This window comes from Ursus americanus, chromosome 28 (genome assembly GCF_024610735.1).
Source record: "Ursus americanus isolate L20-20 chromosome 28, mUrsAme1.1.p, whole genome shotgun sequence".
Lineage (NCBI taxonomy): Eukaryota > Metazoa > Chordata > Mammalia > Carnivora > Ursidae > Ursus > Ursus americanus.
Genome location: NC_142154.1, coordinates 2,357,419 through 3,510,851, shown reverse-complemented (window position 1 = coordinate 3,510,851; position 1,153,433 = coordinate 2,357,419). Strand labels below are relative to the sequence as shown.

General features: G+C 45.6%; 5 protein-coding genes, 2 non-coding genes and 1 pseudogene across 11 annotated transcripts; 5 read left to right on the top strand and 3 right to left on the bottom strand.

The window, feature by feature from the left end:
• Positions 1-55,943: 55,943 nt before the first annotated feature.
• Positions 55,944-190,165, top strand: SH3GL3 (SH3 domain containing GRB2 like 3, endophilin A3). 3 transcript variants are annotated; one of them, XM_087856589.1, is made up of 9 exons: positions 55,944-56,133; positions 141,975-142,043; positions 147,637-147,709; positions 150,191-150,334; positions 154,861-154,994; positions 156,869-157,027; positions 164,716-164,819; positions 165,952-166,061; positions 181,614-181,901. In XM_087856589.1, the coding sequence occupies exons 1-9, from the start codon at positions 56,089-56,091 to the stop codon at positions 181,640-181,642; spliced, it is 867 nt and encodes a 288-aa protein (XP_087712715.1). In that variant the 5' UTR covers positions 55,944-56,088; the 3' UTR covers positions 181,643-181,901. The 3 variants fall into 3 exon arrangements, with proteins under 3 accessions (XP_087712715.1, XP_045669103.1, XP_045669104.1); XM_045813147.2 differs by lacking the exon at positions 181,614-181,901 and adding an exon at positions 189,499-190,165 and having other exon boundaries at positions 55,948-56,133; XM_045813148.2 differs by lacking the exons at positions 55,944-56,133; positions 141,975-142,043; positions 181,614-181,901 and adding an exon at positions 189,499-190,165 and having other exon boundaries at positions 150,198-150,334.
• Positions 190,166-207,267: 17,102 nt separating this feature from the next.
• ADAMTSL3 (ADAMTS like 3) lies at positions 207,268-538,894 on the top strand. 3 transcript variants are annotated; one of them, XM_087856588.1, is made up of 30 exons: positions 207,268-207,479; positions 208,930-209,030; positions 253,106-253,225; positions 306,357-306,484; positions 331,384-331,429; positions 340,431-340,667; positions 351,109-351,235; positions 378,550-378,624; positions 385,249-385,406; positions 406,669-406,780; positions 411,713-411,851; positions 412,951-413,001; positions 413,654-413,858; positions 417,409-417,556; positions 419,103-419,187; positions 431,851-432,137; positions 442,550-442,679; positions 453,507-453,699; positions 453,782-453,961; positions 466,215-466,368; positions 476,968-478,039; positions 482,884-483,011; positions 484,956-485,084; positions 513,828-514,010; positions 516,149-516,265; positions 522,038-522,221; positions 525,146-525,350; positions 530,213-530,313; positions 535,519-535,750; positions 536,801-538,894. In XM_087856588.1, the coding sequence occupies exons 2-30, from the start codon at positions 208,962-208,964 to the stop codon at positions 536,837-536,839; spliced, it is 5,034 nt and encodes a 1,677-aa protein (XP_087712714.1). In that variant the 5' UTR covers positions 207,268-207,479; positions 208,930-208,961; the 3' UTR covers positions 536,840-538,894. The 3 variants fall into 3 exon arrangements, with proteins under 3 accessions (XP_087712714.1, XP_045669074.2, XP_045669073.2); XM_045813117.2 differs by having other exon boundaries at positions 207,269-207,479; positions 535,519-535,733; XM_045813118.2 differs by lacking the exons at positions 535,519-535,750; positions 536,801-538,894 and adding an exon at positions 533,558-535,512.
• LOC148107539 (U6 spliceosomal RNA) lies at positions 264,489-264,591 on the top strand. The gene has a single exon (XR_015722179.1). It is a non-coding gene; the product is annotated as a U6 spliceosomal RNA (small nuclear RNA).
• A 763-nt stretch (positions 538,895-539,657) lies between the features above and the next one.
• On the bottom strand, positions 539,658-539,725 carry LOC123802481 (small nucleolar RNA SNORD49). Its single transcript, XR_006782555.1, has one exon. It is a non-coding gene; the product is annotated as a small nucleolar RNA SNORD49 (small nucleolar RNA).
• Positions 539,726-541,344: 1,619 nt separating this feature from the next.
• SAXO2 (stabilizer of axonemal microtubules 2) lies at positions 541,345-558,524 on the bottom strand. The gene is made up of 4 exons (XM_045813104.2): positions 558,355-558,524; positions 555,752-555,931; positions 550,775-550,977; positions 541,345-544,007 (listed from the first exon to the last, which is right to left on the bottom strand). The coding sequence occupies exons 1-4, from the start codon at positions 558,390-558,392 to the stop codon at positions 543,064-543,066; spliced, it is 1,365 nt and encodes a 454-aa protein (XP_045669060.2). The 5' UTR covers positions 558,393-558,524; the 3' UTR covers positions 541,345-543,063.
• Positions 558,525-558,570: 46 nt separating this feature from the next.
• EFL1 (elongation factor like GTPase 1) lies at positions 558,571-681,315 on the top strand. Its single transcript, XM_045812984.2, has 20 exons — positions 558,571-558,729; positions 559,517-559,626; positions 562,477-562,544; positions 567,482-567,566; positions 578,226-578,359; positions 579,541-579,678; positions 581,120-581,334; positions 590,058-590,181; positions 591,592-591,668; positions 592,364-592,500; positions 593,447-593,569; positions 595,507-595,606; positions 601,030-601,181; positions 601,416-601,582; positions 606,235-606,373; positions 649,228-649,359; positions 654,077-654,224; positions 662,833-663,815; positions 673,252-673,436; positions 681,009-681,315. Exons 2-20 carry the CDS (start codon positions 559,536-559,538, stop codon positions 681,195-681,197), a joined length of 3,387 nt encoding a protein of 1,128 aa, XP_045668940.1. The 5' UTR covers positions 558,571-558,729; positions 559,517-559,535; the 3' UTR covers positions 681,198-681,315.
• On the bottom strand, positions 596,899-597,960 carry LOC123802463 (dnaJ homolog subfamily A member 1 pseudogene; annotated as a pseudogene).
• A 68,640-nt stretch (positions 681,316-749,955) lies between the features above and the next one.
• Positions 749,956-754,223, top strand: MEX3B (mex-3 RNA binding family member B). The gene is made up of 2 exons (XM_045813155.2): positions 749,956-750,593; positions 751,420-754,223. Exons 1-2 carry the CDS (start codon positions 750,320-750,322, stop codon positions 752,868-752,870), a joined length of 1,725 nt encoding a protein of 574 aa, XP_045669111.1. The 5' UTR covers positions 749,956-750,319; the 3' UTR covers positions 752,871-754,223.
• Positions 754,224-1,153,433: the final 399,210 nt, after the last annotated feature.

Genomic DNA, 1,153,433 nt, shown 5'->3' with positions numbered 1-1,153,433 from the left:
TCACATCCACTTAGAGCCCTGTCGAAATGCCGGGCACTGTGGTAGGTGCCAGGTGGAGGGGATCCCACGTCACCCGCCCCCTGTAGCCAGCTTGATGCTATCATGTCCCCCGGGCACATGACGCGATGATCCCTCGGAGGAGTAACTGCCACGGCCACCTCCTGGCTGGGGAGGTGGGGGGGAGGTCAGACCTTTCACTCAGCCGGCCTTCCTGCCTCCTAAAGCCATCTCATTCCACCATCTCCTGGCACAAGGATGGAGTCACAGCCCAGGAGCCTGCAGGCTCAGAGCTGGGCTGTTCCAGGAGGGATTCAGACAGGAAGAATTAGGAAAGATGACTGGTTAAGGCGATCTGTCACTACCTTGTGTGTTTGGGTGAGAATTTAATGATTTAAGGGATGGATCTATTAAATCCAACCTACTCAGCAGGATGCCTCTCCACTTAGCTGGGTGAGTCTTTGTGCCCTTCCATATTAGCGCTCAGCCAATTAGGGATTCCAGAAACATCTGTCTCTAACCGGAGATGTTATAGGTGGCCTTCACTGCCAGACATGAAGCCGTGGATCCAAAGACAAGGAAGATTCAGCTTGAAGAGAGGACAGGAAGAAACAAGTGGGAGGGCGGGGAGCAGAAACCTTCACGTCAACACTGATCTCCTGGGCCACCCTCCGCCTAGTGCATTCTGGAATTAAAGTAGAACTGCATGGTCCACAGTCTCACAAAAATCCGGTGAAGGTGTGCTTCGAGTGCCCACCTCCCCTTCTTCTGGAGGAGGGAAGGGCATGCCAGCATGTTCCATCTAGGAGGCATGGAGCCTCCCACCGGCAGGCATCCTTCTGCCCAGGACCATGGCGCCGACTCCCAGCCTCCTGGCCTGCCAGCGAGCCGCCCTTCAGCCAGAAGAGCAGACACTGTTCCGAGCGGTCAGCATCCTGGCTGCTGGGGGGCCCGAGGGAGTCCCCCATCATCTCCGCTCCCCTTGCCAAGGAGATGGGGGCAGAGGAGGGATGAGCCACGGCACACCTGTGCCCAACTGGAAAGGAACTCCCCAACTTTCCCGCCCCACGGGGAATCGCTCTGGATTTTAAAGTGGAAACCAGAGTAAGTTTATGAATTTGATGGAGCTTTTCTAGTCTTTTTGTCAAGCAGTGAAGGGCTTCCTCAGGAGTCTCCCAGACAGCGTATAGGAAGATGTCCCCGGAAGCAGCACCCAGGACCCCCACTTTCTTGAGTTGTTCTGGAGTCATGGGTCCCAGCCGACCAACTACCACCGAGGAAGAGGCTCTAGATCCAAGAGTCACGACACCCCGTGGGCTTCAGAAGTTCTAGGAACCCTCCTCAAGCATATGTAATATTTCACGTTTTTTTCTCTGTAACTGAGTCTCTAAGACGCCAAGTGCCATTTGCCTCGTGTGTCTGAGGCAATGGTCAGTGGGTTTGTTTGGAGATGGGAAACAGAAGGCTTTCAAAAGACTTGGGTTTTAAAACAAAGTATGGTGCTTCGATGTTTTGTCTTCCCTCTCTTGGGAGGTCCTTGGGGATAAAGAGGTTGGCCTGGGATGTTTCTTCAGGGTGCATTTAAAAAAAATCCCAGTATAAATAACATGCAGTGCTGTATTAGTTTCAGGTGTACAAGATAGTGATTCAACAATTCTTTTACTCAGTGCTCATGATGGTAAGCGCGTTCTTTAATCCCCATCTCCTACTTCCCCCATCCCCCACCCACCTCCCCTCCGGTGACCAGCAGCGTGTTCGCTACAGTTAAGAGTCTGTTTCTGGTTTGTCTCTTTTTTTTTTCTTTCCAAGTGTGTTTTGTTTCTTAAATTCCACGTATGAGTGAAATCATATAGTATTTGTCTTTCTCTGGCTGACTTATTTCACTTAGCATAATACTCTCTAGATCCATCCATGTGGTTACAAATTGCAACATTTCATTCTTTTTTAAGGCCGAGTAATACTTCATATTATGTATTCCATATATATATACACACACCGTATCTTCTTTATCCATTCATCAGTCCATCAACACTTAATCTGTTTCCATAATTTGGTTATTGTAGATAACCTTGCTATAGACATCGGGGTGCATGCATCCCTTTGAATTAGTGTTTTCGTATTCTTTGGGTAAATACCTAGTCGTGTGATTGCTGGATGGTAGGGCAGTTCTATTTTTAACTTTCTGAGGAACCTTTGTTTTCCACAATGGCTGCACCAGTGTGCATTCCGACCAACAGTCCAAGAGGGCTCCTTTTCCTCCACATCCTCACCAACATTTGTTGTTTCTCCACGGTGCACTTTGATAAGCTGATTTTATTTCTGTTCTTTCAGGTACCAAGGCAGAGCAGGGAGGGCCGGGGGGGTCGTAGAAAAATGCCCTGAAAAATCCTGCTCTCTTCACGATCAAGCTTCTTCAAAGAACTGCCTATCCTGGGTTCTCTCCATTTCTGTTCTCACATTCACCCCTTAAACCTCAGTGATCCGACCTCCTTTCACCTATGTCCTGCAATCGCCCACCTCAGGTCACCACTGACCTCCAACTTAACTGTCCTTAAGATGCTTTTCAATTCTTGCCCCACCTGACTTGCTTGCAGTTCTTTATATGAACCTAAATAATGAATCTTTACCTATCTCTGTCAAAGCACACACGATCTACAACACTATTAGTTATTGGTCACACACTCTCTAGAAAAAAGAATCTTTTTTTCAAAGGATCTTAACTAAATTTAACCACCAGTTCTGACCCTGCTAAATTAACTTGATATCAATATTCATACATTCCTTAAATAATTGTCGAGGACCTACTGGATGCCCATCACTGTGCTGGGTCCTGATGATGTAACGGTGGGCCAGCCCGTGGTGGCAAAGTAGCTTTCTAGATGCCTCATGAAAAGAGTGAGTCGGGTCTGGGTGCTCTTAGGAGAATCGTTCTGGGGTTAGGATTTCAGTTGTTCCTACTGGAACTACATTACTCATCTGGGCTGCTCTAGGCTCTCTGGAGACCTTAGTCCTCACAAAGTTAAGACAATCAAAGTACTTTTCCATTAGACACACACACACACACACACACACACACACACACACACGTCAGCAATAGTTCCAAAGTTGGGCTAATGTGACCAACAGGGCATTAATTTTCTAAAGTACTCAAGGGACCCCAAACAGATATATATGTAGAAGAGAAATTTGGCCCTAAAGGACTTAAAGACTCAGAAACACAGCATAGTTGCACCTCCGACTTGCAAAATTTCCAATCACGCCGCTGCTGTGGCTCTGAATGCAGGTGGGGAGGGTGACTAATCAGGCAGTAACAGGATGAGAGAGGGATTTTCCCGTTGCCCTGCTATTACAGTTAAGTCAGTAAGCAACTCAATCTTGAGAGGATCCAGGGTCTCCCAGTGAGAGCGGCCACTATCAGCAAGGCTTGCTGGGACGTGCAAGGACCAACCAACCCCACTCCAAGAGAGCTGCCTACTCTCTCCCTCCCAACAGAAGGAGCCACAAGAAGGTTTCTGGCCTTAAGGGGTTGGTTATGCTTGGGCCATACCCTCCCTTCTCCATGTGCAAGGGGGGAATGGAGGTACCCCCCTGAAGCCAGGTGATGGAGACTCCAAGAGAATCACCAGTGAGGACTGCAAGTTCTAGGCAAAGGGGGCTGGAGTGAGGGTGGGTAGAGGAGACTGGCTTGCATTCCTGCTGGCTGAGCTGCAGAAGCTGCAGGTAGTCAGTGGAGGGAAAGCACAGGAGTGGAGGTGGGGAAAGTCCCCTGGGAAGAGCATCCTGGGAACACAGGGGCTTCAAGTGTTGGCTTTTTGTCTTTTCAGGTCCTATCGACCCACTTTTCCAAGTCTTCAAGATCTCCAGACCCCTTCCCCAGGCTACCAGCCCCTTCCCCAGTTGTCAAGAGGCCACACTGCAAAACTTCTGGGTGTTTCCACTAGACCATAGCGTGAATTGTGCAAATGGTGGCCCTGCCCACTGTGCCACTTAGGATACATTCAGCTGCAAGGAACAGTAAAGCACAAATGGCTTACTCCAAAATGGCATTTACCGGTCACTTAGCGAGAAGTCTGGAGATAAGTAGTCCCAGGACCGGTGCGGCAGCTCAGCCCAGCCATCGAAGACCCAGGCTCGGTTCTTATACTCCAACATCCTCAGCACGTTGGCATTGTGTCCATTGCTTGTCTCCCTGGGGTTGCAATAGGGCTGCTGTAGCTCCGGATATCATATTCTGACACGAGTGGCTCAAGGTGGAAGGAGAGGGGCAGAGACAGAAAGCTATTGACTGAGAAGGGCTATGGTCCAGCATTCCTTTATGTCACATTGACCAAAACAGAAGAGAATAGGATTGCCAACCATGGTGCTTGCCCTGAGGTCAAGGACCCACCAGCGTCCTTTTATCAGTAGTAAATAGGCTGAGTACATTGGTTGAAGAGGCAATGACCAGACCCTTGGATCTGCCTTCAATTGTTTTCTTCGCCAAGCTAGAACATAGGTTCACTTCATGTCTTCCTTCCTTCACTCATGAATTCAACGACCGTTTATGGGGTAATGTCCGTAACGCCCATAACGCTCTGGCTCTGTGCCAGGTCCTGGAATCATGGGTCACCCTCTTTAACAACGCAGTCAGGAGTTCACTCTCTTAGTCCTGTCCCCTTCTCTACCACCTCCTGACCAGTGCCAGTTCTAGCCCAGCCTGATCATTTGCCCTCTTGGTTCTCGGTCCTGGCCGGAATGTTGTTGATTGGCCCATTAAAATACAGATGTGCAGCCTCATGACTGGATTCTTGACAGATCCCATCGGTTCTTACACCCACCCCAAGGTAGCTATTCCAAATGTCTCCCATTGCCCATCAAGCCCCACCCTACTCGTCTCATTAGATCTTTTCTACCTCCGCCTGGGCAAGTGGAGGTCATGAACGAGTTCTCCCAGCTTTACTCCCCTGGACGGACATGCTTAGTTACCGTAACTTCACTGGGGATCCCCTAGAGCTACTCTTTCTTTTCTTGTCCTCTTCTAAGCCCCAGCTGAACGGTCACTGCCTTTTTAAAACCTTAACGGTAATAATACCATCATTAGCATTTATTACGTATCTGGCCCTGGGCTGAGCATTTCACATGAATTATCCCAATTTGATCGTCGCACAAAGCTATGAGGAGGGCATCGTGTCCACTCGGTAGACACGGAACGGAAGCACACATGAAGTTCACTGGCCCGGCGTTCTTCCAGGGTGGGGCCGGGATTCAAGCCCGGATCTGCCTGGGACTCGAAAAGTCCTGTTCCTCAGCACCCGGTGAGCTCTCCTCGGGCTCGCCCCACCCCTGTCCCTTGTGCCTTCCCTGTGCACGCACACACATCCTCTCCCCAGACAAGCACCCCACTGATGACATCCGTCTCTCTTCTTGTCGGTTTCCCGCCCTGGACTGGGAGTGCCCAGAGGGCAGAGATCCTGTCTGATTCACAGCGTGCTCCCCAACACCTGCCACTCCCGATGTGCGGCAGCCAGCGGCCGGGTAGGAGTCATGACTGTCATGACTGAGGGGATGCGGAGTGTGACACCGGCAGAGGGCGGGGCTGAATCAAGACCAGTTCCGGGCAAAAGGGGTTGCTCGGCTATGAGGTGCGCACTGGCCTACGGTTCACCTCCCTGCATCATTCATTCACCAAGTATGGATGGGGTGTCTGCTACGTGCTGGGAGACAAAAAAGCCAATAAGAATCCCCGCCCTCCCCCTGGAAGCCGACACCCCAGGGGGTGCAGGCCCACGCTTTCCAGGCAGCGTGCCTAGGTTTCTACCCCATTTCCCTGTTCTTCCTCATTGCTGGGACACCCCCCGTGTTTGGTGTCAAACGGACTTGCACCTCCTAAGAGTTCTATCTCCGATGTTCATCACTCAGGCTAAACCTTGTATTTATGAAGAACCATAAATACAAGCAAGTCCTGAACAGATGAAATCCGAAGACTGAAACGTCACCTCCCCCTCTGAACTGTCACCTGCACAGGGCTCCTTGTTGGGTGTGAGACAAGGCTCTAACTTTCACTTTTCTGTGACTGTAAGTCCTTAACTGAGCTCCTTCCTAGGGCAAGCCAGAGTGCCTTCACCTTCCCCTGTCCCTCTAGAGGGCCAGAGCACCTCAGCTTCCAGAGCTCACCCATCCTCCCCCTGCCCCATGCCGGGGGTGGGAGTTTGCCCTTTAGGACCAGGTGAGACAGGAGGCTGCTTGCAGACCCCCCAAACCTGGGCCAGAGGCAGCCCCTACAGTCATTCCAGCAGTGCAACTGTCTGCCTTCAGCCCGACCGTCAGTTGTATTCACGCCACGCCTCAAGAGAGATCACGGACAAGGAATGCAGCTCCACACAGGGCATATGACCCCCTAAGCTTGTCTCTCTGGGCCACACCATCCAGGGCACGCAGCGCCATGTCCCCCCACCTGGGGTTGCGGGGAGGGAGATGCGTGCTGCAGCAGGCCTCTGCCCTCGAGCACTGAGGTCACCCACCTCTCCATGCCACCTGTGGCCTGCAGGGAGAGCTGGAGGCAGGGGCGACTGAGCTCAGACACTACGCCTCTTCCAGGAGCCCCCAGCCTCGCCAAGGACAATTCCAAGGCCTGGAGCCCTGGCCTCCACTACCGATGGCGTGTCTCCGGCTGAGCCATCTCTGCCTGGAACGTGCCACCCCGCCCTTGGCCCTGGCCCAGGAGTCCCGGCCGCCGTCTGCCCGCTTCTCACCCTGCTCATTGCAGAAGGGAAGTTCCCATGCTGGGCATGTCCTGATGGCTGATTCCAGAGTTACAGGTCCAGGGGAGGTCTGGGAGCGAGCTATGGCTACTGAATTGTGCCCAGTGTCGCCCAGATGTCACCCCCAGGCATCTGGGCTGCCCCAACCTCCAATTCTACATCAGGCAGTGTCGGGCCTAATTTTCTTCCCACTGCCAGGCCACCCTTCCCACCGCCACACCCTGCACAGGGCGCCTGCTCTGCCTCCCTCCTGTCTGTCACCCTGTCCAGGAGGACAGGAGCGTGTAGAGCCTCTGAACCCAGGCTCCAGGGCAAGGAGCTGGTTTTGCAGCCGCGTCGGGGTGTGGGGTCTGGGTTGCCCTAGGCACCATAGGAGGGTCCAGAAAACCTCAGAGGAGGGGTGCAGGAAGGGTATGGATGGGCAGGGGCCTGCCTGCCCGAGCCAGGCTCTGGGGTCTGCAAGGAGGTTAAGCCCCAGGACACTAAAGGGGCTGCCACCTGCGAACTCCTGGGAGGAACCTGCGGGTGGTGGCCTTGGTGCGTCCTGGGAAAGGCCATTGTGCCTCTCCCAGACTAAGCCCCGGGCAGACGCTCCCCAGCCCCGTCAGCATGAGGTCATCCTGCCAGTAGGAATTTCCTGTCCCTTAAACACTGAGTGGAGCCAGTCCCGCCCACTGCCCCATCCGTGGGCTCTCGGACTCACCAAATACCTCGGGCATTCATTGCCAGGCACGCCAGGTCCTGGCCTCTGGGCCACATCACCGCTGGAGACCGTGTGGGTTCCACCATGTACCGCATTAAGCAAGGCCAAGTGGGCGGGTGTTCTCTGCACCAGACAAGCCCGCTTCCCTGAGCGCTGGACCCATTGCGTCCCATCGTGCTCTCAGCCTTCCAGTGCTCAGCAGAGTGCGTGGTACGGGAACCCGATCTCTGGGGAAACAAAGACCCAAGCGACAAGGTGAATTATCTGGTGACTCAGGCTAAGAATGTGGGCATTCGCCACAAAATCTGTCTCCTAGTCTGATGATGGGGACACAAACCCCTCCGGCTGGGAGGTGAGGCCTGGGTGTGCACACGTGTCCTTTCTAACACACTCTGTGAACAAGAGGAATGCACGAACCCTCCTTCCACTGTCAAAGCTGTGAGGGGCTTACCAGGCGCCTTTCCCTAGGGCTGTGGCCTGTCGTTTCTGGCCACGGGAGAGGGAGGGGTCTGAGCCAGGGTCCCAAGGGAGGGAGTGTAAGACAGGCCCAGAAACAGCAGGCTGTGGTGGAGGGGACCAGTCCAGGACTCTGTGAGGTTTCTTAAAGGAAGAGCTGAAGGCAGAATTGGAGATGGTGTTTGTGTGTGTGTGGGGTGGGGGGAAGGGGTAGAAATTCTGGGGGACAATGGGGCCCAACTGTCAAAATGTGACCAGAATGGGAAAGGGGGCCCTCTCTTTGCTCTGGAAGGGGCTCAGCATGTGAGGACACCAGGCACCCTGGGCCTCGCTCAGGCCTGTTGTTTGGAGTTCCAGGACGCAGTGTCCTGTCCAGACAGGTCCCTTTGGTCACAGAGCCACAGTCACGGGCGCCCTCAAGTGGCTTCACAGCAGCAAGAGGAGGACGGGCTCAGGGTGGTGAACGTCTGAGGTACCCCTCCCTTCCTCCTCCCAGAAATAACCTAGCTGGGCTTCCAGGCAGCCAGGAGGAGTAAGTGGCTCAAGACGGGGCAAGAGATACTGAAACCAGAATAAGTTTTGAAGATGTGTCCCCCTTTGTATCCACAGGCTGGACAGATCTGAGAAAACCGGAATATTTAAGCACATGATGATTTATTCTTCATACTTCTTATCTACCCCCCCAATAAAATACCACTTACTGCATGTCTTCTGATGACAACTCAGTATTTGCCTATTTAGAAAATGTGGACAATACGGAGAAACCGCGGAAAGGCTCACAAGAATTCCTTGCAAGCTGATCCCTACGGGTAACTACTCTTTGCATTCTGCATTACACACTCTGCTTTGTAATTTACTTTACGCACGTACAAGTATGCCACGGGTCGCTTCACATGTCAATACATGTTCTTTTACATTATTTTTTAATGGTAGTTTGGCATGCCTTTTGGTAAGCCTGCCAAAAATCATGTATCCAATTCTCCTGTTGGACACGGAGGTGGCTTACGACCGTTAGCTATAAAAGGAAGCGGCGACGAGCCGCCCGAGAAACAAAATCTATACACACACACAAAATGAGTTTCTTGGGACGAATTCCGAGGCAGATACTTGCTGGTCAGGTGGTATGCACATTTTTAAGGCTTTGACATGTTGGCAAGTTGTCTTCCAGAAAGGTTGTTTTAATTTCCATTCCCACCTACCAAGTAGGAGAACGCCCCTCGCCCCACAGCCTCACCCACATTGGATATGACCCATCTTTTAAAATCTTTGTCAACTTGCAAATAGAAAGTGAACATCCTTAACTGTTTAAATTCCCATTTCTTTGATTTTTGGCAAGGGTCATCAAGGCATCTTTTCACGATTTTCGGCTCTTCGTGGGTACGTTGCCTATTTGCATAATATATTTTATTCCTGAATGCTTGTGATGTCCCAGACATGGAGCATTTTCTACCTGGTGCGCTCAGCTTCTCTTGCTGACTTCTAGGAGCTCCTTATGTAATATCATTAGGCCCTTGCTTGTCATGTTATGAAGACTTCATTCCCATTCGTCTTTCAACTTTGGGCTTGTTTTTTTGGCCTTACATAAATTTTAAATGTTCATGTAGTCCAAACCGTCAACCTTGGTGTTACAGCAAGAAAAGTTTTGTCCTTACCAAGAAAATAAAAAACAGAATTTTCTATATGTTCTCATTTATAATTTTCTCATTTACATTTCAATCTTTAATTCTTCTTGCATTTCTTCTCATGTCTGAGTTAAATTGAGGATTTAACTAACTTTTTTTTTTAAAGTTTGGCCAATTTTCCCAACATTCTTTCCCCCCGCCCCCAACCTCATTGGTTGAACACTTTTATCTTTTTTCCCCAAGGATTTAACATGTGATTGTTCTGATTAATACTTTGATTTTTCATATGGTTATTAGCCATGTTTGCATTTCTTCTTCCGAAATGCCTGCACATTCATCCTGTAGAAACAGGATCTCTTGAGGACACTTTGTATGTTGAAGACAGATCTTTTTTTGCTCATCGATACTGCAAATCCTTTCCCCAGTGTGAACTCGGAGAATTAGTTAGTTTTCATAAAACATTTTGGCTTTACATTTCCTGTAGCGATATTAGTCCTCTTACTGATGGTTTCTGACTTGGTTGTTGGGCTTGGGAAAGCCTTCCACTTGCCAAGGTCACATACAAAAATTGTCGCTTGAAGTTTATTTGGTTTTCTGCCTTCTTAACTCACTGCCTTCTGCTTCCCACTCCAATTTATTCATAATCTATTTTGACATGTTACATTAGGCAAAAATCTAACTTTACCTTTTCCCCAAAGAGGTACCCGAGGGCCCCCTCCATTGTTGATCGAGTATGCTTTTTCTTATTTGAACTGTCACCTTTATCACACACTAAACAGGCACCAGGTCCTGTTCCTTGCTGATATCCTGCCTCTGCCCTGCTTTTAACTCTGAGATCTCTGCCCTACAAAACCTCAGTCCTGCACGGACCCATCTTCCCATCTCCCTGCCCCTCCTCTGGCTGCTGGAGCTGTATGGAGAATTGCTCGCTTCTGCTGGTCCGCGCTGCTCCGCAGTCAGTCTCCGGCCGCAGGGGAGCTCAGCTCTACCTTGCAGTCAGGCCACCTCCTCTTCCCAATCTTATAGAAACCCTCTCTTTTTTTTTTCCTTTTTGTAAAATATTTTTATTTATTTGTCAGAGAGAGGGAGAGAGAGAGAGCTTGAAAGGCAGGCAGAAGCAGACTCCCCAATGAGCAGGGAGCCCGACTCGGGGCTCGATCCTAGGACCCTGAGATCATGACCCGAGCCGAAGGCAGATGCTTACACAACTGAGCCACCCAGGTGCCCCTATGGCAGCCCTTTCAAATCCCACTTCGTTCCTCCTCCAGCCTCACCAGCAGACAACCTTCCCTTCCAGCTAACGAGTCAATATAACTTCTAGCGGGTCTTTCTCAGCGTCTACCCACCAACCTTCCCTCCTCCAGGAACAATAATCGCCAATGTCTGCGGAGTCCTTACTCTGTACCAGGCAGTGTCTTGCCACTACACGTACGGTTTGTCCTCACAACAACTTTGTCAAGGGGGTCCTCTTATTGTCCCCAGATAACAGGAAAAGAAACCGGAAGCCAGGTTATGTAATTTGCCGAAAGTCACACTACGAATAATGGCTGAGAAGTAGGGTTGGACTCCAGGTAGTGCCTGGAGAGTTCAAGTTCCGGACCACTCTGCACGTGACTCTTCAGTCCTGCTGTGCTTCAACAGATGGGGAGTGCGGATTACCTCGGTTTCGATCTTTGTTCTCTGGTGTGGTAGGAAAATCACCCACTTTTTCATTTATTCAAGGCTCCCCTATTCGAGCCCCTTCTATGTGCTGGCCACGGTGCTGGGGATACAGCAGGAGGCAAAAGCAGACACAGTCTCTGTCCTCCTGAAGCTGATGGTCTATCGGGGCCAACAGACTTTGACCAAAGAATCATACCAACAAGCACAAAACCACATCCCCAGTATTAGTCCCAAAGGAAAGGACCATAGACCTACGAGACTGGACAGTAAAGGCTTGAGCAGTGGGGGCGAGTGTGTGAGGGCAGAGCCTTCCTGAGAAAATGACCAGTGAGCTAAGGAGCTGAGACCGCGGGTGAAGCAGTAACGTGAGCAAAGTGCAGGGACAGGCAGGAACCGGGTAAGGGCAGCACATATCCTGTGTCCTTGGCACCTTAGTGACACGCTGGGAGAGGTCTCCAGGCGGGCACACACACAGCACCTCTCCAGGACCCCCGCCCAGGCTCCGCCCACAGCCACCTTGAGCCGTGGTCACCAGGGATGACTCGGACCTGCAAGCTGTGGAACGAAGAGGCCAGCTGCCCGTCGGCAGTGCTGTCAGGGACTACAGTGCCGGGGCCCCCTGACTTGTTGTACCCCTAGATGCTGCCCAATGACCTCACGAGGCCAGACTCTCCTGACTTTCAAAATGTTATCAACTCTTTGTGGAAGAGTCGTTATGATTCTCTGCAGGGGGAGGAGGGATGTCAGCTTACAAAGCAAACTTGGCTCTCCCCCCGTGTTTGGGGAAGGCCATCCGTTCCCTTTTCCTCCTGTTTTCCAGTGCAGGCACTTACATCGAGAGGGACACCCCTTGCCTCTCATCCGGGTCCTTCCTCTCTTCATGCGGGGAGTGGGGGGCCTGAGTTATTAGATTAAAAAGAAGCTGACACACTCTGGTTCACGTGCGGAGGAAGCCTGTCGCTTCCCTTCCCTCTCGCCTGGGGCAGGTGCCAGGGCACCGTCCTGGGTGCGTATGCGCCGATTACTGACCTGAACCTTCCCCCCCTTGGCTGTCCCCAGCATCTGTCCAGGGGCAACATGGGGGGCACGTATATAGCCAGTGCTGGCCAGCCCTTTTGGCCAGGAGTCTAAAGACATCTTTTCCAATCAGCTCATTAATAATAAAGCTGATGGGTTAAATCTCTATCCATCTGTTTCACATGTCTTATATATTTATCAATTGGTTCCATATTTGGGAGAGGGGAAAAAAAAGGAGCATTATTTATCAACCGCCCTCCCCGCCCCACCCCACCCCACCTGGAGGACACATTGAGAATATTTTCTCCATTTAAGGCTTCGTGGTCCTAAATCAGCTTCTCTAACTAGATGCAGGTGGAGACCTTTTAGAACCCAAGGATCAATGCCCACTCCCTTCCTCCACGGCCCTGCTTGGGAGGGAATGGGGGACCCGAAGGGGAGACCTGGAGACCACGCATCTGAGCGCCAACATGACGTCTGAAGTGTTTCCCAGGGCACGTGCGTTTATAAGCAACAACACACATTACCACCGTACAGAAAGTCTACCCGCGACTCACGACGGTGGCCCATCCGTGCCTTGGCAGCCCTCCGTGAACACAAACACTTGGGCGCTGTTACCTGTGGCAAAGAGTCCAAACTCATTTTGGCTCAGGACGTAGTCTCCGTGCTCTGCGGGGTGTCCTCCCTGCCTAGTTAACCAAAGTCAACCCATGGTCCCTCAGGAGGTGAGTGAGGAAACTCCCTTGTCCTTGCTGCCGGTCCTGGGTCGCATTTGCTACAGGCCATCTGGTCCCATAGCAGAGAGAAGGGCTGGCACTGGAGGCCACCACTCTTCTGGGCACAGCAGCTGCCCAAGGAAGAGAACGAGATGTGACCCCTGTACAGAACGCTATGGGAAGGGAATCGGCACGGGACCCCAGGCTCGGAGGTGCGGCAGGGGGTACAAGCCGCTGTTCTCCTTCATCAGAGTCACCAGGGAGAGACAGGATCGTAGGCCAGGCGGAAGGGCAAGTACTGAACCCTTGAAAGGGGCTGGGTGACACCATTGTCCTTGGGCCCCCTTGCCGGTCTGCATTCCGGTGAGTTACTGCCTGTGGGAGAGGTGGGGCGGGGTGGTTGAAGGTGACCGACAGGTGTCGAGGCTGCCTGTTTGGGAAAACCCATCAGTGTGGAAATGGGTTCTTGGCGATCTTTAAAGGCTTTGTGTTGGCACAGCTGTGGCAAGGGCAGACCCACAGCAGCAATAGTGGCTGGTACTTTGGAGACCTTGAAAGTATGCTAAGCCATTACATTGCAGACAGCTGTCACTGGGGAACAGGGGAGGGCGATACCGGGAGAGGCTAAGGTTTAGCTGAAAATACACTTTTAGGGAGAGAGGTCCTGGCCTCTGCCTAGGGTGCCGGGGCCAGCCTCTCACTAACTCATTAGACACATCCTAACACCCAGCATCCGAGGCTTTGTGAAAGAAGGCCTCGCTCCGGGGAACGTCGAGTGGGGATGTGTGATTGGAGGTTACAGGGTGGGGGGTGGGCAGGTAAAGGCATCTCCGGAAGCCTGCCAGTCCTGTGCATTCCGCGGTCCTGAGCCTCTCCTCCACCCTGTGCCCCTCCCACACAGAACCGAGGGCCCCCAGCTGTGGCCTCAGGGAGGCCCACCAACCCCTGTCCCCGTCGGAGAGGAAGAGCGCCCTCTCTCGTTCCTGCTGCCAAGTACACCTGAGAAGCATGGTTTACGAAGCTATCCCGAAGCCTGCCCTAGTGACCACCGAGGCCTCTGATAAACCCAGGACTCCCACAGGCCATGAACTCCTCTTTGTAAGAGAAATAGCAACCCCTCTCTCCTGCCCACGCTCTGGAGGAAGTATGACCCAGCGTTTCTGGCATCCTAACGAGCCCACGTAGGTCCACAGTTAGGTTCACGATTCAGCCCATACTCTCGGCCAGAGAAGATGACAGAACCACGGCCAAGCGGAAACATCCCTGCGGACGATCGTGTCTTTGCTCCTCTTTATTTATTTTAAAAAGTTACCTTGGACCCCGAGTTTACAGTTTTTCAGTCTGCTGTAGGGCTCTGACATGCACCCCGGTGCGGGACACACACACGAGGGGGAGGCTGCCTACAGAAGCGGGAAGTCCTCTTAAGAGACTTAGGGAAAAGCAGACAGACCTTCTGAGGCCTTACTCATCACTTACGGCCGGGATGCCGATGTGTCTGAGAAGCAGCAGGGCTGCCGCCGCCAAACAAAACCAAATTTATAAGCAAACAGGGCATCGTCACGACAGTGTCAAACACTGGGCGAAGGGAGCACACTGTGAAGTATTGTCTGTCACAGGCCTTAGCCAAGACGCTCCCTCTTTTGGTCTGCTCCCCAGGCCCCATTCAGTCCCTTACGCAATATTTGAGGAGGAAGCACTTCTAAACCCAGAGAGTCTAGGTTGGTCTTTCAGCTTCTTGAATTTGGGGTTAAATATGTAATTTGTTTGCCCAGCAGTAGTCCTTGATGAGGATGTTTATCTTGTGAAATGTCTGGAAATATGAAACATCCTCAAAAGTCAACTTGGCCTGGTTCTCTTCCAGGAAAGGCATCCCCTCTGTATAAGTTCTAGTCAAGGTAGCGAAACAGAAACCCCAACTGAAATTAGCTCAAAGAATAAAGGGATTTATTGGCTTTTATAAACTGAAGACCAGAAGTTGTTGGGTGGGCTTCAGGGCTGGTTTGATCCAGCAGTTTAGTGAGGAAATTAAGGATGGTGTTTCTTGCTCTCTTTATGCTCTGACTTCATCCTCCCTGAAAGCTTCATCCTAAACCTGGTCTCCCCCATGAGGGCAAAATGGTTGCAGCAGCTCCTGGCTTCACATGTACACACCGTGCCCTCTAGGTCAGAGAGTATCCTTTCCTAAAGTGCTATCGAAAAGGTGAGTAAGCATTTTTATTTCTCAGAAGTGCTTCACCTTGTAGCCCAGAGCACTAAATTGGGTCACAAGTTCACTGGAGAATGCTATAAGCTGACTGGCTCAGGTAATCATAGTGACAAAGGATTTGTGGTTGTCCTGGTTGACCGAGACCAAAAAGAACTCACTCTTCAAGCATTCATATCACATGCTGCTACACAGCCGGGTGTGGGGAAGGGGTGGGTGTTGAGGACATTACCATGTGGTCTCCCATGCTCTCCCTAGCATCCCAGGCATCCCCGGCAAGCTGTCACCCAGCGTTCCGTCCCATGGATGGAGGGCACATCGCTACTGAGGGAGCTCATGCTGCGGTGGGTCAGGGGTGACAGGTCCCTTGGGACTCTGCCCCCAACTCCGCCATCTGAGTCCACACAGCACAAAGCCAGCTTACCCTGTAAGATGGCCCTTCTTTCTTCTGAGCAGAAGAGGAGGTGAGATATTGATTTTTCAGAGAACGGGAGAAAAATGAGTTAACTATCCTTCTTCCTTCCATGTTCTCACTGGGGCTCTGCCTCAAGCAGCAACGCCTGGGGTTGTGTCTTACACCAGCACCCGTGGCAAAGAGAGGCATATTGGGTCCCCAGAAGAGGATGGAGAGGATGTTTAAGATGTTTGCTTTGGGGTGATCTTTGTGGGCTCATTCCAGTCGTCTTGCCTGTGCCTGTGTATGGGATGGAGTCCCCCCACCCCCACAGCCAGTTTAGGGTGCACGGGACTATGGTACGTCCAGAGACTGGGATTATTCCCGAGGCTCAGGTCTCACCTGGCCCGGTGGGTGCCACGTAAGCAGGAGGTCTCTGTGATACTCTAATCACTCTAATTTCAGCAAAAAAGTAAGCTGCTTCTTGCCCCCACCATCAACCCCCTGGCCTAAAAGTCTGCCTTATCCCACACGCTAACGCCAAAGACTGCAATTAGGCCACATGAAAATAATGATATGGGTAAACTTCTATTCCAATCTTGACTCCTCGTGTCTTTTTCATGTCTTATTGCATCAAAAGAACTTTTCTAAATTAATAACAATGGTAACTACTAGACAGGAAACTCTCCGAGAGCAGACATCACTTTTTCATGACCTCGTCTCCCAGCACCAAGCACCTGGGATATACCTGAGAGATTGAATATGCATGTGGATAAGAATGAGACCAAATATAAAAACAGACCTTCACCTTACATCCTGTCTAGAAAACCAATCATGTTACCTACACTCATCAGTCTAGGAAGCTGGCCTGCTATGAGCCGGCTGTGCAGGGGGCCAGCTTGCTATCTCCAGCAGTAATCCAGGCAACAAAGCAATCACTTCTGTAATGGTCAGCCCCGAATGGCCAGGACTTCATTAATAATGAAGAGCTTCCCTAGTTTTTGTCTTTGTTTCCAACTTGGGATCAACCAGAGAAAGCCAAATGTTACCCCTAACCAATCACATTGGATGTCCTACTTCTGGTTAGTCCACCTGCAGCCCCCCCCCCCAACAGCCTCCAATCAGGGCACATTGGAAGCCTCCCTTTTCCCACTATAAAGCTGGCTCCCTGCTCTGCCTGCTTTTGAGTCTCTGCCCAGACGCTGGGGACAGTGACTGACTCCCTTTCCAAGCAAGTTCAGAATAAACAGACTTGGCTTTTGTCATTTGGCGGGACTTAGTTTTTTTCCACATAGTAGATGCTTAATAATTCAGTGGAGCAAGAAAAGAATGAAATATATTTTGAGGAAATCTGAATAGATACAATTTTCCCCAGCTTTCCTGAGCTATAATTGACATGACATTGTGTAAGTTCAAAGTGTGCAGTGTGGTGATTAGATACACGCAAATATAGATAATTTTTATTTGCCAATCACACATCAAGAGAGCTGGGAAAAAATCCACATTAAAAAAAAAAAGAACGCAACTAATGAAACATCCAACTTTGCATCAGAAACCAGGGATGTACTGTATGGTGACTAACATAATATAATAAAAAAACATTAAGAAAAAAAGGACAGAGGGAGGAAATAGGGAACTGTTGTGTCTGCGTAGAGGGACCACTAGCTTTTTGCCACTTGATGTAATTTTCTCTCTTAAAAATGATCAGGCCGTGAAAAGAAAAGACTGTGATGTCTGACTTGCCTGAATCATGATGTTACAATGTGGGTTCTGATTCCGTAGGTCTGGGACAGGCCTGAGATTCCGTATTCTGGGTTTCACAGGAAGCCGGTGCTGCTGGGCTATACCCCATGCTTTCGGTAGTGAGAGCTCCGTGGTCTGGGAAGCAGCCCCACACATGGAGACTCATTTCTGCTCCCGTCTCTGAAAACCCAGATGGACAGCCCACATCTCAGATACAGAAACTGCAATGATGGTCCAACGTGGAAGCCAATTATTCCAGGAGGTAAAAAAAATACAGAAAAAAATGTATATTTTGATTCCAATAAGAAGGAAATGATGTTCTCAGGCAGCCTTGCTATTCAGAAATGAACGTTTTTCATCATGCTTTGATTAAAGGTAAGGTGCTTTCTTAATCTAGACCCCTCCACGGCACAGCTGGGCAAATCTCAGTTTGGAAAATTGTTGCCAAATGTTGTGGAATCTCCCTTGCCATGCTGGTTGTACAGCGTGGCTGGAATTCTGTGCCAGGGAGAGAAGGGAATACTTGGGAAATTACCCTGCTTCGCTGAACATTGCAGACCCTGGGACTTGTGTGTGACGGTTACCGAAACCACCGCCAATGAACACCTTTCCAAATCATGACTCATTCCCGAGCCGACTCTTCACGACGTCCGTTTAGCCCAACCCGATTGCTCCTTTTGTCATCTGACTTGCAGACGGGTGCCTGATCTCCTTTGATATACTGTACATGACATCCCAACAAACCCTTCTCTTTAATCAAAGGAATCAGACATACGCCACCATCAGAAGTTGGGTGGGGCGGACGCAGAGCAGATGTGTTCCTGCGGGTCAGATGGAGTGAGCGGATTTGGAACATACACTTGGCATAATCTTTAAATTAACCCTAGGATCTAATTTGAAAATAAAACTACACATTTTTCCCAGGACAGAGATAACAGCTAGCAGCTTTTAAGAGAAGCCATGAAGCAAAAGTCCTGAGATAACTTTTCATAAATCCACTAAGAAGTACAGCATTACCTGTGAAAACTCTTAGGCCAGACGGTCTCACCTTTCCAAAGATCTAAAGGAAGAACACTTTCACATTCGAACACCAATAGGCATGGGTATCCACGGATTTTAAAGCAGCCTTGCAAATGCAGGCAAATACACTATGTGCCCGTACATATTCATTTTTAAATATCTAGACATCTGACAGATGTATGTCCACAATAGAATAAAAATAAGCTAGCCTTTCCCAACAATTCCTCAGGACTGTTTTCTTTCAAAAGGGGAATAAGTACTCCAGAAAGTCTGTACCGACGGGCGTGATCAAGAAGTGCTGGGAAGAGAAGCAGGTGGTGAGCCAGAGGCTGGACAAATTATCTAGGACGGGCCCTCGAAGCTGAGATGTCTGAGATGCTTTGTCTGACACAGCCCCTCATTTCCTCTGCCCCAACTCTGCAGCATGTGGCCGAGGAAGGGCCTTGCTGGCCACTGGTGCCATTTCTGGGAAGGGAGAGACCAATGGAACTGCTTTCCTAGAATTTCTCTCCCCCACCCACAAACAGGCTCCTGTTTTCATCGTTTTCACTTTTGGGAGGCAGAGTGAGAACACAGAAAGACTCTAGTCTTTGCTTAACAGATCTGAATCCTAGCTCTGCCATTTACCGCCAAGGGGCCTTGAGAAAGTTGGCAAGTTGCTCTGAGCTGCTTTAATCATCTCATTATTTATGTGTATATTCAATGTGTCTTGAGCCTTGACTGCATGTCAAGGGTTTACTGACTGTATGGTGCTAGGTCTGGGGAGTGTGACAGTGACTAAGACCCCCGCCTGCCCCCCACGGAGCTTGTAATCTAGTGGGGGATGTGGAAATCAGCAAGGACACAGCCATGCAAGGTGCTGGTGACAGTAGGCTCAGTATGGGGTACTAGAGAGCACACAGGAGAAAGCACCCAGCCAGCCTCATCTTCTCTAAAGAGGCAGCTTCTCGTGGCAATGAAGTGTCAGTGCTAGCCGGGGAAAGGATGGGGTGCGGCTGATGGAGGGAACGTGGGGAATCCAGGGGACAACGGCACGTTGTCCATTATGGCTACAGCTTGGCACTGGGGAGGGAGAATGGAAGGCAGGAAAAAGAAGAGGTGAGAAACACAACTTGTGAAAAAATCAGGAACCAGAACGCAACACTTGTAAGCCTCAAGATGAGGACACGGGGGGGGGGGGGGGGCGTCTGGGTGGCCCAGTTGGTTAAACATCTGACTCTTGATTTAAGCTCAGGTCATGATCTCAAGGTTGTGGGATCGAGCTCCATGTCTGGCTCTGCACCGAGCATGGAGGATGCTTAAGATTCTCTTTCTCCCTCTGCTCCCCTCCCCGCTCCTGTGCGCGCTCGCTCTCTCTCTCAAAAAAAAAAAAAAAAAAAAAAAAAAGGTAAGAACGCTGGGCTTGAGGGATCTTGTAGGGAATGCCAAGTCTTGAGTCCTCCCTTTCTCCATCCTGCTCCATCCATGTGCATAGAAAGTCCTGTACTCTGCTTCCAGAACGTACCCCAGACCCTCCTCCTCCCCACCTGCTGCCCCTGTTCCGGTTGATACAAGTGCAAACGAGCCAGACCTGGTCGTCTGGCCTGGGTGAGAGACGAGGCTGGTCTGAACAGAAGCAGTGGGTGGGAGCGGGGAAAAGTGGGTCTACCTTGCACATGACCTTCTAACCCTGAGTTAGGCGCTGTGGATACAAAGAGGAGGAAGAAGAGACACAGTCCCTGCTCTAGGGGACGTTGCTGTTCCCTGGAAGAGATCTGAATAAAAAGTCACATAAACGAAGTTGCAGCAGGGACGAGTGCTCTGCAGGACCCGCTGGGTACTGGGAGGGGGGGGTGGGAGGTGGGCAGCTGGTGTCCGAGCCCTTCATGGTAGATGTTCCCCCGTCAAGACGCTCAGGGAATGCTTTCCCAGGGAGCAAAGCTAAGAGTGAGCAGCTGTTCCCCGAGTGGAAAAGAGCAGGGGCCGTGCATGTGGGCCCAGGCTGGCAGGGAGCAGTGGGGGGCGCCGGGAGCCTGCCGGGCTCATGGGCCACCTGAATGGGTTTCATCTTCCTCCAAGGAGCCCCGAGAAGTCCTGGTGTGTGTCACAGGCGCTGATGGGGTAGAGACAGTTGGTCTTGTGAAAGGCACACTCCTCCAACCGTGGGGAGACTGGATTTGGGGTAGATGGTGGGCAAAGGGGGTGCAGCGAGGAGGCCCTTGATGAGGTTTAGGGGAAGAACCATGGGGCCTTGGCACAGCAACGTAATGGTGGAGCTGAAGAACGCAGATGTTGCCTTTGAGAGAAACTGAGATAAAGTCGATAGAACTTGGTGATGGAGAGAGGTGTCCATAGTGACCCTGGACATGGCACCTGGCGCCTCAGACCTGTTGTCTGAAACAGGGAGCCTGTCCACCAACCCCCGTCACAGGGGAAGCTGGAGAAGGCTGTCTCCAACTCTGTGGTCAAGTGCTCGGTCAACACTCAGGAAATTCTGTCACTAAAAGGAAGGAGAGAATGGGTGCTAGGGGACCATTGGCATTCTCCACCAGAGAGGTGACTCTGAACCCACAAAACTAAAAAACCACACTCAGCTGCAGTGTGCTCCTCAAAGACCGCGTGGCCTTCCCTGAAGAATATGAGCCCCCAAACCCTGCGTCGGGGCCGGAGGAAGGCCGCTACACTCCTAGAGAAGAACCCCCCCAGGCTTCTGAGTCCCCTCATATCACAGCTAGATTTCTCTCACACTTGAACTAACTTGTGGTAGATTTCTCTAATGAGGGTGGGAAGAAAAAGACTCCATTGGAGGAAAAAAATTGAGACGATGCCCATGGCATCTCTGATGAAACTTGCTCTGTGTTTTAGGGCAGTCGCATGCCGTTAACGCCCCGGGAAGCCGCCGCAGGTGAGGACAGGCCTCACCGTGTGCTGCGGGGGGGGGGGGGGGGCAGCGTGCCCCGCTGGCCTGTTTCCTGGGCCTGCAGAGTGATTGTCTTTTGGCCACAAGCCATTATTCACTACGCTGTGTGAATAGCATCACATACCAGCTGAAGACGCGAAATTGTGCCTTAATATTTTGAGGACAGATGATCATAATAAGAAATATTTCAGACCCCCCCCCCCAAATAGGAGCAACCTCAAGCAAGTGAATCCTTGTAACATTGACCTGATGCGTCTTGCATGACACACGTACCACCTTAGACCGTGTGCCTTACTTCGTTTCCTGTTCTCAGTAATCTATTTGCATGAATGACAGAGTAAATGGCATAGGACTTGAACAGAGTTCTAGAGAGAGAACCACAGAACGCTCAGAGGCTGATAAGCCTGTATCATACAGAACATGTCACAGAGTTTCGGTAGAAGAAATGGAAAGAGAAGCAGTTGACTCGAAGGGAAGGTCTTTGCCAAAAGTCACTTAGGATCACCAGCAGATTAATTGCTGAGCATATATTCGTTTTTCCTCCCTAAGAACATTGAGGGGACAAACGTCCACCCCATGGAAGCATTTCCATCTTGCAAAATTATTCCAAGAAAAGAAAAAAAAATGGTTTTCCAAGAGTGAAATGCAATGTAGATTTCCAAACAATACTCGAACCACAAAACCTGTCTGCAATTAAGAAGTGCCCCGAAGATTTAAAAAAGAAAACCCATTCAGAATGGAAGGGAGGAGGCGGAGATAGGACAATAACCTCCCCGTTATTCTCTACCCGGAATCCACTCCCCCCGCCCCCCGCAGCATCAGGAAGAACTGTCCGGTCAGCATCTCCCTGGGACTAAAATCACAAGCAAGTGAATACAAACTCTTCACGTTCCACTGTTTTGTTTGTAGACGACACCCGAACCTTTGGAAGGGGGCGGGAGACCCAACCGTATCATGCAAAGGCAGCACGCTTTTTCCAGAAGACCAGAGTCAATAGTGGGAAATGCCTCCTGGCAGGAAGCTTTTAAATTACCAAGACCATTAGACACAGTGGACGTGACTTGAGCGAACATCTCTTAGAGTCAAAATATGAATGGATAATGGCACCTATGAAAGGAGGGATCAATGAGGCATTGCAATTTGCAAAGACAGGGAGATGGACAGATGCCGGAGGAGACAGCTGGACAGTGGGGTTACACCTCACCCAGCATTTATTTATTTATTTATTTATTTATTTATTTATTTATTTATTTATTTATAATAAAAGCCTTGACTGGGGAGAAAACAGATTGGCTATAAAGTGTAGCCGTTATAAAATACTTGAAATCTTTGGTAAGATTTCAGTTCAAGAGAGTGTTTCTCCACCAGAGGCACTTTTGCCCCCAAGAGGATGTCTGGCTCTACACAGAGGCATCTATGGTTGTCCCAACTGGGGGGTGGTGGGCTTCTGGTAGAAGCCGGGGATGCTGCTGGACAGAACCGATTCCATTCCCTGCCACAGCGAAGAACTATCCATCCCCAATGTCAATAGTGTCACGGTTGAGAAACCCTGGCACAGATGGAAAAGACGCATGAAAAATAAAAAAGGGGCAATACTCCATGATTCCTTGAACTGGAATGTGTGCCCGACAGCATGAAGTTGCACCCTCCTAAGGATGAAGAAGGAAAGCTGTATTCATGCTGTAAAACTTGGAACAAGCAAAAAGAAAAGTCTTGGAGCCCCAGGCGTGCCCTGCAGGTGAATCACGGGGTTGATCCCGGTCACACTTTGTGTTGCTAGCTGGCTCTGATAAAAATCACTAACTTTTAAGAATCTTGAGTACACAGTCAAGGAATAGAGAAAATGTATTAAGAAAACATAAAGAATGGGGCGCCTGGGTGGCACAGCGGTTAAGCGTCTGCCTTCGGCTCAGGGCGTGATCCCGGCGTTCAGGGATCGAGCCCCACATCAGGCTCCTCCGCTGTGAGCCTGCTTCTTCCTCTCCCACTCTCCCTGCTTGTGTTTCCTCTCTCGCTGGCTGTCTCTGTCGAATAAATAAATAAAATCTTAAAAAAAAAAGAAAACATAAAGAAGGTTGCTGTCAGCCCGTGTGGGCCACCAAACCCTTGGATCCAGGGTCAAAGGCAGATGGGAAGATCGGAGAGCCAGCTCCCCGCACTGTCCGTAAAGCAGGACGAGGAGAACGCGGGGCCGCGGGGCAGGGAAGGCTCCCTGTAGCTGTGCCTGGTCCCCGGAGCCCCGCCTGGGCCTGTGACAAGCCCACTCTTCCGGTGACAGACCTCAGGAGCTCTGCTTTTGCTGTGCCATATAGCTTTTTCACCATGTCTTTCACATCACAGGAAAGAAACTCCTCTGTGCCCGCACGTCACGGGATAAACCAGGATTTTAACTCCCTTCTTCAACAGGGAGAGATTTGGCTTCAATTATCCTCAAAAAATGTACTTATTTGCTGCAGCCTAGAATATACAGAAAGTAGCTTCTGAATTACTAACAGACCCCACTGTGAAAAAGCAAACCTACAAACTAGGATGAATTCTGAATTACTTTTTTAGGTAAAATTTACATACAGTAAAGTGCATTGATCTTAAGTGTCCGGCTTGATGAGACTTGATCAATGTGTACTATGTAACTGTGTCACTCTCATTACGATCCAGACATAGACTATTTCCACCAGCCCAGAAAGTTCCCTTGTGCCTCCTTTAATATATCCTAGACCCAAGGACAACTACTGTTCTGAATTTTATCACCACAGATTAATTTTGCCTGTTCTTGAACTTGATGGAAATGTAATAAATAGTATGCACTCTTTTTTGTTTGGCTTCTTTCATGCAACATTTTTTTTTTTTTTTGAGAGAGAGAAGCGGGGGAGGGGCGGAAGGAGGAGGAAGAGAGAATCTTAAGCAGGCTCCATATCCAGGGCAGAGACGTCACAGGACTCCCTCTCCCAACCCTGAGATCATGACATGAGCCAAAGTCAAAAGTCTGACGCTTAACTGTCGCCACCCAGGTGCCCCTATGCCACATTTTTTTTTTTTGAGATTCACCCATGCATCTCAAGTTCACGTATAAATGAATTCACTCCCTCATTCATACACGTTCTTGCATGTATCAGCTGTTACACAGAAGTCATTATTGCTAAAAAGTAGCCCGTAGTGTGAATATATTACATTCTGCTTTACTGTTTTCCTCTTGAGGGACATTTGGTTGTTTTTGGCAATGATGAACGAAGTTGCCACAAACATTCTTGCACAAGTCTCCTAGGGAAAAATGGTTTCATTTTTTCTGAAGTAAATACCTAGCATGTCATAGGATGGTTGCATGCTTAACTTGATAAGACACGGCCAAACCATTTTCCAAGTAGTAATTTCATTTGTATTCTTACCAGCAGTGTACGAGAATCCCAGTTGCTCCACAAGCTTGCCGACATTTGGCGTTGTGAATTGTTTAATTGTAGTCACTCTAGCGGATGTGAGATGGTGTCTCATTAGGGCGTTAACTCGCACTTTCTTGATGACAAGTGATGATGGACATCTTTTCTCGGGCTTATCAGTCATCTGTGTATCTTCTCTTGCAAAATAGCTGGTCAAGTATTTTGCCCATTTTTAATTAGACTGCTTTGTCTTTTTAGTATAGTTTTGTAGGAGTTCTTCATATAGTCTAAATTCAGTATTTTGGGGGGGGGACGTATACGTATTGTGACTATATTCTTCCAGCCTGTGTTCTCTTTTTTATTTTCTCGAGGGTGTCATTTGATAAGCAGAATATCTTGATTTTGATGCCATCCGGTTCATCAAAACTTTTGTCTACATTTAGTACTTTTTGTGCCCTTTATAAAAAAATCATTGTCCAGCCTGTTTTTATCCTAGCTTTTACGTTTAAATCTATACATCGATCTCAAATTAATTTTTATGTGTGGGGTGGGACAGAGGTCAAGTTTCGTTTTTTTCCCTGCAACTTTGTCCAGTTGTTTTAACTCCATTTATGGAAAAACTCTCTTCCCCCATTGAATCGCCTGGGTACCTAGGTTGAAAATCAATTGTCTCTCTCTATATGTGGGCCTATTACTAAGTTCTATTCTCTGCCATTAACCTATTTATTCCTCCGCTGATACCACCTTCTCCTGATTACTGTAGCTTTGTAAGAAATTTTGAAATCAGGTAGTGTGTGTCTTTGTTCTTCTTTTTTCAAGATTGCTCGGACTATTTTTGGCCTTTTGCATTTCCACATACAATTTACAATGAACTCATCATTTTTCAACAAAACTCGATTTTTCAACAAAAGTTGTCCTTTGGGGGCGCCTGGGTGGCACAGCGGTTAAAGCGTCTGCCTTCGGCTCAGGGCGTGATCCCGGCATTCCGGGTTCGAGCCCCACGTCAGGCTCCTCCTCTATGAGCCTGCTTCTTCCTCTCCCACTCCCCCTGCTTGTGTTCCCTCTCTCACTGGCTGTCTCTATCTCTGTCAAATAAATAAATAAATAAATAATCTTTAAAAAAAAAAGTTGTCCTTTGGCATTCGGATTGGAATTAACTTACAGATTAATTTGGAAAGGATTAAAGTCTTAACAATAACGTGTCTTCCAATGTGTGAGCTTAGAGTGGACTTGATTTAGACTGTGACCCCTTGAATTTCTTTCTCACATATGTGTATATGTGTACGTGTACATGTTGGATGGCTCTACTCCATGGAAACTTCTTTACTCTTCTTTCACTGAGCTAAAAACTGTAACTCCAACTGCTAGCACCTGTCTTTCTCGGTCATGGGGATATTATGTACATATGCTGGTTCTGGGGAGAGTTAGCAGTAGGAATGACCAGGAGACAGGCGTGGACTCCTCTGTACTTGCAGGCTTCCCAGGCTACAGCTCCCCTGTAGGATGGTCCAATGTAGCACGTGGCACTGGTGGGAAAGGGATGGATAGAAATGGGGAAAAATGCTAACATTACGGAATATTGGAGGAGAGATAAATTGCATACATTCTGGCTGAAGTGACTGGTTATTTGAGGGAGCTGATAGAAACAGTAACCACCTTAGGCAGATATGTCCCCATCTCAATAGATCTTCCTCGAAGGAGCACGTATCCCATTCAGGGCGAGGCTGCCTTTGGGTTTGAAAGATCCACAGACTTCCACTTTTCAGGGCCGGGCACTTGTAGGGGTATTTCCTTGTGGCAGAAGACACCAACGGTCACATATAACAATTATAAAAATAGCTACTGTTTCTTGGCCATTCATTCTGTGCCAGGACCAATACTGCCATTTCACATTTCACGTTCACAGCCACCTTTTGGGATAGGTAGCATCAGCTTTATCTTACAGACGAAGAAATTAAGGATTTGAACGGTGAAGTGCACCCGGGTCCCACGGTGAGCAAACGCCCTCCTGTCTCTGCACAGCTCAGCACTGATCTATGTTCACTTTGCATCTCACGGTCCTCATGCCCCTGGGACCTCATCATCCTGGGGGAAGCCCCACTGATGTCTACTTCACCTTCCTGGCAACTTCTCTTCTCCATAAATCTAGACCAAGGCCGGGGGAGCTCCTCTGTCGGATGCTGTCTCCGCCATGCCTTAATGAGCCCAATGGAGACGGAGCACCGCAGCCATAAGGCCTGGAGGTTAGACTCGGGAAATCCCTGGTGGGGTTCAGGCCATTATCACCCAGCCTGGGCTTGCCGCTGGGCTTTTAAGAGCATTAGAGCACTCTGCATTGACTGCACTGGCTGCTCCGTGCCGGCTCGCTTGTCAAATTACCTCTCATTTGTACGGCTCACCTGATGCTGGGGAAGCACTTTCCTGGCATCGGGAGCTGCTGGCTCGTCCTGAGGGATCTGGGGACCGGGCCTGGTTTTACGGATGGGGAAGCAGAGACCAGGCTATACCGAGTTAGTGTGTTTTGGGTCTCTGTCAAATGCTTAATGTTTGCAACTGGAGAGATTTTTTTTTTTATGTGGCTGGATCTAAAGTTTCAATCTGGCAGTTTAAGGAGCCTCTGAGTGAGGCTATGTTTGGGGTATCAAAGCGAAGCAGCAGAGGGAACCAACCGATTACTGAATATGGGCCCTGTGGACCACCCAAAGGAACACTTCCGATTTGGGGGCTGGCTGGTGGTCTCCAGCTGCATAGCGGTGCAAATCCTCAAAAGGAAGTGGTTTACTGGAGCCTGCCCCGGGCTGACAGCAGAAGCAAGACTTATGAAGTCTTATGACTTCACCTTAGACCGACACGACTTCTCTACGTGGTGGGAGGAGGGGCCAGATGGAAGGGAAGGGAAGGGACCATCCTTCCATCCCTCCATCCTTCTATTCCCCTAACACCTACGGTATGCTAGGTGTGGTACCAGACAGACCTTTGTGAAGAGGCTGGTTTGTTGGAGTCCAAAGAAAATGGGTAACCAGGCAGAGTCAACAGAAGTGATTCAGGGAAAAAGAATCCCCACCACCAGCAGTTGGGGCCAGAACCTCAGTCCCCCAAAGCACTAGCAGTGACACTAAAAACAGGAGTCAAACAGCTAACTCTCAGAGCTGGATCTCATATTGGAGGTAGAGCTGAGGTTGGTGGAAGTGCCTTGTCCTGGGCTGGTCGGCTGGGGGCGGTGATCTTCCCTTCCATCTGTTTGCATTGGTGGAGGGGAGCCTGAGGGCTTCCTGCCTCACGTCTGCGTTCTGGGATGGAATCAGGCTGAACTTTTTGTGTAGAGATACTAGGAGACCGGGAGTAGCAGGGTGGAAGGGCCAACGTCAGGGCAAGAGATAAGAGTTTATCAGCAAAAGTTTCCAGATCTACAAGGCTGGAAAAATATGGCTCCTGATTGCTGTTCTGGTCTCAAAAATGCCCCTCTAGCTACTTGCACCTAGTTACCAACTCTCTGAAGGCACAAGCCTCTACTTCAGTACAATTCTAAAAAGGTAGGTTTTTGTTTTTTGTTTTTTTTTAAAGATTTTATTTATTTGACAGAGAGAGAGACAGCCAGCAAGAGAGGGAACACAAGCAGGAGGAGTGGGAGAGGAAGAAGCAGGCTCCCAGACAAGGGGCCTGATGTGGGGCTCGATCCCAGGACTCTGGGATCGCTTAACGACTCAGCCCCCCGGGCGCCCCTAAAAATGTAGGTTTGTAAAAATCACGTGCAAGGCTCTGAAAATGCTCTTTCTGGAGCCCTGACCCTACAGATTTAGATTCAGTGGGTCTGGGTGGGGGGAGGTGGCTCTGGATGAGGAGCAGCTAAAGAATCTGGATTTTTTACAAGCCAAGGAGATTCAGGGGCCGATGGGGGAATCCACAGAGATTTTTCTAGAAATATAGCTAAATGCAGAAGGCCAGCATGGCAGCCTCAGTCCAGGACCTTCCAACAGGCTTGCTGCTGCAGCTGCCCCCGGCCTGTTACCCACAGGCCTTGCCTCCACTCTGGTTCAGGTGTATGGTCCTGCAAAGCCTCAGCCCTGGATCTTTGGCCTAACTTCTTGGCCACCTCCCCTCCCCCCCATGCTCTGCACCTTCACCGGCCCTAGTCGCTCTCCCGGAGCCTGGCCATCTGCTGTGCCAAGCCAATCTCAGACCCCTTCCCTCCCCTCCACCCTAGACCATGTGAGGCTCGGCTGCCACTAGTTACAAGTAAACTTGAAACTGAGAAACCTCTAAGAGCCAACGATCTGGGAAGACAGGGCTCTTGCACACAATTTTAAATTGGTGGTGGAACACAGACGCCAAAGTTTTGGGATGTTTCTCTCTCTTTTTCTTTCAGGGAACACAGTTAAATTATGGCACCAAGAGAAGGGTAATGACGAAGCACTTGCGAATTTTGTTCCGCAAATCTAGGACCCCCAGATTCGGTAGCATCTTTTCTGGGGTAGTGTTCTTTTCTGGGACCCCAGAGGCAGAGGCAGCCCCAGAGAGAGCTTTACATTTGTGAAACTCACTGCTTGTCTCTCACTTCCCTCCGAGAGCTATTGTCTTCGACTTTCCCATAATTTCTAGGACTCTCTGCTCAATTCCTCTCCAAAGAAAATAAAAGACAACCAAGAAATTAGTAGCGTGACAATTAATTCAATGTGTAGCCCATCAGGAACGCATGTGTTTTCCAAGAGGGTCCAGGGGCCTTCTGGATTCTCGGAGCCCACCGGTGAGTGTCTGCCTCATCTGTCATGCCGTGACTCTGCTCAGGGTGACTGTCTGGAAGGCCAGGAACCGGGGTGCTTTCGGGGGGACTCTGGCTGGCTTTAAGTTGGCACGGTCAGTGGCCAGTAGCACCTGTGTTGAGAGCGAGCCCCGATGCCTCCTGAACCAATCGTTCTATACCACCCTCCTGGCTGCAAGTAGATCGGTCTACTGATGGAGCCCGACTCTCACTGGACCCATCACAGCCCTTCCCTGGGGCCCCGAGCCTGCCTGTGCTCCTGTTTGCAGCTCCTTCAGGAAGTTGGGCTGGGAGAAGGAAGCCGACAATGGGGAGAGTCATGAAGACAGAAGATGAGACAGAATCTTCTGTGATTCTCTGGGCACAGAGCGACCTCAGGGCTGTATTAGTTTGCTTGGGCTGTCATAACAACGTACGACAGGCTGGGGCATAAATAGCAGGAATTTATTTTCTCCACTGTCCTGGAAGCTAGAAGTCCAAGATCAAGGTGCAGGCAGGCTTGGTTTCCTCTGAAGCCTTCTCCTTGCTCTGTAGACAGCACTGTCTTCGCCCTGTGTCCCCACCTGGTCTAGCTTTGGCGCATGCCTGTGTCCAAACTTCCTCTTCTTATAAGGACACCAGTCACCTTGCAGTAGGGCCCACCCCAATGACTTCACTATAACTGACTAACCTCCTTAAAGACTCTACCCCAAGACAGGTTCAGAGGTACTGGGATTTAGGACTTCAATATAAGCATTTTGGGGACATAATGTGGCTCATAAGAAGGCCCTAGTGACAAAGCCTAGTGCACAGAGTCTTCCCATCTATGTCGACACCCCAGCTTTCCTCTGGCACTCCAAAAGATCAGTGGCTGCTACAAATGGTATCTTTTTTTAATTAGCACATTTCTACTTGGGTATTGTTAGTACGCAGAATTTTTAGGGTTTTGCTATATTAGACACAGATGGCTGCTGTTTGTACTATAAGTGGCAAGTGTTTTCCCAGTTTGTCCTTGGATTTTCGCTTTGCTCATTTTTAAAACCACATAATTAAAGAAATGTTACTGCTTCTAAATTTGAGTGATAGTTATATTCTCTCTTGTGAGAGAGAGAAATAGAAAAAGGTGGCAGAGAATGTAGGGAGGTGGGTATAGCTGGGGTCTGGGGATACCAGACAGAGGGTAGAGACGTGGCTGAGCAAGTAAGCCTCTTGGGGCCTCAATTTCCCTTCTCATGGGATTGGTGCTCCCTGACCAGCTTCCTATCCCCAAGCCCACACTAATAACCTTTTAAAAAAAATAGCACTAAACTTTCTAGTGCCCGTATGTTTCTATCCAGGAACATATAGGAAATCTGGGGGGAAAAAAACCTCAAAGAAGAATATAGTGAACAACATGTCGAATTTCTTTAGTTTTCCATCCAAGGAAGTGTGGCCCAGAATACAGATCCTATCATGTTGGGGGAGGTGGGAGGGTGCCGGGGCGGGGCGGGGGGGGACCCAGACCGGAAGATCATTAGCTGCCCTCCCACCAGCTGTCTGGGACTGTAAGATTCAAGCAAAACTGGCCGAGACGTGCTGTTCTCTGAAGTAGGCTCAGCTTGGGGAAAAATATTGATTCTGGCCACAGCCATCCCTGTTTCAAAAGTTATTTCATGTTTGAAAGAAGTGATATAGTTGATGAAAGGAGATGAAAATAGTCTATGTGCAATGACAGTGTCCATGAGATTGTGCGCTTAAAAACAGAGTGTCAGTGACAGCGGCTGCCTCCAAAATGTCCCTTGGGAGGGGTCTGGACGTTTATCCCCAGAGGCTGGGCTGCCTCATTTCTAAAATCCCTGCTTAAGAGTCATGTCCTTCGAAGGACGTCTGCACCCTACGAGGGTAAAGCAGAATTCTGGGGACCGTCAGAAGGCCTCTGGACACAGGGAGGTCAGCTCTGCTGTTCCGTAGTGGCGATGATGGACGGATGATCAAGTTAATGCTGCTTGGCCTCCAGGCCCCTCACCTGCTGGGATCAGCAGGCTGCCCTCCAGGACAAAGGACAGAAAACAGCCACCCAGCCCACCTGCGCCCCGGTGCTGCTGCCTGAGCCCGGCTCCATGCTCAACCCGAGCCGTACCACCGGTGACAGCCTGCTCCCCGCTAGGAGGCCGCCTCCGTGTCCCCCACCCAACACCCAGCAACACCCAGGCCCTCGCACCGAATTACTGGAGAGACTCGGGTGCAGTTGCCGACGGGGCATTAACACGCACGAAGCTCTAAAGCTGAAGGGAACTATTTCTCAACTATCAATACGCATTTTCAGAGAAAGAGAGAGAGAGCATGTGCGCATGTGAGTTGGGGGAAGGGCAGAGGGAGAGAGAGAATCTTAAGCAGACTCCTGAGCCTAGAGTCCAATGTGGGGCTTGATCCCACGACCCCGAGACCACGACCTGAGCCAAAAATCAAGAGTCAGACGCTCAGTGCACTGAGCCACCCAGGCGCTCCTGAATTACTTTTCTACTCTCTCTATAGAACACAGTATCACAAGATTGGTGTCATCTGCCAGCCCTGATTACATCGGTGGTATTTCCCAAATGTAGACAGTTAATCTAGACGGTCACTAAATACCCGCTATACCCGCTAAGGAACACCACTACCCCAGACTTGAATCTGTTCATGAGCAAACCACAAAACTTTTAAAAAATATTATTAATCTATAAATGGTTGTCCTTAAATATATTTCCAAACAGGATAACATTTTGAAGAGGGGGGACTGAGTGTGTCTTGGAACAGCGGGCAGGTGGTTTTATCCTTGACTATTTCTGACTGCCAGTAAAAATATTTTCTACAGATAACTTACATCGTCAAGAATTTGTCCAGGGAGGTTGGAAGATGATGTTATTCACCTTTTATGCTTCCTGGGTCTCTAAAACGCCAAGGATGGGGGCGCCTGGGTGGCACAGAGGTTGGGCGTCTGCCTTCGGCTCAGGGCGTGATCCTGGCGTTATGGGATTGAGCCCCACATCAGGCTCCTCCGCTATGAGCCTGCTTCTTCCTCTCCCACTCCCCCTGCTCGTGTTCCCTCTCTCACTGGCTGTCTCTGTCTCTGTCGAATAAATAAATAAAATCTTTAATTAAAAAAAAAATAAAACGCCAAGGATGACAACTGTCCCAACTGTCTTCTTTTTTAACCAAAAAGGACTTGATTAGAAATGCACAGGGATCCGTGTGCATGAACGAATCACGGAGGGAATGAAGGTATTTCCTGCAGGGCATTTTCAAGGTTGGCCAATGAAAATGTTACATAAACTTATTGTCTTTCTCTCTCCCCACGAGAGCGTGAAGATCTGGAGTCCGTTTTTGTTCACTGTTGTGTCTCCAGACAGCGCTGACATATAGTAACTACTGAATAAATCTGTATTAAATGAGAAAAACCAAGAAAACCCAAGGTCTCTGTATATGAAGAGGCATTTGAAGTGGATGAGGCCCAAAAGGGCAAGAGGAATATATGGTAGGGTTGTGCTGGGCAATTCATGGATAATGACAGAGATGATGGAGTAATTTTTCTAGATTTTGGCACCGTGCCAAAGTTGTTATTTTCTTGCCTCCCAGGGACCCCTCTGGGGAGCGGGGAGCAGGGAGCGGGATCTCTGGGGTAGACTCAAACTCTCATCTTCACCTCTGTGAATGACAGGCTATGCCCCCCTCCGAGAACAGCTAGAGACACTGGATGGAGTGAGGCCTCAGAGACACAAGGTGAGCAGTGGAGAACGACTGTGGCAGGATCTCGGAGGCAAAGGAAAACCCAAGTGTGAGCTTAGCATTTAAGGCTGCCCCCCCCGTCCCCCCGCCTCCCACCCCCGTCCCCAGGAGAAGGAGAGAAGCCGAGCTCCTGGCAGCCTCGGAAGGCTAGAAGGTCATTGCTGAGACCTCTTTCCCTCACTCAGCCTGTCACCCAGTCACATCCCTGTTGCGTGAGGATGTCTCTGCGGTCCGTTCCCTTCTACCTCCCAGGACCCTGGCTCATCCCCCAGGGACTCATGTCTGAAATGCCACCTCCACACCGTCCAATATCTTTTCCATGCCACAGCTCTTCCACAAATGCAGCCAATGTGACCAGGCCACTCATCTGCTTACTGCTTTAAAAAATTTCAATTCCTCACTCTTTTTAGGATTCAGACCCAGATCTCTAGCACCCACAAGGCCCTATACCGTCTGGCCTCACCTACTGCTCCAGCCTCATGTCAGACCACATTTCCTCTGGCTTCAGAGCTGGCCCAGCACCCTGGTTTTCTTTCAGGTCTGTGCCCTCTCCTCAGCCACAGGGCCTTTGCACATGCTCTCACTTCTGTCTGGGAGGCTCTTTCCAATCTCTGTTCTTCAGATCTTAGCTCTGTTGCTGGAGGGCATACACAAAGGGGAAAAAAAAAGAGTATTCTCTCTTATCTCATGAGCTTTCATGGGTGTAAGAACCATGAAGACAAAACTAAGGCACCACCATCGACCTGGCGCAGGGTATCTGGAGGGGCCTCAAAAGGGAAACACTCACAATTGGAATGCAGCGGACCAGCTACCACAATCTGAAAGACAGTACGCATTTGAAGTTGGCCTCTCTCTTTCTTGGGAGAGGTCTGGTTTTCTCTCTGGAAGCCAACAGTGGTTGCCCCTGGCCTGGCTCTTCCCCACCCAGCTAACTCACCCCATCTGACTACCTAGACCCTATCGGGCTGGACGGTGCAGGTGTGGAGGGGCATCAAGGGAGAAAATGGGGCGACTTAAACACTCATGGTCCTGGACCGAGCAGGCCGACAGTCTCCTCTAGTTACCCCGGGGAAACCAGTGGGCACAGCTACTGGGGGCAGAGCGGGGAGGCAGAAACACTTGTAGGAGGGAACGGATCATCTCCCACACCTGCGAGGTGATCACATGTGCTCCCTAGGGGCGTGCTAATTGGGCTCAGTGAATTTTGGCGTTTTCAGCATGTTCCTGTATGCACACAGAGCATCCCTGATAGAAAGGCAACTGGTTATGTGTCCTCCTTGCTCAAATCTCTCTCAGGGAGATGACAAAAAAACACTTGAAATGGGAAAAGCAGGGCTCGAGGGATTCCTGAAGCGACAGGAAACTGAAACAGTGCAGGGAAAGCATAGTGCCATCTCTGAGAAAATTCACCCTAGCTTCTAGATGCCAGACTTGCTGTTCCGTCTACAAAGGTGTGTGTGTGTGTGGGGGGGGTCCCTGAGTCTCCCGGGAGCGGCTGCACATTTGAGCGAGGAGCACTGAACCAGCACCTCCCTTCCACTCGCTCTCCAACTAGCACATCACAGTCTCAGGTCCTCCGCGGCGTGGGGGCCAGCACCCCTCCCCATGGTCACCCGCTCATCACGCGGTGCCACCCCGTCCCAGGGCGCGGGCCACACGACCAGCCTCAGGGGTGGCTGGCTCGGCCCTGCAGATTTTTATCAGAGCCGCTTCCAACGGCGTTTCAATGGGCATCTAGACTTTCATCTCTTTAAAGAAGAGTCTAGGGGGGTGGGGGATGGGCTAGGCCGGTGATGGGTAGTAAGGAGGGCATGTATTGCATGGAGCACTGGGTGTTACACGCAAACAGTGAATCATGGACACTACATCAAAAACTAAGGATGTACTGTACGGTGACGAACATAATAAAAAGTTATTATTAAAAAAAATAGAGAAGAGTCTAATCCTAATTTTTACTTCACCGTTTTCCATGGATCCAATCTCCTATCTAAGCTTCGCCAGACTCATCAGGTTACACCAGAAGCAAACACGGCCGCGTGAACAACGGGCTGAGATTTTACTACATTGTGGGGTGACGGACCCCTCAACCTGGTCCCGAACCTTCTTTTCCGCTTTTTCTTCCTCTGATCTATTTCCTACTTCCTTTTCTTTCCTTTCCTTTTTATGATGGTTTTATTCTTTTCGGGCTTCGTGGAGATATAGCTGACACAGAACATTGTGTTGAGTTTGAGGTGGACAAAGTGTTGATTTGATATACATACATCGCACATATATTACAGATGTATTGATAAATACATTGCATATATATTGCAAAATGATTGCCACCTCGCATCAGCTAACACTGCAGTCACATCACACAATGACCGTTCAAAGTTGACCCTGAACAACATGGGAGTTGGGGCACTGGGCCTCCATGCCGCTGACAATCTGAATGTAACTTCTCACTCCCCCAAACTCATAGCCTACTGCTGTCCAGAAGCCTTGCTGATAACACGAGCAGTTGATTAATACAAGTTTTGTATGTCATATGTATTCTGTAACTGTATTCTTACAGCCAAGTAGGCTAAAGAAAATGTTATTACAAAAATCACCAGGAAGAGAAAATACACTCACAGTACTATATTCATTGAAAAAAACCCACATGTAAGGGAACCCGTGCAGCTCAAACCTGTGTTGCTCAAGGATCAACTGTGCTTTTTTGTGGTGAGAAGATCTGAAATGTACTCTCTCGGCAAGTTCAGTGTACAAGACAGGCCCACCTTGTTTCATCGTGTTTTGCTGTATCACGCTTCACAGATGCTGTATCTTTTACAAATTGAAGGTTTGTGGCAAATCTCCGTCGAGCACGTCTCTCGGCACCATCTTTCCAACAGCATTTGCTCACTTTGTGTCTTGGGTCGCATTTTGGTAATTCTTGCGATATTTCAAACTTTTCTGTTTTTATTATATTTGTGATGGCGATCCGTGATGTTATGTAACTGTTCTGTGTGTGTTCTGACTGCTCCATCCACCCGTTGTCCCCCCCCTCTCCTTAGGCCTCCCTGATCCCTGAGACACAACAATATTGAAAGTAGGCCAATTAATAACCCGACGATGGCCTCTAAGTGTCCAAGTGAAAGAAAGAGCCGCATATCTCACTTAAAATCAAAAGCTAGAAATGAATAGGCTCAGTGAGAGGAAGGTGTGTGGAAGGTGTGTTGAAGGTCCAGATGAGCCAAAAGCGAGGCCTCCTGCCCCAAACAGACAAGTTGTGAATGCAAAGGAAAGGTTCTGGAAGGACATTAAAAGTGCCACTCCAGTGAACACATGAATGATAACAAAGTGAAACAGGCTTCCTGCTGATACAGAGAATATCTCACTGGTCCGGACAGAAGATCCAACAGCCACAACGCTCCCTTAAGCCAAAGCCTCACCCGGAGCAAGGCCCTCACGCTCTTCAATTCTGTGGAGGTGGAGAGGGGACGAAGCTGCAGAAGACAAGTCTGAAGCTAGCAGAGTTGGTGCATGAGGTTTAAGGAAAGACACCGTCTCCGTAACATCACACTGCAAGGTGAAGCAGCAAGGGCTGGTGTAGAAGCTGCGGTGAGTTCTCCAGAAGATCGAGCGGAGATCATCCACGAAGTGGCTCCACCACACGACGGATTTTCAGTGTGGACAAAACAGCCTTCTGTAGAAGATGCCATCTAGGACCTTCACAGCTGGAGAGGGGAGGTCCGTGCCTGGCTTCAAAGCCGCAAAGGACAGGCTGGCTGTCTTGTCAGGGGCGAATGCACCTGCTGACTTGAGGCTGAAGCCTGTTCTCACGTGCTGTTCTGAAACTCCTGGGCACCTGAAGAATGATGCCAACTCCACTCTGCCTGTGCGCTATCAGCGCAACAACAAAGCCCGGATGATGGCACGTTTGCTTACGACATTTGCTGAATATTTTAAGCCCATTGTTGAGACCTATTGGTCAGAAAAAAAAAAGATTGTTTTCAAGTATTACTGTTTATTGGTAATGCATCTGGCCACCCAAGAGCTCGGACGGAGATGTTTCGTGCCTGTAACACAACATCCACTCTGCAGCCCTGGGATCAAGGAGTAATTTTGACTTTCAGGTCTTATTATTGAAGAAATACATTTCATAAGGCTCTGGCTGCCATAGACAGTGGTTCCTCTGTTGGATCTGGACAGAGTAAAATGAAAACCTTCTGGAAAGGATTCAGCCTTCTAGATGCCATCAAGGACATTCAGGATTCACCACAGGAGGAAGGTCCACTCACAGTTTCTCTGGGCCACCTCCCCAGGCATATCCTTTGGGCGGCCTGGCTGGGAGGCATCTTCTATGTGGCAAACTCAGGTGTGACCCTAGTCCTTAGCTGACATATTCGTTCCCAAACTGGTCCCTTCTAGAACTGGCAGCACAAGTATCATGACGTCTTGGGTTGGGGCTACTTTTACTCCATAACGAACATTCTCTCAAGCTGCTGAAGGCAGGAAGGCTCCTCTGGACGCAGTTTTACGGAATTCAGACGGCCATATCAAGACCCTACACCACAGTTCCATGATCCCAGACAGCCACAGCCCTTAAGCTGGAAGGGAGGATGGCATAGCTATCAGTCTTACTGGTCAGCGGCTGGGCCAGCTCCGTGTTGTATCTCCTCAAATTCCTCTCGTATATGCGGAAGGAATCCACGCATCTGCTGGTGATTACGGGGAGCAAAGGGGTGGTCTAATCCCCTCTCAACCAAGAGCACACACACACCTAATTCTAAAGAATGTCCAACAAATTCCTTCTAAAAATGTAATTTAATTCTTACTAAAGCAATATGTGTACATAATTTTCAAAGTCAAATGATACTCTGTGACATGTAAGAAAGTCAGCAGTTGTCTGCCCCAGCCTTCCAAAACCTCGATTTCTGTTTCCCATCTCTACTGCTCACAAGAAATGCTTTAAAGGTTTTAGCTTCTTCTCTTTCTCTTGAAACTTTGATGTTTCTATACAACACATTACTAATATTACTAATTATGATTTAAAAAATTTTAGAAGTCTCCTACTGACTTCCCATTTCTGAAATTCTGTTGTTTTCTAGATGACCATACGCCCCATCCCTGTCTTCCCAATTTAGTTGTATCAGTTTTTGTCAAATTAATATTTTGTATTGCCATCATTATGGTTATGCAAATGTTCAAAGCTAGAACATCCACCTTATTACGATTTTCCCTTATAATACTATTTTGTATTCATTGCCTTACTTTTTGTTTACTTAGTTTTATAGCAATTACTTATCTCGGATTCATCCCCAAACATTGTAAAAGCACGAATGCTCCATGCAGTCAGACATGGCTCCTAACCCATCAGTTGTAGGGTTTTCCCTCTGAGCCCATCTTCCTGGGGCCGGCATTTGCAGAGCAAGGCGGTGGGGGGGGGCTCACTTCGCAGTCAGCTGATGCTCAGGGTCAGCCAGAGTGTCTCTGGTCCAGCCTCCCTGAAGACTAAGGCTTCTGCCTTCTGCAAAGAGAGGCAGGCTCATTCCCTTGGCTGTGTAGGCTGGCCTTGGAATCTGGGGCCCAACTCTTCCTTTTATTCAAGCTTTACATCAGTTCTCCTTTATGCCTGCACCACGAACCCCCTATCCTCCCTCTGTGAAGGTGCTTGTGCCTCGGTTCCTGAACCTTCCCGGGCTTCTGTACTGGGAACCAGGTTTTTAGCAGTTTTGTTTCCTCTGCAAGCAGTCAGATTTCTGCTTACACAGCTCGGCCAAGTCAGTGCCATTTATTCAACTGCGTTCCCTTTCCCCAAGTTTGGTTGACATCTCTGCTCCGTCATCGCTTCCCATTCTCTTATTACTTCAGGGTCCTTCTGTGAGATTTTGGGAGGAGGCAGAGATAAATGTTTTCTGCCTTGGTCAGCTGAAAACCTTCTTCAATTAATTCTTAACCTTATGTGCAAGTGATAGACTCAATCTGTTTGGAGTACAAAGGGGTGGTGGGGACTAACCCACTGGGTTCATCCCCATGTACCATTCACAAGTACCAGGTCTTGTTTCTAGAGTTTTAGGGAGCCCTATGGACAACCAGGTCTAGTTGTCTTCTTGAGATCTTCTTCCATGCTTGTTCTCAGTCTGCAAAAGTCCTGCTCTGTGCATGAGCAGAAATAGTTCCCTAGGAAACTCTTCCTGGCCACCCAGCACCCCCACCCCCAGTCCTTTTATTCATTTTCTCTCCCTAAAATGGCTGCTATGGCCATGGACTTGGGTATACACTCTCAGTCAGTGGATGGGGCTTTTGGAGTAGATTTCTCTGGTTTGCCCAGACCCCTTGCGGGAGACAGGGTGGAGGGAGCCTCAGATCCTGCTAAGTGGGATGGAAAAAGGCCATTATGGTCATCTGGTCTCCAGGTGGATTATCTCAAATATGTCAGATACCTTGTGCTGTTGGCATATCTGCTGTGTTTTATTATCCTGAAGAGTGTCTGCCTTCCTCCCAGACTTGGGTTATATTGTGAACACTCTTCAATTATCCTACCTTTGGAAGGCACAGGCTTTAGGAAGAGAATGGAGAGAAAAACCACAAAAATACTTCTTAAGTGTGAACAACTAATTTTGGATGTATTAATCAGTATTTTGTGACCCCCCCAATCCATTTACTTATTTGTTTAGCTTTAAATTTTTTAAAAGATTTTATTTATTTATTTGAAAGAGAGAGTGAGAGACAGCACAAATGCTGGGAGGAACAGAGGGAGAGGAAGAAGCAGATTCCCTGCTGAGCAGGGAGCCTGATGCAGGGCTCGATCCTGGGACCCGGGGATCATGACCTGAGCTGAAGGCAGATGCTTAACTGAGCCACCAGGTGCCCCTATTTGTTTAGCTTTAGAAACAAAGTACAATGGAGCTTAATACACTTATGGCTCCTCCCTCTTCTCATTCTAACCATCTGGGCCAGGCCTTACTAATTTGGCTTAAACCCACCATATGCTATAATTTACTTAATAATTCCCTATGGTGTACTGAGTTCTGTAAAACTCATTTTAAAACAGTAAAGTGGAATTAAGACACTTCAAAAAGACAAATCTGATACTTTGGGTATCCAAGGTTTCTGTCAATTTGTTAAATATGCACTGGGAATATGAAAATAAAATTGAAGAATCCTTAGAAGGAATGGTTAAAAAACAGTTACTGATGTGATCAAAAATAGAGTTAGACAAAATGAAGAGACACAGAAATATGTCCCAAATGAAAGAAAAGAACAAAATCCACAGCAAGACACCTAAGTTAAATGGAGATAAGTAATATCTCTGATAGAGAATTCAAAGTAATGGTCATAAAAATACTCACTGGACTTGAGAAAAGAGTGGAAGACATTGATTGGTGAGAACCTTAGCAGAGAGATAAAAAAGAACCAGCCAGGGGTGAAGAACACAATAAATGAAATAAAAAATACACTGGATGGGGATGCCTTTGTGGCTCAGTCGGTTAAGTATCCACCTTCGGCTCAGGTCATGATCCCATGGCCCTGGGATTGAGTAGCGCATCAGCCTCCTTGCTCAGCGGGGAACCTGCTTCTCCCTCTGCCTGCCGCTCCCCATGCTTATGTGCTCTCTCTCTCTCTGACAAATAAATAAATTAAAAAAATACACTGGATGGGATAAATAGTAGACTAGATGAAGCAGAAGAATGGATCAGTGACCTGGAGGACAGAGTAATGGAAGTTAATCAAACTGAGCAGGTCAGAGAAAAAATTATGCAAAATGAGAAGAGACTTAGAGAACTCAACGACTCTATCAAGAGTAATAACATTTGCATTATAAGAATCCCAGAAGAAGACAGAGAAAAGAGAGCAGAAAATTTATTTGAAGAAATAGTAGCTGAAAAATCTCCAAATCTGGGGAAGGAAATACAAATCCAGGTCCAGGAAGCACAAAGATCCCTTTATAAAATGAACCCAGGGAGATCCACACCAGGACATGTAGTCATTAAAATGGCAAAACGTAATGATAAAGAGAGAATTTTAAAAGCAGCAAGAGAAAAGAAAACAGTTACAAACAAGGGAAACCCCATAAGGCTTTCAGGAGATTTTTCAGCAGAAAACTCTGTAGGCCAGATGGGAGTGTCATTCACAGTGCTGAAAGGAAAAAATCTGCAACCAAGAATACTCTATCCAGGAAGGCTATCATTCAGATTAGAAGCAGAGATAAAGAGCTTCTCAGACAAACAAAAGTTAAGAGTTCATGACCACTAAACCAGCTCTACAAGAAATGTCAAAGGGGGCTTTTTGAGTGGAAAGGAAAGACCATAAACAGGAGTAAGAAAGTAGGAAGCACAAGAGCAGTAAAAATAAGTATATCTGTAAAAATCAGCCAAGGGACTCACAAAATAAAAGGATGTAAATTATGACACCATATACCTAAAACATGGGGAGAGGAGTGAAGAATGGATTCAAACTTAAGTGACCATCAACTTAATATAGACTGCTATATGCAGAGAGATTATACAAACTATTGGTAATGACAAATCAAAAACCAGTAATAGATATACAAAACATAAAGAGAAAAGAATCCAAGTATATTGCTAATGAAAGCCAACTAATTTTGAGAAGAGAGAGCAAAGGAAGAAAGGAACAGAGAACTACAAAAACAACCATAGCACAACTAACAAAATGGCAATAAATACATACCCATCAATAATTACTTTAAATGTAAATGAAGTAAACATTCCAATCAAAAGACATAGGGCGATGGAGTGGATAAAAAACAAGACCCATCTACATGCTGCCTACAAAAGACTCATTTCAGACCTAAAGACACCTGTAGATTGAAAGTGAAGGGATGGAAAAGCATTTATCACGTAAATGGAAGTGAAAAGACAGTTGGGGTAGCAATACTTTAATGGAACAAAACAGTCTTTAAAACAAAGAAAAACACTGTCTAATCATTAAGGGGACAATCCAACAAGAAGATATCATAATTGCAAATATTTATGGCGCCAATCTGGGAGCACCCAAATACTTAATTGAAACACTGAGAACTTTCCCCCTAAGATCAAGACAAAGATGTCCACTCTCACGACTGTTATTCAACACAGTACTGGAAGTCCTAACCACAGCAATAAGACAAGAAAAAGGAATAAAAGGCATCCAAACTGATAAGGAAGAAGTAAAACTTTCATTATTTGCAGATGACATCATACTCTATATAGAAAACCGTGAAGACTCCACCAAAAAACTACTAACTACTAGAAGTGATAAATGAATTCAGTGAGGTTGCAGGATACAAAACCAATGTACAGAAATCTGTTGCATTTCTATACACTAATAATGAAACAACAGAAAGAGAAATTAAGACAGCAATCCCATTTACAATGACACCAAGAATAATAAAACACCCAGGCATAAACTTAACCTAGGAGGTAAAAGACCTGTACTCTGAAAACTATAAAACACTGATGAAAGAAGCTGAAGATGACATAAACAGGGGCGCCTGGGTGGTCAGTCGGTTAAGCATCTGCCTTCGGCTTGGGTCATGATCCCAGGGTCCTGGGACTGAGTTCCACATCAGGCTCCCTGCTTGGTGGGGAGTCTGCTTCTCCCTCTTCCTCTGCTGCTCCCCTTGCTCATTCTCACACGCTCTCTCTCTGTTTCCCTCTCTCAAATAAATAAAATCTTAAAAAAAAAAGATGACATAAACAAATGGAAAGATACTTCATGCTCATGGGGATGAAGAACACATAGTGTCAAAATGTCCATACTACCCAAAGCAATCTACAGATTCAATGCAATCTCTATCAAAATACCAACAACATTTTTCACAGAACTAGAATAAATAATCCTTAAATTTGTATGAAACCACAAAAGACCCCAAATCGTCTAAACAATCTTGAAAAAGAAAAAACGAAGCTGGAGGTATCATAATACCAGATTCCGAGATATACTACAAAGCTGTAGGAATCAAAGCACTATGATACTGGTACAAAAACAGACACATAGATCAATGGAACAGGATAGAAAGCCCAGAAACAAACTCATGATTATATGGCCAGTTAATCTTTGACAAAGCAGGATAGAATATGCAATGGGTAAAAGACAGTCTCTTCAACAAATGGTGTTGGGAAAATAGGACAGTTACATACAAAAGAATGAAACTAGATGACTTTGTTACACCATACGCAAGAATAAACTCAAAATGGATTAAAGACCTAAATGTGAGACCCAAAACCATAAAAATCCTGGAAGAGAGCACAGGCAGTAATTTCTCTGACATTGGCCATAGCAACATTTTTCAGGATATGTCTCTGAGGGAAGGGAAACAAAAGCACAAATAAACTACTGGGACTTCATCAAGCTAAAAAGCTTCTGCACAGCAAGGGAAACAATCAACAAAATTAAAAAGCAACCTATGGAATGGGAGGTTATATTTGCACATAACATAACAGATAACGGGTTAGTATCCAAAATATATGAAAAACTAAGGCAACTCAACACCCCCAAAACAAATAATTCAATTAAAAAATGGGCAGAAGACATGAACAGACATTTCTCCAAAGAAGACATCCAGATGGCCAACAGACACATGAAAAGATGCTCAACATCACTCAGCATCAGGGAAATGCACATCAGAATGACCATGAGGTCCCACCTCGCTCCTGTCAGAATGGCTAAAATCAAAAACACAAGAAACAACAGGTGTTGGCGAGGATGTGGAGAATAAGGAACACTCGTGCATTGCTGGTGGGAATTTAAATTGGTGCAGTCATTGTGGAAAACAGTATGGCAATTCCTCCAAAGTTCAAAATAGAACTACTGTATGATCCAATAATTTCAGTACTGGGTATTTACCCAAAGTATACAAAAACACTAATTCAAAAGGATACATGTACCCCTATATTCACTACAGCATTATTTACAACAGCCAAGATAGGAAGCAGCCCAAGTGTCCACCCACAGATGAATGGATAAAGAAGATGTGTACATATATAATGGAATATTATTCAGTCATAAAAAGAATGAAATCTTGTCATTTGCAACAACATGGATAGACCTAGAGGGTATTAGGCTAACTGAAATAAATCAGAGAGAGACAAATACCATATGATTGTACACCTGAAACTGATATAACACTGTATGTTAACTATGCTGGAATTAAAATAAAAAACTTACTGAATTTTTTTAAGAAGTAGAGGAAGCAGAAAGATGTCAAAAGTTACCCAAAATACCTCCAAAAAAGTGGACAAGCATTCCACGGACAGTTGTGCAGGTTGTGGCCTGGACAAGGTGTCCAGCTGCAGAAGCAAGCTTATACTCCACTCTCCAGGTTAGGCATCCATGGGAAGGCACAGATGCTATCGGGGATAAGGGCAGCCCTGAGAGCAGAGGCTACTTCATCATATGTGAACTACAACAGATCACACAAGTCTACATTTTGGAGAAATGTATCTTTAGGGAATTGACACTTTGGCTTTTAGGCTCATTAGGCCTTCAGCAGGTTGGAAGTGGGTCGGGTGGTACCTGGAGCTTTCCTGCTAGACACCTGATCTGGCTCTTACGGAGGACAGAAAGGCAAGCCTTGGCCCTCCAACTCTCAGGCTGCACAGCCAAGTGCCCTGTTCAGAGAGCCAAGGAGAAACTCAGAAACTCAAGTGTTTTGGTCCATTTAATTAAATTATATGCAAGAGGCTGTGCATCTACACTTCCAAAGGTACTTAAAATTAGGTCCCATATATATGTGTCTGGGAAACTAGCAAAGGCAAGACCAAAAAAAAAAAAAAAAATCAAAGGGTCAAGACTACAGAAAAGGTGGCCTCACAGATCTCAGGGGAGGGTCCTAGCACTGTCCCGGAGGGGCACGAGAGGGGCTCAAGTTATTTCCCCGAAATTAAAGGCTTTGGGAGTGAGCGGGGCCAGGTCTGGGATATCCGGCATATGCTGCCCATGGGGGGGTTGCCGACCTCGGGGGGGGGGGCGGGAATTAGCTGCAGAAAGGCGGAAGGGAGATGGGCTCCTTGCCCCCACACTTGGGGGGAAGGATGGAGGAAAACGTGGCTTCCCAGGATCATATTCAGGTGGAGATGAGAGGCTGGAGGGAGCTAACACCAGATGGACTCAATTTTCTATATAAAAATCAGGTGAGATCATCCAGGGATTGTCAGTCGGGGGAGGGCAAAGCAGAATGGAAAACAGAGAGAAGACGGGCCGTTTTTGAAGTTTTTAGCCTTAAATGTGTTGCATGGGGGGTGGCCAGGATTAGGTAATTGGTGATTTGTTTTGTTTTTCAGTAAAAGTGGCGGATCTGAGAAGGAGAGAATTCGGGGCATTTGTTCATCGTCATGGACTTCAGCATTATGATTTAATTCCTGTTTTCAAAATTGCTGCTACGTGTAGTCAAGATGTTTTAAAGTTATGAACTTCATGCAAATTTTGTGTGTGTGTGTGTCTAGAAAGGGCACATATTTTAAGAATACAACTTCATGTTTTTTCACAAAGTGAAGGCTCTTATGTGTCCTGCACCAAGAATGAGAAATAGAACATGAGTTGTCCCCAGAAGCCTCCTGGTTCTTTCCAGCCACGACCGTTGCTCTCGACGGGAAACAGCACCCTGATTTCTAAGAGCATAGATCAGGTTTGCCTAAAACTAAATGAACTGTAAGTCAATGCCTTCCTGCTCTTTAAGACCATGGGTAAGATCTTGAGTCACTGACTTACTTTTTCAAATGTTGTGGGATAACAGAGTTCGTTGGGTTCTGTAGTCGTCAGAGTGTGGGGTGTGTGTGTGTGTGTGTGTGTGTGTGTGTCTGTGTATGGATATGCTTCTCCAGAAGCTTGCTGCTGGTGAGCTCACAGTTTGTGACGAGGATGGGTGACAGGTGACAGGTGGGTACACACCAGTACACGGACGATATCCATGACCGATCTACATGGGTGGGCAGAGGGTGCGTGCAGGTAAAGGTCACAAGGATGGGATGGTGCCAGTCAATCCAACATATGCTTACTAAGCCTTTTTATTTTTAATTAATTAATAATTAATTTTAGCTCAGGCTCTCATGGAGGAGACTAAAGTCACAAAACAGTATAATAAGATAAGGGTCACAATTGTACACAGAGTAATCCAGTCTCCAAATACACAGCATATAATACCAAGTGACTATTCCTGCATTACCCTGCTCGGGGGAAAAGCACCCCGAGAGGTCAGTGGTAGGGACAGGTATCAGCCAGCTCACAGGCTCTGGCTTTTCCTATGACCGTATGGCACTCTTTGTGGAAACCTGTCCACCTATTTCAAGTATCAGCTCCTATCAGACAAACTCTGACTCATCTCTGCTGGCCCAGCCCCCAGCATAAGGCCAAGTACACAGTAGGTACTGGATAAATGCGTGTTATGTGAACAAGCCCTTGTGATCTTAGAGCAAGGACGTTCAAATACACGGAATCTCTGATTCTCTCCAGGCTGATGGGTAGACTGCTGAGGCCAAAGCTTGAGAGGTGGGACAGTCCCATCTTGTTGGGCGGACACTTCCTCGCTGAGCTTGGTCTCCTCCCTGACCTGGAGATGGTACATATCTCACAGGGTTGCCATGAGGAAGCACGGTGGGTCTGGCATGCCCCACCTGCACCTCTCTCCCCTTGCATGTCTGGGGGCCCCCTAGGGCCTGTGCCACAGAAGGGGACTGTGGGCCACCAGTTCCAAGCTTCAGCGGTGGGGGCACGTTCTACTTTTAGGGTAAAATCTGGCAAAATCAGGCTCGGGATTCTACACCTACCCGGGCCAAGGTGCTGACAAATAATATTAGCTTCTGAAGTTTATCAACAGAGTCGCTGAGCCACAAAAGACAAAATCACACCCCCAAGATCAAGGGACAGACCTTCTGGAAACTCAGCTCTTTCCAATGCAGCCAATTCATCAAACACAGGAGCTGTGGGCCGTGTGTGTTCACTATTCAGATGACGAATGTGTCTAAGTAAAGCTGCATCCCGCCTCTCTACAAGATTGTCATTTACCGCCTTGCAACTCAAAGTGGGGTCCCTGTGCCAGCAGTGTTGTCGTTGCCTGGGAGCTGGATAGAAATGCAGAATCGCGGGCTTTGGGACCTGCTGCCGACCCAGGGAATCAGCTGCATTCTAAGCAGATTCCAGCGGATGTGTGCACACACTGCAGACTGAGAAACTCTGCTTGAGAGAGCTATGCAATCACACAGATGACCACAGTCGCATCTTAAAGTTCTGCTATTTCACTGAGGTCCCGACTGCCCCCTATAGACCATAATCACCACAGCAATGGATGACTTAAAAAGTACAAATCAATCCAGGGACAGATGCTGCAATGCTGTATAAACGTTCCGGTTATCATTAGTGGTACATACAGGACAAGAGGTAGATTCTTGAAATACCAGATGCTAAGTGCACGCTACATCTGTACACAGCAAAATCCTACGCTTAAAAGGAAGGACAATTTCTTCCCGCAAGGGCAGTAAAAATAAGAAATAGGAAGTCAATCTGGGGATTGACTTTTCCCCAGAAAAACGGGGGCTCCTAGAAAAACAGGTCGACAAAAGTACTCTTTAATAGCCCAGCAAACATTCTTTTCTTTTTTTAAAGTTTTATTTATTTAAGTAATCTCTACACCCAGCATGGGGCTCGAACTCATGGCCCTGAGATCAAGAGTTGAATACCCTTCCAACTGAGCCAGCCGGTGGGGGGGAGGTGCAACAAACATTCTTAAGACTGGATGTCTGTGTCTTCTCTATGGGTTCTCTTAGAATAATTCAGTGATCTACAATTCCAGAACTACTGCTAAGTCCTGAGAATTGGTGTCTTTAAGGTATTCGTTCAGCACATTTTACAAAAGGAATTTGATTTTTTTCCCCAAGGAGGAATGGGGACAATGGGCAGTTAGAGAATCAGCCCCAGTGGGTGCCTGGAGTTGACACAGGTGGGGAACACATGCAAGCTTGGGCTGATGAGGTCTAGGGCCAGAAGCTCCCAGCCAGTGAGGGTCCACAGACTTCTCTACAACCCTGAGCAGTGCCCAGAAGAAGAATCACACCACGTGCAATAAGGATCCCGAGGAAAGTTCTCATGTATTTAACAAAGCTTCCTACAACACCTGTGAGGTCAGTGCTATGAAGCTCAAGGTCCCCTGAAAGAGCTAGTCAGGGACAAGGTCACACCCAGATGGAATTCCCCGTCCACCCCACCCCTGGGAAAACCCTGCTTCCTGTGCTCCCCACGCTGCTGACCGTCCAGGCAGGATTCCCAGCTCTGGCTGCAGAACGATCTCACACCTGTCCCTGGCGTCGGCACCTGCTGGGCCGCTGCTCCCGCGACCTTGAATGTGCAACGCAGACAGCGACACCTCACATTTCCTCGCCTCTCAACGCCATCCGCTTCCACCGCAACTCGTCGCTGACCGTCCCCCCCCCCCCACCTTCTTGCTAATCCAGATCCTCGTCTTCCCTCTTCGGTCATTTATTCATTAAATTAGTATTTACGTGTGTCGAGCAGCTCTGAGACTCCAGTTGTGAAACCAGGAATCAAAGGGTCAATGCAACCAACTAATCATAGCTATTGGCTACTAAGTGCAGCTGCTACTTTCTACCCAGACCTTTCTCATTTGCCTTTCATTTGAGGCTTGTCCCTCTATCTCCTCCTTTGGCTGCTTCTAGAAGAAACCCCTTCCTTGCTGCAGACTCTCTGTCTCAGGACTGTCTTTGCTGCACATCGAGCAGACAAATGAGTGTGGGTTCGGTCACAGGTACACTTCTGGACCTGGGAGTGCTGCCCTAAATACAGCAGAATCATCTCTTGCCCTTCTTGAGATCAGCTGTCCAACACAGTAGCCGGTAGCCATGGGCGGCCATTTAAATTTTAATTAATCAAAATGAAATAAAATGAAAGACTGGGAGCGGCGGTGGCCAGCTTTCAAATGCGCGACCGCTACAGTTGGCTAGTGGTTGTCAGTACTGGACAGCACAGGTAAGGACACCGTCCATGGTCACAGAAAGTTCTATTGGACAGTGCTGCCTTACAGCTTGCATTCATTCTGGCGGTGCAGAGAGGTAATAAAAACATTTAAATTAGGCATTATTAAAATGTCAGGCAGAGTAAAGAGCTACACAGGAACATAGAGTAAAAAAGGACAGATAGTAATGGAATTGGGATGCAGGGGGATGCTCTTGTGACCACTGGCTCTAAGGGCCATCTCCTCCTTCTTGACATTCCTCCTTTGGCACCACGACGCCATGACCTATTTTCCTACCTTTCTGGCTAAGCCCCCGGAGATGGAACAGCCCTTCCTGAGATGCATATGCAGTAAGAACCAGAAGAGGGCTCCTTATTAACTAAAGTTCCAGATGTGCTCCGGGATTTCAAGGTATCTTAACACCAGCCAGATGAGCTGCTGTGACATGGCTGGAGGTACAGGGTGCTTTTTAAGAGCTCTGACGTAAAAGTAAAAGACGGAACCAAGCCCCATCTAAAATGCTCGCGGTTCCTGAACGTTGGCCTCTGCCACTTCTCAGGACCACCACAAGGTGGCAGCAGCAGCTTACAAAAGCCGCGGCCGCCGCTCACACGCCTCCCCAGCACAAACTGAGCATCCTATAATACAAGGGAAAGAAACGCTCTGGGGGGGACGTGTGAACATGCAAATGGCACCTATGTAATTAACAAAGGCTAATTAGAGTAACAGCATGACCCAGAATTCTAACCGCGTGTGTGCACGGCCCAGAATAATGGAATAATATAGATAACTCTGATATGCATCAATGTACTAGTTAATTATATTTGCTTTCACTGTTGAGATGGTGCCCTTCACCCAATTTCATTTTTTGCCTAAATGAACACACTAATTTCCACCCCCCCTACATTTTAAAAGGAAAAGATTTCTCTGGCCTTTTTTTTGAACTGATCAACTGGTTTTCCATTAGCTTCATGTAAAACAATTAAGTGAAGAAAATCTATACATTTGTCCCCAGTTGTGATCTTGCAAGTTCAAGGCAAACTGCCATGTTCATCATCTGGGATTCATCATGTCTGCTCTGTTACCTCATCGATGGGCACATATCTTTCCCAGATGCACAAAATAAAAGGCCTATGAAGTTACAAGGAAAGCAAAAACAGTCTCCATGCTCTCCACTTCCTGCTGCAGCCAGGTATGTGGGGACGGTAAACCGAGGGGAAGAAAGCTCTAGGTCTGGTTTGTTCGAATACTGGCCTTTTGCACAAACTCGGCCAAAGCCACGCCCATGCATGCATCAGCGATGCAGGATGCCTCTCCGGAAGGGCGTCTGGGTGAGAGCTTTCTTTAGGAAAAAACAGGGAGAGAAGAGAGAGACAAAGCTGGAAATGCAGAGGTCATGGTTAACCTAACATTTTAGGATTATTTAAGACACCAGGATTTGAACTCAGCTCTTTAAGATCGCCTAGAACTGCAATCTGGAGCTTGTATCAGGCCGCGTGTTTAATGACATAAAATTCAAGGCAACTGGAAGATACAAACCCATGTTTCTTTGTCTCCTTCCCTCACCCGGCCTTTTTAGACGACTCTCCTCTAATGACCACAGATCAGGGAGCAATGTGTATCGATTTGCACTTAGAACTGTTGCAATCTTTCATGTGCTAATTTTACTTCTGGGAACCTGTTCTAAGGAACTAATGCTAAATACAGAAAGAAACCCTAATATGGAAAAAGATGTTTAATGCAGCATTATTTAAATCATGAACAATTTGGAGGAAAAAAACTTTTAAATTGAGTAATAATAGAAGATAATCGAATTCACTGCTATGTGTACATAATGGGTTATTGAGTTGTCATGAAAATGATGTGTGAGGACCAGACAAAATACAAAATGCTCACGTAATTAAGAGAACAAAGAAAATAAAGTAGTTTGTACAGCTGTGTCAGTATGTTTAAATTTTGATAGGAAATAGACTAGAAAAGAAAAATATGCCCAAATATTAAGAGCAGTTGTTTCGACGGTGATTGCAAAGGTAAATTTTCCTCCTTTTTCCTTTCCAATAGTTTCCAAATTTTAAGTGATATTATGTAAAGGGAAATACATACTTATGAAAATAATTTGAATTTAAAATAATTTCACTATCCTTTTATCTCAAAATTTCAAGTTGTCTTCTCCCCATCTTTGCCTCCCTGACTTAAAACCAACACCTTGCAGTCCAGTCTCACCCTAGTTGATATTCTGTTTCCCATGAAGGAAACTGGACTTTGGTCTCTGCTGGAGACTTCTTAGACTGCTGGGTCCAGAGCATGAGCTGGTGTAAGTCCAAGGAGGGACGAGGAAGACCTAGGCCATGTGCCCCGGCCATGGCTCATGCTAGTCAGGCTATGGTTTCCACAGAATGTTTAATTATTGATGTTGACAGAGAATATAAGTTCATATACTTTATAGAACAATGGTAACCACTGGTTGAGTAAAAATTGGGTATATAATTTCCAAAAAAAAAGGGGAAGAAGAAGTAAAGAAAACCCGAGTCAACAGTTAGATGCTAGTGATAGAACGAACTATTTGAAGGGGAAAAAATACTCCAGATAACATGCCGTAACATGACAAAACCTAGACCAAATATATCCTTTTCTTAATAAATGTGAACGCTTTAAATCTTTCTAACAAAAGGCAAAGACTTATTTTGGCCCCCAAACAAATTAAATGTTTTTTTTTTTTTAAGATTTTATTTATTTATTCATTCGACAGAGATAGAGACAGCCAGTGAGAGAGGGAACACAAGCAGGGGGAGTGGGAGAGGAAGAAGCAGGCTCATAGTGGAGGAGCCTGATGTGGGACTCGATCCCATAACGCCGGGATCACGCCCTGAGCCGAAGGCAGACGCTTAACCGCTGTGCCACCCAGATGCCCCCAAACAAATTAAATGTTATTGTTTATAAGAACACATGCCTGAATCAAACTGAAAGGTCGAAAGTAAAGGACGAATACTTGGAAGTTGCCAAGAGGGTAGGTCTTAAATGTTCTCACCGTTAAAAAAAAATGATAATTATAAGAGGCGATGGAAGTGTTAACTAATCTCATCGTGGTTATCATTTCACGACATGTATCGCAAATCATCACACTGCACACCTTGACCCCACACAATGTCATATATCAATTACACCTCTATAAAGCTAGACAAAAGAGACCAACAAAAGACCAGTTAAAACATATGAAATACATATAAACAAAAAGTAGGGATACACAAATTGATACATGACAAAGTAAAATAGAAACAAAAAGCCATAACCAGGACAAAATAGGTTTTCTGGGGTCAAAAAAAAAATCAGGATACAGAACATTTGAAGGATACTTCCAGAAGACTTGATTTATGGGCTACATAATGGGATATGTCATCCTGTTTTAGACATTAATCAGTATGCTTCCCTCCTCCTCCACCCCTACCCAGGGCTCTCCTGCACCCACTCACACAGGGAGATGTGAGTCACTCACCGCAGGACCAGACACAAAGCCTGCAAATACTAGACTCGAAAGCTGGCCTAAGCACAAGACAGAGAAATGTCAATGCATGCTCGCACAGCACTCTGCACCAGGGAAGGTCAAGGGGATGTGAGAGCCAAGGACCACGAGGAAAGGAACAGGAGAACGCCCAGACTGCTGCCAGAATGTGAGCCATCTCTCCAGAGTGTCAGAGACAACCATGGCATCCTTCTTGTCATTGACCTGCGAAGACCACCAAATGCCCAAAGACGTTTCAGTTTAGAATAACACTTATCTGTGCCTCAAGACCTCCTATTGATTTCTTCTCATGTAGGCAACTCTGTCCAATAGCCCAAGACATTTGTATACTCCTCCCCTAAACAGACTGGAGAGCTATGGGCCCTCAGGTCACCGGAGGGGTTATGGTGACATAAAGGGCAAGCCTTGAACGGGCCACTGTGGCGCTAGCTAGCATGAGTTTGAAATCTCACTCTGAGCTAGGACCTTCTGGAACATGTGCTCCCACTATGGATAAAGAGAAAAACCTGTACCATAAGAACAGAACGCACATTATGTCAAACCTCTACAGTACATTTATAAAACATAATATAACACGCTATGAACAAAACCTTTAGGATGTGTCTTTGACAATAGTACAAGCCTAGAACTTAACAATGAACAAAAGCAATCCAACCACCTAGAAAAGATTAAAAAAAATAGTCCTGAACATTTAGATCAAATGGGGCATTAAAATTTCAATCACAAGTTTATTTAGAAAATAATCAGAAGAACTATATTGCCATAATGAGAACAATGTGTGAGGCCAAAGCCGTACTCAGGAAGAAAATTTATAGCCTTATATGTGCTGATTATAAAACACAAAAGAATAAAAACATACAAACCACAGATTGCACTGAAGAGATTAAGAGTCCCCAAATAAAGGTTAGTGAGCATTTATATTGCTGTCGTTCTTAATTTTTTTGGCTGCCTAGTATCTGAAGCTGCTTCCTATGTTAGGGAGATCCACCATGGTGTGGATCTTAGACCTCTAGAGCCTGGGCATAGCATCTAGCCTTAGCTAATGAGCCGCTGCCCCCTGGAACTCTGAATCCCGTGTGAGGGCCTGAATGAAGGAGGAGTAGCTAAGCCTTCATTCTGGTAACCACAGCCAGCATTCAGTGCCCAGGCCAGCACATCCCCACGAGCTGCCCCTGGACATACTGGGGATCTGACCACTGGGATTCCTCGTTCCTGCTCATTCCCCCATGTGGTACCCTATGCCTCCTGATATCCTTCTCCAATACCTTCTTTTCCAGCTCACATTAACCAGGACCAGTTTCTTTTGTTAAGAACTTCAACCTCCTGAGCAGAACAGAAGGAACCATGTATAAGAAAGAAATTAATGATAGAAAAAAAAAATCTATGGCAATACTGAGTAAACTGAAGAACTATTTTAAAAGACCAAGGAAACTGGCAAACCTTCTCATGAGTCTAATCATTGAAAAATGAAGGTCACACTTTTACAAAGGATCATGTACATGAAAGATTCTGAAGTTTCAAATGAGATATGATGCACAACTGTATACCTGATTAAATAAAGAGATAAATTACCAACATTCACTGGAGTGGGAAGCTTGAATATCTTATCAACCACGGAATAAATGACCAAAAGTTGTTTAAAAAAATGTTAAAAAACCAAAAAAAACCTCCCTTCCCAAAGGGCACAGAGCTGGATTGTTTTGGGGGTAAGTTCCTTCAGAGATGTGCTATTTAATCCATTCTCGGAGGTGGAGAAAGAAGGGAGATGACCATGTTCCAGGCAGTCCTGGACTAGCCCAGGACAAAGGAGACCCCAACTCTAGTCCCTGCACCCAGTTGCCCTCAGTGCGCAGTTCCCCTGGGGTGGAGCCTGCTGTTGAGCGGGATTCAGCCTGTTGTGTGGACAGGCCACCTTGCCATGCTATTCTTTTTTTTTTTTTTTTTAAGAGTTTATTTATTTATTCATTCGACAGAGATAGAGACAGCCAGCGAGACAGCCAGTGAGAGAGGGAACACAAGCAGGGGGAGTGGGAGAGGAAGAAGCAGGCTCATAGCGGAGGAGCCTGTTGTGGGGCTCGATTCCATAACGCCGGGATCACGCCCTGAGCCGAAAGCAGACGCTTAACCGCTGTGCCACCCAGGCGCCCCTTGCCATGCTATTCTGATCCAGCTAGCCCCACCCTCACACCTTCCAGTTACTTATCTATGGCTGGTGTCGGCCATCCGTAGGCCAATCAAGCCCACGGCACTCCCGGAAGCCATACCAATTAAATCTTGAGATGGCCACCTCTATTCCCTCCCCTCCGTTCACCTTCTCCCCTACCAGAGAAAGAACGCTTCTGCTCGCTGCTGTCCACACCCTCTAAGGGATAGTGAGGAAACACGTACAGGGAAGTTACTCACGAATCCTCACTGGGATGAAGTCAGGGACAAGGGAGTCCAGAGCTAATGGCAAAGGATTTTTTTTCCTGGAGAAACGCAGGACCCCCTGGACGCCAGGGAACAGCAGGCGTAAAGCAAAGCGTCCTGGGCAAACCACGGCTCTTGGTCATCCCAGACGGGACCTGAGGAGGGTCAGAAAAGAGGAACTTCTTTACCTTAGGGTGGAGCCTGGAGGAGGAAGATGTTTGCTTCGAGCAGTGTTTGCCCAGTGGCTAAGAGTGGGGTGGCAGGTCTCCGGAGCCCTGGGGAACTTTGGAGGCAGGGTTCTGCGCAGACGCTGACCTGGTGGGGGCAGTTCTGGCACAAGGAAGCACACGACGCTCCAGGCCCCCGGGCTGGGCCTCAGCTGTGCAAAATGACGCTCGATAACCTACGCAACTGGTAGGAATTACCGAGGGGGCGGGGTCCCGCGCGTGCTTCACAGCTCCTTGGAGACCCTTGCTTTTCATGTAGTTGACAGTGGGCTTCGCGAGCACCATATTTATCAGCAAATTACCCAATAAACTGCTGGCCCTCCAAGAAGGCCACAGTCATGTGGGCAGACTGCACCCACGGCAGCGTGCGGGGGAAAGAAGAAACAGCCTTGCTGCCCTCCTACCACAGGTTCCACCTCCGGTCCCATTTCTGTCCCCCGAGGCGGACTTGGGAGCGTCCCTGCCTGAGAAGGCACACCTACCCAAATTGCGCCTGAGGGAGGCGATGTTGCCCGCCAGCAAAAGCAGGTTTCGCACCAAGTCCCAGAAGCACGAGAGGTGCGCCTTCCCTCCCCAGCCGTGGCCATGCTACAGCCCCTGGCCCCCCGGAAGCCCTGCGTGGGCCTACCCGCCGGACCGGCCCTCCCCACGCCCAGCCCCCAGGCCCCGCTTCCCGGCCGCTCGGCCCCCGGGTCTCCACGCAACAATGAGGCGTGGGCGGCCCCGGCGGCCTCATTTGCATACCGCCGCGGCTCGGCCAATGGGCTGCGCAGGGGCTCTGGAACGCCGTGTTGCCATCTGCGTGCGCGCGTGTGTGCGAGTGTGACAGCGGCGGTGGCCGTGGCCCTGGCCGTGGGAGGCGGGCCCGGCGGAGCCCAGCCGCGCGGGGACCGGCCCCGGCGCCCGCTTTCCCAGCGCGTCGCGGCCGCGCGGCCCGGCGGAGCCCGGAGACCCCCGGCCCCGGGCCGGCACAGTCGCGATGTCGGTGGCGGGGCTGAAGAAGCAGTTCCACAAAGCCAGCCAGGTAGGGAGGCACGGGGGAGGTCGGGATGGGGTGGGGGAGGACCCGGGGGCCGCGGTCCCCCGAGGCTTAAGGCCTCTGGCGCCCCGAGGGGCCTCTCTTGGGGCTCTGAAGTGCAGCGAGGGCCGCTTGCTCCCTCCGCCGCCGCCCCCCTCAGCCCCCGGCCCGCGCTCTTCCCCGAGCGCTGTCACTCGAAAGGCTTCCGTGGGCCGGGAGCAGAGGTGGCGGGCCGCAGGGGCTCGCGCGCGGGAGAGGGGCGTGCGGAGGCCTGCGCGCTGCGCTCGGCGCCGCCCCCTTACTCGCTCTCGGCCGGAGACCCCGGGGCCGCCGGGCGCCTACCTGGAGGTTGGAAGTCCTCGGGGGCGCGTCTTGTAGCCTCGCGGCGGGTCCTGGGATGCCGGGCTCCGCGCGCGCCTGGAGGTGGACCCCACCGGACCGCGCCGGACCCCGGGCTGGGGCTCCCCATGGCGGTGCCTCGCCGGCGCGCCGTCCTGGCGGCGCCGGCCCGGTTTCTGCTTCTGGAGAGCGGCGGTCTGGCGCGGAGACGCCAGCAGACACGTAAACAAACAGTGTTAGACGCACCTCCACGCGCAGAGCGCGGCAGACAGCATGGTGGGGGCGTCCGGGAAAGCTTCCCGGAGGAGGGGACGCGTCGTTTGGGAATTACGTAGGAGCAGGGATTGTGGTTGGGGGGGTGGTGTGGGAGGGAAGGGGGAAGGGCGTTCTGAACGGAGGCAACAGGGAAACAGGAAAACAGGCAGGGAGGCATGAAATTGCTGTGTGTGCGTGAGTGTGTGTGTTGACGACAAGCAAATTTGTATTCCAAGATTGCAGTCTCTTCCGGCCATGGCAGAGCGCACACTGTAGAACGTATCCGACACCTGCAGCCCCGGTTCTGTTGCTCTGTCTCTCCCTACCCCCCAGTCCCCCAATTTGGCTCGCACCAAGGTGGACAGATTTCTTTCGGAGTCCACATTTATGAGATCTTAAGCCTGCTTCTGCCACAAATGGGAAAGCAGCTGAAATTAGAGAATTGTCTTCCTCTAGCCTCAGTCTCGGACTGAGGACACTGCTGTCCCCTCACTTACACCCCTTCTATGAAGAAACTGGGTGATGCCCAGATTCTGGTTGGGGACGCTGGGTGGACAGTGGTGCTATTCAGGTGAATAAGGAGTCCTGGAGGAGGGGCCAGCTGGGTGCACTCATCGCTGGCCCCGGGCCCTCTGAAGTGTCTGGGGCCATTCAGATGTCACTGGCCTCAGGGCAGGTGCACGCCCTGATCTGGGTCCCAGGGGGTGAGGCCAAGACTGGAACTACAGACTCTTGGAGATTTAAGCCCTAAATGGACATTAATAAATGTAAGCGCAGGAAAGTCAGAAAATGCACGATGAGCTAAATATAGACTCTCAGGAGCAGCCACATTTAGGGACAATGTTTAGCCCAGTCCTTGATAAGCAATGGCCATTCAATAAATATTTATTGAATAAAGGAAACTTTTGGGGTGATGGAGCAGAGGAAGGAAAGAACTGGTAGAATGCAGGAGAGAGGAGAGTGTCATGGAAACAGGGTGGGGGACCTTTAAAGGCAGGAACAGTGGGCAAGTGCTGCTGTGAGCTCAGAAGGAGAGCTCGCCCTCGCCTTGGGCAGCTAGGAGGCTGGGCAGTGCCGCGGTAATCCCTGGCTGTGCCTGTTGCACTGGCTTCCTGAGCACTGGCCAGGAACTGACCTTTTTTGAAGATTTTCATTTATTTGATATGAACTTAAAGGAGCACATCTCAGAGAAGACAGAGACATAAGTTCAAGGGTGATTCAAGTTGGTTTCTGACCACTAGCCAGGTGAATGGTTGAGGTCTTAGGAAGTTATTGGTATTGGAGAAGTGTCATGGTAGTGGTGAGGTCATTGAGTTTAACCGCCCGTGTTCAGTCCATTAATTCACAAAAGGGGAGTGGGTCTGATTTAGACCTTTGTTGCATGAGCTGAGATCTTTTGTGCATTTATTGGAATAGAAAGGAATCACAGATTTTCTCTGTGCTTTACAAACCACGTTTTGTGGTCAAAGTACCCAGTAGATACTAAGTTTTTATCTGTTCTAGAAGTCTAAGAAATCTTGCAATGGGACAGATTTGGTGGAGAAATTAGACTGGGTTTAATATAAGAGGGAGCATGAGAGTAAAAAATGCCAGACATTCTTCTCAGACAACATTTTAACAGCAGGTTTTAATTCACATAGAACCTTTCCAGGGCAGGGGAAAGACCGTCCCAGATGATGTCAGTGGCTTGATAATTCCCAGGATCCAAGCCTGGCTGTGCTCCTGACCAGCTCCGTGACCTTGGGAACGTGACTTAACCCATCTGAATCTTAGTTTTGTCTGTACCTTGGATTAGAGGATTCGGAAGCTATGTCTCTGTTCTAAAATTGATTGTAGTGATGCTTGCACAACTCTGAATATTCCAAAAACCATGGAATTCACCTTTATGGGTGAATTGTGTGGTCTGTGGATTATATCTCAGTATATACCTCCCAGTTCTGAAATTCTTAATTCAATTAAAGTATTTTGGAGAAAGATGATACAGTGGATCTTTTACAAATAAGGGAACTAGGACAATGGTGACTGGAGATGATTTTTCTCAACAATAGACAAGGTAACATAACTTATAACCTTCTGATAACTGGTTCTTCTTTCTTGGTACCTCACTTATCTCTGAGGGGGAAAAAATCCCTTTATTTTACAGAAAATGAAAAACTGTAATCCCCAGGGATTATTCCTCCTTTTGGCAGCAGGTGGAGACCAACAGGGAAGAGGGAGAAATAAAGTAAGAAAGCACAAGTGGAGTTGATCACAAAATTTAGTTAATTTAGTTAATTCTCTTCTTCAGCATTTGGGACTTAGAACCTAAGTGTCCCTAGTTCATAATTCCTTTTTTTTCCTCTTGAAAGGATTTTTAAATGTACCCTCCTACTGGAGGCAAGTTAGAGTAATTACATTAGGGTTACCACTCATTGGTTTGTATTGATTATGCTTAATAAGGCATAATTCATGGTGGTTTTCTTGACAATGGTTATTGTTGGCATAGGAAGCTCAGGCCACACCTGTATTTCTTCTGGCCTGAACACTGTGCAAATAGCCATATTCTTTCTCTCTGGACTCCTAGAAGACGCGTTCCCCATCCCAGGGAAGTCTAGGGAGCAGTTTATCTTTCCTCTTTTTCTTCTGTCTCCAGATTAACCATATAGTGGTGACCCTAGATGTTGGTGACACTTGTAGGCTTCGTGTTAAAACAGGTTTTTTTTTTTGGGGGGGGGGAGTAACTCCCCTACCCTCTTTTAATGCATTAACCAGAAAAAATGATGAGCGGTCATAAGGGGCCTAGACATTTTTCGTGTGACAACCAGCTGCCCATCTTGGCCATTTATGGGTAAACACTTCAGAGAAGGATAGTCTTTGTAAATTATGAGAATCTCTAGGGAGGCAATGAACGTCTCTTGTTTCACTGTCTCGTTAGAGAGAAAGATAAAAATGCACTTTGCAAAATCCATAGTGATTTATTTTTTTCTCTGAGATGCATCAGAAAATATATGACGCTAAAACATTCTTGCTCCTTTCCACATAGATGGCTTGATATATTCATATATAAATCTTTGTGTTTTTTTTTTTTAATTTTAAGTCAGGGTGCTAGACTAGATGTCCGAGCCACATAGATTTTGATTTTTACACAATATAATCCAAACATTTCTTACCCATGGTGACTTTTTTTTCTCTAAAGCAAATGTAATTTAGGGTATCATTTGCTTGGAATTTGATTTAAAGAAGGCATTTAAGCAGGGATTTTTTTTTTTTTTGCTATTTTTTTCAGATTATTTTTTCAGCTTTATTAACAAATTGAATGTAAATTAGGTTACCCAAAGTTAAGTGTGTGTGAGATCATGTGTATTTGGGGGAACTGTTACAAACAAAACTGCTGGTAAACAGGACTGATACACTACAGTATTTGGCTAAGAGGCGAATGGACTTCGGAGGAGCTACACCATCAAGATGTGGATACTTGGATTTTGCATTTCAATGGAAACCTGGGAAAGTGTTGAGTTGGGGGAAGGGTCTGGGGGAAGCCCTGGGGATGGGGTCAGGGAGGTACCTTCGCTATTGTGACTGTTCGAGTTCTGTGAAATGCCTTCCCAGGGAGCTCTTGCCTTGCAATTCCCAGGGTCACGTCCACATGTCGTCACCACAGCACCAGCAGCAGTGACTTTCCTGAGCCCGGGCGTTGCTCCTTCTGGCTTTCTTTCTAATCCACGGGAAGGTGGTGACGTTCCCCCTGGTGTGGATACGTCTTTCTCCCACAGCGATGCCACCAGGTGCTTTCTTTGCCTGCTCAGAGCTGCTGATCCAGGCCTGGTGACCTGGGTGCCGTACCAGGGCCATGTAGTTTCTTCTGGTGGGCCACTGTTCCGAGGCCTGGAGGGATCTGCCAGCTGAAGCGTGGGCGCCCGTCTGTCTGTCCTGGAGTAACAAGGATGCAGCACACCTGGCAGCCTCCCTCTGGGCTCCACACCCTGCCCTTCTTCTTCTCCGGGATGTTGCATTGTATGCACATACTCTCTTATGGCCTATCTTGAAAAAAGTTAGGGGAAAGCCCTTGCTTGGTCTGAGATCCCGCTTCACCCCACCCAGTTTTCTCTCTCCCCTTCCCAGCAAAATGTGTTGAGAACATTGTTGCCCCATCTCTACTTTCTCATCTCCTGTTCTCAGCCGGCTCCTGCTGGCTGTCCTCTCTAGCGCTCTGAGGCCTAGGTCTTGTGTGACCCCCTCACCCCCCAGTTGTCACATCTTGGGATCACTTCCCCACCTGACCCTCAGCAGCCTGTGACCGCAAGGACCATACTCTGCTCACAGCTCCTACACTGGCTTGGTTTTCCTCTTGCAGGCCTCCTTGATTGCTCTTTCTGACTTCCCCCTCCCCGAGACATCCTGGAGTGCCCCAGGGCTCTGCTTGGGCACCTCCCCTTTGTCTCAGCCTCCACCCTGCCAAGGAATCTTCTCCAGCCTCACGGATGTATAGACAATCCATACATTGATTCCTCTTTGAGTGGTATTTCCAGTCCTGGTGCTCCTCAATACAGACTCCTGACGAACTCATACGTCGCCTCTTCCCTTGGATATTTAAAAGGCTCTCAAATTGAAGATATCCAAAGTTGAACTCTGGATTTTCTCCATCCCAACTTGTTCTTCCGCAGGTCGTCTCTAGCTCAGTAGACCACACCGGCTCTGTGCTCAGGGGCTCAAGTAAAACAAAATGGAAACCAGGACTCATCTTTGATTTTTTTTTCTTTCCCTCATTGGAAAGGAAGTTCATCAGAGAGCCCTTCCTCTTGGTTCTGTTTTCAAAATAAACTGCTAATGCGCTCATCTCTCTCTTATCTCTGCTGCCACTCTGCTCCTGGCCCTGACCATGGCCTCTCATACTCTCCCACCCACTTCCCAGACCTTTATTCCTACGGGCAACAATCCGGTTACTCACAGTGGTCACGATGCTCTTTTTAAAATGAGTCTCAGACGGAATCATTCTTCTCCTAAGTCTTTAATTCTTCAGTGGCTTCCAGTGGCATTTAGAATAAAACCCAGACTTCCTCCTCCTCTGGCCTGTGAAACCACACATCGCTTGGCCTCCCCCTCCCTCCTCCTGCTGGGGATCAGACACACTGACCTCTCCGTTCCCTTGATGTGCTAAGGTCTTCTTATCTCGGGGCTTTTGTAGTAGCTGGTCCCTCGACCTGCCCTGCCTGGCCTCTTGATCTTTGCAAGGTGTCTCCTTGTCACTTAGATCACAGCACAGAATTCAGGGTGCCTCATCAGCAAAGTCTTCCCTCAACACCCAATTCAGATGGAGCTGTGCCCTCGCTATCACATTACCCAGGTGTTTTTGAAAACCACACCACAAATATTTTAATGTTTTGACAAGTGCATTCAGTGTCATTGGTTTCCTTTATAATCCCGTGTATTTTTTTTTAAAGATTTTATTTATTTATTTGACAGAGAGAGACAGCCAGCGAGAGAGGGAACAGAAGCAGGGGGAGTGGGAGAGGAAGAAGCAGGCTCCCAGTGGAAGAGCCCGATGTGGGGTTCGATCCGAGAACGCTGTGATCATGCCCTGAGCCGAAGGCAGACGCTTAAGGACTGAGCCACCCAGGCGCCCCATAATCCCGTGTATTTTTAAATTACACTTTGTTTTGAGATAGCTACAGATTCACAAGCAGTTGGGAGAAATAATACAGATCCCTGTACCCTTTACATGGTTTGTTTCCCCTGGTGGTAACATTTTGCAAATCTGTAGTTCATGATCACAACCAAGCCACTTAAAGTGATACAGTCAGGATACAGAACAGATGATGGCTACACCCACTTCCCTCCGGCCCCTACTCCCTCTTCAACCCCGGGCAACCATTAATTTGTCCTCCTCTCTTTAATTTTGTCATTTTGGAAGTGTTAAATAAGTGAAACTGTATGGTCTATAACCTTTTGGGATTGGGTTTTTAGCTCTGCATAATGCACAGTAGAGATTCATCTAGGTTGTGGTGTGTATCCTTAGTGTTACAAGGGGATGGACATCCTACAGTTGAACCACTTACTTGTGGAAGGACATGGGGATTGTTTCCAGGTTGGGGCTCTTACGAATATAGCTATTGTAAATATGTACAGGTTTTTATGTGTTTTTGCATTTTTCTGGGATAAATGCTCAGGAGTGCAATTGTTGGGTCTTATGGTAGTTAACATGTTCAGTATTTTAAGAAACTGTCTCAGTTTTCCAGAGTGGCTGCACATGGCACATTCCTACCAGTAACATGTGAGGGTTCCAGTCTTTCCACATCCTCCTCAGCATTTACTGTTACTGTTTTATTTTATTTTTAATTTCATTGTGGTTTTAATTTGTTTTTGTCTAATGGCTAACAACTTTTCCTGTGCTTATTAGCTTATTGGCTTTCTGTATCTCCTCTTAAGTGAAATGTCTGTTCATATCTTTAGCACATTTTTAATAGGATCTTTAAAATTGTTGTGAGTTCTTATATGTTCTGGATGCTAATCCTTTGTTGGACGTGTGGTTTGCAAGTGTTTTCTTCCAGTCTGTAGTTTCCTTTTATCCTCTTAACCTGGTCTTTCATAGAGCAAGAGTTTTTAATTTCAACGAAGTCCTGTTTGAGAATTTCTTCCTTTATGGATCATGCTTTTTGGTATCTAAGAACTCTGCCTAGCCCTGGATCCTGAGATTTTTCTTCTGCTTTTTTCTAAAAAGTTTTATATTTTACATTTAAGTCTATAATCTATTTTGAGTTAATTAAAAAAAAAGGCGTGAGACTTGGACCAGAGATCATTTTTTGCCCATAGATATCCACTGAACACTTGTTGAAAATCCACTGAATTGCTTTTGTACCATTGTCAAAATCATTTGGGCATATGCGTGTGGGCATATTCATGTCTCTCTGTTTTCTTCATTCATCTACGTGTATTTGTCCATTCCTTTGTCAGCATAATCCCATCTTGATCACTGTAGCTACATGGTAAGTCTTGAAATCAGATTGATTCTACCCATGCTAGTCTTCTTTTTAAAAATTGTTTTAAGCTATTCTAGTATTTTTGTCTCAATTTTAGAATCATCTTTCCTATGTCTACAGAAAAAACCTTTCTGACCTAGATAGCAGTTGCATCACACCTGTGTATCAGTTTGGGGAGCACTGACAGTTTTCCTATGCTGAGTCTTCTAGTCAGTGGACACAGCATGTCCCTCCATGTAATTTGCTCTTGGATTTCTTACATTGGCATTTTGTAGTTTTCAGAGCACAAGTCCTGTACATATTTTGCTAAATTTGCACCTAAGTATTTCATGTTCTTTTAAAGCAATTGTAAAAAGTATTATATTTTTAATATCCATATCTTCACTGTTAGTGTGTAAAAATATTATTGATTTTTGTGTATTATTGGTTTTTTTTTTTTTTAATTAAGATTCCCTGGGATTTTCTATGTAAACAGTCACGTCATCTGAAAATAGGACAGTTGTATTTCTTCCCTCCCAATCTTTATACCTTTTATTTCTTTTTCTTGCTTTATTACACTAGCTGCAACCTTCAGCATTATTTGATAACCGTGGTGAAAGTGGGATCCTTGCCTTGTTCCCCATCCGAGGGGAAACCATTCAGTCTTTCACTCTTAAGTGCAATAGTTAGTTGTAGGGTTTTTGCAGATATTCTTTATCACATTGGGGAAGTTCCCCTCTATTTCTATTTTTCTGAGTATTTTTTTTTTTATCATGAGTAGATGTTGAATCTTGTCAAATGCTTTTCTACATCAGTTGATACGATCTTGTAGTTTTTCATTAGTGTATTAATATGATGGACTACATCAGTTGATTTTGAGAATTGAACCAACTCTGCATCCGTGGACTAAAATGCACCTGGTCATTGTGTATATTTCTTTTTAAATATATAGAATAAGTTCATAGGAATACAAGAGTTTATTTGCTGATATTTTGTCATGTTTTTTTTTGTGTCTATATTCATGAGGGATATTGGAATTTTTGGTACTGTGTGGGTTTGTTTTGTTTTGTGTTTGTTTGTTTTTTTTTTAATTAAGTAGGCTCAATGCCCAACGTTGGGCATGAACTCATGACCCTGAGATCAAGAGTTGCATGCTGTAGTAACTGAGCCTGCCAAGCAATCCTGTCTGTGTAGTTTTGGTGTCAGGTAATACTGCCTTAATAAAATGAATTGGGTATTCTCTCTTATTCTGTTTTCTGGAGGAGATTGTGTAGAATTGGTGTTAATTGTTTTTTTGACATTTAGTAGAATTTTTTAGTGAAACCATCTGGGATTAGAAGTTTCTCACTTTGGGGATGCCTGGCTGGCCGAGTCAGTAAGCATGTGACTCTTGATCTCGGGGTTGTGAGTTTGAGTCCCATGTTGGGTGTAGAGATGAGTTAAAAATAAAATCATTAAAAAAAGTTTCTCATTCAGGAATTTTATTAGTTTGTGTTTTTCAAGGAATGGGTCTATTTCATTTAGGTTATCAATTTTATGTGTGGAGAGTTAGTCTTCCCTTATTATAATTTTGTGGTGTGCAGGGTCCATAGTAATGTCCCCCTTTTCATTCCTGATATTGGTAATTAGTGTCTTCTTCCTTTTACTTTGTCTTATTAGAGTTTTGTCAGTTTTATTGATCTTTTCAAACCAGGTCTTTGTTTCTGTTGTTTTTTGCTATTTTCAATTTCACTGATTTTTGCTCTTTATTTCCTTCCTCTGCTTGCTTTGCTTTATTTTGTTAATTATTTTATTTTTCTGTGTTCTTGAGGGACATCAGATCATTGATTTTGAGATTTTTCCTCTTTTCTAATGTATTCATTGTTGCTATGTATTTCCCTCTCAATACTGTGTTAGTTGTGTCTCACTGATTTTGATATGTTGTATTTTAATTTTCATTCAGTTCATTGTACTTTTTGATTTCCCTTAAGACTTTCCCTTTGATCCATTGATTATTTAGAATTGTGCATTTTAGTCCCTAAGTGCTTGGCATTTTTCCTGTTATGCTCCTGTTACTGATTTCTAATTTAATTCCATTGCCGTTAGAGAACACGCTCTGTGTGATTTCAATTTAAAAAAAATTGTTTAGGTTTATTTTCTGGCTCAGGGTATGGTCTGTCTTGGTATATGTTGTGTGGGTACTTGAAAGTAATGTGTATCTGCTCTAGTTGGGTGGAGTATTCTATAGGTATTGATTAGGCTAATAGTGTTGGATTCTTCCATATCCTTATTGATTTTTCTGTCAAGTACTATTAATTGTTGGGAGAAGACTTCATATATAGAACTAGATTTGTCTATTTCCTCTTTCACTGCTGTCAGTTTTTGTTTTGTATAATTTGCAGCTCTACTATTTGGTGCCTACACATTTAGGGTTGCTGTGTCTACTTGGTGGATTTACCCTTTTAAATCCGTTGTCGTTGTAGAATGTCCCTCTCTGTCTCTGGTAATATTCTTTGCCCTGAACTCTGTATATGATATTAATATAGCCAATTCTGCTTTCTTTTGATTAATGTTTGCATGATATAAATTTTTTATCCTTTTACTTTCAACCTGCCTATATTGCAATATTTGAATTAAGTTTCTTATAGATGGCATATAGTTAAGCCATGCTTTTTAATCCAATCTGCCAGTCTTTAATTGGTGTATTTAGACCACTTACATTTAATATAATTATTTATATGTTAGGGCTAAAGGATACTAATTTTTTTTCTGTTTTATTTCTTATCTTTCCCCCGTGTTTTCCTGTGTGAATATCCACATATAAGTTTTGACTCCCCTAAAACTTAATTACTAGTAGATTGCTGTTGACCAAAAGCCTTACCAATCACATAGTAGATTAACACATATTTTGTATGTTAAATGTGTTATACACTGTCATTTTACAGTAACATAAGCTAGAGAAAAGAAAGTGTTATTAAGGAAATCATAAGGAAGGGAAAATACGTTTATAGTGTTGTATGTGTATTTGTTGAAAAAAATGTGTATGGGTGGAAGAGAGGGATGCAGGGTGGCAACAGTGTGGCCCCAAGATGCTGATCTTGTGTGGCCTGGTGGCCTCAGCTCAGCAGTAGCAGCCCCTGGGCAGCAACATAGACCTGGAGGTGCAGTACACCTGCCGCATCTGCCTGGAGGTGTACCACTGGCCCGGGACCATTGGCAGCTGCAGGCACACCTGAATGGGCAGGCCTGGGGAAGATGGTATGGCTGGGGGGCGGGGTCTGCATCTGGTGGGGAGGAGCTGAGGTCTGTGGCTCCCCTGGTGCAGCTCTGGAGCCTGGGTGTGTGAAGAGCTTGGGTGGTGAGGGAGCCAGGGAGCCCCCTAGACCCAGTTACCCCCTCAGTATACTAGGTGACGTGCAGCCATGTCTGGTTTTGGATCTACAGGAGAGCTGCTGACTGCCTCCAGCCCACACTTAGAGCAGCAGGCCGGACCTCTGCACCTGTCTCCTTTGATTAGGTCCCATGGAAAGATGGATGGACAGTTGTAAATAAACATTTTGTGGCTTTTGCTGTCAACTCTTAAAAAAAAAAAAGTATACAGGTGGACCCCTGCAATTCAGACCCGTGTTGTTCAAGGGTCAATTTCATAGTGTTTTTGAGTCTATCTCTTTGTATAGCATTTTCAGTGGCTGCTCTAGGTATCACATTCTGTCTACATAATTTATCACAGTCTACTGGTATTATCATTCTAGCAGTCGTAGTGAAATGTAGACTTATCTCCCAAATGTCCCATTATCCTCCTCCATTTATAATATAATTGTGTTTAATATTTACTCTGTGTTGAATATTTCCTCTGCATATGTTTGGAAATTCATCAGTGTCTTATGATATCGATTTATGCCTCATCACTTAATCATCAGTGATTCTGCTTTTGTCATCAAGCATGATTTAGAAAACTCAAGAGGAGGAGTCTATACTAACTACCATATATTTTTGCTTGCTATGTTCTTCCCTCCTTCCTGCTGTTCCAGGGTTACTTCTTTCATCATTTCCTTTCTATTTTGAGAAATGCCTCTAGCTGTTCTTTTAGGATAGGTCTGCTGGCAATAAGTTCTCTTAGTTTTTATTCATCTGAGAATATCTTGATTTTCCCCTTCAGTCCTGGTTATAGGATTCCAGGTTGACCGCAATTTTCTTTCAGCACTGAATATCGTGCCACTTTCTTCCAACGTCTGTGATTTCTGATGAGAAATCTATAATTTGGATGGTGTTTTCCTCTATATGTTAGGTATCGTTTCTTTCTCAGTGCTTTTAAGATTCTTTCTCTTTGGTTTTTAGAAGTTTGACCATGTTGTTTTGATGTGGGTTTCTTTTGTTTTATCCTGCTTGGAGTTCAGTTAGCTTCTTCAATCTGTAGGTTTATGTCTTTTGCCAAATTTGGAAGTTTTCAGCCTTCTTTCTCTCTTAGTTTTTTAAAAGATTTATTTATTTATTAGGAATAGAGAGAACGAACGTGGTGGGGAGGTGCAGAGGGAGAGGGAGACAGAAAATCTCAAGCAGACTCCCCACTGAGTATGGGTCCTGACACAGGGCTCAATTCCATGACCCTGAGATCACAACCTGAGCCAAAACCAAGAGACAGATGCTTAACCTACTGCACCACCCAGGCGCCCCATCAGCCCTTATTTCTTCTAGTGTGGTGTGTTTTATTTGTTTGTTTTTGTTTGTTTTCGGGGTTTTTTGCCCCGCCCTCTTTCCTCTCCTTTTAGGATCCTGATGACATGAATGTTAGCTCTTTTGTTACAGTCCCACATGTCCCTGAGCTCTATTCTTTTTTTCCCCCTAGTTTATTTCCTCTCTGTTGTTCAGATTGGGTAATTTCTGTTGTTCTACCTTCCAGGTCACTGATTGTTTTCTCCTGTGTTCTGTGATTGAGTTGAAGGTTGAATCTTTTCATTTCAGTTATTGTATTTTTCAGTTCTACAATTTCTATTGTAGATTTCTATTCTATTTTTCTTTATATTGTCTGTTTCTTTGCTGAAACTTTCTATTTCTTTGCTGAGACTTCCTATTTTTTCATTAGTTTTGAGCATTGTCATAATTGCTTGTCAGCTCATTTAAAATCTGTCAGATAATTTTGCTTGTTCTGTCATCTTGGTGTTGACATCTCTTGGTTGTCTTTTCTCATTCAGTTTGAAATCTTCCTGGTGCTTGGCATGATGGTGATTTTTAAATTGAAACCTGGGCATTGTAAATAATATTTTATAAGACTAGATCTTTATTCATTTATGTATTTATTTGGAGATATTGTGGGCACAGGGGGAGGGACAGTGGGAGAGGGAGAGGGAGAATCCTAACCTCCACACCCAGTGTGGAGCTTGATGCAGAACTCGAACTCATAACCCTGAGATCATTATCTGAGCCAAAATCAAGAGTCGGACACTCAACCGAGCCACCCAGGTGCCCCAAGACTAGATCTCATTTAAATTGCCTGTTTTTACTGGCTTTCTCTCTCACTGCTGTGGCAGGGACAGATGGTGGCACTGCCTTTACTTCCAAGTGGGGGTGGATGCCCTGTTTCCCCACTCAGAGTCTTGGTACTCAGAGTGGGAGTTCTGGCTCCCCACTGGGCCTTCACTGATAGCTTTCTGGGACAGGTAGAACAGCCTTGCTACTGCTCCCCAAGTGGCCTCAGCCAACACCACAAGAGTGGATGGCCTTATTACCACCGGGCAGTGGTGAAAGTCCTGACTCTCTACTAGGCCTCCCAGCAAAGACGGGTGGGGCATCTCATTGTCCCTTGTGGAAGTGGAAGCCGAGGCTTCCTCCATAGTCTCTGCTTACCTTAAAGGTGAGGGCAAGGTGAAAGTTGTTACTCCCTGGTGGAGATGAAAGTCCCGGCTCCCTACTTGGTCTTGTTTGGCGTGACTCCAGGGTAAGGAGGCGGGGGTGAGGGTTGGGTCACCTCATTATAGCCTGGGAAAGGTGGAAGTCTAGGTTTTGCACTCATCCTTTGTTGGTGTGGGTGGGGTTGGGGCCACAGTTTTTTTTCTGTAGTGTTTGGAGTAGAGCTGTAGTAGAATGGTTATTCTCTAAACATTTTCTGTCTTGCTAGTCTGTCCCTTGCCTGGTTTTGGCTAGAGAGAGTGATGGGTCTTTACTGGGACATTTCTCCCCTTGCACCTGTTAGTATTTCTGGGTTGCTGGCTTCTTTAGCTCCAACTCTTGGGTATATAGGGAAAAAAGAAAGTGCAGGAAACTCACCCCTGTGTCATTTCTTGGGTCCTGAGATTTCTAGCTAATATACCTTCTTCTTTCCACCTTTCAGGATCTTATCTTTATATTATATATAGTGTCCAGAGTTTTTAGTTCCAGTTAGTGGGAGAAATAGGAAAAACTGTATCTATTCCATCTTCCTTAAAACAGAAGTGGTCTGTGGTACCCAATTAAAATCCCTGCTTAGCAGATATAACTGTCTGTTAATTTCTTGTCCTGTTTATCCCTTATGGCCTCCTAAACCTTTTTAACACCACCTGGCATATAGTGGGTGCTCAGTAACTATCTGCTAATGTTGAATAAGCATTTAGCACCCGGCAAGGATGGTGAATTGCAACCTGGATGGTCTCCTTCTGTTTAACTCCAACCTATGGTTTGTTTAGATTCTCTTGACTTGTGGGAGGGATGTTCAAAATCTACATTTTATCCACAGTGTCCTACTTTTAAAATATTGGTCATTCATTTAGAATTTTAGAAAGCTATGCGGGTCAAAAGAAAGCCACGGGTGATGAATTAATATACTCCACTGCCAAATGGTTGGCAACTTTTGCTTAAAGGTCTTAGACTAGCGTGTATGGCTTGAATGGTTCATCTGCAGGTCAGCTTTTGTTCTCGGGTTTGAAGAGTAGAAGGATGATTCCTGGTTGCCCATGGTGTTGCCAGTACTTGCTTAGGAGCTAAACATGGCTTCTGACAAGACAGCTCTTGGCTTCTTGTCTGGGGATGTTCCTGGAAACTTTGTTGGAAGGCACACTGGGTGGAGCAGCGCTGAGCATGCGCTACCGTGGTAGGCTCTGCAAAGGAGCTTGGCTGGCACGATGCGGGAGCTGTGGAATGATCAGGTGTTAGGGCAGGGAGCTGTCAAGTCATGATACAAATCGACAGCGCCGAGTGGGCAGAGATGCAGAAGGCAGGCTTTGAAATGAGTGGGCAGCCTCACACGACTGTGCAAACGCTGGCGAGAAATGAGGTGGAGCCAGTGCTTTGCTCGTAGTGACCTATTTAGGAATATTTTGAGAAGAGGAGGCAAGAATAGGTTCTAGAATATTCTAAGGCAGATAAAACCTCTTCTTTGGTGCTCTGGTCGCGTCCTAAGTCAAAGTCCTGGGTCTTAAAACAGACGTTAATTTTTTTATAACTCATAAAATTTGTTTTAAATAAGTTAACCAAAAACCTTGAATTTTATCCACACTGGGTTCCTGCTATTCAGAGTGATGTCTTAGACCAGGTGCTTTTTTCCAAGAAAAAAATGGTTGTTGGCTAAAGCACATGGTCATGTCTCTTTAAGGGTTAATTTCTGAATGTGAGGGGATGACACCTGGACCAAGAGTGATGTACAGTTAACATCTAATGAAGAAATTTCAGACTGTAAATGGCATATAAAATCCCGTGGTTTGGCCATAGATCACTAGGGTTTAGGCCCTTGGAAGCTCAAAAGCCAAGAATTCACTTCTTTTATTTCTCTTGCTTTTCAGCAGTGGAGTCCTGTACTGGGGACAGTAGATGGAGGCCCAGCTTTATTTTGAAGTAGCGGTAGGGGGAGTGGGTGCAACTGGGGAGAATAAAGGAATTTCTCTTTTCTTGTCTTTTTCCCCCCTTTGGGTTGGTGTTGTTAAATCAAGTATATATACATATATATATATTTTTTGATGTAATGTTCCATGAGTCATTGTTTGCATATAACACCCAGTGCTCCATGCAATGTGTGCCCTCCTTAATACCCATCACCGGACTAGCCCATCCCCCCCCCCCCCCCCCAGCGAAACCCTCAGTTTGTTTCCCAGAGTCCATAGTCTCTCGTGGCTCATTCCCCCTTCCTCATGATCTCGGGGTCCTGGGGTGGAGGTCCGCTTCGGGCTCCCTGCTCAGTGGGGAGTCTGCCTGTTCTTCTCTGTCTGCCTCTCCTCCCAGCTCATTCTCGCTCTTGCTTTTTCCCTCAAATAATAAAAAAAACAAAACCAAAAACGAATGAGAAAAGATGAACAGCCCATGAAAAGCGCCTGGACCTCCTTCCTCCCTGGGGTCTCATCGGTGTCCCAGAGAGGTGAAGGTGTATTCTCAAGTTCACAGAGCTTTCTCATCTTCCAGAGAGGGCTTGAACCCAGCTATTAGGAAGGCCTCTGTGTGTGTTGCTTTTTCCCGTAAAATGAACGTGATTTCTCAAGAATGAATGAATTAGTGCACAGGCTGATAAACACATTCTTCTGTGGGGTAGGGAGAAAATGTTTGCAGTATTTTTGTATGCTGCCGTAATTTTTTTAAAAAAATGGGTAAAGTGAAAAATTAAATCCAATTTGAATCTGTGTATTTAAATGCATTTTATTGTTTCTGTAGCACGTTTTCCAGCAACTACGTAAGGAGCAGGGGGGGCATATTCCGTGAGTGTTCGATACAACAGGGAGTGAGTGACCCGCTGCTTCGGCTGTTGGCCGTTCTTCCCCACGTATCGGCACATGCCTGGGAAGTGTGTTATATGTATGTTTTCTTTGCTGCCTTTTTCTTCTTGTTCCTTGGCTGTTCCTGGCTTGAAGGTGGCATCCATCAACCCCTCGTCCACCCTGACCACACACACACACAATGATTATAGACCAGGAGACCACGCCATCCGTCTCTCCTGGAATCTACTGTATTTTCTGCTTCATGACTATTTTTATGTCTTCTCTTTTGTACTGTTCCCAGCCTCGGGGACATCCAGTCACTAGTCCTGTGTAGATTCCACCTCCTAGATATTCCTACCATCCCCGCCTCCTCTCCATCCCCACCACATCCCCCTGCTTCACAGGGAGTAGGACCCTAGCCTGCCCCTTCCAGGGCTCCCCCAGGGGTCCCCAGAACCATCGGGTAGATGCTCAGTTCCTTAACTTGGTGTGGCATGACCTTTCCTGCGGTCCTAGCCTCTTCTCATAGCCTTCCACCTCCACTCTCCAGCAGCCTTTGGCTCATTCACTGAAGCCCAATGTCTGGAAGATTCCACTGCCATCTTGGGAGCCTGCAGAACTCCAGTTCACCCGGCTTTGGTGGATTCTTCCTTTTTCTTCCAAAGCCCTTGCTTGCCCTTACAACTCCCTGGGCCCTGATGTACCCACGTCGATAATGTTATGTTTATTGTGTGGCCATTATTTTGGTTACTTCTTGGGCCTTCCTACTTGATATTGTAAACTGTTCTCACACAGAATTGTTCAGAAATGCTTGTTGAGTGAATAAATGATTGTTTATGGTGCATTCTTTCTTCACGAGTTTGAGCTCACAATTTTACAGAAATCTGAGGTTTCTAGATGCCCAATAGCTGGGTAACTGAGGTCCTGTACCAAAATTAAAATGTCCTTTCATTGTATTAGTTTTGTGTTAAACATCTATGTCTATTTGTCTGGAGTTTCGGCTTTTACAACTGAGGAGTCAGGATTTCTGAAAATCTTACCTTCATATCCAGGAAAAATGTTTTGCAGTTAACCCATCAGTAATCCCATGAGTATTATCAGATAAGACTAATACTAAATAGCTTTATTTTGCAGACATGCTGGGTGCTGGGCAAAGTATTTTTAGAGACAGGATCTCATTTCATCCTCATGATAACTCTATCAAGAAGGTACTTTTTTATCCCCCTTTTACAGAGGAAGGAACTAAGGCTGGGCAAGGTTAAATAAAACTTGTTCAAGGCTATGCAGCTGGACCGTGGTCCTGTGAGCCCTCAGAGAGAGGCCTGCATGATTCCAAGACTGTACAGTACGGTCCTTGTCACCATCGTGCGAAATAAATCCATTGCTGTCCTTCACCCTCCTCCTCTTGATTTCTAATATTTGTGTAAATTCAAGGTGGTGTCTTCATCATTCGTTTGAAACAGATGTCATATATGTAGACTCTATATTTTCTAGAAGCTTTAACCTAGGGGTTGGCAAACTGTGGCCTATGGGTTCCATATAGCCCATCACTTGTTATTTTGTACAGCCTGTGAGCTAAGAATGATTTTTGCATTTTTGGAATGGCGGAAGAAAATAAAAAGCCACATGATATTTGGTGGCACATGGTAATTACATACAGTTCAGATTTCAGTGTCCATTAATAAAGTTTTATTGGCACACAGCCACACTCACTTGTATATGGGTTGTCTATGGCCATTTTCTCCCTGTAACGGCAGAGCTGAATCTTTGTGACCAGTGACAGCCTGGAGCACAAAGCCTGAATTATCACTGGGTGGCCCTTTACAGAAAGAGTTTGCCAACCTTGGCTCTCAACTCTAAGTCTGGGGAATTTATGTATGCTGGGATGCACATTTCCGAAGACCCAGACAGAACACTGAAAACATTTTGTCCGCATCTGCGATTGGGCCGTGCATGGCTTGGAGGATCTCCAATCACTTAACAGTTCTGATTCATCCTGGTGACCTGGGAAAGGGTCCGCTCTGGAAGTACATTCTTACTGTGTAATTTAGGAGATTCATGTCCCCCAAAGTCACCTGTGCTGATGCCTCCCCAAAGCTGAGAGCGCTGGAGGAGAATGACCATGACATACTTGGATGGGGAACTGGGGAACTCAAGAAGTGTTTTCTGGTTACAGGTGGTTGGACGTTTTGCCGTGTGCCTCATTGTAATTCCTCACCAGGGAAACAGTGCCCGCTCCCCTGGTCAGGTTCATTCCACTGCCATCATTGCCTTCTTGTTGTAATTATTCCGACTTTCTTCTGCATTCTCCTTTGTTTCATTTTGTAAGAGTCCCAGTTTGCTTTGCTTGCCAGTTTTCTACTTACTTTTCCCAGGCTCAAAAATGATTCTTGAGGGTGATGTCATTTCCATGTTTATCTTTTTTCCCTAGCGTGACTTTGATTAAATATGTGTATTTTAATTTGTGAGCCGTGTTCTAAGGGAGTTGATCATTGCATCCCCTTGCAAGGAACACGGCCAGTCTTCGCCTCAGTTAACCTGAGTTGCTTTGTACGATAACAATGGAATGTTTTGGCTTCTGTTGCAGCCAGAGTGGATCATGTATGTTCTATAGGCTTTTCAGAAACTTCATGCAGAAATTATGTGAACCAGATGGTACCCTTTCGAGTTGCCAGACATGCATATTTTAAAGAAATATGGTGTATTTATTCTCCTTGGGAGATGTAGAGGGGTTCTTTGGGAATAGAAGTCAGCGGAAATTGCTGTCATTGAAAAAATTTTTGGAGCTTGTCATCAAAACGAGGAGTGTAATATCAGAAGGCCAGCACAGATCGTCAAGAAACAAATATTATTGGATTTATTTAATTGACTTCTCTGAGAACAAAAGCCCCATAGACTTAGGTAAAAGAGGGTATTTGATATAATCCATGATATGTTTTTTTCTTTGATAAGGCTGCTGATATGCTCACTTAGATCTCTTAGGGGCTTTTGGGGCTGTGAAAGTAGGGGGTAGGAGGTGAGGAGACTGCGTGAGCCCAGAGGATGAATGGGGAGGGAGGGCCAGGGCATTTAACCAAAAGCTAATGGGATGGGGTCAGGTCACTCTGAGAAGACGAGACTTGGGAGAATTTGCAGGTTTTGGAAGGGGTAGCACCTGTTGGAGGACCGCTGTTGGTTTCCCTAGGAGCGGCCAGGAGAGGTAGGTCAGCCATAGCTCCCCGTAAGCACTGACTCTGAGCAGGGACTGCAGAGGGGGCGGCCGCAGCCCTGTGCACATAATACAGAGAGCACAGTGGAGCCCAGGAGGCCCTGCGGGCGAGGGAGAGCAGAGCCTGCCAGGCTCTCTGCACCTGCGCCTGCTGGGGAAATGTTTCCTGGTGCCTCAGTCTTCTTGCCTGTAAAATGGAGGTAATACTTCGTAGAGCTGACATGTGTGTGAAGCTTACACCATATCTGGCATAGTTCTAACTTGTAGGTTGTGGTGAGGGCGAGAAATGATGTTATCTGAAGTGCTTTGCACGTAATACGTGGTTCGGTAGGTGGTGATTTTATTATAATGATCATTTGGCAGGGACTTATATAACCTCTTGGTAAAAAGTTGGGGTTCAGAGTCAGGGAGACCCGATGGGAGTTCCAGCTCAGAGCTGTTTGACCTTAGACAAGTCACTTCCCTTCCATAAGTGTCCGTCTCCTGCTCTGTACCATGGGGCGAGTCACCGCTTGGACAGGGTGGGCTCACGTAGCGGATTAGATGGCCTAGTGCATGAGAAGTGATGAGCACTGAGCTCGGCACATGATAACCATGCCCTTATGCGGGCTGCTTGCCTGGGCCAGAAAATCAAACCCTGCTCCTTCAAGCAAATTTGGCCAGGCTTCACCCTCACCCTTGATCTCCCTGAGAACCCTCTTCTGGGTCCTTGGGAGCTGAAGGCCTCCTCGGGGAACAACTTCAGTCTGTCGGCTCCTCTCCACCCCTCCATGATACCACATGTTTCCGTACAGTGCATGTGAAGTACTGAACCGTTGATGTAAGGGCCAGGTGCGTATTTGCAGGATCCTTCAAAGGAGAGCACGTTTGGGATGGACACTGAAGGAACATTCCCTGTTGCTTCATTTAAACTGTAGGTAGTATAGCCTGATGGGTAGAGTGTTTGGGGGTGGGGTCATATAGCTGGACTGTGTATATTGTTTTCTTGGTTTGGGGGTCCCCATAGGCAGACCTTGAGACAGAAGTTTCTGGAGAGGTAGTTTTTTGGGGGTTGTTCTTGGTTTCGAGGTGATCCCAGGAGAACCAGTGGGTGAGTGGGGAAGAGGGACAGGGAGGAGAAGGAAGCCAGTAAAGGGGAAGCTGCCAAGTTAGTGACCTCTGAGGGCACCTGGGGCTCAGTTGTGCTGGGGAGGGAACCCCAGGGGCAGGGTGGAAGCCGCCTGAGAGTTAGCAAGCCAGAGGCAGGAGGCTCCGGGCATAATCGCCCAGCTGTCCTGGCACCTCGGCTGAGGGCTGCTCGGAGGAGCATTGGCTCTCGGGCACTGCCTGTTTGCCCGCCGCCGGGGCTGATGTTCATGCAGCTGGGAAAACAGACAGACACAGCCCAGCCTACAAGGGGCAGGGGCTTGCAGTAAACAGTCTTGAGCGTCTAGAGGTGAGTCCCAGGACCGCAGGGCGGGCACTCGTCCCGTCCGCTCTCTGCCTGCAGTGTAGAATGTTGCCTCTGCTGCCTGCTCTGTGATCGTGGGGGTGCCATGTATCGTGCCGTAGTTTCTCCATCTGTAAAACGGAGGTAATGACAGTACCTCTTTCCTAGACTCATGATGAGATTTAATTGAATGGATAGGTTTAAGGCGCTTGGCAGAATCTTTGCCATGTGGTCATTGCTAACTAAATGCTAGCTTTTATTATTATATGAGTAGTCTTCGAGTTCCTTCAGGACCTTTATTGGTGTGGTTAAGTTGACCGTGCTCATTGTGATGTCAGATCAAAATCCTTTGAATGGAAATTAATTTTTAGCTGTTTATCTAAACATCTAAATCATTTCTCCAATTTTTATTTTAAAACTATAACAATGCAAATGAAAAAATTCACGGTAAAAAAAAATCCCCTTTAATCCTACAACCCTTATGCTATTATTTTTATCTTTCTGTGTCTTTGGAGTCTGTCAATATAAATTCATATATTGACACTATTTTTTTAAAAAGATTTTTCTTTGTTAGAGAGAGAGACAGCCAGCGAGAGAGGGAACACAAGCAGGGGGAGTGGGAAAGGAAGAAGCAGGCTCCCAGCGGAGGAGCCTGATGCGGGGCTCGGTCCCAGAACGCTGGGATCACACCCTGAGCCGAAGGCAGACGCTTAATGACTGAGCCACCCAGGCGCCCCCACATATTGACAGTATTTACTTATTTTTTTTAGAGAGGGAGGGAGAGAGGGATGAGGAAGGGCAGAAGGGAGGGAGAGAGAGGGCTCCATGCCCAGCCAGAGCCCGACGCAGGACTCGATCTCATGACCCTGAGATCATGACCTGAGCTGAAATCAAGAGTTGGATGCTTAACCAACTGAGCCACCCAGGCGCCCCATACATTGTTATGATTAATGCAACTCCATTTTTATCGCTATTTGATCTAATAATAAAATAATAGTTGTGTGCCAGGCATACTTGACAGGCTTTATCTCCTATAATTCTAATAACAACTCTATAAAGAAGATGTTACTGTCCCTGTTTGACAGATGGGAAAACTGAGGCACACAGAGATTGTGCAGCTTTTTTCAAAGCACACAGCCCTTGTGGGGCCTCTCATGATGGGTGAGATGGAATCCACATTAGAAATGCATGTTCAGGGGCGCCTGGGTGGCTCAGTCGGTTACGTGGCTGCCTTCAGCTCAGGTCATGATCCCAGGATTCATGATCCCAGGATCCTGGGATCGAGCCCCACATCAGGCTCTCTGCTCAGCAGGGAGCCTGCTTCTCCCTCTGCCTGCTGCTCCCCCTGCTTGTGCTCTCTTTGTCAAATAAATAAATAAAATCTTAAAAAGAAATGCATGTTCACTGGGGCATGCTGTCTTTCCTGTTGCCTGTTCTGTGTGGGTTAAAGGAACTAATTCCTTTAAAAAAATGTTTTTTAAAGATTTTATTTATTTGAGAGAGCAAGAGCATGAGACGGGGGAAAGGCAGAGGGAGAAGCAGACTCCCCGCTGAGCAGGGAGCCCATGTGGGGCTGGATCCCAGGACCTGAAGATCATGACCTGAGCCGAAGGCAGAAGCTTCACTGACTGAGCCACCCAGCCATCCCCAAGGGAACTAATTCCTATCACAGAGAGTAGCTCCCACTTAGGTGGAGCTGTAGTTTGACTACTTTTGATAGAGTTCACTTCAGAAATGGCTTAATGTATTCGTTTTTGACTGGAGTTCCATTTAACCGGGCAAACATATTCTTTAAGAACTGAAATTTCAGGTTGGGGACAAAGGGAACAATGCAATGTCTTTCTTTATTTGAAAGAGCACAATAGTGCATTGTGATGTCAGAGCTTCATACCCCAAGTTTCATACCCTACCGGGAAGGTTCTTGGAGACTCAAGGATTGATCTTTTTTTTTTTTCTGAAGTAAATACCTCCTTTGACTTGCGCAGGGAAATATGTGGTTCGCGATAGGTGCGTTGAAAGAAAGCCGTTCTTGCTACATCCTCTTGCAGAGCTGGCGCTCTCGGATTTGCTCTTTGCTGCCTGAGACCGTTCTCCCTGAGACAGACTGTGCAGAAGCCCCCTGGAATGTGGGGTGGGGAGGGAGTTTTCTTAGGAAAAGAGGACCCTCGTTTCCTGCTTACCACCAAAGAGGTGATTCTAATTTATCTGGTCCCTTACTGGTGTTTCAGAGGGACCTTGTGTGTCATTTCCCTGCCAACACGGGGACTGTTCTCTCTTCTTTAAATTTAGCCCTTGTGATAAATGTAAGCACGTGTCGTGGTGTTTGGGTTTGGGACATTGATTTTATAGATGCGTCGGTCGGCTGCAGTTCCTCTCTTGTAAGTTAGAGTCAATCTTTAAGGTCAGGTGCCAGCAGTCCTCCAATTCTGTTCGTCTCCTTCCATATCATGTTGGGTCGACTGGGACTTTCGCCTCTCCATAGAAAAGTTGAGAATCAGAGTGTCGGTGCCTACAAAATCACTGGCTGGGATTTTGATGGGGAGTTGTTGTTGTTGTTGTTTTACCTTTTATCATGAAAAAATTCAAACATACGGAAAACTGAAGAGAAAGATACAGCAAATACCTTGACGCCATCACGTATGTCTCACACAGAACACCGTGTATATCTCGCAGTTAACACTTTGCCACCTTGAGTCATTGTCTTTTTTTCCCTGAGCTACTTTATTTTGTTTTGTTTTGTTTTGTTTTATTTTATTTTATTTTATTTTATTTTATTTTATTTTATTTTATTTTATTTTTTAATTTTTTTGACAGAGAGAGAGTGCATAAGCAGGGGGAGTGGGAGAGGGAGAAGCAGACTCCTTGCTGAGCAGGGAGCCCGATGCGGGGCTCGATCCCAGGACTCTGGGATCATGACCTGAGCTGAAGGCAGACACTTAACCGCCTGAGCCACCTGGGTGCCCCTTGACTGAGCGACTTTACCAGACGCCATGACATTTCATTCCCAAACCATCCCGCGTGCACGTCTGAGGCGTAAGGGCATTTTCCTGATCGTGGCGTGGTCACACCCAGCCGCACTTCTTTATGTCATCCAATGCCCAGGCTGTGTTCAGATTTCCCTTATGGTCCCCAAATGCCTTTTCTACCCAGCTGCTACAAACCACAGGCTGATCAAGGGCCACATATTGCATTCGGTTGTTATGCCTCTTAAATCTCTCTTTTTAAAAAAGTTGAGGTGAGATTCACGTGACAGAGTTCGGTGGCATTTCGTACATTCACAGTGCTGTGCGACCACCTCCTGTCTGGTTCCAGAACATTTTACCCCTCCAAAATACAACTGCAGACCTTTTAATGCAGTTCCCTCCCGTTCCCTCCTGCCCCTAGTCCCTAGTGACACTGATCTGCTTTCTAGAGATTTCATATAAATGGAATTGTACACTATAGGGCCTTTGGTGTCTTGCTGCTTTTACTGACCATAATATTTTTGAAGTTTATCCATGTAGTAGCATGTATCCATGCTTTCTTCCTTTTTATGCCTGAATAATATTCCAGCCTGTGCATACATACCTCAGTTTGTTTAATCCACGTATCCGTATCCATTCACAATAGCCAGAGGTGGTGGGTGTTATGAACAGTGCGGCTGTGAATACTTCTCTCGGTTAGCTTGGGTTGCTGTAAGAAAATACCATAGACTGGGTGGTTTAAACAACATTTATTTCTCATAGTTCTAGAGGCTGGAAAATCGCAGGTGCCAGCAGATTTGGTTCCTGGTGAGAATCTTTGTCCTGGCTGCAGATGGCCACCTTCTGGCTGTGTCCTCCCCTGGTGAAGAACATGAGCTCTGGCCTTTCTTCCTCTTCGTAGAAGGGCACTAATCCCTTGGGAGGGCCCCACTCTCATGACCTCATATAAACCTGATTATCTCCCGAAGGTTCCATGTCTTAATACCATCACATTGGGGCTAGTGCTCCCACAGGTGAATTTGGGGGGGGAATATACACATTCAGTCTGTAATATCCAGCTCCCTTGTCCCCCCAAATTCATGCCCTTTTTGCATGCAAAATCCATTCATTCCATTGCAAGAGCCCCAAAAGTCTTAATTCCTGCATCAACTCTAGAGTGCAGAGAGTCTCATCTAAATATCTTTTAAGGCAGACTGGAGGTGAGTTTCATTCAGAGGCAGAATTCCTCTCCTGCTGTGAACCTGTGATACCGGGTAAGTTATAGGGGGCACAGAATAGATGTTGCCATTCCAAGAGGGAGAAATCAGACAGAGAGAAGGGGTGGTTGGGTTCCAACTGTGTCCAAAACCTAGCAAGGCAAATACCATTAGATCTTAAGCCTTAAGAATAAATCTCTTGGGTTCAGTGCTCTCTGTCTTTGGGACCCACCTGGGTGGTGGTCCTACCTTCAGGACCCACGGGGGTGGTGGTCCCATCGTGTCCCCACGGCTCCGGATGGCTGCCACCTGGCCCTGTTGAGGCAATGAACCTGCCCCCACCATCCCGCCCCACTTTGAGACCGAGGACCCAGCCCTGATCACTCTGCATTGCCTTTGGAATCATTCTTCGCTTGTCTTGAAGAACAGTGCGTGTTCACAGCTAAATAGCTGTATGGCCCAGCCCTTTAGGATCTCAGAAACCCCTTCGTTTTGTCCTAGTCCCCTTCGGTTCAAACCGGCAGTGTTTTTGCTGGGTGGCTGATTGGGTTCACGGTTCACACTCACGCTAATCCCCTTATTAAATGGCTGTTCAGCGACACCGTTAGTGATCTCTTTAAAATAAGCTTTTTCATTTTTTGTGCAGTATGTGTAGGCTGAGAATTTTCTAGATCTTTAGCCTCTGCTTCCTTTTTGCTTGACAGTGAGTTCTTCGATTAATTTCTCTCTTCTCTCATTTTATGTAAGTCCTCAGGAGGAACCAAGCTGCTCCTTCATGTTTTGCTTAGACATATCCTCAGCCAGGGGCACCTGGGTGGCTCAGTCATCTGCCTTTGGCTCAGGTCAAGATCCCAGGGTCCTGGGATCGAGCCCCGAGTTGGGTTCCCTGCTCCACGGGAAGCCTGCTTCTCCTTCTCCCTCTGCTGCTCCCCCTGCTTGTGCTCTCTTGCTCTCTCCCGTTCCCTTTCTCAAATTAATAAATAAAATCTTTAGAAAAAAACCCCAAAATGTCCCCAGCTAAGCATCCCCTTTCGTGGCTCAGGAGTTCTGCCTGCTGCCGCACACAGGAAGGCAGCTTTGGGCACATTTGTCACCGCCATGCACCAAGGACCCCCCCGTGTCCAGAAACGTTCTCCTCATGTCCGTCGGAGGCCTTGCCACAGCCGCCTTTCCTGTCGCTATTTCTGTCCACCTTTTAGTCATGATTATGTCTCTGTCTCTAAGAAGAGAGAAGCATCTCTTTTCTTTCTGACTTCTTACCGGAATCGCCCTTACATCTGTATTTCCAGTGAGTACCTGACACCATTGAGCCTCAACCCATACCCAGTTCCAAAGTTGCTTCCACGTTTTTAGGTATTCGTTACAGCAGCACCCCCTCTTGGTACCAAAATGCGTAACAAAACACCGTTGACCAGGTGGCTTAAACGTCCCTGGCTGGGAAGTCCAAGATTTGGTTCCTGGGAAAAGCCCTATTCCTGGCTACTAGTTGGTCATCATGTTGCTGTCCTCTCAGATGGAGGAAAGAGAGCTCTCAACTCTTCTCCATCATGTAAGGATACCAGTCCCATCATGGGGGTCCCACCCTCATGACCTTCTCTACCTGTAATGACCTCTCAAAGGCCCCACCTTCAAGTACCATAAGATTGGGTGTTGGTGCTTCCACATGTGAATTTGGGTGGGGACAGAAACATTCAGGACACAGCAATACTCAGATGCACAATGTATAAATAGTTGAGTACCTTTTCAGTTCTTTGGGTGTATGCCTGTGAGTGGAATTGCTAGGTCATTCTTCAGTCTCATGATCTGGAAGAGCTCCCTTCCCTTCCCTTCCCTTCCCTTCCCTTCCCTTCCCTTCCTTCTTTCCCTTCTTTCTGTTTTTGTTTTTGTTCTTTTCCCCGTGACACCCATGTGTTGAAGTGACAGGCCAGCTGTCCCACCTTCCGTCCTCATGTTGGTTTACAGCGTGTTCGTCTGGGACTTGCATTTCCTGTTATTTGGCCCCAGTGTGTTGATATTCTCTGCCTCTCTCCTTCCCTCCCGGCGTTCTAATTGATGTATTTGCCTCTTCTGTTTTGCATGTGGCCTGTTTTCGGGGAATGTGCCCTTGTTTCCCGTTGTGGCCCCACAGCAGACGCTGCTCTTCTCTGCAGTAAAGCTATGTGTAAGGAGGCCTCTGCTCTTATTCCTCGAGGAACTATCTTTGTTAATGTGTTTCTATTGGCTTGTCCATGAATAGGCCTAGTGTTGGCTCGTGGACGTGCTGCACTGTTCGCTCACAGTGCCTCCCTGTCCTCACTGACAGGCCCCAGGCCAGGCTAGTGTCTCCAGTGGGACAGTTCTGGTCAGTGGCACAGCTCTTTTTGGCTGACATACTTTCTTTCTTTTCCCTTCCCCATCTGTTTTCTGGCAAGTGGTAAGATGGACGTTGGCTCTGCAGGACCTGGTCAGTCTTTCCTGCCGTGAGATTGGCACCTGCCTGCAGGTACTCCCCCCAGGAGTGTGGCTGGTGTGGGTGTCTCTCACTGTGCTGGCTGCTCGCTGGGATTCCGGATGGATGAGGAATACAAATTACGGATGAGACAGAGGGATTCGACCTCTCCCGAGAGGGGTTCCCAGCAGTGTTGGGCGGGTTGTGTGGCTTGGCTTAAATCCCTTGGGACTTTTCTGTAGCAGCAGCCAGTGACGTTAGGATGCCACTGGGGTCCCTGCTAGCCCATATGGCACTCTTTTTGTGAATTAGACCTCCAGACCCTTCCGTGGCTAAGGTCTGTGTGGCGCCATATTGAATTTGTTGGAGTAGGTCTTCGACTGCCACGTGCTAGAAAATTGTACGATAAATACACGGACCTATCATGTCCGTGAAGGAAAGGGCGAGCTCCCTTTGATGTGGCACAGCTTGCACACCGTGTGCTCAGCTGTGCACCGGCAGCCACTCTGGGTTTGGTGGCTGACGTTCACTTGTCAGTGACTGTGGAGCTGGGTTCCTTCCCATCCGTAGAAGAGCCTTCTGGTTTTGCTATGTGATACATGGATTCTTCCCTTTTCCAGACCTGTTGCTGCCCATCCCCCCTTCTCTCCAAACTTGTATGCGGTTTCATGGGGACTTCAGCGGGCATCCAGGCCCTGTTAGTCCCCTGCTTCCCCTAATGCAGAAGGACCCATGTTGACTTTTTGGCAGAGATCATAGCAAGTTCGAGGCTCTAATGTTGTGCACCAGGGATGCACGGGGTTCCTGGGGGGCCAGCGTGGCCTGCGCTAGCATGCGGGGTGCTGTGCAAATAGCTGGTCTGTACCGTGCCTTTGGGAATGCTTCATTTCTCCCGATGGCACCCTCCACGCAGACGTGACGTCTCTTGTGACTCCCAGGGCAAGAGACTGGCTTCTGAGTGGGGCTCGAGGAATCAGGCTCGTCGGTCTACTTTCCCTACTTTCCCCACTTTCCCCGCCTGTGAGGAACATGGAAGCCCCAGTAGAGCTGAAGGAAAAAGGTAAAAAGCACCTCAAATTTCCACTATCCAGAGTTAACTGCGGTTCCCTCCCTTTGATATCTGCTGCTTCCTTCCTTCGGTGGGATGAGGCCTCACCCTCGCCCTCCTCCTTCAGTGACTGATTTTCTATTACTCAGTCCTTAGCCAGTGTTTGATAGCCTGGGGACAACTGTATGTATTTGCAGACTACGTAATGTAACGCAAGGCTCCTTTTCTGTTGAATGATTCAGTCGCCCTTGCCCTGGGGCACAACAGTTGTAGATTACAATCTCCCTCTGCTGTGTGATCTTGGGAGAGGTGCTGCACCTCTCTGGGTCTCTACCTCTAAAATGAAACGGCTGTATCAAAATATCCTTTCCAGGTGAAATCAAGCAGGGGAATTAGGCCTATTAGAGAGAGAACAGCCTGTGGGACAGGCTTGTTCCTGTAGGCAGTGGAGTCTAGTGGGAATTGTCTGAAGCGATGAGGGAGATAGCTAGCTAGCTGGACAGACAGACAGATAGAAGGGAACTGAACCCTGTCTCTGTGGCAGGGGGAATGGGAACGGGATCACTGGGGACACGATTGTATGGTTCACAGAGGTCTGTTAAGAGATTGAGAAGAGACTGCTGACCTTGTGTGAGAACCAGCCTCAGGGAGAAGGACGAGGTCCGGGACCCTCGAGAGGGGTCTGTGCTTGCATATTTGTGGGTCTCGACTGCTTCCTTTCCACTGAGGTTTTTTGAGATACCACAGTCTCTGATCGCTGAAAGCTCAGACGATGGTTAGCAGTTTTAAGTAGTAAGTATCTTTTAATTAAGCTTTGTAAATTTTTTCAAGATCTAATGCCATTATACACTTAATATAACTACAGTGTAGTGTAAACATAACTTTTACGTGCGCCGGGAAACCAGAAGATGTATTTGACACTCTGTTGGGGTGTTCGGTTTATTGCAGCGGTCTGGGATTGAGCCCGCAGCATCTCCAAGGTGTGCCTGGACTTGGGGACCTTTGTGGTGAACGTGGGAAGTGCTGCCTTGGCGGGGAATGGGGACTGCCTAAGGACTTCCGTGTGCTGGGCTGGGCCTCAGATCCTGGGGATACGGCACTTGCCCTTGAGAAGTCCCAGTGTGTGTGTCAGGAGGCAGAACCCGTAAAGGGGAGCTCCTGCGTGAGGGGAAGTGTGATAAGATGTGGAGGGCCATGGCTCATGTCTAGAATGTGCCAGGCTGCATGTGTAATGGGGCTGTGTTTTGTAGAGTAAGGCTTCTTTATGACGGGACTTAGTTGGACATTGTTATCAGATAAGCAACACCCATAGTGTCTGTGATAAAATAAAAAAAGTAAATATTTGGTTTGTCCCTGGTTGGTGACACGCAGCCCCTTGGAATCTCCTGAGTGATAAGAGTATCTTTTATATGCTAATTGATGAGTCGGGGTTGGGACCCATAGATGGCTTTAGGTGGGGCTGGTTGCCTGAAAGACCCAGGCCTGAAGACAGGGTTGGAGTGTGGAGCCCTACCCACTGACTTCTTGGCTTCCGCGGGGAGGGGGTGTAGAGGCTGGAGATGAGTTAATACCAGTGAACAACGATTTAATCAATGGTGCCTACCTGGTTAAAAAAACAACAACTCCATAAAAGCCCTCAAATGAAGAGGTTTGGAGAGCTTCTGGGTTGGTGAACCCATCGAGGTGCTGGGAGGGTCGTGTGCCCACGTGGGGTGGGGCATGGACGGTGGTGTGCCCACTGCACTTCTTTGCCCCATGCGTCTTCTCAGTTAAGCTGTTCCTAAATTGTATCTCTTAGAATAACTAGTCAGTAATAGTGAATGCCTTACTGAGATCTGTGAGCCTTTCTAGCAAATTATCAGACCTGCGGAGGGGACTGTGGGAACTCCCCACTTTGTAGCCAGGTTGGGTAGAAGTGTGGGTAACACGATGCGTGGGACTGGCATCCGAAGTGAGGGCTGAGCCCTTAAATCTTGGCGTCTGATGCACACTCCAGGCCACTGGACACTAGTTGGTGCTGGCACATGGAGAAGTGATTGTTGGTGGAGGAAAAACCCACACGTTTGGGGTCAGAGTGCATTGTGTGAAACAGATCAGTGTCTCTGATGGCTTTAAGATGTTCAGACGGGAATGTTGTTGGTCTGGGGTGATGTTGAAGGCATTGACCTCATTTCGGAGGGCAAGAGAGACCCCATCCCACTGGTGGTCAGCATGGTTCCTAAGCTCACCCCGTCAGTAGGTGTTTCTGGAATGAGTGAATTAGAAATGACCTTGGATAATCAACCAGAGCACAGTGAAGGTCCTTCCCAAACACAGGGGCTGACCGTCTGCAGCTTGTTGGTATTGCATGAAACACTGATTGGACTAGATCGTTCTCTGAATTTAACTTTTGCATGCCTTCAGGAGCCTGCTGCCTTAGCAGGCGCTCTGTGTACGTTATAATCAGCCAGGCCGACTTCTCTTGTGAAACGGTGTAGATCAGATGTAGAGGATCTGGGGGCATCTGGGTGGCTCAGTCGTTAAGCGTCTGCCTTCGGCTCAGGGCGTGATCCTGGCATTCTGGGATCGAGCCCCACGTCAGGCTCCTCCGCTGGGATCCTGCTTCTTCCTCTCCCACTCCCCCTGCTTGTGTTCCCTCTCTCGCTGGATGTCTCTCTCTCTCTCTGTTTAATGAATAAATAAAATCTTTAAAAAAAATTAAAGATGTAGAGGATCTGAGCGGCTCTCTGCTTCAGAATTTGTTGCAGCTCGAGCGTAAGCAGATTCACACCTCCCAGATCGAAGTCAGAAATACACGTGGTGCTTGCGTGGCTCTGGGATGCGAATTGCTTTCAGTGGGAGCTCGGTATTTGAAAGGTGCTCTAAGGAGTGAGAGACGAAGTGACAGCTTCAGGTGTGTGTTCCAAGTCACGAGCAAACCCGGCTCAACATCCGCCAGCAAGGCGTTGGGATGATGCAGAGCCGGCCTTGTTCACTTCGTATTTGCCTGGCCGCCAGCGCGGGGAGGAGGTTGGCCTGCCTGGGAATATGTTGCCTTAAGCCACCGAGCCAACCAACGGAAGGGGAGACAACCTGGAATTGTTAGACGCCCTCCCTGACCTATGGGTCTTCCCATGAGAATTTAGAATCGGGATCTGCTGGATCTGCTGGCTACTCAGTTTCCAGTAAATATGAAAGGGAACATGGGAAACACCAGCGCGGGGAGGCCATCTGGCAAATCTAGAAGGTGGGAATTAGAAGGGGTAGATAACATTTCTTCAGTAAGTCCATGGCCAAGAGCAAGACGGGGAGGGAGATGTAGATGAAGGGCACGCACAGGAGGGGGCAGAAGCACTTGACCCTCCTCCCCCAGCTGGACTGCCTGGGCTGGGCGGGCTCACTGGGAGCCCTCTGCCTGAGGCCTTTTCTTCCATCCTGAGAGTACGCCTGGCCCCCCGAGCAGAGCGCCAGAGATCAGTGGCCTGGAGAGTTAATGCCCCTCAGCCTCATCCAGTGATGGACAGGGAGGTAGAGAAATACCCCAACGTCCTCCCCACCTCCTGGGTCTGGGACACCCACAGGGGTGCCCCATGCTCTCTCCCAGACCTGTCCAGAGGAACCACGCTCGTGTGCCCCCTGGTGGGCTCCCTTTGCCGGCTTTCTTTCCTTCCCTGGCTCCTTTCCCTCTTCTCGCACTGGTTTTGCTGGTATCGCCTCCCAGATAAATCATTGCCTCGGGGCCTTTTTCCAGGGGAGCCAAACTAATACAGAGTCATCTCCATGCAGCGAAAGCTGCAGACCTTATCGGCATCTGAATTTAAACAAACCCCCTGTGAAAAGGCCGCAATCTATTGGGGAAATAGGATCAGCAACTGGATATCAGATAATATTAAGGAATTAATATTGAATTATTTTAGGTGTGAAAATTATTTCTGGTTATGTTGAAAAAAGAGTGCTTACCTCTTAGAGATGCAGACTGAAGGATTTGCAAGGATTGGGATTTGCATTGAGATAACCCAGTGGTGGGAGTAGAGACGGTGGGGAATTAGTGGAAGAAAGGGAAATTCCAGCAGTCGTTGAACTGGAGTGATGGCTGCATGGCGGTTCATGACGCGGTTCTGTCTACTTTGGTGATATGTTCAAAATTTTCCAAAATAGAATGTTAAAACGAAGCACATGAACACCCTTCTGGCCCCCCTGCTCTGTGGCAAGATTATCCTCTCCCAGTCTTGGCGCCATGACACCCCAGCTTTGGTTTGAGTGGGTCAGGGGCTCGTGAGTTCCGAGCATCTCCGTTCTTGGCCCTGCTCACACTGGCAACCCCATTCCCCCCAGTGTGTGTCCATAGCCAGTCTGGAGACGTTAGCAGCACTCAGACCTCCTTCCTCCTGAAATTTAAAATCCCATTCTATGAGCTTCTGCTCTAAAATCAACGCATTCATCTGGTCCTGTTGAATCCACTTTCTAATCTGCAGTCCCCGCCCCCCCCCAAGGCATGTGATCTTGACTGTTACATTCATTCCAGAGCTGCCAGGGTGGGTGGGTGGGGAGGTGTGGGCCTGGGGACTGAGGGTCAGGCCAGGTTGTGGACTTCTCCTTTAGAGTGGTGCTCAGTACTCCAGTGGGACACCCCGGAGGATGTGATGACTTTGGCCTTGGCAGTACTACTCCAGGGTGTTACGGGGTAGAGCCAGAAAAGGGGGCCATGTCGCCATGATTCTCCCAGTCAGGGGAGGATCCAAGCAGAGAAGAGTTCAGTCCTCTGGGAGAGAGAGTTGGAGAAAGCTAGGGTTGTTGTCAGGCATTGGCCAAATGGCGTGGACTTTTCCAGAATGAAATTGTAACATAGGAAATCAAGACAGAAGTCTGATCTTGAAAACTGAACACGTGGGCCAGGTTTCGGGTGGGTCTAACTGTCCAAGGCTTATCACGGGTATTCCGTGCTTTGGAGAATGGCAGCACTCAGCCACTGGATGGGATGGGGCTGGTTTCTGATGGGCTTGGTCACTGAAGCAGGTGGGTTGAGGGTAGCCATGGAGGTCTTTTATATTTGTCTTATTTATTGAGAGGTCTCAGCTCTGTACTTAAATAGAAACTGGCTTTATTTCTATCAATCACTGTTTTCCACTGTGCTGAAGAGAATTCTTCTTTCCTTCTGTGGAGTGGGACCCCAAGGATACCTTGGACAGAGCCATAGCTTTCCTGCCGTGCTCAGTTTTTTTTTTTTTTTTTAAGATTTTATTTGTTTATTTGACAGAGAGAGACAGCCAGCGAGAGAGGGAACCCAGCAGGGAGGGTGGGAGAGGTAGAAGAAGGCTCCCAGCAGAGGAACCTGATATGGGGCTTGATCGGGTTCATGCCCTGAGCCGAAGGCAGACGCTTAACGACTGAACCACCCAGTGCCATGCTCAATTTTTAAGACCCTTTTCCTTTCTGTAGTTATGACTTAGCCTGTCCCCTGTAGCATGGCTAGAGGCAGGCTCCCAGCTGTGGAAGTGGAGGAGAGGCTGGGGTCAGGCTCTGAGGCACCTCTTCCCCACCCCTCTAGCCTTACCCCCCCCCCCCACCCCGTGCAGGGTGTTTGGGAGGCCAAGTTCTTATGTGTCTCCCACCTGGGGATGATGTGTCTGTAGGGTCACTGGCCTTGGTCTGGGTGAGCAGCTTTGCCCTAGTTCCTCCCATTGGTCCCATCAGTGGTATAACCCCCCCCCCTTTTCTCTGGTGCTCTGTCTGTTACTTACCCTGGAAGCTGCCTGGAGAATCCATGGCTTCTCTCGGGTGGCTCCCTGCCTTGTGCCTTCTTGAGTCAGGGGACTACTGGAGTCTTCTTCCGTACCCTCTGAGGGCCAAGGAGAGCAGTATTCCTTCCTTGAAGGCATCTCCAGTCTTTGCCAGTGGTTTTCTTGGAGGGCCCCCTGCGTGGCTTTGGAGACGGGAAAGCACTCCCATCGGTTTCCCTTGAGAAGGGAAAGAAATAAAAAATTAGCTAATACTTACATAGTGCAGTTCTAAGCACATTAAGTCTTTTAATTGATTTAATCCCTGTGACAACCATATCAAGTCTCTATTATTATCGTCATTTTATGGACGAGATGGGTGAGGACTGGAGCGTATACGGAATGCCCTAGGTCCCACAGCTTACGAGTGGCAGTTCTGGGACTTGAACCCAGCCCCTCTGGCTTGGTTGCTTCATGTTCCTTCCGGGCCCTTCTCCCCACAAGGCTGGCCACCCCCCTTCCTCTTCCATGTCCTCTCCCTGTATTGGTTTGGGGAGGGTTTGAGGGGGAGGTGGGGCGGTGGGTGGGGACGGGGCCAGGGCTGGCATCTCTTGGTACGTGTGGGGTGGTGGAAGCTTTGTCTGTGGCTGGAAGCTTGTTGGTGACTCTGAATGTGGGATATTGGGAACCTTTGATCTTTGGCTCTGACCTTAGCCGTAATTCCAAGTCCATAGGAAAGTTCCACTCAGCTTGCTATTTCTGATTTATCTCGGCAGCGTGACAGCCCCCGCTCTTTTCCTGAAGCTCTTTCCCCAAAGCTGGATATCTTATGGCTTCTCTTCCTTTCCTGCCCACCTCACTGTCATTCAGGGCAGCCCCCGGTCACAGACCCCCCGCGAGCCCCTCTCTGCCTCATCTTTCATGCTTCCTGCAAGCCTCGAGCCCTGGAGCAGTCTGCCCTCTGCTCACCTCCCAGGGGCTGCTAGGCACTGCCGGAGGATCTCGTGTAAGCGTGCTGATGTTCCAGACCTCTGGCTTCAGCTTCAGGATGAGTCATAAACCTTTTTTGTGCCCCCCAGTGGCTTCCTCTTCCACTGTCTGCGGTGGCTCTTCTGACCCACCGCAGCCCTGAGAGCTCCAGGCATCAGTCCCCGCCTCTCCTCCTCATCCTCTTCTTCAGGACCCTTAGTCAGGTTTGCTTCTTCTGTAAGTCCTCCCTTGACTCACTCAGCCTTCCTCCAGCCCCTCTCGGCTCACTCCTCTTCACGGCCGGCCGGCCGGAGTATTGCAAAGCCGATCTCCACTTTGCCTCCCCTCCGCCCAGCGTCATCTGCCTTTTCTTCCACTCTCTCTGTGGAAGTGCTTCAGTTAGGGTCCCCAGTGTCTTCCTAAGAGAACCCAACAGGCATTTGTGCCCTTATCCTCTTTGCTTGGTTGTGCACCGTGACACCTTCGTCCTTGAAACACCTGCTGTGGTTCTCACAGCACCATTCAGCTGCTTAGACTCTTGGCGCTCTGTCCACTGCATTTTGTGGCTTCTCTTTCTCTGTCCATCTTGCTCAACACAGTGATCTGTGGGTGTATGCTCTGGGTCCTCTTTGTCCTTTTGCTGTGCTCATATTCTGAGGGTGACCCATGTGACCTCCTACTGATAATTCCCAAATCTGTATTTCTGCCACCTGACATTTCTCTTGAGTTATAGACAGCCTTCCTAGGCATCTCTACCTGGGAGCCCCACATGCATCTCACACGGTCCAAAATTGTGCTTTTTTCCCCCCACCCAAACCTTTTCATAACTCCAGTTGCTAGAAACTGTACAACTGTTCTTCACCTTTGGGCAAAGGGCTCCGGAGCCATGTTATGTTATTGTTGCCATGATTCAAGTCATTATTTATTTATTTGATTTTTTTTAGGGTTTTATTCACTGATTTGTCAGAGAGAGAACAAGCAGGGGGAGTGGCATGCCGAGAGAGAAGCAGGCTCCCCACTGAGCAAGGAGCTGTATATGGGACTCGATCTCATGACTTTGGGATCATGACCTGAGCCGAAGGCAGATGCTTAACCCTCTGAACCACCCAGGTGTCCCTTGTTTGACATTTCTTGATTGTCTTTGTTTCCTTGGCCCCATCTGGGTACCCGCTCCACACCCACATCTCTCCAGGACCCACATGCTGTAGATTTTACCTCCTAAGTACCTGTTAGCCCCTCTCTGTACCTATCACTGCCTGGGGACGGTTTCACTGACTGTCACCTACATTGCTTATACACCCACAAAAACCCTGTGTTTCCTCCCTCTCCAAACCATCTTCCCTAGCCTGCCAGGGGGATCTTCCTAAAACACGAATCTGATTATGTCACACCCTACTAAAAATCCTCCAGTGGCCTCTCAGGGTCAGCATCTCCTGCTCCCTTTGCTGCCAGGACCGCCCTCCTCTACCCGTGTCTGCTGTCCCAGCTCTAGCCGTCCAGAACCACCTGTAGTTGGTTGGCTTGTCCCTTTGGACCAAGCCCATGCCCCCCTCTCTGCTTCCCTTTGTCTCCCTTCATTGTCTACCTGGTGTTTGTCTTCTCTTCTTTCAAGACTCTGCTGAAGCATCACTTGCAGCTTCAGGCATTTTGGCTGTTTCCTGGCTGCCCCCATCCCCCACTGGGGAAAATTGGCTACTCTGCTGCCAGTGTTCTTATAGCAGGTGCATGTGTATAAATGTACATACCTGGTCCGTTGCGATCCGGGAGCTCTGTCTTTCTTGTCCCTTGGTCTTTAATGTCTAAAGGCTCAGAAAGGGAGATTTATGCTGACCAATATTTTATCCAGTAATTAATTCATTAAAGTCATAAATGTAAAAACTGATTCTACCTTAAATTTTTTTGAAGATTTTATTTATTTATTTATTTATTTATTTATTTATTTATTTATTTATTTATTTATTTATATCATGAGTGAGGGGAGGGGCAGAGGGAGAGGGAGAGAGCATCTCAAGCCAATTCCAGTGAGTGCAGAATCCAACCCAGGGCTAAATCTCATGACCCTGAGATCTCGACCTAAGTTGAAATCGAGAGTTGGATACTTAACTGACTGAGCCACCCAGACGCCCCTCCATTTAAACTTTTAAAAAACAACTTCTAAATCTTGTAAATTCATTTATAAGCCTGGTAATATTTGTGTTAAATAAAAAAAAAAAAACAAGCCTTTCAAACAATACCATTTATACATTCCACTGACTAATTTCTCTGAAACATTTTAAACTATAGCTCCAAGTTCAATGTGTATAACTCTCCTCAGGCTTAAAACTCCATGAACAGTAGACAGGCACATATAAAAATGCCGACAAACATTATTACTATCATTGTACCTTACTAATGATTGTATCCAGTACAGAAGCATTAACACCAGGGATTTCTTTATCCCACAGTCCCAAGCCAGCTGTGGTTTCCTGCAGAACTGGGGACCCAGATGCAGTCAAGCTCCATGTTACTGGTTTGGAGATGGGGACCTGGATTGAGAATGTGGAACTCCTTCCAGGATGATTATCTGAGCTGGTATCTGTTCAGTGGGTGCTCCTCACTGGTATCAGGTGGCTGCCACATCAATAGTCAATAGGACTTCCTGACCCCATTCCTTTCAGTGGGGTCTTGTCCAATTCTACCTGTGGATTTTTCAGCACATTGGTATGTGTTCCTGAAATAACACATCTTACAAGTTATTAGGGACCTGCGAGGCTCTTGGATTCTAATTTCATTGTCTAGGATTCTTTTCGGATCTCCCCATTCTGTGCCCAGGCCCTGTTGTGTTGTGTAACTTTTGCGTATTCGTTTGCTCTAACACCTTGTATACTGATGGATTTCCTGTATTTTACTCAGGTTGTAGTAACACTAGTTCAAACACTGGTAATCATTGACTCAGATTTATAATTGGTATGGTTCTCGTGGTTTACCATGTTGTGGTCATTTTATTGACTCTAGATCATTGGATCTCTGGGCCTAGGGCAGGGTCTAGCACACGTGCTAGGCTCTCAATCAGCATTTGTGTAGCGAATGATGTGTTTCCTTGAGTAGATTTGGGTCTCCGTGAGTATTGGAATTGTCTTATTGTTTTGCTGGAACCTGACACAGACTGGGCCTGGGTCATGGTGGCTACTCATTACGTATGCGTAAATGAATGAACGAGGCAGGAATTGTGGATTGTGATTGCTGAGAACATTAAAACAATTGGATAGAGTTTTATTTTTTGAAAGATTCTGTATTAAATACCAGCCTTGAGCATCTCATCAGGTTCTCTCTCTTGCTGACTCCTTTTGACCCTCTCCTTCCTGAACACCTGACTGCCACCCTTTGCTGGCCACTTGCAAAGCTCTCAAAGCAGCCTGGAGTTCCTAGGTGCTGCCCTGGGCCAACGTGGCCTTTGAGCCACACATGCTGAGCCCTATCAGATACCAAATCTCCCCCCACTTTTGATCTTGGGTAAAATGCCACATTGCAGGACATGGGGCCTGGCTTCTTGAGTGGCTGCTAAGGCTGGGTGGTGAAACCAGGAGTGTTGGGTCCTTGGCTGTCTGTGGTGAACCTTAACCAATGGGACATGATAGGAGGGAGCTGCACAGATAAATTTCCTTTTCTTCCTCCCTTCTGTGGGCTACTCTGAGGTACAGCTTGTTGTTCCAGCTCTTTCTGAGAAAGTCCGAGTGGACACACCTGCCTGGTGGCCTGCTTCCTCCTCCTGGCTTGTTCTGAAGGTGGCCAGTGCCATCACTTACTTTATTGCATACTCCCTAGTGTCTCGCTAGTGCCTCACTTCCTTTATCCTCACCCTCACCATCCTGGGCTTATGCCTTTCAAGTAAATTGTCACCGTATTAATCCTTGCCTCAAGCTCTGCTTTCTGGAAGACACAGGCTAAGCAGTACCCTTTGGTAAAAGTTATAGTCATGAATTCTGGAATATTTTTCTTTGCCTCTCACTGTCTCTGAGACTTAGTACTTTGGGGGAGACTGGTTTATGCTGTCAATGACTAGAAAATATTACCTTTTTTGTTGTTTTCATCTGATTTTTTTTTTCAATGTTCCAAAGTTGTTGTATGCTTGTCAGAAACAGGAGCTGTGCAGTTCTTTGAAGGCATTTGTCACCCTGTTTGTGGCACAGTTAATAACTTTATGAAGTTTGTGAAAGTAAATTGATTAAATTTGAAATTATTGCCTGAAAAAACCCCGTATTTTTACATTCCCTGAAACTTAACACTAAGCAGTCTTTTTGCCCTAATACAGTTTTCTCCTCCTGACTTACAAATTAAAAAAAAAAAATTCACTTTGCTAATCTTGGTCCTGTTTAATATTCTTGAAACAGAGGTGGAATTCGGGGTAGGATTATTGGTGTCACAAGGGGAAGAGACATTGAAAGGTCAATTTACTCATTTTCTTATTTGAGTGAAAGATGTGTTATTCATCATGGACATGTGAGAACGTATTTTGCATTTAAGACTTACCAGCCTCTTTCTGGACAGTTTGTAGGAGAGGAAGGAAACCCTATGACTCATTAGAAAAATAGGGATTTTATAAATAATGTTAATTGCAGTATTTCACATGCAGACAAATCCAATGGAGACCAAATTTCTCTCTAGGAATAATAAATTTCTAATCTGGAGAATGATTTAAAATTCTCGTCAGATGCAGTTACGTTTTTTAGACTGAGCAACAACTAAGTGTCTAAGTTTTAGCCTTCTCTCTGAGGGTCTAATTTACTGTTTCAGGATGACCTTTTCCTGGGAAGGAGGCATCCCTTCCACCAGTGTGTGCATGTGGACAGCGGCTCAGAATTGCAGAGCTAAGGGTGTAGAGCATTTACAGAGCTGTAATCATAACAGAAATGTTTTGTCGCCTTCCTTGGGGCTGCCTCAGAAATCTGACAGTTCTTGTACCCAGAGTGAGTGAGGTCTGTAACCACTGCTGTGTTGGGTGGCATGGGACTGTAGGTATAAAACACACAGTAGGGAAGAGGGGGATGCCATGGCCTCCACATTCAACTGCGCCTGCTTCCCAGATTCGGTTGGCCCTCCTTCTCCATACACCTGTCTCCTGCACTGCTCAGGAATAGGGCAACACCTTATGTCTGTGTCTCCTGGAGCCCGGGGCTCTGCCCGTTGGAGGTGATCTCTGCATGAGTGAATGAATGGCCCGAGTTTTCTCATCGGTTCATTTGCTAATTGTTTTTCTCCTGGTATAACTTGGTCACACACTTTGCCTGTTCACGCATTGAAATCTTAGCACTTAAGCAAATTCAGATGAGCTCCCAATATGTATGTTAGAGGCTTATGTGAGCAGAGGCTTGTAGGAACTTAACCTGTGTTTCCCCTAGGAGCGCTGGCTCCATATTTGCTAATTCCGTGTTGGAGGTGACTTTATAGAACGTAACTCCTGTGAATAACAAGAGTCACCTGTATTTGGGCCTCAGTTTCAGGAGCTGTGAGGGATCCAAGATTGGATGGGCTCCAACTGTTGTACTAAAGGGCTCATGTTAAATACACGTACTTAAACAACGTAGCCCTCTCTAAATGGGATAGGGTGCTGAAATTTTCAAACCTCTAGGTGAGAACTTTTATACCTCTTGATTTTTCTGGGTTTAATGTTTTGAATTATTTCATTTCTAATTAATCATCTATTTCACACATCATCTTGTTCGTTGAAGAAAAGGTTTACATAAAATGCGAAAAGAAAAAGAGAAAAAAAGGCATCCATATCTCATTACTATGCATTTATGTTAATCTTAATATTTGGTGTATATCCCATATGGTTACATTGACATACATGTGTGAAAATATAAAAATATTTTCTCACCTACTTTTCTCACCTAGCAAGATGTTGCGACCATATTTATATGCTGACAAATACAGAGCCACATCATAAATTTTAGTGGCTGTGTAGTATGGATATACTTTCATGTGTTGAAGCAGTTTCTTACTGTTGAACATTAAAGTGGTTTCCAACGTTGTGCTAGCAATAAGACGCAAAATTTATCGAGTGCTGTGTCAGGTGATGAATTTAAGATGTTGATACGTTTGATTTCACCAAACCCTCTCACCAGGCATAAGCAGTAGTTATTGTCTATCTCCTGTTTGCAGGAAATTGAGGAAACTGAGGCACCAGTCGCATGCCTAACGTAGACAATAAGTCTTTGAGCTGGGATCCCAGTCCTGGTCGTCTGACTTCACTTCACGCTCCTAACGGGGATAATGTGTAGTCAGTGACTGTGTGCTCCTGTCTCTGACACATCTTTGACAATTTCTTAGGGAAAAAGATATTTTGGAGGTCAGGTTGCTGGCTCAGCATCGCCTACTTTAAGGACTCGTTATGCATTGCCAAGTTAAGTTGCAGAAAGATTTCCCTCAAAGGGTGTAAGAGGAGCCCCATTTCCTTCTGTCTTGATGGACACACAGGGCCAAGGGTAGTACATCTTTACTTTGGTTTTCATTTCTTTAATTCTGAGATGGAATATTTTCGTATTTTTAGTCATACTTTTCGCTCTTTCATGAATTGCCTGTTTACACTGTGGTGTTTAGTCTTTTATTGATTTTTAAGGATTCTTTATATATTTTGCACAATTGCTAAATTGTGGCAAATAAATTTTTCCTAGCTGGTCATTTGAAATGTGAAGTCTTTAAAAATGTTTTTGTTGTGATGTATAACATGCCTGTGGAGCCGTGCAGAGAATGTAACTGTACAGTTTATCAAATAAGTATGAGATGAGCAACTTCCCCCACCACCACGTCAAGCAGTAGAATCCTGCCAGCTTCCTGGGAGCTCCCGGAGGTGCTGATATACTCTCCTTCCAACCCTCTAGAGGATTCTTCTGTTGTGATAGCCAGTTTCACAGATGGCCCCCATTGATTCCATCATCCAGGGATTCATGTCCTCCCCGCACTATTCCCACGGCTGTCCCATGTGACCAATAGAATATGGCAGAAATCATGGGATGTTGATTCTCAGATTCGGTTATAAAAGATTGCCGCTTCCATCGGGGGCTCTCCCGTTCTCTCATGGATGCATGACTCTGGGGGGAGCCAGTTGTCATATCTTGAGGACACCCAGGCAGCCCTGTGTAGAGACCTGGGTAGCAAGGGACTGAGGGCCTCAAGCCAAAAGCCCTTGGGTAACGGATGCCTGCTAACAGCCAGGCTGACAGCTTTACTGCAGCTCATGAACTCTGAGCCAGGACCACCCAGCTAAGATGCTTCTAGATCCCTGAGCCTCAGGAACTGTGTGAGATAATAAATGTTTGCAGTGTTAAGTTGCTGAGTTTTGGGGTAATTTTGTTGCACAGCAATAGATAACAAATGCACCTATTCTGATTTTTTTTTATAATAATAATTTCCTTGCTTATAATTATAGTTTTACCCACCTATGTGTGTGTGTCTAAACAATACAGTTTAGTATTGCATATAATCTTTAATATTTATGCATGGGATCATCTATATTTTTTCATTGGGTCTTTAATATCATGCATATGAGTTCATCCATATAGTTTCATTATTTTATCTGCAGTCTAGGAATCCACCATAGAAATACTCCACTTACTTAGGTCTCTTTTCTCCTGTTGTTGGTCATTGGTATTGTTTTGCAGTATGATGGGCTGTCATTATCAGGGTTGCTGTGAATATTCTGGGCACCTTTCCCATGGCACATTGCATTGGTTTTCCTAAGTCCACCTAGTGGTTCAGTAGCTTGGCCAAAGAGGGTGGGTATCCTCACCTTTCCTTTCACGTTACCAGATGACACCAGATTATACCAATGTACACTTCCACCTTTAGGATATGAGAGCTCCCATTGTTTCATATCCTTGTCAACACTTGGTATTGTCAGACCTTCAGATTTTTGCATCATGCAGTGATGCCTCATTGGGATTATAATTTACATTTCCTTGGAAACCAAGAGGTTAAGAACTCTTTCCTTTATTTATTGGCCACTTGAATTTTCTTTTTAGTGCCGTGCTCGTCCATTTTATTTTATTGTCTTATTTTTATTTTTTTCAAAGATTTTGCTTATTTGAGAGAGAGAGAGCAGAGAGAGAGCATGAGCAGCAAGGAGGGGCAGAGTGAGAGGGAGAAGTAGGCTCTCTGCTCAGCTGGGGCTCCATCCCAGGATCCTGGAATCATGACCTCAGCTGAAGGCAGTTGCTTAACTGACTGAGCCACCCAGGCGCCCCTATTTTGTCCATTTTATAAGTTGTGTTTTTCTTATTTATTTGTGGCAGCTCTTTATATATTGTAGATACTAGTTCTTAACTGTCATTTGCTATGCATATATCTTTTCCTGTTCTGTGGCTTGTCTTTTTCACTCTCCAAAGACTGAATGATGTCTTTTGATAACAAGATTTTTAAAAATTTTGATGGAGTAGGATTTTTTGTAGTCCATTTTATTAGTCTTTGCTATTATAGTTTCTAATTTTGAAATCATATTTAGAAAGGCTTTCCTACTCTGAGATTACACAAATTGGAAAATCTGTTTCTGCATATATATTATTTTTAACTCATGACCTTTATTGTTATCTTTTATTGATTTTTATGGATTTTTTTAAGTGATTCATCTTGGATCTTCCAGGTATTCATTCATTCAAAACATGTTTATTGAGGGGCACCTGGGTGGCTGTGTTGGTTGAGCGTCTAACTCTTGATCTCAGCTCAGGTCTCGATCTCCAGGTTGTGAGTTCAAGCCCCACGCTGGGCTCCATGCTGGGTGTGGAGCCTACTTAAAGAAAAAAGAAAACGTGTACTAGACACTTTTCTAAGCCCAAGGACTGTTTCTATGAATAAAATGGATGACTGTATTCTATGGGAAGTTCAAAAGTTATAAGGACGATGAAAGAAAGAAAATGAAGGGAAGATGGATAACAGTGCTAGAGGTGTGAATGGGGGGCAGTTGCATTTAAAATAGGGTGCTCAGCATAGGTCTCATCGACAGGGGACATCTGAGGAAAGACTTGCAGGTGAGGAAGTTGGCTGTGCAGGTATCTGCGGGAAGTGTGTGCTAGGCAGAGGGAACAGCCTGTGCCAAGGCCTGGGGGCAGGGGTGTGCCCGAGGAGTTTGAAGACCAGGGAGGACGGTGGCTGGAGCAGAGCGGGTGATGGAGAGGAGGGTGGTCAGGGATCCTGGAAGGCTGTTCATGGGGGGCCTCACTTCAGAGACTGGCTTTCACACGGAGTGAAAAGAGGAGGCTTCTGGGGTATTGGAGGGGCAAGATGGATTTAAATTCTTAAAAAGAACATTCTGGTTGCTGCATGAGCATAGACTTTACAGGGGTAAAGGTAGAAGCCCAGCAGCTCGCTAGGGGGCTGCCATTGCAAAAGCACCTTACCCAGGTGCTTACTGTGAATTAAGCACTTGGCGCGCCTTTATGGAATGAATGTTGTTGTTGTTTTAAGATTTTATTTATTTGTTAGAGAGAGAGAGAGAGAGAGAGAGAGAAAGACAGAGGGAGCACAAGCAGGAGGAGGAGCTGAAGGAGAGGGAGAAGCAGACTCCGCACTGAGCAGGGAGCCAGAGTGGGGCTCAGTCCTAGGACCCCGAGATCATGACCTGAGTGAAGGCAGATGCTTCACTGACTGAGCCACCCAGGCGCCCCACTGGTGTGGGTTTTTTATACACATGGAGCATTTTAGTGTGCTTTAAAAACACCCACATTTCAGAAACACCCGCTTTTCTTAGGAAGAGTATGGAACAGAAGAGTGAGGGCAGTCGGAGGGATTGTCTGTGGAATGGGCCATCGTGCCCAAGCCTGGTCCTGCGTGGAGAAGAGAGAAGGGAGCTTGACCAGTGTCGGAGGTGAGGAAGCAGGAGGCTTGGCCTGCATGTGCTGAGATCAGAACCCAGGGATATTGTATGGGGTGCAGTTCCTCCTGCCATCACCTCCCGGGTGCGGCAAGGACTGTTACGGTGAAGCCATCACTGTGGGCTTCAGCTTTAAATTAGTGTCTACTTTCTGCTGTCTCACTTCTCACTAAGCTGTTCACCCAGGAGATCAGAACTGCTCAGTAATTGGTTGCTCAGCAGTGAGAGTAATGAAGTTTGTTTTTAAGTGAGGACTTCATATTTCAAATCCAATTTTATTTGCATGATAAAGGTTGGTTTCTGTGAAATTTAATCGGTCAGTGTCGGTTCCTGTTAAATTTAAGAACTCAATTTACACTTTTAGAAGAGGATTTAAATGCTTGGGGAAGGAAAGAGGGCAAAGGTCTTTAAAGAATAGGCTGTTTTCATAATGCCTTCCAAATTTATCAAGAAATATGAATAATTCAGGGATTTAACCCTAGAATAAGCAGAAACTATTTTTTGCTGCCTTAAAGGAGTTTGTAGTCACTTTGGGGGAGATTCTATCCCCACTCCCAGTCTCACAAAACCTATTTTAAATCACACCCTTGGAAAAAATTCAACAAGAACAGTGCTTAGAAATATTTGGGGTGGAGTTCCTCATTTCTTTTACGTGGTCCTCTGGCTGTGGGCCCACAGGCTTCCTTCATGCTTCTGGAGCATGCCCAGTGCGAGGTTCCATGTGGATGCATCAATGTATGGGTTCGCCCATTGGCCTTATGTGGAAGGAAAAACAGAAGAGAGTGTCATGGAAGGTTTAAGGATTTTTTTTTCTTCTTTGGTAGTACAAAGTGCTTTTTGTTATTAATGCATGTGTAGTCAGACAACTTCATCCACAGTGCACAGCAATTCAGTAATATGGCTCTGCCTGGTGCAAAATACCTCATTTTGTATAGAAATGCAGAATTGCTTCGTGTAGATAGAATAGAAAGAATCTTTGCTTTATTCACATATGAATAAAACGTCTTTGTTCATGGAAAAGAAAAGTGCCTCTCATTGTTTAGAAGCTCTGTGAATTTTAAATGAAGCTGATGGCCCTCTATATTATATCTTTCAGGGAAAAAATAGCTTTTCTTCATATAAGTTTGAGCCCTAATGCCTCATACGGTGGCATAAATGATTTTTGCTTTGCTGTGTGGCTGTTACGTGAAAGGCCTTACGTTTGCCTCGGCTGTCCTCGGTCCGTGAAGTGTTTTAGCAAAATTTTACTATTTTAACTTAAAAAAATTATTTTTGTTTATTTATATTCTCTGTCCCACATAGGATTTGAAGCAGTTTGTAAGAAATTTAAAAAGTAAAATGTTAATGATAATAATGAATCATGATCAGGGAAACTAGAAATATATCGTGGTAAAGTCAAGGCTTGTGGAGGTCTGTGGGAGTAGAAATACCTGTAAATACACCTATAAAAAAGTCAGTGGAGTTGCTATTGTTGATTTTTAAAAACATTTTATGTACTTGAGAGAGAAGGAGGGAAAGTGGGGGAAGGGGCAGAGGGAGAGGGATAAGCAGACTCCTCACTGAGCACAGATCGTGATGCAGGGCTTGGTCCCAGGACCCCGAGATCATGACCTGACCCGAAATCAAGAGTCAGATGCTTAACTGACTGAGCCGCCCAGGAGCCTCCATCATCAGCTTCGATGTTGAGCTTCCCAGCAGCCAAAGTGAAAAGAGGGAAGGACTCAGTTAATCCTTTCTCTGGCTCTGCAAAGGACTGTGGAAAGCATGTCCACCACTCCGCGAGAGGATGGCACGCAGGCTTTCCCAAACGAGAACCGGCCAATCAGAAGAGCAGAGTGAAGGCACCCCAGTTTTGTGCCTTCACCTGGCTCTTGGCGGGAGGCACCTGCTCTGGGGAGCCACCTGCAGGACTACGAGCTGGAACGGGGCTGGCGAGAATGCCTGGTGTCCGCTCACACCAGCTCTCCAGCTCCACGTGTGGACTTCTGGCCTTCTCGGAAGTGTTCACTGGTCCTTAGCGAAATGAGAAAAATAAGGACAAATACGGAAAAAAAGTGAGTTTCTATCAAATCTGAATTTACTTGATTCTACTTAAATTTTAGTACTTAAAAGGTTCTTATTAAAATGAAACAGCAATAGTTAAAAAAAAAAAAGTGATGAGGAATCCCTTCCTAAGAACATGAGAAGTTAGAAACACTTTGTTGTATGGGAACAATAATAATAATAATAGTAAATTATTTGTAATTATCATAATGTTTGATATTTATTATCTTATTTTATAAAATAAATATATATGAAAGTCTTTAATAAAATACTATATATACATATATAAATCATAATAATATATTAAAATGTAATAATTTTAAAATTATTCTATTACAAGCACTACTATAGGCATTTACTGCCTTTAAAATCCCAAAGTTTGCAAACTCCTGTTCTCTTGGACAGTGAGCAACCCTACCAGCTGCTGGTCTCCAGGCTCACGATGACACAGCCCCATTTTGCTCTCCCCGCTGTGTCCTGTACATCTGTTCTTCACCTCACCCCTCCATTCACCTTGGCTCCTGAGAAGCCACACCCCTCCCTTGGACCTGGCCGGCGTGGCATGGTGGCTCCGTGTTGCATCTGTATAAGCTCACAGGGGTCCCCAGGGCGAGGGGGGAGTTTGTCACTCGGAGTAATGCTGGACCTGAAGGGATCCAAGCCCTCAGAGGGACAGTCATCATCCTGTGCTTCTGCAGAGCGTGCGCAGGACAGACTCACTGCTCTGGGAGTTTCACGTGGGAAATAATGGTACAGGGGTCTTCAGACCCGGGTCCTGTGAGGAGGTCTGGGATGGGCCCTGACAGGTCCTCCCCAGGGAGGCAGATGCCACCTGTTACTTCAAGGGACTTGGCCCCGCTCTGCTTCTCTCCATTAATGGGGATTTTTGAAAACTCTAGGAAACCTTACAGCCAGTGCTGGGACCGTGCGCGCCGTTGCCTTTCTGTAATGAGAGGCATCGACATTAGCTGCTTAAGTTTAAAAGAGAGAGCTATATATTTAAGGTGATTAAAAAAAACAACTTTGAGTAAAATGTGTTTAATACTCTGGTTCCTTAACAGCTCCACATTTCCTTAATCTTAATCTAATTCTTGCCTTCTCGGAGGTCCCCTGACTCAGAGTCAGAAGCCGTGTAGGGACTTTGGTTCCTGTGCAGCAGCCGCAGCCTGAAACCGTGATGCTTTCCTTGGCTCCTTGTTCTGATGGAAGCTGTTCAGCTTTGGTTTTCCTGCAGATTAGATTTAGAAAGATCTATCTCTCTGCTTCTGTGAGGGAAGCCAGACTGTGGTCCTGTGCTGGCCACCTTCTTCCTGACCTTTACCCCCTGCTTCTCTCTTCTTTCTTCCCCCTCCTAACCTCTCTCTCCCTCCTTCCCTCCCTCTCCCAGACTCTTCCTCCCTCTCTCTTCCCCCTCCCTCTTCCCCCCTGCCCCTTCCACAGAGTCACAGTGTAATCATCACTCTCCTTCCCCACTTCTGCCTGGCTGTCACCTCGCTCCATCTCTCTCCCCACCAGCCCCCTCCAGACAAGGTGACATTCTGCAGAGAACACAGGGAATACTCATTATCTAGATGAAGGAGCACCGGCAGGATTTTCCTGCTTCTCACATCTTTAAAAAGGTTATGTCTTTTCTCCTTCTAGAGCAATTTGAAAATAATCCTCTTTAGGAAAACTTACACAGAATTGGGCCTTATGAGAATCCAGACACTCCTTCCTTCCAGGCGGGTCTCAAGTCCTGTGCAAGGCGCTGGGGGGCAGGTTGGGTGGAGGTCTGCTTTTCCAGTTGCCTGTCTGTCTTTCCCTGCGGGGTGTATTTGTGATGTCTTCCCGGCCGACCTCCCACTGGTGGTCCGTGAGTCATAGCAGAGTTCAGAGGCAGGCAGAGGAGGGGGCTTTAAGACATTGTTTAATCGGGACAGAACTAGGTCAAGGTTTTGAACATTAAACTTGTAGGGTGTTAATTACTTGGTCGTGGAAAGGAAATTTGTTTTCTGAGAGATTATCTGTGACTGTGGACTAAAGACCTGGAGTCGTATGAACGTGGTGCTCAAGCTTTCATGACCTCTTCCGCCTCCCATGCGAGACTCAGGTCTGCCCAGATCCTCCACTGTTGAGCCACATTGAGTGTGTCACCTTCTGTGCCTAGACATGGGACACCTACATCCCCTGGTGCATTGGCTCATGCTTTCCCTTCATCCGGGAATTTCCTTCCCCTGCCCTTAGCCTCTCCAAAGGGCACCCATTCTCCAAGGCAAAATGCCCATCCAGCTTCCCTTCTAAAGTCTTTCCTACCTGCCCAGAGCTCCTCCCTCCTACTCTACTGTCGACTTGACTTCACATTTCTTTGCTCTTTGGGCTTTGCACCTCTGTTTCTTCCACAGTATCGTGACCCTGTGTTGATTTCTGCTTCCCATGCAACCCAGGGCATGATAAATCTTTGTCACATGGAATTTTTCCATTGAATCCTAGAAGTGACTAAGAGCAGGAATCATGAATGAGTAAGGATCACAAATGAGTGATCGTCATACTTGGGTGATCATGGGCCAGACACAAAGGTCAGAGCACTGAGAGATGGTGGCATAGCTGTCATCCTAGAGGGACTTTCAGTTTTCTGGGCATCAGCATATAGAGAGGACAGTGTGAAACAACCCGAACTTGAAGATTATTCCTCCCTTCTGTGCGTTCGTAGGCAGCTTTGCTGAGCTTCCTTGTAGTGGGTAGAGACTGTGTACTAAGGGTGCCTGCCCGTAAGAGGCTTAGGGACAAGAGTCTCAGTGCCCAGGGTTTGGGATAAAATAATGTGAAAAACAACTTTTCTGGGATACAGTGAGGTGTGACACTGTCTGCTTTCCAGAACAACGGCTCTTCTTCTTTGAATATTGGGACCTAAAAAAGAATAGTTCCCTTGGAAGACTTTTCCCACTGTCATTTCAGCCCACCAAACACCTTTAGAAGCTCAAGTGCTTTAGAAATACGCAATGAAATGTTCATGGGTAGAGGCGGTATCCTATCTGCCTACGGTCTCAAAGTGGTTTAGGGAAGAGAGAGCTGGAGAGAGATGGGGGCTGGGGGGTGGGGAATACAAGCCAATGAAGTAACATTTGGGAATTGGTGAAGGATATTGGAGAACTCTGTAGGACTGGGGAATTCCTTGTAATATTCTTGCAACTTCTCTGTAAGCCAGACATTTATTTCAAAAAGATTGATTTAAAAAAAGCGAAAGCAAATTCTTTGATTTATTTTCCAGTTATAAAGAATGAGACAATTGCAAAAATGGTTGTGTTTTGTTTAATCTCTGGTAGTGCACTGTAATTAAGATAGTTTCGCCAGCACCACCAAGCAGTTAACCCAGTCCTCACGATGTCTACCTGGAGCCAGTGTCAGATCCGACGAGACCACGCCCTCGCTCCTCCTTCTGACTCCAAGTCCTCTTTGTCCCCTGTGCTTCTGACTTACAGCTCTACATCCGAGGTTCCCACACCCCGTCTTTCGGTTCCATTAGTCTGCCAGAGCGGCTCACAGAACTGAGAGAAACGCTGTATTTACTGGATCCCCAGTTTATTTTGAAAGGACGTCACTCAGGAACAGCCGGATGGGAGAGGTGGGCAGGGCGAGGTATGGGGACAGGAGGTAGAGCTTCCGTGAGCTCACAGTGCGCCACCCTCCCCAAATCTTCACGTGTCCACTGACCCAGAAGCTCTCCGAACCCTGTCTTTTTGGGTTATTTGGGACGCTTCATTACGCAGGCACGATTGATTAAATCATGGGCCGTGGGTGACTGATTCTCCCCTGGAGGTTTGGGGTTGGACTACAAGTTCCAACCCTCTGATCACTTGCTCTTTCTGGGAACCAGTCCCATCCCCAGGCCCCTCCCTAAGTCACTTCATTAGCATAAGCTCTGTGGTCTAAAGGGAGTCCTTATGAAGGAATATTCGAATGACAAAAGACGCTCCTATCACTGTAGAACTTGCAAAGGTTTCAGAGCTCTCTGCACAAACCTAGGACAAAGACCACGTACATGTCTTGTACCACAGGAGTTTAGGGTCCGTTCTCCAAGGAACACATTGTATTCGGGGCATGAGTTTGTGCCCCTTTCTTGATCCTGTCATAGGTCAGACTTCTCCCTGTGTGCGATCCCCTAAAATGTCCCTGTCCTAATCCCCAGAAGCTGTGAATGTTACTGTATATGGCAAAGGAATTTTGCAGCTGTGATTATATTAAATTAATTATTTTTAATTAGATACAATCTTGAGATGGGGTGATTATCCTGGATTACCTGGTTGGGTCTGGTGTGATCACAGGGTCCTTACAAAACGCTGGCAGGACAGAGGAGAAGGTAATGTGAAGATGGAAGGCAGAGGACAGGGTGATGTGATTTCAGGGTCAGGGGCCCAGGGATGCAGCGACCTCTGGAAGCTAGGAAAGGCAGGGAATGCATTGTCCCGCAGAGCCTCCAGAAGGAACTAGCCCTGCTGATACCTTGATTTTGGCCCTGGGAGACGCATGTAGACTTCTGACCTTCAGGACTGCAGGGAACCGCGTTTGTGTTGTTTTAAGCTGCTAAGTTTTGGGTAACGTTTTAGAGCCGGAGTAGGAGGCATATGCTGGGTGAGGGCTTTCCCCTGAAGGCTCATAATTAAGCAGTAGGGAGGCCAGAGTGTGAGCTATGGGTCATCGTCATTAGCATTTCAAAGAATTGTCACCTGGCCCCAATAAACTATTTTCACACTTCGCTGGCCCGCTGTGCCTTAATTTGGTCCCCAGCTTTGATCACCTGTATGACAAATGGAGGTGGAATGAGTTCCAGAGCCAAGAGGCAGAGCGCCTGACATCACGCCCAGAGATGTCATGGGTGATTTGGAAAGTGTTTTGCTTGAGAGGGCCTGGTTTTAGGGAGCAAGCTGTGGCCCCTGGGGGTGACGTGGGGGAGGGGGAGGGGAAGTGTGAAGTTGATTCTTAAACCTGGTGAAGCAGGGGCCCCTTTTCATGAGGGACTCCTTGTGTTGAGTAAAATTTAGTTTGATTATGAATATCGTTACTTAAATATGTGTAAACATAAAAGTTAAGTGTTCACTTAACACTTATAGCTTTGGGGCAACTATAAAGTCCAAAGTTATTTCCAATTAAATGCACATAAAACTGCCAACCCAGTAAAATTCAAATTAACACCCCTGAGTTAATGTCATGGTTAATGATGCTTCGCTAAATCTAAATTGATGTTCTCGACAGGACTTCTCACACACTTGTGAGTTCTAGCCTGGTATCTTCGTTTCGGCTGAACTCTACTTAATTCTCCACAAAGATATCCTTACGTTGAAAGAAGCATATATGTCACAGTAATTAATTGATCTGTCAACAGTTTTCAGACCCAAATGCAGATACTCAGTTGATTCTCGTTCGTGTAAAAATCAGAACAGACTGAGGTGAACCGTAGCATTTACTCGTGTACACTTCGTGGGTAAAAGGATAGTGGTAACCCGAGGGGAGGGAGGAGGTGGTATTGCGAAGGGGTATGTGGGCGCTTTCCGGATTCCTGGCAGTGCTCAATTTCACGACCTGGGTATCCTTTCTTTTTGTTTGTTCGTTTGTTTTTTCTATGCTGTTTTTTTAGGGCATGAAACGTAAGTGTACGGACTGTTGGATTATTATAAATTGAATAGTAGTGTAACCCCATCAGAGACAAGAAATAGAACATTGCTAGCACCCCAGAAAACATGTTCCCCTTCTAGTTACAGCCTCCTCTTTCCCCCTAGAAGTTACTACCCTGTCTGTAGGAGCGGTCACTCACTGCTTTGACTTACAGTGGTACAACCTCAGTATGCATCCCTGAATGCTAGGGCTTACTTTTACCTGTTTTTGAACTTAATGAAAACCAAGTCACGTTGTGTATTGTCTTTTGTGTTTAACTTCTTTCCACTCAGCATTTATTTCTTAAGAGCCATCCATGTTGTTCTGCGTAGATGCAGTGCACTCCTTTTTATTGTGATGTAGAATATTGTTGTGTGTTACTGTGAACCTGAAATTGTCACGATGCAGAGTTAAGGTAGGGCCCGCATTTGGAATCAAGGGACTGCAATTTGGGGCGTACAGATTTGGGTAGCAACCCAAATAGCTTCCCACCTTGGAACAGAAGTCAGGGGTTTTTAAAGCAATAAGGGAATGTTTGTATGTTGTTTACAGATAATTTTTTTTAAAGGTTTTATTTATTTATTCGACAGAGACAGAGATAGCCAGCGAGAGAGGGAACACAAGCAGGGGGAGTGGGAGAGGAAGAAGCAGGCTCCCAGCGGAGGAGCCTGATGTGGGGCTCGATCCCATAACGCCGGGATCACGCCCTGAGCCGAAGGCAGACGCTTAACCGCTGTGCCACCCAGGAGCCCCTACAGATTTGACAGGCATTGGCAGCAAAAATCTTATTTTGACTGAGTAAAATTGATTGCTAAGGCTGTCACTAAGCAGAGTCTCTTACTGATGGAAGTTCTGGCTTGGTGTTCTGGCTAAGTCCTTGGAATGTTTGCAGTTCTCCCAGTTCAAAAGTTCATGGTTCTACCAGTGAGGACGTGCACAAGGCCCATCCCCTTAATACCTCCAAGCTCCATCTTAGAACCTCTTCACATAACCAGCCTCATTTGATTTCATCTGTCACAAACTATGCCATAATTTGTTCATCCATTCTCGGTGGACTTCTGAGTTGTTCTCGGTGTTTGCTGCTGTGAACGTTCTCAGACATGTCTTCTAGAGGTCGTATCTAAGGGCTAGAATTGTTGGGTCATTTCGTGTACATTACTAGATAATGCCACCTGTTTTCCATGGTTTTCCATGGTGGTTTTCATTGTGCTTTATATTTCCTTGACTTTGATGAAGTTACGCATCTATGTGTATGTTTATTGGCCATTTGGATTTCCTCTTTTGTGAAGGGTCTGCTCAAATATTTTGCCCATTTTTCTTTTGGATTTTCTGTCTTTTTTTTTTAATCAAAAGGATATGTGTTCATTCTGGATCTAAGCCTTTGTCAGTTGTGTATCAACATTATTATTTCAGACATCTTCAAAATCTTCATAGTGTCTGTTGATGAATGGAGGTTCTTAGTTTTAATGTAGCCAGGTTTATTTATTTTTCCCCCTCTGTGGTTAGTGCTTTTATGTGTTCTGTTTAAGATGTCTTTCCCAATTCTAGATTATGAAGCTATGTATTTGGTCTTCTAAGGCTTAATAGTTTTTGTTTTCACACTTAGTAATGCACATTTAGAACTGTAGAGAGTCTGAAATTTTACCCTGCTTGCAAGCTAACAAGTTAGCCAGCTCAGTTTCCTGAATGCTAGCAGAAGACCCAAGCTCCTGGGTCAGAGACAGATGACTTTATTTCTCTCAGCAATAGCAGTAGCCAGAGTTTCAGTACTTTCTTGTGCCAGTGCCCCCGGTCCAGATTCCCACAGGGCAGACATTAAGAGGGCCAGGGGACTCCTGAATGTGCAGTACATTGTGTCGTAGGAGAGGAACCCTGAGCCTGGGGAACCTAAATCTTTTATAATGGGCAGTAAGCCTGCCTTACCTTTGCTCCAGAGGGAGACATTGTCTTCATGATACTAGACAGTAAATAAACCTGTCCATTTCCCTGGAGAGAGACACTGTATCTTCTAGGACTGGTTGTCATCTAAATGTCCTTGAGAAGATAGTCTTGAATAAGGGAGTAGAGCCTTTGCTTGCAAGACTTGCAGAAACATGAGAGACCTAGGAAGAATTCTCTCCCAGCAGTGGAACCCACCTGTTATTACATTGTGTGTCAGGAGGAGGAAGTTTCATCATTTTCCACACTGATATAGTTATCCCCGCACCAAGGGCTGGAAAAGTGGCCGATGCTGTCTCGCCGGGGCCAGGTGCCCATGGGTGGGGTTGGGGTTCCTGCTGCAGAGGTGGGAGGGCTGCCGGGTGCTCCAGAGGTGGGGCTGACAGGACTCTCCAGATGGTGGAAGGAGGGGGCGGGGACCAAAGAGAGAGGCGTCGGGAGTAGAGTCGGCTTCTTCATCAGAGCTCAAAGTGTATTTGCATCCGTACAGAGAAAAAGCAAACATTTAAAATAGGCCTGTATTTCTCTTCACCTGCTGCATATTCAGTGTGAAGTTGACTTCAGCATCTGAGAGTTGAGTTGTATGGATTGTGGGCCCAGAATTCTCTACCTGTCCAGCGGGCCTCTTTCTGAGGTTTAAATTTTTTGTTACTGATACTTGTTCTTTCCTTTCCAGTCTGAAAATCAGCCTCTTTGGCAGAATGTATGGTAACCAACTGTCGAGACTTCTGCAGTGGAAAATGATGTTTTGTGAGCAAACCATAAAATCTGTCACAGAAGTAAACAAACTCTAGAGCAAAAGGGATTGTGTATCATACTCACGGTGCAGGTAGGATACAGAAACCATGCCAAGTATTTCCAATAAGACGGAGTCCTGATTGGATGGGGGTTGGAACCAACATGAGGCTGGAATCATCCAGAGAGTAGTAACTAGAGGAAGAGGCTGCTTCCCAGGGGCCAGAGGAATTGGGGGACAGAGGGAAGAGGTGCTGGTATGAAGCCTCCGTGGTCAGTGAAGAGGCTGCCATGGGGGGTGCCCACCTGCAGGGGTGGCTGGAGCCGGGACGCCAGGCGCCCGCACTCCGGGTGTCGAGAGTGGGGGCAGGAGCTTCTCCTGATGCTGGAAGGGTACTTCTGGGGGCTGGAAGCAGGACCCGTCCGTTCTTCCCTCCTCCTACTTTCCACCGGGAAGCCTGAGCCACGTGGACTGCGGAGTCCCAGCCCCAGCGCCACCCAGTAGTTGGAGAGGGTGGCGTTGGAGCTGAGAGACTGTAGACAGACCACAGACCTGGAACAGCCAACTGCTCAGATGAGGACCTCCGACAGCAACATGAAAACTGTCATGCTCATCTTCTTGCTAGATCCAGGGACAGTGGCCTGTGGGTCCTTTTGGAGTGGTGGCCGGTTCTCCGGTCTGTCCGTATGAAATAGTGGCTCTTGGCAGGGGCTGTGTCCACACCGAGGCCGGTGGAGGCCAGTGTTGCTGAGCATAGAAGGAGCAGGGTTTGGGTCTGATTATTTTCAAAGGCTAGTGGAACTGGTTTGAGATTTTTGTCCATTTTTGAGGTCAAAGCTAAGAGTCATAACATGTGAGATCTTGTTCTAGCCCTTTAACGGATCACCTGGGTAGTTGGTGCTGTCTGGGAAAGGCGGCTCGGGAGGGGCAGATGCTGAGGGGAAGAGGGGGATGATGGGTGTAGGGCACGTTGGGTTGGACCTCCAGGGGGCAGCTGGATGTGTGAACCTGGAACTCAGGAGACTGAATCGGGGCTAAAGATAATAATTTGGGTGCTTGATGGTAAGCGAACCTTTGAGAGTGTCCAGAATTTCCCAGGAGAGTAAGAAGAGATGAGGGAAAAGCTGAAACCAGACCCTGTAGGACCCCCAGCATTTTGAAAGCGAGAGGAGCTTGCAGAGGCAAGAGGGACCGTCGTCCTAACAGAAAGCTCTTCTTGCGCCTTTCATCTTGCATGTTACTTACTCCAACGGTAACAGAAATCACCTGCAACAACCATGATATAAATTTAAAGCTCAGACCCCAAAGTGTTACCGTGTAGGGATGGTCTCCCTCCAACCACATCTGCCGCAGTGCGAAGTAGCATCTCCCCTCCCTGCACGGCTGGCAGGAGGGGGCCGGGGGGTCAGGGGAGCAGGGGCAGGCCTGTGCCAGCCTCGTGTCTGCAGGAGTGTTGGACCTGGCTCAGCGTTGCACGTGCTCTGTGCTCATACGAGTGTGACCACCCTAATTTGGCTCGAGAATGGAGTTTGAGCCACAGATTTTCTTCCCTTGCCTTGTCATTACAGCTGTTTTTTCGAAAGCAAAATCCTAAACTTTCTGAGTCAGTCTCAGTTTGGCCAAGAAGAGGCACAGCATCTGCGCGGGCTGTCCAGGCTGCTTTGGGATCACGGAATGAGGGTCTCTTCCTGAGTAAAGTATCAAGTAAACCAGTGTGGCCACAGGAGGAAGCCTGGGTGGACTAGAGCAAGAACGATCAAGAAACTGTTTTTTAATTACCTTCTCCCCTAAATCATAGAGATGTTCAGCATTTTGAGAAGAGCTGATATACCCACGTATGAAGTTACATGACAACAAGATACAAGGGTGATGTCTGCATCACGAACACCCTTTCATTTTAGCAAAGGATTCTTCGATGACACCTTTAAATAAGCTTCTGAAGTGAATTTTAAAACGTGTTTTTGAATGAGGAAAACCAGATTTCCACATAAGTTTTCAGGGACACATCCTGGAGAAGGAAGTATGGTTGTCAGATGTTGAGCAAGGCCGGGGAAGTTTTCGTGGGAAGGGGAAGAATGTAGTACTCCTTTCTGCCTATTCTCTTATCAGCATCTCAAAATAGACCCTACACTTTATTGTTACTGTTCCTTTGCTTTCACGTCAGTGGCGGCTCACTTGATTTTAGCCCTTTAGCCTTGAGCTAAAAAATGACAGGGTGGAAACACATGAGTATTTTAAGGTGCCTGTCCTTGGAAGAGTATGGAAGGGCAGGGTTCTGAAGGAGGGTTTGCTGAGAGGTGCAGGGTGGGCGCCCAGGAGAGGAGGGGAGCATCTTGGGGGCAGAGCCGGGAAGAGCGGTTCTGAATTGCATACCCCAGGCACCTGCCCAAGCCCGACTCTTCCGTGGGGGTGCCCCGCGACGGGGGGTGGATCCCCAGCCCGCTCTTCCATGGGGGTGCCCCGCGATAGGGGGTGGATCCCCAGCCCGCTCTTCCGTGGGGGTGCCCCGCGTTGGGGGGTGGGTCCCCAGCCCACTCTTCTGTGGGGGTGCCCCGCGATGGGGGGTGGATCTCGAGCCATTCCTGGCAGCGCTGAGTTTTCTAACCTGAATTTTGGAGTTATGAATGAGCTCTCATTCTCCGTTTTTGGGAGCTTGTCTGAAATCCCAGAAATGTTCTGGTCTTCCTCTCTAGATGCACACCCAGCCTTAATTTGTGCGTCTGGTGTGGCCTAAAGTACTTGTAAGTTTATTTTGTTTTATTTTGGCCATTATTCTTCTCATGTCTCAGTGGCCTCAAACCTCCGGAAACCATGAAATGTGATGTCGAAGATTCTCCTTCCTGATACCGGGAGCCCTGTGCTGGTGAAAGCAGCAGCAACCCCCAGAGATCACCAGAACCTTCCGGCTGTGAATGGGGACGGTCAGAGTTGGTGTTGAGCCATGTTAAATTTCACCAAACAGCAAAGGCCTGAGGGCGTGACAGAGGGCGTGACAGAGGCCATAGAAAGTGATTCTACTCTACCGATGACTTCTGTCTGTTGGGAGGTTTACCGAAGTCTGGCTTTTCTTAGGGTCCTGGGGAGGTACTGGGGGGTGAGAGCAGGTGGCAGTGGACCACAGGTACAGTTAGGGAGCCCTGCGGGGCCCCCGTGACCCCAAAGGTTTTTATTTGCAGGGTGGTGGGTGAATCTGCCTTTTATCTCAAAAGCTTTAGCACATACAAGTTGTTAACCTATTGGCTGTTTTCTTTAAAAAAAAAAAAATCTAGGTTCTGTATTCTTTGTTGTTTTGCTATGAAGGACGTATCTTCCCATTTCCAGAGAGAAATCCTATAGATTCATGCCTTTCACGTGTGACTTCTGTTCAGCTGTTTTGTTTTTAGAGGAGGAATTTTTTTTTTAAAAAACCATCCCATATAACTCGTGTACAGTGATCCAGATAAAATCATAAGTTACTATTTTTGTGTTTTTTCCTTTTTTTTTTCTTTCTGGAAGTTATTGAAACAACAGGTTTGCTTTCCTTCGATTAATAGTCATGATTTTCTTATCATCTAGCAACTGTATGATGAGATGCTTTCTTTCATGTTTTTAACGTCATTGAAGGTCTCCAGGCCAGGAGAGCGTATGTTTTAGAGACATGGGTATTTCCTTGCCATCATTCAGGGCCCAATTTTCTGGGACTTTTATTGGAGAAAAGTGTCACTTGTAGCAATTCAAACAATATCATTAGCATGCCCTTCAGCACATTTTTGGGGAGCAGTCTGTGGTCAGGGGCCTCCTGTTTCGTATTCCCTCTGTGGGTGCTGGGGATCCCATGACAAATAAGACAGACCTGGTCCTGCTTCCAGGCATCTCACAGGCCACTGCAAAAGGCTGACATGTCACAGTCTTCAGTGTGGGGTGATAAGGACTGTGTTATAGCACTTGCTGTATTGAGGGGACCCCCAGCTAGGTCTCAGTGATGCAGGCCGGCTGGGTCAGAGGACCCAGTGATGCAGGAGTCCCTCAGGACCAGCCAAGAGGGTTCTTGGCTTTGCACAGGATAGAGATAAAGCATGAGCTGAGAGAAAGTGAGAGTTTATTGAAGCCGTGGAGAGAGTGCAGATTTAGACAGACCATCCGGGAGACCCAGAAAGCCAAGAAGAGTGAGTCTCAGCTTTGCTTGGGGTCTGGGGTTTGTGTTGAGGATTGTGGTCTGGTGCACACGTCTTCTCAGACATCCAGGAACAAAGACGAGTGTTTGGATGTCACTTATGCCCTGAGCCAAGGTCTCAGTGAGTCGGTGGTCTTGGAAAACGTTCCTGATGACCCTGCCCGGTCACTCCTTAGGTATTAAGACTCCAAAGAAACTCCTTGTCCTTTACAAGGAAGACCTATGTTCTCTGTTCTGTAAGGCATGTGTAAGGCAGAAGTGTAGTCCTAGCAAGAACAGAGCAAGAAAAGGAACAAAAAAAGCAGTTTTTCATGGGTTCTCTTCAGTTCCCCAGTCTCATCCGGAGGCAGGCTGAACATGGCAGTGACCCTGGAGCTGTGCCTTGAAGGTGAGCTGGGTGGGAAGAGCCTTGTAGGCATCGGGAGCAGCATGCACAAAGGCAGGAAAGAGCAGGGTGCTTCCGTGTGACTCAGAGTTCAGGACTGGTGGCGTGTGCGGGGTGCTTATGGGTTTGGCAGTGAATGAGGCTGGTGGTGAGAGAGGTAGGTGGCAGCCAGATCGTGGTGGGCGTGGTGCACTGGGTGTAGGAGTATGGGTTTTCTTCTAACGGCAACAGTCTCGGGGGGCAACATTATCTAGTTGGTATTTTGGATATCTCCCTGGTGGCAGGTGGAGGAGGAATTGGAGGAGCCCGTTCAAGAGGCTGTTCAAGTAGTTTGGGGGTGTGACGATGGTGGCTGCACTGAGGGGCGTTTGTGGGGATGGAGAGACAGAAATGCCCTCAAGAGCTGCTTGGGATGTGGGAGGGTCAGGAACTGGTGGCTGATTAAGTGGAGGGGTTGGGGGAGGACACGTGTGGGACGAGGGAGAGGGAAGACAGATTGGTAGCATTTAGCAGTTGCTCACTTTTACTTACACAAGACACACACACACACACACACACACTCTCTCTCTCATTTTTCTGGGAGTCCCTTAGAATTTCTATAAGGTCTACAACAACTTTCAGATTCCAGACTATGTGAATGGTGCTTCCACCAATTGAGAAAGGAATCAAGAAGCAGATTTGAAGAATGGAATGATGAGTTCATTAATTTTTAAATTGTGTCATTGGGCTGTCTGGAATATCCAAAGAAAGTGTCTAGCAGGCAACTGGGGTACGAAAATAACTGAAGTTTAGGAGAGCAGTTTGGGCTGGAGGGACAGATTTCCAAGTCAGCATCTGTAGGCTGATGGATAAATCCTTGGGAATTGATTAAATCACCAGAGGAGATGATGTAGGACCAGAGAGAGAGGTGGTCAAGGCTGGAACCGTGGTTGAACAAAATGAAATCACAAAGGTAATGAAGGAGTATCTAGGGAGTAAGGGGAAAATGCTTAGGCCACCGAGGCCAAGGAAAGGGGCACTTTCTTTTCTTTTCTTTTCTTTTCTTTTCTTTCTTTCTTTCTTTCTTTCTTTCTTTCTTTCTTTCTTTCTTTCTTTCTTTCTTTCTTTTTTTTTTTGAAGATTTTATTTATTTGAGAGACAGAGAGAGGAGCAGAGGGAGTAGGACAAGCAGACTCCACACTGAGCGTAGAGCCCAACGTGGGGGCCTGATCCCATGACCCTGATATCAGGACCTGAACTGAAATCAAGAGTCAGACGCTTAACCAACTGAGCCACCAAGGTGCCCCGTAAAGGGATACTTTCAAGCAGAGAATGGTCAGTAGGGTCAGAATGCTGAAAGGGGCCATGTGAGCTAACAGCTGAGATTTATTTTGGGGATTTAGAAATGAGAAGATCATTGAGGAGCATAGTTTAATTGGAGCCAGATTATAAATTCTATCAATTAGGAAGGCGTTTGGCTGCAAGTCCCTGCAACAGATCTGGGTTTCTGATACTCAAACAGGACAAAGACCAGAGGCGGGAGGCTGCTAGGGGGGGTTCAGTAGCTTCATGATAACCAGGGATGCGTCTCTGCACTTCAAAGCCTTTTCCTTGCGGTCTCCACGGGCTGCAGCAGCCTTGGGCACCACGGGTCACGTTCCAGGTAGGAAGAAGGAAGAGAGAGTGTCACATTTTTATCAGGTGATGGATCATTGTCTGTCACCTTTGAGTTTCCCAGAAATCACCACCCCAGGGGCTTCTGCTCAGTGTCGTTGGCCCTCACGGGTCATGCAATTAGCTGTGCTGGTGAGGGGTGCTGGGGGCGGGGAGCAGAGGACGGGATTGGCGCTGGTGGCATGGGGAGCCTTTGCCTGGGCTGGGCATGTGGCCACCTTGAGTGACATCCGGGTGCCATCAGCAAGAAGGAGGAAGTTGTCCTGAGTGGGCAGCTGGCAGTGCAGCGCCATGACTCTAGGGGGTGGGACATGAACGGAAAGTGGGAAGATGGGGATGGTCTGTGTTGAGGGTGAAGAAGCCGTTCTGAGAAGTGAGGACCAGGGAAGGCAGCCAAGGGGAACGTGGGGAAATAGCGCAAGGTTCTGTGTTAGAAAGTGAAGGGCGTGAGTCCTGTCCATGTGGACTCCACCAGAGGTTTTCACAGCCTGGCCAGGGCCCAGTGAGCTGGGAGGTGGGTGTGGGGGTGTGGGGCGTGGGGGTGGTAGCTGTGCTTTTCTTTTGTAAAGTGGCTTCAGGAGCCTGTAAGAAGGAGGGCATAGAGAGGCTGGGGGATCTAGAAATGTATTCCCTTAAAGCTGTCTGCACTCAGCCTCTGTGTGTCCTCTGTGTGAAGTCACGTAACGCAATGTCGGTCTGGCATTAGATCCTGCAGAGTGAACCCACGTGAGCAGTACAGCTGGAAGGGTGACTGGAGTCTCTCTTCCCCCTTCCCCTGGCTGGGGCTGACTGCAGTCAGCCCATTGCCACCTGGAGGGGAGGGTGCTCCTATTTTTCGCTGTGAGTCTCCTTCCCCAGAGCTGCTGGCCCTCAGGATTTGGAGTATGTGGTGGGCGGAGGGGGCAGTGGAACAGGGGAGTTTCTGCTTGTTTTTTTAACTATGCAGATGACTCTTGCTGGTCCCTGGCAGTTGCTCAGAGCTGACACCCTCATAGGGGCCTCATTTGTTCCTGGGCCTCTCTGGTTGGCACTGGCTTAACCGCTGCAGTGAATGCACTCTTTTTTACTGCTGGTGGGACTAACCCCCTTGAAGATCCTCTTGGGAGAGGGTCTCTTTAATACCCCAGGCCCCACTTTGGGCCCCAGGGTTTGCTGGCCTTTGATCTGCCCTGAGTTTGGGGGTGCACTGACTTCCCAGGACAGCAGTATCTCTTCTGTTCTCTCTCTTCCTCATGTCGGCATAGGGCAAGGGACTCTGGACCTCGGCTTCTGTCTGTAGGTTCTAAAAAATTCATAAACTAGTTGAGCCAATATTGCAACTCACGGGGACTCCATGAAGACCAAGAAAAATCAACAGGGAAAAGCTACTTGACTTTATAAAGAAGAAACTAATTTTTTTCCCTAAGATAAAGCATTCTAAAAATGAATGTCAGGAAAGATCCTTCCCTTAGACTCTTCTCAGCAACGTTAAATGCCAGAAAATAATATAACTTGCAGTGTCTCCCAAGTATTGAGGAGGGAATAGATTGACCTCCAAGTGTTATCTGTAGCTTGGTACCTAGAGGGCCCTCCACTTTCCTTCTGTTGAGTGGATGCCAGAGTGCTAAGGTCTGTGCTCTGGAGTGGCTGTAGATAAACATGAATGACTTGTTACTTTTGTAAACGGAAATATGAGTGTGTGTGTGTGTCTGTGTGTGTCTGTGTCTAACCTTAGGAAAAAGGTGGGAAGAATTGTCCCAGACTGTTAGCAGTGATTATATCAGGGAGTAGAGGGACCTTTGCTTCTTAATTCTTGTAAGTCAAATTTTAATAAGTTTTGATCATGTTTTACGTTTTGTATTTCTCATTATTTTTTTCAATTTTATAGAGTACCATCTACATGAAAAACAGGAGCTATCATTGGTCAAGGCCTGGTTATACAATTTTGAGATTTAAAGCAAGGGGTTCCTGCTTATTCATTAAAAAAAAAAAAAAAACCCACCAACACAGGTGTACCGTTTGTGCTAGAGCTCTCTTCAGACTGATCTTTATTGGTGAGTGTTAGGAATAAAACATTCTCAGCACCAAGTTCCTACCTCCTTTTGAAGGTGGTGAAATTTTCCTGGGGTGCACAGGATGGCTTGAGGAGAGTGAAGTACATTTTTCCAGCCAGACTGTTTCATGTGGTTCAAAACGTATTTTCTCATCTGATGTTATAACTCCCTTCAAGAGCTATTTGACACTGTCCTTATGAGGTCTTCGCCTACTTAGGTCAATGAAAAGGGACCAGAACAGAACAAATCAAAACAAAGGAAGAAAGAAAAAGGGTAACTTCTTCCCCAAGTCCCAGTGGAACTCTGTCTGTGGTCTGGACCCCACGCACAGTGTCCAGAAAGAGTGACCTTGGTGATCAGTTACATTCCCCAAAGTCTCTGCCTTAACTAGGCGGGGTCTTCCACAAAGAAAATCCTGAAGGACCACAGTTCGCGCTGAAAGAGATCAAACACCACGGACACAGGCTCGAATCAAACTTTTTGAAAAGGCAGACTCGTAGAGTCCTACAACTAATGGTCATTGGATTGGGCATACATGTGGGCTACTTTTAAAGAAACATAATGAAATTTATGGGAAAAAATGTCAGTCTCATCCATCAACTCTAATTGAAAACGGCCTAAGGAATATAAAACTGGCAGCAGTGCTGAGAAGTAGAGAAGCCCTCCACCCGTATGTCACCAGCTTGGAGGAAGTTCTGCCCAATAGAGTGCAGACTGTCTCCTTGGCCAAATCATAGATACCTCTCCTGAGTAAAATCGAGGGTGTGCAGAAAGTAGGTAGAAGAGATTCTACTAGACTCAGAAATTAGAGGCTATCACTGAGGCTGACTCCTCTTAGCTCCGTGTCTAGGCTGAGAGGAGGGAGCCTCAGGGATAGCCTCTAATTTCTAGGCATGGAGCTGAGAGGAGTCAGCCTCTGCACGTACTGCGAACATTTACTCCAGTTAGAACCCCTTTTCCCTGGTGGGTCCACGATTCAGAATCAGCTCCTGTAGGAAACCCAAAGTCACGCCTGGCCTGAGGACACAGGCTTTCCTGATAGGGTGGGTGGGGGGCTCAGAAGGTGAGTGGTCCCAGGCACACTTAGCCAAGATGGGGTTGGGCCAAACTTCTTTCTACTTCCCATCTCTTGCTGGTTTTTGTTGTAGATTCTGGGACACATTTCCTTGACTTTGGCTTCCCAGTAAGCAGTTCATATTTCAGCTTTGTCTATACTGTGCTCACCCTTTTTTACTGAGTTTTTTTTTTTTTTTCTGCCCCCTTCTGATTGCTCCTTTTTCTTTGGAGCCTTTTCTTGTTTTACGCATACAGTATCTTCTCAAATGTATCTGTGGGCATTAATGAGTTTTAGAAGTTCCCCTGTATACCTTGATCACCTTGATTCCTTTGGATCATTTAAAATTTTCCTCTGACATTTTCCCTCATGTTCCTTGTTTTCCTTAAATCTCCGATTCCTGGCCATCAGTTGATAAGAATGAAGGACTAGGTCCAACACTTAGGTAGATGGCTTAGGTTCTATTTGTCTAACAGTCGTCTTTTATTACTGGAAGGACTGAGTGTTGGGTGGGTGTGGTGACCAGTGGTGAGGGCCACAGGACACCAGACAGGAAGACTGGAAAGAAGGGTTTTACTCTGGAAATGGAGGACTTTTACTACTCTCTCAGGTCTTCATACCCTCTTTGGGGCCCACTGATTAGAGTAGTCCCCTCTCTTTAGATTGCAGGTGCAGGACAAACACCCTAGCTGCCTGTTTTTCAGTGGTAATATTAATGGCTAATGTTTAATGAGACTTAACAGTGTCAGGTGCTGTTCTAAATGTTTCCCATATATTAACCCTGATAAGGCAGTTACTATTATTATTTTATCCATATTTTGCAGATGAGGAATTGGAGGCACAGAGAGCTTCACTGATTTGCCTGGAGTTACCTTTCTAGTTAGCAGTAGGACAGGGATTCAAACCAAGATGGCGCAGGGATGGGGCTAGAGGAGCTCCATTGATCTTTATTGCTTACTGTACAGTTCTTCTAGCAAATCTTCTGATGATTTCCTAGGGGATCATTCCATTCTTTTTATGTTTACTCTATTTAAACTTGGAATTTCTCTGTACAGTAGTCTCCTCTCTCCCCCATCTGCACTTTCACTTTCTGTGTTTTCAGTTATCCGTGGTTTGCTATCCATGATTTCAGTTACCCACCATTTAAGTTATCTGGGGTCAGTCATGGTCCTGAAGCAGATGGTCCTCCTTCTGACATGTGGTCAGAAGATCAGTTGTAGCCTTAACGCTGTGTCACCGTGCCTACATCCTTCTCCGCACTTCATCTCCTCACGTAGGCATTTTGTCATTGTGTCCTCTCATGTCATCACAAGGAGGGTGAGTACAGAACAGTAAGGTATTTTGAGAGAGAGAAACCTCATTCACACAACTCTTATGACATTACATTGGAATTATTCCATTTGATTATTATTGTTCTTACTGTGCCTAGTTTGTGAATTACATTTTAGCATAGGTATACATGTATAGGAAAAAACATAGTACATATAGGGTTTGGTACTATCCCCGGTTTCAGGCATCCATTGGGGGTCTTGTTTAGCTTGGGAGCCGTTTTCTATCATGTATGGATTGGTCTGCTATTTGCTCAGCTCTCTGATCCCATCTGCTTTCTGTCTTCTAGGAATTTCTCACCATTTATGATCTGCTGGTACCTTTTTTGTTTTTCAGTCCTGTTATGTGTAATATGCTTCTCTCTAGGTATGTTTATAAGTTTATTTAAAGGTCTTTGGTACACTGGAGGGGAAGATGCGTGTATTCAGTGTGCCATCTTGATTCAGTTTCTGTGATACTTCCTGTGTGTATTATCTACTTACCACCTCTTGGTGAGATTAATTAACTCCTTTATTCTGCTGCTAGAATAATTAAACTTGAAGTAGCGTTTAGGGTGCAGAGGACATAGTCACTGTGTAATAGCCCCTGGGGCTTTTTGTCTTTTGCATATAGATTATCATATTCTCTATGGTTTGGTCAGGATTCTGCTGAACAGAAACTTCCAGATGTGGATGTGGATAGTCAGACATGAACGTTATTTCTACTATGCAGATGGAAGAGGAAGAAAAAGGCCAGCATTGTTTGTTAAACTTCCTCAGGGACAAATAAATCATAAATATGCATGCACATACTGAAAACATTGAATGCAGGGTTTATGGGAAGGGATGGCTAAACACTTTTTACTGAAATAAAACATATATACAAGGAAGTGACAGGTCTTGTGTTATAACAGATCTGTTATAACAAAGTGATCTGTTACAACAAAGTGAACACATTCATGTAGCCAGTTCTAGATACAGAATATTATTACTAGCATCCCAGAAAGCTCTCTTTTACTGTAACTTCAAGGTAACTACTACACTTTTATCACCGTGGATTAGTTTTTCCTGTTTTTAAATTTTATATGAATGGAATTGTACCGGACGTTCCCTTTATTTTTGAACTTTGTATAATCAGAATCATACAGCCTGAGCTTCTTCACTGTTACATCTGAAATCTACCCATGTGTTGCATGTGGCAGGAACACTTCTTCCTTTTTAATTGCAATACAGAATTGCATTGTAGAAATAGCTGCAATCTATTCACTCTACTATTAATCGACATTTAGGTCGTTACTTGTTTTTGGTTATTATGAGTAATGTTGCTTGTGTATGAATTTTGGTTACATATAAGGAATTTCTTCTGGGTCTTTACCTAGGAGTGGAATTAATGAGTCATAGAGTATGGCTTTTTTATGTTCAGTTATAGTAGATTCTGCCAGACTGTCTTCCCAAATCATGGTACCAGTGTAAACCCCACCGAGAGTGTGTGAGTGTTCCTGTTGCTCCATTAACCCTTGGAGAAACTTGAATTATTACTGTTATAGAATAATTTTAGCCACTCTGGTAATGATGAAGTGTCGTCTCTTTGTGGTTTAATGGGTGTTTCCATGATGATAATGAGATGAAAATATTTTTGTATGCTTATTGCTTATTTGGATATCCCGTCTATGAAGTGACCTCTATAAGGTTTTGCCTACGCTGAAAAATATTTAGTATGTTGCCTTCCTCTTAATGGCTTGTAGGGATTCTTCTTCATATCTGAGTGCGATTCTTTCTCAGGTAAATGGATTAAAAATATCTTTTTCCTTCTCTATGACTTGATTTTTCACTCTCTTAGCCTTATTTTTAATGAGGCCCTCTATCTCAGTCTTTTTCTTTCTTTTTTTTTTTTTTTTAATAATGATTTTTTATTATATTATGTTAGTCACCATACAGTACATCCCCGGTTTTCGATGTAAGGCTCGATGATTCATTAGTTGTGTATAACACCCAGTGCACCATGCAATATGTGCCCTCCTTACTACCCATCACCGGTCTATCCCATTCCCCCACCCCCCTCCCCTCTGTAGCCCTCAGTTTGTTTCTCATAGTCCATAGTCTCTCATGTTTCATTCCCCCTTCTGATTACCCCCTTTCTTTATCCCTTTCTTCCCCTACTGATCATTCTAGTTCTTATGTTCCATAGATGAGAGAAATCATATGATAGTTGTCTTTCTCTGCTTGACTTATTTCACTAAGCATTTTCTCCTCCAGTGCCGTCCATGTTGTAGCAAATGTTGAGAACTCATTCTTTCTGATTGCTGAGTAATATTCCATTGTATATATGGACCACAACTTCTTAATCCAGTCATCTGTTGCAGGGCATCTCGGCTCCTTCCACGATTTAGCTATTGTGGACATTGCTGCTATGAACATTGGGGTGCATATGGCCCTTCTCTTCACTACGTCTGTATCTTTGGGGTAAACACCCAGTAGTGCAATGGCTGGATCATAGGGTAGCTCAATTTTTAACTTTTTAAGGGACCTCCACACGGTTTTCCAGAGTGGCTGTACCAACTTGCATTCCCACCAACAATGTAGGAGGGATCCCCTTTCTCCACATCCTCTCCAACAATTGTTGTTTCTTGCCTTGTCTATTTTTGCCATTCTAACTGGCGTAAGGTGGTATCTCAGTGTGGTTTTGATTTGAATTTCCTTGATGGCTAATGATTTTGAACATTTTTTCATGTGTCTGTTAGCCATTTGTATGTCTTCATTGGAAAAGTGTCTGTTCATATCTTCTGCCCATTTTTTGATTTGTTTATTTGTTTCTCGTGTATTGAGTTTGAGAAGTTCTTTGTAGATCTTGGATACCAGTCCTTTATCTGTAGTGTCATTTGCAAATATATTCTCCCATTCCGTGGGCTGCCTCTTAGTTTTTCTGACTGTTTCCTTGGATGTGCAGAAACTTTTAATCTTGATGAAGTCCCATAAATTCATTTTATCTTTTGTTTCTCTTGCCTTTGGGGATGTGTCATGAAAAAGGTTGCTTTGGCTGATGTCGTAGAGGTTGCTGTCTATGTTCTCCTCTAGAATTTTGATGGATTCCTGTCTCACATCGAGGTCTTTCATCCATTTGGAGTTTATTTTTGTGTATGGTGTGAGATAGTGGTCAAGTTTCATTCTTTTGCATGTAGCTGTCCAATTTTCCCAGCACCATTTATTGAAGAGACTGTCTTTTTCCCACCGGATGTTTTTTCCTGCTTTATCAAATATTAGTTGCCCAAAGAGCTGAGGGTCCATTTCTGGGCTCTCTATTCTGTTCCATTGGTCTATGTGTCTGTTTTTGTGCCAGTACCATGCTGTCTTTGTGATCACAGCATTGTAGTACAGCTCGAAATCCGGCATTGTGATGCCCCCAGCTTTGTTTTTCCTTTTCAACAGTTCCTTGGAGATTCGGGGTCTTTTCTGGTTCCATACAAATTTAAGGACTATTTGTTCCAGTTCTTTGAAAAACGTTCTCGGTATTTTGATCGGGATAGCATTGAAAGTGTAGATTGCTCTGGGTAGCATGGACATTTTAACTATGTTAATTCTTCCGATCCATGAGCATGGAATATCTTTCCATCTTTTTATGTCTTCCTCAATGTCTTTTAAGAGTGATTTATAGTTTCTAGAATAAAGGTCCTTTACGTCTCTGGTTAAGTTAATTCCAAGGTAACGTATGGTTTTTGGTGCTATTGTAAATGGGATGGATTCCCTGATTTCTCTTTCTTCGTTCTCGTTATTTGTGTACAGAAATGCAACTGATTTCTGAGCATTGATTTTGTATCCCGCCACGTTACTGAATTGCTCTATAACTTCTAATAGTTTGGGAGTGGCTTCTTTTGGGTTTTCCATATAGAGTATCATGTCGTCTGCGAAGAGAGACATTTTGACTTCTTCTTTGCCGATTTGAATACCTTTGATCCCTTTTTGTTGTCTGATTGCTGTTGCAAGGACTTCTAGTACTATGTTGAATAATAGTGGCGAGAGTGGGCATCCTTGTCGTGTTCCTGATCTTAAGGGAAAGGCTTCCAGCTTTTCCCCATTGAGAATAATATTTGCAGTAGGCTTTTCATAGATGGCTTTTATGAGATTGAGAAATGTACCTTCTATTCCTACACTCTGAAGGGTTTTAATCAGGAAAGGATGCTGTATTTTGTCAAATGCTTTTTCGGCATCGATTGAGAGGATCATATGGTTCTTGAGTCTTTTCTTGTTGATATGATGTATCACGCTGATTGATTTGCGAATATTGAACCACGCTTGCATCCCAGGTATGAATCCCACTTGATCGTGGTGGATAATCCTTTTAATGAACTGTTGGATTCTATTAGCAAGTATCTTGTTGAGGATTTTGGCGTCCATATTCATTAGGGAAATCGGTCTGTAATTCTCCTTTTTGAGGGGGTCTTTGCCTGGTTTGGGGATCAAGGTAATATTGGCCTCATAGAATGAGTTTGGTAGCTTTCCTTCTGTTTCTATTTTTTGAAATAGCTTTAGGAGAATAGGTATTATTTCTTCTTTGAATGTTTGGTAGAATTCCCCAGGAAAACCGTCCGGGCCTGGAGTTTTGTTATTTGGAAGGTTGTTTATCACTGACTCAATTTCTTCATAATTAATTGGCCTGTTTAAGAAATCAATTTCTTCCTTTTTCAATCTTGGTAGTTTATAGGTTTCCAGGAAGGATTCCATCTCTTCCAGATTGCTTAGTTTATTGGCATATAGCTGTTGATAAAAATTTCTAATAATCCTTCCAATTTCAATGGTGTTCGTCGTGACCTCTCCTTTTTCATTCATAATTTTAATAATCTGGGTCCTTTCTCTTTTCTTTTGGATAAGTCTTGCCAGTGGTCTGTCAATTTTATTGATTCTCTCCAAGAACCAGCTTCTAGTCCTGTTGATCTGCTCTACTGTACTTCTGGTTTCTGCTTGATTGATTTCAGCTTTAATTTTGGTCAACTGCTTCCTTGTGCGTGGATTAGGCCTGTCCCTCTGTTGCTGTTCCAGCTTCTTGAGGTGAGAATATAAAAACTGCATTTTAGATTTTTCTATTCTTTTGAGTGAGGCTTGGATGGCTATGTGTTTCCCCCTTAGGACTGCCTTTGCAGTATCCCATAGGTTTTGGACTGTTGTATTTTCATTCTCATTGGTCTCCATAAATTGTTTAATTTGATTTTTGATTTCCTGGTTTATCGAGTCATTCCTGAGCAGGATGGTTCTTAGTCTCCAAGTGTTTGAGTTTCTTCCAAATTTTTCCTTGTGGTTGAGTTCCAATTTCAGAGCGTTGTGGTCTGAGAATATGCAGGGGATAATTTCAATCTTTTGGTATCGGCTGAGACCTGTTTTGTGTCCCAGAACATGGTCTATTCTTGAAAATGTTCCATGGGCATTAGAATAGAATGAGTATTCTTTGGTTCTGGGGTGTAGTGTTCTATATATATCTAAGAGGTCCAACTCGTCGAGTATGGCATTCAAAGCCTTTGATTCTTTGCTTAGTTTTTGCCAGGGTGTTCTGTCTATTTCTGAGAGTGGAGTGTTGAGGTCCCCTACTATTAATGTATTTTTATCTATATGTCTCTTTATTCTGGTTAAGAGTTGGCTTGTGTATCTTGCTGCTCCCCTGTTGGGGGCATATATATTTATAATTGTCATATCCACTTGTTGAATACTTCCTTTAAGAATAATATAGTGCCCTTCTGCATCTCTAACTATAGTCTGTAGTTTAAAATCCAATTTATCTGATATGAGAATTGCTACCCCAGCTTTCTTTTGAGGTCCATTTGCGTGAAAGATGGTACTCCATCCCCTTACTCTCAGTCTGAATGCATCTTTGGGTTCGAAATGAGTCTCTTGTAGACAGCAAATGGATGGGTCATTTCTTTTTATCCAATCTGCAACCCTGTGGCGTTGAAGCAAGAATTTAAACCATTAATGTTCAGGCTGAGTACTGAGAGATATGCTTTTAATTCTGCCATGTTGTCAGTAAAGTCTTTGTTTGTATTGGCTGTGACTTTCTGTTTTGTATCACTCTTGGGGCCTTTTTACTTTTATAGAACCCCCCGTAATACCTCCTGTAGGGCTGGTTTCGTGGTTACGAAATTGGCTAGTGACTGTCGATTCTGAAATGTCTTTATTTCTCCATCAATTCTGAATGACAGCCTTGCTGGATAAAGGATCCTTGGCTGCATGTTTTTCTCTGAAAGAGCTTTAAAAATGCTCCCCCAACCCTTTCTCTCATTCCAGGTCTGTGTAGACAGGTCTGATGTAATTCTGATGCCTTTGCCTTGGTACGTGAGAAATTTCTTTGCCCTGGCCGCTTTCAATACTGTATCTTTGGATCTCATATTTGCGAAATGCACTATGACGTGACGTGGTGTAGGTCTGTCCTGGTTGAGCTTGGGAGGGGTCCTCTCTGCCTCTTGGACACGAATTTTTGTTTCCCTTGCTAGATTAGGGAAGTTTTCAGCTACAATTTGTTCAAATATATCTTCTAGACCTCTGTTTTTCTCCACCCCCTCGGGGATGCCGATGATTCTAACATTGGATCGTTTCGTTGAGTCAGTAATCTCCCGTAGCCAACATTCGTGGGCGTGGATTTTTTTAAGACCATCTTCTATTTTTATTTTTTCCTCTATTAACCCATCCTCCAATTCACTAACCCTTTCCTCCGCTTCTGTGACCCTGGCCGTCAGAGCCTCTAGTTTTGCCTGCATTTGGCTCATAGAATTTTTAATTTCTGTCAAATTCGCTCTCATTTCCGCCCTTAGGGATTCTATATTCTCAGTAATATTTTCCTGAATACTTTTTTCAAGTCTACTCATTATCTTGACCATTGTTACTCTGAATTCCATTTCTGATAATTTGGTTACATCCATATCCGTTACTTCTGTGGCAGAGGCCACTGACTCACTGTCTTTTCTTTGCTGGTGGGGGGCTTCTCCTTCTTGTTATTCTGATGAAGAGAGGTTGCGGGGTTTCCAGAGCCCAAAATTATTGACTGGGTCCCAGGCCGTGCCCCTTGTTTTATAGGGATCTTAGAGATGTGGGCTTCTTCTTTAAAGATTTTATTTATTTACTTATCTGAGAGAGGGAGACATACAGTCAGCAAGAACGGAACAGAAGCAGGGGAGTGAGAGAGGAAGAAGCAGGCTCCCAGCGGAGAAGCCCGATGAGGGACTCCTTTCCGGAACGCCGGGATCACGCCCTAAGCCGGAGACAGGCGCTCAATGACTGCGCCACCCAGGCGCCTGGGTTGTGGGCTTCTTGATTTTTCAGCCTGCCTTCTGTGTTCTGGGGGAGGGGCCTGCCGCGCCGATACTCAGGCAACCCTGTTTGGGTAGAGTCTCCGTGTCCCCTGCGAGGGGGGATGGGGATGGACCCTCTCTGCGCCGGTATTTCCAGGCTTTTGTTCTCTGGCGGCTTTCCCTGGCGGCCGGCTATGCCTCTTCTGAGGGTCAGAGCAGCAGAGGCTGCATTGTCGCAGAACAGAGGGATTGCGGCCCGTTCTCCACTGATGTTCTGGCCACTTTAACTCTGTTACTGTTGGTGCTGCTCAACCCTGCAGCGTCCCGGGATGTGCGCCCCACACCCGGCGTCCCTGCCCTCACTTCCAGGGCCGGCGCGTCTCTGTCCTTTGTGTTTCTAATGCCACCAGCCACCGGCCACCCCGCGCGCTCCCGGGTCTCCCGGTCTCAGTCTATGCCCGGTGAGCACACCTCGATTCCGGAGTTTCGTGAGAAGCCTGGTGGCGCGTGCACCCGGTTCAGGGTCTCAGTCTGCTGTTTCGCGGGTGCCGACCACGAGTCCGCCCGCTCCCCCGTGCAGGTGGCCCGCCAGCCGCCAGCCGCCCCGAGCGCGCTCCGGGAGTTCCCGGTCTCAGTCTGGATCCCGTGAGCACACCGGGATTCCGGTGTTCCGGGAGATGCCTGGTGGCGCGCGTTCACGGCTCACCGGTCTCAGTCCGCTCTCTTGCGGGTGCCCTCTGTGAGTCCGCCCGCTCCCCCGTGCAGGTGGCTGCCGCTTCCCGGAGCCCAAACGCGGCGGCTCCCTCCCCCTTCCGTTTATCTTCCGATCTCCGTGCACGGTTTACAGCTCCCCTCTTCGTACCTCAATACTCAGCGCTGGAGATGTTCATTTGTAGAGATCCAGATGCATCATCCTGCATCTCAGGCTGATTCCGTGGTTATTTAGGCTGGTCTGGTACCTATCCAGCTCGACTCAGGGGACCGGCTGAAAAAGGGGTCCCCTACTCCTCCACCATCTTAACTCCTCTCTTGCTAACAAGCATTTTTTTTAAAGCTCTTTATCTCATTATCTAGTACAGTCTCCAGCACAGGGCTGGTATTAATCAGTGTTTACTGATTTAGTGAATGATGAATATTGACTATATACAACTTCATCGGTGACCCCGACTGAACGTTGCAGCAAAAAGTTTCTGTCAATTGACTCAGTCTTTTTCTTTATAGCGTTGGGGAATTGGTTGAGCTATCTCCTATCCCAAGGTAATGTTATCTTGTAGAATCTTAAAACTTTTACCTTTCACATTTATTTTAAAATCAATGAGTATTTTTCTTTTAAGGGGACTCCACATGGAGCCCAGTGTGGGGCTTGAACTCACAACCCTGAGATCAAGACCTGAGCTGAGATCAAGAGTCGGATGCTTAACCGACTGAGCCACCCAGGTGCCCCAGGAATTGTTTTTGACGTATGGTGTAGGGTACAGGTCCTAAATTATTTTTTTTTTAAAGATTTTATTTATTTATTCGACAGAGACAGAGACAGCCAGCGAGAGAGGGAACACAAGCAGGGGGAATGGGAGAGGAAGAAGCAGGCTCATAGCGGAGGAGCCTGATGTGGGGCTCGATCCCAGAACGCCGGGATCACACCCTGAGCTGAAGGCAGACTCTTAACCGCTGTGCCACCCAGGCGCCCCAGGTCCTAAATTATTTTTAAGAGTAAAGTGATCCCGACATGTAATTAGGAGTTTGAGAACTGATGGCTTAGAGCTATAAAATTCCCTCTAGGAAACAGCGTTAGCTCCATCCCACAAACTTACATATATTTCTATATTTGGTATTACTCACTTATAGGTATTTCTTAATCTCCCCAGCAATTGCATATTTGATTCAGGTTATTTAGATGTATTGTTTAATTTTCAAATAATTTGGAACATTTTTCAGGTATTGATTTCTATATTAATTTCACTGTGGTCAGAGAACATACTCTGATTTTAGTCTTTGAAATTGTTGGAGACGTGCTTCATGATTCAGCATCTGGTCTGTTTTGGTAAATGCACTGTGTCTTCTTGAAAACCATTGTCATTCTGTCCTATTTGCTGTAGTGTTCTCCACTTACATCAGATTGTTCAAGTCAAGTCAATGTACTGATTTTTCTTTTCTTTTTTCTTTTTGGTCTGTTTTATCTGTTACTGAGAGAGCTGTATTAAAAAATTGAAATATTTGGAGTCATTTATTTCCAGTTCCATAAGATTTTCCTTTATTTGTTTTGAGGCTATGCTATTAAATGCATACAGATTTAGGATTCTTATTTCTTAATTTTGAATTGACATTTCATCATTTTTTAATGTCCTTCTTTATTCTAGTAATAATGTTTTTGCTCTAAAAGTATATTTTATATATTAGGATTAGCTTTTCAAGAGTTTTTGTTGTTGTAGAAGTTAGTGTTTGTCCAATATATCTTTTCTGTTTATTTTCCTATCATATCATATTTAATGTACATCTTTATAGGCAGAAAATAATATAGTTTAATATTTTATAATCTTGGCTGATGTTTTTTTATTTTTTAGTTGAAATATTTAGTCCATGTACATTTCAAGTAATAGTTACTGATATTTTTGCATTTAAATCTGCTATATTATTTTTTATTTGTCCCATTTTTGTTTCTTTACTTTTACTTTCTATTGAATTAAGCATTTTTATTATTCCATTTTCTTCTCTAGCATCTTGCTTATTATATATTTATGATTATTTAAAAAGCAGCCTTAGGGATTACAACATGCATTTTTATGTGGTGGAGTCTTTCTTTAATTAGTACTTTAAAACTTCCAAGCAATAAAAGACCCATTAACAATTTATCTCTCCCTCTTTAGTGGTGGCTTATGTGCCATTGTGTTTATGTTTTAAAATTCCACATATATTAAAACCTCGTAAGATACTGTTTCAAGCTGTCAGTATCCATTTAGATTTATCTTTCTGGTTCTCTTCGTTTCTTGCCGTATTTCCTTATTTACGTCAGGGATGTTTTTCTTTTATTTGAAGAACTCCCTTTAGTGCTTCTTTTGCTGTGTGTCAATGAGAAATTCCCTCAGTTCTTTTGTCTGAATATTTTTTGAATTTTGCCTTCCTTTATGAAGGGTATATTCACTGAGAATGGAATTTTAGGTTGGCAGAGAATTTCTGTCAACACTTGTAACTTGTGATTTCACTGTCTTGTAGCTGTGCCATGATTTCTGCAACATTGTCAGCTCACAATCTCTTTGTTGCTTTTTTCGTGTATTTTTTCTTTAAGTTTTTCTGCCTTTGGTCTTCGACAAAAGACTTGTTATAGGTATGTGTTTCTTCATAATCTGCTGAGATCACAGAAGGGCTTCAATTTGTAGTTTGATGTCTTTCGACTGTATTGAACAATTCTTGGCCATCTTCTCTTCAAATATTGCTTCTTTTCAATTTCTCTGTCCCCTCATTCTGGAACTCTAAAATACACATATATTAGGTGTTTCCACTGTGTCTTATATGTTTATTAATGTCTTTTCTGTGTGTATTTTGAATCTTCTTTTCCTTTATGTTTCAATTTACTTTCCCGTGATTTATCTTCCACTGCAGATATTCTCTCTTTTTCAGCATCTAATTGTTATTAAATCTAGCTGTTGAATTCTGAATTTCAGTTATTGAATTTTTCATCTGCAATTTCCATTTGCTCTCTTTTAATGTTTTCCAGTAGAATTTAACTTTGTCATCTATTTTTTTGAACATAGGTAATCATAATTATCTTGAAGATAATTTCTTATTTTAAAAGATGTTATTTATGTATTTGAGAGAGAGTGAGCATGAGCGGGGGCGGGGAGGGGGGCAGAGGGAGAGGGAGAAGCAGGCTCCCTACGCGGGGCTCGAACCCAGAACCCTGAAATCATGACCTGAGCCAAAGGCAGATGCTTAATCGACTAAGCTACCCAGGCGCCCCAGTCTTGAAGATAATTTCTAATGTCAATTTGGGATTATGTATTAGATTATGTTTTTTAAAACTTAGTTTCAGGGGCACCTGACTGGCTCAGTTGGTAAAACATGTGACTCTTAATCTTGGAGTTGTGTAGAGCTTACTTTAAAAAAGTAAATAAAATAAAATAAAATTTAGCTTCAGTTTGTTGTTATTGTTGTTCAGTCTCCTGGTATACCAGATTTTTTGAGAGACACTGTGTGTGAAGACTTGTAGTAGTTCTGGGTGATGTTATCTTCCTCCAGGAGGATTTAGTTTTATTCTGACAAATAATGAGGAGAAAGGCAGTCCTATACTCCAATTTTGTCTCTCGATCACTGTGATACTGCAGAAATCTCTGCTTAGATGTTTAGCCTTCTAGCGGCCTCTTCGTACTGGTATCTTAGCATCTTGCTTTGTGTATATGCAGCTTAGGAATTGTCAGAAGCCTCAAGAGGAAATTGCACATAACCTGTTAAGTTCACTTCTTTATGTTGCTGTAATTTTGGCCTCTTGTATGTTGGTTTCCTTGGTTACAGTGCACTCCAGTTTTCCTCTCCTCAGTCCAGGGAGACTTCTGCAAGTTCTAGGCTGGTGCTTTCTGCTCAGCCTTTATGTCCTGTGCTGTGAGGCAGACATTTTTCCGAAGGGAAAAGGCAGCTGTAAATGGATGGCTCTTCTCAATGCATTTTTCTTCTTCGTGATTTTGGCTCCTCAGATCCCAGACTGCCTTGCTTGCTTTCTGAAGCCTTCAGAGATTTTTAAAAAATTTTTAATTTTGAAATAATTTTAGACTCTGAAAAGTTATAAAACTAGTACAGTGAGATCACTTTGTTAACAACTTACAAATAACCTTAGTTATTTGTATTTATAATTGCGTATTGTCATATTTTCCAAGCCGACAAAAGCAGAGTATGACTGCTAATTGGTTGAAAATAAAACAAAAAACAAAAAAACAAAGGGAGCCAGTAGAGAGGGTGACATTTTTGGTGCAGGGCTTCTCAAAGTATATTTCTCAGAAATCTCTTCTGAGATTTTTTCCTTGTATGAGACCTCTCCCATGACCAAATAAGGGTGGGAGATGCCACATCTTATATGAACCCCCTTGGAAATCCACAGTGTCATTTCCATTTTAAAGTCTCTGAAAAATGTTTTGGTAAAGAAATCTGGCAATTTTGTTAATTCTAGTGTTTCCAGACTTAATGGCCAAGGAGCTGTTCATTTGCCTGGCAGTCAGCGTTTTGTGGCATACCTGTTAGGAAATACTGTTCTGGAGCACTTTCTAATTTATCCTGAGGTATAAATTTTGCTTTTTTACATTTTCTCTTAGGTTCTGGCTCTCTTGCTGTTTAATTTCTTGCTTCATTAAAGGGAAGAAGGTGGAGAAGCCAAGGTTTCTTTGACAACAGATATTTGCACAAGAAGGTGGTGAAGGCTGTGTTAACATTTACCACTAAAACCCCCGACACATCTAGCTGAAAAGCCAAATGCAAAACCTTTGTTTTTCCCCAGATAAACTTCTTTTACATCAGTGTTCCATTTGTAGTCTTTGGAAATGCTTTTTGTTTTCCTATTACTGACGAACTTGGAGGACGGCAAATAGGCTTCTGTCTCTGACTGTAGGAACCCTGAGGGATGCCTGGTTTCCAGCGTGGTCTTTTTCACCGGGGGAAGATTACATAAGCCATGCCGACTTGGCCACACGTTTGTAGATTTGCAGCTCCTGGCTGGCGAGCCCAGGTCAGAACAGGTGAGGGCAGCTTGCATTTGTCGTTGAAGAAGGTAGTTGGCAGAGTGTTAGAGTGAAATTTTGACGCTCTTCCCCAGTCTACCTCTTCATGTGTGTGTCCCTTGTGGTCCCCTAGTGGATGCTCCCTGCCCGTCCTCGGGTGCCTGTCTGGTGCCTTCTCCTGTGGGCCAAGGGGGTGATCTTCCTGGATGAAAGGCAGATCTCATCATCTACTCCCCTGCTTGAACGTCTCCACTGCTCACACGATTAAGTTCAGCCTCAGGATCTGGCCCCAGCCCATATGCTTATATATTCACTTTCATTGGGGGTCAGTCTTTCATATCAGTTACCTTATCGATCACTGTGCTGTTTCCTGAATGCCTTCATATCTTTTTAAAATAAGTTATGTGTTAGCTTATGCTGTTCTCTCTGCTGGAAATGCCACTTCTTCTCTGGTCTCTTTGGTGCTCTCCACATATCCTTCTAGGTTCTGTTCTGGAGCGTTCTTGGTACCTCCTCATCCATATAATTTGCTTCCTTCCATCTGAGTTCTAATAGCAAATTCTGCATCTGTGTTATGGAACAGTACTTATTTCTGTGTTCTGGCCATCGGCTTCTGCTTCTCAGTGGGCCCGTGAGCGGTGGCATGTGGAATGATCTCAGAGTTGGTGGACTTTCAGATACTTCATGAATTAGATTGAATGACATTGTGTCATTAATATTTGAAACGTTAAGTTGAAATGGCTTTTTGTGTTGATGAATTTAAGGTAATTCATTGATTTCTAAACAGCGCTCTTGCTGCATCCCACACAGGTTTTGATGGGTACTATTTTCATTGTTAAATGAAAGGTTTTTTTGTAATTTCTATTAGGGCTTCTTTCATAATTCATTGTTATTTAGGACCAAATTTAAAATTTTTATACCTACATATTTATTAGTATTATTGATTTCTTTTTTTTTTTAAAGATTTTATTTATTCATTTGACAGAGATAGAGACAGCCAGCGAGAGAGGGAACACAAGCAGGGGGAATGGGAGAGGAAGAAGCAGGCTCACAGTGGAGGAGCCCGATGTGGGGCTGGATCCTGGAATGCCGGGATCACGCCCTGAGCCGAAGGCAGGCGCTTAACTGCTGTGCCACCCAGGTGCCCCTGGTATTATTGATTTCTAATTTAAGGGCATGATGGTAAAATTTTAAAAAATGTTCTATATGGTGTTAGTTGATTTTGTGACCTAGTAAGTGGTCAGTTTTTCTAATGTTTTATTTTTACTTGCAGAGAATATACATTTTTCTGTTTATTGGCTGGAAGGATGGGTAGATGTGTTCATATTTGATCAAGGTTGGTCTTTCAGATCATCTATATTCCTTCCAAGTCTTTTTTTTTTTTTTTTTTTTAATTCACATTTGGGCCTTCAGTTTTCCGTTGGAGTTGTACTGAAATCTCCTGCTATGATTGTGGACTTAAATTATTTCTTTCAGTTTTTGCTTTCTTCTTAGTTTTTTGCAGCTGTGCTGTTAGGTGGATCATTATTGTAACAGTAATTTGGGGGATTTCTCCTTCTATTATTAGATTGATTCTCTATCCTTATTCGTGCTTTGCCTTAAATAAGTTTTTTTGTCTGATACTATTGTTACCAACTTTCTTTTATCAGCATTTTCATAGTAGGTTTAACATATCTACTTATTTTCAGTTATATTTTAGGTGTGTCTCTCAGAAGCTGCAGATAGCGGGACTTAAAAAATCCACTCTGGGGGCCCCTGGCTTGTTCAGTCTGTAAGCACATGACTCTAGATCTGGGGATTGTGAGTTTAAGCCCCATGTTGGGTGTAGGGATTACTAAAAAATATAAATAAAAACTTTAAAAATCCACTATATTTATCCTTTAGCATGTTGAACTTAATGATTTACATGGATAATAACTACTGATGTATTTAAACTTATTACTCTCCTATGTTGTGGTTTCCATTTGTAATCCCCTTTGTTCTCTGCCCCACCCCCGACCTTGCCAACCTTTTTTTCTTGTTTTTCTTTTTTTTTTGGATTGGAAAACAGTGATTTTCCACCAACGTGCTGTTATGCATACTATGTTATAACCTACATAGTACTATATGTAGATTATCGTTTTATGCTTTTAGTAGTTACCATTAATTATATAACACAGATTCTTATCTATTGTTTTAACAATGTTTAAAGTGATGTCCATTTCCCACCTCCTCCTGAACATGGTGGAACCTTGCAGTGCTCTGAATAGCCACTGAACGCCCTCCCCCTCCCATCTTACTATTGCTTAAGGTTATAATGTTACCCTTTTGTGAACTCACATATTTGTCTCTGCTTGTTTGTTTTTAGTAGTAGTTACATTTGCCACCATAGTGTGTCAGTTTCTGTTCCTACTGTTGTTTTTTTACAGTTCACACCTTCCATCATGGATCAAGTTTTATTTCCTTGATGAAGTACTTTAACATTCCTCTTATTAGAAACTATGATGGTCTGTCTGAATATGTCTTTGTTTTGTTTTTCTTATTAAGTAACAGTTCAGGGAGACACAAAATTCTAGATTTTCACATTTCTTAGCACTTTGAAACTGATATTCCATCGCTGCCTGGAATCTGCTGTTGCCAAAGAGAAGTCTGCTGTAAATCTTATTGCTGTTTTACTGGGAGTTTCAGAATTGTTTATGCTTGAACTCTTGTGAATTAATACTCACGTTGCTTAGCATTTGAGTATACTTCTAAACTGTGGACTCATACCTTCATTCCGTTTTCAAAAAAAGCAAAACAAAAAAAAAAAAACAAAGAAACAACCCCACAAGAACAAAAAAACCCAGAGCTATTAACTCTTAAAATACTGAGTCTCCTTTATTCTGTCCTTTTTTCTGGAGTGCCAATCAGACATATCTTATCCTCCAAATGGATATTTCGTATTTTTTTTAAAAGGTCTTTTTCCTTTAAAATTTTTTGTCCTTTCCATACATTCCTTAGTAATCTATTCTAGTTTACTAGTTTGTTCTTTGATCATGCCCAGTCTGAAATTTATCCCATTTATTGAATATTTTGTTTTCATGATTATGTGTTTTTTATTTCCCATATTTCTCATTTCCAATAGCAATTTAAAAAATTTCCCTTTTGTGTAATTGTTTGCTCTTTAATAGAAGTTATTCCTTCATTTATCGTATTGATAATATCATAAGCATACATATATGGTTTCTGTCATATTGTTTCATAAAATGATATTTACCACAAGTGAATTCATGTTGTGATCTATAATTTTGTTGGCTTTCTTACTTGGTGTTAGATTTAGCCTTGTGCCCTAGAATTTAGAGTTCTGTGGTTAATTTTTATGGGGGAGGGTGTCTTTGTTACTCGTACCCCATCTTTGCTCACTTCTCTCTAGTGGTTGTGAGTTCTTCCACCTGGCTTCCCAAGGCCCCAGTGCTGATGAGTGGTTTCTGTTCTCTGGTGATATTGGGGGTATTTTGATCTAGCCAGAGAGCTGGGGGTGACCCAGTTGCTTCCTTGCTCTCCAGTCTCCCTGGGCCTGTAGATTGGCAAAGGTGCTAAACTCAGACAGTGGTTTGCATATGGATGTTTTTTCCAACTTCCTTTTCCTCCCCATCCCCTGGGTTTAAGCACAGCCTGATTCCAGGCTCTTGTCTCACGGGGAACTTGTAGATACCTTTTTACCCAACCGGAGCCAGACTGCTGGCCACCAGAGCCTGTGGCAGACAAGACACCAGTACAACTGAGACTTAACCCTGTCCATCGTGTTGTGTTTCTCTCTTCCTTTTCTGGTCCACGAAAAAATTTGATTCTGTTTTAAAAGCATTGGTTATCTTTATGGTCCCCCCCCCTTTTTTTTTGATATTCAGTCTATCATTGCCAAGTATTCAGAGCAGAGGGAGTGTATCAGAGTTGATTTTATCTAGTTATCTTCGCTAGAAGTAGGAACTTGAGTATTTATATTTAGCTCCCAACACTTACAAGAAATAGAACTTCAGTTTCTGTGCCTCTTTGAGGTGGTCAGGAACCCCTAGGGGTCACGCTTGTCTTTTTCGTCTTTATGTCCGTGTACTAGTTGTGGTGCCTTGTACATAGTAGATGCTCAGCCATATTCTTTGAGTGAGGAAGTATCAAATATTGTATGGTCTAAGGAGCTGATACCAAATGTATATTTATACTTACTTTCTCGAAACAGCTGAACATCGCTGGGTAATTCAGAAAAAGCAGAATGATCATGACTCTTAACCTGTGACTCATATTGTAAACCGCCCTATATTATTGTCTCTTTCCAAACAAGAAAGGAATATTAATCTCACTATTTTTTGTTCTTAAAAGTGGGAACATTCCTCCTTCTCTTAGACACTCTGCTTTTTGAAAATAGAACAGGTATAACCTGAACCGGTAAGCCTGGATTCAGGTTAAGGAAGTTTCTGGTCTGCCTGTCAGTGCTAAGGAGCTTTTCAAATGGGTATTTTAAAACAGGGACCCGTGCATGGGCTTCTGCAGAGGGGGTTCCAGGAGCCCTCTGAAATTCTAGGCAACTGTATTGGTGTTTTGCCGTAGAACAGACCACCTCAAAGCATAGTGACTCAAAAGCAGAAACTCTTTATCCCCAGTTTTGTGAACTTGTGATTTGGGCCGGGCTCACTCGGGAGGTCTGTTGGTCTGGCTGTTCTCAGCGGGGCTTGAGCCACTCATCTGTTGGTAGTCAGCTGCCAGGTCCGTTTGGTGCTCTGAGAGGACTCCGCTTGGAAGGCTTATCTGCTCTGAGTGGGCTTTCCTTCTCCAGCACGCTAGCTCAGGCTTATCCACGTGCGATGGGTAGAGTGGAGCTCAGAGGGCGAGCAGATCTACGCAGCCACTTTACAGCTGTAACCTACCTGTAAGACCTGAACTCAGGGCTCACGCCGTGTCACTTACTTTCTATTCTATTGACAAAAACTAGTCATCTGGTAGACAAGCAGACCGCACTTCTTAGTGGGAGGAGCTACAAGGCATTGTGGCCATTTTTGCAATCTACCCTGCAGCAAAATGGGTGTTTTTCCTGGGGTGTGGTCGTGTAACTTTACGTTAGAGTCTCAGAGTATTACCTCCAAAGTTAAGAACTAGTATTTTAAATGGTTTCACTACTGACAGAAAGGTGTTTGGGGGTCTAATTGATGAATACTTCCATGTAAACACTGCTCGGTGTGTGGCCCTGGGATTCGGCAGTTTCTGGGGAAGGTTGTACCTTGCATCAGGGCATTAGGAGAATCCCCCTGACATCTGTACTGAGCCTGAAAAACAAGAGCTATTGTGTAGTGTATCAGCTAGCTTTTGTTGAGTAACAAAGCACTCCAGTGTTTCCTGTAAAACAACCATCATCTTTTCAACTCCTGTTTCCATGGCTTATCTCCTGTGCCTGCAGTCCACTGCAGGTCAACCGGGACTCTGATTCTGGGGAGCGCCTGGTTGTCCTGAGGGGGGTGTTTGGGCCACTTGCCTCTCACCACCCAGCATGTTAGCCCAGGCCTGTTCACATGGTGGCAGCAGGGTTTCAAGAGAATGACTGAAAGCATACGAGATCTGCCAAGGCCTACGCTTCTGTCTGTGGTTCAAAACCAGTGTCAAGTCCAACCCAGATTTACTCAGGGGGTACGTAGTCTCCAGCTCTGGCCAGGACAAGCTGCAGAGACATAGCTACAGAGAAGATAAAAGATCATGGCCATTGTGTACTCTTCCCCTGTCTACTCTGTCCAAGTCATTCCTCCTCACACCTTGAATGGAAGTTACCTGTTGTCTACACCTACATTCTTCATATTAAAGAGTAATACTGTATTTACAGTCGCAGTGTAAATAGGAGCAGAAAGTCATACTTACATGTAAAAGAACCTGCAATCCTGTTACCATTAATTGATGGTAAACCCTTCCCCTGCTTTACTACTGATTCTTAAATTCATATCAATATTTTAAAGGTATAAACAAATTACGTTGATGTGCTTTTCTAAAGAAAGTGATTTAACTTGTTTTCATCCCTCCTCCTTGTTCTCTAAAGCAACCCCCACTGGAACCAGAGTCACTTTGCTAGGGGGTTTCTCTGACTGCACTGTCTTGGACGAAGAATCTTCAGGGACTGCTCAGTCATACCTTCCAGCGGGCCATTTGAGCATTTGTGTGATCTGCCCTCTCCAACTTCCAGTGTTCATTTTCCTGCATTCTCCCTCGATCACTATTCATTGTAGTCAAACCAAATTTCCTGCTGTTTCTTGAACACATTTGTTCTCTACCAGCGATTCTTAACCATCCAGGGACGTTTCTGGTTGTCCCTGCGTGGGTATGTGTGTGCTGCTGGCATCGAGTGGGTAGAGGCCAGGCATGATGTTAAGCATCTGGACAGCCTCCCGCAACAGAGAATTATCTGGTCTAAGTACCAGAGTGGCAAGGTGGTACGCCCGTCCTACACATTGCTGTCTCTGGGCATTTTTCCGTGCGTTGCCTCATGCGAGGCTTTTTCAGTGCTGCCTGTTGAAATGTCCCTTATCCTTAAATGGGTAGCTCAAATGCCAAGCCTTGTAGGAAACAGGTCCGGGATGCCCCCCCCCCCCACACTGTGGTCTCCCAGAATCCTATGAATCACTGAAATGCCTGTTACTTTGTATGTTTACAATAATTTGTACCCACAGTATTTTGTTCGGATCTTTCTTCCCTTGTATTTCAGTTGAGTGTGTGTGTTAACTCTTCTGCCGAACTCCAGGTTCCTGGATGATAAGGATCTTATTTACTGTGTTTCTGCTAGAGCACCTGCTATGTACTTTACATACAGTAGGTGCATGATTAATATCTGTTGAGTGAGAAATACACATATTCCAATGTCCTTTGATTTGTTTACTCGTTCCAACAATTTTCTTAAAGGACTTAGTAAGAAATGCAGCAAGCTGAACGTGAGTTTGTTTTTGTTTGTAATAATTTGAGTCAGAAACTATGATAACAGATTATACAATGCAGTTAACTTCTGTTTATCTCTGCAGCTATTTAGTGAAAAAATAAGTGGTGTCGAAGGAACGAAACTAGATGACGAATTTCTTGACATGGAGAGGGTAAGAGAACATGTTAATGTCAGTTGTATTACAGATTTGATTTTCATTGTGATGTGATAATGTGAAGGATATTAGTGGGAATCTGGGATGTAAAGACCCTCTAATGTGGAGGTGGGATATGGCTAGTTGGTTCCCCCTAGTGGACAAAAGTCAGAATCCTGAAAAGATGGTCAGTGTTGGCAAACAATTTTTGCAAGGAAAAAAACCAAAGTAATTGTGATGATGTATCTGGAACATCAAAATGTATTTCTGGGATGAGACCCTTCCGATACATAAAGATTGATTGATAGTGTGGAAGACCCTGGCTCTGTTCCCATGTGTTACAGAAGCTGTGCGACAAGTAACAGTTATCTGGGTTCTGTCACTAGAACCAGTGATGTGGACTTCGAGAAGCTCTTTCATCTTTTCTGACCGGTGACACAAGTTTGATAATGTGTGCCCTGCTTGCCTCACGTGGATGCTGGGATAATTATGCAAAAAATTAATATGTGTGAAAGCACTGAGAAAAGTATGATGAGTTTGTTACAGAAATGATTGTAACAACTTCCAAAGGAAGACTGTAGAATCTCTGTCCCTTAAGCTGTTTCCTGGTCAGCTGTGTGGAATATCCTAGGTGGAGGTAGAACTGGGACCACTGGTAATTATCAGCGTCCTTAGTTTCCTTCCCCTTGGTCTTGGGCCCTTTAAACATAGCCTTGTTTTAATAACTAGACTCCCCAGATAAGAGAGGGCAGAGAGAAAGCAAAGCATCCTCAGATGTAGCATCGAGGATACAGTGTATAGCAGGTTGTAGAGCTATCATCAGATACGGGGAGGAAGTTTCATCCCGGGCTATGGCTTGGAGTGTTCCTGTCATCAGGATACCCTGGCCGTGGCCGGACTGTCCTCCAGGGAGCTCTTTATATTCTGGATGAACACTATTAGGTTTCGAGAAATGTTAATGCTTTGAGAGGAAAAGCTCATTTTGTTTTGCTTTTGAAAAAACTTAATTTCTGAAAATTGAAAAGCCTAGAAATATTTTAACATCATTGGCATACCTGAAATTGCTTTTAAAAATCCCTTGGTATATAAAGATATCATGTGTAACTTTATTACTCACAAAATGATTCAGTATAAATGTTAAATTTAAAAGCACATTTCAGCAATTTTAGTTTCAGTTGATGAGTCGACTGAGATCCCTCTTGTTTACTTCCTTTTCTTCCTAAAACCCCAGTGAATGACAGAAGTGCAAAGCAGCGAAAAGCATGGAAATATCTAATATGTGACCAGAAGTTTGAAGGACTTTCTGGAAGAGATTAATCAGAGAGTATCAGACCCACTTAAAACATGACATAGAAATGACAAAGGAATCAAGATATTCCATGACAAATCCTAACCAGAAATGGAGGACCAACAGTAATGTCAAAGTAAAATTTGATGCCAAAAAACCCCACAACCCACTAAATGGAAAAAGTTATAAAAAGGGGGCACCTGGGTGGCTCAGTTGGTTAAAGCAGCCGGCTCTTCATTTTGGCTCAGGTCATGATCTCAGGGTCCTGGGATTGGGCCCCCCGTCAGCTTCTGTGCTCAGCCTGGAGTCTGCTTGAGGATTCTCTCTCTCCCTTTCTCTCTGCCCCTCCCCCTGCTTGTGCTCTCTGTCTGTCTCTCTCCCTCTAAAATAAATAGATCTAAAAAATTATTTAAAAAGATGCAGTCATATAGTCTGTCAGAAAATTGTAATAGCTATGAACCACTACGCACCACATAACATGGCATCTAAATACATAAGGTAAAAGTTGTCAGAAATACATGGAAAATCAACAAAGTCCAGAGATTTCATATACCTCTCATAAAATAACAGATTAAATTGATAATAATAGGTTGGCTCATAGACAATTAGTATAAAATATGATTAATAGCTTTGATTATAAACACAGATATCTGCATTCTTCAAATTGAGAATCTGTATTCTTTTTAAGTCCTTTTAGAACAATTAAGATAATCATATACTAGTCTCCAGAAAAAACTAAAAAAATTTCCCAGTGTAAAATCATAGAATGCAAGGATTACAAGGAAGTAAACCTTCCCAATTCTGGATGTTTGGAAATTTAAAAATGTGTAAAAATTATTCTTGGCTTAAAGAGGAAATGAAAAGTAGAATCAAAGTTCATTTAGTCAGGAGAGACAGAGTTGTATATATCAGAACCTGTGGTATATGGCTACAGCTTCAGTATACTTCATAGAAAATAAATGCTTGAAGAAAATGAATAAATCATTTAAGCCAAGAAGCTAGGAAAATAACAGCAAATTAAATCATTTTAAGTGGAAGGAAGAAATCAATACAGATAAATGAGAGATCAATAAAATAGGAAACAATAACAACAAAAAGGTAGAATCAATAACTAAAACCAAGAACTATTTTTTCCCCCAAAAAGCCACCTCTACCAAGTGTGACCGAGAGAGAGAAGGGTAAGCACAAATAAATTACTTAAGGAATAAGGTGGATATAGTGGCAGGTGTGGATTCTCTTCTTTTGAGGGGGCATATGGATTCTTTTTAAAAATAATTTTAAAAAATAGAATACTGTGAACAACCATCATAGTAACCAGGGCTGCTCGCAGCTCTCCAGCTGAGGCTGAGGCCTGAAAGAGTCAGTGGCACAGGCTTTGGGGCACTGTAGGGGTAGGGTGCCAACCTTTGAAGGAAATTACAGATTTAATCAGTGGACAAAGATGCCTTCATACCAAATAGACTTTACAGAAATAATTTTACCTCTGTGCTTTCCCGTTTGTTCTAATGGTTTGCAGCAGACATTGCACAGCATTTTGTTACCCTGAGCGTCTCCCCCTGCCCACAATTTCCTTAGTTCTTCTAGGAGGGAGGCTTTGTTTTATTTTTTTGTTTTTAAACAGCATGGATTATTTTTTCAGTGTTCATCTTTAGTGCCCATATTTGCCATCGTGGCTAGTGGGCGTCTCCTCCACTTTGTAAAGGGTGGATTCCCAGTGTCGATTGCGGGGCTGTCCTGAAAGCTGCTCTCGTCTGTGCACACAAGGCCTGTGAGTTTTGGCCACTTGCCTCTTGGCTTTTTTTCCTCCCAAAAGATAGAGAAGGATCTAAAATAGAAAGTACCCCTGACACAGATCTCATTGTCACCCTTCAGAGATGACGCCTAGCCTTCCTGGTGGCTTTTCATGTCTCATGAAGGTTGGATACATGGAAGGGAACACTCTAAGTTGTGTCTTAATTAATATGAAACTTAGGAAAGTTTATAAACCCTAAAACCTAGTTTTTCTTAAGCTTAAACTGAACTGCTGAATCTTATTTATAAATTTAGTAGTTTTGGCGTAAAAAGGGTGATCATTTTCAGTTAATCTTCATGTAGGTTCCCTTACATCGTAGGTTTAACAGATTAAATCCTTAAACATTTATCTCCAGTTACATTAAGCAGATTCTCTTAGACATTTCAAATGTCTAGAATCACAAACGCGATGCATGGAATTGCTCTAATGTCACGTCAAATTTAAAATATCGCTTTCCTAAGTACTTACATTTCTTGAAACTCTAGTAAAACATAAACATTTAGGTGATCCTATTCTCTTAAACATTTCAATGATCTTCATAAACAGTCAAACGTACTGAAGAGAGTTCAGAGCTTACAAAACTTGTTACAAGGCCAGATGCACATACGCGCACGCACCTTGCACACAGCGGGCACGTGTGCACCAGTAATGCAAGTGTGTTCATTTCTTCATCATTTACATACTGCCTTTGTGTTTTTAAACCTTCCTGGGGCCCTGGATTTAGGCATTCAGCTAAGGGAACAAATACAGTTTCAGGCTGGTTGAGCTAGCTTGGTTGAAAGCTTCTGACCCTGACCAGATTGTCGTCGTTTCAATTACAAAAATGAATTTCTTGTATTACAAAGCACTCTACAACTTGCTTTCTTTCCCTGACAGTGCTCTATGGGCATCTTTCCAGTACGTGTGGCACTTCCTTGTATTTTCTGTCCGATGAGTAAAGAGTATTCCTTTATTTGGATGTTGCACAATGTATCCAATCGCTTACTGCCTATCATTCAAGTTGGTTTCGGTTTTTTATATGACATAACATGGTCTAACATCCTTTTACGTCATTGCACTTTGCTGGTGTGTTTCCAGGTGATAACTTTTTGGAAGTCCAAGAGTGGCATGAATATGCCCATTAGTAGGTCCTTTACCTTGATCTCCAGAGTTGTATCTGTTTTGCTCTTTGTGTGTCAAAGGGCCCATTCCTCCACACCTGTATAATACCTAATATTGGGTCAAATCAGTTAAAAAAATTTTTTTGGTCACTCTGGTGAGTGAAAAGTATCTCCTTTTTAATTTAGAATTTTTCTGACTATTTTGTCAAGTGCTTGAACTTATACTTTCCCCCGTTTGTGGATTGCCAGTTTATGTTCTTGTCCCTTCTAGTTGGGTTGAGTTTTGTTTTTGTTTTTGTCCTTTAAATGGGAGTTCTGTATATTATGAATTCTAAGCGCATGTCCCTTGTACAGTTTTCTTTCTCTTTCATTTTGCCAATATTGTCAAACTTTGTGTACTGTCTTTTCACTTACACGACATTTGGATTTGGGGTCATGCTTAGAAGATTCTTCCATCCACATATTTCAAAATACACTCCTGTATAATTTAGTACCTTTACACTTTGTTCTTAGGTCTATATTTGTAATCTGGTATGTAGTGTGAGGCATGAACCTAACTTTATTATTAATTTGCCAAGTTGTAACAAAAAAAAGAAAAAAATTAAAATTGAGATGAGATTTGAATTAATTGTCCATGTTAATTTGGGGGAGGATTTACATCTTTGTACAATTAAATTTTCCCGTTCAGGAATATGGTTTTTGAAATAGTGTACATTTCTCATTATATTTATTCCTTATCGTTGTGTATTTTTAAATTGCTCTTATGAATGAGATCTCCTTTTCCCTTGCATTTTCTTTCAGGTTATTGATGGTATAAAATAAAGCTATTGTAATGTGCATATTTAACTTAAATGTATATTCTCACATTTGGTGTCTGGTTAACCAGCAGCCAGTGTCCAGGAATAGTTTTGTGGAAGGGAAGATTCAGTCTTCACGTGGCAGATGGAACACGTGGGTGTTTATGTTAGTGATATGCTAGTGAGAATGATTCTTTCGTTCTTGATTTACTGTGGTAGTTTCTAACGTAAATCATTATCAGGGCGTCCTTATGTGAGTTAGACATCAAGTTCACTCAGCAGATAAGGAAAGTCTGGCTCAGACAAGCCCTGTGTTGGCTTGAGAGACCTTCAAGTATATCCAGTCATCTAGTGGGGCTTAATGACTTGGCCGAGTTTTCTAAATATTACGTGAACACTCACTTTAATGTTAAAAAGAAAAAGAAATGAATGTTCTCCATCATCATGGGGAGAGAGAGTTGTCCCAAAATCAAAGTGAGAAATTAATTGCTTCTGCCCCAAAATGCTGACGTTCATTTAGGTTAAACTCACCCTAATAATGTGTTTAATGTATTAAATTAATGCATATTACTGCTCTGTTTTTCTGTGAATTCAATGTCACTTACCAACATTTTTATGTGTTTTTCTTTTAAAGAAAATAGATATTACCAATAAAGCTGTTGCAGAAATTCTCTCGAAAGCCACAGAATATCTTCAGCCAAATCCAGGTAAAGTTAGAAAATGTCTTGAAATATTCTCTTGTTCATTCACTGTCACAGATCAATAGCCCATGTTTACTTGACATATGGCTGACATAGTTTAGAAACAATGTCTTTTGCATCCAAATAATAAAATTCAGTTTTTTTTAAAGTCAAGCCAGTGACCGGAGGTAGTTTCAGTGAATCCTCGCTGATGAGGAACAGAGCAGACACTTCTGTGAACCACAGTGACATCATTCGGATGGAGGCTTGGTCTCAGCCGCCAGGCACCGCTAAGCCACGAGGCACCACTAAGCACAGGCATCTCTTAGGAGACGCTTCAGAGAGCCACTAAACATTTTGTATATGTTTTCTTCCTGAGGCATCTCTTCTTTTAGAAAAAAAAAATTCTGTCATCCTGCTCTAAGTGTCTATTCCCTTGAAATTGCTTCCACAGAAGGATTTTAATTCCGAGGCCGGGAAGCAATACCACCTTGATGAGTTTTTCCTGGGTTGTGAAGTGCAGAAACCGACAGGGGGCAGGGCATCCAAGCCTCGAATTCTGTGCATTCCCAAAACTGCCTTTCTTTTTTTGGAATTAATTATTTGCACGTAGTGCCTGTGATTCCCTTGGCTATGAGAATCAGCACAGACCAACCCTCCGAAAATCGAGACGGGAAAAATGTAAAAACATAAATTTTATAAAAATCATGTCCAGGGAGGTTGGTGGGTGTAGAAGTCTTTAGAATTGTACAGATGATTAGAATTTTAGGAACTATGATAACTACATGTCTTGCCTGGCCTCAGTGACTGAGGTGAGCCACGTAAGTTCCTTTTCCTGATAATCAGTCAGCACGTACTAGCAAGCGCTTACTCTTGGCGAGGGGTTTTCCTGGATCCTGAGATGCTGCGAAGTTGGACCAAGATCCCATCCTCAAAGAACTGACATTGGAAGGGTGTAGGAATGGGGTGGGCCAACAGTGGAAGTGTCCACTTGGACAGAGGCCTCTGGTTATTTCCAGTTTAATGGCTATCAGTCACTTGCCTGCTATCTTCCTGACAGTGGGAAGGAGGGGCTGAGTGTGTGTGTGTGTGTGTGTGTGTGTGTGTGTGTGTGTGTGTGTGTGGTTTGTAGGAGAGTGAAGCCTTCGTGTGCAGGGCAGGATTCGGAAAGGCTGGCACTTGGGAGTGTCGAAAGCAGGATAAGCATTACCTGAGAGACTGGGAAATGCAGAATCTTGGGCTCATCCCAAATTGCCTGAATCAGACTTTGCATTTTAACAGGATCCTTGGGTGATTTGATGCGCATTACAGTTTGAGAGGCCCTGCTAGAGTACGTTAAACAAACATGTAATTATTAAAGTCAAAGAAAATAGAAGTTGATCCCATTTCTTCCTAAAGTCATCTCAAACACCACAAGCTAGTATGTGATTCACTCTCTGGCCTGTACAATAAAATCCCAAATCCTTAGCTTGGGATTCAGTGCATAGTCCCATTTCCCCATAGATACCTCCTGATTTGTCCTGTTTTAATTTCTGCTTAGGTCAAGCCAGCCTGGTTTTTATCTTTTGGCCCTAGACCATAAGCATTCCCTCTTCCACGCTTTATTGACACAATTTCTGCCTTTTTAGGGGCATCTTTCCATTTTTATTTAGCAATATCGCTAAGGTTTCCTTTTCTTGACATCACCCCAAACTTTATCTGCAAAGTACATCTTGTATATTCTGCCTTACCGTAGTAACTAGACTCTGAGCTCCTTCAGGGCAGACCCTGGCCTGGTCTCTCTGGAGCCCCAGTACCTGGCATGGGCTGCCCCACAGAGCCGGGATTAGTAAACACTTCTTGCGTGAGTCTGAGCCTGGCCGCCATCATTTCCCTAAGGGGGGTGCACCTGACAGCACCTGAGGGACCATCCCCACACAAACTCATGGTCCCTGCGCCGGAGAGGAGGGGGGAATCCATGTCCTCCTGTTGGTTCTGCTTCCCAAGCAGGAATGAGCAGCAGCCCTTCTTCATGACATGGATATAATCAGGCCGAATCCATCCTTGGGGCGCAGGGAGGGTGTTCGTGGCCGCTGGTGGTTTGAAATGTCCACCTCAGCAGTTCTGTTCTTAGTGATCGATTGGGCCCCAGGAAGGATCGCCTGCCCAGGTGTCCGCGCCTGACTCGGGGCGTGGGCAACGGCAGGCCTGTGGCGTCTCGCCCTGCATGGGGCGCGGGTGGGGGAGCCCAGGTCCTGTTTGCAGTCCACGGCGTGGGCACCCTTCCTGTTTTCCTCCTGGCTGTGCAGTAGTGTGCTCTGCACCCTGCCCCCCACACCCCGCCCCTGCCTCGGTAAAAGAATCTGGGAAATCATGTGAGAGATGGAATCGGTCACACCTGGCCCTGGCCCCGGGCCTCCCGCAAGGTGTCCGCCAGGTGGCCTTTGTTTCGCCGTCCTGTGTTCAATGCCACGGACCTGTGGCTCCGCTTTGCCATTTGAAGGAATTACAAATGACAATGTTTTTAAGCATACAGAGCTAAGCTAGGAATGCTGAACACTGTGTCGAAGATTCGAGGACAGGTGAAAACCACCGGCTACCCGCAGACGGAAGGCTTGCTGGGCGACTGTATGCTGAAGTACGGGAAGGAGCTGGGCGAGGGCTCCACGTTCGGTGAGTGCGCACAGCGCCTGGGACGCGGGCAGCACCTCCTCTGCCCCACGTAGATGGGGCACCCTGCCTTCTCTCTTTTTTTTTTTTTTTAAGATCTATTTATTTACTTAGAGAGTGGGAGGGGGCAGAGGGAGAAGGAGAGAGAGAGTCCTCAAGCAGACTCCCTGCTGAGTGTGGAGCCCAACACGGGCTCAGTCCCAAGACCCTGAGACCATGATCTGAGTCGAAACCTAGAGTCGGATACTCAACCAACGGAGCCACCCAGGCACCCCTCAATACCCTCATTTTAACAACCTTATTATTATTTTTATGTCACCCAAGTCATACATGTTCATCACAGGAAGTTTAGAAGATACAAGAAAGTAAATGCCAGCGTCACCTGCAATCACACATGCAGTATAGAACCTTTGTTTATTCTCGTCTGTATGCACACGCACCCTTCCAGAATCAAAGTGGCGTTGGGGTCTGTCTACCCTTAGACCCTTTTGTAACCTGTTTATTCCCATTGACTATATCCTGATCCGTGTCATAAAATAATTAATCTTCTATGATATTGTTTCTAAATGCCGCATAATAATCCATGTGTGATGTCGTAGCTCGTTCAGTCGATCCCAATTATTGGATACTTAGATTTTTTCTTTCTTTTTTTTTAAGTTTATTTATTTACTCGTCAGAGAGAGAGTGCAAGCATAAGCAGGGGGAGCGGCAGGCAGAGAGAGAAGCAGACTCCCCTGCTGAGCAGGGAGCCCAATGTGGAACTCGATCCCAGGACCCTGGGATAATGACCTGAGCTGAAGGCAGATGCTTAACTGACTGAGCCGGCCAGGCGTCCCAGATTTTTTTTCTTTATGCAAAAAAATTTTACATAGCACTTATAACAACTGTTTTCATAGGTGAATCTTTGGGGATATCCAAGATGATGTTCTTAGATGAAATCCTGAGTTGTGAAATTGCTGGGTTGAGAGTATGCCTGTTTTTGCAGATTTTTGAAGCAGATTCCCAAAGGACCCTCCAAAGGTGATGCCAGTTGGACACTCTTGCCAGGAGTGCATGAGAACACTTTCCCAGCACAATTGCTAACTGCGGGAATTATTTTTTTAGTTAAGTTTTAAATAACTGATAATTTGATGCATAGTATATAAAATTGATCTCTTAGTGCTGTTTTAACCTTACCTTTTGGATTATGCGGAAGGTAGAGTTCCTTCCTCTTTGTTGTTATTTTTGTCAATTGTGTATCTGTATCCTTTGCCTATTTTTTCATTAAGGTGTTCATTTTTTTCCCCCTTCCTGGTTCATGAGCTCTTTCAATGGTCAGGGTATTTGCTCTTTGTCTGCCTTATATGTTAATGAAGTTACACCCCAGGTTGGCATCTGCCTCCTGACCTTGTGGATGGAGACCTCTGTAATGGAGAGAGATTCTTACTTTTTAGGTAGCGGGACTCATACGTCTTCCTTTATGGCTTATGGCTTTGTTATTGTGTTCAGAAAAACTTCCGCTCCCCCCCAGTTGTATAAATGTGTATTTATACTTTCATTTTGAAACATGTTTCTTTTCTTACGTTTAAATTTCCAGGCTCCTGAGTTTAATGGGCAGATACTGTGCAATAGGGTTCTAATTTTGTTTTCTCACAAATAAATAGGTAATTGTTTTAATACTTCATTGAAAAGTTCAACCTTTCCCCTCTGATTTAAGAGAAACTTTGTTACAGACTAAATTTTTATATTCTAAGTTTGTTTCTGGCCTTTCTTGTTTGTTTTCTTGATTTGCACCCTATTTTGATCCAGTGTTGTATTTTAAGTATTACAACTTTAAAGTATATTGTAATATACGTTAAAATTTCCCCTTGTTATCTCATTGCAGACATTTCACAGATATACTCACCTTTTTTTTTTCCAGATGAAACCTCGAGTCATTTTAAGTCTCATTTACTAAAAACAAAAAGCCTATTAAATTTGGATTGAGATTTCTTTAAATTAATAAACTGGATGTGAGTTGAATGTAACCTATTTAGTCTTCTAGGAGAATTTGGCACTTTTGCTATTCATGTGGGGGTAACAAGGCAGGGTATAGAAATTGAGAATTCAGATACTTGGCTATAGTAATTGATATGGGAAATTGGGGGGGAAAATCTCCTGAAAATTAAAAAAAAAAAAAAATCCCAGGGACGCCTGGGTGGCTTTTTGGTTAAGGTCATGATCCCAGGGTCCTGGGTTCGAGCCCCGAGCAGGGAGCCTGCTTCTTCCTCTCCCCACCACTTGTGCTCTCTCGCTCTCTCTCTCAAATAAACAAATAAAATCTTTAAAAAAATCCTGAATGCTACAGCATTCATTAGTCACAGGGGGTAACAATATCCTTCAGAGCAGTAGAATGTGAATTTTATTTTATTCCATGGGTGAATGCAGACAGGATGGCCTGTTCCTTGTTCTGAAGGCAGACCTGTTGTCTGAAGGCAGACCTGTTGAGGGGCCAGGTGAGGGTGCGGGGGAGGCCCTCGCAGCCAAGGCCAGTCCTGCAGTGCACCTGCCACGTGACTGGGCAGGGGGGTTGGATGGGCAGACGATGTGATGGCTTCCCAGATCCCTAGTAACGTAAGGGAACTTGTGTTAAGGAAGAGAGACAATGTCAGGAGGGCGTCAGGAATGGATAGGTTACTTGCTGTTCTGAGGAACAGGCCCCTTTTGGGGCCACATGGTAGAACTTTCCTGAGGTGCAGAAGCCTCAGTGGCTGGAGGCTGAGCCCCACGTCCGTGTGGAATCTGTAGCAGTAAGCCTGAGCAAGGGGAAGGTACTGGTGGCAGAGGGTCCAGAAACAGTAGCTTCTGTTTCTGATCACTTGGGCAGGAAAGCGTCCCCAGGCTGGGAAAGGATGTCTCTTCTTCATCTTGGCACGATTTAGAACCTGACTCTGGAGAGTGAGTTAAGGACATGTAGGAGGAATGAAGCTACCAGTGGGTCAAAATGGAGTCCTGGCCAGCCATTGTTTAGAATAAGAGTTGCCACTTCTGTTTTGCAAGGTCCTGTACCATGCACTCTCTAGTTCGTATAAAAATAAAAGGTGAAGTGAGTCTTCATTGCTATCGCTGTTTTGCAGGGGAATAAACTGCATGGCTGGACTAGTCGGTGCAACAACTTGGAGGTCAGAATTTACTAGAAATGCAAATTCTTGGGCTGGCCCTTAAGGTCTTTTCCTAGCCTACAAGTTGAGAGACCCCAAGCTCTACATGTTTTTGAGGTCAATTTGGAAAACTCCGATACAGGAAAAATAGTTTGGTCTGGTGCGTCATATTCCAGAGATGCCTTCTAGAGAAACTGCAGCGCTCATTCTGCTCAGCCACCAGGACTCCGGCTTGCAAATTCCTGTGGGTTAGCTGGCACCGAGATACCAGGGCATAATCCAGCAAAAGCTGCCGATCACTGCCCAGGCCCAAGCATGGCTGGCCCGGGCCTCATTGCAAGAGCAAACCTTGCCCTCCTGCTGAAAGGCCGGCCCATGTGACCCTGTCAGCCTTTCTTTGACATCAGCAAGGGTCGGAGCCTTAGAACCATCTAAAGGATATGGGGAGTGACCTCAAGATCTAGTAGCTAGAAGCTGACAGGAGGTTTTGTTCATTTATTTCTATTGTAACCTTTATTGGTTGATACTTAGCCCTGATGAATGAATCCTTTTATGGTTTACAAAGGGGGATTTTGTTCTCGGACTTCTAAGGAACCCTAGGTGCCAGTTCACAAAACTAGAGATTTCCCTGCTCTCTGAAAGTAGAGCATTCCTACGAGGCCTTTTGTAAACCAGAATGGTGTAAAGCAAAGAAGAAATTACTATTAATTTATGTGGAAAAATTGGGGGGTGTTACCAGACCCCAAAAATAACCTTAGGCTTCTCTCCTTAGTGTATGCACACGTCTTGCTAGCGCATGCACAGAATAAGTCGAGATAACGCACAGATGCTCACAGACACAGTTCAGAGCCGTGGCTGCTGGATGCCGGGGCGCTGTGTGCTGTCACGACTTGGGGTACATGCTGCCTCTCTAATGACTTAACGTAAAACAAAGGCTGAATGTTATTCTCACTTTTACTTTTTTTTTTTTTTTTTTGGTAAAAGCAAAAATCCTCTTTGGATTTTTTTCAGTTAGCAAAAACAAATACTAATGTAGGTCTCTTGTAAAAGTGGTGGGGTGCCCTGTGAACTTTCGAAAAGCAGGGGGAATGCCTCTACCAGTTTTTAAAGAGGAGCTTTATCCCCATCTAGTGGCCAAAGTGGGAAATGCTTCTGTCTCTCTGAGCCTCCTACGTTTATTTTATATAGTGGAGAGACTACAGGAGATACAGAGGAAAATGCAGACCATAAGGAGACTTTCTTTCTCTCTTTCTTCTTTTTTTTTCTTCTGAGTCAGGATTCAACAGTCCCAGGGTGAGGACTTTTTTTTCATGGTCATCCACAAACTTTTGGGAAGGAATTAAATAAATACCACCATTATCCTCGAGTACTCTGCTGAAGAACCTTTTTCATGTGCTTTTTCTGTTCAAGGCAATGCACTGATAGAAGTTGGGGAATCCATGAAGCTAATGGCTGAGGTGAAAGACTCTCTGGATATTAACGTAAAGCAAACTTTTATTGATCCACTCCAGTTACTCCAAGACAAAGATCTAAAAGAGATTGGGGTGAGTCTTCCAGGCTCTAAATCTACCTGTTGCTATAAAATGATGTCTGTATTTAAAATCATTAGAATGCCTCCGTAGGGATTCAGGGAAAGCATCATCTTATTGGGGGTGTAGAAGAATAATCCATATTTACCTGGCTCACTGGGAAAGAGACCCAGAACCTCTTAGCCCTTTCTTCTGAAGCCAGCTGGACGCCAAGACGAAAGATGCGTATTTCCACAGCCATTTCTCGCGTAACAAAATGACTCCATAACTTCATAGCAGTAGTAGTCTACTTTCCAGAAGCCGTTCCCAGTCTCCACCGTGCTGTGTTTCAGACGCTGGGAGTGGAGAAGCTGCTCATTGAAGACCAGCTGACTTATACCTGTAAAGGGTCTATGGATTCCACACATTTCTTGGCCCATAAGCAGCCAGGTTGGCCGTCCCGTCCCGTTTTACAGCCACACACGGAGGCCCAGAGGAAATACCAGATTTGCCCAGAGTCACAGAACATATAGGAAAGATGCTTCTGGCTTTTTATCCATTCTGGGATGGTCTGGATTTGTGTAGACATTCAATAGCAAATACCTGTTTTCCAAGAATTACAGGTGTCAACTCTTCTAAGCCTCTCCCTTGCCCCATACCGCTGAGCTGTCTACAGTGTTTCTGACATGGGATCCCTCTGCTTGAACACAGACTATGATGGGAATTTACTACCACACAAGCAGCCCATTCCATGAGTGGATAGGTCGAATATTTACAATTGTTACATTTTGTTAAAGAGGTCCTATTTTTTTTTAAAGAAATCTCACCTTTCAGAGGTTGTAAATGTGTGTCCCCTGTGTGTTCGTATTCACTGAGGGCATTTGTTGAACTTGTTCTGTAATTGTTGGGGAGCTTTATGGGATATGCATAAGTATTCTAGGGGCTACTAGAGATTTCCTTTTTATAATCCACCTCTTAGTGAGGACTTAGTAGTGCCAAAGGAAATGTGCTTATTTTTGGTGTAGTTTATTTAGTTGGAAATTATCTGGATATTAATAGAGCTGAAATGAGGGAAATTCCTCACTTTGGAAAATGGAATTTGAGGCTGATACTGTGCCCTTATGTTCCATATAGACAGTCATTCATTCTGCCATCCACCCACCCATCCACCCACCCACCCAACCATCCATCCATCCATCCATCCATCCATCCACTCATCCTTCCATCCATCCATCCATCCACCCATCCACCCATCCATCCATCCATCCATCCACCCAACCATCCTTCCTTCCTTCCATCCATCCATCCATCCATCCATCCATCCATCCATCCATCCACTCATCCTTCCATCCATCCATCCACCCACCCATCCATCCACCCACCCACCCAACCATCCTTCCATCCATCCATCCATCCATCCACCCACCCACCCATCCATCCACCCATCTGCCCATCCACATCCGCCCATCCATCCACCCATCCATCCACCCATCCATCCACCCACCCACCCAACCATCCTTCCATCCATCCATCCATCCATCCACCCAACCATCCTTCCTTCCATCCATCCATCCATCCATCCATCCATCCATCCATCCATCCACTCATCCATCCACCCATCCATCCACTAATCCGCCCATCCATTCACCCACCCACCTTCCCAGCCATCCAACCATCTGCCCATCCACCCATCCATCCACCCATCCATCAACCCACAAATAGTCCTTGAGGATCTGCAGTAAAGGTGGCCTCTAGTGGTTGCTGGCAACACACAGACATGTAAGATGTGTCCCTGCCCCTAGAATGTAGGTGGACAAAAAGCAATGTCTATTTTCATGGAAACAACAAAGGTTTCTTTGCCCTGTGTTTCGAGTGTACAGTTCTCTGAAAGACTCCTTTGTCTTGTTTAGCACCACCTGAAAAAGCTGGAAGGCCGCCGCCTGGATTATGATTATAAAAAGAAGCGAGTAGGTAAGATACCAGATGAAGAAGTCAGACAAGCGGTAGAAAAATTTGAAGAGTCAAAGGAGTTGGCTGAAAGAAGCATGTTTAATTTTTTAGAAAATGATGTAAGTATTTAAACCAAAACATTGAATATATGACTAGGACCAACATGTGGAGAAGCTCTGCAGCCTTAGTTTACAAAAGGTTCTAGAATTTTCTGTAGCCATTATCTGTCTTCTGCCTCAGAAATAGCTTCAGACATTTGGCAAGTCCCAGCTCAAACCTCAGATCTCGAGAAGTCCTGTTCATCCCAGGATTGCTCCCGAGGTGTGCTCCAGGTGGCCCCGGGGGCAGGGGGGTCCTTTGAGGAAGTAGATAGCAGACCAGCCTTTGTATTTGCGGCCCTAGCGTGGTGGTTTTGCAGGAGAAGGGAAAGCCCATATCATGTGGTAATTTGCAGTTTCGCTAGATTGAGAGAAGCCTCTGTGAGGCAGATGTTTGAGGAGGAGCAGCTGTCTGATGCCTTGTCATCGTGAACGTTCAGGATATCAAAGCATGACCTCCATTGTTCAGCTGTACCGTGGTGTGCTTGTGAGCTCGGGGGTCGTGAAGGGCTGACAGAGATCCCTCAGAAATGCAGAATATTCTATCATACTGTGATTCCCGCCAGCTTTTGTTTTATTTGTCCAAGGGAAGCTAGATTCAACGTACGGTCACCCCCTGCTGGGCCTCGTGAAGGCTGAAGTCTTGCCTCCTTTGCCTCGGTGATGAGGCCGTTGGCGTTTGCTGCTGCCTGATTGGCAGAGCCTTCTGCCAGCTGCTTGTCTCCGGTGTCCCCGCCCTAAACCTGGCCTTGGCAATGCCGTGTGCCGTTCTGGCCCAGCCTTAGCTTTGATCCTTATTTGTTGAACTTTCAAACCTGTGGAGACAAGTTGGAGGATTTATTTATCTGCAAAACCGTGTTCTACTTCCAGTAGTTCATTAAAAGGTATATCGAGGTCTCGCATTCTCGAGTCAAGTCAAACAAAATGTCCTGGGCAGCTGTTATTTGCCATAGTGACGTGGGGGGGAATTATGTTCAGTGTTGACAAGACAGTAGTCCCGGAGAAAATCCCCACGTCCACGAAACCTGCGTGCTGGAAAGTATATTATCTTCGTCTTTTAATCATTTATCAGGTTTTTTACATCTTATGGGAAGTGGGAAGAGAGGTAACCACTGGCTCTGTTTTTCTTGTTTATTTCCCCTTAAAAATATCCATTTTCTCTTGAAATTGTCCCGAAGCTGTCAGCAGTTTTTTTTTTTTTTTAAAGATTTCATTTATTTATTTGATGCAGAGAGAGAGAGAGAGAGACAGTGAGAGAGGGAACAACAGCAGGGAGAGTGGGGAGAGGGAGAAGCAGGCTTCCCGCTGAGCAGGGAGCCTGATGCGGGGCTCGATCCCAGGACCCTGAGATCATGACCTGGGCCGAAGGCAGACGCTTAACGACTGAGCCACCCTGGCGCCCCGATCGGCAGTTTTGGCTTTGTTTCCTCTCAGATGGCCGTATTTGATTCTGTGAGGTATTCAGCACCTGGTTTGGGAGTGTGACGCGTCGGACGCGTCTGACCCTTACAGGCCGTGACAAACGTCGCCCTTCGTCCCGTGCCCGTCAGCGGTGGATTTAAGCTCCGGAGCTGAGTCTCGTGTGTCGGACGTGCTGCCTGCCCCGCGTGCTGCTTGGTTCGTGAGGCACGATGAGGGGCTCCGGCAGAGCCTCCATCAGGGGCCTGTTTCAGTTGCTTTGGCTTTGCGAGCTCTCCCGAGAGACGTGCTTTCCCTTCAGGATCAGGCCCAAGTCAGGGAAGATCCCTTCCGTGTGGACGCTGACTCACTGGTCCCTTCGCTGACAGTGACCGTATTCCCTGCTTCCCACTGGAAGCCGCTGCTTCCCGCCCCGCCCTGGCAGGAGTAGGAGCTAGTTCTTAACTCCAGGCCTGCAGGGGCCCTGCAGCGTGTCCCCGAGGTTTCCTGGGGTGGACGGCACCCCCGTTCACCTCTGGGGAGCCTGGGCTGCTCCCTCAGTGCAGGGCGGGGGTCCACGCCGCCACCGACAGGAGGCGCTGGCTCGTGGCAGGGATGGCCTTATTGCTTCTGCCCTGTCCTCTGACAAGAGCCCCTGGAAACCAGCCACGGAGGTGAGAGGAGACCGAAATCAGGAGGCGGCTAAGGACTCACCAGCCGCCTTGGAACTAGGCTCCTTCCCTTTCTCTGCCCTTGACTACACCTGCCGTCTTTAGCTGCGGGACTCACCCCGGTGCTCGGCCTGCTGGTTCTTGCGGAAGTGGTGATAGCGGTGCTGAAGAGGTTGGTGGTGATGACGCTGATGACGGTGACGTTTGCTGAGTGACTCATGGTGGGACCTGAGGGGCTGCTGGGGGTGGCCTCTCTAGCCTGGCACACCTGCTTTCACCATTTCCCCTTCCTGGGCTTATAGTGAGGACACTCACAAGATGCTGTGTAAGTTCCAGAAGGCTGCCTTCCTTCTGTTCTTGGGGCAACAGCAGTCAGACCCAGAAGAGCCCTGTCCTGACCTTTTCCGTGTCTGTGTGTCTGGGCCGTACCCAGGTGGTCTGGCAGTCCTGTTGTTGAGGCACGGTCTGGAAAATCTTCTGCAGTTCAGGCCTCGGACAGGCCGATGCGGAGGTGGTTGGTGTTTGGGGACCAACAGCAGGTGACATGGTGGGGAAGACGAAGGACCAGGGCGTGGGGGGAGGAGCGTTCACGGAGCTCGCAGCCCTGCCCTTGCCCTTCTCTACCCCCAGGTGCTCTGCAGCCCACTGAACCCTGACTTCCTGCTCGGTCTGGGTCACCAGCTCATGCCCAGCCTTTGCCACTAGGCCTCTTCTCTCTGTGTCTGCTGCCTTTCTTGGTGAGGAGGTCAGGAGGAGGAGCGATGCTTCAGGATGGCCCGGTTTTCTTCCAGGAACCGATCCTGCCACTAACGACGGCTGGGGTCTTAATTCCCATAAACACAGGGGGTCTGCAGGCCCCGCCTCTGTCCAGGTGGTTGGAGCGCTTCCCCCTGGCCTGGCCCCTGCCGGAGCCCAGGTGCACACCTGCTCCTCGGGGGTGTGGTGGCAGACAGCGGGGGGCCGGGTCTTCCTCTAGACACGGGTGGGAGATGCTGGTACCATTGTGGGCTAGAGGTTTGGGGGTATCCGTCAGAGCAGGTCACCCCTTCGAGTTCTGACTAATTGAGGAATTGATACAGAAGCCAGATTGGAACCAAGAGGCAGCCCTTTTCACTGATGAGAACACCCAGTAATGATACCATAGAGGCCTCCGGGGCAGCGGTGCCGGGAGGGATGGCATGAACCTACGCATGTCCAGCTAGGACTTCTGCTCCTTCTGTCCTCAGTTGACGAAAGCCGCCCTGACTCAGCCATCCAGACACACTCTGAGACACGGGGCTGTGCAAAGCTGGCTTTGGGGCAGAATGACCCATCTGCTAATTAAGGAACATTCCCTGGTCTCCTCCCCAGCAGGAGTGAAGACGGGCTGGAGGAAAGAGATAAGCAGACTGACGTGAATGAAGGAGGGGAGGTGGCGTGTGCGTGACCTGGTGCCTCCCGCCCTTCTGTGCCTGGCACTGACAGTTGAAACCCCAGAGTCTCACTCTCCAGGGAAGGGGCGGTGTCTTGTCCAGCACTCATATCCTGTAGCCGTGCCTAAGACACAAGCAGAGCTTCACCAGATACGCCAGGCTTGAGGAGAGCCCCGACTGGAACGCATAGACTTGTTTTTTCCGGGATCTCCAAATGCAGATTATGTAACCCTTGCCTAGGATTTTCTGGCCAATGGGCCATTTGTCGGGGTTTCCAGAGGGTGGTTGCTCACCTGTCCTCACATCTGAGTTCTCCCAACTGAGAAGCAGATGGGGACAGCCAAACAAGGGACGCATACCAGCCCCTTGCCCGGAGGATAGGACTTTCTGGAAATCCGGATGGGCAGTTTGGGCTTGGCCCCACAATGGGACTCCAGCTACCTACCCCAGGACTGAAGTCTAGACCTTGGAACCACAGGGGGAGTGAGGCAGGCAGAGCAGAAAGGTGGGTCGTCGCTTGGTGAACCCACGTTCTTAAAGAGTACAGACCTCAGAGCCAGGCTCCAGTTATTGCCCGTTCAGTGCGGGGTGCAGACACCCTGGTTGTCTGGCCTCCCCAGTCGGACTGAGCACCCCTGCACCTGTGGTGTGGAAAGAAGGAAGGGGTGGTGTGAGGGACCCAAATCGGTCACTCCGACATTCCCAAGGAAACTGGCGTCTACTTTCCAGTCTGAGTTTGGCGGAGCTGCGAGTGGGAGAACCCACAAGAAGTGTCCTTTGGCCCCACGCTGGGTTCTCGGTTGTCTTGTCAGTCAGGGCTGGATTGGAGACCTCGGGCATCTCTTCACCTCTTGCTCGTGAAGTTAGCTGCATTATTCCATGCACAGAGGCAAGCTGGGAGGTGTTTTGGTCCACGAGCTTTCCCGGGAGCCCCGAGGGGCAGGCCTGAGGCTGAGCCCTTCTGCTGCACCAGGCTGGGACTGGCGGGGCTCCCCCTCAGAGCTGGGCGCCTGTGCCCACCACAATTCGCTCTGAGGTAGGGGTGCGGGAAGTTGAGCAGGTTGGTTGCCCACCGTCACCATTTCTTGGGAATGGTGTATCCCCCGCAGGCCTGTTAACACTCCCCTGTGTCTGCAGAGTTTATTCCTCACCCCTTGACGTCATGGAGTGTAGGTCTTTGACGTTGGCAGGAGCCAGAGAGAGCACCTGGAAGATCCCCATTCCAGGCCCGGGAGGTCCGACCCCTGCACTTTTCTGTAGCTCTCTTGGTGCACATCTCCTGCCTGGGGATGCACCCTCCATCCGTGGGCTCCCGCAACAGTGGGGTTACCGGGGTGCAGATTCCTGGGTTCTTTCCGTTGGTCTGGAGTGGCAGTTTCCAAAATGCATTCCACGGCCTGGTGTAGGTGTACTAATAATGTCTCTATGGTCAAATGAGTTTGGCAGACCCTCGCGCGGACAAAACCAGGCAGGTTTTCTTGATCACAAGACGTTTCAGTCTTTCTATGATAATGTGAAAACTTGATCTCTAATAGATTCCTGAGACAGGTTGCGCCGGGGAGCTTCTCAGACTCGTTTGACTGCAGAAATTTCAAGGGACTGGTGACACGTGGCACAACGTACATCTTCACACCTCTTGCTTTGCCTCAGCCTCCCCTGATGCACCTCCTTCTTTGACTCTGACCCTCCCGCCTTCCTCTTCGAGGACCCTGTGGTGACGCTGGGCCACCCAGACAATCCAGGTCATCCTCTAGTTCAAGACTGTTAATCACACCCGCAGAGTCTCCTTTGCCGTGGACAGTAACATAGTCACAGATTTGGGGAGACGGGCTTGGGAGTCTCTGGGGGCCATATTTCCGTCCACCACAAACTCCTCTGGTTCCGCGACCCCCACCCCGGGTAGCGTCCTTGTCCTCGCCCCGCCGTGTGCCAGCACCGCGGCCTGTCCCTGGCCCCTCCCTCCTTCTCCTGTAGCTTACTGGGAAGTCTCAGTTTCTTGCTTCAGGCGCCTGGCCAGGTGTGACCCATTGTGACAGCGAGTGTCCTTCACTCTGAGCCGGGAGCTCTGTGTATGTGGTGTGACCCCTTCCACAGTGCGTGGTCACGCTTCACTCCCAGGGTGGTGCCAGCAAAGGCGCAGTGCCGGTCGCAGCCGGGAGTGGAGTTCCACCTGTCTTCTCATCCTCATCCCAGGTGACCTTCCCTGGGTCAGCAGGAGGATTTGCCAGATTGAGCGGTGTGGCCAGTGGAAGAAACGCTTCACCTTCTGGACAGGTACTCGCAAGGCCTGGCTTTATCGCTACCTTGGTTCGGCCTGTCCAGGTGTCGAATTCTCACTGTGGCTGGGAAGCAGAGACCGCCCGCACGCACCTTGCTGCTTGTGGCCCGGGGACAGCGGGAGGCCTCCGGTTTCCGGCACAGGGAGGCTCATCAGCCCCTTGTGGCACCACGTGGCTTCCCTGCCAGCAAGACGCTTTGCAGTGTTGTACCGCCTCTCCAGTAGTTGTATTGAGCACCTACTGTATGCAGGCACTGGGCAGCACTGCTGTTGTCTTCCAAGGGGCCTTGGGATTCCTTTCCTTCCCAAAGTCAGCCATCGAAGGAATAGTGACGAATGCATCTAGAGTACATAACTTGGTTTAGCTAACCAGACAGGAGAGCTGGTGATCTTTCCCTCTCCCCCATCCTCCCCCCATATGTTTCCAGGAATATCCATTTTTCCACTGCTCCTTTGAAAAGAGAAATGTCAAACATATTTCAAAGTGGGTATTAAAATAGAAGTTAACTTGATGCAAGGCAGTGAAGTGTGGCACAGATTGGACCCGGCACGCCGCTCCCCTGCACTGGGGAGGACATTTCCTGCTACGGGAGGTTCTGCTATGGTCGAGTGGGGCCACGGCACCAGACTTGTTTAAAAGTGAAAGCCAGAGAGGTGAGACTTAAGAAATCCTTAGAATTTCGTAGGGGCCAGCCTGTCTTTGTTTTGGTTATTAGGTTTTGGGAAATTTAAGGCTAGGCCTGGTGCTCTTCCAGCCGCCAGCGTGGCAAAGTGAGTGAAACACAGCGGGATTTCCTTGTTCGGACGCAGGTCACAGCGGGGCACCGGTGGGATGCTGTGGGCGTCTCAAGTGCGTGCCAGACCCGTGTTTCAACCGGTATGCGTGCGTAAGGGAGTGACCGTGTGGGCTGCCAAAGCAGGGTCTGAGCAACAAAGGGAAGCAGCTTGGGTCTTTGAAGGGGAGCGAAGCCATGGTTGGTTTTACGGGGTGCATGCATGTGGGTGAATAAGCAGGGCTGACTCTGCCCCCAGGCTGCTTGGCACGTGGGCATGAGGCGTAGGCTCTGCCGAACCTTTGGAAGAGGGGGATCGATTTTGGTTTGTGTCCTTCTCCGGATCTGGAGGTCACGGCGCTCTTGAGGGGTCCTTATCACCTCAGCCCACAGGTGCTGCCTCTGAGGCCTGCCAGCGTCAGCGACATGAACCCCGCTTTTCTGGAGCGGTTGCTCGGACACATGGGGGAAGTGGGGAGGCTCCGATAGGAGACGTCTCTTCCTCAATCCATGCATCCCCTGGTCGCCCAGGCTTTCTTATGTGATAGAGCTTTTCTGCTTGAGTTCTTCTGTCCACTGTGATTTGGTCACTCGTTTCATGAATGTCTTGATTCAAGGGAACGAGAAATGCCCGAGGCTGTAGGGTTCATCCCCCCCCGGCTGTTTCAGGGCTATGATTTTGTGCAGGCGGCAACGAGGCACGGAGGGAGCGGGCAAGTGCCCGGTGCTCACGCTGCCCCTGGTTTCCTTTCTTATGTGAGAACGGCTGAATTCACTTAGCTTCCTGATGGGACTTAGCGACAAGATGCCCGTAGAGACATTCTCCTAAGGAAGAGGTTCATTACTCAATGTTGGCTTCCCACGTCATTTATCTCTGTGTTCAGATCTGTGAACTTTAGAGCATAAAAATCTCCTGAGAGTGTCATCTAATTGGAAAAAAAAAACCCAGCTTTTATTGAGTTAAATCAAATTTTAATTGCAAATAAATTTGAACATGGTTTTCCAGAACATACAGCTTTCTACCACGACCCGCGTGATGATGACGCAGTGTAAGGACTTGAAATGGACCAGAGCCGAGGAAGACGCAGGGCTTCCCTGCGAAGCCGGGTCTGGTTGCTGCCCCCCCCCCCCCCGAATATTACACAGGCCTTGGGATAATTTTCCACTTTCGCTGCAGGTAGAGCAAGTCAGCCAGTTGGCCGTGTTTATAGAGGCTGCTTTAGAGTACCACAAACAGTCCACGGAGATCCTGCAGGAGCTACAGAGCAAGCTGCAGATGCGGTAGGAGCCTTCACGTGCCCTGCCGGCCCCGGGGATGCCGAGTAAACTCCATCCGATCAGCCTCTCCATCTGTCTGTCCCTCCGTCTGCCTGTCCCTCCGACTGCCCCTTCCCCCTGCGGCTTTCTGTTTTGAATTTTCTTAGCTGGCTTTCACGGGTGGGCGTGGGACAGCCCTGAAGGTAATGAGTACGCGGCTCTGGCCGATGGGACAGAGCTGGGAAAACAACCTGGCAGCTTTTCTCCTTTTTTGTTTCACGAAAGCCCTTTGCCGTGACATGTATTCAGGGCAACCAGACACTGTCCCAGGTGCATTGCTGATTTAAGAGCTTAAGCTTGGGGTGGCGATGGCAGATACCTCCTTGCCAACATGTAGGGGTGTGGAGAAGTGTGAGATGATACTTAGAAAGTATGTAAATATCTGGGGAAAAGATGCGTTTCTATTTCGCCAGTACAGATAGCAGGCCAAGTTCGTAATACTGACTCAGAGACGTCCTGGAAGAGTCAAAATTCTTCTGAATGATCAAGACAAGGTGGCCGTTTCCCTTAGGCTTGAATGATGACATAGTCTCTGTTCCTCTGAACATTAGTAATATCACAGGTAGCAGGCACAGTAACCCTATTAATATAACGGGTGAAGAAAACTACCCCATTCTTGACGAGGTTTGGTAATAGAATATTGTTCTACCTGGGATGATGGTCACGAGTACATATGAAGGGGTGTTTGCTTAAATCAGCGGCAGAATTTCCGGGTGTGGCCGGTCTCTGAAGCACCCACTTCTGTGGGCGGGGCGCGCAGCGCTCACAGGACCACGTTTGTACTTCTCTCTCCATGAGCAGAAGGGGAGAAGAGGCAGCTAGTGCTGCTGGGTGCCCAGCATAACCCTGGCACTGGACAGGTGCCTCGGAGACTCTGTGAGAGACCCACACTTTCGAACATATAGCTGGAAAACTACGCCGCGGATATCGCACCTATCACTTTGAGCTACTCACGAGTCAATATGTAAAAATGACCCCCTTCACCACCACCACCTCTCCCGCAAGTTCGTAGGCTCCCCAAGGTAGTGCAGACGTTCGTTGGAAGGCGTGGCTTTCTCCATCCAATGTCTGACTGATCTTAACATGCGTGTTTCAGAATATCAGCTGCATCCAGTGTCCCCAGACGAGAGTATAAGCCACGGCCCATCAAAAGGAGTCCTAGTGAGCTCAACGGGGTGTCCAGCACCTCGTCAGCAAAGACAACAGGTAAGATGACCGTTCTGTGTGGCATAAGTGTGCCCTGTAGGGAGGCGGGGCCACAAGCGGCAGCTTACTGTTGCATTCGCGTAAGACCCTGAATTTTTTTTTTTTTTTTTTTTCTGATTGGTGAATCCCACCTGCCTTTCCTCTCAGGAATGCCCCTTTTCCTGCTTCCTCGGTTTGGATACTTAGGTCAAATTTCAAAAACTGGCACCAGGAAGAATTCTACCACTTACTGCCTTCTGATATGTTAAAACCTTGGCCAGCGCACCAGGGCCACATGGTCCTCTGTATTTACGTTTTTAACTCTTTCAAAATATTTCACTAGTTTTTTTAAAAAAGTTTGAACGAGCATTTGTGGAGCACCTGCTGGATGCTAGGCACTGTCTTAAGTGCCACATTATTATTTTTTACTGGACGCATGACACAGATACGTGGATGAAATGATCCGACGGAGGAAAACAACATTCACATGGTATAAGTCACGCTGTAGATTTTCGTGGTCACTCGCTCCCTCCCCGTCCCTTCCCTGGATGTAGCCACTGTTAACAATTTGGTATGAACCCTCCCTGTCTACACACGCTATAGACACACAGTTTTAGATTATTTTCTGTTTTTCAGGTACAGGATCATACCGGGTGTATTGTTTTGCAGCTTGCTTTCTCTTGGAGTGATTTCCATGTCATGCATAGAGATCTGTCTCTATCCCCCTATTTTTTCATGGCATCATAGCTCTCCATTATATATACCATTTCCCTGTTAACGGATACTAAGGTTGTTTCCAGTTATTTGCTAAAAGTAATACACTGTGTCTGCCTCCACGTGCTGACGGGCAAGTCTTCCTTGGAAGTGAAATTGCTAAGTTAGAGTGAATGCAAATGTTAAATGATAGTAGCTACTGCCAGATGCCCTTCCCAAACAGGCACACTACTCTTGATGTAGTAATGCCTGTTTCCCCATACCCGGGTCATCTGACTTCCATATTTGCCAAGCAATCATGGGTAAAAAAGAGTATTCAATCTTAATTTGCCTTTCTGTGATAACTAGTGAAGTTGAGCTCCCCCCACCCCATAGTTTAGTTTGCCATTTGTATTTTCTTAGGTCCGAATTGTCTGTCTGTGTAATCTATTCATTTTTCCTTTAGGTTGTTTACTTTGCCTTATTGATTCATAAACGTTCTTTACATATGGGGATATTAATAGGTTTTTCCCCCTAGTTTATTATTATGGGTTTTTTTTAAGTTTTATTTATTTAAGTGATCTCTACACCCAAAGCGAGGCTTAAACTCATGACCCCGAGATCAGGAGTCCAGTGCTCGTCTAACGGAGCCGGCCAGGGGCCCCTATTGTTGTGACTTTAGAGTTCTTTATGTATTCTAAGTACAAGTCCTTTGACGAATATGTGGCTTGCAAATATTTTCTTTTACTCTGTAGCTTCTTTTTATTCTCCTAACAGGGTTTTTGACAGATCAAAAGTTTTTAATTGTGGTGAAGTCCAGTTTCTCATTTCTTCCCTCTAAGGTCATACTTTTGGTGTGAAGTCTGAGCTTTCTCTGACTAGCCCTGAACAAGTTATCCTGTGCTTTCTCCCCAGAGTTGTCCACGTTTACATTTCAGTCTGCGATCCACTCTGAGTTAATTTTTGTATGAGACTCAAGTCCAAGTTCACTCATTTGCCCATGGATTTCAGACTACCCCTCCGTAACACACCTGCCCATGGGATTTTCTTCCAACACTATTGCTATCTTTTGAGATTTTTTTTTTCAATTAAAAAATAAAAATGATGGGACCAATATGTTTAAATAGTTCTAGAAAGAAAATGGGTGCTACCAGGCCTTTAATGAAAAGCAGCTGTCTTCCTTTCTACCCTCTCCCCGTTTTCATTTCCTGCTCTCAGAAGAACCCACTTTCAACTCTTTGTTTGGTATTTAGCTCCATTGTTCTAAATCATATGCTTTTATTGCTAGTTCTTGATTTTTTGGTTTGGGATAAGATCTGTGGTTTCCTGATATGGCAGATGAAGACTGTGCTCCCTGTCCTCAGCCTCCCATGTACTTTCCCTCCCCACCTCGTCCTTCCAAGTTACTCATAATCACTGTTCTCATTGTGGCGCCATTACTTTGACCATGCAGCACTCCCCACCCCATGCTGTTGTGTTAAATGTTGTTGCCTCTACTTCTTGGTGAAGACATGGGCAACCCTGTGACCTATCTGGCTCCTCTTGGGTGATGTAAGTCCTCCGTTCACTTGAGTGTATGGATGCAGGCTTAGGCAGCACTCAGAATGCTTCCTCATGTAATCGTCAAAGCGGGTCTTGATTTGAAGCTGGGCTCCCCCTCCTGAAGCTCTGGCCTATCGTAGGGTGAAGATTGGTGTCAACAAAAGGGTTGTAGTTGGCTTCGCCTCTCTTTTTCCATCTACCACTTCTGTTCTCAAAGCTCCAGGGAACATATTTCAAGCTCTCTTGTGGGTCTTTTTAGAAGTCTCCCTTGACTTGATGTGAAATAGGCGGGACATAAACACACCCCCCCTCCTTCAGGCTCTCCAGCAAGTTCTCTAAAAACCTTTTCTGATCTCCATCTCCTGACCTATCTATCTTAACCCCAACCTGATAAGGTTGGGGTTAAGAGTCGTAAAAACTGGTTTCCCATCTCTTCTGATTTGGTTTGTGTGTTTGCAAGTTCAACATGGTGGTCTTCTGCACGTCCATTTTTTTTTTTAATAGTTCTGGAGCCTCAGCCATAACTTCCATTTTTGTATCCTATAACAATTATTTACAATGTTATGAGCATTAAAGTAATACTCATGGCCATATCTCACGTGCACTATCGTTACATTTTCATTGTCATTCGACTTTTTATTGTTGGTTACTCTAGCTTCATCCTAAGTCTTGAAGTTGGGTGGTGTTAGTCCTCTAACATTGGTCTTTTTTCAAAGCTCTTTGGGCTGTTCTGGTAGCTTTTCTATGTGAATTTTAGGATTAGTTTTTCAATTTCTACAAAAGAAATCATGCTCAGATTTTGATTTGGTTGAGGTCAAATCTGTAAATCAATTTGGTGGGGATTTACAGCTTAACGATACGGAGTCTTCCCGTCTTAAACACAGTCTACTTTATTTTCCACTTCAGTTTTCTTAATTTCTCTCTGCCATGTTTTGCTGTTTTCAGCAGATAACTCTTATACATTTTTAGATCAGTCTCTTCATATTTTTCATATGACTTTAAACATCATTTTTACAAAATTTTAGTGACCAATTTTTTATTGCTGATGTGTAGACATACAGTTGATTTTTATATATTGGTCTTGTGTCCTGCCATGTTGCTAAAGTCACTTATTAGTTTCAGCAGTTTTTTTTTTTTTTATAGATCCTGTAGTTTTTCTGTGTAGATGATCATGTCATCTACAAGTAAAGATTTACTGGATGTTAGGATGCCTTTTATTTGTTTTTCTTGCCTTTTTGCACCTGCTAAAACCTCCAGTATATTGTTGAATAGAATAGTTGGTGTGGACATGCTTGCCTAGTTCTTGATGTAAGAGGGGTAGGATTCAGTATCTCATAGTTAAGTATGATGGTAGCTATAGGTTTTTCATAGATGCCTTCTATCAGATTGAATTCCTTTCCAGTCATAGTTTGCTGAGAGTTTTTACTAGGAATGCATTTTTTTGGCATCGATGGAAATGATAATATGTTTTTTTGTTTTAGTTTGTTAACATGGTGAGTTATGTTAAATTAATTAAAGCAATCTTATATTCATGGGATAAACCCTTTGTGAGAAAGGTTTTTTTTTAAATAAACTTAATTTTAGAATAGTTTTAGATCTGTAGTAAAGTTGCAGCATTCCTATATGCCCAAAACTGTTCCCTTATTATTTTTTTCCTTATTATTAACATCTTATGAGTTTGGTACATCCAATGAACCTGTATTGATACATTATTATTAACTAAAGTGTGTATTTTATTCAGATTTCCTTAGTCTTTACCTAATGCCCTTTTTCTGTCCCAACATCCCATCCAAGACACTGCATTACATTTAGTCATAATATCTGCTCAGACTCCTCTTGGCTGTGATGGTTTCTAAGACTTTCTTTGTTTTTAAGAGCTCCGCAGCTTTGGGGAGTAGTATTCAGGTATTTTGTAGAATGTCCCTCAATTGAGATTTGTCTGATACTTTTTTCATAGTGAGACTGGGGATATGGAATCGGAAGACCACAGAGGCCAAGTGCTGTTCTCAGGGTATCAACATGAATTATTATTATTGATGTTAATTTTAGTCGATGCCTTTGCTGACCTCCTGGTTGAGGCAGCGTTTGTCAGCTTTCTCTGTTACTCTTTTAAATAAATGTTTCCCTGTGCAAAGGTTTTTAACTACATGCGAGGCTGTTGAGGTTATCTGTTTCTTCTTGAGTGAGCTTTGGTAGTTTGTGTCTTTCATGGCATTTGTCCATTTCATCTGAGTTGCCAGATTTATTGGCATAAAGTTGTTCATATGTTCCCTTATTTTCCTTGTAAGATCTGCAGACCTTGTCGTGATGCCACTGCTCTCTTTTCTGATAGAAAATTTGTGTCTTCTCTCTGCATATAGATGCATCAATCTTACTGCTCTTCTCAAGGAACTAGTTTTCTCTTCCATCGGTTCTCTATTGCTTGCTGTTTTCTAGCTCGTTGAGTTGCACTTCGATCTTTAGTATTTTGTTTCTTCTTTGGATTTCATTTGCTCTTCTTCGTATCATTTCTTAAGGCAGAAGCTGAGGCAGAAGCAGTTCTCCCATCCTAATCCGTGTGTTTGGTGCTGGTTTTTCCCTCGAGGTACTGCGTTAGCAACGCCCCGTAGATCTTGGTATGTTGTCTTCGTTTTCATGCTCCTCAAGATACTTTCTCGTTTCACTTCCGATGTCCTCTTTAACCCATGGTTTATTCTGAGGTATGTTATTTAGTTTCCACATATTTGGGGTATTTTCCATAGCTTTCTGTTTTAGAATTCCAATTAATTCCATTTTGCTTGGATAACATACTCCGTATGACTTGTACCCTTTAAAAAATTTTGAAACTTTCTTTTTATGGCCCAGAATACGATCCATCTTAGTAAATGTTCTTCACTTGAAATTCATGTGTATTCTATCCTTGTTGGGTGAAGGGTTCTACAAATGCCAATTTGGTCAAATTATTTGATAACATAGTTCAAATAACCTGTACTTTGTGGATATTTTGTCTAGTCTTTTATATTAAGTTTTGAGCAGGGGGTATTTCGGTCTCTGACTGTAATTGTGGAGTTGTCTCTTCCTCTTGGCAATTCTAGCAGAATTATGGGAAGATTGGTTATATTCCCCTCCCCTTCCTTTGGTCTCATTGACCCTTTAAATCTGATCACTCATACTGTTTTTAATGATGGGAAAATTTTTTTAATGCTTTAAATATCCTGCTTTATTCTCTCTGATTTTTTCTTTTTAATATCCTATTAGATGTTGAAACTTTTGTCTCGTTCTGTTTGGCTCATCTTTTCCCTCTTGCTTTCTAGATAGCTGTTCTTTTTACTTTGTCCTCTGAGAAAATTTCACCTTGTGTATTTCCTTCCTTGTACCCATTCATTTATTTAGTCCATCGATTGAATTTCTTTTCTCAGTTGAATGAACTTAAAATAATACAAATTTATTGTCTGTCTTATAGTTCTGGAGGTTGGAAGTCCTAAAACCAAGGTGTTGCTGTTCCTTCGAGAGGCTTTAGGGAAGACTGTTACCTTATCTCTTCCCCCTTCTAGAGGCTGCCTGTGTTCTTTGGCTTGTGGCCCCTCGTTCCATGTTCAAAGCCAGCAGTGGGCCATCTTCCAAGCTGTCTGACTTCTGCTTGCATTGTCATACCTCCTTTTCTGACTCTCAGCCTCTTGCCTTCCTCTTCTAAGGTCCCTTGTGATTACATTGTGATAAAATTGGGCCCACCCACGTTGTTCACAGTTATCTTTCCATCTCAAGATCTATAATTTAATCACATCTGCAGATCCCCTTCTGCCACGTAAAGAAGGAATCCAAAGGTTCTAGGATGTGGACATCTGGGGGTGGGGTGGAGAGATGGCTGTTACTCTGCTTATCACACCAGTAGTCAAATTTTTAAATTTTAACATGTAATTTGATAAATAATTAGATTCTTCACTTCCCTCTAAGAATATTAATCATTCTTTCTATGAGCGTGTCTTATGGCTGCCCACCTTCCATGGTCGTGAGGGAATAAGGGATGCTCTGCTGAGTGAGGGGCATTGGTTTCTGGTTTTCTGGGTGTTTGCATCCTCACTGCCCCGACTTTCTAGTTCAGGTCCCTGCCCTCATGCCTCCTTCCTGGAGGCAGATGCCTGGGCTCCCAGGCGCTTGGTGCAGACCCAGGATGGGAGGACTCACCGGGCCGCTCTTTTCCCAGAATGCCAGTCGGTCGTCCAGCTTCCAGTGCACACTGACTCTGGGCTTTGGGCGTCCTCAGCACCCACTTCTGGAGCAGCCCTCTTCGGGAACCATTCTGGGCTTCAATCTTCCATCTGCCGCATCCGCTTTTCAGCGATTCCCCACATTCTTCACGATTTCTGGTCTGCCACCAGTGTTCATTCTTGTTTCCCAGCATCACTTGGAAATTTTAAAAATACCTATCTTATGGTTGATGGTAATTCGAGATTGAAAGGAAGTCTGTGCTCTTGTGCTCCGTCTGTGGCGTCAGCGCCAGCCTCCCTCGGGTCATTCAGTGCGTGTGTCCCTCTGGACGCGTCTCTCTGCTGTTTGTCGCCCAAGGTGGCTTTGGATGCCAAGTGGCTGTAGACGTAAAGAACTTTGAATTGCATCATAAGACAATTATTCTTTTCTCAATTTTTTTTTTTATTATTCTGCTTTCAAGGAGATAAAGCCAGAATTTTGGACTGGAATATTTTTAATGTCAGGTTTTAGCAGAGAAGATAAGCCTTGGCTTAAAAGCCTTTTGCAGGCAAGAGTACCCAGCTTGAATTTAATAAAATTGCCTATTTTGGGGCATCTGGGTGGCCCAGTCAGTTAAGCATCTAACTCTTGATTTCGGCTCAGGTGATGTCAGGGTGGAGGGATTGAGTCCCCTATCTGGCTCCGCACTGGGCATGGAGTCTGCTTGAGGATTCTCTCTCTGCCTCTGTCCGTCCCCTGCTCACTCTCTCTTGCTCTCTCTCTCTCTCAAAAAAATTGTGTATTTTTCATCCTAATTAGTCTCCTGGTTACAGTGTCTATGGCATGGAGCACTAATTTTCAATTTACATCTTTGATGTAACATTTCATTTAAAGTTATTTGAATAAAATTGATTTCATTAAAATATTACCAAGCACACACTCAGGCATAGTACTCTGGAGAGTTCTTTTGTATTGTGTTAGGGTAATACGTGTGTCCCACTGGATGCGTCTCTGCTGTTTGTCACCCAAGGTGGCTTTGGGCTCCAAATGGCTATAGACCCTTCAAGGCTAAAGAACCTTGAATCATAAGAAAATTATGATGTCAGTTACTTTTTTTAAGACCTCGACGTGCAACCAGTGCTCCACAGAATAGGACTTTCTCACTCATGCAGCAGTCTGTGATGTGTGGTGCTCCCAGTGTCTGTGGAGTCACTCAGGCCTGGGCTGATGACAGCTCCGCCAGCTTCATCATGTGGCTTCCGTACTGTCCTAGCTGTCGCCATGCCAGCCAGTGGGAAGAGGAGAAAGAACAGCAATCCAGGCTAGATGTGTCCTCTTAAGCCAGTGAGACAAGAGTGACACTCTCCCAAGCCAGGGATGAGAACTGAATCGGAGGACCATGGGCGGTGGCCGAGCTGGGAAGCAGCCTCTAGCTGGGCAGCCACTCCAGGGCCAGTGGGAGATGCACGGCAGGTGCTAGTCCCCAGCAAGATGGAATTCTGCGAGACAGGAATTGCAAGGACCCCTAGCCATGGTAGAGGGTCCTTGATTAGACCCTGGCTCTGCTCTCTGGAGGGTGCAAGGGGACCTCCCTTGGCCTCTGTCCCCTAGGTCCCTAGATTTGCCTGCTTGGGAGTCCTTCATATCTTCCATGTCTTCACTTCATGTTGGAGGAAATAGGCTTTGGAAAGCTGCGCCCTGGAGGCCTTGAGGGTCAAGGGACGGCTCAAGGGATGCAGATGTGTTCAGATTAGGCTTGTGCTTCCTTTCACACCTGGTGCCTTCAGAAACACACTGAGCTTCCAGTCTCTAGCTCCTGGGCTCGTAACCACACCCAAGGTCCCGTCCTTCGAGGGAGCTCTTAAGGCCACCTTCTTTCTTCTTCTTATCTTGCCTTCCTTAACTTAGGGAGGCCACCTCGAGGCCATCTCAATCAGTGGGTGAGTGGGAGTGGGGAGGCAATGCCTTTAATTTAATCTTTGCTGCAGAACCGGGGCTGTCATTTGGTTTAGGAAGTCTCAGAATGATTTGGAATAACAGCCTGCTTGTCTTCAGTTCTTTGGGACAGAGAAGCAATTAGGTTTTCTTAGTGTGCGGGGACCCCACCGCTGATCTTCCTCTCTTCCCTTGTATCTTTGCTTACAAACCAGGCAGTTCTTGTCTTTCTTACAGTACTTTGCCGGATGCACCAAGGAGCAGCTCATGTAAAACAAGCTTTTCTCTTTGGAGCTACTGTATGCGATATGCTTTCAAAGTTATCCTAGGCAAAAGCTTCACCGAAGGTTTTGCCATGACCTAACGAGGGTCACCAGCTTTCACACGTGTTACACCTGCTCCTTCCTCATCACTGGCTGCCCACCGAGTCAGCACCCCAAACTTGATGGTGAGAGCACCCCACTCCTGGCACTAGGTTGTGTTAGGGAGGAATAGTTAATGGTCCACAGAGACTCCAGAAAACAGTGGTTCAAAAGGTAGAAATTAAGAATGGGAGTCCAGGCTAGAGATTCCTCCTCAGGAAATGAGCCCCAAGTGGCTCACTCGCTTCCGTTCCCAGCCTGGCAAGAGCAGAGTCTGACGCTCACACCTGGCTGCAAAGGCTGGGGCAGGGGGAGGTAAGCTGGAGAGCCACATCCGACCTGTGTGCATATTCCCGGGGAAGAAAGCAAGCGTGGGTTTTGGTGGTTAGCTTGTGGCTTCTACCACTGACATCTACATTTGTTGAGGAAGAAAACATCTGTTCTGTCTCTCACTGACCTCTCTGTAGGGTCCCACATAATTCATTTCCGTTAGAGTGTGGCCCCACGCCCATGCCCACACTGCTGGGGGGAATGCATATTAAAGTAAGTTAGGAGTTGGCAGATGTCTTGTGTCGGAGGTCAAGTGGTAAATCCTTTAGGCTTCGTGGGTTCTGTCGTAGGCGTCGGACTCGGTTAGAGTGGGAAGCAGCCGTAGACAATTTGAAAATGAATGGGCAAGGCTGTGTTCCACTAAAACATTATTTGGCCTGCGGGCCGTAGGTTACGGAGCCCTGGGGTGACTCACTGGGAAATCAATTTAGCAGTATCTATCAAAATTAATAAAAATGTTTATGCATTCTCAGTGGCTTCATTCCCGGAAATGTATCTGGAGGAAATAATTTAAGCAATAGCCCATTCATCCATCTGTTACGGCACTGTCTAGAGACATGAAAAGTCAGAAGTGAAAATAACCCAATGACCAGTGTTTGTTTATATGTATTTGTCAATAGCAGGATACTCGTTAAGGAGATCAGGGTATATCAAGTGGACTATTATGCAGCTATTCAAATGCGTTAATATGGACATTATGGAGAAACATAAAAATGTTTATGGTACGATAGTTGAGTGGAAGAAAGACACCAAGTTGTAAGTATATGGCGAGGACAGTTTTGCAAATCAACATTTGCGTGTAGACCAAGTTAAAGGGTAGTAGGATTATGGGCAATATTTTCCCATTTTCAAGATATTCTTTTATATTTGAATGAAAAATATATTTAAGAAGGGAAAATTGATGGCCCTTGAAGAAAAGTATACTTCCTTGTTTAAAGAAATTGTGCACCACATTTTATTCCCTGTTTTCCCCTGGCCCCCGGGAAGCTCAGTGCCGGCCGTGAAGGTTGAGCACAGGGACCGCGGCCATGGCTGCAGCTGCCTCTCGCGCCCCTCCTCCCCTTCCACCAGGCTGCAGTGCATCCTCGTTTGCTTGGGACAGGCCCAGGTAAACTATCCTGAGACAGTCCTGTGTCTGTCGCTTTAGTTTAGTTTTTAATAATGCCCCCCTTTTTCTCTCAAAAGTTCTCTTTGTTTGGATGAAAATCTATTGTTTCCCTGGTGTTTGTGGCTTGGCTTTTCGACTTCTGGTCCAGAAACACTATATTCTGAACGTGTGTATTATTGTAAGCCACTTCAAAATTTCTGTTTGGAAAGAAGCTGGATATAAAAACAAACTAAGTAAAAACTTTGAAAATGCGTCCAACCCCAGGCTGCCCATCACTCGCCCTCCCCGCGCTCTACCGTATCTGAGTGAAAGACAGCTAGCAGACCCCGGGACTGAGGGTCCAGCTCGCAGGCTGCCCTGCTCTCATCTGCTAGGAGGGAAGACTCAGCTCGCCTTTGATAAAGGGTGTCCTTGTCTCCCTGTAGCGATGCTAACTTTGACCTCTCAGCCTGGCAGTGTGGAAAGTGAGGTACTCTATGACAGCGGAGAAGTATTTTAACTAAAGGATCACTTAAGGGCATAAGGACATAGCATTTGAGTGCCAAAGATATGCCAGGTATATATTATTTGATGGTATAAATCCATTTCATGGCCATAACAATATTGTAAGGAAGTGGTGCTCGTAGAAAATAAAACAGTAACAAATAATAATGTAACAATACAGCAGTTACACTTACTGAGTACTTACTATGGGTCAGTTTATGTACTAAATACTTCCTACACATTTCTCATTCTGTTACTATGCCCATTTTACAGATGAGTAAGTAGAGGCTCAGAGGGGTTGAGTGAGATTTTCTGAAGGCCACAGAGGCAGAAAGTAGCAGAGCTGGACCCTTTACCTTCTAGATTTTTCACTTTATGTCCTTAAGAAGGAATACTGGGGGAACATTTAAAATGTACAAGAGCTTTGGGAATGATTTATTTCCAAGATTCTTGATCACAGGGAATCCTCAGCCAGCAAGTGGTTGCAAAGGGAGTCTGTTGTATGCCTCTGACTTGGAAGAAGAAAATGCTGATAGGACAGTGAGTTCTTTGGCTTTGTCATCCAGACTGTGCATGTCCGTGCTTTTGTCCCCTCCTTCTTGGCCAGTAGCTAGGTCCCTGGCCACATTAAGTTGTTAGAAGAGCGGTGGTCAGCCAGAGATCACAGATGTACAAAGACGCTCCTCGGAAGGCTCGGCGTCCGATAGCCGGGTCTCCACTGTGCCCTCCCCAGCTGCCTCTCTGAAATTGCCCTTGGCCGTAGCTTTAGCCCCCGACTCCAGCATCGGGCTGTGCTGATTCGTGGGTGGAATTTTCGAGTGTAAAGGGGTCCTGTACTGTTTGTTTCTGGGGCACAGTTTCAAAAGAAAATGGCATTTTATAGCCTGTATTAATGGGAAATTACTTTCCATTAGGATTCTGAATGATTTGCACATAATGTTTATAAAGTGAAGGAAAAATGTCAAGCATTTCACTAACAATTTAAAGCAAAGCTCACAGGACTGTGCCAGGAACGCATTCCAAGAACATTTTCTTCATCATTTCTTTCTAAAGAAACAGAAAAGAGGGAGATGGAAGGATGCAGGTCAATTAGGCAGAATCCATCGTGGGACTGAGATGGAATCTTCGGTAATACATTTCTCGCTGCCTAGGAGAATGAATAAGTGAGCCAGGAGCCCGGGGGGGGGGTGGCGGGGGAAGTCACATCTTGAGATGATGGATTGCAGCAGAACCAAGTTCAGCCCTGGCTTGGAGGAAGCACAGCCCGTCCAAGCCCGTGCACGTGGGGTCACGATGCTTCATCAGCACGTGCTGCCCCTGTGTCCCCAAAGAGACGACAGGGCCAAGAAAAGTCCCCAAAATGTGTGCCTGCCTCATTCCCAGAAAATCCTCCGTTTTGAAGAAAATAGTGTAGGAGTTTGCAACCTGGGCTCACGTGTCTTCCTCGCCCCGGCTCATGCGTATCAGGCCCCATGTTGTCACTTACGGAATTAGAAAAAGTATACTTTGCATTTTTTATCAACTCCTTTATTTATGAGGTTTTTATGTTTCCCCCATTGAAGTTCTTAAAGGGGGCGCCGCTTATGTAATCACAACTTAGGGCTAACACGCTCCAGCCTGAGATCGACTTGGAAAATATGGAAGGCCGAGGGCAGTGAACACGTGTGGTTCCAAGTGCACGCTACGGGCGTTCAGAGTGAGGCAAATAAATCTCTCAGACAGTTTCTAGGAAGACATTCTCACTCCCTCCAGGTATAAAAGAGACTTTTATAAAGTTCTTGACGCTGCTAAGGGGGCTCGGAAGTAATGTCTAGAGTCTGAGTCGTTCCCCTCGTCGGAGCAAAAGTCTCTGGGATTACATTAGAAAATAAACATTGATTCAAAAGTCAAGTGTGAAGTTCGAAACTTGAAGAAGACGAGCACTTAGCAAATAGAAATAAATGCTTTTTTTTTTTTTTAACTTAAACTTCCAAAGAGGAGACGGAAATTTCCACTCAGCAGTGACTGATGATTGCTCAGTGGGCAGGTTGTTTCTTGCTTTTTCGTCTTTCCTTCCCATACTTCTCTTGTTTGTTTTGTTATCACTGCCCCCCCCATACACATTTCTGTACATTATCAGCAGGGGGCCGGTCAGCGCCATGGTCAGGAGAAATAAACAAGGAAACAGGAGTCCTGCAGTATAGCTCAGAATCTGGCTCTCACTTGCTGCGTGACTTTGGGTGAGTTTCTTAACCTCTCTGGGCGGATTTGAGCTTGCCCCTAAATGAAGCGATAGGATTGAGCACATTGCAGGTTTCTTCCCCTCTCAATGCCATGGCTGCTGTAGTTCTGTTTTATGAGTACTTAACATTCTTAAAAACTTGAGAAGTGTACAGATGGAACATTTTCTATGTTCTCTGTTTAAAAAAATATTTCTTTAAAATGATGAAATCTGAGCTAGGATTCTTATTGTTGATCATTAGCCACAGATTCAGGAAAGGGGAAGAGTCCTCCTCTTATTTTTCATCCCAAGGAAGCTTTAGAAGGAAAGTCTTTCTCACTGCAGGGAACAGTTTCCGGTCATTCTTCTAAACCTTTCTAAACCGTCTGTAGAAAGAGTTTTCGGAAAGCTGTAAGAGGTAACTTCTAATTTAGTGGTGGGAATTTTAATACTACTTGGCTGAAATGATGGCATGATGATATTATCTCAAATGCCACCTATTTAAAATTTTTGATATTCTGCAATGATGACGCATTTGGTCTTTAAGGCTAAAATTTAAAGTGCTATTGTCTAAATCTTGATATAGGTACTTAGGTTTTTAAAAAATAGTGTAGAAGTTGATTGTTTCCAGGGATGACACAGAAGGCAGCTACAGGGTAATCCCGGGGGACTTCATGTTTGAGTCCGTGGGAATGACCCCCCCCCCCTGCCCCGCAGGAGTTGTCCCGTGGGTGTGGCCTCAGCTCCAAACCCTAATGCCAGTTATGGGGAGGAGAGACACGGGAAGTGTAAGAAAACAGTGCTGGGCCAGACCAGGCACCAGATGGCGACACCAGGCCTCCAGGACAGGTGCACAAAAGGGAGAGGTGAGCCTGTAGCCAAGTGCCCAATACTTGCCCCGTCCAAAGGGGGCGCCGGTGTCAGGAGTAGCTGTTTGTTGTCTAAGAATATGGGCCCAGAAGAGCCGGCCTTTCTGATTTTTCAAGACAAGCCAGAAATCATGTATTTGTTCACATGCAGTCTCCTGATTTTTAAAATATTGGTAACTAAGCCACACTGTACGAAGCAAGGAGTAGGCCAAACAGAACACACCTGCGAGCGTGAACTCCATGCCAGCGGCCAGGAAGCCACCTCTGGTTAAGGCCCCCGTGTGTCTAATGCTCGGAGAGGCAAAGGCAGCCCACAAACACAGGACCTGATGGTCCCAGGCAGCTTCTGAGATAACATCTCGGGACAAGCGGGGCTGGGCAAGGTGGAGGGACAACCCTCACTGCTCACACCCATCTCCTGTCCCGTGTAAGTTGTGGAGGGCTGGAATTAAGGTTAAAACAAATCACACATGCTTATTTTTATAGATTGCAGTATAATGATTAAGCTTGAGTTCCCCTGACGAGTGTTTCAACAAATCACGTCTCCTGTGGGTACATACAGCGTTCTTATTTCTAGAAAGACAGTTCATGGACTTTCACTAGACTTTTCTTAGTAATTTACTACTTAACTTGTCTTAGCTTGGGCGGCTTTAACAGAATACCACCGACCAGGGGGCTCGAACAATGAACACTTATTTCTCCCCGTGCTGGGGCTGAGAAGTCCAAGATGAGGGTGCTGCCAGATTCCGCATCTGGTGAGGGTCCGCTTCCTGGTTTATGGGTGGCTGTCTTCTTGCTGTGTCCCTAAACGGTGGCATTGTCCCATTCATGGGGGTCCACTCTCATGACCTAATCACCTCCCCAAAGCCCCACATACCACCGCACTGCGGATTAGGGCTTCGACGTTGGAATTCGGAGGGGATGCAGACATTCAATCCATAGCATTAACCACAGATTAAGGCATAAAATTTGCAGGTAAGAAAATCAGGGCCCAGGGGTGACCTAATCCAGAGCTTGAAACCAGGGATCTGAAGTTCCTGTGTAGTTTATTACCAGTGGACAAAAATAGCATGTTCGAGATGGTGAACAAAATGGTTTTTGTGGTATTTATTACAATTCTACACCAGCGCTGTGTCTGGGTCAGTTAGAGGGAAAGTGTTTCACTTACAAAGAATTTTTCTGTGAGTGCTTGAGATTTTAGATTGGGAAAAGAGAAATTACGATTTGAACCAAAAATGTTCGTGCAAATTCAGAGGAGATGGTATCGCATAGGTTGAGCGGGGTGCCTGGCCGGGAGGACGTACACACTCATTGAGTGTTTGAGAGGAGTCTGACCGGGAATAAACTCGAAAGTTTGAAACCTGCTCTGTGCCCCAGCGTGTTGAGAGGTGAACTACCCCATTATCCGATGGCACAGGCCCAGCCAGATAGCAGGGCCATCTTGGCGTGCAGCCAAACCTCCAGAGGGAGGCTTGGGTCCCATTCCCAATGGGGGTAACTCCACCCATTGACAGGAAGCCTCCTCTCTGCTGCAGCAGCCCCATGCGTAGCACTGGGGATAAGGAAACACCATGGAACTTCCAGACTTCAGACCAGAAAGTGGACAGAATGTGAGCCTACCTGGCCCAGACGGGTGTCACCTGCAGGCCTCACCGTTAGATGGGCTGTGGGGTCACAGGGAGGCCCGGATCCTGGCTCTCACTCCCTCCCTCTGGATCTCAGTTTCATCCTCGAGAGAACGGGAATTATGACCCTGACCGCACGGGGCTGTTCTGAGATCACGTCAGTCAGAGGTGCGGGGCACGCACGGTGCTCATCGCAGAGCAAGAGGCACCCCCCCTCAGTGGCCGTTCGAGTTACCTAACTGGTTATCTGATTTCTTAGCCTACAGCAGACTGGAAGCAGCAGATTAGAAGGGCCGAGGGACTGCTTCGGGAAGGCCCACTGACGGCAGGAAAGTGACAGGTCGCAGCCCGGCGACAAGGGAGGCAAGAGAAAGACTAAAAAATAAAAAGCAGGAACACAAAGTCAGAAGGCACAGCAGTCTGGGGCATTTACTAAAAGACAAAGAGCCTTCCTCAGGTCAGTAGCTTCTGGTAGACGCCATACCTTGTTCCCTGATAGGCACGCATGTCGACAACAGTCGTATGAATCACTTCTCTCTCTGTCCCCTTTTCCTTCCAAAAAAAATAGGAGTGGGGGAGTGAGGGGGCGTCGTAGCTTGCCTTTGAGCGGGGGGTGCTCTGCCCGGAGCCCAGGGACTGGAATCCTCAGAGTCAGGGCCAGCAGAGAAGAGCAAGCAGGGGGCTCCTCTGAGGGTCTAAAAGGGACCCGAGTTTAAGACCAGCAAAAGAGTGGCAAGGTTTTCCTGCTACCCAGAGAAGGATGCCCCCTGCCACGCCGACCACTCCCTGCCTCTCCCCATCCACGGCAGTCAGCGCCAGGAGGAGAAATCCAGCCCTGGAGAACGGGCCCCCAGATCCTGGCACGTGGCGGGGGGGGGGGGGCACAGGGGCAGACCAGGCTGCAGAAACGCCAGGCCCATCGGATGCCACGTCCACTCTGGTGGCGCATCCGCCACCCGGCGTCGACTCCTGTGTTTGCTTTTTTTTTAATTGGAGCCTGAGCTGCTCACTTTGAAGCAGAGGCTCAGGCAGAAAAAAACAGGACTGAGAATAAGTACCCAAAGAACATCCTTTGGTGGGACCAGGGAGGGATTTAGGGGCGAACGCTCCCAAAGAGCATTCCAGGGCCTGGGCGCCCCCCAGAGCATGCCAAGCTGAGGACTCACAGGCTCACCAAGCCCAGCTGATAGACCCTACCCCCCTGCCCTCATGCCCCTCACCCCCGCCCCAGCTTGGGGTTGACTCAGAAACTGAGTGGGGATAAACTCACAAGCTAACGATTTTCAGATCAAGAGCAGACTCTGGACCCAGATGGAGGTCCCGTCTCAGCACCGTTGCTGAATTGCTTTGAACCTCTGTGTGCCTTAATTTCTCCATCAGACTGGGGGAATAATGGTGCCAACGTAAACCCGCTGATGTCAGTGAGGCACTTAGAATAGTGTCCTGGCACCAAGGGTTCTGATGTCATCCCCGTTGCTGACGGGGGCTGAGGACCGTGGGACCACCACGGGAATGCGACGGGCTGGGTGGGCATCTGTGTGAGTGAGCAGCCCTCTGCATTGGGGACTTGGGGAAGCAGAAGGTGGGGTGCGGAAGGGCACTCCCCAGAATTATAGTGGTGTTAAAGTAATAAGAGGGGACCCAGGATTGGTAGGAACCGGGCCATATTATTGCCAAGAGGGAAGGGAACGCATTTTCGGGAGAATGTGATTTCTCTACCTACTGTGCATTCCCGATGTAGTCTGTACTCACCAGCCACCTTGAAACTCTTGGGTTATGGCCTCCTTTGTTTCTTTTTTCCTCCTAATGGTGTGGATCAGAACTTGAATAATAAATATTTAACAGGGACCCTCCCTTTTCTCTGTTAAAATAATCTTTGTTTCGTTGCTTTAACAAGGAAGACTGTTTTTCCCACCTCTGCTCTCATGTGACGTGAAGCCAGGTCTCAGGAGTAAGAGAAAATAAACATGGGCCACGCGGCCAGGGCAGGTGGGCGGAGGCAGCGTCCTTGCTGGGCGGCCCGGGCCGGGGCTGGGGGTGTCCGCCGCCCGCCAGACAGCACGCGCCTCCACGTCAGCCGGCGAGGTGCATGTGAGGTCAGGGAGCAGTGCTGCGAGACCCCAGGGGGCGAGAGGAATGAGCTGTCCCCAAAGATGAACACTGGGTAGGACCCGTCTTTGCTTACGGGATGGTTTCAGCAAAGGTGCTGGCGTCCGGTCGTGGTCAGCGGGGCCTGCAGGCCTGGTGCAGGTGCTGGTGTCTCTTGGGCATGGAAGAGCCCGCTGAGGAAATGCTGCCCGTTCTGCCGGCCCTGTGGGCTCCCTCCATGCTGACTCTCAGCCCTCTTTGTGCAGAGGGAAGCTTCCTACACGATCACTTCGGTGGGCAGGAACTCTTTCTCCTCAAGCGAACTGAACTTGCTTATAAGTCTCCATTTAGACCGGTGGCGGAAACAAGTTAATCTTTTTTCCATTTCTACTGTTGGCCAAAAAAAAAAAAAAAAAAATAATAATCTTTTTTCCATCTCTTCTAATGGTGGAAAAAAACATAATCTTGCCATTTCAAGGTAACTCTTTTAATAGAAAGTAGACTATCCATTTATTACTTGGTCAGTTTAGGACTTAAACCCAGTCAGTTCCGTTGAGAGCCCCTGTTAGAGCTGTTGGTCTTTCTCACGGACCCTCTCCTCCGCACGCCTCTCCCCCAAGATGTTGCCCAGATGCCAGGGGATGTTCCCCAGACGTCATGGTGGCAGGCGAGCCCCTTGGTCTGGGCTGAACAGCTCACACAGAGATAACTTGTCCCTCCAGGCCCAGGCCCGGCTCCGTGGTCCAAGCCTCTGACTCTGGATTGTGGGGTCTCTGCATCCTGTGTGTCTGTCGCGGGCCATCTCTGATCCAGCTGCCCCCCCCCCAGCACCTCCTCACTTCCTGGGGGGACTGGAGATTTGTTCAGAGGTCATGGGGAGCCAGGAGTGGCTCCCTCAGACCCTTCCCTGCATAATTACACCTCCCCACCATGTTGGTTGAGAGCAGTAAGGGGACCTGCCTTCTCCCAGAGTTCCAGTGGGAAGTGGGGCCTAAGAACCCCTCACCCCCACCAGGGTAGAATAAGGGGAGCATTTCAACCTTCTTGCCCACCTTCTTCTCTCTCCAGCCCCTTCCCTGCCTCTGGAAAGAGCTTGTATGTCTTCTCGGATGGCAGGAAGCAGCCCTTCCCTCTCTACGGCTTGTAACAAAATCTCCATGCTCTGAGTTCTTCAGATCCTGGTTCTTGGGACTCCAGAAGTCAGCCTATCTGGCTGTCTGTCTCTCTCTGCCTCTTAAGTCTCATAAAAGCCTACCTGGCTCTGGCATTGGCATGAAAACCTGTAAACCTTGGCTTTCACACCAGTTTGCAGCTGAAATGGCATGATTTTGGAACCTAGAAGTTGTAACATTGACTGCATTGTTCATGTCCCTAAAGTAAGGGAGGCCACAGCTCTTGGGCTGAAGGCCCCCGACAGCAGAAATGACCCAGCTCGGCAAACGCACTGGACAGTAGTCCAGAATATCGCCCTGCTGCTTGTGTAGTCCCGGCAGCCAGCCCGAGCTCCGGGCGGTGTGCATTTACCTGGCGTCTGCGCTGTCCGAACTGCGTTCGCTGCTGGGGGCCGTGCAGAGGTGGCTGGAGAGCCAGGTGCTCACGCCTTACCTGAGTCAGGGACGGTGGCCTGCATCATTACGCCACCCCACCGCCTCTCAGGAGAGACGCCATGTTTTGGGTTCATTTGCTGATGGAGTGTGATATGAGTGCTGGATGCTTTCCAGCCCTCAGAAAATCAAAGTGGGCAGCGTGGCAATGGTCGCTTGCCTAGAATAAATGAAGTGAGAAGTGAGTAATGTGTCTTTTCCCCGATTTGTTCAGTGTGCGTGCCGGGAGTGCACACATGTGCGCAAGTAGCTGGTGGTTGGGGTAAGTGCATGCCTGCCATTCAGCATTTAGTTCAGTCACTGCAGGTAGCTTGCAGAGTCAGCGGGAGGGAAAAAATATATATAGTTAGATCCGTAGTCAGCGTGATAGCCCATAAAATGTCTTGGCAACCCTTAGCGGCGTCACAGATCATGTAGGAGGTGACATCAGCAGGATAGATCCCAGGCTGGGAGCCCTGGTGTCTGGTTCTGGCTTTGCCATTAGCCTGGGGGCAGGCTGCTGTGACTTCTTGGAGGTATCCCTGCCTCTTCTTCAAGAAGAGAACGGTCCATGGAAGACCACCAAATAGCCCTCTAGCACTAACGTTTTGTGTTCACGGAAATGCTTTCCAAGACGACCATGTGGTTTGGCACCTGACTCTGTCTCCCTCTTCAGTGCGCCCGGAATGCAAGACATGCTGAAAGGATAGTAATCACTTTTATAGACCACATTAAAACAGGTATTCATTAATAAAGTTGACTTTGACTCAACGGCCCAGGTTGGCATGGATTTTCAGTGCCCCAATGCGCCCAGCGAGGCATTGCATTTCCAAAGGAAAATGGAAAGTTCTGCACGCTAAACACTCAGTTTCCCAATGCTCTGAAGCCACTGAATGCCATACTGTTCAAATTCAAGATAATGAACTGGACCTCTGTGTCGAAGTCTTTCCACGGCCATCGTCAGGACAAAAGGAATATACAAAGTTGGGGTGGGATGGAAGTGTGTCGTGGAAGGAGCCATCCAAATGCTAGAAACATCACGTACATGCTAGACACTACAGTGCATGTGGATTTCGATTCTAAGGCTGATCTTCCTGTAAGTCACCACATGGGAAGGAGCTTCCTCTCTGGAGAGGGAGAAGTGGGTCCCCTTCCCTTTCCCTACCAGCTGAAACTCCTCGACACTCCCAAGCTCTGGTTGAAGAAAGTGGAGGGGAAGGGAAGACTGTTAGGCGGGTGGTTTGCAGACTCCCTTGGACATTGGAGACACCTGTGAAATTTTAAATATCCCGAGGTCCAGGTCCCACCGCCAGCACTTCTGATCTAATTGGCCCGGGGTTCCACTAAGTGCATGAGCTCTTCAGTATGCTGCCGTGTTGACAGCCACGGTGACAGGAAGGCCGTGGGGCCACCTCAGCCCCACTGGGGAACTTCACTGGTGAACAGCCTGCAGGCGAAGGAGTGCTTGGCTCCCACTCCCACCTGGTGTGGACGGAGTGCTGGAAGATCAGGAGTGGGGCTGGCACAGACGGAGGGCCGCCCCGTCCGTCAGAGACACAAGCGGGCCTCACGCAGTGATTAGCTGCCCAAGTTAGAGGGGCTTCTCATTTGACCAACCATAGCAATACCCAAATTTATATTCTCTTTATGTGCACATTAAAGATCTGGTGAGGAAGGAACATAATCTCTAGCAGGGCTTGTTTCAACTCTCAATTAAAGTCAGAGAGCGAGAAGGAAGAATGTTTCATAATATCAGAAAAAGGAAATGAGAACAGAAAGCATAAAATAGGATGGCAGAGGTGAGATGACATACATGGATATTTCAGTCCTGTGTGGGGATTAAGCTCTTCTTAAAGGACAGGGACCGTGAACCTGGCACAGTCTTGCCCGGGGACGCTGCCTCCCACCTTTGCAGACCTCACTCTGCTGGTGTGACGACAGAAACGGGCCATGAGGTAGACAGGGGGCGTGGTTTTTGTGGGGTGGGGCTTGGCTTCCTTCCAGCTCCATCTTCCCGGGGACAGTCACATCTGCTGTGGACCCACCAGTGGTCCATGCCCTTGACCTCTCTGGGTCGGACATCACCTCCCCTGGCTAGGGCAGCCTCTCTGCTCCTGCCACGCCTGGGTCCTGGGATCGAGCCCCGTGTTGGGCTCCATGCTAGGTCGGGAGTCTGCTTGAGGACTCTCTCTGTCCTTCTGCCTCTCCCCCTGCCTGTGCAAATAAATAAATACATCTTTGAAAAAAAATATTCTAAAACTAATCTTAATATTAAAGAAAATCCAGTTAAAATCAAAATGAGACTTTTTAAAAGTAATCTCTGTGCCCAGTTCGAGCTTAAACTCACCACCCTGAAATCGAGAGTTGTATGCTCTACAGACTGAGGCAGCCAGGTACCCCCCAAAATGAAATTTTTATGGGGGGAACTCAATACATTGATACTGAAGTTTACCTGGTGGGGTGATTTCATGAGAACAGGATATGAGGAACTTACCTTATTAGTTATTAACACTTACTTTAAAGCTGTAATATTTCAGATGATACGTTGTTACAGTTACCCACATGGATCAGTGGAAAAAATAGAAAATCCTGAAATACGTCCAAGTGCACATGATCATTAATTACACGACGAAGATAAAAGTAGTACTGAAGTCAGTAGAGGAAGAATGGGGCCTTTAATAAGTTGTCTTGAGATAACTGTTTCAGCATCGTCAAAAATAATGCCTCTGTTTGCCAAAATTTAACTGAATTAAGAGTAAAAATTTTCACATAAAAATTAAATCATTCTTGGGGTGAAATTTAGTTGAATATGTATATAAGAATGTGGGGGAGAAACTGGGGATGGAAAGGTTGATGAGCTTGACTGTGCTGATTAAACTTTCTTTCTGTGTTCTGTATGTGCCCCAGAAACCCCCTTCCCTGCCCCGTCCCCAGGACATCCTCCCAAAACAAATGGAAGAAAACATGATAAATATACAAAGCATTTATAACATTTTATAAGGGGCTCCTTAAACTTTAAAGACAAAAAACAATAGACAAATAAATTGATAGTAAATGTTAAAAGTCTTGGAAAAATTTATGTCCTATGAATAGCAAACTCCCTTCTGAAATTTACCTCCAGGTATTGATGGTGCATGTTTGTAAATAAACATGTATTAGGATATGTTTCAAGGAGTTACCTAGGAAAGCCAAGAGAGAACAAAAGAAAAAGAAGAAAGGAAGAGAGAGAGAGAAGGGAAGGAAGGACCTTATCTATCCAACAATATAGGAGGCGGGCTAAAGAAACTGTATCATACTGATGGAGTCGACAGCTGGTCAGCAATTAAAGGTATTCTGGAAAGAGAGTCACACTAATATGTATAGGAATGTTCTTTTATGAAAAGAATATATTTATGTAAATACATACAGAGATATATTCATCAAGACATCTGGAAGCTTCTCTTCCAAAATGTTAATTTAACGTTGGTTATGTCTGGATTAGTGGGTTACAGCTGACTTCTCAATTTTACATACTTTTCTCCTTCCTCCCTCCCTCCTTCCCCTTCTCCTTCCTCCCTCCCTCCTTCCCCCTCTCCTTCCCCCCTCACTCTTTCCCCCCTCCTCCCTCCCCTCCCCTCTCCTCCCCTCTCTCCCTCCTTCCTTCCCTCTCCTTCCTTCCCTCCTTCCCCCCTCACTCTTTCGCCCTCCCCTCCCCTCTCCTCCCCTCTCTCCCTCCTTCCCCCTCTCCTTCCTCCCTCCCTCCTTCCCCCTCTCCTTCCCCCCTCACTGTTTCGCCCTCCCCTCCCCTCCCCTCTCCTCCCCTCCCTCCCTCCCTTCTTCCTTCCTTCCCTCCTTCCCTCCTCTCTCCCTTTATTACCATTGCCATGTTTTAGTTTTGAAATTAAAAAATAACTATTTGAAAAATGTTATTCTGAGAACGTCTAGCTTCACACAGTAAGCCCAGCATGTCAGGCTGGTCTGTGAATGGTCTGCCCATCCTCTCCCATGTCACACCGTGCCTCATTCCAGCTCCTGGTCACTAGCTCTGGGACGATGTCCCGACCACCCAGGCCTTTCCTGCCTCCTCCTTCTCTGAGCTTCTGAGCTATAAGTGATTCTCCAGCTCGTCTGTGTCCTTAAATGTCATACACACCTTGTGCAGTGTAAGCTTGCTGAAGGCAGGGGTTGGGCCTTGCAATTCTCTGTCTCCCCCGGGCTCCAGGCAGAGGGGAGGAGCTGCTTTCAGGGGGCCAGCCTCCACCGCATGGGAGTACTGAAGGGAAAAGCCATGGACCCGGGAGGTCAGCTGGGGCATCCTCTGGCTGGGGGCAGCTGGGACAGACACTGCGAGCCCAGCACCCGAGAGCGGGGCCGAGCCAGCATTGGGGGGAGGAAGGCGGGGGCTTGCTGTTCACGACCTCTCCAGCTCCCCACTCCTCCAAGGATAATGTGTCATGTTAATCCGTACTTTTTGTCTCCATATGGTGTGGACAGGTTCTAATGTTCCCATGGACCAGCCCTGCTGTCGTGGTCTCTATGACTTTGAGCCCGAAAACCAAGGAGAACTAGGATTTAAAGAAGGGGACATCATTGCATTAACCAATCAGATAGATGAAAACTGGTATGAAGGGATGCTACACGGGGCGTCTGGATTCTTCCCCATTAATTATGTTGAAGTGATCGTGCCTTTACCTCAGTAAATGTGTAACTCACTTTGGACACGCTTTCATAACCGAAATGAATTCACGCCAGTGCTCTCAGTGTGGTGGTCTGTGACATCTGTTCTTTGACCAACTTAATGACTTTTGTATGTGCGTTCTCTTTATAATGTATTTTGTATCCGTTTCATTTGTATAAATGATTTTCTTGTATTAGCTACATGAAACTGTAGTTTTCTTCTTCTTCTTCTTCTTCTTTTTTTGCTTATTGGCCTAAAAGTCATTGGTTAAATAAATGTCTGTGCTGCTTGTTGGTAAAAATAAATCGCAGTCCCGTCCGTGAATTGCGCGTTGATAGCCCTCAGCCGCAGCGGAATGCAAATTTTGAAACTTAAAAAAATGCTAAATATTTTGTTTCCTGACATTACTGATGTCATCTGGTCTTTCCTTATGTTTTAGTGACCTGTGAGCCGTCCAATAAATATGACACCATGTTGGCAGAAGGCCTTGCTTATTCTTAATGTTGAATAGAGTTGTAAGTGCGCTGTTCCCCCGAGCCCCATGGCTGACCCGGGGTCCCAGTGGATGCATGGGTGCTTCTTCCTGAGTCGGCAGGTCTGAGAGTGGGCGTTCACTGTCCCCCGATTCAAACACAGCACACCGTCCTTCCAGATCCGGGATAGGAGACTCTTCCCATGTACTGTCGAGTTGATTTATAAGAGAGCTGCTGCTGCCCAGTATTGGGTGGGTTTTCACGCAGGTCCTGTGGGCATGCTCGGGGGTGGGGAAGCAGGGTCAGGAGTTGGGCTGAGGGCATGGTAACAAGATCGCCTGGGTTAGGAGAACCAGCCCCTGGCCTCGCTCAGAGGTTGATCTGGGGGGAGTGCCACCAGCACTCATCACATAGGGGTCGGGTATCCTTTCTCCTTCGCAGAGAAGGAGACTCAACGGACGGCTTGCCCAGGATCGAACAGCCTGTGGTGTGAGAGGCAGAGTTTGAACTGCACCCCACAGCCTACTGAGGTGTGCCCACTGAAGTCACCGGGGTACACCTTGCTTTTCACTGACATTAGTAACAAATGCCTAGCGGCCAGGTTGGTTCAAGGGGACCAAAACCAGACTTCTCAGTCCTCTGGGTCCTTGGTACATCAGTAAAGTCACAACGACATCCTGGATATTTTTCCTCCTTTCTTTTCCCACCAGCTCCCTTCCCCGACATGTTCTCTAAAGCAGTTGTATATATAGCGTCCATAGTAAAATAATAATAAGGACTAACATTTATTGAGTGCTTACTGTATGCCAGGTGCTACTGCAAGCATTTAAATGAATAAACTCAATCCTCATAACAACCCATTTTGCAGATACGAGAGCTGAGACGCAGCAAGGCTAAGTAATCTGTCCACAGTCACACGGTCATGGAATGCCAGAGCTGGGCTCCTGAGCTAGGTGGTCTCCCTCCCGCACCTGTGTTCTTCACCTCCCTCCCACACCACCTCTCGTTCTGTGTTTGCCCCACATACTCACAAAGTAGCTTTTTATACGCCCTCAGCTTTCCGTCTCCAGCTGCCATACGTGAAATTTATCAAAGAGAGGAGAAGCCCAGGGCCATTCTCAATGCCTATACTATGCTTCCGGATTTTGTTTGGGAAATAAACTAGTTGCAGTTAATGAGTTAATAAACAGTAATTGCAGTAACTGCAGTTAACTGTAACTGCTGTCATAGACTGTAGGGGTTGTGAGGTTTCAGTAAATGGCTCGCCTCTTTCCCTCGTGAGTTCTAAATAAACTGGGGCATTAGTCAAGGGTTAAAACAGGTAAGAGCCAGTATGTAACCTGCATTGTAAAAGGCTGTGTCAGAACACGTAGCTTAGAATGAGAGCAAAAGCATCTGCTAACAGAGCCCCAAAGGGATCAGACCTACCTAGTCCAGTCCGGGACGAGGACGACTGTTGTCGTCACCTGCTCTTACTTACGGACAGAGCCTGTAACACCGAGCTTACCGCATGGCTGCCAAAGGTCAACAATGCACATTGCCTGCAGGCAGGCCAGCTTCCAAGGAGGGGCTGTGAGACTTGTGCCCAGTTCCCAACCCAAACTCACAAGCAAGGTAACTCAGCTAGGTGGGACTTTTCGGAGAAAATCCCACCTCATAGAAACTGGGAGAATGAGGAAAAGGTATTTCTGTCTGGGGAATGAAAATGAGGACAAAGAAGACTCAAGTTATCAGAAGCCCAGACAGTCCTATATAAAAGGGAAAATGGAGTATTTATAAGAAATATCCTTTATAACAGTTTTTAAAATGAGTTTTTAACCATGCAATAAGGCAAGGAAAAGAAAAAAAGGGCCTAAAGATTGAAAAGCAAGAAATAAAACTATCTTTATTTGCAGAAAACAACTGAATATGTAGGAAATTCTTAAAGAATATACAAAAAAAATCTAGAACTAACACATATATACTAATATATATACTAGTAGATATTTATATACTGCAAATTTATCAAGATCATGAGATAGCATGCAAAAATAATGTTTCTATATATTGGAAACAATTATTAAATGTTAGATTTAATGTAATAATGAAAAAATGTTATTTATAAGAGCAGCAGAAAGTACAAAATACTTAGGAAGTATTTGAACAGAAGATATCCAAGACCTTGACACTGAGAACTACACAACTTTGCATATAAAAATCAAAGACCCAAAAAATGGACAGAGATATTAACATTGTTAAAATGTCTGTTCTCAGGGCACCTGGGTAGGTCAGTCGGTTAAGCGTCTGACTCTTGTTTTCAGCTCAGGTCATGATCTCAGGGTCATGGGATTGAGCCCCGCATTGGGCTCTGTGCTGGGAATGGAGTCTGGGATTCTCTCCCTCCCTCTCTCTCCCTCTCCTTCTGTCCCTCCCCCGGCTCATGCTCTCCCTCCGTCTCTCTCTCTCTCTCAAATAAATAAATCTTTAAAAAAAAGAAGAAGAACACGTGGGAAAATGTCTTCATAACCTGGAAGTGGGCATAATTTCTTAAGACACAAAAAAGCACTAACGCCAAAAAAACAAAATTGATAAATTAGACTTCATTAAAATTAATTTCTGTGGTACCTGGGTGGCTCAGTCAGTTAAATGTCTGACTGTTGATCTCAGCTCAGGTCTTAATCTTACGGTCATGAGTTTGAGCCCTGCTTTGGTTCTCCACACTGGGCATGGAGCCTCCTAAAAAAAAAAAAATTAAAAATTTCTGCTCATCTAAGAACACCATTTAAAAAAAATAATAAGACCAATCACGGATGGAAGTATTCACAATACATACATGGAGGAAAATAGTCACAATACATCTATCTCCAACTACAGACCTGCGTGCAGAATATGTAATTCTCACAAGTCAATACTCAGTTAAAAATGGCCCAAAGATTTGCAGAGACACTTCACAAAAGAGGGTATACAAATACCCAGTAAGTGCGTGAAAAGGTACTCAATATCATTAGTTCTTTTCAGGGACTGGCCCTTGGGTGGTACTGATTATAGCGTACTGAATACGGTATATTCCCAGAGACATTGGCAAGTGTGGGGCCTAGGGCTAAGACACTGACAACCTAATTTGTAGCAAATAGGTTCCAGTGATCATTACTGAACAAGAAACAGTAGTTTAGAGCTGCATACCTACAGGAAAATAGGCAATGGGCGTGGATGGTTGTGTCCTTGTAAATATCTGCCCAAGGTTATAGCATCCATAGACAAGAACGAAGCCATCAAAGATACGCTGAGTGACAGAATAGTCCAGAACATGGAAGAAACTCCTGCCGAAATCCACAGCATGGGAGCAGGACCAGAAATTGAGTAGACGTATATTTAGGATATTAAGAAAGGTAGGGTGGAAGGGAAATGGGGAGAAAAGGCACAATTGGATTAGTTCACAGTGTCCTACATGGAAGTTCACTTCTGCTTGAGAAGGAGGACGGTAGATCAGGATGGGTCCAAGGTACGTGGATTGGGGCTCACCGGGATGTCTTGTGAATTTGTGACATGCTGAATGAGAGAGCCAGCTTGGCCTCAGTCCCACCTGTTCATGAAACCACTGGGTCTGGGCTGAGGGACACCTGCTGGTGTGGGCAACACTGCACATGCCAATGGCTGGACACCGGCTTTAACCTCACCTCATGTTGGTTATACTTTTGACCTCTCAAAAAACCCTGTAATACGCTGTTGGCCTAACCGAAACATACTGGAGAGAGGAGAAGCCTGGGTTATTTGCCTCTTGTCATTCCTCAGTCTATAGGAAAAGACCTTTCTGCTAGAGATGGTTAGGCACTTAGAAATCAGTGCTTGATTTAAGGAGCAAATCCTCCAAGGGCAGGTCCGTGGCAACCATTTCCTCTGATGAATTCTTAGATCTCCATAGATTTCTTTGAAACAACCACAGAATCCTATAAGCAAGACAGTATTACGGGTACATCCCGTCAGTGTCCGTGTTGCGGGCAAACAACAGTTTGTAACTCACCTGGTTAGCAGGGCGACTCAGCTGGACTGGAAGCGATGTAGAGCGTGATATACTGAGGGAAATTCGAAATTTGATGGGAATGTTGGGTTTTGAGGAAATGTGTCAGGTGAAACACAGAAGGACAAGGTCAGGAGTAGATGCTGATCTCAGACCCTGGAAATCAGCCCAGGAGGCAGAGCTGACTCCCTGTGCATCTTCATTTTTAGAGGGAGAAGAGGAACTGGCCAAGATCATCATCGTAGATGCTGATTATGGATTCAGGGGAGCAGCCCAGCTTTTGGGATGGGGACGTGAGACACTTTCAGAACCACCCAGGGGCCTGGGCTGAGTCACCAGCAGCTCTTGTGCTTAGCATCGGGACCCACGCACAATAGAGTCATTTCCTCCCGGGAATTTGGTAATGGAAGAAATTTTATATCTAGATGTGGGGCCTATTTATATTAGCATATTGTTGTTAGAGTATCTTAATGCCGTTTGGTCTCAGTTGTACAATCTCTGAGAAGCTATGTCAGAAAACACGGTTAGACACAATTTCAGGTGCGATAGAGAATACAGAATATAGAATTTAGGTCTTGGTGGTGATAGTGGGTAGAATAATGGTCACCAGAAGATATGTCCTAGTCTTAACCCCCCAGAACCTGAGAACATGACCTTACTTGGAAATAGGGTCTTTAAAGATGCAATTAAGGATCTTAAGATCCTGGATTGGGGAGGGGGGCCCTGAATCTAGTAATTGGTTCCTTATAAGAAAAAGGAGAGGGACACTTGTCACAAGACAGACACAGGGGGGAGGTCATGCGAAGATCACATGGAGACAGAGGCAGAGATGGGAGGGACGCAGCCCGCAGTCGAGGAAGACCCCTAGCCACCAGAAGCGGGAAGAGGCGAGGAAGGATTCTCCCCCAGGGCCACGGGCGGGAGTGCAGACTTGGCAACACCTTGATTTCCAACGTCTGCCTCCAGAACAGTGAGAGAACACAACCGTGTTGTTTTAAGCCACCCACTTGTGGTAATTCGTTACAGCAGCCCCGGGAAGCTAATGGAGTGGCCTTGGAGTTAATTCAATTCTTGCACTGTTCTAACTCACATCAGAGTCCTCTAGGGGAAAATCTACCCTGTCCGTGAGGATATTACAGTAATGGCCTCATGAAGACGGGAAGTGGTGTTCTGTGACTGACTGAGCCCAAGAGACCAACAGAAGAAACCCCCCAGGAATGCCGGGGTTCGGGCTGGTGGCAGATCCTTCTTTTCCGCTTTGGGATTTCTTCCACATAGAAGCAGCTCTATTAGCGTGACTTTCCTTCCCTCTCTACGTCCTCTAGTTCCCGAGCCCTGGGTCCAGAGGGAACCAGAATCGGAGGGCGAGTTTGGGAACAGGACCCGAGGGCCGGGCAGACACCAGCTACGCCCCTCCCTTGCCCTTCGCGGGAGCAGCTCACCTGCAGAGCGCACGCAGGGGTCAGTCCCCGGAGATGTGCTCTGCCCACACGCTCCTCTGCCGTCTTACTGCTCAAGGTTTGGGCAGAGAAACAGGTGCTCTTCACTGCACACCTGCACACCCCCATTTACCGTATTTCTTATTTCTAGCTTTAAGCTAGCTGATGTTTATCATTCTACCGTTCTGTCCTATTTCGGTCTACAAATTTATTCAGTTGATAAGGATGCATTTATCATTGAGGCACGAAGCCACAAGAATGGTGAGAGATGAAGGCGCACAGAGGACACAAGGCTGCCTCGCTCTTGGCTCTCCCGGGGCATCTGCGACTCGGGAAATGACCCTTTTCCCAGGCCCTGTGACTCTTGAGGTTTCAAAGATGGAGGGGTTAGTGCTTCCCTAGAACTTTTGCTGGGAAGATGACTCATCTTGTTTACCTTAAACTAATATTTTTAAAACCATGGTCTCTGGTTTACCTAGCCAAGCAGAAGCTAGAGGAGGAGGCTGGCAAGAGGCAGCCAGGAGGGTACCACACAGGGGAGACCCCCCCACCCGGCACACATGGGGACTGACCTTGTAAATGTCCCAGGCCAGACGAGGTGAAGAATCAGGTGATGCTGAATCTCCCACAAGACACCCGTGGAGAAAGCCGGCGGATAGCATCCTTAGCCTGGCTCCTGGCACTGGGTTGACACCAGTCCGCTTCTAATCAACTGTTGGAAAGAAAACTGGGTTGTGTGCTTGTGCCTTGAGGCTCCCCATCAGCGGGGTTTCACACCCAGAAGTGTGTTGGACAAAGTGCATCCAGCCTTCTCCAGGCTACGCTCTCTCTCTCCCAAAACCCTGGTCACCCCAGCAACCTCTCCCCTCATCTTCTCCTTATCTCTCCAACTCTGCACGCTGCTCTCCTTTGCCCTCCTCCTGGATCCTTTCTTCTCCTGGTCACTGCATGTAATTTATTAGTAGAAATTCTGATTCAGCCCAGGAGAAGTCTCCCAGCTGATTGAGCAGGGAAAGAATCAGTCCACCTTTTTTTTTTTAAGATTTTATTTATTTATTTATTTATTTATTTATTTATTTGAGAGAGAAAGAGAGAGAGAGCATGTGACAGAGTGAGAGAGAGAAAGAGTGAGAGAGCGAGCACATGAGCAGGGGGGAGGAGCAGAGGGAGAAGCAGATTCCCAATGAGCAGGGAACCCGACTGGATCCTGGGATCCCAGGACCTTGGGATCATGACCTGAGCCGAAGGCAGATGCTTAACCAACTGCACCACCCAGGCGCCCCAGAATCAGTCTACCTTTAAAGGCAGAGGGGTAAAGCAATATTGCCAACCTGCATCATTACTGTTTCCTTTCGGGCTTGTCACCCCATTTGTTTCCCTAGCGGTCTCCTTGCCCTCCTGGCAGAGCCGAGGGAAGACACCGATGGCAGTGCATCTCTTCCCGCGTCACGAGAGCCCTTGTTGGCAAAGCGATGGCTACCGTCCTATCTTCTCAAGCCTCTGCACCTCAGCCATGGGGATGATTTTCTCCCCGGTTTCCGGCACTAATGTAGACTGTTACATCACATCCGTTTAGTGGGTATGGTTAGATGGTTTGAGTAAAAATCTGAGCACCAATCATCTTCTTGGATCAGAAGTCTCTACCTGACCTGAAATTTCATGTCAATACCAGTGTGGTGGTTGTTTTTAAATTTTCTTTTCCAGTTTATTTATGCTTCGCAGAACACAGGACACTGCGTTCTCAGTTTTCCTGACTACATACATGGATTTAGGAATATTTGTTTCATGCAATCTTTTGGTTTCTTTCTTGGTTTTCAAAAACAACAATAAAAATACACTGCTCTGGCACGTATTTAATGAAATAGCATTTAGCAATTACATGGGGAATGCCGAGTAAGTCCCAGTCTTGCTTTGATGGTAAACCAGGGACCCAGGCTAGGATTGAATGTCGTACTTGCCTTGGAGGACTCGGGGGCTTCTGGGTGTGTCTTCCAGGCTGATGCTTACAACGGCAGAGCAAAAGAACAGAGTTGAGAAAACACGTTTCAAGCCTGAGCTTCTGAGCCATGTGAGCGAATGCTGAAGACAAAGGCAGAAATCAAAAACCAGCTCAAAATAATTGCTTCTTGGTTTTGTTTTCTGAGAAAAAGAAGTTAACTTTTGGTATTTGCACTGTTTCCGGGAATCATAACAGCTTACATGCACGTTAGAGAATATTTAAAAATTCCTTTCCTGATAAACAGACATACGATAGACGGTGGATGGATAGATAGCTGTTTTCATGGACACCATCAGCTTCTGCGCCTTCAAGGATTAACCGTATGCTGACGAGGGACAGAGCTGCCTCTCCAGCGCAGGGGGTCCTCCTGATTCTAGACCCACAGGCATTTCCAGCTCAAACCGTTCCAGGCGAAGCCACCGTCTCCATGCTGCCCCTTCTCACCCAACATGCTCCTCTTCCTTGTATGTCCTTTGCATCAGTGAACGACACACGGTCCATGTCAAAAATCAGGGAGCAAACCCCGACTCCCCTCTCCCTGGTACCTACCTTTTACGTAATTCACCAAGCCTCATCAACCCTATCTCTCTAACAACTCTCAAATCCATCAATTTCCTCCTATGTCCATGACCGCTTGTGCCAGGATATGCTAGCAGGACTCTCGCTTGGGTTATTAAACATACAGTCAGGGTAATCATTCCAATCTTATCATGCCATTGCTCTGCCAGATATTATATTAAGCAAGCCCTTGAGCTTAGGGTCAAGTACAAAACCCCATAGCATGGCTTGTGTGCCTTTCACAAACTTGACCCCCGCCTACTTTTCTGTCCATTTCACTCGAGCCAACCCCCTTTTCACTTTGTGCGCCAAATGTATTCGTCTGCGTAGACTGGTTTATGCTACAGTAACAAATAACTAAAAAACATCAGAGGTTCGACTGATAAAGGTAATTGCTTGTTCATATAAATTCCGGGGTAGGTTGGATGACTCCCCAAGCCGGCTGTCCTTCTTGGGTCAGCAATCCAGGACCCTTTGACTTGTGGCTCTGCCATGCCAGTGCACAATGTCTGCGCATTGGGCACAGCTGCCCAAGGGGAAGAAAGGGGCTGGAGAAGCCACGGGAGCTTTCCACTGCCTCGACTAGGAAGAGATACACAGCAATTCCACTCTTATTTCATTGGCTAGAATCAGTCACATGGCCCTGCAAGAAGGCTGGGAATTGCAGCCTCCAAGAAGGAGGCACATGAGAAGGGATTTGGCGAATGTGCAGCATTTTCTCTGCCACACCAAACATTGAAGAAGCACGTGGTTGTTGAATTGGAACTTTCATCTTTGGGCCTTTGCACGTTTTCCTTTTTGTCTGGAATTCTTACTTCACACCCAAACCTTCTCATGAATAATTCCTGCCCAGAACTATTTTTTGTGGAGGAATGCAGGGGAATGCCAGGCTAGAAGCTCTTTCTCAGGATTCTGAGAGCTGGAACAGTATTCTAGAAGCTGGCTTTTAACTGGCATCCTTGAAATGTGAGATAAATTACGTCCCTTTAAATTTGAATTTCAAATCAAATAAAAATTTTATATAGATTTTCATATCTCCCTGTGTGATAAAAAGAAGTTGTGTTTAGATGGTTGGTTCTAAGTCAATAAGCATCCGTCTCTCTAGTTCTGGATCTGATGTGATATCCAACCCACTTCATGGCTGATACCACTGAGAACATATTGGAAAAGACAAATGAGATGAACAAGTAACAGAAATAACAGATGAACTATTTCTTAATTCTCTCTCCTTTTTTTTTTTTTTTTTTTAGAGAGGGAGAAAGAATGCAAGTGGTGGAGGGGGAGCAGAGGGAGGGGGACAGAAAGAATCTAAAGCAGGCTTAACACCCAGCCCAACACAAGTCTCGATCCCACGACCCTGAGATCATGACCTGAGCTGAAATCAAGAGTCGGACACTTAACTGACTGAGTCACCCAGGCTCCCCCTTAATTGTTTTTACTGTAATAAAGTTGTTGACAATGTATTAATTATCTGTTATTATGTAACAAAGTATCACACACCTGGTGGCTAAAACAACACACGTTCAGACATTGAGTATCTTGCAGCTTCTGTGTTTCAGAAATCCAGGCAGGGCTAACCTGGATCCTCTGTTTCAGGGTCTTTCACAAGACTGCAGTTAGAGTGTCAGCCAGGGCTGAGGTCTCATCTGAGGCTTGACTGAGGAAGGATGCATGGCCAAGTTCATGTGCTTGATGGCAGAATTTGGTTTTTTCCTGGTTGTCTGCTGGAGATCCTTAGTGCCTTGCCACATGGGTCTCTCTATTATTGGCTCCCTTCATCCTATCAAATAAGGGAGAGAGTCTCCTGGCAAGAGGGAAGTTACCACGTTATATAACATAATCAAAGAAGGGCTGTCCCATTGCCTTTGAAAATTCTTTGTGCGTGTGTAGTTTTATGGTTTTATCAACAAAATTATGATGTGTGCACCAGTTGTCTATTCATTTTCTTTGCTGCACAGCCTGGCATTGGGCTTGCTGACTCTGATGGCCAGCTGGGGTGCTCTTTCCACTGTGGTTCTGTGGTTCTTGGAGGAGACATTGTGAGCAATCTTTGCCCGGTAAGATTTGTTGCACAGCAGCAACACTTCAGCTCCTTGATGCTGTGGATTAGGAATTTCCAGAAGCCCCTGGGAAGCATGTGCTCTGTTTCCTTGTTGCTCCTGTAATCAGTGCTGGGCATTAAGATCTGACCCTTGAATCTTGTATGTACCCTATTGTCAATGCCTTTGGGTTTCTGCCAGTTGTGCTTAATTTTGACATAGGGGTCTGACTGGTGCTGGCTTAACTTCTTGGTCCTCTTTTTAATGATCATGGGCTTCAACAGAGGTCTGAGGGTGGCCAGGATGCCAAGAGGGAATGGCTGCCACCTCTGCAGGCAGCACCGAGGAAGCACCTTTGTCATATTTTATTGCTAGAAGTAAGTCACAGATCCTGTCCACACTCAAGGAGAGGGGATTACACAGTGGTGCGAGTACCAGGAGACAGCGATCACTGGGGGGCCCCATTAGGATATGTCCACTGCAGATACTCTACAATGTTCCCTCAATTCCTCATTAGTTTGAAGAGGCATGTGTAACTCACATGTGTGCTAGGTGGTCAGATAGGATTTGTTCTAGAGCATGGGACGGATTTACTTATTCTTTCCTAGATCTGATCCCCACCCCAGCCATTTATATTATTCTAAATAGTATATTCTAAATATACTAAATATTCTAGTAGATTGGTTTTCATTGGGGAGTAGCTGATTTTATTTTAAGGAAGAAGATCCTGAGCCTGTACTTAAAAGTTAGCTCTCAACGGAAACATCACTTCTCCTAAGAATCTCTAACACCCCCATGACCGAATTAATTGCCATCCTACCCAATTCTTTTATAGCTCCCTGTTCTAACACTCTGGGAACATTTATCACACCCTATCTCATTGGCTCCTTCAGGGACAGGTAATATCTTATTACACCATTGTGTTCCCAGGACCTAGCCCATGCCTGGCACAAAGTCGATTGTCAGTTAATATACATTGCATTTCACTGCATTGAACTGAACTTTTCTTCGGATCTGAAGCTGGCCAATTGTGGATGGTGGGATCTGAAGGAAATTGGTTCTTCACACTCATCCATAGAACATTTTTGCCTAGGGACGCCTGGGTGGCACAGCGGTTAAGCGTCTGCCTTCGGCTCAGGGCGTGATCCTGGCGTTATGGGATCGGGCCCCACATCAGGCTCCTCTGCTATGAGCCTGCTTTTTCCTCTCCCACTCCCCCTGCTTGTGTTCCCTCTCTCGCTGGCTGTCTCTATCTCTGTCGAATAAATAAATAAAATCTTAAAAAAAAAAAAGAACATTTTTGCCTGGGTCTTGGTAAAGAAGGGATAAAAATGCCTAATAGGGGCACCTGGGTGGCTCAGTTTGTTAAGCATTTGCCTTTGGCTCAGGTCAGGATCTCAGGGTCCTGGGATTGAGCCTTGTGTCGGGCTCTCTGCTCGGCAGGGAGTTTGCTTCTCCCTCTCAAATAAATAAATAAATAAATAAATAAATAAATAAATAAAATCTTTTAAAAAATGCCTAATGTGGGGACCCCTGGGTGGCTTAACCGCTGTGCCACCCAGGCGCCCCTGTTTTCTTTTTCTTAAATCTTAACCCTTTTGTGAGTGAATGATTTCCTAAAACGTAGCATGTACTTCGATCCATCCATGAACAGAGTCTAACGTACAAATGCATTCGATAAATAATCTGGATTCGTGAACACGGACACAGTACCGTGCCAGGATGCAGTGATTTTCTGAGGCCTTCTGAGGGGAATAAAACTGTCCCAGACTATGGTGTTGTTTTTTTGTTTTTGTTTTTACTTCTCTTGTGCCTTTTACAGTTCTTCTGTAGTGACTTTATGTGGCTAGTATCGCTTTGCTTAGCAGGCTTTCTTTTCCTTTCGAATTTACAGCCTCTAAGTTACTCTTGAAAGCCAGAAGAACAAACACGTTGGAACAATGTGCAAACACAGAATCAAAAGCTTGGGTGAGACCCAAGTGTTTGCTCAGACGCAATATGCTTAAATCTGATGTCAGGCGGATGCGCAGAGGCCTTTTCTGTTCTGGTTGGGGTCCGAGCTGCAGAGACTGCTGTGGCTGAGTGGTGGAGGAGCTGCTATATGTAGAGAGTTGCTGTATTATACAAGCAGAGTATAACAACAATTTTGGACATTACACCGGAAAGACCTATTGCCCGCAATGTAGCAGGGAAAGCTGATGCTCGGAGAGGTGAAGCGATTTGCCCAGAATCCCCCAATTTGTGGCCAATCCTGGACCGCAATGTTGGGTTTCCTGACGAGAGCTCCAGGGTTCCCCTCTCACCTTATGCCTCTGAAGGGAAGATGAGGGTTGTCAGGGGCCGAGTGGAACGGTTCAAAGTTACTAGCAAATCCGTTCTTCCCGGGGCATCTGTGTTTTGTTCCCGATCCGCAGTAGAGTCTATCTGGACATATGTGTGTGTGTGTGTGTGTGCGTGTGTGTGTGTGTGCGCACACGCGAGATTATCAGAGTATAAGATCACACAAATCCGAGCCAGGTCAGCACCCTCCTAGTCCTAGAGGCCACGTGGGAACCAGCCTTGGTTTGAGGCATGGAAGGTCACCAGATCCCAGTTCTGTTTGTTTCCAACACTCTAGGGGACGCTAACCCTCCTTAGCCCACCCCTAAGGATTTGAAACTTTCTAGAAAAAGTCTGTCCAACACCACCCTCCCGACAGAGATTCCGATTGGCTCAGAGCCCCAGAGCCGCAGTAATCCTAATTCCTAAGCTCCTGACTTGAAAGCATGCATCTGGCCCTCAGAGAAGTCATGAGATCACCCATCTGGCCCCCCGAGGTGCTCTCTGGGGATCTCAGGGCGGGATGAGAGGAGAAGCCAAGAGCGAGGGTACGCCACAGCCCAGAGCGCCTCACCGCACAGAACCGGCTCCTGTCACCCCTCTTCCCAAGGGCTCTTTTTGCTGAGGAAGCAGGAGACTTGAACACATTTTATAAAACAAATTTCTGTTCCAAAGAAGGACTCCACCCCGGACAGGCAGAAAACTGTAAACACTGGCTGAGCGTGTTTCCCATATGGGGCTAAGGAGACCTGAAGCACCGCGTGAAGTCGGTGCTGTCGGTGTGGACGCTCTGTCCAGACCCCCAGCGTCGGCAGGTGCACCCGTCCCCCTGCTGAGGAGAGCATGGCTGCCAAGGGCTCAAGCCTGAGAGCTTCTCTGGAGCACTGCCTTTGGTTTACGGGAGTAGCCGGGGAGGTCACGCCACCATCCAACTCTAGAGGAGGCGAGGATGGACTGGCACGTGGATGTTGCCTTAAGACTGGGCAAGTGTGTGGCGAATCTTCTGCTCCAGGGACACTAAGGATCAAGCAAAAGGGAGACCGCCCCTGGGCCTCAGGCTTGCTCTGCTCTCCCCCCTTTCCTGTCCTGCTCTCTACTCCCTTACAGTTTTCTTTTTTCTGGAAGACCACCCTCTTGACAATCTCACAGCCCTAACACACCGTGCTCACCTGGCAGTCCCGGCCTCTTATCTCCTGAGGGCTTTGGCTGAGAGCGTATGCTTTGTTCCTATTGTAGTCAACTGCAACTTCTATAGGATTCGCCCCCAAATATTTCTCTCCAAGCCTCCAATGTCATCTTCTCGGGCGTGCTTCTCACACCCATCTCACAGGTCCTGCGAGCAGAGAGAACAAAACTGTATCAAGAACAAATTCAGGCTGATGCCCGGAAGGGATGTCTTCTCTCTCTTAGGGTAAAACACACACCTACTCCCACACCAGCGTCACCCATAGTAAGTTCCCTGGTCCTCTGTGCACGCCTCCCACACAAATGTAGCGTTGTTGTGCTTGTCTGCCTGTCTGGTGGGGGTTAGTAGGCCATGCTGGGAGTAGAGGTGGGGATCCCTAAAACTCTTCCAGGGAAGAAGCAGATCTTGTGCCTGGTAAAGGAAACCGGAACTCAAGAAGATGGATCCTCGGGAAGAAGTGGAACTCAGTTTCTTAGAACTCTCAGTGTTGACGACACTGCCCTTGTCCTCAGGCGGTAGGGATTCTATTGGGAGGAAGGGGCAGTCTAGGGCCAGAACCCTCAGAGATAGATTGGGTGGCCCACTGCACCCAGTGGCCCAATCCAACAGATTGGCTTTTTGGGGGTACGTTCTCTTCTGTTCTTCCCACTCCCCAATCTTCTCCCACCTCTTCAGCAATGTCTTGTTGAAACATTTTGGCCAGATCTGAGTGGAGGGGGTGCAGGGCAGAGGGGAGAGTGGGTGGGTGACTGAGGGAAAGTTTTGGGTCTACACTTGGGCAGAGTGGTAGGAGAGTCCTAATGGGGGTAGTTAGCTGGGAACCTGGGCACAGGGCCTGCGAGGTCCAGCCAGCCCTCCCTAAGTGGAGTCTGCCCTTCCTGGCTAACTCAGTGCCTTCGTTACAAAGGGGATCGCTTGATCTGCTGGAGGAACAGGAAGGAACTGCCCTCGGTGCTGGCGATGCCTGCTCTTCTCCTTTTCACTGCCCACCCACTGTTTCTTGAGGGGCTGGCCCAACAGGAGATGTAGCCCATGGGAGAGCGCGCCTCAGCCCGACCTCCATACGTGATGCAGGGCGCCCCCTGGAGCCTGGCTCAGGAATCAAGAGTGCCCGGGGCAATGAGACAGGAAGTCCCGCTGAGGCACTTCTACCTGGAGCAGAGCACCTCCAGTGTTGCCAGCACACCTTCTGCTCCACAGGCACTCTCGGTGCTTTCCCGAACTGCAGGCACGGGCAGCTCAGTTCACCCCAGCTGCACGGACATAATGTCTCTTTGAATTCTCCATTTCATCTTGAATATTCATGTGCTTCTTGCAATAGGCTCCATGAACATCAGGGCTCGTTTTAGACTATGAATGACGTGAGAACTGGCACATTCTCGCTGCTAAGAATGTGTGGTTCAACCCTTCTACATCAGTCTCCTCATTTGCAAAATGGAATAAAAACAATGCCTACCCCATAGGCTGGTGATGACTGACTTAATACGTGCGAGGAGCCTGGAGCAGAGCCTGGTGCCCCTGATGTCCTGAAATGGTGTTGTTATCCCCCTACTGACACCCTGGTGAGAAGCACCAACGCTCGGTCCTCGTTATTTGCATCTCCCATGTTTGTGAATTCACCTAAGATTTATTTTCAGCAAATCAATACTTGCAGTTCATGCTCATTTGGAAAAGGGGCAGAAATTGTGAATCACCTGCTCTCGTGTCCCCAGTGACAGGTGGAAGGTGGAACGGGGGGCCCTACTCTGCCTTCTGGTGTCAGCAGTCACCCTGTAAGCAAGTGTCCTTTTAGGGTCTATGCTGTGCCACTTTTTATGTTTTTGTCTTCTTTGTTGGTCATTTCGCTGTTTAAAAGGGCCCCCAAAGCAGTGCTGGAGGGCTGGCCAGTGCTCCTAAACAGAGGTTCAGTGCGATGTGTCCTCCAGAGCAAATCCGTGGGCCGGAGATGCTTCATTCGGGCAGGAGTGGTACTGCTGGTGGCCATGGGTTCAGTGTTCATGAATCCATGAGGTATGTTCTAACGAGAACCACAGATAAAATGAGGTTGTATATTGATCGGTTGACAGACGTGACCAGGGGCTGGCAGGGACCTAACTCTGTCTTTCAGAGGTTCGGTATTCACAACATTGTTCCCTTGGCTTCATACGAACAGAACGACGGAGAACCGTAGGTAGGTGCCATCTTGGAGGTTCAGCCCAGCGATCCCTGCCCTGGACTGAGCCATCTCCCCCTGCGCCCTCTGCCCCTGGCACACTGTCCTCTGCTCATCTGACAATGAGAGTCCAGCCGTCTCACATGGAGTGGGGACACAGTCTGACACCAGCCGAATGTAGCAACTACAGAACAGGCCGGAGTGCAGCTTCCGGGATGAACAGCAGAGGAACTTTAGAGAGGAGACCGGCGTCAACCCTGGCTTTGCAACTCACTGTGTGCAAGGTATCTTCCTCTGGGCCTCGGCTTCCTCACTGTGAAATGGAAATAATGATCTTAACCAACGCCACTGAGCCCGATGTGAAGATTAACTGTGCAGGAAGAGCTCAGCACAGTGGCTGGCACACGGGTACCCAAGGAAATGATGCCCGTGGTCACACTTAGGTGGGGCATAAGGCAGCCTTTCTGAGCTTTGTACCCTGGCCCCTGGCTTTATACCTCTGAGATTAGGCCCAAGCCAGGGACAAACACTGCGTCTTAATTCTCTTCACTTCTAGAAGTCCACAAGGAAAGTCATCCCTGTCCCCAGTCTTGACATCCCGTTACCCTTAACCCTCGGCGCGGCACCCCATTGTTTGGGCAGCTCAAACAAGCCCATCTCCCATGAAGTGGCTGCTGGTACCTGGCCTGGAGGGGACCCTACTCGGTCACTCGTGGCCCCTGGCGGCCAGATGTCCACGTGGTGAGCGCGCTCAGGAGTCCGTGGCCGGGCGTGGGTTCTGCGCGGGGGGCGTGGGTTCTGCGCGGGGGGCGGGGGCCCGGGACCGAGGCGGCGCGGGCCGGGACGGGGGTCGCGGACTCCGCTTAGGACCCGACCGGCCGGGGGCGCCTGAGGCCCGCGGGCATGAGCCGGCGGCTGGCGGCTGCGGGCACCCCTCCGTGTGGCCACTGGGCCGGCCTGAGCAGCGCCGGCGCCTGGCCCGGGAGGGGAGGCTGGGGGCTCGGGACGGCGGGAGGCGACGGCAGCCCTCCTCCCGGCTCCGACTGAGGCGGGGCGCCCCGGGCTGGCTCGCGAGGCCGCGGCCGCCTCTCCCCAGCGCGCCTGCCGGCGTCGGCGGTGGCGGCGTCGGCAATCCCGGCTCTTGGCACCACGCCTGGCGGCCGGCCCAGGGCGAGGAGTGGCTTCCAGGAAGCGGGCGGAGGAGCGTTCCAGCCGCGTCTCGCCGTCGCCGAGGCCCCGCGCGCTCGCAGCGGCCCGGGCCCGGCCCCTCACGCGCTCCCCTCGCGCCCCGGCGCCCCCGGCTCGGGCGGAGGGCGGGCGGGCGGCGAGGCGCGCCGTGCACTTGCCGGGCGGTGCAGGTGGCGGCGCGCGCCCTCCGCCGCTGGGCCCCCGCCAGCGCTGCGCTCCGCGCCCGGAGGGGGCGGGAGAGGCGGGGCGGCCCCCGTCCCAGCCCCATTTAACTGCTCGGCGGCGGCAGCGACTGCGGCGCCGCAGGCTGGAGGCCGGCGTCGGGGAACGTCCTGGTCCCGGATTCCGCACGAGGTGTTGACGGCGCCGCTCCCGCCCGCCTCTCCGCCGCGCGCGCCCGGCCCGCGCCGCCCGGGCTGCACGTTCCAGAAGCGTCCACCGCGCAAGGTGGGTGTCGCGAGCTCCGCGCGGGGGGCGAGGGAAGGCTTTCCCCGGGGGTAGTCAGACTCGGGGCAGTGGCCGCCAAGCAGGGTTGGGGGAGGCGGAGCGGGAGGGGGTTACTTCGCGGGTCCAGGGGTCTCCAGGACCGGAGCGCTCACCCCCGCCGCGGCTTGGAGACCTCGGGTCGGCACGCTCCGTGGGCTCCTGGAGCATTCGGGGAGTGACGTGCGGGGCTCTCCGCGGGCGGGGCTCGCTCTTAACTTGTGGGGGAACCCCGGAGAACGGGGGCTTTCGGGGTCGGGCTTCCCAGGCGGAAAACGGACGGACAGCAGCCAGGAGCCGTGAGCGTCGGAAGGGCCGGCCGCCCGGCCGGTGGGTCTCGAGCGCCTAGAGCGCCAGGGGCCGAGGCGACGCGCCCGCGGGAAAAGCGGGCGTAGGGTGCCGGGGGCGCGCGGACGCAGGAGGAGCCACCGGCGGGCAGCAGGCGGCCGGCGGGGTGTGCGGCGGGGCAGCCGGGGCGAGCCGGCGAGGGGGGCGCGCGGTCCCGGGGCCCGGCACCGGCCGCCTCCCTTCGGCCCAGAGTCGCCGCCTCAGGTCGGAAACAGCAGCACATTTGCGGATCGCATTAGGCCAGGCCCTTAATGCTTTCTCCAGATGGAGAGAAGCCACCGACCCGCCCCCGGACACCGGCTCCGCCAAGGCGCCCGCGAGGCGAAGCGAGAGGCGAGTGTGACCTCGGCTTTTCCAGTTTCGACTCATACTGATTTCCCTGTAAATTGTCAGGAGAACGCTGCAGAGACCCCCCCGCGGCCCTCCCAGGCTCAGGGGGCCTCTGCTGGTTCACCCTCACCTACTTTTGGGAGGTTGTGTTGGGCGGGCGTTGAGGCTGTGCCCTCTGAACCACCCCGGACTCAGCTCTCAGACCTCTCAGGCTGCAGGTCTGGGGTTCGGACAGCACACGGTGTCATCCGCTGGGGAAAGCCTTGAACTTTCAGAAGACCTGCGTTCCAGTCGTACAACAGTCACCATGCTGTGTTACCTTAGGCAGGTCCCTTCCAGTCTCTGGGCTGGCTTAGTTGGTCTTAGATTCATTTTTGCCTGAAGTCGAAGAAGCTGGCAGGTGCCCTAAGCCTTGGCTCCGTGCTGACTTCCTGAGTCAGATGCCAGTAGCCACACCCTGCTGCTGACACATGAGCTGGAAAGCGGCTGGTGCAGAGATGTCTCAGCTTCTGAAGGGCTAGAGGTGTGGGTTGCACATGGGAGTCAGGTCCAGCTGCCCTGCTGACCTTGATGTGGGCCCATCTGTACCCTTGGTACAGCTCCACCTTGGACCTACACAAACCTTTGCAAGACGTTGTGGGAGGCTCAGGATCCCTCCCTCTGGTTGGTGTCTTAAGTCATGGTGCTGCCACCGGGGGCAGAGCTGGATGGAAACCAATGTTTTCCTCTTTTGTAGGCTCAGGAGAGATCCCCAGGAAACTGGACCCCATGGCTTCCTGGCAGAGCTCCTGGTGGCTGCTGATACGGACAGTCTTCATGCCCTCTGCCCTCCTGCAGGTAATATTTAGGAAAGAAGTATGGCAGGCATCCCTCTGCTTGCTTACCAGCATTATTCTAGATCGCCAAGAGGTGGTATGATTTGTGTTAACCCTATACCGAAGAGAATCTAATTTTCTCTCTTACCTCCAGCAAACGGTATTTCTGGTTGTCTTAGCTGTAAGAATGATTCAAATTCCTTGGGTCCTCTCTGAGTCCTGAGTAGGGCCTGGGTGCCACTTGAATACCATGTACCAGCAGTGACTTGGGACTGTGGTGGACCCTGTTTTTTCAGTCTAGAATGACTGTCTGCATGTGCCCAGTAGAGGCGAGGCTGCTAGAGGCCAGAACACAATGAATGGGGCAGAGCCTAGGTTCTGGCCTTAGCTCAGCCACTAAATACGTATTCTGAGTTTGCTTCTATCAACACATATCACACTATTTTGCAGTCCTTTTTTTAGATTCCTGTCTTTCCCACTAGCCTGAGAAGGCCCACCTCATCTCTTGCATCCTCATTTGCCAACAGGGCAGACTGAAATAAAAGAGTGAAGATAGTATCGCCCAAGAGACTATAGGGAGTGGTGGAGACAGCAGCAAAGTGGATGGCACGTGGTCCATCTAGTTAGAGAAGCCTCTGCTCGCCTCCATCTGACCATCACCCCAAGCCCGGGATTGCCATAGCTTCTAATTTCTCAAGATAGCTGGATCATCCAGGTTTCCTATGAAACCTCCCGGTTTTGAAAGCAGTGGAAGCCAGACAAATGTTTGCAGCCTGGCTTTAGCCAAGCAGTCTGTAGCCTCTGGTCTAAAGGTGCAGAGCACGTTGTAGTGTTGTGTCCCCAGGGCTGGGCTAGCCCAGGACAGCCCCCTGTGGGAATTAGAATAAGGCAACCCCTCTTTTCAGACATAACTTCTTGGGTGTATGGCTTAGTGGGGTGGCCTGTGTACCCTCAGGGTCTAGCCAAGGGCCTGGCCCTTCAGAAGGGCTTTAATGTCTGTTCAATGAGGATGCACACTTGCATAAAGGCTCACACCGTGGGATCGATTCATCAGACTGCCTCTCAGTTCACTTTCTTGGACACAGTGCTTCTGAGCCTCTTCCAGCTCCAGTGCCCCATGACTTCAGTGGCTCATGAGAACGGGTTGTCGAGGTGCGGTTTCTCCCCCGTTATCCCATTTCATTGATGCCACTCCATAAGTACATTTTAACAGATCTCTTTTTGAGAATGGAAGTTAAGTATTTTCAGGGTGGTTTTAGGGTTTCTCTAGTCAGTGGGGTGTAGGGTGATGGCAGATGGTGGAGACTTGCTTTTCTGTCCCCTCGGCAGATCTGAAACAGGCTTTATTCCTGGTCAGCTGGGGCTGAGGTTTCAAGGCACCACGTTTCATTTTGTCTTCTTGCACCCTATAAAATTTAAATGTGCTTTGAGGCAGTCTGTTGACCTTTGGCCAAGGGCAGTGTTTGCCCAGCTTGAATCACTCAGTGACCTCTTTTGGATTTTTCCATATCTGTGTGCCTCTGGCCGTGTTGTTTCCCTGTTTGGGGCAGTGTGTGCAGGAGATCGTAAACGGAGGTTTCTGACTCCACTATCATCCACACTGCCCACTGCTCGAGTCCCAGCGCACCTCCTTCCTGACCTGCCACGAAAACTTCTCTGCATCAGTTTCGGCCTCTGTAGAGAGGGGATCTACCTCACAGAATTGTTTGGAGAAGTTAATCCGCTGCAAGTGGAAGAAGGGAACAGACAAAACAAAAACAGTGTCTGGCATGTGACGGGTATGTGATGGACGGAGCTGTCTGCCGCTGTTGCTGCCTGTATGGTGGGTGAGAACTGGAGCCTGCCTGTAGTTTCTGCTGTGGTACTGTAGGGGGCACTCAGGAGGCATCAGCCGAACAGAGAGGATGCTGCACCGGCTAGGAGGGGGTGGGGCCCCATCTTCTCATGGGGAGCTCCTGCAGGTGTGAGTGGGATTGGCTAGGGCAGTCTCCCCATGGGTCATGGGAGAATGTTCTAGTGAAGTGTCGGTCAGTCCTGAGACCCTGCTCATGGGTTGGACATGTGGTTGTCTGTCTAGGGCCTGCCTGGGTTTGATTCAAAACTGCCCCTCTGGGGTGTCTTGGGACTTTGGTGTTTGGGCGCCTTGAGATGTCCCTCCGTATCTCCCCTTGCCTTGTGCGTTCTGCCACTAGATGGCTGGTAGAGAATTAGTAGACACAAGGCTGAGCCACAGGGAGCAAGGGTGTGCCAACTCATTTAATAAAAACGAGATTTCCTTTAATACACCAGCGACGACTTAACCTCTTGTAGTCACTGACCACAAGTAACTGTGATGGACTGCAGAGCAAAGCATGAGGCCGGCAGTCTTGTGTTTTTCTAACTTGTTCTTGAACATTTCTGGAGAAGCTTGCTGCTTCCCTCCCACTTCCGGTGTCATGGGCCCTGGAAGCTTCCTGCGGCTTCAGATCCTCTCCTTGGGGAGCTGTTCCAGCTCTCCCTTTGCAGCCTCCTTCATGGGGAAGCCTCCACTCCGTGGGTGTAAACATGGCTCCAGTCATGGGCTCCAAGCATGCTTCGTCAAATCCACTCCCTTCCTTAGCGAAACCTTGGGCAGATTCACTTTCATTTTTTCATGTAAAAAAAAGTCCAGTCCGGTTTAAAATTTTGATTCCCCACTTTGCTTTCAATCTCCCCTCCCTTCTGTCCCGTGTAGGGTTGACACGTGGCTCCGGGCACATGCCACGCGGTTGTGCTGTGGTCTGTTCTCTTCCCACCTCAACCAGTGGTGAGGATTGGCTCTGGGATACTTCTTCCTTTTAATTATTCTGGGTCCAGCTTTCCTGGCATTGGAAATAGCAGAAGGGAGCAGGGAGAAGAGCAAAGAGTTTTCTACTTAACTGGATGCCTCTCTCTGGCGGTTGCCACTGCACGTCCGGCTCTCGCTGACTCTCGTGCCCGCGGGTGGCAAGTGCGGTTTCTTCAGACGGCTCTGCAGGCCCTCCCTTTCCTGGAGCAGGAGGTCCGGCTCTGCCTGGCATTGCTGCTGGGCTCTTCCTGCCCAGTGCTCAGCTCTGTGGGCTGGGGTACCAGCAAGGTGGTTTAAACCCAGACCCGTAGCATAACATAGAGACTTGCCGAATCACTGCGTTGTACGGCTGAAGCGAATGTGACGTCATGTGTCAACCACACTTCAATCACAAAGACACCCCTGCTCCCTTTGGTGTTGTCCACTCGATCCATAGGAAATGCACGCTTCCCTGCTGTGCAGACAGCGGAGGCATGGGATCCAACACGCTCCCTCCTCTCTCTGGCTGCCAGCTGCCTTCAGTTCCCATGCCCTGCTCCGGGGGACAGATCAGCAGACCGTCTGAGCTGAGGCCAGTCGGTGGGGGTAGGGGGTGGATGGCCGGTCTCTGGGCAGGTTCCCCTGCAGTGCTTTTTTTCCTCCTTAGAGAGGAGGGAGGTGACAGTAGGACTCACCATGCCCCTCCCTAGCGAGCTCTGAGGCAGGTGTCTGCCTGATGTTGGTCACTCTCTTTAGAATGTGAGGCACTTAGCTCCTGTCTGTCACCACTTTGGCCCCTAAGACCAATGTTTTGGCATTGGCAAAGGTCCCGCTGAATATCGTGATACTAAAATTAGACATGTCAGCTCTAGGCCGAGGGCCAGGGCTGGTCTTGGTGGTAGTTGTGGTCTCAGTGATTCGGATTTCAGTGGTTCTGCTCTGAAGTTTTCAGGGTTGCTGTTGGAGGTGGTTCTTGGTGGTTCTGGTCTTAGCGGTTCTCTCTGGCATTGTTTTTGGGCTTGGTGCTATTTTCGGTCTTGATCCATCATTCTGGTTTCCTCAGTTCTGGTATTGGGAGGGGTTCTGGTCTCGGTGGTTCTGGATATTTGGGTGGTTCGGGTCTCGATGGCAGTTTTGTCTGGGTGGCTGTCGTCTCGGTGGAGGCCTTGGTGTTCGTAGTTCTCGTCCTGGTGTTGGCTCTGGCCTCGGCGGTGGTTGTCCCCTTCTGACACCACAAATGTTAATCCTGACCTTTTAGCTTTTACCCCATCCCCTTTATATCAGGAGGCAGAATCTGAGCATGGGTGGTTGTGGTGAGGTGCAGAAATCCCCCACCTCCTCAGAACCACACTCCTGACGCGGGAGAAGGAGGGTGGCAGACTCAGAGGGCAGTCTGGGTTGGTGTCCTCTTGATTGAATTGGGTCGTGCGTGAGCAGTGGTTAGAGAGCCATCAACACTTGTATTCACTGTTCGCAGAGTGAGTTCTATGACACTAGTGAGGTCCTGGTGCAACCACTTCTCTTCTTACTCTCCTGTGCATGAACTCACATCTTAAGAACTCCCCAGCCAAGCTCTGTGGCGCTGTTCCTGCTGGTCCCCATCTAGATAAGAGGTTTCAGAGAATGACAGTGAACTGATTGACCTCCTTGCCACAGCTTGACGTTCTCTGTCTAGCAGCAGTGACTGCTAGTGGGTCGGTTATGCACATAAAAACTTGAAGAAAAGTAGAAGATCTGGATAAATGGAAAGAAAATCAAAATAAAAATTTGGCCTTACTCCTCCCACCCAGAAAATAACTATTAGTGTTTTCATGTGTAATCTTCCAGACTTTTCCATGCATAAATATGATAAAAATACGTGTGTTATGTTTTGATAAATGGGGTCATGCTAACGATACGGCTATCCATCATTGTTTTCAGTCACTATATCGTGAATATCTTTCCACGTCAGCACATATATGACTGTGTTTGCATTTGTAATGGCTGTGTTCACTGTACTTATGGACACACTGTGATACCAGAATTTGTTGAAGCACATTGTTTCTTTGTTTGACATTTGGGTTGTTGCCAGGATGGTTCGTTCACCTGTAATGAGCATCTCATGCTCACGTCTTTGCTTACTTATTTGAATATTCCTTAGAATAATTTTTTCCTTAGTTGACTGCTTTGCTACACATTTGATATACCTTGTGGCCCTTTTTCTCTTCGTCCTGTTTTATTCTGGGTAGAGTTCTTCCGGCACTCTGGGTTTTATGCTGTAACGGTGCTCCCTGTGTGACCTCACCCTGCACAGTGATTTTGGGTGCAGATTCCAAGCTGTGTGGGACACTCATGAAGAAGCCTGAGCAGAAAGACCTCGGCTTGTCCGGGAGGCAGGATCCACCTTATTACCACGTTGCCCCCCGAGGCCTGTAACTGCAGGATGGAGTCATTGGGCAGATCCCATGAGAATCCAGTGGGAGAACGGAAGGAAGCCCTCTCCTTGCTTGTCACAGGTGACACCTGACTCCTTTCTCTTTCTGCCTCTCTGACCTTCCCATTTCTGGCTATTTATTTATTTATTTAAAAGATTTTATTTATTTATTTGACAGATAGAGACAGCCAGTGAGAGAGGGAACACAGCAGGGGGAGTGGGAGAGGAAGAAGCAGGCTCCTAGCGGAGGAGCCTGATGTGGGGCTCGATCCCAGAATGCCGGGATCACACCCTGAGCCGAAGGCAGACGCTTAACGACTGAGCCACCCTGGCGCCCCCATCTCTGGCTTTTTAAAAAAGCTGCTCAGTTCCGGAGTTCTGTACTTGACCTCTTCTTTCTGTCTCCCTCTGCTCTCCCCAGGCACTCCCATCACGCCTCTGGTTTCCTCTCCAGAGGCTCCTGAGTGGGACTTACCACCAGGGGACCCAGCTCCCCTAGGGATCCAGCTTTCAAAGGTTCTCTTCCAAGAAGGTTCTACATACACTGAAAAGATAGATATCTTCTATTTTACTTTAACTTCTAAATGTCAACATTGGAAATAAAACACAGTTTTGAACGTCTATTTTGGTTTTTCTTTCTTTTCTTTCTTTATTATTATTATTATTATTTGAAACTCAAAGCCTCTCCAAAATGGAAAAGGCCCGGTATTTCTGACAGCATTCTGTTTGCCTCCTCCGTGAGCTGCACATCAGCATATCCATGAGCTGCTAGCCACCTCCCCTGGGCTACTGGGGGGGAGGGGCTTAAAGACAATATTTCCTAAATGGAAGTCCTCATCCCCCCTGCCCCAACTCTGTCTCAAAGCTTAGATTCTCCATCACCTGGTCATTTGAGCCAGAATCCTGGGCTCCCTCTAGATGCATTCTTCTTTGTTGCCTTGCCCTGTACCCATTCTGTCACTAACTTGTATTTGTTCCATCTTGGAATTTGTTTCTTAAATCTGTGGCTGCCCCTCCGCTTCCATGGATACCATATGTTTGAAGAGTAGGGTACATGGCGGCACGGGGTATGAAATCAGGATGAGCAAAGACAGTTTGTGGTTATACTGGACAGGACCTCAACGAGCATGCAACGTAAGTCAGTAATAAAGAGGGGTGCATGGAGTCCTGTGGGTGTTCAGGAGGTGATGGGAGGCCCCAATGAGATTCGCCTGGACCGCTGGTGATGCACTTGAGCTGAGGATACTTGGAAGGCAGCTGGCACTGGTCCAGGCTGGTAATAATGAGACCTTCAACTCCGTTCACAAGAGCGCGTGGGTGGGAGTTAGCCGTAGACAAGAGGGTGACGAGGGAAAACCATTTCAGAACCTGAGGAGATAGATCCTGACAAGGGATTACTGTGGGATTGAGAGAGAGAGGGAAGAAATGAGGATTCCCTCAGGTTTTGAACAAGTTTTAGGGATGCATGACCATGAAAGTTGGTCACAGGGTCCCAAGACCCTGATCTTGTGAAATGGTCGGTGATGTTTGAAGGAGTAGTTTCAGGGCAAGATGTAGGTTACAGAAAGTGAGGCACTGAGAAAGGAAATGTGCGACGCTCTTTGAAAGGGAAGCGGGTCCATTAGCAAGGTTGTTCTGGGCAAAGTGAACATTTCAGTATATATATACTCCACAGGGAAGCATCTAGGAGAAAAGAAAGGATTTTAGATACAAGAGGAAAAAACCAATTATATGTAATTGCTTCGTAACAGAAAAATGGGCAGTGTTCCCCCACCGCCTTGCTAATAGATCTTAAAGCACCAGAGCTAACATCTTATGGAAACCACATTTCAAGGTTTATGATTGTGATTGCTTGCAGTTTATTTTTACAAAGATGCTAATTTCCATAAATAGCATGGAAGCATAAAGCAATTTCCTCTCCAAGTATTTTATGCAATTACTTTCTGGAATTCGTCAGCACTGAACAGCTCCAGCCAGTGTATGCTATAAATTACGGTGGTCAAATACTCAGAAATGCATTTGTTCTCCAAGCCTTCATTTATAAATATACTAGCCTTTTATTTTGAAAATAATTTAGAAAAAGGAAGAGTACCTATTTTATTAATAAAAACTCATTTGTAGTATGAAAGGACTCTTCAGATTCTCTTCACTCTTTTGAAATTTCCATTGTGTGTTTTTCCTGCTTTAAAAACATAAAACATATTTATTAAAAGATGTGGACATAATTTGGGGGTCAAAAACTTTGTGCAGCTTTAAGACTTTAAATTTATACTATCAAGTTCTCTTTCAGAAAGCTGCTCTCAATATGTACTCTTACTTTGCAATAGTTGGCAATATAAGATTTAAGGAAATCTTAGTATCGAGAGATTCTTAGAAATACTTTTGGGCCATTTCTATTGGTGGTTTTGTGTAAGGTTTCCTTAGGACACTAGAAATAGTATAACAGATTTTATCTTCCTTTTTTTTGCCAATTTTTTCTATTGAAAATTTTTTTATTAATTTGTAAGTGTTCTTTATGTATAAAGAATATTAACCTTTGTCCTTTATATGTTGTGAATAATTTTCCCATTTTGTCATGAATATTTTATTTTTATTTATGTTTTGGATACACTGACGTTTACAATTTTCAAGCAGTCTACTTTAGGGAGTTTTTTTTTTTTTAAGATTTTATTAATTTATTTGATGGAGAGAGAGAGAGCACAAAGCTAGGGGAGTAGCTGGCAGAGCGAGAGGGAGAAGCAGGCTCCCCACTGAGCAGGAAGCCAGACGTAGGGCTCGATCCCAGGCCTCTGGGATCACGACCTGAGCAGAAGGCAGACACCTAACCGACTGGACCACCCGGGGACCTCTAGGAGTTTCTTAATTTAAGAGCTCGTTGCCTCTGCAAAATGCTTAGAAATAATATCATGCCTAGAGAAAATATATGCATATATGTGTCTTCTTCTAGTCTTTTTTAAAAAAGCATTAACATTTTAATTTTAGAATATATTTAGTTAATTCATCTGCTGGTCTCTTCCTGTGCTAATACCATATTTTTAAACAAACTCCTTTACTGTAGCTTTGTAGTGTGTTCAGTAACTATTAAGGTAAGACCTTTCTTCCTTATTATAGTTTGGACTAATCCAGAAGGTCTTTCAAATGATTTGGTCAAGTTCCAAGAACAAAAAGCCTGTTGTTTTGAAAGATATTTGGTATAATGGGGGAGTTACCAGGTTCTTTCCCTCAAAACTACACAAAACACACAACAAAAAGAACAAGTTTATCTTCAGTGAAATAAGGAAATGGTACTAGTCCCCCAACACAAACTATGAAGTTGTTGTTGGGTTTTTTTTGAGTACCGTCAAACCTTGATGTGAGAGAGGATCCTGAAAGCTGATATGTGTCTCCTTGGATTGTGAGGACAGAGATTTCCCTAAGGGTGACTGTCACAAATTGTGCCTGTCTAATAAACTTTTGGTAAGAACAGTGAAATTTGGGGCCTTGATGGGACTCAAAAGAAGTAGGTATTGTCCCCCAAAGAGGTCTTACTTGACACCAAAAATGGTAAGCAACCCAGAGTTGAAGGGGAAAGTCTTTGACAGTTTTTTTTGCCTAGGTGCTCAAGGTGACCTACAGAGAGAGGCTGCTGAAGGTGAAGGGGAGAAGGTGGGGAGAGGGAGCAGGACTTCCCAGAACGAAGAGCTGTGGGCTACGGGGCTTCCTGTGGACCTCATTGACTTCCGAGTGTTGATAATAAAAGAAAGATGTTGCTCTAGAGACAAGGAAGAGCTTAGTTAGTAAGAGGATGAGCCGGACTCCAAGGCAGAAGTGAAGGGCTGGATTGCTCTAGTTCATCCGGTCTCGTACCTCAGGTCCTTCTTCTGCTGTTCCTCAGCCTTGGCGGACCCCATAAGGAATGACACACAGTGGACTAAGGAACTGGGATCGTGCCAGACGGAATGGGCATTCTACAAGATGAAATAGAAACAAGCAAATAAATGATAATAGAAAAGTGACAAAAGAGGATCCAACATACGTATAGTTAATATCTCTTGAACAAAAACCAAAAAATTCAATGATACAATTAAAGAAAACTTTTCTCACTTTTTTTCCTGAGGTCTTTGTAAATAATGATTCTGTACCTTTTGGGATTGAGTATTCCTGAAGAGAACTCTGTGGCCAGTATGATTTTTTCCCCTTGTATGTGCCTCACTTTGCCACAATATCTACACAATTTCTTCTTTATTCTGACGTCTTATATTCTCATCTGGATGTGATGTGAATGACTTTAATGTAAATCGTTTTTTTCTCTTCATAAGTGTGTGTCGTGTGTTGGGGAAAGGTTTTTTAGTGTGGTCTTCGAATTTGTAATGTTTTTATTTTTTAATTTTTGCCATTCTTTTTCTAAGCTCACTTTTTCTGTTGTCTTAAGTGTTTTCTTTACACTTGTATATTTCCACCTGAGCTTTTTGAAGGAGAGATCAGGTTGTCTATTATTTATCTGTGACTGTTGTTTTGAAAAATTTATCTAATGGTACATGTTCACTGACTACATTTTGTTTATGTGTCTATTTTTATTTTATTTTTTGCTTATGTTTCTATTTTTAAAAATTGTATTGATTGATCTTGGGAGGATTCTGTTCTGATGGGGATTTTTTTTTTTTGTTTTGTTTTGTTTTTTGTAATCGGGCTCTGCTCCATATGTCTCTCATCCTCCTCGGTTAGGCCAGCAGACGAGCCAGGATATGTTCTTCTCTTGATAATAACAGACATACATGAGAATAGGTCCAAATGCACAAGCATTTTTCTTGTGCTTTCTACTTGAGTCATTTTTGCTAACATCCCATTGGCCAAAGCATCTCACATAGCCAAAGCCATGGTCAGTGGGTAGGGAAGGACCTTTACCTACTGTGAAGCCAGGGCAGTTGTAAGGCCAAGCCCCAAATCACTGGAGTGAACAAGTATGCTCCTCCCATAGAGATTATGTGTGTATGTATGTGTGTTGAGGGGAGGGTAAGGGGTAAGAGTGAATATTTTTAAATAATCTAATCTAATTTAATCAGGCAAACCCAAGCTTTTCTTTTTCCCTTTTAAAAGTTTTTATTTTCACTCCAGTTAGTTAACATACAGTGTTATATTAGTCTCAGGTGTACAATATAGTGATTCAACACTTCCATACATCACCCGGTGCTCATCATGGCAGGTGCCCTCCTTCATCCCCATCCCTATGTCCCCCCTCCCTCTGGTAACCAGCAATTTGTTCTCTATACGTAAGAGTCTGTTTCTTGGTTCCAATCTCTCTCTTTTTCCCCTTCGTTCATTTGTTTTGTTTCTTAAATTCCACATATGAATGAAATCGTACGGTGTTTGTCTTTCTCTGAGTGACTGACTTGCTTAGCATTATACTCTCTAGCTCCATCCATGTCATTGCAAATGGAGAGATTTCATTTTTGTAATGGCTGAGTAATAGTCCAAGGAGAGAGAGAGTGTGTGTGTGTGTGTGTGTGTGTGTGTGTGTGAACTTCTTTATCCATTCATTAATCAATGGACACAAAGCCAAGCTTTTCAGTGGAGGCAGTATAGCTTTGAAGAGCATACTTTAATCACGACACTTACACCCTCATCATATACAAATATTAATGAATTGGGAAATTGTAGCAAAGTCTCACTTCAAGGATGTAGAGCCAGGCAGGAAGAAGTATTCATGTTCCTGGAACAAAATTTTCAAGAAACAATGCTTATCATTTCTATGAAGGCTTCCCTGTGATTATTGCTTTTGTACCCATTCCATTCCATTGATCCCATGAAAAAATGGCTGGTTAAAACCTAAAAGATTAATTTCATGACCCACAAATGGGCTATATAACAGTTTGAGAAAACACTGCCCTGGTTGATAGACCCCATACTTTGTCTACTTCTGTGTGTATTGATTGTTCTTCTCTGATACTTGGCTGGAGGGAGAGGGTTGATAAATCAATGACACAGCCTCCCAGCACAACTCCCAGACTCTGGCTGGCTGTCACCTCGTGCAGCTCTGGTCTCCTGGGGGCGGTATGTTCCCCTGTTGAGCTGACTGTTGCCAGTGGTGTACATAGAAAGCTATAATTGCCATCACGCTTGGTTATCAGGGCTCTTCAGAGAGATTTAGATGATCATATTCTTTGACTGCCCTGACCTACTAACCCAATGAATCATATTAATGGGATCCCTGTTATTGAACCATCCTTGTGTTCCTGGCATTAACTGTACTTGGCCATGATATATTGTCTTTTTAATATTCAGCCAGATTTGGTTGACAAATAGTTTGTTGAAAAGTACTATATTGGTATTCATGAGTAATGTCAGTTAGTACTGTATTTTTTGGGTTTTTATATCAGGATTTTTGTTAACTTCACAAAAACGGGTCGGGGCATTTTCCATCATTTTTTTTTCTTTTCTGGATCAGTTTAAATAGCACAGGAATAACCTGTTCCTTGAAGATTTGAAAGAAGTTGATAGCAAATGGGCACAGACGTTTTTTGGGAGACTCTTCTCTGACAGCCCTTTTTTACTTTCTATATGATATTGGGTTATTCAGGCTTTCTCCTACTTCTTTAATCAGTTTGGGTGATGTACCTTTTTCTAGAAACTTTCCATTTCATAAAAATTAGAAATTTGTAGGACAGAGGAAGGTATTTTGTAATTTTTCAAAATTTTTAAAATTTTGCTCTAATTTCGGATTTATTTTTTCTTCACTGAACAGGGTCTTAAAGTTTTAAGCTTGGAAATACTGAATTCGGAAGTGCTCAATTTCACGAATGTGGCAAGGATGGTTGACATTTTGACATTTTTCTAAATTTCCATGGGTAGCTGACTATAAATTATATTCCCTGGATTAGGGAATGACTGTTCTGTTCTCCCCCGTCTTTCTTCTGGTCCTTCCCATCTACTGTTAACTCACTCCCCACACTGAGTCCTATCTAGTCCCAGAGGGGAGCAGTCTACCTGTTTTCTTCTTGTCTCCTGCTGATCTTCATCCTCAGGAGCCCACGTTCCCCCCAAGTGCTTGTCCAGCTGTTTTCATAAACAGAGACAGTTCTCTCCTGAGAGGAATAATGGGTCCAGGTGTTGAGTAAAATTGAATTCTTCTTCCCCATTTGCTGATCTTGCCTCCCGGTTTTTTTCCCCCCAACATTATCCATAATGAAATCTTCAACATTTCAGTCCACAAATATTTTAATTACCAAGTTGTGCCAGTTCACACTCCCACGAGGGCCCTGGGAGATTGCCCTTGTCACCATACACTCACCAGCGTTTGATATCACTAGAAACGGTTGTCTGTTTCATAGCAGTTGGGACATCTTAAACTTCATCACCCTTAAATCCAGATGGAAGGGACCACCTTGGTTTCCAGAGCCTGGAATTCTGAGGGTTGGTGTAGCTCATTTAGGGGTACATTTTAACATGTTATAAAATGGATTAACTGTGAGCTTACAATTTGTGGAAGAAAGAGGCCCATCCATGTTAAAATCCAAAAGTAAGGTACCAGTAAATTGGGGGTGTGTGTGGCTAAAATTACCAGCAAAACTTGCTGTTGCTCAGTGGGATCTGGGCTTCCAGGACTCCAGATGAGCCTGGAAAGAAGAAAGCCCTGTCAGAATTTTCTGCTGGGGTGAAGGCAGGGCTTGTGTAGACTGCCTTCTGCTTGTTTGGTTCTGTTTGTTGGCTTGGATGATTGCCCGTTTGCTGGAACTGAAGATTGGAGAAACTGATGGAAAGAAGCCAGCCCAAAGGTGAGGGGCTATGGCTATCCTTCTGGAGGAAGGGTCGCCCATTTGGTGACAATATCTTGTGGTCATACGAAGCTTGGGTTGGGAGGGAAGGGCAGATTGAAGCAGGTCCAATGCCCTGTGGCTACTTAAAGCAAATTTCCTTTCAATGCACACTTTATGTGTAGAACGCAGAGCTTTTTTTCCATGGAGCAGTGGTCATAGGATCCGTGGCCCCTAATACTCCCTCCTCCATGGCCCTCTGATGGGATAAGACCTTCCCAGACCTGGTCAAGGTCTGATGCTTTGCCTCATGCTTCAGGATGGGCTTTGTGGCCTTGCCTCTTGGAGGAAGCCCAGTGGCTTTGAGCTGACCTTCAAACCCTCCTTTCCATCCTTGGGAGGTCCAGCATGTGGCAGGCATCATTGTTCACGGCTTTGGGGGTGGAGCACTTGTGCTGCACACTCTGTAAACACTTTCTGGGATGCATTAGCAGCTTCCATTGTGAGAGCCAGGAAAGCATTCGGTGCACGGAGTAGGGAAGGAACGCGTGGAGTGGCAGGCGGCCATGCTCTGGCGGGTTCTGTTCAGGCCCTGATGTGAGGAGGCTGCTTACCTGGCTGGTGCCCACTGTGTACCTGGCTGCTGACTGCTGTGCTTGGTAGATCCTTAGCAACGAACTTAGCAACCTGACACTTTAATAGACAATGGAAAGATTTGGGGTGGGGGGCAGGGAGGAGCCCAACGCATGCTGTGGAATGAGCTAGCTACGGTTTATTATGTAGCTAATTGATAAAACTAATGAACAGGCTCACGCACGTACACGTGCACACAGCAACACAGGTGGCGTGCTGATGCAGCCCTCGGCCCTTCCTCAGTCGGGTGTTGGTGAATCCCTGCAAAGCAAAGGCCAGAGCCTCTGTCCTTGCTGGCCTCATTCTGATTTTTTTTTTTTCTACGCCGTCTGCTGATCCACTTTGGTGCCCACCCCAGGACACAGGTGTTTCGAGCCAGCCTTGGCTCCCAGCGTTCTCCCTTGGCTAGCCCTTGAGTGGTTTCCTGGAGAGAGTTAACAGATTTTTTCCATTCTAGGAATAACTAAGGGAAGCTTGTCCTTTAAAAGACACATGGCACCCAGGACACAGGCATCTTTCTGTAACTCATGTGGAAGTACTCACTGAGCTCAGAGCTCTGTTCTGTAATGTAAGACTGTGGGATTAGCACATCATTCTGCGATTCAATTAGCAAATCCACTGACTGACAATCCCTGATGAGATCAAGAAAGAAAGGTCTTCCTGGAAATTAATACAAGACTAGAGTTGGCAGTAGAAGTGCATGTGTAGTCCTAATCTGCGTTCAGCATTTAGAATTCAGAGATTCTTCTCTGCTTTCTCTTTACTAGGAAGTTGAGTATATACAAAGGAGTTGTAGCTTCTGTGGTATGCTAGAATTCCTTCTGTGGGGTATGTTGTTTGCAAGAATTTTCTCCTGGCTGGTCGCTTGATTTTTTAAAATCCTCTTAATTACAGTCTTTTGAAGACCAAAAGTTTTTAATTTTGATGAAGTTGAGTTTATCACTTTTTTTTCATTTGTGGATCATGGTGTTTGGTGTTGTGGCTAAGCACTCTGCACAGCTCTAGGTCTTGAAGATTTTCTCCCATGCTTTCTTCTAGAAGTTTAAATTCATGATTCATTTTGAATTAATTTTTGTATAAGGAATGAGGTTAAGGCTAAGACTTACTTTTGCTTGTAGATATCCAAATGTTCCAGCATCGTTTGTTGGAAAAACTCTCCTTCTTCCATTAAATTACTTTTGCTCCTTTGTTAGAAATCAATTGGGAATATCTGTGTGGGTTTACTTCCAGACTCTCTATTTTGTTCCATTTAGCTATATGTCTATCCCTCCTCCAAGAAGACACTATCTGTGTTACCGTAGCTGTAAGTATTGAAATTGAGTACAGTGTTCCTTCCTACTTTATTTTTCTTTATCAAGATGATTTAAGCTGTTCTAGTTCCTTTGCATTTCCATATAAATTTTGAATAAGCTTGTCTATGTAGACAAAAAAGTCTTGCTGGAATTTTGATAAGAATTGTGTTAAACCTACTGATCAGTTTGAGGAAGGATTAACACCCTAACTATGTTGAGTCTTCCAATCCATGAACATGGTCTGACTTTTTATTATTTACATAGATTTTGACTTCTTTATAAGTGTTTTGTAAAATTTTGAACATGTCTTTTAGATTTGTACCTAAATAGTTCATATTTTTTGGAATGGTTGTAAATGGTGTTGGGGTTTTCATTTCATTATCCACGTGTTCGTTGCAAATACATAGGAAGACAATGGATTTTTGTGGATTGCTCTTGTACCCTACAACTTCCCTGAACTCATATATTATTTCTAGGAGAGGGTGTGTGTGTGTGTGTGGGGGGGGTGTATTCCTTAAGATTCTGTTTATAGACAATATGGAGTAAGCCTAGCATTAAGGCCCAGTGTTGTGTGCTGCCTTGACATCTGGTGAAACCAGGAGGGTCTAGAATGGCCTCACTGCAGGTTCCCTTCCCCACTCTGCTTCCATGGATATGGTCCCCTAGCCAAACAACCTTCCTTATCTGGGGGGCCAGGTAAGGTTCCTGCTTATACCTGAAAGTGGGTTTCATTTCCTTGCCAAACTGCAAAATTCAAACAAGTCAATCACATCCTCCCTAAGGAACCAGAGGTCACATCTTGATACTACCTGCCTGCCTCGGTCCTTGCTTGTTTATTCTGTTCCCAAGTGAAACCCCCACGTGGCCCTGCATGGCTTGCAGTGCCTTCTTCCCCCTGGGCTGTGAGTATGTGACTAATAAACTGCTGTCTGTCTCATCAATTCAGTGTCAGGTGTCGGGCCATTCCCATAACCCTGCAGGAGAATCCCTTCCTTGTCAGGTGGGTGAATTGGAGGTGATTAAACAGATAGTCATGTCATCTACAAATAAGGACAGTTTTACTTCTTCCTCTTCAATCTGTATGCTTTATTGAGGTTTGTTTTATGTCCCAGAATGTGGTCTCTCTTGGTGAATGTTCCATTGGCACGTGAAAAGAATGTATATTCTGCTCTTGTTGGGTGGAGTGTTCTTTAAATATCAATTAGGTTTGGTTGGTTGACGATATTGTTTACTTCTTCTCTATCCTTGGTGATTTTCTCTCTAGTTATTCAGTCAGTTGCTGAGAGAGGGGTGTTGAAATCCCCAGCTCTAATTGTGGATTTGTCTGTTTTTCCTTTCAATTTTATCCATTCTTACTTCACATATTTTGAAGCTCTGTTGTTTGGTGCATGCTCGTTTAAAATTCCTGTGTTTGCTTAGTGGAATGTTCCTTTATGTCCCTGGAAATTTCCTTTGCTCTGGAGTTTATCTGATACTAATGTAGCCACTCCTTTTTAAAACTTGCTATTAAATATAATATTCACATAATATAAATTTTCATTTTACTTTAATATTCTTTTACTTTCAACCTACCTGTACCATTATATCTGAAGTGAGTTTCTTATAGGGAGCATATAGTTGAGCTGTATGTATGTCTGATCCATTCTGCCAGTCTTTCTCTGGTATACTGGTGTATTTTGATCATTTACATTTAATGTAATTATTGATATGTTACCATTATATGTTAGGACTTTAGCCTACTATTTTTTTCTTTTTGTTTCCTCTGTTTCCCTTTTCTTCCCTTCCTGTGGGCTACTTGAACATTTTTTAGAACTCCATGTTGATTTATTTATAGAGATTTTTAATGTCTCTTGATTCCCCCTGCCCCTCACATCGTGATTGCTCTTTCTTCTCACAGTTACCTCAAATGATGTATAGAAACTTTACCTCCATGTAGGTTCTTTTACCCCCCCTTTTAATATGGTAACTGTCTTAAATATAGTCTTTTTTGTACATCGAGTGCCATATCAGATGATACGATTTTTGTTTTAACTGTCAAACGTTAAAAAAAAATCCCACTCATTAAGAGAAGTGTATTCCATTATCTGTTTTTATCCATTATATGGTTCTTTTTTCCTACTTAAAGTTCCAAGCCTCCTTCTGTTGTCATTTTCCATCTTTCTCGAGTACTTTTTCCCTTTCTTTAAGGGTAGGTCTTCTGGTGACAGATTCTTCATTTTCCTGTACCTGAGTATGTTTTCATTTCTGTTTTATTCCTGGAGGGCATTTTTGCTGGGTATAGAATTCTGGTCTAACTGATCTTTCAGCGCTTGAAACATGTGCTACTTCCTTCTGACCGCTTTGGTTTCAGATGAGAAACCCACTGTCATTCAGATTGTCCCCCTATAGGTGATGCATTGTTTTGTTCTAGCTGATTTTTGGATTTTTGTTTATCCTTAAATGTCAGATGTTTGATTATGATGTGTCCTGTTATGTATTTCTTTGGGGTTCTGTTTAAGGATGCAGATTATTGAATCTTTGGTTTTTTGCTTTTTCCCAAGCTGGGAAAATTTTGGCCATTATTTCTTCAAATGTACTTTTTCAACCCCATGCGATTTCTCTTCTCCTTCAAGCTCTGTCATCTCAATATGCTGAAAAACTGCATCCACGTGAGTTTTTTTTAACAATGTAAGTTGTTGTATTTTCAGTTCTGCAATTTCTATTTCTTTCTTTGTCATGTCTTGTATTTCTTTTCTGTGATTGTCTATCTTTTTGTCTCAAGAGGATTCATAATTGGTTACTGAAGAATTTTATGATGGCTGCTTTAATATCCTTGTCAGATAATTCGGACATCTGAGTCATCTCAGTGTTGGCATCTGTTGGTTGTCTTTTCTCATTTAAGTTGTGATTTTCCTGGTTCTTGGTATAACAAGAATATTTATTGTATTCTAAATACTTTTGGTATTATGAGACTTTGGAATCTACTTAAATCTATATTCTATTATAGCATATAGTCACCCTGTTTAGGTTAGCATGCAGGTCTTTGTCTGCTCTTGTGGGCCATTATAATAGCAATTAAATTTTTAGAAACCTTGCAGTGGTATTCTGGTTTGCCTCATTTATGTGCAATGATATTCCACACTCTAGTTCAGTTCCCAAACCTTTTATACTGTTAATACTGGTCAGTGTCATTTGTGGGTAGGTTAAGGGTTTGCTTAAAACTTTATATGCAAGTTTAAAAATTCCCTTTCTCTAGCTACCCTCTTCTAAGCTCTACCCCACCCCACCCCCATTCTACTTGGGTGGGGGAAGAGTGCCTCCTACCACTGCTAGGCAGGGGTCAGAGTCCAGCTCCCCACTTGGTCCCAGCTGATATTGGGCATCAGTGGGAGAAGTGTCACCTTGGGCTGCCCACTATTGCCGGAGGGTAGGGGTGGGAGTCCAGGATCCCCACCTGGTCTTTGGTAGTACCATGCCATCAGCTAGGGGAAGGTAGCATGTCCAGACTGCCCAGTGAGATAGTTCAGAAGTGAAAGTCCAGATTCTCCACTCATTCTACTCATTCTTTTCTGGCACTGCTGCTGGTGGTGGGGGGCATCCATGCTCTTTGGCTAGGACAAGGTGGTTATTGTCTAAAGGATTTCTGTCCTGCTGGGCTGTCTCCTGGTCCTTTGACTAGAGAGAATAAACTGCTGTTGGGGCTTTTATGAGGTGGGTGTCTTTGCTTACTGGTTTTCTGTGTTGCAGTTGTCTGCACTCCATCCAGAATATATGGAATGTAAAAGAAAAACCCAGGGAGCCCACTACTATCTTGTTCCTCAAACCCTGAGGTCCCTAGCCTGTCAGCCCTCTTCTTTCTTCCTTTCTGAGTCTTACTATGATTGTTTGCTGTGTTATGTCCAGGGTGTTTCGTTATAGTTAGCAGGGGGAGTAGGGACACATGAGTCTATACCATTTTGTTTATAATCCAGCATTCTATAAGTCTTCAAGGAACTCAGTATTTTCACTAGGATATGACTAGGTTCTCGTTTTGATCTGCACAGGTTAGCTATTTTCTTTGGACTGGGGAGTTTTCTTTCAATATATCTTTACATTTCTTTTTCTTTTCCAGTTTTTCTGTTCTCTCCTTTGAGAACATGAATTATCTATATGGGATCTCCTTGTCTATTTTCCTTGCCTATCATCTTCAATTATAATTCCTGCATTTTCCTTTTCATTCCTTATTATCATGCTTGTCTGCTACTTCACAGACTCTTAATTTTCTATAATATAATTTCTCTCTTTAATCTGCCTAATGCTTTAAGACATGATTTCCATATGCCAACTTCTTTTTCACTTGAAATTGTTGCTTTATCTCATCTTTCGTATCTTGTTTCTCAAAGTTCCTGTTTACTTTAGTTTTTTTAAATGTTCAAAGCAAGTGCTATCTAAAATTGTTTCCTAGAATAAAACTTTTTTCTGAAAATTTATCTCTTACATGTCATGTTATTTCTTTTCATGCTGTAGATGTTTGTAGTTTCTAAGTTGGTTTAATTCCATTCACTTGTCCTCGAATGAACATTTGCAATGACCCTATCACCATATTCCCAAAACCAGTGAGGCACATTTTTCTTGGTATCAGTCAGGATGGGCTAGATCATGCCGCGGTAACATTCAAAATAATTGCAGCAGCAGGATGCATGGAAAACTTTCTCCCCATTCATTGCATATCGGTCACATTCCTTCTCAGTTCCGTTGCCATCTGAAAACATTGCTGGTTGACATTGCAGAGGAAAATAGAAAATGTAGCAAATCAGGAACTGGTTTTACAAAGTTCTAAATAGAAGTGACACGTATCACTCACATTCTGTTAGCCAAAGTAAGTCACATGGCCACACCTAACATCAAAGGGATGGGAATGTGCACTCCTCCCATGGACCCAAGTGGGAAACTGGAAATATTTAGTGAACAGCAATAATGGCTACCATAGTTCCCCCATTGTTTGCTTGTGTACCGTAGAAATCCATCTTGAAGATTGTTGGGAGTGGATCTAGGAAGAGTTAAGCAAGTACCTACCAGCTTGGCCATATCAGAAGTTGCAGCTGACATGTGATTGGCTGGTGCCTGTGTCTTACTAGTTGTTAAATACTTTAAATATCATTCTTGATCATACAGGTTTTTTTTTTAATTGCAGCTTTATTCATCCAGCACCATAAAGGGCTGATTGTGGGAGCTGGGATCATGGCCCTGTCTACAGACTCATTGGTTGTGGGCCTTTGCTTTCCCTGCTACCTTTGATTTTGATCCATGGTTAGAGACTTCCTGTTTTTCCTGCCTCACCGGGGCTTTGTCATGGTTTCTAGCTGGGAAACCCTCCACATCTACAGGTTATTCTAGAATTTTGCTTACTTAATCTTGTAATGTTCCTATGCCCTGGTTTCCTAAGAATGGATTTGAAAATCTGCCCTTAGTGACTTTTTCTTTATCTGGCCCTGCCTATAGTTGATAAAAACAAAATCCTTAGACTTTGTATCATATTACTGGCATCATCTCAAGACTATTCTTCAAAACTATTGATATTCCCAAGGTCTGTTTTTCTCTGGTCATTTGGGACAGTTTCTGGGTAGGGGAAGTTGGTCACCTCCATTACCTGAATGCTGACATTTTGACCTGCGGCTCTTGGGACGGGCTCAGCATTGTAGCAGGCTTCTCTGCATTCTCTATGGCGTCATATGTGGTAGGCCAGTTGTGTTTAAGAACTCAGAGGTAGGAGGAACAGAACACCAAATATCGTGGAGCCCAAAACCAATCTAACCAAGGTCTCAAAACAGGTGAGGGGCGGAACTAGGACTAGACCCACTCCTCTAGTCCACTTGATGTCTTGCTCTAGACAACCTGTGGCATCAAGGCCAGTGGCTAGTGCCTGAGTCATTGTACTTGTCACTGCCTTAGGCACATCTTCCTTTACTACTTTTCTGCGCTACCTCACCATTTGATCTTCTATTCCAACCATTTTACCCTTCTTCCCCCATATTTGTTAGGTTTCCCAGAGGGACCTACTAGTACAGCTCCTCCTTACCGCTGGCACTAAGTCCTGGATAGATTACTGACTGTGTGTTGGAAGAAGGGAGCATTTGGTGTGTCACTGGAGAACATTGGTGTGAAAGGGTAGAGAGATTCCATATTTGTTTATTGTACAAGGAAGCATGATAGTGCTATAGTCTAAATAATGCTAATTGGGCTTTCTCTTGGCTTGGCCTGAATCATGCTGTTTTCCTTAAATTTTCCATCAGAGAGCAGATGTCATCAAATGACTTTCCTACAACTGTTTGCTTTCTTAGAAGTGAGCTATGTTTATTTCTTTGGTTACAAAAATGTGTTGTTTATAACTTGTAAAGAAATGTGAATGTATCCTGATTTGTCTCCCATCCACTTTTCTTACTGGGTCATTACCCAGCCTGTTGTCAGGTGGACCAGACTGTCTTCACTGTGTGGCGGTGGAGGAAGACATCCCAGGCAGGCCTTCGGAGCTTGCCTCATTTATCAGAGGTTTCAGACTACAAGGAAATTCACTTGGAAATATTTGGACTTAGGCCACATATTCAGTTTTAGGTATTGGCTCAATAAAACCGGTCATCCCTTTGAGCCAAGATGAAATCAGTGGGAAGAATAAAAGTAAGTAGATACTTGCTCAGACCTTCTATTTGTGGTCGTTGAGATAGGCATCTCTGAGTTCTTGCTCTGTCCTTGTACGTGGCTCACTGTTCCCTCCAAACAGTGGGCCGATTGTGTATCCATGCCCTAGTCAAGCTGAACTGTTGCTCATGCTTTCCTCTGCTCACTCTCCCCGCTCAGTCCTTTCTCCACTTGCCCCCCTGTTCTTAATTCAAGATGCAAGATGTTCACAGAGTCTTCCCCGGGCCTCTCCCTGCCATAAATTTCTCCCTTATTGTGTCCCACCTTGTAACCGAGTTGTTTCTCTACATGTCTTTTCTCCCCCATTGGACTTCACAATTGACTTTTCTCCTGTGTTCCCTGGGGTCTTTGTCTCCTTTCCCTTTGGACCCGCAGTCTAGCACAGCTCCCTGGACGCTGTGAGGACTCATTTGAGGACATACTCTCTGCTTTGGAAGAAGTTCATATTGAGTTGAGGAGACACGTAGATAATGTGAGACGTGTAGAATGGGTCCTGGTGAAGCCTTCCTGGGAAGGCTGTGGTCCGATCCAGCCAGATCCCTAGTCCATCCAGCACCACATTCTGTGCTTCTCCTGGGCCCTCACTGAGTTCGGTAGAGTGTCCCTTGTCCCTGCCAGTCTGGGGCCTTTTCAACATGCACCCCATTACATTCAAAACTTGGGCTTCTCCTGTGGAGCAGCCTTGGCCCTGAGACATCCCGAAGACCTGGCTTAGCCTTTGACACCCTGAGACCATTTATTCTACCTCTTTGGTTTGCGTTTTCTCATTCTGCTGTTTGGAGAAGCATTTAAGGTTTCTCACTCCTATAATAGTACTTTACATCCCTGGCTGTGCACCTTATCTTAGGACTTCCTTATAGATTTGAAATTCCAATCTTAGGACTTCCTTATAGATTTGAAATTCTAATCTTAGGACTTCCTTATAGATTTGAAATTCAAAGATGGCCTGTTTAGGACTTACCTAGAATAACATTGGTTTATCATTTGAGAATCCTTGCTTATTTTCCATAACCGTTCTATTCTTTTTGACATTTATGCTTAGTTTGCTAAAATCTTTTTATGTATTATTATGTAATAATCTATTATTATGTAATACTTAAGAATTAGAAAGGATTAAATAATAATACAGTATATACTCTTATACTACCTCTTAGATTCTAGGAAATAAAACATTGTCAATACAAAGACCTAGGTACATTTCTGTCTTTTTCTCTCCCTGTTGTCCCCATAGGTAATGACTCTTGAATTTTGAGTTTTTAATTCCCTTCCTTGTCTTCATACTTTTACGACTTATTCTTAAATATATAGTGTTGTTCTGTACTTTTAAAACTTAATATAAATGGAATTATACACAGAGGGGCACCTGGGTGGCTCAGTCAGTTAGGCATCTGCCTTCGGCTCAGGTCATGATCCTGGGGTCCTGGGATTGAGTCCCGCATCAGGCTCCCTGCTCAGCAGGGAGTCTGCTTCTCCCTCTCTCCCTGTCCCTCCCCCTGCTTATGCTCTCTCTGTCAAATAAATAAATAAATCTTTAAAAAATGGAATCATACAGAGTATTCTGCAGCTTGTTTTCTTGCTTAATATTCTGTCAATGAGAATCGTCACTGTTGTTAAATGTAGCTTTAGTTAATTTATTTTTGTTGCTGTGTGGTATTCCACCGCATGAAGACATTAAAACCTATTTATACATTCTCCTGTTAGACATTTAATTCAGGTTGTTTGCAATTTTGTTTTTATGAACCATTCTGTCCATCTTCTTTTTGACAACTACTTTCTCTCAGGTCTATGCCTAGGAGTGGAATTTTTGGGTGCAACAATACACCCATTTTCAACTTTATGAGCCACTGCAAAGTCATTATCCAAGTCATGGTACCTGTTTATGGTCCAACCCCAATCCAGGAATACTCATACCACATATCTCCAACACTTGATGTTGTCAGGCTTTTTCATTTTCGTCAGTTTTTGGTGGTAAAACGCTATGTTTTTGATGTTATAATTTATATTTTCTTGTTCACTAGTAAAATACTCACTTTTTTTTATTTCCTGGCATTCAGTTTCCAGCTGAGAATTGCCTATCCATACGTTTTGCTCATGAGTTTTTCCGGGTTTTTTTGGTCTCCCTTATTTGTAGACATTATCTATATATTTTGGACATTCATTAATTGTTGGTTACATGTCTCTTCTAGTCAGTGGCCTACATTTTTACCTTTTATGGTGAACAAAAGTGTTTATTTGAATTTTAATGTAGATTGTCCATAGCATATACATTCCTGGAGAGTAGGGACTTTGGTCTCTTTTGTTCAGTGATGTATCCTAAGCAACATATGGTAGGTGACCCAAGTTCAAAAAATATTAATCGAATAAATGAATGGATAGATGTTTATTCCTCTTATCATTTATAGTTTGCCTTTTTCAGAGCCTTTTTAGAGAAATCCCTTCTTACCTCGACGCCACACAGATTATCCTTGTATATTTTTCCCTCAGTGTTTAGCCTCATTCATTTTTTTTTGCCCAAAGAAAAATTATTTTATATGCTGTATGACTCTGTGAAGAGGAAATGAATGAGCTTTCCAACAGGCTGTGGTCCTTGCTAACCATGATATGAGACAGCTCTCTACCCCAAGAACCTCAGTGTTTTCCCCTTATTTGGAAAAGGGGGATGATATGAAGTTGCCTCGCAGGATGGATGTGAGATTAACTCAGATAGACTATGCCAAGCACCTGGCCCATGCCCGGTACAGAGTAGGCATCCAGTAACACGGCCGCTCCTTCCTTCTCTCGTATCTTCACGGAGGAAGGCAAAGCGAGAGCAAGGTCCCTGGAATCTGAGACTCTTTCCCGGCCACTTCCCTGCGGACATGTGGAAAGCCCACAATGGGCTCTTCAGCCTCTCTCTGGCAGCTGGCTCCCCTCCCTCCTCCTTCCTTCTGTCTGGCCTCATCCCACCGCCTGGGTTTCTGCCCGAAGCCAAGTAGCAGATGCCTCTCTTTTACAACCTGTCACAAACCCCAGAGTAGATGCAGGCGGGCCTTCGAGCCGCTATACCGTTTTTCCCTCTAAAAACTTGAAGACATTTTTCATCGGGTTTTAAACAAGGATTTGTAGTGCACCGGTTTGCCTCGCAGGAAGGCTCGTGATGCATTCCCATGTCAGTTCCTCCTCCACACAGCCGACACCATTGTGGGGTCCTTTACGACGGGCTCCGGCTTCTAATAGTGGGACACGGACTGAGCCGGAGAAGGAGCTGGAATCCCGCTGTTGGAGTTGTGTCGAAGGCAGCTGCTAACAACGGGAGACACGGAAGACGGGTTCTGTCTTCGGCGGTGCACGACGTCACGGGGAAGATGTTTGGGAGGCTTTGTGGCTTCTTGTTCAAGAATCATGTTGAATCTAGTTGCTCGACTTCACTGTGGTGTTGGGATGTGGGATTTTCGAGGTGTGTTCTTGTAGTTAAGCTCCTTCACACTGCTGTACGACTGACGGCCTTTCTCACCAATGCCAGTAACTGAGCTGCGGTTGGGGCTCCTTCGGCATGGTGGTTGTGAGGTCCGATTACTCCTTTCTGCAGCCCCTTTAGGTACCATGTACTTCGTCTTGATCCCAAGACTGCATCTTGGTGAGCAGGGAGCGCTGGAGACGCCCACCTGTCTTAGACCGGGGGCTTCCTTCTCTAAACTTGCAGGGAAGTTAGAACTACCCCAGGATCCTGTGTTGTGCGTTCAGTAGCAAAGCGATACAAGCCACAGGTGTCACCTTACGGTTCTAGGAGCCGCGTTAAAAGAAGTGAAAAGAAACAAGATCAGTTTTAGCAGTATATTTCATTTTACCCCCAAAACCCAACTATTATGATCTCAGCATGTTATTGATATAAAAAATTCCTCCTGAGGGGCGCCTGGGTGGCACAGTGGTTAAGCCTTCAGCTCAGGGCGTGATCCCGGCGTTCTGGGATCGAGCCCCACGTCAGGCTCCTCCGCTATGAGCCTGCTTCTTCCTCTCCCACCCCCCCTGCTTGTGTTCCCTCTTTCGCTGGCTGTCTCTATCTCTGTCAAATAAAGAAATAAAATCTTAAAAAAAAAAAATTCCTCCTGAGATGCTTTACCATGCCTTTTGTCATCCGAAGTCTTTGAAGTCAGGTGTTTGTTTTCCACGTACAGCCCATCTCAATGCAGAACGCAGTAGTTCCCCTTCTTCACGGCTTCCTTTCCCACAGTTCCTGTTCCCTGGGATCACCTGCAGCCCCGAAGCAGGTGATCCTCCTTCTGACGCTTCATCAGGAGGTCACTAGCCGCCTGATGCTACGTCCCCACGCCTACGTCATCCACCTCACGTCATCTCCCCACGCAGACGTTCTGTCCTCTCACATCGTCACGAGAAGAAGGGTTAGTACAGGACAGTAAGCTATTTTGAGAGACAGACCACGTTCACTTAACTTCTATTACAGTATATTGTTACAGTTTCTATTTTATTCCTGGTTCCTGTTGTTAATCTCTTACTGTGCCTGATTTATACATTTAACGTGATCATAGGTATGTGCGGGTAGGGAAAAACAGTCTAGGGTTTGGTATGATCTGTGGTCTCCGACGTGCACTGGAGGGGAGGCTGCTGTGGTCATGTCTCGAACGTCCCAGTTGCTGTGTTGCCTAGTGGCTACTGGATTGGACAGCACGACTTCTTGGAAGAAGCGGGAAGCAGCTTGCCTTGGGTCCCACCTTTCCTGCATCACGCCGACCACCGCTAGCTAATTTCCTGTGTTCTCTTCTCCCTTCAGGAGATAACCGGGTGCAGCGGAGGCTTTACATAGTCTGGAGCAGGGGGAAGCCCCGTTCCCCTTCCATCACCACCCCCATAAGCTACGAATGCTTTAAATGTGCTCGGGAAGGTTCGTCTTTACATAGAAGTAACTCTGCGTGATGTTTCCACATTCCTGAAGAGTAGTTCTTAGATTGGGAGGTCAGGCGACCATATAATTCACATATTTTAAAATGAGCAAAATTGGTCTGAAATGCTCTTGTGATATTTCTGGAGAATATAAATTCCTCGAGGGAAGGATTGTGTCCGTGTCTTTTACCACTGTCGTCAGTGCCTCCCATGTGGCTGGGCATAGAGCTGCTCAGAAATACTGAAGGAGGGTGTACCTGGATGTGCTGAGGTGTCTTAGGTCCCCAGCGTCCTCTCTGGTATTGTAGTTTTATCCAGTTCAGCTTTTTTTGTTTAAAGATTGTATTTATTTTATTTGATAGAGAGAGACAGTATGAGCAGGGGGAGCGGCAGGCAGAGGGAGAAGCAATCTCCCCGCAGAGCATCGAGGCATGAGGCTCGATCCCAGGACTCCAGGATCATGACCTGAGCCGAAGGCAGACACTCAGCCGACGGAGCCCCCCAGGCGCCCCTATCCAGTTCAGCTTTTAAACATGGATTTGTTCTGAGATTATATTTGAGAGACAGCATTTTTTGGTGCGGACTTTTAAAGTGAAGATTGCAGCGTGTTCTTTATTTGAATTTAAACATTTGAAAGTCTGGTTTGCTACAGCCTGTTTCAAACACGACCCTTGCCGCCAATGGGTATTGTCTTATAGCGTCTTTGCCAATCTGATAAGTGTTCGAAATGTATTTTTTTTTATTGCTAGTGATACCCAAAGGTTTAATAGCTGTGTTCATGTCTTCTTTCATGGGTTTCCTGTTCATGTCTTTGCCTGTTTTTCTATTAATCTGTTCCTCATCTTCTTACTGATTTTTTAAAAGCTATTATTATACACTGAAGCTAATAACCTTTTGTCTGTTACTTACGATTAAAATATTATAATGCTTTATTATTTTACTCAAAATTTCTTTCTTTGAAAGGATTTTTTAAAGTTTTTATTTAAATTCCAGTTAGTTCACATACAGGGTACTATCAGTTTCAGGTGTACGAGTTAGTGATTCAGCGCTTCCATACAACACCTGGTGCTCATCCTGGCACGTACCCTCCTCAGTCCCCATCCCCTGTGTCCCCAGTCCCCACCCACCTCCCCTTTGGTGACCAGCAGTGTGTTCTCTGTAGTTAAGAGTCTGTTTCTTCATTTTCCTCTTTTTTTCTATGCTTGTTTGTTTTGTTTCTTAAATTCCATATTTTGTTTCTTAAAATCCTATGGTTTTTGTCTTTCTCTGACTGACTTATTTCATTTAGTATAATGCCATCTAGCTCCATCCATGTCATTGCAAATGGCAAGATTTCATTCTTTCTGATGACTGGGTAATATTCCATTGTGTATATATACAGCACATCTTCTTTATCCATTCATCAATTGAAGGACACTTGGGCTCTTTCCATAATTTGACTATTGTAGGTAATGCTGCTATAAACATTGGGGTGCATGTATCCTTTAAAATCAGTATTTTTATATTTGGGTAAATACCTAGTAGTGCAATTGCTGGATTGTAGGGTAGTTGCATTTTTAACTTTTCGAGGACCCTCCACACTGTTTTCCAGAGTGGCTGTACCAGTTTGCGTTCCCACGAACAATGCAAGAGGGTTCCCCTTCCTCCACATCCTCGCCAACACCTGTTGTTTCTTGTGTTGTTGATTTTAGCGTTCTGACAGGTGTGAGGTGTTATCTCTTTGTGGTTTTGATTTGTATTTCTCTGATGATGATTAATGTTGAGCATCTTTTCATGTGTCTGTTGGCCATTCATATGTCTTCTTTGGGAAAATGTCTCTTCATGTCTTCTGCCCAGTTGTTAATTGGATTATTCATTTTTTTGGTATTCACTTTTTTTTAAAGGTTTTATTTATTTATTTGACAGAGACAGGCAGCGAGAGAGGGAACACAAGCAGGGGGAGTGGGAGAGGAAGAAGCAGGCTCCTAGCGGAGGAGCCTGATGTGGGGCTTGATCCCAGAATGCTGGGATTACACCCTGAGCCGAAGGCAGACGCTTAACGACTGCGCCACCGAGGCACCCCAATTTTGGTATTCACTTTTAAATTGTATTTAAAAATTTAATTTTGATATTAACTCTCTATATAAATATTTTTTATGAGTTCTGCCTTTGATGTACTTCTGAAGATTTCTCCCACACCAAGATCTGATTATGCATTAAATATATTTCATTCTGTACAGTTGCTTTATCAGAATCATTTAAGGTCCTGCAGTCCTATGGTGATAGCAAATTGAATTGGTTCATGCTACTCTCCCCTGTAAGGCTATCTGAAGCCAGCCGCCCCTCTGGCAGAGGGTTGGTTCTGGAGCTGACAGGCAGGCTGGTCTGGAGAGAGGAGGCAGGCTCTAACCAGCTCTTATGGAGTCTGTGCATTAGGGTACAGGCTCAGAGCTTTTCTCCGTCTGGGAAGAGAATCGGGATTAGAGGCAGAGGGGAGTTCTCCTGGTGCCCTAGGAGACTGCTTGTAGCTGGCTGGTTCTCTGGGGGCCCCCGGGGACATTGGTCATGCCGCCTCCTTGCCATGGCTGGGATGGTAACCTCCTGGAGCAGCTTTGAGCAGCACTGTGTACGTGAGAGAACAGAGGCAGCGCATTTAGTCCCCAAATCATAAAGGGTCCTTAAGGAGCTTCCATCGCAGACCCAAATGGCTTTCACAGCAAAAATTCAGTGGGTGAGTTGAAAGCAAGGCAAGGGGACGAAAGACTGTCTAACACAGTGGAAAACCACGAGTGTCAGTTGTGCGGGAAGTGCTGAGGGACGTGGAGAGCAGACTGAGGGGACCCAGGGTTCAAACAGCAGCAGCAGCAGCAGGGGACGGAGTGAGAGGAATGGATGGGGAGGAGGTCACAGCAAAGCAGCTGTGACTACAAAGTGTCCTTGAATGAGGACGAGGCTGAGTCTGAAAGGGTCAAAGCCAGGACCGGTGAAAAAAGACATGAGCGGAGACGTACCCATGTTCTGGTGAAGTGCCTGACTTCTAAGGGTGAAGAGGAAAAGCTTTCCTGAGTTGCCACATTTTGTTGTTTAAAATGTCTAGTTTTCAACAAAAATGTGAAACACAAACCAACAGGAAAGTGTGGTCCACACACACGGAAAGAAAGCAGTCAATAGAAATGGTCTTTTTAGGAAGCCACGTTCGTAGACAGATACTTCAGCTAGCGTATGTATGTTCGAAAATTCTGGATGAAAGAAAAAGTAACTTACACTGGGAAAACAGTCGGGTGGATAGCAGACTTTTCTTTCATGATTCTCAATTCTATAAAATAGTGGAAATCTATATGTGATATGACATGTATTATACTATATATAGCATAGTATAATATAATATATAATATAATATATATTTTTTAGCCTTTACATATTTTTTCCCCTGGAATTGATTTTTGGTGCATTGATTGAGGAGGGATCTGAACTTGCCCTTTTTTCCTCCTAATTTCCCTATTGTCCTGAAGAACTTCTTGAATGATCGACCACTTTCCCATTGATACAAGAGGCTATGTTTATTTAGTGTGAAATATAAACATGCATATAGTAAAGGTCTAACTTAAAACTTTTTTATTATCTATAAATAATAAATATATGTAATATATATAAAAGCAATTTATATAATTTTTTACCCAATTTTATTGAGATGTGATTGACATACTACTGTATAGGTTTAAGGAGCACGGCAGCATGGTTTGACTTACACGTATTGTGAAATGCTTTCCTCTCTAAGTTCATAACATGATTTTAAGAAAATATTTATTTATTGATTTGAGAGAAGAGAATAGAGTGGGGGGGAGAAGCAGAGGGAGAGGGAGAGTCTCAAGCAGACTCCATACTGAGCCTGACACAGGGCTTGATCTCATGACCCTGAGATGATGGCCTGAGCTGAAATCCAGAGTCAGCTGTTTAACTGACTGAGACAGCCAGGTGCCCCCATAACATGGTTTTTAAAGGAGGGTGGCCATATGCCGGTACGCAGTATCCGACTTGCACAACCGTACAGGAGATGGCCGAGGGGCAATGATATAATGAACACCTGAGTACTCACCATGGAGCTTACAAAATGCCACATTGTCAGTGGCCCTGAAGCTCCTTGTGTGTCCCTGTCTTGTCACATCCTCCTGTCTGCTTAGAAGTAACTACAGCAAAACGTGAACTTTGTGTCTATGCTGCCTTTAGCCTCTTGAGTCTGTATCTCTAAGTCATATATTATGTGGCGTTAGCCCTTTCTGAATTGTATACAAATGGAATCATACTATGTCCATTCTGCTCCATGTTGTGGTTTGAAATTTCATCTCTGTCGATGTGTGAAGCTGAGATCGTTCCTTTTTCCTGCTCTGCCGTGTTCCAGGGCACAAATATGCCACGATTGATTCACCCTTCCATGGATGGTTTCTTTTTATACAGTGGTAGATTTATTTTGCTTATATTTTACTTAGGAATTTTGCATTCATTTTAAGAGTGAGGTTGAGTTGTAATTTCTTTCTTGCTTTGTTCTTGCCTGGTTTTGTTATCAAGGTGATAATCTCATGAAATGCATTATTGAGGGCTTCTCTTTTTCTGTTCTTTAAACGTTTCTTTCTTTTTTCCTTTTTTTTTTTTAAATATTGGAATTATTTATACTTCAAATGTTTGTAGGGCTCACCTCTAAATTCTTCCAGATGTATTGTTTCCTCCATGGGAAGAATGTTAAATAATGATTTTATTTCTTTAATGGTTAAAGGACCATTGAGATTTTCCGTTTTTTTAATAGTCCATTTTGATTATTTAAATAGATTTTTTTTCTAAAACATTTTCATGTCTCCTAATATTTGAAACATATTGGCGTAATTGTTTTCTTTTTTTTTTTTAAGATTTTATTTATTTATTTGACAGAGATAGAGACAGCCAGCGAGAGAGGGAGCACAAGCAGGGGGAGTGGGAGAGGAAGAAGCAGGCTCATATCGGAGGAGCCTGATGTGGGGCTCGATCCCACAATGCCAGGATCACGCCCTGAGCCGAAGGCAGACGCTTAACCGCTATGCCACACAGGCGCCCCGCCATAATTGTTTTCTTGAGTTCTGAGATGCGTTATCTTGTTAGGGCTCATTCCCCTCTCTGCCCTCACTGCCACCGTTGGTTCTCTGCTGGGTATTATAGTAGCCTGCTGGTCTCCTGGCCTTCTGTCTCACCCCTTCCTATCCAGTCTCTGTAATCATAGTCTCACGTCTCTACTTAACATCCCTCTGGTGCTTCCCAAGGATAAGCATGGAATTATGGATCTGTGCCACCAGACCCCCTTCACCAGCCCATGCCTCTCCAGCTTCCACTGGCTTCTCTCTCCTTCTGTGCTCCATCCACACAGGGCTACGTCCAACCTGCCCTGCTCTCTCCAGTCTCCTGGTTTGTCCGTACTGTTTATTATGCCTGCATTATTCTAGAAGGCTCTGTTCCCCCATTCTTCTCTCCATTTTCCTAGTTCCTCTTTGTTCTTTACATCTCAGCATGGTGGCTCTTGTGTTCATGATGCATCTGTGACCTCCCTCCTCCCTCCTCCACCTCGTGCACGTCCCTCTCATACGCCTGAACAGTGTTCCGAGCTCACACCCAACCCGAGATGGTGAGCTCCTGAGGGGACGGACTGTGCCTTGTTGGGTCTCTGATGGTTAGCCAGTGTGTGTGCCCAGAGGGGGGACTCCATACATGCTTGTGTTAATGCTACCATTAAACATGCATTTTGGGGACTTTGTGATAATAACAATTACGGTATCAGACACTGTGCGGCTTCCTAACAATTTATTTCTTTATAATAATTTTTTATTATGTTATGTTAGCCACCATACAGTACATCCCTAGTGTTTGATGCCATGTTCACAGGTGAGGAAACTGAGTCTTGGACAGCACAAATGCCCCTTACATAAGCTCCCTCTCCGTAGTGGCAGCGTTGGCGGAGGGGTGGGGGAAGGAAAAGGCTAACTTCCACAGCATTGACTTTTTTTTCCTGAAATTATTCTGTGTTTTTTTTTTAACGCTGGGCTTCATGAGGCTGTATCTGAGGGGCCTTTGAGTCGCTAAGGGGGTCACTCTGCGGTTCTCTCTTGGGCCTGTTTTTGTTTTAAGAAAATGAAATGACTCCCATTAGGAAGGATGCCAGAGTTTTGCTTTGACTGCTAGGTTGTTTTTTTTGTTTGTTTTTGTTTTTGTTTTTTTGCACAGCAGCCTTTCTAAATTCATACCAAGAATATTCCTTTGATAAATTAAAAAATACAGTAAACAAACAAAATGACTACACCTTCATCTTCTCGCCTGGCTTCCCTCTAGTCGTGGGGAATTCTGGAGCTCACCGGGGCCAGTCCTCCTGTTTAACGATGTGGTGAGCAGGACCTGGAGATGGGGAGGGTGTCCCGGGAGCCGCACGGTCTCCTGTGGAGGGGGGCTGGAGCCTAGACTCCCAGCTGCAAATCTGGCCCCTTTCTAAACTTGAGCATCTATCACCAGTTGCAACAGGTGTCCAATGTCTCCAAGTGTGGCTGGTGTATGAATGCGATCTGGTTCCATTAGCAAAACTAATCCTATGTTTATTCAGGACTGAAAACTACGTGACATTTTCATGTCACACAGATATGGAATGGTATGATGATGTTTTAAGCACTCAAAAGAAATGACTTATCATTCCATGTATCATTAAGAAATTAAAATTGGACCTTAAAATATATCAACTTAAATCCCTAAACCTGTATCATGACCAGCATCCCACTCGGGTAAAAGGTTATAGTTTGTATCTCTCTCTCCTTTTCTTTCGTAAGAAAAGGTAATGCGTTTGTAATAATTTCTCCTGCTGATTTATGGTTCCCATATGGCTTTAACATTGGGGTTGATGTTGGCATCTTAATTTTTTTAAAACGAGGTATGTATTTGAGAGAGAAACAGAGCGCATGTGAATGGGGGGGGGCGCAGAGGGGCAGAGGGAGAGGGAAAGAGTCTCAAGCAGACTCCCCGAAGAGTGTGGAGCCTGACGCGGGGCTCCCTCTCATGACCCTGAGATCATGACATGAGCCAAAGCCGAGAGTCGGATGCTTCACTGACTGAGCCACCTAGGCACCTCGTTAACATCTTATTTTTATAAAAGCATCACCTTTGTTTTCAAGAAGTCCTTAGCATTTTATGTGAAAAACCTCCAGAAATTAGCGCGATGCCATTTTACACACAGGGACCAGACACCCTGCCTCCACGTCCCTGTCTTCCTCTCGTCTTGCTTGTTTAAGAATTCCGAGAGGCAGGAGCATCCGACAGCACACTTGGCAGCTCTGCTGACGTGTTAGCACTGAAGGCTTCCTGCCCTGCTAAGCTTAGAAAAACAAACCGGCTTATGATGAATATAAATGTTTTTCAGAGTATGTGCAAACAGCACATTTCTGTCTTTTTCTTCTCTTGGAAGGCTGCATTTGTGAAAGCCTGCATGATTTCAGCCACACAGACGAGCTGTTTCCTGAAAGAAATAAAGCTGTGGGGGTGAGAAAAATCTTGAATAAACATGAATATGTCCCCGACGTGTTTCTGGACTGTGTCAGGTTGGGTGGTGTCTCATGGCCAAATCAGGAAGAGATGGTAATGCTTTTTTCTTTTCTTTTCTTTTTTCTTTTTTCTTTCTTTCTCTTGCTTGCTTGCCTGCTTGCTACTGAGTTAATGCAAATTCGTGCATGAGGTGCACACACCGATTTGCCTGACACTCAGGAGTGGGCTTTGAGTTTGTCCACAGAGCTAGCATGCCCGTATAAGTAATCCGTTGTCAAGTAGTGGTGTTCTCGGCACGCTTTCACTGTGCTCGTGTTATTGGGGCCCGGGAGGGTCGGGCTGTGGCTCAGTGGAAGCAGGAGATGTTGGAACAACCAGGGAGGAATGCTGGGGCATGGCCGGGCTGGCGCTGGATGCCCGTGAAGGCAGAGAGGCACTTGGGGCCAAGAAGCCAAGGGTCACAGTGCTGCTGTAGGTAGGAGCAGACGGGTCCAGAGCCCTGCAGAACCCAGCCGGGGTCTTAGAGAACGCAGACATTTCGAAACCTGCAAGGAAAATGTCAGGCTCCCACTTGTCAGTTTAGAAAATCAGAAAAAGGAAGAAAAAAAAAAAAAGCTGATTCCGCAAGGCACCTTGACCTACCGGGGCCTACCCTGACCACTCTGTTTAAAACTGCAGTTTGTACTCTCCCCCAACTCTTTCCCCATGTGATACACTTCCCCATGGTATACACTTTGCTTCCCTCTTCTGTTCATTTTTTGCTTCTCCTCGTTAAGACTGTGAGCTCCTTGGGAGAAGTGATTCTCATCTGTTTCTCCGACTGCTGAACTCCCTGCGTCAGAAACAGCCTTGGCACGTAGTAGGTGCTTAATAGACACACATGGACCGAGTAGCCAAATAGATGCTGTGAACCCAAGAATTGCTTGGACACGCAGGCTTTGGGGACTTCCCCTCGCCACCACTTCGATAAAATAAAATACTTGTTTGTACTCGATTTAAAAAGCAAAGATGCCTCTTCTCTGCCGGAGAGATAATCATGAGTGTTAGCGGGTGAAGAGGCTGTGGGAAAAATACAGCCTTCACTTTCGGATCAAAGTGCAGATTCCCGCGCCCACACTGGGCCTGAGAGAGTCCCTCCCTGAGCACCGACGCCCTATCAGGGAGTGGGGGGGTGGGGAGGGTTGCAGAGACGGCCCGGAACGGTTCCCACACACAGCTTCCTCGCCAGCAGCTCAGGGTCCTCAGAAACCGGCGGTCCCCTCCTCTGCTGACTTCCGGGGCGCTGCCTGCCCCAGTGGGACGGGACCAGGAGGAGGAGGGGTGGGGGGAGAGGGACGGCCCGGGTCAGCGAGTTTACAGTCCAGTCAGGTTCGAGGGGACCATCCATCCCGTTTTTCCTTACCAATAGAGCCCTGTTCAGGGGACACAATAGTCCGTGCTTTTCCCCCGAGGTATTTTAAGGTAGAGTTATTTCCATGTGGCATTTTGCTAATTGAGGCTGATTCCAGTGGGTCAGCTTACTTCAAGTTCTTGAAAAATGAACTCTTAAACAATTTGGGGGGGGGGGTCCAGCACAAGAGGATCCGTGTTGTGTGTATTGGCAGGGGAGGCTTTCGTTCCTCTCCCCATTCAGAGTAATAGTGGAGTTTTTAAATAACCCCCTTGTGAAATGCCAGTGTGTTACTCGGCCAGAGCATTTGGGTCTTTCTGTGGAGGAGAGAATATTCAGGCATCAGTCATGCAGGGCTCTGCGGGGGCGGCGGGCCGGCCTGTGCGGCTTTGTCTGGGAAGGAAAGTGAATTGTTGAATGTCTTCTGTGCACAAAGCCCAACGCTGAGCCCCGACGAAGGTTCAAAGACGTGGAGAGGTATTAGGACTCTGCTTGCAGCTTTTCTCCTTTCAGGAAACTGAATGATGAAATCTGTTCCAGCAGGATCTTTTCACCCATGACTCTTGGTTCTGCTTGCCAGTGCTGATTAGAGGTGTGTGTGTGTGTGTGTGTGTGTGTGTGTGTGTGTGTGTAGGGGGATGAGGGAGGGAAGGAGAGGAAGAGAGAAAATGAGAGGGAGAATATACATGTTTGGTGGCAGGCAGACTAGTGCTATGAATGATGTTTATTAGATCCAAATTCCAGTTTGCTTAAGAGAGTCTTAATTTGACAAATTCAGGGAAAGACCTTCTGTGTGGAACAGCTCGTTCTGAATATGCACGCCCACGAGGCACACCCCACCTCACAGCTCGAGGAGGGATCCAGAAGGGTCTGCCGCTCATATTTCTTTTGAAAACGTGACTCAGTGTTGGACTGAAGTTTGACACTACATGGTATTTTGGGCAAGGCGTCTCAGATATTTATCTAAATATTCAGTCTTGCAACCCAACAGTATCAAGAGAACATATTAATTAGTTGATGGGAAATAGAGAAGACAAATCTTAAATCCCTAGCATTAATTTTTAAAAACTAACAAAAAAATATGAAAACTATTTTTTCTTTCAGCCCACTTTTCCAGTCCTGCCAAAGTAAATGTTTTTCTCACACACACACACACACACACACACACACACACACACGTATATATGTGTTTCGCATACATAAATTGTGGTTTTTTTTTGAAGATTTTATTTATTCATTCGACAGAGAGAGAGAGAGAGACAGCCAGCGAGAGAGGGAACACAAGCAGGGGGAGTGGTAGAGGAAGAAGCAGGCTCATAGTGGAGGAGCCTGACGTGGGGCTCGATCCCAGAATGCTGGAATCACGCCCTGAGCCGAAGGCAGACGCTTAACGACTGCACCACCTAGGTGCCCCATAAATTGTGTTTTATATCAGGAAGCGTTAGGACACCTAAGACTTTGAAAAGTCTTGGAATGATGACATTCTACTTGAAAAAACAAAATGGAAGATTTTATGTATTTATTTATTTTATTATTTATTTAATTTTATTTTTAAACAACCATTGCAGGTTCAAGAGACAAAATGCACATCATGCTTTTTGGAGCAAAAATGTGGTTGGTGTGCTGAGTGTAAATAAATAATATTGGTTAATTTGATTTTCCCCATGAGTTCTGGCAGGTGTATGCTGTAAGGTTCTGTGTGCCATCTGGACCAGGAGGAACAGCTCCCAGGACCCTCCAGCGAATGTGGTCCTTGCAGACTGTCCCCAGGACCCGGGTATTCTGCCCACTCTGCCTGCTCGGCACACTTCCAGACTCATCTAATATGACCATTTGGAGGAGTGGTCCCAACCTCCCATCCGGATAGTGAACTCGCCCCTGCAGATCTTGGCTTCCTGTGCATTAATGTTCCAGATGGGAACCTTAACAGTTTCCTGCTAAGCACTGGTGTTGGGAGGAATTCTGCCTTAGTGGCTCAGGGCCTTGCCTTTGTGCGTTTAGCTTCTGTCCCAACCTACTAAGATCTGTTGGGATCTCAGTTCTTCTCTCTCACATCTTCGTGCACTGTCTGTGTCACCACAGATGTGAAGCATCTGGTGAGGTGTTTCTTGAATCCCCAAGTGGCCAACATGCGGACATCTGAAATGAGGGGCCTGCGATTGGGTAAAGTCACCATCAGCCTGGAGACAGGCTCTCCTTGGCTTGGTACCGGCCCTGGGTCTCAGCCCTGCTCCTGATCAGTGTTTGTGGCAGTGACAAGGATGCAGACAGAGGGCCTGCTGCTCAAATTTGGGCTGATGTAAAGCGACGAGGCAGTGATGTGTATACTGCTAGACGGAGTCGGGATCCAGAGTCTTGACAGGCTGGAGTGATGGGCCAGGTCTAGAGGGTGTGGGTGATGGGGGAAGGTGCAGTCTGGTTCTCAGAGTACAGAGACGTGGCTTCACGGTGGCACTTGGGGAAAAGCCTCGGTGGCCTTCACTGCCTGTAAGTCTGTAGAGGTTAGCGGGGTGGTGTTTGGCTGCGTTCACACTCTGGAGAGGGGTGTGCTCCACGGGTGAGCTCAGACCAAGCTGGGAGCAGTGTGTAAACTGGCTTGTTGAATTTTGATGGGCATCACATGGTATTTTTTTCTTAACTGGTGACTGCCTGACTTTTGGGGCACATGGGGTCCCATTCGCTACTGTCGGACACCTCTTCACCCCTGTTTCTCTCTCCTTCCATTATATCAGCCAGACTTCTGGCTCAGTCCTGATAGGTCTTCTCCATCCTTACGCGGTACAGAGCGAGGTCTGGGACACTGAAATCTTGTCCTTGAATTGGCATCGTGCGGTTACTTCCTCTGGCCAAAGTCAAAGTCTTCAGCTGGAACGGGAGCTGGAGACGCAGCTGTATCCCCAGGTCTCAGATTCTTGGTCCCTGGAGGGGCCCTTTGGATTCCTCCTGACCGCACCCCTGGTGACTCGGCAGCTGCGGACAGTGGCTGGGGGGATGATGCATTTTGGCAGTGTCTCTCTGGGCCCTGGATCTGGGCCCTGGGAAGATTGCACGCTTCCTGGCCTGGCTTCCCTCCCCCCTCCTTCCCTTCCACTCTTGCTACTCCAGGGCCTGACCTCTTGGGTCACCTCATCCTGCCAGGAATCGCACATGCCACTTCCCTGACACGTAGGAAGTCCGCTCCCATCTGGGTGAGGATGTCCGCACATGTTCTCGGAGGCCAGTTATCTGCATGGCACTTGCTTTCGGAAGCCACTGGTGAACCCAGCCAGTTCTCCCAAAGGAAGGCCCAGTTCTTCTCAGACTATTTCCCGCTGAGGGAGGCAGGGAAATGGAACAGAGGTGACCTTGCACTCAGCCTCTGAGAGCTCTTGTGCCCCTGGTCAAAGCACCTGCCCTCTTGTGTCTTGGTTTCTTCACATGTGAAATGAGACGAATGGCACCCACCTCAAAATGAGACGAAATGAGACCGTTTTCACAAATCCCATTGCACGGTGGGTGCTGAGTAGGCTTGATTTCCTTCTTCCTCGGCTTTCTCTCCAGAGGGCCTCTCATGACTCCTTTGCTGGACAGTCGGAGATGCTGCAGGAGAAATGCCTGCTCCAGGAGTCGGGTTGGGATTCAGGCGTCTCTGAGGTTCCTTGCATTCTGTAATTCTGGGACTCAGATGCTTACAGGGCTCAGACTCTGGAATTCAACTCAGAATATGTGTGTTTGTGGGGGAGGGGCAGGGCGGCTGTGGGAGAGGATGCTAGGAGAGTGGTGCTGGTGGCTGGGGCACCTCAGACCTCAACTGGGGAGCAGTGGGCCACTTCTAGCCAGTTCGGGTGTCTATGAGCTTGCTAGGTTCTGACAGATCTGGGTTGCCTTGGGAGGGAGGGAGCTCCCCATCACTAAAGGTATTCAAGTAGAGGCTGCAGGGCAGCTGGCAGGATTTCTGAGGTAGACAGGCTGGATTAGGTGACTGAGAGGGGCTTTTCAAGTGCTGGGCTTTCCTAATTGTGGGATGCCACAGCACACCTTTTCAAATTTCAGACAGCCATGGAGGTGCACTGTGACCTTGGTGCACCCTCGCTGCTATGGAGGGAAAGGACTCCGATTGCAGGGGATCGTTAGAATCAACTCTTGCATGATCAGGAATTTACTCAGGAGTAAGGATTTTGATTAAAAGAGGTAAGTATAAAGTCTGCATATTTTTATTGGTAGCAAGGAGTGGGATGTGGGTTTGGAGAGAATCTGCTGCAACCAGTGGCTAGCGACCTTGAACCCCACAGGTGGGGCTGCGGAGGCAGCACCCTGTCCTGCTTAGCTCAGGTAGAGCAACCCGCCGGTCTTCCCTCCTTACTGCCCATACCCCTGCTTTGGGGGATGGGCAGACGTGATAGAGAGGCTGTTCTCAGCCTTAGGGTACTTCCCCCAAAATGCGACACCTCAGTGGGTCTGGGAGGAGAGACAGAATCCTGGGATAGGAATAAAACGTAGGGCAAACATACCTCATTTTACCCAATCTGAATTTAAGCAGAGCAAAGAAAGCTCATTGGAGCTAATTAAATGTTTGTAGATGTTTTTAATAGTGTGGAAACAGAGTCATGAATCCTTTGATCACAGAGAAGTGTCGTGGTGTGACAAAAGGAGCCTTCGAATTTCACGCACAGCAGGCTTAGGACAGTCCCGCCTTGCCGCAGAAGGCAGCTGTTTGGAAGAAAATGCGGGCAGCGCACTCTTCCAGCTGTAGGGCAGCTGCAGAGGGGCCCAGGAGAGAGAGCCATCTGGGAGATAAGAAAGCTTAATTGGGAAGTGGGGTGATAGACACAGGTGGATCATCTTGGGACTTAGTAGAAGGGTGTCCAAGGAGTAGGCGCAGGGAAGATGGAGGGTCACATTCAGGGGTCTGCTGGTGGGTGTGGCGTGGTGTAGACTTACATGGACCAAGGACACTTGTCTATATGAAAGCCAGACTCTCCACATACAGTTTGGACCCCATTCCTCTGTTTTCTCAAGGGCTCGACTCCTGCAGTTATCTCTCTTGTCTCCTCCATGGTCTCTCTTACCACTAGATGATTCCCATAACCAAGCACACATGCTCTTGTTTCTCCAATCTTTAAAAATTCTGCCTATACTTCCACATTCCCTCTCGCCATTGCCTTGTTCTAAGTGTCCCTTCCTGGTCTCTTCCTCCTCTTCTCCATCCAGTTCCCAGACCCATTACTGTGGTCCCTGCCACTCCACTTACCTACTCTTGTCAAGGTCAACAATGACTTCCTTATTGCCACACCCAGTGGATCCTTCTCCAGCCTCATCTTATTCAGTCTCTCGGGGACATTCAAGGCAGTTGGCCACTCTCTTTGATGCTGAATCCTCCATGACCCAGTATTTCTCTTTTTTTTTATTCCTCTCTAAATGTTTACCAGTTTTAAACTCTTTGGCTTGCTCCTTCTCTGCTTACCTTCAGACATTAGAATTATCAAGGGCCTCAGACAAAGCCCTCTTGTCTGCCAGATTCTCTAGGGAAGGTCCTTTCGGGTAGGATGACTGTGGATACGTGAGTGTATGTATGTATGAAGATGTCAACAATGATTTCCAAATCTGTCTTCAGCCTTAGACTGCCCTTCTGAGCTCCGGACTTCAGTATTAGACGGCCAACTCAAGCTCTCCACATGGATGTCTCCTAGGCATCTCAAACTTCACTTGACTCAAACAGAACGATCGCCTCTCTGCCCCTCTCCTCCTATCAGGGCTGCCCATCCGTGGCATTCCTTTATAGCCTGTTGCTCAAGCCTAAATCCCAGAAATTGTCCTTGATTCCTCCCTTCTTCTCACCCATCAGCAAGTCTTGCAGGTTCTACTTCTCATCCATTCAGCTCTCCCCTTCTCCACTGCCATCATCTTCATCCAAGGAATCATCCCTTCTCGCCTGGATTGGTGCAGCAGCCTTCCAGCTGGTCTTTGTGGTTCCATTCTTGCCCCCTTCTAACCCATCCTCCATGAAACAGTCAAGGTTTGAGCCACATCTGGTGGTTCTCTACCCCCTTGCCTGGGCCCACAGTGCTCCGCATATCCTGCCTCTTCCATTCTTCCTTCTCTCCCTCTCTCTCTGCTCTCTTCCTTGTCCACCTGGATCAGCCTCACTGACTCCCTTTCTGCAGACTCAGCTTACCCCATATCACCCTATTTATTTCCTTTATAGCACTTAGAACTTTAATTCTCTTGTTTAGGAATTTGTTTACTTATTATGTGTCTCCTCCCATTAGAATGAAACCTCCATAAAAATGAGGACCTTATCTTTCTTGTTCCTTAGGGTACCCATAGCTCTTAGAAGGATTCCAGGCATATAGTAGGTGCTCAGTAAATACATGTGGAACATGTGGTCAGCTAAATATAAAGCACTGTATTCAGGGAGCTGTCTTCTGGGAATGACTCTAGGCTGCTCCCCAGCCCCCACTCTTTGGTAACTGGATCTGTGTCTTCACACATAGCTGCTCGTGGGCTCCAGGCCTGGCTTCTGCTCTGTGGTCTGTGGCAAGTCTCCTTAGGTATTTAAAATTATGATTCTATGAATTCTAAAAGCAACAGAGGCAAATCACAACAACAGCAATTAAATGTTATGGACTATTTGCTAGGTGTGTTGGTAATCAGTTTATAGGAACTGTCTTAAGATGCAACCTGTAGTCGTCTTGCAGTCATGTAGGATTTCCCCTGAGGTTTCCCTGGATGCATTTGTCTTTGGTGAGAATAACTGGACTTTGACACACAGTCAAACTGCCTAGGAAACATACACAGACGTAAGAAATCTTATCGTTAAGTTCACCTCCTATTTTCACATGGACATTTTCATTCCCATCTCACTTTTTTTTTTAATCCTGATGAAATTTAAACATTGGATACAGCAGGTCAGAAAGCAGAAGGTAATCAGCTATAGCTACAGTCAAGCCAGAGAGTCTGTGATTTTTTTTCCCCCTAGTAGAATAACGACTGAGGAGTGAAAACATGAGTACTGGAGAGATTTTTTGCTTTTTCTGGGGTTTCTTGTTAAGATCCATAAAACAGCACTAAAACATGTGAGAGTCAGTTGTCTCTGTGGGGTCTGTGGTATTAGCTCCTCTTCCTTTTCCTTCTCAGGCCACTTATGGCAGTGACCTCCAGCAGCTATCAGAGCAGTGGTGGGCCAGGTGTGATAGATGCATTCTGCACCATTGACGGGGCCTGGACAGACTTCCCTGCCAGACTCTTGACCCCTTGGCACTGCGGCAGGCCACAGGTGAACCCCTCCCCCAGCTTCTGGAGCAAAGCTGCCCCCACAGAAGGCTGTGTACTAGAGAAAACCTGCCCAGAACACGGTGAGGTGACAGGCCTGTGACAAGGGAGGCTCGCTGCTCACCACACTGAACTCTTGTGCGTGATTGTCCTGTTTTCCTCACTTCAGATCAGAGTAATCTGGACTCAAGCAAGCCACTTTGAAGGAAGGCAAGGGAGATCGGAGGCTGCATGGTTCTGGGAAGATTCCTGTCGCTCACTGGGCACTGAAACCCTTGTGTGAGTGAAATTTCATGAGACTTCTGAAGTTTTCAGAACGGTCTAGTGCCAACCAAAACAGAGAGTTACCTGTCCTCTCTGCCTTCCCAGAGCTATCACCTGCTGATCGCTCTTTTTAAAGTGCAGCCTTCACTTGAATGTTTTGCTTTAACCAAAGTTCTTGTTGTAGTTTGAGAATGTGACCATAGGGGGAGCAGAGGTATTTGAGGGGTACTTTTATTCCTCACTCTTTCTGTTTGCAGAGAGTATTTTCCTCAGAATAGCACCTGTGGCCTCTTTCTTGGATTCTTACTCCTCCCCAAGCGGGGGGAGTGAGGTACCCTGTGGGAGGCAGAGTCGTTGATCTGTGTTCCTGGACTAGGTGGGGCTGCATGCAGTGGGGGACAGGGTCCATATCCTTTATCGCTTTCCTCCTTGTCAGCCAGTCAAGGCAGGGATCCTGGTAAGCACTCTGCATCTTCCACCTTTTCTTGGTTTGGCTCCTCCAGGCTGGAGTTGATGGCAAGTGATGGCAACTAGTCCACCGGGCCATTGGACGCACCCGTAGTCTCCAAGAGATGGTGTCCTTCTTCCTGATTCCCCTCAACCCTGACAACAGGGGCTTATGTCTAATGATTCCGATGCTAGCGTATGGGCTTTCCTTGAACCAAATGGAGTCTTCCTGCAAAAGCCATGTTTATTTCATCTTGGATTTTCGTATAAACTTCCAAAGCATTATGAGGGGAAAAAAAGTCTCAAAGGAACTATGCCAAAGCAATTAAAAGTGGTTATTACAGGTTGGAGGGATTATGGGGTGATTTATATTTTCTTTTGTGTTCATCAGTATCTTCAAAGGTTTCTGCAGTGAATGTGAGTTTCTTTTGTCGTGCGGAAAAAAGTTCTTTCTCACTCCTTCAACCAAACAAAAACAGGAAGGAAGGAAGGAAGGAAAAGAAAGAAAGTCCTAGAAACAATGGATTTGCAACAACAGTGCTTAAGTTAACTGCACTGTAGTTGGATCGCTGGAAGGTTGTGGGCAGTGGGGAGGGGGGCAGGTGTCAGGGAATCAATACTGTGTGTCAGCTGGAGGTGGCCCAGTGGGGTGTCCTAGCCTAACAGTGCCTCACACAGACACCTGTGTGTCTCACCTTGGCCTTTACTAAGTGAGGTCATTTTCCTTCTTGGGATACCTGTTAGCAGGTGGGTGCCCTGGGAATCACCCTGCTCCAGGGACTGTCCGTCAGCGGGTCCTTACGGGGCCTTATTTGTAACCAGGTGACCTTGCCTTTCAGGCCACAGCAGAGAAGTCCCCTGGAGCCTACTTCCTTCCTGAGTTTGCACTCTCCCCTCAGGGAAGTTTTCTCGAAGACACAACGGGGGAGCAGTTCCTCACGTACCGCTATGATGACCAGGTAAGAACCTCTTGAAAGAGCCTCCATTTGGCTTTGCCATTTGCCAATGGGCAGGAAATGATTTCTCAAAAATAACTTCAAAATAATCATGTTTTTTCCCCTTGGCACTATTAGTTCAATAAGCCATTGACTCTCTGGAAGGATCCCAAGACCTCTGGGCTGCCCACACTTGCACATATGGTTTCCTACACAATGGTGGTTCTTGCTCTGGTTGGGACGTTAGCTTGAGTCACTTTTTCTTATTTTTATCGGAAATCTATGATGGATTCATTCATTTTAGTGATCACCAAATGTATTTATTATCTGAAATTACCCAAGACTATTGTTTTCTGATGAGGCCTCCCTCTCTTTGCCCTCCTGGCTTTTGCTTCCTGTCTTTCACCAGCACCAACGTTGATTTTTTTGCCCATTTTGCAGAAGGGAACAGGGTAGGTGAGCCTCTGTGCATGCGTGTGCGCACGTGTGTGTGTGCGTGCGTGCGTGTGTTTCTGTTCCTTCATTTCGGCTCGATGAGAACAAGGCTTTGCTCGGCCGAGCGGTGGAAGTGGGCCTGCGGCATGATTCCTCTCCGCCCCCAGCTCACGTTGATCCCTTAACAGCGTGGAGCGTCGTACGTGTCTCTGAAATCACTCGTGACTTGTTTGAAGCAGAGCACGTCCACTCTGCTGAATGTGGAGGTTTCTAGCTGGTGGGGCCTGAGATCGTGGGGTAGTTGGGTGGGGCTGATGGCGATGGAGGGCTTGGGTGGACCTGGCAGAGCTTGGCACCCATGGGTCAGGTGCAGATGCGGAATTTGGTGAGAACGTCTTCTCAGGGCACACGATGGGGCAGGGCAGGATGGGCCAGTGACCGAGGTGTCCTCTTCTGTGTGGTCAAGGCCACACAGCAAGTTCGGGCCTGATGGCAGCACGCTAGTTAGGGGGTAGACGGTGCTTCTCAGATGCGGCAGCTCAGGGACAGTCACTGTGGCAGCGTGGGCAGATGTGGGGTGTGACAATGGGGAGCAGGCCGGGCAGACAGAGCGCTGGAGATGAGGCAGGAGAGTTCCCAGGCTGGTGAAGGAGGGTGAGTCAGGTGTCCAGCGGGGCAGGAATGGCAGTCTGTCCCTGGCACCGTGCCTCCCAGCTTGGGGGGCGGCCCCATTCATTTCCATCCTCCAGGCTGCTGCTGAGTGGCCTGGCTTGAGACATTTGGCTCTGCACCTGGGGTTGGGGTGAGGGGCAGGCTGTGAACACCGGGTCCCAGCTGTGGGCAGGGAACTACCCAGGTGCTCAGGGGCAGTGGTGAGAGGAGACCGATTGTTTAACAAAAAATTTCAACATGCAATCAGTTTTCCAAGTATCTTGAAGAGGGCATGCGTGAGTCGTTGCTGTGGGGAGCAGGGGCGGGCAGGGCATCATCCCACGTTCACTTAACGGAGCCTAGTTAACCCTTCGGATGGGCGTTGGGGCTTGGCTGCTAATGGGGTCTAAGCTATCATTAAATTGCTTTCTGTCCTTCTCCCTGGTGGATTTTTACAGGGCCTGTAATTTATGGCTGCTTTTAATCGAGAAATCAATGATCCAACAGGTTTTCATGTGAGAACTTCAGGGAGCTAATTGAGAAGGCAGCAGAGGATAAAAGAGGGTTTCTGGAAAATCATGAGCCAGGTACCGTGTAATTAAAGACTGCTTAATGCCTCCTCCAGGTTCTACGGATACACTGTATTTATATTTAATATAATAACAATATACAAGCTAGGAAAAGAGGAAAATAAGCCCCCTCAGCCTTTTCAAAAGGCCTAAAGCAGATCTTAAAAGTGTGTGGCACGCTGTGGAAATTTTGTCCTAAGACACAGTGTTCCGAAAAGCCCCAGCGAACAGCACATGAAAACATTCTGTGTCACCCCCCTGTGTGTTTCGCTCAAGGGGAAGGAATCAGGTCAGACAATAACAAGTCAGTAATAACACCTGCTTTCTGCTGGCAAAGGCAAAGGCAAAAAAAAAAAAAAAAAAAAATACGCAGGCCTTGGTACCAAACTAGGTGTATCTCCTGAATGACCTCTAGGATGTGCTCCGCTAGAGAGAATCCATCACCCCGGGACTCGGTCCTCTTTGCTCTTAATGCTGAGCGTGCAGACGGCATCATACTGGCAGGAGCCTTTCAGGCAGAGGGAGAAGTGTATGAGCCCAATGTTACCCAGCTTGAAAAATCCCCTGGTCCTGCAGCACACAATGGAATGTGAAGACCAGTTAAGAACGCAGGCTCTGGGGGCACCCAGTGGCTCAGTCAGTTAAGTGTCTGCCTTGAGCTCAGATCATGATCCCAGGGTCCTGGGATCGAGCCCCACGTCAGGCTCCCTGCTCCTGGGGAGCCTGCTTCTCTCTCTCCCATTCCATGCTTGTGCTCTCTCTCTCTCTCTCTCTCTCTGTGTCAAATAAATAAAACCTTAAAAAAGAAAAACAACAAGAACAACAACACAGGCTCTGGAGTCAGACTGAGCTGGTTTTGAATCCCTGCTCTGACACTTGACTTCCTCTGTGACTCTGGGCATGCTCCTTCACCTCACTTCATGAAGCCACGTCATGCTTCCTGTGTGAGGTGGAGACCTGGATGGTATCCACCCCCTGGAAATGCTCTAGGGATTGAAGGAGGTCATTCGGGTAGGTCTCTCTGCATAGGGCCTGGTGCATGTAAGCAGGTGATCTTGCTATAATTATGACTCCTATGATTTGCAGAGACCCCATTCAGAGAATCTCAGATATCCTTATGCTGAAGGATAGAAGCATATTCTCCACTGACATCAGGGACCTCACACAATACTTTAAATTAGTTTTGATGGAGCTTTAACATGCATATGGTTAAGTACACACGTATCTGAAGTGTAGAACTTGATGAACTTATAAATACCTTTATACCTTTGTATTCACCCAATTACAGAAACCCAGATCGAGAAACTGAGCATGTCCTGCTCCTGGGAAGTTCCTTGTGCCCCCCCCCCCCCCGGAGGAAGTATCACCCCTTCTGACTTCTGTCACCATTCTAGTTTTGCTTTTTATTTTTGACTTTGCCTAAATGGAGTCACACCGCACGTACCCATATGTGTCTGGCCTGTGTCAGCATTATGTCTGAGAGATTTGACAAGTTGGCAGATCCAACAATTTAGGGTTCAGTGTCTGCAGGTTGTATGCTTGGGAACAAATCTTCTCATATTGGACACATGGCAGCATGCTGGGTGTGGCATTGTTCCCCACATGGAGATTCCCAGCCTGTCCCTAGAGGGTTTTCAGGGCTGTCCCTAGGGCTGCAGAGTCCACATCCGGAGAGTGGTGGGGACAGCTGTCCAGTGTTGCCCTGTCACGTCCAGCGGGGCCAGGTGTGTGTGAGTGGCCGCCCGGGGCAGTGGCTGTGCTGTCTCAGGGCGCAGGTACCTACCTGAGGCGTTTGCGCATTTGTGCAGCCGCCTGAAGCCAGAGAGACAGGGAGCGTGTGCTGTCCAGGTTGCAGTCTGGTTCCTGAAGGGATAGGATCAGGACTGGCTGGCCATCGATTCTTCTACCTGCAAATCCTCATTCAATAAACCTGGGAAGCCAACAGGTGGAGGAGAGAGATTTGCTGTCTTCAACAGATCTCGTAGGACTTTCTAGAGTATTTTATCCTGGCCTGCTTTCACGAAGACCTTTCAGGTCACTCTTCCAATGTCACCTAGATTACGTGTCTGGAAAACTAATAACCCCAAGGCCAATAAAGCACAGCTGTGATGTAGGCTGTTTAATGAGTCACATAAATGGTGCAGGGGCCGAGGCAGCTGCTGGTGCAGAGAGCAGGGCTGAAGCTGGCGGGGTGACAGCATGGCTCAGTGCAAACAGGACCCGTCAGGCAGCCTTCGTCTTGCTTCTGCTACTAATTAGCTTGTAATTTAACAAAGGTTTTCAACATCTTTGGACCTCAGATTCTCCATTTGTTTTGAAAAACAAAGTGACTGGGTTTCATGATCTGAATGCCTTCCACTCTGAAGCAGTCTGGTTTCTGTTTTTTTTTTTTTTTTAAACTACAGATAGAATAGCCTACATTGCAGAGTGTTAATTGGATCATTCTGATTATCGAGGTGGTCTTGCCAGCCTTGCGGTAGACTGTTACTTAGAGAATCATAGACGTTTACAGCTGGTGCAGACCTTGGCTCAGATGCCTGATTTTATGAGTCAAGAAAATGGAGACTCTGCATGTGCAAGTGACCAACTCAAGGACATCCAGACAGTTGCTTGAAACAGCGAAGACTATGGCACTCTGACCTCAGGCAGCTAGCTCCTTCTCTCAAGAGAATCCCCCAGAAAATTATCTCTGTTCCTAAAAATCCTGCTTCCATGGCTGGTGTCAGCGGAGTCTTGGAGACCTTCGTAGACCCAGGGGAAGGATTTCGTATTCCTGAGTTGCTTCCTTAGCTCATTCTTAACTTAACTCCTTCAGGAGTTAGGAATTATCTATGCTGGGGCGCCTGGGTGGCTCATTCGTTAAGCATCTGCCTTTGGCTCAGGTCAGGGTTCCAGGGTCCTGGGATCGAACCCCGCATCGGGCTCCCTGCTCAGCGGAGAGCCTGCTTCTTCCTCTCCCACTCCCCCTGCTTGTGTTCCCTCTCTCTCTCTCTGCCAAATAAATAAATAAAATCTTAAAAAAAGAATCATCTATGCTGATGGCATTTACAAGCATAATTATTATCACACTAGGAATGACTTTTTTTCAAAGTCTGGGTGGAGCATGGCGGCTCAAGTTAAAATGGCACTTACTTCCCATTTAGTGAACGTGTCCTCGCAGTGGCAGCGTCCTGACATTTGGTTGCTTCAGTCGTGCAAGACAGTGAACACGTGTTAGTTTGGGACACCGAGCGAAGGGCTTGTGGTCCAAAGGCTTGATAGCCAGCCAGCCTCTGGGGTAAATTCTTTTGTTATTCCTCATGGTGGTTTTGGAGTTGATCCCACAGAGGACCTGTTCACATGCAAAGAGCTGAATGTTGGCAGTTCTAGGAAGCAGAGTCTTGGATTCTGCAGTTTGCTCTTGCTCTGTAGCTGATGGGGGCGGGCAGTCACTCTTGGCCTGTGTCTCTTTTTGGGGAAAAGGGTGGTGAGTCTTTCCATCCTCACCTCTAGTTCACTGAAGCTTTAAACTTGGGGCCTCAGAAGTTTATTATGGACACTGATGTAAAAGTCTGTTCTAGACTTAATTTTTCTTGGTTGGAAGTCATTTCTTTTCTCTTTTCTTTTCTTTTCTTTTCTTTTCTTTTCTTTTCTTTTCTTTTCAAGTTAGTAAAACTTGGGACGCCTGGGTGGCTCAGTTGGTTAAGCGTCTGCCTTCAGCTCGGGTCATGATCTCAGGGTCCTGGGATCTAGTCCCATGTCGGTCTTCCTGCTCAGCGGGGAGCCTGCTTTTCCCTCTCCCTCCCCCCTCAGCTCATGCTCTCTCTCTCAAATAAATAAAATCTTAAAAAAAAAATTAACAAAACTCTTTGTTTTGCACAAAGAGTCTTTTATTTTTGTGTTTCATTTTTTAATGTTTCTTAGGTGCAGGGAAATGTGGAGGGTGCGTCTTCCCAGACCTCGTGGATTTGCTGGAATACACTTCCTCTTATGGGCAGCCATAGTGGGATAAAAGGAGGTTAAGCTTACTTAGAAATTAATGCCCATGCTCATTTTCCTAAGGTCTGTGCGTTTGTCTTTGTGTGTGTACCTGTTGGTGTAATGTCCACCTTGCCAGCTTTAGACTGCAAGACGCTGAAAGGCAGAACCAAACTTTAATCACTTGGACTCCAGGCATGCGGGACAAGCCTGTGTGTTCAGTTGGTGGTGGGTTCTGACTTTCCTAAAATTAACCAAGGGTCAGTTCCGATGCAAGCTTGAAGACAGAGAACACTTTTATCTCATGTTGCAGCGGTCCTTGTACACCTGCTTGTGCCCATCATCCCTTCTCCCCGTCACCTTCTCTCTCCTGTGGACTCCAGGGAAGGAGCCCCTACCTTATCTGGCATATGTTTTGTCTCTTACTGCCCACATTTAAGTGGATTCAAGCTTTTTTTTTCAAGTTAAAAATTCTGTTACCTACACTCTGATCTACCATTGCTTTCAGTGCCCACCTGATTTTCAGATTCTTCTTGTCTCCTGCTACTTTCTCCTACTCACTTTAGCTTTTAAACTCTGACTTTTAGTCCCTACCTCCCCCTACCCCAGCCTCACCTTAGACAGGCGTCCTTTTCAAGAATTTCAGTTACTTTCCCCGAAGTCAAATCCAGACTCTCACGTGACTCATTCTGTGTTTATAAAATCCTGTCTTTGTAAAATCCTAAGACATTATGACGCTCTGGATGGAGTCACAGTTGACTCTTCTCTTTCCTTCCCTGGATGCCACTGACTGCCTATTTGTGTGATTTCTCCTTTCAAAATGCCTCTCCAATTTGTTTTTTCTCTCCTATTTCCATTGCCAGGGAGGCGGAGGGCTGGGTCTGTGGCCCTGACAGGCGTCTGGAATTGTAGCAAGTCAGAGTTGGAAGGACGTTTAGGGATTCTGCTTTTTCAGGTGAGGAATCTGGGCCCCAGAGAGGAACAGGGTCTTACCCAAGATCACACAGCCAGGCGGTAGCAAAGCCAAGTGGCTGTTCTTTGCCCTTAAGCTCAGTTAAGACATTTTTACATCTAATCTGCGGGAAGGAAAAGTATGAGAGAAATGTTTGAATGAATTTTTAATACTAGTAGCAACAATAATATATTAATAATGAAGTCTTTGTATAGTCTCATTTCTAAAGTTCTCTTAAAAGTCTGTTTTCTTCTACCATTATGACAAACCTAATTTTCCTTTTCCTTATTGTCACTATTGATTTATGCATTTTTTTTCCTAAGGAGAAGAAATCTGTTTGCTGTGAGTATATCTTTCTCAAAGTAACTTCTTCTGAACTTTTCATGAATATCTTGGCAAGGAGCTTCGTTGTGGTTGAACTGTTGGCAGGCCTCAGAAATATCACTTGACATTTCCAAGTTATTTATGTAATAGTTTTTAACTTGGGAAGTGTATACCAACTCCTGAGACTTCTGGTGGAGGAAGATGGACATAGCCCTTGAATGTATAGGGTGTTGTCAGCTCCTTCCCCCCGATGGAGACGAGTGCTCGCATATTCTCGGAGAGTTTCCGTGTTGTTTCTGGCCTGTGTGTATAATGTTTTTAAGCAGCACGCCATTTGAGCTTGAATAGCTCATTCCTTTGTTAGTGAGTAATCTTGGTCGAATGTAGTTATGGTCCTTAAATATTCCACAGATTTAGCGATCTAATGAGAAAGCAAGCTCATGGTCTGTTAGGAGAAGACAAGAATACGTTAATTGGAATAACGTGGAGTCTGTTCTCAGTTTCGGCACAGAGCAAATACATGACCGTAGTACATGCAGCAGGACGTGCTGTTCCAACTGGCCTTGGCACACGCCAACTCTGAATTTCATTATCATTGAGCTTTTTGCAAATCAGCCATTTCTCAAGCATAAAAGAATAGGGTCTGTTATTGCAGACTCAGTATCCAGCTATTGAACTATGCAGACGCTTTCCTAATGCTGTCTTCCTGCACTCCTTTTTGGGGGGTTCTGTGTGATTTTTTAAAATCACTTGCACCAGGTGAGTTGAATGGTGCGTACGGAGTGGTGAAGGTCAGCAGTCCCAGATGCGGCTTCCCCTACAAGTCACGAGCGCCGAGAGCTCAGTCCCATCCCCACGAAGCCCTTGCTGCCTGTGCTCAGACACCCCTTCTGTCTGAGCTCAGGCCAGTCCCTGCTCAGAGATGCTCCGTCTTCAAGCACGTTGACACGAGGTCACGTCAAGCAGCCCTGCCGTGTCATCCTCACTCCTTAGACGAGGGCAAGTGCGCTCCCCTCTCGGTCTCTCTGCGCCTCTTCGGAACGTGTGTTCCGCTGTGGTGTACCAAAGGGAGTGGTCTCGTGAGCGTCTGCCATCTTGGGGAAGAGCACGGCTCAGGACAGGGAGCGGGACTTGCAGCCTTGCCACGAGGGTGGGGAGTCATGGCGGGTGGACGCTGGACGGAGCCACGTCGTGCCTTTCTTTTGTCAAGGAGAACTAACAGGTTGAGAGAGTCACAAAACAAAGGTGAGTTGATTTGCTGGCCCCGGGAGAGCGAGCCATGGCAGGCAGGAAGAGACATCGCTGATCCTCTCCAAGCTGGAATTGGAAGGGCTGGGTGTAGAGGCAATAATGGAATTTATTCCCGATCATGAGGGATTTCAAGCATTATGTTTTGATTGGCTTATTTGGAGTTTGGAAACGTTTCCTTTTGTTGGGCCAACATCACAAAAGCGCAGGCATGGCTTGCAAAGAGGCTCCTGACGGACGAAGGCTCTGGGCGGCTCGGGTCATTCTGTGGATACTTTTGTCTGCTCCCACGTGGAGGTTTATCTCTCCAGACCCTATTTTCTTGGATCTGGACTTGGGGGAGCCGAGGCATCCTCGAGGGTTCGGATGGTGGGAAAATGGTGCTGCTGTGTGGATGCCTGGGGCCAGGTGGAGACATATCTTGAAACGGTCTGTTGTGTTATTTTCTATGTTGAGTTATCTTTTATAATCCTGTTAATATGAGTCTTATGTAAGATTTGTAGGGTGGCCAACCGTCCTGGTTTTCTCAGGGCTGAGATGGTCCAGGCAAACTGGGACGGTTGGTCATCCAACATTCCAGCCTGGACTTTACTGTCCACTCTTGGGCTGCGGAAACTAAAGGGGATCGATCGGTAGCTCTGAGGTGGGGTGCTGCTGGCTACCATGCTTGGTAGGACATTCTGAGGGCAAGTGGGGGGCATGTATGTAGCTGTTGAGGGTGCCCCACTTGGATGTCCTCTGAGCACTGCCTTCCAATGGATTTCCAAGTCTGGTTTTATTAATGACACGTTCACGTGTCCTTTCACATGGCTCTTCCTGCACAAACTGTCCCGGATCTTGGAACATCGCCCTCTGCTTCTTACACCCCCTGCCCCTCCCCTGTCATTTCTGCTGAGCCCTGTTTATCTTCCAGCTCAATGATTACTTCGTCAGGGAAGACCCCTGATGTCATCCTTACCTTCACTTCTCACCCAGGTGAGACTCCGCCTGCTTGTTCGCTGGCTTCCTTCCTTTAGCTTCTGGAGAATTATTTTCTTATATCACCTCCTCCCTCCTGAGCAGACCATGACCTTCCTGGGTGGTGGGGGAGGGGGTGAGGAGAGAAGGTGAGTGTGGTCCGAGAGGGCTCTTGGTCAATTTGAATTTCTAGTGCTAGTCCTGGTGACTTATTTCTCCAAACAGCAAAGCCTGTGGGGCTGCTGCATCATGAGCTGTTCCAGGGAAACACGGTCCAGGATCTGAGGTTTGGAGCACTTTCTGCTGAGCCTCACGTCCCCGGGGTCAGCAGTGATGGTCACGGACAGTGACTGATGGCCTTTTAATATTGCCTCTTCCCAGAAACTGTTTCAATTTCTTCATCATTCTGCACATGCACAATTGTTTTGGACAGGTTTCCACTTTTGAAAGTTAATAAAATGTAGCTGCTTACATGAATAGATATGAGTTATGTAGAAATTAATAAACGTAACCTAACATACACCTCCCTTCCTGGAGCTGGGTTGAGCTGATTAAGTACCCTCTCCATCAGTCTTCCCCCACCCCCTCGGAAGTTCTCCCACTGATTCTCTGTCCTCTGCTCCCAGCACAGTGGTTATTTCCTCCCCTGACTCTCCCTGCAGGCTCTGAGCCCCTTAGGGGCAGGGACTGTGTCTTTCCATCGTCATACTCTCAGAGCTGACTCACAGCCTGACACATAGTAGATGCACAGTGAACACCGGCTTGTTGAAAGTTACACCCCTTGTCAGAAACCTTAAGTGGGTCCTGTTTGTTCCCTCCTCTGAGATAGCTCAACCCCTGAACAGCATTCATATCCCCACCTAGCTTGGCCTGTCTACCTGGCTTCTCTTATCCCCCGTTTCTTTTCATGTGCCCAGCATGCTGATCAAACTGGACTTCCTGCCCTTCCCAGCCTTTGCCCGTGCCAGCCCCTTGGCATGCTGAGCTCTCCACTGAACGTCTGTGATGCCTGCAATGCCCCGCTTTGGTAGCTTCTCCTCCATCCACCTCCAGGTGGCTCTCAGGGAGGTCATCAGCCTAAGGCGGTTACTTCCTGCTCTTTGGGGAAGAGTAGCTCATCCTTGCTCTTGGCCCCAAGGCTTCATCCGGGTTTGTAATTATTTACATGGATGTCTTATCTCTTCTGCTGGAGTGAGAGCGATTATGGAGCAGGCCTGTGTGACTTTCTGTCTCCCATGGACACAGAGTGGATAGTAGGTCTCTTTCTGGGAGTGGCAAGACTTGACGAAATTCTAATGATACCTTCGTTTCTGAGTTTTCCTTAAGGAATAAAATAAATTCTTCAAAAATGTTAAGTATTCTTGGTCACAACAATGAGTCTATCCTGATTTCTTTTCTTGTGTGTATGTGTGTTCATTTCTGTTTTTTACTCTCTACTTGAAACCGAGGAAAGAATTTCTTTCTTCTAAACACTGTTAGTCCAGAACTTGGGATGGAGAGTCAGATTGTTTCCGGCTGCCTTGCTTCTAATTCCCCATTCTTTCCACATGGCAGACCACCAAGGACAGTACTCCTAGCCCACTTGCTGATGCCTTCTCTTGAGCCCTTCCCTCTGGTGGTTTAATGCTGAGAGGTTTTTAATTCTGCGGAGTTCAAAGTGGTTGAGCAAACTTCCCTTTCTGATTAGGAAAAGTCAAGAATTTTTGACTCAAAACCTTTCCTTCATATTAGGTTTACGTTACACAAAGTATATACCTATCGAATAGAGCAGCTATTAAATGTATGTTATATATGGGCATGAAGTACAGCTATACTCCATTTAAAAACCTAATCGTGAACACACCGTTCCCTCAGAAGACAAGATGCCTCGAGCTGAGGCCGTGGTGTTTAACATCTGTGCTGGTAGCTGCAGGTCTAGTTATGCATTCAGCCTCTGACTCAGCTGTTTCCTCAGCAAATATCGACTGACTCTGTGTTGTGTGCCAGGCATGGCGCTGGGTGTGGGGTGTGAGAATGTGAAATAGGATTGTCTCCAAGGCATCTCCTGCAACTCCAGTCTTGAAAACTAGAGAAGAAGGGGCTTTTTCTTTTTCCGATAACACGATGATTATAGCTGTCCTTTATTAAGTAACCTCCATGTATGGGCATGTGGCATGTGCATTATAATTACGGTTACTTCTCAAAACAATCCTCTGTGTTCGCTTCCGGAGCACATATACTAAAATTCACAATACAGAGAGTATTAGCATGGCCCCTGTACTATCTGAGATGAAATTTGTGAAGAGTTGAAAAAAAAAAAAACCCAAAACCAAAGAGCTAATACATAGGAAGGGAGAGAATAAGGAATAGCAGGGAAGGATGGAAACCAAATTTCTTCCTATACATCTGTCTTATACATTTGACTCTGGAACCCTGCAAATATTTTACAAAATCATAGGATGAAATTAGATTTAAAAAGTATAATCTCCAAACATCGAAAATAAAGTAACAAAACTAAAAAAATCTGTGTTTTCATTTACTACCATTAACCACACAGAGAGAAGAATCATTCCAAAGGACTTTACCATGTATTAGTTTGACTATGTGGGTATATCCAAGGACAAAAAGAACTGAAAATAAAATCATAACATGTCCTACAGTAATCTTACTGTAGGGGGCAGCACTCCTCATGCTGCCTGAGACTGCTCTGTGGGCAGTGTGGGGTAAAGCAGGTGAACAGTACAAAGGTGATCTTTTTTTTTTTTTTTTTAATTTCTGGTATTCTTGAGAACCCAGATTCTTAGTGTGGGAGAAACGAGAGATGTAAAAGAGAAATGAAAAACCTGATACTCCTAAAGTTGAACTGAAAGTATCTGTAAGAACCCCTGAGGTATTTTATTTTAAACAAAAGTAAAATAGTACGTATTTTCTAGCTCCACCCACTGAAAAGTCCCCCAAAACAGTGACCAAAGGACCAATTTACCAGCAACGGCACCCCTAGTGCCCAGATTATGGTCTCTAAATATCATTTACCTCTTAGAAGGAACTAGGACTCATGGGAAAATGGCGCAGGAGTAGAAATAGGCACAATTACACTGGAACATCATATAATTAACTCTGGTTATCAGGATTACTAGAACCTCATCACAAGGGCTCAGGGGACAACTTGCAGAGACTCTGAGGAGCATAAAAAGGGGACAATCTGGGCATTGCAAAGAATAAAAACTACAAAGGATTTAAATATATCAACTATGTTTAAATCCCTAAATTAATAATGGTACTAAAATGTATTCATCAATGTTGGTGAGTGCTAAGGAATGAACTCATGATATTGAAAAAAATAAGGGAAAAAACTCCAAATATTTATCCTGCCTTCTCTGTATGAATTGTACCTCATGTGACCAAATGGTAAATGAGGAAAATTTGTGTTTGCAGAAATACTCCAGCTAATAAGGAAAGGCTGATAGAATGAGAATATCATCATTTTGCAACCCCAGTGAACTGACGGTTCTAGGCATAGAACATCAGCAACTGCTAATAATATCCCAAAAAGAGAGACAGCTAAACATTACGTGTCTCTTGATGGAGAACACAGTACCATCTATGAAGTACTCTTGCCCTCCGTGTGCCCTCCCTAGCCCCCTCCCAAATCAAGGCTCCAGATCCTACCACCTATTTACAAGGAATATAGGGTTCAGAGAAATGTGTTAAATTAAGTCATGGTTCTGCAACCACCAAGATCCAGACAGTGGGAAACTTTATAGGACAAACAAGCCAGTTTCTTCAACAAATAAATTGTAAAGGAAAAAAAAAAAGAAAGAAAGAAAGGACTAGCTGGGGAACCAAAACAATTAAATGAGATTTGAAAGACATATCAAACATTTGCAATATGTGGATTTTATTTGGATCTTCATTTAAGCTAACTAATTAACCTGAATTATAATACCATTGATGACATAAGAAAATTAGAAAATTTATATTTTATTGTCAGTTGCTAATTTTTAAGCTGGGAAAGCAGTAATGGGATTGCGTTAAAAAGGGTATCTTTTACAGTTGCACATGAAAATAGTTACTGATGGAATGACATGAAGTTTTGCATTTGCTACGAAATAATGGGGGAGCATAGTGGGTAGTGGGTGGGTCACGATTGGCCTTGGGTTGTTGATGGTGGGGCTGAGTGAGTGACACTGGGGGTTCGTTATACCATTCTGTCTGTATTTACATTTGAAAATTTCCGTAATAAAAAGTAAAAAAAAATTAAAGATTACAGAACAAACAACGAGAAAACAAACCCCAACGTTCCTGTGAGGTGGTGTCATTCCATTATTAGTAAGAAGCTGAGCTCTGGAAGAGGGAATGACCTCACCAAACCCAGGTCACTCTCAAGGGAAAACATGTTCACTTTTTACTACACTAGCTTGCATACCTAAAATTAAATAATGCAATTTAAAAAATCTCAAATTCTCAAGAGAAAAAAAATAGCAGAAGAACATTTTACAATTAGATGCTTCTTCTATAGACATTTCTTAAATGGGCCCTGACCTCTTTGTCACGCTGAAATATGATAGAAACTTGTTTTCAACTTAGTCCCAAATTATAAGTATAGTAAATTAAAGTTTTATTGATTAGTATTCCATCGGGCCTTGTAAAAGCATCGCATGATGTTTCACACATCCTGATGCCAGAACGTTTGAGAAGTATTGATTTAGAGGTTGGTGACAAAAGGTATTTTGGATTGTCAGCATTGACAAAGGTTAAAATGCGTCAGTGAACATTACATTCTGAATAGCTACGTTAAGCACTAAAATATTTTAATGACAGAAAATATGCCCTGCTATTGGCAGTGAAACTATGTTACCATTAGCATATTTTACAAGTTGAGTCTATTTTGTGTTCTAACTTGAAGCAGCTTAATTCCCTGTCCCATTACAGGATAATGCTCTTATAAAGTACATGTCCCAAATTCAGCCCATTTTAAGACATGGATTTATAATGCCGTGAACTTAGTGTAAACCTTTAGCTAAAACGTTTTGAAAGCGTATTTTTTTCTCAGTTTTCAGCCTTAAAATATTCCACTTGTATTTTTTTAAGTTAAAAAAATCGCCATGAAACTTGCCAAATGGTACTGTATAATATTAGAGTAAGAGCCTAAAAACTAAATGCAGAAAACCTTTGTTTTTTCCTAGGTTCAGATGAGTATGGGAAATCTTTTTTTCTGTACAGTTCAGTTAGCAATTTTTATACTTTTATTTTTTAGTGTTTTAATTTATTTAGATGCAGCGTATACACTCTTTAATTCAGCAAAGTGGACCAGACCTGGGATTGGAACAGTTTGGCGTAGCCGTGGGCGGTTGCCTTGACGTTCAGCTTGGTCTGCCATGTGTGATCTGTGGTTGTGCTCTACACCTATTGGGCCAACTCTTGCCACACACCATAGGAAATCTCGTTTCAAACAACCAGAGTTCATCGGATCAGCAGTACACACCTGGTGGGCCTTCTCGTTCATGAGCATTTAGTGGGGTTGGACCCAACTGTCACGTTGTCCACATGTACACACTGACGATGCGGACTCCCTTCATAAAGGATTTCGATGAATAAGGTCCCTTTCCCCAAGGGTGTCTGAGAGATCCCCGACCTCAACCCCCAGTTCAACTGCTCAGTTATTATCCAATTCCAGATAGATTAGCCTCCTAAAGAAGTATGAGCAAGGGATGTGAGAGACCCTGCAAAAGCTTCTACGGTCTGAGAGAAGGGGCCTCCATTCTCAAAACACTCTTAGGTGTTAGCCTTCCTGCAGAATAGATTTACAACAAGAAACCTAAGAAACCCAGGACCCTACTTGTTTTTTTAGAAGACAGCGCCCCTGTGAAACTAGCTTAGACGCTCAGGGGGCAGGGTGGCCTGAGGTGAGCAAAGGCTGACAAAGGAACGGCCTCGTTTCAAATGAAATCAAGATGCGGGAGGGGTCAAGCATTCTGGATTCAGCAGGAGATCGAATTAGAGAAAACAAATATCAGAGGTCCGATCACACAGGGAAAGGACAGGGAGATAAATTTGATGAGAAGGAGATTGTAGCTATGTTGTATAGATATCAGAGGGCCAACCTACGTACCCAAAACAGGGAGGAGAGAGACAGAAGGGGAGAGGAAATTAAATGTGGTAAGACATCTTCAATTTACCGAAAGCTTGTGCAAAAAAAAATCCCAAATGATCACTGAGGATGTTGACTGTAAGATGCATCACATTCTGGTTTCAAAAATTGAAAAAAAAAAAAGAGAAATGGTGTTTCAGAATTTAGGAAATGCAGAAATAGAAAAAATTTAGATACAGAGATTAATACAGGCCACGTTCTCTAAGTGATACAAATTAAGCATTAGGGAGGATGTTTCACGCTAAAAACTGTAAACATTTAGAAATCCTAAAATACTCTCCTATAGAAATTATTGATCAAAGATAGAAATGAAAAATATAATTACATAGTCTGTAGGAAATAAAAAAAATTAGACTATCTCCAAAGTTATAGTGTAACTACAATCTCTGTTGAGAAGTGAACAGATTGCCTCAAATACTTTCAGTAAATGTAGGCACTTAATAGATTCAACAAGTGGTACTGGAACAATTGGTTAACTATTTAGAGAAAGTTAATTTAAACCTTTACCATATGCCAAAATAAATTCCAGATGGATTGAAGAGTTAAATAAAAATTAAACCATAAAAATATAAAAAGGTCATAAAAGTCAACGTTTCTCAAATTTCTCAAAATTACAATAAGAAACTTACAAAGAATGGAAAATGAAGTGTATCGATGGGTTAGACTACTTAGAAGGCGTAAAACGGATATTTGTCGAAAAACATTCAAATGAAAAATTAAAGAAAAGCCACACATACTAGAACTTGTGTTAAAATGCTCACTCTCTAAAATAAAGACTTTTCAGATAGGCAAGAAAAATTAAAGAGAGTAGATGAATCTTTTAAAGGAAAATAATTTATTCCTTCATTAGGAAAGCAAGTGGTTAGCAATTCTATGGAGAAATCCAACTTATCCTAGATAAAATGTAAAATTCAAACAATGACCAAATAGCATTTTTACCCCTAGCTTTACTTTAAAGAAAAGAAAGAATGAAAACCCAGTGGTGGTGCTTGTGGTGGGAGAGATTAGGTGCACATCATGGTCCTGAATAATTTTAAGTAAAGAGTTTTTGATAAGCAGTTTTGCAACATGTATTAAGAGCCTCAAAAATATCTTTACTTTTTGATCCAGCAAAATGCCTTTCTTGTGACTTTCTAAAGGGAATAGTCTAAGTAAAACAAAATGTCTTATGCAAAATATACATTAATCTCATCATTATTTATAATATATGAAAACCAGAAACAGTCCGAATCTTAAACTATAAAGAAATGGTTGAGTAAATTATGGGATTTCTAAGATGGAATATCACAATTTTTTTTATATTTACACATTTGAAATAACATGGGGTATGTTAATATTATATCCATAAGTTAAAAGATTGGGTCATAAAATCATAGAAGTCTCTGATTTTACTCGTATGTGGACAGAAAGTAAACATCAAGAAACACCTCAAAATGTTAACAGTGGTTGTCTTTGGACTGTGGAATTATGAATGCTTTTCATTTTCTTTTAAATGTATTTCTCAGGTTTTCTACAAGCGTGGATATAATACATTGACCATGGAAACATGATAAACATGATAAATACTCTCAGTAGTGAGTAAGGAACGCTCAGGAGAAGTGACCAACCCCCACGAAGGTTGGGGGAAATTTTAATAAATAGAAAGGATGGTGGAGTGGACATCCAGGACTAAACACTTATTTCATTTCATTCCATTCCATTTTATTTTATTTTATTTTATTTATTTTATTTTAGATTTATTTATTTATTTGAGAGAGAGAGCATGAGCAAGCATGGTGGGGAGGGGCAGAGGGAGAGAGAGAATCCACAAGCAGACTCCGTGCTGAGCCTGGAGCCCATGCGGATCTTGATCTCATGATCAAGATCACGAACTGAGCTGAAACCAAGAGTCAGCTGCTTAACTGACTGAGCCACCCAGGTGCCCTAAACACTTATTTTAATAGCGCCCACCTTTTCCTATGTCTGGTGGTGATTCCCCTTCTTGTTTTTCTTTAAAGAACTTCAGCGAGAGATGAAAGAGCTTACCTTTCCGTTTTTCTTTTATAGAGAAACTCTGTTTTCTTGGGGGAAACTCTTTCTTCCCTTTTTCAGAGCAGCTAAGTCCACAGGATTCATCCTTGGGCGATGCAAGTGCTTGGGGGTTCAGTTACAGTGTACTACACAAACCCACACACGTCCATTCCCTCCTTCTGATATTTGGGTGAAATGATATTGTAAGGTCAATGTGAATATCCATCTCTCAATAATGCAAAACTGTTTGGTCAAGAGTTGATTTGAAATCATAACTTGCTTTACTCCTTAAAGTTGCTGATATAAAATCATTTAATGAAATATTTTGTGCTTAAGAAAGGTCTAAAGAACTGAGGTTAGGTGTGTTTGACCTGAGCAGAGAACCCTCTAGAAATGGTCCCTTGCAGTAACACTCAAACCTGAGACCCGAACCCTACTTGGAGAAATATTGCATTGAAAGTAAAACCCAGTTGCTTCAGGTGATCAATGAACTCGGACACAACCAGCAGCACAGTCCAGAAGGGAACAGGGACATGACTTCGCTATAAGGTGTCCCCACCCTCAGATGAACTACAGTATGCCTAGATGAATTTTTTGGATTATTTCTGAAATGGAAACTCAGCATTAAAAATTCACTGGGAATAAATATCTCTGTGCAGAGATCTCTATTTGATAAAGACCACCCAAGACTGTGGTTTTTGCTTTAGTCTCCGAGGGACAGAATTGTCATCGAGTGGAGTGGTACCTGACCTGAAAGTCCTAACTTCTTTATTTAAGACATGGGTAATGTCTAAAAACCATAATTAAAAATCTAATGTTTACAAATGATATGGAGGAGTGCCTGGATGGCTCAGTCATACGACTGAGCAAAGGCTCAGCTGCTGGGCTCCTAGGATCAAGTGTCCTGAATTGGGCTCCTTGCTCAGTGGGGAGTCTGCTTCTCCCTTTCCCTTTCCCTCTCTCTCTCTCAAATGAATAAATAAAATCTTTGAAAAAAACAAGAATGACGTCGAACTTTATAGAAGGTGCTGGGTCGCTTATGAGTACTGATTGCCCAGAGGAGGTGCTAGTGGGCAAGACCAGTAGCCTTGGCCACCTGCGACATGCCAAAACAAGGGATTTTTATAGGCGGGGGCTCCAGGAATAAAGCCAGCAGGGTTGAATCTGAAATGAGTTCCAAAGCCTGGAATGGTGAACCAAGACAGACTGAGACCGGAGGATCCGCTATGGGGTGGTACCCAGGTCACTCCCTGTGGCAAGGAAGAAGGAAGGGAGAAAGGGCAGTCAGAAGCCGGCTTGGAGACAGGGGTCAAAGAAACCACAGCACGATTTCACAGCAAAGCAAAACCAGCCACAGGAGCTCAGAAGCCTGGTGGGTGGGAATGCTGAAAAACACAACAAACTCACCCATTGCTTTTACAATAATGGGTGTTCCCAGAAATGATCCCAAACACCAAAGAAGGTGTTACGTTATTGTCTAGGTCCCCTGTCTGAAGGCTGATGCTTTCCATTTAAAAAGAGTTAAACTAAAAATGGTGTTTGGGAGGAGCCCCCTTTATTACTTGAAAAATAACTTATTTCCCTAATGGTGGCAGATAAATGATTCATCACTGTATTTTATCTAACAGATGCTTCCTTTGTCAGATCAAAACATACATGAGTATAACTGGGATTTAAAGGAACAGGTTGGGATCGATGGGATTCCTTAAAGATGGATTTTCCCAGAAAATTCTATCATGGTTTGAATAATAATGGGCACTAATATATAACAGGGGTATTGCTTCTGCATTTATCGATGAATTTGGATCACAAGACATACTCTCAGACTATATTAGAAGTTGTATAGACAACGTTCAGCTCTGTTTTAACCAGTGGATTTCGTTCCATAAAACCACCATTTGTATTCCACTGACGTTAACGGAATTTATTGAATTTTCCTTGTTTGTGCTAGATTGTCCTTCTACGTCTCATATAGGGTTGAATTTTCATCGGGACATCACACATGCCAGTTTATCTTGCTTTGTGTGTGTGTGTGTGGGGGGGGAGTATGTTTCTTTACCTGTGGAGACGGTGTCACTGGATACGATTCCTGTCAGGCTGCAGTGAGCACAGGTAATGGATATTGTCGTCAATGACATTTGGTTCATTAGAATCTGTCAAAAGGGGCTGGATAAATTATGGCCCTTGGAAAGAGCACAATACTGCATTGTATCGGGAAGCACACTGGTAAAGAATTCCTGGGCTGGCATTTATTACAACCTGCCACATCATTCCATTTTCTGCGTTTCATTAAATTGACCGTCTGGGTGTAATCACAAGAGTGAAGTGGGAAATGTCTCCTTACACCCTCCTACACAAAAATGACCTGAATCTTTCATTTAGTCAAGCAAGGTGAGCACCTACTATACGCCAGCTCTCCGAGTTGGGGGGTGGGGAATGAGTAACAAGACAGTTCTGTTTCCAACTGGCCCACAGTCCAGCAGGGACAATGAGTGAACAAAGTGAATTCTAATATGACGCTATGGCAGAGGGGATCACGGAGGGTGAGGGGTGTAGGCATGGTTGTCTACAAATCAGGCACGGATGGTGGTGGGGAGAGACTGAGTCACACCTTCTCAGCGTGATTACAGCTCTGGGACGGGTGCTAAGTTCAATGTCTTTCGGCATTTTTGTGGGCTGCACACATTACGTGGGGGGGATTTAATGTCATTTTAACTCACCAGAGAAGGTTTGTGGGTCTAGAGGCTTGGAAAATAATTCGCTCTGCAATATGCTGCATTTTCGTGCAAATCTTTGAAACGATGGTGCCTCACTTGCTGGGCTTTGTCTGATGGAAGCTGTCTTGCTGTTGGGAGAAAGTGGTGTTGATTAAATTTACAGGGGGGATGACTTTATTTAAAAATCCCCTCTAGTTTGTTGACAGTACTCATACTTCATAAGACAGGGTGCACGGTCCTGAATTTCATACGAGTAAAAATTTATTAATTTTGGCATCTGTTTTGAACGCTTTAGATCATTTATTTGGCTTAGTGCCCAGCAAAAGCAGGAAAGTGACTCGGACATCAACCACAAGACAGCCCAGGGACTCCTTCTTGCTGGATAGACATCTGGAATGGTATATGAGGAATAGACATTGCAGGCGGACATTTAATTAAAGGCTGGTATTCAAACTGGAGGAAAGTGTGGTGAGCCTCCTCGCATAAGGGGAATAATGAGTCTCTGAAAAAGAAATTGTTAATTTTTTTGTTTTATAATAATGGTCTACAGCTTGAAACAGTTTAACTATAAAATACAAAGTATGAACTCATAACGACATTAAGTCCAGATAGTAATTTTTATGGCAACAATTTATGATGCATCTGTGTGGGTTCTTTAAAGGGGAAAAAGGTTTTGACATATATTTTGCAGTTTGTGTGCAAAAAAAAAAATTCCCTTTTGGGTTTAGAGGATCTGAGTGAATACGGCCATTGTACGGATTTTTATTGAGTCATTATTATGCTAATCTGGATTTGTAGAAATTATTCTATAGTTAATGACACTGATGAGAATAATAATTTCAAACAATGATATTTTGTTAATCTCTAAAAAAAATTTTTTTTCCCATCCTCAAGCTGTCACTAAGCTGGTGTGGGCATAACCAGACAGAGCTAGGAAAGCCAGGGATGGAGTCCTAGTTTCTTGTCCCTGGAGGTGTTCATGTTGGAATTGCATGAACCAGTAGCTCTAACTATTCAGCACTGCAGCCCCTTTTGGGATGAGTTGCCTCTGCTGACTTACACCTGCCAGCTCGGGTACAAGTGGGGCCCTTTTGGGGGAGGGGGAGATGCTCAGCAAATAGTCTTGTGGTTTATAGATATGAGCACCAGGCATAAAGGAATCAGAATATTTCTCTTCTAAACCATGCAGGCACAAGTCCTTGTTGGAGCTAAGGAGAAGTGAGTCTCCTTTTCAGACTCCACAGAGCATCAGGCTCAGCCTGACCCCAGGTAATTCCCATCTCGCCTTGGGAACGATGGCTGAAAATGGTGGAAACATCATTTTTCTAGCACTTCTGCTAGTGTGTGTGTGGGGGGGTACGAGGTGTCATGCTTGATGTTGCATCTCTGATATGAGGTCATCCAACTCCTGTTAGGAAACCTCCAGAAGATGGGAAGCCTGTACTCCCAGTACTGGTTTTCTGCTCTGATTATGCTGTAGTCTGAGCTCCCCCCCATAGTTATCCTCATTCATTTCAAGGACACTAAAACTATGAAGGTAGCCTCGCCGTGCAAACGTTTCAGAATGAGAATTTTTATTTTTTGAAAAGTCCTACCTCATTTTAAACAAGGCAGCCTCTAAAGAGCTTGAAAATCTGACAAGTAAACCAGGTGCAGATGGCAAAGACAACTACAGAGCTCTGCGTACTTACTGTAGGATGGGAGCAGGTTTGAGTCTGAGCTTTCCGGCAGCTGACTTGGAGAGAGAAACCCAATTGGTTACATAATTCACAGGGTCCATAAGATGATCGACTAACAGTGTTTCTCAGGAGCAAAACCAACTATTGCTTATTTTAAGATGAAAAAGCTACTGATTTTATAAGGAAGTAGCCTTTAGTTCACAAAGATCAGGATACTTGGCTTTGAAAAAAAGAATTCCAATGATGGGTTTCCTTAGCCTTTCTTACCAGATTCATATCTTTAATGATTATGTTCTAGAAGCTTCATCCGTTAAGAATCTTATAAGTATTATAAGGACATCTTTGGGGTCAGTGGGAGATTTTTAATGAACTAAGACATGTTTTTGTTTATTTTTGGCATCTCAGTAACCTAAAGGTAGGTAGGTTTGTTTGTTTTGCTACTGAACACCATTTGTTCAGTACTTCATAAATTTACTTCATAGATTACATGGGTTTGGGTTTTCCCAAAATTAAATTGATTTCCCATAAATTAAGTAGGTTTGGGTTTTCCATAACCTGCTGGTGACAAGAGGGGAAGCCTCACCTTAAAGACACATACTGTAGAGTTTGAGGAAGTCTTTGCCTAGGAATGGGTTAGCAATAAAGTTGGAAAATGCCTCAGTCCCTCTTACCTTGATCTAATCCCTGAGCAGAAGGGATTTGGGGTAGCTATGCATATGGCGAAAACAAGGGACAAATATTTCCCTTTGACTTGATCTGCAATAGCCATCCTTAGGACAGGAGGAAGCAAAGTTGACTAAATGTAATATTCTGTATTGCTAAGGCACATATTAGCAATATTGGTAAAAAATTTTTCCTCAGGTTTATCCAACATAGCATCCTATGTAATAAGCTAGTGTTCATAAGTAGGGGAAAGCTGCTCTTCCATTCCTTAGAAGTTCTGCTGGTACTTTATTGGATTTTCCATCAGTCTTGGCATTTAGGTCCTCCCAAATGATTAGCTGTATATGGAGTATGTAGAATATTTAATGATTATATAATTATATTTAAAAAATTAGACCCCGTGTCAAAGGAGATACTAGGCATTTTTACAAGAAATGTAAGACAGAACATGACACTTTGGATCAAGATGGTGGCTGATAACTTTGCATTCACTTTATCACATATTGTAAATCTCATGAAATGACCCCGAAGATGTGTAAAGAACAAGAGCTCAATGATAACCCTAGAAAAGTGGAGAAAGTTGTACCAACAAACTAGAAATTCTTAGGAGTTACTAAAATAACAAGTAGGTAGTTCTTTTAGACTCTAGGAAACTGTAGCCCACAATATATTCAGGAGTAGTTCTGTGATGGAAGCCATTCTGTGGAAGTCTAAGGCTAGAATTAGCAGATAAAAAGGGGGTGGGAGGAGAGTGGTGTGTGGCCTGTTTCAGCTGAGCAGTCCCTGGCAATAGTATTTTCTCCTAGTTAGCAGTAAGTGGAGCATGGGCCAGAGAATCAGTTTCATGCTCCAAGAAGCCAGTGACCACTAGGGGAGACAGGGAGCCCAAATCTAGAGGATTAACTACCAGCATACTCCATAGAACACACATCCTCTCCTATATATAATTAATAACAAAATTGAAAAATTAGATACAATAGATAATTTCAATATAAACCCAAATTTCTAAAATAAATAATAGAAAACATACATAGACCAATATTTATAGAAAAGGTTGAAAAAGCAACTAGCTGTCTATTACTTAGAAAGACATCAGGCCAAGATATTTTTCCATATGAATTCTAACAACCATTCAAGGGACTATGTTTTTTTCTATTAACATAAACTAGAGCATAGAGAGAGCTAGAAAACTTTCTAAAAGGCTAGTATGATATGGATACCAAAACATTAAAGATAATCCAGAGAAGGAAAATTATATTCCAATCTCATAAACCACATGCTAAAATCCTAAATAAAATATTAATTAATGAAATCTGGCAGCTTTTTTTTCTTTTCTTTTCAGGTTAATACATCACAACCAAGTGTGATTTTTCTTAGGGATGAAGGAATGGTTTAAACTGCAGTCATTTCAGATTAAAAATTCAATCATTAACAGATTATAGAATTATCTCGTTATGTCGTGAAGGCATATGACAAAATTCAACATAGAATACTAATAAAGAAATTTTTTAGCACAGTGGTACTGTAAGGAACATTTCTTAATGAGTATTATCAGCCAGCATGATACTTAGTGTTTAAACATCCTATTGAAATGAGGAAGGGGATAATAGAATCATATAATAATTTTAAGTATTGTGTTAGAATACCCAGCCAATGGAATAAGAAAAGGCAGTAAGTGGTATAAAGACTACAAAGAGAGAGACAGAACTATGATTATTTGAAGAAATTATGATCAATCCAAAAATTTAAGAAAACTCCAAAACTATTGGAACTAAAAGGTGAAATCAAGATATAAATTTAAATATACTCAACATGGTTGATCTAATAGATTTATATTGGACTCTGTGCTTTCCAAATAGAAAATATATTTTCTTTAAAAGAAAAGCATAGAGAGTTGCAAAAAATTACCACATATTAGTTCACAAGGAAAAGTCAGTAAGTTTTCCATATTAGAGATATAGTCCTCATTTCTTAACGCAATGTGATTAAAATTAGATATGTGTAACAAGAAATTATATAAATCTAGCCATTTGTAAATTGATATAAACCTGTCTCCCAAGCCAGTGATTATTGGATCAAGCAGGAAATAAGGTATGTGCTTATAAGTTATTTGGAAAATAATAAAAATTAAAAATTTTTAAAAAGCCCCATGTTAAAACACAAAATTAGAAATAACAAAGTAGAATAACAGATAAAAATAATAAAATAATCCTTGGTGACTATGATTTTTCTCAGTTTGTAATCACTTATGTTTTTCCTGTCTGAAAGCTTATAAGATTAGTTCTAAATCTTTGCATTGCAGAAATTTTGTCTGGATGTGTTATTGCGAGGGTTTCTTTTCAATGATTTTGCCTGAAATGAACCTCTTTAGTCTCGGTGTGGAGATCTGACTTCAGTTCAGAAAATTTCTTTCTATTATAATAAAAAACACTGGTTATTTGTTGACATTGTTCTTTAATTGCCACAAGTATTATTTCTTGTTTTAATTTACTTATCCTTTTCATCAGCATTCTGAAAGAAGCTTTAATATCTGCCTGTTCCTTCTGGGATTCAGATTTATGTATTTTATTTTCTGCTTGGTAGACTAATATTCATTTTTTAAATCTCCTGTCGTATTACAGCTGTCCTTATATTTTAGCTTCATCTGTATCTACTCCCTTTTGGTAAGAGTTTATTACCTAATCATTCCATTTTTATTTCTTCTACCATTGTGTCCATTTGCCTTGAATTTAAACAAGCAAAAACAGGACTCTGTCTAACATTACTTCTTTTGATTCTAACAAATATTTTTAAAAATGTGCTTTCCCTTGTCTTTTGAGTGGTGTACTACATTTGTAATGGTTTTGACATTTATGAAATTTAATTCTCAGCCTGCCATTCAGGGAAGGTGGAAGAACTAATACAAGGTGGATGTGAGTTACTACAGTCTAACCTCGTGCCTTAAGATATAATAGATAGCTTTATAATAGTCGTATGAGGAGATCAAGTGAGAATAGTAGAAGTGCTGCATTTTAATCTAGTGTAATAATTGATGTTTATAACAATAATAGATTTAACAAGAAAACATTTCTTCAATGCAAATAATACCAAAGGGGCAAACTTTCTTTATGTGGGAAGTTCATTTATGTAGCACAGTTTGTCCTAATTGTCCTAGAAAAGCAGAGCATTACTATATAAGAAAGAATAAACCACATCCATGACTTAATATTTTCCGAGGACACCCAAAATATTTTTTGTTCAAACTGACATACTTCAGATTCCATGATTTTCTCTATTCTCCCCCTGTGTGAGGTAGGATGAGTGGTTTGTCTGGAAGAATTCAGTGCTTGGGATTTCCCACATATGCCTTTCTAGAGAAGCCATTTGTGTAATGTCAAAGGAGTATGTATTTGCATTAACACATGAAATAAAAAGTATATAGAGTGATACTTGGTTTATGCCATTGGACAATATAGGTTACAGATAAATGTAATTTTTATGGACAGCCTGCTGTCATGGAAGGAGGGCAAGCTGTGGAGTCGGACAAACCTAGGAGGTACCAGGTGCTTTACCAAATGACATTTAAAAATTTTTCTTAAATTTTTTTATTATGTTGGTCACCATACAGTATGCCATGAGTTTTTGATGTAGTGTTCCATGATTCATTATTTGTGTATAACACCCAGTGCTCATTGCAATACATGCCCTCCTTAATATCCATGACCAGGCAAATGACTTTAATATAAAATCTTTTTAAAACTTCACAACAACCTGTATATCAGTTGAGTGTTTTTAGCTGTGAGAGCATCACGCCATACCAATAGTTACTTAAACAAATAGGGCTGGTCACGTGGCTCGTTGACACCATCAGAGATCCAGTCTGTCTTTCTATTATCCGTACTCAGTGCGTTGGCTGTCCCTCTTGTCATTGTGGGACAGCTGTTGCTCTGCAGTCACCACACTGATGTCCTGGGAGGAAAGAAGGAGAGAAGAGGGGTGGAACCATGTAGGTCCCATTAATCAAAAAGGCAGTGTTTGCTCAGAACACGCAGAACGAATGTCTTCTTGCGTATCATCGACCAGAACTGGGTTGCATGGCCACCCAGAATGTAAGGGAGGCTGGAAAGTGGGAACAAGATAGTCACCACCTAGGATTCTGTGAGCAAAAAAGAAGGAAAGTGTGGATATTAAGGGTCAACTATTAGCGTCTGACACAAATCCTGTATTTGTTGTATGCATGGAAAAGTTCAGATTTGATAGACTAAACGATCAGACCCAAATCGCCAGTTCTTGGGTGACATTGTATCAGCTGAGGTCTATTTCACTCTTAAGCCCATGCCCCTGATGCCACTGGTTATGAAGCTGAAAGCCAGGGTCATTTTATGAAGGACACTGGGTGGCATGCGGGATATTTACAACGATGGTCACAGGAGGAAGCTAGCCTTAGGTGAAAACTGTACATTTCAGGTTTGAAGTACTTTCTCATTTTTGTTCAGAGTGAAGTACAATAGGAAGTTTCCTTCCCTGTCTTCTGACGGAATGATTAATTTCCAGGAACGTAAGGCAGAGAGTTTTGTCCTAGATTTTCTGAGGGGAAATAAAAGGACTCTGGGACTGCCTTATAATATATCTGTTTGGACACCAAGAAAATGTCCAAAGCTAACAGAAGTGACAGGTTAGATTGGGTTTTGGAGGACGCTGCCCGGAGAACGTGGTCTAGGTGTCATTTGGAAATTACATTGTATAAGGAGGTGTCGGGCTGCCCTCTTGCCGCAATCTCCTGAAATCCATTCCGCCAACCATTCCTGAGGTTTCCTGCTCCCTTGACCCTCCTCTTGCGTCTTGTTCCTGTTTTGCCTTTCCTCTGCAGTTCATCTTCCACTTCCTCTTTCCTCACTTGGGAAGGGTGTTGAAACAACATTTCATTATTTGGCCCCTCAAGGCAGTAGTCGTGTCCCCACTTTGGACCGTGTCTGCTCTGGTAGGAGAAGTGGTTTCAGTAAGTTTTTCCATTCCCCCCTTGTTTGATTTCAAACTGTCAGGTACCCGGCCAGATCTGTCCACACGTGTGGGATGAGGGCTGGATGCCTTGCCTCTGGCCGTTCAGAGTAGTAGTGGAGTGCCCCTCGCTGGACGGCAGTATCTAGCGTTAGCTTTTGTTTTCCGGGAGGCTGAGATTTCTTGTTCCTCTTCAGAACACCCTCACATGCCACAAAATTCAAACCATGGCTCTAACTGCTCGCAGTGGGTTTTTGTTGGTTTTTGGTCTACTTCATAAGAGTCACTGTGATCCCGTTTTGTTTTAAATAAGACAAACCCATGTCTCCCAAGCATCTATGGTTTTCCATAAGAAGAAAACAAAGAAATAGTTTTAGGATGTTTAAGGGCAGAGAAGTGGCTTCTACTTCACAAGATGGCTCATTCTAGAAGGACGAGGGCAGCTATGGCGCTGGCAGAAGCAGACGCGCTGGTCCCAGAGTGGCGGCTCTTAGCAGGTGTCTGCTCAGTGTCTTCCGGAGTCGTTCAGGCATGGAGAAAAGACCTTGTACAACATTCCTTGTATGTCATTCCCCTTCAACAAAACATTTCTTCTGCTTTCCTTTCTCTCCTCACCTCCTCTCCCACGGCTAAGAATGCAAAAGCAAACTTACTCTCCTTCGTTCTCTTCAGTGCCTGCTATAAAGAACGTGGAGGGAGAGCAGTCCTCTGCTCTCTGGGACCTACAGTCTATGGATTGTCCATTGAGATTTGTTACATTTTCATTATCATCAACATTGTTACCGTGCACTCATCACTCACTGTGTGTGCATGGCACTGCTAGGTCTTGTGGATACAAACAGCTGTAAAACACAGTGGATGCTTTTGACACCTGTACCTAAGAAGTAATTAATGGTGTGGGGTGGGTGGTTCATATTGATATAAAATAAGTGACATGGTCTATATGCGCTGCAGAACTTCTGGAGAGGAGTGGCTTGGGGAATAGACCCTGAAAGAGAATGGAGGAAGGCATTTTGGGGCAGGGAGTGTTGCCTGCTGGGTTTTCCGGAGAGCAGACTCTGGGGAGAGTTCAGCATGCAAGATGTTCATTTGGGATGGACACCCATGGAAGAGAAGGTTAAAAGGGAGGAATGAAGGACGGGGAAGACAGGCAGAGGGGGACATCGAGCTGTAATGCCATCCCCAATGCAGCCTTAACCCACCCCACAAGGAGCTCTGGAGCAAGTGAAGCCTTTGCAGTTGTCCCAAGTTGCACTGAGATGGCCAGGCCTTTATACCTGTGCTTGGGTTAGTCATTGGATGGATGCTGCCGCTGGATAGGACCCCAGAGAGATGCCTTTCTGTAACACCTCACGTCTGAAAACGCTGATGGCTGACAGCTCTTTGATAACACATTCCTGCAACCGAGGGCAACAAGAGCTTTCTTGATGGGGATTCTGGGTACCTCAGCCCACCACGCATCACCACAGGGAGAGGCATAAGCAAATGTATGCACAGCCCATGTGATGGTCAGTGGTGACCATTGAACGGTAGTGGCTGTCACCGCATGGAAACAGCAGGGGGCGATGCTGGGTGCGCTGGTAGGAGGCAGAAGGCGGGGCGCCTCGCCTGCCAAGCCAAAGACTTCCAACTTTGTCCCATCGATGTTAGTAATAGACTAAATGGTTTGAGCACTGGGTGAGTATGACAGATGTGAAACTATGTTTTAAAGGGACACATCCAGCTTAGACATGTAGGATACATAGGAGTGGCAAAAAGTGGAAGGAATGGCCATAGATGAGTCATTGGTGAAGGTGAGGATTGTGGCTGGTGACTAGAGTCCTGGGTTGCAAGCAGAAATCAGAGTTCTAATCCAAGCCTGCTGTCACCGAATCAATTGTGTAGCTTTGCTTCTGGGCTTCTGTTTTACCATCTGTAAAAGTGATAAACCTGAAAGTCCCTTTCCAGCTCTAACCTCTTGTGATTCTACATTAAACTTATCTATCAATTTGTGTTCCTTAATGGTGTTCTTGAGAAAGATGCTGAAGGCTAGTTGGGTGTAAAACTGGACTTCTGGAAGCTTTGGTTGGGATACTGTCTGTGGATTACTTTCTCCACACTCATGGCCTTCCAAATCCCCCTATTTCTACACAAAATTTGAAGCCAGTGGATTATGGATTCAAGCTGAACCAGAATCATGTATCAGCTATTACAAGCCTGAGGGGTTTGTTTCTTAATCAATTATAACATATCCGGTAACTCAACCCAGCTCCGTGGAAGACAGAATTAGCTTTCCTTATTGCACAGAGATGGAATGTCTTCACCTAAGCTTCTGCTTAAATAGTAATGAAAAGAGGATTAACACTGGCAATGAAGAAACTGGCCAGTGTGAGCCCATACTCGTTGAGGACTTGGGTGAGATGTGTTTCTTTTTCCCCTGAGGGGTCTGTGGCATAGCTTGGTGTCATGACCAGAATCAAAAGCTAATTTAGGGAATAACAACAAAAAAAGACAATAAAAAAGATAAAGTCACAGATCAGGACTCTGGCCCCTTTCACTTTCAAAATGGTTCATAGAGAAAATTTTCCATGTTGGAGAAATTTTAATTTCTGGATTCATTATCTCAAAACATGAATTTTTATCCATACACATTTATTACTGAAATTATTAACTCTATGCGTGTGTTTGTTCATGAGCTAAATTACTAATTCATGCATTTGTTCAGTAAATAGTTTTATTAGGTGTCTCTTGTATGTCAGGTGCCATGCTAAGTGCTGGAAATACACTGGCGGATAAAACTAGATCAAGTACAAGCTTTTGTGGCGCTTGAAGTCCAGTTGATGAGACAGACATTAATCAGATAATCACGTGGTTTGCTGTGCACAGTATAAACCCCCTTATCTGGAGGGGATGCATTCGAAGACTCAGCAGACACCTGAAACGGTGCATAGGGTTATACTGAGCCCTATATATACTGTGTTTTTTTCTCTATATATACACACCCATGATGAAATCTAATGTAGAGGTTAGGCACAGTAAGAGACTAAAAACAACACTAATAAAACAGAACACTTGTAACAGTATACAGTGAAACAATATACTGTACTGACCGTTATGTGAATGTGTTCTCCCTCTCACACTAGCTTGGTGTGCTGTACTCACCCTGCTTATGAGGAAGTGAGATGATGCAGGACCTACATGATGAGACGGTGTGAGATGATGACGTAGGCTCGGTGACGTGGTGTTAGGCTCCTACTGACCTTCTGATGATCACCTGCATCCGTACTGCACTTGAGTGGGGTCACTGAAGCCGTGGAAAGCAAAACTGCCGTAGGGAGGGAGACTCATTATAGGCTGAAGTCAGGGAGGCTCCTCTGAGGAAATGAAAGGGAGGTGAGCTCTGGAGAAGGAAAGCTCAGTGGACTCAGGTGACCAGGTGAGCGGGGGTTGTAGCTTTGAGGCGGTGATGAATATTTACTCCAAGGTCATTAAGATTTTGGCATTTTATATTATCACGGGAGAAAGAAAAAAAGCCAAAATGCTGACTTAACCGAGTGTTGGAGGTCATCCAGTAGTTTAGAAGCAGAGCCAGATTTATAGTGGACTTGAAGTTGAATCTCGAACGGCAGGGGGACAGCTGTGGTTCTGCTTGGAGCCTTGTTAGCTGGGCCGCTGGGGGTTAACAATATTTGGAGACTCCGTCCAGGTAAAATTAAGCATAAGCAGGGCCACACCAAACATAAAGCTGTGGGCGTTTGTGCTTTTTCTCCCATGTGGATTTTCCCTGACATTTCGGGTCCTTTCTAAGAAGGTGAGCAGCTGTGCCAGGAAACTCACTGGTATGAACAGAAAACTCCCCATGAAAACCTCATTCTCGGAGGGAGCAACCTTAATAAATGCAGAAGAGAAATTGCAGAGGTGAGATCTTCTCTTTGACACTAATTTCAGCCTTGATTCACTACCTGCTTCACAAGCATCAACCAATCCCAGGTGGAAGGATTGTGTCCCTAGCGTCCAGATGGGAAGCGAGACTCTATCCACCCAACAAGAGCCTGTCCTACAACATTTTGGAGCCAACACCAGCCTAGAACAGATCTCTCCTTGTACAATGAATGAAAACCAACAACAATAACGTGAGAAATGTGAAAAGATGCTGTATCCTAACATACAACTGTATCCTACAAGAGGTAAAAAGGAATATTGAGAAGGTAATTTATTGCGGGAAAACAAATATGGCTTAAATTACATTTGCTTTGGCTATTGATGAAATTGAAGAAAACACTAAGAAGATGAAAATAACAAGATGAGATGAAAAAGGCTTAAAAGTTAAGGCAACTGTATAAACAAATGATGTAATAGCAGGAGTTCGATCGTGTGATGAAGGACAGAATTAACGTTGTGAAAACTGAATCCGTGACACAGAATATGAAGAAATGAAAATGCTCTGTTTTGTTTATGCTTACCCCCTTTCTGTTATTTTTTTGCCTTATTCCTTTATCATGTTCATATTTTTGGGGCATGGCTCAATGTTTGGTATATTTCTTTATTTTTGGTACTTTTCTCTGCAGACCATATTTTGCTTGACTTCATTGTCTCTGGTGATTTTAAAAGTTTAAGTTCTATTATTCAAAATTCCCAGTGGATATTTTTAAGTTCATCACAGACATTCAATCAAATAAACGATTGACTTAATGTAAGATTGTAGCATATGTGTGTGTGTGCGCGCATGTACAGACATGTAAGCTTTTTTGGGTTTGCTTTTGATTTTGTGACCATGTTTCCAACAGTCATTTATACCATTGGTGCCTAACAGAGCTTTCTGTTAGAAATTTTCTATATTTGAACTAATGCAGTAGCCACTAACCACGTGAGTGCACAGCAAGAGCTTGCAATGTGGCTGGTGTTAAGATTACGGTCATATTATGAGATGGATAAAAATCTAGCTTACATGATACAGATCTCCACAAGTGACCATATTCCTTTGATTACTTTACCTATAACCCACTAGAATTTATACACATATCTCCTCTTTTCCCCGTGAATTAGACTCTTTGCTTAGATGTTCACCAGTAGGGTTTCTTTTTTTTTTATTATTTTATTTAAATTCAATTAGCCAACATATAGTGCATCATTAGTTTTTGGTGTAGTGTTCAATGATTCATCAGTTGTGTATGACACCAGTGCTCATCACATCACGTGCCCTCCTTAATGCCCATCCCCCAGTTGCCCCATCCTCAAACCCGCCTTCCTTTCCACAACCCTCAGAGGAAAGTCAAGAGTCTCATGGTCTGGCTCCCTCCTGATTTCTTCCCATTCAGTGTCCCCTCCCTTCCCCTATGATCCTCTGTGCTATTTCTTATATTCCACAAATGAGTGAAACCATATGAGAATTGTCTTTCTCTGATTGACTTATTTCACTTAGCATAATACCATCCAATTTCATCCATGTCGGCGTAAATGGTAGGTATTCATCCTTTCTGATGGCTGAGTCATATTCCATTGTGTACATGAACCACATCTTCTTTATCCATTCATCTGTCAAAGGACATCTGGCTCCTTCCACAGGCTGGCTCACTGGTAGGGTTTCATAAACTCCTGCTTATCTACCAAGATTTAGCTCAAGTGACACCTTCTCAGGAAACACTCCTGACTTCCCACGCTGAGGGTCGTCGTCCTTTCTCTTTGAGCACTAATGCCCACTTGAAATCATGTGTTTTCCTTTCTTTTGTAACTAGATTAATCTTGAGGGGAGTGACTAAATCAGGCTTGGTGAATCTTAACGTTGCTAAACTTGCAAAAACCTGGCTAACTCTTTGGAAACTCAGTGGATCGGAACGTCAGCCATTTAGCAATGACCTACACAAGGCCATTGTCATTTAACCGGGGAGACGCTCCTGCCATTTTTAGTCAAGGAATTACGACTTTGCTGTCAGCTCTTTCAGCCGTGGACGTGCAGAACGTCCCGGTTTCTCTCTTTACCGGGGTGACATGCCACCCATGGGTGGCCCAGAGCATGCAGGCCTGCAGCCAATCCCAGAAGGAGTGATATAGAAACAACATGCTGGCTTCTTTCATGAATTACTTTTGTAGCTGTCAAATAATATTTCTTGTGGGAGTTTGTTTAAAGCCTATGCCCCTAAAATGTGGTCTGGGTAATATTCTTGATGAGTTGTTGGCACAAAACCTCTGTTTTTCTATGTGAAATGGCTAACCATGGATGGAAGTAAATCACTGAGAAAAGTCAAAAAAGAATTTTTTAAAAACTTGGTATCATTAAACTTGAAAATCTATGCTTATTTTTTCTTTGGAAAGAAAAATCCACTGTGGATTGTCAAATATGAATGCTTTGAATAGGGTTTGAGGTATGTTGAAATTAAGAGCTTCTAAAGACTAGTTTGTGGTTCTTAACACAGGGCAAGAAAGTATATAAAGTAACCTATATGAACCTACTTTGAAATAGTAAGAAGCAGGGCGCCTGGGCGGCTCAGTCAGTTAAGTGTCTGCCTTTGGCTCAGGTCGTGATCCCAGGGTCCTGGGATCGAGCCCCCTGTTGGGCTCCTTGCTCGGTGGGGAGCCTGCTTCTCCCTCTGCCTCTACCCCTTCCCCAGCTTGTACTCTCTCATGCTCTCTCTCTGTGTCAAATAAATACAATCCTAAAAACATAAAAAATAAACAAAATAAGTAGTAGAAGCATCATGCAGAGGCAGGGCACTTCGCTGCGTTGTGGGGGAGTGCAAGTAAAGCTGTTTGCATTGTAAGACTATCTGAGCATTGAGGATTTTAACGATGCTTTGTTATATTGTTTATAAAAGAATTCTTTTCACTTTAACCAGTATAAATCATTATGAGCATAAAGAATCTTGGTTGTGGGGACATGCATCTTCTAGAACGCATGTCTCTCTCTCGCCACTGTTAACATTCTGAGTCAGATCATTCTGTGTGCTGGGGGGCTGTCCTGGGCATGGAAGGGTGTCTAGCAGCATCCCTGGCCCCCACCCATCAGCACCCTCCTTGCCCTAGTTCCAACAACCAAAAATGTCTCCAGATAGCGCTGGGTGCTCCCTGGGGGACAAAACCACCAGGTTGAGAAGTATCATTCTAGAACATTTGTTGAAATGTGTGGGGCTGGAACTTAATCATCTGTAGCATCTGACTGCATGTCTTTGTTCCATCAGCCTTGAGATGCCCTGAGGCAGTTTCCATAAATCCTGCTTACACTTCGGAAGGCCAGCCCCTGGTACAGGCTGCTTGGCACGCGTTCACCAGGGAGACCCCGAATTGCCTTGAGTTTTGAAACCACAGCAGGACAACTTCTTTGAATGCAGATTGGATTTATTCATGTATCAGAATAATTGACATTTAAAAAAAAGTATGCTTGTACTGAAAAAAAAGTCCAGCAGTACAGAAATCCACCAAAAAAAAACTACAAATCACCCCATCCCACTTTCTAGAAATAACCAGTGTTTGCATTTGGTAAATAGCATTTCCAGACATTTTCAAACATACATACAAAGAGGATTTTGTGAGGACAAATAAATCAACATAGTTCTATAGAAACACTATCCAATGACGTATGCCATTTTCAATTAGAAATATTTTATTTCCGTGAATTTAATAGATAATAAGGAAATGAGGTGAGAGACTTGCAAAACTTAGGCGGAGTGCTTCACAGAAGGATAAATCATTTCCTCAGAGACATTCCTAAGAATGAGATTATGAGCAACACGAGGACTTTGGAGTTACTGTGTTCAGAAGCTTCATGACTAAATTTCAGACCGTATTACTTAACTTTCCTCCATTCACCTCCCAATTTTTATTATATTTTTACTAATTTAATACAGTCCACGTTCTGTCCTACAACCTTAACGTTCTCGTTGTTTATTTACGTGGATTAAAGACTCACCACCGTTCCTTTTATAAGACTTCTATTATGCTGTTTTTTTAAATTTTGAATCATCTCTTGGTTGGCTAGATTTCTTTGTCAACTTTTTAAGGAAAGGCTCCATTTTCTGAGTTTCTTTTTTAATATTTGAAAATTAAGTTAGTGTTGCCTTTAATCTTTCTATTTTATTGGAAAATATACATGACATAAATTCACCATCTCAGCCATTTTTAAGCGTATAGTGTAGAGGCATTAAGTATATTCACATCATTATGCAACCATCCCCATCCCCACCAGCCATCTCTAGAACTTTTTCATTTTAAAAAGCTAAGAGTCTGCCTCCATGAAAAAATATTTCCCTATCCTTTCCTCCCCGCTGCCCCCCAGACCCTGGCAGCCACCTCTCTACTTTCCGTCTCTATGAATTGTCTATTCTAGGTACTTCATAAGTGGAATCATATAGTATTTGTCTTTTTTAACTTATTTTTTTGGTCTGTCTTATTTCACTAAGTATAATGGTCTTGGAGCTTGAGCCATGTTGTAGCATGTGCCAGAATTTCATTTCTTTTCAAGGCCGAGTACTGTTCCATTGCATGGATATATCACATTTTGTGTATCCAATTCTGCGTCTGTGGACATCGGGTTGTTTCTGTCTTTTGGCTGTTTGGAATAATGCTGCTGTGGACACGGGAGGACAAGCGTCTGTTTGAGTCCCTGCTTTCATTTCTTCTGGATAGATCCCCAGAAAGAGAATTGCTGGATCCCATGCTAATTCTGTGTGATTTTTTGAGGAACCACCAGCCTGTTTTCCACAGGGGCTACACCGTTTTCCTTTCCCACCAGCAAAGTACAAGGGTTCCCATTTCTCCACCTCCTCTTCCAAACTTGTCTTTTGTTTCTTTTTCTGGTTTCGTAAAAAAAATAATAATAATAACAGTCATCCTGTGGGTATGAGGTGGTATCTCATTGTAGTTCTCCATTGTGTTTCCCTAATGATGAGTGACGTTGAGCATCTTTTCATGTGTTTATTGGCCATGTGTATGTCTTCTTTGGAGAAATGTCAATTCATGTCCTTTACCCAGTTTTTATTTATTTTATTTTATTTATTTTTTGAAAATTTTATTTAAATTCAATTAATTAACATGTACTGTATTATTAGTTTCAGAGGTAGAGTTTATCTGTTGTCTGTAACACCTAGTGCTCATTGCATCACGTGCCCTCCTTAATGTCCATCACCCAGTTACCCCATGCCCTCACCTCCTTCCCCTCCAGCAACCCTCAGTTTGTTTCCTGTGATTAAGAGTCTCTTATGGTTTGTCTCCTTCTCTGGTTTCGTCTTGGTTTATTTTTCCCTCTCTTCCCCTATGCTCTTCTGTTTTGTTTCTTAAATTCCACATATGAGTGAAATCATACGATAATTGTCTTTCTCTGATTGACTCATTTCCCTTTGCCCAATTTTTAATTGGGTGTTTCTTTTTGGGTTGTGGGTTGTTCTTAATATCTTCTGGATATCAATCCTTTGTATGATATATAATTTATAAATATTTCTTCCCTTTCTGTGTTATTACCTTTTCACTCTGTTAATAGTGTCCTTTGATGCATAAAAGTTTTATTTTTTACATTTTTAAAAAGGTTTTATTTATTCATTTGACAGAGAAAGCACAAGCAGGGGGAGCAGCAGGCAGAAGGAGAGGGGGGAATCTCAACATTGCTGCAACATGGACGGGACTGGAGGAGATAATGCTAAGTGAAATAAGTCAAGCAGAGAAAGAGAACTATCATATGGTTTCACTCATTTATGGAACGTAAGAAGTAGGAAGATCGGTAGGAGAAGAAAGGGAAGAAGAAAGGGGGGGGGGTAAACAGAAGGGGGAATGAACCACGAGAGACTATGGACTCTGGGAAACAAACTGAGGGTGTCAGAGAGGAGGGAGGTGGGGGACTGGGATAGGCTGGTGATGGGTAGTAAGGAGGGGCACGTATTGCATGGAGCACTGGGTGTTGTACGCAACTAATGAATCATGGAACTTTACATCAAAAACTAGGGATGTACTGTATGGTGACTATCATAATATAATAAAAAATTATTTTTTAAAAAAAAAAGGAGAGGGGGAAGCAGGCTCTCAGCTAAGCGGGGACCCCGACACAAGGCTCAATCCCAGGACCCTGGGATCATGACCCGAGCTGAGCTGAAGGTAGACGCCTAACTGACTGAGCCACCCAGGCACCCCACATAAAAGTTTTAAATTTTGACTAAATGCCTTTATTCTTAAATAAGTCTTGGCTGAGTGTAATATCTTCTTGGATGGTACTTTTTTTTTTTTTTTAATTTCGTAGGTTTTGCTTCCCTGTCTTCTGTCATGAAGTGTAGCTGTGGAGAAGGCAGACTTTTCCCTTTCAGGTGACTTGCTTTTACTGCATGAATGCCTCAGAATTTCTCCCTATCGCCATCCTCTAAGGAGTGCTCCTCACTTTTCATCAGTTAGGAAAAAAAAAATCTGAAGAAAATAATTGCAGAGACTAGTATAACAGACTCATGTGTACCCACCACCCAGAATTAACTAATATGAATGGTTTGTCATATTTGGGTCACAGTATTTTTTTAAGTCAGTATTTTACATGTATATAGTTTAAGAAGTTTCTTGGGTTGAGTTCTGAGAGGCGGAGCTCAGATGTGGATTCATGTCCAAGTGATTTATTTGGGAAGTATTTCCAGTGGAGCCTAATAAGGGAGGGGGGAAAGCAAGACAGGGAAGGGAAAACGGAAGGAGCACAGCAAATGTGGGATTTCAGGTGCAGTCCCAGCCTCCGCCTCATCCAGCAGGGAGCTCTGGGGCATACATCACTCTGCAGAGTTGGCCTTGCCTCAAGGCAAGGGAGCTGGGCCTGCCTCTGAATTTTGAAATATATCAGTGTGCGGATACTATCCTCCATCCTCTTAGTGCCTTCAGACTCTGCGGTGATGCTCCACGTTTCGTTCTTGGCATTGATTGTTAGTGACTTCTCTTTGTCTTTTTCTTCGATAGTCTTCCCAAGGAATTTTATCGATTTTATTTGTCATTATAGTAAACCAGTGTTTAGATTTGTTGATCCTATTTTTTTCTATTTTTGTTTTCTATTTCATAATTGCTGTTCACATCTTTATTATTTTCCTTCTACTTTCTGTGGGTTTCATTTGCTGCCATTTTCCTAATGTCTTGAAATGATTTGAGATCGTTGGTTTTTTCAGCTTTCTTCTTTTCAAATATGTATATTCAAAACCACAAATTTCCTATATTTTCTTCTAGGCATTTTATGGTTTCAGGTCTCACATTTAGGTCTTTAATCCATTTTGGGTTTATTTTTGTGTATGGTGTAAGAAAGTGGTCCAGTTTCATTCTTTTGCATGTTGCTGTCCATTTTTCCCAATATCATTTGTCGAAGAGACTGTCTTTTTCCCATTAGATATTCTTTCCTTCTTTGTCAAAGATGAATCGACCTTACAGTTGTGGGTTCATTCCTGGGCTCTTGTCTGTGACATTGATCTGTGTGTCTATTTTTGTGCTATATTGTTCTGATTACTATAGCTTTGTAGTATAACTTGAGATCTCGGGTTGCGATACCTCCAGATTTATTTTTCTTTCTTAAGATTGTTTTGGCTATTCAGGGTCTTTTGTGGTTCCATACAAATTTTAGTATTATTTATTCTAGTTCTGTGAAAAGTATTGTTAGATATGGTATGCATATACAATGGGATCTTAATCATAAAAGAATGAAATCTTGTCATTTGCAACATGGATGGAGCTAGAGAGGATAATACTAAGTGAAATAAGTCAGAGAAAGGCAAATACTATATGAGTTCATTCATATGTGGTATTTAAGAAACTAAACAAATGAACAAAGAAAGAAAAAAGAAACAACCTCCCTCCTCCCGACTCTTAAATACAGAAAACAAACGGATGGTTACCAGTTGGGAGGTGGGTGGGGGGATGGGTGAAATAGGTGATGAGAATTAAAGAGTGCTCTTGTCATGATGGGTACTGAGTAATGTATAGAATTGTTGAATCATTATATTGTACACCTGAAACTAACACTGTATGTTAATTATACTTGAATTTGAAAAATGGGGAAAAAAATGAAAAAAAATCTCTCTTAATTTCCAAATGGGAATTTTTTAGTGTTCTTCTTATTGGTGTTTAGCTTATTTGATTTGTGGGCAGAGAAAGTACTTGTATGATTTCAATTCATTGAATTCTTGAGATTTGCTTCCTAGCTCAGCTTACAATCAATTTTTGTAAATATCTTATAAATATAAACAATGCATATTCTTGTAATGGTTGGTTATAGTTTTCTGTACATGTATATTCATTCCATTTGTAATTAAATTGTTTCAGTGTCCTGACTTTTACTGATGTGTTGTCTGTTGGATAAGTTAGTAAGAGAGTTCTGTTAAAATCTACCCCCGTGACTGTGGATTTTTCTGTTTCCCTTTATAGTTCTGTCCGTTTTTGCTTTGTATATTTTGAGGTTATGTTATTAGGTACTTTTAGAATTTTTGCTCCATTCTGGAGAATTCAAACTTCAAACATCGTAATGCATCTCTGTTTGCCTCTTTCTCTTAAAATCAGCTCTGTCTGATTCGTGTAATTCATGTAAATTTATTTTCGTTAGTAGTCTTGTTGTCTCTGTTTTGGATCTTTTATTTTCAATCTTTGTGGTCATTATATTTAAAGAATGTCTCTTTTAGGGGCCCTTGGGTGGCTCAGACAGTTAAGTGTCTGACTCTTGATTTCAGCTCAGGTCATGATCTCAGGGTTGTGAGATCAGCCCTGTGTTAGGCTCCACACTGGGCATGGAGCCTGCTTAAGATTCTCTCTCTCCCTCTCCCTCTGCACCCCCATCTAAAAAAAAAAATAAATAAGGAATGTCTCTTTTATTTTTTTTTAAAGATTTTATTTATTTATTTGACAGAGATAGAGACAGCCAGCGAGAGAGGGAACACAAGCAGGGGGAGTGGGAGAGGAAGAAGCAGGCTCATAGTGGAGGAGCCTGACGTGGGGCTCGATCCCGTAACGCCGGGATCACGCCCTGAGCCGAAGGCAGACGCTCAACCGCTGTGCCACCCAGGCGCCCCAGGAATATCTCTTTTAAACAGAATATAATGAATTTTCAAATTTCACCCTTATAATCCTTGTCTTTTAATTGGTACATTTATTCTATTTGGATTTATTGTTTATTATTTATTATTGATATACTTTCATTTAAATCTTTCATTTTACTATGTGCTTCTAAAATGTATTTATCTTATCTATGTTCTTTTTTCTCTCCATTTTGTTTTCTTTTGGATTGACTGAATATGTGTCCTTAATGAATGTTTTCTCATCTACTAATTTGGAAATTATAACTCTTTTCTCTTTTTTTAGTGGCAACGCTAGAGATCAAAACATCTATCCTTGACTTATGAAAATCAGTTATAAATTTGTCCTGTTATCTTCTTCCTAGATGATGCAAGGATCTGAATATTACCCACCACTCTTCTGACTCATACACCATTGTTGTCACATAGCTTAATTACATATATGTATTTTAAACCCCACAAGCCATTATAATTGCTGTTTTATGTAGTTGCTCTTTATTTAGATTTATCCACATTTGTCATTCCTTTTTTTCCACACCAAGATTTATTATTATTTTTTTTCTTTTAAATAATTTTTATTACGTTATATTAGTCACCATACAGTATTTGATGTAGTGTTGCATGATTCATTATTTGCTTATAACCCCCAGTGCACCGTGCAATACGTGCCCTCCTTAATACCCATCACCAGCCTATCCCAACCCCCAGCCCCCTCCCCTCTGAAGCCCTCAGTTTGTTTTCCAGAGTCCATAGTCTCTCATTGTTCATTCCCCCTTCTGTTAACCCCGCCTTCATTCTTCCCTTCCTTTTCCTACCGATCTTCCTGCTATTTCTTATGTTTCATAAATGAGTGAAACCATATGATAATTGTCTTTCTCTGCTTGACTTATTTCACTTAGCATAATCTCCTCCAGTCCCATCCATGTTGCTGCAAATCTTGGGTAATCGTTCTTTCTGATGGCTGAGTAATATTCCATTGTATATATGGACCACAACTTCTTAATCCAGTCATCTGTTGAAGGGCATCTCGGCTCCTTCCACGATTTAGCTATTGTGGACAGTGCTGCTCTGAACATTGGGGTGCATATGGCCCTTCTCTTCACTACATCTGTATCTTTGGGGTAAATACCCAGTAGTGCAATTGCTGGATCATAGGGTAGCTCAATTTTTAACTTTTTAAAGGACCTCCACACTGTTTTCCAAAGTAACTGTACCAACTTGCATTCCCACCAACAGTGTAAGAGGGTTTCCCTTTCTCCACATCCCCTCCAACATTTGTTGTTTCCTGCCTTGTCAATTTTTGCCATTCGAACTGGCGTAAGGTGGTATCTCAATGTGGTTTTGATTTGAATTTCCCTGATGGCTAATGATTTTGAACATTTTTTCATGTGTCTGTTAGCCATTTGTATGTCTTCACATTTGCCATTCCTATTTTGATTCTTCATTTCTTCCTGAATCTCCAAGCTTCCTTTAACCCTAAAAACACCTTTTATGGGGCGCCTGGGTGACTCAGTCAGTTAAGCATCTGCCTTCGGCTCAGGTCATGATCCTGGGGTCCTGGGATGGAGCCCCACGTCAGGCAGCTTAGTGGGGAACCTGCTTCTCCCTCTCCTTCTGCTCCTCCCCCCTGCTTGCATGCACTCTCTCTCATTTTCTGTCTCTCTCTCTCTCTCTCTCAAATGAATACATGAAAAAATCTTTAAAGAATCCCACCTTTTACTATTTCCTTTAAGACTGGTCTGCTGATGATGAGTTCTCTCTATTTTTCTCTCTCTCTGTTTTTATTTGTCTGAAAAATTTTTTTGAAAATGTCTTTATTTCATTCACAGAGGACATTTTTCTTTTCGAGTTGTCCTCAGTGGGATGTTGATCCATATTACCTAGTGCTCCATAACCGTCCAACAGACTTTGATAATTGGTAGCATTTAGTTTTCCTTGTTAGTCAGTCTTACCTGATATTGTGTTGGACATGATTCATGATGACTTACCCAAGTATCGTGGATGATATCCTATTAAATCTTTCTTCACGTAAAGTACCTTTATATTTAGGAATTTTTTTAAACAAAAAGTTAAAACAAAGCAAAACAAAGCCCTCATAGTATTTGGGCATTTTTATTTATGTATTTTGCTGTAGTTGGAGAGGCACTGATTATGGTTCTTTTCTAATTTGTTTAGTAGCTGTGAAAATTGCACTTATGGAGAGAACATTACCTAGATGTTCTCATCCACAACATAGGATTGTGTAGTGGCTGTTATGGAGAGATGGCCCTGGGTGATTCCTGGGCTTCCTGGGGACCATGGTGTCCCATGTGTTATTGCCAGCATGGGTACGTTTCAAAATATAATTTGTCTACACTCTGGAAACTTTTATTTGAGCTTTTAAAATACACTAATATTTTATATTTGAAATACCCAGAGAGAAAGCCCATGGGTACAAAGAGAATAGAGTTTAGACAACAAGCATTACGGAATAGCTTTTTATATTCTGTTTCTGTGTGCACATTGCTTAACTCACTGTCCAGTGAAGATGACAAAGTGCCCTTTGTTTTTTATTTTAAAGTTATTTGTGTCTATGTTTCTTACTTGCTGGAATATGATGTTGTTCTGTAGCAAGATTATAAAGAATCTGACGTTAGTTAGAGATACACATGCGTATTGATTACCTTCAAACGGACATTCATTCATTACCAAGGAGCTCCCAGTTCAGCCCCCAAGGGCTAGGCAAATAGTGTGAATCCTCGTAGTGGTTGGATGAGATCTGTGCAAATCGGAGGGCACATGCCCCTTAAAAATCCTGTGGCTGTATCTTGGCTGTTGTAAATAATGCTGCAATAAATATAGATGAATGGATAAAGAAGATGTGGCATATATACTACAATGGAATATTACTTAGCTATAAAAAAGAATGGAATCTTGCCATTTGCAATGACATGGATGGAGCTAGAGAGCATTATGCTAAACAAAATAAGTCCGAGAAAGACAAATACCCTATGATTTCACTCATGTGTGGAATATAAGAAACAAAACAAATGAGCAAAGGGGAAAAAAGAGAGAAAGAGAGATGAACCAAGAAACAGACTCTTACCTACAGAGAACCAGCCACTGGTTACTAGAGGGGGAGGTGGGTAAGTAGATGGGGAAACAGGTGGTGGGGACTAAGGAGTGCACTTGTGATGAGAACCAGGTATTGTATGGAAGTGTTGAATCACTAAATTCTATACCTAAAACTAGTATCACACTGTATATTAATTATACTTCAAAAAATTGTGTGGCCATGTTTGTTTGAATTATTGCCATGCTGGGATGTGGGTCCTATATTGATTTCCTCTTTTCTTTTCCTGAGAAGTCAGAAATATAGATTGTTATGTAAAATCTCCACATTTTTAAACATTAGCCAGGAAGTACTTTTTTAGGGGTAAGATACGCAATTGTAGTTAAATAAATCAGATTCTCAGGCCACGCTCCTCTGGGGACCTGTTTTATCCCTTTATCTTAGGGGTGTCTGGCCACTGCTTATACCGGGTACACAGGGCACAAGGAGTCTCTCCTCAGGGGCGGGGTTTACAGGTGGTTATAGCCTGAGTGAGATTCCCATGTGCCACAAGCCACTTAGTACGGAAGCCCCAGAGTCACCCCAACACCTCCTTTCTCCCTGCAATCTGGGCAGCTGATTATATCTCCTGCAAACTTCATGTCTAAGAAAGTGGATCTGAAGAGTTCTCATCACAAGGAAAAAAATGGTTTGTAATGATGTGTGGTGACGGATGTCAGCGAGGCTCCTTGTGCTGATCATTTTGCAGTATAGACACATATCGAATCATTATGTTATACACCTGAAGCTAATATGTTCTATATCAGTTATGTGTCAGTACAAAAGTAAACAGACAGACAAACAGACAACAGCACAAACCTTCAGGCATGCGCCCTCTTCTTGCAAACCCTGGTTGTCTCCAGCCCTGGGTTCTTGTCTCTTGCATGCCCTGTGGGCTCTCCTCCTGCCGTCCTTCCCCACCTCCTGTGCCAGAGTAATTTTTCCAAAATAACAATTTGCCGAAGTCTCGCCTCTGCTTAAAAATATGCCAGCGAGTCAGTAAGTTACTGTGCTGGAAATCTTCCCTCGGCCCTCTAGATCTTGTCTCCGTTGCCTGCCCCCCTGTGCTGCACCCACCCAGGAGGACCTGTGCGGACCGCATCAGTGCTCTTCCGTGTCCTCTTGTTCCGGTGAGCGCTGCAGGGTGTTGGAGACAGGGAGGAGGGCAGTGTATTTGCTTCCTCGGCTCTCATTTTAGGGTTGATGTTGCTAAGGTCTTAGCCACTGCCTTAGCACACCTCTCAGGCAGCGTTTACACATGGCATCTGGCCGCCCTTGCCCATCGTGCACACAAGACCCAGGCAGATAACGTGAATCATCGTATTCACAGAGCTTGCCTGGTACCAGCCCGGGGGTGGGGGGGGGCGTGTCAGCCCTGTGCTTTCCCTGTGCTCTGTCCACACCCTAGTAAATCCTGTGTTTTTAGAATGCTCCTCCAACGGTCCCCGTCTGAAGCTGCCCTCTGTGTCCCACTGGGCCCTCAGTCTCCTCCCTAACACAGTGGACTGGATTGCTGTTTACAGAAGGTCAGCCTTGCTCTCAGAAGTCTAGAAATGTCTCATTGGTGTTCCTTCATCTGGACTTGGAGAAAACCATCTGGATTTGGGAAGTCTTCCTAACATTTGTGGGAGATTTTTCTTTCACTAGCACAAGAGGTCCAACCAACCTCCCAATTAGGAGTTCGCGTAGAGGGTGTGGATGAGGAGGCGAACGCACGTCATCAGGTCAGTCCACGCCTGGCTAAGTCAAGGAGGGCAGTAGATGAGGTGAGGAATCACAGAACCGGGGGCAGCCTCCCAGGTGTTGGGCCAGCAGGAAGAATCCACAGAGGAAGATGCTTCCTCAGAAGCTCTCCCGGACTAGACCGACCCCGGGCTCAGGGAAGCAGGGTCCGGCTGGCTCTCCACTCGCTGGTCTCCTGCAGGGAAAGCTGCCACAGGACGAGGGTCTTCGTGCCACTCTGGAATATGCCACGGAGAGCAGGACTTGGCGGATGTGTTTGTGTTTGGGGAACAGTCTGAACCGTGGTGTGCTTGGCTGTGGAATATGGTGTGAGCCCGAGCTGAAGAAAGGGAGCTGGAGAATGAGACAGAGCGGGTCACAGAGAGCCAAGAGGTATAGAACATGCGTCCTGAGGGATCAGTGAAGGGTTTTAAGAAGGCAGTAAAATAACCAGGACCACGTTGTTGGAGAGGGTCCACCAAATCCTGGAGGCCATCGACCATCAAGGTCATGAGCTGTGCATGGTCAGGCATCCTCCTTATCATGGTTTCAGTTCCTGGAGGTCAACCACAGTCCTGAGGGAGACGAGCCTCCTTCTGACCCAAGGTCAGGAGGTCACCAGCAGCCTAACGCTACGCCACATGCCCATGTCCTTCACCTCACTTCATCTCCTCACGTGGGCATGTGTCATCGCACATCCTAACAAGGAGAAGGGGGAGTGAGAACAACAAGATATTTTGAGGGAAACCGCCTTCATGTAACTTTTACCACATATATTGTTATAGTCATTCTATTTTATTATGAGTTACTGTTGTTCAACTCTCTCTCTTTTAAAGATTTTATTTGTTTTAGAGAGAGAGTGCATGAGTGGGGGGAGGAGCAGAGGGAGGGAAAATCTCAAGCAGACTCCCTGCTGAGCATGGAGCCTGATGTGGGGCTTGATCTCACGACCCTGAGATCATGACCTGAGCCAAAATCAAAAGTTGGACGATTAACCGACTGAGTCACCCGGGCGCCCCTGTTGTTCATCTCTTACTGTGCCTAGTTTATAAATTAAACTTTATCATAGGTATGTATGTGTAGGAAAAAACATCATATATAGAGAGAGTTCAGTACTGTTTATGGTTTGAGGCTTCTACTGGGGGTCTTGGACGTATCTCCCATGGATAAGGGGGACTGCTGTATACACTTTTCAGTCGACGATCAATGAACTGAAAAGGGAGAGGTAAGATCCAGGGGTACGGAGCGTTTCTCCGTAGTACCTTGCTCACATCTTTAGATATGTCTGTGTTTAATATATTCTGGTTGAGCTGAATTGTTGAGCCTGTGTGACAGCTTGAGTGACATTTTTATGTCATTTACCCAATTCATATATTTTTAATTTTTTTGTTGTTAAAGACTGTAAGGTCGTATTAACCTGAAAGAATGTATTTACTGTTAACAAAATCTGGGTCGTTTGTGATCTCCTTAAATAACCTTTGTGGTAACATTGGAATGAACATTTATTTGATGTCTGGGAAGTAATATCCCAGTGGAACTTATTTTATTTTGGGTTGTTTTTAATACGGAGCTGTTAATATAGCATTTCCAATAAGTGACCTTATATGCGAAATCTGTATTTAATTACTAACATTTTTGCAAGACTGGTAGAACTGTACTATTCATTATAAGTCACAGATTTAAGAACTTGTCAGGAAAATATTTTATGATTTGATTTATGCATGGGGATCCAAGAAAGGCAAGGAGTCGTTGAGCCTTTATGAGATTGTGAACACACTTATTCCTACAATATTCTTGGCTTCTTCCCGTCCTATTATATAATGAGTAAACAATATCTCTTCTGAATTTTTCATCCAAAAATATTCCCCAGCTAGAACTTCACTTAGGAAAATATGATTTCCTAAGAGATCTTTAAGCTGATAGTTTCAACCAAACAGCATAAAGTGCATTTGGCTTCTCTAGATGTGTTTCCCTAGGTTTTCTTTGAGTGTTGTTTTTCCCCTTAAAAAAAAAGAACTTTTATTGGGTGTTTTATTGCATAAACTGTACATGTTCGTTGTATAAAAGTGGTAACTGTAGATGAGCAAAAGGAAGAGACTAGAAACGCATCTAATTCCATCAAGGTTACAAAATAGAGATGAGCCAAGAGCAGGACCCCACCTGCGATCACATCGTGGGATAGGGGTTGATAGGGATGGGTGAGGGCCTGCCTGCACCTCCAGCAGAATTGGTGCATCCTTGGGAAGGCTTGTCCCTGAGGAGGCTTTCCCAACTCGGTGGCAGGTGCTTCTGTGTCAGTGTCTGGGGCCCTGTGTCTGTCACTGTCAAGGTCAGATGGCTGATTCTTTGTCACCACATCCCTTCGGCATCTGTCACCTGCTGCTGGCTGTCCTGTGGCCCGTCCAGGCCAGTCCTCCAGGAGCACCGAGTCTGGAACTTCCAAAGCCCTTGGTCTTTGTTCCTGTGTGGGAAATTCACAAATGTGTCTGGGTCGTGAGCGTCAGTCAAAGCATGGGTATCCCTCCTGTGATAACCTAGACGCAGCCAAATGCTTCCGACAAACAGAAGCCTAGCTCTGCTTGCAACACAGAGAGCCGAAAACGGAGACGTCCCCCTTGAGATCCCGGGAGAAGGTTGCGGTCAGGCAATCACGGCAGCAGATGTATTCCATCCAAGACGCAGGTTGACCGCTGCCAGTGACGGTAGGTGGGCTGCCAGATTTGCTGGATTCCTGGTCACAGGTGCAGCGGGGCATCAGTGAAGAACACGCAGGCTTGTCAGTGTCTGACAGAGGGGCTCCACCCCCCAGACTCCCCCCACCCCCGATACGATGGTTCCTCACCTGTCAAATGGGGCTGGTTGTACCTAGCTCGAGGGTTTGTTGAGGATAGAAGGGCTGTAGGAAAAGGACGGGTGGCGGGGCTCTGTCTGTGCACCAGCAGTGCCTTCCAATTTTCCTCCATGCCCCACTTCAGAGCCCCGCCCGAGGCAGGGTCGCCGCGTGACATGATGGTGGTTGACTCAGACTTGGGGGAGAAAACCTATAGATAGAGTTCAGATGACCACGTGTCAAGTACTAAGAACATGGAATTTTAAATGATTACTGAAGACAGCTTATGGAGACGCGGGTGAAGAGGGAACTGGGAGCAGTGGTACCCAGCCAACAAGCATAGACGTTGACTCTCCAGACTTACCTTCAGGCCGACATCGAGCTGATTCCCATCCTTCAGCTTTTATTGTCCTTGGATTTCAGGGCTGGGGCTGGCCAAAGTGGGGCTGCCAAATACTCCTTGTCTCGGAGGGCTCCCTGCCACCCCACGGCTCAAGAACACAGACCCCACCTGCCGGACCTGGGCCCCTGGATGGCTGGTTTCTTCCCTCCCCTCAGCCTCTTCTGCCCCCTAACATTTGATGATGGTGATAGGTATTACCCCGTATTTTTATTTTAACACTAACCTGTTTCCACAGATTCCAAGTCTGATTAGTTAGCTGCTTATTTGGCATTATGGTCTGCTTACTACTTAAAAAGAAAAAAGCAGAAATATGCATTAATGGCATTCTGTAAGATTAGGGAGCTGTGGCCAGCACGTTTATCAGGGACTTGGGCGGAACAGGGAAGCTGCAAAGCTGAGCGAAGTGGCTCGTAGACGGGTGACAGGATCAGGATTCAAACGGATCTCACCAGGCCAGTACTCTGGGCCAAAACCAACAAGAGAAAATTCAGTAGTGATTCATGTTAAGTCTCGCATAAGTAAGAACGGGAGAGAGCTAGCTGTACTGTCGCTGCTTTGAGAAAGATGTTATTTTGAAGAATAATGGCTTATACTTATTGAGACATTCACTTATTACATTTATTGAGATGATGTGTGATTTGTTATGTATGTGTTATTTTATTTAAATCCTGCTGCAGTGAAGGTTACCATCCCCATTTTATAGATGAGTTTTAGAAAGGTTAAGAAATGTATCCAGGGTCACATAGCATTCGACCATTATGTGATATGGCCTCTGTGATGGGATCCAAGAAATGGTGTGCCTGAAGAGGAAGGAAGGAAGGAGGGAGGGAAGGAGGGAAGGAAGGAAGGAAGGAAGGAAGGAGGGAAGGAAGGAAGGAAGGAAAAGAAGGAGGGAGGGAGAGGAGGAAGGAAGAAAGAGGAAGGAAGGAAAGGAGAGAAGGAAGGAAGGAGGAAAGAGAAGGAAGGAAGGAAGGAAAGAAGAGAAGGAAGGACGGGGAGAGAAAGAGGGAGGGAGAGAAGGAGGGAGGGAGAAAGGAAAGAAGGATGGAGAAGGAGGGAGGGAGGGGGGAAAGAAGGAAAGGAGAGAAGGAAAGAAGGAGGAAGGAAGGAAAGGACAGATGGAAGGAGGGAGAGAAGGAGGGAAGGAAGGAAGGAAAGGAGAGAAGGAAGGAGGGTGGGAGGAAGAAGGGAGGAAGGAAGGAAGGGAGAGAGGAAGGCAGGAGTGAGGGAAGGAAGGAGGGAGGGAGGAACTCAGATTTTATCAGAAGAAGCCTGAAGCGTGGGGCAAAGTGTGATCTGTGTCATTCTCAGAAACAGTGTTGTATTTATATGTGCAAACTTAAGTGTGTGGAGTAAATATTCATGCAAGAGCTGGGATGGTTGGAGGGAGAGCTAGGGCAGGGTTCTGGGGCAGAAGCTGATGGAGACCGGCGGTCCCCTGCCCTGGGAGGAGGTCCAGCCCGGGAAGGAGCTGCTGCGTCACTGTCGGGAGGAACACACGAGCACATGTGTGCAGAGACGCCCCAGTGGTGCTTTCTCCTGCCCCCATGGAGCTGTCCTCTGACCAGCTGTGCTTGCTCCATGCTGCTGGCTTCGGGGGAGAGGCGAGAACCAGGTGCACGTTGGGGATATTATCGCTGCTCTTTGGGTAAAGAAGCATCTGTGAGAAGGGCGGGAAGACAGGCTGGCAGACGGCGGCAGCAGGGTTTCAAAGCAAAATCCCATCTTCCTCTTCACGCCAAGGGCAGGAGAAAAACTCGAGGACTCCTCTTGAGATGCAGTTTTCTCTGTTCTCTAAGGGGTGAAAATATCTCACCGACCCAACCAGAGAAACCAAATGCCTGCATTTATAACATGCCTATTTTTGTTATTTTAGAATCAAGATTCTTTTTTTTTTTTTTTTTGGTAAGTAAAGGTGGAGAAGTTATGGAAAGAAACCCGACTCTAACTATAAACTGAACAGATGGGATAGTGGGAATAAAAACAAATTAAAACAATATTGCAAAGAACTCTCAACTTTCATTTAAAAATATATATGATGATGTTTTTCAACTTTTCACATTCAACCTATCGGTAGATCGGGTGACAAAATGAAAAATCAATTTCAGCTGTGTATATTTTAAACGTTTACCTAAATGATTTGGACTTACCAACCTAAAAGTCCAGATGAATGTATTAAAGTGCTATTTGTGTTTTTTTTTTACGAATTAAAACTTTATTTTTTATTATGTTATAGACAGGACATGGTTCCATTTGGGTGACGTTTAGTGTAGAAAATTGAACTGAACAGTGATCTAATTAGAACAGTAAATAGTATGGGTTTAATTAGTCCTTATTCCTGATGACAGATTTGATCAGTTGCCAGATATTTATCCTTTCCTTTCGCTTGACTGTTCCTGACGTATTGCCTGGAGCAGGAGTGCGCACCGTACTATAAATAGGGAGCTTGGCAAGGAGCCACGAAACCCACTGACCGGTGAGTCTTGGTGGAAATGATTGGAAAACCCCTCCTTGGTTCGTTATTCCATTTCGCTTCTGAAAGTCCTTTCTACAGATCCCCCTCTTAATTTAAATTTTTTTTTTTTTTTTTGGTAGATGAGGTAACGTGGCCTAAGGGCTTAAGGAAGCCGTGTAATATCTAGTTCAGCCGTTCGCTGTGGTTTTATTAGTATCAGGGTTTCCTTCATAAACTATGTTCCTGTTCTCCGACTTACAGCTTCCCTGTTAAATTCTCTCTGACTTGAACTTTTCTGTGTGTGGATGTGGTCTTTGTTTGCTTGCTTGCAAATGTTTAACTCAAGTATTAAAGTGTTGACTTTATTTATTTTTTTTGCAAAGTGCAGAGAAACAAAAACAAAAGAGGATAAAATCACTCAGAGTCCTCGAACATGGATGTTGCCATGGTGAACACTTGAAATTAACTCACTCCCTTCTCTTTTTTTTTATAATTTTTATTTTGTTATATTAGTCACCATACAGTACATCCCCAGTTTTTGATGCAATGTTTAACTCACCTTTCTCAATGCTTGTACACAGTTATCTGTATGAAAAGTGACACAGACTTCTCCTGGGCTCTTAGGATTGCCTTTTACCCCCTTCTTCAAAAAAATTACTTTTGAAAAAGATATTTCAAAAAAAAAAATGCAAGTTTGAACAAAACTAACATCTGTTATAGCACCCCCTGGCTTCATCAGATGTAATGTTTTGTCATATTGGCTTCAGATCTTTAATGAGGGTGGAGGGATTAAAAGACATTCACCGGTCATCCCTTCTGTCATGGACAACATTTGCTCTGAGCCCCGCACCCTCCATTCTCAGGGCCAGGTTGCTCCTTCCTGGCCCTATGCTTGTCCTTGTGGTATACATTTTGCATGTGCACTCACATGCTTGCGCCTTTATCCAAAGGGTGAAGAGATAGCAAATGTCTTGTGTGTTTTTATTTTAATGGAAATAAAATAGAAATTTAATGGACATCGCTCAGTCTTTTCCTTTGTAGCTTCCGCCTTTGTTGACCTATCTAGAACAGTCTTGCCTATGTCAAGTCTATAGACTATTTTATGATCTCGGTGCTTTTAATAAAAATTTCTAATATATTTCTGGAAATCATTTTTGGTGTATTTTGTGAACAAGTCATCTATTTTTTAAAAAAATAATGAATTTATTTCGGGGTGGGGAGGGACAGAGAGAAATCTCAAGCAGACACCACCCTGAAATCGTGATGTGAACCAAAACCAGGAGTTGGACACTTAACCAACTGAGCCACCCAAGCACCCTGGTTTTTGTTCTGTTTTTAAAAACATTCGTCACACTGACTTACGGTTCCATCCTACCTCCTTATACTTGGGTCTGTTTCTGGACTCTTTTTTTTTTTTTAATTTAATAGATTTTTACTGCTTATCGCTATGCCAACTTTCTACTCTTGATTGAGGCAATTTCCCTCCAATTTCCCTTCTTTTACAGTTTTTTTCCTTGGCTCTTGTAGACTTTTACTCCACTAGATGAACTTTGGAATCATTTTGTTGGGTTCAAAAAAATTCCCTTGGGGATTTTGATTGGAGTTGTTATAAATTTATAGATTAATTTGGAGAGAACTAACATTTTACAGTATCGAGTCTACCCATTTAGGACTATGGTACATTTCTCCATTTATTCAAGGGCCCTAATCTAGGTCCCTTAGTGAAGGTTTTGTAGTTTTATGTAAGTAATATACATCATCTCTTCTCATATCTACATCTACATCTGTCTGTATATTTTAACTTTTACCTGTCCTCCTCTTTTCTCTAGGGTATCCCAATATAAGTCAATTGTGGCCATTCCAGAAGACTAAACCAAATTAATTAGTTGGTTTAATTAGTGCACCGTTCTCTATTTTCTTGGATCCCTATTTTCTTGGGATGGAGCCCTTTTCAGGAGATTCCACAAATCCTCGTGCTAAATGATTTCCTTGGAGCCAGTGCCCATCTGTGTGACAGAAGGGCAAGCCAGGATTTCAGGGCGAGAACGTCTTAGATACAAGCTGGGACCCTGCTGTGTTGGTTATAAAACATAACTTAGTCTATTTAAATTTTGGAATGATGAAATTTCAGATTTAAAACTGAGCTTAGAATCTGCCTGGGCAAAACCTTCATAAGGTGGAAGGGTACTCACGTGACACTAGTTTCCGTATAAAACTGTGTGTGTGTGTGTGTGTGTGTGTGTGTGTGTGTGTGTGTGTGTGTTTAATGTAGCCATCCCAAAACAAAGCATCTTTAAGCAACTTTCTCCTCTGTGAACAGATTAGAATAAGACTGGAAAAACTGGGGAAACTTTGGTATAGTTCTAGTATATTTTTCTATAATTTATTGTGTTTTTTTTACATTCTAGACCTCAAGAAACGCTCGTTCAGATGAAGACAAAGACAGCAACTGGGATGCTTGGGGCAGCTGGAGTGACTGTTCTCGGACGTGTGGGGGAGGGGCATCATACTCTCTGCGAAGGTGCTTGACTGGGAGGTAAGTGGGGGTATTACCTGCTCTTCTTCGTTGGATGTCAGTGCCTTTGAAGGGTGGAGTTGGAGAGACAGCCTTGCTTCTTGGCTTTGGAAGGTACTAGGATGGTGATATGACATCTGCTGTATATACACATTAGTCATCCTCAAGTTACCATACTTAAATAGTTATGGCCCCATTTTTATGAGTGTAGCCATAGTCCATCCACAGGAGACTCCCAGCTCAAAGGAGCCTGGGGGAACTAGACACTTTAAGTTTTGCAAGAGGGAAGGCCAGCATGTTAAGTCGCTCGCCCCAGATTGTCAACACTAGAGATAATGGTTCAAGTCTTCTGGGTTCTACCCTTGAGTTATTTCAATTTTAGTTCATTTCATGTTCACTTTCTCTGAGCAATCCATTGATTAAGAAGGTAATGCAAATTCTGTTTTCACACCTTAGGTACGCTTATATTAAATAATGTGTTAAAATGTAAGATTGGCTTCTTAAAAAACCCTTAAGTTTGTAAGAAGCTCACACTCATCATTGCTTTTGGGACAACTGGAGCTAATCCTTCGTAGGGCAGTTTAAATCCCAGCCACGAATTTACTGCGGCTGTCAGGTAAGACAGAGCCCCAGGTTGATGGAATTTGATGTCCTGCTTCTGGACCAAAGGAAGGTTCCAGGATCATGGCAGTTGTCTTCAGATTTGGGATATCGTAAAGCAAAAGGGTAGGTTGATTTTCCCTGGATAGTGTCAAGGTGTAGATCAGAAATGCAGGGAGCACCTATTTTGTTGGGCTCACACCTTATGGGATATTAAAGCTGTAGGAAGGCAGCAGAAGACTATCGGAGGCGTTGTTGGTGTCATTCACCCAGGCAGAGTTTCAGCTCAGGGCACTGGGCTATAAGTGAATGGTTGCAGAACTGAATCAAGGGATTAGTCTTGCATAGATGAACCGGTATACCTGCTTCCCCTATACTGTTACCTTGGGGAGGAGACAAAGACCCTGTTACTCAAAGTGCATCCTGCTGTGTGGAAGGATGACAGGAGATCATGCTGTACTGGCATGTACTGACCCCGTGAGGTCTACAGTGGGAGGACCGTGTGCCTGTGGGCAAGGGTCAGGGAGCGACTTCTCATGTGTGGAATGAGATTTTTCCCACTACTGTTCAGTCACTTGGGGGAGAAGTTTCCAGCAGAGAATCTGGTGAGTGGAAGGTAGGACTTCAGCACCACTCTGTGGCCTCCAGATCTGAGGGGTCTGAATCATCTGAGATCAGTGGTGGGGTTCAGTTGGAAAAGGAGTGGGGTTTATTTGACTTTGTCTTTTTTTTTTTTTAAAGATTTTATTTATTTGACAGAGATAGAGACAGTCAGCGAGAGAGGGAACACAAGCAGGGGGAGTGGGAGAGGAAGAAGCAGGCTCATAGCAGAAGAGCCTGATGTGGGGCTCGATCCCAGATCGCCGGGATCACGCCCTGAGCCGAAGGCAGACGCTTAACCGCTGTGCCACCCAGGCGCCCCTGACTTTGTCTTTTTTTTAATAGGATGTACTTGTATTTGTTAAAAAGAATTGGAGGAATATATTGGAGACCATGAATGACCACTTTCATCGTTTTGTCATACAACCAAAATGCTTACATATTTATTGATTATTTTAGTAATTAAAATATGACTTTGATTTTGTCTGAAATACAGTTTTGCTAAGTGATCTATTTCAGTGTGTGTTTGAACGTGCATCTTCTCTTTCCTCACTGGGGTCAGCTGGCCATTAAACGCTTCAGATAAGGAAGAAAAGTTGCTAAGCTTCTGTTTCTCCTGTCTTTTCTGCACCTTTTCAGGAAGGGCAATTTGGGTGTGAGGAGAGCAACAGGAGGAGGAGGTCTGGCTTGACATTAGTGAGCATGTCTCAGTGCTCTGTGGTTTGGCAGGTGTTTAAAGCTGTCTCCTTCTGTTGTGAACACTTTGATGGATTTCTCTGAGGCACGGTCTCCTCTTTTCTCCCAGTCCCTTGGCGTGTCTTGTCAGCAGTGCCTTTGAGATGTGCTGTTCACAATCCTATCTTGGTAATACTGTTCTTTCCTCAGCTCTTGGACAACTAGGCACACTCCCATCTCCCCCCCCCCCCCGACCATTCATGTCTCCGCACCCCTCAGTGGCCATCTTGGTAGGTTCCTAAGACAGCGCCATGCTGCCTGTCTTGCCTGTGGCCCGCCTCTGGCTCACCAGAAACCCTCCTGTACACTTTGCTAAACGAACTCTTGAAGTTCTGGGATTCAGTGCAGCAATACCTACTCTTCATGCACAGGGGCTGTGACCAATCTCTCTGCCCTTAAATTTCTCAGATGTGAATTAGCCACCAACCAACTGCAGGAGACATGGATTGAACTCTTTAAGGGGTGTCCCTAAAATTTCATCCCCTTGATTTGGGGTTAGCAGGTTGAAGCCCTTATCCCTTTTCTTTCTTGGTGGGGCAGAGTGGAAAGTAGGATCATAGCACATGTTTCTCAAATCTTCAGAAATTCTTCCTCTATATAATCCTCCATGAAGGTGTCTTCAGCACGAGACCCTTTTAAAAATCAATCAGTCTGTCTATCTATCTATCTATCTATCTATCTATCTATCTATCTATCATCTTCCAGTATAGTTAATATACAGTGTTAGATTAATTTCAGGTGTATAGTATAGTGATTCAGCAATTCTGTACATTACTCCGTGCTCACCATTGTAAGTGTTCTTTTAATCACCTTCCCTATTTCCCCCATACCCCCACTCACCTCCTTTCTGGTGACCATCAGTTTGTTCTCTATACTTAAGAGATACCTTGTTTTCTTTGTTTTGTCCCTTAAATGGTATTTGTTTTTCTCTGACTGATGTATTTCATTTAGCATTATACTCTCTAGATTCATCCATGTTGTTGCAGATGGCAATATTTCATTCTTTTTTTTTTTTTATGTCCGAGTAATACTTTATTGTGAGCACATCTTCTTTATCTATTCATCTGTTGTGGGCACTTGGGCTGCTTCCATAATTTGGCTCTTGTAAATAATGCTGCAATAAACATAGGGGTGCATATATCTTTTTAAATTAGTGTTTTCATTTTCTTTGGGTAAATACCTAGTACGGAATTACTGGATCTTTTGGTAGTTCTATTTTCAGGTTTTAAAAAAATCTTCATACTATTTTCCACAGTGGCTGCACCAGTTTGCATTCCTGCCAACAATGCATGAGGGTTCCTTTTTTTCCACATCCTTGCCAACACTTGTTGTGTTTGTGTTTTTAATTTTAGCCATTCTGACAGGTGTGATGTGATATCTCCTTGTGGTTTTGATTTGTATTTCCCTGATGATGATGAGTGATATTGGGCATCTTTAATGTGTCTTTTGGCCATCTGTAGGTATTCTTTGGAGAAATGTCTTTTCACGTCTTCTGCCGATTTTTAATTGGATTATTTGAGGGGTTTTTTGGTGTTGAGTTGTATAAGTTCTTTATATATTTTGGATGCTAACCCTTTATTGGGTATGTCATTTGCAAATGTCTTCTCACCAGATCCTTTTTTATGCCGTACTATATGCAAGGAGTTTAACAGTTGTGAATTAAACTAACACAGAGCCTGCCCTCATAGTTCTTATAGGAGAAGGTTATGGAAAAAAAAACTCAGAGAGTGGGAGCAGCATGTATAAAGGTGCTAGAGCAGGAAATGAAAAGAGGCTTTCATGCCAGGAAAACCCCAGACAAGGGAGAAAGCAGAATGGACCAATACTGAAGAAGAAGGTGAATTTGTGGGCCAGAATAAAGAATCTGGTGCTCAGACTTTTGAATTTCAAACACTAGTAAAATTTCCAAAAAAGGGCATATTAATATATTTAGAATTAATTTAGGTTGTCAGTTTTTTGTTTAGTCAAGTAAGGACAAAAATAAAAATGAACAAACAAAACTCAACTCTGGTCTACCATCACAGACTTTTCAAAAAAAGAATTAGAATCAGAATCTTGTCATTTCAACATCTAAAGGTAGGACGTACTCTTGGATTTAAAAACCTATCTTTAAATTGAATTCATTTAGCTTTATGAAAATCCACTCTTTTGCTCTTATTTGTCTCACTTTGCTTTGGATTAATAAAAATGATTGCAGTTATTAATAGCTCAGTGATGGGAAACTGAACCAGAAATTGAGAAGTAAACATAGTCATGGACTCAGAACTTGAGATTCTAAGATCCCTGAAGGAAGCAATATGCAGAAAAGTGATTTTATCAGAGCTATGCTTTTCATCCAGGCATTCACTGATTCTTAAGTGGTGAGAGGCAGAGAAGCCAAGCAGAAAGCAGTTACAAAGAGGTGGAGAAGCTAAGCAGATTTATTGACAGTTTCATGGTCCTGGAACATAAAAATTGGGGTTCAAAGCCCTGGTAGACATCTCAGGTGATAAACTGGTATTCCTGAAGGACTATACCCTAGGAGAAAGGGAAAAAATGGTCCTAAATAGACTAGGTGTTATTAAGACTGAAACCCAGTTTTGAATGAGCTCAACCCTAATTTGAGTGATCAAATGTACTGCTATTCCAACTGCTTCCAAGAAGCTTTAAAAAGAGAAAAAACCTAAAATACGCTGGAGGAAGATGACATCAACCAGAGATTATACAGATTTTCATAGATCATTCCCATAATTTATTTAAAACATTACCAGTCTTACCATGAGACAGGATCAAGAGGAAAAACAGAGAATAGAAACAGGTCGTGGAGCTGTTAGATCTATGTGTGAAAAACAACAGCAAAAACAACAACAAAATCCCTGTAATAAATATGTTTATAAGAGTAGGTGACAAAATACATGATTTTACCAGAGAACTAGAATCCATAAAATAGACTCAAATGGAAATTTAAGAACAGTAACCTAAAATAACTAAAATTAAGAACTAAATAGATGGTGTTAACAACAGATTAGAAATAGCAGAAGAGAGTATAGGTTTGTAGAACTATCCTGGCTAAATTACAGAGGGGAAAAACACAGGAAGTAGAATAGAGGATATGTGGTAATTTGAAGAGATAGTAGCCAAGAATTTTTCGAAACTTCTAAAAGTTACTGCTATGGAGATGTTAAGCCACAAGTTCAAGAAGGTCTGCAAGCCTCATACAGAGTAAATACATGCGAACACATTATAGCAAAATCTTATGCCAAAGAGAAAAGATATATTATCTTCAAAGGAGCAAAAATAAGGTTGACTGGTAAATTCTCATTAGAAGATAATGAAACGACCTGTTTAACATCTTGAAAGAAAATAACTATTACAATAGAATTCTCTACCTTGGAAAAATACCCTTCACATGTGAAGGTGAAATAAAGATGTTTTCAGACAAACAAAAACTTCAAAATTCTTTGCTACCTAAACTGTGTTAAAAGAAGTGGTGAAGGGATTTCTTTAGGAAGAAGGAAGATGTTCTGATATGGAGAATGGGAATGCAAGAGGAAATGAAGAGCACTTGAGAACAGAAATGTAAATGACTGTTCACCACTTAAAGCAATAATAAATAGTACGTTTGTGGGATTTAAGTATATGTAGAATTAAAAAGAGAGGGAAACCATGACATGAAATTTGGGAAGGGGGCAAATGGAGTTAAAATGATCTAAGGTTTTTGAATTGCCTGGAAAATCGTAAAAGTAACTTACATTTGACAAAATCAGGGATGTGTGTTGTCATATTTAGGGTTATCATTAAAAACAAAATAACAAATTCTATAACTAACAACCATCTATCATAGAGAGAAGTAGAATAATGATAAAATACTTGATTGATTCCAAATAACTCACAAAGGAGAAAACTCAAGGAGAGAAAATGGAAGATAGAGTGAGTGTGACAAATAGAATAGAAATGGTAAGACGGTAGATTTGAAACCCCCAAACATATCAGTTGTTACATTAGATATATGGACTATGTAGTCCAATTAAAAGATAAAAGTTGTTAGAGGATAAAACAAAAATCACACGCTGTTTACTAGACACCAATGTTAAGTGTAAGGACACCTGAAAGTAAAAGCGTAGGCAGAAGCTATAACATGTGATACTAATTAAAAGGAAATTGGTACAGCTGTACTGTGTCAAAGTAGAAACTAAGGAAAGAGGCATTATCAGAAATGAAGAGGGATCATGAAAATATATCAAGACTTGGAAGATGTACCTTCATCCACCCTTACAGGTATGTCTATAGCCCAAAATATATATATATTAGAAAAGACTTGGCTGCAAACAATTGATGGTCCAAACTTCCATTTAAGCAATAAGAGCAAATTTTTAAAAATACATATATACGTAGGGTGCTTGGGTGGTGTGGTCAGTTAAGCATGTGACTTGGTTTCGGCTCAGGTCATGCTCTCAGGGTCATGAGATCGAGCTCCATGTTGGGCTTTGCACTCAGCACGGAGTCTGCTTTAGACTCTCTCCCTCTCCCTCTTCTCTTCCCCCCTGTTCTCTCTCTCAAATAAATAAATCTTTTTTTTTTAAAGGGAGAGAGAGAGAGTCTCTGTGTGTGTGTCTGTCTGTCTGTCCATCCCCAAGTCCCTATACTCCACATACCAAGGGTCTGGATTAGAGTCAGTATTTGATCAAGTCCCTTGTTAATTCAGTTCTGGATCTCCATGGAAAAAAATGCCCTTCTGACTGGGTAAGAAGCCCTGCTCTGGGTCTACTGCAGCTTTGGGTCAGTATCTCCATACTAGGAGATGAACAGGAAGCACAGTTGAAGGCATTCACGGGAAGGAATTTGCCTTTCTGCTGAATGAATTTCTATTCTATGATTTTTGTGGCTTTTCTGTATTTAAGTTTCTGCGGTACCTATCCTATGTAACCTTTCCAGAATACTGTAGCCCATGTAGGGACTGAGATTTCACAGGCACCCACATCCAGTGGGATCTTATGTGCTTTACATTTTTGTCTTAGGCTAGCCACCCCCATGCCATTAATTGCTGGTAATTGTGGCTCCACTGTCCACTTAAACTTACTGGGTATAGGTAGGTTCTCCTACTGATGTCTTTCACTTACTTCGAAGGCAGGCTTCCCTTGTGAATAGTGTATTTATATGCTCCCTTTAATCCCAACTTGCTTACACTGTATCTCAGAGTTCCTGGCTTGTGTGTAGTAGCCTCTTTGGATTTCCAGGTATGATCATAGAGATGTCCACTTATTAACGTACCTTGTTGATCATTTCAGTATGCATTTGTATGGGGGAAGGAGTTCAATATACGTGCTCAGATTACTATTTCTATTTAAAATCTTTCTCTTTTCTCTCGTGTTTTTCTCTCAAATTTTACATCTGGTATTTTGGAAATTATATAATCTGGGTGATCTGGTTTTTGTTGTTGTTGTTGTTGTTTTTTACTGATGATTAAATTGAAGATGTTTGAAAGTCATATTTTAATAATTACTTTATAACTATCAATACCAATGCCAATAATAAAACAGTTTCTTCTGATTTCTCCAGTGCAAGATGATTAACATTTTATGCTTTTCCCTTCATTCCCACATCTTGGGTTTTGTTATTATTGCTTGAGATTTTATACTCAGTTTATTGGCACCAGCATTTTCCTTTACATCGTCTCTTTCGTTATCGTATTTCAGACCTTTGTTGAAACTTCGTTGTGTATGTGTGCATACATGATTTCAGTGCTCATTATCAGTCTTTTTAGTTCTTCATTTTGAATCATCACTTTGTTGGCAGGGATATGTTTTGAGCTGTGCTTCTGGAATTTTAATGTGCATATGAATCACCTAGGGATCTTGTTAAAATATAAACTTTGATTCAGTAGGTCTGGAGTGGGGCCCAAGAGCTTTCATTTCTGACAAATTCCCAGGTGATGTCAATGCTGCTTGTCCATAGACCACACTTCAAGCAGCAGGGCTTTATAGACTTTTTAATTTCAGGAAAAAGCTGTGGGTTTTATACTTTATGAGTCCTTATATATCTGAAAATGTCTTTCTCCTGCCTTCACACATAAACAGTGAATGACTTATTTAGGTATAAAATTCCTGAGACAGAAATTTTCCTTCTCAAGACCCACAGGTTCTTTTTCCATCGTGTTTAGTATACACTGTGGCTGCCCATAGAGCTCTCGGGCCAGTTCGATTTTTTTGTTCATTTGTAGATAACCTGTTTGTTCTGTCTGGCAGCCTACAGAAGACTTGATTTTTTTTTTTCATCAAGTTAAGAATTTTACAAGGTTGTGTCTAGCTCTCAGTCTTTTAAAGTTTATTTTTCCCTGGCACATAGCGGCAACTTTTGTTGTGCAGATTTAGATCCTTATTTATTGTAGGAAAATTTTTCTTCTATTGTATCATTCACTGTTGGTTCTTGCCCCTTTGTTCTGGCCCTTATGAACATCAGTTACCTCTGTCTGCCTTCCACTTCTATTGTGTTCTCTCCAATCGCTTTCATCTCTTTTGTCTTTTTCTGTATATTTGAGAGTGATTTTTCAAGATCCTTGCCACTTGAATTTGTGTGTGTGTGTGTGTGTGTGTGTGTGAGAGAGATTAATTTGTTGACTTTAAATGAAGTTTTAAAATGCCCCTATGCCATATTTCTTACCTTACATTCTTTCCTTCACATTAAACCTGACCCTTTTCTGTGTCTACTGTCTTAATCATCTGCATTGTATCTTACATGCTTTTGGGTCTTTTTTTTTTTTAAAGATTTTAATTATTTTATTTATTTGACAGAGATAGACAGCCAGCGAGAGAGGGAACACAAGCAGGGGGAGTGGGAGAGGAAGAAGCAGGCTCACAGTGGAGGAGCCTGATGTGGGGCTCTATCCCAGAACGCCAGGATCACGCCCTGAGCCGAAGGCAGACACTTAACGACTGAGCCACCCAGGTGCCCCCCCCCTTTTTAAGTATGATATCTAGCTAATTCTTACTGATTGCACAAGGTCACCCTCATTTAGGAGACCTATCTTGACACCTTGGTATAACTTTGATGTCCCTCTTTTGTGCTTCTTAAATTGTTGGCAAAATAGGAGTCCTTTTAGGGAAAGGTCAAAGACTTCACCATTCCAGGGTCTAACATAATATCTAACATGTGATTTGGACACAAACAGTGGTAATTGAATGGGTAAGTGAATGTGTACTCACCATCAACTTGCATTTTTTGGTCAATGCTCTTCTTTCTGGCTAAAGCTTCCTTCTCTCCTTTTTCTGGTTGACACATAGTTGACCTTGAAAACTCTTCTGAATCCTCATTTCTTCCTTTAAGCATTTGTTGGCAGTTCCTACCCTTCACTAGTTTATGTGCAACTCTTCCATGTTTCCATGGGATCTTGTGAATATTTTTATAAGAGTGTTTATTTCACTGTTATTTTATTTTTCTGTTTCCACAACTGAGACCAAATTTAGGTGGCATTGATTGTGTCTTTCATCTCTTTATGTTCAATGTTACTACTGACATATGTTGCAAATTTAGTAAATTTTATTTTTTAAAGAAATACATGAATTAATAAATCTCAGAGTTGGTTAATGAAAAGCCTGCTTGGCTATAGTAAAGGTCCATGGAATAGGTAAGGGTTGGTCATTTTGTGAAAGATACTGAAAGCTAAGTTGGGGATTATAGACTTTTTGCAATGAGATTTTTTGCATGTTTGTTTATTTTTTTCAAAGATGTGCATGTATATAGTTTAAAGAGCCAAATAGCTCAACGAGGCTTGTGGTGAATATCAAGTCTCTGGATCCCCTACTTGCCATCATTTCATTCCCCGGGGCAACTGATTGTTTTTATATTTATTCTAAATTTCTAATGCTTATATTGCAACTTCTTGATTGTTCAGTTGTAAGCATTATCTATTAGATTCATACTTCGGGAGATGAGGATTTTAGCAGTCTCTCACACCTCTCATTCTGAGTGTGCCTGTGTGCACACACACAGGCATACACACATGCAAATGCTCTCTCTCTTACTTTCAGTTCCTCAGGCTAGGGTCATATGCAACTTTGGCTAGACCACTGTTCAATGTTTAAATTATTACGACTGTGATCCTTATACTACTCACAGCTGAGTCATGTAATGTAGTATGATTATTTTTCCTTTCCTGAGTGTATTTTTCTTTCCTCTAGAATCCATAATTGGCTCCTCATTTGTTTGCTTGCTTTTTTAGTTTTCTACATTTTTAGCACTAATTCAAAAAAATTAGCTATCCTAATTTTCACAGTTTTTTTTCTAATTTTCGTTTTTTCTTCTTTCCTGGAGAATTCCTAACAGCCTTACGTTGAACTAGTTGCCCTTTAGCCAGGAACTCAGGGCATCCGGAGTCTCATCTTACTGTCGTCCTGCATATGTCTTTTACCTCTGTCTTGGGTTCGACCTCCTGTTCCCTAATCACTTCTCTTTTTTTCTTCTCTTAACTTCCTCTTCATTTTATGGAGTACATTTTTTCAGGAGCTTCCTGGATATCTGAAAATGTCTTTATTTTACTCTCAAAGTTGAAGGATGGTTTTCCAGGTTCAGAATTATATAGAAATGATTTTCCCTTAGAAACTCAAAAGCATTGCTTCACTGTCTTCCAATACAAAGTGGTGTTTTTGTGAAATCTGAAGGCATTCTGATTTCCTATTCCTTTTTCCTTCTCTCTGGATGTACTTAGAAGCATTTGTCTGCTCCCAGTTTTTTGAAATTTCATATGCTGTGTCTTAGTGTGGGTCTGTTCTCATCCATTGTATTATACTCACCATGGACTCTTTCACTATGAAAATTTATTCCTTTAAGACTTGAGTTATTTCTTTGATGATTTCTTCAATTTTCTGTATTGTCTTTTGTTGAGACTCTTATTACTCAAATATTACACTTTTTATTTTGTTCTTGTCCATTTGCCCTACTTTCTGGGAAATTTACATAAATTTACCATTTTCCAGCTTGCTAAATACTATATATATATATATTTTTCTTTTTCTGAGATCTTTTTTTTGTTCCTTGAATTTAAAAAAATAGCATTCTGTCCCTGATCTCAAGATGCAGTATATTTTCTTGTATCTCTGAGAATATAAATAGACTTTTTGTGGAGGAAGTTTTTTTTTTTCCTCACATAGCCTTAGTTCCTTCCAAATTACTGTTTTTGATTTCGTGTTTGTCATACTGTTTCATTAGAGACTTTCCAAGATTTCTGGTGATCCTTGTGTATTCATATTTAAGAAAAAGAGTTGTGAGCTTAATTGTGGGGGGTATGGTTGGCCTGTCTCATTGCCTGATGATGTTCTAGGTGTTTTATTTTGGGCTGCTCCAACTTGTCAGACAAGGATCTTTTGATTCCAATTGTCTAGGAACCAAGTGGAGCTGAAAGCTGGGGTCTCAGCTCTAAATATATGAATTTTTTATTTAATCCCTATTTTCAGTATGGTACCTTTGCCTTTCATTGAGCCAGGTTATCTCTCAGTCTGGAGACTTTTTGTTTTACCCTCTTTAGATAATAATGTGCAGTGTTTTGCCAAAGTAAGGAAAAGGAGCTGGGAGTCTAACTGCTCCTTAGGCAGGCTTTCAACCAGTTTTACTGTTTTTGGCCCTAACTTCATCCCATTTCCAGAAATATCTGATGTGCCTCTTCTGGAGCCTTTTGTGAATTCTGCAGAGCAAATTGAATTGCTTTTAAAAATTCCCCACTGCTGTCTTTGGACTGTCTTTCTTTGGTCTTTGAAATCCAAACATATCCTTGATACGAAGTAGATATGTAGCTCCATAACTACTATGGAAATTGAATTCATAATATAAAAACTCTTGACCCCCAAACAATCTCCAGGCCAAGATTGTTTCAGTGGTGAATTCTACCAAGTATTTAAGGAGAATTTACACCAATTCCACATGATTTTTTTCCAGAAAACAAAAGAGAATACTTCCCAATCCATTTTATGAATATAGTATTCATCAAATATCAAAACTAGATAAAAACTATACAAAAAAATAAAACTACAGACCAATATTACACATAAATATAGATGTAAAAATTATTAATAAAATGCTATCAAATAATATTCAGAAATATTTAAGAAGGATTGTACACTATGACCAGGTGGGGTTGATTTTAGGGATGTAAGGCTGGTTCAGTATTTGAAAGTCAGTCACTGTAATCTACTCAGTTATCAAGCTAAAGAAGAAAAAATTCATAGGATCATATCAATTGATGCAGAAAAAGTTTTTTAGAAAAGTCAACACTGATTTGTGATAAGGAACTCTCAGAAAAATAGGAATGGAAGGGAACTTCCTCAGCTTGATAAAAAATATTTAAAATCCTATAGTTAACATTATATGTTATAGTTATGGTGAAAGATGGAATACTTTCTCATTAAGATCAGTAATAGGGCAAAGGAGTCTATTTTCACCACTTTGGTTCAATCCAATGCAATAAGGGAAGAAAATAAAAGACATATTAATCCAAAAGATGAAATGAAACTGTCCTTATTTGTCAATGTAGAAAAGCCCAAGGAATCTACAAAATAACCTCTAGAACTAAAAAAGTGAGTTTGGCAAGGTCACAGGATGCAAAATAAACATCCAAAAATTTATTTTATTTCTCCTGCTAGTGATGAGTACATAGAAACTGAAATTAAAATACAATACTATTTACAGTTACTCAAACGAAGTTAAATATTTAGGTGTACATCTAACAAAATGTGTACAGAACTTGATGCTGAACACAGCAAAGTCCTGATGAAAGAGATCAAAGGTCTAAATTAATGGAGACAAATGTGTGTGTTCATGGATTGGATGAGTCAACACAGAAAAGAGGTCTGTTCTCCCCAGACTGATTTATTGGTTTAACCCAATTTCTCTCAAAATTCCAGCAATATTTTTTGTAGATTATTCTAAAATAATTATTCTAAAACAATATTATTCTAAAATTCTTATGGGAAGGCAAAGGCCCTAGAATAATTAAAACAACTTTGAAAAAAAAAAAAGAATAGAGTAGGAGGAATCAGTCTACCTGATATAAAAGCTTATTATATAGATACTAATCAAAGCTGTGGTATTAGTAGAGGGATGAACACATAGATCAGTAGGAGAAAATATCTGCAAACCACATATCTGATAAAGGACTAGTATCTAAAATAAGAAACCTTAAGAATCAATAATTAAAAAACAGACAATCCAGTTAGAAAATGAACAAAAGACATAAATCGATGTTTCACTAAAGAGAATGAATATATGGCAAAGGAGCACATGAAAAGAGGCTTACTGTCACTGTGTATTAGGGAAATGCAAAGTAAAGCCACAATGAGATAGCATTACATGCTTAGCTTGGCTAAAAAAAAAAAATCATGACAATATGAAATGCTGGCAAGGATGCAGAGAAACCAGATCACTCGTATATTGCTGGTGAGAATGTAAAATAGTCATTCTGAAAAACAGACAGTTTCTTTAAAAAGTAAATATATAACCCAGTAGTTGTACTCCTGGGCATTTCTACCACAGAAATGAAATGAATACTGTGTTCGCAACAAAATTTGTACATGAATGTTTATAGCAGCTTGACTCATAATATCCAAAAAGTGAAAATAACTCAGATGCCCTTTGGCGAGTGAATGATTAAATTGCGGTACTTCCATACCATGGAATGCTACACAGCAATAAAAGGAAAAGAACCGCTGATATATGCAACAACCAGAATGAATCAACACAGAAATTACAGAGGTAAAAAAGCCATTCTCCAAATGTTACACACTATATAGTATTCCTAAAATGACCTAGAAATGTCAGGTAAGATAGAACATAAATCCTTTAAAAATAATAAAGCTGAATGAAGAGATATTCCATGTCCATGGATAGAAAGACTCGATATTGTCAAGATGTCGTTCCTCCCAACCTGGACTATAGATTCAATGCAACCCCAGTCAAAATCCCAGCAAGGTGTTTTGTAAGATATTGACAAACTGATTCTAACATTTATGGGGAGAGGCAGACCCGGAATAGTCAACACAATATTGAAGGAGAAGGACAAAGTTGGAGGATTGACACTATCTGATATCTAGACTTACTATAAAGCTACAGTAATCAAGACAATATGGTATTGGTGAAAGAATAGACAAATAGATCAATGTAATAGAATAGAGAGCCCAGAAATAGACCCAAGTGAATATAGTCACCTGATCTTTTACAAAGGAGCAAAAGCAACACAATGGAACAAGGATCGTCTCTTCAACATATGGTGCTGGAACAATAGCACATTTACATGCCAAAAAAAGAATTTAGACACAGATTTGAATCATTCATAAAAATTAACTCAAAATGGATCATGCACATAAATGTAAAACCCAAAAATATAAAAGTCTAGAAGATAACATAGGAGAAAACACAGATGGCCTCGAGTGTGACAATGACAATGACTTTTTAGATGCACTACCAAAGACACTTCATTAAAATTAAAAGCTTCTGCTCTGCAAAACACAATGTCAAGAGAACGAGAAGACAAACCTCAAACCTCAGAAGGGAGAAAATATTTGCAAAAGATTTATCTGATAAAGTAATACACAAAGATCTATTAAAGTTTAATGATAAGAAAATGGACAACCTAATTAAAAAATGGGCCAAAGCCCTTTAGAGGCACTGCCCTGAAGAGGATACAGAGATGGCAAATGAACATGTGGAAAGACATTGCACGTTGTATGTCATCAGAGAAATGCAACTTAAACAACAATGAGTTACACTACATTTCTATTAGATGGCCAAAATCTGGAACACTGACCACAGTGTTCCAGTGAGGTGAGGATGTGGAACAGAAGCTCTTATTCATTGCTGGAGGGAGTGCAAAATGGTGCAGCCACCTTGGAAGATAGTTTAGCAGTATGTTTAATACTCTTACCACGCTAGCCAGCAGTTGAGCTCCTTGGTATTTACCCAAAGGAGTTGAAAACTTATAGCCACACAAAAACCTGCACATGGATGTCTAAAGCAGCTTTACTCATAGTTGCCAAAACTTGGAAGCAAATAAGATGCCCTTGAGTAGGTGCATGGATAAATAAACCATGGTCCATCCAGACAATGGCGTACGATTTATTGCTAAATGAGCTATGTAGCCATGGAAAGACATGGAGGCACCTTAAATGCATACCCCTGAAAAGAAGCCAACCTGAAAGGGCTGTAGACTGTGATTCCAACTACACGACATTTTGGAAAAACTCTGGAGACTGTGGTTGCATGGTGTTAGGGTGAGGAAGGGATGAATTGGCAAGGCACAGAGGATTTTTATGGTGTGAAAATACTCCATATGATACCATAAGGATGGATACATGTTGTTACACATTTGTTCAAACCTACCGGATGTTGAACACCAAGAATTGACTGTAATGTGATCTATGGACTTTGGGTGGTCATGATGTGTTATTGTAGATTCATCAGTTGTAACAAAGGTACCTCTCTGGTTGGGGATGTCGATATTAGGGGAAGCTATGCATGTGTAGGGCAGGGAGTGAATGGGAGCTCTCTGAACCTTCCCCTGTGAACCTCAACTGCTTTAAAAATAAAGTTTTCTCAGGGCGCCTGGGTGGCACAGCGGTTAAGCGTCTGCCTTCGGCTGAGGGCGTGATCCCGGCGATCTGGGATCGAGCCCCACATCAGGCTCTTCTGCTATGAGCCTGCTTCTTCCTCTCCCACTCCCCCTGCTGGTGTTCCCTCTCTCGCTGGCTGTCTCTATCTCTGTCGAATAAATAAATAAAATCTTTAAAAAAAAAATTAAAAAAAATAAAAAAATAAAAATAAAGTCTTCTCACCAACAGTGCATGAAGTTTCCTTTTTCTTCACATCCACGCCAACACTTGTTATTTCTTGTGTTTTGATTTTAGCCATTCTGACAGGTGTAAACTGATATCGTAATTTTAATTTGCATTTCTCTGATGATTAGTTGCATTGAGCATCTTTTGAATGTGTCAGCCCTCTGTATTTCTTCTCTGGAAAAATGTCTATTCAGGTCCTGTGCCCATTTTTAATTGGATTATTTCTTTTATTTGGTGTTGAGTTGTATACATTCTTTATATGTTTTGGGATAAACCTCTTATTGAATATATCATTTGCAAATATCTTCTATTATTAAGTAGATCCCCTTTGTGTTTTATTGATGGTTTCCTTTGCTCTGCAAAAGTTTTTTTTGCTGTTGCAGTCCCAGTAGTGTAGTTTTGCTTTTGTTTCCCTTGCCAGAGGAGACATATCTAGAAAAATGTTTCTAGGCTAATGTAGAAATGCAAATTGGTGCAGCCACTGTGGAAAACAGTATGGAGGTTCCTCAAAAAATTAAAAATAGAATAACCATATGATCTAATAATTCCATATGGGGTATTTACCCAAAGAAAATGAAAACACTAATTTGAAAAGATATATGCACCCCTTTGTTGTAGCATTATTTACAAAAGCTAAGACATGGAAGAAACCCAAATGGCCATCTATAGATGAATGGATAAGGAAGATGTGGCGTATATACACAATGGAATATTACTCAGCCATAAAAACAATGAAATCTTGCCATTTGCAACAACATGGATGGAGCAAGAGTTTATAATGCTAAGTGAAGTAAGTCAGTCAGAGAGACAAATACCGTAAGATTGCATTCATATATGGAATATAAGAAATGAAACAAAGAAAAAAAGAGACCAAAAACCCCCCCAAAAAACCCAGACTCTTAAATACAGAGAACAACCTGTGGTTGCCAGAGGTGAGGAGGGTGAGGGGAGGGGTGAAAAAGATAAAGGGGATCAAGAGTGCACCCCTCACCCCTCGTGATGAGCACTGACTAATGTATAGAATTGATGAATCACTATATTGTACACCTGAAGCTAATCTAGCATTGTATGTTAATTGGATAAAAAACCACTACATTAACAAATCTGAATAAAAAAGTGTAATTGAACCTAGAAGAAATTAAAGGGAATCCACAAAACCAAAAAACAAAGAAGTAACTGAATCTCAGACCAAGAAGTGCCTGCCTGATTCTGTGCCTATCTGGGGAATGGAGAGGGATCTGCTGGTGTCCAGAACTCAGGCTGTTGAGTTTTAATTCCTTCGTAATCACAAGCCATCACGTCTTGAGTATATTTAAGGCACAGCACAGGAATTCCAACCATAATGTAAAGGCAGAACCTTTGAAGTCCATAGGTTTCCTAAACAGATGGACTGGGACCAAAAAAAAAAAAAAAAAAAAAAATCCATATACCAGCATAGAAAATTTTAAATTCTTGGTCTCAACACTGAATTAAAAAAAGTTTCCACTTTGAAACAATGGACCTGTTCTCCTAAGAGTTTGAGGTACATGTATATTGATTTACACATATTGTACATATTGAGTTGAATGTGTATATCCCATATAATTGTGGAAGCTTTGAGGTGAGAAATTAGTATGAAAAGTGGTCTTGTAACCCTTGATAGCTCTGAGGCTACCGGCAGTAATAAAAGACATGGAGGGGCAAAGCACCAAGGCAGGCACTATGGGGTTCCTATTCCTATCAGTCGATCCCTTATTTAAAATTAGCAATCCTAAAATACATAATATGAAAGGAAATATTTGCCACGAGTAAGCACCATCAGGCACAGCATTGATGACATAGGAGAGAAAAATTGCATAGTTATCTGTATTTTTTCATAATTGAAAAGAAAAATGTAGCAAACTAGAAATAGAGGTGTAGAAATGCTACGACATTTTCTCTGATATTAGGTACGAAATAAGAATGCCTGATGTTGTTGTTTGTTTTTGTTTTTGATGCCCTAGTCAGTATAATCAGGCAAGAAAAAGAAATACAAAGTGTAAGAATTAGAAAAGAAGAAATAAAGTTCTCATGATTCAGAGACTACCTGATTGTCTAAGAGAACGTCTGAGAATATCTACACATTAAAAAATAGGACTAATAAGAGTCCTATTACTGTAAACAAGATTAATGCACAGATAACAACTGTATTCTTACATGGTAGCAAGAACTGAGAAAGCAAAACTTCAAAAAGATGCTATTTACACTACTAACAAAATGTGAGGTACCTTGTAAAACATTCAGTAGATGTACATGACCTTTATGAAAGATTAAAATCTCACCTAAACAAATGGTGAGATATAATATGTTCAAAAATAGAAAGTCATACATCATAAAAATAACAGTTTTCTCTCAAAATTAATCTTTAAGTGTAATTCCAATTCTAAGAATCATAAAGAAATGTAAAGGTAATGAAAAGAGTTTTTCAAACGACAAAATGGGTAACTCGGGCAGACACTAAAATTTAAGAAATTTAACTACCATAGTAGCATGGGGACAAATAAGAGACCGATGTAACAAAATGGAGATCCAAGAAGCAAAAACATGCATATACGAGCATTTGATACACATTACAGGTGGCACTAAAAATTTGTACAGAAAGGGTGGATATTCAGTACATGGGGCTCAGGTATGGTTATTGATATCTAAAGGGAAAATATTAGAAAATATCAATACACATAAAGAATACATTCTAGGTACATTAAAGTCTACTTGTGAAAAGCAAAGCTTAAAACATTTAGAAGAAAATACCAGAGAATGTCTTTATGATCTCCAGGTAGTGAATTATTCCTTAACTAAGATACAAAGAGTTTAAGTTACAAAGAAAAATATTGGTAACTTCAAGTCCACTACACAAACACTTTTGTATCATGAAAATATACTATAAACCAAAAGAAAAGCCTAAGAGTGGGAGACTTTTGACAGTGAATATAGACAATAAGGGATTAGTATCTGAAATATTTAAGTAACTTCTTTTGTTCTCAGTAAAACAAAAACAAACTTGGAGGAAAATGAAGAAAGAATATGGACAGGAAATTCACAGAAGGGGAGCCTGTGTCGTCAAAAATAAATGGCAATATTAACCTCATTCACAAAAAGACACAAAAGAATACAAAGTGAGATATTTTCTATTCTTCAGATTGGGAAAAACTTAAGAATGTTTTAAAATGCCAAATATTGACCTAGATGTGTGAAATAAGAACCTTCCTGTGCTACGAATGGGGGTGAAAATTGGTACGCTCGCTTTAGAGAGCACTTGTCAGTATCTAGTCATAGCGAAGCTGTAAGTGCCCACAGCAGAGCAGTCCCGCTCAGGTATATAACCCAGAGAAATGCCTGCAGATATGCCTAAGGAGACTGTGTAAGGTCGCTCATTGCAGAATCTTCATAAACTTTGGGAAAATTGGCCAATAAAAAAGAAAAAGAATTGATATATACACAGCGGTGTGTTTATACATTGGGTTCCTATGGAACCATAAACGTGAATGCGTTCGGGTTGCGTCTATCGATATGGGTGTTTTCAAAAACATAGTGTTGATACAAATTTAAAAAACCAAGCCGAGGGAGGTCATGACACACACTCTGATACCATTTACTTAGTTGCCTCTGCAGATGGAGGCAAGGGAATAGGATTGAAGCGTTTGGCTGGGGACTTTCACCAGATTTGTAATGATACATTTCTTAAAAATAATTCCCAAGAAAACTTAAAGATACAGTGAGGCTTGCTAGTATGTATATAAGTTTGTGTCATTCTTATATTTTTCGTGTGTGTGGACTTCAAACATTTCATAATAAAACACTTGTAAGAATACAAAAACAATTCAGTTATACACGTCGCTACTCTATTTCAGGTGTCCATTCTTGAAGTGTTACTTGCTTGATTTTTTTCAGTTTTTTAGGACTTCAGTGTTTTTTAGTCTGCTTTATGCACAAATTTTAACCTATCTTCTGAAATTTGCTCTTAGGCCTGAGAGTCTCCAAATTTGTTTACTCCCTGAGCTCCTCTAATTTGAACAAATATATCTGGCTAGAAAAGAGCCTAATCAAGAATTAAAAAAATTGAATGAGAGAGTAGTATGTCCTGTGGTATTTAGAGTCAGATAAATGTATGGTGATATATGTCCTGTCTCCAGCTTGGTTCCTGGCATGGGGCCAGGCCTGTGGCATCGCCCCACTCGCTCCATGTCTCCAGTGAGAAACAGAGACAGTAACACCTTGTCTCTGCATAAAAAATGAATTAGATTCATTCAAAAGAAGGGCAGCAGATGTATGAATAGTTCAGCTCATCCCTGCTCCCCACCTTTTGGGCAGCCTCAAACTTTAATCATTCCTGACCTACTCCCATGTTAAGAACTTTTACTGTCATTTTGAAACGACTCTGAGATTCTTAAGAAGGAAACCTACTTCCCTTGGAAAGCTTATCAGGTCTCTTTATCCTAGGAGAGCCTTAGAGACTTGTTAAATCTTCATAAATATGGGGCTCTGTGGTCAATTTTTCTTGGAGAAGGAAGATGGAGGTGGTTACATTAAAAATCAAACAAAGTGCCATCCCAAAGCTTTTGAAAGCATTTCAGTGCCTTCTCTTTTTATCAGCGTGCTTATTTAAATTCGTGATTTAGGGAAGGGGATGAATGCAGCTATTTTGCTCATTTATTTCTTTGCAGATAATGTTATTTCAGGATTTGATTATATTTAAATTCACAGTCAGTGCTTTTGCACTGTAGAGCATAACCCAGCCAGAATGTCTCTCTTGCAGAAATTTGTAACTCGATATGCTAGTCAACTGCCAACCATGGGAAACAGGTTTAAGTTAACTACTATTTTAAAAAATTAATATATTTTTATTCGTCAAAACACTGCTTCTCAGTCTTTAAGACACTAGTATTTGAGTCAATATATCATCAAATGAATGTAATAAATTATACTGCTATAAACTCCAAGGAAATTTTATTAATGTTTTTAATGTATCCTCATGTGGAATCAACATATGTTTTTTATATATTCATAAATTTATGGCTTCAAAAATCTCCAATTTCAGGGTGTTATGAATGTTGTAATGGATAGAAAATACATAATTGTGAAATGATGTTCTTGAATTTTCATATACTCCTGATAACCATTAGCTCTTGCATATAATAATTAGAATGAAATTAAAAACTTGGAAGTAATATTTCTGCAGCTCAGTTGCTTTGGGCCAAAGGAATTATTTCCAGAATAAGCTGGCAGGTTCTTGCTTGGGGAATTAGGACTCCAGCGTCCTTAACTTTAAAATAACTTGAATTTCATTTTATGCCTGTTTCATAAAGTGGTCATTCATTTTCATACTAAATTGTAACCAAGGCATACCACATCAATAGTAGCCAGTCAGTGAGCTTACTGTGTGTTAGGTCGGAGTGAAGCAGCATGTTCAAAATGTTGGCCAGATGGCTGGGTTTAAAAAAAACAATCTTACTACTGATTTGTTAGGGGGATTGAGAGGTAGTTCCCCCGCATCTTTATACCCATCTCCTGGTACTTAGTAGGTTCGCCATAAGAAGTTATTGGAGACAGAATGAGTGCAGAATGGTACTTTACATTTTGAGAGTTCAGGAAGTAAAATGCTCTCTTTCCAGATCGCTCTGCTGCACTTGTAGTGGGATTGGTCATGGAGATTTAGATGCAGGTTTAGATCTGCAGGCTCATCAGTCTAGATGCAAGTTCGTGCCTCCTGGATACTAGGCTTACAATTAGGGTGCAGCAGATGGCAGTGGGGTGTAGACCATGACTGTATGGTCTACACAGCAGACCTGAGATACAACCATCAGCTGTTTTCTTTCCTTTTAGTTTTAAATTCATGTTTACAAAAGTAGTTTTGCTTTTCTTTTCTTTTTTTAAAGATTTTATTTATTAATTTGAGAGAGAGAGAGAGAGACAGTGACAGAGATAGCAAGAGAGAACACAAGTGGGGAGGAGAGGGAGAAGCAGGCTCCTGCTGAGCAGGGAGCCCGATGCGGGGCTCAATCCCAGGACCCTGGGATCATGACCTGACCTGAAGGTAGACACTTAACTGTCTGAGCCACCCAGATGCCCCTACAAAAGTAGTTTTGCTTTTCATTTAAACAGCTAAAGTTAAACAATTGGTGACAATGCACCTGAAATATTTTTTTCTGAAGCTCCAGAACGCTTTTAAAGAAACTGTCATTCTTGGTAGGTTTCGATGTGTTTTTGTTTTTGTTTTTTCGTTTATCAGTATTTCAATTAAAATACTATTTTAACATGTGTCTTTGCAATTTGCCTGCTCTCTGGATAGTGGAATTAAAAGCCTCTTAGGATTCTAAGTCAGTGTGGTACAAAAGCATTTGGTTATCACTTCCTTAATCTATTAGCTGCTTTCCTCAGTCAGGGCCTTTCCAAAATAGTACTTTAAATTACCCCTTTCACTTTTTCTGTAATTTATTTTCTTCATGGTGCACATAAAAGCACCATGAAATAAGTTACATAAGTACATGACCTTGTCCACTGGTATAGCTGTTGTCTCCTAGGAGAATGGCGTCACTTCCCCTTGACCAAGAGAGACTTCTCCACCCTAATACCGTTTTCCCGCCAGCCTCCCAGTTTGGTGCTTCTTGAATATTTCAAGTTTGATGTAGCCTCATCGAAAGTTTAATAAATTTCAGGGTCGTGTACCAATGACAAGACACAAAAAGAGGAAATAGGTAGTGTTACAAAACGCTAAGACTGGGTCAACCTGTTATTACAATAGCATCTGGGAAGATGTCCTAATCCCCAAGTCATGAGAATTGTATTAAACAGGGGCAACTGATTGGCTACCTTGTCTGCCTTTAAGTTCAGAAATTTAACTGTCATTTAGATAATGCTTTCCAAGGCAGCTATAATGCTATTTTTTTCACTCCCAAAGTTCTTCCTCCCATAGGCCCATCTCCTTAATCCCAATAGGGGTACGTGCTACAGTCAGAACAGAAAGGAAGGTATGGTACGAGATGCAAGCAGAGAAGGCTGAGTTTGAGAAGGATTGCAAAGAAAGAAAAAGTGGAAAGCAGGATCAAAAAGTGTCAGACATGATAAAATACAAAATAATCACACCATTAAAAGAAAATTAGTCATGTGGAGGATGGATTTGTCAAAACTCATGAAATTGTACACTCCCAGAAAAGTGAAATTTACTGTATGTAAATTTAAAAAGCATAGGGAAAAAAGAGGCAGCATAAATAACCATAAGATGTCATGTTTATACAGCAATGTGGATGCACTTATGCTGGATTGTGTATCTAAAAATGGTTAAGATGGTAAATTTATGTTACGGGTATTTTACCACAATTAAGAAAATTTAAATTCAGACTTACAAAAAATGTAATGTCTGCGTAATGGACTATTATAAAGTTATTAAAATAATTTCTCCAAAAACTTAGTAATAAAATGGGGGACTACTTGTTATATTAGATTAAAACTAATATGAAGTTGAATTTCTAGTTTGCTTTCACCTCTGTAAGTCCTGCAGAAACACTGGATGATTAAATGCCAGAATATTGAGAGTGAAGGTCTTAGTGATGGGATTTTGAAAGATTGATTATTCTCTTTTATTCCTCTTGGCATAGTATTAGTTTTCACTTACTCTTTTTTATAATCAATAAAAATGGAATCATCAGCAAGTATGTGCAATGAATTGTACATTACTGAAATAGATGATCAGTTGTTTCATAGAGGCTCCTATTTAAACCATACCAGCCAAAAATCAGATTCCACTCAGATCCACTTTTCTTTTTTTTAGAGAGGGAGGAGGGAGGGGCAGAGGGAGAGGAAAAGAGAAAAATCTCAAGCAGACTCCCTGAGGAGCCTGTGAGCCCAATGCAGGGCTTGATCTCAGGACCCTGAGATCATGACCTGAGCCGAAATCCAAGAGTCAGACGCTTAACCGACTGAGCCATCCAGGTGCCCCCACTCAGATCCACTTCTTAAAAATTTCTGTTCTTCTAGGACTAAATATTTTAAAACAATTGAAATAGTATCAGTTGACTTTTAATGCAGGATGTTGAGTTAAGCCTGTGTTTAGCTATCTTTACTGCAAATCTGCCATTGAACTGGCCAGGAAAACCAAAGGTAAGGATGTGTAATTGAAGAGTTGGGAAAGGTACCATTAGCGGACGAGCTAACTTTAAGGAGTGAATATAAACCATGGAGTGGCAAGCGCTGATTGAGGAAAGTAGCTGCCAGATGGGATCTCAAGCATCCGGAGGAAGAATCTGCCTAGAGAATGAGTGGCAGGGCTCTGGACAGCAGTGGCGGCGGGGAGGACAGGGTTCATGGTGGGAGATTCTCAAACCTATGGATGACTTCAGACCCTACCGCACCAGTATCCCAAGAAAGTCACCTGGACACTCTTTTGTAGCTTCTGTTCAGTAAGGCCAATGGTTAGAATACAGTGTAGAAGGGTTGCCTCAGGCAGATGTCTACCAGAGACCGTCGTGTCGATTACAGAAGGAGGTCACGGAGAGCTCGGCCAACTTGGGTTCCCCAGTGAGTGAGAACACGGTGCCCAAATGCGTCCACCTGTAGCTTCCTCTTCTTTTTTCGCAGAAAAAACCCACAAGTATGCACACACGTAAAAACTGCATGTTAGTAATGTCATTACATTAATTCAGCTAAAGAATTTACTCTCTAATATTTAAAGTGACACTTTCATGAGACTTTTTGCCCTCCTGATTTTTGAAAGTTATTTCTTAGAATTTAAACTTTGAATCTCTGAGGTAACGTGGAGTAATAAAAGTTTTATCAGTATCACCTTGTATTGGCAATCTTTTCTTTTCTTTTCTTTTCTTTTTTCTTTTCTTTTCTTTTCTTTTCTTTTCTTTTCTTTTCTTTTCTTTCTCTTTCTCTTTCTTTCCTTTCTTTCTCTTCTCTTCTCTTCACTTCACTTTTCTTTTTTCTTTCCTTCCTTCCTCCCTCCCTCCTTACCTCCCTCCCTTTCTTTTCTCTTTCTTTCCTTCTTTCTTTCTTTCTTTCTTTCTTTCTTTCTTTCTTTCTTTCTTTCTTTCTTTCTTTCTCTCTCTCTCTCTCTCTCTTCCTCTCTCCCTTTCTTCCTTCCTTCTTTCTTTCCTTCCTTCCTTCTTTCTTTCTTTTGTGCTGCTTGCCACTTCTATGAAATAATTTCTTTTTCCCTCTTTTTTCCTCTAGGAATTGTGAAGGACAGAATATTCGATACAAGACATGCAGCAATCATGTAAGTTCTGGAATAAAAATATATAATCCAATGATGTTCATGTGTTAAGTTGGAAGATTATGTGTACTGTAAAGCTAATGGCCCCTTGATACCCTTTGGGGAAAATGTAACTATTTTTTAGTTGACAGCAGGTTTTGTGTATCTCATACCTTCCATATATACTACCTTTTGAGGCCATTTCACATTTATAAAGTGATTTGGTAAGTATTTAATAACTTCTGAATTCATAGATACAGTACCTCATACCTATAAATGCCTTCAACGTTCCAAGTGTATTAGGTACAGTAGGTCACCTAACCCTCTTACTGTCTCTACGATAGAGGCAGACGAGGTGTGGTTATTTCTCTTTTGCAAATGAGGGGCCTGGGGTAAAATTAGTTCCCAGCGGTCACAAAGGAAGAGCACAGACTTAACTGGTCTACTGCTGTTTTTCCTGCTCCAAACCACCTGTCCTGCCCACGGCAAAATGTGTTAAGAGTGCTCTATTGGTGATTCAAAAAAATTGTATGTAGGGACAGGTTTATAAACCTCACTCTTGTTCTACAGTGATGAGTACTAAAGAAATTCAAGCTTTTGCTTTACAAATCTAAAAATGCAAAATAAATAGCAGAAGGAATCCATCCTATTTTCCACTTGAACATTTCCCTGGTTCACGGTATAGACCCAAATCAAAATGACGCGAATAGAAAGGAAATTATTAGAATCTGGAAATCTAAGATTTAGATTTTTTTAATCCATTTTTTCTCCATTGGATGTAATTAATTTATTTAAAAAGTTTCACTCATTGGGCCTTTTGTCCCTCTTTGTCCCTTCTCTGTCCTGGGCCGGTGGGAGACGGAAGTCCTGTCTGAGGGCCTCTGTTCTGCAGACGCAGACTTGTCCTGGGAGGGCAGCCCTGAAAGCTGGGGCAATAGTGAGCGGGCAGTGTGAGCAAGGCCTTCTGATCACAGGTCAGCCGCATTTTCAGTCTGTTTTTTATCAGTGATGAAGCAGAAAGGTTTGTCTTTCTCGCTCAACTGGCTTCAAACTCAAGTGGGAAATGTGGGTACTTAGTTATTGGGCATTCAGATTCCAGTATGACTCGGCCCTTGGTGTCCATCATGTCCTGGGAGGAATTTGGGGCCACAAAGCGAATAGATTTCACATGTCCCATGACCAGATGGAGGGCCGAGGACTCTGGGGACACACATGGGCGTGAAGCTAAATTAAATGAGTTGAGGTCCGGGAGGGGTGCGGGGGGCAGAGAGATTGACTTGAACAGAGAGGCAGGCATTTAGTTACACACACAGTCTGGCTTCGTTTCCTCACGCAAGCTCGTGAACACAGTAGCAACCTGAGGGTTTATCTAGGAGACATTTCGATCTACTACCTTTCGCTTGGGTGTGTGTTTTTGTTTTTGTTGTTGTTGTTGTTATTTGTTTTTAGTTTTTTTTTTTTTTTTATATGAAGTGCTGCTTTAACAAATCAAACTCCTTGCGGTCATTCAAAAATAAATTACACAACTGTATCCTAGCCAGCGGTACTCTGAAACTCTCTAGGGGAGTTCATTTTAAATGCCCAGATCAAGGTGTTGCCGTCTGAGATTTCACTCTCGGGTTTCTGTGTGTGTGTGTGTGTATCTGTCTGTGAGACTCTGCTCTCGATAATTCCAAAAAGGCACCTTTCTTCAACACAAGTGTTATGTGGGTCTAGGAGTGTCGGGTCATACAGTGTAGACACACACGTAATCTACTAAAATTAGCGCATCCTGGGTGCAATGGTTAGGACTTGGGTGCGCTCGAGTGAAGATCCCATGCCCCTGAGGCCCCGTCTGTGGGTCTTGGGAGGACCTGTGGTCTCATGTGAGGGCCCTTCTGGGAGGATCCTGCGGAACCCTTTACCACCTCTAGGCTGGTGAGGAATAGAGGTTTAGAAGGTGGTGACCAGTGGGGAGGACCGCAAAGTGAATGTTGCCCTTTTTAGTTCTCAGAGTTGGGGTCCTTAGAGAGGTTTCATAAGAATGTGGCATTAATCACTGTGCTTGCCGTTGCAAACTCAGACTTTTACCAAATTCCTTTTAGGGAAATAAGGGGGGGGTTGTGGCAGGTCTTTCAGGGCTAAAGTGCTTGGGACACCCCTCCATCTCTGTTTGCCAGGCTCTGCCGCTGTGCCCCCTCAAGCCCTCCTGGAGGGCGGAGCTGGAGCTGTGCAGCCCCAGCGGCAGGGCTGGGGTCTTCCCAGGAGAGGTGACACAGTGCGTTCCTGGGAATATACCATAGAAACACGCCCGGGATGTCAGGCACCATGATTGGACATAACCACATGAACTCAGGGTACAAAGATAGTCACATCTTTTCTTGAGTTGCTTCCTGCTTTATTAATTGGGGTTTAGAATCACCCTTTTGAGATCTCCCCATCCCTGCTACTCAGGGTGGGGCAGAGGGCAGGAAGGAGGACCAGTCTGCAACCTACCTCCAGTGGGGAGAGAAGGGAGCTCCCCTTAATGCTCCCCTGCTGTTGCTTGTCACGGCCACTCAGTGTCCCCGTTAGAGACGGGCCAGGCTCCCTTGACAGTCAGTGGTTTCCCTTTTCCCTGGAAATGAGGCCCATCACCCACTCTTCTGAAGGAAGCTGCCGTTAGTGATTCCAAGACAAGGCACTCTTATGAGGGAGATTTGCCTTGTGATTCAGAGATTCCTACACCTGTATTTCTGGGGGCAGGAGATCCCATCCGATGGGCTGCGAGATCCCCCGTTCCCACCTGAGGGACCTCACCATTTCAGTCTTGGTGATCAGGAAGGCTGCTCCATGGAGGAACAGAGGTCACTGCCAGGGACCCCAGAGACCTACTGTTGCCTCCCATCCCAGAGGTCACTCCTACTTCTTTCTATTCCTCCATGTGATTATCTGAAGGCTCAGGCTCTTGGCCTCAAAACCACAGAGCTTGCCATCTATGTGTGCCAGCTTTCGAACTCTTAACCAAAATTAATGATGATGATAATAATAATAATAATAATAATAATAATAATAGATCACATGTAGTCAGTACTTCCCAAATGCTAGACATTGTTCTAAGCGCCTATCCATGAATAAACTGATTTAATCCTCATATATCTCTACAAAGTAGATACTATTTTTATTTCCACTTTTTAAAAAAGCATTTATTTATTTGAGAGAGAGTAGGGGAGGGGCAGAGGGAGAGAGAGAGAGAGAGAATCTCGAGCAGATCCCCTGAGCGTAGAGCCCAACACGGGGCTCGATCTCACAACCCTGAGATCATCACCTGAGCCAAAATCAAGAGTCAGACACTCAACCGACTGAGCCACCCAGGCGCCCCTTATCTCCACTCTTACACAGGAGGAAATGTAGGAAACGTGCTCAAGGTCGCAGAGCTGAACTAGACTCCAGGCAGTCGGGCTCCAGGCTCCGGAATACTAGCTTCTAACCACTCTGCTACATCAGACTGCCTCTTGGAAAGGAGCCTGAGAGGTCTCAAGCTTTGTTAGATGACTGATGACAGTACAAACAGTAGTCTCAAACATGGCTGCTCCTCCTGACGCATGAGCACCTGACTCACAGGGGAAATTGCAGGAACACTCCCCTTTCAGATACCGTTATAGAATCACCAACCCCAGGAGCTGTAGGATAAACCTTCTGACTATTCACAGTTGGCAAGGGGCAGAGGTCAGGGAGAAGAGAGGCAGCGGAGGGGAATCACGGAAATGGTGTCCTCCACGGCCGTGGGCCTTGTACGCCAATGGCCCAAGGTGCGGGGAAGGGGTCCCCAACACGGGAAACTCGGGCCTGACGTGGACAGACCCTGACATCCGCACTTCTGATCTCTGCCCGCCTCAGTAGAAGATACCTGAGAAGAATAGACTCCAGGCACTCAAGGAAGAATCAAATGTCCTTTTGTTAGGAAGTGTCGGTGTGATGGGGATACACATTCAGAGGGCAGAGAGGAAGAAATCCCACTCCTGGTGTGCAGGAATGGGAGGCGCGGCCAGGGAATGAGAACCACACTGTCCTCCCTACAAAATCGGGCTTTGCTTTCACAACTCTCCCTGGGGTTATTCTGTCGGGGGGAAGAGGAAGGTTCGGGTTGGAGCATCCCCTAATCCCAGGTACCTGCCATCTTCAGAGATAACCCTCTAGTCAGTGCTCAGCAAAGACCCTGACGGCCAGGGCCAGGCCCCTGAGGTCTCAGTGAAGAATTTTCCTTATCAGGCGTCTCCCAGAGTAAGTGGAGACTTTCCAAGGGAAGTCATGCATGTCAGCAAAGAGTTCTAATACTTGAACTCGCTGACTACTCATTTCTTTATACCAGGGTTTATGGGCTCAAAGTCAGTGCTGGAAGAGAACAAAGGGAAAATACCTTTAAAAACAAGTGTATCATGATTTGGTAATAGTGTTTTTGCAGCATGAACACATTTTTATGTGAGCACAGAGAGAGAAATGGTTAACTCTGCACAGTGGGGTCCCTGATGGCTTTCCAGAAGAGACATTTGATGTGACCCTTGAAAGACTCTTCATACCATGAGTCCTATGGATGGCTAATTTCTGGCAGTTTCCTCTTAGAGGTGCTCTTTACTTTCCACTGTCGCTGCTCCTACCCCAGTCCATCCTGCCGTCACACGGGTCTTCCTAAAGTGCCACACTTTCTTTTTCAGTCCCCTCTGCGGATCCTTATTGCTTTTAATTCCCCTGACTTGCATTCAAGGACCTCCAGCAGTTGGTTAGACTTATCTCGTGTTCAGCTCACAAACTTTCACCCTTGCTGGTCACACCTGGTCCCTGTCCCTCATCGCTACTGACTTCATTTCTGCCATGTCCCCGTTGTTTGTGTTCTTTCCTATAGTTGTCCTAAAAACATCAGGCCGTCCCTTAAATCTCTTCTGAAATGTCACTTTTCCAGGATGCACCCTTTGCTAACTGTCTTCTTATAATGACCACTCACAGTAATTCGTTTTCATGCTAGAAATTTTGGCATTGGTTATATTAGAGGATCCCAAAATTTAATGCATAGTACAACTTGGATATGAAGATAAAATAAAAATCTTAAATTTGCTTATAGTAGAGATTACATTTTTCCTAAGTCCCTTACTCATGGTTATCTGGGAAAAATGACCTAAATATATAACCCATATTAAAGCTTGGTTCAATCCTATTATATAAATCATCCCTTAGCTAATGCTCTATCTCTTTTATGTAAAAATGCTCTGTTTATTAGGTGATCTTCCTGTCTCAGCATTTCGCCCTAAGTTGTCCGTGAGAATGGTTCATGTATCCTCATGGCTTAAGGAGGGAAAAGAGATCTCTGTCTTTAGCATGGTCCTTAAATGGGTACAAGTTGTGTCGTCCTTTCCCTCCTTCTCCCTCTTCTCCTCCTAATCTTGGTCCTCCTCCTCCTTCTCCTTTTCTGTGCTTTCCAGGCTGGCCGCCCCCTCCTGACTGAGTCAAGTCTTTCTGATCTAGGATCTGTACTTTCCTTATTAACTCCACTTAATCAATTTTTTTTTTAGATTTTTATTTATTTACTTTAGAGACAGAGAGCGTGGGAGGGGGAGTTATGGAGAGAGAGGGAGAGGGAATCCCAAACAGACTCCCTGCTGAGCATGGAGCCCAGTGCAGGGCTCGATCCCATGACCTGAGATCATGACCTGAGCTTAAATCAGGAGTCAGATGCTTAGCTGACTGAACCACCCAGGCGCCCCGCCACTTAATCAATTTTTAATTTAACACATGGACAACAATTTTATTTCCTTTTCATTGCAAAGCCTTACTTGCGAATCTGTAAGCACAAACAGTAACCCACGGGATCAGGGTATTTCATACAGTAGATGCTGCTTTCCCAATAAGACAACGGGCTCTCCACGTGACCACAGTGGTTTATATTCTTTCATGTTCTCCACAGCATGTAACCTGGGCGAAGCCCGTAAAGCATATTTAACAAACGTGTTGTCGGAACTGATATGAAGAAATGCTTCTCAGGGAAAGGAAAGCAGAAGAATGTTTGGTATTCAAGCTTCCTAAATGTCAACTAAACTGTTTAAGACACAAGAATCCCTAGATTGTCCTGAGCCAGGGCCAGGGACCCAGCAGAAGCCGACTAGACAGGCTTAGTGTTGACACTGGAAGAATGCCAAGTAAATGAAAGCATTTAATGTGAGTCCTCCATGTCTTGCAAGATTACTAGAAAGCGGTATCGTATAATGGAACACTTGTTACTTTGGGAATCAGTCTTGGCTCTGTCATATTCTAGCTGGGTGTCTTTGGGCTAGTGACTGAAGACTTTGAGGGTCATAGTTTCCTCTGTTTATAAAATGAGGGTAAGGATAATTGTGACCCACCTACCCCAAAGGGAATATCAGTATGATCCCTTGTAAACTGGTAAGCACCGTCGGGATCCAAGGGTGTCTTCGTCGGGGTCATCATTTCCCAGGAGCAGAAGCCCACTCAAAATAGCTCAAGAAAAATGGGATTAGCTGAATGGGTGTGTGGATATTTAATGGAATTCGGGCACCAGCACACCTTGAGGGCCTGGACCCAGGAATCAGACGGTGAGACGCCCAAGTTACGTAATCTTACTGAAATACATGGTTGGTGTCCGTTCCTTTTCCCGTGTCTAATTCATTCTTCTTTGCTGTGGGAACTGGCTTGCTTTTCTTCAACAGGCATCTCATGGAAGAGACGGCTAGCTCAGCCCCAGACTGATGGGAGTCCCCACCTCTTCTCTTGCAATTCCAGATTCCTGGGAAAGACTGACTGTCCTGGCATGGACCAGGTGTTTGCCTCTGATATCAGCTGTGGCCAAGGAGGCGGGCTCCCGTGTCCAAACCTGGCCTCCGTTTCAGCAAGGACTAAGTGTAGGCTGGCATCCTCAGCTGACTGTTAATTAAACCTTGTTAATTTTGTGAAACTTCTTTGGTTTCTGGAGTTTAAGGCAGTCAGGAGTCAGGCAGCAAGAAGTCTCAGTCCCTAAAGCACGCTTGCCACATCAGTGAGCCTAATGCAAGGGGGTTGTTTTCACTCTGCTGTCTTACACTCTTTGGCTTCGGTTTCAAAGAGTCAGATACACAGAAAATTGGCCGTGGTTAAGGGAAGAGGCGGCCATATAATTTTATCAACTGATGATCTTCCCTGGGGCCGGATGGAAAACAGTCCTCATTTCAAGAGAGAAAGGTCACCAGTTTCAGTCTCCATCTCGACTCTCTCTTCCGTAGTGTGACCTGGGTGCAGGTTTAATTTTTCTGAAACAGGAAAATGTGGATGTGGTACAGGATTTTGGAACGATTCACCGCAAACTAATACAACTAATCCCGGGGGGGATGGTTATTTCTTATATTTTATGTCTTCCCTGCCTACTTCCAGAAAGGATTTGAGGCAGATTATAAAGGTCAGAAGCATAAACACAGCAAGATACAAAAGTTAAGTAGTAAAAAGAGGAGAAATGAAAGAAATTCTATTTTAAGATTCTGGCTGATAATTTATTAATAATTATTTGTAGAAAAACATAACATTAAGTTTCTACCTTGCACCACACATCAGAATAAATTCCCGGTGTAACAAAGTGTTAAATGTAATTGCTAAACTAGAAAGGAACTAGAACAATACACTTCAGTATTTATCTGTTCTAGACAGGGTACAAAAAGCATTTCTGAACTCATTAATGAGGGAAAAAGCCTTAAAAGGAAATATTAATAGAGCTGACTACCTGGAAATTTAAAGCTTTGACTTTGCAGAGCACCAAAACTAAAATCAAATGGGGAAAATATTTGCAGTACAGATGGCAAAGAGTTGATAACCTCATTGGGAAGGTTGGAAGTCTTATCTGTTAAAAACAGTAAAAAGGCAAACATTCCAATAGATAAATGAAACAAGAAATTTTTGAAGTTAATACAAAGAGCAATATACGTGAAAGCTATCAAACCTAAGAAATGAAAGGAAATGTAAATTAAAATAAAGAAAATCTATTTAACACGATTAGAAAAATGTTAGAAAATTATAATATCCAAGCTGAGAAGAGAGGTTGAGAAAAAGGGAACTTAGGGAGCCTGGTGATAATAAAGAGGGAAATTCCTGGAGGGCAATTTGGCAATATTTTGAAAAGCTCATGAAACACACCCTTTTTCTCAGAAATTTTATTTCCAGAAATTTGTTTTTGGGAAATCATCAAGGATTTGTTCAAAGATTTAGGTACAAGAATCTTTGTCTTTTATTCTTTTTTTTTTTTAAATAGAAACCATTTCCCAAAGGTTTTATAAGGACCATTGATTACTTTTGTAATAAGAAAAAAATACAAAATAATATATTGCCTTTCTGTATTTGCTTTCTGTAATTGGGAAGTTGGTATAGGATTAATTAATTCCCATCAGTTAGGAAGTTTGTACCCAACTCTGAAGAGTAAATTAACCTTTTGTCAGCCAGCGTCTGCCTTTGGAAGGATCGGATGGGAGGGATTAGTAATTAAGTAAAAAGATTTCTGAGTCATCAAGACTTGCACAAACACTTTTTACTATTATTATGAGAGCTCCCTAAAGGATTTACTTAGAATTTCCTTGCTGTTGTTGTAGACAGAATTTGAAAGAACTCCGTTTTCTCTTTCCATCCTTCGGCAGGTTGAAGGCAGGCACTTGGCTCCAGTGAAAAGCAGTGGCTGGGGACCCACAAGGAGAGAAGAAGGGCTCATGAATTAACAATCACAAAAACAGAAACAAACACAAGTTCTCACAAAGCAGGGCAGTTTGGGGCCAAAGTAGGGGCAAGTAATCCTTCCTATTGAAATGCTTCTTGAAGGCATGGATGATAATTAATATTCCCCATAAAGACCTAGAGTCATCTGGAACAATTAAAAGCAAGACGGTTAAAAGAGAGCTTTTAAATAGGGTGAAGAAATGAGGTGACTCCAGGGTGAGAGGCCCGTGGTGGGGCTGGTCTCTTCAGACTCTTGGAAACTTGTTCAGCCTTTCGGTGGCTGGTCTCCCTGAGTGATGTGCGTGTGGCCTTTCTTCTCTGCTCGCAGGACTGCCCTCCAGATGCGGAGGACTTCAGAGCCCAGCAGTGCTCCGCCTACAATGACGTCCAGTATCAGGGGCGTTACTACGAATGGCTTCCCCGGTATAACGATCCTGCTGTCCCCTGTGCGCTCAAGTGTCATGCCCGGGGACACAACTTGGTAGTGGAGCTGGCACCCAAGGTCCTGGATGGAACTCGCTGCAGCACGGACTCCCTGGACATGTGCATCAGCGGCATTTGTCAGGTAAGCCACACCTGCTTCCCATCCCCCTCCCCCCACCCCCGGGCCAGCACGTGCCACGCCCACGCTCCATACCGAGGCTCTCTTCTTTCGTTCATGCAGATGAAATATTGTCTTTGATACTTTTCATGTAAAAAAAATATGGTAGAGAGTATCACTTGCCTTCAAATTATGTCTTACTTATTTAAAACAGCCTAAACTTTGTCCAGGTAGACTCAAAAGATTGCAGCAGATGACATCTTGGGATTCCTCTAGGTCGGTGGTGCTCCAACTTGAAGGGCATCAGAATCACCTGAAGGACTTGTTAAAACACAGGGTGCTGGGCCCCCACCCCCAGAGTTTCTGACCCAGTAGGTCTGGCCTGGAGGCTCAAATTTGCATTTCTAACAAGTTCACGGGAGCTGCTGATGCTGCTTCCCCCTGCAGAGAACCACAACTTCGAAAGGGTAACCTCGATAGGTTTTTTGAGCCTTTTAACAACTTACTGTTTTATTAAAATTAACTTATTGTTTTGGGCCTTTGGGAGCAATGCCTTGCTTAGTAAAAAATTAGCATGAGTGCCTTCCAGCAGATTTTTCAGAGTGGAGTTTGCAAAGCTGTGACGCGTGTAACTGAGACACACACTCCGCCCCCTCCCCCAGCTTGCAGTGGGTATGAGGGTTCAGGGCACCGGGACAGGTTGCTGAGATAGTAAGGGGATGGAAGGGAAATGATGTGTTCCACCCCCATTCCCTTAATCTCTGGGAAAATATTTTAGAAGAATTATGTCTAGTATTGCCTACCCTATTATGCTCATAACAAAAACAACGTGAATAAGAGCAACACCCAGCCACCTACCAAGTGTCAGGCACTACCAGCCATCTCAAGCGTCACACGGTCAAAGACGAACCATGGTCTTGCCCTTCAGGTAGCTTCTCCTTCCTCTGTCTGCTCAACTAGACAATGGCCTCCAGTTGCTCACTGCAGAATTTTGGAGTCCTCCTTGATTCTCCTCTTTTAACACACACATCTAATCCATTGTCATTCTGTATTTAAAAGTCTTCTTTTTTTTTTTTAATCCACCATTCCTTTCTGTCTGCATGACTTCTTTTTTGGTCTAAGCCTCCATCAACTCTGACCTAAACCGCATTGCCAGCCTCCTCTCCTGATCTCCTAGCTTCCGCCATTGTCCCCCTCAGGTCCACTCTCCAGGCAGCCGCTGAAGTGATTGCTTTAAAACCTAAGAAAGTTTCGTTTTAAGAGTTTGTCACTCCCCTTACTGAAATCCCTCGATGACTTATCATTGCATTGAGGGTGAAATCTACGATCCTTGCTTGCCTTTCCAGGCTCTTCCTGGACACCCACCCTTTTTAAAAAATAGACTTAACTTTCTAGATGCGTGGCAAAATTGAGTAGAAGGTACAGAGAATTCCTGCTCCTTCATATGTATAACCTTGTCCACTCTTAACATGAATGATCAGTGAACCTACATTGACACATCATGGTCACCCAAAGTCTGTATTTCCCCTTGGTGGTGTGTATCCTGTGGGTTTTGACAAATGTTTGTTGACTGTTTCTACCAGTAGAGGGTCTTAAAAGTAGTTGCACTGTCCTAAAAGTCCTCTGTGTTCTGCCTATTCATCCTTGCCTCCCCTGCTAACCCCCTGGCAAGCACCGATCTTTTTATTGTCTCCGTAGTTTTGCCTTTTTCAGAATGTCATATAGTTGGAAGCAAAGAGTATGTATGCTTTCAGAGCGACTTCTTTCACTTAGTAGCGTGCATGTAAGTACCCTCCATGTGTTCTCATGACCCGGCAGCTCACTTCCTTTTATCACTGACTGGTATTCCAGTGTCTGGATGGGCCACATTGTATTTATCCATTCACCTACTGATGGACGTCTTGGTTGCTTCCTGGTTTGGGCAACTGGACTAAAGCTGCTTTAAACATCCATGTGCAGGTTTTTGTATGGGTGGAAATTGAGGGGAAATTCTCAGTCATTACTGCTGGAACTACTTCTTCTGTTCTTTTCTCTTTCTTCTCTTTCTGGTATTCCCACTACACTCAGGCCACACCTTCCGTGGTTGTCCCACAGTTCTTGGATGTTCTGGGTTTTGTTTTGTTTTGTTTTGTTTTATTTTTCAGTCTTTTTTTCTTTTTGCTTTTTTATTTGGGAAGCTTCTATTAACCTCTCCTCAGAGATTCTACTCTTCCCCCTTTGTGCTGTTTTTCCAATTCTGCAAAGTGCCAGAAAGCTCTTACACATGCTGTCCCCACTGCCTTCTACCTATGCTCTTGACTATTCTTACTGTCTTCACAGTATAAATGTAATGTCACTTCCTTAAGAGGTCTTCTGGGATTGCTCTTCCTAAATTAGTCCTCCTCGTTCTATTATAGTACCTTTCAACTCTACTGGTAATATTTCATAATTACATGTTTATTTGTGTGATAATTTGACTATGACATTCTCCCACACTAGAATGTGAGTTTTTTAAGGACAGGAATCACACATATTGCTCACTGCCCTACCCCTGAAGGCCTACCACATCTGGCCCCATAGAGGGTCCTCAGTAAAAACTGGTTGAACAAATGAGTCTTATCCACTTGCAAATGTAAAAGTTATTCAAATATTTTGGCCCCTCTTTTATTTCTCTCCAGCCTCCAATCCTGCATTTCTTGCTCAGTTTGATGTCCATTCTGAGAGATTCCGCAGATACTGTCAATTCAGCATGCTCCCTCCTTTGCCTCAAATAAATTAGAATTGTTTTTCCCAGATCCATGAGTTGCTCTAACTGCTACTCCTCTTCATTTCTGTTTATGGCGCCAGGACTGTCAACGTTACCTTCCTGAATTCACATTGTAGTCGATGCATTTGCTCACAGGTGCTCTATATCCTGCTACCTCCATCCGAGCTCTCCTATTTTACTCTTTTTTCCCCTTTCAACTTCACCTTTTTACCCCAAGACTAGACTAGCCAATCTCCCTTTGTGGCCTAGACAGTGTCTTTTCGTTTCTCTCCTACTCTTGAACCATCTTATTTGATGATTGGTATTGACTAGACTTCCCAAAGGTCAAGGCTTACTACTTCGTTCTCCCATTTCATATGCTGCTAATAGTTTCTTTTTATACCGGTTCACTTTGGGGGCTCTTCCTCTAAATGATAATAAAAGTGAATCACGTGTCAGTGGAATCATGCCTTTCTGTGTTGAAAACACAAGTTTTTGACAAGGAGTATGTATCACTTGCATAATTAAAAAGAATTGTTACTAAAGTCATTTAGTTTGGGCTGAAGAAGAATACTCTAGACAAGGTAATGTTTTGACATTGAGGTTTTGAAAAGTTGAGTAGTAGTTACGTAAATCAGGATGAGGAAGGGAATCAATCACAAGCAGCGTGAGTAGCACTGATGAAGAGATGTAATAGTAGATAAATTTAAGGATCTGTGACTCATTCTGTAGAATCGAGGTGAAAAATACCTGTGGGATAATGCTTGAAGTTGAGGTTACAGGCATAGGCGGAAACCCATCATTAACATTCTGAAAGTTACAAGAGGAGTCACTGAAGAATCTTGTAAGGAATAGCTCAGTTAGGATTGTCTTTAGAAAGATCACTCAGGTGGACCGTGGCAGATTATTTGGAGAGGACAGGGTCCAGCCAAGCAATAGAAGGTCAGGTGTGGGCTAACGAGAGCTTAGAGTATGCAGAAGTAGGTTGAATGGAGAAGGGATGGCAAATTAGAGAGTTTAGTGAAGAAGCTCTTTTAGGACTGAATTGTTACTGGATGTGGGGGGTGAGAAAGAAGTTCAGAAGGAGGCCTGCATTTCTGACATGATGACTAGGTAGATAATGTGGCCATTCCTCAAGGCACAAAATACTGGGTGAGCCCCAAGTACGTGGGGAAGAGATGGTGAGCTTGATACACCTGTGAACATCAAAGTCAGTAGATGACTTTAGAGCTTAGGAGAGAATTCCAACTGACAAACATAGATCTGGGAGTCGTCACATGGTTTAAGCTAATACATGTCCTTGGAGGCTGAATAAGAAAAGCAGATTTCTAATGACAGAGGCCTGGCCCCACCATTTTGGAGCAAGCTTTGGAAGGGGTGCACTTGACGGGGCAGAACTTCTGTATAATAGAAAAGTAAAAAAAACAACAACTTAAGTATGGGTGAGTGTTTAAGAAGAAAAGTCAGCAGTGTCTGATACTTCAGAGAAGTCAAGAGGATAAGAAGGGAAATATGCTTGCTTCATTTGGCCCAAACAAATCCCACTGGCGATCTCAGCTTGAGCAGTCTCACTGACGTGGTTGGAGGGGACACTGGTGGCAGGATGTACTCATTTCCTGTGGTATTCAGTCACACCATCTCTCAGCCTTCGTCTTTTCAGTGTGTAAAAAGGAGGTATTATTCTCCCTGTAGGTCCTATTTTAAATTCGTTCTTTCACGAACAACATTCCATGAGTCCAGCCCAATCACTGTCACACGGGAGGCCTGCAGTCAGCAGGGGCTCCCTTTCCCTGCTTCCTCCTTGTGCTCGCAGACCACAGCCCCCTCTTCATGTTCATTATCTCAGATGCCGAGCTGGCTCCAGTAATTTCCAAGGCTTGATGGGGCTTGCAGGAAAAATGTGGTTTTCAGGACTGAATTAGTTCATTTTAAAAGTGTGCTTCCTACCATGTTTTTGTGATGCTGATGGAGAAGCCAGTTCTGTGGGCAGTAACAGGTGATACCCTGGCTGCCGAAAGCTGCGTGCTCTTTTGGCAAGGCTATTTGGGTGAAAAGAATTATATGCCGTTCCTTCAGAAGTGACTGAGACACTCTCAGGAGAATTCAGATCTTTCCTTCAACAGGATAATGTTCACGCAAATTCCCCGTCTTGTACAATGTGGCTGTGGCCCTCAGTGGTCACTAGGATGGCAGAGAATAAATGGTGGCATTCTCGCTGCTTGTCTCCGGGTGAGCAAACTGAGCCCTGATGTTCGCTTGGCACAGACCACACATCTTTTTTTTTTTTTAAGATTTTATTTATTTGACAGAGATAGAGACAGCCAGCGAGAGAGGGAACACAAGCAGGGGGAGTGGGAGAGGAAGAAGCAGGCTCATAGCGGAGGAGCCTGATGTGGGGCTCGAACCCAGAGCACTGGGATCACGCCCTGAGCCGAAGGCAGACGCTCAACCGCTGTGCCACCCAGGCGCCCCAGACCACACATCATTTTTGCAAGTGTGTTTATGGTATGTTCGCTTAAATGAGCGGTCACGTGCTCCTGGGAACAACTTTTTGTGAATCTGAGCCCAGCAGGAAGCATAAGACGATGACACTTACTGAATGAAATTTGCTTCCGCTTTGCAAGTCTGATTTTTATGAGAGGCAGGGACTGGTTGGAAGCACGTCCTCAGAGCAAGTCCGATTTATCATTCCCGTTTATTGAATTCCCTGACAGTGGGGGTAGCTGAAGAAACCACTTTGTAGTTACAGTAAAACTAATAGCAACTTACATCCACTGGGTGTTTAGTGTCAGACATTGTCTAAAGCATTCGGCTGTGTCAGCTCCTCATACGTGTGAGGTAGGTACAGTCATCATCCCCACTTGGAAACTCGATTGGAAGAGGCTAAGGAATTTTCCTGCACCGCACAGCTAGACAGGGGGCTGGCTGGAATTTGGACCCATGCAACCTAACCTCAGAATCTGTTTCCTTAACCACTTTACTATACTGATGATACTTGCACTTTCTGTGCTGCCCGAAGTATGGCTGAAGTTTGTAATGGGAAATGAGATGCGGTTCTGATAAAGGACAGCCAGGACGCTAGGTGGGTCCTGCACACACAGCAGAGTCATGCCTCTCAGAGACAGAAAGTGCTCGGGCATGGTCACGCTGAGCAGGAGGGCTGCTGGGACCTGGAGAATATGTACTCACTCACCGTGAAGGGGACAGCGACTCACAAACACATCAGAGTTTCTGTTTGTCAACAGAAGCCGGAAATCTGGATTTTGATGTGAAATGTCCAGTTGAAAATAACACCTTGCTGTTAATGACCTTGCTTTGTCCATTAATGGTGAAATTGGGCTCTTTCTGACACCGGCCAGGCTTTTCTGCAGTAACCGACAACCGCCAAAGCTCAGTGGCTTAAAACAATTAAAGATTACTTCTTGCTGATGCGACTTGTCCAGCGTAGGTCAGCAGGGGTCTCTGCTCTTTGGATATCAAGAGATCAGACCTCTTAAGGAGGTTTTATTCGAACGCGTTTTACATAATAACCACAATAGTAAGAAGGGGAACATGTGACTTATGCCCTTAAAGCTTCTTACAGAAATGACACCAGCACTTAGACTCCTATTTCATTGGCCCAAGACAGTCAAGGCCACTCTGAACTTCTAAGGCGATGGGGATGTATAGTCCTTCCATGGGCTGAAAGGAGAAGCTCCGTATTTTATTTTATTTTATTTTATTTTATTTTATTTTATTTTATTTTATTTTATTTTATTATTTTAAAAAAATATTTATTTATTTGAGAGAGAGAGAAAAAGAGCATGGGGGTGGCAGAGGGAGAGAGAGAAGCAGGCTCCCAGCTGACCAGGGAGCCCTACCTGGGGCTCGATCCCAGGACCCTGAGATCATGACCTGAGCTGAAGGCAGAGGCTTAACCGACTGAGCCGCCCAGGCGCCCTGAAGCTCCATATTTTAGAATATCTCTAATGACTACCATAGCTCCATATACTCTGACTTTCAAGGCAGGAATCTAGAGTCGTTTCTAAGGTAGAATCCAATTTTCAAGAGATCTCAAACGGAAGTTGACTCCAAAAAACTGGTTCTAGAAGGATTAAATTAGACTTACCTAAAAAGATTCCTATGTAGCTTAATATGGAGTGATGCCACTTATTTATTTTTTTGAAGATTTTATTTATTTGAAAGAAAGAGAGGGAATATGTAAGAGAGAGGGAGGGAGAAGGAGTGTGCGCACGAGGCGGGGGGGGGGGGGGAGAGGAAGCAGACTCCCCGCTGAGCAGGAGCCTGATGCAGAGCTCCATCCATGGACCCTGAGATCACGACCTGAGCCAAAGGCAGATGCTTAACCGACTGAGCCACCCAGGTGTCCTGATGCCACTTATTTAAATACTATATTCTTTTAGCTGGTTAGGAATTCATTTGCAGAAATGATGAAATAGTTCTTAGCTAAAGTGATGATTTATGTAGGAGTATTTATTCCTGAAAGCACTGCTCATATATTTTAAATATTTGTTTAAGTCTGATACCTTGTGTAACTTGTCTCATTAACTGCACAGTAGAATATGAGCCTTGTCTTGTTAAATTAATCCCTGTAGTGCCTGCCTATATAAAAATTGGTTATTTAATAGTTAATAAATTTATTGATATGTTTTATTAATTAGTGGTTTTTTAAATCATCACAATTAGAAATCTTGACTTCGGGAGATGTCACAGAGGTTGAAAACACCTCAGGCAGCTTTGCAAAAGTTGCTTAGTATGGATTACGTAGTATGAGAGCCCAAATTCAGTAGTCCCTCAGTTTCAAGGGCAGTTCTGACTTAGAGCCTTTGAATCACAAGGCAACAAGAGCTGCTTCTCGGATATTATTTTTCGGTGATGTTTTCACTGCTTTTTTTGGCTGTGAGATTTGGATAAACTGTCACTTGAAACAAAATTCTGAAACAAATGCAAGTGCTCAGGGAGGTGTTTGCCTGCCTAAGATCTTACAAGGCCCTAAACGCTCTTCAAAACAAGCCCATCCTAGCTCCTAAACCCACACCCTTCCTGGATCACCAGATAGAGGGTGATTCTCATTCTCATGAAATGCAGAGCGCTCAGGGACAATTGTGAGGACAGAGCTTGGCTCGGGAACAGGTTTCTAGAACTTAATGGTAGAATTACTCCCCTTGGAGAAAGTTGCATGAACACAAGTTACTCATTGATTGAATCCCAACCCTGCAAGTGTGTTTCCAAAATCAATCACTCTTAATTTGTTCCACATGTACTAGTAAATATTAATATAATTGCCTGTGTGACTCGGCTCTTTGCGGTCCGTCTGCTGCTGCTAAAGGTGAGGATGGTGTTACCATGGTGTTAAGATTCCAGGGTTTTTCGGCCATTCCTGACACTATTTACTAGCTGTGTGATGCTGGCCAGTCATTTAACCTCACCGACATTCAAGTGCCTGATTTGTAAAATAGAAACAGAAGATACCACCTGGGTCATCAGGTTGCTGTGAAGATTCAATGAAGGAATGCGTGTGATGTGCTTGACATAAAGCCAGATACATGGTGGGCATTTAGTAAAAATCAACTATTATTAGTAGTATTTCATTATCACCATTATAAAATTATATAATCAGGATGAAAGGATCTCAGAAGTCTTTGGATTTAGCTACTCCTCAGAGAATTTAATCCCCTCTCCAATTTTTCCACCAAGAAGTCTCCTACCGAGCTCACGGTTGAACACTTGTTGTTAGATAACTCTGACTTTTCAAACTTTCTGATATTGAACTAAACTTAGGCTTAAACCTGTAGCTTTCACCATTTGAAAGTACAAGGAACAAATGTAAACCCTTTCTTCATGACAGCCCTTTTGTGAATTTAAAAATATCTTTAATCATGGACTTTTCCTTAAACTTCTTTGGAATTTTTCCTGCCTCTCCCCGAAACTTATTTGATCTTTCTCCTTCCCTTCAGCACTGAAATTTTGGAAAGAGTAGTCTGTAGATGTGGTTTCAATTCCCTCAGGTTTTATTCTGTCTTCAACACCTTGGACGCAGTGATTCCTTAGCAGCTCCCCACGCTGAGATGTAGGGGCCGTGCCCAGGAGTCAAAACAAAATGAAAAACAGAGATGATAGAAGGGGGCCTTTTTTTACTGAGCCCTTTATAATGTTCTAATCCCTGTACTAAGAGTTTTTACACATATTTTCTCATTTTATCCTTTTTGGACCCTATGTGAAGTGTGTATTATTATCTGTGTGTCAGTCTTGAGGAAGATGGGTCTTTGAGAGTTTGAACTGTTGGCCATCCACCATCTTGAAAGCATTGGAGTGCTCTCTGCCTCTAGAGTCCCTGCACTTAAACACCAGGTATAGAAATGCCAATGAAGTTGAGTGATACAGGAGGTAGAGATGAACTCTCTCACCAGCTAATATTAGTGGACACATATTATATGGAAGATGTATTTGTACAGTAAAAACAAATGCACCTTGCCCTTGTCCCCATAGACGGAAGCTCACAATGTGGCAAAGACACACATGTGTATGCACATACACAAGATAACACACAAAAATAATAACTCACAAAGGACTGAAAGATAGCAGTATAGGCATATGCTATGGGACAGCTCTCCCATTCATTCCTCTCCTGCATTTAAGAAATGGTTTACGAAGAGCCCAGATGTCCATCAACAGATGAATGGATAAAGAAGAGGCAGTGCACGTGCACGCACACACACGCGCACACACACACACACACGCGCGCACACACACAATGGAATATTACTCAGCCATCAAAAATAATGAAATCTTGCCATTTGCAATGACATGGATGAACTAGAGCGTATTATGTGGAATGAAATTAGTCGGAGAAAGACAAATACCATATGATTTCACTCGTATGTGGAATTGAAGAAACAAAACAGATGAACATAGGGGAAGGGAAAGAAAAAAAAAGATGAAAGCAGAGAGGGAGGGAAACCATAAGAGATGCTTAATTCTAGGAAACACACTGAGGGTTGCTGGAGGGAGGGGGTGGGGGGATGGGGTAACTAGGTGATGGGCATTAAGGAGGGCACTTGATGTAATGAGCGCTGGTTGTTATATGCAACTGATGAATCACTGATCTCTACCTCTGAAACTAATAATACAGTATATGTTAACTAAATTGAATTTAAATTAAAAAATTTAGAAAAGTAATGGTTTATAAAGGTACGTATATAGATCTCATGACAGGAAGACACACATAGGTATAGGCATAAATAACCATAGACAAAAGGACATATAAAGATATAGGATATAGAGAGATGGAGCTCCAGAGATGTTGAGCTATAGGTATGTGGAGATTGAGATACAAACAGAGGGGGGAAAATGTCGTAGGTAAAACCATGGCCCAGAAGGGTATTCTTCAACTCCAGTGGAGGGGCCAGAAGACAGAGGAGGTATGGGGAGCGAGGGGGCAGGGGAAACAGGATTTGTAATGGTCCATTCGTTTTATATACATAAAAATATACGACCACAAATAAAAATATAACTGAAAATGTAAAGGGAGGGGGACAGCTTCAATTCCTCTCTTTCAGTGAGACCAGACCTCAGTGAGATTCCTATCAATGCACCCTAAGGCTTTCTGTCATTCCTATTGTGAAAACTCACGAAAGAGAGCCACGTGGTGATGGGGAGAAGGCTTACAGGCTGGGGGCTGCTGGAGGGTCCTGCAGTCTGGGCCCCTCCGCGGCTGCTGACGCCCGCTTCTGTCCGCAGGCCGTGGGCTGTGACCGACGCCTGGGGAGCAGTGCCCGGGAGGACAGCTGCGGCGTCTGCGCTGGCAACGGCTCCACCTGCAGGCTCGTGCGGGGACAATCGAAGTCGCACGTTTCTCCTGAAAAAAGTAGGTTTCAAATCCACTGCCCTGTGGGGGCAGGGCCGACGGGGCTCCAAGCCGCTGGTCCCGGAACAGGGGCTTCCTGTCGCTAAGCTTTTTCCCTGCAAAGTGCTGTTGACCAGTTTTCCAAAAGTCAGATTGCTTCCGAAACGTCTGTCACATTGTTGGTTCCATTGTTTTTTCCGAGACTACCTGTTTCTTTGAATCCTGACCAATACAGAATGTGATGAGTTTTTAAAAAATATTGCCATTTTTTTTAAGGTAAAGCATGAAGTAATCGTTTTTTATTTGCCTCCCTTGCTTGCTAACAAGGTAGAAAATCTTGTCATGGAATTCTTGCCCCTTCTACCTTCTCACCTTTCAGTCAGCTGCTAAAGTCACTTACTCATTTTTCTGTGTGGACGTTGATTTTCTCCCCACCGTTGTGATCTTTATTATATCCTGAGTATTAACCTTTTGTCTCTTATGCCCATTTTATTTTACTTTTGATTTTCAATTTTTTAATGATACTTCTTTTAAATAAGGCTCTTCATTTGTAACTTGACTTTCAATATTGTTTGTGGTTTTAGGATCGTTGGTTTCTAAATTTTATATGCTCAGAAATTTTCATTTTTCTATTTTAGTTGTATCTGCCTTTTTTGAATCCTTTGATTTGGGAGTCAGTAAACATTTTGGGTAAAGGGCCAGAGAGTAAGTGTCTCAGGGCTTTACAGGGCATATGTTCGCAGTCTCAACTGTTCAGCACGGCTGTTGCAGCACCAAGGTTCCCACAGATGACTCGGGAACAAAGGGCATTGCTGTGTTCCAAGAAAACTTTATGTACAACGGTATCTGTTCAAGTTAGACTTGCTACGGACGTCAGCCACGGAAACTGGGGAGTGGTGACAAGAGGTGTCCCAAGGCCCAAAGACGACCGTGGCAGCGAGCGGCAGTGATGGGAAGGGGCCAGAGGTTGAGAGCCCTCTGTCACCTGTTACTGACTGGAGGAGGTGGCAAAGCGAGCTCCTCGAAGGAGGTGTGGCTGGTGACCCACGGGCGAGTCTGTTGCATCACCACTTCCTTAGCGAGCATCCCGGCGGAGAAGGGGTTCCACCAGAGCAAGCTGGTGCAGAAGCAAGGGAGGATGTGGAGGGTGTAGGCCATGCCTGTGATGCTATGAAGCATCTGAGGGACCTCAGACCTCAAAGTGGTAGCAAGAACCCTTCCAAAAATACCACGTGCTTGTACTGAACCTCTCCCGCTGTGGGCGCTGTTAGCTGAGGCTTCTTACTACGTGGCAGCAGGCAGATCCTCCCGAGGGGACCTTGCTGACGTCTGGAGGGGCACACCCACCCACTTGGGAGCAAGAACAGCTCTTCTGGAGGCTGCAGTGATGCACTCTTCTCGAATCCTGCCAGGTGTGGTCTGCCCCTTTGGTGCCCAGGTGGTCGGCCAGACATCGACCCCAGACCTGGGACCACGTCCTTCACCTCCTGGAGCCTTCCTCCCCAAGCACCCGCTCACCGCTCTGTGTCCTCGCCAGGACTTCCTCTGTTTGCTAATTGCCACGAGCACCTTTATGTTTCAAACCCTTCTTTTATAATTACAGTCCATCTGTCCAAGTGACATTGTCCTTTGGGGAAAAAACGCTTGCTTTTCAGTACTTAGAATACACTTGAGATATTCGTAACAAAGCAGCACACTCTGGTCTTGAAGCTTTCCTTTTTCTATTTTTTTAAAGTAAATATATACATATTTTAATTCTGACAAAAAAACACTAGACTTATTATAAATTTAGGAGATTAACTGTGATCTGAATGGTATTTAAATAAGTAATATTTTAAACATCTAAAAGAAGTATATAAATATATATCCAAAATATACAGGAAAAGAAATGAGAATGGAATCAAATGGTTTATAAAAAGTTAGTTAAACTCAAAGGAATGTAGTAACGGAGGGGAAAAATACAAGGCATACAGAAATTTAAAAAAACAAAACCAAACAGACTTTATTTACACAAATAGGCAGTAGGCTGAATTTGACCTCAGGTTGTACTTGGCAGCCCCTGCCTGAAAGGGAAAAAATGATTCCTGTGTGTTTTCTGCCAGCACTTTTATGGTTTTAGTTTCCTCCTTTAACATCTTCTTTCATTTGAGTTTATCTTGATGTAACTTATGAAATAGGGATTTTGCTTATTCTCTCCAAGCGGGGAGAGCACCATGGGAGGGGTGGGGGGTCAGAGGCTTTTCCAGGTGGAGGAAGCACAAGGTTCATGGTATGACATTAAAGGGAAGCCCTGGTATCCTTTAGGAGCTATTAATATGTCGTTCAGGCCTGAATCCTATTCCACCCTGGACAGGGTGAAGGATGAGACAGGTGGCATTCCAGAGGCAACCATGGAGGCCCCATTATTGTGCTGCACACGTTACGTTACGTGGAGTCACTTGAGCAAGTCCAAGCAGAGGAGCGACATGGTTAGATTTGTGTTTTAGTAAAATAATTCTGGTGGCAGGTGGAGGCTGGACTCCCTGTGAGGTGAGCCTGGAGGCACGGAGTCCAAATGGGATAGAATACTGAAAGGTGCTTGAAATCGTGAGGCCCTGTCCAGGGAGCATGGTGGGAGAGGTAGAGGAAGGAATAGACTGGAGAGTCTTTAGGGGATAGAATCTTGGAACGAAGACTGCAAGAGCCAAGAAGTGAGGATGATGGCAGCATTCCGGCTTGAGCGGCAGAGTGGACATGTTTGCCGTTCCCTTGGGTGAGGGGTCCCTGAAGGGGGTCCTGTACCAAAGATCAAGGCTCACCTCCTTGGATTTTCCTTCTTTTGGGAAAATTGCCCCCAAAAGTATTAAATATCTTGGTGCCTTTCCGACACCTTCAAACAGATGTTGATTATATTTTGTTTGTGGTTGAAAGTCTTGATCTGAAATATGGCACTCCATTGTTGGCTGGTGGCAAAAGCCCCTTATTGGTGGTAAACTAAGGTAGGTCCATCCAAAGAGGGTGTGTAGAATATATCAGGAGGCCAAGAATTGCATCCTGGGGAGCACCCCAAGTCAAGGCATTTATCCAGAAGAGAAATTTAAGGGAATCTGAATGAGAGGAAATGAAAAGAGTAGGTAAACACAGAACTTAGCAAAAGCAGGGTCATAGACGCCAAAGGACTGAATAATTCCGAAGAGGAGGTAATGGTCAGCCTTGTGAACTGCTGCTGTGATACCAACTGCAATAAGAGTCCAAAATGTGCTCCATGAATTTCAGGCTGAAGCCACAGCCCGATGACAGTGGCTTGAGGAGTGAACAGAAGGTGAGGCTAGGTAGAGGGAAAGATCTGCCCGGGACAGAGGGAGGCTGCCCACCCACACCGTGTCAGCAGCTGGAGGACTGTACGGGCACCGTGGAGAACACGGTGAGAAATTAGCAGTGTTCCAGCATATTGGCTTTTTTTTTCTTTTTTTTTTTTTTGTACTGTTCATTAAGAGTAAGAGTCAGCTGTGTAAGTGTGAGGGCTCTCAGAGACTTGAGAGTGTTCCCATCAAAGAAGGGAAGGGAAGAAACTCATCAAAGACAGGAAAAAGGTAGAGGAATCGCCAAGAAGACTACCCGAGATTGGAAACCAGGAATTCGTAGAGGTTCCTTCGTGAAGGAGCTGGCCTTGGGCGCTGGTGCCCCAGTGAGGAATGCATCCACTACACGTCATGGAAAGTTCAACTACACATGCGGGACAGTCGGCAGGAGGCAGTCAAGGTTGGGAAACTGTTCTGCCATGTCTTTAAGGACCCAGGCTCCTCTCTCTCTCCATCCTTCATCATCCTTAGAGGATGGCTTTCATCTCTGCAGTTGCAAAGTCACCATTAAACATTCCCACCTATCCCCGCCCAGACGATAAACACAGTAGTGCAAAAGACATTCCTGAATGCCGTACCATTTATGCAGGAAGGGAAGTCCTCCCCGGGTGTTGTGCCTCTTTCTGTTATTCCTAACATCGATACAGTGCTTCACCATTCCTGGAGTTCTCTTCAGGCACAGGGTATCACTTAATTCCACCAACCCCCTTCCATTGTAGTTTTGCTGTTGCCAAGCCCACTTGACAGATGAGGAGACTGAGGACTAGAGATGTTAAGGAGCATCTCTCATAACCAATTATGAAAGGCAATATAAGAAAGTGGCTAAGAAATTGGACTCTGGGGCTAGGGTTGAAATCCCAGGTTTGTTGCTTACTACTGTGTAAGCAGAGCAAGTGTTTTTTTTTTTTTAACTTCTATATGTATTTTGGTTTTCTCAGTTAAACTGGAAACAGTAATAGTACTGCCTTTGTAGAGGTGTTGTCAGGATTAATAAGTAAATCAGTCATGCTGAGCATTGCCAATAGTGTCTGGCACCTAGAGAGTGCCCAGGAAATGCTAGCAGTGTTTTTATTAGATATGTGGCTCATTTGGGTACCAAAGGATGTCACACCTTTTACATACATGCAGTGTCAATGTGGATATTTGTAAACAGATGTCCAAGTCAACAGTCTGTCAATCTGGGTCTTGTTTTTAAGAGAGCTGCTGATGGGTGTGGAGGCAAACCTTGTCAGAAGTGTCAAGGAAGAGTGAATAGGAGGAGAAACTAATGGTAGGGGACAGACGCAGCTCCGGGGAAGACCGTGAAGAGCCAGGACTGTGAAGAGTTAATTCAGGTCGGCTTTTGGTTGAGAAGATGGAAGGGAGAACATAAATCGCCACCTCGGGTGGTGGGATGTGCCCAGAGAGAGTGTTGGCTTTAAAAAGCCTGGAAGTCTCATCAGAAATAGACGTCATCTTGTCAGGGTCCAGCAGAGATTAGAAATCGAGATAATTCTAATTGAACCAGGGGAGAAGCCAAGGGAAATTGGGTCAGGAAACCAGTCTTTTTGGGGAAGTATGCCGAGGAGGCCCCGAAATGGGAAGGGACGGACGGGGTGGGGTGTTGGCTGGAAGGGGCCTGGTTGCCCTTCGCAGTTTCGTGGTCCTGGAAGGTAGGTCAGATTCTCTCTGTGTGTGTGTCTCTCTCACACATTGATTTTCACTTTTTGGATTATAGATCCTTTTGAGAATCTGTTGAAAGTTATGCATTTTCCCTCTGTTTTCCTGGAAATGTGTGTGCACCCATAAGGCCCAAATTTGCCATTCTGATTTTTTTGAGGGCGTCTCAGGTCCCTGTGCCAGTTCAAGACATCCCAGGTCAAAAACCCTGAAAAATCTAATCTTCTTGATTAATTTCTACAAAGAAAGGGCGCCGGGAGCATCCGGCAGGTGAGGTGACGTGGTGAGAGTGGGGCTGCTGGCTGGTCCCCAGGCCCCGTACATATGTGCTTGGGCTCTGGCTAACGTTAGCAGATCCCTGCTGCATGAAAACACGCTGCTTCTCGTCCTGGATTTTCGTTACAGCCCCTTCATGTCTGTTACTGCTCTGAAACTGGCCCGCCGCAGCCGTTCTTGGCCGGGATTTTCCATGGGCCATATGGAAGCACTTCCCTATAATCATGCTTTGTGTGAAAGCAATGTGGGAAACCAAGCCATGTCTCTCCCCAAGTGTGCATCACCGGGCCGGCAGAGCCCACGCACGAAGCTCCTGCATCCTCACCTTGCCAAGCAATCACTCCTGCCTTCCTTGGGGCTCACCCTGAGGCAGGCCACGGCCGTGAGTCGCCGTTGGCACAGCCTGGCTCTGGACAGAGTGCTCAAGGCTGCCCCTGGGCTATCATTTCCCCCAAGAAGCCAGGCAGATTCAAGGTCATAGCACCCGGAGCCAAAACTTGTGCTATGAGAAAAATCCAAAGTTAATCCAGATACAACACACAAATTTCCTGTTCCGTAGGAGAAGGGGGAGAGACTGAACCAACAATGGCATAAATAGCTTTGGATGTTGGAACGGGGTGGTAGAGGTCGCTAGGGTTTTAAAGAGAGAAAACTCTAAACACAGCAACAAAGAAGCAAGCACATCTACTTGGAGTCTTGATTTGGCACTTAGGGACTCCGTTGCGTTTCCAGGTTTGTCCATTATTTATTTATATATATATATATATATATATATATATATATATATATATATATATATATATATATATATAATCTCTCAGGTTTGTTGCTTACTACTGTGTAAGCAGAGCAAGTTTTTTTTTTTTTAACTTTTGTATATATATATAGGACATGGAGCCCAATGTGGGGCTTGAACTCACGACCCTGAGATCAAGACCTGAGCTGAGATCAAGAGTTGGATGCTTCACCGACGGAGCCACCCAGGCGCACCCACCATTTTGGTCTTGTCCACATAAGGGTGCACATGCACATAAATAAACAAGCTCACCTGGTCTGCTCTGGGCTCTTTGTGCATTTTTACCTGGTGGCAACTAAGGCTATTGATACAGGGATGCCCGAGACCGACCCAGAACCCCAGCGTTTCACTGGACTTTGACGTTTTTAAGATAACCACACCCTCTTACACAACATCCCTTGCTCGGTACTCCCGACAAAAATAGAATCCCGGGCCTGGAGGGTTATTATTATGACATTTTCTCTTCATACACAGGCCATTTTTCCTTTGACTGTCACTTCCAAAAATAACCCGTACACTGAACTCATTCCGTAACAGGGAAGACTGTAACATCATCTCTCTCTGCCTCCCCATTCATCCTTCTTTGTTAATTTTAATGAGATATTTCCTCCATTTAATTCAGCGAGAGAGAGCACAGCACAGAGGAAGGATCCTGACGCTGAATAACTAGGACCCTGTGTTCCTGCTCTTCCTAGCTCGCTCACACTTGAGCAAGATGATGTGCTGGCTCCATTGAGAAGGAGGGCCGTGGAGTCTGTTTTTCACAGAGTAGCCAGACTGACCATGAATTCCCCAGCTTAAAACCTCTTCATGAATTGCCTTTATACTTATGCTAATATCCATACCCTTTCCATGACCTTCAAAGTCTTACATGACTGGCTCTATGTTACGTCATGTGTGCCATTTTGCCCCTCATGCCCTAGCCTCCAGTCTTACTATCTGGAAGATTCTAGAGTGCCCAGTGCCCTTTTCCCATGGGCCTTTGCACTGACCAATCCCTGGACCTGGAATACACTTCCCTCAGCTCTTAACACGGTTGCCTCTTTCTCCACCTTGAGCTTAAGTGTCCTCCTCAAGGAGGCTTTCTCTGACCAGTCTACCAGTCTAGAGTTGGCTCTTCTCTTTTCTGTTTACTTCCTGCTTGGCCTTTATAGAACATGTCACAGGAGCTCAATACATGTTGAACGAATGAATACAGGCTCTTTGCTAGAGATGATTCTGCTTCCCATTATGGTTTCACTGGGACTAAATAATGTTGTGCAACAGAATTGCACTGGAAGCCAGAGACTGGGGTAATAACCTCAGCTTGGCCACTGTTTGTGATCTTAGGCGGGATCACAGGGGCCTTGGCTTTTTTATCTGTACGCTAAGAGTGTTAGCATGGATGATTTCCAAGCTTTTCTAGCTGTGAAAGCCTACTAAGTATATCTGTAATTTATTTCTTCTTTTAAAAAAACAGATCTTGGGATTGAATGGAGGTCAGAGGAAAAAGACCAGGATCTTATATGAAGACCTTTTCTAATGCTTTAATGAAAAGGCACAACAGAAGTGGCTTACCTCTATTCTTAAAGGGCCCAGGAAATTTTATATACACAAGAAAAGTGAGTCAGTGTGAAGTCTCCTCTTCTCTCCCATGAACCACTGCTTGGGTACCTTTTACATCCTTCCATCACTACCTGCGTGAGGGGGGGTTGTTTGTGCACTGACCCTCTCTTGAGCATGTGAGCTCTTCAAGGGCCTTTCACACCTGTCCCCATACCTGGCACCTGGTTTGTTCTCTGTAAAGGTGTATTGACTTGATTGGAACAGGACTGAAAAACCCGCTTAGACCAGCTGCCCACTTAGACCAGTTGTCCGTGTGAACTAAAAGCAGAAGCAGCCTATTGGCAGCCAAGCCTTTTCACACCTGGAGTCACCCAGGAGACCAGACAACCACTAACCAGAGGAGAGCTCAGGGATTCTTAACAATAATAATTACCAGGATGGGAATAACAGTGGCCTCCATAGGCTCTGTGCATATGTGCCAGGCACTGCACTGAGTGCTTTTATATATGATGTGATTTACTCTTCACCATAACCCTACAGAGTAGGTACTATTATTACAGCCTCCCCTTTGACAAACGGGACAGTGACAAACGGGCTCAGTGACATGAAACGCCTTGTTCAAAGCCTCACGGCAAGTAGGTGCTCGAGCTGATCTGACTTCGGAGTCTGTGTGCTCCATCATCCTCCTGAGCTGTCTCCGTGGAAGGCCTGGAGAGATGGGGTCAGAACAAAGGTAGCAAAGTATGGAACCAGAAGTGGAGCAAAGGTTACTTCAACCCGCCTGCCCGTCGTTCGTCCTCTCAGAGCCTGGCCCGGTGGTTCTGAATCCAGCATGCACATCAGCACCTGGAGAACTTGTTCTGTGTGTAGTCCTCATGCCCTACCCTAGAATTTTGTGAGGGTAAATCTGGACAATTATATGTCCCCAGATTTTCCAGGTGACTCTGATACGTGCCTTTGGTGAATACCGCTGCTTTTCAGCCTCCGATGGCCCTGTAGTGGAGGAAAGATCGTTTTCCCTCCACCCTTCTAGGTTCTTGGCTGGCAGCTCCCAGTAAGAAGACAGATTAATAGGAGAGAAGAAACTGAATTACATATGTACGTAAGGGAGCCCCCCAAAGATGTGAAACTCAAAGAAGTGGCCAAAGCAGGAAGCTTTTATACCTTTTAAACAAAGGAATGACAAATTTGTGAAGAATTGACAAGACAAGGGGTTTGGGCTGTGGGTAGTAAATGGTGAAGTAGTAACGAGGTTTGTTCATGAAGTCTTCTCTGCTCTAAATTCCTTGCGTCTGGTGATAAAGATGCCTTCTACCCACCCTGGTGTGGGAAGGGTGACTTTCTGGTGGGAGGTTTATCTTCTGCTTTCAAGTGGACAAAGGAGGGACAGAGTCTCCTTGCTATGCCTGCTATTTCTCAAGTACTTTTAATTCAAAGTAATCAGTATGCCAAAGTGGCATATTTGGGGTGATGTATTCTGAGCCCCTACTTACTTCCTACTATAGAGTCAGAAGGCAAATGAACATTTCATCCTCACTAGGCTCTTGATTTCTGAGATGCAGTATACAGAGCAGAAAAGAAAGTTACACTACAGGGCTGGGGAACATCTGGACAGAAAGTTCTTGCTTGCTGCTTGTGTAACAAAGCCCCTCTCCGGCGTGCTGCTCCAAGCCAGTCCTGGAAATGAGCAGGGAAGCGTACGTTCTTAGGCAGCCTGCCTGTTACCATGCTCTTTTGAGGTAAAGGCATTTTAGGCCAGTAAAACAACATAGCTCCAGGCTGGGAGTGGTGCTTCTCATAGACACAAGAGCTGCCGGCCAAGGACGCTCAGGTGTGGATTCAGCAACAATAGACTTCCATGACGGTGTGTGGAATTAGCTCGGGCAGGACCGTGGGATGTCGTAGTAGGGCAAGTGTAGGTGGAAATCAGTCTTCAGCTTGCAGCTGGTCGCTCTCACCAGATCAAATCCCTGGCGTGTCCCTTCTCTGCTTTTAAGAAGTGGTTGTCAGTTTCTCAGTTTGACTTTCCCTGTCTTTGCTCATTGGCGTGTCTCATTTGTCTCACCTCTGGCTACCAAAGGTAGCGTGGACAGCCCTCCAGCTGCGGGATTGGTGTCTCCACACGCTGACTTTCCTTTCCCTCGTCTCCCACAGTCCCCTCCTACGTGCACAGAGTGACAGGTGAACTTGATCAAAACTGAGCACCCGACTTTGACAAGTCATCACCCCCCGCTCTGCACAGTGTCCCACAGACTGCCTTCTTCTAGTGTAAATGACACCAGGCCGGGACGGGCACAGGAGCACATTCACAAACACTTCTGTTTCTCAGCTTACAAAATGCTTTCACAGCCACTGTCTCACTTTTAAGGAAAATGAGTATTCTTTCCAATGTTTCCTTAAGGTTGTTATTGTTATTCACATTAACATTTATTGAGATACCTTCCTTCCTTTTTAAAAACACTCTTTTGTTCCTTGGGAATGGAGATTGGAGGGGGGTGGGTCGGAGAGGGTGTGTGTGTGTTTTTACCTAAAGAACAGAAAGGGAAAATAAAAGCAGGGTCAAGGAAAGTAACATTGAAAAATGCTTGACGCAAAGTTTTATGCAGCAAAAAAAACCCCAACCGACCGAATTTTAAAAATTGAAAAACAAAAACCGGGAATGGGAGAGTGGGAATGAGCTTGTCAAAGGGAGAGTAAAGCTTCTTTTCTTGTGATACCATGGAACGGATATATTTAGGTTGGTGTAGTTCTAGTTGGACGTTAGAGTGAAAATAAACAATCATATAAATTACAGTTCTTCTGGGCTGAAACTGATGTTTATTGATTAGTTAATATTGTGTGGACGATTTACTTCCTGTACATCTTGCTACTTAGCAAAACTGTGATCTGCAGCAGGAAATGAGACATAGAAAAAATATGATGGAACAGCTGGATTTGAGCATTTATGTGTGGGTGGGAAGTCCGTGGAAGCAAATTTAATGGATCCTTAGGTCAGCCCAATGATTGCAAAATCAAACAAGTGAAACCCATAAAAATGGAAGTCTATAATAAACATTCTTCTGATGAGTGAGTTTGGGTTTACACAATTATGATCTAGTCTCACAGTAGAAGTTAAGGTTAAGACTGTAGCTTTTGGTTCTAGCCTCAGCTCTACTGCCTTGGAACTCTGTGATCTTGGGAAGGTCATTTAAACCTGAAAAAAGTCCAGTTTTCTTACTTGTAGGAAACAGTTTTTATTAGAATAAAGGAGGTATAATTTATCTCAAGTTGCCTGGCATCATTCTTGGGGACATAGCAGGTGCTCAGCTAGGTTTAAATAACCTACACTAATCCAGCCCTACTGGTGGTTAAGCTCCCTTCTAAGCCCTGTGCATATATGACCTCATTTGAACTCTCTCAAAACCCCCTTGAAACAAGTATACTTATTATCCTCATTTAATAGATGTAACTGAGGCTCGGAGAAGGTAAGAACATTACCCAAGGTCACACAGCAATTGTAAGTGGCTAGGCTGGTATTCCAAGCCAGGTCGTTTGGCCCCAGCATCTGTGATCTTAACCACCCATCCATATTGCCTTTCTAGGTAGTTTGTAGCGTAACAATAATGCAGATGACGTTTAACGTGTGACAAGAAGAAGTCCCTGCAAAATGGCCCAGTAGGTAGCAGTGTCAAAAATCTATTACCCCAAATTTCAATTAAAAAGGTTTGGAATGGTTCAAACACTGAAAGTGTTTGGCTGGAACCAATACCCACCACCACCACCACCAAACCTGAGTGTTCCCGGACAGGGACCTGTTGCCATCAGCATTGTAGGATGGGACAGAGAGGGAGCCTTGCTTCCAGGTGCTGTGTTCTCAGCCATTGGAGTCTACACCATTAGAAAGTATATCTTAAAGCAGCCTCGGAATCAGATCTGATTGGTGGTCTCTTGCAAGCTTGTGACAGGAAACTTTAAGTGGTCTGTGCTTAGCCTGTCCTGAAGCCCAAGTAGCAGGTTCCTCCCACAATATTTGCAGCTGGTTCCTCTCTCTAACATGATCCCTAGCTCTGGGTAGCTCCAGACTGGAGAGGAATTGACCAGGAGGCTGTTTGTCTGGGATTTAAAAATGGCCCATTGTGATAGACAAGACAGACAAAGCACGATAGTAGTATTTATATCAGAGCTTAGTAGAATTTCAGGCAAAAAGAAAAACACCAAAAACAAAGATGAGTATTTTTTATCCATCAACGATGAAAACTCAGTCTTAAAAATTTGCAAGCAAATACCAATACATCAAAATACATAAGAAAAAAAAGTATAAGAAGAAATTGAAAGAAGTAAAACTACTGTGAGAAACTTTGATACACTTAACTCAGTAAAAATTACATATAGTGTCTGCATAGCATAATTATTGTTACATTAACAGGTATTACTGAACATTGTATTTTGAGGGAATATACTGTCTTTTTTTATAATAATATTTTTTATTATGTTAGTCACCCTACAGTACGTCCCTAGTTTTTGATGTAAAGTTCCATGATTCATTACTTGCGTATAACACCCAGTGCTCCATGCAATTCATGCCCTCCTTAATACCCATCACCAGCCTATCCCATTCCCCCACCCCCCTCCCCTCTGAAACCCTCAGTTTGTTTCCCAGAGTCCGTAGTCTCTCGTGGTTCATTCCCCATTCTGTTTACCCCCCTTTTCTTCTTCCCTTTCTTCCCTGTGAAATAAGTCAAGCAGGGAAAGACAATTATCATATGGTTTCACTCATTTATGGAACATAAGAAGTAGGAAGATCGGTAGGAGGGGGAGGAGGAGAATATACTGTCTTTTTAAGTAGCTTTGGACCATTTATAAAAATGGATTCTATGCTAGACTCCAAGGAAGATTGTGAAAAAAAATCTCAGTAAAACAGAAACCACCAGAAGAAACCTCGCCCTGCAGCTGCTCGCAGCCATTCCTTGCTCCCTCCTGTTACAGAGGCACGAGTGTCTCTCTTCCTTTCCAAGGCTAATTAATCTCCGCATCTGTGTCCTGGACTCCAGCCCCTCTGCTTCCTCAGAGATCCCACACCACCCATCATCCCTTCTCTCTTCGCCATCTCTCCCTCTCTTCCTTTCCCATCAGGGTTAAAAGAGATCCCAGATTTCTTCCATCTTAAATACAAGTATACTTCTTTTATCCAAGTGTAATTAACATACAGTGCTGTATTAGATACAGGTGTACGATAACGATATACTGACTCAACAAGTCGATACATTTCTCAGGGCTCATCACAATTAGTGTACTCTTGATCCCGTTCACCTCTTCACCCATCCCCCACCCACCTCCCCTCTGGCGACCACCAGTGTGTTCTCAGTATTTTAGAGTCTGAGTTGGTTGCTTGTCTTAGTCTCTTTTTTTTTCTTTGTTTGTTCATTTGTTTCTTAAATTCCACATGTGAGTGAGATCATATGGTATTTGTCTTTCTCTGGCTTATTTTACTTAGCATAATCCTCTCTAGCTCTATCCATGTCATTGCAAATGGCAAGATTTTATTCTTTTTCATGGTGGAATAATATTCCTCTGTGTGTGTGTGTATGTGTGTGCGTGTGTGTGTGATATTTATGTATATATCACATCTTCTTTATCCTTCCATCAGTCACTGGACGCTTAGGTTGCTTCCATACCTTGGCTATTCTAAATAAAGCGGCAATAAACCTAGGGGTGTATATATTTTTTCAATTAGTATTTTCATTTTCTTTGCATAAATAACCAGTAGTGGAATGACTGGATCATATGACAGTTCTACTGTTCATTTTTCGAGGAACCTCCATACTGTTTTCCGCAGTGGCTGCACCAGTTTGCATTCCCACCCACAGCGCATGAGGGTTCCCATTTCTCCATGTCCTCATAACCCTTGTTATTTCCTGTTATTGATTTTAGCCATTCTGACAGGTGTGTGTTATCTCACTGTGGTTTTAATTTGCACTTCCCTGATGATGAGTGATATCAAGCAAGTATAATTTTAAGACTTGTGTGTGAATTATGTATAAAAATGCAAGTATTTTAAATTCTCCACATCTATAGCTGGTGCCCTAATCTTTCCCCTACCTTTACCAACAGAGTTTGGAAAAACTGTTTGTATTTCCTGTCTCTCTACTCCTTCATCATCATTTTATTTTTCAAACCACAGCCTTCTGTGCCCACTACTTAATTGAAACTGCTTTTACAAAACCCATGAACAATTTTTACTGCTTCTGCCCTTCCCTCGTGAAAATCCTCTCTTACTACTGCTCTCCCTTCATTTCTGGTCAGAGTCAGAGCTCTGCCATTCCCTGTAGGACGGTGAAGAAATGCTGACGGATTTGTGACTATGGAACAGTCCTCCCTTACTGGCATTATGACCGGGAGATTTCCCTCTCTACGCCCGCCCAGAATCAGTGCTATGCAAAACAGGGCTCACAAGCGCCAAGGGTCAGCTCCTCCTGGGAGGCTGCTGGATAGGCAGGTTCTTGGGTTCCACCCCAAACTTCTGGGTCAGGATTTCTATGGGTGGGGCAGGAATCTGTGTTATAACCAGTTCTCCAGGTGCTTCTGGGAGGTAATGCCCTATAAAAGTATCACCGAGACTTGTACAGATGTTATCAAACTGTATGGGAGAGTTACAGAAATGGGAGGGGATTGCACTTTAGGAAAAGACATTTAACGCTTTATAGTATAGATTTATTTTCCCATAATGCTGAGGACATTAAATCCTTAACAGTGGTTTCTTACAGGTTGCCCCCGCCACCTCTTTCCAAACCTTGCCCAGCTGCCCTACAATGTGCATTTCTCTCCAAGCTTAATACTGTGGACAACTGGGGATTCGTTGTCTTCTACACAGAAGAACATTCGGTCCCAGATTTGAGCATTCTGGAAAAAATCAAATGCCAGGGGTTCTGGTCTCAGAGTGTCACTCGCGTTTGTAACTGTCAGTGGGTGGTAGTTTGAAACACACACACAGACACACACACAGCAAATAGCTCTAATACAAGCAACTACTAATAATTATACCTCTAAAGAATGGCATTGGTTTGAAGTTTGTGAGGTCATAGGGGATAACTTTAACCTTCTACTTTCTATCCTTCTGTCCCTTTTTGTATTTTTACAAAAAAAATTCCTTAATTTTACCATAATAAATTATTAATATATATTGTACATACTCAACCATTTCCCCCACCCAAAGAACAAAACACACTAATATGATAACATATTGGCATTGTGATTCATTCATGACTTGCTTATTTTCTTTGCCTGGATATTCTAAATTTTCTGCAGTAAACACGTAGCATGTTATATACATAATAAAAATGTGTTTTGAAAATGCATGTACATTGGAATGCTTTTCTGAGCTGATGAAAACCTCGTTGGGCACATCACTTGGGTTTAGCACTCTTTCAGAATCTTTACAAGCTTGGTGTGTAGTGTCTGTGCTTAATATAACACAAACCTTCCATACATTTATGCATTTGAGGGCTGTACACAATTGATAATTACATATAATTCTTGTTACAACTTAATTTTATCACTGAGCTTGTTGGCCTGTTCGTTCTCAAAAGTCTACTATAGCTTCTTAAAATGTTAACCTAGAAAAACATGCCATGATTTATTTAACCAGACCCATATTAATGAACATTTAGAGTGTTTTCTTAGTTTTGCTGTGCTTGTTCAATCTACACAAGTTTATCTTTGATTATATATTTTTATTTTTCAAAGATACTGCTAATTTTTCCTCCAATAAGATTTATTGCCATCTTCACAAATTAAAACTTGTAAGAGCATTTCATTTTTACTAATAGGATAAATTAAATGTATCTTGTTTTCAACCTGCATTTCTGTGATTACCAGTGAGTTGGGCATCTTTTCATAAGATTCTTGTCATTTTAATTCTTTTTCCTTTGAACTACTTTTCAAGCCTTTGGCCAATTTTCTTGTTAATTTATGTCTTTTTTTCTTATTCACTTGTAAGCACTCTTTGTATATTAAGGAAACTGTCTATAATTGTACTTTTTTCTTTGACAATTTTATGTTTAGTTTTTTTGTACTTTTTTCTGTCTTTAACAATTTGATGTTTAATTTTTATGTCAAATGAATTAATCTTTTCCTTTTCATTTTCTCAAGCCATTTTTATGTCAGAGAGGGATTTAACATTTTCTTTTTGTAGGTCATGCTCATTCTTAAAAAGTTTATTCAGAGGTATTCTATCTTTTTCTCTTGCCGTTGCAAATGGGATATTTTCATCCATTATGTTTTCTGATTATGGTTGGTATTTCTGAAAGCTACTAACTTTTGAACATAGGCACACCTAGGAGATATTGGAGGTTCAGCTCCAGATCACTGCAATAAAGTGAGGATCACAATAAAGTGAGTCAAATGAATTTTTGGTTTCTCAGTGCATATCAAAGTTATGTTTACACTACACTGTAGTCTATGAAGTGAGCAATGGCATTCTATCTTGAAGTTTATACCTTAATTAAAAATACTTTACTGCTAAAAAATGCTATTATCTGAGCCTTTAATGAGTCATAATCACTGATCACAGATCACCAAAACAAATATAAAAGTAATGAAAATTTTGAAATATTGTAAGAATTACCAAATGTGACACACTAGATATAAAGTGAGCAAATGCTGTTGGTAAAATGGCGCCAGTAGACTTGCTGGATACAGGGTTGCCACAGACTTTGAATTTGTTTAAAAAAAAAAAAGTAAAACATATCTACAAAGTGCAGTAAAATGAGGTATGCACATATTAATTTCCTCCTGATTTCTAATGCTTAGACTATTTTTTTTCTTGCCTGGTTACTTGGCCAGTCTCCCTAAAGATCCTAAATCAAACGGTGGTAATTAACATCCCGTCATCTCTCTATTCAAGCAGAAGCATTTTTAATATTTAAGCATAAAGTGTATTAATCATATTACTGGCATTCTTTTCTAAGTAGGCTCCACACCCAGTGTGAAGCCCAACACAGGGCTTGAACTCACAACCCCAAGATTGAGACCTGGGCTGAGATCAAGAGTCAGATGCTTAACTGACTGAGCCACCCAGGTGCCCATTATTGGCATTTTAAAATCACATTACAAATATTTGTTTTATTTTATTTACAGGGAAGTTTTTTAAAAATAAGGAATAGCTAGTGAATTATACCAAGAGAATTTTTAGAAGCTATTCTCTTAGCCACTTTTAAGTGTATCATACAGTGGTGTTAACAATAGTCATCACCAGAATTTCATTAGTTCTGAGCAAGGTTTTGGAAGAAAATTTTCAGATAATTATAATGTGCTACTTTGGTATTATTATTTTTTTTAATTTAGTGTAGTTGACACACAGTGTTATATTAGTTTTAGGTGTACAACATAGTGATTTGATAAATTTTTATTACTTTTAAATACAAGTATTTCTTGACAGAGAAGTCAGAAGCAAATAAAAAGTCAAAAGTTGTCTGCACTCTGTGTCATTCATCAATATAATATTTTTGACTCTTCTACCTTAAATAATACCAATGAAGTGCATAGTTTTGGTTGTTGTCCTTAACGTGTTGGCCAGCCTCAGCTTATTAAGAATTGTAGTCAATCTGACTTTACTTGGAGATCCTTGTCACCCTCTAATGTTATAAATGCCATCTTAAAATCCGAAGCCACTGGACAATTAACTGAGCAATTTTTAAATAAATTTTTAAAAATAACATTGTAGAATAAAGTCAATACATTTTTATTATATAAAATTTGGAAAACACAGAAAATTCATAAGGAACAACACAAAAATCATTCATATTCCTAAACCTCAGAGATGCACTAGTGAGATGACGGTGTGTGTGTCTACAGACATACATGCTGTATTTACCATCCTAAATAGTCTTTGTCACTTCACACTGTATTGTAGACCTAGCTCTATGTTGGTATACATAGACTGTCTCAGTCTTTCTGGTGAATATGTCAACTTTTATTTAACAAACCCTCCATTCATTAATGTTTATGTGGCTTCCAATGTCCATTATTATTTCAAAAATGCTGCAGTGAACATTGTAAAGAGTTCTGAATTTATGTATGTATTGTAAAGTATGTTAAACATCTATCTTTGCACAATTGTAAGATTTTTTTCTGCATGAAAAGTTCTGGAGAAGGTGGTTGCAGAATCAAATGGGATGCATATTAAAATTTTTGGTTGATATTGCCAAATTGCCTTTCACAAACATGCTGCTGATTACACTCCCACTCGTAGTTTTAGCAACTGTTTTCTGCAGTTTTTCCAAAGTAGGGTGTTGTCAGTCTTTGTAATTTGCTAAAAGGTTGCATTAAAACTTTTAAGTGTATTTTTATTATATTAATTTTCCATAAATCTGAGAATTTTCTTATGTTTATGAGTTATTTTTAATTAATTTTCTATGAAATACCTTCTCATATATTATATCCATCAAGTTTTGAAAGATGTGTATTATTGTCTTATTATTAATAGGCATTTTCTCCCATTTTTCCTTTCCTTCTTATAGATTTTGCTTCACATATTTTAGTACCATTTATATGAAGCATATATGAAGGTCATGATAGCTGAATTATTCCCTAGATTATTATGAAGTGAACTTCCTTTATTTAATGTATTTTTGCCTTGAAGTTAAACTTTGTGTGGCAATCATACACAATTCCTGTTTTATTTTTGTATATATTTATCTAGAGTATAAGTTTAAATCTTAGACCTTTATTTCGGAAATTAAGACTCTTTTTAAAAACATAATTGCATTGGGGCGCCTGGGTGGCTCAGTCGTTAAGCATCTGCCTTCAGCTCAGGGCGTGATCCCAGTGTTCTGGGATCGAGCCCCACATCAGGCTCCTCCGCTGGGAGCCTGCTTCTTCCTCTCCCACTACCCCTGCTTATGTTCCCTCTCTCGCTGGCTGTCTCTATCTCTGTCAAATAAATAAATAAAATCTTTAAAAAAAATAAAAAATAAAAAAATAAAAACATAATTGCAAAGCCATTATTAGATCTAAAAATTAACAGTAGTCCCTTAATGTCATCAAATGTTCAGTCTGTGTTCATTTTTCTCAGATAATCTCATAAGTAATATCTTATAGTTTATTTGTTCAATGTGGTTTCCTTTAGTTCTTTGAGCGTATTTAATATAGTTTATTTAAAGCTTTTGTCTAAAATTCCAAGTCTGGGCTTCCTCAGAGACCGTTTCTATTGGTTGCTTTTGTTTTTCCTGTGTATGGGCCATACTTTCTTGTTCTTTTGTAGGTCTTGTAACTGTTTGTTGAAAATTGGACATTGTAAATATAATGTTGCATATCTGGAAATCAAATTCTCCACCCCCCACCAGAGTTTGTTATTGTTTGTTGCTCCTGTGTGTTAAGTAATTTTCTAAACCACATTTTGTAAAGTCTGTATTCTTTGTCACATGTAGCTAGTGAAGTCTCTGCTCAGTTGTTTTAGTGGTCAGCTAATGATTGGATAGAGACTTAAAAGTCTAAAAACAAGTCTTTGCTAAGAGGCTCTGTGTGTATGTTAAGGCACAGTTCAACACTCAACCAAGAAGTTGACAACTCTAATATAGCCTTCACTTCCTGCTTGTTGCAGAGTCTCAAGGTCAGCCAGAGGTGACAATTTAGTTCTTTCTCAGGTCTTTTCTGAGTATTCACACAGCCCTGAGCATGCACAGTCTTCCACATATGTGTGGCCTTCTAGATTCCCAGGAGTATGTTGGAGCTTTTCAAAGCCCCCTGTGGACGTCTCTATTCCCCAGCTTTTCCTTTTAAGCTTTTTGGATAGCTTGTTGTTTTTTTCAACTGTTATCTACCACCTTGGGCAGCCTCAATGTTAAACAATTGCCTCTGATTATTTTGGATGAATGCCCCTCGGGAAAAGCTTGTTTGTACTGGGCAAGCTCCTAGGTAGGTAAAATAAAGACAGCTTTGTGAGTGAGGTCTTCCAAGGAACCATCGTTCAGGTCAAATAATGACAGTCGAGACTTGGAGCTTTGAAGGAGCTCCAACCATAATCTGTTCCTGCAGCATCTTCCAGGCTGCTGATTTGCACAATGACTATGGGATGTTGGTTTTCAAGGTTACAGTGGAGGCTGAGAATGGGGGATTATGGGACTAGGCAATTTAAAATGCCATAAAATTTGTTGTTCTTACGGAGTGTTTTTCTTGAATAAATTCTGCCCAGAATCCTGCAAGCCTTAGTTAATTTCCAGAATTTTGAAAATGTTGATTCTGACCATTTTTTCTAGTTGTTTTCATGAAGGAGTGGTTTCCAGAGTTCCTTACTCCATCATTTTTGCTTGCTTATTCAAATTAGTCTCTAAATAAGATATGTACGTTGCATTTGTATGTTATGGCTCTTAATTCTTTTTTTTTAAATTATAAGTACGTCCTCCTCTCTTTTTATCCTTAATTATATTTGTTAATTTGTTTTTAATTATAAGTATGTCTTTTTTCCCCTTGATATTTATTTTTTAAGGAAACTGCTCATTTGTTTTACAGATTTTCCCATAATCTATATTTTTCTCCATGATGTGGTTTAGTATGTGCCTTTGTACCCTACATTTCCTGTGAGTAGGTTGTTAGATATAAAGGCTTGATCATATTCAGATGTGTTTGTCTGTTTTGATAAGAATACTTTAAAGTTGGTGTTATATACTTCCCCTATTGCATCATATTAAGAGGCACATAATGTATGGTTTTCTGTCTTACTGTGATGCTATAGCTATGGATAATGAATGTTTAAATGATGACAATATATCAGTCCTTCATTTGTCAGCTTGGATACTTCTATAAAGAAAAACTTCACCTCATCAACTATTTGGTTTCCCTGAAGTATAATTTGTGTAGAAAGGCATGGTAAATGCATTATTTTTTTGTCTTTATTAATCAATTTTCAAAACAATGAGCTGATTTTTAGCATCCTCAGAATGTGACCAATGATTTTTTTCTAGTGTGATTAAGGACTTGAGGATTTAAACACATTTCATGTGATTCACTTCATTGCAGTTATTATTCTTATTAATGTTCAAATTGTCATATTTTTGCCCAGTTGGATACCTTTTATGTTGACTCTGAAGTCCTTTCACATAACTTTAGTTCAGTTCACATGACTCATGTCTTTGGGAGCTCCCTTACTTCTATTATTCCATAACAAAAATCTAGGATTATCTAGTTCATTTTCTGACCCAGACCTGGATTGAACCACTTTTAAAGAAGCCCTGGTTCTTTTTAGTGAGAAATGGTATTTGGAGACACCACATGAATACAAGGATGTTCGTTGTTATTGAGTTGGTTAATATTTATTGGCTTTTCAGGAGACACACTAAGAATAAATATTGGAATATATATATATATGTAAAATATTGTATATTAATATATTAACATTTATATAAGTATAATATATAGCTATAAAAGATAGTTAAAATATACAATTAAATATTATACAAATATACAATTAATTATTAATTAAAATACAGGAAAGCAGTTTTTTAAATATCAGGATACTTTCTGAACTTTTTTGGAGGTTATAGGTTTTTTCCCCCTGTTTTATTGAAAAATAAGTGTCAAACATCACTGTATAGGTTTAAGGAATACAGCATGATGGTTTGACTTAATATATTGTGAAATGAGCACCATAGTATGTTCAGCTAACATCCATCTTCTCATATAGATACAATAAAAAGAAAGAAGAAAAGGAGTAAGGAAAAAAAGTCCTCCTTGTGATGAGAAAATTTCTCCTATATATTATACATCACTGTTAGCTATAGTCATCCTGTTGTACATTATATCCTTAGTCTTTTTTATCTTATAACTGGAAGTTTGTACCTTTTGATCACTTTCTTCCAATTCCTCCTCCCCCCACCCTCTGCCTCTGGTAACCACCAGTCTGATTTGTTTTTCTATGAGTTTGTTCTTGTTTTGTTTGGTTTTTATATTCCACATATAAGTGAAATCATACAGTATTTGTTTTTCTCCATCTGACTTATTTTACTTAGCGTAATGCCTTTGAGGTCCATGTATGTTTTTGCAAATGATAAGATTTCCTCATTTTTTAATGGCTGAGTAATATTCCATTGTATACATATATACCACAACTTATATCTTTTCATCCATTGATGGACTCTTAGGTTGTTTCAATGTCTTGGCTATTGTAAATATGCCAGAGAACATGCAGGTTCAGATATCTTTTTGAGTTAGTGTTTTCATTTCCTTTGGATATATTCCCTGAAGTGGAATTGCTAGATCATATAACTGCTCTAGTTTTTTGAGGATACTCCATACTGTTTCCCACAGTGGGTGTTCCAATTTATAATCCCACCAACAGTGCATAAAAGTTTCCTTTTATCGTAATCCATCCCAGCATTTGTTATCTTTTGTCTTTTTGATTATGGCCATTCTAACATGCATGAGGTGATATCTCATTGTAGTTTTAATTTGCATTTCCCTAATGGCTAGTAATGTTGTGAATCTTTTCACATACTATTGGCCTTTGGTATATCTTCTTTGGAGATATGACTGCTCAGGTTCTTCTTTGCCCATTTTAAATTGGGGTTTTCTATGGACTATGAGAAACAAACTGAGGGCTTCAGAGGGGAGGGGGGTGGGGAAATGTGATAGACTGGTAATGGGTAGTAAGGAGGACACATATTGCATGGTGCACTGGGTGTTATACGCAACTAATGAATCATCGAACTTTACATCAAAAACCAGGGATGTACTGTATGGTGAATAACATAATATAATAAAAAAGCATTAAAAAATAATAAAATAGGGGCACCTGGGTGGCACAGCGGTTAAGCGTCTGCCTTCGGCTCAGGGCGTGATCCCGGCGTTATGGGATCGAGCCCCACATCAGGCTCTTCCGCTATGAGCCTACTTCTTCCTCTCCCACTCCCCCTGCTTGTGTTCCCTCTCTCACTGGCTGTTTCTATCTCTGTCAAATAAATAAAATCTTTAAAAATAATAATAATAAAATAAATTGGGGTTTTCCTTTGTTTGTTTTGCTATTGAGTAGTATGAGTTTGTTATAAATTTTGGATATTAACCCCTTATCAGATATATGGTTTGCATATACTTTTTTCCATTCCATAGGTTGTCTTTTCACTTTGTTGATGGTTTCTTTTGCTGTGCAAAAGCTTTTTAGTTTGATGTAGTCCTATTTGTTGATATTTTATTTTGTTGCTTGTGCTTTAGGTGTTACATCAAAAAAATCATTACCGAGACCCATGTCAAGGAGCATGTATTCCTGTTTTCTTCTAGGAGTTACATGGTTTCATATCTTACATTCAAGTCTTTAATCTATTTCAAGTTAATTTTTGTGAGTGGTGTAAGATATGGGTCCAATTTCATTCTTTTACATTTGAAAAAAACTATTATTCCAGCATATTTATTGAAAAGACTGTCTTTTCTCTGTTGAGTATTCTTGCCTCCCTTGTCAAACGTTAGTTGACTGTATGTGCTTGGGTTTATTTCTGGGCTCTTGATACTTTTCCATTGGCCTATTTTGTTGTTGTTATGACCTACCACCACACTTTTTAAAATAATATTTATTTATTTATTTGAGAGCAAGAACAAGAGCGCATGGAGGGGAGGGGCAGAGGGAAAGAGTCTTTTATTTATTTATTTGACACAGAGAGAGCACAAGTAGGCAGAGTGACAGGCAGAGAGGGAGGGAGAAGTAGGCTCCCTGCAGAGCAGGGAGCCCCATGTGGGACTTGATCCCAGGACCCTGGGATCATGACCTGAGCTGAAGGTAGACGCTTAACCAACTGAGCCACCCAGGTGCCCCAGGAAACAGAGTCTTAAGCAGACTCAGTACTGAGCACAGAGCCCAATGGGAAGGGGGGGGCTAGATCTCATGACCCTGAGGTCACGACCTGAGTTGAAACCACTAGTTTGACACTTAACCCACTGTGCCACCCATGTGCCCCAACATTCCACACTGTTTTAGGAACTGTAGCTTTTTAAGTATAGCTTCAAAACAAGAAGTTTGATGCCTCCTGCTTTGTTCTTCCTTCTCAGGATTTCTTTGGCTATTTGGGGTCTTTTGTGATTCCATGTAAATTTTAAGGGTATTTTTCTACTTCTGTAAAAAATGCTATTAAAATCTGAATAGGGATTGCATCAAATCTATAGATGGCCTTTGGTAGTACTGACATTTTAACAATATTAATTCTTCCAGTCCATGAACATAAGATACCTTTATATTTATATGTAACTTCTTCAATTTCCTTCATCACTGTCTTGCAGTTTTCAGAGTAGAGATCCTTCAAACCTTAGTTAAATTTATCCCTAAATGTTGTTTTTGATGCTCTTGTAAATGGGATCAATTTCTTTACTTTTTTTCCAGAAGATTTACTGTTAGTGTATAGAAATGCTGCTGATTTTTGTATGTTAATTTTATGTTAAGCCTTTAGGATTTTCTATACAGTTGACCCTTGAACAACGATGGGTTTGAACTGCATGGTCTACTTATATGTAGATTTTTATTTGTGATAAATACAGTCCAGCACTGTAAATGTATTTCCTCTTCCCTATGACTTTCTTGAAAACATTTTCTTTTCTTTAGCTTATTTTATTGTAAGAATACAGTGTATTATACATATAACATACAAAATATCTCTTCATCAACTGTATGTTATCGGTAAGGCTTCTGGTCAATATTAGGCTATTAGCAGTTAAGTTTTGAGGGAAGTTATGTGCAGATTTTTGATGGCTTGAGTGGTTTTTGCCACTAACCTCTGCATTGTGCAAGGGTCAACTTTATAAAAAATCATGTCATTTGCAAATAGAGACAATTATACTTCTTCTTTTCCAATTCTGATACCTTTTATTTCTTTTTCTTGCCTTATTGCTCTAGATAGGACTTCCAGGACTGTGTTGCATAGGAGTGGTGAGAATGGGCGTCTTTTTTGTTCCTGATCTTAGAGGAAAAGCTTTCAACCTTTCACCATTGAGTATGATGCCGGCTGTGAGCCTGTCATATATTGCCTTTAATATGTTGAGATATGTTTGTTCTATGCCTAATTTGCTAAAAGTTTTTATCATGAGTGGATATTGAAGTTTGTCAAATGCTTTTTCTGTTTTTATTGAGATAATCATAGGATTCTTTCTTTTATTCTATTAATGTATCACATATATAAATATATATGTTGAACCATTCTTGAGTCCCAGGAAATAAATCCTACTTGATTGTGGTGAATGATCATTTCAATGTGCTATTGAATTTGGTTTGCTAGTATTTTATTGAGAATTTTTGCATCTATATTCATCAGGGATATTGGCCTGTAATAGATTTTTTCTTCTTGAAGTTTTACTTGACAATTTACAAATAATGGTATTTAAAAATTTTTCTAACATATATTCCTATAAGTTATTTATTTTCTAATTACATTGAATAAGATAAGGATCTCCAGAAGAGTATGGAAAAGATGGTGATGATAATCCTTGCTTTGTTACTATGATGAAAGTAATTCTAATGTTTCACCATGAAATCTGCTCATGGCTTCTGATTCTTTATCAAATTGAGGCTGTTTCTTTCTATCCTTGGCTTTAATAGGAATCTTATTATAATGTATACTGTATTATCAGACACCTTTTTATATTAATTTAAATGATGATAATGTTTACCTTCTTTGATCTGTTAATACAACCAGTTACATTAACAAGTTTTATGTTGTCAGTAATTCATTTTTAGAATATATTCTGTTAACTCATGATGTATAATTCTTATGATAGAATTCTGGAATTAATTTGCTTTGTTTTATTTATTATTTTTATATATTCATAGTCATAATTATATGAGGTTTATCTGTTTATTTTTGTGCTCTCTGTGTTTGGTTTGGGTATCTGAGTTATTTTAGTTGTACATTTCTGAGAACCTTTCAGTCTTTTCATGTGCTTACCTGTTACTTAAGATTTTGCAAAACTCACCCAGTAAAACTTTTGGGCCCTGGTCCTTTTTTTTTTTTTTTTTTTTCATTTTCTACCTTCTTTTATAAAAAATGTTTTTAGCTTTTGAATATTGTATTCGAAAAGTAACTCATCAGTGCATTGTCACTATCCAAAACAAAAAATATAGAACTATAGTTCCAATTTCTCCTCATCCTGAGTATTATTTTCTGGGTTTTTTTTTTTTTTTTTTTTTGATGTTGGCCATCCTAATAGATGTGAAGTGAGATCTCATTATGGTTTCGATTTGCATTTCCCTAGAGACTAGTGATGTTGAGCATGTTTTTATGGATGTATTGACCATTTGTATATTCTGTTGAGAGAAATGTCTGTTCAAGTCCTTTGCTCATTTCTACTTTGGGTTGTTTGTTTGTTGTTGTTGTTGAGTACAGATTCTTTATATGTTCTGGATACTAACCCTTTATCTGATATGTGATTTGTAAACATTTTCTCCCGTTCCATGGGTTGCTTTTTTACTCCATTGATAGTATCTTATGATGCACAAAAGTTTAATTGTGATGTAGTCTAGTTTATTTATTTTTTCATGTATTGCCTGTGCTTTTTGGTGTCATATCCAAGAAATCACTGCCCATATATATTGCTTTTTAACTTTCTTTTTTATTCATCAGTATGTATGTTGGCTTGCTTTCTACATCAAGCCCTATAGCTTCTTATCATTACTTTTATCAGGCGTAGAGTATTCCTTAGTACAGAAATACCATTGTTTGTTTAATCTCTCCTATAATGGTGGACATTTAAATGCTGTCCATTGTTTTGTGTTTTTTGCGTGTATGCATGCATGTGTGTATTTTGCATGTATGCATGTATTTTGCATGTATGCATGTTAGGAATAAACAAACAGAAAATTTGGAAAGAATATTTATCTGAGTTTTAGAAGTGATCTCTGGGCAGCAGGATTAGAAATAGTTTTATTTTATCTTCTTGCTTATTTGCATTTTTAAATTTTCAATAATAAGCAGATATTTTTATCTAATAAAAACTTATAAACAAGTCAGCAAGCGTAGTAACATCCTTTGATCCAACAATTTTGCCCCAGAATTTATCCAAGAAATTTGTTCTCCCTAAGTTAAACAAACAAAAACAACATCTGCTTGAAAGTAATTCATATTATTGATAATATGCTAATTCCATTTAGTAACAGGCTTAATGTTTAAATCGGGGACTACTGGGGTAAAATTTTATATATGAGCCTAGGTTATTATGAAGCCATGAAAGTTAATTTCAGAATGTGTAACAGCATGAAAGCAAAAAACATCTCTGAAGACTAGGATTGCCCCAAGGTAATGATCTAGGCCAGGGACGTCAAACTTTGTGCTGTGTAGGACTAGATAGTAAATGGATTAGGCTTTGTGAGCCTTGTTGTCTTGGTTACTACTACTCAACTCTACCTTCAGGGTAGGGTAAAGCAGCCTTAAGTGAATGCCTCTGGCCAGATTTGGCCCAAGGGCCCTACTTTGAGGCCCCCACCCCCAGCCCCTCATCAAAGCACATCAGGAGGCCTGGGGGAGGAAGGCAGTTGAGGTGGTAGGCCAGTGGATTCATTTTAAACTTTTCTTTAATGTTTTTTAAAGATGCGTTTAATGAAATTATGAGTAGTATGACTATGGCTTATACACAGTAGGTGCTTTCCAGAGATTTCTTGACTGTATGATGGAAGTGGAGTTCAAGAACCCTTGGCAAGTGCTCCTCTTTTGATTGACTTGCTTATCTTGATAGGCCTTTTGACCATTCGACTACATTTGTCTTGCATTCTTTCCTAGGGGAAGAAAATATAATTGCTGTTCCTCTGGGAAGTCGAAGTGTAAGAATTACAGTGAAAGGACCCGCACATCTTTGTAAGTACAATTTAATCCTAACATGTTTTTGTTTTCTGATAGTTTATTTAGCCAAAAAAAAAAAAAAATCTTTCTTTGTGTTGATGGGTAGGTAGGAAAATACCTCAAGGATTTTGCCAGCCACTCCAAAATCATTTATATCAGTAGGGAATGACCAATACTCCGATTTTCCTGTTCTCATGCCCCAGTGCTTGGAAATACACCAGCTCGGAATTAACCTCCTTGTGGGAGAGGAAATCAAGTTGTACGGGAAATAAACTATTTTTATGGGGAGAGTAGAATAGTATTCAAGAGTTTTCTAGAGATTTTAAAAGTTTGGGGCAAAAATAAATTTTTTTTTAAAACACAGAACCATATCAGTGATTATAGCTGAAAAGTATAAGCTTTGTTGCCAACACATTGCAACTTCAGGTCCAGGGGCAGCGAAAATAAACACTGGTTTTCCAGAATATGGAGTTTGAAATGATAGAAGATTGCCACTATATTGTTTCTTTGGCCGAAATCAGATGGCATCTCCTCTTTGTTTTTTGGTCTCTTAGGACCTAACAGAACAGGAAATAGTGGAGTTTGTCTGTTTCTTTCCCAAGGTCTCCTTGTGGCCAGAAGCAGGACTTTCTTAGTCTCTTTCATAGGAGAATTCGTCTCTGCCAAGACTGGCTCCCTGGCTTTGAAGAAGCTTGCTGAGTTCAGCCATCTCTTCCCGAAAAGGACAAAACAATACTTACAGCTATTTTAAAAGCTACACAAATCAAGGTCCAGTGGATCAAAGTGCTACATAGATTGCCTTTTCTTCTTTTTTTCTCTTTTTTTTCCTGAGCCACCACTCTAGATTTTTGACTTGTAAAATTTTCTCTGGGTCACAAGCATCATGTTTTTAGTAGCTTTTAAGTGTGTGTGTGTGTGTGCGTGTCTATTTGCATATTTTGAATTCAGTACTAATATTCCGCCAGTAATGTTCTTTGAGGGAAGTTTATGTCAAAATGTTTAAGTAAAAATGTCTAAGATCACCAATAATGGAGATTAAAATCTTGAAAAAACAGGAAATTCTGTAGTACATCATGATCAGAGAAGCAAGAGAACATCTTTGGAGCAGTAAGCGTGAACCATTGTTTGAAACTCTTTTTTTTTTTTTTACCCTTTATTTTATCAATTATGACTAAAAGGGTGTGACCAATTTTTTTTTTTTAACTAAAATACTAAAATGTTTACAATCCTATAATGGTCACTGCATTCAAGGCTTTCTATGTAAGGAAACATCAAAACATTTTCTATGCTTTTTATTATTTATTTATTTTTTAAAGATTTTATTTATTTATTTGAGAGAGAGAGAATGAGAGAGACAGAGCATGAGATGGGGGAGGGTCAGAGGGAGAGGCAGACTCTGTGCTGAGCAGGGAGCCCGATGCAGGACTCGATCCCCGGACTCCAGGATCATGACCTGAGCCAAAGGCCCTCGCTCAAGGAACTGAGCCACTCAGGTGCCCAGCATTTTCTAAGCTTTTTAAAATGGCTTAAAGCCTATAGCTCTTGGTGAGAGTAAATCTTCATCCTTACAAGCGTGAACTTGGTTTTTGAAAACAGGTAAAAAACATTCAGATCCAAATTTTGTGAATCATTTGAGGGAATCACATTGGAACATACAGTTTGGGATTCAAAAATACAAAGTACTGAATCTTACTAGTAGTGTTGTTCGTAATAACCATAAAGTGGAAACAACCCAAATGTCCATCAGTTGGTGGATGAATAAAATACGACAATGTGGTGTATCATTTAGCTGTAACAGAGAACGGAGCACGACACAGGCTACCACATGGATGGTCGGTGCTGAGTGAAAGAAGCCAGTTGCAAAAGGCCACATATGATTCCATTTATATAAAATGTCCAGAAAAAGCAAATCTAGGGAGACAGAAGGTAGCTTGGTGGTTGCCTGGGGCTGGGGGAAGTCGGGTTGGTGGGGAGATGGGGGCATGACTGCCCGTGGGTATAGCGTTTCTTTTGGGGATGACAAAAATGTTCTAAACTTAGATCATGGTGATGTTTTCACAACTCCGTGAATATACTGAAATCGTTAAACTGGGTTATAAATGGCGAATTTAATGGCATGTGGATTTTATGGCATATCAAAAAGATGTTTAAAGAAATATTCAGTGGCTGGGCCCAATTTCCTCATGATGCGAAGGCGATTCCCAAAATTCAGCTCCAAAACTAGGTTTGTAAGTTCCAAAACCAGAATACATAGACAGTAAACAGAATAAACAAAGATGAATACTTGGAGGCAAAATATTCATTTACATGCAAATATGTTCTGGCTTATTAAATATGACTTTATACTCAAAACTGGCACTGTTCCAAGAACAGGGCTCAAAAATGTTCCCATTGCTCCAAAGGTGACAGAACCGTTGCTTGGAATACTTCTCCTCTGAACCGTCCTGTAGTTGGCTCTGGAAGGGTTCCCGAAAGTTATCCTTCTCTGATGATGAATAGAACTGGCTTCGTTTACAAAGGGTTTAGTTAACATTTCTGAACATCTAAATATAGACATAGTTTTATTTTCTTGATTTATATTACTGTTTCCTTAATTTTTTACTTGAAACAAAGATATATTCCTGAAATAAAGCTTACTTTGCTGTAATAAATCATTCTTTTAAAATCTGTATTAACTACAACCCTCCAAAAGGCTCCATCATGAAGAACTGAGTACACCCAGTAATGTTAATGTCACTCTCTTTGCCATGGAACGGAATGTCTCTCTTAACCTATTTTCTAGAGGTGTGAAGATCCTAAACTTCCAGTCCTGTCCCACACCTGGCCCCAGCACTGTCCCAACTGCATTGTCCCAAATTTCCCTAAAACTTCAAAAATAGAAGCCGTAAGAGGATTCCTGCCAAAGAGATTTTATTGTGGCAAAACTTCAGCATTAAATGTGTTTGATTAGCAATAGAGTTGAGAGGCCAAGATGTCATAAACTGAAAACCTCCCTTGTTGATAGGGAGAATCATTCTGTTGTTGCTGTTTGGGGGTTTTTCTTGTCCTCTAAGGGCCTGTTGATGACCATATACAGACATATACAGTTGACCTGTGAACAATGTGGGGCTTGGGGGTGCCAACTTCTGCACAGTGGAGAATGTGTATAAAACTTTTGACTCCCCCAAAACCTTTTTTTTTAAATAGATTTTATTTATTTGAGAAAGAGAGAGAGAGAGAGAGCACATGTGCCTGCACAGGGGAAGGCTCGCTGAGCAGGGAGCCTGATATTGGGCTCGACCCCAGAACCCCAGGATGATGACCTGAGCCGAAGGCAGACACTTAACCGACCAATCTACCCAGGTGCCCTGACTCTCCCCAAAAGCTTAACTGCTAACAGCCTACTGTTGAGCAGAAGCCTTACTGACAGCATAAACAGTCAGTTGACACGTATGTTGTATGTTATTTGTATTATACACAGTATTCTTACAAGCAGGTAAGCTAGACAGAAGAACATGGGATTAAGAAGGTCATAAGGAAGAGAGAATACATTTACAAAACTGGACTGTGTTTAGGAAAAAAAAAATCCCTCTATCAGCAGACCTGCACAGTTCAAACCCATGTTGTTCAAGGGTCAACTCTAAAAATACAAACACAGATGCCTACTGCCCAAAGCACGTGGACACTGGATCACGATGGCATGTGCTGGAAAATACCACTCGACTCCAAGCCTCGGTTTGGTGTATTTATAAGTGACTTCGCTGTGCCGAATGCTCGTTATGTGTTTACCTAACGATAGTTCTGGGCCTCAGCCTGCAAGGAGCCTTTTCGGGATGGTTAGCAGGAGGCCGCCTCTTCTGAAGGAAGCCTGGACGGTACTTCTCCTGCACACCCTTCCTCTGGAAGCTCCAGGATGCCTTCCTCATCTTCGTAGTCATCATTGCTTTTATTAACAACTGCGATGGATCCAAATACTTAAAGGCACCATCATAGACTCAAGTTCTGAAAATTTGGGGGATTCAAGAGGGCCTGAGGAGGAGGAAGAAGTCAGCAGTGGACAGCAGGGAGGAAGGTCCATACCCTCGGCTGTCCACAGTGGTGGGTGTGCTTATGGGCTTCCTGGGGTCTCCACCCAGCATGAACCCTCTTGCTGCAGAAACCGTAGAGGGGTCTGGGAAGGCTCTGAGAGCTCAAGGACCGTGTGTGCTGGTCTCACGAGCCATGAATTATACATTATCCCCATAGGGCTGCAGTCGAATACAGTGGAATGCTAGAAATTAATAAAACAAACCTGTATTTATAAGTCAGTGCATCATCTGAATTGTTGCTTTTCACCAACCCTTATTCTGTCACTTATTTTAAGGGGCATAGGCACTAAGGAGAGGCAAATTTACCGTCTGCAAAAAATGACAACTTTTGAAAAACTCCGCTGGCCTCGGCCTCACCCAGAGATTCATCACATTGGCTTTGTCAATCCAGTTGTCAGAACCATTTGTATCAATGAACTCCACCTTCATCAGATCACTTCCCCTGTCTTTATTCGCCCACTTCTGACCCCATTACACAACAGAGGTCAGAGCCCCCGCCTTCTATTTCCTATATATGCAACTGGTGTTTGTGACCTACAGAGCTGGAAGCCTCTTTGAAATCATTGCATTGAAGACATTTTATCACAAGCATGTGGATGGTTGGATATTGGACTTGGATAATTCACATGCACTTGAAAACTGGTTTTGCTCCTTGAGTTCTCTTGTCTTTGCCACTAAAGGTCTTGGATGCTGTCCAAAGTAATGGACTAGACGACACCAAAACACAAAACACCAGGACTAGACTAACAGAAATGCCGGCCTTTGATTTTAGAGGGTGGCTGTCCTGCTGGTCTTCCCTTCCTCCCAGATGCTGACACCCCACAGTAGTTCTGCAGTCCGATGGCACTCGGGATGCTGTGGTCCAGAAGGCTAATGCCGAGCACAGAACACTATTTGAATTTAGTTAGCTCATTTCAGGCTGAACCTCAGTCTAGAAGCTCAGTGTTTTGCCGGGCTTCTGTGGGGGTGGATTTTGTCCAGCATCACTCTGTGTCGTGATATGGTCGGAATGCTCACTGCGTCTCCTTTCCTTTAGAGGACTAATCCACCCAGGGGAGGGCCTTCTTACCATCTCCAGCTCCCCACCTCATTTTTACTGACAGCTCACTTTATAACACTCAGTTTTATATCTTCATTGGAACTAGGAAATGAATTTAATCTCACACTTTCCAAAAATCTGTGGTCATGGAGATCAGGGCCAACGTGGTTGGGGTTTTGTGTGCCTAAGAGTAGCCAGCAGTATTCTTCGACCGCTAATGACTCCTGCAGATCAAGGAGCTCATGTCCAGCCTTCGAATTTTCCCAGAAAAGTTCCCAGCCTGCCTGTCAGGCATAATCAGGGTTGTCTCCTAATGCCTGTTACGCAGTCTGTCCAGGATGCATGGATTCCTGCAGATGCTCCAAGGGCAGAGAGAAATCAAAGGGAAACAGCCAAGCATAGTGGCATGCAGATGGCAGCCCCCCTTGCCCGACGGTTTTGTTATGTTTTATCAGCTTTCCTGGGGTTCGGGTTCTGTTGTGTCCTTTGTTCAGGGTGGTCAAACAGCCACTAATTATCTGTAAATCAAGCGTAGGTTTCAGAGTAGAAGAGGACCTGCGGGATTGTCTGCTCTGATGCCACGTTTTAGAAATGAGGCAGTGAAAACCCAAGGCATAGAGACAGAGCTGCGGTCAGAAATGCAGGTGCTCCAACCCCTAGCTTTGCTTTTTTTTTTTTTTTTTCAAGAATTGCCTCTTTCAACCTCAGATCAGGTCCAGTAAGGATGGTGATATTTACAAAATGAAAGGGGGAAAAAAAGGAAGGAAAGAAAAATCATTTAAATAAAGTAGAAATGCTATCTGGGTTAAACTGTGGACATTTTTCCGTAGGAGATCTAAAAGCCCTTCTGTTCATATAAAAGCAAATGTGAATAAAGCGGTAACGTGCAGGACAGAGGTCTTTGTGGTGATGTAACAGTTCTGTATCTTGATCGCGCTGATGTGTGAGAGGTGCCGTTGAACGTGGTACAGGTGCTCACGTTGTACCAGTGGTTATTTCCTGGCGTTGATATTGTACTCTTGTTACGTAAAATGTAACCATTCCTTTGGGTAAAACTGGATAAACAGTACATATGACCTCTCTACTATTTTGGCACCTTCCTGCGAATCTCTGATTATTTCAATACAAAAAGTGTATTTTTAAAAAAAAAAATCAACTTCAAAACTCATGGTGATTTTGTCTAAATAAAAGGCTGGGTTTAAGATCTTCTCAATGGATGATAAAAGGAGTAACATATCTTTACTTTGAATAATAGAGGCCTCATGAAAAAGTATGAAGAAAGAGGCATTCTCTCTTTCCTCTTATTGTAGAAATGGCTCCAAAGAGTTGAGTAGACCTCATTGGACCTGACCAGTGTCGCTCTGGACAACTAAAAAGCTTACATGTGTATTCCACCGATCTGAGTCAATGTACAGCAAGTGGGTATCTTGATACTGTGCTGCTATCATATGCTGATACAGGTAGTGAATTATTTTTTGAAATAGAATGCTTTGAAGACAGTCCTCTCATTTAAATTCTCTTTTTAAATTTTAGTTATTGAATCAAAAACACTTCAAGGAAGCAAAAAAGAACACAGCTTTAACAGCCCGGGAGTGTTTGTCCTAGAAAACACCACCATTGAATTTCAGAGGGGCTCAGAGAGGCAGACCTTTAAGATTCCAGGACCGCTGATGGCTGATTTCATTTTCAAGGTAGGCTGAGCCTCTTCGTCAGCGCCCTGCCTCTGAGCCCGAGCACGTCTTGAGTTTCCACGACACCGAGTGTGTCCCGCAAAGTCGTCAGTAATCATTTTTGCACAGAGCATGGATCACTGATCTTTCCATCATGCCAGTGGGTTCCTAAACATTGTTCAGCTCTCTCCAGTGTCCGCTTCTCAGCCCCACTAGTTAAGAAACAACTTCACTTTTACAGGGCGAGGTAGTTTTCACGTTTGTAGACTCCGGGCGTGTTCAGTTAAACCCCTAGATGGAGTTTGGTGAAAACGATCCGTGGTTAAACAGTCCCCATCTGAATCCGGTGCCGTGCCACTGTGCGTGCCCTCTCTTTCCTGGCAGAGCATGGCAGAGAAGACGGAGGCTTGTCCCTTCCCTTCCTTCTTTGTTTCTCAGTTGTGTCTCCTTACACGCACTCATCAGCCACTGTCCCAAGGGACCCTCCTCAGAACTCTCCTTGCGCGTAACCGCGAGCCTGTGCCCCCCTCTGGGTGAATCCCAGTGCATCTTTCCTCAGGCAGACGATATGAAGCATACTGGCCGATAATACTTCCAAGGTGACACAGTGTGAAAGTCCTTCTGATAAAATTCAGAATACCTCAGATGTGAGAAAAGGAAAGGGTGTTTCAGTGGGTCGTTTTGTCCCATCCCTCTTCGGGAACTCCTTCTAAATGGAAATGGAGGAAAGCAAGTAGCCCTCCTTGCCAGCAATGGCTTTACCTACACAAACACCCAATGCCTTCAGAAAGCACTGCCTGTGTGCCACATAGGTATTTGTCAGAGAATGTTCTGGTCGCAGACCCCTGTCCCATGCTCCCGTTGAGCCTGCAGTGTGACCAGCCAAGGGATGGGCTGCACAGTTGCTTTGAAATTTTGAGTTTTAAATGGTTGACTTTTAAAAATCAAGAATTGTAACATTGAAGTGCCGGGGTTTTTTTTTCTCCTTCTCTTTATTTTATTATTTTTTTATTATGTTACATTAGTCACCATACAGTACTTCATTAGTTTCTGATGTGGTATTCCATGATTCATTGTTTGCATATAACACCCAGTGCTCCATGCAAAACGTGCCCTCCTTAATACCCATCACCAGCCAAACCATCCCCCAACCCCCCTCACCTCTGAAACCCTCAGTCTGTTTCCCACAGTCCATAGTGTTTCATGGTTCATCTCCCCCTCCTATTTCCCTCTCCCTTCATTTTTCCCTTCCTTCTCCTAATGTCTTCCATGCTATTCCTTATGTTCCCCATATGAGTGAAACCATATAATTGTCTTTCTCTGCTTGACTTATTTCTCTTAACATAATCCCTTCCAGTTCCATCCATGTCAGTGCAAATGGTGGGTACTCATCCTTTCTGATGGCTGAGTAATATTCCATTGTATATATGGACCACATCTTCTTTATCCATTCGTCTGTTGAAGGACATCTTGGCTCCTTTCACAGTTTGGCTATTGTGGACATTGCTGCTCTGAACATTGGGGTGCAGATGCCCCTTCTTTTCACTACATCTGTATCATTGGGATAAATACCCAGTAGTGCAATTGCTGGGTCATAGGGTAATTCTATTTTTAACGTCTTGAGGAACCTCCATACTATTTTCCAAAGTGGCTGCACCAGCTTGCATTCCCACCAACAGAGTAAGAGGGTTCCCCTTTCTCTACATCCTTTCCAACATTTGTTCTTTCCTGCCTTGTTAATTTTTGCCATTCCGACTAGTGTAACATGATATCTCAATGTAGTTTTGATTTGAATTTCCCTAATGGCTAATGATGTTGAACACTTTTTCATGTGCCACTCGTATGTCTTCTTTGGAGAAGTTTCTGTTCATGTCTTCTGCCAATTTTTTGACTTGATTATTTGTTTTTGGGTGTTGAGTTTGATAAGTTCTTTATAGATCTTGGATACCAGCCCTTTATCTGTAGTGTCATTGCAAATATCTTCTCCCATTCCATGGGCTGCCTCTTTGTTTTGTTGACTGTTTCCTTTGCTGTGCAGAAGCTTTTTATCTTGATGAAGTCCCAAAAGTTCATTTTCGCTTTTGTTTCCCTTGCCTTTGGAGACGTGTCTTGAAAGAGGTTGCTGTGGCCAGATATGGATCCTCAACTCTATCGTCAACTAATCTTTGATAAAGCAGGAAAAACTATCCAGTGGAAAAAAGACAGTCTCTTCAGTAAATGGTGCTGGGAAAATGGGACAGTTACATGCAGAAGAATGAAACTTGACCATTCTCATATACCATACATAGAGATAAAGTAAATGGATGAAAGACCTCAGTGTGAGACAGGAATCCTGCTTCTCTTTAAAAATGGGAACATCTGACTACTAGCTGACCCGTGGTCATAGCAGTCGTTGGCTGCAGCTGGGTACCAGTGGCTTTCCCATCCGGGCACACTGATGTACCATGGTCCACACTGCTCCCTGTTGTGTTCCTAATGTTAAAGGCACGAGTGTCAGTTCATAGATGTTGAGGTTGTCATTCACAGACATTATCTGCCATTCAGGGACGTTTAAGTGACTTCTGTGTCAGACCCTTAAAGCATCAACCCAGTGTTATTCTTGGACGATAGCATTGTGAAAGGCTTTGGGGAAGCCATAATTGTCATCTTTCTTTCCTTCTATTCTTTCTCCCTGGTGCATCGTTATGCCTAAGTTCTTCACTTGTTTTGCTTCTCTTAGGGTTTTCCCATTTGATTTCTGAGCAGTAAAACACTCACACGTACACACACACGCACACATGCATGCGTGCGTACAGGCACCTTATTTTTATTATTTTTTGTCCTCTTCTCATTCCTCCTTAGACTACCTGTGTTCTTCTCAAGTCAACTTGGAGATATCTGTGTAGGAGGTGTTAGTAAAGTGATGGAATGGAAAAAGTAGCCACAAAAATTACCATTTCAAGATATTGTTGGGTTGCAGTATCAACATGGAAAGTATATTGTTTATTGATACCAAACATAAACACTCACACACACACACGTAAACTGTATATTTCTGCAGGTGTGTGTGTACACATTTTCTTAAGATTTGAGAGGATACACCCCAAAGTGAAAATATGAAAAAACAATGCTTCTTTTAGACAAGATAGGTGCTTTGGGGGAGTGATCTTAGCTTTACTTAGAATATTCCAATACTTAAAACAATTCTTAAAGAGAAGAATACAGTCTTATATCACTTGCGTAATTAAAAATTATTTTACATCTTCTTACCCAGATTACGTGTTCACCTCTTAACAGGATACATTTCAGTAGCATGAGTCTGAATTAGTACTATCTTCTATTTTCTACTCTGGGTTCTGGTTCCCTAAGATTTCATAAACAATCCTGGGCTGTCACTTCAACCCCAGGGAAGCTTTTGATCTCTCTTGACTGTAAAGGTTTTTAAAAATATAGATCCATCAAAGAAGGTGTTACACACAGCTGTCTGACTCACAGAGAACTAGAGCCTGATTCACATGCCTACAGCCGTTTGCTTCCACAAATGTGGTGTGCACTTGGTGGGAGAGAATTTGGCAAAATCAGACACTGTGATGAAGCAAGAATGACTCTTATGTTGTTTTTTCCCTGACTTAAAAGCTTGTCCAAATAATGTGGGTTTCTAGGAAATATACTTTTCCATCCCTTACCTTTTTTTTTTTTTTTTTTTTTTTTTGCTGGGACCACTGGAGTAGGACAGCCTGTGTTATTGCTGAGGTGGGCAGCTCTGCTTCCACTCACGTCTTCACGGCTCATCACGCAATCAAGTCATGTCTGAGCAGGAGGTTAAAAGAGCAGGTCAGGTCGCCGATGATGGTCAGCCGCGTGTCTCACTGTATCTCTTTTCCTTCCCATCGACCAAGAGCGGTTGGTCTAAAACTGGAACACCTGGCTTCAACCTGAGGTGGCAGAATGGAGACCAGCTCTGCCCGCTCAGTGCAAACATAGTGCAGGCGTGGCTGTGCTGAGGGATATTGAGGCACACTCTTCCATTCGGTCATAGATTAGACCTTACTTCATGGACTTTAATAAATAGACTGTTGAAAACCACTGTCTTCTGACATCATGAGTGACTTCTGAAGGCATCGGTGAGATGTTAGATTCCTTTGTGGGTTATTGTTCAGACTGTAAAGTCTAGCAGTTCACTGTACCAGTGAGACAAAAACATTTTTTCGACTTTTTCAGAAGCTATATTTTCATGATCGGGCCATTTTGAAAATGACATTTTTTCCCCTTCCCAGTGGGTTTCTCATTATAGATTCTTGTTTTCCTGAATGATCTGTTTCTCATGGATGACCTTTGTCATAGCACTACGGAGTCACGGTATTTTGCGTGAGAGCCCTGGAAGTATTCTTATTTCGCTTTTTGAGTGTGTGTATGCTGCCACCAGGTAGCAGTAGAGAGTCTCGATCAAGTACTTTGTGCTGTAGGCCCTGTTGATTGGAGGGTACGATAGGCACTCTCTGCTCAGTGAGAATTTACCGAACATCTGCGTCTGGGAGGAGATGGTCGTGAATATCAATTTTAAGTGTATGCCCACAAGAACAAAATGAAATGGCTTTCGTAAAGACGTCTCTTACCGTGGTTCACTGTTTCTAACTCTGCTGGTAGCTTTCCCTGTCTTTTACAACATATCCATCTTAAGGGAGAGAAAAAAGTTCCTCCTCCTCATGGTCTGAAATCCTTTGTGCTCCAGATGTCCCTCATCTTTCTCCGGGTTGGGTATTTTGTGTGTCTGTAGGAAACCATTTTCTTTTATTTATTTTTTTATTTTAATGTGTTTTTTTTTTTGTATTATATTAGTCACCATACAGTACATCCCTGGTTTCTGATGGAAAGTTCGATGATTCATTAATTGCGTATAACACCCAGTGCACCATGCAATACGTGCCCTCCTTACTACCCATCACCGGTCTATCCCATTCCCCCACCCCCCTCCCCTCTGAAGCCCTCAGTTTGTTTCTCAGAGTCCATAGTCTCTCATGCTTCATTCCCCCTTCTGATTACCCCCCCTTTCTTTATCCCTTTCTTCCCCTACCGATCTTCCTAGTTCTTATGTTCCATAGATGAGAGAAATCATATAATTGTCTTTCTCTGCTTGACTTATTTCACTTAGCATTATCTCCTCCAGTGCCATCCATGTTGCAGCAAATGTTGAGAACTCGTTCTTTCTGATAGCTGAGTAATATTCCATTGTATATATGGACCACAACTTCTTAATCCAGTCATCTGTTGAAGGGCATCTCGGCTCCTTCCACGATTTAGCTATTGTGGACAATGCTGCTATGAACATTGGGGTGCATATGGCCCTTTTCTTCACTATGTCTGTATCTTTGGGGTAAATACCTGGTAGTGCAATGGCTGGGTCACAGGGTAGCTCAATTTTTAACTTTTTAAGGGACCTCCACACTGTTTTCCAGAGTGGCTGTACCAACTTGCATTCCCACCAACAATGTAGGAGGGATCCCCTTTCTCCACATCCTCTCCAGCAATTGTTGTTTCTTGCCTTGTCCATTTTTGCCATGCTAACTGGCGTAAGGTGGTATCTCAGTGTGGTTTTGATTTGAATTTCTCTGATGGCTAATGATTTTGAACATTTTTTCATGTGTCTGTTAGCCATTTGTATGTCATCATTGGAAAAGTGTCTGTTCATATCTTCTGCCCATTTTATGATTTGTTTATTTGTTTCTCGTGTATTGAGTTTGAGAAGTTCTTTGTAGATCTTGGATACCAGTCTTTTATCTGTAGTATCATTTGCAAATATATTCTCCCTTTCCGTGGGCTGCCTCTTAGTTTTTTTGACTATTTCCTTGGCTGTGCAGAAGCTTTTTATCTTGATGAAGTCCCACAAGTTCATTTTATCTTTTGTTTCTCTTGCTTTTGGAGATGTGTCATGAAAAAGGTTGCTTTGGCCGATGTCGTAGAGGTTGCTGCCTATGTTCTCCTCTAGGATTTTGATGGATTCCTGTCTCACATCGAGGTCTTTCATCCATTTGGAGTTTATCTTTGTGTATGGTGTGAGAGAGTGGTCAAGTTTCATTCTTTTGCATGTAGCTGTCCAATTTTCCCAGCACCATTTATTGAAGAGACTGTCTTTTTTCCACTGGATGTTTTTTCCTGCTTTATCAAAGATTAGTTGCCCAAAGACCCAAGGGTCCATTTCTGGGTTCTCTGTTCTGTTCCATTGGTCTATGTGTCTGTTTTTGTGCCAGTACCATGCTGTCTTTTCGATCACAGCTTTGCAGTACAGCTCGAAATCTGGCATTGTGATGCCCCAGCCTTGTTTTTCCTTTTCAACAGTTCCTTGGCGATTCGGGGCCTTTTCTGGTTCCATAGAAATTTAAGGACTATTTGTTCCAGTTCTTTGAAAAATGTCATCGGTATTTTGATCGGGATAGCATTGAAAGTGTAGATTGCTCTGGGTAGCATGGACATTTTAACTATGTTAATTCTTCCGATCCATGAGCATGGAATCTTTTTGTGTCTTCTTCAATGTCTTTCAAGAGTGATTTATAGTTTCTAGAATATAGGTCCTTTACGTCTCTGGTTAAGTTAATTCCAAGGTAACATATGGTTTTTGGTGCTATTGTAAATGGGATGGATTCCCTAATTTCTCTTTCTTCAGTCTCATTATTCGTGTATAGAAATGCAACTGATTTCTGAGCATTGATTTTGTATCCCGCCACATTACTGAATTGCTCTATAACTTCTAATAGTTTGGGAGTGGATTCTTTTGAGTTTTCCATATAGAGTATCGTGTCATCTGCGAAGAGAGATGTTTCTGACTTCTTCTTTGCCGATTTGGATACCTTTTATCCCTTTTTGTTGTCTGATTGCTGTTGCAAGGACTTCTAGTACTATGTTAAATAATAGTGGCGAGAGTGGGCATCCTTATCGTGTTCCTGATATTAAGGGAAAGGCTTCCAGCTTTTCCCCATTGAGAATGATATTTGCTGTAGGCTTTTCATAGATGGTTTTTATGAGATTGAGGAATGTACCCTCTATTTCTACACTCTGAAGGGTTTTAATCAGGAAAGGATGCTGTATTTTGTCAAATGCATTTTCTGCATCTTTTGAGAGAATCATATGATTTTTGAATTTTTCTTTCTGGATAAAATCTAAGACACCAATCGATTTGCGAATGTTGAACCACCCTTGCATCCCAGGGATGAATCCCACTTGGTCATGATGGATAATCCTTTTAATGTACTGTTGGATTCTATTAGCCAGGATCTTGTTGAGTATTTTGGCGTCCATATTCATTAGGGAAATCGGTCTGTAATTCTCCTTTTTGATGGGGTCTTTGCCTGGTTTGGGGATCAAGGTAATACTGGCCTCATAGAATGAGTTTGGTAGCTTTCCTCTTGTTTCTATTTTTTGAAATAGCTTTAGGAGAATAGGTATTATTTCTTCTTTGAATGTTTGGTAGAATTCCCCAGGAAAACCGTCCAGGCCTGGAGTTTTGTTTTTTGGAAGGTTGTTTATCACTGATTCAATCTCTTCATTATTAATTGGCCTGTTTAAAAATTCAGTTTCTTCCTGTTTCAGTCTTGGTAGTTTATAGTTTCCAGGAAGGCCTCCATCTCTTCCAGATTGCTTAATTTATTGGCATAAAGCTGTTGATAAAAGTTTCTAATAATCCTTCCAATTTCATTGGTGTTGGTTATGACCTCTCCTTTTTCATTCATAATTTTATTAATTTGGGTTCTTTCTCTATTCTTTTGGATAAGTCTTGCCAGTGGTCTGTCAATTTTATTAATTCTCTCAAAGAACCAGCTTCTAGCTCTGTTGATCTGCTCTTCTGTACTCCTGGTTTCTAATTCATTGATTTCTGCTCTAATCTTGGTCAACTGCTTCCTCGTGCATGGATTAGGCCTGTCCCTCTGTTGCTGTTCCAGCTTCTTGAGGTGAGAATATAAAAACTGCATTTTAGATTTTTCTATTCTTTTGAGTGAGGCTTGGATGGCTATGTATTTCCCCCTTAGGACTGCCTTTGCAGTATCCCATAGGTTTTAGACCGTTGTGTTTTCATTCTCGTTGGTCTCCATAAATTGTTTAAATTGATTTTTGATTTCCTGGTTTATCAAATAATTCCTGAGCAGGATGGTTCTTAGTTTCCAAGTGTTTGAGTTTCTTCCAAATTTTTCCTTGTGGTTGAGTTCCAATTTCAAAGCGCTGTGGTCTGAGAATATGTAGGGAATAATTTCAGTCTTTTGGTATCAAACAGTTGAGACCTGTTTTGTGACTCAGAACATGGTCTATTCTTGAGAATGTTCCATGGACATTAGGATAGAATGAGTATTCTTTGGTTCTGGGGTGTAGTGTTCTATATATATCTATGAGGTCCACCTGGTCTAGTATGGCATTCAAAGCTCTTGTTTCTTTGTCGATTTTCTGCATGGGTGCTCTGTCTATTTCTGATAGTGGAGTGTTGAGGTCCCCTACTATTAACGTATTTTTATCTATATGTCTCTTTATTCTGGTTAAGAGTTGGCTTGTGTATCTTGCTGCTCCCCTGTTGGGGGCATATATATTTATAATTGTCATATCCACTTGTTGGATACATCCTTTAAGAATAATATAGTGCCCTTCTGTGTCTCTAACTATAGTCTTTAGTTTAAAATCCAGTCTGTCTGATATGAGAATTGCTACCCCAGCTTTCTTTTGAGGTCCATTGGTGTGAAAGATGGTACTCCATCCCTTTACTTTCAGTCTGAATGTATCTTTAGGTTCAAAATAAGTCTCTTGTAGACAGCAAATGGATGGGTCATGTCTTTTTATCCAATCTGAAACCCTGTGGCGTGTTATGGGAGCATTTAGGCCATTTACATCGTGACTGATTATTGAGAGAGATGATTTTAATGATGCCATGTTGCCAGTAAAGTCTTTGTTTTTATAGATTGTGACTTTCTGTTCTGTATCACTCTTGGGGCCTTTTTACTTTTATAGAACCCCCCTTAATATCTCCTGTAGTGCTGGTTTTGTGGTTACAAAATTGGTCAATGACTGGCGATTCTGGAAAGTCTTTATTTCTCCATCAATTCTGAATGACAGCCTTGCTGGATAAAGGATCCTTGGCTGCATATTTTTCTCTGAAAGAGCTTTAAAAATGCCCCCCCCAACCCTTTCTCTAATTCCAGGTCTGTGTAGACAGGTCTGACGTAATTCTCATACCTTTGCCTTGGTACGTGAGAAATTTCTTTGCCCTGGCCGCTTTCAATACTGTATCCTTGGATCTAATATTTGCTAATTGCACTATGATGTGACATGGCGTACGTTTGTCGTGGTTGAGCTTGGGAGGGGTCCTCTCTGCCTCTTGAACACGAATGTTTGTTTCCCTTGCTAGATTAGGGTAGTTTTCAGCTACAATTTGTTCGAATATCTCTTCTAGACCTCTGTTTTTCTCCACCCCCTTGGGGATGCCAATGATTCTGACATTGGAACATTTCATTGAGTCAGTAATCTCCCGTAACTTACATTCTTGAGATTGGATTTTTTTTGAGTCCAGATTCTATTTTAGCTTTCTTCTCTACTAACCCATCCTCCAATTCGCCGATACGTTCTTCTGCCTCATTCACCCTGGCCGTCAGAGCATCTAGTTTTGACTGCATTTGGCTCATAGAATTTTTAATTTCTGCCAGATTCGCTCTCATATCAGCCCTTAGAGATTCTATATTCTCATTAACATTTTCGTTAATACTTTTTTCAAGTCTGCACATCATTTTGACCATCGTTACTCTGAATTCCATTTCTGATAATTTGGTTATATCCATATCCATTAGTTCTGTGGCAGAGGCCACAGACTCATTGTCTTTTCTTTGCTGGGGGGGATTTCTCCTCGTCATTCTGATGAGGAGAGGTTGTGGGGTTGTCCAGAGCCCAGATTATTGACCAGGAACCAGGCCGTGCGCCCTTGTTTTAGAGGGATCTTAGGGATGTGAGCTTCTTGATTTTTCAGCCTGCCTTCTGGGGGAGGGACCTGCCGCGCCAATACTCAGTCAACCATGTTTGGGTAGAGTCTCCGTGTCCCCTGCGAGGGGGGATGGGGATGGGCACCCTGTGAGCTGGTGTTTCCAGGCTTTTGTTCTCTGGCGGCTTTCCCTGGCGGTTTACTGTGCCTCTTCTGAGAGAGCAGCAGCGGCCAAATTTCAGCCTCTGTCACAGAACAGAGGGATTGCGGCCCGTTGTCTACTAATGTTCTGGCCACTTTAACTCCGTTACTGTTGGTGCTGCTCAACCCTGTAGCATCCCGGGATATGCACCCCACTCCCGGCGTCCCAGCCCTCACTTCCAGGGCTGGTGCGTCTCTGTCCTTTGTGTTTCTAACGCCGCCAGCCGCCCCATGCGCTCCCGGAGCTCCCGGTCTCAGTCTGGTTCCAGTGAGCACCCCGGAGCTCCGGTTTTCAGTCTGGTGGCGCACATTCCCCGGCTCACGGTCTCAGTCTGCTCTCTCGCGGGTGCCGGTCCGCGAGTCCGCCCCCTCCCCCGTGCAGGTGGCTACCGCTTCCCGACGCCGGAATGCAGCGGCTCCCTCCCCCTTCCGTTTATCTTCCAATATCTGTGTGCGGTTTCACGGCTCCCTGCTTCGTACCTCAATACTCAGCGCTGGAGATGTTCATTTGTAGAGATGCAGATGTATCCTCCTGCGTCTCAGGCTGATTCCATGGATGTTCAGGCTGGTCTGGTACCTATCCAGCTCAACTCAGGGGACCAGCTGGAAAAGGGGTCCCCTACTCCTCCACCATCTTAACTCCCGCCCAGGAAACCATTTTCTGATTGCTCTTCCCATCTGTGTTCAGCGAGGCAAGCCTCTGCCCTTCATTCCCCCCAACCTCAGCTCTAGGCACACATTATGTTCTCTCTTTCTGGGCCGTTAGGGCAGCACATCTCACTGATCCAGAGATGCAAGGGTTTGAAACGGCCTGTTTTCCTTTATCTCAAAGAACGGGTTCTAGCCTTGCCAAGTGTTGCAGCCAGTGACTGAATTTATACTTTCACAGGTATTTCGAAACCCAGTGAGACACAGTTTTTAGGGTTGGTACCTGTATCAGTTTCCTGAGGCCGTTGTAAAGGTGCCTTCAGCTGGGTGACTTCAACGACAGACCGTAGACAGTCACTGACTCACAGCTCTGGAGGCTGCAAGTCCAAGATCAAGGTGTGGGCACGACTGGTTCCTTCCGAGGGCTGAGGGAGAGTCTGTTTCATGCCTCGCCTCCCAGCTGCTTAGGTCCTCAGACGTTCTCCCTCAGCCTCGATACGGGCTTCTGTCTGTGCACATCTGCCTTTGTGCCAAATTTCCCCTTTTTCTAAGGACACCAGTCCTCTTAGATTCGACCCACCCTGATGGCCTCACCTCACCTTGACTGGATTTGTAAAGACCCTATTTCTAACTAAGATTCTATTCTGAGGGACTGTGGGTTATAATAAGCATATCTTTTGGCGAGGGGACACAATTCAGTCCATAACAGTGCCAAACAGAAAGGCAAATTTGCCTATTTCATCCTGCCTCTCAGTCAGAATTCCCTTCAACTTGAATGTTTGCCTCTGCCCACAGAGGCAGAGACTTTTGAAATCTCACCTGATATTTGCCGCCGTATGGTCTGTTGAGGGGAGTTTCTTGGTAAAAGCAGTTCAAATACTGTTCTAGTAGTTACCAGAATTCACAGCTAAATTAAATGTGTAAACCGGACACACACATTTATGTTCCACTTTTGATGATTAAGGTAGGATCATCATCTCCTCCTCCTCCTCCTCCACCTCCTCCTCCTCCTCCTCCTCCTCCTCCTCCTCCTCCTCCTACTCTTTCTCCTCCTTCTTCTTCTCCTCCTTCTCCTCTTCCTTCTTCTTCTCCGTCTCCTTCTCCTCCTTCTTCCCTTCTTCCTCCTCCCCCTCCTTTTCCTCCTTCTTTATCTTTAGTTTAGACTTTTGTCCTGAGAATCAGTCTGATGGAGAGAAATAAGGCCTTTTCTGAATTGAGCTCCTATCAATGTCAAGCGCCCAGCTTGGAGACTAAGTCTAAGTGTTTCTTCTTCAGTAGAGAGGGGATGCCAATCGCCCCATAAGGTTGAGCTCTGAGCTTCATGTCCTGTAGTGAGGGAGTCCAGCAAGGATGTGTGAGGAGATAGGCAGGAGGAGACAAGGCAATGAGACACACGTCATGACGGTGGTCACTCTCCAGAGCAGGGAAGCATATTAAGTAGGTTTCAAAGCAAAGGCAAAAAAGGAGCTTTTGCTCCACTTTTCATCTAGAACCCCAAGAGGAAAATGCCCCGTAGGGTATCTATTTCCATTGGCAACAACCTGGGGAAGCCACCTCAGAATGAAATTAGCTTTAGTGTCATGAAATGTTTAGCCACAGGTTGAGTGTGAGTTCAGCTCCCTGGAAGCTCCCTCAGCCACCATGTGGCATGGAAGATTCCCTGTGCTCTTCACTGGCCAAGCTTGGAGGGGCTGACACTGTGGGGGCAAAACGACCCTGTAGCAGAGGGGTAAAGGTGGAGTTTCCATACGTCCTACTTTGTTTTCAAAAGACCCATTTTATGCTTGCAACCCTGGCTGAATTCTTTCCTTTCACTCTCAAAGTCATCCTGGCTTAGACAGGAAAGTATATGGTCTCCCTGGGGAAGGGGCTCTAAGCCAGGCCAGAGAGCGGGCAGGAGTCACAGCCACGCCCACACCATAGAGAACCTGCAACACAAGCAGAATGTGCAGTGGGCTGGTCACCAGAGGAGTCCACCCTCCGCTGGCCAGCAAAGAACCCAGCTGAGTTCACTGGTTCTGAAGCTCCCTGCAGTCCTCCCAGTGGCTAGAGGGACAAGGAACACAGCCATGGGCCCAAGGACAGGATGAAGACCTTCACAGCCAGATCCAAGCTGTTCCCCTTTTCTGGACTCTGATGTCCTGGGTGGAAAACCACCATGGAGGAGATCAGTCTGAAGGACAGGACAGCTGAAAGACTGGCCATTTCCCCACCTGATAGGGCATTACCCAAAGAGATGCAATGTTATATGTCAACTTCTAAAAAGGTAAATTGGCTTGTCATTGCCCTGCATTGGGAGTAGAAGGCTAACATGCAGAGAAGACAATGACCAGAAGCCCATTAGGATTTTTTATTTCTTCCCAGCCAGGAAAATTTTGTCTCAAGAGCTCTGCAACAGACCTTTTATCACCTCTCGTTGACAAGACTTGGGTCCATGTGCTCTCTCTAAACCATTCACTGGGTGTTAGCCCTTCTGGGTTCTTGAAGAAGCAGATGCCAAGACAGGATTAGATATGCAAGACATTTCAGAATGGGATGCCCCTGAGGAAGAGTCAAGATAGAGCTGAGAGAGGCAGGGAGAGCCGTTTGGCTGCAGGGAAGACCTGACCACAAACGGAGGAGAGAGGGATGGAAGGACAGTTGGGTGGGAGCGTCTTAGATTGGAGGGTGGTTCTAGAGAATTCAGCAAGGCTGCAGGGGAGGCTCTGAGCCAGAGTCATCTATCATACGATACAGTGTCTCCCAGGAAATGGCCTGCTTCAGACCCCCTGGGTGGAAGCAGCTCACGAGGAGCTGGACCTGGGACGGGCACTGCTGATCAGTTACACTCTATGAGGTTGTATGAACAAGAGGCGCATTCTTGTGTGCCCCACACCTGGTGAGGCAGCTGTGCCTGCCATGATCACGTGGGACAGTTAGGCATTATGGAAGACACATGGGGGAGGAATGAGCACCAGAACAAAAGTGAGCCTTTGGCAGGATGGGAAAGGGAAGTGGATATTGGTCAGCAATTAAACACATCTGCTCCAATAAGGTCATCTCTTTATGGAGAACATCTGGTTTTAATGCTTTTTCTTTCTTTTCTTTCTCTTTTTTCCTTTTCTTTTTGGTGATAATGGGTGGGACTCCACAAACCATTTCAGTCCCTCTTAGGCTTATTGATTTATTTAGAGTTCTATTTTTGAACCAGTTTTGAAATTTATGTTTTGCTAGAGAAGTATCCAGTTCATCCAATTCTTTCAAACTTTTCAAATGTAATTTCCATATCATTAAAAAAATCTCATTATACCTGTAACTATGTCTCAGATTCCACTGGTTCCTTGGTCTAATTTTTGTTTCGTTCAAACTATCCAAAGATTTGTCTCTGAGGCATCTAAGAACCAGATTTTCATCTGATTAACTCAGAGTTTAAAAACTATTCAATTTATATAAATTTTTATTTTTGTTTCTTTCCTTTATCTTCACATGAACTTATTTTGGTTTTATATTTTTGGCTTCTAGAGCTCAATTCTTAATTCATTTTATTTTCAACCTTTCTTTTCCTCTGTTACATGCACTTAGGACAATCAGTTTTCCCATACAGAAGCTCTTAATTTTGTTGTAGTGTAAGCTATCAATTTTTAGCTCTATGGTTAGACTATTTCTATTTGTATGCTGGGAAATCTTTGCCTCATTCAGGGTCATGGAACTATTCTTCTTTGTTTGCTTCTGGAAGACTTATCGTTTCACCTGTCATATTACAAGCTATGATCAACCTGGAGTTGATTTTTGCACACGTTATGCAGTAGAATCAATATCTTTTCCCATATGACTATCCAATTGACCCAATTGACTGAAAAGACTGTCCTTTCCCCATTTGTCTTAAAGCCCAAACTGTTATGTGTGTGCTGATCTGTTCCTGGACTCTATTCTGTTTCATTGGTCTGTCTGTGCAGTACCATTGTGACTTAATTACTGCAGCATTCAAACAAGTCTTGATATTTACTAGTGTAAGTTTTCCCACTTTGTTCTTGAAAATGATCTTTGATATTCTTGACTCCTTGCATTTCCATATCAAGTTTTAAGTATGCCTGTCAATTTTTATCAGTTCTTCTGGATTTTAATTGGAATTGTGTTGAATCTTTATGTCAGTTGGGAGAGAATTGAAATTTTCCAATACCAATTTTTCCAATCCATAAATATGGTATATCCATCCATTTTTATTTATTTATTTATTTATTTTTTTAAGATTTTATTTATTTGTTTGACAGAGATAGAGACAGCCAGCGAGAGAGGGAACACAAGCAGGGGGAGTGGGAGAGGATGAAGCAGGCTCATAGCGGAGGAGCCTGATGTGGGGCTCGATCCCGGAACGCCGGGATCACGCCCTGAGCTGAAGGCAGGCGCTTAACCGCTGTGCCACCCAGGCGCCCCCATCCATTTTTATTTAGTTTAAAAAAATTATCTCAGTAATGTTTCTGATTTTTAATGTTTATGTCATATATCTTTTATGAATTTATTCCTAGTTGTTTGTTATTTTGATGTTATTGTAAATGGCATTTTTTCATTTTCCATTTATTTATGCCAAAGTTATGGAAATTAATTGACTTCTGTATATTGGCCCTGTATTCTTACTATATTCACTTATAGTAATAGTTTACAGATTCTTTTGGATTAGGTACATACACAATTATGACACCTGCAAATAATGTTAATTTTGTTTCTTCTTTTCCTATCCTTGTATATTTTATTTATTTTTCTTGCTATTTTATACTACTTAGAATTTTGATATGATATTGAATAGAATTAGTGACAGCAGCTATGCTTGTCATGTTTCTCATTTCAGGGGCAAAGGGCTCTGTAATTCTCCGTCATGTATGATGTTTCTATAGAATTTTTGATAGATATTTTATTTGATGAAAGAAATCTTTTTCTAATTTGCTTCCATTGTCATATATAAGTGTGGGATTTTATCAAATGCTTTTTCTACATCTTTTGAGGGAATCATATGTTTTTTCCTTTATTTTTTGGTTTGTTTTTCCTTTAATATACTGAATTACATTGATTTTTAAAAGTTAGACCCATCTTACCATCCTGTAATAAACTTCACTTGGTCATTATCATTATTATAATATATTAGTAGTATTTACTTATTAGTATTTATTATTTTATTATTAACAAAAATACTCATATATCAGTGGGTATAACTTTAAATTATTTTATTTATGATTTTTTGGTAGCTATGTCTGCAAGAGATTTTTTTTCCTCTCATGTATTCATATCAGGTCTTGGCATTAATTTATACTGGCTTTATAAAACAAGGTTAGAAGTATTTCTTCAGTTCTTATTCTCTGCAACAGTTTGTATAAAATTGGTGTTATTTCTTCTTTAAATATTTGGAAATATTCAGCAGGAAATTTTTAGAAGTATGCATTCAGTGTCTTTAAAATATACAGAACTACTCAGATTTTTAGTTTCCTTTTGTGTCAGTTTTGTTTTGAGAACTTTGTCTACATTTTACTGCACTTCATAGATATTGTATTTTTTTTTTTTTACAAATTGCCACAAAAGTCTATTGGCACCATTTTTCCAACAACATTTGCTCATTTTGTGTCTCTGTGTCGTATTTTGGTAATTCTCATAACATTTCAAACGTTTTCATTGTTACTATCTTTGTGATGGTGACTTGTGATCTGTGACTACAAGTTGCTGAAAGCTTAGATGGTGGTTGACATTTTTTAGCAAGAATGTATTTTTTTTAAGATTTTTCTTTTATTTTTAAGTAATCTCTACATGCAACTTGGGGCTTGAACTCACAACCCAAGATCAAGAGTTGCATGCTCTTCTGTCTGAGCCAGGCGGGTGCTCTGCAATAAAGTATTTTTAAATTAAGGTACATACATTGTTTTCTTAGACATAATGCGACTGCACACTTAATACACTACATCATATTGTAAACATAACTTTTGTGTGCACTGGGGAACCAAAAAATTTGTTTGACCCACTTTATTGTGATATTTGCTTTACTGCAGTGGTCTGGAGTGGAACCCATGATATCTCCAAGGTGTGCCTATATTTCAACTAACTTTTTAAAAGTTATCGGCAGAGATTCTTTTCATAGTATCCATAGTATCCTCTTACTATTTCTTCATTGTCTCCAGAATCTGTAGTGAGTCCTTTTTTTTCATTCCTGATACTGATTTTTTGTCCCTTCTTTCTTTTTAACTTGATCAGTCATATTGGAGGGCTATTGCTTTTATTAGACTTTTCACAGAAACACCTTTTGGCTTTATAACCTATTTTAATGTGGTTTCCTTTCCATATCATTAATATCCACTCTCATCTTTATTATTTCCATCCTCCCACTTTCTCTGGATTCAATAAACTTCCTGTTGTTAACTTTTTGAATTGGCTGTTTAGGTCATGGATTTTCATCCGTTTCCCCCCGCCATAACACGTGTATTAAGTCTATGAATTTCACTCCAACCATGCCTTGTATTTCATTCCACAAATTTTGGTATGAAATCTTTCCCATCATCATTCAGTTAAATTGTGTTGTAATTTTCATAGTGATATAGTCTTTGATTTATGGAATGTTTAGAAGTGTCTTATCCAAGTATGTAGACATTTTCTAGTAATCTCATTATTACTTTATAGCTTAATTCCACTGTAGTCAAAGAACATACTCAATATTATGTCATTTTTAAAAAAATCTGTTGAAACTTAATTCGTGGCTCAGAACATAGCAAATATCAGAAGATATGATGCATCATCTTCTGTTGTAGGATACTGTTCACATGTCAAATTGATCATGTTATTATTAATGGTTTTATTAAAAATAGTAACCTACTGGTTTTTGTCTGCTCATTCTAGTAGTTACCATAAGAGATACGGTAGAAGTGGCACTGTGACTGTACCTTTGTCTAATTTTTTTCTGTTCTTGTTAATTTCTAATTATTTATCTTTGAGGTTAGGTTGTAGGTACATTAACATTTAGAGTTGTTACCTCTTCTAGTGACACGACTGTTTTTACCATTATGAAACTATTTTCTTTCAGCACTTTGAGAATATCTCTCCATTGTCTTCTGGCTTTCATTAATTCGGTAGAGAAGTCAGCTGTCAGTCTTAGTTTTGTGTCTTAGAAGGTAATGTGTCTTTTCCTTTGTCTTCTTTTAAGTGTTTTCTCTTTGGTTTTGGTTTTCATCAATTTGTGATGTAATTAGTGGCTTTCTTCTGCTTGAGGTTAGTGATGCTTCACAACTCTGGCTTGGTATCCACCATCAATTTTGGAAGAGTCTCATTTATTGCCTCTGCAGATATAGTTTCTGTCCCATTCTCTGTGTTCTCTTTTTCTGGGACTGTGGTTATACTTTTATCTCTCATGTCTACTTTCTACTTCCTTCTTTTCTGTCCATTTACTGATTCTCTCTTCAAGTGCATGTAATCCAGGGGCCAGCAGATCCTGGTCAGCAAGCTGATGACCTATCTTTGTAAGTGGAGTTTTACTGGGACACAACCACTGCCATTTGTTTAAAGATTGTGGCTACTGGGGCACCTGGGTGGCTTAGTCGTTAAGCATCTGCCTTCAGCTCAGGGCGTGATCCCGGTGTTATGGGATTGAGCCCCACATCAGGCTCCTCCGCTATGAGCCTGCTTCATCCTCTCCCACTCCCCCTGCTTGTGTTCCCTCTCTCGCTGGCTGTCTCTATCTTTGTCAAATGAATAAATAAAATCTTAAAAAAAGAAAAGATTGTGGCTGCTTTTTCACTATACGAGACACTTTGAATAACTGCCATGGGGACAATATGGCCTGAAAACTATAATGTTTACTGTCTGGTTCTTTATGAAAATATTTGCTGAACTCCAGTCTAGTCCACCGTCAAGTCTGTCCCTTGAGATACTGACTTAAATTATTGTGCTTCGTACTTTTACAATTGTCATTTTATTTTATTTATGTTTATTTATTTGTGATTTTATTTTATTATTTGAGAGAGAGAGAAAACGCACATGAGCAGGGGGGAGGGGCAGAGAGAGAGGGAGAAGCAGGCTCCAGCAGGGAGCCCGATGCACAGCTCGGTTCCAGGACCCTGGGATCATGATCTGAGCTATAGGGAGACACTTAACTGACTGAGCCACCCAAGCACCCTGCCATTTTATTTTTATTGTAGCTTCTTTGTTTCTAGTGAGATTCTCTGTCTTGTCATTTAGTTTCTTAAGCATTTTAACCATCGTATCTTAGCCCAGGCTGTCTAAAAACCAGAGCCCTAGGAGCTAGCCCTGTGCTAACATTGCCGTTTTAAGACTCTGGGACTGGTATGGAGTATTGTGAAACACCATCTGAAGCCAAAGCTAGAGTTGCAGGGAGCGGGGGCAGTTTACCCAGGTGATGCCAATATCTGGATGTTCTATAATTCCATTTATACTCTATTGCTCCACCTTTTTGGGTTGTTATTATTATCTTTTTTGTGTGCCTAGTTATTTTTAAGTTTAGCTATGTATAGTAGATGAAAGATTATAGATATAATTTGAGACTGGATTAATTTCTGCTTCGGGAAGACAGGTTAGCAGCCAGTTACCTTCAGCCAACAAGGAATTGAAATAATTGGAACCTGGCCCTCACTCCCTTTGAAAATTGGTCTACTTCCAGTTCACACTTTTTCCTAGGATAGTGCTTTTCGGGGTCTCAGTTGGGCACCCAGGGCATTTACCGGTACCGCCTCAGCTTTGGTGGGTCTCGAGCTCCAGTGTTTGGTCTCAGCCACACGAGTCTGATGACAGGTCTGCTCAGCTTCTCAGGCACTCAGTCACCACTTGCATGATGGAAAATGCCTTCAGCAGAAATGTGGTGCCAGAGGTGGTGCCAAATGCTATGCTCACTTCTCTGGGCTTCCTTTGTGTCTGGGATCTTGGCCCTGCAAATACTCACTAGGATGGTAGGTCTCTGGTGCCTTCAAATACATTAAAAAATATTTTCGGCAGTGTTTTTACTTATTCTCACTGGCAGGGTTCATCAGAGACGTTCTTCCATAGCCAGAGAAAAATCCTTTACAAGTGTTTGGTGCCTCTGCGACAGCCATGCTCCCACCCTCCCACCCACCCTGCCTCCCCTCTCCCACAACACATCTCGTGCTGGAGTTTTTATACTGCTTTAGAATCAGATACATCAAAATATTATTTTTCAGTCAACTCTTATTTACATTTATGAATAAGCTTTACTGAGTGATTTCATCATTACTGCTTATTGCATCCATCACCTTCTTCTGCTTTTATATTAGTTCTTGTTCAGTACCTTTTAGTAGTTTCTCTTTCTCTCTCTCTCTTTTTTTCCAGTGAGGGTCTCAAGGGGTCAAGTTTCGGTCATCTTGTGTCTGAAAATATCTTTATTTTGACATAGTCATCATAGGACTATGATGATAATTTGATCATAGATCATTCATAGACTGATAATTGATATTTGATTGTTGGTTAATAACTTATGGAATTCTAGGTAAAAAGTTATTGTTCCTTATCACTTTGAAGGCATGATTTTGCTTTCTTGCGTCCAGTGTTTCCTGTGAGAAATCGGGTGCCTATCTGATTCTCGCTGCATTGTAGGTAATCATATTTTTTTCTTTCTGATAACTTTAAAGATTTTTCTTTATCCCAGCTGTTGTACTTTTTAAAAATGTCTGCTCAGAACTTGTTGAACATTTTTGAATTGAGCACACCTGTCTTTCTCAAGGTCTAGGAAATTTTCAGCAATTAAATATCACCTCTTCGTTATTTCCTCTGTGTCTCTGGCTTGAACTCTTTATGTGTGTTGGCATTTCTGGATCGATCCTGCATGAACTCAACTTCTTTTTCCTCTTTCTTTTTCTCTTTTTGTTGCATTCTGGGAGTTTCCCTCCATTCATTCATTTGTTCAATCAGTAGGGAAGAAAAGAAGAAAAGTTGGGGGGAGAAGTTGCTGCTTCAGTGTGGTCCCTCAGCCGTGCCTTCCCTCTGCTCACTGCGCGCAGTGGTGCCCCTCCTCCTCTTTAGTTCGATGCTGGAGCCGTCGTGCGTAAAGACCACGTGTGTGTGTATGTTTGAGTTTCTGTAGTTGTGCTTTCAGAAGACCTTTTTGGAAGGATTTGCTTCAAGATGTTATTACTGAAAGTGTAAGAATCCCAATTATGCGCCGTGTTGCTGACACACCCAGACTGGCTCAGTCCTGGCTCCCATGGAAATTAAAATCAGATGTATCAGGTAGAAAAGAGAAGTTACACAAACAATTCTACCTACACTTTTGAGAACTCACTCCCAGGCATGGAATCATCTGGAAAGATGACTCCAGGGAGACTGGTTCCAGATCTTCTGTGCCCCCATGTGTGAAAAACCTCAATGAAATGTTATCACATGTTACAGTTTTTGGCATCTTCACATGCCGTAGTTTGTTGTGATGGGTCTGTGATTGTCAGCAGTGGTGAGATAGGTCCATCGCGTATGGAAAGGTGTGGAAAGCACTGGCTCGTTGTATGCAGACACGTGATCACAGTTCTCTCTGTCCAGACCAGGTACACCGTGGCCAAGGACAGTGTGGTCCAGTTCTTCTTCTACCAGCCGATCAGTCATCAGTGGCGACAGACCGACTTCTTTCCCTGCACCGTAACATGCGGAGGAGGTGAGACACAGACTTTATGCATGCTTAGGGCTCAGACTAGAAATGACACACTTGTGTTTTTTGAAGCTGACTTGACAATTGGCGTGGTAACTGGGGACGTGTAATCACAGGGCATCTTACTCAGCCATTGGAATGTGCTGGTGTTCCCGAACACGTGTTTGCCTTTGTTCTTGAAGACAGCTGAAAACGGGATTTGGAAAACACCTTTTACTTGTAGCAAAGAGCTGGAAACCTGTTTACATGAGTTCTTGTATTTCTTGTTTTGATTGTCTTTAAAGCATGCATTATTTTTAGTTTTCCACGGAAAACCTGAAAAACAGAGAGACCACGTCACTTGCCCAGTCTGACCGAGTTCATGGATGTGTTGGTTCTAACGTTGAGATTGCCACGCTGTCCTCCCTCGGGTGCCAGCGCAGAACTTACCAGAGGGAGAAAGGGTAGCTGTGAAGTGGTGGGGGGACTCCTGCTTACTGCCTGCTTTGTTCAGGGATTTCACAGACAGGTCAGGGAGGCTCGGGGCCAAGTGTAACCCGGGGCTGCACACACGTGCTACACGTGTGTGCAGCCTCAGGTGGAGGCCGATCATCTGTTTCACATGGAGAAAGCATCTGCCTGGAGGAAATGAGGCCCCCGGAGCCTCCCTTGACATCAGTCTCTCTTAATGAACTGAAGTTTTAAATTGGAGGTAAATGGTTCTAAACCGGTGCCCACCCAAGAACCACAGTGACTAGAATTGCTGCAGGGACCTCATGCTGATTCTTCCCCTAAAAGCACCAGACAGCAGTGCTGGGCATTTACATGTACCAAGCCATGGGCCAGGGCACTCATCTTCACATTTACTCTTCCAAACAACCTTAAGAAAGGTCTCTTTTCATGCCTGTTTTTATGAATGAGCAATGGAAACGTGGAAAAGGTAAAGAATGGACTCCCGTGCGCTCAGTGAGCAAACAGCATGGCCAGGATCTGATTCCAGGTCCATCTGATGCCAGAGCCCCATGCTCTAGATGACGTGGCCCTTGTGTCTCCTGAGAACCGTCTACCACCCCTGGCAGCAGGTCAGGGCACGCAGGCTCAGGTAGGGCTGTGTTGGAAGGACTGCAATAAATCGTCCTCCTGCAGCACAGCCCAAGTCAGCCCAGCCCCAAACCATGTCTTCCGTGCAGGGCTATCAAATATGAGCTTGTTTAGAGGGTCACAAACTGAGTGCGGAGTCTGCCTCTTCTCCTCTAAACCACAGGCTTATCAAGGAGGGCTCCTCAGCCAGGGTCAGGCTCCCACGCATATGTATGTCAGACCTCTCTCTTCTGCGATTTTGGCTCCCAGTGAAAGCAGGAGGCAGGTGCTTTTGTGGGGAGCACCAAGTAGCACAGACCCCAGAAGGAGCTTGTGTTGCCGGGAATGGAAGAGAAACGATCTGGAGGTTAAATGGGGCTCTAGAGACAAGGTAAAAAGTTAACCTTCCCAGTTAGTTCTTCTTGGGCCAGGCATGGGCACTAGACCACGAGGTTATGAGCCTACAGCAGTGGTTCTCAAAGTGGGTTCCCTGGACCAGCAGCAGCAGCATCACGTGGGAACTTGCTGGAAATGCAGATTCTTGGGCCCCACCCTGGACCTACTGAATCCGAAACTCTGGGAGTGGGGCCTGTCCCTGCAGGAGATGGTGGTGCACGTTCCAGGTTAAGAACCACCACTCCCTAATGTTTTAGGTATTAGCTGTAGCTGTTTTAACCTCACTGCTTTTACCGTATCTGTGTTATACCCTTGCAGTATGAGTTCTGGTTTTTTCTTTAAATGGACCTTTTAAAAATTTAAATAAACATATTCACAAAAAAGGATCTAATACAAGCACCTCAAAGTGGTAAACTGTGATCTCTTGCCATAAATTGAACACAATCACAGAAATGAATGTGATAGAAACAAAACGCTGGAGATCGTCTCTAAGTCCGTGCCAGGCCTCACGTTCTCTCAGTCTATTCTCAATTCCCCCTGAAAGTGAAAACGTGTTTTGTTGAATATGATAAGCACTGTTCCAGGCAGAAACTCCTTCAGAGCTTTGAGTCACCAACACGGCCACAGTGACCGCAAGGCAGTTCTTAACAACACATTTGATCTCGTTGAACGCTGATTGAGGTCAAACAGCTTTTGGAATCGAAACCGTGATCTGCGTCAGTTCCATGAGTCTCTCCAAACCTGGGCCTCAAGCTCATTTTGGCCAAATGTGTTCTCTAAAAATTGCGTGACGATATTTACATCAAGAGGCAGTGTGGCTGCAGGGCTCAGGTCCTGGGAACCTGGACTCCCTTCTTGGCCTCGCCACGACTTGGCTCTGAGCCTCAGTCTGCTTATCTGTAAAGCAGGACGATCACCCTCTCCAGCATTGTCGGGGGACAAAACGACAGGACACGTGCTAAGGAGCCTCATACGGTGCCTGGCAGTTAGTGGGTACTTGGGAAATACCTGTTATGTCAGAGTCTAGGCAAACCTGAATTTTGTTAAAAATGCCTCTGCATAATCTAGAGAGTTCTGGCCATCCCCTCCCCCCCGCTCCTGGCATTCTCTGGGGATGAGTTATGAGATATAGACATGACTCGGTGCTTATAGTAGAGATCTCTCAGGAGGAGTGGGACATACCTAGAGATCCCCTCCATGTACATTTTATATCCAGAAGCAGAATCCCACCACCTAGAGTCAGGTGGGCCATGGCTCCTGGGAAGACAGAGTCTCTCATGGACCCCAACATAAAAGCAAAGAGCTGGTGGGGCTTTTTTTATTCTTACTCAACAGGAAGACAAACATCTTTCTTTTCAATTTATTTGCTAACTCTCACACCCCGTTATTCAGAGACGTTCCCGTGTAGACACATAAGAGAAAAGAGAAGCTTTCCACTCTGGGAGGGACACTGATAATGGGATTCAGCTTAGTTCAGTTGGTTAAATTCTTGGGAGGAACACAGATGTGTCTCATACTTGGGTGCCAAAGGAAAGACACAGCCCGGGTGGAACCGTAAATGGGAGCACCCAGCCGTGAGACTGCCCGCCAAAGATAGCGGTGGTTGTCAGAACAGAAGGGAGGCTTCACACTGCTTGTGGGGTGCCCCTTGCAGCCTGCCATTTTGTGCCCACTGGCAGAATTGCAGCACATTTGTTCATAGTATAGGAAGGGAATCTACCTTATTTCCTTTGCTTTTAGTTATCTCGGTACTGCCATAAAATTAAAGAGGAAATTAATTGTCTCTCCTTAAATTATAAACACCTGTATGATTTTTTTTTGGTCTCCTAGAAGTATGTTTCCATTTAGAACAAAGATTTTTCTTTGATTCAAGAAGCTGTAGTCTCATTCTGTTCTTGTGTTGGAGGAAATAAAAACACACACATAAAAACCCACAAGGAAAGCATTTCCAGAATTTAATTATATTAGTAATCAAGTGTACATGATTTATGTAAATGCCATTTCTGAGTTTTTGGATAATCCGGCGAGTTAGTTCCGTGCTCCCTAAGGTACTTGGATGGACTTTCCTGGTCTTGTCTGCAGTCATCCACGTGGGACTCTTAAGATCAGTCTGGAGAAAATTCCGGGATCGCCACTGCCACCTGATATTGTAGACGCTCTGGTAGATATTGGCACCCGAGTAACATTTTATTGACTCCATTTGGATTTTCGTTCTTGTGGTTTCAACCTTGCTTTTTATAATGCATACCAGCCTGTCCTCCTGCACTCAGCTTCCATCCAAGCTGTGGCTTGCAGAACGCTGTCTAGTGGTTTATAAAATCAGATTCCTCTCGACAATCAGGCCCTTAAATGTATTTTTAGACCTTTCGACCAATTGGCTGAGACTGAGAGCTTAGCTTGGGCTTTTTTTTTTTTCTTTTTTTCCTGAAGAGCTCATTCTGGTTTTGAAAAATTGCCTTTCTTTTTTTTTTAACTTAACATGACACTTATGTAGTGACAGGAAACCTGGAATCAGGTCTTTCAGGAAATAGAAGCATCATTTTGTGAGTTTTTACAATTTACAGCACTCACCCATTTGAAATGTTACTCGTCAGTGACTACAATTTGAATTTAATAGAATCGAAAGTGAGTCCTCATCCCTTCCCCTCTGAAGGCTTGTGAGGCAGGGGGTGGTAGAGGGGATGGGTTTTGTTCCTCCCTGTGTAGACAGTGCTTTCTTCCCCAGTTAGAGAAGTTTGTTGGCATGGGAAGTGCCCCAGGCTCCCCAGGACAGCAGAAGAGTAACACGTGGTGTATGCCAGCAGTGGGATATTATGCGATGGGAGGAAGCACCAGCCTCACATGTGGGTAGCTGTCAACAACGTAACGTTGAGAAAAGTAGAAAATAGAACAAGATTTAAAATACCTATTTGGCTAAAACAGATACAAGCAATGTTACATGAGGCAGGTGCACATTTAAGAACATATAAACAATGAACAGGTGTCTCTGGGGGAACCGGGGTGGGGGAGGAGACAGGCAAAGAGGGGAAGCGTGAGGAAAGAAGATGGGGGGTCTGACACGGTGTCATGGGGACAGTCAGGAGATGGGCCAGTGATTGACCTTCTGCCCCAAGGTTCAGGCGTTCTATAAAGGAGTTTGCTGTAACTTTCTCGCTAAAAGTGCTAAGACCGCCACCATCAGTTCAAGTAATCATTCCTGATCTTGGCCACACATGCTAGTCATTTTAGAAAAACCTGAAGATCATTTAAAAAACAAAAAAAAGCCAATTTCCTGGACCGAGCCACAGCGCTTCTGGCTTAATTGGACCACAAAGGGACCCAGGCACTGGTATGGGCTAGAAGCTCCCAGGGTTCCGTTGAGTAGCCAGGGATGAGAACCACTGAGTGAAGTTTCTTAAGGGGAAAGAAAAAAGGGCGTGGCAAGGGATCACTGCCACGTGAAAATGACACCATGCCTTATTCAGACTTGCCTTTTTCCGTTAGGTTATCAGCTCAACTCAGCTGAATGTGTGGATATCCGCCTGAAGAGGGTGGTGCCTGACCATTACTGCCACTATTACCCCGAAAACGTGAAACCCAAACCCAAACTGAAGGAATGCAGCATGGACCCTTGCCCGTCGAGGTTTGCATCCCCACCCATAGTTTTCACTCTAAATAGAAACAAATCAAGTGTGGCCGAGACAGAGCAGTCTTTGCGGAGTGACATTTGCACCGCGTGACCTTGAACACACGCTGGGTGATGGGTGGCCGTTACCTGCATTTGTCCCCCTGCTCAACAGGGAGTAGGCTCACCGGCTCACGCGGTCCAGGGCTCTCCTGTCTGTCTGTGCGTGCCTGTGCTCGGAGAGTTGCCTCTTCATAACGACCCTCTTTGAGCATTTCCTGGACACACAATAGGAAAGCTCTCTTCGTCCAAGTACGACGTCTTGTCCATCTGCTAGTCATAAATATCTTGAACTCACCATTTTCACTTTTAAACTGGGTCACCCATTACCACGTTTTGACTTTTGAAGTGTTCACGTTAAATTCGGTATAAATAATGCATTGTGCAAGGAAGTGAAAAGGTTTAATGCCAAAGCAGAAAAGCTATGCATAAACTATCCCGTTGCATAATTTAGTACCTGCTGACTTGGATTGCCTGGGGAAGTTTCCTGGCTTTACTACAGTATCTTAAAATAACAGCACAGTATCAAGTCCCAGAATGGCCCAGACATAGGCCAGCTGGCTGGGGCAGAAGTGTGCGAGTGGAAAAGGAAGCGTTCTCAGTGGATTTCATTTCCTATCACTGAGCTGCCCATTTCCTGTAATCCCAGGTGAACATAATTATTCATAGAGACCTTTTCAAAGGACAAATTCTATGAAATAAAATGTTTCTCTGAAGATTCTACTAATAGGATAGTGTGTTAATATCATTAATAGATTATATCGAAACACTTTTTCAGATGATAAAAAAACAGATTTATCTAAATTAAGAGACACTCTTTCCTTTGAGTAATCCATACCACTAGTTTCTGTGTTTTCATAGAACTGGGGATGGCATGTGCCAGAGATGTGGCTAAAAATCAAAAAGATGGTGGCTTTGGGAAGAGTTCACAACACTTGGCATAGTTTTCAATATGAAAGAGCTCTCTGTCTTTTGGGTTGTTAAATTCGTAGTGATGAAATTAATGAATGTGTTAGTTGATTGAGAAATGACATTGTCACAATGATTTCATTTGTAGCGATGGATTTAAAGAGATCATGCCCTACGACCACTTCCAGCCTCTCCCTCGGTGAGTCACGGGTTTGCTTTTTCCATTCTGCAGTTTGCTCTAAGTAGTTTGCAAGGAACTGAATCCTATCTAGCAATAGTCTAACATGTAAGAGGGGTAGCTAGTAGATCCTTTACAGAGAGCTAAGGGAAAGCAGACTTCAACTCCATGGTAAAGAAGACCTGCCTTAGAATTAGGTGGCATGCGCTCCCTCGAACAGTGATGTCTCCCGTCACTGGAGGTATCAAGCACGGCCTCGAGGACTGGCCATGATAGAGGGAGCTCAGGCGTTGCAGTTGGTCAGAAATTTGAATCCCCTGTGACATCCGGATGACTGGTTTCTGACTTCAGTTTCTTTGAGTCTCTGGTAGTATTGTCCGTTAGTATTTACAGTGGAGAGACGGTTTAAAGACTGCTTCACACTCTGTATGGAAACCAGTGCAGTTCTCAGAACAGCCCCGTGCAGGGGCATGAGGGAGGATGTCGCATCCTTCCTGCCTGTAGCCTCAGGGTCAGAGGAGTGAAGTGCCCTGTGACTGTAGACGAAAGTCTCATGACTCCAAGTCCTCTGTGCTTTCCACTGAACGACAGCCGGCCTCTCTCACCTTTGCAAGCCTGAAACAGACAAGCAAACGACACATAAATAATGTGTTTTTATTTCTTTGCTTTCGAGCTGGGAACATAATCCTTGGACTGCGTGCTCGGTGTCCTGCGGAGGTGGGATTCAGAGACGGAGCTTCGTGTGTGTGGAGGAGTCCATGCACGGAGAGATTCTGCAGGTGGAGGAGTGGAAGTGCATGTACGCGCCCAAGCCCAAGGTCATGCAGACCTGCAACCTGTTCGACTGCCCCAAGTGGATCGCCATGGAGTGGTCCCAGGTAAGGTTTGAGGCCAGGACACTTGTCATTAAATCTCAGATTTTAATGAATGCTGGCTGGGTGTTACTGATCCTCTTTTCACGTACCCCCTAAAAGATGTTTGCAAAGTTATATACCCCTTCACATATATTAAGGTTGACATCTAAAATTTTTTTAAAGATTTTATTTGTTCATTTATTTGAGAGGAGGGGGAAGGAGCAGAGGGAGAGGGAGGAGCAGACTCCACAACGAGTGCAGAGCCCACGGCGGGGCTTGATCCCACAACCCTGAGATCATGACCTGGGCAGAAACCAACTGAGCCACCCAGGTGCCCCAACATCTAAAATTTTTGTGTAAGTTTAAATAAAAAGTATCAAAGAATGTCATTTCTAACATGTTGGGAATGCTGGCATTTTAAAAATAAAACTGTTATGACATTTTAAAAAATGTGTCCAGTAGAATGTAAATGTCATGTTGATTTCTACCCTTGCCATCTTTCCCTTCAAAAACACGTGGAGAAGTTCTTCTTGAACAATTTGGATAGTTTGCGTTTTTTCCCCTTGAGCTCGCACTTTCAATCCACTTTCCCCATAGAAATTTATCCTACAGTAATGTACCTTTGTGTTTTATAGTCTTTTATTGATTACACTATTCTACTTTTCTCCAAGAAGATATGTATAGCTATTGAAATCAATTAATTTTATTTTATTGGAAATGAATTTATTTTCATTTCCTGTGATCTTAAATCTCTATGTATTAGAAATTGTTATTATCAAAACAACATAAATAGATTTCAAATTTTGGTAAACAATTTTACACCTAAAAAGTAAATTTTTAGTTGAAATCAATCTGTCTAGAAGATGAGGGGGGCTTGAAAAAATAGTCTGTTGCCAGAATGAGACATGGGTTCAGCAGTAATTTTATTCTTAATTTTTACTGTGGATTTCTTGGTTTGGTTTGTTTTACATATACACACTGGGAAAACTTGTTCATATAAATAAGTAGACTGAGATGGGGGGATTTTATTATAGCAAGATTATCCAGGGGGCACCTGGGTGGCTCGGTTGGTTAAGCATCTGCCTTCGGCTCAGGTCATGATCCCAGGGTCCTGGGATTGAGTCCCACATTGGGCTCCTAGCTCAGCAGGGAGTCTGCTTCTCCCTCTCCCTCTTCTGCTCCCCCTGCTTGTTCTCTGTCTCTCTCTCAAATAAAGAAAGAGAATCTTTAAAAAAAAAAAAAAAGATATTCAGTTCTTGAACTCCTGAGTTATGTGCCAAAAATCACGTCGTGATCTATCATCAGAAATCAACATTTTTACTTCTGTAACCTGCAGAGCTCATTTTCAGCTCTTAGAGGTCTCATCCATATGTTTGTGTTGGCTTTAGAGCTTTTATACCACAACCCCACACCCTCATCAATATCATGATTTTATCATCACTCATAGTTTCAAAACAGAGGGTTGTTATCCAAATCATCTCATTTACCTTTCTTGGATATTGATACTTTTCTTTTCAAAAATCAAATACATTCTCAATAATGATAATTTACTATCATTAAGGATACATTCAGCTCCAGAGAGGAGTTCTGGAAATTTAAATATTGACCATATTGTTGGGGTTAATGTCCAGCTTCCTGGGGAAGCTACATAGAAGGAAATAATACTCCTTTGGACTGACCAATTCTGGTATAGCTATACCTTATAATAATACCATTTTCTTTCACTTTGGGTAGAAGTTTTGTTTCTTTCTTGACCAATATGCAACAGCCTCTCAGTGTCATATATATTTCAAGTTGATAAATCTTGGGGTCGGCGAGCCAGTTTCCCAGAAATAGGGTCTAATCTCAAATCTCACTCAGTTCATTAGAATGTTTGTTCGGTTGGTCGTAAGAGTGGCAAGATGAAATCAGAAATTCTTTTTTTTTAATCCTTATATTTTAAAATTCCAGGATAGTTAGCATACAGTGCTGTGTTCATTTTAGGAGTATAATATAGTGATTCAACACTTCCATACTTCACCAGTGCCCATCATAAGTTCCCTCCTTCATCCCTATCGTGTATTTCCGCCATCCCCCCACTCACCTTCCCTCTGGTAACCACCTCTTTGCTCTCTACTGATACTTTTTTTGGAGATGTGAATTTGTTGAAAAGGCACCCGCATCCTGTGAAACTTGTCTGTGACCATGCAGAAAATGTCTACAGACTTAAACAAAGAATCTTGGAGCTTGATGAATCAGTGGCAAAGTCATGGTTTTGGCAATAGGAGGCTTGGGATGGAATTCCACTCGGCCTTTGGGAACTCTGTGACCTTGAGCAAGGTCCTTTGGTGGCGGGCTCTTTGCTCATCTGTCGAATGGGAGTGATGCTAGTGAGCTGCAGGTGTGTGGGATGGTTAGTGAGGTCACACCTGCGGGGCAGTGCCTGGCCCTTCGTGGATGCCCAAGGGCTCTCAGCCCCTCTTATGGATGGATCCAGAATTGCTTAGGCCTGAAGTTTATACACTTTGGGTATGACTCTTGAAGAAGAAAAGATGCAAAATATTGGGTATCCAAGTGAATTTTTGTTTAGAATAATCAAAGAAATTGCAAGAAATCACAAATGTTTAAAAACTGACAATGACCCTAATGTGAACTCTGGGCTTTAGTTAATAATAATGCATCAGTATTGGTTTGTCAGTTTTAATAATTGTGCCACACTAACGCAAGATATCAGTAATAGGGGGAACTGTGGGGAGGGGTGGGGGCATATCAGAACTCTGTACTGTCTGCTCAGTTTGCCTGTAAATATAAAATGATCCTAAAAAATAAAGTCTATTAATAAGAAAAACCCACGTATGTATTCACACGTATACTCACCAACATATGTAGATAAATTGAAAAGATATCCTAGATTTTCATGACATGAAAATACTCCATTCATCAGCAAGAGTGCCTTCCAAATCATAAATAAATAATGCAAGAAAAAATACAACACGAACTTCACATGAAAATTCAGAAAAAAACAGCAAAATATTTTTATTAATTCTAACGACTTGATATTTCTATAGTATTTTTTCCTAACCATTTTGGCTAAATGCTCTTTGGTGGCCCTCTTCATATGATCACAATTTTGTAAGATCGATTTCTATAGACAGAAGAGAAAGATAATTCTCTAGTGTGATTGATCAGAATTTGATTTTTTAATTGATAGTTTTAAAAAGTTTTTTTTTCATTCTCACAAGTTGTTTTGGATAACGTCCTAAAAAAATTTTAGTCAAATTCGAGAAAAGTTGTGTCAAGTTTCTTTCATGTTTGAGCAGAAGGATTTCAGGGCACTTCAGTTTTTCTTGTGCCATGACCTCATCTGAAATACTTTTCAAATTGGGAATTGGAAGGAGGCCTTGCAAAGGAGGGGCCCTGAAACATAAGAATCACAGGAAGTCAGCTTCTACCCCCTTCTTTTCATGGTTGCCTGGTGGTCTTTTGTGTTTAATAGTCATGTCAATGAGTGGCTCTCCTTGGCATGAGTCATTAATACCTTTGTGGATCTGTTCATGAGCAAGAATTTCACTGGCTTCTCCTTTCTTCTTTGAAGTGCACGGTGACTTGTGGCCGAGGGTTACGTTACCGCGTGGTTCTGTGTATCAACCACCGTGGACAGCACGTTGGTGGCTGCAACCCACAGCTGAAGTTACACATCAAAGAAGAATGTATCATTCCCATCCCGTGTTATAAACCAGAAGGTAAGTTTGTGATGCGCGTTGACGTGAAATCAAATGGTGTTTTCCAGCTCTCATTCGAATATTGTAGCATTTCCATTCAACTTTCTCAAAAAGTGGATCCACCCACAGATGCCAGTAGACCCGTCCACCTTGGTAAGGAAGATGGCCCGATGCGATTAAGTGATCTGGGAGAAAACTGAGCTCCTATTGACTCAGTGTGTATGGAGTGGCTCCTATCCATCTGGGCTCGTACGAACATTTCTTGGTGGACATAGAATAATTTAACGTAATCCCTGTTTTGAAGAAAAAGAAGTAGGGTGAACAGGAAGAGAAAAAGGTGGCATGGGGGTAGAAAAGGAGAAGAAGGATAAAGAGAAAGAGGAGCAGGAAATGTCCCCCAGGGTTCTCGTTCTTTGTTCCCACAGTATTTTATACACATTCTTCATTGTGTGTCCTGTCACTGCTATAGCATGAATGAAGACTTTCAGCTCCCAATCTAGACCTCCACATGCTTCTAGAGTTTCTTTTGTTGTTCCTATTTGTTCCACATGAATTAGCAGAAATGGGTAGCATCCATGGGCAGGAAGTCTTGGCATCAGCTCTCAGATATACGTTCCTCTCTAGACAGAGTTATTGCCATATACTTTAGTGACGTAGTTCCAACCCTATGACAAGTTATTTCCTGTCTGGAAATGAAAGGGGGATTATTCCCACCTGTTAGTGCCAAGAAGTCTTCCTTCTTATCTTAGAAAGGATAGTAAAATGCTCCTTCCTTATTTCTGGGTTCATTGGTCATACAAATAGCCTTACAATGAACCACTGAACAAATATTTATTTACTCTGTCTACCATCCAGAAAAATCACTGGTTGCCATGAAGGGGACCAGTCATGGTTATAGAACTTTCACCGGTGAAATCTTTTCTTCTTCCTGATGCATTTGATGGCACTCTTGTAGCCATGTCCTCAGCACCTTCACTTGCCCCACAGCGGTACCAAATGATTTCCTTTCTTATTTCATAACTACTGTTTCTGTCTTCATAGCTTAGGAGGCCTAAAAGGACAGAAAGGGGCATGCATCTTGCTCCTGCTTGGTGGTTGTAATTGGTAATGAGCTCCCTCAGCAACTACAACAATAAAAGCTTAAGTAAACCAGAGCACAGATTCCCCTCCTCCCAACTTTCCAAACATCTATGTGATTTGATTTTCTCTAGTGATTTCTTTATTCATGGGCAACAAGAATTCGTGGCAAAAGAAAGCAAGCTGATATGGTTGAAGTAAGAGTTTACTACATAAACAGCACAGGTTGGTGTTGGTTTATAAAAGGCACTTTTATGTTCACTTGGAGAACATGTCTGACTGTGCTGTGGGATCATCTGGTTGCATTTGGATTATGTGTTAATTAAAAAAATATATGACAGAAATGTCTGGTTCACCCCAGAAGCCGCTTCATGTGCTAAAAGACTCAGCTTGCGTTTGCAAAGCATGACTGCTTTATTGATGAAACCTTCAAATAATGAGCATGTATCCAACTCCCTTAAGCTTGTTGTTTATGTTCCTTTTTTCTTAGAAAAAAGTCCAGTGGAAGCTAAGTTGCCTTGGCTGAAACAAGCACAAGAACTAGAAGAGACCAGAATAGCAACAGAAGAACCAACGTGAGTCCAGGGCCTTTTATGGGAGTAATCAGGGCATAGCCAGTTAACATGATATATGTAATTTTTGTACTCATTGGAGTACAATGATACATCTCAAATCCAAATGACCTGAATTTTCAGGCTCTAGAGAGCTTGAGCTGGCTAGAATTCTTCTTTATTTCGCAATTCAGCAGTCCCACTTTGGCAGTATTTGTGAGAAGCACATAAAAGAACAGTGTTTGTTAACTCAAAGCAGACCCAGTGATCTGTTACAATTAAGAGATTGGGGATAATTCCTAGATCTAGATTAACACATATGATTTGACCAAGGCCCATGACGATATTATACAAATAAATCAATCATTCCATGGTTAAGTCATGGCCAATTGCTATAAAACCAGTTTCGCTGAAATGCATCATGGTGGCCTGAGTGATTATAAGGAGAAATCCCAGAGCTTCTATGGCTTGGAGCAATGGAAAGAATATGGTGGTATGTATCTTGGAGCCTAGAACCACCCCTTTTAACTATGTGACCTTAGACAAGTCTTTAAGTTTTCTATGTCTCATCCTATAAATGAGCAGGTTGGACTTGATCTCTCCAGGGTCCGTTCCAACAAAAATCCAGTGACTTCTCTCCATGTGTGATTTGGCAAATCCAGAGTGTAATGGTGTCAGTGGAAATTGAGAACCAAGAACAAATCAAAGAAACCTCTGGACGCAGAGGGATAGGGATCTAAAGAGAGTGAGGAATCAAAGGTGCTCTGAGATTTTTCATCTAGGAGTCTAGAAGAATGACAGCACCAATGACAGACTCAAGTAATTGGACAGGATAGCTGATTCTCTGTCAGACACGTCAAGTCTGTGGTGCTGACAGGCTATTTACCAAGAGAGCATTCACAGAGTGTTGTAGGAAAAAGGATCTCAGAGGTAAGAAGGTAACATGGCCAGTCTCCCGCTCAGAACAGGCATTTCTTCGTCAACACCTTCAGTGACAGGCTGAGCTCCCTGCATTGAGAGAGAGCTCGTTCTTCTGTTGAACAGCCTGAGTTATATGCAAGATTTTTCTCTGGTTGAGCTAAATACACCTCCTTCAAATTTCTGCTTTCTGAAACAGGAAAAAAAATTAAAAAACCCCCAAACCCGACATCTATGCCTCTTCCCATGTGCCAGGTTTTCACAAATTTGAAGAAAGCTGGATCCCAGGAGTGTGGTCTTTCCCAAGCTCATCACTCTTAGCCTTTTCCAGTGGTTTTCATGTGTTGTTTTTAGATCCCTTACCAACCTCATTGCTGGTTTTAGAACATGCTCATTTGTCAATCTCCCTTCCAACTGGGGCCCAGTCCAATGAGCCCTGGGGGAACGTGGATTACTTCTCTTTGAGAAGGCACTGTGCCTCCAGTGATACAGGCCAAGAGAATTGGTGCATCCCCCTTAGGACATGTGCAGAACTTTTCCACATGGACCAGTGTCAGGCCTGGAAATGAACCCAGAAGAAACTGTAGAGGCTGTGAGGTGAATGACCCCAGAGTAACTGACTGAAGAGAGAGGCTCATGACTGTAGCTTGGTGATCTCGAGGAGGAGGGGAGGTGGCAAGAAGTGGGTGATGCAGGAGAAGGAGTAGTGAGCAGAGGGAGGAGGAGACCCAAGGAAGGACCACAGTTATAAAGACCAAGGCAGGAAAGGGTTTAAGGAGGGGTGCAGATCTCCTAGAAAGCCAAGGAAAAATGATGCGGACCCAGAAAACACTATCTAGATGGACAAGAGAGTCTTTTCCAGTTAATTTTAGAGGACTGCCATTCAAAGGGTGGGGAAGTGGACAGTGCGGAGATGTAAGACATGAGTTCCCAATTAGAAGGAGGTGGGTATTTGAGTATTGAAAACGGAGTGAAGATTGGTAGGGAAGTGGATGGAAAGAAGTGGTTCTATGGATGTTTGAGTTTTGTTATTTTTTATTTGAAGTTAGGATGGTCTTAAATATGTTAAAAAATAATAAGGTTTGTAGACAAGTCAGTTAACATGTCGACACCTCCCAACTGTACAGGAAGGGTGTTGAGCTCAATACTACCGGAACCTTCTCCTTACTCTGATCTCCTGTGATTCTGTAAGGAAAGGAACCCGGGGAAAGGAGATTTGAGACAGCTGAACGGGAGTGTGTAGTTGTCACTCAAGGAAGGTTATAGAGTTCTCAGTCTAGAACGACGCATCCTACCAGAATCTTCTGTCCCTAGAACACAACTAGATTATAATTGGTGCTCCTCCCTTGCGTCATCTCTTGGTTAATGGGGTTGCTGTCCAGTTCCCCAAACCACAAGCCTGGGGTCATTCTTGCCTCTCTCTCAGTCTTCCCTTATATGTAGTTAACTACTGGTTCTGCCAATTGTATCTACTAAGTTCTGTCTCCGTCCCAGCTCCTTCTCTGTGTTCCTACTAGCATCCTGTCCAGGTCCTAAGCCCACTTCCTGAGACACTGGAGCAACCTTCTGATTCGCTTCCCACTCAGTCCCCTCAAACCCACCCATCCCGCAGCTCCTGGACAAGTCTAGCTAAGGCACAAATCTGAGTCTCTCTTTCCAACATCAAGAATATCCCCATGGTTCCCCATCACCCAAAGATTTACACTCATCCCCAAGGCCCACCAGACTTCGCGGGCGGGCATCACCCTTTGGGGCTCCCAGTCTCCTCTCCGAGCACTTCCTTGGTTTGCTTTGAGGGGGACACTCCGGCCACAGTGAACTGCTCGTTGTGCCTTGCCTACAAGACGCTGCCACCCACCTCCACGACCCCCCCCCCCAAACCGTTAATAACATTTTTATCCGAGGATAGCTGATGCAAGGTTACATTGGTTTCAGGTGTACAACACAGTGATTCTGCAAGTTTCTGCATTTTGCTGTGCTCACCACGAGTGTAGCTACTGTCTGTCACCACACAAGGCTGTGCGGTACCACCGACCACACTCCTTACGTGGTGCCTTTCCTCCCTGAGGCTTACTTATCCCACCAGCTTTTCAGTCACGCTCTCTTCTCTGTTGGGAATGGGGGGTCACCTGGCTAAGGCTTTTTTTTAATAAAGCTTTTTTTTATTATAGAAAATTTCAAGCTTATATAGAAGAGGAGAGGACAGTATAATGAAACCCCATGTGTCCATCATGCGGCTTCAACAGTTATCAGTTAGCAGGCCACTCTCGTTCCGTCTCTGCCACCAACACGGAAACCAGACTCCAGACAGCGTAGCAGTTCATTTGTAAATACTGCAGGATGTGTCTCTAAAGAAGAAGGACTTCTCCTCCTCCTCCTTCTTCCTTCTTCATTGTTGTTGTTGTTCTTCTCCTTCTCTTCCTCCTTCTCCTCATCCTCCTTCTTCTTTCTTTGTTCTTCTTCTCCTTCTCCTCCTCCTCTTCCTCCTCCCTCCCCCTCCCCCTCTCCCTCCCCCTTCCCCTCTCCCTCCTCCTCCTCCTCCGCTCCTCTTCCTTCTCCTTCTATAACCACAATACCATTTTAAAGTCGTCCTCAAATCACTTCCATCAGAATCACCCGTGGCAACTCCTGAAATGCAGATCTCTGGGCCCCATGGAGCAGACACTGGGTGGGGGGAGGGGAGCACTTAGTCACTAGCATTTTTTTTGCTCTGCCAAATACCTTTTATTTATTTATTTTTGTGTGTGTGTTAAAATATCCATAACAGGATAGGTGGAGGGGATGAGGAGGTGCAGACTTCCAGTTACAAAATAAATAAATCACGGGGCTGAAAAGAGCAACATAGGGAATACCGTCACTATTTCATTACTTTGCATGGTGACAGATGGTGACGACACACCTATCGTGGGGATCATTTCGTCATGTCTAAAACTACTCACTCTGGCACACACTTGAAACTTCAATTTCAAAAATGACCGTTTTAACCATTTTTAAGGGTACAGGTTCGTGGCATTAAGTACACTGACCTGGTTGCCCCCCCCCCCCCGGGAGCTGCTTCATCTTCCCCAGAAGAGACTCTGTCCCCATGAAGCACTTGCTCCCCAGGGCTCCCCCTAGCCCCCAGCACCTCTCTTGCACTTTCCATCTCTACAAGTTTGTCACCAGCATTTTTAGCAAGTATCCCAGGTGACTTGGGAAGGTGCATCCAAGTTTGGGAACCACTGGACCGGGTCATCTGTAGTGTCCCTTTCACAGTCTGAAAATCCTGTTCATTGTATTGAATTGGAAGGGGCGATAGCATGTAAGCCACAATGGGTTCAGGCCCTGTATTCATTCCAAACCTGCTTTTGCTGCTGGTTTCCTCCTCCCCTTACTCCCTGAGCAAAGCTGCTATGCCCTTTCCTCCTGAAAGACACCACCCCTTTCTCTCCAGAATGGAAGACTGAGCCCCCAGCACCTGTTCCCGGCCTGTGTGGCTGCCTCCTCCTTGCTTCCTCTCTCCCTCTCTCCCTCTGCGGTCTCTATGCAATTTTCCTTTATAATTCACGCTGCTGGCAGATTCCGGCCTGTTCCTGGCTGTCTAGTGTGAAGTTTATAGTTTCCTCCCACCACTTCTGACTCTATTCATTCCCTCGATTTCCAAACAAAACCGCAACATACCTCAGGTTCCAGTTCATCCTTCTATAACCACTGTCTTTTGTGGTTTGGGGATGCTTGCTTGTTGACAATGAAGGAGAAGGTGAACGTAGCTATATTTCAGATCCCCCGAGGAAAGCCTGCCAAACCTGCCTGGAGAAGATAAATATTTCTGTCTCTGTGGTTTACCATGGCCTGCGCTCTGGATTTACACAAGGAGTGGATGTTCAAAAGCTTTTTTTTTTTTAATTGGGAAAATAAAAATTATAGCTTATGAAGCTAAGCCAAGAGAACCGCAATTTTGACCTTTCTTAGCTCCCAGCTGTGGAATGTGTTGACGGTTGATACGGTTCATCGTTGTTTTAAAAGGTCTTCCCTGGAGATGTCCTGGTTTCTTTGGGATTCAAGATGCTTCTGCAGCTGTGTTGCCCCTTCTCCCATTTTTCATATGTGAAAACCAAGGAAACAGGATTTAGAGCACTTTGGATGTTTCCTTCCTGCCGTTTTGGCTTCTCCCGTTGTGGAAGCCGTATTTGCTAAAACCGAATTATGTCTTCTTTCAGACATCTGTTTTTCTCACGATGGTACTAACAGCTAATATTGAGGAGTTCATTTGTGCCAGGGTTCTATGTGGATTGACTCGTTTAATTCCAACAATTCGATTCCAACACCTTATGAGGAGGTGTTAACATTACCCTCACTTCAGGGCTGAAGACACCAAGGCACAGAAAGGTTAAGGCAGTGACCAGCATTTCAGAGCTGTTACGTGGTAGACAGTGGCTCTCTGGCATGTGTTCTAAGAAGAGCTCCAGTTTAATGTCAGGTGACCTGAATTCGAGCTCAGGTTGTCTAATAAGGTAGACAGAGAATTTAGTGGTGATATTACCCTCCTGTGAGGTTTAGGGGTCAGGGATAGCTTCCGGGGAGACGTGGGGCATGAACTCAGGTCCTGAGATGTAGGCGGGTGTCAGACGAGCAGAGTGCCAAGTATTTGGGATTGCGTGCCGGCCACTTGGTCTACGGGGGGCCGTACCTGGCGGTTGACGTATACTGAGTGTGGAGAGGGGCCTGGAGGCTAGAGAGCAAGGCAGCTAGGTTGCCGCTGGAAACAGAAGCAGGTCTTGGTCTTCATGGTGCACTAAGGAGCTTGGACTTCATGTGGAGGCAGTGGGAGGGTTTTAACAAGTGATGTCGTCACGATTGCATTTTAGAAAGATCTTTCTGGCTGTCTGCAGCTTCTTGCTGATATTCACTCTGATTAAAACAGCAGCAACAATCTGCAGCCGATCTCAAGTTGTACGTCTCTGATTATCTAGGTAGGACATATCTGCCGGGTGGAATTTCCGGAACTTAAGGCGGGCCCATCAGAGGCATTGCATTTCTACAGTCAAGTTTCATTCCAGAATGTCAGTATGAATTTACCTGTCCACGGGAGTCCTGGAGCCCGCCCTCCTTCCCACACCTGCATCAACATGGGGAAACGATTTTTTTTTAATGCCGTTTTCTAGTACATTTATGACTCCTGAACAACACGGGTTTGAAGTGCAGTGGGTCCGCTTACCTGTGGATTTTTGCAGTGTGACACTGTAAATGTACTCTCTCTTCCTAAAAGTTTTCTTAATTACACTTCTCCCTCCAGCTTACTTGATTGTAAGAAGACAGTTCGTGGTACATACAACATACAATATAGCCGCGATTGACTGTGTACGTTATGGGTAAGGCAGCAGGAGGCTGTCGATTACGAGTCTGGGGAGTCAGAAGTTACACGTGGATTCTTGACTGTGGGCAGGGGCTGCGGGGGGGGGGTCCGTGCCCCTAAACCCCGAGCTGTTCAAAGGTCAACTTTGCTTTCATGTTTTCATGGTTTCCCTGTAACTTTGATCCACGGGGAATGTGATACGTGGTGTCTCTCCCACTAATTAATGAGTTGCCCAGCACTATCTAGTGAATGATTTGTTTCGGTTTCTGATTTCAAAGTGCCTTCACTGTGTAAATGGGGTACCCCATGGCCAATCCCATAGTATTGGAATCACTGTTCCTTTTTAGTCCTTTTTTCTCTCAGGCTGTGCAAGTGCCGTGTAACTGTTATTCCCTTTCAACAGGCTCCTCACTCCTCACCTAACCTCCCGTAAAACTTGGAAGTTGTTTTGTCTGTTTCCAGCCTCTTCCCCCAAATTGCATCAGAACCGCATTCATTTGCTAAAATAATTAAACGGGGGGGGGGGGGGGAACGACAACTTTACAGTTTGGAGTCTTCTCATTGGGAGACATGTGATGTTCTTTCCGGTTATTCCTTTCTCTGGGGTTAGAACCCTCTCGGTATTTTGCGGTTTTAATCAAGTGGACTGTGCTTTCTTATAGAGTTTTTATTCTATAGTTTTATTTTTTTATGTGTTTTAAGGTTCAGTTTTTTTTGATCTGTAAAGTCAAGAAACAATGGTACTTGTTCAAAAGGTTGTTATGAAAATTATGTTCAAATAATACATGTAAAGTTCTTAGCATAGCGCCTGGCAGCCGACACTAGCAGCAAGTGTTGGCTGAATTCTGGGAAACCTGGTAAATTTAGGATAGATAGATAGATAGATAGATAGATAGATAGATAGATAGAGACTATTTTATTGAACTCTGATTTTTTTCCCGAAAATCTCAATTGACTTTACTGTTTCCCGTAGTTATCAAGTCAAAAATCTTCAATTAACTTGACTGTTTCCCATAGTTACCAAGCAAGGCATCATCAAAGAATAAATTCATCTCTTCTTTCCTGAAATTTATACTGGCCTTTTACGTTTTCTTATCCCATTTCATTATTCCTTATACTTTTTACATTTCTTTTTTTTTAAAGATTTTATTTATCATATATAAAAGATATATAAAAGAGAGAGAGAGAGAGAGACCGTGAGCATGAGCAGGGAGAGAGGCAGAGAGGGAGGGAGAAGAAGATTCCCCTGCTGAGCAGAGAGCCCGATGGAGGGCTCGATCTCAGGACGCTGGGATCATGACCTGAACCAAAGACAGACGCTTCACTGACTGAGCCCCCCATGTGTCCCTAAACATCCCATTTCTGTTGATGTCTCCATCTTTAAAATGAGCAGGGTGACATAGCTTGCTTTGTTAGGAACTATTTCAAAGTTCCTGATTTTCAAAAAAATTTTCAGGCAGGTTAGAAAATTCAAAGCTTTTGAATTGCTTTGGCTGCTATGACCATTCACCGCAAGCCGAGTGGTTTAATACACATTTGCCAGCTCAGTTCAGTAGGTGAGGAGCCCATCAGATTCTGCCGGTTCCCCTGCGCTGGGTCCTGCCAAGCCAAAATCAAGGTGTCTGTCAGCCTGAGCGCCTCTGTGGGGGAGTCCTGAGGGAGCATGTGCTTCCAGGCTCATTCAGGTCATTGGCAGAATTCAGTTCCATGCAGTCGTAGAATTGAAGTCTCCACTTCCTTGCTGGCTCTGGGAGTTGCTAGCAACTTCCAGAGGCTGCCTGCATTCCTTGGCTCCTGGCCTCTTCCGTCTCTGAGCCAGCAACTGCGGGTTGAGTGCCCTTCATTTTTCTGACTCTCTCTTGCTCTTTTCCTGCATCTCTCTGACTCCAGCCAGAGAGGTTTCTCTGTGTTTAAGGCCTCGTGTGATTGAATTATCTGCGGGGACAGTCTCCTTATCTTGAGGTGCATAACCTTAACCACTGCTGCAGAATTTCTTTTGTCATGCAGTATAACATATTCATAAATTCTGGGGACGAGGGTATGAGTGTCTTCGGGGTGGCTGTTATTCTGCCTGAAACTCTAGGTTTTTATGTTCATCATTTTTTATCACTTTTTTCCTGGAAGACAGTGTGCCTTTCCAAGCTGTATTTTAGGCACTTTAAATTTTTTTTTTTTTTTACATATTTCGTATCTGAACACTTTTTCTGTTTGCCGTGTGCTGGAACCTCTACTTGAAGAAGCCAGTATGTTCAATATTGAATTATTTAGGTTCTCTCTCATTTTGTCTCTAAAAGCCGCCATTTTAAAAAGTCCATTTTGGGGGCACCTGGATGGTTCAGTCAGTTAAGTGTCCAGCTCTTGATTTTGGCTCAGGTCATGATCTCAGGGTTGTGAGATCGAGTCCCACACCCAGCTCCATGCTCAGTGCAGAGTCTGCTTGAGATTCTGTCCCTCGCCTTCTGCCCCTCCCTGCACTTGTGTTCTCTCTCTCTCTCAAATAAATAAATCTTTAAAAAATAAATAAATAAATAAAAATTAAAAAGTCCATTTCGGAGAGGTATGATTTACATACAGTAAACCGTGTCTATTTAAAGGATGAGCTTTAACAGGTGGAAACAGCCCTATAGCATAGCCTCGGGCATGATACAGAACACTTCTGTCATCCCAGACAGTTCCCTCTGCAGCCTGCCCTTCCCCTCCACCCCTCCGATTGCTCCAGAAGCTTCTCTTGCTCTCAGCACTGCCAAGTCCTGCCTGTGTCATCATTCTGATCATCAGCCCTGGTTCTTCTGCGTTTTCCAGGTTCTGAATTCCTGATGAGATTTGGAATCATGTCCTCAGGCTTCACAGTTTATTTCTTCAGCTCCATAGTTTCCCATTTTATTCTGTCATTTTATTATCTTGTGTCTAAACTGTTACGGTAGTGAGGTGCTATTCTAAGTTCTTCTGCAAGGTGCAGACGTAGGGAACGCACTCCATTTCTCTGGTTGCGTTTTGTGCAGACATGGCATTTCAGATGTTTTCATGCGACTCTGTTCCCTTTTTGCATCCTTAAAGAATTTTTTTTCTTTGAGGATAAAACAAAACAAGACTCAGAACTGCATGAACACTATAATATCTTTTGTTTAAATAAACGATAATAGGAGCCCTTGGGTGGCTCAGTCAGTGAAGCGTCTGCCTTTGGCTCAGGTCATGATCTCAGGGTCCTGGGATCGAGTCCCACATCAGGTCCCTGCTCGGCGGGGAGCCTGCTTCTCCCTCTGCCCCTCCCCCTGCTTCTGTTCTCTCTCTCTGTGTCAAATAAATAAATCAAATCTTTAAGAAAAAATAAATGAATAAATAATAATAAATGAAAAATTTTAAAAAATCCACGGAAGAAAATCATTCTAGTTTATGCATAAACTTTGAGTTGCCATAGCTTTTCTTTTTTTCCTCCTCTGAAATCACTCATGGCTAATCTGGACAGCTCTTGGATCTGGTTTTTAAGAGGACCCTTAAAAGGACCTCTGAAAACCAACTTGAAACATCCTGGATGCCTTAGGAAAACACTGGACGCAACCATCATTTGCCCTGTTGGGAAAGGAGGTGAGCCCCCTCGCCTGCCCCGTATTCTGTCAGGGTTCTGGATCATAGGAGTCCCAGGAGTCCAATCTGAGTGAAAAAAACCTATTTCCCATTAAAGCAAAATCCCCAATTTTAAGTTTTTATTACTAAGGAGAGAGGAGGGGAAAAAATAGTGACTGTAAATGTACAGTATGCTCACGGTGAGAAAATTCAAACCTTTTCAAGCTACAAAGAAGAAGTGGAAGCCTCCTCTTCGCACTCTAGACCCTGGCACGTGCAGTCGCTTCCAGAAAAGAGAGATTATACGGGAATCAGTGTACATAAACATATGTGTTATAAATAGATATGCACTTATATAATATGTACACTACATATGCGTATGTGTGACTTTCTGTGTGTATTTCGACAAAAGATCATAGTACGTGAATTACCCCATACTTACTTCATTTAACTATCTCTAAGTGGAGGCTGTTCCTGCTCAATTAATATAGACCCACACCCTTTTTTAAAAAAAGAGTTTATTTTATCTTATCTTTTTTTAAAGATTTATTTATTTATTTGACAGAGACAGCCAGCGAGAGAGGGAACACAAGCAGGGGGAGTGGGAGAGGAAGAAGCAGGCTCCCAGCGGAGGAGCCTGATGTGGGGCTCGATCCCATAACGCTGGGATCACGCCCTGAGCCGAAGGCAGACGCTTAACGACTGAGCCACCCAGGCGCCCCAAAAAAAGAGTTTATTTTAGAGAGAGAGAGCATGAGCAGGGGTAGGGGCAGAGGGAGAGAGACTCTCAAGCAGACTCCCTATTGAGTGTGGAGCCCGATGCGGGGCTCGATCTCACAACCCTGAGATTGTGACCTGATCTGAGACCAAGAGTCGGATGCTCAACCGATTAAGCCATCTGGGTGCCCCATACCCACCTCCTTCTTTTAACTGACCTTATATTAATACATTGTATGGATTCCTTGTCTTAAAATTTTTAAAAAGATTTATTTATTTATTTTAGGAGGGGGCAGAGGGAGAAGGAGAATCTTAAGCAGGCTCCATGCCCAGTGTAGAGCCCAGCTCGGGGCTTGATCCCATGACCCTGAGATCATGACCTGAGCTGAAATCAAGAGTCAGATGCTTAAATGACTGAGCCACTCAGTGGCCCCCTCCTTATTTTAAATTTAATCCGGATTTTTCTTTCCAGTTCTGGGGAAAACAGCAAGGAAAGAAAAGAGCATTGTGCAAATATTATTCCAGTAACTCCATCCTGGACAGTCGGGCAGGCCCTCTCCTGGTCTAGGAAGGTTAGGGGAGGGAGTTCTCCACTAACAGTTTTTAGTACACACAAAAAAAATCTGGAGGGTTTACTGGTAGTTCTTTCCTGGGCTCATGCATAGCAATGGTGTTTCATTCTGCTGATTGGAATGTGCCGTTGTGGACAGCTGTGATGACGTCTTGTCCAGGGAGAGACAGTTGGAGGACTCAGAGAGACCCTCATTACCCTATCTTTCTGAGATTTTGAACATTAAGTCTGGGAACTACATCTCAATCATTTTTCTGAAGTGACTTAGTACATTATCCTGTGCATAGAGCTCTGTATTCACTTAAACATAGGAAATGATGCATACCATATTCCCCTCGTAGCATTTATGGTATGTGTTCATATGTCATAGTCTTTGGGAGAGGTTTGGAGTAAATTAACCCATTGTCCCCAGACTTACTCTATTACTTTGTCTAGCATGGGTGTCTCATGATGGAAGAGCAGGATATCTTAAATATCTATGCCTCTCTTGAATCTATGCTTTTAAATTCAGTGTAGGAATCAGCAAACATCTTCTGCAAAAACCCAGACAGTAAATATTTTAGGCTTTGCCGGCCAGACAGTTTCTGTTGCAGATACCCGGCTCTACCATGTAGCTCAAAAGCAGGCAGAATTTATGCCATTCACAAAAAGATTATCCTTCTTCCCCCTCCCCCATCCATTTAAAACCATCAGAATCATTCTTAGCTAGTAGGCTGTGGGGAAACAGGTCTGCTGAACTTGACCTGTAGGCCGTAGGTGGACAACCTCTGATTCAGTGGATAATAGTTCAGGATCAGAAATAAATACGTCATTCAGCTAGATTGTGGAAGACCTAAGATACTTTCAAGAAGAGGAAGTTCAGTGTATTTATGTAAATAGAAAAGAATATGAAAGCTTCATCTACTCTGCTGAAAACATTTGTTGTCTTGTAGCTTAGCTCCTAAATATTGAGGGTTTAATAAAACCTGCCAGTTAAAGGATAAGCCTGATAAAGATTAGATGAATACATATTGGTGAAAAATCTCCATATTACAAAAGAAATCAGATTAGAAATTATCACTGCAGAATGGCTTCTTTATTACCAAATTAAAAAAATGAATGATATATATTTTTAAAAATATTTATTTGAGAGAGAGAGAAAAAAAAAGGGAGATAGAGTGTGGGGAGGGGCAAAGGGAGAGGAAAAGGAAGAGAAGCAGACCAAGCTAAGTGTGGAGCCAGACACGGGACTTGATCTCACAACCCTGAGATCACAACCTGAGCCAAAATCAAGAGTCGGGCACTTACCCAACTGAGCCACCCAGGCGCCCCCTTATTTTAATGATATTATGCAAAGTTCATAGCACAGAACTTGAGTTATAAAATGGATGCAAACATTCAATGTATCTCTAGGGAAAATTCTGTTGTTAATAAGATTCGAAAATTGGTTAATGACATGTGAGCATCAGAAGTATGGCATTTCAAATGTTCTGAATTCCCTCTGAATGAAGTTACTTTTTCGCTGCAGAGAATGTTTATCACTCCTCTGTGGCCCAGATGTAATGATTGCATGTTCTTCCCCCCCCTTCCCGGTTTTCCGTAGGTTCATTCCAGAGCCCTGGTCAGCCTGCAGCACCACGTGTGGGCCGGGCGTCCAGGTCCGAGAGGTGAAGTGTCGCGTGCTCCTCACGTTCACGCAGACAGAGACCGAGCTGCCTGAGGAAGAGTGTGAAGGCCCCCAGCTGCCCACCGAGCGGCCTTGCCTCCTCAAGCCGTGTGACGAGGGCCCTGCCTCCAGTGAGCCGGACACCTCTCTCCAGGAGGACAGCAGGATGACTTACCACTGGGAGTACGCGGGGTTCACCCCGTGCACGGCGACGTGCTTGGGAGGTACTTGCTTCTCGCTCCAGGGATGGTCTCGTCTTGTGTTGCTAACCATTGGAGAAATCACGAAATCATTCAAGCCAAATATGCAAGTTAGAAAAGTCTGAAGGAGGTGAAATCATTTGAATAACTGCAAACTAGCCATTTCTTTATTTTCCATCATGATTATTCTAGGAAGATAAAGGGTAGTGGGATTATATCGTGATCAAAAAAATGGTATGTTCCTTTGGCCTTAGCGTCTGCATAAGTGAGATGGGGAAAGAGGCCACTGATTAATATGGAATAAATAGGAAGTGTAGGTCGAGGCAGTCTTGCCCATAAATCAGTGTTGCAAAGTGAGGTGGGCTGGGGTTGTCATATCTTCACACAGTCTGTCAGGAGTCATCCTCAGAATATAGTTAGGCTCATACCCGCACATTGGGCCAGAAACCAGTGCGGAACATACTGATGACTACGGTTTACATGTGTACATGTGGAGTCATGTGTGTAGCCTGTGGACTTGTTAGGATCAGGGAGTGCTAATATGGTCGGGGGCCTCAATAGTGTAAAAGTTGGCCCCAGGGTTATTAAGCGTTCCAGGATCCAAAAGGGAGTGAATGAGTAGAGAGCAGGAGTCCAGATAGTTATTCTCTGGGGCTCTCCTTTTTGGAAGGAAATAGAAATAATTGGAAAGTTAGATCTTCTACTGATGTGAAGGGGGCCCATCCGATCAGGAATGCAGGACTCCTGACACCTGGGGACGTGGACTCTGGTGATTGTGGCAAAACTTGGTCACTAAATGTGTGCCGACTTCAGTCCCAGCCAACGGTGGGAAGAATCCAAGCAGCTGCTGCCTTGGAAGGCAGTTGGGTCAAGTGCATGCTCCACTCCTCCTGGTGGTCCTGAGCCCATTACTTGAAACTCCTCATCAGGTCTTGGAGCTCATGGTCCTGTCACTGTGCCTGAGCCCCTCACCCTTTGTCCCCCAGGCTCTTAAGTAAATTCCCAGTCCTTCCCATCCAGTCTCCGAGACCTGATGGTATCTGTCTTTGTCCTGTCCTAATTCAGCCTCTAAACCCACCTCTCCTGACAGACACCAGTTCTCCGACATTGCCGGCCTGCTGTAGACCCAGGTGGAGGGGCGTATGTTTTACCCCAGGCTTCAGCTAAGCTACTGCTGCCTTTCATATGGACGATGCACATAGAATTTAAGAACTCTTATCTGCCCCTGCATTCTCTCTGATCTCTTACTTGCTTCTCCCTGGTTTTTAGAAGCCTACCCAACTAGCTAGGAATTCAGATTTTCTTATTCACCTGGACCCTAATTTGCTGCCAGGGCACGTAATCTCAGCCGCACCTGTGCTCCTGCTGCCCAGAACTGAACTCCTGCTCCCTCTGAGTTCAGGACCCTGGACACCACCCTTGTTAGAGCTTGGAAACCTTAACGTTTTTTTATTAAAATTCAATTAATTAACATACATTATATTATTAGTTTCAGAGGTAGACTTTAGTGTTTGATCATTTGCATATAACACCCAGTGCTTATTACTTCAAGTGCCCTCCTTAATGTCCATCACCCAGTTACCCCATCCTCCCACTCCTTCCCCTCCAGCAACCTTCAGTTTGTTCCCTAGAGTTAAGAGTCTCTTAGGGTTTGTCTCCCTCTCTGATTTCATCTTATTTTATTTTTCCCTTCCTTCCCCTTTTGACATGCTCTTGGCGATAATAGGAATGGGTACTTTCTTGATGAGTCTGGAGAATCCCTCTAGAGCTGGTTGCTGTGATGCAAGATTGGTCTCCTATTCAACTGTGATTATAGATGTCTGGAACTTTCTACTACATTACTGTGAAACATTATCTTTCTATACCCCTCCTGAGCTACCACATTCTTGCAGTTTCACCAGGAGCCTGGAGCTTTGTCTTTTATTATGAGAGCAGAAACAAATCCTACTATTGCACGCATGCCCTCAAATCTGTTAATCTCAAGCTTTTTTTAAAAAAAAAGATTTTTTATTTATTTTAGAGAGAGAGAGAGAGAAAGAGAGAGAGAGCGAACACAGGGAGGGGCAGAGGGAGATAATCTCAAACAGACTCTGAACTGAGCTCGGAGCCCGATGCGGACCTCAATCCCACGACCCTGAGATCACGGCCTGAGCCAAAATCAAGAGTCAGACACTTAACCAACTAAGCCACCCAGGCACCCCTCAAGCTTTTGAATGCTGACTTTGGTAGAATTACTGTTTTGTGTAGTACTCTGTCATCCTTGATTTTAGTTCTTTCCCTGACTGGAAAGGTCCTGCCCGATTTGGGAAAGCATGACATGTTGGGTCCTTGGAACTAACAGACCAGTTGGAGTTGCCTGAGGAAAGATGACCAGGTTAATTCTGATTCAGGTGGCAGAGTCTATTAGACCTCATCTTTGAAGCTTGATGCCAAAATGTTAGAATCTGCTATTGTGTTGTGTACCGTGGCTGAACCCATGGGAATGACTTTCTTTTTCCTTTTCCAGTTTTTTTTTTTTTTGGTAATAGCTTTATTGAGATGTAATTCACCTACCATAAATTTATGCATTTGAACTATTCAATTTGGTGGATTTTAGTATATTCAGAAAGTTGTGCAACCATCGTCACGATCAATGTTAGAATACTTTACCCCCCAAAGAATGCTGTACCCTTAAGCAGTCATTCCCCATGTTTCATCAAACCCCCATTTTCCCTGCCAGTGGCAGCCCCTGGCAGCCACTAATCTACTCTCTGTCTATTCTAGACATTTCATATAAATGGAATCGCATAATAGGTGGTCCTTTGTGACTGTCATCTTTCACTTAGTGTAATGTTTCCAGTTGAAGTTCATCCATGGTGTGGCATTAATCAGTACCTCGTTCCTTTTCATGACTCATACTATTCCATTGTATGGATGTACCATACTTTATCCATTCATCAGTTGGAAATTTGGGTTATTTGTGTGTGTTGGGCGTTGTGAATAATACTGCTATGATCATTCCGGTACACATTTTTATATGGACATATATTTTCATTGCTCTTGGGTATATACCTCGGAGTAGTAAAATGGGCTTTGAATCCATTCAACACATCCAGCTTTTGTGAAACTTGGCTAATCGAGTTTCTCCTTATTGGCCTTGTGGCCCTTTGGGCGTGCTGTGAGAAGGGAAAATGCCTTGAACGTGTCAGAAGTGCAGTTCAGTGTTCAGATGGTTGATGTGAACGTGCCTGTTTATTTTCTGACGTCCTGTTGTGAATCTGGAACCCATTTTACAAATTTTAACAGAGATCAACTTGGAAATCTTTCAATACTCAGTTAAACAACAATTTAGCCTTGGGAAGGTGTATTATATTGTTTAATCCTAGAATAATATCATTTAAATGAACCTTGGATATCCACTAACCCAAATGTTACAGTTAGGGAAACTGAGGCTCAGAGGCCATCACGCAGCCCAAAACAGAAAATAATTCTCACCCTTTAGAGAGGGTGGGTTGAATGATAAGTACAATACAATAAGCTTTTTAACTTGGCAAAAAGTGATGTGTTTACCTTTGTGGGGTCAAGCTTAAATTTTCCTTTCAAATAGATCACTAAATTCTATAATGCTGAAGGCCTAATGCTTGAAACCAAAATCCTCTATGAAGGCAGGGAACCGCATGCCTGCTCTGGGCTGGAGTCAGTGGTTTCGGGTTCTGGGCTCAGTATCGGGATGTAACAATAGGACACCGTCCTTGACTCAGTGGAATCATAGCTTCTGGTCATTCGCCTTTCTTGTCTTGATGGTACTTCTTACACGCAGTGATACTTGCCTCTCTGTGATCCATTTTAATGTTGTTTCTGAGTTGAGGCTCAGCCTCTAGAGTCCACTTATGTGTGGTTACGAGTGTCGGTTTTTAACCCTCACCCTGCTCTGCTGGAACTGAATACCATAGGAAAATAGAATTTCCCCAGGCATCTAGCTATTTCCCCAACATTCCTGTTTCTGGTAGAAGAATAATATATGCAAATTACAGATTTCTGAAAAGATAAACTTTTGGCCACATCCTGATAATCTGTGTACCTGTATCTTCTAACTTATCTTCACATCATACAGGAAATCAAAATAAATGTATTCGTCGTTATTGCTGGTACTTGAGAACCTTTCCTAAATCTGCTTTCATACTGGAGTGGCAACAGAGAATTCTTTTTTAATTCCCAGAAGCTTGAAGAATGCAGACATATTGCATCTCCAGCTTCTAGGGGCACATATGTATGCGTGCAGCCTGCGTGTGCACGTGCGTGTGCGAGCCCGTACACACAGACATCCTTTCCAAGACCCTCTGCTAAGGTTTTGTAATTTACTGCATCCTAAACCTTCCTCACCAGAATATTTCTTTGTATTTTATGTTATTTGTTGCACTTATGACCTTTCCTTTTTATCTTGGTATTTTCTAGCAGCGCAAGCTAATAGCAGATGCATGGACTTTGAAGCCTGACCCCACTTTGAACCCTAGCTCTGCCACTCTCTTTGGGCCACTTACATAAGTTTGTAGAGGCTCATTTTTGTAAAATAAGGGCCATACCTACTTCATAAGGGTTAATGAAAGGATTGAATGTGCTTATTTAACAAGACGATGTTGGAGAAGTGCTTAATCACAGTGCCTGGCATGTGGTCTATAACAAGAGTTAGTGGGATGATTATTTTTATCATAGACTAATAATAAGGCGTTCTTCTGATAATGCTGCCATTTTTTTCTCTTTTAAAAAATCTAATTAAATTGCTGAGCCCCTTAAAGAATCTACTCATTTTCAAGTCCATTCTAATGAATTCTCTAAGTAAAATAATCATCTGTGATTAACGATAGTTTCATTTTTTTCCCTTTCAAACTTATGTAAGTTTTATATCTCATTGCATCATCTAGAATCGTAAAAACAATTGTAAGTAATGTGGGCGATGCCAACCTTGCCTCGGTCCTGACAGAAACAGGAATCTCTCTGTTGTTTCGTTCAAAAACAACATTCTACAAGTATTTATTGCGTGTTTCTTTGTGGTGGGCACTGGGCTGGGTGATAGTGACTTGGTAGTTCCTACCTTTGGAACTCACATCCAGTGGGGGAAATGCGTTGATCACATAATCACACACATGCATGTAAATCACAGCTGGTTATAGCAAAAGAGATTCATGGTGCTATGAAGGCATATAATAGGAGGAACTTGACCTAATTAGGGAAGTAAGAAGAAGCTTCCCTAAAAACGGTTACACTTGAACTTAAGTCTGAAAGATGAGGAATTAATTAAGCAAAAGTGGGGCTGGAGGGGGTGGCACAGAGAGAATTCCCCGCAGAAAGAAGAGCAGGTACAAAGTCCTTAGGCGGCAGGTGCATGGTCCATCCCGGGAATGAAGAAGGCAGGTGCGGCTGGAGTACTCAGAAGATGCTGAGCTGATGCTAGAGAGGGAGGCAGGGCCTAATTAATGCCTTACGGGCAAAGCTGACTTGGTTCTTTATCCCAACCTCAAGGGGAAGCCATTCAGAGAATCAAAGTGGGAGTTACATGATCAAACTTTTGTTTATTTCCAAAAGGTGAGTCCAGCAGTATTGTAGAAAAGGGTTTGGAAGGGATAAGAACAGATGTAAGGGAGACTCCCTTAAGAATCTGTTGCTTTGTCCAGGTGAGGGCTTGGCCTTGAGTGGTAAGGAAGCTGGAGATGGAGGACAGCAGATGACTCGGAGAAATGTGGAGAAGGTGAAAGTCTGTGGGGAGAGGAGGCCAGTGGGCATGAGGGGGCCCGTCTGAGTCCTGGATTCTTTTCTGAGATGATGAGTGCTCACCAGAGGTCCTGTTGGGCGCAAGGAAATCACAGGTTCCGTTGTGGATGTAATGACTTTAGCATGCCTTTGGACTTCCAAATGGAGATGCTAAGTAGGCCATGGTGTGTGTGAATCTGAGGCAAAGTGCAAAGATCGAGGCTGGAAATACCATTTATGAGTCATCTGTGTATGGAGAGAACTGAACCTGGGGCATGAATGAGAATCTCCAGGAAGAGAATGGGTGGCCACTGAAGACTTGAAGATTCCATCCAGTGGAGTGTTGGATACAGATGTCAGATTTGAAAGGATGGAGAGAGGAGAGACAGATGACAATATGGAGATGAAAAGAATAGATATTTTTGGGGCAGAGTTTTTCTGTGATAAAGAAGACAGAGAGAAGGAAGAGGCTAGAAGGCATCATGTGTGTGTGTGTGTGTGTGTGTGTGTGTGTGTGTTGTGTTATTTAATGACTGAGTGGCTTGGGTACGTTTACAAAGAAGTGAGGAAGCTCTGGAATGAAATCGAAAGTCGAAATAATCAACAGATTTCCTGGGAAGGTGGAAAGGAGTGAAAGCCAACACACAGTGGTGGAGATGGGTCTTCAGCAGTGGAAGGGGCAGCTCCTAATTGAAATAGGCCGGGAAAAGGCCTGGAGGATGCGTATGAGAGGCTCGGGGTCTATATACCTGATGGCAGGAAGTTCCTTGTTTCACATGTGTGTGTGCGTGCATGTACATGTGTGAATATTTGTGTGTGAGTGATTTGGGGAGTGGATGCATAGATGTGAGGTCACAGTGTCACAGTCTCTTCTTACACAGCTGACTACAATGTGCTAGTATTGGCCTGCACGCAGTTGCCTGTGGGTATCCTCGTTTCACGTGGCGGAGTCCAAGCACGCCTTCCCACAAAGGGGAAAATGGGACCGAAAACGGAATCGGCCCACCGTGGGCTCACGTTAGCGTACTCCCCACGGAGATGTGTTCCCGACACGGAAGGTTAGCAATCATTGTTTTGTTCTCTTCAGATCTCCTTGAGTCATGACAGGCGTCTAGCTGTAGTTTCTTTCAGCCACTCCGGATATAATTGGTCACTTCCTCTCAGGCTCCAGAGATGTTTATGATGCCCTTCATGCGGCCAAATGGTTTCAACAGTCCTTAATCTTTACCAGCTGTGTCCTCCACTGGTTGCTAAAAAGAACTCACCTCTTTGCAGCGCTGTAACACTTGCATTTGAACACCAAGAATGAGGCTGTTCTTTGGCACTTCTCCAGACCCAGAGCATGTCATGCTTCCCCTCTTTTTCGTGACCTGGGAGTTTAGAGTAGCGTCCTCTCCTTCACAGTGGCTTATCAGCTGAGCAAGAGGACGATGGATTAACTGTTCTTTTCAATATGGCCCTGGGCTTGAATCTGTAATAGAGCATTGTATAAGGCCACACTCTGCGAAGGAGATATGGTTTTTTTCCCTTTATAGATGTCATCATCAGGATTATAGTAGATTTGCAACACGAATTGGAATTTTCCGTACCTTTCAACAATCTTAAATAGTTTATATCATGGGGAACCTTGGTGGCTCAGTCGGTTAAGCATCTGCCTTTGGCTCAGGTCATGATCTCAGGGTCCTGGGATCAAGCCCTGCATCAGGCTCCTTGCTCAGCGGAAATTTCGCTTCTCCCTCTCCCACTCCCCCTGCTCGTGTGCTGCCTCTGTCTCTCTCTCTCTCAAATAAATAAAATCTTTTAAGAAATAATTTATATCATGGATATGATCCGTTTAAAAAGTTTGAAAGCACTGGTTCCTACCTCTTCTTGAGAGGAGACCATCATGGCTGGATCTTTGACTTTATTTTCAAGCCCCCAGCTACCCCTGCTTATTGTTGTGTTCACAATCTTAATTTCCAAATAATTTCCCTAAATTAGGGTTTTTTGGGGAAAAAAGTCATCCATTTCATGACAATATTGAAATTATTATTACGAGTTGTTTGGTCTCCGTTCGCTTTAAGCCTCTCTCTTGTCTTTTTTTCTGGCCACAGATGATGTGGGAGCCATTCACTCTTTCTGACCAAGCAGTTACATAGGGAATGACTTTTGGAAAATTCTAATGGCTGGACTTGAGGGTTTAATTGTTTATTATTTGTTTACAGTTGGACTCTGTTGTGGTCAGAGAACGTGACCTGCATGATTTCTGGTTTTTGGAACTTATTGCAGTTCACTTTATAGGCTAATAGAGGATCAGTTTTTGTTAATATTCTGTTGGTGCTTCAAGAGCATATTAATGTCTCTTTCTAGGGCCCAAGGCTCTTTGGTTATTAAATCAACATACTTTTCTTATTCAACTTATTTTTTCGTATTTATTTTACAACTTGATGTATTAAATACTGGACAGAGCACTTTAAAGGCTCTCTGACTAGATGTTCTTCATTGCTCCAGGTATTTCTTATTGAGTGTGTGTGTGTGATGTTATTTGGCATGTTGAATTACTCAAGACTTGCGTGCAAGGAACCCAACTCACGCTAACCCTAAACCAACAAAAGGAAATGAGTTAATTGGCTCTGCTTCCCTTTTTTGAGTCCTTCCCCTCCTCCTCTAATCGTTAATTCATTTCTTGGTGGAGGCTTTGAATATTATTTCTGCCCCCAAAGACCCTCTTATTATGACATTGTCAAAGTCAATTGTGGATGGAGGGACGTTGCTTCCTGCTACCAAAGGAATTGATCAGAAAAATGGTACTGAAATTTTAATGCCTCATTTATTTTATAGCTCCTAAATGCATCACAGTTATCACCCAAGTTTTGCTAAGTATAAGATGAAATAAACGTAGTTATATTTTTTACTTCTACTTTTGAAGATAAAAGTGTTATCAAGCCTCTTGAAGTGAAAAGCTTTAAAGTCATCTCATAGGTCGAGTATGTGGGGTGGAAGATATTGTTATGGCGTCTTTGGAAAATACGTTTTACCTCAATAAGGGACCTAAGTCATCTAGTAATTTTTTACATTCCTTTGAGTATGCTTGCTTTAAGACAGAGAAATTTCTCGTGAGTGTTGTAGCACTCCATCCACATGGTTAAATGAGAAGGCTCCAGACCTTGAAGGTCCACCCACTGCGTCTCCAGAAAACATTCCAAAATAGTCTTGGTGTATATTTTCTACAGAATTTTGCTTAGAAATTAAAATATATGTGAAAGATAACCGGACTTTGATGAAAAAGAAACGTAGCCCTGCTAGAAATGAGCATCTGTACCCCTGTGAAGTCAGTAAGGAAGCCTGACATATGCAAATGGAAACTGGTGGTTCGGTTGTAGCTGTGTCCCCTTGGTATCTCAAGTTAGCCAGTGTTTATTTAAAAAAAAAGTTTCACGGGAGATCCGTGAAGATCGAAGACTGCATCCCGCCATGGCCAGGAACATAAGAATCCAACTGAAGAAATCAGGAGAAAATTTAGCAGAGAGAACTGAACATCACCGATGTATATTTTATATATCCTTTTGGCCTATTCTGCATTCTGTAAAGTATCATAAAACGGATGAATTGAAACATGGCATTTGGAAAGAGAACCACAGTCTTCCAACATAATGGAACACACATTCTTGCATGAAACTGAATACATTTGCATATTTCAAATAGCAGAGTCAAGTTGCTATTACATTTTTTATGTGATTTTTTTTTCATCAAGAGTTTGATTTATATTTTGTTCAGTTCTGATTTTCCAATAACTCTTTTTGTCTCGATAGACGAAGAACCGTGGTTGAGACGTGGGCTTTGGGGCCAGACAGACCTGTCTGGCCTCAAAGGAAAGATCAGCCTGTGGAAGTGTTCCTATTTGCCCAAGAAGCAGTCGCTGCTTTGGGAAGAGGGTTGACTGTATTGCATTTTGGGATTCCTGAGGGACGAACACAGAGCACTGGCCTAGGAGATAGGAAATCTAATTTTTAGTTTTGAATCTACCCCTTTTTTGCTGTCTTAACTTCTCTCTAAACCTCAGTGTCCTTATTAGTAAATTAATAAAATGTGGATGATGGTACCATTCTTTGGACCTCACAAGGTTATTGTGGGCCCAGATGGTACAGTTGAACGCACTTTGTACACGCCAGAGCACTCTCCCAATGGGAGGTATTGCTGTTGTTTTTGCTAGCAATGGAAATATTACTAATTATAGTAATAGTGAACAGCAACTCACACCATAATGAAAGTTTTAATAAGGGTTGTACGTCAAAGTTATTAGCACATGTGCGGTGACATAGAAAAAATGTTATTCTTTTGGAGCTGATAGGAAAATTCCCCTTGGGAAGCTATGGTATATGTTTGGGAGGAACACTTTGATGGCTCAGGTGAGGGGACTTTGAGTGCATTTGGAATGTAGCTAGGACTGAAGGTAGATGGGAGTTGGGTGCTTCTTTGTGTTTCAAAGTGAGCGAATTTGCATGGGAAGGGTAGTGGGGCTGAGTTTAAAAGGTGACTGAGAGAATATGAAAGATGGGAAGACTTTGGAAAATGCAAAGTTGTTTGCTCCCATGTGCACCCTGAAATCAGCCTGTAGTCAAACAGTATAGTCAAAGGGCAGTGGCTTAAGAAATCCCGAGACCCTATTTTTCCCCCCACAGTAAGTTATTCTATGTCATTTGCATTTTTTTTCTCTCTCCAACCTCCAGGCCATCAAGAAGCCATAGCAGTGTGCTTGCACACCCAGACCCAGCAGACAGTCAGTGACACCTTGTGCGATACGGTCCACCGTCCTCCAGCAATGAGCCAGGCTTGCAACACGGAGCCCTGCCCACCCAGGTATGTGTGTCTCGTGCTCCCAGGACGCTGTGTCTGATGGTCACACCCTCTCCTGCAGAGACACCCACATGTGCGTAGAGGCTTACGCCTCCACCCAAGGTAAATCACTTGGCTTAGGTCGGCGTTCTCTCTTCTCCACGTTCTCCAGCCAGATTCCTGCTGGGCGCACAGATACCGCTGTGTTGAGCAGGAATCCCCGTTAGTCCAGCTCCTGTGGATGAACATCAGCTGGTCTGTGCCGGCAGAACCACGGGGCCTGCGGTTCTGTTCCCTTTCTCCTCTCTGTCTCCTCAAGGGCGCTTCTTTGGCTCAGGCCACATCAAAGAGCACACGACCTAAAGTAGAGTTAGCACCCATACACAGTGCACAGTCCATATTTGTTGAATGATTGAGCAGATCTCCTACTTGTTACCTGTACCCTGTGTATTATCACCCTTCCCACTGACTTGCCTTAGATCTCAGAGTGAGGGGTGCAGTGTTACAGGCCTCCATGAATAGATGAGGTCGACTAGTTTTTGGTCTCCTTGATCTGAAAGGTTGACCCTAAAAGTTCATCTGCTTCCTTGCTTAAGTCCTTATGAGATCCTGGGGAATTTTATCAGAAGGGAGGTAGATTTTCCCTGTGTTCCTCTATCCCTGGGCATTGCTGGCTGCAGAGGGCATGGCTCAGCATCATTGGTTTCTAACATAAGAACTTCCAGAATCCAACCGCCAGTTTTTTCCTTCTTTACTCCTTTACCTTTGTTGTCTGGATCACGCTTCCATCACGATTCAGTTGCCAAAAATACAGCACTCATTCTCAGTCCACTCCCCTCCCTCTTTGCCAGAATCTCTTAACTGCCTCTTGGTAATCATATCGTCCATCTAATGAGGTACCTTTATTCCCTAAAGTCAAGTTTGCGACATCTGGGAACCTAAGTGACTGAGAAAGATGATTGTGTCCCTCTGGTCATACTGGAGTAAGGACAGGTGTATTTTATGTTTAACCAGGAAATAAGTTTGCTTCTGGAATTCTCTTGACCCTTCTGATTTTGATTCCGTGAAGTGTGTTGGCTGTGGTGTAAAAACCCCTGCCCTGCTGGTCTGAGGGATATGGGGGTGGGGAGAGAATAAGCATGTCCACCCTAGGAGTCTGCGCTCCCCATCCTGCAGACGGGACCTTTTCTTCTGAGTCTGCTTCTTCAACCAGCACAGTCTCTGGAGGAGACCGGCTCCGATGTGCGCTTCGCCGTAGTGAGAGCCACCCGTCCAATGAGGCAGGCACGGTGTTTTATATCCATGACCATATTGCTGACAGTTGTAGGCTAAGGAAATCCCAGGGGCTTCTTGACTCGTGTTGGAGCCATCGTGGCTGTGCTCCACTGAGAAGCAGTTAGGACCTAGGTCTAGAAACAGCACAGGGAACTCTGCTTCGCTCCCTGCCCCACTTGCCCCCCCCCCCAATGCTTACTGCATTCCGGAATGATCCAAGATTGCAGAAGAGACATACAGGAGGGCTTTCAGGGAGCTTCGGTCTAACCCCTGCTTAGGATGCCTGTTTTGTCAGGTGTGTCCGGAGCTTTCCAAGAGCATCGATCGTATGGGTGTAATGCTGAGTGTGTATCTAGTTGGTGTGTCCCTTTTATCTTTGGAGAAGTGGCACTTCTGTTAAGGGTACAAGCAAGCCCTCGTAATCCAAATTACTTATCTGGGTTTCTCAATCGTTTCTTATTCTAATACTGGAAACACTGACTCAGATATTTTTGGAAAAGCCAGGGGATTCTGTTTTCCTTCCGGACGCATCCCGCCCCTGTGGCTTTGTAGATGGGAGCAGATGGCCACCTGTCCAAACCTGGGTGAGGGACAAGGGGAAACACAGCGAGTGGAAGACACATAGTTTACTCTCCCAACACGTTTTCCCACAAAGCTGGAATCATGCACCACCTCCCCTTTCTCGACAACAGCCAGCACTCTCTTTCTGGAAAAAAGACTATAAACAAAATGATTTGAAATTTATACAAACCCTAAATGGTGACTACAGTTTGGCTAAGCATGCAGTTCTGTAGCCATCAACAAAGAAGAGTGAAAAGAAGAAACTGTCACCCCTAAATTTGGAGTGTGCTTTATTTCTAGCTTCAGATCTTATTCCGTATCAACAGAAAGCTGGTCTTCACCTAGTTGTGTCTTTTCTTTCTAGCCCAAGTCATTGACAAATGGGGACATGGGCACAGGTGGACAATTAAACAGAAAATGGACACAGGTGCCAACACAAAGCATGCTTCAAATGAGAGGGATTTGCACAGCAGGGCACTGAGGACAATGGTGAAACTTGGTTTTGCTTTTGCAAAAACAACCCTGTTCTGATCTTCCTCTGAAAGTGAAGACAGTCGTAGCGGGTCATAATATAATTTTTTCAGAAAAAAAAAAGAGAGAAAATACAAAACAATCCATTCTTTCTTCATTCTAAGAATGAGCACACTCAGTTGCAATGACTACCTACATTATGTTCAGGGTTAGATAAATAATTTGATTTCATAATTTTTTAGTTTAATTTTTTAAGGTGAAGTCCAGATCATACATTTCCCCGCTATTTATTGTTTATCATAGAATTTGAGTCCCTTCCTCAAGTGGCTTTGCATTAAGTGGCTTTTTCTGGATTCACTTCTCCTCTGATGACATGGACACGTTTTGTGATGCTTTCTCTCTCAACCTCTGAGCAATCTGCCCCAGCCGTTCGTAACCGCTGCAGCCCTCATGGAGAGGCATTTTGCATGAACTGTTTCAGTAGTTCCTGCCTCTTGTGTTTCCTGCTCTGATCCATGTGCACAAGTGTGACCTTCAGAGATCTTTCTAAATTGCAGTGACCGTGTGAAGCTCCCACATAAAACCCTCCGGTAACTTCCCGTACTGTGGATCACGGTCCATGTTCTTTAGTGCAGCGTGTGTGTGGGTTTCTTGGGGCTGCTGTCACAAAGTGCCGTAGACGAGGTGGCTTAAACAACAGAAGTTTTTGTCTCCGTTCTGGAGGCTGGGGGGTCTGCAATCAAGGGGCTGGAAGGGTTGGCTCTTCCTAAGGCTGGGAGGGAGGACCTGGTCCAGGGCTCTCTCCCAGCTGTTGGTAGGCGTTCCTCGGCTTGTGGATGCTGTTCTCCCCAGGCTTCCATATTGCCTTCCTCTTGTTTGTCTCTTTGTCCAAATGTCCACTTTTTATAAGGATGCCACTTATATTGGATTGGGGCCCATTCTAATGACTTCCTCTAAATTCATCATCTGCAAAGACCCTGTTTCCAAATAAGATCACATTTACAGGTACTAGGAGTCAGAGCTTCAACAACTTTTGTGGGGAAATAATTCATAATAGCCTATAAGGTCCTTTGTGACCCTGCTTTTAGGTTCTTGGACCACATCTCCTGTCACTACCACCCTCAACACATGCACATGCACGTGCTTGCACACACGCACACGCGCGCACACACGCACAACGCCCCGAGAACATCCTCAGCAGCCATGGTAAATTTTCACCGTGACCCACTCCCATGTTCATTCATGCCTCAGGCCTTTGCACATACCATGCCCGCTGTCTGGAGCCCTTTTCTACCATAAAACAAGTTAAATCTCTCCCAGGAAAGTGATCACTTAGGACCCTATGCTAAGACCCTTGATAGAGGGGATCTCTTTATAGTTGAGAGAGGACTGGGAGCAGGTTGGGGGCATGGGGTGGTGCCCCAGCTCCACCCCCTCCAGGAATTTCAGACAGGTGCCTTAGCCCTCTGGGTCCAGCTTCTTCATCTGAGTAATGATGGAAGATGCTGGACTTTGTGGCCAGCAAGTTCCTATCAACTCCAGCCTTTTGCTATTGAGGGTGCTTTCAAGTTGCATTTTTTTACTCACATCTTCAGAACTGTGCCCAGTCTTTCTGCGGGGATCCTCCTGTCTATTCATGAGTAGTTGCAAATGCTCAGAGTTCATTTTAGTTTTAAGAACAACAGCCTTCTATTGACCTTCCAAGGAGGGCATGGCAGGGTTGCGTTTAGTCTGCAGTGCTGCCCTTCCTTTGCTCACCAAACTGGAGCACGTTTTAGTAGCAAGTCTGGACCCTGTTTCTTAAGGCTACTGAGAGAAGTGTGCTGACCTGTCCTGTGTGCAGCAGCGTCCCCATCCCCTCATCGCTGGGCCTCAGCAAGAATGATTGCACACTATCTTCTCCAGCACTGTCTTGCCCACAGAGCTTCTTTCCAAGCTAGGAATAATAAAGCACAATACGTCTTGGCCACTTTGCAAAATTAAGAGTCTGTTTTTATGTGAAGGGAAATACTCTTCCTCGTTTCAAAATTGCAAATTTAATAAACTTTTCGAAGGTTGAGAGTTATGTTGGAAAAAACCCAGCAGAGACAAAGGGTTGGTGCCAAAGTAAAGGTAAGTTTACAAAAATGTTTTAGGTTCTAGAAACAGTGGTGTAGGAATAACAGGAACAGGGTGTTGCATAATATTTTCCACACAAATATTTACTGACTCCAAGGGCAATAGCAGTAAAATATCACCCCAGGGTGAAACTTACCACTGAGATTGGGTTGGACAGTCAGTGGATCTTTATTTACCCAAAGGCAAATGCATTTGATGTATTAGCCTGGACTCTCCAAGGTGGGGTGTTGTATGTTTATTTGCTCTTATGGGGTTACTCCCCCTGCTCTATGCTATAACTGCTGAGTGTCTGCTATTTATGGAGTTTGCTTTTTCCAGGAGAGAGCCAGCAGCTTGTAGAAACATGCAGGGTTACATAATGGTCCCACTCGTCTGAGGAGAGCTTTCTTCTCTGACAGCAGTCAGCACTGCTAGGGAGGGAAGTCAGAAAGCAAGAGGCAGGAGTGATGTGTTTCTCTACCTACTTGTTACCCAATTCTTGAATTTTAAAAATTCTGTATTAGTCTTTTGTCTATTAAGAAGAAACGGTTCCCCATTTCTTGAATCACAGTGGTTTCATTTCCAGTCCCTTGTGCCTCTAATGGATTCTTCTAGCTATATACTTTCTTGAAAGATGATTATCCGGAAGTCACTCCAAATAAGTTATATATTTAAGCTGAATTGACAGTGAAACCACATCCTTTTAATTAGTTATCCATATAGCTCCATTATCATCAAAATATGATGTGTATTTCTATTGTTGGTGATTTCCCTCACCTCAAAAGCTACTGGAAATTTAGATATAATCAGTTACAATCTAACTAATTAGTAGGCTTCCAGTTAAGCTGGTGTTTTAATTTCACATTCTGTTCCAAATACAGATCAATGGTAGATGCAGTATAAGAGCAGGGAAATTAAAACAGCATACCCAGGGCAATATCATGAAAAGAACTATCTGGGCCAAGAAAGGAAAGGAAATGTGAAGTGGTGAGTGGATCCGTGGTTCTTGTGGGCTTGAGGCCCCAGAGCAGTCAGGGCACATGAGAGTTCAGTTCCATAGAGAGTAGGACCTGAATATCTTCCTTTTGACTGATTAGAATGGACCCACATTCACTGCAAATGGAAGCAGGAAAAAGCTGCTGTTGATCACAACCTGAAGCCATTGTATATATGAGGCTACTTGCCTGGGGAGATCGAGAACAGACACAGCGATACAGCCCCAAATTACATGTTGGCTCAGGGATTGGATCCTCAGTGTCTTTACAGTGCTTTTGTGCCATGCTGTCCATATGAGACTTGGTTCTAGACTGGAGACGCTGGAGGGCTAGATATTAGTAAACAACGTTGTAGACAGGGAGGGCTAAGAGTCAGAGAAAAGGACAAAGGGAGGTGGGGAGAGAGAAACCACATTGAGCCTGCAAAATGAAACTCCAAAGTACATGAAGAAGTCTAATACTAAAGAAGATAGTCAACAGAGTCAGTAGTTGAAAGTTGGATTCATTCCCCATGAAATGAAAATAGAAGAACAGTCTGAAAAAGACTATAAGTATTACTGAGATTTTGGTGATATAAATTGGTAAATGATATCCAGGTTAAGAACTGGAGATTATAAAATAGACATAGGCAGAAATATAGTCACAATAGGTGAGTCTTAAAAAGAACCAGTTACACAACTTGGAAATTTTAAAAGCCAGTGAGAAATAAGTAAACTACAGACAATTGAAGAAAAAATTGTTGCCTTGAAGGTAGTGCTGAAGAAGTCAAAAGAATGAAAGCACAGAAAGTTGAAGATTTGGGGAAAAGAGAAGAAAAGTAAGAAATATGGAGGTAATGGCAGAGAAGCAAGATATTAAATAAACTGTTTACTAAAACTTAAGAAAAAATGTCTGCTCCTAGTATCAAGAAAAATAAATGAAAATAAATCTCACTTAGATGCATAATAGCGAAGCTGCAGAAAGTCAAACATGATAAGAAAATCTTGAGAGCTACAAGACCTAAAAGACATATCAACTATTAACAACTTCTTAACAACTGAAGTTCCCAAAAAGCAAAGAAGTAATGTCTTTAGAGTACTCTGGGGAAATCATGACCAACCTAGAGCTAAACTTGCTAAAAAATATTTTTAAGTATGTGAATGTGAATGTCCATTTTTAGCCAAGTGATGGACTAGATAAACTGCATACCCTTCTACTAAAAGATTCTAAAACACTGAATAAAATATGTATAAAACAACTTGATGTTAAAACTAAGCTTGTAAGAAAGTAAGATAAATGCTCAGAAACAAAGAAAGAATGAAAGAAAGAAAGAAGCTATAACATGAATCTATCATGGTAGCCTTGTATTAAAGTTAGTGCTTCCAAGGGGGACAGTTGCCAATCCCACTAATCTAGACCTTAGGCTTTAATGTTTTTTTTTTTTTTTTCCTGGAAACAGACAAGTTGTTGGATCTCCAGGAAATAAGGAATGGAATGGAGATTCCCATATGAAGCCAGGATCTACCTCAGTGAAAAAACAAATTGGGGGAAAAAAAGCCACCCCAAAAAGGCAGATCTCAAGGAAAATTATCTGTCTTGGCTTTGCCTCTGAGTGGAAGGAATTAAAAATCCTCCCCTGCGCTATGCTAAGGGAGAGAAGCCAGACACAGAAAAATGCTGTGTGATCTCACTTATATGTGGAATCTAAAGTAGTTAAATTTACAGAAGCAGAGAGTAGAATGATGGCTGCCAGGGGCTGGGAGGAGGGGAAATGGGAGGTGATGGTCACAGTGTGCAAAGTTAACAGTTATGCTAAGTGAGTAAGTTCTGGAGATCTACTCTACAGCATAATGCTTATAGCTAACAATACTGTGTTATTGTACACTTCAAATTTGCTAAGGCAGTAGGTCTTATGTTAGGTGTTCTTACCTAACCCAGAATAAGAATAATGATGATGATGATGATGCTAAAGGTTAAGAATAAGAATAGGGATGGAGGGAGACTTTGGGAGAGGACGGATGTGTTTATAGCCTCGATGGTGCTCATGGTTTCACAGGTGTACTTATTCCCAAACTCATTGAGTTGTATACATTTAATATATACAACTGTTTGCATATCAGTCATACCTCAGTAAAGTAGGTTAAAGTAAGACTCCTCTGATGGAACACTACATCAAAAACTAAGGATATATATGGTGACTAACATAATATAATAAAAAATTATTTAAAAAAATAAAAATAAAAGTAACCTGTACACAAAGAAAAAAAAAGGACTCCTCTGAGAACTTAAAAACCACAAATCGCTCTTTATGTAGGAATGAGGTTCATGTTCACTCTGTGCGATCTGAAAAATTAATTCACATTGCTCTTGACAAGAGTTAATGCACACCCTTTGTGGAACAATGTGTCTTCTCCTCCACACTTAAAATTCCCACAAAGACCTAATTAGTGAGCTGACAACCAAAAAAATTTTAAAAAATAATTCATGGAGAAACAGTGTGTGAGAATCAGTGGGGGAGAAAACCTGAATCAGATATACAGGGTCTTAGATAGTGGAATTATCAAGTAGGAATATAAAGTAAGTTTGTTTAAAATATTTAAAGATGGGGCACCTGGGTGGTTCAGTCGGTTAAGCCTCTGCCTTCAGCTCAGGTCATGATCCCAGGGTCCTGGGATCGAGCCCCGAGTCGGGCTCTCTGCTCCCCCTGCTCCTCCCTTTCCTTGTACTCTGTCTCTGTCAAATAAATAAATAAAATCTTTTTTAAAAATAAAATAAAATATTTAAGGTATAAGGCAGAAAATTGAAAACCTAGGAATAACAAACTATCAAAAATATCTAGAAATTTTTTTAAGAACCAAATTTTAGGTTGCACTATATGAAGTTTCCAATTTTATTAATCAAAAAGGTCCCATACTCGTAATTTCATCTGGTTTAACCTAATAGAATATCTATAGGTTAAAAACATAATCATCGAAACTTCAAAGTTATGGACTGGGGTGAACAAGTGAACTGGAAGAGAGATCTGAAGAAATTATCCAGAATAAAGCACAGAGAGCAAATGAGGTATGTTAAATACACACTAGAGGTAAGAGATAGAAAATATTGAGAGGGTATAAAATATATCTAAATGAAGCTGAAGAAAAAAAAAAAAAACCCAGAGGTAATATTCAAAGAGATGACTTCATGACCACCTTCATGACCTTATCTAAACCCAATTACTTCCTAAAGTCCCAGTCTCCAAATATATTATCACACTGGAGATTAGGACTTCAACAGAATAATTTGGGAAGGGATACAACCCTTCAGGCCATAGCATGTACTATGTAGTATTTTAATCTTTTGATTAACTTGGTTCTGTTTTACTTAGGATTTATGATTTGGACTATATAATTACATGTAAAAAAATTTTATATATATTTGTCAGATTTTGTGCTCAAGGTTTTTCCTAGCTTCATGATGCATTAAAATATTTTAATCTTCTTTTTCACTTTGAAATTTCTAAAATGGCATGGGAATTCACCTGCTTCTTGAAAATATGTAGGAACTCAACCACAAAGTTAATAGAATCTAGTCCCTTTCTTGAATAGAACTTTTTGTAATTTCCTGAAAAGTTATTTACTTAAGCAAGGTTTTCAAGTGTGTTATTTAGTTTTCTATGTATTTTTTTATCATAAGATTTTATTATTATTTATCTTTTTAAATATTTATTTGAGAGAAAACACAGGAGCAGGGAGAGACAGAGACTGAGGGAGAGGGAACGAGAGAATCCCCATTGACTGCGGAGCCTGAAGTGGGGCTTCACCCCATGACCCTGAGATCATGACCTAAACAAGTTCGAGAGTCAGCTGCTTTACCAACTGAGCCACCCAGGTGCTAATATGTTCTTATGAAGGTTTGCCTTCTTGATATATCAGGGGCTTAGAGTAGTATTTTATAGCCTTTAAAAATTTTTATTACTTATCCTTCCATTTTTCTTATATCTAAGAGCTGTATTTCATACATATTTATGCTTTTTATTCAGTCTTCAGTCTTGTACGATTATGATATCTTCATTGTGAACTTTTGTCTTCACAAGTAAAAATTTTAATATTTTTCTCCCATTGTATTTGTCTCAAATATTTTTCATTTTTTATTTATCCTCTTATTTCCTCGAGTAAAACATTTTTATTATGGAAAATTAGAAATTAGAAAAGCTGAAAGTCCCCTTTAGATTAACACTATTTTTTTCCCAAAGAACCAACTTACTTTTTCTAATAATAAATGTTTATTTTAAGAAAAATCATGTGAAAATACTGGCCAGAATGAAGAAAATAAAAATCCTATCACTTAGAGACCATCGCTGTTAACATTTGGATGTATGATTATATAGACTTTTTTTCTGCATTTATAAAGTCATAAAACAATATTATAAGGTATTTTTTAATCTGTTTCCTAATAAAAACATATCATAAATTTGTTTCTATGTCAGTAAGTATACTTCTGCTTTTCTAATGGCTGCTAGCATGGTGCTGTATGAGTATACAGTTATTTGGCTGCTAGCATGGTGCTGTATGAGTATACAGTTATTTATTTTATCCTTTATTGTAGAACATTTAGATTGCTTCCTTCCATTTTGTAAAACTTAATTTATTTTGCTATTACAAACTACCTTGGAACAAACATCCTTTTATGTCAATTTTAAGCATTTTGAAATTGTTTCCTTGTGATATAGGTCTACAGTAACTAGTTAAAAATCCATGTTCACTAATAATTAAATATCTTCAAATTAAGATAACATTATATAATGTACAGCTTTTCGCCCATCAGAGGGGAGAGATATGGTTCAGCGTTGGTATGGGTGCAGGAAGCCAGGCACTCTCACATGCTTCTATTGGGAGTGTGAATTGAGAGAATCTTCCTTGAATGCGGTTTGGAAATATGTATCAAAAGCAGCTGCCCTGGTTTTTCATTTTCACAGATGTTTCATGAGAAAACCTGATTTTTCCAAGATCTTATTGGAAAGGAATCACATTATATATGTGTTGCAAATCCAATCCTAACAGAGGAGAATTTTCTTAGGGATATTCCAAATAATGAATCCAGGTGCCCCAAAAATTTCCTGAAGTGTGCTTTTAAGCATTTAAAATTTCTTTTGACACCCATATAAATCATGCTTGCCTTGGGGCTCTATTCAAAACAAAACCCAAGCTTTTATTATGGATAGGTGGTATGCTAGAATGGGGAGAAATCTGCTGCTTTTGTGCTCTGGGCTTTCCCAAATGGGTAAAACCTTTAAACACTTTCCCGATATTTCTGGCCTTCAAACATTACGTTTCTGTATTTTAATCGCATCTGGCGGTGGGGACGCTGTGGCTCTGGGGTCCGCACGTGGAGCGTGAAGTCCGGACGTCCCGAGAACTTGAAATCGTGTTTGTGTGACCATTGCACGTGGTCTCACTGGACACTTCGACTTCCCCTGTTGTGTTTGATGCAGGTGGCACACGGGCTCTTGGGGCCCCTGCTCAGCTACCTGCGGAGTGGGAATCCAGACCCGAGAGGTGTACTGCCTGCACCCCGGGGAGTCCCCGGCGCCCGCCGAGGAATGTGGAGACGAAAAGCCGCATGCCTTACAAGCGTGCAGCCAGTTTGATTGCCCTCCTAGCTGGCACATTGAAGAGTGGCAGCAGGTAATATGGCAGCCTGGGGCCCCCTCGCCCGCCGTACCTGTGGCTGCAAGAGCCCTAACTCCCCCTCCTTCCATCTTCTCAGTGTTCCAGGACCTGTGGTGGGGGAACTCACAATCGAAGAGTCACCTGTCGGCAGCTGTTAACGGATGGCAGCTTTTTGAATCTGTCCGATGAATTGTGCCAAGGACCCAAGGCATCTTCCCATAAGTCCTGTGCCAGAACAGACTGCCCTCCGCATATCACCGTGGGAGACTGGTCGAAGGTAAGGGCCACTCCCCACCTCGCCATCCCTCCTCTTTTTTGCCCCTTCTTTGCTTCAGACTCTAGAGTCTTGCCTCCACAAGATGACCCGGAAGCATGTGGTTGGGGTATGTAACCTGGGGCCTCCAGTGGAGGTAGAGAGGCAGGCCGACATCAGAAATCATCTCGACAAATAGGAAAGGGCAGTCGCTGGCTTTGCTGAACTTCCCTGAGTCCAGCGTTCAGTGCTGGGCACAGTCAAACCCCATTAGGCTCATCTCATCCTACAATCCTACGAGGGCGCCTGAAGCCAAAGTCACGTCCGTGTCTATCGATGAGGACTTGCGACTTTCCCAAGGGTAGAGCCAGGATTCAAGCCCAGGTGTGTGTGATTCGAGGTTAGTACAAAGGGCGTACTCTCATGTCTTTCAGACAAAAGCATTTTTGTGCCAAACACACCCACGGTGGATTTCCGGCTCTATTGCCTAGAAACCGGGTTCAACATACTTAAGCTGCCAGAGCCCCATTTTCCTTTATTTAAATGCAGCAGTTGCTGGGAGGATAGCATGAGATATTAGGACAGAAACACCCAGCACAGTGGATCACACCTTGTGATCCTCCCAGGGACAAATGCACATGCTCCTGGCACAGGTTGGATTGATAGGACTTCTGCCTGCATGTTCTCCAGTTTTATATTTTTCTTGTTTTAATTGCCTAGCTCAGTTAAGAGCTAGTATTCAAAATCTATCTTAATTGACACGCTACTGGTCGTTGGCCTCATGCAGGCCACTGAGAGTCAACAAATGCTTCCCTAAACCGTCAGAAAATGCCCAAGCAATGAACCCATCTTCCCAGGGTCTGTCCAGCTCCCAAGGAACCAGAGCCCGTGCCTGTGGCCAGTGACGTGAGGGACAGGAGAATTGTTTCCTCCTACAGTCAGGGCCTGGACTGAGAGGTGTGCCTGTTACAGGTGAGGCATCTTTCTCAGGCTTGGGATGGGGAAGGACAGGTAGAAAACTGCCCTGGGGGTCTTCATCTGCAAAAGCTCGTTTGCTCTATTCCCCCTGCTTTGTGTATAAGGGACATTGGAAGCCCCAAGGCAGAAGCATTCCTTTGAGACTGGGTCAGGCGGGGGAAAATGGGCAAAGGTGTTAGACAGGAGGGTATCTATATCTAGGTAGGCTAGTGGGGAGGCAATATTTATTCCAGTCACCCAGCTAAGCCCCGAGAGTGAGGTCCTGCCATTCCCCCGATAGTGGAGGTGAAGGTTCCGGTTACCTTCTCCATGAGGTTAGGGACAGAACTGCAGGGAGGGGAGGCCCAGGCTGTCGTGGAGAGAACGCTTAGCGTTGTGGTGCTTTATCTCCTTGCTACACTGAGTGCACCACAGGGACCAAGCAAATGGGCATCTCTTTACAAGCTGGGAGCTCATAAGAAATGAGAACTCTCAAGTCCCCCCAGTCCAGACCTAAAGGATCAGAATCTGCATTTTAGCAAGCTCTCCAGGTGTTGTAAAGCACATCATCATTCGAGAAGCATTTCCCTACCTGCCCCTTGTCCTTGTGAGGGTTCTCAGCCCGTAAGTGTGTATCCAAGGTCGGAACAGCTCTGGGAAATGATTTCTCTGAGCAAGGGCTGCCCTGACCTCAGGGGAAACGGCAGGAAGGGAAGGACAGGAAATGAGCAGGGGTCACGGAGAAACCAGGCAGCCAGGGAATACCCTAGAACCCCTCACATGCTCTAAAACACGGCATTCTGCTTCTGTCTTTTCTCCTTTTCCCTAAGAACAAACAGGCCTTCACAGTTCCATCTTCTGGAACACACTCTTCTCACTGGCCCCTTTAGAGTAGAGACTGGTGGTGCTCCCCTCCCGTCCTTTCTTTCTGTGAACAGCAAAGTCGCACTTGCTGGCCATGTATCATCAAAGTAACACTGTCAACCACGTCCGCCCAAGCTTGCCTTTGTGTCTTCGCTCTTGTCCTTGCTCTCAAGTCCTGGATCCAGGTCTGAGCTCCCCTCTTCTGTGAAATCTTTCATCCCCTAAAATCATGTAGTATTTCCCAGCTTTAACTCACAATGTCCCGAATTTTTATTGCATTTCAATGGGGAGCTACTTCCTGAGTAGGGGCACGGTTTTCCTGTCTGGCTTAGAGTGTCCTTGTGGCCAGTGGCCATGAGATCGCTGACAGGTCCTGGAGCTCTCCCAAGCTCTGAACAGGTAAATATTCTTACCCAAAATTCTTTGCAAAGTCAGGGGAAATGCAACGTGTTGTTGAAGTGATGATCTTTAGAAAAGCTCAAGCCTGCTAACAAGGACAAACAAATCATTTGTTAGGAGCATTTTTGCAGGGGCAGGGGGAGGGGAGGTGCCTGGGTGGCTCCATTGGTTAAGCATCCGACTCTCAGTTTCGGCTCAGGTCATGATTTCAGGGTCTTGAGATCGAGCCCCACATCGGACTCTGTGCTCAGTGGGGAGTCTGCTTGAGATTCCCTCTCTCCCTCACCCCCTTCCACTCGTGCTCTCTCGCTCCCTAAAATAAATAAACAAATCTTAAAAAAAAAAGAAGAAGAAGGCTTTTTGCCAGGAGAAATGAGAGGAGACAGAAGAGAAGGTTACCCACGTGAGCTGGGTTAGACCTCAGGCGAGTCGGGTTCCTAGGCAACCGCTGGGCGGGACAAGAGCGACCTGGTGGTCACCCCCAGCGATCAGCCCAGCACGGGCAAGACATCTTCCCCCTCCCAGCCAAAGCTGCATCTCTAGAAAACCTCCGTGCGGACGGGGTGGGAGTGCACTCAGGCCCGGGAATGCAGAGCCAGCCGCAGCCTTTGAAACCCAACGCTAACATCCAGTCTCGGGGGTCAGTCAGCACACACGTTGGGTTTCCTACTGGGTTCAGCTTTTCCCCTGTTAGCTGAAATTTCCTTTCGTTGCAGAGTTGCTTTGTTTTGGCAGAGGCTCTGATGCCAAACTGCCACCCTCTCCAAAGGTTTCTGCCAGACTGGTCCTTCTGCCACAGACTGGCTCACTTGGGGGCAGCCCTCCGTCTTGTGGTTCTGGATAAGGCCTCTCTACATTGGAGCTGGCCACCAACCCTGCACACAGAGAGGCTGAGGAGCCGTGCCAGACCTCTCAGCCTGCAGCTGGAATAGTCCCCTTTCCCGACACTAGCTCTATTCATGGCATGTTTGGGCTTTGTTCATTCTTTGGCTCGTTAGTTTTTAGATCTGAACTAAGTTTGAGGCAAGAAGAAGCCTTTGAGTCTTACACTGCATTTCAAGTTCTAAGAAGGGAGCATTGACTCATCTATGGGGCAGTCTTCCCAAATGGTGGATTTCTGTGATCCAAGGACCCCTTGCAGCCTGTTTTGTGGGCCCATTTCTTGACGGAAATCCAGTAAAATCATTCCTCATTCTTTACTCTCTGTCCTTTGATGGCGTATTTAACCATTTTGTCTACCTTCATCATTCTCCTTCATGATGTTTCTTGGTGTTTTTTATTTTTCCTGTTCACTTAACTACATCTTGTCGACTGGTTTGTCTTTTTCCAGATCCCCAAAAAGCCGAATATTCAACCAGATATTTGATGTGTGTCACTGCATTTTTCCTCCATAGCTGATTCTGTGTCCTGGCCTCTTCTCTGACTCCTATAGATAATTCTCTATCTCCACGAACAGTTTTTAACCTTCTGTTCAACACAGTGCCCCCAGCTCTCCAAATAGGATGTGTCTTCATCCTGGGAAAGCAAAGAGACAACCTCTTCATTCCCAACCGGCTCCCACCTCACTCCCTGTCTCTGTCAGTACTTCACCATCTTTCCAACACTCGTGATCGCCTCTGACTTCTTCAGCTCCTGTGTTCAGTTTCTGACACCTGTTCAGTTTCTGACACCTTCAATTCTTGAAATATATCCATATGCTAAGTAGAATGAGATGATCTCTTTAATGAGAAATTTTTACAAAGAACAGCTCAAGATATGTCCTGGACACATAGATTTATAAATATGGTATTCTAATTTTCAATAGGCTAATTATGACGTATGAAAATAACAGTGTGTGGGAACCCATCCGAACCAGTTGGCAAGAACCAAATGTGATCTCCTACCTTGTGCTCAGTGATGTCAGGTTGATAGCTTGAAATCAGGCATGATGCGAGCATTCACACCACAGAAGTTGGCAGATATTATAATTAGTGCTCATTCCTCAAGAACTTGTGAAGAGTTTACCAGCACACCACTGCACGAAAGGGTTACACACACACACACACACACACACACACTCACACACACACTCACACAATCCTATTGATAAGACAGTTTCAGCTTATTGATGGTTACTTACGATGGAAATGATCTCAAGAAGTTCCAGTGTCTGGACTCCTTTTCACAAAGTCTAAGAACCTTGGTTGGGCTTCTCTAATGTGTTTTTTATTTTTATTTTTATCTTCATAACTGGTGGTTGGTAAAGCTAGGATTGATCCAAATGCATTAGGGATTCCTCCCACGAATAAAAGAGTATTCCAGCTCTCCTGGGTTTATTCTAAAATCTTCCATTTACTTTTTATTATGTCGTATTACTTATGAGTTTCTTAATATTAATAATTTCATAGTTGTCCACTCTTGTACTTGAATAATAATGTCTTTTTAGACTCCAGATGACAGTTTATTCTTATATTTTGACCCACTTGAAATATACCCAGTGCCTTCAAGTCCATGCACTTCTCTCTGTTTCCACTTATTTTAAATAATACACACACACACACACACACACGCACACATATGAATATGCCTTATTTTCTTGACTAGATTATAGCTGCCAGAGGGGAAGGACCACCTCTGCATGTCTGTATCCCACTTGGTGCTTGGTAGACACTTGTTGACTAAAATACAGAGACTTCTAAAAGTTTCTTCTAAACTGAACACGCTTGTTGTCACAGCCCCGCATGTTCCATCATGTCACCAGCACACATTGCCCGAACACTGCTGTGTTGACGACCCGGGGCCCTGAGGACCTGAGTCAGCCAAGAATGTGGTGTTCTGTGAGCTCACAGGTTAATGAAGTGGACACAAAAAATTATGTAACAAGCCCAATAAAAGTCTCCCCATCTACAGAACTGCGTGGAAATTGAGGGGAGACCTCATGTCTGCATGGGTGCCAGGGAAGTGTGACAGAAGACGCAGCCGTGGAGTTGGCTCTTCAAGGTCGAGTGCAGGCTGGGGGGAAACGAGACCAAGGGTGTCCAGGCAGTGACAGGAGTGCACGCGGAGGCCCAGGTGGCGGGGTAGCTGGTCTCCCGCGGCTGGAGATGCGGATGCAGTAGAGAAGCGGAAGACAAGGCGGAGAGGAGACATTGCAGTCAGACTGGGAAGGACCTCAGATGTTGGGCTTGTCCCTCCAGTGGCTGAGGACACCGAGGAAGGCTTGTGAGTAGGGAAGTGAAATGTAGCGTTTTTAGGCACACGGTTCTGGCTGCGGTGTGAATGGCGCGTTGGCGGGGGGGGGGGGGGAAGGAACAAGAGCCCGGGAGAGCTTTGTAGAGGACGTTGGAATAAAACCAAGGAGAATAAAGAAGCAGTTGGGTAGAGAAGGGTAGACAGAGGTGGGCGATGGCTAGCATAGATGTTGCGGGCAGATTTGGTGACTGAACTGGTAAGAAAGAAGCAAAAAAGAGGGGTGTGTTCAGTGGCTAGGGCTGGCGATGATTTTAAAATGAATTGGGGAAGGAAACACACATTTGGGAGGTGACTTGAAAGGGAGGGAAATGAGTCTGTTTTGAGGTGTGTGTAGTTGGAGGGCCTATCAAGGCATCAGTAAGGAGTTGCAGCTCGGGAGAGACTTGCACTCAAGTTAATTTTGGGAAGTGTCAGCATTTAAGCGGTAGTTGAAGCTATAGGAAAATGAATACCGTGATAAACGAGCATATGTTGTCCCTAGCAGTTTCTTTGAAAGCAGGAGGCTTCCAGTGAAGCAAAATCACAATGGCGGCCTGGTTGTGGAATATCCCCTGGTCCCTCACGGTGAAGGGGTCAAAGAGCCACAAACTTCCAGTTACAAAGTAAATAAGTCACAGGGATGAAAAGCATGGCACAGGGAATAGCATCAGTCATCTTGTAATGACTTTGTGTGGCGGCAGAAGGTGACGGCACGTATCGCGGGGCATTCAGTGATGTATGTAGAGCTGTCTGATCACTCTGTTGTGCACCTGAAATGAATATAATATTGTATGTCAGCTCCACTTCAAGTAAAAAAAAAAAACACAGAAAATGGAGCAATTAGGATTGCCAAAGGAAAGGAAACACAGATAGCCACTTTAACGCAAGTGATATGTGTGGGTGAGGCCAAACCATGCACCGTAACGGAAACCGTGCAGAAGCTGTAAACTTAACAGCTAGGCTGACAGAAAGAAGGTAAGAGCAGGCCAAGAGCTGGGGACACCGAAGTCAATGGTGCAGTTCCATCTCAGGGTCTGAGACCTGCTGGTGATGCCGAGGGAGAACGCTGGGTCCTGGGCTGAGGTCGAGTACGAGGAAGATCATGCAGGCCCACTGTGGCCTTAAGAAGATTGGAAAGCATGACTGTGAGAGACTATGGACTCTGGGAAACAAACTGAGGGCTCCAGAGGGGAGGGCGTGGGGGATTGGGATAGGATGGTGATGGCTATTTTGGAGGGCACGTATTGCACGGAGCACAGGGTGTTCTACGCAAACAATGATCATGGAACACTACGTCAAGAGCTAATGATGTACTGTATGGTGACTAACATAACATAATAAAACATTAAAAAAAAGATTGGAAAGCACAAGGTGAACGCACATCCCTAAGAGCTGAAGAAGTACCCAGCTGACCTGCCACAACCATAATCCAAGCTGAGAAAGGACACAGAGGGGAAGGGAAGGGATGCTTGGACCTCTGGGAGCAGAAGAGTCCAGAAGATATGAGTCTTAGAACTGTGGCCAAACTGTTGAATACTTCTCAACACCAGAAGAGGGAACAGTGAAAATGACCTTGAAACACTGCCACCTCCTTACATTTTCCTAAAAGTTCAGAAAAATAACTATTTAAATAGGAGCATCAGCAAGCCCCATACAAAGCTACTGTAAGATAAAAGTGTCAGTAACATAGCAATGTCATGAAAATTTGGCAGGTGAAAATATTACTTACTCTTTTGAAATGAGCTAAAAGAAATTAAGAAATACATAGAAACAAATTGGAAACAGAAAACCCCAGAAATGAGGTGAATAGTTAACAGAGGGATGTGAACAGAAAGAGCTGACATGGTTCAGGAGAGAACCAGACAACTTATGGGAAAACTTCACAAGCGGAGAGTAAACTAGAAAGAAGCGTGATAAGAGAAATGAAAGAAAGGAGGAAATTGAAAATAATCAAAGAGATATAGAAAGAATTCAAGTAAAAATAACAGATATGAAAGAGAAAAAAATCCAACGTGTAAATATTAATAGAATCCCGAGAAAAGAAAACCAAAACAACAGAACGAGACTATAAATAAAATCACCATGTAACATCAATCACAGTATTGAAAGGGCACACCACAGCCCTGGGAAAATGGACCCAACACAGCCAATATTGAGACATCTTCTGCTAAATTACTGGATTTTAAAGATAAGGGAAAATGTGTTTGTGTATCCAGACAAAAAGCCTCAGTCACTTACTAGGGCAAGAAAATCGGATTAGCATCAGACTTCTCGACAAGACCACTTCGTACTAGAAAGCAATGGAACAACATATTTAGTAAAATACAAGAAGGAAAATGTGCGCCAAGGATGTTATATACTGCCAAGGTGACCTTCAAGTGTAAAGATCACAGACAAATTATTGCAGAGTTGCAAAAACTCAGGGTCTCTTGTTCCCCCGAGCTCTTCCAAAGGAATCTACCAGATTTCTGTAGAAAAAACAGTAGAAGCTTTGGATAAGGTTGCTGCTTTGTGAATTGTAATTAATGGCACTGATTTGGTTACATCCTTTCTTTCTGAGTTGGGAACATTCTCTAATGGCACCCTACATCTGAGTGACACAAGGTCATGTAAGACCTCCATCCAGAGAGGCGGCTTATGAATGATGCTCCCGTTCATAATGAGAAAAAAAATCATATACTTATCATTAGAAATGGCTTATGAGTAGAGACTGGCAATTGTGTAACTCACTGTTATGTGAAGTAAAATTAAAAAGTTGACGTTAATTTTTGGGGCACCTGGGTGCTTCAGTTGTTTGGGCAGCTGACTCTTGATTTTGGCTCAGGTCATGATCTCCAGGTCCTGGATCGAGCCCCATGCTGGGCTCTGCACTCAGCAGGGAGTCTGCTTAAGATTCTCTTCCCCCCCCCCAAATACATACATACATACATACATACATACATCTTTAAAAAGAAAAAAAGACATTAATTTTTATTACATGGGAAACTCCTAGATGATGATTTGACTTGGCTAAACAAATAATAATTTGATAAATGGTAATTTTAAGTTATTTGTTCAAAAGCTTACAAAAAGCTTTTCTCCATACTGAAAAATGTTAATAGTTCAGGGCTTTCTGTTAAAGATGACAATAAAGGATTTTTTAAAAAAATTCCATTCCCCTCCTTTGAAATCCAACAAAAAACCCACAAGGAGAACGGAAGAGCGGGAACACTCTGTCTTCAGTGAACAATGAGATGGCCAGAATCCCAAACTATAAATCATGGGACACACCTGCCAAAGACCGTAAGATCTGGGCCAGAATGAGAGGGGAAGGCTGGGAGCTGGCAAGCATCCCTCGGGCACCGAGTGCGGTGTAGATCTCCCTAGGGCGACGTGCGACAGTCCTCCAAGGTCTCTTCAACGGTCCTGTGATGACAGAGGGCAGACGAGGGCTCAACCGTGAGCTGCCCCGAGAATGTCCCCACGGAGCCGCGGGGCAGGTGGCGCCAAAGGAGACATGGCACTTGTGGGCCTCCCAGCCAAGGAAGGCTGCCAGGGATGAAGTGGTGGGAAGAAGGGGCCGCAGTTGCTGCATTATTCCACAGTGAGCCAGTTGTGGAAGACGCTCTTCTCTGAGTCACACCAGCCACTCGAATGCCAAGAGCTGAACAGACATGTGGGCAACAGAAATGAAGACGTGGTGCCAGAGTGTTGCACACCCCAGATGTAAGCTGCCCTTGCTCATTCGCTGCCTACGTTGTTCGCACACAGCTGCACTCAGCTCCAGCAGAAAACCAACACAGCAGCGGCAGGCAGGCAGGGCACGAAGAAGGAGAAGGAGGACGTCAGGGTGCAGGGAAAAGAAGAGTGAGCAAGAGTCACAGGAACGATGGTAATATCACAAAGCTATTACCCAGGGAATTCTTCCAACAGATAGGCTCTGTATTCCCAAGGAAAGTATGGTCATGGTGTCTGGAGGGAAAGTAGCTTTAGAATGAGGTTTGAGCTCAAAAAGAGATTGTAAGTCAACAAAAGGAGAAGACAACTGCAACAGTGAGGGGCAAAAAAAAAAAAATACACGGATTACAGACCACAACAAAATTAAAGAAAATGACAGAACACAGAGACGTGTACAGGCTGGAATGCCCCATCTCCGTGTAAGGGAAAGAGCACAGATGCATGCTGGTTTCCAGAGGCAGCGATGGGTGTGGAAGGCAGAGAGGAGGCCAACCCGAGCGCATTGGCCTTTGTGAAAAGAACAGAACAAATGGCACAGAAAATGAAAGAGAAAAATATTCAGAGATAATAAAGGGGAATTTATTAATAACAAATAATAATTAAAACTTTCTTTGATAAAAGCTTTGGTCTGTACATCATAACGGCATACCATGTGCCCAGATAATATGACCCAGTGTGACATAGCCTGCCGACGGTGCAGGACTTCATGGGTAAAGAAAGAGCCCACAGGCGTCTGAGCAGAAAGGGCAAACAGATACACAACAGAAACTCCCTGTTTGGCCACACACATCTTCACAGTAGCATCCTCGAAGACAGTGGAAGAGGGTCTGCGTGGTTCGAAGAGAAAGAAAGTCTGACCCAAGTATCTGCTCCTTTTGGTGTTCTTCATGTAGAAAGGCATCAGGGAAATACAAATCAAAACCACGGAGATCTCACCGCACACCTGTCAGAATGGCTAAAATCAACAACTCTGGAAACAACAGATGATGGCGAAGATGTGGAGAAAGGGGAACCCTCTTACATTGCTGGTGGGAATGCAAGCTGGTGCAGCCACTCTGGAAAACAATATGGAGGGTCCTCAAAAAATTGAAAATAGAGCTACCCTACGATCCAGCAATTACACTACTGGGTATTTACCCAAAGGATACCAACATAGTGATCTGAAGGGGCACCTGCACCCCAACGTTTGTAGCAGCAATGTCCACAATAGCCAAACTATGGAAAGAGCCCAGCTCACCATTGATAGATGAATGGATAAAGAAGAAGTGGTATATGTAGACAATGGAATATGACTCAGCCATCAGAAAGGATGAATACTTACCATTTACATCGGTGTGGATGGAACTAGAGGGTGTTATGCTAAGCAAAATAAACCAGTCAGAGAAAGACAATTATCATATGATCTCACTCATATGTGGAATTTAAGAAACAAAACAGATAGACATAGGGGAAAGGAAGGAAAATCAAAACAAGATGAAATCGGAGACAAACCATAAGAGACTCTTAATCACAGGAAACAAACTGAGGGTTGCTGGAGGGGAGGTGGGTGGTGGGATGGGGTAGCTGGGGGATGGGCATTGAGGAGGGCACGTGATGTGATGAGCACTGGTGTTATATAACACTGATGAATCACTAACCTCTACCTCTGAAATTAATAATACTCTATATGTTAATTAAATTGAATTCAAATAAAAAATTAAAAATAAATGAAAAAAAAAAAAGACAACGGAGAGGTGGTCAGAGAATACGTGTCCGTAAGCCCATCGCCAAAATCCTGCAGGGCCAAGATGACTCCGCATAAACACGCAGATGCTGACGAAAACGATGGAAAGTGAGTAATGAGTTCAGTTATGTGCAGGGTTAGGGCTAATCAGCAGTCGCATCTCAGAACAGACTGTAAATATCAGAAATCCTGACATCACCTAAGTGGTATCACCCGGAGGCTAACTGGAGGTTCAGGAGAGGGGTGGGAGGACTGAATGGTCTTATGTCCTCGTCCTTCTTAGCAGGGGCCAGTGCCTTCTCTCCTAAGTCAATGCATGTCATTAAAAACCACCATCTAAATCCCCTGTTGGCTTCTTCAGTTTTCTTAACATTATAGGATTCTTTAGGAAATTAATTGTTATGGCAAAAAAAAACCAACTCGGATGTTCAACAAGTCCTTTAATTCTACTTTACTTCCCTTTTTTCTAATATACCTAATAAAACTGCATTACATTTTTAAATTAAAATTGCGTGTACACACAATGATTATCAAATATCGATGTTATGCACACACTGATGATCAAATATTTGTTATTTTATGTAAAGTAATTTGAGTGGTTTTTAAAAATAGTACTTATCTGTTTCTTGAAGTCTTGGTCGTGGGTGTGTATCTTTTTTTTTTTTTAAGCACAGTCATCTTACTATATAAGTAAATAGCTAAAAAATAAATCAGTTATCAATGACATTGCCAAAAAAATCCCCGTAACAGTAAATTACTGGAAATTAATTACTGTCTCAGAGAGGAGGAAAGAGGGGAGGGAACTCCCTGTATTATAAAAGATAAGTCCAAAAAAAAAAAAAAAGACTTGGGGCGCCTGGGTGGCACAGCGGTTGGGCGTCTGCCTTCAGCTCAGGGCGTGATCCCGGCATTATGGGATCGAGCCCCACATCAGGCTCTTCTGCTATGAGCCTGCTTCTTCCTCTCCCACTCCCCCTGCTTGTGTTCCCTCTCTCGCTGGCTGTCTCTATCTCTGTCAAATAAATAAATAAAATCTTTAAAAAAAAAAAAAAAAGACAAGTCACAGAGATGAAAAGTATGGTGTGGGGAAGACAGGCAGTAATACCGTAACGATGTTGTATGGTGACAGGTGGGGACGGCACTGACCGCAGTGAGCACTGAGTACCACATAGACTTGTCCAATCTCTGTGTTGTATGCCTGAAATTAATGTAACATTGTGTGTCGTGTATACTCAAATTAAAAAAACGAATTATCAATAAGAAAGAAGAGGGGTTCGAGCGTAGGCAGTGGCTCACGTACTGGCACAGCCACACGTGGGACCCCTCTCGTTGTGCCGTCGGAGACTTGGCTGTTGGCTGCGTTGTCTGCAGACGCTCCATGTGACAGGTGCACAATTCTCGTTGCAGTGTTCCGTCAGTTGTGGTGTTGGAACCCAGCGGAGAAAGCAGGTGTGTCAGAGGCTGACAGCCAAAGGCCGGCGCGTCCCCCTCAGTGAGACGATGTGCCGGGACCTTCCAGGGCCCCCTCTCGTAAGGTCTTGCCAGATGTCTGCGTGCAGTAGTAAGTATGTACAGGCCATGCTCCAGCGGATATGCTCATTCTGTTCCTCTCGTCCGATGGCTTTATTTCCCATAAAGCAGCACATTGCTAATCTGTAGGTAAAGCAGGTCAAGAAGAACTCAGAATCGTTCGAAACAGCCACCAGTAGAATATGGAATATAAGATACCGTTCGAAGGAAAGTTAGTGTTAAGAAATGTCCACCCAACTTAACAAATGCATCTGTTAGGCTCCCTCACTTGCATTTAGACTTCCCTCTGTCCTTCACGTGACCAGGATTTCTTCCTCTTACAATTCGGGAGTATTCCTTGTAGAGCTTAAGCCGAACTACTATCCAGTTTACTTCGCCAGTGCTGCATTTGGGTCCATTCCAGTAAGAGTAGAAGAGCTACGTAGTTTTAAGCATTTGGGTATCTGTTCTTGTGTATAAGCTACAACCAGCAAGGATGAAAACAGAAATTATCATTGGGTTCTCAAAAATGGTAGTTTGGGCGCTTCTTCAATTAATTCTAAATAACAAGCTTCGCATAAGGAGTTAATCGTATGGCTTCATGATATCCGAAAGGTAATATGCATGTCGGACTCCTGTTTATTTTCAGTGTACGTGACAGAATATATGTTTGCACATATGCATGTGTGTTTCAGCTCCCTGGCCTGAGCGACTGGGATTCACTGAAGGAAATAATATCACTATGCTGATTAGACGTCCTTCATGTTCATGCTATCTGATTTACCAGGGCATCGCGTGTTTTTCCCCATTTCCTAAGAATCCCCTAAAAATTCACCATGGTAGCTCTGATTCCCTTCTCTGTTGGTGCACTTGTCTTTCATTGCACTGGGACTATCAAGGCTTGTATGGCATAATGTCCTCTGACTTTCCTGTCCCCTTCACCTCACTTCTGCCTGCCCCATCTGCTCCCCAGGTGGGAAATGTCTGGGCCTGACCCCTGCATTACTGAAGGGGGTCTGAAGACAAGAAAGACCCAGCCCACTTGTGCTGTGATCGTTAGTCTCTCCCAAGCATCCACTTGTAGATAAGCTTTCTACCTGGTGCCTGGGGTTTAAGTAAAACCCATCCTGTTTGGAAGAGTGAGTGTTGCTGGTTTTCATTCTGACCATTTTGATGTGCAGTGGGGTGGAGGGCGGGTGGGAGAGATGTCTTCAGTACCACACGGTCCAGTTCTACCCCTGTCTGCATCTCCCCTCCATTCCCTGCCTTCCACCCATGGCAGACATTGACCCCTTGCTTGAATTCCTTGTCCCGCCATATCTAGCTACTGACGTTCTTCTTACTCCTGAAAGACCAGCACTAACACTGCCTTCCCCAATAATCTTTCTTGGTTGTATTAATCTCTGGAAGGTAGTACAACCTTGTGGCTAAGCTAAGTCCTTAAGTTACAATCCCAGTTGTTCCAGTCCCTCATCCTGTGACATTAGGCAAGTTACTTAATCTCTGCCAGCCTTAATTTTCTCCTCTGTAAAATGGGAATAGTCATTGTATCTACCTCATAGGATTGTTCTGAGCACTTAGAAACAATGCCAGGCATGTGCTAAAGCCTCAAAATTATTAGTTATTTTTAATGCTATCCTTTTAATTCCTGTTATAGCTTTAAGATAGATTAAAATGTCATAGAGCAACTTGTGCTGTATCTTGTGTCCCACAAGGGCCGGAGATTGTATGGGGTAGGTTCACGGTAGTCCTGGACTTCTCTCCACATAGGCCCCCAGAAGTGCTTATCACAATGACTTATACCCATAAAAATGCTTTTCAAATATGTCAGACCTGAATTGTCTTCAGATTGTTGCTAGAAGTCTACCAGTCTTGGTTTCTTTTTTGGTTTTTAAGATCTATTAGAGAGAGGGCGCACAGGCGAGAGGCGCAGAGGGAGAGAAGCACAGACTCTGTGCTGAGTTCAGAGTCCAACGTGGGGCTTGATCTCATGACCCTGAGATCAAACCTGAGCCAAAACCAAGAGTCAGACACTCAACCGACTGTGCCACCCAGGCGTCCCTACTTGGCTTGGTTTCTAATCAGGGAGCTGAAGAATAAAAAACAAAACCAAAACAGAAATGTAGTGTTTATTTTAGATTAAAAAGAATTTTTTTAAAAGATTTTATTTATTTATTTGACAGAAAGCACAAGCAGGGGAGCAGCAGGCAGAAGGAGAAGGAGAAGCAGGTTCCCCAGTGAGCAGAGAGTCTGATGCAGGGCTCGATCCCAGGACCCTGGGATCCTGACCTGAGCCGAAGGCAGACACCTAACCGACTGAGCCATCCAGGCACCCTGATTTTAGATTTTTTGAATTATAGTTCTAGGCTTTTAGGTTTCTGAGTTTTGGTGAATAATTCTTATTTTTTGTCCAAGTACTGAGATCAAGATGGTTGGGGAGGGGAGGCACCCAGGCATGCACTGTGTGATTGAAATGTCAGGAAAAGATATGCTTCATCCCCTTGCCTGGTTATCTTGAGCATACTGACTTCTCTGCAGCTCTTGGTCTGGCTCTTGGCTCCAGCCCCACATCTGCCTCATTAGCTCTCCCACCTCCTCCACACACCTTACACTTCAGAAGAGAATATAGCCCCTGCCTCCACGCTCCCTGTAGCTTCTTAGCTTCCAGGGACACCCACCCTGCCTGACATAGCTGCAGCCATTGGAAACCGGGCCCATCTTGGCAGCACCCCTCTTGGGATTGGATCATCAGTCCTACAGCATCCAATGGCATATGCTCATTCATTCATTTATTCATTCAATAAAGAGTAAGACTTCACTCTGTACCAGGTGCTATGCTGTGCCCTAAGGGTAGAGATGATCTCTCTGCCTAGACCTGCAGAGTTTTCAGTGTCAGATGATACCATTTCCTTATTAATTCTTTCTGCATTCATTCACCAAGTGCTACTGTGTTTTAGATGTTGCGATCCAAAATGGAAAAGATGCGTTCTCTTGTCTCTGAGATATCAGAGTCCAGTGGGAGAGAACTATATATAAACAAGGCAGAATGGTAAGTGCCATGGGTGCCATGACAGGAGGCAGGAGGCAGTAGCTGATGCCCTGGGGGAGGGGGACATCAGGAAAAGTTTCACAGAGGAGGATCCCTTGGGCAGAGTTCTGGGAGATAAGTATCCATTCTCCAGGCTCACATGGAGGAGGACACAGGAGAATCTGGGAGAAGAGGGCAGTGTGGACAGAGGTAAAGCATGTCAAATGGAGTCCTATGTCCGGAGAAACCGCCAGAAATACCATGGGATTAGAATATAGGTTCAAGGTTATGACAAAAGGGAAAGCTTGAAAACTTAGTTATGGAGAATATTAGGACTCCATGTTTAGGAGTTTTGATTTTATTCAAGAAGGAGATGACACAGTCAGATTTTATTTTTTTATTTTTTTTATTTTATTTTTTTTAAAGATTTTATTTATTTATTTATTTGACAGAGAGAGAGAGAGACAGCCAGCGAGAGAGGGAACACAAGTAGGGGGAGTGGGAGAGGAAGAAGCAGGCTCCCAGGGGAGGAGCCTGATGTGGGGCTCGATCCCAGAACACTGGGATCACGCCCTGAGCCGAAGGCAGACGCTTACTTAACAACTGAGCCACCCAGGCGCCCCGAGATTTTATTTTGTTTTATTTGCTCTGACAGCTGTACGGATACACTGGATAAATGCAAAGGTGCAGGCTGGGAGTCTGGGTGAGGGGCTGTGGCAATATCAGTGAGAGAGCTTGGCGGTGGATTCTCACAATGTTTCGGCTATCCTGCCTAAGCGCCTCGAGCTGGGAGCTAAGGGACAGGGACGGGGTGTGCTTGTATGTGTTTAACAACAAGCTCTGGGGCAGAGGGGTGGTGAGGAAGGTGGGTAGCTACTATTGGTTATCTTTGCTGATTTCTGTGGTGTAAGTACTCCCATCACGGCCAGCTACAGGTGACCAACGTGACATGGTTGAATGCAGAGTTGGGGACAGGTACTCACAATCTCACTGACCTGAGAGCCAATGAGAGGTAGGGCCAGCACACTACCGGACTGGGAGGAATCACAATGATTTTCTGCTTTCTGGCTTGGGGTAGTTGTGAGAAAGTGATGCCATTAACTCAGGGAATATAGGAAGAGGAGGATACTTGGGATGGGGTGGGAGGCAGACATAATGGCTTTTGATTATAATATTTTAAACTTTAAGTACCAAAAAGAGATTTCTGATAAGCAGTGAATAATTAGGTCTGGAGCCCCAGAGAGAGGTCCAGACTAGACAGATAAACTAGACAGATAAACTAAACTAAATAAACTAGACCTGATAAACTAGACAGATAATCTAGACAGATAAACTAGACTAGATAAACTAGGCCAGATAAACTGGACCAGGTAAACTAGACCAGGTAAACTAGAATGATAAACTAGGCCAGGTAAAGTAGACAGATAAACAGACTAGATAAACTAGGCAGATAAAGTAGAGCAGATAAACTAAACAGATAAACTAAACCTAATAAACCAGACCAGATAAGCTAGATAAACTAGACTTGATAAACTGGATTTGATAAATTTGATTAGATAAACTAGACTAGATAGATAGATTAGACTTCATAAACTAGACCAGGTAAACTAGACCAGATAAACTAGATTAGATAAGCTAGGCCAGATAAACTGGACCAGGTAAAGTGGGCTAGATAAATTGGATCAGGTAAACTGGATCAGATAAACTAGACAAACTCAACATGGTTAACTGGACCAGGAAAACTTGACAAGATAGACTAGACAAGATAAACTAGACCAGATAAACTAGACTGATAAACTAGATAAGATAAACTGGACCAGATAAACTAGATAAAATAAACTAGACCAGATAAACTAGACCAGGTAAACTAGACCAGATAAACTAGGCCAGGTAAACTAGACCAGGTAAACTAGACCAAATAATCTAGACAGATAAACTAGACTAGATAAACCAGGGCAGATAAACTGGACCAGGTAAACTAGACCTGATAAACTAGACAGATAAACTAGACCAGGTAAACTAGAATGATAAACTATACCAATAAACTAGACCAGATAATCTAGACAGATAAAATAGGCCAGATAATCTAGACAGATAAACTAGACTAGGTAAACTAAGCGAGATAAACTGGACCAGGTAAACTAGAATGATAAACTAAGCCAGGTAAAGTAGGCCAGGTAACCTACACAGATAGACTAGATAAACTAGGCAGATAAACTAGATAGCTAAACTAAACTAGCTAAACTACACAGATAAACTAGACCAGATAAACTAGACTGCTAAACTAGACTAGATAAACTAGACTTGATGAATTCGAGTAGATAAACTAGACTAGGTAAACTAGACAGATAAATTAGACTTCATAAACTAGACCAGGTAAATTAGACCAGATGAACTAGGCTGATAGACTAGACCTGCGAGACCAGACCAGATAAAGTAGACCAGACAAGCTAGACAGCTCCGAGTTGCTCATCGCACCCTCAAGGTCATCCCAGGAAAAGGTCGGAGCAGGAAGAGAAAGTAGCCAAGCGCGACACCGGAGGGGTAGCCGCAGCGCGCCATGCAGCGTCAGTGAGCGGTGGCTGGAAAGGACCTGGTGAGGGTTAAAACACTTGAGCGGAGGGACTTCTTCGAGAAGTGGGTGATTAAGGGTGCCGTATGTCTAGAATGGCCACGTAAGAACACGGAAGGGAGAGTTTGTATTTGTCACTAGGGGGGACGGACCATGGGTGGCCTTTCCCAGAGAGCGTTTAGTGGGGAGCTGTGAGCAGAAGCCAGATGGCGTTTGGTTGGAAAGTGCCCAAGAAGCAATAAGCAGAAGCCATTGTCAGGCTGACGTGGCATTTACATTAGCCGTCTTCCCTGGGGCTGCTGGGCCGTCAGGGCTCATTTAGCAGCTCCTACCTGCAGCACCCCTGCGTCCCCCCTCAGCTCCCCTGCTTCTACCCTCAGTGGAGTCTGGAGAGAGTCCAACGTGCCCAGGTTCTTGATTGAGCTCCAAATGAGCATGCCGGCTCTTCAGCGTTAGTGGAGGGAACGGGAGCCAGCGCCAGCCCAGCAGCCTGGGGGTGGATTCTGATGGGGGTGGGATTGCAGCAGGGTTCTAGGAAGGCTTAGAGGTGGCATCGCAGCAGAAGCCCGTTCGGGTGTAGCCGGAGGCATATGCTGGCGAGACCAAGTGTAAATATCCAGCCCAGATGGCTTGGGCCAGAAAGCTGGCCTGGCACCAAGGCTTACAGCGATGGCAGGGACAGGATTGGAATTCAGGCAGGACACAAACAAGCAAGGAGCAGAGACGCAATTGCTGTAAACAGCCTCGGGGTCCCAGGGCTGGCCTCTGCTGGGTAGGGCAGGCTGGCAGAGGGGCCAGAAGGAGGACCTCTGGAAGAAAGATCTTTTCATTTTCTAGAAAAGCCGGAAGATGTGGCATTTCTCATATCCAGCACAGCGGGAGAGGTGGAGGGATGGGTCGGTACCCTTGCACGGCCCGCCGCCCCTTCAGGAGGAGGCCAGAGGTACCTGGCCACTCTCTGCAGAGTAGAGGATGCCCTCCCTAATCAGGCTTAGCCAGTGCTGTAGTCTGGGGGCATTGTCTAGGGGCAGGAGGAGGCAGTCACCCGAAACCAGACCAGTTCTTGCCTAAGAAATGTGTCCAATGATGTCATGCTCTAGGCACTTCTCCAAAGGAGCCCACAGGAGTCCCAAGAGAGGAATTGGTCCAACCTGTGGAACCTGGCAGCCTGGCAGAGCCTGAATTCCAGATCACTCCCCAGGCACACCTGCTAGCTCACCTGCTCTGTACCCAGCATGAGCACTCGCGAAAGCAGGGTTGGGAATGGAGCCATCCAGGGTCACAGGGTTGACCTTCCAGTGAATGGGCATGTAGCCAGAAGGAGCAGATGGCCTCTCATGTGGCTCACCCAGCCAGTTGGGCAGCTTCTTTGCCAAGGCTGAACACTGCCCATCACCTTTAGACTCCTCAGGCTGCCTTGGAAGGAGTCAGGGCCCCATCTAGTTTAAGCCTCAGGCTTAACTGAGAAACATCTGGCTACCAGTGGACCTAAAGGTAATTAGAACCCATGTCCATGATTGCTTTTAGGGCATCGGGATGTTATGTGGGCCTATACTGGCCTCAGGTCATCCCCAGCCTGAACCATTCAGCTAGACCAGTGTGCTTCATTGCCCATGTAGGCTTCTGCATCCCAGTAAGTGCAGGAATGTTCCAGCTATGACCTCATCTTTCGCAGCATGGCTACCCTGAAATAGGCTGTCTCCTCACATGCCTCAGTTGCATAAATTCAAAAACCTGAGTTTGGCCCCGCTTACATTGTGATTTTGAAGCTATCCACATGCACGTCCATCTTTCCATTGTCGGCCACCAAGGGACCAATGACCAGACAGGGTGTTCCCCTAAATCCTTGTAAAGAATCGTGAGTGATCTGTGTAGGGGGATGTGCACATGTCTGTGTGGATACCATGCTCATGTGTGTGAATGTACACACAGGCACACATACCCTGCCTTGTGACAACGAGAGGCCACTTCGAAGTGTTATTAAGGTGCAACCAGGTAAGTGAAATGAGAAGTAGGTAAGGAATAAGAAAGGAAGACAAACAGGGTGAATACATGATTCTGTCTTGAATTGTACACTCCTCTTATGTGTGGACACAGACTTGGCTCTGAACTTGCCAGCATAACAGCGATCTTGATAAAGCAACCTGGTCAGTGACCCAGTTTGGCGTGCATTGGAAACGAACTAAGTACTCAGGGTATGATGATTCCCGAGGCTGAGGCCAGAAAGAAATCCTCCTTCGGTCTTCTTCCAGAAGACACCACATGCTGAACAGACTTTGGCGGGGTTCGCACAGAGAACGCAGATGCCGATTTCTTATTCTCCCTTCTCTCTTGACCGGTGACATCCAATCACGTTGTCTTTCAGTAAAAGAAATGGGGTCAGGACCACCTTTCTCTGCTGACTTGGTTTAATCCAGTGGTACACCTGGGGGCAGGACTTCTCAAGCTTTGCTGCATATTTCAGACACCCGGAGAGCTTAACCAAACTCCCGTGCCCAGGCCGCACCCCGTAAGTCAGAATTTCTGGGGATGGGACCCAAGGCATTGAGATTAACAAATAATAATACAGGTGCTTCTAACAGGCAGCGAAGTTTGAGAGCTGCTGCTTTAGTGGATACTGAACCTCTGGTTCAGTATACTGGTTGTTAAAATATGGACGTACTTGGGGCGCCTGGGTGGCTCAGTCAGTTAAGCGTGTAACTCTTGATTGCCGCTCAGGTCATGATCTTAAGGTTGGGAAATGGAGCCCTGCATCAGTGCGGAGCCTGCTTAAGATTCTCTCTCTCTCTCTCAAAAAGAAAAAAAATATGGAAATACTTCTCAGATGGTTGGTAAACCGCCTCTGTCTGCACACCCTTGCTATGCACATTGCCAAGTATTTCGGATCGCATGTCTGCCTATAATAATGGATAAACTGTACCTTTGCCAGCGAATCCATACATTTTCTGCCTGCTTTTGAACAGGCAACAGTACGTTCAACCTTGTATGCCGCCAACGGAAAGAAGATCTGTATGCCTCAGGCGCTGAGGGTGAGCTTGACATCCCCCACAGACTGTACCCAACAGGGAAGGGCGTGTGTGTGGCCAGTCATCCAGCTCCACTTAGAGACGAGCTGAGCAGCATCCGCGGGCAAGACCCAGGACAGTAGTCCTGACCCACCCATCACGTGTCTGCGGAATCTGCAGGCCAACTCCTTACGCATGTCCTTCACCAAGAACATCTTCTGTAGAAATTGTGGGTTCACCTCTGTTGTTTTCCTGAATGCACTGGTACCCCTGCACGCCAGCAAGCATCTAGACCCTAGGGGGCTCATGAGCCACCCAAGAGGACTCCAGGAGTTATTCTGGAAAACCAGGGTGTCAGTAGACACACCATAGCTGCTGCTGCGGGCCTGAGAGGGCCGTCTAAGTGGAGACTCAGTCTGATTCTTCTCCTGCTGTACCCCTGCGAGTGCTTCAACCCGCAGGACCTATAACCGGGATCCTCCGAGGTAATGAGGCCCCGATCCCACGACCGTTTGAATCTAGGAATATCTTCAATAGGAGTCCAGTCTCTCTCCCTTCTGTCACCGCACGCTGCTTCCGGGTCCTCCCTGTCCCTGTGGACCTAAGCGTATCATCAAAGAGGGACCAGGTTTCCACCCATCCATGCCTCCCTTCAGAATCACCCCGGGACACAGCAAGGCCTTCGTGCGGGTTCCTCTCCCGGAGGAGAGACCTAAGGTGCATCCTCTTGGGGCCGAGGCCATTCCTGGAGCCCACATCCAGGAACAAGCTAGAGCCAACCCTGTCTCTCACTTCCTCTCGGAACGCCCTGCTGTTGCTGGCCGGACCGCCCGTTGCCAGCTCTCGGGGTCGCGGCGGCCGTGCGTGAGAGCGGGTTGTGTGCCCACTACTGTGCGTGCATGTGGTGTAAACGTCCAGCCGAACTTTCATACTCCCCGGATGAAGGCACTAGCATTACCCGCATTTCCTAGGCAGGGAGACTGAGGCTCAGGGAGAGCAGGGGACTTGTCCAGGGGGCAGAGCCAAGATCCAAACTCAGACTTGTCTGGTTACAAAGTGCCTGTTCTCCCTTTCTTCCGAGATCACATGCTTCTTTAGGCCCTGCTGGTTTGACTGACTCGCTCTGGTTATCTGCTGCCTTTAACCGCCTCGTCCTCACCTCCAGACCCTCCAGATGCTTTCTCTCACTTCTCCCCTCTTGCTTTGTGCCCCAGAGCTGCTGTGCCTCTGGCTGAGCGGTATCAGTAAGGGGGTGTCTGATACTTGGGGCCTCCAGCACACAGCACAGGCGTGTTACGGTATGGCAATGGTTAGGACGTGCATGGCAGAGGCCCCTTACTGATAGAAACACATCACCTCACATCTCCCCAAGCCAGGGCTTTGCAAAATAATGTATACATTTTATGCCGTTCATTCAAATTTCCATTCAATGCTGAACTACTAGATAGTTGTGAAATTTAGCCCAACCTGTGGATATATGGTGTACCGTTATTTATCTTTTCATTGTCAGCTGTTTCTTTAAATTCAGTTAGCCAACGTATAGTGCACTGTTAGATTTTGATGTAGTGTTCAGTGGTTCATTAGTTGAGTGATACCCAGTGCTCATCCCATCATGTGCCCTCCTTCATGCCCATCACCCAGTTACCCCATCCCCCTACCCACTGCCCTTTCCACAACCCTCTGTTGGTTTCCCAGAGTCAAGAGTCTCTCATGCTTTGTGTCCCTCTCTGATTTCTTCCCATTCAGTTTCCCCTCCCTTCCCCTATGATCCTTCACGCTAATATTCCACGTATGAGTGAAACCATATGAGAATTGTCTTTCTCTGATTTATTTCACTCAGCATAATACCCTCTAGTTCCATCCACGTTGATGTAAATGGCAGGTATTCATCCTTCCTGGTGGCTGAGGGATATTCCATCGTCAGCTCTTTTAAAAGAGGAAAAAAGATACATTTGTTGACTTGCATCGGCCTTGGAAGACTGCTGTCAGAAAGTGTATATTATTGAGATACTTGTTCGTATTTTCTTTCCTTTTTTCCCCCTGCAGAAATGAAGCCAGAGATGAAAACAAAACCTGGGGAGCAGGGGCCCCAGATCCTTGGTGTCCAGAGGGTCTACATTCAGACGAGGGAAGAGAAACGCATTAACCTGACCGTCGGTAGCAGGGCCTATTTGCTGCCCAACACGTCGGTGATTATTAAATGCCCAGTACGACGATTCCAGAAATCCCTGATCCAGTGGGAGAAGGACGGCCATTGTCTGCAGAACTCCAAACGGCTGGGCATCACCAAGTCGGGCTCCCTAAAAATCCACAGCCTCGCAGCCCCGGATATCGGCACGTACCGCTGCGTGGCCGGCTCCGCGCAGGAAAACGCGGTTCTCAAGCTCATCGGCACGGACAACCGGCTCATTGCGCCCCCGGCACTCAGAGAGCACACGCGGGAGTCTCTGGGGATGGACCACAAGGAAGCCAATAGCTTGGGAGCCACGTGGCAGAAAATGAGGCAGCTGTGGGGTAACAAAAATGAGCTTTATCCGGAGGACGGCCAAATTGATAAGCAGCCTTTCTTGAGGGCTCTGTTGGGCCCGTGCAGGAATTCTGCAGGAAACACCAACTCCTGGGAGTTCAAGAACAAGCAGTTTGAAGCAGCAGTTAAACACGGAGCGTATAGCATGGATACGGCCCAGTTCGATGAACTGATCAGAAACATGAGTCAGCTCATGGAAACCGGAGAGGTCAGTGATGACCTGGCGTCGCAGGTGATCTATCAGCTGGTGGCCGAGTTAGCCAAGGTGCAGCCCGCACACGCGCCGTGGAGGGCCGTCCAGGAGGGGGTGCCTCCCGCCGCACAGCTGAGGGGGGAAACAGGAAGGATGCCGCAAAGCCCCGACGTGGAGAACTCAGGCAAGCTGACCTTTAAGCCAAAGGGACCTGTGCTCATGAGGCAAAGCCAGCCCACCTCCATTTCGTTTAATAAAACAATAAATTCAAGGATCGGAAATACAGTGTACATTACAAAGAGGACGGAGGTCATCAATATACTGTGTGAGCTCGTTACCCCCAGTCAGGCCACGTATACATGGACCAAGGATGGGGCTTCGTTGCAACCCTCAGAAAAGTAAGTAAAAGGAGAATACAGTGTTCACGGCGTCATACCTTCTTAATGGGCATTCCAGTTTTCTTGAAAAGACTTTCAAATTCCTTCTCCTGAGAATGTGTTTCCAACAGGATTCTTTAGGAAAGAGACTTAACAAAAAAAAATGTCAGGGTGTGTTTTTCACATACGCACTGGAATTCTAAAAATTAAACCATACCATCCCCATCGTTACCAAGACTGGGTACGGTCAGACTGAGTTTCAGCATGTAGAGCCTCTCTCTTGGCAGAGCACTTCACATTTAAAAATGAAATCCATATAAGGCCTCAAAAAAGTCATCATCCTTGCAGTAATCCCACACCGTGTAGGAACTGCAAACCAGAATTTATTTACCGTGCCCTTCTATAGCTAGGAGATGTGGTATCTCCTTGGAGTTCATGTCGGCCCCGAGAGTTGGCAGGGCAGGGATTAATAGTTTTCTGATGAGGTCACTGAGAGACAGAATCCCAATTCACGGCCATCTGGAACCAGGGACCCTATCTCCTGAACACTGCCAAGGGTGTTTGGGTATCACACAAATAACAGCCTTAGTAGAAAGATTGAGTATCTGATGTACTTTTCTGTATCATGCAATTTGTTATGTCATAAAATCCAAAAATGAGGATCAAAGTTTTGAGATGTTCACAACACAGTATCGAGTCATATTTTTGTTAGGATCACCATGTCAGGACAAAGATAGCACATTTCATTCATTTCACATGAAATAGCAGGGAATAACACGTATTAATTCATTTTTGCATTCTTCAGTGTCTCTAAATCTTGCTGTTTGTACACACAGGACTGGAGATGCTTTGCTTTCTTTTAGTTTGCATTCAGAGAGCCCAAGCTGCCTCTAGGGATTGTTAAGAGAAACAGAACAGCAGATGTTAAATTGCTTTGCAGACCTTATTGTACTTTAAAAATGCAAATTTTATTTTTATCATGTCTTTTAGTGCATTTGAGCCAATATGTGAAACAGCTGAAGAAATCTAGGCAAAACTCAATTTTTTATGATAAATTATTAGGCTGTTCCTTAGAGTGAAAAGGTAGAACAAATCTAGCTTTTTCATTTTTTGCCCTGGAAATCTGAACACAAGAGTGTAAAGAAGTTTTCCCAGTGGAATAAACCTTCAGATCCACAAGCTTAGCAGTTTGCAAATCTTTTGGCCTTAGGACCCTTTTGAACATAAAAAAACTTTAAAAGCTTCTCCGAGAAGCCTAAAGAAGTTCCATTAATGTGAGTTATAGCTGTCGATATTTACCATATTAGAAATGAAAACATAAAACATTGAACGTATCTATTTATTAATCCATTTAGAAATAACAATAAGAAGCCCATCACATGTTTGCATAAATAACAATTTTTGAAAAAGCAATATTTAAAGAAAATTACTGATAACCATGTCACTGTTTTATATCTTTGCAAATCTCTTTAATGTCTGGCTTAATAAAACACAGCTGGATTCTCATAAATGCTTCTCCATGAAACCTGTTGTGATATGTTGTTTTAAGTAAAGTTTATAGAGAAAATTTGGCCTCATCCAGATACGTGAGTTGAAAAAAGAAGGACATTTTCATAGCCTTTTCAGATAATCGTGGCTATTCTTTATGACTATACTAAACCTGGACAGGTGGTAGCTTCTGAAGGGTCAGCTGGAATGTGGAATCTAAAACCACATTGATGAAATTTTGTTACTCCCTTACAACGAAATATTGCCTTATCTTGCACTTTCAATGGACCTTTGACCTACACATGATTTTATAATATCACACATTGGTCATTTGGAAAATAGTAGCTCCCTGAGTTAATTCATCTCCCCAGTTTTGGCGCATTTCCTTAGACAATGTAAAGAATACACATATTTTGCAACATTGCTAACCAGCTCGACAGAAAAGTCTTTGAGTTTTTGGAAAGCTGTCAAGCTCACAATGGAGGATACTAATTTTCCAAAATTTTAATTTTCACGTGAAAGTTCGTGAAAATGAAACACATCAGTTGTTTTCCTTGAATGGGCATGCTCCTTTTAGTTAATTTTTAAAAATAACTGCCACATGCCCCAGGCTGAATTATAATTTGTCAGCTGTTCTTTCAAGTAAAAATCGTATTCCATGAAAAAAAAAAGCGGCTCGTTCAGCTAGCAAATCAGACATGCAGCACTTTGTACTTCCCGTTCTGTGTACAGAATATCAAAAATAGACATACTTGAGGGTTGAGATTTAGTAAAACCAGTCAAGTCTCAGTGCCTCGTTAAGGACATTCGTAAGGGAAATTGGCATTTTTATTTTTGTGTCAGGTGTGTGGCAGTCAGGAACGCAAGGACTCCTGGTATACCTCGGTCCCAGGACCATACTGCCACTGCTTTTGTTATCCGTGCAAATGTCAACACAGCAAGAAAGGCAAATAATGGCTTAGCATTATTATGAAAATCGTTTTGACCTCAGGAACGTCTGGGGCCCCTGAACCGCCTTTTGAGGATGGCTCAGCAATATTCGTTTTATAAGAAACAGAGGCTGATCGAGCCGAAGTGATTGATTCACCTGTGGCCGTTTCCATGGGGCAGGGGTGTGGTAGAGCCTGGCCGGTTGAAGTAAATGTTCGTTGAGTTGATTTTAAATAGTTTGGCTTGATCGCATGGAGTTAGCATTAGCTTCTAAGCTGGAGACTCCCGGTGGTCATATGAAGAAAGGTTTTGACAGCGTACGTCGGCCCAAATGTGTTTCGGCATACTTTAAGGATCAACTGTTTGATAATGAAGCGATTCCATATGGCTATTAAAAGTTTTTGTTTTTAAGTTAAGAGAATAAAAAAAGAAGATCCATTCTTATTTCCATTTTCTTCCTCAACCTTACCTAATTAATCTGTTCCCCTTACGTTTCATTTGCTTGATATAACAAAGGTTCTCACCTTTAGATATATTTTTCTGAATCTCTCATGTCTTTTCAGTCAGAGTAACTCAGAAACAGAATTACATTTCTGAGAGGTTCTATCTAATTAGAGGACAGCGTGTAGGGTGCAAGTGCTTGGAAGCCCCCTGGGTAAGAAATCTTGGCCAGGAAGGGCAGACTGTGAGTAGATTCACTGGGGCTGATGCCTGTGGAAAGATCAGCTTTGTCAAGAGTAAGGTTGTCCCACAGAGACCAAGGTCACATCCCTCATGGACCCCTACCTGCTCTCCAGCCAGGGACTGACCCAGGCTAGATGCTGGGGTGGCTCCTTTGGCAGTAAGGCTTACGTGGATTTCTCACTGTGCTGCTGAGGCCTACAAAACAAAGGGATTGTTTGAGGATTGCCAAACCATATAAACATGTATATGAAATAATTGAAGAAAACATTTTAGTGTATTTACTTTTCAAATGTAGTGACTCGTTCTATTGTTCTTAATCGACTATTCCTTAATAGGGATTTTAGATTTTAGATGCCGGATGTTAGCGTGAAGGCTGGCCCTAGTAATAGCGAGGTCTGTTCTACTGGTTTTGGTCTGGGCAATTCCACGGTTGTTATTTCTGGGCGCTTTTGTGTATTTCATAAGTGTGCAGCAGAAGGATTTGCGTCCTCCTGGTACACACACTCTGCACCATGATTCTGTTGTATTCTGACCTTTCGTACACTTAGTCGTCCGAGGTTTCTGAGAACTTTCTATACAAAAGTCACTGTTAGGCACTGTCGATGCACAGCTGTGAATAAGATTTGGTCCCTGCTTTTGAAAAGATCACAATCTGGTAGGAAGAAATAGATATTTCATCAAATAAATATATGAACCAGAGCAGAAGGAGCCCAGAGGGAGAGAAGATAACTCTAGGAGTATTGGGGAAAGCTTTACAGGGAAAATTATATTTGATCCAGGATTCAGTGGGTAAGACAGAGTTTGCCAGAATGGGGGGGAAGGGCATTCCAAATACAGTGAACAACATATGCAAACACTCGGGGTGATGAAAGATCATGGAATGTTCTGGAAACTGTTAGAGGCTCATTATGGCTGGAGCCCAGGGTGAGCAACATGAAGTGACAGGAAATGGGGAAGTGGCCCCAGCTCAGTTCATATAGTATTTCGTGGTCAGAATAGTCTGCGTTGCTAAGATCTGGAAAGTGGGAGGCAGCAGGGGAAAAAAAAGAGTACATGGACCCTGATGCAGGTGATGGAGAAGCAGCTTCAAATTGTTGAGAAAAAATTAAAATAAGAACAGAACAATCACCCTTTTCTATTCCCTGAATAATTACCTTATCTGTCAGGACACACCTGACCCACTCTGGTTCTCATGGTATTTATCTGCAGGTGTTTATAGCTATCGGTAATTGGGAAACCATACGGAACTCATACGGGTCAGGCCTGATTCCTAATAGCATGCTCCACGTCCGGTATAACACAGCCTTAGCCCTGTGGCCTCAGACAGTCATAGCGAGGTAACAACTAGAGTCAAGCAGCATTGACTAACGGCCCATTCACTGCCAGTGTGAAAATCCAAACTGAAAAATCCATACCTGCTGTTCATGAGGAAGGATATGGGCACAAAATGAGGGGTTAGCATCTTGCCAACTAACGCTTGCTAGTTTGTCTTTTTTGAAAATGTGATGGATTAAGCAGTGAGTCCATCCAGAAAAGTCTTCTTGTGCAAAGTGAGGCAGGAAGACTGGCTCTCCAAGCACCGTCCAGTGACCATGTCTCTGAGCGCAAGCCCAGGAGGAAGACTTTTCCACCCACCGGTTTTATGGGCGGGATCCTTGCCAGCCCAGAGTCTAATTTTGCAGTCTTCTTTCCCTGGAACGTGCTGTGGGCCCAGAGAAGTGAAGTACATTACGTGAATGCACCCCTTTCTAACTGTTCTACAGGATAATCTTGGCTGGAATGGGAAAAGTGCAGATACGGAACCCCACGAAGAAGGAACAAGGAACGTATGAATGCTCTGTAGCTAACCATCTCGGTTCAGACGTGGAGAGTTCTCCTGTGCTCTACGCAGGTAATGCCCTTGTTGAAACCCAGAGTGCCTGGTTTGGGGTTCTCCAGAGCAGCAGTTCCCAAACGTCAGCGCGAAGCAGCAGAAACACCCAAGGGAAGGTGGGGGGTCAGATTTCTAGACCCCATTCCTGGAGCTTCTGACTCAGTAGGTCTGGGATGGGGTCCAAGAGTTTGCATTTTTAACACAGTCCCAAGTCATACCGATGCTGCCGGCCTGTGGACCGGATCTTGAAAACGTCTTCTTTAGAGCTCGCCTTCCGAGAAGCGGGAATTAATGAGGCAGAATTTCACTGGCAACATTGGTAGTATGGACTTCTCATTTTTGAAGTGCCACCAGCCAATGCAAGAGGATAATTATCCCCCAAAGAGGGCTATCTACCTCCAAAGGCATACCTACCAGTCCTTAAAAACACTTGCAGGAAATCGTAACTGTAAATTAGTGTCTATCTTCCCAGGAGGCAGATGGTGTCATTTTAATATGAAAATGCGCTTAATTACAAAGGAACACTTTAAGGTGGTAAGTCGTAAGCAATGCTTCCTAGGGGCAAGCTCCTGTTCTGGGATTAAAAATAAGCCAAGAGCTCCCCCCTCCAGCTCTCTGCTCTGTGGTTTCTGGCATCTGTGGCTCACAGGGACTAAGGGGAGGAGAGGGGCAGTACCAGGGGTTAGAATCCAGCATTCGGACAACTGAGCATTGAGCTTGGTAGCAGGTTCCTCATATCTACACACTGAGAAGGTTGGGCCAGTTGATTTTAAAAGCTCCTTGAACCTGTATGGCTTGAGCTCCTCCCCTGGCTGCATTCCCAAGGTAGGGCCTTCAGGCCTTGATTTTCTGTGCTTTGACCCTTCTGTGAGCATCGGCCCCTTCCCAGAAAATGTCAGTCCCGAAGTTTGGGAATTCCTGGGAGGAATGGCAGCCCCCTTGGGGCTCACATCTCCTCTTAAGCCCATCGAGGACCATCCAGATTCCTGGGAGAGCTGGTCCAGCATGTCCTCTAGCCCCTGAATATGTGGATACCACTGACATGCATTTATTTTGCACACACATGCGTAGGTGATAAAACAGGCCTCGCCCTCCAGCAGCTCACGTGCTAATGGTGGAGTAGGGAACGCCATCATGGAGGTCATCCTCCGTAGAGGGATGCCCAGGCAACACCCTTTCCAGAATGTTGCCTTCCCTGACCCTCACAGGCTACTGAGAGACCCTGGGGCAACCAGCACCTTGTCTGTCCCAACAGCCACCAGCCCCTGTGGTATGGTGTCTCCCACCAGTCGGAGTTGCTTGAGGTCAAGAATGGCTGTTTTCCAACTTTGTAGTCCTATTGTTCAGCTCAGGCACAGAGCCTGTTTCCTGAGTTAACCAAGGAATCCGTTAAAAGTCCATGTTTCTTAAAATCCAGGAAAATTAAAGTCCTTGGTTAGGTTCCTGATTCTCTGTGACTTTGTTGCTATTGTTATTTTTCCATGCAAGTTTTAGGGAAACTTGGGACAGTGCTCCTTCCAGAGAAAGAGTCAGGGTCCCAAGGCGCTGGTGTGCTGGATCCCACTTTAGTTCATCCACGGCGGTGTTGCAGATAACATACCCTGCCTTCTCGGCTTCTCAGGAACTTCTAGATTCCTTCTTTTTCAATTTATCAAAGAGGGATTTATCCTCAGTTTTGGTTATAAAACCAAAATTACCTCATAGCTTATCTGTAGTTGTTACAGCACACCCCGTGGGTATCTCCTTGAATGCATTCATCCGTCCGTCTGTCCGCCTGTCCATCTGGGCACTAAGCACCCCCGGGCTGTGTACGTACCAATCCTAGTGGGTAACCACGAGGGAGACAGAGAGAGCCGGGCTCTGCTCCTGCTCTTAACGGGGCCACCAAGTTTACAGGGTATGACATGGTTTACCGGGGAAAAGCCTGAACCTAACATAGTTTCCTGCTCCCTTTCAATGAAGAGGCACCTGCCATCTTGTCTATTGAAAGAAATGTCAGCAGACTGGAACACAGCCATCTCTCCGTTGTGGTTGGAGGCGTCGTGGAGGCAGCTTTGCACGCAGATGTGACAATCCGATGTCCTGTAAAAGGCAAGTCTGGGTGTTTCGGTGGGGGGGCAGGTGTAGGGGCCACGGGCAGTCCGGCGTTACCAGGAGATGGCAGCTGGCAGTGTGGCCTCTCAGACCTCAGCCTGACTGGCTTAACACTGATTTTCCAGCCCACTGATAGCGGGTCTGTCTCTCAAGGGTGAGACCAACGCATGGGACTGGGTGTAAAACAAAATGCCCATGTCTCCATTTCCCATGAGGACTGTGACTGCCTTGCACACTCGCGTGCTCAGGTGTGACCAGGACACTGTGTCGCCATAGGCAGACCTACACGACAGGCCAGGTTCTAGTCCTGTGGTTGCCTGGCGAGCAGAGCGTCAGTGACGGGTTTGTTGGAAACGGTTAGAGGCGTCCTCCAGCTGGTCAGAGCCTGTGCTGAGCAAAGCCAGGTTCGGGGCTGGGAATCTCGAGGTCTCCAGACCCACACTGTCTCTATCCCGGACTGTCCTAAGCCAGGCATAACCAGTCTGTGCCTCAGTGACTCATTCTGCCTTGTCCGCCGTGGCAGAGAAGCCATCTTTCTAACTGACTCCACCTTTCTTTAATAGGAATAACACTTCTAGTCTGACCTTGCCTTAATGTCAGGCCATTCTTGCTCTTGAAATCACAGATTCTTTTTTTTTTTTCATTTTCTTTTAAAGATTTTATTTTTAAGCAATCTCTACACCCAACATAGGGCTCAAACTCAAAACCCCAAGGTCATAAGTCGCACACTCCACCAACTGAGCCAGCCAGGCGTCCCTATAATTTTCTTTTAAATAGATGCTTTTATTTTATAAATCCTGGTTTATGAAGTTTTTGTTTAACTATTTATTTTTTTATAATAATTTTTTGTTATATTATGTTAGTCACCATATAGTACATCCCTGGTTTCTGATGTAAAGTTCGATGATTCATTAGTTGCGTATAACACCCAGTGCACCATGCAATACGTGCCCTCCTTACTACCCATCACCAGCCTATCCCATTCCCCCACCCCCCTCCCCTCTGAAGCCCTCAGTTAGTTTCCCAGAGTCCATAGTCTCTCTGTCTACGGCCATACCACCCTGAACACGCCCGATCTCATCTGAAATCACAAATTCTTAAGTCTTAACCTGGGCCCATGCATCCCTAAACTGAGATCAACATTATAGCCTGCACACATGTACATTTTATGGGGTCAGGGGTGCTATGCAAATAACTTTGATCAGTTTCTCAGGGAGACTTGGGACCTCTTCACCATTAAGATCTATTTTAAGGGGACTGAGCGTATGCCCGTGATTTACTGTGCATTGATTCCCTGCCGGGACGACTGTATCTCCCTCGTTTCCAGCTAATGGGGCCCCTCCCTGTAAGTTGCAGCCACTTGGGATGAATCTTACCTGGGCCATGGCCCCTATGAGCAAGGTGACCCGGGGAGTCCTCACGCTGTTCTCAGTAACACAGTGACCGCGCATGTAGCGAAGGGAGCCCAGGACACATCCATTCACCTTCCAGGCATTCCCTCCTTGGAATGGTCCATTCCTTGCCATGTTTCCAGAGCTGAACCTTTGGCGGCACAAGCCGTGGAAATTTGCTAACCCCCAAGGTATTATTTTTCACCCCTTGGAAGTCCCTGCAGTGTTTGGCCTACACAGACTTGCAAAGTCCCTCCAGCCTCCCAACTGACTCCACCCACAAGTATGTGAGTTTTCTGGCAAAGCGCACCTACCGTTACAGAATGGCCCGCATTCTCTGGCTGCGTGGAGGAGAAAAGCGGAACGGAGCTTTGCCGCTGCCAAGCCACAAACGGCTAGAGTTTCTACAGCCCTACACCTGCAGAAGATGCCGCAAAATAGGTCTGACTTCTATGAAGAGAAACCTCAACTTCTAGCATTATTCCTACATTTCTTACTTCCACAAAAGTGTAAAATCAGGCTTTCGGGGGGAATGAGCCCTTGAAAGGATCATGGTGTATTATTTGCTGTCATAAGTTAGCAGCTGGATTCGGTGGCAGCTGCCTTTGTGAGGGAAGCGTCCAGCAAAGACCATTAAATGCGTCTGGGTTTTATTCTCTGGGCCAGGCCCCGTCAGCACGTGGCCCATCTCTGACCTCTCCCTGACTCCAGCAGCCCCCTCTGACCCCCGCCGCTGCTCCCCTGGGGCCTGGAGGGGGCTCAGGGTTGGGGGCGCTCCTCAGCCTCCTCGCTCCCTCCTTCCTCCTACTAGATGCTGCCCCCATTGGTTGATTCCTTACCTGGCAGCCGTCCCTTGTGGACTAGCCCTCAGGGACTCATCAGGACCTTTTCTGCTCAAAATACACCCATCTCATTTTGAGTTCTGTGCCATTTTAAATAAACCTGCAGTGAACTTATTGTGTTTTCTTATGGGTGGAAGCCATATGAGCGTAGCTTTTTCTGGAGCTCCGTCTTTTTAAAGACAGATGGGGAAGTTGGTGAAGGGTCAGCAAACTTGGGTTTCGTAGACGGTTCTGTCACTAGCTCGTATGGGACCTACCTACCCTCGTCTCTGCAGTGGGAAATGTACCACGTCCATGGAAGGAGGGACTTTGGGTTTCATCTAATCCAGCCCCTCATTTATAGACAAGGGCAGTAGAGCATTTACAGACCTGAACACGGTGTCACAGAATTATATTTTCACGTTGCACATGGAGATTAGCTTTGTGAATCGGTGGCATGTATAAATTTGTCTTTTATTTTTCAGTTGCCCTTAAGATATTTTCCAGTAACTATAATGAGCTCACCTATCCATACCTTTCAGACAGATTCGTAGTTTTCGGTATGGCCAAATATGTTGTATTTAACTCGCGTGTCTGGATATCAAAAGTGATTGTCTCTCGTCTCTCTTAGGTGATGTTTCTCACAACTGTATTATGTAATAGAGCCTGCAAGTCTGTATGTCTAAAAGTTAGAAGTTTTAAGTTGCAAGAGTTATTTGCCTTGCTCTTTAAAAAAAAATTTTTTTTTTCTTTTAAAAATGGGGGAAGAAGAGTTTAAGCTGCATCCTCTCTGCCACCTTCTGGTGAGAAAGGAAAGCTCATCTGAGAAAAATGACCGATAAATCTTGATAGCTACGTATTTTTTTATGCTTAGTAAGAACATCATTTATTTTATAATTTTCTTTTTTATTTAAAGATTTTCTTTATTTGTCAGAGAGCGAGCATAAGCAGGGGGAGTGCCAGGGAGAGGGAGAGGGAGAAGCAGGCTCCCACTGAGCAGGGAGCCTGATGCAGGACTCAATCCTAGGACCCTGGGATCATGACCAGAGCTCAAGGCAGATGCTTCACCGACGGAGCCCCCCAAGCGCCCCTATTTTATAATTTTCTGTTATGTATGTATTCGGCGTTGCTTGTTTTCCTGACTCAAGCTCATTAGAAGTGCCACTAACCTGAGTCTCGGCTGTCACCTGTTTTTGTGTGTTGGGCTCCTCTGGATGCCCCAAACCAGAAATTCTACTCACGGGGGCGGCCCTTATATCAAGGCAAAGAGATAGTTACTAGAATGTGCACAGAGAGGGGGAGAGAGAGAGAGATGAAGCAAGAAAGAAAATAAAAATATGCAAGAAACAACCTAAATCTCCGTCAGTGGGAGAAAGAACCCGTGAAGATCTCCTCATTTCCTGGAAGACTCTATGGTACTAAAATGAAGAAATGAGAGCTACCGGTATCAACACAGACACATCTTTAAAACGTCATCTTTCAAGAAGGGTACTAAGAAGATTCGAGGAGGGGGCGTGTCGTCTTTTCTACAGATGGTGTCGGTACTGCTGCAAATCCACCTGCAAGAGAGGGGAGTGGGTTTCCCACTTCATGTCATATACAAAACGTAACTCACAGTGAATTGAAAGCCCAAAGTTGAAAGCTAACACCAGGACGCCCTTAGAATAAAACAGGCACAATTCTTGGTCACCTTAAGTTAAGCAATAGTTTCTTTCTTTCTTTTTTTTTTTTTAAGATTTATTTATTTATTTGAGCAAAAGAGGGTACATTTAAGTGAGAGCAGGAGGAGGGCAGAGGGCGAAGGAGAGAGAATCTTAAGCCAGTTCCACATCACAGAGCCTGATGTGGGGCTTGATCTCACGACCCTGAGAGCATGACTTTGAAATCAAGAGTCTGACGCTTAACCCACTGAGCCACCCAGGTGCCCCAGGCAATAATTTCTTAGCCAGGGCACAAGCATCAAAAGGAACAAGTGGATAAACGGGCTTCTTCAGACTGAAAAACTCTTCTTCTGCAAAGGACACTGTCCAGAAAGTATAAGGAAAACCCAGAGAATGAGTGAATATTTTCTGCAAATCATATATTTGTTAAGAGAGTGTCCAAAATGTAAAAGGAACTCTTAGAACTCAGCAATAAAAAGACAGCTTCATTTAAAAAAGACAAATGGTCTGAGTGGACATCTCTCCCAAAAATGTGAAATGACCAATAAGCCCATAAAAGATGCTCCATGTCCTTAGTCATCAGGGAAATGTAAGTCAGAACCACAATGAGATGCCCCTTTCTTTTCTTTCTTTTTTTTAATTTTATTAAAATCAATTGGTTAACATACAGTGTATTATTAGTTTCAGGGTAGAGGTTAGTGATTCATCAGTTGCATACAACACCCAGTAATGAGATTCCACTTTCTGCACTGTGACAGCTGTAATCAGAAAGACAGATACTAGAAGCGTGGGGAATGTAGAGAAGTCACAATCATCTTGCACTGCGGTTGGGAATTTAAAATCATGCAGCTGCTTTGGAAAACAGTCTGACGGTCCCCCCAAAAGTGAAACCCAGCAATTCCACTCCTAGGTATATATGCCCAAAGCAAAGGAAAACACACGTCCCCACAGAAACGTGTGCAGAGAGGCCTGTAGCAAAAAGTAGGAGAGATATCCGTGTCCTTCAGCTGATGATTGGGTAAAGAAAATGGAGCATATCCGTGCAATGGAATTTTCTTTGGCCATAAAAAGGAATGAAGGACTGACCCATGATAAAACACGGATGGATCTTGAAAAATTACGGTAAGTGGAAGAAGCCAGACACGACAGATCACATATTGTGTAATTACATTTCCATGAAGTGTCTAGGACGGGCAAATCCGCAGAGACAGATAAGAGGCTGCCGGTGACTAAGAGACTGGAAAACGGGCGGGATGACTAACGGGCAACACGTTTCTTTGGGGGGGATGAGAGTGTTCCGGAATTACAGAGTAGGGATGGTCGCACGGCTTTATGAGTGAGCCAAAGAAATCACTGAACTGTACCCTTCGAAGGGTGAATTGTACAGTCTATAAATTGTATCTCATTAGAATCGGAATCCTAATACCCACAATAGGATAAGATTTTAAAACCTACAACGCAGTCGTGGATACTATTTATCAGTATGGAAGTATATGGCGAAAATACGCAGATATTCACAGGAGAGACGGACACCAGTGACAGGATGGTCGGTACTCCCGGGAGAAAAGAAGAAGTTTGGGGAAGGAATGTTAGCCTAGCTGTGATGCTTTATTGCTTGACCAAGAACTAAAGCAAATAGAGTCCAACGTGAATGGGCACTAATTTTGCACGATAGACCTGTGGTTATCTGTTATACTGGCTATACTGGGTTTTTTTGTCTCCCCTCCCAGCCCTGCCTCTGCCGTGTTCGGAGACACTGGACCTGTCACAGACTCATGTTGGCCCATGATTTTCTGTTACAGAATAAGGGATTAGAGGCTGATGACCAGGGACCCCTGGTCTTTTGCAGGAATCTGGGACAAATGGAAGTAAAAGTAGGAAAAATGCTTGAGCTAAGCGCTCTGCCCAGGCCAGGCTTAGAACTGAGTGCCAACAAGCCTTCTCACCCGATACCAGGAAGACTGAGTGGGGGGCCCAGCAAGAAAGTGTCTCTCTAGATAGCCAAAGAGGAGATGGATGGGGTGGTGTTGACATGGATGAAGGGGATGAAGAGGTACAAACTTCCAGTTATAAAGTAAGGAAGTCGTGGGGATGAAAAGTACAGCACAGGGAATATATAGAGTCAATAATATTGCAATGCATTTATTGTAGTGAGCATTTCATAATGTGTATAATTGTTGAATCCTTATGCTATACACCCGAAACTCACTTAATATTATATATCAACTCTACTACAATGAAAAAAATGTTTAATGGGGAAAAAAGGTAGATACGATGTTCCTCTCAAGGAGTTACTTAGAGCTGGAACCCCAGCCGATGAAAAACCCGTTTACCTATATTATGACTCAGATACTAGGGTTGTAATGAAAAGGAAGGAACCAAATAATGTAAGAATCTGTGATTTGGTGAAACCAGAATTTGACTTGAAAAACGTCTTTTCTTGATTTAAAAGCTGATGTGTAAGGCAAAACAAGTCAACTGGAGGGCAGTAAATCCAGAGGGTGATTTGAAGCAACTTGGATGGCACCCATCCAGGTATTGGTCTTGGGTGTTGAATATGGAGGGACCTTTGAAATCCATGCGTCCGGCCCTTATGTTTTGAAAACAAGACCCAGAGAGGAGAGACCTGACCGAAGTGATGAACCAATCCACAGAAGGGCTGAGTTCACTGCCTCTGAAGCCGGCACTCCTTCTGCTCCGAAGGCCTCCCCTTTTTTTTCTGTTTTCTTGTCTCATTATAAAAAGTGACGCATCTCAGTATAAAATCATTAAAAAGTATAGCAAAGTATTAAGAAGCAAAGAAATTCCCACAGTCTCATCACCAAGACACAACCAGCATTTCCACTTTGTTACACTCCCGTAACCTTTTCTCATTAAGTCAAAGAGTTTTCTCATGGTGCTAAAGAAAAATCATAAATATCATTTAATTGCTGTACCAATTCTCTGAATGTAGTACAAGGAAGCCATTCCCTTATTTAGGGAAACTTAAGCTGCTTTTTCTCTTTACAGTTACGTCTAACAGTGTAAGGAACACTTTTTGTGCATATGACTTTTCTGTGTTGTTGAGATTAATTTTGTTAAGACAAATTAACAGGGTTGGAATGACTGTGTCACAGGTCACTCAACATTTTTATAACGTCGTAAGACATTACAGTTTCTGATAACTCAAAATGCATATCATAAATTGCCTTCTAGACAGTGAAACTTGCAGTGGTGTGGGTTTAAACCCTCCATCCTGACTCTCAGTGTTATGCTGCCCAGTGATAGGAGAGGATCGGGAAACAAGGAGGCAGAAGTTACAAGATTAACCCCCCACCCAGTATGGTCAAGCAGGTGGCAGGAAGCGAGTGTGACCAGGGGCTGGTGGGGTGCTTGGTGCTCGCAGCCATGCGTAGAAGGAAGGAAAGCCTTTCATGTCTAAGAGATGGTAGTCAGAACATATGACTAAATTTAAAAGTATTTTCGTAATCATGGGATTTTCTTTTAGGATTAAAATGCTGTGGAGCATACCTAAAGTTTTATAGATGTCTAATGGAATTACTAACTTTTTTTTTTTTTTACTGGGTTTAATAATTTCCCTTACAGGGGAGGATTTTGAGAACATTTTTGTGGTGCAGCAAGATTATGTGGTTAAATTCCTATATGTAGCTCATCTCTCTGACAATTATTTTCCCCCATCAACCATCGGTTTATATTACACAGTGTGGAGTTCAATGGTAGTGATGTAACATCTTTAAATCACTAATCTCTTTGATCCTCTCAAAAAAAAAAATAACCTTTGCTCCAGAAAAATACATTTACGCATACAATTTTGCGTATAATTTTCAGAATACTTAAAAAGGAAACTTGGGGATCATCTGCTTGCTCCTGTTTGATGAACTAAACGTTTTGTTGCTTTGGCCATATTCAAGTGAATTTATGTTTCTCAACCTGTGGTTTTTGAAATGTATTCCCTCTTCTATATTAAGCTTACCTCTTTGTTAAGCCATATACTATCTTTAAACTTGCTAAAATTATTTTTAAGTATATTTAAAACCTTTGCTCCCACTCAAAAAGACTACCCATCCCTTGTTTTTCCTACTTCTGCCTGTGATATGGAAATCTTCCAGGCTTCCTCCTCTCTTAATGCCGTATTCAACCAAACAATCAATCATGGGTGATTGGAAATTCCATGCATTTTCCCATCCATTCAGCAAGCATTCACTAAGCATCTGCTAAGCCCGATCTAGTTCTTCAGTGTCCAGAGATGAATAAGACCTGGCGTCTGCAGCTTTATAGACAAGGAAGCTATGCGAGAACAAATGCAGCAATCTAAGTGTTTATGAAGTGCATCAGCCACCTACAGCAGAGAATAGTTAAGGCTTCTGAAGGATTAGAGGTTTACCGAACAGATGACGTTACAACCAGGCCACTTGGAACCAAAAGGAAGCCATTTGAAGCAGAAGAAACAGCCTATGGGCAAAAGCACAGAAACGCGAAAGCTCCTGGCTGATTTGCAAAACCACAGTCAGATCCGTGGGACTTAAAACAGGGAGTGTGGAGGAGAGTGGGAAGAGGTGGCTTTGGAAGTATAAGCTGGGACCAGACTGTGAAGGGCATTTAATGGCAGCCTAAAACCCTTGGACTTCATTGCAGTGGGGAGGCAAGAGAAGTTTTAAGCAGAGTAGCGGTGTGAGCCGATCTGTGTTTTAGAAAGAGCGTTCTGCCTACAGCGTGGATGAAATGTTAGAGGGGAAAGAAACTACAGAAGGCCATAGATTGAAATCAGTGGAATACAGTCATTAGTTGGATTGTTGGACCAGTTACTCAAGATATTAAATGCTCCTGATTTGTCCAAGAGGGAGGGAGAGAAGGCATATCTGGCATTTAGCAATTGATGTGTCATTAATTGGAGATCTGGGACGTAGGTTTTCCCAGGCCAGTCCGGAGTGTTGGCACATAGCAGTTGAGTCAAACATGCAGAGACACAAGAGGAAGAGAATCTGGATTTGAGACGGAAGAACGGGAACCCCAGAGTGCTAACCAGAGAGAAGGGTGTCTAATACAGAGGCCTGACGGGGGAATTAGGAAGTGCCACAGCTTGGGGACAAGGGTCAGAGGCTCAGGTATAGGCAGCAAGCAGGCCCCAACCTCCCCGGCAGAACTGCCCCATGGTGTGAGATGGGAGGGCCCAGGGAGAGTACACGGAGAGGCCAGCCGGTGTTAGGTCAGGGGTGTGCCTGAGTGAGCTGGCTCAGCGCCCGGGCTGCTGGAGGCCCCACCCAGACACCTGATTCCACTGTCACTGCAGGGACAAGAAAGGGACGTGGCAAATCATGGGCTGTCAGGTCATGACTCCCCACTCCCTCACCTAAACCTTGATGGGCTTGCCCCAGACCTCTTTGTGTTCCTATTTGGATTACTGAGGTAGTGGATTAAAAAGACTCATTTGTAAAACCATTTTCTGCTCTTTGAAGAGCTGCTGAAGCTCTCTTCTCGGTGCACCTTGAGCAATGTTTTTTCTCCTCATCTCTGATCCACATCAGTTTCCCATGTGGAGAAAACATGAGTCTCTATACAATCAAGAAGTAGCAAGAAATGTTGACTAAAGTAGCTGAATATGCAAGATGAGAAATGGAAAGGGCTATTCTAGAACCGATCAAATTTCATACTTATTGCAAAAAGCCTCGTGCTTGGGTGTGTATGTCTGCAGAGTCATGCTGTGGCTTCAAGCCTCCAGATCACAGCTATTGTGGTTTGGTCCTGTTATCAACAACACTGCTTTCATCCTCAGTTGTCCACCCCCCATTTCTGTCTCTAGTCCCACCAGTATGTCTCTCTGTCCCCCAAACTTCACAGACATCCAGCCCCACGTTAGTCTTCACTTTTTGACACGATGAAGACAGACTGACCCATAAGGCTTTTTATCACGTAATTTCACATCCAGGGCCCACTCATTCCCTGTCTGCAAATAACCTTTCTTCTGTATACCATCAGTAGACCAGCAGAGAAGCCAGTGGTTTTCAAACTGTGGGTTCATGGAGCTTTTTCAAGGACCCCAGTCTTACCTTTCTGCCCTACCTACCCTCTCCCCCAACATACAGTTCAACTAAACAACCTCTATGTTTTATAGTTTTAAAATTGGACTTCCTTCTACAAAAAAAAAAAAATTAAATTGGTTCTGCTACTAACAGTGTTTGAGAGCCACTGGTTGGAACACTGGAGTAGGGCCTACGACCCATGGCATGTTTCTGCTCCCAAAATAACATATAGCCTTTCTACAACTATATCTTGTTTCAGATTTAATATAGCTTTCACCTCATGGTTTTTTTCATTACCATGTTTCTGATGTGAAGACTTATGAAGCCCACCTAAATTTTAAGGTTAATAACGTGGCCCTGACTTGGTCCTGTTTGGGCCTATTGATCTGTATACGACAGACCCGTGGTGATCCAGGAAGCAGGTGCTGGGTTGGTGTGTCCTCTTTGCTTTCAGATTCAGCTGTTCTCTTGGTGATCTTTTGAAGCTCAAGTTTCTAAAGAATAAGTTGCTCCAATTCCATGAGTCCCTGTGTGCTGGCTCTAGGCTGGCCCTGTGTTCTCCTGGTTCCTCGGAAGGCCGTGGTTCCTCAGCAGCTGGTGCAGTTTCCCAGACCTCTATGAGATTTGCTAGTAAACAGCTGGGAGGCTTTTTTTTTTTAAAGCTGGCAAGAGCCAACATCCAACCAATCGCTCTACTTACCCTATAAGAAAGGCTCTCACTTGCCGTCTGTCCCTGAGAGTCTCAGCCTCTTACTGTGTATGTTGTGAGACCCGCAGACAGTGACAGAGGGCACAGGATAGCCGTGGATATACCTGCTGTATAAAACACACGGAATTAGTGAAACCCCTCCAATGACCCATTCATCCACTCTCACTCCTTTGCCCCAACTGTGTCTTCCTAGAGTAGGGGCCGCAGGACCCACACAGGGTGCAGACTGAGAGAGAGAAGATCTTGTTTGGAATTCAACTCCCAGACGTTAAAAAAGCATGAGGGCTTCTTGGTATAATCTGCAAAAGGCATTCAGGACCTGGTGATGGAAATAAAATACTCCTTGTGGGGAAAACACCATGGTACCCAAATAGAATTTCAGCATCTGTACTAACATCCCAGCTTAGGCGCCCCTCTGTTTTTTCTTATCTTTTCATTGATTTCATTTATCTTTTCATTTATTCCCCCTGGTTATATATTTGATAATGCAACAGCCATGTATTCATTTTCATGACTGACACATGGTATACTAAAGTCATTTGATTATGGACAGGCCTGGATATCACCTCCCACCCCACCCACCCTACTGCAGAGAGTCTGATTTAATTTATCTGTAGTATGGCCTGAGAATGTTGTTATTTTTTAAGTCCCCAAGGCAATTCTAATGTGTATCCAAGGTTACAAACCAATCCATTAGCCAGTAAATGGGGCCAAAGAGTTTCCTGGGACTTATCTCAAATGTTATTTCAAAATGAGAGATATCCTTAGGAAACAGTGGATAATAAGGAGTGAAGGGGAAGCTGAGCTATGTGGCAGGGCCTGCATCCATGCTCTGGGCTCATTCTGAAGGTGGAATCAGGCCTGTCAACAGCTGAGACCTCAGTGGTCAAAGGTCCATAGAGGATGAATCAGCTTCAGCATCAGAGAGGGTCAAAAAAGACAGGGCCTACAATGGATCTTTAAGAATGAGCAGAAATTGGGGCACCTGGGTGGCTCAGTAGGTTAAGTGTCTGCCTTCAGCTCGGGTCATGATCCCAGGGTCCTGGGATCTGGCCCTGCATTGGGTTTCCTGTTCAGCAGGGAGTCTGCTTCTCTGTCTCTCTCTCTCTCTCTCTCTCTCTCTCTCTCTCTCTCTCCTCTCCCCCTCCCCACCACTCATTCTCTCGCTCTCTCAAATAAATACAATCTTTAAAAACAACAACAACAACAAAAAATGAGCAGAAATTTTCCAAGTGGTAAAAGAGAATAGCAAATAATCCTCAGTGGAGAGAGGAACACATAGAAAATCTTAGCATTACACACAGTGAGGCATGTTTGGGGAACAGTGAAGTCCCCGGGGATGGAGGATGAGCTCTTGTTAGCACTTGGTACCCATAAATTGAAAGGGCTTTTGCACCTTTATCCTCCAAAAGTAGTATAAGCTTTGGAGCTAGAAAAACTGAATCTCACTCCCCACCATTCCTAAGGAGAAAGGAGCCATTTTATGGGGTAAGTGGGGGCGCTTGGAAAAATAAGAAGAGAGCCAGATCCTTGAGGGAGGTGGAAAGGGAACCTTGCAGAGTCAGCCCAGGCTTGGGATGTCATCTCAGGAGCTCCGCTGATGGTTTGAGTTTGCTGGTGACAGCAGCAGGACCAACTCGAAGGTCATGGTGCATGACTTCCGAATAGGCAATACTTACAGTGTAGCCTTTGAGGACCGTATCATAGCTATTTGTTCATCTGCATCCTGATGTTACATTGATTGATGATCAAAATTGCTGTTGATCAGAAAGGGCCTCCAGAAAGTCCAAGGTTGTCCTCATTTGAGCTGTTGTTCCAGAATTCTCTGTACCGGAGCAAGTGGCTTACACCACTTGTATAGCCCCAGTATACATCACTGTGCTTGATTTGCTCCAGCTTTGACTTTGAGTCTTATTCTTCAAGGAGCCACTGGAGGGTCTTGGTTTTGAGATAACATGTGGAATAACTCTCATGGGCCCTTTATAGCCTATGAACAAGGCTCTGGAGGAGAGTATCCAGCAGTGGGCTGTATAGTGCTCCTGAGATGTGACGAGAACTGTCCAGTCCCAAGCAAAGCAGAAGTCAGGGATGACCAAACCAGAAAGAGACTTGTTGACACCATTCCTCCATGTCAGAAGAAACATTTTAAAAGGCTCTGGGGAAAGACTCTTGAATATGGAATTGGGGATAGATGCTGTGACCCAGATTGTTTCTAATGCTTCAGATAAAATTGCTTGGGGACCTGATTATGTCAATCTGTTAACATCGTTTTGTTAGAGAAGAGAAAGTACTTTAGGAGCTATTCAAGAGAGTTCCTGTGGTTGGTAAAAACCACAGCCTTATATTTGGAGGAAGTTCTGGATATGGCATCATCGATGGCTAGTTCTTTATATCCAAAAAGCATAGATTACTACGTGTTGCCAAAAAGAACAGAAGGGTATGCAGTTAACTCAAAATGGGAACATTTCGTACGCAATTTACTACATGTGAAGACTGACCCCACTGTGAGGAAGAGTATACACTCTTTGTGCTGGGAGTGTTGAGGGTTTTTTTTTTTTTCTCTGACACTGAAACTGTGAGCTCTTGTTTGTTTCATTTATTAGTAATGACTCCCCTTGTGGTTTGTCTACACTGTGTTCAATTTGCCTCTTATCCTATAAATTGACAGCACCATTTCTTCAGAGCCCCTGGAGGTAACTAATGGTAGCTTCAACTTTCCATCATCACGTGTAGAAAAAAAAAACAAAACAAAAAAACCCCCAGAATATTGTATGAGTGTTGAGTAGCTGGAGGAAACAAAGAAATGAACAAAAACATACAGGTTTAATATATAGGACACACTGATATAAAAATCCAGTCTTTTAGAGCAGTCTGGAATCATCCAAGGATTCTGCAGTGTGGAATGTTTCATGGGCCTTTCAAGGATGAAGGATATTTGTTTTTAAACAATGACCATTTTAAAGACACCCAGAGGTGCAGGCTTTCTGCAACACATGCTTTACAGCCCTCCAGATCTGAACTTTTTTTTCCCCACAACATTTGCCTTCCAAAAACTATTTCAGCATTGTGGAAACGGAACATTGAGTATTTCAGAGCTCCATGTCTTAGGGGAAATAACCTGTCTTTGAGGTTAGATAAATAAGTTTAAACTATTTCTGACATCTTGTAGCTGTTTCAACAGAGCAAACATTTGTTATTTTGAAAGACCATAAAGAACAGCAGTATGAAGAATCCCATCTGAATTTCCTCTGGCTTCTTCCGTTCTTTGAAAATGTTCACACGTGTAACGATGCTTTTAGGTGCCGAGTTGCGGTAGAGACCTTCCCTCCTCTTCCCTCCTCACTGGAGACCATTGTGTCTCCTTTTGCATCTCCAAACTTGCCAAGTTCTGTTCTGTTCTCTGAACTTTCTGGTACAGGTGGAATATCACTGTGTGTAAACTCACTATCATACCGTCGCCACTCTGCGGTGGAGGTTTAAGTGGGGTTATCTCTGACCCCTGTCAGTTCCAGAGACTGGAAATGCTGAAGACTTCTGGAACTGACTTCTGACAGTTCTTGGGGGCTTACCCTGGCCTGGACACTCTGCCTCTGGCTCCCGCATATAGTGACCTCATATGCTCTCTCTCTTGCCCTCCATTGACCGGGATACAAAACTCAGTTCCTTGACTGGTTTCTGCTCATAGAAAAACATCCATGAATACCAGGCATCTGGCAACTTTTAAAAGCAAGGCTGAAGATTGAGGGCTCGTGGTGAAACTATCCCATCCCATGGCTCCCTGTTCTCTGTCCCATCCTCCCTCTGCTTACTCCAACCCCCAGGATTGCCGTAGGAACTCCAAATTCTTCTCTCCCTGTTATGTGACTCTTGCCTGCAAATGCATGCATCAAACTCTTGCAAGATGTCCTGAAGGAAAAGCATCCAGCCTCTTTAGAAGACAGCTGGAGTTGTATAGAACAAAACCATTTCTCCAACCTGTAGGTTCTATTGAATTTCCTTCAGCAAGCCTGCTTTGTGTAAGGCACTGCTCGGGGGCTTCTGAGGTGCGGCTGCTTATCTCAGTCCAGAGGAAACTCATGGGGGAAAAAGGCTGCCCCCCCGAGAGGGGAGTCTTACCCTCCCTTCCCTCCTGAAAGCCTAAAGGCAGAAAAAGCTGATGCTCAGCCTTCAGCAAGGCTAAGACCCCAGGAGCTGGCAGAGTCCTGGCACACACTGGACACTTACAGAATACTCACTGGATGAATGCATTCGTGACTAATTGAAGGTGTAGGGGATTTGAGTGGGGGAGGATGGTCTGAGTTGGATTTATCTTGTTGCCTACACCAAGTGATGTAAGCAAAGGCATGAGGGACTTAGAGCATCTAGGACATAACCATGTTTCAGAATAACTAGTGACCAAAATGGACTTAAAAAAAATCATGTGGGGAGCTTTTCTTTTTTTAAACAAAGTGCGTACCATAAGCACCCGAGGACAGGTGAGTCTCATGACAGGTGACACCCCCAAAGCCAAATTCTCCTCTGATAAAACTCAGGCTGATAAAATATGATAGATAGGGGGCTTTACCAACAGACGTCTGTTTCTTAGAGTTACAGCAGCTTGGAAGTCCCAGATCAAGGTGCCAGAGCCTTGATGTCTGGTGAGGGCCCCTTTCTGGCTCATAAAAGGCATCTTCTCTGTGCTTCTGCACAAGGAAAGAGAGGGGGAGGGAAGGAGAGAGTGAGAGGGAGGGAGGGAGGGACAAAGAGAACACACTCTGGTTTCTTCCTCTTATAAAGGGCGCTAATCCTGGCAGGAGGGCCCCACCCTCATGACCTCATCTGAACGTAGTTACCTTCCAAAAGCCCTAGCTCCAAATACTGTCACACAGGGGGTGAGGGCTTCCCCATAGGGATTTAGTAGTGGGGAGCAGGGGAGGGACATACACATCCATGCAAAGGCCATGAACACTTCCAACTCAGCCAACTTGCTGAGCACCTGCTGGCTGCCCAGCTGACAACAAGGAACTCCCAGAAGGCTGTAGTACTGACCATGATACAGTGTTGCAAACACAACAGTGTCTGAATAAGACTGTATAGGAAACAGGAGGGGACTACCAGCAAGTCAGTGGCAGAGAAGCCCCGAGGGCTTTCCATGAAGAGGAGTGGACCCAGATGAGAAGGTGGGAACACTGCAGACGAGTGAAGGGCATGAGTAAGGACAGAAGGCAGGCAGGGCGGACTTGTTGACAGGACACTGAACTGACTGTGGTGCCCAGTCTGCGGCAAGAGGGATGCAGCCCAAGGGTTAGGAGGTGGGGTGGGGAGTGGGGTTAGAGCCGGACTGGTGCTGCCAGGGTCACATGCTTCTGGATTCGGGCAGGGGCCAGCATTTGCTCCCTCTCTCCTCACAGGAAGAGGTGGTTTGGAAGTAGGGAAGCTAGCCGAGAGGTTGTTTCAGTAATTAAGGGAAGAATTATGGTCCTAAGCTAGAGCAATGACCGTGGCCATGGGGAACAGGAGCTGGGATCCAAGGGAGCTCTAAGTGAGAAATGATTTTTACAAACTTGGTGGCAAATTACCCGTGGAGAATAAGAAGGCAGGAGCCAGGAGTGGCTCTGAGGCTCCGAGGTGGGTGACTGGCTGGAGGGGGCACTGTAATGATGATGGGGAGCAGAGGGGAAGGGAGGTGGCATTGGTCTGGGACGTGCAGGGTTTCAGGCATGCAGGGGCCGTGCTGATGGCACAGGTCCAGGAGGACCATCAGTTTTTGTTGTGTTTTTTTTTAATAGTCAGTGTTGTATTAATTTTAGGTGTACAATATAGTGATGCAACAATTCTATACATTACTCAGTGCTCCTCATGACAAGTGTGCTCTTTATCTCCTTCACCTGTTGCCCCCAGGGCCCCGCCCACCTCCCCTCTGGTGACCACCAGCTTGTTGTCTAGTTAAGAGTCTGTTTTTTGGTTTGTCTCCCTTTTATTTTCACCTTTGTTCATGTTTCTTAAATTCCACATATGAGTGAAATCATATGGTATTTGTCTGTCTCCAACTGACTTATTTCATTTAGCATAATACCCTCTAGCTCCATCCACGTTGTTGCAAATGGCAAGATTTCATTCTTTTCTATGGTTGAGTAGTAATCATATATACACCACATCTTCTTTATCCATTCATCTATTGACAGACACTTGGGCTGCTTCCATAATTTGACTATTGTAAATAATGTTGTTATGAATATTGGGATGCATGTATCCCTTTGAATTAGTGTTTTCATATTCTTTGGGTAAATTCCCCATAGTGGAATTGCTGGATCCTATGACATTTCTATTTTTAATTTTTTGAGGGACCTCCATAGTGTTTTCCACAGTGGCTGCACCAGTTTGCATTCCCACCCACAGTGCACGAGCGTTCCTTTTTCTCCATGTCCTCGCCAACACCTGTTGTTGCTTGTCTTTGTGATTTTAGCCATCCTGATGGTGTTGGCATTTTGACAATTGCTTATTCCCTCCTTCTGGAAATACTTTCTTCTCAGCTTCTGGGAAACCACTCTCCATTCTACTCCCGCCAGGTACCTGTTCCTTTTCAGCCCCCTGTGCTCCTTTCACTTCATCTCTCTGGTCTGTATGGTGAAGTGACCGAGAGTCAGTCCCAGACATTTTCCGTTCTCGAGCTCTCCTCACTCCCTTTTTCATCCTCATCCGTGCTCCAGGATTCAAATGCCATCAATATGCCGGCAACTCCCAAATTTATATTTCCAGCCCAGACCTCCCCTCTAAGCTCTAGGTGACCAGATCCAGGGCCTGCTCAGCATCTCCCTATGAGTACCAGATGTTTCAAACCTAACAGATTTAAACTGAACTCCTGAGTTTTGCTCCCAAATGGGCTGCTCTCATAGACTTTCTTATCCTAGAGAATGGCGATGTCATTATTTCAGGTGCTTGGGCCATTTTTGATCCATGTTTCCCTCTCACACATTCTTCTATCTGTCAGCCACCTCCCTCCCCCATTCCTTTGTCAGAGTCTTCAAAATATATCCACCCTCAAAGTATATCCAGAATCTGACCATTGCTCACTACGTCCATTGCTGCCACACTGGTCCACACCGCCATCATCTCTCGGCTGGATTGTTTAACAGCCTTCTCCGTGATCCCCCTGCCTCTGCCCTCGTGCCCTGCGATCTGTTCACTCAAAACTCTTCTTCAAAAGACCTCATGTCATTCCTCAAAGCCTTTAGAATAAAAGCCAGATCTTCCCAGAGACCTGCAGGGCTGTGATCTGAGCCCCCTCCCCACCTGCCCCTTCTCTGCCCTTGTCTCCTCCCGTACCTCCCTCGCCCCCACGTCTGCAGCCCCAGTGTTCTTTCATGCTCCTCCGAAGGAGCAGGAGTGTGCTGAGGAAGCCTGTGGAGCTGCTGCTCAGAATAGTATTTTCAAATGCAGAAAATAAAATACATCATATTCTAAAGAAAACCAGGTATCAAAATCCAGATACGAAAATGTTAGTCAAAAGTGTGATCTAGGGGTGCCTGGGTGGCTCAGTTGTTAAGCGTCTGCCTTCGGCTCAGGGTGTGATCCCAGGGTCCTGGGATAAAATCTTTAAAAAAAAAGCTGTGATCTAATAATGTAAGTGCTTCTTTCCAGTCACGCACTCAATTCGAAATCTAGCATCAGTTCCAATAACTACCATAATTTCGAAGTAGTGGTGGCATCAAAGATATTCTGAGATATCCGTAACGATTGTCATGTGAAATGGAAATATTTATCTGTGGTTTCCATTAGCAGCAGAGTCAGAAATACTGCTACCTTAGTTTGTTGCTTATGTTCAGAGTGGATGGGAGTGCTGAACGTCTGCTAGAGGTAGAAAAAAGGTCATGGAACCTTGACGTCCATCTGTGGACCTAGCTGAGGTTAATGGACTCCGTGTGAAGAATGTGCTTCTGGGCCAAGGCACCTGCTGTACCTTCTCCCTGAATGAGGCCCCCACGTGGCTTGCTCTGCCTGGCTAGAGACCTTAAGTAAAACCCCTTTCAAGTTAGAATTGACAGCACTGTTGCTTACGCGCTTCTTACCATGGAGGCGTAATGAAGAAGCCAATGCATCTGAAAGGCTTGAGGGTCTCTCCCTGGAAGAGGTTTTCTAACTTGAGAAAAATCCCATTTTGTTAGACTGGTTACAGGAGGTAAGTCTGAATTTATTAAGATTCTTGAATTATAATGTTTTCAAAGTTATGTATTGCTTTCAGAAATGCTTAGTCACTTACGAATTACTCAATAGGAGCTCTTAAAGGAATCTCCTTGAATTAGTAAATAACTTAAATTCACATACGTGGAGGCTGGTGAAGTGTTTGAAGAGATTTTTGAAATGGTTTTCACTTTTTTAATCAACATATTTAAGGAGGTCATTTTCTTCCTAGCTAGGACAGCCCTTCTCTAAATTACCATGGAGTCCAAAATAATTGTGTGTGAAGGTATGAAGATATCACCACAGGGTCCGTATTTTATTACCTTCTCTGTTTGGAAGAGAACATTGCCGTGAATAACCAAAAAGTCACGCTGATGTATCTTCAAGATACAATGATTTTCATCAAGTAGATCCATTCCCTTGTTCACTCATTTATGCAGACGCGGTCCTCACAGCCAACTGGGGGAGGCCTGAGACTAATGCAGTAATGATGCTCTAAAGAGTGTTGGTCATAGAAAGCACATAAAAACACGAGCTGAATAAATATGTAAAAGGGAGGGTGAGTGGATGAATGAACAAATCGATCTCATGCATATCTTAGAGCTGAGGGGGATCCCAAGAGATAGTGTAACATAGTCTCTTGCCCTTACTGTTGTCAGTTTTGAGCAATATGGTCTAAGACCTTCAGGAAACCACAAATTCACTACTGTGGTCTTTAGGCAGAAAATTTGCTCCTCCTAATGTTGCCATTTTAAATCATAATAAAGTGTGCAAAAGACCCCAAGCATCGACAGCACTGGGAGCCAAAGTGTCCATTTGGACCTGGATGAGGCTATGAGGAATTTCTGTTCCTTAAAGCTCTGAGTCAGAACGCCGAGGTTATGCAGCAAAAATGATGTTGAACACTCAAGAGGCACATGAAAAGCATCCACTGTATGAAAAGAGTAAATGTTAGGTAGTCTATGTGTTGTGTCTCCCCAAAACTCTAGCAAAGCAAGATAAAAGCAAAAAGGAATCTTAAAAAATAAAACTGTTAGTTAATTTAATTATTTAACTGAAGGTTGCTAAGAGAGTAGATCTTAAATGTACTTAGCTCAAAAAAGAAATGGTAACTATAAGACACGATTCAGGTGTTGGCTAACAAAGGCGATGATGGCAGTCATTTTGCAACATACAAGGGCATCCACCCAACATGCTGCACACGCCAAACGTGCACAACATTATGTGTCCATCATAGTCCAACAAAGCTGGGGGAACCAGCTAGAAGAGAGGCAGAAATAAAAATAGTGCTGGAAAGAAGAGTTTTAAAAATTGATCAGAAATAAAACCAATACTAGAAGCAGAAAATAAAACTCTGGAAATAAAAGGAAATGAGCAAAGTAGGAGTAAGGTCAGAATTGCTTGCAGAATGCCGACGGAAGAGCAGAGAGCTAAAAACAGTGATACCTGGGTGATGGATGTGGAGGAGAGAGATTAACCACTAATTGGTGTTCCTGAGCAAGAGAAAGGAGCAAAAGGAGCACACACAGAACTGAGAGGGAGAGAGAGACAGGAAAAGAGAGAGGGAGGAAGATTCCTGGGAGGAGAGGAGAGGTGAGGAGGGGAGGGGAGGGGAGGGGAGGGGAGGGGAGGGGAGGGGAGGGGAGGGGAGGGGAGGGGAGAGGAGAAAGTTTTACTGAATGGAAACAATGACTGGTTTACAGACAGAATGCCCCAGGGTGTTCCAGGCAAAACTGATGAGCAAGTAATACTATCTCCTGATCAGATCCAGGCAAGTTTTGAAAATTTTAATCATAGAAAGAATCCTGCAGGAATCCAAAAAGAAAAAAGGAAACAACAGATTACTTAAAAGATAATAAAAAATGGGCTTGCCTCAGACTCCTTCACAGTGTGAAAGCCCAGATGACCATGGGCAGAGTGAGCAGTGGGGAGGAGAGTGCGTTGCAACGCTCCAATTCTGTTGGAAGCTAAGCAGCTTCTTAGGAGAAGAGAAAACGTTCTCACCTGCTCAAGGATTTATAATCCATCCTACCCACTGACCTACCTTTGTGGGGAAAATACTCCCAGGATGCTGCCCTGTCAAGCAAGAAATGCATCTGCATTATGATCATGGAGACATTGCAGTATGAAAGCAATCATAATAATCCATTGGAACAATTTAAATACAGAAGCTAAGAGTTTATTTTAGTGACTTAAAAATAGATTGCAAGTCTCAAAAAAGTCTTTAAAAGAAGATATATAATGAAAAGTAATAATGTAAAATGACCTGAATTTCAAATCCCATTTTCTGTCAGAAGAAAAGAAAAGGGTGGGGGAAAGATGTGGGAGGGAAAACTTCACCTTTCCTCATCCTAGAAGGAGAACTGGGGATCTAGGAGATGTCATTTGAGTTTTTTAACTGACTTTTTAAAATTTGGAGGTAGGTAAGGCGTTCAAAGGACACCATACAATGAAAAGTCCCCCGTTCCCACTCCTTGTCCACCCTCCCCTTGCACCTGTACCCCACACACCCAGCTAAATACCCTCATTAGATTTTTGTGTATCCTTGCAGAGATTCTCTATGCAAGCATGAATACTTTTTTTTCTCTTTCTTATATAAAAGTTAGTATATTCAACACACCATTCTATACCTTGTAGTTTTCAGCTGAGAACATTTCTTTTTTTAAAACTGTGTCATTGAAATACAACTGAGATACAAAAAAATTGCATATACTCAATATATACAATTTGATGAGGTTGAATACATGCATACTCGTTAACTATCATCACAGCAAAGGTAATACACCCAAAGGTAATACCCATCACCTCCAAAACTTAACTTGTGTGCCCCTTTCTTTGTGGTAAGAATACTTAACAGGAGATCTACTCTCAACACATTTTTAAGTGCATAATTCAGTATTGTTGACGATAGGCACAATGCTGTGCTGCAAATCTCTAGAACTAATTCATTCTGCTTTAGCTGAAACTTAGTACCAATTGAACCATACATCTGAGTTTCTCCTTCTGCCTGACCCCTGGTACCCACCATGCTGTTCTCTGCTTCTGTGAAGTTGACTACTTTATTTTTAAAAATTTTTTAAACATTTTTATTTAAATTCAGTTAATTAACATATAACGTATTATTAGTTTTAGAGGTAGAAGCCAGTGATTCATCAGTCTTCATTCATCCCAGTGCTCATTACATCACGTGTCTGCCTTCATGTCCATCACCCAGTTGAACTTGACTATCGTAGCCATTTGAGTGGAAGCACGCCGTATTTGCCTCTCTGTGACTGGCTTGTTACAGTTGGCATGTTTTCCAGATTCATCCATTTGTGACAAACAAATGGCAGAATGTCCTTTTTTAAGGCTGAACAGTAGTCCACAGTATGTATATACCATGTTATCTTAATCCATTCTTCTGTCAATACACATTCAGGTTGTTTTCTTATCTTGGCTATTGTGAACAAAGCTGCAGTGAATGTGGGAGTGCAGAGACCGTTTGAGATCCTGATTTCAATTCTGTTGGATATATTCTGTATCCAGAAGTGGGATTGCTGGATCACATGGTGGTTCAATTTTTTTTTCAATTTTTTGAGGAACCTCCATACTACTTTCCAAAACAGCTGTACCATTTTACATTTCTACCAACAGTGTAGAGCGTTCCAGTTTCTCCACCACATCACTGATACTTGTTGTCTTTTGTGTTTTCGAGAACAGCCACTGTAACCAGTGTGAGGTTATATCTCCTTGTGCTTTTGATTTCCCCAATGATGAGTGATGTTAAGCATCTTTTCATGTTCCTGTTGGATGTCTTATGTTTTCAGAGAAATGTCTGTTCAAATGCTTTGCCCATTTTCAAATTGGGTTATTTGTTTATTTGCCATTGAGTTGTAGGAGTTCCTTATTGACCTCTTACTAGATAAATGGCTTGCAAATATTTTCTCGGATTCTGTAGGTTGCCTTTACATTTTCTTGTTTCCTTTGCTGTGCAGAAACTTTTTAGTTTGATGTAGTCCCACTGGTCTATTTTTTGCTTCTGTTGCTTATGCTTTTGGTGATCCAGGAAATCATTGCCAGACTAATGTCTAGAAGCTTTTCTCCTGTGTTTTCTTCTAAGAGTTTTACAGTTTCAAGTCTTATGTTTGTCTTTCATCTGTTTTATTATATACATATATATTTATATATATAATATTTTATTTTATATATTTTAATTATATAATTTTATTTTAAATATTTTAATTATATAAATGTAACATATATTATATATATATAATATTTTGAAATGATCATGTGGTTTTTATTCTTCATTCTGTTAATATGGCCTGTCACATTAATTAATTTGCATGTGTCCCAAGGATAAATCCCAGTTGATGTTAGATAATCCTTTTCATGTGTTGTTGGATTCAGTTTGCTAGTATTTTTTTGAGTATTTTTACATCTGTAGTCATCAGAGATGTTAACCTGTAGTTCTCTTTTCTTATAGTGTTTTTTTTTTCTTTTCCAGCTATTGTATTAGTGCAATGCTGGCCTCATAAAATGAGTTTAGAAGTATTTCTTCCTCTTAAATGTTCTGGAGGACTTGAGGAAGGATTGTATTAATTCTTCTTTAAAGATTTGGTATAATTCACCAGTGAAGTCGTCTGGTCCTGGACTTTGGTTTGTTGGAAGATTTTGGATTACTGACTCAATTTTCTTGTACATTATTCACATCTGTTGAACTTTTCTGTTTCTTTATGATTCCGTCTTGGTAGTTTGTATGTTTCTGTGAATGTATCCATTTCTTCTAGGTTTGGTGTATAATTATCCAGAATAGTCTCTTGTGATCCTTTTGGTTTCTGTGTCATCAGTCTTTTTTTTAAAAAGATATTATTTATTTATTTGAGAGAGAAAGAGAGCATGAGCAGAGGGGAGGGGCAGAGGGTAAGGGAGAAGCAGACTCCCCGCTGGGCAGGGAGCCTGATGCTGGACTCCATCCCAGGACTCTGGGATCATGACCTGAGCTGAAGGCAGACACTTAACTGACTGAGCCACCCAGGCACCCTCTGTGTCATCAGTCTTAATGTCTCCTTTTTCATTTTTTATTTTATTTATTTGAATCCTCTTATGAGTTTTTAGTAAGTTTAGATAAAGGTTTGTCAGTTTAGTTTATCTTTTCAAAAGAAACAGCTCTTACTTTTGTTAATATTTTCTATTGGTTTTCTATTCCTTATTTTTCTTATTTGTATTCTTATCCTTGGTTGTTGTTGTCGTTGTTGTTTTTTCCTTCCTTCTAATTTTGTCTTTAGTTTTTTCCTTCCTTCTAATTTTGTCTTTAGTTTAGTTTTTCCTTCCTTCTAATTTTGTCTCTTTCTAGTTCCTTGAAGGGTAAAGTTAGGTTGTTTGAGATCTTCCTTCTTTTGTGACATTGGCATTTATTGCTATAAACTTCCTTTCTAGTACTGTTTTTGTTGCATCCCACAGGTTTTGCTATGTTGTATGTTTATTTTCATTTGTATTAGGTATTTTCTAATTTCCATTTTGGTTTCTTCTTTGACTCAATGGTTGCTCAAGAGTGTCTTGGTTAATTTCCACATATCCGAATTTTCCAATTTTCCTTCTGGTACTGATTTCTAGTTTTATTCCGTTGTGGTTAGAAAAGATACTTGGTGTGGTTTCAGCCTTCTTAAATTTGTTAAGACTTGTTTCGTAGCCTAATATGTGATCTGTCCTGGAGAATGTTTCATGTGCGCTTGAGAAGAATGTATATTATGCTATTGGTGGGTAGAATATTCTATGTCTGTCTGTTAGGTCTGTTTGGTTAATAGCATAGTTCAAGTCCACTGTTTCCTTATTAATTTTCTGTCTGGACATCCTATCCATTGTTGAAAGTGGAATATTGAAGTCCCCTGCTATTATTGTATTGCTATCTATTTCTCTTTACAGATCTGTCAATGTCTGCTTTATATATTTAGGTGCTCTAATATTAAGTGCATATATATTTATGATTGTTATATCTTCCTGAATAATTGACTCTGTTATCAGTATATATGATCTTTATATCTTGTAACAGTTTTTGACTTGAAGTTATTTTGTCTAATGTAAGTATAGATACCCCTTGCTCTCATTTGGTTACCATTTGCATGGAATATCTTTTTCCATCCCTTCACTCTCAGTCTGTGTGTGTCTGTAATTCTAAAGAGAGTCTTTTGTAGGCAGCATATAGTTGGATCTTTTCTTTAAATCAGTTCAGCCACCCTGTGCCTTTTAATTGAAGAGCTTAATCCATTTATGTTTCAAGTAGTTATTGACAGGTAAGGATTTAGTATTGCCACTTTGTTAATTTTTTTTCTATCTTATTTGTGGTCCTTTTGTCTCTTTTCCTGTATTTCCATCTTTCTTTGTGATTTTTTGATTTTTTTTTTAATAGTGACATGCTTTGGGTTTTTTCTTTTTTTTTCTTTTGCCTATCTACTATGGGTATTTTTTGTGTGGCTACTGTGGGATTACATAAATCATCTAATAGTTAAAATTGGCTATTTTAAGGTGATAACAACATAACTTTAATCTAACACAAAAACTCTACACTTTGTACCTCTCCATCTTCCCACTTTATGTTACTGATATTACACTTAACATGTTTTTACGTTGAGTATCCCTTAACAAATTTTCACCTTTATAGTCTTACTCCTTTTGTCTTTTAACTTTTATACTAGAGTTAGAAATGATTTCTACAGCTCCATTACAGTATTATAGTATTCTGTATTTGTGTATATATTTACCTTTTTTGGTGAGTTTTATACTTTCATATGCTTTTGTGTTGTTGTTTTGTGTCCTTTCATTTCAACTTGCAGGATTCTCTAGCATTTCTTATGATGCAGGTCTAGTGATGATGAACTCTCTCAGCTTTTGTTTGTATGGGAAAGTATTCTTCTTTCATTTCGAAAGGACAGTTTTGCTAGGTATATTATTGGTTGGCCACATTTTTCTTTCAGTAATTTGAGTACAGCATCAATATTTGATTGCACTGATACACTATAAGCTAGTTCATGGGTCCCTGTTGTTGGATATGTGACTTGTTTCCAATGTGTTGCCTTTATATAACCGCATGAGTGGAACATTTTGTATGCAGGTGTATTGATAACATTAATTCCTAGAAGAGGGGATTCCTAGTTTAGAGGACAAATGCAATTGTAATTTTGGAAGATTTTGCTAAATTGCTGTCAATTCGTTTATTTTTTAAAGTAAATTGTAACATTATTGGAACTTAAAATGCAGCACTTAATTTCCACTTTACAAGACAAAAAGGAACAAAGGAAAGATAATCAAATGTCAAAGGCCCATAAAATCAGAAGGATAGAACAATGACAAGGTAAACCCAGATATATCTGTAATCACACTAAATATTAATAAGGTTAACATTGTTGTTAAAAGCAAAGGCTCTTAGATTGGGTTTCCAAATAAAACCTAATGATATATGATTACAAGAGACTTTTCCAAAATAGAATTATACAGAAAATTGTAAAAATTGTACAAAAGTATATTAAGCAGAAGAAAACAGAAACAGAATAACTGACAGTCACAATAGTAAAAGAGAGAAAATTTTCACTATGTGTAGATATGATTGCCTTTTATTTTTTCAATATTTATTTATTTACTTATTTTAGAGAGAAAGAGAACATGAGCAGCAGGGGAAGTGCAGAAGGAGAGGGAGAGAGAGAAAATCTTAAGAAGGCTCCATGCCCAGCACAGAGCCCAACGCGGGGCTCGATCTCACAACCCTGAGATCATGACCTGAGCTGAAATGGAGAGTTAGATGCTTAACTGACCGAGACACCCAGGCACGTCTGGTTGTTTACCTTTAAACAAACAAACAAATCAATTGAAAACTATTCAAAACACAGTTGACCCTTAAACAACACAAGTTTGAACTGTGTAGGCCTACCTTTAAGTGGATTGTTTTTATTTTGACCAATATAGTACAGTCCTGTATATGCATTTTCTCTCCCTTACAGTTTTCTTTTTTTAAAGATTTTATTTGTGAGAGAAAGAAAGAGAGAGAGAGTACAGGCTGGGGGAATGGCAGGCAGAGGGAGAAGCAGGCTCCCCGATGAGCAGGGAGCCTGATGCGGGCCTCGATCCCAGGACCCTGAGATCATGACCTAAGCCGAAGGCAGATGCTTCACTGACTGAGCCACCCAGGTGTCCCATCCCTTATGGTTTTCTTAACAACATTTTTCTCCAGCTGACTTTAGTGTAAAAATACAGCCTATAACACATATAATGCACAAAATACATGTAGTTGATTGTTTATGCTACTGGTAAGGCTTCTGTACAACAGCAGGCCATTAGTACTTAAGGTTGAGGGGAGTCAAAACTCACATATGGAATTTTGACTGTGCAGGGGAGAGGAGTCGGCATCCCTAGCCCCCACATTGTTCCAGGCTCAGCTGTAATGAAGGTCAATAAGATGACAACACAAGAGAAATATGCAAGTGTTCATAGCTTTATTGTCAGCAGTAAACAACCATAAAATATATTTGTTAAACATCTGCTTACTTTGGCAATAAACACTATTAAGGTGCCTAGGAATAAGTTTATCAAGAAATATTCCAGGGGTGCCTGGGTGGCATAGCGGTTAAGCGTCTGCCTTCGGCTCAGGGCGTGATCCCAGCGTTATGGGATGGAGCCCCACTTCAGGCTCCTCCGCTATGAGCCTGCTTCTTCCTCTCCCACTCCCCTGCTTGTGTTCCCTCTCTCGCTGGCTGTCTCTATCTCTGTCGAATAAATAAATAAAATCTTAAAAAAAAAAAAAAAGAAAAGAAAGAAATATTCCAGACTTACCTACATTGTGCATAAGAGATCAGTTCTGGAATAAACCATGTAGGTGTGCATCTTGGCTCCAATGTTTACTAGCCTGTGACCTCAGGAAAGTTCGACCCCTCCATGTGTATGCATCTGTAGAAGTAACTAGAAAGGCAGATGTACTTGTGATGAGCACTTCTCTGGGTATTTAGGTTCCGGCCTAGTGTTGACTTGGCCAGCTTCCTCAGCTGTAAGCTGGAGCTAACCAGACCTGCTTCCCAGGGCAGGGACAAACTGGGGGAGTTGGTATCACAGCCTTCATGGGGCATGCATTTTGCCTACGGTAAGGAGCATTGCAAATGTCGTGACGATAGCGGTGACACCTGGTTTTTGGCAGAAAGCCTCCCCAGGCCTGCACATTGCCTCCAAGCAGAGCACTGAGGAGGAGGGCACATCGCCAAAACCACTTACCTATAGCTGGATCTCAGGATCTTCTGAGGCTGCCCCAGCTCTTCAAAACCAAGATAGGTTCCTCTGAGCTTTGCATTTCATATCCCAGCAAAACACTAAGACTTCTCAAGATTGGGGAGAAGAAATTCTTTCTATTTCTCATGCTCCTCTGTGTCCAGAGATGTCTCTGCACCTCGCTACATCAACCCAGACTCAAAACTCAACACTTGGTATTCCCTGAAATTATCTTCTTTTACCAAAGTGTCAATGAACAGGTTTTTTTCCCCTAAAGATTTTGTATTTTTTCTGAAGGAGGGACATTTTGTTGTCGATGTGCAGCAAGTAACTTAAAGATTCCCATTAGATATTTTTGCTTTCTGGAGACTTCTTTATGATAACTCAGCACTGGGCATTTCTCTCTGTCTCTGCCTCCAGCTCCACCAGCTCCTGTTTCCAACCACTCTCCTGCTACGCCCACTCAGCTTTGTATTTCTTCCCTTTGTGATACGGAGCCATCCAACGCTCTTTGGCTCCTGTTGGCCTACATGCATACATCAGTCAGGTGCACTGTAGACCAGAGCCCTCTGCTTTACTGGGATCCCCTACCTGCCATCGAGGAGCGATAGAAACAGAATCTGTTCTATTATATGCAGTTAAGCCCATTTGCTAACTTGTGGTCAAAATGCTAAATGCTATTTGTCATATGGTTCTGTGGCCCTATTCTTAAAGGAATTTGCCTTTGTCATATTTGTTTTTATTCCAAAGGTGTCCCTCAGCCTAATATAACTTGGTTGAAGAGAGGAGGACCTCTGAGTGACAATATTTCCTTGCTTTTCAATGGATCCCTGTTGTTGCAGAACGTTTCCCTTGAAAATGAAGGAACCTATGTCTGCACAGCCACCAATGCTCTTGGAAAGGCAATGGCAACATCTGTACTCCACTTGCTGGGTAAGTGTCAGATTCTTCTGGTTCGAGTGCTTCCTCTGATATGTACAAAGCAGGACCCAGTCTTGTCGATTCTGGAATTGAGGAGTAAACAAGATGGACAGTAGATGGTTTTAACCATGGCTTGTCTCTTACACTAAATCTGACATTTTGTCCTACCAGTTCTTCTCTTAGAAGCCTGTGATTTTCTTGCTAATACTTCTCTGCCCAAGAACCTACACTGGCATATAAACTTTTCTGCCTAGAATCAAGACCCTTCATGTTCTACCTCTGTGTTTGCTTATCTGCTCACCCCAGCCCTCATTCCAAGCTACCAATGAGCTCTGTTCGGGTCAACATGGTTTCCTGTCCTATGATCCAACAGACTCCCCCTCCCACATGCTGTTTCCTCAGAAGTACAACCTCCAGACACTCTGCTCTCCAAAGAAGTGTCCCTAACTGCCTTCCTCTTTGGAGAAATGTAGGGCCAACTTCTGTCCCTTACAGAAGAGTTCCTACCTCCTGTGGGAATCCTCTGGATTTTGTTTGACCTCTTTTCTCTGGTCTAACCAGTTGGTATCTGATGAAGTCCAAACACATGTTGCTCTCTGATATGTTTCCTCTTTCACTTATGTTTCCTCAGCTAAATTGCAGATTCTTTAATTATAGAGACCATAAGTGATTTTTTTTTGCATTCCTGAAGATACAATATAGTAATAAGGCACATAATAGGTACTCAGTAAATACTAATCAGTTGCATCTTAAGACACCTTACAGTTGGGTCAGTAATGTCAATTGGAGAAGTTCATTACAATGTGCCCCTTGGCCCAGGATGACAAGCTGCTTCTGCTTCTTCTCCTATCTGTAGGGATAATTTCTGGAGTTCAACAAATTCTTGTCACCAAAATGGGCTTTAAACTGTTGAGGTTTTAGGACTCAGTAAAAAATACTCCACGTTCCCATCAGGGTTTGGAACCAGTTGAGAGTTGATGACCGAAGTCAATCAGATGGGCATTAGGGATCATTTGTCATTCTTCTCTGTATCCCCGGCGCCTAACACAGGTGTAGTGAGTGTTAAAAAAGGTGTTTCACAAATGAATGAACTTGAGTTGTTGGCAGACCTGGTATGAGATTGTTATAGAATCCACTGTGGAACCGAGAGGATGATGGAAGAGCCTTCTCCATGGCTTTTCTTGTTGGCAGCTTGAGGTGCCCAGGGATACGCACAGGTGGAGATGCCAGTGCGGGGATTTAGAGCAGTTGTCATGCACAAACCACTTTGGTCTTCATTAACGCCTCTGATAGTTACAAGAGCACAGGGTTGGGGGCAGTCATTTTTAATCCCACTGCATAAATGAGGAGACCCACAACTCACAGAAAGTTTTCCTGGAGCCCAAATATATACCCTTCTCTTTGAGCGTTCTTCCCAAAGAGCCGCCGTGGTCTTCTAGGATCTTGGAATGGAAGATTTTCAACTGATGGGCTTGGCCAATCCGGTCTGGTTCTTGAATGCCTTCCCCACGCTCTGAGAAGTGCCAGCCCCATTCCTTGCTTCTGCTCCTCTCCACTCAGGAAGCCACATGGCTGTCTCAGCCCTGCCCCACACACCTCTTCTCTCAAGAGTCCCTCCCACTAAGCAGCTCATGCCTTTGCTTAACTTGACAGAGGAATCCAGAATGTCTTACACGTCACGATACATGGCATTCCTCCACCACCCTGCTCTTAAAGCTTCGTGGCCTTCCTGAAAGCCCACCCTCCCCACCACGTGAGGTCCCCTATGAAACCTCACTCATTCTCCTGCTGCCAAGGCTCCTCTTGAGTGCAGGAGCTCTGCCCTTCTCGGCTGCCTCCTCCAGTCCCTTTGGGAATTTTGGTGAATCCACTTTCTTTCCATCTTATTAGGCTATAAACCCTGAAAACATGCAGAGACACTACGTGTTAGCAGAGTTGCTCTAACTAAACCCCTGTAGCACCCCCCACACCCAGACCCACACGTAACTCCCAGATCTGTGTGAGCTGAGCACCCAGGATGGAGCACTGCTTTGGGAGAACCTGACTTCCTAGTAGTTTTCTTCTTTGCGGACACTCAAGCCGGGACGAGGATTAGATATTGTTTAACTGGAAAACAAGGGCTCCTTTTTTCTTTTCTTTTTCTTTGTCAGAACAAAGACGTTTGGACAGTAAAAGCGTGTTTCCCAAGGACCGTAAAAAGCATATGCTCCAGACATCCAGCGCTGGAACCAACAGCAGTGACCCAACAGGAGAACCCCTACCTCCAGGTTAGAGATTATAACTCTTCAGGGACTTGCCATTTGTGAGGCCTGTGCAAGGAAAGGGAGTTAGCTGCAGGGCTCCATGTTTTGCACTTCTCAGTAAGTAAAATTATTCCTAGGCACTTGGCCAGCTTTCCCATTGCCCTGAGTCTTCTGTGGCTCAGCTTGTTCCTTCCATATTGAAACGTTTTTGAAAAACAAATCACTCCTGAGGAAGCCCCCAGAGCTCATATCCCAAATGTGCATCATTATTTGTGATAAAACAGGGATTGGCTTTCCAGTTTTAAAACTATTGCCAACTTGGTAAATATTCACAGGGGGAAGATTTGCTAAAAATTCTGGAACCAATTCTTTTATTTTTCTTTTTTCGTGAATTTTCCCCCCTATACTTACTAACTTTGTTATGCATCGCTGTTTGGTCAGGAGAACCTAAGTATTTCAAGCTTGCAAAACTCTTTAGGAGGCCAAGGGAGAGACGTAGAGTGAAAATCCGAAATGCTGGAATCACAGGAAACCAGTACAGATGATCTCAGATTCTTGGAGCTCAGAGTGAGAAAGTCACAGAAGGACACAGAGAAGCTCCCATTAGACTTCATGCTTTATTATATCTCCTATACGGAACAATACTGGCTACATCATTTTGGCATTTTAAATCTTGAGCAAGTACTTCTCTTCTGCAGAACACATCCCAAAGAATAGTTCTGCCTGTAGGGATTCTAGAAATGTAGTTCCTAGGCTCCCACCTTCTCAGTTGTAGGGAGAGCACAGAAGAGGAAAACAGTGTTGGGCCACCAATCAAACAATCCAGTTCGTGTTATTTATGACATCATTCTCCAGGACTGTTTATATGTGTCTTCTCCTCTTCCAGACATACTACTACCATTATAAAAGGCACTGCTATCCATTCATTCAGATTTGTCTTCGTCTGTTTGGGCTGCTATAACACAAACCACACACCGGGTGGCTTATCAGCCACAGATATTTATCGCTCCCAGTTCTAGAGGCTGTGAAGCCCGAGATCAAGCACGAGCAGATGAGGTGTCTAGTGAGGGCCCACTTGCTGTGTCCTCATGTGGCAGAAGGAGTGAAGAGGATGCCTGGGTTCTCTTCTGTAAGGGCACGAATCCCCTTCATGGGGGCTCCACCCTCATGACCTCCTCACCTCCTGAGGGCCCCCCCCAAAACCATTTCACCAGATGTTAGGATTTGACATGGGAATTTTGGAGAGACACAAACATTCTGTCTATAGCAACATCCAAGAGGTGTTTGCCCAGAGCTTACTCTTGCCAGGCCGGGGGTACAGAGGTGACCTAGCCCTTGGGAAGCTCATAGTCTATACAGGCAGGCAGTCAGGTAAACAGGTATTTTGAAGCAGGGTGACAAGTGCTGGCATAGAAGGATCACCAAAGGCACTGGCAGCACTAAGGAGGGGGCCCGAACTCTCCCTGGAGAGGACAACCACGTTTTCATGTAGGCCATGATGTTCATTCTGGGAAGAGGAAGAACAATCCAGGCAGAGAAACAGGTGTGCAAAGGCAGATAGGAATTCCATGTGGAAGGGAGCATGAAATCAAAGAACTCCCTCAAATCAATTAATTTAAAAATTGGATATTCATGAGGCTGAAACTGCGGGGAAAGTTGAAGCCTTTGGAGTATTTAAACATTTGGTTTATCAGCACTGCCTTCCTTGTTTGATGACCTCCTACACACACACAGACACACACACACACACACACACACACACACACGTGCACACCTGCACACACAAGCACATACATGTGTACACATTCGAGAATATGCCAGCCCTTCAGTGGATCATTACCTTAGCATTTCAAGGAGACTCATTTATTAATTGAACAACTACTGCTTGAGTACTAATATATAACATGCCCTGTCCCGGCAGTGGGCAGGACAGAAGAGCGCCCCCACTCATGGACTTGGCATTCCAGCAGGAGAGATGGACAATAAACAAGGAAATAAACATATATTTCCCTGTGGTAAGTGCTTCGAAGGAAGCAAAATAGGGTGATAGCCCAGCGATTGCATGCAGCCACTTTGGAGAAGAAAGTCAGGACCAGCCTTCTAAGGAGGTGAGAGTTGATCCCAGACCTAAACAATGAGATAGAACCATCCATGCACAAAGATGAGGAAGGAGCATTTCTGGCAGAGGAAATAGTGCCAGGACCATAAAGTGGGAACAAGCTTAATGTGGTCAAGAGACACAAAGAAAATTCATGTGATGGGGGCACAGAGGGGAGAGGGAGGGGATATGAAATGAAGTTGGAAGGTGGTTGAGGACCAAATCATTCAGGGCTTTGAAGGTCACTGTAAATACTAGAGTTTATTCCTATTTCCCCAGCACCATTGGTTGAAGAGACTGTCTTTTCCCCATTGTATATTCTGGCCTCCTTTGACCATATAAGCATGGGTTTATTTCTGGGCTTTCTATTCTGTTCTATTGATCCATCTATCTGTTTTTGTGCCAGGATCATACAATACAAAGAATGAAACTGGTCCACGTTCTTACACTATACACTATAAAATAAACTCAAAATGTATCCGAGACCTAATTATGAAACCTGAAACCATAAAAGTCCTAGAAGAGAGCACAGGTGGTCATCTCTCTGACATTGTCTGTAGAAACATTTTTCTAAATATGTATCCTCGGGCAAGGGAAACAAAAGCAAAAATAAACTATTGGGACTACCTCAAAATAAAAAGCTTTTGCGCAGGGAAGGAAACAATCAACAAAACAAAAATAACAACCTACTGAATGGGAGAAGATATTTGCAAATGACCTATGTGATAAGGAGTTAATATGCACAATATATAAAGAATTTACACAGCTCAACACCAAAATAACAAATAATCTGATTAAAAATGGGCAGAGGACCAACAGACACATGAAAAGATGCTCAACATCACTTATCATCAGGGAAATGCACATCAAAACCACAATGAGGTATCACGGCACACCTGTCAGAATGGCTAGAATCAAAAAGCCAAGAAATAGTAAGTATTGGCAAGAATGTGGAGAAAATGGAACTTTTATTTACTATTGGTGGGAATATTGGTAAACTGGTGCAGCTACTATGAAAAACCCTATGGAGATTCCTCAAAAACTTAAAAATAGAACTACCATATGGTCCCGTAATTCCACTATTGGGTATTTATTCCAAAAAAAAAAATGAAAATACTAATTTGAAAAGGTTTATGCACCTCTATGTTTATAGCAGCATTATGTACAATAGCCAGGATATGGAAGCAGCCCAGGTGTCCATCAACAGATGAATGGATAAAGACAATGTGATATATATACACAATGGAATATTACTCAGCCATAAAAAATAATGAAACCTTGCCATTTGCAACAACGTGAATGGACCTAGAGGGTATAATGCTAAGTGAAATAAGTCAGGCAGAAAAAGACAAATATCATATGATCTCACTCACACATGGAATTTAAGAAACAAATGAACAAAGAGAGAAAGATGAAAAAAAACCCCTCTTAAATACAGAGAGCAAATGGATGGTTACCCATAGGCTGGGAAAAAAATTGGCCAAACATATATCGTTGAAGAACTTATATCTAGACTATATAAAGAACTCCTACAAGTTAACAATGAACTCTCCCCCCCCCCAAAAAAAAACAACGGGCAAAACACTTGCACATACAGCTCACAAAAGAAGATATACAGATGGCATCAGGGAAACGACAGTTAAACCCACAAAGAGTGACCCTTCCACACTTACTAGAATGGTGAAAACATAAAGACTGACAACGCCAGATTTGAGTAAGGATGTGAAGCTCCTGAAACTCGTACGGGTTGGTGGGTAAGTGTGTAATCGGGTATGATCACTCTGGAAAACTGTGTGGTAGTTTCTAAGAAAGCTAAGCATACACCTACCTTTGACCCAGCAATTCCACTCACAGATATTTGCCCAAGAAAAGTGAAAATATGTTCACACAAAAATTTGTACAAGAATGTTCATAGCAGCCTTCACTTCCTAATGGACACCAAAAGGAGACTAGATAAAGTATGGTATATTCATATGATGGACTATTATTCAGCTATAAAAGAATATTATTCAGCTATGCACAGCAATACAGTTGAATTTCAAAAATCTTATGTGACGTAGAAGAAGCCAAGTGCAAAGGACTACAGGAGTGAAATCCAGGAGCAGGTGACACTAATAATGGATACTGATGGAAATGAACAAGTAATGGCCTGGGTGGGGGAGGGGAAATGATTAAAATAAATCAGATTAAGAGAATTGATTAAAATAACTAAATTAAAGATTAAAGTTGATCAAATTAGGAGGAGACTTTGGGTGCTGAAGCATTTTATATCTTGCTTTGCATCGTGGTTACAGAAGTACATACAAGTGTGAGAACTCATAAAACTGCACACCATATTTCTGAGCATGTTATTGTCATGGTTACAGAAGTACATACAAGTGTGAGAACTCACAAAACTGCACACCGTATTTCTGAGCACGTTATTGTATGTGAATGACACTTCAATTAAAAAAAAACCCACACATGTTTTTAAAGAAATGTACGTGTTCCCTGCCTTGAAGCGTCAAGGTGTCTTTGTGAAGTATGGTGTAGTAGAAAGAGGTAGGTGTGGAGACAGACCGACGTGGTTTCCAGATGAAGGACCTTGAGCAAGTCACTTAGCTTTTCCCCGCTTCAGCACGTACGACTGATCCAGTTCACAAGATGGCCATAAAGACTAAGTGAAAAACTGATGGCCAAGTGTCTAATTCAGTACCCTCACCTGGGAGGGTCTCCATAAACCCAGCTATTTAAAAAATGGTTTCAAATAAACTGTAATCCTGGGGGCCCCACTAAAAATATGTACAGTTCTGCTTTGCAGATGACACCATACGCAACGTAAGACAAAAATTCAAAAATCAGAAGGAAAATCTGGAAAACAATAAGTTAAAGAAATCTCTCTGCTCTGTGAGGGAGGCTGTGGACACAGCTGGTAGCGATCAAGTACTCATGACTGTGACAGGAAAATCTGGGACCTTCTGTGGTCACACACAAATCTGTCATCATCGTATTGTCCCTCATCTTTTTACCAAGTGTCAGAAAGGAAGGGAAAGGCTGTTCGGAATGAGGACTAAAATTAAAAAGCCATCATTACTGGAGGTGGTCAGCTTCAGCTTTGCTAGAAGGGAACGCCCATTTTTACCTTTCCAGATGTCTCCGTGACAAATTATTCATGCAGTTCCAGGAGTAAGCTGAAGTTTGGGTAAGAATTCACGGAAAAGTAAGAATGGAATGAAATGCATTTTTAACCTTACTGCTTAATCCCTGGTCCCTGCTAAACGGTCTTTCATTTCTCCGCCTGGCCCACATTTGAGAAATAGAACCACTGAGCATCCCCCGGAGACACCCTCCTCTCTCGTCCTCTTGGCTCTGCTTGGAGAATGCCGAGGAGCCAGCCCACAGCACGGAGCACCTCCTCCCTCTTTCTGGGATTTTTCTGGCAGATCTAGCTGGCCTCCAATAGCACTTCTCCCAGGCTGTGGTCCAAGGGCCCCATGCTGTCCGCATTCCCACCAGTAAGTACAACAAGTCAGTGGAGGACACGTGAGATGAAAAGGAGGCCTTCCACTAGGTGATGGCGTACTCTCCGAGTGCTTCTAGAAGAAGCAGATGGGCAGCCAACCAGAAAACAGCTCCTGGTGGTCTGCGGCCGTGTCCCCTCCAGCTCCATCATCATCTCTCATTCAGGGCTGTCATGACATTTCATTTCCTTTCTGCAGAACCTTTTTGGGAGCTCGGTAACTGGACGCATTGTTCTGCCACCTGTGGCCACTTGGGAGCCCGAGTCCAGAGACCCCGGTGTGTGCTGGCCAACGGGCAGGAAGTGAGTGAGGCCCTTTGCCAACACCTCCCGAAGCCGCTGGCTGGGTTTCAGCCCTGTAACATCCGGGACTGCCCCTCAAGGTACGTGTGGTCCCTCTGCGTATCAGTAGCAGGTTTTTGCGTGGGCCAGAAGGCATGGTGATTTGAATTGCCTAACGCATCACTGAGGTGTGTTTAGCAAGCACCCTGCCCCGGGCATGCTGCTAAGAGCTGACGTGGACCACTTCACCATGACCTTGGAGGTAGATGTTACTTTCCTATTTCAAGGTGGGAGAGCACCCCGAGGCCACCCAGTTACAAGGGCCAGAATTCAAATCCAGATGATCTGTGTTCAGAGCCTCTACTCTTGACCACTACCCAAATCTCTCCCTGCACTCACAGTGCTATCTGGTCCTTAGTAGAGCTGGTCCCATGGTTTGCCTCGGAGATAGCGCGGTGGGCCGGCGTCACTGGAGATCCTGTTCAAAGTGCCATTCCCTAGATTCCACACCGAAGGTCAAAACCACGCATAACCTTTCTAGGTAATAGATGATAGAAATCAATAATTTTAACATGTCCAAAATCAAACTCATGATCTCTACCAAAGCTGGTCCGCCCCCAGGCTTCCTGACCCAGTGACTGCATCTCATACTCTCCTGTTTCTCTCACTTCTATCCGTTCTTGTCCAGTTCCACCGTTCCCCCGGGAGCTCACACCATCAACGTCCCTCACATGGATGGCTCCAGGATCCTCCTGACTTTGTCTCCCTCTCTAGAGTACTCTTCCCATGTGTAAGCAGAATGGTCTTTAAAACACAAATTCGCCATGATGCCTCTTTGTTTAAAACCCTTCAGAAACTTCTCATGGTTCTTAGGACAAAGGCCAAAATCCCTAGCACTGGGAGCACGTCTGTCTTGCTCATTTTGTTCACCCTAGTGTCTAAACCAGTGCCTAATACATGCTAGTGCTCCGTAAGTATTTGCTGCCTGAATGAATATAGGAGTGAGAGAACAGAAGTCCCTCCATGCTTGCGCCTCGGGCTGCCATCCTCTGTCCCAGCCTGGCTATCTGATCTCCACTCCACACTGTCTTTTTGTCTCTGAAATGTGTCTTTCTCTTCACTCAGAGCCTTCGCACATGCTGCTCCCTCTGCCTAGAACACTGTTCCTTCTCTTTCCACTTTGTTATTTCTGTTCATTTCTTTTCAAGGAAACCGTCCCTAACCTTCCCCTCCAAGCTCATCCAGGCCCCTGTGCTGGATGTGTTTCGTATTTTATCATTCATGTTCATAGCTCTTACCACGATCTGTCTCCCACAAGACTGTCCAGCCCAGGAGGGTAAAGCCACAGCTGCTTGCAGAACACTTTATACCCAGCACTTAGCATAATGTCTGCCCCATTATGCACCCTCCACAGAGATGTGCGGAGTGAATGAATGAATGATGGAATCACAGAGTCCCTAGCAGGTAACTGATCAACACCAGAATCCCCAGTAAGATAAGACAAGACAAGACGAGACGAGACAAGACAAGACGAGTAGCATTTATGGACCACAACTGCGAGACGGATACTTTGTTAGAGAGAGTGCCGTCCTCGCACGAATGCCCACGCTAATCCACTGACCTGGGCCTTGGAGGGGAGTGGGAGGCAGGGTCACCCTGGCAAACAGAACAGGTACCTGGGAGCGTGTTCTAGCGCGGCTGTGGCCGTCGGAGGCTGACATGTCTGTCGGTACCCGTCCGGTGCTTCAGAGGAAGGTCTCGCACTGAGTCACCGGTCCCTCGGGAAGCAGCGAACGATGCTGCGATCACTCAGGGCAGCTGCTCATGCCAATTCTTGATTCTTACAAAGTGGAGCGAATTGTATCAGGGGCCGTGTCTGTTACGTATTCTCCAGCCTGTGAACGTTTCTAGGACCTACGAGAGACACCCCGAGGTCTTGTAACTCTAGGGCTCTCCACACTGAGGGTCCTTCGTTTTCTGTGCCGTGGACGCCTCTGGTCATCTGGAGAAGCCTGGGGATCCCTTCTCAGGACGAGGGTTTTAAATCTGTAAAATAGAATATACTCGATCACAAAGGAAACCAGTAACATTGAAATACAGTATTAACATGTTAAAAAATGATGATACGGTAATAGATATCCTTCTCTGTTAATACATTAAATAATACCGAGCAGTACATTTTGAAGTGGTGATGAATGTAAATGACATTCTGAGGTGCATGCCGCAACGGTAATGTCATGTAAAAATACCTATGGTTTCCACTGGTAACAAAATCACAGACAGTGCTAATACTACTGTATTTTGTGGCTGACATTTTTATAACTAAAGGAATACTACATTTCGGTTGCAGCTCAGTGACGACGAAAAGGTAATGCTTTGCCCGTCCGGGTCCGCGGTCCCTTGGAGTGCCCTACAGCTCAGGTTAGGAGCCCCTATGCGGCAGGATCCCCTCAATGATAGAGCACCCAGTATCCCAAAGGTGTCCGCTCCGAGTGTTCTGTCATGGAAGTGTGAACATAGGGTCAGATAAACCTAGAATCCAACCCCAACTCTGTTGGCATGCAGTTATGTGACCATAACCGAGTTATTTACCACTTCGAACATTGGTTTCTTCCCTACAAAGAATGGGGACAACATGTTAATGTCTCCCAGAGCAAATAGCACACAGGTGCTTTAAAAATATTTTCTTCCCTTTGGTTTCAGTGGTTGAAATCCACCTTTTTGAAATTTCCACCTAATTTTTCCCTAGCTGTGCTCTCTGGGGCCACGCAAGTGCCAGCTCTCTCATCCTTGCTCACGGCCTGACCCCACCCTGTGTTCCTTGTCTCTCCCTGGAAATTCTGTCGCTGTCCTGAACAAAAGAGAGATCTGAGAGGAGAGCCAGGGGTTACCTGCGCTGCGGTTCAGTCCCCGAGAGGCAAGTGGCGGCCCCCAGCCGGTCGCGGTGTTAGGATCGATGTTGAGGACACTCCCTGTAGGGCCGGCCCGCCGGACCTCACTGAGCTGCTCTAGTTTTTACTCTCAGGTGGTTCACAAGCGCATGGTCAGAGTGCTCCGTGTCTTGCGGCGAAGGATTCCACAGTCGGCAGGTGACCTGCCAACGCACCAAAGCCAACGGCACCGTGCAGGTGATGTCTCCAAGAGCGTGTGCTCCTCACGAGAGGCCTCTGGGAAGAAGGCCGTGTTCCGGTCATCCTTGTGGCCAGTGGGTCGCTGAACCAGGGGGCCAGGTACAGCGGTGGGTCTAGTACTTTGACAGTGCTGTGATCACCCCTTTGCCTCTCGTACATGTTTTTTTTTAATTTGGGGGGAAACACCTGATTGATCTCTAAGGTGAATGTGTCTGCCCTCAAGGGTTAGGTTTGGAAATCATAGTGTTCCTGTCTTCCGGTATAAAGGTGAACCGGATTTGGGTTCTTTGAATACAGGAGCTCAGGGACAGAAGTTCCAAGATTGGCTGGTCTGGGGCAGTGAGAGTAAGAGCAGACTTTGAGAAAAGGAGCAGGGGAGCATTAGTAATATGTGCACAAACATCTCCTAGCCTGTATCCCAAATACCACCTTGAACAACATTATAAATAAAAAACATTTGGGGAGGGTCACCTGGGTGGCTCAGTCGTTAAGCGTCTGCCTTCGGCTCGGGTCATGATCCTGGGGTGGTGGGATCGAGCCCCGCATCGGGCTCCCTGCTCAGCGTGAAGCCTGCTTCTCCCTCTCCTGCTCCCCCTGCTTGTGTTCCCTCTCTCACTGCCTCTCTGTATATCAAATAAATAAATAAAATCTTAAAAAAATTATTTGGGGAAGAATATTGAAGAAATGTCTAGGAACCTAATTAGTCGGCTAGGGCTGGCGTGACAAAATACCACAGACTGAGCGCTGTGGAGAGCAGAAGTTTATTTTCTCACGATTTTGGAGGCTGGAAGGCCAAGGTCAAAGTTCCGTCAGGGTTGGTTTTGTGAGACCTCACTTTCCCTCTTAAAGACAGCTGCCTTCTCACCGTGTCCTCACGTGGCCCCTTCTCTGTGCAGAAAAAGAGAGAGAGAGAGATTTCGGGTGTCTCTTCCTCTTCTTATAAGGACACTGTTCCTAGCAGCTTAAGGCCCCACCCTTATGACTTCATTTCACCTTTAATTTCCCCTTATAAAACCTGTGTCCAAATACGGTCATACTGGGGGTTAGGGCTTCCATGTACAAATTTTGAGGGGACACAATTTGGTCCATAACATTCCGCCCCCTGTCCCCCCCCCCCATTCATGTCCTTCGTGTGTGCCAAGAACATTTATCCCATCCCAATATCCTTAGAAGTCTTGGTCCATTCTGTCCTCAATTCAAATCCAAAGTCTCACCAAATGTCACCTAAATTAGGAATGGGTAAGAAGTGAGCCGTCCTGACACAGAATTCCTGTCCCCCTGTGAACCTGTGAAGGCAGACTGGTTACATACTTGCAAAATACAGTGATGCGACAAGCAGAGGACAGACGTTCCCTTTCCAGATGAGGGAAATCAGAACAGGAAAGGGGCGGTGGGTCCCAGTCAAGTCCAAAATCTAGCACGGCTAATTCCATTAGATCCTAACACTTGAGAATAATCCTCTTGGGCTTGATGCTCTGCCCTCCAGACCCACCATGGCAGTGGCACGGCCCCCAGGGCCCCAGACAGCAGCCTCTCCCACATGGCTCTTTGGAGTGTCCTATCCCTGAAGCACTAGGCAGGGGCAGCAGGGCCCCCGGAAACTGGAAATCGAGGAAACAGCCTCTGCCTACCCAGCCCCCGGCCTGTCGTGAGAGCAGCAGCCCTGGTGAGCTCTGGATCTGGGGTCATTCTTCCCTCTCCCTGAAGGATAAAGCATCTTTGCAGCTGAATGGCTTTATGCCCCCTGTAGCATCCGCAGTTTCTAAAGCCTTCCTTAACTGGGTCCCATCAGGTCTGTCCTGGCACAATCCTATCTCTATTCCTGGCTTCTGCTGGGATGACTGATTAACCCCACGGGGAATCTCCTTACACAGTGATTGTGCAGCCACACACTTAGTGTTCCTTCCAGAACATACTTTCTCATTCTTTGAAATATGGATGGACTGAGAATTTTCTGAATCCTCCAGTTATGATTCCTTTTTGTTTAATGATTTCTTCAGTTTATCTGTCCACTCACATTCTGCTGTAAGCACTAAGGGAAGCCAGATGGCACCCTGAACACTTTGCTTAGAAAGCTCCCCAGCTGAATATCCAATTTCATCACTTGCAAGTTCTATCATCCACAAAACACTAGAACACAATTTGGCCAAGTTTTTGCCATTTTATTTTTTTAAAGATTATTTTATTAGAGAGAGAGAGAGAGCATGTGCACATGAGTGGGGAGAGGGGAAGGGGCAGAGGGAAAGAATCTCAGGCAGACTCCCTGATGAGTGCAGAGCCCAACGCGGGGCTCACGCTCAAGACCCTGAGATCATGACCTGAGCCGAAACCAAGAGTTGGATGTTCAGATGACTGAGCCACCCAGGCGCCCCAAGTTTGCCATCTGAGGATGACGATTGCCTTTCCTCCAGTTCCCAGAAGCGTGTTCCTTACTTCCACGTGAAACTTCATCAGAGTCCTCTTAAATGTTCGTGTTTCTAACAATGTGCCCTTCAAGGCAGTCTAGCTCTTTCTAGCATGTACCTCAAAACTCTTCCAGCCTCTACCCATCACCCGGTTCCAGAGCCACTTCCAGTTTTAGATACTTGCTACGGTAGCACCCCTCTTCTCAGGACCAAAGTCTATATAACTGCATTAGCCAGGGCCCTCCAGGGAAGCAGAACCAATAGGGTGCGTGCGTGCGTGTGTGTGTGTGTGTGTGTGTGTGTGTGTGTGTGTGAATTAACGAGTTAATGCAATTATGGAGGCTGACAAGTCCCAAGAGCTGCAGGGTGAGTCAGGAAGCTGGAGATCCAGGACAACCGATCACGTCTTTCCAGCCCAGAAGCCAGCAGGCTACAGACCCAGGAAGAACCAGTATTTCAGTTCAAGTCCAAAAGCAGGAAAAAGCCAATATCCCAGTTCAAAGACAGTCAGTCGGGAGGAGTTCCCTCTTACTTACTTGTTTTGTCCTAGTCCGCCCATCAACTGATTGGGTGAGGCCCACCCACACTTGTGAGAACAATCTGCTTTCCCTTGAGTGCTGATTTAAATGTTAATCTCCTCTAGAAACATCCTCCCAGAAGCACTTGGAATAATGCTTGGCCAAATATCCGGGCACACCATGGCCCAGCCAAGTTGGCACATAAAATTAACCAAAACAGAACCCATAAAGAAAAGTGGAGCACAGTGTTGAGACACCCACAGGAAAAGTAGGACACGTAAAGGTACTGTCTGTACTGTAAAGATGTCTGCTCCCTTAAATGAACTGAGACACGTAATAGAATTCCACCAAAGACTACGGTAGAATTCGTTTTGGGAACTTAGGGTAATTCTGACATTCATGTGGGAGAACAAATGAGCACAGGAAATTTTCAGGGAAAACAGCTTGGTAGAGTGGTGGACAGACCTTCTTTAGCTGGTGTTATCTGGTTCAGTGTAGGAGTAGCCCTGAGTCATGCAGTGAAATGAGAGGACAGACCGTGTTGACTGGGTTTAAAGTTCAGTGGTGATTAACCATAGCGGAAGAACGGTTTAAAAAAAGTGTTAAACTGCAAGAGGTTTTTTAAGGAAATTAGAGAAGATCTAAATGAATAGAAAGACACCCCATATTTACGGGTCAGAGCACTTATTGTTAGGCTGCCCATGCGCTCCAAACCGACCTACAGATTCAGGACAACCCCCGTAAAACTCCCAGCCGGCTTCTCTGCAGAAATTGACAAGCTGATCGTAAAATTCATAAGAAAATATAAAGGACCCAGAATAGCCAAAACAATCTTTTTTTTTTTAAGATTTTATTTATTTATTTGACAGAGAGAGAGACAGACAGCGAGAGAGGGAACACAAGCAGGGGGAGTGGGAGAGGAAGAAGCAGGCTCATAGCAGAGGAGCCTGATGTGGGGCTTGATCCCAGAACGCCAGGATCACGCCCTGAGCCGAAGGCAGACGCTTTAACCGCTGTGCCACCCAGGCGCCCCATAGCCAAAACAATCTTGAAAAAAGAACAAGGTTGGAGGGCTCCAACTTGTGGGTTTCAAAACTTACTACAGAGCTGTAGTAATCAAGACAGCGTGGTGCTGACAAGGGGTAGACATACTGATGGCTGGAATAGAATTTAAGGTCCAGAGAGGAATTTTCTAGATCTGTGTCAGTTGGTGTCCTACAAGTGTGACAAGACCATTCAACGGAGAAAGAATAATCTCTTTGACAAATGGTACCGGACGACTGGGTACCCCCCCACACACACAAATGCAGCTGGGCCCTAGCTTATGCAGTATGCAAAAAAACTAACTCCAAGTGGATCAAAGACCTACATTTAAGCGCTGAAACTATAAAGCTCTTGGAAGAACTGTAGAACTAAATCGTCACGCCTTGTGTTAGGAAATGGTTTTTTAGATAGGACACCAAAAACACAAGCTACAACAACAAAAACAGATACACTAGGCAACGTAAAAATTAAAAACCTTTGTGCTACAAAGGACATGACCAGGAAGGTGAGTGGAAATAGAACCAGCATGATGGGAAGGGCCTTTTCAGCATAAAACAGAGCAGAAGGAAAAATTAATATGTATTATGACTACATGAAAATTTAAGAACCCCACATCAGAAAAAAATGTTTCTATAATTGAGCTCACCTTAACCCACAAGCCTCCACTTTTGCTCAGAGCAGGAGAACCCAACCTTGACAGTTGCTTATGGTTCTAATCCATGTCATTTCTGGGCCTAAGCCGTGTCAGTTACAGACTGGCCCCGTCCTTTTCCCTTCTCCCCAGAGATGGTCAAAGTTTCTGGGGGGAAGAGGAGGAAGAAGATACCCAGGTATCTTTCCGGCTCTGAGGGAAGGCTGTCTGGTCCTCAGAGTGGCACTCCCATCCCCCCGACTTGCCCGGGCGACCACTGGGCCCCCCTCAGTACATAGCCTTGGTACCGCAGCACGCATGAGCTCACAGGGCTGTTTCCGCCGCTTTGTGCTTCTGTTCCAGTGTCCTGCACGGTGCCTGGGTCGCGCTGGGAGGATGCAGCAGCAGCATGCCCCGTGTCAACACCACAACAGCTCCGACCCCCAGTGTGACGACAGAAGGAGGTACTGACCCGCCCCGGGGTGACACGAACCCTGTCCTGCCTCTGTCAGTGGCTGTGACTGCCTGAAAATGGCATGACTTCTCCTGTCCACTGCCTCTCACAACTGACAGTTCCCATCCAAAGATGATTTCTTACCGTGCCATCCTCGATAGTATACAGGATGCTGAAAGATTCATTAATAGGCACTATTATAATTACAGATTATTTGGACATGGAATATATTTAGAGAGGAATGCCCCAAAGAGAAATAAAAAAGAAGAGTAGCGCTGAGGACAGATATTTTTCCCTCTGTCTACAAAGCTGGTCAAACCTAATGATATTTCATTTAAGTTTACAGATTAAATCTTCCTCATGTTTTCAGTGGACCACTGTATTCCTCTGTCTAGAAACTGTGTTTTTTTTATTTTAAGATTATATTTATCTACTTGAAAGAGAGTGTAAGAGAGAGAGTATGCAGAGACAGAGGGAGAAGCAGACTCCTGCTGAGCAGGGAGCCAGAAGCAGGACTCGATCCCAGGACCCTGGGATCATGACCGGAGCTGAAGGCAGATGCTTAACTGACTGAGCCACCCAGGCCCCTCTAGAAACTGTTTGGATGAGGATGTTGGCACAGTGGTTTAGCAGAGAATGAAACAAGCTGTTACCTTGTGAAGGGGCTTAAACACGAAAAGAGTTTGCTTTTCTCTTGTGTAGGAGTCGAAGCTGGTGCTCGGTTTGGGGTAGAGGGGCGTTGTTCCATGAGGTCACCCCGAGACCCAGGCCCCTTCTGCCTGGCGACTCCACTGTCCCAGAGGAGCGCGCCCCAGCCAGCGTGGAGTAGGGAGAGAGCCAAAAAGCACACGAACGAGGGAATGCGGAATTCTCCCACTCTGTTACTGTGTGACCCGGGCTCCCCAGCCTCCCAGTCTGCAAAATGGGGTATCGCCGTCCGTGTAAAATTATGGTTCCGAGGTTTCGAGTAGTTGGCTTAGTGTGAAAGCATGTAAGCAGCCTGGGTCATCGAAGGTGCTCGAAATATGTCTCCGTTTCCCTCCTCCCCACCCTGAGTGTTGCCAGAGAAAATGAGATGACCTTGACAGTTGGCTCAGTTTCCATTCTGAGCCTTCAGTAAGGTTTGGCAGTGTGGAGTCCGCTGTGTTTCCTATTCCCCACAATACAATTGAAGCCAGAACTATTTTCCTCAAGTGGAAAATGTTTGGAACAGCTGCCCTCCTTCTCAACAGGCAACCTAGTTTTGTCTTTTGCTGAGAAGATAGAGACCACACACAGACTGATACGGATTACCCCAGATGTTTCCCTTTGCACTCTCAAAGATAGACTTAGGACGCAAACACGGGTGTGGATTGAGCTTTCTTTTTTAACATACCTGATGTACTTTTCCGAAACTTGCTTTTTCTATTTATCAACAGATTTTTTCCCCATCTTAGTACGTAAGATTCTTTTTCATTGTTGTATTTAACATTATTAGCTCATTCCATTGCTGATGGACATTTGATTGTTTCCATTTTTTGTTTTTTTTTTTTTTTGGTATTACAAACAAAGGCTGCAGTAAACATCCTAGAGCATATCTTTATGCACTAAAAGATATATTTTGGCATGGCATGGGATCGAATTGATAGGCATGTTCATTCTGATACTACTAAGTTACCATCAAAATGTCTATACCAAGAGTATACGTATGAGGGTTCCCCCTATTTATGAACATTATATGGGTTTTCAGTCTTTTTAAAAATGTTGCCAGTCTGATGGGTGAAAAATTACATCCTGTTTTGATTTGTACTTTTCTGATTACTTTTGAGAGAGAGAGAGAGAGAGAGAGAGAGAGAGAGCGCACATGCACGCACTCGCAGGCAGAGGGAAGGGGCAGAGACAGAGGGAGAGAGAATATTAAGCAGGCTCCCCAATCAACGTGGAGCCCAACACAGGGCTGTCTCGTGACCCTGAGATCATGACCTGAGCCCAAATCAAGAGGCAGACGCTCAACCAACTGAGCCACCCAAGCGCCCCTCGATTACTTTTTATATACCTTTTGGTTTCTTGTATTATGTTCTCAAACCCATCTATTTTTCTTCCATCTCCACCATGATTCCCTGTAGCTGAGCCATCCCACTGTCCCCCTCCACCTGTTGCTTCTTTCCATCCCAGCCCCGCACTGCAGCTGAGCGATCCTTTCCAAAATCAGATCTGATCATATGACCACTGCACCCCATCTCCCTGACAGATTAAAGCCACTTTAGAGACCTCACTTGCTCGTAGGAGGAAGGGTGACTGTAGTCTGTAATGTGGCCTAGAAAATGCCACACAGTCAACTCCTCCCTCCCTTTATTTATTTACTTTTTAAAAGATTTATTTATTTATTTTGAGAGAGAGAGGGAATCTCAAGCAGACTCCCTGCTGAGCAAGGGACCTGACACAGGGCTCGATCCCACGACCCCAAGATTATGACCTGAGCTGAAATCAAGATTCAGACGCTTAACTGACTGAGCCACCCAGGCGCCCCTCTTCCCTCCCTTTACAGCCGCATCCCAAACCTCACACCCCTTCACTCTTGGCGCTCCAGCCACGGTGTCCTGATGTCCTTCCTTCAGGACGCACACTGGATGCACCACAGGCTTTCCAGCCAATGGTAGCTAAAACAAGAAGCAGAAATATAGTGGAGAGTATAGAAGGCATAGAAGGATCTACCAGGAGGCTAAATATATGGCCAAATGGGGCCTTAGAGAAAGAGATGTGGGGGCGCCTGGGTGGCTCAGTCCGTGAAGCATCTGGCTTCGGCTCATGTCATGGTCTCAGCGTCCTGGGATCAAGTCCCGCATTGGGCTCCCTGCTCAGCAGGGAGTCAGCTTCTCCCTCTGCTGCTGCCCCTCACCCCCTGCTCATGCTCGAGCTTTCGCTCAAATAAATAAATAAAATCTTTAAAAAAAGAAAAAGAGATGTGGAGATGAACTGAAAACGTGGAAGTGTTTAAAAGAAATAGAAGAAAGATTCCTTGGGAGGGGCCTCAGGGGCATGGCCACCACCGAGAAAAGTGACAGAGGGGGTGCGAATTAGGGGAGTCACGCCAGCCCCCATACAACATGGGGTCCCGAGGTGGCACTCCCCGACACAGAGAGTTTGCTTCCAAAGCAGTGATTTCTCGGAATTATCTGGGGCATTTCTTTACAATAAGGATTCTCAGGCCTTACCTGGGACTTCATGAAGGGGAATCTTTGGGAGTGGAGCCTGGCAATCTCATCTCTTTAAAGCTGCTGGGCACTTGGGATGACCATCAGGCTCGGAATCTGTCCGCTGGAGTCCATGGTTGCATCTGGCTGATGGTGAAAGGAGTGGTCTGAGGTCGGAGAGGAGCTCGACTGAACAGGAATGAGACATTGGGGAACACTAGCCGAAACAGGGTGACTTCGCGATTTCTGGTGCCGAATCCGCTTTTGTGTTTTAGACATAGTGCCAGTGCCCAGACTGTGTCCCCCTGGCTCTGGTGTCCTGGTGCCCAGTACTGTCCATGGCCAGGAGGACATGGGATGCTCTGTGCTGGACCGACCTTTCTTTCTTTCACTGGGTCTTCAACGACCCACGTCTGGAGCTGTACCTGCCACGTTGGTCTCTAGCTCCCTGTGTCCTCTCATCTTTAGAGGCTCTGGGGCTCCTTCTGACTTCCCACTGGCCTGCCGTCCATCAGAGCAGAAGGGAGCCCTGTTAGTTAGGGTCCTTTGGGCTGGAAACAACAAAAGTCGACTTGGAATGACTTATGCAAAAAAGGTGGGCAATTTCTTATTAAGACGGGACCACTCAACACTCGTGCACAGCAATTTGGTATCCTTTTAAAATACATTTTTGGTGTATTCTGTGAATGTTCAATTTTTTTCAGTAGATAAAGCTCTGCATGGGGCAGGGAAATGGCTGAGGAGTACTGGGTCTATGCCCGGTTGTCCAAAGCAACTAAGCTTTTGGCGGCTAGGATTCATACCCATTGGGGAAAACAAAAGCCCTGTAATTAACAAGATACCCTCCTCTTCCCTTGTATAATCTTAGTTTGGGGTGACCCTGTTGTTCAAATAAACCTTTTGATGGCGTCTCCCCCTACTGGCTACTCAGAGTACTGCTTCCAACTATTCGTAGTACTACACCGCCCCGCCACCCGCCAACGCGTCAGGTTATCACAGTTTTCTCCATCTCACCATGTTTCCAGCGGCATTCCTACACTCCTTATAGATCACATGTGCTGGTAAGGAGCCTCTTACAGGAATACAAAAATGCCTCAAGAATTCAAAGAGGGAACGCCATCAGACCGCAGGAAGGACTGTGACCAAGAAATGAGAAATCATTGGGGTTTTTTCCTCCTCTGGTCTCTGCAGCTCTCTGTGTTTTGCTTCCTTCTTTGTTATTTTCTGGTTCTCTGGCCCGTGTGGCAGAATACGGCCAGCACCGCTCCAGTCCTTACGTTTACAGGTCTTGTTCCAACAATGTCCAAATTCCTGGAAGAAGGAGAGTTATTGAACCAGCTCCGCGAAGCTAGGGCTCCCTTCCAGTCGCCTGGGGGGTGGGAGACAGTCCCGTGTAGTGCAGAGAGATCGCCCAGGACCCCTGCCACAGGGAACAAGGGCGTTTACCCCAAAGTGGGTCCACCAAGCTGGCTCTCTCTTATGGGCTCGGTATCTTCCAGAGTCAGAGGGCACCAGCTCTTGGTTCTGTTTGAAAGGCTGGGGAACTGGGATAGATCCCTGTCCCCTAACGGTCTTTGTGGCCTCCGACTAGGGGTCATGTGGGGCCTAACTCTGTTAGAGTGCCGTCCCTCTGCAGACGAGCTCGCTCGCACTCACATTGACACTCACACCCGAATCTGTGCCGAGTGCTTCGGTGCACACATCCGAAGGCTTGTTAGCAAATCTGAAGCGGCTGGTCGGGAGCCGAAACTGGCACGCTCCAGCTTTCCAGGACGCCGCATCCCTCCAGGCACGTGTCTTGACTCCATGTGGGAGGGGAGTGGAACATGTGGTTTGCCTGCCTGTCCTTGTCACCGCTGCGCCCCCAACCGCGCACCGCGCAAATCACGCACCTGTCGCACAGGGTCCTCATCCGGAGACCTTCAGTGTATTGAAAACAGAGTTTGCCGAAAGGCTTGCTCCCGGCAAGAAGTGACACCCCGCTTCCCCGTTTTCCACTTTTTGTGGTTTCCCTTGTTTTTTGTTTCTTTTTCCTCTTTCAGACCCACGTTGAGGAGGAACTGCTCATCGGGGGCTTGTGACGTGTGTTGGCGCACGGGCCCCTGGAGGCCCTGCACGGTGGCCTGCGGCCGGGGCTTCCAGTCTCGGAAAGTCGACTGTGTCCGCGTGAGGAGCTGCAGACCCGTGGCGGAGACACACTGTGTGCAGAGAAGGAAACCGGCTTCCTGGCGGCACTGTCTCGGGCCTTCCTGCGAGAGTACGTACCCCGCTCAGGTACCGCCGCCGGCCGGCTGCCTGGTCCCAGGAGTGCCCACCGTGCTGGTGGCATCCTGGGACGCGGGGAGATGAGCCGCTTTGCTGTGGTGTGACTCAGCGTTCTTTAGAGAACAGTCGAACCACTTGGGTGTCAGTGGTGTTGGCTAGGATGGACTTGTCACCACCTCTGACCGCCTCCCCACACTCCCCTTCTGCCTGGAGGGAGGTCTCATCTCGTAGGATGGGGACTCTTTTTTTTTTTTTCCTGTTAATATTATTTTTTATTTATTTGTATGTTCAATTAGCCAGGGTATAGTACATCATTAGTTTTTGATGCAGTGTTCAGCGATTCATTAGTTCCATATAACACCCAGTGCTCGTCACCACACGTGCCCTCTTTAATAAAAATTTGACATAGATGTTTATATTATTATATTATTATTATGTATTATATTATATGTTCATATACACATATATTTTATATTATATATATATCATAATTGTTATATTATCTCTATAAAACTTAATCATAACTATATTTTGCTAGGGAGCAGGTCTGTTGCTTTTATCAGTTTTCCAAGGGGTCCACCCCCTGCTGTTCTCAGCACCCGGAGGAAGAGCATGGGCCAGAAGGGCCAGGAGAGCATGGTGAGGCCACTTGGCCTGGCTGAGAAGTGAGCCCCGTGTGCTCCTGGCTGTCGTGCAGGGCCGTGCCTCTAACCCAAGCCTAGTGGGGTTGCTCTCAATTTTTTTTATTTGAGTCCAGCTGACACACAACCTTGCATCAGTTTCAGGTGTAAGACGTAGTGATTGGATGGCTCTATCCGTGATGCTGGGCTCCCCACAAGTGTGGCTGCCCCCGTCACCACCTGTCCCCACCCGGCGCTGTCACAGTGCCCCTGACTGTATTCCCTGGGCTGCGAATCCAAGCCCAGTTTCTCCAGCTCGCTCTGTGATCTCAGTGTAGGCTTATCATAAACTCAAAGGCTTTTTAATTTTTTTTAACTCCGTCTCTAATGAGCTGTGTATTCGATGGATGTCTGTTTAGTTTTGTTTTTCTTTTTGCAGGACACTGCTCAGACACAACTCACTACTGTATGTTTGTAAAGCATCTCCATCTGTGTTCACTAGAGCTCTACAAACAGAGATGCTGCCAGTCGTGTCAAGAAGGGTAATCCTGTGGCGAGGGTCGTAATGCTGCTGTGAAGACAGAACCAAAATGTAAAAGCTCTTTCCCCCCCATGTAGCTGGTTCAGAAACATGTTATTTCTCTTAAAACTCTAGATTCTGCATTCAGGGGTTGATGTAAACTCACCACTGGTGGGATTTCGTCCTATTGTTTCCCCCGTGGCCGGTGTTTAATCCCAGCTCTTTGAGATGATATATTCCAGGATGGCCAAAACTATCGTAGCAGGCGTGCTCTTGCACTTGGGACCCTCCCCGTGTCCTTCTAATTGGGAAACCGCCCAGATCCCCAGTGCGTTGCCACGGGCTGCTGCTTCCTGCGACGTGTAGACTTGTGGGGGGTAGGACGTCCTAAAGATGTGAGGGACACACAGAAACCGGTGACTTCCTCTTCTCTCAAGTTGCAGGGTTTCAACAGGTTTATAAGGCATCTATCCTTTAGAAGCTCTGGCCAGTAGTTGAAGGATGGCATGGATGGCTCTAGTGACATTTTTATGGGTCCTTAAGTCTAGTCTGTGAAGAAGAGGTGGTAGACAGGCTTACAGCACTGAGTGATCCAAGGACCCCGGGGGGGGGGGGGGTGGCATCTTGTCCTTGCTCTCACAGAACCCGGGGAAGAAACACAGAGTAAACATTGCTGCCCGTTTCACAACTCTGGAGATCTATCTGTGACCAAATGAGGCATCTCGGAAATCAAAGGAGAGGGAAAGCTCTCCTTTTCTACTGATTTTGAAGTGTATTCAAAGCTTTCTTTTGAGAGCTGTGAATGAAACTTTTTCTAAGCACTCTTCTCTTGCACATAAACAGAAAATCAAAGCCTTATTAGACCTAATTTATACATAAAATAGTATTCCTGAGGATTTTTTTCTATTTCCGGGAAGATTATAAGAAAGTAATCTAAATAGGAAACACCGGTGGTTGAAAAGAATTGTTTGTCGTAAATAATTGTTTTAATTCTGACCGATTTGTTGGTAAATCCAAAGTGAATTTGGGTTAGGCTAGAAGTTACAGTAGGGCGAGGGGGTCAAAGTTAGGATTTGGTGAGTAAGTTTAGGGTTCGTTTTAGGATCGGGTGAGGAGAGAGTGGAAGGTATGTTAGGGTTAAGGCTAGAGTTGGCATTGGCGGTTAGCATGAGGACCAAGCTGGGTGGCACTGGGTTGCGTTCAGACTGGGGCCGGTGCTGGTGCTGGTGATTGTGTCTGGGTGGAGGGTAAATTGGGAGTAAATTGTTTCTGCTGAAGGAATGTGGGGCTTGCGTGAAATTGTGAAGTTCTAACGCTGATTCGGTTCTGGGGCGCTCTCCCTAACATCCCACCAGTTATGGCTTTCGATGGCACAGAACCCCAAGAAAGCAGCCATCCTTCCCCGGTCAGCATCCCAGCTGCACCGCCGATAGCCCGTTGGCCGCAGCATCCCCCGAAGCAGGTCGTGCTGGACCGAGTCCCCGGTCACAAAGCGAACAGTGCGTTCGGGCTTTGGATTTGTCTGTGGGAAAGCTTGCTGAGTCTCCCTGCACCAGCTGTCGTGTTCTAACTGCAGCCTCACTGACACTGACAATGGGCACTACTGTACGCAGAGGTTTGGTGGCCAGGAAGGGTGGGGACGTGAAGGGCACACGCCAGCCCGTGGGGGGTTGATCACCAATCACACTTGATTGTGGAAAGTTTTTAAATTAAAAGAAAGATCATTTGTAAAATACTCTTTGTATATATTTATTATATGACTTAAAGGTGCAATATTTTATTTTGTACAGTATGTAACAAAGACGTGGGACATATATTTTTTCTTATCAACAAAATTTCCTATTAAATTTCTTCATCTTTGTATTTAAAGTCGCTCTTTTTCGTCTGCTATTTTACTTTTGTCTTGGTATCGTTCAAGTGACATTCCTGTGTACTGTATTTTACTACTGTTTCTATAACATGTTTCTTCATGACCCTTAAGTAATTCCGAAATAAATTTACTTTGATTATTCAGCGGCACCCTCGTAAGTGCGGGCGGCTTCTTTGTGTTGTTTCTGGTGGCCTTGGGTATTGTCACCTGGGCTGCCTTCTTGTGCATCCAGGAGCAGACCGGATGGGCTCGCTGCCCTGGATTGTCCTATGAAGTGTGCATGACGAGATTCGGGGGAGATCACACAGAGACTCCCTCTGACTGCCTTCTCCCAATCGTTTACACCCTGTGGCTGTGGTTAAGGTCGAGGGCAGAAGGGGTGGAAAGAAGTCCCAGACGACAGCCCGAGATGGGTGTAGAGGTAGGTGGTAGTAGGAGAGCAGGAGGGACTAATACCCTCTTAGTTTGGGCCATTCTGAGGAGTTTAGGGACTGACTTGAGACGTCTGCGCCTGAAGCCTCTGGCAGCAGTTGGTGAGGAAGCCCTTCCTCTGTGTCCTGACCATGTGAGTAGTGCTTCAAGATGGGCAGTGAGTCTTTACAGAAAACATCCATGTTATTGAACTTGAGATTCCCCTCCATTTGCCTCGGGCCATGGGGTTTCTAAGGTCATTTGTTGAAAAAGTCGATCATTGTACAGTAACTTGTGGGACTCTGTTAACCTCATGAGGCTGAGACACGGGAGATAAGCAATCGGACACCTCAGATGTCTAAAGTGTAGTTTTATCTTCCCTTCCCCCCTTCCCTCCTTCCCTCCATCCCTTCCTCCTCCCCCTTCCTTCCTCCCCTTCCTTCCTTCCTCCCCTTCCTCCCTCCCTCCCTCCCTTCCTTCCTTCCTTCCTCTTGCCCTCAACCCAGAATTATCACCAGTTATCACTGCTGAGGGCACTTACTATTTGTGATTTAATCAGAGCATGGACTCAGTATCTTTAAATGCTTGCTGGAAGTGAGCCTCTCCCAGCCACCTGTCCTTGTGAACTGCGATAGTTCCGTAAAGGCTACAAATACAGAAGCATCGCTGGGGATGTTGGAGGTGGTAGTGACAGGTCCGGCCGCCCTAGAGAGCAGCTGTGTTCCTGGGTAGGTTGGGGAGGGGTGACACAGGGTGAAAATCTGCACATCCCCATAAAACAGCATTGAGTGGAGAGGTAAGCCAGCTGAAGCCTTAAGAGAATGAAAGATTCCCCATGCTTTGTTGGACACGGTGACCCTTTCAGAAGCATATTATCAGCCCTTTTTTTAAACAGCCTTTTTGAAGTTTGCTGACTTAGGATTACAGGGTTCACCTCTCTCTCCGAGGGCTGTTCAGGGGGCTCCTCTGGCCTTTGTATTAAGAGGCTCTTCCCTTCACGCAGTGGTTCTCAGGGCCTTAGGGAGTAGTCTGTAAAAATAAAGTCTGTAAAAATAAAGCCTGTAAATCTGATGTGTTGAGCTGGGGTATGGAGTCCCCAACCTCTGACAGGTGAATGCTCCCCTCTTCTCTTTGTGCCCTGCAATTTTGTTAATAGTCGTCTTCTTAGAATGGTTTTGGTTCACATCAAAATGGACTTGTAGGTACAGAGCTGCCCTGGGACCCCTGTCTCCCCACATGCGCAGCCCCCCACCATGTGCAGCCCCCCAGGAGCGGCACGTTCGTTACAATTCATGAATCTATGCCTGGCACATCCAAAGCACCCCACGTCCCTAGTGTACCTTAGGGTTCACTCTTAGCATTGCCCATGCAGTTTTATAAACCACAAAGCATTCCTTGCGAGTTTCTGAATCTGTGGGGCTTATTTTCTACAAGGATCTGCAGGGAGACAGGTGGACATGGGACGGGGTGAGGGTGGGAATTTCCTACTGCCTTTCCTCTCTGAATTATCCTCCTTTCCTCATCGGATTCATCCCAGTTTGGTGTAGTGAAAATTCCTTCTAGAACCTGGCAGGTTATTAAATAGTACTGGTTTCCAGTGCTGTTACAGTGGTGTGTGTGTGTGTGTGTGTGTGTGTGTGTGCGTGCGTGCACGGTACCTACTTCAAGGAGACCTAAAGAGACCATGAGTCAGGTGCTGCTGGTGTTCCACCGCCACCTTTGGAACTCTCTGACTCTTGCCCAGAGCGATAGATCCCTCTGTTCCCACCTCCCTGCTTTCCTTGATCTGGCAAGTTCCTACTTACCGTTCAAGATTCAGCTCAGCTGTTCTCTCCTTCAGGAAGCTTTTCCTGAACTCTCAGGCTAAGTGGCCCATGTACACACTGTTTTAATCTCTTATTCACACCTGGTATATTGAGTGTTAGATTATGGGGCACGACATTATTCATCTTCATGTCCTCAGCTCAAGTCACATTGCCTTGGGAAACCCCAGGGTACATCTTCCTGTGGGGAACCTTTGTCCAGGGAGGAGACCACCCCCATTAGATGGCAGAAGGATTTGAATGTCCAGCATCAGAAAATGGGCCAGGTTGAGAGCGTTATCATACTCCCTACTGTTGCCTTTTAAGTATATAATAAGTTTTCTATTGAAAATGTAAGCGTATCTAGTTATGTACAGGTTAACCTAGATAAGACTTTATTAAAAAGCTTTCTTTTCCAGAGAAAATTTGGTACAGAAATAAAATTACATACCATAATTTTCACTAATACAAACATAAATAAAACAAGTTACTTTAAATATGAAAAACATTTTAGCCAAAAGTTGGTGGACTTATTCTCAATTAAGCATATTATTTGAAACAACTCTAAAGCTACAAAAGATCAAACTTTGGGCTAAAATAAATCATACTCTCCCATAATGCAATCAATTCTCAACAAAAAAGAAACAATAGGAGTTCGGTTCATTAGGACATTTTCAGCATTTATAAATGCAACACGTTCTTCCTACTTGACTTACTGGCATCATTCTTTCCCTCCCTTCTTAGCCCTTAGCTCACGCTGGAGAAGAAGGACGTAAATGTGCCCCCCGCCGAGCCCTCCGCTGCTTCTGAACCTGACTCCGGGCGCGGCAATTAGGTACATCCTCACCCAAGGTTACGCTGAAGAGTCTTCAGAGCTGTCGGTCATCCCTAAAACTACTCTAACAAATACCAGTTTCCCTTCCTGCAAGTAGTGTCTTTCAAACCATGTTTTTCTCCTAATCCAAGCTCTCCGTTCTCTGTAACGAGCTCTCAGGCGCTTGTGCGGCTCTGGAGGACAAGACTCTTCTCAGGAATCAAACAACTCATAAGCTCAAGGCTAATTCGGTCATTTTACAATCCTTGCCTCAAGCCGGAAAGTGAGTATTGAGTAGGTTAATTACCCTAATTTGAAAAAGGAGAAAACAGGTACAAGAAGGGATTAAGGGACTTATTAAGAATCCCCAACATTTGTTTAGCATTTTTACTTTCGGGTTACAATGACTCACATGATCTGATGCTCAGAACAGAATATTCGCGAGCTAAGCAGAGCAGATGTCCTTTTACGAATGAAGACACTGGGGCCCGGAGACACGCGTCATTGGCCTAGGGTAATGTCATCGGAACCCAAACTCAGAGCCTTGATTCCCAGCCCACAGAGCCTTTGCTTGTCACATCACACTTCCTCTTGTGAACGTGGTGAGGAGCAGTGTGACCGCCCTCAGCACCAACAACCAGAGTGCACTGTGTCGATGCCCTGAAGTCCGAGGAAATGAAGACCATGGTCTTGGATGAGGAATCCATGCATCATTTCCAGAGGTGTGCTAGACGGTCCTAGTGCTCTCGACACATGACAGCTGGTGGGGCAGTAACTGTGTGGTTGCCGTAATTAAAGACATAAGTGTAAATGATAATAGATTGGAGACAAGCTACCAAAGAGTAGGTTGGGAATTCAAGGAGTTCAGTTGGGAACGTCCATGATTCAACTTTCAGAATAGCATATTAAAGAACAATCTCGGTAAAAGATCAGTACAAAATGGATTTTAAAGTCCTTATTTCTTATGATTCATTTTCCAATTTTCTTGTTTAAAATTTTAGAAATGATTTGTTTGTTTTAGCTCTCTCATAAATTATTTTGACTATAAAAAATTGGCTTTGGGGCATGTGGGTGGCTTAGTCGGTTAAGCGTCCAACTCTTGATTTTGGCTCAGGTCATGATCTCAGGGTTGTGAGACAGAGCCCCGAGTCTGGCTCTGTGCTGGGCTTGGAGCCTGCTTAAGATTCTCCCTCTCCCTCTGCGCCTCCCCCCTTGAAAAAAAAAACTGGCTTTGCCTTTAGAAGAACCAGTATCTGTGAGCTTCCTTTTAAACGTGATTGGATGATTAGAAGGCCTCCACTGCGGGCGTGACCTTGCGGAAGAACTGATGACCTCGAGAATTTGTAGTTTCAAAGATATACCCTGGAGGAGAAGGATAGCTAGCAGGGCAGATTCCCTGTTTCTTCGGTGTGTAGTCTAGAGAGTACACGGTGGTGTCATCAAATGGAGCAGAACTCGTAAGCAGAGCATGTGCGGGTTTGCAGCTCTCGGTCGGAATCAGCTCATGTGGCACGTAGTGAGACCTGGAAGTGCTCCAACCGTCAAATTTTCCAGATGGGTTGGGAATCTGCTGCTGCTGCTTAATAAGACCTTGACGACAGCATTCCCAGGCTGGAAAATCTTCCTTTGTGGTGCTTTTTCCTTGAAAAGGAAAACTGTAATTTCTTCTCTGAGAAACCGGCCTGATGGGACTGACACGTGTGGTCTGATGGCGAACATAGTCGAGATGGCTCGTGCTGTTTAACTGCATGGTACCTGCGGGCGGGACATACTCTTGTGGTTTCTTGGCTTCGGGTGCTGGGATTTCCCACGGTTGAAAGCTCTCACGGAATTCTGTGCTTCCTTCGAAATGAGCATTTTGGGTCACTCTGGTGTATGGCGGTCTGCAGATTTTTGCAGTTTCGCCAACAAGACCCTGAAAGTCATAGCGGTGAGTTGTGAGATCCTCAAAGGGTTGGTTGGTTGGCTTGTACACTTCTTTTGGCCTTGCAAACTTGAATTCTAGCTGATAAGGTACGTAATCAAGGCGATGACTTGTATCGCCATTAAAAGGGACTATGGAACGTTTGACCACAGGGCTGGGCTTAAAGCTTTGCCTAGGCTTTATTTCCTGAGGAACAAAGTCATCCTGAAATGTAGTTGAATTTCCAAATTTCACAGCGGGGGGATGATAAGTTTGTTCTGGTTTATAAAGGCCAATTTTCTGAACGTCCCAAGCTCTATAATCATCTTGAAAATAAAAAAGAGAGCATTTAAAATACTGAAGAAAACAACTGTCTTCTAAAAATCATGACTTACTTGTCTCATTGCCAAACAGCCTTTCAATTCCTTCAGAAATCTGAACACTAACCAAGTCTGAAGTTGCTCAGATTCCCCTGATTTGTGCTTTCTTCATATCCACCTTCCTCCTCCTATCTCTCACTTTAGTCCATATAACTTTCTACTCCTAGATTTACCTGCATATACAACAAGGGAATAGAACATCTGAGCTTGCCTTGTTGGTAGTTTTTGAAAGCCTGTGTTTTGGGTAAAGACAGAGTTTAGGAGATTATGGTTGTGTTTTCCAGGAACTGGTTGGGATTTTCACCATAACTCATGAAATGCTAAAGTAAACCATAAAATCTAGGGATTAACATAAAATTAAAGGCCCCGATGTGTGGGCAAAAGTGATGTGGGTATTATTCTTTGCCTTGGAGAGACTCCTCAAAGGAGAGAGAATTTCAACTCCATTATACTGTAGGAAAGCCTACCAGACTCCCTGAGCAAACATACAGAATAACTTGTACGATATCAGAAAGATCATTGCCTTCAACTTTACCTTCTCAGAAAATGGACTTCAAGGTATCACCAAAAGACAGAGGGCCATCTAGAGGCCAGAGGCCTGAACTGAGTGCTTTCAAACATCAGGAATTGTATGTAGAATTTTGAAGTCGACATCAGAGCTAAGTCTGAGATTTAGGGTTAAATACCTTAATTCTGCTTCTTGTGGCATACCTAGAACGTGGATGGAAAACTGAAGTACTTATATTTCAACCAAGGGTTATTTAGTTTTTCTATTTCTAGATGAGAAAGGTAGAAAGCTAAGAAATACTGTGGAATTGACTTCACCCAAAACGATGTATACCAAAGATTAATTTTATAAAAGACAGAAGTTATGCAAGAAAATGTATTAGAGTCTAGACTAAAGTCCATGTAATGCCTATTGGAAAGACCAAAACTCAAATGCTTTTTAAGTGGATACTTCCTTTGGATAGAAAAATTCCTCATTCAAGATATTTCTGCCACCAGATCGTTAACCTCCACCTCATCAAGCTACTGGTATTTGGATGACAGTGGATGCCTGGCCCAAGAGCAGACAATCTTTAGGCCAGCAGAGACAGACAAATCAGCCTGTCAAGAAGAGATGAGCTGGGTAAGCCATTCTTGTTCTTGTGAACCCAAATTTGAAAATATGGAGCCAGATAAAAGTGGGAGATGAATCTAAAAGTATGCCACAAAGTAGAATTGAGGAGCTGTGGTAAGGTGAAGACTTCAAAATCCACCTGTAGGGTAACAGAAGAGATAAACAGGCAGAGGAGGCCATGTAGTGGAGTGGCAATCAGACTGGATGTGTGCAGAGAAGTGAAGATGCTGTAATAGAAACCATGGGGCTCTTGCAGAGAGGGAGGGAGTAGCTCTTCCCTCAAGCTTCCTCTGACCCTGACAGCTTTCCACTAGCAGTGCACAAGAAGCCCTTACCACGAACTGTCTTTTGCTTGAGGCCCCATGAAGGAATCTCTGTTATTTGCAACCTGAAGTATAAAATTATAACACTATTTTCAGAAACTAAAAGGAAATCACAGGGTGGTATTGAAGGCCTAGATTTCCACGTGGCTGCCAAAACAACTGAGGAAAAAATGTTAATTTCATGAGAGAAAATAAATAGAAGAGAGTATTTCTCCGTTACCAAACCAGCTTTGGTTTTCAAAAAGGAAGCAAAAATTTGCAGACTGAGACACAAGTTTTGATAGCACACACTACCGTGAATATCAGTTCCAGATAACTGCAGAAAATGGATTTTCCTTTTATACATATGCCTATGCTCATATGCCCGGAATACTGATTATTTGGACATTCTGGAATATTTATTAATAACACTATAGTGATACCTTTAAAACATCAGAGTATTTATTAATATCATCTGTTCTTAGTGTCTCATGACACTTCTAGAAAGGGGAAACACCGTGTTATGCGCATCTAACAGTGCAGTCTGGCCATCTGGCAACTGTGGTATTGTCCTGATTAGATAAGGGCAATTGCGTTTCTTCTGCTCATTCTTTTGATTTCTAACCACTAAAATCTAGTTAGCAAATTTGCTTTCTTCTGAACAGCTTTAAGTCCATGAGGTGTCTGCATGTGTTTGCTCACCATGAACATCTGTATGCAGAGCTCCATCCCCATCCTTATATAGTGAGGGGTTCTAGGTTCCTCTTTGAGGACAAAAGTCCTGAGTTGCACATGTTAGTTCTCTTCCTTGGTACCTTGGAACCTGTTCCTTGAGGCACCTTATGGCACCAAGGACTTGGAAACAACTTTTATAAAGCCAGGGGACTCCATCGTGGGCATTTCTTTCTCAATCTACATATCATCAAACAACTCCCATGATTGTAATACTGCCTGTAAGCCGATGACCTCCAGAGGCTGAACGTCCATTCCAGACTTCCTTTTGAACACCAAACCCACATATCTATCTTCCTACTAGATAGCTCTATTTCAGGAGGTACATAAAACTTTGTATGCTCCACCTGAATAATCAATCTTGGAGTTTTAATTGAAATTTTTATTTCATTTATGTTTAATGTAATGAATGATCTAGTTGAGTTTAAGTTGATTATATTGCTATTTCCTTTTGACTGTTCCCACATGTTCTTTGTTCCCTTACCCCTTATTTTCTGCCTTCTTTTGGATAACGGGTATTTTTACTATTCCATTTTTTCTGTTAGCATTTTAATTAGAACTTTCCCTATATTTAGAGTATAATTCATTTTTGACTTATTAGGGGATCTTTTTGGCCTACTTGAACTTAAATTGGTATTTTTACCACATCTAGAGCAGTGGAAGAAACTTTCAACAGTGTAATTCCATTTACACCCTCCGTCTTTTGTGCTATATTTTACTTCTGTATTTATGTAAAAATGTGTAATATAATTATTGTGACTTTAAGTAGTCAATATTCTTTTATATTTACCCACAATTTACCCTTTTTGTGTGTTTCATTCCTTCCTGCATTTCACGCTGCCCTCTGAAATCATTTTCCTTCAACCTGAAGAACTTCCTTTACTACTTTTTGTAGTATGGGTTGGTTACTAACAAATTCTCTGGGGTTTTTAATTTTTCTTTTCATAAATAATGTGTAGTTTTTCTCTAACTACTTTTGAGAATTCACCTTCATCTGGTCTTCAGAAGTTTGATGATAGTTGCCTAAGTGGTATTCTTTGTATTTAACTGTTTGGGGATTTGTTGAGCTTCTTCAATCTGTGGCCTGATTCGTTCATCAATTTTGGAAGTTTCTTGACTATCATCTCTCCAGATATTTCCTGACTCTTCATAGGTCTCATACTTTACCAAATGCTGGGTGTCATGTATAAATAAACCATAGATATTAAAATCAATGTTATTTTCAGCAGGAAAAAGCTTGGTTTTTCCAATTTAGGCAGATCACCCTGATCCAATCAGGAATTGAGCTAGGTTGGTGCTTAGTTAGACATAATCTTCCTCTAGTTACAAGGACAAGAATTGTGGTGTGTTTGTGGTACAGCCCTCATTCTGTAGGACTTTATCTCCTAAGTACTTACTCCCAAGTACAGCTGTGGGATATTTCTGTGGGATCTTTCTGGCCCAGTGTCCCTCCCATACCCCCTACACACTCAGCAAACATCCCACAAGGAAAACCAGCCATATATCTGGAGGACTGATAGATTCCAATTTGTCATACCAGTCCACATATCAGGTGCTCCATTGGTTTTGCTTTACCTGGTAGAGTCTCTCTGCTTATGCCGAGCCGAGTCTTCAGCCTAGGCCCGGGTGTGACAGATGCTCCCGGGGAAGCAAACGGTTGACTATCTAAGCTCACCCAGGAAGGCCTCTCCATCTCTGCAGTTTTAGTTATTTGCTTCTACAGCTGTCTGATGCCATTAAAGAGATTTCTTACACTTTAAAAATGTGTACATATTTTTAGCAATTGCCGTGGAAATAATGGCTTTCTGCCACTTACTATATCCTACCTGGAAACAGAACTCAAGCATTTTTAGCAGCTACGAGAAAAATGTCAAGCGCCTCAGTCTGGTAGTCAGCGCTTCACGATCTGATCTCTACCTACATTTATAGAATTACACCCTAATCTCTCAGTTCCAGAAATCCTCTGATGTTTATGGAACAGCCCCTTTATTTTTCTGGCTCTATGCGTTTTTGCTCATTTCATCCTAGTTTTTGTGATGTCCCTCTCTTTCCTGTAGATCGATACTTAATGGTCTCTGATACATTCCCAGGCTGGCCTGAATCTTGCTCAGTCTTGCTCAGTCTAAATTTTTGAAACATGACTTGTTCCATTAATTTTCTAGTGAATTATCCTCCTCCCTAGTGATAACACATATTATTATTTTCTAGTATGGCTATTTCATCTCGTATGCTACTACTGTTTTTTTCCTCACCATAAAGTATCTGTTAACCACCACGCTCAGTTCAGATCTCTGGACTCTCTACAGTGCCTAGCACAGAGCAGAGTAATCCTTAAAACATTTACCAAATCCAATGCTGGCCTATTTTCACCATCTACATTCAATATAAATGACTTTCTAACCTGAGGCTGCTGGGAGCAGATCCGTTTCTGTCCATGAGTAACCTGTCTCATAGAACTGCGTCTCCAGAATCTGGATGTTACCCTTTCGCCACAGCCCTACAGGGTTTCTCTTCTGTTCTCTTTATCAGATCCCCTCTCTGTCTTTCTTCTGTTCTCTGATTCCCGGTGGTTAGTGAGAGAGCCTCTTCTCATTGTGATTTCTCGTCAGCTACAGACCTGTCCTTAAATAGGTATCTACAGAACTTGCAGTATGCTCATCACACAGACTGAGCACTGCGTTGACCCTTAGTATTTATTGTCTCATGATCCCACACCTGGAAATACAAAGAAAGATAACCTTTCCTCACTAGGAAAGGTCAGAAGTGAGAAAACCAGAGGGAGCCCAGGAATCCTCAACATTGGATTATGGGAGTGGACATATGGAAATCTACAGGAAACCCAGGTAATGAGAAGCTAGAACTAGTGTGTGTGTGTATGTGTGTCTGTGTGTGCGTGTTATGTGTAATTGTCATAGCAATCAAGGATTATCAATATTACTGATATTTTTTGATAGATCTTATAGGACAAAAGAGAAAATAAATTCTTACTATGGTTGTTAAAACACCCAGTTGTTTTCACCAATGATATTTTTTTGTCAAATTGTTATGGCAGTGGCTGACCTCCTCTACATACCAGTAGATACAGATCTGCGACGGTTATATGCTATATTGCGTTATAACAATATACTTGTTCACCGTATGCATTGTCTTAACACTTTGTTCCTTAGGTAGCATCTTATGCGCTCACAGCCTAAAAGACGAAAGCACAATGCTCCTGACTTCCCTACTTATAGATCATAGTGTACTGATAACATGCATTTACTCACCCATTGAACTGCTAAGGGTGATATTGGAAGAAAACATGCGTTCAGCTATTGTCTATTTAAACTGTAAACCACTGCTTTTGTTGTGGGTGAGCTCACTTTTACAAAGGGTTTTCTATGTGGACATACCACTCAGCTATATCACATACTAATGACAAGGATACAAACTTAAATATGCAATTATATTAACAAAAAATAATACAGAAATAATACGTACTAACAAGATAGCCTTTAAAGAAAAGACCCCATTCCCCAAAAGCAATAGAGTATTTTAAAATCAGATTGATTTTTGGAAAGAAACTAGCCATACACTGTCCAGTCCCTTACTCTCCCAAGTCAGTTGCCAGCAGGGAGTATTCTCACACTTCGCCCATGCTGGAAGTCTTAGAGGAGCTGGTCTCCTAAATGGTGGTGCAACATCGTCACTGGGTGGGTCCGCCTGTTTGATTCTGAGTTCAGTATCGGGAAGCATCGGCTTTATCCTTCACCCTAGTCTTTTTCACTTTTATAAAGGGAATATTTTGTTCTCCATCTGCTAACTCTTTTGCTTTATCCGTTGGTTCAGAACTTAAGTGGTAAAGAGGGTTGCTATTTATTTGATCTTCTGAAAGACTCCAATACACTCAGTAGAGTTTCAACTCATTCTGGAATGGAAAGAAAGGAACAGTGCCAACTAATGTGGCATAATGTGACAAGTGTGACATAATGCTTGTTCAATGGCATCCTTTGATTTATGGGTGGCCCTTTGAACAACACAGGAGTTAGGGGCACGCACCCTTGTGCAGTCAAAAATCTGTACATAACTTTGACTCCTTAAAACTACCAATGGCCTACTGTTGACCAGAAACCTTAACAATAGCATAACAGTCAACGTATATTTTGTACGTTATATGTATTGTATGCTGTATTTTTACAATAAAGTAAGCTAGAGAAAAGAAAATGTTAAGAAAATCATAAGGAAGAGAAAATACATTTACAGGACTGGACTGTATATATTGAAAATAATCTACACATAATGGGGACCCACACAGTTCAAACCACATTGTGGATCAACTATGTATGTTTTCAGGTAGAGAAAATGAATTAAGTGGCTAAATTTGGACAGAAATCCAGGTCTTTGAACTCTCAATCAGGCAAATGGTCTTTTTTTAGCCGTATCCTACTACTTTGACCAAAGCAAAACAAGCTTTCCCAAGCCGTGGGAGTGAAGTTTGCAACACACCAGACTATGATTTGATGTTGGATGGAAGCGAGCTTTAGTATTCTGGCTGCTTCACTTTTGAGAGGGCAAGTTACCTTTATAGGTTGGGACAGTGTCCACCTTCCCTTGTTTAACTCGTTGTCTCTCCAAAGGCCGGACTATGGCCACAGGCTGCACTTTGTAAGAATTAAAATCCCGTTTGTAGGTAGTGCCAAGATCAATCTCTCCCTGTTTTGGTTTGTATTCTTCTGGTACGTGGCGAGGCTGTTGGACTATCTCATAAGGACGATAATCCGATCTGAAATATATAAATTTGAAACATAGCCTCACAGGTTCCTTTATTTATATTTCAATGCAGTATTAAAATCTTCAGGTTTATTTCAGTTGAACAGTCTAAGAAGATATTAAAATGGTGATAGTTGATAAGCTACTTGAAATAGTTCCTTTATGTCCGATGTAGCGACTAAATATCTTAAGAAATAAATGTCAAAAATCCTAGTTTTCAAACATCATTTTGATGTGGATCTTTAGTTGACTGCATCTCACATAAATAACATCTTTAAGTAACTGAATTTTTTTCGAACCTGGAAGGAAATCTTAGGTGAGAGACCTAATGAATCATAGTATGGATGTGATTCTTACTCGTCTTTGGATCCCTGGGGAGCCCTTGCCGTGGGTGAGAGCCACATCGCAGGCCAGCCAGCCCAGGCATTTATAACATTATGTGGCGGAAATGGTGCTGCAGACACTGGGGCTGTGTGGTGGGGTGCAGACGACAGACCCAGAGGGACCAGACTCCCTGGGTCCAAATCCTGGCTCTGTTGCTCACCACATGCATGACCTTCGTTCAGCAAACGTAGTTAACCCGTCTAGGTCCCGGTTTCCTTGTATATAAACTGGACAATCATGTCATCTAGCTCATAAGGACTTGTGCACACACGCGCACACACGAGCACGAGAGCTTGGTACACAGTAGGGGCCACATGTCAGCCACTACTATTATGACTACACATCTTCAAAACTGCTTTTTTCTTCTGAACTCACTTTATTGGTTTAAGCCCTCTCATATTTTGTATTAATCACTATTTCCTACATATGTCCATAAGCTCCAAAAGCCAAAAATCTTGCTGAATCCCTTCTCCTCACGATGTAATTTCTTAGACGTGTTGGCTCCTCTTCCTCTGCCCCATGCACCCATGTCAAGCCGGAGTCCAGCACAGCCTGAAGGGTCACAGTGGCTTCTCTGTGACTGAGTCCACCAGACGTCTGTAGTCCTCCTCTTCCTTGATGGGCATGATTGCCCACTCCCTTTGTCTCCAGGAGACTCTCTGTTCCTGTCTTCCTGCTGGTTTCTCCTCAGCCTCTGATGGAGCTTCGCCCCCCTCTCCTTGGCCATTAAATGCAGGGGGTTTCTCAACACTTGGGCCTACCCACGTTCTTCTTCTCTTCCGGAGCCCACCCCAAAGACAGCTCTACTCCCGCAACTTCAATTACTACCAAAATAGAAATGACCCACCAATTGATAGCTCAGCTTACACCCTTCTCTGAGTTCCCTACCTGTATTTGCAATGGCACCTCAACACTTAACATGCCCCCAACAAAGCTGGTCCGTTTGCTGGTGTCCCATCGTAGTGAAGGGCATCCCCTCTCTTTAGCGGCACGGGGCCCCAGCGCTCATCCTTCACACCTCAGCTCCCTCCTGTGGCTGCTGCTTCCTCATCACCTCCTGTCACTTTCGCCTCCTAAATCTCTCTCAGATCTCACCATTTTCTCTATGTCATTACCACAACAGTCCAAGCTCCCACAATAGCTTATTCAAATCAATTCAACAATTCCTAAACTCATTTGTCTTTGCCCACCGGCAAAGCTTCTGTCTTTCCTCACCGGCACCCAAAGTGATCCTTTCTCATGCAAATTTGATCAGGTTATTCCTGCTCTGAGCTGCCTGGCCTCTTCCTTACCCCCTTCCACACCCCCTCAAAAAACAAGCAAGCAAGCAAGCAGACACATGAGAAAGAAACCTTCAGTGGCCTCTTACTACTCTAAGGACACAGAAAACACCACACGTGGCCCAGAGGCCCCACACATCTCCTTCTCTAGCCGCTTCCTCTTGCTTTCTGCGCCCGAGCTGGCCTTCTGTCCACGCTCCTGCCGCTGCATGCTGCTCTTTGCAGTGCATTTCCTTACCTACTTCACCGGTTAATTGCTTCCCCTTCTTCAGGATTGCACTCGTTCTTCTCATTTCCCTGATAAAGCCAAACCTTTTATTCTGGCTCTCAAGTCACCTGTGCCTACCCTTCCTGGATTTTATCCCTGGGGCGATTTTGTACTTACTTTGAGTGATGCATCACTACCTTCACTGGACTGCAGCATCTGTGAGCACAGAGCTCTTGGCTGTTTCTGCTAACCTCTGTAACCTGGTTAGCCTAGTGCCTGGCACTTAACAAGCGCTTACTAAGTATTATTTAATAGATAAATAGTAGAAATCACATACCTCTTATTCTCAAGACATCTGAGTTGTTCTTTGCTCTTCCCAAATACCAGCTAGAGGGGCATAGGCTAAAAATGCAATCAGGAGTGGAAGAATTACGGAGAAGACAGAGAGAAAGCTTAGAAGTCTTGGCTTCTCTAGTTAGACCAGTTAAAAGTTAGTGTACCTCCAAACCCAAAGCAGCTTTCTATGGAGAAGTGGTAATGGGTAAATACACTCTTAGTCATCGGATATGTCCCCACACACAGGGCAGACTCCCCGCCAACTCTGGCGGTCCTCTAACTGTACTGCACCCGTCCTGCTGTAAAGGATCCAAAATCTTATACACGTCTAGACATCTGCTCCTTACACAGTCTTGGCCTCTATTCTAAAAAAGTATAGGATGACCTTTTATTCTCTGTACAGACACATCAGCTTTCTGCTGCTTAGTCAACACAGTTGACATGAGGGTTCTAAAGCCCCGGCATGAGGCTCTTGGAAATACTGCTAGTTCCCTAGTCAAAACACAAAGAAAAGATGCGATGTTTTACTCAGGGTAGAGATGATGATTTAAGAAATGGAAATTTTAGTTTTATTGGCATATTTTGATTTTTTGGGAGTTGGGATATCTTTTTCTTTCTTTCTTTTTTCTTTTTTTTGTTTGGTTGTTTCTTGGGGTTTTGTTTTGTTTTTTTTACTATGAAAGGATAGTTGAACCAGTCAACTGACAAACCCAGAACTGAAAAACAATTGCCTTTTTAAAGAAAGATATGGCAGTTATACTTTCCTAATTTTAACATTTGGAACTAGTTAAAAGCAAAAATCTTTATTCAATAAATATACATATTGTAGAATTCATTTCAAATCTCCATTATGAATCATTAAGGCATCGAGGAAGAATGAACAGTAAGGTGAAGAAAAAAGAGCAATCATCCCATTTGCTCTCAGTTGCTCAATTTCTTCATCTCATTTGCTTTAATTTGTATCTTGTTTATCTGAGTTTTTGTTTTTCAACTGCCATTCCCACAAGGCTGTTAAGTCACTGTGGGGTACAGTCCTTCTTTACGTCCCATGTCATACCCAGGGATCAGTGCAGTACTTGACCGATTTCATTGAATCTACGGCAACAGAATGACAGCAATGCTGGTTAAAAATGCAGATTCCTGGGATCCACTCCATTATCTATTGACTGTTTTAGGTGGAACTCTGGAATCTGCAATTTTAACCCTTCTGGTTGATTCAAAGCACACCAAGTCTGAGGACTATGGAAGATTTTCGAATCTGTGGAAGAGCCACCCGTACGGAAGTCCAGAGGAGTCACTGAAGCACTGTTACTGCCAGGGTGGCCTGAAATGTTAAAGGTCGAAGTACTGGACTACAAGTTTGAAGGTTTCAACCTTTGCTCATGCAAGTAGAATGAGCCCTATCTAAGATGATATGAAAATGGAGAACACAGCAAACTAAAGTTGTTATAGAGCATTTTTAAACCTCCAAATTATAGAAATCTGATGTATACATTCCTTGAAAGCAGAAACCTCTATTTATTGATCTTTTTATACTTAACATCTAAGATTGTGCCTTGAATATGGTGTGCACATTAACAGAATAAAGAAAAGAATTAACCTATGACGAAGATACAAAACATTAAGAAAAAAAAAAAAAGCAAAGTCCAAATGAGGAGTTTAGGCTTAGAGGACTTTTCTTGTCTATCACCCACTGAATAAATATCGAGTGCCTCCTATGTGCTAGCAGGCATCATGCTAGGTTTCTGGAAATAGAATGCTAAGATAAGAACAGTCACAGTCCCTGCTTGCACGGGCCTCTGAAATGGATCGATGATAAATAATAGGAAGATGCTTTGAGGGCTTACATAGGGGACTTTTACCCAGCCTGAGAGCTGGATACACACGTGTCAGAGGCTTTCAGAGTGATAACTGAGTTGAGATCTATAGCTTACACGGGCATTAACTAGGGTAAGAGGGAGGGGAATTTCCAAGTAAGTAAAATAGTATATTGGAAGGCTGTGTGGCAAGGGAATCCCGATATTTTCAAGAGATGAGAAGTGTCCTATGGGATGTGAGCACTAAAGAGCACAATGAAAATAAATTAGAGAAGCAGTTAGGGACCAAACCATGAAGGGATTTTGGCAGGGATTTTGGTGTATATTAAATACAATGGGAAAGTATAAGTATTTTAAGCAAGGAGGTGATAGGATTAGAACTGCATTTTAAAAAGATCATCTCTGCACACTAAAGTATAGGAAATAGAACAAAGATGTAACAACTAGAGTAGTTACAGAAAAAACAGGAAGCTCCTGTATTCCTCTAGTTGGAGGTGACAGTGGAAAGCACATAAACATGAGATTTTAAGCGGTTACAAAAATCAATAAAACTTATTTCCCTTTTTCCTTCTCACTTTCTGTCATTCTAACTTAATTTTCATCTTTCTGTTTTTTTCAAATTGCAATTCAACTAGTTCCTTGCTTCTCGGATTGGTTCAACTTTAATCAACTTAATAGTTCACTTAAGGGGTTAAAAAACTTTATTAAGAGCAGAAGAGTTGGGAGAGAAATGAGTAAAGCAGATAGTTTCTTAATATTTACTTAAATGTTGTTATTCCTTCCATTTTACGATGGCATGGTCGAAATTCTTGCTTGGGTTTAAGACTCTGAGGTGGAAGAACATTGCCATAGGTAGGATATTTTTCCAAATATTCAGTTGTGGGGCAAGATATGCCAGAATTTTCATAAATCCTTGTGGTTCCATGTGGACAGTGATGTCGCCTGTGCAAACATAAATAAACTGAAAGGTTACTTTGAATTCCAAAAATATTTTATATAATTGCATCTTAGAATCTCTAACTTTAAAAGCAGCTCTACTAAAAAAACAAACACAAAAAACCCTCTGTTTAATCTGCAATGGTGTTTACCAAAACAAGAATAAATTATGGTACATCCTTTATGGTGGAAACTCTGGTTTTCCTCTGACAAAGGTTTAGTGGTCTCCTTACACTAAGAAGCTGAAAAGCTCACAAGCACATCTCCCAGGCCCCTTGCAGGCAGGTTCCACACACAATTTAGCTTTTCACCTGTTGGTTGTTCACCTGCTACTCTGACACAGAGAGTGCTGCCTAGGGAGTGAGGCAGAGCCCAGCTCTGCCGGCGGGATTGTGGGAGAGGCACACAGGCTGGAGCCGGCAGTTGTCAGGCAGCACTCAGGTTGGCAGGGTGGCTTCCTGACCGGCAGCTCCCTGACCTTGGTGGTTAGGAGTGGTTCCGGGGCCTACAGCTCAGCTGCAGTTTCCTGGTTGTTGGCAGAGGCAGTGGCTCCCTTGGCAGCCCAGTTCTGAGGTGAGATTTTTTTGGGAATTTTTCCCTTTGGTTCTTCCAACAATTCTGTGAGCTATATATACTCCTTATTAAGTTCTTTTATTTCTAGACTAGGCCACAGTAGATTACATTGTCTATAACAAAGAATGCTGACCCATATATCATATAAGCTCATAGCACACAGGGGTTACAGAGAATGGGGTTGATCTTCGGGTGTGGCCATTGCAAGATGCGGAAATTGTGAACAGTGAAAAAAAGTGGGTTGCAGAAGAGTGTGTATGGTATGTCTGTTTCTCTCTCTTTCCTTTTAAAGAATGTAAAACAAGTCTTAAAGAACATTTATTATTTGTGGGAACTAGGATTAGGAGGGATTTTTACTATATTCTACATTTTTTGCCTTGCGTTTTCATACCATGCCTCATGTATATTCATTTCATAATCAGAAAAAAAAAAACCCATAAAAGCTCTTAACAAAACTGACAGAAAAAGCCAAGCAAACAAAACAAAAAAATAACATCCCACAATGCTGAAATATAAGGTCAGTTTCTCAGGTCCGGTGTCATTTGGGGACCCGGGCTGTATGCGAGGGCTAATGATATGAGCCCAGGGAAGGTTGGATTTGAAGAAAATGCATATGCTCTGTAGATGAAATTAGAACCGGCTAGGATATCTGGACTCGGTGAACCCCCAGGAAGAACATAAGAGAAATCAGCTGCTTTGCTTGGAGGTTGTGGGACAGCAGGAAGAATAGCAGTGTACAGAAGAGTGAAGAGGTGGTGTCATACGCTATTCAGGAAAATCGAAAATCAGAGGAGTGGAGAGATTCGAGATTACTGACTGACAATGGAAGCGTTGGGAAGGTGCTGAAGTGACTTAGTACCACACATGATCTCCTGGGAAAATCAGGGACAGGGTACATAGGTCATGCATGGAGGTTCTGATGTGGGTGCACTGAGTTACAAGAATCAAGTCGAAGCTTTGGGATTTCTCGTTGTTCTTAGTTTTATTTTCCAGCAAAGACATACATTCACATTATAACAAAACAAATAAGAAATATGGAAAAGCTTATAAAGGAAAGCAAAAGTCTCCTGTCCCAACGTTTCCAATCTCTAGAAACAACTTTCTGCCGATCTCTGTTTTTTAGTTTTTCTGGAGGCTACATCTGTTTCTTGATTTTTTTTAATGAGCTTTGAACATCTTGATTTATCCGCCTAAATGACCAACTTTCAAATCCTAACATAAACATGACAGATTTGATTGATACCATCCCACTCACTTCCCACTGTTACATGGTCATTTATTCATTCCGTGGAATCGACATGCTCCTAATATTTATTTAGCCGTGATCTAATCCCTGGGCCAACAGTGAAGCTCTGGGAGAAGAGTGTGTTTACAGAGGGTGGGAAGTTGTTAGGCAGGACTCACAGACCAACCCTGGGTTTCAGGGTGGAGGCTACTCCCTTCTCAGGCAGATCCCCAGGGGGCACTGCCTGGAGGAGACTGGGGACACGGTTGGGCTTGGATGGGAAGCACCAGGTGGAAGAAAGCGTAGCACGGGTTGAAAGCTCAAGGACTTACACAGCGTCCTATTCCTATTCCTTCCTCTTTCCCCCTGAGATGTTGAGGGCATCCCCTCTCCCCGGGGGATCCGATCCCATCCCTGGGCAGCCTGAGGACCCGCCGCTACTGCGCTCATATCCTCCTCCTGGCCGGACGGCGCTCAGTTTGCACCTGGCCAGGGAGTCCTAAAGCAAGAAATGCTTAGCCCGGGAGCCTTGCGGAGCGAGCGTCCGCGTCCCTTCACCTCCGCAGGGCGGCCACGACGCGGCTCCGGCCACCCCGCGCCCCGGCCCGCCGCCACGCTGGCCGTTCCTTACCCGCAGGTGCAGATCTGACACAGACACCAGCTCCTCATGCTCTGGGCTGGCTGTGGCCACCCCACCGGCCCTCAACACCGGCAGCTTCTCCCCGCCGCGGCGCCCGCGGTCGTCAGGGCAACAGCAGGCGCCCGGGAGACCGACCCGGTGCCGGCTTCCGGCGCGTCAGAGACGCGCGCGGGTCAGAGGTCGTGCGCCCGCCAGCCCCGCCCCCCGGCGCGCGCGCGTCCGGGACCGCAGGGCAGTCAGCGCCTGCGACGCGTGTGGTGTGGCGGGTCGAGGGGCTGAGCGAAGCTGAGCGGGGCCGAGCGGGACTGAGCGGGACTGAGCGGGACTGAGCGGGACTGAGCTGGACAGGCGGGCCGGCCGCAGCCGGTGAGTGCGGGCCCGCGCCGGCGGATGGCGTCCTCCTCGGCAGGCTGCGGGCGGTGGCGGGGACTCAGGTCGCCGGCGGGCCGGGGGTGTCGGGGGCCGGGGGCCGGGGCGAGCCGGGGCTGGGAGCGGCCGCAGCCCGGAGCCGTCGGGTCCACCCGGGAGCAGGGGACCGCCGCCTCTGTGTGTGGACGCGCGAGCCTGGAGACAGCGAATGCGGGGCCTCAGGAAGGGGAAAGGACTGTGCGGTAGGGGCTTTCCTTCCTTTCTAAAGCCCTGTAGTGCACCTGCTTGGTTAGGAAGCGTGTGAGCTGAAACTTTATTCGGGCTCCGTGGGCGGTGGTGGAGCCGGGAGTTTGGTCTCGGGTGAGCGCGAGCACGAATGCCAGAATGAGGAGCGTGGGGAAAGATCGAGGAGCGGAAGGGAGAGGTGTCAGCGTCTTCCCTCCGTCCCACAGACGACCCTTCCTACACGGGAGACAGTTGTCCGGTAAGGCCTGTCTGGCGGCAGTTACTCATGTCCCCGCCCGGCAAGCTGCGGGATGCCTCGCGGTGGTCCAGTCCCGGAGGGTGAGCCAGCTGCATGATACAGGCGTGCTGTGGCGTCCGCTCCAGTGCTCAGACCGGACTTAGGCCTGGGTGGGTGTGTCCCCTTCAGCAGACGTTCACTGGGTTCTTAGCTTAAGGGACCTGACAAGTCCTGTCAGCTCCCCATATTACAGGGAAAAAAAAAATGTTAGTCTCTAATCTTTAGCGCTTGTGCCGTGTGTGATACATACCTAATTTTTAGTCATAGGAAATAAGGGACCATGGTGCTCAATAGTTTGGATAAGATGATTCACCTGCAGAAAAACACTGCTAACATCCGGAACATCTGCGTTTTGGCTCACGTTGACCATGGTAAGAATCCTTTCTAAATGGCTTATTTTCAGTAATTAAGGGGGTGTGTCTCCACATATTTCAGCAGAGTGACGCTGTGGGCAGTTGAGACTGATGCTTGCTAAGAAGCATGTCTTTAGAAGTTTAATATTAGAGATGGTTGCCATAAAGCATTTGAAATGAACATGGCTAACTAGTGATTAGCATTCTTCTGTATAGTGTATTTCATTGTTTTTAAATTTTTAATTTTATTTTTTAAAGATTTTATTTATTATTTATTTGAGAGCGCGAGTGAGCGGGGGAGCAAGGGGAGAGGGAGAGAGTGAGAATCTCAAGCAGACTCCCTACTGAGCGGGAATTCCCATCCCTGTTCTGGCTCCAGTGGCAGGCTCAATCCCATGACCCTGAGATCATGACCGGAACTGAAACCAAGAGTTGGATGTTCAGCTGACAGCCACCCAGGCACTCCTGGGTCATTGCTTTTTTTAATGAGAACTTGAGTATTTGTTAAAATGAACATTTTTGAGATGAGTTTAAAAAGGCCAGTAGTCTCGACGTAATGTCTTCAGAGCCTGTGTTATATGATTCTATTTAACTCCTCAGGTATTTACTGAACATTTGTTAAATTCAAATTATTTCGCTACGTATGTCAGAAGGTAGGAGCTTATGAATAGGGCAGCAGTGGAACTCTAGAGGAGATTTGGGGGTTGAAGCAGTACAAGATGAGGGGCAAACGGTGGACTCTGAGGGGTGGCTTATATGGAAGGCAGGGGTGGGTGAATAAGAGGCTTCATGCTATGCTATATTTAGTATTAAAGGCAACCCTTAAAGGGAGACATAAGCTGGCAGATGGGACACACATTCCAAGTGGGACTAGCATCAGTGGGGAAGAAAGAAATGTGTGTGATGGAAGCACAGGACATGGGGGGGGCGGATAGCTAATGGACACTATGTGTGCTTCTGACGGACACTGCTCTTACACCATTGCATCGCTTCCTGCTCTGAATTTCAAACTCCTTCTTAGCTGAGGTAGCCACAGCAAGGTGATAGGAATTGGTATGTGAAGTGAGATCTCTTTACCATCATGAGGGTGAAGAGGCTGGCTGGGTCATAGCTCATAGAGCCCTTCTTGCTAGCTGGGCACGAGGGTCAGGGTTAAAGGCTCCAGCCCTGGAGTTGGACAGCCTAAGTTCAAACTCCATTTCAAGTCACTTCGCCTTTCTGAGCCTCAGTATGCAATGTCTAGACTGGGATGAAGATCTTACCTACCTTACATGGTTGTGGGGATTAAGTGAGGTGATAATGACAAGCCCTTGGCTGGTACATGCTTTACTGTGAGGATGATCATTAACATTTATTGTTAGGTAGTAGGGAGCCATCGGGAGACGAAAACAAAGCAAGGGTGTTGTAATCACGTTAGAAAGGTGAGTATGGTGGACAGGTACATGTGCACTAAAAGGCAGATGAGAAGTTAGTGAGGTGGCTGTTGCCACTGAGGTAGTAGCCAAAGGGCAGGAGTGGGGGAACTTCGAGGAGGAGAGGGGGTGGATCATTGTGTCATGAAGCCAGCTAAGAGGGAGTGGTATGTACAGATCCATCACTGACCCTCTGCCCCCTTGAGTTTTTATAATGACTTTGCTCACATTTTGAGGACATGAAGTTTGGCAAAAGTATTTGTTCTTTTGCTCTGTGAATTAAATCACGTGGCGTCTGGTCCTAGGGATACAGCCAGAATGCTGAAAGATAGTGCTTTCTGGGCACTTAACACTCCAGGGGGCACATGCTTGCCATACTGAGAATCACTTCTACTCCAATAGATCGAAGGGAAGTGATGCCCTAGGATGGTGTGGACACACAAGATGTCCATGCCAAGTGGACGACATGTTATTAAAGCTCTTCAGTGCTCCCGTGATTGCTTTCTGATTTGTACTATTAGAGATTCCAGAGCTTTGCTGACGTTTGTCTTAAAGAAAAGACCCTCCTTTTGCTACATCAGTCCAGCTGCAGTAACTATATAAGCAGCACTCTTCAAACAAAGTTATCTGCCACTTCAAATTGTGTAGCTTTCATAAAACCTTGTATGAAACTGTGAGTTTAATTACATAGTAACTCCCTAGCTTTAGATTTAGAGTCTAGGTAACTCTGGGAGTAGCTGCAGTGTAGCTGATACCCTCACAGTAGGAGCTAAGGGTAAATTTCCTGAATTTCTTGCTAAATAAGTATTTTCTTAAGACGGTTTAACTGGCAAATACCACCCAAGGCCATACCTGGGAAAATATGGCAGAAGATTACGTTCTGTTTCTTGGTGGTGCTTTACCCAGTATGCCATTCAGAGACAAAAATGAGTGCTCTACTCTCCTTTTGTCATTCTAAGCTATCAAGAGTGTAAGTTAATAGCATGGTCACTGTTATGGATATCAGATGATTAAGAATTGGATGAACTAGGTCAAATTCTCGGAGGACAGATTTTACTAGCTGTGTAAACGTTTATCAGATGTTCTGTGTTTTCATTGGCATGATGGTTTATCTCATCACCTAGGAGTCTGCATTTGACTCTGTACATGATGCCTCTGTTAAAAAAAAGTTCTCGGCTGGGGGAAAAAAATCACTCGACAGCTTTTCAGGAGAGGGTGATGAGATCCCTTGGGGTGGAGATAGAAATTACAGCTCTTTGAGCAGTAGATTCTGTGTCCTTCTAGATGGTATTCTGTTCAGAAGTCTAAATGCTCATTAGGTCTGGCTTCACTCTGTATAGGTCAATAGGAAATCTTTGCAAAACCCGTTCTCATGGTCAAAAGTTAACTGTGCAGTACATCTCTCTTCCTGTTTAGAAAAAGAAATAGATTTGAATTAATATTGTTATTTTAACAGGAAAAACTACGCTGGCTGACTGTCTTATATCTAGCAATGGAATCATCTCCAGCCGCCTGGCAGGCAAGGTAAGTTGTTCTACTTGATAAATACTTGTTGCCTTTCAATAAGTATTAGCTGTCTGCAATGTCATGTGTTCTTAGAGATCCTAAAAAAGTGTGAAGTACAGTTTGTGTGTCTAAGAAGCTAGTTACTAATCTATTTTGCAAGATAAAACAGATGTTGAGAAAAAGTTATTTTTATATTGCTTTATATGAATATTTTATAAATGCAAAAATGAGTTTTTGCAACAAGTCCAATGATAGCCTGGCACAATTGTGGAAGATTCCTCAGAGGATGAGATTCTTCATGGGGATGAGCTGTGTGGTTTGAAGAGAAGGTGGGGAAACTGTCAGGTGGGGGGATAAGGTGGATAATGGGGATCAAGGATAATTTGTGTGTTGTGCTTGATTTGAGTGGAACATTTGCCTAGAATTTACCAGACAGGAAAAAGCGCTGGTGGAGAGAATGTATTGGATCATAGAAAAACTTGACGGCTAACTTGAGTACCAAAGAGGGCTTCTGAAGTGTGTGTCATGATGAAAATAGTGTTTTAGGAAATGAAATTAAAGAGATGTTTATTTCCAGCTGTGAGTGAAAGGACGTGGAATAAGTTACTGGCAGTAGAGAAATGAGGATGTTCCTTCCCTTCATGAATTTAGGACACAGTCAGCAGAATCCGTCAGGTGACTGGGAACAGAGAGGAGAGGAGGTAGAGAAGCAGAAATGAATAGAAAGTAGCTGTAGGAGACTGGTATCAGAATCAGACATTGGAGGCAGGTGGCGTGGGGACTGGCCTGAGGTGCCATGTGGAGGGACCAAGGAAACCGGGCCAGGCGAGATAAGGAACTGCTTGTGTTTTCTCCACCTGAGAAGTTTGAATAGGGCAATAGCCCTAAAGTAAGTAGATGGAAGGAAATAATAAAGCACACGTAAACAAAGCAGAAAACAAACATTTTATAGAAAAGATCAATGAAGCCAAAGTCAGTTCTTGGGAAAGATTGATATGGCCAACACCTATGATACAGTAGAGGTGGGCATAGGTCATTACACATGTGAAGTGAGCCCTAACGTGAACTAGGGATTTCAGTTCGTAATGATGTATCGATATGGGTTCATTAAGTGTAACGTGTACTGCGCCAGCACCAACACAAGGTGTGGATAAATAATAGGGGAACTGCGTGTAGTTTGTTGGGGGTGGTGTTTGAGAGCCTCTGTACTCTCTGATCAGTTGTTCTGTGAGCTTAAAATTTCCCAGAAAGATAGTCTATTAAAAAATATTAGCAATACAGACAATTTCTGGTCATCTTTTAACATGAGTGGTAAATATCTAGCAAAATTGATCAAGAAGAAAGGCAAGGAGGAAGAAGTGCAAGCTGCTGGGAAAGAAAGTGCTGCAGGGATGGCAAAGGTGCTAGTGGGAAATGACAGCCCAACAACAGGCTTAGAGACGGAGAGCTGGGATTCAACCGCAGTGAGGTCAGGAAGAAAGAGGAAACAGTCATTCGAGAAACGGGATTTCCACAAAGTCCAGATGGTTTAACTCTCTCCTGCTACCATATATTCAGGTGACAAATGATTTCAGTTCTCCTCATCCATTCCAAAGCACAGGAGGGAAGAAGCAGGGAATACTCTCCAGCTCCTTACCTGGCTCCCCGAAGTTAGCAAGGGTGTTAATACAGGATGGGACAATCCCTTGACAGCCGTGTGATAGTAGATGCAAAAGTTATAATCATTATTAAGAGACAGAATCTGGAATTGTATAAAGAGCTAGTTTTTCATAGCTAAATAGAGTTTATCGCAAAGAATTCAAGATTGGTTTAACATGTCATTTCACCATATTAACAGATCAGAGGTAGGACAGTCATGATCATTTCAGTAGATGCAGAAAACACATAGTAGAATTCAACATCCTTTTTGATAGTGAAGTAGGCATAGAGGGAACTTCTGCAATCTGATATGGAATATTTACCAAAAAATCCTGCATCCTTAATAATGCAGTGTTGACATTTTTGCATTTATAGTTAGGAATAAGGCAAGGGCAGCTATTTCTCCCTTTTGCTCATTGTGTTACAGCTTCTGCTGTCCACTGCCTTGGAGGCTCTGCTGTAACAACAAAGCAAAAACGAAAAAGAAGAGTTTTAGAAAGGGTGGTACGACTTCGTAAAGATCTCAGAAAAGTGTACAGATAAAGTACTAGGATATTAATAAGAATTTAGCAGGCTTCAGGGTACAAAAGTCATTGAAAAGAGTGTACATGAGCAATAAGCAGAAAATATGGCACTTTTATAGCATTAAAAATGTACCTGTGAGACATTGGGGAAAATATAAATACACGGGGAGCTACAGCATGCTCACAATTTTTAAAATGACAGTTTTTTTCATGTTGATCTATAAGCAGTTCTTGTAAAAATTTCAAGCTTTTTTAAAATTTGAATTTGATACGCTGATTCTAAAATCACGCAGAACTCTGCAAAGACATGTCTGAAGAAGAGTCGGACGTGCAGTGTGTCTTACCGGATAGCAGGATTTACTATGAATCTACGATAGCTTGCGGTTTGCAGTTGGCTGAGGGATAATTGACCGATGGCCCAGAATAGCAGGCCTAGAAACAGGGATCCTCATTTATCACAGAGCTGGCATTTCTGATCTGTAGGGAAAAGATGAGCCTCTCCATACGTTGTCCTTGGACAGTTGGTATCTATGTGGAAAATAAATAAAGACCTCTAACTAACACTGCACACACAGATCAGCACGTAATTAAAATACTTGTATGTGAGGAGCAAGATTATGAAACTTGGAGAAAATAATATAGGACGATACTTTTATGATCTTTAAGAGAAGATTTCTTATATAAGACATAGAAGTACATAGCATTATGTAAGTTTGGTCAACTCAACTACATTACAACTAAGAACATGTGTTTTTCAGGATGCACCGTGAAGAAAGTTGAAAAGACAAGCCTGGTACCTGGGGGGAAATAACGACACATAATTGACAAAGGTCTAATATGCAGAGACTATAAATATCTGTTATCCAAAATAGCACAAATCTGTAATATAACCGTTAAAAAGATGGACAAACATCTTGAATAAGAAACAGTAAACTCAGAGAAGGATACTCAGCCTCACTGATAATCGGAGCGATGTAAATTAGAAAAATATTATCATCCATCTGATTTAAAAATAGCCTGACCATTTTGAGTGTTGCTGGGGTGGCGGAGCAGAGGAGCCTCTGATCCACTCTTCAGAGTGCGGAATAGTTCTGTCTCTTTGGAAAACAATGTGGAAGTTGCTAGTAACGTTGAAGATGTGTGCATTTAATAACTCAGAAATTCCACTTCTAGGTAATCTACCAAGAGACAGACATGCAACTGTTAATGACAGCTCAGTGATAGTTTAAAAAACTAGAATCCGTCCACCTGTCCCGTGACAAACAGCATGGATGAATAAGGTGCAGTGGCTTTGTGTAGTGGAATCCTACAGTAATGGAAATGAATGAATGATGACTCTGTCCGTCAGTATGGCCGAATCTCAGGAATATGATAGTGATCAGAGATAAAGTGACAGTACCACATATGTATGTGGGTGCATATGTGTGTATATAGAGTATGAGTCCATTTGTATAAGGCCTAAAACCCGCAACGCTGAATGATAAGTTGCTTAGTGGTACACTCATTTTTAAAAGTTATAAAGAAAGCAAGTGAATGAACAAGGTAAAATTTAGGACAGTAGTTACCTCTGAGCCAGGGGCCCAGGTGGTCCGTCAAAAGTAACATAATCTTTTTTTTCTTTCTTAAATAGGATGGCACACACACACAGGTGTTCATTGTATTGCTATTCTTTTCACTGTGTATGTTTTGTTTCAAATCAGTGCTTAAAAAAACACACGTGTAGAAGAATAACCAGGGGCTGAGACTTTGGAGGAGGGCCTCAGAGATCAGAGAGGTGAAGGGGAGCCAGCAGTACCATCTCAGGAGAGCTAAGGGAGCTAGGAGATTGCGGACTCTTACAAGAATCTCACATGTGTGTGTGTGCACACCTGCATGCAAGAGTCAGTAGCTCTGTCTGTCTGATGCCACACTGAAATCAGGAAGATGGAAGGTTAGACAGGGTGATTGTGTTTGGCCAGAGGTCACTGTAGCTTTTAGGAGTTCGGTTTTGCCAGAGCTGCGGGAATGGAAGGCTGTCGGCAGATTAAGGAGTTGATGTGGGATGAGTCCATGTGGCATACCCACGTCAATCAGTTATTCCTCAATCATTTGAATGAAAGGAGTAAGTCAGTGTAAAAGTGAAGAATTTTTCAAAGGAGACACAGTGGAGAGAAGTAAAGCAGGGCAAGGGACAGCGGTCCTGGAGAGGGAGGAAGTTAGTGAGGCACGCAGGGCTGAAGGGGTGCAGAGGAGTGGTTGCTCAGTAAGTGAGGCCGTGTCAGTGTCGACGTGCTGTGGAGCCCGGAGAATGAGGTGTGGGCCCTTGTTTGTGGCATTACACTGATGAAAGCCATCAGCTAACTGGTCATGTTAGAAATATCTTCCACCATACCATTCTTTTTTTAAAAACATGTTTAAAATCCACAAATTTGGGGAAAGGAGTGAAGGCTCCTCATGCTTCTAGAGACCTTCTGTTTCAGTCTTTGCTTGGACTTTGTCAAACAGCCTGTAAGTAGGGAAAGGCAGGCTCTGTTCTGGATGTGCAATGAAGGAATCCCCCACATACTACTTCTGTGACTTGTTCCTGGAGTACCTGGTCATTCACGGCCCGAGTGTGAATGAGCAGCACTCTGGGGAGGCTGTGTGGTATTGGAATACATTCAGCAAGTTCTCCAACCCTTCCCCACTTGTAAAAATATGGAAGGCTTTTAGTTTAAAAATTATGTGTTTCAAGCAGAAGTCCGACTTGGTTCATTTCAATGTTAAGATTTTAATTCATTGGGAAGTAAGGATGCATATGATGTATTTTTACAGTTAAGGTACATGGACAGCAGAGAAGATGAACAGGTTCGAGGGATCACTATGAAATCCAGTGCCATTTCACTACATTATGCAAAAGGTAAATCTGTGTTTTAAAGAAAAATAGTTTTGTATCTTCAGTGTCCTTTCTCTTTCTGAATTAATTGTATGCCTCAGTTTCTTTGCTTTCTATTCCACACACTTCATTCTGGCCTCCAGATGAGCTGTTGTCAGAGACAGGCTGTCCAGCCTTGGATGCAGATGGGGACCTCTGACTGGCTTGAGGGCGGAAGAATGGGCAGTTCACACCTGTCCCCCCATGCACCCAGGCGATTGTATGGATTTCTTCACAAGAATGGTCAAGAGTCTCAGGACTTGGCTGGCTCAGCCTTAGTGTTCCATTTCCTGGCTGGATCCTTATTCTGTCCTATGGCCTCTGTGTTGGATTTAGAATCTTACTTAATTGGGTTGCCATGATCATTTCAGCTTGCTGTCCGCAAATCAGGATGTCATTTTAACAGTAATACTTGCAGGGATTTACGTGGCAGAAGTAGTCTTACAGGTATGTGAGATATGTATTCAGTGATGTTCACCAGAAAGTTTGTATTAGTTAAAAAAAAAAAAGCCAACAGCCTTTATGTCTGTCTTTGGAAAACGGTCAAGTACACTGATACATCCTTTCTGTGAAAACAGGCGGCTGTTCAGACGCCTGTTTGATCTATATGTGATAATACAGGAAAAATATGTTGAGACAAAAAGCAAGTGGCAGAGTAAATACTTGTACGATAAGAGTGTGTTTTGGTAATAAAATATGTGTGTAGATAGAGATGTCTGGAAGGATACACACTAAAACCTTAACACCAGTTATCTCCAGGGACTGAGTTGTGTGAAACTTAAGATTTTCTAAAATATTTATTTTTGTACTATTTGGAAATTTTAACACAAAATGTGTATTTTTATAATTAGAAGAAAATAATAAAGATGTATTTCATTTCCCTAAGTGACTGATCTGTGGTTCATCTCTCACAGTGTCCTGTCTGGCACTGGCACCAGGGGACCTTCTGCGTGAGGCACGACTCTATTCTCTTTGACGTCAGTCTGCAAAATATTTTTGTACTAAGCCAGTTTTGAAGCTCTTAGGTATTCTTAATGAATTCCGAGTGTTTAACATTTAAAGTAAGGACTCCATCTGACATTTTAAAGGCTGTGTCCTCCTCGTGTGGCATGGGTCAGTGCTTAGTTTATTTATCATCTCCCCTTATTTTTCAAGAGATTTGTAGCTTTCCTTTCCATGCTCATACCATTAGTCCGTTTTTATTTGACGATTCCTCTAGTTGTCAGTTTTAGTTGTTGCCTCTGAATTTTGTCTCCGGTTCTGCCACCCTGGTTTTTAACCATTTTATTAAGGTTTACTTTGTATCGCATAACACCCATTCCAGTTCACTTGTCTCTCTGGCATAGCATTGAAGGAGAATGGCTATAGGACCCAGCTTTGGTCTACCCTCTGCTTTGTTGATCTCTGACCCTGGGCACCTCGCTCTCACATTGTTTTAGATATGCTGTTTTCTTGACTGCGCAGAATCCAGACTTGAGCTCGCTGGTGCTGGGGTGGGATGGCTTATTGAAAGAATAGGTGTAATATGATACTGGAGACAGTATTCGTGAAAACCAAGAAAATAGGAGCTTCATTGAGTGACATCTCGTAGAAATTGGAGCCGTTGATTCTGGATCCAAGATGGCCCTCGAGACCGTCAGTACAAGTTAGTGGATCTTCTCTCTGGAACTCCACTTTTATCCGTGGGTCTCATTCTCTGTCTTTGTCTCTGTTACCCTGTCTTTTCTCTATTTCGTAGCTTTTGCCTACTCTTAGTGTCCCCATCTTCGTGAACTCACTTTGCCCTGGCCTCTCATCTCCACTCCTGTGTGTTTTTTTACCCTATTTCCACTGCTTACTGCTGCTCTGTCATATGTTTCTGATCACACATTCTCAGGAACAAGGTGTGGCCCAGCTTATCTTTTTATGCCGGGCCCTGGCAGAGGTTACACCCATGGATTGGCCACGCTTGGGTTGGACGGTCACCTCCTGGTCTGTGAGTGGTGGTTGGAGTGGAGTCACAGAGTATCGAGTGTGTCTCTCTGTGAGCATGACTGCCTAGAGGGGGTTTGGGTGGAGGCAGTTTCCACACCGGACGACCGGTGCAGAGCCTTCTTTCCCCCGCGTATTAAATGGGGGAACTGCTGGACGACCGGTGCAGAGCCTTCTTTCCCCCACGTATTAAATGGGGGTAGAAGTTGGGGGTGTTGAGTGAGGCACGTGTTGTCCAAAGGCCTCCGAGATAAGATGATGCTCTTATCTGTATCTCAGTACTGATTCTCTGCCAGAGGGCATTCCCACTGTGAAGGTGGGACAGTCTGAAGGGGACCTCCTCCCGCAGGAGGGAGACCTGTTGGTTGAAGAAACTCCACAGGAGATTTTTAGTTCCCTGTGTCTTCCCCTCCTTCCCACCCCCTTCCACTATCCTCTTCATTAAGAATCTCTGCACTAAGTGTTAATCAAATCCTTTCTGATTCTGACTCTTGATTTCACTGGCTTTCAAAAATTTTTTCAAATCCTTACTTCGATTGAAAGAGAGGGTATTTTTCTAGTTTAAATTAAACATGCTTACAAAACCCAGGTATGTTACAGAAATGGTGTGGAAAACCCAGGTATGTTGTAGAAGGTGATACTTAGCATTTTCCAGGGACACACTTCTTCCTTGAGAAAATGGAGTGTCTCATCTTTACCTTTGTGACCAAAATTTGCTACAAATGTTGGGACCATATTGTTAAACCTTGTTATTTCCCTGTGTCTTACCTCTCTTTGTCCTTCCCACAAGGGTACCATCCATTTATCTAGTTATTTAAAGAGTTAGGAAATACTATTCATTGTACATTCTATTAAAAAAATCCTAAGGGGATGTAATTCCTTTGAATCCAGAGTTGAAATAAAGATGAGAGAAATGTCTTTAAATGGGTCAAATAATTTGAAGTTCCTGGAGTTTTCTTCAGATAGTCTCCAGGCTTATTGCTGCCATTGCTACAGTGTAGCCATTCTTTATACCTGTATTACTGCTGGAGAACTTCTGAAATGAAGCGTTCATTTTTACTCATCTTTTTAAAAATTCCGAATTCATTTGCAAATCTGTATATATTATAGGAAATTCAGTATATTATAGAATATATAGTAAAACACAAGAATGAAATAAAAATCACCCCTAGTCTTACCACATTATGTTTTCAGTTTGTACATCTAATCCATCCGTAATCGTGTGTGTGCGTGCGCGTGTATTCACACAAGCTGTGAGGTAAGTGTCTAACTTAATTTTTCCCCAGTCATTAACCACTTCTTAGAGCAGCAGTTAAATCTGATTATTAAGTTGTGTATTATTAGTTCTTGACGTGTCGGTGTGGATGCCTCTACCCGAGCAGTGCAGGCTAGAGAGTGAATTAATTGTACCCATCCCTGAAATACCCCCCAAGCCCCCAGGTGGGGGCAGATGCCATTCACCTCCAGCTGACTGATGCTCTGTGGGGATCTGCTTTTTCAAGAAAAGTTGGCATCGAGCATTTGGTAAAATCTTCCAGTTTTTAAGCTATTGGCAACTTCTTTACAACTTTGTGAAACACCCCATGGAAGAAATTGTAGCAGGCTTTCACTTCCAGGTTTCGGGTTTGTAGCGTGAGGCGCACAGGCCAGCTAACAGCCTGGTTCGGTGAGACACTCAGTGTTCGTCCAGGAGGCAACCACACAGAGCTTGGAGGCCAAGGACAGGCAGGGCTCTCTGCAGGCTCTCTGGTCTTAATCTGTGAAGACGAGGCCAACGGGAGACTGAATGGTGCCACCCACGTTCACACCAGGCCAGCATGTGCCGGGAAGTGTTCTTTCTTACTGAGACACAGTAGCTTCCCTCTCCTAGAAATGTGAACACTAATGCGCGGTCCCAGTTATTGTCCTATTTATGGGACTGAGGCTAGCAGGGAGGGGTTCCATCGTCTGTCCCTTGTTTGGCTAAAGGTCGGACTTTTTTCTCTTAAGATGACGCTTTTCTTTTTGAAGCGTTCGGTTGAAGCTGGGTGTGAGTAAATGGGTGCATGATGGTTTGGTTCTGAGCCGGGTGCCTCGTACACATGACTTCATGGTCATCCTCATAGCAACCCCGTGAGATGGATACTACCCTCATTGTACATACGTACAGAGTGGAGTTCAGGGAGTTTCAGAAACCTTCCCAAGGACAGAGGGGTTAGCCTGTGGCAGTGGTCCTGGGAACCCGATGATTCCGTTTCCAGCTTGTTCACTTGGACCAGGAGTCTCTCAGAGGTCGGTCAGTCCAGACCATGGCTGAAGGCTCCTGAGGCGTGCCCCCTCCTGTCCACAAGGGGTTGCTGGGGCCGCTTACAGACATCTTCTTGTGGCTAGCATTGCCCACATCCCTACTGTCCTTGGTCACCACCTAAGATGGGAGCCTCTCTAGCCGTCTCTTCCCCATGTTTCTCTGTGATGTTCACACCCTCCTTCAACATCCTGCTCTTGCCTTCCTTCCCAAAACGTGCTCTGAAAACGTTCCAAGGTAAACAAGCATCTCTCCATCCTCAACGTCTTTTTGTTGATGTTCGCTTCTCTGCCGCGGGCCTGGCTGTTTTCCCAGGACACTGCTCTCCTTAGACTCATTCTTCCTTGCTCCATCCGTCTCTGGGTTACGACATGGGGTTGCCATTCTCTTTGTTCCCTGGTTCTGGTTCAAACTTCATTCTTCCAGCCTTGTTTTAAAACTCCCCTCTCTTTTGAGGTTTATACGGTCTAACTGTTCTCCTCTTTCTTGTCCTTGTCAGCTCCCTGAGGACGGCGTGAGCTCATTAGTGATGTTGGCACCTGGCTCGTAATTTTCTTTTTACCCGAATCTGCCAGGGTAGCTTACTCCATTCCTGACAGTGAGCCCTCCCGACGGCATGGCCTCTCCACTGCGGCGGTGTGTAGGTCTCCACTTTTCTCACCCACTCGCTGTCACGGCTCCTTTCTAGATGTTAGGACCGCCTGGAACTGCCCGTCTTTGACATTTCAGCTTGGAATACTCCCTCCTCACAGTCTTAGATCCTCTTGCTCGCTCACCTGTGGGGTGAAGTACCCGTTCTTCGACTTCATCAAGTTCTCCAGCTCCTTGAGCCCCGTCCGCGTCCTGCATTCACTGCCCGCCTCTTACAGCCCAGATGGGTCATCTCGCTGACAGTCCTTCCAAGGGCCTGTTTCTTTGCCTTCTGTCTTATTTTTCTGAGCAAAACTGTAACCCTGGACGGAGCTGGCACTACACTTCCTTATTCTCCGGGGCTGGGGTCTTGGCTGGTCCTCAGGGCTGCTGACGGACTTCCCTCTGCCAGGTCTTGTGTGTTCTTTTAAACCTCCTTCCCGACCCCAGCCGTCCTCTCTTCCCCTCCCGCACAATCTCAGCAGACATCCTTACCTTCTGCGTCACAGACATGGAACACTTCCCTCTGCTGCTGGCCACCGCGCCTCCCCCCGGGCTGGTTTTAGTGTTTCTGCTGGTCTCCTGTCAGCGTGGGAGACGCGTGCTCTGGACTTGGCTCCTGTTGAGTTCCTTCTCTCCTGTATCTTCACCGACACTTGACCATCAGCTTTTAAGGATGCTCGCTCCAGTCTGTCTTATCTTGGAAACATGCTCAACCATCCTTCTAGCTCCACGTCCCGCTGTGCAGTCTTGGTCAGAGGTGCGTTGCAGCAGCTCTGATGGTGGGACCTGCGCCTTAACCCACATGAAATGACTAAAAGATAGTCCTTGGTCTTCCCTCCAGGTTGAAGTAAACAGATTCTAAGCAGGTTCCAACCAAGGTTTGGAACCCTGACGTACGTTCCGAGAAATGAGCATCAGCCTTTTTTTTTTTTTTTTTTTTTTTTACACAAGGCTTCTTTATTCTGGTTCTTATTTGATCCTTATAGGCAAAAATGCCAGTAAGTAGAAAGGTCAAGACAGTGTAGACGTGTAATTGCTAGATTTACTACCCACGTAGCAGGATTTCTAAGGTGGCGAGGTTCCTAGTGATGTCACAGTTCAGGGTGTGGCCCCAGTACTGAGTGGCCGGCACAGATGGGCCCTCGGGGAAAAACCACAAGCCAGTGAGGCCGAGTGGTCAGAGGTGGCCCATGTGTGGTCTCCTTCATTTCATGTTGCGGGAGGGTCTGAGGGGACTTGAGGATGGGGCCGTGCAGCAAGAAAACTTCATTATTTGCCATTCATAGTTGTTTGTAGGCCGTTTTCTCACTCCTCCCTGAACCACGTCATTTTTGACATTTATATCATCAGGAAAAACCACCCACAACCTCTTCTTACAGCCTTCTCATGAAGACACACTCAGTTCTCCTGCCGAGACCTGTTAGCCATGTAGGCAAATAGGAGATAAAATGTGTTGTACAGTTCTGTGGAATAATGAACCATATCTGTTGATTTACAATAATCTTACATACTGTTTTAAAATAGAAAGGGTTAGTAGTCATATTTCCTGTGGGAACTTCCTGTGCAAAGTCCTGTGGTTACCATATAGTTGGGGCCTAGCTTACGTCCCTAAGTGTTGCGTGTTCTGTAAGTGTTGTGCTAGGGAACATGTTCTCACGTGGCTCGGGCTCTTCCCGTGTTCCTGATACTGTATTCTCCTGACACTCCGAAACAGAAGAGACGCTTGCATGAAGTACGGATCTTCGTCCACGAGTGATGGACATCTCCCTTTGTTTGAGGTCATGTTGTCTCCTGTTGGCTTTCTGTGTGTGTGCTGGACACACTGGACATCTCCAGTGTTTTGGAAATTGAACATGACCTCATGTAAAGTTTTCCACTTCACAAAGGAGACCTTTGGCAGGCACTGGTGACTGATGTGCACCTTCCGTGAGACAATTACCCGTGGCACCCTAAACCTGGAGGACTCATGGGCAGGGGAAGGGTGATTTTCCGTAACTCCCTGTGAGCAGAAACTGCCGGCAAGATACCTGCCACGATGAACTTCAGGGCTTCCAACTTTTTCTTTTCCCCAGTCGCCTGGAACATGAAAAAAAAATTGGATTGTTGCGCTGCCAATGAGATCAGTCCCTGAAATGAAGAGGTGTGTTTTGGAATGCCTGGGGAGTGTGGCTCAATGCTTGAGCAGGAGTCAGTCCCTTACTCTCCTTCAGGACCGTGTGACAAATCAGGGAGGTCATTTAGCGTGCCTAGAAATTATAATTTCCCTCAGCGGTAGTAATAATATCACACCTAGTTTGTGTGTGTGTGTGTGTTTGACCCTCACGAGCACAAACGGTGGTAGATGGCATTCGGGGAACAAATCTTTTTTTTTTTTTTTTTTTTTAAGATTTTATTTATTTATTCGACAGAGATAGAGACAGCCAGCAAGAGAGGGAACACAAGCAGGGGGAGTGGGAGAGGTAGAAGCAGGCTCATAGCAGAGGAGCCTGATGTGGGGCTCGATCCCACAATGCTGGGATCACACCCTGAGCCGAAGGCAGACGCTTAACTGCTGTGCCACCCAGGCGCCCCTCAGGGAACAAATCTTAAACAGCACGGCATGGCTGAAGACAGCAGAAGAGTTGCGTTTACGGGCTTTTTTTTTTTCTCTCTGATGGATATTGGAGTTCTTGTCCCTACCTTTGAAATTTAGTTTGAAGTGATTTGGAAAGAGTGAAGATGAAAAAAATCACTGAAAGTCAGAGACCGGCTATGTGCTGAGCTCTGTGGTTATCAGCCGTGTGAGTGACCGCGGTCCCTCCCCTTCTCTCCATCAGGTACATATGGAAGTCAGACTGGCTTCTTTACTACAGAGCTTCTCTGGGGCTTTAGTACATGTGTGTGTTGTGAGCGTCTTCCTCACCCCGACCCCCCTCCACTGTAGTTCCCAAAGGTTTCTGATCATGCAGTCTTGTTTTTTATTTTGCCTATTTGCAGGTGAAAACACTTAGTCTGTCACTAGCTTTCTGTTGTCTTTGAGATCTGAACTTGCTGTCCTTATATGAATTTCAAGGGGTCTGGAATTGGATGCATAATTAGGGGAGGGTAGATAGAGGATGGATCGGTAGGTAGGTATGTTTGTTTTTCTGGGCGTTGTCTAAAGGGCTGTAACCCCAGTAAAAGGCAAGAGCACTATTGTGTAGGAAGCCTAAAGTTTCTCTGTAGATGCATTTTAAATTCTGTAAAGGACCTGACAGCAGACACAGCTTCTGGAAGTTTGTCTCAGGCCCAGCTGTTGTCAGGCAGGGTGGGAGAGCGCTTCCAGTTCTCCCACACTAGAGTCTGGGCTTTCAAATGAGCGAGCAAGTGTTGTTTCCCCAGCTGCAAAGTATAAAGGAATCTAAGACTTCTATAGGAAGTGACGAAGGTCATTAGAATGACCTGGGTGTGTTTCTGGCTCGCTACTCCTGGTGTGACCTGTGTACATCTCTTCCCTTTGGGGGCATGTTTATCTATGAAGTGAAGGGTTAGGCTAGGGAAATGTGGAGAGATTTTAGGAATCTCATAGCTTCTGTTTGACATGATGCGAGCTGATTGGACCTTGGACCCTGCTAGCGCTGCTTATTTTCATTTGGCTTATTCGGTAGAGAGCATGGGCTTATCCCAAAGGGCGCTGGGAGCCCTGACAGTAAAAGGCTCCACTGAGGCCCAGGGACCACTGTCCCCGGGCTCTGTGTCTTTGATGTTTTTGGTTTTCTTTGGAGATATCCACAGTCCTCTGTCTGGTTGGAGCCTTCCCTGGTGGGTGAGCAGATCCAGGATTCCTTATAACGCACCTTGCACAAGAAGACCTGGAACAGGTTGGCGATGGGGTGTGGAGGGGCGGTGGTTTGTAAGAAGCAGCCCATTGTTCATTGGTGGCACTTTCTCCCACTGAGCTCCGGGGCACTTTGGAATCCCTAACCTAGTGTTTAGAAATTCAACCCCAGGGGCGCCTGGGTGGCACAGCGGTTAAGCGTCTGCCTTCAGCTCAGGGCGTGATCCCGGCGATCCGGGATCGAGCCCCACATCAGGCTCTTCCGCTATGAGCCTGCTTCTTCCTCGCCCACTCCCCCTGCTTGTGTTCCCTCTCTCGCTGGCTGTCTCTATCTCTGTTGAATAAATAAATAAAATCTTAAAAAAAAAAAAAAAAAAGAAATTCAACCCCAGTGGACTTGGCACATGAGACAAACTTGGTGCCATCTTGAGTGGCGTGGTCAAAGGTATGTCTTTGGAGTTAGATGGGTTTGAACTTTTATTCTACCATTTTTAATTGTTTGATCTTAAGCAGTTTACCTCAGAGTCGGGTTCTGGTTAGATGTTCTCAGGAAAGATATTTAAGGTTTCTGTGCCCTAGTTTTTCTGCAAGGGGTGGTTGCTAGTAAACACGACCCAGTGTCTGCAAAATGCTTAGCACGGTGCCAGGCGCAGAGTCCACGAACGTGAGCTCTGGCTGTGGTTACTGTGGTCTTTGCTCAGTATCACTGTCACCTAGGGCCCGAGGCGAGTCGTCAGCTTGTTCAGATGGCACGGGAGCAAATCCTCTGAAAGGCCTGCACAGTGTAGTGTCTAGCCCTTGGGTCCTGGAGTAGCTGTGGAGCACACAGAAGTAGAAAGACACCGAGTTAGGAGGGAGAGCAGAAGTAGTGTGTGTGGGGGAGTCTGAGCGATCAGTGATTGTTTTGCCTTTAAAAGAGAGCTGGGGGGCACCTGGGTGGCTCAGTCAGTGAAGCATCTGCCTTCGGCTCAGGTCATGATCCCGGGGTCCTGGGATCGAGCCCCGTATCAGGCTCCCTGCTCAGCTGGGAGCCTGCTTCTCTCTCTGCCTCTGCCTGCTCCTCCCCCTGCTTGTGCTCTCTCTTGTCAAATAAATAAATAAATAATCTTAAAAAAAAAACAAGAACTGTATCAGGTTTAGCAAATAGGGAATGAGTATAGACATCTAATGAATTTCTATTCCGCGTGGTTTCCTTCATCGTGTTCCAGCGTGAAGTCTTTGTAACCTAGGGTGGCCCATTCTGGCTCATGTGGGACTGACCTAGGAGTTAATGGGATGTGGGACTGACTTGGGGTTTGATGGGATGTGGGACTTTCAGTGCTTGGGACAACTCCGCACGGGTTATCGTCTGACTGAAAGCTCAGCACTCTTGTTTGTCCGGATGGTTAAAGAGGTAAAATCGGTGTGTGAGCACGTAGCACATTGCTTGGCACATAGTAACCGCTCTTGGAAGGTTTGGAGAATTGAATCTCGATCTCAGGTTCACACCCTGGTCTCCCAGAGCTTGTAGGGAAGTCGTGGCCAAGTGATTTGTGTCTTTGCATTTCCTGCTTTGGGCCCCTTTGAACAGCTTCTGTGCTCTGGCATTGGTTTCTTTTGGTCTCAGCTTGGAACCTGGGGAGTGAAATAGTAACATGTACCTGGCAGGGGTGCTGCAAGGATTCAGGGAGGTGTGATTAGCGCACGAAAAGTGTTCAGCACAGTGCCTGGCTCCAGTAAGCTCTTAGGAAGTGGTGACTTGGGGAATGATAACGTCCTTCAACATTTTCTATAGATGCTGCTTGGAGGCAATAGGTCCCTCGGTGGGAATTCCTCAGTTGGAGCGATGGTTGTTGATTGAGCTTTTTGGCTTCTTTAGCTGTATTCAGTCACTTCTTAGCACCTTTCTTATTCTAGAACGCCTGAGGGAGGGTTTCGTGTGCCCGCACAACTGAACGTGTGTTCTCAAATTCCATTTCAGGGAACGAGGAGTACCTGATTAATCTGATAGACTCTCCGGGGCACGTGGACTTCTCCTCGGAAGTCTCCACAGCTGTCCGCATTTGTGACGGGTGCATCATCGTGGTCGATGCCGTGGAAGGAGTCTGTCCACAGGTAGTGGGTCGTAATGTGGAAATATGTAACTGGTCAAATAAAGAAGGCGGAGGAAGGGGAGGGACTGCCCGCCGATGGCTCTGTGCATTTTAGACGTTTTACCCACAATCAGAAAGTCGGTTTTACATTTCATTCGATAATGGTCCAGTCTGTGATGGAGTTAGGTCACCTGCGCCCGGAAGGGATCTTAACGAGGATGGTGTCCTTAAGTACTTGGAAGCATCCGTGATGCCCTCTCAGAGAGGGACTCTGCCAAAGTGGGGGCGATGCTGAATTTGGGGAGGATTCTGAAGTGGGAGAGGTGGTAGATGGCAGGATACTGAGCCCGCTCTTCCCTACGGGAGATTCTCTTCTGTTGGCTTCTCGGGCTACGCTCATGCCTCTGCCCACCTACACACCCACTCCTGCCCCCCACCCCTTCTCTCTCTCTCTCCTCCATGCCCTCAAGCTAGTGTTTCTCCTTTGCACCAAAGGTGGAAGAGTTCACCAGGGTGATGTGCTGGGTGTGGACCTCGGAGTGGCTCTCCAAGCTCGGTTCTTATAAGGACTTGTTTGGAGGCCTTATGTTTTATCTCAAAAAATGTTGTCACGTTTGTATCCCACTTTTTAACATACCTTGTTTGTTGTAATATTTTTAAAAAAGAATGGTAAAAGCTTTAAATTATTCAAATGGAGGAAATTTGATAATTCCAAGAAGTTGTGCCGTAACTGCCCTGTCATGTCCCCCGCTGGTCTCCCCTGAGGGCACAGATGCCCCAGCCGGAGAAGCACAGCCTTAGTCTCTGTCCTGACAAGATAAGTGTCATGAGTACACCAGACTCCAGAAGAGCAGAACGGAGGTTAATGCCAGGAGGGCGCTGGTGGTCAGCAAGGAGCACGTGGGGCCTTCCGGGGGATGCCCTGGTTTTCCGGCCTGTGTGTTGGCCACATGAATGTTTGTTTTCTCATTATTCAGTCAACTGCATAATTTTATTTATCCTTCTTAAGTGAATTGTCAGTTCCATAAGGGCAGTTTCTTATCTGTAGTTCTTTCCTTCCATGGTGTAGACGTCATGAGTGTTTGGGGAGCACCTGTTGTGATACACGAGTATGGAAATGAGCTGATTACGAATCAGGATTTTCTCATGTGCTTCAGTTATTTCAGATCATGAGTTTTACATTGGCCTTTCTGTTTTCATCAGACACAAGCTGTTCTGCGACAAGCCTGGCTCGAAAACATCCGTCCGGTTTTGGTGATCAATAAGATCGATCGCTTGATAGTGGAACTGAAATTCACCCCGCAGGAGGCCTACTCTCACCTCAAGAATATCTTAGAGCAGGTATCTCATCCTTTACTTCAGTGTTTTACAAATCAGGGCTCCAGGAAGAGTTGTAAGGAAGCTGGTAAGTTGTCACAGAAATTCACGTCTTCTGAACTTTTCCACGCACGATCGCTGTGTGTTGGAGTCGTCATACCACAGCAGAGGGAGCGGGAGGGGCGTCCCCTCAGGAGTCCCCTCCATTCCCCGGAAGCACCCTCCATACAAAGCTTGGGTAATAGGTTTTAATGCTCTCTTGTTAAAGGTCCTGTATTTTTGTTCCAAAGCGAAGCAATATTAGGAGGCTCCTTGGTTTTTTATTACCTGCCTTTAGATGACATTTGCCCAACCATTTGTGCATTTACCAGCAGACATTTGCGTAGCTGTATGTTGAATAAGTGAATTCTGGGATGTCCACTGTGTGCTGGGGAGTGTGAATGTGCCAATAGGTCAGAGTCCCTGTCTTCAGAGATCTCGCACTGTGGTGGGGAGACCTTTAAAGAGCTCTTTGGAGAGCAGTGAGAAGCGTGGGTGTGGTTGGAGAATGTGAATGAGGCTGCCTCACCCTGACTGGGTCAGGAGGGAGGACAGTTAGGAAGAGTCACAGGACAGAAGCCTTGAGATGGAAAAAGGTCGGGGGTTATGGCCAGGGCATTTGGGAGAGAAGGAATAAGAGTAAACTCGAGAGAAAGCATAGTAGGACGTTTCATTCAAAGAGCTGCACGTGACTTGCTGTCACTGAAGAGTGAGACCATGGGAAATGGGCAGGAGGTGGGAGTAGGAGGGAATATAGGGCTCTGATTATGGAGAACGTCGTGTGCCATGCATGGAGGTTTGGACTTTCTTCAAGACAGTGGGGCACCACTGATGAGACCAGCTGAGAATATTTGTTTGTTGAAGGGAGGAAATGATCAAAGTAGAGCAACGAGAAAGCGTGGATCAATGGATCTAGTTCCCCGTGGAGCCAGACAAGGAGGGGCACCAGGGAGGCAGAAGGAGAGGGGCCAGTGGTGTTTGCAGACAGACACGGGCCGATCAGTTGGAATCCAGGGAGCTTGCAGGGTTTCTGAATAATGGGTTCCATTTTCTCTCTGCGGCAGGAAATAAGGGATGGAAATAGTTGAGGATGGGCAGCCAGGAAAAGGGCCTGAGGAGAGTGGTGACAAGTCCAGGTGTGAGAACTGGCGAGGGAGCAGGCTCAGGGGTCGTGAGTTCCTAGTGACTCCAGGCCCTGTGCTGCGGATGCCACTCCCTCGGGTCATAAAATGACCTCATGGAGGCCTTAAAATTTAGTCTTGCTGGGTTTGGAAGGAATGGGTTGATGACGTGTCCGTTAATTATTGTTGTAAACATCAGCTGCATCCGTGGAGCCCATACTGACTGACAATTCTAGATAGCGCGTCCCCCACCATGGATGTGCTAACCATCCAGTGACATTCTGCCATTTCACCCTCTCTCCTAGATTAATGCACTCACAGGAACTCTTTTTACTTCTAAAGTCCTAGAAGAAAGAGCAGAGAGAGAAACTGAATCCCAGGTGAATCCAAATTCTGACCCAGGAGAGCAAGTGTATGACTGGAGCACTGGCTTGGAGGACACGGATGATTCTCACCTCTACTTCTCTCCGGATCAGGGCAATGTGGTGTTTACGAGTGCAATAGATGGGTGGGGCTTTGGGTAAGTCTGTTCGGATCTCCTTCGATCTCCGTGGACTGTATATATAGTTGATCTCTTTAATGAAACTTTTTATTGTTGAAATAATGATTGATATAGAGTTGTAAGAAAGATTAGAGTTCTCTTGTACCCTTTACCCAGTACCCCCCAGTGGTAACATCCTGCAGAGCTGGAGCACGATATCACAGCCAGACTATTGACGTTGCTACTGTCCATCCCAGTGAAGATCCTTCATGTTGCCCTGATAAAGCCCCCCTGCCCCCCTTAACCCCTGGAGTCACAGGTGTCTCCCATTTGCCTAATTTATCATCTCAACAATGTTATAAAAACAGAATCAAACATTCTGTAACATTTTCTGGATGGGTTTTTTTTTTTCAGGCCGTGGAATTCTCTAGAGACGTAACTCATTTGTTGCATGTATCAGCAGTTGGTTCCTTTGTGTGGCTGAGCAGTGTTCCCTGGGGTGGGTGTGCCACAGATTAACTGTTTGCGCGTGGGACGACGTCTGGGTTTTTCCCCGTCTGGGGCTGTTGTGAGTGAAGCTACCACAAACATTCACGTATAGGTTTTTCTGTGAACATAAGTTCTCATTTCTCTGGGATGAATGCATGGGAGTGCGTTTGCTGGGTCCTATGGCAGTCGTAGGGTTTGTGTCTGTTTTCCAGAAGGGGTGCCATTTTACACCCCCACCCACAGTGTGGGGTGATCTAGTGTCTCCACATGGTCACCGCTGTTTGGTGGTGTCACTTTCTTTTAGCCATTCTGACAGGTGTGTGTTGTTATGTTATTGTGGTCTTAACTGCTATTTCCTGACCGCTAGCGCTGTGGAACATTGTTTCCTGTGCCCATTTGTCCTGCGTGTCCTCAGGTGAGACGTCTCTTCGTGTCCTTGCCTCATTTTCTTTAATTTTCTCTTTCTTTCTTCATTGAGGTCTGAAGGCATAGAACATTGTATTAGTTTAAAGTGTACAACAGAACGATTCGATATCTGTATAGACTGTGAAATGACCACCACGATAAGTGTAGTTTTCCGTATGCTGGTATAGAACAAGTTTGTTTCCTGTAATGAGGACTTTGAAGATTTACTCTCTTAGCAGCTTTCACATATACAGTACCATATTTAACTTTTGTCACTGTGCTGTACGTGACATTCTCTGAGTTACTTATTTTGTAAGTCAGTGTGTACCTGTTGGCCCCCTTGACCCTTTTTACCCCCACCTCTACCTCTGGCAACTACCAGTCTGTTCTCTGTATCTGTGAGGTTGTTTTATTTGGTTTTGTTTTTCTGTTTTTGTTTTTAGATACCACAGATTATATATATGATCATATTATATATATATGTTATATATATATGATATATTATATATGATACACATCTTTATCCATTCATCTCTTGATGGACACTTAGGTTGCTTCCGTATCTTAGCTATTGTAAATAGTGTTGCAGTGAACCGGGGGTTACATATATCTTTTCAAGTTCTTTTTTTTTCAGATAAATACCCAGAAATAGAATTATCACATCCTATGCTGGTTCTATTCTTCATTTTTCAAGGAGCCTCCATGCTGTTTTCCATACTGGCTGCCCCAGTTACGTTCCCATCCCCTCGCCAACCCTTACTATTCCTTGTCTTTTCGATGTGGCCATTCTGACAAACGTAAGGTGATCGCTCGTTATGGCTGGATCAGCATTTCCCTGACACTGAGTGATGTTGGGCATCTTCATGTGTCTTTGGGCCATCTGTACGTCTTTGGAAAAATGTCTCTTCAGTTCCTCTGTCCATTTTTAAATTGCATTCTTTGTTTTTATGCTCTTGAGTTGTATGAGCCCTTTATATATTTTGGTTATTAAGTCCTTTTCAGATACAGGATTTGCAAATATTTTCTCCCATCCCATAAATTGCCTTTTCATTTTGCTGGTGATCTCCCTTGCTCTGTAGTCCTTTGCCCATTTTCTAATTGTATTGTTCCGTTCTTTTACTGTTGAGTTTTGAGAGTTCTTCATATCTCCTAGATACTAGTCCTTTGTCTCATATGTGCTTTATAAATAGTTTCTTTCAGTCTATAGCTTGATGTTTCATCCTTTTTAACAGTGTCTTTCATAGAGCAGGATTTGGGTGGACATATTTATTTTTATTTTAGAGAGAGAGCCTTTGGAGGGAGGAGCAGAGGGAGAGAGAGAGAAACTCAAGCAGACTCCGGGCTCAGTGTGGATCCTGACTCGGGGTTCCATCTCACCAGCCATGAGACCGCCACCTGGGTTGAAACCAAGAGTCAGGCGCTTAACCAGCTGGGCCACCCAGGCGCCCCTATAAATTATGCTTTTAAAGTCAAATCGAAGAACCCTTCATGGCTCCTAGGTCCTGAAGATTTTCTCTCATAGTTTTTTCTAAAAGTTTCATAGTTTTACTTTCTACATTTAAGTCTGTGATCCATTCTGAGTTAATTTTCTGTATATGATGAGAGACTTGGGTCAAGGTTCTTTTTTGGACTATAGATGTCCCGTTACTCCAGCACCTTTACCTCCCCCACTGGATTGCTTTTGTACCTTTATCAAAATCAGTTGGACACACCTGTGTGGATCTATTTCTGAGTGTTCTGTTTCCTCAGTCTGTGTCTGTCTTTCCACCAGTACCACACAGTCTTGATTACTGTAAGTATCTAGTAAGTCTTGAGATTGGGTAGGTTGTTTCTGCTCACATTCCTCTTTCTGGAGATTGTTTTAGCTGTTCGAGGGTCTTGTGCCTCTCTGTGTACATTTTATAATAATCTTTGTCTATATCTGCAAAAAAAAAGTGTTGCTAGGATTTTTATTGAAAATGCATGGGGAATCTTCTGTATCAATTTGAGGAGAATTGACATCTTTACTACATTGTACCTTCTAATCCATGAACACTGTGTTTCTCAATTTTTAAGATTTTCTTTGATTTCTTTCATTAGCATTTTATAGTTTTCAACATAAAGTCCTGTACATATTGTATTGGATTTGCACCTACTTTTTCATTGTCTCTGAGCAATTAGAAATAGTATTATATTTTTAATTTTGGGGCTCACATAGTCCTTCCTACTTTTTGGAGATACAGTTAATTCGTATTCGTATGTCGATCTTGTGTACTGTGACCTTGCTGAACTCCCTAGAATTTTGTGTCGATTCTTCGGCGGACGGGCTGCTTTATTCCCTCCTTTACTTTGCCACTCACTTTCCTCTTCTTGCCTTGTTGCTCTTCCAGGAGCTCCCAGGACTATTTGAATGAGAGCTGGGAGCGTGGACATCCTGGGCTTGTTCTGATCGTAGAGGGAAAGCACTGAGTCTATCACCATTAGGTATAATGTTAGCTGCAGGTTATTTTTAAATGTTCTTTATCAGTTTGCAGAAGTTCCTCTGTATTCCTTTTTTTCTCAGACATTTTTATGAATGGGTGTCAGATTTTGTCAAATGCTTTTTCTGTGTTATTTAATACAATCATATGATTTTTCTTCTTTAACTTGTTAATATAATGGATTACATTGATTGATTTTTGAGTATTGAACCAGTCTTGCATCTCTTTGCAGATTCTATGTAAAATGATTTATTTAGAACTTTATTCTTTGAATAAATTTAAAATTTAAAAGGTACAAAAATGTATCCACAGGAGACCATGAAGAGTCTCCCACCCTGTCCCTTAGGTTTTCAGTTCATTTCCCCACTGGAAGCCAGTGCATCCTGGCAGTTTCTTGTATATTCTCTGGAGGGTATTTATGCATATGTGAGCAGACACGTTTATGTTAACTTTTACTGTCTGCACTAGCAGAAGTTAGTATGGAAAGAAGCTAACTTTATTTGGGTGTAACCGTGCTGGATGTTAAGCTAGTTATTCACTTTGCTTAAATTATTTCATTGAATTCTTAGGACAGTCCTTTTAAGTAGCTATTAATACGTATTATCCAAGGCTCAGCCACTAAGTGGAAGAGCTGATACTAAGTTTAACGTCTGTTTGACACTGAAGTTGGTGCCACTGACTGTGGGGCTTCAGTGGGGGCTCCCCACTCTGGGATACAGGACCCTTGTTTCTTCTGATGGCCCCTTCTGGATATGTAATGCGGGCCATGGAATAGTGATGTCAGTGTTTAGAATGTGGTGGGCATTTGATTACATTTCTGAACCACAAGCATTACTGACTTGTGGAATCAGAAAATCCAAATATAATTAAAGAATTATTACTCCATGAAACCTGTCTTGAGCTTGGATGAACGTTGTGGGACTACAGTGAAATTTACTTTCGTCTTGGGCTGAATCATGTCTATGTTGCAGAGATAACAGAACCAGACATAATGCACCAGGGGAAAACAGCCTATTCATAACATTTGTCAGTTTGCAAATGGGAAAGAAGAAGGGATCGGAAATAGAGCAGAATATGTGGCCTGCGAAGAGCCCAACCAGTCTTGGCTGCTCTGTCCTTCTTTTATGGGAACTTGCTCTTCACTCCCTTTTGACCGTGTTCGGTCATTATGCCTTGACAGGATAGTAAATTGTAATACCATGATTTTCCTTGTTGGTTTGTCATCAGTTGTAGAGACCGTAGCCCACTTGGTGCCCATGAAGGTCATACTAAAATTCAGAGAGCGGACATATAATGAAAGTAGAAACTACCAACCTGCAGAGAATGTGCCCTTTTCCCACTTGGCTGACGACTTGCCATGGTCACCATTTTGGGCCTCAGTGTCCTCACCTGACACTAAGAATGCTCAGATGATTTCTGAGAATTTCTTTGAGCTACAAAGTACAGTGGTTGATTCAGTCACATAACAGGGTCAGAATCAGTTTCCTAATCTGTCAGCATTTTGCTCGTGAGCCACAGGGTGGGGGGCTCATCCTTTTCTTGGAATGATTTCCATAAATAATTGAATGTTTCAGGCGAATTTTAGTCTAAATCTCAGAAATTGATATTGGTTTATTGTGGAAGGAGAAGGGATAGGGGAAGAGGCTTGCACGGATGGCTTCGGGGTCCTCACAACTCTGGACACTTTGACGTGCTTTCAGTCAGTCAGCGAATCCCCTGCGTTAGGCCAGGTCGCATGTAGAGATCCATCAGTGCCTGTTGTCGACACGTGGACATGTCCATTTACGGGGAGCTGGTGGTGAAAATGAAAGCACTAGAGGTGCTTTCCTGCCAGCCTCCCTGATAGGTCAGGGACTAGGGAAAGGTGGCAACTCCTGGGTCCCAAAAGGCGGGAAGGAGCACATTTCAGAATGTGGAGGATGCTTAAACTCTCACGCCGGGGACAGGATGAAGTGCGACTCGAGGCTGGACCTTTGTGTAGGGCCTCAGCCTGTCCTGTTGCGGGTATGAATCCGGCAGTCTGCTGACTTGGAAAGGTCAGAGTCCAGCTCTTGTTTTAGGTAAGTGCACCTGAGTTCCCAACCCTATAAAACAGGGGACAGGAGTCCTCCCTAGAGCAGTTCTGTTTGTCTTTGTACACCAGTGTTTTCGGCTCCTGCCATTAACGTCGGCCCACTGGGCAGCTTGGACGCACAAGGATACCCCATAACCTCCCACTTGGCCATGTTGTTGCTCAGGAAGATAGGCCAGGACGGATGGGTCCATAGGTCTGCAGGTCTCTCGGAGAATCTCGTTTGAAGGTACACTGTGGAGGAAGTGAGTTAAAACAGAATCCAGAAAGGAGAAATCATCATAGTTTTAAAATTATAACTAACTAATGACAGACAAAAAAGCACGAAGCAGTAGTGGGGGAAGGGTTGATGTTAAGCCAATTTTATGGCAACTGTGGGATGAAGAAGAATGGGAAGGATTAAAACCAAGACTTTGGAAGATTTCTGGGCCTGTATGTGTGAATGAATGGTGGACCAGGAAAGGATTTGAGGACAGTGGCCTGAGCAGATGGGCGGGTCTCTTACTGTGCTCTAATTTATGATTCTGATAGAGGTTTGAGAGTGTGGAAACCTTTAAATTTACCACTTTTCAAATTAGAAACAGGCCATGTACCTGACACAGTGTTGTACAAGACCAACAAAAGATCAAAGTCTGGGTACCGCAAATGAGCATTTAAAATCCTGGAAGCACGAGCAGAAATCACTGTGGAAATCATGTGACCAGAACAGTTACGACACTAAAAGCATGAAACACCCACGGAGGAGATACCTTTTTAAAGAAGGAAATTCCATTAAAAAAAAAATAATCCAAAGGTTTGCTACCTAAAATAAATAAACAGAAAGCGTAATAGCCAAAGGGTAAACACCAAAGCTTTGGCTCAATATGTCAGTTAAATGTGAGCAAAAAGAAAGTCAGTTTGGGGGCGCCTGGGTGGCTCAGTCGTTAACGCGTCTGCCTTCGGCTCAGGGCGTGATCCCAGCGTTCTGGGATCGAGCCCCACATCAGGCTTCTCCGCTGGGAGCCTGCTTCTTCCTCTCCCACTCCCCCTACCTGTGTTCCCCCTCTCTCTGACTGTCTCTCTCTCTCTGTCAAATAAATAAATAAAATCTTAAAAAAAAAAAAAAAGTCAGTTTGGCAGTATTGACGAACCATGCAGAGTTTATAGAAATATATTGTGGTGCAAGGATCCTTGTTAATGGAGAATGGACAGAGATTAACTCCGTATCAGTGATCATAACAACAAAGTGCAGGAGGCAAAAACAAGTGTAAGTAGAAATCTGTGTGGTTTGGGGGAGATTTTATATCACAGTCAGACTGTTAACAGGTCAAATAAAGACAAACCATCTGAACAGTGTAATAATTTAAGTTAGAATTTAAGTGTCAGTGAAAGATATACAAAAAATTGGTCCTGTATCAGGCCAAAAAAGAAAAAAATGCAATTTCAAAAAGTACAAAATACGAAAATATTGGAAATTTGATGTACTCATCACTCGGTCATTACCTTCAGTTTTAGCCATGTAAGAATAGACCCAACTTGCCCATATGTGGATCAGAGCTTCTGCCGTATTCATTGGGGCCCTCGCAAGCATCAGGGTAAAGGTCAGGGCTCTTGGGTAAGTTTGGGTTGGAGAATGTGCCCGGGACCTCAGGCCACGGTGCTTGCCTCCTGTTGTCCTCCTCCCATAGGTCCTGGAATGGATCTGCAAGTCTGTGGAGGATGGCACCATGCCTGGCAGAATCAGGGGGTTAGAAGTAGAAGCCGCAGGGAGATGGGGTCTGCTGATTTGCATCTGGAAGGGACCTTCTGTGCCTTGTTGTGGGTATGCTTCACCAGGAAGCCCGGGAGAAGGCCTGGCTCTTTTTACTGGTCCCTGGAACAGGCAGCAAGACAGAGCCTGTTTCTTTCTTGAGGCATGGGCATTGTGCACAACTGGCCACTGACCTCACTTGTGGACTAGCCACTGGGGTGGGAGAGAGACCAGTTGTGCTCCTTTCAGCCCTCCGAGGCAGATACTGTTGGTCTATAGACTGAGCTGGGAATTTGTGCAGAGAAGGGATCGAGGGATCCCTTCAAAAATATAACAGTTATAAATTAATCATATGTAATGTATATAGAAAGCACGTATAATTTATATGTATAATGAATATAAACAAAATTATAATAGAAACTAAAATTTTGGAAAATTAAAAAAATAAACCCACCTGCACAAATCACTGTGGGATCAAACGGGAAATAGCGAGTGGCTTTGAGGTCATGGCCCGTTGAGGCCGGCTCCAGAATGCCAGCAGCCTGTAACTGCAGAATTTGGATTTTGATTCCCGGACGGGTGTTTTCTCTCCCTTCGTCGTCAGTGAGGGGGATGCTGGACACTTACCTCCAGCACTTTCCGTGGGGCCTGCATCTGCTGCAGAGCTGCCACCTGCTGCTCTTCACGTCTCTGCTCCTACCACGATGGTGAGCTTGCACTCCTCTAGTGTCCTCTTGCTCCCACCAGGCTTTGTTATGGTGAGAGAGTATCAGCTCATCGGACGGGGTTGTCCTTAACCCTGGATTCTGGCCATAGCACACTTGCCAGCGGATACCTAAGAACCTGTCCAGAGCATGTTACCTTTGGAGTCTGTGCAGTGCACAAAACAGCAGGCATCTTCCCAGATGCTGGCACTTTGAGAGTTAGACTCACACGTTACACGAAATGCGCTGTTCCCTGCAGAAAAGAGGTTTTTCCTAGTCTTTGATCCAGAGGCACAGCACCGCGATGTGTCAGGTGACTGCTGTCCCGCCGCCGGGGTTTGCAGTGGCGCACACTGGTGCTAACTGGTTCCTCTCAGGGCTGAGGAGAGCTACGTAAGTGTGCATATGTTTTCTATTGAATCCAGGAGGCTGAAAAGCCTTTTTCTGGCAAGCTGTGGCTCTGGCGTTTTTCCCCGTGTGAGCACCAGGCACCTGTCGCGGTGGCGGGCTGAATCGAAGTTTCCTGCTGGCAGAGTTGCGGAGGGCAGCTGGAGCCTGCGTCTCCCTGGCCCTTGTTCCTCTGGCCTGGCTTTACACGTGCAGAGTTAGGGACGGAGCGATAGAGTGAATTCTAACCCGGGTGAACATAGAGCGATGGGACAGGAACGTGGGCTCTGGAGCCAGACTGCTTGGGTTGGAGTCCTGGCCTCGCGTATTACCTCCGGAATATCTCAGTATGCGTAGCTCTTTCGGTACAACGGGGAGGTGACGAGCGCGAGCCCGTCGGGACAGGTGAAATGATGGTGTCTGGTAGTGCGCCGAGAGCACTCGGAACAGCACCTGACACACAAACACTCTCACTTACTGTTGTCACTAATTAACACCCACACTTGCTTTTCTTCCAGAGTCGAGCACTTCGCCAAAATCTACAGTCAAAAAATCGGCATCAAAAAGGAAGTTCTTTTGAAAACCTTGTGGGGAGATTACTACATCAATATGAAGGCCAGGAAGGTTATGAAGGTGGACCAGGTGATGAGGCGTGTGTCCCTTCTCTGTGTCGCTCACGTGCCTGCCCCAGTCCCACTTGTACTGTAACACCTTTAGCAGATGTAATTTGTCCTCTGTTAAAGTGGGTCAGTGCGTGAGGGGTTCGTGGTCACGTGTCTTATTTCCAAGTGTTACTTAAATGGAGTTCTTTAAACACAGGGGACAAAGAACTGCTTGTTTGTTTCCTCTTTCTTTTTTCAAGGGGAGCAAAAATTTCAGACCCTGTGCACTTAGACACATGTTTTGCCTCCTGCCTTTGTGCGTCCCCTTCACCGTCGAGAGACGGCTGTTGCCGAGCGCGCTGTGTCCCAGGCTCAGCTCACTTCTGTCGCTGAATGCTGGTCACCAGGCCTGCTCAAGGGGAGAGGCAGGTGCTCCCAGAGCCCTTCCTTCTATAGGGAGAGGCGATCGATGCAGGACTGCTGTCACAGAGCCTCAAGGGGTACTTTCCTTGATGCTGCTTTGTTGTTGTTATTTTATGTAAAATTCAGGATTTTATAAATTATTCTCATGGAAGAGCATATAGATTCCTTTTAGAAAATATTTGTAAATATAAAGCCATAAGAAAAAAAAACACAGAAGCCAACACTGCTGATGCTGTGGTTTTAGTTTTTTTCATTCTTTTAGGATCGAGACATTAGTTCCTTGGTTGAGCTTATATTGTTTGTATAACGTAGCTGGTTTTTTGCTTGATGTCGTATCGTGAACATCTTCCCTTGCCATTAAAAGCCTTTCACAAAGCTCCTTAAAACGGAGCCAGTGTAGCGAGGTCGCAAAGAGCGTGGGTTGGAAGTCCAAGTCTGTGTTTGCATCTTGGCTCCACCGCTTACCAGCTCCGTGGACGTTGTCCCCGTTCTTCCACCTGTAAGGGGGAGGTGGTCGGAAAGGGGCGTCCGTGTGTATTCCGTCTCACATGTGTGTGACGGTATCCTTCTCAAGGTGCTGTTATTTTGCATGCAGTTTGGTAAGAGAAATGGTAGGGGTTTTTGTTTTTTTTACTATCCTCTTCCTTGAAGTTGAATGTTTTCCATGTTCAAGAACGTGTGTAGAAGTCTGTGGAAGGGACCTGCACACGCAGAGTGAGGTTTGGTGCTCAGCCTGGGTGTCGTGTGACCCTTTGATGACAGAGGTGGGGCAGTTGCAGCGACATGCCCCACAGTTGGTCTCCTCGTTTGCCCGTCCCTGGTTCCCTGAGGAAGACAACGGTGGTTTGTTACCGACTGCACATTATTGGCTGTTTAACACATTCTTGCAACCATTTCCCACTACCTTACTGTTGAGTAAACATTTTCTAGCAGAAATGAGACGTACCGTTCACAAAACACATCAAGGATGAGTATGGGGTTCCTGTTAAATATTCAGAAACTTAAGTGCACGTGTTCTTTTTTACAGGCAAAAGGAAAGAAACCTTTATTTGTGCAGCTGATCCTGGAGAATATATGGAGTTTGTATGATGCCGTCTTGAAAAAGTAAGACTGCCGTGAAATTGTTTATCTTTGGGCGGTATAATCTGCCTCACCATCCCGTGTGATGAGTCACGCTTCGGAAAGCGGAGATAGACCCAGGAAGTGAGCAGAGCCTTTGCAGGCCAGTTGATCTCAGGGCTTGGAAGCAATGTAAAGGAGTGTGTGTGACCCAAGTCAAGGGTAGCAGGAGGGACAGAGGAGCAGTCAGGGTTTGACAGAGTACCCGGAGGAGGGGACAGACGGATGGAGAGAAACACCGGATCTTTGTTTATACAAACCCAACTTATAATAAAATAGTCTTTGCAGTAGAAAGGGTGTGTTGGATATCCAGTATCGTTAATGGGGAACTTGGGAACACCCTTGCCTGGTTCAAGTGAAGAGAAAGTTTGCTTTAGTAAATTTGCTTTCAAAGTTATTCCAGAGTTGGAATCATGACTTTGAGCACTGGTATATAAGGCTGCTTCACCCGTTACCGCAGCTTGCCTCAGGGGCCTGGGATGGTGCCCCCTGGGAGCCCTGCAGGAGGGGCCCCTGAAAAGGGAGGGAGTGGAGACCCTGGCGGGAGCCCCTCCAGGTATGTCCAGTTGCTTGTAGAAGAGGTACATTGGAAGTAAGTGTTTCGAAAAACGTGGCACTCCTTCTCCTGTCTGTTCCTTCTTGTCTGTGTGTGACCTCCTGCCCTTGTGTGCTTACTACAGGGACAAAGAAAAAATTGATAAAATAGTGACTTCTTTAGGATTGAAAATTGGAGCCCGGGAGGCACGACATTCAGACCCTAAAGTTCAGATCAATGCCATCTGCAGTCAGTGGCTGCCCATCTCCCATGCTGTGCTGGGTATCCTTTGTCTCGATGGTTTGTAATGAAATAACAGTTCTGACAAAGCAGGAGGAAACAGCATGTTACTGGCAATCAGGAAATCCTCTGGAGAGAGCACATTTCCACCCAAAGTAAGTCTTTTGTGGTTAATTAGTATTCTGCCCTGAAACTGTATTTACGGCTTATACTCATGAACGTTCTGATTCTCATTCATGGTCTCACCGATACCGATTCAGATACATGTTCTTTCAAAAAAGAAGACACATTTTTTACTTTTGTTCAGTAGCCTGTAAAAACAAAAGATTTTATTTTACTAAGATTTACGTGTAAGGAGATAACTTAGATGGTTGTGTTGGATCAGTGTTTCATTTTAGTGCCATAGTTTTTTAGCAGATTTGGTATTTCCTGTCATATTAGTGATTCCCAGAGGACTTGATCTGAGGTGGTTCATATTAACTAAGGTAATTTTATAAGCAAATTTAAACTGTCTTCTTTTTGTTGATGCGCGTGTCCCACACAGTCCCCACGTGGGGGGCCGTGGGCACAGTGCCCTGGGTGTGGGCCCGCAGTGGCACCTCAGACCTACAGTGACACGGGCTCTGGTAGGGGACGTTCTGGAATACTAGCTGGTGGCTCATGGTCGTTCTATAGAAGTTTAGGTAGACCAAAACCATGTGGAAAAATGTTAGCACTTGAGGGTCCCAGGAGGCCGAGTTACTAAGCAGTGCTGTGCTCGCTCTTTCCCTGGGCCCTCCATGTCCGTGGAGGAGTCCTTCCTGGGCTCTGGCGAGTCCGTGAACTCCCTACTCTGAGATGTGGTGCATAGTGTTTCACAGCTCGGGCGTTTTCTGTAGGGACCAACACTGTCACCTCGGTATTTAGTGTGCACTGGGATCTGTGTCGTTCACGTGCGTTGCTGGAGGGCCCATGTTCGAGGTTGTGAGTCCTTAACAGCAGATGTCAGCGATGGTGTGTCAGAAACTTCCCAGCCCCCTGGATATGACCGCCGAGAGGGTGGAGAGGCTGATGTGCGCAGGGTCACAGGCGTTCGACTCTCTCCCGCCGGAAACCCAGGCCCTGAAAGCAGGTGAGGTGAAGGGGACCTCGCAGGGGCCGGAGTTTGGAGCGTCCTAAGTCAAGGCTGCTCTGGACTGGTTTGCCAAATGCCAATCTGCTAACTGGCCAATTCCACAAAAGGCCGTTTCGCCAGAGTTGTAGTGTTGCTAGGGCTGTTTTGTTTGCTGCTGGGGTGGGAGACCAGAGGCTCTGAGCCCCATCCCTTCTGCCTTGATCTCGTCTCAGAGGCTCCCAATGACCCTGTGGCCCAGCCCCTGCGCAGTGAAGAATATGTCCCTGAGCTGCTGTGTCAGCACCGCGACCGGGTCCCTGAGGACCATGGAAGTGGGTTCCGGGGCTGGGCCGCTCTCTGCTCCCCACAAGGGGGATCCGCCTGCTCCAGACTCTGCAAGCTGCCACGAAATTCATCTGCATGTACTCACGTCTCTGCTGCTTTTCCTCCCGTTCTGTTGAATTCGCAACCTCCATCGCCAAAACCACTTGGCTGCTGCTCTCGGGGCCCCTGTTGATTGTCCTTTGTTAAATCATCCGACTAGATCTATCACTAGCATTGGACACAGCAGGTCACTTCTTCCTGCGTTCCTCTCTGGCTGCTTATTCCTTGTGTCTGTTCCTCGTCTCTCTCTCCCTTTCCTCTCTCTGTCACTGTGGGAGCCCCCAAGCAGGGCCTGCGTTCCTTCTCCTGGCCATGTCACCCATCTCAAGGCTTGCCACCACAGTAGTCTGCTCATGACTCCCACACCTGGTCTCAGAGCCTGTCGCCTGTCCGCCGCCTCGGCTGTAGACTTGGGGACCCGTCGCAACTCTTCCTGCTCAGCTCTCTGAGGAGCATCTGATCCCCAACATATCCCCGCCAGGCTTCTTCCCTTCTCCCTCAGCCTGCTTTTCCTAGTTCTTCCCGGCTCAGTCAGAGGCTCCGTCCTTTCATTTGTTCACTCCAGAAAGCTCGGAGTCATCCCTGGCTCTCCTGTTTACTCACACCCCTGCGTCTAATCCGTTTGCACATACTGTGTATTCTTGCCTCGAGATCTATGCAGCATTCAGCTCCTTGCCAGCATTTCTGCTTCTGCGGCCAAAGGATCTCTCACCTGGGTGTTAGTACAGCTTTTCACCCAGAGTCCCCACCTCTGCTCTCGGTTTCCCTTGGTGCTCGCTCCCTTGTGCAGCCAGAGTGGTCCCAGGACAGCGTGGGTCACGGCATGTCACACTGCTCCTCACTCCTAGCACCCACATCCCCAGCAAGACATCTGCTGTGCCCTTGCTTCTGACCTCCTGTCGTGTTGCTCTTGTTTCAGTATTGCTGTTGAATTCTTTTCATTTATGTGCACATTATTTTGGTGGGGGGGGTGATTTTTTAAGGAAAAAAAAAAAACACTGATTAGTGGTTTTGTATATACCTCCAGTAAGGTGAAGAAAAATGTCAAAATGTTGATGTGAAATTGTGCTAGTATGTATAGATTTAGGGAAAACTGACATCTTCGTAATACTGAGTCTTATTTCTAACTGTTTTGTTACCAGCATGATGCGATATTCTTGTCCATTTTCTAATGTGTGTAACTTGTATGTTTTTTATTAATAAGCTGCCTTGTTGACTGTTGACTTGGCATTCCTCAGTTTTACCCCTTCTGCTCTGGATATAGGGTAGGATCTCTGAGGGCTTATAGTCGGGACTGGCGGGGAGCCCTGTTCGTGGGCTTCAGCACCCAGCTGTCCTCCTGCCCTGACCTTTGCCCTTCTTTCCCCATTTCTGCCAGTTCTCCTTGCTCCTCCTCTGCTATGTTCTAGCGATTTTATACTTTTCTAAAGAGAATTTTTGTTGTGGTTCTAAAAGATTACAGGCCGCTTATGCATTGAGATGATGCTGTATTCTTAACATCTTGTGTTTTAGAAGTCTGCCTTTCTGGTCATGGGAAAAGCGAGTGACCTTTTTCCTTCCAATTTGTTTAGCTTTCATGAAATGTGGAAGGGAGGACACTGCTCCAGTTATTATCTTTGTTTCCAAAATGTTTGCCGTCGATGCCAAGGCTCTGCCCCAGAATAAGCCCAGGTAAGGAGAAGGGGGAGGTTGGGTCGGGCCAGGGAAACTGTGTGTGTTTGGTGGGGGCGCGGAGGCGGTGTGGGTGGGAGTGTGCAGACAGCGCTGTTCTCCCCATGTCAGCATGAGTACTGGGCATCCCTCATGGTAGCGGATGTTGTGCGCCGTGCTGTCTTCTGTGACCCCCCTGGAGGAGAGAGTCCAGGACGACTGCTTTGAATTGATGTAAATTGAAGAAGAATAGCGATAGGAGTCGCCACAGGTCGCCACAGGTCATTTGTATTGAGCGCCCAGCACCTTCTTCAAGCCTGCCTTGCTGACCTCAGTGCAGTCGCATGACCGTGTGGGCGTGTCTGCCGATCCGTGTGGGTCGGGGTGGGGCCTGCGCCTCTGGGAGATGGATTATTGCTCACGTGTCCCATGGCTTGGAGAATCTCTTGTACATCATCTGGGTTTTTCATGTGTGTTCCCCCTCCTTCCCGGCTCCGCTGCCTCCCCGTCTAGTTCAGATCCTGGTGGGTTCCTGTGAGAATTAGGGCAGCAGTGGCCTGGCTGGCTCCCCTGCCACAGTCTCTGGCCCTGCCAGTCCGGTGCCGTCCGTCCTGCAGTGGGGTCTTGGGGTCTGGACGAAAACTTGATGTGGCTGCCTGGAAGCTCCTTTTCTGTAGGACCCACATCTACTCTGGCTGTCTTTCGAAGGGGTTTTTGGAGTAACCCGAGAGAAATCCTGTAAATAGCACTTCTTAAGAATGTCCGGTACCTGGGGGCATCTTACATCTCATTCTGCTGTCTCATGAAGGCTAACGGCGGTCGCACTGACCACTGCTGCGTCTGCGGAGCTCTTAGACTATTCGTGTGTCCCCATCCATGGGCCCTTGAGATCTAACAGCACCTGTCCAGTGGAAGGAGTCAGGGTTTCAGTTTTTCCTGTGACGAAAACAAGGAGCCAGAGAAAGAGTGAAGTTAGGGGCTCCAGGTAGCGGAGCTGGAAGGAGGCTCCGAGTGTTCGAGTCCAGGCCTTGTCAGTTCACTGCATGGAATCTGACCTTGCTCATCCAGTGTCTCTTGTCTTTCGTTTTTTTCTTTTCTTTTTCTTTTTTCTAACTTCTACATTTGAGTTTACTCTTTATTTAACCTTGAAAGCACCACTATTTTTGAATATCGAAACAAAAGCAGTAGCCAGTCGTGAGCTCTGGTTACAGCCCTTCACACAGCCACTGCATATAAAGGGCCACAGTGGGCGTGAGTCCCCAGTCTGTGAGAGTTCTGACACTGAGCGCCACCCTGCATGACACGTGTCAGCCTCACCGGCGTGTCCATGGTAACGGTGGCAACAAGGCCACGGGGTCTGGCTGCCCCATTTCTTCAGTCTCCTCTACTTCCTTCCTCTCAGGTAGGATTACAAAGAGGGTTTCTCAGGAGAGAGAAAGCCATTCTCAGGGAAGTTTACCTTAACTCCAGTGACTAGGCGACCCTTTTCATGTGGTCTGTGATGAATGGGCGTGACTGTTCAGCACACGCGGGACATGTTTGGACTTGATGGTCCGGTGTGGGTGAGAGGTGATGGTGGTGGTTCGGTCGTCAAGAGCAGAGGCTAGCCTCGAAAGCTGCAGAGTGCATCAGCCAGCTGTATGTCCACACACGGAAAGGCCTCCTTGCTGAAAAAAATCAGCACGGTCCTTCTGATGATGTCAGAAACAATGATAATATCTCTGGCTCCAGACCTGGTTCTTGGTCTCCTTCACCTGGAGTGTTATCTTCCGAGCACCTTTCATAACTTGGTCAATATGAACTTCTAGAATCTTCTTCTCTCAAGCTGTCTTCCTTCCATTGCAGCTTTTCCATCTGTCTTTAGCACTGGCACTCTGCACACAGACCGAATTTGCTGGGCCGTCCCAGGTTCCACCTTAGGAATTGTCCAGTAACCGCTGCCCTCAGGACAGCATGTCACCGCTCCTCCTCACCACCCTGGCCCTTGTGTTTCGGCAGAGCTAGTTTTCCTGTTGCACCATTATATCACCCTTCTGAGGTTACTGAGAGCTGATGCACAACATTTTTGCCTCTCCTTTCTCTCTGCTGCTTCCTCGTCCTCCAAAAGGGCGTTGCAGGGCTGTCCCTGGGAGAGCTGGAACCGCGACCAGCCCCGCCTTCTCTGGTAGCCCCTTCTCCTTTGTCAGATGCTCCTTCTTTGTCCCTTTTCTTTGCATCACAGAGCACTTTGTAAGCTTGAGAAATCTGTTTAAACATCTTCATTTGGATTCATGTTAGGGTGGTGCTTCAGGGCCAATTTCTTATAAGCTTTTTTCACTTCTTACCTGGTGGAGTTGGGTTTGAACCCCAAAACAGTAAGTGGTTTCCTTCACCATTTGGTATAGCCGGTGAGCGGGCGCCAGCCAGTGTGGGGCAGCTGCTGCTCCTCTGCCTCTCTCCAAGTGTTCTGGAAAGTTCCACCCAGTGTGGCCTTTCACCCCCCACATCTAAATCTAGGCAGGCAGCCATTCCACCTGCCGGCCCTTTTAGATTCTGGGCCTTTGCTTTTGTTCTTCTCAGCTGTAGTTTATCACAAGTTCTTACTAGTATGTACTTGGTCTAAATGCCTGTTAGGTAACATTTTATTGGGAGTTTTCAGGCAGTTCCTCTCTCCCTGAATCTTTGAGTCCATGTGTTTCTTTTGCTTCCTTCTTGAGAACCAGCTCCTTCTAGTAACAAGATGCTGTCTTCGAACAGAAGCCACTTTTCTGGGTCTGTCGCTTCCCACCATCTCCGCTGCCTTTGGTAGTGGCTGCAGCCAGCCTTCCGGCCTGTTCCACGCCGACCAGAGCGTGGGCATTCTTCCTGGAACCCGGGGGACAGATGGATGTGTGTCCTCGCCTCTTTTCCTTCCCATCCACAGTCACCTCCCCAGCCTTCCAGTCAACATGCTCACCTCTGGTATCCCTCATCTCTGGTGCTGGCCCATCAGGAAGTGTCATCCATGCTTAGTTCCAGGTGAAGCCTGAAGAACTCATCACCCATAGCTGTGTCTTGGCTGGTAGACCTCTGTTTTCTTGCAAATCATTTCCTCTTTATTCTCAACAAACGGCAGATACGCAGTGGGTACCTCGTATAAGTCCTTGCTGATTTCTGTCTGGCCGTCTGCTCCCAGCCCACAGCAGTGCCGGGCATGGAGGCCGTGTTCCCTGGAAGGGCGCATGAATGCTCAGACGGGCAGCGAGCCTCTATACAGTTGATGCTGACTTGATGAATATAAGTGCTAACTTATTCCCCACCATGTCACAGATTTAGGCAGAATGAGGATGTGATTTATGTGAATAAATATGTGTCTTTCTTAACCAAAGTTAAAATGGTTTACTTAATGTGATGATGACTTTAACATCTTTAATTCCTTCTAAGTGGGAGACATCCTGGGGATAATGAGCATAGGCTTTGGAGTCAGATGTGGATTTGAATTTTGGCTCCTCCATTTATTTTCCAGGTGACTTTGGGTCAGGTTAAATTTCCTAGGCCTCTGCTTTCTCATCTGTAAAATAGGGATGACAATATCTATTTCGTTTAATTGTTGTAATGAGTATGTACGGTAATTACATAAAGTGATTAAGAGGATGTGGAGATCCTAGTGATAAACCCATTGAAAGAGACTTTCTCTTCATATGCAAACAGGTGCCTCATGTTTTTTTCCTCCCTGTTCTAATGATAATATCACATCCGCATTTATATTTTAACTTGCACTTTTCAGATATTCTTGTAAGAGGTTTTAGCAAAAGTCTAGAAAGACAGGGTTGATTGAAGGGACAGCTGGAGTGCTGGGCCTGTAGCAGAGTAGGCTGAGGGGAAGGGCCCAAGGAGAGGGGGAAGTGGATTTGTTGGCTGTAGCTCCGAGGTCAGAACTGCAGCCGTGGCGAGAAATTTCAAAGAAGCGGATTTCATCCCATACTCGAAAGGGCTTCTAATGCTTGGAGCTTCCAAGAGAGGGGAGGACCAGCGGTCTTGGTTGCCCCAAGACACCTGACGAAGTTTCTGACTGGAAGGGGACAGCTCCGAGAACTGAACTCATCCATTTTGAGGGGCAGGTGCCAAGGGAGGTGGAGCTTGTGTCTGGTCCTGGTGGGAGGCCTTGTCTAGCAGGTGGCAGTGTGAAGAGTACAGCAGTGAACAGTCAGTGGTGGGAACAGTCACCTTCCAGGCTTGCCCACATGAAGCAAGAAGGAAGAAGGGTTTAGGGCCCTTGGCATTGGAGCTCCAAGAGTATGTGGGCATCTTGAATGCTCGTGAATGGTGTACGTGCAGAAGGGATATCTGGATGGGTTCCAGTGCTAGGGGAGAGCGGGGAAAGCGGCATGGCGGGGTGGGGATGAGATTATCTGTCACGTGTCAAATGAGAGGTCAGGGAGAAAAGCAGAAGTCACAGTGCCAAAGGGGAGGGACAGCAGGAGGGAGGCACAGAGTGACAGGACCAGGCCCGGGAGCTCGGCTGCCAGAGCTGGATCCTAAAGTTAGGACCAGAGCATTAGCCGGAGTAGCCTACGCTCGGTCCCAGAGTGCAGGGCTAAGATGCGCCCTGCTGCTGACTTCAGGGCAGCCGTTGGTCCTGCTTTCTGCTGGGGTGCAGGATGCGAGTGGGTTTAGGAAGGCCCACACATGGGAGAGGAGCCAAGTCCTGGGAATTAGTGTACCTGACTGGTTTCTGCCTTCCAGACTTAAACTCCCAGACAGAGTGCCCATTTTTATTCAACTTCGCACTCCCCTTTTGTAAAGACTTTTGTTATTAAAGTGCTTTTTTGTGGACTTCTAGACTTGAGGATGACTCTTTAGGAAGTACAGCTGAATCCTCTCCCCCACCCCAACCAAGACTAACCCCCAGCAAACACACAGACACACCCACACACCACCTTTACTGTGGTGGTGCTGGGGTCTAACACAATGTGACCTTTCAGTCCCGCTGAGTCTCCAGCATTCTGCTTGACTTTGAACCCTTCCTCTTGGACCCCGGTTCTCCATGAAGATATATTTTTGTGCTTGTGGAGAAAACCTCCATTTCCTATTGAGGTCTTATGCTTGCTTCTCCACAGGGGTGCTCTGAGCCCTGGTATCCGCCACTCCTTTCCCTCCCTTTCCTGTTGGTCGCCTCATCCAGAAGGAATGTGGGCATTCCAGAATGGCTCCATGCTGTTGCGGATGGCTCTGGGGACATGGGCTCTCGCATCCCACTCTAGAAGCTCAGAATAACAGGAACAGAGCATTCTAGAGAAAGCCTGAGAGGCCCTCTCTTCTGTCACCACAGCTAGGGGGAGAGCTTACAGAAATCTTTTGCCTGGAAGGGACCTGGGACCTGTCATTGTCTTATCCAGCCACGTTAATAGTTGCTGTTTCCCTGCTCCAACAACTGAGAGATGCTTGATGTTGCCAGATGTTAACATATCTGTGATCTCCTGTAGACCTCTCACTCAGGAAGAAATTGCTCAGAGGCGAGAGCGTGCAAGACAGAGGCATGCGGAGAAGCTCGCAGTGACACAGGGGCAGGCGCCCGCGGAGCCCTCCCAAGACGGGAGTGCTCTTGAAACAAGTCCAAAGGGAGAAGAGCCAAAAGGTACAGCTTTCCTAAATAGGAAATAGTGCAAAATAGTTTTTTTAACTTCGGACACTCATCCTCCAGCTCTTGAGCTTGGCTTTAATTGTAGCTTTTGTCAGTGTTCTATCGTTCTTGGTGTTTCTTCCCTGAAACTGGGCCAAGTGTATCATATCCACTGTTGCCTCTGTTTCTAGGCAGGTCCTGGATTAGAGAGAGCAGTGTTGACGCTCATTATCCTTTTGTTTCCGGCAGGTGATGAACATCAGGTGGAGAGTATGACCCTTAAACCTCTGCCCCAGGAAGGAAGCAACCAAGAGTCTTTTATTGCATTTGCTCGCGTGTTCAGTGGTGTGGCTCGAAGAGGAAAGAAAATTTTTGTCTTGGGGCCCAAATACAGTCCTGTTGAGTTTTTGCGGCGGGTAAGAATTGGAAGTAAAGCATTAATATATTGTTCCGAGGTTCTTATATCTTTTCAAATTGGTTGAGATTACCTTATTTTGTCTCTAGATAGGCACATTCAGATGAATCCGTAGATCTCCTCTTAACGTTGCTTTGGTGACATTTGGTAAATCTGTCTCACTTAGTAGCATTTGGAAAACTAAACCAGTATATGAACTCAGTTTTTCAGGCCTTATTTAATTAATTATAAGGCTTTTCAAGGCCAGAGAAAAGAACTGGTAGGCACAACTGTCATGCTAGAGCCAGGGCAATGGCAGATCTTCAGGAAATATGGAGATCCAAAAACTGGGTGGCACAGGCCAAAGGCCTGGGCAGAGAGCAGGTGACAGGCCATAGTTACATGGCAGGGGGAGCCCAGAAATTGATCAGGAAGGTCTCAAACAGGTGAACAGCCAGCATCTAAATGTACCTGAGCCGAAGGGCAAAAAAGAAACCACAGGCTCAAGCTGCCTCAGCACGTTGGGACACAAGCAGGGTGTATACGTAGTAGTTAAGTTACAAAGGTCATAGGGTGATGGGGCGCCAGAATCCAGGGAGCGAGTCAGGATCAGCAAGAGTGGCGAGTAAGAACTTGGAAGACGTGCTGCGTCCTGAGTAGGAGGCCACATGCTCCTCTCCTTCAGGGAATCCAGAGAAGCTACTGGACTTGGCAGCAAGGGACGGGGCAGGGGGTGGCAGTTGGAGAGGGTCTGCCATCAACTTGCCTTGAACGCTTATTCCCCCGGTTTTAGCATTCGAGTTCCTGGAGATGACTGTGCTGGGTGGTGGGCAAGCCGCCCGGGGTGGGCTGTGGCGTGTTGTGCTTCGAGCCAGGAGCACAGCAGTTGTGTGCAGGGCTGTATTTTATGGGGGGCTGAAAGTGCTGTGGTGGCATATTAAACACCCAGTTATGAGCACCTCAACATCTCGGTTTAGACATAGCTGATGGTTTGTTATTTATCAGTAAGGGTCAAGTAGTGGCTAATTTTTTTCCTTTTTTGTTCTCTCAACTGTCAGGATGACTAAGAAATTGTTACTTAATGTAGCACTGATTTATTGGGCATTACAAATTCCATGAGCATTCCAATATATCTTCTTCACGTAGTTATCTTTGCTCTCATGGGGCTAGAGGTTGAAATCACTTCTCATGTGTCAAGTGACTCAAGGATCAAGGAGGAAATGAATTGACAGCGCAGATGACTCCATACTCCAGTAGTCGGGGCCCCATAAAATGTAATTCCAACCTGCTTTAAAAACAAGGGGAAATACATTACACATACCCCAGACAGAAACCTTACCTGGACTTGCGTGTTCATCCGTTTTGTTACTTTTCTGTTGCTGCATGTTATGGACTACCAGAAATTTAGCCAGTGAAAACCATACACATTCTCTCATCTTGCGGTTTCTGTGGATTGGGGGTGCGAGCATGGCTTAGCGGTCCCACCTGGCGTCTCACAAAGCTGCAGCCAGAGTGTTGACCAGGTTGTGTGCTCTTCTGGAGGCTCATTCGGGAAAGGCTCTGTCTCCAGGTTTATGTAGGTTGTTGGCAGGATTCATATCCTAGTACCTGTAGGGCTGAGGGCTCCACATTCTTTCTGGCTGTTGGCTGCCCTTAGCTCCTAGAAGTTTCCTGTCCTGTGGACTTCTCAGCTTGGCTGCACTCCTTCAAGCCAACAAGGAGAGTCCAGGCTGAATGTATTTGCAAGACAGTCTTGTGTGATGTTGCATAATCATGAGAGTGACATCCCACCGCCTTTGCCATATGCCATTGATGAGAAGCAAGCCGCGGGTCCCTCTCACGCCCAGGGGGAGGGGATTGCGTGAAGGCATGAACAGGAAGCAGGAGTCCTGGGGGAACTACCTTTAGTCTGTCTGCTAATTCTTCTGCTTTTCTTTGTAGTTTTATGACTTACATATGCACTGTGAAAGGATATATTATTTTTGAACTTTTATTAATGGACTCTTACTGTAGTTACTCTTCTACAACTCAGTTTTTACCTAACATTGTGAGATTAACCTGCATTGATGTCTATTCCTGTTCTTTTTATTGTTCGTTGCTGCGTAGTATTCCAATATAGAAACAAACATTTTATTTTTCCATTTTCCTGTTATTATGTAGTTGGGCTGCTTTCATTTTCTGCTAGTCTAAAAAATGCTGCCTTGAGTTTTTTTGTACATATTTCCTTGTGCACATTTGCAAGAAATTCTCAGTAATGCACCCTTAGTGGAATTGTCTGGGTAATAGAGTGTGTATCTTCGGCTGAACTGTTTAACTCCAGAAAGTAGTTCTGATTTACACCCCCAGCAGGAGTGCCTAATAGTTCCAGTGTTCCACAGCCTCACCAGAATTTGTTATTGTCAGGATTTTAATTTTTGTCAATCAGATGCACATAATAGGATCTTTTCAGGATGTTTTAATTTACATTTTCTTTATTACTCTTTTAATATGCTTATTGGTCATTCATGTCTTTTCCTGTGACAGTATCTTTGGGTCATTTGCCTATTTTTCACTTGGGCTATATACACATATTTTTTAATACTGGTTTTTCGATGTTCTTTATATAAGCTGGATACTAATTCCTTGTCATTTTTAAGTTTTGCAGATTGTTCAGTTTGGGACCTGTCACATTTTCTATTTATATCTTTTAATGTACAGAAGTTCTCAGTTTTAATGTAGTTGAATTTATCAGTCTTTTCCATTATGGGTTTTGCCTTTTGTATGTTATTTAAGAAAATTAAAATTATGACTGTTTCAAAGGCAAAATTTTCGCCTGTTTCCTTCTACAGTTGAAAGTTTTGCCTTTCATGTTTAAATGTTTAATTCAATGTTGATATATGATACGAAGAAGGCATCCAATCTTATTTTTGTCCCCATACAAACACCAGTTGTTCCAACACCATTCAGTGAATGCTCCCCTCTCTGCCAGCTCTGTCATAAATCAAATTTCTTTTGTGAATTGGTCTGTTTTTGGACTGTTAGACTTCATTTTTCTGTTTGTCACTGTCTCTATTCAGTTCTGACTTCTAAATGTTTTGATATCTAAAGGCCATGTCCTCTACCTTTTTTTTTTTCTTTTTGTTTGTTTTTGGTGAGTGCCTTGCTTATTCCTCTTTACTTTTCCATGTAAGTTTTTAGGCAGCTTGTCAGGTTCCATGAAAAGCTCCACTGAGACTCTGATTGCTGTAAGTCATACATGTATTTGGCAGGAATCCACATTTGCAGTATAGAATCTATGAATCAATTAGGCGTATCTTTCTATTCATTTCGGTTATTTTCAGTGTTTTTCATTATAAATTTTATAATTTTCTCCATTTTAATCGCTTTTGTTACTTATTTCTAGCTGTCTTATATTTTGTTGCTACTCTAAAAGTTACTGTTTAAAGAAGTATCTTTTCTCTTGCTGATGTAGATAGTTAACTTTTGTATACGGTCCTTGTGTCTAGCCCCCTTGCCAAACTGTCTTGCTAATTATGATTTACATGTGGTTGTTTTAAGTGGGTGACCGTATTATCTGCGGATAGTTCTGTCTCTCCCTGTCTCATCCTTCTGTTTTGCACGTCTTCGCAGTGTGTCTTTAGAGCTGGCCTGCAGAGTCGGCACTGAATCAGAGCGTGTACGTTTACTCATGGCGCGTGCCAGGAAGGCCAACATCCTCAGGGGTTTCCAAGTCTACCCTAACCCGATAGCTTCTGCCTCCTCTGGACTTTTCGGAATTTACCTGCCCCTGCTGCTTTTTGGTCACTCACTCTGTGATGCTGGTTATGTTTATACGTGCTGTAACTTGACGCTTTCTCTGCTTCACAGATGGCAGTACCGTAGTGCCGTGGGCCCAGGGGCACCAAAGATAAGTTGGTTGGTGGAAAGGCTTTCAGGGTACTTGCATGCATATGGAGGTTGCTGAGCAATTCAAGGCAATATCTTGAATGCTTTTCAAGATACTGAATAATTTTTGACAAAATATACATATTTGAGACGGTATCTCCATAAGAAGGAATATGACAGGAGGTGAGCTCATAAATCTGTTCTCCTGGCAGCAAATTTTTGCTGTGTTTGTGCTCGGTCTCCTCATCAGTGTCCCTGGTATCTCACAGTGTGCTCCCTTCCAGATTACCAACATAAGCGTATCATGGCTGTTGTTTGGCCATTTTCATGGCATCTTTGTCACCTCTGACGACTCTTTCAAAGTTACTCATTTTCATGGGTAAGTCAGCACTGGCAGCTGCTCTTGCTGAACGCCCAAAGGCATTGTAATAAGATTCAATCAGTTGTAAGTGAGGATAGTAATAACGAGTGTTGAAGTCACAGCACAGTGGCCACCGCACTGCTGTATGACATGTTTCACGTGAATACCGGCAAGGGGCTGCGGGGATGCGTGTTCATTGGCTAGTATGGTGGTACGGTCGCAGCAGGATTCATATACCTGAGCCATAAAGCTGAGGACTAGGTCTAATTTTTGACAGTTCTTAACTCCTTCATATTTCATATCCTACCGTTTCAGATGTCCATATTTCAGGTTTACGTGAAGTGTGATTGCACCATCTCACCTCGTAATAGAAAACGACATTCTGTATTCTAAGTAATGTCTGTGTTTAATGCCTCTTGACTTCTCTTCAACCATTTTTCTTTGCCCAGGTGCCATTAGGCTTCTCCACTCCACCTGAAGACCTTCCCACAGTCCCCCACATGGCGTGCTGCACCCTGGAAAACCTGTATCTTCTGATGGGCAGGGAACTGGAAGACCTAGAAGAGGTACCGCCAGGAAACGTGCTCGGTGAGCCGGTGCTGGGCCCTCTGTCTGCGCTCCGTCCTGTGTGTCGCACAGACTTAGTGAGCCCTTGGGAGGCAATGACTTTGACCTCTGTTTTAGTTTTGTTTTTTTTTTTTTCTGGTGTCCTTAGACTTTAACTTACTGCGTTTGAGCAATTAGCATGGGGATCGGTAACTTGCTGTTAATGACGGTAGTTCTGTTTTAAAAAGCACCCCGTAAATAATTTGTGAATGCTGTTTAAAGTTGGGGTTCCATTTGGTTGGGAGCAAGAAGGGGAATTCCTGCTCACATAAAAATCTGGATGAGTGAGACACTTCGCGTTCTAAATTATTGGAAACTGTTCTGATGTAAAGGTCGATTTATAAAACTCATTTCTTCCAGTATTTTTAACCCATTGTAAGTTGCTTTACTAAGTAATCAGTTTACATCCATACATACTATTTGTCAACCCCATAATGTTTATTGGCTTCTGCTTCTGTGTGCAGAATTCACTTTTTGAGGACCTTAGAGTCTCAGATTGAGGAATTTCCTTTGGAGCGTCCCAGGATCTTGCATGTGCTGTGGGAGGCTGTATCCCCTGTACCAGTGGTTTCTCAACCCTTAGGGTGCCTGTTGGCTCTAAAGCTATTTCTTGGGTGATTGCTTGGCCTGGGAATTCTCCTTATGTTTCCAAGAAATGGTCTACAGTACTGGTCTAGAACAGCTCATGATTTGTTTGGATTTTGTGAACTTGAGTCCAAGAAATTTGCCTAAGCATTTTGCCACTCCCTCACAGAGATCCATTCTTTTCTTTATTTTATAATTCTTTTTCTTTTCTTTCCTTTTCTTTCATTCTTTTGTGTTTTTTTGTTTGTTTGGTTTTTTTTGTGGAGGGGTATAGAAGTAGGAGAATTTCTAGCTTTTCATCAGTGTTACCCATTCTCTCCCATCCCTTTGGAAAATGTCATTGAATCTTGACAGTTGATAGAACTCTGAGCTACTGTAGCCAACAAAATACTTTATCAGGAAGGGCATGGGAAGAAAGTGGAAACCACTCTGGTTTCGGTCGTAAGATTACTGTTTTGCTCAAACTCAGTCCTTTTGTTTCTGAAATGGAAGGTAAGGCAGAAGCTCTCTAATGCGACACTCAAGTGAAAGAGAAGGTGTTTGTAGAGTGAATGGTTTTTGTCCTGTTTCCTCCAACGAAGGCCACTGTTGGCAGTCTTTCCCCGGTAGAGGCTGGGGACTTGACAAGCAGTGGTTTCTGGATCTCCCGGTGCTGTCCAGGGCTGAGGTTGTGTGGTTTATAAGGAGGAAAACCATGGGTCTGTCCTCTGCCGCCCAGGGCAGCCCTCAGCCCGCCATCTGCTGCAGAAGACCTGCTAAGCCGAAACTGTCTTCCTCTTGGAGAAAAGAGGTGTGCCTCATTCACATTTACTGCTTTTTCAAAATAATGGTGGGGTGCTTGGTAGGACGGGGTAATGGTGCAGGTGATGGAGCATTTGTTCACCAAATTTAGCTGTGTAGAAATAACACAGATGGACGCTGCACTTTGGGACAAAGTGGTTGGAGGAGGAAAGCCAGATTTATTTTGCATAAGAATTAGGGTTGTGTTTAGCTGCAGGTAACCAAAAACCAACTGCATAGTTTTGAATTTCACTTAACAGGAAGCCAGAGGATAGATAGTCCAGGGCTGGAGTGATGGCTCTTCTGCAAGCTCAGGGGGCCCAGTTCCTTCTGTCTGCTTGTTTGCAGTCCTCAGCATGCGGCATTTGCCCCCAGGGAACCACAACAGCTTCAGCATCTCCAGAAATCACATGCACGGTCCTGCCAGGAAGAGGACACAAGGGCCACAGGCCTCTCACAGCACTGCTGTTTTTATTTGGGAAGAAATGCCTGCTTAGTGATGTCTCTCTCTTGTGTATTCTCATTGTTTGTGACTTCTGTCACCTGGCCAGCCCTAGTTGCAGGAGAGGTGAGGGACTAAGAATTTTACTCTTACAGTCTCCACAGTTAGGGCAAAGGATCTTGGATTGTGAGTAGCCTTCGACTGGCTGACCCACACTGTCAGCCGCGTTCCGCCCGCCCGCCCGTGCCTGGCATCACCCGGGGGCCCTCCACGGAGATTCTGTTTCTTTACGTTAAGGAGGAAGATAGTCCACCAAGAGGGTTACGAATGCAACCTTGCAGGGGTGGGAAGCCAGCCAACCACTCTGATTCGCCTTTTGAATTGAAACTAAAATAATTGTTTTCCTCTTATTAATCCAAATCTAACCGAGCCCCACGCGGAACTGGAAGACGTGAGTATACCAAAATTCTGGTTGTAACTTTGCCACTAACTGGTTGTATGGCCTCAGGTCAGTTGTATAACCTTTCTGGACTTCAGTTTCTCCAAATGATTTGGACTAGAGCAGTGATGGCTGACATTTCTTATGGTAAAAATAGAATAACCACTCTAATTTTTTTTTTTTTTAGGAAGACTGTTTGTGGGTTCCCAGGACTTCTTCTATTATGTTTATCACATACTGTTACATTTATCATACATTCTAACTCTGAAGGACGGATATTAAATAGCGTCATACGGAGTACATTTTATTATTATAGCTATAAAATATGCACGAAGTTATAATTTGCACATTTCGTTTGTAAGATATGAATGGAATTGAAGTTTCAAGTTGCCATCATATTATGGTAGGTGGACATTTCACTAAGGTTGGAGTGAGGTAAAAATTCTTTGTACTTGTGTCATGAAGATCTCGTGTGGATTATGTCAGTTTTTCACTGGTTGAAAGTAATCCTAAATTAGAGTACCTCTCAGGTTCCTTCCAGCTTTAACTTTTCAGGCTTGTGCTTCTTAGAGAAAAAAATGTTATTTCAAGTAATGCGGATATTTCCCTTCCTGGTGGCCATTGAGGGGACGGTACATTTCTGCTGGTTACTCGGTTGGGTTGAGAACCCATTTAAATGGCTCCATGGGAACATCGTGAACCTCCTTACCAGTCTTAGAGTCAGAATGACACTTTTAGCAAATTCCACTTGTTCGTTGATTAAAAAACTGGAGCATATGCGACAAGAGCAGCAGTTTCATAAGCCAGGTGTCTAATAAGGAACTTTCCAAAGCTAGGAGTGGGTTTCAGGCAGCAGAGACGAGCAGGCCGAGGCTCCTGGCGTGCCAGGTGCTGGGAAGCACACAGCCCAGGGGAAGTGAGTGCGCTGACGGCCCTGGGAACCGCGGCCGGGACCCCCGCCCCCAGGTTGCCCTGCGAGTCAACCGAGAGTGGGTCTGCAGCACACGTGGGTTTTGCATGTTTGCTGGTTTGTCTTCTTGGGGAGAGTTGAAGTTAAAGCGGGACAGATGGCTGAATCTGGTCGAACCGATGTACACGGTCCAGTCGCTGTTGTGTACAACAGCACTGAAGCCCGGTGCCTTAAAACAAAGACGGCTTGGAGTTTTTCACAAATCTGTGGTTTGGGCACGGTCTGGTGGGACACCTGGTCTCCGTGCCCCGTGGTGTCAGCTGGGGAGCTCTGGGCCTGGGCGCCCGAGTGAGAGGGGGCTCCTTTCACTCACTCCTCGGGGACGCTGGTGCTGGCTAGCTGGGGCCTTGGCTGGGGCCTGAGCACGTGGCCTCCGCACAGAGTGATGCTGGGTTCTGCAGGCGAGCGTCCAGGAGGAAGAGCCCAGAGAAGCTGTGTCAGCTTTACGAGCTAGCCTCCCCCGGCTTCGACTTCACTCCATAGGGGAAGTGAGTCACCACGACCGGTCCGTATTCGGAGAGAGGAGGCGGACTCCACCTTTTGATGGCAGACATGTGAAAGAGTTTATGAACACATTTTAAAATGACCACACCATGAACCATAGATAATTTCTTGTTTTCTTTTCTATTTTACCAGGCCCGTGACAGGACGCATATTACAAATTAAGACATAGCTAAGTTTATAGCTATCAGGGCAGGCCTATAAATCCCGTCTATTTTGCTCTTGTTAACTTAGAGAAAAGGTTGTAATTCCTGTTTAATAAGAACATAATAGAGAATGATATGACTGATGCCCATATGCTTTTCATCAGAGACGATGCTGAGTCGGATTGATCAAATGCAGATGAAAATTTCTGTTGGAGAAGGAAATGAAAACTTCTATGGCATTTTTTTAACAAGTCAGTGCATATAGGCACTAGTCCAAAGGAAAGTTCCTTTATTGGCACTTGGAAGATGCAGATTTCACATTTGAACTCCGTTATAACTCACTTGAAGAACTTACATTGACTGATAAGTGTGGAATAGAGTTTGTGGTCTGGAAATAGTTGATTTAAAGTTTAAAATCATTTAATGCCAACCTGATGTTTAAAAAGCTCGGATAGATGGGACCAGAGAGACCTCCCCGTGTTTAACACACAATAGCCCTTTGTTCAGCCCCTACCAAGAACGTCTCTAAAAATAAATGTTTGCTACAGGCTCCTATTAAAATGTGAGGGGAAATTGAATTAGGATTCCAAATCTTTAGCTTTTTCTTGCACACTTTCAGAACCCTTCCATATGGTTCAGTCTTTAACATTTCAAGGGCATATTCTAAGAGGAAACGTGATATTCCTCTTTTCATAACGGGAGGAAAATAACATTAATTAGCTTTTTTTTGAGCTGGTTTTAGTTCTGCCTCGGTGGGTTGCTGGTGATGGGAAGTCAGTGGAGATCGAATGAAGGGTGCGTGCGTGTCCGTCCACCTATCTGTCTGTCCTTAGTGGTGTGGGATACTTGAGAAGTCAGAGCCTTTGGCATTACACGCAGATTTGATTTCATTGTTGCCAAGGAAATCGCAACAGTTTGTGACTCTCAAGTCTTTGTGGTACTTTTTGTAATACATTGAATTCACTTACTAGTGAATTTCTTTTAAATATACCTTACTATGAATATTTTCACTTGGAATCTATTTTAATCAGTAAATAACTAGTAGCCTTACTAGTCACTTCCTAGGATTAATTTTCAGCTGGTTTTAATAATTTTTCTTTTACAGATGATAGTGATTTTATTGTGTCCTTATAATGTGTCTTGTTTCTTATTTTTAAATCACCTACAGAAATATGATAGGTGCTCATTACAGTTGTTCTGTTCTGTCTGGTTCCTTCCTAACTTTAATGAAAACACTCGTTTTAGCTTCGGGTTTGCTAATGCTGGTTGGTTCATATCTCCGGTGTGTCATGCTAGCAAAGTATGCTGCTGCTGCTTTCTTTTTTCCTTTAAACCAGGAATAGATACTGAATTTTATTGATGTGTTCCCAGCATCTGAAGACAAAGTTATAGAGCTTTTCTGCTTGCTGTAATTGATGTCATGGATTATATTTAATTATTTCCTGATTATTCAGTTGTCCTTCCATTCCTAGAAGGAAAAAAAAAAAAGGACTTAATCATGGCACATTGTTGTGATACACCATTCGGTTCTGTTTACTAGCATTTGTCCAGATTTTTCTTGGATGCTGCTTAAGCTTGGCCTTTATTTTCTTGGTATTTCCAAAATGGGAGGCATCCTCTCGTCCACCCTCTAGAACTGCGCTGTGTGATAACAGCCACTGGCCATCTGTGCTTATTTACATAGGCTGGGACCAAACAGCATTAAAAGTCGACTCCGTCAGATGCGCTAGTCACATTTCAAGTGCTCGGTAACCACGTGTCCCTAGTGGCTGCCATGTTGGACAGTGCTGTTCTAGGGAAATTTCTATCGACTGTGATAATTACCTTCTCTTTGAAAGTTGGAAGCGGTTCACTTGTAAAGTCATCTGGGCTACATACGTAAAATGCTTGATTCTTTCGATCTGGCTTTTTGTCTTTCTCATTACCGATTCTCAGTTTGTGTTTTCTTGCTTTGTTTCTTTATATTTGTTTATTTTATTTTGATGTTATAGCTCTTCTATATAAATGCTAAGTGTTATGTTTTAGGTCCTCTTTAAAAGAATTTTCAGCATCGCGTGGGCCGTAATATAGGTGCTTTTGAGAAATGCACGTAGGCTGAGTAAGAGTTACCTCTTACTGCAGGGGTGACCACTAGTCTCTTTATACATATGAACGTATTCTTTCTTAAAATTCTGGTGAAAAATATAGTGTAAAATCTACCATCTTAACCATGTTTAAGTATATAGCTGAATAGTATATATTTAATACAAAAATAATCATGTTTTCTGTGTTTTATAACCTGTAAGTATTTCTCCTAGAGATGATCTCTTCTCTCATGTTTAGAGCTTTTTGTTTCAGTACATTTGCTGTAACTCCCAGGACAGTGTTCAGGGGTGGTGGAGTAGTGGGGTTTCATTCCTGAATTTGTAGGAATTCTTGTAGACATTATATTGGGTTATATAGGAGATTTGATCTGCATGGACTTTATAATGATATAGTGACTACAACGACTGTTTATTTACTAGATTAATTTTTTAAATGTAGGTAGATGTTGACTTTTATCGAATGGTCTTTTCCATACCTTTCAGGCAATAGATGTTTTTTTCTTTTTTGAGCCATTTACGCCATGAATCTCAGTAACACATTTCTTAATATCAATGAGTTACGTATTCCTGGAATAAGCTACTGTTGAAAGTATTTCAGTATGTTAATAGAGCAATGAATTCAATTTGTTGGTGGTTTTTTATGTAAAATATTTATACATTTGGCTGATCTGCATTTTTATATATATATTTATTTTATATTCATGGAGTATAGTTAACAGCATTGTGCTGGCTACGTGAAATGAATAACAAATTAGGGACAGTTTTCATAGTTTTTTATTTTATGGGACAATTTAAATGGCACAAGGATTTTCTGGTCCGTAAACAGTTTTTTTTTTTTTTTTTTTTTTTTTTAAGATTTTATTTATTTATTCGACAGAGATAGAGACAGCCAGCGAGAGAGGGAACACAAGCAGGGGGAGTGGGAGAGGAAGAAGCAGGCTCCCAGCGGAGGAGCCTGATGTGGGGCTTGATCCCATAACGCCGGGATCACGCCCTGAGCCGAAGGCAGACGCTTAACCGCTGTGCCACCCAGGCGCCCCGTAAGCAGTTTTATATTAACACCCATGAAACCAACTCTACCTCGTTCGTTGTCAGGGTTGTGATTTGATCATTTTATCAATTTTTATTCTCCCTTTTAGGTTGTTTGTTTGTTTTTACAGTTCCTTATGTTGATTTTGGTACTTCATGCTCTCAAAGGGAATCATGTATTTCAGATTGGTTATTTAGTTCATTTGCATGGATACTAGTATCGATATTGATTATAATAATGACATGAAAAATTAGCATCTGTTAGTGCTTACGTGTGCCAGGAACTGCTGTGTATTCAGGGGTGATTATCTGATTTCCTCCCTGCCAAGTGAGATCGATGCAGTTTACAAATGGGAAAACTGAGGCTTGTGAAGGTTGTAATCATCTATAGAGCAAGCTAGGGGGTTTGTCTCCCTCTGTATCCGTGCTATTTCACCTTCTTTGTTTCTGTGTTAATTGGGTTTTTTCCTACCTTTTCTCTTGATCAGTCTTATTTGGTTGTTTGTTACATTGTATTTTTCTATCCTTAATTGATTCCTCATCTATTACACGTTCTTAATACATTAATTTAGCACCCTTTTGAGGCCTCACCTCCTATATATCATGTACTGTTTTATTTCATTTATTTTTTAGAAGAATTGGTTCACTTTTTTTCTCTTCTTCAAATGAATGTGTTTATGGCCTGAAACTTCGTATAACCTTGTCCGGATTTCTTTAGAGTTTTATACATTGTTTTCTTTATCATTGCCTTTTTTCTGTGTACCTCCCTGCCAACCAGTGGACTGCAGCCGCACGTTACAAATGCAGCAAGCAGCAAGCCGTGGGTCCCTTGTCTTTGGCCTCCCATGGAATTGTTAGCATATGGTTTGGCAAAATGCTTATCGTACCAGTTAAGGTGTGTCTGTTCATCCTTTTTTCACTGACTAAAGTAACTGGTTGTAACTATAACTTTTGAAGATTATTATAGGTTTATAACCTAAGAATTGTCTGTTAATAAGCTCATTGCCTCTCTAGGCATTATTTGAGAACAAAGGATTATTTGATGGGGATTTTCTTCCCCACCATCTCCAAATAGGACATTTCCTTTTTTTACTGTTAAACGGCACTGACAAGATAGCAGATTTGACCTCTCTTCTTGGTATTTTTAATGCAGGACAGAATGGGGAAATCACTTGACTTTTGTAAATGGTTTAATGAAGATTGGGAAGATGTCCTTGATGATTGATATAATAGTCTTCTTTTTTTTTTTTTTTTTTTTTAAAGATTTTATTTATTTATTCGACAGAGATAGAGACAGCCAGCGAGAGAGGGAACACAAGCATGGGGAGTGGGAGAGGAAGAAGCAGGCTCATAGCGGAGGAGCCTGATGTGGGGCTCGATCCCACAACGCCGGGATCATGCCCTGAGCTGAAGGCAGACGCTTAACCGCTGTGCCACCCAGGCGCCCCAATATAATAGTCTTCTTGTTGACAAGGTGAAATTTGTTTTTTTTTTCTAGTAGACAATCAACTGATTGTCAAAAAGCCCGAAAAATATGCTCTCTTATGCCCCAAAATTGAATATGTGACTCCAAGATGCAACAGCTCGCCTTGGAAGTATATATATCAGAGAAGCTTTTAGCTCTTCTCTGAGCAAGGAGACAGGTACAGGAATGTTCGTAGTAGCACTGTTTATGATAGCAGAAAAAAAGGTCACTGCCTAGATATCCACGGACAGCAGAATGGATGAGTAAATTATGGTGCAGTCATACTCAGGAAGAATATTTTACCGGAGTAAAAGTGAATGACTCCACGACACCAAACGTACTGGCTGGGGTCGGGCTCATAAATACGATGGATTGAAACAACAAGCAAGTTGCCAAGCATTTATATAGAGGTTAAAAACACATAAATACCACGTGTTGTTGAGGGACAGCTACATATGTAATAAATAATGCAGGGAGAGGTCAACCTCAAGTTCAAGGTGGTAGCTCCCTGGAGAGAGGCGTTGGTTGAGGAGGGAGGAGTACACTAATATGGGGAATGTTTTCTTTCTTCAGATGACTAGTGGGCCTATGTTGTCTGTTCTGTTTTTCTCTTTAAGTTTTTTATATCTTGAATGTCATATATTTTTTAAATTAGGGAAGACAGTGTCAATAATGTCACTTGACATCATTGGTGCTGCCTTACAGAACTTGTCCCCAAGAATTGAGTTGAGAAATGGGAAGTGTATGTGGGGATGGGTATGATACTCTGGGATACATTCCCGCTGAGCAGTTTTTAGCTTTGTAGCCTTAGGTGGGGTGCTTAACCTTTCTGATCCGTAGTTCCATCTTGCAGATGAGGATAACAGAAGGCAGTGGAATAGGGGCCTTTATTTTGTTTCTAAAAATATCAAAGGGCAAAATGTTAATTAAGTAACGAGGTTATTACCATTGATTTCCATGGGAAATAGCATTAATTGACTTGCGAAAGTCACACATATAAAAGAAAATAAATCCTGAGTGAAGCATTTAATTATGAAGATTAAAGAACACTTTTCTAATTTAACACGTCGTTTATTTAAATGCAGTTCTTTTTATCTAATGAAAAAAATCCAAGTAGGCCATCATAAGCATTTTGGTGCTTCCCTTGTTAGAGTGAAGCCCATCCGAAAAACATCTTCCAGCAGGACAGGTAGGAAAGAAATCAGATGCTCTGGCCGTGACTGAAACTACTTCTTGACTTTGTCTCATTTCTAGTTATTCAGTTACAAAGAATCAACATTTTTGTTGGCTTCTCCAGGAGAAAGCTCCAGGTAGCAGAGATGATAGAGAATTGGTTTCCCAGGAAAGCAAGGCAGAAGGGGTGAATCCTTGAAGCTCCTGGTCAGTGTTGATGTTGGAGCTCCACTCCAAACTCTGGATCAGAGCCTGACCCCACATGTAAGCATGTGCGAGAAGGAGCAGCAGCCGACTGGGAGGCCATGCTTGCAAGTTGAGAGAGGTCGAGAATTTTCTACCGAGAAGCATGTGTGCAAACTCGAACACAGAGCACAGAAGGAACAGATGCTTCCCTGAGAAGCCAGGCCACGTGTTGTCCATGAGCTGTGTGCAGTAGATTCAGAGTTAAAGTTTGAATTCTTGCTTTCTTTTTTTTTTTTCAAGAAGTTATTAACTGTAGAAATGAATATCTATTCTTCTGAAATAATATTCTGACAAAGATAGTGATTCATAAATACCAAGCATTCTGCAGGATTGCAGTGTAATATGTTTCCTTAAAATAAAAGGAAATATATTAATTTTTTAAGCTGTCATCTGCCAGGGAAATCCTTAGACCTCTGTAATTGTATTAAGAGCCGCAGGAGCGGAAAGCACCTAGGTTCTGTCCTGGAATAAAGTAGGCTGTGGCCTTTTTCCAGTTTTGTAGATGAGAGAGGAGAGTCACTTTACCTTTTGCTAGAGAGGAAAGTTTCTGTCCGTTTGTAGCTGGGCGCTTAGCTTCTGCCATCCCAGCTCTTGACACCAGCTGGTTTGGGGGAAGAATCCCCTAAGGGGAAGACATTTCTTTAGAACAGTAGACACATTTTCTTTTCATTATAAATATTCTGGAATGTCATGGCTGAGAGCAGAATCTCTTCTTGGTCTGAACATTTCTCATTAAAGGGCATCAGGAGAGTAACCTTCTTTTAGTTTTTGACATGTTAAGCTCTTGCAGGACCCCAGAGCCAAGGTGATGTGACCACTTGGGAGGTCTTTGTTTCTCTCCTGCAGTACACTGAAGCGAATTGCGTCGTCCTCCCCTCGGTGTGACCCGGGTGTTCTAGGAGGCTCACGGTACAGCCTGGGCTGAGAAGCACGAGGCTGCTTGATGTTAGAGAAGCAGAAAGATTCTGAGTCTCAGGTCTCTTTGCCTTGGTCCAGTCGTGAGGAGAGTGCTGTCCTCCGCTCCATAAGGCCACTCTTGCCCTCAGGAGCTGTTTGAAGCCCCTTTCCTGGGTCCTGAGCTGAGGGTGCTCCCCCGGGAAGGCAGGACCCCACTGCCTCACGGTCTAGAGAGCTCGTCTGTCCCCAGTTGTTATTTATGCAGTATTCTCAGAGGCGTGATGTTGACAGACGTCAGCTCTGCTGACACTTCCCTGCCGTTCTTCTCCGTTCACCGTCCCGTTCTCTACCAGATCCTTTGTACTCTTTCGTACATTGCTCTTTGGATGTTCCATGACGTAAATCCCATGTGCTCATTTAAGCTCTTCTAGGGCAGGGACTAGGTTACCTGTAAACCACATGCACGTGTTTATTATTTTTTCCAGATGCACAGCTCGTGTGCCAGCACCGTTTCTGAAATAAACCTGCCCCTGAGTTTACTGCCACTTCTGTCGTTACATTTCCACTGATACTGTGGTCTGTTACTGCGCTCTGTTTTCTGTTCTGATGTAGTTGCCAGTCTATATGGTTTGGTTTTGATGGTTTCGACAATTCATTTGTTAATCTCATTTTATCACTATTTATTTTGATAAGTTTCTGGCTGTTCTTGGACATTTATCCTTCCATGTGAACTTGAGATCATTTTATCTCATTCCAGTACTATAAATATCTATATTAAGACATTTTATTTACAGAAGTGAATCATGGGGGCACCCGGGTGACTCAGTCAGTTAAATGTCTGCCTTCGACTAAGGTCATGATTTCAGGGTCCTGGAATCGAGTCCCACATCGGGCTCCCCGCTCCGAGCGGAGTCTGCTTCTCCTTCTCCCTCTGTCCCTCCTCTCTCTCTCTCCTTCTCTCTCAAATAAATAAATAAATAAATAAAATCTTAAAAAAAAATGTGAATCATGATCACTGTCTTTTACTATAAAACTCAATAATATGGAAAAATCGGTGAATTACATTCATAGGAATGATGATGGTAGGTGTTACCAGTAAAATGTGTTTTCTTCCAGTCTTCTGTCTGTAAACCACATCCATGCGTACACCTCCTATAAAAGGAACTCATTTGTGTGAATTTATAAGTTCATTTAGGAAGAAACTTTATCTTATCGAGCCATTTCTAGCGATATGGAGCTGAGGAAGGGGCTGTGGCTGATACCCAGCAGTAAATTGTATCGGTCTCCTAACTTTATGACCAAATCATGTAAACAATTGAAATCATACCAGTACTGCTCTCTTCGGGGAAGAGGGTCTTTCCATTTTTATACGGGGTCTTGTGTTGTGGGCCCCAGACCTACCAGCTGGCAGTCGCCAGAATTACTCCTTCTGCCCCAGGGTTTTACCTGAAACAGGGACTTCTGGATATGGTTTAGGTCCAGGATCTTGTATGTTTAACTTCTGGAGAGAGCAGTTTCTCTTCTAGTGACACAAGTTAATTCTTAGTATGCCTGGATGACCCGTAATCTAGTTCCATTTTTCAAAGTTTAGATTTGAATTGGTCCAAGCATTTGGATGAGACCTTCTTCTGTGTTGACATCGATTTTCTGTACTTTTTACCTTTCTTTGAACAATTTACTTGAGATTTGGGGTGGATGGATTTGGGGAAGGGAGACAGGGATATCAATCAGTGTCTCTGATAAGCCTTTCTTTCTCAGGATCCAAAGTCTCTTAAAAGAAAAATAAGATACGGGTGGTTTCTTTTTTTAACATGTAGTGAACTATTTGCTCTGAAAAGACAAACTTTTGCTTACTTTCATAGACTAATCATTGTATTACATTCATGCATTTCATGTTTGCTGTCCATTCGACACTCTGTACTAGGTTGGATTTTTCATGCTGGGTGCTTACATTTAATCTTCCAAATTATTTATAGACCTTTCACAGTTTTGCTCCCAAACTAAACAGCCCTGGGTTTGTCAGTTGAGACCTCTGGCAAGTTGGCAACGTCTGTGGACCTGAAACTATGAATCTGTTTATCCGAATGAAATAAGGTTGTGTCAGGTGAGATCTTATGGCTTTTCCTTCTCTCCTAGCTGCTTTTCCAAGAACCATCTCCACTGTCTTAGACCTGGGTCTTCCATCTGTTTTAGTTGCTTTGCTGGGCTCCGTATCCTCTTTACCCTCCTGTCTCTCTCTCTCTCTCTCTTTCTCTGGATTGCTCTAGGTGACATTCAGAAAGCCAGAGGTCCAGGTGCCATTTAGCAGTCAAGATAGGATCCCCACCGCCAGAGCTCTTCTCATAACCAGGAGCTTTAAAAAAGCAGTCTTCATCCTGTTCGGATGCACAAGGACCACGCTGCACAGGACTGTGCCCCGAGAGAGTTCCCAGAACAGCTTTCTCAGCCTGGAGCCAACTCAGAAGCATCGGCACCTCCTCTGATCCTTATTTACATCAGCCTTGATTCCTGGGCCGAGGCTGAGTGGGCCACTTCTGCGCTCTGAAGCCATCCATCCTGGGCCAGGAAAGGAGGCAGCTGGTGGTGCGGGCTCTAGCAGGGGCCGCAGCTGCAGCGAGCTGCGCACAAGGGGGCAGCCTTTTCCACGGATTTCCATCCTGGCTGAGGCCAGAGGAACAAAGGCCGGTGTCTGTGAGCGTGCGCCTGAGCCCGTGCCCTGCCAGAGCCCGCGTGTGAAACTTGCGACCGTTAACTGTGTTTGTAAAGAGCAGTGGGCGGTCGGGTGAAGGGCGTGTGCGTGCGGAGTTAGCTTCTGTGCTGCAACCGACTGAGGTGTGTGAACACGACCAGCGTTGTGTCTGTGTGGGGGCTCCGAACGGTACGCTGTTGCCCAGCCCGGGGTCCTGCACGTGGCAGGCAGGCATTTTTTATTACTGGAGCTTGAGAGATGTCTGAGTCATTAAAATAGAGAAGTCGATCGTAGTTGCAGCTTGCTGTTGGAACCTGAGGACTGATTTCATAGTTGTCATCGAAATTTATTTTGGTGCCTGCTCGACTCTTGCTTCTTGCTTTCTTTCTCTTGCCCCTCCCACCTCTCTTCCAGACACTAACGGCATCGCGTCAGTTGTATATGTGTTTTTTCCTTTGGTTTCCTCTTCATCTTACAAATTGAGTTACGACTCCTTAGGTAAGTTTCTACTTGGAAGAAGCATTATTATGAAAATATATGCTGGTTAGTAGGCAATGAAGCAGAAGAGAAAACATCACTAATACCCTATCTCCCGTGCAATTAGAAACATATCGTCACTGGTGTTTTATGTCTCCCAGGTGACTGTTCGTTAACTTACAGCAGCTCGGCACGTAAATGCATTGACGGTCATATTTCAAAGGATTTGGGTCTTTTGGCTGCACGTTTGAAGCAAGAGTTGCTATTCCTTCACTGTTGGAGCCAAATGCATCTTACCATTTGACTCTGTAAAAGCTGCAAGAAATCAGATATGCTTTGAAAATCGAAGGCCAAGCCGCTCTCCCCTGGGGGTGGGAGTGAGCTAGGGGGACATTGTCTTTCCGGTTTCTACAGAAAGAGCAATTAGTAGATTTATTGCCACATCGTTGTTTCTCTTCAAAGCCACAAGCCTTCGGTTTTTCCAAAATGACCATTGTCATCTCATTTTCCAAACAGTTGATATGTGCAGATCTTTTGTTCACTGATACACAGAGATGCCCCATTTGTAACTGTACTTGAACAATGTATCAAGCAACTTAACCAGCGTTTACGGAGCACCTACTGCGTGCTGGGGGTTCTGTGAGTCCCTTTCTTTTACGTTTGCTTGTGGAAGCCTCCCAGTAAACTTGAGTGGTCAATTTATCGTCTTTGTTTTGCTGATGAGAAAACGGAGACCGGGAAGTTGGACTTAGGACAAATGACACTGTCCCAGCCACCCCTTTTCAGCTGGATTTTGTTTCCTGCACAGTTGTGTAGCCGAGATTATTTTAAATCCTTCCGCCAGGTTCTGCTCCCTCTCTCTGATTGTGGCAGTGCAAAAATGCTGTGATTTGTGGCATTCTGCCTGTGAAGTCCTTGAACTTCATCCTTCTGTAGTCCATTCCTTTCCTCCTGTAAAAGGGGAATCTGAGACTCAGACCTGGTCTTTTCTGAGCTTTTTGAGGAGACTTGAAACTAGGATCCAGTCCTTCCTTTTATAAGAGAGAAAACTGTAGTGAAGGACAGGAGGGGAAATAGCTTGGCTCCTCTCAAAAGGGAGAAAGGAGAAAGTGACCATTGAGAATTTGTCAGTTTTACCTAGTTTAGAAAGAGGCATTGTATACGTAGGTGAGCTAGTGAGACTCCCATCCCCAAGGGGCAGTCTTTTCCAGGGGCCCCTTCTGCTTCCTCCCAGCAGCCTAGCCTTGCTTTGTGTGCGTGCCTCCTAGACCCTTCGCTGTCTGTCTGCTGCTCCCCACCTCAGACCCTGGGCTTCTGCTCTCACCACTCCCCAATACATCATGATTGTTACGAATTTATTTTTATTGAGACATAATTAACATATAACAACGTCTAAATTTAAGGTGTACAGTGTGTTGATTTGAATTATTTATATATTGCAGTATGATTACCACTGTAGCATTAGCTTATATCTTTATCACATCACATAATTAATCATTTCTTTTCTGTGGTGGAAACACGTAAGATCTAGTCTCTCACTAGTGTTATAATACGGTATTATTTCTGGAGTCACCGTCAACGCCCTTAGATCCCCCAGCCCCCAGCCTCTGGTAACCAGCATTTTTCTCTCTCTGAGTTTGGCGTTTTCAGATTCTGTATATAAGTGCAGTGTTTGTCGTTCCCTGTCTGACTTAGCGTAATGCCCTCAGGATCGATCCATGTTATAGCAAATGGCAGGGTTTACTTTTTTCTTATAGCTGGATAATATTCCATTATTATCCCGTTATAATATTACACACACACACACACACACACACACACACACGCACGCACTTTCCACAACTTCTTTGTCCGTTCACCCATTGATGGGCACTTCGGTTGTTTCCTTGTCTTAGCTAATGTGAATAATGCTGCAGGGAACACGGAGGTGCAGATATCTCTTGGAGAGCCTGTTTTCATTGCTCTGGGCTGTGAACCCAGAAGTGGGCCCGGTGAGTCAGATAGTCAGATGGTGGCTCCGTTTGTGTCCTCTGCGGGCTCTCCCGTGGTGTCCCCAGTGGCCGCACCATGTGCGTTCCCAGTAGCAGTGTGCACAGCAGGGCTTTGCTCCCCGCGTGTTGCAGCGCACGCTGTCTGCTCCGCTGGTGCGTCTCCCCGGGCTGCCAGGGGAGCACAGGCATGGAACCCAGCTCAGAGGCCGCCTCTCAGAAGCCTTCTCCAGCTGCTCCAGGAGATACATCTGGCTCTTCCTTTGAGTTCCTGTACCTCTCAGTACATCTGTCTTAGAACATTTGTTCCTTGGGCCCGTTAGCCAGTGGGGGTGCACTTCCAGGGCACAGCGCGGGTGTGGGTGAGCAGACAGACAAGTGTGTGCTCCCCTGCAGGTGCTCCTTCCGAGCACAGGGATGGAAGGGAATTTTGAGCCAGTTGGGAAATCCCAGGAGTCATTGTTAACAGTTATTCGTTAGTTTCCTGGCATTTCCTTCTGGAGTATATGTGGGAAAACTGAGGAGATCAGGAAGGGAGAGTGGAGGGGCAGCAGGGTGGCTCAGTTGGTGAAGCGTCTGTCTTTGGCTCAGGTCATGATCCCGGGGTCCTGGGATCCATCTTTAAAAAAAAAAAAGAAAGAAAGGAAGAGTAGAGGCCCATCTTACTGGGTGCCTGAGTTTCCAGCCTGTGGCCACCAGCCATGTGTCTGGTCTGCTTCTTTGTTGCTTCTGATGTTCAGTGTGTTCACCAGAAATTAGTTTGTCCTAAGAGCCAGCATCAGGGAGAGCACAGAATGTGAGGTAAACTAGGCTGGGTGTATGCGCGTGTGGCAGGGCGTCTTTGGTACGTAGACACGTGGATCTGCCCAGATGTGACAGACACTGCCTGATTCCTGTAGCTGTAAGAGATTACAAGTAATGGAACCTTGGTCTTACTCAGATCTTTCAAAATAGCTTCGCTTTTTGAGTAACTGTTTTCTGAATTTGTTTGGCCCATAAAAGTCTAATATATTCACAGTTATTTAGATACTAAATTTGGAAAACAGTTCCATTTATGAGGTTAGACAAGTTTAAAACTGAAACCAGGTGTGTTAACCCTGCGTTAAAATTTAAAAGTGTTTTTAAAAACAGAAGTCCAGTATTTCCAAAACTCACATTATGACCAAATTGAAATTTAGCTATAAATGTACCAAGTCTGTAGCTTCGTTCTTTGCAAACGTCATGGAATATTTGTGTGTGTGTGAATCCTTTTTTGTTTTCCATTTTGTTTCGTGTGCCTCTCTGACTTTCAGATTCTGAAAACAGGACCGTGGTGGGGAGGGATGTGGGCGGAAAAGGTGAGTGCTGGAGCCCAGGACTCGATCTCCCTTCCTTGGTCAAGCGAGCTGTTTATCTTTACACCAACTGGACTGAGACCTCCCAACCTGGCTTGTCCAGGCTGCCCTGGTTTATGCTTATTGTCTGAGGGACGGCGTTGTGCCCCTTTCACCCCCGAAAATCCTAGTTCGGACGCTGAATTCTGTGGTTCACTTTAGTTATGACTGAAGGATTTGTCCTTGATTATTCAATTTTATGCTTTGGTCTTAATGTTTCTTCTGTGCATTTTTTTTAAACAATACTTTTGTGTCTTTTGTGCGTTTTTTTTTACTATATTTTTGTGTATTGTTGGATTATTTAATGTTTTGGAAGGCATATCCTATTTTTAATTCCATAAATCATTGCCTTTTATGTTTTTCAAATCATTCTTTAAACATAAGAGTCAACACTGAAATGCTATCCTGCGTGTCCCACCAGTTTAAGAGAGACTATAAATTCCTTCAGGATGGCACCTGGCTCATCTTTGTCTCTGACAGCATCTGGTAATATGCTCTGAACTAGGTAAGAGCTAAAGAAACGTTTCTGGAATGAAACTTGGGGGGAACAGTTTGGCCACGTGGAATGAAGGGTGAAGTTTGGTCTGGCCTGAGATTAGTGTGAAGTCCGGTGGATGAAGGAGCCGGATTGAGCTGGGGCTGAGCAGCCAGTGAGCCCCACAGCACCACTGACCAAACCCAGCTGTGGGAGAGATGCCATTTATCTTGTTCTGTTACCTAGGGACTCCCAGAAAAGTCCTCAGTAAACACTTTCTCAGTTAGAGTTCTTTTTCAGAGATTACACTGCTGCTAAATACAAAGACAAAGGAGTTTTCCAGTCCCCAAGCGGAGACCAGCTTGGTTTGGCCACCGTGAATGCCAGGAGTGTTGGCGACAACACTGTCCCGAGGCCGAGGAGAGCGGGGGCCCCGAGTTAGGTGGGAGAGGCCACGTGGGACGGTAATTGGAGAGCCATGCAAGGGGATTGTGGATGAGGCCACAGATTTTTGTGGGCATATTCAGCTGATTGAGCCACGGGTATTTCTAAAGAATGGGTTTGGCTTCTTAATTTGAAAGCTAAGTATATTTGGTAACAATCAGTTATGAGCCAGGGAGGGAAGAACGCCCTTTTAAAGAATTTAATTTGCAAAATATGCCTTGTACTTTGATAGGCATTTTATACCACCAAAAAAAAAAATTAGTTCTTTTAAAGGCTTTGCCAAATTTACTCTAGCCGAGTGCCTCCAAATTTAGGCAGAATATGAACAAATGGAACTGTTTTTACATGTAATAATGCTGTACATAGACTCTTCAGAATAAATACCTTTGACAGTGAGAAAGTACAGTAATCTTTGACTTTGTGTTCGAGTGTGAGGGCTGCTTATCTGCAGAGCCCGCGGGGACGTAACTGAGTGCACAGAGGGAAGGCCGTGGATAGACTGAGTGCAAATATTCTCCAAGGCCTAAGTCATTAGGTAACCGTTTAAAACGCGATGATTGATGCTCAGTCAATGTACATACAGTTGAATCTGTATTTTTTTTTCCTGCAGCAAGTGTGGGTATTTGGTCATTAAGTTCACTGTTCCGTTTTCAGGATCCAGTGGTCACAAACCAGAGCACAATCCAGAGGTGTGTTCATTTTTATTAAAATGTGTGAGTGTGTGTGTGTATAAAATTTGAATTGTTTTCTGTTTTGAAAGTAATACCCATTCTTTGTTGGCAAATTTAACTGATACGCTTTTATTTTGTTTTTACTTATTTGGATCTCACGGGTAGCACGTGCTAATATAAATATCTGAATGATACAGAAATGTCAAAAATTAATAGCATCCTGTCTGTAACGACTCCTCTGAGGTTACCATTGGTAACAAATCGGGATGTATCCTTGCATAGGTTTTCCTTACACAGCACAGACACACAATTTTTGCCTCTCTCCTTTGTTTTGTAAACTTGGCGTTTAATATATAATGACTGTGGTGTAGTTCAGCAGAGAGTTCTTGACTCAGTGTCAGGAGGGACTGTGCGCTACAGGTAAATTATACCACATTCCCTTCTGACAGTTTCAAATTCATTACTGTTGTTAATTTCTTGATCGATTCACATGAGGACTTTCCACCTTATGGAGTTGTGAAACCCAGAGAAGGAAATGTTTGCGAAAGCCCCTCGTTAGGCACAGAGCAGCGGGTCTGACCACCATGATTGCTAGTAATTATTTATGAATAGCTCCAGTTGCTGTAGTTCCGAAAAGACAGAATGGTACATCTGCTTGTATTTTAATTATTGTAGTAGGCTCTGGACGTTTCCACACCTGGTCTTACTTACTGCATTTGTTACTTTCAGACACAGCATGCCTCGCCTTGTTTTTCCTCTGCAGATGCTAAAAAATCCCATTAGTTTGTACCTTCAGCAGCTCTTTCCTGCACAGCTTCGGCTGGTGTGCAGATGTGTATTCCTGGGTGGATGAGCGTGATACTGTAAATTTCCTTCAGCTAACACGTTGTGTGTTGGAGTCGGAGATTTCTTACGGCTGGTATTGCATGTCCATTTTCCTTGCGATGATTTTATCACCATCCAATTAGTTACAGACAGAAATTGTCACTTTGCCACAAATACAGAGCTCTTCTTTGTCAGGAAGACCACATGCAGCTCCTGAAAAGTTACTTTCAAATTCGATCACGTAGTTTGCAAAAGTCCTCCGAGAAAGTGAGCGTGATGGGTTTGAGTGAAAACCCGGGGCACTTGACCAAAACCTGTTTGTTTCTAATCACGTAGGGACGGAGTGTAATGTGACTGGAGTTGACTGGCCCGGAACGACCCCGGTGAGAGGCAGAACTGGGTCTGGATTAAAGCCTCACTGTTCTCTGCCCTCGTCCAAGGTTTAAGGGAATCGTTGAAATGACTGAGTTTGGGATTTCATGTCCAGATCCATTTTTAATACTACCACCTTATGTTCTTATAGCACGGTACGCTTCTCAGAGTGCTTTTATCTGTAGTATTTGATCTGTCCAGTCTGCTCTTAGCTTCTGTGTTTCAAAGGCCAGTAATGGTTAGGTTGGAAGTAATACCTATTAGAATAGTGACTTTGAAAACTTGGAAATCACTTCCAGGTGTTTTAGATAGGCTGCGTTTGAATGATGAAACTTTAAACTTGCTTTTCCATAAAAGAAAACTTCACTGCTTTAGGTAATCTTAGAAATTAGCAACCTCAAAGGTTTCCACTCCGTTGTTGTTTTTCTTTACAACGAGCTGTGGATAATGAGTAGTATGTGTAGGGAAAGCTCTCGATGTAGCCAGGGGGAAAATACGGGGTGAAGAAAGCTGTCAGTTTTCCTTAAATATCTAAGGTGGTGGAATTGAATTTTAAATAATAATTTTCATTGTAGAAAGTCCTATTTTTTTTTTTTTTGATCACAGTAAGGATGTTACCTAAGATGGAAAAAATCCAAAGAGAATCAGAAAATAAAATAGCTGTGCAATATATGTTTTGGGGGACTTTATTCAGATTTTACTTTTGACCTATTGTCCCTTTTTAAAATGTTCCACAGACATTGGGGCACCTGGGTGGCTCAGTCCCTTAAGTGTCCAACCCCTGATCTCAGCTCAGGTCTTCATCTCAGGGTTGTGAATTCAAGCCCCATGTTGGGCTCCCAGTGTGAAGCCTACTTAAAAAAAAAATGTTCCACAGACATTAAAGATAAGGTGTGCCCACACATGCACACACACCCCTATTAAACCAGTATTATTGCTTATATTACTGAAGACGTTAAAAAAATATTGAGACAAAAGTAAAACCCCCGGCTCTGATTTCAGTTGCCAGCCCTTTCTGTACCATATAGATGATTACATCACCAAGATGGCAGATTTACAGTAAGTCTCCAACCTTCCCTCCTCTCTTTGTGAAGACTAAAGATTCAAACAGAAACCTGAGTACTCTGGCACAGCTCCCCACCACTCACCAAACAGATGCTTCCCTCTCCTACAGTGAACACGGAAGAACTGCTGGACGTACAGAAAGAGCATTTCAAAGGAAAAAGACTAGTTTGACCCACAAAAGCAATAGGACTCTCTGAACAGACTTCTTCTAAGAAACTGGAGGGAACTTAGAAAAATGAATGATTATCCAGGGTAAGATTAGGAGGAACAGCATTGATAAGAGTCAGAGCAGATACTCAAGAAAAATACATGAACTGAGAACAGAAGCATTACTGGAAATGACAAACCTGGCTGTAGGATTTTGAAACAGAGCCGTGAAGGAGCAGATCCAAGGTGGAGGAGACCCGAGTCCATGAATGAGAACAAGGCCCTCCAGAGACCCTAACAGAGCTCAGACTGTGAGTGAAAAGCTGGCACATGGGAAGTAGAACAATGAGTTCAGTATAAATGGACATGTGTCCTGATGTGTGTGCATGTGTGTCTTCACACCAGAAAGAAGTCACGGGAGGAGAGCTTCCAGGGACTTGTGTCCTCGAGTGGAACACACACCTTAAGGAACAGACACAGTTGAGGGCTGGGCGCAGGAGCACAAGAGAGAAGACTCCCAAAAATATTCTAATCAGAAATCTCAAGAATTTCAAGAATTAAAAAACATATATTTACATATTCCAGAACATCCACATAGTTGAAAGCAGGGGTACCCACGAGAAAAAGAAAATTATGTCAGCATCAGGCTTCTTTTCCTGTCCCCAGAATTCCGAGAAGGGAAAGCTGTGATTCATGAATTCTCTATCCTTCTGGGTCCATCTTTTTCCTTCATTAGAACGTAAGCTTAATTCAGTAGGTGCATAGAAAACATTGTTCCCTATGTGTAAATTAAATTTACAAATTGGATTCTAGATTGCAGGCCAAATCTTGATAAAGTTCTCAAAATATAAACTGCAAAGCAGTTTTATATTATAAAATAAACTAAAAATCACAATTAATAATAAAACTTATTCAAAATAATCCTCACCAGTTAGATACTAAAATACAATCTCTCAAGTCACATTTAGAGCAAGGAGAAATTAAATTTGCATCTACAGGATATAGTAATCTCTTGATTTAAAACACTTGAATTTCCTTTTAACCAAACAGCGTTAGTGGAAGTTGCACCCGTTTTACAGTATTTTTTTTTCCCTACTCTTGGAAATAAAAGTGAAATTTGAACTTTAAATGTGTATCACGGTGTTTGCTGCTTTGCTCACCGGCAAGCGCGCCCTCCGTACAAAGCCACTGTGATGGCAGTGCTGTCCGTCACCCCCTGCTAACTTCCTCTGTAAGGTGACATGTAACAGAGAGCATTTGTGAAATCACACTTAAAAGTAGGTGAGAAATAGCTTACACAAGAAGGTTCAACAAGATATCCTAGTGGTAGGGTGATGGGGAACCCAGGGTTGAAGGGAATAGTCAACAGCATCGCTCTAGAAAGTAGCTGTAATCACTGCAGGCTGAGGTCCCACGGAGGTGCTCAGAAGTGCATGCCAGTGAGCCCCTCAATTATGGAATTAGTGGCACAGCACTGTGGGGGGGGGGGGCGCGGGGGGCCATGCACGTAAGAGCAGCGTGAGCCTCCATCATCAAGGACACAAGCACTGTGAAGGTCGCTTCTGCAAGAACAGGAGCCTCCAGAAAGTTGGAATAGAAAGCTCAAGTCTGGAAAATCTGTTACAGGCCCTGCAAGATGTGGAAAAAGGAAACTGCCGGGCTCACAAGAGCCAATTTTGCTAAGCAGTTATTAAACTCAGCCATTATTATAAGTTAAATTATAAGGGAGGTGGGTGGGGGATGGGCATTAAGGAGGGCAGTTGTAGGATGAATCTCCGAATTCCACTCCAGAAACCAATATTGCACCGTATGTTAGCTAACAAAATTTAAATAAAAATAAATAAATTGTGTAATTTATAATCAAGCCAGATTATCAAAATTGTAATAAGTACTCAGAAAAGGTTCAAAAAATAAGTCTGCAGTGCTTCTGGCAATAGCAAAATGCAGGGAAATTGGATCGTCTAATATTTGGAAATGGTTGGGTTCAGCCTGATCGAGTATTAGCTGCTAAAGCAAAATTTCCTTTGACTTTTTATGTGAAGAGAATGTACTTTCATGCCGGGCTTTGCTAGAGAGCCAGACAACACGGGGTAGTTCTTTAGAATATTTTTGTGTTCTGTTAATGGCCTTTCCCGCTATTTTCTAGTGCCCTGCATTTTAGGGATATTTGAAGGTAGAAAGGAGCGTGCCTTACGTGGATCCTGAAGTTGACAAAAGTAAGATTCTACATACCAAACCCTAGAGATACAGTTCTGAAACTCTGAGTATAAAAAACTAGCATCTGCTTTTATTATTTCATAAGAAAAAGATCAGCAAATGATTGTACCAGGGAAATCAGAGAAAAAGCAACCACCAGTAAATGAATAACCAGGAAAATCGGGTGATACTGATACAGTAGGATTGGTAAGTAGCATAATTGAAGAGATCAATCTAAAGATAAATTTCTCCTTGAGGAGAGGAGGAAACAGATGTGTATTAGGAACGCGTGGGAATAGAGCAATGTACGTAGAGATGTTTAAATTGTAAGAGAACACTGTCCACTCTTCTAGGCTGAGAATATTAGGTCAGAGAGTCCTGCACATGTGTCAGTAGCGGCTGGTACTAAGTCGTTATTTAAATTTGCGTGTCTCTTGTTATCGGCAAGGTGGAGCACTACCTGGAAGTTGGCCCCTTGTGTTACTTGTTTTGAATTGTTTCTTTGGCTCCATTTTTAAACTTGGCTATATTTTATTCGTTTTCTCATTTATTAGTAAAAAAGCTTTTTATATGTGGAGGCTATTCATCTTTGTTCCAATATACGCTTTATATAATTTTTATAGTTTTTGGTTTGCCTATTAGCTTTTATTTTTGCCATAGAGAAGTTTTTCAAATTTATAGGCAACGATGTACTTTTTCCTTTGTTTGTTTCCCCTGATTTCTCTTAGGTAGTTGAAACTTTGTTGTTGTTCTTTAACTTTCTTTTCATTTAAGAATACGCACATTGTGATGAATCAAGCCGAATGGTGGCGGGTAGAAAAGCGTTCCGGCCTCCCCCTTCCCTGATAAACACCCCCCTTGAGAGTCTCAGTGTGGGGCTCACAGAAACAAGAGCGCGGCCCCGTCTCACTTTTCATACACCTGTGTTTTTACCTAGGCCTCCCATGTGAGGTACAGGTGTAATTTTAGCTTCACTTCTTTATTTTTGAAACTCGGTGGCCTGATGTCCCGACCCCGTCAAGGGAGGGAGGCCAGAGACACGCACGCGGTGCTCCTGGGGGTCTAGCAGGGCGCGTGTGTGTGCTGGGAGTCCGTCTGTCCGTGCTAGCAGCAGAACTCACGCTGGCTCTGTCGGAGGTCACTGTGCTGGCCGACGTGGAGACAAGTTTCTTTTCCTCTCTGAAGCATCCGCTCTGTGTTAGCACTGTCTGGGACATAAGGGTCTCCTGACGTTCTCATCCAGCAGAGGGCTTCTCACCCAGCCGCTCTAACTCCTTCCCGTCCAGCAGCGGGCTTCTCATCCAGTCGCTCTAATGCATTCTCGGCCCAGAGTCCTCACCTGAGAAGACCTTGCATTTCCTTGTTTTCATGTTACACACATTCTGGCAGTAGATTGTTTCACTTCATTTTGTCCAAAAATCCTTTATCTGTCAACCTCTGAGGAATTGGGGAGTTTGGGATATTTGTCCTCTTCCTTACAATCTGCCTTGCTTCCGTTTTTCCCAAAAGGCTGGAGAGGGGGTGGAATTCCCAAAACCACAGGAGGGACATGCAGGGCTGGAGGAGGCGTTGTAGGGGGTGTGCGGGGGGCGTGCAGGGCACGGCCCGGCCTATTACTGCCCTCCCCACTCAGAATGTGGGCTTTGTTTCTGATGGGGGTCGGCCATGCTGGGGGGTCTAACTGCACCCTGAGTGAGCGCGAAGCGTGCCTTCGGAGCAATGGGAGGACGGTTCCTTCTCAGGAGAGGCTCACCAAGGTAATTGACCCCTCCTGCTCCGGGGGGTGAGCTCTAGGGGTTCCCATGCCAACCTAGTGGCTGTGTGCTGTCTTTCCCGTCGTTAGGTAACTTTTTGAAACTAATTCACACTCCTGCATCACTCTTTGAGGTTGGCATGAGTGTGTGTCACCAGCCGTGGTTTGACCCTTCCTCGAGCTTCTCCCGTGGATACCGGGAGTTACACTGGGTGCTCAGAATCCCGTATGTAGGTAGACCTTGTGCACGGCAGTCTAGCAGCCGGCCTTCCCAGGGTAGACGTTTGTAATGATGACTTTCCTAACAATATCATAGGCCAAAGCTCTGGAATAAAAAGAATTATTCACCGCTGATTCTCATGACAGCCAGAAGACTGAGTCACTTTTCTTGGCCTCTCTTTTGGCCTGCTTCATGTCTCTCTTCACCTCTGTGGTCCGGGAGCACCACAGCCCCACAGCAAGTAAACCAAGCCTGTGGGGAGGAGGGCACGGCCAGCTCTAGCCATCCTGAAAGGTGAGCCCTTCATGAATCATATGGACCGACAAGTGTTTTGCTCCTGGGCTCCTAAGATAACCTGACTTTCTTCTTGCGGGCAGGCTTCCCGGTGCTTTGCACTTTGTAGGGAATCCTGTGCTTGGTTTTAACGTTGGCTTCAGTAACTCCCTGAGAAATGTAACCAGCTGCCAGCTGACCCTGTTCACAAACAGAGAACACAAGGGCTTATTGTAAACCCAGTGATGATATTCAAAATGGCTAGAAATTCAGAGCCACAGAATAAATTTTCCTGGACCATCCTTAGAACCTTTGTTATGATTGCGTTTCTTCCAGCTCCTTCTATCAGATTTAGGGAGGGCGGGTGCCGTGCCTCGCCAGACCTGCTCTCCTCAGCTGGCCTCCGCTGCTGTCCGGGGAAGTGGTGCAGGGCGCTCGGGAGAGCAGGGACCCAGGGCCGGCGACTGCTCACAGGGCAAGGTGCCCTCGGGGGTGGCGTGACCCCAGGCCAGGGAAGGCAGGTGTGACCCCTGCAGTGTGGCGAGGTGAACTTACTGAAGGAGCCAGCGGGCGCTGCATGCAGAAAGAAACCTCACTGCCAAATCTGTTTTTACCCCCCGTGCCTCAAGAATCAGGCGCACACCCAGGCATAGAGAATGCTTGGCATTATTAAGAAAACAAAGTTTTATATTAGGGACAGAATTATGATAAAATGTGATTATCAACCCTTCTTTCTCCCCACATTTGAGAAATTGATCCTTTTCGCTCCTCACTTAGTATTCAGCCGAAGTGCTTCTCCAGTAAGATTCCTGGGACAGGCCCCACTTGGTGCTGTGGCTCCCTTTACAAACCTTACGTGGGCCTCACATGGCCGCACCAGGCTCTCTCTCCCACCGGTGATCCTATCCACCTGCAGACCTCACCATTGCTTTGCAGCCGTGCCTTTTAAAACTGCCCTGTGGCTCAGCACGGACGTAGGGGTGGGTGCCCGGCTCCCCTCTGCATCTGTGCCTGCCCTGCCTTCGCTGGCTGACTGCTCTGTTCGTTAAACCTGACTTTGCACCACGTCTTGGCTCTTTGTTCTTCATACCCACAAAATATGCCTTCTAGGCGGCTCGCACCCTCTTCTGCCACCTCTGGATGGACTCGGTCCCTGCCTTTCCTGACAGAATAATCCTTCAGATACGGGTGACCCTTGTGGGAACCTGTTCCCTTGTGAGCTGCTGTCTCAGACCGCTCACTCCCCGGCGGACCCCTGCTCAGCGCAAGCTGGACACCTTTTCACACAAACAGCCGCCTAGAAATGGGCCCAGGAATGGAGGGAATTGGACGTTTCCAGGGGGACTTATGAAGACAGAGGTGCTGGGGAGGTATGTGATAACTAGCTCTCCAGTATGGAAAGGCTGGTGTTATTCCAGAAGGGAGAAGTAGAGGCAGCGGCGTTACTCAGAAGGAGCGTGTTCTGAACACAGCACGAGATTTCAGGGAGAGTCTGACACACGGAGGCAGTGGAACACCCGTGTGCGTGTCATGCACTGGGTGTTCATGATGCAGCCGCGAACTCGTACACACGCTCACACGTATAACACCCATGTGCGTGGCATGCACTGGGTATTCACGATGAAGCCGTGAACTCCTACATGTCCTCATATGCAGCTGCGAACTCGGACACACGCTCACACGTGTAACACCCATGTGCATGGCATGCACTGGGTATTCACGATGAAGCCGTGAACTCCTACATGTCCTCACACGTGTAACACCCGTGTGCGTGTCATGCGCTGGGTGTTCATGATGCAGCCGCGAACTCGGACACACGCTCACACAAGTTAGAAGCCCTGCTCCTCGGCAGGGACCCGCATCCCTGCTACTGTGAGCGCCCCGTCCTCGGGATGGTATGGAGGGGGCTCCCCCACTGCAGCAGGTTGTGCGGAAGCACACAGGCTGTCGAGGTCCTTCTGCTTCTATGGCTGCGTGTTACGTGACTCCTCGTGACGTTCTGTGTTGTCAGGGAGGATGCTAGGTCTGATGGGTATCAAGAAAATGACAGAAGGCAACATGTCATTTCCTTCCCATGTTCAAGGATAGTCACAAACTATACCTGAAATGATATTCAGAGACTTTAAAATTTAAATTGTTTTCCTGAACATATATGCAAAATGCAGAAATACAAATGAACTCGAGTCTCATTGGTCTCCTGGAGATGATTTTATCACAGGTCCGTTAAATTCAGGACAAAATCTGGTTTTGAGTTTCTGTAGAGTGAGCCATATGTGAATGGAACGGAAACGGGCCCGCGGGAGCCCTGGATGTTTAGAGCTATAGGAACTTGGATATCATTTTGTGCGTTCTGTGTGCTTTGGGAACGGCCTACTTTAAGAATCCCGTTATTCCTCACAGTCAGCTGTGCCCGTGTGCCGTGTATATCTTCTTAGCGAGAATAGCAGCATCTTGATATTTAAAAAAAAAAAAAAAAAAAAGGACTGAAGGGAGAGACTCAATGTTAATGTTATTTACTCTGTTTTGCTATTTTATCCTATGCGTTTGAATATTTTATTAGTTCTGTATCTTAGAATCTGTTCTTACATTCAGATTTATTGTGTTCTTCTCCATAGCTAAACAAATGTGATGAATGGATCACACGTTTCTCAAACCATTCCCTTCCTGACGGATCATTAGTCTGCGGCGGGGGTGGTTTTTCCCATCTCGGAGAGTGTTGTAATGACCGTCTCTGCATTGACGTTGTGGTGGCTCACTTTTGTGTGTGTGTGGTTTTTTTTCTTTTTTTGGGGGGGGTGGGGGGGTTATTTTAGTGCCAGTTTTTTTTTTTAAGATTTATTTATTGATTTTTAGGGAAAGGTGGGGGGCAGAGGGAGAGGAGAGAGAGAATCCCAAGTGGGCTCCACGCCCAGCGCAGAGCCTGATGCGGGGCCCCATCTCACGACCCTGAGATCGTGACCTGGGCCACAATCAAGAGTCGGACAGTCAACTGACTGAGCCAGCCAGGCGCCCCAGTTGACCTTCATTTTAGACAGTTCCACCCGTACGAAGCGATCTGCAGGTAGAGCCCCGAGCACGCGGTTGCCCAGCCCGATGACCCTGGGCATAGATGCTGGAGTGTCTGGGAATTACTGCTTCATCTCTGCAATGCTGTCAGGGGTTCCTGGCCGTGTGTACTAACCAGCTGTGCAGGAGAGAGGGTGGCCCCTGCCTCTCTCTCCCCAGCCGTTCTTCCTCCTCTCCTGCGTCCCTACCAGATTTGTCATTTCCACTTCTCCTCCAGGGGAGGAAAGTTCTGTGAGTGACACTTTCAGTGATTCTGGCAAGGAGCACAGGTGTTAACAACTTTTTATTGTCCTTGGAAAGCAGTAGATCACCTTGTCTGGACTACATGGAGCAAACACAGCACAGAGGCAAAAGCCCCGGCCTGGGAGTCAGGAAATTGGTCTCTCTCCAGAACTACAATCTGGGATCGACCTTTGCCCACTGTACCCCTCAGATCCCTCCTCTGTAAAATGGATGAGCTCGGAGGACTTGCTGGAGTTTATAGTTTATGTTTCTGCCCTTAAATCAAGGGCATTGCTGCTTTACAAGCAAGCTATGAAAGTTGTCTGCAAATCTTTAAAGAGGGCCCTTGATGTTACCTACAACAGCGACGGTTTTGGAGACAATTTTGCTTTCCAGAGAAGGCATTGCTCAGCCTGATATATTGGATCTGGAAGCCTGGCTGCTTCCACGTCTCCCACTACCCTGTTCTTCTGCCACCCTTGCTGAATATTGTGAGCCCTTTTCTGAAGGTAGGTAGTAACTCGCACAGCGAAGTCCCAAGGAGCAGCTGCGGTGTGGACAGCATCATCTTCTGGGGCTCGGATGTGGCTCATATCCAGCCAGTTGGTATGACAGACCCTTGAGGATGTTTGAGGTACCTCTTGGAAGGAAACTCAGCCTAAGAGATAAAAAACTACACACGACTGGGTAATCCAGTAGGTAAACCTTCGTGTCTGGAGGAAGGAATGGTGTTACACCGTCACTTGACTTGCCTTTTGGCCCAGGCCTGGTGCTCCCATGACGAGGACCTTTGGAAAGCAAGAGTAGGACCTACAGGAGGTGACGTCTGGGAGACATTCGGTCACGAGAAGAGTATAGCATACAGAAGAAGCATTTTAGGGGTGCCTGGCTGGCTCTGTCGGTGAAGCATCTGCCTTCAGCTCAAGTCATGATCCCAGGGTCCTGGGATCGAGTCCCACATCAGGCTCCCTGCTCAGGGAGCCTGCCATTTCCCCTGCTTGTGTGCGTTCTCTCTCTCTCTCTCTGTCAAATAAATAAAATCTTTAAAAATAGAGGAAGAAGCAGCATTTCTGTTTCAGAGACCCCTGCAGAGTCTTGGCACCTTCACAACACCAGTGCCTAAGTATCTTGGGCCCTTGAGGAACAGCCCCAGAGAAACCGATGGACAGGTGCCAAATAAGGCCCCAGTGGAACTGGTGGACAGAGAGCCGGTGGGATCTGGTTATGGCTAATCTAAGCCCTCTCGTGGGCAGGAAGGCCTGAGAGTGGTTTGCATGAGGCCGTCCTGGGAAGGCATAGATGCTCCATCAGCATTTCTGCATTGTGGTGCAGTGGAATTCTCTGGTTTGTAACAGCTTTCACTAGGGGCAGGGCCTGTTAATAAATCAGAAGCACGCTTGTGGTTGTTGGAGAAAACACACCAAGGGCCCCAGCAGAGGAAAGGAGGTTCCCCTGACATCCCTTTTTAAGGGTCTCCTATTTGGGGTCAATTAGAAGTGATAGTCTTCTCACAGCGGTATTGCTGGGGTCTTTGTCCAGAGACCCCCATACACAAGGCCACTTTGGACCACATTATGGAAATAATCAACTTGAAATGACTTTCATGTTATTTTGCTGACCTCTTTTTGCAGCACTTTTTCTGTTTTCCTTGGAGCCAAAGAAATGCTTCCCATGATGTAACTGAGATCATCTTACTCTGATGGTGGGTAGGTTTCAGCATTGGTAGCCGGTAGCGGCGGAAGGAGACAGTTGGAAATTCTTTGGGTAACGTGTTGGATGTTTTTTGTAAATAGATAAAGGTAGCAGTAGAGAATTGTGTGATGTTTGCTAGGGACTGTTTTGTTTTCCCGAAAAATGGAACAGACCAAAAACCAAGGAATTGTTTTCAAAACCATTTTGAGCATCTCCCAGCAGAATCTAAAAGGGCCGACCTCTGAACGAACAGCAGAGTGTGGCAGGAGCCAGAGGGTGGACAGATGCCCACAGCCAGGAGGAGCCTGGCTGCTCTGGAATAAGGAAATGATTTGCTCAAGGACAGACAGTGTTCAGAAGAATCCACATAAGGACGTTGCACTGGAAGACACATTTCATTCGTCATTGGACGATGTGGCGGGAAGAGAGACAAGGCCATAAGCCATGTGGTCTTTCTCCGGCTGCCGGTTCCTTTGTGAAGGCTCTGAAATGGTAGTTGAGTTATGGCATCTGTAAAAGACTTAGAAACACCTGAAGTAGCCTGTAATTTGTGCCAAATAACATTTGTAAGTAAATCTTTATGGATGAATAACAGGCATAGAGAAAAGTGTGCAAACCTTAAACCACAGCCTGCTAGAGGTTCATATGCTGCGTGTGCCAGTGTTATAGAAACGGAACACGGGCAGCACCCCAGAAGCCAAGCACCCTTCCAGTTACTTCCGCCTGCTCCCCTCCCCCAAGGGGAGCCGCCGTCCTGGTTCCTCGCATCGTAGGTTCATTTTACCTGCTGTTAAGCTTTGTGTAAGCCAAATCATAGAGAATGCCCTCACGTGTCGAGCGTGCTATTGTGAGAGCCACCCATGTCCCTCCTCGTTGTCGTTTACTGTGACTGCAATAATACGTATCCACTCATCTGTTGGTGGGTGTCGAGTTTATTTCCAGCGTGTGGCTGTTAGGAATATTGTTCCTTTGAATATTCCTGTACGTGTCCTTTCCTGAATATTTGCACACACTTCTGTCGGAAAGGGAGTCGCTGTGTCGTCGCGTGGGCGTATGTACGAACTTAGTGAATGTTCCAGTTTCTGCTTCCACCAGGAGCTCGCTGAAGATTCCAGTTGCTCCATCTCTTTGCCAACGTCTCTTCGTTTTTCACTGAGCCATTCTGGTGTGTGCGGAGTAATATCTTACATTCGTTTCCCTGATGACTAATGAATTTAAATTCCTTTTCATTTATTTATTGACCATTGATTTTTACCCACTTATGAAATGCCTGTTAAGTGTATGTCTGCTTTTTTTAAGGCTCTCTGCCTCCTTTTGTATTGATTTGTACACATTCTTTATATATTCTGCATTAAAGTCCCTGGTTAGATGTATTTATTGGAGATATTTTTTCCTACCTGGGGAATTACTTTCTGCTGTAACAGTGGCTTTTGGTGAACCACAGTTTTTAATTTTAATATATGATTAGTGCTTTTTGTGTCCTGTTTCAGAAATCTGCTTGCTCCAAAGTCATAAGAAGTTCTGTGTTATTCTTCTGTAAGCTTTTTGTTCTATTTATGAGATTGAGACTTGTGACCCGTCTAAAATTGGTGGTAAGATGGCATGAGGTGGGGTCAGATGGATTGTTTCTTCCAGGGCAGGTATGTGACTGGAGTCATTACCAGACCCGCACTGCACGGCGGCATCCCCTCTGCCGTAGATCAGTTTATATCGTTTATGTTCATTTGATTCTGTTAATGACAGCTCTTAAAAAACAACAACAACAGAAAAAAACCTCCAAAGTTCTTGTGGCTTGTGTCTAAGAGCTTTTCATTCTTAAAATTGCAGTGTTTTTTATTTTAAAATAATCATTCATAATTTCAACGCTGATAGTATTACAGTTTTCATCTTTAGTTATATTTCTCTTCTATTCATATCATCTTTTCTGCATGGAAGTTTATATTCTGCTTTATCTGTATCTAAGTAGTCTTCAAAATTTGATTTGTCGTGCGGTATTTTATTGCCAGACACAGTGTGTTCAGCGTGTTGCTAGACATTTAGGATGTTCTTACTTAGAGTGATGAAAACTACCTTGTAGAGATTTTACTGGCCTGTCATTTTACAAGAGGGCAGCAAATGAGAATGGATGTATCAGTTTGGGGCCCCGTCTTCCTGCTTTCACTTCTTTTTAAGCTGAGTCTCCCATTAATCCAGCCTCTAGTACCGGTTCCTTGGTCCTTTATTAGGGGAGTTGATACCATACCAGTTCTAGCCAACCGCTTTCAGTTATTATAAAGTTAAAGCCCACTACTACTATAACGTAAGCCTCACTGATATTTAAAGTGATATATTCTTCTTTCATCTATGAAGCGATCTGTCTGCGGGGACAGCTGCTCTGAAAGCTGCATGAACTGGCAAAAGTACTGGCTTGCATGAGGATGACCTGTGTTTGTGTAAAATCTAGTTAACATTCTAATGGTGTTCCTTTTCTTAGGAATTACCTTTCTTCTGGTATCAAGTGAGTTGTATCTGTGTCGTGGTAACCATGCTTCATCAGAATGGGGACACATAGCAGTAGTCTCAAACATCTCCAACTCCAAGGCTCAGGGACTGAGTAAACTATCAGCAATAATGTGACTGAGCTTTCAGAATGTTCTCAGGGCACTTATAGTAACGAAATGCAAGAAAACTGAATGTGGGGCCTTGGTCTTCGTTTCCGTCTCCTCTGTGATGGTCAGCACAGACCTGTAAACCTAAGTGGTCCATGCATATTTGTTGCCATAAATGTAAAACGTGCAGGAATTACATGAAATATTCCTTCACCAACTGTTTTGAGCTCTACTCTTAAATAAATCATGATATATGGGGTTGTAAGCTTCTGTAGGATGCTCTAAATTCTGTAATTACTAAACTGACTTTGAAGAAAATATTAACCATTGTAAAAGTGATTATTACAAATGGTAGAGGACACTGGGGTGGGGTCAGGTGACACAGGCCCACATCGAATGCCAGGATGGCCTGTGAGGGGATCTGGAGATTAGGGTCTTCGTGGAAGTAAGAGTGAACAGGGCCTTCAGTCCAAGACTATCAGACGCCTCACTCTCAGAACCTTGATTAACCTCAAGAAGCATTCCAGCTCCCCGTCAGTTGGGAATCCAAAACTCCCTCAGCGGACACCAGGCACCAGGGAAATCCAAGTCTGGCGGTCCGGGGCTGAGAGCACAGTTTCAGTTTCTAGGGCCTACACTGGCTAATGCAGGTGTGACACACGCAGGGTTATCGCAGGGCTTATTGCTGCGTGGTCAAACAATGCAAGCATTCAAGGCACAGAAGCAGCCGAAGGTGGGTTTTTTTTTTTTATCTTCTGGTTAAAAATAATTTTTTTTATAATCGTAAAAATAGCATATAATGTAATAAACATCCACCTAGAAATGAAATTCAAAGATAAAATAATCTGCCTGCTTAATTTCAAAAACATCAATACAGTTACCTTTGCTGTGATATGAAGATAAATAAAAGAGAGATGATCCGCAGTGAAATTAAGTACATTGCAGCGTGCGGACGCTCCAGCTTAACACACCGATGGCATCGTCAAGTGAGCAGCTCCCAGTCTCCGGGAGCGTGGCGGCTGCAGGGGCGGCCTGATGCCGATGTGTGGTACTGATGACTCAGAGGCCGCGAGTGGCTTTCGCTCATACGGGGAACAGCTCGTTTTCTGAACAGAATTCCTGAAACTCAAAGTGTATTAAATTGTGAAGAAAGTACTTCGTTATTAAAAGGGATCTAGGTTTAAGCTCAGATTGTTAGAAACAGGTTTGTCCAGCAGAATGCTCAGAGGGTGTGTGCCTGGGGGAATTCCTCAAGGGGGGACATGCGTGCACATTGCGAGGCCCTGGGCCCCGGCCCTGCCTTCTGAATGCCAGCAGTAGGTGCCAGCCAGAATGTGCCCAGGAGACACCAGATCGCCTAGATTTGTCCCCCTGGAGTTGTAGCACTGCCTGTGGGATGCTGCCGGCACCGTGGGGGATCTGCAGCCTGAAGTCAGACTGGCGAGTTGCACGGTCCGGGCGTCCTTTGCGAAACATGCCCAGTTCTTCCAAGTGGTCGTGACCATCGTTTCTGTCTCCAGTGCCCGAAGACCTACTTTTTCTGCACCTCTTTACCAAACCCGTGCTCTCTTTGGACTTATACCACTCCTGTTGGTGTGAAATACCATCTCTTTGTCTTAGTTTGCATTTACCTTGTTATTATTTAGATTGATTCTTTTCTATATGCTTTCTGACTATTCAGGGCTTCCTTTTCTTCCCATCTTCTCTTGGAACTGCTGATGTTCTTTGGCTGTATTGCTAGTGGGTTGCCTGTCTTTCTCATTGATTTCTACAGATTCTTTATATGTTATGCTTACTAATCCTTTGGCTTTTAAACATTGAAAATATTTTGTAACTTTAAAATTTTTGGCATTTTCAGGATACAGTTCTTACAATATAGTGATAGTTACCAGTCATCTTGTGATTCGTGCTTTCAGTTTCTGTGTTTCACCTTCAGCTCTTTGATCCCTGTGAGATTTATCACTCCGCGTGCTGCACGGTAGAGGTGTGCGTATTATCGTTTCCATGTCATTAGCTAATTGTGTCAGCGATGTTCTCCCAGTGATCCCTCCTTCCCCCGTGCCGCCCCTTGGTCACGTCCGGGTTCTGGGCTCTCTGTGCGTTTTCTCTGCTGTGTAAGACACGCTGCCATTGCTACACCGGACAGTTGTTCTCCTTCAGTTGCGTTACGTTCCAAGAAAGGAGTTAGGAGCAGAGCCGTCTTATTTGTCGTTAACGTGATCCGCAGCTTGGAGCTTGGGGAGCTCTTCTCTGGCCTCACTGTGCAGTCAGGTCGTCCTCTGTTTTCTTCCCTGGATCATTTCAGCCAGGGTCTGTTGTGCGTCTGTGACGAAGTTGCCATTTCATCCAGATGTGACTCCGCTTCCTGCCTGTAATTGGAAATATTTCGAGTTTAAACATAAAAAGAAGACCAGTTATAACTTCCCGGTTGTGTAAAGCCGTATCTCTTTTCTTCTTTTTAACCTTAAAACATTTCCAGTGTTGTTGTAAACTGTGCTAGGCATTTTGTGCTTTGTGCTTTATTTAAACCATTTGAGTTGAAACATATCTCAAAGGACCATCTCATAAAAGTGTATTACTATGTAAAATATAAATGTAGGTCAGTGGGCCAGGACACAAAGCTCATGCATGGATCTGACTATGAATATGAATTTTATGCCTCAAAGGAAGTTATCAGAACCTTCGTTACAGTTAACCAGTTAATGGCATATATATATAAAAGCAGTTCATACCATACACCGAAACGACCCCCGAATTGGTCAGCAACCTTATTAATAAGACAAGTACCATAAACAGCACGCCGCCACTTCTGTTTATGCATGCTTACTCTGTCCTGGGACTCGGATGCAGTGCGTGGTGTCTTCATGTTCACAGGAACCCTGGAAAAGTGCCACCTGCTGCGTTTGCATGTTGCCTGTGAGGACGCTGGGACTTGGGAGAGGGGAGGTGGCCGGCATAGGCTGGAGCTGGAGTTAACGCTGGTTCCTCCGACTGCAAATCACACGTAACGAGAACGCGTGCTGAGAGATACAAGAAGCGGTGGCAGCCTCAGGGTCCCCGAGAAGTGGAAATAGTGGGCTGCAAATGGCTCTGCAGTCCTGCCTGCCCGCCAGGGCCTCCGCAGGTGGGGACCGGTCCCTCCCTGGGCCTCCAGGGGTGCCGTGTCCCCCATGCCAGCGCCGCCTCCCACCGCGCCTGCACCGTCGTCCCCACGCCTTGTGATGTTTCTCACGGTGTGTTGTCACTGACTGTCTGCCTTTGTCCCTCTCCAGATCTTAAGCTCTGAGGACAGAGCTGTGCACATGTTCACGTGCTCATGGATTCATTGAGAAAACTTCAGGAAGTGCCTGTTTGTGCCCCTGCCCTTAAAACGAAAGGATCAAAAAACCAACAGAAAGTTGAATAAATATGTATTAGTTTTTCAAAAGCACAGCTTTCTAAGCTTTTAAGCTTAGATCCCAAACAAAAAAGCTCAGGAAAGGTACTAGAGAGAAAAAATAGACGCAAAATGAAAAGAGAAACTATAGTCTGGAGGACAAAATACCATGAATCACAATGTGTATGAATAAAGAACATATATGAATGACAGGAACACTTAGGAACCTGAAAGAAGTGTAGAGAAACACTTTATAACGGGTGGTCCTCTGCCTAGTTGTCCAGGTCTGACATCTGGGTGTGAAATCTGGGTCTTAGCCTCATCCCTTCTTCCCGGCTCCGGGGTAACCGCCACAGCTGCCGGCTCCGCCTCGGCTCTGGGTCACTCGCATCCGCCCTCCATGGAAAGTCCAGGCGTGAGGTGGCGCTCGCATCCCCTGACCTCTGTGTGTGTCCCCGTCTGCCTCCTGTCTGCCCAGCTTGCTGTCACCCTCACTCTGTGCCACAGGCGCCCTGCATGCCCCTGCCTGCCCGGAACATGCTGGGGCTTTGGGCGCTGGGCCCCTGGCCTGGAATTCCTTTCCCCACCATCCTGTTCGCTTCAGCCCTTCCATTCATTTCTGCTCCAGTAGGAAACATTTTTTTTTAAATAAATTAATTAAGTGCTGCCTCCTTTCCCCTGGGCCTAGCCTCTGGAGATCCTTTTTTTTTTTAAAGATTTTATTTATTTATTTGACAGAGACAGAGACAGCCAGCGACAGAGGGAACACAAGCAGGGGGAGTGGGAGAGGAAGAAGCAGGCTCATAGCAGAGGAGCCTGATGTGGGGCTCGATCCCATAACGCCAGGACCACGCCCTGAGCCAAAGGCAGACACTTAACCGCTGCGCCACCCAGGCGCCCCTGGAGATCCTTTTTGTCCTGGTTTGACACACCAAGAGATAACCTAAGGGCTTTTTTTTTTGTTTTTTAACTGACTGCCTTTTTATTTGCTCTGAGATAGGATATTAGGCAGCATTCAGTGATCTGTTCGACTTCTAGGCCCATGATGGAATTTCTTCCACTATTTTATTTTTTTTTTTTGAAGATTTTATTTGTTTTTTGAGCGAGTGAGAGAAAACATGAGGGGAGGGACAGAGTAAGAGTGAGAAGTAGATTCCCTGCTGAGCAGGAAGCCCTACGTGGGGCTCGATCCTGGGACCCTGAGATCATGACCTGAGCCGAAGGCAGATGCTTCACCAGCTGAGCCACCCGGCGCCCCTTCTTCCATTATTTTAATCCTAGACCTCCCTGACCATGTCATTCCCTGGGCGAGAGCCAGGCTGTACAGCGGCAGTCTATTCCTGCAGGAGTGGAGGTGTCTGGCTCCCTTAGGTTCTGTCTTGGGGCATCAATTGAGATGCCATCGTGACCCCCAGTTATCACTCCTGCCTGATGCAGGACCCTGCAGGGCAAGTTTCTACCTGTTCTCTAAATAGACAAAGACAGCAAGCCTACACATCTCCAAAAAAGGTATCTTTGATTCCACAGGTATTCCTTTTTCTCCTTACCGTAGTCTCTCTTCTGAATCAGGCCCCCGGTCTTGATGTAACTTGCCTAAGAACTATTATTAACTGGTTATGAGCTCCAACTGTCCCTGTGAGAAGAAGAAATTCTGACCCGGTGATGTCACTGTTGTAAGATTTTTCCCTGGGGCCTCTTGTAACACCGAGAAGCTGAAGGGCAGTTGATTTAATGGACTTGTTTAGCGTACTGGGGAAACTTGACGAGTCCTCTGAAAACCTTAGCTAAGCAATATTGGTCTACTTTGGAGCTATTTGTTATATTAGCTGAGGAGGCCTGGAAAGGGCCCTTGATTATATTTTATATTCATGTACCCATCACCTACCTACCTCCATGACACATTATAAAGTGCGTGTACCCCCTGTGCTACCCTCCGTAGTTGAGTCAGAGGGGACAGAATCTGAGTTTTGCTGAAAGATACACGATAAGGGCATGAAACTTTAGGCAGAGGATATGGGCTTCTTTGGTATCTAGATTAGAAGGCCCTAGATTAGAAGGTGGTCTTCCAAAACCAGTGGTTCTCTGGATTCGCACCACCCTGGAAACCTGTACTTTATTATTTTTTTTCAAGACTTTATTTATTTATTTGACACAGAGGAAGACAGCCAGTGAGAGAGGGAACACAAGCAGGGGGAGTGGGAGAGGAAGAAGCAGGCTCCCAGCGGAGGAGCCCGGTGCGGGGCTCGATTCCAACCCTCTGGGATCACGCCCTGAGCTGAAGGCAGACGCTTAACGACTGAGCCACCCAGGCGCCCCATGGAAACCTGTACTTTAAAGAAAAGAAAAATTTTTTAATGCAATTGATCCTTGAACAACATAGGTTTGAACGGCGTGTGTCTGCTTATCTGTGGATTTTTTTCAGTAAATGAAGTACAGTCCTGTAAATGTATTTTCTCTTATGATTTTCTTAATGACCTTTTCTTTTCTCTGGCTCGCTTTATCATAAGAATACAGTGTAGAAAATATATAACGCACAAAATACGTGTCAGTCAACTATTTATGTTATCCATAAGGCTTCCGGGTCAACAGCAGGCTGTTAGGAGCTACGTTTGGGGGGAGTCAAGGTCACAGATGGATTTTCAGCTGCGCAGGGGCTGGTGCCCCTGAGCACCGTGTTGGTCAAGGCTCAGCGGCCTCCTGAGGTCGTGTTCACTGCCCGCCCGGGCTGAGGCTCTGGTAGGCGTCCGGTGCAGAACTTGCATTTACTACGCAGAGCTAAAGGAAGCTGTTAGCTCAGATGGATTAAACAGAAAGAGGAACCAGTTGGTGGTTCTTGAGCAGTAATGTTCAGGTTGGCTTGAAATGAAATCATGGCAGTTAGGAGACCGTATTCTACCTAGACCATTAACATGTTTTCCCACAAAGTGTTTTGTTTTTTATTTTTTTAAATTCCAATACCATTTCTATTCCCACGTTGAAAGCGCACTTCAGAACCCAGACTTCCCTGAACACAGGGGTGCTGTTCTCTGTCCGGATGGCCAGTGGGCTCAGTCCGCAGGAAGCGGTGTCAGAACTCAGTGACAGTTTACCGTCTTCCTGCCCACCAGGGTGACCTCGTCCTAGACTCATTCAGCCTCTGCATATTGGGAGTTGTTCTGGGTAGAACATTGTCAGCAAAGGGCCCATCCATCTCTCAGACTCTGTATTTCCAGTTTCAGAACCTAAAAGATGCTGTTTGACATTGTTTCTGGAATACTTTGTAGAGGGAAACATTAGAGAGAGCCTGGGGAAAAACTGGGGCCTGACAGTGTTTGTGCAATGCTGCTCTTTGAGGAAGAAGACTTTGAAGGGGGTGGTGGGGGTGGCAGGCCGGCGTGGCGAGGGCCTGCGGACACGGTACAGGGACTCAGCATTTTCTTGGGTGGTTATCTGTCACCCCAGCCTGGGAGCCGGAGCTCACACGCTCACGTAACTAAGTGCACTTGTGGAGGGAAAAGTTAGCAGCAGAGAGGACTTGGGTAGTCCCTTCAACCAGACAACACTTACCGATGTTCGTATAGAAACACGCTAGCATTCTGGGTGTTATCCCATGTTCCTGTCTCCTCAGCCTGTTTTCTCCCTCCATCTTGTATTTAGATCATAGGCCTTTTTTTGATAAACATTAAAAAAATAAAAAAAGCTTTTCCTCTCTTTAGTCCTTCAGCCAAATTGATGGCATCCTAATTTCTGAATTTTTTTTTTCTAAACCGTTGCTTGTTCCATCCCAGAAATTCTGAAATGATTCTCTTGAGGGAACGTGTCCTTTACCCTGCTCAGTCCCAGTTGAAAAATGCCTTAGCAAGTGTCCTTTCTGTGAAGAAAGTGTTCCTCCGTAATTGCTATCGCTGTGATGAGAGCAACAGAAGTAAAAGAGAAAAGATAAAAACTTACATGGACATCGTCATGGCAAATTATGTGTGCCTGTGGGGGCGAGGGAAGAGGGAAATGCATCCGAATGAAAATAGTGACAGTCTTAGGATGGTGTGATTCTGGGTATACTTTTCGTCAAAATTATACTTGATATCATTTGCAAACAACGTAATAAAAAATTTTTTAAACTTCTTTTAAACTGTGTTTTGCATAAATATCAGGTTGTACACTTAATAATTATCTGATAGTATTTCAAGAAATTCTCAAAGTGATTTTTAAATCTTTTTTTTCTTTGTGATTCGCCCAAATAACCTTCCTTAATGTTTCCTTTCTTAGATTTTAAGATTGTATTTTAAAATAAGTAAAAATGGTAACATATAATACAGGTGGTGGATTTTTTTTACTATCTTTGGAACATTGCCTTTTCAATAAATCCTTAATTTTGACTAGGAATAGTCAAATTCTCTTTTCTCTTTTCTGTTTTTGGGGGAATTATAATCATGTTCACAAATCTGGGCATATCTAAGTAGCAAGAGTAGATTTGGTAATTTGGTAGCAGAATGCAGCCCAGACGTCCAGACAGACCGCGTTCACAATGCATTGACCATCTGCAGCCCGCATCCCCGGTGACACAGAGGAGGGACTGGCCTCTCTCGTTCTACTGAAACCACGTGCCGTGCGTGCAGGAAGGACATGTGCGCTGGTCATCAGAGGGAATCCAGGGGCCGGCCTCAGCGGAGATGATGTTATTCCTAGCAGACGTGGTGGGAGCTTGGACAGACCCGGATCTGTTCTGTCGTCGTTTACAGTGGGGGGAGGTAACGAGAAGCTGGGGCCAGTGTAGACCTTTCTGGGTGCTGGGCCGAGAGGCACGGTGATAAGAAAGTTACACCTTGACCAGATAATACCTGGATGCACAGGGACTAAATTTAGTACCTTGGAAACCTCAGTCTGGGGAGGGTCCCCTGCACAAGAAAGGTCTAGAAATCATGTCAAGCTGAACAGTTAAAGGAGCTAATGATGTTTAGTGTGAGGCAGAAAAGGCTTCAGAGGATCTGACAGATGCCTTCAAAATCCCGGGGGCGGTCGGTGAGCGTGGAGGCACGTCTGGTGAGGACCTCTGGAGAGCCGAACTGGGCACGTGTGGCCATGGGGGAGACCGGTGTCAGCGTGAGGGAAGGAAGATTTCCTTGTGCTTGGAGCGCTCCCTTAATGCAGTCAGGCGGTGAATTTTGGAGGTGTTCAGCGGGGGGCAGCGCAGGTCTGTCCGCACTGTGTGGTCACACCAAGAGGCCTCGCCACCGCCCTGTGAGCTTGTGTGCCGGAAGCTTCTGTTTCAGTTCCCCTCCCAGGCTGAACGTTGGGTTGTGTGGCATCCCATCACCCCGGTACCTTTACATCAGGATGTCAACCAAAGGCAGCAGGGTTGTTTCCTTGCTCCTTTAGTTGTTTCTGAGCTCAAAATGGAGACTTGGAATGCCGATCAAATGTCCCCAGCCTTTTCTCCTGTGCCCCCTTCCCTGCCCTCCCCAATCTTTAGCCCAGAAGCACAAAAATGGCCCTGTGTGTGTTGATTTCTTCTAAAATGTTGTCTGCTCTTACCGTGGATGCGAGGCTCAGTGCACCCCTTTAGCTCTCCTGCGCGGCGTTCTCTGAGCTCCCATCTGCTCAGAGACCGATGCCCTCCGGGAGGGTCTTAGGCAGCCATCTCCGGGAGCCTGAAGTAGGGAGGGAGGCAGAAGGGAGGCGGGGGTGGGGGTGGGGGGCTGATGTCCTCTCCTAAAATGGGGGTGCTATGAAGGGTGGTGTGGGTCGGGTGCTCTGTAGCAGCCTCAGACGTGAAGTCTCCAAATGCCCTTGACCCCTATGCAAGTATTTGGGAAAAGAGATTATCTCAGTAGCGATTCATCTTCATCACGTTAATGGACTTTAAAAACTAAGAGTTGTAATTAGAAATGATTCGTATTTTCAGACATATGTATCTGGACATGATCAATTCTGTGATCAAAGTAGGGATGTGTTAGCCCAGTGTGATGTAACCACGTGATTTGTGCATCTGGAGAACAGTAGCCCACGGAATTCCTGTCTTTTTAACAGCAATTAAATGGCATCCAGGGGTGCAGGTCAGCCTTGATCCTGCCACATTTGGGAGTGTTTCTCCTGCATGACATGTATGCTGGGTTGGTAGTCTTATTTTTCTCATGTAAATTCCGAATTGATCGCCCTGTATTGACCACACGGATCTTTCCTCCCTGCAGGCATAGGGGGCCTTCAAGACTTCGTGCTCAAGTCGGCGACTCTGTGTAGCGTGCCGTCTTGCCCGCCGTTTATACCGCTCAACTTCGAGGCCACCCCTATTGTGAGGGTTGCTGTTGAACCGAAACACCCAAGTAAGACGACTTCGTTTTTAAAAGCCTGTGATGTTCATGATATTTTGCAAATGTGTGCATTTCATACTTGATGCCTCACTATTTGCTTCAACAGTATTTTCATTCAGCAGTGGATTTTCATTCTGGTGCTTAATAGGAGTGAGCTCCCCGCCATGAGGCGCCGCATGCCACCCGCTCGCCAAAGGGAGTCTGACCTCTGCCTCAGGAAAACGGTCCATTTAGGCACCTTTGCTCCCTGGGGAAACCAGATCCTTCTTTAGGGCAGAGACAAGGGCATGTCTGTACCCCCACAGCCTTGGCACGGGGTAGTGCCTCGGCAAAGCTCATGTTTTATGCGATTATTCTTAGAATCTTAGCCCCAGCTCCTTGCTTCAGAATCTGTCATATGCTGTTCCCTGTAGGTTTGCTAGATTATCTGGACACGGAGCACTTCCTGCCCCACCCACATACGCCAGACCATGTAGTAACTAGTTCTTTGTCTTTGGTATGCACCATTCGCCTGGCCAGTCCTCAGTAACTCTTGTATTTAGCTTTCCGTGACATCGCTAACCTGTATTCCCCGCGCTCGCTGGTAGGTCAGTGGAGAATCCCCAGACTGTGCTTCCAGGGACCCAGGGGACAAACACTGTCAGGTGGTAGTTCTCTGCCGAGATGGAGGACGGTCCTGTTGTCCTTGCACACGCATACCCCTCGCCCCAGAGCTGGGGCCTTCCAAAAGCTTGTCTCGGCCTCATGTTCTACCAGATAGCTTTAGCATTGAGGCTCCCTCGACCCCTAGAGCAGACACTTGGAGGACTGCTTCTCTGCCCTTTGGGCTCAGTCCTGGTAAGCAGCCATCTTCGTGGGGCCCCAGGGACGGGTGTCCTTTCTGGGCCATCACCGTAGACTACAGCGCGTGGTGGCTGCATGGATTTACCCTGTTCGCTCTAACGCCGGCTTCCTCTCTGTGGCTCGTCCAGATCTGGGCCCTCCTGCTTTGCTCTTCTCTTCCACTGCTGGCCTGGCTCTGGCCCTTGTCAGCTGCCTCCAGCCTGTGTACGTACAGTGCAAGAAAGTTCAGTCTTATTGAGTTGTGACATTTGAGTGTGGCCACCATAGCTCATTCTTAGGTCTTTCTAGTAGGACTTAATTCTTCTCTACTCCATTTAGAGCTAAATGTTTAAAACAGAGAGTAAAGAAATAATTGATCATTCAGACCATGATGTTTTCATAGAAATTTGTAATTTTTGAACTCTGGCGGTTGTGTGCTGCCCTGTGCTGCTGGCCCTGCCGGGTTAACGGGCAGCCCTGCAGGGCAGTTGAAGCGGCTTCTCTACAGCTTTTGCAGCAGGAGAAGAGGGATCCTGGTGCCTGGGCCCCGCCCCATCCCGTAGCAGACGCTCAGTAAGCGTGATTTCCTCTCCATAAATGAGGCGATGTAATAAATAGAATGACTTGGGATGATCCATCTGGATGCCAGAGGTTTCCTCATGTGGGTGTCATTAGAGCGTTCTGAATTTTGTAAAAAATAAACTAAAATGATTTAGAAGGGGCGCCCAGTTCTCTTCATAATTTTAAAAAGAGCGTTGCTCCTTTCCCCACCAAATATATTATTTTTGCTAGATTTACCGTGCATGTTCTTGACTATTACTGCAGGCCCCGTTCCCACACGTCTGTGTCTGAATTTTATACGCACTGTTCTGTCTTCGTGCTGTTGCTCCAAGGTCCGTCTCAGTGCACATTCAGAATGTCTGGGAATACTTCTCCTACTGCTCTGCTCACTCCTGTGAGCCCTCAGGGGGTCGTTACTGTGGGTTTACTCTGCCCTGGTCCCTTGTGCTCCTCCTCACAGTGGGGCAGAGCCCTCTCTCCATGCATGCCCTGTCTGCTGACCGCTGGGGTAGCCCCCCTCCTGGAACCAGACTTCCCAGGGCTCCTGCCGCCGAGAGCCGCTGGGTGGACACGCTGTGCATTTCTGGGCAGAGCGTGTGTCTCAGGCCCTCTTTTCCTTCTCAACTGGGTTGACTAGTCTACCAGACACTCTCACCTTTCAGCCTGAAGTCATTCTGAGCGCTTGCTCTCCCACTTTTCTTTCTCTGATTTCTGAAGCTGGGCTCAGAATATCATGGGGGCTACCCCTCCGTTCCGTGTCCGCAGGGTCCACTCAAAATCCAGCATCGCAGTACAGAGCAGTGTAGATGTCCCATGGCCGGTAGTGGTCTCATCATCATCATCGATCCTTGCCACACACTGAGGATTTTACACTGTATGCTTTATTTAATCCCCTCAGTAGCCCTGTGCTGGGTTTTATCCCCATCATCACACGAGGTAAACTGAGGCTTGGAAACGATAACTCTTGCCCAAGACCCTGCCGTGAGCAGTTAGTGCCCTGCAGCATAGCACGGTGGCTGCCTTCAGCCGGCAGTCTGGGACCCTGAGGTGGGGGCTGAGGGCCTGTGTAGCCAAGGCTCGGGGGTCACACAGGCCCACCTGGACCACTGGGAGGGCGCTGCCGCACAGGGGTGTGTGCACCAGGAGGCGAGGACGGCCGGGCTGTCATGGAGGTGGCTCCCACAGTGATGGTTCGTTGTTTTTGAAAACCTTGTCCCCACACTCAGTGATAAAGCCACCTGAGGGCCTGCTTGTAGCTTCTGTTGATGTCGGCACGTGACTTTAATGGCCCTCATCCCTGGGAAAGGTATGTCACAGAGCTGTGTGGTCCAGACGAGAGAAAGACATCATGGGCTGTCTTTGCTAGACGACAGGGCCCATTTTAAAATCCAGTTAGCAGGGGCTCCTGGGTGGCTCAGTCGTTAAGTGTCTGCCTTCGGCTCAGGGCGTGATCCCCGCGTTATTGGATCAAGCGCCACATCAGGCTCCTCCGCTGGGAGCCTGCTTCTTCCTCTCCCACTCCCCCTGCTTGTGTTCCCTCTCTCGCTGGCTGTCTCTCTCTGTCAAATAAATAAATAAAATCTTTAAAAAATAAATAAATAAAATCCAGTTAGCAGTTTATATACAAAGGTTTCCTTGAAATCCAGATGCTGAGTATTTGTCATGATCTCAGTTTTTCTTACACTGTTACAAGGTGTTGATTTTTTATCTTTAACGGATCATTTGGAAGACTTCTAAGCGGGTTAGGAAAATCAGCTTCCAGATTTTAAGAGGTTAAATAGATGTTGTTTCTGCCAAGAAAATGACTGTCACTATAAATAAACATTTTCAAACATCGCATTTCACAATGTTGTCTCTGTATTTCCAAGTTTTGTTTTGAGAAAGTTTCTTCTTTACTTGTTGGAAAGCTGTCACCTTTACCGCAAAGAGAGAGATTTAAGCATGTATGCCTTTTTTTTTTAAGGACTTGATAATTTGGCAAGTGGGGAGCACAAAAAGCTTTTTTATTTACTTTTTTATCATTCCCCTTATGCTTTGTGTTATTCGTGTTATCAGTGGTCTTTTTGCAGGAATGTTTCAAATTCTGTGAAGGTTAAGTTAGTTAGCGGTGAGTGGTATCTGTAATCCACTTCTCGAGGCAAAGGAAGGCCACAGTACACTGAGAAGGAACAAATGGGACTGCCTGTGGCCGCCCCACACACTGTGGGATCCCCCGATTCTGTGCAGCCCACGTGTGGCTCATGGCTCAGGCTCGTGCTGGCCCCCGTCCCACACACCTCAAGGCCAGTGGCGCTCTGACCTTTGACCTCGGCTTCTCTGTGCCTGTGTCCTCCTCTATAAAACAAGACCAGCACTCCTCCCAGCCACAGAATTAATGAGTTCCTACATGTGAATACTTGTTGGGACATCACTAACTAATATGAAGTGTTAGTTACCTTCAGAAAAACCTTATTTCAGAACTAAGTAGATATGGATAAACAAATCGATCTGGAATAGACATATTGAAAACCCCTGATTGCAGAGCGTTCCTGTGGCTTTGTTTGTTTGGCATGTTGAAAACCAAGCGTCAAGGGATGGTGGAGCCCTTCCTTCCAGTGTAGAGGGAAACCCGACGGCATAGAGATGCCTCCCAGGCCAGGCTCTCTGCTGAAGCAGCAAGGACCCACTTGCTCTGCTTGGAGGGACAGTAGCTGCTGGGTACACGGGAAGGCATGGAAAAGCAGCTAAGCCCGAGCTGTGGACCAGAGTCCCGTGGACTGCAGGGAAAAGCAGCCATGTGCCAGAAGCACGGGCAGACAGGAGTGTGGACGGCGCCTGATGCGCGCTGGGCACCATGGCCCCAGCCCAGAGGGCAGCTTTCTCCGAAAACGCGCGGTTCTCTCAAGCAGCCCCACAATGATGAATCTTACATGTGTGACCCTGACACCAGTTTCTTGGACTGAATACCATGTGAACTGGTCTTTTGTTGTGATTACTTGTCTCTGTTGATTTTAACTGCTTTGGGGAAGAGTTCTGTTACATTTATGGGCATAGAACATGGACGTCTGTAGTAAAATTCAGGTGGATTCGCACGTGCAGTGGTGGTGGCTTGTATTTGCCTCATGTTTGATGAGGTGGTGTGCACCAGCTGTGGGGGTCCTGGTGGTAAGCTGCTGGGGCTCTCCTGTTAGCTGCCTGTATGAGTAAATTCGCAGGAGACGATTTTCCTCACGCTGCTGCATTGTTTGGAAGAGTTATTTTAAGAGTTTATTTCATTGCACTTTTCCCTTTGGTGGCCACGGGCATCGTGCTGAGGTTTGCTTAGTGCTTACGTTGTACTGAACCAGCCTTCCTCTCGTTACCCTAGGTGAGATGCCTCAGCTCGTCAAAGGAATGAAGCTGTTAAACCAGGCTGACCCCTGTGTCCAGATTTTAATTCAAGAAACGGGAGAGCACGTTTTGGTCACAGCGGGGGAGGTCCACCTTCAGCGATGCCTGGATGACTTGAAAGAAAGGTAGGTTGGTGGTAGACGTGGAGCCGTCGCTGCTCCCACGTCGGAGGGCAGGGGCCAGTGTGTCCTGAACCAGTGGGACTTAGACCGGGGCTTGTTTGGGGAGAAAAGTGAGAGGCCCTCAATTCAAGCATGAACTGTTGCTGTGCTGTCGGATCATAGATTTTTAAGTCTGAGTCATAAAATAGCGTCACGTTAAGTATCTTCCTGCGAGCGTACGCACACGCCGTGTGTCAGGGCAACAGCACGAAGTCCTGCGTTGTGAGCTTAGGGGCGCCTGGGCCAACTTCTGTCCTTCCTGATGTCGTCTCCACAAGGTACACTGTCAGGAAATCTTTCCATTTCTCCATCCTGGTGATGGGGACTTGGCATAAAATAGGCATCCCAGGTCACTTTTTGTCGAGACCACTTTTCCTCTTTATTCCCAAGCTAATGTGTGCTTATCGTAGCAATTAGGAAAATACAGAAGGATGAAAAGAACCATTCACTTACCTCACAGAGGTCACGCCCGAGATGTTGGGGCTCGTAAATCCGCAGCCCGTTCTGTGCGTACTCCCGTATACACGGACGCCCGCGTGTGAGCGGCTCTGGCTGTTTGGTTGCGATAAACTTCTGGAGGCGTTTGTTCTGCCAATATTGCTGGCATATTTTTAAGGCTTATGATCTGTGTTATCCTTAAGGAAGGCTAGTACGGTTTACACTGTAACCGGCAAAAAGTATTTGAAAGTTCTTCTTTTCTCAAATTTTTGCCAACCCTGTATATTATCGTTTTAAAAAATTTCACCAGTCTGGAAGACAACTAACAGGTGTTCATTGTTAATAAACACATTTTCCATGCTTACTAATGATATTGAAACATTTCTTTCTGCCTTTATTGGCCATTCATTTTTCTTCTTTGATGAATTGCCTTGTAGTGGCCTTCCTTCCTCTTATTTTTAAAATTTTGGGGGACGGTAATAATTACAACGGCAATTATAAATAATCAACATAATTATATACCAAATATGCCAGTCACTGTGTTAAGCACTGTTTGTCTCATTTAATCCTTACGACGAGCCAGTCACGTTGGTAATAGTACTAGCAACCATTACTCCTGCTGTAATACTCGTGCTACAGGACAGTCCTCCCCCACGGCTAATAGTGGAACAGCAGGAGAACAGCTGCCCTGCAGCGCCATCCGTGGGGATGGTGTAGGAGCTCCTGCTGGAGGGAGTGTTTTCTCAGCTCTGTTCTTCAGTTTAAAATGCTATTGTGGCTTGTTCCTCCTTTAAATGTTTTCACAGCCATGATTCACACAAAACTGGGAGGCAGATCTCCATCTCCTTAGTGCCTGATACCATTTTCTTGCAATTTCTGAAGGTTGTAATATTGGTTAGAGAATAATGCTAATTGGATAAATCTTAAGGTATATTTTAAAATAATAACAGTCCTCAAGAGGATTTTTTAAAAACCATTGAAATGTTATATTGGTTTTTGGGGTCTTCGAACTAAATTATTTTCTCTTTTCACACTCTGCTGCCAGTTAAAATCCACGTTAAATAACCTTACATTTCTCACGCCATTAACTTCTCTTTTAAAAGATGCTCTTTGGCACTTAGAATTACATTTCAAGTAATATTTTCCCATAAGCCTAAAATTGATTTTAATTGATTATTATTTATTTGTAGCTTTGTTTAGTCTTTTTCATTTTTTCCTCATGGCTTTCATCATCGGTACTTTTTCATCTCAGGAGAAAAAAAACTGTAGTTCATAATAAAAGAAATTAGTTTTTGAGAAATATGTCCTTAACATAGCACTAAAATATTTTAACAAATCAGCTTATTTTGAAAACTACTCTGTATAAACCTTTTTAGAAAATATCCTTATCCAAATACCTGAAAATAATTTAAACTTACATTGAATAAGGCTAACAAAAGCAAAAACGTATCTGCTTTTCACAAAGTATATACTGCTTTAATAAGATACTTGATAAATTCTGAAGTGTTTGTTACTTGCTTTTCCTAATAATTACAGTTTTTTTTTTTTAAGATTTTATTTATTTTTTTGTCAGAGAGAGAGAGTGAGCACACAAGTAGGGGGAGCGGCAGGCAGAGGGAGAAGCAGGCTTCCTGCTGAGCAAGGAGCCCGTTGCAGGACTTGATTCTAGGACCTGGGATCATGACCTGAGCTGAAGGCGGATGCTTAACTGACTGAGCCACCCACACGTCCCAAAATTCCAGTTTCTGAAAATGAGGATACCTTCCCTCTTCAACACAAAACAAAAATAATTTACTTTGCATTGTGGCCTGGTGCAGTAGAGAAATGACCTCACACTCAAGCTCACTGTTCTCTGTCCCACGTCAGAGAGGAAACCTGCAGCCCGCATAACGAGGAATCCCCTCTTCCACTTGAATGGATAGTTCGCTGGAAAGTCTGCTAGACCAAGCATGGGAGAGGATAGTGGACAGGTCCATTGGGGCCCAACCAGGCACTGTTATGTTATGTGCTCTACAGGGACCCTGAGTGAGCAACATCAGGTGGTGTTGACAAAAAGTCATTGCATCCTCAAGTCCCCTGATGGCATGTTGGAGTTCAGGATGCCTTAATGAATTGGGTGCTAGGTAGCTTGTCCTGGGCCAAGAAACATAGAAGAATATCATGAGCAGTTTTATACCAATAAATTTTAAAGGAAATGGACAAGGTCCTAAAAAATCTGACCAGTGAAAAAATAGAAAGCCTGATAGTCCTATAGCTATCAAAAGAATTCAAAGTTGAGGGGCGCCTGGGTGGCACAGGGGTTGAGCGTCTGCCTTCGGCTCAGGGCGTGATCCCGGCGTTACGGGATCGAGCCCCACATCAGGCTCCTCTGCTATGAGCCTGCTTCTTCCTCTCCCACTCCCCCTGCTTGTGTTCCCTCTCTTGCTGGCTGTCTCTATCTCTGTCAAATAAATAAATAAAATCTTTAAAAAAAAAAAAAAAAGAATTCAAAGTTGAAATAACATTAAAAAAATCAAGGGGCATTTGGGTGGCTCAGTTGGTTAAGCATCTGCCTTTGGCTTGGGTCATAATCCCAGGGTCCTGGGGTCAAGCCCCATGTTGGGCTCCCTGCTCAGCCGGGAGTCTGCTTCTCCCTCTGTCCCTCCCCCTGCTCATGCTCTCTCTCTCTCAAGTAAATATAAAAAAATCTTTATTAAAAAAATTGTATCAATGTACCTTTAGCAGATTAACAGAAAAAGAACAGAAATCATCTCAGTGAACAAAGGAAAAACATTTAATAAAATTCAACATACATACATGATCAAAACTCTTAGCAAACTAGGAATAGAAGGGGATTTCCTTAAACTGATAAAGAGTATCTTAAGAATAACTGTAGCAAACATGTACTCACTGGGTGAAATTTTTGAAAGCTTTCTTTTGCGATCAGAAATAAGACAAGGGTACCCCCGGTTACAGGTTCTGTGGAATGTTGTACTATCAGTCTTGGGCAGCATTATAAAGAATAAAAAATAAAGGATATGGGAATCAAAAAGGAAAATTGAAAGCATCACTGTTTGCACATGATATGATTGTGTATTAATAATCCAGAAGAATCTATAGAAACTATTAGGATTAGTAAGTAAATTCAGCAGGGTTGCTGTAGTCAAGATTAATATGCAAAATGGATTGCATTTCTGTATACTATTAAGAAACATAAAATGAAAATTCTTTTAAGGTAACCATTTACAGTAGCAAAAATATCAAATATCCAGGAATAAAATGTACTCATTTATAGGCCCTCTGTGCAAAAACTATAAAACACAAAAGAAGGTATCTACCATCTTTATGGCCTTAAAAATTTAGCATTAAAATGATGTCAGCTTTTCCCAAACTGATTATACATTCAGAGCAGTCCCAGTCAAAATCCTGTTAACTGTGTGTTTGCAGAGCTTGACAAGTTGATTCTAAAATTTGTGTGGAAATGCAAAGGACTGGTAATGACCAAAACCCATTAAGAAAGTAGAACAAGGTAGAAGTTCTTACTGCCCTGGAAATCAAAACTTGTTTTAAAGCTACAGAATTTGGCTATGTGCCATTGACACAAGGATAGACGGGTGAGTGGACTCGTGCAGAGAGCACAGAAGTAAGGGGCGCAGTGGAACAGTGGGGAGGACTGGCCTCTCTGCAGATGGTGCTGGCAGCTCGGACCTCTGTCTGGAAAGCCTCTACCTTATCCTGAGCTCAGCAGTTTATTCCAGGTGTATTGTAAAGCGTGGAGGGCAGAATCATAAAGTACCTAGAAGATAATATAGGAGAATATCTTCGAGACCTTGGGATAGGGCAAAGCTTCTTAATAGGGCATTAAAAGCATAAATGACAAAGTCAAGTTTAATCATCAAAAGACACTGAAGAGTAAGAAGGCAAGCCACAGGGTCAGAGAGCAATTTGTGATACGTACAATAAACAAAGGACTTAAAGCCCTGGTATATAAAGAATTCCTACAAGTAAATGAGAGGCAACAATCCTTAGAAGATGGAACAAAGATTTGAACAGGTGCTTTACATAACAGAAGCCTAAGACCAATAAACATATGAAAAGATGTTCAACTTATTAATTAATGAAAGAAAATTAAAACCAAAGTGAGCTACCTCTATGTATCCACCAGAATGTTTGAAATTTAAAAGGGACAGTATCAGATGGTGGCAGAGATAGGCAGTAGGAATTCACCTGCATAACTAGTGGGGATGTGAATTGGTATAACTACTTTGGAATACAATTCCACGGTGCCTGTTCAGGCAGGAGGTAGATACTTCTGTGGCTTGGCAAATTACTCCCTTTTCTAGTCTGAAGATACTTAACACAAAGCTGGACAAATGTGCATCATGAATAATCATAGCAACAAACGTTTTAATAGCCCAAACCTGGAAACAACTCAAATAGTACAGGGGATAAATAAATTATGATATATTCTTACCATGAAATTCTGTAGAGTAATCTCCATGAACAAGCTAGCTGTTCAAACATGGAGAAATCTCACAACATAATACTGAGGGAAAGAACCCAGCTGAAAAACCAAGGTTTAATTCTATTGATATATACAGTACAAAAAGCAGACCAGACTGAGTTCTAGAGTACGGGGGGTACAGGTTTAGGGGATAAAAAGAATTTAGAGAAGGGCCTATAGTAAACGTCAGGATGGGCTTGGGGGAAGGCCTGACGAGTCCTTCTGAGGGCTAGTCGTGTTGGCTTGAGCGGCTGCTTACGTGGGCGTTCACTCTGTCGTCAGTCACAGATCAGGTGACTTGTTTTGCCACCTATCCTATAAACTTTTACAATTCTACCTACATTAAGAGTATACATAAAATTGTAGAGTCTTTTTAGCCCTCGTGGGACAGAAGCCGCCTTCTAACACATAAGCTTCCTTTCCAGCTCTCACACACGTTCAGGAATGTGTTATGTGCAGGAGCGGGACACAGGAGACAGCCTGTAGAGTCCCGGCCTGAGAGACTGTCAGAGTTCTTCAAGTCCAGATCTCACGGAGGTCCTGGTCAGAGGCAGCAGGATCTCCCGGTGGCGGCGGTCAGGGGTGGCAGGAAGCCCCGGGAGGTTGCGGGGGTAGGCTGAGCCCGCTGCATTCTCTTAGAAGTAATGGCAGCCTCTGCATTCCCGGGCTTTGAAGAGCCTTTGGTCCCGAGGTGCTTTGCAGGTGTGACAGTCATGTGCACACTTCCGCTTCCGTGGCATGGAGTGGTTTTGATTCACCTCGTAAGCGATTATTGTAGGGGACTTCTTGGGACCCTCAGAAAGTCGAAGGTCTGGTAAGACGCGCACCCCTTTCTACCTTACAGTATGAGGAAAAGGGGCTGATGTCATAGGTGTATTCACTCATAGTTTCATCAGCTATGCAGGTGACTTTCTGAGTGTTCTAAGAATATGAGTGTATTTTCTCAAAATAATAATAATTTAAAAATATTTTCTGTTTCTGAGATTTCTAAATGCTTTCCTTTTTTAAAAATCAGGAAAAGGTATTAAATTTTATTGAATGCTAAGCAGTTTTACAGATGGTTCCTTAGATTGATTACTTTATTTGACATTTTTAATGTGCTATATTATTTTAACAGATCTCTTAATACAAATAAATTTTTATACCTGTGATAAAAGCTACTTCGGGTTGCGGTGAAGTATTGCTTTGATGTGCTGTTTAATTTTTCAGTATGGCATAACTGGAAAAAGAATGGTTTCTGAGGTCAGACCTAAATTTGAGTCCTGGCTTCTCCACTTACTAGCTCTGTGATTTCAGGGGTGTGACTTAATCTTTCTTATCTGGTTTTCTCCTCCAGAAAATGAGGATAATACTAAAGATATAACACATGTAACACTTAGCACAGTGCCTCATACATAATAAGTGACTGGTAAAAAGAAAAAAATACATGTATCCTTTGTTTCTCATTGTAAATTTAGATTTTGTATCTGAATTCTTAAGTAAGATTGAACTGCAGGTTTGTCTGTGTGTGCTGTCTTTGTCAAGTTCAAGTATTAAAGTATATTTCATTATTATTTTTTTAATACATAAAAATGTGTACACCACGTCCCAGTGTACCTAGTGGGCACCAAATGCATGTTGATGATGACTTTAGCTAGCACTTTTGTGATTAGTCACAATACTTCGAATAAAGTAGTGCTTTTTTTATTAAGTTTTTTTTTTTAATTCCAGCATAGTTAATATAGAGTGTTCTGTTAGTTTACGGTGTACAAGATAATAGTTCAGCAGTTCCATACGTTACCCAGTGTTCATCATCATAAGTGTGCTCTTAATCCCCATCACCTATTTCACAAAGCATATATCCTTTTAATTTTTATTTTAAATTGTTTCTAGAGAGAGGGAGAGAAAGAATCCCAAGCAGGCTACACGATTAGTGCAAAGCCCGACACGGGCATGATCTAATGACCCTAAGATCCTGACCCGGGCTGAAATCAAGAGTTGGCTGCTTAACCGACGGAGCCACCGAGGCGCCCCTCACAGAGTATATTTTAAATTAATACAATGTCAAGAAAACATCCATGTCGTATATTCTGTAACAGTAATAGCAATGAACCGTAACGGCACTGACATCTAGTAATCCTTGAAAGTGAACACACTCACTGGTAAAACCAAAACCTTTCTTGGAAATAATGTTTTTTCATGTTATTTTCTTCCACACATTATGGTCTATTCAGGTTCCATATTCTAAAATCAATTAGGTTCAATTTTACCAATTTTGGTAACATGCTATTTTTTAGAAAACCATCCACTTATTGAGTTTTCAAATTTAATCAAAAAGAATAAAATCAGTTAAACCAAATACTTGTCCAGATCCACAGAATGTTCTACAGAAACCAGAAACAAATCTAGGATCAAATGTAAGCATTTCAGAAACTTTCTGTATTTGGTTCCCTTACTGACTAACATTTCTCAGAGAAAAGCATTGTTCCCCGGTCCCAAAATTTCATACAATGTGTACGTGTGAACACACACACGTACTTGTATGTACATTCATACATCTTTCTATGCACACTGCCAATAGCAGACGTAGAGCAGACCAGAGCCTTGGTATTACCCGGGAGTGAGCCAGACAGAAAGTGAGAGAGAGCTTGCACGGTTTCCTTGTCATCACAACCAATCCACACCAGTCTGCCCTCTCTGAACTCGTAATTCATTTGGAAGAAAATGCAGCATGAAACTGAACCTGATGGGCACCTGGGTGGCTCAGTCGGTTAAGTGTCCAACTCTTGATTTTGGCTCAGGTCATGATGGCACAGAGTCTGTTTGTCTCCCTCTGCTCCTCCCCCTGCTCGCTCACTTGCTCTCTCAAATAAATAAAATCTTTTTAAAAAATTTTCTAAGAAAGAAAGAGAAACTAAACCTGAAAACATGTGGAAAAGGGGCTTTCTGAATGTGGTACCGGACCGAGGTTTAAGACCCGTACACAGTACAGTAGCCAGAGGCCACGTGTGGCTATTTCACACGCTGTCGCTACGTGTGCCTGTTTAAACTTAATTAAATAATCAAAGCTTCCCCAGGTACACTAGCCCCAGTGCAGGTGCCCAGTAATCACAGTGTGTACAGAACATCTCCATCACTGCAGGAAGTTCTTCGGGGAAGTGTTGCTCAGACACGCTCCTGCATCATGCTGGCCTCGCCGTGAGCCTCATTACTGAAGCCAGATACATTGTCAGCACTTGACTAGATGTCCTGACCTTCTGTGATTCTTTGTCTGTTCAGAGTTATAATCGTGGAGCTTTTCTTCTCCAGCTTCTTAAATTGGCAAATAGTATTTTAAAGAATTCATATTCAGATCTTATTAAAATATTTATTTTCCACTCAAAACATTTTTATCTAAATAGATGGCTTATTTATTTTGAGAGTGAACAAAGCAGTGAAATTCGTATATATGCAGAGAACTCCCTGAAGGTGTGTTCCTATTAGAGGTAGTCCTTTCAATCCAAAATGAAAACGGTCTTTGAATTCTTATATAATGTAGAGTACCGATCTTTCCTAGTAAAATTACTTTTATCTTTCTGTATTTTTGCAGAATCTCCGTTGTGTGATATTTCTACATGGGAGTTTTGATGCCATTTATTATAACCTTGTTATTTCTCTTGCATTTGTCTGTAGGTTTGCAAAGATTCAAATCAGTGTATCTGAACCCATTATTCCATTCAGAGAAACAATCACAAAACCCCCAAAAGTCGACATGGTCAACGAAGAAATAGGCAAACAACAAAAAGTTGCAGTTATCCATCAAACAAAGGAAGATCAGAGTAAAGTCCCTGAAGGAATCCAAGTTGACTCTGATGGGCTCATCACCATAACAACCCCCAATAAGCTTGCCACACTCAGTGTTCGCGCCATGCCCCTTCCGGAAGAAGTCACACAGATTCTGGAAGAAAACAGTGATTTGATTCGTTCTATGGAGCAGCTGACATCCTCTTTGAACGAGGGCAGACATACTCAGATGATCCACCAGAAGACCCAAGAGAAAATTTGCGAATTCAAAGGAAAACTAGAACAATACCTAACAGGGAGAAAATGGAGGAACACGGTTGACCAAATCTGGTCATTTGGCCCAAGAAAATGTGGGCCCAATATATTAGTAAATAAAAGTGAAGACTTTCAGAACTCAGTATGGACAGGCCCAGCTGTCAAAGCTTCAAAAGAGGCCAGTAGATACCGAGATTTGGGCAACAGCATCGTGAGTGGTTTCCAGCTAGCAACCCTCTCTGGCCCCATGTGTGAGGAGCCTCTCATGGGCGTCTGTTTTGTTCTGGAAAAATGGGACCTAAGTAAATTTGAGGAACAAGGGGCAAGTGATAAACACAATCAAGAGCAAAGGGAGGTGGTGCAGGACGGACAGGGGGATGGGGAAACCTGTTCCAGTGCGGGTGAGAACCCGGGGCTCCAAGACGGTGGCTCCGAGCCCTTGGACAAGAGGACTTCCCAGAAAGGAGAGTCTTCGCTCACTGACTGCTACGGACCCTTCTCAGGACAGCTCATCGCCACCATGAAGGAGGCATGTCGCTACGCCCTGCAGGTGAAACCTCAGCGTCTGATGGCAGCGATGTACACGTGTGACATCATGGCCACCGGTGATGTTCTTGGTAAGAAGGGCGAGGACAGTGAGAAATGCCAGGGGTGGCAGTGAGGTCTCTGAGGTCAGAAAACGCAAACGCACTTAATATTTTTTTTACAGAAGCTACATCGTCATCTAGTTTACTAAAGAACTAAGATCTTTGAAAGCCGGGTGCCTTAACTATTAAAATCATGATGGGGGTGGGGGGTGGAGGGAGGAAACTTGATTACCAAACATCCTTTCATTGGCAGCAAATAGGTTCTTTTCTGTAATGAGAGGTCTGGTAAATGAGGTGTAAACTACCCATCTATGTTACCACCCAAACCTGTGTGGCATTCTGTTTCTCAAGCGAGTAACCATATCAGTCTAGGTAACCAGAACCTTATGGAAATGATCAAAGAGGACATTTGATGGGGACATTCTTACACACCTAACACAAAGGGACTTCTGTAAATTCTGGGTCCCCTGCAGAAGAAGAAGATTACTGGGGGCTTTATTCATCGCTCACCATTACATCAAATCCTACTCTGATTTTTCTGTCTCCTGAAAAAGATCTTCTGGGATCCCTGGGGACTCATAGCCCTGGCATTTAGTGGCTGTTTTGACTTTTGACAGGTAGTCTTTCTCACTGAGTCTTCTTTTCTCCACCTGTAAGAAGGAAGATAATCATTCATCAGAGGTTGTGAAGATTAACATGAGAACACGAATCTGGGGTTCAGAGCTGTGCCTGGTGCGTGGCAGCTCTCCTGTGGGCCCAGGAGGGTAGAAGGGGAGCTGAGCACTGGTTGAGAGAGTGGACCCCAATTATTAGGTTTCGACCTCTAGCTCGGAGGTCCTTTGAGTCAGTATGTGGTGGTTATACATTCTTCTTAGTAAGGTTCTTTTGCTGATTCATTCCTACAAGCAGATATGTAAGTAGTTGGGGTTTTTTCCCAAAGGAAGTTCAGGCCTGCCCACAGCAGGGCTCCTACGATAGGGACGGAGTGTCCCCGGCAGCGCTTTGGAAACGCTGGTTAAACAGCCGCAGGACTTGGTGACGCAGGACCGCTCAGCACCCTCGTGCGCTTGAGTGACATCTGCAGGGGTGACGTGCGGTGGGCAGTGTGTCTCAGCCTTATTTGGACGGAACAGATCATTCACAGGTCATGGAATCCATAGATTAGTTTGAGGAAACCAATCAAGACCATTCCCCGGTGTTCTCCTCCATTTTCACTGAGAATTGTGTTAATCCGCGAAGGCAGAGGTGGGGTCAGAATCAGGGAACCACGAAGGAGACCCTGACAGATGCCACCTCAACTTGAATACCTCTGTTGACGGGCAGCTCACAGGCTGTTCCATGACAAGGTGTCGTCTTGCTTCTCTTGGGCAGAAGTCTGGTCTCCTGCTCGTTTTCAGCCATGTGTGCCACCATCCATCCCTCCTGCAAGCTGTGGCCCGTCACGTGGCTGAGGAGCACATTTGTTCTCTGGTGTGTGTCCAGCAGAAAACTCTCCAGAGCCTTCAGCTGTGTTTTCACGATGGGATGTTTTGTGCCCTTTCGCTGTCCCACTGCTGTCCTTTGGGGCATACTTGCTGTGCATCCCTCTCCAAGCAGCCACACGTGAGCATAGCCCCCCAGAGATCCTCCGACCAGCATGGAGGGAGCCTCCGGGTGACAGCGCTCTCCTAACGGCATCTAGCAATTGCATCCTGTCACTGACTCACGGGGAGTCAGGATCAACATCATTTCTTTTTTCAAATAAGTTACGTCTTCCCACTTGTTCCCCAGAAAGCAGAATCCGCATTTTGGTGATTGACTAGACCATAGAGATTACGTAGTCCCGCAAACTCCTGTATTTACGTATGAGTCAACTGGATCTATACAATTCCTTGTTTCCCTTAGGTTTTTTTATAGATACACAATAGCACAGGAAGTTGTGTGTGTCTGTGTGTGTGTCTGTGTGTGTGTGGTTTTTTGTTTGTTTTTGTTAATGCCAAGAAAATGAAGTCCCAGCACCACAGTCTTAACACACTGATTCTTTTTTCATTTTTTTTTATGTGTCTTTTCTTGTCTGGTGAGAACTGAAACTCCATAAGCAGTGAATTGAATGTTTTGATGAAGTTAATTTCCTTCGTATCTGTAGATTTCCCCTGATGATCAGCGTACCAACCATATAGAAAAAAGTCAGGGTAGGTTGATAAGATGTGTTAGAAAGTCCACGCATCTCCAAAGGCCTAAATCATACTTGTATAAATATGTACCAACCTTCAATATTTTCTTAAAACTCTGTAGGAAATTAGCATAGGCTTTCAAGTCTGCAGCTTCTAGAATCCAGTGTTTTTATCCCCCCAGAAGTTCATTTGTTGGCAGAGATTATCCATAATTTCTCAAAAGGAAAAGTTTCTTAAGAACCGTTAGATATAGACTCCAGCCCCAGAGACGGAGCCTGTATAGGAGGCCAGCTGCCCGCTCATCAGCTCCTCGGCTGTCTTGAACTTGAGTGTTCTCTCTCCTGTATTCGTTCTCCCGGCCACAGTCTGTCCCCCGTCCTCCTCACTGAGGACAGTGCAGGCCACACACGTGCGAGGAAGCCCTGCTTTCCAGCTCTTCTCTGTTGACACTGCACACACTTCTCCATATTGCAGACACGTCTCATCCTTGCTTTGAAGCTGAGGGAGAAGACCCTTTCTGGTGTCGGTAGTTGGCCCTTTGATTTTGGCAGGCTCAGCTTAACACCCTGCACGCGCTCCTGACGCACCTCTTCTTCTTCCATCCACTGTGCGTGTCCTCTAAGAGCAGTGAGGACACAGCAGCGCACCTCCCTTGACCCAACAGGTTTATTTTGAAGCTACTGTTGTATTTTGGGGTTGGGGAGGATCTCCTCCTTTTTCTCTCATTGGGGCCATTTGTGGTTGATATTTCAGACTCTTGTTACTCCTGAAAGGAATTTTATCTTAGAGTTTGTTATGCCAAAACTTGTCTCTTTCTGTTTCTTTTCCTTTATGTGGTTGAAACGATCCCTCCGAAAGTCTTGGGTCCCCATACATCTGTGCCTGTCCCTCCCTCTCCCGCACTTCTGGGAGAGTAATGGGAACACATATCTCCTCTCCAAATTGCCGACTCGCCTACATTATCTGTTGGGAGTGGCATTTGTCCTTTGCTTTCTGAGAAGACAAATTTTCCACATACCGCATGAAGCCAGGATCAGCTGTTGGCATTTATCAGACCAAAACTCAGGCAGACTGTTGAGTCATCCCCGCTGAGTCAGTGCTCCGTGCCCACTTTCCCATTTCCTTTAGGAAATCACCACCAGGACCCTGCACGAGACCAGGCAGCCCTAGGACAGTCCTTCGAAATATCACTGTGATTGTGTCCTTTTCTCTCCGTCCTGGCACTCTCCACCTGGCCGTCAGACTCCGTTCTGGCACGTTGCAGGAAGAAGTACATATCTTGATCGTCAGGGTTATTTGCCCTCTTCTCTCTTCGGAGCGGAGTCAGTCTTTGGCTGGCCTCCTCCTGGTGCTGGGTCTCTGTACCATGGCCACTGGCCAGCTTTCTTAATACATTCCTGAGACCTAGCTCGCTGCCACACCCTCCGCCTTACAAAGAAACTGTGTTTCGTGACGGTCTGGAATTGTTCCTGAATTAGCCTGAAGCCCTCATCAGCGTGAAGCTGCTTAGAGGTGAGGGGCTCCTCATACGTCCATTTTCTCATTGCTTCGAGAGGTTCTTCAGTAATGACGGCCACGTTCTAGCCCCCAAGGTCAGTACAGCGAGCTGCTCACTTTCTCTGTTTTCCTTTTTCTTACTCAATCACCACCTTCATGGAAGAAGAAACGAGGAGACCTCTATCTTCCCAAGGCCCTTTGCTTCCTGCCCAGATATTCAGAGATCTTCCAGGCTTTGCTGACGGATGCTCTAAATTCTCCAAGAATTGGCACAAGACAAGTAAAAAGACAAGTTCCATTCTTTTTTATTTAGCAAAATGAGTGTTCTTAGTCTCTTAAAAACTTAATTCTTTCTACACAGACTGTTAAGAAATCCTGTAGATTTATAGAATTGCTTATGGTCAGATTGGGACATTCTGCAGAAAAATAGTCATCTTAAAATCACTGTACCTGGGGAAATGATCCCAAGAAAATGGCCTTCTTTACCTATAAACTCTACTTTCTTAAAGGTGTGGGTCTGTTCTCATTTTTACCCATGAAAATTGCCTTTAACTTTTTTCTAAGATTTTTTAAAAAAATTTTATTTATTTACTTATTTGAGAGAGAACGTGAGCAGGAGGGGCAGAGGGAGAAGGAGAGGGAGACTGTCAAGCAGGCTCCCCGCTGAGCACAGAGCCCGATGCGGGGCTCGATCTCACGACCCTGAGATCATGACCTGAGCCGAAATCAAGAGTCAGACGCTCAACTGACTGAGCCACCAGGCGCCTTCCCCTGTAACTTCGAACATCGGACAGCAGAATTCGATTGTGCTTGTGATTGTCTCGTGAGTAGCCGCTGTCTCTCTTTGTGGTCCATCCTCCAACCTAGCAGCTCCTTTCATTCTTGGCTCCTCATGGTTTTTATCTTTGGCAACAACCTCACGTGTGAAAAATAACTTTTTCTGCTAGTTCTAGAGTTTCAATCACAGCGTCGGCTACTGCAGTCCCCCCTGAGTTTTTGGCCATAGGGATAAATGCTCCGTTGTCAGAACATAGGTGCCTTCACGAGTCAGAAACAGCCTCAGTAAGTGTTGCTGTTTACTTTTAGAAACCTCTCCTCTTCCAGATGCAGGGTTCTTTTTACATTTCATCAGCATCTCATAATTCATTTCAACAGAAACGTATGGACATGTATAGATACCTTCGCTGTGTTAAGCATAATTCCTGCTGTGAGAGATGAGTTAGGTGACAAAGCCTAATTATGTAAAACTGTTAAAAAGCACAACACGGTTGAATCCAGTGAATAAATATGGTCTTTCAGTGAAATTTTATGAGAAATTGAGATTAGCAAAATTCGCAACAGGGCAGACTTTTTGAAAGTGATAGTTGTTTGAAATGGACTGTGATGGATGGAATAATTCGGAGTTGAGCAGCTAAGTGTGAAACTGGCTCTCTCTGTAGCACAGCACTGAAGACCACGACGGGGCTCAGAGAGGACTCGTTCCTACCTGGTCTTATAGGAGCTTCTGTTCAGCAGTACGTCTAAGCCTGGACAGCTGGTTGGTTGAAGCCAACTGTACAACCTTACGTTTACTCACAAGTGTGTCTTGTTGAGTGCGGGTCCTTACCTGGTCACCCTGATTCTGCCCCAGTATTGAGTAGGCTTCCAGCCTCCTGTCAACTTTGGATTTGATCATCATGCCTTCTGTACCCGTGGGTGGCTGGTGATCATCATAAGGGCACAGAGCTGCAGTCAGGGTGCTGACCCATCTTGCTGGGGTGGGGACAGCTTGCTGACATGCACTTCCTGCAGACTCGGGGCTGAGTTCCTCTGTAGAAGAGTCCACATTCCCTGCCGTGTCCACAGCGCACCGTAGCTCATGTTTGGTGGAGGCCCATCTGCATCCTGTCAACCACATCTGCTTGATTTAGCAGTCCGCTCGCTCTGCAACAGAAGGGAATGAGGTTAATGTGACCTGATTTATAAGAATCAGAAGTGCCCGCCGATTTCTCTGCGTGTATGTTTTCATTGAAGTTAGACCGCAAGGGTTGCCAACAAGAACAGAAACCACAAGATAAAAGAAGAATCTTCCTCCTTGGAAATCAGTGTGTTGTTTCTCCACTTTCTTTTACAGTCTCTGTCCATAATAGTACATTTTGCATAGCTGTAACCTTATGGTAGAGGAAGTGTGATGTTTTGCTTTTTACATTTACTATTTTATAAGCTGCTTCCATTTGGCTACTTAGTATTCACAGATTTCATTTCAACCTCTGCGTAACAACCCATCAACTTGTTATGCTATAATTTACTTCCCATCATCCCCAAATTGGAAATCCGCATTGTTTCCTGTTTGTTTACTGTAAGAGAAAACATTGCTGTGAACAGCTGCTTCCTTTCCTAAATTCTGAAAAAAAGAAAAGAAAAGAAATCATACCTTTAATTGCCCAACTTCCAGCCCGAATGATTGTAGAGCGTGCAGGCCAGTCTTGCTGCCTATTACAGAAGAAAAGACACACGCGGGAGTATCTAACGCCACACGAGAGCAGGGTAGATGCAGTGAGGCCTGATGGCGAAGAGATGGTTTTGATCTCAGGACCCCGCAGAAGACTCGGGGGAGCAGGTGATATTGAACGGGCTTTAACTCATGGAAAGGACGCGACTGTGGAGTGGGACCAGGCACGCCATCGAGGCCCCCGGATGTGTGCCGCGGTGGGGAGTGCTCCCACTTGGCTGGACGCACGGAGTCTGTGCTCTGTGTGCTGTCGGGCCTGGCAGTCCCAGAGTTTGACATCCTTGGTCGCTGCCCTGGTTACAGAGGGCCTTGAATTCGGGCTGTGATGTTGATGGTGTAGGCATTCAAAGACCAGCCCTGACCAGACTGTTTCCATCAATGAACCTTTTTGTTGCCATTTCCTCCCCTGATGGGTGCTTGCCTCTTGGTGCCTCGCACGCAGTACAGCGGGGCACACGTGCTCTTTGGGCACACAGACAGGTGACTGGGGTATGATGGAGCAGATGTCAGGCTGAAGGGGAGTTGGAGTATTCGCCGAGGCCTCCTGGGTATGGCTGCCAGACGTCTCAGTGAGAGTGGTGGCAGTTTAGAGGGTCCAGGCAGTGGACGCACCTGTCATGAAAGCAGCATGTATTTGGAAGATTCTGTTTATAGCCGTTTTCCTCTGTTCAGTGATCCATCATTATGCCCTAGTTTTAGGACTTAGTTTTAGTGGAATTAAAATTGCATGGCTTAGAATTACACAATTAATTACATTCAGCCTTCATTGCAGTTATTGATCCGAGCCCGCTGGGATGACCCCCGAAGGAAGGGAAGGACCTGGGCCTCTGCATCGCGGCCGCGGGCTCATCGCCGCTGGTCCCCCCCTTGCAGTCTCCACTCCAGTTCACTCATTAGATCCGCCCCGCTCCACCCTGCTGTTTCGTAGTATTTTCTTCTGTAAACCACCTAAAGCTTTTCCTAGAATGAGCTAGCTGGGTCAGGGTTACTCGTTCACACACACTAGCTGTTGTACTAAGGTTTTCTCCCCTGCTGGGAATCTCAGGCAGATATATATGACCTCTAGGAGACAGACCATCATTGCGCTTGTCTCAGAGCTTCAAGACTGTACCCAGAGTGTTAGGTTCAGTTCTGGGCACTACATGCCAAGAGTGGGAAGAGAAGGTCATGGTGGTGCAGATAGGAAAGGGTCAGGATGGAACAGGAAGTGATGGGCCTCTCATGGAAAGATGGGAGATGTTCAGGGCAGAGAAGAGAAAGCCAGCTAGCCATCCCCGAGGAGCTTAGAGGCTGGTGTGCCATAGGAATGACAGTCATCCTGTGTGATAGAAATTAGAGCTAACAAAGTAAAGGGGAGCAGATTTGGGGCTGGAGAGTGGCCCAGCGGGTAGGCGGCCCTGACATGGCCTGGGCCCCACTGGAGGAGGTGAGCTGGAGCAGAGCCAGCAGAATCTCTCTCTGGTGGATCCTGGTGTCCCTTCTGTTCCCCTCTGACCCTCTGTTCAGTTTCTGTAATGCAGACTTCTAGTCTGGACAGTGGGCAGGGACGGTATTTCGTCTCAGGTGTGCTGCATTTGGAGGGGTCGGACTGCACGATGGGGGTGCCTTGGCAGCAGTGGTCAGCATAGGGCTGGTGGGTGACCGGGTAGGGGTGGGGGTGGGGTGTAGAGACAGTCTCAGCAGCCCTGGCATGGCCTCCGTTGTTGAACGCACACAAATGATAAACGAATCAGCTCTCGGCAGGGAGAGTTCAGAGAAGCAAACGGAGACTCAGCGAGTGGTTGTGGGGGTCTTCAGTCCCTGAATTGTTTCTGCTGATAGTCAGAGGGCTTGGGGCCTGAGGGGGGCGATGCTGACCCTGGGGAGAGCCGTCAGCAGCCACACAGAATCGTGAGAGGATGGGACAAGGACATTTGCCATCTGAAAGTGATGGTGATGGGTCAACGAAGCAGTTTTGCTTGAGCCCAGGCCACCAGTAGAGCCCAGAAGTGAGACTCGGAACACTCAGGAAACGGAAGAAAGGGAGCATAAAGTGTGGGAGCTGTGGGGGGAGAGGGCTAGGCTTTTCAGCACTGACAGAATTGTGATTTGTTTGGTTTTCTGCTAAACCTGGAGATGAGGAAGACCCGCTAGAGTGTTCAGGCGTTTTTTCTTCCCAAGGCCGCCACATGACACGATGGGCCTCCTGCCTTTTGTTTTCCTTGGTCCTTCCTGATCCCCACCACCAGGGGGAGTGTGAGTCAGAGAAGTTCGCAGTCAGAAGGCTGGCTCTGGGTGCTCAGTTCCTAGTTGGAAACAGGCAGCTCTGGGTGGGCACAGGCACCCAGGTCACCCCCCTGGCACTCAGGAAGGGAGCGTCGGGGCCCGTGCTGGTGCTCCAAGGAGACGTCTGCCCTGTTCAGCCGCAGCGTTGTAAACCTTTTAGGACAACGTGTTCCTAGATCAGTTATGCAATAAAAACCACTTTTTCTAAGTGGTAGGTGAAATGGGAAGTTTTGATGAGAGTGGCTGCTGGCCCCAGCCGGTTCCTCACAGCTGTGCGATGCTCCCTCTGTCTCTGTTCTTTCCAGAGTGGGTCCTGCTTTCTGGTTGAAAGGAGACTTGTGCCCCAAGGCACTCCTATAGGAGACCCCCGGGAAGACCTCTCCCTCCCGACTGTCAGGCAGCTTTGGGAGGGATGGAATACGAGTCTTAGCCGGGAGGATTTGCTGGCCTTCTGTGCTGTGGCAGGAGACGTTGTTACCAGACTTGAAAGATGCCAAAGACCAGCCGTTTTCAGGGAAATAAAATACTTACGCCGCTTACATCTCAGCAGTTTTTAAAACATGAGCATGCATTTCTATGTATGTGGTTTTCATCTCTGATATAAGAATGCCACTGTGCCAGTTGCTTGTTTCCTAGGCCCAATAGCCTTACGCAGTCACCGTCATATTAGTAACGTCTCATAGTTATTAAAATATTTTAATATTTACCAAGTCCAATCACACTCATCTCACTGGGTTTCATGCCCAGAGACCGCTCATGGGTGAAATTGTATCAGAAGGTCCTTTTCAAAGTCTCCTGCTGCTCATGCCATGTCGGGCAGATTGCCCTTTGGGTCATGCAGCTTGGGGTGGTTTTACTTTGTGTTACCTTTATGTCTCTAGTTTGCTATGGCTTTATTTTTAAATACATTTAAAAAAAAGCGTCCATGCTTTTGTAAACCCACATGGTTGGTAACAGAGTTACTCACTAGTGGATTGTTACGGGACGTGAGTAATCTGGTCTTTGTGTGGCCCTAGACACCTAACGGCTCAATGAATTTAAAAGCTGTATGGCTTTGCAGGTCGGGTCTATGCTGTCTTGTCCAAGAGAGAAGGCCGAGTGCTTCAAGAAGAGATGAAGGAAGGGACAGACATGTTCATCATCAAGGCCGTGCTGCCAGTCGCCGAGAGCTTCGGCTTTGCGGATGAAATCCGGAAGCGGACGAGTGGGCTGGCCAGCCCGCAGCTGGTGTTCAGCCACTGGGAGGTAACAGCCCGAATCCCTTTCCCTGCGCCTCAGGGTCCCGTGCGCTGCCTCCACTCGATGCCAGGCGTAGCAAACAGGGCTTCCCGCGCCGGTTGGCCTTCCTGGGGCGCTGTGCTGTGGGTGGCTCAGAAAGCGTTTGGCTGTCTTTCATCCACAGTGAATGATCCTTGGGTTACGGGTGGCCGGTAATACACACACACACTCATACACACACTCATTCTTTCTTTTTACTGCACATAAAATTTAAGACACAGAACATTTAATCCTATGTTTCCCTTCCAAGATTGATTTTTCTTTGTAGAATGCAACTTTATTTTTATTTATTTTTATTATGTTCAATTAGCCAGCATATAGTACATTAGTGTTCAACGATTCATTAGTGGCATATAACACCCAGTGCTCATCACCACACGTGCCCTCCTTAATGCCCATCACCCTGTTACCCCCTCCCTCCACCCCCTCCCTTCTGTTACCCTCAGATTGTTTCCTGGAGTCCACAGTCTCTCATGGTTCGTCTCCCTCTCTGATTTCTTCCCTTTCATTTTTCCCTCCCCTCCCCTGTGGTCCTCTGCACTATTCCTTATGTTTCACATGAGTGAAACCATATGATAATAGTCTTTCTCTGCTTGACTTATTTCATTTAGCATAATCCCCTCCAGTTCCATCCATGTCGATGTAAATGTTGGGTAACTGTTCTTTCTGATGGCTGAGTAATATTCCATTGTGTATATGGACCACATCTTCTTTATCCATTCATCTGTTGAAGGGCATCTCGGCTCCTTCCACAGTTGGGCTATTGTGGACAATGCTGCTATGAACATTGGGGTTCAGTCTGTATCTTCACTACGTCTGTATCTTTGGGGTAAATGCACAGTAGTGCAGTTGCTCGATCATAGGGTAGCTCTATTTTTAACGTCTTGAGGAACCGCCATACTGTTTTCCAGATTGTCTGCACCAGCTTGCGTTCCCACCAACGGTGTAAGAGGGTTCCCCTTTCTCCACATCCTCGCCAACACTCAAAGATAGATTTTTAAAGAAAAATCACAGACATTTTGAAAGTGAAACTCCCAGAACTTTTCTCCCCGGGGGAAAAATACTTGCGGTGTTTGGAGGGAACAGTTGTGCTTCTTGCCGGGGACAGCTTTCAATTCCTGTGCGTCACATCACCTGCAGTCCCGTCGTGGGGGCTCAGGGTTTCTCCGGCTTTCGCGTGTGGCGGGATGTGTGGCTCACAAGAACACCTCAGTGTCGGTGTAGGTGCAGGTAGGGGAAGAGCAAACCTTATCCGTAGTCGGCTCGGCAAACGTCAGTCCACGTTTGGGGGTGATAATCTCTCCACGTCCACGCTGGGGAGAGATGAAAAGACCGTGAGCACACCCGGGATGCATGGGGAGGTCAGAGCAGGCTTCCCGATGCTTCCCTGAAGGGAGACTCGGGCAAAGCTGAGACCAGAGGCTTGCGTGGCTGGAGGAGCGGTGAGGGAGGAGTGCAGGGTGCGGGCTGGGAGCCGCTGTTAGGTTTCAAGTCATGGCCTCAGGTCCAGGGTAGAATTTTGTAACTACTGGATGTAAGTAGAAAGGCTGGGGTAAGAAAGCAGTTTCTGTTGTCACTTTACAGGGAATAGAAGTAACTTCACAGCGTCCACATTTCCTCCGGTGGTTCATGGTTTAGTGGAGGGAGCATTGGCTCTGGTGTGGGGACTCCCAGCTTCGGATATCCGCTCCACGTCTGACTGGGGCTGACCGTGCGGCCTGCCGAGCTCGTGTCCCCGGAGATAGAGCGCGTGGAGTAGGCGGCCCCGGGCCCGACGCCGTGGCCCCGCTGGAGTGCGCACGCTCACCCGGGCCTGCGCTGGGCCTCTGCTGGGCCCCGCGGCCCGGCCCGGCCCCTTCCTTCGCCGCCGCCCCAGTGAGACTCCGGCTCCTATTTCTCTCACCTCCGTCAGCCAGATGGGTCCTGTTTCGGTGCAGGTCACAGCGGGGTATGTAGTCAGTGAGGGAGTACCTCGTTTTTAAAATGAGTTGTATAGTCAGGTCCATCAGCAAAGTAAAGACAGGTGACAGTTGAGAAAAACAGACGTGGTGGGGCAGATCGTGGTCGGGCAGTCCCCGTCACCTGAACAGAGCCAAGTGCAGCTGCTGATCCGGGACCTGCACGTGCGTCTGCTTCTCCTTCCAAGAGCTCACATTCTTCGAGCCCCTCAAACCACACTCGGTGTTCTTCCGATTTAGGCTCCCTTTTTTTGTCAGTATAATCTTCATTCTAACAGAGATTTACTGTGAAATTTTTCTCGCATTTTGTATCTTTGTCTAGAAACTAAGTGAAGTTTTGGTGGTTTTATTGGTTTATATCTGAAGAGATGTCATTGCTATATTTCATTATGTAGAAAACAGGGGCTCTAAAACATTTACCCTCCTGGTTCATTTCTGAATATAAGTGGGTACTAATTTCCCCCTTATCCACACTCTTACCTTTCCGGTTTTGGTTTTTGGCACTCCGCTTTTAAGTAAGAGCACACACCAGTGAGAAGTAGAAGGAATGGATTTACCAAAGCAGCTCTGAAGAACGACCTCTGTAGTGCGGATATGTCCATGATGCTGTTCCTGAAACATCATGACCGTCCTCTGCCACGTGTTTTAGGGACCAGACGTGTGATTACAGGGCAGCGCAACGAAATGATATTTAGAACCAAAGAGGGATTTATCCCACTTCAAAGAAATAATCTTGAGAGGAAGACGCTTTTTTCATCGGTGCTGCCACTGCTGAAAACTGCCTCCTGAGCCTGCAGCTCACGCTTCGGAATATCTTGAGGGTGACAGGTCATCCATCGCGGGGAGATGGCCTCAGTCCGCACTGGTGACGAGACCGGGTTGTCTGTGTTTGGTCAGAACAGAGAGTGTAGTTAGTGACCCCGGGGTTTCTGCACGTAAGACCCAAAGCAGGTACTCACAGCAGGTGTAATGGCGTTGTGATTGGAGGAGTTATATGTGTGAATTCATGTAGTCTGTTGTTTGTTAGAGATACGTCGTCATTTTACAGTCAGACGTAACCCTGACGGTGCATTTATGAAATGCATTTTAAAAAATCTGAAAGTTTTCATTATTTCCTAATTGCAAACAGGCAGGTAAGGCTGTTCTGTCAAAAGGATCTCGGAGTCGAGTGGCTCAGATAAGGCCGAGCTTCTCTTTGGTGTCTGGGGTGGCAGCCAGGGGTGGTGGGGGCTCACTGGCAGGAGCCCCCCTGGTTTGCCGCCTGTCTCAGCACTTGGCTTCTGCCTCCCACCGTACCCCTGCATTCCAGCATTGCAGCCAGGAAGGGGGGGACATGCTCCCCCCCTGCAGGGACAAGAATGGAGTTTTGCACAAGTCCCGTTGCCTGCAGCCAATCTGTGGCCACGTCTGGTCATGCCCACCTAACAAGGAGGTTGGGAAGTGTCGTCTTTGACTAGATCAGGAGTCAGCAAACTATGGCCCATGACCTGTTTTGGTAAATAAGATCACTGGCATACAGCTGTACCGCTCATGTACACATTTCCTGTGGCGGCTTTCACGCGGAGCTGAGTGGTGGTAGCAGAGACCGTGCGGCCTGCAATCTAAACTCTCCTCTCTCTGACTCTTCACAGAAGTGCGTCCGCCTTGTCCCCAGCCTAAGGATGCCCGCCTGAAATACCTATCAGCAAGTACCCATCTGAGATTGGGCATTCAGAAACAGCTAGTGTAACAGCATCAAGTTTTACCAAATGGGCATTTTTTGTTAATGTGAAAACCACGATGGTTTTTTCAGTCTCCTTTCTCTCTCAATTAAAAAAGAAAAAGGCCGGCAATCTTACATACTTAATAATAGTGTTTTTTAAAAAATGTTACTTTCTGGCCTCATTAGTTTATTAACAGTCAGTCTCTTCATAACTTTAAAGAAGAATATAGTGAAGAATTGAGTGCTGTCCTCTGTCATTCCCCTGCCACCTGTCCTGGTCCTCTTCCCAAAAGCGTCACATCTTTGAAAGTCTTGAAAACGATGTTATAATTAAATGTCATTGATCTGATAGCTTCTGGCTGTCTTGGTTTCCCCCCCATAGCTAGGTTTAGAAATAACGCAGTTGTTGAGATCTGGCTTCTCACTCCAAGGCACTTTCTTTCATTCGTGTTCTATCACACCATATAATTTACAATCAAGAGCTTTTGAGAGAAAGTGCTTCAAAAAATAGAGGAGATAAGATTACAGGCATTTTCCACGAGGAAACCTTTGAAGTCAGCAATCCCATAATTTCTCTTTCTATGTTTTGCCCCTTCTATGAAAAAGGAAGAAAAGGAGCTAATAACAGGCACAGAAAGAAAAATATCCCAGCCAGTGCCGGGTACATGCGTGTCAGCGCAAGCTTGGGATTGGCTGCGTGACCCTGAGCCCACCCCGCGGGGCGGACCAGGGTTCACCCACGGTGAGGAGCACTCAGTTAGGATCACAATAGCACCCGGCAAGCGTTTCCCACCTGCCGGCCGTAATCCTGGTGGCATTTGGGCACAGGACTGACATGGAGCTCCCTGGGCTCTTTCCTTCCGGGCTCTTTTCCCTTTTCTTTTCTTTCTTTAAATGCCCAGGACAACAGCGAGTACTTGGGTGCCTCCCTTCCCATGAAGTAGAAAATGCCATTCCTTTTAGGCTGTAGGGTTGCAAAAAAACTGTTCTCACCATGGGCAGATGAAGTCTGGGTAAACCGGTTAGAAAACAGCATCTTTTCTTCCATACTGATGCCTCTAGGTTGCTGTCGTATGGGGCATGGCACAGTGTGGCGGCTGAGCCCACAGGAGGGGGGTCTGGAGCACCTTCCCGGGAGGAACAGGAAGTTGGCGCTCACCAGGGAGGGGGCGTCTGGAGCAGGTCTCCAGAGGAGGCCTGCAGCAGATGGAGGTGTGTGCAGAAGGCTTGGGGCCTCGGCCGACAAGCTGAGCAAACCTCAGAAGGCCATGTCCGAGACCCACACAAAATGGGATCTTTTGAAACTGCTGGTCTTACATTTTTGAAACAAGGAGTCTGCTCGTAACTTGGCCAGTCTCAGTCGGTGTCTCTCACCTAGTAGCTCATTTCTTGCTTTTTATAAAATTTGTCACTTTTTTAGCAGGATTAACAGCTTATTTGCCACTGTCCCTCAGACCTACTAAGAACACGTAGCTTCTTTACATTCTGTGATGGGTTTATCATCCAGCTGGAGAGGGAAGGGCGCCAGTAACCAGCTTGAAACTCGTCTCCTGCAGTGTAGACAGTCTTTGTGGATGGCCGCCCAGGACTGTTCCATTTCCCGGCTCCTCCCCTTGCCCCTGCAGAGAGGCCTTGTCGGGGGTGGGGGGGATGGTGGGCTCCGATCCGATCCGCAGTGCTCTCTGCATCCCTCCCTTGCCTTTGGAGACGTGTCTGGCAAGAAGGTGCTGTGGCCGAGATTGAAGAGGCATTGCTGCCTGGGTTCTCCTCTAGGATTTTGATGGATTCCTGTCTCACATTCAGGTCTTTCATCCATTTGGAGTCTGTTTTCTGTACGGTGTAAGGAAGTGGTCCAGTTTCATTCTTCTGCCTGTGGCCGTCCCAGTTTCCCAACACCGTTTGTTGAAGAGACTCTTTTCCATTGGATATTCATTCCTGCTTTGTCGAAGACGAGTTAACCATAGAGCTGAGGGTCCATATCTGGGTCTCTGTTCTGTTCCATTGGTCTATGTGTCTGTTTTTGTGCCAGTACCAGCCTGTCTTGGTGATCACAGCTCTGTAATTCAGCTTGAAGTCCAGAATTGTGATGCCTCCAGCTTTGGTTTTCTTTTTCAACATTCCTCTGGCTATTGAGGGTCTTTTCTGGTTCCATACAAATTTTAGGATTGTTTGTTCCAACTCTGTGAAAAATGTTGATGGTATTTTGATAGGGATGGCTTTGAATGTGTAGATTGTTCTAGGCAGCATAGACATTTTAACAATATTTCTGATCCATGAGCATGGGAGGTTTTTCCAGCTCTTTGTGTCTTCCTCCGTTTCTTTCATGAGCGTTCTGTAGTTTTAGAGTATAGCTCCTTTACCTCTTTGGTTGAGTTTATTCCTAGGTATCTTGTGGCTTTTGGTATAATTATAAATGGAAGAGCAACTATTTTATTTTTTTTTATTTTTATTTTTTAAAGATTTTATTTATTTATTCGACAGAGAGAGAACAGCCAGCGAGAGAGGGAACACAAGCAGGGGGAGTGGGAGAGGATGAAGCAGGCTTATAGCAGAGGAGCCTGATGTGGGGCTCGATCCCATAACACTGGGATCACGCCCTGAGCCGAAGGCAGACGCTTAACCGCTGTGCCACCCAGGCGCCCCAAGAGCAACTATTTTAAAATATATTTTTCTTTCATTTCTATATTTTAAATTGAAAAGTGTTAGGATGTGAGGCCACTTAATAAATACCACCCCTTTCTTCCTCCAATTGAGAAACGAGAGAAAACAACAACAAAAAGAATCAGGCATGTTAATGTCAGACTCCCACCTTCATTGCTGACCAGGCTGACCGTGGAGACTGTGGTGTCGACCGTGGGCAGTGCTGAGCTCCAGAAGGAGACCCACTGGACTGGCAGGGCCCCTGCCACAGGGCCGGGGTGGGGCAGCTGCTGTAAAGGGCACAGAGGGACAGGGCAGGCTGTGTGCCTCCTGGGGGCAGCTTCTCATGGAGGGGGCAGGAAAAGTCCACACTGCCCAAGTCTGTTTCCTCCTCTCACGCTTACCAGTCAGATTCTGTGCTGAGGAGGCAGAGAGAGGCCACGAGTGTTGGGCTCATGAGCTTTCTCTCTCTGAAGGAAACCATCGGGAAACCATCCCCCCACTCTTCTGTCCTGTCCTGGAAGTCAGTCCGTTGGACATGGACCTCAGGAAAGTCTGTGTCCAAGGTCACCACTTTCATGGACATCATGACCTGGCTGCTGGTCGTCACAGAGCACCTGAGCCCCTCCACCTCAGCTGCTTTCCCCGTGCCCGAGCTCTGCCCTCTCCCTTCCCCCCACCCGCAGCCTCAGAGAAAAAGTGTCCTCAGCGTGCCCGCCCTGGACTGGTCTTCCTCGCCGGTGGGGTGGTGAACAGCCGTGGGCCCAGAGAAAAGAGGGAAGGAGGTGCCTCTGTCTGCCCCTCTTCCGGGTAAAATCTGTGAGCCAAGCGGTCCGGCTCACCAGGCACACGCTGAGTTTTGGAGCAAAAGGCTCAGAGTCATCAAGAATGGATTTACATGTGTCAGTCTCTGCTGGAGACAAAGGCAAAATTGATGAAAAGACACCAGTACCCAGGTATTTCCTAGCAAAAGGGATTTTTTATGCCATTGTTCAAATTGAAGGTTTTCCCTTGTTCCTTGGTGTGAAGTGACGGCTCTGGCATGTGTGTGCTACCGGTTCTGTGGGTCCCACTTCCACTCGTTCACACCTCCTGTGATTCTTCGTATTTATTACCGTTTCTAGAAGCTGTTCATTGTTTCACTGTTCTCCTTCAGCTAAGACTGTGTGAGTTTTGAAAGGCTGTCTGAAATGAGTGTAGTTGCCTGATCCGGGACATTCTGTCACCTTCTCTTACAAGATCATTCCCAGCGACCCCTTCTGGGTGCCGACCACCGAGGAGGAGTACTTGCACTTCGGGGAAAAGGCCGATTCCGAGAACCAGGCCCGGAAGTACATGAACGCCGTGCGCAAGAGGAAGGGTCTGTACGTGGAGGAGAAGATCGTGGAGCACGCAGAAAAACAGAGAACCCTCAGCAAAAATAAGTGACCACCGTGGCCGGCGGGTTCCTACCTTCCTATGCCGGGGTCGATCTGGAGAGACCCCTCCGTGCTGCCTTCTCTCTGCGTTCACTTTCAATAAAGCCGATCCGTATAAATGTTTTAAAGAGGGTGTCTGCGAACATGTTTTTGAAGTGTTGTTTTGATCGATTCTGGTATGAGGGGACACGTCACAAACGATGCGGTGGTGACTTGCCGCACCCCATGCGTGACCCGCTGGCAGTGCGGCGGGTGCCGTGCTGGGGCCTGACGCGTGGACCCCGAGCCGGGCAGCGAGGCCCACGCTGAGCAGCCACGCCTCTGCCCGGCATCACGCTTCCGATGGGATCTCCACGTAAACGCAGTCCACGTTTCACTCCCACGTCACGGCGTGTAAGCCCTTCCAGCCCTTGGAAGGGACCACCTGCCCGTTAGCTGTTTGCACGAGGCCCGGTCACAGTGACCTTCTGACGGTTGGGCCGTCTGGCAACCGTGTCCTGTCCGAGTGCTGCCGGCCTCAGCCCTCGTCTTCACATCCCCTCGTGAATCACATTGCCCGTGTTCATTGCCCGTACGTGTGAATGACAGTTATGCCCTATATCTTTTCTTCAGTAGAAAATAGTAATTTCTGTAATTTCCTTGGCTGCTTCCTCGTGGTCTTAAGGGATATTAGCTCATGTGACGAGATCATTGCCTTTATTGCAAATATTTTTCTTAAATCTTCTCAGCTGCGTCCTTCAGGGAGACCTCCATATAAGGAGCAAATACAATTCAGCCAAAAATAGATTTTGTAATTTTTGATGTTGCACTAATAATTTTTATAGCCACTTAAAGGAAGGATTCTTTTTCAAAACACATAAAATTATCAGGCCAGACTTTGTTTTCGAAATGCTTTCAATGTTTTTTTTCCCCCAATAAACTAGGTCAATAAACTAGGTCTTAATACTAGTTACAGATTTTATCTTTAATCATCAAGCGCTGGAATAGCTGGGCAACTCTGATTGACCCAGACGTCGGAGGAAATGTGCCCAGGTAATTGACTGTCCATTTAAGCTTAACAGGTACTGATGTTTGAATTAATTTAGGAGAGTTATTGCTTGCATTGGCTTATCTTGAAAACTTTGATAGCGCAGGAAAAGCTGGCACATCGATTTATAGCATTTGTAAATAACATCGTTCACGCTGCCAGATGTGCTGCAAAGAGTATTCTTAGGCTCTACCCTCTATCAGGACGTGCTGCGTTTAATAGAGAAGAGAGGCACAGCCCGAAAGACTTGGGGCTCTTTCTGCAGTTCCGTCGGCCGCGCCAGACGTGCGGGCGTGGGGGCAGAGGCGCGCCGGGCTGACAGATCGCCTCCTTTCTCCATGTTTGAGGGAGAGGGTCACGGGCAGTAAAGTCACCATGGAGAGGCCGGCCCAGGGATAAGCTAAGCTGCCGTGTGAGTCATCTGCTCACCGTGCGATTCGTGGTGGGACCCCAGTCACTGACACCCGTCCAGCTGTGTCCGTGTCCCAGCGCCATGCCTGCGCCCTGCCTCAGTGGGAGTGCCTGTGTTCCTTTCTCTCTCACGTGCGCGCTGGTTTCTTGCCCTCATTTATAGACGGGCCTCGGGGGCCGTGGGGGGGGCTAGGTTAAGGAAGTCACAAAACCAGGACGCTCACTCCTGGAGGTCCAGGGGCAGCTGTCCTGCTCAGGAGGCATCAGCCTAATGCCCTTTCCCCACCAACCCTGGAGCCCAGGCGAGCCGGGGAGGGAAGGCGAGAAGGGATATGCTTCTCATGCTTTTCATAGACCTGAGGCAACGTACCCCGACACACACATACACACACACGGAATTACTTGACTGTCACACATATTGGGTGGAGTGGGAATAAGGAAATCCGGCAGGGCCTGGGAAGAGCTAAGTGCACAACCCATGGTCCCATTTCTCATTCAGGTACACCGCCTGGCAAGCCCTGTCCCCAGGGCATCACAACCAGGCTCCAGGGATTGTTGCCTGCTGTGGGCTGGGATCATCAGTAGAAGCTGAAGCCTCGCCATGGCGGGTGGGAGGACTCGGGCGTCCTTATGTTTATGACACTTGTATTCTGTGTCTCCAACCTACCAACAGTGTCCAAGTTTCAGCATCATATAAGGGCTCAGTTTATGGCTGGTAAGTTATGGCTGGAAAATTAGGTGAACTTGTGCACTTGGAACGGAGCATAGGGACCTGGTCAGGGAAGAGCCCTCCTCTCCTGTCTTACAACAAACAAATAAGGCTCGGGGCCACAGGCAGCTCGTCCCGGAGCCAGAGCCCTCCAGGGGAATCGATTATTAAATCTGGGCATTAGATGGTGTTCCATTGTGAAGCAGTCAAATTAACCCTTTCTTTTTAAGGCAAAGCATTTTAAACTTTCTAAGCTAGACAAAAAATGGATAAGATTAATAATGAAAGCCAAGAATTTAGATGAGATTCTAAAAGCAAGATTATGAAGGCCAGCCAAAGCACAGAAAGCAGAGCAGGGGAGCACCAAGCTGTATGCAGAGCCGGCAGCACTGAGAGCATCTCCTGGCGACCGGGGAACGAGATGGGAAGGCGCCCACCCGCAGTGTCTCCGCCTTCGGTCCCAGCAGAGGGCATGCTGCGGACTCCAGAGAGGCAGGGTAGCTCCTTCCAAGGAGCAGGGCGGGAGGGGGTGCGGACTTCCCCAGAAGGGCGGAAATGGAGGGTCAAGGCCTCTCCCTACCTGGCACTCCGGCCCCGGGCTGGAAGGGGGCTTGGTCCTGAGGAGCAGATGGGGTTTCTTCCAGCCCACACGTCCCCTTCCTTCCTCTGGGCCTGTCATTTCTAAGGAAATTCCAGAGGGCCAGGCGGTCGAATTCCACCCCTCGCGTCCCTTGGGTCCCTCAGCGGGCTCGCCTCAGCCCCTCGGGGTGTGAGCTTTTGGTTCGGGGGATTACTTCATTAGCCTGTTGGCTTTGCATATCTCTGCCAGGTCTCTGGGTCTGGCTGAGATGATCTTCCCCTTTACCGTAGATAGAGAAGTTCTTAAGTCTTAAAAAAATAATTAAAAAAAAAGTTAAAAATAGAGATACAAAGAAAAAATAATGCCTTTTTCAGCGATTAGTTGTAGAAAATTTACAGGCTGAGTTTCTGATGTAATAAAATCACAATGATCATTTCCAAAAAAAATGCTTAAGTCTTTCCACATGTGTACGCTGTTATTTTAGGATTGGGACATGAGAGGTCATAGGATAGAACCAACCAAAAAGTTTGTTTGATTTGAGAAAGAGCATGCACATTCACTCTGGACTGAACACTGCCGGACGGAGGAAGGAGCTCTGGGCCTTTCAGGCCCAGCAGGAGCAGAGAAAGGGAGGAGCCAGCCGGGGGATCTGGGGCACTTCTCAATGTGCTTTTAGGGAGCGAGGGTTGGATCACACCGGACAGAGTTGTTTGAACATCAGGTTTAGATGTTTCTTTTTTTATTTGCCCTGATTCTGGGGAGAAAAAAAAGTGACCTTATGAGAGGTCCAGTTATGAATGTTTACTCCCCTTCTATTTTTTTTTTTTTTTAAGTACGTCTAGAAAATTCAGAGCTGGGGACTTTTTCGGTTCTGCCCATCACATGAGATCACTGACAATACACACTGTTCATTTTATATGCTACCTTTGCAAAGTCATTCTCTTATGAAAACAACTTCACTTTTGAGAATGTCACCTGGAGGTGAATTCATTTGGCTGTTTTCAACAGCTTTGGGGGTGCTTTTAAAATTGCCCCCCCCCCACTCAGTCCTTCCAAATAAATAGCATTTAGCTTTTGGAGTGGAGTTGGATACAGACAAAGTGGTGCTTACTGGTGAAATATTTCTGTGAACACGGCAGAAGCACCCCGACGTCTGAGACTATCCCCGGCCTTCTTTCTTTGACAGCTGGTTCCCTTCCCCCTGAAGGGCGGATATTCCTGAAGTCATGTGCGCGGAGCCTTCCTCGTGGAGCCTTCCTCACGGAGCCCTTGTCCTCCCTGCCCATGGGGAGCCCTGGGCCGATGGCCCTGCTCACCAGCGGCTTCCCCCTGGCCAACCCTGCAGGGGGTTCCTGGGGGGTCTCGCTCAGGCCCGGGATCAGACCCACATTCTCTGGGGCCCCAGGCCCCCTCCCGCCACCGCTGCCGCCATTGACTGGGCCACGCTCCTGCCAGAGCCATAGAGCTGGGTTTTATTTCTTTTCTATCTCTTTGTGTTGTGCTGTTGGAAAGGTCTCAAAGCAGTGGGCCTTTTTGTCCTGGGGTTTTATGGAGTCTTGAGTAAATCAGCTCCTTGGCACCCAGCTCACTGCAGGACCAGGCAGGTGTCCCTGCGGCCTGGCTTTGGGCTGGGTTCACGTGGCCGTCACCAGCGGACTCAGAATTACTGCCTCCTCCTGTTACTCAGCCAATCGTGTTTGCTGCCTTCTTTTTAGAGTCTGTTTCCCCACCAGAAAGTTCCTCAGAATCCCCTACAAATAGCTGGGTCTGCCTCCTCATAGCCCGAGCTTCTAAGGAGACCCCCCCACCAGCCCCCTCACCATCACGCTGTGTGCGACATGGTGATGGCGGCCGCACTTCATGGAGTCTGTGCACTGCCGGCAGCCGGGCGAGGCTTGAAGACGGGACGTGATGCCAGTAGCACCAGAGGGGACACAGCCATCCCCTGGCCGCTGCGGACTGACTCTCACACACCTCTTTGAGAAGTGGCCCTGCCCTGTTTGGGAATACGCGCTAGAAGGTACAGTGGTCATACATGTAGCCCGGGCATCTTTCTAGAAACTTCTCCCCTAGAAACATTCATGCATGTGCCTGAAAACATCCACACAAGGTTGTGGGGAGGAATCCCAGCATCCGTCGTGAAGACCTGCTGACATCCGCAGTGGCCCGAGACCAGCGGGTCACTGACGGCCACCCCTGGACGTTTGAAGACTGTAAGGGCATGGAATCCCAAGATTCTCTACTTGGTCTGAATCCATTTTTATCACGTATTTATAATGTTCGTGTACATTGTTGACGCTCAGAAAAAACCTAGAGACCCAGTTACAGACCTGTTCAATTGCTTACCTCTGTGGCCATCATTACAGAGCGTCTTCTCTTTCTGCGTTATGTTTCTCTATCAAGGTTTTCTTTTGCAAACCCAACGGGTATTCCTTTGATGATCAGAAAAAGGTAATTCCAGGAGCTGAAACAGCTACTTCTGTCGTCCTGCCCGGTCCTTCGGGGCCCCGTGGCCTGGATGCCAGGAGCTTGAGTGGCTCGGTGTCCGCAGTGTGGTGGGAGTGTTGGGGAGGGACGTGGTTGACGCCGCACAGAGAGCCTCGCAGGCCGTCGAACGCACTAGATCGGCCGTGACCTCAGGCAGGGCCAGTCCGATGCCTGCTCACCCCACAGACAGGGCAACCCCAGGGCCCATGCCCCCCACTGCCTCCTACAGTGTCTGTTGAGGGGAAGGGCCCGGAATGCCCCTGTCCCAGGCGCGGGCCTGTTCCGAACCCCATGTCTGCACCCGCAGGTCAAGGAGGTAGGCACGCTGATGATGGGTCTCTCGGGAATTTGAACAGGGACTCTGGAGATTAGAGCCGGCTGGGAGAGGACCGGAGGGAAGACAAGAGCCCTTGAGAGGTGTGGGAGGTGCAGGGGTTGTGAAGTCACCAGAGCTCTGTGCTCAACTCCTGAGGCGGGGTCCTCGGGCCTCCTGGGACCCTGACCACATTTCCGTTCTGCTCCCCGCGACTGGGCCAGGCTGCACGCTGGGTCCTGAGGCCGGGTCGCTCGAGGCCTGGCTGCACAGCCGCGGCCCTGTCCTGCTTCCCGGGTGCACCTCTCCTCCGCAGGGAAACCTAAGGGCAAGGTCTGCTCACCCTCAAATGCGCACGCATGGAGTCCACCCAGCCCTGGGGTCCTCTGACCTCCTTTTGGCCAGAGTGCTCTCTCCAGAAGAAACCCAGCGTGAAAGCAATAGGAGTGGACTTGCCCGATGGCGGGCAGGAGGGGGGCGGCAGGGGGAGGAGGAAAGAAGAGAAGCCTCCAACCTGACCCCGAGAGCACGCGGCAGCTCCTGGCAGACCCCACGCAACTCCGAGGGGTCAGCAGGGCACATGCGAGAACCCACAGCCGTGGCTCCCGCTCAGGCGCACACCCGGTGTCCCCCGCACACCCCAGCCCCTTTGCCGGCTTCCCAGAATCGCACACGTGCACACCATATCCAGGTCCCCTGCCACCAGCCTCAGGGCGTGGCCACCGGTTCAGCTGGCTGCTGACTGTCACCAAGCTCCCAACATCTGCAAGCAGGGGGGAGTAACCGAGGTGACTTAGAAGCACATGTCCCAGCTCCCAAGATTCCTGTTCTAGAAAGAGGGTCTGGGAGGACACTTTACTTCACTAACAGGGCCCTGGATCAGTGGTTCTCAAAGAGCGGGCCCCCAACCAGCAGCAGCAGCCTCGCCTGGGAACGAGTCAGACATGCAATTCTCAGACCCACCCGAGATCTCCTGAATCAGAACCCGGGGGTGACCCCCTTTGTCTTTCTAGTGCTTCTCGTGCACTCTGTGGCTTGATGATCGCTGCCCCAGACAGTGGCAAGGAAAGCAGCAGCTCTGAGTCTACCCGGGATCCGCCCTTCAGATGTGTCTCTGGGACCAGCCTCCCATGACCCCGCTGCGGGTTCCGAGTAAACCCCGAAGAAGCTGCCCTGCTAGATCTCCCAGGCCCTGGGGGAGAGGACAGTGCTCTCCCCTCCCCCCAGGTGCGAGGGCAGCGTGGAAAGAGGCAAAGGACCTCTCCCCCTGCTGCCCAAATGCCGCTTGGACTCAGCACACTGGGCTCCAGGAGCGCAGACGGCTTCATTTCCATGCTGTGGGCACCCCACCTTGGAGATGCTCCCAGGGGACTTCAGGGAAAAATCGGGGGCCCCTTTCCAAGAGCCAAGAGTCTCAGGCAAGCAGAGGGATCCGAGTCCTTCTGTTCCCCCACCATGGTTTGGCCTGGTGAAGCTCCCCTGGTAGATAAATGGTACATTTTCCAAATCTTACCGGATCTGGGACACACACACACACACACAGATTACCAATCCTTTCATCGGTCACCTTCCCTCTGGGTTTTTACATTATTTATGTAGCAGGAATATGGGTCTCAGAGCACAGGTGCCCTCACGAAGTTCCTGGTCCTGCGCAGGCAGGACGGAAGGAGCCGCTGATGGGTACCTGCCTCGTACATTAGACACTTAGTCCTTCCCCAGCTGATTGGGCATTGTTATGACAATACCAGTAGTTATGAGAACAAATACTATTTTTTGAGCGCCTACCGTGTGCCAGACTCCATCCAAGCACGTTCCAGGACTACCCCCGTTAAACAGCATGGTGATTCCCACATAGCGCCTTCTGATTGACGAGGAAGCTGAGCAGACTGGCACAAGGCCTTGCTCAAACATCACACAGATGTTGGCACGCAATTACTTTATGAATCAGAGGGACCTGAGATGTCCCACGGCTGTGCTCCTCTGTCACGGAAGCCCTGTGAGCTTCTCGGGCCTGCTGCTCACCGTTGGCAATGGAAGCTACTCTCAGGTGCTCCGAGCCATGGAGGTGACGAGAGGAGGCAGGGGGCACGGATGCTCGGATCTGGAGTGGCCCAGGGGAGGCCTCAGCCATGCACAGCCTGGCCTTGGACCTCCTTTCCCTGCGAGTCATGACTTGAGTGCCACCATGTTTCACCAAATGGGAAAATGTCCGGCCAAACCTGCCCCTACTTATGACGTCTCATTGTCGACTGAAAAATACGCTCACACCTTGAATCGAGGGCGGCCAGCATTACCGACCACGTCAGCATTAGTTCTTCTGTGTGTCCCCACCTACACAGCGGGGCTTTGAAAGCTGGAGCAGGCGATCATCATTCCTGCTGCAAACGCTGGGCTCTCAACTCGGCCGTCTCGGATCTTGGATGACCCTGTGGTTGAGACCGCTAGCTCAAGGGGCTGGGCAGCGGGAGGACGGGTTGAGCGGGACCAAAAACTGTGCTAGCAGCCACGGCACAGACAGGCCGACTCCCAGCCCCGGCGGCCCTAGCTCCTGGCAAATCAGGGAACTCACTACAGTAATAGCAGCCGCCGTGCTCGGCGCCCTTAGGTGCTGGGCACGTGCCACGCAATTCACAGTTGACCGTCTAGAACCAGTAACGATTTACCCCAGGCCGGGCGTTCTCATGCCTCGTGACGATTGTCTGAGGCAGGTACTCGTCTTACAGATAAGGGCCTGAGATGCGGAGGCACGAAGCAAGATGCCCAGGGCCCCACAGCTGGCAGAGCTGGGATTTGAACCCAGGCCCCAGACCGCATGCTCCCGAACGCCGTGCTGGGCTGCCTCCTGACTGAACGAGGTATGTCCTGGTTGTCCTTCCACTTACGGGTGCCGGTCTAGGGTTCGTGGAGCTTAAGCTCCCAAAGGTCAGCGGCTAACCGGTGGTGGAGCAGAGCCTCAGACCCGGCCGGCCGAGCTCTGCGCCTTTGCCCTCCTCCCCATCCCCCCACTCCACCCCCACAGGGCATCTGCCTGCTGTTTTCCTGGCGGGGTCACAGCCAAGCAGGGAGGCACAGCCAGCCGGGTGCATTCAGCCAGACCAACAAGACCAAGCTACAGAGAAACATGACACTTCATGTCCTTCATAAGGAACACATTGTTTCCAAGAAATTCCCCCAATCTAGTTTCAGCGGACAGACGCGCTCGCTGTGCCTGCTCCACGATCTGCCCCCCTGTGCTCCCGGGCTGGCCCCGCGGCCGAGCCGGCGCCCGTGCCCGTTTCCAACGTGAGGGCCTGGCTGGGCATGTGGTGAAGGGGACCGAGGTTGAGAGTCTGCCTCTAAAGGGCTCTTCGGTGTGCGGTGGGGCCATGGGGTGTGGGCAGAGAGGGAGAGGGAGGTGGTCCACTGAGAATGAAGGATCGGGAGTGAGATTTGTTCAGCTCTTAGTTCAGACCTGCTCAGGTGCATGACAGGCGCTTGGGAGACACTGGCGAGCAAGACGGAGCATCCCCAGTGGGGGAGGAAGGCGTGCCAGCGATCTGGGGCAAGTGCCTCTGAGGGAAAAACTTTAGGCCCCAGGCCCTGACCTCCTGGTGGTCAGAAAAGTCTCTACTGAGAAAGGGACCTTTGGGTGTGGCCAGGCCAGGACGGGTGAACCCTCTGCTCTGGAGGCCAGGGGGTGGGGGGGCATCCTCCCTACACCCCCAGCAGAGGGAGCAGACCTGCTTGCACATGACCTCCTGGTCCCCTCAAGCCTCGTCCTTCCATTGCCACCCCTTCTCCTCGGTGGGCTGTCGGCCCTCACCACCCAGCGGGGTAACGAGGGAGGAGGAGAGGGGATATCCTACCAGGCCCCCTGAGAGCGCCTGCGGGTCCATCTCCAGTGTCCCCTGTGCTCCCGGCTGAGAGGGCTGGGAGCTGAATCGGCCAAGCCCAGATTCAGAACCAGGCCCTTGGGGTCTCATATCAGCCTCTCTGATGCCGCCCTTCGGGGACCTGAGGGAAGGAGGTGACAGCAACAAGCATGGTGCAGGCGAGTCTAGTTGAGGTCAGTGCCATGGTTGACGGTGGACAGGGGCAGAGGCCTAGGCCTAGACCGAGGGTGGGGGTGAGGGTGGGAGAGGGAAGGAGGAAGAGTGGGAGAGTGGGGTGCGGTGGGGGGCCTCCGAGAAGGAGTCACAGGCCAGCACTTCCAGGAGGAAAATGCCCCATCGGTCCTCTCAGTGATAGTGTTGCTTCCTACCGACGCTGAGGCCAGGCTCCGGCACAGATGGAGGGACCCTGAGGCCAGGATGGGCCTGGCCGGGTGTCCGCCGTGCATTTCCCTCCAGCAGTGAGCAGGCACTCCCCTGAGCACCCTGAAATGCCTGGTTTGAGGTTCTCCCAAAGCTTGAAACTCTTAGCTCCTGTACATGGTTCTGGAACTTTCCTGACTCTTCAAACCCATCCCTTGTGTCCGACCTAGAACAGGAGTTCTCCGCTGAGGATGCTGTTGACACACGGGGGACACTTGGCAGTTTCTGCAGACACCACTGGGATCTGCAGGGACAAGCCAGGCTTGTTGCTCAACAGCCGACAGCTCACAGGAGTGTCTGCCCCGCCGTGGGGTCCTACGAACCAATGTCCTGTTTGTCCCAAGACAATGTGAAATCCACAAAATTCCCATCAAGATACACAGACAAAAAATTGTCACAGGCACAGCCAACTCCTGTATGTCCCAGCCCTTCCCCCAAGCGGTGTGGGGGACATGCGCCTGTTTGCACTGTGGCCCGGAACCCGGGAAGGACTTTGCTGCCCAAGCGGGCGGCTTTTCAAGGGTCGCCCCAGAGCCGCCTCCCAGGACCAGCCAGGGGGCAGTGCAGTCTTTTTTTTTTTTTTTTTTAAGATTTTATTTATTTATTCGACAGAGATAGAGACAGCCAGCGAGAGAGGGAACACAAGCAGGGGGAGTGGGCGAGGAAGAAGCAGGCTCATAGCGGAGGAGCCTGATGTGGGGCTCAATCCCACCAGGCCAGGATCACGCCCTGAGCCGAAGGCAGATGCTTAACTGCTGTGCCACCCAGGCGCCCCAGGGGGCAGTGCAGTCTTGAGTGGGGGCAGGATTTCCCCAGCAGCCTGGGCATTGTTTTGAGAAAGAAAATACTTTCCCTGTGGCTCGTGGGTCTGCTCCTCTGGAGTGTGACCGGTGGCCCCTCTGTGCAGCTGCCTTGGGCTTCTGGAACGTATGGGTGGCCGGCATCCACAGAGCTACTCATTCCTGGACGCACACGCCTGTCCAGGGCAAGGCAGCTTTGAAAAGGGACCGGGGTTGCAGAGATGTGAATGGGAGGCGTCTGGCGCTCTCCCGGCTCCACGTTGGTAAACATATGGTCTAAATTACATTTGAGCTGGTTTTCAAAACACGCTGTGTGAGGACTTTGATTGGATCCTAGACCCAGGAGACCGAGCACAGGAGACATTTTGGAGACTCTTGGGGGAAATCTGAATGCAGCCTGCGTTATGAGGTGATAAAGAAATTAGGGTTCATCTTGCGAGGTGTGGTAACAGTATTTTGGTTCAGCAGGCAGTGTTCTTATTTTCTAGAAACACAAATTGAAGTATTTGACTCTAAACTGGCATGATGTCTGTAGTTTGCTTATAATCTGTGGGGGAGGCAGGTGTTAGGCAAGGAGCCCCCAAGATCAGTGTAAAGTTACAAACAAGATGATAAGTGCTATAAAAGAGAGTATGGAAGAGGGGCAAGTGACGGAGCCAGGAAGACCTTTGGAGCCAAGTTTGAGAGGAGAAGAGGGGATGTGCAAAGGCCCTGTGGCTCGGCTGGAGGCAGCATGGCAGCACTGGGGAGGCCAGTGTGGCTGCTCAGAGGGAGGATGGGGGTGGGAACCGGACAGGAAGGTAGCAGCACAGGCGAGGATGCTTGGTCCGTGGGCTACTTCGGCTTCTGCCTCCTGGAAACGGTGATTAACTTGAAGTCTGTTTTCTGTGTTGGTGGCTGACTTGCCCCCACCCCAGCTCTCCATGGATGTGCATGGATGGCTTCTGAGAGTCAGACGCACCCTCCACCGGACCCCTCCTAAGATCTCCACTCTGCGGCCTTTGTGGGAGGTCCCCTCACCCCTTACCAGGCCAGGTCCCTGCCTCTCAACCCGAGGTTCTCGCGTGCTGGCTCTCTGGTCACCTGCAGGCCAAGGGAGAGCCGGGCAGCCCTACCTCTGGCCTCGGCTCTCCCTTACCCCACTGAGCCTCCGCGTCCACCCGGTGTGACTGTTCCATGTCAACGTAAGGGGCTCCCTGTGAGGAAGACTCTTCCCAGAGCCATGACCCAAAGGCAGGGCACTAGCCTCAGCCCATTTCCCCACGCCCCCTGCCACATCCTGGGGAAGCCGGGACACATGGGTCCGACCCACTGTTCTCTGGCCCTTTCCTGGCCCACTGAGAGGAAATAGCGGAGTTCCATTTCCTCTTCCTGTCTGGAAGAGTTTCCTCACACACAGTCTCCTCGTCCCTGCCCAGGCCCTAAAGCCCATGGGGTATCTAGGGATATTTTCCCCACATCCCAGAACATACTCCATGCCCTCCTGGGCTCGGCACTGGATATCACCACAGATGAGAGTGTGTCGGTTGAAGATGCCCCAGTAACACCCTTACCACAGCGGCACATTCGGCGAATAGTTGTTCTTATGCCCCCTTCTGAGAGGGCTCCTTCTGGACCCTACAGAACTGCCTCCTCTTTAACCAGACAGCCGTCCTGGGCTCGTCCTCACCGAGATCTCGGCCTCTGGAGTCTTCGGTTTGGTGACACCAGCTCATAACTCCTAGACACTGTCAGCTTGCAGCGACAGAGCCTGGAAGGGCCTCCCCCAGCCTCCATGTGCTGCGGGGTCTTCCTGCTCCGGATGCAGACCCGGGCCAGCCCCTGGATCCCAGCTCTCTGCTCCCCTCTGGTGGAGCCCTGCCATATTGCCCTGCCTGCCCCTGCCTGGCTCTTGCCGGGCCTCCAGCCATGTGGCCCTGTAAGAGAAGTGTGAGGGCTAACACCCCAAACGAGCTGGGCCTTACCCTTTAAATGAAGACCCTACGGAGACGTTCCCCCGCTAGTTTGTTGGAAGGATAAAAAGCAGGGAAGGGTAATAAACCAAACACTTAGCGAGTCCCTGTTAGGTGCCAGGCCCTCACTGAACACTCGATGCTCTGGTTCCACGGTGGGGCTGTGGGCCCGGTGCTCGCGCTCGCAGAGCCGGGAAAGGAGCGTTTCGGTGGCTGGCCTGAGTTAGGAAGTGAGTGGGCGGCAGAGCTGGGGTCCCAACACAGGGTCACAGCATGCTGCTTCCTCTAGAACACAGAGGTGGCACCAAGCAAGGAGGGGGCAGAGGGAGCTGAAGCACTCAACTCGGGCTTTGCATCCAGAAGGAGGCAAGACGGCAGAGGGCAGAAAGCCTCTTGCAGTTCCCACAGTTGCCAGCAGGGGCGCACAGGCCGCCCTCCCCCAGCTCTGGAAGGGACCTTATGCTAACAAGGGAGCATAACATAATATGCTAACAAGGTGGAGCTCCTCCACCTTGCCTCTGCTCTCCACCTGCTCGACACCTGCAAATCAACACCTGTCGCCTCTAGGCCCAGTCATGCCAGGGCGGTGAGCTTGGGAGCAAACAGTGATGGCTGTGCTTATCTGTCTCGCTCCAGTATTCTGAGTCTCACCGGCCCAGGGCTTCAGTGGGATTCTACCCTGTCCCTGATCCAAGTGTTTTGACTTTGCTAGTGAGAATTGGATTTAATTAGGCAGATCGGGATTTAAATTCTCACTCTGTCTTTTACCAGGTATGAGAACCTGGGACACTAAGGTGGCCTCCCAGTACTGCAGTTTTAACATCTGTAAACATGGAAATCATAACAGTATGTAGGTCACATGCTAGTTGTGGGAATTAAATGAGACAAAATGTATAAAGCGTTTAACACAGTTCCTACCACATAGTAAGTGCTCAGTGAATGGTAGCTTGTAGCGTTAGAATAAAGACCACTTCTCTCTCTCTCTCTCTCTCAAGCTCTAGTTGTTTTTTGGTCATATTTGCAAGAATTGCTTAGATTTGAACCCATCATCACTTCTAATGTAAATGTTTTGGGGCGCCTGGGTGGCTCAGTCGGTTAAGCATCCAACTCTTGATTTTAGCTCAGGTCATGATCTCAGGGTCGTGAGATGGAGCCCCGAGTCGGACTCCGCAGGCTCAGCACAGAGTCAGCTTGAGATTCTCTCCCTCTGCCCCTCCCCGTGCTTGCACACTCTCTAAGTAAAAAAATAAATAAAATCTTTCAATAAACAAAGAAATAAATATGTTTTGCAATCAGTTTTCTCCCTTTACATTTGGTTTGGTTATACTTCACTTATAAAAGATTAGTATCTCTGCTGTTACTTCTGTTCCTTTGCGTTTTCTTTGATTGCTTGAAACCTGAGAAAATTCTCATTCCTCCACATGTCTGATATATCCCGCCTTCGTATGCTCCGTCTTGAAGGTAAAGTGATATATAAGTGAGAACGTGGTGGACGGAGCTGGGAAATACAATGAGTTGGTTTTCCCAGCCATATCACAGGGGCCTCCACTGGCAGGTTTTCTGCGGAGCTATGAACATTCTTAGAATATTCTCCGAAACTTCATTGAGCGGCTAAATTCCATAAAACATCTGAAAATTAATCACCAGACATGCTCACCAGCTAACGATGAAAGATTCATTCACCAAATATTTATTAATAACTTACTATGTTATGCAAGGCCTGGGCTTCTCATGGATCCAGGAGGCAATTCTGAGATGGACTCTACACTCGGATTTCAGTGTGCTCCTCTTCCCAAGGCCATAGTTCCAGTCAAGTGACCCTCTCCCGATTCCAGTAACAACTTCACCTTGTCCCTCGGGGTAGTCATGGCTTCCAGCAACTGTAGCCCTGGGGATCTTCACCATCCTTCTTAGTTTCCCTTAATCCTGGCCACATCTTTGTAAATAATCTCTTTGATTACACTCTCTTCCAACGACTAACTTTGGAGCATGCCTGACTGGCAAGGCATGTATTTAAATAGCTGTCAATGGAAAAAGAAACTAAGTGGCCACAGAGAGACCCACAGCCCTGAGAGCGGGTGGTGGTGGAAACATTCTTTCCACTTGGGCATCAGAGAGGGATTGGTGGAGGAGCTGGCTTTCGAGCTGGACCCTGAGGGGTGCACAAGGACAGAAGCTGCAGCCTGGGGACAGGATCAGAGGTGAAGAAAGGATGGTATAGGTTAGTGGTTCTTGGAGTGTGGTCCCCAGATAAGCAGCAGCAGCAGCAGCGCCCAGACAAATGCAAATTCTGCAGCCCAGGTCCAGAGCCCAGAAACCTGTGTTTGAACAAGTCCTCCAGGACGTCCTGGTGCAGTGTGGTTTGAGAGTCACTGGGACAGGGACTACAGCTCAGAGACTGGAGGGAGATGGGAGAGGAAAGTGGAATGGCAGGTGGGCCCAGGGTGTGCATGGCTCTAAATCATTGGTAAAGTTTAGATTATAGGTGATGAGTGCAGTGCGGGATGCGTGTGTGTGTGTGTGTATCTATGCCTGTGTGTGCATGTGTGTGCAGATAACTCTTTGTTGGGGGGGGGCGGGACAGGGGGCATCTGTCCTATGCATGGTAGGACATTTAGCATCATCCTGGCCTCCACCCACTAGATGCCAGTAGATCTCTCAGTTGTGCCGGGCAAAAATGTCTCTAGACACTGTCAAATGTTTCCTTTTTTTTTTTTTTTTTTAAGATTTTATTTATTTATTTAACAGAGAGAGAGACAGCCAGCGAGAGGAGGAACACAGGGGGAGTGGGAGAGGAAGAAGCAGGCTCCCAGCAGAGGAGCCTGATGTGGGGCTTGATCCCAGAACGCCGGGATCACGCCCTGAGCTGAGGGCAGACGCTTAACGACTGAGCCACCCCGGCCCCCCGACACTGTCAAATGTTTCCTGAGGGGCAAAGCCACCCAGGTTGGGGCCCCGCCAAGCTGACCACTGCCCTCTGTCTTACTGTCGTCGTGGGTCGGGGCACCCAGATTATCAAGGCCATAAAATCAGCTGGATGCAGCCACGGGCTGGAGCAGAAGGCCTGCGTAGGTGCAGGTGAGTCATGGGGCAGCAGTCAGACTGAGGATCTGAACGAAGATTGTTCATTAGAAATTAAATATAGATCTGTTCGGGCAAACTGCATTCGGAAATTGTTCCCGGTGACACCGCTCCTGAAGACTGGTGCTTTGGGAGCTCTAGAAGCACAGAGTGAGCCAGGTAGGGGCCTGGCTGGCTGGGCTGGGCTGTGATCTCTGGAAACAGGCTCCACCGTCTGCCTGCTTTCTCCCCTCCTCTCCATCTGGTTTCAGCCACCTCCTCCACTTTTGCAGTGTTGCCCCAACACTCTCCACTCTGCCTCAGAGGGTGATCATTACACAGATGTGTCCTTTGGAGAATGAGCTCCCCACCTCCACTCCCACCAGCTAGGCCATGCTCTCTGGATCCTCAGAGCCTCAGGACCATAGCTCATTCCCGCGACTGCGGGCCTCATGCTGGACCTGGGAAGAAAGTATTGGAGATTCTTAAACTGGGCCCGACCCCAGAATCACCTGTAGGACTTGTTAAAACGCAGAGTGGCCCCAGCCCCGGGGTTCCTGATTCAGTAAGGCTGGGGTGGGGCCAGGGGATTTGCATGCCCAACAAGTCCGCAGGGACTCCACTTCGAGAACCCATTGCCTCAGAAACAGGATGCACGTGATGAAATTAAGGACAGCCACGTGTTGTGCCAAGCAAAGTGGACGATTTGGTCCAGGTGGGCCAGTCCAGCTCTGGCCTGGGAGTGCTGCAGGGGTCCTGGAGCAGCTTCCGGTGTGAGGGTCCCCTTGTACCCACGGATGGGTGCAAGCACCTGCCCGCCAGCTCAGAAGGGCCCTGGCCATGTGCTCTGAGCTGGACAGCTGCAGAGCCGGCTGGGCCGCCCCTTGGTTTCTCACCGGGTGGCCCCAAGTCAGGGCAGGGATGGCTCAGGTTCAGGCCCCGCTTGGGTGACCGAGGGGGTGAGGGGTCTCTTGGGACGCGGGATTTCCAGCGCAGTACCTGGAAAAGTCTGAGACAAGCCTCGCACCGTGTGCCCGCCACAACCCCGCCCCTCCCTTACCATCCAATCAAAGCTCTCGAGCCTTGAGCCAGCCTCTCGGGATGGGGCCGGAAGAGGAGGGCACAGAGACAAGCCAGCCAATGGGAAGCCAAGAGTCAGGGTCGCTAGTTCAAGTTTCACCAATCAGCGATGGCGGAAGCTCCGAGTCTGAGCGCCGCTTGCGACACTGAGAACCAGGGCGTCTTCCTCTGTCGCCCCAGGGAGTGGGGCGGCTGCGTTCCTGTGTCAGAGTGATTAGGAACTGGCTTCTGGGGTCGGAGAGTTCGGCATCCGGATCCTGATGTGGCCACTTGCGAGCTGGATGGGCTTGGGGCACTTAACCTCTCTGAGCCCCACGTGACTCAACTGTAGAAGGGGCGTCGTACCCCCGGTGCGCGGTTTCCGGGACCACTGAGTCAGGTGGGCACGTGGAGCCGTTAGTCCAGGGCCCACTGATTATTGCCGTCGCTGTTATTCCCGCCTCCACTCACAGGGAGGGGAACCGAGGTTAGCCCGGCGTCTTTGGGAGGAGATGGGGTCACCAGGGTGGAGCCCCCAGGAATGGGGTTAGTGCCTTTGTAACAGAGACCCTAGAGAGCTTATGGGAGGGGTCCCCATGTGGGGACACAGCGGGGAGAATGGAAGTGAGCCTCACCAGACACCTGGATGCTAGACCTCCTGGCCTCCAGAACCCCAAGGGGCACACTGTCACCTGAGCCGCCCCATCTGTGGCATTCTGTTCCAGCAGCCTGTGGGGATTCACAAAACCTCCCTCAACCTAAACCCACCAAACCAGGGGTCACTCCTGAGAGATGATGGCCCCAGGCACTGAGATGGGACAGGAGCTCAGACTTGGAGGTCACCAGGGCATCACTTGTTAGACTTCCCAGAGCTGGCTTGTGATGAAGGTCTTGAAACAAAGATTCTGAAATCTCTGTCCAGATCTTTACTGGGCCCTTCGCAGATGGTCAGAGGAGCATTGGACAACCCCCTGACCGCTTTCCCCCATGAACTCTGCTCTTCCTGGCTCTTCCATCCCCAGGCTACCCCGGAGTACCCCTGCGTCTGTCTGTTCCTCAGTCTCTGAATCTGGCTCTGGTCAGCCTTGGACTCCCTCACCCCTCCTCCCCTTCTTTCACGTCTCCTCTTTTTCTCTGTACACAGACTCTCTGCCCTTTTCCACATCAGTTCAGGTGATGAGTTTCCCCTCTTCAAGATTGGATGGTGTTTTGTCAGGAGAGGAGCTCAGGAAACACGAGAGAGCAGCCCCGGGATGGCCCAGCGGTGGAGGGAACAGGAGTGGGAATCGGGGCCAGGGATGGGGATTGTGTGGTTAGGCTGTGGGAGGAGGCGATATCACGGCCACAGATGGCAATACTTTTTTTCTTTTTATAGTTTGTGATAAGCTTGTTATTTTTATTTCTTTATTTTTAGGATTTGTCGTTGAGATAGGACGAAAGTCAAATGAATGTTTACATCAAGTGTTAGTGGTGTTGAGAGGCAAGCCAATCCCAGCAAGAGAGGATCCCTCATTCCCTCTTCCCAATTTCTTCTCCTTGCCTCTTGACTGTTCCGCGCAGTCTCTATTCCACTTTCCTGTCCTCACGTCCTGAAAGTAAAAGGAATGACTAGTAAACCCCCAGGCAGGCTGGGATCAGGGCACATGTGCTTCTGTGTGTTGTCAGGGGGGCTCCTACACTAGGGACAGGAAATACCAGAGTTTTGTCGCTTCCGGGCAGTTGGGCAAATCCTGCCGCTCAGTGGGGAGCACCTGCAGCTCAGAGGGACCCTAAGGGAAACAGACACAGCCAAGCATTTCCCAAGCAGAAATGCCGTTCTTAGGAAGGAAGCATCGTTTCAGGCCATGCTGTCTGTGCTGGGGCTTCTGACAAATTTTTGAGACAGGACATTCACGGTGCCCTAAAAATCCAAGGACTGAAGCTTGACTCTACTACTGTTGCAGCCCAAGAGTGGACGAGTTCTTTGCTGACCTCATGGCCGCAGGGGACACTCGGAGGACATGAAGGATGGGTCAGAGCTGCTGGAAGCACGGAGTGGCGGAGGAATGGGAGACCAGGTGAGAAATGCCGTGGTGGGGATGAGCGTTTATTGCTGCATAAGCAGGGATTGTGACTTGATCTCCCTGACCCCAGGTCCTCCCTCCCACAGCAGAGCTGTGTGGGAAAGGACGCCAAACGGGGGTACGTTTTGAGGAGAACATTGCTGCCAATGCCTCTGTGAAAAGGAAGAAGCGGGGTGGCTGGCAGCTCCTGGAGGTTCATCTGAGCAGCAGCTGGGGCCGCTCGGCCAGCGGCCAGCCGTGGTCTGGGCACAAGGCTTTTCTCTGGACTCTTTAGCGTGTCTCCGACTAGGAGAGAGCTTAGCTATTTCCTCTTTTACATCAAAATACAGGACTGTGGCTAGGTAATTAGAAACTTTGGGTTTTTTTCCTGTGCTGGACCACAGGACCAGATTGCTCCCATTCTGAGCGTGGGCCTCTCCTGGGCCATTTCCCAAGTTCTGACACGTTACGTGTTTGTCTTGGTGATGGCACCCTTTATGGTGGTGAATGTGCTCTTGTCCATGGAGGTCTCACATTGTGTTCTTTAGATCTCCCTCATGAGGCCGGGAGGAATTCAGCCCCTCTACCGATATCTGCGCGGCGGGGGTCTGCCGAGTAATGAGCTCGTAGAGCTGAGCGAGAAGCCGGGCTTTCAGGGAGTGCGGGCAGATCGGACCTTCTGCAGGGGCACTTGGCCAGCGGGGAGCACCTGGGAAGCAGGTCAGGTGCCAAGAGGTAGAGGGTCGGAAGTCCTTCTGAACCCCCTGGTGCGTTCCTTCCTCAGGCACCTCCTGTCTCATGTGTTGGTTCCTGTGGGCGTACAGATATCTCAAGAGTGTGAGCTTTCAGGGATAGGCAATTAGGCGAAATTCCATATGATAGAATTACAGCATGTTCCAGTTGGGAAATGGCCCTTCGAGGGCAAGGGGTCCCCCAAACCGTCATTTTATAGAGAAGGAAAGAGAAGTTCCAGGGATGCCCAGCTTGCTAGGCGCCCCACAGCGGGTAATGAGCAGAACCACAGCAGGCACCAGGCTGCTAGGTTGTGCTTCTTCCACGCCATCTGCTGTGTCCCTGAGGAGGAGGGAGGGAGGAAAGGAAGCGGCTTGTGTCGGCTGTGTACCTGTACCGTGTGCCGGGCGCTGGGCTCAGTGTTTTCCAAATCCTTCATTCCCATGGGCGCGCATGAGGACTTACTGACTCAGGTTAAAACTCAAACTCAATACATGAGAAACAATCAAATCACCCTATGATCCAGCCATTGCATTACCGGGTGTTTACCCCAAAGATACAGACGTAGTGAAGAGGAGGGCCATATGCACCCCAATGTTCATAGCAGCATTGTCCACAATAGCTAAATCGTGGAAGGAGCCGAGATGCCCTTCAACAGATGACTGGATTAAGAAGTTGTGGTCCATATATACAATGGAATATTACTCAGCTATCAGAAAGAACGAGTTCTCAACAATTGCTGCAACATGGATGGCACTGGAGGAGATAATGCTAAGTGAAATAAGTCAAGCAGAGAAAGACAATTATCATATGATTTCTCTCATCTATGGAATATAAGAACTAGGATGATCGGTAGGGGAAGAAAGGGATAAAGAAAGGGGGGTAATCAGAAGGGGGAATGAAACATGAGAGACTATGGACTATGAGAAATAAACTGAGGGCCTCAGAGGGGAGGGGGGTGGGGGAATGGGATAGACCGGTGATGGGTAGTAAGGAGGGCACGTATTGCATGGTGCACTGGGTGTTATATGCAACTAATGAATCATCGAACTTTACATCAGAAACCGGGGATGTACTGTATAGTGACTAACATAATATAATAAAAAATCATTTAAAAAATAAAATTAAAAAAAATGGGCAGAACATATGAACAGACACTTTTCCAATGAAGACATACGAATGGCTAACAGACACATGAAAAAATGTTCAAAATCATTAGCCATCAGGGAAATTCAAATCAAAACCACACTGAGATACCACCTTACGCCAGTTAGAATGGCAAAAATGGACAAGGCAAGAAACAACAAATGTTGGAGAGGATGTGGAGAAAGGGGATCCCTCCTACATTGTTGGTGGGAATGCAAGTTGGTACAGCCACTTTGGAAAACAGTATGGAGGTCCCTTAAAAAGTTAAAAATAGAGCTACCCTATGATCCAGCTATTGCACTACTGGGTATTTATCCCAAAGATACAGACGTAGTGAAGAGAAGGGCCGTATGCACCCCAGTGTTCATAGCAGCATTGTCCACAATAGCTAAATTGTGGAAGGAGCTGAGATGCCCTTCAACAGATGACTGGATAAAGAAGATGTGGTCCATATATACAATGGAATATTACTCAGCCATCAGAAAGAACGATTATCCAACATTTGCTGCAACATGGACGGGACTGGAGGAGTTTATGCTAAGCGAAATAAGTCAAGCAGAGAAAGACAATTATCATATGGTTTCACTCATTTATGGAACATAAGAAGTAGGAAGATCGGTAGGAGAAGGAAGGGAAACATGAAGGGGGGTAAACAGAAGGGGGAATGAACCATGAGAGACTATGGACTCTGGGAAACAAACTGAGGGTTTCAGAGAGGAGGGGGTGGGCCATGGGATAGGCCTGTGATGGGTATTAAGGAGGGCACATATTGCATGGTGCACTGGGTGTTATACGCAAGTAATGAATCATGGAACACTACATCAAAAACTAAGGATGTACTGTATGGTGACTAATATAACATAATAAAAAATTATCATTTAAAAAAAAAACCAAAAAAACCTCCAAGCTGGTGATCTGCAGATGGACACCCATGCACCCATGGACCAGACTGCGAGTAGCTGGTGAATGTCACCAAGGGACAGACATCTGTGCAGCATAGAAAAGCGAACCCAGAGAGACAGCTGCTCATCCACTCAGATGCTCTGACTTCAAGCCCGGAAAGGGACCGGCCAACATCAGACACAGAATGAGCCTCCGTGCTGGCCCTACTTTGAGTCTCTCTCAAAGCTCTGCTTCTTGTCGCATAAGCGGCTCACTGTCCTCCTGTAGGATCCTGGACAATCCGACCTCTAGATGCGGTCCTCAGGAGCCCGGGTTACAATAGCCAAACGGCCACAAAGCCCAACTTTCACTGAGCAGCAGGGAGCAGGCACTTCACACGCTGTCTCATGTAATCTTCACCAAAGCCCTGCTATTATCTCCTCGTTTACAGATGAGAAAAGGAAAGACCCACCCAGTCACCCCGCAGAGACAGGACTCAACACCAGGTCAGCCTGACCCCGAAGCTGAGGATCTTAACCACGGACGGTAATGCTTGCAGGCCCTGTTTTTTACCCAGAAGACACAGCACCTCACGTTTATCACCAGCAGAGCGATGACTTCCAACTACGTTTACAAATGTGTAAAAAAGATTTACAAATACAAGTATAAATATGCTCTGTTTACAAACAGGGTGATGGAAATACTGTTTGAAAGTTTAGAAAAACACACACTAAGGGAAAAGAAAGACAAGAACTCAAAACCAAATTTACAAATCGTTCATACAATAGTAAGAGCGAGAACTATGTATTATGACAAAAGATGAAAACTCAGCAGAAAAACTAGCAAAGGGTGTGATTAGAAAGCTGAAGAAAAGAAGTTGCACAGATGGCCCAAAATAAATGGAAAAAATGTTCAAATTTTCTAACTAAAGAACGAGAAACTGGAGCAAGAAAGGATTTTGGAAAATGACAAAGCCTCTGTTGGGAATGCTGGGGGGGGATGGTGAGGAGGACACTTTGCTCTGCTGGGATGTGGAGTGTAAATGCTTTTGAGGACAAGACTCTTTTTTGGGCACTTTTTAGCCTTAAAAATATGTATAACCCTTGACTGTTAAAATTTCAGTTCTAGGGACTGACCCTCAGGAAATAATCTTTGATGTAGATAAAGAATTATTAAAATGTTCTGCACCATATTGCTAGTGTTAGCAAAAATTGGGCAAAATGTTGAAATTTGGTCAAAAATTGGAATTGTATAAGTAAATAAGATGTGCATATAATGGAAAACTGTGTATCTTTACAATGGTCCGTGTAAGGAGATTTAAAACATTCCACACATTCGTAATAGGTTGTTCAGTGAAAAAGCAGTTTATAAAACAGCCTATTGAGTATAATCCCAGTTTTCCTAAAGAACAGCTGACCTTCACCAGGTGATGAATGGTAACATCACTGAGAATGGGAGAAGCCCATTTCCTGTGCATCCTGATAGGAACCCTTCTGAGGTGTCTGTACCCCAAGATGCATAATCTGAACCACGAGAAAACATCACATAACCCCCAACCGCGGGACAGCCTATAGAATAAGGAGCCCGGCCACTGAGTCAGGAAAGTGAGTTGCTGTGAAAAACAGCATTAGGACAGTTAATGTCATCTGAATCTGGACTGTGCGCTGGATATTGATAGATATTGGTATTGGTATTGGTATTGGTACTGTGGTTCTCTTGGGAAACATTCAGGGATAAGGGGGCCTCCAGCTGAATCTCACTCAGATGGCTCAGAAAATAAACATCTGTCTATAATGCAGAAGTGTATTGTTAAAATCATTATTTTATTATTCACAATCATATGGAATATATTTAACATTATAACAGCAATTCTGTCTGTCCGCCTGTGTCTGTGTGCGTGGAGACAGAAAAAGGTGAGAGCGTGTGGGAGCTCCTCACACCATTGCTGTGACTTCTTTGCAAGTTCGAATGACATCAGGATTGGAAGTTACAAGAGGTACATTGGAGACTGGAATGTTTTTCCCCAAAACATCAAGAATACTTTTTCTTTGTGGTGGGATCGTGCTTGATTTTTACTTCCATCTTTCTGCAGACAAGTGTTTTCTAAAGTTGTCCGCCGTAAATATCTATAATGGCATAACTGGTTCATTGAGCGGCCTGAACTCAGTGGGTACTAGAACTGCCTTAAAAAGACAAAAATCCCAACTGCCGCTGTGCATTCCTTTCAGGTTCTTGATGTCATCTCAGAAAGATCTAAAAACTTCCCAGTCACCTGTAAATGTTAAAAAACTCTGGCAGATTAAAATGTCTATCCCCCTCTCCACCTGAGAGCCCATCCTCTTGCCCTAACACTGGCCTGGCCTTGGCCTGAAGGAGGTGGGGCCGGGAGGAGGCATCTCTGAACCTTCACCCCCCTTGTACCCCCTCCTCTGGTCACCTTCCACTTCTGGTCTCCAGGGTTGGGACAGGGCAGAGGGTGGGAGGAAAGAGGCACCATGCTTTCACTTACCTGGTCTGCTGAAACTCCCCTGTGGGCCGGGACCCCTCTGGTACCTGGAGCCTGAGGGCTGCTCCCCCGAGGGTCCCTGTGTGAGCTCTTCAGATGGCCTTGAAGGGGCCTTCCCCACCATGGCTGCTGTCCACATCCTGCTCTGAGCCCCTCACCCAGCGGGCAGTTCATCCCAGTACCTACCGAAGTCCCGCAAAGTCTGAATGTCCAGCACTCACCCCGCATACCCCTCCTCCCAACGCTCCCCCCCCCAGTTGGGGCCTCTTCCAGCATTTCCCACCTCAGTGCATGGTATCACCTTCCACCCAAGTCGTTCCTCCCACATCCCCCCCCACCCCCACCCATTCTGTATATTCACCAAGTCTTGTCTCGTCTGTTCCTGAATATTTTCCCCGAACCAGTTAGTCTTTCCAGCTTATTTTTGGGTAAGCTTCAGTCACACCCGATTGGTCCTAGTGTCTACAGCATGCGGCAGTCTCCAGCCTCCAGCTCTTTAGACGTGTCTTCCTCTCTTCCTATATATCCCTGCCCGTCCCCTGGCCCTCTTTCCGTGGCCTGGTTGCCTCTTCTGAAGCTTCTGGTCCTGTGAGCGCATGGCTTGGATGGAGGAGTCATCAGTGGCATGGGTTATACAGATGGGCGTCTGAGTCAATGGGAAGTCCTAAATGAAGGTGGCAACCAGCCCCGCCCCGCCCCAGTTAGGAAGGAAGGGATTTAGGAAGGAAGCCTTTTAGGACATGTTTGCAAACTGGCTGCTCAGAGGTCAGGCACCAGGGGTCATTTGAGCTGCTCTGGGGAAGCTCCCTCTGTCTCCAAAGCCCTGCCCATATTTGCTCAGGCTCCTCTGTTCCTTATCCCAAAAATAGTCCCATCAGAGGGGGTTTTGAAGACGAGGTGGATCAAGTTTCGTGGGGTCTGAAGCTCGTACTTGAGGGGATCCTCTCCCGGAAAACAAACACACATATTTACACGTTCCCAGTGCAGAGCCTTGGGGGTCTCTGCAACTTTAGTTGCCTTAACTTCCTGGGAAATGGGCTCTTCTGGTCTGAGGCTAAGGCTGGGGACCGTGGCAGCAGAGTCACAGGGCTCCTGTTGTCAGCACGGCTCTGAGGTCCTTCCAGGCTGCAGCAGTGCTAGGACCGTGGACTCTGGAGTCAGACGGGCTTGGGGTCTGGTCTGGGTTTCGTGTCTTACCGGCTGTGCAACCTGCAGCAGGTCATTTCACCTCTCTGCACCCCAGGTTCCTCTTCTGAAATAAAGTGGGGCCGCTGTCCTAAAAGGCCCCCTATTTTCCCTTCCAGAAACGCAGCCTTAGAAGTGAATTCGAATGACTCTAGCCCTTTCTGTGCCAGCGAGGACAGAATCAAATGCTTGAAGAGATGGTAAAAAAAAAAAAAAAAAAAAAGCAAAAAAACAAAACAAAAAACCTGTGACTTAACTCTCCACTTCATAAAGCATCGCGTCACCCCCCCTCCCCTACCCCACTTGGGAAAAGAGCACTTAAGCATGGGCTGGAAAATTCCTTTGCTTGTCTCAAGAGAGTTCTGTGGCGACCACACCAGTGCTCCCGCCGCCGGGGGCGAGGGACAGGGCTGGCGGGGGTTGCAAAGCTCTCTGGAGCGGCCCTGCTCTGCTGGGCTCCTGGAACCAGGGGGGCCCAGACAGACAGGGGTCCCATCTCGTCCTTTTGCGTGTAGAAAACTGGTTCCCCAGAGCCATTTGTTAAGGAGACTGTCCCTTCCGCACTGAGTGTGCTTGGTTCCTTTGTCAAGTGCTAGTTGAACAGATATGTAAGAGTTTCTTTCTGGGCTCTTTCTCCTGCTCCAGTGACCTAGCACAGTTTCTGTGCTGGTACCAGACTGTTTTGATGACTCCAGCTTTGCAATATATTTGAAATCAGAAAGTGTGCTGCCCCTGAAGCTTTGTTCTTTCTCAAGATGCTTCGGCTGTTTAGGGGCTTTCATGGTTCTGTAGGAGTGTTAGGATGGTGTGTCCCGTTTGTGTGAAAAATGCCATGGGATTTTGATGAAGATTGCGTTGAATCCATAGATGGCTTTGGGTAGTATGGATAACTTAACAATAGTCCATGTGCCCTGGATATCTTTCCATGTATTTGGGTCTTCTTCAATTTCTGTCATCAGTGTCTTACAGAGTTCAGTGTAGAGATCTCTCACTTCTTGGTTAAATTTATTCCTAAGTATTTTATTGTTTTTGATGCTATTGTAAACGGTTGTCTTTTCTTTATTTCTTTTTCAGGTGATTCATTGTTAGTGTAGAGAAACACAACTGATTCTTGGGTGTTGGTTTTATATCCTGAAGTTTTACTGAATTTATTAGTTCTATCAGTTTTTTGGTGGTCTTTAGTATTTTCTTCATGTAAGATCATGTTATCAACAGACAATTTTCCTTCTTCCTTTCTGACTTAGATGCCTTTTATTTCTTTTTCTTGCTTATATTGCTCTGGCTAGGACTTGCAGTACTGTGTTGAGTAGGAGTGGTGAGAGTGGATATCCTTGTCCTGTTCCTGATCTTAGTGGGAGAGCTTTCAACCCGTCACCACTGAGTGTGATGTTAGCTGTGGGCTTGCCGTATATGGCCTTTAATATGTCGAGATGAGTTCCTTCTCTACCCACTTTGTTGAGAGATTTTATCATGAAAGGGTGTTGAATTTTGTCAATTGCTATTTCTGCTTCTATTGAGATGATCATATGATTTTTATCTTTCATTCTATTAATGCAGTATCCTATACCACTCACAAAAATTAACTTGAGATGGATTAAGGGATTAAATGTAAGATGTGTGGGGCGCCTGGGTAGCTCAGTTGGTTAAGCATCTGACTCTTGATTTCAGCTCAGGTCATGATCTCAGGGTCCTGGGATTGAGCCCCGTGTTGGGCTCCATACTCAGTGGGGAGTCTGCTTGAGATTCTCTCTCCCTCTGCCCCTCCCCCTGCTTGTGGGTGCTCTCTCTCTCAAAAAAATAAATCTTTATAACATAAATAAATAAATGTAAGACATGAAAGTATAAAACTTCTAGAAGAAAACATAAGAAGAAAGCTCCTTGACACTGGTCTTGGCCAGGATGGTTGGGAAACGACACAAAAAACATAAGAAATAAAAGCAAAACCAAGTAAGTGGGACTACATCGAACTAAAAAGTGTCTACACAGCAAAAGAAACCATCAACAAAATGAAAAGGCAGCCTACCAAATGGGAGACAATGTGTGCAAACCATCTCTCTGATAAGAGGTTAATTTCTAAACTAGAAGAGCAACCCCTACAACCAAATAGCAAAAGAATACAAATCTGATTAAGAAATGGGCAAAGGATCTGAATAGACATTTTCCCAAAGAAGACCTATAAATGATGAAAAGTACGTGAAAAGGTGCTCAACGAGACCAGTCAGAGAAATGTGAATCAAAGCCACAACGAGATACCCCCTCGCACCTGGTAGGATGGCTAGAACTAAAACAAGAGACCGTAGGTGTTGGCGAGGATGAGGAGAAGGGGAATCCTCTCACACTGCTGGTGGCAATGCAAGTTGGTCCAGCCGCTCTGGAAGACGGTAGGGAGGGTCCTCAAAAATTAAAATAGAACTCCCCTACGATCCAGCAATTCCACTTCTGGGTATGTATTTGAAGAAAATGAAAACACAAACTTGAAAGAACGTGTGCATTCCCACGTTCACTGCAGCGCTGTTGACGACAGCCGATATGGAACACCCTAAATTTAGGGATGAATGGGTAAGGAAGTGTGCGGTATGCTATGTATACTATTATATCGTGAAGGAGGCGATCCCGCCATTTGTCGACAGGGGCGGACCTAGAGGATGTTGTGCTAAGGGGGATAAGTCAGAGAAAGACGAACACTGTATGATCGAATGTACGTGTGGAATCTAGAACAGCTGAGCTCGCAGAAGCAGAGAGATTTTAAATGTTCTCACCGTAACGGCCAAATGGTAATTATGTGAGGTGAAGGATGTGTTAACTAACCTTATTGTGGTGAACATTTTATAACACATGTGTGTGTCGAATTATCATATCGTACACCATAAACTTACACAGCCTGCGTGTCAATTGTGTCTCAGTAAAGCTGAGGAAGGAAAGACATGGGGTGGGGGCTGGGAAGGAAGAGAGAAAAGAGGAGTACCAGGAGAGTTTCCTTTTCCACCTGGATCCATATGTGACCCAGACAAGTCAAGTGTTGATAGAAGCAAAATGAGTTCTGACATCCTTTTGATTCCCTGTCTGGGCACTGCTTTCTTTCTGGGGCTCCTTCCCTCTGTCCCAGAGGTTTAACCTTACCCACCCCTCACCCTCTGCCACTCCCACCCTGGCATGGTACCACCTGGGCCTTCACAGCACCACATGGTAGCCATTGCCCTTCGCCCATCACACATGCACCCCCCAGCCCCCAGTGCCGGTGATGGCAGCTGAGGGTTTGAGGGAGAGAAAGCTCATTGAATCATTGACTTCATTCCTGGGTACCTTAACCCTCCTGGGAAGTAGCACTTCTGTGATCCATCTACATGGGTTCCTAGTTGTTGGAATATCGGACAGAATGAAGAAATGGAATTTGAAACAGGGCCGAGCAGACAAAGATCACTTCCAGATCACTTCATTGAAAGGGGGGCCGGTTCCACCCAAAGCTGGATCTCTGCTTTTCGTAGTGTCTCCCCTTTCCTTCCCCGATCAGATCCTCCTATCCTCTGAATACTCCAGGTCTTTCCCCCCAAAAGGAGGGGGGCAGCCGAGTCTCCGTGGTGGGTGGGGAAGAGGAGGGAAGAGGCTGTTAACAGGTTCGGTTTTGTGCACAAGCCAGGTGCTCCCTTGTGAGATGCTGGCCTTGAGGACGGAGGACGGAGGGCCGGGGTAAGGGTTAGGGGACGGGAAAGCCCCATGCCGGGTGGCCTGCAAGGTGACTTCAGAATTTCTTTTGGCTTTGAGCCATGGCATGAGCTGTTAAAAGTTGATTTTAAGAAAGATCCAGTTGCCAGCGATCAGGTCTGATGGGCGGGTTAAGGGATAGTGGGGTCAAAAGCTCCGAGAGTGGCTATCCCGGGAAGGCAGCTGTGGGCAAGGAGTTCCTGGGGCATTCCAGGGAGGCACTGCTATGGGAGGGGGAGAAGGACGTTAGGGTACCCATCCTACAAACATGGTCCTAAGATACTGATGTGAGGAGGCGGGAGGACAGGCCCACAAGACTGAGTGGGGCACCACTTAGCCCTCGGCTCCAAGGCCCTTATGGCACGCCCGGCTTGTGATTCACAGCGCTCCGTCCTGTGGCTTTGTTCATATAACTGTACACGTGAGAATGCTTTCTGAGGCTAATTTTGGAAAAGAGGAGTTAATGTATCAAAGGATATGTGCCTACTGACTTTTGAAAGGCTTTGCTAGCATTTTGTAATGATAAATCCCATTTGGTGAGAATTGGGAGAAACAGGCATTCTCCTGTATTCCAGATGGGATTGAAAGATGCCGCACCTTTTCCGGAAAGGAGTGTAGCAATTTAACTGTCTTTAACATTTAGCCTTGGGTGTCTGGGTGGCTTAGTCGGTGAAGCGTCTGCCTTCGGCTCAGGTCATGATCCCGGGGACCTGGGATGGAGCCCCGTGTCTAGCTCCCTGCTCAGGGGGGAGCTTGCTTCTCCTTCTGCCTCCACTTGTTTTCTCTCTCTCAACTAAATAAATAAAATCCATAAATAAATAAATAAACAAACAAACAAACAAACAAAATTTAGCCTTATCAGTGTGCCTACCCAGCATTTCCTTCTGGACTTTGTCCTAAGGAAGTAGACCAATGGACAAAGGTGTTTTCATGAGACTCTGGGCAGCACTGCATGTTGTAGTGAAAAACTAGAGAAACATCCCAAAGGTCTGGAATTAGGGATGGATGACATAAAATAGGACACCTCCCTACACTAAGTGCCCTTCAGCGTGCTGTTGTAGAAGTGTAGTTACGGACGTACGTGACCTTGTCCGAGCGCGTGCTATGAAAAGCTGTTGACAGAACAGCAGGTGAGACTCCCGCCAGCCTCAGCTCCGGGCTCCCACCGACTTTCTGAGTCAGGGTCAGTAGCAGGGCTCCCCTGGGTCCCCGCATGTCCTCCCCGGGCTGGACTGGCCTGCACGAGGGGTAAATGATGGCTGGGTGTCTCTCTCCTCAGCTCCCTTCGGCTCCCTTTCCTTGGGTGTTTGGGGAACTAGGGACGCTTGTCCCTAGTCATTCCCAGCGCCAGCAGGGACACTCTCTGGTTACGTCCATGTGGACATGTGGGTGCTGGGGGAGGAGAGACTGGAGGCGTCAAGCTCAGAGCAGCGTCTAGGAATGAATGTCGGGGCTGGGCCCCTTGGTGGGGCGCTGCCGGCAGTCTGTCTGCTGGTTTCCATGGGCACATCTTTCTTCCCTCTCTCTGGGACTGATGGACACTCAATGGTCAGAATTTTATCCTTATGTTCTTATCTCTTCAGTACTTAGAATTTCTAACTGCAGGATTAGGATCATGTCTAAAACCCCTCTTTTTTTTTTTTTTTTTTTTGCTTCTGAGGATGTCTTGAAATTTTCCTTTGAAATCGAAGGAAGTCGGCAATGCCTAGTGCTGTCACTCCTCAGTGCTGGAGAATTTCAGAGACACGTGGAGCTTCAGGGGTGGCCAGGAGGGAGGCTGGTGCTTGGGGCAGAGAGCGGGACTGGCGCCGTGGGCTGTGGCCTCCATGACCTTGCGTCTCTCCCACTGGCTGGACTGGGCTGTGAGAAAGCACCCATCAGTGGGCCTGGGTTCACCGACCTGCGTGCGTCACCCCTTCCCCTGGTCTGCCATCCACGCTGACGTGTGCCAACCGGATCTTGCAACGTGATTGAGATGAGGGTTGGGAAAACCTAAGGGAGTTTCCTTCTCTCACAACGGTAGAATTTCCTCTCTGGGGTGAGAACTTTAGAACTTCCCCACCGTGAATGAAGCACATGGTAACAGAGCTGACAGGAAGCGGGAATTCCTCTTGTTACAGAGGGATTTGTATTGCAAAGACAAGTGGTATAATATATGTGATTGTATTAAAATAGTAATAATATTAATACCCATTGCTATGTGTTGAGACACATGCATATAGTGTGTCCTGTATTATACATCACATAGTCTGTATTATATGCTCCACATATGTTTAAATTACTACATTTTTCATGTTACCTCTTATTTATAATATACTGTAGTCAGAGACCAGCGATTGTATTTCTAGTGCCTGAGCTTTCCTTATTGTCAACCCAAACCCAAACGTTATGTGGTTGGGTTTTCGGGTGCAGGGGGTAGCAGTGGGCTCCAGAACTCTAGCCATCAATTTCCGACGATCCATTAGGGTTTTGTATTTTCAGGATGGGAAAGGCAAGAGAGTGTCCTGACCCAGGGCTTGGGAAGAATAATGAAGACGTCAAGTTGTTGGGTTGGCAGAGACCCTCTGGGCCAGGGCTGGGACGGGCGCTGTGCTTGCAGGTGACAATCAGGAACAGGGGGCTGGGAGCAGCCCTGTGAGCCCTGCCCGGAGCTGTGGGACAGGCTGCCAGTGCCAGCCGTCCGCAGCAGCGTACAACCACAGGGCCCCCTTGCTTGGGAGTTGGAAGTTGGGGGCTTATCTACTGGGGGAGGTTCTCTCTGACTGTCAGTGGAAAGAGCCCTCCCGGAGGGCTGGATGAACTATGAGCTGACAGAGTTAGGGTCCAGAAAGATCTCAGTGGGTCTGAATGTGGCCCTCCTGCTGACCACCGTGTGGCTACCAGAACCAGGTCCTCGCCAGGCATCTGTGCACACGTGAGTGGCAGTCGGGGGGCATTCTGCTCAAGAGGAGGAACGGCCTGCACGCCCAACGTGACCCAGATCCTGGCCCACAGGGCCTGTCGGGGGCAGTGAGACCACACTTGGGTTTGTGCCTTGCTCCGAGCACCCAAATGCCTGGGGGACCCTTTCTCCTAATCCCTGCCGCTTTCATCCCCACCGTACCTTGAGGGCTGGCTCTACCCCATGGCTCTGCATCCTTGGCCTCCTTGTCCGGCCGCCAGCCCCTCCGAGTCCACCTATGATGTTTTAAGGCTCCTTTCCCAGATGCCTCTGCTGGCCTTCCCTCTGCCGCCAGATAAACCTCGCGTGCAGCTTGGGAGCGTCAGTGTGTGGCCCCTCCACCTCCCACCGCAGTCCTTCCGAGGCTCCTAACAACAGGAACCACCCCAGCGCCAGTTGTCCTGGGCAGGGTGGTGAGACGCGGGTGGAGAGGGAGATTTTAAATGGAGCTGCTCCTGGCTGCCTTACCGCCGTGCCACTCCCCAGCCCGCCAACGCACGCTCACTCACTCAGTTTAGCTCTACAGTGATCTCTATTTCCAAATATCCACCAGAAAGAAGAAAAACAGATGTTTTCTGGGGGGTGCTAATTAGTGAATGGTGTGCTCGTTGTTACCCATGAGAGCTGATTGTCAGCAGTTGGAGCAAACACACACCCAGATGGAGGCAACGGCCCCGGCACTGTGTTCTGTCGGCGCGCTCAGGCTGGCACGTTCTTTAAGTCTGGCCATCCTGCGACAGGAACCGGGGTGTGCCGAGGACCTGGGAGGTGCGGTCCCTGTATTGAGAACTGGCTGTCTATAAGCTCTGGGCCCCTGTCTCTCCCAGAAAGGCCCTAGGACACTTGCTTGGATGTGGTGCACCGGCCTTGCTGGTCACACGGACCAGGCCGCCTTTGTAAGTTCTCCAGCGCTGAGTTAGAGTTCTTGTAGCCCACATGTCAGCTGGCATCTCCCGGCTCCTGGCATCCCCAAGGAGATGCTGGCTCACGGCCCTGTTCCACGCAGACCCTCCCGCGAAGGATGCATGGAAATCTCCAGTCTCTGAAATCTCTGGGCTGGGGGGAGGGGAGTCGCTCCCACAGCCAGCTTCCCACATCAACTGTATTTTTGTCTCCTGCTCTGTGCCTGGCAGGTGCTTCCTTATGCCCACTTGAGTGATACCCAGACAGACACTCAGCCTTGTTTCTCTGCCAGTGAAGCGGCCCAGGGTGTCCCGGGCCATCGCTTTAGCAGAACTTCTGTAGGCAAGTGGTGGGTCACCATGGAGTTCCTGACACCGAGCTGCGTGCAGACAACTTACACCCTCACCTTTGCTCTTCCTGTTAGGAAAGCCCTTTTGGCCAGCCCACCCCTTCACCCCGTGTAGTCCTCAGCCTCCGCCACCTAGCTGACTCTTCTCTCTCTCTTCGCTCCCTCTCCCTCCCTACCATCCTCTTCTGAACTCACCTAGAAGTGTTTGGCAGAACAAAGGGTCTTTATAGGAGAGGACACCTCTTCCTTGGAAGCCTGTTACACTTATAAATAGCACAGAAATGGCCTTCCTTTACAGAATTGTTTTAAGGAGCCCGCAATTCCCCACCTCCAGTGCTGATGTTGAATTCCAGGCCCCCCGGACAGCCTGGTCGCTGACGGGGGCTCCCTCCCCTGACTGCCCCTGGAAGTTTGCCCCCTCCCCACAAACCTGGGTGCATGAGGATGCCTCGGGTCCCTCATCTGGGTCCTCCCCACGTCGTAGTGTGCTGACCACGTCCTCCCTTGGGTCTCCCCTGTATGCAGGTACGCTCTAAGAATTCTCTTCTCTCCTCCTCCTCCTCCTTTGTTACATTAATGTTAAACAGTTTTATATTTACAGAGGAGTCGAGTGGAGAGTATGGAGAGTTCCCACGTACTCTCCCAGTCCCCCTGCACAGTTTCTCCTATTATTGTCGTCGTCTTACCTAACCAGTAGGGGACGTTTGTCGGAATTAATGGAACGATACTGGTACATAATCACAAACCGAAGTCCGCAGTTTGTTCAGACTTCCTAGGTTTTTACCTAATGTTCCAGATCCCAGCGGCCTGCCATGTTAGATGGGGTGCCACGTCTCCCCGGGCTCCTCTCGGCTGTGCTGGTGTCTCAGACTCTCTTGTTTTCGATGAGTGCGGCCATTCTTGTGGGACGCCCCTCTGGGGGACCCTCCGTGCTGTGTCGCTCACAGCTAGAGCAGGGCTCCGGGTTTCTGGGAGGAAGCCCCACTCTCATCAGATCACAGCAGCGGCCGCACACACGGTCAGTAGGACGCCTGGCTGCTGACGTTGGCCTGGATCACCTGGTTCCTCCCGACCCAAGAAGTCCCTCCTTCTTGTCCCTCTTCCCACCCACGGTCTTTGAAGGAAGAGAGGGCACAGCGCGCACTTCTGGGGTGCACAGTCCTCTCCCCCTGCTCAAGGGCAGACAACCGGCATGGATTCCTTGGAATTCCTCTGCGTGGGAGAGTTGTCTCTGCTCTCCCTTATTACTCTGTTCGGTCATGTATTTACACCAGCGTGGACTCGCGGGGATTTACTGTGTACTTCGGTGCGCGATCCGGTGCTCCCGCTCGGGCAACGCGGGCTCCCGCAGCTGGGCTCCTGGCCCTTTGACAACCCGTCTGTGGGCGCGCCTGTGCGTTTCATCACTTTCTTTGTGGCACAAGATGCTCTCTTCTCTTTTTTTTTTTTTCATCCCCACTCTTGGCTATTCCTGGTCCTGTTCTCAATTCTTTGTGTTTATAAAGAAAAATGCCTCAGCTGCCTGGGGCCACGCGTGTCCAGCTATTTCCCGCGGGTGGCCCATGACCGCGCCACCCCTTCCTGGCTGGGGCGGGGGAGCGTGTGTTCATTCAGTCACTCCTGCGCCCCCCCCCCCCGCATCCCCCCCCCACCGAGTGGCCGTCCTCCTGGTCCCCACAGACTGACCTGGACAGGTGGAGCGCTGGGGTGGAAGCACACAGAGGGGTGCGGGACGGGAGCCCAGGCCTTCCCCCGCCTGGTGCAGCCCCCTTGCCCTCGAGGAGGAGCCTCGTGGGCCTCCGCCTGGAGCACCCCCGAGCGGACGCAGACCCCCACCCTTGGCTCCCCGCGGGGAGACGCTGCTGTGGACCCCTTGGCCCCGTTGCCGACAGGCCACGGCCCAGCCTCCAGCTCTGCCTGCGTGGGGGTAACTTCACACAGGGGCCGTGCATGCGTGGGGGTAACTTCTGCAACAAGCCCCGTGGCCCTGTGCGGGCTCTGAGGTCTGTTTCCCCGGGAGAAATTGTCTGCTGTGAGCAGGGGGAGGTGTGACCAGCGTGGAGCTGATTTACTCACCGCAGGACTGCTTTTGGTGGGTTTTCAATGACATTCAACAATGGGAAAAAAATAACACAAACCTAAACCGCTCTATTTTTATGAGAGGGTATGCATATTTATATATCAGTCTCATATTTAAATGTTCCAGTTTGGGCTATGGTTTTTTGAAAAAGTACTATTTTTTTTTCCTTTTTATAGAAACAAAGTTCACTTTGAATTGAGGCAGTTTTTTTTTTTTTTTTTTTTAAAGAAAAGGCTGCATTTGAACTTTAGAAGTAAACGAGTGTCTGGTCCGTAGCAACCACAGGAGCACGATTTCAAGAAATCCTGTGGGACCCTCCCAGAGCTGGAACGGCGTGGTTGTGTGCTGTGTTGCTCATGGTCGAACGTCATTGTCACTGGGGCCTGTGGTCCTGACCACAAACATGTGACCGAGGACACAGATGAAACCGAGCTGAGTCAGACCTCCTGCCCGCCTCAGCGCTGGCTCTGCAGAAGGCCAAGCCCAGAAGACTCTGGCCCACCCATCACCGGGCCCCTCCCGCCTACCCGGCCGGTGCCCCCGCTTGGGGCCAGGGCTGTGGTCCGTGCCAAGGGCCACCCCACCCCTGGGCCAGACTCCACAGGGTCTGACTCTTGAAGGGGGTGGTGCAGAAAGTGGCAGAGCGTGACTGGGGAGTGTGGCCACGTGTGGCTGAGCCCAGCAGGTCCACGGAGGAGCCTGGCTCACTTCTGCCCAGTGGGTCATATGCTGTCCCAGGTGTAAGTCAGGCCCAGCAGGAGGGGGGACTTTAAATTCTCCCCTTTGCTCCAGTGGTGGGCCAGAGCCTGGCTCGCATTTAGCTCTGGAGGGAGGATGAACTCAGCTTTTTGGATGCTGGGGGGGAGGAAAATGCTCCATGGAAATCCATGTTCCACCAACTGGCTCATGTCGTGCTCTCAGAGTTACCACGAGACGGGGCCCACTAGTCACTTTGTTAAGTAAGCACAGTCACGGAGCGGCTCCGAGCGCCAGGTGCAGGGTGAAGTAAGTTGCAGGTTTGCATGACCTCACTAGAGCCCCAGCACGTCCCTGTGAGAAGATGACAAAGCAGAAGCTTGGGGAGGTTGGCGAGCAGGGGGCTGGGATTCCGGCCTGGACCGGTCTTCGTCTAACCACTGGGCAAGACTGCCTCCCCGGTCCTGGAGCCTGGTTCTGCGTCTGTGGCTGGTTGGCTGGGTCACCTTGAGTGAGCCCCTCTCCATCTCTGATCCCTAATTCTACCTAGCGTTACCCGTCAGGGCTTTCTGAAGAAATGTGTTTGCAAATGATGCGTCCCCGTTGCCTGTGGTGACAGAGCCTCCATAAAAAGGCCCCTCTCCCTTTGAGGGTCCTTGTCCTTTCTTGTGGCATTTGATGCTCTCGAGGGGAACTGTATACCTATCGTCACAGGACAGCCTCGCTCGAGGCTTGAGGCTTGAGCTGATCAGAGAGAGGGTCCACGGCTGACCCACCAAACCTCCCACTCTGTCAGACTCTCTCCAAACAGGACGCGAGGCTGGGAGGAGGTCACCCAGTCCCCAAAGCAGGCTGTCCTTCTCCATCACTCCTCACTTCCCTCAGCACCCCATCCCTCCCCAGCGGTTCTGGATTTATCTCCAGCAGTCTGTAGGTCTCCCCCTGCCCGGCCCACCGTCTGACTGCCAGGAACTCCCGCTCCAAGCCGCCTTCCACTGGGCCAAGTAGATCCTTGCCCTTCCTTGCCTACAGTCCATGGGCTCCCGAGCGTCCCGCCCCTTCGAAGGTGGCCCCATCATCTCAGCCTGTCGCCTTCCCCAGCCAGTCCTGCCCCATCTCATTTGCACCTGCCTTGGGCCAGCTCAGGGGGCCCCCACCAGCCCTGCTCCCCACTCTGCTTGTCCTGTCCCTCCCTTAAAACTCAGTTTGGGCAAACCTCTTGCAGAAAAACTTCTGTGCCCATCAACCCTACTGGGGGATCTCTCCTTGGACTCACCCAGTGCCCTCCTTGTACCTTCTACTTCACTGCACGGGGCAGGGACTTGGTAGGGACAGGTCATGGTGCCTGGTTCGTGCCCCGCAGAAGGAATGCTCTCGTTTAATGCCGAGTGAGTGACAACGGGGTCGGGCGCCCTGCACTGATGTGCGACTCCTTCTCGGGGTTGTTGGGCGTCTGGTCGGACCTGCTCGTGCTCCTCCTGTGCCCCAGCCCCCACTGCTCCAGGCTCCCCAAGGCCGTCTGTGGTGCTCCACGCCCTCTCTCAGGGCCACCCCACCCCGACTCTCCCAACTGTCACTGAGCTGCGGGTCGCCCCCACACCGTGAGAGGACAGGTAGCGCCCGTGACCGGCAGAGGAGGAAGGTGCCAGAGTGCAGCGCTCACCCCTACGGTTCTGGCTCAGGGAGGAGGCTGAGCTGCTCTCCTCTGTTCCTAGCACAGTCAGGGAAACCCCCATCCTTGGCCCACGCAGGGACAGAAGAAACCAGCTTCAAATTCACCTGTTCCCCCCCAGGCAGAAAACCGTCGGAGTTCAGCACATTCACTTATCTAAGAAAAACATCAGATTTGCTCGAAATGAAATCTAAAGATGCATCCCCCCCCCACCTCCGTGTCTGAAGTTGCCGCCACATGATGCATGATCGGAGGGCTTCCTGCCTCTCGTGGCAGATTTGTCTCAAAATAAAGGTGCCACGAAGAAAGAATTACAGCCACGATACCCGCAACCTGAATTACCCTGGGATCAGCCCAACAGAGTAGGGAGGGGACAGATGGGAGCACGGGGCCTTCTGCATCCACCTGCCCGAGGAACTCTGTGGCCATTTGTTATTAGCCAAAGCCTCTCCCATTTCCTGCCACAGAGTTATGAGGGCTATAAATGCCGGTGGACAGGAGCAGGGCCCAAGTGGATTTCATAGGCAGAAATGTAATTCTTATGGAATTAAGGCAAACAAACAATCTCAGCAGAATTCTCCGTAGTCTAGAATCTTCTGGGAAAGTGTTGCCCTAAATTATGGAGTCTGTTCATCAAGATGAAAGTTTATGTCTCAAGACATAATTATTATTTTAACCATTTTGGAAGGAAAGGATTCTCCCTGAAGCCTGAGCTCCTTGGAGGCGGAGTTAAGTCTGAATCTCTGCATCGCCCGGGTGCCTGGCTGTGACATTTGTCTTCCCAACACCTTTCTCATTTCATCTTTACTACCAGAAACTCTGTGCTGTCAGGAGCCATGGTGGAAACCTTCATTTCCCATTCTCCTTGCACATTGGGATGGTCAGTGAGATGGAAGCAAAATCAGGTAAAATTTCCATGAAAGCTGTTTCAGAGATGTCGATTCAGATGTGAAGTGTGCCTTTTTTCCTCCACTTCCCTTTCTTCCTCCCTGCTAGCTGGAAAGTAGATGTGACGGCTGGAATTGCAGCAGTCATGTTGTGATCATGAGGTAGCTACGATGCTAGAAGCCACATGCTAGGAATGATGAAGATTACTAAGGAAATCAAGAGCCATCTCAGTCTTTGACTCTCTACCTCTGGGTTTCTTGTTATGTGGAAGAAAAACACCCCCCTCCACCCTGTCCAGCTTGATTCAACTTGTTTCATTCATTTTTGGGTCCCTGTAACTAGTGGCCAAAAGGAATGGCTAGCTAATGTACTAGCAAAGAGCCTGGCATAGGGTAGGGTCTTGGCTTATTACCATTATTATCTTGGTAATAAGCCTCGAGACCTTGAAGGATGCAAGGCTATTTGTCTTCCAACGTAATGGCCCAGATTTTGCACCCACTCCTTGTTTACTATCTTTCCCTGTAGGACCTTCCAGCCTGTCAGGTGTCACTTTCTGTTGCTTATTGGTACATTCCTCTGTCTACTTCTAGTTCATTACCTCTGATCTGCTGTTAGCTTAGAAGCCCCACATCTGGCCTTGTTAGAATCGCAGGCTAAGTAAGAGCACACGGGCTCTGAGTGCTGTGGGAGGCTTGCCTCTGAATATGGGTGAGTAACACGCTCCTGTGGGTGAACAGGGTTTCATCAGGCTACTCAGAAGCCTTTGTACTCAGTTCCGCCCTTGGCCACATTTTACACATACCAGCTCTCTGCAGAGCAAGTTCTAAAAGGGTGTGAACTGTGAGAGCTACAGCTCAGAGTTCCAGGGGCTCATGCGCAGGGAGGCGAGTGACATTGGGTTGGGGAGGTAGGCGTCTGGGCCGTCAGTACTGCTCGGCACGTGATGTGGGGTCCCTCAGAGAGTTCTTCCAGCCGTTCCATGCAGGGGAGTTGCTTTGTCTCCTGGGGCTTCAGTCTCCTGGTCTTTCCACGTGTCCAGGTTCTCCCAGATTCGTTCTTCCCCTTTCTGCCCAGACATCCTGTGCTCTGTGCTCACCCAGCATCCCCCGCAGTTTCTCCTCTCGAAGAAGTGGAGCTTTGTGACCTCACTCAGGAGGGCAGTGTGCGTCCTGAGGAGGGTCGTAGACCAGCTCTGGGGGATCAGTGTTAGGGACTAATGAATGATCAGCGAGCCTTTGAGCTCCCGTCAGATGGCTTTGGAACCACATCGAAGTTCTGACAGCATGGGTGACTTCAATCAGTGAGGGTTTGAGGCCTTTTCTCTTTGTCTGCTTTTGAAAGGTCCTGCTGAATCATTCCTTAAAACCGTTCAGGTGCATAGGGGAATCTAGAAGGAGGTCACGATATGGAAAGGAGATATTGACGCGGGAGGTGCGGAGTTCAGAGGGAATGAAGCAGAGACACGAAGACTAAAATGGACGTTTCCTAATTGGAGGAGCCAGTGTGCAGTCTCAAGTGCGCTTCCCCTGACCCCTCTCATTTCGCCGTGTGGGCTCCGTTAGGAGAGGCCTGGGCTCAGGAGTGAGGAGGACCTGCGCAGACAGCAGCCTTCCTGACACAGACTGGGCCAGCGAGTCCCCAGGCCGATGCTACAAGGCCCGTTTGTGCTTTCAGAAAGAAGCTGCAAAAAAGGCGTTGTTGGAAGAAGCCCTAGTTTTTCTTACGGGGTCAAGATAGGCAGCGACGGATGCCATGTCTTAGGACGTGTGTGCCCTCGCTGGCGGATGCGTGTCTGTAGCACTGCTCCAGCCCACGTGGTCGCACATCAGCAGGGCTGCCATTCTGGACGCTGATGCTGATGCAGGTTCATGCGCAGTGATCGAATGGAAGCTTCCAGCACAAGTGGGAAGCAGGGCCCCAAGAGCAATGCTGGCTAGAGAAACAGAGAGGCTGCTGCTCAGTGCCTGGGACGTGTGTGCGCGTGTGCACACATGTGCATGTTTGTATGCATGTGTGAGCATGTGTGTGCGTGTGCATGTTTCTATGTGTGTGTGTGCACATGCGTGTGAGAACGGTCACTGACATGGACGCAGGCTGAGAAGGGAAAGGACAGGGATCAGACAGGGTTCCTGAGTAGGCAAATCCGATCCCTCCAGCTGGGAGGCAGGACCTCACCCTGCTCGCCGCTCCCTGCGGGGTGTGTGGCTCCCAGGTGTGTGGCCACATCTGTGTGGTTCCTGCCGGCACATCTGTCCCTTTGGTTGGGGGCCCTTGGAGAAGGAATGGAGCAGATCTTTAATTAGATTTCACTTCATCTAATTATAGGCCAGCGTTTTCTTTCTAATTGTTTCATTCAAAAATGTTTTAAATTACAGAAGTTTTCCCGTGTGCTGTGAATCTTTAAGCACTCTGCACCTTCCAGGTGTAGGGTCAACCCTTATGTGTGACCAGGCACATACTTTCCGTCCTTGCCCTGGGCAGACACACAAGCACACCGGCAGCGTGAGATGATCCCGTATGTATCCTAGTCTACAGCTAAAGAAACCGCAGTCTCTCATGGTCATCTCTCCACGTCGGTGCACGTGTGTTTAATTCATTCCTTTTGTCTGCTCTATCACAGTCCGTTGTATGGATGCTTGATAATTTGTCAAGTAATTCCTTATCAAAAAGCAGTAACATGGTCTCCAGGGTCCCAGTATTAAAAAAAGAAAATTACCAATGTGCTGAGCGTTGAGATGAGCGTTGAGATGAGCGTTGAGATGAAGGACGGGCTTCTGTAGGGGACCGTCCTAGGGTAGGACTGCCGGGTCACAGGGCATCCCATCTAGCTCTGATCCACAGCTCCCGCGAGATCCCCTCCCCAAGGCGTCCGTGCTCTGGCTCTAACAAGCAAGCCTAATGATGAATAGGCCTGAGGGCCTGCGTCGTGCACTGAGTGCCGTCACCACCCTGTCCCCCGTGCTCGTTGTTAGCTGACAGTTTGACCTTTGCCATCCCCACCCAGAGCCACCCCGACATGGTGACATGTCTGAGCAGCACAGGCCCGGTGTCTGGAGTTCCACACCCTCCGTGTCCAAAGTGACTGCTGGGAGTCCCCTCTCCGTGTCGCCTGCCACTCAGGCTTCTCCAGGACACTGCCCTAGACATGCCCGGTGGCCCCCCACCGACCCTGTTGACCCCGCCGACTCCCGCCGACCCCCACCGACCCCGCTGGCCCCCGCTGACCCCCCAGGCCCCCACTGTGCCCAATTGACCCCTGCCAACCCCTGCCAGCCCCCACTGTCCCCTATCGATCCCCGCCGGCCCCCCAGACCCCTGCTGGCCCCCGTCAACCCCCACAGACCGCCTCCGTTCCCTCATTCTAGCCGATTGTGTGTAGAGTCCACTCTGGAACAATCAAATGGCGATTTCTGGGTATTTTTTTGTTCATGTTGGTTGGTTTCTGAACAACCCGAGCCCACCCTGAGCCTAGTAGGTGTCCAGGCCATAACTGGTTGATTCGTTCAGTCGTTCTCCAGAATGAGAGGGAAAACGGGTCACACAGTGGCAGGCTGGGTCAAAGGGTGGTGTGGGGCTGGGCAAGTGGGTTAGCAGGTGTCAGGTGGGACTCGCCCGCGGGGAGAGATGATCATTGAAACTGCGTGGGCATGTGGGTTCTGTGGACGGCGGGGAGGAGAGGTCACAGGGAGTGACCTGAGAGGAAAGGTGGCATCTGAAAGAGAGGTCAGAGGTCGGGGCTCCTGGCATCATCGGGGGGACTTCCCGGAGGAAGGGGACTGGGGCGTCCGGCAGCAGCAGGTTTAAGTCCCAGTGCTGCCATTTACAAGTTGTGTGCCCTTGAGCTTGATATTTAATAAGCAGCTTCTACCCCCAGGACGGCCCCCTGGGCACCAAGAAAAGAGTGGGAGCGTCTCTTTTCTCTGCTCAGCTCCCTGTTGAGAACAAGTAAGTGTATAAATAACTGTTTATCTGCTCTGTCCTCGAGGAGGGACGCTTTCAAGATCTGTAGAGACCCCTCGGTACTCCCAGCTCTCTTCTCTAGATGCGGCACGCCCAGCGCCCGCGTCAGGCTCTGACCCTTCTGACGGTGGTGCCTGGGGGGCAGTGCTGGTGTCCAGCACCGTCTGGGTGCAGCTGATGAGCTCAGGCGCAGAGAGCCCTCTTAGTCACTCCCACTCACCCCTTATCCCTCGTGAGCATTTACGATCCTATTTTCAATATTCCAGTCATGCCGGTTGCCTTGTAATGAGCTTGTAGAGATCAGAAACTCTTGGGCACTTACTTGGACAAATAAAGTTTTCGGTACCGGATACGTTTTTTGTTGCCTGGTTTCATTCGTATTGGGTGAGATCCACCCCGTCATAATCTCAGCTCAGTGGCTGATTTTGAACCCTCGTTCTTCTGTCCAGAGAAGTCTCCGCTAATATGGGTTCTGTAGCCACGACCACGGTTCCTCACCATCTTTGCCACCTTCTTCAGAACTGGAGGCCCCCCAAGGCCCCCTGAGGTCCCCCAAACGTGTTCCCCCGCCCCTACTGTGCGCTCCTCCCAGTGCCAAAGCGTAGTGAGCCGCTCTCTCGATGTGAAGGTTCCTTTTTACGTGTCCAGCCTAAGATTGTGGCCATTCTTGGCTTACAGGGTATCTGTGTTCAGTGGAATTCCAAGGTCTTTTTCCTGTGAAGTCTTCCATTCATGGAAGCTGCTGCCTGGAAGACCACGGGCCGCCTTGAATTTTTATGAAGAATCCAGTTATTGCCCCAGGGATCTCCCTCTCCCACACAGTAACCATTGCTTATTGTTTCCAAAAAGGGAATAGGGGTCTGAACGCAGCGCTGCTCTCTGGCTCGAGGGGCTGGAGGCAGACATCTCCCCCAAAAGGAGGGCACCCTCTGCGGTGACCGATGAGCTGGGCTTGAGATCAGGCCCCAGGGACAGGAACACAGCACACTTGAAAACGTCTGTGCAAACACTGCCCGACGAAGTATGTTTTGGACTCAGCAGGGAATGCGCGGGCTCCACGCGGGCTCTCCAGGCAGGTGTTTGTGGTACCGCATGCTGCTTGGTGACCGTCTGCTTTTGGCCCCTTCCCAGCCCTAAGTAAATAAAGATGATTTATCACGTGAGACGTAGGATTTTCCCCTCACAGAGTAACGGGAATACAGTGAAAGGCTGATTGTCCGGGAAGGGTGTGAAGTGGTCTAACGTCACAGCCGTGGGCTCGCCCCCAGAGTTCGGATCTCCAGGAGGGCTCCCAGTAGGGAGTGGAAGGTGTCTAGGAACAAAGGCATCCCCTGTCACTCTCTCCAGAACCTTCTCTTCCCCCTTCGTATCTGGATGCCCTGCACATCTGGCAGTGACTCAGCGGACTCCGTCATGGTGAGATGACCCTCCCTGTCGCTGTGACGGAGAGTCCCTGCAATCCTGCGTGTCTGTCTGTGGTGTGTAACAGAGGCAGGAGTTTGGATCAGCCTGTCCAAACGCACTTTCTGTGACGATGGGAATAGTCGCGTGGGGCTACTGAGCGCTTGCAATGTGGCCAGCGTGACACGGTGCTGGGTCTTTGATTGCATTTCATGTTGATGAACGTTAACGTAAGTGGCGTTAATATAAGGGGTGGACGGCGTGGCTGTGCATTTGCTCACCTCCTCACTCTCTCTCACTGGTTCCTTGGGAGAAGTTCTCGGAGCCGCCTCTACCTGCCAGGTGTGGAGCCGAAGGCGTGCAGCTGACAGAGGTCACGGCCCGGCCCCACCTGCGGAGAGCGTGCTGTCTCTTGGGGACAGAGGACGAGGAAGGAGACGGGTCTGGTGCGTGTGGAAGGCGTATGCAAAGTAGCCCTCGGGAAGGTGTGCGGAGTTCGGTGTCTGAAGCGCCTTCGGAGACGCTTCACCAAAGAGGTGGTGCCCACCGATGTGCGCAGTGGTTATTTCTGGAATCCTGGGCCTGGGCGCTCATTTTTAGAAGGAACCTGGAAGCTCCAGCTCTTGCCGAGCCTCCCTTTTGCCCCCTTCGTGGCTTTTCATCAACTCCTGGAAACCATAAAAGCCCTTGTCTCTGTTTTGGTGTCGTCCACAAGCCCACTAACCCACCAGCTAGGGCAGATAGGAAACGTGCTTTCACCGCAGATCGGCTGGCCTCGCGCTGGCTGCGCACTCCGCCAGCCCAGCGGCTTTCTGGTCACTGAGCACACAGAAGTTGGGAGGAAAGCCCAACAGGTGAGAAGGCCGACCTGGTCCCCTCACACAGATGGGGGCCGTCTATCATCTGAAGACAATTCTCTGCCCTTCCTCATTCAGAAATTCATCATAAGTGTCATAACTTAAAAAGAAGAAACAGTTTTGGCCGTCCGGACGGAAGAGGTTCACGAAAATGCAGCCAGTGACCGCCATAAATGGGAACGCGGTGCTGCCACCTGCCACACCACGGAGGAGCCCCCGGAACGGGAGGCGACGTGGAAGGAGCCAGGCACAAAGGGGCACAGAGTGTAGGATTCCGATGATGGGAAGTGTCCAGAGCAGACGCATCGGGAGAGTCCGGAGCAGAGCGGTGGCTGCCAGGGACCGGGGTAGAGCCAGAGCCGGCAGAGGCAGGAAGGAGGGTCCGGGACGGGAGAAGACCCTGTGTGGACAGGTTCTCTGCACTGCTTACTACCTGCGGTGTTGGACAGTTTCCTTTATTCCGCTGACCTTTAGGATCCGAAGGACTCCGGGGAGGAATAAATGAGAAAGTGCGGGCAGAGTGTTTCATCTCAGGGCCCCGCGCATAGTGAGGGCTCAGTACATGGTGGTTTTTATTATCGCTCATGCGGGTGATCGAAGAAACGCAGAGTAGAACAGTGTGGGCAGATCGTCCCACTCCTACCGAACGGACGCCGGCAGCCGCCGCGACTGTATCCCTGCTGCCTGAGTGAGCGTGATGAGCGAGCGTGATGAAGCCTGCACGTGCACTGGTTGTAAACCAGTACGGTTGTTGGGAGGGGCAGCGTGGCCGTGCAGACTTAGCAGGAGACTGTAAACTTGGTCACAACCCCTAATCCAGGCCTCCTGATGACTCCCAGGTGCCCAGGAAGAGCAGGACTGGAGCCTCACCTACCCTACACGTCAGGGGCTGAGAGTACTAAGTCAGGTTATGAATCCTTACCTGTCCTCCTTCCTCAGCAGATATATTTGCCCAGCCCCTAGAAGGCCAGGCTCAGGTGTCAAGTGCTCAGATGGCTCTAGGTCCCACGTTGGAGTGTGACAACATGGGCAGTGCCAGGTGCTGGCCCCCACACCCATTCTCTTCCCAGTTCCTGGGTCTGTCCGGCATTGGGAGGGACCTCACGCACTGTGTGCAGACAGCCCAGCTCACACGTGCAAACTCTGTCTGCTGCCCCAGTGCCCCTTGGCCAGCCCTCAGGTCCACGTCTGTGCCCACTGCTGGGGAGACTGGACCTCAGGAGGAGAGATCCAGAAAGCAGGTCTGGAGCTGAGCTTGAAGCCACTGGGGCAGGGACTTCTGGGGTCCCATGTCCCTGGAAGGGGGGTTGTGGACGTCACACGGGCATGTTCCCTTGACCTGAGGGCCCCTCATCCTGCGGGGAAGGATGCATCCAGAAGGGGGCTGGAGGAGCACCTGTTGCCTGATGGGAGGACGGCTCTGCTTTGGTCCTCTCCTTAGAATCTCTCTGAAGAAAATAAAGGGGGAAAGTTCAGCAGAACAAAAGAGCTATGGGCGCTGCATTACAGATGGCATCGGAAAAAAACCACCACCACCAAACCCAACCCAATGCCCCAGAGGAGGATGTGTTAAGACAGAGACGGTGAAGCTGTTCAGAGACAGTCTGCTACCACCACCACCACCCGTAACTACGACAAGCTTACGGCAACATGGGTTCAGTGAAGCCTGCAGCTGCGTCAACATCTGTACACACCAGGGGAGGCCAGGGAGCCAGTGTGCAGAGATGAGAACGGCCGCCCACAGGAGGGGCCCACGAAGAGCTTTTTCTCCGCAAATTGTCTCTTTCCTGTGTCTGGGGAGAGGCAGGAACCGTGGGTTGGGGGGTGCTGGCGGGTAAGAACAGGCTCGCTGCACGCTCTGCTCACGCCATCTGGGATCAACAGACCGGAGCCTGCTACCTGCGCATGGAACCAAAACAGCACTTGAGACACGGCCGCTCCGCCCGGCTTGGAGAGGTCCGTGAGCCCACTTCCGTCCCGCGCCTTCTCCCGGGGCCAGCCCTGCGCCTCCTGAGCGTTTATCGTGTGCTGGGGACCGACTGCGCCACAGAATCCTCGCCGCCCTTGCGTGAGAGGGAGCGTGGGCCCTGCCGGCCGGCCGGTCTTAAAATAAAGTTTTGTTGGGGTGCCATCCGTTTGTACACATTTTCCATGGCTACTCTTGCACTACCCCAAGCAGAGCTGAGTAGTTGTTAACAGATAGACTCTATGACCCGAAAAGCCGAAAATACCACTGGTCCTTTCCTGAGACGCCGAGGCTACCCCAGACATGGAGGAAGACCACGGGACAGCGGTTGTGTAGCCGCTGAACCAAGAGCTGTCACCATTTCGTGCGTCTTCTTATGCCCGTTGTTAGGCTTTTCCCAGGTCCTACGACATCACCTGATTGACTGCCCGAGCAGAGCTGGGGTATTAGGTGAAGCCTTACATTCAAATTCTTACCTCCACCCTGCAGCAGGGGAGCAGAGCACGGTGTCTTCAGACACCTGAGTACTAACCAAGGCAGGAAGAATCCGTTCAGAGGCCCTGAATGCCAACAACACTACGGTGTGGTCTCCCCTCCTTGCGCCGTTGTGGGATTCAAAATATGAAACCATACCAAATTCTAGAATAAGTACACACAAGTTCAACAAGGCTAATTTCCTCTGTGACAGTGCCGTATCTTTCTAAGATATCACATTGTTGTCTAAGCACCTTTTCTTGCCGGCTTTGCTCTGCCCTACCTACATCCTCGCTCTGTATGTGGGGAGATTGTGCCCCAATACTGGCTAAAGTCTGCCATACTTGCTGAGTCCAAGGGCAAGGAACAGATGATGGTGTGCAAGCCGCTGGCCTGGCTGGAATGAACAGAGCCCTGCTCTTGCCACATGGGAGGAGCTGTCCCTGGAGGAGTCCCTTTGTCATTCAAGAAAGCAAAACGTATTTACTTAGAAAGCCATGCGAGCACCTGAGCCAAATCCCTGTCAGACCTTCTCTCTTGCCTCAGATCTGTGTCTCCCTGAGACAGTGCATGACCAGAGATGTCCCTCCAAGCAAGAGAGCAGTGTCAAGTTCCCTCGGTCTTGCTCTTGTGGCTTCCAGGCGGCCTGGGGTGCTGGAGAATGGCTGGATGTGGGGGTTTTCTCCCAATCCCACTTCTTTCTAGTCATGACATTTTCTGGCAACTCATGTGATGCTCTGACTCAGTTTCCCCGACTATAACTAGAAAGCCATAACTTTGCGTCACAAGTAATGGAAAGTGATTTTAAAATAGCTTATATGGTTGGGCAAGGCTCCTCTCCCCATTTCTGCCTTAATTTCAAGCATCCAAGTAAACCCCAAACTTCTAATCCAAATGGGGGAGATAGAGACAGCTGGGCCCGTCCTGGAAACCACATCCTTAAGACACGTGGGGAAACAACAGTTTCCATTCTGTCTTCCCCCTCTAGCCCTTGGTCTGCGGGGCTGGAGAAAGTGGAGGAGGCTAGAGCCCCTTTGTCTCGAGGCTGGAGGTGGTCAAGGCGCGCCTCGCGCGGCCTCTCTGTAGACATCCCAGCGGGTCAAGCAGTAAATGTAAACCCACCAAGCAAACCATCCAAGTAGAAGGAAGAGCAATGGCCTGCCCACCCGCGGACACAAACTCTTCTGGAACCCCGTCTTCCTTACATCTTCCCCTCTTGGCCTCCATGACACCGAAGGCTGCCAGCCTCGATCCTGCCTCTCCAGCCAGTCTCCCGTGCCATCTCTCCCTCTGCCCCGACTTCGGCATGGTGGAGGCCTTGGGTCATTTTACTTCTTCTCTTTCATGCTTTCTTCCTATGTGATCGTTGAGGTTCTGGCCTTCCATATCATTCTTGCTGCCGGCGCCCACCGCCACGTCTGTAGCTCCAGCCCAGGCCGCCAGCCTACAGATATGTCAGTGTTCCCGCAGAGAGAGGGTGTGTGTGTGTGTGTCCGTGTGCGTGTGTAGCTCCTGTGTTCGAAAGTAGCTCTAAGTCGGAGGCAAATGCCATTGAGAGGAAAAGCATTTGAAGTAAATACGAAAGACACAGAGTTGCTATCCTGTATGTAAAGAGTTTGGAGAAACGAGACAGGAAGCATGAAGGGACCAAGAATTAAACAGGCAAAAAGCAGGGTCAGAAAATTCCCCGAAGAGAAAACGTGATTAGTGTAGAAACACGGGAAAATGTGGTCTCAGAAGGAATCAAACGCGTGAGGAGATTCAGAGTCAGTTATAAGACGGATGAAGTCGCAGAGGTGGTGAGGGTGGTCACCGAGGAGGCCAAGGACAGCAGGTGCCCCTCCTACCGAGCGCCCTCCTGCCGAAGCTGGCAGGCCTGATGGGAAGCCGTGCACTGCGTTTGGCCCAGAACACACCTGTGACGTACACACTACTGAAATCATAAGGTCCACCAAAAAGCAGACTTTCTAGAAATCACCTAACTAGAACCCGGTGAAGTAATCCCTGATCAATTGGTTAGAATTTGGAATTTCCCTGATCTCCCTGACGATAACGGCCGCTCAAGCACTTGCTGCACGGTTACTAATGCTAACTGTGTCCCTCTCCCTGGGAGACTGGGATTCAGGGGGACTGGGATGGTGCCCAGGAATCCGTGTTTCAGAAAGACACTTCAGGCGATTCTGATCTTCAGTCAAATTTGCAAAACACTGACAGAAGAAATAAAATGAGATGTCACGGAAGCTGACGTTTACAAAGATAACGTAATTATACTGAGAGATACTTGAGGCAGCACCAGAAACGTCCCATGCAATAACAGGATAGGAAAGCATGCGAGGTATTTGTCTAGTCAACAAGTATTTATTGAGCACCTACTATGTGCTAGCAGGGGAGGAGATAGAACAAAACAGACCCTATCCATCTTCTTGGAGCTTAGAGTCTGGTGGGGAGATGAATGGTGGAAGTAAGTGAACAAGAACCTGAAGAAGAGCCCCCCTCATCGAACTGTGTGGTGCGATCTCGTTCCGTGCGTGTGTCCTCCGTGGGGCGGGGGGCTCCCGGGGAGCCGCCCAGCTCCTGCGCACTCTGTCTGTTAGCTAGCTGGTGCTCGCTACTCTGCAGTTTCGAAGGAAAGCAGTGTGTCGCATGGACTTGGCAGAAGAGTAGAACAATAGGGCAGTTAATAAGTGTCCAGGTGATTGCTGAGTTCTGCAGATTGGGGTAGAAAAGCGTTCCCTTAATTGAGAGGACCTCCTGGTACCTGCAGACCGAGGGGGAAAGCCCACCGGGGTGATCAGCAGCCCCGGTCTGGCGGTCTCAGTACGGATCCCGGACCAGGACAGGGGCCCGGGACGGGGAGAGAGGGCCGTGTGACTTGGCCTCTCATTCAGGAGGAGCCTCCAATTCAGACGTGGGGTTATCTCCAAATGAGGCTACAGCTACGGTCACAGAGGTACACCAGTGGGGCTGGGAGAGTCATCTAGCATTCCTGTGCCGGGGTCCTGACTGGCCAGTACGGCTTCTGATGTACTGGGTGCCTTTGTTTTGTTTAAGATTTTATGTATTTATTAGAGAGAGAGCACGAGCAGGGGGAGCAGCAGAGAGGGAGGGAGAAGCAGGCTCCCCCGCTGAGCAGGGAGCCCGATGTGGGGCTCAATCCCAGGACCCCGGGGTCATAACCTGAGCCGAAGGCGGTGCTTAACTCACTGAGCCACCCGGGCACCCCTGCTACTACTGTGCTTTTGTCATGGATCCTATCATGATTGGGAACCAGCATGACTATACTGCACTATCGTTGGTTGATGTAAACATTTAATATAGATCTTTTTCCTTGTATTAAAAAATATACTGGAGTCCTCAACCACTAGAAATGATTTAAGTCTCTCTCGACCCTGATTGGTTATTCCAGGCTAAGAATGCTGCCCGGGTCCTTGAAGCCCTGACAAACAGGGGCTGGTGCTTGTTTCCTTAGGGTTATCTTTGTGGGGCTCATCTTCAGTGTTAATGTGGTCCTTTTCAGCTTCCCAAATTAAACAGGTTGCTAGCATGCTGTTAAAGGAGAGGTTGCTGAGCTGGAGAACCTTGGGGTCATGCCCTCGGTGTCCCCCGGGGCGTGCCGGATGGGTCAGATTACAGGAGGTAGGGGAACTGGGACTTAGGAGGAGCAGCAGCCCGTGAGTGATCTATGCCTTCCAGCACTTTCCTCATCCCCGTGCTTCCCACAGAGATTTTGGAAGGGAGGTTTATTGGCATGGGATAGGTGGCCGAGCCCCTGAGACCTGCTGGTCTTGCAGGGGGGCAAACTGGCTGGATGACCTGGGCCTGGGCCCCCCACATGGGCAACAGGGAAGACGCACAGGTCCTCTGTAGGGGCTGCCACAGTCACGCTCCCCCTCGATGAGAGAACCACTTGTGCGGTGGCAAAGAGGAAAGGCGCCCATTCCGGCGCAGGCCCCTGACCTGGTGACGTGCCTCCAAGTGCTCTTTTTGTTTGTTGGGTCTTATGGGTCCTTACTGTTCTATCCATTTTCTTTCCAAACTGTCATTCCCACCAGTAACATATTTATATTAATCCCCAAGTCTGAGTCTTGAAAAGAGCCTCAGATGCCAGGATTCTCAGAGCAGAGCCCACACTGGAGACCTGTGTTCTCGGACATGCACCGTGCAAAGCACGTTCAGAAATTAGGAAGTCAATAAGTTGCAGTTCTGCAAGTAATTCAGCCCTCGGGAGGGTCTTCTGGGGGCACCCTGTGCCCACCCAGGGTTGTTCCTGGGAAGTGAACTTCAGTGCAATTCAAAATTGGCTTAAGCAAAACAGAGAGTTTGGGGTCCACATGCTTTGAATGTGTTCAGATTGAATCGGTCAAACTGCGTTGTCCATCGTTTATTTCTGTTTCCCGGCTCTGCTTTTTATCCGTGCTGGCTTCATTTCGGGGGCAAACCAAGATGGCCATGGGCAGCTCCGGGCCCACGTTGGCAGCTCCGGCAGAAGGAGGAAACTCGTTTCCTGACATGTCCAGTGGAAAGTTCTAGATGACACTCTCCTTGGCCCTGCTCCTTGGGTCACATGCTCATCTTCTGAACTTGAACCGCAGTGACGCACTGCGCAGACAGGTGGGTGGAGTGGGACGTGGCAGCCTCACCTGAATGAACCACGCGGACAGTGTAGGGTGAGGGCTATTTCCAAAAGGCAAACGGGGGGTTCCGAAGCTGGAAGAAGGAGCCACTGATGATTCCAGGGGGGCAAAAACAGCAGATTCGTCCGACGCTTGCCATGTGGACTAGAGAAGTCAGGTGGCAGAGAAGTGTGCATGTTTATGGAAGACGGAGCTGGGGTGAGGGGACACGGTGACACGGTGGGGATGCGTGCTAGGGGGCCAACCCCAGGACCCTGCTGGGCCCTGCCCCTCTTGCCGGCAGCTAAGGGGACTCACGCTGAACCAATCAGATTGTCCCTACAGTAAACTCAGAGGCTCTGGAAGCTTCCATCAAGTATTTGGCCTGAAGAGCTACACGGACAGAAGCAGAGAGAGGTGGTCTGTGAGAGAAAGAAGCGGAAATGCAGAGAAGGCCAGGGACCCGGTGGCCCCAGAGAGACCGACTGAGCCACTGTCTGTCCCCATAGCCAGCGGCGCCGGCCCCGCGAGGCATGGCTGTATTTCCTGCCCTTGGCAGGGCTTCCTGGGTCCTTCCAACACGCTTCCCTGTGGTGGGTGTGGGTGGGGGGGTGTTTTCCAGCTGGATTGAAGAGTTTGCTGTTTCACAAACCACACACAGCAACAAACATTGGAAATACACGGAAAGAACCATGGCTTTCCTTTCAACTCCGCTTAAGAAGACCGTCAGCCGCTTCTGGAGAAGGCTCGAATTTTATCCTAATTTTTCACAGCGTCGGGAGAAAGGGGCACCAGCAAGGCCTGGCCGTGTTCAAGGCCTGGGGCAGGAGGGGGGGGGGAGCGCGCCCTGGGCAGAGACACCAGGAAGGGCTGCGCTCAGCTCCTTATCCGCACCCCTGCCCGACCACGGTGCGCTGTTCAGGGCCCTCAGGCCGCATCTGTGGCAGCTGCCCCTCTCTCTTGCGTAACCTGCGTTCGCCCAGAGTTTCCGTAATACCCGCAGTTGTAAACTAAACCACGTTTCCAGTGCTTCGGGGAAACTCACTGTGCTCTGGAGCACCCGCAGAAGCAAACCCTTTGTGAGGGAAGCACAGCCCCTTCGTTAGCATTCGTGTAAGAGAAGATTTTTTTAAGCCAGAGGAACAGAAGCATTATTTTGTGGAAGAGACCAAGCGAGCAGGACAGGTAACGTGGATGAATCACATCTCCGCTTGGTGCTGGTTTCCCTCCCTGCTGCCTGAGCCACGCGAGGCCGGACTGCAGAGCCGTGCTTCCCTTCCCTGGCAGGCCTGTTCCTGGAAGAGAGGAGCCAGCACTCACTTTGGAAAGTCAACTGTGTTTTAGAAGCTCCAGGGGCTGTGCTATTTAAAGGCACGCAGGGGTGTGGGGAGCACTAATGAGGGGACCCCAGCTCCAGGGGCGTCAGCATAACCAGCTCCCCCTGGGGTCCCTTTCCACTGGGTGTGAAGCAAGGAAACAGACACCCTCTGACAGAGAGCTTCTTAAGCTAACGCAGGCCTGGCCCCCCAGAATCTGGAGGGGAGAAGGGAGGAGGTGGCTCCTGGTGACTCCGCTGCTGCTAGCTTCAGGCTTAAGAACAACAGCGAATGGGGTCTTATTTCAAAGCTAGCTTCCAAAATGGGCCACCTTTAGGGACCCCAGCTCGAAGCATTCCACACCGGGACTCGTTCCACACCCGGACACGTGCCCCCAGGGCCAGAAGGGGTCCTTGCAGGTGGCTCCTGGCTCTAACAGGTTATAGCTGGGGTGGGGGGGGCAGGGGGCGTGCATGGGGCCAGTGACTGGATACTCAGCTAACCAGACTTTTAATTAATTTGACATGCCAGATAACAAAGCTATGACGGAGGGAGAGTTTTAATTGGAAGTGCGAAAAGAGACTTAAAAAATATTTTCAAAATCATCGGTGATGAGCATTATTCATTTTATAGTCAGAAAAAGCGTCCCGCTGTCCTGAGCCGTTAAAGGGAGGGCTGGGCTGGCCTGTAGGCCGCAGCTGTGCTGGCTGTGCTCTCCTCCTGTCTGCTTGCCTGCACCTGCAAGGCCCCAGTGACGGAGGAGGAGGTGGTGCGGGTGACTCTGTTAGTGGGCAGTGGGTCCAAGGAAGCGTCCCTGCAAATCGCTTGTGCCGGTGCGTCCGTGGAACCGTCCAGCCTCCCTTCCTGCTGGCCCAGCCCTCTGGCTCTGAGGCCAGCACCGTGAGGGGATCTGCAGCCTCTTGGTGGCCCAAGCCTCGCACTTGCAGTTTCCTCTGTGTGGAATATGGACTGCCTCCCCTGCCCTCTCCCTCCCTCTCCTGCAGCCTCCAGACTCCCTCCTGTCTGTGGAAAAGTCGCCTTCCCATTCTGGGTTCAAATGCCTCCTCTGAAGGCACCTCTCATTGCATCTGAAAGGCGGCCTCCCTCTAGGGGGCCCTATGGGGCCCTCGCCTACCATTCTAGCAATCTGGGGATTCCTCCCTGCCTTCCCCCCAACACATGCTGGTCGGCACTTACTGAGTGCTTCTGTGCACAGACATGGTGCTGGTGCTGGACAGCTGTTCTCGGCCTTCACTAGTGCCCCCATTGCACAGCTAAGAAACTGAGGCTCAGGCTTCAGTAATCTGCTCTCGTCTGGTGAACAGAACCCAGGTTCATCCTGCCTCTAAGTCTGAGCTCTTACCTCCTAAGTTACACCAAAGGGGGGTAGAAGTCAGCTTTCCTGTTTATACCTTCGATGCCCAGCCCAGTGGATGGCTCGAGGGCTAGCTGCTGAAAGAAGAATCTGGCTTCTGCGAGCCCACTCCTCACGCCTCTGTGCACCTCGTTCCCTGAGTCTCCCTTCCTAGAACACCTGGGACACCGGCCTAGCCAGCAGGCACAGGGCTCGGAAGGAGTTTTTCACCGAGACGGTGGACACATGAAAAGAGGTAAAGCACACCAAGGTGGGCTGCTTAAAGCACCGTCAGGTGCGTGCGTGTCTGTGCGCACGTGCTTGAGAAGTTCCGCCAAAAGCTGAGGATTTTAAAATACATATAACTCTACTCAGCCTCTTTGAGATTTTCATCTTTTTGATTCTTTCATCTTTCTGAACGGAGAAGGTGCTGACTGTGATTGACAGCATGGGAGTAGGATGGTGGCCGTGATGAAAGCGTTGTCGGCATGGAACCCACGAAGTGGGTCAGAGCAGAGGGTGTGTGAGACACGGTCCCGGTCCCAGGAGATGTGCGATGGGGTGTCCCGGGTGGAGGGCCGTGGCGTGCTCGCTGACTCTCAGCGGTTTCAGAAAATGAGCGTGTGTGTGTGTGTGTGTGTGTGTGTGTGTGTGTGATATGTACACAAACCTCGGGGGGAGAGAGGGAGAGACCATGACAAAGCAAACGGGATAAACATGGACCGTAGAGGAATCTGGGTACTATTCCTACAAGCTGGAAATCATGAAAAGCTAAAGAAAAAGGAGACCGCGACCTTGGAACAAATGACCGCCCCCCCCCCAGAGATGAAGGTGCGACACCTGTTTTGTCCCGAGACCCAGCGTGCAGGGCGGGGAGGCTGTGAGCGCCCATGTGGACTGGAGCTCCTTGGGACTGAGCTGCGGGGCTGGTTTCCCTTTCCTCTGTGTGTGCCTTGAATCTGGTTAGAGCTCAGCCGGCCCTGCTCCCTGAGAGGCGACTGGGCTCCCTGCAGATGCGACAGGGGCAGCACACAGCGGCGCCTGTGCCTCGAGCAGCCACCCGCCACGTGCTGAGGCGGCCGCACATATGCTGTGGGGACTCCGGCCGCAGATGCGGCCCCTTGGGAACAGTGGGGTCCGCAGTTGCAGAGCCCCCCCGCCGGGTCGCGGGGCTGTGCTCACAGTAGCATCTGTGTGGCTGCGAGCTCGCCCGCCGTGAGTGGGGACAGTCACGGCTCTCTGTGGCCCTCACATCTGCTGGCTCCATTCACCGCTGCAACACTGGGCACCTCCCACCCCAGACCCTCTCACCCGGGGCCTGCCGCTGGGCCAGGCGACACCTCGGCTGCCCCTCCAATGCCCCACAGACACTTTCTGAGCATCTATGATGTGACACCGCAGCCGTGCTGGTGTGTAGCATTTTAATTTATTTATTAGAGAGAGAGTGACAGAGCATGAGAGGGAGGAGGGGCAGAGGGAGAGGGAGAAGCAGGCTCCTTGCTGAGCAGGGAGCCCGGCGAGGGACTGGATCCCAGGACTCTGGGTTATGACCTGAGCCAAAGGCAGATGCTTCACCGACTGAGCCCCCGCCGGGCGCCCCTGTGTGTAGCATTTTATGTAATCCCTGTGCTGACTCCATGAACATATGGCGATAAGTGGACATTGCCCCATTCTCCGAAGGTAGACACAGAAATACAGAGGCCAAGTCGTTTCTGAGTAACACAGGAAACAGGGCAACTGGGATTTTCCAAACAGACGTGCCGCTCAGCAGGGGAGGTCAAAGAGCCACAAAGAACGTTAACAGCGGGAGGAAGGGGAGGGGTGCGCGTGGGAGACCCTCACTCTTGGCTGGAAGCTGAAAAGGGGTCGGCTTGGGCAGCTTCCCTGGGGACTGGCTTCTCTGCGGGGCCTAATCGGATGAGAAAGATTATGTGCAGACAGTAGTGTTTAGAAGAGGGCGTCGGAGACGGAGTTGCAGGGACCTGTGTTGGTGGGACACGACGTAGGAGTTGAGAGGGAGACAGCTGGCCTCCACTGTGCGCTCTCCGTGTGCGAGGCACGGGGGCGGGGGACACTTCAGAGGCTTCTGCTCATGGAAAGCACCAGCGCCGTGAAGGGGGCCGTGTACCCCCCTTGTCCCAGAAACGAGTACATGTTGGCATTGCAGGAGGGTATACATCCAGTGCGGCAACGGAGCCACGAGCTCAGCAAGTGCTTCACCGTGAGAGGAAGTGAGGGCATCATGGTGGGGAGGAGACAGAGAGTGAGCAAGGGCGGGGGGTGGTGGTGGAGCAGGTGGTGATGCCCGTGGTGTTGCCGGTGCTGTTGCCAGTGGCGATGCTGGTGGTGGAGCCGGTGATGATGCCCGTGGTGTTGCTGGTGGTGATGCTGATGGTGGAGCCGGTGGTGGTGGTGGGTTGGGGGTTAAGTCCTGGAACAGTTCAGAAGCTTCACTAGGAGTTGGGTTTCTATCCCACTGTCTTAGCCTGGACCAAGCTGGTTACCTCCTGGGCACTCACTCCCTGATCGGGCTTTAGGGTCAAAGATGCTCTGCAGACAAGATGGTCTCCCTTCCTCAGCCATGTCCTCATTCCTTTCTGAGCTCTGATTCTGGAGTTGGACGTTTTCCCCAATTCTGCCACGCTCCGAAGCAAAAAACCTCCACAAACCTATAGTTGCCTTGAGGTTTGTAAGTGACTTAGAAGAAACACATCCCAGCTGGAAATCCCAGGGCAGGAAGGAGAGGATGGAGCAGGACACAGCAATCCTTGGGGGCCAGTGGGGGGGATCAGCTCATTCACAGGATCCAGGTCGGTCCCTCATGCACCCAGAGAGATGTCAGGCAGCAGAAGACACTCGAGTGAGGGGCAAGAAGCCCACCCCACTGTGCGCACCTGTTCCCACGGGCACCCTACAGCCTGGCGCACCTGCCCCAGACCTGAGGAGGAAGGTGCAGGAAAATGTGTGTGTGTGTGTGTGTGTAAAACCAATTTTAAAAATAAGATTTTCTTCTGCAGCAGATGAAATTTTAAAAAGCTGGAATGTTCAGTCCAGGGCGAGGGAGCAGGAGAGGGGAAGATAAGCTGCTTTTGCCTCTTGGGGCATATTTGTCTAACTGACCCTTAAGTCTGGTAAAGATATAATGGTTCCTTTCCCAAGGTAAATTTCGTGGGGATTTATTTATTCCTTACCGGAAACCATGAAAACCATGGGTGAAAAGATAGGAGATCAACAGGCAACCAGAAATCCACCTAGCCAGTGTTAACCGTACAAGTGGATTTTCCTTCCAGGATTCTGTCCCTCAGTACAAAAGCCATTTAAAAATAACATGCTTTTAGGTCTTCTCTGCCTAAATCCACGTGGAGGATATTAACAGTCGGATGGAAGTAAGGAGCTGGAGCCGCCCTCCTGGTCCCCACTAACCGAGCTTCTGTCTAGTTTTAAGTTGACTGCTGCCCGTCCTTGCCGCGAGGGTTCACTTACTAGAATCATCTAGAGTAGGGTAATTGGAAGGACAGGCATCGTTCATCATCACATCTCACCTCTTCTAGGGTGTGGTGCAGGGACGGCAGGAGGGAAAATGGGTTTCCAGGAGCTCAGAGACCCTCTTCCACCTGACCTTCTGCATTTCCATAAGAATTTGGCCTGGGGGTGCCCAGTTAACCCCCCCCCCCCCCATAATTGGGCAGTTGGCTTTGTAACACTGCAGGAATGTGTGCCTCTGACATTTTTGGTAAAGTTTCACTACAGCCATTAAGCAGTCGAGTTGATTTAATGAGCTTATATGCGTGTCGAAAGCATACCCAGTTCTGGGTAGCTGTTCGAAATGCATCCATTCCGAAGGTTTGTGAAACTATGTAAGGCCCCTGGCTTTAAGAGAAAAACAGATCTACATTCCTCCCTGTCTCAGCAGGAAACCTTAAATCAAAGGCAGCCAACAAATCAACACATGCTTATCTGTCAGTGCACTTGTCCCAGTCTGTAATTAGGTATGTATTTGTGTGGGATCAATGCTAGTCTCCTCATTACCTCGGATGCTGCCTGAGAGCATCTGTCCCAATTACCCTTGAACCCTCGGGCCCAGGCGGTGCCTGGCACCCAGGGCGCTCTCCGAATGCTTGGGTAGAGCAGGAAGGAAAGGAGGGAAGCAAGAGAGGAAGGCAGGCAGGGGGGAGCAAGGAACAGAGAGGAAGCAAGGAGAGAGGCCTCGAGGGAGACCGTCACAGATGGAGGGATGCTTTACAGCCATCCTGTCCAGGGGCATGCGGGTTCCCCTGTAACCGCTCCCCATATGTAACATGGAGATAATAACAGTACTGAACTCAATTGCTTCCTTGTAACTTGAGTATTATATATATATATATATATATATATATATATATATATATATATATATATATATATATATTTTTTTTTTTTTTTTTTTTTTTTAAAGTCGTTTTATATGTCAGACGAGAGGCTCCTGCCATGGGCCGCATGCTCTTGAGGGTCCTACTCTTGCTGCCCTCTGGCTGTGCCTCACCCTAGAATATGAGGTCACAATGGGGCCTCCCTGCCCAGAAGGCCCCAGCCCGTTCGCAGGGTCTGTGTGGACCTTTCCCCTGGTAGTCCTTCGGTCTCCCACCGAAAACGTGTGTGCCTGTAGGCCCAAGGCATGTCTAAGGGAGTGACTGTTCATAGGGCAGCGTGTGGATGGGGCTGGGGTGCCTACACGTGCACTTGAGACCCCATCGTGGTGTGGGATGGAGCCTGGGGTGTGGGGCAGAAGGGGGGTGGGAGGCGTGGATCCTGGCGAGGCCACCTCTCCCTGTGTGCCGAGGGTCCGGGGCAGAACCCCAAGGCGGCTGAGAGTTCTGAATTCTAACCTGGCCTTCCAGCCATTATGAAGGTCTATTTGTCTAGGTAGGAGGATAGAGCATATATTATACAACAGTTGGTACCTTGATTTATAACTTGTAAATATTTTAATATATGATATGTGAGCAAATGTTTGTGTGTGTGTGTGTGTGTGTAATTCTAAAATTCTGCTTGGCATTGTAGCATAATGATTAAGAGGGAGAAACGTTTCTTTAAGTTCTTTGCCCATTTTTCAGTTGAGTTACTGTGTGTTTGGGTTTGTTTGGTTGTTTTTGTTTTGTTTTGTTTTGTTTTTTGGATTGAGTTGTAGGACTTCCTAATATTGTGGATCGCAATCTCTTATCAGATCTGTGGTTTGCGCACTTCTTCTCCCAGTCCACAGGTGGCCTTTTCATTCTGTGGTTGGCTTCCTTTGCTGTGCAGAAGGCTCTGAGTTTGGTGGGGTCCCACTTGTTTGCTCCTGCTTTTGTCAACTCTGCTTTTGGTGTCCTATTTGTGATTTCATTGCCAAGACCAGATTAGAAAATGGGCAAATGACTTGAATAGACATTTCTCCACAGAAGACTTCCACATGGCCAAGAGACACATGAAGAGATGCTTCGCAACACTCATCACCAGGAAAATGCAAATCCAAACCACAGTGAGCCCCCCCCCCCGCCGCCCGTCATAAGGGATGTTATAAAGCAAACAAAACAAAGCAGAGGAAGGTGTTGGCAGGTCTGTGGAGAAATCGGAACACTTGTGCACTGTTGGCGGACACATAAAAGGTACAGCTGCTGTGGAAAACGGTATGGAGTCTCCCCCACCCCCGCCCCAAAGTGGAGTCGCCGTGTGATCCGGCCGTCGTCCCCTTGCTGGGCGTAGCCCACAGTCACACTCTCGGAGACATAGCTGCACCCCCATGTTCACTGCAGCGTCATTCACGACAGCTTATATACACGCACAACCGAATGTGCACGGACAGATGAATGGGTGGAGAAGAGGTGGGACACCCATAAAGCAGAGTGCCAGGCTTACAAAAGGGAGGGGACCCTGCCATTTGTGACAACGTGGAGGACAGCATCTGGAGTGTAGTTGGTCACAGGAGGACAAATACCGAATGATTCCACTTAGCTGAGCCAGGCAGCGTGCTCAGACCCAGAAGCAGAGGGTAGAGTGGTGGTTACTGGGTCCAGGAGGACGAGACACGAGGAGATGTTCATTTGGCCTAGAGCGATAGTTATGCACGATGAGTAAGTTCCAGATTTCTGCCGTATCACAGAGCACCTGCTTACCACCACCGAATCGTGTGCTTCGAAATGTAAGACACTAGATCTCATGTCGGTGTTCTTTACAAAAAAGGGGGCACCAGGAAACTTCTGGGGGTGATGGATACATCTATCGCCTCGATTGTGATAATGGGCTCACAGGTGTGTGCCTCTGTGCAAACCCATGAAATCATATACATTAAATATGTCCAGGGTTTTGTATCTCAATTATCTCTGAAAAAAGGTTTTTTTTTTGTTTTTGTTTTTTTTTAAAGGTGGAGGGAGAACACTGGCTGGGACAGCCTGGTTCTGCCTGGCACGTGGTAGCTCAGGCTCAGTTTCCTCTGGGCAAAAATATGAATAATGATAGAACCCATTTCACTAGATGACTGAGATCATTACTGTAGAGAGCCAGCTAATCCTTGTGTATCGTAAGTGCTCAGGAAATATTACAGACTGACAAATTATTCTTTTTTTTCACTTCATGCATGAACACATTTCCTGATCAATCATGTATTCTTAGGCTGGAGATCAGGTCCTCTACGTAATAAGAATTGCCAAATTGTCTTCCCCGTTAACACGCTCCTGTGCACCATGGTCCTGTCCTCCATGGTGCTTGTGACGGTTGTGATTTTGCACAAATGCCTGTCAGCTCTTCTCTTCCAGAGTGCAGGCAGTGCCCGGCATCACCCGCATCTCACCCAGGTCACCACGGTCTTCCCATCCCCGGCCCAGTGCCTGCAGGACAGGTGCGCCGAGCGTCTGCCCAGGGGATGGGTGTCCACACACAGCCTTACGGCATCTCAAGTCTGTTCTGAACTTCCCCTCCGTTGCATGGATGCCACACACTTTCTGATCTTCCAGATGAACTTGCGAAAGATTCCACACGCCTCCCCCCCATTATAACTTGTGGACTGCATACAATTCTAATTATAAATTAATCTTTAAAGAATTAGCCTTAATCGTAACATCTTCTCATCCGTCGTTCCCATCTCCAGTCATCGCTCACCGACAGAACACCTGCACTATGTATTTTACAGTATTTGAGAACTGACTGTAATGGTCTTCATCTAATATTGGTGTTCGATTGACTTCCTTTAAAAAAACCACACTCCAACTTTGACTTCTTCCTTGCGTCAGTATCAGTGAATTCCAAGGTCTGATAGACTAATATGATTTTATAATACAATTAAAATAAGTATATTTTATTTACAATAAACACATTAGGGGCTTATCTCTGTACCCCCCAGGTCACCACTGGTACATCACATGTGGGGAGGCCTCCTGTGTGGGATTTTGTCCCGCAGTACAGTTTCTTTGTTTCATGAGTCTTTCCCTAAATGATTTCCACTGATAGGGTCATGCTCAGAAAGCCCTTCTACTCGAAATGATAGAAACAGCCACCTGTTTTCGTTTAGTTCTTTTACAATTTCATTTTTCAAGCTGAACTCCTTAACCCCCCTGGAACTTACTTGAGTCTATGCTGTGAGGCAGGAAAAAGGTCCAACTTAATACAGTGTTTCAAAATAGCCAGTCATCTCAGCATCTTTTTGGGGATGATTTCTGCCCCACTCATTTGCATTTCTACTTCTGTCCCATAGTCCGTACTCTTCCATTTGGGGCGTTTCTAAACATGTAAGATCGTTCCAATGATCTAGCTCTCATCTGAGAGCCAGGGCGCGCGGTTTTCATTTCTTACGGCTGCCCAGCACAGCTGAACCCAGCAGAGGGCAAGGGCTGCCCCCTTGTCTTTTTTTCCGGAGAGGAGCTTTCCAGCTGTGCGAGCAGTGTAGGTCGCTCTGCACGTCAGCCCAGGGAGGCAGGTGATGAAAGCACCCGTTTTACAGACAAGGACGCTGAGCACAGGAAGCAAAGACACACATATGCTCAAGGTCTCAAAACCGAGGCAGGGCTGGAAGCTCTCAGATGGGGCAGAGAGCCGGTGGCACCTCTGCAAGGTGAGGTCAGCCCTACCTGAGAACCCACCTCCACCCGGCGGGGCATGCGCCGCCTCATCTCTGCTCTCACCAACCTGTGGGGCTCCGTTCTGTGTATGTGGTTGTTTCGTACCTTCATATGCTTACTTGTGTTTGCTCTTGGACTTTTCCACTTAGAGCGCGTCTTCACATTTTCCTGCTGGAGACCACCACATCACCTTTCTTTTTTCTGAGATACAGAATTCACATCCTGGCCTCTATTTGAGTTCTTCAGTTCGGTTGATTGGTGATCGAACTTCCTCGAAGGCGCTCTTGCACTCCTATGTCTTTGCTTCTCAGAGGCAGTGAGTCCACACACGTTGCTACAGGGATGACTGCAGAATTCTAACGAAACTGTAGATGTGTTTTATTAGCGTAACAAAAATGCTTCTATTATTAGCTAACATGTTAATAGCTCTGTTGACACAATTTTTATTTTTTGAACTGAAATGCATAGGGAAGAAATTTTTATCGTCAAGTTAAACAGGCGAGTAGTTCAGAGTTCGTCATGACATCACAGCTGTATTACATTAATGAGCATCTTGACCTTCAGGGAGTTGCTTAAAATACAAAAATTCTTTAGGTTATAAAGGGATTTCTTACTTTTTAAAAAAAGTTATGGGAACAGAGAAGGCGTGGTCATACAAGGTGTTGAAAGAGGTTGGAGCTTTAAATCCTTCTTCTGCTCTATTTCTATCACTTTGTAAGTGTCACCAGGCACCGTTTAGTTCAGGGAGAGGAGGCCAAGAACCAGGGGAGTGAGACTGGCTCCCTTCAGATGCCCTTGCATGACTGCCCCTTCCTGATTCCCCACTACCTACATTTGGGGGGCGGTTGTCGTGTGCCTCTTCGGTTGGACAGCAGCCAGTCTGACTGAGCCCACCCCACACTGACCCGTGACACACACAGTGGCTCATGAGGGGCTGTGCCCGTCCCCTTACATTACTTGAGTGAGAATGAGCACTTCGCCTTGGAAGTCAGGACGCTGGGTCCTCAGCCCAGACCCCCGGTCAAGGAATATTTGCCATCGGGTCAGCCACTTCCTGCTGCTCCCTGCCAGACAAAGGTTTGGGGCCACCCCTGCGCTGACATCCTGAGGTTCTAACGGCCTGTCAGTTCGTAGGCAGGGGCTCCACCTGAGAGTATGGGGCAAAAAGAGGGAGTCAACTGCCAAAAATGCCCCAATTCCACCAATCCTTTTCATGTCTGCGTAGGAGGAAGAAAGGGCACCTCCTTCCCGAAGATCAGTGAACTTCCAGGCTCCTCGAATTCCTGTGTATCTGAGAGATTTTTAAATCACCTCCTCTTGTTCTCATTCCTCTCTGATATCACAGAATGGTTATTACTGATTACTAACTAAATGGTGTTTAAATTTTAGAAGTCAAGTGACTTTTAAAGGCCCATTTTATAAAATTTATGAAACTTCCTCCCTCTCTGCTCTCATAATTCCAAAAGCTTTAATAAATACAAATGTGTGCTAGGATTCGCTGTAGGTTTTTTCCCTCCTTCTACTTACGGCAGGTATGAGTGCTCCTATTTTATTAAGCCTTTTAGCACTATTTAACTTTTAAGCTAAGCATGTATTACTTTTAAAAACTAATTGAATAAAGATGTATGTTCAGAACTTGAAACATGGGGAACCGTGAAAATAAAATGTGGGCCCACTACTTAAATCACCATTGTGAAGATCTTGATGTATTGCTTTCCAGCCTAATTCATTTGCTTCTCCTGATGCTTCCTGAGTGTTTAGTAACACACACACCTCTTAGCTCCTTTTTTTGGTTCATTCAACATAAGGAGAGCATTTCCCATATTATTAAAATATTCTTAAAAACGTGTGTGTTTCACGTGTCCCATGTGACACATACGTTAACAATACAGAGACGACAGGACATCAAAAAACAAGATGCTTTGTGGGGCCCTCACACATGTGCTCATTACAGTCCTGTGGGGGACCCGGGGCCAGAAATGCTTCCAGCTTCTAGCTGGGGAATCCACAGCCCAGAGGTGGGAAGGAACTTGGGGTGCTTACAATCACAGGCTTGGGTGCCATTTATCAGCTGTACGACCTTGAGTGCTACAGTGACCAAGATTTATTGGGCCCAAAGTTCACATCAGTGTCGGGGTCCTCCTTAAGGAAAATAATAAAAACTTTGCTCTTGGAAATGTTACTAAAATGTGGGATCCTGTACTAAATTGCTCTGACCCCTCCCAGGGCTGTGGAAGGGCCCAGAACCTTGAGCTTCATCTGCTTCAAGGCAAATCTGCTTCCGCTTGGGCAAGCGACTTAACTTCTTCATCTGCAAAATGGGGTCAAGAGAAGTATTTGCTTCAGTGCTTTGGAGGCTTACAAAAGACAGTGCGTTGTAAAGCACCTGGTCAGCTGCCTGGCACGCACGCAGTGCTCGGTAAATACCGCCTGTGACTACTAGTTGTGGCTGTGGTCCTTTGAGCTGCTTCCGAGAGACAGTTGTTCACATACATGCTTAAGAAAATTACACCTGGAGCCTTTTCAGCCTGGCTCACGCATCCATTTAATAAACACCGACTGAGTTCCTACCAGATACCACGCGCCACAGGAGGCACTAGTCTCCATTAATTCTCCCACCTTGTTTCTGGAAGCACAGCACAAACATCCCCGACTCTGGGCAGACTCACTACTACCTGGGCACTCACCCCTGCTGTGTAACTGGCTCCGGACATGAACAGGGTCCCAGGGGGAAAGGATCCCCGTGCCGTGTTGGTTTCTGTATCATCAGCACTTTCCTGGGGGCCTGTAATAAAGTATGTAGATACTCAAGAATGGGAAGTGAGTTGACCGAAAGTGTGCTTGTCGTCCCGTGAGGATTGTAGCTGCTTCTGCCAGCTCTTCAGTTAGCAGAAGTAAGCAAGATGCGTGCAGAACAGTTTGAGTCCTCTGGAAACAAGTGCGAGGTGGGCTCATTGTTAATCTTGGTTGTTGTGAGTGACTTTACCTTTTATTTTATAGCAACTGAAATTCTCTATTACGTTATCAGACCACACTCTTCAAGCTTCTCTCTTTTCCTAATAAAAAAAAAATATGGCCACATTGGGGAAGTCCTTAGGGAACACGTCCTGTATCAGGAAAAGTAGTTAAGCGCTGGGGTCCTAAAGGAGCCTGGGAAAGTCTAGCCAAAAACTATGGAGTTGGGTTGTATCATCTATTTAAAAACAGAACTGGACTTTGCAAGTTTTATCACGTCTCGGCTTATTAAATCCATTCATTGAGAATTATTCCATATTTTTTATAATAGCATTCAAGTGTCAGAAAATATCCTGACCAGTCAGTACTGGATACAGGTCCAGAAGATAAGTGTCTGCAGGTAAAGCACCAATCTACCCACACATTTGCTTAGTACTTTGTAATTTACAATGAGTTAGCTTTCACCATCATTATCCCTCTGCTAAAACAACCCCCTGAGGTAGGTGGGAAGCTGGATACTAGCCTTTCTGCATAGGACAGGAATGCCAAAGCAGGGCCCGACTGGGAATCCTACCTGTCAAATGTCATAGCTCCTGCTACCATGACCATCACCCTCCCAGACTCTCAGGAGGGCCTTCGATCTTGTGGGTGTCTTTAGAAAATGATCCCATGTTTCCATAGGTTTTCCCGAAGCAGTCTGGTTTACAGAGCATGACCCAGGCTACGAGGAATGTCATGGGTACCTGGGGGTTAGCAGCTTCTCATGAATTCCCAGAGTCCTAGTTTTAGGTCATCCTCCATGTGGGCTACGATGTGTGATTTCACCAGACATGTGTGATTATAGACCGTTCCTTCCTTCATGATCCGGTCGGGGAGAAAGACACCCGTCACCTATGCAAAGTGTCACATTCACCTTGCTGGGAATGATCCAAGGACCCCAGGGACTCTGAAGCACGCAGTCCTCTGAACAAATTTCTGATTTAACCCATCTGAAGTCCCATCACTGCAGAGAGCAGGGGGAGGATGTGTGCAGCCCTGCTCCCTAGCACGAGCAACCCCCTGGGGAGGAGGGCCCCCATTTACCTGTGTACAGGCCTCCCCGGCAGTGGACGCTGGGCAACAACTTTACTTCCATTGCGTTATCTGAAAAAAGAAACCTCAGTTGGCCCAATCAGGAGACTAATACGTTCCTAGAAACAGAGCTGAGAGGCCAGCAACAAGCCTGTTGTGTTGGCAAGATGTAAATGGCGAGAACTTTGGAGTGCTTTTCCTGTCTGCCCTGGTGTTTACAGGCCCCGAGTGAGGCGCCTGGACCAGCCAGGACCCTCTCCCCCCAGAACCTCCATCCTCAAGGCACTCCCTACTCGTTCACAGATTAGTGGGACTTGAGTCCATAAACCAGGTCAAAAAACACAAGAATTCTCCACTGGAGTTCTAGGTGGTGGCTCGCTCAGAGGACTGAGCACCCTCCCCCGCCCCATCCATCATTCCCTTTGAAGAAACACACACCCAGGCTCAGGGAAGCTGACATAAACATCCTGAGGAAATGGCCACTGTAAGTGGCTTCTAAGCCTCATTTCCCCAAGGAAATAATCAGCACCTCTGCCCCAAGACAGCTCCAGGTGAGCAAAACGGGAACACCTTGTTCTCCAAAGTAAAGGCGTTTGCCTAACTGCCTGATTACCAGGCGCGCTCGCATCCACTGTCACAGTCAATTCTCCGAATCCACGAGGTGGCCAGGGCAGGTACGATTTCCCCCATTTTACGCAGGGCACACCGAGGCTCGGGCGCTCTCTCTCTTCCCGGGGTCACGCAGGGAGCAAGCACCGGGGTGCCTCTGCCTGCGCGCCCAGAGCTCGCCCCCCGGCACCGCCAGGTACCCTCGAGTGAGCCCGTTCGCGGCGACGGCCACATGGCCCCATTGTCCCGGGCGGGCATCCCGCCGCGCGGACACTGGCGCCCTCGGCAAACCGCAGCCCCGGCCGCCTTGAGGAGCTGCCCCGCCGACCGGGCGCGGAGGCGCGGAGAGCCCGGGGAAGCCGGGAACAAAGGAGAGGAGCGCGCGCGGGGCCCGAGGGGGCATCGGGGAGAGCGCGGGGGACGGGGCGGCGGCCGGCGGGCAGGCGGCGTGCCCCGGCCCTCAAAGCCTCCTTTCTTCCCTCGCTCTCGGAAGCCGGCCCCGGGAGATCCGGGAGGGGGCGCAGCTCGCCGTCCCCGCCGGCCGGTCCGGGCGCTCCCTCCCTCCGCCGCCAACCCCACCCCGAGAAGCGCACAAAGAGCGGCGGGGCGGCGGGCGCACACCTCCCGTCGGGGCGGGGCCGCGGGAGGGGCCGGCGCGCGCTCTGCTGTGCCCGCCTTAAAGGGCCCGTCCGCTCCCCGCGCGCACCGCGCATGCCCGACCGCGGGGCGGGGAGGGACGGGACAGCGGCGCGCGCACGCCCGCGCCGCCCGCCGGAACCATGGCTGGCGTCCCCGCGGTGGCGGCGCGGCGCTCGTGCACGTGTCAGCGCCCGCGGGGTCTCGGCCGGCGCGCGGGGCGTGTGCAGGACCCCCGCGCCGCGCATTCCGGAGGTCGCGGGCCGCAGGGCAGGCCAGGCCCCCGCTGCGGCGGGTATTTGGCTGGCCCGGCCGCAGTTTCAGGGCCAGTTGGACGAAGTGCTGCCCAAGGGGGACAGAACTGCAGGCGCGCGCGCGCGGGGAGCGATGCGGGCGGGCCTATGCCTTTGTGTCTCCTGCGCTCCCGCGCAGGTGGGCAACCCGCGCCAGGAGCCACTTTGCCCGTGCGCGCATCAGGACCTCGAGTCCCGCTTTCCGAGCCCGAGGGCTCGGACCGCCCTTTTGGGCACACAATAGACCCTTCTCCCAGTGGCACCGTGGGCTCTAGGGGTGGTTTATTTGGGGACGCTAACGGGACTTTCTCAGGACCGCTCTCTTAGAGCCGGGCCGCTGGCATCAGAGTTGGACGCGTTTTCTTTTCTCCATCAGGCGAGGGAGGAGGGCTGGGGACAGACTGTCCTCGGCCGATAGGTACGCGCAAGTGTCCCGAGCCTGCCGGTCCCGCATTAGACAACAAAGAGAGGCGTTAGCGGCGGCGGGGGAGGGGCGCGGCCGGGAGGAGGACGGGGCGGGCTGCGGCGAGCGCGGGGGTGGGGGGCGCTCGCTCTCGGCTCGCCCTGACCGCGGCCTCCGCCCGCCCCCGGCCCGGCGCGCGCCAATCGCCTCCCCCAGCGATAGTGTCAGTAGCATTGTAGTGTCAGCTCCCGCCGGTGACGTTGCGCCTCCCTCGTCCCCCTCCGGAGCCGTCTGGCTGCAGAGGCTCAGTCAAGAGGCGGGGAGGAGAGGAGGAAAAAGCGCTGAGTGAGGGCGGGCGGGCGGGCGGGAGGGAGTGGAGGAGCCGGGGAGGGGCTCCTTAAAGAAACGCTGCTGTCGCTCGCCTGCTCGCTTCTCGCTCGGCATTGTGGCCAGCCAGCCGGGCACTCGGGGGGCACGCGCGGCTGCCGCTCGAGCTTTGCCCCCACCCCACCCGCCGGCAGATCTGGGGTGGGGACTCAGGCGGGGGCTCTTGCAGCCACTGCCCGGCGCGGACCGCACCGAGCGACCCACTCCTCCCGGCGCCGAGAAAGGAGCAACGGAGCCCTCTGCAGCCGGCCTGCCTCCCCGCCCCTGACCACTCGCTTCCCGGCCGCCTTTGTGGCCGCAGCTTCTCGCCGCCGAGCCGAGGGCCGGCGGGGGCGCGGCGCGCACGGCGGAGCGATGCCCAGCTCCCTGTTTGCAGACCTGGAGCGCAACGGCAGCGGCGGCGGAGGGGGAGGCGGCGGTGGCGGTGGCGGCGGCGGCGGCGGGGGAGAGACCCTGGATGACCAAAGAGCCCTGCAGCTCGCGCTCGATCAGCTCTCCCTGCTGGGGCTGGACAGTGACGAGGGCGCCTCTCTGTACGACAGTGAGCCGCGCAAGAAGAGCGTGAACATGACCGAGTGCGTGCCGGTGCCCAGTTCCGAGCATGTCGCCGAGATCGTGGGGCGGCAAGGTGGGTCCGGCAGAGATGGGGAGCTGGAGGGGAGAGGGTCTCGGGCCACCGCCCCGCGGGGAGGGCGCGAGAGGGCTAGGGATCCGCGGCGCCCGCGAGCCTTGAGGAGAGAGGAAGAGCCGCGCGATGGGCCGGCGCCCCAGACAAAGAAAGTGCAGGCAGGCTGTCTCCCGGAGCCGCGCTGCTACCACGGCGGGATGCACTTTATCCTGCTAAAATCACTGCCTTCTCCCCTAGCGCCCCCCACCCAGCCCACCCCGGGAAATAGAATTTAAATATAAGATGCTGGGGGGAGGGGGCCTTTGATCGGTCCTTTGGGAGGGGGAGGAGGAGGAGTGAGCATCGGATGGGAGGAGGATTCTGGATTTCTGCAAAGCGGAATGGAGCCCAGAGGAGGAACAATGGGTCCCGGGACTGCCCCCCCTTCCTATCAGTCCCCCAGTTCTGGGGGGATCGCGGCTCCGGCCCTCTTCCCTGAACCCCTTCGCCGCGTCTTAAGGGCGGACGGCGCGCCCCGCTGGATCCTATCGGCATCTCCCCAGCTGACTTTTTCTGGGATTCTCGGGTTTGCTCGGGACGACTGCAGTTACTGGGGGAGGGCTGGGCAGCCAATGGGCTGTTCCTCGAGCGCCTCGCGGGTGGAACCCGCTTCCCAGCCCGTGGCGTGGCCCAGGGTCAGTGAGGGAGCCGCCCCCTTTCCGCCCAAAGCGTGTCCTGCCATCCCGCAGCCCTGGACGCGGGCGGTCCCAGGTCTCCGCGGTTACCCCGGGATAATGGGCGTGTCTGTCTCTCTCTCCCACTCCCTCCCCTGCACCCTGGCTCCCAGGTTGTAAAATCAAAGCGCTGCGGGCGAAGACCAATACTTACATTAAGACCCCGGTTCGCGGGGAGGAGCCTGTCTTTGTTGTGACGGGCAGGAAGGAGGATGTGGCCATGGCTCGGAGGGAGATCATCTCTGCCGCGGAGCACTTCTCCATGATCCGCGCCTCGCGGAATAAGAACACGGCACTCAACGGCGCAGTGCCCGGGCCGCCCAACCTGCCTGGACAGACCACCATCCAGGTGCGGGTGCCCTATCGCGTGGTGGGGCTCGTGGTGGGGCCCAAGGGCGCCACGATCAAGCGTATCCAACAACAGACGCACACGTACATCGTGACCCCCAGCCGCGACAAGGAGCCGGTGTTCGAGGTGACCGGCATGCCTGAGAACGTGGACCGAGCTCGCGAGGAGATCGAGGCGCACATTGCCCTGCGCACCGGCGGTATCATTGAGCTCACGGATGAGAACGACTTCCACGCCAACGGCACGGATGTGGGCTTTGATCTGCATCACGGGTCCGGCGGGTCCGGCCCAGGCAGCCTCTGGAGCAAGCCCACCCCCAGCATCACGCCCACCCCCGGCCGCAAGCCCTTCTCTAGCTACCGCAACGACAGCTCCAGCTCGCTTGGCAGCGCCTCCACAGACTCATACTTCGGCGGGGGGACCAGCGGCAGCACAGCCGCCACCCCGCGCCTGGCGGACTACAGCCCCCCCAGCCCCGCGCTCAGCTTTGCCCACAACGGAAACAACAACAACAACGGCAACGGATACACCTACGCGTCGGGGGAAGCTTCGGTGCCTTCCCCCGACGGCTGTCCTGAGCTACAGCCCACCTTCGACCCGGCTCCCGCTCCCCCGCCTGGGGCGCCACTGCTCTGGGCTCAGTTCGAGCGCTCCCCTGGAGGCGGACCTGCAGCGCCGGTGTCCTCTTCCTGCTCTTCCTCCGCATCTTCGTCCGCTTCGTCCTCCTCGGTGGTCTTTCCCGGGGGCGGCGCCAGCGCGCCCTCCAATGCCAACCTGGGGCTGCTGGTGCACCGCCGGCTGCACCCGGGCGCCAGCTGCCCGCGCCTGTCCCCGCCCTTGCACATGGCGCCGGGGGCTGGCGAGCACCACCTGGCTCGCCGGGTGCGCAGCGACCCGGGCGGAGGGGGCCTGACCTACGCCGCCTATGCCAACGGGCTGGGGGCGCAGCTGCCGGGCCTGCAGCCGTCGGACACCTCCGGCTCCTCGTCGTCCTCCAGCTCCTCCTCCAGCTCCTCCTCCTCCTCGTCGGGGTTGCGGCGAAAGGGCAGCCGCGATTGCTCCGTGTGCTTCGAGAGCGAAGTGATCGCCGCGCTGGTGCCCTGTGGCCACAACCTCTTCTGCATGGAGTGCGCCAACCGCATCTGCGAGAAGAGCGAGCCGGAGTGCCCGGTCTGCCACACCGCGGTCACTCAGGCCATCCGCATCTTTTCCTGAAGGCAGCGCGCGCTTGCGCGCACCCTACGGGGGCCGGGGGGGGGGGGCTCCCCTCCAGCCTCAGCAGCTCCCCCAGCCCGCCGCGCGCCCGCCAGCCGCCTTGGTGCCCCACCTTCTCCTGCCCCACCCCTGCTCACACTCTGAGATCCGAGAGGAGCTTGGAAAGCTGTAGTATCCGCTCGATTTTTAAAATTTAATTTTTAAACAAAGGAACTTGCCAGGATATCTGCATCAAGAGTACTATAGCCTGGGAAACCCCCGAAACCACCTGAAATGCATGCTCTATAAATAATAGGAACGGCGACATTCTAGTAATGATAGTTTTTACACTGTACTTCATAGGAAGCTTCCAAAAGAAGAAAACCCCACAAGTTTTCCATTTTCTTAAAGTAGGAAAAAAAAATGAACAATAATTATTATGATGAAGATGATAATAGTGCTTATGGGATGTGTGGACTGTTTTAGTGTGTTCCCCTTTGTGGCTGGGTTCCTACGATGCTTATTATAGAACACGGTGGATCCTTTTTGAATGTTGTGGAAGGGTCAGGAGTTCCTGTGAAACCAGGATACTGCAGCTTTATAAAAGTTAAGCAAACTGTAACATATCTCTTATATATTAAAAACGTTTAAAAGTTTTAAAGAGAAATTGCATTAATACAGATTGAAGTATTTTATTCTTTTTTGACTTGAAAAATTATATTTCATATTGCAAAGATGTTTACAAGTATTTTAATTTAAGTTCAGTGAACTTTTTTGTAGCTGGGTTAAATCTTTTTATTTTAGTATGGCCTTATGGCAAAGAACACTGTATTATTTTAATAACCACACAATCGTGACGGAATTACAAAACCATAAAATGTGTAATGTTTTGAACAGTATTCTGTTGGGATGGAGATTTTATAGGTTCAGACAAATCTTCTAGAAATGCTTCACCCAGCATATTTTCTATTCAGTGATATAAAGCATATTTTATTCTATATTATTACAAAAAAAAAACGGAAATGTATAAACATGTCAAAAGGAACAACATGTTGATGCTTTCTAACATTTGTATAAATAGAATTCAGTGCAAGCTACGAAAATTCTGTTGGGCCACTATAGTTTGAGTATTTCTATTTTAATACATTTGGTTACCACTCGTTTATGTATATGTAGGTGACGTTACTTGAGCTTAAATGTACTTTACTGAGCAAAGTTTAAAAGACAAAGTATATTTTATTTTATGATAAAGGGCCTTTAACCTCATGGTCAAATACTAATATTATATTTGCTGAGACAAGATTTGAAATTGTATCAAGAGTTTTATTTTTCTGACATTTAAAGTTCTACATAATAAAGGTAAAACTTAAGTAATGGTGCTACTTCATTTTTTAAGTATTTCTATATAAATAAAATATTGAAGAAAATCCATCTTGTGCGGTGAGTTGATTTTGTTTTTTGTTTCAACCCCTTGGGGTCCACCTGTGTGTATCGCTCTTGAGTGACGAGTGAAAATGTATACGTCCCGGGCATACTGTGTCAGTATTTCATCAATAGAATGGGCTTTCAGGATAGGCCAGAGTTGTGTTGACCTGGATGTATTGGCCGTTGGTAACAGTGTTTTTTAAAAATTGCAATTTCCTACTGAATCAGGGCTTGCTTCTCCCTGAGACACAGTGGGCACAGTGCCTAGGGCCCAGGGTACCTTGGGGGGCGGGGTGCAGGAAAATGTTTAATTTATTTTAAAATTAGAAGAAAGAAAACCCAAAGGAAATGAAATTATTCAAAGGAAATGTTTTAATTTTCAGGTCCACAAGAACCTATTAATTAAAATTTGCCTGAAACACTGAGAGAATATTGCCTGAAACACTGAGAGAATAAAATATTAAGGTATTTAAAGTTATATAAAAAATCAATTCAATATCGGTGATATTATGCAGGAAGAAGCCCACAAAAGCAAAAGTGCCTGGGGTCCAGCAAAGTTAGAATCCCACCCAGAGTGGCCCCTTAAGGGTTAGAGGGGGTCTAAGGGCTGCGCCTGCTGGTGTAAGTTTCCACCGAGGGCCACTTCCTTGGGGGGAAGCCATGCAGTGACAGTTTCTGCTTGCCGAAGACCTAGCTGGATTTCAGGACCGGTCTTAAGAGGCTTCTGCTGGGAGGGCAGGCTAATTGCTGTTGACAGGCTGAGGGTGTTAACTGTTTGTTGTTGTTTGAGAAAACTTTCTGTTTGCTTTTGGCAGGCTGCACCTGCTCCCTGGCAGGGTTTTGTCAAGCGATGGAGCCACGTGCTTTCACTTGACCTGAACTCTTGTCTTCTAGAGAGTATTTAGAAATGACCAGAGCATGCCACTGAATTTCCAGCAAACTTTCCAGCTGAGCTGCCCCTGGAGAACAGTGTCTGCCCAGAATGTGGCAGGCTTTTGTTTTAACCCGTGCTGATGGGTAACATTTAGCAGGTGAGTCCAAACAGTGGACTACAGCCTACATTGGTGGTGGTTCCTCTTCTCCTTTTGTATTAATTTTTGTGTGTCCAGAAATTTAGTCACATTGTAGCTCCTGATTTGTTTGGTTTAAATGCTGCCGTGTAAAGGCAGGAGGCTGGAATTTGGGGTGGGAAGGGAAAAAGGAGTGGCCCAGCTTGGGAAATTTCTGGCATCGTCTGCAACTCTGGAACGTTCCCAGACGGTGTTTACCCCCTTTCTTCTCCCTCAAGGACTGGAGGTTGGCCGAGGCCCTGGCAAGCAGCGATACTGTAGTCCAATTCCACCTTTCCTGTTAGCTGTTCGGAAATGCCTAGAACAGAACCAAGATTCTTTTTACACTTCTTTAGCAATGGAGCTTTGCTTTTCTGCTCTAGCAGAATGATTAAAGAGAAGGCAAGCAAAAAAACAAAAGCGTTGACTCGAGTTTCTCATGGGCTCTTAACACCGAGAGATATTTTGTGGTCCATATGCTGCTTTCGGGAAAAAAAAAATCCGATCTTGAGGCTGCCGACATCCCCTTGGATGGCCTATATTTCTTTGTGGTGAGAGGTTCCCTTTGTTGACATGAAGTTTGGGATGTATTATTAATAAATGTTGGTTTCTTAGGAGAAAGAGCTTTCTCTCTTTTAAACCATTGGTTTTCCCCGCAGGGCAGGCCCTTGTCACCAGCACAGGATGTGGAAAATGCTAGTGGCATTGGATGGCATTAGCTTTTAATCCAAGGCACGCCTTCTGTCCCGTTCCCCAGATCCCCCAAATGACAACGGTGGAGGAGGCCACAGGCTGTGCAGGTGACAGCCCTCCAGCTGGAGAGGTGAGAGATCCCATATTCATGCCCTGAGACTGCCAGGCCCTTCCCTTTCTGCTCTTATACCGCTCTGAAATCTTTCTGCAGCAACAAAATGCTGGGAACAGACTCCCCTCCCCCCCGCCCTCATTTCCTCAAGTGCACGTGTAGTACTCAGTACTCCACTGGGGGTGATTGTGCACCCTCCCAATTTTAGGCAGTCTCTGGGGACATTTGTGGGTATGACGACGGGGGTGAGTGCTCCTGGCATCTAGGGGGGAGTGACCAGGGATGTTCTTAAACACCCTGCAAGGCACAGCAAGGAATTCTGCCGGCCAGGGTTTAAGAAACCCTGATGTAGACAAAGAAAATGTATCTTCCCTGCTGTTTATTCCCTGCCTTGAAATCGGGATATTTGTCTGATGTTTAAATGCATAAAGATTGACCCTCCACCACGTTCTGGGATTATCTACTCCGGAGGGTTGCTCCGGTGGTATCAGGAATACGGTGGGGGAGGCCACAGCTGATGCCTATGCACGCGGGGGGGGGGGCAGAATTAAAGAACTCCTCTATTCACCAAGGAGGGGTAGATTGCACCCGATTGATGATGATACTGCTTCCGTGGAATGTTCCTAGCACTTTCTCTCCCGGTCCCCCGTGCTCCTTACCACAGCCGCGCACCACTGACATTTTCCTGGGCCTATTTGTGGTGAAATGCAAATACTCAAAATGCAGTCCCTGCACAGACGCAAACCTGGGTTTCCTCACTCCGGCTGTGCCCTTTCTGCCTTGTCAGGCTGAGATCATTCTGTGGCAAGTTCTAAGAACGGAGCTATTTTCTGGGCCCCTTCTCCTGCTCCAGTTGGCTCCTGGCAAAAGTGTCATCATCATCAGTGGCTTTCAGAGATGAGGTGAGCCAGAGCCTTGACCTCTTAAGCCTTATCTTCCTGTGAAGTGTGGACAAATTTGCCCCCTCTCAAGGGGGTCTGGAGCCTGCAGGCCAGGGCGGGGCTGGTAGTAGCTGCCCTTAAAGCTTAATGGGGACAAGGTGGCTTGGGAGGAAGTGGACTTTGTATTGGCTTCGGTCACTCTCACCTTCAGAAGGTCATTTGCGTGTCGGCTGGGGAACAAGGGCCCTTCTAATGCTGAGCGTCGCCTACTGTTTGCCTTCCTCTCTCCCCCAATCCAGTTAAAACCTGACCTTGCCCCCACCAGTGAAGCTTAAAGGCTCTCCCCCGCTGTCAAGGCCCCCCTACTCTCCAGAAAGGGGAAGGTGGGGCGGCTGGGGCGGCTGGGGCGGGTCAAGCAACCCTTACGTGATTGCAACAGTTGACTGAGCCGTCTTGTGCCCACCCAGCCCAACGGTGTGGGTAAGAGTGAACCCATTTCAAAGACAAGGAGACTGAGTTGTTGAGAAGTTAAATGACCTACCTAAGGCCACGCGGTCAGTAAACACTGGACTAGGATTCCACCCTGGGCCTATCTGAATCCAAAGCTCGTATCTTCACCGCTTCAGAAACATGGCTTTTACAGGAGGTACTGTCAGAAGAAGCGAGTGCTCATTCATCACACAACAGTCAAGCATGGGGATGATGGTTCCTTCTTGCTGAGAAGTGTAATTGATGTGAGAGACGGAGCGAGGGCCTGGTTGCTATCACAACTCCAGGCCACGCGCCCGTGCCGCTGAGGGGTACCAAGGACACGAATAGCGCCAGGTGCACACGAGGACCTTTCTGTGACATATTCTCCAAAGCCTTGTGATCTCTTGGCTGTTTTGTGATCGAACAGTGAACCTTAAGAATTCTGTAACATATTCTTCCCAGGTACACCAAAAAATATACATTTGATGAGGATAAAATGAGTACAGAATACTCTGGAAAAAAAAAAAAAAGCTCATAAAAATGTCACCTGAACAAATTTAGGCAGTGACGAAAAATGCCAAACCCCTGACTGAAAAGTAAACTGTAATCGCTTGTTTGGTCTCCAGAATGCGAAGCTCGCTGTTTTCTCGCATTGGCTTCCTTTTCTGGGGGCATTCATGGGGCCTTGTAGGATCCCAGCCTCGCCTGACTGGGTGTCAGAGGTGGGGCGCTGCTCACCCCATGAGTCTGGAGTGTCCGTCCCATCCGGAGCACGTGTCTTCACGGGCGGTGTGGGTGGAACAAACGGCAGGTGTGTGACTCAGTTTGCTCATCTGGGGAAGAGAGATGGCTCACTTCCTTCTGGAAGGATCAGACATGCCGAGCCCCTCTTTTGGGCTTTAGGGCACCTCCTACCTCCTTCCATGGCAGCACCATTATGCGTTGACTTGTCTTTCTGCCGCACAAGGCTGAGTATGCCTCGAGGTTTGGGGGTCTCGTCCTTCCATCTCTGAGCCCCCAACACCCGACACAGAGCCCACAAGCGTACTCGGTACACATTCAGAAAATTAGTGAGAAAAGGCTGTTTTACTTGAAATAACCTATATGCCCATCAACGGTGGATTTGTTTAAGTTCTATAACTTGTGCATAGTGGAATTCTCCACGTTATAATAAGCAGGAAGATCACCTTGATATCTGCAAAGGCGAAATGCAAAAGATAGGCTTTTTGAGAAAGCAAAGTTTTGTGTGCATGGAAAAGTTTCCGAGCCTATCGTGATAGGCAGCCTTCCAGCCGACCCTCAGTGATCCCCACCTCCCGATGGTCACCCCCGGGTAGTCCCTCCCCTTGAGTGATGGTGGGACTTTTTGACTTGCTTCTAATGAAGAGACTGTGGCACAAGTGACGGGATGTGACTTCTGAAGTTAGGTATAAAAAGACTGTGGCTTCTGTGCGGGCTCCGATTTCTCAGATGGTTCATTCCAGATAGAGCCGCGTCCTGAGGCAGCCCTGAGAGGCAGGTCCGTGGGATGAGAAACCGAGGGGGAGTCTCTGTGTGGCCACGATGAGCTGGGGTTCTCGGCCCAGGAGCTTGTCAGGAATTGAGACCAGCCTACCACCATGAGAACGAGCTTGGAAGCAGACACCCCGTAGCTGAATCTTGAGACGAGACCACAGCTCTGGCCAGCACGTCAACTGAAACCTGGCAGAGACCCTGTCAGAGGTTCCCAGTTAAGCCAAACCCTGATTCCTGAACCACAGAAACTGTGAGACAACAAATGCATTTTGTGTTAAGTGTCCAGGTTTTTGGGCAATTTGTTATGCAGAAATCCAGGACTATACAGAAATGCAGTTAACTGTTGAACAGTGGTCATCCTTGGGGAATGAGATGGCTATTTGGGGGTGATGACAAAGCACTGGCTCTGGCACTCTCTGTGACTTGGAAAAATTACTAACCTTCTCTATGCCTCAGTTTTATCATCTATGAGATGGGGATAATAATAGTAATGGTATTACTATTAAAGTGTTGTTCTGAGGAGCATTTAAGATAATGTGTGGCTTATGGAAGGCTATCTATCACTATCTGTTAATCCATGTGTTTGCTATATGGATTTCTTTTTTCATTTTATATCCTCATGACCTTTGGGGTTTCTTCAACCATATAATTATATTATTTTCATAGGTCAAACAGAATGTGAAAAATTCAAAATAGGATGCCCGAGTGGTGGTGGTCAGTTTTGCCTGGGCCGAATCTTCTACATAGGAACATTTTGATGGACAATGTATCTTTAAAAGTGATACAATGCCATTATTCTATTTTGTGCAGGAGACATTACACTTTTCAAAATGCTTTTACTTAAATGGCCTCACGGCAATCCCCTGAGGAGGTGGCTAAAGTGGATATTGTGATTGTCCTCCTTTCACCGCCCAGGAAACAGAGCTTAAATGCCTTGCCCGACAGGGAGTCATGGGTGAAGTGGAGACTAGAGATTTCTGGTAACCAAGATCTTTCTAACTGTGCCCTGTGCAGACATGTAGAAAACTGCTTTTACGGAATATTCAGAAGTGACTTCAAGGTGTTATGAGTACATTTAATATACCGCTTACTGAAAATATCTCACCCTACCGCCCAGGGATTTAGAGTCCAGTAAAACCCATTTCTCATTAAAACCATGATGGCATTGCCGTAACGCTCCTTTATAACCCAGGAGGCACTTCGAGAGCAGTGCATGGCCCTGCAAGACAATTACCGCTGGGAAGCTCTCCATAAGCAGGACTCTGATATTTGGGGTTACTTTTCACAGCCACACCTATATGGGGGACCTCCCAGATGGGTTCATTCATCCACACTTCCTGCTTTGTAAACTGCTTTGTCCCTTGAGATGCCCGCATGAGAGGAACCTGGAAAAGTTGCATAAAATAAAAATTCCCAGGTCTACCCCTTGAAAGTCAATACCTTTGGGAGGAGCCTGGGAATCTGCATTTGAATAAAGTCCATCCATCCATCAGAAGGGAGTGGTTAGTTAAAGATGTAAATATATACCTTGGACAACCCTGCAGGTTGCCGTGGAAAAGAAGGAAGGCTTTTACTTTGTACTGATACTAAACAATCTCCAATGAGTATTATTAAGAGAAAAAATTAAGATGCATTATCATCTATATAGAAAACTAATTTTATTAAAATTGTATGAGGAGACATACAGGCAAGTCTGATTGTGTATTTACAGAATATACCTCTGAGGAGGGAGGCTGGGGGTCAGGGGTCGGGCTGGGGAGAGGCTTACCTTTTGTTGTGTATTCTTTTGTAGTGTTCGCGTCTTTTTAAACAATGAGTATTACCCATTCTAAAATATTTTTCTTTAGTTGATGATGTGTCAGTGTTGGCTCATTGACTGTAAGAAACGCACCACACCGATGTGGGATATCGATGGTGGAGAGGCTGTGTGTGTGTTGAGGGGGGAGGTGGTATGCGAGAACTCTCCAGACTTTTTCTTCTTTAAAGAATTTATTTTTCAAGTCATCTCTACACCCAATGTGGGGCTCGAACTCACAACCCCGAGATCGAGAATCGTGAGCCAGCCAGGCGCCCCTAACTCTCTGCACTTTCTTGCTAAGTTTTGCTGTGAACCTAAAATTACTCGAAGGAGTAGTCTATGAATTAAAGAACATTTTGAAGTGCTAGGCATAGTAAGCCCGTATATGAATGACTGTAAAGCTGAAGTGATGGACTGAGAGACTGATGAGGTAACAGCTCCTGGGATTCTGATGGGAAGCCAGGTTTGGGAACCACGGGGCTGGGTGAGGTCCAGGGCCCCTTCCAGGGAGGGCTCCCGCTGAACTGAATGGGTCACGTGTAGATGGTAGAGGGCCCAGAAGGCCTGGTTGAGAGTTTTGGGGTGTGTCCTGCAGGCATTCAGGGGATACGGTTTTCATATTGCTTTCCGGTAACCATGAGCCGGATGGACTGGGATGGAGCCAGGATAGGCCGGGGGCGCTGGTGAGGAGCCAAGGCCCTGATCCTGGAGGAGGCAGATGGCTCAGTGTGAGAGCTGCGAAGAGCATCTGGGATAACCAGAGGAGAGGAGAGACTTTGAAAGGGCCTTGCAAACGTGTTCCACGGAGTCATGTGAAATCGCTGATGTTGGGCCTTCTGGAGCCCCAGCAATGCCAATTTCATGTGGTTCCACCTTGTAGAGCGGACAGTGTGGTGGCAGAGGGGACCTCCGGGAGTGTAGGGAGCGACAGGGTGATGTGGGGACTTGAAGTCTCAGGGGCTGGGTCATTGTTATTCAACACAGAGGAATGAAGGTGTTTGAGGGGTGAGTGAATGGAGGGACATAGAGTTTTAGAGCAAATGCTTTTGCTTACTGTTTCCTGCATACATCTCATGTTTTTACATATTTGAGCCTTTGCCTGGACCTTCCCCTCTGCCTAAGAAATGCGTTATTTTTTTAAAAATCACAGATTCAAGTGGAAGTGTGGTGAGGCAGAGAAAGGAGGGCCCACGGGAAGAGGGTTTATGCGCTCATGGCAGTGGGGAGAGGTTCTTGAGGACTTGAAAGGTAGAGAGAAGCCTTTACATGGGATGTGGTTGTGTGGTTGGGAATGGGTCTTTGGACAGAGCGGCTCCCTCAGGAGCACACTACTTTAGGAAGATGAAAGTGCTGGTTGCAGGCAGGATGGGAAAGAGAGATCAGTGACCCCAGATGGAGGAGGTGAGGGTCCCGGGACAGGGCAACCGCAGCCGGATTGGGAAGGAGGGGAGTGAGATGAGGGGCTCCCGGGCATAGCAGGATCTCGGTGCAAGAAGGGAGCTTAAATGTAGTCTTGCTGAAACACTACCTCCCCCAATGCTGGAGTTGCCTCATCCACCCACTGTTTCCTTGAAGAGTTTTGGGGCCACGGAAGTCACCCCTCTTGAGCCTCTGGTCAGGTCCACCTGTGAGAAACCTGTTATTTGCCCGCAGCCAAAAGCCGGAACTTCGCCCTGCAGCTTTCGCTTTATAGATCAAGTCCAGTTTCTCTTTTGCCTGACAGCCAACCCACCAGAGATTTGCAGATCCTGACCATGACAGCCGGAATCTTCTCACTTCCACGCTACCCAGCTCGAGGGCTTTGGATCTGCAGGACATCTGTCTTTGGGCCCGCTCGTCTTCAGCCCCAGTGACTCAGAGCAGGGACACCTCCCTCCATTTGTTTGCTTTCGGCCTGGTCGTGCTGCCGGCACACTCTCAGGTCAGTGCTCATGCAGACTGTCCAAGCTCCATCACACCTGCTGCTGGCGTGTGGCCAGACATGGCGAGGACTGGACACACTCCCCCAGGAGAGTCTTCGTCATGGGCTCTGGCCACTGGCCAGCTGGGGAAGGTGTTGGTGGGGCATGTTGTTTTTCCAAACACCTTAGGCCTTGCTGGGGAGGAGTGGGGCAGGGGTTAGAAACCGTAAGTGGATGGGGGTCCAGAAGACGCTGTCGAACGCTCTTCTTTGGAGACCGCTTGATTAGAGCGCCTGGGTGGCTCAGTCGGTTAAGCTCTGACTCTTGATTTCGATGCAGGTCATGACCTCAGGGTCATGAGCTCAGTCCCCACATAGGGCACTGCGCTCAGTGTGGAGCCTGGCTTGGGACTCTCTCTCCCCCTCTCCTCTGCATGCCCCCTCCCCTATCTTCACTCACTCTCTCCTTCTCTGTTATAAAAAAAAAAAAAAAAAAAGGAAACCACTTCACTGATGTATGATTGACATAAAACGTGGTACATATGCACTTATTTTTTTTATTTTAATTTTTTTTATTATATTATGTTAGTCACCATACAGTACATCCCCGGTTTCCGATGTAAGGCTCGATGATTCATTAGTTGTGTATAACACCCAGTGCACCATGCAATACGTGCCCTCCTCACTACCCATCACCAGCCTATCCCATTCCCCCACCCCCCTTCCCTCTGAAGCCCTCAGTTTGTTTCTCATAGTCCATAGTCTCTCATGCTTCATTCCCCCTTCTGATCACCCCCCCTTTCTTTATCCCTTTCTTCCCCTACCGATCTTCCTAGTTCTTATGTTCCATAGATGAGAGAAATCATATGATAGTTGTCTTTCTCTGCTTGACTTATTTCACTTAGCATTATCTCCTCCAGTGCCGTCCATGTTGCAGCAAATGTTGAGAACTCGTTCTTCCTGATAGCTGAGTAATATTCCATTGTATATATGGACTTATATACATTTTTACATACAAATTTAATGTATTTAGTTCAGTGAGTTTGGGGATAAGCGTATACCTGTGAAACCATCACCACCTTAAGACCATAAACATATCCATCACGTCCCAAAGTTTCCTCCTGCCTCTATTACTATTGTTATCGGCAGTCGTATTGGTGGTACTAGTAGTAGTAAGAACACAGTATAAAACTCGTGCACAGTGAAGTACGTGATGCGGTCTTGCGAGCTCTCGGCACTCTGCTCTATAGCGCGTCTCCAGAACTTGTTTCTCTCGTGTAACTGAACTCTTGTACCCTTGACCATCCCCTCCCCATCTCTCCTTCCCTCTACCCCCTTCTAATCACTGTTCTACTCTCTGCTTCTATGAGTTGGACTATTTCAGGGTGCACCTACACGTGAGATCACGCAGTTTTTGTCCTCCTGGGTCTGGCTTCCGTCACTTGGCACAGTGTTCCCCAGGCCCGGCCGTTTTGTTGCAGGTGACAGGATGTCCTCCTTTTATAAGGCTGAGTACTAGCCCGTGTGTACATAGACACGACATTTCCTTTATCCGGTCACCTGTCGTTGGACACGGAGGTTGTTCCGCGTCTGGACTATCATGAGGGGGCTGCAGGGACTGGGGGTACAGGGGCTGCACACCACTGCATGACGTTTCTCACAGAGTCGCCTGCTCCGGCCAGAGACCATGTGAGATGGGCGCGCGGGTCTCCCCCCACCGGCTTCGCCTCCTCCCCCTTCCTTCTCTGCCATGGTCCTGGTACTCTCCGTAGGGTTGTCCTCTCGCGAGGGTTCCATCTCCATCCTAAAGGACCGATGTGAAGTTCTTTTTCTAGCAATTTTCTGGTTCTTTCTCCTAGCAGTTCTTTTTCTCTTCTCAAATGATGAACTTTTACTTATTCATTTTAATTCCAGCATAATTAACATACAGTGTCGTATTCGGTTCAGGTGTACACACTTCCATACATCAGCCTGTGCTCGTCACAGGTGCCTTCCCTCATCCCCATCACCTGCTGCCCCCATCCCCCCACCTCCCCTTCGGTCACCAGCAGTGTGTTCTCTAGGGTTAAGAATCTGTTTCTTGGATTGTCTCTTTTTTCCTTTGCTTGTTTTGTTCCTTAAATTTCACACGTGAGTGAAATCAAATAGTATCTTTCTCTGACTGACTTGTTACACTTCGCATCATACTCTCTACCTCCATCCGTATTGTTGCAAGTGCGAGATTTCATTCTTTTCTATGGCTGAGTAATATTCCATTGTGTATACACCACATCTTCTCCATGCATTCATCAGTTCATGGACACCTGGGCTGCTTCCATAGTTTGGCTATTGTAGATAATGCTGCTATAAACATTGGGGTGCGTGTATCCCTTTGAGTAAGTGTTTTTGTATTTTGGGGAAATACCCAATAGTGTGATTGCTGGATCATAGGGTAGTTCTATTTTTAACTTTTTGAGGAAACTCCACACGGTTTTCCACAGTGGCTGCAGCAGTGTGCATTCCCAGCAACAGTGCAGGAGGGCTCCCCTTTCTCTACATCCTCGCCAACACCTGTTGTTTCTTGTGTCGTTGATTCTAGCCATTCTGACTGATGTGAGGTGGGATCTCATTGTAGTCTTCATTTGCGTTTCCCTGATGATGAGTGATGTTGAGCATCTTTTCACGTGTCTGTTGGCCATCTGGATGTCTTCTTTGGAGAAGCGTTTACGTGTGTCTTCTGCCCATTTATTAATTGGATTATTTGCTTTTTGGGTGTTAACTTTTGTAAGTTCTGTATATATTTTGGATACTAACCCTTTATCGGATCTGTCATGTGCACATATCTTCTCCCATCCTGTAGGTTGCCTTGTAGTTTTATTGGTTGTTTCCTTCGCCGTGCAGAAGCTTCAAGTCCTAGCAGTTCTAACACCTCCTCCCCATGGGAGGCACATGTGCACTGTGCTGTCGGAGACAGTGTAAGCTCGTCTGAGTCTACGGAGAGGGGCACCCACAAGACAACCAGATCTTTCTCCTACTGACAGCTTCTCAAGGCATAATGTCTGGGTGTGATTTTACTAATATATATATGTTATATGTTTAACAAAAAAAACCTGGTAAAATACACATAGCCCAAAACTTACCATTTTAATCATTTTTTAATGTCCAGTTCAGTGGCATTAAGCACATCCACACTGTTATGCAAACATCACTGCTAATCATGCCCAGAAGTTTTCATCTGCCCAAATGGAGACTCCTTATTACTTCCCTTGCCCGCTGCTGGTAACCACGCCATGGTCACTGTGAAGTCCGCTAGTCTAAGTCATGTCCCTCTTTCATATATATTTTTGTTTATCACAGAATTCCTTCCCACCAGGGGAGGGCAGACAGGAAAAAAGCCCTTCTGGGAAAAAGCAGCTTTCGTGCGTGCCTGTGCCTAGTCATATTCTGACTGTGCTGAGAAGTCAGAGCCTGCCCACCTCTGCTCGCAGGCTCACCGGAGAGCTCAGGAGAGCCCCGGGGAAGGGCTGCCTCTGCTGTGGGTGACTTCAAATAGGGAAAGGACTCTCTTCAGCAGGGGGACATGGTTTGTGTACGACTCGAACCAATTTGCTTTAGGTTTATCTGATTACGTATATTTATAAGGTCCATTTCTATCCTTAGGCAAACTATGCGTTTGGAAACAAAGCCCAGACAGCCATAGAAAGAGGTGACTGTCTCGGGAGATCCCCATGTGCTTGTTTATTTCACTCAGAGTCGTGTGCATGTGTGTGTGTAGCTTAAAAATGTTTCCCAGCTTTCTTCTGAATGTGTTTTTTACATAATTGTTCTAACCAACGAATATACAGTTAGATTATTTGATTTATACACATACTAATAGGAAACAGGTACATACATTCTGTTTATAGGAATGTGTACATTTCTGAGCCTTCATTGAGTCCATTTTTTTGCAATTAAGTTTAGAAATTCTACAACATTTCAGGTGAAACATTCATCACCTGCTTTAAACTTACTACAGAGAATCAGTGTTTGTTTTTTTAAATAAAAATCTTGTGTTTCTGAGCATTTATTTATCTAGTCAAAGGCTGAAGATTTTTAAGAAGTGTGCAAGTATAGCTCCTAAAAATTGGCCTGGGGGTTTTCTGAAGTAAGGCTAAGCTGTGGAAGCCAAAGAAGAAACAATTTAACACTTTAGAAGAGAACCCAAAGATGGGAAGGGAGATTAGGCACGCAAACGCGGAGATGCAGATAATCGACAGATGATAAGCGCGAGGAAGGGCGAAGACTAGGGAGCGGGCGTTACCGGGGTAAACACCGACACACAGCATGTTGACCCGAGGTGAAACACGTGGAATAAATACCTAGAGATGCCGCATGATGGAGAAGCTCGGTTTCGACCCTGTTCCAAGTGCGGTAGGTAAGAACTGCTCACAACGTCACCCACGGGCACGTGCATGTTTGACCCCCAGACTCACCGAATGTGACATCTCAGAACAAAACTGCATTGTTCACTCTGTCTAGATGACATCTAGGAGTGAATAAGTACATTCCCATTTTATTGCCATGACGATCTGCTAAACAGCGTATCTTACACTGGCTCCGGCTTCGTGTTAATTAAATATCAAAGACCAGCGGTTGTTACCAGGAAGCTTTTAAGATCCATGTATTATTCGTAGGGGTATCTTAGATCTTCTCTTGTATGAGCGTGTATATCAGTGTGTTATTGTCATAAAAGTTTAATTTCAAGAGCTCAGTCTTCATTAATATACATTGAGGAGTGCGTGCCAGTCAGACCCAGAAACCCCACTCCAAAGACAGGATCAAAATGAATGAAAGCCTCCCTCCAATCTATATTTCCCATTGAGGGGAATCTCACTCAAACATTTATGAGGAGCTTGGGACCGAGGAAGGGGTGAAGGGGGGATTTTGAATTTACTGCCTAAGCACCTTGCCCTCCGCTTGTAGGTAGGAGCTGCCAAGCAGCTTGCTCTAAAAGCGGGAGTGAGCCAGGCCTTGCAGGTTCTTGGTGGAACTCGGCCATATATTAAATTTGGAAACCAGAATGAATTCCCTTCCAGGTCAACCCAGTTAATCCTCCCTTAATGGTTAGAATATCATCCCAAACCACCTCCAAAGGTAATCAGTCAAACTTGGGAGCTTCTCCAAATAGGGAAGTCTGCAGGGTTTGGCACACAAGACGGGAGGAACGCAAAACTCATCCCCGTGCAGTGCTTCTGGAATCGGGTTCTGATAACTCCGTGGCCATGGGCAGTCCTTACGTGTGGAGCCGTTAGGAACCGGATGCCCCCACGTGAAAGGAAGGAACTAAACCCCAGCCTCTTGCTAAGATCTCTGAGAATCCCCCTGGTGGTTCTTGCTGGCTCCTTACATGTAAGTAGAGTTTAGCGGCTATCCCCATAGCTCATTGACCAGTCATCCAGAGGGGCAGATTTTTCTGAACGTTGCATGACAGCAGCTGATAGCTGAGGTCACGTGCGGGGTGAGTGCTGGGAAGGAGAGGAGCCGGAGGCTATCTGGCTGCATCGTAGGGGAATACGGCCATTTTCAGTAACAGAAAACCCTCCTGTGTCGCTTTGCCTGGGTTGACAAAGCATCCCACACGGAGTGCCTTAAACAACAAATTCGCCATCTCAGGTTCTGGAGGTAAGAGGGCAGAAATCAAGGGGTCAGCAGGGCCGGTTCTTTTGGAGGGCCGGGAGGGAAAACCCATTCCAGGCCTCTGTCCTTGGTGTGTCGGTGGCTGCTTTCTCCCGCGTCTCCTTCCCATCGTCTTCTCTCTGTGTGGGTCTCTGTGTTCAAATCTGCACCTTTTAGAAGGACACCAGCCATACTGGACTGGGGACCCAGCCACTTGATTACCTCTGTGAAGACCTGTGTCTCCCAATCAGGTCACATGCTGAGATACTGGGGGTGAGCACCACCGCATACATTTTTTCGGGGGACAGAATTCAGCCTACGAGACTTCCCGTAGTGGCTGAAGCCGAGTTTGACTGGATTTACAGCTAGACAGCCCCAGAGGAGGCGGCTCGGGGCTGGTCTGCTGGCTCAGGGACACAACCAGGGACCACTGCTCTGTCTACGGTGTTGCGTGCTTGGTGCCTCAAGGTCCTGAGATGGCTGCTGCCTCCCCAGCCCTCTTTTCTGTCCTTGCGTGAAGAGAGGGGGGACGGCCTAGTGAAGGGGCATCGGGGGCCATTAAGAGGCACTTTCCCGGTGAGCGTCTGTATCTTCATTCAGGGACTGCCTCTCACCAGCCAGAGCTGTTCCCGGGGTTGGGAAGTCAGGTTTTTAGCTGTGCACAGCGCCATCTTGAACAGAAGATAAAGTTTGAATGGGAGGGAATAAATATTGGACAAATGGCAGTAGAACCACTTTAAAAGCTGAGACTGGATGGGCCAGGAATTTGCCAAAGTCAGGGTTAAGGCTGAGGTCATCAGACAGGTAGTTGAGTAGTTCCGCCTGGGCTGACTAAGGCTTGGTTTGTGTCAGGAAACCTAGAAGAGAGGACGAGCAGCCAACCCTCTGAGGATGGAGGGGTTCGAAATAGCTTGCCGCTCCATGCCTGTTGGTCTCCTCCGGGAATAGCGCCACTTCCTGTGCTTAGCGCTGCGCTCCATGGATGCAGACTGAACATTCTGATGTGGCCACGACTAGACTGGCCATGGTCAGTGGGAGTCCACGCCGTCGGGACCATGTGTGGCCTCTGCCGCTCCATTCCTGCACCCATGGTGCCAGTTCTGGAGTGGCCAATGACAAAGGCTGACGAAAGGCAACTGGCCAAGTCATTTTGTCTAGCTGGTTGTCTGCCAGCTCCTCCACGGGGGACGCTTTCTGGTGGGCGCTAACGTGTGATAAAATCTCACCACATACTGTGCCCATTTCCCAAGTTCATCTATGTGCCTCTACCACAGACTTCCTTCTTCCTACCACAGTCTTCACCTTTCCAGTCTCTTCCTTTTGGGACCCATACCAGCTAGACAGGCCATGGACTTGCTCAGGCGTTGGGATGTTTTCCTCTTGACCACTTCTCCTTCACATGAAGTAGATTGCCAGGTATGCAGCTCTTCCACAGGGAAGATTTTCCCCCCTCACTTGTCTTTCAGGACCACCCCGAATGTGGTTAAAATGCAGCTGCTGTCTGTTCTGCTTGTACCCACATCCCAAGCTGACCCCGCAGTGAACCAAGCTTAGACCTTTTCTCCTCCTTCAGTTGGTCCCACGTGAGCTAATTGTGGTGGGTGGCTTGGGCATCTGGGCTACCCGTTCGTGCACCTTCCTTGTGCCTTTTGGTCCTGTGAGGCCCGGTCTTGGATTCGTCGTTTTCAGTTAGTAATGGACTCCTGAGCCCATCTGACTTTATGACTTGGAGAACCCAGCTCGTAACGAGCATCTATGGACACATGTTCGTTTGAGGCTCCGTGATCAAACTTTCCGTCTCTGCCGGGCCCTAATTATAGATCATGAGCTATTTCCTGAAAGTCATATACGTCTCTGCTGTAGATGATGGGGCCTCGATTCAGTACCCCAGGGACCTGCTTATGATTTTTCCCATGGGCCTTTGCAATGAACTCCACGTGGCATCTTCTGCTACCCCAGACACCGCCAACCTCACACAGTCTGCCAGATTGTCTGGCCCATGTGGCAAGACTGCACACAGCTCCTTTCTGCCCCGGGTTGCACTGGAAGCTGCCAGCCTTCTGTGTCAACCAGTATGTGGACCAGAGCAGTATTTCGAGAGGCGGAGCCCCGAAACGCCGACCTTCCTTCTTCAGTGTAGGCAATGCAAGGTGTAGCAATCTCTGTTTTACTTTGGAGGTAAAATCCCAGTATCTCCCTGGCATCTTGACTCCTAAAAGTTTATCAAAGGGACAGGTACCTGAATCTTTGTGGGATTTATTTCCCACCTTTTGAACTGCAGATGTCTTCCCAAGGCCTCTGGAGTGCTCACCAGCTCTGTTCCTCCTGACGGATCAGCACAATGTCCTCATTGCAGTGGATCAGAGCTGTGCTCTGTGGGGGGCCCGGGGGCTTCTGAGCTCTTCAGACTACCTTACGATAGAGAGCAGGACAGTTAACATCGCCCTGAGGCAAGCTGCAAATTAATACTGTTGTCTGATCCTTAGGAAAGCAAACTGCTTCGGATCTTCTTTTCTGGTTGGAATAGAAAATAATGAATTTGCCGTATCGGTGACAGCATACCTTGTACCGGAAGTTTTATTAATTTGTCCTAGCAATAATGCCACAGTGTGCAGGGCAGATGCAACTGACGGTACTACTTAATTGAGCTTGTGGGAGTAGTTATTCCCTAGGATCCGTCTGGTTTTTGGAGGGTCCATACTGGTAAATTAAACTGAGATCCGATAAGGTCTCTAACCCTGTATCCCCAGGATCCTTAAAGATGTCACTAATCTCTGGATTTTTCCCTGCATACCGTATTGTTTCTGACGGACTCCTAGGGGAGCAATTTCTGAGGGTGCCACTTGGTCCCCTTCGCCATGACAGCACCGACTTCATAGGCTAAGGACTCAGTGTTGGGGGTGACCGGCAGAAAGTGGCTCCTTGAAGATGTTCACATTGGAATCCCCAGAGACTCTGACTATGGGACCCTTATGTGGCAGAAGGGACTTTGCAGATGTGATGAAGTTAAGGACCTTGAGAAGGGGAGATGATCCTAGATTTGTCTGGGTGGACCCAATCTAATCACAAGGGTCTTTATGGGGGAAATGAGGATGCAGGAGAGTTAGCGACACAGGACTGACGACAGAAGGGGAGGCTGGAGGGTTGCAGTCACTGGCTTTGAAGAAGGAGGAGGGCGTCTTACGCCAAGGAATGTGAGTGGTCTCTAAATGCTAAAAAGGGCGAGGAAACAGGTTCTTTTCTAGAGCCTTCAGAAGGAACACAGCCTTGCTGACACCTTGATTTTAGTCCAGTGAGACTTGTTTTGGACATCTGACCCCCAGAATGATAAGATAATAAAACTTTGTCATTTTTAAGCTATTTGTGACAATTTGTTCTAGCGGGGTGGGGTGCACATGGCCCAGTAATGTGCTTGGGCAGCCCTCCACCCTCCTCCCGCTCTCTCTACCTCTCCATCTTTCCCATCTACCCCACATTCAGAGGTCAAGAAACTTTCAAGGAAGAAATTCATACTTTTGTTATTTAAAATTTTGCTTCGCGAAGGAGTCCAGAATGTGGAATTTCTCGTGCAACACTGTACTCTGCCATCTTCCTGGCCCCTCATCCCCATTGCCCTGCCTTGCCCCGCCTTGATTTCTCCATCCCCTCCTCTGCCTTTCTGTCCTAGGGCTTATCCCCACGCTCCTGTTTCACTATTGTCTTTCCCTTCCGGCTTATTTCCTTCCCTCTTCACCCCCCATACCCCCACTTCCTGCCACCGCCCACCCTCCCGACCCAGCCATGCTCCTGGACGAGGCCACCACGGCCACACACGCACACTGTCCTGACCTTGTCCTCCCTTTGAGCTCCCTGCACCCTGCGTTTGGCTGAGGAGCTGGCTTCCGACTTCCGAGTTTTCAGACGCAGTAGATGTCAACGACTTGACTTCACTCTAGAGGTTAATCTGAATTCAAGAATTTTGACTAGAGAGGCAAATGTGTGGAGAAAGGCAATTTCCTCACTCTCCAGTCTGTAGATAACATGCTGTGGCATTGTCAGGGCCAAGGAGAACACTCCTCTATCGGGAAATCTTGTAGAAGGCTTCACGGAAAGATAAGATTCATTTTCATTCCTTAAATACATTTGCTGATGTAAAATGCCTTACCTTTAACGAGGTCAGTATTTCCTCTGCTTAAACTACATAATACTCAGGAAAAATCACATGTTCCTCCACTGAGATAAAACTGCATTATGAAGGTCTGGTAAAAACTGTTTTCGAAGTCTCCCAGGACTTCTTCACCCAGTAGTCAACAAACAAATGTTTGGGGGAAAAAAAATGTCCCCAACATGTCCTCTAAAAAAATTGGAGAGACTTAAAAAAAAAATTGAACGGGCAGGTACTCTACAAATACAAAATACACGAAATATGCCACAATGTATGCAAATGAGTTATCTTTTCTTTAAGGCAAATACAATTTTTTCATTAAGCGTTACTATTATTAGTCTATTTGAAATTACACACTTGATTGGATATTTATCGCCAGACTCAGCACTTGAAATCAGAAAGGGTAAATCTCTGGGATGGGAATGGGAAGAAGTTGATAGGGTTTCAGAGACTGCTAGGCTGGAGAGCACCTTAAGGATCCCTTGATACCAGACCCTGAGGTCCAGGATTCTCGAAGTGGCCACTATTGACATCTTGGGACTGGCCATCTTTGTTGAGGGTGCCGTCCTGGTCCTGTGCCCCATGGGATGTTTAGCGGCGTGGCTGGCCTCCGCCCACCACATGCCAAGAGCATCTCTCCACCCCCATGTGACAACCAAGAATGCCTCCAGACATTGCCAGTGTTCCTTGGTGGAGTGTGTGTGTGTGTGTGTGTAAAAATTGCTCTTTGCCAAGAATTCCTTAGGTTATATATAAGGCAGGGATCCAAAGACCTCATGGGTTCCATTAGTAGAAGAGGAAAGATACTCTTGTCCGGATCCTTTCAAACAAAGAATCCCACCAGGTCTAGGGCAGGCCAGTGGGCAGCTGAAGAGGGGTCCCCCTCAAGGTCAACCAGCTGGATCTGTGGAGCATTGGAGAAGCTGGTGGAAAACCTAAAGGAGGAAGCAATTGAATGGGAAACAGAGACTGTGTTTTCCCTGCTGCAGACCCCCTGCCCCCATCTAAGCCTTTGAGCTTGCAGGACAGAGCAGAATTTGCTCTCCAGTGGACAACATGAACACAAGAGCCCCAGGCAGTTCCAATGGGCCCCTTGCAGCTGAGACAGAACCTGACCCAGGAGAGCTTGTCCCCGAGGTAGCAGAGGAGGACAGACCCTGGGCAGTGACCCCGGCTGGACTGGCTGGTTACTGTCGGTGGCTTCTGTTGCTTGGCCTGCTGCCGCGAGGGAAGAGAAGGCAGAGAAAGAAACATGTCCAGTCCTGCAAGAGCAGTGGGGTGAGCAGATGGCAGCTGCGCAGGCTGGAAAAACAGCTGGAGAGCATGCAAAAAAGCAGGGGGCGTGCAGGGAGGAAAAGGAAGCCCCTGCTCCTCGACTGAGACGGAGGGTAAGGCTCTTCACTTTCAGAAGAGAAACCAGTGAAGTGGGGTGTTTTTGAGGCTTCTCATCAGAGGCCTTCGAATCGTCCCCCCATCCCCCATTCCCAGTGCCCAGCAGGATGGGCCCAGGAGCAGGTGCTCTGACAGGAGGCTCAGAATAGCTGACCTTAGAGGGACACCCATGCCCAGGAGAGGAGAGTGGAGCCACAGCCTTATCTGGAAAATGGGACTCAGCACCTGGTGTGAACCTTGCTATTACGTGGACGAGAGATTTCTGTGGGTCACGGGCGGGTGGGAGAGGCTCCAGGGACATCAGGAGTGTGTGTGTGTGTGTGTGTGTGTGTGTGTGTGTGTGTGTGTGTGTGTGACTGACCTTTGACCCAGTTCCCTGCACTACAAAGGCCAAGAACTGCCACCGGGCCACGGGGACATTCTTCTGGGCAGAGCCTATGGGTTTTCCTCCCTTCGTCTAAATACCACCATGCTCCCCTTCCCTCCTAGCCACCCCCAAGCGGGCAGCAGAATCAGGCTCCTGAGATCCATGCAAAGGGTTGAGGAGAGCCCATGATTCATGAAGAATTTTGAATTTATAGGGACCAAGGCCAATTTGGCTTGAAGGGCATTGTTTTTATAACCTTCACCCATACCCCTGGGGGAGAAAATCCACTCCCATTTCAATCTCTGACTGGTGCCCCATGCACTGGGAAGGGGCCCTCTAGACTTTTTGCTCAGAGAGATGGTGCTGGACTGGAGCGAGAGACTCTTGGTAGGAAAATCTCCGGGGATGAGGTCCGGGGGAGAGACCGTGAGTCATCCTGTCCCCATCACCAGCAAGGGAACTGGCAGAGAGAAGGCATCAGCATATGTCTGTAGACTGATCAGATGAATTAGTTAATTAACGGGAGGGTGAATGCCTCTTTGCACATGGGGCTCCTCCTGGGCTCCATCCGGGTTCTCTCTCTGGCTTCCCAAGGCTGCCGGTGCCAGACGAGGGGAAGCAGGCCCTGGGCGGGAGGCTGACTGCGGTGGTCCTTTGCTTTCAGCTGCAATTCTGATCATCCTCTGGGCACTGAGGCAGAGGTGAGCCCCGGAGGGAGAGGAGCTTACAGACCAGTTCCAGAGACTCATGGACGGGCTCAGCTTGTCACCAAAAAAGCCCAGGGACAGCATATTGAGCAGTAAAGGAAGAGCCACCCCAGATGACCTCATCAGTCCCGGGGCTCTTCTCTGATGGGGTCATCCCTGCACTGCCCCACAGGGAACCCCAAGGCGCTTCTGGGGGAGGAAGGGCTTTTGATGACTGGGTACATTTTGTGGGTTTGGCTGGCTTTGGACATTAAATGGATCCTATTTGCGGCTGCCCTTTTCATTTGGAATGATGGCTTGATCAGTTCTGAGATGTAGTGTCTAGAAAAAAACCCCACTGTGCCTGAAGGAACGGGGGAGAGGAGAGGCTGGCTGAGTGCTGGGGCAAGGGAACCATCTGGAACGTAGAGGAAGAGATGGGGACATGTATCCCATCTTGGGTTGGCTCCAACCTAGCAGGTGGGTAAAGAACGCCCCAGCCATCATTGCCAGATGCCCCAGGGAGCTCTGGAGCTTTCCTTGTCAGTGACCCGGGCCTTGGGAATGGAATGTGACGTGGCTTGGGGAGACTGACATCTTGGAAGGCACTGGTTTCGAACAAGGCTGGGAGGAGCGAGCATAAGGAAACCCCCATGCGGTCACCTGGCTGCTGGTGACTTTGAACTCTTCGGCATGCCAGAGACGCACGCAGGGGAGAAGAGGAGGAAGGACATGGAGATGCCTGGAGGTCCCTGAAGATCAAGCAGGAGAGTCCAGAGGCCCAGAAGTGCAGGGGTCGGGATGGGCAAAGGGTGCCTTGGAAACTGAAATAGTCTGGGAAGCCCTTAGCCAGAGCATCCTTTTCTCCCTGCTGGGACTTGGCCTCCGTCAACCACATCTTCTTTATATATAACCTTGTAAATGTATGTTAAATAAATATAAAAATGATGTATCGATTATTTATTTATACATGAGAAATAATCTTCTGTTTGTTACTCTGCTGAGATGTGGGAGTTTCTCTGTTCCATCGGTCGAGGTTACCTGACCTAATATAATATTAAAGGGAAAATGTATGTTTACCCCCTATTTGCTGTTGATCCTCTGTTCCTTGGAGAATCGCCCTCACTTCTATTCAAGGATAGATCCCAGGTCTTCTCCATAGCCTGGAAAGGGCTTGGAAACTCATCGGTTGTGGACTCGGGAGGTCTGGCTCACGTGGCCACGGTTCTGGCACTTTTTCCAGGCTGTGTGACTTTAAGTTAATTTTCAACCCAGTTTATTCATTTTTCTGACCAGGGTATTAATAAATGACCTGCTTGTTTCACTAGGTAAGTGTTTACAAAACAAATGAGATAAGATTTGTTAGGCTGCTTGCAGACTTTGAGAGCGCCGTGCAAGTCTTCTGGTTTTATGCTTGTTAAGGACAAGGACGTTCCACGCGCACAAACGTCACTGCGTATCGGGCCGTGAAGACAATGATTCCATCGCCCTCAGACTTATTTTTCCCATCCATAACAGGAGGGCAAATAATCTGTCTCTCACATCCTGTTTATGAGGATTCAATGAAATAAGAACGTGGGCAGAGGGCGTGGCCTAGAGTAGCGGCTCAGTTAAACGCTAGTTTCGGAATGATCAGTCTTAACTCTGTTCCGTCCAGGACATTGACGGTGCCGCTCTGTGGGTGAAAATGGGTATGACGCTGTTCTTGTGTTAAGGAGTCCTTGGAACTGGAAACAGGGAGCTGAGTGTCCATCTGGCTCCCTACACACCTGCTTCCCCATCTTAGCCTGTGCTCTGACCCGGCGCGGAGAGTCGCTTGTCGCCCCATCGCCTTGGCCAGCTTCGCTCCTTGCATGCTTCTCTCCACATGCCTGCTTTCCCCTGTGCTCGCTCTTCCCTTTCTCCTTCCCCAAGCTGCCACCTTGACCCCACTGCCTTCTCCTTTGTTCCCACCCTGCCTTGGCACTTACGCTGTCATCCAGGACTTGTCCCCATCTTTACTTTTGGTCCATGCTCCCTGCTGTCATCCCAGAAAGGCACCCCCTGCTCCGAAAGTGCTGTTTTTGACGCTGGGACCAGCCCCCGGCTCCCCCCACACAGTGCTGTCTGTCTGCCTGGAGGGAGGAGGTCTGTCTGAAAGCCGGCAGGGGAATGCATTTGGACAGAAGCAGTTTTACCTTTCACGGATCCAGCCTGCTGGCCTTGCGCTGGATCAAGGAGGGGAAACAGGTTTTTTATGACTAATTTCGTAAGAGCCCTAGCGAAAGTACTATCCCTAGCGTTTAAATATCAGTCCTGCTGTGGAACGCCGTCCCTCACAAAGAAGGACATCCAGCCATGATTTACTTACAGAAATCTTGCAATCATCAGTAGAAGTAAGATCCCGTTTTGATCCGTGTGTGAGGCACTTACGTCTAAACGCTGTTTCACATAGTACATCACAGCATCCCTTATAATGGCCAGCGTTTACGTGAAGCGGAAGGCGGATGGTGCCTAGGCCTCGCCCTCAACAGCCCACAGTCTGTTTTATAAATCTGGCTCCAATTAAATTTAATGACCAGAGCCTCTTAATGCCACACTTCAGTCCGCGTAGAGAAAATGCGACGTTTTATCCTGTTTATTTTGTAATTCAGGGGAGGACTGATAGTAAAGAACGCAAGGCATTCTCTGTCCCTTATTCTGCTATAAAGTAGCGATTAATGTCCAATTGTCTTTCTTTCTCTGTTCCGTCTCTGAGCTCCTTCTCTCTCAGAGTAAAATGGTGGTTTTATCACATATACTATCGAATTACTTTCTGCACTTACCACACCTCCATTCTGTTCTGATTGGAAATCCAAAAGGATATCAAATAGGGGTGGGTCTGCCTCAGACAAGAGGCCACAGCAGGCCATGCTCTGGGGGAGCTTCTGCCCAGCCCAGTCCAGAGGGGCCCAGACCGAAGTGGGGACGCTGACCTCTTGCCTGTGGCTGCCCTTCAGGGCGGGCAGGGGTGCTGAAGGGTGCAAGGAAGCAACCGGGTTTGGAAAGCAGAAGAAGGGGTCATGGGACGGAATGGGAGTGTCGCTCCTGGAACCCCCTTTTCCTACGGGACTCCCAGCTGCTGAGCGACTGAGTCACGTGCGGCTTCACCACAAGGTCAAGGAGCTGCAGCCGCACGATGGAGCCAGGGGACGGTGACACTGTGTATCTGCAGGGGAGGCTGGGGCCACCTCTAGCTTGTTTCCTTTGGGCTAGACCGTGAGCCCCGGGGAGCGGGGTTGGTGTTTCTCCACCACCACCATCTTCGGTGCCTCTCCATCCTACGCGAGCAGTAGTTACTCTAGGGCCAGATGTGAGACCCCTGACGTGTGGCTGAGTCTCAGCCAGCCTGTTGGCCTCTGCATGGCTGGCTTCCGGGTCCAGTGTGTTGGTGTCACAGGGTTAGCCCTTCCCTGCTCTGCTGGCTTACGGCTACTGTCTCCCGTAACTCTCTTCCGACCAATCAGTTAGTTGAACTTCTGAAGACACTGTCCCATCCAAAGAACGGGGTGTTCTATTGTCATAGATCACCCAGGATCACTGATGAGGGTCTTGTTTAATTTTTATTTCTGTTTAAGTGACCTGCGTTTCCTTCTCTAGAGTCTAGGAGTTTTAGGACCGTCTGCTTCATTCTGAGGTTCTGAAACCTCCTGGGGATGTGTCTGGGTTTGAATCCTTTCTCCAGCATCCAGCTCTTTGAGGGGCCTTTTAATCTGAGGGCCAGTGTTCTCTTTTGCTGTGGGAATTTTCTTTCATTTTTGAGTGGGATGCTAGTACATCTTTCTGGAGTTTATATGTCGATGGTTTGACCTTCTAGAGTTGATGCATCCATCTAGGCTTCCTTACTTTTATCTTCCCACCCTTCTACTGACAATTTAAAAATGCATTTTGGCAGTCAGGTATTTTATATTCTAAAGCTTGCTCCTGTTTATTTGTTGTGGTTCTTTGTCAATCCCATCAGGCCTTTTGAGGAGGAGGTATGGCTGAAATACGTGAGTTTGTCCATAAGGAAGAAAAAGGAAGAGGCCCAGGCAGAGACCCTGGGGATGGCTGGCCATCAACCACGGGGCTTCTGCTGGGTGGCCTGCTGCTGCCGTGTTTCCCACACGAAAGCCATCCTGGAGGATGCCAGCACGGGGTGAAGGACAGTTTCAGCAGCTGAGCCTCCTTCAAGGAGGAGCAGAGTCAAGATTCTTTGTCTCAGAACTTGGAGTTCAAACAGAAAAAAGTCTGAGATGTGGTAGCTTCACATGTTAGCCAAGCTGAGAAAACTAGATGCCACAAGAGATGTGTGCAAGAAGAAAGTAGGCCGAACGGGACAAACTTGCTGAGCCAGAGACATGAGGTAGTCAGCTCTCCTCAACAGAGGGACATGTCTGGGGAGAACTCACCCAGACCCTTCCATCCATAGAGCAGACAGTACAGAGTGGATTTGGGTCTCCTTCGTAGTAATTTCCATTCAGTGACATTAAAGACATTTCAGTGTACATTCTTCCCCATGCATGCAAATGGCACCAACCTTATGGGGCCCAGGAGAAGGTGCACAGGGAAAAGACAGAACAGCTAAACTCAGAGACCAGGAGAGGTCAGAAGAAGGGAGGGGAGCCAGGACCTCACCTGCAGGTTGAAATCCTCAGGAGGTTGAGGGGAGCCATGCTGTGAGTTTGGAGAAGGGCAGGATTCCAATGGGCAATGGGAGGCTAGCTGGAGGAGGGCTCTGGAAAGTCAGTCTTGTTAGGGAAGGGGTGGTGGAGTGATGGGTGATGGGACCAGGGTGAGGGGCCAGAGCTAACAGAGGGCAGGGGGGAATTTGAAGGAATACAAACAATGGGTAAAAGACCCTTAACTAGGTGTTTCCATGTTACCCTTTCTTCCAAGAAATCCACACAGAGAGAAAATATTTTCAATCACAGAGAAGAGAAGACCACACAATTAGTGGAGAGTCTCTTAGTCATGAACAAACAATGTTCAAGGCAACCAGGGTCTGAGGCAACAGGTTTTGTTTTACAAAAGATCTTATGCATTATCTTCCTGAGTTATAGCCACTGCTCTGAGAAGAAGACAAAGAGACTATGTTCTACATAAGGGAATGTTCCAGAATGGGAATTGGCAGGAAAATATGTTGGGTGTTTCTTCTGAGAAGAGATTACAGTGATTTGAGGGGTTAATGGAAAAAGAAGGTGAGCCAGTTTGGATGAGAGAGAAGAAAGTCTTGAAGATTAGCTAAAGAAGGATGCAGGGTGTATAAGCTTCCTTTTGCTGCTGTAACAAATTGAAGAAACTCAGTGGCTGAAAACAACCACAAAATTTTTATCTTACAGTTGTGGGGGTTAGAAGTTGGAAAACAGGTCTCGTGGGCTAAAATCAAGATGTTGGCAGGACTTCACTCCTTTTGAAGACTCTAGAGAATCTCTTTCTTGCCTCTAACCTTGTAGAGATTGTTTTTATTCCTAGGCTCATGCTCCCCTTCCACCAATGGCATCCCTCTGACCTGTGTTTCTATGGTCATAGCTCCTTCTCTTGTTCTGACCCTTCTGCATTCCTCTTATAAGGATCCTTATGATTACTTTGGGTCCACCCAGATAATCCAGGATGAGCTCCCTATCTTAAGATACTTCACTTAATCACGTCTGCAGAGTCTCTTTTGCCATGTAACATAACATGCTCATAGGTTCCTGGGATTGGAATGTGGACATGTTCAGGGCAGAGGGGGCATTATTCTGTCAACCACACAGGGTTAAGGTAGGAATTTTGAAAAAGAGTGGGGGAGACAAGCATGCTTATTTTTGGAAGGGAAAGTGCCGGGAGAGAGAGAGGGAGAGAGATTTCAGATATGGAGCAGGGAGGGAAAGACTGATGAAAAATGTTTTTAAGGAGGTGGAGAGGGTGATGTCAAAGGTACCAGTGTGGGGAATAGTCACAAACAGGGAGAATGAAATGCAGTAAAGATGAGTGATGGGTGTAGAAATAATGTGATTGGTGGTTGGATGGAAGGAGGCAATTTTCTTAACGGAATTGGAGATGAGGTTCTCAGAGAGAGTGAGGCAGAGTTAAGGATGAAGGCTGATAAGCAATATGTAGGGGGATCAAGCACCGCCCCCCATCTGCAAGCAGTCTCTGTGGCCAGTGCTTTCTTCTCTACTTTGTCTTTCTTCCAACTATGCCTCAGTCCCAGCAGGGCTCCCTCACTCAATACTCTGCAGCTTGAAGCTGCCTCTGGCTCTAGTGAGTAAAAGAAGAGAGAAGAGTTGAGTCGGGGAGACTCAGAGGTTGATTCTGGAAGACCTCATTGTGGGGAGAGTTTTGCCAAGCCCGTTAAATATAATTCTGTGTTTCGGAGACCCCTTACAGTTTTATAGGATTTGAACACCTTTTTCATGGGAGTGCTGCATGGGTGCTTCACAGAGAAATATGAGATGGTGGTCACCACTTGTTTCCACCTGTATTCATGGTTGTCCATAGACTCTAAGGCAGAGGAACCCAGAGGCTGGAGACCCAAAACTGAGTCCAGTTTGCTGTGGATTAAAAAAAAAAAAAAAAGAGTATGATGGGTCAGAGCAGAGGAAACCACACCTATTACTTGCTCATGGAGGAGCTGGAGCAGGATAGCTCTCCTTGCTGACTCAGTCTCTCTAGACCTGGGAACCACCATGGCAACATGGGCTGTAGGAGGGGATACCTCCCTGGATGGGGGAGTCTTTGCTGGGAAGCACATGGTAGACCCAGAAATGGCACATGGTTGAACTCTCTTCAGTGGCTCACTTAGGGCTGCCTGACTGCCTCTGAGATTTGAACCTAGAAGATGAGGTCCCAGCAGTGGTTAAAACAGGAAAGCCCTGAAACTGGAAGAGACAAGGGATGGGAAACTACTTGGGTCTCAGGAATGTGTGGTCTTTGGGCTGAGTTGGCTTACAGGGCAGAGAGAAGCAGCTCGGGCCACTGCTGTAGCATACAACCAGAGGCTCTGGGCAGCCCTGAGGGTACGAGGGTCACTGACTTCCTTCTTCTGGATGAGATGTAAGGTGACACAGGAAAGTCACACAGCTACGCGGATGAAGGGATAGAAAGGGGTTCTAGAATTGAACATTTGTCAATCTGATGCCTTTTTTTTTTAAATGAGAGTTAAAGACTCTTGACATGGCAGGAGAGAGCAGGAAGGAAAGTGAAGCCTTCCAAAGAGTCCATGACGACTAAAGTATATAGAAGAGCCTGGAACTCCAAGGATGGACAAGGGTTGTCTTGGGAGTCTGGCAGGGGCACTTGGGCAGATCATAGAATGTATATTTTTTCTCGTAAGGCCAGACCATTCATTAATGTGCCCCACTTTTCAGTCTTGAAACGGGGAGTAGGAAACGGGAGTGACTGTTCCAGAAAGGACTCGGTCATACACATCTGCTGTCCTTATTCTTGCTGTGTGACATCCACCCTACCGCCTCGCCCAGATGCTTGCTGCATCACTGAGGATTTATTAAGTACAGCACAATTATTTTTGGTAATTGAGTGTTTCAGGAATCATACGCTGTCATCTTAAAGGGGCCAAACGTTTGACATGCTGGAGCATCTGTCTTTTAAGACATCTGGAGGTTTGGACAGCAGGCAAGGGGGAGCAAGCCCTTACATCGGACATGAAGAGAATAATCACAGTGTTTCAAACAAAACAAAGTTCAACGTGTTATTCTCTGTTCGGGTTCTACTCATCCACCCCTCACTCCCCGTGGCAGAGATCTCCCCTCTTTGCTGTCAACTCTAAACAGACCCGACTCCCAGAAGATCTCCAGCTCTGCTCTTAACAGCCTACGAGGGACAAGCGGTGAAGGGGTGGTGGACAGCCAGAAGGTCTGGATTCATGTTCCAGATCTTTCTCTCAAGCTTTGGGGACTTTGGATAATCTATAACCTAGGACACATTTTCTTCATCTGAATACTGCAGATCATCATTATACTTCCTCAGGATGTAATGCAGGTGACAACTCTTACTGAGCCGCGGAGGGCTGTGAACGTGTTTGTGATGAATTTTCCAGGAGTGTCTCTAAAACTTCTTGACCTGTGCTCATTCACAGTCTCCGTAAATATTCTCTTGGGTTGAGATGTCTCTTTCAAGCTACAAGGGAGGCTCCCCAAATCCTAAGCCTCTGAACTTTAATAAATAAAGGTCTTCATTAAGTGAGTGACTCTTGTCAGCTCACACAGGTACATACGAACCCTTCAAATGCTAAATTAGCAAGACGGTAGAACTCTTGGGAAGCCCAAAGACAACATGCAGGAATTAAGAGTGATCAGGACAAAACAATCATTAACGTTTAACTAAAATAACACCTGATTTAAATAAAGACAAGGTGAAACCTAAAATACTGGACCTAAACTGCTTTGGTCAGGATGGGATGAATCAGAGTTAAAATACACCCTGATCTCTTCAAGAGGTGGGATATTGATTGACGTAAGATTTTGCTAAGTTACATGTGGATGTTACAAGTTCTAGAGAAACCACCACAAGGTAGGTCCCGAGTGTAAAACTTCCAACGTAGTAAAAGAAAAAAACAAAAGATAAAAGCGTCGTGACTATTCTACAACCAGCAAGAAGGGAAAAATTAACAAAAGAAAGTGAAAGTGAAAGAGCAAGAAAAGTATAAAGCACACGAAATAAAATGGCAGAAATAAATCTAATCTGTCATTAATTTCCATATATGTGAATGACATAGACCATCCAGTTATAAGATAAATACTGTCACCCAGGATTTAAAGAACAGATCAGCCATTATTTGCCTAAAAGACACAGTGAAAGTAAAAAACACAGTTGAAAGGTAGAGGAATGAAGAAAGATATTCCAGGTAAACACGAACCATATAAAGGGACAGCTCCATTAGACAAACCATACCCAGGTGTAACCATATCAGACAAAACAGATATTCAGGTAAAAAACATCACTAGAGACACAGAAGATCAACACGTGATGATTAAATCGTTCCAGTCACAAGGAAGATGTCACAGTTCTGATCTTGCACACCCGTGATGATATAACCTCAAAATATGTAAAATGAAACTTGACACAACTTCACAGAGCAGTAACCAAACTCACTACCATCGCGGGAGAGGTTAACACCCTTGTCCAGTAGTGGGCACAACAAATTTAAAACTCAGGAAGGATATGGAAGGGTTGAGCCGCACGATTGATTAAACGTGTGCGTGTAAGACCCTGTATCCGCAGGTGCACCAGTTGTACTCTTTTCAAGCACGCACAGCGTATTCAGGAGAACTGACCCCACACCACGCCAGAGCCACCCAACACAACTTTGTGCAGTGACAGGCATGTTCCGTATTTGGTGTGGTGGCCACTGAGCAACAGAAATATGGCCAGTGCCATAAAGAAACCAGATTTTAAGTGTTATTCAATTTTAATGCATTTATATTTAAATAGCCATGTGGCTAGTGATTATGTATTGGACAATGTGATACTAGATTATAAAAGTCAGCACATTTTAAAAAAAATCAATTTATTTTTTATTATTATGTTCCGCTACCCAACATATAGTACATCGTTAGTTTTTGGTGTAGTGTTTAACGATTCATTATTTTCTGTATAACAGCCAGCACGTTTTTAAGGACGGGCACCATAAGGTCCCATTCTCTGACACTAACAAAAATTAAATTAAAAAATCAGTATCAAAAGAGAACTAAAAAATCTCATCCATTTGGAAATTCAAAACACTTCTAAAGAATTCAGAGGTCAAAGAGGAAATCATAATGGAAAATCGAATGTATTTGGGGTTGGCCAAGAACAAAAAGGAAAAATATGTGAACTTGACTTGCAGCTAAATTTGGTAGAGGGAAACGTAAAGCCTTAAATACTTACACAAGAACAGAAGAAAGGCCTAAGTAATGACTTGACTGATTCTAAGTAAATTAAAAAAATAAAAACAAAATACCCCCCAAAAGAAAATATTAAAGTTAAAATAAAAATTATTTAAATAGAAGAGGAAGGGGGACAATAAAGAGAATAAACAAAGTCAGAGTTTCTTGTTCGAAAAGATTAATAATATGCATAAAGCCTGCACAGTATTTATCAAGAAAATAAGAAAGCTCAGATAAAGCATACCAGAGAGAGAAAGGCCACAGAGCCGTACAGGCTGCAGGGATTAACATGTAATGAGACACCGTTATGAATAACTTTGTGTCCCATTTTTTAGAACTTAGGTATCAATGGACAAATTCCTAGAAAAATATAACTTATCCAAGTTGACTCAAGAAAAACAGATTGTTCTGTAACCATTAAAGAAAGTGATTTGTAGTTAAAGTTTTCCCCAAAAGAAATACTGGAGTCTAGAGTCTTTTTTTTTTAACAGTCTTTTTTTAAATTTATTTGAGAGAGTGAGAGAGAGAGAGCGTGCGCGCACAAGTGGGGGGGAGGGGCAGAAGGAGAGGCAGGGACTGGATCCCAGGACCCTGGGATCATGACCCAAGCGGAAGGCAGACGCCTAACCAACTGAGCCACCCAGGTGCCCTTGAGTCTACAGTCTTTAGAGGCAGCTTCGAACAAACAATTCAGGGATATGCAGTTTTAGACTCACACAAAATATTCCATAAAATAGAGGGGGAAAAAAAGGAATTTCCTCCCACTCCTTTAGTGACGCAAGTATAACCATGAGGATTGAAACAAGACAAAGACAGTAAGAGAAAACAAAACTTCTGGCCGGTTTCGGTCATGAACTGACGAACAAAAAAACTTAGCGAGCTGAATCCAGCGATGTGCAGAAGTGACGCTACATCGTGCCGAACTGAATGTACCTCAGGAGCCGGAGCAGAGGAAGTCCGTTGGCGCGTGCCGCCATGTTCACGGGTTCAAGCAGAAAACCACGCGGTCGTCTCGACAGGTGCAGGAAGAACAGGCACACAAGCATTCATTTATGGCGAACCTTCAACAAATTGGGAATGAAAGGAAACTTGCTTAACCTGTTAAAGATTACCTACAGGAAACCCACTGCAAAGGAGAACGAGATCTAACTCCTGCCCTTGAAGGGGCTCCCAGTCCGGGGTGGATAGGCACAGAAACAGTGACAGCCGGGAACCACGCGGTTATTTTTTAAGTCTCCTTAATGGAGAAGAAAATAAGGATCAGATCAATTAAATCAGTGTTCACCTTTTAATTTCTTTTTATATAATAATATTGCTCAAACATTACCTTTTCTAGGACTTAGCAGTGTAATCTTCCTGTTCTCACTGTACCATTTTATCTATCATTATCTATCCTATAGGAAAGTTTTTAACTGTTTTGCTACAATCAAACTGTATTATGAGCATGCCACCCAGCTAGTCTACATGACATTTGGACTCTGATTTAAAAACAGTTCTGGGGCCAGCCAGTCATGATTTTATTTTATTTATTTTAGTGTTTTTTTAAATTAATTTTTATTTTTTTTTGAATTTTGGGGGGACATGATTTTAAAACCATAATTATTTTAATTTTTAAATTTATTTTTAATTTTTAAAAAAAATTTTTTTGGGGGTACATGATTTTAAAACCGTAATAATTTTTTTTTTATCACTATGTATCATGTGTCCAGACGGCTTAACCACATCCACGACTTTAACCATCCTTGTGCTTCAAGGAGACTGGAGGCTCATGAATGAGGACAGAAATGCAGTGGAGGTCAAGAATGGGTGCGGGGCGGGGGCGAGGGGTTGGTGTCTTGGTGGCTCAGTCATTAAGCGTCTCCCTTCGACTCAGGTCATGAGCAGGGAGCCCATTTGTTGCTCTGCCAGCTGCTCCCCCTACTTGTGCTCTCTTTCTCTCTCTGTGTCAAATAAATAAATAAAATCTTAAAAAAAAAAAAAAAGAATGGGTGCGGGGATATTTAGGAGTAAGTCGGCTAAGATGTCTATTTTGACCTTTACTGAATGATAAAAAGGTTGGCACTTGAATGTTTTTCTGTTTAAGGGTCAATTGATAAGTACAAAACTCCGACTCCTGAGTCTCGCTTCATTCTTGGGTACAATATCTTCAGATTGGGTGAGGTTTAGGGATGAGGGGAGGCTCCCCTGAACACATTTCTTTTTTTTTTTTTTTAAGATTTTATTTATTTATTTGACAGAGATAGAGACAGCCAGCGAGAGAGGGAACACAAGCAGGGAGAGGGGGAGAGGAAGAAGCAGGCTCATAGCGGAGGAGCCTGATGTGGGGCTCGATCCCATAACGCCGGGATCACGCCCTGAGCCAAAGGCAGACGCTTAACCGCTGTGCCACCCAGGTGCGCCCTGAACACATTTCTTGATCATACAGTGCTTAAAGTTTATTTAGTGCTTTAAAAAATTGTATGTTTATATTCCATCATGTTGTAATTTCTAAAAGTATCAGTCCCCTGTTGGTTTAAGGGAGAGAAAAGGTCTTTCACTGCAGATAGTTTGAAAGACTCCATGAAACAGACACCATGAAAATCAAGAAATGCTATTCACAAGAAGGCACCATCAAGATTAAAGACAAGCTACACAATGGAAGAAAATGTTTGCAACACATGTAACTGACAAAGACCTAGTATCTAAAATGCATAAAGAACTCATTCAAATCAATTAGAAAAACGGGCAAAATCTTGATGAAGCACTTCATATAAAAAGAAAGCCTAATGCCCAATAAACATATTAAAAGGCCTCCACCTCATTAGTCATCAGGGAAAGGAAAATTAAAACCACAATGAAAACCACATACACAGTCAACAGATTGGCAGAGACTTAAAAGCTTCGCAAGCCTAAATGTTGGTGGGGATACTGTGCATTACAAGAACTCTCAAATATTTATTGCTCCTGAGAGTGTAAATTAGTTACAACTACTTTGGAAAACTCGTTGGCAGTATCTCCTAAGGCTGAACACACACATGCCGAATGACCCAACAATTCCTAGGGACCCGACAGAAACGCGCTACATATGTGAACAGATGAGGTGGACAAGGATATTCACAGAATCATTATTTATAGTAGCCCCCAAATGAAAACGACCCAGATGTCCAGTGGCAGTAGAAAGTGTAAATAAGTTGCGGGATGGTCACACAACAGAACACAGTAGTGGTTCTCAACACACGGGCCATACATCGGCAACAGCAGCATCACCTGGGGACTTGCTAGGAATGCAAATTCTTGGGTCTCGCCTCAGACCTAGCAGACCAGAGACTCTGGAGGTGGGGCTCAGCCCTTGTTCTAACAAGCCTTTTCAGATGATTCTGATATTAAAGACTGAGAACCACTGATCTACAGAAAAAAAGGAAATGAATAACTTATAATTTGGGGCAGCAATGTGAATGAATTACACAAACATAAACTGTTTTCCTCGGTTTTTCATGGTTCCCCTAAGGGATCAGCAGGACATTTCAGTGGGTTGGCTCATCTATGAATTCAGAAATGTCCCCATGCTATGATGGTTCTCATGCAGATGGTCAGTCCCAACTTGGGATCAAAGTACCATGGTGGGGAGCGGTAGGTATAGACATAGAGGTCACCGAAGTGGTCTGGAGATGAAGAAAGATGCTCTCTGGGCCCAGGAAAACATTGCACCTCTGACATGAAGTTCATGGTCAAGCCTGGAGCTGAGCTTGCCAGAACTCTTGTTGGGAGTTCTTGCGCTGGGGCTTCCCAGGCCTGGCTGTGGTTGAAGAAAACCGTTCTGCAGGTAAACGTCCCCAAGGGTCTGAATGGAGGAGGTCTCTGGAGACCAGCTCTCCCTAGACTAAGAGGTTGGTGGAGGCAGAGGCTCTGGGGGATGTGCTTTGCTCACCTCTGGCTTCCCATCTCTGGCCCTTGGTCATTGCTCTTGTTGCTGCTGCTGAGACAATTTGGAGCCGCACTCGTTGGAAAGTTTCCCTGACTTTGGTTACCATTTCTTGCTGTAGACAGTGTGTTCTGGTGTCGCCTCCCTGGGGGCCCACATGCATTCGTGAGCTTCTTGTGCCTTTTACTCCTCCCCCCATTTTCTCCAGGTAGTCCTTGAAGTCTAGTGATTCCCTTAAGGGTCGTGAGGTGGATGTAAAAGTCAAATGTTTGCAGGGGTCGAGACAATGTCATTAGAGCACGATGCACCTGCGTGGCTCCTGGCCAAAGGGAAGCTCGTGACAGTCAAACGTGCGGTTCACTGAACTCACCCATCCCTACAGATCTGGATACGTTCTACGTACGACTGACTCCTAAACTGATGTCCCTAGCCCAGTCCTCTTGTCTGAGCTCCGGCTGCATACCATTGCTCATGTGGTATTTTCACTTTAACCCAAACAGATTCTCTTCCCGTTGACTTCTCACTGTCTCCACCGTGCAAACTGGCTCCTGCCCCAGCTCACCATTCACCCAAGATCCAGGGCCCAGGTACCTCCCTGGCTCCTCAGATCTCCTCATCAGCCACATCCAATCTACTAGAACATTCTTTTGGTACTGCCTTTGAAATATATGTTATCCAACCACGACTTATTCCCTTGACTTCTTCTCCCCAAGAACAATCCACAACCATCCCTCTCTTCCATTTCTGCATAAATGCTTTCACGGGTCTCTTTTGTCTCTTCTTGACCCCTTCTCCCCAGTCTGCAGACACCATCCAGCATGATTTTTTGCAATATGTAACTCAGATGACTTCAGTGCCTTAGTTAAATCCATGCTATGGTTTCCTATTGCACTTGAATAAGATCCACATGTCTTGACGTACTTAGGGAGTGATCTAGTCCCTTCTGCTTCTTCGACCTCATCTCCAGCTTCTCTTTTCCTGGTTAATGGTTGCTTCCCTCTGGAATATTCCCCTTGCCTCCCAGGAGGTCACGTAGCTCTCTTCTCATCATTTGTGCCTCTGCTCAGAGACATCTTTATCTGTGATATCATGGCCGGCCTCAGTCCTCTTATTACATATTATTTTCTTCATAGCATTCACTATCCAAAATTTAATCATTGTATTACTGAGTCTTAGTTGAAAGATGATGGTGTTGGCAAGAATATAAAGCAAGGGAAGAAACACATGGAACAGAACAACTGGCTGGGTCATATTCCCTCAACCAAACATGCCCAAGCATCAACTGTGAGCCAGGCACGATAGCAAGGAACAGAGTTAGAAATCAGAAATCGATGTGGCCTTGACACTCATGAATCTCAGGGTCTAGCCTGACAAGAGACATTTTCAAGAAAGCTCGGGAGCACAGTAAGTGGTGTGTGTTGGGGGAATGGAGGACAGTACAGAGAGTTTCAAACTTTGATGAGTAATTATATTTGGGGAGGAAGGACATGGGAATTCTGGAACCGACTCCTAGGTTCTGAGCCTGGGCAGCTCAGTGAGAATAGTGCAACCATCAATTTATGGTCAGAGAGTGGGAAAGCTAGTCTCCGACAACCCCTGATGTCTTCAGGAACCCCCTGGCTAGAATCCATGGTGGTCAAAAGCCAGCCGTGGTTGTTCTCAGAATGTAGCTGATGTAAGGATGGGGCAGCAGGGTGAGTTAGTGAGCCAGAGGGCTTGCGGCGGATACGGCTCTGAAAAGAGAGCGAAGCAGACCGTCCCCTCGGAAGGCCTGGATTCCTGGGCAGTCCTCCCTGGATCCAAGTCCTCTTGGGCTGTTTTGCAGGTCATTCACACTCCTGTTTCTGTACTTGTCAGCGGTGACCTCCTAGTGCATAGAAACCTGTCTCGTTCTCCAGAGTCCGAGAGCTGGAGCTCTGAGTTGACTCATCTGAATACACTATGATCTGTAGTCTGGAGCTTTGGCTCCCCTACTTTTGAAGCTATAGTTGTTTATTTCTCTGAATGCTTAAGCTTTCTATCAATTAGTTCCTGGAAGCCAATGGGTTTTGTATACAGAGGGTTCCAATTTTGGGAGGAGGCTGGACTCCACTTGGTACTGGCACGCACGTGCATCTTGGCTCCATCCAGACCCTGGAAAGCTGGTGTCTGAGGCCATCGTCTACGGCTGCCTTGTTGTTGGTGTCGTGCCGGCATAAGATGTGAGCTCTAACTCCTAGTCCTCAGCCTCACATTTCATGGAGAGTTTCTAGAAAAAATAGGCAAATTGGAATGGCGACTTCTATATAATTCAGACTCAAATTCTGGCTCTTTCTGCTAACGAAGCTTTACCCTAAACACATTGGCCATTGCTGGGGATGATCTGAGTCAAAAGTTCGTTTCCATGATGTATAATCAGGAAACTTTACATCTTAAGCGAGATAGTATTTGTAGTGTCTCAGAAATATTTGAATATTAATATGTGCTTCAATTAAGCGGAAAGTCTAAGAGAGACGCTCAGCAAACACTTTCATTTTATCCATGTTGGCCAATTATGACCTGGTTTCCCAAAGAAGAAATATGTTTACCGCCTGCTAAGAGGGTGTAAACCTAGCTTCTGAAGACTAACCTACTAACAAGGCGTTAACTGCTGTGTGTCCTCAGCTTCTCATTTTCATCCCAATCCCTGAAGTCTGTATTTCAGCCTAAACCCAGATTATTCTGGAGTTTTGCTTCCGGGGTGGTTTAACATGTTTCCTTTCTTTACTTACCCCCCCGCCACCCCGTTAATGATGGTTAATGATCTCGAGGTGAGTTCAGCCCGCTTCAATGTACAGATACGCTGCTCATGGTACATGCCATATAACCTTCCTAAGTACATATATATATGTTTTCTAGAGCACAAATTACTGAAGAAAGACACTGTTAGAAAAGTGGTTTGAAGAGAAGAGGTTGGCTCATTCATATTTATACAAGGGATATAAAATGTGGGGAGCGGTGATCACCTGCTTACTTATTTTCAGAAGCACTGACGCCTGCTTTGCGGGAGGGTGACGTTCCGCATTTCAGAGGAACGTCTGGGCAGAGGATGTCGGGTACACGGAGGGAGGAAGCAGGAACGCGAGGCACCGTTTCATAGTGTTGTTTCCTAACATTTTTTTCACCCGTCAGTAGACCTTTAAGAAGTCCTTGGAAAAAGGCTTTTGTAGTCAACTAAGTTTGGAAAATGCTATGACTTTATCTCCTGTTTGGGAATTCGCAGTGTAAGAGAGCACCGCCAAGACTCTGCGAGAATCTCCAGCCCGGAAACCTGACTTCGGTGAAGTTGTATGAGCTAGAGTTCATTAGAGCAGAGTCTGGGTACTATGGCTTGTCTCCATGATTCTGGGGCTCTGAGGTGCGGGACCTGGAGCACCAGACAGGGAAGGCTGACGCCGAGTTTCAGGCAGGTGTTAGGAAGTGTCCATCACATCTGGGTGGAGGGACCCGAGACCCACAATCAGGGCCTGAGGACGGGGGGACAAGTAAGGGGGCTTCTCATACTTCCCTCTAGTGTCTAATCCCCTCTCTAGCAGGACAGTCCACTGACACCATCCTTATTTACCCTTCCTGCTTTTCGACCCTGCTTGCCTGACAGTGAGAAAAACAGAAAAAGAGAGAAGGATGTAATGCGGAAGCTTGCCACGTGAAATGCCATGACTGTGCGTTCTGTCCGTGAGGGACGGGAGACGCTGCATTTGTACACCAGGTGCGGGTATTCTGATTAAAATACAATTACGCTTAGATGAGCAATCGTGCTTCTGAGACACATTTCAAGGGAACAAACCTAAGCATGAAAAAAATACGCAACGAGATGCTCCTCTATTGGCCAGAGCATCAGGTGCCTGAGGTTTCGATGAGCGGGGAATAATTAAGTAATCACAGTACACTGATCTGATGGAATGTTATTTACCTGTGAGGATAATAATTCTGGAAATTTTGTAATGGCCTAGAAATACTCGTATTAAGTGATACAAATTTACACATAAACTGTAATTCGGGCTCTATAAGACGACTAGGAAATCTATGCGGCGAAGAAAACATTAAAGCAGCTATATCAACATGGAAACAGTTGGTACTTGGGGGGCGGGCAAAAGATCGCTTTTTCCTACCTTTCCATATTTTTAAAAATTCCCTAAAGTGAAATTGAATTACCTTTAAAATGAGACATACCTATCAAACTTCACATTCATACAGTTTAAATGATCACTCAGAGAAGTTTGGTTAAATCGGGCACCAAAAATCCAATGTAGTCGTTTGATAAGATGACGTACGGAGTCCTGTGTCTATCTTCATAATCTGGCTTTAGGTGCAGGCGTGACGTTATGACGCCCGTGCACAGTTTGTAGCAGCTTAAAATATCCTCCGAGCTACCTTCGCGGCTACATCAAGGATCTACATTTTTACTTATTCACCGTATTTACTGAAGCGGCCCGCGGTTAGTGGCGAGTGAACAAGTCCATTTCGACAACAGTCACGGATCACAGGGCAGTCATTTCCCGATGATGATGCCTCCCAGACGTTGCTCCTTGGGCCTTTCCCTTTAACGTGAAAAGTAACGAACTAAATCGAAAACCTCTCCCTTCCTTGCCATCCTCGGAACCAAACCAAACCAACCTCGGCCCGTGACACATGTGACCCTCTTGGAGCCGAGGTCCCTATGTTTCGATTCTGGAGTCTGGCCTCCAGGATTTAAACATCTTCAGGGAAAAATCATTTAAAGTGAATCTGATTCTTCACTCTGTCCCACATGAAAGGGATCCAAGTTGGGACGCCCGCTTTTGTATTCCCTTTCGGTCCCCGATTCTCTCAGGTGCCACGCTCTGGGTTCTCTTCTAGACCCTCTGACAATGCCCTAGCCTTCCCGCGTCTGTGTCTCCTCTTTCTCTCCTTCTGGTCCTCTCCTTCCAGTTCTGATCAGACAGATACAGGGACATGCATATGGGCACACATGCACACACAACCCTCCAGAGAAAGTAGGGAAGGGGGAGAAGCTCGACAGGCAAAGCCAGACTCCAGCTGGCGTGGAGGTCAGAGAGCTGCTTGTCTTCCTAGAACACGGACTGGTGTTGTCTACAGCGCTCCCTTCCACCCACACGCGCCCAGCTGGCCACGAATCCTGCCGGGCACCACCCCCCCACGTGCATCTTAAGGCCATCTGCCTCCTCATCCACTTACCCAGTCCCCATCTCCAGTGCCTCCCACCTACGTGACTTCTACAAGCTCCCCCAACACGACTCCCACTCCTCTGGGTTTGCCTTCATTCAATGGACATTCTCCAAATTAATCTTCTTAGCGTACACGGCACTCTTGCACCCCCAAGTCATCAGCACTCCTCTTTGTTCTCAGAACAAGGTCCAGAACCTCAGAATGACGTTCAGCTTCTTCCAGGACCTGGTCCCACCACTGTTTTACCCTTAGATTCTCTTCCAACAACTTCGTGAATATATTTTTCCTCTTTGCTTCCCACCCGAGCTCCTGACTTACTTCCCCCACCTTCGCCCACCTGCGTCCCTGTCTGGGCAGGCTGTTCCCCACTCCATTTAAAGTCTTCCTCATCCTGCAAGCTCAGCTCCAAATATTACTTTTTCCGTGAAGCCCTCCTGGTCCTTCCAGCCAGAGAGACCTTCGCCTTTCCTGTAATCCGATAGTCCTGTTGCTTTCAGCTTTACTTCGTTTTATCTTGGTCTAGTTACTTGTACTTTAATCTCATGTCCTTGGAGGAAAGGATATTGTGTTCGTCTTGGCATCCCCGAAGAGCCTAGCACGCTGTCCTGCACACAGCGAGTGCTCAATTATTCATCTCTGCAAAATTAAAATATAAAGAGCTGAGAAGTCTTTCTGTTTACAAGAAATATATATCTTCTGCGTATTTTCCCTCAATAATAATCTTACCTGTTTTGTCAGCAAAAGCATTCCCTTCAATGCAGCCATCTAATTTAAAAGTGAGTGTTTGGAGAGCAAAAAGTGTAGAGCTCGGGTAACATGATATGATCCAGTATTGCATTTTGCCGCGAGTCCTGTTTTTCTTTCTGTTCTAATTTATCTGTTCTCTAAGCGGGGATGACGAGAGGTTGAGACCAGTTTCCCTGCCTCTAAATGCCTGACAAATGATCAATTTAGAATTAGGTTATAGCTCTCTGGAATCTGTCCATGTAATTAATTCTCTCTGGGAACCTCTAAAATTTAGACTCTACCATGGTCCACGGACTGTTGTTTATTATCATAAAAATATTGAAACAATTACTCTGTGTGTGTGTGTGTGTGTGTGTGTGTGTGTATATGTATTCCCCATTACTATGTAATTATATATTCTAGTTGAAAAGCATCATTCTTATTCTTCATCTCCAGCCTATCTTGAATTAGAACTATTTGAGATATAATTTAACTTAAATCAAAATAGATTTTAATTTTTCAAGCCCATTTAACAAAAACAAAAAAAATGATTTCTATCCCTTGTGGTATGGGGGAAACTGTAATGGGTAACAGATTCGCAGGTGTGCCCTGCATGGCTAGCATGTGTGGGTCTTGAGTATGTTTTTAGTATGTGATTTGAGGCTGCGGTACCAGCCTCCAGAGAACAATACATAATTCATCAGCAGCATCATTTTTACAGAGCAGTACTTATGAAGCTTTTCCTTGGGCTTGGGGCCATCTTGGCTGTTTCAGGATTTTGGTGAGCAGATTGAGTGATAATTTTAGGCTTCTAAAATCAGTCTGTGTCCCCTCCGTCACATGATGCCAGAAGCAGCTGGTGTTGCCTTGGCAACTTTACAGAATAAAAGTGCCGCTTTTGGTAAAACTTTGAGTCATGTGACCTAGCTCTGTAGCTGGGGAAGACGACACAAAATTATTACTTACTTCTCCACCAAAACAAACCCAGATTCGCATAAGAGAAAAACAAATCCAGAACTCAAAGTCCCGCGTGAATTAATTACCCGCCTTGCCAACATCTGAAAGCCAAGTTCTCTTGACTTTGTAAACTCAACATGCTCTGCTCCGCGAGATACTCTGAGACTTGTCTGCATCCTTCCCTGGTCCTCCCGATGACGCAGGAAGGTATGTTTCTCCGGAGTTAGCATGGCCAAGAGAACAGTGACAGAGCAAATCAATCCAGAGGGTTCTGGCGCCTGGCCTTAGGTCCAGTGTCACACCAGAGTCCCTTGTTGTGTGGAGTTCAAGCATTGCTGTCAACCTGCCGTGTGATCTGGGGACTGTAGATTCATCTTCTTGGGTAAGGCCCTCCTCCTCTGCATCTGATGAGGAAACTTCTGCCAAAAAATCATGGCGTCACTCACTGAAGAGATAAACCAGTTGTCCACGAAATCCAAACAGCCAACGGGAATCCCTCAGACGTCCACCTTACATCGCTATTTAAAGTGATAAAAACACTTTATGTTTAGAGTTTTAGAAGCACCAGCTTTTAAAAGGATACTAGAAAAACAGGAAAAAATATGAAGAAACAATAAAAATGACATAATCCTGTCATTCAGAGGCCATCACTATTAATATTTTAGAAATTTTCCTTCCATTTTAAAAGATGTTTCCTTATAAAAACATTATATATTTCAACACAAACACACACACACAGACACACACAACGTTACTGTTCCTCGTTCCCATAAAAAACATTCCCCGACAACGCCCATGCGCGAGTGTATCTATTTATTTCCCTAGTCATCGTGTACGAATAATTTATTCTTATTCTTATTTTATTTCATCATTTCCATGTTGTTCAGCTTTTCTAATATTGTGCTCTTACACGTAAGATGGCAGGAAGTCTTTGCACTTAAGATGTCAGATGTGAGAATACAATATCAAAATTTGTGTAAAAGTCTTAAGGCTGTATACACATTGAAAATTTGCTTTCCCAGAAAAATTGTGTCATTTGCTCCTTCATCGGTAATGGATGAAAGTGCCAGTTTTTTGTTTTTTTTTTTTTAACACATCCTTGACAGCACTGAATCATATCAGATTTGTAAAAAAAGTAATTAACACCTGGTGTCTGGATCTTGGTTTCGAATTCAGTTCTCCAGCTGCAGGAACCAAGGATCCTTCGGGAAGTGACTGATTTTAGGTCTAACGCAGGAAATACAGATGAGCCTGGAAGCATCTTGTAGTGCCCGAGAGTAAGGAAGTGCTCAAAAAAGAAAGAGATGGAAAGTGTCAAAGGTCACAGGAACCACGAAAGGGCTCCCAGTGGCCAAAGTGGGAACGATTTGAGCAACTAAATAAATAAAGTAGTATTTAGATTAGAAGCCCAAGTATAAAATAAATATCCACAAGTCCGTACTGATATAAATAATGATTGAATAAATAAATACAAAGAGGAGAGTAGACAGATCTCCCACGCAGAGGAATTCCAAACAAATGACGTGGGAGCGGGCAATCAGGGAGGCGGAGACTAGCTCCCCGCTCCTTACACGTGGCCGCACAGAGTCACTTCCTTCCCAAGAGGACCGCATGGAGATGGGGAGAAGGAGTCGCTTCACAGTGGGGAAACTGACAAACACGACCTCAGCCGGGCGATCCCAGTGACCATGAGAAGCCACGTTGACGGGATGCAGTAACTCCATATGGTGCAAGTGACACCTCACCTCCGTGCTCTTCCTTCCCAAACAAGAATCCCAGTCTAGTCGGGAGAGTAACAGACAAATCGAAATTGAGGGGCATTCCCCGAGACAGCTGACTAGCATCCCTCAAAGCTCTCGAAGTCATCGAAAACAAGGAGAATCTGAGAAGGAGCCAAAAGGAGCCCAGGGAAATACGACAAGGTGGCCATTTTCATTTTCTTGTCTGGTCCCTTTGCTTTTGTGATTTCACAAATTCAAACTCTTGCGTGTTGTTCTAAAGGACTGAAAATGCCGGTAATACATTTGTCCCCCTCCCTAAAGCAGTGGCGAAGCCACCCATCCCACTGACATTTTCAATTAGGTCGAATTTATTTTGGTGTAAGATTTGAGGTAGGGTCGCAACTGAATTTTTACCCAAAGGAAGAGCTTACCCTATCGAAATTATTTATTGTATAAATTTATTCTTTCTTCACTAATTTGAAACACTTTCATTTCTCACGTAGTCAATTTCTATGTACGGGTCTGTTCCAGAGAACTTTCTCCTGTCCCCTACTGCAAGTTTTTTTTTTTTTTAAGATTTTATTTATTTATTTGACAGAGAGAGCGAGAGAGGGAACACAAGCAGGGGGAGCGGGAGAGGGAGAAGCAGGCTTCCCACTGAGCGGGGAGCCCGATGCGGGGCTCGATCCCAGGAGCCTGGGATCATGACCTGAACCGAAGGCAGATGCTTAATGGCTGAGCCACCCAGGCGCACCCCCTTCCCCCACTACAAGTTAATCTTCTCCATCCTCTCTGTCACCTGAGCTGGACAAGCCATCACTGGCTGCTGCCTGTGTCACCTCAGTACCCCAACTATGCCCTGTGCCCCCACTGCTGTCTCCTCTACAGTCATTCTTCACACCGCAGCTAGCCTGATGCTTTGCGAGTGTGCGTTTGATCGTGCAACCTCATCTTACCTTTCAAATCCTTCCTTTCCACCCAAATAGAATATACTCCTTACCAAAGGACCTTGCCGTGATAAAATACACTCCTTACCCAAATAGAATCTCTTGCTAAGATCTCTTGCTGACCAAACCGCCATGGGCAGCTTTCCGTCCCCCCTCCTACAGCCGGCTGCCACGCAAATTCCCCTGAACCCTCTTGTTTCAGGACCTTTGTGCACACTGTTCCCTTTGGGGGGATGCTCTCAGCAGGCTTTCCTCACAACACTCCCCACTCTAAATCTCACCTGTTATGTGATCCGCCTTCCAGGTCCTTGACGGTCTTTTTTGGGCGCTGATACCCGTTGGGTCAGCTCCACACCCTTTATCCTGCTTCTGTCCTCCGTGGGGCTCACTGCAATTCTCCCCACTCCCCTCGATTTCAAAATCTGCCACCCCAAGTATCCACTTTAGTGTAAAGGTTATTTTGAGCTAAAGGAAACTGAGAAGAAGCAGAAACAAGAAAAGCTTTGTTTCCCTCCTTGCCTCAAAGCGGGGTGTGAATTTGCAAAGGTATCTGTCTCCCTTTCCTGTCCTGGGAAGGGCAGAGCTCCCCGGGATTCCAGAGGCCAGTCAGCCCAGAGCATGGGAAGAGTCTACATAACAAAACTCATGAAAGCAACGCTCAACTTCTACCAGTTTCCCCCATATGCTTACCTTCCCACGGTGTGCCGCCTCGAAACGCCGAGACCCCTTTTCCTTTGTCTTGCCACTTCTCCGCCAATTTATTTTTCTTTGTTAAAATGCCATATAAACCTCAAGTTGTAACCACTCCTCCAAGTTACTCAGCACGAGTTCACCCAGGTGGGGTCTGCATGATGCACGTGTTAACACGCTGTTCGTCTCTTGTCGGTTTGTCTTTCTGCAATCTGAGCTGCAGAGCCACAGCCGATGAACCTAGGACAGGTAGAGGGAAAAGAGTTAAGTGTTTTCTTGCCAGATTTGCTAAATGCCCTCCTCCCACTGGCACAAGAGGGCAGGGACCTTGTCTGGCTTGTTCATCCCTGTGTCCTGGCACAGGGCACGTAGCGTGTGCTCGATGCTTTTTATTACATACATGGGAACTGAATCGGCCAATGGGCACATCTTAGTACTAGGAACATTTTAGATTGTTTGACCTTTTTTTTTTCCTTGTGATTTTAATACATTTATTCTTCCAGATGCATTTGTGGATTTTTTTAAGTTAAAAGTTCTGATAGAGATTTGGTTGGACTTCTTCTTCTTCTTCTTTTTTAAAGATTTATTTATTTGAGAGAGAGGGAGAACAGGAGCAGAAGCAGAGGGAGAAGCAGGCTCCCCGCTGAGCAGGGAGCCCGATGGGGGACTCGATCCCAGGACCCTAGGGTCATGACCTGAGCTGAAGGCAGACGCTTCACCGACTGAGCCACCCTAGTTGTACTCTTTGGTGAATTTGGTGATAATCGACACATTTACAATATCAAGCCCTCCCATTCTGGGACATGATATGTCCATTTTTCAAATATTCTTTTTAAGTAATTCAATAAAGCTTATAGCTTTCTTCCTACAAGATTAGTTTTTTTCCTAAGTATTTTATATTTTTTAACTTTATCTTAAAATCAGAGTCTTTTAATACATTTTATAAGTATTATAGATTATACCTTATACATAAATTTATAAGTCATTCTTATTGGTATATGGAAAATTATTGGATTTTGTTTATTTATTTTGTAATCAGTCTCTTTATTAAACTCTAGTATGTTCTAGTAATTTTTCAGTTTATTTTCCTTTGTTTTCCAGGTATACCATTATAGCAGCTTAAGGCAGTAATTATAATTTTTCTTTTTCTATATTTAATTTCTCTTTGCATTTGTTATCGTGGTGCGATATACATAACGTACAATTTGCCGTGTAAACCCTAGTTAGGTGTATAACTCAGTGACACGAGTATATTCACAGTGTTGTGTGACCACCACCATACATTTCCAGAACTTTTTCGTCTTCCCAAACAGAAGTGCTGAACAGCAAGTCCCCATTTCTCCTTCCCACCGACAGCTGGTAACCTCTATTTCATCTTGTGTCCTTGCACCCGCTCCCTCGGGGGAGCTCATAGAGACGCAGTCACCAGAGCGTTGACCCTTAGTGTCTGGTGTCCTGTGTTGTAGCACGGGTGAGAATTGTATTCCTTTCTACGTCTGGAGAGTGTTTCAGGGTCTGTATGGACTGCATTTCGTGTAGTCCTTCATCGGCTGATTTATAAACACTCAGGTTGTTTCTACCTTTTGGCCTTAGAAAGTGGTGACAGGATTTGTTTGACTCTCTCTTGCGATACTTTCTGTATATATCTACAGGTGAATTGTTGAATCATATAATAATTATATTTAATTTTTTATATACTTTTTCGGCTAGTTGAATAGACAATCTCTTTGGCGGGGGGGATGCATATTCTTGTCTTGGTCCTCACTTTTCTAGACTGTTGCCATAAATTGTGATATTTTTTTCTTTCGTGAAAGTAGGCATTTAAAAAATAATGTTAACTAACCATGTTCCTTTTCTTAATTTACTAAGGATATATATATTTTTTGATGTCAGAAGTGTAAGTTTATTTTTATCAAAGTCCATCTCAGTGTGTATTTAAAAAATAAGAGATTCATTTTTCTTCATGAACTCTTGATATTATCAATCATATTAATTGATTTTCTAAAATATAAGCCATTCTTGATTTCTTATTTTAATAATACCTTGATATTAATTCTTTTTTACATGGCACTCAGTCAAATTTTCCCCTTTTTAAAAATTAATTTTTAATCTCAGGGAAGCTTTGTATGCAAATACGGCCCATATAGCTTCTGCAGTTTGAAATTGACTGAACTTATTTTTCTGGACAATGATATGATCAGTTTTATGTTTCGTGAATTTCAGATAAGTTGTAGTCCAGGCATCCAATTCTCTTGTTCTTTTATATATTGATTTAAAAATTGTACTCCTATTAAGTGTGCGCCCTTCTGATCCGTCATGGCCTGACGCTAGGCTTTCCGTCATTTCTGTTTGTACTCACTCCTCCTCTTACTTTATACTTTCTACAGGTATGTGGACACAAGGGTATTCAACACATAAAACCTCATCGTGGTTTCTTTTTCATTGTAAATTTTTATTTTTATCCGGATAAAATAACCATCTCTGTAGTTTGTCGTGTCTTTCTATTTCTTTTTTTTTTCTTTTTTTTAAATTATTTTTAAAGATTTTATTTATTTAGTTGACACAGAGAGAGAGAGAGCGTGTACGAGCAGGGGCAGTGGCAGAGGGAGAGGGAGAAGCAGGCTCCCGCTGAGCAGAGAGCCCAACAGGGGGCTGAGTCCCAGGACCCCGGGATCATGACCCAAGCCAAAGGCAGACACTTAACGGACTGGGCCCCCCGGGCGCCCGTGTTTTCTTGAACTTTATTTCGTGTAAAGTAAATTGATAGCTTGACTTTGTTTTGCGTGATATACTTTGCTTCTCATTTTGCTTTTAGTTTTTTCTACCATGTTTTAAGAATGACTTATAAACAGCACGTGTAATTCCCATTAGAGAATCACTGCCATTTCAGAAGAGGTGAGTTTCAAACATCATCATAGTTGATAATATCTGGCCCTCCCCCATTTTTTTCTGTTTCAAAATTTTCTTTTGTTTCCTTAGAAATGGCTTTATTATTTTTGTCTTTTATATCATTTGAAAAAATATGTGGTTATAGGTCTATGAATATCTGCATTTATATCTGTAATTTTGGTTTCTATGACTAATTAAGATTAAATTTTTAGAAACTTTCAACCTGTATTTCACCAAATGCCAGACTCAAGAAGGAAGTAATATCTGATTTCAGAAATAGAAATTTAAACACTTTAACTCTACTTCATCATAGTCCCACTTGCTAGTCTTTGTTTCTATTATCTGAAATTTTAGATCTTGATTGATATTATTGAAGTTTTACTTCCTGTATACTATTTCCTCTGCAAGAATAATTTTTGTTCTTTGCCTTCCTTTTTATGACCAGATTTATGACAAGTCTTTAGTCTCATCTTCAATAAGTGGTTTTAGGGTTCACCACCCTTTCATTTACAGCATGGTTTTCCCATTTCTCTGCTCTTCCGGTTGCCCCTTTCTCGGCCAGTTGGGAAATGCCTTTGAGATTGCAGTCAAGGGTGCTGGATTTTGGGGCCCTTAAACATCTCGGGGTTTTCTGTTGCCTTGAAATCTGACCAAGAGAATTCTTGGGACACATCATTTAATCCTCACATCTCTGTGGTTTTTCATCCATTGTCTTTTGGCATTCAGAGTCGCAGAAAAGATAGAAGCCAGAATGACTTTGTTTCTTTTGGGGGGGGGGGTAACCTTTTCTCTCTCTCTGCATTTGTACTGGCCTGATTTTCTTTATTCCTGACGTTAAAGCCATATATGTAGGGTGTGGATTCCTCCACTTGACATTTGTCTGAGATGTGGGGTCATATGCTCTATCCCGACTCTTGTATCTGGTGCCCCTGCAGGAAGAAGTGTCTGCCTTTCTTCAGGCCAGGTGTGTCCCTGTGACCTACCTCACTCAAGGACACGTGTTCCTTCCAGGTGGGAGCCGTGAGACCCACTCACGCTTTGCCAGGCCCTCCTTTCCCTTGGCCGTGATGACTGGAACTTTCCTACGTAGCTGCTGGGTCATCAGGAACCTACATTGTGAGCAAGAAATAAACCTTTCTTGCAGTAAGCCACTGTGATCTTGGAGGCTTTTGTTCCCATGGTGCAACCCAACCGATTCTGAGTCACATAAAGGTGACCCCTTCAGCCAGGCACGCACGTCTTCTTCCACATGTAAGGCGGTTCTCAAACTTTTTGGTCTCAAATTTAACAATTTTTGAGGATCTTCTCTTGTAAACTTTTGTTCATGTGGTACATATTTACCAATTATTTGCCGTATTACAAATTAAAAACTGAGAATTAAAAAATATTTATTAATCTAAACTATAATAATAAACCCATTCAATCTTGGCATAAATAGTACCTTTTTTATGAAGACTGTCTATATTCTCCAGAACAAAATAAAATTCAATGAGAAGAGAGGCATTGCCTTATATTTTTTGCAAATCTCTTTAAGCGGGCATAACTAAAAATTGGTAAATTCTCAGATTTGCTTCTTCACCCACCTTGCTGCATTATGTTGTTTCAATTGAAGTAGATGAAGAAAATCCAGCGACGCATGGTTATGTACTTGGTGAAGAGAGGAGTATTTTTAGAGACTTTTTGTTTATTTATGGGTATTTTTCGTTGATACTGTACCAAAACTTGGCAAGTGGTAGTTCCTTACAGGTGAACTCCAACAGGGAGTCTGAAACTACATCCACAAGCTCTTTACCCCCGGTTACATTAAAATCCACTGGTCTATCTTGCATTTCAAATGGATCTTTTGTGATGTCACGCATTGGTCATTTGGAAAATGGTAATTTGCTGAGCATTATAGATCTTCCAAATGCTGACACCTCTCATTACACCATACTAAAAACTCACATTAACTAGTTAGCTACTGTCTCATCAGAAAAGACTTCGTGTGTCAGCAAACTGTCAGACTCACGGTGGCAGATATAAATCTCTCAAAATTCGAATTTCCTCCTAAAAGTCCAAATTTTATCGCTGGCAACAAATGCTGTCAGTTGTCCTTGAAGTGACAGGTCCACTTTGCTCATTTTTGAGAAAAAGTCTGCCACGTGCCTGCTTCTGAGTAATTCTAATGTATCAGTTACTTATTCAGTAAAAATGCTATTCTTTTTTTTTTTTTAAAGATTTTATTTATTTATTTGACAGAGAAAGACAGCCAGCGAGAGAGGGAACACAAGCAGGGGGAGTGGGAGAGGAAGAAGCAGGCTCATAGCAGAGGAGCCTGATGTGGGGCTCGATCCCATAATGCCAGGATCACGCCCTGAGCCAAAGGCAGATGCTTAACCGCTCTGCCACCCAGGCGCCCCTAAAAATGCTATTCTATGAAAAGACGTGACTAGTACTGCCAGCAGCTCTCTTGGAGCAATCATTGTGCTTCTCCAGGGGGCACAGGGCTTCCTGCCTATGTCTGAGGGTACAACAAATTATCCCCAAACTTAGCAGCTTAACACAAACATAAACATTTATTATCTCACACAGTTGCTGTGGGTCAGGAATCTAGGACAAGCCTCACTCGGTGATTCTAGCTCAGGGGCTCTCGTGAAGTTGCAGTTGAGATGTGGGCTGGGGCTTCATCATCTGAAGGCTTGACTGGGGCTGGAAGATCCACTTCCAAGATGGCGCGCTCACATGCCTGGCCAGTCAATGCTGGTTACCGGCAGTAGAATTCAATTTCTCTCCATGACGACCTCTTTCGAGGGCTTCTTGTGTGTCTTCGCACCATGGTAGCTGCCTCCCTAGAGGGAATGATCTAGGACAGCAAGGAGGAAGGCATGATATCTTCATGATTTAGCCTGGGAAGTTACATACCCTTATTTTGCAATATCCTCTTGGTGGCAAGGTTGTCCCTATTCGATGTGGGAGACTACATGAGAGTGTGAATACTGGGAGGTGCACGCCACAGGGATGTCTTGGAGGCTCAGTACCATAGTGTTGAGCTCAGAATAGAAAAGGGCCAGGATTTCATAACATTTCTGCTTGTACTGTTACAGCAACAACATTCTTAAATGAAACTGGCATTAAAAAAAAGTGCACAGGGGCAGAGAATCGGATGGCTAGTTATACAGTTCGGTGCCACTGCTCTGCTGCTTTCTCAAGCTTGGGCACTAGAGTTTTACCCACCGTTGCTTTTGTGCTGTCAGTGCAAATAGCAACTCCACGAAAAGGAGCAAATAATGTCAATGTATTATTATGAGAATTGTTACAAATTTGTGGATTCTCTAAAAATGTTCTGGAACCCCCCAAAAGTTTGCAGACCACATTTTGAGGATGGCTGACCTAAGAGAAACTTCCTTTTACTGTATTTAAGGTAATTATTTTCTTATTTAGTGTGGTGTGTTATTCAGGAATCTCAATCATGTATATGTCAGAGCGCCGTCCCACTATCTTCTCTGCGTCATTTTATCTATTATCCTTTTAGTCTATTCATCCCTTCCTTTTAAATCTGAGAATAATCCTCTAGTTTTTTTCCACTATACTGATTCAATTTTCTGCACCGTCAATTTTGCCATTTACTCTCTCTGATGAGGATTTTTACTCTTCTTCTATTTTTCCCCCTTTATTTCTCCTCTTTCTCCTTTATTTGCCTGTTTCAACTCTCCTCTGTTCAAACACAATGACGTCTACTCTCTGATATGCTGGACTAGTAGAGGGATTAAGAAGCACAATACCCAGCATGTACTTCTGGGCTTTCTCTGTCTTTCCCGAGGAAGTCCTCCTCACGGGGACTCCTCCACGCCAGGTTGGGTGGTGGTGGTGCTCACGCTGTGGTAACCACCAAGAAAATGCCCCCATAGCACTGCCTAATTATGAGTTTGGTATAGACCCTGTCTCTTTGAAGCAGACAATGGGAGAAGTAAGACATCCCATCTGTGTTTCCCAGGAGGGAGCCCCTGAGGAGATAAAGTGGGGTTCATCACTGGGTTTCCTCTGAGGTACGGTGGTATTTTTCTCAGCTCACCTCCCTCTGCCTCGTGGTTGCTGAGACCCCTCTCATGTTCCAGCATGGGTGTGCTTGTTAGACCTTGGTTTTGGGTGTTGAGCAATTGTATGTGTTTCTTTACAGAGGTTATAGTGCAGATGAGAACTATTATAAACAGGTGTAAAATTCCATTTTTAAAACACTTTGCTCCTCAAAGAACTCAAAAGATGATCAAGATCTATTTGAATTATGAAAGCGACCTAACACAATTGCAGGATATTTAAAAAGGATGAGAAAGAGGCTGTAGCTGTCAAAAGCCCACAGCACAGTCTGTTTTGGGTCTTTGGGGCATTTCATTTCTCTTATTTTCTTTGATGTCAGTTTTTAAAACTTCATTGCGATGGCTGTGCACATGCGGTGTTGGGTTGATTTTTAATAGAAATGTAACTTGAGGCTACAACCCTTGCCCTCCATTGTCAGCTTATGCTCTGTGCTGGGGATTTTGAAGTTTTAAATCCCTTGAACACTTTATAATAAAAAGGTTCACAGAATGCTGGAAGAAAACTTATTCAAATATTAATTGTAGATATTTCTGAGCAAGAGGATTACAGTCAATTTAATTTTCTTCTTTATGTGTTTTGTCTTTTTTAAAATTTTTGCTAAGTCATTGGGTTACTATTTTTTTTTTTTAATGACACAGGTAATACAGAAAGCCATGTTGGTTTAAAAAAATTCAAACAATAAAGAAGAAATAAAACACTTAAATTTCAATTATTTTCCCAAATTCTTTACCCTTGGCAACCATTATCAATGGGGTATGAATCCTTTCGTTCCTTTCCTGGTAAATTTATATTCTTATATGAAGAGAGGTGTGTTTTGAATACACATCTCGCTGCACACATGTTTCTGCAGCTTGATTCTTTTCCTTTGTGGATAAGTCTTGGAAAGCTTTCGTGTGAGTACACGTAGATCCAGATCATTCTTTTTAATGCCATGTTGTACTTCATAGTACGGATGCATCACAACTTGGCCAGTCGTCTCCATAGTAATGGGCATTTAGTTTTTTCTGTTTTTGTGCAAACAGTGGTGCAACAGACATATTCATATATGAATTATTTTGCACAGACACTGATATTTTTCTAAGACAAATATCTAGAATCGGAATTATGGGTCAAAGGACATGCGCATTTTAACAGATGTAAATTGTACAGTCTTGGATTTGGGTGTGCAAGAATGCACCTCTAAGGTCCCCCTTGGCAGACAATCTTAATGCTCCCAAGTGTGATAGCATGCGTAATGAAAATGATGGTAGGACGATTGCATAGCACTTTCTACAATGGTTATGTCGTCTACACCTGCTGATGGATGGAGGCGGCAGTTCTGGATGAATTTGCTGTTGTCTCTCAGCACCTGGTGCCACAGAACTCTGCTAAGGCCTTGACCTGTAGTTACCCTCTGATGCAAGGGGAGTGGTGCTGAGCTCTGAGGTCTTCCCACACACATGGGATTTGGAAATTCCTTCCTTCCTTCCTTCCTTCCTTCCTTCCTTCCTTCCTTCCTTCCTTCCATCCTTCCTTCCTTCCTTCCTTCCTTCCTTCCTTCCTTCCTTCCTTCCTTCTTTCAGGTAGATCAAAAGTATGGAGGGCAAGAAGGCTGGACAAGGAGGAAGGGTAGAATTGGGAGAGAATCAGAGGCATCTGGTTTCATATTTACAGTTTTTCTCTAAAGTGTAACATGTGATAGAAAACACTGAACAAGGATAGTCATCACTTTTGATGTTCACTACAGTATCCTTACACACAAAGACAATGCTTGGTTTAGAGTTTTGCCTCTTCTTTTCCTTCCTTATTTAAGTGAGTAATAGAGCAGTTGTTAAATGTCATTGCAGTTTTTAGTAGTGGAGATTGACATGCTTACATTTACAAAGACCTTCCTCCTCTACGAAGTCCCACACTTCGACCTGACACACATACAGTCCAGGGAATCTTCACCCCTTTGCTCTCTTAGTTCTTTCTGTCCTTTTCAAATGTCCTTGATTCTCATTAAATGAAGTCAGCAAATCTTTGCAGCTTATACTGAGTTACCTTTTCACCTTGAATCCTCTGCTGTCCATCTTTTTGAGGGTAACATTTTGTCGATCCCTTTTGTATGCTGGTGATTATGCTCTTCCTTATAGTGAGTTATTGAATTACTATTATTTTTTAACAGATATAATATCTGCACATAGTACAAACAACAAGCAGCATAACAGAGCATGGAAAGAAAAGTCGGATGCCTTCCCACCTCTATCAGTATCTATCTATCTACTCTTTACACGCGTGGCATAGACTCTTCACTTTGCTTCTTTCCTTTCTTATATATGTATTCTGAAAATTATGTAGAAATGGCTGCTGCTGCTTCTTTTTGTAAATAACAGCTTTGTTGAGAAATAACCCATATACCATAGAGCTCACTCTTTTCACATGTTCAGTCCAGTGGCTTCATGTATAGTCACCGAGTCGGGCAGCCATCGACACACTCTACTTCCAGAACATTTTCATCACCCTAAAAAGAACCCCCATTCCTTTCAGCACTCACTCCCTATTCTTCCTCCTCCCAAGCTGCAGCAATGACGAATACTCTTTCTGTCTCTCTGGATTTGCCTGTTCTGGGTATTTCATAGAAATGGAATCCCGCAGTACGTGGCTTTTTGTGTCGAGTTTCTTTCATTCATCATAATGTTTTCAAGGTTTACCCACATTGTAGTTCCTATAAATTCTTCATTTGTTTGTCTGTCTGGGTAACAGTCCACTGTATGGATGTGGCACAACCTGCCAGTTCATCAGGTGATGGGAATTTGAGTCATTTCCACTTATTGACTGTTAGGAATAATGCCACTATTAACATTTCTGTACAAGTTTTGGTAGGACCTATGTTTTTGTTTCTCTGGGATTATATACCTAGGAGTAGAACTGCTAGGTCAAGTGATAACTCTATATTTAACTTTTTGAGGAACTGCCAACCTCTTTTTCAAAGTGGCTGCACCATTTTACATCCCCACCAGCAATGTTAGGAGGGCTCCAATTTCCCCACATCCTTGCCAACAGTTGTTATTGTCAATCTTTTTGATTAAAGCCATCTCAGGGGGCATGAAGCGGTTTCTCTTGTGGCTTTGATTTGCATTTCTCCAATGACTCACGATGCAGAGCATTTGTTTAATGTGCTTTTGGGCCATTTGTAGATCTTCTTCGAAGAAATCTCTACTCAAATCTCAAATCATTTGCCCATTTAAAAATGAGGGTTGTCTTTTTATCTTTCAGTCGTAAGAGTTCCTTATAAATTCTTGATACAAGTCCCTTAACAGATGTTTACAGACATTTGCAAATACTTTCTCCCATTCTGCGGATTACCTTTTCACTTGCTTAAAGTTGTACTGTGAAGCGCAATGTCTTGTCACTTTGATGAAGTCAAATTTATTTATTTTTCTTTTGTTTCTCATGTTTTTAGTGTCATATTTAAGAAACCACTGCTTACTCTGAGATCACAAAGATTTATTCCTACATTTCTTTCTCAGAGAGTTTATTGTTTTAACTCTTACATTTAGGTCTGACCCATTTGCAGCTAATTTTTCTCTATGGTGTGAGGCAGGGGTCCACCTTCATTTATTTGCTTGTGGATATACAGTTGGTCCCAGCATCATTTGTTGAAAAGATTATTCTTTCCCCATTGAATTGTCTTGGCACCTAGTCCAAAAATCAATTGACTGTAAAACTGACCAATGACGGGCGATTTCTGGACTGTCAGCTTTATTTCATTGATCTTTATTTCTATCTTTATGCCAGTGTCATACTCTGTTGATTGTAATAAGTGTTGAAATCAGGAACTGCGAGTCCTTTAATTTTTTTTTTTCAAGATTGGTTTCATTATTCTAGGTCCTTTGCATCCCCATATCAATTTTAGGGTCAGGTAGTCAATTTTTGCAAAAAAGAGCAGCTGGAATTGTGAGAGTGCTTTGTTCTTTTTAACCATTATGCAAATGCTTGTTTGGATTTCTTTCTTTGAATAATTTCACCACATCATTACTAATATGACAGATAGGCGGACTTTGACTTGTTCTGTCATAATATTATATATTAATTTCTGTTTTAAATGCTTTACGAAAAAACTTTTTTTTTTAAAGATTTTATTTATTCATTTGACAGAGAGAGACAGCCAGTGAGAGAGGGAACACAAGCCGGGGGAGTGGGAGAGGAAGAAGCAGGCTCCTAGCGGAGGAGCCTGATGTGGGACTCGATCCCATAACGCCGGGATCACGCCCTGAGCCAAAGGCAGACACTTAACGACTGCGCCACCCAGGCGCCCCTGAAAAAACTTTTTCTATATAAGCTCTCTGGGTAATAATTTATAGTTATTGTTTTTATTCGGCGTTTGTATTTTTTCCTCATAATTTGGAAGTTTTATACTTGTGTTCTCTAGTTGTTACTTTCCAGTGATAATCTTCAATTTTCAGTTTTTATGAGCAATTTTGAAATCTGTGTATTTCTTCCTTCTTTTCCATCCTCTTCCTCATTTAGTTTTATTGGATTATGTTATTTTGCATAGCGTTGACTTTTACAGCTTTTATACTTATAACTCTATTAGCACTATTTCTTGATTTTCCAGCTTATAACTGATGAGGAAATTAGTATAGCCTGGAAGTTCCTTTCTTTTTTCCTTCTCCAAATCTCATTATTTTATATTGTCAGGGTGTATACCATTTACCTTTGCTTATGGAGCCATAATCTCTATATTTTCTTCAGTTGTAGTCAGACAGTTAAATGGATTAAATGTCCAACACCTGTCATTTCAATGTAGTTTCTCCATTTTTCACTTGGCTCTTCCAGTAGTTTCCTCAGGAAGGTCTCATAGGAAATAAATTCATCTATAGCTTTCATATGTGGATGACAGCTTGGCTGGGTCTCACTTCCTTGCCCCACATTGCATTCTTCGAGAACTTCATAGGTATTCATAGGTATTGTGTGACGAGGGCTCCTCTTTGGTTGAGTATTGCTGGGGGGAAATCTGAGGCCACCTGATTTTTTTCTCTCTCCTTAATAGGTGACCTGATCTTTTTTATCGGGCCTGCAAAGTAATGATTTGTCTATAAAATCAAGTGATTTTACTAGAATACGTATTGATGTTCACTTTGTATCACTTGACTCCTGCCCCCACCCCCTTCTCTGGGCGAAGAAATAATACGCCGTTCCCGTTGTAGTAGATTCAAGGCTTTTTCTGTTTATATTTTTAAATATACTTTTTTTTATTATTTTAAAGATTTTATTTATTTATTTGACACAGATAGAGACAGGCAGCGAGAGAGGGAACACAAGCAGGGGGAGTGGGAGAGGAAGAAGCAGGCTCATAGCGGAGGAGCCTGATGTGGGGCTCGATCCCATAACGCCGGGATCACGCCCTGAGCCGAAGGCAGACGCTTAACCACTATGCCACCCAGGCGCCCCTTAAATATACTTTTAATGTAGTCCCTGATTTAAGTTCTCTGCTTCTGTGACAATTTTAAGTATATAGCATGTGATTTGTCTGCTTTTCAGTTAAAATAAAAATATTGTTTTAAATTTTTGATTGTTTGCATTTCTCAGACTGAATGTTTTTCTCACTGTTGTGCTCTGTGTGCATTTACTGAGTTTCTAGCAGTTTCTTTTCTCCCTCCTGCTGCTTCTACTATAACCCTCATGTAGGTCATGATTTCCTTCTCTGATCTACTTCTTTCCTGAGTTCTGCCAGTTACGATGTTATTTCCGCGTACAATTTTCTCGTGGCTTTGCTAGTTCTTTGTTCCTGCTTTGTGCTCTTGTTTGATGGTTTCGACTGTTCTAGTTTTGAAAATTCATGACAATATCCTGGATCACAATTATTACCTGCTTACGGCAACATTTTTTCAAGGGAGCATTTTGTTTGTTTTTTGAGGGGTCATTTATCTTTCCAGTTTTTTTACTCACTTTTTGTGACATCTTGGTGTAAATTTTTTAGAAAATTCCTCTTCTGTTTTGAATATGACGAGCTTTTTCCTGGACCAGCTATTTTCAGAAAATTTCATTGGGGGAGGATCCAGGATGGTTTCAGGCTAGCGGGAACTCTCCCTAGGTCCTCATTTCTCAGGTTTGTACACGTGAAGGAGTTCGTTGAGGATTCAAACTTTTACCTGGTCCCCAGAGCTTGGCAGAAGTAGGCTGCTTCCAACGCAGATGGTTTTCCCTTCACTCTTCTTCAACAAGAACCTTATTTCCTGCAAATATGTTGCATGTGTGTATGTGTGTGTGTCTGTGTGTCTGTGTGATTACCGATTTATTCTTGCCACTTTAACTTCTCTTTTGTCCTAAATCCAGAAGGGCGCCTTGCACTGGCTCCTGCCCTTGACTCATCGTTTCAGTCAACAACATCTACTCGTGCCAGTTATCTAGGAGGGTTATGTTCGAACGGCCTTCGTCTGAGATGTGCAGGTTTTGGTCTCTCTCTGTAACTTTGGGCTTTGCCTTTATGTTTATATTTTCTTTGTTGTTTTGGATGATTTCAAAGAGATCGAAGGGGCAAAGCTATCATGACTCTGAACGAAACTGAACGTCTATGGTACTTATTTAGGTCAATATCTTCCCTCGCCCGTTAAATGCTGGAGGGTCGGATCATATTTAGTGCATAGCTAATCCTCCGCTTTGTACGTAACGCCCATACTCATGTTTGCTTTGTAATTACATAAATATAGAATCCATATGGAGTTAAGTAAATCCCATTTGTATTACTTCAGTCCCCCAGTGTTACAGGGGAGAATCACCCGTCATTTTAAAATAAGCAAATCTCTGCGATACCTTACCTGTATTGGGCTACCTTGAGCTACTCGCCGAGAAAGAGCTACTTTGTAAATCAGTTCCTGAAGCTTGGAACGAATACTTGAAACTGGTATTTGTTTCCCAAGTGGCAGGTACTAGGACGTCCTGTTACACCTCAGGTCTGGCCGGCTCAGCAGAGGACCTACCTCTCAGACATACTCGCAGGCCACACTAGTACACTCCAAGGGTGCCATGTACTCTATAATGTGCAGCTGACCATTCCCAACATTGTCTCTTCAATTTGTTGCAAATCTGTCCAGTCTGGTATGATTTTAAAAAAAGGCACAGACAGATAGAAAATTATTTTAGGTATAGATTAATACTGGAAAGAAAACACCGATGCAGTTAGAAAACAGTGAACTGGAGACAGTTGTTGGGAGCACCTGCTGGACAGAGAGGGCCTCCCCGGGGGCCAAGTTCCAGCGAGAGCATCCAACCCCTAGCTTCATTTTCAGTCAGGTAGCTCCTGACACTCGCTAACCACGGAATGTAGGGCACTCAGTAAGCGTTTGGATTAATGACCGAACGCCATAAAGGAGACCCAGTGGTCTGCAGCGACGTTCAGCCACCAAACTTATGAGGTGCCCATGTACAAACCAGAAGGCAAATTTTCATTTATGAAGATTCAGGCACAGAAAAAAGAAACCTCAACTCATGCTTCTTTGAAATTATGAGGATGATCTTACGGCATCCTAGAATATTCCAGCTACAGGGACTTTGGAGGACTTCCATCTTCACATAAAGTGTATAGCTGGGAAAACCCCGGGAAGAGAGGGGAAGGGACTTGCCCAAGACCTCCCAGCTGATGCTTGTAAAACTGCCCCCCAGCCTGCCCGCTTGCCTGAGCCCTAACCAAAGCATGGTTACCTCTTTTTTCTCTCTTTTTCTCCCCCTTAGATAAAATCCCTTATTTACTTTCTGGATATAAACACTTACATAGGCTTGAAAAAAACTATACTTCTTGAGTTAACCCTTATATGAAAGAGGATTGTGTTTATTTAAATCTCCAACTTGGCTTCTCCTCAACCATATTCATCCACCCCCTGACAAAGGAACACTGTATCTACCATTCATAAGCAGCGCTTCCCTCCTACATTTAAAATACCAAATCTAAAATAAACCTGAAAGTCTTGGTGGAGAATGAGTCTATGGAACTCACACATTTGAAGCTCAGCATTCCTGTGAAACTTACAGGTTCTTCCCTCCCCGGCTGGAAATTCACGTGCACTTTGGACCCACATATTCCAGGTCTGCCTCTCGTAACTGGGGCATTTGGTCATTAAGTATTCATAACTTCATCTTTATTCATGTCGGCCAAGGTTTTTAGTGCCCTTCCACTGCTGTTGTTAACGGCAAAGTGGAGGTGTTTATTTACACTTCGACAGAAAACGTACTGGCGTGTCCTGGGGGTCTGGGTCTCACTCCATCGCACACACTATACTTACCTTAATGAGACTTAACAGATCTGAAGCTTCCTTATCTTCCCTTTCAGAGCTAATGTCTGCAAAGTGCACAAATAGAATTCAGGGATTATAAAAACAGATGAAGCTCAATTTGTTGTGCTTATAGTTTACTTTTTTCCCCCAAAGACACTGTGTTCTGGTGATGGACACGCAGATGATCTGCTGCAGCCCCGAACTGCAGTGCGTAAAATGAGCTGCCTTGGCAGCATTCGTGATAAGGAGAAATTAATAATTCTCCTAATGAAATAAACACGACCTCTTCAATGTTCGTTTAAAGTCCTACAGAGCGGCAAGTAAATGACCACGGTGGAAAAAAGGAGCAGAACATTTAAACTGCTATTTTAAAATGCAGCAAAACACTAGTACCTGGTCTGGAAACAATGCCAAGTTGAATTTAAAAGCCATACTTAGTTCTTATATGGATTTTCTAATTTTAAACCTCCCTTTTGCATCTTATGTGAAATCCTCCTCTATGTGAAGAATTCAAATACTATAATTGAAATAAACCGAGAGTCATTAATAAGCCGGTAAGGATCCCGAGAGATAAAGACAGCATCGTATCTCTATTTTTTTTTTTTTAAATAGCATTTGGAGAAACGAAGAAAGCAAAGTGATTTCTCCAGGGTCACATGGCTAATGTGTGACAGAGCTGTGACTGGAAGCATGTCTCCAGACGTTGGGTTCATGCCCTCTGCACGGTCTCCTGCTGCGATTAGAACTCTGCTTTCCTCTCCAGTTTTATTCACTGTCTCATGAGTCTGGCAGCTGGCCTCTTTTTAGGTTTATAGGAATCACTTGACTTCTGGTACTTAACACCCACGCAGCTTGCTGAAGGCATGGCTGGGTGTGCAAAGAAAAAAAAAGATCATCTTTTAGATAAATGTGGAGAACAAAAAACAGGTGCAGGTAGGTTGGGCTTCTGATTGTCCCTTTTCATTCAGTCATCTGTCTGTCCATCCATGTGTCCATTGTCCATCCATCTGTACACTCATCCAACCACCCAACCATCCATATGTCTGACCATCCATCCATCCATCCATCCGTCCATCCATCCATCCATCCGTCAATCCATCCATCCGTCCATCTATCCACCCAACCACCCATCTCTCCATCCATCAACCCAACACACATCCGTGAGTGCCAGTTACTTGCCAAGCTTTGCACTGGTCAAAGAAGGATGCAGGGGTGAACAGAACAGACGCGATTGTTGTCTTCAAGGAACTTGCTGACCAGTGAGGGACACGGACATCTATCAAATCATGAATCAGATGCCCAGACGAGATTCCTGCTGTGAGAGGAAAACACACGGCTCTGGGGCAGGGAGTTTTCTCTGAAACGGTGAATTTGGCCTGAGATCTGAAGAATGGGTTGGTGTTAACTAGGTAGGGTGAGGGTGGTTAAGAACCTTCTAGGCTCAGGGAAGAGCCTGGGTAAAAGAAGGAGGAAGCAGGATGCCAAGGACCTGATAGAACAGGGTGACTATAGCCCTTGGGACAGGAAGGGAGGACAGTCGGCTGGTAGCAGACCACAGACCTGGAGGAGTGTTGCGGGGCCTCATTAGGAATTCGGTCTTGATTCTAAAAGCAGTGGGAAGATATTAAGGGCTTAGGTGATGGGATTTTGAAAGTGTCATTTTGGCTGCTGTGTGGGGAATGTGTTAGAGATGAGCAGGAGGGGGGGGACGGGCCATCGCAGGCATGTCAGTGAGGAACAGTGGCAGGTGGAAAAGCGAGGTGGCCGCAGAGATGGAGGCTGGGGAAAATAAACATCTATTTAGAAGCAAAAATGCACAGAACTGGGTGATGGGTTGGCCAGGGGGTTCTCGGTGCAGGGGAGGGGGTGATGTTTCCCTGGTTTCTGGTGTGACAACGACGTAGACCTTGACTCCACCACGTACTCACAGTGAAATAACCCACCTTCTCAGTTCCTTAGTTTCTTTATTTGTAAAGTAGAGCTAATGAAGTGCCAACCCTTAGAATCCTGTGCAAAGTAAGAGATTGACAAATGTCATTTATAAAAAGCCAAGGGCATGGGAAACGGAGCGTGTGTTTGCTTTCATTCTTGTTATTTTTGATATTTGCTGAGAGGAGGAATGTTTGAAGGGGACATAATGTGTCCAGTTTGGGACATACTGAATATGAATGATCTCTGAGATATGTGGGTGGAGATTTAAAACGTTATAATCAGGCTCTTCTGAGCTCCGAGGGGAGCTCCGACAGTTCGGATGGTAGCGGAGCCTTGGGCACTGATGTGACTACTCAGGGAGGGACACAGGGTCATAAGTGGAGAGTCCAGCACTGAGTCCTGGAGGAAAAATGAAGAGGCATGGAGGCCTGTCCAGTGGGACAGAAGGCACACCACGGCGCCGGGACGGGCACTGAGGGCAGAGTGGCCTCGTGGAAGCCAAGGGGTGCAGGCGAGGAGTGTCGCCCATCCTGACGGCTGCTGCAGAGCCTTTTAGAGGAGGACCCAGTATCCGCGGGGTTTGTGGACGTCATTGTTGAAATGATGGGCCCCCCCAATCCCGTCTAGGGGGTTTGAGAGTGCAGGGAAGCCGGGGAAATGCTGTGAAGGAGAGGAGAACTACCTCATCCGATCCCTCTGAGTGATGGAAGAAATGCGTGATCCGTGGGGCAGCCCTTCCCAGTGACTTAAAATCACAGCGTGCTATCCAAGGAAACAGTCAGAAAAACTAAGAGGCAGCCCACGGAATGGGAGAATATATTTGCAAATGACACTACAGATAAAGGACTGGTATCCAAGATCTACAAAGAACTTCTCAAACTCAATACACGAGAAACAAATAAACAAATCAAAAAATGGGCAGAATATATGAACAGACACTTTTCCAATGAAGACATACAAATGGCTAACAGACACATGAAAAAATGTTCAAAATCATTAGCCATCAAGGAAATTCAAATCAAAACCACACTGAGATACCACCTTACGCCAGTTAGAATGGCAAAAATAGACAAGGCAAGAAACAACAATTGTTGGAGAGGATGTGGAGAAAGGGGATCCCTCCTACATTGTTGGTGGGAATGCAAGTTGGTACAGCCACCTGGAAAACAGTGTGGAGGTCCCTTAAAAAGTTAAAAATTGAGCTACCCTATGATCCAGCCATTGCACTACTGGGTATTTACCCCAAAGATACAGACGTAGTGAAGAGAAGGGCCATATGCACCCCAATGTTCATAGCAGCAATGTCCACAATAGCTAAATCATGGAAGGAACCGAGATGCCCTTCAACAGATGACTGGATTAAGAAGTTGTGGTCCATATATACAATGGAATATTACTCAGCTATCAGAAAGAACGAGTTCTCAACATTTGCTACAACATGGACAGCACTGGAGGAGATAATGCTAAGTGAAATAAGTCAAGCAGAGAAAGACAACTATCATATGATTTCTCTCATCTATGGAACATAAGAACTAGGATGATCGGTAGGGGAAGAAAGGGATAAAGAAAGGGGAGGTAATCAGAAGGGGGAATGAAACATGAGAGACTATGGACTATGAGAAACAAACTGAGGACTTCAGAGGGGAGGGGGGTGGGGGAATGGGATAGACCGGTGATGGGTAGTAAGGAGGGCACGTATTGCATGGTGCACTGGGTGTTATACACAACTAATGAATCATCGAGCCTTACATCGGAAACCGGGGATGTACTGTATGGTGACTAACATAATATAATAAAAAATCATTAAAAAAAAAATCACAGCGTGCTCTTGTGTCTTGTAAGTGACATTGTCTTATCGTCTGATGAGTAGTCGTCTTTTCCTGGCCGCGGAGTAAGAGATCTATAATAACAGTAACCAAAGAGCCAAGTGGGTCTGGACCCACGTGGTTTTGCTGGAAGCCCACTGCTTCCTGACAAATGCGGGGGATTCCTGCACATCCTAACCCTTTACCCTATACAGTCACTTTCCAGGCCATTCCTAATGCTGGTCGTGGGCACCCCAAAGTCAAAAAGGAACATTTTTCTTACAGGTGCGTGACACAAACACTATTGCTTACCTAACATTTGCCTGGATCTTGTGTTCTCAGGACTATGGAATCCCAGGGTCGAGGTTCCCCTGAAGCTGGTGTGTTTTTTTACATATAATCTCAGTATAGCCAGGCTCTCTGTGACCCCATCTTTGTATAGTATCAGTGAAAAGAATTCAAAGTCCCTCAGAATAATAACATTGAAAACACTGCCAGTTTTGAATTAGTCTCTTGAAAAATCTCCGAGGGCAGGATGGGAGGTGGGGGGGGGCGTTCTTAAAAATCCTATCTCCGTGGCTCCCTCTCTGAGCAGCCCCCACAAACACTGCAACCGCTCTCATGAACCAAGGCTCAGCCCAAACCTCCTTGACGTCGCATCTCTTGCTCCTCTCCCTTTCAATCCCCTCAACGGTACCCTGTTCCTTGCAAATATGCTTTCTACTTGTGACCCCCCAGCTGCCAGAAATTCCTTATCTCATCATCCACTTGAACCACTCTTCCCTCAATAAGCAACACTTCTCACTTCACTCCCTTCGTTCTGACACATGAAAGCTTCCTCTTTGGTAATTTCTGCAAAGAAATATACGGGGAGTTCCTGTGTGTGGAGACCTTCAACCTGTTGTCTCAAGGAGTTGAACTCCTATGCTACCCTCAGCAGCCCTGTGCATCCTCTCATTTGTAGGGAAGAATATGTGGGGTGAAGAAGAAATAAAAGAACAAAGATTTTATTCATGCGTTGATGCTTCCATTTGCGGGTCAAGAGCGAAAGCTAGATTTTGGCTCGCGGGGCTTGATGGACTATTTACAAGGTTGCTGTAGGGATTACAGAGAAGGAGGAAGGGTGTCTCATGACCGGGCCTAACTGGTACCAGCAGCATGGAATTCTGCATGAACTATGGTGACTTCTGCCCTACAATGAATGTGACCTTCGTTGCAGTGTGCTTGGCGGGCTTCGCTACCATTCCCTGCAGTGTCTCCAGCTGCACACTGAGTCGGCGGGAGGCTCTGCTCTGTCCTCCAGGCAGGCGGGCTTGCTGGGGCAGCCCTGAGGCTCTTTGCCCCTTTCTGCCTCCGGTGGGAGACTCTAGGGACACATTCGGACAGAGGCCATTCATGAAAAAAAATTTTTTTCTCTTCCTGACTAATCAAGGATCTACTTCCCAGTCCCCCTCTTTTTTCCAGGAAAGGCCTGGTTCTACCCGGACCAGATCGTTTGACCAAACTTACTATGCACCAAGCTACCACCTTATTCAGTTCATAGTAACAAGCGCATCAGGTAGGGTGGGTACTGCGATGACCCACATATTCCAGGTGGGAAAAACTAAAGCACAGAGAGGCTAAGTAGTCAGCCTGAGATCGCTCAGCTGGCAAAGGACAGAGCCGGCTTCTGGACCTTTCTTCCCATGCAGATGCTGTTTCCCACAACCCTTCATCGGCTCTCAGAGGACAGCTTTGTCCATCATCAGATGAGGCGTAAATGAGTGAGATGGCCACAGGACCTGTCTCACGGGGGCAAGTGGGGATCGGGTGTGTCATCTGTGTAAAGCGCTTTGCACACTCCTTGGGGCACGTCGTTTTGCTCCGTACCTATTGTATCGGTCTATTATCGATCTAACAACCTGGGGCCCACAGCGGCGGATTGGCTTATTCCAAGTCACAGGAATAGCTGGTGACCGACTGGGATAAAAAGCCATTTCCCCAGACTGGCCTCGTGGACACTTACGCCATCACTTGCCCTCTCGGGATGTGGAAGTAAAGTCATTCGGCAAAACGCCACCCAGTCTCCGAGCCCGCCTCTCAAGTTGTAAGTGCAAATTGCAGCGGGCGGGTGATTGTTGTGGTCGCCAACTGCCAACATACGGTTGGGTCTGTGGGTACAAACAGCCAGCAGGGCACGAGCACGCTTGCATGCTTTTTAATATGTAAAGAATTTTCTGGGCCTTCATGCCGCCAGAATGTCAGAAGAGTTAATGGCAGATGTGGTTGGGGAAACGTTCTGTATTTTTAGACAACCTTTAATTAAAACACTTTGTACGTCTCGGGGACCAAATCATATGCTGCCACTTGAAGGCTGTCAGAAGGGGAAAAAGTATACAAAGCTTCTAAAAGCAGCTTTGCTTATTTTTATCCGTGATGGAGTTTGGGGGCCTTTGCAGGGACAAAGCTATCTCTTGCTAGAAAATTATATGAACTTAATACACAGGCCGATAGGTAAACCTCTGACACATTGTGTCGGATTTGCAATGGTCGGCGCAGCCTTGGGGTCAGTCTGAGGGCAGCGAACTTAGCTCCACCTCCCGCCCCCCGAATGCCCATGACCTGTAAGACCTTCCCAATAAGTTGATACAATTGCTCCCTGGCGTTGAGCTCCCGGACATAAGGTGATTTGCAAGCCTGCACGAATGCAGAAGCAAGCAGGTTGCTGGAGTTGTGAGCGATCGCAAACGCGTCTGAAGGAGCGGGCACTGGGACCTGGCAAAATGTTTGCAAGCAAGGGCACTGGAATGTAGAAATCGTGTTTTTATGCCCAAGTCACGGGCACCACACAATTCGCCGCCGTCGCTCCGTTCCTGAGCCCCCAGCCCTTGAGTGGGGGTTTGACAGTGCAGACACCCTCTTTGATCCCAATCCCCTCCCTCCGAGGGTGGGCTGCACTTGCCCACTCCACGTGAAGAGCAGGAGGGGGAGACGACGGTCTCCGTTTCTGAGACCAGCTCATAAAAGGCGTTAGCACTTCCTTCTTGCTTTGTCTTCGGGATCTCTCCTTCTGGCAGGAGTCAGCGGCCCTGTCCCCCGGACACTCCGGGCGCCCTCGGAGAGGCCCATGTGGCGCGGAGCGGAGGCCCCCGCCGTGGACAGCGCTTTTGGTCACTGAGTTCTAGGGCCCCGTTTCACGCAGTGCTAGGCGGCCAACGTGCGTCCCTAACCTCCAGCCTCCCTCACTTGGACGTGGCTCTCACCCCGCACCCCGCACCTTCTTCCTCGTCTCCCTGCGAGCACTGGCGCGTCCCGGGGCCTCACCCGCACTCCAGAACATAAAGCTGGAGGTAGCCGGCCTTTGGGAGCGAGGGTCTTCATGTCGCACAGACTTGGGCAATAATAACTTTTCTGGTGAACTGCAAGTCTGAGCTTTGTAACCCCGGTGGCGTCAAGCCTCCTGCTTTTCTCCTCATTATGGTAGGTTAAACAGGACGTGCTCAGCACATCATAGGAGCTCGAAGAATTTTAGTCCTTCCCTCTTGGTTACATTTTTCTGGTGCCTACGGCTTTTTTGGGCAGCGTGTCCCTGCTTTAATGGCAGCAAGTGGCCGTTCTCCACCCGAGCTACAAAATGAGCAGCCTTCCCCAGGGGCCCGGAATGTCTGCTGATGCGTACGCCAGAATCCTAAAATATTTGGTGTCCTCTTCCCCAGTGCTGAGGGTGCAGCAAGGAGAGGATGAACGGCAGCCCTCCCACTGTGACTATTTCTCACCCTCACATCGATCCCCCGAAGACGGGTGGGAGCCAGTGTATCAAATGTCCGGGCAGAGAGCGGGGCTTTTCCATGGCTCACGGTACTCCACCGGGCCGATGTTCCTTGGGAAAGTTTTGTTCCCAAGACGAAGTATGATCACACTCGATAAGAGATAGTATTTAAAAAGAGCACATAAAGAAAATTGGGAATTCTTTGACAAGCTGCTAATAATACTAAAGTCAAGTAGCGAAGGATTTCAGACTCTTTTAAATTTTTTGCGAAGTATTTACATCAGGAAGAACAGGCAGCTGAACTGAACCAGGTATGGGGCTTGGAGTAAACTCAATTGATCGCCGATTTCCTTATAGAAATGAACGACGGGGTCAGAGGCGTTTATTGGCTTAGAGCCATCATTCCTGGCGTCTAATAGACACAGGTAGAGTTTTAAAAAAGAAATGGATAGATCGATCTTCGAGGAAGGAGGGGTGTCAGAAGTAGGAGTCTGGAATACAATAGTAAAGAAATAACTTGAGAAAAATAGAGTGAAAGGATCTAAAGGCTTCGTTTTGATTTATGGATTTAGTTCATTGAATTTAGCTTCAACGACTCGTGTCCCTTTGTCAACTTTCAACTTAGTTCTCAAGGTAGAGCAGAGTTCATTTTGTTTGCTAATTCAGGGAGCATTATAAGACATGGTAATGTTGCCCGTTCCTACCAGGCAAGCCACATGAAGAGGATTCTGGAATTCCTCAAGCTTCGAGGGGACTGAGCTGATCGTGCCCTCTAATCTCCCGTGGAGGCTTCACAAGTCGGGTGGGGCAGCTCCAGGAAAAGGGTGAGTCTGTGACAATCACAAGCATGGGGAGGACTCCAGGTTCGTAAGTGTCAGTGTTGGGGGGAGCTTCTCCAAGGGAGACGGGCTACGTATCAGTCAGTAGGGGAGTTACTGTTGTAATTCAAGACATGGTTATGGGACCACTGTCCTCAGGGCAACCTAGAAATCAGGCAGCCCCCAAATATACAAAGCACAGATGCCTGGTCCTGGAGGTTATGATGGGGTGTGTCTGGGGTGGGGCCCAGAATTTCAGTGCGGCACAGCTCCATGGATACTGGACTGGAAGGGGCAGCAGGAGAGCCAGCTAAGAGACAGGGCATGGGAGAGGTTTCTAAAACCAGACACCCTTAGTGGTGCCTGATGGAGGCGGAGCTGTGAGCACATGGGGTGGGAGAAAGGGAAGGACTCGCCACCTCGTTAAGGACTCGCTTTCCAGATTGAGGAGAGGAGCTAGACCTTGCTTCTCTTTCCTCTAAATCAGCAAGCAGATCCCCAAAGAAAGCACAGACTCACAGGGTGGGGCTGTGGATATGGGAGAAGCTTAATGCCACCTCCCTTCTTCCCTGTCCCTGGTGGGGAAGAAAGAAGAGGATCCTGGTGGTGTTTCCCCAGCCCAGGGGACCCCCCTGCCCCAGGAAATTGGCTCTTTCTCATCGAGTCAGGGAAGAGGTGATACTTCTGTCACTAGATCTGGGTGGGGGCCGGAGAAGTGGCTGCCACTGTGTGAGCCACCCCCTCCCCCCGGTTTTACAGAGTAAGTGGGTGTGGTCCTAACTCCCCTGAGAAGAGCCAGGGACTGCAGGGCTGGGTTGCGGGCACAAGCCCCTGCTCTTTACAAACACACAACTGAAGCCATTTTACAGTTTACGTATTTGTATTTCAAATAAAGCTTTGAGGGCTACACTCAAAGTAATGTCTCACAGTCGTCCCGCTTGATATTGAGGACCTACGGATGCCGATGACTGAAATGAGCCATGTGCCGGCTACCGAGAAAGGAAACTTCCCACGGGAGGGACTCACCTGGACAGCGCGAGGGCCCGGGCAGGGGGCATCCTCTGGGGATGTCTTCTCAAGACCCAGGGGGATCTTGTGGAAGGAGGATCATATGCAGGAGGTGGAGCCAGGCAGCTGTGGTGGGGGCGGGAGGCCGGCAGTGGACCTTGGGTAATTCAGCTGGAGTTCAGGATGTGGTAAGAAGGGGTAGGAAAGGGGAGCACAGGGAAGCTACTGTGAGCTTGCAAAGTGTTTGAGGATGAGCCCAAGGGGTCTGGGTGTCACTCTGGAGGCACTCGGAACAGTGAGGGTAGTTGTCACGTAGTAACCGGGGCAGAAAGCTGGAGGCGGGCAGCCATGGGCATGCCACCTGTGTGGGGTGGAAGAATGAGGTGTCACCGAGGCAGGGACTGTTCCTTTAGGGGAAAAAGTCAGTCAAAGAAGTCTCCCAAGTTACTGGCCTGGGTGACTGGTGGAAGTTGGGTGTGTATCATGCACAGAAACAGAGAACACTTGAGAAAAGCAGATTTGGGGGGAGAGGAGGGTTCCACTTGGGACGTGGCGAGTCTGTGATGCTGGGGGGTGATGCTTGGCCAGCCACAGCAAGTCAGGCCCAGGAAGAGGCCTGGGAGTGGGAGTGCAGGAGGCATCTGCATCCGGTGAGAGAGGGAGGCTGGTGATTGGCTTGGCTTTGCAAAGGTAGCAGCCAGAGAGGGTTCCCATCATCTGCCACCCAAGGCACCGTGCCAGGCCCCATGCCTTATCTCAGTCCCCGAAACAGCTCTGAGACAGACCCGATGACCCTCATTTCAGAGAGAAGCAAACAGAGGCTGGGGGCTGGTCAGTAGGGCAGCAGTGGTAACACCAGGGATCAGGTGTCTATGACCCCAAGAGACCTTATTCTCCACATCCAGCACTCTCCAAACCAGAAATCATTTTAAAACCAAAGGATAGGAAGATCGAAAGCCCAGAATAGAGGACAGTCTTTTGAATGGAGTATACATTCAGCCGTACCGCTCCCTTATTTACATTTTGAAAATTCATCAGGAACACACGTAAGTCAAGGGCCCATCAGTTGGGAAAGACTAACATAGGCACAAGAACGTCGAGTCTGGGCTGTTCTGTGCACATGGATTTGAATTCCTACCACGCCGCTTACTAGCCATGTTCACTCGATGACCCGACTCTTGGTTCCGTCCTATGAAAGTGCTAACATGTGGGATGCCGTAATGAAACATGTAACAAGTAGCTCCTGTGCCCCTTTCTCGCCTTTTCCACGATCAGGGGGTTCAGAAGTCCGAGTATTTATACCTTATTCCAATGGCACGCACCCCTCGGCCCTAGGTAGGTTAAGGGGAGGTGATGTGCAAGAAAGGGGATTGTTATAGAAAGGGCATTTTGTGTTATTGGTGGTAGCAGAATAATGACTGTCCCCACCCCGTCCCCCAAAATGCCTGTGTCCTTATCCCCAGAATCTGCGATGTGATGGGTTAAGTGGCAAAGGGGAATTAAGGTTAGAAGTAAGGTGACCTTAATGGAATCAGATGACCTTGTGACAGGGAGGTTGTCCCGGATTATCGGGGTGGGCCCAACGTAATCACAAGAGGCCACAGAAATGGGAAAGGAAATGCAAGGAGAGAACCCAAGGGATGGCTGTGTGAGAAGGACCAGCCTGACGTTGCTGGAAGAAGGAGGAAGAGTAAGGACTGGGGGGGGGGGGGCTTTTGGAAGCTGGAAAAGGGAAGGAAGAGGACCCTCCCCTAAAGCCTCCAGAAGGGACGCAGCTCAGCCAACAAGTTGACTGTAGCCCGATGAGGCCCATTTTGGAACCTCGAACAAATGGCCTGTGGGAAGCGATCACGCAGCAATGTCGTCCAGCCCGTTGGTTATATAAATGAGGACGTGGAGGCTCAGAGCGGTGGAGGTGCCCTGTGCAGACACGCAGGATAGAACGAGCCTCGTGGAGGGAGGATGGACTTACCTGTGCTTACCTGCACGGTGCCGTCAGAGCGAGGCTAGGTGTGTCTGTCTTCCCCACAGCGGAATCGCGGAACTTCTGTAGGGAACGCGGCAGGTGCCAAGGCCTCTCCGGGGCTGCTGTGTTTTCCCGTCTCTCTGAATCATCCTGGTTCTGATTCACTCCCACACCCCTTCCACCGTCACCCGTTCCCATGGATCATGTGTCCCGTTTCAGAATGGTGCCTCCTTACACCTGAGCTCTAGACTCAGCTTTTGAGCTTTTTACCTGTAACAGCTCCAATTTTCTTTCACTTAAGAAGTCTTTCCTAGCTGTATATATGCATTTTACAAATGTAGCTAGTTTCTGATATGCTACTTCTAGATCTGTGTGGGCCTGAAATTTTGAAGATGTAGGGATGTTTTCCTCTCTCTCAGCCAGTGCTCTGCAAAATACTCGGCCTGCGTGTGCTCGGGAGAGGCTTATCCCCTTTGGGGACCCCAAAGCTTAAGGCCCGCCTCAACCCCTGTCCTGGCATGGGACCAACTTCCTGAGCCGTCCGGGGAGCTGTCCGCCCTGGCTGCACCCCCCTGGGCTCCCATCGTGTGGCGGACAGCTCCGGGGCAGCTTCGTGCACCCTACCTACGGAAGATGCTGCTTAAGCTTCCGCGGAACCCTGATGCCTAATCCGCGGAACCCTGATTGCTAAGGCCTCTTCAAGTTTGGGAATGCCTCATTTGATTCGACTGCCATCCTGCTTTCTCACTGGACATCTGCCTTCTTACAAGAGGGCACAACCCCACAATGTCACGTCCACATGAAGAGAGGGCTTTAAACGTCCCGAGGCCATGTGGTCGAACTCACTCCTGAGAACTGTTTTGACGGACATGTTGTGAAAAGTCGGTGCTTCCTCGTGTTCTCACCATCGCAAGATTCCAAGCACTAAAATCTCACCAACAATGCGCTAACACCTCCTGTCCCCAAAAAGCCCAAATGGTTTTACTTAAAAAAAAAAAAAAAAAGAGCAAAAGGAAGTGAAGGAATTTAATCAGATGTCAGAAATATGAGGAATTTTCATTATATGCGATTTTAATAACAAATGTGATGTTAGAATATCAGTTTTAAAGGTGTTAAGCCAAAAACCCTAAAGAGTTTTCCACTCACTTGCTTTCTTAAAAAAAAAAAAAGTCATTGTGTTTGCATCAATATTACGTGCTTTTGATGTGAATTGTTTTTCATTCTGAAGACGCCGTCTTTCATTTCATTTTTGGCCCTGTGTCCGCGTGCTTCGTGGGTGCCCCCAGCCGGCTCTGGTGATACAAACCTGGGCCACAATTCAGTGTGGCGGCTAACGTCAGTTTACTGCCCCTCGGGAATAGATTTTCCTCCCCCCCTTTGCTGTTCAGCACGGAAAGCCACCCTCCATGCATGGCTGGGCTGGGGGTGGGGAGCCCGGTGGGCTTCGCCTCACTCTTAACCCCACGGCTGTAGTTTCTCATCGTCGTGGCACAATGTGGGGTGTGCAAGGGCTCCAGCAAGCTCCTCATGTCTCGTGGCCCTTGGCTGTCACCTCTGTCCCGTGGCCCTTGGCCCAGAAGGCCCCGAAATGAATAGCTCCGTTTCCCCGCAAGGGCAAGTGTCCGGTGGGGCTGGATCACCTCCCTGGATCCTCGTCTTCGTCTCAGTTTTGGCCTGTTAATTATTGGCTGAGGAAGTGCCTAAAGCTTCATGGGGGAAGGTGTTTATGGGGTATTATTCGAAACAGAAAGAAGGAAGGGTATTTGACATAGTTATGGCTATTGTGGGTTGAATTGCATCTCCCCAGATTATGTTGCAGTCCTAACCCGCAGAACCTGTGAATATGACCTGATTTGGAATGAGGGTCTTTGCAGATTGTCAGGTGAAAATGACAAGTTAAGGTCACCAGGGGTGGGCCCTGATCCAATATGACCGTGTCCTTATAATAGGGGACACAGAGAGACACGTGCACAGGGGAAGAGCCCATGGCGACACAGCCGGCTATCTCCAAGCCGGGAAAGCTGAGGCTGCCAGAGGCGAGGACAGAGGAACCAGACTCCGCCATCCCATTCCTGCTGACCCGTTCACTTTGGACTTCCAGCCTCTAGAAATGAGAGACCGTCGATTTCACGTGTTTGAGCCACCCACCTAGTGGCACTCTGTCATGGCCGTCCCAGGACACTAATACAATCTTCAGATTGAGACCTGAAAGATAAGTAGGAACATTCTAGGCAAACAAGGAGGAAAAACACCTGGTCAAGGGAAGCATCTCAGACCACGTGGTGGAGGTGGGACTGCGGCCACAGTGGGGCAGCCCCGCAGAGCAGGTGAGGCTGGATGGTGAGAGCGCTGGAGGGGGAGGGGCTGGGGAGCCCGCATGGGCCAGATGACAGATGTTTTTCTCCTACACTTTGTGCTGAGGACAATTGGTAGCACTTTGAGAGTTTAAGCGGGGGTGGGTGAGTAACACGATCACAGTTATGCTATATTTTGGATTGTGCATGCTTGAAGGAGCTTTTAGATTGGACTGAAAAGAGGTGGGAAGGGGAGACTGGAGACAAGTGCCATTATTTAGAGGCTATTTTTGTGGTGCTTCAGGGGAAAAGGACAAGGGCCTGAGCTACAGCAGTGGCAGTGGTGTTGGGGGGTGCGGATATGATCTAGAAATGGCTAGGACCGGGGTGGGGGTAACCGACTTGGGAGCAGAGGGTATTTATCAGGTGTCTAGCTTGGGATCTCAAGGGAAGAATGGTGTCATTCAGAAAAAAGGGGGAACAAGCTTTAGGGGAATAGGGTAGATGCTGGGTTCAGTTTGGACATGTTGAATTCCAGCTGCCTTTGGACATTGGGAAACAAAATAGTTAGAGATCTGGAATTCAAAGGAAAGATCTGGGTTGGAAATAGAGTCATCACTTAAAGGTGGTCATGAAAGCTAAGAATGTGACTGTGTCAACCCAAGAGAATAGGGTGGGAACGGAAGACCAGCTGAGGATGTAAGCTTGGGAAAGAACAGAATTTTAGAGTTGGATCAGAGGAAAGGAAACCAAGTGAAGGACCCCAAGAAGGGGCTGCCGGGGAGGGAGAAAGAGACCAGCCCAAAAGGCCTGAGACTCAAAGTGCGGTCAGGTTGGACAAGTCGGAGGTTGTTGGTGACTGGAAGGAGAGCATTTTTGGAATGCAGTGGTAGGACAAGTCTGGGGCGGTTGGGGGAGAGAGTGGGAGAAGAGACCATGGAGCCGTCTTGTGTAGACGACCTTGTGAAGGAATTTGACTAGGAAGGAAGAGAGGGAATTCAGATGGTAGCTGGAGAGGGCACAGGAGGAACGCCACCTGGAGAAGGAGAAGGTGAGGTCTGTGCCCAGGGAGAAGCAGAATCCAGACGTGTAGAGAAGGTGCAGTCTCCACGCTCCACTTGGGCCATCTCTATCGCGTGAGTGCACACAACCCCTACCGAGCCTGTTGTATTCGTCTTCTTATGCCTACGCAAGTTTAGATCTCTGTCCCAGGAAGTGTGCAAACAGGGTCAGTGGAAGGCGCGTGGGAGTGAGTTCTCTGAGAGTTCCATGCACTGTCTTGTCCGTGCCTGTTGCAAGAGGAGACCCAGCATGGCAGGGCAAGGCTGCCAGGGACACGCGGAAGGCGGAAGCGCCATCAGGATCGGCAGACATTTTATAAATAATTACAGAGACACAGTGTGGCCATCAAGGACCTTGACTTATAAGAGAATTGCACTGTTCTCATAAGTCCTTGACTCTGTGAGGTCATGGGACCTGTATGTTGCCTGCATAGACCACCATCCCGCTCTCTCCCAGATTACAGGGTTTTATGGATTGAGGGTTGACCCTGTGAAACAAAGGTTTCACACGGAAAGCTTGACTTTTTCAAAGTCATCTTCCAATGAGTTATTTAAATACCAAACTAATTTTTAGAATTTGATAGCATTAAACCTTGGAGGGAGGGGCTATTTGGCCTTCACCCTACCCCCCCCCATTTTAGGTTCCAATGGAGGAGGGAGTCAAGCACATGTGGAAGGCCTAAAGTTTGCTATGTGCCATATGAAGTGCATTCACACGGCTTGTCTCATTCAATCATTGCACTGTGTTTGCAGTAGAGATAGCCTCATCCCATTGGTTTTTCCAGACAAGGGAGTGGCGTCTTAGAAAAATTAATGACTTGTAAGTGAGGGAGCTTGGATTCAAACTCAGCTCAGTCTCCATCCGTCTCCACCACCCCCAACCTTGCTCAGCAGCTTGGAAGTCAAGATTGGTGCACAGAGTCAAGGAAAAAAACACATCAGAAATGCAAAATATTTCTTGTGCACAAAGAGCAATCTCATGCAAAATAATCAGATTTCCTTTGAAATAGAGGAGATTCGGGGCATTTTGTGTTTGAGGAACAAACCCTGTGGTTCCCATTGCGAATCCTGCAGCCATTCAGAGAAAGAAGAGATCCCCGTAGGCTGCTAGAGTCAAATGACTTCCTGAGGAAAGCAAACCTGGAACGTGGCTTTAGAGGATAGCGCGAGAAGGTAAATAGCAAGATTAAAATGGGCAGAGAGGCATTCTAAAGAGGAGCCCTCCGGCCGCACTTGGAGGCATCAACACTTGGGTCTGTTGGGTGCATGCACAGTTTTGCCTTCTCACTGTGTTCCTGTCCCTTCCTCTGTGAACGCGTCCATATGGCCCTTTGCATGCCGGGAAGGAAGTGGGGGATGAGTTTGTTGCTTTAGTCCCGGCAAGGCTGTGGTCCCTTGATTTTTTGCAGTGCTCTGTTAGTTTTGAAAGCATCAGTGAGTGGTATTCCCTAAGATGTTTAGTCTCTGAATTTATTCTTAGCTTACACACTGGCAAGTTCCTGTTTAATGACTGAAAAATAGCAGGAGCATCTCTGCAGAGACAGAATAGGTAAGACAGGACAAAAGAGCATCTCTCCGGGGCACCGTTCTCATTGTGCAATGCCTTACCTCTATTATTTTATTCATTTAAGGTTAGCTATTGAAATCATAATGGAAAGAACCCGGTTTCCCATTCACTAACAGTCTGTCACTGTTGTAAATTCTAAAATCGACATCATAGGACTGAAATCTGCTAGAATGTATGCGTCGAACGTATTATAGGTATGTGACAATTTAGAAACACTTCAAGAAATTTATGTGACCTGGAATGTTACTTCTTGAATTTGCATGAACCAATGTGCCTTTTTCTTTTTTTTTTTTGAAAAATAGGCATGTTGAATTGGAGGGTGCGTGTCTCACCGTTTAAATGCCAGACCAGTTTCATGTGTTAGTCTTAAACGTTGCTGATCCTCTAGATATTTCACATCATCAGATTCATAAATGCACTTCTGCCCAATGAATATATTAATTCACGTTGCATTATAAAGCCCCTTTATCTGACAATTGCACCTGTCACAGGGTGTCCTCAATTTGCTTAATTGAAGATATTTTTCTGAGGTCATTTGTTTTTTTTTTCCTAGGGTTAAAGGTTCTGCACAATTTTCCTTTTTATTCACATCTGCAGAGGTTCTCAGAATGCCGGAAAGTGAACACTGCCTGCTCTGTTTTACAGTCTTAGGTGATTTTCCCCGTGGGGCGTATACATTTACTTCTTAGGGTCTTGTAATTCACTTGAAAATGTACATTTACTCACACTAATACAAGTTTCTTCCAGCTATATATTTTCCTGCATTACATCATCTCATTAAGCACTAGAATCCCTCAAGCCTGGATTTCCCCCAAAGATTGTGAGAAATTTGTGACTGGCTCCACGAAATGAGCTCTTGTTCTGCGATGGTCTAAAAACAGTTGTACCAAACTGCAAACACATACTGCAAGTGACTTAGACTAATGCCTTTCCTCTGTGTTCTGGAGCTGTTAGGTGATGGGGTGGGAGGAAGCCTTAGAGATCATCTGGGCAAGGCTTTTCGTTTGCAGATAAGAAAACAGAGTCCCTGAGAAATAAAGTGATTTGCTCATGGTCCTTGAGCCCTGGAATCCACATCTCTGGATTCCCTACTGCGAGGAGAAAATGTCCAATTTGTGTGGTTGGAAAATAGGAGAGCAGGACATCTGGAATCCTACAGACTTGGATTACAGTTCCAAGTTGATTATTTCGTATCTCTGTTGACCCCTGGGAAATCTCAGCATGTCTCAGTTTACCCATTTCTAAAATGGGTAATAGTAGTAGACTCTTCATTGAATTGCTATACCAAGTTAATGACATGTGTCCATGCAAAGAGACTGATACAAAAATATCTGGCATGTAGAAACCGTCCAACAATTGATACGTAACATTCTTATTATTCTTATGGGTACCGGATAAAGATGGAATATTTATATTACTAGGATGAAGTGATATGAAAAAAGTGATTGGTTTCCATAAATAATTGCTTGAGGAAGAAATACTGGGTATGTGCAAGGAGACTGAACAGCTTTTTGCCATCATCCTGCTGTTTTGAATTGGCACACTTGGAGTCATGTCCAAAATAGCTGATCCTGCAATTAGGGCAAGGGACCACCAGGTGGCAGTGGTTTCCCAGTCATGGTTCTGTGATTTCTGTCACCAAAGAATGATTAAAGGAGAGATCATTTAAATATTTTCCTCCTCCTGTTTTGAAGTAGACCTCCTTATCACCACCACATATGCACATGTATTAAAATAGTGTAATTGACAGGACACTGAAGTTGGATATACGCGGGTTTGAAATCCTTTTCCACTTCCTGGACCAATTTGGGCATGCCCTTGTGTAACCAGCACCCAGATCGAGAAATAGAACACTAGCAGCGACCAGATGCCTTCCTTGTGCCTTCGTCAAGATATTATACCCCTCAAGGCAAACACCATTCTGACTTCTCTCACCATACATTTTGGTTTTGCCTCTTTCTGAGCTTATTATAAGTGGAGTCATGTAGTAGGCACTCTTGTGTTCCTGTTCAAGACTGTCGTCTGGGGTGGACTGTTGTCTCTCCCTTTTAACATCGATAGGTAAGTGTTCTTTATATATGCTGGTTAAAATCCCTCTTCTCCCATTCATTGGCTTGCCTCTCGTTCTTCAACAGTGCCTTTTGATAAATAGGAATTCTTAATTTAATGAAGTTTAGTTATCATTCTTTTTCTTTATGTTTGTGGTTTTTTGTGGGGGTCTGTCTGTGGAGCTTGTCTTCGTCTGTTACTGTCTAGAAGCTTTACTGTTTTACCATTACATTTAGGTCCATGATCCCTGTGGAACTGATTTTCTTTATGGTAAGAGTTAAGAATTCAGATATTCTTTATTTTTCTGGATAGCATAGTGACCTAGCACCATTTATTGAAAAACATCACCCTTTCCTCAATGTGCTCCAAGATTGTCTTTTCGTCATAATTTACATGGACGTATATATGTATTTCTGGACTCTCGATCCACTTCCATTAGTTCTTTTTTCTATTTCTGTGCCAGCACAACACAGCCTTAATTATTGGAGCTTTATAATAAGTTATCCTATCTGGAAGTACAAGTCATTTAAAATTGTTCTTTGTCTTTAAGTTTGATGATGGTGACCCTTTTATAGGTCCATGCAGATTTTAGAATCAGCTCATCAATGTCTACAAGATCTTTAGGAAGTTGATGAAGACTACATTGGCCATTGACTCTATAGATAAATTTGGGTGAACTGACATCGTTATAATATTGAGCCTTCAAATTGGTGGACATGCTGTATTCCTCCAATTAATTAGGTCTTTCTGAAATTCCACTCAGTAACATTTTATTGTTTTCTGTATAAGAGTCTTTCAGTTCTTATCTGTAGACCATTTGGATGGGTACATCATGTGCGCATAATGATAATTATTTCCAAATGTTCTCCAATACTTTGAACTTTTATTTATTTTTTCTTGCTTTATTTATTTGTATTAACTAGGATCCCAATGCAACGTTGAATGAAAGTGGTGATAGTGGCATCTATCTCATTCCCAAACTTAGGTACATGCGTTGCCATGTTTCGCCATTAGTTATGTTTACTGTTTATTTATTTTGTAGGTTCCTTTTATCATATTTAAAAAGTTCCCTTTTATTCCCAATTTGCTATAGTTTTTTTTAATCACGAATGGGTGATTACTTTCCCAAATGTGTTTTTTTCCATTTATTTGAGAAAAATGGTTTTCTCCATATTTATATTAATCTGGTGATTAAGTTTTACATGTTAAACCAAGTTGCCTTCTTGAAATAAATCCAACTTGGTTGATCCTTATTAATTTTCTTCCTTATATATCCTGGATTTGATTAACTAGTATTTTGTTTTTGATTTTTTTGATTTTTAACTTTTGATGTATGTTCATGAGGGAGATTGGACTAGACTTCTCTTTTTGTATATATATTTCTTAAGGGTTTGGAACCGAAGATATCCTGGATAGAGAATAAAAGAGATGGAAAGTGTTCCTGCTTTTTCTTATTCTCTGGAAAAGTTTGTGTAAAATAGAAGTTCTTTTAAAAATATTGGGGAGAATTTACTGTTGAAGCTGAACTCGGAGCTTTCTTTCTGCGGGGGGGTTAAAATTACGGATTCAGTTTCTTTCATAGATACAGGAATATCCTAATTTTCTATTTCTTCTTGGTGTCAGTTCTGGAAGTTGTATTTTTTCAAAGAATCTAAAGCTTTTCATTGATATCTATAGTTTCCCGTACAGTGTCATCCTCTGTACCATCAAAGCCAATTGGCGATGTTACAGTTTAAAAAAAAACGTAGACCACAACTATCTTCATGATTTTCTTCCAAGTTGTTATCCACCCTCTGCTGGAACTGCAAGTTTTTATATTGTCACTTTTCTGTTTGAATTAACTCATGACTTCATGTTTTCTTTTTTTTTTTTTTGAAGATTTTATTTATTTATTTGACAGAGATAGAGACAGCCAGCGAGAGAGGGAACACAAGCAGGGGGAGTGGGAGAGGAAGAAGCAGGCTCCCAGGGGAGGAGCCTGATGTGGGGCTCGGTCCCATAACGCCGGATCCTCATGCCCTGAGCCGAAGGCAGATGCTTAACTGCTGTGCCACCCAGGCGCCCCTATGTTTTCTTTAATTGAATCATATTACTAAAGTTAAGCAGATTCTTTTTATTTATTATTATTATAATTATTATTATGATTTTAGAGAGAGCAAGAGCGGGGGGAGCAGACGGACAGGGAGAGAGAGAAGTTTTTTTAAAGAGAGAACTTTAGTTTTGTTATTAATGATTTTATTTATTTATTTATTTTTAGGGAGACAGAGAGACACAGAGAGAGAGAGAGTGCATGGGGGCAGAGGGAGAGGGAGAGAGAATCTTAAGCAGACTCCATGCTGAGTGCAGAGCTCAAGGCAGGGTTTGATGTCACAACCCTGAGATCATGACCTGAACTGAAATCGAGAGTTGAGGTTTAACCAACCAAGGCACCCAGGTGCCCTAAAGTTTGCAGGACGTCTCGAGTGTTCAACACCTCAACTATAGTCCTGCCGGATGTATTGACTGGTCATACCAGCCTTACTGTGCTTTGGAATTTTTTTTTCTACCTTCCATTACACTACTTGGGCACATAGTACAAATAATGAACACAGTCCGTCGAAGCAAAGATAATACGAACAGTTATAACCAAACCTGGGCGTGTGTAAGGCGTGAGAGCTACTTGAAATTCCTGCATGTCTGAAAATGTTCCCATGATGCCATCAATCCCAAGTTTAGGGCTATTTAAAAGTTACTATCATAGAAGAAACGTAATAGTTCTCTTTAAACATACTGGTACTTATCAGTCTTTTCTTTTTCTCTTAGCAAATCTTTATTTTCAGTTATGTTTAAAGTAACATTTATCTGTTATAAGAATGGAAAAATGTATGCCTATATTTTCTCCTATTTGTTCATTTAATTTATTATAAGGTATTTTGTAGAATGTAATGTAAATCCGTAATTGATTTTGAAGAATGATTCAAGGTCAGGACCTCATATTATGTTTTCCCAAGTAGTTGTAATAGTGTCTATCACAAAACACTGAACTGTCGCTGTTCCACATGTTGAAGATCTCATCTCCTTAAATTTGTTTCCCATTTGTTATTTTAGTAGGAATCTAGTTGGGCAAGATGTATGGAAAAGGAAAGTGCTGTTCGTTGAAATTTCCATATCACCAGGAAGTTTCTGAACGGTCACTTCTTCTGACTGAGAGTCCCCATCAGGGTTTTCTTCACCCTGTCTGTCCCCAGAACCTAGAACTGAGTCCAACTCATGTTGCCATTGAAATTTCCTTTCATATTCCGTATGGTTCTTTGGAAACTCCTGCGTGGAGGGAGAGTAGAAATTGTTACCATCCACAACCACACCAGCTCGAAAATGGTCAAGCGAGACCACGGCTGAACCAAGTCTCCTGACCACGTGTCTCCTGAGATCTACTGCGAGGCCATCCTTGGTGGCCACTTCACCAGTTTGTCTTACTTCTGATCGAGTTGGCCATTTCTTGTTCTTTTCTTCTCACAATACCTGTGCGATAAGGCCTGCACTTTGTGGACAATTAAATCAATGAACTTTTATTAGGTAACTGTGGGCACTGAAAGAGAGGATATTTACATAGTTAGGCAGGGTTCAGTGATTTTCCAGAAGGCCATGTTTCCTGCACCATCCTTCATAGAACACTGGAATGCAGTGTCCAATCAGGAAGTTTTCACTTATCAGAACACTTAACTCATTTTCTATGAGGCAACCCGATTTCCCACCAGTGATGCTCTGGAGGGAACTGTCAAAAATAAAGCAGGTGCTCTTGCTCTCAGAATGACTATGGTCTCAGCTGATGATGACATTTGTGCCATAAAATAAAAGCCTGCCATGATTTCATTGATCATGAGGCTGTCCTCCGAGCGGGGCAGGTGGCATGGTTCAGCCCAGCACAGATGACTGAAAACCTGGTGCTGACTTCCACCACTGGCTTCTGTGAGCCATTCCGGCATTTGCTTCCTTGCAAGGCTCACCATTTGGGAAACTGAGAGAGTAGAACAGGTGATGTCATGTTTGAGGTAAGAGATATAGAGGGGAACATGACCCCTGGTCCCCGAGTTGGGATTCTTTATTTGGAGATGATGGAAAAACCAACTCAAACTGGCTTGAAATACATCAAGCCATGGTTTATGGTTCATGAATGGAAGATTTTTAAGGTAGGGTGATCTGAGGGTGGGATTACTTCAGTCACTACAGTTCCCAAGGACCCAGACCCTTTTCTTGTTTCCGCTCAGCTTTATGCAATGTCACATTTAGCTTTGGGGTGACTTCTTCATGTTTGCAAAGTTGTGGTCACCGTTCCAGGTTTGATATTGGTGATGGTAGAGAAAGCATCTCTTTCCTAGAATTTCTCAGCAAACCTTCTCTCATCTCACTGGGTTGTCTGCTAAGTTTAGACCAGTCGCTGAGGCTGGGGAATGCCAGGTGCTGGTTGGTTTCGGCCACTTATCTGAATTAACCATGTGGTAGGTGGTATGACTCTGACTGAATTAGACCAATCAAGATCCACCCAGGGCACCAAGTGTGGGGTCAACTTCCCCCAAAGTACAAGGGCTTTGTAAAGATGTTAAGAGCTTTGCTAAAATTGGGTACTGTTAGGATGGGAGTGGATACCGAGTAGCTAACCCTCAAAAGCCCCTGGCTAGGCTATGTACCAAGTAGATTAGAGTCCAGAGGGGAGATAAAATAAATGACCTTTAACTGTTGCCATGAGGAACATTCCAGAAATTGGTATACAGACTCCTATTTTAAATTCCGTTACACTTTTCTGCTTCTGTTTTAACTTTATATGTGTCCATCCCTTAATTAGTTTACCACCCCATGTCATATATACACATGCACGTGTCTACATTCCATGCACAGGCACACACACACATACATGCACAAATATACGCACAAGTTCTCCACCGCCTTCTTCATGCTAACGGGTCAAATTTCACTCTGGGTACCAGCAATCGTTGTGAATGATTTCAGGGAAGATTGCAGGCTGGATCAGTGGCCTCGTGGACTTGAGTTACCATGCTAGTTTGTGGGTTATGATGGCAGGAAACTAGACACTCTTCATTTACCCTCCCCCACCTTCCCTCTGACATAATTGTGAAAATATAGAAGGGATTCAGATTTCCACCAAAGCTGGAAACCAGAAATATTATTTAATGGCTTACTAGAAGCCAGGAGAAATGTCTTTACTTCACAGAACTGAGAGGAAGCTCTGAGGAACAGAGTAAGGCCATATAGGGGAAAAGAGGTCATAGGAAATTCTTTGTCCGTTATAGCCTCTCTCTTCCTCTCCAACCCACTCCAGGACTACAGTCCCAATATGCTAACAGGGAAATATGAATTCAGCAACTGGGAAAACTGTGGGATTATTGCAAACAGAAGTCTCTGTTCTTCATTTGATGTCTGGGACGAGGAAATAAGTGTGTGCCACTTGAGACCAGAAAGCTGACCGGGCAGATCCTTCCTTAGGTCGAGTAAATTGCAGATGGCGGGAGAGTTGGCTGGGATGGGCGGAGATGGGAAGCTCCACAGAAAGCAGATAGATGGGGATGGGGAACCGAAGCAAAACCACATGCTCTGTTTATGAACAAATATCAAGGCCGAGATGTCCGCCTCCGCCCATCAAAGGATTGAACGAAGAAGAGAGAGAACCAGGGACTCAAGAGTCCGAGGAACAGTGTACCTTGGAAAAAATTTATTATGGGAAAGAGCAGAAAAATTTTAGAAAATATCTGACTTGAGCTCAATAAACTTCAGGAAGTCACAGATGAGAAGAGAGCACAATAGGCTTTCATGAAAAGGGAGATTATTGTCATAAGGAAAGCTTTTAAGAAAACTAGAATTTAATTACTTTTTAAAGTGGTTGATAACAGATCTGCATGCAAAAACCAACAAAAAATGCAGAGAATATTGCATTCCTTTTCAATTTATGTGGTTCCCAGGGCGGACCCCACATCCTGCACCCCTCCCACCCCGAGACAGATGTTTTCAGGAGTTTCAAAATTTGTTTTTTAAATGTATACTTAGCCTTTTTTTAGTGAAAAGAAAATGATAAATTAAGTTCCTTCTTTAGTCCTTCGGCTTTTCAAAGAGACCCACTGTCACTGAGTGCCAAATGTGCTATTAAAACTGCTCCAAATATTAATAGATTGGACTTCTTTAAAAAAATTTTTGGCCTGTGTTGCCAATTAAATGTGGAGTGGAAGCCTTTGTAAGGCTACGGGCGTACGGAGGGATTGAGTACACAGCTTTGGGACGTTTAGAATGAATCTAATACACAAAACACAGTATTTTGCATTAAAAATGAAATCGCTGAATCCAAATCAACAGTAGAAGTAGTAAAGAAGCAAGCTGACAGTGCAGAAAATTTCATGAGAAATGCAGAGCGGCATTTTTCAAACTGCGCGCTACTGCCACCAGGGAGTGTCCCGGCCTCTGGCGTGGGGGGGGCAACGGGTTATAGGGCGTGGGGCCCAGGGCCCTCTAGGCTCACACCAACTAGAGCAGCTAATTTTGATCCTTTTCTTTCTTTAAAATAATTCTTTCTAATGTGGGCATCTGAGATTTTGTTTGCAATTGTTTTCCATGACTGAAACCATTTGGAAAGTGATACTGACTCGGATTGAAAAGAGCTCTCCAAGTTTGGAAAAGAGGTAGAAAGAAAGAAAGCAGTGAGAATGGCGTGGAGCGCCACATGGCGGGGGCCGCAGGTGGTAACAGGAGCCCTGCGGAAGAGCGCGGCCACGGGGAGGGAAAGCAGCAATGGACACGCGCAAGAAAGGCTCCGAACCCGAAGAAGCGCACGTCCGGTAGGAGTCAACCAAGGAGAGGCGGCCACACCTGTGTGGTGGCGCCCCTGTGAACTCCGGTCCTAGGTCGGGAGTAAGAGCACAAACAGAAGTGGATTCCATTTGTATTCAGGCTCACCGTTGGCTTTTCCAAATTAGCGTTTGAAAGAACAACCTTTACCTTTTAGCCTCCAAATTTTATACCAGCAAAAGTTTCCATAGAGGAAGGGCATTCGTGAGGCCTTATCTTTTCTCTTTTCTGGGGGACGGGGGAGGGAGACTGAAAAGCGCCATAAGGTAAAATACCTCCACACTCTTTCTGAGGACAATGACTCCGCAGAGCAGTTAAGCTGGCCAAGAAATGAATCAAAATGAGTAAGAGTGGGGTTGTTCCAGGACGGAAGGACCAACTTGGAGAATTAAAGGAGGGAGATGGAATTGTTTTTGTCTTATGTGTACTTTGTAAGCTAAGTGCACGGAAACAGAGCGAATATGATGTAAAAGTTATGATTTAATTATAACATGTTTTGAAAATCCCAAATACAAGGTAACAAAACTGGGAAAAAGGCGACAGGGACAAGGAAGTGCACACTGGGTATGTCATTTCACACGGGCGGGACAGAGAGATTTTAGTTTTGATTTTGATCCTGAGAGAAATGTATTTTCAAGTATGATTTTATAAGACTTCAGGGTAATCGCTAGTCTAAGTTTTAAAAAGGACCAATTTTAATATCACCACAGAGGACAAAATAAATGAAACCTGGTATGAAAGTATAAGAAAGTATAACAAAAAACAATAAAAAATTATCTCAAACCCCAAAAGCATGAAACCAGATGAACATAATTAAGATCTAACATATTACCCATGACTGCACACATAAGAACATTAAGATATTCAAACAGAAAATTAATCTTAGTCTGGGATAAAAAGATAGCAAAGAAAATCTTATTATATGTCATTCGTAAAAGACTATCAAAAGAAAGAAAAAAGAAAATGAAAAGAAAAATGGGAAGATTAAAACAAAAATCTTGAGCTAATAAGCGCCGGTAAACAAAGAAGCAAAAAAGCAAAAATCTTGAATAAAAGCCTCCTATATTAGTGCTATGTAATTAAGAATTAAAAGTACAAAAGCATTAAAATTGATGGAGATCACTTTATCTTGATAAAAAGTAGAGGGCACCCTATAGACATAAAGGTCAGAATATACCTGTGATGAGTAGCATGTCATTGACATGCGCGATAAGAATTTTTGTATAAGGTACCCGAGAAGAAAACCCGGAAAGGTCAGCAGAGGAGAAAGGCTTTAGCATCGTTTCTTACCCCTCTGAAAGACCAAGCAGCTCCAGCTAGGTGAGAGTACAGAGAATCTGGATAACAACATTACTAAGTTTAATTAAGTAGACTAAATTGAAATTTGTACTTACTCATAGTTGAGTGCCCTTCGGTAAGAGTGCGTTGAACAACTATAAAATGTAATTAGATCACAAAGAAAGTCTTCATACATTTCAAAGGAGAGGATTTATATAGTACATTTTCTGTGATCACAAACTTCAATCACATGGGAGATAACTGAAATCCCCAAAAGAATACTGAACCTAAATTTGTGATTTCACACATCCTAGAAAACAGTGAAAATGAGAGTTCCCCCAAGATCTGCTGCAGATACAACATGAGAGCAGGAATGGCGGGAGAACAATGGCTCAGAAACAGAGTAAAGTGGGTTTGAGGATGAGGGAGTCTATCAAAGACGGAATCCAGGTTAGGAAAGGAAAGGCAGATTAAATCTCATGGAAGCAGGAGGAAAGAATAATATTAGTCCCAAATTAACAATGAAAAGACAATAAAAAATGGAGATTATAAAGAAATCAATTTAATCTCTATTTTTTTTTTTTGTGAAGGGAGAAGTTAAAGAATATAGAGAATTTTTCTGTGAAATTAAGGAAATAAATTAAGGAAATAAAAATATGGACTAATTTTAAGGAAAACATAGCCATAAAAATTTACATTAGAAGTTGCAAATCTTGAAAGATAGAATAACTGAGGTCTGACTTCCAGAGATGCCAAAGCACACACTTAGAAAAGGACGTGGGCACCTGGGTAGATGGCCGCACTGGTTAGATTTGTTTGAATGCATAAGAAACAGAGAAAGGAAATATATGGAAATTTCCCTTATTTGTTTGTTAATAACTTTTGTAACAGAATGGACATCACCCATTCCTTCTATACCCAAAAAAATTATAGTTCAATTTGAGTTATGAAAATAGGCAAGAAGGGGCGCCTGGGTGGCTCAGTCATTAAGCGTCTGCCTTCGGCTCAGGGCGTGATCCCGGAGTTCTGGGATCGAGCCCCACATCAGGCTCCTCTGCTGGGAGCCTGCTTCTTCCTCTCCCACTCCCCCTGCTTGTGTTCCCTCTCTCTCTGGCTGTCTCTCTCTCTGTCAAATAAATAAATAAAATCTTTAAAAAAAAAAGAAAATAGGCAAGAAGTCCAGAATGTAACACTAGCAAATTGAGGCCAGCATTCTGTTAAATTAAGATGACTTCAAGACCCAATTAACAATATTCCTGGAATGCAATAATTTGATGTTAGAAAAAATTTACTGTAATATATATCCATAGGTCCAAAGAAAAATCTCAATCTTTGCCAAAATGGCATTTGTTAAAATTTAAATTCAATTACAGAAGAATAATAAAGAAGTAGGAATGGAAAATTCCTCGTCGACATTATTAAGTTTCTATCTCAATTTCTCTTTTAAGCCAAGAGTCTTAACTACTCCTCCAATGCAGAGCCACTTAGTGATAATTACAATGAACTAGGCTGGTGGGGAGTAGAAAGTGCAGTGTGAGTACAGGATACAATTCTGAATTTTAGAGTGGCACGGAGCATTTCACCAGCAGAGGCTGGTCTGTGGCTGATGGGTTCCCTCTCACCCGTGACTGCTGAGCAGGAAGGGGGCAGAAATGGATGAACAGCTGTGCTTCCACTTCCTGCAGGAATGACAGGAAGGAGGAAGTAGGGCAGGCTGCTCTTCCAGATCCCTTTGAACAGCAGTGATGTGATTCCGTTGACTGACTTCAGTAAAAACAGAGGAACCATCTTCTAGAAGAACTTGACCAGATGCGGGCTGGTGCTGCAGACTTCCAGGAGGGCAGGGAGAAGAAGAGCTCTGAGTTATCGAGCTAGGTGGCTTCACATTCACGCTCTCTAAAGCTGACAGCAGCCAAGTGCAGCATGGCTGAATATTCATGCACACCACTACTTCGATATGCGAAATATATTTTTCGATAAAAATTATTGGGTGACGTGTCATACACACAGAAGAATAGATAAGACATCCACGTGCAGGTAGTGACTAATGATAAAATGTATCCCCATGTGCCCTCCATCCGGTCCAGTGGCCTTAATGCTGAGTAATTCCCCACTTACTCACCACCCCCTGCCCGGAGTGGAGGGCAAATCACTATCCTGAGTTCTGTTGATCATTCTTTTGTCTGTCTTCGTGTTTCAGTACCTATGAGTGAATCGACAAACCACACTGTTTAGTGTCACCTGTTTTAGAATTCCACGTAAGTGGGACGCGTGCTTTGTGTGATAATGGCGGCCATGACAAGCCTTGTGTGTCTTTCTGCAGGGATCACAACTGGCCAGCGGTTTCTCTGACGGCGTCTGAAATTCGGGAGTGTTAGTGCCCAGGGCGCCTCCCCCATGCTGCTCACCGGCAATGACTCACTGCCCAGACTAAGGATTGACCTCAGGTAAGGGTGCCAAGGTAGGCCTGTTCTGGGAGACAGAGCCTTTGTGGGCCACCTCTGGCTGCAGGGCTCCCTGAAGCTCCTTTTCACGACCGCAGGGCTGTCTGGGATGCCTCCACCCAACCTTCCCGCCCATTCCCTCACTGCAGTTTGATGGCTCTTCCCGACTTCTTCCAGGTCCCCTCTACTTCCTTCCACAGAGGTATTTCCCCATCTGTTGTTACATGTTGCCACTTATTCTGCTATTTGTCTGTGATGAACAACTGTATTGTCTCTATTCCTTTCCTTTCCTTTCCTTTCCTTTCCTTTCCTTTCCTTTCCTTTCCTTTCCTTTCCTCTTTCTTTCTTTCTTTCTTTCTTTCTTTCTTTCTTTCTTTCTTTCTTTCACATTAGAAACCAAAGGGAGGAAAAAATTTATCCTGTCACATCTACCTGATTCTGTAGGGCCTTCAACATAAAAAAGTTTTTATATTTTTAAATAGTAAGAAAAAATTAAAAGAAGCATAGTATTTCATGGTGCATGAATATATGAAATTAAAATTTCAGTGTTGGGGGCCTGGGTGGCTCAGTCGGTTAAATATCTGCCTTAGGCTCAGGTCATAGTCCCAGGGTCCTGGGATCAAGTCCCACATCGGGCTTCCTGCTTGGCAGAGAGTCTGCTTCTCCTCCTACCCCTGCCCCCTGCTTGTGCTCTCTCTGTCTCTCATATAAATAAATAAAATATTAAAAAAAAAACAAAAAGCATCTGCCTTGGGCTCAGGTCATGGTCCCAGAGTCCTGGGATAGAGTCCCACATGAGGCTCCCTGCTCAGCGGGGAGTCTGCTTCTCCCTCTGCCCCTCACCCTGCTCATGCTCTCTCTCTCTCTCTCTCTCTCTCTCTCTCTCTCTCGTGCATGCTCTCTCTCTCAAATAAATAAATAAAATCATTTTAAAAAAGTCAGTATCCATCAAAAACATTCAATTGGAATGCAGCCACGTTCGTTTGTTTACGTATTGTCTAATGACTGCTTTCCTGCTGCTCGGGTGGGGTCCAGAAGTTGCTGGATGCATTGCAAAGAATAAAATATTTACCATTTGGCCCTTTGCAGAAAAAGTGTGCTGACCCCTGCTGTCAACAGTGGCTGCTGAGAACGGCCTTCCGATGTGTATGTGTAAGGACCACTCAGTATCCGGTCCTGGCCGACGAACGTGTGGGTCACAGGATACTTCCATCTTCAACTTTATTAGGGGGTGCCAAACTGTTTCCTAAAGCATTTGCAGTAGTTTTCTCTTCTACCAAGAGTGAATATAGCATCAGTCGGTTGCATCATGTCCTCGCCAACAGCTGATATTGTTCAACTTTTCAATTTTCACCAGTTGGATGGATATGAAAAGGTTTCTCATTGTGGTTTTAACCATCATTTCCCTAATGCCTAATGAAACCAATGGAGTTGAACATACGCTTATGGTCCACTAGCATTTTCTCATTCTGACATTACTTTTTTTACTCATTTTCTCTTGGATTGTTTGTCTTTATATTAATTGGTTCAGGAAAGTTCTTTATGTATTTTGTATATTAATCCTTTATTATTTAATTCATTTAACTGAATTAAATGTCTCACTTAATTCAGGGCATTTTTTGTTATCTTTATTGTGTGTTTTGATTAGTACAAGTTCTTCTATTAAAAATATTTTGTTATAGAAAATTTCAATCACATAAAAAATACAAGTCCTTAATTTTAATATAGCCGAATTTTAAATACTTTACACTTCTATTTGTGAGTTTTAAGTTTTACGTTTCCTTTCATAATCACCTGGAATTTTTTTAATCCACTTGGAGGTGATTTTTATGTATGATGTGATATGAGTATCCAATTTGATTTTTCCCCACATGGATACCCGTTGTCTCTGTACCGTTCTTTGAAGAGTACACCTCTTTTCCCTCCTGATAGGCAATGCCAACTCGGTCTTATAGTAAGTTTCACATAGATGTGAGTCTGTATCTAGACTCTCCAGGACTTTCTATTTGTTTACTTGACTACTCTGACGGATTGCCTGCTGTTTTTGTTACTCAGGTTAATGATACATCGTGACGCAAGCCTCTCGGCTTCAGTTTCTTCTTCAGTTCTGTTTTGCCTCTTCTTTGATCTTTAACTTTTCCATGTACGTTTTAGAATCAGCTGTCAACTTATTGAAAAAATCTGCTTGGATTTTGGTTGTGGATTGCATTGACTTTATAGATAATTTGGGGGAGAACTGATATTTAAAATAATATCTTCTTATTCAAGAATATGGTGTATTTCTGCAATCATTAAGCTTTGGAAAAAACCTTCCATTAAAGCCCTGCAATTTATCCCATCCAGGTCTTGTCCCTCTTTTGCTAGAATCGTTCCTATGTTCTTCTATTTTTAGCTGCTATTGTAAGTGTCATCTTTTTACTTTCAGTCTTTACTGTATCTTCAGTGTTGGACATCTCCTATGAAGAGCCATGATAGTTGGATGTTTGTTTTTTTTTTTTAAAGATTTTATTTATTTATTTGACAGAGATAGAGACAGCCAGCGAGAGAGGGAACACAAGCAGGGGGAGTGGGAGAGGGAGAAGCAGGCTCATAGCAGAGGAGCCTGATGTGGGGCTCGATCCCGTAACGCCGGGATCACGCCCTGAGCCGAAGGCAGACGCTTAACCGCTGTGCCACCCAGGCGCCCCTAGTTGGATGTTTTTAATCAATAATCTTTGTCCCTTTCCTTATATGCCCAGTTGTCTGCGACTGGCCATGGTCATCTCCCTTGCCATGTCATTGGTGGGGTTCCCCGAGGCTTTGCATGGGTGTTTGCTGCTCTGGGGGCTTCCATGCATCTGCAAAGCAGTGAGGGCACCGAAATTTGAATATCTTACTGGTGAACAGAATCTTTAATCATCTATGGTTTTCTTACTCTTTAGTGCTGCTTTTTGTTTTGAAGTCAATTTTGTCAATCTTTTTTTGTTAACACTTTCTTCTTTTGTCTTTTTTTCATCTTTTATTTTCAAATTTTCTGAGTCCTCATGTTTAAGACATATGTCTTTTCAACAATATGCAGCTGAATTTTCCATCCTTCCTTTCTGAGTTTAGCCCATTTATACTGTTTGTGATTTACTGACGTGTGCATTTAATCATATCAATCACTTTATTATATATTTACCGTGTGTCTTTCTTTATCCGTTTTTCCCCCTTTCCTTCCCTTCTATTAGTTAGGAAGTTATAACCTCTTTGTTCTTTAGCCAAGAGGTGATCCGTTCACAATACAAGTCAGATCACGTCATTCCTCTGCTTGAAATCTGTCAATTGATTCCCTTTTCTCTCAGAATAAAAGCCAAAGTTCTTATGAAAGCTTATAAGGCCTATATAACTCGGCCCCTTACTCTTTTCTGACCACCGTCTTTCCTGCCCTGTTTGTTCTAGATACAACTGGCTTCCCTGATTTTTTTTTAAACCCCCGTAACATACTCCTAGTGCAGGACCTTGGCACCTGCTGCCCCCTCTATCCGGAGCCTTCTTCTCTCAGGCATTCTTGTGGCTCACTGCTTATAATATCAGATATCTCTTCATTTTCCACCTTATCATTGAGGTCTTTCTTGGTCTCTCCACATAAAACAGCAACCCCACGTACTCCCCATGCTCCTCCTCAGCATTTGGAGTTCAGCATGCCCTCCTGTTAGAGGACATATTTTCCTATTTATTTGTATTTTTTTTTGAGAGAGAGAGAGAGAGAGAGAGAGAGAGAGAGAGAGAGAGAAGAGAGAAAGAGAGAAAGAGAAAGAATGAGCCGGGAGGGGAGAGAGAGAATTTTAAGTAGCCTCCATGGAGCCCGATGTGGGGCTCGATCTCACAGCCCTGAGATCGTGACCTGAGCTGAAATCAGGAGTCACACGCTTAACCGACTGAGCCACGCAGATGCCCCATCATTTGTATGTCTTATCTAGCAGACTGCAGGATCTGTGAGTGCAGGATTTTTGCCTGTGTGGTTCACTCTGTATTTCCAGTGTCTACGGCATTGATTTACATGGGGTAGGAACTTAGTATTTGTAGAATGAATGGATTAATCCCTTTTGGAAAGCATGCAGTCATTCAGATTTTGTCTCTCTCCCCTTACTTGTCCCCAAAGGATTTGGGCCACCCTACAGTGAGGGTGTTACAAATCTGATGGCCCTGGGGAAGTGAGGGGCCATCTTATGTCCGTGTGAGTGCAGGACCTTCTGCTGACTTTTGTGTCCTGACTGGTTTCTCTGCTGGGTGGCTGGCCTTGTCCTCTACCTGGATCACCACATTGTGTCCACTCAGATGTGCTGGCTCGGTCCTGTGGGATTCTGAAAACTTGCACGAGTACTCAATGCTGAAAACTGTGGTCTGGGCCATTTTTCATTGACCCTGAGGCCCATCTTCTGCAGTCTCTCTGTCTGGATCCCTCTGGGAACTTCTCTGCGGCACAAAGAACTTCCAGATCCCCTTCATGGTTGGGGAATTAGAGGGCTTGACAGCTGCCCTGCTCAGGGCTGCCTTCCCATTCTCTGCCGTTTAAGGTGTGTTGTCTGGCTAAGTGTAGGGCTTTTCCTAATGCTGCGACTTTCCTCAAGCTGTGTTCAGGGAAATGGGCCACGAGGTGCAGTATTCTTGAATTCCTCCAAACCCATCTGAAGACTTTGGCCCTCTGCCTCCAGGTTTCATCCTGGAAAACGTGAGTTTGCCAGCATCCATGACTCACTTCTTGACCCATCTCTCTCCTTCCCACCTTCCACAGGCAAGAAGGAGTGGACTTCCCCTTTTTCCTTGTGGCAGAGATTTCCCTGACTTCATATCTGACTTCCATGGTTTCTGCTAAAACGCTATGGTCTGTAAGTTGGCTGCACTTGCCTCTGGTAAGTATGTAAGTGTTTGGAGTTAAGATTCCCTTTCCTCCTGTTTTATTTATTTAAAGCTTGTGTTTTGAAACCATTGTCTTGTTGAGGGATCAAAGACTATTTTAACTCTTTTTTTCCCCTCTTCGCATTCCTTCTGGGACAGGGTCAATAAATACAAAGTGACACATACATACACGAGCAGAAAATGAATGGAGTAACTAAGAACTTCCTGGTGTAAACTCAATGAGCTGCAATAGAAGGATCTGATTTCTACCTGCTTAAACTGATGCTTTAATCAATTAATGAGGCTTAAATGACATAATGCCTTTAACCCAATTATCATGGTCCTTGACAGGCAATAGGTGTGCTCCGTAGATACTGGCTGCTATTTTAATGTTTCTGAAGCCTCCTCAAGTGATGACCTCGTTTTGAAGGTGAGACTTGATCTGCAGCCCTTATGAGACATTTAGCTGCACGTTGGTTGGAGTCTGTCCTGCACTATTGGCTGGTGTTACCTCTAATCTTAATAACTCCAAGTTCCTTGAGAGCAGACATACCACGACTTACGTCTCCTTGCCTGCTGGTGCACAGTAGGTCCATTCATTCCATATTGTTTGTCTATGCTGAGCCAGGAGCATGCTGGCTACTGGGAACATGAAGGGGAATAAACACCAGCCTCTGCCAGATGGAGACAAGTAGACGCACTCGAGTGTTATGGCTGCTGTAGTCCAATGCCAAGGGGGCCAGGAAGCACTTCATGCAAAAGTGACTGTAAAGCTGGGCATGAAAAGACGAGTGGGTTTGCCAGGTGGACCAAGCATGGAAGGACTTCCCAGGAGGGGGAGCCGTGTGGACAAAACACTGCGGTATGAAATAACAAAAGCAAATTCAGGGAACCACAAGCAGTTCAGTGCAATCGGAGTGTGGGTGAAGCCTCGCACAATAGCAAAAGCGTTCAGGGAGCTGGCAGGGGCTAGATCGTGGCCGCGACACCTGAACAGCTTTAGGCAGGGGAGAGGCGTGGTCAGATGTGTCTTTCAGAAAGAGTCCCTTAGCTTGGAGGTGGAAAATGGGTTGGAAGGAACCAAGACTGAAGAAGGGGGACAACTGAAAAGACTATGAAACAAAGGTGAGTATAGTGAAAAACAAAAGAATATAGAATCCTTGGGGCCTGATTGATTTCCTAGAAAATGCTTGTTTTAATGGAATGATGGTCACAGTAATAATGGAGCACCTAACATGGGCTGGGAATTCTGGTCAGCTTTGTACATACAGTTTGACGTTTAATCCTTACAACTACTCTCTTAGATAAGAACTGTTATGATCTCCATTTTACAAATAGAAAAACTGTGGCCACAGAGAGGATAAATAAATTACTTAACATCACCCAGCTAGTGAGTTGGCAGAGCTGGGATTCAAACCAAGGCAACCCAGCTCCAAGAGCCAGTTCTCTTAGCTCCTGAACAACACATTTCACAGAGAGTGGACCTTGGTAAAATGGGGGGAAATGTCTTTCAGGTGCAATACTTCTAGGTAATGAAATCCAGTGTAAGACTAAACATAGAATGAGGAGAAAATGGCATTGTGGGAGAATATGGAATTAGGTTCATAAGCTCTGTGAGTTTGGCCAACACCATTTTTTTTTAAATTGTGGTAAAGTACGTGTAACCAAAATTTTACCATCTTACCTGTTTTTAAATATGCACACCAGTGGAATTAAGTACATTCAGATTGTCATGCAACCAAACTGAAACTCTACACCCATTAAACAACAACTCCCCACTCCTTCTCCCCCAGACTTGGGCAGTCACCATCCTACTTCCTGTCTGTGTGCATTTGATGACTCTATGTACTTCTGATAAATGGAGTCCTACAGTGTTTGCTTTTTTGTGACTGCCTTATTTCACTTAAGCAGAATGTCCTCAAGGTTCGTCCATGTTGGACTATGTGTAGTATTTCCTTCCTTTTTAAGGCTGAAAATATTGTGTATGCACCATATTTTGTTTATCCCCTCATCTGTTGGTGGACACTTGAGTGGCTTCCACCTTTTGGCTCTCGTGAAAAATGCTGCTAGGAACACAGGCGTGCAAACAACTCTTCGAGATCCTGCTTCAGTTCTTCCGGGTGCACATCCAGAGTGGAATCCCTGCATCATATGGTAATTCGATTTCTAACCTTGTGAGGTTCCTACCCTTGCTTGTGATTTCTTCTTTGATCCATTTGTTGTTTAAGAGTATGTTGTTTAATTTGCACAAGTTTGTGAATTTTCCAGTTGCCCTTCTATTATTGATTTTTAAATTCATCTTATTGTGGTTGGAGAAAATACTTTGTATAATGTCTCTCTTTTTTAACCCTATTGAGACTTATTTTGTGGCTTAACGCATAGCCTATCCTGGAGAATGTCCCATGTGCACCTGAGAAGAATGTGTGTGTTGCTCTTGGGTGAAGTGTTGTGCACGTGTCTGTTTGATATAGTTGGTTTGTGTGTTGTGTAAGTTCTCTGTTTCCTTACTTCTGTCTGGTTGTTCTGTCCATCACTGTGAGTGGGGTCTTGATCTCCAACTGTTTCTGTAAAATTGTCTGTTTCTCCCTTTGATTCTGTCCATTTTTTCTTCAAATATTTTGATGGTCTGTTACTAAGTGTGTAAATAACTATTTTATTGTTTCACTATTGAAACTTCTATTGATATATAATGTCTTTCATTGTTTCTCATCACCTTTTTTGATTTAAAGTTTATTAGTGTCATGTTAGTATAGCTATCTCTGCTCTCTTTAGATTATTATCTGCATGGAATATCTTTTTCCATCCTTTCAGTTTCAACCTGAACTTCAGAGACCTAAAATGTGTCTCTTATAGACAGCATATAGTTGGATCTTTTTTTTCCTATTCGTTGTGCCAATCTCTGCCTTTTGATTAGAGAGTTTAACCCATTTAGATTTAAAGTAATTGCTAATAAGGAGAGACTTTCGTCATTTTGCTATTTGTTTTCTGTATGCCTTATCACTTTTTTGTCCTTTCCCCCTGCATTTTTTTTGTCTTCTTTCGTGCATAGTTGATTTTTTAAATAGTGAAAACATTGTAATTCTCTTATCACTTCCTTTTGTGTATATTCTATAACTATGTTCTTTGTGGTCACAGTGGGAATTATAGTTAACATCCTAAAGTTATAGTACTCTAATTTGAATTTATACAAGCTTAACTTCAATAACATACAAAAGCTCTGCTCCTCTAAGCTCTATCCCAACCTGTTTGAGTTATTGATGTCACAAAGTTACATCTCTATACATTGTGTCCCAAGACACAAACAAATAATTTGTTTAATATGGAGTGTCTTCAATCACATAGAAAACACTGAAGTTACAAATCATTGTTACAAAGATACTAGTTTTTATCATTGCCCACGTATTTACCTTGATGAAAATCTTTATTTCTTCATATGACTTTGTGTTACTGTCTAGTGTCCTTTGATTTCAACTTGCTAAACTACCTTTAGTATTTCTTGCAGGACAGACCTAGTGGTACCGAACTCTTGCAGCGTTTGTGAGTTATGTATAAATGTTTTCATTTCTCCCTCACTTTTGAAGGTAAGTTTTGCCAGATGAGATTCTTGGTTGACAGTTTTTTTTTTTTTCCTTTTAGTACTTGGAAAACATTGACCCACTGCCTTCTACCTCCAAAATTTCTGATGAGAAATCTGCTCGCAGTCTTATTCAGTATCCCTTGTAGGTGATGAGTTGCTTCTCTCTTGCTGCTTTCAAGATTTTTATTTTGTTTTTGTCTTTTGATAGTTTGATTATAATATGTCTCGATCTGGGTCTCTTTGATTCATCCTACTTGGAATTTACTGAGCTTTTTGATTTTACATTGATGTCTTTAATGAAACTTGGGAATTTTTTGGCTATTATTTTCAAATAATCTCCCTGCCCTTTTCTCTCTTGTCTCCAGCTGGGACTCCTGCAATGAATATGTTGGTCCACTTGATGGTGTCCCACAGGTCCCTTAGGTTCTGTTTGCTTTTCTCCAATCCTTTCTCTTTCTCTTCCTCAGACTCAGTAATTTCCATTGTTCTAAGTTCACTGATTCTTCCTTCTGCCTACTCAGCTCTGTCTTTGAATCCCTCTAGTGAGTTTATCATTTCAGTTGCTGTACTTTTCAGCTCTGGGATTTCCAGAATTTCTTTTTCATTTCCTTGTAGATTTTCTATCTCTATTAATATTTGCATCTTATTCATTCATTTTCTTGGTTTTCTCCGTATTTCCCTGTAGTTCTCTAACACAGTTGTTTTAAATCTTTGTCTGCTGGTGAGTCATCTGGTCTTTCTCTGAAATGGTTTCTTTCTTTCTTTTTTTTAGGTTTTATTTATTTTAGAGAGAGAGTTCACATGCATGTGTGCATGAATGGTGGGGGGAGGGGCAGAAGGAGAAGGAGAAGGAGAGAGAATCTCAAGGAGACTTTGCACTGAGCACAGAGCCTGAAGCAGGGCTCAATCTCATGACCCTGAGATCATGACCAGAGCTGAAACCAGGAGTCAGTGCTTAACCAACTGAGCCACCATGCGTCTCTGAAAGTTTCTGATGGTTTATTTTTTTCCTTTGGATGGACCACAATTTCTTTTTTTTTTTTTTCTTAGTATCCCTTTTGATTTTTTGTTGAGAACTGGACATTTGAATCTAATAATGTGATAAGTCTGGAAGTCAGTTAGATAATTTCTCTTCCCCAGAATTTGCTGGGGTCTTTCTTTCTTTTTTTTTTTTTCTTTTTTTTTCTTTTTGGTCTTTTTTGTTTATTTTTTGATTGTTGCGTGCTCTGTGCTAAGGATCAGCCTGATGCATAAACTCAAGGTCGTCTTGAGTCTTTTCTAGTCTAACCCTTCCCCTGGCCATGCACAGTGAGTTTCCTCTGTATATGCAGTTGCTTTTGAATGACCTAGTCTTTAATGCCAGATCCCTAAAGGGGAAAAAGAGAAAACGGAATGGGGAAAAAGTATGCTAGCCTTTTAAATCCCCTGGAAGTCATTTCAACTGCAGGGGGAGGAAATTGCAACAATGATTGGGTTAGGGGGGAGTGTCAAAATGACCATCTGCTTCTGTGTCTGCACCTCCACGATCAGAAGCAGCAATCAGTGATCAGAACATAGGTACCTGATTTTTGGAGGACCAGGTCCTTATTGTCCACTCTGGCTCACACACACTTCATGCCAACTGCTCCAGGAACAGCTGCATAGCTGCCTGCCATGGGGCTGGGGTGGGCTGGGTAACTGCTGGTGAACTAAGAGCTGAAATTGACAGAAATTAACCACATATTGCTGCCTAAACCTTCCTCTGGAAGTTGCAAGACATCAATGAATTCCAGAGTTCCAAAATAGATTCTGCCAATGCAATTGTCTAGGTGGAGAGACATGTCCCTGGGGCTTCCTACTCCGCCATCTTCCTAGGCTCCAGTAAACCTGTTCTGATGCATTTTTGTCCACCAATTTTGAATACCATGTGGAGGAAGATGACGAGGGTGCTAGCAGATGTCTAGGCTGTAATACGGGCAGGCTCATTCGTTCCAGGAGAAGAGGATGTCTGAAGGGTTGTTATTTTTTAAAACACATCCTGTTGACACATTAGTGTTTCATTTCAAACTTATTTGAAGTTTGCATCATTGTTTTGTGACATTGGGAGAATTTTGATTTGTTGCCATAAAAAGCAGACTGAGATGAAAAACATGCTTAATCTCAATGGATACTGCAAAAGTCCTTTTTTTCTAGCTGGTTTTTTTCCAACAGTATATATATATATATATATATATGTGTGTGTGTGTGTGTGTGTGTGTGTGTGTGTGTGTGTGTGTTTCCAACAGAAAATATATATATATGACATGTTTCTGAATGCATATTTTTCCTCCCTCTTCTTTATAGTCATCATGTTTAAAACCTACTTCTGAATTCTTAAAAAAGTCAGTGAGCCAATTACCTCAAATTACTTATTTTTTTTTTTTTAAAGAATTGCTTCCTCCCTTGGAGGTGAAATGAGCCCAAAGCCTCTGTGCACGGTTCTGCTTTCCACCCTCGGAGCTCGAATGCAGGTTCTCGGTCCCTGGGAAGCTCCTGCTGGGGCATTTGTACTTTGAGCTCAGCCAGCTTGGCTCAGGAGTGGGAGAGAGAAGGTTTTGAGACTCAAGGTACCTTTAAAAGCTTCATACCTTGTAAAATCCAATTACTATTTAGAGGGAATGGTGGTGTTAAATATAGTCGTTCCTCTATAAAAGGTCTAAAAGCATCCCTTAATTGGAATTGAATGCAGGCTCCAAAAACTGCATTTTGATTAGAGAGAAAACAGCGAAGGAGGCTGGTTTCTTTAGTCTGCTGATGTATGTTTATATCCATAGCCGGAGCTGCACGTGCACATACACGGACCTATCGTATGTATTGTTTATGCGGGTCAGAGGAAGGGTGCTTCTAATGGCGTTACAGTGAGCTGCTTTCTTGCGATTTCTAATGAGAGAGATTCAGATTCTGTATTTTGCTCTGCTGTGAACATTAGGGTCTCTAAACCCAAATGTGAACAGGACCCAAGCTCTACGGAGGTGGAAGGGAACTTCCCTGTGACAAAGGTCCCAAGCTCCCTTCTGGGGAAGGGTGGTACCCTGGACCACTTACTGCTCCAGCTCCCACGGCGCTCCTGGCCCCTCCCCTCCTTTCGTCCAGGTCGGATGCGGTCTCCAAGATGCTGTCTCCAAGAACGGTAGCTGGAGTTGAGTCCGTGTTGCTGGAGGGATGGGTTTTCTTGGGATGAATGTCTTCCCGGTGATGTCATCTAATTTTAGACTGCTGGAGATGGAAATGAGGCACCAGACCCACACTCAGGAAGCAGATGTCGGAGAATCTGCTCACTCACACCCCGAGATGAAGCTCAGAGCACCACTGGGAGGGATTTCTGAGGGACGAGGAAGGGCCGGAAAGGTGCAAAAGGCAGAGACCTCCGCCGGAGGGAATTTGGCGCTCAGAACTGACCTGGGGTGGCCTTCACCGGCCCGGTCACCCAGGACACGCTCGAGGAAGCGTCGGGGCGTTGCTGTTCCGATCCCACAGAGCCACAGATCAGTCAGTCAGTCAACAAGTATTTTTTGAGCATTTATATTACTAGGTACAGGCAAAAAAAAAATGCAGTGGAAAGGAAAATTTTACTTAATTTCAATGACTTTTTAAGTTTAAATATGAAAGACTCCAAACTGGAAACTGCATTGGGTGATTCTGATAAACAGAACAGGAATAACAGTACAATTTTGGGGGGAAGATATTTTTGTTATGAAATGGCATTCTCGCTTACTTTGAGATGAGAAGCCCCCTAGAGTTTGTCACCAGCTTTAAAAGGGTGTGTTAGCGGGTTTTTCTGTCCCGCCCCTCCTGCGGCTCTCCCTCCCACCCTCCCTCCCTCTCTCCTGTCCTTGCAGAATCACGCCACGCCCTGAGACACCAGTGGCCTCCACTCTGTGTTTCCTCCCAAATGTTAACCCTCCTTCCAAACACTGCAAGCGTGAAAGAGAATCAAAAAGAAAAATAATCATCTACCGTCTTCACTTTCCCATTTTTCTTTCTCCGGAAGACATATTCTAAAAAAAATTCATCTGTCCTGATTCTTTAGTCTCCTAACAAAACAATACAAGTGTATTAGACAAAATCTGGAAGTTATGAGCAAGAAGAAGAACAAAACGTTTCCTTGGAATCCCACCATCATGATTTCCGCGCTGATACGACCTGGGATCCGGGTAGCCTGTCCTGACCGCGGACTGCCCTAGGTCCTGAGACCCTCCACGGATTCAGTCTGAGTGACATGAAGTGTCTCCACGTGGGGGAAGAAGAGTTGTGCCACTCCCGCTGTGAGCATCCCCCTTCCCTGTGCACGACCCCCCTAGATCCCGCATCTTCACGTCTCCATACTGTTGCCCTGGGAACCAGGGCCCGTGGGACGCAGATGCCTGGCACTGAGGTCTCAAACCTATCCTAATCTAACTCGTCCCAAACTGAACCTTTGGCTTTTCTTCCAAGCATCCTCTGCTGTTTCCTGTCTCCCTGCCGAACCCACCACCGTTCCGGTTACACAAGCTCGACACCTACCAGTAATTCCTGACACTCTTGTCTCCCTCACCTCTGAGCCCACGACAACCCATGGCCATGAGCTGTTCCCTCAGCTGTTGCACGTCTCTCCAGTGTATCCGCTCCTGTCCGTTTTCATCCCAACCTTGGTCATCACCTTGCGCCTGGACTGCCGTGCTAGAAGCCTTTGTAATGGGTCTGCCCACATCCGCCGCAGCTGAAATCCCATCCACTCTCCCTCCTGTAGCAGAATGATCTTTCTGAATGCACACCCAGCATGTCACCCTCTGGTATGTACCCTTTGTGTCCAATTGAATCTGTTGTCCAATTCTCCTTGGGGTGAAGTCCAAATTCCACAACATGGCCTTTGACGTCCTCCATGGTCTGCCTCAGCTCTTAGCTCATACCGTGGCCCCTGCCCCCATTCTCCTGTTGCAATTTTTCTTCTTCTAGTACGTAAATTATCTTACAACTTAGCTAGCTCTGTTTTTTCATATGAAGTTTTAATTGTTACAGTGACTAAATTAGTCTTGTACGTTATGGCTTATGGATTCCTTTGTCTTCCGAAGAAGGCCTTCCCCACCCCCAAAGTACACACATACTCTTGTATCTTTTCTTTCAGGGCGCTGATTCTTGCACTTGACTTATTGCTCTACCTTCAGTCTGATGTGTGGTATGAGGGAAGGGTGAATCCGTATGCTTTCCAGATGGCATCGATGATTTCATCTGCCATCTCTAACCCCTTCGCTCTCCAGTAAATGTCATAAACTGAGTTCCTATATTTTTGCGTCTCTGGAATCATCATTTTGTTCCACCAATCTCTTTGTCTTTTGCTGCTGACACAAAAAGACACACGTTACTCTAATTTTCCAATGTATTTCAAATTCTAATAGAATTACTTCTGCCAAATTGTTCTTATTTTCAGGATTTTCTTCATTATTCATGCATATTCGTTCTTCACTATGAATTTTAGGTTTATACGGCCTTTCACAGAATTGTCGAATAAAACCCAATTCTATGATCAATTTTGGTGGCGATTTTTATTGGGATTAGATCGAACTCATGGATTAATTTAGGGGACAAATCATCGTCTTGACACGGCTTCCTTCTACCTAAGAACGATGTAGTATTCTTTTATTTCTTCAAAGTGGTCAGTTTTCATCTGAGTCTTGTGTGCTTTTTGTTTGATATCAATTCCTAATTATTTATATTTTTGTTGCTTTGGGGGAGGCAATGTCTTTGCTATGTTTTCCAGTTGACTATTGCCTGTTGATGGGACAGATACGGAATTTTTTGTTTCTTTGTTTTGTGTCTGGTGTATTCCTGAACCCTCTTAGTAGGGGAATGGCTAAGTGTCTGGCTTTGGACTTAGAGTAAGCAATCCTATTGTATGAGAACCACGACTTCTTTTCTCTTCCTTTCCAATATTAATGTATTTTAATATCTGATTTCTTGTTTAGTTTGTTTTGGTTTCTCGTATTGGAGGTTGGAGAGAGCAGTAACTAATAGTGAGTGCGAGAAAAAAAAGTACGTGGTCTACGTTGATGGATGAAGGGTGGAACGTGGTAGGGACTGATAGAGGAAGGGAATTTGCCAGATGACTATCATAGCTTGGAAGCTCATGCAGTGGCTTCCCTTACAGGAAAGGGAGGAGGGAAGCGGGATGCTCCGGTTCTGAGAAAATGAACCGAGAGGGGAGTGGAGCCAGAATGTAAAGGGAGGAAGACTTCATTCCGATGATGGGAGAGAACAGAATGAGTTCAGTTCTAAACAGGAGGAGTTGGTGACCCATGGGACCTTCAAGTGGAGAGTCCATCGGGCATCTGGGCATTTAGACATTAGCATGAACTCTTATTCCAGATGAACAGCGGCTCCTGCTGAAACCATTTGGGTTTGCCCCTCTCAGTACCAAGTCTGCTGGTGGATGGCGTGTGAGATCACGGGGTGCAGGCAACGTCGTTGGTGCTGGGAAGAGGGAGCACCCGCTCGCTTGCAAGTTAGCACAGAGCAGTGTGTGTGCCAGCTAGACCCTGACCGTGTCAGCCCAGGGGACAATTGTGGGATTTAGATTCTGGATAGGAGCTGGACAGTGAGGGTGACAACAAAGTTTGCAGCACACGAATCTGTATTTGTTATTTCCAAACATCCACGATGTTCTAAAGCTGCATTTTAAAAAAAGCTAGATGATTGTTTTCAAGTCTAGGAGAGGGCAGTAGATGGCAATGCGGAGGAGAAGGAGTGCCTAAGTCCCCTGTGTGTTTGGAGATGGGACAAACTTGAATTTCGACAGGAACTGGTCCGGTCCCCTGTGACACCAGCTAATGATTTGTCTGCTCGGCTGTGTTTGGACCTCGGGCTGTCATTGTTTCCGTTGTGGCTCTTGCAGATCAAAGAGGGAGCCAGCGTACAGCCATGTCACCCCCCGCTGTCGCCTACGCAGGGACCCTCACGCTGACTTCCCGGGTACCGGGCTGGGGTTCTGCACATCATTACCCAGATTAATGAGGACAGATGGGTTTTTGTATAATCAGCCTTCCTCCGCTGCCAGTCTGATTGGGTCGCCAGGTGGAATAGTTCAGTAATGAATTCTTACAAATATAGCAACCAGTTCTGACTTAGGAAAAACAAAGCGATGGGGTGCTAAAGTAGGGGTGAGAAGATCCCGCACGGTTCTGCATGAGGTTTGCCCGAGGGTGGGCAGGCAAAGGGGCGGGCTACGTTTGAGTTACCTTACCAACAGGTAACAAGGGGAAAACGTGGGGCCTCACCCTTCCCTTTCCTTACCACCCCTCCTCAACTTGACACCTCGCTCAGCATCCCAGGCTGCACGGTGGTGAAAGAGCAGTCACTCCGGGGTACCTCCGTGGACTCGTTCATAAAGAAAACAGGAGGTACCCAAGCACTGGGGATGTGAGATGCAGGGGACGGATGGAGGACTGGTCTGGGAGAGATGGGGATGGCAGACGGCGATGAGTGGTGGTGGGCAGGGATGCTGCCTGCTCTAATAGCTGCGCCATGGACTTGGTGGCCACGGCGGCCAAAGGCTCGCAGGTGCACATGTCAATTCGGTGTCATCTGATAACCACCAATTGTAGGTGGTGTTTTGTTTTGTTTTGTTTGCTTTGTTTTGTTTTTTCTTTTAATTAATTTTTTTGTTAAGAAATGAGGCCAGGGATATCAAGAGAAGCTACCATATTTCCAAACTGGGTGATAATAGCATTTAACCTCATCTTTACCTTTCCCAGTTGCCGGCAAAGTCATCCCTTCTCAGCCCTTCCTTCCTTCCTTCCTTCCTTCCTTCCTTCCTTCCTTCCTTCCTTCCTTCCTCCCTTCCTCCCTTCCTTCCTTCCTTCCTTCCTTCCTTCCTTCCTTCCTTCCTTCCTTTTTCTTAAAGATTTTATTTATTTATTTGACAGAGACAGAGAGAGAAGCAGACTCCGCACTGATCAGGGAGCCCCATGCGGGGCTTGGTCCCCGGACCCTGGGGTCATGACCTGAGCTGAAGGCAGACGCTTCACTGACTGAGCCACCCAGGCACCCCAGCTGTTTCTTTTTTCTATGAATTTGCCTCATTCAAAATAAAAGGCGGCTTCTCCCCGACATAAAGCGCATCTCCTCATTGCACTTAGCAAATTTACAATGCACTTATTTTTCTACCCAGCAGCTTGTATGTGCTGATATGCAAAGATCTCTAACGTGGATTTTTAAGTGACAAATGAACTGTGAAGAAGGGTAGGATTGAACCCCTTTCTGAATTTTTTTTAAAAAGCTTGTGCTTTTGAATGTTCCTTGCAGGATTATTCATAAGAGCTCCAGATAGGAATAATCCAAACGTACATGAACTGGAACACATTCAGCAATAAAAGGAACGAAGTGCGGATACATGCAGTGAGCTGGGTGAGTCTTGGAAACATGCTCAGTGAAAGAAGCCAGACACAAAGGGCCACATATTGTGTGATCCATTTATATGAAAGATCCGTAATAGGCAGATCCACAGGGCAGAATGTAGAGTAGTGGTTGTCAGGGGCTGTGGGGAGGGAGTCTGCAGCGTGACTGCTATGGGTACGAGGGTTTTCGGGGGGCAATGAATAGGTATGGGATTTTTTTTAGGCGGGAGGACAATGAAAACATTTTAAAATTGCAGCCTAAGTTGCCCAGTTTTGTGAGTATATTTTGAATCGTATATTTTAAAAGGGTGAATTGTAGGACATGTGAATTAGATCTCAGTAAAACTCATAAACATCTGTAGGTTGAAATGTTGGTACATGCATCATTTTTTCCCCTGATCAGATATATAAGAAATTGTAAACAGTGGTGACCCTTGGCAAAGAAGAATAGCAGAAAAGCACTCATACTTTTCATTTTATATTTTTCCTTAGTGTTAAAGTTTTTAAGCCACTTACTTATATTACTTTTATTTATAAATAAAAATTAAAAAATGGCTACATTGTTTCTCTTAGGACTGTGCATAATAGATGATAGGACTCAACTTTCCCCCCTAAATGTAAGCTTGTTTTCCCTCACTAGGTTATAATACCCTTAAGGACGGGACTCTGTGTGCATCTTGTATTATGTCTTCAAGGGTGAAAGTGGTAGAGTGGGTACTTGGTAAATGTATGCTGCCTCTCGAAATAGGTCCTTGACTTAGAGATTTTACTGAAAAGGAAAGAAGGTATTGAGATTTTTATCACTTCCCAGAACGAATATTTACAGAGTATGTACTATGACCAGACACTGTGCAAAAATGTGTTTCAGATGTATCATCTGATAGAATATCGTATCTTCCATATAGTAAATGTATAAGTGCTCCTCAGGGTGGCCTGTTATGGACAAGAATCTGGAAATTAATGGACCTAGGGTTGGCTCAGAGCTGAAAGATCCCCTCAAGAACCCCGGTCCTCTCTGTCTTTCCATTCTGCCATCTTCAGTGAGCTGGTGGGGGATGGCCTCATGGCTGCAGAGTGGCTGCCGCAGCTCCAGCATATATCCCTACAGGAAGGCATCCCAAGCAGGAAAGAAGAGGAAAAAGGGGCAGGGAAATAGAACATTCATTTGAGAAGTTCTCGTCACTGATTGGGGATGAACATCTTTCCTAGAAGTCCCCAGCAGACTTTCTCTTTATGGAATTATGTCCTGTGCCCTTCCTCCCCAGCAGTTTCTGGCAAAAGAGAGTGTAACTGACTCTGACCACTTATGATCCATATTGTGGGATGAGGCACAGAACTGATGTCCTGTTGTGGGGTCCCAAGGGGACAACCATCAGTCTCCACCACAAATTATGTAAGGTAGGCTACTATTATTGTCCCCATGTTACAGATTAGAAAACCGTAGCAAGGGGGTGAGTCCTTTTTCCACAGGGACACATACATATCTCTATAAGCGGCCAGAATTCCAAAAGCTGTTGAACTCCCACTGTCAGCTCATCATCAGTACGTTACGGTGCCTTCCTGAAAAACCTACTTAAATCCTAAAAAACCATAAAACAGAAATATTTAAAATATAATTAGAGGAAATATAAATACATAAAACATAAAACATTTGAATTGGAAAGGACATGAAGATTCAGGAATTAAAATATGTCCTCAACCAGCAGCATCAGCAGCACCTGGGAACGTCTCAGAAATGCAGATTCCCAGGCCCCGGCCCAGACCATCTGAAGTAAAAACTCTGTGGGTGGGCCCAGAAATCTATGTTTTAAAGCTGACACTTGCTGAAGTTTGAGAGCCCTGGACCTACTCCAGTCCCTTCGTTTTAGAGACTGATCGAGGACACTCAGCTCATAAGGGACAGACGTGGAATGGTAGGTGGACTGGGTCATGAGGTCACGTGAATTCTGTGATCAACGTCTCAATTATCGATTCTTCCCCAGCATGCATGTGACGAGAGGCACGCGTCTCGTTAACGAGTGTGGTACTAAGAAAGCAATGCCGTGTGCAGGCTCTGTCTGGGCTCCAACAGGGGCTCATGAGACCCTCGGGCAGCGCAGTGAGGTGGGCGTTCTGGCCTCCGCTTCAGATGACGGGACGGAAGGCGGCGAGACGACGCGAATTCTCTCGGCCCTCTAGCTGCCAAGCGGGAGAACCAAGATTCCAATGCATCCCATCCGAACGCAGGTCTGCTTGGGGCCAAGCGGGTGAGCAGGTGGACTCTGCTTCCAAGCCGCCCCCCCCCGCCCCTCAGAAGAGAAGCCGCTGGCAGGCACCCCTGTCCGCAGCCAGGCTTCGAACCAGGCTGAGGACAGCAGGGAGCGAGTGTGGCCGTGGAGAAGGGTTTCCCGGGGCTGTCCGGCCGTGCGAGGCTGCAGCTGCGAGCAGGGTGCCGCTCCAGGTCCCCCCCCGCCCCCCCCCCCCCCCGGGCTGCAGTGGCTGTTTCCGGCCACCTCAGGGAGCCTCCTGGCTTCTCGAGCTTTGCCGAGGCTCCCTAGGCCATAAGAAGTTGGCCTTGGCTCCGTGGCCTGGGTGACTGGAGGGGGAGGGGAAAGGAGGAGCCACCAGGACCATGACATTGCCGCCCGCATCTGGCCAGCTGTTGTCCGTCAGCTGGCTCGCTAGCCAGAGGGTCCCTCGGGGCTGCCCCCGCCGTGTCACGGTGCAGAGGCTGTGCCCGGCTCCTGGCGGGGGGCCAGAGGGAAATCGATAGGAGCCGGCCTGAGTCCGCGGGGCCCCCACACCTGGTGCCAGCAGTTACTGATTGGAGGGAGTTGTCACAGAATGACGGGCAGCCGCAGCTGGAAGGGACTGGAGTGGCCATATGGCCCAGTGGCTTTCAAACTCATAGACGCGGTAGAGACCTTTCTTCAGATGAAATCACAGGCAGTAAAAACCGATACAGAAGGCTGGGGAGGGGGTGGAAGTCCCTCGGAGCCCCAGGAGCGCTGCGGGGCCCGGCGGCAGCTGGGACAGTGCGCGGGGCCTTGAGCTCCCGGGCCGCACAGATGGAAACTGAGGACGGGGGTGGGGGGGGAGCCCAACCTCTGAGGCAGGGCCAGGGCCTGGAGCCTGGGATCTCTGACTCCAAGTGTGGTCCACAGGCTGGAGCCACTTGGGGACGGCATACAGCTGTGCTGGCCACGAGAGCTGCTCGTCTGTCCTGAGAGGCTGTGGGGAAGCCACGTCCAGTCGCAATGGAGAATCCCTGACACTCAGGGTACAGGGAGTGTCTCCCTCCCAAAGGCTGGACAGATTTGAGCCAGGACCTTGGAGGCCACCGCAGGTCACGGAGCCAGGAGGCCTGAGGTTAGCTGGGGTCAGTGTTCCATAGAAAGGAATTGGGGGAACAGAGGGAGGGCTTCTTATAGCCATGCCCTTGGAAGAGGACAGATGCAACCCTTTTAAAGACTGGTTGAAGAGTCCCGGGAGCAAATTGCTAGATGGGAGCCCCAGGCATGGACTGTCCCCTTGGCCCCTGCTGAGAAAGTTGTCAGAGGAACTGAGGGTTTGTTCCTGCCTTGGGGCCTGGCGTGGGGGTGGGGTGGGACGTAGCTTCAGATACTGCCACTGACTGGCCAAGGAGAGGGGAGCAGGGAGACCGGGGCCTGGTGGGGACCATGGTCCTCCGGAAATGCCCCCAGCTGCTCCCCACAGAGAAGAGCAGAGCTGGGCTCGAGTCTAGACGCCCCCAACCCGGCACTTTACCCAGCCTCACCCGTGCCTGCACTGCGGCCGAGGCCCGGGCTTTCCAAGGAGCCCAGACGGCTGCCCCGCAGACCAGAGCTTCACCTCACTTGAGACTCCGAGCCCAGCCCTGTTTCTTGGAGGATTCCGAATCTCAAACTTCGTCCACATCCCGAGTGTTACCCAGCACACAGACCTTTACCCGCTGCCACAGCCTTTACAGCTGTGCGTCCATTCGTCCATCTGCAGACTGAAGACTTGACCAGGCTAAGCTCGGAGAGCTGAGCCTGGCCGCGCGGCTCCCGCCCGGAGTCTGCATCAGCGTGCCATGTGCCTGGGCGCTCTGAGGCGATTCTGCACAAACCCCGTGTAATGTAGTCCTATCGTGATACACCTCCACTTAACTATTTAAATCACCCTCGTGTGTGCTTTGTTTATGGACTTTATCAACGGCACACCTGTTTCTACATTTCCTGCCTTGACTCTTAGGAACCAGCAGAGGGTCGGTACTCCCCAGCATGGGCTCTGGGGTCAGCCAGCCTTGAGTTCTGGGTAAAATAATAGCTGCTGTGTGACCACGGGGCGAGTAACTTAACCTCTCTGAGCCTGGTTTCATCCTGCGTAAACGCACGAGAAGGAGAGTGCAGAGAACATGCCCGGCACGGTGCCGAGCACGCAGTAAGCATGCAGTCGACTTGCCCAGGGGCTTTAGGGTGAGCCTCACCGTGCACACAGCGTGGGAAAGCAGGGCTAACGGCTAGCCCTGCGCAGCTGATGAAGGGAAAAAGAAAAAGGTGGCTAACGTAAAAGCAAGAAATCGCTCTTTTTTCTAAGATGAAATTAAACATCTCCTGTTAACTTGCGTGAACCCCCACAGGTGGGCACCTAGGAGGCAAATCTAGTAGGGATGGTGGCAGAGAGACCCACCGAACGCTGCTTTATCTCGTCACAGCTCCTGGGGGGGGTTGCAGGGGTTAGAAATGTTGTGGGGGCAGCAATAACTCAGCAGGGCCTCCTTCTGAGGATGCTGCCTTGGCCCGTCCCAAGGGTCCTGAGGATCGTTCAGAGCGCCCCTCTCCTACCAGCTGCACGCCCGCCCGGAGCTGAGCCAGGTCTTCGGTTTCTTCTCACTCACGTGTGCACAGAGTCGCTGCTCTGGGGCTTGGAGCTGGCTGGAGGGGCCTCAGGAGTGAGGGGGGGCGTGGGGCTGGTGGGCATGGGTGTCAGTGTAGGAGGCCGTGGGTCCTGGGAAGCTTCCAGAATGTGGAGAGCCAGTACTGGGTGGTTATATCCACATCCACACAGGGGCTGCATGAGGTTGTGTCTCCTGACTGAAGCAAAGAAGAGCTTTCCTGAAGTAGTTGTGCATGTGTGTGCTTATGTGTGTGTGCGTGTATGTGTGTGTGCCCATGTATATGTGCATGTGTGTACATACGTGTGTGCATACATGTGTGCGTGTGTGCATGTGTGTATGTGTGCATGCATGTGAGTGTGTGCTGATGCACGTGTGTGTGCGTGCTCGTGTGTGTGCATGTGCATGTATGTGTGTGCCCATGTATGTGTGCATGTGTGCCTGTGTATGTGTGTACATGTGCATACATGTGCGTGTCCGTGTGTGCATGTGTGTGCATGCGTGTATGTGTGTGCATGCATGTGTGTGCTGATGCACATGGGTGTGTGCACGTGCATGTGCATGTATGTGTGCCCATGTATGTGTGCATGTATGTGCCTGTGTATGTGTGTACATATGCGTGCGTGCACATACATGTGTGTGCATGCGTGTATGTGTGCATGCATGTGAGTGTGCTGATGCACATGTGTGTGTGGGGGCGTGCACGTACATGTGTGTCTGAGTGACAGAGAAATAGAGGGACAGAACAATCACTAAACTCAGTGGGTCCTCACCAATCCCATTCTCGTCGAATCCCCTAAATCTTAGCAACACAGCTCTTCAGAGGGAGCCCCTCAGAGCCAAAGCTTAGCTCGGCCACGCCGGGTCTCCGTAACCCTCCCCGGAGCTGCGTAAAAACCGTCACCGTGCTGTATTAAGATTCACGACACTAATAACGGCAAACCATCCATGAGTTCGTATTCTAAATAGTATTCTAAGTAGGTTCCCTTTATCTCCACGACAACCCTGAAAAGCATGTCGTTACTTGGTTTGAATTTCACAGGTTTGGAAACAGAGGCACTGGGAGCTGAGTTGACTCGCCCAAGGTCAGCCGGTGACCTTGGATGGTGCTGAAAGCCCGCCTGTCCCACGGTCCCCTGGGCAATGCTCCTCACCCCCTGGCCGCCCCCTGGCCGCCCCCCGGCCCCCCGGCACAGGCAGGGGAGTCGCACGTGCAGCGCCCACTTCCTTCAGAAGACTGTCCACGCTCTGCTTTGGCGCAATAACGCGCAGGGCGGGGACCGAGCTCCCGGGTCCGCCCCGGCATCCGGCCGCCCCTCCGTCCCTGCTCTTGCTTTGTCCCTTCCTCTCGCCGTGTTTCTCCTTAATTTCGATCTTCCACGGCTGACCCCTCCTTCTTGAAGGGGGTCTTCTGAGACCTCCAACTTGCTTGGTGTGTTAGACATGGATCGAGCGCCAGCCATAAGAAAGCCCCGAATGTGACGCTAGGTGGCCGGGCTGCTTCCCTCGTGGGGCCCGGGTCACACGTTTATTTTATTTTTATAATGAGCCTCCCCTGTGCACTAACTGCCTGCTCCCCTAGAAAGACTGTCAGCCACGCTTTGCTGAAACCAAGCAAAATCACACAATAACTATCTGCTAATTTCTTCCAAACGATGATTTACTTATATGCTTACTTTTCTCTTCATGATGGTGAAGGGATGGAGGGGTGAAGAAGAGGGAGAGTGTAATTCAAATTTATTTACTGTTTCTGTAGTCATGTTCCTCCCTTGAGACCCTAAAAGTTCCCACAGAACGCTGTGTTTAACTTTCATCCCTCTGATATTTCAAAACTAGGTGCCTCTTTTAGGACATTTGCACCAAGCTTGGGGTCAGCGCATGGACGCGCCTGTTCCAGAAGGAGCCGGCCGTGGATATGGGGCAGACAGGTGGGCTCGGGCCCGCCTTCCCCATCCGGCAGGGGCAGGCACAGTGACCGGACCCGGTGAGGCTTGTAGAGGCCTTTGCAAATGTCTTAACTTACTTAAACTTAGAATAAAGGCAATGAATATAATCAAAAGCAGATTATATTTGTCTTTATGTCAATGCAGTTGTGAAAATATAATTTTTAAGATCTCTTTACGGTGGAGGGGACCCATGGAAGTCATGATACAGCCCGTGTTCTCCCACTGCGAAGACTCCCAGGCTCGTTCCTCCCCCTCCCTCCCCCTCTCTCCCCTCTCCAGTCTCATTTTTTACTGTTCTTCTCAGGAATGCATGTTTAACACCCAAACAGCAGGTGCTAAACTTCCTAAGGAGACAGTTGGTGGAGCGGGGGGCTGACCCCTGCAGGGTGCTGGGTGGTGTCACCGCCTTGCCCGAGGCGCTCTTCCCGCGCCCTGTTGAGTTTCTCCGTTACTGCTCGGCTGACAAAAAGCAATCACCAAATGATGGGAGGGAAAGGCCGTGCAAACCTCAAGTGCGTAGTTTCCAAACCAAGTTTTAGCTGTAGAACATTGAAAAAATGACACGAAGGCATTCACAAAGTCACGCACGCGCCGTGCCAACCGGCAGGAGCCTGAGTGTCCAACAGCCCCCTGAGTGTCCCCCGGGGTCCCCGGAGATCTGGGCTCATCCAGGGCTTCCTGCCGCTGACCCTGACAGGCATGGTGCAGCCCGGCCTGGACCTCTTCACGTCAGGGGACACGTGGGTCCGCGGAAGGCTGATGTCTTCCCTGAAGCCCCCGCGGGTGGTGGTGGCCGAGTCCATCTGAGCCCCCGGGGTGTCCTCCCAGCCTTCATTTCCCAGGATCACACTTCAGAGACCTTTGCTTCGGTTTGGCCAAGAGGATCCGTTAACACAGAGTGAGATGAATTTGGGGACACAGACACTAGATGTCCAAAAGGACACTCCTGTGAAGTCACCAGGATCTAAGCCCTGGCCCTTCCATGTATTTTGCTCCCTCTTTAGGGAGAAGTGACCCCCAGTCTCCCTCTGCGCCCCCTCCCCCGTCCCGGTCGTCCTGTCTGAGGGAGCCCTGCTGCCTGCCCACCCTTCCGTCCTCCTCGGAAGCCCAGACTCGGGCCCATCCTCAATACTAACTGAGGAACAGAAGGCCCCACGACGCCTTTAAGGCCCCCGAAGAATGTTCTCAAGGATGATTCACGGGACTTGGGCCCTGCTCTGCCGAGGTCTGAGCTAGTGGCCAGAGGGCACCTGCCAGGGCCTAAGCAGGCAGGGAGGGGGAGAGGGGGCAGTGGTGGGACCGGCGTCTTTCCACACACTTGGTCATGCACATGCAACCTGCGGTTATAAAGACGGCAGGACACGCACGCAAGCGAAAGGACAGAAGACACGCGCATTGCATGTGGCACGTGGCATGTGTCTTTACGCAGCGTGGCTCTGCGTGCCACGTGTTTGTCCATAGAGGCTCTGCGCCCACACACGTGCCCTCAGACTTTGGGTTTATAGAAGTGGGGACCATGTTTAAACACTTCCGTGCCACCTGGTTTTCAACTTTCCTACCCCCTTTAAAAACTCTTTTAGTAACATTTTCCTTACATTAAAGCTTCTATACCCGTGTTTCCATCCCCGCATGGTATTCCTTACGCTGGATAAACTGGAATGAACAGAACGCTCTCGCACTGCAAAGGGTTCCCTTTGTCCCCAATAGCTTTGCTATCCTCGAGGTGAGGACTAGTTGACAAAGACAATTTGGGGTTTGTCTCCCCTTTGTAGAAGAATATGAAGGGACGTGGGTTCTTTGTACCCCTTCTCCCTAGGTTTTCAGTTTTTTCTCTCCTTTTTAAAGGGAAACCAAAAGCCTGAGCTCTTTTGTGGCAGGGGCGTGAAGATGCCTTTGTTTGGACAAGTTTCACTTTATTGAGGGGATTATGCAAAGTGGCTTTGTCTGGGGAAGAGCTGGGGTTTATAAATGGGAGGGGACAGAATATGTGCCTGGCTGGGCACTGGGAAAGATTGCTGGGAGGCTGGCACTGGGCAGGAGGCTCTTGGCAAGTGTCGCCATCCCCCAGCAAGGCTTGGAAGCAGGGGGCCACAGCCAGAAGAGGCTCTGCCAACTTGGACAAAGAAACCCTCCATCTCCACCAGGACTGGGCTCAATGTAAGATGCCTGATTCCTTTGACTGGAGACTCTGGGGAGAGGCAGCTCCCCAAACAGCCAACACTGATTTCCCACCTTCCTGGTACGATTGGGTGTGGATGCTGTTATACTCATTTTGATTTAAAAGTTATAAAGCGATATTGATACTTCCTGCATATCCGAGTCTGCACGGTAAGAAATTGACGCCGTGGTGAAAATTTCAGTGACCATCTTTGCAGGAATCTGCAATTATCTCCTGGAGATGCAATTCTAGAAGTGGGAGGGCTGGGTTAAAAAGGATGCGCATTTTCAAAGGCCTTTTAAATTATCCCCAGAAAGTGTTGACTTCATGTCCACACCCATCGGTGTGATTCGGGAGTGCTCATTTTCCACACGGCAGCTTCTGGTCCCTCTTGGCTGTGGAATCCTGAAGCCTCCTGCCTTGGCCGTGGAGGAAGTTTCCTAATTAGAAAGCGGTTTGGTTTTCTAGAAGGAACTCCCTGGAATACTTTCTCAACTAGGGTTCCATGAGAGAATAAAGCCGTATAGATAATGATTTCAGTGGCTCTTCCCCTTCTCCCAAGGTTGGAAAGTAGCTAGAACTATTCTAGATTCGTGGGGAAGGAGTTAAGTCAGCGCTTACAAGGTATGCCTTGGGGCTTCCGGGCTTAATTCTGCCCTGGAGGGGGACCCAGTTGGGAAAGGCTTCCAGAGCCTTGCCATCCACGGCCCCTGGCGGCACCTTCTGGAAGATTTTTCCTTGACCGTACCGGAAGTGAGTGTGCAGGTGAATGCCTTCTTTGGAGCTGTACAGCTTCTGCCGCCCTTTTCCCATGAAGCACAAGCATTAGGGTGAACAGTCAGAACTCTTTATTTTTTTTAATGGAGTTTCTTTACCAATTTATAATTCCCTTTAAATTCAGTGCTATGTGCTAGCAACCCCCCCCCCCCCCCCCGGCTCAGTTTCAGTCTTGGTTTCCTTGCTCCCCCACCCCTACGCACTGGGAGTCAGGCGGCTACCTCCCTTCTACGGAAAGCCGCTTTGGAGAAGGACACGCCCTTACTGCCATTGGTGCCTGGGGCTACTTGAGTCCCCTGAGACCTTTCGCTGGGTTTTTGCCACTCAAAGCCTTTTCCAGTCCCCACCTTGTGCTATGGGGGGTCTAGAAGGATTTGGCTTTTTCACTGCTCATTGTTGCAAATACCTGACATCTTTCTGTTCTCTTTCATTTGTGCCTATAAACCAGCCACGTCTTTCCTGAGTGTAGCCCTTTCCTGTAAGATCTTGCCAAACTCAGCAAGTCACCCCTGACACGCACCACTCCTGTTCTGTCTTCTGTCCTCGCCTGTGGGATCTGTAGGCACCTGGACTGCTTTGTCAGGCAGCAGGGGACAGTCTTTCTGAATGCTTTGCCTCCCTATAACATGGCAATGCAGCCTCCCGGCCCACCATGCGTCCTCACTCCACACTCTGCTCAGCCAACCCCACCTTCAGTAGTAACCATCCCGTTAGGTAAGGGTCCCACGCGGCAGGCACAGCCTTGAGTATCAGTGGCTTAATACTATGACTGTCTTTCTTGCTCATGCAAATTTCCAAGTGCCTTTCATGGTCAGGAGGCTCTCCTGGCTGGCTGGCTCTGCTGCTGCTGATCATTAAAATGGTAAGACTGAATATGAACTCTCTCCCTCTCTCTCTCCCCCCTCCCTCCCACTATCTCTCCCTCCCTTTCACCCTCCCTTCCTTCTTCCTTCTTTCCTTCCTTTCTCTCTCTCTTCCAGTTGACAGAAATTGGCTTTCAGGCCACTTGAATTCAGAGAGAATGTTCTAGCCCTCACCTTCAGCTGTGTGACTTTGACAAGCCATCTGTTCCCCCACTGCCTCAGTTTACTCATCTGTCCAATGAGAGTTGCCAGTAGGCATTCTATAATATTCCCTACAAACATTCCAACAGTGAAGGACATTGTGATTCTAGAAATAGGATTTCTTTCTTTTTTAAATAGCTAACTTATTTATTTGTTAGAAAGTGAGACAGAGAGAGAGCACACAAGTGGGGGGAGGGGCAGAGGAAGAGGGAGAAGCAGACTCCCCACTGAGCAGGGAGACCGACATGGGGCTTGATCCCAGGACGCTGAGATCATGACCTGAGCTGAAGACAGACGCTTAGCTAACTGAGCCACCCAGGCGCCCCTAGAAATAGGATTTCTTTTCTCTTTCCTCTCCACCCGATCCTATAAAGACTCCTAGCATTCTGAGAAAGAATTAGCAACAGTGAAAGTTATGAGGGTTGGCTTCCCCTGTGGCTACAGCCACCTGCTTTCCGTGGCGTGTGAATGGGACACGGCACTGGACATACACCGTGCTCTGATCTGTAAGAGCGGCTGTAAATTTTTGCCCTGGATTTTGACCAAGCATAAATATGTATATCAGACCAACTCCCCGGCCCCTAGAAGCTGCTGTTTATCAGTTCATAAAGCAAATTTCACCTTCTGTTTACCACACCTTTAAAGCCGTAGTCACTTCTAGACAAATGAGATGTGTTACTGGCCCAGAAATTTGTGGCAGAATTTAAAGAGCAATTGGGTCTCTGTCTTACGTCTAGTACTTGAGGGTAAACCCCTTGAGAGCAGAGACTGGTACAGAGTATGATTTTCATCCTTTCTACGACCCGTGATATGGGGACAGCCTGGGGACATAAGGTTAAGGAGGAGGTCTGGTCATATTGGCCCTTGGCTTTCTGTGGCTCCTCTCTATTCTGTCTGACTGTTCTTGACTCTTCCAACTACTTACCAACTATAGACCACTCTGCCGAGTCTATGCTTGCGGAGGATGTCTCACGCGGGAGCAACCCAGGGGTCTGAAGATTCCAGACCGGTATGATAGACCAGGCATGGGAATGGGGAGACCATTCTTAAGAGGCCATAATATCGCAATCTCCCTGTGATACCCAGCAGGAGTAGCACCCACATACCCAGGCCCAAGTAGAAGTAACAATGACTTTCTGTACGAGCTGAGAAGATGATGGGAACGTGTGGGCTCGGAAGATGCCAGAAAGTTGGACCACTTATAGATAAATAATAGCTCTTGCAATCTATAGTGCTTGGAAATGGATCAAGAATCCTCATGTTTTATTCTGATAAAAAGGCCTCTGTTACTGTTCAATATCTTACAAAGGTATCTTCATAGACCAACTTTTAGTTGTTCTAGAGTCAACTAGGTCTGGGTTGCAGTCTTGCCTCTGCTTTTACTGACTAGTGGGAACCTGGACAAGTGACTTTGTCTTTCTGAATCTCTGTTTCCTCACCTGTAAGATGGGGAATAGGAGGGCTGTTTTAAGAATTAAAATGTATTTTAAAGCACTTAGCTCGAAATCGGGAACAATGGGAAGTCATGGATTAAGGTTCCTTTTAAGTACATGAGAAAAGAGGAAGGCTCAGGATCGTTGGACAATAAGAAATTCCCAAGGAAGTACAGCGCTTTACAGCATACAGTATGCTCTCATTCTCCTGGTCTCTGCCGCTCCCCACGAGGGCCCTGTAATTAGGGTTGGTGTGAATTTAAAGACTTTGGGTGGCTTACCTGGAATTATTTACCAAGTAGGAATGCGTCAGGAACCAGAATCAGAAGCAGAACCACGTTTTCTGACCACTTGCCTGTCCTCGTCAGTCCCTGGAAGTCATGATGTCCAGACTGTACATGTAATTTAATTTCAGCCTGTGTTTTTCAGCTTTAGATTTGAAAAATGTTCTACTTCTCAAGATAATGACAGAAGCCTGTAAAGCCAGCTGGCCAAATTATAAAGTTACATTCATGTTTCATTACTAATAGTTATCAAATGTTTTGTTATTTTCTTCTATTGGAGTTGTGCATATAATTTATTCCATCTGGTTGACCACCAGATGCTTCCATAGTGAACATTTTCAGAATGTGTCTATTTTTTCCCCCTTTCCCTCTAAATTCCTTAGACCAGAGGTAGAGAAACTCCAATCTTACTTGGTTATAAACAAGTTTAAGAAACAAATGTTCTATCTCTCATGCTCCATCTCAATTACCTTGAGCAAACGTAATCATATCTGCATCTAAAAGAAACTCCCTTGGCCCGAAAAGGCACAAGCATCCAAGTTGTTGGTACCGGAGGGATATGGCAGGTCATCCACACACGGGGGCATGGGGGCCCAGAGAGGGGGTGTCAGTTCCAGAGCTCCTGACTCCCATTTCTTTGTTATTCCCACCACAACGAGCTGTTGAGATCTTAAGTAAGAGGTGGGTGTAAACAGTAGGGCAGGGAAACCAAAGGAAACTTTTGAGAGATACTTAAGAGTTGGGGGCAAGGAGAGAAGACAGTAGATGAGGAAGGATGAGCAGCCTGTTAGCAGTTGAAGGGTTCACCCCAGCAGCTGGGGCGCTATGAGGGTTAAGGAGGGTTATTTGGAGTAATGGCGGTCCGAATTCCTGGGCACAAGCAAAGGAATGTGGAAGGGACGTTATCATATTTTCTTCCTGTTCATGGTTAATGGATATTTTAAGAAGACTAAAACAAAATGCTCCTTCCTCATCCATCTAAAGATGTCTGTCTGTCCAGCGCAAAGATCTCGTGTCCTGGTCCAGCACATGGCACATCGCGAGGACTCGGGAATTCTTGTGGACTGAATATAGTCTCTTCACAAGTAGCACTCACAATGGCCTCTGGTGTTGCTCCAAAGGGAATGACGGTCATATTAACGTGATTCAATAAGCCGAACCACTCCATAGCCGTATGCATTTATTTGGCTAATTCATAGCCTGGGGCTTCTACGTTAATTGTTTGAATCCCCCGGAATAAATACCCCAACCAAGATGGTTCAAAACAGGTATGGAGTAAAATGACTCTAAAGGAACTCAATTTTGAGATAAAGTCATATTGGTTTTTATCTGAATATTAAAACAATCCTGAAAACGCCATGAGTGGGTGTGCCGTCTGCGTCCCTGCAAATGCTGCTCCCTTGCCGGCAGTTACTGTCTCCCCAGCCGCCCGCTCCGGCCTCCTCGCCTGAGAAACGCACCCTGTTGCTTCCGGACGCGGTTGCTTCCCGCGTGACAGGCGGCGGAGAGGTAGGCCAGGTAACGCCGCTGCTGCGGGATACTTGTCTTTACGGGGGCACTTACATCCCACGTTACTTGCTTTCGTTTGGTCTCTTCGGCTGATTCCAAGTTCCTTGAGGACAACTCCTGTAGTTACAAATGAACTCGGACTCCTTCCCAGGGCCTCGTACAGTTCCCAGATCATAGGGATCTAATCATGTTTTATAGACTTAATAAAGGAATTGAGACGAAGCTGGCTGATCCCTTCTCCTCCCGTGACATGGAGGAACAAGTGCTCACGTCAGAGTTGTAGACCGGTCTTCCGTGGTGCATGCTTATGACGTGGGGCACCGCCTCCACGCTGATGAGCTGCTCAGTTGCGGACAACAGAATCCTCACCACCTGGTCTAGAAAAATAAGATATAGTTCACAACATCAGGGAGAGCACGGAAGAGACTTGAGCTTCTGGGCACATCTCCCAAAACCACACCACTGACCTGAGCCAACAGGGAGCTTCCTCCTCTCCCTGGTCAAGTGCCCAGTTTGGAAGTTTCCACCAGAGCTTCCTGCTCTGGGATGACACTCCTTTGCTTAACTTGGCACTGGCGAAGTGAACACCCTGAACCTTGCCTCTCTCCCCACTCATAAATTCGTCTGGACGGTGGAACCCAAACCGTCAATCTGTTAGGCTCTAGCCTAACAGAGTCTGGGGGCTGTTTTCAGCTTTCAGACGGTGACTTGGGAGACCTACGAGGAGTGGAGTGGGATGGAAATGCAATGAGGCCACCGTGACGTCCGCCACTCAGCATCTCATCCCTGGGAGCCCAGTGGGCGTAAAACAATGGTGGCGATAGTTGACCTTCCGTTGAGCACTTAGCACGCACCACGCACTGCTGGACGTCTTTACCCACCGGTCCTCTAATAACTGTGTACATTATTATAAGCTGCATTGCAGAAATGCTGAAGTTGAGGTGCAAAAGAGCTAAGTAACTTGCCCCAAGTCAAGATGCTGTTAACGGTGGAGGCAAAGTGTGAACCTTTGTTCTTGCTACTTCGCCTCTAAGCCTCGGAGGATTATCAAATCCTTCCAATAAAAACAAGCATGTCACATTGCCTTGTCCCCTGTGAAGAATCCTGCCAACGTGCTTTAATACTTTTCTTAACCACGTAGTTGAGAATCATTATCCCATTTCACAGAGGAAGTGACTGAGGCCCCAGGAGCATAGCCACAGGTATGGTGTTCTAGGGCCTGGGTCCCTGGTCCTCAGTCAGGTGTCCTCTTCTGCATCATATATTTAGAAATGGTCACAGAGACTCCAGAAAGAAAATGCAAGGGCCACAGACCTGTGCTTCCCCATCCCCCTTCCCCCTGAGGCTGTGTGTGGACCACTCCACGTCACACCGAGTGACGAACAGGAACTCTGAAAACTGAATTGTTTAGTAAAGGCAGGGAGACGAGGACACGCACTTCAGCTTTTAGAGATCTAGGGTACAATGAAACCCACATAAAAGGATCACAGTTTGTGGAAATATTAACAAAAGCTTTCGGGCACAAATTACAGCCTATGCAATAATATAGTAGAGACTTTTAAATTGAACACTGTCATTGTTAGAAGAGTAGGGCTCCTGCACATAGAATCAGATATGGTGGGATATTTCCAATTAATACGAGGACTAAAGAATATAGTTTGGGTGCACTGAGTTGAAGAAAAGTGCCAAATAAAATAACATTTCATACCAATAATTGATATAAGAACTAAAACATTAAATATATAGTTTAAAGCATCAAGATGACATGTAATAATTTTAGGCTTTTTATTAAAACCGGCTCTAATTTTGACTCTGTCTTTAAAAGTTGTGACTTTAAATGGCACAATGCATTACCACGCTCAGGACCAGAAGCTGAACTATGCCCAACGACTTACTGTAGCAATGACCAAACTGCAGGGAATTAACATGGACATTTAACAAATTACAGATTTTTTTTTCTTCTGCTGTGACGGCATGAAATGCTTGCTGGCGTCACTTTCTGTGACTGTATTTATTGTCCGAGAAGTGCTTCTGCCCATACATTTCAGTTCTATGCTGTCGACCCCTTCAGTGATGCCTCCCACGTCTTCACGGGCTAGAATCTGGAAATCTCTGGTCTGTGCCTCTGTTCTCCAAGAAGAAATCTCACCTAGAAACAGTGGTTCCGGGCCACCTGGGGGGTAGAGCAAGAGGCTGTGGGGTGAATGCACACGTGGGTTTGTGCATTTGCTCTGGGACTTGTGAATCCAGGAGTCGGGCAGGAGAGCTGGTCTCTGGCTTCCACCTTCCTCCTTTCTTGACTCCTGTGTGGTCTTAGGGAAATGCCTGGACTTCGTTGAAGCTCACTTTCCTCATCTGTAAAAGGGGTCGAAGTTAGTACTCTGCTCGCTGGGTTGTTAGAAGACAGTGGCGCCCAGAAAGCTCACAGCGCAGCACCTGCTTTCCCCCGTGCCCGAGGGGGATCGGTCCCAGCTCCCTCTACTCTTCACTTCTAACCCTTCTGACTAATAAACACTTGGGGATCCTAGCGTTCCCAGAACTGGCCCACCTGTCTGAGACTTCTGCTGGCTTACTGGACACCTGTCGGCATCAACGGCCCCCCATCTTTGGCCATCACTGCTTCAGTTTTTCTTAGCCATAGTGGGACTGCAAAAGCAGGAGTCCTGGGGAGCAGGTGGGAACCCAACCTGCGCAAGGCTGCTCAGGTGCTCTCTCTCAGGCATTTAAATCTTGAAAGAAGACAGTTGGACTCTATTCATTCACATGAGAGTCCTTGGACGACATTCCTAGTAATGCTTCTGGCATTGGAGGCTGCTTCTGTGACTCACACTCAGGCCTCCCGCTCTCCTTAGCACCCAGCATCACCATCCAAGGGGAGAACTGACTGCCTGGCCTTTCTCACCCACCTGGCACGGCCACGGACTCTGGAAGACCAGAAGGAGATGGGATGCCCCCAGACTTGGAGCATGGTCACCGCATCCAGCTGCTGTTTCTTCCCCTTCTAGAACTCTCTCTCCACCTACCTGTCTTTCCAGTTTTCTTCTCTTTTCCACAGAAAAACTCTTGCCTGATTGCCCTCCTTTAGGAAGCTTTCCCTCTGCAGCACCTGTCTGCCTGCCTAATGCATTACAATCACCATGTATTAGAAATGCATCTTTCTTGGAATAAAACTTTTGAAGGCACATTAACACAGAACCTAATAAGCTATGTCATTAGTGAAATATTTTCATTGCATCCTTTATTATTGTTAGAATTTTTTTTTTTAAGTGAGCAGGCTTCTTGTGCTAAGCCCCACCTCACTCTGCTTCTGGAGCAGAATGTCATACCATGTCACTGGGGCTTCAGCCTGGAACCATGGGGCACCTCTGTTCTTAGAAATATTCAGCTGTGTCCTCACTCGCCTCCCAGCCCCCACTCTTTTGGTTAACTATTAGTCATGCAGAGCACCTTTTTGTTTGTTTTGTTTTAAAGATTTTATTTATTTATTTGAGGGAGAGAGACAGAGGGAGAGAAAGAGAGAGCATGAGCGGGGGAAGGGCAGAGGGAGAAGCAGGCTCCCTGCTTGAGCCCGATGTGGGACTCCATCCCAGGACCCCGGGATCAGGACCTGATGCTTAACCGACTGAGCCACCCAGGTGACCCTCTTGTTTTGTTTTAATGAGCTGCCACCGTGCATGTCTCCCACGGTGGGAAGCTTCTGGCTTCAGCCTCAGCCGTCCCTCCTCCTCCATCCACGTTGGCTTGTGACGTCTTTCCTGGCAAAAGGATTCAGTCAGGGAAACACTAATTTGTTTGAATGTGCGTGTTTCAAAGTCACTTTGGAAAAAGGAGGTTTGTTGTGGCATGTACTGTCATGGAAAACACGAGCATATTATGGTGACTTCAAAAAACCTTTTTATATTTTCCCTGAAATATTAACCTGTTTACATCTTGCTTAAAATCAGTAATTAAAATACCAGCGTGTAATTTGAAAGTCTTCCAATCCTCACAGTCTTTCCCTACAGAGACCACTTATCGATAATCATCAATCACCACTCAGTCTCGAAGGAATCGTTCGTTTACTTATTGCCATCCTCACAGGGATTAGGGCCACACGCTCACACTTCCACAATGGGAACCAGAAGGAAGGGGTCAAAGATGAGTAGGGCGTGCTAACTCTGGTTTGGTGAGCAGTAGGCTGCAAACATATTATGGAAGAAGTTTCTAGAAGACAGTATAGATTGCTCGCTGTGGAGCTCAAACCATCTTCTCAGCCGCCCTTGTGCCATGCGATCCGCTCTGGCCGGGGAGATGTCTTCTGCTGGGACTTTCCATTTCTTTGCTGCCATTTTCTACTTTTTATCTGTTTCACGTGTGTTCCTAACTGCTCGTTGAAGCATTTTTATCTCTGTCAGATAATCTTAACATCTCTTTCAGGTCAGGGTTGGCACGTCTCGAGTGTCTGTTTTTGTTTTTGCTTTTCTCAAATTTATGTGGAGATATTCCTGGGTGTTGGTATGACAAGTGGTTTGTGATGGAGTCCTGCTGTTTTTGTATGACCAGGGTATAAGGCATTGGGTCTTACTTAAGTCTGTTTTGGTTGTCTTTTCTCGACCCAATTCTGGCAGGAGTGGGGTTACTTCTTGTTACGGTCAGGTGAGGGAAGGGGTTCAGGGTCCCCCATTGCCTCTGATGACACCCTGTGGTTATGTGGGGCTCCTCTGTACTGTTGGGTGATGATGGCAGTTTTGGGTCCCCACCTGATCTCCTCTGACCCCGTGGAGTGGGAGCGCACGACCCGTTGGCAGTGACGAAGGTTGCGGCTCCTCGTCTGGGAGGGGTGTGTGTGTGTGTGTGTGTGTGTGTGTGTGTGTGTCTGAGTGTGTACAAGTGTGTGCGTGTTGGGACACCTTGTTACAACCTTGTGGGGAGGGGCACAGATTTTTCTGTGGTGTTTGGCTGGAGGAGGGAGGTTGCGTCTCAAAGATTTCTGTTTTTCTAAGCCGCCACTTCTCCGATCCTTTGTCAAGAGAGAAAAGGCTTTCTTGGAGGGTTCTGTCTGTGCCTTTTGGAGTTTCCTGGTTGCCAACCGCTTTGGCTCCAAATCTTGAATACAACAGGCAAAAAGAAAACCCAGGAAACTCACCACGGTTTTGTTCCTGGAGTCCTGAGTCCCCAGCTGGTGTGCCTTCTTCTGTTCATGTCTCAGGGTCCTCTTATATTTGTTTTAAACACAACGTCCAAGGTTTTAGTTGTACTTGGCAGGAGGAACAGGGACAAGTACATCTACTTCCTGGATGCAGAAATGCATGTGATTCTGAGATCCCAGGATGGGCTTCTTTTTCAAAGGGAGAGCTCAGCTGGTATGAACCGTGGCTTTGTGCCCTCTGCCGTGCCATGAACCTCTGCCGATGTTGGAGACGGTCTCAGCCGGCCTGTGACCGTGAGCGTGAAAGGCAGACGGCCACAGGTGGCAAGCTGGAACACGCAGGGGCCCGAGTGGCCCTCTTCTGTCAATTCTTGTTATAAGAAAAACCAGGGGCGCCTGGGTGGCACAGCGGTTAAGTGTCTGCCTTTGGCTCAGGGCGTGATCCCGGCGTTATGGGATCGAGCTCCACATCAGACTCCTCCGCTGTGAGCCTGCTTCTTCCTCTCCCACTCCCCCTGCTTGTGTTCCCTCTCTCGCTGGCTGTCTCTATCTCTGTCGAATAAATAAATAAAATCTAAAAAAAAAAAAAAAAGAAAAAGAAAAACCAACCCCTATGTGCTTGTCACTGTTTACAGCCTAACTTGATTCTGTGAGATACAAAGCTCATTTGTTACATGCGTTGGTGAATCAGTAAGTGTAATTATCCCAGGGACCTTGTGTTCTCTCTCTCTCAACTCTTCTCCCCTTGCAAGAGTACCTTTAATCTGTCCATGGGCTCGACACCGTAGGGATATGTTTGAGTTTTGCAAAAATATGCACCCTTTGGTACATTTGCCTTCCTTACCCTTTTTAGTTCAAAGGATAAGTCATTATAGGTGATCTAAAAATAAAAATGAACAGGCTTTTTATTACTTTAACAAAGAAAGGGGTGAACGAAATGGGTGAAGGGGGTCAAAGGGTGCAGATGTGCCGGGATTAAATAAAGAAGTCATGAGGATGTGACGTAATGTCTCATAGTGACTATAGTTCATACTGTATTGCATATTTGCTAAGAGAGTAGATCTTAGAAGTTCTCATCATCAGAAAAAACATTGTAACTATGTATGGTGATGGATGTTAATTCGATTATTGAGGCAATCATGTTGCAATGTGCACAAATATTGAATCACTATTGTACAGCTGAAACTAATATAATGTTATATGTCAATTATACCTCAATTAAAAATACTCAAAGATATATTTTCAAAAATGGGCAAGTGTAAAAAATGTCATTTTGGATTCAATATTATGAGTAAAAATACCTTTCTTCATCTGTGTAGGTCTTTATAGGTTATAAAAACTTTTAAATATGCATGTTACATATATAAAATATATATGTAAATATAAGTGTTTATATAAATAGAATTTCTAGGTTATAATATCCATACATATGTGTGTATGTATATGTATATACATAGTGTACATATATAGTTATAAAACTATATATATATATATATAACTATATATATAGTTAAAAAGAAACAATAGGTCCAAAATGGAGTCACTTGCATTAAGCCCCATATCACCAAACCAAAATTTACCACCTAACCTAGTTGCAGTTTTCACCTTCCTCAGGAATGTAATATGAACCAGTCAGTCTAGAATTTCCTGGTTGGCATCCATGAGGTAATCCACCTAATAGATAGTTTTGTCTCCCAAAGGAAGGTGACCTTGTCCAAAATCTTTTTTTTTTTTTGGTTTATGACTTCAGTGTCCCACACCCTCTCTGCTTTTATTATTTATTTACTTACTTATATTGAAGATTTTATTTATTCATGGGAGAGGTGGAGAGAGAGAGAGAGCACAAGCAGGGGGAGGGGCAGAGGGAGAGGGAGCAGCAGACTCCCTGAGCAGGGAGCCTGATGAGGGGCTCGATCCCAGGACCCTGAGATCATGGCCTGAGCTGAAGGCAGATGCTTCACCGACTGAGCCACCCAGGCGCCCCCCCCTCTGCCTTTAAGAACCTTCCATTTTGCCCGGCTCATCAGAGCTCCCTCCTCCTAGCTAGAAGGGAGGCTACCCAATTCAGGAAGCACTGGATGAAGCCGATCAGATCCTCACATGAACTCAGCTGTATTTCTGTTAACTATATATGGAAAATCTCATGGGCTCCTCCATAGCGCCCTGGGAGGTGGTCACTGATATTTCCCCCGCTTCGAAGGTGAGATGATTATGGCTCCCACAAGTCGAACAATGTGTCCGAGATCTAACAGCTCACGGATGGTGGAGACCCTGAGTCTCAAATTCAGACCCCCTTGACTCTGAAAGCAGTGATCCTCCCACCAGACATTCTGCTTCCACATATCACCCTTTACAGTATTTGAGAAGAGGGGTTCTGACAGACGAGGGAGAATTTTTGGTGTAAAAATACAGTCAGAGCCTTGAAAGTAGGTTTGATAAATCAGTACTGAGCTGTCATCCAGAGCGGAATGGCAAACTTTTTCTGTGAAGGGCCAGATAGTAAATATTTTAGGCTTTGTGGGCCATACGGTCTGTGTTGCATATTCTCCTGTTTTATTTTTTTAACCAACCGTTAAAAAAAGGTAAAAGTCATTTTTAGCTCACAGGCCATACGAAAACAGGCCGCCAGCTGGGTTTGGCTGCGGGTCTGCTAGACCACCGAGCCATCGCAGAGACAGGAGGACCTGTTTCCGGGCTTCGTGCGGCAAGAGTTTGCCGGGCTGCGGCGGCCTGTGGGTCTTCACTCCACTGGAAAACAGTCCTTTCCATCTCTTATCTGCATGGAAGAGGCAGGGGGTCCAATGTGGGGTAAATGAAGAGAGTGTGGAGCAGAACCGACCGTCGGACTTTGGCTAACTCGCCCAACTTCCGTGCTGACCCCTGCTGGTAAAACACAACCGAGTCGTATGTGGACTCCTGGTTTCCTGTTTTTCTTCACTAGGGCACATCTCGCGGTTCTCACCAAGGTATGTCCTTTAGGGGGTGACCGGGTTTGAGCACTGGGCCATCTCTAGGAATGCCTTACCCTCTGGAGGCAGCGTGGATGCTTCTTGTCGAGGGAGGGAGCAGGGCTCGAGCTTTGCTTGTGGCGCGGCCCGAGTTCCGCCGGTACTAGCTGGCTAACTGCTGAGATTCCTTGCATTCTCTTGCTTCCAGTTTGCTCCCTTGCAAAAACGATAATGGAGATGGGTCATCCATAAAGTCTCCTGCACAGCGATGCTAGCCTTACCCTGATGGCCCCACGGAAGACAGGGTCCTACACAACCTTTGAGTTGTTCAGAATTCACCGACTGGGCACTGCATTCTATCTACTGAGTGCTAAAGATTCCACGAAGTGGCTGGATGTCTTAGCTTGTAACTTTCTACCTTAGGACAAAATCATACGGACTGTAAAACGTAGAAAACGATAGTTCTGTGCTATCGAGATTGTGTTTGGAAATGCACTGTGGAGAAGAAAATATTAGAGAACGCAATTTTAATTTTCTTCCAATTTTCTGGATAATTCTTTTTAGCTGCAGAGTTACCATTATTTCCCATTTCCTTTGCGATGCAGAGGGGAATGTGAACTTAATGCCCAAATATGAATCTTTCATTAGAGAAGTCAAATTTGGGATATTTCTTTCCATTTCTGATGGCCAATAAAAGACATTATTACTGTCGCTGGGAATGGAAGGGGAACTTTTTGGGAAACAATTGAGCAATATTATCGAGTACTGATTCTTAAAAATGTTCTTATCTTTTGATCTATTTTAAGGACATAGTCATCAATGCTGACAAACCTATGCACAGATATATACATCGTAGCATTATTTACATAGATATTGGGGAAATCTTTAACAGCAAGGAAATTGCTAAAGCATTATGGTACTTCGACTCAGTGAACATTCTGGTACAAAGATGTATAAAACCACCGATATGCTTTTCATGCAACAAGTGACAACAAGCAACCTTCAGAACTTGAGAGCACTTGCCTGTAACCGTGAGCAAAAGGCTGGTGTGCGTTCAGTGATGTGCTGTGTGCTTTCTCATTGCCCCATTAAATACAGCAACCCCGAGGAGGGTAACATTATTCCCATTTTCCAGTTGAAGAAACTGACGCTGAGAAAAATCGAGTGATTTGTTAAGTTCACAGAGAGGAAGTGGCAGAGTGTGGATCTGAACTCTGGTTGCTCTCCGATTCTAAAGCTTTGGTTATATGACCTCTTATGAATTACTTTAAAATGTCACGAACATTAATAACAGCAAAATCTAAGGGGCTGTGCAGGAGTTCCTCCCCCTTTCCTGAAATGACACTGAATTGCAAGGCTGGATGAATGGCTCAGGGAACGTGGGGCACTCGTAGCACAATCCCAGGGCCCCAGTCCTCTAAATGGGGAGAAAGCTTCCCCTGGCTCTTCTCCAAAGATCAATGGCCTTCTGCCCCCAGGAAGGGACTGGGTGGCTGACTCCATGACCACTGTGGGAACAAATTGCTGGTCTTTGGAAAGCTCTTGGCCTTGAAGGCTCACTAGGGAAGGGAGCAGTGAACACTTACACCAGAGCTCCTTGCCTCCTCCTTTGTTCCTTCTTTTTCTTACCATCTGCACATGGATGTAATAAAAGTGTGCTGGGTCGCTGGGCTGTTGGAGAAGAGGAAGAGCGTGATGGTCTAATTGAGCTGTTACTGCCTGCCTCCCCGGCACACATTAGCTGAATAAAACATGTAGTCAATAAAACACAACAAAACAATAAAAACTAAGCCCTTTGGTGCGCTCTTATTGGGTGTTAGGCAACGCAGAAACCTCTGGCCATAAAACGGAGAATGAGGGAAACTTTACACTTGCAAGAACAAAGACACTCGGGCACAAGGTTGCACATGGCTCGCTGTGCCCGAGTCCTGCTCTCCGAGCACCTGGAAGCAGTTAGCTTTGAAAGCAGTGCGGGCTGCGGCCGCTCGGCGTTCACGGGCCCTCCGTGAGACCTTGTTAGCAACATGCATGGAAATGTGCTTTTCATTAGGGAAGTCATTGATCCTTCCAACAAAGATACGTTTCTTTTCGATGATACATGCATTAGCCGTGGGCAGAGGGATAGCTCGCGGCCCTTCCTCTAAGGGGGGTGCTGGGGGGACCCGGAGCACGGGACTGTCATAGGTGCCAGTGCCTCTAGGCTGTGATTTAAGAAAGTGGTCTCTTCTGACCAGTGGAAAATTGCAAACCAAACCTCAACACTTTCCTAGTCTGGTTGAGCGCAAACGAAAACTGGAAGTTTTTATGGTCGGTGCCTTGCTAGGACTTGTTGAAAAGTAGGCCAGTGCAATTGGTCTATTTTGGGTTTCAGAAACATGTGTTCTTCTCACAAGAGGTATTTTAAATACCTTCAGGACTAGGATTGCAGCCCCAAACAATTCATTAAAATTTTTTTCCCTAATTTTAAAGCAAGTGTTGAAGATGATGCTGAGAATGGATAGTAAGTCCCACTCTGAGCCTCGGTGACGTGCCCGTCACTGGCGTTGGAACACGTGCTGTCGGTCGGGGGCTGCAGGGTGGGCCGGGGGGAGCTGAGGGCGTGAGGCATCGAGGAGCCCCCAGCACAGAACGCACCCTCAGGGAAGGGAGTCAGATTTAAAGACAGAGAACAGTCTTGGCCAAGTCACAAAAACTGAGTCATCCGTGAGGAAGGACCATTCTGAGTCAAGCCTGCTGTATTTTTACTCAGACTGGTTCCCCGGCCTCTACTGGATTCACTCGACGGGGCGCTGGGTGGCTTGTGGCGTTCTGCTTCAGTCCAAACTCCACAGGACCCGGGGCATAAACGGATGCGGGCGTGCGACACAGTGCGCAGGGAGAGAGCTTTCTTCCTCACGGGGGCTGGTGCGTCTGGACATGGGGACAGTCTGTAAATACGTGTGAGCAACTTCCCGGGTTCCCCCCGGAAGGACTGGGCATGTTTGGGTGTGCGAATGTATGTGTGATGTGTGGGGGTGGGCTGGGTAGACCACTGTGGCCACAACCCCGAGTGAGCGGGGCAGGGGGCGAGGGGGTGGAAGAGGGAAGAACCGCAGAGTGTGTTTTCTTACTTTAACGTGAGTGGTATTCAGAATGGCAGGCACTTGGGAAAGAGACGGGTATTTCAGCAAGGTGTCGAAAGCCCTGAAGCGTGGCTCAATAGGCCGTGCGGCTGTTGAACCTGTTCTGACGGGCTCATCCCATTGCTGAATTCACGTTGTAAGGTATTGCGACATCCGACGTACCCTCAATCCCCAAATGGTGCTCCCTCTTTATTTCTAATCATGCTTCCTGCCTTAAAGTCTACTGGGTCTCATAGTAATATAGCTGGGAGAGCCTCATATGGGTGACTATTTGCATGATGTGTCTTTTTACATCTTTTACTTTTAACCTTTTGTAACTGTGTTTTAAAGTCCCTTAGAAGCAGCACATAATTGAGTTTAAAAAAAAACTGGTCTGGAAATATTTGTCTTTTAAAAAAAATAGACCTTATTTTTCAGAGCAGTTTCAGGTTCACAGCAAAATGGAGCAGAAAGTACAGGGATTTTTCCACACAGCCTCTCCTCCTCTACATCACAGCCTCCCCTGCTACCACCACCCCCCGCCAGCCCGTACACCTTTTATATCTTTTACAAACGATGAACCTACATTGACACGTCATTATCACCCAAGCCCATAGTGCACGGCGCTAGGGCTCACGCATACTGTCGTGCCTTCTGTGGATTTGCACAAATGTGTAATGACATGACTGCCCTAAAACCCCTCTGCACTCCCTTACTCATTCTCCCCTCAAGCCCTTGCCAACCGAAGATATCAGTAAAGCTTGGGGAGAAAGCCCACAATAAAAATACATAACCAAATGAAAAAATAACAATAAAGATAAAAAACAGGAAAAAAAAAGGAGCTATAAAGCCATGCAAAGATATGGAGGAACCTTAAATGCCTATTACGAAGGCAAAGAAGGCAGTCTGAAAAAGCTCCATAGGCATGGTTCCAATTACAGAACAATCTAGAAAAGGCAAAACAATGGTAATGACACAGGTCAGCACACAAGACAGCTACAAAAATCAGGGCATTTACATCACAGGAAATAGCCATTCCTACGATCGAATCATCAGACTCCCTACGGTTCCATCAATTATCTCATTTAGGTCCGTTCTAATAAAATGTTCCAGTCCAGAATTATGCTGTATGTTTACTTGTTATACCTCCTCAGTCTCCCCCGGAGCAGGTCCTCAGCCTTTCCGGACACATTTGCATCTATGTCAAGCTTCTTCATGAGGCTCAGGTTGTGGGTTTGGGACAGGAATGTGGTCACAGCGTGCAGGCGGAGCCCCATTGGAATCCGTCCCATGACCGATGATGTTTACTTTAGTCACTTAAGAAAGGTGGCGGCGGCTGGAATTTTAGACTGAAAAGTTATTCTTTTACTCTTTGTAATTCACAGGTATTTTGAGGGGTGGTCCTTGGAAGCTATACTTCATTCCTTTGCACACACAGTTCATTCGATGACTAATTTATACTAGCACGGGCTCACGGGTTCTTATTTTATTCGGTTGGTTGTAATCATTACAATCGCTGCTTATTATGATGCCCAAATGTTGTCATTGTGGGGCAGTGGAGCCCCTTCAAGCTGGGTCCCGCGCCATTCAGCGAGCATGTCCTATTTCCTAGCACGAGAGCATGCTCATACTCTCTCTCCCGCCTCGGTCATGAAGCCAGTCATTTCTCTAAGGAAACTTAGCTCCTGGGGCTTCACGTAGGGTTCTAGATGCATGTAGAGACCTGAAGATCTATGGATCTACAAGCAGGTACATTCATATTTATTTCCCTATTTACATGCATTGAAAAGCATGAGTTCACACCTACACCTTCAATTCCAACCCCTAACATTATTACAGGATTCGTTCTAGTTTTTTTTTTTTCATTTTATTTCCTTAATTGTTTGTTTATTTATTTAAAGTACAGTTGGCACACGGTGTTACTCATTATAGTTTTAATTGTTTGTTTATTTATTTAAAGTACAGTTGACACATGGTGTTACTCATTATAGTTTTTCCCCTCTTATACTTACAAGTTCCTTTCCTGATTATCCTCGACATACTACTTATTTGATGAACGCCTCTGCGTGTAGCTAGCATCCCATCACCACCAGCACCCCGTTCCCTCCCCAGCTGTTCTCTTTGCTTCTGTTCCTCCACCCTCTGTCCCCACACATGGTGCTGGGCTGACCCCGCCCCTCACGTGGGTGCCCCCCACCCCGCTAGGACCCCAAACTGCACCAGGCTGTGCTCCGATGTGGGTGTGCTCCTTGGCCCTTCAATTTTGTTTTCCCTGTTTTGAATGCTCATGTTGAGAGGGGAGTTTAGTTTCAGTTTGGTCTCATTTGTGTGGTTCACACTTTCCTTCTATTCGTTGAATGGTCTTGATGTGTTTCTGCCGCCCCCCGTGATGCCCATCTCCCCGGATGCCTTGGCTCCTGGCATAGCACTGTCTCACATGGGCTTCAAGGAGGCTCCCGCTCGGTGGTGTTACGGAGGATCCCACAGACCCAGACACGGAGCCAGGCGTGTCTGTCGCCCTTCATTGTGCCCAGACCTCTGCAGCTCCACGACTTCCCAGGCAATAAAAGCTTTGGGTGGAAACCCACTGGCCTCTTTTTCCAGCCTCTTTTGAAGTGTTGTGGGGAGCCCTTCACTTCACACAGTCTCTTGACTCTTCCTTATCTCATTTCTTATGGACACTTTTCATCCCTGTCACCCCTATGGGGGCTGAGCTCTCGGACTACCTTCCTCTTCCTTTGGGTCCCAGACCTTGAAGCTCCTCCATTCCGGTTCATTACTTCAGGATTCTGTGGCACTTCTGGGCCATGAAGACTTTTGTTTCACTTCGACCTTAGTGATGTCACCTGGCTCACCTAGTTCTCTACTTTATCGCCAGGAAGTGTTTTGAGTTGAACAAGAGTGTTGAAGTACTTCTCCAGCACTAATCACTGTCATTCTGGTCCCAAGTCCTTATGTTGGTTTCTATTCATACTTGACCTTTAATTGATTTAAAAAAAATGTATCCCTACTCCACACTTAAAGAATAATCATTTCTGGGAAAGGGGCCAACCATTTGGATGGTGACAGCTGAGCAGTGCGCCTCATAGGATTACCATGGAGGTTCAAGTTGTGAGCGGGAGGCTAGCTTGTAAATTCTGTCCGCGGCAAGCCTGCAGGGCAGAGCTGAATGTGCAGATGGGGCTCATGTGGCCTCAGTTAGGGGAAGAAAAAATAAGCATCGCAATCTGACTTGTGTCTCCTGTTGTCTTGGAGGACAGGATGGGAACCTGCGGTTTGTCTGACAAAGTGGCGATAATCAGACCTGGCCGTGTTCTTGCCTTCTGCATCTTCCCTTTTGTTTCTCCTGGTTTCTGAATTTACTGTGTTTGGAAACCTGTGGGCTCGTGGATTGCTGTTCAGAAATACTCATTTCTCCCATGGCCACCCGCTCCTCTCCGTCTCCAGGGGTGAAATGTGCTTCTCTGCCCATTTCACGCTGGGTGTGGCTGTCATTTTTCTGGGCCAGTGGCATGTTAGTGGGCTTGCAGTGCCAAAAGTTTAAAACGCACTTTTGCAGTGGGATTGCTTTTTGGTACGTCTCTTTCATTATGAGCAGAACATGCCTGGGCTAGCCCACTGGTGCAGGAGGAGCAGAACATGGGGTGTAGAGCAACACCAGCCCAACACCCCAGCTGAGCTGAGCCTACACCAATGATCCCCAGCTGATCTGCACTTGTGTGAGGGGCTTACTGAGACCGGGAGAGCCACCCAGCTGGGGCCAGACTACAGCAGTTGACTTTTGGTAGATCCACGTATGTGAGTTACATAGATGCATACTTTTCTATGCCACTGAGATTTTGTGGTTGTTTGGTACACAAAAATTAACTGAAATATTTAAGGCAGATGAAAGGTAGCATATATGCCACTGCAAAATGTGCCACTTTGGCATAAGGATTATTTTGAGCTGAAGGTAATGGAGAAGAAGCAGATACAAGCTCCCTGCCCTCTTCCTGTTTTCCTTGAAGCAGGACAGAAATTGAGGAAGGTGTCTCTCCTCCCCTCTCAATCAGGAAAGATAAAAGTTAATCACCAGAGATAACTACAGACCTTATCTGCCTGGAGATGGCACCAGAGGAATCCACATAACAAATTTTGCTTACCAGCCGGTATCTCCACACTTGGAAGCCTAAAACTGCTTTCCTTTTTCCCGTCATTTCTCCACAAATGTACCGGTCTTGGTTGAATATGTTATACAAGCCCGAGTTCTCAGCTGCCGTTTTGAGTTACTCATTTGTCCGCGGGTGTCTCCCATGTGTGCAGGAGGCATACATGTCAATAGACTTCTGTTTGTCTCTTGTTAATCTTTTATTACTGGGACCTCAGACAAGAATTCAGAAGGGAAGGGAGGAAATTAGTTTTCCTTCCCTACACAAATGACACACCTTCTATCACTTGCACTACTCGCCAGGACCTGGCATCCCACATTGGGTCCCCAGTCTTTTCTTCCCCTTGTCTTTGAATACCTTAGTTCTCACTACCATTATTTTGTCTCAAAATCTTTTTCCGTTTCCTGTTCAGGACACCTGCCTTGTATCTCCATGACTAATTAGAACTAGAGTCTTGCCTTGTCTCCTTCATTTTTCCCCCTCTGAATTAGGGATATGCTCAACCTTAAGTCCATCAACTGAGACTATAACTGATGATATTTGATTTTGCACTTACTTGAACATCTTTTGGGATACCTTCCTTCTGGGCTCTACCCATCTTTCATCATAGGATTCTGCCTCCTGTACCACCAAATGCCAACCTCTTTTTAAACTGCTTCCTGGACCTTCCTTTTATTATTTTTTGCTTGCTATGTTTTTAAATATTGTGATTTTTTTCACTAAATGTCACAGTTATATTTGGAATATGAAGAGAACAATCAGAGTTGTGCATGGGATTACTCCTGTTCATATTGTGATGTATTCTACTCCAGTGCCAAGGTGAGTCTAGACCTTGGCCATGCCTCTGCCTTTCCTCTCCATTCTGTTGTAAGTACTTGGCCATGATCCAGCCCATTGTGAGTTGTACCTTCACAATGACATAATGTGGATTTATGGCAGGTAGTTGGGGATGAGGTGGGTGGGTGGGGATTATGGAGTGAAAACAGAAGCCATCAGTTTTTCAGAGATGAGACAGAGAAGCAAGAGGGATGAGACTGAGCTATCTGGCTCTCCAGACATGCACCAGTAATGCAGCGCATTACTTAGCTGGGGTTTCTATAATTGGATTTTCATCCGTTGGTCTCTCAACCAGAAGCCAGGACTTGTGCTCTTGGAGCAACTCACACCCTGCTGTTCTTTGGGTCTCTTTTTCATCTGGGTGCTGTCCATTCCCCTCTGTTCACACTATGTCCCTTCAACAGGGCATATTGCCAGCCTCCTTTGATATCAATTGTTCCTGCCTCCTTGACACCACCCTCCATGAGCACCACCCTCCATGAGCACTGCTGGGGCTTGGGCTTTCTAAGGTCTCATCCACTCCACCTTACAGAATTTCTCTTAGCAGTGAATCACTTCTGTTTGGGGCGGTATAAAAAGCATGGAGTTTATTCTTCTAACTTTGGGGTTAGAAGAATATAAAAATTCTTAGGAGAAGAAAATAAAAAAAGGGGTCACCTTTTTTCCAAGTTCCATGGCATCTCTTGTAGCTCTCTGCATGTTGTCTACAAAAACCTCCAAATTTGATTTATGCATTCACTTCCTTTCAGGGCTGTCTAACATTCACTGGCCAGGGATTTCACTTGGCAAACACTGAGAGGGAATGTGTGGCTATCTGCAGATAGTGATAAATGGCGTCCTCTCAATGGAAAATGTAAATTGGTGATGGATTACCCAATGGTTCTTGCTTACTTTAAATTGAAACATTCTACTGAACTTACCCTAACTGCAGAATTCTTATAAATAAACAAGCCTTCTTGGATTTTATGACTGTCGGCTCACTGCCAAGTGCAAACATCCCTAGTCTGCAGCATGAAAATCCAGTGAAACAGAACAGGAAAGGTAGCCCAGAGAGAGAGCACGCTAGAGAGAAGAGGGAGGAATAGACACAATAGAGGGACTTTCCTGAAAGGTCTGTGGTTGATTTTGCAAAGAGCTGGGCATCCAGAGGCTGGGGGTGGGGGGTGCGGGGGGCTGTAGGCAGGGGCGGGGGCGGGGGGAGTCCTCTGTTAAGAGGCTTGCCAAGAGCTGCAGAACCCTGAAGGTTGTGAGAGAGGGAGGTCCCTGCAAGGCACAGCTGGTGTTGGATGCTGTCACTCACCCATCTCCCTGCCACTTTTGAAGAATAGCGACTTTCTATTTTGAATATCAATGTGTGAAGTCAACTGTCCTCTAATCTATACCCACTGCTGGGACAGTTCCAGGGTTTTGGATTAAATACCCCAGCGCAAATCTCTTTAAACCTTCCCTAAATAAGAAATTATGCGAGGCTCTCTCGTGAAAGATTCTGGCTCCCAGGGAATTAAAACCTTCAGCTCTGTTTGCTCTGCGGAGAACAAAGTGGCCCAGGAGCCTTCCTCCTAATTGGCTGATGTCGCTCAGTCCCACCGAGAAGCTGCAGGCTCACAGCCTCACACCCTTGCTGCCGCGCTCCACGGCCATTGGCGTCTATACCGGGCTCCGGGGTTAGTTTTTTGCAGCTTGCATTATTCATCGGGAGGGTTGCACCAAAATTATCACAAAATGAAAGCTTCACTCCAAGTAAAGTCAAATAGAATTACTGGACCCTTTGCTGCATGGCTTTATGGCCATTGTCACTTGCTCAGCAAAATTAAGTGTATTTTTATTTGCTGGATAGGATGCAAATGTTTCCCTCTGTTGCAGATTTGTTTCATATTTTCGCTCACAGACCTGGGAACGAAGAAATCGCCCGTGTTGTTGCTGTCATGATCTGAGCTAGATGTTAGAGATGGGGCTTGCCCAGGGCTATGTTGAAGCATGAAACCCCGCACAGGGACGTGGGGACATTCAGGGAAACATCACTGTGTGCGTGACAGCTCCGTGTGTCTCTAGGTAAGGGTACATGTGAGCTGGTTAGAAATTCTCCAAGCTTTCCAGCAGTCGTTTGCTTACAGTTTTCAAAGAAGCTTGTCTTTTTACAAACCCCCACGGAGACTGTGGCTTCTGTCTTCAACCCCCAGACCGGGGAGACGGTTCTACGCTAGACTGAAATGATCAGACTGCCATTTCAGAAACACCACTGTGCTGATGCGGGAGGGGGACCGAGGTGTGGGGCGGCAGGCTCCTTGAGAAGAGGCACTCAGAAGGCCGTCTGGGTCCGGGGGCCATTGCTCTGAGGGGAAAGGGCCTAGGCTTCCTGGTTGGAGGAGTAAGGGTGAAGGGTGAAGGGTCAGTCTTGGTTTCCCTCCACTGAATGGAACAGAGAATGGGGGAGGCATGTGTCACACATCATTTTGGTGGAACAGTCGACATGCTCACTCTGACCAGTGTGAGAAGACAGGCAGAGAGGCTCTTTGGGAAGCGTAGACGGATGCCCAGAGACCGCGCGCTGCCCTGGGACTACATCGGTGGAGCCGTGACCTCCTCAGGCCTGAAGGAGGAGGGCGAAGGGAGAAGTTGCTGGAATCCACAGGGAGGTCTGCTCAGAGGGTCTGTCTGGCGGGAGCTGCGACCCTCCGTAGAAGGATGGAGACAAGTGGACGCAGCGCACCCCGGGTGTCCCAGCAGAAGGCAGCTGAGCGGTCAGTACCTTTCCCTCATCCTCCCTCTCTCCGGTTTTCTGCCAGGGCCTGCCCTGGCCGTACGCAGTTGGAAGCCAGAGGCAGGGAGCCCGCTGACGCTCCGAGCAGGGGGCAGGCGGGAAGGGTCTCCGGTGGGTCCTGAGGGGCAGTCAGGAGACCTCCAGCCACGGGACCCCGCCAAGGAGGTCTGCCAGGGTCCAGATGAATTCACAGTGCCTGTCCCACTGTATTGGTCTCCGGCTCCAAAAGAGAGCTTGATTTCGATTCACAGCTTGGGAGACAGGGGCCCAAGTACATATGAAGCGTTAGCCCAGGGACCGACGGTGCTGGCCGCGGCAGGCTGCTGCTGGCGCCCCTGGTGTGACTGACAGATGCAGCGGAGAGAGGGGATGAGCAGCTGCCAGACCGTCCACAGCCGTCAGGGCCAAGTCCCCACTGCAGGGGTGCACTAGTGAAAGGGGGAGATCAGGGGACTACAGCCTGTGTGCCACTCTGGTACGACTTTGGTAGTGGAGGGAGGCGGGGAGGCAGAGAAGTAGCCACAGGGAAAGGGCGGGCTTGATGGAAGGTGTTCTCCCTGGGCATGGGGAGCAACCCGACATATTTATGGGGAAAGCGAAGGAGTTAGCAGAGTCAGCTGAAGATACGAGCAAGAGGCAGGATGGGGTTGGTGGGCTGAGAGCTGAAAGAAGAGAAGGCAATGAGATTGGCGATGGCGATGGTGGTGTGGCTGCTGACAGTCAGGAAGGGAAGGAGGGGGAGGAGGGGGAGGAGGGGGGAAGGGAGGAGGAGGGGGGAAGGGAGGAGAAGGGGGAGAAGAGAAAAGAAGGAGGAGGCAGAAGGGAAGGAATGAGGGGAAGAAGGATAGGGAGGAAGGAGGAGGTGAAGGGGGAGGAGAAGGAAGAGGGAGAGGAGGAGTGAGAGAAGGGGGGTGGAGGAAGAAGGGGAGAAAGAGGAGGAGACACGGGTAAGAGCACAGAGGACCCCATTAGCCCAGGCCAGGGGAGCTCACTGTTTTGTGACACAGGGAAACAATAAAGATGGGAGTAATGTGTTGCTTGAGGGGTGAGGGAAAAGAAATCCGGGAAGTTCTTACTAGACAGTTCACATTTCCTATCTAACACAGGAAAAGAGAGGAGAAGATTATTATTGTACCCATTTTACAGCTAGGACACTGAGGTAGGTAAGGAGTTTAAGGAATACAGGAGGAGGTGTGAAAGGAAACACAGACCTTGATTCTGTGGGACATGGGCCAACCACCCTCTCTGCACTCAGCAGTCACCTTGTCCCCACTGTGCCCTGGGAGACGTCAGAGTCACTCCAGGGGCGTGTTCTAGGCAGTCACTGGCTGCTAAGGACAGGTGCCCTGAAAGCTCTCAGCCTGCCCCACGCAAAGAGGTGGACCCAGAGGCACTGCGGGCAGTAGGCGGCAGATTCCTAGGGGTCTCTGGGTCACTTTGGGGTGCATGGAGCAGGCGTGGACGGCGGGCATGTGCTCTTCACTTTCCTTCTCTCTGGCTCTACTCCTTCTCCCTTCCCCTCTGCTTCCCTCTCTGGATCACTAAGCACAGCTCTCCTTCCATGGGGCAGTTGAGGGTCCACTCAGACCCCTCAATCATCTTCAATTCCAAACACTTACCAAGATTTTTCCCCGGGTGAACCCACCTGTCCTCCTAAGACAGATGCTGGAGCCGGATGTTGCTTTAACACAACGCCCCCCACCCCACTTCCTTACACTGGTTCCTGCCCATTCATCGAAAGCACGAGGATTAGACAGATGAACTCCCGGGTCTTGGCCTCGCATTCAGGACTGGGACTCTCCCCCGTAGAACTGACAGCTCAGGCCGTGTTTGCAACAGCTCTTGGCCAAGGCCAGACTTCCTAGAAATGGGGATCTGTCCCCTTTCTAGGACGTGCATGCTGTGTGTACCCCAAGGTGACACAGCTACCCGTCTTCAGAAACTCCTCCAGCTTGGCTAAGGTGAGCCCAGGCTTTCATGTCCCTGCACATTCTTCAAGCCGAACAGGTAACACTTGCTTCATCCTACGGTGTGTCCCGCTGATGACAGGCGAGACCATTCTAAGTAGTACACAGGTGAGTGTCTTTTTAAATACATGGTTATTTATTTTCATATTTACTTTCCATTTAAGGAAAATGATACTGGTTTCCATTTATGGCAGGAGGGATATATAGTTTCTTTTTAGAATCATTTTATTTGACTAAGAAAAAATTAAGTGAATTCAAAGAGAGATCATCGGCGTGGTGGGGGGCTCTGGAGATTGCACGTCCTTGAGCGGGGAGGGAATGACAGCATTCAGAGAGATCTGGTTTATGACTATGGGACGCAGCAATTGTCGCTGCCCTTCCCTGGGCTCGCTCTGCACTGCCTGCTGGCTGGCGGCGGAAGGCGGGATCTTGTGAAGTGTCACACACGATCCTTTAGGTGCCATCGGGCACAAACTGACCTTCCTCTTCAGGGATGTTAATCCGTGACTCCCTGAGGGGGACAGGTAAGGAAAGAACAGAAGCTCAGAGTCGGACGTAGAAGGAGCAATGCTCTTCCCTGCAGTAGACACGGAGGTGACTTGGACGGGCTACTTAGTTTCTCCGGAGGGCAGTTTCCCTCTCTGAAGAGTCCAGCCAACTGGGCTCCAGGATCTCTGAGGCTCCCAGTCCTGCCTCTGTCTGACTCTACCTCCCTCTGAACGCAACTGCCTTTCCAGAGACAGCCCAGAGGGCTAACGGGCCGGGCTGCCGCCCCACGTAGCACGCTGTGCACGGGTGAAGGGACGCACGGGGAAATCATCACACAGACATGCTTTGCAGACGGTGGGGCTTGGTTGGCGGTTGTCTAAGACTGTAAGATCTTTGGGGAGTAGAGCGCTACCAAATTTGTTCTTTATGTAATTGACCTCCCCTTTGGTGCTGGAGATCGCAAACTGTCCCCTGAATTCCACTTTCCCTTTTTCCGGTGGTAGCAGGTGTGCAGAGGGGCCCCTGGCTGCCCAGACGATGGCTGCACTCCCCAGGGCCCCTCGCACGGGGTGAGGCCTCTTGCTCGGTCGCTCCTGTCGCGTGTGAGGGGAGGTGCTGTCTCACTTCTGGAGGGAGGGACTAGGACAGACGAGCCTTCTGCTCGCTGGATCCTTGGGCCCTGTGGGTGAGGAAGACACCCTGGGGAGGCTGGTGTTAGGGGCAGAGCTGCCAGAAGCGCTCGTCTGCAAGCGCCGAGAGAATGAATTTTACTGTTCTCCAAGCCACTGAGTTTTGGGGATCTCCTTATTCCAGCAGCCTGTTCCCTCATAACGAATATACTCTCAACACCATTCAAATGTGCTCTTCCCATCCTACAGAAACGTTTCACTGCTAGAATCTTCTGTGCTCTGTTTATCCCTCTCTCTCCTCATCTCTGTCAACTGCCGATCTTTTTACTGTCTCCATAGATTTGTCTTTTCAAGAATGTCATGCAGGTGTAATCATACAATATGTGGCTTTTTCGGGCTGGCCTCTCTCAGTAATATGCATTTAAGCTTCCTCCGTGTCTTTTCATGGCTTGCTACTCATTTCTTTTTTAGCACTGAATGATATTCCAGTGTCTGGATGGACCAGAGTGTATTTATCTGCTCACCTGCAGAAGGACATCTTGGTTGCTTCCAAGTTTTGCCTATTATGAATAAAGCTGCTATAAACACCTGTGTGCAAGATTTTGCATGGACTGAGGTTTTCAACTCCCTTGGGTAAATACGAAGGAGCACTGAACTGTCTTCCAAAGTGGCTGCACCATTTTGCATTCCCGCCAGCAACGAGTGAGAGTCCCTGCTGTTCCGCATGCCCTCCAACGTAGGGTGTCCCACCCCTCTTCCTGCACTTAGCAAAATTATTTTTATATTTTTATATTGTATTTTATTATAATGACTTGTTACAAGATCCTTGGAGGCAGAGTCTGTGATTGGTCCCATTTTTTATCATCAGGAACACTCAGAGGTCATCTATAAGTAGTGAATGAAAGCGGGAACCACGCATCAGAAGGACTCAGCTAGCCGCCGTTCGGGCTGTGTGGAAGCCAACCCTGGAGGGTGAGTCAGGAGAGTGGAGTTGATCGTTAGTTTCTAGCCCTGCTGGTGACCTACAAGGCCATGTCGGCTCCAAACCTCAAGCTGCCTGTATTTACAATGAAGACGTATGTTAGCACGTATCTGCATGCCTGTCAACATCCAGCTATCTGTGGCTTGAGGTTCTTGCCGCCTGGAACACTCTACATCCTTCTGACCACTTAGCTGTGATGGTAGGAGTTACTCTCCCTTCCAGTTTCAACCTGAAGATCACTGCCTCTGTGGGACCTTCCTGCCCTTCCTCTTCCCCTGGAAGATGAACGCTTCTCATTGCCCAGCACTGTGTCTACTTTTCACAGTGCAATGATCGCTCGGCTCGATAGTGCTTATTTGTCTCTTTCTTCAGCTTGCATGGAATTTCCTACACCCTGTCTGAATTGCTTCTATTGCCCCCCTGCTCCTGCCTGGCCCAAAGCAGCATTTCATAAATATTTTTATAATGAATAATCAATGGATGAATGAAGGACTAAATGGGTCAAGAATTTATTTTTTTCCCTCTGCTTAATAAAAACACTCTCTCACACTACGTATTTATTTTCTTACTTTCCTGGACCTCGGTTGTACTTTCTTTATAATTTTGTGGCGTAGTTTGCATAGCCACGGAAAAAATACAATATATGCAAAGCCGCGGTAAGATTCTATTTTTCTAGCTGCATCCTTGTCTCCGACAACTCACGTGTGAGTTAAGCCTTACCGTAGAGTTCTAACAACACGCCGTGTGCCTCTAGGCAGTTGACGAGAAAGATAATACAAACTAATAATCGTTAAAATGATCCGAAGACTATTTAGACTTATTCCTAAATCCATGCTTCAGAGATTCGCTTAAAAGGCAGGAAATGAGAGCTGGGCGGATATCGCAAATCCTATCCTGAGAGAATTAGCTCCCCGGACTCTACATCAAGCCACTAGACTCTGGCTTCAGTGTAGATTTAGATCTCACCGCTGTGTAGACCAGCCGAGTTACTAACGGTAGAAATGGAAGGAAGGAGACACACTGGAACTCAAATCCACGGAACTGGGAGGGCACCTTGCTGGGAAATCCTTGTCTTCCACTTTGAAAACTGGTTATGTGTGCCTAATGACGTTCGCGAAGATTACGTTCAAGAAATAAAAGCCAGATTGTCTTTAGAAGCCGTTAGTGTCACGCTGTGAAAGCTGCAGGTTGATCCTTCCCAAGTGGGTTACAACCCATCGACTTACCAAATAATGTGCTGTTGACAAAATACTTGATGGGAAGAGAGAAGAACCTCCGCCCCCCACACTGCCCTTGTTCTGTCTTCCTGGAAAATATGGTCACATGGACTTAGAGCACAGTTGGAATCTACTCTCCCTTCCTTTCTCTTTCCCATCTGTGATAGGGCCAGAGGCAAGGTGGTCCTCCGAAAGCTCATGAGGGCGTCACAGAGATGCCTTGAAAACGTTTTAAATCAAGAAGAGACTGATAATGTAGACTAATAAAGGTCTATGGTGGTGATTCTCAACAGGGAGGGGGTGTGCTTTTGCCTTCTACCCCTTCCCTGGGAACACTGGGCGATGTCTGAAGGCACTTTTGGGTGTCACGACGTGGGGAGCACCAGTGACATCTGGTGGGTAGACGAGACAGGGATGTTGCTCACACGACACACAGGACAGGTCCCCACAACAAAGAATTATCTGGCCCCAAATATCAAGAATGCTCCTCTATGGAGAATTCTGGTCTGTTGTGCCAGAAAAACAAAAGCAAAGCCTCCAGCATCTCCTGGGCTTTTCTGCTTTAGGACGCAGACTTCCCGGGGGTTCAGGCAGCAGGGGTAGCGAGACCTCAGCAAACAGGCAGGAAGGAGGGGGCAAACCCAGGTGTGGTCCAGGGTTAATGGTCCTGCCGTGATGCTGGTCCCCGTGCTGGTGGCCAGCTCTGGAATGCACAAGGAGCTAAGTTCTGTGGTTGGTACTGGAAGGCCTTATTGTCTGAAAGGTTGAAGTCAGTGGGGAGAGCCTGTAGAAAGAATCCTGACTTTGGAGCCGGGTACAATGCGGTGTGCACCCCAGGCTCATACAGTGTGACCTTGAGTTAACCTGCTCCCCGTGCCGAGCCGCCTCCTTCCGTCCTGCCGCCTCCGTCCACAAAACAAGCACAGGCTATTTTATCATTTCTCAGACTTTTCCCCCTACATTTCAGAATTCTGATATTGGGATGTCTCTTAAAATTGAAGGCATGACATAGCTGAATTTGGAAGGTTTTTTTCTTAAGCTGATATATAAAATAACGACATTTATTTCAAGCTGTAGTGTCATATCCCGTGAAATGTGGTTATGCTAATACTCACCCATGGACAGCCGCTGATAGAAGCTTAGCTGACCCAGACTTTCCCCCCAGTGGAAGTGGAGTCTCTGCTCTGGTCGCTTTAGAATTGCTTTATTCCGTCCAATCGTCGTGGGGAAGGAAATGGGGTCCAGTTTTCATGGTGCTACGTGACCCTCCGTGCATTGTGGCCGCACTCCTTTGAAGTGTGTGTGTGTGTGTGTGTGTGCGCGCGCGTGCGGGCACGCTCCCATGGAGCCACAGCAGTACAACTCTCGGCAGACCGCATCCAAGGACGTAGCAAGGCTCGCACTCAGTCGAGTCTGGGCCAGGGCATGGGCTGTGCTGAGGCCGCCAGCACAGATGGCTTCCAGCACCTGGGATGGAGCCGGGCAGGACGGCAGTGGCCGAGACCCGGGGCCACAGCCGGAGCTGTGCGTATGCCTCTGACAGGTGCGGCCCTGCAGGATCATTTTCCAGTTTAGCATGGGAGATGGTCAAGGATGGATTGAATGCCGGTTGCTGGTAGCTGAAAATTAATATGGAAATAATTAAATGGCGTGTTGCTGTTTTTCTGTAAATTTTGGTTCCATGTCTGGACAGAGCAATAGAAGTTAATAATAGCCACACTCTGCTGTTAAAATAGAGTTGTTTACAATGAACTTGAATGGAACCATGTGCCAGCAGGACCTGCTTGCTTCTGTCCCGTGGTTCTACTCCGGTGACCACGGTGCACCTGGCAGTCGGTCCCGCTAGGAATAGCTTCTCCTGTGACGGCGTCCCTAAGGGAGGATTTTGTCTCTGTGTCTGGCAGCGCCCTGGAATGGCATGTTGAAGTGTGGCGGGAGCCCGTCGGCACTGTGTGCCAGTCAGGAGGCTGTACCCAGTGCTGTGGGGACTGACCGGACAGAGGAAGAAGACCAGTCGTGCCCTAAAGCTGACTCTGTCGGCCCCAGGGTGACCTTGGGTGTTTTCTTTAACTGCCTTGAGTCTCGGCAGCTGCAGCCCAGGGCAACTACCACTCACTACCACCACCAGCCTTGTGAGGATTGAATAAGAGAAGATGAATGAAAGTATTTGATACAGATAAAAGTATTTAGTGACATGCAGACCGTGCCTCTCCTACACGGGAGACGTTAGAAATTCTACTTGCCATTTCTTCTTGCTTAGAAAGATCTAGATTGTTTTTCCATGTGGCCCTTCTATTTTGGCCCAGATCTGCCCATGTAGGTCACCCCTGCACTGAGCCATAAAAGCGTGCCCAAACTGTTCGGATCGGGGTTGGGATGTCTTGTTCAAGTCGACAGAGCTGGTGCGGCATTTAGGACGTTTTCCAAAGAACAGAGTGTGGGAACTCCCACTTGTTTGTCTCCTGCTCGCAGCAGACATTCCTATCTACAAACAAATAGCCTTGACCCCAGGAGAACTCGAAGAGAGCTGTCCCCCGCGCTCCCTCATGTGTAGGGTTTAGACAAGGCCCCGGATTTGAGCGGCAGCCCGCGTCTGACTGAGGTTCCTTGCAGCGAGCGCTGCGAGAGCTCCGGGACATGCGGAGGGAACATGATATTTCACAGGAAACCATAAAAAACTTTTGGCCCGATGGCTTTTGCTCCTTTTCATCTTTCATGACTGCAGTTCTGTGCCAGGCCAAGGAAATCAGCTGCTGCTCATTTATTTTAGACCTGAATAAAAAACATGAGTTTTACTTCAGCTCTTACCAAGATTGATGAAAAAGGATCCATTGAGCGGGCCCGCTGATGGGCAAGCCCCGGAAATTGCACGTTCTCCTCTGTGAGCCTTAGGCTTTGGGGGCTTGGTGTGATGGGTGGAAACCCAGGGCTTAGCATTTCAGGGGCCACCGTTAGGCAGCCTGGATCCGAGCTTGGGGAAGAGGGTCAGGGTAGGGGAGGGTGCTGGGAGCTCAGCTCAGGACTGACAGCACAATGCCCCTTGGCCCTTCCAGATTAGACAGCCTCATGCTATTCCAAATAGGAGGAGAATCTAAGAAGAAATTGATTTTTTTCTCTGCCTACCTATAATGCCATTTCCTTAGAAATAATTTCAGGCGGTCAGGTTTGCATGATTCTTTGGCTTTACAGCCTTGATAGCATTGTTAAAGTCTGGGGATGATAGTTTTTGGCCTGGGGGATGCCACTATGTACCTCTAGGCCTCAGTTTCCCCACCTATAAGATGTCAGACTCGGGAAGTTATGTCTACAATGTCTCCTCCGGTTCTAAAAGTTGGGTAATCTTGCAGCTTCTTTTCTTTTTCTCCCTCTCCTTTCTGTTACCAGGGAACAAACTCTCATGGGAGAACCAGCCTTTTCTTCTGGTCTTTGCTGTTTTTCACAGCATTGCCACCCTAGAAATCCAACCTCCAAAGCATGTTTTAATCTTTCTTTTCTTGGGATGCAGGTTTCTGTTGTTCTCATATGGAAATGGTTTTAACGTATTCATTCATTCGTTCATTCAACAAACATGTGAGTGTCTACTATGAGCAAGACACTGTGCTCGTTACTGTGAAGATTACAGATAAGCCAGAGAGGGTTCTATCTTAAGGAGCCTATCCCCTAGTAGTGGAGGGGAGACAGGAGTGTTCATGCATAGCGTGAAGGGACAAATTAGACCTGTTCGGGAAAGGGAAGGATGATGTGATGCCTGAGTTTAGAAGGGGAGGAAGTGGATGGTCAATCGGAAGATGTAATGAGTACATATCAACTTTCAACTGAATTCTGCCGGTGTTTCCAAAGTTTGTTTTTTTGTTTGTTAAAGCTTTCATCCCTTGGGATACTCCTTGAGAAAAGGGCCCATTGTCAAATATGTTTGAGAGAAGTTGCATTCTATCACCTCCCTGAGACATTCATAATGACTAGTAGGATAACAAGTCTTCGTAGTATTAATAATAATTAATTCATTATACTAATTATCACTAATCGTTAATTAATTGATAACACTAGTAAATGCTAATTAATAATTGTATAATCACTATTATTTGTTATAGAACTAATAATTGATTAGTAGTTATATAATAACAAGTGAAAATAATTGATGATTCGTTAGGTAATAATCAATGATTGATTAATTGATTAATAGTATTATTCAGAGTAAAGGCTCCGAAAAAACCTACAGCAAAGGGACCTGCTAAACTTTAAGCCCCACCCACATCTCCTTTTCACATCTTGGCAAAATACCTATTAATGTCTTCTGGAAACCAGTACTGTGAGAAATGCTATGGAAGTGGGGAAAGCATGAGCTTGAGGGTCATAAAGGCTGGGCACACGGCCCAGCCTTCTGAATGCTCCTCCCGGGAGATTTTGCTTCCCATCCCTCTCCCCGTCGATGGGAATGTGAGTCATATTAAACTTTGAGCAAACATGTGAAGGAGCCCTTACTTATTAGCAGTATGCTCTCAGACAACGTTTCTTCACTTCTTTGTGCCTCAGCTTTCTTGTCCGCAAAGTGGGCATAATGGTAGTGATTCATCATAGGGCTGTAAGCAGGACCAAGGGAATTAATATTTGCAAAGCACTTAGGACAATGTCTGGCAGTATGGGTGCTGCATGAGTACTTGTTACACGAAATAAACCAGGGGCCCGGCACTCAGTAGTGGCGCATGTCCCCAAACCCCTCACTTTGGACTTTGCATCCAACCGTGTCTCATCCCTGCATTTCTGCATCTGGGCTGCAGAGCAATGCTTTAAGGGAATTCTGGAGCCTTAGCGCTGGGTTGCTATAAATGGGTGTGTCCAGCCCTGAGTCTCTTTTGAAGCTGTCTGGTGACCCCGTTATCAGCACGTTGTTGGTCCAGGTAGGATGTCAGAGAGGAACTCATCGAGGCCAATCTTCCCAGTTTACAGCCCCCAGAAAGGGGACCCCGGAAAGGGGAGGAATTTCCCCTGGCTAGAAAGCTGGGTCTGCAGAGCCCAGGAAATAAGAGAAGGGGCCTCTCTCTGATGGAAGTCATTTCCAGTACATGGTTCTCGGTCCTTTGCCGAGAGTATGACATAAGCTCTGCTTCGGGACCCTTGCAGGGTCTGAGGCGGGAGGCTCCCCTCTGGCTCTCCAGACCCTGTGTCCACAAAGGTGAACAGGATCCCAAGCAAGGCCAGTCAGGGGCTCCACCTGAGACCTCGGCATTAGGCATGGAGCAAATGATCTAGTGAGACTGGCCCGGAGCTCCAACCTTTGTTCAGACAACGCACCTCCCACATGCTAACTTAGTTATAACCTTGGGAGGAGAGGGAGGAGAGAGAGAAAGGGGTGGAGAGAGAGTCGAAGAGCTGGAGGGAACTTTGCCCATCTTTCGCCTGAATGTGCTCCTTCCCTGAGTGCACGGGATGAGAAAGGCGACTGGTCTGCCCTCTCTGCCCATCTAGTCTCCAGGGGCTGGGACCCTGAGCCTCTCAACTTCCTGGGTGTGATTCTGGCCTTTTAAGATGTGTGCTTTCTTGGACAACATAGGCCGAAATACCAGCTAACTACTATACCCAGGGCCCTGCTAGGGAGACCCCAGCCCGTTCCAACCCTAAGAAAATGAGTTAGATGTGTGAGATCTGTTCAGCTGAGACTGGCAAGGTAAAACTTGACGCTCTGTGGTTTTTGCCTTTTGTGGTGACTTTGAACTTGAGAGAGCTGGGATGGCTCTGTGCATGTGGTTTCTGGAGTCTGATCGCCCTGAAGCTGGGCGCGGAGCGGGCGGCATCCACCTCAGAGAAGTTTCTGGCATCCCGTCTGAGAATGTTGCCCCAGAAGGCTTATCTGTCCATCCAGTTTCCTGGGTCCTTTGCCTTATGGGAGAGCATTTGGTCCCTGGCCCACTTCTTCCCTCAGCTGCAGAGCTGCGAGTATGGATGACCCGAAAGTCTGTGGCTCTGGCTCCCACACTCGTTGGGAAGACCTCTGCCACCATGCTTCTCCTAGTCACAGCACTTGCTTAGCCGATGCTTTACAATCGGTGAGCATTTCTCCCTTCCTCGTCTTGCTCCACCCGCCCTTGGCCCTGTGGGACAGACTGGGCGGGTGTGAGGGGCTCATTCATCTCGAGAAGGGGCCCGAGCCTCACTGAGCAAAAGGCAGGGAGGTCCGAGCTCAGAGCCTGACCTTCTGACTCTGCATTCCAGAACCCTCCTCAGCCCCTCACTGCTCCTGAGGGCTAATTCTCTCCTGGGCTTGTGCGAGGTGCTGGCAGAAAGCCCCAGCCCGAGCTAATCTCCAGAAGGCAGCTCTCCTACAGAAGCTACAGAAGAAACCAGGCAGGCCAAGCCCGGCCAACGCACTCCTGCGACGCCCAGCTCCCAGGACTCAAGCAGAAGGCAAACAGGGGGCCGCTAGGTGGGACACTGGAAGACACACTTCCTTGCCCTCATTCTGGCCTAACTCCCTGGCGAGACTGGGCTAAGTCACCTCGCATCTCTGGGCCTCAGTTTCTTCCAGGACCGAGTGTCTATGACCCGAGGGACCCATTTGTGAAAGAGCCCACTTGGAAGATAGCCCTGCTTCTCCGTTCTTCTGGCTCCCCTCCTCTCCCCTCCCTCCCTTCTGAGAATCAACATTCCCCAGCCCTATTCGATTTTCCTCTCGCGTTGTCTCTTTCCCTCTTTTCTGTCGGTAGGGCCCTTCAATCTGATCACAGTTATCTACTCCTAAAAATAGTTACCAAGTTTATGTAACCTCCAAGGAAGCAATCCTAATTTACGTGGGCTGCGGGCCGCGGCCCTCTCTGGGAAATGATCGGTCTCCATCTCGATTTACTGGTCACTGGATAGAGACTGTTCATGTTGTCATCACACACGGAGCCAGAAAAGAATTGGCCATTTCCCCTCACATATTAGAATCTTAACGAGGAGTTCAGCTATGACATCATGGTCTTTCCTATGCCAAGACACTGTGGAATCATACTGGAAACACTACATTAGCTCAGAACACGGATTAAAACAAAACCGAGGTGGAGCAGCTTATGCAGAAGTCGGTGTTTAAATGCGGGGCCCGGAGCAGAGCTCCCCGGTCGGTGAAGTGCACGGTGAACGGTTCTCCAGACCGAGGCCCCGAGGCCCTGCCCCACCCGGCTGGGGCTGCCGCTGGGGTCATATTTGGGCCTGAGGCTGAAGGGACGCTTTTCTGCTCAGCCAGTGCCTCATGATGAGATTTTTAGATGTTATTTTCACTCCCACAGACAAGCAAAGAGGAAAGCCAACTTTGTTCTAAATTCCCTCCAGTCTTCCCTTGTTGGAAGCAGTCTCAAGGAACCTTGGTCCGGTCTTCCCGGTCTGGACTCAAGAAAACTAACAGAGCCTAGAAAAACAGGGACCTCATGGCCTCACTGTCACGCTTGCAGATATCTCAGGAAGACTGAAGGAGAAGACCCTGCATTGTGCCACTTGCTGTCCTCCCCCCAGCCGCCCGGTGAACACTGTCCGCATGCTGAGGTCCAAGCCCTAGGAGATGAGCACTGTGCGGACCGTGCCCTTGGCCGACTCTTGCTGGGCCTGGCGGCCGTCTTCCTGCAGGTGCCATCCGGCGCAAAGGACTGCGGGCCGCACACCTCTTCCTTTGCTCAGGAACGTCTGCATGGGCCGCTGGGAGGCCGGCAGTGGCTCAAGCCTCAGAAAGAAGGCCAGGGAATCGCAGCTTTTTGGACCCTGGTTCTGGGGGGCAGGAGGGTTGCTGTGGGCCGAGAGCGGGAAGGGTCCATGAGGAGGGAGCGAGGCCCTGTGCAAGGAGCCAGGAGGAGCGGTGCAGGAAGGATGTGCGTGGAATCAGATGTGGCTTTGTGTCCCTGTGGGCCTGACAGCCATCAGAGAAGGAGCAGAGCAGGAAATCTCACAGTGCGGCCTGAGCGCCCCGCGTCCCCGAGCACGACACCTGTGTCCCCCACAAATCCTCGGACACCTTCACCTGCGGGCTTGTGCCTTGTGGGGGGCGGCTGTGGTCTCGCTTGGGGGGGCATGTCATGTCTGGGTCAACGTGGTGACAAACCCAGACCAGGCACGTGAAACCTGCCTCCCTCCGGAGCTTCCCAATTCTGCTTTCCATCTTCCACAAGCCTCATGACTTGAAGCTCCGTAACAATTTCCCTCTGTTCTGGGGAGAAAGGAGACCTGGGTTGCATCACGCTGGGGGAGCAGTGACTTGTGCCCGGTCGGTCCCGTGCTGCAGGTGGGGACCAGCGCTGCAGTGAGCGGCCCGGCCTGGGGGAAAGAATGTCTCCACTGCCCCCGGGGTGGGGGGTGCGGGGTCGCCCCGTGACTTACCTGCGCTCACAGAGTCAGCGGGAAATCGTCTCTTCGCTGTATGCGGAGACACTGGAAACTGAACATTGAATCTTGAGACAAGAAGTAAGGAAATGGAGGGGAAAAAAAGGGAGGAAAAGGATAACAGAAAAAAAAAAGATCCAATGCATTTTGCGTCTTAGGAAGAATGCAGGTCCTTAGATGTGAATTTACACTGTGTAGCCGAGAGGATTTTATCGTCGTGAACGCCTCAGAGAGAAGAACCATGGTGTTCTCAGCCTGGAAGGGATAATTTTAATCAGTCCCTTCAGATGAGGACACGGGCCCAGGGGCAAAGTCATTTTGCCCAGGTCAGGTAGCTAAAATAGAGTTAGAACCAGGAACCAGTTCTCCTAATGTCACCGATGACTTTACTTGGGAATCTCTGACTCTTTTTTTCAGGGGAGTTTTATTTTTCAGGATAACTGAGTTTTATTTTTCAGGATAACTGAGGATAACAACAGGGCTCTGCATGTTGTGTTTCCGAGCTGCTGTCCCACCTAACCGTAAATGAACCCTTCACATGGATTTAAGGGGCTATGTCGGACCTGACCCTGTGACGGTTTGGAAATTGAACTCATTGATCTCCCATTGCTGTACTTTGGAAGTTTTCTGACATTCCCCATCAAAATAATTCTTGCAAAAATCCTTTTAGCACATCTCTAGGATTATGCCTTTCGAATAATTACCCAGAAGTCAAATTATCAATTAAATTCTAATTATTTACAAATGTATCTCCATAAAAATTATCCCAAATTATATTTCATCTCTAGGGTAAGAGGACACCATTGCTGTGCTAGTAAATGGAGGTGTAGGAAGTTAAACAGACTGTCTGGACGTAAAAAATTCCAGAGCCTCAACATGCTAATGCATATCGGTGATTAACCAATATTGTTAAAAGTTTCGCCAGCTGTGTAAACATGGAACTCCCCATCCCCCTCTCACTCTGTGTGTGTGTGTGTGTGTGTGTGTGTGTGCCGCACGTGGACACTTGGATTTTTTTCTTGCTTTCATTGAGATTTTTGGGTTTGATTTGGGTTTATTCATTTTGTCGTTATTTCCTTCTTTTAAATAATGAAAGCATTTAAGGCTATTGATGTGCCGAGTACAATCTCAGTCATGCCCCACTGGCTTCGATATGCAATGTTTCACTGTGTCAGTGCTGTTTCTTTCTAAACAACACAGGATTGCAATCTAGCTTTCTCTCAGAGACGGATTTTAAATTTCCAAGTGGTTGCTTTCCAAAAATTAATTGCTAATTTTCTGTACTATGGGGAGAGAATGAATCCTGTATAGTTTTTGCTTTGGGGAATTTACTGTAGATTTCATTTTGCCCTAGCAGATGATTTTTCTTTCTTTCTTTCTTTTCTTTCTTTCTTTCTTTCTTTCTTTCTTTCTTTCTTTCTTTCTTTCTTCTTTCTTTCTTTCTCCCTTCCTTCCTTCCTTCCTTCCTTCCTTCCTTCCTTCCTTCCTTCCTTCCTCTTTCTTTTTGTAAACGTTCCACATTTATTTGAAAGGGATGAATAGAGCGTAAGTTACAAAGTTCATTATTTTCTATAAATAATACTTTAAATTTTACTGTTTGATTTCTTTATTTCCTGTGTTTTTATTCTCTATCGGTTAAAAAGAGGTATATTTAGATCTCCCTTTGTGATTTTAGTTTTGCCAACTTATCTTCATATTTTTGGGCTTTTAAATTCCATATGCTTCAGGCTATGATATTTAGTACATAGAGTTTCAAGGTAGTTACGTATTAATTCTGCGCAGTGTCTTTCTTCAACGTAAAATAGCCTGTTTTATCACTTCAAAGTTTTCTCCAGGAATTCTAATTTGTGTGGTATTGTCACTCCCTTGTCTCCCATCGGCTTTCCCGGCATTTACCTCATGCCCTCTGTTCTTTCGGGAAGATGTGCATTTTGCATCTATTTATGTGTTTATTTGAAATTCAATTTAAATGAAGAGCTAATACGTGCACATGTCGAAACAATCAGGAGGCACAAAATTATACAATGAAAACACTTCCTGTCCCCTCTGGATCCTCCAGTGTCTCCCTTAGAGACAGTCCCTGTTACTAGTTCATGTTACGTTCTCCTGTTTCTGTGCTTATGTAAGTGAACAAGGGCACACACACATTTTTAAAAACCAAAATGGTAGCATATGGTCCAGTCTGTGCTCTACTTGTTTTCCCCCATTTAACTATAGTTGGAGAATATTCCTCATCTTTCCATATGGTTCCCTCTTTACAACGCTGCAAAGTATGCCGTCCTGAGCCCAGATCACCTTACTCATCCATTATCACTCTGATGGACGTGGAAGCTTTTAAATGCAGCGTGGCCAGAGCCTTCCTCCCCAACTGCCCCCCAAAGGACCAACCTCCCTCAGGTCCAGCATTGCCTGTTTGGAAATGACGTTGCTCTCTGGAGAGCTGTTGGAACCAGGGGCCCGGAGGCTTTCTTGATCTGCCATCTCTCCCGTCTCCACGCCCACGCAGTCCCGGGTCTGGGGATGATGCTGTCTTGGGATCATTCAAATCTGCCCCCTCTCCTTCTCCAGGGCCACCACGCTCTCCGAAGGAAGCCACCATGTCGCTCTTCCACGTGGCCCGCCCACTTCTCCACCTGCCTCTTCGATCCGTCCTTCACCACATGTCGAACGGACCACTTCAAAGTGCAAATCCCCCGCTTTCCCATGGCCATTAGAATACAGTCCATCCTTACTAAGTTGGCCTGCGAGCCTGTGAGCACGAGCGTGAACGGAGCGGCCCCCGCGGGGCTTCGATGGGCACCTTGCTCTCCGTGCGGCCCCACTGGCCACGGGCTGCGTCCTGGCATCCGTCCCACGCTTCCCCCAGAGAGCTCCTGTTCACGCCTCACTTCCTCTGCCTTGAGTGATCTTCCCGGCAACTCTCACTTTGCCTCAGAAACCTCTCACGTGTGACCTCCCAGCATGCACAGAACTTCCTCTCCAGATGTCCTGCCCCATCATCACCCCCCCCACGTCTGTGGCTGTCATCCCGTCCTCCTCCTGCCCTGATCCTCCTGCCCGAGGCTCGTGGGGGCCCTGGCGATGATGACACGGGGCCCACCCACTTAACCCAGGATAACCTTCCCTCTCAGGAGCCTTAACTTACTCTGCCAAGCCCCGTGATGCCATGTCAGGGAACACTGACGCACTAAGATAGAGACATCTGGGGGGGGGGGTGCGCTGTGCTGCCTACGGGACTTAATAGTCAACATCCTTGGTTTCGGAAAGTGGTTTGGGAGATGAGCTTATTTTAGAAACATTTTCATCCCAAGGTGCTTCAAAATCTGGTGCTTAACAAGGGCTGGACTCATTTATCTGGAAAATTGTCTTTTGCGCCACTAGTGGTGCTGAAAAGATAAGGCAGCACTGTGCTCTGACCCTGAAATTAAAATTCTCAAACGTGTTACCTGTCGCTCTGCAGGTGCCCATGGTGGGGAGGGGGGCATACCTGCAGGGGAGGGTGGGGGCGGTCACGGCTTCCTCAGTCTTTGTGACCTCAGGCGAGCCACCTCAGCTTGCCGCGTTTCACGCAGCTCTCTGTAAAGTCAAGAGTCGATCCAGCTGAAACAAGGCTGCTGCACGCCCCGAGACTCTGTAAATTCACATCCTGCCACGTTCCCTTCCCACACTCCCTTCTTCTGGAAAGGCTAGACCCTTAGCTTGCTGCAAAATAATCAAGAATTGACATTTCCTAGCCACTATACACCATTAAAGCAGTGGAAGCATCATCAAAACTTTTTACAAAAATTGCTTAATCCCACCCTGATTCATTGCAAAGTGCAACTCTAGGAGCACAAAAGCAGCATGTCCCCCGGGGCGACTGCTGCTCCCCCAGGTCCCACCAGGAGCGCCAGCCTGGCGGCCTCTGCTGCTTTTCTTCCGCGCTGATGGAATCTTGCTTCACCTCTCTGTCTGCTTTCACAGGCCCTCTACCAGGTCGCACATAGAGGGCTGATTTTTTAAAACCTGGACGCTTTTTAATGATGATTTTTTATGCTATAGAATAGTGATTTATAACGGGCCAGTTGTCACAATTACCCGAATCGGACATGCAATTAGCCATACTTATTCTTCTGGCAGAATTAAAGGCCGTTTCAGAGACTCAATATTGACTGGGTTTCTCACCTGCTACACAAGTTTCATAATACACGGATGTGTTGTCGCATCTTTGACTTGCCTCCGACTTTGGCAATTTAAGGATTTGCTCAGGGAGGTTTGGGACTGCGACGGCTCTGTGGGCACAGAAGGCAGAGTCCCTTGACCACGATTGTATGAGAACATCTATGGTTGCTGCATTTAGCATTCTGGAAATGGCTGGATTAAGCTCATTTCGAAATAATTGAAAAGGAATTCACAAGACATAACCTACCTAATTAAAAAAAAAAAGCCTGCCATAGAAGCCGATTTGCACGCCAGGCATGACAATTACCTACTTTTCTTTTTATCTTTTTATCGGGGTGGACGCACAGGGGAGAGAATGTCCAGCCGCCTCCTGGGCTGACCTTACCACGGCTGTGCTGCAGTCGGGCCCGGCCTTCTGTTGGGTGGGTGGATTTTCTGTGGAGTTCTCCTGGCTCTGCCTTACGCCCTCTCCTGCAGTGGTCTCAAACTTCGGGGAGCACAGAATCCCCTGGAGGGCTGTTAAAATACAGACGCCCAGCCTCATGATGAGACGTTATAGACAGGAGGTCTGCACCCAGGCCCTAGAACTTCCATCTTTAACAACTTCCCCAGAAACACTGGTCCTGCGGGCCTGTGGCTTGCACCCCCAGTACACGCCGTGCCACTGGGGAGCACCGCATAAATGCTTAATGAGTGAAGTAGGGAGTAAGGAACCTACCTCGTTGTCTTTGCCATTTCTATACTCTTTCCTGTTTGCTGTTCTTTCTTTTTCTTTTGTATGTGCCTTGTTCTGTTCTCTTGAAAGAGGAAGGAACTTCCTGGTTGGAAGCTAATTTGAAAGAGCCAGGAGACATTCTCCAAAACAGGAACAGGAAGCCCAGTATAGTTTGACCCACGTCTTCCGAGCACCTGACGCCGTATGGCTGTAGGGGAACCATGACGAATGAGAGAGTCCCTGCCCGTGGGCTCCCCGTGCTGGAGCTTAGCCCACGTCCCACGTGCGATGTGCGCGTCTGCCTCTCTCCAGGGGTCAGCTCGCCCTCAGATCCTGCTGTCAGCCCCCCGGGAACTTCTTCGATAAATACCCCATGACTCATCAGACTTTCACCCGCCACTTTTAGCGCCCATTGATGGCGTTTGATGGACTCGACTGTACGATGAGATAGGCCAAATGTTGCTTTTCTAGACCATAACTCTTAGAGTTTAGTCTTTTGGATAAACTTAAAACAATTTTATTAAATATTTACCAAAAAACCTCCCAAACCCTGACTGGGTGCATGAGTCAGCTTGGGCCACTGTTAACAGAACACCACAGAACACATCGGCTGACTTAGACACAGAAATTTATTCTCTTAGAGTTCTGGTAATTTAGCCAGTTTCTTTGTAATATTTATACATTTCTTTCTCATTTCCCCCTCATGTTGTGGAGTTAGCAGAGCTTTCAGACCAATATTGAAGAGCTGTGATGGTGATGACCACATAGACGTGGTCTCAGTGCAGGTGACAAATTCTTCTGAGTTTCACTCTCGGTGAGCATACCCTAGGGAGACACCACAGCACGAGTGGAGAGGCGAATTCTGGAGCCAGACTACACGCATCTCTACTGATGAGCTGGGTGAACTCAGACAAGTCACTTAACCTCTCTGTTCTTGGTTCCAACAGCTGCAATGTGGGGGTGGCAATGGTATGTTTCTCACGGAGCTGTTGGGAAAAGCCAATGCTTTCGTATATGTAAAGGAGACTGGCGGGTCGTAATCTTATGTAAGTGCTTGCAACTATTTGCAAATAAGAGGTCTGCTAGCTTGAAATCTTTCTTTAAAATCATTTTGACACAATATCACATTTTTCCTAGTTGACTAAGAGCTTTTTCAGGAATGTATTTTTTCCTCCTCCCTTTGACGTGATGATAAACCGTAGAAATAGATTTCCTAATATTGAGCTATTTTTGAATGTGATGGAATAAACTCTGCTTTGACATGATGTGCAAGTTTGCTTAAAAAATCATTTTATTATGGGAATTTTCAAAAACAAACAAAAGTAGGGACGCCTGGGTGGCTCAGTCGGTTAAGCGTCTGCTTTCGGTTCATGATCCTGGGTCCTGGGATGGAGCCCTGTGTTGGGCTCCCTGCTCAGCGGGGACCCTGCTTATCGCTCCGTCCCTCCTCCCACTCTCTCTCTCTCAAAAATAAAACCTTGAAAAAAAAAAGTAGAGAGAGGAGCACAATGAACTCTTAAGCCTAACTTCAACACTTATCATTTTGCCGGTTTTGGCAAATCTGGTGTGTTTTTAAAAACATACGTCTGGATTTTTTTGTCAATATTTTATTGAAAGATTTACATCCATATTCCTAAGTGGGATTGACCTGGTTTTCATGGGTGTGTGACGTAGTAGGTAAAGTTCTTCTTTTTTTTTTTTAAACAAGATTATACTTGTATTGCAAAATAAAATTATATTTTCTATTGCCATTTTATCTAAACTTTCTCTAAAATTTCCTTTTACCCTTGCCCTTCTGGGACTCAGTCCATTCATGGCGATGGTATTTAAAGCCTGCAGCCTCAGGAAAGGGATCACAGTAACATGCGGAAAATGAAAGAGGCACTATTCGGCCGGAGGGTCCAAACAAGAGTTTTGAAAGGATACGTAAAGAGCCAAGCTTCCAAAATAAATAGACTCTGAACTGGGGGAGGGAGAAAATGTCAAAGTTAATTTCAGGAAGTGTTGAGAAGAACACATGCCCTTTGCCTTCCCACCCCAAGACCCCAGGCAGGCAGGGAGGGAAGAGTGGGAACCCAGGTAGTGATGGGGTGTTGGTGGGAGAGACAGCCGCCCTCTGGTCCCCAGGGAGAGCGCGGAACAGTGGGAGAGGTGCTTCCTGGGGTCAGGAAAAGCATTGCTCAGAGTGGGGACCATTACTTCCTCTTTCATATCAAAGTTAAGAAAGGATTTTAAACTTTTTAAATTTTAAAAAGTATTTTTAAATCCCTAAGCATGTGGATTTCTTGGGATACGCTTTTGTTCTCAGCTTCTTTGTTCAAAGAGGGGTTTTAAAAAATTGTCACAAAAGAACGTGTGATTTTTGTTCTTTGCGATTGTTGGACCTTTGGGCTCCAATGTGAAGCAGATTGTTGTAAATATGCTAGAAACATTTGAGAAGAATATGTATTCTGGGTTGGGATTCCAAACTCCAAGCATTTGTGGCTATTGAAGAGGCTCGTTGGTTTTGTTATCAGAATATTATCTATCATCAATTGAGTTCGGTCAACTTGACCTTCAAATACAAGAGATGTGGGTGAAACTCTTCCCCTGTGGTCATGATTCTGTAAGCTTATTACTTGATTTCCAGTAGGTTGGCTTTATGTAGTTTCACGATAATTAGACGAAGCATCCCATTTCTTAGTTATTATGCATTCATTGTGGTTTATGTTAATCGTTTTGAAATGTTATTTGTTTAGAATTTTTCTTAGTTTGATAATCATATTGCTTTCCTTTTTAATGTTCCCTGGTACCTATTCACTAATCCTTTTGCTTTTATCTGTTGCATGTTATTAAAAACAAGATTGTCTCTTCCAAACAGCAAAGTTGAACTTTCTTATTTGACTCAATATTAGAGACGTTGACTTCTTAATTGCACTCAGTCTGCTCCTATTTACTGTGGTCATAGATGGGCTTGATTTTAATTGTTTGGCATTTTTTATTTTTGTTTCCTTGATTTCTTTACTGTGGTTTTCCCTACCTCTTCTGCTAGTATTTTGTTCAAATTTTATTGATCTTTTTTCCTTCTGGATTTCCCAAAACATATAATTTCTTTTTTCTCTACTCTAGTTACTTTAAGATAAAAATATATTGAGTTGATATCTTTCTATCAAAAACAAGAATGAAAAAAATTTATGGCTCTATCAGGGAGAAATGTATCACGTTCGCGTCACCCTTGCCCTTTGTATAACTGTTTGTTTTGTATGTTTTTGTGTGTGGATCGGGGGAATATCTAAGACTTTAGACTAGTCAATATATTTATTATTAAGTTAAATACTCAAAGAAGGAATATGAACCAAGTAAATATTATTGATAATGAAATGATGAACCCTTTTTCTGAAGATGCTTTTTGACATTTACACTCTGTTCCACAGCCACGTTAACAATTATTTAGAGATCACTACAAGTTTTCCTGACTTATTTGCTCTACACCATCAGTTTGGAATGATATTTTCTGTTTTGGCATTCTTTATTTTGGTACTTTTTTTTTTTTTTTTTTTTTTTTTGCCAGTTGGGCTGCTCACTCAATAATTAGTTTTTCTTCAAAAAGTTACATGGATGTTATTTGCATATTTTAGGTTCCCCCCCCTTACATTTTATAACACCAAAAGAATATTTCACCCAATATTTTGTTCTCGTTGTTCCAACAATGAGTTTAGAAAAGGGGGCCGGTCAATGCTTGTTCTCAAATCAACTTTATCGAAACTGAAACTTATCTATGTCTTTTGGAGTCTGGGACCAGTCTGCAGTTTGGAGTTCTTCTGACATGGTTAATAAACTAAATAGCAAAGATGATATCTTTAAAAAGTAATTCCACGAACAGCTATAGTTTTATGGCATTATGCCAAGCCCTAAACAATAATGCTTTGCTGCTCACTAAGTACTAGTGACAAATGGCCATGCAAAAACCCTTCATGACCATTGAACAACTCCTAAACTTGAATTACTCATTAGTTGGTGTCCCTATTTGAGACCCGGGCATATGCGACAAGGGAATGGGATTTATATTAATTGTGCACATAACAACTTTTTCTGGTCTTATGCCTAGTCCTTTAAATGCCTTATCATAGTTCGCTCTAGTAAGACTTCTAAGAGACACGTGCATTATTGCAATCTTATATTTGAGGAAAGCTGAAGGTGGGTTTCTGATACATGACATAATCCCCAAACAGTTGGGTGGCATTCATGTCTAAGTTGGTCAGCCTCTGACACTTGTCCGTGCATCCTGCTGTACTGTCTTAGGAAAGCCGCATGGCTGCCCCGGGTACAGGCTCACCTACCCTGCGCTGGGGTTAGGATGTTTGAGCTTTTCCGGTGATTGAACCCCTTGTGATGGGATGTCAGCTTTCTTCTATTGTTGCTTCTCTTCCAGACTATTTTCAAATCTAACCAATTTATCTTCATTAAATGGTTATTCCCAGTGATCAACTCTTTGATTGGGAAGTCACAGCCTTTACCCACAAAGCCCTGGGAGACAGAAATTTCCTTTTCTAGATTCTACCGTTAGTCTCAGCTGTACTTTTTCCTACAAAATCAATTAATCAACAAACAGAATTAAAATAATATTAACCTAAATAGAAAGGCTTTTCAACATAATGCGGTGTAATCTTCATGGATACTGAAGAGCCTTTGATGATGGTCTTGCCTCTGTATTTATGCAGAACATTATAATTGGTGAAGCTCATTATTTTCATATCCCTCAATTAAAGTACCTTTGTTGAGAACCTACCACGTGCTGGGTGTGGTGACAGATCGTAGGGAATCAAAGATCAATACGATAAAGTCATGGTTCTTGAGAGCTCATTGTCTAGTAGCATGGTGTCACACAAAGAGATACGCCATCATATAACGTAGGAATGCTATAGCAGAGACGTAAATAAAGTGAGAGGTGACCATAAGTCAATGACAGAAAACAGTGAGGTGAGGCAGATACATTTTTGAATTTAAAATGCCATGATCCAAAAATTCGATTCACGGCTAGATTTGTGAGTACAGGCAAAAGAAAGACATTGTCAGATTTGCCAGCTCGTAAAAAAATATACTGCCCCCCATTCTTCCCCAAAATCTTTGCTTAAAGATATACGCCAGGCAATTGTGAGATAAATCAAAACAGAGAACTCAAGCATACAGAAGTCATGGCATAAAAGGAACAGAATGTCATGCTATATTAAGTATATTGAAAGAAAACTGAAATATAAGTGCTTGTAAGCTTTTAAAACTTCTTTCTAAATTGCCACATGAGGAAAAATCAGTGAAAAATATGTCATAGGAAACAATAAACAAGCGCAGAAATAAGGAAATATGGTGGGCAGAAGTAAGGTTACCCATGTCAGCTATGAAACAAAACGTAATTGGGCTGAATACTCAAATTAAATACAAAATATCTTAAATCAATAAAAATGCAATTCCATTATATGCTGCTTCTGAGAGACACATCTAAAACAAAGCTCTTCAAATCTAAAAACAAAAAAAGCAAGGGACTTGTGTACATGGGAAAATAAATCAATGCATGTGAATTAAATTTAGCCTTCTACCGCTATGTTAAAAGAATAATATGACCATCACTGAGTGGACTTGATTTTGGAAATGCAAGGATGGTTCAACATGAGGAAATGTCACCATAAAATTAATTTCTTAGTAGACTAGAAGAGACAAACTATCTGATCATTTTAATACTCAGAAGTGCCACTGATAAAAATTAGGAATAATTCCTCACAAAATGTTTTTCATTGACTCGAAGTGGGAAGGTGCTTTGCCTATCACGCTTAACCTTGAAACAAGAAAATTTCCACCCAAAGAAGAAAAGCAAGTGGCAAAGGCATAGATCTGAGAGTTAAACAGGTAGGGGCCTAGGTCCCAATTCCAGCACCTCTTAGCTCTGTGGATGTCAATTTCTCCAAGTCTCGTTCCCTTGTTCCGTCTGTAAAACGATGAGGCAATAACAGTAGTCATGATACTGACTTAACAGCTATCATCACAGAAGCTTGCTGTGTGAGAAACTAAACTAGACCCTGTAGACCAGCCGTGTCTACAACAAGCCTGTGGTGTGGGGATGCTGTTACTGCCATTTTGCTGATGGAGGAACCGAGAATAGAAGGTTCAGGATCTTCTCTTACCTCTTAACGTTATTTTGAAGGACAAATAAAATAAGGTATGTGTCTTAGCCTGTCCAAGCAGCTACAACAAAAACACCATTGATTGTGTGGCTCAAATAACCATATTTATTTCTCAGATTCTGGAAGCTGGCAAGTCCAAGTCAAGGCACCGACAGATCCAGGGTCTGGTGAGGGTCCACTTCTCAGTTCCCAGATGGACTTCTTCTCACTGGGTCCTCACATTGTGGGAGAGGTGACAGCTCTCTGGGTCTCTTTTATCAGATCACTAGTCCTCGGTAACTCAGGCTACACCCTCATGACCTTGTCAGTCATCTCCCAAAGGCCCCGTCCCCAACCCTATCACGCTGGAGTTAGGATTTCCATGTATGATTTTTGGGGAGCACAGACATTCAGGCCATCACAGCATGTAAACTGCTTTGCAGAATTTAGCCCATATTAGCATAGTAACATTTCTTAAATGCTAGTGAAAAATATCACTATCAACACTGTTACTCAATATTTTTCTGGCTGTCTTTGCTGCCAGGGAAGTACAAATGTAAGAAGGGGCAGAGCCATTGAAGAAGGGGAGTCAAAGTTATTATTTGTAGATGATACTTTCTATCTCTGGGAAGACCCAAGTAAATAAAGTGAAAATATATCTGAAAGAAAAGAGTTAGTAAGGGACTACTTTTAACATAAAAATACAGTAATTGATAACTTCCCTGTGTGCTGGAAATAACCAGTTTGGATATATAAAGGAGAAATTCTCTTTCAAAATAGCAACAGTAAAAAAATTCACCTAGGAATAAGTTAAATGAGAAATATGCTGCATTTACTTAAAGAGAACAACAGGCTTTAACAAAGGACATAAAAAACTGATTCATCGATTGGAAGGAACACTTGGTGAACACTCTGGGAGACCACACTGTAACTGTATCTTTAGTCCCCAGAAAAATCTGTAAATTCTTCGTGTCGCCCAAGGAAATCTGAAAGGCCGACGTTGGGAATGCAGTTGCATGACAACAAAGTCCAGCTGACAAAATAAACTGGTAAGAAGACAAAAATATTGTAAAAAGGGATCATGATGGAGAGTTTTCTCTACCAGTATTAGCATGTTGACCATAATTTGGGGAGGTGGGCGGGGGGCACGGGAAATGGGGACTCAGGAGGGCACTTGTCCTGATGAGCCCTGGGTGTTGCATGGAGGTGATGAGTCACGACTTCTCCACCTGAAACTAGTATTCCACTCTATGTCAACTAATTCGAATTTAAATAAAAACTTGGAGAGAAAAACGAGTGACAATAATTTGATAACGTGGTTCTTTCAAAAGAGCACACAAAGAAAGAAATGAGAAAGAATGAAAAAATCCGGACGTAGACCCAAATATCGATGAAATGTCTACTATATGGTAAAGGTGAAGACTTCAAGTCTTGGAGGAAGCCTGGACCGTACAATAAAGAGCAGGAAAACCCAACACCCACGACATGGAAATGAGTCCAGAGAAACAGTACAATCGTCACCATGGTGACTTTTGAGTGTACAGAGGTTTGGTAGATTAAATAATAGTTGTACGGAGCCAGTGTCTTACGTATCTTTTGCCACATAGCACATGACCCTGAATCACAGCATAAAAGAAACATCGTGTAATGGAGCCCAGGGATTCTGGGGGCCCGGCTTTGCACAGCTCTGTCTACACCATGGAGCCACCTGCCACCTTCACCTTGGCCTCGGTCAGAGGAGGATGTGTGACTGTGGGCACCCATGGCAGCGAGCCGGGGAAGCCCACACACCCCTCATCTTGCACGATGCTTTCAGGGGAGGGGAGGACAGGACCAACCCGGGCTCCACGATCATGGGGAGAAGAAGTGTGGCACGGTGATGGTCACCGCGGGGAGGGCAGTCGGGCAGACCCCAGGGCTTGCAGACGCGGGCCACGGAGCTCCCTGTCACACCCTTCTGCTGCAAGACTGCTCTGCTGGCTTTGCCATGTGGAGAAGAGAGCTGGGAAAGGTCCGGCAGTAGAGGGGAAGGCTGCCGGGACTGCTGTCCTTGTCCCCGCGCCAGTGCCCACCCCCGAGTGTGGCAATATGAGCTCGGTTCCTCGCTGTTCGGGCACTGGACTTCCCCTGGGACAACCCACAGAGGACACAGAGGCCCTGCAGGAAACCAGCTTCTCCCAGAGGATGGCTTTCCATAGCCTCCTTTCTCTGTCTGCTCAGAATCCTGGGTGAAGCCTGGGGTCCCGGGAGCCGGTGGGTTTTGGGGCACCCTCACCTCGTGAGCCTTTGACTCCTCTGCCAAATTCGAATGCTCCCCTGGCTGATGCCAATAGACACCTAGGATAAGGCTCGCTGATTTTCAGGATGCAGGGTCAGTGGCCAGACCCTGTCGGGACTGTCCGGAGGGGGGCCGGCTGCAAAGATGCGCGGTGACAAACCACTCCGTGGGCACTTAGGGCCGGGGGGATGCTTTCTCAGTGGACGGGACACGTGGGCACATCTTCAAGCGGCGTCTGGAGATGCATTTTCCTGCCGCATCTTCCAGAATTCGAATTCAGGCTCTGAATATGCCAATGTGCCCGCTCTTCTTAGAGACACGAGCCTGGAGTGGGGTTTTGACGACTTACAGCAGCACTCAGGAGACGCAGCCCTGGAGACCCAGGGTGTGACATTGTCCTCACAGCAGTGCACGCCGCGTCCCTGCCCGTGTGCCCAGCTCCGCTCTCACCCAAGCGCACTGTAACCTGCAGGGCTCGGAGTCTGCAAAAACAACACGAAAACCGGAGGAAGGGTGTGCTGTCTGGGAGCTGTCCGCGCCGCGTGCCGCTCACCGTTCAGTCCCCTGGGGGCAGAGCACAGAAGCCACTGCCCCTTGGCTTTGCTCTCTTCGAGAGAGCCTGCATCACGGGCCTGATAAAAACAGGCAGGAAGGCACAAGGTGGAAATTAAACGGAGGCGAATTGTTGGTGTCTTGACACAATATATATTTTTTTACCTGTTTCAGCAGTTTCTTTAACAACCGTAAATTCTCCCATGGGCTCATTAGGAGAGGCTGAGAGGAGGCCATTTGTCCTAAAGCTTTGCAGGGACACCCACGCCTGGGCCTGGCAGCTTCCCACCGACCTTCCTAATGTGGACAGTTCAGCCCTCTGCAAATCCTTCAGAAGCTAAGACTTTCCTGCCTGGTTGTTTTTTTTTTGTTTTTGTTTTTTTTTTCTTTTCTTGTCATTCATGTCATTCAGCTTCTCCCCAGAGGGGGTCCTATTCTTCACTCCTTTCCTGTTTCAAACTCCCACATACCGATGCCCAAATTAGAAGACCTGTGTTTCACTCTCTCAAGGCTCTGATCTTACTGGTTCTACCTAATTACTGTGCCGAAACAAGGCACACAGACGAGCGCCACGCGGTCACAGACAGAGTCTGAACTGGGTGCCGGGAGACCAGACTGCTTTCTTAATTGGGTCACCTTGGGTTAGTGACTTTACTGTTCTGGGCCTTTGTTTGCTAATCTGTAAAACGGGCTGCCCAAGGCATTTTCCAGAGGTCCCTCAGTTGCGAAGGGAGGCTGAGGGCACCGGCTCCACTGAATGCGCCCCATCCCATTCCCTTCGCCCCCATCTCCCTCACCCCTGCCTCCTGCAGCCGAACAGCCAGTTTTTACCTGTTTTATGTATTTCGATGCCGCCATGACCTGATATCCCAGCCCTTTGGGATCTAGTTTTGAAATGGTGTTGGATCCCTCCCTTTGTCACGCAGTGGAAACCCAAACCTTCCTTCCGATTTCTGTTCAGTCCAAGGGAGGCTGGTGCTCCTTTGGCTTCGATTGTCTCTGGGGATTGGGAGTTCTTTCGGCCAAGCCAAGTCAGCCCTGATATGACAAAGCCCCCTTGGTTTCTAGAACAACAACCATTTCCCATATACCAGACATCCATGAGCTTAACAGACTTTTCTGGAGGATGGTTCCACGGCAGCGGGCACGTCCTGTCCTCGCAGTCTGCCATCTTATGGTTCCTGCTGCTTTCCCAGCCCTGCCCCTCACCCCATCCCTGCAGGACTTGCTGCCAGCTCCGAATTCTCCCCCTTCAGTTGTGCAGTGCCGCCTTGTCTGCTTCCGAAGCTTGGAGCCCAGCCCTGGAGAGGCTCCCCTTCCACTCCAGGCATGCATCAAAGAGAGTTTTCCAAGAACCACCATCCCTTCCCTGAGGAAGAGCCTGGCGCTGTTATTCAGGGTGACACACGTTTACTTTCTTTGCATTGAATTTTTCAAAAGGGCGTCATGGCTAAGCAGAGTTTGGAACCCATGGCACATCCCTGTTTTCTGACCGAGCATGCCATGAATGTTGATAGCACACGATCAGTACTCCTTCCAGGTAAATCAGTCCTTTCATCCAATTAAAACATTTGCCAGGACTGATAGTTCTTAAATTTTAAAATATTTCCACCATGCAAAGCCATGAGCCAGCAGTTTTCAAACTGCAGGTAACCTTTTTTTAAAGAAACGGAACAGAATAAAGGAGAATGGGAAATAGAAGAGTGTATCAATTTAGTAAACGTAAACTTCTCTCATAGAAATCTGGTTTCAGTTCTGTGTGTGCGTGTGCACATGCCTGGGCGTGTGACACAGTGCAAAATAATTCTTTCCTTACTGTGGGTCGCAGTCAGACAGTTTGACAATCCCCGGATAGACCGCGCTGTAATAAACACCTGATGACTCCCGCCCAGTTCCATACACTCGGTTACAGGACAGCACGCCCTATCGCTGCCGGTTTTGTGTTGCTGGCCTGTTTGTTTTTAAGTGAAAACATTACAGCTACGACCGAAGCTGAACGCCCCTCCCCCATGTTCAGCTCCTCAATTCCCTTCCTTTTCTTGCTGCCCAGCGGTCACTCCATAACAGAGTCTACCATTCTCAGGCATGTTTCTATGCTATTACTACATATTAAACATATGCAATTGTTTTGCACATTTTATGCCAGGACTCATATTAAGTGGTTTTAAAAAAATATCATCTTCAAACTTTTTATTCTCTCTCAACATGGTTATTTTCAGATATCCCTTGCTGATCCGTGTGGCTCCCGTCCAGTTATGTTCACGGCTCTATAAATACACGGAAAGTTATTTGCTCATTTTACCCAGCATGAACAATATTGCAATGAACGTTCTTGTGTATCTTCTTGTCCGCATGTGACAGGAAACCGTTAGGAAACTATTTGACAAGCCAGAGAAGAGGATTTGGTCACAGAGCTATGCTGTATTCACTAGTACAGTGTCAACGCCTCCAAACTAATGAAGTCAGGTCCTTACATCATACCTTAAAAAATCAATGATAGGGTGAATCAGAGACCTAAGTGTGTAAAAAAAAAAAGCCAATAATAAATGCAGAAAAATATTTTTGATATTGGAATTGAAAGAGATCCTTGAATAAGTGAGAGAAAAGCACGGACAATAAAGGAGAAGACAGAAACTTGCTCCTGTACTAACATTTAGTCTTTCTCTTTATTAGAAGATACTGACGTAAAAATTAAAATACAGTTCACAACTCTGGGGAGGGTATTTGCAATATACAAAATCTACAAAGAATGGGAATATGTTTTTAAAGAGTCATCACACCCAAAATTCTTCCTTGTCTGCCCAACCAAAAGGCTCACGTTTAAGGATAGCGTTCTTGCGTATCCCGTATTTCCTGGATGGATAAATCTACGTTTGCACATTGGCTGATGTCGTTCTCTTTTTGCAAAATGTCCAGCCCTGCCTACATTTCCCCTCTGAAATTTAGCTTGTCCTTCAAGCCAAGATGAACCATGGCTTTCCTGGATTTACATATATGACTTTGAAGACTTCCCTTCAACCTTCAAAGCAGCTTCTCTTCTTCTTTTGAGATATACCAGTCAGCTTCCTAATACATTCACACTGGCCTCAAAGGTTAAACGTATAGCTGGAGAACAACATCTGATAACCCTACAGCTTGCAACGGGTTGAAGCAGCATCCTGCAAAAATTCATATCTACCCTGAGCCTCAGAATGTAATCTTATTTACAAATAGGGTCTTTGCAGATATTATTAGTTAAAGATTGAGATGAGATAATACTGGGCGAGGGTGGGCCCTAAATCTAATGACTGGTGTCCTTACAGGAAGAGAAGACACACAGACACACAAAGGAGGCAGTGTGAAGACACAGGTAGAATGTGGGGTGATGTCGCTGTACTAGGGAAGGATGCCAGCAATTTCCAGGAGCCAGCAGAAGCTAGGAAGAATCAAGGACGGGTTCTTCCTCCTTGAAGAGAACACGGGCCACTGACACCTTGGTATTGGAATTCTCCAGAATATGAGAGAACAGTTTCCGTTGTGATGATCCCCTCAATCAATGGTAGTTTATTACACAAGGAATATGTTCCAAACTAACGCAAATTTATCTACTGGTCTGGCCAATGTACTTCGAAGTTTCTGCCATACAGTGACCTGAAGCACATTTTTATTTTATTTATTACCTTGGCCTGTGCCACATGTCGTGACTGAAACCAACCCCGCGATGCCGGCCACAGCTGATGGTGCCACGTATCAGTGCATAGCTAAAGACGACAGGTAGGCATGAGGAAGGTCAACCATCTTTGAGATGACGTGAGACCCACACTGTCCAGTAGAGGCACTCTGAATGAGAGAATGGCAGGCTGAGGCAACCTGCTCTTACTTCCTCAGAAAGCCTAAATACAAGTGAACTCTGGAAAGGCTGCTCACTGAAGCTTTGATCATTATCCCGATAGTCCTGCTTTGTCTTGTCAGGTGTTTGCGATACCAGCGTATGTCTCAAGTCCAGACACTTTGGAACAGAGAATGCACAGTGACAAACTGACTCCCCATGTGACTCCACATCCCCATGGGCCCTAATCATAACACCTCATCGTTGGTTCCATTTCAAGATGGCGGCATAGGAAAACTCTGAACTCACCTCTTCCACGGAATACACCAAGTTGCTCCTATCAGTAGAACAATTCCTCCTGAAGAACTGAGGCTTATTGAGTCGCTGCTGGACAACCAAAGCCAGAGAATGGCAAGAGAAGAGCCAGAGAGATGGAGACACGATGGGAACTCCCACCCCTGATGGTGCCAATGGCCGTGAGGATGGTACCGAGGGACTGGGGACAGATCCCTCCATCCTTGGGCACAGAAAGAACCCCACGGTTTAAAAGAGCAGCTGGCATATAGGGAGACGATGTTAGAACCCTAGAACCAGAACAGAGGAGCTGCAGGCATGATCTGCAGGTCAGACGGACTGGAGACCCTCAGGGTGTAGGTTCTCGCCCCACCTTCAAAACCCGGACCGGAGCAGGGTCTGCACACCATGAGTGGGTCCAGTCACCTCAGTGAGCTTACGACTCCAGTGAGCCCAGGGTCCCAAAGCCCACATCAGCCCTGGTTGTGCTGGGGCATGCAAAATAAGCCATGGTTTTGTGTTTTGTTTTTTAATGTTTACTGTTTTATTGTGTTTTATTTACTTTTTAAAATTTGTTCTGTCTTGTTTGTAGTTTTTTTGTTTTTGGTTTTGTTCTTTTCTTTCTTGTTCTCTCTTCCCCCCTCTTTTTTCCTTTCTTTTCTTTCACTCTTTTCTTTTCTTTTTTATTTTATGATTCGTTTTTCCTCTACTCTTTTTGTAAAAAAAAAAAAAATGCAGAGTTTGAAAGAGTAACTAGCCTTTGCAGCCACAGTCGCAGCCAGCCAGCAATAGTCAGCAAGCACACACGGTCTACACGGGCGACACCACACACTAGACCACTCCTTCAACTTTGGGGGAAGTAGCCGTGTCACCTCATCCGTAGAAACAAACGCAGAAAGTCAAGCAAAATGGGGAGACAGAGGAATAGTCTCCAAAACAAAAAACAAGAAAAAAAAACTCAGAAAAAGAAGGCAATGAAACAAAGAAAAGCGATATGCCTGGTAAAGAATTTAAAGTAACAATTGTAAAGATACTAGCCACGCTGGAGAAAGAACAGGAGAACTCAGTGAGACTTTCAATAAAGAGATAGAAAATATTAACCACAATCCATCAGAGCTGGAGAATACAATAGCTGAGATAAAAAACACACTAGGGGGGATCAGCAGTGGATTAGAAGAGGAAGAAGAACGTATAGACGACCTGGAAGACAGGGCACGAGAAAGCACACAGGCTGAACAGCAAAAAGAGAAAAGAATTTTTAAAAACTGAGGGTGGATTAAGAAATCTTTGGACAACGTCAAGTGAACAAACATTAGCATTATAAGGATCTCAGAAAAGGAAGAGAGAAAGGTGTAGAAAAGTTATTTGAAGAAAAAAAAAACAGCTGAAAACATCCCCAACTAGGGAGGGACATAGACATCCATGTCCAAGCAGCGCAGAGAGTTCCAAGTAAGAGGAACCCAAGGAGGTCCACAGCACAGCACATAATAATTAAAACGCCAAATGATGAAGATAAAGAAAGAATCCTGAAGCAACAAGAGAAAAACAAAACATTTACCTAAAAGGAAAAATCTATAAAGCTTTCAGCTGATTTTTCAGCAGAAACTTTGCAGGCCAGAAAGGAGCAACATGATATATGCAAAGAGCCAAAAGGAAAAAACTTACAACCAAGAATATTTTACCAGGCGAGGTTATCATTCAGATTTGAAGGAGAGATAGAGTTTGCCAGACAAACAAAAGATAAAGGAGTTTATCACCACTAAACCGGCTGTACAAGAAATATTAAAATCCTGGAAGAGACCACAGGCAGTAATTTCTCTGACATCGGCTGTAGCAACATTTTTCTAGATCTGTCTTCTGAGGCAAGGGAAACAAAAGCAAAACTAAACTTTGGGGATTACATCAAAACAAAAAGCTTTTGCATCAACAAAACAAAAAGACAAACTACTGAATGGGAGAAGATACTTGCAAACGTTATATCCAAAAAGGGGCCAATATCCAAAATATATAAAGAACTCATACAAGCCAACACACACCCACAAAACAAATAACCCAATTAAAATAGGTAGAAGAATAGACATTCTTCCACAGAAGACAGGCAGGTAGCCAACAGACACATGAAAAGATGCCCAACATCACTCATCATCCTGGAAATGCAAATCAAAACCACAGTGAGATGTCACCTCACACCTGTCAGAATGGCTAAAATCAACAACACAAGAAACAACAGGTGTTGGAGAGGATGTGGAGAAAAAGGAACGCTCGTGCACTGTTGGTGGGAATGCAAACTGGTGCAGCCATTGTGGAAAACAGTATGGAGGTGCCTTGAAAAGTTACAAATAGAGCTTCCCTATGACCCAGCAATTGCACTACTAGGTATTTACCCAAAGAATATGAAAATACTAATTTGAAGGGATACATGCACCTTGATGTGTATAGCAGTGTTATCTACAATAGCCAAGACATGGAAGCAATCCAAGTGTCCATTAATAGATGAATGGATAAAGAGGGTATGATTTTATATATAGATAGATATTATTATATTGTTATGGTTATTATATACACACACTACATATATTATATACACATTATATATATACACATATATACATTATATATATATATAATGGAATATTACTCAGCCATAAAAAAGGGTGAAATCTTGTCTTTTGCAACAACCTGGATGGAGCTTGAGAGTATTACACTAAGTGAAATAAGTCAAACTGAGAGAAATAAATACTGTATGATTCCACTCATAAATGGAATCTAAAAAAAATAAACAAACAAAAAAGCAGAATAGGAACTAAAATACAGAGAACAAACTGATGGTTGCCAGAGGGGAGGGAGGGTGGGGGTTTGGGCGAAATGGGTGAAAGGGAGTGGGAGGTACAGTCTTCCAGTTACAGAATGAATAAGTCATAAGAATAAAAAGCAGAGTTTAAGGAATTTGGTCAATGATATTGTAATAATGATGAATTGGGACAGGTGATAGTTATACTTGTGGTGAACATAACATAGTGCTTAAACTTGTCAAATCACTATGTAGTAAACCTTAAATTAATGTAACATTGTGTGTCAACTATATACTCAAAAAATAATAATACTCCATCAATGGTAGACATTGTTTTCTCATCTGACTTTACATTTCCAAGAAATACCAAAAACAACTTTACGGTCATCTCTAAATGGTTTGTTGTTAGAGGCCGTGTTACGTTACCTATCACCACCTCTGAAAAGCATTGTCTGCTTCTCTGGGGCAATGTTAGCCTTTCCTCGTGTATCTCTGTTACAGTAAAAAGTAGCATGCAGATCATTTGGGTTCACATTTCTGTCACCCCAATAGACTGTGACTCTCTGTAGGGCACTGGGAGATACCCCTTTGTCTCTGGACCCTCGTGCCCTGTATGTATAGCCCAGACTCGATTGCATTGGGACCAGCAACTGACTACCTTGCCTCCCCCAGTAATGAACGGAAACACGAGGGAAGGGATTTTGTTTGCTTTGTTTTTTCTGACTCCAGCACTCAGCATAGTATCTGTCATACACACAATAGGTGCTTGTTTTACTCATATGTGGAATTCAAGAAAAAAATAAACAAACAAGAAAAGAGAGAGAGAATCCGAAAACAGACTTAAGGAGAACGTACTGATGGTCACCAGAGGGGAGGTGGGGGGGGGGTGAAATAGGTGATGGGGACTAGGAAGGACACTTGTCATGATGAGCACTGAGTGATGTGCAGAATTGTTGGATCACTATATTACACACCTGTAACTAATATAACGCTGTATCTTAACGATGCTGGATTAAAAACAAAAAAAGTTCTAGCAGAGCTGAGTGGCAATATGAAACCCTGTCAGTAGGTGTCGCTGTGCTATCAAAAGTCACCATTATGATCAGTACCTAAATGCTCACATTTAATCCTCCCAACAGCTGCATCCAACAGGTAAGGAAACGGAAGCTCTGAGAAGTCGTGTTGCCTGCCCCAGCGCACTCAGCTCACAGGTTGGGACGCAGGACTCAAAGCCAGGTTCATCTCCTTCCTGAGTCCGCTTAGCCAGTGTGCTGTTCTCTGGCCTGAAGAGTCTTAATTTCCAGACATCAAAGGACATTAGCATCTGTAAATCATTTATCTGCATTTTAGATCGGTATCTTAGTTTTACCCCGTAGCTAGCTGGCTCACAAGTAAGGTCGTTTTGCCCCCAGGTTATATTCGACAGTATCTGGAGACATGATGGGTTGTGACCTGGGGAGTGGGGTGTCGTTCGGCATCCAGCGGGTGGAGCCCAGGGATGTGGAGCAGTCTACATGTGGGACAGCCCCGCACGGCGAAGGATTATCCAGCCCTGATTGTCAGCAGTCCTGAGGTTGAGAGACCCTGCTATGTGAGGAGAGAATCGTGACCTTTAATGTGTTGGTAAACACATCTTCCTTTTCCAATACAGAGGGTGAGTATAACTGTCTCTGTGTTATAAAGGAAGACAGAGCACAGGGGTGGTGATTTGTTTATGACAGAACAGAGTCTGGGATGGAACCTTATGGGACCCCAGATGGCTGACACCTTCTCCTCGGCTGTGCTATCTCAGTTCTCAAAGGGTGGCTTTTCTGGGAGAGAGATCTTTGTTAATTAGTCCAAAATCCAAATACAGGATTTCATGGGAGAAGTGGAATGTCAAGGATTCAGGAAAGAGCGGTTTATGGAGGGGATGCCTCATTTTTCTGGATATGGGTAGAAGCTCTGTGTTTACGAGACTCCCAAAGAGTTCCCACCGGAAGAGGCTGCAGAGACCATTCAGCTCCCGCCCCTGGCTGGACGCACTGAGCCTCCAAGAAGTGGAACTGTGCTCAGTGTCCCCAGGGCTCAGCATGCTGGGGGGAGCTGGCTCTCCTGGCTGCCAGCTCAGTGGCTTTTTCTCTATCCTATATTGTCATTCTCCTGAACTGATGGCAGAGAGAGCTTTTGTAATTTCAGGGAAATCCTCCGGTTCTCTTTTTGTGAACCTGGGATGACAGCCTCACTTGGAGAATAATTGTGCTCAAAACAAGAAGGCCAGGATTCAGGTATCAAGAGTATTAGGCACTCAGTAGGAGAGGGATGGCGTCTGGGCCTGGGACCCACTCGAAGACAGAAGTCAGTGTTTCAACCGAAATCCCAGGCTTCCTCCCTGCATTATTAGCTGACAGAAAGAAGAGGTCCGGATCCCAGCAGAGTGATATATGGGGCGTTAATGGACATGAACTCCGTCGTAGCTAAGGGGTTGGTAGAGCTCATGATCCCAGTCACATCCTGTCTTACCAGGGAAGCCAAAGCCACAGATCCTACAAGGGCTATGGATCTGGCCAAGATTTATGATCTAATCGGAGGTGCCAGGACGAGTGGACAAAAAAGAACCCAACCAGCCCGGAGACCAAGTGCCTGTGGGAAGCAGTTTGTGGAGACAAACTCCCCAGGGGGAGAGGCACCAGATCTTCCAAAGTCAGGCAGTGTGGCCAAAAGTTAAGTCTCAAAAACCCAATTAGTCAAAATTCAATTGGTCAAATAACCAACTCATGCAACTATCATGGTTATCAATTGTAGATTTGCAGTTTAAAAGCTTTAATGTGACTGTTTGAATAGCTCCGGCAAAAATGTTCGTTTTGGGGTACGGATTACATAATAAGATTTTCTCTTTGGGAACTAATCTAAAATTGATCTTCCCCAGCCCCCACCCCCATCCCTGATTAAGAAACTGGCAAGCAAATTCTTAAGTTCTAAAAGTTCGGCCAAAGAGAGATCACTACAAATGAACGGTTTCTATGTAAAGTACTACTTTTCTGTAACTCAAACTTCTGTATTGTAAATGTGATAGGATTTCCTTTGTTACTTCGGATTGCTTTCTGATGTGTTTGAACGCATTTTTCTCTTTCTAAAAGCATAAATATCGTTTTGCTAATCCCTTAAATCAGCCTTGGATATATTCTTAGCAAGTAAGTTTTTAAGGATGAACTAAATGAAACAAATGTTAAAGAAATCAGAATTAACTGCAAACACGTTGCTAAATGTTTACATTTTCATTTCTAATAAGGAACAATTTGGATGTGTTGACTTGTTAATAGTTGGCAGAAAAATTAGACAATACTCAAATCAGGGGGAAAAGCATGTGAATTCTCAGGGAAATGACTGTCATGGGCTGTAGGTCTGTACCTCAGATTCCGTATCTGTTAAACGGTAAGTGTGGAATTGTGAAAGAAGGAAAAGTTCTAAAAATGCTAAAATATTTGTAAAAGCAACAAGACATTAAGAAAGATTTCAAATTGGTTCTGAGAGTATCAACTCAAAAGTTCTCCCACCAAATCCTGCCACGTGGGTTTCTGCTAATGAAATATTTAATAGAAAATTGCATTTCATTATTAGGAATAAAAAATGAGCGTTCTTACAGCTGTTCATCGTCACCGTTGAAGCGGTTAAGAGCATTGTTGATAAATACGGGGATGTGGTGAGTTCACTAAACGCTTGGGTCATCGTCTCCATCCTGCAGGTGAGTGCGTGCGGTGGGTGTCAGCTTGGTGCTCCTGGGGGGCGGGCTCCCAGCTGGGAGCACAGAAGGGACTGTAGTTGTGGGGACAGAGGACGGAGGCTGGGTCCAGGGGCCTCTGCTTCCTCTGCACTGAGGGAAAAGGGTGTCATCTCTTTCGAGACACAGCAGATCAGCTGGTACGGGGCTCCTGGCGATGGGAACGATCTAGAAGGATAGCTGTGAAGCTTGGATCCAGCACCCGCCCAGGGACCTGTGATGACATAGCCCTGTCCCCTGGGCCACATGGTCACTTCCTCCAGCTCTCTGTCCAGTTGCCATCCGGGACTCCCTGCACATGGGTGTAAAGCAGCACGTTCCGTCTCTCCTCCCTTCCTGCCGAGCGCGGCTACTTTTCATAGGGCTGACCTCGTCTGGTCATTTGCTCACTCGCGTGTCTGCCCTCGCTAGACCCAACACCGCACGGAATCGGGACCAGTGTGGTTTGCTCACTGCTGCATTCCCCGTGCCTAGAGCACTGCCAGGCGCCGAGAACGTGTGCAAGAAATATGTGTCGAATGAATGAGTGAGTGACGTACAAGGATCTCCACGATAAAGCCCCGGCCAATGTTTTTCACCTCCTCCTGTTGTCTTCTACTGGGTCCGTACTTCAGCCCTATGGAAATAGCCAACAATTCTCCCCTGGAAAAACTCCCTTTGTTACCTGCCTTGTATTCTCAAAACTGGACTGCTCTTCCTGCTTTGCCCAGGCTGTGGACTCCTGCTCGCCCCTCAGCCCATCCTTGGAGGCTTCTCCGTGTGGCCCCGAGCAGCTGACCGTGCGGCGGCTTCATTACTTGGGGTGTCTCTGGGTGGCACGTGTGTGGATCGCCCTGGAGTGCATCTGTCAGACCGCTCTGTCTGCGCTACGCTAACAGCTGCCTTACAACAGGGTCATTCCTGGATCACCATTATTTCCCCAGCACCTGTCCCAGGGCCCGGGAACGCTTTGTTGAGTAAATGGCTCTATGACCTGAGACTGGTGGCGTTTGTCTGCTGACACCCTGGGGGGAGCAGCTATGCAAGATCTGCCCGCCTGTGTCCGGCCAGGCCTGGGGGTGGCAGGTAGCTCAGGGGACCGCACCTCATGGTGGCCTGGGGCTCAGCGTACTGGGCTGGGCTGACCTACACACGGATGCCACGCACGCTCCCGCACTCCTTGGACTTTGGGCCTAGACTAGTGCCAAGAAAAATGCCCCGTGAGCATTTCCCCGGGCTCTCCTCTCCTCTCACTACTCACAGGGTTCGTGGAGCCGCTGAAGGAAAGCGAAGGATTGAATTCAGCCACTACGTCCAGATTCTGCCCCTCTGGGCTCCACCAGCATCCTGATAGGGCAGAGGGGTGTGCACCCAAAGCCCGTGTGGCAGTGTCTGGGAGCGAGGAGGGCAAGACAGTACTGCACTGCATTCAGCAGAGAGAAATTGTCTCTATTCTCGGCTTCCCCAACTATTAGTAGCTGGAAGCAACGGAGTCCTTGACCCTGATTGCTTCTCTTCTACACAGAGAGGGAACCGTGGAAGGGAGGCAGGGAGCAGGGGGGCCCTGGAGCTCCTCCCAAAGGTCACCAAGCCGCCCCAGTCCCTGGTTCTCCTCTGCCAGGTCAGGAAAACAAACCGGACGAAGACGTACAGCAAGCACGTCAGCCTCTGTCAACCTCCTCGCGTTCCGACAACCTGCTCGTCGAGGGAACGGGCAGTGAAATTTGCCCCATGAACCCTGGGTTGGATGGCGGCAGAGGGAAGCGCAAAGGCAGATCAAACAGCCGTTTCTGTCGCAGCTTCAGTAACTGAGGAGCTGAATATATTTGTAAATACAGCATTGGAGACACGTCAGCCCATGTCCTTCCTTGGCTTCTGTCCCTTCTCATTCTGAGAGTGCAGATTCCACGACTTCCTGGGTGTGCAGCCTCTGGAACTCTCTTCTTGGGCATCACCACCCGAACAGCAGATGCTGCTGTGAAAATGCATGGGGATAACCACAGAAAAATGTCTCCAAAGGCACTGGCCAAACAGTAAATGACAAGATGCCTTTGGGCACAAATCTAGAAAGGGCACATGTGAATTACCCATGACACCACCATCTTTTTTTTTTTTTCCCAAAGACAGTGTTGGCTGCTTGGCACTTAGGCAGGTCAGGTGGCCGTCCCTGTCACTTTCACCAGATCGAGCACACTTTGAAACAGAACCAACATTGTTAGCATGGCTTGGGAGCCGGTCTCTATTTTCTCCCCACTTGAATACCAGCCTCCCCAAAGAGAGTTTCAATTTTAGATATGTTCACTCCCTGAGCAAAAATCCCATGGAAAATGACTCTTGGGAGGACATGCAAATGTGCCAGTGACCTACATACGGAGCCTATAAGCCCATCAGATTGCTTCTGCCACTTGAAACCTGGGGGAAAAAAATGGAAAAATGAAATTGCATTTTGTATGTTGTGCTCCAAAAAGCACTAAGATTTTTTTTTCCAGGACTGGTTTAGAAAAGATTATTCATTAGGGGCATTTTTTTCTTGGTCTTCGTGGCTTTGCCAAATGACACGTGTGAACGCGATGTGGTTATCTGCAGAATAATGAAGGTGTGACATTATTGTATTTGGTGGTTTATTTTAGGGTTTAAGACTGCATGAGCCTCTCACAACCTATGGCATTAGGAGCTTTCAAAAAGCAGAGGTGGTGGGATTTCCTAGCTCCTGTAAACAACCCCCGCGCAAAATACACCCTTGCTACTTTCCTTAGGCTGGACGTGCAGCTCAGGCCACCTGAACGTTTCCACAGCACATTCCGGATCAATCAAGTTGATTAGTCTACGGAAATTGGGGGATGGGGTATTTGTTTTCTGGAGGTCTACGTTGGGTTGAGACACACACTAGAGATGTGGGCTTCATTTCTCTGTGGCAGTGCTGTGGCTTACATTTCGTGGCTGGGGTGTCCCAGATCCTTCCATTTCCATGCCTGCTTGGACACTGCCCCCCCCCATAAAGATAGCGCAGTTGGATAGGGCCCCTGGACTGTATTTCTTGGGAGTGGGAGTGTGTTGGGTGTTTGTCACTAGGCCAAGGAAACCTAAAAGGCTTGGAAGGACCCAAGACACATGGAGGCTGACGGAAAGTCAAACAATGCAAGTTTTGCGCCATGAAGGGAATGGAGGCTTTGAAAAGTAATGGGACGTGTGTTTCCGACGCCGAGAAAGCAAGGATGAGCAAGGAGTTATTGTAGGACTCAGGACACGTTTAGATTCAAGTGATAAAAATGGCTTCACACTGGCTTAGCCAAAATCAAATTGGGCGGTAGGAGTGGGAGCATGTGTGGTTGTGGTGGGTTCCCCGGGAAGTACATGGGAAAAATGGGAAGATCCGTGAAAACGGATCTGTGTCTCTGCTTTGTCTGAGCTGGCTCTCATTTTCACTCATCCTGCTCCATGTGGCTGAGAAAATACTCATCAACAGTCTCGTGTCTATAATCCTGAGAATCCTCATTTTGTCCTTTCCTTTCTCCGGCAGTTACCTTGTAGCTAAGGTCGCCAGTCTCTGTCACCATCGTGGCGGGAAGGTGGGTGATCGTAGAGACAGGTGCAGAAGAGGAAGCAAACCCAGGCAGTGACATTTCTGAGGCCACTGAGGCAGTAAGCCCCAGAGCTGGAAGAAGAGCCTGTAAGAGCCTGAAAGCGGTCGGTGATGGCAGAGGGCTGCTGCGCGCTCTCTCCGCGAGGCTTCACGGCACCACATTCACGGCCCCTTCGGCCTCAATGTCTTTCACGGACTGGGAGTGGCAGGAATTCTGTGAGGGTCATGCCTCCGATGGGTCTGGACTGGAGGCTCCCGTCTGACCCGGGCGATGCCTGGAAGTAGGTACACGGAGGGGCCCCCAGAGGAAAGTTTTCGCCTGGTGAATTCCCAGCACCAAGAGCTGATGCAAGGGACAAGGGGACCAGGGCCGGGACAGACCCCGTCTGGGGTGTGGGGCCAGGGTCTCTCCCTGGCTCAGGGATTGGGTAGGGCTGACTGTCCACACTGAAGGCAAGCAGGAGCAGATGATGAGGGGCCAAGAGGCCTTTGAGACAACAGCATTAAGACAGGAACAGGGGAGAGAGTGGGGAAGGACAAAGGGTCTGAGGGTCTCACGTATCTGCGGCCTGGACTTTTCTCGGATCCAGAGGCACTCAGAAGCTGGGAGGCTGGGTTCTTCCGCTTGGATTCCGTTACCTGCTTGCGGGCATCTGATGAGGCTCTGGCCAGGATGTCCGGATCTCATGGGCCAGGAGAGAGCAGCTAGCTTGGCTCCCCAGCCCCCCAGAATCTCCCGTTTCCCAAGAGTGTGATCCAAGGACCGAAATCCCAAGTTAATAGGTTCAGCTGTTTACAACTCTCGTGACTGCTGTAGGCATGGGTCCTATTCAATTTCCTCTTGGAAGCTTTGTACTTCTAACTTCTCTGCCTCCTTCCCACATTGTTTTCCGTAGACCACATCTCATTGTCCTTAATTAACCTGGAGGCAGGAATGCCGAGTGCGCAGATTAGAAAAACCCTCGTTCCTGAAATTAAAGTTCACTTTTTTTCCCCTTCTAGGAAAGGTTGGGGCAGCCAAGAATATATAGGTCATGTTTCCAATTATAAAACACCAATGATGCCGTTTTTTCCTCCTGTGCTAATAAAAATAGAAAGGAGCCGGGGGAGTGGGGCTGTCCCTGTGAAGTCGGCGGTCCCCAACATGGCTGTGGCAAGTGCCGGTAGCCAGCCACCCCCTGCAGCGGCTCACGCGACAGAGTGGAGGCCGCAGCAGCGGCGATGTTCCCTCGGGCGGCGCTAGGGGGCACTGTCAAGAAAGAAGGCCACAGGGTGCTCCTTGCTGCCAGACCTGGGAAAGTCAAGAATTCAGTGCTTAATAAGCACTGAAAACATGGGGGGCTCGGCCCAGGAAACAGAGTGTGATCCTGCACGTTGTTCCCAAAGCTTTGAAGTCCTGCAGAGTAAACGCTGGGAGGTGGGAAAGTAAGGATGGATGTCCCAGGAAGGGGAACAGAATTTGCCAAGACTCCTGAGTCTGAAACAATGTGTTATTTGTAGAACTTTAAGGAGCTCCACATGCTATGGCTTTGGCTTCTGTGGGGACAGAGGAGGACGCAAGGTTGGGAACAGAGGAGGGCATAGGACCGGGGTGGGGGAAGGAGGGTGTGGGACCAGGGGGAGGAGGGTGTAGTGTTGGGAAGGGAGAGAGTGGTTTGATGGAGAGGATGATAGACGGGATGTCCTGCTAAGGATTTTAGCAAATGAGACCAGGAGATGATTGAAGCGTCAGGCAAGGGACCTGATCTGTAAGTTAAGGTGCTAAGGTGACACTTACAGGTGAGGAACCGTCAGGGTCTGAGCTACCGCCATGACACGAGTGATGGGAATTGGCCTGTAGGAGGTATCCTCCGGACCCTCTCCTAGAGGGGGGCCCTGGGAGATGCCCTCTTCCTGACGACACCCTCAGTGTCCTCTTAACCCTCTGAGATTGACCTACCATGCAGGAGAGATGTTCGTCCTCGCTGACAGAGTGGTGGCCAGTGTCTGCTGGAGAGGACATGTGGGCTCTGGGGGCAGGTCCGTGGATGGCGGACTTGCGAGATGGCAGGGAGTGCTGTTGGTCGTGCAGCAGTCGGCCACCTGCCTGGCTCTCTCTGCAGCCGGTGCTGCTGGCGTCCCGTCCGGATCCCATCAGACGAGCTCGGCAGAGTCTGTCAGCCACCCCAATGGCAGAATGAATGTGCTAAGGACCTCCTAGTCCCAGAGCCACCCTGAGTGAGTGGCTCGGGGGAGTTCCTGCTGCCCCTCTCCCTGGATTCCCTCCCAAAGACAGGTAATGCGGAGACAGGTGCTGCCTGGTTTGCCAGTTCTCCTGCAAGAGTAAGCTTTAGATGCCCGCTGGGGTCAGTGGCCTTGCTGTGGACCCTCTGTGAGTTCCTCCCCTTCCTCAGCTCACTTCCTGACCCCCCCACCAGCGTGACCGGGACCACCTCTCACTCTGCTTGCACACTAACCCTTCTTTGTCTCGGGGAAACCCAAAGAGAAATAACGCATTAGTCCCAGCTCTGCCTCCAACCCAGAAGCCAGGCCAGGGCAGGCCTTTTTGCGAGGGGCGGCTTCAGGGGCACCATCTGGTAACTCACCGGAAATGCAGCTTCTCAGGCCCCCCACAGACCAAGCCGTCAGGACCACTGTGGGTGGGGCTGGCAGTCAGTGGTGCAACGATCCCTCTGGGCAGCTCCGATTCAGGCTCAGCTCCTCTGACAATGACCGCTCTGGAGCATTCGGGTTTAGAGAAGGTTAAGGGTGCATTGTTCCTTGGCTTTTTAGCTGCCCTCCTCCTCAGGTGTCTTGGTCCCCAGCGTCACTGATGATGGGTCCCGCGTTACAGGTCAAATCAACCCACTGGTTGACAAGTCCAGCAGGAAACAAGCTTGCAGCTCAACATTCAAACCCTTGCAGGATTCATTCCTCCCCGATCCGTCTGCAGCTCCTGGCGGCAGCCCTGACAGTGAGAACGTGAGGCAGGAGGACTCACAGTGACACGCAGCGTCTGTGTCACTGCTGTACGATTTCGTGAGGAGGAGCCAAGTGGGGGTGATGGGACCGTGGTGGAGGATGTCACCTGCTTCCTCAGGTGCCTGCGAATGGTTCACCCCACTTCTGGCTCTGGAGCAGAAGCCGAGGCACCACAGGCCGGGGAAGAGGAGCCACAAGCGACCCCCAGTCTTTGCAACAATCATTCCATGATCTCCTGAACTTGGTACCAACTCGTATCGGTGTCGAGACCATCACCATGAAGCACCGGGCCCCTGGTTCTATTCCGTGCCAGCTTTCTCTGTTGCTTGACCTTTGTGCTTGCTCAGCAGATGTGAGATCCTTCTGGATGCCACCCACCTGATTTACGATGGCTTCGGCGGCATCCAGGATGAATTACCTACCGTTGGGTCGCATCTCCCTTCCACTCCCGCCTCCCTCCTATCCTAGGTATTTAGGCAACATCCGCCATCCAGGACGTGAGCCAATGCTATCAGCGCAGTGGAACTGATCTTGGGGCATACGACAGATGGTGCTAGGCTTGGCAGGCAGCGTTTTTTTTCAGGAAACAGTCAGGGTCCCATTTGTTCTCAGTCATGAGGCAGGGGAGGGGAGGAGAGGAAGATGGGTAGCCAAATGGCTTTCTCATTCTGGAGGGAGTCTTGATCCCATGCTCTCTCTGCCAGATTCTCACTTTCAGTCCAGCTGCTGTTCCCCATTCCAGCTCCTCCTGCAGCCCAGCTAGACAGTGCAGCCCAGCTAGGTGGCTGCAGAGCCGGCTAGACAGGGCAGGACACGGGGTGTGAAGAAGGAGCTAGAGATCAAGAGGGAGAGGAGACAAGCAGAGCATGGGACTCTTCACTGTCTTTCAATGAATTTATTATGGGACCTTTGCCCGTGTCCAAGGGCCAGGGTTCCTGCAGCAGCAGGGGTGGTGGCGCTGGAATCTGGAAAGCATGGGGAAACCGATGGAGCCATCTCCCCACTAACATGTCCCTGGATGGGTTGCGGGAAGGACTCGTACCCGCGTTCGGCCACCATCCAGCTTCATCGCCACACCTGTTGCTCCACTGAGCTCACCACACTTTCTGAGACACCCCTTGTAGGGGTAGACACCCCTGGTCCTCAGATGGCCTCCGCCTGCTCACCTTCTTCTGGAAGCTGTGCTTTATCAGAATGTGCTCTTAGAACATGACGTCTGGAACGGAGCGAGGAGGGAACCCTGTGCTGAGGCAGAAGATGCAGGGGATGTCTAACTGCTTTAGCGACCACATCACCCTCTCGGCCCTTACTGGTCCGTTCGAGCTGACGTGAGCTTCCTCAGTTTGATCCCTCTTAACTGGAAAGAAAAATTCTGGTCCCCAAACACCCACAGCCTATTTACTGATAGCATCAACCATCTTTCCTCCTTTCTGACCTTCTCCTGGCCACTCGGCACAGGGAATGATGTTGCGTCCCCAGTGCCTTGGACTTTGCTTGGCAGGGAGGAACGGCCTTACCAAATCAAGTAAATGAAAAAAAAAATTAGCCCTGCACCCCCATCTTCAACTGCTTTATGTCCCCCCCGCTGCTCCTGTTTCTATGCATGGGATTCTTTCTGGGCTCCTTATTTTATTCCATTAAACGATGTGTCTGTTTTTAATGCCAGTGCCGTGCTATTTTGATGATCATAGCTTTGTCGCATATCTTGAAATCTGGATTGTGACACCCTCAGCCTTGTTCTTCTTTCTCAAGGCTGCTTTGGGTAGTGGGTCTTCTCTGCTTCCATACGAACCTGAGGATTGTTTCTTCTATTTCTGTGAAAAATGCCACTGAAATTTTGTTAGCTGTGGCATTGAATCTGTGGGTGTATTTGAGGGGTGTGGAGGTCGTGACAATATTCATTCTTCCAACCGTGAGCACGGAACCTCTTTCCATTTACATGTGTTTTCTTTCATTTCTTTCACCAACGTCTTAGAGTTTTCGGTGTATAGGTCTTTCACCTCCTCTGTTAAACTTATTCCTAAGTAGCTTATTCTTTCTGATGCATTTGTAAATGGTATTGTTTTTGTAATTTCTGTATCTGATAATTTGTTAACAGTATATAGACATGCAGCTGATGTTTATACTGACTTTGTGCCCCGTCTCTTTCCTTGATCCATTTATTAGTTCTAACAGCTACGCTCCTCTCCTCTTGGTGCCTTGGGAGGGATTCTCTTACTCCTCTTGACCTGCGTGAGCTTCTCTGTCTACTCACCCCTGCTCTGCACCTTTCAGGCTTTACACACTCTTTCCTGTGTCCTTTCTCGAGGACCATCAATCTCCCCATCTTCATTCACCATGGAAGTCTGCAGATACCTACTACCCTCCCCGTGGAGCTTCAGAAAGATCTTGATGATGGCTCAGGGTCCTTTCTTGCATTCACAGCCAAGCTTTTCCCAAGAACGGGGCCTCAGGTCCTCCCTGCCCACCATGAGTCTGGATCTCAGGCTCCTTTCGGTGGCACAGAACGCTGCCGGCGTGGTCAGAGCATTAAAGCAGGATGGTGTCTGCTCGGCAGAGGCGTGTGGGAGAGTGGCACGGGGACTCTCAAGACTCCTGCTGAACCCCAGTTCTAGGATTCTGCTGTTCACGCCTCATGAATGGTCGCATGGAAGATTCCCACACCAAAATTGACCTTGACCTATGGCATTTCACACCAGGGCCTCTGCGACTCTTTGCACAATAAGACAATGGATTTGCAGCCAAAATGATGCCCTTGCATTGCTAAGAAAGTGGCCCGCTGGGGTTTAGAAAGAGGAAGTCCGGGCTCACCTCACACCATGGGACCTGGTCAATACTCCTTCACACAACCTGTCCTGCCTTCAAGGCGCTCTTTGCTTCCTTACTTTTTTCTTTTTCTTTTTCTTTTTTTAACTGACTTGTTCCTCCGCACACATCACATCTGAGTAGATCAGGCAAAACAGGGAGGGGCGAGGGAGGGGAGGGGATAGGGTCCTGAAACAGGTAGTAAGGAAAACGGAATAAAATTATTCTTACAAATAAGAAATCAGGAATTATTAGAATGCAGACACTTATGCTAAATGGATGGCAAAGTACTGGAATATATTATAAAGTGTCTGTTTTAATATCTGTGTCTTGCTGGTTGCTAGGTTACACTGGGACTTTTAATAACATTAAACGGAGCTAGAAATACTTGCGGATACTTTCCCCACTGAAATTATTACTGGCAAGAAAAGGGACATATTGCTGGCTAGTGAAGTGGGATATTATAAGCTCTCTGTTGCTCATTAAAATGCATGTTAGTTGTTCATATTAGTAGTGGTTCGGTTTACAATTTTCCTTCAAAATAGTTAAACCTTGTGATAATGTTACTTGCATTCAGGGATCTGGGTGCTGGATGTCTCTCTATCCCCGAAACATAACTTTACTCCATTCCATTCCACTTGGCCCAAAAGACCTTTACCGAGCGCCTGCTAAGTGCTGAGCAGTGTTTAGACCCTCGGCGCGTACAGGTGGAGGAAAGCCTGGGTCCTGCCTTCTCAGGGCTTGTGTTCGAAGACGGTGGAGCTTGAGTTTGCCTGGGGCCCTTAGCGGAGTGGGGAGCCCGCTCTTGGTTTGCTCGAGGTAAAGCTGCTTTAAGCAGTTCATTTAAGTAAAGTGCTGTTATCGCCCTAATTGGCTCTGGATAAATCTCACGGGGGCACGGAGTCAGTGATTAATTTTAACTTGGAAAACAGGAAAAGGAAAAAGCTCTAAAAGCTTCAAAGAAGTGATATTTGAGCTGGGATTTGGGAGGAAACAAGGGGTTTTGAGATGGGGAAGGCAGGAGGAGCATTTCCTGCAAAGAGGAGGGTGCAGCGTTGCGGGAAATGTGAACGCTTGTTCTAGAATCACTAACGTCTGTTGAGCACATACTCGGTGCACGACTGTGACCTAAGGGCTGCACCTGCATGACCGTATTAAATCCTCATAACGACGCTCTGAGGAGACACCACTACCATCCCCTTCCGGAGTGTGGGAAGTGTGAAGAGATGGTCAGTAACTAAATCAGGTCACCCGGTCGCTGTATGTCATGACACTGGCGTTCCGACACATGCAAACTGGCTTTGAACCCGAATGCTCCCCATATTCCACCCTTCCCCGGTGCGGGGAGCCCCGTGTGATTGGCATGAGACGAGGGAACAGGGGGGCCGGGCAGTGTAGCTGACGTCGGATAGGCTAGATTGGGCCGGGCTTTCAATGACGTGTTTGACGCTATGTGTAGCTTTTCCTTAACGTGCCGGGGAGCTGACGAAGTATTCCAACAGGGAAGGGGTAGGTCCTTGACCCATATTTTAAGAAGATAATTCTAGTGGGAGTATGGAGGCTGGACTTGCCTGGAGGTTACAACTGGAGATTTTAAAAAATCCACTAAGAGACGATCGTAAAGGTCCAGATGAGAAAAATCAGCCGAATAAATACGTCTTCAGCACCTAGGACATTATGGTTCACAGAAGCTCAGGTCCTTCCAAAACAAAATTTTAATCACTGATCTTTTCATAACCATGAGGCTTGCTAATTCCATGCGTTCCTGGCCACCATCCCAAATCTGAGTCCCTAGCTCACCTTTCCCCCACCCGCCCACTCCTGCTTCCTGCTCCCTATCTTGACCTTTCCCCGAAGAGCCCTCCAATCCTATAGACCGGACCCTCTGGTGCTCCCGTCCCCCTGAGGACATTTTCTACCAAAACTCCAGCTTCCTCACCAAACGCTCACTCCCTCTTTGTCTTCGGCAATGTTTGGATCTCTGGGACCTGGGAACCGTGACCAGGGAGCATCAGGTACCACCAGATGACCCCAGCCCTTCCGCTCTGACACACAAAGCCATGTTTCAGAACTCTGACCAATCACCGCCCAGGCCACCCATGTCGTCACCACTGCCCAAGCCATGGGCAGATCTCCACCCTCCAGAAGGCAGCTGGCACGTAGGACTGCCCCCCAACTTATAGTTCTGTTTCTCTTCTGATGGGACCCTGCCAAGGGGTGGTGGGGAGAGGACAACTCTGGTACAATTTCCACTCAAGGTCAGCCCCTGATCATGTGTATGAGACTGCTGTGCTCACCTGTGGGACAAAAATAAGGCATCAGCAGTACCGGTCTACACCTGCTGGATTTAGTCTAAACCCTCCCCTACAGCCTGTAAAGTCTACCAGCTACCCCACCAGTTTTGTAGGAAAAGAAATTGGGATCCAGAGAGGTTAAGGGATTTTTCTCAAGGTCAGACATGGTCAGAGCGAGGGGCCAGGGTCCATTTCCATTGACTCTGAATATAGTTCTTTCTCTACTCTCCAGTGGCTTTTTAAAAGATGTTATTAACAGTGTTACTTTTCTTCTCTTTTTCCTATCTACTTTCCTTGCCTCCCCTCTCCTCCCCTCCCCTCCCTTCCCCTTCTTTCCTTCCTCCCTCCCTCCGTCCTTCCTTCTTTTTTTCCTTTCATTTTCTTCATTGTTCTATTTCTTTCCTTTTAGGAATTATTCAAATATCTATCTTTCCTTTGAGGTCATTAACCATGGAACTTAGAGCAACACGCAGTTTGTAAGTTTGAAGACACAGCCGTGTGTTCTTCACCCCATGGACACAAAGCCGTGGTTCTCTGCAGGGGAGCTGGGCCAGTTCTTGGGGTTGAAGACATCCCCGTGACTGATATGCCTTGCGTCTCTGGTCCCAGGCCCAGGCTCTGCAGCCCCGACGCTTCTCATATTTCTTCCGACCTTTACACTGCAACAGTTTCTCTGGCAGATTTAGGAGACATCCTTTCCTTATACCAAATCTCTCCTCGTCCCTCCAACTCTTTTCGATATATCCAAATTCCCATGTCACGTAATAACTTCTCTGCAACATGCCTTCACTGCCATCAGTCTGACATTTATGCCCATCAGATGAGGACGCACGAAATGGGGCACCTCCCCTCGGGCCCTCCGACTGCCGTGACCGACCCCCTCCCTCTGTAGAAGCACCGAGCGTTGATGACTAGACCTTCCCAGCTAGCCTGCTCAGACGTCAGGTAGTGCAAACCAAGTTCTCCCTTGGACTGTGTGAGTGCAGGCCAATATTTCTTAAACATTTGTTGGGTGGTTTTTGTTCATAAATAGGAGACTTTACATCAAAAACCAGGGATGTACTGTATGGTGACTAACATAATATAATAAAAAAATATTATTAAAAATAAATAAATAAATCTTGTCTAAATAAATAAAAATTTAAAAAATAAAAAAAATAAATAGGAGACTCTAAAGAAAGAAGACTGGAAAAGAGATTATAGCACAAAAAATGAAATAAAAGAGCCATTTCGACTCCGCCTTCCAAACACGCAGGCCCTGGCCCTGGGTGTGTCCTCACTGAGTCCAGCGTCTGCATGCGCCCGGCGCCCCGGGGCCATCCTGCTCCAGCGCAAATGGCCTCGTAGACTACACGTGGGGGCTGGAATTTTTCACGGTTTAAGTTTCTAGAAGTAGAATTGAGACACCAACAACACGGTTTTCTGAAGTCTTGATATGTATCGCCAAAAGCCAGCGTGGAAACGACAATCTCCTACCTCTTTCCCAACACTGAGTAATCAGTTTTTAAAAAAATTCTAATTTGATGGCTTAAGGGAGTTTACTGTTATTTCTAAGTGCAGGTATTTGAACTGTGGCAAAATGGGAGCCTTAAAAATACTGCAGGCCATTTAATTTTATCACCGAATGACTTGTCAGCGTGTGTCCATTGTCAATCTTTTACCAGAAGCTTCCTCCCCTGTTCCCACGCGTCACCCCAACTCTCCTCAAAGGTCACCCCCTAAGAAAGGCCTTCACTGGCTCCAGTCAACATTGCTCCTCCCGCGAACCCCCTCTTTTGGGTTTCCATTGCCCTTACGATCCATCTCCCCACAAGGGCACCGCTTGGTCTGCGTGGTTCCCCTCTGGACATCCAGCACGAGCCGCAGCGCTCGTGGCCGTGAACTTGGGTTGGCCATATCAGGGAGCGAGTATGCGTATCTGCTTCGGGGTCCTCAGCTGCCCACGTTCTCCCCGTGCTATTATGATGAGGAGAAGGCTGATTTTCCTGCTCTCTTTGGTGTAATGGTAGCCTGCAGCCTCCATAGACTCATGACTTCCAGATGACACTGTGACAGCATCTCAGCGGTATTGACGTGTAATTATTTCATTTCTAATAGCACGCGGCTTCAGTTCTATTGAGGATGTTATTTGCTTTTGGTTTGCAGGTCTGTGCCTCATGCTATCCCCAGGGCAGCAAGGTCAGGCCGCGGCTTCTGCAGCTTCCGCAGCTCCCGCGCATCGACCCGCTGTCCCCACGGCGGGACCGAGCGTTCCCTGTGCTGGTCCCTGACGGTCTCCGCAGCCCATGGACGGAAGTTCCTAGACCATGGAACACGCTGGGAAATCTCAGGCGAGGTCTGCCTGGGATGCAGAGTAAAAACAAACATACAGAAATACACTGGTGACGTTGGGGAAGACTCAGTTTAGGCTGACCGTCAGAACTTCCTAACCCACCGGTGTCGAAGACGAGGACGTTCTTTGCAGTTAATCACCCGTCTTCCCTGCAGGGGACAGGAGCACGGGGCGCTATGGACGGCGTGCTCTGAGGCAGGCGCACTGTCGCATGCGGCGATATTGATCTTGGTAAGAGCGACAGCGGCACCGCGAGCTCGCGAGCTCAGTACGGTCCCCACGCTGTCTCGAAGTGGAGGTCTTTGTTGAAACATATTCCTGGGAAACAATGTTCTTTATTTTCTTCTCACGATGGATCAAAGCAAGTTACAGAAACTTTGGAGGAAATATGGAAAATTATCTGGAATGCAGCAATTTGGCTGACTTCCTCTGGGAAGAGGTTTTTGTTCACAAACCTTTATTGAAAAGGCATCAATATTAATGTGTGTTTTCACAGAGCTAGGAGACGCTCCGAGAGAATTTTGCAGCTTTTGTTTTTCAAGCCCCGTAGTGTCTCTCTCTCCCAGCTTTTGATGTGGAAACAGAAGTTCTCATTTATACTGCAGGATTCTTTCATGAGCTTCACGCGTTTCCCTAATGCAGACTTTGGAACCAGAAGGGGCTGACAATTACACACCAGGTATTTCCCTCCCAGATCTCTGCACTTGCAAGGTCCCGGGACTGGCAGGCTTAGTGCCCCCCACTAAGACTACCGGTCAGTCTTTTCTACGGGTTTGGAGACAACTGTCTGGGTCTCATTTTCAAGATCTCAGCTCTGATTGGATAGCCTCCTCTCTCTCCTGTCTGTCTGTCTCTCTCTGTTCCTCCTTCCGGTGTTCAATCATATGCACTTATGCATGTGTTCTCTTAGGCTTTTTCATGATTATCTCAGGCTAACTCTGCTCCGGAAGATGTGTCTCTGCTCAGCCCAGAGGACACTTCCCCAGCCGCACATATGACGCGTGGTTTGCACAGAAGAGGAAGGCTGCGTAACCAAACCACAAAATCAGAGTGAAGGAGAGAAGGATGCACACGGGTCAGCTCTGAGGGATGTGCGGCCGAGCTTGGACTTTCTGGTTGTCCTGTCTGGGGACCTGTACCGTCCCCACCGATACACAGAAACTGCTGATGGCAGCTGCCTGGAACCCTGAGATGCCCATTCCCTGGAGGTGACGCGGCCACAGCCATGGGAGTCTCAGCGAGGGGCAACCAAGCCATAAAGCCTCCTTCTCTTTATTGTCACATCCTTTAACTGCGCCCCCCACCCCATCACGCAATATCGAATTGCGTTTGGTGAATCTACCAACGCGTACTTCCCTGATCTAGTGGGGATGACATCTGGGACTTTAGTTTTATTTCATCTCTGCTTTTGGATTTTGAACTTTATATCAAGATAGAGCTAGAAATAGATATAGATGTACAGGTGGTGCAGATACGGAACACCTCACTGTAGGTTTGGAGATGAAGCCGGTAAGGGCAGTGGGGAGAAGAGCACACTTAAAACCAGATACTAAAATATGATTTTCTAAAATGCACACAAGATTCACCCAAATACTTATATAAGAATGTTCACACTCGCCCCCAGGTGGAAAACACCCAAATGTCCATCAGTAGTAGAATGGGTAGGTCCATTCATAACACGAAATAGATACTATCCCTTAACAAGAATGAATAAACGGAAACGAGACCATGCCCAGCGATACGGACGAAGCTTCCACAAGTACTGCTGGGCAGAAGAGCGCCACGCACGAGTGTTTAGTGCCCTTTAGTGCCCGAGTGTTTAGTGCCCTTCAGTGCCCGAGTGTTTAGTGCCCCACTCACGGGCAGTTCAAACACGGACAACACTGATCTCCGGTGTTGGGGTGCAAGGCGGGTGACCCTTGTGGGGAGGAGGACCATGCAGGAAAGGGACACACAGGTGGGGTCTGCAGTGCTGGCCCTGCTGTTGCTTGGACGGGCTTCTGGCTGCATGAATGTGTCCCGTTCGTGACAGTTCATGAAGCCGTGTGCTTATGATTTGTGATTTATGATTTATGTTCACTTTAATAAAAAGCTCAAAAAGTCTCTGTTCCCAGAGTCCAAAGAAAAAGAAAAAACTATTATTTTTCTAGCAGCCCCTTGCTGGGCACCTCTCAAGTCCTTCCCTTGTTTTCCCCGTCGTCTCTGCATCTCAGGCCGGCCCCTGCCCCCCAGCACTAACAAGGGAAGTCCCAGCGGCCCTCGCTGAGACTAAACCCTGGGACACAGTGACCTGACACCCTGGGGACCTCCAGGAGGACAGTCCGTGTTGGGTTTGGCCTTTGGAGTCTGGTTGCTCTGAAGTCTCTCCAGCCGCGCGAGGGGAAGACCCATCCCCTCGGGCTTCCTTCCCTCTCCCACCTGCACGCAGGTGAGCTGAGAGCGACAGGAGCTGTATCGTCTAAAAAAAAAAAAAATGCAAAGTCTTTTATTTTTTCCCTAAAGGCAGCATAATGCGCAACCACTTTCTCTCTCTGCATCTCATCCTCCTGCAATATTCAGAGCGCAGTCTCTGCAGTCAGACCAGTTCTGGAACACTCTGTGTGTATGAGACACTAGACACAGCACTTCACTGCCTGAGGCTCCAGTTCCTATAAAGTGGATGGGAGGCTGGGTCACCCTCGAAGGATGGAAGGAAGGCTGACTGGGGGGATTGAGCAAGGAGCAGAAGGCCTGGCCCCGGGCTCAGCACAACTGTCACCCTAGACCTTGCTCAGCAGAGCCGGTGTGCCCGGGGAGCACAGGGAGCAGCCCGGGAAGACACGCTGAAGGCGGCTGGGAAAAACCTGGAAGCAGCCGAGCAAAGCGTCTGCCTCCGGGTCCCCCGACTCCTCAGCAGTGGGCGTTCAGGAGCCTTTCTTATTTCCCTGTCCACGCAGCAGCTTGGATGATGAGGGAGCCCCGAGGCACCTGTCAGCCGTCTGGAACTTTTTGGGTCTTAGAACCATCGCCTGTTCATAGACTTTGGGAATGCCCCCAAAACTGGGCTCAGGCTGCCAACGTGCCCAGAAATCGGACCCGCCCCCCACGTACCTCCTTCCAAACCCAGATGCAGACACCTGTCCCCCCCAACCCCCTCCCCTGCCCATTGGTTTATGGCTTTGTTGCTACGTGTGCATTTAAGACGTCAGGTCCCTGAAAGCAAGAACCATACACTCCATTTCCTTTTGCTTCCTCTTTCTCTCCGTTGCCCTTTATGAACTGTTATAAATTGTAACCCAATTGTCCCCCAGAAAAAGCCCTGCCATGTCTACCCCTTATTCTCCTTCCACCTGGGTCCCTCGGGGCTCAGCACAGACTCTCCGTTCTCTTGGAAACAGTCCCTGTCCCCCGACTGAGAGCTGTATTCGCCCAGCCCCCTGAACAGTCTCTGTAGCTGTTTGCAGTGTGCGATGACCTTCCCTTCCAGACTCCCGACCACTCACCCCCGCTGTCTCCCTGCTCATGGGTCCCGTGGGGCAGGGACGGCTCCCACCGTGTTTGCAATGCTCCAGAGACCAGCGTGGCCAGTGCATCAAGTCCTGTAAATGTTTGTCGAGTCACTTAATCCCTTTGTGACTGCTGCTTCATTGCGAAGTTAGGGGAGGGATACGGTAACAGATCAAGTAAGAAAGACCTGGAGAGCCTACCATCACTGAAAAAATAGATGTCCACCAGGAGGCCAGAGATGTGTAGTGAAAGGTGACCCCTTTGCCATTGTATGTACTTTTTTGCTTATGCAACTGTTGGCCTGCGTCCCGAGCCCCATGCCTGGCGGGCTGGCGTGGATGGAGTGGTGGCCAGGACCGGCCTGGCCTGGGGAGGGGCTTGCCTTCCAGGCCTCTCGCCCCAGAGGCTGCACGGGAGCCACTGACCGCCATCTCTGTGCCTTTATTACTCTAGTCGGGAAATTAGGTTCAGATAATTAACTTCTGGTGTTTCTTAAACCTGTCAGACGAGGGGTCATGTGAGCAAATCGAGGTTGCTTTTTCTGGCCTAGCACATTCAGAAAACCTCTCCTCTGGCCAACTTGGCAGGTGCTCTGGAACAGAAGTCTTGGCTGCTAAGTCACAAATAAAACTTCTTTGGGTATGGTACCGCCAACTGGCTCCCGTCCGGGCCGGGCCTCTACGGGAGGATGTCTGTCCTCTGGGGTGAGATCCGGTGAGGGTCCGGGTGGCAGCAACACCCCAAGAGCGTTCTGTCCGCGTCACCTCTCTGTAGCTTGTCCCTGTTCCTCTCGTCACCTTCTCTTCCGTTCACTACTTACCTGGAGTCCTCTTGGGTTAGAGGCTAAGACGGGTGTGTGCAGTCCAGTGGGTCAGGGGAACTGGTTACACTGGGAAGGATGCCCCTACCATCCCTGCTCACGTGACCTGCTCCGAGCATGCCAGGGGAGACCTAAGCCAGCCGTCCACACTTTTTCACTGCCACCCCTGCTGGCGCCCAGCACAGACCCACAGGGGCCTGCCCCTCCCACTAGAGGGTCATTAGGACTGTAAACACGTGAGTGACCCCCCTGTACCCCAGAATAGTCAAAGGGACTGGTACACTTGAAACTGTCCTTGCACCTGGGGGAGGCAGAACTGTCTGCACCCTAACTCCTGGAACCTGTGAGTATGTCACCTTACCTTGGACAGGGGGTTTTGCACACGTGACTAAAGCCACATGCCTTGAGATGGGACATTCGCCTGCATTCCTGGGGAAAACCCAAGTCTCGGGGGGAGTAGGAGCGTCTGAGGTGCGACCACAGAAGTGGAGGTCAGAGTCACGTGTGTCCTGAGCCGGGGGACGGGCAGAGCCTCTAGAAGCTGCAAAAGGCAGGAAAGCAGATTGTCCCCTAGATCTTCCAGAAGGAACCCGGTCTTGCCAACACCTAGATTTTGGACCAGTGAGAACCACGTTGGAATTCTGACGTCCAGAACCGCAGGATGGTTAAGCCCCTGAGTGTGTGGTAACTTGTTACGGCAGCGGTGGGAAACTCTTACAGCCACCTCGGGAAGCAGCGGGAGAGCTGATGAGCACCTGCCCCAGGCTAGGGGCCGTCCCCTTTCTACCTGCTCTCAGGGGCGGACAAACAAGGAAGTGGTGAGTCACACGAAGGGCCTTTCTGTTGCCACCAGTCTTTGAAGAGCCCAAGACAGAAATTTGCCGCAACCCTCTGCAGCCCAATTCGGCAGATTCTAACCCAAGTCGGTGCCCCCCTCGTGCCACCCTGTCTCTTCCTTTATTCTCTGCTCCCACATGCCCCCTGGGAAGGTCTCTGCATTCCAGTGCTTTGCTTAGCTGCATCTGCCCCCCTGGCTTCCGTGGAACTTCCGCTCTGGGCGAGTCCCATGCAGGTCTCGTTCCTGCTCGCTGCTGCAAGAAAGGGGGAAAACTTACTCTTGCGGGCTCCCCAAGGCCTCATTTGGAACCACCGATCCATTCCTGTTCCCCTTCCTGCCTCTCACGTTCATGTCCACATCTTTGCGGAATCCTGGGCCACGGCCTATTGTCGCTTCTCTTCACTTTGGTACCAGCCCCTGGAACGCAGTCATTCTCGCTCTCAGTCAGGCAATTCTGTAGACCTTCTGCGGGATACTCCCTAGAGCCTGCTTCCTCCGAGGCTGGTTCCCCGGCATCGCATTCCCCCAGCCCTAGTAGAGTCCGAACAACCACCCACTTTCCCCCTCTGCTTTACGACGACGTGCCACCATTCGCTTTCCCTGCCACTTGCTTTGCCTGCACCAGGTTTAGCTATGGAGGGGATGCATCGGGCAAGCCCAGTCCAAAGAAGAACCACATCCCTCATTTTAACAGAGAAAATTTACTATGAAGAATTGCTCATTAGTTACCAAAGAACTGAAAAGGCCAAAATAAAATACGCATGTCTTAAGAAGTAGCAACTACCATCCCTAAGACTAGGGGGACAGAGGAAGGAAGTGGAAATTACCTCTGAGTTAAAGCAGATTTCTGTGAAGGGGGTACTGCCTGGCTGGGGCCAGTGTCTCTGAACTTGGAGGAGGGTCTGCGATGCCGGGACCCAGACTTCGGAGGAGGGGACACGGCCAGTTGGTGGTGGCATCACTGAGGGTGTGAAATTGGCTGGTTCTACACGCAAGGGTTGGACAAACGGTCCAGCGACTTCAGCGGCTTCTCCTGGAGCACACTGCAGCGGCCGGGGCAAAGAAGAGTCTGAGGAGGAACATGAATTAATGCATCCTTTCCCTGAGGATTGTCAGATTTAGCAAATAAAAATACAGCATGCCCAAACTTAAAATGCAGATCGACGACACATCATTTTTTTAGGATACGTCAGGCAAGATCGGGGACATGCTTATAGTAACAATGACCTGTTATTGCGCTGAAATCAGAATGTATCTGGGTGTCTCGTATCTTACTTGTCAGCCTGCCCCGCTCCTCCAGCCCGCCAGCCTCCCTCCAGCCTGACAGCCTCCCCCCAGTCTCCCTTCAGCCCGCCAGCCTCCTCCCAGCCTCCCTGCAGCCCGCCAGCCTCCCCCCAACCTCCCTCCAGCACCCCTACTGCCAGACCCAGCAGGGAGCAGAAACATGGTCTGCAGAGGTCCCACTCCAGCATCTTGGAGACAAGCAGAACGGGCCAGGTTTGGCACTGAGACATGAGAGGCCATAACCGGCATGGCTAATTATTATCACCTCAGCTGCTGCCTCCTACAAAGGCTCTTAGATACTTATTTGATTGCTTATACCGATACGAAAATTGTTGCTTGGATCATTAACCCTGGGAAATTCTAAGGATTCCAGAAACTGGAAACTACCAGTCCGTGGGGGAGAGTAAACTACACATGACACACAGCCTCCCCCCTCCCAGCCTTCCCCCAAATGTAGCCTCCTTCCTGCACCTTGGAAGGCGGACGTCCAAGGCCCTCGCTCTCCCGTGACGCTGCCTCCTCAGCTCTTCCTGCCTTGGCCGTGAGTAGCCATGAGCAAGACGAAGTGATGAGAAGTGTAGGAGGCACTGGGAGCACAGAAATGTGAGCAAGCATTAGTGCCCCTCATGCGATGGCACCAATGTCCCTGCTTGTCTTTTCTGTCCAGAACAAAAAAATATATATATTATATATTTTAAATAATTTAATATAATATATATTATATAAATAATATATATTATATATATATATATATTTTTTTTTTCAGGTACTCTGTCCCAGAATGAATAACATTCCATAAACAAACATGAACAAATAGAACCTTAGCTTACGCGGCTGAGTTCGCAGATCTTGGCAGGTCTCTGGCTTTTCCAATGGCTATGCTCGCTCCCCCAGGACACTGTTGGAGTCGAGTCAAGACGCGTTGGGTCACTTGGCTCAGTGGTTTCATTCAATCCACGTCCCCTTTCCCCTTCAGCGTCCTTGCTTCTGTAGCTCTGTGTTCGAGGGTCTGATCACCTGACATCCACCCACTTTGACAATCTGACATTTCATTTCGGTGCTGGCCCCTCTCGGCCCCCTTCCAAAAGGCAAACACACCCTTGCCCAGACAGATAGGCCTGTTAATTGAGAAACGCAGACTTGGCAGTTCTCGTCTTCCCCCAATAACAGCTGAATGTGAGTAGACAGAAGTAAGCCCTCAAATGACCAGATAATTCTCCCTGAGATGTTATCAATGTACTTTTCATTTTCCAAAATGGAAACAGCTTCAGTGTTTCTGATTATACATGTGTATTGTAGAAAGCTGAAGAAAAAAAAACAACAGATCAAATTACAGCTATGAAAATAGATCACCCAGAGAAAGTCACAATTTAAAGTCTGGAATACAATTTTCCAGATATTTTACCAAGCACCCCGCACATTCCTTTTGTTGTGATTTTATTTAAAAAAATAGCATATTACTCATGTTAGCTAAGTTTTACTGCAGCAATATATCAACTCTGGATTCTCAGTGGCTTAATAAAACAAAGATTTATTCCTCATACTTTTCCAACACAGACTGGCAGGGGCTCCACTCGACTCAGCCACTCTGTGAGCCAAGCTAACAGAGACTCTTGTCTTGTGACCGCACGGTCTGGACCGCATGGCCTTCTCGGTGGCTGCCGGAGGGGAAAAGGGACTGGACATCCAGCATCAGCTTTTTACTGCCTCAGCCCAGAAATGAAACGAGTCACTTCTGCACACATTTTCTTGGCCAGAATGGGTCCTATGATTCCACTTAACTTCAATGAATCTGAAGCATATGACGTTCTGCTCACCCCGAAAAGGAGGAAGACCACATATTGGTGAATACAGGCGACGTCCCCCACACAAGGGTTCATACTGTACATATTAATTTATAATCTACCACTTTCAGCCTATGATTTGTCACGGGTGTCTTTCCACGAGTCCTTGTCATTGTTAGTGACGGCATAGCATGTCATGGTAAGGTTACACCGTATTTTATTGACATGACCCCTTATTAATGGTGGATTATTAGGTTGGTTTAATTTCTCTCTGATAAAAACAATGTTTGAAGAACATTCTTCTACATAGCCTCTGTGCCTTTGCTGGATGCTTTTGCTAGTGTGAATTCTCCAAAATGAAAGTTCGTGGTTAAGAAATATGCACATTTTAAAATAATTTGTTACAGATTGACCAAGACTGCTTCAGAAAAGTTGAACTGATTAAGTCCCAAGAATAATGATCAAAGTGCTTATTTCCCCCAAATCGCTCCCAGGACCAAGAGTAAATTTCTCTGCTAATACAATCAACAAAAATAATATCTGATTTTAACTCTTCTGTTTCTTTGTTGCTAATGAGAAAGATATTCTTTCGTGTGTTCATTAGGCTTTTGAAAAACATATTTCGAGAATTAGCCCATTATCCGCTTAATCATGTGATTCTCCTTTTGCTTATTAATTACTGGGAGCTCCTTACATATTAACTATATTAGTAACCTTTTATAAAACATATTACAGGTATTTTCTCTATACTTTATTCTTGTCTTGTAACTTTTTTTGGGATTTAAAAATAATAAATAGTTATTACGTAATCTTTACCTCCATCCCCAATTTGAAATGCTACTTTTATCATTCATTGGATATTTATATATATATTTTGGACCAAATATGTGTTTTCTGTTACCAACCTCACCCTGTTGCTTTATACTATTTTTTATAATTTTTACTTATTTATTTGAGAGAGAGAGAGTGGGGGGAGGTACAGGGGGAGAGAGAGAATCCCAAGCAGATTCTCCACTGAGCACAAAGCCCAACATGGGACTTGAGTCCAGGACCCTGAGATCATGACCGGAACCGAAATCAAGAGTTGGTGCTGAACCCAGTGAGCCAGTGAGCCACCCAGGTGCCCCGCTTTATATTATAATGCGGTTTAAAATCGCGAAGGGAAATTCGTCTTTCTCTCTCTTTCTTTCCAAAAATTGGACGATTCTAATGCATTTACTCTTCCAGATCAAAGGTTCTTGAATTTTTTGGTTTCCAGACTCCCTTGCATTTTTGAACATGATTGAGGACTTCAAAGAATTCTTGTTTGATGTCTGTTACACCCATTAATATTCACCTATTAGAAATTAAAACCGAGAACTATTTAAAATATTTATTTGCTAAATCATTTAAAAATAAATGCCAGGTGACCATCACATGTAATGTAAGTAATATAATTTTTATAAAAAGTGGCTACATTTTCCAAAACAAATTATTGGAAAGGAGAGAGGTATTGTGTTACATTTTTGCAAGGCTCTGTGTGTGTGTGTCTCTCTCTCTTTTTCTCTCTTTGGTGGTACAGCCCTGGTTACATAGTGGGGGTGGGGGAGAGGGTGTAGAACTCCTGTGATCCATCTGGGTTCCTCTAAGTGCTGCCTTGGCCAGTTGTGGCTGTGAACAAAACTGCAGCCGTCCAGCGTGAGAAGTGTGATTATCGAGAGCTCAGACTTCTCAGGAGCCGGGGTTTGGGTTGTTCCTCTTGGCAAGCCTTGGGGACCAGCAAAGGTGATATCTGGGGGCAGGGAGAATGGGAGTCTCCCAAGAAGTGAGGGAACAAACACGAATCATGGCTCTAAGGACGATTACTGCAAATCTCTCTAGCGTCCAGCTTTTAGAACACCGTGTCACCCCTACATCTGACTCAGCATGCCAGCTACAGCCATATGTTGTCTTGGTTAAAGCCTATGAAGAAAACCTGACCCCACACAGGCAAGTACTTGGAAATGGGAGGAGTATTTTCATAGCTTTTTTTGGCAATCGTGGGTATTCCTCTTTGATACTGCACCAAAATTCAACAAGTGGAGTTTTCTCAAAGATCGTTTGCTGTGTGGAGTCTGAAATCACAGCAACAAACTTTTTGTCCTCTTTTATATTAAAACCTGTGGGTTTATCTTATTCTTTGAATGAATTGTTTACTCATGGCTTTGTAATATCACGTATGGTAATTTGGAAGATACTGGTTCATTGAGTTAGACAGCTTTCCCAAATGTGTTGACGTATTTCATTCTACAAAATTCTTAAAAATTGCGTTCTTTAATATCATGACTGATCTTATCAGAAAGTAGCATCACCATGATTTCTTTGGCTGACTTCCTCCAGCAGGCATTCAGCAATGTGGCTTAACGAGGCTTTATTAGTCGTCTCGTTAAGGAGTGCACTTCTCCAGCCCTGAAAGAGACTTCCCTGGCTATATCATTTCTAGTTTGAAAAGCTGTAAAACACATTTTTGGCTTTCAAAGAGCCCATCATGCCTATATTTAGACATTCAATGACTTTAAATACTGAATTATTAGTTTCAAATACTGAATTATTAGTTTCAAAATGACGTAGCAATTTAGCTGCATAATAAATACTATTCCACCGTAACACCATTGACAGTATTTTGTGGCATAAAACACAGTAAGGTAAATTATTAACATATAAGAAACCAAGGAAACAGGAATGCTTGCCATATTTTTGTTTCTTACTACGGTTTTCCCCAGTTTGTTTGACATAGATTCCTTCTTTTCATGAAGTCGATGAATTCTCTGGTAGGTCCACTTAACATTTCTTCAGGATCTAGGCTAGGGTGGTAAACTTGCGGATTAAGAAAGCTTGCCTTCTGATCTTCTCTAAGCCAATAATCTGTCCATAAATACAAGAAAAGTAAGTTATAAGTAAGGTTTCTTTTACTTTTGAGCAAAATATTAAATTCTTTTTTTATTATGATATGTTAGTCACCATACAGTACATCCTTAGTTTTTGGTGTAGTGTTCCATGATTCATTGCGTATAACACCCATGCTCCATGCAATACGTGCCCTCCTTACTACCCTTCACTGGCCTAGCCCATCCCCCACCCCTTCCCCTCTGAAACCCTCAGATTGTTTCCCGGAGTCCATAGTCTCTCATGGTTCATCTACCCCTCTGATTTCCCCCCCTTCATTTTTCCCTTTCTTCTCTTAATGTCCTCCATGCTATTTCTTATGTTCCACATATAAGTGAAACCATATGATAATTATCTTTCTCTGCTTGACTTATTTCACTTAGCATAATCCCCTCCAGTTCCATCCATGTCGATGTAAATGTTGGGTGATCATCCTTTCTGATGGCTGAGTAATATTCCATTGTATATATGGACCACATCTTCTTTATCCATTCGTCTGTTGAAGGGCATCTCGGCTCCTTCCACAGTTTGGCTATTGTGGAAGCCAAATGCTGCTATGAACCTTGGGGTGCATATGGTCCTTCTCTTCACTACATCTGTGTCTTTGGGGTAAATACCCAGTAGTGCAATGGCTGGATCATAGGGTAGCTCAATTTTTAACTTTTTAAGGGACCTCCACACGGTTTTCCAGAGTGGCTGTACCAACTTGCATTCCCACCAACAATGCAGGAGGGATCCCCTTTCTCCACATCCTCTCCAGCAATTGTTGTTTCCTGCCTTGTTAAGTTTTGCCATTGTAACTTGTGTAAGGTGGTATCTCAAAATATTAAATTCTTAAATAAATTTTACATAAAAATGATCATAGATCAAGTTTTCAAAACATCTTAGTACTTTTGCAAAATCTGACAATAGGATGCACTATTTCTTGTTGGTTTCTGCATAGGTACGAGGAAAAGATTGGGATTTTAAAGTAATGCATTATAGGACCATAAATGGCATTACAAGGATTGTTGCAGGAAAGAGTAGGAGCCCAATGGGACACAGTAAAATCACAGAGAACAAACTGAACTCGATCCCCACGAAGTGTCCCATCACAGATTCTGCACTGTCTGGACGAAGCCAAGTTGCTTGCTGTGGCCCTCGAGGCCCCTTCACCAACCAGCCCCTCTTACCTCCTCTCCCTGACAACCGGAGCCCCAACATGTCAAACAGCTCAGACCCCACCAGTCTGTCCTTCATGGGTGCTCTCCTCAGCTCAACTGTTGCCCAGTCTTCAGATTTTCTTGACAACCCCAGCTCTGTATCTGTCCATTTCTCTAGACTGCAAGCTCTTGGGCCCACGCTCATTACTGTGATCCTCTCGCTGTCCCTAGTACCCGGCACCCAGTGGACCTTAATTGTTGAATGGATCCTTGAATTGAATGAATGAATGAACTAATGAATAAAACATTTGCATGCTGAACCTCCAAACTGAACCTCAAAAGTGTTGGAAAAATATCACACACATTTATGTAAGAAACTGCCCTAGGCATCCAGAGTCATTGCCCTGGAAGTCACTGAATTGCAAATGGTTCACAACCAGTCTTTTTATCCAACATCTCGTGCGGTTTCCTGTGGATGGATTACAACTTTGGAAAACACAGAACCAAGGTAAGTTTTAGAAAAACATGGTCCATAATCGATGCAGCAAAGGACCCTTTTTGGGTGGCTGGGTGGCCTGTGAGCACCCTTGTCCTCGGCCTGGTCATAAAAGTGGCCCGCGAGCACCCTTGTCCTCAGCCATAAAAAGTGCCCACTGATGGCTTTAGCTTTTTCAATCAGATTTTACCAGCCACTTAATCTCCGGATGGTGTTTGCGTAGCACCTCGTGTGTTGTGGGAACGAGCTCTGCGCGGGGGAGCGGCCGCTGCAGGTTGGAGGCCTGGACCGACGGCGCGCAAGCTGGTCGGGGGCGCGTGGGTTCGCCCGGCTGGGGCCTGCAGGAACACTGTGAGATGCTCTTGCATAACCCGACGGCCTTTGCGGAGCGATCTGCGGCCTGCACGTCCTCGCAGCGGGCACACCCCTTCACAGAGCTCCTTGCTGACCTTCCTATGTGATGTTTCCATTGGAAACCCCGTCTTAAGGAGGCCTTCACCTGGTTCCCCATCCCACGAAAGGCCTTCGCTTTCCCCAGGCCGTGCTCTCCGTCTTCCCGTCCATCGGCCTACGCCGTGAATGTGCAGTCTAGAATTTCTTCCCTTCACCTCCTGCCCCTTGAACCCTTCTGCACGCTGGTGCTGACCTGGCCATCTCTCCTGGAGTCAGATCTTACCAACGTCAACCTTGGCACTCCCTTCGTCAGAAGGAATGGGCTTTTCTGTGTCCAAACTCAGGCAGCCAAAGGGCCACAAAGCAGGGATTACATTCTCGGGGCTGGGCGGAGGCTTCAGTGGGCCGGCCCCCTGGAGCCTACATGTAAGTGAGTGCCCAGAGCAGGCACAGGTAAATGACCGGGGCCCTGTGGGGGCAGGAGGGTGCGTCTAGTGCCCAGGGACCAGGAAATCGTGGCGTCACGGCGAGCGCACTGGGGCTTCGTTTAGAGACGGAATTTGGAAAGGGACACAAGAAATTCAGGTTTTGGAGCGAACGTTCAGGGGCTGAGCTCAGGAACCAAGCAAATAGAAATTAAATTGAATCTGGACAAGACCTGCGGAATCATTTTAGGTGGGAAACGGTCCACAGGGTCCCTGAGATTTTAGAGCCCGAATTCCTGAGGTACACCCCTTTGCTGTCTCCCTCCCATGTCCCTCTCTCCATGTTGGACAGTGACTGATGCCCACTCTGTGCAGGACACAGGTCTGTGCCAGACGGGCCGTCCAGCTCAGCACTGGGCACACCCCCCGGGCCTGCCAAAGCGCCTGCAGTGGGAAGGCCCAGCACCAAAGCAGGGTGTGGGTTCTGCCGAAAGTCTGCGAAGCTGCCAGGCTCTTTGAGGCTGACCCTTTTCTGTGCCTTGAGAGAGGGAAATTTAAAGCTCAGCAGCTTTTTCACGTGGTATCTGTGCAGAGCCGGAAGGGCCTGGGCTGTCACAGGCAATATGGCAGCCATGGGGATGGCCCCCCGTGATCAGCGTCCTGTGGGTGCTACTGCAAATTAATACAATCTCAGCGGCTTTAAACTACATGCACTTTTTATGTTACAGTTCTGGATATCAGACGTCTACAAAGGGTATGCAGGGATGGGTTCTTTGTGGAGGCTTTGCAAGTGGACAGAATCCATGTCCTTGTCTTTCCCAGTTTCTAGAAGCTCCCGGCTTTCTTTGGCTCATGGTCCCTTCTTCCATCTTCAAAGGCACCAAAACGCCGCAGCATCCTTCTCTCTCTCTTTCTGTCTCTCTCTTTCTGACCTCTGCTTCCACCATCACACCTTCTTTGCCTCCGACCCTCCAGTCTCCCTTGTATAAGGAGTCTTGTGACTACATGCGGCCACTGAGTCATCCAAGATAAGGTCCCTATCTCAAGTTCCTTCACTTAGCTTTGCAAAGTCCCGTTCTGCATGTAAAGGAGCACATTCACTGGGGATTAGGACGTGCCCTTCTTTCAGGGTGCGAGGGGGAGCATTATTCCCCCTCCAGGAAAGGAGCTGGTGTGGGCGGGGATTGTGTCAGACCCCAACACGCCTCAGATTTTCCTGGCCCAGCCCCACTTCTCTCATAGGGCAACCCCTAGCCAGAAGTCATGCCACCTCCCCAAAATGTCTGCTTTCTGGAGGACCCAAAATGTCACAGCTGACACTAGCTCGGATGGCCCTGCGGTGTGAATAAGCCATTGCAAGCCCACATAGTAAGCTCGCATTCCACTAATTTACCTCTAACGTTGGGCCATGGAGGTGGAGCGTGTCCCACGTAGCTTCCCCTCTGCGTCGCCTTGGGGACCAGCGGGGAGCCTCTCCAAAGTCTCTCAATGGGGGAGAAGAGAATGGCATAGGGCAAGCAACGCCTTTAGTATGCAAGAAAAGCTATCCCAGGAGAACCGAGGGTCTCCGTCCTTTCCTTTGTCGTTGGTTTTGATTTGTCGCGTTCCCGGCAGGGGACACATCTATTACGTAGACGCAGCGACCTCGGGTTTGCCAACCATGTCCGCACCCATGCCTCCCCGATTGCCCCGCTCAACCCTTTTCTGTCATCCACACTTGACTGACAAGGAAACTGAGGCTCGCCCAGGTGTGTCACTTGTGAAAATGCCTGAGTTAGTGAGTGTGGAGGCAGAGCTGGGACATCCACGGCCTCACGTGGGTTCCTAGAGCCTGGAGGGCGGTGAGGAGGGGTTCGGCCCCCCGCGTTTCATAGCAGAGAAGCACAAGGCTCAGATGCTGAGGGACCTTCCCCAGGTGGCACAGCTGAGATCCCACCCCAAGGCTCCTGTCCTTTCTGACATACGGTGCTGTCACTTAGACAGGGCTGCTGCTGATTTTGCACGAATAACTAGTGATTAATTGGCAATCATCAGAGTGAGGGCCTAAGAGTTTGGAGAGAAAGAGAAGTCAGGAAAGAGTAGACTGCACAGTCCCTGACTTCATTTCATAATGTTTATTTTCCATTCATATGCCACTCAGCATGTCTCATATATTTTTAATGAGAACATTCTATTAATGTCAATGGGATTGATTTTTAAGGCCACATTAGGAGCAGCAAAACACAACGGCCGTGCAGAACTGACCGAGATCCATTATCCAGCCACACTCACTCTGACCTTAACCCTGGCCGACAGAGAGGAAGGGGGCGTTATCGGGTTTCGAGGAACCTGTCTCCCAGAATGGGAGAAGGCCTGAGCCCATTGTGGTCTTGAACGTGTGTTCCTTCTGAACGGCCTTGGACGAGGAGCTGACCACAGAGCCAGCCCAGGAGTGGACAGAGAGAAAAGTCGGAGGGGGTTCTTGGCCCCACGCACCCCGCCCCTCCACCCCCTGGGCTCGGCGTCCTGCAAGGCTCGCACGACACACAGAGTCTAGGAATGGACTCCAGCTCTGGGTGACCTTTGTGCCTCAGTCCCCTCACCTGTGCACTGGGCATAATTCTCATATTTAATCCATACGCTTCCAGTGGCGGTTAATTGAGTTAATAAATGGGGAGCCCTTAGCGCCGTCCCCGGCCTGGCCGATGAGCTGTGGAACAGCGAGCTAGCGTTACGGTCATTGCTGCGGCTTCTACGGCTCAGAGAAGGAAAACACGGTCACATCTCGCAGAAGCCTGGTTCCGCTCCGCCAGGTGTGACGAAGACCTACCCCGCTCAGATAATCTTCCGTGATGGAAGCTCAGGATGCGATACAGACAATTCTCCCCATCAGAATTCCTTGTGCAGCCCCCTATTTGTCCAGACGTGTCAGCAGTGACTTCATTGTGAAGGGGGTAAGCCTGCGGTGCTGAGCCGGAGCCTAACACGTGGTCACTCACTGCCTTCTGGGTCTGCTGGTTCTTCTGCGTTTGGGGTGTTCGCACCTGTATGGGTTTGACCAACGCTGAGTTGTTCTGGGGGATCAAAGCATGAGGGGTTTAGGTGCCACGAGTAGAGAAAGACAACAGTAAGGAGCTATTGCACGGGGGCTGAGGTGAGAGAAGGGGCAACACGGCAACCACAAAGCCTGCGGATACGGTGAGCCTGAGGCAGGCTTTGGACAGGACACGTGTACACTCAACGCGGGATGTTGAGTGGTTGGTAGTAAAACTTAGGACATAAACCCCCTCCTCCGTCCCTTCCACGAACTCTCTGATGGAACTATAAAATTCACACAGGCAAAATGTTTGCCTTTTGTCATCAAGGAGATGCTGGCGAGAACAACGATAAATGATCTGTTACCATTTAAAAAAGTACAAATAGTGGCATGGATGTGGTAAGATAATTACTCCGACACTGCTCACGCCAAGGTCACTGGGACAACCCTTTGGGCAATCAGCAAACTATACCAAAGTCATATAAACATGCATATCCTTGAACTCAATTCTATTTCTGGGGATTTGTCCCAAGGAAATAATTTAGAAGAAAAAAGTTCTGAATTCTGGAAGGTATTGAATGTTAATTGCAGAATTAACTTTAACAGGGAAAAAAGAAAAAGACTAGATCTCAGAAAAACAGTTAAGTAAGGAATTTTATAACCACTCTATGGAAGCTTAGGTGGTCATTAAAATGGTAATTTTTAAAGCAAAGTGGAAAATGCTTATGATATGATATTAACTATGGAAAAGCAGGACACATCATTATATTCATACCTTAATAAGCGTGCAAGCTATGTTTGGGCCTAAACAAGGACTAGACAGGAATACAGAAAAAAGAAGCTAACTGATGTGTTGAGGGGTGAAATTGTGTGTCCGGGTGCTTGAATTTTTCAAAGCCTTTATTCCTTTTTTTTTTTTTTAAGATTTATTTATTTATTTGAGAGAGAGAGTGAGCGGGGGAGGGGTAAGACAGAGGGAGAGGGAGAGAGAGAGTCTCAAGCAGACCCCCCCCACTGAACATGGAGCCCAATATAGGGCTCGATCTCACGACCCTGAGATCACGACCTGAGCTGAAACCAAGAGTTGGACGTTAACTGACCGTGGCACCCAGGGGCCCCTCAAATCCTTTATTCTTACTGAAGTGTTGCAGAGCCCCTGTCTCCCCTCCCTGGCAAGGGGCTAGAACGGCATACAGGGCTCGGCCTCTGGCGGGGCTCCAGAGCCAGCGTGAGGAGTGAGATCAGGGAAACATCCCTGAGGCTGGAACAGGGGGAACCTGGTCTCTGCAGCTGGGCCAGCGTGGTTCAGGGAGCAGGGGAAACTCAGCAACATCAGCTCTAGGAATCCAGACAAGATGGAACACACTGACGACACTCTCAGAGTCAAAGAGATGGTTGGGGTCTTTGAGCAGGCGCCCATCTCATGGGAGAGGACCAAGCAGGACACAAATCAGGGAGGACCCCATGATGCTCGGGGCTGAGTTTCCCCACGTGGCTTTGGGGAAGGGCGGGTGGCATTACGCAAAATGTGGGTTCCCCTGGCTACTCTCTGAGTTGTGTCCTTCCCAGGTGAATGGACCCATGACATTGCCACAAGCCAGGCGTCCCTCTACAGTATCCTCAGATTCCTCATTCCGGGTAACTGGGAAGATCAGCAGAGTTAAAGCAGTTGGTGTACTCTCCACGCAAAGGGCAGGGGAATTGATGCAAACAAAGGTGGGCTTTCTGAGACACACACCTGGAGGCAAACACTACTAGGCGGCTGACTTCTAATTCAGAGGAAGAATATTTGGGAAAAGGATCAAAAGAATACTCCAGAAGCAATGGGATGTAGGTGTGGATATCTCTTTGGAGTCCTATTCAAATGTTCAGAGAATGGTAGTTGCCATACTGCCCAAAGAGCTTTGCTCTTTCCTCTCTCCTTTCATCTCACGGGAAGACAGGTCTTGCCCCTTAGGTCACTGGTTGCCGATCAGGGGTGATTTTACCCCTAAGGGATATTTGGAAATGTCTGCAGACATTTTGGTTATCACAACTGGAAGGCAATCCTACAAGCATCTGAGCCAGTTTGGTGCTCAACAGCTTACAGTGCACAGGACCGGACCCACCACAGCCCAGAGCGTCAGTCGTACCCAGGTTGAGACACTCTGCTGTAGACCCATCCCTCTTACTGGGATGCCCACCACCATGGCCAGGAATAAATGATGATGATGATGATGGTAGTGGTGGTGATGATGGTGGTGATGGTGATGACGGTGGTGGCGATGGTGATGGTGATGATGGTGGTGGTGGCAATGGTGATGACGGTGCTGGTGGTGGCGATGGTGTCATCCCGTACTTATAATGCACATGTAGTTTGCATATATTAATTCATCAGCTCCTTCCAACCCAACAAGATGGGAGAGGTTATTATTCCTGTTTTGAAGGTGAGACAATCTAGGGCAGTAATTTGTCTGAGGTCACACAGAGAGTGTAAGCATAAGGCAGAACCAGTTTAAAAGCCTTGGTGTCTCACGCCCTTCTACTTGTAAGCTTTTTCCACCACACTGGTTGAATTCTGTGACTATAAAAAGAAAGAAAGGCTAAATGAGGCTCCCAAATTCTGAATTTGTCCTGAGCTTTACCCATTAGCGGTGGAACCAGGATTCCTCGCTCCTTGAGTGTTCTTAACACACACACCTGTGAGACGCAAAGAGACTTACAAAGACTGACAGGTTGTGTGTTCCTATGACTGACACCGCTGTGAAGTCGGGGATTTGGTTGCTTATCTAATTCTTCTGTGTATCTTATATCAATTAGAAAGTCATATGCAAACAGGAACACCCACTAACTTCTCTTTTCCTTGTAGTCCATGCTCCATAGTAACTATGGAGAACTCAGTTTTATAGACATTTTCCCTAGAGCTAAGTATGAATTAGGAGTAAATCTGCTTGGAATTTTCTTTATTTGCCAAAATAAAAGACTCGATTGTGTCCCGAGCATTTGCATGGAATTGATAGCCGCTAGTTTTCATGAAGCCTCACATCCCCGACCTTGTTTTTCCTGAAAAACACCAAGCATGGTGCCATCAGTCCTCACCCAGGCGCGTTGCCCTTCCTTCCTTTAAGAGTGTCACCGACAAAGGTTGGAAACCCAACTGCTTTATAACTGGCTGGAATATAAAGTTGGCATTATAAAATTGGCAGAGATAAAATCATCAAGAATCGCATCCAAACGCCTGGCCCAGATGGCCAAGTTAAGCCGTCCAGCATTATAGGGCTAGAGCATGGAGGAGTCTGAGTGAGAGATGGTGGTGGGAACTGGGAAAGGTTGGCTCAGTGATTCTGTTGAAGGATGAGCTGTGGCTCTGGATATGTAACAGGCTTTGAGCATTGGGCTGTAGTGTCTTGTTTTAAAAAATCAACATATAATCGACATATAATTGACATATAACATTATGTAAGCTCCAGAAGCAGACCGCGACGACGTGATACATTTATACATTACAATGTGATCGCACGACGTTCCCGCCAGCACTTGTTACCGTTTGTCGTCTTGATGACAGTCGTTGTAACAGGTGGGAGATGATGTCTCGTGGTGGTTTTGGTTGGCATTTCCTTTACGCTCATGAGACCGACCATCTTTTCATGAACCTGTTGGCCATTTGTGTGTCTTCTTTGGAGAAATGTCTATTCAATTTCTTTGTCCACTTTTTAATTAGATTGTTTGTGTTTTTGTCATTAAATTGTCTGAGTTCTTTATATATTTGGGGTATTTGCCCCTTAAGCGCAAGTGACAAAAGCAAAAATCAACAAAGTGGAACTCCATCAGACTAAAAGTAACAAGCAACAAAACGAAAAGGCAACATACAGGATGAGAGGAAGTATTTGCAAACATCTATCTGTGTTACAGTGTCTTGAGTCAGGGTTTGGTTATTCTGTGAGTAACAGCTATTGTAATACGGCTGTTCCTCACCCTGAAGACATTAAATGCTACTTTTTTATTACCACTATTGGGTACTAGAATTTTAGGAGATGGGGTGGGGTCTGAGAGGGGATGAAGCCCTGGGGTACTACTGGACGTCAGGAACACCTAGTAGAGACTCGAAGGCTGCTGGGGATGCTCGTCTTGAGATTTTTTCCTCTTCTTGGCTTTGCTCTGTTGGCAGCGCTCAGCCCACCTTGCAAGAAGCCCCTGAACCTCACATCTCAAACTGTTGCCCCCTCCACCCCTAGTGGGACTGATTCTCCTAACCCGGGTCCAATGAGAAAAACCCAAGAGGTAGACCCGAATTAGCCGCATGAGTGGCGTGCCCACCCTCTAGGTGTCAGCTGTCACCAAGGGGGTGGGTGCCATGATAGGCAGCCCCCTCCACAGTCAAAGCAGCCAGACAGCAGTGCCTCCATGGCTGTTACTATTCCAAACATTTACTCATGGGAGCTTTTACTCCTTATCACAGCACGAGGAGGTGATCCATGATGGAGGTAACCCTAAGATCATCTCTTCTGGGGATGTGGAACTAAGCACAGAGAGGTTGGAGACTTGCCAAGGTAAGCTGCAAAGTTGGGATTAGAATCCAGGCAATTCTGACCCGAAGCCATGCTTTGAACCACTAGTCCAAAGCAGGGCTTACCACATGTTGGAGAGGAGAGGGAGAGAGGCTGCCCCGAAGAGGGTAGCTATTCTGAGAAGACCGGAAGGGTGGTGGGCAGCTGGTACTTAACATCTCTCATTCTTACCACATGTCACACGAGGATGACATCTGCTCTGTATGGCAGCCAGGACAGCCTTGTAAGTGATAGAGGTAGTTGCTTTCTGCATTAGCTGTACTTGTTCTAATTCCATTCTCTCTTGGTGTTTGAATAGCCCCTGTAAAACCTGCAGTCATTTGTTCTGAGGAGAAGCAAGAGAGCCGACCGTGTCCAGGCTGAAACGGGGGAAACCATGTTTGAAGGTGGGGTGGCGGCAAGATGCGGGTGCAGAGCCCCACAAGGAGGAGATAACACACAAGGAGGAGCATCTGAGCTCCGTGGCGAGGCCACGGCTCCCCAGGGGAAGATTGACTTCAGAGTGCGCCAACCTTGGGGACCCTGTGTCTTGTCTTTTGAGGGGGCTGAGACCCCTCAGGAGGTCACAGTAGGGCTTTTCATGGTCTCACAGCTTAACACCAGTGGGGTACCTGCCCCAGACCGAGGCAGGTCCCAGAGGTAGATGTGGATGTATTTGTTTAAATGGGAAAAAGTGAAAGTGGGAAAGGGAAAGCCTGGGGGTAGAGCACACCCCACTCCCAAGGAGCAGGGAAGTTTGAAACAGCCTGGAGTCAGCAAGGCATCCAGAAGGGGGTTCCTGCGGCTTCCTGAGACCTGACCCAGTAGCAGGACTCCTGCTTTTCCAGGCACAGAGGTGTTTGAAGTGCTCCTGGACAGGGAAAGCCTTTCTGTCTGCCCAGCCAGCTGTTCCACGTGCGACTGGTGAGAACAGGAAACGTGGCTGGCCGTGGGTGGCAGGGGGCGGACAGGGGCTGGGGGCATCTGAACTGGGGTTAGGTCCCTGATTCTCTTCCCACTCCTTTCTCTTCCTGACCTGAGAGTCACCGGCTTTGTCTGCTGGGCTTCTCACCCGCAGTGCATTTGTACTTGGGAGGAAGGTCTTGAAAGAGAGTGACCCAATTATGACTGCTTCCTCTGAGCCAGGCGGGGATGATGCGGATTTATAGACTGCTTCCCCAGCGCACACATTCACCGTCCTGCAGCTCCTCGCCACCTTGCCCAGCACGACATTCGTTCCTGAGCAGACTTCACCCACACAGACCCTCTGGGCTCTGCAGACCAGAGGGAGGAAAGGCAGTTTTGATTCCAGGTGTGGAAAGGAATGGGGAGAGAAGTTTAATATTCCTGCCAGAGTGCTCTGTAAGATCAAATTTCTGCTTTTTCTTTTCTTTTCTTTTCTTTTTTTTTTTTAAGAGAGAGAGTTGGGCTCACTCCACCGAAACAAGTCAAGAAATGGCCAGGCTCGTTGCTGTCGAAAAGGAGGAGCTGTGGTTCACTTCGATGTGAGGTTATAGAACTTACTCCTGTTTATCATGCCTTTCTAGAGACCAAAACTGCAAGCCTTACCCTTTGCTGGCATTTGCATGTTTCAAGCATTGTGCTTTTCGTAGAATCAGAAATCCGTTCCGTCAGGCTACTCCAGGTAGGAACTAAAGAGATATTAGGGGAACTAGCTCTTTTTATTTTTAAATGCATCTTGAGTGATTGAAGAAAACCACTTCCTTTGTTCCCATGTTCTGAACTGCCAGTTGAGGGCTCACGATTACTGGGGACGGGACCGGGGAGATGTTGGTAGGTCATCTACCCCTTGGTTTTGTCAAACTCCACCACCCTTCTCTCCTTACAAGCGTTAAGTACACCGTCTTCCACTGCCAGGCTCAGGTGAGACATCGTGAGTTTCTACCCACCGAAAAGCAAGGCTTTGATCTGTGATAGGCTTTCCTTGATCTAACTGGGTGGCTTATAAACATTGATTAAGCAACGACTGTGTGCCAGGAACTGCCTTTAGCACAGGGAAAGTGGAGATGAATCAGATTCAGTCCCAGCCCTCCCAGAAGCCACATTCTTGGGGACAAGCAGCTAGCCGATTAATTACAGAGCAGCATTATAAACACCTCATCTCACTTGTGCAACGTCGCCTAGCAGCACTAATTCTAACCTGGAGATCAGAGTAATTATGTCTTCAAGGATGAGTAGAAGTTCTAAGATCAAGGGAATGGGGAAGGGATTTGTGAGGGGCAGAGAGAGCGTAAGGAGAGGAGGGGTGCAAGGGACCCTTGGGGGACACAGGGTGGCTGCGTGTGGCGGGCTGACGGGCATGGCGGAGAATGTGGAGAGACAGCGATGAGCTCACGACATCAGAAAGGGGAGCGGGAGATGAGTCCTGGGGGTCTTGCAAATCATGCCAAGGAGTTAGGCTCCTTTTTATAAGAACAGAGACCCATCAAAGCATTTTAAGCAGGGAGGTGCAGGACCATCCGCGGGAAAGCACTGAAGGCTGCGAGACTTCTCAGAGCCTATGGTCTGGATGATGAGCCCAGAGGACTTGAGAATGGCAGCAGAACCGAGAACAGAAATGAAGGTCAGATGCTACAAATATTTGAAGATATTATGGGGAAAACAGATTAAAAAGAAATCTGAGTTTAATAATTATGTTTACCACTTCCTGGCTGATCGGTATTGGCCAAGACTCTCTCTAGGATTCAATTTTCTTGAGCTCTACACTACGGATAGTAATCATAATATCAAATATCGACTACAGCCAAGGGCTGCAGCCGCTGGGTTCTGAAGTCACTGCTGGTGTGTGCCCAGCCTTCCCGGGCTGGGGCTGCTCCCCGAGTCCATGTTCATGGGGGACACAAGTCCTGGACATCTGACTTTGGCTCGCAGACTCTCTGATGGCCTTGCTGAGTCTCCCTTGGACTGGCTGGGGCCGAGGACTTTGCTACCTCCGCCCCCCGCCTCTCCTCCTGAGGGTCAGAGGCTTACATGGTGCCCCCTGCCCCCCAGCCTTCCCCACTTTCCCTCACAGGTGACTCAGCTAATGAAATCCTTGCATATTTAATCCTATTCCGGCATCTGCCTTTCAGAGAATCTGGACTGAGATGGTGATTGGTAAATTTTAAAAAACTCTATGTAGAGCAACCTAATTCCCCCCAAACTGATGAATGCAGAGTGTCGTGTGTCCACAAAATGGGGTATCATTCATTCATAAAAAAGAAAAGAAGTACTCACACATGCGACATGGATTGACATGAAGATACCGAAAGTTCTCATGCTATGTGAGAGACATCAACCATACTATCACATTGGTATGAAATACTCAGAATAGGCAAATTCATTGAAACAGGAAGAAGACTGGTGATTGCCAGGGGCTGGGAAGAAGGGGGAAATGAGTCTATTTTGGGGACTGGACATTTACTGGGAAGTTTATGTTAGCTCTGGAATTAATGTTGGTGATTGTGCCACATGGTAAGTGTCCTAAATACCACTGATTGTGTACCTTAAGATGGTTAAAATGGTGACTTTTATGTTATGTGTATGTTTCCGCAATTAAGCCCTCTATGCAGGTGTTAGGCACAATAGTGTTATAAAAGTGGTTCCTCTCCGTTGGCATTCCCACCTCCCAGCTCCTGATCCTTTCTCTCCTAGCTTCTCCTCCCCACCGAACCCTTGGAACTTCTTCGCTAAAATTCCCAGCCCCGTGGTTATGCCTCATGCTGATCTTCCGGCAGGGGTCTCCTCTCCTGCCCTGACAGCAATGCCTCCTCCCTTCACCTCGTGTTGTCTTGTGATGCCCTGGGCTCCTGCGTTGCTCATCCCCTACTCCCTTTAAACCTTGGTGGTCCAGGGTTGGTCTCAATCCCTTCTCGAGAAATGGTGACGGCCTCCAAAAGTTCAGCTCAGCCTCATGTGCTCCCTCGAGTTCCAGCCCCAAGGAGTTCCAGCCTCCTTTCTGGAACAGAGCTCGCTGGGATGCTTCCCGGGCTCCCTGGCCATCCTAGCGTCACCACCAGACACACGCTGGGTTTCGCTTTGGACTCGTCCCGCTCTCCCAATCCCCAAATCAACTTAGATGTCTAAAGTCCGGTCAAAGCTACCATGTGTGTGCAGATTAAGTCCACACGGCTATGACCCCTCGGCACTGCTCCTGTGGTGGTCCTCCCCGCCACTCGCCTGGACCACACCGTAGCCTCTCACTGGTCTCTGCGTCTTCCTTACCTGCTCTTTCCAAAACATCCTCTTTGTCGCTGCTAACATAATTTTCAACAATGGCAATGTGACTACGTCACTGCCCAGCATGGAACGCTTCCGGGTACCCGTGTGACTCCTTCTGTAACGCCAAGTCCTGCAGGAGTCCCGTGGGGGTCCTCACCCTCCCACACGCCTTGGCTGGTGGGCTGTCCTGCTCTTCCTTCTGGCCCAGAAGGTCTCAGCCCCGGCTGCGTAGGAGATCACCTGGGGGATGATGGCCGAGCACCCCTGACCAGAGATTCTGGGCTGGGGCCCCAGACACTGGTGTTTTGTTGGTTGAAGCTCCCCCACGCAGCTTATGTGCGTCCGACTTAAACGAGCCCTACTTGTGAGCGGTGTAGAGACCCGGGTCCCAGGTGCAGAGTAGAAGGAACCAAGGTGGGCAGCCTTCCATCCCGCATCCTGGCATGGTGTTTTAAATGAGTTTACCAGCAGCCGGGTAGCAAAAGTTCCTGGAAACCTTCCCCGGGGCCTGCTGAAATGAAAACTAGCCTCCTTCCTACCTGCTGGAGAGGGGAGGGGGTGGAAACTCGAGGGTCCGTAGGAGCAGCTGGCTGGGGCAGGGAGGGGCGGAGGATGACTCCGGCAAGAAGCACCTGTCCCTTTCCACTGCCTCGACTCCCCCCTGCCTTGCTGTGCTGGTTTGTGGGGGCTGCGGTAACAGCATCACAACCTGTGATAGAGCCCGGCTCACAGTTTGGAGACTAGAAGCTGGCGAGTGGTCTGGGTGGAGGCACGGTTGGTTTTTTCCGAGGATGTGAGGAAGACTCAGCCCCCTGCCTCTCTCTCTCTCTCTCTCTCTCTCTCTCAGCCTCTGGCTGTTTGCTGGCCATCTCTGGTAATCTTCTCTGGAGGTTTTGCTGGCGTTCCTCAGATAGTGGACTCATCACCCCAATCTCTGCTTTCGTTGTCACGTGGCGTCCTCCCTGTGTGCGTGCCTGTGTCCAGCCCCATCATTGGATTAGGAGTCCAACCAACTCCAGTAAGAACTCATCTTAACTAGCTGCACCTGTCATGACCTTATTTCCAAAGAAGGTCAGATTCTGAACTATTCCAGGTCAGGACCTTGACAGGAATTTGGGGGTGACACAATCTAGCTTATCACCGCAGAGACGCAGGCAGCCCAAAGGTTCACGTGACGGAGGCCTAAAAGGGGGCAGGAACAGCTCTAAACCTGGGAGTGGGTCACCCCTCCTCTCCAGTCCACCCAAAGCAACTCAAACCCAAGCCAAGAAATGAAAAAGAGACCACGTCTGCACCACATCCCCAATCCCCCAATCCACCTGAATTTCCTTTTAACCCCTCCAGCCCTGTTGGATCTGTCCCAGATCCCCATTGCCAATTTTAAACCTTGCTCTTATTCAACTGAGGGGCTGGTTATGGGACAGATGCACCTTCTCGTCTGAGATCGAGAAACAGAACTAAAGGCCCTTTTATGGATGTGCCGTTTCATTATTCAAATCCGATGCCCAAGAATAGCTGGAAGAGACTGGGCGAACTAGCCGTTTAGTGAAGGGTTAAAAATAGCAAATAGCATTTGGAACAGCCACACTGAAAGTAAGTCAGCTGAAGACACAGAGAACAAATTATCTTTTGTGCCCTGCTTGCCTCTTTGTCTCTTTCCCCATTTCCAGGGTGTAGGAGAGACGCCCGCCATCCTAATGCAGGCTTTCTCAGCCTGGGCACTGTGACATTCTTTGATGAGGGGCTGTCCTCTGTGTCGTGGGACACTTCGCAGCACCCCAGGTCTCTTCCCATGAGATGCCAGTGGTGTCCCCAGACAGCTGAATATCCTCTGAAGGGAGAAATTATCCCCAGTTAAGAACCACTGTCTTAAAATATGCAAAAGCACTTTGTAACTCTGAAATGCTATGCAGTGTGTGGAAATATTTCATTTATTACTTCCAACAGCTGAGTGGCTCGTTATTCTTCCCAATTTCTAGATGGGGAAATAGGGCCAGTTGTTTGATGACCTGCTTCGGGTCGCACTGCAGATGTGTCACGGCCCGGCGTGCTCTAGGTGACACTGTAATCACCCAAGCTTCTCTTCTAAGAGGTTTCAGTCATTCTCTCCTATGGGAAAGGGTGTTGTCCGCAAGTCAGCACCAGAGGATGTCTCTGGGGGTTCCCCATGTTCATCCCTGGGCTTGCTAGCATGGGTCTCACACGGCTCCTGGACAATCAGGCCGGCTCACGAGCTCGTGAAGGATGCATGCACCCCCTTTATTTCGGGTCCCGCAGGGGCACGCACAGCTACTGAGGACAGACGCCCTCATTTAAATGGCGTTCCATGCAGGGTGTGAATGAGATACCCCTCCCTCCCGTCTCTGCTGTGGTCACAGGGGCCGAGCTTACTCAGCCTGCTGATTGTGGGAAGCTTAGTTCATCTCATTAAATGAAGCCAGTCCTCTCCTTTCTCCATCAAGGAATGGTTTTAATGGCCCAACAAAGGGTTCAGCCCAGTGCACCACGGATTTGAGAGAATGTCCCACGTTGGGTTAACCGACCTCTCCCGCTAGGAGAGCGGGTGCCATCTGCCCATTTATTGACAGCCTTGTCAGCGAAAATCTGGAGTCTGAGGGTTGGCAGGCAGCCAACTTGCCTTCCACTGTCTCTCCAGCGTCTCGGTAACAGATGTTGTGCCTCATGCCTGGAGCTGCTGTTGGCAAATTGCTGCACGCTCGTGTTATTTATCGGGGCTGGAGGGAGGGCAGGAAGGGAGACATGTTTTCCAGGAAGGAATTTGTATCCCTTTCCAGGTTCTCTTTTTGCAGACTCCCCTCCCCCCCAAAAAAATCACTTGAAACTGACTTTTTAAAGGTGAAACAATCAGCTTCTTGTGCAATTAAAAAAAAAATTTATTCCAAACCCTGTAACTATTGGAGGTGCCAAATCCCGAGTCCTGTAAGTTACCCATGCGGGACCCCACTCCGGCCCCCTAACAATGCCCCTGCCCTTAGAACATGCATTTCAGTTACAGCGTTGCAAAAAAAGGGACGGAGTCGGGAGGATCTTTCCCGAATAATACCGGACTCATCAAGCATTCTTATCTCTCTCATCAGGGGAAATCGATCAGGGTGATGTTTACTGAATGAGTCGAGAGTCAAGCGTGACTCCTTGAGGAGTGGCTTGGGGCGTCCTTGATAGAAGACATTTTCCTGGCAGCACCTTTCCTTTTCAAGGAGGAAACAGGAGGAACGGGATTAAGAAATGGATTGCCGCGTCTCTGTGGCGCTTTGTTCCCGGGTCCTGAGCGGGCGTTCCAAGTTGGACACTCCCAGGTGGAGAGTCTTTTTCCCCTGAAGTGTGATTCTCTCAACCACGGGTTCACGTGGGCTCTGTGTGTTCATCCAGCCATAACAAAGGGAGTCTTGAATCAGGAGAGAAAAATAGTGCAGTGGGATTTATACCCCACTGGCATCCCTGTGGGATGAGGGAGAGAGGGTCACTGACCTGGGGAGGTGGAGGGGGGGCGGGGAAGCAGGTGGCCTGGCGGGGGCTTCTGCAGCTCCCTGAGCCACATCGAAGGTGTTTCTCTGCCGATTACTCCTCACTGCTGTGCACACTGAAAAGGCAGAGCTCCTGACGAGGAGGAATTGGGGAAATTGCCAGGAAAAAGCCCAGGGACTGAGAACAGGTTGGCCCCTGGGAGACCCAGAGGCTCATGGCACTCCTGGATGTCTGTAGCAAGCCGCAAAACCGTGGGAGCTGCTCTCTTGTGTCTGGCGGCCCCTCTGCTTCTCTAAGACAAATTTCACTGTCTTCCAATGAGCAGGTCTCAAGCATCAATAAGAAAGGGAAAGCCTGATGCGAGTGAATGGGAAAGCACATGGGACGGTAAGCCCAGACCCACAGGGAGAACACATGATTTACGTGTTTGGCCCCAACATGGAGGCAGGAGCATTCAGATTGTGCTTTGCTGCAGAAACATGGGTTTCAGATGCATTTTCTTACCCACTGGAAGGCTTTCTTCCTTGCTGATGTCCAGGCCGGCCTGTGCCTTCTGGAACTTGCTGCGGGTTAGGACAATGGCTTGGTTACCTGGGACAGTGACGGGAGACCAGACGCTCGGCAGCACAGGTGACCTGGAGAAGGCCAGGTTCAGAGAGGCGACCTTCAGATCAGAGATGGCTCACATCACAGCTGGAGCACCCCTTTACTTGACAGATAAGACCTGGTTTCTGGGCCAAAAGGACTTCAAGACAACGTTGCCCTGTGCACACCCCCAACGTGGGGCGTCTGGGGCACCACTGAGGGCGAGGCCACAGGGAGATGAACCAAGGCTGTCATTGATGCTCAGGGCTCTGGTGGCACGGGATGGGGGGCCGTCTCCGTAGAGCAGGGATGGGCATCTTTGCCGCAAAGGAGTCAGCCTCCCCTATTGCACCCTTTTAAGCTGCCTGTCAAATACCCCTGTTCCGAGTTCATGGTGAAGCATCACGGGACGCATTTGCCATTTGCGGGAAATAGCGGCTGGCTGGGCTGAGAACCGGGCTCGCGTGGCCTTGCCTGTCCCTCCTCCGTGAGTTTGGGGGAAGGGCTTTCGGGACAGCAGGTGAACTGGGGACCAGGCCTGGATCTCGCCCTTCGCTGGGCCTCCCAGGAGGCTGAGCTTTGTGGTTTCCCTCCCTGACTGCGGCCTCTGCCTCCACTCCCTCGGCCCCCTGCAGCAGGTGGGCACCCGGCCCTCTCCTCCTGGGCCCTGGCTGCTGCTGGGCGTGGGGCCCCAGGCGCGACTCACCAGCAGCTCATTCTTTACTCAGCCCCCCAGCGCTCGTCTTTCTGCACCTTCATACCTGCTCTGAAAAGCCGGAGTTGCCCAGCAGGCAGCCAGGGCCCAGGAGGGGCCCCCCAACCCCCCCCCCCCCCGCTCCCATTTCTTGCTCCACCAGCCAGGGCAGGAAGGACTGGGGACCCTCCCTGCAGGGACACATCCCACACATGCGCCAAACCAACAACCTCCCAGGGCCCAACACTGAAAGTTAATGAGGGAAAGACTCCAGGTGCTGGTTGACATGGAGCCAGGGGACGGTGAGGATCGCCCCACTTGGAAAGGGCGCCGCTGCTCAGGCCCCGTGTGCCAATGTCACATCTTCCAAGTTTTCAAGAAATGCCACACATTCTAATTTTTGTACAAAATCTTTGGAATTTCCATATACTGGTAACAAAGCCCAAGTTTCTTAAGCACTAATCGAGCCACCTCTGCGGGGCATGTGAGGCCCAGGGACTGTCTGTGTGTGATTTCCGCCCCAACGTGTGAGGATAAAGCTATAAACGAACCCCCTTTGGGGCCGTTTGGGGTCAGGGGGCTGTGTGCAGTGGTTCTGCTTGGCGAACTTCTTCTCGAGGGTTCTGAGCTCCTCTGGGGGCCCCGTTTTGGTTTGTGCTCTTGGGGGATAGCTGACGTCTTTCAGTGCAGCACCACCAGAAGAGAACCAAACTGGGAATGAAGAGACTGTTCTAGGCCCCACCTTGCCTGGGGTTTAATATCGGATCTAAGTGTATTTGTTTTCTCTGCTGTGTAACGAATTACCATCAACTTCGAGGCTTAAAGCAAAGCAGATTTGTTGTAGGACAGCCTGGGGTCAGCAGCTGGCACGGGTTACGTGGGTCCACAGCTCAGGGTCTCCACAGCACTTGGCTGGGGCTGCACATGCTCATTCAAGGCTCGGGGTCCTCTTCCAAGCTCACGCAGATGGTTGGCAAGGTTCATCTCCTGGTGGTTGTAGGACGGAGGTCCTCAGCTCCTTTGAGAAAGTTCTCTGGCATGTGGCCCTGTCTGTGACATGGCAGTGTTTCTTCAAGGCCGATTAGAGAACCTCTCTTGCTTTGAAACTCCAATTTCATTTAGGACTCATCTGATTAGGTCAGGCCCACACAGAGACATCTCCCTTTTATTTAACTCAAAATCGACTGATTAGAGACCTTCATGACATCTAAGAAATTCCTTTCCCTTTGTCCCCACATAACACAGCCTAACCAGAAAGGTGAAATCCGTCACGTGAGCAGTCCCACCCACACTCAGAGGAGAGGATTAAACAGTCATACACACCGGGGGACAGGAACCTGGGGGACTGTGTCAGAATTCTGCCTACCACAGTCAGAAAAACTCCTTTTCTCTGTGATATTTAATTATTCATTAAACTAAAAGTAGGCTGGATGACTTTTTACATCAGCTTTTTAGATCTAAGATGTGACAATGTGACCTCAAAGAGCACATTGGACTATGGTAATTCTCCTATGTTCCATCAGAAGAACCACAGAGACCGACTGGGGTTCGCCAGGTGACTCTAAAACAAAGCTGACGTTTCACTCGACAACTGATTTGCTCGGTTCTTGGACAGAGGAGATTTAAGGCACGTAAAGGTTCACGAATACCCAGGCATTAGAGCATTCTCCTCGGTCGTATTGATCAGATCATTAAGGTTTGATTTCGCATGAACAGAGATCTAGCTGGATCCTAAGCTTGATTGCTTCTGGGTCAGTACTGGTGTAACGGCAGTGAAAGCCTCCCATGAGAAAGTTGGGTCACCATCCTGAAAACTCAGGTCCCTTCTTGGGCCTCTCACCCTCCTGGAGGAAGGGGTGAAGCCCGCAGCACCAGGAGAATCACCTTTCCTAGCCCTGCGTTTTCCTGTGCGGTCTCCCTGCCCTTCCCATCTCTCCGGTTACTCAGGGGGGAGATGCACACCTCCACTCTGGCGAGAGCTGGTCTCCCGTCTGTTTGCAAGATCTGCAGACCACGGGAACACCCAGGCAGGGGGCTGGCAATCAGTGCTGTCTGCCTCTAGAGAAAAGAGAACGCACCAATGTTGGCATCCTCAGAATGATGGGCTCACGTGAGCTGACGAGCGATTGATTTACCAGCAGCCACATTTCTCCATGCCAACCCCAGAAGCTCATCTCTCAAGAATCAAGCAAATCTGGGGCTGCTGTTCTCTGCTGTTCAACAGCAAAGGAGGGCAAAGCCTTTGCTGAAATCCTCAGCCAGTTGGGGGGTGGTGGGGTGGGCATGGACCTCTCCATACTTCTATTTCTAAAAGAAAAGCCTAGAGATTCAGGGAAAGCCCTTCTCTCTAAAATCTGCAGGCTGGTGTGAAGACCTTTCGTGCCAAAAAGAAAAGTTTGGGAATCTTCTAGAAGGGCTTGCTAACTACATAAGGAAAAACACCCTTTTGGGAGTTTAAGAAAACACAGGGTTGTTATTGTATCTTTCCCTCCACTCTATTTGCTGTGGCTCCTCCTGACTGTTGGGAATCACATGTGGTCTGTACAGGTCAAGTTACCCGATGGGCTCTTTCATGTTGATCAGGAAAATATTCCAGATTAAAAAAAACAAAGCTGAAAAAAACAAAAAATCAACAAGTACAGTAACAAAACCCTGTCTTTCTTCCCAAACTCTCATCCCATCTTCTGTCCGGAGGGGCCCTTAGACCAAGCCCCGTGATTGGGGCTGGCAGCAAATCTTTGCCAAGATGTTTTTGACATCGACGAAATCAGAGGGTATGAATTAGGGGCCTGAATCTTCTCCAGCCACAAGTTAATTAACAGTCTCGCTACGTTCTCTATAATTATAAAATTTGCCTAAGTCTCAAAAGTTTAAGTTTATAAAGATACCTTTAATCAGTTTGGTGCATTAGCCTGTAGCAGAGAGCAGCTCTCCTCCGATGGACGGAGCACTGGACAAGCTGGCGGAATGCTCTGCTTCCCTCCCGGTTTCCTCGGAAGCTGATGCTGTGTGCAGGGTGATGCTGGAGGCTCCGGCCAGAATGATTCCTGACCTCATTTCCAGTATGTTAAAGAAAGGGAGTTGGATTTGACTGTCCCTTTTCCAGCTCTGCTCCCTAGGATCTTAGGCTTCGACAGAGATGATCGGAGGCCCCCAGGTGGGGAAGGGGGAGAGGAGGAAATGGCCAGGTCTTCGTCCATGCGGTCTGCTGTAACAACACACCACACGCTGGCTGGCTTGTAAGCCACAGAAATTTCCTCCTCACAGTCCTGGAAACCAAAAGTCCAGGATCAGGGTGCCGGACCCTTGGGCAAGAGCCCTCTCCTGGCTCACAGACGTCTAGTAGTAGCCTCACACGTTGGGAGGGGCAAGGGAGCTCTTTTATAAGGACATAATCCCATCACGAGGGCTCCATCCTCATGACCTAAGCACCCCCAAGGGCCCTCCCCCTAACACCATCACTTTGGGGGTTAGGTTTCAACATATGAATTTTAGGAGACCACATACATTCAGACCACAGCAGGCAGATAGTCAAGTTTAGCCAATGCTCTGCACTTCTTTCCATAGGAAGAGTTGCATTGACGTTGGGTGTGGCTCTATGATTCGCTTTGTCCAGTGGGATTTGTGTGGCAGCGACTGTGCCAATTGCCAGTCATGGGCAGAGCCTTTGAGAGGTATCTCATGTTTCTCTTTAGGCCTCTCATGCCCCCGCTCTCTGCCACGAAGACAGTACGTCCCAGGTAGGAGATGCTCCTTCACTCTGGTCCGACGGTGAGAACGTGGAGAGCAACATTCTAAACCTATCCTCTGACCCGAAACGGAGCCATGCCAGCCACGCCAGCCATGCCACAGACCTGTGAGCAAGAACTAAACCCCTGTGATTGTTACACAGAATTACGACTCTTAGGGACCCGTGTCCCCAGCTCTACGTTCAAGCATGAAACTCGGCCTTCACCGTTGTGCTGTCAGCTTCGCCCTAAGAACTCATGTGAAGCAAGAAGTCTGCTGCTAAACACCCCAAACACCAGCTGTGTGACGGTACTTTGTTTTGTTTTTTGAAGCTTTTGTTGACTCACGATTTGAATATTTTGTCGTTTTAAAAATATACATTTCTGATCATGGTTAATTTTTATTTGTACTGTTGCAAAATAAACAATAAAATAAAACCCAGGCCTCAGCACGTTGGAGAGATTAGGATGTTGAAGCCTATCTCTAATATTTGATGTCCTGATTTTTATCACGAATTTCCAGAAATTAAATTGGCAAAACCATGTAGGGATCAGTGAAGCCAGGTGATTCGTGATAGACTTGCTTTTTTAAAAACGCTTCTTGCAGCCCTCGGGTAGTTTAGAAGCCCATATACTATCATCTGGTCCAGGAGGGGTTTTCTATGGACTTGGAGAACAGGACGAGAGCTTGGAGACAGTTCAAGGCCAGTCACGGGCACAGTGTGCAGTGAGGCCCGCAGCCGTGGTCGGGTCCCAGCCCGGCCACCACGGGACGTGGCCAGGTCCTGGCGTTGACGCCCTGCTCCTACTTCCGGCCCCACTGGCAGTCAGTCTTGCCAGCAGACCTTGTGCCGAGTGGACTTTTCTGACCCATTATTCCCTCCCCACAACTTAACCTTTCTGTGTCCTATTTACTCAAGGCCCCGAAAGCTGAGCTGCAAACATATCTAATAAATAAATGGGGCCAAGCTTCTAAAGGCAAAGCCAGGGAGAGCTGTTCACTTCCCCAGATGAGTCTCCTAGGATTTTTCAGCGTTTTAGTCCAAAGAAATGAATGATGGCGTGGGTTCCAGACACCACGGGAAGCCTGTGTTTAGATTTCTGTACCAATGCAGGGACTGGTCCTGGCGGGTTACCTGCCCCCCCCCCATGCCGCCCTCCTCCTCCCCCAGCCCCTGCCAGGCCAATCACTTGCCAGGACCTGCTCCATGGACAGCTTACTCCGTGAGTTCCTGCCTAAAAATACCCCGGCTCTGTGGCCCGTAATTTCCTCTCAAATGACCCCAGTTACCTCATCGGTGGAAAGAGTGGATTGGATGAGACGAGTGTTTTTCTTCCTTCCTTACTTCCTTCCCTGTCTCACGTTAGCCCATTCTTTTTCTAAGCCTGTTCTTAAATTATTATAATTCTAAGACATTCTGAATATATGAATATGCACAAAGAATTATTTAACAGATCCTTCCCATCCACCAGTTAGATTGAACAGATGAGAATTTATGTCTTATATCTGCTCTGGGTCTTCTTTATTGAAGTCACGAAAGAATTCTGAAAACATTAAAAAAAATGAGAAACTGGGTGGGGGTGGGGGCGGTTTGAAGGGAATGCGGAGGTGTTTAATGGGAACAGGGTTTCAGTTTTGCAAGATGAGAAGAGTTCTGGAGAAGGGCAGCAGAACCATGCGGATGGGCTTAATGCTACTGAACCATACACATCAACATAGTTACGATGATAAATTTTTATGTTTTGTGTATTTTACTACAATTACAAAAACTGAGGATAGATCAAAATGTCCGTTTTTACGGAAACTCACAAAAAAAGCATATACCATCAACTTCCGGCCCCGATCTACATGTAATTAATCAGCTTGTCCTAAAAATCCCCAAAACAAGTGCTATGAAAAGAGTGGTTCTATTTACATCTGTTGGATTCCCAGAAATCAGGAAAAAAGGGGGTGAAACTAATTTATAGAATTTTTCAATTTGCAAATGATAGAGTTATTTTTTGTCTGATATTTTTAACTAACAGCATCTATCTATTACGTTTTGTCAAAGAATGTGGTATCGATTATTTCTGCTTCTCACATGTGTTAAATTTATTTTGTGATCGGAATGAATCTTTAAGCATCCCTAGACCCTGTATTCGAATGTGTGTTGTTGGCTTTAAAAATGTGGATTTTCATCTATGTTCTATTAATTCTTCTCTAGCCATTGTAGAGTGTAGATTTTTCTCACCTCTTTTTTTATTTGTTTCTTTGCTTTTATAGACTTGCTCTCATAAACTGAGATTAGCGCATTTAAGTAAATCACTATAGTTACATTTTTTTTCTTCTTCTCCTAGCAGTTTTTGTTTTTAAGCCAATTACTGTTGTAAAAATGTTCAACACTCTTATTTCTTCAGTATGCATCATGCATTCACCAACCTCGAGGGACTCTCTCTGTAGGTTGGCAGAGATGGGACCAGGAGCAGGGCATCCTTGGGGGTCACTGAGTAGCCCTGTTCAGTGCTGTGGCCTGGGGAGCCACCAGCCCATGGAACTGGGCATCTGGCCTCCGTGGGTTGCGGGGACACTCACTCAGCTTGGCGGGGAGCAGCACTGGGAAGAAGACTCGGTATGACCCCACCATACCCCTGGTGTGCAGGTGAGGGTAAGTGGGCATAACCCCCACACGACGAAGTGAGAGGCTTGGAGACAAAGGTCCTCCCTCAGCCGGAGCCCATCCATGTGCCTTGGGCTGCGGTTTTATCAGGCATGCGAAAAGTAAGCCAGTGAAGCATGAGATCACTCCGTCAGTGTTTTCTACACGATTTCTGAACAAAGAGTTGTTTTCCTCCTTCAAGAAAAACAAGCAGTTAAAAACAGGGTTTCAGCGTGAAAGGAATCTGCAGCATCCCGTTGAAGATAGCGATTGAACTCATCTTTAATTCCCTATACTCTCATTTTTTCCAATATAACCAAAATACAAAGCAGTGAAACATCTGTGTCGAAGTTGGGAAATAGGAAGGAGTGCCACCGTCAGTGTAGAGAGACACTGAGGAATTCTGGATGGTACGTCTTTCCATCCGTCAAGAAATTCCAATCAGACACTGGTTCAAAGGATGTGAGGTGGACAAAGTTCTGTCAGAGCTACGAAAAAAAATCTCTCTCCTTGAGATTGGGAGAGGCAAGGGCTCGCGGTGCTCGCCATGGGGCCGTCCCTTGAGGCCAGGCCAACACCATGAGTGGTCTGAGGAAGTGGACTGCTTTGGGCAAACGGCTACTGACCATGGCACTCCCTCCTGGAATCCAAGGGGAGAGGATGGGGTGTAAATGAAGGGAGGACAAGGTCCCAGTGAGAGACGGGGCCATGCCATCCCCATTTTAGGCTGCCACTCCCAAGAGGTGAGGAAATGCCCCAGCGGGGAGACCTCTCTGAACCCCTGCTGATCATAGGCTCCCTAGGAGCTCCCCTGCTGAGCCTTTGCCTGCTTTGGATAAGTAAGATTTGTTCCTGAAGGTGTCGTGTTTCTCTTTCTGAGGGTATTTGTGATTTGGGGAATAGATTTATTCTTCTTTGACCCCAGATATCCTTTCCATGTTTATTCATTTTGTTTTCTTCAATTTCAATCTCCTGATCTTTGTTGAGAGCCAAATGGCTTTTTATTTCTATGGAAAGAAATGATCTTTTTACTCGTGGAAACATGAGTCATCACGCCTCCTCATTTGAAAACTTTCTTTTCTTGAGAAGGTGCCAATATCAAGGGTGCACACTCATTCTTGTCTCTAGGGGTCACTATCAGGATTGTTTGCTGTGGCCATTATTTCTTTAAATTGAAGCACGATACTTTGCAGCCTGTGACTTTAAGTGAAAGTGAGGCCTGATGGATGGCTACCATATCGTGCTGCATTTCCAGAGAGTCCTCTTACGATGGGATCAGGCGCACGGAGGTGAATGGGTTTCATCCTTCAATGGAAACTGGGAAAAGCAGAGCCAAGTTGACTTTTAGATAAATATTAATAGCAATTGCTCAAAAACAAAGGTCAGGAAACAATGCTCAAATACTTGTCTTTACTAAAACATTACGTAGCACTTGAAAATCCATTCTCATTTTTAAGTGAACACGTTAACCTTCTAAGGAATGAAAGAAGTGTCATGAATTTAGGGAGTGAAAATAATTTAGATCTGACTTCATCATCCAGACTAAGGAGTAGACCAGTCAATGGATTCATAGGACCCTGGTCTATTAAACGGCACCAAGCGTCTCCACGGTAGAGCCTAGCACGGCCCTCGTTACTGATGGGTTTACGTTCACATCTGTAATAATCTCCCCTTGAGGGCGGGGGGGGGGACATGACTTGCCTCAGACCAATAGATTATGATAAAAGTAACAAGACATCGCACCCGTCATGCAGTCGTGTGTGTGTGAGCACGCATATAGACAAGAGTGACTCTCTTTTGCAATTTTGGAACAAGTAAGCCGCCGTGCTGTGAGAAGGACTATGGAGCAGGTCACTTGGCTCAAAACTACAAGCAGCCTCCAGGACGTGAGAGAGTCCGACAAGCAAACAGGGACCTCAGTCCTACAGCCAGGGATGACTTCTCCCAACAACCCGAGGGATCTCCCAAGTGGCTCTTTCCTCAGTCCGGCCTCTGATGGGACCCCAGTCCCGGCTGACTCTGGGCCTACCACCTGGAGTCGAGTTCGATGAAGCTGTGCCTGGATCTCTAAGCGACAGAAGACTGTGACATAACAAATGCACATGGCTTTCCGCTTCTGGGCTGGTGGTATCTTGCTGTGCAGCCGCGGAAAACCACACAACCCAGGAACGTGGGACACAGGTACAGAAAGTCGTATTTACCCGGAGCCCACGTACAGGAGAGTACCACGTGTGGTTCGAAGAAATAACGTCACGAGTTGCTCAGGTTTGGGGTTAGACTCTTCAGGAGCAAGATGATTTATCGTCTTCCAAGGTGGACGGGCCTGAAGTCAGAACTAAATTATTGAGAACAATCAAGAGCTCGCTTATTGCCTGCTATCCAGAGGCTTCTCTACCCTTCTCCTACAGTCCTTGGACCCTAAATAAATGGATGTGAGGCAAAGATTTAAAGAACTGTATTTTTCCAGGGTGACAAAAAGTTAATTTCCCCAGGCCACGCACATGTTTTGGTCTGACTAAATCTATTTTTATGGTTGCAAGATACACTCAAAGACACACTTGAACTTGGCAACCAAAGACTCAAGAGAGTCCATGCAGGTCACACTGAGATCCCATTTCCCAAAGGGCTGGGGTAGCTGGAGGAAAGCTTGTGTCTCCATAGGAAGTTTCCATGGGTTTTCTAAGGTTACATGCCTAGGAATCTCCTGTCTTGTGCTGTTTCTTAAACAGGAGGCTTTCCCTATGCATTACCTTTTTCTAGTGGGCATTGGAGAAGGAGCTGCACTATGTTTTTTGTTGCCTACCTCAAACAGAAGAGGTTTAGCTGTAAGGTACTGAGGCTGGTTGGTTCTCCTGAGGACACGGGTCTCTTGCCCCATGTAGCCCTGAGTCACGTGCTTCCAACAACCACCTTCTCTTAGCCTGTCCAGAACCGTTCCTTCTCACCCCCTGAAATTCTGTTTACTACCATCTGTAGTGTTGGTTTGACGTTGCAATGTGAACTATTGTACTTCGGGCAACACAACTCAACCAGCTCAGATATAAAATGTAAACGTTTCCGTTTATATCCTACACTCTCAATGAATCCCACAGCTCTATCCAGCCGTAAGCATTATTAAGTGTGCGTGTGTGTGTGTGCACTCAAGGAGAGGTTTTATTTATAAAATTGGGACCATTATTTATATATACTTCTCTGCAACTTCTTAATCAATCTATGAAATGTCCCAGATGTCCCATTGCCAGCTCATATAAATCCACCTCGTTCTATTCAGTAACCACAGAGTACTCTGTTTTACGAATACCTCAATATTTATATCACGATTTCTTTATTGTTGGACATACAGCTTTCCCCAATACAGAAGTAGGGAATCTTTATATATCTTTACACACATAAGCAAATATTTTTAAATTTTTTAAATTTAAGTTCAATTAATTAACATACAGTGTATTATTAGTTTCAGAGGTAGAGGTCACTGATTCATCAGTCGTGTGTAACACCCAGTGCTCATTCCATCTCCTGCCCTCCTTAATGCCCCCAGTTACCCCATCCCCCACCCACCTCCCCTTCAGCAACCCTCGGTTTGTTTCCTATGATTAAGTCTCTTCACAAAAGCAAATATTTTTGAGGATAGTTTCCTTAGTCGAATTGTTGGGTCAGTAGGGTACATATATTTTACCTTTTCAGAGACAGCTGCTAAATTGCCTTCCACGAAGACTGTACCAACACTCACCCATGAGCATGTGAAGGTACCCATTCCCCACATGCACGACTACACTGGATGTTACTAATCTTCTAAAATTTTGCCAGCATGGATGACAAATGAAATCAGTAACTTGGCTTCTTTGTCCTTGGCCTGTCCTTCTTAAGTTTCCCAGCTGGACGATGAACTTTCTGTTCCTCTTCTCTCCTGCCCCAAGGAGAAGAGGTTGGATGTAATTTACATTTAAATTACATTACTGGATTTCCTAATTTTGAATCATGCTTGTACTCTGGGGGGAGGCACTTTGCAATATTTTTAATTTGCTACTGGATTTGGTTCGATAGCATTTTATTTGGAATATTTATAGTCGTAAGTGAAGCAGTTTACAATCTTCCTCGTCTAGTTATTCTTGTCTGGTTTTGTTATAAGGGTTTTGCTAGACCAGTAAACTAAATTGGGGGAATTTTCCATTCTTTTCTGTGCTGTGGAACGACTTATTTGCATAGGAATTTTCTGTACCCTAGAAAGTTTTATTGAACTTGATGGTCAAACTTTCCAATCCGTGTGCCTTTAGGGTGGAGAATTTAAAATGGGGACAAAGCCTTTATCCCATAATTATGGATAAAAGCAGTTAGAAATATCAAATTAAATTGAACTCCCACACACACCACAGACACATACATGGAACTGTCATCTACCAATAAGACAACATATATAAAATCTTTCCAGTTTGTATCAGTGGAAGGAATTGGAGAAGAAACTTCATAAAATTCACGTGGAGGGAAAAAACAGAAAGGCTTGAGGAGAAGTAGCTGACCTGGGCTGGCCACGAAGCTCATTGGACGGTGTTGACCTCTTTCAATCACAAAGATAATACAGAAGTTCTGTTCAGCTGAGTTGTTGTGCAATTCAGCTTCTCGGCTTGACTTAGAATTTTAAAGCATGGCTCACTTTGTCATGAAATGTTCTCCTCCCAGAGCACTCACAAACTAAGGTATCATTTTACTTTGCAAATATGCAGAGTTTTTAGCACTGGGTCTGGTTCATGGTAGGTATTCAATAAAAGTTGGCTTTCTTCTCCCAGACCCATTAAAAATGTTGCTTCATTGCAATGTATATACGCTTCTGTTCTCTTAGAAGGAAAGGTAGCAGGTAGTGGTGTTATTTAACTTAGTAGCTGGAAATGAGAGCCGGTTCCGTGAACGTCAGGTGCAATCGGAATTTCAGGATCGCAACTAAATCTGGATGTTAAATAAATAAATAAATAAATAAATAAATAAATAAATAAATAAATAAAAATTTTGTAGAGGCACAGCAAATTCAGGCAGCCAAACCTCGCCCTTGGAAAATCTTGGATTTTCAATCAGCTTCCATATGTACCTGAAACCTTTCCTTAACGATTTGGCGATTTACGAACCCAAGATGCGTAGAGTTAACAAGCATGACGAGCCCTAGGGTTTCAAAAATAATTAATGGCTCAATCTTCCACTTGCGAAAATTTCAGCTTTGGCACCTAGATCAGAACAATTCTTACTATATCACACATAAAACAAAATCATTCTTTCTACTTTCATAGATCATTCCATACATTCTTTCCATGTTCTGGCACAATTCACTGGTTCTAATATAAGACAAGCCATGTACCTCATTTTAATTCAATAACCCAGAGACCGTTGTTTGAAGGATGGCTGGGTTAAAATCAGCACCCGCAGAGTGGGGTTCCAACCTGCCAAACATCTGTTGGTTGTGAACATACTTCAGATGGTTTTAATACAGCTCGATGTTTGATATCACACGGAAACAGACGCTCTGTGATCAGAATCCTTACGTAATAGCTGCAGAAAGCTGTAGATAAACAAGCTGTCTCCGAGCTCCCCATTGGAAATTATACATATATGGCAGACCCTCTGCTTGTCTACCCAATTTCCACCCTCCCGTTCTTCCTTATTAATAGGAGGCCAATTCTGTGATACATCTGGCTAAAACACTAATTTTTCCAATTTACACTGAAGAGAGGGATGGCTGCATGATAGACTTTTGGATAAGATAGAAACAAAAGTCAGCTTACACATTTCTGGCAAATGTAGTTTTCTTCTTTTTCTTTTCATTTTTCCCCCCTTCCTCCATTGCATTTGACTTTTTTGCCTGGAACTTGGTGCTGAGGCTGGAGTTGGAGCAGCCCTCTTTTGACCATGAGGCAACACACATTAAACAAAAAGCACATCCTAAAGATGGTGGGAGTAGACAGAGAGATGGTGCCTGGTACAGATCCAGATAGGATTTATTTGGTTAAGCCACCATCATCATTATTATTTACAGTTGCACACAATCCAGGTTGACATCACACATTTTTTCCCCTTTCTTTTTCTAAATTTTAGCGATTAATTCCTCATTTTACCTCTCTTTTATGGAAGGGGTGGATTCATCTGAAGAGTGTAGATAAGAAACCTCAGCTGCTCATATTTTCCTTACACTGAGCTTATAGTTTCTTTCAGAGCAGATGCTCTCTCTCCATTGGTGTATGTATGATTATTTGGACAAAGGAACACAGCGTAGATTTTTATAACCAGTGGAAAGGCAGGATCTAGGTAACTCCCAGGTCTTCCATTGTAGATTTTTTAAAAAGACCTTATTTATTTATTTATTTATTTATTTATTTATTTATTTATTTATTTAAGAGAGAGAAAGAGAACATGCAGGGGGAGGGAGAGGGACAAGCAGACTCTGCACTGAGCATGGAGCCCAACATAGGGCTCAGCCTCACCACGTTGAGATCGTGATCTGAGCTGAAATCAAGAGTGGGATTCTTAAGTGACTGAGCCACCCAGGCGTCCTTCACTGCGGATTTTTGCATAAAAGTTATACCGTATGCACAGACATGTGTGTCTCCAGGGACTGAAAGTTCCCAGAGACAGCAGAACATCACCTCTCATGCTTCAACAGCTTTCTTCTCCCAGAAGAGGATCCCACAGGCTCAGGAACGCTCAGAATGACTGATGGTATGTCTGGCACTTTCAGAATCGAGCACACAGCAGACCGGTCAGCAGAGCAGGTTTGCCGTAGAGTTTGCATGTGCTCCATGCACAGAGGGGAAGTTCATGTAGTCTGGCGGTCATTGCGCCATACGTCACGCCACGCGATCATACATCACGTTCGTGTAATCACGCCATACCCTTGACTTTCCTGAGGTTTCAGCTTCCTGCTGCCTCTTTGTGAGAGGGGAACGTCCTGCCCAATCCACTGGTGAGTACTGGTCCTAACACTGAGATCCAAACAAGTTCATCTTTCACCGATATAACTGGGACTAGAATTACTGGTGGTCAAATGGCCAGATGAGGTCTCTATAATTTAGGGCCATATTTCTGTTTGCATTGGTCTCTGGGAGAGTTAGAATAATAATTTTTTTCTTATTATTTAAATGATTGTTTTAATTGCAGAAGTAATAGAGAGGATTGCAACTCAACAAGCCTTCTTGAGGATAGCAACCCGCCACCTCAAACACCGGAGACTCAGTTTACTTCCTGGATCATCACCAGGGTCTCTCACTCCTATTCCTTCTTCACCTGCCATTGTACTTGAGTCCTTCACGGTCTGTCAATACCTCCATTGATACTGAGGAGTAGGGACAAGGAGAAAAGGATCTAATCCACTGAGTCCAACTCGCTGCTCAGTCCTGGAGTGGAGTAGGGAATTGTGGGAAGCGCTGTCACTAGGTGGCTCTGATTCATGGTCCTCCGCACCCTCCCATCTCATCCATTTCCATGGAAAATTAAAAATTGTTTACAAAAACAAATTTGAGGGACAGGAGGAATGTTGACAACATTAGTCATAGATGTGTCTCCACCATGTGGCTTTAATGGAACTACTGTGACAAAATCTCCCAAATAGTTTACCATAGAAAAAACCCGGACCCACTAAAAAACAGTTTTGTTTTCATCAGCTGTGTTAAAATATTTAGAGAAAAGAAAAGATGTTTGGAAGCCAAAGACTTTCTGGCTGAAGCTGAGTTTCAGGTGGAAGGCCAAGCAGAAGGGAGTTAAGGTCACACTGTCGAGGGGCGCGGCCAGGTGTCTCCATTACAGGCGAGGCCCCTGGAGGATGAGAAAAGAGGACATGGGAGCCAAGGGTCGCTAGGATCAAGCCTACAAAACCCTTTGCAGGAAACACTTTGGAAAGACTCTTCGAAAGAGCTCTAGAAGGGAGAAAATGCACCAGAGAGAAAATGATTGAGATTAGACTCAGGAAGAGTCACCAAGACAAGGAAAAGCCTACAGGCTGGCAGGTGCGGCGGGGGGCGGACCGGGGACGCCGAGGCTCAGTGTGCGAGTAAGGGTAGCCAGAAGCTCAGGTTCGATGCCCAGGGAGGCAGAAAAAGTGCTGAATAAACAGATTTGGTGGTGAGATAAGGGACACAGACTTGGCTAGAGGCAAAGACGAAGCCAGCGTGTCAGACCGAGTACAAGGTAAGATCAAACCAGGAGTTGCCCGAGTTTTCTGTGACGTCCACAGCTGGGGCTGTGGGAGCCCTGATGCCTGTCTCACAACGACTCAGCTCAGCCGTCCTGTGGCAAAAGCAGCCAATAAATAAAGTTTTATTAGAACACAGCTACACCCTCCTGTTGAATATTGTCTGGGGCGTCCCAGTCTAACTTTCACATTGTTGTCACAGGTCACAAGCTAATCTTCTTTCCTCCCCTCACCCCCTACCCCCCAACCATTTAAAAGCGTAAAAGCTACTCTTAGCTTCCAGGCTGTGGGAAAGCAGGCAGGGGGCAGGGCCCTGTGTTGCCAATTCCTGTGCTAAACAAATAAAGGCCCCGGCGTGGGGGTGGGGGGCGGTCGGGAGAGCAAGTGAACAGAGTGGGGGGCAGTGCAAAGGGCACAAGTGAACGTATCAGGTAAGAACATCCGATTTGAGGCGCAATGATCTCAAGGGCTAGGACACTCCCGGCGTTTTCACCCTTTAGCACAGAGTAGAATGCAAATAACTTATTTCTATTTTAAAAGAAGGAACTATATTAAACAAAAATCAATCGATGTATTGTTGCTGTTCCTTCCTCTCTTGGTTTTTCGGTGTCTGGAATAAGACACAGGGACCAAGTCACGCCAGCCCTGTAGCTGCCACTGGTTTCTGGGCCGTGATTTAGTAGCACGGTTCCTTAGAAAAACATTTTTTTTTTTAAGTTTTAGAATATTATCTCTGAAGTCCATACCTTCCTTAGGTGACTTGAAATCTAGGGGGAGCATGACTTTACCTGGAATCGGTGTTCTTGGCTTTGGAGCCAGCATGTGTTAAAGAGTGGCTTCCCCGAGCAATCAGCCACGCTGCCCTTCCATGACCTTCCATGACCTTCCTCTAGAAGGTCCCGCCACAGGAATTTCTACCTCTTAGTCGCATTAGGCACTGAGATCATTTAATTTAATAGAAAATGATTCTAGTCGGGGCTCCTGGGTGACTCAGTCAGTTCAAGTGCCCGACTCTTGATTTCAGCTCAGGCCATGATCTCAGGGCTGTGGGATTGAGCCCCACGTCCGGCTCCGAGCTCAGGGCAAAGTCTGCTTGTCCCTCTCCCTCTGCATCCTCCTGCTGCTCGTGCTTTCTTTCTCTCTCTCTCTCTCTCTCAAATAAATAATAAATAAATAAAATCTTAAAAAAAAAAAAAAGGAAAAGGAAATGATTCCAATTGCCAAGTAACCCATTTGGGAGCTTTCTTGAAGCCAGACGGCACATCAGGCCGCCTCTGTCTCCTTCCCGTCTGAGTATCTGCACTTCTTCCGACAGTGCTGTGTCCTGGGCTCAGCAAATGTGTGCTGATTGAAGGAGTGGTTGCTGTGTAGTCAGTGGGAGATAAATAGACTTTGGGGAACAGAAGATGTTCAAGGAAGCAGTCCTACAGGTGCCCATGTTTCTAGAATTATAAGAAATAACCTGCCAGGGAAAGTCACCGGAGAGGGTATCTCCTGGTCAGCGTGCCTGATTTTTTCCTTCAAAGCCGAGATTCTGAATGTTGTCAGTTTGGAGAGGGTATCGTTTGCCTATGACTACACAGCTGTGGTTATTATTGGAGCCTGTTCTTGGCCATGATCTGCTTTGTTAAGTGTTCTCTCTGAAATGTGGCTGGACGGGGACCAGAATCCAAGACGTTTCAGTGGTGAGAGGACATGCTTGAAGGTGCCGGGGAGACCTAGGGCCATTTGGGGATGGGTAAGGTCATGAAGAGGGAAGAGTTATGATCACTGAGGAATTATGGTGCCTTACTCATCTTCTAATCCAAGATTAGACAAAGAGAAAAACAAGAGAGCTGCCTTTTAGCCAGGCTTGGTGAGCAAGAGTAACCGTCACCCCTTTCATTTGGCCCCTGTTTTGTGCTGTTACATAAACCCCTTCACTCGTAGGAAACTGAGGTGACTCTTCCTTCTGGTTCTTGCCTTAAAACAAAACACAACCCAGCAAAGCAAAGAGATGAAGGTAGTGTGTAAATCTGTCACAGATGAACGGGGGCACGGGTTATAGGGGAAGCAGGATTAGATGAGGCCAGATAAAAGCCAAGGGTTTCAGGGGACAGGGGCATAGGGGGAAGTGAGCTAAAATAACACTGTTCGAGGAAATGGCCACATGTCTCCGTTTGGATGACGCACGTCTGGGAGACGTAGTGCTTACCTTGTGATCCTGGCTGAGGCCTCCCGATGGTGCTCCTCCCCTTCTTGGGGGGAGTCCTGGAGTTCTGGGTCAGGTGGGTCAGCTTCTGCACAGGGGTGAAGTGGCATCAGCCTGCCCTGGCTCCAGCACCCCGGGATCTGGACAAGCCAACACACTTGTCTATTCCATCCTCATGGGGCTGATCGTAATTGCACATATGGTCACCAAAATCTGTTTCCCTTTCAAAGTGCTCACTGCCTGGCTGGCGCTATGGTGGGATTTTGCAGATCAGCACTCGGGCAACTGCTTTCTCCTGCCGAAGTGTCAGAGCATTGAAGACCAGCTCCTAATCCTTCCTTGGCCCGTGACTTCCAGAGTCATTACAAACCGTAACTGTGGAAGGGAGCTGCGGGCTGCTCATGTGGCTGCAGCGTTTTCTTTACAAGCTTGTGCAGAATGTCAGGAGGGAAACTTGATTTTGCAATTTTATGGGCAACATAAAGAATGCTTTGTAAATATCTTAAAACTGAAAAAAAAAAAAACCCAAAAAACAAAACACTAAGCCCAGCTGAAAACACACACATACACAGCAACTCTAAGAAGCTTATTTTTGCTGATCACGAACATCAGGGATCCAGCGATCAAGCAATTTCCTGGCAAGAAATACTGTCGGGGCACGTCTGGCAGGGCTTTACAAACGCTGACTGGCTCACGAGCCTCCGCCCACACCAAACTTTTACGGAACGTTAGGTGCAGAGCAATTTCGCCTGCTCTTCGGGGCTGCCTCGTGCTACAGTAAAACCTGGGAGCACCACGGCCACAGCAGAATTGGAGTCCACATGGGAAAGGGAACCATATGTGGGAAATGTTGCTGGAAAGAAACTGAACATTTGATAAATGTTAATAATGATTCAAAGGATAGTTAGCTTCTCCAGTGAGATGACCCCTGTGCTTGGCACACAACCAAAGACAACAGAAGAGACTGGGTTTGGTAGCCCCAGGAATTAGGGGGTGTCTCCGGTGCGTTGTAGCCACCCCGCATTCGCTACTGCACGCTGCGCGGCCAGTCCCAGGACGGGTTTCCCTGCCTCAGCGTTGGAGATCCACGAGGCATCGCCTCAACTACCGAGTTACAGTAACAGGGCACCGCGTCTCCTGGAATCGCTGAGTCAGCACCGGCGCAGTCCCGAGAGGTCACCTGGCCTCAGTTCCCTCCAGAGAAGAGTTCCTCTTCAAAGGGGAGCCTCACTTTTGACTCTCGGCATTTGGTTAAGTATTTCCAGGGGCAGGAGCCTCATTACCAACAAAGCTCTTCTGTTGGATACTTCTCGTTAAAATAACTTCTTTTTTTGAGCCTCCCTATAATTTCTACCATTTCCCTTGTCTACCTTCTGAAGCCTCGAAAACCCAGTCTGATTTCTGATCCCCGTGACAGCTCCTTAGGTCCTTGAAGAGAGCTCTTAGGCCAGCGCTGGGTCTTCCAACTGGTAAAAAGAAAACAGAGTGACAGGGCTCAGGAAAGTCCAAATACCGGTAATCACGATGACCGAGACCCATGACCTTGCAGCCTTGGGCAGGCTCTCGGGCAACAGCTGTGTCACCAGTGCTAGTGACAATGTGTCTCTTCCCTTCCAGTATTCCCACCTCTTATTTCATTGTAGGATTGCATTGGATGGCCCATCGGTACATCTGATTCTGTATCCAAACAGTGTATAAATTTGCCTTGGCTCTCCCGTATTCTTGCTTCCCCTGTCTCGGTCTAGGCCGCTGTTCTAGTTTCCCGGATGCCATGACAAAATACCACAGACTGGCGGGGGCGGGGGGTGGCTCCAACAACAGAAATTACTCTCACAATCTAGAGGCTGGAAGTCCAAGATCAAGGTGTCGCAGGGCTGGTTCCCTCTGCGGGCCGTGCGGGAAGGATCTGCTCCAGGCATCTCCCTGGCTCGTGCCGGGCCGTCTTCTCCCTGAGCCTTGTCTTCCCTCTTTGCGTGCGTGTGTCCAAACTTCCTCTTCTTCTCGAGACATTGAATGAGGGCCCACCTAAATGACCTCATTTTGAATCCATGGCCTTTCTAGGACTGTATCTCCAAATACTGCCTGAAACTTGAATCCCCGTGTCTACTTTGTGTTCCTCAATCCTATTTCCAAAGAATAGCAGAAGTGGTTTTCCTGAACTGGGCATTGTATCCCATCATTCCCCAACTTAGTCCTTCAATAGCTGTCAATGCAATTAGAATCCAAACTCCTAGAAGATAGACAGGCCATCAATGATCCGGTGCCTCCCTGACTTGGCCAAGTTCACTAAGTATCTCCTTGTCCGCCATGTTTCCACTGCATCAATCCTTGAGCACCGGTACTGCAACCCTCTCTGTCCTCTGGGCATTTTCCTCCACCCGGAACATTTGCTCCCCCCTTCCACAGCCAGATCCTTCTAATTCTTAGCTCTCAGCTTAGCTATCTCTCAGGGAAGACTTTCTGGATCCACATATCTGGAGAAAGTGCCCTTTTTCTCTAGCTCATAACCTTTAGAATAACGTGCAGTTATTTTGCATTTACTGTTTTTTTTCTACTAGAGGGCAGAATCTGAGACTCACTTATAATTGTGTTTTTTTGGTTTTTGTGTGTGTGTGTTTTTTGGTTTTGGTACCTAATACGGTACCAGATGCCTAGTAGATACTCAAATAATATTGAATACATTGTTGGGATCTCTAACACAATGGTAACGACTACCGATATTGGCAGCCCCATCTTGTTCCTGACTTCAAGAGGTCTGCCTCTAATTTTCCAGCATTTATTTATATATTAAACATGCTGTTTATTTCAGGTTTTTGATAGAGCTCTCTCACAGACACTGCTGGTTCCCTAACTAGCACACTTACTGATTTTTAGTGAAACTATGATTTTTGTTTGGGTGACCCATACAGCCCCACGTCGCCGTATTTGCTTTGGAACTCCACTCCCATTGCCAGCGATTGGCCTAAGAATGAGCTTGAGAAGCAATTCTGGCTAATGAAACGAAAGTCTTCTAGAAAATGTTCCTTGTTCTACACAGAGCCAGAGAACATAGTCCTTCCTCTAGGGCACATTGCTATTTTTACAGAGTAACGTAATGACTGTCAGGTGAGCCGGTGAGGAGGATGCCAAGACGGTGAGGATGTCCGAGTGAAAATATGAGAGAAACTGCATCTTCCATGATCCTGAGCTACTTCCGTCACTGTCCTGGGCGGCATCGCACCTCAAGGCTTCTTCCTCATGGTTTAGGCTGTAGTCCCAGAGATTGCACATACGCATAGCCGAGACTTTTTTCTGCAATATTGCTTATTAGCTTATTGGCATTTTCTTCTTTTTAGAAAAAGATTTATTTATTTTAGAAAGACAGAGAGCACGTGCATGGAGGAGGGCAGAGGCAGACAGAAAATCTTGAGGCATGCTCTCCGCTGAGCATGGAACCTGACGCAGGGCTCGATCTCATGACCCTGAGATCCTGACCGGAGCTGAAACTAAGAGTCAGACGCTTACCAACTGAGCCTCCCAGGTACCCTGACATTTTCTTCTATGTGTAGTTTACTAAGATGGTCTTCTGTTAGTGCTTTTTATTTTTTCATCAGGAATAGCTTCAGATATGTTTTTTCATCATCTTTTGGGACGGAGGTATGATTTTTCTTCTTTAATCTGTTAATGTTTTCTTCTTTAATTTGTTAATTTCCTAAGGTTGGAACACCTTTGCCTTCCTGGGATATGCTGGGCTTGGTTGTAAGCAGTATTCACTTTCATACTGGACTGGACTCAAATAGTCAGTACATACTTTTTTTGCAATATGCGCATCTGTTTTCAAAAGTGACATATCTGTAGTTCTATCTTTGTTTGTTTTGCCTAGTTGGTTATGCTGATTTCACATGATAAACTGGGAAGCGTTTTGTATTTCCGTATGCCCTGGAACAGTTTCTTAAAAATGTAATTTTCTTTTTTCTAAAGACTCAATAAATGTTTTTCTGTAAAACAGTCTGAGCAGGTCTTTTTGTACCTTTTCGGAAGTCGATATTTTACTAACTCCTCCGTGTTTTGGTATGACTTGGAGTCTATTTAAGTTTTCCTCTTCTTCCTGAGTTGATTTTGATAATCGATTCCTGGGAGTTAATTCAATTTGTCTATATTTTCAGATGTATTTTGTAAGTGTGAGCATAACACCCTCATATATGTAGATATCCTTTGTACCTGTGGATATATAATCATCTTTGTTCTTAAGGTTGCATATTTGTGCTTTCTCTAGCTTTAAAAAGTGAGATTTATCAGAATTTGCCCATTTTTATCACCTTTAAAAACTTTGATTTTGATCAAGTCTACTGGGGTTTTTGTTTGTTTATATTACATTAATATCCATTATTTTCCTTCCTTCCTTCCTTCCTTCCTTCCTTCCTTCCTTCCTTCCTCCCTCCCTCCCTCCCTCTCTCCCTCTCCCCCTCCCTCCCCCCCCCCCCCCCCCCCCCCGCACCTCTCTGCTTCAGTGAGGGACCGCAATGAAGGTGGACTCAGGAGTTGCCTGGGAAGCACTCAGAGTTGGGGCTTCGAGGTGGCCTGGGCCTTCTTTGTGTCACAATTCTTCCCTAACACATCAGTTTCACTTAATTTCTGATTTTCTTTCTACTCAACAGACAATCCGTTTCAGCCTCCATCGCTGGTCCCTCCACCTTGTCCCGACTCTGACGGTTGCCGTGTCCCAGGGTTCCATCTGTAGACCTCTTTCCTTTATCTCCGTGAACTCCTGGGGCAATCTCACCCAGAGAGGCTGAGTGAACAACGGTTCTGGCTGTGGGAGCTGGATCTCGTGCTCAGAACCTCCCCACTCTGCCGCCCCATAGCCTTGACCCATGAGAAACTTAAATTTCTCTGTGCCTCAAAATTTCTGAAGAAATTGTGACCACACCTGCTTCAGAGAACTGTTGTGAACATGAATTGAGTTCAAACATTAAAAAAAAAAACAAACCCCATAGAACAATGGGATACAGTTAAGCGCTCTATAAATATTCTCTATTATTATTGGCGCTCAGCTCGATGCTTTCAACATCATGAATAAGCTGAGGAGCTTCCCCTGGGCCCCCTCCCGTGACTGACGCCACCGCTCAGTCAGCTGGAAACAGCCTGGATGGGTCTTTGACTTCTCTTGTCCACTGAAGTCTCTCCAGCACCTCAGAAGTCTCTGGTACATGGTAGACGCGCAATACGTAACAAGCATGTGACTACCTATAAATACGATTCTGTCTATAACCCACTATGACGGTGTCATGATCTCCAAAAAGTGTAATACTTCAGTTTTGACAATAGAGTCATAGACATAGGACATAGGATATCGGAAAGAAAAGGTGGCCAATACTGTAATAGAAAATACAGTCCATATTCAGATTCAAAAGGTAAAAATGATAGAAAGAATGCTCTTTTGATCACACTCACAAATACACGTAAAAGAAAAAACGCGCTTAGGCGAAATGAGTAAGAAACATCAGGAAAGATGGAAGGAATACAACGGACTAGCTCAGTAATTGCAATAAAGTTGAGCAGTTCATTAAAATAAATATAGACTGATTTTTTTTAAATGCAGCTATATGTTGTTTTTAAGAAATTCATTAAACACAGAATTATAAAGAAAGCTTGAAAATAAAGGGATGGAAAAGAGATACGAGGGCCAATGTAAACAAAAAGAGAGTGTAGGTTGAAATGGAAATACCAAATGAGATGGCGCAAAGGCACGAAGCGTGATAATGTATGTACGAAGTGAGGATGAGGCATAATTTATGCAATGACTCATCTTAATCCCCCTCCCCAAAGAAAGCCGATACACATTGTAGCACCCAATAACACAGCAGGTAAAAACTCTCAAATACAAAGAAAGCTTCCTCCGGATATAATTATAGTCGAACGTTTTGAGATCTCTCAGGTTTGGATAGATCCGTTAAGACAAAAAGAAGTGATAATATTTGGTAATCACTGGGGCTGTTGGCTTGCAAGCTCCGAACTTCCCTGGGTGACGTATTATCCTCGACCCAGACAAGGAGGGCAAGGAGACACCCAGGAAAGAGGCAGACCACTCCAGACGGGTAGGTGGCAGTTTGAGTAAGCAAAGGAATACACAAACAAGCACACAGAGAAGTTAAATAAACAATTAAAACAATAAAAATATTTCAAGGAAATATTTGGGACTCCATATGCAATCTGAGGGTGGGAGAGGTCCTCACCAAGACAGGGCGGCCAAAGGTTCAAAATTCACGTGGATGTCTGACGTGAAGCACTTCCGTATGGGCAAATGATACCTTATGTCCGTCATTGAATGAATAATAGGTCTGGGTAAGTAGTTGTACTCCATATGACAGACGTAAATTACTACTTATAATATAAAAAGTACTCCAATAAATTGAGGAAATGTGGAATAATCCAAAAGGAAGTAAGCAAAGTGTATACAGTGATAATTCACAGTTACAGCAACTCCAAAAGGCTCAAAAAATAGGAAAAGTTGCTCAAATCCATCAGTAGTAGGGGAAATGGAAATTGAATTAATAACAATGAAATAGCACTAAGTATGTATAGACTAGTAAAAATGAATTAAAAGATTTACAACGGTTGCTGGCAAGAACCAATGGGAAAAGTACTCTTACACATGGCTGGTGGCAAGGTAAACTGTTCGTCTTTTTTGGAAAGCAATCTGACAACATCTATTAAAATAATGTATAGCTTTTGACCCAGAAATTCATTCCTGGGAAAACTTTCTCTAGAAACAAAAGCCGCAGTATGTAAGAATCTATACACATAGATATTTATTACAACATTGTTAGTTGTGGCAAAAATGCGAAAGAAATGTAATGCCTATCGAAAGAATGAATTAGATGCCCATCAGTTGATTTGGAAAACTATCCATGAAGTACTTTTAGGAAAGAAAAGGAAGCGGGAAAATATATGATTCAATTATTGCAAGACAAACATAAATCCCTCCAAACAAAAAATTGTGTGTTTGTGTATATAAGTAGAATTATGTGTATGTACAGAAATATACATATTCAGACAAATAGATAAGCTTAAGTATTATTATAGTAAATTAAGTATATATAGAGCTAAATATATCTCTCTATATATGTATTGGTATTCAGGTATATGTAAACATATCATTAAATATACATTTGTTTATGTGCATAGAGGACTAGGTATATGTCTGGGTATGTATAGAGGAATAGGAAGATATTAATTTATAAAGGAGTAATAATACATGATCAGGTTATGGGTACAATTGGGTGTGTTTGTACGTGTGTGTGAAATTGAGTTCAGATTGGGACAGCATACAAAATTGGGGAGGAGCTGAGGTTACGGGTGTGGTTTTGGTTGTTGGTGGGAATTGAGTTGCAGGTGTGCACCTGTATGAGGTTGGGGACTAGGTTATGGACAGGATTAAGGGCATAAACCTGAACCCAAATGTGGATCTGGGTGAGGTTATGATCTATTTTTTTACACAACTATAAATGATTTTGTAGCTGTAACTTCATTGGGATTATGAGTATAGATTTTTTGACTATATAGGATTATTAATTGAATTTCTATCTGTATCGGAACAGGATTTTATTCCACATCTGTTTAAGATCATGCTTAAGTATATACGTAACGATGTAAATATATATATATATGCACAGGAATATATGTTTACATACATGCACATACATATATAAATATGTAAATAAATACATATATAAAGATACACATATCTTTTGCATCATTATATGATGGAAATGTATCTCTAGATATTTTTAATATCTAGTAGTTTATAAATGTATCTGTGTCGAAATTCCTGCATGGACGTGTGTAAGTATCCATCTATCTCTACAGGAATATATAGACATATATATGAAAGCCTACTTCTGTAATGGATTATGTAAATATGTCTGTATCTTCATAAAGGAATACTCAAATGTCTTATTTCTAGATTGATTATGTGAAACGGGCATTTCGTTAAGATTATGCAAATATATCCATACCTTTAGACGATGTTCTAAATCTTTCTTTGATTCTGTTTCAGATTATATAATGTTTCAGATTATATATATGTTTCAGCTTGATTTATGGAACACTAATATATCTAGTGTTCTGTAAATATGTGGGTATCTGTTTAGTATTACAAAAATGTTATTATATCAATAATTGTTTGGAGTGTATAATTAAATATATCGTTACAAGATTATGTATGTCCATGCCTCTCCATAACTTTGCGTGTTTACTGTATCGTGTCTCAGTAGATATCAGTACAACCTACCTCTCAGTATGGTATTATTTAATGTATTAGCTTCTGTCCCTTTATGGAATCATGAAACTATCTGTGTCACTGTTGATATAGGACTATGTAGCTCCCGTATATATTTGTGTGTATCTATATATCTCATATATCTACAAGATTATATGTAAATACATGCATTTGATACTATATGGGATTATATACATGTGTCTGCATATACGGCTTGTTTAAAATTATGCAAAGGTGCCTGTATCTCTACCTGTGTGGGATCTTGTAAATTTGTGTAGACATTTGTAAATACATTCGTATTTGCATATGCATAGTACTGTTATCTGAAAGAATGCGCAAACACCAGTATCTCTGTAGGATTACCCAAGTGTCCTACGTCAATATCTTTTTCTTTCTTTTTTTTTTTTTTTAGATTTTATTTATTTATTTGACAGAGATAGAGACAGCCAGGGAGAGAGGGAACACAAGCAGGGGGAGTGGGAGAGGAAGAAGCAGGCTCACAGCAGAGGAGCCTGATGTGGGGCTCGATCCCATAACGCCGGGATCGTGCCCTGAGCCGAAGGCGGATGCTTAACCGCCTTGCCACCCAGGCGCCCCTCAATATCTTTTTCTATTTCCAACTCTTTGAGGATCAAGTATAGGTTTCTGCACTAAATGTTTATGAAAATAAATCTATTTTTTATTTATTTATCAAGTATTATTTAAATATATCTTCCTAGGAGTATGTAAAAGAGTTTTAATCGAAATCTCTATAAAACTAAGTAAACGGTTCTTGAAGTGTTTTTACATTAAATAATTTTATTTATTGCTGAAGTATAATTAACATACAGTATAATATTAGTTTCAGGTGAACAGCATAGTAAGAGTTCTATACATTACTCAGCACTCACCATGATAAATGGAGACCCCATCTGGCACCAAACAACATTATCACAATATTATTGACTGTATTCCCCGTGCCCTACTTTTCATCTCCGTGACTTATTTACTTTATAACTGGGAGTTTGTACCTCTTAACCCCCAACTTTAAATAATTTTAAATAGTTTAGCTCAAGATGGGGACACACACCAATACACACCAACGTAGATATATCTGTATCTACAAAGAAACACAAATACACTTTATAATAGTATTTAAATTTTTGTTATTGTAAACATAGGATACATACAAAAATTATATAAATAACAGACATATATTATGAAATGTAGTAATTACAGGAATATCTGTGAAATCACAACACAACAAATGCAATTAGAATATTACTAGAACTGTGTGCACCTTCTCGCCTGTTCCTCTCCTTGTCTGTGCCTCTCCTCCAGAGCTGACCATAATTCTAACAATTTCTTTGCTTTTAAAATAGTATCTTGTATATACACAACCCCAAGCAATGTATTATTTATTTTTATTTTTTCAAGTAACCTCACTGCATGGTTTTCTGTGATTTGTTTTATTTTTTTCACCAAAAATTATAATTTAAAATGTACCCAGGTGGTTATGATATGTACCTGTAATTCATTCATTTCAGTGCCATATAATATTTTATTACATAAGTAAATGACAATATATTAGTTCTATAAACAAAGTGCCTTCACTAAACAAACACAAACTTCCACTATCTGTGTATGAGTTTGTGTTAATTCACACTCCTGGCAAGCTTTGGAATTGTCAGAATTTTCTTTTTTTTTTTTTTTAAAGATTTTATTTATTTATTCGACAGAGATAGAGACAGCCAGCGAGAGAGGGAACACAAGCAGGGGGAGTGGGAGAGGAAGAAGCAGGCTCATAGCGGAGGAGCCCGATGTGGGGCTTGATCCCATAACACGGGGATCACGCCCTGAGCCGAAGGCAGACGCTTAACCGCTGTGCCACCCAGGCGCCCTGGAATTGTCAGAATTTTCTAATTTTGCCACATTAGTCTCTTGATTACTAATGAAATTGGGCGTCATTTCATTTTTGTTTAATTGACCGCTTGTGGTTCATTTTTCACGAAATTCTCATTTAGATCTGCGATTTTCCTGTTGCCTTGCCGTCTAACGTGCTGACTGCAGACGTGTGTTTCAGCATCACCTGAGAGCGTGTTAGAAATTCAGAATCTCACTCGCCATCCCAGAGCCAGCTTCCATGAAAACCCCATTCCCAGGGGATTTACTTTCCCTAAAGTTGGAGAAGCACCCCTCGGGTGAGTTTGCTTATTTTTGGGTGTTCACTTACAGGATCTTTGTTCGGGTTAGTCATTCAAGTATTGTATTTGGCAAATATCGTTTCCCCTTTGTTACTTAGTTTTTACTCGAATTATGGTGATATCGTAATATCAATGCCATTGAATTGATGAACTATTTTAAAGCTTAATGCTTTAGTTTCTTATTTAAATAGATCTTTTGTATCCTAAGATAGTAAGAATATTTTACTTCTGTTTTCTTTAAAGAGTGTTTTACATTTTAGACTTTAATGGAAATTGATTTTTGTGCATGAGATTGGAATTCAATTTCATTTTTTTTTTCACAAGAATAATCAATTGTTCCAGAACCATTGACTATTTTATCATTTCCTTGGTCCTCTGCTTTGTACCTCAGATATGTTTGTGTGGCTTAGTTTCCGGTTTCACTATTATGTTCGATGGTCAGTCTCTCTACACTTGTGCCCACATCACCTGAGGGTACCTTTAGAGGTGTTTTATCTGATACAGCAATTTCCCCACTTTATTCTCTTTATCAGGAGCTATTCCTGAGAGTCCTTTGTGAAGAGAAGGGCCATATGCACCCCAATGTTCATAGCAGCATTGTCCACAATAGCTAAATCGTGGAAGGAGCCGAGATGCCCTTCAACAGATGACTGGATTAAGAAGTTGTGGTCCATATATACAATGGAATATTACTCAGCTATCAAAAAGAACGAGTTCTCAACATTTGCTGCAACATGGACGGCACTGGAGGAGATAATGCTAAGTGAAATAAGTCAAGCAGAGAAAGACAATTATCATATGATTTCTCTCATCTATGGAACATAAGAACTAGGAAGGTCAGTAGGGGAAGAAAGGGATAAAGAAAGGGGGGGTAATCAGAGGGGGGAATGAAGCATGAGAGACTATGGACTCTGAGAAACAAACTGAGGCCTTCAGAGGGGAGGGGGGTGGGGGAATGGGATAGACCGGTGATGGGTAGTAAGGAGGGCACGTATTGCATGGTGCACTGGGTGTTATACGCAACTAATGAATCATGGAACTTTACATCAGAAACCAGGGATGTACTATATGGTGACTAACATAATATAATAAAAAAACATTATTATAATAAAAAAAATAAAGCCAGCTTGACAAGTTTCTGAAAGAATGCTATTGATATTCTGATTGTAATTGTATTAAATCTATGGATTAATTTGGGAAGAACGGACATTTTTCTTGATATTGAAACTTCATATCCATGACGATGGGATAGGAACATGGTCAACTTTAATGTCTTCCGGTAGAATTTAACCACTGTCTTCAAACAAGTCTTACACACCTCCTGTTAGATTTATTCCTAGGGATATACACGCGTACATTGCTATTACAAATAACGTTTGAAGATTGCATTTTTAAATCGTTGTTGTCTCGTCGTCCATAGAAGCTGTAATGAACTTTGGTATATTGATATCGCTCTGTATATTCATCTTATCAGTGTTCTTTTTATCAGTTCTAACAATTTATCTGCCAATTATTTGGGATTTTAGAGTCATAATTTCTAAGTAATGAGTTTTGTTTCTTACTTTTCAAATCCTTACTTACACCTTGATTTATAAACTATTTCTCTATCTGTATGTGTGTGCATGCATAGGAACGTGAACCATATATGTGTCTGTATATTTTTTTATCCTAATTAGTACATACAATAAACCTTTGAATAGAAGTGGTGATAATGGGGGGCGCCTGGGTGGCACAGTCGTTAAGCGTCTGCCTTCGGCTCAGGGCATGATCCCGGCGTTCTGGGATCGAGCCCCATGTCAGGCTCCTCTGCTGGGAGCCTGCTTCTTCCTCTCCCACTCCTCCTGCTTGTGTTCCCTCTCTCGCTGGCTGTCTCTCTCTCTGTCAAATAAATAAATAAAATCTTTAAAAAAAAAAAAAGAAGTGGTGATAATGGGTATTGTTATCTTGCTCTTTTTTGAAGGAGATTACTGACATTTCAGCAGTAAGTATGATATTTTGATATAGTTTTTTTAAAAAATAGAAAGTCTTTAACAGATATAAAAATATCCTTTCCGTTTCTAGTGTACTAAGGATTTTTTGGATCATGCTCGGATGTTGACTTTTAGTAAAGGTTTTTGGTGTTTATCAAGGTAATCATATTTATCCCCTTATTTAATCTGATTCTCTGAGTAATGACATTTAATGTTTTTTTTTTTACTTTTTATCATAAAAATTTAAATATGTATGGGAGTGGTATGGCACAAATGAACCTCCATGCGTCCATCACCTAGTGACAAACACTATTAGCATTTTATTAACCTTCTTTCAATTACTCCCTCATTATACCCATTGTTTGATTATGATAAGACAGAAGTCATGCTGTTTCACCCATAAATATTTCAGAACGCCCCAGAAGGACATTTTTGTTTTGTTTTGTTGCTTTTTTTATTCTACAAAAATATTTCTTTTCTTTATGCCACTGACTTGCGGAAGCTAGGTCAGGGATCTGGCGGACTGGTCCTCTGGGTCATCATCTGGCTTGATCGTTAAGGTACAAGCTTCTAGATTCAGGTCAGTTTTGTTAAGAAGACTTCCCAGGTGGTGCTGTGTACCTCTCATGGGGTCCCGTTGTTGCTCTAAAGTCAAGGGAAGGTTGATCCCTGGGAGTCCGATGGCATCAGCCTCATCTTCCTCTGACAAACGTCCACCAATCTTTCACCTGGTGGTTTTAGGATCATTGATGATTGTTGCTAAGATACATCACTTCATCAGAAGCTGCACGATGGTGATTTTTCTAATCATGTCATTCCTTCTGCATTTACATATATAGATTTTTTCCAACGTGAAACCACTTAATTGTCTGGAATAACCCCAAGGCTTTCATTGTATCTTTTTATATGTTGCTGACTTCAGTTTACTGGTATTTTGTTCAGAATTTTTGTGTTTACACTTAATGTATAAACTTGGCCTATAATATGTCTTTCTAATGATATTCTTTCCTGTGGGGTATCGATACTAACTAGCTTCATAGATTGAATTGGAAGTCGTCTCTCCAGGTCGACTCTATAGAATAGTTTGTATACAGTTGGAATAATCTTTCCTAAAATAAGTTGGGACTTGCTTGGGAAACATCTGGCTCTGGTACTCTCTTGGCGGAAAGTGAACTACCAGTTCTGTCTCTGTAGTCCATTAGAAATTATCAGTCTTTCCATTTCTTCTTGGTTTCAGTTTCTGTTAATTTTTAAAAATCTGTGTATTTTATCCAAGTTTCAAACGTATTGGCATGAATTTTTCTTTATCTTTTGAATATAACTTTTTAAAATTCCTAACACTGTTTATTTATGCCTTCTTTCTGTTTTCTTGGCCATTATCACTAGAATTTTGCCCGTTTCATTAGATTATTCAATGAAGTAACTTCTGACTTTGATGACCCTTTTTATTTTATTTACTTGATTTTCACTTATTCAGTTGTTTTTTTCCTAGTTTCATTATTTTATGTTTTGTTAACTTTCATTCTTTCTTCTTTTCAAAAATTAACACTTTAGGTCATACATTTGCCTGAAAACACAGCTGTTACTCTATTCCATGTATTTGATATGTAGGTTTTTAAAAAAGATTTTAATTATTTACTTATTTATTTATTTAAAGAGAGCAAGTGGGGGGGGGGGACAAAGGGAAGGGATAGAGAGACTCCCAAGCCGACTCCTCATTGAACACAGGGCCCAGGACCCTGAGATCATGACCTGAGCCGAAATCAAAAGTCAAACATTTAACCGACTGAGCCACTCAGGTGCCCCTAGATATGTAGTATTTTAATTGTCATTCAGTCTTGGCATTTTCAAGTTTTCATTTTTATTTCTTCTTTGACCTCAGAGTACTTAGGAAATGTATCTTAAATTTCCAAACATAGGAAGATTTATCTCTTTATTTGACAATGACTTCTAAAATGCATTGTATCAGTGGGCGTGATCTGTATGACACCAATTCTTTGTAGTTCTTTGAAACATGCTTTACAACCCAACCTGTGGTCAATTTTTGTAAATGTCCTCTTTGCTTGACGAAAATGTATCTTTTCTACTTCTTCCATACTTTCTCTAAGTTTATATTTCTACTGAATCTATGAGTAACTGAGAGAGGTGTGTCTAAATATATCACTAAAATGAAGAGTTTATCAAATTCTCCCAGTAGTTTTGCTAATCTTTGCGTTCAATTTTTGATGGCATGTTACTAGGTGCATATATGTTAAGCACTGTTGTGTTTTCTTGCAAATTAAAACTTTTATTACCATGTATGTATTCTGTCTATCCCCAACAATGCCTTTTTCTTAAAGTCTATTTTGTCTTATTAACACCTCTTGTAAGTGCAATTGACACAACTTTCTTTTGGTTTATCATTGTCTGATATGCTATTTTTAATCCTTTTACTTTCAGATTTTCTCTTTATTTTTTAGGTGTGTTATTTATAAACACCTTATGGCTGAATTTTGTTTAATTTAATGCAGTCTGACGGTCTTTGTCTTTTAAATTTAAGGTGAGCTTTGTCTATTACAGTTATCATTATCATTGCTTTATTGATATATTTGTCCATTTTCTACCACCCTGTTCTTTCTATTTCTCATATTTTCATTTTATGGTTTTTTTCCCTTTTTCTTTGTTTTTAATGTGATTGAGACTTTATTTCTTATTCTTCTTACTGGAATAGATGTTATATATTTTATTTCTATTTTTAATAGCTATCTTTAAGAACATACTATGAATAATTGATAGTGTCTAAGATTAATTTATTTTTAAAAATCATAATTTGAGGATATTAGGACACTTCAATTGTTATCATTCCTGTATCAGCCTAGGCTAAGTTATTCTATGATAACAAGAAATCTCAAAATCTCTGTTTTATAATGTCCATCACTTGTTTTTTTCTCAAATTACCTATCTGATGATTTGTCTGGGGACTGTCCATTGTCTTGTTTACATACTTCAACTCAGACTGATGGAGCAACTTCTACGTGGGCTCCTGGATTCATCAGATTGTGTGGTCACGGTACAATCAGTTCATGCATTTTTACAGGAATGCTGTATACACGACGTTGGGTTTTCCTTAGTGCCCTAGGGTGCTAAGTGTGCTCATTGCCACTGGACAAGGCTGAATATTAGTTGGTCTTTATTGTTCAAAGAACTGGAGATGAGGAATGGTTGTATGTTCCATTTTTCAATCCAGGAATCTATAGACATCTGTCCCTTTAATCTCTTTGAACTGACAATCCTTGCAGGGGTTCATCTCTTTATTTTGGTACCTTGTCAAATGCAGCCAGTAACACCCAAGCCTTGCTGCTAGTATTCTGTTTCCCAAGCTCTTTGCCTAAAGTCATCAGCTCATTTGGTATATTATCTGCTTCCCAAGTTATCAGAGAAACAATTTGACCAGATGTTTCACCACTGTGTAATGTGGGTTACCAGCTCTTCAGCCTCCATATATCACTCACCACTGTCTGGCCCCGAAGCCAAAGCTGTATCTCTTATGTTCACTTATACTGGTAGCAATCTGCCTCTGCAACCAGGATCTGTCTAAGTCACCTCAGGCTACGTGTGAAATCGGACAATTGTATGTGCTACTTATGGGTTTGCAGATTAGTATGACATAGAGACCGTACAAACAAGAGGAGGACACGAAGATAGACTCTATAAAAAGTTACGTTTCCATATCATTCTAAAAAGCAATTCTGCTACTGGGAATCTATCCTGTAAGAAATATTTGAACACATGCACAAAGATGCATACACAAATATTTTTATTTCAGCATAGTTTACAATGGTGAAAAACCGGAAACCGCTTAAATGGCTATCCATAGGGGAATGTTAATAAATTATTGTGCGATTGTACTATGGAATACTTTTGCAGCCATTAAATAGAATGAGGTATCTTTATAAGTTCTGCTATAGCAACATCTTTAGAACAAGAGTTTAATGGAAACACATAAATAAGTGGAAACATATGAAACTGTAATATAATTCCATTTATATAAAAACAAGAGAAAACCAAAACATTCTGTGTTTGGATATGCACGTATAGAATGGAATAGAATCTTGAAGGATATGCATCAAACTGTTACAAAAAATGTTTACCTCTGAAGAAAAACATGGGGACGACAGGTGGAGGGTAATAAAAGGGGATTTTAGCATTTTATCTTACATATGGCTCTATTGTTTAAAGTTTTATAAAAGTAGGTTATTGTATTACTTTTACAAATTAATCATTGAATAGATGATATAATTTTAGCCCAAGGCACGGTAGACATCTAAAGGCAATGTGGAGCGGAGGCACATGGTCATCAAATATTGAGGTGTCTATCGAGGTGAAAGGTTCTACATTTATTTTGCACCCCCCAGAGAGCAGGAGGATGGCAAAAATAAACATCAGTTCATCAGAGCTACCCACCGATGCGACGGACTACTTGTGGGGTATAATGAAAGTCCTGGCCTCAGGGATTTTGAGGAGTAAATCCAAGCCCTAATGAGTTTAGACTAAAAGACGGTTAAGTTAGATGGTTTTTGATCTAGAATTTTTTTGCACAGCCCTAATTTCAATTTTGGATTGATTGCCCCTAGATGCCATCCCATGGATCGAGAAGTGCATCGTTCTTGCAGGCGAGCGTTGGCTCCTACAGCAGATCACGGGACTGCGTGCGTTCTGACACCTGATGCACTCCGCTGCCGAATGTTCTCAGGGCACCAAATTCCCTAAGCGCTCCTCTAACAGGAAAACCCGAGCCACACCTGCAGCACTCCACCTTCTGCACAGGAAATGTCACCCCTCAGCCTCTCCAACTGAGTTTCCACCCAGATACTTACTACTCCGATTCCCAGGAAAATCATGGAGCAATGAGTTTCAAATGTTCTCATGCCCTCTTTCTCAAAGCAAACACACATAATCTGTCCCCCTTCCACTCACATCTCACTCGCCAAAGGAAGTCACAGAGATATTTCCTGATGGCAGGTACTTGACCAAGAAGATGAGAGAACTGTCAGAATTTTTAAGTCGAAGAAGACCTTCAAGAGTATCTAACATCATCTCCTCTTTTTCCCAATTGGTGACAGTCGATGCAGAGTATTTCCCTGCAGTGTGGGATGCTCACATCTCAAGCTGGCCTTGCCGGGAAGTCAGATGCTTAGGAACCGAGGGTCAGTGAGGGACCAGAATGCAGAGGTCCTCACCGCGCAGTGGCCCATGAATCAGAGCATCCACTTATGTGGTGTTTCCTGAGACCTGGGGAAACGGGCACGCACATCCGTGCTCACAGTGCACTTGCCTGGCGGTCCCAGCATGGGAGTGAGCTCACGAGCCACCACGTGAGCTTCTTTTCGGGGGCTGGTATACAGGCATAGGCGTAGATACAGCTCTGGATCCCCTTTCTCATGAGAATGTCTCACCTTGAGACAATCATCTTTTCTTTGTGTGTTTGAGGTTCTCCGCAGGCTTTAAAATTGAGGTCAGCCCGTGGCTGAGTCCACCACCCCTCTTTTTGATTAACATCTTTTCAGTGTGATGGTCGGTTCAGGGACGCAGCTTCTCAACACTCGACTATATTTTTATAGAGACGGCCAACTCCTCCCTGTGTAAGTCATAATCCTTCTCAGAAGTCGGGGTGAAGCCTGTCCAAGAGCACCGATCATCTATCATAATAGATATAAACACTTGTCTCACACTATCCCATTTCGAGAGACAAGTTTATGTTCTTACAAATATCTAGTGTCTCACTTGTCACAGAGGATCAAATGCCCTTTATTATACTGCAAAGAAAATTAACATTATTGAAAGACACTACATCACTATTACGTTTGGTAATAGTGCCTTACTCTAGAATCACCCCCTTGCCGAATGCTCTTCGCTTTTGTTTTGGAAACAGAGACCTAATTTCTCCACCGCGCAGTAAGAAAAATTTGCGGCGTTAAAAACATATACTTATTTGCTTTAATAAAATATATAAATTGATCCAAATGTATGCCACGCAATAATGATAAATTCAAAGAGCCAATAATTTGGAGGTCCTAAAAATAAAGTTATCATAAAAGGAAACTGCTCGTGAACGTACTTATTTGATCGCTAGGCGGCCTTCGAACTTCCTTGTGTCTTCTAGATGGCATGAATTCTCACTTCAGTTCAGAAGAAGTTTTACTTTGTAGGAATTGTGTTTTCCTTATAAAGCAGTTGGTGATTTTTTTAAATCAATATTTCATTTATGATTCATGCTTTGCTGAAGTAGATAATGTGATGGCTTAATGGATGGAAACGGATCACGGCAAGGAGGTCCGAGAGCAATTGCTACCATTAGTAATACGCGTTCGCAAGGTATTCGACAGACAGCAGGCAGGCGAGTCTCAGAATATTCCTGCAGGGGCTTGGTGTATGATGTGTAACAAAGATAGCAGCGGACTCGAAGAACGGAGAACGGCATATGTCAGAGAGCCCACAGTTTTGTGTGGCTGTTACCAAGTCTTTGCCTTCAGCAAATAGTCTTTCTACTCATTCAAGAACAGTAGCCAGTTCATTACAGAATAACCGCATATGATTAGAGAAATCAAGAAAAAGAAAGCGTGCTAGCAGCCCTAATTGCGGGAGGCCCTGGGCATCACAGTCCTTTGCTAGATGATTCATCCTTTATATTTTCCTCGTTTCCAACTCACAATTCATGCATCTGCCTTTTTGACAAGGCCCTTGAGTTCAACTCTGAGAAACGTTTGCCTGACAGGCAGGAGGAAGTAGGAGAAGGTCACTGTGTACACGGGACCGCGTTCAGTCCTCATGACAGCCTGGAAGCTGGACGGGAGAGCTGGTGTCTTGCTCGTGTCACGGAAGAGGCAACTGAGGCCCAGCATGATACTGTGATCGGCACAGGACCTCAGGACTAGGTGGTTGACTTGGGGCACAGTTTTCTGACTCCTAACCCTCTAACCATGGGTTGGGGGAGGGGAGGGAAAAGGAAAGAGATTCTGTCGCCCACATGGTGACTTTGATCTTAAAGCTGCACTTGCGTTAATGATTTTGTCCAGCAGTGTGCCTGGAGACAGCTCGTCCTGTGTCCAGAGCTGGTTGTGCGGAGCTCTTGCAACGGCATTCACGGGTGTTGTGCTGGGAGTGAAACTGGCCGCGATGGACGCAGTCACACCACGCAAATTGGCAAATGCAACACGTCAGGGCTTTTGTCTCCAGAGAGGCGCTGGAAAATGTTTCCCTGCACTGCACTATCTTAAATGTATTCTTAATTTTCTTTTCTTTTTTTTTTATTTTTAAAGATTTTATTTATTTATTTGACAGAGAGAGAGACAGCCAGCGAGAGAGGGAACACAAGCAGGGGGAGTGGGAGAGGAAGAAGCAGGAAGAGCCTGATGCGGGGCTCGATTCCAGAACACTGGGATCACACCCTGAGCCAAAGGCAGACGCTTAACGACTGCGCCACCCAGGCGCCCCTAAATGTATTCTTAATTTTCATTTCAGTTATCACTGTACTCTTCAAGTCCGCATCTTTGCTGAAATTGAGGCTGACAGTGAAGTCACTATTTAGATTCATCAAGGCGTAGAGAAAGTGAGAGGAAGAGCTGAGAGTTTGGCCTTCCCTTTACTTTTCCCTGATACACCAGGAACAGCCTTCATGATGTCTCTCAACGGTAAAGCAGTGCATGAAAGCCCGTAACTGAGCTGTGTGTGGAGCGAGTTACCCACATGCTCCCAGGAAAGCATTTGTTCTTTCTGATCTGCTCTACTGAAAGGAGCAATTTCCAAACACACTCTTGATCTTCTCCGTTAAGCATTAAAAACATTTAAGTATGTAACACACACATGTGTGTACATATACATATGTATACATGTACACATACACACATGTATATTATTACATATATACACATTGAGATCGTGTGTGCATATAATTTTATATGTGAGTACGTGTTTATAAATGTTTATAGATTACATGCCTTACATTACTAATATATGTCAATTATACATGAAAGAAATATTTACAGGTTGAGGAAGAGATGAATGAACAAGTTCTTAAAATTATATTTCAATTGTACAACTTATTTTGCCCTCCGTAAATATGACCAATCCCATTACTAAGTATCAATAATGTTTTGTAAGAAGATGCACCGTTCTGGAAGCATTGGTTACCATTTGTAATACCATCGTTCAAAGATGCTTCTAAATTCAGTTTATCTTTAGTACTTTGTTTTAATGCTTCGCAGCACTGAGGAGCTCTTTCCCAAAGACCCAAAGATCTAAAAGCTATCAGTGTATCCGTGGCTAACATGGGCTGGATCAGTTCACCAAGTATGCACAGTACTTTGTTGAATTTGGCTACTATGTTTCCCTCGCTATTTGCGGGAATCAGGTGCTCTTGCAAACTCCTCACGAGACCGTGTGGTGTTTGCACATTTTTAATGGGTGCAAAGCCCACTGAAGATATTTAGTATTGAACCAGAAAATCCCACTTCTATGTTTTTAGAGCCTGCAGACCTGAATATTGTTGTGGGTAACATCTTATGCTTAGGAACAAAACCGCATAACAATGAAAATGATTCCAAACGTCATATTTGTATCAAAGTGCTCTCTCCATTATACGATTTTCTTCCAAAAAGTAGCTCCCTTCTTGGTCACTGTTAAAACTTTATTTTGACTTCAAAGGAGCAGATTCTGCATTTATAATACTTACTGAGTGAGGTCCTCGGTGTCATTTATCATCACGGAAAGTATTAGCGAATTTGGAATATCCAGCTACTTAAAACTAAAAATTCACAGACATCTTCAATTTTGAAAACGTTCCAAGTGTATTGCTGCAGGGCAGCCAAAGAACCTTTGTGGTTACAGAATCTATGGGATAGACACAGACGCACATATATAATTTGCATATATGCATAATTATATCCATAAACATTTTCTTATAAAATATCCTTTCATCACATTATATGTATATGCAAAATAATATACATACATATGCATTGGCACATGTGATACTTCACATGGACACAAAGATTATGCGTATTTCTATAAACACATGCTTATAAAATCATCTACGTATTCACTAAACACAACTCTATACATATGTATAACCCCATCACCGTCAGGATTATGTAAGTACTTGCATCATATACAAAATTTTGAACATGATTTTATACGTCTAAGTATTAGTCACACTCTATATATTCCTACGGATACATATAATCCTTTATATAATGTCTATATAATTTATATATAATCATATGCACATTTATATAATTGTGTATAAAATATACTCCTACAGGACCCTTACACTGACTCTGTGTCTGTACATGTCCGTACACGCCCCACTTGAGATTATGATCTGTGAACTTGCTTGGCAGGGACACATGTGAAATGCATGTTCAAAGGCGACAGATGTGCGAGCACGAGCTCAGCCCGTCCCCCTGGTGCAGCTTCCCGTCTTACATCGCGGGTCTTCATGTCCGTGGCTGGGTAGCACGCGGCCAACTGAGAACACCAGGATCTGTGCTTGAATAGTAGTCTAGCTTAGCTGGGTTTTTCTTAATTTTCTTAAATTAAAAAGTCAATATAAATTCAAGTCCTAATATTTTCTTCCTATCCCCCGCGGGTTCCGCCTGTGCCCCCCCTCACTGAACCCGGTGCACGGTGCGGCCCCTTGGCTGTGAGTCAGGCCGCCCCCGCTCTTCTGGGAGGGACTGGCTTCGGCCTCCGATGCTCGCAGCCATACACCTTCCAGGACCAGCTGCCTGGGGCTCAGCACCCTCACCTCCCGACCTCCCTGCTCTGATCGGCGAAGGCCCACAGAGGCAATGCTCCCGACATTTTAAAGGAGAACTCGGCACTTTCAGCTCAAAGAACCCACGGTCGAGGGGAAATGGTCATGCTCAGAAGCTCAAGTCAGGGGGACGTGGCTGGCTACTCAAATGATGGAAGTTGGAAGGTTTACTGAACGCTCAGTGCCTCTTCTTCCCTCTGTTAGCTCTCATTTTCATAGAAGGCCCACCAAGCAGGGGTCATATTCCGACTGTCGCTGGCCAGGAAACCGAGGCCTGGGGTCAGGTAGATGGTTTACCTACAGACCCCACACCAGGCGAGTTCCAGTAACTTCACATCCGGGTCTCCGGCTCCAAAGCAACACTCTTCATACCCCACCAAGCTGCTTTCTCCTGTAAAATACCATTTTGAACAATCACAGTGACAGAATTGATGAATTTGGCGAGTTTCCATACTGACAAACACGCATCAAACAGGTGAAACAAAAAAATGCTTGTGTGTGTGTGTAAGAGTGCAAATAAACCTCGCTTTCCTGGGAGCTGTTTTGATGATGCCGTCATTGAATGGGTTAGTCAATGACGCCGGGTTTTTGCCTTAGAATAAAATGCAATCACGAAAAAGATGTTTTCAGCAAACGTTAAATACTCATGTTATCACGTTAAGTGAAATAAAGCCGAACAAAACGTTGTACATTTGGTATAATCACAACTTTGGAAATGTCTACATCAATATTCATACCTCTAGATCTAATCTATGACAAGAAAACATACTATGTTGTTAACAGAGTGATCGCTTTGTCTTAATTTTAACTTACTGTATAATGAACATATAATCTGAGAAAACAAAATAAATTTCACTGAAGAAAACAAGATTGTGGGTTTAGAGTCAGAAAGCTCCGACTTGCAGCACTGAAGTGCTGATTAAGACATACCAAGCACCCATCTCTTCCTCTGTCACACGAGGGTCACCATCCTTCCATAGAGACTTGGGCTTCTGGTCCAGAGTTGGTATCTCGTCGGTGTTTCCTTTGCAGGACCCTTAGGAGGGTAGGTAGCTTCTCAGGGCTCTCTGATGACCCACAGATGTCCCCGTACAGGGTGGAAAAAAACCATTACTCTTTTGTTTGTTTAAAACAATAAACTAAGGGGAGAAGAATCAAAATGCCCAAACCCAGAAAACTGAGCTCATTGACCATCTTTCTACCCAGGTGTAAATAAAACAAGGCCATGGGCCAGGTCGCCTGGTGCAGCTTATCGTTCTTAATCTTTGGGGAGTCCTGAATATACTTAAGAATTTGTCAGCAATGATCCCTTTCCATACACACTCACAGATGCCACATTTCTTGTATGATGTCTGAGGATTCACAGGGGCTCTGAAGCTTCCCCAAGTCCCAGGTTGCAAAGTCGGGAGAGGATGTGTGCGATGGGAGGGGTTGCAGGGACAGAGACACACCTTCGTTCCCCTGTCCCTCATGTGTGCATTACTCAGAGGAAGAAGGGACCTGAGCGGTGACCGAGGATCGCACATGCTGTGGTCGTCAAGGCGTCACCCTCTCCGGCCTCAGCATCTGGGCTCAGGGCTCAGTCCTTCTGGGACATGCATGATGCATATTAAACCATCCATCTGTACTCCACTTAGAACAAAACCTGCAGATAATTCGGGGGGGGGGGCGATGCTATCTGAAATTCAAAGGGGCCCACGTATTCCTAGAAGACCCCAGCAGATGAGCTCAGTTCATCGAATCTAAGATCCAACGAAGTAAAAGAACTTGTGGAACGAAATCAACGACCTGAACCTGAGTCTCTTGTCTCACGGGGATTTTCCCCTGCCACCACCGTCACTGTCAAACATGCTTCTGGGATGAGCTCCCGAGGCAGGTCATTGAAGCTGGCCCGGTGCTCATTTGCTGTCCCGGCAGCGGAGCCGTCAGGGCAGGGCCTGGCAGCTGTTTTCTGCGAAGGGCCAGACGCTAAGTACTTCAGGCTGTGTGGGCCGTACACAGCCTCTATCACGTGCTATTCTTTGCTTTTGTTTGTTTTCACAAGCCCTGAAAAATTCCAAAAACACTCTTAGCTTGTAGATTGTGCAAAACCAGCCATGGTTTGCCTCCTTGTGGTTGAGAAGAAAACTCTGGAGCTCTAGTGGCTGGGTTCCAATCCTGACCCTCCCAGCTCCCCGTTGTGACCTTGGCGTGCTTGCCTCACCTGCTCTGTGCTGGGAGTGGGGGCGGGGCTCCATAAGAGTACTTCCCCCGAGGGCCTGGTGGGGAGTCGTGACTTCATACAGAGGAAACCCTTGGGGGAGCAAGGATGCCAGGGGCACAGCGTAGCCCCCGCTCTCGGCAATAGGTTCTGGAGGGAGGGTCGTCGGGTCTGGTGGGTTTTCCCTGAGTTACTCAGGCCCCCCCCCCCGTGGAGGCCGGCCCCTGCAAAATGTCACCAACGGGGATGTTCTTGCGACATATTGTGCAGCAGGAAGGATAACTACTGTGTGCTTGGAGTATTAAAATAGTTCCTATATGCAAAGTGGGATAAAAATAGCTTTTACCTTACAGGGCCGTTTTGCAGATGAATGTGAATTTGTTCATTATAACGTATAGCTCTTGTTATTATAGTGGAAGAGGCCTGATTATAATGACTAATTTAGACGAGACTTTTTGGCAGGATCTCTCTGGGTGATACCCCTGACGGAATGTATTTTAAGCCAGCTCCACAGACACCTGTGTCTTCCAGTCCTTCCTGAAGCTCTGCACTGGCAGTGGGAGAGCTGCGTCTGTCTCACCGCCCCCCGCCCCAGCACCGAGGCCGCGGTCAAGGGCGGCATGGTAGCTGGATGGATATGTTTTTAGGTGACATGGCTTCACTTTTCAGGAATAGTGTAAAGATTTAGGGTTTGGGTGTTGGCTTGTGCTTTCCTTCAGCAACGTGTTACAGATCACCAGACTTCCGGTTCAAGCGACTGTGAGAACAAACACGTACGGACCATGCGGAATAAATCCAGGCAAATAAAGAAAAGCGTCCGTGCGTTCACCGGGAAACAAGATGCGGCTATGAACCCTATCCCGTAAACCAAAGCAAACACACGAACAAGAGTGTGACCTCACCTTAAGGCCTTTGATTCTGCTGTTCTTCCTTTAAAATTTATATAGTTCCCCATTTAAATGTTGAGAAACAAAAAGTGAAATTTTAAAAAGAAAGAGACTATACAGATTCCTGAAAGGGGAAAAGACTATGGGGTCAGATCGGAGGAGGACTCGTGAGCTGAAGGGCACGCGGGGAGGACCATTGGAAGGACAGATGGGCTCGGGAGGCCCCCACAAACCCCGGGGAGCAGATGCCGGAGAGGCGGGCAGGGAGGTGGCCGGGTCATCAGAACGCTTGTTGGGGAATCGCAGGAGAGCAGAAGGGGTTGTCTGGGGTCTCTGCGTCTCTGCGTTGGGCCAAGCGTCACAGGACAGGGTGTTGGCATCTGAGACAAGGCGGCCCGAGGCAATTCCCAAGGTCATTGCAGCTGGGTGCACAGCCCATAGTAAAACATATGTTCAGAACATAGGAAGAGATTTGTTTCAAGAAGAAATAAAGAATCCTAATGGAGAAATGGACAAAAGTCATGAACAGGTAGTCCTGGTCCTTAAAGATGTACCAATGACTCACACGTGGGGAAAGATGCCCAGCCTCACCAGTAACGAGAAAGTGCAGGTTAGAGCAAGGACAACGTGATTTTCTCACTCATTGGATTAACCAGCTCTCACCGTATCCGATCTTGATGCTGCTGTAAAAAAATGGGTGCTCTTACTCAGTGCTTGAGTGTAAATTTCCGTAGCTGCTCCACTGTAGGATTTCGGCAGACGAAGGTGTACATTCGGTGGCTCAGCAGGTCCCTGCCCCAGTGTCTGCCTTAGAGATAAGCATCGCGTGCGTCCGATGTGAGAGGACAGATTCGTTCAGTGCAGCGGTGTGGGTAACAGGCAGAAGTGGAGAAACGCATCAAAATTGGAATAAATATACCACAGGACTTTCAAACTGTGCAGAACATACCAAAAATGGACCTGTGTGGTCCATGTGGTCTCTGTGGTCTATGTGGACCAATGTGCAAAGGTCTTCAAAACATGGTAAATGAGAAAAGTATCACTTACAGGACAAGGAGTATAGTGTAACAAGATTAGACAGAAAATCAACCCCTCCTACACTCAAAACACAAAAAGAAGAGACACAGAGACAGAGACAGACACACACAGGGAGGGAGAGGGAGAGAATGAAATTCAAAGTAAAGATACGTTTGGATATGCCCCACACTGATGAGTAATTCCCTCTAAGGAAACGTTATTACGCACCTTTAGCACATTTTTTAAAAATGAGAATGTGTTCATGTTTTACTTTTGAATGAAAAAGTAAATGATGTTAGAAGTACGACCCAGCCTCACCATGGAAAACTAAAAACACCCGGGAAAGAAAATCTCTAACCCTGCCTTGGGAGAAAAGCGCCCTTCACACGTGGCTGTGCGCCCTTCTAGTCATTCTCCTGCACACTCGCAGGCTGAACCACAAGTGTGACCCACCAGGGAGTCTCCTATTTTGCGGGTGGGAAATAGATTCGAGTCAGTGAGCAGTTGGAGAAGGCACGGAGAGGAGTGTAGGCAGAATTCAGGGGCACACACATGATCACTGACACCTTGTGGACAAACAGGAAACAGTAGTGAGGCGGCGGCAGAACGCTCCCGGTCCTTGATGGGGCTTGAGGGGGGTGAGATGGGGGCAGGTGCAGAGTGGCCCAGTGACGCCCCAAGGACACGCGTGCCCCTTCTGCTCGCCTCCCGGGTGCTCCTTTTAGAGTAAGGAAATCGCACAGAGAAGACGCAGGGACGAGAAGAGCAGCACCCTGGGCGGGTGTCGGGCAGAGTCTGGGCTGCAGGCATGAGAAGTAAAGGCAGAGAACTGGGATTGTGCAAACAATTGTGCACACAAATCTAGAAAATCTAAAGCCTCCATGTGTGGGAATTTGGGCCAATTCTGATTTTATATCTCCCAGGAAGATGGTCTACTGTCAACTCTGTTTTCAAATTTGTTATGGCATTTTTCATAGTATCCTGTTACAAGTTCCAAACATTTTATTTATCTGCGTGCGGTTTTCTCGTTTGGTTTTTACTGTGAGTTGTGCTAGCCTTTCCCGATCATATTTGCCTAAGGCTTATCTGTCTTATTCGTCATTTCAAAGGACAAGCTTTGGGTTTTGCTGATCAAATCATTTCTGGGGATGGGGAAATCTTTTCCATTAATTTCAGCTTTTGTCTCAGTATTTCTTTCCGAATCGTTTTTGTTGATTTTCTCACATCTTCCTGCCCAGGCACGAGATTTTGGATTTCTTCTCCGTGTTGCTGGGGCTTTGCCTGGAGGCAGCAGGGATCACGGTTAACAAAAAGAAAAAAATAGTAACAATGAATCGAAAGAGGGTCCTGGTCCCTGGAAGCCCAGGTCAGGCTTTTCACACAATGAAGGAGGAAGAGGTCAGGTCGGAGGGCCCCGGGCAAGATCTCGTCTTGGAAGGAGCTATCAGGGAGGGCAGGGCTTGCCCTGAGAGCCCAGATTTGAGCAGAGGTGTACACAAGGGAGTTAGGTCACCGCAACCAACCGTGAGACCAGGAAGAGGGACATATTTGTGGCTTATGTGCTAAGACTTTCCGGCCCCCACGCTCTCCAGAGGAGTCTCAGTACTGATTATTTTAATTCTTATGTCCACTGATAATGCGTCTGTATTATGAGCGGAATAACATTTCCGAGAGCCGCAGATACGAGACCCGGAGGTCCCAGGGATCAGTCAGTAATTCTGAGCATCAAGAGGCCATCCTCCGTCAGTCCAACGTGTTTTCCTTGGAGACCTCGAGTAAGGTGTAGCCCCTGTTGACCTGCTTTAAAATGCCTCTTTCTACTCTCCCTCCAGGAATCACTGTGAGCTTTTCTCCACCCTCTCAGTTCAGGAATTTGGGAATCTCTCCCTCAAGAAAGGCACTCTAGAGAGCACACATATGAGATCTCATAGACAACTGACCATTGCAAATAGGAAATAAAAGTTTGCAGCCAAACAGGGCAAATGATCCCACTTGCTGTTAATGTAATCATTCCTCTGACTTTGAGTTCCTTTTCCCAATGGTTCAACAGTGCCTTTGTCCTAACCAAGTGGCACAAGGGGGGGGGGTCCCCTCCAGTCTCCTACACATCCCCCGGAAGAGCCTCCCTCTGCTCGCTACCTGTTTCTGCCATCAGCCTGTTCTCAGTGGACTGCTTTTCCCATCAGCATGCTTTTATAGCACGCAGTGGTTTCCTCAGTTACACAACAGACCCAGCGCCAATAAACCCTCTTCCAGGTAATGTAAAGCATATTTGAGCGCAAGAACGATTACATTTCATAGCTAAAAATAAGCGCTTGTTTTTAATTTTCCATGAGAATGCTGCCCCTCAGCCCAGGAGGCCACCTCCTACCTGGACAGCCTTTTGTGCTAAAGTCATCACCACGTGGCTGTGGCTGGGAACGTGGAATTCGAATGTTCATTATGAAACACAAAGGGAAAAGCCCGTATGCAAAGCTCTTTAATCCCACCGTATCCCTGCTTGTTCTGCGTGCTTTAAACAACTAGCCTATGTGGAATACACTCCAACATAGAAGCAAATCCCACCAGAGCCCATCTACATGGAAAGAATATCTTGATTTGTCGAGTGCAAACCTAGCTGGCACATCTCATCTGAGATGTTATGAAGTGGGGAAGGTCATGCCCACGGTAAGCTGACGCGCACTGAAGGAGCTGAGTCACTTCTTGGTTTTACCCAGATGCTGCAAGCTCACTGTCCCGCATCAGTCTCGCGTATTGGAAGAATTTTCTTTTCTTCCAAACGCTCTTTTGTCTGTGAGGGGTCCTGTCACAGCCACAAACCGCTGATCAACTCCGGAAGGGCGTTCATAAGCCAGCAACAGCTGCACCTGTCTCGCTGTGGTTGGATACAGCATTGTTCCTTTCAAGATGAAAATGTAAGGCTCTTGCTCACGTCTGCGGAGGGCTGGGTCAGAGCTACGGGGGGAGCCCAACCGTGGAGAAGGCCTCTCTTTAAAATGATCTGATTGCAGGGGCAGCAGGGTGGCTCCGTCGGTTAAGCGTCTGCCTTTGGCTCAGATCGTGATCCCCGGGTCCTGGGGTCCAGTCCCACATCCCCACATCCCCACATCAGGCTCCTTCCTCAGCAGGAGCCTGCTTCTCCCTCTGCCTGCTTCTCCCTCTGCTTGTGCTCTGACAAACAAACAAATAAACAAACAAATAAATAAATAAATAAATAAATAAATAAAATCTTTAAGACAAAATAAATGATCTGATTGCAAAAGCTTAGAAACGATGTTTTTTAAAAATGCCCTAAGAGGAACAGTGGTTCCGAGTGAGGGCCCTTGAATCAGACAAACCTGGCTGATTCAACCAATGTAAGCTCTTACTATCACATCGAAAAGTGTCCAGGGTACATTCCGCTAATCTCAAAGATCTAATGATCTATGCCACCACCGGTTACGAAGGTCACGCTTAATGGGTCCCTGGTGAAGACAAAGACTCTATCCCCAGTGTCTACCAGAGGCAAGAGAAGCTGCCACGAATGGTACCCGGCATGCCTGGTATGGTTGCCAGAAACTTCACACGCATCAGCTACGGGGACCCTCTCAACATTCTTAGTAGGTAGAGGTTATCTTCACTTTTCATGTGAGTAAAGCAGAGTACCTTGCTTAAGGTAATATGTGTATCTGTGTATGAGGACGGTCATTATAGCGGAGCGATTAGAGTCGTATAAATCCTTGGCAGTATTATAGATCCTTGATCCCCAAAGTCTGGTCCACGGTCAGCATCACTGGCATCGAGGAGAGCTAGTTCCCAAGTCTTCCTTGCTATACACACAGCAGGGAACTTTTTAGCTCAAACGTAGATGGTCATATGTCCGTTTGTTTCAAATAGATACTATTGAAATGAGAGACATAATTGATGTATTTTGCCAAATGACTTTCTAAAAATAAGTAACACTTTGGAAGCTCAGGGCACAATACTCTCACCCTGATTCTGTAGTAACTTCACTAAAGCCACACTTTTCATCCCGACGGGTCTACATTCTGACCCATTCACTGCCGTTGTGCCCCTGTGGATGGTGCTATGGTTGGTCTCCATGCGGGGAGTGTGGGGGTACACCTGCAGATCGGTCAGCTGAAGACCCCGGGTATTTGGTCCCGAAGAGCTTAAGGATGCATTTCTTTCACGTTCACTGTTAGTCTTAATTTCTGTTGTCTGCTCTGCTAAAACCTCCCCAATTTGTCAGTAAGAAGGTCTCACATAAACAGGCACACACTCTCTATTTTTGGAAACTTGCAATAAAAATTCCACAGAGGGTTTTTTTCCCCTTGCCATTTTAATTATTGCTATTTTATCTCAGTTTTATTAGAGTCTCCAGAAAAACAATTTTGTTTTAATTTCCCCCAAACAGGGGTTCAATGAGAAACATGCTTTCAATTACCAACCATCAAGTTTTGCTTCAGCTTCCTTATCCCTCACAATGCTAAAAAATAATATAAGACATGCGAGTTTATTGCCGGAAACAAAAAGATAAGCATTAATAATGGAATAAAACACCGTGATAATACTAACAGCTTAGAAATAAATGGCTAAAATCATACCATGTAATTATAGATGTTTTTATGAGTATCTAATTATGAATTTCTAAGTATAACTATTCTATATCATATGTTGCTAACAGCTTTCTTCACTTAAGGGTGCTTTTATCAAAACGTATTAATGCACATAAATATACTTTGTAACATGATGTTATTGGGTACATGGTCCAATGTAAGGACACCCCGTGATTCATTTTATCTGTAGCCATGCTGGACATAGAGATTGTTGGAACATTTTTGATTTACTTACAATCTGGCATTAAACAATGTTATTCCTAAATTCTTGCTACATCCTGAATTATTTGCTTCGGCAAAATTCCTACCAACGTAAATACTGGGTCAAAGAAGAGCCACATTTTAAAAACTCCATAACAATAATATTTAAAAAATCTAATATCTGCTAATTGTGGAAAATCCACAAATAGAAGTGAAACAAAAAGTATTTAAAACAATAATAATAATTCTGCCATATATACACATAATCGTGTCTCAGCTAATTTTCCCCCAGAACTTTTCTATGCATAGCTAATTATCTGTAAATATATTTAATGTAATTTTTTTACAGTTGATCAATATATATCTCAGATATATATCTACCCACAAAAAACATTCTTACACGCATATCTATCAAATACTTGGCACTTGTTGAACTACGAAATATACGGATAAAAATAGGATGATTCCGTTGTAGACGGCAGGTAGTAACCTAGTATTTTTGCTTAAAAATATCTTTAACATCTATTCATGCTAATACTTTTCACCCACATTTTTATAATGATTGAGTAGAATTTCTAATGTCTGAACAGAACTATTTTGGAAATAAAAATGGCAGCACAATTAAGCCAAAACACATGCCAAAGCTGAAGTCATTGAAAAATTCAGAGCATTTACTATATTCATTATAAAATAAAAAAGGAATTAAAATAATTGAAATTGGTACTTAGTACAAAAAGTCAGAGAATGCGTAATTAAATAAGCATATGGGGAAAGAAGCAAGGAATTAATAGCAACATAGATTTTAATGAACTGGAAAACCAATTGAGAGTATATCCATACAAGAGCTGTATCTTTGGGGAAAAAAATAAGACCAAAGCCACCCTTCCCCAAAGCGCATGGAAGAATTGGGAGAACACAACCGTTCTAAATTCTCAGTTCTCATAAAACATTAAAAAGTAAGCAGGAATCTACAGCCTTACTGAAGCAGCCATAACTGCGGATGCAGATGGGATCCCAAGGCAGTAAGAGACAATCAGCCGGAAATATATTCTAATAAACGTGATGGTTCTGGTGAAGCACTGCTCTTCGAGGAAATTACCATGTTCTAAAATTCATTTCTTTACAAGGAAGAAAAAATATGAATTCAGACCAATAACCTTGAAAGTTCGAAAAACTCATCATAGGAGTAACTCTTTCATTAAAAAAAAAAAATCCAAATAGTTTCATGGTGCAGTGTTTCAAATCCCCAAAACGCACATGATTTCTCTGCTCTCTGGACTCCTAGAGTAGGTAGTGAAGTGAGTTACCATGACCATGTTATGCAACTGACAGTACCCGGGTGGAGAGACGCGACATGGAAACCTCAAAGGAGAAAACCACAGATCAGTTTAATTTATGAATGTAAACACAGGAACCGTAGGTAACATGTTATTTGAAACTCAAGCACTAAATTAGGAGAATAATACATGATGACCAACCAGGTTTCAGTCCATGATTTTAAAGAGGATCTGACATTATGACGTTGATTCAACACAGGCGACCCGCTAGTGTCTCGTCTCTGTTATTTTGCATTATTCTAGAAACAGGAATGCAGTAAGATTTAACAGGAAACTTTTTTTTTTTATGCTATTATCACAAGACCCTGAGATCTCACAGGCAGTAAAAATCTCTGAATGAGTTTTCTGGGTTTCAATGTCTCTGAATTGGGGGAACATATATTTTGAGCTCATGTGTGATCAAGCATGCTCTGCGGTCCACGCCGTGATGACAAGGGGGGGAAGGAACATTAGTACTCCGCCGGGAGATTTTAGTTGTACCTCACTAAGGTTTGGTCAAAAACCATTTCAAAGGCAGATCTGGGTTCCTATAATGGTGGAACAGCTTTTCGGGACAACACTCCTCCCGACAGATAACGATGATAAACTCTGGACAAAACATTTTTTAGAAAACAGTTATTTGAAGACACTGGATAACGACAAAAAGTAGCCAGAAACTTAAGTGGATGGAACTCTTCAGATAATTGAATGCCACTCAGTGGATAAGACCATTATTAGACGGGTCAGTGAACAATTTAGAGGGAAAGTGTCAAATGATCCCCTGAGCTAATTATTCAGAAAGAAATTAGCTAGCGATTACAAACTAATTCACTGTTATCATGACTATTAACTAACAATTCAGAGATTAATATGTAGACACATACACATACAGATATGATAAATACAGGTAGACAAAAAAGGAAAAAGCGAACAGGGTGGGATGGAACCTACTGGTGAGTAATTAATATACAAGGTGTGCAAGAAATCTTTGCACTATTTTTTTCAACTTATCGTAAGTTTAAAATTACAGCAAAAATGGCATCCTTAAGTCAATCCACACTCTCAGGTATTACCAAAAGTGCCTACTCTCAGAATTGGCAAACTCTGCCGCAAGACCAAGATGTTGAAATAGAGTTAAATATATAACCTGTCAAACGATGCAGGAATCCCACTCTTAGGTATTTACCCAAGAGAAATGAAAACGTATGTTCACAGAGAGACTTATACAGAAATATTCCTACCAACTATGTTCCTGGTAGTGAAAAAAAAAGGAAAACAACCCAAATGTCTACCAATGGAAGAAAGATAAACAAACAGTTTACTTATAAAATGGACACTCCTTGCTGATAAAGAAGAATGAACTACGGATAGGTGGACCGATGTGTTCGAATCTCAAAAACCGGGTCTGACAGAGAAGTCAAGCACGGAAGGTGACGTATCGCGTGATTGCATGTAAATGGAATTCCACACTGGGCAAAACTGGGTTGATAGGAATTGGATCGGCGGTTGCCTCTGGGAGAAGGAAGCCTGGAAAGCAGAGTAGGAGAATCTCTGGGCTAAGGGACATGTTCTGTATCTTGATCTGGGTGGTGGTTTCATGAATACTTGCAACTCATGGAATTACATAACTAAGATCTCTGCGTTTCAATAGACGAACATCTTACCTCAATGTTCATTCATACTGTGGAAATAAAGCGGATCCCATATTCAGGGCGATAGGCATCCTCAAGTCAGTATGTATTCTTAAGATATTACTGGAAGTGTCTAGTCTCTGAAATTTTGGACTTTTGTCAGGACTTCAAAGCAATTCTAATTCCTAAGAGTGAGGGTGGTCCCCAGAGCATTAACAGGAAAGAAAAAAGCACAGGAACAGTAATTGGGCATGATTCCTGGAAAATAAACAAAGAATCAATTGAAAAACTGCTAACAGTGGCAATTTAGAAAACCAGCTACAAAATGAACTTTTTAAAAAAGCAATATCTTTCCTATGGAGCATAAGCTATTAAAATATAAGGGGGAAATATTTTAGTAACACCAAAAATATCAAAAATCTGACAATAAATTTAAAGGAAACATACAGAAGACATTTTTTAAAAACCCTCCTGAACTATACTAAGAGACATAAAGAAATAAATGGAGAAACAGAATGTTTCTGGACGAAAAACCTCATTGCGAAAACATCTCTTCTCTCTAAATTAACACAGAAAATATCCTTCTTGATCCAAACTCGGTGTGATTTTTCTTTGACCTTGACACAATTATTACCTACAATAAAAAAGCTACAACAAAACTGCCACCACAATATACAGACCAATAGAACAAAATAGAAATCCCAGAAACAGTTCTAACTATGTATTAAGATGTAGAATATAATAATTGTGTTATTTCAAAAATTGGAGAAAAGGTAGAGTTTATTCAGTATACGTTGCTGGAACAACAGGATAATTATTTGTGAAGAAAATAATAATTTGAGATTCCTCCATTCTCCCTTACCACAAAATAAATTTCAGATCACCAAAAATAAATGACAAAACTATGAAAACATCAAAATAATAGGTGAATAGTTGTGTAATTTTAGCCTAGGAAAATTATAATATCAAAAATAGAAATAACGTTTTCTGACATAACCTAAAAATTAATAGATTTGAATATATAAAAATTAAATTTTACGGGTCTAAAAATAGTTAAATGCAAAAGGCAAATAAATATGGCAAGGGTTTGCAGCATATATAATAAAACATGGTAATGTCCTTAATATGCAAACAGCTTTTCTTAATCAATAATAATACATACATCTAGAACACGGTCTCTTAACCTCAGGACTATCGACACCTTGAGCCAGGGAAGTTTTTGTTGTGGGGGCCGTCCTGTCTGTCCCATGCTCTGTGGGAGTCTCAGCAGCCTCCCTGGCCTCTACCCACTAGATACCGGTAACATCTTCCTAAGTCGTGACAACCAAAAAATGCCTCCGGACGTTACCAAATGTCCCCTGGGGGGCCAAAGCACTCCTAGTTGAGAACCATGGATCCAGAAGGAAAATTTCAGGATTTTTCTCAGGAGGTGGCATTATATTTCATCGGGGAAGGCAGATGGGCAATCAAAAGTAAATAGAGTACCTGTTTCTGCCTTCCAAGTTACCCCAGCCCCACAATTCCATGGGTGCTAACATGGTTATATTAATCATAGTAACTAAGATTTCATCAGTTTGTCCATCCCCTGCAGGTGTCTTCCCAGGACCACGGAATCACCGGGGCGTGAGTCACAGGCGTGCACTGGCCAGTCTGCTTGTGTGGGATGCTGTCACTCCCCTCCTCTCCACTGTTGTGGTCCATCCCCAGCTCCCGCCCTGGGACCCTGGCAGTCCTCTCCAAGGGCAGCAGCTGCCAGCCACCATCCCCTGCAACCACAGTCCCAAAGAGGGGCCCTCTTACCTGCTCAGACGACCATGTTCCACACTTTCCCGATGTTTTCCGTGAGAAGCTGTCTAACTTAATTCGCTTCTTCTCCAGAGTCCAGAGACACGTGGGCCAGAAGTATGTGCCCGACTCCTGCTTCCTCGCAGGTGCCTCTCCCCTGTGCTGGGGGAGGGGTCCTCGCTGGCTCAGGTACATCACGTCTGACCCCCTCTTCCACCTGGAGGGTTTTGGGGAGAACCTGTCCACTTAGCTCACCTGACAGGCTCAGAAATGTCTGGCCTTCCCTGAAATTCAAGCCGGGTTCCCGTAAGTTGTCCTAGAAAACATGACCGGGAAGAAATATATGGAGACGTTCACAGGAGGGCTCTGTGCAGAAATGGTTCATTCTAGGGCTGGGCTGGGACGGGTCAGGACGAGCCTGAAGCGTCTTGCTGGGCCAGGAGGTCAGGACGTGCTCCAAGGGTGGTGAGGACAGGAGCCAGTTTGAAGGGGTACCCTGACCAAACCTGGTATGCTGTGAGCACCGAACCAAGTGATATAATCCATGGGCTAGAATAACGATCAAAGGTCTATGCTGATATAACTCAGGAAATATGACATACCCACAAAATTAAATAAATGGCAGACAAGGGAAAGCTCTCTCTCTCTCCCAACCCCACCTCTCTCTGTATGGTAGATCGTCAGCTGATACATGTGGACAGGCTGATGGGCCGTGTCTCACAGATGCGACCATGGATGGGTTTTTTTTTCTTTCTTTCGGTGGATCCATATTTTTGATTTATCTTTTTTTTTTACAGTGAATAATTTCTAATAAAAATGCAAAAAGTCTCTGAGGTAAATCTCTATACAGTCTTCTAGGCCTTCTGGTTGACATTTGTCTCCTACTTTTATGTTAGAGAATTTTTATCAGGCCGTACTTTATGTTTCTGATTCCTGTTTACCTATTTTAGAGTCCGTGTGCTAAGCTGTGATGGGTGGTGTGGGCTTGCGTCTGCCCCCAGGACCACGGCTTTCCGAATCACCCACGGGTGAGTCCCAGCTTGCTGCGTCCCTCTCAACGGTCTGGGTGGCGCCCCTCGTGGTTTACCTGTGGCTGCTAGAATTCTCTCTGGCCTTGAGGTCAGAGCCCGGGGGGATAAGCAGCATGCCTGTCCAGCCACCAGCACTGGGGGTGGGAGGAGGTTCGAGTCCACAGCAGTCAGGTGGGAAACGTCACCTCTCCGAGTATCCTCTGTGGGATTCCTTAAACGTGCTGGACACGAGGTCACCTTCCTCTTCTGCTCTCCTAGATCTGTCCTTCAAGGACGCGGCTTGGCCAAGCTGGCTCCCCACCACCCTGGGAGGAGAAGAATGTCTAATTCCTGTAGGAAATCCTTCGCCCACTATTGAGACCAGGGCCGCTAACAAGCCTTGCCTCCCACAGACTTTGTTTCGTGAGGGGCCACCGGCTTTTTAAGAAGCCACCACCAAATGTCGTGGGTTCCGCTGCCAATGGGGCTGCTCCCCACCCTTCACTGCTACTTTCCCAGGCAACTCTTCCTCCTTCTGCTTCGGAGCTGCGGGCAGAGTGCGGCTCTGGGCCCACCACACCACGTCACTGTCTGGGGAAGAAAAGGTTTGCGTCGGCACCCAGGACTTCCTTCAGACCAGTCCCACCTACACCCGAGACAGTAGCCGCACCCCGAAGTCCGCCCGTGCCAGGGGCACCCTTCCCATTCTCGACCCCGCTCCGACTTCCTTCTCCAATTCAAGTGCTCTTGGATGATTTCCATCGGGGCCTTTTCTGGAAGGGTGGATGGATACAGAGATGGGCCTTTCAGGAGACACTTGCCTTCAGGAGCGTGCTTTCCGCAAGAGGCTGGAGGAGAGGCCAGTCCTTTGGGAGAGGAGGTGCCCCCAGGGTGAGAGCTCTGGGCAGCAGGAGCACCCAGCTAAGGCACCACGCGGGCCATCCCCCGCCTCCTGCCACCGGGACGGTCCTGCCTGGACTGCTTGCAACACGATTGGAACAAAAAAGAAAAAAATCTGAAAGTAGATAAAGAGCCTGAAGATGTCAACAGGTTGGAGGCACCAGGGAGAAACCTGATCTCTAATATCAATGTCTCCACCGATCCCGCTGCCTAACAGCATGGTCCTTCCCACTTCAGAGAAAACCGAAACCACTCATCTTCAGTGCTGTGTTCGTTCCAGACCCTCACCTGCCTTTGGGTCGACTGCGGCGACAAGCCTGTGCCCAGAGGAGTGTGTCCGTGTCGCCAAGGAGGTGTTGCCATTCAGCCTGGCCAGAGGGCAGACCGAAAAGGCGAGAGAGAAAGAGCACGTCCGAGGTCAGGCCGGCAAGTAGCGCAGGATGGTTACCAGTGGGGCGCATTTTGGTGGAATTGTGATAGATGATTCTGGAAATGTAGGCAGAGGCCAGAACACGAAGGGTCTGTGGATTTTGCCCTGCAAGTGGAAGGAAATAAAAGAAGGGTTTCCAGGAGAAGAACAAAGAGAGTTCACCCTGGTGGCGGGTGGGAGCTGGTCGTGGCCAAGGTTCCAGGACAGCGGATGGCAGAACCCAGAGCAGAACTCAGCTCACTGTGAGTCACGTCGCTCATCTTCCTTCTGGGCTTTGAACTGTGTGTAGGTGTGTGTGTGCATGGGTGTGCATGGGTGTGTGTGCGTCTGGAGAGCAAAGGGCAAGACTGGCAAAGGCTGGTCACAGATTAAGCTCGTTAATTAATTCAACAAGCATTTGCTGCCAGATTGAGCAAATTCAGAGGTGATATGAAAAGGGCAAAAGAGCTCAAAACTGTGGGAAAGAGACTCTGTCTCTGGGGCATTGGTTTTGATTTTTCCTCAGCTATATAAACATCCAAAGAGATGACCTCATATATTCCACAGGCATGACCAAAGATGATGGCACAGATGTTCGGAAATAAACAACGTTAGTGCAAGCATACAGCCGCGCGGCCTGTAACGGCCCCGAGAAGAGCTCAGTCCTTTAAAAAAAAATTTATATAAACCACAAGTTAAGACTAAATCAGAAGGAAAATAGAAACCTCTCTTCATCTGCTCTGTTCTTGGTCTCATGTTTTATAGATGGCCCGGGAAGCTCTCTGCACGCCTTCCTCCACTCTGGAATGTGTGGAAGTAGCATTTCTCCTGTTGACAGGATTCTGCTGAGAACTGAATTTTCTGCCATATTCATTACTCTTTTCTAAATGTTCCGCAGTTCTGCTTTTCACAGCCAGCTTTCCATTGATATCGGTTGTAGCTATGTTAAAAGTAACACCCATGTCCAAAAGCCTGTAAACTATTCTTGACTCTGAGATTTTTCCTGGACTTCACTGAGGATGAGGATTATGTCCTGTTTTTTCCTTCAAAAACCACCCACAGTGCCTAGCATGTGCCACAACACATAGTAGGTGCTTTATTCCCAGCACAGCCATGTCTCTTGCCGGCACAAGATGCCCGAGGTGATGGTTCCACAAATGGGTGGACGGGGCAGAATTCGCCAAGACAGCCAAGCCCCTGATCCGGACTTGTTTCATGCTGACATTGCATTGGGATGGAGGCCCTAGTTTTAATTAATAATAAACATCTTGTCATTCATGTTGGTGAGCACTCGGGATAAAATTTGAATTATGGGGGCGCCTGGGTGGCACAGCGGTTAAGTGTCTGCCTTTGGCTCAGGGCGTGATCCCGGCGTTGTGGGATCGAGCCCCACATCAGGCTCCTCTGCTGGGAGCCTGCTTCATCCTCTCCCACTCCCCCTGCTTGTGTTCCCTCTCTCGCTGGCTGTCTCTCTCTCTCTGTCGAATTAATAAATAAAATCTTTAAAAAAAATTGAATTATGTATATAAACAGCAACAAGAAATGTTTGATCCGAGAGCAAATTCACACCTCTGGCAGCTAAGAATGCAGCCGATCCCATGACCTGAGATCTGCGTGGCCTTCTCATAGTTACATAAGCAACTTTAGTCACCCCAGGAAAATATTCTCCACAATATTTAATATAATTCACATAATTCATAGGGGGCTACAATTACAAAATCTTTTCTTAGTTTATACTCTTATACTACCCAATGGTGGGATTTTGGACCATTATACTTTTCCCAGAACTGGCTCCAGGGAAAATATTTTTATTACCTGATTTTAGGCTAAGGTATTTCTGCAGAACATTTTAATATAGCTGTTTTTCAAGAGGCATGCAACGTTGTGTGCACTTATATAGTAATAAAGAGTCTACAAAGACCGTAAAAATAGAAGCACAGATTCTAAATAGTTTACTGTTAAAATAAAGCAGATGTAACTCCACCTCTATTAGCAGGGGTACCAATAGAGGAGATTTCCGTATGTGGACAGAACAATAGAATATCCCTATGTAGAAACAATAGCTTCACGTATGTATGTATTTTATCTCACTACTCTCCACGTTCATAGGCAAGTCTGTTTGTTTATTTATTGTACGAACATTTCTGTGGCCACCAAAAGGATCGAGAGCTGTGGCTCAAAGATAAAGTGCAGTCCTTGCCTTTGACTACGGCACGTGCAAATGAGTGGATGAGAAGAAATGAACATTTACAGGGTACCTGTTGCCTCAGTTTCCCCCTCAGAAAGGCATGATCAACACTGTTACAAAAATGAAGAAGTTGCTCAGAGATGTTCAATTACTTGCCCAAGGAAACATTTACTAAGCAGTGAATCTAGATGAGAACCCATGACCGAAAACATAACTCATCAAAAACTGGAGTATAAAAAAGGCTGTAGGGGCGCCTGGGTGGCACAGCGGTTAAGCGTCTGCCTTCGGCTCAGGGCGTGACCCCGGCGTTATGGGATCGAGCCCCACATCAGGCTCTTCCACTATGAGCCTGCTTCTTCCTCTCCCACTCCCCCTGCTTGTGTTCCCTCTCTCGCTGGCTGTCTCTATCTCTGTCGAATAAATAAATAAAATCTTAAAAAAAAAAAAAGGCTGTATTCATTAATGAGAAAGAAACAGAGACATTTATTAAAAATTATATTATTTCCCTTTCCTTCCCCAACGACCTCACTTCTGACCCAGATTTTAGGACTAGATGTTTTTCTAGGTGAACTATTTTTAACACGGAAGGAAGAGAGATTGCATTTCCAGTAATGGCAGAATGGTTTCCATTGGACAAAACCTTCTACAGAAAACAACTACAAACTTTGGGTGAAATTTTTTAAAACAACTGCTTGAAGGGAAAAGCTGTAGGAGAGTGGATGCCTGGAGTTGTGGGTGTTTTCCGTTTTTACTGCTCTTTGCCTCTAGGCAGTCTCCATGTGAGGTTGCTAAAACTTGGATAGAAAGTCAGAGTCTTAGAATAGATGCTCTCCATCTTACCGGCTGGAACGGAAGAGCGAGGGTGTGATCACCACAGATCAGAGCTGTCCCAACAAAGAAAGAGCCAGAAAGGAGGAGTCACAATATTTGGGGCATAAACCTTTGAACTGCATACATAGGGGCTAACTCCAAACAGCCCAGCTGAGAATAAGATGATGAAAGAGATGTTTGAACTGCCTCCCACCAGGAAAGAAAAAGTTTGGAGTTTGTATCCAGACAAAATAAATGCCTGCCCAAACAAAGCAAATAATAAAATAAAATAAAATAACAAAGCTCTTTAGAGGAAGGAGTATAACAGCATATACCAGTCTCTAAAATACATCGTCCGTGATGTTCAGTAAACTACACAAAATTACTAGACATACGGAGAAACGGGAAAATGTGACCCATATGGGAAAGAAAGGACAGTCACGAGAGACTAAACCTGAGATGAGCCAGATGTTGGAAGTATCAGACAAGAATTTTCAAGTAGCTATTATAACTCTTCTCAAGGATATAAAAGAAAATATAATTACAATGAATCCACAAATAGGAAGTCTCAGCAAATAAATAGACACTACTAAAATATGTAAAGAGAATCCAGAACTTGTTGCACTCAAAAATAAAACTTCCCAGTCTTTCCAAAACCTGTGATGGGAGTGAGGTAGTCTGGGGAGGAAAGGGAGAGAATGGAAAGAAGAAGGTCGTGTATGAATAAATGCCCCCGTTTCTTCATCTTTAACAAGTATAGGTTTCTGCCGTTCGGTTCCTGTTGATTCATATGTTGCCAGTCATGGATTTTTATTTGCCTTCTCCACTTTATCCTGCTTCTCCTAACAAAAGACTCTCAAAGTAGAAAATGTTGCGTATAGCTGTAAGACCCTTCACTGAAGAAATTTAAGGCAAATTCTTCATCTTTGATTTTCTCTAGACAGCAGGGCTTCCAAGAGCCAGGAAAGAGTGCCCCATCTCTCAGACGGAGCCATCCCATGGTGAAGCCTGCCATTCCATAGCTCCCAAAACTTGTACCACCATAAGCACTGACCGCCGCTTGGAGGAGAAGGGACAGAGATGTTCACAATGAGCAGAAAGTTCCTCAGCTACAAAGGTAGGCCTTTCCCATGGAAAAAGAAGGAGGGACCAGAGGGAGGAACCACAAGTTTATGGAAAAGAGCGAAAAGTCCCAGGGCAGTATCTCCCAGGGACGATGACCTAGTCTCAATGGAGAAATGCACTATGCACCCAGCTGGATCTCAGAAATGCTGCGTGTTGTGATGGCCACCTGCCTCCTGTGTTCCTCCGTTGGAACAGCAGCGCTCCTGCCTCATCACTGCCTATGGAGGTTTTGGGTGAGCAGAAAACGTGTATGTTTTGCTCACAGGTGTATGAAGATGAGTTAGATCCGCAGAACCTTGTCTTCACCTGATTGAATCAGATGTCACCACCCTGGATCTCAGGCCTCAGCCTGATGCCTGGATAGGATTAGACTTTACAGGCCCTAGGAGGTGAGTATATTTTGCAATGGGAGCAACGTGAATCATTAGGCAGAATGTAGTAAACTGATACTTTGATGGTCTCAAGTGACCCACGGCTCATGGTATTCCCTCTTTGGTAAGCCCACATAGACGCTGGGCCTTGCCAATAGGATGCAAACACACCTGCCGGCAGTGGAAACACGAAATATACTTGAACATTGGGACTTTTCTCTTGGAATACTCTTTATTGGAACCCAGCCACCACGCTGCAAGGAAGCCCAAGCTAGTCAGGTGGGGATGCCAGTGGAAGAGAGAAAAATCCCACATCATCCCAGCATCCCATGAGGTGCCAAGCCATGCAAGAAAAGCTATTTTAAATGTTACATCCCTGCAGATACAACATGGAACAGAGATGAGCCCTACCTCCCCCTCCTACCCAAACTGAAAAATTGTGAGCACATCAATTATTGTTGCTATTTTAAGCCATTTATATCATAATAGCTTTTACGCAGCTATATGCAACAGATAAGAAATCCTAAATAAAATGTTTGTCAATTGAATTTAACAGTTGCTTAAAAAAGACTAACTCATCATGGGTAAGGTAGACAGAGAGATCAGGCAATAGACCAATTACCAAACAAATAAGCAACAATAACCAATAACTCTAGATATAATAAATCATACAACCAGTTTAAATTAAAAAAAAATGATAATCTTAGTAGATAATTAATTGTTAAAGGAAATTCAATTCCTAATATTCAATTCAAAAAAATATTAGGGTAGTGGACACTGTTGATTCACAGATTTTCTTAGTTAGGACAGTAACAAATCCCTCAGTTGCTCTCTTGAGTCCTAAAAGCTCAGAGCTACAACTTATCCAGAAAAATCCCACTCTGCAGCCCGGGAATGGCATTCCTCTTGACCTTACGTAGCCTGTAGCCAAGACTGCCTAACGGAGGATTACAGAAGACGGACTCCGTTGCCTTAGTGGGGGGCTGGCGCTGTGGAGCAATGCATGGTCAGACTAAAGCTAGACTCCAGGTGAGAGCACAGCTTTGTTAAACCACACTGCCCGCCTTACTCTTCTTCTCTCCCCCACTTTGTCTGGAGATCGCCTTCTCGGTACATTACGTGAACCCAAATGCCGAGCTCCTTTGAGTGATAGGAGGGAAATGGCGATGATAACGTTTGCGGAACTGGGCAGCCGCTGTTGAACACGACTGATGTTTTGAGAAGACAGACAAAGGCAAGTGTGGTGCGATTAATCATCAATTCAAAGCAAAGGGTGGGGAGCCTCCTCCGGCTTCCCTCAGGGCATCTGCGATAGCTGGCAATGCCATCTCATTTCCTGGAGCTGAGGGGAAGGCGGGGACCAAACGGAGGAACAAGGTCATGACCAAATTGTAGGAGCAGAGAAACTTCGGAGAACGTTAGGCTGTCGGTTGTGGGAAATGTTCAACACTGAAGACAGAATCCTGAGAGAGGCGGAGTGGGACCTAAGGTCTGGGACGGGGCTATGCGGATAGATGTACACAAGATTCCCCAGGACCCTTGGGGTTGAAGAAGGATTTTACCATTTCCCATCCTTTGCCTGTGGGGACGAAGCCTCGGAGGACGCAGGTCCCTCATAAGACAACGCTTGCCTTCCTCGGGGTTTTCCATCTCCCCGCCCCACCCCGCTGGCTTCCGATTAAGACTAAGGGGTCGTTTCCAGCCTAAGTCCACTGGGATAGTAACGGTGGAGACGGGTGTAAGCTCAGACCACGAAACGCCAGAGCCCATCTCTTAACCATTTTACCACGCTGCCTTAAATGGTCTTCTTACAAAGCATCGATACCACTTTGAACTATGTTTTTCCCTATTGTAGCCTCTAGTCAGATGTGGCTGTTTAAATTCACATCAATTAAAATGAAGAAAAATTCACAAGTGTGGGGGCGCCTGGGTGGCTCAGTCAGTGAAGCTTCTGCCTTCAGCTCAGGTCATGATCTCAGGGTCCTGGGATCGAGCCCCACGTCAGGTTCCCTGCTCAGCGGGGGAGTCTGCTTCTCCCCATCCCTCTGTGTTCTCTCTCTCACTATCTCTCAAATAAATTAATAAAATCTTTAAAAAATAAAAAATGCAGTGCCTTGGTGATTCTAACCTCCTTTCAAGTGTTCAGTAGACACTCAGAGCTATGGTACCCACATGGGTCAGTGCAAATACAGAACATTCCCACTATCACAGAAAGTTCTCTGGATAGCACTGATTTCAAACATATGATGGCACAAATAAAATCACACTCAATTATATTAGCAGTAATGTATAACATACTTACCAAAGAACTGAAAATTGAACTCAAGTACAAGGTCCAAATGAAGAAAAAAATGGTTTTTTCTTTATTATACGACATACCAGAAGAATAACTAAAAAACCGTATCATGTTGCTGGGTGTAAGGATCAAATTGGAAAGAGATCTATTGTCCCCAATTTCTTTTATACACGTAACATTATTCTGAGTAACATCAGAATAGGATTTTATTTCTTATCACACTTTGACAAAATGATTCTAAAATTACTCTTGACTGGAGAAAATATTAAAAGTGAACAATGAATGGATGTTTTCATGTCTGGCTATTAGTCCACTGTATTAGCTTCTCGGGGCTTCTGTAACAAATTACTACTAACGTTGCATCTTTAAACAAGGGAAATTTATCCTCTTACGGTTCTGGAGGCTAGAAGTCTGAAATCCAGCGGGGCTGCGTTCTCTGCAGGGCCCTGAGAATTGGCCACTGGGTTCCTTAGGCTCTCTGTGCATTTTAGAACAGAAAAAAAGTGTCTTTTTATTTTCCAGGGCAGTTCTGTTCCACCCAGTTTTCTTAGGATTGAAAAAGAGAATTATAAACTCCCATGATACATAAAATCTCTTGACTTTGAAAAAAAAATATATATATATATAATTTTTCCAATCAGGAAAATTTTCTCTTTGTCTGACCTATTTCCCTTGCCCCATTCTGTCATATCAGAGCTCAGAGCCAGTGTTCAGGGGTCCTAATGGAGATCTGGTTTTATGATAATAACCGGTGGCCGATTTCCAGCGGATTAAAACCCTTCTTGCCTATAAGACATTGAGGGAAGAAGTGGGCCCCCTCCAGAACACGTTTAAAAATATTCACGCAAAAAGGTAGTTTGTGTGTGTTTGTACCTTATTTTACTCATTTCATGCTGGGTCTCCTTAACATTTATGCCTTGTTTTCGTTAAGAGTTGTATTTACCTGCAGCCGAAGAGCAGTGAGGGTTGTGAAATGTGCCCACCGCACAGCCCGGCTGAGGGGCTGAGTGATGGTGAGACCGCCTAGCTTTCTACTAGAAACCCTTTTTCCACTCTTATCACACTCCCTGTTCTCCATACCTTGCCCATACTTCCCTCCCTCATGAGAAAATTTAAATCATAGCAAATCATAGATCTGAAACCGAGCTGAGGTCACTGACATATTTTACATTGTTTCATGGAAACAAATACAAATAATAAATTGTTTCAATTATGTTCCTCACATGCAAAACAATGACGATAGTAAGCTTGCTGACAGCCAAGGTCAAGGCTGCCCTAGGAGCGCTGCGATCATTTGGAAGACTGAGTTTATCTACACATATGTGCACGCGCACACACACACACACACACACACACACACACACACACACACCAGATCGCGTAAATATATTCTATTCCGTAGAGAAGACCAGCCTACTTTGCACACAGGCCTTACCATAAGTAAGGTCCAAGGCGACTGGAGAAACAACTTGTAGAGTGTAGAGAAAAGACTAGAATAGTGAGAACCTACAAGTCATGGCTTTTCTTGCGTAATCCATACAAGTCCTCAGGCCCTCTGTTTTCCCCTCAGCAAATGCAGCTGAATTATTATGCCAGAGCTCTCTTTATTTTAATTGCAGGCTCAGCCATACCCTCTTATATTTGTGATTGAAGTCATAATAATAATTAGGGAATATTATGTGAATAGATGTGAAAAAAGGGGGCAATATAAAATATATGTGGGGGAATCATCGGATTTAACAATAGACTCCTTCTGGCACATTTTCCATCCAGGGGAGTGGAGTTCTACTCAGGGAGGTTCCAAGTATATTTAATATGCTTCTTTGAAGTTGGTTTTGAGAGCCCTCCCGCCATGAACAGCCCTGATGGTGGAGAAATAAGACGCATGCTATGATTTCCCAAGACCTGAAGTCTCCTCTGTTTGGTTTCTCAGGCTTTGACGATCCCTCTTCACTGCCCCTGAGTCACCTGAGCCACGGTTTCTGCAGTGGCAGCAGGGGAGCCAGGATCACGCAGCGAGAAGAATTCCAGCCACAATATCCATGCCCGTTTCTGTGCCGCCATTTTCCACTCAGTCCCAGGATGCATTTTGCAGGTGGCTTTAAACAGCAGGTGCATAATTGCTTTGTATGGATCAGTCATTCTTGATATGTCCTTCTGCTACTTTGATAAAGTTCAGATTTTAAGCAGTAATGACACACTGGTAAAGTGTCATATGCTTTTTTTAGAAAGGCATTTATATTACACCCATTCCAAAAATTAATGCTGGCGTCCCTTGTCACATACATTTGGGATGAGAGAGGAGAGAGGAACTCCTGTCTCCCATGCTCACTGCAGCGTTATTCACAAGAGCCAAGATACAGAAACAATGTAAGTGTCTGTCATGGGATGAACGGATAAAGAAAGTGTGACATATATACGTGCAATGGAATATCACTCAGTCCTAAAAAAGAAGGAAATCCTGATATTTATGACAGCATGGATGAACCGGGGGGACGTCATTACACTAAGTGAAATAAGCCACAGAAGGACAAATACTGCATGATCTCACTTACCTGTGGGATCTGAAAAAGTCAGCCCCGAGAAATGGAGAGTAGCATGGTGGATTTGGGGGGCTGGGGGAAATGGGGAGATGCTGGCCAAAGGCCACAAACTTCCAGTTATAAGATGAATACATTCTGGGGATCCCAGGTAGAGCGTTTTGACTATATTTAATATGCTCTATTGTGTCCTTGCCATCTGCTCAGAGAGCGGATCTTAAGTGTTCTCGCCACACACAGGCGCAGGAAGGTACCGTATGAGCTGGGGGGTGTTCAGTTCCCTCCTTCGCGCTGTCATCTCACAGCACGTGTGCATCCCAAAACCTCACATTGCACACGTTGAATCTGTACAATTGTTACTGTCGATCAGATTCCATTCAAGCTAGGTGCGGCTAAAGAGGGCATAGGGTATTTATCTGAGAAAAAGAAAAAAAGAAAGGGAGGACTCCCTAAGTCAACTATCAAGTAAGAAGAGCAAAGGCTGGAAGGGTGTATTTTACTATCAGAAAGAGTGGGTCACTACCAGATGGTTCATTAGTATCACTTTGACCCCGGAAAGCATGGCACAGACTCGGCAGGCACTTTGTAAATCACTCCCCTGGTCAGAAGGATCAGGCGCGGATTTTGCAGAATGGTGCCTGGAAAGCCAGCGAGGTCAAAATCTCTCCAAAGACGCCTGGCATGTTTCTATCTGTGGCGTTTTTAGATTCACTTCCACTTCCTGGGTCTGATTTTTCTCGTGTGAAAAACAAAGACACAAATCACTGTTTCACCTCCCCGTCTGGGTTTTCCTGGGGATTGACTGCCTATGAGTGGGCTCTGTATGCAAAGTGAGAGGGCCAATGGTAAGGGCACAGAGGAGCTCCGCTGGACGGGCAGATAGCGTTGCTGCCATTTTGTTCCACGATTACAGGTGACATTGTGGCTTTCGGGATTCCCTTGTGGTCATTTAGGAAGGCAAGTGATAGAATGAAAACATTTTTAAAACAAGGGAAGGCTTTAAAGGTGTCCCATAGAATTCCTTCATTGTAATGTAAGTGCTTTTCAGTCCAGAGGGAAGTTTGTTTGGTTGTTTGTTTGTTTGTTTATGGCAAATTGACTTCAAGCCTATGAATTCCTTTTTGTCTTTAAAATATATACTTTGACAAAATAGCTGCAAATCAGCAAACAGAGTTCATTACAAAATTAGGAAGCAGCCGCCAGGAAGCTAACATTCAAAATAAAAATTGTGTTTCATTTGGAAGAACGGGCAACGGCTTCAGCAAGACTTCCTCTCTCTTCTTGTTCCCAGAGATAAAGACCAAAGAACCATGGCTGTGAAGTCTCAATTTTCATCTCCTTTTGGCCTGGGTTTTTTTTTCTCCACTAGCAAAGAAGTCACACCAGTTGTGGAAAAAAAAAAAAAAGCTGCCTTTATTATCTGTGACTTTTTTAAACTTCAGACACACTTTTCACAATCATAGTGACTTAATGGAGTCTAACAACCAATTAATGGCTTTCAAACCAGCGGGGATCCTGTTCTGCCCCATAACCTAAAATGAATTATTGATAAATGCTTTCGCCCTGTATCCCGTCAGACATTTCAAAGTCAATGTCAGCCTCTGCGTTTGCTCATTCATTCTCTGCCGAGGTCAAGATTTGTGAAGCCGTGCTCTCCCAAAAGAAAAAAAAAGAAAGAAGAAGGAGAAGAAGAAGGAAAAATGCCAGCTCCCTGTAAAGTGTGGAGCCAGACATAATTGGCCTCTCTTTAGACCAAATCTCTGTAAGACACTCGCAGCCTCTATGTGCATTCGTGGGATCAGTGGCATTATTCCCTCAAAGCAGGTGGAAACCTGCACCTTTTGAAGGGAATGACGCTGATAAGTGCATTTATAATTATGAAAACAGCTTTCCACTTAAGCTTACGTTTGCTTTCATCTGGTCTTGGCACAATCCTGCAAGGTGGGCAGGTATCATTGTGTGCACCCGTATGGAGAACAGAAGAACCTGGAACCCTGACTTGTCGAGGCTTCCCTGACCCCTTGTCTTCTCCTCTCTCCTGCTTCTCCTCTGCCTTCCTCTTTATTGAATTTGTGCAACAGTCGTGCAGTTGTTAGAACTCTGCTTGACAATAAGACTGCTCTAAAAAGGTGACTTTTAAGGACTCAGATTTAATGACACTCTTGCTAAAGCAATCTCTGAGTTGGCCATTTCTTAGCAAAGTAATTAGCACATTATTAAAGTGTTCCTTTTAAGTGTTTTAAACTGGTGGCTTCATTATAAGAACACAATAAAATCATTATAATGGGTAAATATGTGATAAAATAATAACCCTTAGAAAACTTCCAAATAAAAGGCACTTAGGGTCACGAAAATATTTTATACACACAGTTAAAAACTTTGAAAAATCTCTTACTGAAAGCAGTCTCTTCAAAAGGCACAAAAATTAATCACTGCTGACTTCCCATAAGTGTATATACTTTCGACATATGTGTTATTACAGTATTTTATTTTGCTCTTTAAAATTAATTACATCCATAATATATTTTCTGGGATGCCGCATACTTTTCATAATTACAATTTTAATGAGTAAATATTATTCCATTTAGATCATTTCCCAAACTTAGTTACTCATTTCCTTATTATTGGCCATTAAGGCTCTTACCAGTTTTTCTCTATAATAAGTAATGCAACAAAGAATGTTTTCACAAACGTAAAATGTTCCTTTATTTGAATTATTTCTTTTGACACCTAACAGGAGTGATATTACAGGATCAAAGGCGGAGACTACTTTTCTGGGTCTGCCCACATTTTCTACCCGGGTCTGTCCAGGTCCAGCGTGGTAACACCAGCAGTGTGCGTGAACACCACCTCAAAAGTACCAACATCGGTTTTCATCATGTTTACGTTTCGAAACAGCACATGTATATAGCATCCTTAATCTGCATCAAATATGAAAACGTATCATCGAAACATTTATTTATTTATTTACTCATTCATTCATTCATTCATGCATTTATTTTCAAATTTTTATTTACATTCTAGTTAGTTAGCATACAGCGCAGTGTTGGCTTCAGGAGTAGAATTCAGTGCTTCATCACTTACATACAACACCCACTGCTCATCACAACAGGCGTCTTCCTTGATGCCCCTCCCCCATCTAGCCCATCCCCCACCCACCTCCTTCCATCAACCCTCAGTTTGTTTTCTATTTTTATTAGTCATCATCAAACCATTTATAGAACAACATGGTATTGACACATGAAGAAACAGTTCAGTGAAGCAAAATAGAAAGTCCAGAAACTGATTTAAAAAAATAGAACAAATTTGATTTCATATGGGGGGATCTGGGGGAAAAATTGCTTATTCAGTAGGAAAGAAAATTTGAGTTATTTTATAGATTCAGAATAATAAATATTTAAAAGCTATGATTTAGAACAGAGAAGCCATAAGGTACTGATAAATTTAACTACATACAAATACAAAATTTCTGCATGGTAAAAACCACTGGAAGGAAAATGAGAAGACAGGTAAAAATGAGAAGGTAAATTATTGCAAATGATATCACACACACACGTTCCCCACTGATTTCCCCAATGCATGACTAGCTCATTAAAATTCACAAGTAATGAACCAAAATCTCAATTAAAAAATCGACGATGGATATAAACAGACTGTCTACCCAAAATAAACATAATTGAAAGGGGGCATAAGAAAACTCTGTACCATCTTTAATTTTTTTTCTGTACATCTAGAACTGTTCTAAAAAATAAAGCTTATTTTTAAAAAGTTAGGAAGTGCCAAACTTGCAACCAGTTTAAGCGAGTATCTGTATCATAATCTTTATGGCCAGTAGCAGGTGTCCTGGTCAAATGTGAGCTATAGATTTATATTTATAGATACACCAAAATCCGTATCTGTATCCTCTTGGTTCTGGGTCTCCGGAGAACCCTCAGTAATATAAATAAGTTAGGACAGAGATGTCCATTATCACCAATTCTATTTGACATTGAACTTGAAGTACTCATCGGTACAGGAAAGAAAACAAGAAAAAGAAAATGAAATGGGGATAAGGATTGACAAGAAGGCTAAGCAACGGTCGTGTAATGGCGGGAAAGTATCCGGTGCAAGACCAGAGCTCCGCGCCCAGGTGGTGTGGTCCAGCTTCCTCATCCACCAGCTGTGTGACTCTGGGCAAGTTGCTTACCCAGCCTGGGCTGCACTTGCTCATGTGCAACATGGGTAATGACTCTGTGCTCAAGGGGGTTGCTGAAGGGGTTGCGTAAGGTCATGCCTGTAAAGCACGTACTAGGTTTGCTGTTACCCAGTATTAGAGCTCTACGTATTGACCCCCTATTTTTGTTGCTGTTCAAATACTGACCTTCTGTTTCGTTCCTCTGTTAATTTGCTCCCATCTTCTTCTTGTTTTACTTTCAGAGACTATAATTTTTGCCTCCGCCGCAGCAATTCCTCCTGGTCCCCATGTAGTTGGACATGGATAACTTAGGTTTTAAGTGGTGGATAGGCGTCCAGGGGCTGTCCCTTGCTATGCTATACATTTTTAAACTGATTTTTAAAATTTTTTTCGAAGAGTCTTTTTCATAGAGAGAAAGGGAAAGCAACAACTATTTGAAAACTCCAACAACAAAAAATTCACATAATTATTCCTTTTGGCTTACAATCAACCTACTGAGTATAGATCGTTTATTGACTCAAATAGGGTCTGGTAACTTCTTTTGACTCTTTATCTTATTTCTGAAGATAATCCATGAATCGTTTTAATTTCGAGAAACAGCAATAACTCTTACAATAGGAAAATTGGGAAGACTTCATCAGGGAGCACACTGTGGATAGTCTAGCGGGTTCCACAGCAGCGGGGCCCATGTCACTGCTGAGCAAGGAGCCACCACACAGAGCCCTGCTGCTCGCAGACCCTCTCTCCGCAGGCTCTTGGGGGTTGTTCGTATCTAAGGGGGCTACGCAGACAGCACTGAATGACAGGGTCAGCCGGCCAGGACACAGGACTTTCTACTTGAGTTAAGGACGAGTGCCTCCCTGGGTAAGTGTCCCCCCACCTCGGGGATAGTGGAGCCCAGGATTTGGCATTTGGCAACCCAGATAGCTCAGAGACAGCCTTTTACCAAAGGACCCATCAGCAAGCTCTGTGGGGCTGTACGATGGACACCTCCTCAATCACCATCATTTATTTTTCAAATGAGTGAGAGGTGTGTGTGTTTACTTCTGTTCCCCCCGGCCCGACTTAGCACTAGAAATTTCTTTTTACATCCAGGAAACAACCAGATGCGAAGGAAACAGAAGAGGGTGCAAAGGGCGTGGCCAACACCTAGCCAACCCACGTTCAGTTCTCACTGTCCTGGAACAGAAGCCCATTCTCCCAGCAGGCTGCTTGTTAGAAGCCTCTCTGAGAGAGCCGAGCTGGAGGTCAGAGTGGCGGGCCACCTCTCAGAACGACGGGTGCAGAACTGAGGGGTCCTGTCGCGGGAGGCAGTGGCTCTCGAAGGGCTCTGCGCTGGGGCAGAAGCTGCCATCGGGGGAGACCAGAAGGTCACCAACAGCCACCTAGATGTTTAGGAGTCCGTGGGAGATGCAGGAGAGCCATCGTGTGCCAGATCGTAGACCGCAGCAGGGGCTACTTTGAGTCAGGAGCAGTGAGTGGGAGAAGCAGGCAATGTCCCCACGCATGGTGACCCCCAGGAGGACAGCGAAGGGCACAGTGGCTGGCTGTAACCCCGTCCCTTCTTGCAATCCCTAGAGGCGGGCTCAGCTAGCAAAACCAGGACTCACGGCTGGACGATAATTCTCAGATTCAAAGAGGCAGGCGAACACACGAGAAGGACCAAATATGGGAGCAAAGGAACACCACGCACGCCGATGAACCAACATGACAAAGAGAAGAGTTGCCATCCAGAGAAAGTCAAGAGCCTCCCGATAGAGATGTTAATATTGTCTGAGAGATGACAGCAGACGCTGGATCCGTAAAAAAAAAAATCACTTAGAAAACTCAGTGGCTGAGATAAATAGCAGAAGGGACACAACCAAGACCAAATGAATAAAGTGTGTGTTTAAGCCAAATACAGTCCTCAGAATGCAAAGGGATGGGGAGATAGAAACCATGTCCGAAAAAGTCGTATGAAGGCAGATTCAGAAGTCTCAGTATCGACTTAATAGGATTTCCTGAAAGAAAACAGGGAGAAGTGGAGGAAAAAATATTCAAAGAAATAACAGCAGACAGAATTTAATCTCCAGGAAAGCTTCTGATGATGCTCAGCTCTCTGGCTTTAAAGTAATCAGCCCAAGGACCTAAAGTGGAGAAAGGATTTGCCAGGAGCCTAAAGCATCCCTGTCTCCGCTTACTGACCAGCGGATACTGACACTTGGCAGCAGGACGGTCGTTCGGGAAGCATGTAGCGACCTGAAGAGCCAGCACGGGGCAGAGAAGGACAGCAGAGGCTGAGGGCAGAATGCCAGATCCCCATCCGCTCGGGCCTATTCATCAAGCAGATGCTTATTTGGACGGACTATGTGCCAGGCTCTGCAAACACTGGCGGGCTGGGTCATCTCCTTGCTCCTTCGGAGTTTACCTTCTAGCAGGACAGCCCAGCAGTAAGCACACAGATGCGTGACAATTTTGAGAAGTGACGCCTGCCTTAGAGAGAAGCCAAGCAGACTCGGGGGCTGGGGAGTAAACTGGGATGCTCTGTAGGTTCAGTGGCAGGAAAACCTCTCCAGGAGATATCTGAGCACATTCTGGAAGCATAGGAAAGGTTGTGCATGTGAAAATCTGGGGAGCGCTGCTCTGACAAAATGAATGGTAAATGCATGGCCAACCTGATGTGTCTGAGGAATGGCTGGAAGCTTCTAGCCTCAGTTTCTTCATCTGTGAGGACGTGGAGTGGATCAGTAACTACCTTGTAAGGCTTCATGAGGCTTACGTGGCATCATCCGTTCGAAGCAAACAGCCCCCTTCCCGGCACATCACAAATGATCAACGTGGCCTTGTCATCTTCATTATCTTTGAGAGCTTTGCCTTGAAGAGTTTGTAAATGAGCTCGGAGCCACACACAGCTCCTTTATGCTTAATTTCTCCAAGGCTGCCTTGTTAAGAATATGCAAATCATATCATTAATATGCTCTTCTCCCTCCAGGGAGCTGGTCTTCAAACAGTTCTTGGCTGTTGACTGACAGCTGCACTTGTACCCCGGGCCCGCCGGGTTCGGCTACCTGAGGTGGTCGCCGTGGGGAGCTCCTCGGGGCTTCGCTGGGTCTCCCCACTGTCAGCTCTGCTCACACGATTTACTTCTCTTTCTGAAGACGCTGGTCTGGGTGTCACGAGATACCCAGGTTAGGTTAGATACTCTGGTTAGGACCCAGAACCTGGTCCTAACTCTCCATCTCCCTAGTCTTTCTTGGATTTCCTCAACTGCAGAAGGACAGCAAAGTGTTGGTGGCACTGATGCAGGGCTGAGGCGTGGCAAGAGCTCCAAGCCGCTCAGCGGGCATTACCACCCACCACGGGGAGCTGCGCACCAGCGGACCCCTGCGAACCTCCCCAGCGCGCCCCAGGTCCCGAGACGGGCGGCTTTACGCCGTGTCCCTGTCCTGGCAGCTCCTCGGCACCGACCCCACCCTCGTGTAGGCCCCGGCTTTCACTCTGTACCCCACTGAGGTGGAAGTGACAGCTTTTTCTCCCCGTCTTCACGTCTTCAGGGGAGAACTTGGCAGCCCAGGATGGGGCAGTTTCAAACAACATCTGCAGTTCTCTCTTTACCGCCCTCATGCCCTTCCAGGGCTGAAAGTAGAAAGCGCGGGCACGTACATGCGTGCACATGTCTGTATGTGCATGGACATGTGTGTGCACGTGTGTGTGCACACGTGTGTGCGTGTGTGTGCTTGCATGCGTGTGTCTGGTATGACGGCTCTCCAGTCATCCTGCATCTATCAGCCTGTCTGCAGGACACAGCCACTCCCCGCCTTCCCATGACCTTCCCTGACCAGGGCACGTGCTGTCCCCGAGAAGCCAGGAAGCTGGCGGCTCTGGGAGGCAGTCCCCAGGCTCCATCAAGTGGCAAATGCAAGAGCCAGCTCTCTGTCCCGGTCACTCAGCCCCAGCCGTCCCTCTGCTTCTAAAGAGCCCTGGGATAATCGTGCAGAACGCACAAAAGTACCCTGTGGGGTGGCGTCACCGCCTCCCCTGTATGGAAGACAGATGCGGGGCTCTGAGCTGTGCCCTAACATCTTCACGGCCCCCGAGCGAGTAGGACTAAATATCCTGATCTTGTCTGACCCTAAAGCTTACAGGCTCAAGCCCTCCATGGCTCGGGCTCCTGGCCTCTCCCAGGGGGGCTCCGGGACCAGGAGACCTCGGTTGTGCGACACTGTTGTGCTACTGTCTGCAAGTCATTCCGTCTCTTTGGGGTCTGATTTCAAACCTGGGCTTTACCGCGTGCTGGTTCCACAGCTGCCCAGCCGTGAGGCCAGAAGCGAATTGTCTGAACCCGTTTCCTCAGCTGCGAAGTGGGGACAAGTACAGTCCCACATGGCAGGACTGCTGTGACGGTGAGAAGAAGGAACACGTGCAGCGTGCTCAGCCAATAGTTCCCAGTAAGCACGAGCCACGACGCTGGGCGCGGTGACACGGGCGCAGTCACGCCGCTGTTTGGACCACGTGACCTCTGGGTGCCCTTTCATTACCAATACAGAGTAACGTCCCCAGGGAAAGATCCTTCCCGAACAGCAGTCCCCTGGTTATGAGTCAGGTGGCCTGAAAGTCATCTTGTATTTTGGAATTAAATTTAGGGCACGGCTTCCAATCCCTGTTTCTTTGAAGGGCTTGATGCTTCATGGACGCGGCAGAATCCGACAGAGCCGTGCGCCCGAGGCTCACGGTCTCCAGCAGGGGTCTCAGCCCTACTCGGGGTACCCTCATCAACGGGAGCGAGAAACTCCATCAGGCAGGAGGGCTTTCGAGCTCCCTCCACGCAGATCCAAGCTCGGAGGCCTTGCTGCCTGTGCCCTGTCCCGTGTCCCCACGGCGGCCTGCGGCTGTCCCGGCCTGGTGGCTTCCTGAGCGCGGGCCCGGGGACTTGCCATCCCTGGTGCTGAGGGGAGGCCCTCGCGGGCAAGACACCGAGGCTGCCGGACATCTCCCCTTTCCCGCCGATGGCCTGGTCCTCTCCGCCTGGGTCAGCATCTGTGACAGCGTGTGATGGAAGGGCCTGCCAGCCTCCGAAGGGAGCTGGAGAGATTCGGAGGGAAGAAACTCACTTCTCCAAGGGCAGCCAAGAGTACACACACTGTGCCTTGTGCCCGGGGCCAGGCAACAGACAGGTCACAGGGGCGGGGGGGAGGAGAAAGAGAGAGAGAGAGAGAGAGAGAGAGGACTGCCTCCCAGGGCCGTCGATGCCCGTCTGGTTGTGAGGGGAAGTCAGCTTCGTCTCACAGGACAGGCACGCGCTCTGACCTCACGGAACCACGCAGCCCCCTCGTGTATCTGTCACAGAAACCCTGGGATGCCAGAATCAAAGCTAAAAGTAGGAAGGGGCAGAAACGACCAGAACACTGAGTTCCAGCCACGCCCACCGTGTCAGTGGGAGCACGGAGGCTGCATGACGTTGAATCCCGCACCCTCGGGGACGCAGGGGCTGCTGGCGGTGCTGACCGGAGACCCCGCTCTGCACACCCACCCAGTGTCCTTCAGGCAGAAGCAAGCGAACCCGTCAGGACTCCCTTCCCACGGAGGGTGGGCTCGGGCCACACTGGGGGTCCTCCCAGCATTGCAGCCCCCACACCTCAATTCTCCTTCCAGTCCTTTGGATAATGGTGTGGGGATTGCAGGAAAATGTTATAAATGAGGTCTGAGTTTGTCTGTTTGTCTGCTGGCCTCCTGGACACAGAAGCCTCTGCAAATGGAATCAAAGCGACAGAAGCTTGAAATGTCTGTCACCCAAATACAAAACTTTGCAGCAGCAGGTTGTGCCAGGAGACAGTGGGGCTGGGCCTCCGGAGACCTGAGCCCCAGGCCTACCCTGCGCAGACTCTGTCACTTGGGGGCTGTCCCTCCCCTCCCCCTCCCCACTTGTCAGGGGAGGATGCTCCGTACCCGGGTACCCGACGCTCTGCTGTGCTGGCCAGCCTGGCAGGCTGCTTGGGGTGTGCGGCACACAGGGCTCCACGGCTCCCCGCACCGCCCCCCTACACGTGTGTATGGATTCCCCTTCCCTGTTTTCAGCCAGTAACACTTCTCAAGCACTTCTGTCAATCCAAGCAGCATTTGCTAGACACCACGCACAGGGACTCTGCATGCACGCGGGGTGTGTGGCAGGGGAGGGAGGGACAGCAGCAGGAACAGCATGAGTTGTGTGTCCTGGAACACCCACACATGCGCTCCGGGGAGCGAGCCAGTCGGGTGCACGTGGAGCTCATGGTGCACGTGTCACTGGGGCTGGTCTGTGACCTGGGGTGCCTGCCCCAGGGAACATGGGAAAGTGTGTGTGTGTGTGTGTGTGTGTGTGTGTGTGTGTGTGTGTGTGAGGGTCCATGGAAACCCCGTGGAAGGTGCCATCCTTCCATATCAAGCTGAGAATTGGGATTTGATTCTTTTGATTCTCCGGGCACCAAAGTCAATGAACCGTTTTGGCCTGGGTGGCAGCAGAGATCTGTAGAAAATGGATGGGAAGCCAAAGACCAGCATCAGGAAACCCCATTTCAAAGGCTGATGTGGGGCCATCAGAAAAGTCTGAGCAAGGGCAATGGTGTCCAGAGACTGGAGAGAGACCAGACATTGCAGTTGATAAGCCCTGATTTGCCTGGGTGGGTGTGTGAGGTGGGGGAGGGGGAGAGGAGAGGGCGAGCCCGAGCCACGGGTGCCCTGGGTGCAGAGAGCTGGGACCCATGTGAAGCTGGGGACCAGGGAGCCACAGTGCGTCCCCTTGGGTTCCTTCCGATGTATGCACATATTCCTATTCCTCTAGACGACGAGCTTTTAGAGGGTAGGGACAGACCCATCTTATTTCTGTTGCACCCAAAGGAGAGCACTCACTATGTAGTTGACGTTCACACAAACAGAGTCGTGAGGAGCTCGGTTTTCAATACTGTATTTGAGATGGAAGCAGCGCGACGCCACAGGGAGGCCCGGCAGGCAGGCAGGGTCCAGCTTCATCAGGGGAGAGGTCGGTGGGGCCATAAGATAGACGCTGGATCTGGACTTGTGCTTACGTGCAGATTTCCAGAGAAGATACACAAAGTGGGACGACAAGGATGTGAAGGATATAAGTAAACTGCAAGACGAAAGATGCAAAGCAAACGAAACGGGTGGAAAAACGGAGCCCGCGACTCCTCCGAGAAATGGGAAGAAAATCAGGAGCGTGCCTCTCTTTGCGTGAAGGAGGAGAGCGCGTGGAAGGAAGAGCGTATCCGGCAGTGGCAGGATTGAAATGTATCAACTTGTAAAAGAAACATTGGGCATGGCATTCGTGATTGGTTTCCCTTATGCGTCTTCGAAATGTTATTCTGGACTCCTGAAGAATGTCATTATTCCGTGCTTCAGGGCAGAACAGCTTTTTAATGGGTAGATCATCTCCTCCCACTTGGTCTTTTCCAGAAAAAAAATCTCAGTTGGCTGAGTACTCTCTCCATAAGGAGAATATGAAAGGGGAATGCAGAACCGATGAAAAATGGTCAAGTAGGAAGCAGTCCAGGAGCTATCTGAACAATGCTCCCTGCGCCTTCTGGTATTTATCGAAGTTTTAAGAAAGCACGTGCAGCTTCCCACTCCCCTTTCCGTAACCGCAGCGTGGTCCTGTGGCCCACTGCGAATTTGGTTTAATAGCAGCTCAGAACCATCCAGAATTTATTTCTCCTCTGTTGCATCAATTCTCAGATAGATGTTTGCAGCTGCTGAAAAAATGAAAACTCGCTCATAGAGTTTTCTGCTGTAACAGTAATGCAATATCGTGGCGCGCTGATCGCTGTTTAAATCCCACACGCAGTATAAACTCTCCAATAACGGGGTAGTAGCTCGTGTCCTTCTTTTTTTCTTTTGATTTTACAATTTCATTATCGTTTTTTTTTCACTTACCTCAATTAATTTTAATTAACAGTTATTTCAATTAATTCTTTGTAAATTGTTTTGAATAAGTAAGTCGATTGTTTTTCCTCTTTGCATATCTCTGAGTGCTAACACAGCAACCACTTTCATATGCTCATTAAATTGTCATTATTTGAAGAACACCACTTCTTTTCTCGGCTTCGAAAGGTAAGCGTCTTTCATGTAAAAATGTCATTGCCACCACCCTATCTTCAGCCCTTCAAAATAATATGTGTATGTTCTTAAACAGATTGATCTATTTCCCTTTTATTTGATCAACATGTAATCCAAGCAAACATCGCCTTCTTCTGCTCTCTGAGGTCATGATGACACTTGAGCGTTTCAGTACATGTCGGCAGCCCGAAAGCCTGGGACCGGCAATGTCTGTCATGTCAAAAACTGATCTGAAATAAAACAAAGGGCGCACTTTGATCAGTTTGGATAACCATGAGTACTAAATTTTATCCTTCGAAATATGTTAGAAAAATATATTTTGTTCATTGTGCATTTTGTTCGATTCTCTATTGTTATTGTTGGATCATAAGTTTAAAAACAAAAACCACCTTTCGTTAAACAGAATTAAATGGGATCCTGCTGATCCTATCAGTTCGTAACCGACAGAATCATTACCGAATCCAATCAAGTCCAATAATCCATCAGAATGAAGCTGCTTCTGACCTTCATGTATGCTCTGTTGACCACACAGACTATGCTTTTATTTACTATTACTGGTATCTTCCTTCTGCTTTTTCATTTTCTTCGAGAATATTCTCCTAATCTTCCTGATCTTGTCTGTTGCTGTTTTCATTATCAGCATTTTCTCAGCTATCATAATTCTTCTCCTTACTATTAGTACTTTGACCAGCAGCTTTAGAATTTTGCTTTCTATTGTGATATAATAAGAGATAATTTTTTGGACATTTTGAAACTTCTTTGAGTCTTTTATTTTTTACATTATTGACTTCTAATAAGGTACTTTCACTGTGTTTGAATGTTGGTATAATCAATCATTAAATACACCAAAATTAATCTAAAATTAAAGATACACAAGAAAGATCCCAGTGCACCTTAAAGTCACTGCTACATTGTATTAAGATCCACAAACATGTAACCAAATTAACAGTATATGCGCTGGCCTTGGATGGCTGTGTGTAGGCATGTTGTCACGGGAGCATGTATCCTTGCTCTGCAGGGGGTAATGTGGAACCACTAGGCTGTGTCAGGTAAGACACGTCAGATACCTTAAACTGAGGTCTCCCAAGGTGGGATGAATAAAATGTGACTTCCTACAAAGATTACTCACTGTGTGTAGTATGTTCCATGTTTATGCCCTACAAACAGAACGCTGTAAAAGAAAATACTATATGTGGGATGTTGTAACTGTTAAAATTATCTAGTCCAAATTCTATTGCGAGAACTGAATCCGCTACTTAGAGATCTAATGATTGGGACCTTTCTCTAAGGGCACCTTTGGCTCTGCACACTTGACGTCTTATTTCTGCATATCCCACCTATTTTTAGCTCTGGGCACCAAAAGACCCTTTCCAGCACAATGCATCCTTCAGCCCGGCCCCTTTGTGTTAAGGTGCTGAGGGAGGGAGCACAATGGTGGAAGGAATATTCCTGGAAGACGTTCTATGCCAGCAATAGCTGAATATGTTTCCATTCTTTTCATTTAGTTTCAACCTTCAGTGTATTTATGTTTTAGATAACTCATAAAAATGGTACATGGGTGGGATTTTTTTCTCCCTTTTTATGTGATACACCTCAATGAAAGCTATTACTGTACTAAATGCATATTATTTGTCCCTCCTGTTGTAGATTCCATTTTTTTCTCTTTTACTGACTTCTTTTCAAAGGGGAATTGTTTTTATTGTTCTAATATTTTTTTCCCTAGTAGCATAGACACCATGCTGTCTTTACCATGCACTTCGTGGTTACTCTAGAAATTACAACATCAGGTTTTGACTTATTCTAACTTAACATTAACTGATATTTTTATATTTTCCTCCCTAATAATGCAAGTACCCTAGGCTTTAGAATATTTTAGCTCCACTTTTCCTACTCCCACTTATAAAATGGTGTGTTTTCCATTCTTTTATATAGTTTAACTCTTGCAAGGCAATATTATTCTTGCTTTGTACGGTAAAAGACTATTTACATTTCATTTTAGTTGTTATTTTCATTGGTCTTCATTCTTTTTTGCACCTGGGAGCATGTTCCTTTGATCCTAATTATACCCTTTAGACTTTTTCACAATGTAGATGTGTGGTGGGAACTTGCCTCTCTTTTTTCTTTTTTCAAGGTTTATTTATTTCCCTCTCACTCTTGAGAGATGTATTCACCGAGTATAGATAGAAGTGTATTTACTTTTCTTCCGCTCATTAAATTCATCTTTCCATCATCTCTGGCTTCCATTATTATAGTTGAGAAGTGGGCTGTCAGTCTCATTTTTGAAACTGAAGGTAATCTGTCTTTATAGACTTTTTTTCCTTTTTGGTGCCTAGGTTTAGATTTATTTTTGTTTTTCCTGCTTTAGATTTATTGGGTTTCTTGAATCTATGAATTAATGCTTTTCGGTACTTCTAAAAAATTCTCAACCATCATTCTTTAATGCTTCTTACCCATTCTCTCTTCCTTCTGGGACTCCAGTTCAATGCAGTTAGAGATTTTCACTGTATTCAGCATCTTACTCTTTGTCTCTTTCCTTCTGTATCTTTCTGTGCCTTATTTTGGATAGTTTCTTTGACCTCTATTCCTGTTCTAATTCTCTTTTCAGCAATGTCTAATCTGCCCCTAAGCCCATAAATAAATTTTCGTTATTGTGCTTTTCAATTCTAGAATTTGTTCTTTATTCTTTACACAATTTGCTATGTCAATTGTTAGTTTCCTATTCCTTATGGAAATTTGCAAACATGGCTTTTGTCTTCGTTGTCACGATAACACAGTTACATTACAAGATGTACCTGATTGTTCTAGTAACTGGAGTCCACAGAGGTTTATCCTATTGTTGTTTTCCTTCACGGGTCTCATTTCTGTCATATGCTCTTCTTGCATTCCTGGTTATCATTGATTCCATGCCGGATATCACATCTGTACAACTACTTTAGAATTTATTTGAGGTCTAGAGTAAGGTGATCTTCACTTGGAGAGGACTTTTGTTTGCTTTACCAAGTGTTTTGGGGCACTTGAAGTGTGAGATATTTTCCAATACGTTAGGTGGAAATGAGATCTCGTAGCTATCCCTACATTAGACCCTTTTTTTAATCAGCCAAAAAAAAAAAAAAAAAAAAAACAACCTGGCTAAATATTTAATCTCCATTAAAAAATCTTGGAAAAGGCAGATAAAGAAAAAGTTAAATAACTAACAGTTCTGTTATTCGTAATAGCCATTAAGTGTTTAACTAGGTATTTTATTAAACACTGTATTTGATTGATAACAGCTGACATAGGAATGACTGACACTGCCACTACCAGATATTGTACAAGCAGACGCAGCCCTTAGGTCTTTCACGCGTGCCTTCTTATTGTCTTCACTACGCAAAACTATCTCGCAGTGAAAGATGGGTGAGAAGTCCACCAATGTGTATGTACTGTTTCATTTAGTTTGACCTACAAAGTTATCTGTTTTCCTGTTTGAAATCTATGTGTGTACCTATGTGTGTACCCAGGACATTCCGAGATAGTAGCCAGACTTTCTTTCTTTTCTTATTCTTATGCTTTTTAATACTATTTCCTTTCCTCCACTAGTCAGAGGGCTCTGATAACTTGCCGTATGAAACGACCTAAGTGGAAAGACAGGTCAGGCCCTAGAACAGCAACCGACATCAGCGAAGTTGCTAGTGGATTTGTTAAACTCATAACTAGTTGGCTCCAGAGCCAAGGTTTTCAACTGTAGACTATAAATCTTTTGTTTGATTATTTGTTTTTGAGAGAGAAGGGAGGTCTTCTGAGACTCGATAGACCAAAAGCTCTAAAGGAAGAAGGTATAACGTTTCTATAAAAAAACAATAGTTTGGAAAGCGAATATATGCTGTTATAAGATCTAGTTCACTGTGGCAGGAGGGGGACATGCTCCCTCCCAGGTGGGTCTGGTGAAGAATTCCAGAGGGTCATAGGAAGAACATAAGAACATTGGTTTTCATGTCTTCCTTTTTTGGGGGGACATCTGTGAACCTTTCACAGAGGCCCGCATTCCTCATAAAACCAGAGGTGTAGAGTAGTAACGGCCAGGAAAGGCAGTCAGGGCAGGGGGGAGGTAGCTCCAGAGTCCTAAGCACACGGGACTGAATCCTAGCCCCCACGGAGGGTGGGCTCAGGGCACAGGGTGCACGTCGTGGGCTGTGAAAGCCATGGAAGAACAGTGCATATCACACGCGAGTGCCGTAGACAAAAAGATGAATGGAACAGAATAGGGACCCCAGAAATAGACCTGCTAAATACAGCCAACTGATCTTTGACAGAGGAGCAAAGATAGCACAATGGAGAAAAGACAGTCTCTTCAACACATGCTGCTGGAACAACTGGACACCCACGTGCAAAAAAAAAAAAGAAAAAAAAAAAATGAATCCAGACACAGACCTTACATCCTTTCCAAAAATGAATGCAAAAGGATCACAGGGACAAACTGTAAAACGCAGGGCTGTGCAAGTCCCGGGAGACCACACGGGAGAAAAATCTAAAGGATCTTAGGTTAGCTATGAGTTTTTAGGTATGACACCAAAGGCCTGATCTATGAAAGAAAGAACTGATTAGCTGGACTTCATTACAGTTGAAAACTTCAGCCCTGCAAAAGACAACTGTCAAGAAAATGAGAAGACAAGCCCTAGCCTGGGAGCTGATATTGGCAAAAGACACATCTGATGAAGGACTGTTATCCAAAATATACCAAAAAAAAAAAAAATTAACACTCAACAGAACAGAACAAACAACCCCATTTAAAAAATGGACAAAGGCTTGAACAGACATCTCAGCAAAGAAGATATGCAGATGGCAAGTGAGTATATCAGAAAAATGGTCCACATCACATGTCGTCAGGGAAACGCAAATTAAACTGAGATGCGCGCCTGTTAGAATAACCAAACTCTAGAAGCTTGAGGACACCCCAGGCAGGTAGGGACTTGGAGGCCAAAAGCTCGTCCGTGCTGCTGGGAGGGGGACGCGCTGCAGCCACTTCATCAGGTAGCTTGGCAGTTTCTCACGAAACTAACCATACTCGCACCCTAAGATCCGGCAATTGCTTGCCTTGGTATTCGCCCAAATGAGTTGAAAACCAATGTCCATGCACGAGGATGTTTCCAGCAGCTTTGCACATGATTGCCAAAAAGTGGAAGCAGCCCAGCTGCCCTTCAGTAGGCGAACAGGTAAACTGCGGCACACCCAGACCACAGAATATTCTTCGGCACTGAAAACAAATGAGCTGTCAGGCCATGAACAGACATGGAAGGAGCTTAGCTGCATAGTATGAAGGGAAAGAAGCCAGTCTGGAAAGGCTACATTCTGTGTGCTGACGCGGCGAAATTACGGAGACAGTAAAAAGATCAGGGGTTGCCACGGGTTCGGTGGAGAGGGGGGATGGGTAGACGGGGCACAGAGGATTTTTGCGCTGAAACCGTTCTGCGTGATACACTAATGGTGGAAACACGTCATTACACATTTGCCCAAATCCATAAAAGGTACAACAGCGGGATTGACCCCTAGACGTAAACTGCTGACTTTGGGTGACATTGCTGTGACAATCCGTCGATTCTAACCAATGTGCCGCTCTGATGGGGGAGGTCATAGCGGGCGAGGCTGTGTGCGGGAGGGGGATGGGAGGTACATGGGAACTCTATAGGCTGATATTCAAGCCCATTAAGGAAATAGCGGATGCTAACAGGTCTCCAGAGACTCCCTGGGATGAGAAACACGTCATCTGGGGACAATCTGAAAGGAAGACTGTGGCCCAAATCCCCCATTTACTCTCATGTCAAAGTTCTTTCTCCTTCCTCACCCTCAATCCCAGATCATCTGCAGGGAGAAAGGAAGAAGAGATAGGAGCTGAGTTGCGAGAAGGTCTTCCGAATGACTGAACGGTTATCCAACGGACGGACTCTCAGACGGGAGGGCACGGGCTTTACCCTGCGTTGGAACAATCAGCTTTTCTGGTGTCAGCAGCATTGAACGCCGGAGAACCAAGCTGCATAGGGCTCAACACAGAGAGAAACGAAGAGTCTCACGCATCTGGGTTTTGTCACTCTCCCTATTCAAATACACTCTCCATTACTTCGTGAAGTCACACGTAAATGTCTGATCTTAAAAAAGAATCCGCAGAAAAATGCACTCAGCTTACACACAGCACTTACGGGTGGCATCTGCCGAGTGAGACACACCAACGCACTTCCCCGCTGGCATCTTCCCCAGCCCTCAGGGTGAGTTCACCCCTTTCCCACCGAACCGCCATTCTAGTGCGCGTAGGGTGCACAAGCGTCCCCGGGGACACTACCTACAGTCACACCAAACATGGCCCAACACCTAGAGCACCCGGGTACCGTCAGACTCACGGCTGAGAAAGCAGGCAGGGGCAGGCTGCACATGGCTGGAGGCAGAGCAGGGAACTGAAGCCAGTGTCCGTTTAGATTCACAGCAAACTTGAGTGGAAAGTCCACAGAGTCCTGTGTACCTCCCGTCCCCGGAGACAGGACGTGATATACAGGGCTGCAGTCTTCCTGCCTTTACGGGGTTCAGGTGTTGCACAACAAAAAGGTCTTTGGATTAGATCTACCCAAACCAGGACAGGTGGGTGGGCTCAAGTCTTTGAAAAGAAGGAGCCTGATTGTTGACCCCTAACTGAAATTTTAAATATATAAGGAAACTTGCTTCAGTGTTTGTAGACTGGAAGAGGCAATGGGGTTTCTGAAAGCTCACAGCGGGTGGCAAAAAAAGAAAGGCTCAGGAAGGAACTCACAGAGGAGGGGAGGGGCAGGCATTCTCTTGCAGGCATTCTCTCTCCCTTTATTTTCTCTGACCAATGAGAACCCATCCAAACCGGCTTCATGCTGGGACAGCATCATGTGGGGGTAGGGTTGAATGCAAGACTAGGTTCCACTCTTGGCTAAAGAAGCTCCTTTTTCTAGAATCTTACTGTAGGGTACATGCCCTGTTAGTGCAGGAAAGGCTAGCAGTGGACAAAGAATCTTCTCGTGCTAAGGCACCACCGGCGTGATGGCTGGGGTTGGAGGGGTGGCAGGCTGATATTCAAATGAAGGTGGCATTACAAAGGGGCATAATATCATGGAAGGTTAGAAAATGTAGTGAGGAAGCTACAAACCTATAGGAGAGGGACGCCTGGGGGGCTCAGTCAATTGGGCATCTGTCTTCAGCTCAGGTCATGATCCTGGGGTCCTGGGATTGAGTCCCTCGTCGGACTCCCTGCTCAGCGGGAGAGCCTGCTTCTCCCTCCACCTGCCCCTCACCCTGCTTGTGCTCTCTCTCTCACTCTGACAAGTAAATAAATAAAATTTTTTAAAAATCCTATAGGAGACAGTCGAGTTCAATTTAAGAAAGATTTAAAAAGAGAGAAAGCAGTGGAGACTCAGACCACATGCAGCTTATCAGAGCTTATCTGGAGAAACTTTCCTGAAAAAATAAAAATAAAATAAGAAGGAGCAGGGATATAAGATTGGTCATAACATGGGGCTGTGTCAGAATCGATCAGCGCAACACCACTTGACAAATAGAGATCAATGAGGGAAAGAAGGCACGAAGGGGGGTGTCTGGGTGGATATTGGGGATGGAGAAAGACAGTGGGCTGCAGTGAGAAGTGAATGGGACAGGAGATGGGGCACAAGCTTGGTAGACCCACAGATGTCCAGCTCGCACAGACTGGAGTGATGCCGGGGATTCCAAGGGAAATTATTAAGCACAATCATTTTAGTCAAAGGCAAGTGAAAAGAATGGTAGGAACAGGATGGCCAATAAGGCTCGCCTGAAGAAGGGGAGCAGGAGAGCACGGGCGTGCAGAGGGGCACGGAGGGCGTCTCCTGACAGCGGACGCGTAGCTCCTGTCTGATGCGGCCCTGACCGCCCTCAGGCACAGCCCTTCCTGGGAGCTCTGTACCCACAGGCCGCGTACCCCACCCAGAGAGGCATGGGTACAAGGTCCCTCTGCAGATCTGTCTCCCTCTGGAAACGTGAAGCCTTCCAGAGCATGGCCTGAGCCCCACCACAATTATCAGGAAAACCTAGAAAGGCAGCAAGGGTAAAAACCCGCTTAAATACCATTTGCCCGTCGTCTTTGGGGTCATACACAGAACACACGGATCGGCACCTCTCTGAGCTATGAGACCTCTCTCTGATGCCAAAGGAACTTCGGAACCTTGGGAATCTGTCCTCACTGTACGTTGACCCGAGGGCTGACCGTTTCTCCCTCCTCCTGGACATGGCCCAGAGCCAAAACGTGGGAATTGCTCTTGGGCATAAGAAACACCCGGAGGGGGGCACCTGGGTAGCGCAGTCGTTAAAGCGTCTGCCTTCAGCTCAGGGCGTGATCCCGGCGTTCCGGGATCGAGTCCCACATCGGGCTCCTCTGCTGGGAGCCTGCTTCTTCCTCTCTCACTCACCTGCTGTGTTCCCTCTCTCGCTGGCTGTCTCTCTGTCACATAAATAAATAAAATCTTTAAAAAAAAAAAAAAAAAAAAAAAGAAACACCCGGAGGGCTTTTCCTCTGTGGACAGGGGCCCATTACTAATGCTGACTCGCCGAGCATTACCCCAGAGATGATGACTCCTCTCGATTTGGGGGAGAGGCAGCCGTTTTCCAGGACACTCCTGCTTGCTCCTGCCCGTGTTAAGGACCACGCTCTCCACGATGATGTTGCATCCCGGCCAGCCTACGCTGCAGGAGTCTCAGTGGGCCACGGTGATGACCAGCGCGCCATTGAACTCCGCCTGACCTCTGCACGCCTGAGGTCAGTGTTCAGATTAGATTATACTCTGGGGACAACCGTCAGAGCGGGGTCATTATCTACCAGAAGTCAAGGGAAGCCCTGCAGAAACCTTCTATCTCTTCCATGCATCTCGGCGAAGAACACCAGCGCTGATCATGTTCTCTTCGTCCTCCTGCCCACCCCGCCTAAGCTAGAGACTGTTCTCTACCTTTCTTGGCCATTGTCTGCCTGCTTTGGGCCTCGAGGCTGGACCTCCTGGACTCATCATCCAGGTTCCCTTGTCCACCGCCCTCTGGCAGACCGACCAAAGGGAGGCACCATCAAGAGATGGGGGGCTGGAGTAGAGAGGGGCCAGGCTGTCTCTCCCCAGCTGCTTCCTTGTGTCCCTCAGTGGCCACAGCTCCTGCTGGGCCCATCCTTCCCCACTCTTGCTCTCACGGCCTTGGAGAACGTGGCCCAGGCCCTAACCTAGTCCCATACTCCTTTGGCGGCAGTGGGGGTGGGGGGGACAGATTCCTGCTTTTACCAGCTGCAGGGCTCCCTGCTGGTTCTGTTCCACACTCTGTTCTTACCCATCTGGGGCTGCTGCAGGCCTGCATCACGCTCGCCCCTACCCCCCCCCCCCCCCCCGGGGCAGACGAGATCGCAGAAGAGCCCGGCGGCCTCCAATGGAGTTGTGTTGTTGCCAAAGAGCTTTGCTTCAGCCCTGTGTTCCTTCTTGTTCTCCAGAATGGACCCTCTGCCACTTTCTGCGACTAAAGAGGGAGAGGAGAGCTTCTGGAGACTACGGGCTGTTTTCGAATACTGTATGATTATCAGGCTTGGGACTTCTCTGGAAGCAGGAAGCCAGAGGCGCCTGTGACTTTTACCTTTGCTCTTTTTATTCCTGGGGCCTATAGGACCGCACCAAAAACTATATGCAAAGGAATGTATTTGATTGGATGCTTATTTTTAGGAGATACAAGAACGTTTGAAGGGAAAAAAACAATTCCTTACTAATTTAGGGAAGGGAATTCCATTGATCGGAAACAAATCTTATAGTAAAAGCCCCAACCAGTTTTTCAAGGGACCAATTAATGATAATCTCAGAAGGCATAGCAGAAATTATGAACATATGGCTGAGACATCAGTTTGGATGTTTGCAGAGAAATCATTTTACTACGAGTTATAAAACTTCATACCTTCATCCCACCAGCCTCAATCTTTTTTTGATTTTCTGATCATTATTAATAATGTACATTTATTTTTGGCGGGTTGTAGGCTACCTTGGTGGACATATGAATTTCTATTCTGCTTTGCTTTGTGTAATCTTATCTCACAGACGGTTTTGGGTGTCGCTTACTCATGATTTTTAGTAGCCACGTGAAATTCTACCAGGTATTATTGTTCGCTAGCTAATGCCTTTGCACATGTATTTAGCTTGTTTCTAATAAGCAGGCTGTTATAGCTAATTTCATGCATCAATACAGGATGCCCAGATACTCAGTCAAACATTACTCTGGGTGTTTCTGTGAGGGAATCTTTGGATGAAATTAACATTTAAATCGGTGGGCTTTGCGTAAAGTAGAGTGCCCTCCATAATGTGGGTGGGCCTCCTCCAATCAGTTGAAGATGTGACCAAAATGAAAGACTAACCCTCCTCTAAGAAAGAGGCTTTTTCCAGGAGAGTCCTTCGGATTTGAAGTGGAACGTCAACTTCTCCTCTCTGCAGACACAAATAGAAACATCGGCTCTTCCTGGACCGCCAACCCCGCTGACCTTCAGACCAGAGCTACGCCACTGTCTCTCCCCGATCTCTGGCTTCACAGACCACCCTGCAGACGAGGGTACATGCCAGCCTCTGTAATCAAGTGGCCAGTTCCTTCTAACCGTACACATCCATTAGTCCTGTTTCTCCAGAAAACCCTCACTAATCCACAGGAGATCCGTAGAAGAAGACTCCTCAGGAAGCCAGTAGAATCCTATTTGCTGCCCTTGAGAATCTGAAAACCGTCTTTCTCTTTCTCAGCTGGAAGCATCACGGGGTGACACTTCAGGTGCACTGTTCTCTTGCACAGGGAGACGTGACCCTTTGTGGCTGATTGACTCCATCAGAACTGAGATTTGGAGTTTTATTTCACAACATAACATTATATGACTACCCAGTGTTTCCTACTTCCTTGAGCTTTCTGCTTCAACTTTGCTTATTCTGATAATAAATTATTAAAATGCAATTGCAGTTTGAAAGTAAGAAGAAATGAAAAGCAATGCTATTCTGAGGTCAAGCGTCATGAAGAAGGAAGAAATGGTTTGTTCTTCAGAAACTTCTAGGTATTTTAATGACCAGGCTTAGGGTGGGGTTTGGTGAGAGAAGAGGCAGACAACGCTGGCTGACAACGTAAAGAAAGAGGGAACGGAGAGAGACAAGTAACAACGAGGTACACGGAGAATAGTAGAGCAAGGGCAAATGCCTTGCGGTCGGCTTTGAACGAGACGAAGACACAACGGGGCTCTCTGATGGGGAGGAGGAAGCCCAGACCTGGCTGGTGCAGAAGACACAGGGGCAGGTGAGGACCTTGCCCCCTCTGCTTGGGCTCTGAGAAAAGTCATCACAGGTCGAGTGAAGTCCACAGGCAGGCTTGGAGGCTTCCTTCCTGGCAAAGCAGAACTGATTCTGATAAGTCACCTTTTCTTATCGAACACATAATTCTGCAGCCGTGAAGCCAACGAGCTAGCTGTGGTCCCTACGAGGGATGGTTAAAGGAGCTCAGGAGTCTGAACCAGGAAAAACTCGGGGCTGACGTGACAGCTGGCTTCAAATATCTGAGGGCTCGCCATATGGAAGAGAAGATGCACTCTGACCGATGGAGAGAATTCACAGAGAAACAGATTTTGGCTCAAAAGAAGGGACATTTTCTGATAATTAAAACTGTCACAGAATGGAGTGGATAAGCTGGGGAATGTTGAGACCCCTCCACACTGGAAGTGTTCAGGCTGGCAGACCATCTGTCAGACATGCTATCAAACCAGATGACTCACTTTTAAAAATAACATTTTATAATAATTATTAGAGTAGAATATGTCCACAGATGACTATTTGAAAAATAAAGTGTTAAGAAGAAAAGAAGCATCCTTAACCCCACCATCTATGGTTGACCACTGTTAACAGTTTGACGTGTTTCCATTTGGTACATTTTTCTATACAATGAAAATCTACATACGTACTTTGTAAGAGCCTATCTGTCGTACACATCTCGTGGTTTTCACAAAACACATATGTACTACACATACAGTTGTGTGACTTATTTCTTCAAGTCATATAAGATTTTTCTGGGTTATTAAATAATCTTCAGACACATGATTTAATGGTGTGCATAACTTAGTTCTGTGAATGAAAGTGTCTGTCTGTGTTCTTCATACAAACCATCCCCCACTGAACATCTTCCCCCCCACACACACACAAATATAAGTTATTTGAGGGGGAAAACCTTAGAAATATTGAGTCCGAGAACATGGACATTTTTGAGTCTCTTGATACAACAGAGGCTTCCAGAACATCTATGTCAATTTACGGTGTCGAAAGTTTATGGGAGTTCCGTCTTCATGATGGTCCTGCCAGCAATCAGTCATACTCTGTTTCAAGATATTTGTCAATTTGATAGCTAAAATTCCACTTTAGGTTTTAATAAAACGAATTTCTGTTATTAATAGGCTGCATAATCTGTAACTTTTCCTTATTTGTTTATATTTCTCTCCTCTTTAGCTTCTTAGCTCTTACATTGAGGTGCCACATTTTTCTTATTGCTTTATAAAATTATTTTATACATTTTTCTCCTAATGTGTTAGTAGTTGAATATCTTAATGCCTCATCCTATTATGACACATATTTCTGTGTGTATCACTAAAATTTAAGTTTGAGGGTTTTCAATTTCAATTTGTTTATTTTTAAATTTCTGTCTTCTTGGCTTGTCAAAGACTAGAAAGAGTGAGGCAACACCTCTCACTATAATTGTAGTTCTTCCTTCTGCGTCTGAGAATGTTCATTTCAGACAGCATCTTTCCATTGATACACTATTGAATCTCATTGAAGCGAGGATATATTTTTCCCATATTCTTACAGTAAGTCTATTTCATAAGAATAATTTGCATGATTTCTCACATCGGCCACCAACACCTCCCTTCTCTTAACCACTGACCTTTCTCATATATTGTGTGATTTTTCCCTGTGGCATGATTCTTAGATTTTACTAATATGGAACGGAGTGTGAGCTCTGCCTGGGCAGGGATCACAAACTGTCTCGTTCATCACTATGCTTCTTACTCCTGAAAAATCACTTAGCACATAGTCAGCTTTGATAAAAGGGGTTGCTGTAGTTAAGCCAATCTTCACTGCAAATTTACATATTACACAATTATATTTATTACTAGTTTTTCTACACTAAACTGGCTTTCGAACATTATAAGACATATCAGTCAATTTGGGGACAAATGAATTTTCCTTGCACCGTGAGTAAGTTCTCAAAGTACCATAAGTTAAATAGTCTATCTTTTCTCTCATTATTTGTAATGTCCTCTTTTCTTTATGCCAAACCTTACACTGTATCTGCTTCAGTGATCTGTGTGCTCGTTCTTGAGCCAGTGTTCTTTTAATTCTTAGAAATATATAACATCTCTTCATTTTGGATTGGCAAGTAACCCCTCATTATACATTTGATTCAGAAAGTTTATTGAAAAGTCTTGACCTTTCTTCCGTATTCATTTGTCCACATAAATGTTAGAGGGTTTTTTGTTTTTTGGGATTTTTTTGTCAAGACAAATTTAGTGAATTTTGACCAATATCGTGTTAGAGTTATAGATTTATTTCTTGACAGAACACTGAAAGTCAATAAAGTGATAATTACTGAATTTTGCAGGAAGAAGAAGGCCATCCAGACATTATTTCCCATGCAGATCATCTTGTGGGAGTGAGGGAAACTGAGTAAAATTCTCAAATATGCAAAAATTCAGAAACAACATCTATGTATGTTTGTTTCAAAAAGCCCATGACTCTCTAGGGAGGGAGCAAAATTACGGGCTCAAGAATAATAAGGAAGTCGTCATAAACTAGAGGCGATGGTGAGAGTTCAAGCTAGCTCAACAGAGCATAAATGAAAACAAGAGTAAAGCAGACTGTAATGCTGAATGAATATACGTTTTCAAAATAATTCTTGAAATACAGAACCTGCCATGTTTGAACTCTAACTTATTAGTCATGATTAGAACTTAAGACTTCAGGTTCTATGAACAAAGACAGAGGGAGAGGAGAGGTGCACGGGAGAACAGGAACATGAGCAAGCCCCATTCTTAAATAAGAGAAACACAAAATACAGACGAGTCAGCTGAGAGTGTTTTCAAAAATTTTAAATCGATAGTAAATATAATTTTTAGAACACCACCAAAGAAAAGAGTTCTTCTAGAAGAAGATGGAAACCATATTTAACAGACCTCGGAAAAACCGATATGGAACCAGATAATAAAGTCAGTATTAGAATAGGTGATGTGCTCAAACACAGCCAGTATATCTTAGCTACGGAACTGCTTTACGTGGGTTAGAGCTTCCCGTTAAAAGACGACTTCTTGCAGATACGACAGAAAAAATATCTAACTGTGCACTTGACAAGAAAGACACCCGAAACAAAGAGGCAAGGGGAAGTAAAATACAAGGATAGGTAAGGATTGTTCTAAACAGATGAACATGAAAGGAAAAGACTTGAAACCGTAGGGATGGGGAATTAAAACAAAGGCTGTTCCTAAGACAAAGATGGTCATTTTCTGCTGATGTAGGTTAATCCACTCCGGAGAGGAAGAGGGAGGTAGAGGGACTGATAACCTATGGAAATCCTCAGGGGAGACCCGGGTGAAGAAGAGGCAACGGGCAGTGGACGGGTATCTAGAGACGCAGAAGAGAGCTGAGAGGCAGAGGGTTGTACTGGCGGTGAATTTGGGGGACCTCAGACACACTCCTGGGGAAGCCATTGTCCCGGGAGAGAGAAAAACAGCAGCACAAGCCCAGCACCCCATAAAGTGAGCAGATCACAACCAAGGGAGAGAAACCATAAAGCATTTCAGTCTGGGAAAGGGCAGAAATGGGAAGGTAAGTGACAGAGTGTGTGGCCTAGAATGACAGCGTGGCCAAACTCACACTCTCCTCTCTGCACCCATCACCCAAACTTTCCTGCCTGAGAGTTTGGCCCCTGGGCCCCCACGATCTGCCAAGATAGCTGCTATCTTTGGTAATACTGGAACTCAGGAAGGAAAATGTCAAGCGATCTGAGCCAACCTGCATACAAGAAAGACTATAAACTGTTGAGATTTTTTGGAGAAGAGGAAAGCAGGAATGTAAAACAAATGTAGAAATTAGTCTTAACTAATGGAAAGTTTTGGTAGCGTGAAATGGAAACACATGTGAATAACAAAAGATCAGTTGCAAATACTAGATATGAAAAACAAAAGAACGGGTATAAAAAACACAATGGATGAACTGAACAGCAAATTAGGTATGGCGGAAGGATGGATCAGTACCCAGAGCAGGCGAAGACACTCTCAAGGGCATTAGCAAAGGGTAGAGCAGCAGAAAAAGCAAGAGAAAAGTTGACAGCTGGAGGATGCTGTAGAAATGTCACCATCCGCATGATAGAATTACAGAGGCAGGAAATGTAAGCAAAAGAGAATACTTGAGAAATATTTACAAGAATTTCTCAAAATTAGAAAAAAATTGACCAAAAAAAAACCCCTTTCATTGAAAAAGCTAATAGGGAAGGGAGAACAGTTAGAGATTTAAAATGTTTAAGAACTCTATCAGCCAAATGTAATGCTTTGATTTTGTTTGTATCCTTGTTTGAACAAGTGTTAAAAGACATCTTTCTGATTACTTAGAAAAATCTAACACAGATTAGATATTAAATGATATTAAGGAATTAATGGAATATTTTTAAGTGTAATAATAGTATGGTGGGTGTGTTAAAAAGATGAGCTCTTTTGACTTAAAGATACTGAATTTATGGGGCACATGGCTAGGTCAGTCGGTGGAACATTGAACTCTTGATCTTGGGGTTTCGAGTTCAAGCCCCACAGTGGGAATGGAGCCTACTTAAAATTTAAAAAATGTGGCACACCTGGGTGGCTCAGTCAGTTACACATCAGTAGGAAGAGTATAAACGAGGTAAAATTGGTTATTTGTTGATATTTGTTCGAACGGGGTGATGGACATGGGACTTCATTGTAATTTTGTCTCTATTCTGTGTAGTGGAAATTTCCTATTTAAAATAATTTTTAAAATGAATTTAAAAAAGAAATGAATACCGGAATGAGTAAGAATGCATACACACACACACACACACACACACACACACACACACGTGTCCACACTGCCTCACAAGTACTCACAACACAGTGAAATTTAAGAAGGTTAAAGTCAAACAAAATTCTGCCCTTCTCAACACCCATCACCCTGTTACCCCCTCCCCCCACCCTCTTCCCCTCTGAAACCCTCAGGTTGTTTCCCAGGGTCCACAGTCTCTCATGGCTCATCTCCCTCTCTGATTTCTCCCCCTTTGGATTTCCCTCCCTTCCCCTATGGTCCTCCGTGCTGTTGCTTCTGTTCCACATATGAGTGAAAGCATAGGCTAATTGTCCTTCTCTGCTTGACTTATTTCACTTAACAGAATCCCCTCCAGCTCCATCCATGTCGATGCAAATGGTGGGTATTCACCGTTTCTGATGGCTGAGTAATATTTTAGATCTTAAAAGACAGTGTTGAGGGGAAAAGGGTAGGAACTGAAGTTAGATCTCAAGCATGAGAAGATTTATAGAGACTTAAGATATAGTGACACAAAGCAACATCATAGCTCACAGGGATTTGTCATTTCAAAAGACATTAGCAGATGCATTAGAGAAACTGTGGAGGAAGAGGGGAATGGGTGTGGGGGAAAGCAAATAGATTAAAGCAGGTCAACTTGAAGAAAAAAGAACCCTGGCTTGCAGGAAGGGTGATGAAGCCTGATGCGTGGAGAAATAGGGCGGATTGGACTCTCTGAAGCCAAGGCAAAATAAACAAATAACCGGTAAATATCTTACTAGGTTTTTTTACTCTAGGGAACATACGTCATGTTCAAGTGCCCATGAAAGATTCCTAAAGAATCGATGATGCACGATGTCAGGAAGAAAACCTCAATGCTTTTCAAGAATCAGAATTTATAAAAACCACATTCATAGACATTAAGTCAAGAATTTTTAAAAATTGTTGAAATAGAAATCCCGTTTGCTTTTAAATTCAAAACACTCTCAAGTCATTCTTGGGTCAGAAGGCAAAAGAAAAGCAGTGACGGACTGTGGGGACCGGGAGGACAGAGGCAACTGTGCACAAAAACTTATCACATATACTCAAAGTTTTATTCAGTACAAAATTCATAAGGCTTCTATGACTTTTATTATTAAACGAGAAAGAATATAAATATATGATCTAAACATTCACCTCAAAATGTATTTAAAAACATCAAAATAAACCTAAGGAAAGTAAGAAGAAAGAATCTACGATAGCAAATTTAATATGAAAGCATCAGAAAACAGAAAAGAAATGATTCTTTGAAAATGAAGAAGAGGAAGAAGAAAGAGGAGGAGGAGGTAGGAGGAGGAGGAAGAGAAGGAGGATGACGAAGAGGGAGAGGAGGAGGGGGAGGGAGAAGGAGGAGGGAAAGGAAGGGCGGGAGGAGGGAAGAGGAGGGAGGAGGGGGTAGAAGGAGGAGGAGGAGGAAGGAAGGAAAGAAAGAAAATAGACAAAGCCATGGCCGACTTAGTCTGCCGTAACGGGAAGGAAACTCCTTCTCCGACTGGTGCAGCTGGAGATGAAAAAGCGCTCTGCTCTCCCAGTCCTAAGCGGGGAGGGGGATGGAAGCTGGGGTGCCCGGTCCAGGGCCCCAGGTGGGAAGGGCATTCTGAGCGAGTGCTCGTCAGACCCAGCCTGGGGAATGTGCTCCACGCAGTGTGTCTGGGTTTGGTTGGGCTCCCGAGCCAAGCGCCAGCTGTGCGGGCTTGGTGTCCTGTCCGGTGACACCTCTCCTCCGAAGTCCCCTTCAGATGTCCTGCTCTGAGCTACTTCCTGCTGGGTGGTGGGACACCCTCCATTTCCAGCGTCTTGCTTTTGCGGTTCTGCTTGTCTGCTGTCCTTCTCTCTTTGCGTTGAAGCTATTGTTTCTGTGTGAAACGATCCCCGTGCACGTATCCATGCTGACAGCCTCTCAGCCTGACTGGGCGCTGACTCTACCCACTCCCAGCATTCGAGGCTCACGATCTCAGGAAGGTAATGTGGGCCGTTCTTCAGATGCCCCCCCGCCCCAGGCAGGGCCTGGCTGACTCCCTTGCAGACTGGTGCATCTGAACAACATTCTAGCCTGGTGCTGAGGGCCAGTGCGGGTGTCCCTTCATTAGTACAGGACTGTGATCACCTCCAGCAGGGCCTGGCAAGGGCAGGTGGAATTAGGTGCTGCCCACCCAGTCACGGGCTCCCTCTCTGGTTCTTCAGATTTTCCATAAAGCAACCCGCAGCCCGTGCTCCAAGGGAGGCCTAAACATACGTCCTCCTACATCTTATTTCATCCAGTTTCTTTTTTTCGTATTCATAGTAGATATATGTTCAAGGATAAAGGGAAAAAATGCCATCGATTTCTTAAAAAATAATAATTTACCTATGTAACTACCCAAATGATGCATCCTTATTGTAAAGAGCCAACAACAGAGAGATACTGAGAGAAAAGAGAGTAACCTTCCTCCAGCCCCTCCAATGTCATCCACTCCCCTCTCTCATCTACGATAACAAATGTGGACAATTTGGAACATGTTTTCAGTTTCCTCTCTGTCTGATCTACATACGGTCAGCGGATGTCAAATGTTTAAATGCGCATGACTACGTCTTTGTGGACTGACGGAAAACCACAGCTCCCCGTCTGGTGGCCTTCTGCTTCACAGCTACTTTTGGTGGTAAAGCAGTGAGGAAAAGACCAAAGGAATGTGTGGCCAAATCGCCAAGTGAACCACTGGACCGTGTCCCGAGGAGCTCATCCCTCTTTGGTTTTAATATCGTATTTCCATTTAGTAAGCAGAACTAAATGGACGGGTGGCTCCAAAAGCTTGGGTCTAGAAAACAGACCAAGGCAGAAAAGTCTGAGTAAAACCCTCTACGCTCTCGACACCTCTCCCAAACTAAGAGAAACACTTTTCATAAGACGCTAGTAAGTGACCTCTGGATTCTAAACGCTGTGACATCATAAGCAAAGCATCCACTGTTGAAAAATTGTCACGTGTTGCACATTTACAACACGAGTGTGAATGACCCCATGGGCCACCCCCTCTCTCCTGTTGACCGCCGGGAGAAACAGAGGGATGTGACCTTCAATCAAGTGGGGTGGGTCCAGTAGACTCTGATTACAAGGGAGTCTTCTCTCCTGTTGTTCTGGTCACTGCAGTCCGAGTGCTCCAATTCGGGCCTGATATTTGCTGAGGCTGGCTTACTCCCCATGGCGTGAAGCCACACTCTGGAAAGATAGCTTCGCTCCATGCTAGTTTGGACAGGCGCAAATATTTGCAAGGCCCTGTGTATGCCGTTTCCTTGCCCATGAAATGGATGGGAGCTTGTGAGGTTTGGAAATGTCAATGAATAGAATTGTCTGATCACCCAAAGGACTTGCTTTCGTGGGCGTGTTTAGAAGTGGAGAGGTGCGATGTGACTTAGCAGCCACGGGAGTGTCCATGGCAACCGGCTCCAGGTTTCCTTGGAGACCTTGTGCTTTGGCGGGAAGCCAGGGCAAGAAGCGCCTTGGGATGGAGTCTGGGCAAGAGCAATGGCACCACCTTTGCACAGGGACCCATTGCTCCAGACGTGAATTTCACACCATAAACGGACGTGAGACTCCAGATATAACATATGCAACAAACACATCAAACTTGAGGATTCGGAAAAAGGCAGAAAGAGAGTCTTAAAACAGAGTCTGTACTGGCCCTAATCTCAACTGAGCAAAGGAATCTATGCGATTAAGGCTTTTAAGCAATTGTTCCAAAGATCACCATTTACCAGCTAAACAAATCAAAATGTTTCCAAAAAATAAAGATGTGAACTACGAACACAAAATTAGAGAGCCCAAAAGAAATGAGCATAATAACTTTGACACTGAAGCTTATAGATACCACTAAGTCTCCCTCTTTTCTAAGGAAGGCGACCTATTTACACTCTGGGTCCCTCTTATTTCTCTTGTTTTTACCTTTGCTAGCTTCTATACTTGGGGAACAAGAAGAGAAGAGAGAGACTGAGATGTGAGATATTAGAATAGTTGACCAGGCTCTGGGGAATATGCAGAGAAATCCCAGCTGAGAATTGAACAGTAGTGGACGGTCGGCCTGGGTATGCACGGCACCCCATTATTCTCATGACTAGTATTGGTGCTAAACCGAGCCAATGTTTATACGGTGCAAATGTTCCCAGAGACCCATAGTCAAATCCCTTTTCATAGGCCTGTAGCCCCATTGACATTCGTTGTATATTCTCTGACACTCTGTGTGTGTGTGTGTGTGTGTGTGTGTGTGTGTGTGTGTGTGTGTGTGTTTCCTCTTGGGGAGAGGAAGAGAAGAAAACAAATTTTGGGTGTTAGCTATTATTCTCAGTTTGAGACCCATAATGATTTGTGTGCATTGTTCTCAAAAAGATCAATTTTACATTTGAGGAACAAATGGACATGAAGCAGCTGAAAATGTTTCTGGAAGGAAACTGCTCAAGCTACGTGCCAGCCTGCTCTTGACGGCAGCCACGAGAGAAGACAAAAAGACCTGCCCATTAATGTCACTTCAACTGAGGGCATAATGTTCTGGCTGAATGGTGTCACTGCCCATCATTTCTGCCTTCAGAGGGGCATTAGGAGGAAAAGTACCCTTTCTTCTATTTGAATTAAGATGACCTAAGTCCCCTGTCTCTGTCCCACACACAAAAAGAAGAGGCTTTAGCTCTGCTCAGAGAGAGGAACTAAGAACCAGTCTCAGAAGCAGAGGGCTGAATTCTCAGGCAGAGAGCATTTGACTGTTCTCACACACGCTGCAAGGGGTGTGCGCATGTTGTCTACTGCAAATAAGTGCAAAGTTGTATAATCATTCGATGGGCCTCTAAGCGTCTTGGCATCTTGAAATTTTGCTTCGTTGCTCATTAAAATAGTCAACTGTGTCTCCTAAAGGAAGTCCCCTCTGATTTTTGTCAAGCACCTAAACATAATAAAGCATTCATAGAGCAGGGCAGCATTCCAGATTCTCTCTTGGTTAAGCAAACACGTGAAGGGTTAGGTCCCTCAGTGTTTCAGGCTATGGCTTCATAAACTGCCTGGGGGACTACTCCCTAGTTCATGCCTGCTTCGCTGGGCTGCTGCTCAGTGTTAACGGTCAGCTCCCTCAGGGGGACGATGTCCTGGTTTGTGGCATTTGCCAATTTCCATGGTGTAAAACTTCCACCATGGCTGATTTCAAGCTACTGGGGGTTTAACAAATGGCTTGCAAAATTCCTGAAAATAGGACATTCAAGTCTCACAGACGGGCACGACGTGGCTCCAGCGTACCACCGCACCTGGGTTTCCCAGTGATCGCCAAGGTCACGGTAGTATGTTCTCACTGCAGACAAATTACCTAAATGCAACAAGAAATAGATATCCTCTTAGAGCTGGAATTTAAGTCCAAAATTTAAATAGCCTTGTGGAGAACTGGATCCACAAGAGGTCCAAAGTTTGTGAAGGGCAATTCTATTTTAGTTAAATTTTTCTTTTTAATCAAGAAAGAAATAGCATGCTCATTCCAAAACAATTGGAAAATGCAGAAATTAATGTTCTCCAGAAGCCCACAGAAACGTCCCTTGGGAACCAATTTGAAAGTCACTGACAGGGACCAAGAAATACCCAGACATGGAAAATCTGCTGCACATTTTCTGATCTGTCCCATACACTGAATTGATCACACTGACCCTTCTTTTCTTGGAGTATTACTTTGCCTCTAATATGGGCATACAGACCTTTGTGCCTCACAGAATGTATCTGAATCCTGGTTCTGCATGACCGGGAGGAGAGAGGAGTTATAACAAGGTATAACCCTACCCTGGCCTCGTCATTTTTATGGTTACCCGTCTAATAAACAAAGGAGTTCCTGCAGCTGACGGATAATGAAATTGTTAGCATACAGATTGAGGTTCAAATCACTTTTTGTATGATTATGCAAATTAATGTCTAAGATATACATCATTCATTTATTCAATTTTCTCAAAAGTGTTGGAGACAAAATGATCATCAAAACAGTCTCTGTCCACGTGGAATTTAAACACCAGTGGAGAAAAGGGACAGCATGTGATTTTCCACAAACACATAATTCTGAATTCTACCAAATGCCATAATTAGAAAAGGACAAGGACAGAGTATCAGCGTATGCAGAGGTGATGCTTGACTTGAAAAACAAAGGATGAGTGGGAATGTAATTAAGAGAAAGGGAGGAAAGGGAAGAATATCCCACACAGAGAGTACTGCTTGTGCAAGGAGCCTGAGGTGGGAAAGCAGGTGGCGCTTCTCCAGAACCAGCCATTGGCCGATGAGGTTGGAGACCGAGCGCCTTGGGGAGAGCAGAGCAAGTGGCACCGCAGAAGTGGAGGCAGGCCCCAGGTCATGAGGGTCTTGAAACGAAAGCCTCAGAAGTCAAGAACGAGTTAATTTTAACCATAGAACTCTAGCATTACATATTTCAGCCACAAAAGAACCGCTGTGTGGAGCAGAAGGTAAGACGGAAGGGAGTTAAATTCTGCTTAATGCCTCACTGTTAGGGGAGGATCGATAGATACTAATTAATTTTTGACATTAATTGAAAAGTGGGGTTTCTTTGTTTTTCTTTTTTGTTTTTTTTTAAGATTTTATTTATTTATTCGACAGAGATAGAGACAGCCAGCAAGAGAGGGAACACAAGCGGGGGAGTGGGAGAGGAAGAAGCAGGCTCACAGCGGAGGAGCCTGATGTGGGGCTCGATCCCATAACGCCGGGATCACGCCCTGAGCCGAAGGCAGACGCTTAACCGCTGTGCCACCCAGGCGCCCCTGAAAAGTGGTTTTTAAAAATATTTAATTACCAGTGGTAACCACTTTAAAATAGAAATAAAATGTGTAATTTTCAAATGTGCAAGAAAAAAGGAGAAATTGATCAAGAAAAATGATATGAAAACAAATAAACTAGAAAGCAGCCATTCTTGTCTTCTGATTGAAGCTGTTGTATCTTTAAATAGAATATCACCCTTTGGGCTGACATTTTTCGAATTAAGTATGATAGAAATGTATTTCTAATCTTGGCTTTAAATTTAGGGAGAGGTTGAATTTCATTAAATGCTTTTTTGGTCAATTACGATTTTTCTAAGACCTACCAATGTTATTGAATGTGTTAATAAATTTTATGACATCGGATTAACCTTTCATTCCTGAAATAAAACCTACTGGTGATTTTCTTTTTATGCACTTTCTGGGATGACTGAGAATACTTATCATTTTACTGAAGAGGCGAGCCAAGATAATGAATAAAAAATAAATAAAATAAAGACATGTTATTAATATAGGTCATAGGTGTATGTATTTGGCTTAAAAGCCAAAATGACCAACCAAAAAAAGTCACCACATTAAAAAACAAGTTGAATTGGTCTAGAAAGAAAAAAAGACAATAAAGTCCATCTGGTATAATGCTTATGCAAGGATGCCTCTCTGTGTCTGTCTCTGTATCTCTCTCAGCATGGGATGGACTTGATCTATTGGTTTTTTAAATAAGCTTAGAGATAGTTGGGTAATCACATATTCACACAAGTTAGCTCTGGGCCTCAACTCAGTCAGTAAAACAAATCTTAAGTGGTTTAGAGGTAAATGTTAAAATGGAACCACAAATGAATGAGAAGAAAGTATAAGCCCATGTTTATATGTGAAAGACTTTCTGACATAAATATTAGAAAGCATTTCAGAAAAACTGATTGACTCAATTGGATTATATAAAACCAAAAACTTGCGTACATTTAAAAAATATAACATACACTATTGAAGAGCAGAGAAAAATTGAGGGAAATATTACAAACGTGCAGTGAGTGCATATCCAGGTCCAGGAAACCCAAAGATTTCCAAATAAGATGAACCCAAAGAGATCCACACCAAGCCACATTATAACTAAAATGGTAAAAGTTAAGGATAAAGAGAGAATCTTAAAAGCAACAAGTGAAAAACAACTTGTTATGTACAAGGGAACTCCCACAAGGCCGTTGGCAGAGTTTTCAGCAGAAACACTGCAAGTCAGAAGAGAGTGGCACGACAGATTCCAAGTGATGAAAGAAAAAAACTTCCAACCAAGAATTTTCTACCCAGCATGATTGTTTTGAGAATTGAAGATGAGATAAAGAACTTCCCAGATAAGCAAAAAATAAAAAGCAACCTCATTTACAATTGCATCAAAAAATTAAAATATCTGGGAATAAATTTAACCAAGGGGGTGAAAGATCTGTACTCTGAAGACCATAAGACACTGATGAAAGAAATTGAGGAAGACACAAATAAATGGAGAGACATTCTGCACTCACAGATTTGAAGAACTAATATTGTTAACATATCCACACTACCCAAAGCAATCTCTAGATTCAATGCAATACCTATCAAGTTCCAATGACATACTCCACAGAACTAGAACAAATAATTCTAAAATTTTTATAGAACCACAAAAGACCCAGAATAGCCAGAGCAATCTTAGGAAAGAAGAACAGAGCTAGAGGTATCGTGGTCCCTGATTACAAACTACACTACAAAGCGATAGTAATCAGAACGGTATGTTATCAGTGCACAAACAGACGCACAGATCAATGAGAAAAAAAAACAGAGCTCAGAAATAACCCTGCACATATATGGACAATTACTGTGTGACAAAGGAGCCAAGAACATACAATGAAAAAAAGGTGGTTTCTTTAATAAATGGTGTTGGAAAAATTGGACAGCCACACACAAAAGGATGCAACTAGAATATGATCTTACACCAGACACAAAAATTAACTCAAAATGGATTAAACACTTGAATGTAAGACCTGAAACCATAAAATTCCTAAAAGAAAACGTAGGTGGTAAGCTCCTGGACGTCAGTCTTAGTGATGTCTTTGTGGATCTGACTCCTGACTCCAAAGGCAAGAGCAACACAAATAAAAAGAAACAAGTGGGACTACATCAGACTAAAGAGCTTCTGCACAGCAAAGAAGCCATCCTTAAAACGAGAAGGCAACCTAGTGAATGGGAGAAGATATATGCAAGCCCTGTATCTGATAAGGGGGTTAATATCCACAACATAGAAAGAACACCTTCAACTCAACAATAAAAGGACAAACACCTAACTAAAAAGTGGGCAGAGGATCTGAAGAGACATTTCTCCAAAGACGTACAGGCAGATGAAAAGCTGTTTAACGTCACTCATCAGCAAGGAAAGGCGAATCGAAGCCACAGTGAGGTACCACCTCACACCTGTTAGGAGGGCTGGTATCAAAAAGACAAAGAGCAACAGGTGAGTGTAGATGGAGTAAAGTAGAAGTCCAAGGCCTGAGCCCTAAAGCCCTCCCTTGTTAGAGGTCAGGACATGAGGAGGAAGGTAGCACGGGAACTCAGAAGCCAAACGGGACAGTATAGCAAGAGCAGGACATGATTATCGTGTTTAATCCTGCTGATAAGTCAAAAAGAGAGGGGCCAAGAAGTTACCCTGGCGAAGTGTGGAAGTCATCAGTGACCTTGACCGGAACAGTTAGGTGTTGCTGATCAGAAGACTCAGAAGACTGACACCACTAAGGTAAAAGTGATTATTCAAAGTCTGTGGTTCTCAAAGTGGGGTCCCAGGACCAGAAGCATCAGCATCACCAAAGACCACGTTAGAAGTGCAGCTTGTGGGACTTCCCCCCCATCAGCAAATCAGAGACTCTGGGGTGTGAGGTCCAGCGCTCTGTGTTTGAACAAGCCCAACAGCAACTCTGACCTTGACCCAGGCAAAGCCAAGTTCGAGAACCATCACTCTAGGAGACGGGATGATTACAGATTCTTATTTTCTTCTATTTTCCTAGTCACCATATATATTTTTGCCTTGTGTATAAATTGTCCATAATAATAGCCTCCATTTTTAAAGGTCCTTTATCTGGGTTGAAATTGCCAAATGGTACCATTGAAATATTGGTATGCTCTTTATAGATGAGCTCAGTTATTGCAAACGGTCAATTCCGTATTTCATAAAAGTACTCCCATGAGGGCCAAAAGCCTTTATTCAGATCACCGCGCCATACATGGTACAGAATTCACCCTTCCGTCAGCAGCACATGAATATTGTTCTGCTAAACGGGAACCGGTGTATCTGACAGGCTTGGAGCCGTTAGCAGAAAAGGCAAACCGGTTTTTTTGGGGGGGGGTTGTTTTTTTTTTAAGATTTTTTTTTTATTTATTTTGACAGAGAGACAGCCAGCGAGAGAGGGAACACAGCAGGGGAGTGGGAGAGGAAGCAGGCTCCCAGCGGAGGAGCCTGATGTGGGGCTCGATCCCGGAACGCCTGAATCACGCCCTGAGCTGAAGGCAGACGCTTAGCAACTGAGCCACCCAGGCGCCCCTAGAACCGTTTTTAAGTGTCTTTGCTGTCTTCCATGTGTCGGTGTGACTATCACGAGGCAATCTGCGTTGCCGAAGCTGATGAGTGAGAGTTTTGCGGCGCTGTGCTCTTTTCGTGGAGACCAGGGGCAGAGTGCAGGCCTTTCAGGCTTTGGGTGCTATTCCACATTTTGGTTTTGTAGTTCATTCATCTCGAACTTCTAAAAAGCCATCCAGAAGCTCTGATTTTTATTACATAAACCATACGGGAATGTTAAAACTCCAAGACACCATTTCTGGGCCTCCTTCCAGCCTCCCCACTCCCTAAGAGAAATAATGAAGAAATAGCTTTAGTTTTAGCAAAACTAAAAACATTTGTTTTTCTCCACCAGGGGGGAAAATGGATTTGGGTTCAGATTCTTCTTTTGTAAGCTTTTACTATGAGTTAGGATTATATTTAACTGTAATGAGGGAAAAAAAATAAACAAAACCAATATGTCTTTAACAAGGAAGCAGGTTGTTTCTCCTATAAACTGGAGAGAGACCTTTCGGGACTGAGTCATGCCTCTTGAAGCGGGATCCCAGGCTTCTTTCTTGTCCTACTAGGCATAGTCTCCTGCCCCAGGGCCTCCTGATGGTCCCAAATGCCCACTGTGATTCCAGTAAATAATGGAAATTTAAGGGTGCTTCTCAAAGGCCTTTGCACAATTTCTACTTAGATCCCATTGGCAGACCTCATGCACAGGTCCCACGTGGCTGAGCCAGAGAGCCTGGGAAATCTCACTTTCATTGAGGGTGGCCATAAACCCAGCTTAAGCTGGGGGGAGGGTCCATGGCTATAGGAGAAGGAGAAACAAATCTTGGGGGATACAGAGTAGTTTCTGTCATAATATCCATTTAACTCTTCATTACTGATTGAAATAGTCAGGGAAAATGTTTACTATTTCAGTTCAGCCAGGAGAGTATGGAATTGGCTTCCTGGACTGAAAGTCAGCAGAACAGAGCTTAGGAAGGCCACTCGTAACGAGGTTGTGTGAGCCCGGGGAATTATAGGAGAGTTCTATAAATCCATGCAAACGGCTCTGTGCCTTGAATTCCGGCTCTGTGACTCACAGATGCGTGACTTTGGGGTCCTCGTGTGTAAAGTGGAACTAACAACACCTAACTCCCATAATTAGTGGCAGGATTAGATAATGGGTGTAAGTTAGGCACATAATTGTGATTTAATCGATATTCGTTTCCTTAGCTCCTTGAGCTCCTAGTTCGTCATTGGAGAGGTTGATAAATCACCATAGGAATATAAAACATTTATATAATAAATGTGAACAGTGCTTATAAAGAAAACCTAGAGGGTTAGGGATCTCCAATAAAATCAAAGCCAAATGGGAGACGGACAGCAAAGGTAGACCCTGGCATACCTCTGTTTTCCTTCTTAAGAAGAAACGTCCTTCCCGTTACTACGGACACACAGGCAGAACCTCCAGCTAACGTGTTTTGTTCCCTCTGGTCACCTGCTTAAGGTAAGTAAGAAGTCGTCCCCAGCCTAATGACACAACGGAGGAGAACCCGTGAGGGAGACAGAAGTCCGTGCATGTATATTGCCGTCTGAAGACGACAACAGATCAGGAGAAAGACCAGCCCCGGTCGTGTGTATGAATGGGAAGCCCACCAGATTAGGAAAACATTTTGGGTTATTTAAATACCCGTGTGCTCGATTTGTACATCAGCAAAAATAGAAGTAACAGTGCCCTCTATTTGTGAAGAATTTTATTTAAAACTTTCACATGATGATACAGCTGACCCTTGAACAACATGGGGGCTGGGGTGGCGACCTTCCACACAATCAAAAATCCACATATAGGGGCGCCTGGGTGGCACAGCGGTTGAGCGTCTGCCTTCGGCTCAGGGCGTGATCCCGGCGTTATGGGATTGAGCCCCACATCAGGCTCCTCTGCTGTGAGCCTGCTTCTTCCTCTCCCACTCCCCCTGCTTGTGTTCCCTCTCTCGCTGGCTGTCTCTCTCTCTGTCAAATAAATAAATAAAATCTTTAAAAAAAAATCCACATATAACTTGTGACTCTGCAAACCGTCACCTGCTAATAGCCTCCTGTTGATGGGAAGCCTTACCGATAACACAAACAGGCGATTAACACGTATTTTGTATGTTATCTGTATTACACGCTGTATTCTTACAATAAAATACGCTAGAGGAAAGAAGACATTATTAAGAGAGTCCTAAAGAAGAGAAAATACAGGAACAGTACTGAGCAGTATGTATTGAAGAAATGTGTGTGGACTGCACCGTTCAAACCTGTTTTGTTCAAGGGTCAACTGTATTTATCCACTCAACCTTAGAGACATAGGGAATAGGGTCATGTGATGAAACTACTTTGAAAAATATGTATCATTTCCACAAGACTGAGGATTAGAGGCTTGAAAAATTCTCTTGTTTGTAAAACAGTTATAATTTAGGAGAAAACTATAGTGTCCCCAGATACTGGATTATTGGAATAGAAAAGATAAATATAAGGGCGCCTGGCTGGCTCAGTCAGTCAGTCATGTGACTCTTGATCTCAGGGTTGTGAGTTCAACCCCCACATTGGGTATGGAGCCTACTTAATTAAAAAAAAGTCTATAAAAAAAGAAAAGATAAATACACTGAACAGTTTTAAGCAAAAAAGAGAGCATTAAACACAAAGGGAAAATTTTTAAACTCTAAGCCTCGCTAGTTTTGTTGACAACCTCTCCTCAATATTTAAGGACCCGTTATTTTTGAACTTATATAAACTATTCCGGAAAATAGAAAAGAAGGAACATCCCTCAACTGGTTTTTGAGGCTAGCCTAACCAAAACCTGAGAAGGACAGATTGAAAAAGGAAAATCACAGGCCTACCTCCTGCTTAAACACAGATACAAAGTCTTGAATGAAGTATAAACAAACCAGATCCACCAACATATTAAAAAAAATAGAGCATTGACATACTGGGTTTATTCCAGCAATGCAAGGTGGGATTAACATAAAAAATATCTAATTTAACATACTGACATTAAAAGATCTATTTTAAGGTAGCGATGTAATTCACTATCTTAGGAAATGTAATTCACTTCTTAGAGGAAAAGAGAAACACCATATGATCATTTCAACTAATGCAAGAAAAAAAGCATTCAATAAAATTGAACATCGAGTCCGGACTCAAAGTGTGTTAACACACACACACACACACACACACACACACACACACACACAGTGATTTAGGAATAGAGGGAAATTTTTTTATATCCATAAAGAGTATGTGAAAAAAAAGCTATAGTAAATGTTACTATTAATGGAAATACTTAAAACATGTTCCTTAAAAATCAGTGAAAAATAAAATAAAAATGCCCATCACCATTCTTATTCAAAAAATGTACTAGCCACAAAGTAAGAAAAGAGGACAAAGGTTAGAAACAAAGAAAATAATCGTTATAAACAAATGACTCAACTATCTCATAAAAAGCCCATTGGAACCTTTAGATTATTTCCCGTTACGAAAAAGATGTAAAAATGCAACTATGTTAAAATTTAAAACTCTTTTGATTAAAGACATCAAAAGATTAATTTTTTAAGTTACAAATAGGGAGCAGACACTCACAAAATGTATGACAGAAAGTTGGTTAACTTTGGAAATGAAGTAATAAATTGGTAAGAAAAGGTAATTTTAGAACTGAGCGAATGACACAGACATTTTACAGAAGAAGAAACATGAATGGCCAATAAAGACATGAAAAGATGCTCCATTTTATCAGTAGTCAAGGAAATCCGGGTTAAAATCACAAGAAGACACTGTTTCACACCAAATAAATTGACCAAAATCTTCAGGTTCGAGGACACCAGCAGGAACCTCCAGGCTCAGACACTGCAGGAGGCCGCATGAGTTTGAGAACCGGTTTGGTGTCTAGTGAGTGCGACGGTGACCCGGCAACTCCCTGCTCTGAATCACATTTCCCTGGTGAGGCCTTCCACAGCCCAGGAGACACGGTTCAGAATGTGTGATGGCGAATTTCATGTGTCACTGGGCCGAGGGATGGCCAGGCGGCTGGTAGATCCTTATTTCTGGTGTTTCCAGAAGAGGTGGCCTTTAAATCAATACACCGAGTAAAGAAGAGGGCGCGCCCCAAGGTTGGTGGACGTCAGCCAATCCGTTGAGGGCCTGACTAGAACCGAAAGGCAGAGGAAGGGCGAGTTTGCTCTCTTTGCTCAAGCTGGGATATCCGTCTTCTCCGGCCCACGGACGTTGGCACTCTGAGCTCTTTCAGACTTGGCTGTGACTTACGCCATCGGGTTCCCTGGTGCCGAGGCCTTTGGGCTCAGACTGAACTACACCATCAGCTTTCCTGGTCCTCCAGCTGGTACAAAGTAGGTCATGGGAATTCTCAGTCTGCATAATTGCATGAGCCAATTCCTATAATAAATCTCTCTCGGTCTCTGTCTGTCTCTCTCTCTCTATATATATACGTATGAGTAGAATACATACAAACACATATATTGTATTCTATTCTGTTTGGCTAGGTTTCTCTGGAGAACCCTGACTAATACATAATGTCATCTTGGTGTTTTTATTGTAGCAAAAACAAATGGGCATAATCTTAATATTTGAGAGGGAAGATGGATAAATAAATGTGGGTCTACTCCCCGAACGGAGCATTACAGAGCAGTGAAGATAGAGGAATTTCAGCTGCACGGATCAAAGTGGATTATGCTGTCAAAGCGGGGAGGGAAACCACAGAAGAACACATACCCCACGGGCCGTATCTGGGCGCATGGGAGCATCTGCAGAGCTCAGGATCATGCAAAACTAAAATGCACTGTTGATCCGTGTCAACCCGTGCTGGAAGATTTAAAGAGAGGCAGAGGAATTATAAACACAGGTGCAGGTCAGAGGTGAACTCTGGGGGTTAGAGCAATAGGGTACATATAGACCTCAAAAATGGCAGTAATGTTCTAATTCTTTACTGTGTAGGTGTCCATGTGTCCTCCACACCTTTTGTACATTGATACATATGCTTCGATTTACAGAATATTTCCTTTAAAAAAAAAAAAGGGCACAGTATAGAATGAGCTGAAGCAGACGGCTGCTTTGTCGGCATAACCAGTCCTTCCCAAGAACTGTCTCAGAAACCCACCTCAATCCTACCTGAATCTCATCGATTGCGTTTGGTGCTACGCCCCCTCCTCTGTGAGCATTCCCCAGAGCGAGCCCTTGTGTTTTTGGACAGCCTGGTGTGTGAGGATAACAGGACGGTTATCTGCATCCTCCTTCTTTCCTATGAAAACGCTCCAGTCTGATTCTCCCGGAGCCAGCTGCTCACGGAGCCAGACAGCCCGCATTGAAGGCGTTACCGTCATGTGCAAAAGCATCTCCAAGCGCCAGGGACAGGATTCAGCACCCACCCCACCCCCAAGTCTCTCATGCAGCTGCTCCCAATCGATCGCTCTCAACTCCTCATGCGCAGATCACACCCCAAAACCGAATTCTCCCAGACCGACGATGTAATCACCCCCGTCCTTCCACTCTTCCTCAATGTTTCATTTTCACACAAGCAGTTCTCCCCCCTCCCCATTTTAACTCAAAACGGAGTAAGCCAGTCTCCTTCCTGGTGATCGCTCAGGGCTGTCTACCCATTTCCCAGATTCTGTCCAGCCAAAGCATAGAAACTGGGCCTGCACCCAGACTACCTCCTAGAAATTGATGAAAGGTTCATTATCAGCAAAAATAGAATTTTCTTGGGGCACCTGGGTGGCTCACTGGTGAAGCGGCTGCCTTCAGCTCAGGTCATGATCTCGGCGTCCTTCGATCAAGCCCGCTCAGCGGGGAGCCTGCTTCTCCCTCTCCCTCTGCCTGCAGCTCCCCTTGCTTGTGCTCTCCCTCGTGCTTTCTCTCTGTCAAGTGAATGAATAAAATCTTTTTTTAAAAAATCGAATTTTCTTTAGCAGAATTGTTCTTTAACAGAATTTTCTTTTAGGAAGAAGTTTAAAACATTTATAATTTAATAACTTTCTTCTATCTCAGCCATATCTGTGTCTTTTTGGGTGAAAGCACCTTCATGGGATCATGGGATGGTGTTAAGACTCTGGCCCTTAGAATCTGGCCACCAGCGCTCAGTCACTGCTGCTTTAATCACATCTTCACTCCTCTGCACGGAGCAGCAAGGGGAGAGGAGAGAAGTAAATAAAGTACGTCCCCCAGTGATCCAGCATTTCTAGATGAAGAACAGCGCGCCCACGCACACACAACACCGAAAGCCACAGGGTGGCCTCTGGCTACTGTTCAGTTAGAGTAAGAACTACAGAAGGAACTGGAGTTGGGGACAAGCACAGAGACAAAGGCTGGACAAGTCAGGGAGAATTGGCGTGTGGAGTTTTCATGGACGGAAGCAAGACTCGACCATCATAGGAAAAATAATTATAGTAGCTAAGACGCATGGAGGCATGATCTGTAGCCTGCCTAGACCATTCATTCATTCATTCATTCATTCATTCATTCATTCATTCATTCATTCTGTATCCTTCAATTACTTCAATTGGAACAGAATGAACCTCTCTGGCTTTAAAAGTAATTAGAACCCTGTTTTCTGCATCATTCTTTGCTCCCTCCCCCACTACCAGTAGCTCTGAAATAGGACTGTACCCACAAGGGAACGGGCCACCGGGGCTCTGCTGTGTGGCCACAGCTGCTGTAACATCCTGAAGGCCACGCAATTCTTCATTCACACTCATCTGCGCTTCTTTCCTACATCCTTTCCCCGGTGGCCACGTCCAGGGCACAGCTGGGCATGGAGCGGAGGAAGGACTAGTGAGAGTTTCTTGCACCCTGGGACGAGCGGTCCCCACAGCGGTGAGCGGAAAGGGAAGGAGGATGGGGGCGCGAACTGTAACCATGCAAAACCAAAACCAAATGCAATCCCTATGATCCCCGGCTTCACCCACAGGTTTGTCCAAATGGGTCCTTGTAATTGCACTGTGATTATCAGTGGTCTGGTCATCTACTCGTGGACGAGAAGAAGTTGGTCTTTCTCCGGGAATCACTGAGCCAGTTTGATTCACTGAGAGGTTTGGAGCCTGGTGGCTGGTGGTGAAGAGGGCAGGCCTGGAGCAGACAATCTGGCTTTGAATCCTTCTTCTGCCCCTACTGGCTGTGGAAGCTTGAGCAAGAGAGTTAAGTTCTCTGCCTCTGTTTCTTCCTCTGTAAAACAGGGGTAATAACGGTATGTCCCCTGCACAGGACTATCGCCAGGAGTAGGTGGGCTCATACAGGAACGTGCTCAGGACAGAGTGAACACGAGGCCAGTGCTAACTGGTATTATTATTATTACGGGCCAGAGGAGGGGGCATTTCTCATTTATAATCAGAGCACCTGGCCCCAGTTCTGCCCTTTCATCCTGACGTGGTTCTGGCCCCCCTTTCAACCCCATGATGCTCTCATCTGTCACCCAAGTGTGACCAGCCTTCCTGGACCTATGTGTATGCCACCTCCCGTTTCTCGCCGATGTTGGGAGAAGACGGTTGAGGGCAAGAGAAGAGGGGCACAGGTTAGAAGGAGGGCTCCCTGGGCCGCAGCAGGGAACCCCTGCAGGGCCACGTGCCTGGGGGCCCTATCTGGAGAGGGATTTCCACCAGAGGCTGGTAGGCAGAGAGGGAGGGGCCCCGCACAGCTGCAGCGACCGGGGTGTGCAGGCATGGGGAATGACGGGCCTGAGACAGTGGAGAACGCACCAGCTACAGCCCCAGCGGCAGGAAACGCAGCGAGTGCCTGCAGAATGGGGGAGGTGTCCTGTTGCCCCCACAGGAAGCACCTGTACTGGGGGTATAATCTATAAAAGGAATTCCTCATAAGGAAGATCCTGAAAACATGATTTTTGAAGTGCTTAATAATTATGAGAAAGTTTGGCTAGCTTCCCTGCAGAAAACAAGTTACATTAAAAGGAACAAAAATTAGGAATATATATCTACCAGACTGAACGCCAGAAAACAATAGGGCAATATCCTGAGACTTGAGGGAGAGAGGAAAAACCTAAGATCCCCAAACTTTCACCGGGCCCACTCGCCTTCACCGAAGACAGAGATTCTTAAATACACAAAAACCTTGAAAATACCTTGCTTACATACCCTCAGTGAAAAATTCAGCTTGAAACCCAAGGCAGTAACTGAGCTACCAATGCCAATGGAAAACCTAAGGAATGTGTGTGGGGTGGGGGGGTGGCTGGCAGTGTAGACAGGGGTGAGGGCGGGTAAAGGGGGGCTGGCAGTGTAGACAGGGGTGGGGATGGTGGCTGTTAGTGTAGACTGACCTGCGGGGGTTTTTCATTCAGGAATGCTAGATTTGTTCTGTGTTTTAAAGAATTAGTTATCCCTAACAAAAACAGGAGCAAATGTAGCACAGTGGGAGTAATTCTCGGAAAACCATCTTTTAAAAACCCAGCAGTACGACAGAGACCCACCAGAACGCCGGTACTCTACATATATCCACACAAGCTTTACTAAGTAGCCGTGTCATTTTGAAAGAAATAGGAGCTCATGCAGATCATGGCCCACGTTCACCTTCATCTTTCACCGAGAACTTACCGGTACCCCTCGTACTTACAAATCAGTAGGTGCATTTTGCTTTCAACTGGATAAAATTACAAGAGCACACGCACACGTGCAGAAACGTTTACTGAGGAAGGTGGGAACCCAGGCGATTTGTCATTTTTTCTTTACGATCTTTTTCTCCGCCCGAAATTTCCGGCCTTAAACTGATACCTATTACGGCGAATGGCACGTAGGACACTGGTGGTCATAAAAATGATCTTAAAATCAATATACGCGATTAGAGATACACCATCTGATTAGCACCGTGTGGACAGTGCGCTCCATGCGACCACGGCTTAGCCGCAGTCACTTCTGGGTTGTGGCACTACGGGGATCGATTTAATCTCCCCTCCTAATTTTTCTGTATTTCCCAAATGTTCTACAATCACTACATGATACTTTTAAAGTGGGAAATACAACCACAATAAGAGAAGAGAAGAGAAGAGAAGAGAAGAGAAGAGAAGAGAAAATAAGATAAAATAAAATAAAATAAAATAAAATAAGATAAAATAAGATAAAATAAGATAAAATAAGATAAAATAAGATAAAACAAAACCAAGGACCTGGCCCAGCAGGGCAGAGCAGGATAGAGCAGAGAGAGCTGCTCCAGCTTTGAAGCCGAGAGAAGCTCCCGGGGAACTTCTGGGCACCCCTCCCCTAGCCCCCCAGTGGCTGTGACGGCCGCAGGCACCCACCTGCTGCTCCCGAGAGTACCTTTGTGTATATGTATGTTTTATGTTTGTGTACGTGTCATATATCATTGTGGGTATGTAATACATCACACATATGAGTAATACACAAACATAATGTCATTGCAAAAATTCAGACCGTGCAGATAAACCTGAAATCTCTCTTGACCTCCAGCCCCAACCCTTGCCTCCAGTCCAGAGGTTTGTTTGGTGGTTATGCCTTGTAGATGTACATTTGCCCGGGCGTTCGCCATGACTCCAGCGCCCGGTAAAATCCCAAGTGGCTCACACTGTTTCATCCCCGCTTCTGCAGGTAAACGTCCACACGGAGTTTATAATGTTGATGCGTGGGCGCGTGTTTGCAAAAACGGCATTCTGCTCCACGCCTTGTCCACTCCGCACTGTCTCATGGGGAACCTTCTCTGCCACACCGTCTCACTTGTATTTTTACTAGGTGTGAGTAGCAAGGAAGTGAGCAATAGTGGGTTTTTTTTTAATTAAGAAAATTTGTTTTACTTTAAACATTTGATAATCGGTGCCAATTTTTCATTGCAGTAAAAAACACGGCAACAAACATGCTTCCTTGTGCACACTTAACGCAGTTCCCTGTGGAGATACTGAGAATTAAAGGGGTATAGGACACATGTATTTTTTTTATTTTAATGTTTTTTTTATTGTATTATGTTAGTCACCATACAGTACATCCCTGGTTTCTGATGTAAAGTTCGATGATTCATTAATTGCGTATAACACCCAGTGCACCATGCAATACGTGCCCTCCTTACTACCCATCACCAATCTATCCCATTCCCCCACCCCCTCCCCTCTGAAGTCCTCAGTTTGTTTCTCATAGTCCATAGCCTCTCATGCTTCATTCCCCCTTCTGATTACCCCCCCTTTCTTTATCCCTTTCTTCCCCTACCGATCTCCCTAGTTCTTATGTTCCATAGATGAGAGAAACCATATGATAATCGTCTTTCTCTGCTTGACTTATTTCACTTAGCATTATCTCCTCCAGGACACATGTATTTTTAAATTAAGGGACACCGCCCTATAATGCCTTTTCTAAGAGGCCCCGTCACCATTGGTGTGGAGGAAGCACCCGTATTTTCTCCAGAACTTCATAGGATCAACTCAACATTTTTTGCCAACCTCATTCTGTTGGATGAAGAAATATTGCCTTACTGTGCTTTTTAAAAAAGATTTTATTTATTTATTTGAAAGAGAGAGAGTGAGCAAGAGAGAGAAAGCATGAGCGGGGGGGCAGAGGGAGAAGCAGGCTCCTCAGTGAGCAGGGAGCCCAACGCGGGGCTCGATCCCAGGACCCTGGGGTCATGACCTGAGCTGAAGGCAGCCGCTTCACCGACTGAGCCACCCAGGTGCCCCGCCTTACTGTTTTAATTTGCATTTTCCGGATGACAGGTAAGATTGTAAATTTTTGGTGTTTTAGATTTTTCATCCCTCTGAAGTCACCTCTCCATCTGCTTTGTCGTCTTGACCCCTGTTAGCTAGGCTGATACACCAACTGGCTAGCCTGGGTGCTGTGGCAGCAAAAGGCCCACAGAGACCCCTGAGTCGCTCCTATTCAGCTGCGTGCAGCAGGGATGGTGCGTGGCTGTTGGATTCCAGCCCGTCCCTTCTTCGCCCCTTCCTCGGTTCTTCCGCATCAGAGATCCACGGGAGTCGTCGTCGGAAGATTCAGGTACAAGTGCAGGTTAGGCCACATCTTGACTCTATGTCTTGGGTGAATTTTCCTCACTTCTTTGGTTTCCGATTCATCATTTATTGAGAAGGGTGGATAATCCCTATCAGACCTACGTTCTAAGCGTAGAGGTGCCGTATGGTCCCCGCTATCCAAGCTCAGCGTACCTTTCCAACGACTTCACTCAGCCCCAGCTTGTGTGAACCTTTCCCTTCCTCATCCCCGTCCCACAGAAGCTATCCACATTTCCCACCTGATGTGAAGAGACCTTCAGCCTGCCTAGACTTTGGTCCGTGAGTCGTCTACGAGCACCTGGCCAGCACAGGGGCTCGCACGTGAGACGGCTCAGCAGGGAGGCGCCTCGGCTGCACTTCTCGGCCGTCCCGGATGAAGACCCTTTCTCACCTGCCTGCTTCAAGGACGCTGCTCTTTCTACACCTTCTGTCCCATTCAGGCGTCCTTCCGCTGCTTCACTCTTTCGTCCCGTCTTTGGTCTCACCAGCGCTAGGATTGGAGAACGGACAACTCTGCGATTGGACTTGCTTTTGGTTCTGTGTGGGCTGATGGTGGAGAAAGCAGCAGAGGGAGAGGGAAACGCACACAAACATGCACGCACACACACGTACACACATGCAGACACGGGCACACACACGTACACACACCTGCAGACAAACATGCACGCACACGCACGTACACACACATGCACACACAGGCACATGCACGTACACACACATGCACACACAGGCACACACACGCGTATGGACACACCTGCACACACAGGCACACACACATACACACACATGCAGACAAACATGCACGCACAAGCACGTACGCACCTGCACACACAGGCACACACACGTACACACACATGCAGACACAGGCACACACACGCGTACACACACCTGCACACACGGGCACACACACGTACACACACATGCAGACAAACATGCACGCACAAGCACGTACACACCTGCACACACAGGCACACACACGTACACACACATGCAGACACGGGCACACACACGTACACACATGCAGACACAGGCACACACACGCGTACACACACCTGCACACACGGGCACACACACGTACACACACATGCAGACACGGGCACACGCAGGTACACACACCTGCACACACGGGCACACACGTACACACACCTGCACACACATGCACACACAGGCACACGCACGTACACACACCTGCACACACAGGCACACACACGCGTATGGACACACCTGCACACACAGGCACACACACGTACACACACCTGCACACACAGGCACACACACGCGTATGGACACACCTGCACACACAGGCACACACACGTACACACACCTGCACACACAGGCACACACACGCGTATGGACACACCTGCACACACACGAACACACGCTTCGAGCTACAACCCTGCTGTGTAGGGCCAGCGTACGGAATCCAGGGAGGTCGCGTACAGAATGTGCTTTATAAACTGTAGAACCCCAGCCAAGGAAAGGAGTCATTCATTCTGATGTTTCCTGGTGAAAGAGGCATTTGTTTGTTTTCGAAATCTCTCAGTATCTTCACCTCCCGAGCAGAAGCAGCCTAGCGCTCTAACTGGTCAGCGTGAGCCGCACGCTCCCGAGGTCCTGTGCACAGGCTGGCAACGGGGCTGAGCCTCAGCAGACCCGCCCGGAGCTCGCCGTCTTCCTCGAGTGGGTCCTCCTCTGCTCCTCCCACCCTGCCCCTGCGACAGGAAGCCCGGCCCTCGCCATCCTGCTATCGTCAGGGAAGAGCTGTGAGATGCTTTCTAGTCAAAGGGAGCGCCTTTCATTTTTGAAGCCTAAAAGCCTTTGCTCCAAGGAAGAAAAAATGTGCAGATTATCACACACACAGTGCGTGGATCAACTCCACCCTCCAAGGGCTCTCTGGCCGTAGGAAGTATATGGTTTCCAATGTTCTTCTGCTGGGAACATCCATGTGCTTTGCTCACAGGCATCTGGGGCATAAACGTTCCGCCACCGTCTCAGCCTGACTCGGTCCAAGTCCCAGGCCAAGCAGTTGGTTTTCCATTCTGGTCTCTTATTACAGTTTCATGTTTTGGGGCGAATCTTCATCTTCCCAGAAATCAGTTCACTGTCTGAAGGGCTGCAAGGAGCAGGGGACTGAGCCGTGGGGGGCCACATTCAGGACTCACTTTGTCACCAGCAAGCACCTGTGTGGCTATAAGTGAGGTCCAGGGAGTCCAGTGTGGGGAGAGGGTGTGGATTCTGAAATCCTGACTCATTCTGTGTGCCTCAGTTTCCCCACTAGTAAAATAAGGACAGAAGAGCAACGACGTCGGGGTTTTGCAGGAGTTAAATGGCATCGCATGTGCAAAATATTTGAAATCATGTCTGGTATGTGTTCGGTCCTCACGAACCTCATTCAGTTTCTACACCTGGAAATCGGAAAGTAGGCCGGGCTCTTCTAGGAGGTCTTATTCTAGATGATAGAAACCCTGACTCGTGAGCTCGGGCTCACTTTTGCAAACTAAAGACATAATGTTAGGACTGCACACGAAGCCAGGCTTCCTTCCTCCCTGCCACACGGTGACCCCGTTCTCGCCGTCTCCCTCAGACGCACCTTGTCCGGTTGACAGATTGAGCAGTCGGTCCCAAACGTGGTGAAGAAACGTGCTCGGTTAACAGCAGATAATTCTGCCTGAGGGAGCGGGAAAAGTAGCAACAGAGTTTGATCTGAGTCTGGAAGAAAAAGGGTCATTTGGGAAGAAAACAAAGCCAGAAGCGGGGAGGCAGGTGCAGGGCGCTGTCCAGCTGGGGAGGGCCTGGGATGTTTGAGACTCCAGGGCGTGGGCGGAAGGTCTCGGGGGCTCCGAGAATGGGGCTGGAGAGACAGCGGGCCCAAATTCCGGACCTTCATAAAGGCTCCATGAAGAACGTGAGCTCTATCCTGACGGGAGGTGGAGGTTACAGACATCTTTAGCGGAGGGCTGATATCATGAGGGTTGGTTCTAGAGCAGGGACTCTAGAATCAGAGCTTTGGCCCCACTGGAACGGGAGGACCAGGGAAGAGACCTGCTCGGGAGGTTGGTGAGAGATGAGAAGTAACATTAAAGCCAAAGCATCATGAGCTAGGAGCTGGGGTTAGACTAAGGACCATTGCTCAGGCGCATAGGGCAAGATTTAGAAATTGATTATGCTTGGGAGGTGGGGCGAGACCATGTTCTAGTGTAATCAGAGCAAGAACAGGTCTGAGAAGGGTTTCCTTTGTGAGGCAGTCTGTGTCAGATGCGTAGGGTCCATTCCCTGGACACAAGCTCATCACCTTTCAGCACCGAGCGTTCCACGGCCAGCCCAAGTCAAACGGTAAGCAGCACAACAGGGTCCCCTGCCTCCGTGCGGCATGCCTCCCAGCGGGGGAGACAGGCAATGCATGGTTGGGTAGGTAAACCAAATAATAACAGGGAGTGGTGTGTACTGAGGGAAACAAGAGGGTAGGAAAAGGTAAATGACAAATTCAAGTTCGGTGTTCCAGAGAGATATTGAAGCAAGGAATAAAGGTTTGAAGTCATCATTACACATGTTGATGGTTTGGGCTGTTTGAGGCTCATGGACCCTTTGAGAAAGAGACGAAAGCTATATCCCCTGTCTCCAGAAAAACAAACTCATGATTGACTCATCAAAGAATCTGAAATTGGGTTTTTTTTTCATGCTTATCTTTTACTTAATCCCTCTTTCTTACTCCTTTATGACACCATAAGCAGATTCTCTAACTTTTGAGTCCTCTTTCTTTCAAGCACGTAGCTTGGGTCAGATGGAAATGTGGGCTGTGTGTGTGAGACCCGGCTCTCCGCAGCTCCCAGCATCAGCCTCCCCTTCCGTTGGGGGCGTGGCTGCAGGATGAGTTCCAGTGCTGCACTTGGTGCCCCCTCCCCCAGTTCCTCTGCCAGCCCGGTGTAGAGACAGGAGAGCAGCCTCTCCTTAACCAGCTGGGCAAAGTCACAGACTGCTCCTCTTTGTTGTCATTGTGTCCTGGGCCACGCCGACGGGCAGTGAGGCTCTTGGGCAGTGTATGTGGACTTTTTAGGGTCCCCAGGATCTCCCTACTGAACACCTCTGAGTCCTTTCCCCGGCTTAACCCCACAGCCCGATCGTTAGTGCCCTCACCAGATGGGTGGGGTCCTGGCACGATGGCTTAAACACAGTCACCTTGACTTGCTTGCACTAAACCTACAGGACCCTCGTGGAGACTTGGCTACAAAGAAGGGGAGGGTGTTTCAGCCCTACCGTCTCTTTCCTGTTCTTGTTATCCCTTCTGGAACAGGTACGATGTTATATCAGCAGCTCCTCTACCTTAGCTGACATCCCTCCAAGGGGGGAGCATGCCAGTCTTCATTTCTTACACCTCATCTTTACAAATCATTGCCTCATAGTTTTACCTCGTACGAAAGAGGGGAAATTTTCTCTTGACACACGCTGTGCTTCTCATGGAAAGAAGAGCCCCTTCTCCCTCACTCCCCTACTTAGACAAGCTGGGAATGTGGGTGATGGTGAGGCAGGTTCGGCTGCCCCTAAAAAGCCCCTGGGAAGCCCTGAGGACCGGCTGATCCCCACTGCAGCAGGTCTCGGGGGCTGTCTTCAGAATGTAGTTTACGTCACACTCTGTCTCTCATCGGTGCCTTAGCAGCAATGCCAGGACAACAGGGAAAGTACCAGTCGGCTCCCTGTAACTACATGTAACCAGGGAAAGAGAAACGACCTCAACAATTAGCCACAAAGAAATGTTAACGCAAGGAATACTCATATAAACAGTGGAGGGGCTAAGGAGCCAAACAGAGTCACAACATCACGAGCCCACTGCCACGCCTGGGTGGGAGCCGCACAGTGGAGATGGTCTTACTGGAGCTGAGGGTCATCAGACAGAAGGTGGAACCACAACAAATCTGTCTTGCAGAAACTGAGGCCCTGGAGGAGGTAAAGGCGCTAAAAGAGAAGTCACCTGAGGAGAGAGGGAAGGGAGAAGTACCCTGACTTCTCTCACCCTTTGATCTCCAGTGGCTAGCCAATGTATCTCATTCACCAAGACTCGGGGGGACCTCAGCTGACGCGGGAGCCTGGAACCAGACCCGCAGGGCAGCAGTCAGTCCCTGTGCTTTAGACAGCAGAGCCGGGGAAGAGCAAGGAATGGGATCTGGGGAGACAGACAGACAATTCACATATAAATTATGGAATACAACCTCAGAAAGGTTATTGGCCTTTGAGAGTTCCTCTACTTAAGCTTAAGGCCCTCTGATATGGGTGGTATGAAGGCATGTCCGAGATGAAACTGTCCAGGACAATCCCATGTCGACTGGAATTGACGTGTCTTTGGGAGCTGAGAAACATAATGATACATTCATTCCCTTCACTGTTGAACTGGAACATAGGAATCAATCTTTGAGAAGGGTTTCTGTCCTCCATATTGCAATGCCTTTCACTGAAGCCTTATGATAGGATCTGTACTTCCTATAAAAATAGTTTGTTTTGCCTGCATTGCTTTTGGAAGCCATGTTTAGTAAAGGGACAGAATCTTAAAGTTTACCACAAACTTGAGGAACTGTCTTGGACAAACCAGAGCTAAGATGGAAAACTTCCAGGGATGGGAGCATCCTGACTTCTTGTTCAACTTGGACATTTTTTAAGCCATAGAAAAGTGTCTGGCAGTCGTGTTTAAGGCTAAGTTCACTAAACTGAATCAAATTTTAGAACAAAAATGACATAATACACTCAACACTCTATTATCTATTCTCAGATAACCCCAAAATCTCTTATATGGAATGCATTTTCCATTTTTGGCAGAAGATTTTTCATCATAATTATGCTTGGCTTTGAATAAGGTTTCAATTAGTTCACAGGAGAAGACAGCAGTGGTGCCAAAATGCTCCTTTCTGCAGGTCTCTTTAGAATACCAAAGGTCATTGAAAAACAAAACATTTTTCAGCAGCAGCAAGATTTTCAGATCTTACCTTCTGAAAATCCTGGCATAATTCCCTCTTATAATTCATGTCACAGGGAAAAAAACAAAGCAAAAAAACATGTAGATGGACCATTCAATCAACACGCCCCCACCTTCCTGTGTTCACCTATCCAGGATCCATGCTCTCCGTCACACGCCGTCGCTGAAAGCATAGACTCCGGAAAAGCCCGGCTGAGTTCTGATCCCAATGCTCAACTTAGAAGATGTGTGATCTTGGGGTAAGTCACTTGTCTTTTCTTTATCTCTTTCTCCAAATATGGCAAGTGTTTAATTTTTCCAGTAATTAAAAAATGTCAGTAGCTCTCATGTTTCCTGCTATGAAGGAAGAGCTTGTATGAGATGAAATCTCCCACTAGGAACAAATATAAATCTCAGGTATACTGCAAAGCCAAACGACAAAAGAGCTGCTTGCAGGCTTTGGAAAACAATCAGAGCATGTGGACGTCGAGGGGCATGCAGAACGGAACAGGCTGAGGTGAGCAGGCCTTCACCACTATGTTTTTGCCTTTCTAAAAACCAGTTTTATTCAGGTGACAGTGGCAACATTACAATGCGTAGCTTTTAAGTGTGTGTTTGGTGAGTTTTGACAAATGTATGAACGTGTGTAACTACCATCACATTGAGTCTACAGAATACTTTCACTGCCCAGAAAAGTTCCCTGTGGACCTTTACTGTCCGTGACCAACAATCTGCACTGCCTTAGGCAGCCCCGATTAGACAGCTATTACCAAAACTTAACTTGCCTCTTAGAGAACTTCCTATAAATAAAATCATCAGCATATAATTGATTGTATCTGCTTCTTTTCCTCTGTGTGTTATTCACTGTGACATTCATCCATGTTTGGGGTTTTAACAGCAGTTCATTTGTATTGATGGTACTTCATGGATTTTGAAGGCCTGTTATTAGGTAATATGCCGATAGGATCATTATGTCTTCTTCATAAAGTAACTACTTATTATTATGACATGACTGAATGTCTTGAAGTCTATTTTGTTGGTATTTGTTAAAGATTTATTTATTATTTTAGAGAGAGAGACAGAGAGAGAGCACTGGGGGAAGGACAGAGGGAGAAGGAGAGAGAAACTCAAGCAGACTCCACACTCAGCATTAGAGCCCGACACGGGGCTTGATCTCATGACAGTGAGATCACGACCTGAGCCAAAACCAAGAGTCAGATGCTTAACTGACTGTACCACCCAGGTGCCCTTATTTTCCTGGTATTAATATACATAAGCTTTTTTATGTTTATGATTTGTGTAGTATATATTTTTCTATCCTACTATTTTCAAATTTTAGTTTAAAGTGCAATTCTTTGTAAATAAACATGGAGTTGGATCTTGCTTTTTATCCAATCTGAAAATCTCTTTTAGAGTGTTTAATCCATTTACCTTTAATGTAATCATCAATACAGTTGGACTTAAGTTTATCATCTTGTTATGTATTTCCTATTTGTTCACTCTATTCTTTGCTCCTCATTTCACAAATACATTTTTAGAATTCTATTCTATCTTTTCTATTGTTTTTTAACTATCTCTATTGTAATTTAGTAATTGCCTCAGTGTTTATCAATATTAGAATGGTGAAAGAAAATATATTTGTACCATGCAGTAAGTGAAGTACTGTTATGTGCAACATAATTCCATAAACACAATGAGTGGCATCCAGAAAAAAAAAGGACATGTTATATAACGGTATTCATCAAAATTTCAGAAACGGACAAAAATAACCTATAGTGATAGAAGTTAAAATGGTGTTTACCTTTGGTCATGAGGTAATGTTAGAAAGATGTATGGTGTAGCTTATAGTAGGCTGACATGATAATATCCTGTCATCATATGGGTATGTTCACCTAATAATTCATTGGACTGCACACTCTGATTTTTGTATTTCTGTATATAACTTATATTTCAATTTTAAAAATTACTCAAAAAATCACAGCATGAGGGGCACCTGGGTGGCTCAGTCGTTAAGTGTCTACCTTCGGCTCAGAGTGTGATCCCAGGGTCCTGGGATTGAGCCCTGCATCAGACTCTCTGCTCTGCTGGGAGCCTACTTCTCCCTCTCCCACTCCCCCCTGTTTGTGTTCCTTCTCTCGCCAGCTGTCCCTCTGTCAAATAAATAAATAAAATCTTTAAAAAAAAATCACAGCATGAGGCACCAGTTAATGCCTGGTCAATTTTCAAAATATGAAAAATATAAATAATATTGTGAGATTTTAATGACATTGATATTCTCATGTGGTACTGGTAGCAATATAAATTTCTATGACTTTGAAACGTAATTTGGCAATAAAGCAAATCAAATTCAGTAAAGGTCTACTACATCGTAGTTTTCTGGTTAGACGCTTTCACAACCAATCACACTTTATCCTCACAATAAATATGGAAAGCAGGTATTACTAGCAACATCATACAGGTGAGCAAACAACTTCAGAACATTTAAATGCCTGTTGAATGCCACAGGACCAGTTAACAAGTACGCTGAAGTTCTTACCCAGTATTGCTATAACTACAGAAATTTCTGAGAGTGAGAGAAGACTCACAAAGATTTACCCGGCGGGGTGGGAGTGAAAGTGGGGAGCTGCCAATATGAGAAAAGACCTGGGTGCAAGAAGACCTACAGTATTGTTTTACTTAGAATACAGAAATTTGAAAGCTAAAACATCCGCTAAAAGAGGGTGCTTCGTTAAATGATGTTTCTTAATGGCGTATTATAGAGATATTGTATAGCCTTTTTACTTATTTTTTATTTTTTTAAAGATTTTATTTATTTATTTTGAGAGAGAGTGTGTGTGAATGGAGGGGAGGGGCAGAGGGAGAGAGAGAATCTTAGCAGACCTGAGCCAAAATCAAGAGTCGGACGCTCCACGGACTGAGCCTCCCAGGCACCTCTTCTGTAGCCTTTTTAAAAAGGTAATTATTGAATTTAGGAAACAGAATAAGTGAGCAAACAAAGAAAAAAGAGACAAGCAAATAAAACAACAACAACAGACTCTTAACTGCAGAGAACACGCTCCTGGTCACCGGAGGGGGGGTGGGGGGTAGGTGATGGGGATTAAGGAGCACACTTACCATGGTGAGCACGGAGTAAGAGAGTTGTCGATTCACTATCTTGTACACCCGAAACTAATACAGCCCCGTGTGTGAACTACACTGGAATTTAAAAACAAAGAAACAATTAATGTAACTACATATTTTTATAACAACTGACTCAGAGAAGCCCATAGAAGAGAGATTGTTGAATGAATGAATTTTCCAGCAACGCAGGAAATGCTTAGAATGTAATATTAAGTGAAAGACAGTAAATCCCACTGAGACCGCGAGTTTAACTGTGTAAAATTCTGTGTGTGTACACGAGCACTTGGTGAATAGATTCCCAGACGTGGAGAAAAGGGATGTGTGACGGCAGTGGGGACTTCAGGGAAATTTAAAGATCTTTTTCCTCTTCTTTTATTGCTGCTAAAATAGTGCGTATGCAGTATATTAAAATGTAAGAATAAGAAGCCAGCCGGAAAGCAAGAGTGAGTAGTCCGGGCTATCTTGATGAGACCTGCAGTGTGATGGGAGTGCACCGGAGACAGCAGAATCATAAATGTTTTAGAGAATACAAGAATTTGGGAGGGGGTTAGAAAGAGTAAGCGGTTCTCCCAAGGTCACTTAGTGGATTACTAGCAGTCAAGACTAGAACACAGCTATTTTGACTAAAATTAAATGAATTTAACAATTGGACAGTTTAAACAACAACAATACTTAAAAAAAAAAACCCTCAAAAAAAAAAAAAAAGCACCTATCAACAAAAGCAAAACTTGGCCAGGGATAAATCGTAAATCGATCACTCATATTTAAGCGACATAAGAAATATACAGCATATCTAATTTATCTTATGACTGTGTTGTATTTATATCAGTATTCTTAGCATTCGTAACAATCTTCTAGCACGTAGCCATATGTTGTGTAAAGACACTCGGACGAAATAATGCTGTGATTTGCTTAAATGTGAAATGTAGTGGGGTGCCTGGGTGGCTCGTCGGTGAAGCGTCTGCCTTCGGCTCAGGTCATGATCCCGGGGACCTGGGATGGAGTCCTGCATCGGGCTCCCTGCTCAGGGGGGGCCTGCTTCTCCCTCTGCCCCCTCTCTCTCGCTCTGTCTCTCAAATTAATAAAGACAATATTTTTAAAAAATATGTAATGCCGTGTCTATCTGATTCCTCAGGTCCAGAAAATGCTCATGATATATCTCTTTTTCCTCCCATTGGCCTTTATTCGTCTCAGTCTTTAAACTCAAACACTTGGCACCATTGTAACGGTGTCACCAACAAAATAATTTCCATTTGCTTTGGTTGCTGAGAATTAAAAACAAACCCACCCCTTCCTGTCTGCGATTAAGTTTAATGACAGCAGCAGAAGCTAAAAATAACACGGGTGCGTTAAGAGCATCACTTTAATTTATAGGAGCCGTTACCCTCCGCGGGATTAAAAGGGAGTTGAGACAAGCCCTCATTAGAAAAGCGGTGGACACACTGGAAAGAAAATTGGGGGGCGTTTTGGAAAAGGTGATTACAAGTTAGATTTCCATGCTCTGTGCCAGCGAGTGCCGAGGAAGGAGGGGGCTCCGGGTGTGCGGTGGCTAGACAGACCATTAAATCGGTATTAAACACTTTTCCATATGAAGGAAGTGTCCTCCTGCCAAAAGCCAGGAGTTGAGAGATCGGTTTCCACGCAAACGCTCTGTGAGAGGGCTGAGTAAACCTGGAAAGATCACGAGGTTACAGGGGTGAGAACCCAGGACGACGAGCGCGTCTGGCTCCACTTGCTCGCAGGCTCAGGGAACTTGGCACAAAGCAGCAGGATGAAAGGCCTATATAAACACACAAACCCACTGACTCTTTTTTTCCATAGAATTAACTCAACCAGAAATACGTTACAAAAATAGAACAAAGCTGGCTTCCATCAGCGTTCGCCGCACCAGCCCATAAAGGATTTCTTGTACCTTGTCCAAAGCAAAGTGGGGGAATGACAGCTCAGGGCCCCGGCTGCTCAGCGGTGGTTCCCTCAGCTGACCACGGCCTGACCTCCTTCCAGAGCTGAGCTCCAACAAAGCCCCCATTGAGCGGAATGCAGCCCATATGGAGCAGGAGGGTCTCCCAGACTGACTTCCGCCACGAAAATCCTCAAAGCGATTCATTTGCAAAACCTTTCTAATAAGTACCACGTGGATGCCTGGATACCCCTGGGATCGGGGTAGGAATTTCCTTGGGGTGCTCAGACCCTGACCTGTCTTGACTAACCCTAGCTACGAAACAGCAGCATCAGCCTTACAGGGCAACCTTGGGCTGTCTGAAATAAAGAATGTTTAAACATTTGGAAGGCTTTTAAAGATGGGTCTCCACCCCCCTTCACGTTTCCCGTTCTGGAAAATGCGTTATGTTTAGTGTGAAAGGTATCAGCTGTGGAATCAGACGGACCTGGACAATCCCATCGATTACTGGAGAATGACCTTCCCAATCATGTAAACTGGTCTGGCCTCAGTTTCTTTATTAGAAAAATGAAAACAGTACCTACTTTACAGGGTGGTTGAGAGAAGTCAAGAGGGGAACTCAGTCTAGCGTCTGACACATGGAAATTCAATGAATCTGAGCTCCGTTCTCTTCTGCCACACAGAATTCGACCTCAATTTCATGACGGTCCGGTGTGTCTGTTATGATCACCAGGTGGTGGGGGCATCATGTGGGGGACTATAAATAATGGTTTGAAATTGAGGTCAGAAATTCCTTACAGAACGGCGTTGTAACACGTCTCTGGCTTCAGGCCACACAATCAGCCCACACTCTGTCTTTGTGTCAGGGCCTTTAAAAGCAGGCAGAAGTGGAGGGTGCTTACAGGAAGGTCAGCTCAGAAAAGCCCAAGTGAAATCGTCCGTTCGAACGCCAGGGAGATGCTCAGAAAAGAAAGACACCGCAAGTATCATAAAATCAATGGCTTTTGCACCGAACTTGGCTTTTCACATTGAACTCTACCCAGAATCTGCTGTCTTCTCACAAAAGATGGGTTTTATAGCCGCGTAAAATCTTTGCTGCTTGCCAGGGTGCCACTCGGAGGAAGACAAAGTGTGGTTCGAAGAGCACGCAGACCAGAGCGGAGCCGTGGCCTCGGGAGGGAGGGAAGCTGAGCCTCTGTAAAACACGGACGTGGCTTTTGCTCTGAAGCGTGCACATCGCCAGCCCCCGGCGTTCAGAGATCTGTCGAGCGCCGGTCTCAGACATGGGATGCTGAAAGCCAGGGTGCGGTGCGTGACTCTGCCCCTGACCTTGACAGATCTCGCTCGCTGAGGACAGAGAACCGGAGGCTGTTGGTTGGTATGTTGGTTCGGTAACACCAGGGCGATGAGTATAAGCACATGAGCTGTGGGGAGACAAAGGACATTCCAGAGACACCCAGCATCGGACGCTAAGGAAGGATCGGCTCGGCCAGAGCAGAGCAAAAACATGTGTCTCAGCCACATCTGGGTTGGGAATTTGCCGATTTCCCGGGGGGGGGAGTGGGCTGGGAGTTACTGCCGGAATCGTGTTCTATGTTACTTGTCGTCCCTTGTAAATGCATGCTGTCATTAATTCTTCAAATACGCTGCGAGCGGAGCTCGGTCGGTGATGCGGGGGATGCTGTCCTAATCACTAAGCTTCCTGGTGTTCCTGCCGAAGGGACGCCCGCGGGAACGGTGGGAGATCTTTATCTGAAATCAATAGGCCTAAGAAACCATTTAGATCAGAATCCTCGGGGTAAGGGCGGAAGACAGACCCTCAGACGTCTCAGGCTTGCACCGTGGGAACGTGAACTCCGCTGTCCACAAAGCCTCAACATGTTCACAGGATACAGGACCCTCTTGAGTGAATTATTTTAGGAAAAAAAAAATACTTTAGGAAAAAAAAATTCCTTAAGCATTATCCCAGACATCTCTCTATGCATACGCTTAGGTCAGTGAAGTCAGGGATGTCACAAAATTGAGAGGTAAAGACCAGGAGATGGGGGGCCTTCCGGGACGCTGACAGCCACCTCTCCAAGTGCAGGGGTTAACGCCACCCAAAATTGAAATATGTGATTTAGATGAATATGAAACAACTTTAACCATCGTTCTCATGATGAAGGTGTGATTAGGGAGCCGTCTACACTGCGACTTTCAGCTACCCATAAGAATCTTTGGTTTTTTATTTGGCCGCCATTGTGGGGAGTTCATGGACTTAGACGAGTTCTTCTACCCTTTCTTAGGTTGATTACTGTTGGCAGATTTTGCTGCTGTTGTTGCAAAAAAATTACATTCATTCCATTATGTGTGATTTTATTATTATTACTGTTAAATATGATTTATGTTTACTCCATCGTCTTAACTTATAGTTCACTGATGTTTTGCTTATTGGGTTTATTTATTGACCGGTTTTCGTGCATTTGACTGCAATGTGTGTCGCATGTACAGAGCCGTACATGGGACGGAGCTCTCCTGCCTCTGCATCAATGATAGCATTCATGGTCCATAATCAGTCAAAGACAATAAGCTGTGTTCACTGCAACTGTGTGTTCAAGGAGGCCAGCCCGCTGGAGACGATCCTATGAGACAATGGAGCGCGAACCCAATAAATCCCCGGTGAACAAAAGAAAACTGGCTCCCCCAGACCTGGGTTGTAGTTCTCATGTCCTGTGTCCCATTTTTGTGGGGGACGGCTTGCTGGACAATGAAAGAGACACCTTTTGGAGCGCCTGGGGGGCTCAGTCGGTTAAGCATCTGCCTTCGGCTCAGGTCATGATCCCAGGGTCCTGGGATTGAGCCCCGCATCGGGCTCCCTGCTCAGCGGGGAGCCTGCTTCTCCCTCTCCCTCTGTTTTCTCCCTCTGCTTGTGTGCTCACGTTCTCTCTCTCTCTTTCTCTCTGTCAAATAAATAAATAAAATCTTAAATAAATAAATAATACAGACATCTTTTGATAGTCACACTCCTTAAAATAAAACTTATTCGGAGCAACTCTGATTTTAATCCCAATATTCCACGCCCGAATTATATCTCAGATATTTCTGCTTATGACCACAAGCTTCTTAAGACATTAACACAGCAAACAGAACAAAAAACAACCATCAAAATCCGGGCCACCGCATCCTCCACCTTCCCTCCAAAGTTATGAGACCAAGAGTCTGAATTTCTTTTTAGGAAAATAGGTACCGTGTCTCTGAATGACACTAATGCTATGGCATGACTTCGAGTTGGACTTGGCTTATTGTCTTCATCGGTTTCTTAAAAAATTGTTAGAGGCTATGAACACAGTTAAAGGATTGAGAAGTTTCCATAGGACTTGGGGGGAAAGGGAAAGAAGATTTTAAAAAATGATGAAGCAACAGAAAAGCAGTTGTCATTCATCATCAATGGCCTGAATACAAGAGTCGATACAATGTTTGGGGTGGGAAACTTAGCAATACCCGTTGAGATCGAAGACCCAGTATACTCTGTGGCAGTTCTACACCTGGAAATATGACGTATGCGCACAGTAGGCGCATTAGAATGTAGACACGAAGATGCTTCTGGCAGCAGCATCCGTCACGTTGGAAACCGGAGAACAACTCAAATCTCTACCGACGGAGGAGCGGCTGGATCAATCCTCATGTATTCACATCCTGGTCTATTATGCAACCATGACAAAGAAACAAGCACAGAAATGGAAAGATCTCCAGGAAAAGAAGAGTGAGAAACACATTAATAAATCCCAAACATGTCAGAATACAAGACAAGTCTGACCTGGGGATGATATTAGCAAGGCTCAGAGCCAGCGTTTAGTAGGAGTTTACCGAGAGCGCGGTCAGCGGTAAGTACTTGACGCGAGCCGTCTCGCCTCCGACCTTGCAAAAGCCCCTTGAGCTAGTTGCTATTGTTAGGGCCGTTTTACAAATAAAAATAAAAACTCAAGCGCCCGACAAAAATAACTGGTTCAAAGTCACATAGACCCGACGTGAAAAAGACAGTCCTCTGAGTGTAGGGAGGAAGAATAGGAAAATAAAGACAGAACTCCCATTTTACTCCATTTATTTTATATTATTTAATTTTTGAGGAGACTAAGTATTCACGTAGTATAAAAATTGCTCAACTGCTTAAATTAAGTAAGTAATCTACGGGGCGCCTGGGTGGCTCAGTTGGTTAAGCATCTGACTCTGGATTTCGGCTCTGGTCATGATCTTGGGGTTGTGGGATCGAGCCCCACGTTGGGCTCCGCCCTCCCTCTGCTCCCCCTCCGCGTGCACTCTCATGGTCTCTGTATCTAAAATAAATGAATAAATAAATAATTTTTTAAAGTGATGTACACGATAATCCCAGGAATTGCAATGTATTTGGAATCAATATGAGTAGTTTCACCACCTCTGGGTACAAATAAAATTGCATCTCTTTTATTTTTCCAACTGTTGTCCCCCTCCGTCCCTGAGTCCATTGTCTCCTAACCCCCAGGCAGAGAGAGAAGAAGGGGAGAAAGGAGAACCACCAGGAACACCATTTCCCATCGAGTCCCTCAGGCTGGAGGAGTTTTGCGTTTTCCTACGCCCAGCAGATTCCCGGACGGGCTGGAGTAACTGAGGTTTACCAGAACAGACCGCTCACCCCTCGGTGGGCCCTGCTCTGGGCTTTGCAGAAAACCGATAAGGCTTCCACTGCTCAGAACAGTCAGGTGGCGCATGCACGGGGCACGGCTCACCACACACGGCTCTGGGATTGCGTGCGTTGCTTTCCTAGTCAATTTGTGTCTTCGTCTTTTGTTATCCTCAATCCGGGGCACCAGTGTGCTGGAAGGAGGTCCATGTGTACAAGTACAAATATTAGTCTCTAAATATCCTATCTCTGTGACACTGGGCCTCTGTAAAGATAAAGAGTTTCCAGGCTTAGCTCTGGGAAGAGGGAAATGCAAAGGCACAGAACTCATGGTGCCAAAAAATAAAAATCTCCTGATACCTGGGAGAGAATAAAGACACCAGGGAGCGAACAATACTGGTATTTGAGATCTTATCGAAATCCTCCCATACGTCTTCCTGTCTACGAGCCAAGAAAAAGACATCCTTCCTGCCTCTGCGTCCCACCTTGTGAGTATATTTTTTCACCTCCTTTTTAAAAACTAATATAATATAATATAATATTATATTATATTATATTATATTATATATTATATATTATATATTAATTTCTCTGTTAGAATTATTTGTAGGACTAAATTTCATCTTTTATGGGCGCTTGACCCCGTACAGATCCTTGTTAGCTAAGAGTTACACTCATCCTAAATTCCCCAAAGCCAGCAAAGAATGTCAGAAAATGCAATGAAACTAATAATTGCTGGAGAAAGATGCCAAATACTACAATGTTCCAAAAAAAAAAAAAAATGCCTGGCTCATGTTGATAAATTTTTTTAGGCCTATATCATCTTCTCAATATTTTCTCAGTACCACGAGAATCAACTAATAAGTAAGTATGTCAGCTTATAGTCAGATCATGGTGTTGGTAGACATTAAGTAAAATATGGTCCTTAAAAAAATATATGGTCCTTAAAACAAAGACTAAAATATGTAATATTTTAAAAGTCATTCTCATGATTCCTAAATAATGAGACAAAATGAAAGACTGGGAATATAAAAATCTATCAAGAAAGGAGAAACAAATAAATCTTTTAAAGACTATTACAAGTAGGACATATTTTTTTTATCTCTTACGTTCGTCTTTCACAACAAAATCACATGAAATTATCCTAAAGGTATTTAGAGAGTATCCACTGTGTGTCGGGCATTGCCTTAGACCCTGGAGATGGTGAGTAAGACGGCCAAGTTCGAAGAGAAGACAGAGACAAGAGAAATCCAAATGAAGTTGGGAGGACAGTATTAGTAATAGAAAAATAAAAATAGAGAAGAAAACACGTAGACAAAACAAAAAAAAAATAAGGTTCTAATTGTCAAAGAAGAAGTACACAGTAAATGCAAGAAAACCATCAGAAAGTTCTTAGAAACCAACTGGCCAGACGTAAAACACATGAAACAGGCTTACAGACATGGAAAGTCACACGTGTTCAGAGAGACCTGAGTACGCCTATCAGCCTTTCTACCCATCAATCCCACAAAATTTAGGAAAGTAGTTTCCCTAGGACATTCATAAAAGTGATAGAAATGCAACAAAATCTGGTTTAAGACAGAGGGGGATTTCTCAGTTGACATGAGAAGACTCCTTCTAGTCTTTTATTTTTGTCTCATTATTTGGAAGAAATGAGTAATATGTTTTTCAGACTTTGTTTTAATTTTTTAAGGACCATGTTTCACTTTGCTTGTACCAACATTACCTACTACCTCTGACGATAGGCCTGACATTGGGGCAGAGATGATGGACAAAGACACGGTCTCTAACCCTCTCCTGGCCATGCTTCTCCCCACGTTGAGTCCATTTTCAGATAGCCGCTTCCCGCACTGTCTCAAGATGGCCAAGCCATTTAGCACCACACAATTCCAGATGGTGAGGGAAAGACAGGCTTCCCTGTTAACTCAAACACGTGCTATGGAAGTGAGACTTGTCAGTTCTGAGTGACTCTTCCTGAAACAAGTTTGTGGCCAGGGGAATGGATGGGGAAGACATGGCTGCCTTAAGTGGAGATCACAGGCCCCAAGCTTGGAGGTGGATAAGATAGGAGTCTCGCCAGAAGCATACAGACAAAGAACGATGTGGCAGAGGTAGCTGGGCCTTGGTCATAGCCATTCTTCCTGCCCCTCCTTCTTCCTGACTGAAAGCCCTGTGCTCTAGGAGGCAGATCAGTGTGCCCTACTTTTAGAAAGAAAAAATCTACATGGTCTAGCATTCCTTGATGTTGGGTGCGGTTGACCAGATGTAAGTGGTGGTTTTCGAGTGGGTCTTCTGGAAAAACTGTCATAAACCTGGGAGGCGATCCATTTGCCCTGTCTCTTCCTTCGTTCTTCATTTCCGTTTCTAGAAAGTGTTGGTTTTAGCAGTAGAGCTCAACTTGACACTACAAGTAATCTTGACGGTAGACTCTAAGTACTAACCTGACCTGGAAGGAAGCTAGATTCTGGATTGCGTAACTCCACACTGCTTTTACTGTGAGAATATAAATAGTAAACCTCCTTCTGAATTGAACCACGGTGATTTGTTCCCTATTATGAGATGTAGCTAGATACAGTGCTTCCTCCAAAGTCGAATCACGTTTCTGGGTGGATAGAGGCTATGGGACAAGGAGGACGGACCAGAAAGGGGCTCAGGGATGTTCTGCAGGTGCAAGTGGCCTGTTTTCGTCTTAGGTAGTGGTGATGCATGGTACACAGTTGCCATAATCGTCTAACTCAGTACTTCGCATCCAGGCAGTTTGCTGTATATTAATAATAATCTCAATTTTTAAAAAAGGGGCCTCAGTTACAGAAGGTAGACGTTGGACATCAGAAACAAACAAAAACCCTCTATGGTAAGGAAATAGAGGAACTTCACAATCTAATTAGTGAAATGGACATAGATACACACGTGCTTTGATTCTTATAAACAAAGAACTAAAAATGCACATTCTTTTAAAATTCTTATGGAATGTGTACAAAATCCATCACAAGTGAGGCCAGAAAGAAACCCTAAATAATGGAAATTGTAAAGACCACATTCTTTGGCCATAGTGTGATGAAAGGAGGTATTTAATTAAAAAAGAAAACAAGCAAAACAAATACTGTACAATGAAACCATTTGAAAATTTAAATCTGAAATTCACCCAAAGCCCTCCTGAGTCAAAGAATAAATTGACATTGTTTCTTAAATAATCTGTGTTAGAATAACCAGAACTATGTATCAAGGAAAATAGTACGTATCTTGGTAAAAGCCACATCTGTACTTAAAAGGAATATCATACCTTAAATTGCTTTAATATCAATGGGTAACAAAATGACAATAAATGATTTAAGAATTTAATGAAAAGTAAGGAAAAGAGCAACATAATAAAGCAAATTAAGAGAAGAGAGAATTTTTATTAAATTTATAATAAGAAACGAATTTGAAAAGGAGAAAAACAACAGAATTGATTAAAATTCTGACTTTTTAATATCACATCAAGGATTTTAGGACATCGGTGGCGAAGGCATATGGTTTTTGGCTCTAGAAATTGGGCTCATCACACGGAGGATTTTCTGGCGCTTACCTAACTCATTCCTTTAGAGGATAAATTTTGTGCTGTTTCCATACATTTTCATCTACACGGGTGGCAATTTTTCCTAACTTCTACACAACGATTGCAATGACGATTTAATCCGCATTAGCCAAGCCTACCTGAATGTTCTGGCCAAATTGAGCACCGTTAGTGCCGCGTGCCCTCGTACAAAAGAAGATACACTTACTGGACAGAATGAGCAGAAAGGAAAGCAGTCCCTAGGTCCACTATTCCCCGTCCCTGATCCCTCATCTCGTGAACACCCCCATGCTCAGAGTGGACATAACCAGAAAAGCATGCAATGTCAGTGGGCCTCTTGCTCCCAGACTTAACTACGCTGTGTCCTTGCCAAGGCCCAGCCAGGCAAAGATGACAAATTTGCTTTCGACGCCAGAGCATTATCTGAAAAGAAAGTATGTGCAAACTCTAAGAGTTGTGTTCTTTGCCCAGGGCCAGCTCTTTGAAAGAACACCCTTCCATCCATGAGTCCATGAGCGAAGGACCACCCCTCCCCCCAAGGGTCTTGCATCATAAAGGGCAGTTCCTTTGGCCTCGTTCCTCCTGAAACTCATCCAGAGGACAAGGGGTTTAAGTAATAGTGTCAATTAAGTTGAAGAGAAACCATTATTCTTGACAGCTCTCAGTGAGAAATGCAAAATTATCTGATTCATTTGTATTTTAGATTAAAACTTAGCCCAGAGTGCCCCAAGGCTGTTCACTGAACGCACCATGTTGGTATGCACGTGTCCCTTTTCTTAGGCTGGGGAATCTTCACATTAGTCCGGAAAATTGTCTACATTCACCCCGAAACCTGCTGTGTTTCCCTCCGCTTTTCCTTAAGGCTCATCTTGGGGGGGTCACAAATGGAGCTTCAAGAATTTACCTGCGTTGTACGCTATTTCAGTCAGTAGCCTTTCTCCCTGAAGCAGTCCCAAAGTCTTATCATTTTCATTAGCATTTAGAAAAAAATGCGCTTTTTTTTCTCTTACTGTGGTCCCAAAGAGTTCTGTATTTAATAACATCTGTGACATTTCAGTCATTTACTCTCCAACGGAAACTGGGCTTCTCACATCTCTGGACTCCATATCCCACGCTCTGAGTCACCACCTCCCATCCCTCACCCCTGCCAAGGTGTCCGGCAGGGCTCCCCTGCCTCCGTCCCTCGTGCCAGACTCTCCAGCGATGGCTCTGTGCTCCCTCGCCCGATCTGATCTCCCCCAGGACTCACAACGCCTTGCCCACCCGGTGATCTTGACAGACCAGCCCAGCCTCTGCACTCACACACCTGGGAAGCTAGGGAAACAGGGCGCTCCATCGTGCACCCCAGACCTCCAACCTCTGCAGGGTTCTCAGCCTTGGTCAGCCTGGACCTTGGTCAGCCTTTGCTTGCTCTCAACCAGTTTCCTCTCTGCAGCTCTTGCAATTCCACATTTTTCTCCAAACCCCCAACCCACCTCACCCACCAGTCACCATTACGCACTGAATTGTGCCTCCTGCCAAATTCATATGTCGAAGTCCTAAGCCCCAGTGTGATTTGGAGATAGAACCATTAAGGAGGTAAGTAAAGACAAAATTAAGTCTCAAGGCGGGGGCCTTAATCCAATGGGACTGGTGTCTTTCCAAGAGGAAGAGACCCCAGGGGTGCGTGCGCACAGAGGAGAGGCCATGTGACGCAGTGAGAAGGAGGCCCTCTTCAAGCCAAGGACAGAGGCTTCACGGAACACCAACACTGCCTGCACCTTGGGGTTGGACATCCAGCCTCCAAGACTGACAGAAAGGTCATCTCTACTGTCTGAGTCACCCAGGCCGTGGTATTGTGTCCTGGCAGCCGCGGAAGACGAATACACCCATAGACATGATTTTACCTCCCGCTCTGTAGAGAAGATTGAGGTCTTCAGACAGGAACTCATTCACCTCCTGCTCTCCTGCAAAACCATGTGCGACCACCCATTCCTCAGCGTCTCCCCACCTGCATGAGAGAATGAGTTGCTCCCCTTTTGTCCAAAGCCAGAACACGGTGGCAGCAGCGTGGAGAGAAATGAGAGCAGGACAGACCAGAAGCGCATGGACCGAGGACACTCCCACTCGTCTGTTTCTGCAGAGTCCTGGAAATAATCGCGTGCCTAAAATGTCAAGTGGTTTTGTTTTGTTTTGTTTTTTTCTTCCAAATCACGGAAAGCTTTGCTGTCTGACTCTAAACATGACTAGGATCTCTAGCTAAGAAGCCCTTGGCTGGTGGTCAATCTCTTCCCTTCTGCTGAGTTAAGGACCTTGTTTTCTTACACCTGTTGGGAATGCTCTTTGATTGCATTAAGTACTAATTATGGCGTTACTCCCACTCTGCAAACTCATCTAGGTTTGGGGTCTTATTGGTCTTTGATTTCTTAGTGCCCCACCCTGGATTCCGCACCCAGGTGGCTCTCGGACAATATGCGTTGAACGAATGAATGACATTGCCGCGGTCTGCGTTGAACGAATGAATGACATTGCCGCGGTCTGCTGTATCTTTAGTTCCAGCAGAGTGAAGATGGTGGGTCCGTATTTGATGCTCATTCTGTTTCACTCCAGCCCAAAGAAGTAACTAGCTCAAGATTTGTAATATTGTCCCTGAAGAGTTGTGAGTGAACCTTTGTTTCCCATAAGGACATTCTTCATGTAGCACAGCAGGGAAGACAGATCGCTCTTGAAACACGAGGGAATTTTTCTCTGCCTCTCCCTTCACCTTTCAAATGTATAATCTTCAAGGAAGAAAAATGTTACTCCGTTAGCGAATTGACGTGTGCTTCCATTAAACAGCTGGGACTCACTGGCTCTCTAGCTCATCTCAGAATCTATTTCTCCATCTGGTTTAATACCTCCTATTATATCATGTTTCCTTGGCCTTTCCCATCACCGGGGGAACTCCTTCTCTTTGTCTTCGTCATTGAAACTCTGTGGGCTTTGCTGAATTCAGAGGCTCCTCCCCGCCTCAGAGGAACGATTATAAATCTCAGGGACCAACAGCTTCTGCTGCTTCCTTCGGGATGTCGCTTCCATGCATCACCCATGGGATCCCAGATTCTGGATCTCCCCTTCTCGCAAACACACTGTTCTACCAGAACGCTCAGACTAGTGTGGATTTTTACCATCATTCCTTGCACACGCATTCTTTCAGAAAATGGTATTTCCACTCCTTCTAATTTTCTTTCCAGAGATTTTCCTAAATTTCCTTTTTTGAACTCCCCTTTAGAAGTGAAATCACATGTCCCATCAATCTCTTTACATTTCTAGGGAAAAAAACCCAAAAACATTGTTTTCATTTATAACTGGAACAAGTTTTTCTGGCAGACATAATTGCTCAGTCTAATTTTGCCTTTCTCAAATATTCCATATCCCCCTGGACTGTTTTGTGTGGGCCATGTCTCCAATTCTACTTTGCGGACACACAATATTTCCTTGCTCTATTCCTTGCTGTTCCTAAAAACGTTGGGAATAGCAGCGGGGTCATCTAAAGAGCCAGGGAGCTTGGCCTCAGCTGCCTGACCTCTCTTCGCACTGAGAATCTTCTCTAAAACTTAAGATGAGAGGCGACAGGTCAGAAATCATCCACACCGCTCAGCCGTGAACAACAGACTAATTCTACTCCTTAACTCAAGCTCCAAAAAGCCCAGAAGGTGAACTTGCTTTACGGTCTCACCTATGGACTGCCTCCCCAACTCACTTTCCGCACACCTAGCCGGGGTCACCTCTGATTTCACACGTTCCGTGTGCAGGCTTTTGAACACCTGCTCTCAGTTTTCCTCCTACTGATTAATTCTTCCCCTCGTCAACCCTTGAGCCTTGAAAAATGTCTCAAGCATGCTGTAGCCCTTTGACTTCCTGCCTCTCTCCTCCCAAACCAAGGGGCAGGGCGCATCTCTGGGTCGCCTTCGGTCCGTCCAACAGCTAGATCCCGGTTTGTGAGCATAGTTTGTCCCTGCCTTCTGTCCCCAGTAGGGACTCTAGAGCAGCGATACCTAGACCTGGCTGGCCTACTGGAACTTCAGGGGTGGCTTTTAAAGATAATGGGGGAGAGAGAGACAGAGAGATTTTCATCAGAGAGCTGCTGGAGTTGAGTTTCCGCTGTGAGTCCCTAGAAGCTTTATCATTAAAAAGCTTATCAGGTAATTTTAATGATTCATTTGTAGAGGGACCAGGGCATGAATCAGAACACAGATAATGAGATGCCAACCCTGGAGGGAGTGACTTAAATATTCTGGGTGAATTACAGATTATCCGTGATGCTTGTGCTGAGCTGAGAGTCGAATCTGCCTGGAACAAAAGTGAGTGTCCAAGAGCCCTAAGAACGGACAGGAGTGAGTGGCCCGTGGGGCACCGAGAGTCAGCTGGGGAGGGGGAGGCAATGGCAAGTGTCATTGGCGGGACTTGGAAGATTATTCTGTGACAAAGTCTTAGTTGTTTTGCCTCCCAGGAGCTGCCCTCCGCCCCCAGGGTTTCCGTGGATTCCGTAAACTAGTAATTTTGCAATAAATCACTCTTCTGATTTTGTTTTGATTTTCTCCCAGGTTTTAGAGGTATCTGCTCTATTTTAAATTCTACGGGTTTACATTTTAAAAGGTCAAATTTTAAGTGTAAGCTATCAATATTCTCTATCAGTGTGATTCAATACTATTTCAAATAATGAAGCAGTATCTTTGATTTGCACTAACAAGTTCAAAGAATAACATTTTAATAATATTTGTTTTTTAATGGTAGCCACAGATACTTTGGTCTAGCTTCATGGAAGTGATCTCAGCGGCCCGGATCAGACTTTTCACGCTACGGTAGACTGCTTCTGGAATTCAGAGATTTGCTTCATCTCTTTAAGAGGATTACCTGTTGAAATAAAATCTTCAAGTGAAATGCATGATGTATTTTGAGAGCCCTTACACAGCTGGGGTGTCTCTGCTCCCACCAAACACGGCACATGAAAGATCCTGAGAGGATAGACTGAGGTATCACCACCTTTCCTTTCTCCCCCAGGACACCTAGAATTGCTCTATTTTATTTCTAAAATGATTATTGCACTAGAGGAGGGTGGGGCAGCCTGATTTATGTGACTGAGTAAGTAATAAGTTATTTTATTTCTGCCTGGACACTTGTTGGAATTTCTCTTTGTCCATTAAAAGAGTATCTTTGTACCTTAAAACTTAATCCCACTGAACCCAAGAGAGCCTCCCTTTTCATTGAATTGCCTGGAAAGTGAACAATGTTGGTTTTCTTTTCAAAATTTCTACTGAATCTTCAGTTATGCCCTTGTTTTTATTCGTAACATTGCTTATTGTGCATTTTTGTTTCAGATTGATTGCAGAAAAAGCTATCAATTTTATCTTCTTTTTTTCTTATTTCCCATTTGAATAATTATTTTATCTCTCAGTCGTTTCTTTTCTTTTTCTGCTTTCTGTGGGGATCGGTGTGAATTCTTCCTTGCATCCTCTTTCGGTGAATTCTTACTCATTTTCTTCAGTTCAGAAAGAAGTTTCTCCTATTATGTCTCTGTGGATTTCTTGTCTTCTATCTTCTAGTACCTTCTCTAGAGGTAATCTTCTATCTATTGAGGATGCTTTTGCCGTCATTCGTATTTAGAGCTTTCTCTCTCATGATTTCACATCTCAGCTGTGTCCGCTTAAACCTGAAAAAGAGAGTCACAAAATTGTTTTCCACTTCACTCATTTCCATGGTATCATCTCAATCTGAATGGCTCCAGCAAACAATTCAAGGTTGCACAGTCCTGGGTCGTGACCACCTTTACTCCTACCCATGTATTCATGCCCTTTGTGTTCATCTTTCCATTTCAGCCCTTTGCGGTTTTATTTCAGAACTTTTGTATCTACTTAAATTCTTTTCATCATGTAAAAAAAACTTTCTAGAACTTTCCTTTTGAATACCAAAGGAAATCGCAATAGCATGCTTCCTATGGGCCTTCTGAATGTGTATTCCTTTCCCTTGCTCTGCTACGTATTTTCATAGGCTTCTCCTTGATTTTCTCCTCTTCATTTATCCACAGATATTAAGAGAATTTTGTCTCCAGAATTGAAGTCTATTAATAGACCACGTCAGCAGATTTCCGTGTCCCTCTCTGCCCACCGGTACCAACTATTGTTTGAGTTCTCATTTGCCACCATTCTAATTCCTGATTTCTGGAAGATTCCCTACTGGTGTATTGCCAGAAAAGGTGGCTAGTAGTCTGTAATTTTGAACTAAGGAAATCATTTTTTTTAAATATTCCTAATGTGAACATCTGCTGGCAGTTTCCCGCTGTCGACTCATTCCTACAACACTTCATTTGAAAGGCATGGTCCTCTGAACGTAGGCAGATCCTGTTTCCCCTGCAGTCTGACTGCTCTCTGACATTATGAAGAAGGGCAACTGGCAGCCCGTGGGTCTCGCAGGATGGTGCTCTGGTATCCCACAGAAGAACATCGGTGGTGAATGGTCTCAAGATGCCATGTTTTGTTTCCTTTCTTTTCTTTTTTTTTTTTTTTTGCACAACTCTTGGTTTTGGAGAAGATAAACTAAACCTTTCTAACTTTTTAGAAAATATGTATCTTCGGTTTCAAGAAATAAAAGCAAATTGTACTATTTAAAAAAAGTAGAGAGGTTTCTCATTTCAACTCCATATGCTGTGCTGTTGGTGTCCAATTTCCCCAGATAACAGTGAGAAGCCGCAGAAGGCGGCCCCGGGGCTGAGAAGCCACACGGCATTCTGAGTCGTCGAATCCGGCTCTGGCTTAGCTGACTGCCCTTCTCCATATGTGCTACTCTCTTTCTGGATTCCTCTTTTATGGACACTGGTCTTCCACGTTCTCAATTGCATGTCTTATCTTCTGGTGATTTTCATCTCTTTATGTCCCCCCCTCCCCCCGCCCGAGTTCTGCAGAATTTAATAATGATGTGTTTTGATTCATTGACTTCTTTGGACTTCACAGAGTCGCACATTGTGGTGAATACTGCAGGGCAAGCACTAGAAACTGTTGCTATGCTGGTCCTCTCAGGAACTTCTGAGCGCCACGGAGTGCCGGTAGGCTTTGAATTATCGTCCCAAAATCCAATCCCAGACCCAGGAACGTGCATTTGACAATCATAGTACTGCATCCCCACGGACTTAGTGATATTTTCAGATAGGGGCATGTGACATTTTCCCAGGCCAGACTTTCCCTGGGATATTTTGGAGGAACTTGAGTTTTTTCTTCTCTTTTAGGATTATGAGCTGAAAGCATATAGGCCTGGGACTTCTGAAGGGTGTCTCGCCAGATACTTTGAAAGTCTGTATAGAGTAAGAAAGATCTGGGGCCCAAGTCAAAGAAAAGCAGAGACAAGTGAAGTTGCAGAAGAGATAAAGTGGGTGACATCGTCTGAGTTTCAGAATCAGGCCACGCCTGAAACGAAACTCATGCCACGGGAATATGCAGTTATGGGGACCCAGAAATGCTGCAGGTTAATCTGCTCTGTCTCATGAAATCACAAGGTTAATTGTTACATTTAATTTGCTGTCATTGCCTGTTACATTCAATTTTATGATACATTTTCCATTTGCACCGCGAGCACAGTACCTGTCCTATATTCTTCCTTCTCCTTGACTCTATGCTGTTTCGTAATTTCATGAATGAAGTGAGAGATTCTGGAGCATTTTCTTGCAGGTGACAGTCTTTCAAAAAAAACTATATCCCCAAGATATCAAATGGTTCTTTTCTCTATTACTGAATCTTTTCAAATGTCTGTTCATAAATACGTTTCGTTGTGGCTTGCTCATCCAAAAATAGTGAATATTGTGTATCGGACTTAACGCAAGGTGTTTTTTGGTTTTTTGTTTTACAATTTGTTCACATTCCTATTTTGATCTTTTAGGGATTGATGAGAGAAATTTTGGGGGAATCAATCTGACAAAACTTCTAGTTTATAAGATCAGGGATCCAGTGGCTGGTAGAATCAAGAAGAGAGTTCCTAACATGGGAGTCATGTTTTGATTATCTTCTCAGGTTTTTACTTTCACGTGTTTGTTTGGGTAGCCAGAGTTACCTGAGTCACTGCTCTGACTCCTCAAGTTAGCAAAACCCCTGCCTGGTGACGGATTATTCTCCAGCCTTATTCAGCAGGTTGTCTATACAGATTTTTAGCTAAAACCGAGTGCTAGTGGTGTATTCCTATTTTCGTGGATTTTGGTTCTAAGTCTCAGATGTGTGTTCTCTCTATGCCCCTGTTTAGAGGGTGTCATTATGGCCGGTCCTGGCCGCCCTAAGAAAGGCACATTCCTGGGTAGCTACCAAGAGTTGCCATTTATCCATCGTTCACACCTGTAGGATTGTAAACGTTCTTGGCTGGTCCTCCTTGAGTCCATTCTTGGTAGCATTGCATGGATGATGAATTTTTTGTTGTTGTTTTTCTGATTTATATGTTGTAGCTGTTCTTAGAATTGAGTATTATTATAGATGGTTTCCTATTTCTTCATCATTATCATCATCATTAGTAGAAGAAGGAGAAGAAAAAGAAGGAGGAGGAGGAAGAAAAAAAAGGCGAAGAAGAGGAAGAAGACGAGAAACATTTCAATTGAAAGTCTAGAAAACAATAGTAGCTAACTGTATTTGCATAGGTTGCCGTCCTAAACCTGACCACTGATCAGATTTCTCGTGAGTGGTGTGGCCCAAATTATAAAATAGAGCAACGGTTCACTTGGTAGGTTGTTGTGAGTCATCTCCCCTTTCCATAATCTCAGGCTTGCATTTAAAAAATAGGTCTTCTGGCAGTTTAGATAAAATCATTTTTCTTCTCTATCTTCCCTGTTATTATTCTACTTTTCGAAGGCAAGTATTTGTATATTAGTCATAAGGGCTTCATCACAAAATGTGACATAATTGGCAACTCATTGAAGACATGGGAACTTGCTCTTGTGTGCAGAGTAATCGTTTCTTATAACAAGAAACACATGTGAGAATTTTTTTAAAACTATGTCTAGACTTGGGATCTTTCCCAAGAGAGTTTCCAGGTGTTTATCTAAGCATAACGGGCCAAATGACTACATTTTAGAGGCTGGGAAATAGGAACGGCATAACAGAAGTCTAAATGTGACTGGACAGCCTCATAATTCTAACATTAATTTGGAAATTGGAGAACCTTGAATGAAATTAATATCCTGGAATCGGGGGGTAGAATTTAATGTGAATTTCTATTTGTTAATCTCCACTGATGCCATTGCTCTCGGTCCCTTTACATTTGGCTCTGCTTTGTCACTTGTGAAATGTAAATTTCCCTAACTTAGTGCAAATGGTCACCGTAGGTCTGCGTTTGCAAATCTCCAATCACTTAATACAATCTCACTAATTCAATGCTAAACTCAAATTCATAATACTCACTGAGATCCTAATTCAGAAAAACCCAGACAGTCCCCAGGTGACCTCACTGCAGAAAACTTATTCATAAATTTCTCTTCTCCTCCTTGAATGAATAAATTAAATTATTCAAGATTCTAAAAAAAAATAATTGGCCGTGGCAGGCATTTACCTATTGTCTTTTGCCCCAATCTACCTTTCTTTGCAGTATCTTGAGATGCGGGTATGGGGGTCTATTTCTTTGCCAAGTGACTTCACATTAGTTTCTGCCAGCAGGGGGCACTGGGGAGTCTGGGAAGGTCAGAGGAAGGAGAGAGCTGCGTTTTTCTTTCCTGTGGGCTGTCCCTGGTCACCTCTGCAGTGGCACTTCTCCTCATCAGCAGAACTAGTAGTGTTCTAGATTCCAACTTTGTTCGATTCTCCCAAACATTTATCATCATGGACCTTCAGAGTTATTTTGGCTACAGCAAAAAGAATCCTCTTCTCAGGGGTTTAAGTTCAGTGGGGTCCCGCTTCCAAAGTTATATATTCTGATAACCCCAATGATTCCCTTCCTTTTCTCCCCCATGCTTATGGGTGATAACTACTTCATGTGAGTGTGTGTGTGTGTGTGTGTGTGTGTGTATTTTCTGGGCTTGTTACTTGTTTCTTCTCTCTTTTTTCAACCACACCAATTCTTATGTAACCAATTCCTATATTAAATTCCTTCAGTTGAAATACCTATTATGGTTTCGACTTTCATGGCTGAACCCTGAAAGATATAATACTAGTAAAAGTTCTAGGAAACAGATCCTCAAGGGTGAAATGCTGGTTTGCAGCTAAAATACCAGTCTGCAAGAACTACCCGTTTTCTTTCATCTGGTAGGAACGAGAGTAGATATTCACAGTCTTGCCTCAAATGGATCTCAAATCTGCAAAGCTGTCACAATAAGTCCTCAGAGACCCTAATCCTCTTCGTGCCCCACAGTTATCACCTGGCCCACTGCTACGATGGCACCACACGGACTGTACGTGATGAACGACAGTTAGCAAGTGCCTTAGATGTCTTACTGAGATGCGTGCAAGCCAGGGGGTGCGGAAGAGGGACCCATACATACTCAGATGTCTGTCGCCTCAGTGAAGTTACTCAAAGTGCCACAAGCAGAAAACGAATGTCCTTTGGAGTGTCTTGCAAACCACACTAGGAGAATCACAGTGAAGATGTTACTGGTGTGGTCCAAAGCCAGGCCCTCACTCATAGACTCAAGAACCAGAATCATATTTCTACTTCTGTGCCTAGCAGCCTTGAAGTTCTAGAAGTTGTCTTGCTGAATGGGAGTCTTTCCCCTTCCTTCTCTCGAAAGTAGGAGTTTCTCTTAGAAGCACTTTCTTAACAACTCAAATAAGTACGTGTCCCTTGCTGTATACTTGTAAGAAAGAACTTCTCTTGACTGAGGACTGACCATCTGCTGGTCTCAGCAAGTATGCACGTCCCTTCATAGCAGCACAAGTTCACCAGCAGGACATGGTCGATACAAATATACATCCTGACTTCCTTCTGCTACGTACAGATTTTTTTATCCCAACGGTTTCTGGTGTTTTTGTGGGGTTTTCCCTGTTTGGTATTTTTCTGGGTAATTCAATGGAAACTTTAAAATGGAATTTGAACCATTTTCATTCAAACTGGTATCTTCTCCAAAGTGCGTGTGTTTAATGAAAGGAGAGCCGTACTTTACCATGTGCTGCACTAGCTGTGCCAGCGGTGCTGTTCCTGGTTTATGCAAAATCACAAGCAATTAGTACAATAGAGACACATCAGAAATAAGACAAAAGCTGTTTCTGAAGCAAATGCATAAAGTCCCAAGGTATAGGCATCAACTTGTCTATATTTTGAGAAGGTAGTGAACACTGAAAATATTATTTTTTACCTTTTAAAAATTAATTACCTGTTACTACTAGTAATTACCAATCAGCATGCAAATGCAAAATCCGAGCATTCTACCACTGCCTACTATCTGCCTAGAAACAGTAAAGATGAAACACCTGGTTTTCTGTCACTACTTCCCTTGGGTGACCTTAAACAAAATCCTGTGGGTCTCTATGACAATAGTCGCATTGTTAAAATAAAATACATCTTATTTGAATGGATTTCATTTGGCTTTATTTCTACGGATCAAGAACTATTCCTGGGCGGGGGGCGGGGGGGTTGCTCCATTCAGGGGTACTGGTTACAAGCAAGGAAGGAATAAATAATGGGTTCGGCCACCAGCTCAGTGGCTGTGGCTGGTCAGTCTCTTCTCTGAACTGAGAACCATCCCCAGGACGTGGAGGGGTTGGGTAAACCTGTGTTTCTCCTAAGATCAATGTGGCAATAAATCAGTAAGCCCTCAACTAGCACCTGTGTGTCCTCATCCATGTTTTAGGTACTTTGAAGAGCACAAAATGATGATAAGAGACCACTTTACTCTCAAGAAGGTCCCAGTCTAGCCAGGAAGAGATAGCCCACCAACCAGGGATAAACGAGCTCTTTAGGTGTGCTCTGCCACGGATTTCTCAGCACTGGGCCAGGACCCTCATCGCAGAGACAGACCAGCCAGAGCCAGGACACAGGGTTTCCTTCTCTGAAGTGCACCCGAATCCAAGCCCCAAGTCCTCTGGAAACCCTGCTCTCACCGCTGCAACAGGAGGACTGTCTTCTGGTCTCATGAGTGGGGACTCATGTTATGAGCCCTCAAATATTCTGAATGCCAGTAATTTGTAAATGGCTTTTTACATGAATGGGAACACTTAGCAACCAAAGGCATGCTCTGCTAGCTTACGTATGTTCATATACTCCCACCACCTTTACGGGTTGTGATCGCAAGAAAGTATATATATTTGGTGTGAAGTTTATTGCTCATGGTGGTGGGTTTAAATCTGTATTTCTAATTGCTTGAATAATTCCAAAATCGTCCTGCCTTTTTTTTCCAGGTCAGATTACATTATCATCTTCAAATCCATGGGGTAGCTGACAATTCATTTTGGGAGTAGGAGATGTGTCAGCTCTGGTATTTTGTTTCTGTGTTGTGCATATATTATAGGACTATTTTGGAATCAAAGTTTCTTCCAAAAATCTTTTAAAGCCACCTGTCCATTTTTTTGAAGGTTGATTCCGTTAAATTTAAGACATATATGGTAAATGACCACTAAACCGAAAACACAGAAATGACAGTGCAGACGTACAGTGAAAGAAAGAATGAGATTGTCAGACCCTCTCTGATGTGAAGCTCTGTCCCTTCCCTCGGTGACTCCACTGACTGGTCATGAGCTCATCAATGTCAGTCCCTCCATATGAGCAAAGCTAATATTTTCTTCTTAGGGTCTGCTTTGTATACTCTTCCTTAGAGATCACTGTTCTCCACCATGAGAACGCTTTAAGGCCTAAGTTTTTGAAAGGAAACAGCCGATTCTCTGCTAGAATATCCTTTCCATGAAGTGACAGATACGCTGGCCACGTAGGGGAAGGGGCGCAAGACAAAAAGAAGTTGTGAGAAGAGAAGAAAAAACACATCCACGTATGTAAACATGCTTTCTCACCTGTCCAGGATTGGGATGAGTGACCAGAGGGCCAGGCTTTCCAGACAGGGGGGACGTGTGGACACAGGTGCTGGGCTGGGCATAGAAGAGGATGGGGCTTCTGGGTGGGGGTATCCGGGGAGTCCTGGGAAGTAAGACCCTTGGGATAAGGAAGTGCCACACTGGAAATCAGAAGGAGGAACCAGCATCTGATGCGTTTGCGTAAGACGGGGGATTTACATGTGATCTCCCCCTCTCCTTTACCCCAGCCGTTAATAATGTAACACTAGGGAGTATTTCTGATTTTTTCCTAGGTAGGTCTTCAATCCATCCGCTTCTCTGTGTCTCCATACCGTCCCCAGGCTCCTGCCCCCTCCCGCCTGCACCACCCAGGTAGTTCGTCTCCTAACCAGTCTTCCAGCTCTCACATTCCCTCCCCATCCCTCCCCAGCCTTGCCTCCCACTCCGCAGTCAGTGCAGTTCCTGGAGTGACCCACTCTCCCTGCCACCACCCAGGGACTCTGTCTCTTCCGCTGTGTGCTGGGAACACTCCCTATCCTGAGCCCCGCTGTGTTCCCTAGACCCGAACTCAACACCATTTCCTTCGTGACGCAGTCCCTCCGTCCCTTAACTGAGCCAAACCCCCTATGATGTCATACACGAAGGCTACATAAAGCTGTTGTCAGAGAAAGATCCGTGAGCTTCGATGCCTTTATTCATAAATGAAGAACATTTATATTAAAATATGATTTAAGCATTCAATTCATGAAGTTAGGATGGAGGGCTACCGTCGCTGGGATTGTAATAGTGTCGCATGGTGACAGGTGGTAACTCCACTTGTGGGAGATCCGCGTAACGTATAGAGTCGTCAAACCTCTATGTTGGACGCCTGCTACTAATGGGACACTGTGTGTAACCATACATGCATACGTGCATACATGCCTACATACCAAAGAGATGATCAAATAAACAAACCCAAACACGGCAGGAGGAAAGAAAGATACAGGCATGTAAAAAAAAAAAACATTAAAGAACCTATTAGTAATTCTGTGCAAGGAAATGAGAATCCCCATGGTGATTTCCTAATAAAATCTAAACGATAAAAACCTACCCTAGGAGAGAAATTACACCACAATCAGGGCACCTGGGGGGTTCAGTCAGTGAAGCCTCTGCTCAGCTCAGGTCATGATCTCGGGGTCCTGAGATTGAGCCCCGAGTCGGAGTCGGGATCCTGCTCAGTGGGGAGTCAGCTTCTCCCTCTTCCTCTATCCCTCCCCCTGCTCATGCTCACTCTTGGGCACTCTCTCTCGCTCTCAAATAAATAAATAAAATCTTTAAAAAAAAGAAGGAAATTACACCATGATCAATTACCAGTGAAGAAGTAGAAAAAGCTTCCTAAAGAAATAGCCCTAAATACAAAAATCTTCACAGAGGGGCGCCTGGGTGGCTCAGTCGTTAAGCTTCTGCCTTCCGCTCAGGGCGTGATCCCAGAGTCCTGGGATCAAGCCCCGCATCCGGCTCCCTGCTGAGCAGGGAGCCTGCTTCTTCCTCTCCCACTCCCCCTGCTTGTGTTCCCTCTCTCACTGGCTGTCTCTTTCTCTGCCAAATAAATAAATAAATAAAATCTTAAAAAAAAATCTTCACAGAATCGTGCAGAGGCAGTGGTTGGGGTGATGGAGAACATCTGTCCCGCACAGACGGCCACCTGTCCTGCACAAACGCTCCTTTGAGAATCAGGCCGCCGTATTATTCAGAGAACAGGTGGGTTCTTTGAACTACAGTTCAGTACCTCTCCTCTAAATAAAATGACCACGTATTCTGAGTTTCTAAAATAGTTCTCTTTTCCAGAGTTAATCTGAGTTTTCTAGACGTGGTTAGATTTTGATAGATTGAAATTAAAAGCAGCTAGTTTTTAATGTGTATATACATGGAGTAATTATATGCATAAAGTCATTAGACATTGGAACTCATTAATAAATGACAGTTCATGAGTTAAGGTGACTACACGATTACTAAAATTAACATATGCACAATGATCAGGGTTGGATATGCTATTTCTATTTTTTTTTAAGATTTTATTTTATTTATTTATTTATTTGTCAGACTCAGAGAGCGAGCACAAGCAGGGGGACCGGCAGGCAGAGGGAGAAGCAGTCTCCCCACCGAGCAAGCATCTGATGTAAAACTCGATCCCAGGACCCTGAGATCATGACCTGAGCCGAAGGCAGACACTTCACCGACTGAGTCACCCAGGCGTCCCTAGATACGCTATTTCAATAGCTGAAGTCCACGAAACTTATCAGTTGGTACATGGATCCACGAAATCATGGCCCGAGGGCAGGGAGGATGTGGCACCAGGTGATACCAACCAGGAACACTTCCGCGTGCTGTATTACAACATTACTTTGCCAGAGCTCAACAGTATTCGAAAGGTTTGAAAATATATCACTACATATTCAATTTTCATGTCAAAATGACTATAAATGATAACCTTAAAAAAAGATTTACTTTTTAAAAGCTTTGCCAAAAGAATCACATTTGTTACAAGAGACATGACAATTCATCGTTTCGCTGGTGGGTTAAGCCCGACTCAAGGCAGGAAATGTGACAACATATCCAATCCGAGGGGCTGGCTTACCTGCTGATTCTGTTGCATCTAGTGCTTCAGCGGATACATTTCTTAAGATAAAACTCATGCAAAACGAGATTCGTTACAAACAAGGCGGGTAATTGGACATCACCCTGCAAGACCCGGTCCGTCACAGATCTTCCTATTATACTCAGTGCTGTATTGGTAAATGTGTGTTCACTAGCTTTCCAAAAAGAAAGTCTTGATGTCTAGAATTTGCCTGGTGTAAATACTCTAACCAGGGTTAATTCTAAGTGACCAGCTTGAGGTCACGGGAAGAGGCACGTGCACAGTTGGCTCACGCGAGCAGGAGCGGCTCCAACACACCGCTGACCCTAGATACATCTTCACACTGCAGCGTGACAAACGAAACCCCGAACTATCGGGAAATATGTTCTTGCTCACTAAGATCAAGATATTTTTTTATTAGGAACCGGATGACATTTCATCTTTAACAATTATGAAACATCTGCCTAGCCACGGAAGTCCATCTGTTAGTTTAAAATATTCGTACGGGAGACCTTAAACACTGATAGGTTAAGAACCATGTGTCAGTAACACATCTGACTTTGTCAATTTCAATGTAGGTATAATTTTGATAACAATTTTTAAAATAATTTTAATAGTTTTAGTTTTAAATTAAGTTGATTACTCAATGTTGCCATGTTCCTTTTTCCCCCAAATGAAGGGACACGACTTATTAGTCCCAGTGCCTTATATAAATACTTACACTTACTCCAATATTCAGAATATAGACCCAAAAAAATCTATGCTTTCCCGACTCGGTGTTCTCCAAGTAAGGAGGAAAATTGCGGGAAGAAAAGATTTATTGCATTTGGAATCAGCTTCAGCCGGTAAATGAAAGTTGGATTTTTGAGTCTTCTGGAATCCATCCTCTGGCCACAGACCCCTGAGGGGCCAAGGTGCTCTGTCTGAGAATCCGTATACACGTCTTGGAATGCCTTTTATCCCCTGATGTTGGAAGTTCTTTCTTACCTTATTGCTATCAGTGTATTTCTGATGTCAAAAATGGTCTTTCTTACTCAAGCTCAAATATGCTTCCTAATACACTGCTCTGGTACTTAAAGGAAATTTGATAAAACTCTCTCCATTGTTTGTTTGTTTGTTTTTAATTTTAGGATTCAGTTCAAAATAAGACCTTGAGGGTGCCTGGGTGGCTCGGTGGGTTAAGCGTCTGCCTTCAGCTCAGGTCATGATCCCAGGGTCCTGGGATGGTCCCCGAGTCAGAGTCGGGATCCCTGCTCAGTGGGGAGTCTGCTTCTCCCTTTCCTTCAGGTCATGCACTCTTCTGTCTCTCTCTGTCTCTCTCAAATAAATAAATAAAATCTTAAAAAAAAAAAAAAAGACCTTGAGTAGACTTTGCCTGAGGAAAAAAGGAATTTAAAAAAATGTGCTTCCTACCTGTCGTTTATCTACTCACCCATCCATAAGTACAGTTGTGACTCACACGTTCTGCACTCAGTGTGGTCACTGAGCCACTCCCAGGCGTCAGCCAAGGAGCCAGGGCTGGGGACACAGCTGAGACCAGATGGCCCAAGCCCCATCCCTCGCCCTCGTGCTGCAGACGGACTCTCGGGAAGAGAGGTCATGACGGGCCTTCTCAGAAAGGGGACTGCAGGGCCCTGAGCTGTGCGCGAGTCCAGTCTGGCATCCTCCTGGAAGAGGGGGACGATCTCACGGGAGAAGTCCCGGGTAAGCCGCCGCGGGAAGGATGGTACTTCTTCAATCCTGTTCCCATTAGTACTTCGCAGGGAAAGAGACAAAGGCAAGTGAACATTCGAGACTGCAGAAAGGCCCTCCACGTTTTTATGAGGATGACATCAACTGGCCAGAAACACAGGGCTTGCGCCAATCCCCCCACTTATCAGAGAATAAGGTCTGGCCTTGACAAGTGTTGGTGTTGATTAACGGCTCTCAAAAGTCAGAGGGGTCGTCAGAGACCATCGGAATGATTTTGTAAAACCTCTTTTGACAATTCAAATAAATGGCTCACAGTCACCTGAAAGGATGTTTAGAGAAATTTAGATGGATGAAGATTTGTTAAACAAGATGAATTTTCCCAACAACACTGTCATCAAGTTCAGAAATAGGTCAATGAGGTAAAGGCAACGAGTGAACTTTCTCCTTGTTACCAAAGCAATGTTTTAATTTTGAAAAAATGGAAATGCAGATAAACAGAAAGAAGAAAACGAAACTCCCTCTACATTCTGCACTAAGAGATAAGCCCTGTTACAGCTGGTGAAGCTCTCAGGTTTGTTCTTCTGTGTTTGTTAAAGGAGGATGACATGTGGCATCATAAGGCGTATCCCTGATGACAGGTGTCACTCCCTGAGGACAGGTGTCACTCCTCTGCCCTCCTGTCTCACACATCTGTCCCAGGTGTTTTACCTTTCTCTGCCGCACTTACTTTCTCTATAAAAGGGAGATAAAGTCATAACTGCACAATAGAGTTGTCGCCAAACTAACTGTTTTAATTCATGCCAAGTGCTTAGAATACTGTGCTCCCCGAGAGGCCGGGCGCTCAGACGTGCTCCCTGTTTCTCTTGCTCTGTCACTGGTTTTCCAGATGCAGGCCTTGAGCCATCGTACTCGACATGACCATGATTCAGGTGTTGTGACCGGCATTCAAAGGGAAGAGATGAGACAAGATCGTAGGGATTTCGAAAAGCTCTTGTTCAGTGGAAAAATAGGAAATGAGAAAAGACAGAACTTTACAAAAGTGTTACTGCAACTGTGTGTGTGTTCGGGATGGGGAGTTGTGCCCCACGTCACCAGTGTATTTCTCAGGGTGGGTCCCTGCCGGCGAAGTTCGAGAAACACTGCTCTCATCCGTCCCGTGACCTCTGCCTTGGCGCCGCTTCTGCTTTCTGGGCAATCAGCGTACCATGGACACCCTCCCCGTCAGCCAAAGCTGTTCTGTTCAATCTGAACGGAGGCATAGTATTTACTTACACGAATAGAACTTAAACTGTTGAGTCAATACCCTAATATTTTGGCTCAAATAGGGATCTCTTTTTTAATATAGAAGATTTCAAATAATTTATAGATTCTGTAATCTTTAAAAAGACAATTCACCAAGCGCATCACTATTACCAGATTTAAAGTGCATACTTTTAGAGGGCATTCTGATCAAATAACTTTGCGGGTCAGAAAAAATATATATATATATAGTATATATAAATGTGTGTGTATGTGTATATATATGTGTGTGTGTGTGTGTGTGTGTGTGTGTGTATAGTATCATTTATTTTTCAATTGAGACTCCAGAGACTCAGAATAAATAGGGTGTTGAAGACAGAAAAAAAGGTTGGGCAAGCTTTGTTTAGCTGCTGAGCTTGGCGCAGCCGAGAAAAAGCTCAGGATACAATGTTTCGCGTCAGGGCACAGAGACTTCCGCAGCCTTCCCTTCGCATACACTCGGATGGCTCTCTTGCAGTGGGTAGAGGAACGTAGTTACAAAGCCCCCAACTTTGCTTCAATGTGCTTTTCTTTTCCTCCTTCCCCTTACTCCTCCTCCTCCTCCCTTTCTCTCTTTCTCCCTCTCTCCCCACCCCCCACCTTTAAAAGTATATTTACAAGGAACAGTCCTTTCTCTACCCCTAGATGAACACTCCAGCAATTTCGAGACTTTTCGGCTCACATTAAGATAAAAATCAAACAAACAATAAAAGCAAACAAAATCTCGTGATTCCTTATGATTCCAAATATAATCTTAGTTTAAGTAGTTACAATGCCTATTCTTATGCAAGAATCAAAACTCCAAACTTGAACCAGAGTGGAACCTTCTCTACACCGCTGGCCTGTCGCAGTGGGGGTGGGATAGAGTCACCCCCTCTTTATCCACAGCCTTCCCTGGCCCTCGGAGCTGGAGAGAGCTGGCCACGCCGCACATCCCGGGTCTGGTGGCCGGACGGCTCCCCCTGAGAGTCGGCCTCTCTGGCGCACACCGTGGACTCGTCTGAGGCCCTCTGCTGGGGCCCCCAGAGTCGTTCCTCCTGGGCAGGACTTCAAGTGGCCACTCCACTGTCTTCACCCACAATGCGACAGGAAGCAGTCATGCGCCATTTGTTCTGAAAGACCCTGGAATGCAATGCGATCCCAAAGGAGGGAGCTGGACCCTGCTGCCCTGGGCCGCCTCGGGTGGCTCAGGCAGGACTCGTATTCGTCCCCCGTGTGTCATCCCCGCCCCCACCCCAGACTGCAGGAAGCCCACGGCTTCCTCCCGCACTGAAGCTTGAACTCAGAAGGTAAAGAGGATTCACAGCATAGTCACACTCCTGTCCCCACAGGAAAGAAAGGTGTTCCCCCAAACCCCTTCTGCCACCTTTGCACATTCTTGATGTGGCCGAATCACGGAGTCATTTTCCTACACGCTCCTTGACTCTGCCTAGCATGTGGGGCTGTGGGCATTGATGTGGGAAATAAAAGCAGAAGAAAAATCGTTAAATTTCCTCCTACCTACAGCCCACGGACAAGTCCCTGAAACAGGCACAGTGACCTTCCTCTGGGGACTCAACCGCCTCCATATGAATACTTTGCTGAGGGCCAAAGGCAATCTTGGCCCGACCCCCAGGATGCTGTAAGTCTACTTTAACATATAAAAATTCCTTTAGAAATGTCCTTTATCTCTAAACCCCCCAAGATACGCGCTGGCAGTCATCCCCCAAGCATAGAACCCACCGATATACATCTGAAGGGTCTCATGACTAAGGTTTTATTAGACGGTAGTAAATCACCTTGTCCTAACAATAGTTACCCCATCAGGGTCCTGGAAACATTGCTTCCAAAATTCCCTTAGAGACTTACGCTATCCCTACCGCCTCCCAACTTGAAAGTATATAATGGGCCACTCCTCATGACCCCAGTGCGGCTCTTTCTGCCCACAGGTCCTGTCCCCGTGCTTTCATAAAATCACCTTTTTGCACCAAAGACATTTTAAGAATTCCTTCTTGGCCATCGGCTTTGAAGCCTAACATTCTTTCCAACATCAGGCATGTGTCTCACATTCACTTTGGTGGGGCCAGTGAGTCACGTCAGCTAATAACGAGAGAGGAGAAACCCATCTCACACACTTACAAGGCTGGGAAGAAATATAAAGGAGGGTGAATGGAGAGTGGGGGGGGGATGCTGTTTTATATGGGGTGGTCAGAGCAGTCCTCCCCGAGAAGAGGAGAATCCAACTGAGTGGACTCTAACAGAAGTGAGCCCTGTGGGTATGCCTGGGGAGAACATGGTCGACACCGGGAACTATACGTGCAAAGGCCCTGAGGCAAGAGTGGTCAGAAAGGCACCAAGAGAAGAGTCAGCAGGTCGGAAGGCTGGCGCGGAGTGAGAAGGGGATGCGAGGTAGCGGAGGAATCACAGGAACGGAACGGCGGCAGACAGCTAGCTCACAGATGGCTTCATCCTCCTTAGACTGTGTTTGAGTGACAAGAGTCCTTTATTCTTTACTTCAAATGGCAGGAAAACACAAGAGAGGAACTCTACCACTGGAACTGAGTCTAAAGCTTAGTCAAACGTGCTATGAGCTGGGGCTAGGAATTTGTTCCCACGATCTTATTAGCACATAAAAGAAACTCCTGACACAGGAACCGAGTAAACAGGTGCTGTCAGGCCCAGGCGATGTGCTCGGCGGGTCTGCTTTTATTACAAGAGGATCTCGTAGGGAGACTCCTCATTCTGACTTCATATGTTGTCGTCCCTAGATACAGGCTACTGTGTTTTCACGCCGGGGCCGTCCCCTCTCCTGAGCATCTGAGTCCGGGAGAAACGAGAAGTAAGTGACCAAAGCAGTGCTGAAGTGAATGGGGATGTGACAGAGGGGACACGGCGGCGGGCTGGGGTGGCCAGCATGCATCCTCTGCAGAGCGTGTGTCGGGGTGTGCGGTGTGGGCAGGAGCCCTGCCGGGGGGCCAGCCCCGGCTGGCCATCGAGCCACCACCCAGCCACCCGCAGAGCCCATGGCCGCTCCGCCGGCCGGCCTCCTCCCCCGAGCAGGCTCCGAGGACGGACAGCCGCATGCAGGTTCAAGGGCGTCCCTCAGCTGGTCCAGCCGTGGAGAACCGCCATGCCGTAAGGCTGGAAGAAGAGAACGCCAGCATGGGAAATTGCCTGCAGGACTGGGAGGAACCCATTTCAGCTGTAGCGAGGGGCCAAGAGGGAGGACACAGCTGGCAGGAGGAGCTGGGGCCGATGATGGGAGTCTCTGGATTCATCTGAACATGCATCCTTACCCTGGACACAGGAGGTGGGGGGGACAGGAGCCAGGTCTGCTGTATTCCCCTGGGGAGGCAGCGTGCAGAAGAGGAGAGACCCGGGACTTCCACACGTGGTTCTCGACTGTGTCCACACCCTGGGATCACCTGCTAGCTGGGACCTGCCGGTGCGCGGTCTCCAGCCTCAGAAATTCAAGCTTCACCGGTCTGGGGCCCAAGCCGACGTCGGGGACTTTTGGAAGCCCCCGGCTCATCCTCAGACGCAGTCAAGTTTGGGACCCACAGCTCCAGAGCCTGCCGGCTGATTCGAGTTTTGCTTACCAGCTGTGAGCTTGAAGGCGCACGGCTCAATGCTCAGGGCTGACTTCTCCTTTCGGCACAGTGGGCACAGTGCTGATGGCCTACGATCATTTTAGGGACCCACAAAATGTTATATATATTTTTTAAATCTGAAGAAGGAAAAGGGAATAGGGTTATATCCACTTCTATACCCAAGTAGTTGCAAAATATAATTTTTAGTATTTTTTAGTGTATTAAGGGGCCCATGCAGGTGGACTTCCCTAGAGCTCTCCGAAGCCGCGATGCAGCCCGTGTTGTACCTCACCTGGCTGGCCTGTGAAATGGGTTAGCACGGAACCACCGACCCCACCGGCAGCTGCGAGAATACACAGCAAGGCTTCTTCCCTCTTTCCTTCCCCGGCACAGGAATCTGTCTAAAACTGACCTGCTGCTCTCTTCCACTATTTCCCCCAAGATTGCCTTGAAGTTATATGAAAATATTTTATTCTTACAGAACCTTTTATCTTATGTGAATTTGCGGGAGACAGAAAACAAATTCCATGCACAAAAGCCAACCACAGTGCTCTGCGCCCCGCAGCTGTTCAAGCAACATTGGTTCTTCTGAACTAAGTGGGGGGCAGTTGGGCAAACACTGGAGATCAGATCTTAGTGGCCCACGTGTTGTGGCAGATGCATGGCAGGCCGGGGATGGCAGTGCTTGCAAAGAACATCTTTCTGTGGTCCCCAAATCTGTATGACTGTAAGGTGCACCTGGGGAAGCTCATCCTAGAGCCAGAGCTCCTAAATCAGCAAACTTAAGAGCTGCTGGACATATGCGCAGCCCCAGATGCATGCAGGAAGCAGCCACACTTGGGAACCACTGCTTTTTAGTGTCCCTCCAGCCAATATTCTCCACTGGCACCTGCAGACCCCCGCCCGCCCCCCTTCTCCACCCTCCTTCGCATTCAGAGGCAGACTCCTAGCAACTGCATGAGTGGGCTCTCTTGCCCTCTGAGGTCTGGTTGGGTCTGACCCACGCAGGCACCGGCAGGCAGTGGACAGTGTGTGTGTCTGAGACGAGCCCTTACCTCCCTGCCCTGCCCCACCTGGTCCCACTTGTGCCTGCAATTCAGGCCTCCTCCTCCTGCTAGAGCTCTCTGCACATTCTGGAAAACACGCCTTTCCTCGCCCCTGCCGGTAGACAAACACCCCAGGGAGCCTCACCACCCCTCCATTGGTCTCCATGACATACGGGCACCTTTGTCAAAAGGCCCTTCACTGATCTCCGTGCACCTGCCTCTTTCGGACAGTGCCACCGTTCCTGCTGGGACTCTGAGTACCTTCCTCCTGTAGAATAACCTCCTTGCAGACAATCCCACAGTCCTAACGGGATCACCCTCCGGGGCTGGAAATGCACACGAATCACCAGCAGTTAGGTTTTGTTATTACATTGTACTCTCGGTGGGGTATTTTTAAAAAAACCTCACACGTCTGCTTTGCTTTCTCGTATTGCTACTGTGGGCCCTACCCCGACGGCGACTGTTGAGATCCTTAGCGGCAGCACAAAGACGCTGAAATGCCACCAAAGGAAGGTGGCTTGCTGCACGTCGCGCGGGGGGTCCTTGGTGGAGCCAGCTGCCCCCACGGTGCCCGCTGCTCCTCCAGGCCCTCCAGGCTCAGCATGGCCCTGTGCTGGATTCCCAGTGCCCCGGGCGGAGGGGGGGGTGCACAGCGTCATACCTGGCACCTGGAATGTACTTTTCACCAGGTGGCTCACTATGGCTTCTGGACCAGAGCCTGTCTCAAGGGCACCCTCGCCTTGCTTCAAATTCTGGAAAGGGCTTCACTGAAATAATGTTTTCCCTGTGATTGATGGGCCTGAAATCCATGCCATGAATCTGGGGGCAGCCAGCTCCTCTTGCTGCTGAGACAGTATTGTGAAACGCCGTGTACGGCCACATCAGAGTGGGTATTTTCCAGGAAAAATGCTGGCTTCTACTGAAGTTTTATGGGGGTCTCCTTTGGAGAGCACACAAAGCTTTTCTGGTTGACTCTTTCCCCGTGAAACCCAGTGGACCAAAAGCCGCATCATCTACTCCAACAGAGTTAGGGGAGGAGGGGCTCTTTTGGAGGAAATGGCACGCTTTTTTCTTCTCTTAACTGTTTCTTCTCTTAACTTTCTTCTCTTAACTGTCCACCCACAGAAAGGGGTGGACAGGAGGGTGAGCAAGAAATTACATTCCTTTCCAGGAACCAGTGTAAACCGGATGCTAACATGAGACCTGCAACCCGGTCCTTTCCATTTTGCACAAGAAACACTGTGCTTGATCTCCAGTCTGCCTTGCTGCCTTCCTTCGCTGTTCTCGGTCCCCTGCTGCAAAGCTTGAGCTAACAATGTCCACTTCCAGGGAAGCTAGAAGGATTACGAAAGGTAATCAGAGCGCACACGTACACGGTGAGAACCGGCTTCCGCATGTGTGATCTCTTGGACCACATGATTTAAGAAATATTTTTGTGTTGAGTTTTGCATCTTTGATTCAGGTCGCGTGGATTCGATCCCTTGAGCACGTTTCTGTCTTTCCCCAGCAAATACATTATCGCAGGGAAGTTGAGCCCACATCTTCATCCAGTCCAATTACTTGGGGGCTGATGTCAGCACTGTGTACAGATTTGTGAAAGGCCCTGGGGCCAGATGGAGTTGTGTTTGAGTCCCAGCTCCCCTCTTATGGCTGTGTGACCAGGACCGGCCCTTTGTTCAAAATTTGGTAAGCGCTTCAAAATGATGACAGCAGAGCAGGAGACCAGGCATAAACGGGGTGCTTCTGAGTGTGGGGCCCCGCGTGCCTACACGTGACCTTGTGCATGACTTTGAGGGGTTCAGTGAGGTGCTCTGGACCCAGGGCCAGTGGGCGTTGCACAGGCCTTTGCACAAACAGGCTCCGGAAACAGAGCTACTCTTCCGTCATCGCCGTCCTTAATGGCATCATTTGGCTCCGGGTTACGAGCAATGCTGAACCCCGTCTCCCCGTAGTTTATTGCTTGCATGAATCACTCATCCAAGCACTATGGGCAGTGGCTTTAGTAGGATACTGGAACGCCAGCTCCAGCTGGGGTGGGCTCGGGGGTAACTGTCATTACCAAATGTTGATTATTATGAACACTTACAGCTAAGTCCATGATCATTAGCATCAGAAATTAGCATAAAAATCCTTTTTAAAATGAGTTAAAGTGTCAGAAGACTAAACAAACAAAGAAACAAGACATAACTTCTTTGAGCATTACATTCTTAACAGGCAACGTCAGGTCATCAATATCCGGGAATCAGCAAAGTACCGCCTGCTACCTGTTTTTATAAATAAAGTTTTATCAGAACACAGCACATGCATTCAGGTGCATATTGCCCAGGCTGCTTTCACACCACAGTGACAGAGCTGAGTAGTTGAAACAGAGACCCTTTGACCCACAGAGCCTGAAATAGTTACAATGTGAACCTTTACACAAAGAGTTTGTCAACCCCCGCTCCACACAGCCTCGGCAGAGCTGTCCTGTGCAGGAACTAGGTGAGAATTAAACTGTCTCGTGCAGGGATCACAGGGCACAAATACAAGAGCTGATGGGTTCTTAACACTGACCCACTGGGCTGCTGGGTCTGCTCTACAGCTGCTTCCCGCTCGAAAGAAACGAATACGCAGGATGCAAGTAAGTGATGGACCCATCAACACCCTCTCCGCCCCCAGTGATAGGCGGGGCACCTTGGCACCTGTCACGTCAGGGATGCACTTCCCAGTTCCCCTTGCTGTTCTGCTGGAAAGCCACGCCAGGGCTGCTGGGGATAAAACAAAGGAAAAAGAAAATCAAGGGAAACTTGCCCTTCCTTCCAAAAACAAAACTTGTCAATTTCTTATTGTCGTTTCCCCAGCTGCTGCATAGTGAAAACCACAGCTGGGAGTTCCCGGGGGGGGGGGGGGGAGTCCCAGTGCTTGGGGAATGCTGCCAATCTTGACCCTGGAAGCCATTGGAGTTTGGGGGTGATGATGAGGAGACCCACATTGTCCTCCACCAGGAAAGTTCACATTTCCAAATTGAACTTTTTAGAAATACGTGCTTAATATGGCTGTTTGGCTGCAGAAGTGCTAGAATCCCTAATAAAGGTATCTCATGTGTGCTTTACCAGCCCCCCTCCATGCGCTTCCTCGTTGAACTCAGGGCGAACGTTCCACGGCGCACACATAGAAGCCAGACCGCATGAGCGAGCCCATCCGCCGCTGCGGGGCTCTGGGCAGCTTTCCATCATTGTCAGGACGGGCAGAGCCCCACGGGGCGACTCGCCACAAGGAGGCTGAAGCCAGGGCTTCTGCCCAAAGCGCATCAAATTCTTCCATCACCAATCACTTGACCGCCGGCTCCTTGGTCCGCACACCTGGCGCCTGCGCCCGCACCGTCCACCCTGCAGCCAAATTCAAGTCACCAGCGCCAAAGCAGCTCCTGCTGCTGGACGAAGCACACCTTCCTCTAAGAGGAGACTCGTATTTCCTCTCTGGGCACAAAGCCACTAGCCGAAACCTCCTTTCATCCTGAGATGGGGCTGTGCCCACTGACGGTGAGAGCTCTCTTCTGAGTCTCTGTCGACACATGCAAATGAGATGATTGAATTCAGGGAGAGCCATAAAAGTGATCGCATTTGTCAAACATCTTACATTCCTGTCTCAGCGATGATAGTCTCTTGTATTTAAGAATAATGATCCCTCTCTTTAAGACTCCGTAGACCTCTGAGGCCCCTAACCCACATTGCCGTGTTCCTGATTACTGTAATAAATCCCCACCTCGAAGGAGAGGGCTTCTGACCTCTGTGGACCTCTGTGGACTCTCGTCTCTCTGTCAAGTTCAGACGATGATAGCCACTTCCTGCTCATCTTATGAAGATGCTATAAACACGTATGAGGTCATGTCTCTGATCGGAGTTCCAGAAGCGAAGCTCAGAGCCTGTCTTCGCCTCCCCTTCTTCTCCACTCTCTCCCGGCCTGTTTTTCCCACTTGTGCTCACAGAATTCCATTCCTAGTGAGCAGAAAGTCCCCCGAGGCCATCTCAAAAGGCTCCCACTGGGCATCTACCCTGCATTGTTCCCGGGGACTTGTTCATTGTAAACCAAAGACGCACCCCCACTGGCGTTCAGGAACCAACACTCTCATATTTACACTGAAACAGGGAATTTTTGCTCTTAGAGGACATCCCTGGTACCACCCTGTGCTCTCGGGCGGGCTTTCTTTGCAAACTGAATGCTCTTTCCTCCTATTTCCCCCAATACTTCTGCTCCAAGCAATGTCCCCTTGTGGCACCACTTCCTGAAAAATCTCTCCATTGGAACCGGTTTCTTTCTTGTTCTGTTAAACACCCCATCTCCCAGTTCTCTGGGAAAGGTCCCCTCAACTCCCTCCTCTGGCTACCTCGTGCCTCTGTTTCCCTCTTTCCTCACTGCCCTCTCTCCCGACACCCAAGCCATCTTACGCAGTTTCTCCAAAGCTGCCCATCTGGTTGCGCCTTTGATTCTAACTGAAACATCACCAAATACACTGTGTCCTGTGTTCTTGGAATCTTAACCCTATCCCTCCCCACTGAATCATCCCTTCGGCTCACAAGCAAGCTGCAAATACGCACATGTGTCTGTACTTGCACTATTTCCCATCTGTGCTTATATCAGGATCTTCTGGAAATTTACAAAGCTGATTTAGGAAAACAATGTGAAGACGTATGAAAACATTGAAAAGGAGGTACATTTGGGGTTGATCATACACCAGATACAAACACGGGTTCTAAAGCAGTAACGATTGTCTAATGAGACAGCCGTACAGCCCACCAAAACTTTCAATGAACTGTGTTAAATGGACAAACGGATGCCCATTGATATAATATAACAAATTAGAAAAAGAATAAAAGTCGAATGCATTATGTAAAACTACTAGGGCTGCTGGATAAAACCAGCTCCACATCTGATCGCGTACACAATAAATTCTAAATGCGTTGAAGGGATGAATTCTCAGAATGAAATTAAAGAAACTATAGAAAACAGAATACTTCAGAACTTCTGAAAAAATCAAATTGACCATTGGATTTCTAGACACGATAGAAAAGTCACAAAGCTAGAGCTTTATGAGTTATGTTTATGTAAAACTAAACTGTTTTCTATTGGAAACAATGAAAAACAAAAAGACAATTGAGGTCACTGAATATAAGACATATAAACAAATGAGACAAAGAGAATCATTGTCCATATCATGAATAATTTTTGTCTCTTTGTATCTGAGAGGGCTTATTTTGTGTGCCCTGTAAGCTGATTGCCGCATTACTCATCGATATTTCTACGTTTTCCTTATCAATTTGTAGGTGCCTTTAATATGTACACTGAATCCTTGTCTGCCATATATTTTACAAATATATTTTTTGTTTTTTCAATTTTTTAAAAAACTTACTTCATGGTTCTTTACCTGTTTGTGGAATACAAACCTACCATCAGTCATTGTGTTTGTGATTTCTGCCCTTAGTAACACGCTTAGAAAGGCCCGCCCTCCCCCGTTATTATGTAAATTCACATAGGTTTTGTGATTTCCTCTCAATTTTACTTTTAATTACTTAATATATTATATTGTGTTTTCTTTTGTTGTAATGCTGAAGAGACACTTGGCTTCGTTCTTCCCCTGACATTACTGTCCTGACATTTGTTTCCGACTAATCCAGCTTCGCCTCGCTGACATGAAATTCCATCTCCAGCACATGCTAGATTTTAGCAGACACATGCGTGTAAACACTCAGACGAGTCTGATGTTTAGGATTTCCGCTCCGATCAACTGATTCCGGTACGGGCACAGCTGCTAAGACTGTTTGAAGCTTGGTCATAAATGTTAACACCCGCAGGCAAAGTTGCACTTCATCCTGAACTTTTGTACGTGCTGACTTACGAAATTTAGGCTCCTTGCGTAAAATTCCTCCCAAGTGCCCTTAGGATTTGGAATGGGATTATGCCAAATTAATGGATTAAGTTGGGGCAGAATCAAAGAGAATGGGACGTATTTATGTTGCCTGTGAGTATAGAACTGGCTCGACTTTCTGGAGTTGTCCTCGGCATTGCGCTCGACTGGCCACCTGGCGGCACCCAGGACGATGGGAGCAAACTTGTGAGCGGAAGCTCGCCGAGCCATGCCCTGGTTCTGTCCTCTTTCTCTCTGCCCTTCCACGGGGCCAGCTTGCCTGCGGCGAGCAGAAGACCTGAACTGCAACGTCAGTTGAGTTGGAGGACTCAAGCAAGGAGTAAAGAGTGACACATTTTTGAGGAGAAAAGGCTAATTGAAAAGTGAGTTCTGGAAATTTGGACTTAATATTGATCCTCAGTACCCCCCCAACACACACCACAGAGGACCTTGCCCTCTTCCCTCCTTCCTGCTGACCCAGACAAGCAGACCCAGGAGTCACGTGGGTCTGTTCAGAGACCTGGCAGGCTTGGGACGGGGTCCCTTTCACCCTCACAGGTGGGTCTCCTGGGAAGCTTGGAAAGGGGCCAGAGAGACATGCCTGTGTTCCTCACATCCTGTGGTGTGTGGTCGCCCTATTTCCGTGACATACTCAGCCATAAACGTGTCCCATCTCCTCGACCAGAGTGTGAGCTTCCGAGGGCAGGGTCCAGGCTGTGCTTCCCTCCCGGCGTCCCCGTGCCTGCTGACGGCTTGCTCGTCACTGGGGAGCCCAGTCCTCGCCAGTCAGAGAAGAAGGGGCTCTGCAGCCAGACTTCTGGTCTGATCCCACCTCTGCCACGTCCTAGCCGTGTGCTCCCGAGCACTGTGCTTAACTACCCCGAGCCTCGCTGCGACATCTGTAAAATGGGCTGATAACTATAGTACTTGCCTCTCGGGGCTGTAAAGAGGACTGCATGGGCCTCTATCCATAAAGCTCTTGGCACAGACCTTGCACACTCCTTTATATTAGTGTTCGTTCAGCAAATGCTTCCTTCTCATAAAGACTGATAATCTAGCTTTTCTTAGGTCGGTGAGAGTGCATGTTTGCTAATAGCTCATAAATAACAAAGAGCTAGCAAGTTCTTTCCCATGCAGAGAGGATTCGGTGAGATTTATTAGGCAAAGTACAAAGGACAGACCTAGGACCAAGGCACTGAAATTTGTCCGTTCATTCATGACTCGGCCAGTATTTACCGAGAGCCACTGGCCCAACCTCTGGGGTTATGACACTGAAGAAGCAAACGACAGCCCCCACCTTCACGAAGGCGACATGAGGGCGGGGCTTAGAGGGAGACAATGAACAGGTAAGATAAGTGTCCACACTGTGTTAGATGGGCCTAAGTGCAAACAAGATAAATGTGAGGGAAGGGGAAGAGCGTTGCAAATTCCGAGCCGGGGCCAACCATGGAGGCCGCTGGGAGAGGCGGAGCTTCCGGCAGGTGGCCGGGCAGCCGCCATTCCAAATTCACGCTCACCGCCTCCCTACACCTCCTGACCTCAGGTGGCACGACGTGAGTCTCGGTTTTTGCACACACCCAAGCTACACATGTCACTTGAAAATTCTTAGGAGACCATGCATTCTGGACCAGGCTAAGCAAACCAAAGGGACCCGTCTACAAATCCCATTTGAGAAGAGATCTTCATCAGAAGTGTGAAGGCTCAAGGTTCCCTGCCCAGGGGGGCGCTGACTGAACGCTGCACAAGCCCGTGAGAAGACAGCCGGAGCGGAGGCTGCCCATGACCTCCCTGCTGTGCTCACCGAGCGCAAAGCCCGGGGTGCGCAGGACGAGGGGACTCCCGGTGCTCGGAGCACAGCCCGGCCAGAGTGCGCTCACCTTCTATTCCTGACTCCCACCCCTGCCGCTGAGGTTTGCTAGCTTGAGTCCAACTCACACTCGGATCCCCGCTTTAGAACCTCTGCCGTTTGTTGTTGAGGCTCACAGCTTGTGGGGGATGAGCCTGGCTGCAGGTGGAAGGGCTCCGGGGAAGGGCTTGCTTGCGCTGAGCGGGGCACGGGATGCACTCCTGGCCTCCGCTTTCATCAGCGTGCACCGCAGCCAGTGGAAGTGGAGGGGGACAGAGGGGCTTCCCCTGGCATCGTACTGGACACGCTTGACACCGTGTCCCCAATGCACGAGGAACCCCCGGAGCCCCACGCCCTAGCTGGTGTCACTGCCTGGAAAGCCTCAGGATGCTGCCAGCTCAGGAGACACACACAGGACCACACATGCCACGGAGCAAAAGGCTGGGCCCCTCTTCGGAAGGCTACTGAGGTAAGATAGTAGCAGGACTGGAGCAGAGGACAGGGGCCTCTCCTCCACAGAGGTGAGCAGAGCGGCCCCCAGTTTGACAGAAATAAACACCGGGTCTATTTCACCTAAACCAGCAATTGTGTCCTACTTTTCCTGCATCGAGGCCCAAAAAGGAAACAAAAACCATTGAGAAAGCACAAAATTATCTTTCGAACAATGACTGCATTTTTGCATGTTGTCCCTTTAAAACCGATGAGTAGCCCTGGCTTCTAGCCCGGTGTGTGGGTCGCAGGGAAGGACATGCAGGGGTGCCTGGAAGGACACAGAAACACAGACACCACAGCAGCAGATCACACCTGCCAGGGAGACTCAGGAGGTTCTTGCTGTTTTCCAGGCGCGGTCTGCCACTGTCCACAAAAGCTCAAATTCTGTCCAAGGTAGGAAAAGAACTCACATTCCTCAGTTTTTATAGATTTTTCTTCAATTCAGGAACTCTGGATGGGATTCCAGTTTTCTCCAGCCAGCCAAGTAAAACAAAGCCTGGATAGCACCTGCCCCTGCTTGGGACCCTTCCATGTCCCCTGAGCCCTATGTCATGAGCACCTACTGGAATGATCCTTTTGAAACTCTCAGGGAGCCAACAACCAGCCCAACACCAGTGTATCCTGGGCACTGCCTGGGATGGTTCAGTTTATGTGTCAAGTTGGCTGGGCCACAGGACCAGATACTCAGCCCAATATTATTCTGCCTATTTCTGTGCATGCGTTCTTAGGATGAGGTTAACATTTGAATTCAGTGGACTTTGAGTAAAGCAGATTGCCCTCCTGAATGTGGGTGGGCCTCACCCAATCAGCTGAGGGTCTGAATGGAACAAACACTGACGCCCTCTGAGGAAGAAGGAATTCTGCCAGCAGATGGCCGCTGGACTTGTTCCGTAACGTCAACTCTTCCCTGGGCCACCAGCCTGCTGGCTTATCCTGCAGATTCTAGATTTGTGCTTCTATAATCACGGCAACCAAGGCTCTAAAATTCCCCCATCTCTGTCTGACAGTATTCAATGGCTCTGATTCTCTGGAAAGTTTTTAAAAAAATGGCATGCACATTAGTTGTAAAAGTTAAGACGGCACATGAAGTACAAAGGAAAACATCACATGGACGTGTTAAGTTCTGCTGAGCACTGTTTCAGACCACTGCCTGTGGGTATGCACTCTCGCTCGCACACACGTAGACAACTTGTCAAAGGTGCCAGTGTGTGTGCTGTTCTAGAGGTTGTCTGTTGCGTTGAACACCATACGAGCCCCTCACCATGAGAAATACTACTTTTTATTGGGGCGCCTGGGTAGCGCAGTCGTTAAGCGTCTGCCTTCGGCTCTGGGCGTGATCCCGGTGTTCCGGGATCGAGTCCCACATCGGGCTCCTCTGCTGGGAGCCTGCTTCTTCCTCTCCCACTCCCCTGCTGTGTTCCCTCTCTCTCTGGCTGTCTCTCTGTCACATAAATAAATAAAATCTTTTAAAAAAAAAAAGAAATACTACTTTTTACTAAATGGTTCTTGCATATCATTATTTATTTGAGTTCCATTTTAAAGAACGCATAGATTTTTTTTTCCAATTTTTAACTCTTAAAACCCAGTTCTGCAATGACCAACTTTTCACATACGCCTCTCACATTCGTGTGCTTATCGGCTTAGGGGACATTCGCTGATGTGGATTGACGGTCACATCACAAGTGTATGCAATTTTTTATTTGCATGGTGCCAAACCGCCCAGAAAAAAAGAAAAATGTGATGGTTTATACACCCACAAAGAGTACAGAACGCCTGGTTGCCCACATACTTTCTAACACTGGATAACTTCGATAAACCAAGTAAAGCCCATCGCTTGTCCCAATATTGCTGCATGGTCCCCTCCCTGCCCACCACCATGCACCGCCCACCCTTGCTCTGGGCTGCCGCCACTTGCATGGTTCCCTGTTGGCCACACTCGCCCGTTCACCTTCCCCGAATGTGACTGCTTGTTCCCCTTGGCCGGTCTTTGCTGTTCTCGCCTCTTCAAGATCTGCTCCCCACTTCCAGGCCCCCCGGGTCCAGGAAGGCTCACAGGATGTCTCCTTGTCGCTACAGCACTGACGTGTTCTCTTCGCGGTCCTCCACCACGCTCTCTCTTCATTCCATCGTATTTGAGTCCTGGGTTTACAGCCTCGTCCTGAAAACTCCCCGAGGGCAGAAACCTGTCTCGTGAGTGCAGACGCTCTGCGGCAGCCCCGCCCAGGGCCCGGGACCGATAAATAGTCAACAACTCATCCTGTTGAACACCTGTCCCCCAGCAGCCCATGCAGGCACTTGAGGGCTTCTTGGCAGCACAAGCGGCATTTTTGGTGGGAAGGGCCCGCAGGCTCGTGCCGGGGAGGTTCCAGCCGAGCGCACTCTCGGGAGACGGGAACCCTCTTCTGACCTTCTTCCTTTTGCCTCCACCACCACATAAGTAACTTGCCAAATCCCCAGGGTCTCCGGATCCTCCGTGCAAGCCGGAGATCTGGTTTGGGTTTGGTCTGTGGTCTGCCCAGGGGTTCTAGAACCACCTGACGGATACCACTGGGTCTGGGACGGCTTCCCAGTAGCGGGCTTGCCAAGTTCCCCTGGTGTAGCACCTACTCGATTTCCAGGCGTCTTTTTGAAAACCTCCAGTGCCGATCACCGCTGCGGTGCAGGGGTGAGTTCCTGCAGACGTCTGTGCTCCTATTTAAGGGACAGGAAGGAAAAACAAACAATCAGTGAATGAGGCAGACTACACTATATCCTCACCAAGGGCATCCAACTGCCACCAGGAAGCATCCAGCAATCAAGACAAATCTCGTACTTTGAAGAAGCCTGGAAAGTGAGCGCCAGGGTCAGAGGTGCCCGCTCTGGCTGGAGGCTCCAGCGGCCGTGGGGCGGGTGTCCCCTCCTGTGCACCGTGGGCCCAGGGCCCAGCCCCTGTGTGCAGGCCACTGTCTCCACCTGCTGACACCCTCGTCCTCTGCAGAGGGGGTCAGGCTTCCGATGACAAATTTTGCAAGTCCGGCCCGGTCCGCAAGCAACCGAGCTTCTATTTGACTATGCAAATGCTGTCCCCTGGTGGGGACTTGTGACAACACACAACACAAGACCATCTCCCAAACCTCCCACCTTTGTGTTTATTCTTGGAATCCCGTCCCACCCTTCCACTGCACCGTTGAGGGAACTGAGGCCCAGAGAAGAAGAGTGACCATCCCAGGCTCACACGGTAAGTGGCACATTGGGGACAAAAGCAGAGAGCGTAATGGCCACCTTGTGACCCACACCGCCCTTGGTCACAATGAACGAAATTATTCTTCTGAGAGAACTGCTCATTTCTTGGAAGAAAAGCACTCTGGAAGAGGCCACCGTCCTTTGCTTTGCTCAGTCTCAGAGGGACGGCTCGGGGCTCATTGCTCCCGTGCTGTCTGCGCGTTTGTTCTCGTGCAGGGGCGCCCTCAGCCTCAAATGCTAGATGCGAACGTCCTGGGCGCTCTGCTGTGCTCCTCAGCTACGTGCTCGCTCTCTCACGACAGTTTCTCATCTGTATAAAAGCCGTGAACGGTTTTCAAAGCATAAGTCATGGCAAGCAAACGAGGCCACACCAGTGAAGCATTTAATTCGTGAACATCGGTGTTCTTTAGCGTCTCGAGTTCGGGATTCGGCGAGCGTCATCTGGAGCAGGAAGAAAGTCAATACCACGCTGACTCTTTTCTTTCACTTTTCTCCTTCATTTCCCATCACAGGCAAAGAAAAACGAAGACAAGGCCAATTCTGCTGTTGCCACTTCTCTTTCCTGCTGTCTGCGGAGGCCCTGGGAGCAGAGGGAACCTGCCTGGGCTGGGGCCAGTGGGTTCCAGAGAAGGAAGGGGAGAGCTGGTTGGGTCTCTGTCCCACTCGCCCCAGGCTGGGGGGACCCGATCGCACCTCCGGTTCCCTCTCCCCAGCTCAGCAGAACTTCAACCACCACCTTGAAACCACACTGCAAAGGAAGTGAATCCCCGTCCTAAACCGTATGCCCGGATCTCGCTAGCGTGTTTGGTCCTCTGCTCTCATTCCCGCTCTTCAAAATTTTCTCTTTGCCCCCCGCACCCCCCGCACTCAACCACACCTGGGCTCTCCCTTCGGGATTAACAAATCACTCAATAAATAAATGCAGAAAAGTGGAAAATCTAGATCCAGTTGATTTTGCTTCAGAAAAACCGACGAAAAGTCTTCTGTACCCTTAGGAAATTGTAGCACGAGGTCAGCTCGTAATAATAATGTCAATATTATTTGCTGATTACCATTTGCCGAGTTTGACTAGCATTTTATAGTTTACAAAACATGTTCGCATGCGGCCGGCCAAGACTCCTTTCTGTTTGTGCTGGAGAAGTCACGTCTACAGAGCCCTCTCGAGGTCCCATCTGAAAGGCAATGTCATCAGCCCCTTTTACAGGGTACCGGGGGCTAGGAGATGGCCAAAGCCACATCACAAATATGTGGGAGGCCTGAGATTCCAGCCAGCCCTACTGGCCCCCACTTCCTCCTGCTCCCCAGCTCTGAGCCTGCCCCAAGGCCGAGGTTCAGAGTGAGCCTCTGGGAAGGACGTCAGCATCTCTGTTCCACATGCTGGGCAATGAATGTTCAGAGAAGCAAAAGCCCTCACCTGCAGACTCCCATTTGCACACTTGTTCAAACCTTCATGAGCAACCTAGGGAGGGAGATGCCTGCTCTGGGCGGCCCCAGACCCAGCCCAGGGTTCCCACCCTCCAGGCAAGGGGGCTGGAGACACAGGCTGGCGGCTCGCTGCACCCAGAGCAGGAAAAGGGAGTCCAGGCTTTATTAGGCACAACCAACCGTATTTACCTGTGTACAGGGACCACATGGTGGGCTTTTCCCCCTCCTCATTGCAATTCTGGAAATTCTAAGGTTAGCAGATGGCGTCAGGGCACAGCCAGGCTCGTACAGGCATATAGGCCCATTCTGGTGCGGCTTCATCTCCTGTAAACCAGGCCACGCTTTAGAAAAAAAATGTGTTGTTTATTTTTTGATTAGTTTTCAACCTAGCATTTGAGGCCTGCTGCTGTATCGTCAAAAAGAAAACTCTATATTTCTGGGGCGCCTGGGTGGCACAGCGGTTAAGCATCTGCCTTCAGCTCAGGGCGTGATCCCAGCGTTCTGGGATCGAGCCCCACATCAGGCTCCTCCGCTGTGAGCCTGCTTCTTCCTTTCCCACTCCCCCTGCTTGTGTTCCCTCTCTCGCTGGTTGTCTCTCTCTCTCTCTCTGTCAAGTAAATAAATAAAATTAAAAAAAAAAAAAGAAAACTCTATTTCTTTCTGATTTTCCCATGTATTCCCTCACGCGTTCAACACGTCGTCACCGAGCATCACCGAGGTCCCTGCACTGTTTGTAATAAGTAAACTGGGGGTACTGTTTTGTGATTTGATTTGATTTGTTTGCTCCATACAGTGTGGACACATTTTCTCGCCATTAAATATTCTATGAAATCATTTTCATGACTATATATCATTTGGTTGTATTCATGTTGACAGTATAGCCCATTCCAAACGACGAGACTGTAAGACTATTTTTAAAAGTGGCCCTTGCAGCAAAGCCGTGCGACAAGCGCCCCCGCGGTAAGAGCTCTCTGCACAGATCGTTTGCACAGAAAAAAAGTTTACGTGTGAAATTTGTGTTCTTGGAGGGTAAAATCAAAGGCCAAAAGGTGAAAATGCAATATATTTGGATGCCTTCATAATTCAGAGAATGGTTATATTAGTTGAAATGGAGAGAGACTTTCTGTGAACAATTCTCAAGAAAGCAAAAGTAAAGAAAAAGTTTGATGCTGATGACTACATAAAAATAAGAAATGTCTTGGGAGGCCTGGGCGGCTCAGTCGGTGAAGCACCTGCCTTCGGCTCAGGTCATGACCCCAGGGTCCTGGGATCGAGTCCCACATCAGGCTCCCTGCTCAGCGGGGAGTCTGCTTCTCCCTCCCTCCCACCCAACTCACTCTCTCTCCCTCTGTCTCAAGTAAATAAATAAAACATTTGAAAAAAATAAAAAAAGAAATTTGCATTTGGCCCAAGGCAAAAATGTGAGCAAGAAATTGGGACAAGTTTTCCCAGCCATGCTCAGGTCAGGCTCAGGTCATGATCTCAGGGTGGTGAGATCGAGTCCCATGTCAGGCTCCAAGCTCAGCAGGGAGAGTCGGCTTGAGATTCTCTCTCCCTCTGCCCCTCCCACTCATGGTCTCTCTGTCTCAAATAAATAAATAAATAAATCTTTTTAAAAAAAGAAATGAGGTAGGTAATATAAATATATTAACAAATGAATAAAAACGATATAATTCCAGATATCCCTAAGTGCTGTAAAGATGCTTAAAAATGCCAAGGATACACCATGTTGGTTTGGGGACCAGGGATATCACTGGCTGGGAGATTTTTGTCTGTGGTCCTCAGCAGAAGTCATACCGAGCTTACAACTCTTACAGTCAGGATGAATTGGTAGTGCTTGGGGCCGGTGGAATTCCTGCCACAGTGAAAAGCGAAGTGTGGTTCTGTAGTACGCATCCTTCCAGCGTCGTGTCCACTGATGTAAGAACAGCTGCATATCCACGAACACGGACACGTGGGACGAGCTTCTGTTCTACATATGGCTACATAGTTTGGTTTATCTAAATATACCTCTACATGTAACAGCTGCTCTATAAATTACTTAACAAATCGGTTATGTTTGAATGATTTGCTTTTGCTTTTCATTATTTGTCTCCCTCGCAATGTATGAAAGACTTTGTGTAGAATAGCCTTACAGGTAACTCTTGACTTAACGGACTTTTGAGGGAAGCAAACATTCCTAGAGGAAGAATTGCTAGATCAAAGGGAGTTCACAAGTTTCAGGCTGTTGGCATACACTGAGAAACTGAACTGAAGACTGCTTACAGCCATTTGCACCGCCTCTGTGAATGAACACGGTTGTCCATTTCCCTTGGTGCCGTGAAAACATTCAAATTATTCTCTGTGTGATGTGGGTAAATGTTTTATTTCATATTTTAGCTTCCTTGGTTTTTGTTCAGGTGAAGTAACATTTATTTATATGTTTATTTGTACGTCCCCTTCTGAGAAATTTCTTTTTAAAATCTTTGCCTACCGTGCTTTTATACGGCTATCAATTTGGAAGAGCTCTTTACATGTTAAAGATAGCAACCCATTGTTTTCAAATATTTTGCCCAGTTTGTCATTTCCCTTTAATTCCTATTCATGATATTTCTTGGCAACAAAGTAATTTTTTTGTGCAGTTTATCTAACCCGTTTTTATTGTGATCTCCTCCTTCGATGTCATTTGTAGAAAGAACTTTCCTAAGTAGACTTTATTTTCACCTAATATTTTCATTATAACTTGACCTTCTATTTGAAAATTGTAAAAAACACAAACAAACAAACAAATAAAAAACCACTCAGGGCACCTGGGTGGCAGTCAGTTAGGTGTCTGTCTTCAGCCCAGATCATGATCCTGGGGTCCTGGGGTTGAGCCCCACATCGGGCTCCCTGCTCAGTGGGGAGCCTGCTTCTCCTTTTCCTCCCCACTCATGTTCTCTCTCACCATCTCAGTCTCTCTGTCTTCTTCAAATAAATAAAATCTTAAAAAAAAAAAAAGGCCTCTGTACTCTTCCAATTTGGGATGTTTTCAACTATTTGTTATTTGAAATAATGTTTTATTTTCCTTTATTTTCAATTTCTGAAATAATCCTATTAAATTGTTAAAATTATATTTATTTATTTATTTATTCTCTAGAAAGAGTGAGTGCGTGAGCAGGGTGGGGGGAAGAGGGGAGGGGGAGAGGGAGAAGGAGAGAGAGAATCTTAAGCAGGATCCACACCCATCATGGAACCTGACATGGGGCTCAATCCCACAACCCTGAGATCACAACCTGAGTGAAATCAAGAGTCGGACGTTTAACCTACTGAAGCACCCAGACACCCCTAAAATTCTATTTAAATTAGAGATCTCTTTGGGGTGGATTGAGACCTTTATAGAATCTTCTCAGGCAAAATTTCCATTTATTCTGATCTTCTTTCACATTCCTCAGTGAATTTTTTTTTCATAAAAGCCCTACAGTTTTCTGTCAATGTGACTACAAAATGAGAGTTTCTTATGCTTCTGTGAATGGAATCATTATTCCATTCCAGTTTTCAATTACATGTTCCTGACATATAGCAAGTAAATTCTTTTTGTACATTTTTTGTTTCTTTTACAACTTTCCCTTTATTGAAGTTTTTCATCAGTTTCAATCAATTTTATATTAATTATTTTTAGTTTTCTATGCCAATAATAACACCATCTACAAAATGTAATTTTCCAATTATTAAACATTTTATATTATTCATTTCCTTTGTCTGGTCCTGAGGGACCGAAATCCCAAACCAGTGTTAAGTGATAATGTCGACAGGAGATATTTATACCTTGTTCCTAATTTCAACGGTTACCCGTTATGGTTCTTACCATCAAATAGGGAGCTGACTTAATTTAAGACAGACCTCATTTATGCTGTAATGGGAGTTTCTTTCCATTCCTACTTTATCAAGAGCTTTTAATCAAAACGGATGCTGAATTTTACCCAGTGTTTTGGGGAGAGAGGCGGTACACATATAAGGTTATATTATTGCACATCTGTAACCTTCTAATCCGACCCATTATATTAATCTGGTGAAGCACGTTTAAATGTTCCCATCTGGGAGCACCTGGGTGGCACAGTCCGTTAAGCATCTGACTCTGGTTTTGGTTCAGGTCATGATCTCAGGGTTGTGAGATCAAACCCCACATCAGGCTCCCTGCTCGGCGTGGAGTCGGCTTGAGACTCTCCCCCCCCCCTTGACCCCTCCCTCTCTCTCTTTTCCTCAAATAAATAAATAAATCTTAAAAAAATGTTCTTATCTTCATAAAATAAAACCTACTCTATCATGGTTTCTTTTTTTTAATGAACTCTGAGTTCTATGTGATAATATTTTATTTAGGATATTCCTACATTCCTTTTTTTTTTTTACACATTTCAATCTTTAATCCATTTGGAATTTGGTGTAACATAGGTAGTAGAAGAAAACTTTTTTTTTTTAATAATGTACTCCTCCTTTACTTTCTGTTTCCTTCACTTTTTTTGGATAACAATGAACATTATGACGCTATATGCTCAAACTTACTCCTGGTATCTCCTATAGTAGCTTCTTAGACTTCTTGGAATGGAAAGCTCTTGATAATCTAATGTTGATTTTAAAAATAAGGAGCACAATAAGATCTATAAGCTAATACCATGTTATGTAATTTAATTAGGAGCACGTTTATATGTAATTAATCTAACATTGTGTAAGGATATATAGTCTTTGATAAACATACACACATATCTTAGAGACGTGTAGTGTCTTTGATATATACCTGTTTCCATATCTTTGATACACAAGAAACATGTAGATAGTAACGTATGCAAAACTGGTAATGTTTCTATCTCTTAAATATTTTATCTCTTACTCATTTTCCTTGTTTAATCACAAGGGGCTGAAATTCCAAACCAATGTTAAATAATGAGAGTAAGAGATATTTGTATTAAAAAAGAATACGCTTAGATAAATTAGTCAAACACATTAGCTCGTGTGTCTTTAGGAGTGGGGAAATGGCACCAAAAGTAAGAAAAGATGAAGACCAGAGTTACTACGTACAGACCGATGACAGTGTGTCATGAGCTGAGGAGTCTGGCTAACTCAGTTCTCTCTGCCTTCGATCCAAATGTAGTATTCTCACCTCATCACTATGGACTGAATTGTGCCCCTGCAGAATTCCTACGTTGAATCCCTAATTCCCCATGTGACTGTATCTGGAGATAGGAAGTGGGTTAAATGAGGTCATAAGGGTGGGGCCCTAATTTAAGAGAACTGTGCCCTTGTAAGAAGAGAAAGACCAAGAAAGGAGAAATACATCCATATTAACTTGGAATGGAAATGAACTCTCTAGCATGGTAGCCAGTAACCACATGTAGTTATTTAAATTTAAATAAAATAAAATTTTAAATTCCCAAGACATTAAATGTTAAATTTAATTCCTCAGTCACACTAGCCACATTTCAAGTGCTCACTAACCGTGTAAGGCCAGTAGCTACTGCACTGGAGAGCTCAGTGCTAAGACGTTCCTTCATCGCCAAGCCTTCTACTGGAGCATTGGAGAGCATTCTACCCACACGGCATCCGTGCCTCGGAGATGGGGAGGAGGACGGTGTGCAGAACAAGGGATTCGTTGTCAGAGATACAATGTCTTCTGAAGACCATTTGAATTAAGAAAAAATAGAGAATTTCTGAAGCTTTACTTTGTGTCTTTAGAGTATATTGGCTGAGTTCCCACTTACGCCTTTATTTATTCATTCACTCATGACAAATAGTTGGGTTCCTGCTAATTTGAGGTCTTTTTCTGAGCCCCTGGATCAGGTAGTGAACTAGTCAGGGAAAAAAGTCCTGTCTGTTTGATGCCTATACTCTACTGAAAGGAAACACGCAGCAGATAGACCGGTGACAGAGTAATTTTCGACAGTGATTAAATGGCATGCAGCTTAACGAAGGGTCAGTAGATGCAACATCAGCGTACAGGGTGAGAGGGTCTCTCCCAGTCTGGGGAAGGAGGGGTGCTTCTCCCTGCAGTGCTATGTCCAATGAAACATGAGTGATGACGAGGTGTCCACAGCTGCAGGACTGTGAGGGACTTCTCTGGCAGAGGGACTGGGAAGTGTGAAGGGCTCTGAGTGAGAGGAAGTGCTGGCTATTGGGGAATCCACAATGTCCGGGGGGGCTAGAACCCCGTGAGAACAAAGGAGACTGGAGGCCAGTCGCACGGGGTCTTGGAAGCCATGAGGAGGCGTATAGATCAAGTTTTTATTCAGTGGATAAAATTCCTATATGAATTTAATAAAGTTTCATATAGAACCCCTTCAGTTCGGATTAATCATCTTGAAGTTTACCTTGAAAAAGAAATGCTTTAACTTAAGTAACATGGCTATGAAAACTAGGAGAGACCATTCTGACCCAGATAAGAAATCCAGAGGAATCAAAGAACAAAGAGCATAGTTGATGACATACTTTCCTTAACTATGAAAATACTTATACACAGTTGAGTTTATCATGATAACATCTTAGACTAAAAAACATCTTGACCTTTCCTCTAGTAAGAGCCTGTATCACCATGGAAAAGGTCCCAGTTCCCATGACCAGAAAACACTCGGGAGATGCCATTCCTTCAAAGGCTATTTACTCTCTTGTGCCAGGCAGTCCCTGCAGGGAGCGATACCCGCCCGAGTTCTCGCCCTCGCGGGACCCTACATTCACCGCTTACCAGCGGAAGCCGGCCCTGGTGAAGAAACACAGCAAGTCTCACAGAACGCCCCGGGCAAGGGAGTCTGCTTTAGACTGGGTGGTCAAGAAAAGCCTTTCCGAACCCATGGCATTTCCTGGAGACCAGAAGGATGAAGGAACCTAGCTGAGCAAACACGTGAGGGAGACAAACAGTGGGGCAAAGTGCCAGACGGTGAAGGGCTCGAGGGCTCCGCGAAGCAGAGGAAGGTACGAGTCCTATGGCCAAACAGGGGTCGAGGGGCGCCTTAAGAGAGATGCCATCCTGGCAGCAGTGAAGGATGAAGAATGTTGTTGGTTCTTGGTAGACCGTGGTTCCTCAGACTCGAACTATGAGCCTTTTGAGGCAGAGAATTCTTCGTTGGTGGAGGGGAATGCCGTGTGTATTTTAGGATGTTTTGCAATATCCCTGGCCGCTACCCTCCAGATTGTGGTAGAATTGCCCTAGTTATGACAACCCCAAATTATCTCCAAACAATTCCCAATATCCCCTGGGGACCAAGCCGCCCCTGGTTGAGAATCACTGTACTGGAATATTTTATTCTTTCCCTTCAAGGTCACGGTATCAGTCCACACCTGTCTGTAGTTCCGATGGGCAGCAATGCTAGTGTCACACTTGCCCTGTGGCCAACGGTTGACGTTATTTCTCCTCCTTTACTTACCTGCAGCTGGGGGACAACTGTAGGACATGCTTGGACGAACCAATGAATTTGGGCTGGTAATCTTTCATTTTAGCACAAACTATAAAACTGACCCATACAAAGAATTTACTGATGTGACCTGAGTCAGAGGCCCTGATCCACACCCTAGGGAGGCCAGTCCGGCTTCTCTTTCTTGGCAGTACCCTTAGGAACCTTGCACCAGCTGACACACTCGGTAGGAATAGCAAGGAGAGCGAGGGTGAGGCCCCTCTCTGGCTGGTCTTCTTATAGTGGCAAGCGTTCATTTGGTAGAAACCAATATTTCATTTAATTGACACATTAATCGGTGTGATGTTCATTTTATGGGTCAACTTGGCTAGTTCACCAGGTGCCCAGACGTTCAGACCAACATTATCCTGGGTGTGTCTGTGAGGGTGTTTCTAGCCGAGTAAAGGAGAGCACCCTTCCCAGTGAGGGTGGGCCCCATTCAATCACCTGAAGACCTGAATAGAACCAAAAGGCTCTCCCACAAGTCGAGAAAAACTCTCTTCCTGACCGTCCTCGAGCTTGGCCGTCAGTCACTAGGACTTTCAGACCCAGACTCAGGGTGAAACTTCTACCAGCAGCTCTCCTGCTTCTCAGACCTTCTGAGAATTATTCTGCCTTGTTTCCTGTGTCTCCAGCTTGCCAACCGTTGGTCTGGGGACTTCTCAGACTCTATAATCTCTTTATTATATGTATGTATATACTATATACACATATATACACATATAATAAGTCTATTATATATAACATATTGAGTAAATGTAATATATAATAATCACATATAAAATATGGTATAACTTATTTTTATTGTTATAAATATTATAATATTTGGTATGTTATATGTAAGTATATATTATAATATATATTATAATATATTATTATATAGATGATATATAATGTATATATAATAGATTATGGAGGTTGAGTGACCTTAAGATCGTCAGTTGTCAAGCTGGAGACCCAAGAGTCAAGATAGTTATGATATGCATTATGTAATTGATAATAATATGTAGTAACTATCTTATATATATTGATATATATAATAAAGAGATTTATTATAAGTAATTGGCTACTGCTTCGGTTTCTCTGGGAACGTAGACGTATGTAGGATTGGAACTTAGGCTTTCAAACCCAGGAAGAGCAATGTAAGGGAGAGACTAGATCACGTTTGTGACAGAACGGATCTCTGAAATGTTCACACCTGTGTCCCTGCCCTGCCAGCAGTCCTTCCACCTTTATGTTTCCCTCTCAACTGCGTCTGTGCAAGAGCTGGATTATTCTCTACTTGTTAATTCTGAATGAGAACATGACCACAGAAAGAAAGAGATTAAAGTGGGGCGCCTGGGTGGCTCAGTCGTTAAGCATCTGCCTTCGGCTCAGGGCGTGATCCTGGCGTTCCGGGATCGAGCCCCGCATCGGGTTCCCTGCTCAGCGGGAAGCCTGCTTCTCCCTCTCCCCCTCCCCCTGCTTGTGTTCCCTCTCTCACTGCCTCCCTGTCAAATAAATAAATAAAATCTTTAAAAAAGAGAGATAAAAGTAGCTGCTCTCTAGCTTTGATACCAAAAGCACAGGTCGTGGGAGACCAGGGAAAGAATGAAGGATGAGACAAAGACTTGAGGAAAAGCAGGGTCGTACGGGAAAGGCAACTCTCTGTCCTGGGCACACACCCTCTACACGCCCGAGCACATCCACACACACCCTGCCCTTGACCGATGGGAGTGAGCCAGGAGGCAGGAGGAGGAAGCAGGGTCTGGGACAAGGGACGCACTAACCACAGAAACGGGGTCACTTGTCGGATTGCCACGGCGTGAACCCCGAGGCAATGCCCATTGCCTTTGCGAAAGGTGTCTCTCTGACGGCAGCCAACACTGGGTTCATTGGTTACCAAGCAAGTAGGGCGCCCTTTTACGCCTGGCCCTTCAGGACCCCCGGCAACTTCCCAGAACACTTGCGGGTCCGCCAGAGCCCATGACTGGGGCCCCCAAGTTCAGGAAGGCTTGGGCCGGCTCCACAACTCAGGGCAAGAAGGAGGAGTGAACACTCCTTCTAGAGGTCACGATGGCTACTCGTAGCCTGCTGTCTGGGCTTTCTGTAGACTAGAAGCCCAGCTCTGAATGACTTTCTGCTCCTTGTCAGCACCAAGCATGTCGCTGAGGCCCT

Bases quoted from the DNA above. Each gene is read 5' to 3' on its own strand.
- SAXO2 (XM_045813104.2), bottom strand. From the start codon at position 558,392: ATGAGGAGCTGGTGTCTGTGTCAGATCTGCACCTGCGG. The intron at 555,932-558,354 runs GTAAGGAACGGC...ATGTTTGCACAG, and splicing joins TGTCAGATCTGCACCTGCGG to GCGACATCACTGTCCACATG. The intron at 550,978-555,751 runs GTAAATATTAAG...TATATATTTCAG, and splicing joins GAAGGAATAACAACATTTAA to ATCGGATTATCGTCCTTATG.
- SH3GL3 (XM_045813147.2), top strand. From the start codon at position 56,089: ATGTCGGTGGCGGGGCTGAAGAAGCAGTTCCACAAAGCCAGCCAG. The intron at 56,134-141,974 runs GTAGGGAGGCAC...TTATCTCTGCAG, and splicing joins AGTTCCACAAAGCCAGCCAG to CTATTTAGTGAAAAAATAAG. The intron at 150,335-154,860 runs GTGAGTGCGCAC...TTTCTGTTCAAG, and splicing joins GGGCGAGGGCTCCACGTTCG to GCAATGCACTGATAGAAGTT.
- ADAMTSL3 (XM_045813117.2), top strand. From the start codon at position 208,962: ATGGCTTCCTGGCAGAGCTCCTGGTGGCTGCTGATACGGACAGTCTTC. The intron at 378,625-385,248 runs GTAAGTACAATT...TTTAAATTTTAG, and splicing joins GAAAGGACCCGCACATCTTT to TTATTGAATCAAAAACACTT. The intron at 406,781-411,712 runs GTGAGACACAGA...TTTTTCCGTTAG, and splicing joins CACCGTAACATGCGGAGGAG to GTTATCAGCTCAACTCAGCT.
- MEX3B (XM_045813155.2), top strand. From the start codon at position 750,320: ATGCCCAGCTCCCTGTTTGCAGACCTGGAGCGCAACGGCAGCGGCGGC. The intron at 750,594-751,419 runs GTGGGTCCGGCA...CCTGGCTCCCAG, and splicing joins CGAGATCGTGGGGCGGCAAG to GTTGTAAAATCAAAGCGCTG.
- EFL1 (XM_045812984.2), top strand. From the start codon at position 559,536: ATGGTGCTCAATAGTTTGGATAAGATGATTCACCTGCAGAAAAACACT. The intron at 559,627-562,476 runs GTAAGAATCCTT...TTATTTTAACAG, and splicing joins TTTGGCTCACGTTGACCATG to GAAAAACTACGCTGGCTGAC. The intron at 562,545-567,481 runs GTAAGTTGTTCT...GTATTTTTACAG, and splicing joins CCAGCCGCCTGGCAGGCAAG to TTAAGGTACATGGACAGCAG.